Raw genomic sequence first — 1,153,433 nt, 5'->3', positions numbered from 1 at the left:
CAAAAAATAAAATCAAAGTATATATTGTTTTTAAAAGAAACATTTCTATATTAGGACACAGAAATACTGAAAACAAAGGATAAAAAAGGTGTCATGAAAAACACTAACAAAAAGTCACCATTTCTAGCTATACTAGTGCCAGATGAAGTCACCTTGAATGTAAAAATCTATAGCAAAGGTAGAGATGGATATTTCATAATGATAAAAGTTTCACTTTACTAGGAAGATAAAGCAATTCTAAAGTAAAATATGTAAAGCAAATCTGAAGCTAAGGAGGAATCTATCAATTCTAAAAGGAGAAATATACAAATCCACAACTCTATGGAAATTTTTAATATACATCTCCTATTAACAGATCTTATAATTAGACAAAAAAAAGTTGGCACTGTTTCGCATTTTTGCAAATCCCTTTAATGCTTTAAATCTTTTTAAAGCTTTGTATAATACAAAACAGCTAGAGTACCAGATCTACTTCTGCATTCCATTTGATGTACTATCACATATTAAGTATGTCTGGAAAACTCCAATGTTTACTCATGAAAGAATGAGAGTAAACGAGGGCCATCTGAATGGAATTTTGAGAATCCTTAGTGCTCTTTGGACCACACCTTGAAAGCTACTACTTTAGATATTTTAATTCTTTATGCTATTATAAATAGTTTTGTTTTCTAAAATTTTAGTTTCTAATTGTTGTTTCCTTATATATGGAAATAGAATTGATTTGTGCATATTGACTTTTATCTTGTGACCTTGCTAAATTTACTTAATAACCTTAGGACTTTATTTGTAGGTAATTTAGGATTTTCTACACATATCCAATAGTATCATGAATGAAAAATGATAGTTTTATTTCCTTCTTTCCAAGTATGTTTACCTTTTGTTTCTTTTTCTTCCTTTATTGCAAGGTTGGGACCTCCACCTTGAACTTCTGAGGTTGTGAGAATGTTCTACTTCTTTATCGGGATGGCATGCCCAAGTGTCTTCATTTTGTGGTAATTCACCAAGCAGTAAGCTTGATGCAGAGTCACTGATCAATGTTTTCTACTAGCCAAAGAAAACTCAGTGCTGTGAAATAATTCAGCATAATGTTTCCATGGTTCTACAGGTTTCATACTACATTTGATTTTCCTTTGAGATTTTCCTAGCCAACCTACGTCTTGAGATGCACATTAAACAGTTAAAACTTGGATAATAAAGTAATCATTGCTTCCAGAGAAAGCATTAGGCATGCTCATGAATTATTTAGTTTTATAATTTCAACTTCCTTTGCCTGCACACGTGTGCCAGAAAAAACACCCAAATAGGTTGATGCCAACTAGATTTCTTTTTTTAATTTTCACTTGAGAGTGCCGACCACTTCAGCAGGATTTGGATCAATTTGCTTTGCCAAGTAATTCGAGTGGTCCTGCTGACCAGTCCTTTGACCTGGCCTGGGCAAGGTTAATGACAGAGGAGCGTTAAGGTAACTGATGGGTTTCCTTCTGCTGGGCCCTGAGGCCCTTCTGTTACTTTCTTTTCTCCCAATCCCCACAACTGCCTCTGATGGCACAGGAGAAATGTCTGGATTCTCCCTGTTAAAAGGAAGATTAGCAGATTTTACACAGTTCCTCATGATCTAATTGAAAGGGTGGAAGTGATATCATCAGACTAGCAAGAAATCCATTCAGAAAAGAGTTATTCTGGAGATTAGCAGACGATTACTGTTTGTCATTACTTGGGATAGGAAATACTTTGAAACATATACATTCAAAATTTATCCTTAATATTATTCTGTTCATGCAACCCAAATTTCCTGTAGTAATATAGATATTGATTCTTTTTTTTTTTTTTTTGCCCCAAACATTTCCCTAGGCAATAAGGTTGCTTATGGAAATTTTTATTGTTGAGGAAAATTAGAAGTGACCTCCCAGGCCTCAACATAAGGGAGGTGGCCGGAGGGTGAGCACAGAGCAGACCTGCTTGGCTCTCCTCGGGGAGTTCCTCTTTTCAAGCTTCTCTTAAGAGTTCTCCCCATTATCTTTGTCCTAATTTCTCAAAGAAATTAAGACTAAAGAACACTTAGCTTCTTCTCTGGAGAGAATGGTAACTTGTGAGTTTTATAAATGCATTTCTTAAATAATACAGCTAGCTTTTTTTCCCCCTTCAATATAAAGTCAATTTTAAGGAAAACTCCTAGGTCTGCTAAAGGTAAATAAGGAAGCTCTGTTCTGCATCCAGTCAATCCTGGCAGCTCCAGAACAAATCCTGGCAGGGATGAAACAGGTAAAGAGGAGACGCTGAATTCTGGAAAATGGAAACTCGTTTCCTCTTTCCACGCTCCGTCAGGATGCATTATACGTCTTTTACAGCAGCTGACTACAGCCAGGGGATGAGTGGCCTGAGGAACTCAAGAAAGCTTCTAATGAATCCCCCACATCAACGGGTTCGCTTGCTTCTCTCTCCGTTGACAATCCTCAAATCCTCTTTCCAAATTATAAAATGTCTTTAAAATGTGGAACGTCTAATTCCCTCTCCAAGAGTCCAACTGACACCTGGGATTAAGGTCAGATATATCATGGGGCCTCTTGGTGTAAAGATAAAATGACTCTTTGAACTGAAATAATGGATTTAAAGCGCTGAGGCAGAACACAGCTTCATCCAAACCCCCAGTGACATATTTACAGAACCAGGTCTGGCTGGAAACAAGGTGAAAGAAACAGTAACTCTAATTGCAGCCAGCCAAATGAACAAGCTGATTGGCTGAATACTGGCCAAGCTCTTACCAATAAAAATACCACAGCATTGCTACCCAAAAAGGGGTATGGGGACAAACTGCCAGAGGTAACCGTTATATAAGCCAGAGCTCACCCTGCCAATTAACCAGAAACCATTGCTGCATCTCTTCTGGCCACAATTATTGTGACAGGGCACTTGCAACCTCTTTGGCTGTTTAAGGACTGTACCAGATGAAGACAGTTCTTCTGTGGGACAAGAGAATCCACCTTTAGGCCAAAACAGCTTGTGGGGTCAGCTTCTTGGGATGGCAAACCTGACCATCCGCTGACAGTAGTTTCAGCAAGAAAGTAAGAGCATATCAGAGAGTTCAGGCAAATGACCTTTTACAAATTGCTGCAGCTTTTTCAAAAGAGCAAGGGCAGTAAAAGCAAAGAAATGTGCCTTGGTGTGCAAAAAGGAAGGAAGGAGAGGAAGGCCCATCGAATTACCTCATTTTCTTTATTTAAAGATGCTCACCCTCTGATTAGCTTTGAGCTCAGCAGCAGTTCCCTGAGGACTGTCTTCCACAATCAAAGTGAAGCAAAGCACGGAGGGCAGTTATGCAGGTAAATCAGACAAAGCCTTCCCTTGATCTTGACGCCCTGGAAAACGTGGATGTGTGGATGGAATCACCCAGGTAAGAACTCCTGCGGTCATCACCGGCCACCGCTCAATCAGGCTACACTAGTTTCAGAGCCCTGCCACCACCTTGGTGCTGTCTGTCCTCATTTCCTTCCTGATTCCCAGCCATAGGCTCCCTCTTAGAAGTCTATTTCCTTTTTTCCTGGATTTTTCCCTTCCCCACTCCTCCCGCACACCTACACTCACAAGGTGGCATCCACAGTCCATTCAACTGCCCCTATCTAAGTGCTCCTTCTAATATACGAATTCAATCTTACCATTCACCTGTGCAAAATCCTTGAGGACTACTCTGTTACCTTTGTTTTAAGTCTGAGCTTGGTACGGTGAACTCCATCTACTTTATAAGTCTTATCTCTACTCATCCCCACAAGTTCTGCAGTCCAGATAGAGGGTAATTGATAACGGTTGTTCTCAACATGAACAGAACCTTCTAATGATGGAGAGAGCTCCAAAAAATTCCAAGGCCCAGATAGAATTCCAAACGGCTTAAATGGGAATTTCTAGGAATGAAACTCAAGTATCTTTAAAATTTTTTCCTGTGGTTACAAGTTTGAAAACCAGTACATTATACCACCATTACTGACTGAATGTTTGTGTCTGTCTCCCTCAAATTCATATGTTGAAATCCTGTCCCCCAGTGTGATGGTTTTAGGAGGCCAGGCTTTCAGGAGGTGATAAGGTCATGAGGCCAGAGTTCTCACAGGTGGGACCACTACCTTATAAAAGAGACCCCAGAGAGCTCTCCAGCTCTCCATCTCATAAGAACACAGTGAGAAGCCAGCATCTGCACCCTGGTAGTCCAGCCCTGCTGGCACCCTGATCTCAGACTTCCAGCCTCCAGAACTGTGAGAGATACACTTCTTTTGTTTAGAAGCCACTCCATCTATGGGATTTTGTCATTGCAGCCCCCAGCTAATACAACCACCACTTATTCTTCTGCACATGAATTTTCCTAGAAAGAAAATGTGCTATTTCACAGCTTTGCCACTTCTTTCTGCTGTTCTTGTAGGGCACAGGTAAAATACCTTCTCCTGCAACCCTTCAGTAACCTCCTTTAGTTTTCCCATGCATGCCTGCCTCCCAATCCTGGATTTCTCTTTCCCTCACGAGCTGGATGAGGAAATCCTTCTGGGCAGGGATTGTGTTTCACTGGTCTTTGTATCTACAGTGTCTACTGAAGAAGGAGAACAGAAGCTCATCAACACCACGCAGGGATTTCATTCTTCAAGCTCTTCTTCCACCTTCTAGAAAGCCGGCAGTCCTCTGCTTACAAAAGCCTTGCAGGCTTCCAGATTTTCAGATGTGACAAAGTGAAGGCAGAAAGAAGAGATCGGCATCACCTCTACCTCAGGACTTCGGTAGCACTTTGTTAGCCTCCGTTGTCACTTGCAACTGAGTGGGAGTCTTTCGATAGCTTCCATATTGAAAGATTTCAGAATGGAATCCTGAGATATTCAATGAAGAACAGGAAGGCTTGTAACAGTTTGATTTCATGGCCTTTACTCAAGTAGATTTCTCCTTTTAATGCCTTTTGGCAAGGCAGGCTCCACAATGTACGAGGCAGGAAGGACATCTCGATAAGTGAAGAATTGGGCCTTTGTTTCCACGAAGGGGAAACTCAGAACTCTTCCAAATGAAAAAAAAAAGGGGCTCCTGGACATGACACAAGAAGGACGTTGCGAGACGAGAGCCAGAGTTAGCAATAAGGATGCAAACATGAAAGCAATTCTTTGCTGAAAAGACGTTTTAAAATCCCCAGATCTGCAGGCCAGGGTCTGCCACTGGAATTGGCAAAAGAAGAAGAAACAACTGACTTTCATTTTGGCTTCTGCCACGAGGACGCTTGCTTTGTGATTCTTGCCCAAAGTCTCTAAATGAGATGCTTGGTGTGGATTCCAAAGCGCCTGCCTTCTGACGCTAGCATGGAAGACATAACACAGTCTTTTTCCTCTTTCCAGTGGAAAGAGTTTTAGAAAATAAGCTGCTTTGAACAATATGTTGAAAATAAAGTTTATTTTCCAACATAGGTGGTGACTTGATCATTCTCGCTTAGGAAAACCACAGGGGCGTATAAAAGCAAAGCATGAGGTACAGAAAGCAATTACAGAGCAACATTCTTCCTTTCTTTCTCCTTTGTCTTTTTGGAATTTATCCTAATAATTCTCCTGAGAGAATTTTTACACTTTTTATAATATTGAGCTTTTTATGTTAAGGAGGCCCTATTTTCAGGAGCAAATACAGCAAGGTACAAGGACTCTCTCTAAAGAACTTACATTCCAGGGCATACATAGCTTTCAGTAATCACCTAGATCCCAAGACGGATCCAGAAATAACTTGAGAGAATACTGGCTGAGTGCATAGTAAACGTCTGGCACAGAATAGACATCCTGCAGAATTCTTAGCCATCGAATTCGTCCTTTGTCTCTACTTCTCCTTTGGACACAATGACGCTAGATTGAACCATAGGAAACTGTCATTCCTATAGGTCAAAACCCGGTAGACATCAGCAGTTGCATACAGTTCACTCTCATACTACACTGATTTCAAAGTAACAGACATGGAGCAGCTGAGAGAGATGAGTCCCCCTGGAATTTCATCTTTAAATTTCAGCCTCCTTCTTAACACTTTTTTAAAAATAGACAATTAACCTGTAGACGGCTTCTCATGGGTTTGGCACTGTGTTGAATGGCTCGCATGAAGTCTCATTTCATGATTACAACCATTCTGTTAGGTAGGTATTATGATTACCTACATACAGATAAAGTTCACAGATTTTAAAAAGTGCAACTTACAAAAATTAAGTAAATTGTCCAAGGGCACCTATCTTGTAAATGACAAAGATCTGGGGCTTAAAGCTGAGTTCTGAGTGACACCCAGTCCTGCAGGAGCCAGTTGGGCCATTTCTAATGATCTATTTACAAGGGGTATGAAAACATTACAGCAAATCTAAGAAAATGAACTACATTTACCATCGTTCTTCTCAGGATGAGTGCTGTGTGTTGGTTGGCAGAAACACTTTGATAGACTGCATGGTTTGGGAGAGGGTGGTGGTGAAAGGTGACAGCCCCCAGGAGACGCAGGGGCCCACGCGGCAGCTGTCCCTCATGCAGTATGCCAGGGCAGGCTGTGTTGGCCACCATGGCTCCTGGTTCCTATGGTTTGAGGTGAACGTAGCATCACTGAGTGATCGTCCTCCATTCTCAAGTTTCCACAAGTTTCCCCAAATGGATTCCTCAGTTCTGTGACTCACCAAAGTTTTGTTTGAACTAATGCTAAACCTCGGGGTGTGACAAATGGCCTTGTCAATCCCTTGCTCAGTGTGTATACAGTTCACTACTTTGTGCTATTTTATACTGCATGCTCTCCAAGTAGTTGGTCCAGTCAGACACTTTATGCAAATCCTTCAGTGGGAAAAAAAAAAAAGGCACATTTTGGAAGGGTGCACATTTGGTGATCAAATAAGTGAAAGCATATTGTGGCAAAAGATCCAAAAGCATTAAAAACATCCCCAAACATTTCTCAGCCAGTTTTATTTTTCCACTGCTTATAAGCCACTAACTCTGCCTCTCAGTTGCGTGAGGGTTTAAGCAAATTTCCAACTCAGGAACGACCATGGCTTCCTGAAGCACAAACATCCAGACTTTTAACAGGAAGTTACAGCAAGAGGCAGGCTTGTCTCCAAAATCATCCATTATGAACAAGCCTCAGAACCTTTGATCTTAATTAGCTAAACAAGCTCCTAGGGCTTTATTGGCAGAGCCAGCTCAATTAATTTGATTTAGTCACATTTTTTCCCATTTGGCATACAGTTTAGGTCATAGTAACTTAAAAAGATGACCAAGATATGCAAAGATACTTTATCAGAGGAAAAATAGGGCTGGAACATATGAAGTCCATTTCCTGTGTCCTAGAACTTGAAGTGCCCAGTTTGTTGTATATGGTAAGGTCCAACTCCTGCATCTCATTGGATTCTTACCACCATATATTTAACAAATGCAATAACCACACACCAGCCCGACCAATCATAATAGACTTCGTAATAACTGGTCTTTGCTTACCTCTTTGTACCATCGAAATATGAGCCTTGATATTAAAGGTTGACTTACTGTTGAGAAAGAAAGGTATAAACCCTGGAAGCAAGAGATCTTTGGAATTTTCTTTTCATCTATTATTAACTCCTAGGGATAGATAACTTCAAAACAAAACGAATTGAATGCCCAGACATCTGCACACGGCTCTTCCATTCAAATTTTTGTTGCCGCCTCCATTCAAATTCTCTACATGCAAAGAAATCACTGTGCAGAGCTGTGTGCATAGAACTCTATCCACGCTACAGGTTGATTTAAGGGATTTACAATGGTAGCTGTTTCCATACTTTGTTTTCACTTTCTGCATTGATTTCAGAGATTAACCCCCGTGATTCCTCTGAGGAAATGACCTAATGGTTCCTCAAAGGATTAAAAAGCATTCAGACTGCACCACGGTGCTAGGCCATAAGCAACTTTTCTTCATAATTAGTCTTTGTTTAGAATGTGATGTTCTATCTTCAGATAGTTACGTGACAGCAGACTATTTATTCCTCTTGAATACAGTGAGAAAATAAGATTTTTTTTTTAATAGCAACTCCTACTCACCCCAACTCCTTCCTATTTTGTGGTAGCCTTTACATGATAGGCCGCAAAGAAGGGTCTAAGACGTCTCAACCTGTCCTGAATAAGGATGCTCCTCCCTTTATCTTTTACCTAAATGTGGATCAAAGGGAGGCCGAAGGATCTCCAGGGACCCAACTGACCAGCAGCTTCCTGATTTTCTTTCTCCTCCTCATTCATATGCCCAGTCCAATTCAGTAGGATGTGGAAATGCTGACTGCTAGACTGGTAGAAATGACCCCCATCAGCTCCGGGGAAAAGCAGTTCAGGGATGGATAATGTGCTTTCAGGCAGAGAATGAGCTGGTACCCTGGAGGTCCAGGGATGCCACGTGCTAGGTGGTACGCTGCAAGATGGAAAAGTTTTCAGTATTCTAGATTTGATCATTAAAAATGCCACATGATTATATTTGTATTCTCCTCCAATGTATGTCTGTTTAAATAAAAAAAATTTTATGTTACATACTATGGAATGAAGTTGACTTACCATGGAATTAAATTACTTCTCAGAATCAAGTTTTAAGAAGATATACCATGTTTTTTCTATGGAATCTCGTGTCCTCTGGCACACCAGCTTGAGAATCTCAGATGCAGATGAAAGAGCGTTGAACCTAGAGAAAGAGGCCTAGATTCTAATCCTGCCTCTGACAGTAATATTGTCTTTAATCTTGATTATTTTGTCTAATATCCTTGTTCCCCCTTTTTAATGAAAGAAAATATTTTCAATACATTGCAATTCTAAAATTTAATGAAGTTTGTATTTTTGTATTATAACATTATCTTTAAAATAAGTTGAGTCACATGAAAAATTCCTGAAGACATGTGATGCTCCTAGAAGAGAGTGGAGTGGTCATGAAAAATAAACATAGGGAAGATTTCTTACCAAGAGTTTATTGAAGTCAGGGAGACTGAATTGAGACTCAGAAATCAGCACAATTCCACCTGCAACTGTCCTCTAGAACAGCTGTACGATGGACATGCTTAATCCATTGCCCTCCCTGCATCTCTGTGCTGCTTTGCCAGGCTCAACCCCTTTGAGGGGCAAGTACCTCAGTGGGTACCTCAATGTTTAAAACCAGATTATAACCATAGCCTGTCCTTGTGTAGCATCAATAAATGACCAAACTCAAAAAAAAAAAGAATTGGTGATGAACTTGAGCTTCAAGATTTCTATTGTTTTCTGCCTTTTGTATTTAAAAGTGGTCAATAATCAAGAAAAGATATTTAGCAAAATTATGTATGCATTTTCTTTCATGGAGCAAAGCTGCTTCAAAGAATCTATCTCCAAGATATGCTAGTAAAAACATAGGCATAGCATATTTAAATAGTAAAAGACTGAAACCAATCTGAAAATTCATCACTAGGGCACTGGTTGAATAAACCATGGTTTGTCCACGTGATGGAGTACTATAAAGCTGTAAACAAGGCACGAGCAGTATCTCCATATAATGCAATGGATTGATCTCCACAATATAGAAAGTGAAAAAAAAATGGAGAAAAAAAATGAGCATAATGTGGCTGACATAAGAAAGGAATGAAAAGGAATATATGCATATTCATATTTTTAAAATGGAAAAATAAACCAAAACCCCATTTTTTTTTAAAAATACCATCTGTAGGGGAGGGAGGAAGTAGGGTGGAAGAGCAAGCAGGGATAGTCATAGATTTCTTTGGTTATCCCTTGCTTTGTAAATTTGACTTTGAAATTTTTGCATAATTCTAATATAAAACTAAATTTTAAAAAGGGCCTAAAAACCAAAGCAACATTGAAATGAACAAACTTGGGAACTTAGGCATTTATCAAGTTGCTAGCATAACTGCAAAGAAGGAACTATTTCAATCAACTTTACAAAAGAGTAAATTGATTTTAAGTTCCTAACGGGATATGTCATAAGACAAAGAGAATTACAGGAAACAAAATTAATAAATCTGAAAATGTTTTCAGTAACCACATTGTTGGAGATTGTATTGGTATTGTTATTCTAAGATTTTTGCACATGAATTGTGGAATAAATCAAGCGAGTGATTACATTGGTTCATTGGGAACTGGAATTTTCTCTGTGGGAGAAAAGAGAGATGAAAGATAAAGTTAAATAAAAACACTGTAGTCCTGAATGTAAACGAAAATTGTCAGTAGAAACTTATGAATAGGTTATCTTTTGAAAAGAAGCAAATTTCTTAGCCACATGCACTGAATAGGTCTAGAAATAGGTGCCTATCCCAAAGCAATGTATATCCATGTTGCCTGCATTCTCAAAATCTGCTAAAGGAAAACAGGGCAGCTTAGAGTAAAGGCCCACTCCTGGCCTGGGGCAGGAAATGTACTGGACAAGTATGGAATATCTTGTCATACAAGACAGCAAGGACGCCCTCAAAGGCTTCAGTGGTTGTCTGGGCAGGTCTTAGGTGCAATGATGGACCAGACCCAGGACATACAGGCTCATGAGAGCTGATTGTTAAGTATCCAGAATTTTCTGACCCTGTTGTTAAGACATTGGTAGCCTGAGATCAGCCACGTTGGGAGAATTTACACCAAAGAAATTGGCAAATACTACATATTACATCTTTTTCTTTTTTATTTGAGAGCCTGTTTGCCAGCATAGCACTGTATGGGGGTCAATTTGAGGAGATTTTGAGCAAAACTTTTTGAGCATCAATAAGAATAATAACTGCAATGGAGTGAAATGTATTAACTATAATTAAATCTATGTGTTCACAACATACACACATACGATTTTGTTAGTCATCTATGAGGTGATCAGATTTCTATTTTGAAAACTGGTGAAGAAGGGGAAAGGATCAAGCATTTATCTTGTTGTTTCTATATAAAAAAAGTCAAGGGAAACAGAGTTGATAGGGAAAGCTTCTTTTTCTAAATCTATGCCAGATAATAAATGATGAAAGAATGACAGGCTATCACCATTTATAATCCCTAATTAATGAACGACTCTTGGCAATGAACAATATCTGCTAACATGACCAAACCGAAGAGACTCAGACATTTGCTTACCTCAAACACCATCCATGAAATAGTCTTACCTGCCTCACTTCCCACACCCCCATTCCCCAAATTAACCTCTATAGCTAACTACCATTTTACAGGAAACACAAGGAAAAAAGGAATAAGTTAATGAAAACCATGCAATTAATAAAATTCATACTGTTGGGAACTCTGCAGGACAAATTCTGCAATTTCTTCCAAAAACTTGCAAAGAAATATAAAAAGATGGGAAAGTGGGGAGAGAGAGGGAAAGAATATCAATGGATTAAAAGAGACTTAAGAAAAATCAATCAATTGCAATGTATGAAACTTATTTCCATCCTGACTCCAACAAACTCTGAGTTTGATAAATGAACATTTAAAGTTATTGAGGAATCGTTCAGTTTGAAAGCAGAATAATGGCATCGTGGCTATGTTATTAAAATGAGCTCCTATGTTAGGGATACTTGCTGAAATATCTAGGGAGAAATGATGTGATATCTAGAGTTTTTTCAACATAATGAGTGGGTGAGGGTAAAGGTAGCTAAGGGTATAGAACTCAGTGACTCCAAGAGTAATCCATTGGCCACAGAATCTGCATCATCTAGGAATTTATTAGAAATGGAGACTCTCAGGCCCAAGCATAAACTATTAAAAAATATAGGTTAAAAATAGATACAAATATATAAAAATAGTTTAAAATAAGTATAAAATATAGCAAAAATGAATTTTAACATTCAAATTGACTGTTAAGCTTCTTGAATTTTGAGAAGCTCAGGTTTCCTAAAGCACAGCTGGTCTTTGTTTAAGATGGGTGAGAGTTACCTTAAGAAACTATTCTCTCTATATTTTTATCTATTTGAAATGCTCCATTACAAAATTTTCTTTGAAAAAAAAGGCAAATTAAAGAGAAGGGTGGTTAGAATATGAATAACTCAAAAGGAGACCTTCCGTTTCCTTCTTCACCTTAGTTTTTCTTTACTTAACTCCCTGTCTGGTATTTACCCTCAACACATTCCCTAACTGACCCTGAGATGTCCTCCCAGGGCACAGTCCAGACACCTTGAACTCCATTTCTATCATGTTCCAAATCTTAAACCCTAGACCCGCAAGTGGTCTTCTTAAAGGGGATGAGTCCTCTGTTCCCAGAGCCCCAACAGCTCCTCTGCAAACTGTGTTTGAAGTTCTCCAGGGGAGCTGAGCAGACGGTGATGCCCTCTGCCAGGAATGGTTGGCAAAACCCATGAGGAGATGAAGTTTTCCAGCTGGCTCCTTGCCACCGCCCAGCTGCACTTGTTATTTCTTCAGTGATTTTCAAAAATATTTTAGCACCATTGTGAGAGCACCAAAGGAGAGGTAAAGGAAGCTCTCTGTACACAGGGATTGAGCAGTGCATTTTCTGTTGGTCAAATATGAAATAGGGATGAGGTTCAGGGAGTCAACAAGACTAGAGGAGAATCAAGAAAACAAGGATCATTCTATTTGTGTTTTCCCTCTTCTATTAGGCAAGGTTCTTTTAACATATCAATGCATTTTCACAATGGTTTAAAAATCCACTCAACTTACTGCATTTATACATTGTCCCAACTCATTGTCAGTCTTCCCTCCTTCTGGTTTGTTTTTTTTTTCCCTAACTTCTACAAATCATTGCCAAGTACTTCAGAATACAAAGTCTTTGGGAATCACCCTGCCCAGAAATTTAATAACAAAAGCCAGTTAGTATTAGGTAAATTCCACTCTGTATTTGAAAACAGCAATCACGTTCTTTTAAATATTTGGAAAAAAGTAAATTTTAGTAGTAATCAAGTAAATGCAGAGGAAGGTGATATGTCACCTTCACCTCTAGATTGACAAGCAGCATCACAGGGATGATGAAAAGCCAGCGCACTTCAGGAGTACCAATAAGAGAGTGATTTCTCCTAAATTTTGTCTAGACATTTCAGAGCTTTAGATATATATATTTAAGTCTATGGTCCATTTTAAGTGTGCGTGTGTTTGTTGCAAGGTATAGATCATATTCACTTTTTTATATGTGGATATCCGTTGTACTAGGATAATTTGCTAAACACTGTCTTTTACCACTGAACTGCCATTGTATCTTTGAGAAAATCGCTTGTCCATGTATCCATTTGTGTGAGTCTATTTGAGTACCCGCTCTTTTGTTTCATTGATTGGTTGTGTTTACACCAATACCATGATGTCTTGATCGCCGCAGCTTTATGGTAGGTCTTGAAATCAGGTAGTGTTAGTTTTCTGTTCTTGTAATGTGTTTGGTTTTGGTATCAGGGTAATGCTTGCCTCATAGAATGGACTGGGAAGTATTTACTAACCTTCAGGTTTCTGGAGGAGTTTGTATATAATTGGTATTAGTTAGTCTTTAAATATTTGGTAGAATTTCAGCAGAGAAGGCATCTGAAACTTGAAGTTGTCTTTGTGGTAAGGTTTTAACTAAAACTTCAATTTTTAAGATAAGTATAGGTCTGTGCGGATTATTTCTTCTTAAGTGAGCTTTAGTTATTTGCGCCTTTCAAAGAATTTGTCTATTTCATCCCAGTTGAAGAACTTATTGCCATAAAGTTGTTTACAAAATTTCCTTATCCTTTTAATATCTTTAGAATCTGTGGAGATGTCACTCCTCTCATTCCTAGTATCTTTTGTCTTCCTCCTATTTTTCCATATTAGTCTGTCTACAGGCTTACTAATTTTATGCATTTTAAAGAATCAGTTTTTCATTTCATTGATTTTTATATAAGTACTTTTTCTGTTTTCTATTTTACTTATTTTCACTTATTTATTATATCCTTTAATCTACTTACTTGGAGTTTATTTTCTCTTCTGTTTTTGATTTCTTAAGGTAGAAGCTGAGGTCATTCACTTGAGACTTTTTTTGGGTGTTTAGTGCTCTCAACCCCCCTTTTGCTTCCATTGACCCATGGATTATGTAGAAGTACATTATTTACTTTCTAAACATTTGGGGATTTTCCAGAGATTTTAAAAAATTAATTTCTAATTTAATTCCATTGGGGCCAGAAATCATACTCTGTATGACTGGAATATTTTTCATTTTATTGAGATTTGTTTCATGCTTCAGAATACAATCTGTCTTGATAAATGAGAATGTGTATTCTGCTCTTGTGGAGTGGAATGTTCCATAAATGTCACTTAGGCCAAGTTTGTTGATAGTATTGTTCACGTTTTTACACCTTACTGATAGTTCTATCAATATTGAGAGAGCTATTGACATCCTTGATATCATTGCTAATCTGTCTTGTCTTCCTTGCAGTTCTGTTTTTGCTTCATCTATTTTTAAGCTTTATTATTAGTGTATCAACATTTAAGATTGTTATGAGCTTTTGAAGAATTGAGTTTTTGTCATTGTGAAATAATCTTCTCATCCCTGGAAATATTTTTTGCTCTGAAATATTTTTTTTTCTGGTGTTAATATAGCTCCTCCAGCTTTCATGTGATGAGTATTAGCATAGTATGCCCTTTTCTAGTCTTTTACTTTTTTTAAATTTTTAATTCATTTGTGTCTCTATATTTGAAGAGTGTGCCTTATATACAGCTTATAATTGTGTCTTGTTTTTTAAAATCTAATCTCTGACTTTTAATTGGAGTACTTAATTTACATTTTCTGTGATTAAATTATTAGACTTGAATCTATCATTTTACTACGTGCTTTCTATTTTTCCCATCTGCTTTTTGTTCTTTCTCTCCCTCTCTTTTTTTTTTTTTTGCCTCATTTTGGATTAATTGAATTTTTTATGATTTTATTTTATCTTATTTGTTGGCTTATTAGCTACAGTGTTTGCTTTGTGATTTTAGTGGTTGCCTTAGGGTTCACGCCATGCTTGTTTTACCTTATCCCAGTCTGCCTTAAGTGCCATTAAAATACTCCATGTACAGTATAAGGATCTTACCATATGTTTTCGTATCTTTTCTTCTGAGCTTTGTGCTATTGTTATCATACATTTTGCATGTATTTTAGACCCATCACTACATTATTATTATTTTTATTTAAACAGTCCATGACCTCATAGACAATGTATTAATTAGAAAAAACTGTACATTTGTTCATATAGTTACTATTATGAGACAATTCTTAATGAGTTTCCCCTATTTCTGAACATCTTGTGAGCAAAGGCCCTAAAAGCTTTTTTCAGACTATCTTTCCAAGGAAGTTTATGTAATGAACAGCCTTTGATGAGACTAAAATGGTGTCTCCCTCTGGTACAGAGGGCATGAGTTTTTGCTATCTTTTATCCTGAAGGTAATGATTTCCTCCTGGACAAAGTTTGGTCAGATTTGCTTGCTGCCTATTAAAAATTGTATTTTACTACATTCAGGGTTTCTTACTTATGAGGAACCATGTGCATCACACATCTAGGTCAACCTGCTTTACCACACGGGCCTTGGATGGCATGGAGACCTGGCAAGAACACTTGCTGTGTTATGAGTAACAGAGTTCTTTGCCTCTGACCCAGGAGTCCTGTATATTTTGCCAGCACCCAGGAAGCAGTGGAAGGCTAACTAATTAACTTGCAAATAGAGCAAAAGCTCAGATCATTTCTAGTTCATGATAATTAGTATTTCTGGGGCTCTTCATTCCTTAATGTAGACCCAGATTTTCATCTGGTATCATTTTCCTTCTGCCCAAAGGACTTCCTTTAATATTTCTTGGCATGTGATGGATTCTGTCAGCCTTTGTATGGTCAAGAAGGTATTTTTTTCTGCTTTTCTGAAGGATATATTTGCTGAATATAGGATTCTAGGGATGAAGTTTTCTTTCTTTTTTAAGTTTCAGTACTTCTTAAAAACATCCTTCCACTATCTTCTTGCCTGTATTGATTCTTATGAGACATTCGTTATTTATTTTTTTCTGTGCATAATATTTCTCTGGCTGCTTTTAAGATTTTTCTTTTAATGATTAGTTATGAGCAATATTATTATTTTGATGTTCTCTTATTTTTGATTTTTGTGTTTTGTATTAAGCTTCTTGCATATATAGGTTTATAATTTCTATCAAATTTAGAAGTTTTTGAACCATTATTCTTCAATTATTTTTTGTCTCCTCCACTCCTCTCTCCCTTTTCTCTGTAGACTCAACTGCAGATATATTGAGCCTCTAGAGTTATCCCACAGTTCACAGATTCTCTTTCCATTTTCTTTTTCAAATTATTTTATTTGGGGTAGTTCCTATGACTTAATGCAGTGAATCTTTTCTTCTGCAATATGTAATCTGCCCTTAATCCCAGTCAGCATAGGTTTTCAACTCACAGATTGTAGTTTCCATTTGCAGAGCTTTGAGTCTTTTGTTAACATCTTCTATGTCTTGATCTAATTTTGAACGTCTGGAATCAGGACCAGGACCAGGGTGAGACATGAGCTATGTCTGGGTCACAAGTTTTAAGAAGGCATTCACCCTCAGACGTGTGCAAGTCACTCTATTTGGAACACAGTTGTTACTGTTTTAATGCCCTTGTCTGCTAATTCTAATATCTGTGTCAGTTCTGTGTCTGTTTCAATTGATTGATTGATTGGTTGATTGATTTCCTCTTTCTAGATCATAAAAAGATCTGTAAGGTTGTATAGCAAAACCTGTTTATCTGTTTTGGGCAGTCATATTTCTTAATTTGATCTCATTTATTTACATTTTTTACCCTATTTCATCAGTCACATATTTCTTATGAAGGTATATATCATGCAATGTTTGTTAACATGTAATTTTGGGGAAAAAAATCTTAAACTCACGGAAAAGTTGTAAAAATAACACAACAGACTCCCAAATATCCTTCCCCTTACTTGCCAGTTCTTAACATTTTTCCACAGAAAGTAAGTTGTAAATATTATTGTGAACTATTTTAATCATACTGGCACTTGTAAAGAATAATACATCAAATTGTGAACTCGGTCCTCAAAGCATGGACGACTACCCTCATCTATGCCACTTACTGCAAATTCTTGCTACTGGCCAGAAAGCCTGCAGGGTAAGGTATGGAATGAGGAAAGTAAGTCCATCACTGCTATTCAGGGAAAAACAGCACTCTGTTGTGCTGGGGATAAGTTAGAACACACTCTTCAAATACAAATGAGAGCATAACTCTTGGAGATAAAAATAGTCCCTGCTTGTTCCTTTGGCAAAGCTTGTGCGATCAGTCTGTTCGCTTCCATCTGTAACTTCGTGCCTATGTGTTTCCTTTATCATAGTGTCGATTCCTCTTCAAACAACATAAGGCCATGGGAATGTGGGGTTAAGGCAGGGAAGGAAGAAAGCCTTATGGACCAAAATATTTAAATTGGATGTCGCCAGGGTATTTCCCAAGTTGGAAATGACTAATAGAGAGAAATGATTTGGGGACTGGGCTCCTCTCCAGACAAGTTTTATAAGATCAGCTGTGCAGATTTACATTCTTCTGATTTTTTTCCCCCCTTGGAGACTTGAATCCTGAAGCTTTTGTTCAGCATCAGGAAAGGCAGTCTTAGAATGTCATTTGTAGTTGATGCCTGGAGCCTCTGTCAAAATCCCCGCAGCTCGGCTCTTTGTTTCAGCTGCCGTGGCCAGTTCTCTTTGCCCATGGGCTCACCTAAGTGTCAGTCCCCAAGCAAACAGATATCTTTCTGCATTCTGCCTTGTGCCCTTCTTAGACACAGCAGAAACTCCTGTGACCCACATGAAAACACAGAGCAAGAATCTTGGGGAGTTCATGTTCCCAGGGGCAGTCCTCAAACAATGGCAGTGGGTGGATAAATACTCCCATCTCTCAGCTTTCAAGGCCGCAGGTCTTGGAAGCATTGTGTACATCAAGACAGCATGGCGTCCATCAGCAGTCTTTCAGTCTCAGCCTCACTGTTCCCTCACTCCTGCTTCCTGGGATGAGCTACCAGCATCCTAAGCCTTATCTCTGGCTCTGCTTTTGGGAAACACAAACTGAAACACCATTCACTCCTTTGATGTAGTTAATGCCTGATTTACTGAAGGCGACTGGATTTAACTTTGTTTGTTTTACCAAATGCCCACAAGAGCAAGGATAATGGCTATTTCATCTACCGCTTTATCTCCAGAGTCCAAAATAATCACTTGAGCAAAGAAATCCCTGGCTAAAAAAATAAATTAGTTAAGATGAGGCAAAAGAAAACCCATTCCTTATTCATAATTTTAAAAAAATAACATGCACCCCTCTTGGAACTGCATAAATACTACTCAGGAATCCAGCTTCTGCCAATTGCTGTTGAATATGAGTGTGGAATAGAACGCTTTTCTGGGCTAGGAAAATTGTTTTTTAAACTGAACAAAATAGTATTTTTAAGGCTGAATGACTATTCTTATAAAAACATCTTAATAAACCTTTAATTGCCTTCTTAGTTTCCCTACTGCCTGAATATTTAGCAAGTAGAGTTAGTAGGTATACCTAGACGTCTCACTTATATTTATAAATTTATCTGTAGAGATGTAGTTGGATCTGTCTCCTTTTCACACCATAAAAATGTAAAACAGTGTGTTTCCACTTCAGTCAAGAGAAGATAATTTTGCTAAACCAATTAGGTGGCTGGTTCTTGAGGCAATTTCCAAGCCTAACATGGAAATAACTGTGAGCTAGTTAATGCCGAGACTACGTCATCTTCCATGTCTAACCTAGTTTTCCCTCAAACTCTGATGAGAGCATTATTTCCTCCATCATTTCTTATTCCCTCTCATTTAAAAATGTCTTTTCGTGCTCTTAACTGTTGCTTCAGGTTTGTTCTGAGAATCATAGAAATCCTACAGGGATTTAGGTCTGCTTGTTTTTCATTGAACTCAGAAAGTAAAACCCCTGTGCAACTTGCCCTGTAAAATGATGCGGACCTTCCTAATTGGACCAAATGTCAACAAGTAATTTTAGTTCAGCTTCTCTGATTCAAGTACTCTTTCTCCAACGCTATCAGAGGATTGTGTGCACCTGTGTGTGTGTGTCTGTGTGTCTGTGTTTGGGTGGGTGGATGCGAGGTGAGAGGAGCACTAGCCTCCAAGTTAAGGACATCTTTTGGAGTCCAACACTCTATCCTGTGTCTCTTACCCCACTGTCGATGCCTTTGATGACTTCTACAAACTGATCATTGCCTCCAAGTTATACATTTAGTTCACAATGGAAACTCCTGGTGATCTGGATTTTTCAGCTGCTCACAGACTACTGGTTACAACTCTGATCTTCAGGTAAACTCTCTGCATTTGGGTTTATTATTTATTTTTATGTCTTATTTTTGATCAGATTCCACTGTTTCCTCTCATATTCCTTCTTCCCATATTTCTTCCTAGCCTGTGGATAATCTTGTCTGGTATTTCTCTGTCATTTTATACTTTCTTACAATGTTTGGCAAGCAGGACACAAGACCATCAGCACTGCCTTCTTTCAAAGAGGGTTCGCATCCTTAAATGTCTCTTTTATTTATAGCAATATGGGTCCCATCACTTGCTCCAGGTTATATCCAAACTCAGATTTCTAAGGAATAAATTATAACTTGTTTCTAGTATGTCATATATCTCCCAGATGGCAGGAGATTACTTGCCATTCATTCATTCTTTCATTCATTCAACTGGTATATAATGAGCACCTCGTTCCAGAAACAGATGGATTTTCTTTAAATAGCTGGAAGTGAATGTGTATATTGAAATCTGGCAACCACCTCAGTTTTGTATGATATCAGCTTAATCAAAGTAAAATTTGATTTGGAAGCACAGGGGTTCGATTTGAAATAGATAGTGGTTATTTTTTAAAATGACTTTTTAAATATACAGTGTCAACTGGAGAGAGGCACTTTGAGGGAATGACATCAAGAAACCACGAGAAGGCCACAGGAGGGCCTATGATGGAGAATGAAGGTCAAGGTGAGGGAGGATGTTGCTGTGTTTTGATAGTGAGGGTTGAAAGATTGTGTTTGAGTGGGATGGGACTGTGAAACCATTGATAAATGTTGAAGAAGCCAAGATAAAGCCTCCAATATGTGTATGGAAACTGCAATAACTTATTCCTCCAAGGCTCAGATTAAACAACATATATCTAAGACAAGGTGCTGTGGCTTCTGACTGTAGATTTTTGCTATAAATTTGCTAAGAATTAACCACTTTTTCAATTTCTATTTCCAAGGACGTATTCTACGTCACTGACAAAATTTGCTCCAGTCTCTCCGTCAGAGCAGTGAGATTAGAAGGCAAAGTTTTAGACCTAGAGTCCCATTTTCATATTGCTTTGCATGTCTCCAGGAATCAAATTTTTCTAATAATTAGAATGGGATCTACTCATACTTGGACACTTCAGCAATTCTGCCTTCTAAGTTACTTGTCTGTAATTGGACCCAAAATTGTGGTAGCCAAAAATGTTGTGCTATGTTTATTAACAAAAATGTGGGAATGACCATATAAATATTATTAAGAACAACAACAACAAAAAAAGGAAATGACAAAAGAACACAATATTATGTCAGTTTGATGCTGGAAACAGGTGACTTATAGAAAGTCTGAGTCTGGAGTGTGAATGACCAGTAAGGACTGGATGGGGCAGAGTTATGGGGAGGATGGACTGAGAGCAACCCAAGGAAGTGGACCTCAACAGACCTAGAAGAGCATAAAAATGTTTGATTTGGGGTAAGCATCTAGGAACAAGAACAATTAGCTCAGTGTTTTCAGGTGACTTCCTAAGTGTGGTAGAATAATTATTTTTCATAGTCCTTCTTTCAAGAACCAACAAGCTTGAGGAAATGGCTTTAATCACTGTGGCTATAAAACAAGTCATAGATGAGAAGTTAGGCTTCTGTGCTAAATTAAACCCAGCAACGTTCCATCTGTTTTTTTTCCAGCTACACTCTCTATTGACAAAAGAGGCTTAATTTACACACAATATCTACTCCTTGCAAAAAAGCCTTGGTAATAGGAGGTCAAAAGCATTTGGTATGAAACTAATCAACCACCTTTTCAGCACGTTCCCCAAAGCATCAGTTTTGCCTTAGGATAGGATTTGAGAGGGTTTCAAGTGGAAATGTTCTTTACAGGAGAAAAAGAATATTGGAAAAGAAATTAAAACCGAGGGGAAAAAAGTTTCAGCACAGACGGCCTGGTTTGTGATGGGAAAAGAGGTCAGGTGTAATACAGCATTCCATTTCATTTCTAAAATGAAAAATGTCTGCGTATTGGCAAGAAAGTCTGGTCTTCTGATTTAGCCAAGGAGGTCAGGTCAAAGCTTTATCTTTTAAAGAAATAGATCATGTAATTGGTTGCTTGGAAGTAATTGAAAGTTGGCATAACTGGAGAACCATTGCCCCTGAAGACTCTCTCCTCTTAAATTGAGCAAATGTCAGAACGAGACATTAAAAAGCTAATGTTTGTCTTCTAATTCTCAAAGACTTTATTGTGTGTGTTTCCCGTGGACTTGTGTACATGAACTTTCCTAGGCTTGGGTAAACGGTTCATACCAGGCTGCCTCCGACCACTGATCCCTTAAATGGAAGCAGCATTTCAGAAACTATTAGTGGACTTGAAATAGGGATTTGTAACTCCTCCAGACCCAATGTCCTCTTTTTCATAACAAGCATTTTTTTTGTTGTTATTAGTATCTGATTTTTGTTAGTTTTTTAAAAAACAGAAACATAATATATAACACAAATAAGGACCTTAATCACTTTAAGCCCCACTTTGTCCTGTGACTGAACGTACCCATCACAGTTCTTTTTTGAGAATATTTGCCTTGACGTAATTTTGAGCTTTCTAGAAAAATATCACTAATTATGGCATTAGCAAAGTTTTGGGGAGGATAAAAGGATATTTTGCTATTTTGGCTTTTGATCATTCTTTAAAAAATATCCAATTAAAACACGTGCAGGGCTTTCAACATTCAAGTACTGCTAAAAGGCTTTCCACATAAGCAATCTTGCTACACTGTGTATCATCTTCCAGTCCTCAATACCTGCTCCTTAGAGATAATTCTTAACTATTAGCTGTTTACTCTGCTACATACCTAGATAGTTATATATACTATGCTTGTACTATTACTTCTTTCTGTAGCTTTATTGAGGTGCCAGGCACTGTTACATGCTGAGAAGACAAAGAAAAGCAACAATTTTAACTGAAGTGCCAGGTGAAGATGAACAATTACACAACACATTAAATGCTGACACAGAGGTAGTTCAGGATATTATGTATTTAGGAAGAAATGCCTGGTCCGAGTACTTAAGGCAAAATTGACATCTTGCAAAGGGAAGTTTATTCCACATTGAAGATGTACGAATAAAGATCCCGAGGCTTAAGGAAACCTGGTGTTTTCTGAGCTTGTTAAATGTCTGGCCTGGTTGAAGCTCATGGGGAAAGTGGGGGTAGATGGACTGGCAAGATTTAGATTGTGAACAGACTTACATGCCACCTTGAAGATGTTGGACTTAGTCTCATAGACAATGTGGAGATGTTGGCAAGAAACTTAGATGTCCCCAGCACTTGGTGTAAAATGATTTCAAAATACAACTTGACAAGTGTGCCTTAAGATGGGAGTTTAGGTCAAATTTGTTCCGAGCTAATATTATATAATAGTTTTGAGCTTTGTTAATTCAGTTGGAGACTCTTCTCAAGTGACATCTTCCATAGACTGCAATGTGCAAAAGTGCTGTTCTGGTTGATGCAGAAAGTTCAGCCCCGTGACAACATCCCTGTAAACACAGTGTTCCAGGGAACAGTTCGCAAATCAAAGTTCTATCCTCCCAAGAGACTGAACAGGTAAATGGATATCTGGACGCTTACTATTGAAGGGTAACTTCAATATGATCTTCGAGGAGAGCTCCTTCTACTATGTTTAGAATAGCTCCCTCCACAAAGCATCGTTCCAAAGACGCTTGTGGCACTGAGTCGGGTCTGCCCAGATTTTAATGCTAGTGAAGGGGAGGCACCCACATTCTCCTGCAGTTTGTTCTCTAGTTACACAGCCTCAGCTTCTACTTTTATGATAAGTAGGCATTGTTCTGATTTAAGTGAGGTCTTTTGGAATAACCAACTCAATGTTAATAGCCATTATGTCTCTTTCTGTTCACCTTTTAGGTTTCTTCAGTCTGTCCTTAAAGCAGACCCTCTCCCCGGCTGGGTCTCCACACTCCCAAATGCATTCCAATTTGCCAGTGTTACCTCTTGAAAATGTGATCACCAGGAATAGATACAACATTTCTTTCGCTACTTCTTGCCTCCCATTACTGTGTATGCAATTACTAAAAAAATATATCATGAAAAGTTTTCATCAGGGGCTTTTCTGGTTCGTGTTACCTTCAACTATATACAAAAGGAAGATCCCTGAAACAGAGTAGAATGGCATTACAAAGCAGCTCAGTGTTAAACCAGGCACTGTCTTCCTGTTTGACGGAGCACTGACATTTAGCAGCAAATCGAAAATTGACAGGCTGTCAAGACTGCCAGGCTTTTGTGTGTGTGTGTGTGTGTGTGTGGAAAAAATAAGACCCTAGAACAATGAGAGGAATATAGCAGAGGCTCCATGTTTGTGGAATGAATAAAGCGAAAGGTCACCTACCACGGGAAAAGGACCTCTCTTTAGTCTCAGGATCTCAGATTTATCCAACTCAAGGGGCTTCCAGTCTTGAAGAAATTGTAGGTAGGCAAGGCAAGCTGAGAGGTTCCTGTTTCTCAACAGTGTGATAAGAGGGGTCCAGTGAGTGGGAGACATGAAGTAGTCAAGAAAAGTGTGAGACGTCGAAGTCACTGCCACTGTCCCTCCTGTGGGGCTGGCTTCACATCAGGGCCCTGGTTTCTAGGCAGAAAGACGGATGTGTCCTCAAGTTTATTGTTTCACATGGATGTGGCAGTGGTGGGAAGGGAAGAAGTGTTTCAGGACAAGCTGATTTGGGGGCTTCAGCATCGTCATGACACTCTCTGGCTCACGCTGCAAGACACTTTCCCTCTGATATGCTATCCTAGGGAGAGCCATGGTCTCTGTCCACAGAGGTTCCTCCCCTCCCCACTTTGTTCCCCTCATCATACAAGTTTAGAGTATGAAGACTTTTTCTTTTCTTCAAAAAGTATTTTAAAAGAATATAAGTGGAGGATATTTTAGATAGGAAAAACTGCTGACCTAGGGCCAAATTTAGCTCTTAATCCTTGAAAAGCTAGATAAGTTAGCACTGAGTTTGAACCCCATGAGATGTACGTCACCTTGGGGATGAGTGAAGAGGGGCAGGGGACACGAGGCTGTATCTATGTGTGTGCGAGTGTGTGTGTGTGAACCAAAGATTCATGGGAATAAGCAACTTAAGAATTCAGAAGTTTCTCTGAAAGTGAAGGAGGTAGATCTAATAACTGATGATCTGGCAATGTCACTGCTTTTAGAGAAATAACTTCAGTTTTACATTGATTTTTTTGATAGATGGAATTATTATGCAAAAATATACATTGTTACTTTCCTAACTACCGAGCAAAAAGACCAAGCAATACTCACATCAACTGCTTATTTTAATGTCAAATGTTTATTTCTATGCCATAGTTGCCTCAGCACAATTTGTAAAAGAAACGAATCCAAAAAAATGAATTTTTTTTTTGTCAGGATATTTTCTCTGCAGTTTTAGGAAAGAAAATAAACACCTTGGTACCAGAATTACCATTTCTTTCATGTCATTCTAATAAGTTGCATCTAAATATTTTCCTTGGTTTTTTTTTTGTTTGTTTGTTTTATTGTTTTTTTTGGATGGAAAAATATCCACAGGAAAAACACATTTGAATTCATCAAAATAAATTTGGGATAGTCTTTGTCAGAGAATATATCTAGATCATCTTTGTTTTGGTACACTATGTAACTAATTGCCATATTCTTATTATTTAGTATAACAGGCATACTTTATTACACAAAACAAAAGTTACTGAAAATGAACAATGTTAGAAACAAACTGAAACTTGGTGTATCTTAACTCTTCAGGTGATTAGATATTAGCTGAAGTGCCGGTATACAAATTTCATATCAATACAAATGCAATCTCTTCTGAACGCACTTAGTAGCGTAGTTAATTTTGATTTAGCAGATAGGGCATCTGATACAACTGAAACAACCTGATAACAATTTTTTTTTTCAATAAAAAGGAATGCTCTGGTTTCTAAACTGGCTCCCAAATTCAAGGGAGCCAGAAGATGGCATTTGCTCTTTAAATATATTTCTCTTGTCTGATTGCAGACACAAATCCACCAAGATTCTTATAGCGGAAGTAGGCACCACACCTTAGCTCACGAGGCTCCCAGAGAAGCCGGTTAAAGGAAATTGGTGATGCGTGGTGGTGGGCCCAGCACCTAGAAGACAGCGTGGTGGTTGTGCACGTGAATCCCTTCAGCAGACTCAGGGAAAGGATGAGAGTTATTTAAGTTCATGCACATTTTATTGAGTAGTAATATAAAATGCTTTTTCTTTTTTCATTGTTACAAGTGCATGCTTTGATTGCCAACATTTCAGAAGTCAAATTACAAAGGCAAGGCTTTAGGCTGTAGTGAATTACTTGGGCACTTATACAATTGTTAAAAATATGAATGGACTTTTGTTGTTGTTTTCAGAATGAACCAGTTGTAACCCGTAACTGATATACAAAGGGAAAAAAGTGAAAAAAGTACATATTTTGTGGCACATGACAGAACAGAACAAAATAACTAAACTGTTATGACGTTAACAGTTACCATGCATTTAGAGTTTCACATGTAACTACAAACTTATTTAAATTTCACAAGGTTTGCTAAACATGCTAACCATCTATATGTGCACTGACAAGCTTATGTTAAAAACTTTTAAGAATACTCTCCCCTGTAGATTTTGTCAAAGCTTTTTTTGATTACAAAATTTCAAAGGCATTAAGCATTTTAGAGAATATAAAGTACGCCAGTATACATACATTTCCAGTATATGTCAGACCACTAAGCGCATTACAGTCCCATACAGGCCGATACAGCCATTTTTTTTTTCTTAAAAAACATGCATAGGCAGATTTTTTTTTTTTACAGAATATAGATGCTTTATCACTGTACTTAATATGGTGTCTTGTTTACTATACTTAAAAATGCACCACTCATAAATATTTAATTCAGCAAGCCACAACCAAGACTTGATTGATCAACAAAACCCCTAAATATAAACAGCAAAAAAAAAAAAAAAAAGACAGATGTAATTATTCCAGTTTTTTAAAACTTAAAGAAAAGAAAAGAAGTTCATTGCCAAAGTAGTAAGTGTTATGTGGAAAGAAAGGCATTCGAGCACACTAAAGAAACCTGAGGTAAGCATAATCTGTACAAAATTAAACTGTCCTTTTTGGCATTTTAACAAATTTGCAACATTCTTTTTTTTTTTCTTTTTCTGTTTTTTTTTTTTAAGACTGCCTAATTCATTTTATAGCCATTGTCTGACAAGAGTAGCAAAACATTATCAATAAATAGTCCTTATTTAGTTTGTACATCATTTTGTTAAAAATGTTTGATGTCATCCATTTTTAGTGCTGCAACTGTAAACGTACAATAGAGTAAGAAATTAGACAAAGTTTTCATGTCCAGTAACATAATAAAAGACCTTTCATTAACCTATCTAGAAGTCCCTAATGCAGTAGGAAAACATGTTCATTCCCCTAACATTGCAGTATATACTAGCATTAGCTTTCTTTTTAAATTTTTTTTCTATAAGCATTTTTAAAAGGCAGACCCCAAAGAGGTGTTTAATCACCACCCCCACCAAAATATAGTTTATTATCTCTCTCCCTCTTTTTAAATGATAGTGTAAACTGAATCCAACACCTGGCCCCAGAGCAAACAAGCTACCATCAGAGGCGAGAACATCCAACTGCTGATATGTAGCAATCCCCATCATGCCCTGCAGCTCAAAAAAAAAAAAAGTGAACAGGAAGTGGTCACTGGATATTGCTGCTGTTACTGCCATTGCTGTCCGTGCCGTTAGTCTCTGAGGCGAGCGCCTTGTTGATGGAGTTAAGGTTGGCGTCAGAGGGCATGGCATCTCTGCGAGGCGGCATCCTCTCGTTAATTCGGTCTAAGCCCTTGGCCTCCTCGAAGCTAGTGATCTTATGTTGTGGTGAAAATCCTTTGATAGCTAAACAGAAAATCATTTAAAAAAAGAAAAATCAGGTTAGCCAGGGGAAAACAAAGGGCACAGCGGCTGCAGCAGGTGATGTTAGAGATTTCGCAGTGAGAGAGGGGATCCTTTAGTGGAGAACAAAGTGACGGGACCTGAACACAACACGACAGACTCCTTACCATACCCGCAGATAACCGAGAGGTCTGGTAACAGCCAATGTCTCTTGCCAACCAAAATGTCCTCTTCACGTTAGTCAGATGTGAACGTTTCTCTTGTCTTCTCGGAAGTTTGGCTCAACGAAATCCCAAGCGGGTATTAAAGAGGAAGGCTGCTACCAGGGACAGGTCTCTAGACCCAGCATCGACTGGCTGCATTATTGGCATAATTACTGCATCAAATGCCCTAATCTAGACAGACTGGAAATGGCCCTACTTTTACTATTCCATTGCAGTAGTAATGGCAAATTCAGTAGAATCATTGAGGCAGCTAGACCTAAAAATCTAGTAAAGAGCTTAGAGCAGAAGCTAAAAGGAACAAACTTGGGGTATTTCCATGGCATCTCAGGATCCCAGAAAGACTTTCTTGGCAAACAACTCAATAGTGGCATGAAAAAAAAAATGAAATGATAAACTCCTGCTTCTCAACTCAGCTTTGGAAGCATGGGGAGTGGGTGACAAGGTAAAAGAAACTCAGAAAAATCAAGACCAGATTCCTAAGAAGAAAAACTTTGACTTTCAGCAAGGAACAGGTCAAACTGGTTTTCATCTGGTCCATTACTGCCTAAATCAAAGAAAAACTCTTGCTTAATAGACCAATGGAGATGCAAGTGATGGTTCAAGAATAGCAAAGGGAAAATGCTTTTTGCAACTTTTAGCAAAAACGAATGGGAATGGTTTGGGCCTTATTCAATGAAAACATGGATTTCTCAAAGGAGGGGCATTGATATTTGATTTTTTTTTTTTTTGGTAACCTTTGTGTGCTCCAGAGATAGATAAGGCATTTGTGCGAGAAACGTTAACAATTTCTTCAGTACGTGCACCAACAAGTGAGCTGAAAACAAAGTACATGAATGGGGAGCCAATGACATCACTTCGCTTTACTTCCTGTGAAAGTGCAAGCCAGACACTGAAGGGCCAGTCACCAATGCTGAACTGGGCTGCATCTCCATGGCTGATGCAGGACAATGGCATTGTCCCCTTAGCCTTCCTACCCTATTTGAGGAAAAAAAAGGAAAGCAGTTTCAAGCTGAAACTTTACCAGCCACTCCCACACAAATATGCAGTGCCTTTCATTAGTATGGATGAGATTCTTAAAGGATATACACAGTTGCTTTCAAACTCATTAAACGATGAGAAAGTTTGCTTCCCCCCTCTGCATTTTAAAGATTAGCATCATGGTGATTAGTCAACTATGAGAGGAAGAAGATGGGGAAATGGGGAAAGACCAAGGCCCAAAGCAAAGCTTCTTAATTCTTCTTTAATTCAATCATAAATTGCAAAATAATAGAGCTGTCTAACGAGCACCCACTCTGAAAACTAACTCAAGCATTTTGAGGGACCAAAGTAGTACTCTGTTGTTTTCCTAGACTACTGTGAACCTCATTTCATCATAATTTATATACATAAGTTTGTCATCATTACTGATGAAGCAATTTTACGAATTTAAATGGCAAAAAGTGGAATCTCTCTCTCTCTCTTTTTTTTTTTTTTAAGTTGTTTAAGGTTTTAAAAGCCAATGGGTGGCGGGAGCGGAGAGATTCTAAATCTAGCTAGAACAATGGCTATGTCCGGAATGGGGCTCCAGGTCTAATCGTTTCTGTCTCTCCTGGTCTGGAAGAATGTGCTCTGCTGTAGTTGCTGGTCAGACAATGGGTATTAGCAATTTACATTGGTAGGATACTTAACACAACACAGAGTCACAGAAACCACAGAAAACAGCCAAACTATCAACAAGAATGCACACTGCAGATTAGAGTTTGCCAAGAGGAATAGAGAATTCCCACATAAATAGCAGTTTATTCACTGCTATTTAGGAAGCAGTTGTATTTTCTCTTACAGTGCCATCATTCCCGCTACCGGACCCAAATCACGTACCAATCACTCTAAAGCGGCACTTTTTTATAGCATATCGAAGGACCATATCACACAATTTTGGGAACGATAAAACATTATCTTGCAAGAACAAAATACAACTGAAGGATTTTGTTTTAAAGGGGAACTTCGAATTATGCTTTTTAAAATTTCCAGATGGTAACGTACAGTGCATATCATATTAAAAACTACTTTGATCGGCAGTTCTCTCGTAACTATATGTTTAAAGAGCACTCGATTCGAAAGCAATTGCTAGAGGGTCCCCTGCGTGATCCCAGAGCAGTGCTAGGACACGGTTGTGTGCCCTCCTCGCTTCTCCTGAAGCACCTAGCATGGTGCCTGGTGCAACGCAGACACTCAGTAAGACATTAACCAATTGAGTGATGATTCAATACTCACTATGCTTGTTACTGGCCACTCCCACAGCCACGAGAGACTGTCAAACGCTTTAGAATATTTTGCTGGTGCTAACTGTCCTACAAATACCAGGAGGTTAAAATTTCATAAGACTAGCAGAACTGTTTATCTCGTACACAGCTGTCTCTTGGAATATTTTTTAGAGGCATAAATGAATGTTGAACTACAACGCAGCACTATTCAAATGAGCTTTTTCTTTTTGCTAGAAATTTCTTAACACTAGACTTCATAGAGCTATTTTTATTCTAGTTTCAAGCGCTGACTAAAAGTGATTTGAGGGAGGGACATGGTTCAGCTCCAAGAATATTGTTTTATCCATTATTTGTCAAAACGGCTGCCATAACCCCCACCCGACATGGTTCAAGATAAATAATCCTTTTGTTTTCTGTGATTATCCTAGGATCATTGTATACAAAGTCAAACATAGCTTTAAGGGAAAAAAAAATAAACAAACAAACAAACCAGAAAAGGACATTTTCCCCTTTAAAGCAAGAACATTTTTGGTTAATACTGAGCCACAACTGTTAGCCCAACACCCACACACTCTGTACAAGCTACAGCAAAAAAAAAAAAAAAAAAAGAAAGAAAAAAAAAGAAAAAAAGAAAATGAATACACCCAGCAGAGCCCTTGTCTGTTGCAGGTACAACAGAAAGGGGACTGGCCAATTTACCTTCATCAGCCTCAATAGCCTCAACAGTAGCTGAAGAGAAGAAAGGGGGTGCAAAGTGAATGAGAAAAATGAGCAGAGGATTTTTAACTCTAAGAACAAATCAGTGACGATCAAGGGAGCTAAGAGGATTAATGTTCCTGTAAGGGCTGGATTCTGACACAGACAACAAAACAGAAATGCTAAAAAGAAAGGGAAAAAACACAACGGAAGTGGTAAGTTTATCTCATGAGCTGGATACACCTATCTGAGTGAACCGCTTTGGATCTTGCTCACTAAATGAACGACCAAACGATCAACCTTTGGAAAACACTCAGGGAAGGTTTCTTTCGCTTAGACTGAATCTACAGGGCACTCGGTCAACCTAAAATGTGCATTTGGCTCATACAAAGTATGATAAATCCACTACTATGATTAGTGATTTATAGTTTTAAAATGCCCCCCCAAAACGGCAGAAGTTGAAGCATTACCATAATGTCAGTGGCATAATTTATGCTGTTTAACATGGGATGGAAAAGCAGGGAGGATATAAATTTAGAGGAAGAATAAAATCAATGTGTCTGCTTTGATAACATGTGGGACTTTTAAAGACAAACACTGGGCATGTTTAGAGTGGTGACAGAGAAAGGCAAAAGGAACAGGAGAAAATGGGTATAGTTTGGACTTCTTTTGCCAGGCAACCCATTTTAAAATGAGTTTTCCTCATTGGAATATCATTTTGGGAAACAAAATTCTTGCAATGTCACCATCAAGAGGTAACATGCCAGTAGCAGCAATAATTCTATTAGTGTTTTAAAGAAAAGATGGTCTAAATACTGAAACCTAAGCATATTTTAGAGGCAAACTTTAAACGCCCATTGCTTTATCAGCTATTTTTACAATAAGGTTAAGGTCTACATTCTCACTATACAGGCATATGAATCCTACTATGTTATTAAGGCTAGGGGATACTTCCCTAATTAAGTGCGAAAATGCAAAACTCCTCTGTAACTCCAAAATGTTTAATATTAAAATCCTACCCCTTGACTTTAATTTGCAGATTTCTTATAATTGAAGGTCTTAAAACTAGAGCAACTGCTAAATGTGCAGTATAATTCACTTAAAGTGCATTTCAAATTCCTTGTGATAGAAATGCAGAATGGTTACCACCATGGAGAAAAGCTAAATAGCAAAACTTTAAGTAGTTTCCCCTTTCGGACAAATTAAAGGGCATCAGACAATGAATTTTGAAATTGTACTGATGTACATGGTTTAAAATATACAATGACTTTTCCAACTCTCAGGACTACTGAGGTTCCAAACCTTATGTCTGCTATCTATGTATGTGCTTGTGTGTGTATGTAAGTTCAACACAGAATAACAAACCAATGGATTTAAAATAAAACAACAGAAAAGGAAACTGAATAACCCAGGTGAAAATCTGGAAACAAAACAAAGAACTGTAAGAACTTAAATAACTTAAGTTTAAAAGTAAAGCAAACATCTGGAACTGCACCAGCACCAACATATTAGAAATATGTACTTTCATTATTAAATGTATTCTTCTAAAGCAATTGTGGCCCATAGTTTCTGATAATACACTTGCTGTACCTTAAAACTGTGCTTCTCAGAAACTATGCAGATTTCAGTCAATTAGATGGTTGTGCATTTTGTGCATATAAATTATCTCTTTGTGCTAATGTTCTCAGACAGCATGTTTACTTTGGTGGGAAATTTTTGGGATTTTTTTTTTTGGTTATTAAATAATCATTAGCTATAAATTAAAGGGCGAATTTACTTCAGTTCTGTGGTATTCTCCTACCTTCATTTAGAAATTTTTTCTTTTTGTGGAAACTCAGGGGCATTGATTTTGGAATAAATTCACACGAAAATAAAGGAAATTACAGTGATGCTGCCGGAATGTGATCACTTAGCAGAACCGTATTGATGAAGTTGGACATCACTCTCTATGTAAAAGAGGTGAATCTAAACAACATAACCATGAGAATACCAGAATCTGGGACAAGGATAGAAAAGAAAACACAAAAAAAGCTTCAGGGAAAGATACAGGAACATAAGCAAGAGGCTGAGATTGTTTTGAAAATGTTATAGCATATTTCTGTTTTCAATTTTTTCAATTAAAGTCGAATAGAAAAGCACAATTTCCATAAAGTATGCTAAAATTGGACTCTAATGAATGATATTACTTAAAATAGGTAAAGAAAATAAGTAACAAAGTAAAATAGCTATATTGACTGTGCTGTCTAATATGGTAGCCACTAGCCACATGTAGCTATTTAAATCAAACTAATGAAAATTAGATGAAATAAAAAATTCAGTTTTCTCGGCTGTATGAGCTGTATTTCAAGTGCTCAATAGCCCCATATATTGCCAGTGGCTTCTGTACATATACACAAATCTCCATCATCACATGAAGTTCTAGTGGACAGCACTCATCCAAAAAACTAGAGATTTCATCTGTTTTCAAAAATAAAATATGGTTCTACTCAGTCTCCTTTGTTTTAGATGAATAAATCAGAGAAAAGACCCATATGGCTTCAATTTCAATTCCAGTGGATAAAGAAATCAGCCCTTTTTATATTCTTCCATTCTCCAGTAAATCCTAGGCTTAGGCATGAATATTTATGTGTGTATGTGTTTATTTCATCAAGCAAACAGATAACCAATACATTTAAGAAAAATGTAATTTAAAAGTTCTTTTCTAGCAACTGCTTGGCTCCAAGTGGCCAACTCTACTGTGCATGTGCGTGACCTGAACGAGCTGTCTCACAGCCGGGCCTGAAATCCTGGTTCATACGCAAATGAGGAGATGGGGGCGGCAGGGTACAGACCACCGCTCCAGGCAATGAGGGCGCGACTGAGTGGGGCGTGACTGGTCAAACCGCTGGGAGGTTTCAGCCCTGCTTCCAGCGGAGAAGAACTGAAGACCAAGACCAAACTCAAATGGATGACTTAATCAGGGCACTAACGACACGGCCGACTGCGATGCCCGGGACCCAGTGGTGCCAAGGGGCTGCTTACCGCTTTGCAGTGTTTGCTTCCCTCCAGAGAGCACTCCGCTGGGGAGCATGCCCGTGGGCGTCAGGCCTTTCAGCGTCAACACGCTCTCACTCTCTTCTCTGGAAAGGCACGAGGGGGAGGGGGTGGGGACACATTACCTTTTATTGCAGGAAAAAGAAAAGACTTGAAGGGAAAAAATAAGTGTATGTAAGAACTCACATTTACCTCTACTTTGGCTCCCTTGATTGCTCGCTCTCTCTCTTTTTTTGTACTTAAAACATACTGTATTTTCATACATTGATGTATAAGTCATGCTATGTAAATGACATGACTGCTAGGATAGAGTTTGGAATTACACCGTGGTGGAGGTTCCGTCCCTTCTGAGTACTCAAGATGCAGAACACAGTTCTGATTCTGCACGCCGGCATCACAGTACAAAGTGTTTGTGGGCAGCCTCCGTGACACCATAAGTATGTTAAAAAACAAACAAACAAAGCCAGGGAGACTGCTGATGTCAGTTTTACAGCCAAGGCTCAGCAAAAAGAAGTGGAGCTGATCTGACTGGGGAGAGAAGACCAGCGACTACCTGGGAGATGGAAAAAATCCGATCTATGGATTGAGAAACTAGGAACCACATCCGGGGATCGTTAAGGAATTCCAACATTACATGACACACACCAAAAATAATGGCAAAGAGTCAATAAAACAACTGGTCAAGTTTCCAGCTTTTCTTTTCAGCCTCTTTCCCCACTGATTTGCTTAATATAAAATTGACTACTCATTATGATAATTGTTTTACCATCCGTTTTATATACTTCATTCATTATTTTGATTACATTTAGTAATCACAGCAAAGCATTAATCAAATGATTAAATAACCATAAAACAGGAATCACCTCATGTATTTTCATATAACAGATACTGTTATCTGACATAACCAGAAAAAAAAAATAGTTACAATACACACACACACACATATAATGTCTGTAATATGTACAACTATCTACGTCACATTTTTATGAAGATGGCTAATATGACCCAAACAAAATTCCCAAACTACCCCCAAAGCTACTACTTCACAATCTTTCTTCAACTTCATCTTTTTAAAAAAATTGTTTTAACTTCATGTTTACCTTAGTTGAAAGAATGACCCTTTTGCTCCTTTTACCCTTTCTTATTCCACATCTATCAGTCAGCAAATCTTGAGGATTCTACCCTCCAAATATTTCCAGTATCCTACCACTTGTCACAATACCAGCCCCTCACCGCTTTTAAAAACAGCCTTTTTTTGTGATATAACTAAGTTATCATAACAATCTACCCACTTAAAATGTATAATTCAATCAATGGTTTTTCTTCTGTTTACATAGTTGTGAAACCATCACCACAGTGAATTTCAGCACATTTTCATTAATCCAGAAAGAAATCTTGTGTCCATTAGAGGTCACTCTGCATTTCTTTCAGTCCTATACAACCACTCATCTGCCTTCTGTAGATTTGCTTCTTCTGGACACTTCTTACAAATGGCAGCTTGTGGTCTTCTGTGACTGACTTCTTTCCCTAACCACCAGCATCTTACTTGGATCACTCCAGCAGCCTCTTAACTGGTCTCTCTGCTGCAGCCTGGTCACGCTCGTGCCCCCTCCTCCCATTATCTATTCTCAGTATACTAGCCAGGTTGAGCCTTTTAATACCTACACAGATCCTGTCACTCCTCTATGCAAAACTCTCCAATGGTTTCTCCTCTTATTAAAGGCGAAAGGCATAAATCTTTAAAAGATTTGCCCAGAGCCCTAAAGAACTAGCTCCCAACCCACAGTCTCCCATCCTCACCCATCTCTCGGACTTCATGTCTTACCAGCAACCACGTCCCGTAGTGTTCCTCAAACACACCCTGCACACCTCGCCTCGGGGTGCTGCACTGTTCTGTCACACTCTTCCCCCAGGTATCTGCGTGACTCCGTCCCTCCCAGCCTCCAACTCTCTGCTCAAGCATTGCCTCCTAAGTGAGGACTTCCTTGAAAATGCTAAATCAAATGATAATTAAAATACATGCACCTTCTTACTCTTTATCTCTCCTTGCCTATTTTATTTTTTAATTAATTAATTAATTTCTTTTGAGCTCCTCTGCCTGCTACATCCACCCTAGCTAGAGAAGCTTCATGTGAACAGGGGTTTCTGACTGCTTTGTTTCTGCTCCATCCACAACACCTAGATCAGAACAGGACTCTGTACATAGTCGATCGACATTCAAAAAACATTTGCTAAGGGCAGGAGTCAAAGGAAAATAGAATGAGGCATAGTAGTGTTAATTCACATTTTAGATTTCCGAGTCTTTTCCTGCTATTTAGGGCCAACCCCTAAGCTCAGGCTAATGGTTAGTCCCCAATATGCTGAGAAAGAAAACTCTTCCCCTTTTGGCCCCTCCGATTCCACACCTGACAGAGGAATTGCCTTCTCTGCTAGCTCCTTCCCCAAGATGTTCACTTTGAAGCACAAGTCCTGAGTACATTCACTTGACTGGTGGATCCCAGCAACATGCAGCACCTTATGGGCCAGGGCTCCTGAAAGACAGGTTTCTGGTTCCCTTATAATATTGCAAATTATCAAAATGTCAGGACTGTGTTTGACAGCTCTACCTGACAAATGTGTACCACCATCTGGATTCATCCATTACATGTTAAAACATCTAGCTTCACAAACTCCTTGTATTCGTCTCTTCCCTTGCATCTCTCCTCCCACAGTCTGCTTCAACATCTTTTGCTTGGATTACTTCAATGGCTTCTTAAATGCTCTGACACCTGTAAGTCATCTTGCTATCCGATCTTCACACGGTAATTACATATTCATCTCAACATGGGTTACAGCATGCCTCTCATCCTGTGAAAACCATTCCATGACTCCTTGTTGCCAAGATATAAAAAATTACACGCTTAACCATGGTCTTCAAATCCATCAGGAATCTGGACTTAAATACACTTTTCAGCCTCATTTTTTACTAGATTCCACACTCATCTTCATGTCTTACTATCTAGCTCTTCTAAATACTTAGGATTCACTGACTACGTAGTTTACTTTCAAGTCAGATTCTCATCAGTACTGCTCACTAACTGAGTGAGTTTGGACACGTTGCTTAGCCTCTTTCAGTTGGTTTCCTCATTGAGGTCAACTCCACTTTGCCAGCTTGCTATGTGGATTCCTCTCAAATGGGTGCGCCACGGGGCATAGGGCATCTGGCCCTTAACGAGCACCCCAGAAAACACTGCTCTTAGGTCCCTGGGATCTTGAGGATTTCTCAGCTGCCAGGAATGCCTTCACCACAGTCCTCCACCTAGTAGAATCCAGCCTAGCCTCCACAACACTTCTCCAAGGGCAACCTCTTCACAAACATTCCTTTCAGGAAACAAAAGGGCTCCTTCCTGGCCTCTTCCACAGCAGGGCGCCTCTCCATGTATTTAGCATACATCCCATGGCCTTATTTAGTTTACTGTCAACACATCTGGCATTTCAATTTGGTGTCCACTTTGCCTAACGTAGTGTATAGTATACATTTAACACTCAATCATGACTTACTTTTCTCTAGAGATGACCACCCTGTGTTCAACACATTTACGACAGATGCTTTTATTATAGGAAGCAATACTATGCCCCGTGTTTTTATTTTTCTACCAAGATGTGAAATCTTAAGTAACTGATCATCAGCGGGTTCAAATGAACCATTTCTCAGCTGCGAATAACTGCATCTTACAAACCAGCAGGCAGGGGACTAGCGGGGCTTTCCAACCTTAAGACCTATCTATGATTCTGCAGCACTGCGCCTGCCACCTTCATGTAATCTGCAGACATGTAGATACAAAGACTTTTTAAAACTTTTTTTCTTCCACTGCTTTATTACATTTATCTTGAATGAATGAATGAGCCCTGCAGGTTCAGTGAGGAATATAAAGCACTGGAGCCGCGGTGGCTGCGTTCACTAGGCTGGGGGGAGCGACTATGCTCGTCCTTAGCTCTCACAGGACTTTTCAAGATTTGGCTGCTACCGCGGAGCTATTCCTGCCTTTGATCTGGTGTCTCTGGGAAAGGATGATCGTGCTTTTCATCCTTCTCCTGGCTCCTGCTTTGGGTGTCAAATCACTTAATTACTCTTGAGTGACTCTACCAAGAGCAGGGTAGAAATAGCAAGAAGGAGAAATCAAAAGAGCCAGGGTAGCGACTCCTGGAAAAAGAGTTGGAAAAAAAAATCCGGCAGATATTATGTTATGAAATTATACAATGTGGAGATGGATTTACTCCCAAGATATTCCTATTTACCCTTGTTAATGTGTAATTGTGAACTGACTGTATATTCCTAACATACAATAATACCGCATTTGAAAGCAATATTTCCAAGAGAAATATAGTTACTTTGTATTATCCAGGAATAAATAACTGAATTTAAGTAAAGAAAAGTGTAGTTAATACTCTTCAAGAAAATACTTGTCTTCTAAATCCATGCTTAATAACATGATTCATGATCTATTTAAAAAATAACTACCATATGGGAACTAAACACTAAATAACTTTTTTCCTTCAATGATTTATTACAATAATTTAGATTCACATGAACATGCTCTACGGATGATGCTCATTTCCTAGAAATCTAGTGGAATGCACCTGATAAATTCATCTTTTACTGCAGAGCAAGAGTGAAAAATAAAAAGGATTATAATAGCTTTTCTATTTTATAACATGTTCAACCTATTGTGAAATGAAGGTTTTAAAGTCCTGCAGCAAACAGAGGGATAAAATGTGAAGCAGTCCATTTAGAGGCTTTCTCTATGGAAATAATTTAGTAGTCTCAAATTGACTAAAATAGTGAGGAACTGACAATTCCATTAAAAAATAATTATGAAAAGCAAATAGTTTCTTGTAAAATGTTTAAATTACCAGATTAAAGTATTAAGCTGTTATGGCATGACAAATAAGCAAATTCAACACAGAACAAAGGAACGTGATCCCACCTGAGAACCGAGAACACTCTGGCCATCTTGCCAATGGCTCTGATCTTGTTCCTTATCACCTCCTTCCGGGCTGCGGCCGTGGCTCCTGTATTTTAAAAACAGAGTTAAGAAGTCAGATGACTTTTTCGTTAACTCTAACTATTTTACCAATTTACATACTTAACAGACTGTACTCAGAAAAACCAGGTTTGTTTGTTTGGTTTTCCCTCTCTAAGGATTTACCTGTAAATCAAGTGTAAAAGCCTATGCTTCTGACCATGAATACTTGCCTGTGATTCCTCAGAGGTCCCCTAAACGCCAGAGAGCCACTTCTGAGCGTTCCAGGGGGAGGGGTAAACAGCTCACTGAAAAATCACTGAGCAGGTGGGGCAGGTTCCTATCCTTCTCTTCTAATTGAGTTCCCTTCTCTTCTGCTTATACAAAGAGAACGTGCATTGGCAGAAAAAGTGAGTCACTAGAATCTTCTACCCACTTCCGGGCTCCATGTTGGGAAGACTACTTTACGAAACTTCTTTTTCAAAAGTTCTCCCTTGAAGTGATCAAGCCAGGGGCTATCTTAACCCCCTTTGTTCCCTGGAATATCCTTTACATTAATTAACGGCCATAAAACATCTGTTTTGTGCTTGGTACTCTTTCCTCTCTCAGTTGGTTCACAAGTTCTAGAGGAAAAAGTGGAAAAACTACTAAGTTGGACTTGGTGAGAGATGGTGGCACGTGGTTTATATTTTAGCAGCTATGTAAAAATGTCACACATAGGTCTGTCTAAGTTTTGTCACTGACTGCATTTTCCAAATTAAAAAAAATAAATCTACATATTATTATAATAAATAGTTTCCTTTTTTATATTTTAAAAAAATACTGTATGATCTTTAGTGAACCTATTTTATTTTTTCTTAAATTCTCAAGTTAATGTTTAGAGAAGTGCAAAAAACAAAACAAAAAAAAACCCCTCTCTTTTTAAGGTGTTTATAATCCAAGGTAAAAAGGATAAGGTGTCCTTTTCACACATCATATGGGACTTTGTAGGAAGTGTTAACACCAGCAGATCATTTTTCTAATTCTTCTGCCACTAACAGAAAAACAACAAAATACTCCTTTCAGAGAATATCAGACAATGAAATGTTCCTCACCTAAATGAACAGTTTAAGTCATAGAATGTGTTCAGAGAATGGTCTATAGATGATAATTGGTGTAAGTTTTGGTCTTTTAATCCATGGTAAGAACAAGCTTTCTGACCTTCTTTGGAAGGAAAGATTTCTGTTGTTTCCCCTGACTTTTAAGAATTCAGTTTGGAATCTTTTTCATTGTTTGCTAAGGGCCAAACAATTAATCACAGCTCTAACATGTCTATAAGAAAGAAAACCCACACCAACACTCATACAATTTTGAAATGGCCAGAAAAAGGTCTCTGCTTTTCTCTCCACCCAAGAAAGTGAAGACACAACAGGCCACGTTTTCCTCCTGGGTGGGTTAATTTGTCAGAGGTGATGCCAACCCACACCCACCTCACGCACCCACGGATACTCCTCAGAAAGCTGTACTAGGCAGCTGGTTTCCTCTCACTTCCTCTCTGACCTGAAAGCCTTCAAACAGCCCATACTGTTGTCTATTTCTTTTCCTCTAGTGGCAATCACACCATGGCGGGTATCCCCCCACACATCTGATTAACAGAACTTAGTACTGCCAGCTCTCCTGCCTGCAAATGAGTGGAGTAAGTTTAAATCCATCTGGGAGAAAGCCACCGTCCAATCCAGCATATCTGATACTGAAATGGAACCATGGATCCTCATTCATGATTGGTCCCTTGAATTATACTCTGCTGGCCAAAACATTGGAGAAGAAAATGGGACGTGTGTAGGTGCTGCCTCAAACTTTATTCCGAGTTTCTAATAATATTTATTATCCATGATTTGCAATGAAGATTCTTTATATAATAAATCCTGTCCTAGAGACCATGTGAACATCTGAAGTGTCTATGCCTTAATTTTAGATGATTTATGATCAAGAGACTACTAAAGGACACTTGTTAAGGGGAAAAAGTGGGATGGCAATTAGTCTTCTTACAGTAGTTTTTCTATTTTTTTAGTTCTTCAGTTAAATCCTGCTTCAGTCTAACTATTCAGCCTGCTATTATCACTCTATGTTGAATTTTCCCAAGTCTAACCCAGTCCACTGAGAGGTCATGATGTGCTAAGGGGAAAGATTCTGACCCTCTCCAAGAACAGTATGGCCAGATCATAAGATCAATCCAACAGACACAAGGACTGGAAAGTAGGGGAGAGCTCCAAAAATGGGGACTATATTTAGAAGCACAACCAGGAAAGCAGCAAGAAGAAGTAGTTAAATGTCTAGAAATGAAATGGGATATATTTAAGAGAAATGAGAAGGGGAAAAATGTAAAATCAAGGAAGTGAAAAATATATAAGAAGGATAATCTCTCAGGAAATTTTCATTAAAGGACTTGTAAAAAGCATAACCAGAGCAATGAAAAGCCAGAAACTAGGCAGGAAAAAAAGGGGAATAAATTATGTAGAGCTGTCCTTTTCAACTCAGTATAAGCTGGTACTCAGAAAAATGCTCAAATAAATACAGAATTTTAAATGTAAAATGAACATTCTGACAGTTGGAGCCAGTTTAGCATTCCTCACTTTTCAGATCTAATGACTCCACTGGAGAGTAGAGAGCAGAAGACCCTAGTTCAGTGTCCACAGCCGTGCTCCCAGCAAATGGGGAGTCACATCGTTATTGCAGCACTTTTCTTAATGAAGCAATGCTGTCCCTTATCTATCTGTCTGTCTGTCTGTCTATCTATCTATTTGTGTATGTATTTATTTATATTGCTATATAGTTGATTTACAATGTGTCAGTTTCTGGTGAAGTATGAAATAATGCCATTAGTAGCAACATGGCTGGACCTAGAGATTATCATACTTAGTGAAGTCGGTCAGACAGAGAAGGACAGGTATCTTTTTAAATTTCTCAGTAACCCAGGTAAGTAAGAAGCTTTTAGTACTTCTTTTATAAAAGTAGAATATATTTACTCAAAATGGCAATTGAATTAATTAAAGAAGAGACATTAAAAACAAATGCCTCCAAATTTTATCCTGGGGATTACCTTCAGTATTTTCCAAATAATCCGAATCAATATGAATACCACACATTTACAATCCACAAAATGTAAAATATCCAAATAAAATATCTGAACTAATACATAATTGAACTTACAGGAACTGAACAATAGCAGGATAGAATTAAGTTCAAATGTAAAGATCCTTGCATGTTTAGTATTGCTATTCCTGGTTTTGGTATTTTCCAGAGATCATTAAAAGTCTTTTTCAAATACTTATGTTCCATTGCAAGTCCTCACAGTCCATAATTCAATACAAAGATCAACGAAAAAAGGCACATTTTTTTCAGAATTTTACTAGCTGTGACATGCAAATACAATGTCACGTTTAACATTCTTGGTACTTGCTGTATTTAAGTTGTGGAAATGTACCACAGTAGCTCAACTTAAAATTCAGTATATTGAATAATTAAGGCACACACACACACACACACATACACAAACCTGTTACATGAAAACTGTGGTAGCTATTTCTCAGAGAAGATTATAATCACTTATTTTAACTTGAAAATCCAAAACCAAAAGGCAATATTTCACAAGTTTAAAAAAATGAGTAATTTTAAGTAAATTTTCATTTCCTGTTTCCATTCAAATAATTATCACTTCTTTTTCTGGGTCTCTCACTTGTTTCCCTTTTTATTTCTAATCTTCTTTTATGCCTGGGGTATTATTGACACTATTTCCAGATCTAGGCTCCCAGGCACACTCAATCTTCCTCAAAGGTGAATGTACACATCAAGGAACTCTTGAAAGATTTACTTTGACCATGTGTCCTTCCTGACCTTAAGGCAGTGCCTTGCTGACTTCTCCTGAAGTCTGAAAGGTATCTATGCCAAGCGGTCTGCTGAGTGAGCGTGGTATCCCCGCAGGGTGGATTTCAGCCTCTGAAGGGAACCAGATAATGGCAGCACCATCACAGCAATGACGGGCCGAGTGCCAGGGTGAAGAGAGATTCTGACACGTGGGACACCTGCCACGTACAGGCCTTGGCTCCCGATGGCTCACAGTTCCTACCCATTCATTAAGTGCCTCCTGGATTTCCTCAGTTTTAACTGAATTAGGGGTATGTGGAAAGCACTATATAGAATACAATTTACTACCCAAATCATTTATCCATTAAATGTTCTTGTAAATCCAATCCTATCCTATCCTATAGCCTGCCACGTGCCAACTGCTAGCAATGGAAATACGAATAAAGTGTGGTCTTCACTTTAGGAGATCAAGTGAATGATGACAGTGGACAGTGACAAGTACTAGAGAGGAGGGAGCAGACGTGTGCAGGAACTGGCTGCTGTCAGCTAGTGAGATACACTCAGCACATCCCTTCCTAACACCGTCTTTAGTAGCTGCAGTAATTTGAAATCAGTGGTAGAGAAGGGAATTTATACCAAGAAAATCTGCAAATGCTACACACCAGGGCCATTTTCCCCCTGGAGTGATGGGTTGTTAAATATTTACCAGCATACCCCTGGAAACAGGTGTTAATTGTCTGGAGAAAAATATTCATTGACATGGTGACAGTTGAAGGATCCTGAAGGATAAATAAGAGTTAAAGACTAGGAAGAATTTTCCGAAGAAGTAAGAGAATTTTCAAATCTGTAGAGGCTGCAACAATCTATGTTACGCTCAGATGATGGGTGAGAAGTCTGGTGTGAATGGAGTTTGGGTGCACTGGGGTGAGGGTAGGGTGGGAAGAGAAGCAGGACATGCCTGGGGCTAAACTGTAAAAGCTTTAGCAGAGTTGTAGGAGCAAACAAGAAGTTTAGGCATTGCACACTCATAACAGAGGTACCAAGAACTTACTTTGCACTTACTCCCCCAATCTCTGCAAAAGAAAAAATAAAGAAAGAAAGAGAAGAAAGACAGACAGAAACAGAAAGAAAGAAAGAAAGAAAGAAAGAAAGAAAGAAAGAAAGAAAGAAAGAAAGAAAGAAAGAAAGAAAGAAAGAAAGAAAGAAAGAAAGAAAGAAAAGAAGGAAGGAAGGAAGGAAGGAAGGAAGGAAGGAAGGAAGGAAGGAAGAAAGAGAGAGAGAGAGAAAGAAAGAAAAAGAGAGAGATGGACCGAGGCTGGGTAGAGAGATAGACACATAACAAATGCAAATACAATCACATATTAATTGTAGAAAGTAAGTGATGGGTACATGAGTACTGACTGTACAATGCTCTCAACATTCCTTTAGGTTTGAAACGTTTCATAATAAAGTGTCAAAAAATGAAACTATATTTGGGAGAAGCTAGGCTTTGAGGGAAAAGGGAGACAGACAGCAGCTTGAAGAAGAGAGGCCTTTCCTCCCTCCCTGTCCTGGGGTTGTACAGAGGACGCAGGAGGCTTGCCAAAGGGGGCAAAGAAGAAAAGTTCTTGGCGTGATTACATCCACCCCTCCCCTTCTCCAAACAGCTCCAGGGGAAATTGGCCCAGTAAGATTTTGTTTGATAAGCCCAATTCAATAGACCCTCATTGCCTTCAGTACCTTTCTGCTACTGTAAGAACTGAAGATGATGAGCTACATAAAAATTTTACACTTGAATATTTTGTGAAATAGGAATCTTTTTATATTATTAGAACATAAAAAAAGCTGCTTTCAAAAATTGAGTTCCTTACTCTTTTTTTAAGTGTATATAGTTTTAAATGTTTAAACTTTTAATTTTTCTATTGACATATAGTTGATTTACAATGTTGTGTTAGTTTCAGGTGTACAGCAAGACAATTGTTTTTATATATATTTATATATAATTTTCTTTTTCAGATTCATTTCCATTAGAGGTTATTATGAGGTACTGAATACAGTTCCCTGTGCTATACAAGATCTGTTTATCTATTTTATATACAATAGTGTATATCTGTTAATCCCCAACTTTTAATTTATCCCTCCCCTTCCCTTTCCCCTTTGGTGACCATGGGTTTGTTTTCTATGTCTGTGAGTTGTGTACTCTAATGGAAAATGCAGCAGAAAATTTCCACTTCATTATTTTGCTGGCCTCAAATATTCTGCTATTATTTAAGGCTTCTTTCTTTAAAGGACTTTTAACTAATACAAGTGTATCCACAGCATATGTCTTTAAACGCAGTATATTAAAAGAAGTGCATACACATTAACATTTCAAATTTTTTCAAAAGAAAGATCTATTTTAAGAGCTATATTTTGCTGGTAGGCTTCAAATCTCTTTAACCTTTTAGTTCAAATTCTAAGAAATAATATAGAAACTCACCCCTTTTTCATATTTGTTAAAATATAACGAAGTTCATCTCTATAAGAAACCTATTCCACTTGAAAGTAAAATGTGACTATGACTCATGATTATTTAGCAGAGTTTAGACACGTCTCCAGATTTTATTTTTCAATGAATATGTGGAGGAAAAACCGGGCTGGTCTAACAAGATAACTCACAGGTCTAGGAATGTGAAGGAGAGGCTGGGCTGGGCTAACAAGTCTAAGTATTGGAATACTGATCTGAGTTCTGCTGGACTAATTTGTAAATCTAAGTTAATTAGTGTTGGTTTGCTGTTTATGTTTTTTCGCTAGCCAGCTGGATTTTCAAAGATACATATCTGGCTTTGGAATGTTGGTTTGCTGCCTCCCCACCTCCACTTTTGTGATGATAATGCTGCTAAAGCTGTTCCATGCCTATTGGCCGAATACCCCAAGCTAGTACTTTACCCTATAAAACCTCATATGCACGTCTTGGAGGTGCTCAGAGCTTCGGAGCAGAAGCCCCTCTGAGCCCGCCGGCGGCGTAATGTATCTGAGTACTCCAACCCTCCAAGTGGTGCTTGTTTCTTGACTGGCCTGTCGTTTCCGTAACAAATAGAGCAATTACTAAATTTGAATAAAGGCAATTGATGAAACAAAGCATTAAGGTGTTGAGATAAGAAATATTTTTTGTTGTCTTACATTAAAGACAAAAATTAGCTTGGCTTCTGCCGCAAATCAGCACTTTTGAAATATGATACCCTGCAAAGACAGAATATGTCTTCAGATGCCTCTAAAAACCTTGCATGATTGGTCATTATAGCTTTTTTTACAAGTGATGATGAAATTATAAGTACAAAGACAGTCCTGTTTGGGAGAACATATATCCCAAATTGGCCCCTACAAGGCTACAAGGCCAAACCATGTGCAGTAATCCCTAAACCTTATTTTCTTGTCTTTCCTTTCTCTGATCCACTTTAACAATAACAAATCTTGAGCATCTATATCTCAGCAAAGTGATGCTATTCAGAAATTACCTAAACAGCTACCGTGTTTTGTCCTTGACTGTGAGTGTGACAAGTGCTTCATTACACTCTTCTGAACAGCCAGGCACTTGAGTCCTGGGAGTTAGGGACAGCACAATAAAGCACTGAGAAACTGTTCATTCTGATGGACTGGCTTCCAAACTGTAGCCTTTATACTTTTTACTGACGCATCTGCAAAATATCCTCAAAAGAATACTATTCTCACCTCCAAGTTTAAATAAAGAATATAATATTATAAACATTGTCAATTTTTAAATGAAATGACTATACTACTTTCTTTAAACAAATGGCACATAAATATCATAGCAATTTCATCCCACCATCATTCATTTAAAGTAAAAATCCATTAAGAAGCTATTCATTGACATTTAGAAATTTTACATTAGACCTTTTTTCTTTGAAATTGCATTTCCATTTCAATTTCCCTGCCTTTACTTTAGTGAATTATATATTTGTACTTTGAAGTATTTTATCACCACATTATATTTTGCTGTCAAATTTAAATTTAAAGTAAGGTATTTTTAAAATTTCCTGAGGCAGTATGCTCTAAGAGTTAAAAATTCCTTTGTAATCAAAATCACAATTATTAGTAGTGCATAACTGAGCTAGATAGCACAAACACATGATAAACATTTGTGAATATTTAAAAAACAAAGAAATAGAATTTGATTGGAATGTACCTCTTAATGATAAGGATGGGAGGGCAGTTACATGCCTTGATTAAGGAAAATTCCTAGGCAGTGAGTTTTTTCAGCCTCTGTTTGTTTAGTACTCCAGGCAAGGTTCACAGCGATTATGTCTGGGGAGACCTATGCCTTTCTGTTAAAATGGGAGAAAGGCAATGGAGAGAGGAGGTGGGAGAGGAGAGGCTGCAGTGAAGCCTGCAGGGTGGAGCCCAGGTGAGTCCCCAGGCTGATTATTTTCAGGAATGAGGACATATGGAAGCTGAGGATGTGAAAATGGATTTCCTTGTTCCTCTTGAAACCTTGGGTAACCCACTGTTTCAAATATTCTGGCATGAAGATAGCTGCTCTATCAAGAATTAGATTATTCAGTCTCTAGAGTTGACAATTGCTGGGAAAAAGATCTCCTCAACTAGCCATAACTTGAGAATCCTGCATTACTGATCCATTTGGGTCAGTGCTGGTTAAATCTAGTTCAAAGAGATTGGAGGTGCTGCCCCTCACGAAACAGCTGTATGTATGCTTCCGTAGGTTACTCTATTAGGCAGAGAAGAACACCTTCAGGATAACAAATTTTTAAAAAAGCTCTGTAAAAATTCATCTTTTTGAGGATTACAACCCAAAATAGTTGAAATACCTTTCTAATTTTGATCTTAACAATCCCATATTACATATTCATAGGCGATAAAATTGGGACATAAACGCTACTCATTCCGAATCACTCCAAACCACATATCCCGAATTTCTTCCATATGTTTTAGCTCAACTAAAATCTCAGCATGGAATAGAAACTATAGTGGTGTGATATTTGGCACAGGGCTATTCTGTCTTATATGTCATTTTGAAAGGAACAGAAAATCCTTGAAAATGTATTTTTTAAATAAAAAGACTCTCCTGTGTAATGGACTTTAAAAAAGGCCAGTATAGCCTAGACTATTTCTTCCCACTTCTCTTGTCACAAAACATTACCGGATTCTTTGGACAGAAAGTCTTAAAAATGCACAGACTACTCCCAAATGTCAAATAACAGTCATTAATTGGTTATCTTAATACACAGGTAAAAGTTCCTTTGGTTTACAAGGACTAATTTGATTCCATGGACTCCTGTTCTCTGAGATATTGTGTTCCATCTGCTCAGTAATTCCTCAGTAGAGTCACAGAAATTGGCTATAAGTGTAAATTAAAACTTGGGTAAAAATAAAAGACTTTAAAGCAGATTAGGAAGCTTGGTTGAGTTTTCAAGAAACTACCACATATTCAGCCTATGCCTTACAGAGGACTTCTCAGTTTATTTATATTTACCAAAGTATAAACCAATAGTGTGTGAAATCCCACTTGAATTAAACTCTTTGTCATGACAGAAATGCATCACTTTTGTAAACTGACAAGTGAAAATAAAAGCAAAATGAGACAAAATTACAAATGTCAAGCTAATAATGTGGATGTATTGTCTATAGGAGAAACAATCATGATGCTTGGATGTTTAATCTACCAAGGATTATTTTGGATATAGGTAAGGATGCAACAGTTAAAAAGTTATTCATTAAGGGCCTAATTGTGCATATATGCTAAATGCTGGAAGAAAGCACTTAGACAAGATTTAATTTTGGCCCCTTATGGATTTATACATTTATCAAACACTAGAGTGATATTCAAATGTTATCTCGGAAATTAAAGAGAATGAAGGAAAAAAAGGGCACAGATATAGTAAAATACTATGTTTGACTGTCCCACGTGTTATACACTAGACAGAAAGCTAACTGAGTACCATCTGACAGCACACAAGAAAGCAGGCTGAAGGTAGTGTAACCCCGCCATCTGACAGCAGAGGATGGCCGAGGCACTGGCATCCACGGAGCTGACCTGAAACAAAGCCACTCAAAGGTCTTCTGATGCTATTCAGGAACTAGGCAGGGTTCTCTGTCAGTACAGAGGGGGTGTGGCGAGGGCTTTGCCCAAAAAGGAGGAAAATGAGAATAAGGTTCTGGCCACCGACCAGTGCAAAGGCCTACACAGACGACCTGAAGAGGCAGAACGGCTCCTAGGCTCTGAGGCTTTAACATCACCGAAATATGTTATCAGAGGAAAGGGATATATTAATTGAAACCTGCACTCATCACCCACAGAGACATAAGACAGAAGAGAAGCCAAGGGAAACTTCTGAAACGTCTAGAGAAGGACCACGCAGGGGCCCGTGACAGCCCTTAAGCATTCTGGCCCAACAGCAAAGCTTCAGATCATAGATACCTGCCTGGGTCATTCACTTCTTTTAAGACAAATGAACTGGCATGTCAGAGGCCGAATAGCACAGTGGCAAAGAACCCGGGCTCTGGAATAAAAGACCAAGGTTTGAGTCCCAGCTCCTCCATTTACAGACTGTGCTTGTTGGGCAAATGACTAAGTGTCTCTAAGTCTCACCTTCCTCATCTAAAAAACGAGGAAGGTTCCAAGTGCTTCATTTGCATGATTTCAAATGGTAAGTTGTTGACCTAAGGTCATCAGCTGGGAACCCAAGCCATGATGCACGAGAGTGGTAGGCTGATGATCTGCTGCCCGGGTGAGTGGAAGAATTACCTAAGTCATGCTCTCATTCATTCTCAACAGTCAACAGACACGAGTGCCGGGACTGCGCCACCTGCGAGAGCACCTGGCCCAGGATACTCAGAAATGTCCGCTGTTTATATTAAGAAGGAAATGCTTGTGCAGAAGTGAATATTCCAGTTCTTCCAATAGTTACATTTCTCACTGTAAATTAAAAGGTTGATTGTGTGATCTTCATTAATATCAAGCTGCCTAAGTTGGGATCTCAGTCGAGTTTTGTGCCAATGAGGCTGAAGGTTGGACCCCAGATGATGGCAGGGGAGAAACTGGGATAATGCTGGTTTTGCCTTGAGAAAAAAAACTAGACCACTCCACAAAGATGAGCTGGCCAAACAGAATCAAGATTTCTATTTCTTTTGAGTTCTGAGAAAAACTAGAAGAAAGTTTTGTAATTTCTTGTGAGCTAAGAGTAAAGATGAAGGAATGAAATGGATTTTTAGAAGAGCGAAAATAGATTCCTGTCATAGCAAAATATTTTTAAACGTTAGATTTTCTGAGCATTTACTAAACTTTTTCGTATAGCCTTTAAGCCTGCCATCTGAGATCAAACAACTATAAAGAGAATGTTTTACAAACTCTGGACTCCCAACAACTCTGCGGTGGTTCCTTCAATTATTAATTATTCTCATATAAGTATGATTTTCAGGTTAAGGAGCTGGACCTATAAAATGCTTTAGTATAAAAAAAAATCTTTTGTGCCAAAAACACAAGAGAAATATATTTTATGTTCTTCTCTTATTAATTTTTGGCAAGCTGACATTACCCACTGTAGCTCTCTTTATGAAGAATGCCTCTTTGACGTGCCAATTACCTCAACCTTGTTTGTAAGAAGTGAAGTTTTTCTAAAATATATAGGCACACATATACACAAAATCTGCCTTTGTTGAGTAAAGAGAGCTCTCTACTTCGATATCTTTCAAATAAAGAATGCATCAAGGTTTACAGAGCCCATGCTTATTTCCTTTCATTATGCAACATGGACTTCCTTCTCAAATACATTTTATAAATACATTTAATTGAAGTGTATGCTTAGATACGGAATAGCTAATGTTTAATATAAGTTGGCCAATGTCACCATAAGTTGAAGGAAGGCTCAAATGCTACAAAAATCAATGGTTTTTAAAACTGCAAATGTTGTATATGTGTATAGCACATGTGAGTATGGAAATACAGTATGAAACTCTAGAGTATTATTATAATATTCTAGCCAGTGGTGGACATGAGCCAACCAATTAGCCGTAACAAGGATACAGCTGTTCTTTTTAACACTTAGTTTGTTCTGCAAAGTCTGGGTTTCCATGCAATGTGAAAATTATGCCACCTAATAAGGAAACTCGTCCGTGCAAAATAATGTAGTACAGTAAGAAGAGACACTGGTACTGTTAATGTCTGTGTCACTGTATCATTTTAGTTAGCAACTTAAAAAGACTCACTGTAATCACATGGAAGTCAGACTCTATGATACTGATTACAGTAGGGTGGCTAACTAGGCACCTTGTTTGATAGCCAAGGCCCCAGAATATTGGTCCCATAAATATGATGGGAATTTATACTCCAGTACCTAGTAAATGCCTGCGCATTTTTAAAATATACTTCAGTTTTAATGATATACTGGATATAACTATTTGTTTCCTTTTTGTGGCATAACCATGATGAAAAAAAGCAGTTACCCATACTATAAGGGGTGCAGAGTACAAAGGGCCATTTATAGTGGTAAAAATGATTCAGCTTATAAGTTACACACTGAAATATTAAGTAATTGAGAAAATTCAACAATAAACTGGAAGGTTGTGCAAACTCAGTTATTTTCAAAAAAATAAGAGAAAAAAACTGATAAACTGATATGCACCTTTGCATATAATTTTCTGAAAACTTTTATGGATTTCTCACATGGCCATCCTTCTTAAAGCAGTAAAATACATAACGCATTTTTCTTTTCCTTGTCAGAAGTAGAACAGGACAAGAAAGATGTCCTTTATGTTTTTCTCCTTCAGTTATTTTATATTTAATGAATATTTAAAATATGCAAATACTTCATCCTCATGCACACTCTCCTCCTCCAACCCTCTAAGTCCTCTGTGAGACCAGCATGTTGAAAACTGTCTTTTTGTCGTATTAGACCCTCAGCTCCGCAAAGGTAGAGACCACATGTTTGTTTGCCACTGAATACACAGAAAGAAATATTCCATGAATAGACAACTTGACATGGAAATAAAAAGATAATATGTAAAATAAGATAGAAATATAACCCTATATTAAAATTGAGGTACTCTGAATTTTATTTTAGTTTTTGGCCTTTACAAATGACTTCAACTTTCTTTTTTTAGCTGTTATAAAAATAAAACAAATTTTGCTATTTCCCTCTTTTCAATACTGTTATCTGATAATCAAAGTTATGCCCTAATATTTTGTTTTCTGATCAAACTTGTATCTCACAGTCATCTTTCTGCATTTGGTGCAAATACTTTTCAATAGCTGCTGCCTGAGCTGCTACCCAAGTTTGGTTCTTACGCTGTCTTCCTCATCACTCCTTTCTCCTTTGCTTGTTTTTCTTCCTTCTCCAGCTTCATCAAGGGATAATTTCATGGATCAGTCCTCAATTTTCTGATATTTCCTTCTGCATCAGTAACTTTGGAGGCCTATCTGACTCTTAGCAGATTCAGTTGTGACTTTTAGTTCAAAGCCTTTATCACAGGCCAGATTTTGCTCCCAGTTTTCAAGATTCCACTGCCAAATCCTGCTTGCACATTTCCAGAGTTATGTGTGTCACTTTTACTCAAACACACGTCTGTCACTAAGCTCATCTTTCTTCTGAAACAGATGAGTGTTTTTCCATAAATGTTCTCATTCTCCTAGGCACCGAAGTTTGACCTATCCAAATCCACTTCTGTTTCCTTTGCCCCACTGATTCCAGAGCTGCAAGTCCTTGGACAGCTCTTTGGAATAGCTTCTTTTTCATTTTATGATTAACACTATCACTATTCAGATCTAGTCACTGTTCAGATCTAGTCAACTTCGAGATACTTTATGAAGTTCCTAAATTATATCCCAACTCATCCTCTGTTCCAAGCATTTTTCCAAGCTTGGAAAAAGTATTTGCTTTTTCTCCAATACTGCTTTTATGATGTTCCTCCTCTGCTCACAGACTGCTGGCTATGCTTCAAAGTTGACAGAACAAGAGTCACGTCACCGCCGTGCTCCTCAGAGCTCTTTTTCGGTAGTAGATCTAAACATTTCTTTGTATTTTCTATATTAAAAGGTGAGAGTTTCTCCCCCAAATGGCCAATTGTTATAGGACACACAACTGTTTGTTTTTTATTTTTTTCCAGATTCAGAACCTGAAATCTGAGATGCTGAGATGAGCTGCTCAGAAATGACAATAATTACAGCCACAAGGAGAGCTCTAAGCTAATGGCTCTTAGTATATGTGCTGCCAGATGCACAAAGCAGAGGGGAGTTTTTAGGATGAAATTCATCTCAAGCATTCATCATGGCAGATAAATACAGCTTTGGTAGAAAATGATATACTGGAACCCTTATAGAGGTATTCCTCAAGGACCCATAAGATGCCACGTTAGTCCCACTAATTCCCAACTTTGCACTTTAAAAAGTTCTGTATGAGTTTTTAAAGCTAGACAGAAAGTAGTGGGGAGACACTCTGGAACCTGTGATATTAGATTTGAAGAATTATCTAATAATTCAAAGCAGATGATGGGAGATAATTTTCTCGTATACAATTTAAATGGTTTCATAGAGGCATGCAAAAAAACTGCTCTGATCCTGTATTCAGTGACTTGCCTCTGGTTAACATTAGGATAAGGCAAAAATGTGGATAAAGGATAAGAGTTCCACCATGTGGTTTGCTCCTTAGATGAAAGCAGAGACATAAATTCTAATTTAATATTAAGTCTTTCCATTGCAGCCTGAAACTATATTTGGCTTGAAATACATTAGTTTTATTATTTTTCTCTTGCCTTTCTTATTCTATAGGATTTTAGTTTCACCTCTATAATTCGTTCCTGTTAGCCAGACTTACTACATGTCGTAGTCTCAAACATAATTTGTATATATGTGTGTGTGTCTATACATATACATAAAGTGATCTCAGAGTCTAAGATTTTAGGACAAAAAGAAAGTTCCAAATAAATATTTCTAACTCATGAAATTGTCATTAGGTTTCTAATGCTTACTGCTATTCCAGACGACCTTATTATAATAATGAACAGTAAAGAAAGCTCTGTGATGCAGATGGCTTGATTTCTATCAGCTGCTCCCTGCCCGCTGCCTCCCCATCCTGGCCCATCACACACACATTTTGGGATCACTTACTAATTCTTCGTCTGAAATCAGTCTTCTTCATTAATGAGAATTAACTAGCAAATGAGATATATCTACTTGGATTTTTTAACTTCTCTGAAATGTTCTGGTAAATAATAAACCCAAATTGAAACCAGACTATCATTTTATCATCCAAAATCAGAAGTGGAAACAGGAATCAAAGACCCCAATACATATAAACTAGATCCTCAAAAGACATTCACTGGCATTAATCTGCTTCAAAATTTTACAAGACAAAAAAAGTTTTGTATTTTATTTTCAACATAAAAGAACCATGGGTCAATTTAAAGCAGCAATCTTTTTAGATAGATAGGCTCTCCCATTCCTTTATTTGTAAGGCAGAAGCTAAGAAGGAGAGATTCAAGACGTGATTTCCACCCAGTAGAAGCCTAGGCGAGCCAGGAGACATTCTGTCTGCTCAGATACAATAAAATTTTTAACATTATCAAACACTTAAAACTTCTCGGAGTAAATTTAGGTTAAGAGAGTAGAATGATATTATTTTTTTTTTGCTTTGTCTTTCATGACCAAATAATAGTGCAAAAAACCCTATTTATTTTATGGACACTTAACAGAACAAATGAAAGTATATTATGTTTAGCTATTAGTGTTGTTTTGTTAAAAAAAAAAACTCATGCTGTTTAAAAAAAGAAAGATTTCAAGCATTGTAATCACAGAATGTGGAAAGTTCAGGAGCCTGAGGACCAGGCAGACGCCAGTTTGAATCCAAGCTCTATTACGTCCCTAACTGTGTGACCTGAGGTTTTAAGCCCACCTCCCTGAGTCTGGCTGGCTTCTTATGAAAAACTGGGATAACATCATAATACCTAAATCAAAACGTTGTCTGGAGGATTCGAGATAATATAAATAACCTAGCAAATTTACTCAAAATGAATGACAGGTAATAATTATAAATTTTTGTTGATCAAAAAGTCACAATTAGGAAAGAGTTAGTACACAGAAATGGCTTAGGGTGATGCCGAGCACCTAAGTGTTAGCTGCCGCCGGCATCACCACTGAACGGTAAAGCGGGGCTGAGAGAACCTGAAGGAAAGAGGCAAAATTAATCCCACACCTTTCACTCCCCAAGGGCATGAGAGCTCCTCCCTGCCACAGGCTCTATACACACTAAGAAGTCACCTTGAGAAGATAAACAGAGAGGCATGGTCTGCAGAGTCACCATGACTACTTTGGACTTCTGCAGTTGACATTGGGTATAAAACAAAATACTGAGAAGGGTTGGATAAATGACTCATCGAGAGACGGCGCCTCTTTAGAATGAGCTGCAAGTGAAGGAAGGGCTTTCGTTAAGTCGTTTGATGTCTTCCGATTCCTGCTTTCACCTCAGTAGCCAACAACAAGCCCAGGAACCTGACAGGCAGAGCAGGAGGCCAGCCCCCAGGGAGGGACACAATCTGCAGGCTGCCTGCAGGAGGGATAGACAGGGTGGGAGAACTGGAAATTTTATCCTAAGGTTGAAAACAATACCCCCCCCCCCAAAAGCTTCAATATATGTTCTCAACACACTGTTGTCCCAAAGAGAGTCAGAGTTCTGGGAAGCTCTACAAGTTATTCTCTGAGCACCTTTGAAGAAATCCATAATTTTTGTGACATGTTAAATAAAGCACTGAAGAACATTTCTGACGATTTACTCTAAAATGTACAATATCCTAAGTTAAACATATTTTTAATTAAAACTTAACTTCTGTCTGCTTTTTTTTTTCCTGAGAGGGCAAATTCAGGAGATTTGAACTAAAAAAAATCACATGGAGAGGTCGTAGCTGTTTCTCTGCCGGACTGACCTAAGACTTAAGCGTGGCAGTTAAGATTTCACTGGTCTATTTAGAAAGAACAAGCTTCTTCCAAGTGCCTTGAAAAGGACATGCACTCCTTTAATTGGAATGAACAGGCTTCAAAACAAGTGCTGATGAGCACAGCACATTGATTGGATCTAACTATTTTAAAGCAGAGGAAGTTCCAAAATATACTCTTTCATGTACGTGGCTGAGTGGGTGGGTAAAGAGAACTCACTTTAAGTGAAGTAGAACACTGAGGTAGTCTTGGCAATAATAGTCAACTGTGCAGCAGACACCCGCCCTCTTAAAATGTGCAGGCACTTTTGGCTCTAAGACCTGGCAGCACATAGTATGTACTCAATGTATGTTTGCTGAATGAATGGATTAATGTATCATTACAAACATATGCAGGTCTATTTATTCCATACCATAAGTTACATTTTTAACATACTATGTATTATAATTACTGGTCAACAAACTTGGCTAAAACAGGGATTTGTTAACAGAGGAATATCAACATGTTAATGCTAATTAATCTTTCTTTCTAATCTTTCTTTTGAGGAATAAAAGGAATAAGGTGAAGAAAGATTTAGATTCCACCAGATTAGTATTCTTCTTTTAGGAAAAAAAAAGTCTCTGCCGTTATAAAGAATAATCTCTCTTAAATGATATCACTATCCCTAGAAAAGTTAACAATGGCAAACTGTGGCTATAACCAGAAACACTGAGAATCTGTATAAGGCACAAAATATACACTGATTATCTGGATATTTTGAAATATATCAATATATTTACTTAAGTAAGTTCTTACTACTATTATTTAGCAAATTCTAACCTAGTAAAAGTTTTCATACATATATGTGTATATATATATGTGTGTGTGTATATATATATAGATAGATAAATAGTTTTTCTTTCCTTCTCTATATTGTACATTCCCTTGTAACGTGAAAAATGACTGAGTAATAATATATGGAGACCAGTAATGAAGACAAGAGACGTTATAGAAAAAAAGAAAAACTATGAGATGGTTGGAATAAATGCACACTTTAAATTTATACAAGTACATGGACTCTTATTTATATGAATGTATGAACATTTTATTTTATTTTGCCTTCAGCATTAGGTATTCTGCAATTATAGATGTGATCTGTATTAAACTCAAGTAAACATTAAATCATGCTGTCCTGATAAGTAACTTTCAGAAAGGGCCACATTCTTGCTTCATTTTACCCAAGCGCAGTTTTTAAAGATAAAAATTGTATCAATTTAAACTTGCCACAATATCTAGTTTTCACTGCCACCTTCACTCTTTATTTTATAACATGTCTTATTTTGTTTATATTATCTGTTTATGCATCAGTCTATCCAGACTGTAACTTCTTCTGAGGTCTTCAATGCACTTTGGAATCCTGAGTGCCCTATGCAGAGTAGGTACTTACTAAATGTTTAAGGAAGTGAAGTTTTCCCTCATACTTTTGTCCTCCAACTACATTTTTGTTAAGTTTCCATTCATTTTAGGGTCCTTTAGAAGAGCCAGAGAAATTTTTTCTCTCCATCTTCATTCACCTCATAAATCTTTGTCTTTTATAGAAAGCATACTCTTCAAGAGTAACTGAATACCAAACAGTATTGTTAAAAACAACAATAAAAAAACCTCATAGCTTATTCATTATTATAGATATGAAAAAATATTGGGATTGACATAAATACCGATATATCAATGTGTAAGTGCCTTCTTTTATCACAGACATCATTGAAAAATTGACAGGAACAACCTCACTAACAGAGCCAAAAAAGTCACTTAGCGACGTGAATTACCAAAAGATGGTGATTATTAAGATAGTTCACTGCTTCAACAATGTTTTCAGGATAATAGGAAAATTCCCTCATGGTTTTTGTTCCTAATATTTCTTCAAAGCAACTAGAGAATAAACAATATCTTTCATTCTCAACAGTATGTTATGATTTGCACATAATCCAAAATCTTAAGACAATTATTCTCAGGGTTATCTATGAGACGCCAAGTAATCACCTGGCAAACAGCATTAGCACAAACGCTCAAGACTCTTACCATCAAATCCATCTTCTTCTGACCCCAGTTCATCATCTGAGCAGATGTTGAGGACATTTACCAGCATCTCGGTCACTAGAGAGAAAAAGGAAAGAAAGAACAAAAAGTCCAAGTTTTCTACTATCACCTTAGTGATGACTCTGGCAATGTGAATGAACAGGCTTGTCTTATTTATATATATATTATATACATATATATATATTATATTAGCTAATATATATATATATATTAGCTATATTGAGGATAGAATCTCCTGCAAAGTAGTTTCTATCAAATTCAGATCATAAAAGTTAACAGTCTTTGTGTTTCTATGCAGATTTTATGTTTTTAAAATTATTAGCTCATATCTACAAAATCTAATGGCAACATTAACCAAGTATAGGTCAACAGACAATGGATAAATAAAAAATGGGGATGTGAATATACTATAAATCTATGAAGGAGAAAATGGTTACTTTTGAATTTGTATTTATTTGTACAGTGATGCTCCTAGATCTAGACCAGATTACAAACTTATGTTCCTAGGGACCAAGTGAATGCTGGATCCCTTTTTTAATTTGTTTAGTCCCCTAGAGAACCCAGCATAGTGACAGGCATGTGGTCTTGTGTTTAACAAAAATTATTGATTGATGAATTAATATATTTTACTTTATCAGCTGCACCTTGAGAGAAGGGATTTGAAAGTGTGTTGCTGTGTGCGCTGGTAACAACATGCAATGAGTGAATTAAGGGGAAACGAAAGAAATGAGGACTGCTAGGATAATTTATATGATCTCATTAGGATAATACAACTCTTTAAAAATAACAGATACATAATTTTGACTGGGTTCAAGCTAAAAATGGCTACACTTTTTTCTTACCCCTTTGTATTATAATTCAAAAGTTGCTATTTTATTTCACAAACTACCTGTCAAATTGAAAGGTTAGGATAACCATGCTTTCCTCACATTTCTGATATTAGTAATAATCATTATACGAAAGTGATTAATGGCTCCAATATTTTGAAAGGCTTGTACAACAACAAAAAAAGCCCAGTTCATTATAAACATAGTGGCCATTGGTATGTTACAAGGCAAGACAAACTTGTATTTAAAAAGTTGTCTGTTAGTGTGCCCCAGTTTTTCAGAAGAATTGGCCATTTCTTTCTTTCCGTCCTTCCTTCCTTGCTTTCTTCTCCCTTTATTTTGTGAATACTGATTTTCAAAAACGAATGTGTTGATACATAGATCATTGCATTTCATTTTCAAAAAGATTTTACAAATGGGGTTTAGGTAAATTTAATAAGAAATTTAGTTGAGTAAATGTATTACAAGAGGGTTGTATAAAAGCATTATACACAGAAAATTAGTACTGCATGAATTTTCACTAAGTTGCATGCTATTTGTATTGAATATTTTAAACAATTAGGTTGGGTTCTATTGTGAATGGGAAAAGAAGCTTGTCCACTATTTCTTTCAAGAATTAATTAATTTTTTTTTTGTAGGAGGAGGTAATTAGGTTTACTTATTATTTATTTATTTTTTTTTAAGAGGAGGTACTGGGAATTGAATCCAGGACCTTGTGGATGCTAAGCAAGCACCCTACCACTTGAGCTATACCCTCCCCTCTAAGAATTACTTTTTAAAATCAATGTTCTTCTAGCATTGAAGATACATGATAAAGAGTAAAACTTAAGTGGAGACAACATTAATCCAAAGCTTTAGTTTAATTTTCAAAAGTGAATTATGTATACAAATACATTAATATGTTCTTTTATAACAGATATTCAAAATCTGAATAATTAATGGAAACAACTGAAATGATGCATGTTCTAAGGGTAGTTGTCAGGATTCGCATTGCTTTGGTTTCCATGCTGTGGTCTGGCCGGTGCAAGAAAGTGGAGACATGGAGTGGTACTGGGAACCTTTACTTGTGACTTATTTTGGTATTGAAAGGGAAGATTTCTTTGCTGGCAATTCATAACTTCTTGGTTTAATCATTTTTGGATATTTAAGGGAAAAAGCCATAAATATTGTAGGAAAATAAATATATACAGTATTATTAACATGTTATAAATATAAATATAAAATAGCATAAATAGTAAAATAATAAAATACAAGCATTAATATATGTATTATTATGAATAGTTCAGAAAGATGTACAGCTCTTCTCTGAAATCCCCCACAGGGCATCATTTTTTCTTGAACACACACAAACTCCTATGTTTATTACAATGCCCATTCGCTGTGATTTGTGAGAAGCTGCATGAGCAATGATCCAGCTTATCACCATCATGCCTCCTGCACTGAAAGCTCAAGTTCAGTGGATGCAGATCTTTCCCCCCAATTTTTGCTGAGGCTTTGGCTCAAAATACAAAAACAAAATAAAGGGAGAAGAAAGGAAGGAAGGAAGGAAAGAAAGAAAAGGCCAATTCTTCTGAAAAACTGGGGCACACTAACAGACAACTTTTTAAATATAAGTTTGTCTTGCCTCGTAACATACCAATGGCCACTATGTTTATAATGAACTGGGCTTTTTTTGTTATTGTACAAGCCTTTCAAAATATTGGAGCCATTAATCACTTTCGTATAATGATTATTACTAATATCAGAAATGTGAGGAAAGCATGGTTATCCTAACCTTTCAATTTGACAGGTAGTTTGTGAAATAAAATAGCAACTTTTGAATTATAATACAAAGGGGTAAGAAAAAAGGGTAGCCATTTTAGCTTGAACCCAGTCAAAATTATGTATCTGTTATTTTTAAAGAGTTGTATTATCCTAATGAGATCATATAAATTATCCTAGCAGTCCTCATTTCTTTCGTTTCCCCTTAATTCACTCATTGCATGTTGTTACCAGCGCACACAGCAACACACTTTCAAATCCCTTCTCTCAAGGTGCAGCTCGTGAGTTGTACTGGTTAGGCCGAGGCAGTTCTCTTTCTGAGTATTTCCAAATAAAAGAGGCCACATTTCCTCTCCTTCCTATGCCATTTTATTAAGAACATCTCAGGATTTCACAACATACCTTTCTCCCCAACAAATGGCAGGGACCAAGTGAAAACATCCATGAAATTGGGAAGCCAGTATGGATGAGGAGAACAGTTGAATTGCCTGATGTTCATGACATTGTTCTCATACTTCAATACTGCAGCTGAAAACAACAAAAAGAGAGACATCAGGGTCATGAGTACCTATTTCTGCTTCTACACGTGGTTTTCCTGGATCCAGAAAAACTCAACTACTTGACTTAAGTTCCAAAACATCAAGGCAAATAGCTTCATTAGTCATGAATGTTTATACTACTGACGGACTTAAACTTCCCTCAGTGTAATATGCAACTGCACAATATACGAATACGATGCATGAAATGACATTATAACTTGGCACATGCTATAGACAATAGTTAATCAAATGTCTGTTAGGAATTGGATCAAGCTCCTCTTGCAGCCAAGAACATTCTAGTCTTACTTAACACCTGGTGACACTAATAAAAGTAGCATAGCTAAGTTAGTATGATGTAACTTAATAACCACTTCAAATATTTGAACAGAACTTGTTTCTATTTTTTTAAGCACACTTTTCCCCCAGTAGAACTCACAACAGTTGTACAAAATTGGTTAAATTAGACTGAATTAATAAAGTAAAATGTTTGGATTGAATCCTGCCTAAAATATGCTGGCATCTGACTCCACCCTTAACTTCTGAAAGGGATGCACCATCCACAAAAATAGGAAAATCAATCTGCCTGCTTCACTCTGCTTTGTCTGGTGTCTGGAGGTTAGATACACACTCACATGGAGTGTTACAGTTGCAGAGATGCTAAGAGCACAGCCAGTCTCACTTCTAACCAGGTTCAGAACTTCATCTACAGCAATCCTGACCCAGAGAGAGCCAGCCTCTGTGAATACTTTCAGTGAAGCAAAAGGTACCTGCTTTAACGGGGTCGTGTACTCTATGGATAGACAACTTTAAGTCGGGGCAGTTCTCAGGGTGAGTTTAAACCTTCTTTACTACTAACTGATCCTCGTTCTGCCCTCTGGAAAAATACAGAACAAGTATGCTTCTATTTCTAAATGACATCCTTTAAATATTAAGAACAATACTCTCATATCGTACCTTCCTGAGCTTTGGCAAGATTTTACTTTTATTATCCTATCATGGCATGATTAGCATTACATTAGCAGAAACTGTTGAACGGATCCTAGATGATGTCAAATGGGTTTTTCTTCGTTTTGTTTAAAGATTTAAAATACAGAGAAATTAATTGTTTCATTACTTTTTAATTCTCAGCTGACTTTTACATAAAGATATGTTACAGCATGTGATTGCTATGGATAAAGACAGCCCTTCAAAACCTATTTTTTGAGAAGTTACTGGAAGTTTACTGGGTTTGAGCTTTTGCATTAATGTCAGCACTAACATCCTACTTAACTTCTTACTTAGTGATATCTTTAACATGACATTGCTTTCGTAGCTCCACATTTGCTCTTTCACCTGGAATGTTTTCTCAGAAACCTCTGAGTTAAGTACCCCACCCTTTGGTGCCCAGGCCAGACACTATCCCCTCTGTGAAATCTTTCTGATTTCCTCTGGTGGATGTGTCTCCACTGAATTCCTAGAGCTCTTGACTCACATCTTAATATTGCATTTATTATTCAATTTCTGATCACAGCTATTCTATGTATATACATATATGCCAATGTCTCTCTCTGTCTGTAGGCTAAGTACCATAGAACAGGCTTCTTACTTCCTCATGCTCCACATACCACCTTCTTAGCATGGATGCTCAGAAGCTAAGGATTCTTCTTGATAGTTCCCCTATAATCTTTTTCAAGAAAACTCTTCTCAATCCCGTCTAGAGACAGCTTCTAGAGTCTTTCCCCCATCCTGTTCATCCTGTTCTGGATGCATGCCCCATCAGCAATGCCACTGTGAAAGTGTGGCTCTGAATTAACACAATCTTAGTGAGTTTGATCAGTGTGGAGTATGGGAAGGATACAGAGTTTCCTGTGATTTGCATCCTATATACATCATACTGCAGCCTGACAGTAAATGGAGGTTTTCAGCAGCTTGCAGTTAACTAAAATCATGCTTGAGAAGAGTAAGATTATAATAGGGAAGAACAAATCTGACTCCATATTAGATCTGTTCCTTTAGCTCTAAGCCCGTGCTCTGTTTTCTGTGTTTAGTCATGCTAGTTCTGCACCTTTTATAAAAGAATGTTGCGTATAGCCTGAAATACACAGGCGAGCCCATTCTCCAGGCTCTGACCTTTAGGGGTATGACACTTTCCCATTGATACAGAGACAAAAAGTTGCAGAACAGAGAATAACGTTTCCCTTTTGGAGGTTTTACAGCTGATCTATGTGGACGGCTGTAAGAACAAAGGATTCTGACACCAACAAGTTTGCAAAAACCAACCACCTCCTCCCCTTCTAGTATAAAAGGAACCTGAAGTCTGACTTGGAGAAGATGGTTCCCTAAGATGTTAGTCCCTCATCTTCTCAGTCTGCCGGCCTTCCAAATTAAGTCGTTATTCTTCCTTGTCCCAAGCCCTTGTCTCCCGGTTTATTGGCCTGTCATGCAGTGAGCAGAACAAGTTTGGACTCGGTTACACGGTCTTTTCCTTGCATATTTCAGGCTGACCAACACAATTCCAGGGAACAGAATCACAGACGGTTTGGGGACAAGAAATGCAGAGAGTGCAGTCCACACTGAACGCACTGAATGAAGGGAGTTACTGTCGTCTTCCCATGGAATACCGAATCCTGCATATGCATCTGTAAATCCATTCTTCTTGGCATTATCCTGTCATTCACGCCACATGTCATGTGGCCTAAGGATATGTTCACAAAGTATTAAAAACATGCAAAATGAAAAAATCATGGCGAATTACAACATCAATCCCTTTGATCTGCCAGACGGGAAAGGTGAAGTTCTTCCTGCCTTTGTGAAGTGCTACCTGAGTGCCTGCTCCATGGAAAAGACCTTGACTATTTTTGACTACTGCACATTCTTAGCAGGAATGTATCCTCCTATCTTCAAAAGAAGCTTTTAAGGTTCTAAGTTGTCTTTTTGAAGAGTAATTTCTCCTCTAAGTTTCCCATACCTTTTATCACTGTTGGGTTGGTACAGCAGGAAGATGGAAAATTAAGGGCTGTAACTGACAGTGTCCCAGAGGGAAGAGGGGCTTTCATAATACGGCATTTCATCCTCATCACAAATCTGAGAAGGAGGTGTGGCTACCCTCACGTTATAGACTAAGGATTGGAGGTTGAGAAATGAAGTGACTTGCTCAGAATCATGCAACCAGGAACTGGAAGATCTCATTCAAATTCAAACTCAGCTTTACTGACACTAAATCCACTCCCTTTCCACCATTCCCTCTGTCTCTCCTAAACTATAAATGTATGAATTCTAGTCCTAGCTGTTATACTAATTTAACTTTGAATATGGTATTCATAATTAAAGAGATTTTAGCTTTTTGCCAAAATACTTGTTTGAGAAAAATGAAATAGGATGCAAATTCACAAGCGTGGGTGAGGCTTGTCCAATAGATAAAACAGAAGTTCTGTTTTGTAGCTGGTGAGATAAAGCATTTCTTCATTTGACATTGGCTCAACACAATTTATCTGAGAGCCTACGGATAAAGCAGATACTGTTTACAGATTTTATTTTTGTTTATTAACAGCAGAAATAACACAATTTAACAGTAGCTATGTTTTCTAAGCATCTGCTCTGTACCAGATACTATATTTGGTTTCTTGCAGATACAATCCCAACTCTTCACAGTAGCTCTCAAAAGTGGTTCTTATTTACACTTTGAAAATAAGTAAACAGAGAAGTTATTTTTCCAAGGTCACATAAGAGAAGCAGCAAACCTCAGTCTGGGTCTGAATCTGAAGTCCTCATCTTTCTAGCTTTCCACAATATTCTCACTCCAACTGCGTAAACCATTTGACATCTACCAAGTTTTAGACACAGATTCTTCTTCCACATTTATTCTTTTTCAAAAGGAGTACTGGACTGGAAGGCCAGGAGCCTAGACTGCTAGATGGATTCTGTCACTGATTACTTAGGAGACTCAAGGTCACTTAATGCCTCAATGCCTCTACCTCACCTAAACTACATGGGCTTACCCAGATAATTTACATGACCTCTTTCAGATCTGAATGATGTTAACAAACTTCTGGAACGAAGACTTCATCATTAACGCAATAATCGAGGAATATTCTCAGTAATTCTAGAGGCTACTAAAGTAATTTTTTTCTTATTTTTCTACCGGTTAAAAAAAGAATAACTTTTACTTCAAATGCAAATGCAACAATATATATTCTTTTTTTCTTCAGTCACATAAAAGATGCATGCAAAAATACTTCTCGAATAACCTTACACTCATAAGTTATGAATTTTGATTTTTTGGCATAATAAATCTATGTATCAAAAAACGAAAAAAATTAAAACAGTTCCAAACATCCAGTCACGAAATTCACAGTTAGCATTTCATCTTCCACCTCCCACGTCCTCCGCCCCTGCCTCCTGCCTCTGACTGTCCCTGGGATTACGAAACTCCTCTGAAGCCCTAACAGTGCGCTTGTCTCTGAAGTACTTGAAAGACGTTTATCTCCAGTGCAACATAAATAATACAAATGGTTGTACTTCAAGAATCACTCAAGACCACCTCCGGAGACCTTGTCTGAGAAACAGAGAGAGGAAAAAAGAACAAAGTCTACCATCAAGGAACTCCTCTGTTCCGCTGGCAATTACACATGACCTCGAGTCCTTTCACAACTGTATCAAAAGCCCGGAGAGGGATTATGGTACGTATACTTGCCATCAACCGTAACTCAGCGCAGATCAGACAGCACAGAAACAAACGCTCTTCTCCTGCACATGCAGCTGTGAAGAACAGCCAGAAGACATTTGGCATAGTAGAAAGAACAGTAACGCCTGTGGATCTGGAGACCTGACTGCCAGTTCTTTCTCGGCTGTCAAAATCATGGTTGCAAACTTGTGCAATCACTTGGGCCAATCATTTTTATTGCAGAACCCTACAAAGCATGCAAAGCAAGCTTATGTAAAGCATGCTTATATAAAAGAGACGAAACCAGTAATAAAGAGACTGCTCCTACTTGGGAACAGGGAAGAGGCCCTGGACCACTACTGTTCCTAATAATGTAACTCGGCCCTCTGACTGTAGTGAAACCCAAGGAACAGAATCTAGACCCGAATCCAGTCTTCTGTCTACCAAACATGCACTAAATTGCCAGCCGATACCCAAACCTGTAAATTAAAAGGATCTCTCCTACTTCAAAATTTGACATTTTGATGAGACACAAAAACCACCAATTCATAAGAACTTGGTAACATTTCTCAGCATCTTCCTTACCGTTGCCACCAGAGGAAAGCTGAAGACAGGGCAGTTAAGTGACAAAAATAGGAAGGCCAAAGGAGAGCTTCCAGTTTAAGAGAAGTTATCAAAATATTGCTAGCAAGATGCAACGACCAGTTCACCCAACCATGGGTTTAACACAGTCCAAGTGGGTTTCAGGAGAAACACTGAGCTCCTTTTCCGACAGCCGTCAGGTTAGCAGCTGTGCGGCTCCCCGCACACCTCAGGCATTCTCATCACTACCAGGGCTGTCTGAATGCAGGGGACAGAGGGCTCAGAAGAAGGGAAATGATACATTTTATTCCTTTTCACCCCTCTGCTACCATTTTTCCTCTCTTTAACTCTAATTGACCATCTACTCAAAAAGATGGGACAGAGGGAAAGAAAAGAAACAAAGATGAGAGGAAAGCAAACGGGGGCGCTTCACAGTCACTGTAAGCCAGACAGAAATAGCAAAAAAAAAAAAAAAAAAAAAGCATTATACACCCTGGATGTTTTTGCTTTTCAACTCTACTACCCCTAGGCACCCTCGTAGAAAACCTGGCGTCAGTTGTTCTTTTGGCAAAGTCCTACCCTCACTGAAGGAGGCATGATAGCTTGATGGATAGAATTCTTGAGGTAGGACTAAGCACTCTTAATGTCCTTTGGCAGTACTTTAAGATTATGTTGGTACACTGCATGAAAGAGTTTTCTCTCTGGGAGAGACGCTATAAAGTTTTAAAAGTTTATATGTTTCCATAAAGATTATATTTGGGGGCGGTAAATTTTTTAAAAAAATTTGGGAAGATACATACGTACACTCACATATATGCATAGTTATTGTAGTACATGTTACAGCATCTATGAATACAATCTCTATGATTCCTGCCATTTAGAAATTTGACTTTTAACTTTTTTTTTCTTCTCAGTGCCCTCTACTTGCCTGACAGATTCTGTTTTTAAAAGATTCCTCTTTCATTAGTAGTGACCAACATAAAGGAAATGATGTAGGTAAAAGGAGATTAACCAGCGCATGAGGGTTGTTGCACTTGGTGCGCAAGGGCTGCATTTCTCACTAGCTAGTTACAGCTCACAAGGTCAGGCACAAAGTAAGTGTTCAAATCATTGATGAAGATGGATTTCAAGTCTTCAATTTGCATGTAATTTTTTCATAATGATATTCTTCAGTATGGGTTTCCTGAGAAATTTAATAAATTGCTCAGTTCAGTACCTAACATAGGGTATTTCACAGGCAAATGCTCAGTAACTTCCACATAAAGACTGAATTGCAACCAGCTTGAAATGTTTCATTATTAATGGATACAAACAGTAGGTATATATAATTTCCTTGAAGCCATGAGCTAATGATTTTGTATTTATTGAGAGACGGACACACATATGCTTCTATAGATAATCCTTTTATGCCCACAGCTAGACTTTCCTCCTGTTCTTACTTTGTACACGCCTCCTCCATGGCACCTATAACGCCTTCTTTAACTTTGTCACAAGTCTCCTACATAAAATAATATTACCTTACATGAAGGAAGGTGACTATACTACATCTATCTGTGAAATAATCTGAGCCAATCGTATGACCACTTCTCTCTCTCTGTGTGAATAAGTATATATGTGTGATGTGTTTCCCATTTTAGGATTGCATTAGTGAATTCTGATGAATCAGGTATTATTCAAATATAGAATTTTGAGTAAAGTAAGTAGAAGGAAGACGACAGAAGAAAAGAAGAAGGCATGGATCTTTTTTTCTTTTATAGAGCTTTGTACCATACGTGGTTGATGTTCAATAATGTTGGTTTAAGAAAAGATTGAAGGAAAGGAAGTAGAGAAAAGAAGGACAAGATGGAGAAAGAGAGGAAGGAAAGAAAGAAGGCAGGCAGGCGATGAAAGAGAAAATATAGAAAAATACAAAAACGTAAAACAACCTGTCAGGACACTAAAAATGTAACCACATACGAACAGAAGTCTGGAGGGTGCATGTAGGAATTTGGGGAAAAGGTAACATGTCACTTCAGAGGCTAAATTCTGTTTTAAAATTGTAAAAGAGTCCTGAAAGTAGAAGAGTGGAAGTAATACTGGCTCTGTCATAGTAGTAACTTAGTGACCATGTGAACTTGGGCAAACATTTCCCTTATTTGAGTTTTACCTTTCAAACTTGTAAGTTAGCAATAATTAAGCCTGCTCTCTCATCTTCAAAGTATGAAGATCAAGTAAAATAATATGTGATTAATATTCATAATATATACAATCAGATAAAATACTTGGCATCTGAAAAATGTAAAGTATCATGACTCAGTTTCACATGCTTTGAGGAGAGAATGGCTATCTATCTTTAACAGTTTTGCCATTTTATAATTCCCACCTAATGTGTAACATTAATATACGAGGATCCAGAGAATCTGGGCCAAAAATGGACCCTTGGAATTAGCTCGAGTCCAGCCAAACATTATGACTCATTTTTAATGTTACAGTTTCACATAGAGAATTTGAATTTCTACTATTAAATGTTTTTTTGCTAAGTCAACAAGAAAAAGTCATTGGCAGTTTTGAGCTCTTTATAAATTTGAGTCAGTACCCTCTTTTCAATTCTAATCCATACTATTACAATGCTAAAATAAGGTTTAATCAACCCTAGACTAAATGAGAGAGATTTAGCTGAAGCTTTAAACTGCTGAAGGACAAGGCATGGACAGAGTAAACACTGAGCCACACCCTGCTCTCATTCAACACAACTGGTACGTACCAGCTCCAGATTCTCAACAAGGGTAACTGTATCTTGGTGGGAGTTACCTTGAAAACGAGTGCCTGTATGTGTATCTGTATGCAATCACAGAACAGTCTTTTCACCTTCAAGCTTGTCCTTCATGTCAAGCCTTAAGCTGCAGCTTGAATTGGTTCTAGGCTGCTGTCTCCAAGACATCACCGGCACCAAGTTAATGTTAAGCTCATACCACTTTTTCTTCCCCCGGAAGTAATGTCACTGTGGACTTTCTGACATTATCAGGGTAAAGTCCAAGAGTCTCCCGCAGGTCTAGAACGTCTAGATAATGAATAGCAGGTGATAATCTGCTGATTCATGTCTTTAAAATTTACTATATTTACAGTAAATATACTATATATAGTACTATATATATATATAGAGAGAGAGAGAGAGAGGAAGAGAGAGAGAGAGTTCCTGTTTTTCCTCCTGTTAAATGCTTTATAGAGAGTTAGATTTCTAGAGTAGTTTCAGTCCAGGGTAAGAGTCTAATAACCATCTGTCAGAAAATGGACTGGAACACCTGAAGATGCAGGCCTCAATAGATCCTGTCCAAGTGACAGCAGAAGAGCACTGACAAGGAAGGTGGATGGAGGACCCACCTTTGCTCGGGGTCCTGCCTTCTCCCCCACATAAGGCTTCACAGGACATTGTGATCTAAAATTCTCTGATTCTATGGGCAAAGCTTTGTGAAAAGTGAGGATTACCTCACTCACTGCCACATTATACCTACTTTGTTGAAGTTCCACAATTACTGAGCTGCTGAAATTCACAATCATGTAGCGATGATGGGTAAGAAATCAAGGTCATTTGTGAGAGCAAAGCCACACAGGTTATGTGTAGATTAATTCAATTAAAATCTATAGTGAGAGCAGTTCTTAAATATTAAATCTTGATAGGTTTTCTATTTTCTTTTTCACCTTCTGTCCCATTAATTAAATGTTAAAATGTAAGCAAGGTGACTATGGGACTAAAACCAATCTATTCAGAAAGTGGCCTCCAGCAATGACACTTTCAGGGCAGAGAGGAATAAACCACCAAGCAAAAGCACACGTGCTTTAGGGGGTATCTTTTTAAGGGACAAATGATTTACTTCAGAATAATATGATACTCTTAAGTTTAGTCTTTTAATAATGTATATATTTGGATGCGTAACACTCATGTAATTTTAAAGTGATAACAAAAAACTCTTCATTTCAAAAGCTTTCTTTTCTTATTGAAGAATAGTCACCTAAACACAATGAAGCCGTGAGCTCAATAGGGGATCAGTGCAAACACTGCCCTGAAAGCTTTCCCATAACAAAGCAGGCACAGAAGAGCAGTTGGGAGCTTAACCTGTGGGCTCTGGAGTCAGACGGTTGCTTTTCAATCTCAGTGCTATTCCCTGACCAGCTTGTATGATCCTTGGGGAAGTATGTAACTCCTCTTTGCTCTGGTTTTTCATCAATAAAATCAAGATTATAATGTAATTCATAGAGTTGTTGAAGGATTAAATGCATTTACACGTGGAAATGTAGAGCAGTTTCTGGTAAATCCTCAATAAATGTTAGTTATTATTCTTATTCTTCTTATTATATGCTACTTACAGGAATAAAGCAAAAGCATCTATATAGCATGCTATCCCAACTGAAGGGAAATATTTACATTTACTGAATATATTATTACCATCCTAAGACTTTAAGAAAATATACCAGTATTACTCAAGGTGACCATGATAATGATAATGATATAGGAAATCACAGCCACAGATTAATTCCACATATTGAAGAGTCCTGGTTAGAAAAGGCAGAGAAAGGGGACGTTTTGCTGAAATCTCCGAGTAGATAATTTCAGCTTTTTATCTCAGAGAGGTGATTTCTCTGAAAACCAATAAAAATCTCCTAACTTCAAGTTCTCTTTATCCTTAAATGTCTACCTAAATTGTCTACATAAATTTCTTTTCTACCATCTCCCATTAATAATAAGAGTTAATACTAAGAGTTTTGTTCATAGTTTCTGCTTTGCTCCTTCACAGATTCTTATATTCCATACCACTTCCTGGTAAATTGTCCTAAGTTTAATAATCATTATAAAGAAATTATCTTCCCAGGGTGTGTAATTCTACCAATACTCCTCAGGCTAAAGAAAAAAAATGTTTATTAAATAAATAAAGAAGTGAAAAAATTTTGGTGGGGTGTATCTTACTTACTGTTTTGTTTTAGAAGTTGGGAAGGAAGAAAAAAGTATCTGACCTCCAATTTGTTAGCAAATATTAAATAACAAAATGTTACCATGCATATGTATTTACATTTCCTATAGTGAAATAAGTGATCTGGGCAAACAGTTGCTCAAGACCAATCAAGAGGATCTTTAGATTTGAGATAATGACAGGAAAAAAAAGTAAGGGTTGGGGAAACTCTTGCCATTGGATAAAGTCTCTGGATTAATTTTATCCAATTTGTAAGGCAAAAAGCGATCGTATTTATGGTGGTGGTTGCAAACATCCCCAAAATGCTTTAAAAATGTTTATGTCAACGCTAAAGGGCAAGCCCATGACTAAGACAAGGCTCAGACTCCATAGAAGCGGCCATTACATGTGGGTGCCTTTGCAGGGAAGTAACACGCAGGAGAGGTACTCAGGGTTGCCTGGGCACCGATTCTCCTCCCTTCCGAAGACCAACTCCCTTCCCTCCCCCACCCCCGCCCTTCCATCCAGGTTACGCATCCCATCTAGCTGGTTCCTATTTGGCTCCTGAACTAGGCAGGGACCAGCTATCTCTAAGTTTGTGGAAGTTATTCCTGCACAGTGAAACAAGCTTCCAGTGTGCAAGAACTATGATGCAGCAGGAAATGAGATGCTCAGGCCTCACAACACCGCGCTGCGTCGATGGTGGTGTCACTGAGGGCTGAGAGCTCTTGCTGGAAGTCGGGGCTCCAAGGCAAGCTGGCTTCAGACATGCCGTATTTGCTCCTATAATTCACATAATGACTGCCAATCAGATTCCTACCTGGGTTCGTTACATTAACAATTCAATCCTCCCTTACAATGGTATCTTCCTGCCAAGTCATACGTTATCTTTTAATTTATAAACGGTGTCTTCCTGAAGCCTCTGACTACTTTTTGATTGGGAAATATTTGAGGATGTTGAAAATGTCAAGTTTTGATAAGACTAAAATGCTTTTTATAAGTAATTCTATCAAGTTGCCTAGTTTAAAGTCCAAAACATCATGATATGGCTTTTTCTACCAAAAAGGGTAGATAGAATTTTGCAAAAAAAAAAAAAAATCAAAATTCCAGTAAAGAATGCTTTTCTTGTCCATCCCTGAAATATCATCTACAATCTCTCTTTTCCTTAACCTGCTTTAACACTGAATTGACTTTTTTTTCCTGATTGTCATTTTTTAATCTCTGGTGTTGATTGTTACAGCAGTTTGGCTACCATTTAGATTCTACTCTCAAATCCAAAATTTATTTCATTTAATAAATTTTACTTAATTAATTTTACTGTCAGTAACTTTTCTTAGAACTGAGTGGTATACCCCTGGTATATATATTTATATTTCTCTGTATCTGTATCTTTTACCTATCCATCTAGCCACCCACCCATCCATAAGAAAACGCACAACTCATCTGAACTACAAAGAACAGCCCCCACATGAAGATCTACTGTAATTTACTTTATATTTTTTTGAAGCACATGAAAAATACCAGAGGGACAAAGGACTTAATTGTTTACATCAAGGCTTAAAACACTTTTTTTTAGAGGTTTAGTAGGTTTTGGCCATACTGAATTCTATAAACACTGCATTTTTTAACACTTAGAGATTTTACTCTAAAATTACTTACATGTCACTACCTCAGTGAAATGCTTTTTGTTCCCACAAACTAATTTCCACTCTTACCTCATACCATTCTTTTCTTTGTGGTATGTGATTTTGCAAATATATTTAAATAATTATCGGGGGGATTTCTTTATTAACCATTTATTACACTACCAGATTATAAACTCCACTAGAGAAAAAATCATATCTGTCTTGTTTATTTTATATCCCCAGCACCTTGGATGGTGCTTGGTGTATAGTAAGTTCTCAATAAAAGTTTGTTGCATTTTGAGAAGTGGATGAGGCTGAAGTCACTTTCGCAGGTGGAGAATTATTTAAAAAAAAAGAAGTGGCAGCAGCTATGTGCCATTACTGCATTTTTCTTCTGTATAGTGTGTCTGAACAATTGTGAAACAGCTTTTCCCTCAGGGCTGCAGATTCACAGGAGAAAAACAATTCAGAGGTGCTAAGTGCTCTGCAAATGTTTAACTCCAACTGGGAAAGGGTATCAGCATTGGTACAACAGTAATTTAAAGGGAGATAAAGCTCTGAAGGTCAATACTGATAGGGTACTTTCGGCCACTGTCTTGCCATTAATTCCCAGAAAGAAAATGCTTCAATTAATGCACGTATTGACTGCCAACCCTGTACAAGGCATGCTACTTGGCTTTACAATGTGTATCAAAAAGCTCCTTGATTCAAACGAATTAGAATCTGATTGGGAAGTTATAGGAATGCCTGGAAAAGCTAACTAGAAAAAAAAGTAAATGCTAAGTATAAGGGCATTTGATTGGTACTGCAGATGTTCAGAAAAGGACTACCAATGGACAGACTGGAGGGGGGTCTAGTCCATTTCAACGAGCAGAGAAGAGTGAGACAAGTATTCTAGATACAGATGCAAAGTGGGCGGGCAAAGCAGTGGAGAAAAGGAAAGCCCAAAGTGGTTCAGGGCAAGAAATAGATAAATTTGGCTGAAGTAAAGGGTTCACCCAGAGAGATAGGTCACAAATGCAGATTGTTGATCCATAAAGTAAAATTGTAACTAAGAAGCTGAAGAGGAGTACTCTCCTGTCAGCTTCTGGGAAGCCCCAGACTGACACGCGGCATAATTAGGGCAACATAAAATAGTCAATGATGATAATACATTAATATTGCACAACATTTTGTTTCAAAGCAATCCCATCCACGATTCACAAACAAAAATCCTTTTTCTCATTTTACAGAGCCGTCACCGTCCATCAACACATTTAGGTGAGCTGTGATTCGGAGCTCCACCTTTCACCCTGGCATCTTGCGAGAGGAAGCAGGAGTTGTCAGAGTGAGGAAACTGAAGCAAGAAGATGAGCGGGTTGTTCAGTCAGCCCGGAAAGGATTAGAACTGAACGAATTAAAGTAGGTCAGGGATTGATGTTGGAGAAGGGACACTCACGGTCCTCAGAGCATCCTGAAAGCTGCTTTGAATTGCAGCCAAGTATGAACTACTAATCAGAACTACTGGACATGTAAACACGAAGTTGATCACACAACTATTCTAAGTTTTAAGATGGCAGAATAAACCTATTTTTTTCTCATTCATTCATTTTGCTAGGGAGCTATCACTGTTGCCTTAATTCACAGGAGCTTTAAAAATCAAATCATACTCTACTAGGTTATAATTCCAGAGGACTTTATGGGTATCGGTTTCAAAGAATCAAATGGTTAACTCAGAGATTCTTCACGGCTGTTTCTTTCCACTGATTGTGTTTTGAAGGTGCCTGCAATCTAGTCTCATTGCACTGCCTTTTAAAATTCTCGTTAACATTTATTTTATTCAAATACAGTAATCCTCGCTTCAGCAGTGAATAGCTAACTCCCACTCCTACACACTACGATGTTAGCATCATAGCTTTTAAGTGCTTCAGAGATTTTGTACAAAAGTCTTTTGAAATCACGTTCAAACTGAAGACTATATCTTTCTTCTTCCTATCAGTTTATCTTTTTCTCTTGGGAGACTTTTTTTCTTTTATGAAATGGTTCCCAAATTGAAATGCTTCTATCCCCTCCCTGAGAGACTGTGATCTACCCTAAAGGCAAGAGTGAAAGAACCACAGAACCTCAAAGACAGCAAGGCATTGATGTCTATTTTTTTTTTTTAAGTTCATACCTTGTTAAATCAGAACTACAGACAAAGAAGCATCTTATGTGAGAAATAGCTACTGGTCTCAAGCAAAATTGCATCACCTAGCCTACAACGGATGGATGGAAAACGTCCAGGTCTGTTTCTATGGAGTGAAGTCCCAATTCTCTCCCTCTTTTTTTTTTTTTTTCTGTTTTGACCATTGTTTTTTTAATTGTTAAAAAACTTGTAAGTGTAGTACATGCTACTTAGTAATCAGTCTCTTTCAAGAAAATAACTCTTTTGGGCACTCCCTTCACCAGGTATAACAGAAGAAAAAGTTTAATACCCTAAAACAATAAAAACATCAGTGTCCATGTTTTATATACTTTTGGTAAATAACTGGATGACGGTGGGACATGCAAGGTAACCTACTGAGTTTGTGCATTCCCTGCAGGTACCATGGGGGACTTTTTGGTACAAGATGGAGAAGCCTCTCCCAGTGAAGAGAATTAGCTCTTATTGATTTTATACAAAAGGTGCCAAGACTGAGATTTTGTTTGGGGGGAAAAAAGTGCTGCTTAAAAATAAAAAAGTTTCAAAAACACTGGCCATGACTTTATTTTTGCCTCTTTCTAATCAAATATGAACCATTCTTCAATGTCCAGACCATATTTTTATCTTAAACAAGGCCTTCTCTGACCATTCTAGAAAATCAGCCCTTGTCCAGTGTACGTGGTGTTTGACTTAGTTTTACTTAGTGACACTGTGTCTTGTATTTTCATTAAATCATCCAGATGTCTAACTTTTGTCACCTAGCTTATAAGCACTTGGTATGGTGGAAACATGTTTCATTTGATTTTGCATGCTTCTTGCCACAGAGAACCAGGGACAGCACCTCTTTTTTAGGAACTAGGCGACAAGAAAGGGGAGACAACTACCCCTCGAGCCCTGCCCTCCGCGGATGGGGCAGACACTGCACTGTGCCTACTGATAACCATGCCCCAGGGCCACAGAGGAGGGCACACCAATGGCAACGGAGCACATGGTTTGGCTGCAGCAACTCCAGCCAGCAGGGGTCCCTCTCTGGGCTAAGGGGGCGGGGGCTGGAGTATGTAGGACAGCACAGCTGTGTCTGGGGAGAGGCAGAGATGGGGAAGTGAAGCAACACGGTGATGCCACGTGGTCTGTCCTTTGGAGAGTGCTCCCTGACAGATCCAGAAGGTACAGGGGTCAGGGTCCAGCCTGGAGCAGGAGGAGGTGGGACGAGCGAAGCAGGAAATCAGGGCACAGGCAAGGGGAGGCCCACTTCTCACGGGGACAGTGGAGTACATGAGGGAACTGAAGGTAATGATCTAGTCTTAAGGACTGAGGACACCCAACAGGGGCTTGGGAAGGCAGCCGGGACACCAGCCCATGATAGGAAGCCAGCTATCACAACTCGCTTAGGCAGGGAAATAGCTCCTAACCCCAGGAGTTTTCAGACTGGTTCAGAACTGAGGCTGCCTTTTCCTGCTTCTCCTGGGCTATATTTGACCTCACATATATATTATCTGACTGGTGTCTCTCTTTCTGTTTCATTTCTCCTCATCTCACAAAGTCACACTCAGATATGCTGCGTACTACACTATCCAGAACAATGCCAACTAGGGTGAATGACTTTTTCACATTTTATCACTCATTCTGCTACAGCTGTAATACCTCACATTTCCCAATAAAGAGATGCCCTTTATGGAAGAAAACAACATATCCTCTGCTCCTCCTCTCTTCCCTATAGTCAGTGAATAATGCCGTCTTGTTTCGTGGCCTCTTTCAGACAGACAGGTAAGGCATCGAGAAGCGAAGTACAGGATGCTGCACCAGGTGATGTGGGTTTGATCCCAGTTCATCCCCATCTAACTGAGAGACCGAGGGCAAGGCAAATACCCTAGAGACTCACTCTGTATATTAATAGTGGGCTGTGGGGGGCAAATGATTATGACTTTACAGTTTAATTCAATTAAAAAAATAAATAAATATGTACTTGCCTAGCATAGGATCTGACCCATGGTAGGTGAAGAATAAATGAAATTTGAATTTGAATTTCAAACTATAGCTTGTTTTCCTTGATCCTTTACATGCACAGTCACACTATTCTTATTTAAATCCCTAACCTGCTTAAGAAGCATGATTTTGGATTACTTTCAATTATTTTTCTTTTAAAGCCTGTATCCATCAGAGCAGTGACTGTCAACTCTGCTATACATTAGAATCTCCTGGGGAACAGTTAAAAAATAACAGCGCCTGGGTCCCACCTCTGACCAACTGAATCTGCAGTTCTGAAGATGATCACAACATTTGCATCAAACAATAAATGAAAAAGTAGGAAGAAAAAGAATGATTAAAAACGTTTAATTCAAATCAAACCAAAATAGAACTTAAGAATTATTACACAGCTTAAGACTATCACACAGTCTATTATATAAGACTGTAAGAGGGATTTGAAAACTTACCTTTGTTATTGTATACATCTAAGTAATTTGGTGCTGAAAAAATTGTAATTAGAGAAGGGAAGCCTGTTGTTTGGCTTTTCCTGTACATGCGGTACCTAAAAACAATAAAAACAAGTCAAAACAAGGCTAAGTATGGAAAAATGATGGTATCAAATTATAGATTTAGAAATAGAAAATTAAAATTAAGTTTGGTTATTCAAAGAGAATTCAGTTATATAACATTAAATAAATTTTTCTCTTTAAAGTCTGCTATACACAGACATGAGTTCATTTCAGGGTGACAATGAAAACATACAGTCATATGTACAATTTCCAAATGGGTCTTTTCTAAGTTTAGCAGACCCAGGGGAGGGTGGAGTTCAGTGAAAAATCATAATTCATTTTGAAGTGCTCAATAGAGAGGACAAAAACTACTTTTTGCACCCAGATTCTGTACCTAACATGTTTTTCAGAAGTTTGCCAATATTTTTACCATAAAAAGACTACATAAACAGAGCATTATGAGTTACCACTCATAACCAGGCTGATTATCCTATTTATCTACAATATTCTATTATGGTTCTATAAACCCATTTTGCCTGGTCTAAGTAATTTGCTTTTCAAAGGATGTCTGGTTAAATCTATGGGTTTTATGAACTGAAATTGTTTCTATTTTAGAATTTTATTTATTACCAATCTCTTCTGGTGTCTGTAGGTCACAGATTATTGTCCCAGCGGGGTAACATTTAATCAATCAGTAGTGAAACCTCTGCAAGATCTTTGGAAATAAACCAACAACCGAGTGACTTTTCTTCCACTGAAACAAATGTAGGACTCTAGTCCTCAAATAATCAAAAAAATACAGGAGATTCTGTTCTTTTCCATCAAGGTGAAAAGGTAGCTCATGAATTCTATACGAGAGCTTTCAGGAATATCAGTTTAGAAGAATTCCTAACGTGCCAAAATTTCATCATTCCTTAGTTCTTCTGTGTTACTTATTTCTGGCAGATCAATCAAACCTAATTTAGCTGGGTTCTAAATGTGCCTCAAATAGTATCTTTAGAGAGAAATAGCCACCTTAAATTTTATCATTTTACAAATATTTTGATACTACTTTTCCAGAAGAAAAAACAGCCCCTTAAAAGTCTTCTGAAATGTCCCAGAAGCATTTATTCTGCTTATGGAGGTGAACTTTGTTGGGGGAAAAAAATCAGAACGTGAAAGGTAGTAACACTCTTAATCTTAGTATCTTGACTTCGTAAAACTGTGGTCAACAATGCCTACTTGACAACAAATAGAAACAAAGAATCTGGATGACATAATCTCAATTTTCCCCAATGAATCAATCAGCTGCTCATTTTAAACAAATATATTTGTCAATTTTAATTGATGCACTGAATCATTTTCAAATAAGCAGATGATTTCAGGTCTCTAGTGGGATTAAAATAAATCTGCTTAACATATTCAGTTAGGAAGGACAGTCAGCCAAAAAACAATGGTGACACCACTGCCCTGAAAAGTGAAAAAAAAAAATTATTTGAGGACCTTATTGGCTGGGAATATCAACAGGTTACTTCAAACATCAGCCACAAGAGCACTGAGCACACCATACTGAATCAGTCCAGACTTGCTGACTGACTGCTTGAAAAAAGCTAATTGTGAAAAAAACTTAGGATCCGCCTTGATTCAGAATCATCACAGGCATGGGCTTACTTTGCAATGCAGGCATCTAAATTCCCAATTTCAATACACAAGCTATAAAAAGAAATGCTCCTCCTTTTCAGACTATTTAGAATATGAAGGAATGAGTTTAAACATTTGAATGCAAAATAACGCCTTTCAGTGAGCCTCCTGGGAAGGGTATCGGACTTCAAATTCTAAAATTAATTATGCCTATTTCTCCCCATGCCTATATCCTTAATACAGACTTAAGGCACCATCAAGGTGCATATCTGATATTTTCTAGGTTTCAAAATCCTTAAAATCGGTCTATGTTTTTAAAATTTACCAGATATTACAAAATCATGTCATGCATTTGTTATTTGGAATATGGGCTTTCCCTCATCATTTCAATGTCTGCTTTTGTCCTTTAAAACTTTACAGGGATCAGGAATGATACTCTTTAAACAAGAGTACAACATGCAGTATCTGTGAAATATTTATGTATTTTTGTGTAATTCTCATTCACATTGCCAACCAAGACTGAAAGCGGCTGTAATTTACTCACTTATGGGACAGTGGTAAGAGCAGGAATTGAAAGAAATGAGAAGAGGTGGCCTCACAGTGCTTAAGACAGCCAGGTGAAAATCCTACCTGCTGAAGCTAAAAATGGAGGAACTCTGAAGGGAACTTTATGACACATCTGTAGCCACTCATTCCCCAGGACCCATGCCCTATCTGTGTCACCAGAAGGCAACTTTTAGATCTAACTCCTTCAGGGAGAGTGCCTGGGAAAAGCGAACCTCCACAGTGGAGTGCATGAGGGAATTGTGACAAAGGCCCGTGCATGTTTCCACAAACCCAAAGAACTGCTCACCCTGCATCTTGGGCTTCATGGGCTCGGAGTATGGATAACAAGTTATTGTGCTGTAAGAATTCACATACAGCCGGGTAACTGCCAGAGAGAAAAAAGAAAAAGACAGAAGCATCTGTTATGAAATCATCAAGAGTAGTACATTTATCTGTAACATCCAGACCCATGTGATTGGTCAAGTATAATCAAACATACGTCATTCATGAAAAGAGCCTCTTGGTTCTACAGACAGGTTTCCCCCCGTGGTAGAAAAAGCACCTACAGCTGTACTTTTTACATAATCAGAAAGGGCTGGAGGTGTGTGAATTGGGAAAAGAATGCAAGCCTTTACATATAAAGAAAAGTATCTGCTCAGAGAGAAAATCAGTTTATCAAGTCCACACATAAACACAAAGCGAAAAGGAGCCTTATACATAGCGTGAGAAGGGAATTTAAAATATAAACCCCAATTTCCTGAAACAGAGTGCTATCTGCATTTGGGTGCCTGCTTGAAAGCTTGGCAGAGAAGACTGAGTTATGGAGTGGGAGAGAATAGATGTTCTGGGAAATTGAGTTGTCAACTTACTTATGGGTCCGTCAACTGATTACATCATTCAAAATCTAAACAGAATTATGGCATGCGCAAGAGTTTTAAATGTGTATTTTAAATATGACCAGCAGAACTTTATCTTAAGACTTTTTCTTTATTGTGATTTAATAAAAATATCAAATGCACAATCAAGATAATTAAGTCTGTAAAGAAAGTCTCAAAACCAAAGATGGAAAGTTCATTAAAAATGAAATTCAAATTACAAGCTAAACTTGAAAACCCTTTGCAATCACTTTCTCTCTGCTCCAAGAATTTTTAATGAGAAAAATGTATGCCATAAATATGAATAAAATTTACATAGTTCAAATCAAGGGACAGCAAACCAATTAAATATAAACAAACTGCAGATATTCACTAGAACCTAAACTACATACACTATACAAAACAATTCAGCAATTATAAAAATAGGTCCTTGCAGAAATAACAGTATATGTGACTCAAATAATTTATTATAAAAGAGAAGATGAAAATAGTTTTTCTACTACAGATTTTGTAAGAATTCCCTGATCAACAGGAGAAAAAAAAAACCATTAAGATGGCATACCATTGTAGAGATATTGATTATAAAAAGAATTCAATTCTTTGGCAAAATTCTTTGGATGTGAAATAAAAAATAGCCTTTGTGTATGTGCACACATTTGTGTGTGGATGGGTGTGTGTCTGCACATATGTGTGTTCTAGAATATTCTAGCAATTGGCTAGGGAAAGAAAAAGAGGAGACACCCAGGAAGCCTTCACTTCCTAGTGTTCCCAGGTTGTCCCAACAAATAAACCATCTAACTAATACACAGTCACGTAACTTACAAACTGGAGATAGCGGCCCAGAGTGTCTACATGGAAATGAGTCCACATGGTACCTAGATCACTGGTTGATCAATGTGTGTCTTCAGAGTGTGTGTTCTACTCTGGGAGAAGGTGAGTATCAGTGTGTCAACAAAAAACCCTTAATTTCAGAGACACTGGTTGGTCTTCAAAAAATAGCACATTTGCTTGGTATATATGCAGCTATAAGATGCCCAGCCCAGGGGTGACAGGGTAGGGGTGGCACTCAATAAATGTCCCTTTCCTATCTCTTCAAGCAGTTTGCTTAGGTTTCTTAAGCCCTCACAATGCTTCTTTAAAAAGACATTTTATTGCCTTGTTGTACCACTGAAGACAGAAATTGTCTAGGTTCCTCGCTTTTTTCCTCTGGGCAAATGGCTTGGCTGCTTTTTTTATTTATTTTTTCCTTTGGAAGAACTTATGTTAGTCTTATGAAAACATAATTTTAACATATTTTCTTCATGCTAAGAAAGCATGTGAGTCTGAGGAAATCTTTTTGAAAAATATGTATCATGTAGATCTTTTTTTTTTCTTTTTTCATTAATAAGGTGAAGTTTCTGAGCCCATCTCAGAAGAAGAAAAGAATCTTTCTTCCTCCAGTCTGATCAGCCCAGGCCTCAGCCCGCCATGGGCACCCTTGTCAGGCACAATCCATCTGCATGGGTGACCCTGGAATGGTTTTGTTTAATCCTATATCCTGAACATGTCCTGAAACAACACTTGCTTCAAGGATTGTTGAAGGTCACTGATGCGTTTGGCTGTGTGATATTCATTTATTGCTGTGTTTGGGCAAGAAGTTATTTTAGTCTCTGAAAATCTTGTTTTTTTCTATTGGAGAATGATTATTCCTAATCACTAGAGATGCGTCTTCTGTGGGTAGAAAGGGAGGTGGAAATTTCCACGGAACAGTGGGGATCCTTAGATCTGGGGTCTCATCCTACTTTCTTGTGTAAACTTTGGAAAATTGCTTATCCTCTTTGAGCCTGAATTACCCCATTTGTAAAAATGCAGACAGTATTATTTATTTCACAGATATGAGATAAAAATGAAAGGAGGTAGCAATTTATGTACATGTCCTAGCCCAGTGCCTGCCCCACAGCAGCAGACAGTTAGCAATTCCGAACCTCTCCCGCCACCACGGTGTGGAGGGAAGGGCGGTGAGTCAGCACCCTCAGATTCTAGAAGAAGCTGTTTCATTTATCAGTTGTGACTTGTGTTGGATCTTAAAGGCAATGACTTCTGGGGATTCACAGACAGGCGAGGGGTTAGAGTTTCACCAAAATAAGGGGAGGAGTAGGAATTAGAACAAGCGGAACATAGGTAAGGGAAGCAGGAAGGTCAGACAGGATCAGAATGTCAGATGTCAGAAATGACAGGAAAGCTGGCTTGGCCTTAGAGCAAACAGCTATCGTTAGACTCGTTCTGTTGATTCTCTCATTTTTGTTTCTTGCTATATTAAACTACATTTTAGACCCAGAAAGAAATCTTGCAGATTTCAGATGCTTTAACCATGGATATTGCCAGCAGGCATTATTAAAATGCTTTTTTAATGCTTTTATGCCTTTGCATATGCTTTCCCTGAGTTTGTTTTTCCCTTCTGCAAAGGCCCTCTCTTCTGCCAAGTCTTTGCCAAATGATCACTTGTGAACCTTTCCCATCACCCTGTGGTGTACAAAACTGCTGCATCTACCACATTCCTGTAACATATGAATCTAATACATCACTTGTCACGCTGTAGTGTAATTTATGTTTATACATCTGCTCTCCAGTAATAGTGAATGCCTTAAGAGACAGATTCTGTTTTATTTGTCTTCATATCCTAAATGCTCAGCAGCGATTTGTCAGCGTATTGGAGCTCACATGCAATTACTGGAGTAGCCTCAAAAGGGGCAGCTAAGCAGAGGAGAGATGCAAATGGTTTCTCTCCCTCACCAGCTTCAGCCAAGCAGAGGCGGGCAACCTGCAGTCCCTCTGCCAAGGAACCAAAGAAAGCCTCCACCTGCCTCCATGGCGCGTCATGGACTCTCAGCCCAGTTAAGGAGGACTTGGTCCAAATGCCCAGCTCCTCCTCTGCTTCCTGGGAGCTGGCAAATGGGTACTCAGCCCTGGGCGATCGTGGCGCTGCCTGGATGCTGTCAGGCTGGTCTTTTTCTAGGACTCGCTGGTTTTTATTTTGCTCAAGGGCTCTCCAACTAATTTCATTTTGCCCACCTGGGATCAAGTCTGGAAGGGCTCCAACTCTTCCTGCCAGAACTTCACCGGAGCTTAAGCCCTCACTCAGACGTGGCTGCCAGCTGCCTCAGGAACAGGGAGCCTTTTTTATTCAAGGCAAACTTTTCTTTGAAGGATAACATTTTTACAGAAAACTGCACAAATGGGGAAGATTACAAGTTGACACACAAAACTGCCTAAATCAGATTACAAGTGAACACCCTTGTAACTAGCACTCAGAACAAGACAAAGAACGTGATCTGAGCCCCGGGAACTCTTTCTATCTCCTTTGAGTCCCCATCACCTCCTCACTAAGGGTAACCAGCATCCTGGCTTTTACTGTTATACATTAGCTTTCTCTAGCGCTGTACTCGTGTTTCAGTGGAATCACCCAGTGTGCACTCCTTAGTGTCTGGTTTCTTCCACTCACCATTTTATGTGTGACATCCACCCATGTTATTATGTGCAGTTTTGGTTAACTCATTCTCATTGGCTGTAGTTAGTTGTAATAAATATACTACATTTTTTATTCATTCTACTAAATGGACATTTGGGTTGTTTCCATTTCTTGGTTATTATGTGTACCACTGCCATGAACAATCTTGTCTGTCTTTTGGTACACTTAGGTACACACTTCTAGTGGAAATAAAAATAGGAGTAGAAAAGCTCAGTTAAATATAAATGTTTAGCTTTATTGTATACCAAAGCAGCCACCTGTGATCTGGGATTAGAGGCAGAGTGAGACCACTGGGGTGGTCATCTTTCTAGAATTCCTAGAGTGTTATCTTCCTCATATTTTCTCACAAACACCACTTTTCCTGCCTACAAGAGCCTTCCCCATTGACTCTGGTTGGATATGTTCTACTCATTCTTTAAAGCTTAGGTCAAACAACATTTCCCCAGTGAGTAGTCCCTTCAACCACATTCATCCTTGTTTGTATGTATGTATGTATGTATGTGTGTATGACAACCTTCACATTTATCAAACTACTCACCTTGCATTTTATTTGTCAGTTTCTGCTTCTCAGTCTCTAGCACTAGATTGTCATTTTCTCAAAGGCAGGGACTTTGAGTATACATATAAAAACCTCACAGAAGGCATTATATATTAGGTGCTCAACTAATATTTGTTAAATAATTGAACAAGTGAATGAATTCTCAAAAGGATACCCATGAATGGAACAGTATGAATTGAAGGGAGGGGATGGGTAGGATGTGAAGTTAGGTATGGTTTCAACAAACTGAAAATGTAGGTCTTGAACTCAGAGTAGAAGGGAGGGAAGGCAGGATTGTCTAGATGCTGGGGAGACTTTAAAGAAAGGGTCCATGACACACAATGGCTGATTGGTGGTGATGTCAATGCACAGAGAAAAAGCAAACATATTTGCTAGTTGGCATGACTGGGAGAATGAACAGAATAGAAACAGAAAAAACCAGGAGGAATCCCCAGTGGGAAATTAAGCGAGTGGGAAGATAAATAATAAAACTTTTTAGGCAAGGTACATTCAGGTTAAGGTGACAACAGAACATCTAAAATAAAAAAAAAAAATCTAGCAGAAAGCTAGAAAGAGAGAATTCAAGCTCAGGAAAGATAAAGGGTTAAAAGGAGCTAGACATAGATCTGGTCATCTAACCACAGAGCTCACAGTTTACAGTGAAGCTACAACAATAGATAAGGTAGCTGGGGAAAGTGTGAAGAAAAAAATGCCAAAAGCAGGAGGAAGACAAAGAAGGAGGCAGAGGAAGAGGCAGGGATCTGCCTGGTAAGTTAGAGGAGAGTCAGGATATGTGCAAAAGGAGGAACCAGAGGATTTCAAGGTGGAAGGAGCTGACAAGAGTGTCAACTGCAGAAGAGACGTTGGGCAGCTTGTGAAGAGAAGAAAGGCTACTGATCTGTGATTAAGAGACTGGTAGTGATTTGAGTGAGCTGCAATCTGCAGCTTCAAAAACACATTTTTAAATGATCATCAAGATGGCCTTCAAATCTCAGAGCTTAGAGGAACTTTAGAATGGTTAATTTAACTCACTCCTTTTGAAGCAAGCCATTCCTAGAACACAAAGCTTACAGATGGTGCATCTAAGGCAAACAATCCAAAGCACCAAATCCAGCCAAAAGTTTCGTTTGGTGTACCTGAAGATGAAAATTTTACCTCTGATTTATCAAGATCCTCACTAATTTTTACAATCTAACTCCTGGCAGCTTCAAGACTCTCCATTCCTTGCCTGACATTATAGGCATTCGAGTATGCAAACACTGGTCTAAGGTTCTAAAGATAATGGCAACATTGGGGCAAAAGCAGAATTCTTATGGATTCTTCCCTCTCTGTCACATTGACTATCTTCTATAACTCACGAACAGCATTAGTAAATCCTTACAGACGCATTTCTCTGTATAACTTCATTTCAGTTGAATCACGGCCCAGACATTATGTTAGATCATGGGTAGGATGACAGAACAAATTAAATATACAAACTCTATAGGGACATGCAAAATAAAACCGGGAGTTGTGGATCAAAATTACTGCCAATTACTCAAACAGGTCACCGTCACCAAGTTTCTCTACCAATTGTATTGTTTCTCTGTGCCCCTCTACACCAGTTTTACAAACTGTGACCATGGAGGATGCCTTGACACCTTCAAGATGGCACTAAAGACAAAAGAATCAAAAAACTCTTGAGAGAATGTGTGAGCCATTTTCTCTTCCTCAGATAAAACATAACCCAAACTGCTTTCCCATGAGTCAGAGAACATGGGCTATGGATTTTGATAGTCAGCATTTGTCATGGTTAAAAATCATTATCTCTTAAGAACCTCTGATGAGAGGAGTTGGATAATCATTTTGTTGAGAACAAAAGTATGAAAACATGCATAGTCCTCTAATTATCTAGTTGATGGGCTTTATCTCTGATGTAAACACATCTGTGTGTACAGTCACAAAAGAAAAATATAACTTTGCATAAGTTCAGTACAGGACTTTATTTAGAACATGATTTATTGGAATAGCTGACTGAGAAAGCCAATAGAAGAATGTTATACTATGATTTAAAGAAAGATGAATGCAATATGGCTCAATATCAAAATCAAGTGGTTTGTATTTTGTTTGACATTGTATTATTGAAGCACAACTCAGCAGTATTAAATAGGTAATTTAAATTCTCATGGTATAATTAGAGATTTAATGCCAGATCTGAAAAATTGAACACTTGGCTTTGATATTTTTCAACAATATGACTTCTCACTAGAAGTTTGAACACCTTTAATGAAAGATTACTCCCCAATTAACTAATTGCTAAAAAGAAACCTTACGCTTTTCAGAAGTACTAGCCCCTGCCTCTTCATTTCAGCCCAAAGTTCCAAAACACAGAAATGAATTGTAAGCTTTCTGATAAATAAGCTTGGAACAAACCTTCTTAATATTTAAAACAAAAACCATTCTTTGAATGATGCTTTACAGTGTACAAGACTTTCTGTTCACAAACTTCAGTTTCTCAGTCACAGCAACAGACGAGTAAAAGGAAACTTTTTTCCCCATAAAAGAAACAATATATGGAACAAAATGTTCCACTGCTGAACAAGCTCTGATCAATGCTGTGCCAAAGGATGGTATCTGTTACTCTAGAGACAGAAGATATGTGGTTGCATGTATTTTACAGAGTTCTTCCAGCCTGGCCAGTAGTTAAGCTGCTGGGGCAGGAATTGAGTGCAAATTTCAGTGAACATCAAGTTTGATTTTGAAGTTAAAAAAAAAAAGACTGTGTATTCTAGCATTTAAAATTCTCCATGTCGCTATAATCAGTTTCACCCTTTCACTCTGGCTACTTTCATATAAAATTGTATGTCTGATAAGGGAATTTACGTAAAACTGGGTAATGAAATGCAGTAGGCTAAAACTGAGGTAGCTAAGATGTCAGGAAAATCAGTAGGACATGCAAAACCCCAACTGTGTTGCGGATGTCTTTCTGAAGAGCTCTGAAATATAGGGTGAGCAAATCTCCATACATTTGCAAATATAAACATTACTAAAAATTTTGTTCAACGTGGCTTGTCAAAATGCTAAAAATACACCTATATAAATGAGTTACTGCTAATTTTAATTTATTCAGGAAGTCTAATGAACTCAAGAACATTTAAGAAAAACTTGAAAATAATTAACCAATTTAAAAGTGCTTTTCTGATTTAAGTTATGAAAACTGGTTTAAAAAAAAATTCAGGGATTACATAAGGGAATGAAAAATCAAGGTTGGCAGTGCATATTTTTTAGCTACAGTTCTTGAAACAGAACAAATCTTCTACTAAACTGTACTATCTTCTTTGGCTGTCTTGTCATCCTGAAGTCACTTACTTCTTTTATACCTTTCCTATTCTTAACAGATATTATATCTCTAGGTTTATAGAGATACCTTCATTTATTTACCTATTTATTTATATCTATATTTTCCAAAAGATAAAAACCCATTTGAACTAGGCTTTCAAAGTGAATCTTTCAATTTTACTTGTTTGCTGGCAGAGTTACACACACACACACAGAAGTCAGGCACATGGACTGATCAATTACAGCGGTTATGAGAGCCCCATCCTCACCTGTAGAAGTATGAACATCCCCTGACTGTGTTGTGAGTGAAATGTTCCTGAGTCTTCTCATTTCCAAAATCCTCCAGGGGGTCTGACCACAGGATATCACACATAGGTCCATAAGCAGGTGGTTCTTTGAATCGGTCTAACTAAGAAAAATAGAAGACAGAGAGCAAAATACTAATCTTTGGAAACTTGGAATTCAGAAAAGCAGAAGAAACCAGCATTTTGCAATCCCCCCCTCCACTCCCCAGCCACAGGGTACTGTGAACTGCCCCCGACCCTCTCTCTCCTGTTCTGCCTTCCTTTCTCCCCCTTCTACTCTTTACCTCTCTCTCGAATTTTCCTTCCTTCTTCCTCTGGATGCTCATTTACTACCTGCCTTCATCTCATCCTTTACTTCTCTCTTGCCTTTTTAGTTCCTACTCTTTCCTCCTTTCTCCTGGTCTCCACTCTGTCTTTCTTTCCTTCTTACTTATTTTATCCACTCAAGGTTTTGGTTACTGGTTGATGTGACTCTACCTGTGTTTCATATCTTAAGGAGAAGCTTTTATTTTAGTTTACCTTTGGGGAAATTTCTGTTACTACCTTGGTTAAACTGTGATTAGAAATCAGGATGGGGAACAAATTACGGTGTTTATCTCTAACAATATAATTTTGACAACAGACGGCTTTCATTTTAAGAGTAGCTGCTCACTAGATGACATTTTGGATATTTATTCATTAGAAGCTACACAGGTTTCTAATTAGAGTCTAAACTGACGGTAGTGTACCTTACTGGGTGCAAACCAAGAGTAGTGACAAGCAGTAAAATAGCCCCGAATTTAGCTGCTCATTCTTCAGCTCACAGTTCTAAGTTTTATACTTTTACCTGAAGTCCTCATATGAAATCCGTTTTCCAATTTTCTAGCTATAAACATTTAGCAAAGCCATATTTCAATTTAAAATGGTGCATTTAGAAGCTATGAGAATATATTAGCTGGAAATGACATTTCATCAACAGTTTTATAGCACTGTCACTTTTCTTTGGTTTATCCTGATTTACCTGCAATTAAAGGGTCTTTGGTGAAGCTAGCAGATATTATGGAATCCTTGGAAAAAAGCATAAAACAGCTATGAAAACCCACTGAGAACTGATATTCTACATATTCAATGCTTTAATATTTAAAAAAAACCCATCAGGACAGGTGAATATATAAAGCTGACAGCCCATCAGATTCTCTTTTTTTGAGACATAAAAGGCGATATAAATAATGGCCTTGCTACATATCTTTTTTTTTTAACTAATTCTAAAAAGAATGAAGCAATATTTCAAGTTTTCAACATCCAATGAAAAACTTCAATAAGACAAAACCCTCTATATTTCAACCATTACGCTATCCATAAAATATTCATTGCAAACTTAGACTTGTTTAAGAGATTTAAATAATTTATGCTTCTGGAACAATTCATACAAGAAAAATAATGCTTATCCATAAAAATACAGAATTTTTTTCTGAGAAACAAGAACTTATTATTAGGAACAGAAGAGGAGAGGAGGAGAGACTTTCTGATTAATGTGAATTCCCAGCTAGAGCTTTGGTAAAGCAACCTGAATATAGAATTTATTCTGGAAAAGTTATAAAGTGCTTTCTAAAGTTAATACCATCTACAGTAAAAACAATGATAAAATTAATTAAATAAAGTACGGTTGGTGGAAACTCTAATAGAAATATGGCAAAATGCAAACCTAGAAATTATTTTATGGCTGAGTCCAGAGCTTAATGATGAATATGAAAATTGAACCTATTATATGAAACATGCCAGAAACTAAGTCCTGGAGATAGAAAGGGATATTTTTAAAATCTACTTAATTTATGGTAAGTTGTTTACTTATTTACTTCAGGGCTCCATCAGGTTGTAGAAGAATAAACTGGGTATAAGCTATGCAGAAAGCAAACCACTCTGAACCTGAACTCCATGACTACCTTTCAGTGTCATGTCTCTACAGCACTTTAAACACCAATGCTCTGTGTGCTACAGAACACCAGAAGCAGGTGTGTAATGGTGTCTTATTAAAAAGGACACCAGCAGACAGAGCAGAACACACAAGTTTATTTAATGTACTTTTGTTTAATTTAAAAAAATAAAAACCATGTACTTCCTTTCTAATAGGAACGTAAATAAATACAATATTATTTTTAGACTTAAACACTTGAACCTTAATGATAGAGTATTAAGGTAGATTCAATGTTTCGCTTCCCTACATACAGTTTTTCTTTAAAAACCAGTTAACTTTTAAAAGAATATTGAGCATAACCAAAGAAATAAAACATTGTCTCTTCCACTACATGAAACTAACCCATATTACATTTTCTCAGGAAAGAGATGTTTCCACATTCAATCTAACATCTTTTTGCTGGTCAGAACAACAGAAATGGCTGATACTAAGTTAAGTAGGAAAATGCCTCTTTAGAAAAATCAACTGTTTTTCACTTAGCCACTCAATACAACCAATGGAATATCATCATTGCCTTTGTTAGATTTACCTTAAAATTTCAAGCTGTAAAAATAGTAGATTTAAAAAAAATGATACTATGGACACGTTTTAAAGGTCAAGTTGTGATATTTCCCCAAGAGGAAAGCAGTGTTTTTTAACTGTAATATACCATGTTAACACAGTAGGTTGTTCGAAACAAGCCAAAGGGAGATGAAAAGGCATATATATTTTTTAGTCATCAAATATTTTACATTTCTAATGACACATGTTCCATGGTGAAACGAACCTTGAGGCTTCAGAGATGAAACCTATTCCAAGTGTTAATATATATTGCTTTCTAGATTAAAAAAAAAAGTATACAAAGAAAAGATTCATGACCACTTTAAATCACTGATTTAAAAGGATAGTTATTAATAAAGGAAAGGAAATTAATGTCTTCTATTTATTAATGAAGTACACAAAATTATTACACTTGGAAAATAACAGAACTTACTTTTCTGATGTCATCTAAAGTGTTGATCTCTGGAGACAAACCACCATGTACACACAGGAATTGCTGATTCATCAGGGCAGCCAAGGGCAGGCAGTCAAAGGCATCCATGCAGGCGTCATAGACACGCTCTGAATACTTTATTTTACCTTTAAAACAGGTTAAAAACCAACTACTTACTCTTATGATTTCAGAGGTAGGATCAGTTCATTAAAATAGCCTTTTCTTTTTTAATGTTTTCTTCCCGGAATCATATTATTAGCATATAACTACACATGCAAAATTCCAAAACACAAGAAGACTTTTTAAAGTTATATATTAGCCTTTATATCTACTGTTTTTTAATTTTTTTGGTTCATCCATATTTAAGGTTTTCAGTAACTTTTTGTGTAACGGAGGCAAGAACTTTTGCATACATGCATCACCGCTATTTATCTGCAGATGTATATCAAAAAGAAAAAAACACACAACTAGGAGACCAGCCAGAAGAACATAAAATTGGCTGATTCTCCTGAATGTTCTTAGAGAAAAGCAGATGGCAAGAAATTTTCCAAAGTTGTTTCTAAATCACTGCACATTGCTTTTCCCTTATTGACTTATATCTAACGTTTTGAGAGAAGTCCCTGTGCTCCTTTGAAACAGAACTAAATGCCAGAGAGAAATTTAAGTTTCCAAGGACAATGAGGAAAATTAAGACAGGAGGGAAATGAAGTTTATATGAAGTACTCCTCACTCCTAGTACTTTTTGCTAAAGGAAGAAGTCATCTTTAATTCTGTAAAATCCATGAGTGGCTGGTAAATCTACTGGATTCAGAAAGAGAAGCACAAAGTTGAGTCTGCCTTCCACTGGTTTTTATTGAGTGATTTGAGAATAAAGAGTAGGATTATCATGAACAATAGTAATCTGGCTATTTTAAAAATAATTTAGTCACTTGTTTCTTGGGACAAATTACATCAAATATCAATTCAAATTTTTATATCACTTTATAAAGAATTCATCATTTAAAAAGACATTCTGAATTCTCTTAACTGTCTATGTTCAGAAAGAATATGGAATGAGATAATAGAGTGTCTTTTTTTGAGTTTCTGACTTTTAAGCAATGAATCATATTGTAAGACACTCTTAGTAGGGATTAAAATGTCTATTTAGTACATATGGTGTTGAAGGAAGAAGCCTGAAGTATACTTACATTCTTGTTTAAATGTGAAATACTCTGTTAGATGTCTACATTCATGATTTCCACGAAGTAAAAACAGTGTTTTGGGGTAAAGAATTTTCAAAGCCCACAAATACAGCACACACTGTGGGAAAAAAAAGAATAATATAGAAATAAATATTTTCCATTATACTTAACGCGTACCTTGGCTCACATATCAGGAAGACATGAACCGAATGTGCTGCTGTGACCCAAAGTCCCCAAAAGGCTAGATCTTTTTTTAAGGAAGATATTGAAAATCAAACTGAAAATATTACTTTGGTACAGAGCAAAGATTCATCTATGCTAAAGTACAAACACTGCACTGAGGATCTACACCACACGAAAACAATGGACAGCCTACAGTTTGTTGGAAAAAGCTTGAATGAAAATAGACTAAAAATGAAAATACACTTGTGTAAACATATGAGAAGAAATGTGATGAACAATTAATAAAAAAGACACTTCTCTTTATAAAGCTAATTATTTTGTAAAAATCAGGTTAGAGACATGGAAGAATTAGAAAGGAAAAGGAAGACAGAATTTGGAAGCAGTCGTTGGCAAGCTCGGGCTGACATGGACTGTGACTCTGTTTTCTATTACGCTCTCTCCTTCACTAGCCTTCTTCTCTCCCATTCTCTTGTCTTTTATTTCAGTGCCTTTGGTATTGAAAGCCTTGAGCTTTTTGTTTTATACTTAATTATAATTAAACTGAAAGCCAGGGAATCTCACTACACATGCAGCTAATAGCTAGGGGAAACATTTCATTTACCTTAAAACTCTCAAATTAATTATTTGGGTATTGAAGTTTGTATAAAGATGAGGGCAGGGTATAAGATCACCAGGCTTGGAATAAACCTACACGGATGCAGTCTGCCTGGAGTGTGAATTAAGATAACTGGGATACTCAAGATTTAACTTCAATTGCCTTATCCTCGAATAGCACTCATTAAAAATCCACAGGGAACAGAAAAGCACACTGAAAACAAGTATGCTTTTTCATCCTGATGAAGTTTATTCTGAACGTGAAGCTAAGAAGATACAGAACCAGAAAAATATTGAGACAAGCCTGATTCTGGTTAATAAAATCGAAAACCAAAAAGCAAACAGTATTTACAGTTTAACAATGAGCTTCCCAACATCCAGGAAAGAGCTACTGGCAGTTCATCTGTTGTGCTACCTGTGAACAATTATCATCTCTGGCAGCTCATATGATAACTTATTAAAATAAATGAGTGAAAATACTGTCTGAATGCACAGCCCAAGTTTTAAAGAAGATACTAATTATCAGAAAAAATATGCATTATTGAGCTCTTCAAGCAAGATATTATCCCCAACTATGTAATTATGATTGAATAAACACAAATAATGGGCTGACATCAAAGTTTACATATATATATTACATTAATTAATTTTTGAATTACCTTTTTCTGATGGTTGTTAGTACCTAAAGTTCATGTGATGGATGATATGACTATTTTTGAAAAGTTGACCAACTAGTCTTTATTGAAGGATTACAATCTGTTCAGTAGGCAGTACGTCGCTCAGTGATGCTCTCATTGCTTGTATCAGGTTATAGGTACACTTACGTGTTCTAATTAAAGGAATCTGTATTATCAAGCTTGTCTCACATTTCAGAGAAGATACTTATAAACAAACACTAATATCAATGTGGGAACTATTCTTGATGTAAAATTTATAAGATTGCATCATATGTATATTTTGTTTATATATTATACATAAATGATATAAATTATTTAGAATTATAAAAATATAAATTTATATATATATACACACACACACATATATACTTTTTTTTTTCCAAATAGGTTGTTAACACTGGATGTCTGATTTGGAATAGGAATGGGTATGTGAAGTCTTTTCAAAATTATATATACTTGTTGAAATGGTTGTTATTTAATGTATACTCAGGGAGAGAATACATGTTTTGGCTACATTATAGTTACTTTTAAAAAAGTTTTGTTGTTTTTCATTTTTATTAAAGTATAACTTCTATCCAGTGAAGTGTACGTATCTTTAACGTACTGGTCAATGAATTTTTGCATATGTATATTCCCACGGAACCACTACCCAAATTCAGTTACATTGCAACACCCAGATGGCTCCTTAGTGCCCCCTCCCAAACAAGATCCTTTTTAAAAAATGTAACCACCATTCTGAACTCTTCAAATTCGTTTTGTCTGTAACAATTTATTTTAAAGCAAAGTTATAATCTCTCCAACTAAAACCTAAAATGCATTTTTTTAACTCTACTAAAATACTACCAGACGATTCACATTCTGAGACCCATGATTTCCTTTTTTGCCAACCTGTTAAAGATCCTGTTTTAATCAGAAAGGATCTATGATATCCTATCACACCTATTTACCTTTTAAATGATTCAATACACATTTCCTGTCCCTTACTATGTAATGGATGTAAAGCATCCTTTATGTACTGGGAATTTAGGAAATATTAACTCCTTTCTTGTAAATAAGAAGGAAGGCAGGCAGAAAGGGGGGGGGCATGGAGAGAGATTGGGGGAAGAGAAAAAAAGAGAAAGAGAGAGAAGAGAGTGGGAGAGAGAAAGGAAGGAAGGGGGGAGAGGAGGAATAAAGGGGTAAGGAGGAGAAGAAGAGAAAATAAAAGAATAGGAGGAAGGAAAGATAGGACTAAAGAAAACTCTAAATTTCTGGCTCAGAGTACCTTAAAAATAAGTCTTCTTTTCACAATTTATTTCCCTCTCCTCTGTGGCAAGAACAAAGTATCTTCCCAAACACTGAGTAAAACCTGAGTGCAGCCAATATGGAAGGAGTGGCACGGTAAATGAAAGGGCAAGGGTGGACTGGAGAGGGGAGCCCCGCCAGCCCTTGCCCTCAACATCTGGTGGGAGAGACATGCCAAGCACAACACTGTCTTGTTGGCAACTGTTTTGTCATTTAAAATTTGAACATTCCGCAGAGCTGAAGACCTTAAACAAAATTATAATCTGATATTCTTAAAAAAAAAAGTCTTGGGTAAAAAAAAAATTATGGCAGTTAATGAGCAATGAAATAAAAATTAGTTAAATAATTAGTTATTTTTGTCCATGTGGTATTGGATGGCTAATTGGAATAATATTTTCACTGGATTAACTGGTTTAGGTGGAAACAGAGTGGCCTTTTTGCCGGGTGAGATGTGAATGAGTTGCACTAGTCACTTTCAACCGGAACCTCAACTATCTTTCCAGCCCTGCTCTAAATAATTAAACAGATATTTATAATTTAAAATTAGTTCGGTTTAGTCAGTATGAGAGATTGAGCATCCTCTATCTTCTTACTAATTTGTATCACAGACAGTTTCCTCCAATTTATCTATCTTCCCCAATGAAGCAGCACTAAGGGTATAATTTTCTTAATTAGTTTAATTGGTTCATTGATAATAGTAGTGCAATGACTTACTTTGTAATTTATGCCTTTTATTGATGTGTATTTTTGAAAACTTGTCTAAGGGAGTAAGGAAAAGAAGGATGTAAAAGAGGAAGCAAGGAAATACATATATGTAGCTTCAGATGCACATCAAGCTGCTCACTAAAATAACTCTACGTGCTGTGAAACATTCCAGTCAAAGTGCTGTCCTCAGTCACAGGACGATTTGGTGAGGGATGTGCACTGGCTGGGAAAAGATCCAAACTCCTGAAATGTCAGATGCAGCTCCTCTAAGACATCATTTGCCTGGTCTGACAAGCACACAGAGAGGCAGCCGTGGAACAGCAATGCACTAGAAAGACAATGGACTGCAGGGAGACAGCCAGACAATTTCTTCCTCCTGTCTGTGACATCGCTCTGTCACCGAACATCGCTTGCTGTACCATTCGCTTGTTTTTCTCAGGCAGAAGCATGGAACATTGCCTGACTTGCTGCAGTTCGTTCTAGTCTATGAGTTCACAGCTAATAAACACAACAACCCTTTATGCTTCAAGGTGTTTGAGGCCTGGGCTGAGATCTAGATGTGAGCACTGCGCGGGAGGGGCCAGCCCTCTGAGGTCAAGGCCGTGCCTTGCAGTGCAGAATGGCTAGAAAGGGGGCCTGTGGAAGCAAATAGAAGGAAACAGCTGTGAGTGCCTCTGCTTGCAGTTCTGAGTTTTTCCCTGCGTTCGCAGAGAAACACACTCAGACATGAACATATATAAACACATAGGCTCAAAGAGCATAATGTATCAAGGAGGTGAGTTAGCAAAACGCCATCATCAGAAAGAGGATGGGATTTGGTGTGAGACAAATTATTACCCCAAACTAAGTTACCTCTTTCATTGCTGCTCAAAAGCTTGCTTGTTTTATTTGGGCTAACTTGGTGAGGAATGATTTCTAAACTTGGCAAAAGAAGATAGGGGAGAGGTGGGGAGGGAGCACATAAAAGGAGCTCCATGTACTGCCCAGGGCACATTTCCCAGTGCCTGTGAAGACTACAGCGGAGAGTCATTGATTTGGTAAAAATTAAACTTAAGGCTCCTCTTGCCCAGAGGACGGCCAAAGGAGAGCACCTGCAGTGGAGCTCTGAATCATTGAGATGAACCACGAAGCCTGTTAGGGTAGTACTCATTGGAAAGCTGAGCTCTCATTTTAGAATTTTATTTAAGCCAATAGAATATTCAAAGAGAAGATTTCATATTTTAAGCTTTGACCTTCAGATGACATAGCTGGGGGAGAGGGCTGTATGTGAGAGTCTGCGGACGCTCGAGTGAATGGAAGAGTACACCTCAGTGTCTGCATTACTGACGTGCGCAGTATTTTCCATGGTTTGTTTAGCGAATAAACAGCTAAGGCACGGGGTGTAGGAGAAAGAGCACAGACTCGGAATCCCGGCACTGCCATTTACTGTGTGTGTGACTCTCTAGGAGCCTTAGTTTCTGCAGGCTGAAAAAAAGAGACATTTACACATTCCTTGCAGAGCTGCAAGGGATAAATGAGATAATTTATACTAGGCAAACAATACATTTCCAGCTTGCGAACCATGTCAGCTTCCTTAATCCACAATAAAAAGCTCCAAAGTATTCTCAGTAAGTATATTTTACAGAAATGTCTGTTCTGTTTTAAATATGATGCCATCACTGAGCCATGCCCCAAACCCTCAAAGGTCACAGTCTAATCAAAACGGATCGTTTTTACACATGAGGCCATCACATTGTTGTCATTTCTGTATGCATGTGGCAAGTCCCTGGGGCTGTACTCTCAGGCTCCTCGAGCTCAATTAAAGCTGTTTTTGAAGACGGGGACTCTGAAATATGCATCTCAGAGCTTTTAAATGTCCTGTGATACCTACATTCCTTGCGTCACCAACATTTGATTTCGCACTTCAATCCTTTGCTTGAATTGGAGAAGGTACATATTACATAAAATACCACAACTGTCATAGTTCAAATATTTAGATTAACTGTAGACTAAAAAAAAAGTCTACTGAGGAACAAGTTAGTGGTTACTGCTTCTCAACTTCTTTTCTTTAAAGAAACAGAGTTCTAAAAAGTTCTAATTAGGGACAGTTTAAGAAATTTCAAACAGTTTAAGGTCAGAGATTCAGAAGCCTGAACTCTTCTTGTGAAAAATCAAAGTTACATAAAGATTGGGAAGATTAAAAAATAATTTTATCTAAAAACAGCTGAGGAGACAAAAGAGAAGTTCGATTGTGCCAATTGCTACTTAAGCAACATATGATTTAGTGCTTTATCTTTATTACTAAACTAATAAGAAACCATGTTATTTTTAGTCCTTGATTTGACTTTAAAAGATGAAAAATTATTAAAAATCACAAATACTATGGTATTAAAAAAATTTCCAACATAATACTCCATCATTTGGCTGATAAAAATAATCACTCCCATCAGAAGACTGTTGGACATTCCTTGTTTGGAAGGTGAACTTCAAGGAAAGTAGGACTTCTATTTCACTCGTCCTTCACAGGAGCATATAAATGTTAAATGATGAATTTAAGAGTCACTGAAATAATTTTTAAAAATATTTTCTTAGATTCCACATAAGCCTCATTTAAGGGAAGTGGCAGAAACTATCTCCCATTGCTGTTCTCTGTCTGTTGCAGTCTTTCTCAAGTCCAGCTGTGCACTGAAGTCACCTACGGCCATACCGACAAATTCTGGCCCAGGGGAAGTGATTGTTCCACTTCTTGGAAACATCCTTAAATGAGAGGACATGTGCTTTACTTTCTCCTTTTCCTTCTAGTTGAATGTATTGTGGGGACATGAGAGCTGAAGCTGGTGTAGCTGTTTGCCTTATAAGGTTGATTTTGAAATAAGGTCACGCACATCGGATCAATAAGGCAGGGTGTGGGCCCTGGCACCATGCTGGGTGATGCCAGCCATGGTCCGCCCAACTGTAGGCTTTAACTAGAGAGAGAAATAAACTTCTATCTTGTTCAAACCACCATTATGTCAGTTTTTTTCTTTTTCTTTTTCTCTTACTCTTGGCAGATACTGGCCCTAATGTGATACAAAGGTCTTAACAAAATTTGTACTCAGTCACACTTCCCTGCCAAGCTGGTCAAGTTAGGCCATGAATGAGATTTACAAGGTTTACTAGTTTCTTTCTCTGTATGTTTTTCACTTTAATTTCTCTCCAAGCTAAATCTTACTTGTTCTTTGTTTCTAACCCCAGTCATGAATGCTCTCGAATTTCTCCCACTTTCCTATATCCCAATGGTAATTATTTTCTGCACCTCTTTTATTCCAAGATTTCAATAATCAGTTCAAATAATAATTGAATCCTGAATGACTATCTATCCTAGGCTTCTGATTCTATGAAGCTTTTTATATTTCCCTACATAGATTTAGGTTTCTAGAGAGCAAGGATGTGTATTTCTTTAAATTTTCCAAATTACAGTGCAGGTACATGTTATATGCTTGATAATACGTTATTTACTAAATGGAAGAAATACCTAAAATGTACTTTCTTTTTTTGGGCTTATATACCAACACAATCCCCGCTCTCCCTCCAACCATTAATAATTAAGAAATATGTGCATATATTTATAGTCAAATATACATAGTCAGTGAATGGAGGTGAGTTGAATAACCAAAAATAAAGTTGGTGTAATAGTTTAAAAACAAAAGCCATTTAGGAGTGACATGTTTTTGCAACATTAAATATTCCTATAATAAATAATTATTATGATGAAAATTTAACAACCTAAAATCTCTTCTGTAAATGATCATTATGAATATGACATTGGTGTGAGACTTCAGTATATTTGATTTCTCTTTTTAATTAAGAATAATTGTTTTCCTTTTTAATGCATTTTTCCAAGAGCATATATAATGTCAGCTACTATAGTATGAGCTCTGATTCTTTAAAATGTATTCTTATTTCAAACTTTTTTATAAATAAATATTTAATAAGTCCTTTCTATGTATGAGACACCATGTTAAGCATGGAAGAACAAACACATGAATTAAACGAGATCCTTGCCTTTATTTTGCATGTAATTTCTACTTACCTGAAGTAGATGCAGTTGGGAAGCATCTACTCAAAGGTTATCTGTTTTTTTTTTTTTAATTAAAGCTTTTGACAAATTACCCTAGTTAGATGACAGGTGCCAAAAAAGACAAAATACAGCAGCTGTAAGTGGACTCACACATACACACAGAAATGCAGGCAGACACACACTTGCACTTGACTATCAATTTATAAAAATGATTGTCTCACAATTATAAGATATAACCATGCAAACACATTCCTCCTTATTTAATCAACTTTGATTAGTTCCCTCCACAGGAGACAGAATTATCTAACATAAAATATGATGCAATTTTTGTAAAAAGTTGCAAAGTACAAAAGGCGAAATCTCACTATTAGTCATTTCCTTGGCATTTCTATGCAATATAAAGTATATAGAAATCAACTGGAAACAGAATATATAATATCCCCAAAATTGTATACTTTAAAGTTCACTGTTAAAGACTAGGGATTTGCTTGAGGCAGTAATATTTACCACTTTCATTTTGCTAAGATATTGCTGATCAATTACTGAGCAGCTAAGAAGAAAAGATGCAGACTTACTTCGATACTGAAGTACCCTCTGTCAACATAGTCCCCTAAGAAGAGGTAGCGAGTGTTGGCAGGAGATCCCCCCACTTCAAAGAGCTTCATCAAGTCGAAGAATTGTCCATGGATGTCCCCACAAACTGAAAGGAACAAAGAAAATTCATTTTATGGTCGCATTATGTTAAGACTCTGAATTAGATAATAAAATTACAGACTTCTAGAGTCAGAAGGAATTTAGAGTTCATCTAGCCAAAACAACAAAGTGAGACAGAGATTCCAAAGTTAACTTGTGGCAGACCTGGCTTCAGCATCCAGGTCTATCAATTCACAGATTAAGTGAAAAAATAAAGAAAACAATAACAATAATGGCTATTACTTGCTGTGCAATTAATAATTCTACACCAGACACTGTGCTAAGAAATTTATACACATTTTGTAATTTAATACCAACAATGTCATGGCATAGGTTTTCCTTCCACAGAGAAGAGATGAGGCAAAGAGAGGCTCAGGTATTTGACATGATCTATATTCTGAAGTCTGAATATATAGCTACTACATGTGATTGCCTCCTAAACAAAAAGAAATGCCGATACACAGTATAAAAACCATATTTCACTGAAATGTAACATGTCATCAATTATAAAACACATCATTATTTTATGTACCAGTAAGAAAGAAAATAATTCCAATTAAATTTAAATTTGTGTTAAAAAAGAGCATTTTTATAAGATGTATTCTAATACCAGATGCTAAAATTTCAAAAATAATTGTGAAATGAAAAAAATCCTGTAAAACAGTACAAAAATTACTGGAATTGAAGTTTCTTAACTTTCTCACTTCTTTTAAACCAAAATTCTTAAGAGCTACGTATCTCTCTTTTTAAAAACCACATATTCAATATTTACTATTTCATTTACTACTTTTAAAGCCCTAAAAAAATAATTAACTCCATTATGGTTATGTGGCCAGGTAAGATCACCGCTAACAATGAATGATCCAGAGCTTCCACTCAGATTTGCCTAATTGAAAGATTTTTGCTGATATAACCGTCATGTTATATCTTTGATTTTTTTATATGGCTTACATATGTGTATGTATATATACTTCATATTTTAAACAGTTTTGTGTTTGAATGATGAGTGTGATGTGGCTGTTTCTTGAACACGAAGAGGTTCACAGAATGAATGAATCAGAGAACAAGAAATCAGGAGGCCAAGGATGCTCTCTCAATATACTCTATGCTGCAATCACAAGCAAGGCATGGAAATGTTTTAAACTTCATTCCTTTATCTGATGAAAATTGATAGAATGGAGAATAAGTCAAAGGAATTTATTGGTGAAAAAACTGTAAGACAATGGATGAATAAAAACGTATCCTTCCACTTTTGAAATACTATCACATTAGAAGATCGCTTACAAATAATTTTTTTTATTCCTCAGTTGACTATTTTGCAAATGGGTCCTTATCCTGGATTAGTGAGGAATTTGGTTTTTGAGAGACATACCATGTACTTTCTTGTAATATTCTAACCAAAGGGAAAGAAAGAAAGAGCAACAAGTGTCGTGGTTCAAACACTGCTGGGCACAGATGCCAGTACCCACTTTGGAGGAGACTTGCATTCCTGCATTTAGAACTGCAAAAACTGATGTAAATAAAAAAAGTAACAGAACAACTAAAAATTAAGTAGATAATAAAACAATTCTTAAAACTAACATGGGCTAGTAACAATAAAACTAATAAGAAATCCACTTAAAAGACTGAATTAGCCCATCATGCATGATCACATTTTAAAAAGGCAAGGATAAAGCTTATTAGTTAGTAAGTAATAAGATAATTCACCTTGATTTATTCTTGGAAATTATGGTTGGTATAGCTTACTTATCACAAGTTTCTCTAAAATTGTAGGAAGTTTTACACCTGCCATGTGTATATTTCAAAACCAGGAATCACAAATAAAGGTTTGGCTGGAAACTAAGCCTTTCTTCACATGCCCTTCATTATGTTCAGAAGTTGAAGGAAGGAATTTCAGGGAAAGAAGGTATGAAGTAGAGCGTTTAAATGTGAATGCCTGTGACCATGAATTTTTGCTGCTGGCCCTCTCTCATCTATCAGAGGAACAAGGGTCAATCATGGGATAAGGCTCAGGTAAAACATGAAACCAGATGATGGAGTAGGATGGAGGAGTCAAGCATTATTTGGAAATTTGTATTATAGTGGCAAATGTAATAATCATATTTTTAGGCTACTATTAAGGAGCCCCTAAGTCAAAGTGGTAGTATCAAAGCCATTAGAGGCAGTGTGGCACAGCATTTAATGGCCCGGACTCTGGAGCCAGACAGTCAGGTTCCAGTGCTACTTACTACCTGAGTGACTTTGGGTAAGTTACTCAACTCCTTTGAGCCTCAACATATTCATCTATAAAATGGGGTGACACTGGTACCTTACCTTACTGGGCTATTGTGAGACTTAAAGGTATCAATGATGTAATGGGATTAGAAGAGTTCCTGGAACCTGATATGAACCTGATAAATGATATGTCAAAGTGGTATTTCATTTCAAGATAGTTGCATCTAAAATAGCAAGGTCCCAGAAAGAATGGGACGCTTGTGCTTGGGTCTGGAGAAGGGAGAACCAGAGCATCTTCTGGAGTGTCTTCTTCACCTTTCTTCCCCTCCCAGCCTCTCTTTCTATTTTGATTCCTCCATTTCAATTCCTGGCTATGGCTAAAAATTCAAGGATCAGTAATTTTTATATCTCCATGTCAAAGACAAGTAGAAAGACATTAATTCAGGTTGTGGACCATGGGTTAGGAATTAAGTGATTTTAGCAACTGACATACAACTGCAATGTAATCTGAACAGAATGACACAATTTTATAAATAAATGGGCTCTAGACAATGCAAATATTAAGGATTTCTTTTGTTGGAGTACAAAAGTACATTTTCATGAATGCAATTTTATAAAAACTGAAAAGTAAGCTTTCTTTCTGGCCTAACTTTGTGTTAAGAGATAATCTCAATGATTGACAAGATCAGCACAATTACTGGACCTTGGCTTGATGATAGTTAAAACAGCAGAGAGCAACTGCTGTAAACCTGGCATGGAAAACTAAATACCCTGAAATCTGATACCTGTATGACAGCCACATTATCACTAACTTTACCTTAGAACAGCCACACAATTCAAATCATACTTTTATAGTAAGGATCGCTTATGATAGTGTCAGAAAGGGAAAGCAACTTGTACATGTAATCATAAAAAATATTAAAAGTCCAACAAAAGGAAACATTTTGAGTTTATTTTTGTGTATGGTGTAAGGGAGTGTTCTAGCTTCACTGATTTACATGCTGCTGTCCAGTTTTCAATAACTCAAATATATATATACCTGAAAAATGGAGATATCTTATTAGGAGGTTTAAGGAGTTTCCTGATCAGTTTAAGATAAAGCTATTTATCTTTTTTTTAAATCATTTATCATTTATTTAGCCACCATTCTATTTCCCTTCTTGTTCACTAGACACCAGTCTTCTCTATTTTGAATAAGCCGTTTCTTTCTTCCTTGTATTTTCACAGGTTGACTCCTTTTCATCCAATTCGTCTCACCTACACGTCACTAGTGTAAGGAGGTCTTTCTTGACCACTCTACATAAAGGACCTACCTCTCTCCTAAATCACCCTTCTTCCCATCAACTTGTATTACTTCACAGTATTTATGATCAGGAATTATCTAGATGATTCATTAGCATGCTTGTTTCTTCCCTGATTCTTCCCATTGGAATATAACCTGTATGAGGCATAGAGCCTGTGTGAAGCTGTCAGTCTGGCTCGCTGTAATCCCCGTGTGGAGAACAGCACCTACCACCCAGTAGGTGCACGAGAAACGTGCCATCCTAGGATGCTTTCCCTGAGCTTGTGCTGTGCTTAACTTGGAAATCCATTAACTAAGAAGTCAAGATTCTAAGAAGCCCTTGGGACTGACAGAGCTGGACACAGGTCTGTGGGTTTGTTCTGGTGAAACTGAAGGTATTCAACTTGTCTGAGATGGTACTTCTCTAGAGCTTTTGATATAGCACATGGCAAGATAGGTAGAATGTGGGACCTCTGTGCATCTCATGGTGGTTTCTTTACCTGGTTTTACATCAGAAACACTTGGGGAGATTTTGAAACTACAGATTCCTGGGTCCTGTATCAGAATCCACAGAGACGTATATTTATAACAAGCTCTTAGATGATTCATATCTGGTCAGTGCAACTAAACAGACCTATGCTTTTGACCCTGTCTTAGCACACTCAGCTCTCATTCCACAGGGGTCATATGTGGGGGAGATACACATTAGAAAGGCAACTTCTTTCAATGCTAATTTCAAGTTGGTGTGAGATTCGAATTTCCCACATTTGAAAGGATAATATTGAAGTGATTGTTTGATAGAGTCTAGCAGAGAGGGAAGAATCTAAGAAAAGTGATAAAGAGAAATTTTATTTGTACAGTTGAACGTGGCTATTGCTCAGAACTTGTGCACTTCAGAATTCAGATAAAGGATTTATTCCAAAGTTCTAATATTTGGGAACATTCACCATTTTGATATTAAACATCAGGGACAAAGTGATCACCAGACTGAGATACCCACACTTAGGTACCCAAGAGGGTGGAGGGTGGGGTCAGGGCATCACATAGAAGGCAGGCTACCTCTGTGAGATGGTAAGAGAAAAGTATAGCCAGGTAACCTTCACACTGTGTGATGCCATGGCCCCCACCTTCCATCCTCGTGGATACCAAAGACACTGGTGTCCAAAGAGAATCAAGTACAAGGGCCAGCTAATGAGGCAAACCATTTGCTTGGTTGCTCCCAGCCTCCAGCTCCCCATGAGGCAAGATCCTTTCATCTCCAATATCACCTGGTTTTAACCGCATTTCTAGAAGAATTAGGCTTTGACAAGTTCTATTATACTTTCAAGGCAAGCTCATTCTTCACCAACATACCCCTGCTTCCCACGTTCCCCAGCTTCCCATTATCTGTTTCTTATTCCCAGTGGAACACTGCTGGTGGGCAGGGTACTCAACAAGGAGCCAGCTCTGAAAGACCTATGATATTGAAAAAGCACCAAAAACACAGGAGCACAGTACGGGTAATAAAAGCACTCCTAGTCTCTATGAAAATATCCATCCATCTGGATGAACACAAAAAAATGATTATTACCAGAATTGTACATATTTCCATCAGAATGTATAGTTGTGGCATTTAATGAAATCAATACATCAAAGATAGCGAAGTAAAACACAAGGGTTTTTCCTGGACCATGGCTACCTTCATCCATTAGCGCCCTGCTGTGCTACAACATGCTGGTTATTTTCCCAGTGAGATGCAGTCCCTCCATCTGTTTTCATATTGGACAAGCAAGAACTACCAGTTACGCTGAGAGGTCAAATCTCTTTGTTGAGAAAGTGGTGACATTGTCATTATCTTCTTTTTTCTTTCTCTAAGCGAGGTGACCAAGTGGTTTTGAATGTGGCTGTTCCAACATCCTCAATACAACCAAATGATGCAAAAGGGACCAACAACTTGAGATGCTCACATTTATTACTTTTCTCTCTTCTACTATTAGGAAATACATAAATTATGCCTAAATAACCAACTACTAACTAATTCCTAGGCAAACCATTACTTTTGAGTAATTGTCTTTTAATATTGCTTTCCCCAGCCACCACTCAGTGCCTCTTAAACCCACGGTAAATAAAAATTTATTGGAAATGATTCTCACACATTAGTGGTGCCAACAACTTTTGATCTAAGTTTTCTAAAGAGAAGGACAGAATTTTGATGGGGGAAACAGAAAATAACATACAGAAAGGATTTGTCTTTATTTCTTAGGAAAGAAAATAACTTTTATTTCTAATATTAATGCTAGAGAGCTAGTTACTAACTTTTGAGATCACAAACTTAGGGGGTTTAAGTTATAAATACAAATATAAATATAAATATAAATAGTGTGTATGTGTGTGGAGAAGGAATTATTTGGAGATTAGTGGTCAGTGCAGCAATTAGGGAGTCATTAAACAAGTTCGAGACGTTACTCACTGTAAGATTACAGCTAAGTGGTGCTAAAGAGAAACAGCAATAAATAGCAGGGGCAGTAACAAGGGGTTCTTTGTAGTTAGCTGAGAAAGCTCTTGGGATCGACCGACTGGACAATGAAGCAGCACAGGGCGAGTCTAAGAGTCCCTGGCACACTGCTAAGGAGAGAAGATAATGGCTAGCACACTGAGGCAGACAGCCCCTTGAGAAGATAACGTCTGAGGACGGAAGACAAGTTGGAAAGATAACCACAACTGGGAACAAGCCTATGCCATGTGTCTCCTGACTGCCAGAAACAGCGGTTTCTGGTGTTCAAAACAACAACCATGCATATAGTATATGTAATCAAATATGCATGTTTAATTTAGTGACCCTGCAAGCAAGTATACTCATATTATAATTTAATCATTTTCCAAAGAATTCCATTGTTTTAAAATTCACATTGGCCACTAAATTGCTACAGGAGAAAACGTAAAGAATAGACAGTACTGAACATATTAGGATGAAGTCCCAATTTAATTGCTATACAGTTGGTAGCTTGAAAAGAACTCTGATAAAGCTGTCACCCTGAGTGGAAGGCATATCAACAAATGTAAAATAAAATATATACTTTCACATAAAACTATATAGAATAGCGTTGAATTAATGCTCAAACTTAAACACATTTGGCCCTGTCTGCTTGCCTGGATAGAAAGAAATCATCAAAGAACATCATTGGGTCAACTTTTGACTGATATTAAGCAAAAATTTTATAATGTCATAGAATTCCAGATTAAAAACGTTTCCAGAAATTAGAGTGCCAGGGGACAGAGGAGTAAGTGTTCAAAAACAAACAGATCAACAACAACAAAAAAATCAGTCAAACAAACTGCAGAAAAAAATAGATTTTTGATGGACCAGTATTTCACAATTGCAACAATATCATGATTTAGAAGTCAAGTGCTTTTAATTCTTGACTCACTATTAATTTTCTATAAAGGCCTTTTAGTTCCTCCAAAAGACTGACTTTTATCATCTTGGAAGACTTGCATGAAGTAGAATAACTTCCTCTACAAGATTTTCCAGTTCATGCTAAACTAACAGATTGTAATTTGTCTTTCAGAAAAGACATTACTGAATTGCTAAGCAATTTTCACCATTAGAGTTCTACTCTACTTTCAGCTTCATTTACTTCAACCCAGTATTTTTTTCCGTATTAGCCACATTTTCCCAAGACAATAAAATTTCTAATGTTAAGGAACTAACATTATGTCTCATTCTCAGCATGAGAGGATTAACTTACTGAATTTATTGGTTTGGTTTTTGAATCCTTTATCTGCTACAGCTTTTTCTTTTCCAAAATCTGCAATTTTGCAGAGAACAATCTTGCATTTAGAGGTTTTGTTAGAGGTTAAACACAGTAGGGACCACAATTACATATCTGTTTCCCCACATTGATAATTCAGGCTTATGTAACTTTAGTGGATAAGTTCAAGTACAAACCACCCAGCCAGAATATGTGTGGTTCATTAGCAGAATGTGTCAACTTTGGAAAGCAGGCAATTACTGAGATACAAGTGAGCTTTATTACAGCAGTCACCATACATCTAGAAGTCTTCATCAACTGCAAAATAAGTTAACCCAGAAAAAAATAACAGGGGTCTAATTCACCAAAGAGGTACACTTCAAAACAATTAATATTTTCCTTACAATGAATATTATTTTTCAAATGTTATACATGTATTAGGTAATTTATAAAACAAAAAATATAAATTCTTTAATAGGACACAAAGTTTGATAGTATAAAACAATAATGAAATATCTCTAAATCAAATTAAAATTCGCTTAATGCTGACATTTCAAGGATTTTAAAAGAAAAAATAACACTATGAAATTAAACACAAACAATAATAACACTAGTATAGATTAATAACAAGAATTTCAAACACTTCCTTTATATTTATGATGCTATTTTAAAAGATAAATAAACTTTTAGCCAGTGTTAATGAGAAATGTAACATAACAATTGAAAAAACAAGAATGGAATACACTGTAGATTAGGAAAGATAATAAAATCAAAACAACTCAGTACTAAATATAAATACTTCACGACTCCCTTAAATCTCGGTTTATAACTATGCTTAGATGGAAAGAAACTAGAATAGTCTGCATTTTAAAACTATTTTACAGCATGACCAAGCATACACAGAACTATGGTATACCTACAAGTGTATTCCAATCAATAGAAAAATTAAATACTGAGCCATTTTTTTCATTGTAAAGATGAGTATTCTCACCACTGAGATTATTTTTTATTTTGTTTACTGGAAGAACTTAATTTATTGAATAAGAATGTATTTGTTCCATCTGTTATCACTATTTTTCCATTTCAGCACCAAACCTGATTTTAACAAGATGCTTAACCATTGAAGATTCATAATAGCATGAAATTAGTCAGTCATGGCTGTGACACCTATAGATCGTAACAATGAGTGAATATGTACAGTGCTTACAGCATTATGTAGTTAAATTTAGTCCTCACTCTGTTCTGTGTCTAGGTTTGAATGGTTCAACTACTGGTTACTTGATACGTGGATTTATTTACAGTATGTAGTTCACGAACCCTTGACTGTCATCACCAGGCAATCAAGAGGACTGGATGAATTATGAGATTTCAGCTAAATATAAACAAATTTGATAATGTATGTACTTATGTGTATTTATTGATAAATAAGACTGTACTCTTCAGTTTTTGAAATACTGATGCCAAGTTTCAAATTCCACGAACTCCCTCCAAGACCCTGAAAGCTGGACTCTCATTTTGGGAACCAGATGTGGGGGTTACAGATCTATGCCTTAGCTTTCTCATCTTGCACCTTCCAAACCTGTATTCCTGGAGCTTTTTAAATTTTAAAACTGTCTGGTAGCTGTAGCCACAGTACCCTTTCAGTTCTGGCACTTTCCTGGACGTGTTATTTCTTCCTGGCTGAGAGGCAGCAGAGTGTAATGGTTAAGAACACGGTCTATGAAGCTCAACTGCTCAGTCTCAGAAGTGCTGTTTGTGAGTTTTGTATATGTGTGTTCCTCCTGATGGACCTTAATCAGTCAGCTGGGGCTTTTTACTTAATCATTTTCTTATTAATTCTCCCTGAATCAGCTTTGCCATCTCAAGAAAGCATGGGCTCTTCCCATCTGCTGTTCGCACTCTCCTTACACAGTCACACTCTATTTTTTACTACAGTTCTTTAGGCTTTGATCATGTTGCCCTGTAAACCTCCACTTGTCTAACTCGAAAAAAATACTTAATCTTTGTAGGAAGCCTCAGACACCTCATCTATAAGGAGCTTCATAATACACCTCTTAAAAGTAAGTGTTGTTTCAATTAAATGAAATAATATAAGGGAGAAAAGAGCTCAGCACACTCACTGTGGCACATGGAATGCCCTGACACAAGATGAAAGGGTAGCTGCGGTGGCTGTTCCGGAAGTCAGCTCCCTAAGAAACGGCTTTGCCAGATTTAGATAGATGGTCTAAGGATCTGTAGTCAATGTGGACATAAATAAAACATATAAAAATTGTTTTATTTTCTTCCACTTTTCCTCCAAATGCATGCTATCATATGTTGAAAGCTGTTAAGGTTGAAATCAAATACACCAGGTCTCATGCTCCACAATTTCCATTTGCTACGAGCGAAAATGCCTCCAAATGGCTTTAGCGATATTACCACCCTTTTGGAGAGCAGCAGCAGCACCACGACGAGTTTCCAGTTAGTCTCATTTTCTTTTGTAGCAAAGCTCATTTACAAGAGCACTCTGTTCCTTGGCTGTGTAATGATAGTAATGTTTTAAAAGCCAAAAGTGACTTAGTAAATAGAAGAAATGTAAGGTATTTCACCAAATGGATTTCTAAAAAAAAACTCTTCTTAGATTTCTGGAAAACTCAGTTAAGAAAAATCTTCTAAGCAGGAAAAAAGTGAGTCATCTCTTGTACTTATGGTTCTCTTCAAATTTTGACAATTTAAAAGATTATTTTGTTTTTAATATTTCAAAAACTTAAGGAGAGCAATCTAATGATATTTAATTCTGAAGTCCACATAGTTATCACTAATTTGACAATTACAGGCAGTGGGAATATTAGTGCAAGGGTTTTTGCCCATCGTTGACTTTCAAGTGGTCGGCTCTATTTACGTCTGCTAGTAATAAGTGCTATTCCTAAAAGAGAATACGCAAATGAGCTGATGGGGAGAAGGATTAAGCTGATTATATGCTACCATTTCATCAGTAAAAATGTTTGTTTGTTATAGGAGGCATATTTGGAAATGGCATTTTTAATTCTTAATTGAGCAATTATTAAAAAATATATGAACCACACAGACATGTTAGAACACACTCATTTGAAAGTTAGTTCAGAAAAAAATATCTCCTGGAAAATAATTCTGACGAATGCAATAAGCTTATTTTTTAATTCTGCCAAGATTTCCTTAATATATCTATCCTTTTCCTGTCTATCTTTCATTAAGCAGATATTCCAGAATATCTGGAAAAAAATGAATAAAACATTGAAACACATTTACTAAATGCACTGTATTAAAGTAATAAATAAATAACATCAAAGATTAATTTTTACTTGTGTTCAATTATACTGGGACAATGATGAAATGGAAGGCGTGGAACTCAGTCTCAAGGACTTTAGGGCATACTTGAGCAGACATACATACACAAAATGGTATTAAAAATTATTGGCTTCCTGACATCAGAGTATTTCCCTCTCCATCCTGAAACTTCTGAACACTGACTCATGGTCAAGAAAGATGGGTTTAAGACTTAGGTCTCCCATACGGGCAAATCATTTCGTTGTCTGTTTACTATCTGTCAAATTTCTTAACAGAGGGAGGAACATATATGGTTTTTCTAAAAATAAATGTCAAATTACAGATACTTTATATTTACTTCTAGTAATGATGTTTTTAGTTTGAAATTTCAAGTTATATTAAGAAAAGGTTTAATATTGTTCTGTTTATCCAGAAGGGGCATCAATTTAAAATGTTCAAAACTTGTACTACGTTATTTCAAATTTCTATGTCAGAACAATATTCACTCAATTGAAGACTTCTATATAGAGCTGATTATATTCCATCCGCGGTGATACAAACCAACAATTTTGTTCATCTTTGTGATATAAGTAGGGGTTACAATTACCGAAACTGACTGAAATCATAGCATCAAGAAAGTCTTTGTAGACTCTCAACATTTACATATGTGCTTGTCTCCAATTTGAACATTCATCACGTCTCATGTTTCTTGTTTCTTCAGCATTTGACACATATCCAATTAAGTTCTGCAAAAATCATGTTTTCCTAACATGTTATATATGGCGTATAGGTGAGTGATTGTGGCAAATTAACGCAGGTGTTTGGAAAACAGAGAATACCTGCTGATAACTCATGATAACTTGTGATTCATTAGTAATCATAGTTTTAAATTTAGTTTAATTCTCATCAATTAAAAATGATGAATGCTTGTTACATATTTGAATTGCTAAAAAGACCAATCAGAATTATCAATCAACTCTTTGTCTTTCCCTTGACAAAATACAAAACAAGGCAAAACAAAACAACCCTGAATAACATGTTCATAATGTGTTTGGTAAGTTATTAAACTAGGTGATTTTTACTAGGAAAAAGTTTGTTTTATACCATCACGTAATTTCTGGTTGCATTTCCTCATTTCATTGAATTTCCCAGAAATCTCTCCATCTTCTATATTCTTTGTTTAATGTATTTTAAACAAAATTTTAAGGTTCTTAATACATAAGCTGTCTTTAAATATGAAACTTCTTTGTTACTAGTCATGTCACAAATTGAACTACATTTTACAAAATAACACTTGGGTTCTCCTATCATGGTTTGACACTTTTTATAGGGAGTCATAGTTCAGACAGGACAAATCATCTATAATCCTAAATAATGGCTAATTTACTTTGGGATATTTTATTCAGCCTTAGTTAGCAGGTAGTAAGTACCTCCTATGTGATAGGTGCTATGGACAATTGAAAACTAGTCATTATTAACACTGCATGATACCACTTATATGTGGAATCTAAAAAAAAAAAAAGAAGACACAAATTAACTTATTTACAAAACAGAAACAGACTCACAGACAGAAAACAAACTTACGGTTACCAGGGGGAAAACGGAGTAGGAAATTCAAAATTTGTAGATATTAACGATTACATATAAAATAAACAACAAGTTTCTACTGTACAGCACAGGAAATTACATTCAACATCTTGTAGTAACCTATAATGAAAAAAGAACATGAAAAGGAATATACATATGCATATGTATGACTGAAACATTACGCTGTACACCAGAAATTGACACAACACTGTGCACTGACCACACTTCAATGAAACAGTCATTATTCTTTCAAACTTATATAAATGTGAAATAATTAAAGCATAATATATGATTTTATACTAAAGGAATATAAATACAATTAATTCCCTTAAGAAATATAAAGTATCCTTGGGATATAAGACTTACACATATGAGTAGGGACAAACGGGGCTTCTAACTGATTAACTGCTACAGATTTGACCTTTCAGCAACAAGAAGACATTCTGACTTTTGACCAAGGGCTTCACTCTGTGGCCTCTGGACGTATGAAATGTGAATGGCTAAAAAAGTTTCAGAGGGGTCTAGTCCCAAGACTCCCTAACACTTCAAATGTCTCAGAACTAGAGAAAGGAGTAAAATTGGACTCCACTCTCTGTGTCCTACAGCTGTTTCCTGGTAAGTGGTTAGAAGCTAAAAAAATGTGGCTTGAAATGTTTCCTGAGGCAGGCATGGCCAGTATGTCCTTTCCTTCTGTTTCATGAATAAGTAATTTTCCTCTCGGCAGTGCTAAGTTATCCTGGCCATTTTCAAACTTTCCTTTGCTTAGAGTAAGACCATGCAAAGACTAGCGTGGCTGAGCTCACACGTTGTCTTCAAATGTGTTCTGCAGAGCCAAAGGGTACGTGAGGATTGTTAGGGGTCATTATTACAACAAGCTCTAATTTTATCATTTTTATCCCTTCGAGGTCCATGAAAGGTTTCTCTCTCTCTCTCTCTCTCTCTCTCTCTCTCTCTCTCTCTCGCTCTCGCTCTCTGTGTTTGTGTGTTGGGGTAAAGGTTAAAGGTGGATTCTGCTGCTTAAAACTTGTTTATGAATACTACTGATACAGACAGAAGTCTTACAGAAAATCAGAAATTATGGGAATGAAGACTGGCTGATGTTATCAAATAAGACTTCACTGAAAGGAAGTAGGAAGTGACTTGCAATGTTGCTAAAATTTTTAATAAACTGAGAATAAGAGAAAGAGATCTTTAGGTTGGAAGGTGCAAATGAACCAGAATAAGAAGACTGAAAAAAAAAAAACACTGGGTTGATTAAAAGGTGTATCTGAAACAGCAAGAGATTAGAGAAGAAAGATGCCATTAGATTTTGAAGAGACTTGGATTTCAGTATGAGATGTTTTATGGAGAAGGAGAACAGTTTCAGTCATGTAAGAAGATAAATCTGGCAGCTGCATAGAGAATTCAATGGTGTAGAAAAATTGAAAGCAAGGTTGATTCCAATTAGAGGTTCACTATAATAATACAGTCACCGGACAATGGGGTCTGGTATTACAAAGGTGGCAGTGTGAAAAGGTAACAGGGGCCAAACAGAAAGTTCTTCTACTTTTGCATGAACCATTGTAAATGAAATGAGTGAAGCCATTCATTTGTACTTTGATTCAATAAAAATCAAAGCCTCAACATTGCTACAATATCCCATCCTGTTAGACCAGAATGTAACAGAACAAGTTAGACATAATCAATGCTCCCATGCATCTAATGAGGGACACTGAACTTAGTCAGTAATAACATTGGAGCAAAAGCCATGAAGGCAGAGATTTTCTCCTTTGTTCACTGTTATATTCCTAGTGCCTAGGACAGTGCTCCTCAGTAAATATCTCCTGAATGGATGGATGAACAGGGCAATGGGCACGGTAGACCCGGTGAAGTTTCCTGAAGAATGCACTCCTCATGCCGAAACCTGGAGAAGGAAGAGGGGTTAGTCACAGCATGGCTGGGATGTGACTCACAGTAGAAGAAGCAACTTGTGGCAAATTTCAGCCAGTCAAAGAGCTGTAAACCTGGAGTTGAGGTAACGAATGAAAAGAGATGAAGCTGTAAAAATTAACAAGGGCCAGAGAATAAGAGTTCTGTCATCCAAGTTATGAGGTTTGAACTTCATCCACCCAAAGAGGAGCCATTGAAGGAATCTGGGCAAGAGAGAGCTATTCTAACTGACCTCTGGTGAGTCACTCCACCTCTCTAAGCCTCAAGTGCCTAGTGCACAGAGCAAGGACGATGATGTGGATGAGGAGGTCGCTGCAGTAACTGGCACAGGCCAGTAACTCAGGGTAGGGTAAGCACCCTCTCTCTGTGATACCCCAGCTCTCTTCAGCTCCACCTGATGGAAGCTCCCCCCACCCCACCCCCACTCCTCAATAAATGACTACAATAATACTTCCAAGTTAAAATATCAGAAGCATCAGTCTGGATAAAGAGTTCTGTATATCTTATATTAAAAGCTACCTTCTTTTATTTAATGCTAGGTAATGGGTAGCTGGCGTTCCCAGCTTTACATCTGGGGATGTAACGTGCAAGCAAGGCCATGCTGCTTTCTTGTTCCCCTCTTTTCCCACAACATGACTGAATCAGAAAAAAAATAACTGCAGAAATATTTAAAATAGAAATTACGTATGAATAAATTATACAGGAATTACTATTTTGGTGTTGAGTTGCATGTTTTTATTTCCATGCTTTTGAACTTCCATCATTTATAAAGGCCCTTAACTGACATTCATTATTAAAGTAGTTAAACATTCACATGCTTCTGAATTATTAATTGATGCACACAATGCTGTCCACTGTTTGTACATACTATGTATTTAAAATGAAACAAAGCTTCAAAGATAGCAATGAAGTCTAAATCTTATCAGCACAGAAGTGGGAGAGTATATGACACCACAGAAACTTTAAGCCACATGAAGGATCTGCTCCTAAGATCTTGGAAAATCCTGTATTCCACAAATATTACTAAGCATGTTATTTTCCCATAAAGTCAGTAAGCACTGACTTCAGGCATAAATGAATCTGGGCTTAAACGAAGCCTCCCCAAGTTTCACTCTCACATCAGCTTCTCTCTGCACATGGGTCTTATTTTCTGCAACTGAAGTTAAGCCTTACTCCAAGCATCCTCTAAATCGCACCCTGTCAGCATGCTGACTTAAGAAGGGGATCCACCAACCCAGCAAAACTGAGCCCTGGAGTCCTGCATCATGTGCCCCCTCCCATTAATAAAGTCTATCATCAAAAGGAATGGGGGTGGGAAAAATATTCCAGCATTCTAGGCAACCACAAACTCGGGTTTGTGCATTAAAAAAAAGATTAAAATTCTTCTATTTTGGTTTAACTCAAAAATCATCTCAGTAGGCTTCTGAGTGCCTTTGGTCGAGTTCTAAGTTCTCATTTGAGCAATGTCAGCAAGAACTGGAAAACTCACTGAAATAGTGAAATGTTCACTTTATCTGGTATGTGCCCAGAACTTCCGATGGACTTACTTATAGTGAAGACCCAAATCCCTGAGGGGTATGGCATTCTATTCTTTAGTCTGTCTAAAGCCTTTCTCTCTGGCTCCAAGTCATCACCTCATCACTTCTTACTTTCATCGGAATTGGCTGTCTTTTCACGGACATCTTTTTTTCGTTAAAAAAATATATACACATCCTAGACATACACACACAGATATGCAGATAAACACACACAGTACTTGAAAAAGAAAGAAGCTGAAATGAAATTCAGATGCTGAGGTCTATGAGCCTAGTGCAGAAGCTAAATTAATACACGAGATGAACTGCTATGAAAGGTCAAGTCTAGAATGTGCGAACTGTGACTGCCAAGACTCTGCTCTTCTCCTCCCGTATCCGATGATGTCTCAAATATGGGGAAAACATTTTAAGTACCATGACTCATGTCTCTGAAGATGGCAGCAAGTTTCATACAAAGATCAAGTGTTAGAAAGGCATGGAAACCTGGAGACGAAACAACGACATAAAAACCCACTTAGCAGATGATCTAATCTTCGTTGATTCAAATTCCTGTAAGGATTAGACAATTCTAGGTTAAGCACACTTTCCATATTTCTCCTTCTTCAGTTGTCACTAACATGGTATTTACAAAAGACTTTTGGACTAACATACAAAAGGGATGAGTTTCTCAGCATTTCAGTCACATTGCTTCTTACTTGCATTCAGAATCCTATATTTGGGAAATCAAGACTGGTTACACTGGAAATAAGGATGGTACAGACAGACAAATGATCATGATAAACCTCCAATTATGATGCACCTTTTATTCACAGTATGTTTAAACCTTTCACACACCTAACCAACTCATACTTATCTGCCAGTGAAGCTCTCAAGAGCAGACAATGCCTAATGACCACACAGAGCAAATTCTTAGTTAAGTATTTTCATCCAGAAAACACATTCTCTTCCCCAGGAGGCTTCAGACACATCTTACATAAGCAAAATCTAACTGTGTGTGTTGGAAATTGGCCAGGCAATTGACATCTACAATGCTGCTTTTATGAAGGCTGTTAAAACTATATTAACACTTCCAAGTTGTCAAGATGTTATTTATTCCACATTTGAGCAAAGGCACTACCACAAGTGAACAGGAGCCTCGGTGCCACCTTCTGGTTTATAGCTGATATCTAAGTAGGTTCAGTACCGCAGGCCCTCTAGGATGTGCATCCAAATTTGCCCCGGAGGAAGTGAAATCTTATTTTCCCTTATCTTAGCCCAGAGGTTTAATCTCGGCTGTATCATTCATTCACAGAAACTCCTAGTATCTACTAACTGGTCAAATCTGAAAACATCACCTGTTCTTAAAGCGCACATCCCACCCTCCCCCCATCACTGTCCTCTACTTGCTTCTGGGACACCTGGGTTTTCTGTTTTGAACTCTGTTACTAGACATAATGAGTTGAATAGGGTCCCTCCCAAATTATGTTGATATTCTAACCCTTGGTACCTATGAATGCAACTTTATTTGGAAATAGGGTTTTTGCAGATGTAGTCCAGTTAGTATGAAGTCATACTCCGTTGGGGTGAGCCCCAATCCAACGTAACTGGTGTCCTTATAAGAAGAGGAACATTTGGACAGAGACACAGAAGCCACGCAAGGACAGAGGCAGAGATGGGAGTCACGATGCCACAAGCCAAGGAAGGCCTGGGGCTACCAGAAGCTGGAAGCGACAGGCAAAGGACCTCTCTTAGAGGTTCTAGATGGCCCTGCCAGCACCCTGATTTCAGACTGCTAGCCTCCAGAGCTGTGAAACAAAATTCTGTTGTTTTAGTAGAACTCTGTTACGGCAGCCCTAGGAAATAACCCATTAGAATTATTACTCGGTGATTTGAGTTCTACTCACTCACACACACACGGACACACACACGTGCACATACACACACACAATACACATACACACGCACACACACACACTCACATGCACACACAGATGCATGCAAATGCACACACACTCACACATAGACATGCACACACACACAAACGGACATTTTGAGTCCTTAAAATACGTCAAATATTTCTAAGCATTTTATATACTTAAATCCAATTAATCCTCAAATAATCAGGGGAGGAGGGTGCAATCATTAATCATCATTTTCCCAATGGGGATTGGAGGAAGGGTAAGCAACCTGTCCGTGCTGGTAAGCGACGCAGGATAAGGGGAGCCGGGGTTCATAATCCCTGCCGTGGGCAGGTCCTGGAACGTGCAGTTGACTACAGACTCAACGTTTCTGACGTCCGTGCTGAAACTGCTAATGCAACAGTTCTTGTTTGCAACGGTTCACTCTTAAATCCTTGTTTTTAAACACAAAGCAACAAAGCAGAATACCCTAAATGGACATGGTGAACACTTAGTTAGGCCTTAAAAGCATGTTTTACAAGAAAAACAGTGGCAATTTGGTCCAGGAAACAAAACAGATTGGCACCTGATGACGGTTCCCAAGTGCCTGAGGGGCTTTCGTGGATGAGACCTCTGTCTTACTCTCTCTGGGTTTTGGACGGCAGGATAAAGGCAAACGCATGCGGGGAAGTGAAAAGGAGGCCTATTTGTCTGACTACAGCCAAGCTTCATTTCTAATAAGAAAACCATTCAGAATGGAGATGCTGGTGCTGTCGCCCTAGAAATATTTAAGCCAAGTACGAGGCATCAAGTTGCTACTGTTATTTCATCATATCCCTGGGTCCTTCCTTTATTTTCTTCTTTTTGATGAACGACTCTTTTCACTCGGGGCAGCTTACTTTGGGTAAACAGCTTGAACTCTGGTTCAAACGGCAGCTACCATTAACCAATTATTAGTTTCCCAACCACTACAGATCTTCCTCAATTTACAACCGGGTTATATCCTGGTAAACCTGCTGAACATCATTAGCTTTAGCCCTGCCGGCCTTAAACATGCCCAGAACACTTAGATGAACCTACGGTTGGGCAAATCATCTAACACAAAGCCTATTTTATAAAGAAGTGTTGATGAGCTCATGTAATCTACTGAATACTGCACTGAAAGTGAAAAAACAGAATGGCCGTATGAGTGCGGAGCGGGTGTTGAAGTATCGGTGGTCCTCCCTTCTGATCAGGTGGCTGATCGGGGCTGTGGTTTGCTGCGACCGCCCAGCATCAGGAGAGAGTATTACGCACATCCAGCAGCTCAGAAAAAGATCAAATCTCAAAATTAGAAGTATGGTTTCTACCAAATACCCCAATATGTATCATTTTCTCACCATTGTAAAGTTAAAAAAAAATCATCATTGTCAGTGGAGGGCTGCCTGTGTTAGTTTTCTGAGCTGCTGGGCTCGCCACTTCAACACTTTCATCTGTGGAGCTGAAAGAGTATCTCACCTTGCTGGGCTGTCTGAGGATTAAAAAGCATGTTGCATGGTGTCACTGTAATATTTCAATGACCTTAAGATACCACTGATTGTAAGGAACACCAATATTTTAAGTATTATTAAATTTAAAAATGAAATGTTTTCTTATCACTTAAAAATCTCTGTTTTATACTTTATAAGAGAAATACATTTTTTTAATGGAGGTGCAGGGGATTGAGCCCAGGACCTCGGGCCACCTAAGCATGTACCCTACCACTGGGCTACTTCCCTCCCTCCATAAGAGAAATATTGATTATCATATTCCTAAATCTTCCTCCCATTTAGTTTGACTCATCAGAATCTATTTTAACGTCAGAGTCATCAACGTTTTTTCACCAAATATCATCATCTATGTTATCAAAAGTGTTCACAATGCAGTGTTTTTAAAAGCATGCTCCAGTATTATGACCAGAATTTTGTTTCTGAACTTTCTTGCTTGGTGTATGACAGGCAATCGTCTGCTTGTATGCTGGTAAGAAAATATAACGAGCTTCAGCACATTACGGTAAGCTTTATTTTTCAGGTCCTATAAAGCACATGGTTTTTGCTTTGTGTGAAAATAGGAAATTACAGACAGTCCTCCAACAGTGAATATTCTCTTCTCTAATGAATGGGCCTCACTGTCCTGTTTCTGTGCCTTTCCACATGATAACATTTAGATTCAACATCAAATAATATTTTTGAACACAGTGTAAAGAGCAGTTAAACTTCTGTGCAGTTCCAACAACGCATGTAACTCGGAGACAACAATATGAGCAGCTACAACCAAGTCCCCACCTGAGCAGGCAGTGACAACTGTATCAGGACTACTGTCTGACTGTTGTTTCACTAGCGACCGTGAGACTCAGGCCAATTTCAGAGAAATTAGAATATGAAAAGAGTGCATTTGAGAATTGATGAAATACGGTATTGACGGATTACTGTGCTGTAGTTTTCCTCAACTGTAATAACACGCACCCCTGTGTCTACATAAAAGGGAGAGTCAATAAAGGTTTGTGTTATGGAGCAGAGGCTGGAAGGCATAGCACAGAGGGGACTTTTCTACTATTGTCTAGAGTGGAGGGTTGCCAAGTTACTTTCTGAACCAATGATTCTTCCATCCCCAAGCAATGAAAAAGGCAAGATGGGGAAGGGGTGGGGGGATTTGATGGAGATATCATGCCTTGAAATGCAACTAAAAGAACACATCAAATAAGGAATCGCAGAGCTGGTTGTCCCTGCGGCTGAGGAGAGGTTTGCTGTTCTCAGGCAACGTGACCAGCTGCTGTGACACACGCAGAGACATGTCTGCTCTCTCCCAGGTGCATTGTCTCCACAGCTCTCTGTGGACTGGATCACCTCAGAGCCACCGAACCAAACCAAGGGCTGGGTCTCCCCACAGCAGGGGTAGGCTGAAGCCCCGTGGAGGGGCTGGATCACCACTGTCTCTGGCTGAGGTGCCTGCCTGTGTACAATTTTTTCTTTTCATCGTTGCTGATCTTATTCTTTTCGGAGGCTCATGATCCCACATTAGTTTCAATTGTTGATGTAGTGCTGTCCCCTCCCTTCCCTCCCTCCCCCCGCCACTTCTCTCCACCTAAATGTGTCATAAGAACAAGAGCCATTTACTACTCTCCACGGGCTGAGAGCATGCATGTATAAATTTGGGAAGCTCATTATAACTCACAGCTGTCAGTCCTCAAAGGGAAAAAAAAAAAAACCTCCCACAAAACAAAACAAATAAAAAAACTTAAACCAGCATGGACTTTGTCTCCATTATTCTGTGTTATATAAAACAGATCATTGATAAGGGAGCAATTGTATTTCCACTTCTGTGAAGTTGAGATCTTCCTAATCTTCTTACAGCATAGCCTCCACCCTGTTCCTTCTCTGCGCAAAAATAATTACTGGTTGCCTTTTGCCTAAATGACAAACTCCCAATTTCCTACCACGGCACTGCCATATCCTTTCTTCTCAGTACAGTCTGGGGTTCTCTCTCGCCCCTCCAGCCTCACCTCCAGTCAGTCCCTTTGAGAAGCTGGTGTTGGAGTTAAGCATGTGAGCTCTAGCATTTATCAGACCTGAATCAAATTTTGGCTTTACCGCCATTAAATGCATAACTTTTGGATAAGTACCTAAACCCCAGTGGACGTCAGAGTTCTCATCTCTAAGATGGGGGTGAGACACCTACTCACCGGCTTACTGTGTGATATTATATTTAATCACTCCGCACACTATCTGACACACAGTTAATGCAAATAAACGGTAACTGTTACCCTACAAAAGCTTTCCACTCTGCACTCGCACTTGCCTTGAATCTTACCAGGCTTGCTTTATCTACCACTTACTCTGTACTTGTAGTAAATACAGATGTATTTATATACAGTTACACATAAGGTTACACATACAACTTTATACATAGTAATAAAGTTACATATGTAGCCTTATATGGTAATAATTTCATATTAAAATACGTAAAATTGAAATGAAATAATGACAGGAAAATGATATGAAAAGATATGAAAATATGACATATGAAAAACATTTTTAAAGGAAGCTTTCACAGGAAGCAGTCACAGTATTTTATAAAGGTGGAAAGTAAGTCTCAGGTTTAGATGACCTGTTAAAGGTGATCTGGCTGGTCAGTGCCAGGGTCAGGCCCAGGACTTTTAATCTCTGGCACAGTGGTGTTCACACGTCCCAAGTTTGATTAGGCAATTAGAGGACAAAGACAGTCTTCCTGAGTTCTCTCCAGAACCCAGCATCATGCCCCTCATCCACCCACTGCGGGAGCTCAGTAGCATTTGCCTGGTCCCCACAAAGAACATGGCAAATGTATAAACTGTGCTTTAGGTATCAACCAAGAAAGAAGTGAACCGGAGAGAGTTCTGATGTTTTTACAGAGTGGAACGGATCCTTACCCAAAGCAGATTTGGAGTTTTTGCTCTATAACTACTTAGCAAATAAAATATAAGGCTTTGAGAAACTTCATTCCGTTTTCTACTGGCTTTGAGTTTAAACGTGTGCCAACTCCTATTACTTGAAAAGATACGCTAACACAAATAAGACAGTACAATTAATTCTGTAAAGTCTTTAAAATTTCATTTTCTCTTATGGTATATTTAAGTTTTCTGGCAAAATGACATTACTATACAGCTCTAGGTTTTTGTCACAAATTAATGTCTTTTGCATTGCTTTTCCAATGAACTCTGTACAGTACTTTCATATTTCACTAACACAGATTTCTGACTAGAAGTGAAAGATCAGAGTAAGAATTCCCCATTCCAAGCTATGTATGTATGTATGTATTTACATAACAGTTTTCAAAAAGGTAACTGGTAATTATTCTATCCTCATTCTATCTCAGTTTGCCGAAGGAGATTACTGATAAAAATGTGCATTTACCTTCAGTAAGGTGGATCTCAGCGCTATACTTCCCTTTGCAATTTACTTTTCAGATTAACTTTGATCTTAATGTATATCTATGCTGAGTTCTGAGCACAGGATTCAGCACTAATGACTTAATAATCTTCTCATTTGCAAAATACCACCCTTTCAAGACACAGATGTCAGCAGACAAACACATGCCCCATGGATACCTGGTCACGTTAATGACAGGTATTCACTGGCAGCTGGAGCAGGTCTCCTCAGTGGTGTGTAGAACATTAATCACATACTATTAGACGCTGAGAACACTTTCCTTTTCCCTCTTTTTCCCCTTTTCAGCATTGCCTTCTCTAGATAAGATGCATTAACTATATGATTCAGAATAACATGGAAAATGTGCTCTGATTTTTGCTTTTATTTAGGAAGAAAAAAATTCAAGCTGCCTTTTCTTTTAATGTCACTTTGAGTAAAAGTCAGATGTATCTGTAAACACTGTACTATGGACAAAAAAAGCAATGATGCCAGAATTATTACATAGACAGTTCATGGTTCTCAAAGCATCCCACTTAAGTGTGCAAAGTACAGGAGTTATGGGTCTGTCTCGATTCACAGACACATTTCTTAAAACATGAAATTAAATTTAACAGAATTATCTGTTTCTAGCATTTTACTCACATGAAGTAAATAAAAGTGGATAGACTTCAGGATTTGACTTTGAACTGTCTATGCTGGAAACAGCATTACCTTGTAGAATGTTTTCATAGAATAATCAGTAATTTTGATTAGTTGCTCGTGATTCAGGAAAGAGGCTACAACATAATGAGGACAGAAATACTAAAACCTCAAGATGTCTTCAGACCAGTATTTTACTTCTCTGCTCAAAACCCTGTAGCATCCTATTTGAACTGAGGAAAAGCCAAGGCTCTAAACATTCTGCTGGAAGCAGCTCCTTCTCTAACCTCAGCTTCCCTTTCTCCTGGGCACTAGCTTTGCTTCAGCTACACTGGCTTTGCTTTCTGAAGAAGAGCAGGCCAACTCCTACCTCAGGGCCTTTGCACTTGCTATTCCTCTGCCTGGAGAATTCTTTCCTAAACATGTGCTCTTCTCTCCTCTTTTATTCAGTACGCTGCTGACCTGCCACCTTCTCAGAGACACCTTCCCTGATCCTCTATCTCACATTCCCTAGGAGACACATTCCATCCCTTACCCTCCCTTAGTCTTCTGCATAGCACTTGTTACATTACATATTACATATTTTTTAAACTTATCTATCGGTTGGTTTGTCTAAAACACAGTTTCCAGAGGACAGAGACTCTGTTTTGTTCACTGCTGTATTCCAACATATTGCTTAGTGAGTGGCTCAAAACGTTCTTGAATGAACGAGTGAAATTAGAGGATGGGTGGTCAAAGGCTGAATCTGCAGTTATAACACAAAGTAGTAACTAATCTCATAGAGCTCACTAGCTGTGGTACAGTAATACTTAGTGGTAGTGTGCCAGTGAAAGATGAGTAGAGAAAGCACTAAACGTCATCATTTTAGAATCTGGCAGTGAGGACTTAAGTAAAAAAAAAAATTATTGTGCTTGGCTATAAATTATCTGGTCAGGTAAAGAAAATGGATATTACATTCAAGGCACTGATCACAAAATTAACACAGAAGCAAAATATACCAGAAATGGGAGGCTTCATCTACTTGATTACCTTTGTAAGTATTGGCCTAGAAACAAAGGATTGAATGATACTAAATGTGACTGGCTATAAATGTCACCCCAGAGAGCTTGAGAAACAGGCTAACTATTACTCTCTCCCTGATTCTGATATACCACGTGGAGCTGGTTAGGGGGTTGAAAATGATAGGAAAACAGTGATGTCATCTGAACATTCAAGACAGGGAGAAAGGAGAAAGCTAAGCACAGTCCACACACTACAGATTTCATGATGAGTAACAACAGGAATAATGATAATACCCACCACTCACTGAGCCTCCATTAGGGGCCAGCGCTGTACTGAGGACACTGTAAGCTCCTTTAAGCTTCACAGTCCCTCCTCCCCTCCCCCTACCTTTAAATAAGCTACGTAAAACATCGTTAAGAAGAACTTTCATAGTGCATTCAGGTACTGGAACTCACACTAGAACAGACTTCAGTCAGGTGGCCCCCACCATACACGGCTGGGGAGGTGCGGTGGGCGGCCATGAAGCTGGCTGAGCAAGACCCCTTGGGCTACATGTCTTGGCCCCCGTACTGATCTTGCTCTCCTTTTTACTTTGCCTCAGATCACCTCTTTCCCAGCCACTCTTTTTTTTCTTTTCTTTTTTTTTTGATTGTTTATTGCTATCTTGATGTTATGTAAACTTCTTTTTTAATTGAAGTATAGTCAGTTTACAATGTTGTGTCAATTTCTGGTGTACAGTGTAATAGTTCAGTTGTACATATACATACATATATTAGTTTTCATATTCTTTTTCATTATAGGTTACTACAAGATACCAGCCACTCTTTCAGGAGGTCTATGCCGTCTCCAGGTGACTTGGCCTCCTTTAAGTCTACATTCTCAGCACACCATTCAGTTTCTATCTCACAGCTAAATAAAGGAAAAGGGCTGGGAGCCACAATCTCTGCTCTCTGACTCTTCTCAGACTTTCCATCTTCACCCACATTTTTTTTCTTTCCCTCTGGCCTCAGAAGGTCTTGATTTCCACCTAAAGCCAATGAATCCTCCAGTGTTTCCATGCCTAATTTCTCAAAGGTCATGCTCTGTCATCAGTGATTTCCTCTGTCTCACATATTTCTGACTTATTTTCTACTGGTCTCTTTCCCTTTACCTAGAAACACCTGAGTCTCTTCCATGGTGAAAGTCTTCCCTTGATCTAATCCTCTCATGCTACTGACATTCATCTCTTCTCAGTCAAGCCACCTGCACGGTGGTCTACCCTGCGTGCCTTCCCTTCTCTGCCCCAATCACTCTCGAACTCTGATTCACTTTAACAGGAATGTCCTTGTCCCCAGCCACTCTACTCCCTTTCTATGGACAGCAAGCATCAGTTACTTCCTAACTGTCAAACCCAGCAGGCATTCTTGAGTCCTCTTTTCCTCAACTTCCACTAACACTATTGTAGGGGGAAGGAAAAGTTTTTCTTTAATTTAAAATTTTTTAAAACGTTGCTTTCATTTATTAGGGATGCTTTCAATGGATAGCGGTTTCTAGGTTCATAAGCTGTTTTGTTTTGTTTTAACAGCACTTTTTTTTTTAATGGAGGTACTGGGGATTGAACCCGGACCTCTTGTATGTTAAGCATGCACTCTAACACTGAGCTAGTTCTTTTCCCCCAGTAAAGGAGGAGAGAATACTCCTTCTGGATTTTTGTCTTAGTCCATCTGGGTTGCTATAACAGAATATCCAAGACTGAGTGACTTATATGACAGAAATTTATTTCTCAGTTCTGGAGGCTGGGAAGTCCAAGATCAAGGCATTGGAAAGTTCAAGTCACTGGTAGATTCAGTGTCGGCTGAGGGATAAGTCAGAAGGGCTCCTGCCATGTTCCTGCTGTGCCCTCAATCGGCAGCAGGAGCACGAGAGCTCTCTGACATCTCTTTGATAAGGGCCCTAACCCCATTCATGAGGTTTCCACCCTCCCAATGACCCCATTTCAAATCCATCATATTGGGGATTAGATTTCAGCATACGAAATTCGGAGGGTGGGGACCCAAGCCTGCAGTTTACAGCAGTTCCCCACTTATTTTCTGGCTATAACTTCTCAGTCTTCTCTGTGGCCCCTCTTCCTGCGATTGTCCCTTAAACGTAGGCATTATCCCTCTACTAGCTTTGTTATGACCCTTCTACTAGCTGTCCCTTAGTAATCTCATGATTTTACAACTGCCTGCATGATGATAATCCAGAGCAGCAACCCTAACCCAGACCTCCCAGCTGCACTCTCAAGAAGCGCATACACAGCAGCTACCGGGGTGACTGTGCGTGCGTGTTCCATAAAATACTCACTTGCAGCCTGTCTAAAACGGACCCACTGGATTTTCATGGAAACCTGTCCCTGCAGAGATGATCTTGAATGGTGGCATCGCCAACTACCCAGCCACATAAACCAGAGAGCTGGAAACCCTCCCAGATTTCTCTTTCTACCCATCACTTCCTTCTCGACACCAAGTCTTAAATATTTAATTAAATCCCATCATTTCTACCAGTGCTGTTGCTGCCTCTGTCTCGATTCAGTTCCTTGTCTGGACCACCATAATGATGTCTCAGTTTGTCTTTCTGCCTTTCTCCTTCCAGTGCTACCTTCAGAATGATGTCCAAGTGAATAAAACATAATAGTAACAAGCCACACACAAGCAAGTCTTTTCCCTACTTAAACATCCTCTGGAGTGTTTGTATGTCAGGTAATTTGCACTACTTATTCCTAGCGTATGAGACATCCCCCTCCAAACTCTTTAATCTCTCTCAGCACTCGCCCTCAGCCCTAACAGTTTTCCAAACATACCAAGGGAAAACATCCCTCTGCTCCTTGGACCACACTGTTGCTATGTCTAGGATACCCTCTCCACATCTAGGTGCCAGACAAGCTCCTAAGTGTCTTTTAAAACATAGATCAGAAGTTGCTGCCTCTTGACTTGTTGTACCCATAGAGTTACTCGTTTTGCAGCTTCTATCTTTCACAAATAGCTCTTGTTTTACACTTATCATATGTTTCATAATAGGTTTATTTCAGTATCTGGATCCTCTAGCAGACTATGACATTATTTAGGGCAGAGGCTAGACATTTATCAGTTCTGTGCCTATTGATCCTAGAAATGTAAATGCTCAATAAATATTTCCAAACTAAATAGAAGAATGAACATTTTAATTAGTCCACTTTAATCTACTGGATATTCCCTGAGGTTGCCTATTCATTCTTAAGGAAACCTCTTTCACGGTATTTCCTTATTACATCTCTCTGAACAATGGAAATTCTGTGCAAGGTTCTGTGCTGTAGGGAGTGTTTTTTAAAATTATTTGATCATAAACCAAAGTGGGAAATTTTGTATTATAAGCCATTATAAACATACAAATGTGCAAATAAACAAAAATTTTGAGTCCTTCTCCTTATTTTCTTTCTTATTCAAGTCTTTTGCAATAAATTAAAACATACTGGATCAATAACAATAAATTGATTTCATGTCTTATAGATTGTGATACACATTTTGAAAAACACTGTTACATACATAGTGTTTTGGAAAAAAACTTCTTAAGGGACTTAAATTTCTGAATTAGCTATTTCTTTAATTTTAATTATAAATTTAATAATAAGTGTTGTTGGAAAACATTATTTATCCAAATTGTAGGAAAATCCACATAAATAAGTGGAAAATTATAGAATACTTTAAAAGAAATATTATGCTACTGCTTTGAAGTTCACACATTGCTGCAAACTATAAAAAAAAAATGTGAAGGTCCTGGCTTTAATGATGATATAAAATCACTTTGTTTCCAAGCTATTTGTTAAATGCCAATCATCTCCCTTTGAACTATGTTTCATATTTTACTTAGTTTAATAAACCCTTTATTCACAAATATTTTCAAAGTAAACTTTAGCATGGTCCAGACTGAAGTATCAGGAATCCAAATTTCGAAGAATTCAAATTTATGAAGGTTTTCTTCATTTATGTTTAAAGCTGAAATATTCTAACCTATAAATATATACCTGTGTTTTCTCTGTTTTAGGCTCTGCTACTTTACAAAGTTCCTAAGGGCATAAAATCCATCTCTTCTGATTTACTCAAAATCACCTCAAAGAGTAACTGAGATTGGGTAGGACTCTGCAGGAGAGCTACCCTTTACCACGTGTTTCTGCATGTCAGGTAATGCACTAAGTGTCAGTCCTAATTCTCACAACAACCTGAAGGTCAGTGCTAACCTCTGTTTACAAAGGATGACCTAAGTAATGTGGTTCCAAACGTACAGCTAGGAAACATCAGAATCAGTATCAAAATCAGTGAAAGAATCACATTTTATTATGTATTTACTATCTGCCAGGCACTGTGCTTTTCATTTAATTTGCACAACACCCTTCTGGGAAATAGGCACTATTTTTATGCCCACTTTTCAGATTAGGAGACAACAGCAGAGAAAAGTTAAATAATTGGTACGGAGTACACAGCTACTAAGTGGTAGAGCTAAGACTTGAACCCAGATTTCTTCCAAAGTCGAGGCTATTCCCATGGGATTCTCTGCTATTAAATAAATTGAGTGAATAATCGAAACCTGATAAGGTGCTGGATTTAGAGTATAGGGTTTTTCTTTTCTAGTCAATAACTTCCCATTTCCTCAATTCTTCTTTGGAGCATGCAATTAAATTCTGGCTTAATTTACTGTACACTCTGTAAAAATGTCACTGTATTATTAAATAATTTAAAATGAATTTGAAGAATATGAGCATTTTTCAAAGATGCCATGAGTGAGAGTTTGCTGGCTTGCTGCAATGTATGATCAAAGAATTCAGAAGGATGCCTTTTATCTGAGAATATCAAAGGCCACTCACTAAAAAAAGACATAGAGTTCCTATTACACTGAGGAGAAAAAGCTGAGTCCATTGAAATATAATACAAGAATGTTGGCATACAGGTAATTCACAGATATTATTACCTTTGCTACTTGAAATTGGACCAACATGGATGCTTTCCAAGAGCTATTCTTTATAAAACTGTAATACACCCAATTCATTTGCTACAATTGCCACCTTTTTTTCTTTCAGTTAGTCTCCCATACTTCATTCATACCCTAAACCCACACACCCACACCCACATACACACAGAAATTTAGAGGTTCAAGTCACACATACACACATTATACTGCTTTTCCACTGTGGTTAATAACAGCTGGTGCCATTAAATGGCTAGTATTTATCAGTTTAAAAACCACAAGATTAAAATGAACTGAATTATCTTTTCAAGCTGCCACAGATCTCTAGTCATTGTGACAGCAGATGTATATTTTCAAAATCTACTCAATTAAGTGACTTGATGTCTTCTACTAAGGTCCATGTTTCTGCTTGAAATAAACAAAATCAGGTAATTTCACTGGTTTGGGGCATATGGCAGGCAATACTAATCCCTTCTTAAAATGTTTACCTCAACTCCCTCATCGAAAAATATAAACAGAAGAATCACTTTTTTCCTTAGGATATATCAAAAGCAATAATATGATTGAGTTAAATCTCATCATGATATTAAAAAAAAAACAGGTTTTATAGAATTTTAAAAATGTAGCTAGGAAAAAATATTCCCTTTGAACTAGATATGACATAAAAACAAGAACTAGGAAGAATGAGTCTGATTTACGAATTATCTGACCCCTCAAATTAAAGGCATAGTTTTCAGTAACTATATCAGGGTAAGTATTCCCATGTACAATCTGACTTGGTTGGCATGGACTTCCATAACAAAATACCATAGACTGTGTGGCTTAAACAACAGAGATTTATGTTTTAGTGCTCTGGTGTCTGGAAGTCTAAGATCATGGTACCAGCTAATTTGGTACCTGGCTCTTCTTAGAAGGCCACTAATCCCATTACAAGGGCCTCATCCTCATGATCTCATCTAACTCTAATTACCTCCCAAAGGCGCCATCTCCAAATACTATCATGTTGGGTATTAGAGCTTCAACATATAAATGGGGGTGGGTGGGTATAAACATTCATTCCACAACACAATTTGTAACACTTTATAGTTCCTCAATATGAGATTTTTTTTCATGTAGAATTATTTCTAAATATTTAAGTCAGTTGCCTTGGTAAGGCTGTCTACTAATTTATTAAATGTCTTGATTGTGAGAGCTAATTTATCTTTCTAAACACAGGACTTTCTGATATCATGGAATGAAACATTACCAGAATTTATTTTTTATACTTACAAATAACAGATTCCTTAGAGATATCAATCTCTTGATATCCTGTTCATATGGCAGAATGAATCATTTAGTTTCAGTCCCAATCAAATTAGCATACACATTTTAAAGGTAATACATAAGCAGCTGGACTGCTACCTGTTTGGATTTTGACAGCACTTTATGTGGTCCCAAGGAGCCTGGTGCCTGGGCCTGTCTTCTACCTTAGATGGGAGGTGCGTCCTCAGACCCACGAAAGGACGAGAAGGGTATGTCTCTGTGACAGGCCTGGGGGATCGTTCTCCCAAAGGTCTCACTGTGACTATTTAAATTCTATATATTTACTTGTTAAAAGGGGTAAAGCTGTTGGCTCTCTCAAGATTATCCTGTTAACAAATTCTAAGTTAGAGAAAAAAAATTTTTTTAAACATAATAGAATCAGACTTTTTTTTTTTTAAAAAAAGCAACCTATCATAGCAATGGTTCAAAAAATTTGTTTTACTAATACACCACATTAGATAATAAAGAAATTTTAAAAATGTGTCTCTCGTTGACATTTCCTATTGTATTTTAAAAAGTGATGAAAAAGTGCATTTTCAAAAATTGGCAATTTAAAAATATTTCTATTGAGAACGCAGCAATTTTATATCTCTGGAACCATGAGCATACATAAAATAAATTGCTAAACTCTAAATAAGTTGTTTAAGGTAAAAATTAGATAAAACTGAATTAGGAATAATTGTAACTTCTGGGGGGCACTCAGTATGTGTGACACATGATCTTCCATTACACATGGCACATATCGCACTCTCATAGCAACATGAGTAACTATGACCAAGCTACACACCATGCGGGTTAAACAAAAGGACTTTGGCTTTACACACTTTTTTACATTATTTATCTATTTTGAAAACATTGCTTTTTGATATATTACCACTGTCTCCAGGCTATAAACAAACCAGGTGTTAATCAGAAAATAAGAAGAATTGGTTTCATTCTTTACCACATATATAACTATTAGCATTTGAAATCATGTGTTGATTCAACTCCAGAGAAAGGAGAAAGTCAACTATTCACCAAAATAAAAGAGTTTTGCTAGAAGTTGTAAGTTCAGTATCAAAAACAAAACAACAGCAATTTTTGTTTTGCTTGTTGTTTCTCTCATTGGTTAAGTGCTAGGTAAACACCTAATCATGTGTTCCTCTGCACCTCAAATGACATGATTTTCTCTAACCAATGGTTAAGAATAGAGCAGAGAAACACAATCCTAATAGTTTTACTCCCCAAACATTTATCAAACATTGACAAATGATCAGGCACAGTTGCAAAATTATAATTTAGACTTTAAGTGGTTGATAATGGCAGTATCAGCAACACACCTAAGATTTCAGCTCCCTCATTATATCATTATCTAACAATAGCTAAGTTATCAAGTTTGCAAAACCCCATAGTAGATTGCCTAATTTGAATTTCACCGTAACCATCTACAACTTTTACTACATTTCAGAAGTGAATAAACTAAGGCTAGAAGGGACAGTGTAATGGTTCCCAATTCATTGGGCATCTCACGGGGGAGCCAGGACTTGAGATCGGGCCACCTGATTCCAGAGTCTGTGTTCTTGACCTCTACCTATACTACCCGTATCACTTTGGGGTGTAGAGTGATAATGCACATACTTTCACCATAACCTCACTGTACAAATACTGAGAAAGCAAGAATAAGATTATCAGGACTTTGTAGGAAGTAAAAGGATTCCAAATAGACCCCTAGTTACTAAAAATCCAAAGGTCAAAAATATAATCAACAGCCAATTGTAGAGGCTAATAAGGTCTTTCTGAGGTCTGACTGTTTGGAGATAGGTCCACACTCTATGCTCATACCGTTGATAGCTTTTAAGCTTTCTGTGTGTTTCAAAATTGGGGGAGTTCTAGGCAGCATCTTATAGTATGGAGAGAACTCGACGTGGAGACAGAAGACAGGGTTAAGACTGGCTTCGCTCTTGACTTACTTAATAGCTCTTTCACCCTTTCTCTTCACTAAATGAAGCCAGCACCTACTCCGCTGGTCTCATTCAGTTATTGACAGCACATACATTACACTGCTTTGAGAATGCAGCTCTCTACGTAACCGTTCCTATCACTATTAGAATATAAGGCTATGGATTGCTAGAGTAGTGGAGATCCATCATGTTTTCCATTAACTCACTAGAACTGAAGTATTTTTACTTAACATATTGCTAAATAAACCATTATGTATGACGTGCAGTATAAAATGATTAATAAAGCAGTAAAGACGCAAAATACAGGAAAGTCTAAATCGTTTGGTAAACTGTGAGTAAATGTAGGTAAATAAAAAAAATCAATTTAATATCACCAAAGCTCTGGGAAAATTTTTTTTAAAAAGATTGTTTAAAGAGAACAACACAAAAATATAAAGGAAACCTATCAGTGTGATCTCTTCAGAGATAAATGTTTCAAAAGTTAAATGATAAGCATTTCTATTTCAATTCTTCTCTTTTACTTGCTCCCCATCTAATTTGTTAAGTTATTCTGATGATTCTTTCTCCACTTTATCACTTACTTTACTTCTTTCCATTTCCACTGCTACTGCCTGACCATCATTTTTCCCTGGATTAAATCAACAGTCTCTTAAGAGGTCTCAACTCCAGATTTCCCTTCTTTTCAAGTACCCTACTTAATACTACCAGGATTGTCACTGTGAAGCAAGGACTCGACACCATTCCTATATCCACCAGGGTACGATAGATGATGCTAACACAGTAATAAACTACTCAATTTTAAATCTCTATATTAAGCTTAAAACTACAAAGTTTTATGTGTCTTGCTCAAACTATACATCCATCTCTGGTCAGCAGGGAGGCTCTACTCATATGGGCGACCACTATCTCAAACATACCAAAGGGAAGAAAGAGAGCTGGAAAAAGACTTTATTGGTCATAAGTGCTTCAACAATTCTAGTACCAACACTATTCTTAGAAGCAGCTAAATGACCCCAACAAACTGGAAGGAACAGAGAAAAGGGGGTGCAAAATGGCAATTCCCCTAAGTGCCTAGACGGGAAGACGTTTTTGGTGGTCATTATAGATTACTAGAGTCTCTTTTCAGCTAAAAAAAAATTCTCTAGGGGTAGCTCTCTTTGACCTAGGAAAGAAAGTTCAATTCATTCAAAGCTCTGCTTAATTTGGACATAATCAGACTTGCTTTTACCACCTTCAAGACCCATCTCCAGATAAACTCTGTCCAGTCCCACTGGCTGGTCCCATTCCCTGGATACAAAGTACACAGTCATTTGCTCCAGGAGTTCTGATCTACCAGGAATCTTCTGTCCCCCCGATCCGTGTACTGAAATGGTATTCAACCTTCAACTACCATTTTCATTCAGAGCATTCTCTGGGTCTACAGATTCACATTAATCCCTTCCTCTCGGCATTCTCATAATACTTCTTTTTCATTTAATTTTTGGATCCTATTACAGTCCACAGCGTATTATTTGGGGAAACATTAGCTAGGTTTCTGAGAACTCTAGTCCTTAGGGAGAGTCACTATGCCTTTTTTATTTGTATATCTTCCAAGCCTAGCCTACTATGCTATTTACATGTGTAGTCAACAGAAGTTTTTTTTTTAAAGAGTCGTACAAAATTTGAAATAATTATAACTAACTCCAATGGCACAAAATAAAATTCATAAGAAGATTTAAGAATAATGTAACTTTATTTTTTAACACTAGACCTTAAACATTAGTAGTTCTCCACACAGGGCTACTTAGCTGATGGCGAATCTGCCATGACCAAGGAAGGACCTTTGGTCAAGATTTGAGTATTAAGGTTGAATAGTACTGTTTGACCAAATATTCATCTCTTTAAGTTTTATCTTGATGAGGTTCAACAAATTCATCTCTGCATAGAAATGTTTACTCTCATTTTTCTATACTGAGGAAAAAGAGATACAGATGATTCCCAAATTTTAGCTAAGCTGAAGTTTTATATTTTTCTACATGTATTCAAATATTCTACTATTCAGGAAATACAATGTAGCAAAACTTCATTATTTCAGTGAAACTAGAAGAATGGAGTATACTGAATTGTTGAAAATTTGAAGCATACATTTTTCAAATATTCTAGAAGGCAGGGGTAGTATATTTCCTTTTAAATACTCATAAATTAAGCCTATTATTACATTTTTAAAACTCACTCATTGCTCCATTCAATTAGCACTAACTAGAGATATTAATGATTAAATAGATATAAAAATGCAAGTAAATACGTGGAAAATATATATACAGTACTTTGATCTATAATGAGATGTATTAGTGGAGGTCATTACAGGGCTTTATGAGAAACAGATAAGAATAATAGAGAATTATCAGCACAATTGTTTAGAAGTAAAAAGCATCTATAATGCTGTTGGGTGCAGGAAAAAGATTTTTCTTTTCATGAGCGATCTTTAAAAGTTGCTAGTTCAGACTATCTAACTGATCACATTCTTATGTAGTCAGTGCTTTAGTGAAGATTATTTTACTTTTAAGATCTCAGAATATTACAAGACTATCTATTTACAACTAAAGTAAGAAGGCAGGCAATTGTTAATCCAGATTAGATAACAGAAAATAAGTTAAAATGCACTGACTTTGTTTGAGAAACAGGTTTCTCTAGCATGTAGTAAGGACCTGAATAACTTTTTCTCCTAATCAATCAGCAGATATTTTAGATAAGTGGCCATGGGGCAGGCACAGTGTTTCACACAGAGGAGAGAGACAGACAGAGATGGAACAGACCTTTCCTTGCAAGAAATAAAGCTTAGAAGGGAACACAGATAATAGGCTATGGAATGCTTGATTTAGAGTACATTTAGGTGCATTTTTCTCAACTAAAAGGAAAAATGTGAAGGCAGAAGACTGCATGTTCCTGTGGATAAGGGAAGATTTCCCACAGGAGGGACATTTAAGTTGAGACCCAAAGAGTAAGACTTGTCTGGGTCAAAGGGGAGCTTAACAAACTCCATGAAATACCAAGTATCTGTAAAGTCAGGGTGTAGAGAATAAGGGTTGAAAGGGCTCAGAGGGTGCTGGATAAGAAAGCCGTCCTCTGGGCACCTGAGGCTATAAGGAGTTTGGATTCTATCCAAAGGGTGACGGGAAGCTATTGAAAGGTTTTGTGCAGGAGCAGGGGACAGATCGGTGGTGCAGAACTCTCTGTGTATGGGTCTCAATGAGGCAGGCATTCTATGAAAGAAAGAACTCAAACTTCTTCTCAACATGGAAGCTAAACGAAGCATGATATTGTACCAAATAAAGGAGCATTCCCTGTTAAGTTCAACTCTGAGTAAGAAATAAAATACATACTATGTATCTTTCTTTTTAATAACATTCATTTCAACAGCACACATACAGCAAAAGATTTCTGGAGATATCCTACATTAGCGGCAGAACAGACCTGTATCTTGGACACACAGAAAACAAAATTCTAGTCATTGCCCCACTTTTGTTTGTTTAGCTGCAAAAAGATCTCTTGAACAAAGAGTCAGGTCAACAGAGAGAGTGTCAAAACATCAAGAGAGAGCGCGATCTTGTCAGAGCTTAATTAGGGCTTCCAATTAGAAAACCAAACTGAGGATCCTATTAGCACTCAGCTAGGCATTCTCCGTGATTTGGAAGAACCAAGCAGCACCCGCATCTGATCGAGCTAACAGAAAGGAATGTTTTACCTTTATGGTGACCTCCTCCCAACGGACTTAGGCTAACAAAGACAGCAGTAAGAGAGTCACACTCTCAGAGCCACAGCGAAGAGAACCAGTATGTGCTCAGGCACGCTTCCTGCCGTTCTCCAAGTCTCCATCATTGCTCATTTCTGAATACTGGAACATCTGGACAATGCATGGCCTTGTCTGCTGCTCTTTGAGACAAATTATTAAATAAAGCCGAAGGCTACTTTTAAGAGAAACAAAACTTGTAATACAGTCATAAAAAAGGAAATTTTCTACCTAACAATGAAACTAACTCAATTTTTTACAGAGTACCATGTTTACTTGTAGATTTCATCTGTAGCATGAACACAGCTTGCCTGCCTCCCAGTTTTGAAGAAGAAATAGTTTCTTCCTCCTCTCCAAATTATTTCGTGGTCACAGTGCTTTGGGAAGTGTGAATGGTCCTACTATTTAGTAAGGAAAAGTTCACACTGTTGAAATAGTCTTTGCTGTTCTGTACAAACTTTGGAGACCCCAGCCACGAGTAAACTTAAAAGAAAAATTTTCAAACCCAAAATCACATACCTAGTAACACAATTCTGACCAGAAAACTTACAAACAGGATCAAAATTTAAATTTGTCTCAACCATCAAGCTGCATATGGCTTATAATGGACAGGAATTTGGAAATGGTTCTTTTCCCAGGCTAGTGAAATGGTGGGGAAAATAGTCTAAAGCTATGCTATCTGATAATAAAATTATTTTTTACGTGTCTAAAAGTCCTATGGCCTAGTTAGTAACATTCAAACGCCAATATCTTATCACAGAAATATAGAGAGACTGTATTTCAGAAGTCACTGGTTAGGGTCTCTCCCGGCACCATGACCCCAACTCTGGTTTCCTTCACCTCAATGAGAGATTCTCCAACTGCTCAAGTGCTTCCCTTTCCTGATTTTTCAATATGCATGACATTTGTTCCACTTGGCACTGAGGTTAGCAAATGTAAAAGTCTTTCCTTCTCAGAGGAAATATTTTAAGATTCAATTTGACTTGCTCTATTAAAACGCACACAAACCATAAAAACAAAAAACATCTGCCTAAACCCACGGCAGAGAACTACCTCTCATTCTTCCCCTCTGCATGACCCATACCCAGCACAGTGCTTGTCAATATGCTCAATAAGTGGCTGCAAGAACAGATAATAAAAGACTGCATGAACGTACGAATGAATGGATGAGATTCACATACGTAGAACACCTTCACCGGGCCCTTTTTTTGCCTGGTGAGCTCACGTAGGCATTTCTTTCTGTATCTTAGGCCTCAGACTGGCTTCAAGAAAGAGAAAAAGGTCCTTCGTGTTTTGTGGCCTCACCTACTTACTCTTCTTTCTCAAGGGAGAGAAAGGCATTCCTAGACCAGGGAGGTAGCAAGGGATCAGAGAGAGGAAAGCCTTTACACTCACATCTTTGTTCAGCCAGGAGAGAGAGCTTCTTTCTCCTGGGAACAGATCCATTTGGCCCCAGGCTTCTAAGAGAAGGGATAATTACATGACTAATATAAAGAATTGTTAAGCTTAAATGATTCCTTTGTTGTAAGTTCCCACTTTGGGAAGCACATAACGACTTCAGTGCACTAAATGCCTCATTATTCCTTAAAGGTATATTAGATGCATTTTTATTTTAACTTGAAACAGACTTCGTTCTCGAAGCAGGAAGTATCTTTTAACTCAAAATTAAATGCGGTGAAACAAATGCTGAACGAAAAATATCAAATTCATTAGACAACAGCTCTAATAATATCAATACTCTGACTAACACTAATGGCAGCAGCTAATATTTATTGAGCTCTTCTCATGGGCTGATAAGAACTATTCTCATCCTCACAGCTACCCTAGGAAGTGGGTAGGTACCATTATCGTACTCGTTTACAGGTCTGGAAACGATGCCCAAAACTGAACAGCTAGGAGTCAGAATGAGGTTTAACACTCAGCCTGTCTCCAGTACCTGCTCTGTGTCCCTTCTGTGGCTTTTCACAGGAAAACATGAAGCCTGCTTGATGGAAGCAAGAAGGATGACCAAAGACAAGCAATTATGGAATGGCTCCAACCACGGCATTAGTGAGTGGTTCTTTTCAGTGTGTGGTCAACCCCCAGTCTTCATTCAATTAACTTTCTGTATCAATAAACATTAATAATTGAAGTGATGACATTCGATTATGTCACAGACTTCTCCCACATTTCAACTAGTGTGGCCTTTTCCACCACCCAGGTCCCCAGGCCAAGCCTGAACACAGACACAGTAGAGATTAAAGAAAGAAAATCAGACTTGAAAGCTATTCTAAAGAAAATTCAGAAAAAGGTGGAGATAGGAAAACATACACTCCTGGGGCCAAAAAAACAAATCAATTTGGCTAGATGTCAAGGTTTATGAAGGAGACTAGAAAACAGGTGGGTGTGGGCCAAACTGTGGGAGGCCTGAAACCAGCTTCTCCATTAAGACCGTTGAATTTATTTCTAAAACTAATATTAGGTGAGTCATTTCAGGTTTTTAAACAGGAGATGAGGAATGCAAAACGGTATTTTAGAAAAATTAATCTAGCAGATTGAAAAAAAAGAATTAGAAGAGATAGAGATAAACCACAGGCAACCAGGCAGGAAATACCACAGCCCCTGAGCAATCACAGATTGAACATTCATAATTTCAACTTGTCCCAGGTGAGCTCCAAATGTTCTCATTTCTCATTTTTCTAGGGCACCGAGTTATGAGGTCGACTTGTGAAAGCAAGCTGTTAGCTAGCGCCGTCCTGCTTCTCAGTGGGGTTTGGTCTTTTCCCTTCCTAAAATGGGGTCCTTCAGTCTGTCTCACTAAGTGGAAGAGTGTATTTTCTTCATGTAAAATGCCTCCAAGTAAACCACAACTACAGATGTAGGATAAACCGTGGGTTACAGTCAGGAGCTTGGTGACTGAATTGTGAAAATTCTATACTTTCATCCCCTGGGAATGTCGAGGCATTTTGTACTTGCCACGTTCCAGGTGTTGGCTTCAAGAGGAAGGCAACAGAAAAGTTAAGGAGAAAAGGGAAACAAGATATCAGAACAGGAGTGAAATGGTAGCACGCAGTGGCTGACTAGGGATGGGGGATGAGGGAAAAGAAGAAATCAAGACCAGCTTTAAAGTTTTAAGGCCAAGAGACAGGGAGCATGTTAGTGCCCTTGAGTAGAAATACATCCTAAAGGGAACCTAGGACCTAGGAAAACGTAGCAGGTGTCTGTGGGTGCTGAGTAAAGATCTTACAGGCTGATTTAAGGGAACTCTTATCTGGAGGAAGAGAAGCGACCTGGATAATTTTAGGGTTCTCTGAAATGCATCCTGGAGAAAGATGTGGTGTTTATCTAATACTCCTTTCTTCTGCTCTTTTAATGTTGCAGACTTGGGGCACTCCAATTTCTTGATTTCTCAAATCAAAATTGTACAATTCTCTTATTTCTGAATACACTTTATAAGTCCCAAGTAGTCTCTTGACAGGCACAAAACTCCCAGTTTTCAAGATCAGTTTCCAGGTAGTTCTACTTTGCATCAGTCTCTAAGGGCTACCGGGGGTAAGCTGTGGGCATCTGCACAATGATCTTGATACACAACATCAATGGAGAGAGAAAAGGCCACTGGTGAAGTAACTTTACTGATTAATCTTTGGTCTTGGTTTTGCAAGAAGAGCTTCAGGGTGACAAACATTCTGTGAAATAATGAAAGTTAGATATAAACCAAGAAGGTACAAAGGCATAAAAACCTGGTAATTGCTGAGAACTCAAACTGAGAGAATTATTCACAATGACAGAGAGTCATTATCTCGGTGTCCCCTGGCCCGGCTCCTGGGGGATCCACTGGCCTCATCCATATTCCCCACGGGAAGCAGCAGCAGCTCTAGGGAGGATCAGCAGTGAACAGAGAATGTGTTACATGCAAATTGTTATTTCAGACGGATCAGAACGGGGCCTAGTGAGAAGAGAAAAGGAGAGGGCAACGTGCATTAGGAACATTTTACAAAAAGGACTTCAGAGGACAGGAATTTTTTTCATTTAAAAAATTTTGGAGATTCAGATGTAAAATGGATGTTGAAAGCAACTGTGCATTAAGGGGGCTCGCCTCTTAGTTTCAACAGTGGGGGCTTTGGAGCCTCTGCACACCATATGCTAATTAAATAAGATGTCTGAGGAGAAATAATGAGAGCAGTTAAAGGTAGAGTCTGTGCCTCGGTGACTTCACCAGCTGCCTCTGCTCTGACTTCCTGGAGCAAGTGCTCAATAAATAATGTTGAAATGAACCAGCTGATTGTAACAGTCTATAACTAAATATCAAAACCTGCAAGTTCTATAACAAAACTGCAGTTTACTACACATAGGGAAGCTTTGTTACTCAAATGTTCGATGTAACTGAGTATACAAATTAGGGAAAGTATTTCAATCAGCTGAAAAGTTAATTCACCTCTCAGTAATATTTGCTAAGTACTCTTTATCAATAGCATCCAATAGTTAATATTTATCAATGTTTAATTTTCACACTACTTAAGATACTCTATTTTATGAATGGAAAAAAAAACTAAGGTGCAAAATGGTTAAGAAATTTAAATCACAGCAATATTATCTGGTTTAGTTTACTCTGGGGATTGGCTCATTTAATCCTCACAATTGCCTAAGGAAGGTCCTATTATTATTTTCATTATGCAGATGAGAAAACTGAGGGTCTGAGTTTCAGGTAACTGCTCCGCACTGGTAAGGCCAATGAGCACTACAGTTAGCCAAGATGTGGACCAATCCTGGCTGCCTGGCCCCAAGGCCCGCAGAGAGCTCACGAGTAGGGGCAAGCTGGAACTAGACAGCAGGCATCCTGATTCGGAAGTCAGTTTCCTCCTCATGCACCACGCCGACCCAAGCAGGTACCCTGTGGTTTCCTCCCTCTCGTGGCCCTCAACCCCACTCGCCCACTGACCCACCCCTCCCACTCCAGGATAAGAACAGTGGCTGGCCCAGATTTCATCTGGATTTATATTATCTCAGAGGAAGAGATCAGGGATTTTACAGTAATCCGACTCTTCCACTCCAAACAGAGAGCTTTAGTCTTGTGATAGGTTTTTAACCAGACGTTGTTGCTTTTTTGTTTTCTGTTTTTTCAATTCAGTGAACAAGATTGGCTTTCTTTCTAATATCAATAGAAAGACAGCTTTGTTTATTAATGGTCAATAATGGTCTAAGTGGAGAGCTATATTTTTATTACATAAAATGGATTCAGAAAACCTCACAATACTTCTAGTCTTAAAATTATTCCTACACTATGTGATATATTGTCACTATTTTAAAAATTCACAGAACAAAATTTAGTCTTATTGCAGGACTGCATAATTCCAGAAATAAATCTTTCAAAATATACACTTTTGGATGTAGGGCTAATTCTAAAATAGGTATCAACCAGGACTGCCTTTTTCTGCATTGCTCCAGATACCTGAAATACATACATCAAAACCATCTGTACACAGAAATGGGGCCACTGCTCGGGGCAGTATTCTTCTTAGAGTTACAAAAATTGGAGCTGTCTATAAAATATTCTGTCTGGTTCTTATTGACAATAGCCTGACAAAAAAAAATATTCATATATGCATGGTTACAATAATCGATAGGCAAAGGTGACAGCTACCTTTGGAAAGTAGCAGAGGAAAACGTAATATAGAAAGTAGAATAATAGAAAAGTGCGATTGGCCCATGCCCGTTACATTCCACACTCTATTCTGAGCTGCTGTGTGCCATAGTGTGGTAACCAGAAACCTACAAAGCAAGCGCGGTGATAAAGCGGCTAACAAAAATCAGCAGTACCCATATTTCTACATGGAAAACCCACTGGTGAAGACCATGAATAATAAATACTTCTCATCCTTACAAACAAGGTTTGGTTCACTTTATGCAAATAACTTACTACTTCTGCCCCAAGTTTTCTGTCTTTTAAAGTTTTTCTTTCCTCAGCTTTATTGAGGTATAACTGTCAAATAGACATTGCATTCTTTAAGATGTAAAAGATGATGTTACCCCAAGTTTTTCATCTCAAGAAGCAGAGGATGCTGTAAGTGTAATCTATGCACCAGATTTCAAATCTAATGTGGGGAAAAAAAAGAATGTAAAGTGTCTCAATAATTTTTTATATTAAAAAAATAATTTTTTATATTGCTTACATATTAAATGACATTATTTGGGATATGTTGAGTTAAATTAAAAAATATTTTTTAATTAAAAAAAAGGAGCAGGGGAATGGCCAACATGATTTCTTCACTTTCTTTGAACTTTAATATTCATCAACCAGATCAAAAAATGTCTCCAAATTTATGTACAAATAAAACATGTTAAATGCAAAGAAAAAGCTCACTAAAAGCTAACTACAGTAAATTCTTGAGAAGCAAAATATTTCTTGCAAAATAATTAATGACCCCCCTTGTGTTTCTGTGAAACCAGATTTTTACTTGGGTTTCCTAAAACAGCCACATCAACCTCTCGAGCAGCAAACATCTTTGACATAGAAAAAGATGGTGGCACATTTTTGATTTTCAGAAATCAACAGCCATTTCTGATTTTTGCATATCCAGAGTGTATTAGTTCTTTAAAATTTTTTTTTCTAATCTGAGAAATGAAAGTGTTCTTCAGAATATGTATGTGAGTGAAAGTTTCCACACAGATAATAAGGGGGCAGGTTTAAGGAATACAGAGGACATGAGCTCTGGAAATTTAGGTCTGCTAACATAAGAGTAAGTCTGAATCCTTGTTAAAGTTCAAAATAATGACTTTGATTTCAAGGGTTTCTTTTCCTCCCTTATAAAAAGAAATAGAAATCTTTTCATTGATTATTTGAACACACCCTCCCAACACACATACCACCATCACAATGAATTCAATCACCCACGAGTCCTTTCACTAGGTGCTATAATATGGTATAATACATTATGTATTTTCTCCAGCTATATTTTTGGTAGTTAGTGAAATTAAACAGATTGCCTTAGTGATGCTATGGGAACATTCATCAGATGGGAAGGGGCTGGTAGTCAGCTGTCTGTTGTCAAATGGGAAAGGATTCATTAGTTCTAGAAGACTGGCAGTCCCAAGAATTACTTAAATATAGACATTAAGGAAAAATGCTCAACTGACAATCTGTTTACACAATCCTAAAATCTCCTTTAACAACATAAAGGTGAGAGCTGTGGAAATCCTACAATACTTGGTGTAAAGGATTCTGAACAAATTTAACTACAGTGGCAAATTTCTGAAGAATCTAGGAAAAGGAACAGATGGCATTAGGATGTAAGAGAAAACTCATTTGCTCCCAAAAGAACAGGGAAGCCAGTGTCTTCACCAGCACACCATAATAGGAGCTGCTCTGAAGCAGGCAAGCTCATCTCTCTCCTGGGCAAAAGCCTGCACTTGGCTATGCATGCATTCTGCAGGAAAATGCTACCTTTACAGTCCACATCTCTTCAAAAAGAAAAAAAAAGGGCAAAATATATCAGTTAGCAAAACAACAGATTTCTATTCCTTTGACACTCTGCAGAAAATAAATGAATGGGAAGCCCAAGAATCTGCTATTTCCAGAGTCGCAATGGTTTGTGAAAATGGCTGCTGCCCTGGGGGGCAGGGGAAAGCACTCTCAGGAAAATACATTAAGTTTCAGGAGGCTCTATTAGGTGGAGTAAGTTCTTTATCACAGCTCTATTCAGTGAAATAAGAAAACATCAGAAGTCCACAGACATTGACAAGCATTTCAAAAATTAATTTTAATTAGATCTATCAGTTAGGGAAAACAATAAAAACAATGGGGCAAATCCAGAATGTGAATTAATGTTGGTAGGATTAGTAATGCAGAAAGGACAATGAGAAATGGATTCCAAATCAACCATCTACAGGGAAAAACAAAAACTGGCAGCTGAATTATTTCCCTGCTTCCTATACATTGAAACGAGAGGAAGTAAAGAAACTAATTAACTTCTCAGAGCCTGACCACTTGGGCTCTACTTTCTGGTCAGTCATGAGCCACGTGACCTTGAGCAAACCATTTAGCCTCGGTTTCCTCAGTTTGCTCTATGACAGAGTGAAAGGACTGATTCCGGAAGCTCTCACGTGGAGCGTGTGGAAGAAGCACTTGGGGTGCGTCTGTGAGGAATGCAGACGCTGATACCCCAGGGATTCCACTTCCACACGCAAGGTGCCCAGTGAACCTGCGCTTCACAGGACTCTGTCTAGTTCTGAAGCAAGTGGTCCCTGAAACCCACTTCTGTTCATTCAACAAAAATGATCTGAATGCCCCTGCTCCACGGATCTCCTGGGCTACCTCCTCACCTATTTCAAATCTGCTCAAATCCCTACTTCTCAAGGAGGCTTCTTCTAACTACCCTTTTATTAATGCCTCCTGCTCTCACCCTGACACTCCCTTAGCCCACTCTACTGTTTCTATTTCTGTGCTGCTTATCACCTTCTAACATTCTTTATTAACTTGCTTATGTAACTTTGGTGCATTTATTGTTTATGTTTCGTTTCCCACTAGTAAGACTGTAAGGAACTCCTCTGCATGGTTTCCTGTCACACCCCCTTCCTTCTTCCACAATTCTCTTTGCATAATCGCAAATTCTTTCTCCCAAACATCTCAGGTTGGGGATTCAACAACATGAAATAATGCCATTTGTTAATATAGAGTACATAATTATCCTCCGTGCAAATAGTTAGTTATTTGCTATGTTAATTCTCAAACATACAATCTTTCAGGCAGCCACAGGAACATGAATTCAGCACCCATCCACCCCCTACTTAATGTGCTTTATGTAGTACTTAATCTTTTGTCCAGTCAGGTTTAATTCTTAACTTTTTAAAATTTGATATTAAGCCCTTTTCTCATATTACTTTATCCCAAAATAAGAAGAAAAGTTCTTAAACATCTAAAATTGCTTTGTTCTTTGATATCCATACTCTCTAAGCTATCCAAAAAATACAAAACGTGTATGTACATCAACAAAAATTTAGCTGCTCTCAAGATGACTGGCCGTACATGTGCACAGAGCAGTCCTTTATGAGACAGTGGGCATTTGTACATTAAAATAAAAGGAATTTATCAAGTAATATGATTGAAATATACTTAAACTGACATTGGTTTTTTTTTTTTGTAGTGACAGCCAGGCTCTCTATCATCTCTCCATGTGCTCTCCTTAATAATGACAACACAATAAACAATTTCTATGTTAAATAACACTCGTCTCACCTGGTTTATTAAGAGAAAGGTAGATGGATGATACAATGATAGAAGGAACAAAGACAGAAGACTGCAGAGTTGGTAAACTAGTTAAGTAAAATTTCAAAACTTAAGTTTGGGGAAGGGGGTGATAAGAATACAACTGGGTAGAAGCTGGAACACATATTAATTTAGCAGATTAACTGAACTTGACTGTGCATACATATTCTGCCTTTGAGGTATTTTAGGATAAGATATACACAACAAACATTTAGACCACTTAAGGAAGCACTCCTAGGCAAAGAAAGTCCTCTCACTGCAGGCAATCAAACACCAACATAGCCTCTTCCAGACTCAGCTGAGTTCTTCCTTTCACCTCCATCAATCATACCTTAGCTTTTTTGAAGTATGCAGTCCGATGGTGTCTCCTAACCCATTTTTGGGCCCAAATAGCATAGCGCTGCCCCACTGGAGGAGTACAGTGCACTGTTCCTCCAGCCCAACCCAGCACATTTTCATCTTGCAAAACTCAGTCTCAATAAAGACATTCCATGTTTATTGATTTTAGCCAATTCTTTTTGCTTCCTAATGACATTTTTCCCTGAACACACTCTTTCCTCCAGAGAAGAGCTGAACAAGAGAAGAAAAGAGAAAAAACACTTCTGAGTTCATCTTCTTATTGCTGAGGTCGTATTTACAAGGGGCAGGCTCCACGGCACGCCACTCATCACGTCCCGCGTACCACCACGAGCCCACATCGTGCAGCTCATTTTTTTAGAGACTATGTTCCAAGATTTTGGATTCTCACATTGGTCGTTCTTTTCTACTAAGTCAATCATCCCAAAGTACCCAGCCCATCATTTAAAAGATGGATAAAAAGATCTTACACCTCTAAGATCCCTAAGCAACATTAATAACATGAACATGTTTATTGACTGCTGCTACGTTTTAAATTTCCTTAAGGTACATTAATACACTTGAGCACCTGCTACTATATTGTCTCTAAGCCAAAACACTGATTTGACTTATTTACCTTGTACTGTTGATGTTAATAAGAACTAGATTATTAGAGAACAATTAGACAATTTTAAAAATTGAAATAATAGCCCAGGGCCAGTCTCACTCTTTCTTGCCTCTCCTTATTAATTATACCTGCAACGGAACATTTTAACCTGAATTCAAGACAAAATTAAGTGAAAAAAATGATTTGCCTTAAGTCAAACTCTGAAGTCCCTTGCTTTCAACTGACTATGTTATTTAGAGGATCATTAATTGAAGGAAGTGGGACAAATGCTAAAGCACATTTATGTAGGGGAAATAATTTGTTAGGTTCTATGCATGGCAGTCATTGTGAGGAAACTGAGAAGCCACAGTGTTTACTGGGCAACAGAGGTGATGATTCTTGTCATCACTGCAGGGGATCTTGGTAACTTAAGAGCAAACTGCTTCTGGATACACATAGAGAAGCCTGTCATCTGGGATAAGTCCCAGCCACATGGTTACCAGACAGTCAGTTTTGTTCAGCTGGATAGCTCTGATATTAAACATCAAAGAAGGGTTTGGTAAATATGTAAGTCATTATTCACTGAGTGCACAAGTATCTACAAAGAACCACGCATATTCCAGATACTATTCTAGGCACTGGGAACAGAGTAATGAGAAAAGAAATTAAATACTCCTGCTTTCCTTGAGCTTACATTCTAGTGAGAAAGAGAGATAATAAACAAAATAAAAACTGAGCTACAAAGTGTATCATTGGATAAGTGTAATGGAGGAAGATAAGAGCATGATGGCAAGCACCTGAGAGGCAGTGAGTGGGGGCGGATAGGAGCCCCACGTTCTATAGGGTGGTCAGGGAAGGTCTCGCTGAGAAAGCAACTTCTGAGCAGAGACACAAAGGAGGGGAGGACTGGATGGAAATATGGCCTAAGGGTACTCCAGCGAGGACAGAGCATGGGTGAGGAACAGAAGGGAGGCCAGCATGGTGGACCTGAATGTATGAGAAGGAGAGGAGTTGGAGATGTAATTAAAGAGAAACATGAACAGGAAGGGAGAGGAGTCCTCATCTGTAAAGCCTTAAAAGATGAAGGCAGGCACTTGTCCCTTAGCCTCCCCCGGCAGTGGGAAGGGACTGAGCGGGAGAGTAGTAGGATCCTACTTACGTTTTACCAGGACAACAATGACTGCTGAGTTGAGAATGCAAAGCAAGGGAGAAGCTGGAGAACCTTAGACAGGGGCCACTGCAGCAGTCAGTGCCAGGTCAGGGCACGGCAGGTCAGCCCAGGCCAGGGCAGAGGTGGAGGGGATCAGACATGATCAAATCTGAGCATGCTTTAAAGACAGAGCCTACACAGGACGTGAAAGGAATACGACAGAAATATAGTTGTTGTGTACCAAGGACAGTAGGAAGAGCAGATTTATGAAGGAAGGTCAGGAGTGTGGTTTCGGACATGCTTACATATGAGATAGCCGGAAATAAGTAAGCCGTTAGAAATATGAGGTTGGCCTTAGAAGAGAGGTCTGGGCTGGAGACGCAAATATTTAGGAAGCATTCGACCGAGGATGGCTTTGAAAGCAAGAGAACAGACAAGATGTCTGAAGGGAGTACCTGAAGAGAGGGGAGAGAAGCAGTCTAAGGAAGAAAGCTTGAACACTCTTAAGAGGAGGGAGAACCACCAAGGAGACTAAGAAAAAATGGCTGTGAGTTAAGGGCAAAACAGAGAGCGAGCAGACTGAAAACCAAGTGAAGAACATATTGGAAGGAAAAGGGAATGTCAACTTGCCGAGAGGTCCAAAAAGAGAAAAACTAAAAATTGGCTAATGGCGGGGAAAAAAAAAGTTCAGATACTAGAAAACTAAATTTTATCTATTAAAAACAGAGACACTACTCTTTGGTTTTTAGGAGTTGTGCCATCATACCCAGACAAAGTAAAATCTTGAAATACTATGTTAGATGTTTACACCAAGTCTTCTGCATCTGCTACATCTGCTTATACAGATACAATGATGCATCTGCCAAATCCAGCATCTTAGCCTGATAAAGCAATGGTCAACCCTAGAAACTAGTTCTTGCTAATTTTGTCTTCCCCTTTACACTGATTTTCTGGGTGATCAATACTATGCATTAAATAAAACAACAATACAGGTATCTTGTAGACTTTAATAACAACTGCAAACAGGAAATTGACACACTCATCTTTCCACAAGGGCAATTAATTGCAATAACGAACTGCAGATAAGCAACTAAGCAATTATATCTAGAGACAAGAGTCAACAACCAGGCTTGCCTGCTCACTGAAGACCAAACTGAGTGTCTAGTGTGATAATCATGTGTAGGCAATTTCAGGAAACTGAATTCCTAATAAAGCTGCTGGGTGCAATTCATCATTTGTCCTTTCTACATGGATTCAGCACAGTGCCCAGAAAAGGTGCTCAATTAGCAGTGGAGACAAGAAAAAAATGGTGTTCATGTCCAGAGCTGCCACAAAGGATCATGCAGGTTGTGCCCTCCACCAGTACAGAGGACGCTGGTCACCTAGACTGCCGTGTCATGGTGTGTGTAGTGTACACCTGTCCAGCCAGAGGCTGCAGCCCTGGGGAACAGCTACTAGCCTCTGATTTTTATCCCAAAGTTGAAAAGCAATCACAGTGATGGCACGTATGTGCTAAATAGCCTTAGAGATGGATATAAACTGGTAACAGGCCTACAAAGATGTGGCGTGCAGGAAGAGACAGTTACTAAATGCCAACGGACAGGTTTGATGATTTTGACCTTGCTACACGTGAACATAATATATCTGCAGCACTCGATGACAAGCTGCTAGAAGGCAGGGATTGCTTAAGCGAATGCTAACAACCAAAAGCAGTAAACACCTTTTTAATGCTGGCTCTAGTACGTGATGACTTTGCAACATTAAAACAATCCATGACAAGCACTTTTAACAACTGTTGATTCAGATATCCTTTAAAAGCCGTGCTTTCAAGGTCTGCTGGTGATTTTTACCCTCTGAAATTTGGTAAGTCAATGGTGATTCTGAAAAGACTGCTCATTTTGCAGGGAGTGCCACGCAGCTTATCTTGAATGGAGGCAGAGACTTATCGGGCAGCCCCAAGTTGTTTGGCTCATTGCCCTTATTGCTACAGTTTTCCAAGTAAAATCCCTTGTTTATTTTCTAGCAGTTTCTGCTCTACATCATCCTCACCACAGCCCAATTAAGAACCATAACACATGATACAACAGTGACTTTAAATGACCTGCAGACAATAATTTAGAATTTCTGGGTTACCCATTGCAATCACCAAAGAATAGTAGCCTTAAAACAAATCACTCAAAATCTCAGTTATTTAAAGCCCTCGAGACATTATTTTTTTTCCATAATTATATAAAACTACACAAAAAACTGGAAAAATATCCTTCTGCTTCTTACTGAAAATCACCTCTAGGGATCAAAGGCCAGAACACGTGGCAAAGCACCTGCACCCCCGACTCTCAAGGCTGTAATTCCTCATGACAGAACTCAGCCCCAGTTAACCACATAACAGACACGAACATCAGGCAGAACTGAAACAGAATGCAATAAACATTTTATACGTCAGTTCAAGTAATTAAATAGAACTTAACTAACTGAAAAGGAGCTAAGAGCTGGGGCAAAGGACCAAGAGGGTGAGGGGAGAGGTGGTGGAAAAAAATGAGACTTTGACATGTGCACTGGCCACCATGCTCCAATCAGCCTCCCACCTGACATCGATACTCGAACGTCTCCGCACCTTTCCTAGACATCAGGATTTTACTCAGAGAATCAATAGAGAAATCAGTGTATGTTTCATCGCTCCTCGCTAGAAATTTCCTGCACAGGAATTCCTTCATCCTTCTATTTCTTCCAAAACATCTTAAGGCTCTCAAAATCCACTCAATTCACTTCAGCTCCTATTGGTTGAGCTCGTGCCATAGACCGATGTGTCAGTGACACTGACCAGAATCCCTGTCCCTCAGTAGCTCACATTCTAGGCTACTCATACTCATTTGCCATTTAATAAATCATTTTGGTATTTTGAAAAAAATGTTAAAAATTAAATCCCATTTGGGATAAGAATCAACTAGGCTACAGAAATTCTTAGATATGTATTTGCTTGGCTTATTGATCACATTTCCCCAAGCACCTATTAATACTTATGCAAGGGCAGGTACACAGAGCAAAGTCCTGGGACAGTTGTCAGTAGCTGACATTCCTGCTCTGTCATGTGTGTCACCTCCTCTCCTCTCTGTATTCCTTTAAAGCCACCAGTTTTGACCTTGGACTGTGGAGCAGGGTGATCTATGAAGTTTTTGAAATATAGAGCTCAATTCAGACTTACCAAATAAGAATCTTCACAGCTGGGGCTTGGAAACATGTTTCTTGAAAGCCCTATGGTTGGTTCTGAGGCACACTCCCGTTTAAGAGCAAACCCTTAGGAGAAGGTTAACAGCATAGGTGAAGGTTTTGGGTAAAAGAATTTCCTAAAAAGTTTTACTACCTGATCATGGTAGTAATCATAACACTGGCTAGATCTTCCTCTGCACTTAATTATCTCTCGCACTGCTGTAAACTGTCTCCCAATATTCCTTCAGTCTGCCCTTACATTAAGTATTTATTATTCTTGTCCTGCAAGAAATAAGAACATGGTGGGGAGGGTACATGGTCAGTAGTAGAGCATGTGCTTAGCATGTACCAGGTCCTGGGTTCAATCTCCAGTACCTCCATTAAAAAAAAATTAAAATAAATACATAAATAAACCTAATTACCTCCCTCCCTCTGCCCCTCAAAAAGAAACAAGAACATGGGAGGCTGAGAAACTTGCATCAAGCCTCAAAGCTCACTGATCAGCAGGGCTGGGTTCTGAACCCCGGCATGATGCTCAAGTCTCTAGTTCTGTTGCCACTTTGTAGAGGAATTTATCCTCATCATTCATTAATTCACTAACTTATTTGGTAAATAGGTGCAGATCTGAGAGACAGATGCATCTCTATTTTTCCTCAGTTATGCTTATCATAAATATAAACAGTTGTGTAATTTGTTTCATATCCATTTCTGCTAGAAGGTAAGGATCATATGAAAATAAACATGTCTCTAGTTTACCCTGGCACCCCATATTTAGCACAGTGCCTAATGTGTGGCTGCACTCAATAAATATTTGTCGACCGAGTGACTGACTGAATGAGCCAGTGAAAAGATTGTAGACTGAAGACATGCTTTTTCTACTGGAGAAGTCATTCTTGTAAACAGACTTAACCCAGAGTGTCAATGCTCTATCCAAGTGCTAACAGAGGTCAGTGGGAGACAGGAGGAAAGAAGCTAAAACCTATCAAATCCAAATTACCACTTGATTCTCACAAGAAGCCCATGAGACAGTCAGCAGAGGTATTCTCTGCCATATGTCGTGGGCAACTGAACGTAAGCGTGTCTGGCAATTCATGCTACAGTCCCATGCTACAGTTCCCTTGGACTGTGGAATCAGAGACCTGTTTTCAAACCTCTTTTCTGACACTTCTAGCTTTAGCTTTAAGCAAGCTGCTTCAGATCTGTGAGCTTCAGCCAAGAGAGGCATACACTGGTCTTGCCTTCTATTCACTGATACATCCCAAGCACTCAGAATAGTGTTGGGCATGAAGTTGGTGCTAAATTTATTACTGAATTTCAGTGCTATTAAAGGCCTTAAATATGAAAACATGTGTAGAAGTGCCCAGCATTGTGACTAAGACATACTGTTAGTCACAGTTCCCTTGTGACTAAATATCCCTAAAATGTTATTCCTGCTTCCCCCTCCCCTTAAAATCTTGAAAGGGACTCTCTGTCCCCCTCCTCCATTCAAATTCCTTCTGAGCCATGTGGCCCCTTCTACGGTGAGTCTTGGGAAGTGCAGACCTGTGTATTTCCATGAAATCACCTCCTTCACTAAGGCAAAGGGGGGCAGATTTCATCTTTAAATCAGGACAGGCTCTAACTTACAGCAGGAGTTCATTTGCTTTCTCATTCCCATAAGACTTATTAAACCTAGGTCTCCAAATTTTCCTTCTTTCTAAAAGCCATGGCATCACTTTAATACATTTTATAATGATCCTATAAAAAAAGTTTACAAAACTGCAACACTGCATTATTACCACCATTCAGACTAATAAAACCAATTTACTACACAGCTATACATTAGATTTCCTTGCACTGAGGCACAGTTACCTGGACATTTAAATTCAGCAGCCCCAGATTTATGATAACCCATATATACACAGATAACCCACATGCCTACTTCCCTTCTCGGACTCCTTTACCCAATTTTTGCCTCTTTGTGTAGGAGCAGAGCCACCGGGCCAGGGTGACAACATGGCTGAGAGCTGGAAGACAGATTCTGGGGACTGACAATAGCTTTTAGGACTTAAGAGAACAAGGCTTTTGTTTGGCTGATGGTTTTTGGTTGTGTGTGTGTGTAGTGGGGAGTGGGGCGTGGGCTGGGGTACGTGGAAATGTCCTGTAAGCCCAGCTACAATGCTATCAGTAGTAACATTTGGACCTGTGGTGGGCAGCGTGTTTATTTAGCCTGTAGTAGGAGGGAGAAGGCAGCGTTTGGATGTACTACAACATCTTGCAAACCTGGTATGCTGATGAAAAAAATCCAAACTTTATGGGCTTATTTTTTGCAACAGTAAAATAAAACATTAGGTGATTCTACAGTCATACCCAGCTTTAGCAATCTGCATTTTTATTAATGGCTAAAAAACAGCGTTGATATATTTAAATTATACGCATGCATCAGGAAAGGCAGTGATGTCAGGATTTATATAGACAGAGATACAGATATAGATACAATGATAATAATCCTCTGTGAGCATAAGTTTTAAATAACAGTTTGGGGAAGAGGTTTTTCATCCAATTTAACTTAATTAAGCTTAATTTTAATTTTTCAATCAAAGAAATTCCTGACTTAATAATTAGCTAACTGAATATAACACTATTCACAATGACCATATCAATGCTAATGATAGTATTTATTGGTGTAACAGCATTAACAAAAACACACTGAGGTATATATATATACACCATGGGTATCATTTCTACTTTGCAGAAGAAAATCTTATATGTTAAGAGAAGGAGCAGAACCTTCAAATACTTAAGTAACAAAACAGGCAGATCCAGAATCTGAATCTAGATCAATCTAATCACATAGTCCCAGCTGTTAAACGTATGATTTTCCAAATAATGACAGATAACCATAGTGGTAATTTGATAGGATGAACGTGGAATGGACTATGGAAATGATGTTCAGAGAGTAGTTAATGCAGCTGATTTCTACTCCCAGTTCAGCTATTAACTAGCTGAATGTCCTTGTAATGAAAACAACCTCTTTGAGTCTCAGTTTCTTCGGGGGCAGAAGGAGAACTCTAGCTAGATGTTTCCTACTCTGCATGGTCTCTGGTCACATGGAAGGAAGGCATCACCCTTCTGTCAACCAGGGCCTCTCAGTTTTATATTTGGACTTATGCATAATAATGAAGCTTTGAGCAACATTTCATTAAACGACTTGTGTTGTCAACAAATAGCTTGGAAATCACTGAATCTGATGAGCTCTATATTTTTAAACTCTTGATATGTTACAGCTCTATTAAATACTTGTGTTTTTATCAATAAGATTGGCTCTTTCAGTATTACTTGTTTAACATTAGCTCTTTTAAAGCATGAACCCAAAAGATTTTTTTTCAAGGAAGCAAAACAACCAAATCACTTGAATTAACTTTTCCCATTAAGATAGCACAGAATTAACTGAAGTTGGGAAATAAATCACCCAGCAGTAAAGTCACTAGGTGTGTTCTATTTTGTTAAAAAGGAACTTAATAAATCTTTTGTGCTTATGTATGCTAGCAGTCTGGTTTAAATCTTCTCTAAAATATTTTCTCAGATTGAAGTGCAACATTGCTTCCTAACAACAGCAGTAAGCCATGAGTACTGTGAGTGTGACTTTTAGGACTGGAGGAATATACAGTGTACGTGCTCAGCCCTAAATATGAGATTAGACATGATTTAAAGTATGTAAAGGCAGCCTGTGGATGCCAGTTTATATGTACTTCCTGATCCAAAATCACATAAAAGGATATGCAGCCTAAGCCTGAGGAAGATGAGACCCTCAGCTGGCCACGAAGAACAGTGAGGCAGGGCAGGGGCAGGATGCCAGAGTGACCTACAATGGCCAGCAATTACAGCGCGGACCGCGTGCCAGACGGTGCTGTGAGAGCTTTACAGGTACTAAATCACTTAATCCTCACAACAATCCTGTGAGACACACACTGAAGCACAGAGAGTGGAGGTAACCTGTACAGTCACAGAACTGGAAGGTGACGGAGCTGGGATCTGAATTAGGCACCATGTTGATCGCTGGGAAGGGGTGTGCTTTGTGAAATGGGGGTGGAGAAATCAGGGTAAGATTACAAGCTCTGAAAAATATTGGGAGACATGCAAAAGATCTAAGAAATTTCTAATGATGGAAGAAAAGGGGATGGGAATCCCTCAGAAGCAAATACTTAAAACAGGGATTGAAAGCAAGGAAATAATTGTTAGAAGAAGCTGGAATGAAACTGTCCTTGTTTTTGAAGCTGCAGAAATCAGCAGAGGCTGACAGAAGAACAAAGCCTAACTTCTGAGAAATGAAAGGGAACTTTCAAGGTCAGAGCTTAAATTGGGACTTAGAAGCCGACCTGGGGCAGACTCCTGGGGAACAGTAACAACCAATTTTAAGTGAATGAAGCCCAGAAAAGTGATGAACAGGTAATTCTTGTACCACGCTACCTGGCTCATTTTATCAAAGAGAAAACAGGCCGGTGAGTTGAAATGACTTGTTCTGAGGTTATTCTAGCTGATGAGTCACAAGTCCACCATTCCTCTCACTGTACTCCTTAAGCTGTTTTTATCCTTAACGTTTCTTCCAGATGCAGTTCTTTTTTATGATTCTATTTGAGTATCTTCTAAAGAAGAAGTATCTAAGGAGACCAAAGGGAGTTAAAACCATGACATGCACATGTCGATTTTTTGGGAACGCTACAGCTGTACACAGTATGAAAAGATGCGTAAACCAGGATTTGCTGTCAGTGCTAGGTGAGAACGAAGAAACTGGGACATAATCGTCTTTGGCGTAGGAAACACTTTCTATTTTCAAATTGAGAAATTTGTTGGCCAGGAAGAAACCTCAGCAAGGAGGGAAGCAGAATGCTGTTTGCTCTTCGGGCATAAATATAATGAATAAGGTTGATTCTACCACACAGGGGAGTGAGTTTGAGAAACTCAAAACAGTCTATTTTCTTCCATTTTCCACAGGAAGTAGAAAATGGAGATCTGTGGTAGACTCCCATTAGCATTATGTGGTCTCCATAAAACCCTACTTTCTCAAGTCTAAAGACATTCAAAGGTAATTATGGGGGAAGAGGAGAGAAGTTTTCCCAGCAGTTGAATAGGGACAGTCATGGAATGGACAAACATCACGACTTGTAGGTCATTACCTCTGCCCCGCTGCCAAATATGATGTAAGAAGTAGAAGGAAGCGCCAGGTCAAGGACAAAATGAGTAGGACATTAAGGGCTTACTCTATTTAAAGGTTAGTGAGGAAAAGTGAGTTAATATGTGATCTACAGGCTGGAAAACCTCAAATCTATTGCTAAGGAATAACAGTTGTAATGCACTAAATGTATATAAATATATATTAAACTCCAATAAAGGCAATAGAAATTAAATTGCAAAATACTGACATGTTGCTGAAGTGAAATTATCAATGTTCTCCATCGTTGTGCAGAGGGAAGTAGGTGACAAAGCAAACAAGGGCAGTGGGGCATCGTGGGAGAGACCAGAGTTCTGGGCCCAACAGCGCTAACCAGCTGTGGCTGACACTGCCAGACCACATCACGCCCCAAGCCCTGCCACAGATCCATTTCATGATCCATGAGGCTGGTAGCTGGAGGGTCTCTAAGTCTCTTCCACAAAGCAAATTAGATGACTACGACAGCAGGAAAATAAAATCACAGAAAAAAAAATTCGAATTTATTTTTAAAAGCCAAGAATTTAATAATAGGGATTGATATGGCCAGTGATCAGATACCTGAGCAAATCATTAACCCTTAGAGGAATAACGTAAGTGCTCATTGTATTATTACTATTGTTAACATACAACTACTATAAAAATCTCCTCCCCATCCACACCAAAAACAAAACAGAACTCTGAGAGAAAGGCCGAGACCAAATACCATCAGTAGCTACGTGATGAAAGGAAAATTGCTTCTCTGCTCACAACACTTCTGATACACGTGCATGGGTATTTTTTCCTCATACCAACCACTGTTCTAACTCTCCAGACATCAACTTTAAGTCCTATAATTTAATTCAATTCTGACACTGACTAGCTGGAGTTAGTGGAGCACTTTAGTTGCCAGTTGCAAATCATGGGTCCCCAGGGTACCTGCACTTTTGTCAGACTTGGTTACAAAGTCAGGGGCTCCCACAACCCCCTACTCCCACTCCACATTCACTAATTTGCTGGAATGGCTCACAAAACGCAGGGAAGGATTTATGTGTATTTACTGGTTTGTTATATCGGACATTAAAAGGGACACAGATGAATAGCCAGATGAAGACCTACATACAGTGAGGTCTGGAAGGACCACGGGCACACGAGCCTCTGCCCCCGAGGAGTTGGGGTGCACCGCCCCCCCCAGCACATGAGTGTGTTCGCTGTCTAGATGCTCTCCCAATCCTGCAGTTTAGGAATTTTTATGGCGGCTTCATCACATAGACACAACAGACTATTTACTCAGTCTCCAGTGCCTTTCCCTTCCCCCGACGATGGGGGCTGAGGCTGAAAATTCCAAGCTTCTAATCATGGCTTGGTCTTTCCGGTGGCCAGCCTGATCCTGAGTGGAGCTCTCCAGGAACCCACCAGGAGTCGCCTCATTAGAATGAAGGATGCTCCTATCACCCAGGAAATTCCAAGGGATTTAGGAGCATAGCGCTATATAAGATGCTTCTATCTCTCTCATTACTCGGGAAGTTATAAGGATTTTAGGAGCGCTGGTTTAGGAATCTGGGGCAGAGACCAAAAATATATTTCTTATTATGTCATAGCGATATATCAGAATATTTTACTTAAAATTCACAAATCCATTCCCTTTTACCATGCTTTTTTTTAGCTACAATAGAATTATTCAAACTAAAAAGCAGTCAATTCAACCTATTAGTTATAGCAGAAGACTGAAAAGAGGATATACTTAAAGAAAAAATGTGTTGGTGAAACTGCCCTTCTGTATTTTAAAGAAAAAAGAAATACATGTGTGGGGAAGGGTAGGGGAACTTCAGCTCTAACAATACAGATTAGGCTGTTAATGACAGAGGTCATTCTAGTTATTGAAGAACTCACCAAAATGTTTTCTTTCAGAATCAGGGGTTCTGAAATGTCCAGGAAACCATCATACGGTGGGAAGTGAACTCACACAATAACAAAAGTTGGGGTTATCAGTTACTTTGACACAGAGGTGCTTTTAAAGGGTGGCAGGAGGAAACTGGATAAGGTTAATGAAGTATCTAATCATGGTATTCGTTTTGAAGTCATGTCATATGTACTTTGAGTAAGAAACACATTTATAGACTCAAAACTGAAAAGGGCTTTGAGATCATCTGGAATAGCCTTCTCATGAATTACAGGAAGAAATTGTTGTTAGAACCAGCAATACCTCTCTAGATTCCTGATTCACAGTCCTTTATTCTTTCCCTCCCCTTTTATACAATACTTTTCACCAACATCATTATTTCCATCATCCCTTTTGTGTTAGGCTCAGAGAAAGATATTCTTTCAGTATGATAATGACAAGGAGATCTTAAACACAACAACCATAGTTCGCTTTGGGACTAAAACAAATGTCAAGGAACTCATATATGAGTCAGATAAAAGGTGGAATTCACCTGATGAGAAAGCACACCAAATATGCCAAGAAAAAAGTCTGTATAAATTCCTTGAGTTGAATTTTTGAATTGTCTACCACAAATTATTTTTGTGATTTCTGATGTGCACCAAAAAGCAAATATGAAATAAACACTGAACAAATCACCAAGAGTTGTATGTTTCTTACCAAAAATGATTGTTAAATTTAGCAGACAAAATAAGACAACTATGACCGTGACCATCATTGTCCAGTGTACAGAGGGAGAAATAATTTTTTTCCTTGCTAAATATAAACATAGTTATCTACCCATGTACAGAAAGTTTGGTGGCATGAGTGTATAAACATCAATATTAGTGGTGATAAATGATAATTTTTGTTTACAGAGTTCCTACTATGTCTCAGGAATTGTGTGAAGACCTTTCTAAACATTGTCTCAAGCCTCACAGCAGTGTAAGTTTGAAATTATTTCAACCATTTCTACAGATGAGTAAATGCAGAGGGCTGTGTGAGGTAACTTGTCAGCAGCAGGATGAAAACTTACCTCTGTTTGATTCTAGAGCCAACGTTTTTTTCACCAGGTTACACAGTCTTACCCTGACAACATTCCCATAACATACAGAATGCAGAAGTTTCTTGAAAAAAATTTGGAGCCCAATATCGAACCCATCCATGCTCCATTTCAATTTTACTTTCTACACAAATGTCCAATTTTTCTTATTTGCCTGTAGCCTGGGGAATTACTTAATAGCTTTAGCAATAAGCCTTGCTTAAACAGAAGATCAAAATCTGCTCAAAAAGAAACCTCATATTTACATTAAAAATGTATTTAATATCATGATCATCACTGACTCTTAATGTACTCTCTCTGATAAATACAGTCACACTGTCTCCCCTGGACCCTTACTGGATAGACTGCTGATACAGCGCTCCCTTTCCTGAGGGGAAATCTGACAGCTCCCTGATTCTTTTGGTCAATCACAATCCTTATTTGGCTATAGCATTTCCTCTCTTTCCCTCCACCACTCTAAACTGGACAACCCATTATGAATCAATCCCAAAACCAATTCCAGTCTATCCTCGAAAGGGTCATGCTAGTTTCCATCATAATTTTACCCCTGGCCCCTTTCTTGAAATGAGCATTTGTCATTACCTAGCCATCACTAAATTCAACATAAAACTCCCCAGCTGTGACAGGTCCCCCAGACATCCCTCATACAAATGGAAATGTCCCCATTAGTTCTTCCAGCTGAATTTCTCAGATTTGACCCAACCACACACAAACCATGTTTGGTCACCCTCTGCTAATGGACAATTATTTCTATGACCCCTGGCTACCTGCTGATAATTCGTACTTTGTGAACCCAAGCCTATTTGGCTGCTACCAGCCAACTGCACTGGCTTTGCTAACTCACCAAGCTTACCAGTCCCTTGATCATAGTCAATGCTCCACAATCTTCTTCCCTTCTTGAACTATCTCTAGGACAATCACCCAACCCCTCCAATTCCCCTCACTCTCACTGTAGAAACCAGAGAGGAGTCTGGGACATTACAGGTCCCCTTATAGGTGATCTCCGTTCCTGGTGAGCTGATTTAGAAAAAACAGCCACAGAATTGGTCCTAAGCTCCACTCAAGACCTCACCACGTTTGGGGAGACGTTTGCCACCTGTTGGGCATCACTCTAAAGAATAGACTGCCTGGCTGAAGAAGACTGACTCAGCCAGAGTCAACTACTCACTGCTGAAGCAGTTCACATTGTCCTGGGACAGCATCACCACTGACCTCAAATCTGTGACTTGCAATTACAAGAAAGCCAGAACACTGTCATCTAAAACTGTATCACCCTGGATAGGGAGGGAAGTGACTTCTGCACCTTTGTCCCAGGAATGTAACTGATGTCTCTGTCATAATAGGAAGGTTCATGAGGCAAATGAAAAATTCCTTGCAGGAAAGATGGCAGGTTCTGGGACTTCTTCTGGTGAATCCCTGAAAGCCTATGAAGTTGGGCACATAGATTGATCTGGTCTATAATCCGTCTTTTTATCTTCCTAACAGGATCCCTCTCACTAAATGTCTGGGTTACACAGTACAGCAGTTGGCAACCGTCGCCATGTCTCAACAAACGGTCCAGCTGGTCTTTGACGAACAAAAGGTGACAAACAAAAAATAGACTTATATTGTTCAGAGAGAAACAAAATGTTTCTTCCTTCCTTTAATAAGAGGAGGGACTGACAAAAACACTCTCCTTGACCAAACTTTAGAAAGGCTTGTCTGAGCCTTTCATCAAAGCCCCATCCTTGGGCCCTGTCTTCAGCCTGCCTAGTTCAGTTATAGGAAGAATTCAGCCATCCTTGGTATCTGATCACCTTAACTTGTCTTCATTCAGTAGGATCTTCCTACCCTTGATATCACCTCTTAGTAATTTTCCATCCACTGACCCCCTTGTCCAACTCTTTGGCTGTGAATTCTCACTCGTCCTGATTATATGCTAAAGTGAATTTGGTTCTCCCCTGAAGTCTCCTTTCTCCTACTGCAATGGTTCAGTGTAAAATCTGTTTTTACTACTTTAATTGATGCCTGGTTCTGGTTCTCTTTGACACATGGTATGTATGGTCATAAGAAATGTTAATAAACTTTATAAACTGAGATAATGCAAGCATCACTTCATTTGACAAATATTAATGGATATCCACCAAGAGGCACTCCCTTTCCTAGATGCTGAGGACAAAATGGTAGCCAAAAGTAGACAAAAGTTCTACCCTCATGAAACTGACCATCTAGTGAGGAAGAGATCACATCAACAATGATCACACAAATAACATAATATCATCACTAAGATAAATAGTTTGAAAAAAAGGTACATGGTACTTACTATAACTGGGTAAGTCAGGGAAGGCTTCCCCAAAGAACTAATGAAGTGACATTTAAGCTGAAATTTAACTATTCAAGATTATTGGGTGTATGTATAGGGAGGGGGGGTATCAGGGGAATTTTAGGAAGAAGGAACAGCATGTGGCAAGTCTCTTATTGAAAGGGAAGGTGGAGGTGCATTCAAGGAATGAAAGAATGCCAGTGTAGACAGGTCACAGAAAATACTGCGAAGCAGGTCTTGGATGAAACTGAAGACACGTATGGGGAATGGAATACTCAAGACTTTCTAAACCATCTAGGGATTTGCAACCTGATTCTAACCGCAACGGACACCAGTGTATGTATGTGATTATTTACCACAGTGCCTACATTACGGCGCATAGCCAATAAATGAAAACTTAAAAAATATCCAAATCATCTTAATGTGTCAATGTATGTTATTTGTCTTACACATAGGATAAACTCCATATATTACTGATTTTTGGCCCTAGGGTGGCCAGTGGGAGAAAACTAAAATCACTAGAAACCTCTGTTGCATTTTTCTGATTTAAATGTCAGAGAGATATTGACAATGGCACATTATTTGGGAGTGTAAACTTCAGATAATCTACAGTTTGTTGGTAGTTCTATGAATTGTTATTTAAGAAGTCAATCACCCATGGCCATCATCAAAAAGTCTTCAAATAATAAATGCTGGAGAGGGTGTGGAGAAAAGGGAACCCTCCTACACTGCTGGTGGGAATGTAAATTGGTGCAGCCACTGTGAAGAACAGGAAGGAGGTATCTTAAAAAACTAAAAATAGAGTCACCTTATGATCCAAAAATCTCACTCCTGGGCATATATCTGGAAAAGATGAAAACTCTAATTCAAAAAGATACACACACCCCAATGTTCACAAGCAACACTCTTTACAATAGCCAAGACATAGTAGGAACCTAAATGTCAATCAACAGATGAATAGATAAAGGAGATGTGGTGTATGTATACAATGGAATATTACTCAGACATGAAAAAGAATGAAATATTGCCATTTTCCCAGAACATGAATGGATCTAGAGATGATCACACTGTGTGAAGTAAGTCAGAGAAAGACAATACATGGTATCACTTATATGTGGAATCTAAAAAATAATACAAATGAACTCATTTACAAAACAGAAATAGGCTCACAGACATAGAAAACAAACTTATGGTTACCAAAGGGGGAAGGTGGGGAGGTAAGATAAATTAGGAGTTTGGAATTAACAGATATGTACCACTATATACAATTTATATATATTTACTGTACAGCAGAGGGAATTCTATTTTTTTTTTTTACAAACGCCAATCACCCAAATTTGAAATGAAAATGCATTTGTGTCAGAATGAGGCTCAGCCATCAGATACGGAGAATTATTATTTTGATGTGGGACACTTGAGCAAGGCCCACCCTCCCATATTTGGTCAGTCACTTCTAATTTTAAAAGACATCTTAGCCCATGTTACACAGGTTTGTAAAAACCATATTTTTCATTTTCTTATTGCTAATTGATATACCGAGCTCATGACCATGAAAACAAAGTTTATTTTTCATTAATTAAAATTAAAACTCATCTGCAACTTAGAAAGGATGGGTAGTGGAGAGCTGTAGGCACAAGGACCTGTCTGCTCCCTCCCTCATTCCACAGCCCTCTCAGGACTTATTTACATCCCTACAAAAGGGGAAATGCAGTGTCTGCTACAAGATCCAAATTAATCTAGTTAAAAGCTCTCTGTGCTCCTGATCACTGAACACTGGAACAGAACTGAGGGTTGCAGTATTAGCTGCAGAGCAACAGTAACAGCCATGAAAGAAAGGGCTGCAGCAATGGGAACAAGGCAGCTGCTATTTGCTGGGCACTTGCTCTATCTACGTGCCGTGGTTGCAGCATTTCACTTTATCTGAGTGACTGGCCTGAGACTAACACCCCATTTCTTCAAAGACGAGAGAGATGAGGTTTACGGAGGTGAACGAACTTGTCCATTGGTAACAGCTAGGAACTTGCAGATTCCGAATGCTAATCTAGAGGGCCATGATTTTTTAATCCTGATAACACCCTATGTAGGATGAAAATAAACTCACTGTCTCACTGTCTAGGGTATGCACCTCAGGTGAAATGCACAGCAGAGAGGAAATCACTCCATCTTTTCTCACCTATCTTTTTGATTATTTTCCTTCAGTGAAACTGGCTAGGCAGAAGTTTGAGTGATGATCAGAGACTGCTAAACAGACCACAGTGGGGAAAGAATCTATAAACTGGCTCACTGCCACCATATCCTTAATAAGCTAACTAGCCACAAGTAACTTTGAAAGGGCCTAAAAAAACTCACGTAATTTAACATTTCCTTCATTCAGATTCTTAAGTGGAAGGAATATTTTACATCAATAATGCACACAATTTACTTTCTAATTTCCACCTAGCTTTGATATATATTTAATAAGTATTACCAGCTTATCTCTTGAAGAAAGTGAAAAAAAAGCAGTACTTAAGATTAAGCTAAAGTCCACCTTTGAAGGAATTGGCCTTTAATGTTTAAAACATGAGGTAGAGAATTTCCAATGAAGAATTTCTGTTCCATATTTATGATTATCTGATAATCTCCTCTTCATCACATGATACTCAAATGGCCAATCAAATGTTACCATATAAAAACTAAATAAAAACCATATATAATTAGGATTTTAAAGGGGATGCTGAATATCTACAAATTTCTCTGAACTAAATTGAGTTCTTGAAATGGGAGCCTGATTTTCAAAGTCAATGTTGTATAAAGAAAGAATCAGATTATGCTAATAAGGACCAAAGCAAACACGCATATTACTTTAAGAAAACAGTAAGTAATGTACAAAGGGTCTTTTGTTTGGAATGGAAACAAAAGCCTTTGGAAGCCATTTCAAAAATATTCTCCATCATAAGCAATAAAGGATATAAGATTCTGATGGCAGGTAAAAGCAGAACTAGATGTTTTAAACGCATACCACCAGATGGCATCTTAAATCCAACAGCACATTCAGAGACTGTGAGTTAACTGAGTTTCTGAAATGGAATCAAATTCATAAATTCCAAATAGATTTTTTTAATATTAAAATGTCTGACACTAATAAACTCCAAAGAACCCAACAATAACAGTCCTGAATATAACCAAAATACATGAATCTGAAAAGAAAGGCACTAGAAATAAAATGGTGACCTTGACATCAATCTTTATTTTAAAGTTTGGCTAATATTTTTGTGTTTCCTACATTACTATCTACCATTTTTCTTTCTACTAATCCTAGTTTTACTCTATCAGAGGGCTTCATTTATTGTAAATGTGGAAAAAGAGCAGAGAGCATTACAAAGAAAAATATTAAGAAGAAAAGCTTATAGAAAAAATAAAACAGGTCAAGTTTCCTTTCACCTACATATATGACTCTCATGAAGTTGAAGTTCAAAAGCCTTGGTGTCCAAACCTTAAATACCTTGAGGAACTGAATGAAACAATGCTGCCATGCCTAAAACCGGCTGGTACCTGGACCGCAATGTCAAATATGAATGGGAATTAATTACAGAGAAGCATATCATACACCAAACCAGAGTCAAAAAGTAACCATCTGGGAGCAGGAATTGAAATCATGTTCAGAATATTAACGTACAATGCTGTTTCATAAAAATCTCCGAAACAGACTCGATTATCCCCTGGATGTGGGATTCGTTGGTTGGTTTTTCCTACCATCACATAATCAGTAAAATCCTATTTTTACAAAACACATTTAACTAGAAATGTTATTTTCATGTGATAAAAGCAACTTAAAGGAGACTTGTTACCAGTTTGTAATTTATTCTTGGATTAGGTTTATGTATATATACAGTGTTTTACACACACCTTTTAGAGTTTAATATAAGGAAAAGAACACTGGACTTTTTAGAGAGCTTTTTTTCCCCCCTCCTCAACAGACTGACTTAGGTCTCAAACCGTTCTGTGGATTTCGTGTTACTTCATGAGGTGATGCTCACTCCATGATGCTGGGGAGAGCCGGACAAAATAGAAGAAAAAGCGATGTGACTACCACTCACCCCCAAGACAAAAGCAAGGCCAAGACTGAACTAAAGGTCTTCTCTCAGGGAACATATTTTAACATTAGCAGGATGTGACAATAGAAGTATTTAGTTAATATTTCAATAATACATTTTATATATGAAGATATCATGTTAAATAGTGGTAAAGCAGCTGACTCAAAACTGAATATTATTTTCTTACTAATCCACTAACTAAACCACAGACTGTTCTATAAGAAACTGCTTCTGATGGTTTATATATTTATCCAGTATCTCATTTGTCCAAAACCCTCCACTTCAGACAGATACCAAGAACTACAACACTAGATGATCTGAGGTTGGTTGAATCTAGGGGTGCAAAACCACATATATATGGAGGGCCAACTATAAGTTATATGTACGTTTTCAACTCTGAAGAATCAGTACCCCTAAACCCTTGCTTGTACAAGGGTCAACTATAGTTAAATGCTACACTGCGTGGCTACTCACAGATTTAACGATTTCATGGACCTGTAAAATTAACTTCTAGCCACAAATAAAATGGGAATAGACACAGTGGAACTGCCTGGGTTTTAATACTGGTTCTGGCACTTTCTAGCTCAGTCACCTTAGATACAATACTCAATTTCACTGAGCTTCAGTTTCCTCATTTGTAAAACTGAGCTGATCACGGCACCTCCTTCATAGAATTGTATGAGAACTCAGAGTTAAAAAGTACAGTGTTACAATGGTGACTGGCAAAAAACCCCAAGAACTTTAAATGTTAGCTTTTACAACAAAATTAAGTCCTTGAAAGCTACCAAAAAACAATTATTATCTACTGCCCTTAAACACTCAACTATTTGTAAAAAGTACTGACTTACAGCAAATTGAAAAGGACAGAGTACAGTGTGTCTTAAAGCAAAATATATGTTCATGTAATTATGATATAATTGTAATGACTGTCAAAAGTCTCCTCTGGATGCTGTTACACGTTTATTTAGGTTACATAATTACTGACTTGTATGCTACATACAAGTGCTGAATTCCTGACATTCAGCGATTCTTAATATAATATTGTCTTCATTACCACACAATTCACTGAAAGATGCTTTTGACACTGTTTTCCTTTATAAATTGTCCCAGTAGTAGCTTTCTATATCAACTCTCAAAGAGTCTATAAAGACAAGGACTACACAGGTTTCTCACTGGGAAAAACTACATAAACTCTCTGCCCCAAATATGCTAAGCACTGTTGTTTGGTCTTCCCCCCTTGAGTTACAGCAAAATGTTTTTATTTAAAATATAGTAAATTATAATCAAGAGGCAAAATAATTTACTCCCTCTCTTTCTTGAGAACCTTTAACAGCATGCTTATTTAGTATGTTTTCTTCAGTAATGAGCAAGAACAAATTCCAGCCAAATTTGAACTGAAACAACTGATCTTTTCAACCTAACGCAGAGGTAGAATGCAGTATATGTATGCATTCTTCACTGCCCGAGGGACAGATTCCCCACATGCACTGCACAGGTAACAGAGTGGAACAGCTGAGCATCTGTTATGTAGATAGATGCCTTTTCAGAGCGAGGTCTTCAGCGTACTAGCTCTGAGACGTCAGGCCAGTTACTTAAACCAGTCGTTCCCACAGTGGGGTCCAGGGTCAAGGGTATCATTCTCATCAAGTTCTCAGGCCCTACCCCAGACCTACTGAATCAGAAACTCTGGAGGTGGGACTTAGCAATCTGGGTTTTATGAAGCCTTTCTGGCAGTTCTGATCCACGCTCAAGTTTGAGAAACACAACTCTCTGAGATGCCCTTTTCTCATTTGGAAGATGGGTTTCCTAAGACCAACCTTGAGAAACCAGGGAGGAAAACAGATAAGGGAAGAGGACACAGGCTCTCTAATGACCTTTCATCTGACTGTTACCTTTTTTTTTTTTTTAAATCAAGGGTCCAAATTAAGGGGAATAAGAACATCAAACTGGTGTGCTGTGGCCACAGGCTGGGCCTGAAATGTGCTGATCTGCCAGCAGTGGGCTGGGTACCAAAATAGGCCTCTGGCTGCAAGGCAGGCCCTAAAGCCTTGGTCACTGAAATCACAAGTGGGCAAAATGCCCCAGAAGTCATATTTTATCCCCATATAAACTAAGGCCACGTTGCTCTGATAGTGACAAATGACAGAACGAGGAGACTAGACACTGATCTTTTAGTTCTCAAAAGACTCTGGATTCTCACCCCCACTTGACTCTCCCCGGAGTCAAAGGCCTGGGGAATTCTCCTAATTGACGTCAGCTGCTGTAAGGGAAGGAATGCCATGACCTTAAACTTGGCCACTGGCTCACTCTCACATCCAGGAACAAAGCCAGAGGGTTCTCCTGGCAACTGCCTGACATGCTAAATGGCAGACACAGCCACTGAGGGAATCCTTCACTGCCCGAGGGACAGATCCCCCACCGCAGGAAACAGACAGAGCGGAGAGATTAGCAGTTTGCCCAGCTGATGCTGGCCTATCCCCTAGGCCCAGAGAGCAGAAAATGAGTTCTAAATCATTCTGTTCAAAGACCTAAGCTCCTGGTCTGCTTCTGTGTTATAAATGAGGGAAATTTTCTGTGCTAAGTCAAAGGGAAAACAGGAGAGTAAGAGAACTCAAAGGAGTGATGGAGTAAACTGGATCCCTGCATAAATCATCCTGCTATACTCAAGAAGTCCTCAGTAGAAATTAAATACAAACTCATCAGACATTTTAAGATCAATGCTTACTATCATTTCTGAAAAGTCCTGTACTCAAAATCAGATTCAGTTCTCCTACTCTGCCAGAGTCATCGCCGTGGCTCCCTCGGAGCAGTGTTAAAGGTTCCTGATCAACTCCGCTCCCAAGGGTTCCTCCCAGATCACTTGACTCATCTCATCTGGACGCTATGCTGGCCGCAGATTTGATTGCGTAACTCCCCTGCTCCAAAACCCTTTCAATGTCTCGGTGCCTACAGACCAGTAACCGAACGTCTAAGTGTTGCTTAGGGCAGACTAATATCTGACCCTGACCATCCAGCCTGCCTCACCACCCGCCTCCCCAGCCACTCACACCCTCTGAGACCCTGTCTTCCCATAGCCAACCCCTAAGATCATGCCTTCCCGTTTTACCAAAAAAAAAAAAAAAAAAAAAAATCAGTGTCTTTAATATGCTGTTGTCTCTGCCAAGAATAACCTCTGCTAGCTTTTTCACATGGTAAAATTTCACTTATCACAGATGCTCCAGTTCAAATATCATGCAACCTGTCAAGACTCTCCTGGCTTCCCTGCATTCCTTTTTCTGAGTTCTCACAATAATTTACAGGCACCTCCATTAGTTCTTAACAAATTTTATAGTAATTATCTATTAATGTATCTGACTCCCCAAGTAGACCTTGAGTTCTCTAGTCAAGAGCCACACCTCATCTGTTTCGTCTGCAATTCCTAACCTTCTGAAACAGTTCTCTATCCACATTCAGGACAGATAGGATCTGAGCTCTTTAACAGCTTAACTAAAAGATGTAATATAATAATCAGTGGACACTGTCAGGGAAATACTTAAAAGGTAGGAAAACTTTTTAAAGTTAGCTCTGTCCAGTTGGATATGTGTAAATTTGCTTGAATATCTAGGTTATAGCCTTTCATTTAACCAATAGTTTGATGCATGTACCTTTCAGCAAATATCTGATTCAGTTTTCTTGTTATATTCTGAGCCCTGGAAAGACAGAGACCAGGTCTTATCCACTTGTGTATAACCTACACCACCTGTACCAGGTAAATGTTTGTTAAATTGAATTCCCAAATGAGTTGTATCTTAGTTCAGGCTGCTATTACAAAATACCTTAAGCTGGAGCTTAAAGAGCAAACATTTATTTCTCACAGCTCTGGAGGCTGAAAAGTCCAGAATCAAGGTGCTGGCATATCCAGTGCTTATGAGGGCTCTACTCCTGGTTTGCAGATGCCCATCTTCCTCTGTATCCCCACGTGGAGGAATGAGAGAAGGCTTCCCATCTCTTTCTCTTGCCTTAAGGGCACTAATCCTGTTATGTGAGGTCCACCTTCAGGACTCATCTAAAATCTAATTCCCTCCCAAAACGTCACCTCCAAATAACATCACACTGGGGATGAAGGCTTCAAAATGTAACATTCAGTCCATAGCAAGTTGCTACCCAGCTATCTGGCCACATTGTAACATTCCACCTGTATGCCTGCAAGGAAACAAAGATAAATTCAACTCAAGTTTCAAAAAAGAGTCCAAAAGGGAAGACGCTTTCCTTTACGAAATGCCTCCAATACAGAAACACATTCTTCAAATTAAATCTCTGAAACAGCTACCATTCTAATCAGGAAAGTTAATTTAGAGAAAAGAGCAGAACGTAACTCATACCTCACTTGTTTTGATTGGGGACCCACAGCTAATCCTCACTTCTACTCCCATGGAGATGGTTACTGGCTTACCTAAATCCATGCTCCTGAAGGACAAGGTACACAGAGCTTTAACTCCTTCCCCAGAAGGACACAGGAAGGGAGCCAGGTTGGGACTGGACAGTTTCCTGATCCTTCTTCTCCAAAATAAAAAGTACAGAATTTTAAGGGGAAAAATCCTAAATGAACATAAACCTTTTACTGCTTTAAAAACACTTGAGCGAGAGGACATAAGGAAAGTTGGGCAGCTTTGTACATTTAAACATTAAAGAGAACTGCTGAAGGAATGAAATAATGTCCAGATTTCAAATAACCAAGACACTAATTTCTAGATTTTTCTTTAAACGGGAGGGAACCATGGCACAGGCATTAGCACAACTCCTCTGGAAACATTTGAGAGTGAAACATTTTTATTAATCAAAAGTAGGATGGAAGAAAAGTGGAGGGAAAGCTGGGGAGTGGCTTTTGAACATAATTATAAAACATTTGCCATTTGTTTGGTTTTGTGAGTTTACAGACCTGCTACACTTAAAGCTGAATTCCAGACCAGAAGTTACTAGTCAGTTTCTACCCAGACCACTCGCCTTACATTTTTAGGAATCTGCCACACGCAGGTGAGAGGCTATTTCTAATACCACTTGAAAATCTCCATACAGACAGGCTTCGGGCTATTTTTTTCCTGCTAAATTAAAAGCCCTTGCTTCTTTCCCTTTAATATTTTTTCATGGGTTTCCATTTGTAACTCTATTATTTTCCTTCTTACCCCTCTCCTCTTCTACTTCTTTTCTTCCTTCTCCTCTGAACTGTTTAAGTTCTCCATTTTTCTTAAATGTTGAATTCCGGACTATATAAAGAATGCTCTACCCTGAAGCTCTGTATGTAAACCATGCCTTTTCTTGCATAGCCTAGTGCTAATAAAATATAGCTTTATTGATTCAGTTACCCAAATAACAAATATTCTACATTTAAAAATAAATATTACACTGCTGGTTCAGCTGTCCAGATGAAATAAAATCTCAGAACAGTCATATTCATAAAATGTTACTCATAAGTTAGAAGAAGTATCCTGAAATACAAGGAGATTGTGATTTTCTCCAGTCCATGTGCTCTGCTTGTATTTTGCAGTCCTCTGTGTTTCAGCTTTTGCCTGAAAGCTCACTGGCTGGAAGACAAGGCTATGAATTTAGCTTTCGGGTGAATTATATGCAAAAGGCTTCCCCCTCTTTTATCCAAATGTTAAAATAAATTACCCTCCACCACTTACATTCGGTATTTTTATAGTTCCAGAAAAAGGGGAAAGAGATCTCTGCGATGGAATCTTCTGGAGGCTCTAGGACTTTGCCTTCCTAAGAAACATGACCAGCCCTCTAGAGGACAGCTTTCCCTGCCTGGGCTCTATTTCAGGAGCACTCCGCAGCCTGTGTGTCCCCACAGCTGCTTCTGCCACCATCTAAAGGGCTCTGTTGTTGTTGCTTCTCCCCCAGGGAAAGCTATACATAACTGAGTCCTGATTTCCAAAGTCTCTTCATATCTATATTCTGAGATTTGCCAAAGCGTCAGCAGGAATCTCACTAGAAAAATCTAACTTCGTCTAGCAACCGCTCCTGGATATGAGGGTGATGAGTCTACAGGCTCCAGAAAGTTTCGGGGATAAAGCATCACGGATCTGACTCTGCCAGAATCTCCCCTGTCGTCCGTCCAGGACAGAGCCTCATCAAACGGAAGAGCCGGCCGCACCCCAGAAAGTACATCCCTGTAAGTGTCTATTGTGCATGTCTCCTTTTAGTTGTAATTATCACCTCCATGAACACCTACGGGGCTCATTAGTAAGTTTAACATGAATTCTTCATTGACAGTCACAGAAATGGAAAAAATATCATAACAAATATCATAATACATCATATTTATATATCATGTCACATTATGATATAATAGAACAGCATAATAAAATATCAAACCAGCCAGTCTTACCAAAACTAAACAAGCTTAATGATTTAGATATCATTTAAAGCTATTATTTTACCATTTATTTATAGTTGGGATTTACAGTCAATCTTTTAAAGTAGTTTCTTTGCTGATGGATTTCAAGCTCATATTTAGATATTAAAAAATTGTAATATTTTAATATCTAGGAAAGCAAGGCATGTACCCATTGGTTTTGTCCTTACATTTTCATAGTATCTTTGAGTAGAAGATAAATAATGCATGACTCCATTTAAATACATGGAAAATGGGGTTCATAGTGATACACACAGGGTAAGTGTGTAGCTTGACTTATTCACCACTGGCCCAACACCAACTTAACACCATTGGAGCCATTTTCTCCTGCTGCCTGGCCCCAAACACAATCATTATTTTTATGAGTTACAAACAAGAAAAACAGCATTGCCAACCAAAACCAAAATGTAAATAACATCAGTTTCTTTGGAATAGGAACCATTAGGGACATTTTAATCAAGCAAGGTCTAGTTTGATATTCAAGAGGGTTTTTCTTGCTTCTAATAGTCACCATCAAAAATATATTTGAAGGCCAGTAATATTAGGAGTACATGAAGATTTGAAAGAAAGAAGCAATCAGTAGTATGCATGAAATATTTTAAATGCCCTCTTCATTTTGAAAAAGACAATATTCCAAGTCTAAATTTCTTCCTTTTGCCTGAATGATAATAATTAAGAAGAAAAATAAATGTTTTTTAAGCTTCTCTAGAAATAAAAACCTGCAAGTTCAGAAAACTTCCCAAAGTGTAGATGAAAAGCCCCTACTATTTGACCTTCTATACCACACAAAACTTTTGGACACGATCTAATGTTTATGGTCTAAGAGAAGTTACATTTATGCCAAATATGTATCTGCCCTTAAGAAGTAACAGAACAAAAACACTCAGGAAGTAAAGACATATATCCTAGGCACAAAATGCTATAGGAAGGAGAGAGATTTGGTCTTCTTCCTGGAGTTCAGTGGTTCTCAAACTTTAATGTGCATCACAATCACCTAGAGGACTTGATAAAGCAGATTGCTGGGCTTCACCCCCAGAGAATCTGATTCGGTAGTGCTGGGCTAGGGGCTGAGAATGGACCTTCCAGGTGGTGATGAAGGTGATGCTAGTCTGGGATGACGCTCTGAAAACCACTGCTTTAACTTAGTCATGCAATCTACCACTTGGAAGCCTACGCATGGTTTGTCTGATCTTTCCCAATGACTGTCCTGTGTTCTTTGTGACAGTGTTCAACTGCCAAACAGTGTTGCTTCTTAGTTAAAGTATTACTTCGGAATATCTCCATCATCTCTAAGTTATACAACACTGTTTAGAGCATCACATCATATGAATATTTAACACAGGAAAGTAAAAATATTGTTACACGGGCATAAAATCTTCAGTTCCTAATGTACAGATCTGGCAGTAAAAGAGTAAAAGGAAGAAGGTGTCTGAAGATTCATTGGTGTCTAGGATTTCTGATTCGATGTTAAAAACAACAAACTGTGGGCCCAAGTGGACAGTCTCCATCCTCAGGACTTACCTGTGACTGGTGCATCAATATCCAGCAAATTTTTTTCCTGCCGAAGAATGGAAGCCCCCTCTGTTATTATTCTCAACGCAACACTCTCTTCCAGCCGGCCCTCCTTCATGAGATGTGCCTTTAGGATATCCACTCGAGGTTTCCCATCGTTATCAAAGACTTCTTTTGCCGTAAGCCGGTGACTTGGAGGAAATGGGACAGCTGTAGGAGAAAAAGTCAAAGTATTACATTAGCCAGAATTCAGCAACAAATTCAATGACAACCACCAAATATCCATCCCTAGCACTGACCACCTATCGGAGTATTTACAAAGTTCCCACATTCAGATGTGATCAAGGGCTCTCAAGACTGCCTTCTTCCCTTGATTCTGGATGCAATGTGATTGCTGAAAGGAATTTCACAGCTCTTCCTCATCCAGTACCCATCCTGGGCATCTAGAAGTTCCCGATTGAGTTAATAACACAAAAGGAGAGAGATTTTTTTCTGTGAGGCAATAAACAATTCAGCAAAAGGAAAGAATTCCTGTCCATCTATCCACCCCATTTTGACTCTGGCAAAATGCTTCTCTGCTAAGAAGCAGGCTAATTTACTGGGATTGGAGAAATAGGAAAAGGCCTGCCAGACTAGATTTGCCCTCAAATGGGAGTCACATCTCTGAGAAAACTCACCGATTCACTAAGGATAGAGCAGGAAACTGAGAGTGAAGAGGCAAAAATGCACGGAATATTGAACAGAAAATCAGGACTTGCATGCTCATGTACGGAAGGAATCTCTCCACAGCCAGAGGACTGCACAACAGCAGGAGGCGGCACCGGGAGTTTAGGAATGGGACACAAAGACAACCTGCACTGATTGTTCAGAATGAGAGCCAACCGTTCTCTCTTCCACTGGCGCCCCCAGGCCTCCTTAACACTAAGAAGCTCCTTTGTAGCTACTGTCCTTCCTAACGACTCTGAATACATCCATTCACTCACTCAGCCAGAGGATATTCACTAAACTCCCACAAGGTGCCGGGACATCCAAAGGTCCATGGTCAGAGATGGCATTGCGAAAGTGAAATTTCTGATATGTGGCCAAGAAGCCCCTTCAGTGAGGGAAACTCATTATTTCTCTACTTCACATGAAGGTTCATTTACTGGACAACTCAGATCTATGAAAAATATCTTGAACCAGCATAAGCATTGTTTCATGTAACTTTCATCTACCATGAGCATTACACCGCGTGCAAAAGAACATCTCTATCTGAGGCTCCTCTCTTAGGTAAAATACTTGATGTTGTGGAATAAACCAAGCCCTCTCACTGCCTAAAAGCATCTCTCCAAGAAGCACGATTTATGGTAGACCTATGCCAAGAAATTTTGTGCAATCCCGTGGCACAGATTGTTATCCAAGAGAAATTACAACTACTTAAGAGAAAAGAAAAATCAGGAAATGAGAAGGTACTGAGGGATGCAAGCTTGATTTTCCCAATAATCCAGGCATATCTATTGAACAACGCTACCAAAACGAAGCAGCCACGGCAGACTCGGTGGATACGCATGAGGCATCTGTGGCCAGATGAACCCAGGTGCAAACCTCAGCTCTGCACACTCCCCAGCTGCATGACCTTGGGCCAGCTAAATAGATAACCTCCTTTGGCTTCCATTACCTCGCCTGTAAAGTGGGGATTATATCTATATAAGGATTGTTATAATAATTAAAGTAACTAGTAATAGTAGCAGCTAACATTTATAGTGTTTATTTTATGCCAGGCATTGTTTGGGTAAGAAAGTCAGACACAACAATAAAGCGGTAAGATGAGTAAGGCATACAAGTGTTTATATATAAACTTATTGAGTCCCTATAACATTACTTCTGGGGAGAAACTTGATACTCAAAAATATTAAGCTCCTTGCCCAAGATAATCACTCAGTGATATATACGTAGACCCATCAAGCATAAACTCTGATGCCAGAATACTTGTGTTAACAGCTACACCACACTGCTTCCCAGAAAGTACTTAAGGCAGTGCTTAATAATTAAAAAGTGATAAGTAAATCACTTTCTGGAATTGAAATTCTAATGAATACTGAGAGGTGTTTCTTAGAAAGACCACTTTCATTTTCAAAAATTATTTGGGGCAGCTTAGAGTAGAATAGATATATAATACAAAAGCATACGTTAAAATAAAGGATGAAATGCCTAACTCCAAAGCGTAGCTGTAAAAGACAAGAAAAATAAAGTTCAAGAATTAAACGAGGAGGTGAAAAAACAGGAAAGGAGGTCATTAGACTTCAAGCACTTGGGGAAGATTTTGTCCATTTTCGTTTTTTGCCCTCCCACCTTTTTCTTGCCTGACTAACATAGATGCTGGTTAAGAAAACATGGAAACAAAATTTCGATGGCCACATTCCTTTACCTGAATCTTTATGTATGGTTTGAAATTGGAAAAGATCTTACCTGGTGACTTCTCAAAATCCCTCAGATACACTGAGGGTGGAAAGGGGGACACTTCAAAAAGACAGTTGGGGTAAGGCCAAGAGCCGATTTTTTTTTTTTCAAGTAGGTTCCAAAGGTATGAATTGGACAACTGTCAAGATTTAAGTGACTCTGCAAAACTGTCAGGCAAGAATCATAGAAGCGTAGAAGGGAAGGAGACGGATGTATTATCAGGCGGGGGGTCTCTGTCACACATGCACTAGGTGGCCCTATTAAACTTAGGAGAGATCACAGGGTTCAACTTGAAAGAGCTGAAGCATTTCAGAAGCTGCGAGGCAAAAAGAGAGCACCCCAGGGAGGGCGTCACCTTCATGAACTAGACTTGCTCCAAGTCCCCAGACTCTCCAAGGCCAAGATCACTGCCATAACAGATGCTCCCACCCTTTGCTGCAGATCTTTACCTTCCAGTAATTGCTAATCCTAATGTAGCTAGCTGGCTAAGGTAAAGCCACCTGCTCTGAGGTATTGGAGCTGGTCCCAAATAAACAGGAGGGAGAAAAGAGAGCAAAAGGGCCAACCAGGAGGCTCTGTTTCCAACTGGATGATAGGAAAGGGCACTGATGAGATGGGCCCTTTACCAGTTAAACAGATGGCAAAGCCCGCAGGGAACCAAGATGGGCAGCAACAAGGCCAAAGAGCGAACACAGAGATGCTGTCAGCCAGAGAGAAGTTTTCTGTGACAAAAATAAGAGTGGGCTAATATTTGTGTATTTGTGCACCTTTTGGCTTCATAAAGAAAACATCAGCCTTACAAAAGGTCACATGTATTTGCTTTCTCTGCTCACCTAGAGACCTACATACATATCCGTGCCAAATATTGAGCAAAAACTACCTGGATCAAAGAATCCAATGTGCTTAGAAAACATTTCTTTCATTAACCCATTGTATAAGTGGCTTCACTTGATGTAAAAACATTGGATTTTCCCTTCCCTCCTTGGCTTTGACTATTACAGCAAGTTGCTTTCATTGATACATGAGCAGGCCAGGACTGGAAGAATTAACTTGGTGGATGCTAATAAAAATTCTGAAATAACTATTGATATTTGGGCTGACTCTTTCTAAAATAATTTTCTCATAATTGCCTGTTAAGTAAAGAGTATATTATAATAGACTTCTTAGAAGCATCCTAAAAATAGACAGAAACCCTCTCAGCTTTCTCTACTTCACAATTCTCACTCGGCGTCATTTTTTTTTTTTGTCAAATGAAACAGCAAAGTAGCTAAAATTTGGGACATATAAGTAAGTCCTTGACTGACTCCTACCACAAACCACCAAGGAAGTCTTTAAAGGCAAACAACATACCAGACTAGGATCATGCCCCTACATCACTGACTGTGGAAACATGGCAAAGATTGATTTCCAATGAACAGGATATGTTTTGCTTTCTTTTCTATTTGTTGATGCCACCAGAGAGTTCTTCTGTCTGATAGGGGACAGGTTACTAGTCTGAGAACCAAAATCACGTGCACCCAATATTGGGATCTATATAAAAATTATTGAAGTTGCTGTCAACTGGGCATTCACCAGTAGACATTCCAAGTCAGTAAAGCCTTGTAGCCAGGGTGATGCTCACCCTCGGTTCGGGCTGGCTACAGGGGCCCACACCTCAGAGTCAGGGGTCTCCTGCGATTTGGGCTAGAGGTCACTTTTAGATAACCACCAGGTTTCTCAGTAGCCGTAAGTGATCTGTTATCGCTCTGGGGTAGACCTAGGTACCCGAGCTGAACTTTCTATTTTTCAGCTCTGAGCCAATGCAGTCACTACTCAAAGGATTCCTACTACTTGATAGGAAGTATTCCAGAGTCATTGTCATGGTGATACCTTCCCTGAAAGGCAAAGCAGGACACCTGCTGCCTGGCCTCTTCCAGGAGCAGTTTTGCAAATGCTGATGAGAGAGAACCATCAATTTAAAAGCGATTGTTTCAAACCTTTGGCTTTTAATTTTTTTTTTTTTTTTTTTGGTTTCTTTCCTCAAACAAAATGACACCTGGAAATGCAAATACGGAAAGGAAAAAAGAGCCTAAGCAGCTTGCGTTTTCTCTTTTCCCCTACTGGCTGTTGAGGTATGCTCACAAAATCCTGGGGCTCTCTGAGGCAAAACCAGAAAACTTACCAATTTAGACTGACTCCTGACCCCTCCTATAGTAAACAAGAGGAAACTCAAGTCCAGAGAGAGGATGAGTGAATCGTCCAAGGTCACAGGATTAGTTAGTAGCAAAACCAGCACGATGTTCAGATCTCAGGGTTTCCCTCCCAGCACTTCACCCTCCTGATTCATTCTGTCGATGTGGAGTAGACTGGCCACACATGGTGGCTAAGCACTTGAAAAGTGGCTAGTCCAAACTCAGCTATGCTGCAAAGCTACAAGCTACAAGCTACAATAGGCCCTGGATTTAGAACATTTGATACAAGGGGAAAATGTAAAATATCTCATTAACATTTTTATATTGATTACATGCTGAAATAATAAGATTTAGGATAACTACTACAACTAATTCTAACTATTCCTCTTTTCATTTTTTAATACCACTATTAGAATACTTGCAAATTGCAAAATTGCACAAATGGCTTGTATTACCTTATTATTGGACAGTGATGCATCCTTCTCAACAAATGAGGACAGGGTGAGTAGAAATTGTATTTTTTCATCTCTTTTTTCTTCTTTGTAAAACTTCAAACTATCTCAAAACTGCTTGCACATTGGAATTGCTTTTAAAAATGAATGATGCCCAGGCTCAGTCTCTAGAGTTCCTGATTAACTGGTCTCGGGCGGGGCCAGAGCAGTGGCATGTTTCTTTAAAGAAACCCAGGGTATACTAACGTGAAGTCCGGACTGAGATTCACTGATCGGTCTATACCATAAGTAAAGACATACAAAAGGCCAGGCAGTTTAATTCTGCCCCTCAAAACATGCTCCACAATGTCAATCCACTGCAGCAGATGCAATGTCTCTGCAAGTCCAGACACGTATGTTTCATCCCTCTCCGTAATCAGACTGTGCACAGGAACAACTCTTGTCCCATGTGTGGCTGCTGTCGCCACAAGGGCTGTCTAAGGAGCTTATGTCCGCACGTTAAGAGAACAGCTTAAGGATATGAAATATCAGACACAACTTAAGACACATCCTGGCCTGGCCCCCACAGACTGGCACTCCATCTATTCCCTCCTGGACATTTGTTTATGTCACCAACTACTGTTCCAATCTGACCTTATCAATCAGTCAGTCAGTCATCAAGCACCCATGAAGCACCGACTGTGCACTGTGTTCACGCTAGGCAGTGACAAGGGCTGGCGAGAAGTGAGCGAAAGAAAACAAGCACAGGCAGGCCAGGCTCTGACGAGCTCACCATGTGGTATAACTATTAACGTTTTTGCTTAAGACAGATGGAAAAGTGTTAAACTGAAAAACCTAAGAACAAACTTTAAAGAGAATGAGAGACAACGTAAACAGTAAGAAAAAAAGATTTTATCTATCTTTATCTGTTTTAAGGTTATGCGGAGGTTCCTAGAAACTCTTAGATGCAGTCACATGTTTCTTTTGTCTAAAGTCTATAAAAACACCTAATTTTTTTTTGATCACTGAAAGGTAAACCATTGTGGTTTTGTGCCTTTTTAAGAATTTTACTTTTTATTGAAGTGTTGATTTACAATGTTAGTTTCAGGTGTACAGCAGAGCAATTCAGTTATACGTATATCTGTATTTTAAGAATCTTTTCCATTATAGCTTATTGTAAGAAACTGAATATGATTCCCTGTGCAATAGAGTAGATCCTTGCTATTTATCCTATTTTATATATGGTAGTATCTGTTAATCCCAAGTGACTCCAGAAGATGAGGCTCTGTCTTGAAGGTAAGTAATGAAAACCAGAGTATGGGAGCTATAATGTACAGTATTCCAGCTACAATATGCAAAACTAGTTCTCTCATCAGTAATTAGAATATGTGGAATCTGATCCTACTTCTGACGAGAGTGACACAAGACACAAAAGGAAATACTAGTGGCTTTCCACTAAATTTTCTTCAAGCTCTAATATCGAGCAATTAGGTGTGACATATTCTTCGGGGTTTAAAAAAAAAATTATCAGTATGACGATACATGCTTATCCATGCACATAATGTCTATGTGCAGATACACAAAACATGTTGTGTGAGAAAGATTGCTTAACAATTAACCACGGCTAAGCCTCTAAGAAAAACTGTAGAAAGGTATTTATTAGGGTTCTGCTTATGCTCCTCCTGTGGATTCTCATCACTGGTTTGTTTAAAAGACTCTGGCTTTCATTATAGATATGAATGCTTGTCAAATTAAAATACGCTTGCCTGTCTCAAGTGCGGTTGAATATTAACCTTATAAACAGAAACATGCGGACCCACTTAAGCTAAAAAAATTCTTCACAGTAGGTCTATAAATAAAACTTCAATTTATTAATTTACTGGTGGTGTTTTTTTCTACTGCTATGATGATCTCTTAGCAGAGATCTCTTTACTCTTCCCCCGAATACTACCAAACAGATCCTGAGCCTTAAAAGGTATTCAGTTATTAGACACAGTATGTGTACTGATCATTTCACCAGCAAACTGAATACCTCATTTGGTTCTCCTGAATGTTACATGCAAATATAGCACAATGGTATTTTATGTAACATCCCCAAAGTGCTAATAAAAGGGCACTGTGGTACTCAAAACATTTATTAAAATAAGCAATTTCCCCCTCTCTGGCTTACAAAACGTATATTATACACTACTTTTTGAACCTAAATCTGAAATGTGAAATTCTTTAATAAAGAATAAAGACACTAGTTAACTAAAAGAATTAGTGCTCCCAACTACAAGGGATTAATAATTAGTGGAAATGAGTACCTTAACAGTACAGTCAGAGCTTCTTTTCATTGTCTGAATTTCAAAATAATTTTTCTTTAAATATGCTTATTACTATAAAGCTACTCGCCATCCTTTCCATGTACAGCTTTTCTTATTTTCTGGCCACTGTGCATTCTTGACTCTAAGGACCCAAGGACCTAGTCCACAATCCCCTCTGCATAAGGTCTTGGATTGTTCTACCACAAAACTCCTTTGAAATTTTGGTATTTTGGTTAGTTCATTTAATTACTAGAAAAATTGCAAGTGGCTTACATAATGAATTATGTAATAATGATTCAACATGAAAGATTATTTTTAAAAAGTTTAGCTTTAAGAGTTTCAAAATATTTCAGCATTACTGAAAAGCTTAAATAAAATCAGATGTTTTAGTTAAAATAAAAAGTTAATATGCACAAGTCCTGTGATTAACGGGGGGGGGGGATCAGGCCAGTCACAAATTATTCTATGTAAGTATGTGATAAAAGCAAAATTATACTTACTGGTTTAGATACATGATACTGAATGTTCAGATTAAACTAAGAATTTAAATGAACTATTACATGTTTTTATTTAAATATTTAAGCTAAATTATATACTTAAATTTTTTAATATGTAATTGAAGATGAATTTTTTATAAGGGTCTACTCCACTGTTGTTTTTAATTTAAAAATATAATCAGTCATACCAGTTACACCAGCAGGTGCCCCAGCTATACTGCATCTCAGGACTAGATGAAGTGATTACAGCAGTATTTTCAGCAAATGATATTTGTAGTAATCTCTGGAATGGTAAACTTAGAGTAATGCATAAAATTCTACTCACTGGGATGAATTTCAGTAGAGGGTTTTTTATTTATTTATTTTTTGCCTTGAATATTTTCTTTTTCTCTGGAGACAAATGTCACAGGAGGAGATAAAAAAAATCAAGAAACAAACAAGACATTTACAGGCAAGTTGAATTCATTTCCCAAGTGAGTAGGTCCCTGTGAACCCAATAATTACCCTTTAGAAATGAAGAGTATCCAGGGATCCTAAAACTTTATTTAACCTAAGACACACTTTACCACTCAGAAATCTTCAATGCCATGGCCTAATACACGAAACACAGGCAAAGATTTTGCCTCTATTGGAACTGAAGTATTTGATTAGAAATTCTTCAATAAACATAAACTTTGGAAATCTGTGCATTAAAAATAGCAAACCTGCAAAATATGATGTGTGCCTTCTTTGTCTTTAATCCTAAACTTACAAGTTGATATAAAAAACTCAACCCATGCCCACACACAAGTCAACTCTTTTCCTTTCAAGTTCGTCATCCGGCTGTAGATAACCACACATTTTCTGTGCCCACGTGCCCGCCCACGTGCCCGCCCACGGTCCCTATCCCCTGTGGTTCAAACACCTACAGGCATCAGAACAACTCTTTTTTTCAGATGAATAGACTTTCTTTTCTTTGAAAGATCTTGATGAAATGGCAAATCTATGCCCCAAATGATATTAAATAATGTAAATCCTAAGTGGCAATTTAAGGATATTACCACGTTACCACTCTTCCACATAAAGAGTGATCGTTTGAAAAAAAAAAAAACAATGAATTTGGCATATAGTCACAGTGTGCCACAGTGAGTAAAGACTGAAATATTTTGCCTCAGTGTCAGCCTCCAGAGAGCCAAGGAAAGGAGTTAAATCCCTAGGTTTGCATTTAATTCCTCCCTGTCCTAGCTCTGTACTCCCTACTCCCCCTGGGCCCAACAGTGAAGCATCAGGTCCTCTGGGCCTTTCTGTGTTCCAGAAATGCTCTCCTCCACTCCCTCTGGTCTGCCATTTCTAAGAACCACCCACTCATATGAATAATACAGAAGCATACAGGAGGCCCCAATTCTCAGCACCTCAAATGTGTGCTCCTCAAATCATAATCTTCACACATCTATTTAAAAATTGGAATGCTTTAATGAATACCACCCACAACTGTATCTTCTCAAACTTCATCTTCATGTTTCATTTATTCTTAATATGTCCTTGTCAATTTTGATTCTAAATCAAATATGCATTTCTTAATCTATCAAATGGAAAATGTCTGATTTCATAATAAACCTGCGACAGACTGCATACCCTTCCTCAATAAAGAACCACTCTCAAAGATTTTCCACTCCTAAATAGTGCATATTTTGTGCATTAAAAAAATCTTGAATAACTGAGGAAATAAATTGCTAGAATTATAATGCTACTTGTAAATTTAGAGGTAGCACCAAATCTCAGTCTTCATATGAGTCAATCAATCATCACTACTCAAAAATATCAAAATAATTAAGTAGAAATATTAACAATCAAGTTACATTGCAAGTTTAGTCCAGTACCCTGTCGTCTGATAGATATTCAATCAATGTTTTTGAATGAATGCAAAAATAAATGGACTTTGTCTCTCCTTGTTCACTCAGAATTTGCGTAAAATTTCTGTGGTACTAGAAGTAAGATGGTCCCTGAGTTGCGATGGTTCAACTTACGAGTTTTCAATTTACCGTGATGTGAAAGCAAATGCATTCAGGAGAAACTGTACTTTGAATTTTGAATTTTGATCTTTTCCTTGGCTAGTGATACAAAATAACTCAAAACTTCATGTAATAAATATATCTTTCAAAGTACTCATTTCAGGAAAGAGACCATAGATGCCAGATGGTGGGGTGGGAACTACAGAACCATTCCTAAGGTGAAACGGACAGACACGGTCTAAAGTGAGCAACAGATAGAAAACAGAAAAAGGAAGAGGAGACAATTACGACAAATCATTTGAAATACTGAATGTTTTAATCTCTGATGTGATTACAGGATCATATATAAAATTTATTGTTATCTGTGATATAAAATTGACCGAATAACAATAAAAACAATACCATATCGGTACAATAGTACCTTGGTGCTTTTAGGCTCATAAAGCAGTATCCCCTCAAATTTCAGAAAGCAGTTCAAATGTTTCCTTTAAAAAGAACACTTTCTAGCTTGTAAGAATGCTATGAATATATCTTTTGAAGTATGCATCAGCAAAAAGACTGTTTTAAACTTAAGACATCTGAGACTTCGTAGACTAACACTTTCTCAGAATCCCTGAGTGTCAGAAGTAGTTCAGGAGGAGAAAGGCTTCCTTCCCTCTCTAGTTAGTCCCTGCTAGACAAACTATCACTGCCAATCAGAAGGAATTCAACTCTTCCTTGTAGACACAAATGAAATATTTATTGTGAAATTTCGCTGTCAAGAATAGCTAAAAACTTGGTTATCTAACTCATTCTAAGCACATACAGAATGACAAACAAAGCAACATAATTCCCATGGTACATGACTTTGGGTTATGAGTCCCCCAAAACCCCTCCAAAGCTTCCATTTCATAAATTTTTCACTATCCAAGTGAATGGGCATGATGGTGAATCATTTAGGCAACCCTATAAGTGCTTTTGTTAAAGTTACACGTGCAGAATTCACAATTGGCAGGCTAGAAACAGTATTTTTGTTTCTACATCATTTAAAAATCATTCTTTGCCTTAAATCCCCACTCAAGAAATAATCATGATTAAATGTCTAAGTACTAACAGATCAATACGAATGTAAGATACAAGACATGTCCAGCAAAAAGCAGTTACACAACACATACACACACAGACACACACAAATCAAACAGCGTTAACAGTGTATTTTATCTAACAATGGAGTTGTGTGCGTATTTCTTAAGTCCCTTGATACATAATAATGCTCCGCTGACTCAGAGCTCTGGTTCCCATCATCTTCACCAACCACAGTGCAACGACACACCCAGAGGTAATCAAACACTGAGCTGGGATGAGAATACCCACCACAAAATCTGGGCCTGTTACTCCATAGGAAAGGAATGGAGGCATTCTCCGAACACTAAGTAGAAAAGGAGGTGGCCAGGCATAACTGAGCATTTGTGTGTAGAGTTCCATATTTCAGAAGAGCCCTAGAGGCTATCAGGGTATATCCAGGGTGTTCATAATGGTACACATTCCTTATTTCATAAGTATCTTATTCCAGATTACCAGGCAACACGTTGTTATAAGCAGGAAAAGGCATAATACAATTTTGATACACTTTCATTAAATAGAATTTTAAATAATTTAGTGCTTAAAGGAGATACATCTTGGGGGGAGGGTATAGCTCAGTGGTGGAGTGCATGCCTAGTATGCCTGAGGTCCTGGGTCCAATCCTCAGTACTATCACAAAAAATCATCAAATAAACCTAATCATCCCCCAAAATTAAAAAAAAAAACAAAACATATGTCTCAGTTATGTGATAACTTCACCTCCAGTGAAATGTCTCCTCCTTGATCATAGCACATACATAAAAGTTTATATATAGTCAATTATTTTTAGGAATATATTTCAAATCAGTAAAAGATCCTCATTCCCAAAAATGTGCATTCAGTTATTCATAATGAAACTCAAAATAACTTTGATTTGCTAATATTCTATATATCAGGTATATTTTTAAAATGATATGTAGGTACACACATTAAGTACTGAAGAAAGAAAAATGTCATAAAGATTTATACATTACATGGGGGAGGGCTCAGTGGTAGAGTGCATGCTTAGCATGCACGAGGGCCTGGGTTCAATCCCCAGTAGATCCATTAGAAATAAATAAATATACCTAATTACCTCCCCCCACAAAAAAACACAGAAAAAAGAAAGATATTATACATTACGTAAGTGCAAACTCACTAAAAGCAACTTTCCTTTATAAGCCTAAAGTCCAAGAAAATATGGAAACCTCTGAAGTTGTTTTTCTGATAATGTTCTTCTTCAGAACTAACTGGTTAATAACATCATGATTTTTGAGAATATTTACATTTGTATAAATAAATAATTCTACAATTAAATAATTTATACTTTTGTGATGGAGGCTTTAACAGCTAAAGTGTAGTAAAAGTTCAGGGAAAATTAAAGGAAAAGGAGAAAGAAAGAAAACAATTCCTTTTTCATCATTTCAGGAAGATAAGTTTGAATTCAGTTCACCAAACTGCCAAGTTAGATTGTATTTAAAAAAAAAAAATCCTAAATAGCATGTGAATTTTACTAGAGCAATTTCCCATAGGTATTGGCAATGCTTACACCTCACATAGCCAACAGGGACCCAATTATTACTCTCACACCAACTGATAAACAAAGCAAATGATAATTAGTCACGCAGCCTCTTCTGAACTCCCTTACCTCTAGGCTCTAATTACCCTAAGGGTTTCCATGCTCAAGAGACAAAAAAGGGTGTCCTAGAAGCAAAGACAGAATCTTCGATCTAATTCTCCACAACAGGCTTTTTCAGTTGCCTTTTGTAAAAAGGAGTGATTTTTCTTTTAATGCAAATAATGTTCCCATTCCAGATATAGCTATCCAAGTAAGAAACGACTCATGAATTAACACAGCATGATGCGGATCGCGGTAGAGAATACATACTGGCCACAGGTCTACTATCACTTTTGTACTCAAGCAACAAAGTAAGAAAATTACAGGAAATTTCACTGCAATTTTTATTTACATACATTCATACAGCAGGGACACAAAGTTGATTACAGCTGATCATGAACTGTGCCAAAACTATAATTTTGTAAACGTTAGTAACCAAAAAACATGTATCTAAGGAAAGTGAAATATTAAAAAATATGATTACTGAAAGAAAACACAGAACACAAGAAAAACACAAGTAAAGGAAAGCTGCAGACTTCCATGAAATACACGATTCTGACAAGGGAGGAAAACCAAGCTGGGTAAAGCATCAAATAAATTAAAAGGTTTGTGAAACTGCAGAAATTCCATGGCAACGTTGTATGTTGCACACATTTCTGGAGAAAAAGGCTGCAGTTCAATATATTCTCAAAAGGATCCCTGACCCAGAGAGGCTACAATTCCCTCTAACATGGCTTCCTGACCATAGCTATGGCAACCATGCTAGTCTAATTCCTCAATTACACTCTTACCTAGATTATTAAGATAATGATCAGACTATTCCTTTAAGTCTCCAGTTATCTCACCTCAATTCATTTTACCCCCAAACCCTACGGTCTAGCCATACCCTATTATATGATACATACTTTGAGAATTCCATGTAATTTTATAGCTTTCTTCAAGCCTTTCAGAGACAGTAAGGCAAAGGGGCTAAAAGTACAAACTTAGAAGCCAAACTGCCTGGGTTTACATCTCAGCTTCACCAACTGTTACCTTCTCTATGCTACAGTTTCTGGATCTGTAAATTGAAGATTAAATAAACTAGTATTTGTAAAGTGCCTGGAACATTACTGGCATAGCAAACACTTTATAAGTGCTTATTATACGTAACAAATGCCTTGCTTACCTCCTTAAGTGGGCAAACTCCTAATCACCCCTGTGCAATGTCACAAGTTCTGAAAAGCCTGCTTTCTACCTAAACCTCCATATCCTTGAGACTTGAACACGTAATAAGATGTCCTTCAATTGCCAAAACTTTTGTTTTTACTTTGTTTTGTGTTTATCTTTTTGCCCTCAAAACACAAAATACTTGCTGCTTATATTAATTTTCATATTTTTGTATTCATAAGACACATCACAAATCATTAAGAGTTTCATGCTAAATTCAATAAATGTGTACAAATCTGAAGTTAGACCTTAAATATCATTACTTTCACCCACTAATTTTCTAGTTGAAGAAACTGAGAATTAAAGAGAATAAATAATGATAATGATAAAATAATGATAAAGTAATCACTATCAAATAGCACTTCCTATATCCTAGACACCATTCTAAACACTTTACACTGTGTGTGTTAACCCACTGAATCTTCATAGAAATCCTATGGTATGAGTACTACTAATCTAATTTTCATATGCAAGGGCTCAAGGCACAAAGAAATTAAGTGACTTCACCAAGTTCACATGAGACACCAGGGCTCACACCAGGCCCCTTGGCTGTAGAGTTGTGCTGTTGATCCCTGCTACAGCGCCTCTGTAGGTAAGTGGTGACTCATCAGGTAAGCCCGAAGTCACCCTCGGTTCTCGGGATTCCCGGAGCCATGCTCTTTTCTTTTGAGTTCATTATCCCCTACCCAAAATGGACATAGCAAGCATTCAAAAACAAAACAAAGCAAAACACTTCTTCAATGATTTATTTACTAATATACAATCCGCATCTCATCACATAATTTTCTAAATGCAATAATACTCATCCTGAATGTGCAGTTTGCTCCTTGAACATCTTAATTTGGCTTTTCTGTCTTATCTAACTGTTCCCAGCTTGAAAGAGACCAAAATATTACAAGGAATAACTGATTCAGTGTTCAGCTTGTGAAAGGTACAGGGTCTTTGCTGTCATTTGGTTTCTGACAGGTTGGTCAAAAGGCAAAAGGAGCCTCCAGTGTTTCCACATATGAGCACTGAGCTTGGGTTCTATCCAAAGCCCAAAGGTTTTCATCAGTGACTGCTGGCTGCCTCTCAGGCCAGCCTGTGTCTTTTGTTTACAGTGTGCCTCCCCAACCTGCACTCCTTGAGAAGATCAGTTACTGTAGCTGCCACTGACAATTTTCAGCAATATGGAGCAGCATCTGTGCTCTAAGTGCCACCAAGTGCAGTGGTGATGAGTTCTGAAGTACCTAATCGCCCATCTTCACATTCTGGCTTTAAAGGCTATGTGTCCTGAAGACATCCTTGAGAAACCACAGTTTCCTCACCTATAAAATGGAGATACTTAAGTAACTCAAGAGGCTGTTGAAAGGATCAAAGGAGTCCACACTTGTGAAAGTGCTTAGTGCAATACTTAATGTGAAGGTATAAACTCAAATTTAAGCATCTTTCCTTTATTATCTGTTGGTGATGTGCTTCAATGATTTCTTTTGTGCCACATCTATTGTGCCACAGCATCTCTTTTGTGTGTGCCAGCAATTTGCTGTATCACCTGGAAACTCTCATTTACACTTGGCTTATTTATCCCCCCAAAAAACCCAAGTACTGTATGTTTCTATTGTATACGTGGTCTGACAGAAAGAAACTTACCTTGCCAATTGACATTAAATACGGCCCCAAGAGGGTTGTCTAATCTAGAACTGTATTCGTCATCATGGGCATACATGAAATTTTTACTTGAGTATAACATGACCTCAGTGGAAGGTTTCAGAGGAGCAATTCCCATAGAAGCCCAGAGACAACTCCGCCTTCTGAGAACGTCAGATTTTACGTACACAGCAGTATTTCCTAGTAATAGTTCTGGGCTAATAGATGTTTTATAAAATAAAGCATTTCTGGGGGAGGAAGAAAGCCCTGGAACATCTGTTACACATGGTTATATGTGCTTATTTGTGGCAAGTTTTCTTACAGATTCGAATATGCTATTGTGTCTGGTGATTATCTAGGAAGGAGATCAGTTATGCCTTAACTCCCAATTATTTTCCTGTAAAACTGTCTTCTTGACATATATGTTTTGTCAAAGCCAACTATAAATAAATAATCAATTCAACTATTTTGACAAAGTGAGGCCGTCAATTCATACAAACGTGAATATTCAGTAATAGAGGATATCAGTAAAACTGGCTAGAAATTATAATTAAAATTATAAACATGTTAGTGTAAGCTGAGGTCATACTGTATTTGTCTTACAATTTCAAAAAAATAGTATAAATTCTGCTTATTTCTGATTTCTACTTACTTACATATCCACTTACTGGACAGTGTATGACACGCAATAAAGGTTAACATCTTTTAGTCCATAGTGTACACAGTATTTACTTAATGGTACATGACAACAACCATATAATATTGGTTTAAGTCAAATATGATTTGAAGCTACTAAATGCTATTAGGTATCTTTAAATCAATAATAAATAAATAAATTCCTAATATTTTATCTCAACTCAAAACTGACCTAGCTGTCTTAATTTGACTGCCCTAACTAGGCAGGGAGAAATGTCATCATTTGAAACAAGGAGCTATTTTATATAAGATTTTCAATTTCAAAAAATTATCAAACATTAAAACAATGCCTATATATTCTTCACATTTGGAAACACTTTCATAGATGTACCATTCAATTTTCATAATAACCCTATGTGATAGGTATCACAGTGTTCTTCAGTTTATGGATCAAGAGAGTAAGAAAAATGGTTTAAAGATAACACAGCTAGGATGTGGGACCAAGACATAATCCTGGAGTCTTGACTCCAAATCCTGTGCTCTCTGCACTAAAGCTCACAACATTAATCCAAAAATGCCTACAAATCGTTGGTTGTCAAAGGCAGTTGTTATTTCTCTCTAAAAAGCTAATTAAGGAAGAAGGAAACCAAAGAATTCCAACCAGAGGAAAGAAAACCTTTGTCGGTTTTTTTTTGACATTAATGAGACAGCCGCAGGCATCTCCCCTGTCTTCCTTCCACTTTCAAACCCAGTGTTGGGCATTCTAGATCCGTGATCTGGGGGCCAAACAACCTTTCAACATTCCAGTCAGACATAACAAAGACTATCGGTCATTTAAGTGTTTACTCAAATTAGTTACAATGGATTTTACTCTCAAATAAAAATGTGTTCCTTCTTATTTTAGGGGCTTCTATTAAAGAAGTTTCAGTAATACAGTTGTGCTTGCCTCAAGGCTCTGGACCCCTACTCTCTGAGTTCAGACCATTTTCTGCTATTTTAATAGGTCTAGGTCTTTGGGTGATTTATTTGACTTCACTGTTCCTGAGTTTCCTCACCTGCAAAATGCAGGTCATACTGGCACCTATCACACAAGGCTATTTATTGTGAGGATCCCATAATATATGTAAAAACTTAGGGCAATGCCTGATAGGTACTAAGTGCTCAAGAAGTGCTTACTACCTTTATTATGAGACTTGTTAAACTGAGAGCAAAAGCAGAAAAATGCAGTAGCTCCCCGAGATGAGACTTACCAGGAAAGAGATCAAGAATCATTACAGACCTTCATTTAGAGATGACCCCCATTCCACAGGATTTGTGCTGGCTCTCAGCACTGAGAAATGTCTCCTTGGAGGAAGTTCTATTTCTACTTATTAGATAAACAAAGTTTAAAACTCAAGAATGTGACTCCTTCCAGAGCAGAATAATCTGTAACAGCTCCGTTTATCAGGTCCATGTGCTCTGGGAAGTCATCCAGGTAAGTGTACCTGGCCAGCAAAATCACCTGGGAGGGCTCACTGAAGTAACCAGTGATCAAATGCAAGGGGTCAAGCTGTGCAGTCAAAGTCTTATTTTGATAAACTCTGACTGCAAAGAAATCTAAAAATCACTGGCACACTGCTTAGGCGCACACTTCTAATTAGCTACAGCAATTTTTCCCTAGACATTCCCTTCATTTTCATTTAAATTAATATAATTCCTTAGCTAAAATGCAAGAGGAAAATGTCAGAAGAACACAATCTATTTCCCCTAATAGCGATAATCAAGTGCTGTCATCCTTCTGGTGTAACACTATAACCATGCACCTCTTTACTTGAGTGTCCTTTCATCAGATTTTGTCCTGTTTATACACGTTGAAGGGATATAATTTTGCCCTATGTAACATTTATAATGTTTACAATAATAATATTCATAATTAATAATGTAAATAATAATGTACAAATACAATACTACATTTACCAAATGTAATATGTGCCTTCAAGCCAGGAAGAGAAAATTGTCTTGAAAACTTAAAAATAAATGCAAATTACTGTGAAATTAAAGAATAAAAAAACTATTCAGCTATCCAAGAGCAAAAGCAAAATATAAGGAAATATAAATAGACTTCTCTTTCCAAGGAATACTGGAATATAACTGAACAAGGTTATTATCAAAACACAGAATGTTTTAGTTAATACACATTGTACTGATTTCTTCTGAATTCCTCACTTCCAATATTAGAAAAGGAATAAAAAGTTTTCTATACTTATTTTCTCTTGTACCTAATTACCTATTAATGATCCAGTTACTTATTAAGCAAAAAAAAAAAGTCTTATTATTTTGTTACAGTGCAGGCATTTTTGTTTTCCTTTTGGGAAAGAAAGATAAACAACAGTGAAAGGGGAAAGAAGGTTCAGTTGTTCTGTATTTCAGAAACAAGGACTTGTTCACCATTCTAATCTGAATGTCCCTTTCAGCTTAACCTAATGTTAAGTTAACTTTGATGTAACTTTTAGCTAACTAACTTCCAGTTGCTTTCATTTAAGCATTTTTTAAAATCTTAATTTAATAAAGCTGATGCAGTTCACTCCAGAACAAACCTCTTATTGCTGATACACTGAATTCATTCTAAAACATCACTAATCTATTTAATATGTCTGATATGCTTTACTATATGGTATAAAAACTGCTTGCCATTTAGCGAAGATATAGAAACCTTAAAATGATCAGTTTAAGATATAAAGTTGTCACCGAAATGCAGTAAAAGCAGCTCCTATATACCTCAAAACAACAAAAACAAAAACAAATACGCAGCACCTAAGTAGTGGAGAGGTATGACATGTTCAGTAGATGACACGCTACATCATCACCAAATTTAGAGGATCTTCTATTAAACAAGTATCTGGCTTAATTAAAAGAAAAAAGTCCCTAGGTCTTCACCTTTTGTGCCAACAGTGAATATCTAACAGAAGAATCTAAGAATGGAGGTGCTTTTTGAGGTGAATTTTTTGGCTGACCTATATCTGAATGCCAAGGAAAGACCTTTGCCATCAATAAACTGCACAACATTATATATGATTTCTCATTTGGAAACTATTTAGCCATTGTACCATGTGAGGGACACAGCAATATGGTCCCCAAAGGAACTTCAATTATACAAGCCATTTTCCTCTCATCTGCAGAGTGAATGGCACTCTCCCATATTAAAGAACTAGTGGTGGTAACAAATGAGGACAATGACACTTTTTTGAGTCCCAAATTTCCTTAACTGTTTCCAGTCATGGTGCTATGAATGATATTTCACCAGCTGATCTCCAGATGAGGGCCCTGCATCCCCAAAACCTGTGAGTCCTTCAAAACTACTTTCTAGAACTGCTCACTTGCTGCAAAAAAAGTCCTGTTGATTGTAACAGCCTACTTCATAGAATTCAACAAAACCACCACATAAATCTATGACAAATTATATCAGAAAACACCGTGAAAGAGAAACTCCTGAAAAAAACTGCTCTCCTAAAGAGTTGTTCAAATATTAATAATATACCTTCAGTGATCAGGGAAAAGAAAAATGTGCCAAAATGATATAAGTAAAGGATGCTATTTTGGAGGACAAATCAACAAAATGGTGCTAGCTCTGAGAAACGGCTTCTAAAATTTGTTGAAGAAATGAGCTACACTAGTGGGTAAACTGAGGCTAGACATTCTATATGGATTTCATTTATCCCTGGAGCACTTTACTCTGGTGTCAAGAGTTCTGAATATTTGGATGTGAGACCTGGTTTTACCATAACCACATAAAATAAGTGTTTATTGTCCCCATTTGACAGATTAAGAAAAAGAGGTGAAACACATTCTCCAAGTTCACTCTAATATTAAGTGGCAGAGTTTGGATGCACACCCAGGTACATCTGGTTTCAATTCTCTACATGGGACGACGCTAAACTACCTAATTTATTAAATAGAATTGGTATTCTGAAGAACTTTCAGGAACATACTCAATTTTTAGACTATCAAATCTAATTGTGTCTCTAGGCTGAGTGAGTGAAAGAGTGGGTTATAACGTTTACTGGGCCTCAAGGGCCTCCAGTTCGCAGACAGATTCAGGCAGGGCTCTGCAGCTAAATGGCCACATGACATCACTTTTCAATCGCTCTACTGCCTTGTTTGCAAAATGAGGGAATAATACCAGTAGGCTCCAGATCCCTTTCCATTTTCAAAAAAGCCACAGGAGGGTTTCAAGTATTCACCTATGGTGAATAACCATTTCACCTGTGTAACAAATCCCAGGGGCATTCCCCAGGGCTACACTTTGAGAAAGAACACTTTTCAAAACAGAAATCAGCATAAGGTGGGCTGGTGCATTCAATTGTACAGTGTGGGTATTGCACAAAAGGGTCTGGATGAATCAGAAACTGAGGGCCGAAATCCTGTCCCCACTCAATGAGGCAGACCTCGTGCCCTTTCTACTTTCTGCACTGGGTGGATGCAGCTGGTCAGAGACCACGGGCGATGCTAAAGCGATCTTGGTCTCCAAAAAGGAGTTGTTTGTCGGGTGGGACAAGAAAAGAAATACAACAGTTCTATTTCTTCTCTTCTCTCTCTTGGGCTTGAGGATGAACCACGCATCTTGAAGAAAAGCCCAGCAAGGAATAAATTCATAATAAACACTGATGGAAGGAAAAGGGGAAAAAGAGGAGGAAAAAATGACAGTGTTACAGAAAAGAGGAAGGAGAAAAAAAGGGAGGAGGAAGAAAAGGAAAAGTTATTAAGTGGAGTTATGAAGACTGTATCCCAGGTTTCCTGGTTAATGGAAAAGAGACGAAAGCCCTCCACGAAAGAATACGATTTTCCCCTCAGCATATCCTGCGCTGAAGCAAAGCTGTTTGATCTTTATTATCATGTTATTCAGATAACATAAGAATATGCTAAGAAAAATCCCTTTAAAACTGCATTATCTTATTGAATAACTCTCTCTCTCTCTCTTTTTTTTTGGGGGGGTGGAGTTAAAATTGGAAAACTGAAGCATACTCTCCCACTTTCACTGTTGAAATTTTTTTCCCTTCACGTTAAAAAAATTTTGTTACACCCAAGTTTTCCCATAACCCTTCACTGTATAAGGTCAACTTTTGTTTTTATAAACACTAGGAAGGCTGAGTAATAATTACCCACAGTTTAGATTCCCTTCTAGAAACAATTCATTTAGGGAAAACAAAGGGGAAAAGAAATCACGTGTAATAATGGAAAACACAGTTCTTCCATCATCCAGATAAGAGAAGAACACAAATAAGAATATTTCAGCAGTGGGGATAAACTATAAAACCAACTGCTCTCTGGATGAAACAAGAACTAATGAAGCAAATGAATGTGGAAAAGTAACAGTTTTTGAGGACTGAAATAAGCAGAAATATATATATATATTTTTAAAAGTCTCAAATCAGACATAAGCAATGAGCAACAAATGAAGAATGTTCTCTACCACTGTTTATTCTCCAGAGTTTTTCCTGGATATCCAGATGTTCCTTTCTTTCACCAAAAAAAAAAGGAAGGGTGAGATTGGGGTTCCCAGATTCACTGTCAAAGCCTGATATACTACAATTTTATCATCTTGTGGCTCAAAATTCTCCTAAATATTTCATTAATATATCTGGAAATTATAATATTTAAAGAATAATTTGAAGCTCCATTAATAATGTGGGGCCATGGAATAAGAAGGAGAAAATAAATTAAGAAAAAATGCCACGGTTGTTTACATTTCAAATATACCTGTTAGAGACAAGTGTCCATGGACACAGCCCAGCTCTTTAACAGAAAGGCAGAACGATGCTGAAAATCACAGTAACATATTTCAAGAAAATGTAAAGGTAAAATGAGTGGTTAAAAAATACACAGAATATTGTTGACAGTTATTTCCATTAAAAAATTATTACCTCAATAATGGTGATTAGATATATCTGTGACATTATTAACTCATGCTTCCTAAATGAAATCAATATTTTATAACCAGATTCTTCTACTTATAGAAGAGACTACTCAACAATGAACAACATATGCATGAAATTATAATAAAATCTTTTGTCCCTTTGAAAAGTATTCTATAGTATCATGAACATTGCAGATAAATAGAAATACAGTTAAAAGTAAAGCTCTAGAATATTGCTTTCAGCTTCTGAATCGAATCTTAAGTATAAAATTTAAAACTAACATGGAAGTAAAAACAGACAAAAGAGAATTAATCTCTTCTTAAAAATACAATAAAATCTCATCACTAAGCTAAACACGTATATCTCTCTTTCATCTAGCAAAATTTCAGTAGACCACCCTATAAGGAAAGGTCATTTATAAGCTATTTCAAATGGGGAAGTAAATCATATAATTCTGAACCACCCATGGTGAACAATAAAACTTTTATTCCTAGAAGCTCTATTCTCTTTAAGTGAAAGCAATCTTAAAAGTATTCAACATCTGGAATAAAATGAATATTCAGTACGCATTACAATCTTGAGTAGTGTCATCTTGGAAGAGGCTCGTTAACAAATTGTATTCCATATAACAATGCAGACTGATTTTCTAAAAGTATTGTTTAAGTTGCAAAATGAAATGAGAGATTCAAGCTCAAAATCAGAGGATTTACAAATTTCCTTCATTAGTGAGATTTACAAACGTGTAACTTAATAGTTAAGACTGGAACTAACGTTACATGAAATGGAGTCAAATGAGTGTTATTGAACATCCATAATGATCATTTTCCATGAAGTTAAATACTTATAATCATGAGGTTTGATTAACATGCTCTGGTTTCTTGCATGCCATGTTATCATTATAATCAGAAAACTGGAAGAAATTTTCTCCAATTAAATATAAAACAGATGATCACACTTAGGAAGAAAACATGTTTCACTGCCACTTATATAGTTAAGATTACAAATACATATGAATATGTTCATCATAAAGGAAATCAGATTATTTAGTACCCTAATTTTTACAATAGCCTTAAATTTTCAAATCCTTTGAGACAAGTTCAAAAATACATTCTTAAATTATACCATGTATACCCAATGCTTTGTTTTCCACAATTACTTGACAGCAAGCTTTGGGTTCTTTTTTCCCTTTTATTTTGTTTCTTTTTCTTGCTAAAATAATAGCCCAATGAGAAAGGGAAAATTAACCTATTCCTTTTTTCACCAGAAACAAGCATACTTCTATTTTAATCCCACTTTTTATAATCAAACTAAAATATAATCTTTAAATAGACAGTATTAAGACTAAATTTTACTTAACAGAATTACTGATGCTTTCTCAGCTGGAGATGGATAGGTTTTAATAGAAAGATCTAGCTTTTCTGATACTCAAGGAAAAATGTACTTGCTTGGGTGCAACAGGCTCTCTGGAAACAACCTTCTTCCCCTAGCACACGCAGATGCAAATGAAACACTGGATACTTTCCCTCTTCAATTTCCCAGTTCACACCAGGACCGTGTCTATTATCCAATGGCTTTCTTGTACATTATTTATCGATAACTCACATATACATGCAAACATTCAAAGGATATTCAAAATATGAATATCCATTCATACTAAATTGGCACGTATACTAGTCACTTCAATAAATTTGAAAAACTTACAGTTTTACCTTAAGGTATGCATTACAAAATGTTGGTTAAACCCAAACAACCCCCTTGGTCTTAAATTCCTCCTGTATTTTTATTCAAACAGATTGTCCCATTTGAATTACACCATAAGGAAGCCTGAGTATTCTATTCCAAACTGCTCCACCCCAGTCTTGTACCAGAATTCCTACTATGAAACGACTTGCTTGCATGGATTCAAGGTTTCACATATATTTTCCATTAGTTGCTAAGTGGTAGAAAACACTAAATCCAACTGTACATTGTATAAAATGTGAAGTGCTGTGATAGAGAGATTATCCAAGGGCAATTAAAAAAATCCACACTATAGTGCCGCTTACAAGGGATTAACATGGAATTACAGGAAATACACAGCTGCCTCATACAACGACAGCTGTAGTTACTATGTATATTAGAACTAAATAAGTCTGTTCACGTTAACATACTTAGTAATGTTTTACATCAATGTAAAAGATTTTTAATCAGATCTGATATATTCAAGGTCACATCACTTAAAAGTTCGTTTCCAAGAGAAATCACATTTTGAGAATTAAAAGGGATTCTAGTCAGCATCCCTTCACAGGGGGGAAACAAACAAACAAAAAACCCCAACATTCCAAACTGAAATTCTAAGTTCCATGCTCATGTTGCTAAAAAACATGAACGTAAGAAATTACTTCAAGCAGTCTACTTTTTGAAAAACCACATACAAAATCAAGTCCAACATCATCATCAGGCACCCAGAAACGCAAGGCATACTCATGGTTCCTGAGTGTCAACCTTTAGGAATGACTGCATTCCACCAGAATGGACACACTGTGGTACATAACAACTTTTACAACTCCAAATAGACTAACTGTACAAAAGTAATATATAACAGCATCAACTAGGAATTTTTCAAAACTGCTTTAAAGAACAAAACACACTCCCCTCCGAAAGCAAATACATGTTCTAGTCGCTACCTGGCAGCCAAGACAATATAAAGTTCACACACACTCTCTCTTCTAGATTATGTTCTTAACACGATCAAAATACTTTTAAAAGTAGGAGACACCCAACCAAGTGGAGGCATCCTATTAATCCTTAAATTCTTTCGGTTTTCTTTAGTGATCTGCTGCACTGAATTTTCCTCATTCCTTCTCATAGACATAAAATAACCTGTATTTAAATTTAGGAGCCCAGATTATCAGTGAATTCTGAAAAGAAGGCATCCCAAGCATTTATCAAACTTTTTAGACGACTTGGAAACCGTTGCTCTGTTAATACATATTACTCTAGGAGTCATCTGAAGTAGCAGAGGCACCCCGTGGCAAGCACACTGTGACGTAACCCTAGGAATTCCACTAGGTATTTTCAATGACAGTCAGAAAGGGCCCAGTAGTACTGGACAGTGCTGATGATTCAATCATGCATTTTCTGGTTAAATTCTGATGACAGCTTTACCGGAACCTGAACCTGAAAAATAAATAGTAAGTCAGAGAAACCTTTCTAAATAATCGGTTAGCATAGATTCTTGAAATTGATCTTCTTCACCCAACATAATGGAGATCTAGTTTAGAGGAGCATATTTTGAATAAGACTGGGTAAAGAAATTAACTATCCTTGGATTACTTTCCATAAAGAAGAACATCAGTTGAGGGAATCTTGCAAGGTAAATTATTAAAAATTTCTGTATTTTAAAATACACAAAATGCTTAACATGTTTTACTGTGTTTTTAATTTTCTCAGTTCAATACACTTTTCAGTCAATGCTTTCTTACAATCATGCATATGACTTCCTGGTTGCTTGGTTCAATAGCATACTGTACTATTAAGGATAAACTGTTGAGAATTAAAGAATCTTAATCTACTGAAATCATCACTGTTAAAAAACATCTGTATTTATTTATTCTGATAAATCATATTTAAAGGTAAATACATTCTTTCTTACAGTCATCACCAACAACATCATGACCAGGACCAGAAAAACAAAAAACCAAACCTAGAACAAGCTATACCAAAAAGCAAATCTAGGGCATATTCAGAAGCTTCTGATCATTTTTCTTTCCTCCTTTTTTTTTTCTTTTACTATAGGAAAGAGAGCCATTTAATTTTGAAAAATATATATGAGAAAAACATTACAGTATAAATGGACAGAATTCTTTTCCACACTAAATCAGGTATCCCAGCTTGTAAAACTTTCCACCCCCAACCCTAGCCCAAACACATTAAAAAATGCACTCAATAACAATGGTACACCATAACCGCCCTCTTTAGTCACTGTTTTTCCAGTTCTTAAAAACAGTATCACATAAAAGATGACCTTCATTTTCCTTCATTTCTGTGTGTTTGAATGAATCTGTGCAAGGGAAAGGGCACACCTTATACTCTCTACACTGCCCAGCATCACATATGGAAATCTGATTAATTTTCCCAATTGTTATTTTATCCCAAGGTCATGACTATCTATTGGCAGGTATCCAGGAATGGATGATTCACTGCACTGATGAAAATGTGGTTCATAAAAATATCATTTATATCAAAGAGAGACCAACTGGAGGAGGCCAGAATATGGATCTACTCTTAATCATACAATAAAAATATGAATGAACATTATTAAAAAGGAATATGCTTAAGCCTCTTTAAACATAGTCATTCTTGCTTCAGTATCTCTGATGAAAGCTATGTACTACACTGAAACACAGATATCAAGCTGGATTAGCTGCAAAGACACAGTTAAAATTTAATTATCTTTGCCAATTGTGCAGGTCATCAATGCACATAATCCAAAAAGTATTTGTATGTGAAAGATAGACATTTGGGTATCTCTGACAGCCTATTAATACATAGTATTTTCAATAATATAATAAAGTCATTCTGAAAGGTCTATTTGCCTAGGCTCCCAAACCTGTCAAACTGTTCACATTCGCTCCAGCAGTCCCTCCATGCAAGGGATGAACTAAGTAGTCTCCTAGACTAATGGAAAGATTGGCTTAAATTTGACCTTGGCTTTCTCTTTATAATTAGCTGATTCATTCCCTAGGGGAAAGAGGTAATTAACTTACTGGTTCAGAACTTCCTTAGGAAAGAAATGTAGCCCTCTCACTTAAAAGAGCTTTCTTTTTTTCTACAGATCTAATGCAATCTCAGATTTAGAGAGAAACGATAATTTATAAAATTCTTTCAAATATATTATGTCCTTGGCTCCACACAATAGCCCGTGACTTAGTTTAGGCCAGAAAGCCAGCACTAAGGCACAGACTGGATAAATAATATTGGCAAAATCATAATGCCACTTACCAGATAAAACCAAAATAGAATTCAAGTTTCCTGACTCTCAACTCAGTTCTCTTCCCCTGACTTCACAATGCCATGTCTATAAAAAATGTTACAGCAATATTTATAGTGTAGTGATGTTTCCAGTTGAGATAATACAATAGCAAAACAAATCTGGACACACATATGAAAGCATCCATTCCAGAAAATCCCCTTAAAAATGAAACCTTTATTTCTCTCTTCAATCTCTTTCCACATATCAAAACTCATCAACGCTTCTAAGTAATACATAAATATATCACAATTTAATATGTAATTATTCAATATTATTATAACAGCAACACTCTGGAAAATATATGTAACTTGGACTCTAAAATAGTCTTTCAGTCAGCAGACAAAAATGTTAATAAAATAGACATATATAAGCATCTTCTAAAATTAAAAAGTGCATATTTTTCTGAATTGCCTAGAAAGGGAACAATTCCCAAACTCTTTAAACACTCCTATTCCCAGAGGAAAACAAAAGTTTAAAGAAAAAAACAAAATATTGAAATAATGAACACTAATAAGATCCCAACTCAAACCAAAATTATGAACATACCAAAAACTGAAATGATTTGGAATAATATAAATAATATAATGCAAATGATAAACAGTAAAAATAAAGCACAAACAGTTATGGACATACACGTTGGGTGACCACATTAGCTTATTGTCTAAACAAGGATACTTTGGGGATCTAAAAGGGGGTTATTAATAATTACACTGGACAACAGGCATAAATTAGGATTGTCCTGGGAAATAAACAGGACATATGGTCAGTCAAATTTTATGTCTTCACCAGATGGATTTTTTTCAAGGATTCCCAAGCATCTTGACTTTTTTTTTTTAAGTCAGAATTATTTTTTTCCTTCATTCTCTCCTACCCCTACTTCTCTTTTATAACCCAGGAAAAGATTAGTCAAGCCACTTAACTCTTTCTTCTCTACATGTCCTATTTTGTCTATTAATTAGGGCAAGGAATGTGTATTAGTCTGAAAATCTTCTTTAAAAGCTATTACTTCTACCATCTCAGGTTTATGGCCTTTGTGTTTCCACTTCTAAACGTCATGGCCAGAGCCCAGAGGAGAAAGCCACAGCCTGGTTTCTGCCCTTTGCTAAGACACTGCTCTGTTTAACATCACCTGAAACCGGACTCTGAAAAACCTGCTACAGCTCACTTGAGGCATGTATATTTCAAATGTAATCTCTTCTGAAATTCACCATTTAGGAGAAATAAGGAAATTTGGAGGACAGGGGTAGAAGAACTAGGCAATATTATAAATAAAGCTTTTACAGCACAAAGTATAGTCAGGATGTCTGAAGACATTTTCACTAATTCTTCACGCTCAGAGCTTTCTTATGGTTTGTCATCTTCTTCGGAGTAAAGCCAAAGCCCTCACAAAACGTCCTATGATTCCCCCCATTCTCCACGCACAACACTCTTTTGACCCCCTCCTCTCTTACTCTCTCATTTCATTCACTCAGCATCGGTCAGCCCATCTCCCTGAGACTCCCACAACCTCCAGCCGTGCTGTTGCCTCAGGGAGTTAGAATACGCCCCGGTGGGAACATATTCTCCCAGGGAAGCGTCCCCCTCCAAAGGTCACTTCCCGGAGACCTTCCCTGACCACCTGATTTTGAATTGAATACACCTTGCATTCCCCATCTTCCTGTCTAGCTTTATTTTCTCCACATAAAATCACTATTTGACCTATCACATATCTGACTTTTTTCTGTCATGCTCTCCCCAGAATGCAAGCTTCATAAAGACAAAGATGTTTTTGTTGAATACACTCACTACTATGTCTCCAGTGTCTAGAAAAGTGGCTGTCACCTAAAAAAAGGTTCAATAAACATTTATTGAATAAATAAGCTTCTAATACAAGAAATGTAACCCTTAAATGCATTAAGCTCACAGAAATGCCTGGCAATCTGGCACACTGGTTCCAAGTCCTTCCACAAGCCTTGTTTGCCTAAAGATGATTTTAAAATTTATAAGTAAAATGTTGGCTATTTTGTACATGTCCTTTTGAGTGTCTCTGAAATACAGAATTCTTTGGATTTCAAAGAATTTATTGGTTCCAGACTGTTTTTATCAGCAACAGGCATAGCAAATTAGAATTTAATTATGTGTTTAATTATATTTTTAAAACAATATTAAACATATTCCTTTTATGACAGTTAAGAAGAATTTAAAATAGAAAAAAACAATTCCTTTATGCATCTTGTATACACAATACTCAAAGGAAATTATATATAAACTACTAATAGGAAAACGAAGACCTTCCTTTTCATCTCTAAAACATCTGGGATAGATGTGGCTTTAACAGTGAGAACTTTGTGTCAAACTACATAAAAATGCAAACAGCAACATTAGAAACATTAACAATCAAGTTTTCAGTTTTCTCCGTCAAGATATAATTTGTATGAGTGTGGAGAATTAGAAAAAATGGTAAAGTACAAAGACACAATGTGTATTTGCTTTGAGTAGAAAATATTTATGGATAATAAACTGTGTTGTATATAATACTGTCATGATACGGATGCTGAAATACCTGGAATTTTGAAACTCTAACATTAAAGTAATAGTACCTTTCTTCCTATGTGAAAAAACCACATAGTTATAGAACCTAAGCTTTGAAGGATTTTAATACAAACAATGAACAGATTTGTGCCGACATAGCTCAGCCAAGATCTGAGTTGTAAACTTTCTGAGAATCCAGGCTCCTTGCAATCACACATGTGCACATGCACACGCACACACCCCCACGCACACACAGAATCTCCTCCCTTTCTCCATTCTAATTGTTGTTACATCCAGCATCTAGGCAAAATTTCCCAAACCAAGTGACAAAATTAAAAATGTAGGATCTCCGATATCCTGATATGACAGTTGGGAAACAATCGTATATTTGGATTGCAAAGGTTTCCTTTAGACATGGCACACTTGTAACAGAATGACCCAAGTCAGAGACTGCAGACTACTGATATGGGGGAAAAATTTGCTAGATGAGAAAGTATCTATGAAGACTCAACAACTGTCAAAACTGAAACAAGTTCTAACTCAGTGAACTCACCAGACTGGAATATTACTGAATTAAAGCTCCAAATGCACAGCTGTGTTTCTTGCACTACATTATTAGGAAGCAGTAATTACAACCTGGATCTTTTTTGTATTGAAATAAACACATGTATTTGGAGGAAGTAAAATGCTTGCAAGATTGTTCCCTAGAAAGCTTAAGACTTCAAAATATGTTCCACTTACAAAGGCCTCTCAGGGCTGTATTTCTCAGGCAACTTAGAAGAACATGACCATTCACATCATTTACCTTTGCAGTCATGAGGTCTTCTGATATACATGTGTAAGAAATATTGATATCATGAAGTATTATCACTTCAGGTACAGAAAAGAAAATAGACACACAAGCACAAGCCTGTCCATGACTGAGCAGGATTATGTTTTTATGTTTTGGAAAGTGCAGTTATCAAACATACAAATGTTCACAGTCCTTTATAATTAAACAGGGTCTACTGTAAATAAGTATTCCAAGTAAAATAAATGTGGTCCTATCAGTAAGTCCAGTGTTGGGTATGTGGTATATAGGTTTCTACATTCATATGTACACATAAACAGACATTTACCTATAATATATACAAACACGCATATACATGCACACACATATTATTTAACAAAGACAACACATTTTGAGGGAAAGAAAGTTTTCACTATACTTGAATTCTTCCTAGGAAAATAAATGCTCATCAATTTCTTAAGAGATTCATTGGGTTATGTATAATTTAAAATTCAACCAAGTCTTTTGCTTATGTCTGACACCTGCCTTCTCCTGACCATCTGTAAATTCTCCTCTCCCATTTTATATACCAGATTGTGTAGTCATATATAATGCTATAATCATTCATCAACTGCCTTTCTCTCATTCTACGGTAGAACTGGTAAAACAGTAAGAAATACTTTATATATCACTGAATATTTAGCTTGAAACCTAGCAAATAGAAGGCCACTCGGTAAGTATTTGTTGGATTAACTAAGTGAATGAATGAATGAATAAATAAATAAGCACTTAATTCTAACTTCTCATCCTGATGTTTCAATCACAACAGTGGTGCTTCAACAACAGTAAACAGAATTCCTCTCATCATCTCACAGGCCTTTTCAGGGAGATTCTCTCTTAGTGACTAAAGCTGTAATTGACCAAACAAGGCTTCTGCATAGGGAAATAAACCATCATCAAAATGAAAAGTCAACCTACTGAATACAAGAACATATCTGCAAGTTATTTATTCAACAAGGGGTTAAGATCCCAAATATGAAAGAACTCATACAACTTGACAGCAAAAACACCCAATCTGATTTTAAAAAAATGGGCAGATGATCTGAACATACATTTTCCCAAAGACATACAGATGTCTAACAGACACATAAAAAGACACTCAATATCATTTAGTATCAGGGAAATGCAAATCAAAACTACCATGAGATATCACTTCACACCCGTTAGAATGGCTATCATCAAAAAGACAAGAACAACAAATATTGGAGAGGATACGGAGAAAGGGAACTGCTGGCAGGACTGTAAACTGATGCAGCCACTATGGAAAACAATATGGAGATTATTCAAAAAAGTAGGAATAGAACTACCACATAACCCACCTAGTCCACCTCTGGGTATTTATCCAAAGAACACAAAAACACTAATTTGAAAAGATACATGCCCCTGCTGTGTTCATTGCAGCATTATTTACAATAGCCAAGATATGGAAACAACTCAAGTGTCCACCAGATCCCTTAGTGCAAAGATACTGATTGTTCTTCAGTATTCAACTACCAGGTATCCTAATATAGACAGATAAGCATTGCAGCACAATAGTGTGACTTTGTGATAGCCTCTTCCAACTGGCACTTTTCAAGAGCTGTATTTGCTTCCCATCCTGACCCATTCATGCTTTGCAAAAGTAAACCTTGACTTGAATAAACAACTAGGGAGTTTGGCACTGTGCTGTCAGGTGAAGAAAGTGAATCTAAAGGCAGCAGTAATGTAAACTGAGCCCTTAGGAGTTAGTCACAAGCTAGTCAGTCTCTACTTTAATCCCTGGGCCAAGTGTTGAGTTAATTGCTCCCTTCTGTATTATGTATTATTCCCAGTGTCATCCACAAGGCAGGGGTAAAAAGGGCAGCAGGAAAAGGGAGAGGTAGAAAAGGATGGAATTAAAATATTGGTAGATAATGCTTTTAGAGTGACAGTATTTTTTTTTTTCAGGCAAATAGGACAAGAAAGGAAAGTAAGAAGATAACAAATAGAGAATTGGGAAAAAATGGAAGAAAAAGTCCAAGGAATGGGAAAAAGACAAAAAGATATTTACAGATATTCAAAGTCTATATTTGGAATCATTGATCACTGGTCTTGAAAATATGTATATATATATATATATATATATATATATATATATACACTTTTTTTCTCCGTTAAAATTTTTTTCAGCCACAAAAAGTAATTCAATACCCATAAAATCATACTGATTTGAGTTATAAAAGACTTTAATCAAAGTATCTTGACAATTCTTGAACCTTAAATTCTAACAATTTTTAGGAACCGTGTATCATAAATCAAAAAACAAATTTACTCTATCAGTCAGTTTTTTCCTCTCCAGAAGTGGATCTTAAATTTTATCTATCCCCATCTGTATCTACTTTTAGACCAACATCACCTCTACCTGAATTATAGTTTTCACTGACTGTACAATATATAATTATTTTGTAAGTCTCCAAAAAAGAAAAAAAAATACTGCCAATTTTAATTTATAACTTCATCAATTGTAAGATGCATCTCAATTTCAGAAAAATCTTCATTTTTTAGTGGACGAACCCTCCCAACTGGCTCTCTGCCTCCTATCTCGTGTCCCAGCTTCCCCTCCACTCTTCACTCTGCCACTGAATTATCTGCCGGTACTAGCAGTGCCCAGCTAAAAGCCACTTGTCTCCTTCTGCCTGCGTAAGTGAAATCTAAATTAGATATTAATAGCATGCAAAGTTTTTCACAAAGTAGACCCAATCAGAGCTCTAGTCTCACTTTCTGTCACTCCCATAACACTATTCTATTCTAAAAATCACAACAAGGGCCTCTATTTTCCATAACTACAGCATGCTCTTTTCAAGACTTACTATGCATGATATGAACCATCCCTTTCCATGAACTGTCTCTCCTCCCCACCTTCCTCATCTAGGAAAATTCTACTCATACTTCATAACTTGTCATTTATGAAGCATTTTCAATACACAAAGTTATTCCAAGGTGCACATGGGTATGGATAATTTTGTAAGAATCAGTTCCCAGATCTTCAATTCCCAAATCTCCTTTTTCTTAAAAGGAAAAAACATCTTGAAAACACTTTGGTTCTTCTTTCCTATCCAAACCCACCCCCAACCCCTTTTCTTTCACAATTGTTCTACTCTACTTTACAAATCTTATAAGGATGCATTGCGCAGGGCTTAAAAACCTCCAGATCACCCAGCACCTGGAGCCAACTCAGAGCTCTAGTCTGGAGAAAGAGTCCTGTAAGAACCAAGTAAGAAATGTGCAAGGCAGAATCTTGGTTCATCTGGCCACTAACTCATAGCCAGATTCCATGCCATTATCTACTATAGGTCAGACTGTTTATCTCTCAGTCCACCTAACTTAGAATTAGAAATCAGAAATGAGATGCTTGGGGAAAGAGGTATAGTTTATTTAAACTGAAAAATGAAGTCAAAGTTTTTCTTACCAAAAGTTAAGTCTGATTTGGCTTATTGGTTTGACAAATAAAGACTAGCTTTACTTACTAGATAATGTGGTAGATATTTTACAATTTGAAATAAATCTAGTGCTAGAGGCTTTGACCAAAAAGATACATAGATATTTAAAGCACATTTATAACACACCATAGGCAAAAGATGGTATCTTTTACACATGCATTATAATACTTACATAGCTTGCTATAAATACTTGTTATATGTCTGTCTCCCTCCATTGGACCATGATTTACCAATAAACTTAAACTGTATGTTAGTCATCTCTTATTCTCTTAAATATCTCATTTATTCTAGGTGTTCAATAAATTTTTGATAGATTATTGGATCAACCAGAGCTATACTGAAATCTCCTTGTTAAAAATTCCTATCAGGACACAGTAGGAATCACATTGCTGAATAAATAAAAGAACCCCTTCCAACCAGAATGCTCATTCCCTCCTGAATTACCATTTCATATTACCTGTAACTCACTCAGCATTCTATGCTTAAAAAAAAAAAAGTGTACTTCATATTTTCTCTAGGACTCAAAAGCTCCCCAAGGTTAAGACCCATATCAGATGGACCTCGGTCATCACCTGAGCACCTAAGGTCAACCTTACTCAACATTTTTGAGTGAATTACTAATTTAAAATAAACACATCAGCCTTTGCTCTTTGGAACACTGGTAGCTAACTTAATCTTACTGCCCATGTGCTTTGGCTCAGGATGGAAAGGGTAATTCCTAAAAAGAAAAAAGTGCTGTCAGTATATGAATATGATGCCACTGACTCACCACGAGCAGAGCAGGCATGCTGAGTTATTTTTTCCAGTAGTAATGATGAATTGTGCTGACTGAGCCATTTGGTTCCTCCTGGGACCAATGGCACACATTTTTTTTTTAATATAGCCTGCCAGGATTTAGGATATAATTTTTGGCCACTGAATAGGGTTAGTTTTTTTTTTTCTTTAAAAATAATTGTAGCTATTTCACTCAAAGTGACAATACTAGGAACGAAAGAAAATAACCAAGAGCATATGCAATAGTGATAAATGCTTACTCTCTTGTTGGGAGACTTTGGACCTTCTGATCATCTCTAATTCCTTCACACATGAGTCAGTTTTGGTCTCAATATCTTATGACTGACCACATGTATACCAAACACGTACGAGCTGATTTATACTCTTTCCTTTGAGTTGCTTGCTGGTCCCACCACAGATCAGCTTCATAGAAAACGGAATATCTGCTGCTTTTTAATTTCTATATAAAACCTCCTTCCTAACACTCTTGAGTTTAAATTCATTTCATGATCTTATGTAAAAAATTCTACTATTGTGTTTGTTCATTGATTCTGAAAATGTCAATTTTAAAAACTGATGTTAGTCTATTTTTAATAGGATATATTCTGGTATTCCAACAGCAGAAAAGAAATCCTCAGTAAATACAAGAAGCACACTATACATTTACTAATGTGTATTAAAATACTGATTACTTAAACTTAACAATGAAATAAAATCAGGCTGCTTTCTTCACATTCATTTGAAGGATTTGAATGTAAATTGACATCCTGCTTCCAGGCGATGTTGTCAACATGAAACATCACAATGACATTTTAAAACTCACAACTACCTCATTATCTCTTAATTTCTTATTTCTTATTTATTCATTTATTTGTCAGTTATGCTGCTCTCTCCCAAAATAAACTATCTAAACTCAACGTGAACTCCAAAAATAAGGTCTGGGTTTTTTTGGTTTTGTTTTTTTTTTTAAACCTATGCCTACTTTCAAAAGAAAGGCCACCTTGCCAATAAGTAAACTTGAAGTCACTATACCTAAAATATAAATGAATCTTCAAAAACTTACATTAAAAAAATTTTTAACATATGCAGACATAAAGAATGGCTATCTAGAAACATGAATAAGGCAGTAAGCAGGTAAGAAGGATTTTAAACTTGACATTAGAGTAGCCAACCATCCTGGATTGCCTGGAAGTGGGGAGGATGTTTCCCCCATGCAGGTCTTTCTAAAGCACTAAAACCAGAAAAGTCTCCCCCCTCGACATAGCAAGCTGAAACTTTAGCTTCTCCCTTTATATGGAAGTAAACTAAAAGTAAATCAGAAATATTTTGAATAGAAAATAAATGTATGCCTTTAACAATTTATTTTCTATAATACTTTAGAATAATGCTCTTTTTTTTGGTCTGCATATTTTAAGGAAAATTGTAAATAAATAAACGCTAAGAAGTCTTTTGAAAATCCACCCTGTAATTTAGGGAATTTAGTGTACAATGTTTATTTTTTATTTTCTATCATCAAGTTAACTGGCCTTTATGTGTGAGTTTAAACATCAAGAAATTAAATAAAATGAACTAAATTATTAAGAATTAACTCAAATGAAAATTTTGTTAAGTCCTAATCTAGAAATTTTCAGGTCTGTTTTAATGAAATGCTTTAGGTTAAGTAAAATTCCTACTCATCAATTTTTATTTTTTGTATTGCAAATTGGTAGTAAATTGCTTGGCAAATTATTAAAAGTAATGGAAAGCCCATCCATTTTAACACGAGTTAAGGGAGTTAATAGTTAGGGTAGCAAGAAATTTACATGTTCAAAGTGAAAAATGTACAAAGATAAATATTAGCATGGCATGATTACCTTTCACTGAGTCATAGCTTTTTGCCTGAAAACCAAATTATCCTCTGGTTTGCTTTCTAATCATGAACTCAGAGAGTCAGAATATTATTCCAAAATTACTAAATCAGCAAAGAATTCATTTGCTTAAAAGAAATGGGAAGACTTCACTGGAGTTATTTACAAATATTTACTGCAAACAGGCTTTGTTTACAACAAACTTTTCAATCATACATATGTTACTAGTGAATGAACGTTAAGAAAAGTCGACTTTTTAACATATAAATTATTAATGCATGAAAGATGCTCTGTGAGATATGATCAAAATAATAAAACTTTTTAAAAAGTATATACCTGAATTTAAACTGCCCAAATTATACATAAGTTATACAATTCAAGAAACTAAACCCTTTTACAAGCTAAGTCTGTCTAACTCATTTTGGGGGGTAGGGGGGCTGAAGTGCCTTAGAAGAAAATTGAAATGAAAATGACTTTTTGAAGGCATCTCATTTGGGACTCAAAGAACACTACTGAGGTTGACCATTCTCTCTACCAGTCAGCTTCAGTCTACTCCACTTCATATTTTGAAAGGGTTACCAGACCTATTCATACACACACAAAAGCAGAATTATATATATGGTCATACACATATACAGATACACAATGCATGCATTTGCATCAGTGTTAGCACTAACATGAATATAAAATCATGTGCAATGGAGAATGACTGCTAATTAAAACCTTCTCCCTGCACTAGACTATAAGACTAATGAGGGCAGGGGTTGCTTATATTTCTCTGCCAAATCCCTAAAGCCTGTTAAGATGCTCAGTAAATACGTTAGTATTTTAGTTAACAACTAGTTGAAATAATCAGATTTCTTCTTGGTAGCAGTTTCTCATATAACTAATATTTACTCCCAAATAACACAGTATAATTGTTTTTGACAGCCAACTTGTCTAAAATTGTTTTACTTTATGTGTAGCAAGGAACTTCCCCCACTGACGTTACAGAGAAGGTAATACATTTAACTAAAATGACCATTAACTCTTTTAGTAATAATATATCCTTTGCACTGTGCAGGGTCCACATGACTTTCCAATAAAATCGACCATTTTTCTGGATTTAAATTTAAATCTATGTTTTAGCTTGAAAGGATCTAAAAAAAGACAGTGAGTTAAAAAGTTAATTTGCCATGACTTGACTATATAAGACCACTGCATTACCACAGCTGATGATTCATTCAAATAACACAGAAAGAACATGAACCCTGCCAGGCACGGGGCCAGACACCGATAAAACAAAGGGAATAAGATAGACACCAGCCCTGGACTCACAGCATCTGTAGTACTGTAGAGTATCTAGATGAAAGTAACAAAGGACCGAATAAAATAAGCATGAATGATGGCAAGAACAATGAATGAAAGAGGGTACAAAGAGAGTAAAAGGGGAAATCAGCTTTCAATAGCATGGTCACGGCAGGCTCTGCTGAGGAAGCGACATTTCAGTCAAGACCTGAAGGATGAGAAAAACTCGGTCATGTGAAAAGCAGAAGGAAGCATGTTCTAGGCAAAGAAAACAGCAAGAGCAGAAGCCTGAGGTGAGAAAGAGCTTAGCATTTAGAAGAACTGAAAGAAATCTTGCTGACTTGAGCAAAGTTGAAGGGGGCTGGGGTGGGGACACCAGCTATGGTTGAAGAAGTAGGCATCAAAGAATATATGTTCAAGTGTAGGGAGCCATTGAAGAGTTTAGGTAGGCGACTGCTTAGATTCAACCGCTGTCTCTCCTTGCCATGTGGAGAATGAGAGTGAGGAGCAAACACGGGAGCTGATGGTGGCTAAACTCTTGCCTTGATACATTCATTACGTTTCACCATCGGTATAAGGCAAGGGAGCACCTTTGTTAATTGAAGCATATTTTTGATTTATAATATTACATTAGTTTCAGGTATACAGCATAGTGAGTCAGTATTTTTATAGCTTAGACTCCATCAAAAGTTATTACAAGATAATGGTTATATTTCCCTGTGCTGTAAAATGTATCCTTGTTGCTCATAAACTTTAAACACAGTAGTTTGTATCTCTAGATTCCATACCCGTACCTTGCCCCTCCTCTCTTTCCTCTCTACAAGGTAACTTGTTTCCGTATCTGTGAGAGGGGAGCATTTTTTAAAACTGTTTCTTTTCCCCTGAATCTGAATATTTTTTTCAACCACCCCTGATTTTTCTATTACCAACACATTATTTCAAATAAGCATAATCAATTTGTCCCTAAGGAAAGCTCTGGGGTCAGAATGTCAGTTTTTAAAATCTTGGCTCTTCTGCTTACTAATTTTATAAAGATTCTAGTTTTCGTGTTCTCACCTGTAAAGTTGGGGTAAGAATAGAACTTATTTTCTAGAGATATTATGAAGATTATATCACATAATCTGCGTAAACCTCTTAGAACAGTAGACTAATAAGAATTAAATAAAATAATCCATATAAAGCACTTAGCAACTGGATCATTATAATCAGAATAGTCATTATTATTTTAGTAATAATTATTATAAAAAAGCAGTCTCAGAAGTCCTCCTTCATTGGCTACCCTTTTTCTATTAGTTTGTTCACATCCAGCAGAAAATACCACAACTGCAATTGTGGTTTCCCAACTAATTAGATCTATGTGCATATGGTAACAGTTTCCTGTGAGTGAGTAAATATAACATTATCATTGTGTTATCTGACTCGTCCGAATTAGCTTTATCCAGCATTTGGGGAGTGGAGGACTTGGGTGTTAATGTGGGGATTCAATTATTGAGTAGTTAAACAAAGTCCACACAAGAAAGCATAAAAAACATAATACAAGACAAGTTTATATTAGAGAAGGCAAACCAGCAATGAGCTTACTTAAAGATTAGGTTCACCACCATCAACATATATTTTAGAAGTATTTTATCCATACTAATCCTAACAGATTCTTAGCTTCTTAATTTAGGCCTTCATAATACCATATATTAGGTCTGTAATGACCACAAATTTGCTTTCGTTTTTGTAGGTTTTGAATAGAGCTCAAATTCTTGAAAGAATGATCATGTCTGCTTTTGCTCTGTGGTGTCCCCATTGCCTAGATCAAAGTCAGAGTCTTGGTAGGCAACTGTGGTAGATACTCTAGTGTGTTGCCCAGATCCCCCAGCTCCCTTCTGAATCAAGGCTCTCCTTCCCCCAGCTTCCAAGGATACTGGCTGCTGACTACTCACAACTGCACCACTCACATGTGCACCATTTCTCTGGTCAATGCAGGACTGCACAGGTCCAGTCGTCTCGCCTCCATTCTGGACAACTCTGAAGGGCCATCTAGATCCAGAGCTCATGATAGGATCAGCTCACACATCTATCTTGGTTCAACATCTCCCTCTTTCCAATTTTCACTCTCTTCAGCACCCCCACAGTGTAGACTGTGAGAGTGCTCACCAGTAGACCTCCTACACACAAATCCTACTCTGTTTCCCAGCAACTCACCCCTAAGACATCACCCAACAAATACTGTGGAATAAATGAATGACTTTGATACTAACTAGATCCATATATATCTTCTTTCTAAAGAACACATCCTAAAGTATAAACCAGAAGTTAAATTGATAATAAAGATGTGTGAACAAGCTTTAAAAACACAGTCATCATTTCATTTCACTATTTTGTATTTAATGTTAAGTAGTCAAACAAAAATAATTACTACCTGAACTGACTTAATATCTTATTCTTCACTCTGAGACTGCAAACCATCTAAAAGGCTGATGACATTAATTCTATAGGTATCTCAAGAAAATTATTTTTCTTTTTATAATGAAAATAATGGGAGGTTAAAATAGATGTCTTGGACCAGTTCATTTCTTTTAAACCTCCACACCCAACTACTACTAATATTTCCTTACAGGCCAAAATGATTTAATTCAAGAAATAAAGAATTCAGTTTCATTAAGACAAGTTAATATCTTATCTTTAAGCTAAAAGAGTAGCTTATAAACTTTTGAGTTTAATTCTAATTTAGTATATAAACTGATAGAAAAGGAATATACAATGAAGAAAGTTTTAGTTTGAAGATGAAAAACAATGGAAAATTCTAAAAATGGAGGTGCGGGAAATACATTCAAGCTTATTTTCCTTCATATAAAATACTTATATCATGGGGCTATGGACACTCTTAAAGTGCATAGCTTAAAGAGTTGGGATTCAAAAATCATAGTTTTTCTACTTAAAAAAATCAATATTTATCTCAGACCACAAGCTAGAATCTTAATTGTTTTGGTGGGAAGCGCTTCAACTTTAATGGATGTAGAAAGAGAATCTACTCTGCTCACCAGAAACTAGAATTATGTTCTCAAATACATCCTATCATCTATCCCTCAACTAGCCTTCTGAGACTTAATTCTCTCCCTGACCTAAGACGTTTCGAATGTCTTACACAATTATTACTTTACTGGCACTTTGATGACTCAGAATTATTTTTAGGATCAAAACTCTAACATAACCATCCTCCCATTTGCCAGTACGCCCTAGCATAACTGAAACATACATATCTATGGCTGACAATCAAATTAACTTTCTCCAGCTACAAATGCTATATATTCAAAGAAAGTTTACTGAAGGTCAGGAAACAGGTTGTGAGGAGTTACTGGATCCCATCAGCAGAACTTTAAACAAACGTTCATTCCTGCCAGTAACTGGGAGAGGTCCTGTGTGTCACTTAGGCTGTTTGGCTCCCTTGCACTTTGTTATATGCAAATACAAACATCACTCTTGTCAGAAGCAAATAAATAAGTCACTTTTGTAAAAAGTAACAGTCTCACTCAACTCTACTTCCCAACAAAATTTAAACATTTTGTTTACTATCATTCCTTAAAGCACTAACGCACTCTGATGGCACTGCGGACCACTCCCTTCCTCTTTCTCGGTAACGCCAACATCTCAATAGTCTACTTTAAAGCAAACAAACATAACAAGAAGCAAAACAACAACAACATCAACATCAACAATAATAAATAATACAAAATTCTGTGTTTACAGAGAGAAGAAAAGCAATTCCAGAAGAAAATAATTCTACCCAGGTATAGGAGAGGATCTAGAGCGAGTTAGGATATTTAATTATCACAGTTTGGAAGTGAGAAGCAGCAATGAGAAACGCAAGTAAACAGTAAACATGAGAGTGATAGTTAAACACAAATTCATGCATAGATAGGAAAATGCAAAAAAATGATGATTCACCTCTGCTTTACCAACTCTTCTCCAATCATATATTAAATATCTATCATATATCATATGTTAAGATAAAATATGAAGACACATGAAGGCATACTAAGGTTCAAAGCTGCTATGGGCCTTGTACACAGAATAGGCACTCAGTACAAGAAGGTGATATTCCAACACTGGCTAAAACTAACTTGTCAAAATCACCATTCCTTCAGGTAATCAGTTACAACAGGGATTCCATATACATGGCAAGCCAGTCCAAAATCTCACTCATTAGGCACGATAAAAGTTAAAATGTAGCTCCCTTGTGGTGGCACTGGTGGTGGGCTCAAACACATTTTACTGTGCACTGACATCAGGTGGATCTTCAGTGAATGCACAGAGGGGAAGGATATAGCTCAGTGGTAGAGCACTTGCTTAGCATGCATAAGTCTGAGTTTAATCTCCAGTACCGCCATTAAAAAAATAAACAAATAAACCTAATTACCCACCTCAGATTTTTAAGAATAAAAAAATTAATATAAAATAGTTTGATTAAGGAGGTTTAGGGTAAAAGGAGGCTGCAGCAACCACTTCTTTGGGGAGCTACTGGAACATAGGAACAACTAGTTTGTGCATCATTTTACACTACAGTTCTATACATACTTGGGTGTGGAAATACAGCAGAGGAAAGCATTTCTAAGAGTGAGAATATAAGCAGAATCAAAGCATCAGTTCAAATTGTGAATGCTCTGAAAATCTTTTGGCCCTTTAAACTTTACATTCACAATAGAGTTCTCCTCTCTCCAGAGAACATCACTACACAAAACCAAGGGGGAACACATACTTCAGCAGCAGCTACTGGGAATTACCAAATTACATAAAATTAATGGGATGTGGCTCTTTGCAATGAATAAATTTATAACTAAATGATGAGTGCCTTACACTTTTTATTCCACCGGGTAAATTGCTAGAGTAATCAATTCAATCAGGTCTATTAGAGAGGCCCATTACATGTCTGATGGGCAGCTTTACATTTTTTTCCCCTCCTTGTTCAGATTTCTGCCTGAGCTGAAGAAGAAATAAGCAGGTTGAATTTAAATCAGGTCTGAATTTAAGTCTGGAATGCTGGGAAGTCAGATATGCAAAAAGGTAAAAACGTAAAAAGAAAACCAGGATTTGGGTAAGCCAAAGACACAAAAGGATAAAGAGAAACATCAGAAATATGTTTTGTGAGTAAGTCAACTATTTGTAATTAATTTCTTTAAATGTAATATTGGTAATATTCAGAAACCCTTTCTAAAACTTAAAAAAAAAACCAAAAACCTAAGGATAGAATTACTGTGTTTTAGCCTTAGAAGAATCCAAACCAATATGGATGCTTGCCCCAGGTCCAAGTTATCCACGTATGAACCTGCAGAGGCTCCACGGGAGTGTACTTAAGCAAGGCTCCTCCTACGAGGAGACGGTGTGGTAGAGGGAAAAGAGATGACCTAGACTTTACTTCCTGCAATGAGGCAAATCTCTGCATCCCTATGAAAAGTTACTTTGGATGAGATCGGGTACATTCAGGGTGGTATGGCTGTAGAAATAAATAAACAGCAAGGTCCTACTGTATAGCTCAGTAAACTATCCTCAGAACCTTGTAACAGCCTATTATGAAAAAGAATATATATATGTATAACTGAGTCACTATTCTGTAACCAGAAATTAACACATTGTAAATCAACTGTACTTTAATTAAAAAAAATAATAAATTTAAAAAGTTTCTTCATCCAGGAATCAGTGCAGTTTATTAAGACACAAAACACACTGATGTGAGATAGCCTGGAAACTAATTTTTTTTTAAACTACTGATCTCCAATTCAAAATTTATATGCTACTCGTTGAATTTAAAAGTTCTGAAGAAAAACAGAACACATCAAATCTGGGGGACACAAGTACCAGAGAACAGAAATGAAGTTTAATCACTCCATGTGCTTGAGATTGTGCAGGAAGAAAAAGGTACGCTTAATAAAAAAAAAAAAAAAAGTAAAACTGGATTCTCCATCCATTTCTCATATCACGGATTCACATGACTTCCAGGCTATCTGTATGTGTCATTATCAGAATTAAATTAAGAAATCTGTTTCTGATCCTTGAACAAGGGCTTCTGCTGCCTCTGAATCTGTCTTGTATTATCCACTAATATAGAAGCAGTTCATGCAATGGAATATTACTGGGTTAAAGTGGGCAGAAAGCTTGATGGCAGCTCTAAATCAAGACTGGTTCAAAAATCTGGAAAACATTTAAAACAACCATTTTATCTTATATCCCAGCTTTCAACAGCCTACACACTAGATGAATCTTTCTCTGATTTTCCCTTCTGCTCATTTTCCTAAAACTGCCCAACACCCACCACTGTCCTGACTCCACCATACACACATTGCACCACACTAATGCACGCATGAGTGCACACACATCCTCACAGACACAGCACATGCTCTTGTTCGAACACCAGAGGATATGGAAAATACCATCCACTCGGAACCACTAATATAAGCTCTAGGCTGAGAAACAGCACATTGAGTTACAGAACAGAGCTGTGGAAATGCGTAATGGGTAATCAATCATTCTTGGCCAGGACCTGGATATCTTGAATCAAATACCAGCTCCTTCCTTCATGTCTGTGTAGTCTTCGGTGGTTCTTTAATTTTTCCAACCCTCACTTTTCTCAATCACTGAATCTTTGATGAAGAAATAGCTAATACACTTTCCAGTTCAAAACTCTTAATTCTTGAAAGAAAAAAAGTGGATTCAAAGGAAGACAATAGTTTTGATTTATATGATAAGGCGCTGGTATTTTTTGTACAGTATCAAAGATGCTTTATCTCATGATGGTTGGATCACAGTCTCTTACTGAGTAAGATGCTGGCTTCCCTATGCCAAAGGCAAGATTACAACGTTTTCCAAATATTGGTAACATTTGAAACATTAGAGGAACACATTAGTCACTCTGCCTTTAAACTATCTGATTTTTAGTTTCAATGTGTTATTTAAAAAACATGCTTCCCGTATTCAAGTTTATGTTCTTAAAATACCTTTTGGAGAATAGTCACACACCAGGGCCAACCTCCAATAATATGCATTTCTTTACTCTCCACCAGACAAAATCTACCCTCCACCACACAAAAGTAAGTTAGAGTCTATACACTCCCACAGGGTCTCCTATTTTTGTTGCTTAATCATCTTTGTAATGTTAATGAGAGAAAAGTGAAACAGGGAGGCTATATAATTAACCTCTTCAATCTGCAAGTTGAACAACCCAGAAACAGCATACAAAGGAGGAGGGACACAGAGTGTACAACTGAGAGAACATACCATGTTGACTTTAATCAAGTCCATGGAATAAGAGGAAGTGAGAAATCATTTCCTCCCATAGTGCTACTGAGGACTGACTAACAGCACAAGCAAAGAGTATGCTGGCTCCAGGCAAATGAGAGCAAAGCCAGCATCTCACCTACACAGGCACACGCCAAAGTCACGCAGGAATACAAGAGAGAATAGATCCTGTTCTTTAATGCAACACACACTTCCTATATTTTAAAAGAGATTACTATATTTTAATAGGTGTTTCTTGAAGTTGTACCACATCCAATCCAGTGTAGTTTAGTATCCAACTGGTTACTATGGACTGATTCCGTGTTTAACTAGCCCAGAGTCAGAACTGTCTATTCTGCACCACGGTGCCTGCCTATAAAATGTTTAGAGAGGCCAAACACGTGGCTCTGTGAGAACAGCTTTAAAGGAAATTATTTGAAATCATGTCCAAGCTATGTCATCATTTTATACACCTCTCTGACAAAAAAGAAAAGGGAGAGAAACTGATTCTACCTATGAAATTGGGACTATCACAACTTGTCAGCCTGCATGTATTTCACAGAAATCTAATGAAACTTAATGAGATTGGAGAGGACTCTCTCCACACTTGTTTAAATGGATTTAAAGGAAAAAAAAAAAAAAGGATTCCCATCAAGGCGTTTAAAAAGAGAAAAAGAAATGCAATCTGATTATACAAAAGAGAAGGCTCACAGACTGACGAGGACATTTCACAGCCCTGAGCACCACACAGCCCCAGTCTCACTATCCAACTGTGCTTGTGTCCCTTGTGTTTAACTCACCATTCTTCTCCCACAGAGTTCCAGCTCCTCTTCACTGCTACCTCAGTCTTAGTGGTGGGGCCATCATCTCTGCAATTCTCTCAATTAGAATTCCTAGGACTGGTTTCTGACTTCTCACTTTTTTTTATCACTCATAGTATCAAGAATTGCATTCAGTCATACAGTTTTACCATCACTTTATTTAATTCAATTGGCTACCACATCCTGCAGCTTTTTTGTTTGTTTGTTTATTTATTTGTAAAAGGTCTTGAGCTTACCTTTACCCTCCAAAGTCACTGCTGCCACCCGGGACCAGGCTTTCTTCAACCCTCTCCCAAAATATTTCAATAGCTTCTATCCTTTACTCCTCACTTTACCCAGTTTATCCCTATAAGACTTATCTTCCTAAAACACCATTCACCATGTCCTCTAAAATCTGTATTGGTTGCATCTATATTCTGTTACAACATTCCTCCCCCAGGTGTATTTGTCACAAGAAAAATTAAAAGCACCCGTGACCAACTACGTTTAAGATATTCTGCTTGCTATAGCCCTCTCTCGGAATTTCACCATGTACAGTAATGTGTTAAAATCTCCTTAGTCTTGAGGTGCAGATCAGTTTACCTTTCTTTAGTATATTCCATGCTTCTTTGATCAAGGGACCCATGCATTAATGGAGCAATGGAGGAAATGCTATTATCACGTATCAAGGTAAAACACTTCTCTGGATTTCCATTCCCTCCTCCATCCTTATGAAACCATGACCCTCTGTTTCCCACCACTTTTCTTCACCTCTGATGTAGATAGCCCATCTCTTTATGTATATTACAGTCATCTCTTTCCCAACCTGGTTGCTCATGTTGGCTCTCTGCCTATCTCTGCCTCTATTTTCTCTAAAGTTTAAAGCCTGCTTAGTCTTCAAAGCCTGATGCAAGTTCTAGCTCATCCATGAAATCTTCCCCAAACACCTCATTCTATATCTGGCCTCTCTTTCTCAGAGCATAATTTCCTTAAAGGAAGTATCTATGTTTTACATGTCGGCGTCTTCTCCACTTCCAACAAATATGAATGGAGTAGGGACTGAATGAGTCTGTGCTGATGACCACACTGTTGATTACCTGACACAAAGAAATGCCCCATCCGAGTAAGATATCAACTGCAATCCACACACTGGAATACTGGGATGGTCCTCAGAGAGGAAGGAGCCAGTGAGATGCTACTTTTTATTCTGATCCTCTTCAGCCAGTGAAGTCATAAATAGTACAGCAATTCCAAATAACTTGAAAACAAAGTTTTAGGTCACTTTTGCACAGGGGAGTACAAAGCTCATCCACGACCACTAGGAGGATTTTCAAAGAGAAGACATAAGACATCTACTTTCCAGTCAAAAGTAATCAAATCTTAACTGACTAATAATAAGTTATAAAGTATTTAAATTGTGTAGAGTTAAAATACTTTAAAGTCTTTTCTTTATATAAACAAAAAAATTACCTCTGTATATTGCTCTGAATATAAAACAACTGCAAGTTAAATCAGTGTAGACACAGTCATTGTGTGTGTGTATGTGTACACACACATACAAACATATATGGCCCTCTGAGGTCTCCTGGTATATGTACAGAGTTAAAGAACTTTGTCACTCGTGATTTATGCACATATTTAATTAAACTGTGATGCTAATGAGGCAAAAGTAAAAAGGGCTAACTCTTCCTAAGCCAATTTGCTGACCCAGAATTTGCAGGCCTTCTCTTCTTGGAATCCTCACCTTGGTCTTTCAGCTGCCCCACAAAATAGTTGAATGAGACAAATCACCAACCATACCAGAAAAACAAAGTATATATAATAATATAATAAGCAAAACATACGTACTTCCTTTGGAGGAAAAATCAGTTTGCATTTAAATGCAAATCACATGCAAACCTACTAACTAGACCAGAGTACTCCCTATCATAAGATCAATTTGTGGAACATTAGAGATTAAATATTTTCTAAAGCTTTGTTGTACGGAGATGTGGTAATGTCCTTACACACTGTTAATTATATATGGTCTTTACATATGCCTGCCTCCTTGTCATCACAGGAGACCTTTCCTCAGCATCTCTTTCTATGTCAAATATTCTGCCTGTTGTACTAAGCACAGTACAAGCATCATTTTTGTAATTTTCATGAGCAAGGAATTCAAAAATTTTAAACAAGCCTACTTATTATGTTTTTTCATATTTAATATGTTTCTCTCAGTTTCCGATTCATTTTGTATCAGGGTACAGTCAGGATACTAAACACTATAGCCGATATTTCAACAACAACAACAAAAATTAATATATGAAACTGGTTACAGTTGTAGCCAGGCTGAAAGAGCAAAAAAGCAACACTGAAGTAACAGAAACAAAACAGAAGCAACAAACTAATTAATATGTGTTGACTGCTACTACGTATATGCCACTTGACTGGGCACTGCCCAAACAAGGACAAGAAACCCTTCCTTGCCTTACAGGGGCTTACGATAAACTGAGAGTTAAAAAGTAATAAATATTTATACCCAAGAAGAATAATATAAGAAACATCCCAAGAGAGTATATGATTAATTGCTCCTGAATGGTACTGAAAAGGAGCTTTGAAAGAGCAACTACCAGGAGTTAGAAGACTAAAGTTTCAGTCTAGCCACTCTCAGTTTGTCCTTGGCAAGTCCATGAACCACTTTTGGCCCTCCCAAAGATGTAAGACTGAAGGTTCTGACAAGATGACAAGGAAGGTTCTTCCATCTCTATCATCCTATGATCTTTTACAATTCAGAAATGCAGAACAAGTCACAGGAAGGCAGCACAATGTGAAACGAATTTGACTTTTAGAGCCAGACAGAGGTAAGTGTGCATTCAATTTCCACACTAGAATTTCTTCCTTAAATTATTCTGGTTAGAATTAGAAATGATGCATTTAAGGTATGTAAAAATATAATCAGTACTGAAGAAATGGTAATTATTGAATTAAAGGGAGACCACTATTCTTCAGAGACAGTCTGCTGTATCACAAAATGTAAGATGGATTCTCGTCTCTCAAATGTTTAAATGCATATATTTATCATCACTTTTAGAAAATAGTAAACATCCTATCAAATTCCACTATACATCAAACTGCTCTGGGGAAGGGGTTGTGTCATCACCACTTAGACAGACTGATGGACATAAAAGATCAGCTCAATCAATGTTTTCAATTTAACAAAGGTATGTGTTGGGTTACCTTTTTGCATTTCAAAGTAACTTCTTTCTTTTTCCAAAGGCACTAATGATGATATGGATGTCCAATAGCTACATACTGCCTAACTTCTAATTAGTGAAATTCTGTTTATTTTATTCTGCCTGTAACTCATTAGCAGCTACTCTTTGTAATTCAAACTTGAACTGAAATATCCTGAATACATCTGTGAGGGATTCTTAAGTGTTAAACAATGCTTAACAGGAAAAAAAATAAATTATTGCTTGGAGGTGGGGAATATATTTAAAAAGAATGCAGACATTACCACAAAGTTGGATGATTTCAATATCCTATTTTATAGGCATGTGTCTACCTTTGACATAACTTTAATACACTGTTAGCAAAAATAAGACGAATAAAATTAGCTTTAAAATTTTATTTTACATCAGATAAAACAATGCATATGCTATCATTTGTCCTTATATTTATTAACCATTCATTAAAAAGTATCATAAAGTCTTTTGGAACAAGGTTGCTAGAAATTTTTCATCCACTGCAAGAGGAAAGATGGGTGTTCCTTTCTTTCTTTCCTCTTTTTTTTTTCTTTCTTTCTTTTTTTAAACTGTATTCATCCCTCACTGAAACACCAAAGTTAAACTGAGTAAAAAAGAGTTAGCACAGAAGTTAGGGGGCTGTTATTCTGTGACAGGGCAATATGCTAACTTTATAATTTCTTGATAACTCACTTAAGTTATCAGAACTAATATGGTTTTAAGAACATGGCAAAGAAGGTATAGCTGACATTAGCTTTTAATTTCATTTTATAAAGATAGACTTTTAAAATATTTGCATTTATTATGCTTTATTTTTAATGTAGGACAGAGATGACAAATTATCAACTTTCCCTATCTAGTTGTATGATGTATTTGCAAACATAGCTTAAATATGACAAAGCTAAATGAACACAAAGCAAAATAAGTTTAGTAGGTTTATATTTATCACATCTTGCAGAGTGTCCCCTCAAGACATTTACAACATAATACAAAATATAACCCAACTAATTTTCTAGTTAATTTTTCATAAGTTATATAGCAAATTACTGTTTCTCTAATTTTCTCAGTACTAAGGTACAACTGAATTAGCCTTTTTAGGTGGGGGAGTAACTGGGTTTATCTACGTATTTATTTTTTTAGAGGAGGTTCTGGGAACTGCATCCAGGACCTCGTGCATGCTAAGCATGTGCTCTACCACTTGAGCTATAGTCTCCCCATTGAATAGCCTTTTAACATTCGATTTTGGATGAATAAAGACTGTGAGTCTGAAGTGCTGTGTAGAGTCCCAAGGTAATAGTTTATTGAATATATTATTGAATATGTAACCTCTGTAATACTTTATGGTCTAAATTTTAAAAATAAGGAACAAATGAGTTACAGAATTTGAGAGGCAATGAGATTTCTGATATAAGTTGGCCTAAATCTTCTCTATAGATTAAGAAACGGTTCCCTAAATAAATTAAGCCCCTGGGGTCAAGGTCAGACAGCATGATGTAGTGAGAAGGCCCACAATTTAGAGTCAGACAGATCTGGTCACTAATCCAGGCTTCATCCTTTACTGTGCTGTGTTAGACTTGTTACTGTGTGTTTCACAGCCTTAGTTTCTGTATCGGAAAAAAGGACAGAACAGTAAGCATTTTTTATGTTGCAGTGACATTAAACTGAACAGAGTATCATCCTAGTATAGAAAAGGATGGTAAGCATATGTGAACTTCTAGCGCTATTAAAGAAATAGCTACATACAATCCAGATTTCTTGCTTTCTTGTCTGTAAGTCACCAAGATGATATTTTTCTTAACTTGCTATTTGCTTAAAATTCAAAATACGTATTTTTCCATATAGTTTTAAAACTCAATCCAATTATGCGAATCTCATACATTCAAAACCGTACTTTTGCCATCTACATATCAAGTTAGCATAGTTAATCTTAAGTGACTTTAACAAAGCTTTTCCACTCTAGTCATTAGCCTCTGCTTCCCCCCCACCCCCGCCGAGTGAGGTTAATTTTTTCTCAACTATAAAAATTTTAATGGGGTTAATGAGTGAGTATAATTCTCTTTGTAAACACAATGGACTGCTCACCCTTACTAAAAAAAAGTCAAGCAAAATGTGTCAGTTGTGATTACCAAGTGGACTTTTTCCTGAACAATTAGTTTGGTACAGTTATTTAAAAAGAAAAAAAAAGTTGTTCTTTCTTTCAAATAAAATATCTTTAACTACAGCCTATAAGAGAAGAAGGCTTTCAATTGTATAAAAGAAATTGCATTTCCACATAAAAGAAAATTTTCATATTCCTTATATTTAACTTCATTTTTATGCATTAAGATTAACTCATGAGGAAGAACTAGCAATGATTTTTTTTTTAGTTCTCAAAGTATCATAAAATGATGTTTATATTAAAACCAATGTGGAATGGTGAGAAGATAATAACAAGGGAGAACTGGAAAAAGTACTTTCTATTTTCATTTATCAGAAAAAAATATACATAAAATATACATAATAAGAAGTATATATACTTTTTTCAATTTCTCTTTTATATTCTCCCAAAGATAAATAAAATTCTTTCATTATATATGGTACCTTTAAATGAAAGGCCTTAGACATTTTTACTTCTGTTTTGCTAACCACAAAACTCAATTCCAGAGATTTTTCTACTGTGTGAAAATATGACTGACACACTGTCCCTAGCTGCTATAAATAAAGGGAAATATCCACATAAGTTACATAGGGCAAAACTTAAGCTGGATCGAACAATGACTATTCCTTTGGAATATAGTACACAGACATTTTGCCCTCTAGAATTACAGACCATTTGTTAAATGTCCCATAATTGCTAACCATGGGGATACTCTAATGCTCTTCCTGAATAATAAAAAACAAAAAATGCTGTAGAGATTGAAAGCAATGTGCAAGTTCCAGATGAACTAAAGGTGTACAGTAAAAATGACCACTTCAATAAAAGTACATTCTAATATCCCCTTTCCTTCCTTTCCTAAGAGCTTCAGAGAAGAAGTGCCCATTGATTTTAGCCAGCTGGAAGAAGTGTTTACCATCCCCCAAAGCAAAAACAGCTTAGGATCTAAACCTCTCTCCAGAAGCAAGCATGCACGTAAATATCAAGGGTAGTATCTGTGGAGGTAATGAGAGCCACAGGGTAAGTCCTAAACCAACAGTCTATCTCCTGGATCTAAGGATTGAACAGGTGATCCCTTCAGAAACTCAGAATTAGGTTCTCCTGCAAGAAAAGTTCTCATTTCAAAAGGTCACACCTTGCTGAAAAGGTGCATTGCCAGAGTCCCCACTTCTCATCTCTGAAACTATGATTTTACGACAAGATGGGTTCTGAGGAGTAAATATTATTACCCCTAATTTCCAGGAAAGAAAACTGCCTGCAAGTCCAGTTGTGAAGAGCCTGCCCACATGGCCAACGATAATCAGTAATATACAGAAGAACCCAGACCCATACTCCCGACATCAATTCCAAAGTCCATGTCCTTAGCCCAAATTACCATACTAGTCTCCGTATTACCAGTCTACCTCCATTTTAGACTAGTCTTCTTTTTCCACCATAGCCTCAAAGGAGGTAAGGTAAACACAAATTATTTCTTGGTGTGTCTGTCATATGACAAAATATCGACTTTGGCGGGGTTGTAAATACAGTAGAGAATTACCAAAGGCCTATAAACATCCACTCAAATTTTTCTGATTTATACATGATTTTATTTTTCGTCAGTTGGTGATAACACAACAATGAAAATCAAGACACACCACCGTGGTACTGGTGAAAACCGCTCTACATGTTCTACTCGTATTTATAACTTCATGGTAATGGATTTTTTTTTAAATTTTTTTAAGTTTCTATGCCCTTTCCATTTCTATTTTTAAATTTCTTTTTTTGGGGGGGCGGGGGAGTAATTAGGTTTTTATTTATTTATTTTAAAGGAGGTACTGGGGATTGAACCCAGGACCTCGCGCATGCTAAGCATGCAATTTACCCCTGAGCTACAGCCTCCCCCCGAGTGGTAAGGGTTTCTAATTGTGTGCATCTAAACAAACAAATGCTGCACGGAAGTTTGGAATTCTCAGACCCTCTGAAGATTCTATGCAGGCTCCACATAGGTCCATGTATAATATCACCCTGCTTTATGGATACTTGAAAGTACAAGGCAAATTACAGTTATTTTTAACTTACTCTTCATATGTTGGCAACCTGGTGCAGAAGCTTAACTCCCAATGTCTCTTTCCCTCTCCTTTGAGGCACTTCTCAAGGATGTATCCCTCCTGTGTAACAGACAATTGCTCTCACTCTGTCATCAAGCCTACACTTAATATTGGGGTGAGGTGAGACAGTCGGGGAGTGAGGCTGTTACCTGCAGCTCACTCCAGAAGTTTGCCTCTTGCTAAGACATGTGGCTCTTACACAGAGAGAAAAGGACTCTGGGAAACCTGATAGAGGGGGGCATCCCTTTGAAGAACGGAGAAACCAATCCTGACTCAGCTAGTAGGGTCCAAGGGTGAATCTAAACTCTCTTTGCTCACCTCCATTTCTCCTATTATACATAGAGTGGCCTAGGTGTGTTCCTGATAAATTCGGAGATAAATTTGTTCAGAAAACTGTACTATTTGTTGCATATTTTGTATAAGAATTAAGTGTTGTTTGACCAAAACCCCCCTTTGCTTCCATCCCAGCTTAAATTAAGCCCGGAAAAACAAAAAGAAAAACAAAAACAAAAAAACGCTTGTTGCCAGTTTAGGGCAAAGACACTTTTTAATCCACCAAGGCATTTGGTCAAACTCAACCAACTGTCGAATATACCTTTCTAAGATCTCTGGTCCTGTATCAACTTTGGATCAAAAACAACAACGAAATTTCATATATGCAAATAATAGACAAAACCACATGCTGAGTTTGATCATGACAAGCTTTTTGCTTATGTTTATTTAATGAAGTTATACATGCTGAAATATGATTGTCCCAAATGGTAGTTTCTCCAACAACCACTAAATAGAAGATCCCTGCTATATAATTTTTTCGCATACAGAATTATATATGTGAGAGGCAGATGGTGAATGTCAACTTGGCACCATCCCACCATCTGCTCTTTGTACGGCTAATCATGTTCAGAGTATTACTTAAAGATTAACGAAAGACAATGATGTAGTTGAAGCCAAGAGAAGCCTTCCTCCTAAGCTCTCCCAACATTTGCAACACATACACTACGCACCTCCAAGGGTAACAGTTTATCTATGATACATAAAACCCGTTTTACCTTCATTCTATTAAATAAAGCCTAAACAAAAGCATTCATTTCTGTAGTACCTCACAGATATTTTCTGGACAAGAAAAAAAAATAGTAACGAATTTCTAAAAACCTACACCTATAAAAATGGGATACAGAAAATAGGTAACATATATCACAAGACAATATATAACAAGAAAAACAACAAAGCATGAATGCTTTTGCTGTTTGTTTTCATTTGCTATTAGCAAGCATAAAGTACGTTAATGAAGGAAAACCTGCAACATGCTGGCTTCCTATCTAATCGTAGTACAAAAGTGGATATATTTTGTACCACCATATAACCTTTACCTAGATATTTTTACAGTTATTGCACTAAAAATGCAAAAATGATATCTATAATATTTACTAGATTTCATATATTTAAGACCAACTGGAGGCTACTGGTTATTTTTTAGTGACCTATTTCCATCTAAATGCAATAAATCTTATTCGTGACAACATGTACCTTTTATAAAATTATTATGTTACACAGGTATATTGTAATACAGAGCTGATAAATTACGCTAGATGATATGCTAGATATGTAATATACTAGATAACAACAACAGTAAAGCTTTCTCCAGTGCCTATGGTTTGCCAGGCATCATTCTAGTTGCTTTACACCTACAAGTCCTCAAAACACCCTATCCCAGGTACGTAATTTGCAGGACCCAGTGCAAAATGAAAATGCAGGGTCCTTTGTTAAAACTGTTGGATAAAAGTTTTTTCCTTTCTCCCATGGTCTTTCTCTCTCAATGTATTATGAGATACTTGCAGGGCAAAGGCAGATCTTCACAGATGCCCTCTCCAGTCCCTGACACTCAGCACAGGCACCACTGGCTGATCCAATTCCCCAGGCCCCCGTGCCCAGATCCCACTGGAGGCAAAGGGAGGCAGAGGAGGCAGGAGAAGGGGCAGCCCAGGATCTTCCAGAGAAGTGAGGAGGCAGTAGCAGGTGGGACCCCATGTGAGCCAAGGCTGCAAGCCTCCAGGGCAAGCTTCGCTGTCCCATCTGACTTCGTTACAAAATATAAATCCAAAGTAAAAATTACTTAAAATGTCAAGATGGTGACCACAGAGCATTAAACAACAGCACAGGGCCATATTGTGAGTGCTGGACCACTTGCCATGTCACTGGCTGAATGCCCCTAAAGCTGTCCCCGACCTGGAAGAGAAACACTGTTTATCTCCATTTTACAGATAAGGAAACTGAAGCACAGAGCAGATCATTAACTTCCCCCAAAGTTGCCCACATGTAAGAGGCAGAGTCAGGATTCAAGCTCAAGACAGGATTTAAACAAAGTCTTGACTCTAAGGTCTACTGTTTTTTACACTATGCTAAAAGGTAATTTAAAGAAATCTATTTTTAGTCTGTAATCATCTATTAGTCTACTACTTCTAAACAATTATTTCTAAAAGGCACATATACAAGTAGTTATAAAATCACATACAAAGATACCAGAAAAAGTTCTAAACCATATTCCTTTATGTAAATAAGATTCAGATACAGAAATGTGATGATTTCCATGCCCATAGAAGGGGGGCGCTATCTATTACATGCATTAGCAGTATATACACACCTTACATATTGATACCTGCAATTCAAAGATCCAATAGTATATGTCACATTTACACAAATACCTGGGTCCCAAGACAGCATTCTAAGTGTGACTCCAAGATTCTCAGAAACATGAGAATAACTCAGTACTTGAACCCCAAGCAACCATATGACATCTCTCTGGCCTTCTCACATCACTTTTCTGTACACTATTCCTCCTTCTTGGTCATTATCTCCTATCACCCCGGACACCTGGTATAATCATTCTATCTCATTATAAAAAAGAGTGTTCTCTTAAATTTCATCACTTATACCAATAAAAAAAAAATCCCAATGTCCCAATCTGTTTATTTATTTGTTCCATGAATATTAATTGAACAAATCTGATTTGCTCTGCAGACTTTAAAGTACATATTTGCAGATTATTTGATTAAATTAACATATTAATGGACAGATTATGGTAACACTATGATTGAAATAAGTGCTCTAACACTTAATCCCCTACCCCACACTCACATTATTTCCAATGAATGAATCAGTCTTATGTCACATCAGCATGTAAACGTAAAAGAAGAAGGGAAAAGAGAGCACCTCTCCCTTAGGATCCACCTGAGAAAAGAGAAACCAACTCCAGTTTTCTTGGTGGGGATGTGGTCAAGACAGACCCTAGAAAATTATATAGTACAGGCCGTCAACTTTATTGCCATTGTCACACTTTGCCCCCACCCCCCAATCTGTAACCACTCAACTTAACTTCTACAGTAACTTGGAGGTAGAGTTGTATCATACCCATGCCAGATAAAATAAAAAAATCATCCTCTCTTTCAAGATACATATCCAAACTGCCCCATGAGTCAATCTCCTCCAACTCCCAGTAGAGTTGGTTCTTCTAGTTACAGTTTAGCAAATTGTACTAAAGACGCTGGTTTTCATATCTGCCTGAATCACTAAAGCTGTATTGCACTGAACATTTTTAAAAAGCAAGAGTCACTGATTTGGTGATTCTGCTAGACAGCAAACTTTCTTCTACAGCAAACTCCAAAATGCCCTAAATGTTAATTGCCATAATAGTTAATGCTCACAGTTCTTGGCAAGGCCTCTATGAATAAAGATTAAAAATATAATTTGTATCTAAAAGGAAAAGCATGCCCTCATACAACTAGAAAACTGGAACAGTGTTCAACGACATTCAGACAGAAATGATCAGAAAGAACACTGTCTAAATGGCCTTCACTTGGTAAATTTAGTAAGATAAATCAGTTAAGTATTAATTGACCATTCCCTCAGCTAGGCTAGCTTAAATATGGAGTCTGGCCCTTGGCAAGTTTTGCTCCCATAGCCCCTATGATTGTCATAAAAATTTTCATTTAGTCTCTCAACCAGCATTTAATGACCTTAGCTTATTTCTGTCTCTAAAATATACCATTCTTGCAGATGAACCCTGTGTCCAATTAATCTTTGTATTTTCCATCATGCAAAATACAGAGCCTTATATGTAATTACAGGAAATGAGCCATATGGGAATGAAGAAATCCTTCCACTCCACAATACCATAAACATAAAAAGCATCAGAAAATTTAAAAAAAAAAAAAAAAGCCTGAGTCCCAGGATCAAGGTGTAAAGTTGTACAGGAAAGTGTTTCTTTCACTTTTTTTCTTTGAGGAGCCAGAAACCTTTAAATTTTGCAAATTTGAAATCACTGAAATAGAAAAACCTATCCCTCGTGACTTCTGATTTTGGGGGATAGCCCCATCACCCTGCCCTAACCCACCACAAAGCCCCCTTCAGAGGCCTATCCTCTAAGATGTCTCTTACAACAAACCTCTTAAACACCCGCCTTTACATCCCTGATCCAAACACCCATTTCCCCAATATCTAGTAACAAATAATCCAAGGTACTTATGTTAATACCTGCAAATTGTGGAGGCAGAATATAATGCTCTGCTTTAAAAAAAAAAGAAGGGGAGGGAATGTCAACAATTTAAAAAGATGGCACTCTGGGGAAGGAGAATCAGCACTTATATTTAATAGATTTCCAATCTGACACCCTTCCGTCTTTCCTCCCCAACTCAGTAAATAATTCAGATTTCCATTTCACCAGAAAGCAGACATTCTCTATTGTCATAGTTATTTTTAAAAAGACAAAAAAACATAATGTTTTCATGCTATGTTGGCTGTTTTTAGGTGAAAATTTATTTCATTTTTCAGTTATTACATTTTTCAGTACAACATAAATAGTTCACCTAGCACTTAGGAAATGTGAAGCCCTATGCTAGAAAGACAGATTCCCTTCCCCAGTATTTTATCAAATTTATCATATTCATAATACCAATTTTAATTTAAAATTAGTAAGAAAAACAATTCTTATTAGTAACTAAAAGTGACTGATTTCTGCAAAATATAAAAAGCAATCTCTTGTTTAAATGTTAATCTTCTGAGGGTAAAAGTAAAATGTTAAAAATTTAAATTGAAGATGTATTGATTCTTGCTTCTCTTTCTTCTCTTTTTATAGCTTACACTTTTGTACGGTGCCACCTGTATTTAGTTACTTTGTCCAACAGTGCACAGACACAACGCAAGTGTGCTTAGTGTGCTCTTTCGTTTTCTTACTGTAATCACTGCAGATACTATGTTAATGTTACTTTTTCATAAGGAAATCGTAAAATATTCTTCAAATCTACTTTACTATTTACCTTTCTTTTCTTCCTCCCTTTTTTTAAGTAGGATAACCAATCATTTAACATCATTTTCCTCTCTCTTTTGTCCACACTATGGTCACTGAATTGGGTAAAACAATTGGTGAAGTACCAATATGTCTAACAATTTACATTCCTTTCTGCCCTTGGTACTGATCTTCTATTCAACACTCTCACAATATCAAGAGTTTTATTGAAAACATGTATTAAGAATTTTAACAAAGGTACACATATGGATTCTTAGTAGAGATTTGTTATTAGCCCAATATGGACACTGGATTATTTTGCTATCAAACCCAAGTCAGAATCGACAGGGTTAACTTTTTAAAAATCATCTCATGTCAGAAGAGTTTCACACCAACCAGGAAAAAGGATGTTATCTTTCAGGTTACAATATAAAAGTCAGCAGTGCACAATCTCAGCTATTGTTCACTCTGGCAAAGCACCACTGGCTGGGTGATTTACAACAGGTTGGTAATTATATAATGGCACATAAACATTGCTAGAAATTTCAAATGTCCACCTGCTAGAAGTGGAACCACATGTGCTGTAAAAGTAGAGCAATCATGATCACCGGCCGACTCCAAAGGCAAATATTTGGGTAGTAAGGCTGCCTGTTCACTAGTGTTAGTATTCACTGATATCAAATAAACCATATCCACAACAGCAATTTCCATTTAAATGACTGTTAAGAAGTCTGACGAAGTTAAACTGAGATATGATGATTGCAGAATTTTAATGACGGAAGGAGTCAATAGACCTGTTATGAAACAGCTGTGTGTGTTGAGAATGTTTGCCAGTGGGATTGGCTGGCCCCATGAGCAATGGCAATCTCAGGGTTGTGTCCCAGGGCAAAAGATTAAATCACAGAGAGGGAGCCAGGGTGGACCAAGGGATATTGGCATTTATCACTTGTCTACTACGAAATAAAGTGCTGAACCAGATACTTCCAAGTATTGTATTAATTAATGAGTATTCTCATCAATGCTATAAATTTTATCATTGGTATGTTTTTCACACATGAAGAAACAGAAGCTGCGAAAGATTAATTTTTCCAGGGCCACTCAAGTGGAAAGGGGTAAGATCTGAATCTAAATACTTGTGATTACAGAACCCATCCTAGCCTGGCTGTGTACCCTTTGTACCCTTCCACAGAGGTCACTTAATTTTTCTGAGACTCAGTTTCCACGTCTTTACAAAGAGTTCTAAAAAACCTTTCATGTTATTATTTATTCCTGATTCTTTTAGTTTGTTGTCTTCTTTCTTATGCCTTTATAAATGCAAGGGGTAGAGGGCAGGCTGCGTAATAGAGAGGATATATTAATGTTTCAAAGGGAAACACACTACAGAAACAGGTTGGCTGACTACCTTCACCCCAAGCTGGAGAGACAGATGTCTCCAACTGCACATCGAAGACATCTGGTCAGTGCTCCAGGTTTAGTGTCTAAATCCAATGTGAAGATCATCAGCCATTTTATTTGACATTTAGAATCTGTTATAAGTTTATTGTGAAGCCCACAGTTACTCCTTGTGGGCTGTGTTACCTCACCTATAGTGTGCAAATCAGGGAATAGCATTTTAATACATAAACTGTATTTATCACATTGGGTTGTTCTAATAATTAAATGAATCAATAATGTCAAATACACAGAATGGTGTCTGGGATGCAGCACGATCTATAAAATACTACCTATTTTTGTTGTAATGTACCACTTTATTCATGAAACATCCAGAACATTACATAATTCTGATAGATAGTATTAATGGCTGTGTAAAACGATTCATGCTTAATCATACTTTTCATTAGTTTATTTTTGGTATAAGAACGTGAATTACTGATTATGCATTATTTGTATTTAGAAAGTATCCAGGAACATTTTCAATTTTTCTTCTCTATCTTCTATCTTGAAAATGCAGAATGTATTATCATTGTTACCCAAAATAACAATAATTCTTCTTAAAATTATGTAAATAAAACAGTGTTCAAAACAAATTTATCAATGTTATGTCCTACTTATCAAAAGTTAGGGAAGCTTAAAAATTGCCTACGGGCAATCGGTATTCAATACATATTTACTGTAAGAACAAATAAATATATAAATGAACAAATAATTCTTTAGTAGTGAAGCATTCAAAACAATACAAAAATCACCTAGAAAAGCAAAACCCCAACTTTGATCAAGAACATTAAATCAGAAGTACAAATACTAAATTCTCACACATTCACTGATAGGAAAAAACATGGTAGAATATAGTAGCTATGGAAAATTTCACAAAACTTTAAAGAAAGTGGATATTGTAGAAGATGCTTAAGGAACTATACAAATGGATTCTCACTGAACTGAAGGAACCATAGTCTACACCTCCACGGGTGACTTGCCCAAATTTTCCGATGAAACAGTGAACCCCCAGCAAGCAAAAGAAACTGAAAAGTGTGTCACAGGGCTGAGCACTGCCCACAAGTAAGTCTTCCTCTTGGATGAGAAGGTACTCTGCATGTTCCCTCAAATCTATCAATGTTTCAGACGCTGACTTTCCAGGTGGAAACAGCAGACACCATCTAAATTCCCCTGCTTTGTTGGGAAAGCTGCGATTCTGACACACCACCGTTAAGTATCTCTCTCCTTGGGGACTTTCCCTGGAACTTCGTCTCTTTCTTATTCACCTGCTGTTGGGCCAGACCATCGCTCTGTCACCTACTCATTTCCAGGTCTCCTGTTAACCCTCTCCCCAAAACATAACAGTGGCCTTTCCTTTGATTAAAAACAAACAAACAAACAAAACAACAAACTCAGAACTCTTCTCTCCGGCTTGGCAATGAAGTCAAGAAAGTTGCCTTTCTTGAAAGAGATTAAATCCCTGGGAAATTTAATGTCTCTGAGAAGAAACCAGACAAGCATAGTGTTGATTATGAAGACCCAACAAACCCCTCCCAATCAGGGCGGCCAGCCGGGTCCTCGCAGTGCTGACGGGAGCACCGTGAAGCCCAGGGTCAGAAGACCTGGCGTCTGAGTCGTCAGCTGACCCCACGCAGAGATCAGATTACTCTTAATCTCTGCTCTGGGTTTCCCCCGCTGCCAAAAACAGGAACCAGAGGTTTTCTTCAGTTTATATTTAAATTTTTTAAATTTCTTTTAACACTTCCTTCTCTTTACACTGGGGAACACAACGCTACAAGTACTGCTCGCCTCTTCTGTATCATGGCTCTCCACCACCGCACATGCCAACTGTTTCCTCTCATGTGTCTCTGAGATAAACTCAGTTTTGAAAACTAGTCAGAACATGGGTCAGAACAGAACCCAACTGTTAAGAACCTTACTGCTGAGCACTTCCCTTCCATTTTCATGGTTTCCTCCCTCCTCTCCCGCTTGACAGGTAGGCTATCACTCGCGTGACAAACCTCCACAATAAGCCTGGACACCACGCTGACCAGGATCACCAGGGAGGTCAATAAACCCCTGCAACTTCAATCCCCCTCCCCTCCCATAGACCTGTGTCCCCACAGTGCAGACCATGTCCCTATAGCCAAAGGACTGTTACACCAGGTAAGAATTTTCTTTCATGAGAGCTGAAAAAAAAATGTATCTGAGTTAAGAAATGAACTCATCTGAGTGTATCTCAGAGGATATAAAAGTAACCTGGTTAGGATTCTAAAGCGCATCATTACGTTGCCAGATTTCTTCCCAATGCTACACTGAGACCATGTTCATAATACTTATAAATTTTGAAAGGTGTTTTAGATTCCTTGGATTAAAAAAACCAACCATACCACCCTAAAAGATGCTGACTTTTTATCAGGGCGGTACATCTAGACAAACTGAAGTATGTGAATCCTCTGTCATATGCCCCTTCTCTGAGACGCGTGCATCCTGTAGAACCTACTACTCTGTTAGCCTCATGTCCTTCTGAAATACTGTGATTCATACAACCCGTTTCCAAAATATATGCTAATAAAATGCTAAGAGCTGTCAAGGCATAAAGCATAAGAAATTTCCTGACCGATTTTAATACCAATTACTCTTTCCTTTCAAAGCAGAAACTGCTGCTTTCAGCCTCAGCCAATTTTAGCTAGACGGCCAGTTCAAAAAGCATTATTGTAAAAATGGCAGCTTTACTGATTCTGTTTTCTCATAGTGACTCATCTGCCGCTGCCCAGGCTCCTGAAGACAGGGCAAATCATACTGACAAGAAAGGTGCAAATCTGCTACACTAATAACGATCTTAGCATCATGGGATTTCATGCTGTCTCTAAATTTTCCCTTAGACAATTCTGAGATGACAAAGAAAGTGTAGAGGGTGTGTGGTATTAGAAACGCAGTAAATTAAAACTTTCTTAATATGCTGGCTTCCTTTCTGGTCTTACAGAGCACTTCATAATCTGAAAAGAAAAAAAGAGGGAATTCAAAGTCTAATAAAAATTTAAATGACCTAATAAACCCATTCCTCTAATAGCATATCTGATTTCCCTGGAAATCTTTTACTTTGTTAGTGCTATTGTGGTCCATATGGGACTACCTCAAATCTTTCTAGAATGACAGGAATGTCATCTAAATAATCTTTTATATTAGAACTTTCATCAATAGAAGCAAGTTCTATTTCAACCATTAGGTATGAATTTGATCAGCCAAATTATTAACTAAAGAATGAACGGCAGCCACACACTGTAGCTTTCCGTATCTCTCTAAAATGTAAGTCCAAACTATCTGCTTCTTCCTCTGAAACCACAACCTCTCTCTGTTCATCTAAAGTAATCATTCTATAAACTCCCCTCTGACAGTCTTAGAATCACGTCTCAATTACTGTCATCAGATAAATTATCCTCAGAAAAGATGTTAACTTCTGTTTCTAATTAACACTGTCACCTACTTTCTGATTATTCTTATCTAGAATGAGCTAGAAAGGAAGATCCATTAAAGTAACCACTTAATTACTTTCACTGTCCCAGGGACATATGAGATCTTAAAAGAAAGAAAGAAAATAAACAGACAGCTAAAGGTGTCACTTTCAGAGAGAAATAATCAGCCAATAGCAAAGGAACGGAAGGCTTTAGCATACAGGCAAGCGAACAACATTCTCACCAGCTTTTACTGAGTGTGCGCTATAGAGCAGTCTCTCGCTGGACACTTTATATATATGTTGTTTTAACTAATTTTCATCAGTACCTATATGAGTTGAGTACCTTTAATATCTCCAGTTTAGAGATAAGGAAGCTGAGGTCTGAGAATTTTATTTTCTGCCTTTAAAGGTGTCAGCTGATCCCACTGAAAAGCACTGGCCAGAAATTTGCATATTGGTTTATAAATATTCAATTAACTACAGGCTCTACAAATTCCCAGACTAATTAAAGAAGCATCATGAGCTTTCTCATACATTCTTCCAAAGACCACATTTTAAAAATACTTAAACTATGCATGTGTATAGTTTAACCCTGCAAAAAAAAAAAAGCTATGAAGAGAAAGAATCAAGCTGTAATGTTTATTCTCCCCAGAATTAAATTAATCTACTCTAACTACTTATAGCTTCCTATAGGATTAAAGTGTGAAATATTCAGGGAGGTTATTAACCTCGCTATACAGTAACAACAAAAAATGATTATCTAGGATTTTTCTAACAATTATTCAGTGAGTTAAATGTTGACCATAAGCTAAGGTAAAATATAGACTGATTTTTTAAACAGAACAGTTTTTATATTAAATTTTCTTTTTCTTTTAGTAGAAAAGGAGGCATTCACCAATCATGCTACATCTGACTAATAATCACTCTGCAACTAAGCAATGAAAGGCAATGTTATCTGTATTTTATAAAAGCACTTTAAGTGAAGTTGGTAATAAGAGTACACACATACACCCAGGGCCTTCATATTTATCAGATTATAAAAATATTTCTAGACTGGGGTAGATTTAATTCATAATGCTAAGATAAATTCCAATTAAAAGACGCTCATATTAAGGGTATACATGAAATTATATAAATTACTGAAGTCATTAATTTTTATTTTTTCGGTTGAGTTTTTTTTTTTTAAGATTTCATTTTTTTAGAGCGGTTTTAGGTTACAGCAAAATTGAGAAGGTACAGAGGTTTCCCATTACCCTCGGTCCACACACATGCATGGCCTCCCCCATTACCAACATGACTCACTAAAGTGATATACTTAGCTGGATTTTTTTTTCGATGCAAAAACAGTATTTAGCTACACATAGATTCTTATATTTTCTTAACATAATAATAAAAGTAGCTTGTTGTATTTTAAAGGCTAGAATGAACCTGAGTGATTGCCTTATTCGAGCTCCTCATCTTACAGAAAGGAAAATGAGGCAAAGACAGATAAAGAAGTTGCTGAAAGTCACCATGTTAAGTGGCCCCTAAACATCTGAGACTATGATGCAGGTCTCCTGACTCTCATGGTTTTCATTTCCCGGGACCATAGCATTCTCCATAACTTTCAGCTATATATAATGCCTTCTAACAGTAAATTAGAAAAATGCAAATTAGGCTGATGTTGGCTACAACCATCCACCTGACCACCTTACTCCCACAGTTAGTGGGCTAGCTACTTCACTGAGAAGAAAATTTGCATTGAAATCTATGCCCATGGTTGACCCAGTGGCTCTGGTATGCTCTCTTAGGCAGTGCGGGCTCACAGGACCCTGAAGGGAGGAGAGGGTGCTGGAAAGCAAAAAACTGGAGAGACAGAGGGCTAAAAACACGCCATCATAATCCACAGCACACAGGAAGTCAACACACGAATGATGTGCCACACACGCACTGGGTGTATGCTGTTTGCACCTGGGAAAATACATTTAAGCTGGAGACTTATATCTCATGTTCTTAGGGATATTTTCATTTTCTTCAGCTCTCAATCTCATTATGCAAAATCCCGGGACAAGTATATATCACTAAGCAATAGCTATTGCACAGTATGTGGGAATACCCAATCTTCTACCCATCTCAAAAAATCTTTGACTGGTAAATGACTTAACTAGTAGCCCTTAACCCCAGGTGAACATTCAAATTATCTGAGGAACTTATACAACAGACTAATGCCTGGACCTCATCCCAGATCAATTACATCAGAATTTCTAAGAGCAAGGTCTAGACATTAGCATCATTCTTATCTCTGTTATGCCAAAACACATGTTACATCTCATTCAATGATTCAAACAACAAACAAATGTTTTTGAATCCCTCCTTTATAGAGGGCAATATGATAGGCATCAAGAATTTTTTTTAAAAAAGACTGATAAGATATGTTTCTTACCTTCAAGGAGGGGAGCTTTCTAAAATTCCGGGTTCTTATTTTCCACTGTTAACTTGACATTTCTACTTTGGGTTTTATTTTTTGTTTTTTGTTTTTGCCATGATTAACTGCAAAATCCTAATACCTTCCCCACCCCACCCCCCATATTCACACATAAAGGTCAGAGCCCCTTGCTCAGCACTACAAACACTTGTCCAGACTGACAAAGACCCATTAATTAAATTGTCAGTTCCTTTGTTCAAACAGGGAAAAATCCATTTAACCACACCATCATCTAACCCACTTTAGCTTTATTATATATTGTGTCCATTAAGGTATCATTCAAGGGTTTTATAAAAGTGGAACAGAAATTGAGATGCTATGCATATCTGCTCACTCTTCTCACTTTACCAAATTACTGAGTGAGGTCAGTTGGGTTGACACAGAAAACGCTGAAGAGAATATTTTAATTGATATGACACAACAATCGCTGGGTAGAGGCTCCATTCAACATTGTCCGTCCACACGATTATCTTAAAGTACTGATCCTCTTACTAATTGGCAATTTTTTCCCTTAAGTACAGACTTTGAAACAGAAAAATGTAATATACCTTCACATAAACTATTTTATTTATATTAAATAAGTCAAATAAAGCATAAATCTCTTTTCATTTCTTTTTGTCCATATAATAAGCTCCTGCAAAGGAAGTACTGTTTCTGTTTCTCTCTCTCTTTTTAAAAGACCTAATACTTGATTAGTAACTGGAAAGTTACCATAGTTCACAATTACACTTGAGTTTTTGGAGTTTTTAATGTCAATAGGAATTGAGTTTTTTTAATCTTTAAAACAAAAACTGAAATGACTTCCGAGGGCTATGAAGGAGAGAAAAAAAATTTCTTTTTGAACTTTCTTCAACAACTACTTTTTGGCAACCAGCAGGCAATTACTATTTAACATACAGAAAAATGCACAATGTACAAATGCACATAAAATTCAGTTTTATTGTTCCAACCTTTGTCCCTCAGTTTCAGAGTTAATCTAGATTCTAAATACCCAGCTGCACAAGCTAGCAGACCAAAGACCCACAAATTCTCCCAATGGTTTGTCACATAAAATAATCATTAAACAAACATCTCATTTAATCACCTAAGGAAGAGTAGCCAACTCAAATACCTACAGGAGCTGGGGCAGGGCAGGTGGAGCAACTGAATGTGAACATGGAGGGAAGAGGGGATACAGGAGGTAAGGTTGAGTTCTGACAGCAATGCCCTTACTAAATGAAAGGGGCTATGAAAAGTCAGATTTTATGTGAAAACTTCTAAATCCTGCATGTTGAATACTCATGCAAACTATTTATATCTCTTTGTAGGCCAAATAATTTTCTCTGAGCTAGGAGATAGGTTCCACCTTTGATCTAGGTGGTAAAAAAAAAAAAAGATAATTCAATAGAGGAACAAAAAATTTATATGACCACTGTTTTCCATAAGCATCCCACTGAATTTTGTCTTCTTGTAGAGTCTACATCTGTCAACCCAGGGACAGAAACACTTAAGAGTCTGCTTTCTTCAAGACAGTCAAGGTATTTCATCTTGAGCTTTTCTAACTAATTTGATCTGAACCCCCAAGAATGGTCTAACAAATATGCAACCCAGGCAAAAAGAAGCCAATTGTTTTTTCTTGTTTGATGAATGGTGGTGATTCAGGGAATGGATAACTGAACGTGAATCACTTGGAAACACACACATAAATATAAACAGTGAGTTTTGCTCACTCACGCTCTCTCTCTGTTTTGTCCACATTCTGGGGCAGAAGCTGAATGAAAAGTAGGAGGAGGTTACAGCCACAGAAGATTAGCAACAGATACACAAACATTGCCTCAAACCAAACATTACCCCTTTAACAGGACTCCAGAAGAATGAAACGCAACTATCTGACAAAATTTGTTGGTCATTTGCTCATAAGATAGAGAAGGACTTAATTATATAACAATTATGTCACACAGGTGAATAAATCAAGGAAAGTGACACAAATATCTCTACAGTGATAAAATCTGCACGTTCTACCTGGAAAAGAAATTGTATTTTTACCAAGGTGTTTGTGGCAGCACACTGGAGGGAACATGGAATTTACCCGTTACCTCTGCCTGTGGGTGAATTACTGTTATATGTACAAAGAGAAAGTGGAATTATTTTACACTTCAACAAGTCTACTTTTTTACCAAGTGCTTTAGATAGAATAAAAACTGATTATTCCATACTGTTTTTTAAAGCTTCTTACCTCTTCCCACTCACCCTACTTTTCGCCAAAACCCTGAATTTTCTTTCATCAGTCCCCATACTGTTCTTTCTCTCCTTAAACTATCACATATGTAAAATCGTTAATAACTAAAAGGAAGAAAATAATACCAGTTACATATATCCCTAGACTTCTACGATTTATATACAGTATCAAAAGTGTTTTAAAAAGCAAATACAATTATAAGGTAAATATGAGTTTTCAATAAACTTATTAAATTCAGATATAGTCCTGGCTATGTGACAGTTACCAATATATTATAAAAATTAGTTTAACTATTATAAATTGAGTGACTAATGTCTTTCCTTTAAAACCATGTGTTACTAGCTCAGTCTATACAAACCACAGCTTAAGGACAAAATTAAAAACCTATAACTAAGAATTACAAAAAGAAAAATCTCAAAGAAAAGTCAAGGTTGGGAATAACATGAACAGACTCTTGAGAGGATATGATAAGAAATAAGAGTAAGTCCACCATGAAGTCTTTCAATTGAACCTGAGTCCAACCAGTGAAAGGACTTTAAATTTGGGGTAATTGGTACCAAACACAAACATGTTCAGAGAAGAAAGGTAAGAATTCTGAAAGGAGAAAACAGATACCAAATGCTCAACAATCATTCGTTACAGATGTTGTCTTCTCTTATCTACAGATTCTGACCAACCAACTCTCTTCTTCCTTCTTAAGTAAGTCAAATGCTGTCGAACACAAGACACCCAACGCCCCACATTACATCCTTGGCTGTCCTTTTCACACTACTGATGAGGCTCCAATATGAGGTCAGAAGACACCTTCCGACCAATTTGCCTCTGCCCTGGGGCTTCACCGGTTACCTAGGAATGGATAATATGCATGCATGTAAATTTCCACACCCACATCCTGAGTGCAAGGGCTCCATGAAATGGAACCCAGTTGCCTGTTAGAAAAAGAAATATTAGTGGATAAGTCACATACTGCACAGAATGCACATTCAGTATAGGCTAAGTTAACAGCACTTAAAAGTTGAATAAAATTCTACCTCTGTTAAACCAAAAGGTTTTCAGAAGTCAGTGTAATACATAATATGTGTGAATCTCCATAAATGTGAATATTCAATCAATCAATATCTATTCAGGACCTAGGAAGTGCATTATGTACTTGAGATTACAATGCCCTTGTGCTTCAGGTGTTCATCATCTAGTGGGAACGACATGTAATCAAACAATCACAGTACAGAAACTGTGCACAGTGTCTGCTTTGAGGGCAGAAGCATAAGGAAGTACTTGAAGCCCACGCTCCGCTAAGACTGGAGGAGGAAGGTATAAAGGGATCTGAGGAATGGTTTCTAAAGGAGGTGACATCTAATCTAGCAATCCAGCAAAGAGGTGGAAGGAGGCGGGCTCTAGGCAGATGAAATCCCATGTGCAAAAGACTCTGAAGCAACAGTGAGTCTGCTGGAAAAGCAAACAGGGACCCAGAAATAGAGAGAGCTTGGACTCTGTCCTTTAAGTAAAGGGAAACTGAAAGATTTTAAGCAAAAGAATAATATGCAAGGCTACTTCAAAATGGCATACATCAGCTATTGAGCTGCCTCAGATTGCCTTTACATTAAATACTGAACTAACAGTTAAATCCATATGACATCTAAAATCAGATTCCAATTAATCTTCCAAAATCTTAGTGCCATTTCTAATTAAGTAATTAATTGATTCAATAAATAGACATATTTACTGAAGATGGAAGTGTGTTTTGAAGAAAAAAACAAAAACTTGAGAACTGGGGTGTGAGTGCACAGTCAAGATGAGCTAAAGCACAGGAACAGGGATATGGAAAAGCATAGGGCATGCCCTAGGAAAGCAAATAATTGAGGCTCCTTCTAGGAGCAGGAAGATTTCAGTCTCAAAAAACAAACAAACAAACAAACAAAACAGCAGAAAGAATGAAAAGGTGGGAAAGGAGATGAAATGCCCTAATTTCACTTAGAAACTAATAACTCTAGTACTGTCAACTGAAGAGGGACAAGTTGCATGAGAAGAATGCAGACACTGTAGGAGTAACCAGAGTTGTACAAACATTTTTAAGGCTTTTTTTTTTTTTCAGTTTAAATAATTTCCTCTTTTCAGGGATACACTAAATGGCTTGGATTAAATCAATATGGAGAAGAAAAACAATCTATAAATTCTCATTAGTTAGTCTATATTCAACTAGAGCAAACAGGAAAGAGACATTCCCCCTTTCCTGCAAAAATACCTGCAAGGTTAATCTTAGAAATTTTAGAAAAAGAAGGCAAAACTGTCACATTCAGTGATTACATTCTTCAGGTGGTACATACTGATGAGTGAGCCTTCAGCCATTTGGCGGGGAGAATTCTGAACCCCTGGTTGTTTACTCTGACTCCGTATGCTATGGGACCACACAGCTGGCATCTACTTGAACACAGAAACCATCTTCATCTACAGCAGTGCCCTAGGCATGCCAATATCACCATGAAGAGCTGCGGACAGAATCAATAACACAGAGCAACACATCTGACTACTCATGAACCAAAGAAAATAAAATTTCAACTTTATCTCCCCTCCATACCTAGACAGACCTAAAGAAGATTCAAATCCCACTTATATTAATGCACTGAGATAATATGCTTAATGTATTAGTCACACATAGAAGTAACATGCCTATGAACCAAAGGTCCAAGACGTGTGCGTGTTTAAGACATCTTCCATAAACAGCTATGGGGCCAAAGCCAAGGGCATTAGCATGATTGGATTTTTGTGTTATGTTCATGAACCCAATCTTGGCACTTGTTTCTTTTAACTGAGTCAGCTTATAGGACTTCCTGCTAAATAGTAGCTGCTCAAAGTTCATAAACATTATTTACTCAGCCCGGAAGCAAACTACTATAAAAATTACAGAAGGGCAGTCACCAGATTCATTTATTATGTCTAATACTACCAAATTAGCCTTTGTCATTTTTATTGTTACCTTTTAGCAATGCTATATCCTGCCTTCAAAAACTTTACCAAGGGGATGGAGACTCTCTGCTGTAAGATTCCATAGCCAATATCCTCACCAACTGAAAATCCCTCTGCTGATTCCCTCTCCACTCCTTTCTCTGAGCATACTTCCTCTTTGCCAAGGTGAATCTTCCATCCATTTTCTTGGAAGTGCCTCATTGCCCACTCTAGTAGTCCCTTTTTTAAAAAAATCAATTAAGAGAATAGTTCTCAAACATTTCAGATTCTCTCCATGGTTTAGCTCTTTTCTCTCTACAAAAAAACTCTCAGGTCTCCCCAGGCCAAAGAAAAGAAAAAAGAATAAGAAAAACCTACCCTCTGATTCTGCTCCTTCTCAACACAATAGCTCCCCCTCCCCTGTGGTTTGTCTTGCAAATGAAGACTGCCCCAGCCTGCTAATTCCTCACTTGCCACTCACCACCCCACCCCCAGGATACTAGTTAAGCCTCTACTTGGCTTAAACTGTTCTCCTAACCCTTCGCATTTCCTATTTTTCCTTATGGCCACTGCTCTATGTGCTGACAAGTCAGAAACTTGGGTTATCCAAGACTCCTTCAGTTCTGACACCTAATGCATGCAGTCAGCTCCTAAGGTCTAATATTTAGTTGATATTTCTACTGTTTGTCCCAAATATATCTCTCAGTGCCAGGATATTGCTCTGGGTGCTTTTTATTTTCACCTATAATATAGTGAAACCCTCCTGACTAGTCTTTCCACCTTTATCAATATATTGCCTACAACATGCTACAATATATCTTGCTAGACATAAAGCTGACCATGCCTTAGTTACAATGTAGATTATAATTTACACTATACCCTGATGGTAGAACCATCTTCCAGAGGCCCAGCAGCAATCCTGTCTCTGTCCTGCTCTACGTCTTCACTAGCTCTTCATAGTCCATTATTCAAGGCTTTTCTCTCTAACTTATATTCCAGGATTCAAATAAACAATATTAAGCCATTATTCCCCTCCATGAGGATAGGGATAAAATGCTATTCATTTTTGCCACCTCCTATCAAACACAAAAGGGCCATTAAACAAACAAACAAAAAGTGTTCAATAACAATCATTCAATACACAGCCCACAGAATCAATAACCTAATCAAAAGAAAAAGAGTACACGTTTCATGCAAACAGCGAATTTTACGTATATTTATTTTTACTGCATTATTATTATTTTTTGCAGCTGTCTCCTCAGAACCCAGAAAACATCCTGGTATTAACAGGCACTCATTAAGTTGGACTGTTGGAAATGCAGGCATGCTGTGGTGCTAATCCACTCTGCTTTACAGCTGGGCAACACAGAAAGTACACTGCTGTCATAATGAAGCACTTAAATGTGAACATCATGAAGAACGATAACACACAAGTACTTGTAAGATAAGTGTTTAAATATGGCGGTGCTCCAGAAATGCCATTCCCATAGAAGAAGGGCCTTTACTTAGCCACCCTCCAGAAGTTGGCCACAGGTTTCTCCAAGAACATGTTAACATTTCATAAATTTTCATTTTCCCATGGTAATCTCTGTGGCATAAAGTTGGCTGCTGAAGGCTTCGTTAAATGTGAGAAGGAGTTCCTATAAATGGAGCTAAGAGCACAGAACATGTGAGACAGTAAGGAAAATACACTTCATGTGCTTCAGGGCACACTATGCTGCAGTCAAGTTCTTTGAAGAATACTGAGAAAAGACAGCAATTTTAAAATCGAAAGGCCAAAATGAAAAAAAAAATGTGTTGAGCTTATAGTATTTTTATTATCTAACATCTGTAACTTCTATTTGGAGGGGGGGAATTAGGTTTATGTATTTATTTGTTTATTTTTTAATGGAGGTACCAGGGATTGAACCCAGGACCTTGTACACGCAGAGCATGCACTCTACCACTGAGCTATATCCTCCCACCTAATAGCTGTAGCTTTTAAAGGGGCTACAGTTATTGCATAAAAAGAAGCATCATTGTGAGACCTATGAAGAACACAGATCATTGATTCAGGTGTGTAGGCACCTACACAACCAAACACTCACTTTAAAAGTAAAAACTTTGCTGTTAATGAATGTGTGTCTCAATCCATTGCCCTATCACCAGGCATAGAGGAATGTCCTCTATCAGGTACTAAATGAGGATGTTCAAACTGAGCTTCCTTCAGACTCCGAGATGCAAAGGAAAAGGCTCCCTGGATAATGCCATAAGTTTCTAAAAGTATGTTTACAAACATAAAGGATGGTCTATGCTCAAAGAGATTCCAACGGTGGTTTTCAAGGAGACCGTAGTCTATTTAAATGGATATATTAAGGGATATCTCCTAGAAAAAGCACATCTGCATATGGGCAAAAAGAACCTTTATACTCACTTTGTTTAACTCAGTTTTTATTTCTTAATTTACAAGTTGGTTGGTCCAGTCGCTGATTCCCTACACCAGCCTTAACAATTGGATAAGATCAGTTTCTAATGAGCAGTATCATTATCATTTGCATTCAAATCAATCATGGCCTAAAAGTCTTTTTTTTGTAAGTTTATACACCAAAATAGATTAAATAAAGCGTCTATGAGCTTTTAAGAACAGTTCCATAAACTACATGTAAAAATCATTCTAGTAATTTTTGTTAGACCCCTTTATTACAGAACTACCAAGTTCCTGGTTTTCAAAATGGGAAAGACCTGTGGTCCTATCAAATTTACTATAAAACTTACTCATTTTACCTATAACAAGCCATACTTCCCTATAAAAAGTAATTTTGTGGCTAAATTTATAACATACAACACACATTATATTATAAAAAGCAGACAAGGAAAACAAAAGTAATTCTGTAAATGAAAACTAGGCAGATAGAGACGATTTTATTAGGAGTAGGGATGGCAGCTGGTTTTAGCCACTGGCAAATCTATCTGCCACTTCTTATACAGGTTCCTCAAGGTCCCTCAGAATTAACCTCTCATGCACGCTATTCTCCAAGAATCAGGGCTCCCCACCCATCTTTTCAAGTCCACCAGATTTCTCTTTATAAAATTCCATATGTTTTCTAAACCTCGACAATTAAAAAGCAGCATTTGGTCAATGATAAACTCATAACTAATGCTTAAAATTCATGCATTTAGCTAGACAATTATACCTGGTATAATTAAAATCTATATTCAACAATTCTTTCCTTCAACCAATAAGAATTTATTGGTGCCAACCATGATTGGTAAGCTCTAGTTACTTTCCCACATACATACCACCAGACAGAAGTTGAAATTAATGTTTTATGTGTATATAAGATATTCCCTGTTCACTTTCTAATTGGAGAAAGTAACTGTAACTTTAAAAGGCAGTTAGTATTAGCAACAGTTTTTTCATGGGTAAGTCAATGGGGCGCGAATGAAACAAAAATGCCATAAGTAAGGACAAAAACTTTTGACCTGTAGGTTACTTATCTATCACATAGACTGCTTTTTAAGTCTGGCTTGAATCTGTCCCCTTTTGGGGAGAAAGGGATCTTATCCCTCCCCCACCCATCTTCACATTATTTGTCTTCCTGTTACTGCATGAGTCAGCACCACTGGAAGTGGACAGCTTCCTGCTGTTTATTAAGCGGAAAAGTCTTCTCTTCATGGAATGACACATCTTAGCTAAAGCACAAACAAGGGTAAAAATGCGCCCAAAGTATAGTGGGAAAAATTAAACACACACACAAAACACGAATGACAAAAACACTACTGTTAAGCAAATATCCATGTTGCTCACTGATACAATTTACCTTTCTATGACAAAAAGGTAAGATATAACATACTGCTATTATCTTAGTTATTCCTAATAAGAATATCATAATGGAATGATTATGAATTCACTTAATCACTAGGAATGTCATTTTCTTTCTTAGTCGTTAGGCCTAATTTGCTTCAAAAAGATTTCCTTGATACCCCACTCCCCTCACCTGCAAGTTAGGTTAGGTATCTTGACACTTGTCTGTGGATACCTCACTCTGTGTCCTTAGTTCAATAATATGATAACATTGAAACTCGGTTTTTAGACTGATCTCCTCCTATCATTCTAGTCACAGCACTTAATACAACTACACACCGTTTTGTTAATGCCCTTTAATATACCTGGCCTGTCACATTACCTTATTTAACACTGTAATTCCTTTATGAAGTATTATTACTCCCATTTTATATTTGAAGACATTTACCTAGAATTATAATTACTTATAAGAATTATAACAAGTGGCAGTCAAGATTTAAACCCAGTTCTATTAAGCATCAAAGCCTGGGTATCTTCCAGAGATAGACTACCTCCTCCTATAATATACAAGAAGTACAGGATAATAAAGTAATCCTATCAAGATTCATTTATCTATTCAGTACAAGCTTGTTCAAGAAAAAATGTTTTCATTATGGACCATGAGCATATCTCTCTTTAGTACTGATCCTCTTACTTGGAGAGGCAACACAACACAACACAAGATTATATTGTCTAACAATCTGGGTTCCAACCCCAGCCCCCCACTGACTTCTCTGTGCCTTAGTTTCCTCATCTGCACAATGTGAATAATAACACTATCTACCTTGTAAGACTAAATGAATTGGTATTTGTTAAGTACTTGAAACAGTGCCTGGCAGAGTAAGAAGGGTGAGGTGTTTGTTAAGCAAAACCATTCTCCATGGGTAGACTGTATCAAATCTGCTTAATGGCAAACTCTGTTTACAGCACAACATGTACTTTATTTATAGAGAAACACCTTGTAACCCAAATACTTTTAAACATTCCCTTAGGGCAAGAGGGCTAGTTGAACGGGTGGACAATGAGCAACTGTTCCCAGGTAGGAATGAAGAGCTAACAGCTGGGGTGAGAGGGAGCAGAAAAGAAACTAGAAGTTCCAGACTTTCTTCAAAATACCATTTTCCAGTTTGATTTTAGATCATTTGAAGTAGTATCAGATGTTAGTATCATCCCTAGTTCAAAGTGGGTAGATTTTTGTAAATACTGATTATGATCCTCCAGTTGATGACTCAGTCGAGTTAAGCATCATACTACTGGTTAATATTTTGAAAATACAAACTGATATGTGTTACTTTCTAAATCAAGACTATATTCTGTAATTTTCCAACACCTGCATAAGGGTTTCCATTACTCTTAGTTTAAAGAAGTAATGAGCACATTTTTTTCAATCAGATTCTATTTTTAATAGAGAAAAATAATCCTTAAAATTACTCATTTATTTTAAGACAATTCGCATTCATTAAACTGAGTCCCACGTGTAAGTAGTTTTATTTCCCCTTTTTTCAAAAACAAGCTTCAACTCAAACCTCTAGGGTCAGAATGAAGAAAGAATTCTTTCATAAAAAAATGGCTAAGGGTGCTGCTACCTCTACAGGAATGACACAACCTGTCAACACTGCAGACTGAAAGAGGGGGAAAAAGGATGAAATTTGAAAACATCCTGGACCAAAATGCAATAGAAAGTTGGCTATTATAACTTACATCTGTTAAAATTTGAGTAACTTAGACACCTGAAAAAAAGCTTTACGTAGTGAAGTTGCAGAATAACTCTTTAAACAGCTTAGAGTAGATAAAAGGAGAATATTATAGATGAGAAAATGTGTTTAAGTTTTAGCCTGTTAGCAGTCTTTACTCAATTAGTATTGACGGACATCCCAGCTATTACTTTGTTACAACTTCCAAAATCTTCACTTATTTTATTTCAACTAATCAGATCAAAGATCTGTTGAATTATTCAGTAATTTAGGGCATAACTGATTCTTCAGGAATACTAAACCAGCATTACTTTCTGATTTCCCATTTCTTTTCCTTTAGAAATGACATTCTTTCAGAATTTAAATATAACTTCTTTCTTTTTTCTTTTAATCCCTTCTTCTATCTACTGTATTCCAACATGAAAGTCACAGATTACATAAAAAGAATACTTGGTGTACTTACTATATTAGTAATATCTTCAGAAGGACTTTTTTTTTTTGCCTTTAAAGAAAGCCTTCCTTCCCTCAAATCCAACCTATATAATTCATTTATTGTTTCACTTCATAAAACACTTTAATCAAGCTAAAGTGAAGTTTCATTTAGATTATTACAAATCTAACAGGTGATTTATTATATTCCAAGCCATTTTGAGCAATAAGACAGTTTATGTTAGATAAGACGTCTGAAAATAGCATTTAAAACCTTTAAAAAAATCCGTCATTAATATCTCATTTTTATTTCTTAATCACAAGATGCTCAAAAATTCAAAAACAAAACTGAATGGCCTCAAAGGTTAATTACATAACATGGCCTGCAGGCCTTTCGTCTGAACCTATTTCCTCATTAGCCTCATTATTTCTTCATAACCCTCCCACTTAACGGTGTATATTCTAGCCACAAAGAACATCTTCCTATTCTTCAAACTCTCCTCAGCCTCAGCTCGAAGCTTCTGTACAGACTGTGCCTTTACTTACACGCCCCTCCTCCTATAGCTAACTGCCACTGTCCCTCAGGTCCTGACCAGCTGACACTTCTTGCAGGTCCTTCCCTGACCCCTCAGGGCTGCAGGCGAGCATCCTCCTCCATCTGCTCTCACTGCATCTTGCTCTTCTCTGTAATAGACTAGAGAAGTAGTATCTTCTTTCATGTCAAATCCAACAGAAATATGGTGGCAACATGTGACAACCTTTCACCACTCACATTCCTACAGATCACTGCAAAGAAGGTACAAGGCTGAAGAAAATACACTTCTCCCAAAGAGCAATTATTGGAAGCTATTTCCACCATTATTTCCAAATACAACAAAAGGCTTATTTAAAAAAAAGAGCCCCACACTGTCAACATACTTGTACTTAATACTATTGACAGTAAAACTAAAAAACCAAGGTCGTAGGAAAACGTATCCAGAATTTAACAAAAGTTACGTTTTCTTTCCATTAAAGACCCCAAATTATAAAATATTATGCAAATGAAAGCCCACTTGTCTATTTCTCTTAGTTGCCTTTCAACCTTCTTTGCTGGAAGCTTGTTCTCTAAAGAGGTCACATTTACATCTTATCAAGGTTTTCTATCAGTGTTATGGAAATCTGACCACATTAAACAATGAAGAAAACAAAAAATACCTCCAAAGAAGGGCCCCCTCTGAAACATCTAGGAAACAGTCAAATATATAAGCAGTAGTTTACTTCATGAAGGAGTCTCTAGTTCACGAAATCTGGAAGCACAGGTATCAACCTTCATTTAAAGGAAAGTTTACTAATTATTTCTTCTAAAAATTAAACTTTGAAAAATAGTTTCAGTCTTTAATGCAAATTTAAATTCCTCTTATGCCATCTCAGTTTTTTTCACTGAAATTTTTCAGAGGTTCACTTTTTCCATTTTCTTTTTAGATTATTTTTTAAACTTTTTAAATTTTTATTGAAGTATAGTTTACAATGTTGTGTCAGTTTCTGGTGTACAGCATAATAGTTCAGTCGTACATACATACATTCATTTTCACATTCTTTTTCTTTATTAGTCCTTTTTTTAGTTCTTTTTTCCTACACGTGGGAAGAAAAATGTAGAATGGTATTCTCACATCCATTATTATAATGCCTCGTTCTTTTCCTCATTCATCTCCTCTTACATTCACGTACCTGTATTCATTAGACATCCACTGTGTACTAGGAAATGGGATTTGGCCTTTTTAAAACATATTAATAGACTTCAATTTCTAGAGCAGTTTTAGATTTACAGGAAAACTGAATGGAAAGTCACAGACTTCCCAAATACCTCCTGCTCACCCCCTACAATTTCCCTATCATTAACATCTTGAATTAATGTGATACATTGGTTACAACTGAGCCAACGTTGATACAGTAAAGTCTATCACTACGGTTAGGGTTACTTTTGTGTTGTGTAGTTGTGTGGGTTTTTACAGATGCATAATGTCATATATCTACCACTACAAAATCATACAGAATAGTTTCAGTGTCCTAAAAATTCTCTGTGCTTCACCTGTCCTAGCCTCTTGCTCTCCCGTGTTCCCCTTGAACCAGATATTTTTCCAAGTTACACTGGTGAACCTGCCTAGTACATAAAAGTGCACATTTAATATGGAGAGAGACCCACTTCTTAATTCTCACATAGCAGTAAACAAAAATGGACAAGGAAAAGCCATTTCTAAACAATTAACAGCTCTTTTTATTAAGACTTTAAAATTTGATGTTTTGGAATAAATTCAACACTGCATTTATTTTATTCTATACAATGTTAAAAGAACTATAAGCTTATAATGAGGTAAAATAAATACATTTTTAAAATGTATTTTATTTAAAAATTATTTTGTCCATACTCCCTTCGTCATTTGTCAGTAGCCCTCTGCTATTAACTCATTACTCCAAATTTGGCCTCTCTCTAGCTTCAGAATTAGGGCCATTAACTGCCTGGAGGGAAACGTGATGCCTTCCCCAGCACTTCCTCCACCATCTCCCATCTGCTGTGATTTAGAAATAACGTCTGTTAAGAGAAGGATCTCTCCATACTGACCTCAAGGCTCTTGAACTATGTGCTTACCAAGTCTCTCTTTCTGCTATGAAGTAAATTATGAACACCACGCAGGTGTTCACAGCTTCATAACTTCACTGGGTCCTGAGAACCTAGGGGTCAACCTGCTACCCATCACTCTGACAGGTGCTACTAACGTGATAGGCAGTGTTTATAGAAGGCAGTCCCAGTTTCTGCCCCTCGTACTTTCACCTTCAAAGCATCCTGATTTAGACAATAAATTATGTGGTCCCCCTGTCCAAAACACCCCCCAACTCACTCACTTTACATCTTCCCTACCCTCCCTTGAAACAACCATCCCTGCTGACACCAGCCCTTTCATGCCACGGGCTATCAAACTTCCAGAGCTCTGACTATAAGAACTCTGCAGTCACTATTTTTCATATACACTACATTCTATGAAGGACTGTTTTAAAATCTGACCGATTTGTTGTACGAAAACTGAATGGTTCCCCCCAAAAAAGCATTTTTCCAACTAAAAAATGTAAGTAAAATGTCTTGCATTAGACTTAGGAGCGTAACATTCTTCTTGAAGAAAAGAATCTTAAGCCAGTCACCTCACTAAGAGAAATTTGTTCAACAATCTATCACAATAGGAGTTGTAGGGAATTCAACATTAAGAGTAAAGATGCGTGCCTAGATTTCAAGTCAATTTTAAAAAAGAAGAAAGTTTGGCCATAAAACATGCAATTCAATTTCTTTTTACAGATGGCAAGGCCAAAAAAAAAAAAAAAGTGATCCAGGAGCAACAGAGGGATAGTAAAAAAAGGGGGAAATGAATTTTGGGTAGTTTCATTAAGGGTCTGAGGAATGACATTTAGAGAATAGAATCAAGTAAGGGCAACAAAAATGCTTTAGGGAGTCCTGGGAGGGAAGAGCTGAGAAAGAGCCAGTGAACAGACGACTGGCAGCATCAGACACTGATCATACTGCACCTGTGTGGACAGCCACCAATCATTTAGAATTTCCATTAGTAAGCAGTGAAGAAATGCATTCCTGTGACTTCCGTGTGATAATTGCTAAAGGGCTAGTGCTGTATATAACTTGTTGTTTTGTGTCGAAATTAGTTTGCCCCATCAAAAGATAACTTGCAGAGTCATTTACCAGCTTCAAATGTGCTCAGTTTGAAACCTGATTGAAACCAGCTGAGCGAATGACATCACCACCGGCTTTTTACTATAAAAAGGGCAAGCTCTGTGAGGTCATGAAGCAGACGCTGGGTGAACAGAAGCCAAGCTGGAAGAGAGAAGAGCCAAGTGAAGTTCAGAGGAGAGAGACTCATTCCAAGAAGCAGCTAGGATGAGCAATTTGCTGAGAGACAGCTGCAGAAGAGAAAAAACACAATGGAAATTTTCCTTTAAGGGCAGGGGCTGCTGTCTCTCCTAAAGACATAAGTGATCTTTAAGCAAAGGCTCAAAGGAGAAACTGATTGAAGCCCTTTCAGATTTTCAGTTCCTGGCATTGAATTAAACTGTAACATCATCATAGGAATAGTATTCCTGTGGTCTTTCGCTCAACATATATTAATTGAGCACCTACTATGGACTAGGCAGTGTCATAGGAACTCGGGATACACGAGTGAATAAAATGGACAAAAGTCACTGAAATGAAAGACAATAAACAGATAATAATAAAGCATATCCAAAAAAAGCACTGCAAAGAAAATTAAGAAAAATGGTTGGGTGAAGAGTGGTGATACCTGAGTAAAGACTTCGGGAGGTGGGGAGATGAACCGACGGTGTGGGTATCTGGGAGAAGAGCATGGCTGACAGAGGTGCCAACGAATGCGAAGTCTTGAGCTGGGAGCGGGCTTTCTGTGTTGGAGGAACATCAAGGCTGCCAGGACTGCTAGTCAGAAGGAACAAAGGGAAGCAGGCGTTTGACTGTGGACAAATTAATTTCATTTAGACAGGCAAGGATTCTGCTAGTAGCTGGATATGAACATAGGCACAGGAAACAGTTTGTTTTTTTAAGGTGGAAAAAGTATAGCGTGCTTTTCTGCTAATGGGAAAGATCCAGTAAGGAGGGAAAACAATGATGCCGAAGAGAGAGGGACCTGCTAGGGCAATGTCCCCTGATAGGTCAAAGGGGTGGGATCCAGGGAAGATGGGAAGAGACCTTTCCTTGGTCTCAGTGAAACAAAGGTGTGCAGGTTACAGGGTAATTTGGTTTGTTTAGACTTTTTGTTACATGAAATTGTGTTGGCTATGATGAGAAATGGTCCAAAAGAAACTTTTTTTTGCCACAACTTTCTGAAATTCTTAAGTTGTTTAGGCTATACACAGCTAGGTTTTAAACGAATCAAATGTAATAATGACAATGTAGCAAAACATACAGTATCCATCTCAGGTAGGAGAACAAACTTCTGTTTGTATTTAAAAGTCTTTTTTCCTTTTCCCATCCTTCCATAACTTAGTTTTAATTTTACAGAACAAAATAATCACCTTTTTCTCAGTCAGTGAAAATGCTTCTATCCAACAAAGCAGCCTGCCAGTTGTCAAGGGTGTTTCTTCCTGGCCTAAGTTCCCAAATGACAAACCAGGAGGAGGGAAACAGGAGGAATAGAAATTGTGTTCAACACACACTGAGGTAGATCTTAGAGAGCCGATAAGTACATCTTCACGGGTCTTTCCATATCTACAAATACTGACATTTAACTTGGAGAACCCTCTACCCCATATTGTTTCCTGGGAAGAGCTAGTACAGAATAACAAGAAAATTTTATTATCTTCTCATCTATGACCAGTTTAAATGTGACCTGGAGTTATTCTCTCTCAGCATAGGTAAGCTCACTACCAAAATCATTTAAACTTGGCTTAACTGCGAAAACCTATTTTGGAGGGGAGTGCTTTTAACAGTCTCCACACTGATAACCACTTCACATCCATCTGGTGGCAGCAAAGCCAGAGCTAGGTCGTGACAGTTAACGGCCCTAATTCTGAAGGCTAGTGAGAGGCCAAATTTGGAGTAATGAGGTTATAGCAGAGGGCTACTGACAAATGACTGGGGGGAGTATGGACAAAATAATTTTTAAATAAAATATATTTCAAAGATTTCTATCTTATCTGTGAAAACCAGAAGATGGCGAAGATTAGGATGGGAGGAATGTGATGGAGAGAACTCCATTCATCGGAATTCAGTGAAGAACTCAGATCTCTGAGGTATGTGTCTAGAGCTCTTCCCACATGGCTGCATCAAGTGGGGAAGAACACATGGAAACGCAAGCCCTGAATTCCCCACGACCTGTGCTAAAGGAAGGGTATGCAGCACATGCTCCGTAGTCAGACTGACTTCTGGGCTTCTGGTGTCCTCCCATGCAGAGTTAGTGTCTAACTCAAAGTTGCTCTGGATGCTTCTCCCTGACCCCCACTCCTTCCCCCATCTGTTTGTTTTGCACCCCCAATAATTTTCGTGTCAATGTATGCTGGCGCTTAGCACCTTAGCAAGCTTCCCTTGCTGAGACTGCAGGGGTATAAACAAAGCAAGCCTCCCACTCCCCTCACTCCAGAAACAGGACAGGGCTGCAGGGCAGACAGACCTGTTCCCAGGGGCGTCCTCAACACACTGATCTTAGGCTTCTAAACACCTCCTTAAACTCGGACTTCCACAGAATCAGCTGTCTTCGTAAGCAACTGTCTTTCCTTTCTGCTGGTTTTTGACTTACCTGGGTCAAGTATTATTTGATTCAAATGCATTCAGTAAGAAGTAGTGATTTGTGTAAGTCCATAGGACACAAATATCACATGCTCCATCAAAACTCTTTCTTCAAGCTTGAAAAATCAAAACCTGCACTACTCAGATTTTACACAAACTTTTAGCCTTACCATTTTAATAAAAAAAAATTTCAAAAAGCACTTGAATTTCAAAGGGATGGTTTTCAAATACCCAGTTTTAATATTTAACTGATCAATAGCAGAGGTTCAGACAAACATCTGGTCCTAACATGGCAACTCATTTTGTGGCTTGAGGTAGCACAACACCTAAGTCTTGGTTTCCTTACCTGTAAAAAGAGAACACTGGCTAATATATTCATATTGTGGCCTTTAGCTGCAATGTTCAATTCTTTCCTTCCACATCATGTTATAAATTAGCAGTCTCCCAGTTTAGAAAGTTTTATCAACATATAGTCGAATTATTTTAACTTGTAATAAAAAAGATAAACAGACAGGTGCCATATGAGTGAATTAACAAAAGTGGAGTATTTTAAATTAAGAAAATGAATGCTTGCAGAGGAAAACGATGTAAGCAAGGTAGCAGACAATTCTGAAGACTGCTGTCTGGCTCCCACTTCCTTCTCCCACCGCCAGCAGCACACCTACACCTGCACTGTAATTCTTCAGCCCAGCCTACAGCTGACTGATTTAAGGGTAGACACTAGACCCAAGCTAAGACAGACTGTCTCTCCCCGGAAGTTGTCATTTTGATCTGATAAACATAGGCTGGGAGCATCTGAATCGTGGTAACAGCAACTCTACAGAGTCCAGCATTCCTGCTTTTAGAGATCCCAAAGCAGTCCCAAGTCCCTAAGGCCACCCTTAGCTCCTTCCCAACCTTCTTAAGATTAATGGCTGTTATTCCAAGGACTCCTTTAAACACTGAAAGTTTTTAATTTAAAGTAATTAAACCTAAATACAATTTAAAATCCAAGTCCTTAGTTGAACTGGCCACATTTCGAACACTCAATAGTCCCATATGGCTACAGGCTACCATATTGGACAGCCCAGATTTAGAGAACATTTCCATCATCAAAGAAAGTTCTATTAAATAATGCTGCCCCAGACCATTCTAATTAACTTCCTTTTTGTTTAAGCTGCTAAAATCAGAATTTGTTTTGTTTTATGTGAATGTGCTTTATAGTTGCACCCATAAAAGTCTTCATAGGAGGCATAACGATACGTTATGGAAATCCTGTCAAGGCTACACTTAAGGGTTTTGAGTCTTGGAGTGAATGTCACTTCAAAACTCAAAGTTTACTCACATCACTCCTGGACTTCTCCTGATCATGGAATCATAGAATTTAAGAACTTGGGAAAAACTCAACAAATATCTAATTCGATTTCTTATTTTTCATACATGAAGAAATAAAGACCCAGAAAACCTGTAACTTGCTTTCATTTCTAAACAGCATTTAAATTTGGTTTCATAGGTTAAGACAAGATAAATAACAACTAAACTGTAATATACAACATAACTCTGCAAATCTTATGATCATACAAGTAACCAGGCATGAAGTTTAAATATTTATTTACTCACCAAGCTGTTACTACACCGACTTCTTCCCACTCCCCCCGCCATGTCTTTTTTTTTCATTTATTTTGTAAGGTACATTCACCATGGTTACCATTGTTTTCAATGGCGTAGTTCCCCGTATCTAAAGGGCACAGAAAACATTCTGTACTTTCAAATCAGGGAGCAAATACAATTTTTATTGTAATTTTTATTTTTCACTAGAACCTTTATGTTCACATCTACCACATGATTAGTCATCCGTACAGATTGAAATCTGGACAGCTGGAGATGTTTTTATTCAGTTGCTTTTAAACAAACAGTAACCAAACGTCATTTAAAATATGTGGGTTAAAATGTCATACCTATGCATCAATAGACATAAACTTGCTAAAGCAAGTTCTCTCGGCATCTCAATAAAGCCACATGTCCTCCCTAATCAAAAGAAAAACAAAAACAAAAACAAAAGCACAAATCTGAACACTGATAGTAGACAAGGCCTGCTGTCTACCGATGCTTCACCATACTCAACTGTCTCCCACCTGACTGCAGTGAAATCTGTAATCTCCCACCCAGCAGAGAGAATTTACAGGTTGCTCTCAGGTAAATACAGAATGCAGTATTCCTGCAATATTCATTTGGCCATAAAAGATTGTTTTTAAACAATTCTTATACTGGATCTGCTTCTCTGAAGTCAAGAGTTGTCAAGTGTTGGAAGAGTTGATGACCCCCCGACCACCTTTTCTATTAAAGATTAACAATTCATGTATTTTCCCATATACAGATTTGCATCTACTCTGACCAGCTGATAAAGAAATGGAGTAAAAGGAGTACGACCCCTGCACAGATCGAATCACTGCAGATCCATGTTTCTGGATGGCTCTCCCTTCTTAGGTTTAAACAGATGAATGGCTCCCCCTGCTAACACCACATTACATAAACCAATGTTCCAAATTTTCTGAAACAATGATACACATTTCAAAGAATTAATTAACAAGACTATTTCCTTCTCCCTTCCCTTTCAAATGCCAGAGTGGTGTGTGTGTGTGCGCGCGCACAAATACATATATATAAATACATACATTTACATACAGAAAATGTATGTCCGCACATACACACATACATATGTTTCACAGTTTTCTAACATGCAGGGGTGTTGTCCATTCCTATCTCGGTATAACAGCTCTCTCAAGACCACGGAACATGACCCACAAAGTCAACCGGCGGAGGTCCTGAACTTAGCGGCGGCTGCTGTGAATCACGCCATTAGTCAGCGGTGGCGTGAATCATCGGAAAGCAGTCCAGGGAGCACAGACCAAGAACTTGCAGTCTTTCAACAACGGGTTTAGCGGACAACTTACACAACAAAAACAAAAAAGCAAAACAGCATAAACTCCAGTACCGAAACTGCACAGCTAAAGCATGTGCTCTGTAGAGAAAACTGTACAAAAGCCAACAAATATATCTTCAAGCAAATGCACACAAACACCGACCACGATCTTGGCATGGCTTTCACTCAGACACCTGACACCTATGAAACATTGCATACTCCATGGAGGGGATCACAAATTCGTCAGGTCATAAAGTTTTGCACCTGGAAATATTTACTATACTAAAAAGTTACCAAGAAGGTAGAAAAATCACGGTGTCTTAGGCACAGAGGTTAGAGAGGTGATTATTTTAATAAAAGTCAAATCACTGATTAAAAAACATAAACTTGCTTACATAGTAAAAGGGGCTCTTGATCCAAACTCACAGTGTCTGCAGGCCCTAGTTTCATTTCAAAACGGAACTCTATACACGCTACAGGTTTCTCTAGATGCAGAATTTTGCCAAAGGGTTTATTTTAACCACCCCTCCCATACTGATTTAGTTACACCAAAGCAATAAAAAAATTAAGTATAAGCAATTCAGCTTTAGCAGTCCCAGTCAGCTATGACAAGCCAGCAAGGGGGATCTGGAGACCTACAAAAGGAACCCAGCCCTTTAGCAAGGTCTGAGTAAGCGGGTCAGCTGTCACCTGTGACAGGGTCCGGCCTCTCTGGAAGGAGAGTGCATTAGCTACAGGAGCCTAGGGTCAGTTTTCAACAGCTGGGACTCGAGCCTTTAGGCTTTTAAAAGTCATTGGTAATTTATTTTTCTAGTGGAAAACATACATTCTCCAGCAAGTTTTAGGACGTAGACAGGGGAAAAAAGATGTGTGTGTAATATTAATATATTTCTTCTCTTAAAAGTAAAAGAAAAAAGCACTTCAAGTCTATGTTTACTAAACATTTAACATTTCAAGATTAAGTTAAAAGGTCATTCTCAAATCCATATATCATTTCTCAAACCCAACAACCGGGGGTGGGGGGGGGGACTACCAGCAGAAATAGCTAAGCCAATTTATCTTGTTTTACTAAAGTTTAAATTTTTGCGAATAGCCATCAGCTTTACATCTCTGGCGACTTTCTTTTTTAATGGAGGTACTGGGGATTGAACCAGGACCTCACGCATGCTAAGCATGTGCTCTACCACTGAACTATCACTGTCCCCCATCCTCATTACTTTAAAGACATTTAAATATGCTGAAGTATTAGAAACATTAGAAATGTGACTGAAAAGTCACATTTTTCTAGACTCATTTTAACGTATACATTCAGCGCTGAACCACCAAAAGAAATAGAAATGAGAGTCTTGAGAAAGAACTGATGATCTTCTTGACAAAGATCTTGTTTTGAAAATAGTCAGCATGGAAACACAAGGTTCTGATCAAAACAGTGGCCAAAAAAAGTCTAATTTTCTTAGAATGCAGTCCAGCCCTTCGTGTGGGAGTATGAAGCACAGGTGCCTGGGACAGCCTGTCTTCTGCTCCTAGTCAACTCTACAGAGTCTTCTGCTTTAAGGACCCATCATTCCACACCCAGGGCAAGCAAGGGGCTTACCATTTCAATTGGTACAGGCACAGAATTATTATTATTATTATTATTATTATTATTATTATTATTATTATTATTATTATTATTATTGATTTATTTATTTTGCTTTTCCAAGATATAGGGATCGTGTGGCATAAAAAAATATATAATAGAGCTAGTTGTCTATTAACTTTTTAAACCAATGTGGGGAAAGTGCCTAAATACATTTTCGGTAAATTTGTCCCAAGACAAACTTGTAAGTTATCTTGCTATTCAATGGTTGGTAACTTAAGTTCTAAGTAATCTCAAAAAAGGCCAATGAGAAAAACAGTTTCAAGAGCCCAGTTCCACCCGCCTTATACCTTTTTTCCCCTCCTTGCATGGACTTTTGAAGTCAGACAGGTTGAGGAGATGGTCACCTTCAAGAAAGCCCTTTGCCCTGCCAGGCGAAAGTCATGCCAGCAACCAAAGTAGAATCTGATATAAAAATAGGAGCCGAAGGAATCCAGGGGAAGCAAAGCACATGGTGTGGCCAGAAGTTCTGAGGGCCAACAGTGCAAAAGAGGCAACAGAAGCTTACGGCTACATCTCAAGGAGCTACAGAATTCACCTCTCCAACCACATGAATCAGTGAATTAATAAACCACTAAGGTGGCCAGGTGTTAGGCTGAAAAACTGAAGTGCATAGATTGTTTGGTGTTGCAGAGTTACACATAAAGGACATTAATCTTCCCCTTTTTTACATGTCAGTTTATACATAAAGGCCATTTAGTTTACTGAGGTAAAATAATGGTTACTCACCTTCTCCCTGGAAAAAGAGACTGCAAGGCTGTCAACACAAAATACTAAATATGAAATTAATACCATTTAACATCAATATAGGACACTAAATTTGACATTCATCACTCTTATGTCACCTCAATTTTTAGGTACCCTAGGTCAAACAAATTCATAGATAACAATATTTTTAAAAAGGATGAAAGGGGCATATCAAAATAGTGCTACCAAAAGCAGAAATAAATTTAAGGGGTATACAGGAGTCAAAAGCATGCTAGTCACAAAGGCATGATGATGACTGTGAGGTAGTAAAAATATTACTTGTATATTTAAAAAAATAAAGGAAGCAGCTGTCTAAACATTTTAGCTTTTTTTCCAAAAAATGTTTATACGCTGTTCTGAGGATAGAAATAATTCAAGCTGAGGCAATGTTTTAACCCATTAGATCTCTCACACACACACACACACACAATCACAATCACACACAATGGAGTGCCTTGTGTCCCCTCCTCCTTCCCCTTTTTGATTTGAGGCATTTCCTCTCAACTTGGCTGCAAAAAGGAAATCCTGAAAGTGAGGGTCAGTCATCAACAAATATCTGTCACTCCCCAGCGGTGCAAGATAAGACTAAAAAACTTTAAGCTCTTACCTGCTGGCTTCAATTTTTTAAAAAAAGGAACATGGCACGGGCATGCTATCTTTTACAAACCACCATTATAAATTTAATGCCAATCCTATTTTATTAAAAAGATAAATCTACATTAAAATATACCTATGAAGCACAATTACAACAAAAAGAGCTCCAATCTAGAAGCTGCATTTCTACTTTCATATTTCCTTCATCTTTATATGTCAAAATACCTATTGGTTGCATAGATGTAATCATGCTTCCTTTATCATTTTGTATGCTGTATCTTCACTTAATAATTCATTATAATCATTTCCATATGCCCCACATATTTGTAGTTATAATTTCACTAAGAATTCCATAATATTCCACAAATTTAATAAGCTATTTATTCACTTGGTTACTTATTTCTACATTGTCTTCTTACAGAAGAGGCTATCATTTTAAATAGTGGAATCACTGTCATTTGGGGTGGATGATCATAATTTCAATTATTCTGTTGTGGACACTCAGGGTGTTCCCAATATTTTTTTTCCCATTGTATCGAAACCTGCAACAGGCAACTTCATGTAATACAGTTCCCTTTCTCAGTTGAATCATTTCTTCCTAACAAATCAAAGGTTGTAAACAATTTTAATTTATTTTTAATATTTTTAAAATTTTTAATTTAATTTTATTTTTTGTGTAGGGGGAGGTAATCAGGTTTATTTATTTTTTAGAGGAGTACTGGGGATTGAACCCAGGACCTTGTGCATGCTAGGCATGCGCTCTACCACTGAGCTATACCCTTCCCCATAAACAATTTTTAGTAACTATAATGCCTGACTGCTTTACACAATGTTCATATCTATTTATAATATCAGGAGTGGTTAAAGTAAAACAAAATATCCAGCAATTATTTCAGTATTGAGACAGCTTCTGTAGTCAATTTTTTAAATGCTCTTAATTTTTTTCCACTTTTTAGGAATTAAATAAATAATGCATACTTCTAGATAGACTTTGAACACACATTTGCCAGAGTCTAAAGTGAAATCAATATTCTCCCAACTCCTAAAACCCACTCTTTGATATGAGCACTGTTAACAATTTAGAGCATGTCTTTTCACACCTTTTCTTTTGTATATATAACCATGTATGTACATATGTAGGATTTTTAAACTTTTTTTTCATTTTACAACACTAAATTTCTCCCTGTCTTCAAGTATGAACTTATAATATGGCCTCTATGCCTTTTGTAATACAACTTTTACTTAGTCACTTGATTCCAGTTATACATTCAGTATAGCAACATCACTAAGTGTTGTAGCAATTTTCAGTTAACTGTCACTCATGGATAACCTAAAACAATAGATAATCCCCAAATTTTAACACTGGGGTTTGTGTGTGTATGTGTGTGTATCAGAATTACCTTCCTAACTACATTTAAGATCACTAATAAAATGGCCTTGCATGCCCTAAGATCACGTTGCTAGGGCGGTTCAAGGAAATGTTTAAGAAGGAAGCTAGCCTGACATCAGAAACGTGTGACCCACATGTGGACAACCAAGACTGTAGAATACCAACACTGTTCCTAACAAGACAAAAGAGTGACCGACAATTTTGAAAGAAATGAGAAACACAGAGTTACAAGTCAGCAAAAGTTCATAAGGCTTGCCAGGAAGAAACTAGCAAAAATCTTGGAAAGAGTGGTTTCTCTAAAGGGTATAACTGTATTACTAATTTGATTAAACCATGAGACACGCTCTGTAAGGAACATCACTTCTGTCATTTCTGTATCAGTTTGCCTGGTGCATTCACAGCAGTTTCCTGTGGTGATCCATGCCTGTCATCAGCCATACAATCGAGGTAGAATTGCCACCCAAATTAAACATCCCTTCCGCATCTGCTATCCCATTGCTATGTTTTATTTTTAACAATACTTATTACTTACTGCTGTTTTCTTGTTTACTTACTTAATATATGTCTTCTCCCACACGAATGTAAGCTTAAGAAAGGGACTGTCTCTTTATTCCTTCATTCATGCCAAAGAGTATTTATTGAGCACCTACATATGCTAGAAAAGGGTATAGAGTATTGAAAACAGGTAAAAATGTGTGCCCTGGTGAAACTCACATTGTAACAAGAAGAGAAAGACAATCCACTAGGAGCGTAAAATATAGAGTGTGTTAGAAGGTAATGTGTGCTGTGGAGAAAAATAAAAGAAGGAAGGAACACAGAGAATGCTCGCAGTGAGAGTGGAGGTGCACGGCTGCAACTGAAATACCATCTCCAGCACCTAAAAGAGAACATGCAGACAGTGGATGAATACTGGCTCATGGAATAAGCCTGCCTGGCAAAAGCCAAAGAGCATAGCCCAACTCCCTGGAAACAGTGATTCGCTTTGAAATGTGTGGATAACAAGACCAGAGTCATTCAGACACAAGAGACACTGGAGCAGGCAAGCACCACTGTATTTGGTGTGAACATGTAAGATTTGGAGCGACTGTAGCCATTTTGCAATCATGAGAATAAAGCCATCAAGGTAGAAAGGCAGAGCCTAAGAGAGCAAAGGTACCAGCACTGGTGACATCATTTGACTGTCTGGTTCAATTGATTTCCAAAGATCTGACCATTGACTGGGCTATGCAGTTGCTTCAGGCAAGAAGAGCCTCGGAGAAGTTGATTTTCTATGTTCTCCCTTCTCCAATCTTTTACCACTGAATAAAGCTTGTGTTTTATCAAAAAATAAAAATTTAAAAAAAATTAATGAGCTTCTAAATCAACTATATCAGCTCTTCTATGTGGAGAGAAACAACTTGCTTTGCTTTCACTAACAGGATTTCTCCTAGTGGCCATTTCCTCATTTGGAAAAGTTAGAGTCACTGTTGTGATGTTGTTTCATCCACTCTGAGCTGGGTTTCCTATCACTTGCAATCTAATGAGTCTGTACTGACATGCATTCCAATTTACTACATAAATATAATACAGTCTTCCCAGCACACATCATGCTTATCGGTATGACCTTGTTTGAGTTTGGAATATTTCCTCTACCTTCCACTCCCAGCCTCACCTCTCTGACAATCCATAGCCTACTTCCCTATCTCTTTCACAACGCTTTACCTGTTAACTCATTCACTGTTCATTCAGTCATTAAATACACATTTAGCAGGCCCTGACAGGCACTGAGAAAAAGAAAACTACTAAGGTACAGTCCTCATTCTTAAGGACACTTCAAAAAAGAATAATAATAAAAACAATCATCTTAATTTAAAAAAAAGGACACCATTGAACTTATCTACAAAACAGAAACAGATTCACAGACATAGAAAATAAACTTATGGTTACCAGGGAGTAAAGGGGGTGGAAAGGGATAAATGGGGAATTTGAAATTGCACCTCTTGGGCATGACAGAAGTGTTAACTATCTTGATTGTGGCAGTGGTTTCACTGGTGTCTACATCTACCAAAATTCATCAAATTGTACATTTGAAATACGTGTAGTTTACTGTACAGGAACCATACCACAATAAAGATGTTAAAAAAATTGCTGCAAAAGCCAATGCAGACCTATGGCTGCTTGAACAGAATGATGTGGAGGAGACAATGGCAGAGTGAAGGGTGGGTGATCAAATATGTCTTTCAGATGGCCCACAACTCCCCTCACTTCCTCTACAACCACTCATGGTATCAACTTATAGTCCTACGTATACCCAGCCCCCAGCATGGGAGCATCTCTCCCCTAAAAGTTTCTAAGGTTCTTGAGGGCAGGAACTGTGTCCCATCCTTGTTATAAAAGGATGCTTTTATAAATCTTTTATTCTTCTTATAAATCTTCCCAACTTTTTGCTATATAATAGAGAATAAGTCTTCCAATAAATGTTTATTAAATTCATATCTGGGTGTTTTGTTCTCAAACTTTTTTAAAGGACCATAGGTGATATATCTAGCCCTAGTTAAGATTCATTGCTTTTTGACAGAGTATTCATTTTCTCTTATCTGTTTTGACAGCTGAACGCTTATCAGAATTGCTCATCCTAAACGCCATGAGTACAGGCGCCTCTTCCCAAGCCATCTCCACGTGGCCTCTAAATCAGCCTCTTTTTGTGGGTCGAAACAACTTTCGGCTTTGCTTTCACTGGCGGGAGTTCTCTTAGGAGCCAAAGAAGTGACTACTTTAGAGAATTTCACTTTTGAGCGCCATACACAGGAGTCACTACACGGTGGCAATGAGTTAGACAATTTCAACTGCCACCATACTCCTGAATCAGGCTGTTCTCAATTTGGAAAAAAAAAATTTTAAAAGGATGATGAAGTAAGTATAGCTTTTAGTCCTTACAACAGAGCAAACAACAATTAACCCAAAACAGGGGGAGGGGGTGGGGCACACAATATGTTCCTGAACAAAATTTCATGAATTCTTAAGAGCTGATGTGATTCAAAGGGGAAAAAACTGTTTTTCCCACATGGCGAACAGTGAATCTAGTTTGTGCTAAAGTGTTTTTCCATGTGATAATCTCATGTATTGTATCATAAAATCTGAATGTTTTAAAAATCTTTTTCCAAATCTACGTGGTCATTCATAGGCTATCATTTACAAGTTTGATAAATCAATTTTCTAACCATACTGCCCAAATCTCATCTAGTATTTCAAAATGTTATATGAAAATTTTGGTACAATAGTACTCTTAGTGCTACAGTCAAAACATATTTTGGGTGAAGGAGGCTGCGGGAAGCCAGTCCAGAAACAAAACCCACACTTGTAACAATGTGTACCGTGGGCAAGCGCATTCCGAAGCTCAGGGCAGGAAAGGGTAAGCAGCGTGGAAAGGTGCCCTGGTCTTCTCTCCGTTCTAATCCCGCTGGCCTTGAGTATTTTCCTTACTTACTTCCTGGCTCCACTCCAGCGATATCATAAACCCTATTTTCGCCTTCCCACATTTCCTCTTTTCCGTAAGACAATTTGGGCAGCGACTGACAGACCAGAGCCCGGTCCCACAGATGAGAAAAGCTCAGGAGCTCTTCATTCTTCAGACCTCCAAGGGACACCGACCAGCCCAGCCACGGCTGCGTCCTCTTAAGAAGGAGTGCCGCTCCTTTCTCTTTGCAGTGCCCCCTCCTCCCCAGTACATTCCCCCGTTTTCCCACATCTAGAAGATGCTCCTTTGCCAGCCTGCATGTCTGCTAGCACGGAGTGGGAGGGAGAGCAGAACTGCCCCCAGAGGTCCATGCCTTCCTTTCACCCCCATCTAGACATGCAATCAGGTGACTCGGGCAAGTCACTTCAGTTCCTCGGGTCTCAGATGATCCGAGTGATTGCTAGATCACTCGCAGTTCAGTATTTTCATTCCCCATTTGTGAAACATTCCTACAGCTTTGCTTTCATTGCATTTGCTCATCTGTTTCATGCTGTCTCTCTTCCGCTCAAAGAGAGCAGGGACAATGTCTGAGTTCTCAGAGACTAGCACTGGCCCTGGCAGGCACCTATGAGCCATGCTATATGCATAAGAAGAATGAATGTACATAGACAGGAAAATCAGTATTTTAACATCTTAAAAGCAGGTCTGTTAAAGCAATAGGGAAAAAACAATGATCTGATTTCAGCAGCCACTGAACTAAGACTATGTTACCTGTGGGATGCCAGCATAGCATCTTTGACTCTCCATGTTAATACGGGGCAGATAGAGCAGTGGTTCTCAAAGAGGAAGCAGAGTGGGAATGGGAGTAAGGGCATTGGAACCACTCATGAAAAGTGAGTGAGCTTATAGAAAGTGCTATGTTAGAGTGGGACACTAAGCATTCTCTTTTTGAGGAAGGCATTTATTTCCTCAAGTCATTCTGAAGCAGTGATGCTGTCAGCACATCACCTCAACCATGAACCATCAAATCAGATGATCATTAAGGCCCATCTAGCTTTAGTAATATATAATCCCCGGATACATACTAAATTTTATCAAATCTGTACTATTTTTTTTCCAGGAGTACTTTAGTATTATAATTTTATATCCACATGCTTAGATGCTAAAATTTTATGTCCTATAAATAGCAGGTTTAGTGATTTACTTCATTAAGGCTTAAATTTTAGTCTCTAATACCACTAACTTCTAAGAGTATATTTTTGTGAATATTAATGATGAAAAAATAAATACTGATCAAAAGTATATCTATATGGCAAGGAAGAGAAAGAGAGACAGGGTAGGGTTTCTTAGCCTTGGCACTACTGACATTTGGGGCTGGACAACTCCTTGTTTTGGGGGGCTGTCCGGGCACTGCTTAGCAGAATCCCTGGCCTCCACTCACTAGACCCCAGTACTCAACCCCCAGTCCTCGTCATGACAATGAAAAATGCCTCCAGACATTGTCGACACCCCACCCCTGCCACACGGGAAACCACTGGGGAACAATATTAGAATAATTTAACTATTATCTAGGTCCCAGAATACAAAATATCCATTATACACAAGGTAGGGTTATGGTACCAACAGGCAATTACTTCAGGGAAAGAACTGCTTATCTGGAAGAATATTCACTCATTTGTTACTGGCTTAAATCCTTTTATGAATAATCAAATGAGTTTTATCAATACAGGCATCTATTTCTCTAATTTGTACACAAAGCACACACAGCTGGAAAACCTCAAACATGAGCATATACATGGTCTAAGGCTATTAAGGAATTCTAAATGTTTTCTAAACATTTCTGGAACTTTCCTTTTTGAAAACTGGACACCCTCATTCAAAATCTCATTGTAGATCTCATGATTTAAGACCACGTCTAGACAGAATAAAAGAGAAAGGAGATTTGGCAATTCCTTTAATATGATTAGTTTGCTTTAAACTTTTTTCTTAGGGGTCTAAATTATAGGTTTCTGCTGTCAACACTAATAAATTTAACCAGATAATTAGCATATTTACAAATAACTTTTGCCATGTAGACATTACCAACTGTAATGATTTAAAGATGTTTCCACCTCTTTCCATGAAACCTCTTAACTGGTCCTGAATCCCAGAGGAAAGCATAAGAAAATGACTCAAATTCTGCAAGTCCAACACCACAGAGTGGGATCTTCACCTTGAGGAATCAGACTCAACAGCTTATGAATTTGAGACAAACTTCTTTGCAATTACATGGCCTCAAGAATGGTTCCTGCTCACTGAGTTTTCCTTTGTAACAGATCTGAAAACAGACAAAGCTGGTTGTTTTTTATTTTCTGTTTTTAATTTCTTAAGGACTATTATGTCTTTCAAGACTAACGTGTCGAGAGAAGACACAATGACTGTTTCATCTTAAAAAAATAAAATTACATATTTTAAAGATGTTTTCATGAGAGAAATTTCCAAACTTTGTTAAGAATTACTAATCTTGTTAAAGTAATATTTGCAAATAAAATTTAATTAATTTCAATTAAAGTAACTTTTAAGTACTTTTCAATTCTATTTGTGTCTCATTCACAGTGGAAGACAGGGGTTAACAATTACCTATCAGCTAGTATTAATTGTAGCTTCTATAATTAAATATATGCATTTAATATATGTATACACACACACACATACACACATGCAAACTTTTAAGTTTATTTTTCATCTAGAGTCTAACATAGTCCACATGTCCCCCAGGTCCTGCTATTCTTTATTCATTTCACTAGCCCTTAACAGCTATATAAGAAACTTAAGGAAGAACAAAAAGAAAATGAATGAACTATTTTCACTGTATTCCAGATTTTGATAAACCAGTTCATCTTTTTTATTCTTCTTTAAGTTAACCTCCTCAAAAATAATCAGGAAGTAATTAAGAGAATGTATGCAGTCTCTCAAAATGGAACCCCCCATTACCCTATTATTCCTATAGATTCTGGTGACTATGTAATTTTATTTAATTTTTTTAGTCACAGACATTTTCCTAAGGGTTTCAACTAGATCACTCTGGTTTTGTTTCCCAATAACTTTTTTTTTAAATAAAAGATAGCTTTTCTGATGTTTATTATTGCAGACATATGCAAAATTTACATTTATGTACCACTGAATAAGTAAGTAGTCATTTATCTAAGTTAGGAGACTCAAAACTATAGCTAAATTAGTCAATGACTCACAGTGACATATGGCTAAGTTACTGAATGTGTCCTTCTTAAGGGTCCTTTCTATAACACAAGTCTGCTGTAGAAATGTTTATAAGTTAAATAAGAGCATGTGAAATAGCAATATATTTAAACACTGAGAGATTCTTTAGAAAAGTTTTAATATTTGCACAGTTGGACACAATATCATTCCAGAAGCTTATAAAATGTCCCTATCAAAATATCACTCATTTGGAAGTAGTAGCAAGTGAAATAACATAAAATGACAAAACAGGAAATATTTACACATTGCTGTTTCCCTCACTGTCTCTTATGGTCTGTTCTTTTTAATAAAGTTTGATTGTGTTCTGTCAGTGACATTGGCAAGTGACAAGATCCCTGAGCCTCCCTAATCTTCTCTAATCTATTTCTTTTACAGTTGCAATAGGGTTTATTCTAGCTAATAAACACAATCTATTTTAGCACAGTGCCTAGCACACAGTAAGTTCAAGAGTAACTATATGCTTCCATTTCAAAATGAAGAACCTAAGGCATGGAGAAAACTTACCCTCACACTCATTGACCATGTCCTAAGTGATTACTTTATGGACACCATGAATTGGCTTCCTAGCACATGTCACTGCTGTATCAGGATAACACAGCTGATCGACATAAGGTGTTGGAAGCTGGCCCAAGGTCTTTTAAGAACCCTATAACTTGACCATGTAGAGGGCAGATTGCCCAACTGCCTAGGTTGCCAGGAAGGGGAACACACTGGGTGACCAGTCCTGGGAAAGGGTCAGCCATGCCAGCTCCCCCTACACATAGCCAGCTGTTATCAGAAATCTCTAAACATAACTTACCATGACAGAAGCTTCCACTGTTGTTCTGTGCAGGAATAGTGGTCTGGGCAATAAGGAGCCCCTGCCCTAAATCTCAGATATTGAAAGTCTGCTGCACACTCTTTTATTCATTTTTAAGTAAAACCATGAAGGTAAATTTTTCAGATTGGTTTTTCATGCCTTATCATAATGTTTTGAGTATAGCTCCTTTGTTTGACTAGCTCAGCTGTTTTTACTTTTATCTCCACCACTTCAGGAGCCAGAGTACACTGCTGATACAAAGTAGTAAGACCAGGAACCGGAGGGCCAGCTCTTAAAGGAACAGGCTCTCCTCAGGCTGAACTGCACAATTCCCTGCCCAGCTTTCTCAGCAGTGAGAGACCAATCCCAATGAATGACCCCCGGGGTTCTCCCCAGTTTCAGAGATCTAGGGGTCCAGTGTTACTTGTATAGGTCTTACAATGGGCACAAGCCGATAGGTCTCACAGCTCCTTCTGCACCAGCATTACACAACAATGCTCCCCCTGACAGATTCAAGTGCCCCCAAGGTGCACCCCAAAGTCACTCAGCACCACAGTCTCATCATACTCCCTTTTAAACTGGACTGAGGCAAAAAACTAATAACTGGCTGTCAATACCTATACCTAGTAGGAATCTTTTTTTAATAAATTTTACGTATCAGAATTTTATAGTTTTTGTCCTCTACAACTCTGAAATGCTGAGGAACAGACACTTTGTAACAAACATGTAGTAAGCATCAATAAGCGATACTGAGAAAATGATTTATAATGTCTACTACAAAATATCTAACTTATTTTCATTAGGTCAGAAGCATCAGTAGGTAAAGACACACTGATACTACTGCCTCCCTTTCTCATCAAGGACTGGTACTCTGCACATTCCTACAGCTACTTTAAAAGGCATTCTCTCAACACACTTTTACTAAATATCTACATGTGTCCAGTTCCGTGCTTGGTACTAGGTTTGTAAAGCTGATTACGATGAATGGTCTTTGCCCTGTAGGGAGCACAGTCTACTAAGGAAGAGTGGGAAAAGTGAAGTAAAAAGGCAAGTAACAGACTAATATGCTGACTGCTATTTCAGAGAGACAAATAATTTGGGTCACAAGAACAAATAAGCTAAAATATCATCAACTTTATTTAACAGAGACAAAGTAGCAAGATTAGAGCACATACATATTAAACATTCCAAGCTGTCAAGTCAAACTACCCATATAAACACTTTGTATCCACAAAATGTGAATCATCGTAATATTATAAAACATGTTTAGTCAGAAAACCAGTTTGGATCAAAGACTGGCAACGTCACACATCTTGGCTTTGGTTTTCCTGACACATAAAGGACAAAGATCACATCAAAACATAAACTGTGATGACAATCTACTAAGGAAAAGGCATTAGTGTTACCATAGTGACAAAACAACTTTTGTCATTCCTTTTTTTTTTTCTTGAAGTATAGTCAATTTACAATTTTTGTCATTACTTTTAAGCTAGTATTTTAAATCACTTTATGGCACATACAGCATTTCATGCAGAGGTCCTAGTTGTTACTCCAGACTGTACTATACCTGCTTCCCCCAAAACAATGTATTTATGAATAATGCTGACTTCTCTCCATACTAGGAATATCATTGTTCCTATCACTATTAATGGATAGTTTGGTAGTAATGGGAAAAAAAGGGGAGGGGGGCAGTATTCAACTGAAAGTACTCAATCTTAGGAAATAATTTCAAAAGTCCTTAACTAAAGTCACCATCATTCATCGCAAATAGGATCATCTCAAATGCCAACACAGTAATCATATTTATACATGCCTTTATCTACAAATTTACATATATACATACATTTATATAGAAAATGTCTTATTTATATAACTATATGTACACAAAAACTCTGATAACAGATAAAGCATTCATGCCTTCAAATGTCCAAAACTTATTGAAACTACAAAGCTCAATTCATTTAATATCAAAAACAACATGATACTCCACTGCTCATTCCATAATAGGCCCTCCCTACTCAAGTTATTTCCAATGAAATCAGTGTATGAATCACCCAATTCTCCTGTCATTCTTCACCCAAGTAATGCAACAACATGCTCACTTGTAAGAAAAATTACCCTACTCAGGTTTTTAAAGGATGGTTTACATATGTTAAAAATTACCAAAAAAATTGTATTTTTTTTACATACTTAATGATATGGTGCTTACTCCAAATAATAAGTTTCTTTCTAAAAAAAGCTTACAGATTTTTTTTTTAAAAAATCACATATGAGCTCAAAGAAAACCACTGGATAATTAAAACATGCAAGCAAATATTACTTATATATGTTTTCTGCAATAATTGGCCCATTTAATATAGTTTGTAGAGTATCCTAAAGAAATTTCTTTTTGAAAAACAAAAAATGAAAACAAAGCTAACTAGCTTCTACAAGGGTATACCTTTCCTTTGAGATAGTAATCTCACAGGTAGAGATTACCTAGACTTCTGAATAATATTTATTCCATGTATGATAATAAGGAAATACTAAGTAAAATGTATAAATGCTATAGGAAAAGCTCTAGATTGAGAGTAAGGAGATGAATTTACTAAGTCATTCATGGCAGAAATACTTCCCAGCATGTTGCTGGAATAATGTCCCAGCTCTGTCATTAACCAGCTATGGAACCAGGGACAAGGAATTCACCTCATCTTTGATCAGCTTTAAAATGTAGTTGCAGCCTCATCGTCAAGGTCCCTTCTGGCTCTAACACTCTGGGAAGATCAGGTGCAATGATACAGTATTATAAGCATTTTAGTATTACATAATCCCAGAAGCAAGGACAAACTTTCCTAAGTTCGCATACTAGCACAAAACAACGAAGACCTCTTGACCTATACTGACACTCGGTTACAGCATCCACTAATAAAAAGTTAATTAACACAACAAGCCATGTCTAAGTCTGTCCTTACCATACACTTTATACAGAGCTCCAAATAATCTAAAAGCACTCATTAGTTACTTCTCAATATTATTATTCCCATTTGACAAAAGGAGAAATTGAGTCTCAGAGCCAAGAGAGTAATTTGGCCTGATCTCAGCAAGACCGCCCAGCATGACAAATCAAAAGCTCCTGGCTCTCGGCCACTGTCTTCTAGGAGTGCTGCCGTAAGTGCCTCCTGAATCACTCTAAACAGAACTGTAAACTAAAGTGCAAAGTTTGGGGCCAAATTTATGTCTCGCTTAAAAATTGGGAGTGGCCATTGAGTTTAGTCTGAGTGTTGCTCAAAGCTCTACCAGACTTCAAAATCCATCTGTTCGTTAAGAAACCCCAGAAGGATATTTCATAATCAAGAAGGGTTTCAATCTCCCCTGTGAATAGGTCAAAATGAGAAGGGCGCATAATGGCAAAATCTATAGTCCTGTGTAACTATGTCTAAATTCAGTAATAATTTGTTCATGAAATGTGTAATTTTGACTTGTTTCAAATTAACATGTTTGTATAAATGGCCAAAATTTCTATTTAAAAATTGTATTGGTACTTTTCAAATCACAAATGTAATGGATACCCACATTTCTTCCACCTTCACCTCTTCAACAATCTCACATTAACTCAACCCAAGGGAAACTTCCATATTTTGACTAAGTGTACATAGAAATATACAAAGGTATGCATTTTATGAGATAATTGTTTTTATTAACAAAAAATGATATGAAATACAAGCTCATATATTTACATGCACATTAGTATCTGCAATTTATTTTGTTCACTTAAAAATATCCTGTACGTTTTCCCAAGGATATAGATATTCACAAATTATTTTTCATATAGCTTCATGATATACCATAGTTTGAAACCTACCATGTTTGGCTCAAAAGGTTTTCACTGATTTTTTGACTGATAAAAATACATTTTAACAATTAACTTATATTAACAACAAACAGATTCTTAACAATAGAAACTTCGTGCTCAATCCTTACATATTGGTATTTTCTGTATGTTGGATTCCTACAAGAAGGACAAGATCACTGAGATAAAGTGAAGCCCTTTATAAAATTAAATCAATTTCCTGTCTACCACATTTTCTGCAAATATTTTTCTGCCTTTCTGTATGGTATCTTTTGCAAATGAGAATTTTTACTTTTTATGTAACCAAATCTGTCAATCTTTGCTTTACGGATCAAAGTTTCATAGCAAGCTTTTAAAGTTATTTCGAAAAATATCATCAGGATATTTTACTAATGTTTTCTCCTAATATTTTTATTTAGATTGTTTAAGTTTAATTTATGTTGTTAATATATTTGGAATTTATTTTATATATGATATTAAATAAGTCTAAAAGTGATACCATATGATTTTTTGAATAATCCTTTTCTATTTAATATTAGAATGTCATTTTATCATTTAAGTAAATTTCACTATATACTAGAACCTGTTTCTTAATTTTGCCTAATAATGCTCATTTTTGTGCCAATACTGCCTTGTAGTTTATAAGTTTTAATTCTTGGTATAAGGACAACATTCTGCTGTAGTTTCATTTCTACACTTGAAAAAGTTTTAATTTATGGTTTTTAAAATTAATGCAATAAAAATCCAAACACAGAATGTTGTGCAGTGTTCAAGTTTGCTCATGTAGATAAGGAAGCCATTGATCAATTGTCTTAATTCCTCATAAGATTTTGTTAACAGTATTATATTCAAAAATGAATAAAAATATATTTTTACATATCTAGTAGGTTTTAACATAAAACCTTACAGCTTCTACACGTTCTAAATCTGATGAGCACTTATTTAATTTACCAATACTAGTAATTAAAAAATATGAAAGGAGAAATTCTCTGACTTTACATTTTTTTAAAATAGGGAAACAAATTCAAAAATCTCTAATAAATGTTCCTTATTTTGATATGCTACAATTTATATGAGACTGTCTAAACAGGCCCATCAGTATGGCCCAATTTGAGCAAAAACATTGAGGCCTTTGAAAATTAACTGAAATGTCAACCCACTTTAGAAGAAAGCTATTAGTAAAACAAGGGTGAAGTTACAAGCACTTGTGAAAAAGCACAATAAACAAACAATGAGACTCATTCAAAGATACTGGGGAGACATTCAGGCTTCGCAGACTCAGAACAAGAGACTGCAGAACCAGTTCCCACATGGGCAAGAGTATGTTTATTTTATTTTGCTTATCTGAAATCAGAGCAAATGACCCCAGTGGTTTGGAATGGCTTGAAAATGTTTCTCGGCATCTAGGCGAGAAAGGCTGCCTGGTTTTCAAGAAGCTTAAATGCTTTGTTAGTAACTTTTTTGCTCCTGTGAACTGTAAAGCTCACGTCTGAAAATGGAACTAGCTGAAACCACAAGAAGTATTATTCTTCCTTTCTGTCATCCTCTACTACTTTTTAGTCACATTTTTAGAAGGTGATCAAAAGAAATAAAGAATACGTTCTACATAATTTGGGAAGTGCTACAGTCTGCACCCATGAATTTCAGTTTACGGAAATGCATTTTCAGAATTAGTGTGTTTCACATGCCAGAAAAAGATGGGAAACGAAATTAAATGGTTGCTTTTAATCATAACTGAAGTCTTCTAGAAAACCAACAAACATTTAAAATGTGAATCATAATGACCTGTTTTCACGATTTAACTGGGGTTAGGCTAACTGAAGAGAAAGCCTAGAGTATACTTTCAGAGTACAGGCATGGAGGGAAAATGGTAACAACCATCCTTTTCTTCATATAAAAAGGATAAGGTAACTATATTTTCTGAATAGGATAAAATAAGATTAGTAATATCAAGACTTTCTAATCAAGTGCAATGTCAGAATGAAACCATTCATCGCAATCTTCTTACTTCAAAATCAGAAAACAGTTTATCAAAGATTTTATTGGGGGGAGGTGGAGTTTAGAAAAAAGTCAATGATGATAAAGTTTTTAATTTCTACACATATCTTCTTCTAGCATCCAACAGTATAAAAATTTTTAAGAACATATACTGAATGGTCAGTAAAATGTATCAGCCTTACCACCAAAAGTTTTCTAAGTGTTCTTCATGGTTAACAAAAATCATAATAAATTCAGTGAATCTTAAATGATGGAAATACATCCACCTCTAGTACCTGAGAACTTCACTACCAATTAAACCATTTAATTTCCAAGCCTCATATAATGCTTCCAGAGCATAGGATTTACTGGAAAGGTACAACTAAGTAACAGATTTTTCTTCCCCCAAGAAGACATCCTCAGGAGGAAAAAGTTTTAACTGTGCCTCCCAAAAAGGGGAATACACTTTACCATCATAAGGTAATGAGGCAGTCCACCACAAACACAAGAGGTGAAGCTACAAATTCTTTAATTCAGGAAAATTAGCTCTTTGTCATGTCCTTGGAAGATCTTTGGTTAGCTTATTCTGGAAGAGGTTTCTAAATTGGTTGGCTGTCATTAATCTAATTGCATATTGCGGCAGCTAATTAGAGAGGGCACCTTCTGTTTAAAAAAACACTGCCTCAGGTGAGGCTTGAATTAGTAGCCAGATCCCTGTCCCCACACCCCTCCCCACCCCTCCGCCCCTCCCCACTCCAGAATCAGCCTTCTGTCTGGAACACCCACCACTCACTCCTGGGCTGCAATGCAGCCTGCCTCCTTCACCTGGCCACGGAGGTTCCCTCTCCGGAAAGCCACAAATTACAGTGCTAGATTTCAGCCAACAGAAGAAGGCATTTGGAGGTAAAGCCAAAATGAGGGTGAAAGAAAAATTTCCACTAAGAAACCAACAGTAATAACTGGTCTACGAGCTACATGGAAAGTGAATGAATATGGGCTACACACCCACCACCTTCCTCACTTCTCAGAAAAACAAATGAAGAGAACACAGAAAGGCTCATCATCTGACCTGAAAGGAAAAATAGTCAGTAAAAACAAATCAAAAAGTAAGTCAGCTTCTCTTTGCTCTTCTGTAATTCTGAGGTTGCTATACCAAGCATCACAGAATTACTGACTTAGGGACCAACTCTAACTCCCTTATTCCACACAGATGGCTTGGCTTGTTCTGTGAAACTGGACTCTCATTTCTTTTCTCTTTGTTTTCTTTTGTTTTGTTTACTGTCACCTCCTTTAAGATGAGAGAATTACATCACGGATAAGAAAGACAAAAACAGTGCATGCAAGGTCCCCAAGCTAGACCAGGAACACGAGTCAAGGACCGAGCTCTTTCCCTTCCAGGGAGAACTCTGATCCACAAGCATCTGTTGAATGTCTCAGTGGACACAGCACCTCTTCTCCCCTCCTCTGAGGTATCCACGCTGGGTATGGCACTACAGGTATTATCGTTCAACCGAAACACAAATAGCTTTTCCCAGCAAAACACACTAAACTTAGATCATGGTGTACACTCAAAGAATTGAAAATGGAATTAAAAGAAATCACTGCCCTTTCATTTGAAATCAAAGAAAACCAGATTTTGTTGGCATACTGTATTTATACAAAGGACCCCACATTATACAGAAAACAAGAAAGTCTAAGGGAAAAACTCCGCCTCTTAAACTTTTGCCCCAGTCAGTGCTGTGATTACAGCTTCACTTCTCCTGGTCCCAGGGAACTTGAACACAGAGTGCGTTGAAATGAGGATGAATAATGGCCATATTTCCAGTGTTTTGGAGCTTTTACCTCTGCAAAACAATTCTGAGAATGTAGTTTGGCAGCACAAACCTAGGAAACCAGATAGGCCATCATGGTTGTTAGCTGATTTATCAGCTGAGAATAAACCTTCCTTAGTCAAACCCTACTATCCACAGATGGAGAAACTTACTCCCTAGAAAAGTTTTCTCCTAACAAACGACTTGTCTCAATTATGTGACAAAGGGTTACTATCTTGATTACACAATGTAGTTACAACTGGTCCACTGTCAAAAAGGTTAAAATGTGGTCAAATACGTGACTTTTTTTGTTGGAATTTTCTCTTACATTCTTAAACCTGCCAGATGTGCCTTGCGGCTAACACTTGGGCAGTAGGTGCCTGGTATGTGAAGCCTTCCTTCAGAGAAAATACTAGGCTCAATGTTTTTTTCACAGACCAAAGTAACCAATGAGGTTATAACTGAAGTATTCACTGCTTTCTTAAAGGATACACTTCTCTTCTTTCAAAATCTTAAGAATACTCCAATTCCATGGTAAGTTAGTTTCCAGTACAGGACAAAATCTATCTCTTCATAATATGAATCCTTACTATGAATCTATTGAATCTGTTATCCAAAAATAATGATAAAGCACAATGGTAACTGAGTAATCAAGGGAGAATTTCCTAATTACATCTTACATATTTTTTAGCCTTTTCATCTACTGGATGTGTCCCAAACAACTTAACAATACATCTTGTAATGACTCATGTCTACTTGTTACAAGGACTCCTATTTGTGCTCTTAAGATTCGTACATCTAAAATCTGGCCTGGCATGTGAAGCTAAAAGTAATTTATCAAGAGTATGTATTTTTCACATTCAAAATTCTTCATGCTATGCAAATGGAATTCTTAAAAATCATTTTCTTCCAAAATAACTACACCAGAGCCAAAGTAATCCTAGATTTTAAAAGTGGAAGGGAGAAACTGCTACAGAAGTCTAATAGTTTGTGTTACTATTCCTGCACAATATACACAGTATACTTAGTAATAGTTTTGTTATTATGATATCTGGCATATAAATGTTTCAGAATTATTTTTAATAAAAAATGCAAGTCAAAAATTTATTTTATATTCACAAAAACCTTCATTATTCAATTAAAGCATACTTTCTGAAATGTGAAATTGTATATGCATATACACATAAGATAAGACGTTTTGTACTGGTGAGAGGAAGTCATCTCCCAAAAAAAGGAATCCAGAGTTTTATATAAAAAGCCCCAGCCCCACTCTCCTCTGCCATTCCCTGTCTGCACTTTGAGAGCAAGGCTTTTTTCATCTATCATTTATAAAAGCTAAGGGAACAGAAAGAGGAAAAAAAGATACACATTAGGTGTTATCTTGGTACTTCCTGTGTCTTCCCATTTGCAAGGGGCTTTATTCCTGGGGATATTATAAAATGACAAAGCTTTCTACTTGACAATCATCCATAAATAATAGAATAAAAGGGGCATAATCCTTCTGAAGTGGGGACAACCAGGCTCCAAAGTAGCTATGCTGTGATGTAGGTTTCATAAAAACATTTGAAACCCAAAAGGCAAAATATGTGTGTGCACGGGGTGGGGTTGTATGTGTGTGTGTTTGTGTGTGTGTGTAAGCGCACACATATTGGGTGGGAGACAGACACACTTAAGAATCCTATGAACTTCATCTTGTTCCAGGGCTCAAGGAAAACTATATGGCAAACAGAAACACTAATTACAAGAAAGAAATAGGGCCCTGTCTAAGAATAAAACAAAGCAGCTAAAAGAAAAAAACATATTATCTGCCATGTAGGGTCCAGGGAAAATCCAATTGTGTATCTTTTAAAAAGAAATCTAGGCATACCTGCATAAGAACAGACTTGATTCTGTTGATTGATTCTCTTTGCAGTCTACACAGTCAGAATCAACCAAAAGAGATTCTATTCGCGAATGTTTCTATATAATATACTTATATTGATCTAAAAAGAAAAAAATACTTTTAAAAATGCTACATATTACTCTATTTTAAAAAAGGAAGCATGTGTTTATCAACTTTTTCTAATGATTCAACAAACTCAAACACTTTAATTCTATATCCCATGTCCTATATGAAAAGACTACTATACAGATAAAAATTTGCTTAGCTAAGTACAAATACACAAACTTAACCAATTATGAAGTTACCTAATACCTAATGAAGTATGACAATTGTACTTTCTTCTACTGAAGTATTACTGAAATTGTATTTGCATTCAAGTGTAAAGCAAAGCTTTCCATGATTGACTTCCTGTTTTTCCACATACTAGTTTGTTTTTCATTGCCAAAGTTTTTTAAAAAAATTTCTTATGATTAATACACTGCTACAAGAATAAAAATAAGGCTTAATTTAAAAAATGAATTCTCAGTAGCCATTAATAATGATTATTAAGATCTATTTTAACACTGATCAAAACTAACAAAAAAACAATGATCAGGTTGGCTTACAGGAATAATGTAATCACATAAGACCTCAAACTTTTTCTAAAAAGGTGGTACTTATCCTATAAGAATAATAATACAGGTAAACTATAGAAACTCCATTTTTAAAAAAAGAAGGAATAAATGTTTGATTTCATAAATTAATATTATTTATTTTCATAAAAAATACTTCAGAATAATACATGAAAGCCATGACCAAATTCAGTAGAGTAAAAGCATGCATACACATTTTTTGAGCCAAGGATCTTGTTCAAATTAAATAGAAATTATAGATTTACTTGGCAAGATACAATTTATTAATGTATTTGAAATGGAATAGATTACTTCAAATGCCTCATCCTAAAGATAAGAGTAGAAAATTTAGTTAACACTAAGTGGAATAGTGAAAAATACTGAAATCTTTTTATTTAAGTAAAGAATAAAATCACATAAGAATTATGCTTTATGAAAAGAGACTAATTAGGAAATCAAGAATTAGTCAAGTCTCACTTATGTTAAATAAGTTACAGCAATGAAATAGATAATCCACCATTTCAGGATTTCTTATTTGCCAGTGAACCCAAGTACAGCTAAAATTCTAAGATGAGTGTATATTTTTTAAAAAATTATGAAAACACAATGCCACATGTTCAATTTTGCTCGCCTATTATATTCTTACCAGTTTTCTCTTCTCTGTCCTAGGAAAGGGAGAATCAAAATTTTCTAAGTGCCTAGTGTGTGACAAGGCACTGTTACTTTGTATATTATTTCATTTAATCTTCACAACCAGCCCTGTCAGCTTGCTGGTATTATTCCTACTTATCTGATAAGAAATTTCAAAATCATAGAAATTAAATATGTTACTTGAAGCCATGCAGCTATTTGGTAGGTGTTCTGATCCCCAACCTATGCTACATCTGTATACCATAAAACAGCACTGAACACTGGGGTGCCATCTCTCAGACTGATCCTGGAATTTTTCTGTTGGTAAAGCTCAGGTTCTGAACAAACACACAATTCACACCTTGTCTCAGCCAGTTAATTTCTTATTTCTTTTTATATTTCTCTCTTTCCACTCATTTATCTCTTTCCACTCAAGGCAGGTATGGAGATATGCAGAAAATCTATTCATAAGTTATCCAGACTCAACCTTCTACCATCCACTACTATATATCACTATATTCTATTTAAATACTATAATAATAATAATAGTTGGCATTTAATGAATGCCTATTCTTTGTCCCAAGCACTGTTCTAGGTGGCTTACACAAAAACCTCATTTAATCTGTAGGTAGCAGAAAAAGACAATCAGAAGTGAATGCGAAAATTCTAACAAGATCACATATACTTCTGATTTAAACTACACTCTTGAACTAAACACATTAATAAAGGAGATAAACATATGCAGCATACTTATTGTATGATGCAAATATTGCAATTATATAACATGGATCTTTACAATAAATTCATTTCATTTTCACTGTAAGCGTATAAATTATAACTTTAATTATGTGATATGACACATAACCAAGAAAAGCTAGAATGTTATCAAATATTATTTTGTAAACAGTTACCAGAACCTTGGGGAAGAAATTTTTATCTAAGAAAACACAAATGTCTGAAATAAAATAGCATCCTATTTTTACATTCTTATAGAACTAACATTCATAACTGATTTAAGCTGTTGGGTTAGATGAATGATCATTCAATTTGTTAATGTACAAAGATTCAGTGTAAAATTAAAAATTTAAAATAGTTCCTCCTTTAGCAAAATGTTCAAAAAATTTAAGCTATATAATCATTTTCTGGAGAAATCTCAAGCAATCTTTAATTATTATTTTAAAAAAGAAAGTGTGTAGATTAGTGCTATAGAAACAAATACCAAAGGACAAAACTCATAAAAGCCAATCAAAACATAAAGCAAAAAAGCACTTTAGAAATGTAAACCAAATATAAGACAAGTTATGGAGAACAGCATCTTCAAGCATTTTCAAAATGCTTCTTCCTATCTAACTAAATCCCTCACCTTTGACTGCTCAAATTGTTGTATTTTCCTAAAGCTCCACCATAACTTTTCGTTATTACAAAAGCTCTCGTGTAGAAATCTATTTTTTTTTCTACTATAAACATCTCTCTTTTAGTTTTTGATACCAAGAAATTCTAAGTCGTAAGGGGATCCCATATATGGAATTAACCTCTAGGACATACCAGTTAGGTTCTGACAAAGTCAATAGAGAGTCATCTTCTTTTCCATGACGTATTACTTTAAAATGAAGGATCATTTTCTTTAAAGTTCAAATTAACGTTCCCCAAACATGGCAGACGTGAGGATTTTCTACAATTTTCTCTTAATTTTAGTTAGCATTCTGTTTTGAGTTGCTAGAAAACATCCCAGCCCTACTTTTCTGAACTGACCTCTTTAGCAATATGTAAGGAGATCGCCACTCCCTTAGCTAGTACCTTCCATCTAAAATGTTTTCAACATCTTAAGGCAATTCAGACAGCACAGCTGACTACTCAAGAGGCTCATTAACCACACTTTAAAAATTCCTAGAAGAAGGCATGATTTATTATAAGCAAATGGCTATGCTGGATTTTTTGGTAACAGAATTTTAAATTAAAACAAAATTATATAAGATACACCTTGTTTGGATTATTTAAAACTCTATTAAACTTAACTTTTAAATGGCTGTGACTATAAGGGTTGGAAAAATTAAATGTCAACTCTAGCTAATTAGCAAACACATGAAAAATGGGGGAAATGATCCCGAAAGCTCTTTTATACCATGGAGCGTTTTACTTGAGGGAGGAACACTAGGAGAATACAGTCATTACTGTAAAACAGGAAACACTAGGCAGAGGCTGTCAAGTAATTGTGAGAGAAAATAGAATGCATTTGGAATTTTTAAGTGCATTTAATGCCCAGTGATTTCATCACCTACCCTATTTAAAACTGGGAGACAATCCAGAAACTGAAGGGAATCAGATATTTGCAAAAATGTGTTTGCACTACACCATCCAACACTTGTACTGGCAACAGTACTCTAGACATTTCAACATATGTTGATTTTAAAGAATAAGTTTTGGGTTAGGCTTCTAATTTATCACATTTTAATTAAGGAGATAATACCAGCCAAGTTACCAAAAGACTTAATTTTCACAATGGTAACCCTTAAGGTACTTGTTGCTTTGCTGTGAAAATTACACAGTGGTATTATAATATCCCTCTTGCCATTTATCACCCTAAATAATTTAATTAAAAACATCAAACTCAATATATTTTTAAGAGAATAAAAGTAATCCCTGAGATACTTTCTACCTTTTTTCATTTGAACCAAATAGAGGAGACTGGAAGCAAAATACACAAGTTCCTCCCATCGGTTTCTTCCAAAGAGTTATCTGAAGGGCCGTCTTCCTTCATTGTAAGAGGCACTGCTTATTCTCTTCTTCTATAAAAGTTGCCCTGCATCAGGACAATGTATTTTATTTGTATTTTTTCAAAGCATAATTAGAAACTACTAGCTCTTGATTTCATTTCACATTTAAGTTTCACAGTCCTACTTACAGAAATCATAGCTTACATTATTAAATGTCTGTTCTCTGTAGAAAGCCCTGAAACTAGACTTAAAACATAAAGTCCTAAACCCCCAAGGTTCATTTCAGATTGCACTGAATTCTTATAATCACCTTTTTGTCTAAAGTCTTCTATGATTATTCTTTTATGAAGGTCCTCCTATATGGCATAAGTTTCTTAACTTTTTTTTTTTTCCTGCCAATAGCTTTAATACGCTCCATTTTCTGGCTTCTTTATTTCCTCTCTGCCATTAGAGGAAAATGCCATTTGATAGGACTTCAGATCCCTTAATACAAAGGAAAAACAGAAAGTAACAAATGTAAATTCTGAGCCTACTATGTGCTACACTTAGAGCCAACTACTTATAGTCTGTTCAACAAGAACCTTTGGGAAACACCACAGCCCTAGTTTTACAGAAAAGGAAACTGCGACTCAATGTGGTTAAATAACTTATACATAATCAGCAGAATCTGAAGTGAAGTTCATGCTCTTTCTCCTGTATATACTTTGCTGCTTCTCATGATTCACTGACATTTATATGAGGGAATCAGACTTTCTCATTAAGGATGCAGAAATATGCCCATGAGGATAACGTAAATAAAGTATCCAAGAAAGATCCTATTCTCTGGCCTTTTTTTTGTACTGGAAGGGAATTATATCTGCTAGAATTAGATTCAGCTACATATGATAAACCCAAAATAACACTGGCTTAAATAAGATGAATTTTAATTCTCTTCCATGGAAAATAAGTCAAGGTGGGTAATCCAAATTTAGTATTGCAATTCCACAAAGTCATCAAGGACTCATACTCATTTTAGCTGACTACTCCATATTCTCCAGAGTGGGATTCTTATCCTCACGATCCAAAACAGTTGTCAGAGCTCCAGCCATCATATCTGTGTTCCAGGAATCAGAAAAAGAAGTGTGTTATCCTTCCTTTTTAAGGACATGTCTCAAAGTAACACTCAGTACTTCAATTTTTTCCCCAATAAATAGAACTAAGTCACATGCACTCACTTAGCTATAAAAGAAGCAGGGAAATGTAGGTTTTCTGACTGGGTAGCAAGATGCTGAGCTGAAAATCTGAGTTTTATTATTACTAAAATGGAAGGTAAGGATGGATATTTGGAGGCAACTAGATGAACTTGCTATAGAAATTTGTATATGATCTCTGATTTATTCATTATATTATCAAAATTTTCAAGCGGATCAGAGATAATTGAGACTGACAGACCCAGTGTTATTTCCTCGGTGGAATATATTTCCTCACTGGATTCATCTCATTATAGGCAATCAAATGAATAAATGTGATGATTTTACATTTGTGGAAGTTATTTTCAATATTTACATTGTAAAGAATCACTGGATCTATCAGACAAAATCAAGTGAGATTTGTTTTATAACTGATGATCTTTTTTAAGGTTAGAATACACGGCACTGGATTAGAAGACAAATTCTACCAACTGGGGTGCCAAAGACTTTAAATGGTCATTTATATTCTAAAACTTTTCTAATATTCAGAGGTTATAAACGAATAACCAAATAGAGAACACAGGAAAAAATGCAAATGGTGATAAAGAATCAAATCTGAAAGGTGCTTCAATAATTAACCTAGCCCTAATTATTTACGTAAATTTACAACTATCCTCACATATGTGATAGTCACATTAGTATTTAAAAACTTGTAACTTGAATGTAAGCAGGTTTTCTTGGTCCCCGCTGTCACCTACACAATACAGTCTTTTCTACTGGAAGTCAGTCCTTCATGACGAGGCATTGAGAAAAACAAAAACATAATTTCAAAAACAAGAACCAAAAAAGGTGATTTTTCTTTCAAATGTTTTTTTGGAAAGTTAGAGGAGGGAGTCATTTCACACACAACAAAGCAAATATCCTTGAAATTCTCTTTAAATATTTTTCGCCAATGTTCCAACCCTCCTGGCATTTACTCTACCCTCAGTTCTCATCTTCTCTCTCTAAAAAGCTTCCCAACTTCCCATAACCACTGTCTAAAATCCATCTGACTGCATGCAGCTAGACAAAGCTAGACAAATAGTCCTCAGCAAAATAAAATCAAGTCACATGTCACCGCTTAAAAACCATCTTGGGGCTCCTAGTCTCAGCACTTCCAACACATACACGCATACACACAAGTGCACACACACACGTGAAACCTTTCAGTTTCTCCCATGGTAATGTGATGTAACTTCTACTAATTCAATCCATAATCAAGACAGTAGAATTTTTTCTTCAATTTCATGTATTTGTGAAAAGATATCAGACAAATGAATTTCTTCATCACCCCACAATCTTAAATGTTAGACTAAATATGCCCTGCCTCTTCAAACTCTCTTTACATGGTTCTGTTCTGTTGTTTTAGTACATTTCATCATTCTTTAGATCATTCTTTAGAATCATGATTAAAATGAAGCTCAAAATTAAATACAGAAATAGAAATAATGTCATATCAAAATACATATGATAAAATAGTATTACGTGTCATAGCCAATATATGGATCTGACAATATTACTTGCCCACTTTTTCAAAATCAGAGAACATTATTAATAGACTGGATATTTGCAGATTTGGTCTACTTGATGATCCAACTGACAGTTTCAGCAATCTTACAGTCTTTTCGGAGACATACTGAATAGTAAACGGTGGACTCAGGAACCATGGTCTGTGTGTTAAGATCCCAAGGTCACCACTTACAAACTGTGCGACCCTGGGCAAGTTATTCTCTCTGTGACTCAGTTTCCTCATCTGTAAAATGGTAATAATAGTACCTACCTCTTGGAGCTATTCTGAATATTAAATAAATTATCACATGAAAAATAGGTTGAAAGAGTACTTGATACATGTGTTGTATATTGTTGTTTCTCATTTTCTAAAAAAATAGTTGCAGTGTAGTAAATAACACACCAAAGCAATTTTGGAGAATAAACTGCCCACCAAAAATAATAGCATACATGCAATACTTTAGAATAAATATTGGATTTTTATTTTTAAGAAATGGATTCTGAAATATTTAAACAGTTACATGGTATGAAAAAGTTCACTATTCAAATAACCTACTAATATTTGTTTATAAAAGGCCTGGCCAGAAAACCCAATACCAATTAAATTATTCCTTTTAAATAAGCTTACATCATACTTTAAAAGGAACTTCAATTATATTTTTTAAAATAAAAATGATTTTCCCATGAAAGAAAACAGAAATATGTATTCTTCTTTAAAAAATAAAATATTTTTGAGAGAAATCATGGAATTGGTAAGTAAATAGGCTTCATTAATAATGTGCTTAGATTTAGGACAAATTGATAAGAAGAAGGCATACCCTTACCTAACCAACCTTGAAATAAACCATTAATCTAAAAGCCTTATTAAAATTACTAGGCTGATTAAAATTATATTTTAGGACTGCAATAATTGCTCTCTTTGTTAGGCACATAGTACTAACAAAGATATGCAGTAGATGCTAAGTACTATAATGATTGCTCTGTATATTAGGGACATAGTACCAACATAAAAGTAGGCAGTAGATACTAAGAACAGAAATACGGTAAATGTATTCCATCAACAGATCATTAAAGTATTCTTTTGTAGCTAAGGACGGAAGAGGGTAAGATCTCATAGGTTTCTTAAAGCTGGGGTCAAAAAGTTTATGCTTAAGTAACTTAATACAGACAGCATTCTTGACTTTTAGTAAGTGCATAAAATGCACTACAAATTCAAGGGAATTCTGATACTCCAAAGTTCTGACCAAAATACATTACCATTTGCATGCATTGCACAAAAGGACCTAAATTCTAAGAAAAGCATGATGATTAACTACTTTGGAGGATCATTTTCCAAATCTTCTATATTCCTAAATTGTTCTACACAGCTTTCCACACCTTTTAAGGTAGACTTGGTCTACTTCTGCTGGACAAACAACCTCTCAACCAAAAAGTTTAAAAAAATTTAAACTAGCAGCAAATGAGAATATAATGAAGAGAAAACAAATTATTTTCAAAGCAGGCACTCCTAGAGAGAATTATGAGCTACTGAGCTTTCGAAAGCAAAGAATTCTCTCTCAAAGAGTTTAATCTAATTAAAAAAAAGCTTCCTGGCTTAAAAAATAAAAGAACAGATGAGAAAGTTATCTGACCTTCCTTCAATAATGTGTGGCCCCCCAAAAAGAATGAGGTACACATTACATGATCACTTTTAAAAGCTAGTGATGTGCTATTTTAAAAATGACTAAGATTAAAGTCTGACTATTGACTTTCAGCTGCTTGGCGTATCTCCAAGGAAAGGCTACAGATTAGTGGAGATGCCCCACTTAAGGTCCACTCACACCCATAAACATCTGTTTAGTGTTCATTAATTTCAGTAAGTTTCTAAACCATCTACAAGTTGTATGAACTAACTACTCTTACCCAGGAGTACACAAAAATTTCACGACAAGCCATGTTACTTAATTGGAACAAACTAAACACATTAACTCCTTCAAAACGTTAAATCATCCATTTTAAATAAGCAGTAGGTTAAGTGATAGTACAAAATTGATAAGTCATGTGACAGCACTTTGTTTCTTTCAGCTAGGATCAGGTTAAAGGAGAAAAACATTTTCCCAAATTAGTGAGAAATCTGAGTTAAGAATCCATTCAGGGATATTTAGAGGGGGTTTCAGTACAAAAGTATAATGGTATCAATTACTGAATATGTTTAAACATCCATGGGATAAGCTTATATTAATAAAACTATGTTAATTCAAAATAGCCCCCTAAGTATGGCAAAGTGATCCAGCAAACACGCCTAAGGACAGTTGTCTTTATGGTATCAAATATATTAAGCAGACTGAGTTGGGTGCATTTGGCCTCTCTGTATCAATTTTCTCTTCTCAAATGGAGATAACATCTACTTCCCTAGAATAACGGTAAAGAATATGTAAGATACTGTGTGTATCTTATATTCCCTCCACGCAAGCCCCATTTTCTACAAGAATCAGTGAGCAGAACAGCAGGTCAAAAAAATTACCAAGAATCCTTAAACGTATAGATCAAGATTAGGAAATAGTATTCCTATGGAAACTACTAAGAGTTTACACACCCAACACTTCTAGTGTGTGTATATATATATTTAAATCTGGAAGTAACCTATTGCAAATTGCAATTAAAAGAGTCTACATTTGAAATTAGATATTAGTATTAGGAAGGCATCTCCTATAAGCTATCCTAAAATGTAATCAATTAAAACCAAATTGTTCACTTACATATTACATTGATATTAAAACAGTAGAGGCGTTAAAGGAAGACGATATTTTAAAAACAGATGAGCACAGCCACAGAACAGCTTCAATGGAGTATTTTTCAATGTAGTATTTCAATGTGTTTCTTATAAGAAATACACATCTAACAGTAAAGGGACAATGTTTCAGGCTGTAAGAGCTTGACCAAAACAGGGCATAATCACAGCTATTCTGTCATTTTAATCTTGAGTTCAACAAGCAATATTCTAATTCGTAATTAGACTGCCATGAATTTGTCAATAGATCAGGCCTATTCTGAGAACTCTAGCAAAATAACCACATAAGTCTGAGTTTCCTGGTAGGTATCTCTGCTCCAACATGGAAAAAGCATGTATGAGAGCAAAGTCAACTAAGAGGAGAGGATCACAAAGGGATAAAGAGGAGAACCCCATCTTTTCACGTGTATGTTTAAAGCCAAATCTATCCCTTGGACTTACAGTTATAAGACGAGCTATTTTTGATGGGATTTATGTTATTTGCTATCAAATGACTCTTACCCAACACAGTAGACATAATTTGTGCTTCTATGTCCACCAGTGATCTGTGCGATCCAAAACTGCCATTCAGTTTTCTCAACTATATGTTACCAACCAGACATGTTTATTTTTTATGTATTTTAACCAAAATTACAAAGTAAAAACACAAGTCCTTTAGTACAACTGACATACAGAGTTACAATTTAAAAAAAAATAGTCATAGTTCGGAAACCACAAACATTTATTTAAAAAAACAAACACAAGAGCATTTCATAGATAAATGAGTGTTGGCTGTTACCCTGTCATGCACTGTCACATCGCTAAGGCAAGGAAAAGCAATCCTTACCCTAAAGGCTTAAAAATAGGAACAGGGACCAAAGAGTCCATCAGTGAGAGTGTCATTCCATCTTCAGTGTTGAGAGCACATTTTTTTAAAAATGTTCTTTCTCTAAATTTTTTCCCTAAAAAGCTAACTACAAAAAAAAAAAGAGGAGGAAGAGCAGGATTCATTTGTTGTTGTCATCTTGCATGAAATGAGGGAACTCTTCCAAGGATGCTGAGTACCAGTGAACAAGCCCCCAAGATGGGAATAACAAAACAAAAACAAGGCAAGCAGCTTGGTACTAAGGCTGCACAAAGCTGCAAAGGTAAGAGCAAGAAAATTTAACTGCATGCAAAAAACAAGAGAAAGCTGAAGAGTCAAATGGCAGAGTTCAAGTGCTAAGAGAAAGATGTTTCTAGCAGCAATACTGTAGAGAAAGGGGAAAAAACAGGCCAACCAGAAAGGCAGCTGTTGTGACAGAGGGTGTCTTAAATGCAAAGACCATTTATAGTCATTTCCCCTGCAGAAGGTTGGTGCTTGCCCCCAAGCCTGATTAAGAATAAGAAATCCTTGTTTCATTTGCCTTTAATACTTCTGACCCAGAACCCTTGTTAAATGAGCTCTTTTGAACACATTTTGACTTTCAGGTTAAATGTTAAATAAATAGTAGTCAGTCTTGTCACATAGAGATTTTTTTCTATGCCAACCAAAACATGCCTAAACTTGCTCATAAAAAAACAGACACCATATTTATTCCAAATGCATGCAATCACTGTGATAAAGAAGTAATATATTTTGTTGATATCATAATTCTGAAGAGATGTAAAAAATGGACACAAAAATATTGTATTGTAAAAAAAATTCAGTGTTGCTATGACATTATTTTTGCTAGGCTAGACATGTGTATGTATTCATGTGCATAACATGTATTTAATTAGTGAGAAAAGTATCCAAAATAAGTGAAAAATAGAATATGCATTTCTCCTTAGAGCATGAAAATCTTCACATTTCGGCCACAACTTTGTGACCTGTAAAATAAAGGCACTGGGCGAAAATGTAATCTTCCAGTCTTTGCAGTGTCCAGATTGGACGGTCCTAACATTCCAATAACTCAGGCCTACTGTGCTTGCCTCCTAATCTGTCTGCCACATTTCCTCTATGTCTAAAGCCATTCCTCAAATGAAACCAAACTATAAAATGCTACTAGTCTAGTAAATGGCTTTAAAAATACTCAAACGTGCTACCACAGGGCTTTGGGGAAAGCAATTATTTTAAAGACTAAAATTAGAATTTCTTCAGTGCCTCTTATTCAAGGAATATCAAGTACTTCAACAAACTAAGGTTAACTGTAAGTGTTACTGACCCCCTTCTTCAGTCAAGGGTAGACTGATTAACCCACTTACCCAACATGTAATAAGGAATAAATGGAGTCAGAGTATATATATATATATGTCTGCATATACTATGTCTCCGCTCTAATCAGGTACCCAATTTCCTCAAACAAAAATCCTGTATTAACCTCTCAAATGTTAAAACCATTAGGTTAAGGCTCTACTCTCATATATAAGCCACCTTTTCTCTCTGAGGAATGTATAATTTAATCATGGTAATACTAACAGCATATGCTTACATAACACTACTGTGTGCCCGGCACTCTTCTAAGGACTTTATACATGTATTAATTCATTTAATCACCACACAATTCTATAGCTAGGTGCTATTATTACCTTGTTTTGCAGACTTAAAGAACAAAAACAAAAAACAAAACAAAACAAAAAACAGGGACATAATTAACTTGCCCCTGGTCACACAGCAAATAAGCAGCGGAGCTAGGATTCAATGCAAGCAGGTTGGCCCCAAAGCCCAGACTCTAAACCACCCCACAATATGCAACTCAGGGCAAGGGGCACATAAATTACTGCACTTCTCTGCACTGTTCGGTTTCCTTCAACTACTTTGTTCCTTTGGCTGCATTTATTAAGCACTCAGTAACTGCAGCTGAATGAATAGAATATATTCCTAGAATTAAAGTCACTGACTTTAAGAAAAGGAAATATCCAGTACACACAGGAAAACAAGCTTAAGAACAAAACTAAAATACTTAGACTCCTATCCAGTGTAATCTCATGAGTTTATTTAATGACTCTTAGTCCAGTTTTTATCCATTTGGTATTCCACATCTCCCGGCCTCCCTCTGTCTAGTTCACCTGAAGGAAAGAATGGAACAAAAAACAGACAATAAATTTTGGCAGCATCTTCATTCCCTAGTGCCAAGGAAGGATAAAAACAGGGAGGAAGTTCAGCCCTGCATAGAAGAGAATTATTTTCTATAGAATTATCAATCAATTACCACACCAAAAAGATCAGGTGTAAGCCCAGAATTTCTTTCATCTTCAATTCTCATTTATATTGATAGCATCATTTTAAATACCTGATTTACAAGATGAAATGTTTTCTTTAGAGTTAAGTAGCTGACACAGAATGGAAATAAACTCTAGTCCTACTAAACCAGTGCATTTTAAAGCCTGACCAAATTTAAGAATCACCAAGGAGACTTAAAAAACAAAACAAAAACAAAAACAAACCTGGTGTTGGAGCCTCACCTAGAGAGTCTAATTTAATTGGTTAGGGGGAGAACTAGGCACTGGGAGCTTTAAAAGTGCTCTAGGTGATTGGATGTGCAGCCATGCTTGGGAGGTACGGTTTAAATGTTACCCAGGGCTTCTCAAACTTCAATGTGCATGAAGATCACTTGAGAATCTTATTTAAAATGCAGACTGATTCAAAAGGTCTAGACTATGGCCTGAGACTCTGTCTTTCCAACACGTTCCCAGGCACTGCTGACCCTGCTGCTCTATGAACTACACTTCTGAGCAGCAACCTACCGTCGCTCCAGCAATAGACTATTATAATCAGTATTAAAACGGAGAGGGAGTGGAAAAGATATGACAATTGAGGGCGATGTAGAATATTTCACTTTTATATAAAGATAGACTTATTTTTAAAAAGCAACTTGAAGCCACAAGCAATGATCATAGAATACAAGGTTACGGTGAACCCAGTGAGCTACTATGCGTGAAGCATGAGGGCTGTTCCTAGCCCAGGAACAGTACTCAGTATTAGCTATTCTGTTACTATTTTATTAACAAAGGAGTTGGCATGATCACTATCCAAATCAAGAAAACTGAATGCAGATATATATCCTGTTTTCTAGAAAAATATGGCTTCTATTTGCTCACAGTCTTACCATTATGACATTCTCTCCTATATGTAGACCATTTGGTATAGAGATAAAATATTTGCCCCAGAGTCAAACTTTGACATTTGGTAACACAATATCTGAGATCTGCTTTAAAATACTTCAACAGAGAAAACATTAAGAAGAAGGGAACACATTAAGCAAATGAAGTGATATCAGAACTGGATAATTACCTGTGAGTTAAGTATACGAAGGGTTCATGGCCCTCTCCTCTCAACTTCTATGTATGTTTGAAATTTTTCAAAATAATTTTTAAATGTTCTTCTTTGAGCCTCAGCTTCATTCCTGATTAGCTCTGTGATCATGAACAAATTAGTTAACTTCTCTGATCCACAGACTACTCTTCATAGAACAGGTTTCCATGCCAACCACCTGATAAAGTTTACCACAGGGATTAATGGAAAGGGCACTGTAAAAACAACTGACACCAAGCAGACCACAACATAAAGATAAATTCAACTGTAGTCCAAAAGGGTCCAATTTAAAGAGAAGCAAAAAGAATGGTAAAGTGTTTCTAAAATAGAAACAGGTATATCTGTAGAGATTGAAGATGATGTGTCATCCTCCTGCCATTTCAGTCCTTTCTATTACCTCTTTCTTAACATTCGAGGCCAGATTTCATCATAAATAGCAACAAGTAGCATAAAATGAATTCTCCAGAATGCCACGTCCTGAGATAAATGCATAAAAAGGTTTCTTGCATGACAACACAAATCAACTATGGGTAACCCACAGACAAACATCACTTCTAGCTGCTACACTATTGCCCTGAAGACAAATAACATGTCTTTTTCTCCCACTCACTACCTTCATTTATGAAAATCTCTGAATAGCAGCTGGGGACAACAGTGTAGAGGAAAGTAATATCTTGAATACATGCCAAATAATCAAAAGCAAAATATCACTTCTGGTATCTCTCTCCATAGGATAAAAGTTCAAATAAGAGCAGATGGTATCTTTATTATCTGTAACATAATTGCAATATAATTACATAATCATTTGAAAGTATATATTATTGGAGACAATTCTATTATTCTGGAAACAAATCAAATCACTCACAGAACCTGGTAGTTGGAAACCTTATACAGAGGGAAAGTGCATAACCTCACGATATACAATTTAGCATAAGAGTGAAGAGGAAAATTTATTTAAAATAGTAAACAATGTATGCAATTTCCATTTTTTGAAGAATATATAGAAATAATGACATATCAAGTCTCACTTATGTCTATTCCAATTGAATTCTAATCAAATATTGTCACTGATTGAAACTCCTAGAGGCATGCCTCTCTTTCATAAGAAAAAATTCTAAAGCCTGGAATGGACTACAAATTTGCTAGCCTCCCTCATTAATTCAAGAAAGAGCAAAACAGTAAAGTGAGTTCAGAAGTTGTATTTTCTAGGGGAATTCTCAAAAGAGGCACAATCTATGTTGATCTTCTACTTTACAATTTTGCTCTTGAGACACAAGTTAAAGCCACATTAAAAAACAAAACAAAACAAAAACCAGTATTCAAGCATGTTTCTTACATATTTCTCATATAGCTCATATGTGGAATGAATGGAATACTTAGTCACTGGTTATTTTACTTATATTTTCCTATCTGAATACAGACTTACCTGATATTTTTCCTATCTTAATAACATTCAAATTATGTGTGCAATAATAAACACTAGGCATAATCATAATTCAGTATCAATTTCCTTAAAAGGTAAAGCTTTTTTCAGGCAAGGTCTGGCTCAAAGATTAAAATAAACACACACAGCAGGAAAGTTGTAATGTATATTCTGTTTTTTTAGGCTATGAAATACCACATGTATATATATATATGGTATTTCATAGATATGACACACAATGACACACAAGAACTGTCAGTAAAACACCCTAGTTGTACTCCTATTTAAGAATTAAGGTTATTCATGAATTTGAATAACCTTCCATGTGTTAATGAATACCTTTAAACAACTATACAAAAAAGTCATATTTGAAGTCCAAGGTTCACAAAAATGTCACAGGGGGAAAAAAGGAGAGGAAAAGAAAATATGAACCCAAGCTGATCCCAGCAGGGAAGAAATTTTCCCACGTACTAGCCACGAAGCAAGGGAAAGCCAGAGGCTCCAGTACGAAATTAGAGCTCCCTGAATTTACACTGAGGGCACCGAGGCAGCGTGCTCAGTCTTCCGTCCCAGCTGAGCCTGTGACCTGCAGCTATTTCTCCCTTAGGATTTCTCACAGTGAGTCCAGCCAGGTTCAGCTAGATCAGAAATGTGTTTAGCAATCATAGGAACAGAGAAATATATTTCTCTAATCACCCACCTCAGAGAAGCATTAGAATTCTGAATCTGAATCATCACCCTTTTCTTTTAAGGAATTACATCATCAGTTTAAAAGTGCAACTAGACTAGTCCTAAGCATTTGTCATTGTACAGAATGGCGACAACTGGTACATGAAAAATTCTGATCTCAAAACAATTCACATTTGCATCTAAAATGCTACGATGAAACCACATAACTCCCTCCTCAAAATGTTTCATGTGACGTCTCCTTGAAGTGGCTTTCACTTTAGCTATGTGTGGCTTCCTTTATTTGCTTTAGAGACAAAAATATGAAAATGAATATAAAGAAGCAGAGACTAAACAAAGGCCAACAGTAGATACAACAGCCAGCACAAGATTTTTTTTTTCATAGTTTTAACCTAGAGGGAAAACTCCAGGTCCAATAAAAGTACCTCTCTATGTAATTCATGGTTAAGACTTCTATGTTTCAGATTTGTCTTGTAACACCATGAGAAGGTCAGTGATGTCAAGTAAAGCCTGGCTAACAGTCCCATTGTTTGTCAGCCTCAGCTACATATTTCTAAAAAGGATGCAAATATCCTTGCCCCACAAGAGAGTTACATTTTTCTCCCACAAAAAAATGCCAATGATATTCCACTAAAATGATTTCCAGCAGCAACAATATTTTATATAAAAACAAATCCTTAATCCCTTGATAGGATTTTCTATCAATTCATTGATACCACCCAATATATTTAGCCTTGAGTGCACTTCTACTCAGTGTCCTGGTGGTAAAAGTTCAGGATCTGGAGTCCAAATATCTGCTCCACCACTGACTGGCTGTGTGACCTTGGAAGGATACTGAACCTTCCCTAGCCTCAGAGTGATTAGAAGGATAAAACTAGGTATTAACATTTTTAGAGTAGAAAGCTCAAAAATCTATTAACTCACTTTATTATTTACTTACTTGGAGCAAGAAACAAAGTAGCTGACAAGTTAACAAAGTGTTCTCCTCAAACAGAATCAAGGGATATAATATATTACAAAACATATGCCACTAATAAACACACCAACTCTCTATAATCATTATTCTTGGAACATTCATTCCTTCCACTCTCTGAAATGACAAAACAGTAAGATAAGTTACAGGGTAGGCAAAGACATTGGACATTTTTTTAAATTTATCATTCTGAAGTACAGCTTCAGAAAAATACAATCAAGTAAGGAAAAAGTCAAGGACAACAATTAGTCAAGCAGTTCCCTTTTTTTTCCTACAGAAGCCACAAGCTTCTTATTAACACAGGTGGGATTTTTTTCCCATGTTACATATCCAGAATCTAAAATAAAGATTTGTGAACTCACTCATCCACACTGACTGGTTCTAAAAATTCATCTCGTTCCCAGGCTTAGATCAAGACCTAGGCAAATATACTAAGGGCATAAATCGGAGCAAATAACTAGAAAGAAGAGGTAAAAGAATCTGTTTGTTTAAATAAAAGAGCAAAAAAGGCTAGAACCAGAGAACAAGGTAAGCAAGATTAAGTTGAATAAATAAAAGGGTTACTTTTGTGCTCAGAACTGTATAAAATAATTACAAAATCCAGAGTGAAGGAGACCTGGATTATAGGTTTATATGAAAATGTCTGAGATGGGGGATAAGGAAGTCAGGTATCCCATTAAATCAAGGGTACCAGAAAAAGTAATCCAATTTGGGCTACATTAATAAAAGAGTAATACTGGAGGAGAAAAAAAGGAAGTGCCAATATCATTATGCTTTTGTGATGAGCAAGAATAGCTTTTCCAGTCAATTTGTTTGCTTGAGGGGGTGGTGGGAACCATGATGAATTATATGCCAGGCATCATGCTAAACCTGGGGAGATGAAATGGATAAAGCCTTGCCCTTGAAGATTACACAGTTAAGGAGAAAACTGTGTCACGAGTGTTTGTGATACAGTGTGGGTACAAAGTGCAAAAGGCCTGAGGGGATCAGAGAAGGAAGTCTGACACAGAAGGACACAACAAGGAGCAACAGTATTCCATGCAGAGGTAAAGTAAATACAAAGCCATGGAAGATATCTCTGGCATTTTTAAGTTGTTCAGTTTAGTTCCATCAACTTGATATAGACCAAACACAGACAAGCATGCAGAATACACATATGAATGAAAAATGTTCTCCCTGCTCCCAAGAACTTATATTGTAATAAACTGTAGAGACTTAAATTTAAGTTCAGTATAATGTGACATATGCTATATTAGAGATATTTTCAAAATTCATGCAGTCAGGGTAAAATTTCATACTATAAAGAGTTCCTACGGTTCAGTCAGGAAGACATCAACCACCACATATGGGGTTAACATAATCAGATGTTCATTTTTAGATGATCACTCTGGCGGTGGTTAACGTTAGTGAGGAGATGAGTCTGAAAGCACAGAAAATAATGCTGCGGCGCTGGGTGAAGGATGTAAAAGACCTGCACTGAATGACAGTTAATCAACTGGATAGATGGTGGTCACATCACCCAAGACAGAAAACACAGGAGAACGAATACCCCACTTCATTTTCACCACACCCATCCACAGCAACTACTGCGTATATGGTTTGAAAGAAAGATCCAGAGAAAAGACCCGACTGCAAATACAGATGTGTTAGTCATCAGACTATAAGGGAGAAATCCTATGAGCGTCAGGAGATGAAATTACCTGGAAGAACTGGTAAAGGGATAAAAGGATATTAACATTTAGGATTCAATCAAGAAGAGCTGACAAACAAGTCAGAGAAACAGGAAATCCATGAAAGACAATGGGGACAATGTTTCAGGAAGAAAGAGGTGGTCCATCATGTCAAGTATCACAGAGACCACCAACTGGAGAGTCATTGGTGACCTTTGCCAAACTGATTCAGAGGAATGGGAGAGGCCCCCACAGGACAACGGATTCGACCGTGGCCAGGAAGTGAGGAAGTATATGCTTTAATGCAGGTTACTTTGAGAAGAAGAAAGCTATGCTTTCAAGGGAGCTGTCCAACAATAAAACCACAATACCTAACATGGACTGAGGGCTCTTTCTGAGCAGGCCACAGGCTAGGCATGTCACATACAATTCCTCTCATAGTTACCGTCACCTTGCAAAGTCAGTATTACTGTTTCTACTTTTCAAAAATGGGTGCAGGATGATTACATGACTTCCCCATGAACACAGAGCAGGCACATGGAGAAAGGAGGATTTACATGCAGGTTCTGTCAAGCCATTAACCAATGCTCTTTCCACATTCTGAGGCTGCCTGCCCATCACTGGAAATCAGGGGAAGGGAGAAAATGTTAACCATTTAACAGGAAGCGTTTTTTGTTTTTTAAGATAGTTGAACTAGTTGATTTTTAAAGTCATTTCCACCTTCAGTAGCCCATGGTTCTAGCTCATATACTTTGCTCACAGGTGACTTCTATATAATAGTTATGAAATTCCAGATCTAAATGCTCATCACTCCTTTTGCAGTACTTTTTATGCCATCTTCATTTTAAAATAAGCCACATCCTAACGATGTGCCTATTATACTATGGAGAAAATTAATATTGGTTCCACTTATTTTTGCCAAAAAATGAAAGCACAGTCTATGAAGACAGTTAATCACTCTCTTTTCTGCACTCCACAGCATGCTGCATCTTCTGCTATTACAGCAATTATAATTTATACTGTGATTTGCTTTCACACCCCACGCTGGACAGTAACCTTCGCTGAATGCCTACTTTATTTTAAGCCCTGAGAACACAGCACAGAGCCAGGCAAGCAGGGGGCACTTAAACTGTGATACATGCATGGACAGAATGGAAGGACAGATGGGTAGACAGACACTTCTGCAAGTGAAGGAAGCATTTTTTAACAGCCATTTTACACTCAATAATGGATTATTTAATCTATTTACCAACTGGGATATCACAATGATATCATACTTGAGGGAACCAGTAGGGAAAATTGAGTGATACAAGAGGAATGGGATATGGATTTAAAAAGAGACATCAACATTCACTCTCAAAAAGGCTCCTGAATTACGGGAGTTTTCCTGGATTCAATATCACCCAAAGGCAAAAGAAAAAAAAAAAAAAGAGAGAAAGTAGTCAATTCACTAAATTACTTTTTTAAAAAAATCAGTTACTTTTTAAACTTTTATCCAAGAAGGCCAATCATTTCCTAAATAAATAATTAATCATGGAATTTCAGGTGTGGCCCCTGGGAGATATTCTAGGAGAGAAAGCTTCATAGGGCATTTTGAAATCACCTCAGAAGTGCATACTGTATGTTTCAAGATCTACTCAATCTACAAAGGTGTATCCTCTAATCTCAAGTCTCAGCCTTTTTTCTATAAAGATGTGTATGACATGACATTCATTTGCACAAAACACTAGCATGAGTGAACCCAGGTTCTATTAAACTATGCTCAAAAATGTTCATGGAAATTAAGGCAAACACTGCCACAGCTTACAAGAATGTCTGATTTCCACTGTGATTAAAGGCACATCCGTAAGATCAAGAGGACAGCAAGTTATGCAAATGCCCCATCATGACAGCTGCAGCTCCATCCTTTTCTCTCCCACATGGGAAAATACAGCAGAATGCAAGTGAAAGTAACATTTTAGGGTTTAACTCGAATCCACCCTAGTTTATATATAGATATTTTAAAATAAGTCATTTGCAAACTTCTGTACGTTGTTATCAGTAGCTGTTAATTCCTCACAGCTGAGTGTAACACAGAAATGTGCTGTGACACCACAGTTGGAAGCCACTGGCCTCTTTTAGGCCTCAGTGAAACTTACACTAGTTATCGAATTACAATCGGACTCACGGGGTTAGCCAAATTCAATGGCCTTAGAGGTCGTTTATCAACATCTCTGAAAGACAGAGCACCAGAACTAAGAGCAGGTAGAGAGGCGGTTTCGGGCTCTGGTCAGGTGGGGTGCTGAGCTGTCTTTGTGATGTGATTTGAAAAGGAAAACAAGGAACTTGGCCTGTCCTGAGTTACCCCATCAAACCACCATGGGGTCAAGCTGTCGTGCTGCCTCAGTACTCTGCCTGTATTACAAATAAATGCAAACAAAATAAAAGCAATGCCTCCAAAGAGCCACTGCTAAAATGCATCTGCTAGCCAGTCTTTCTGCAAGACTTCTACTCACAGAGCAGATTAGGTATTTGACACCTTAGAGCTCCAAAGGCTCTGGGAGAGGTACAACCGAAGGAAATTTCAGTAGGAAGAATGTGGGAAACAAGAGTATCGTGACAGAGGCAGTCCTGACCCAGCTCCTGGACACCACGGAATGGATGCTAGAGGGGGCCCGGCAATGAAGGACCCGAGTTCCAGGAAGTTTAAAGGTTAGCACAAGGTCACAGGACAGCAATAATAGTAAAGCCCAAGGTACTGGAGGTTCCACGGAAGGAGGAAAGCCAAGAGGAACATTTGCTCACGTCTCCAGTTTCAAGAGGGCCTGAAAACTTGCTGTGATTTTAAAAGAAGGTTACTTGGTTGGGGAAAAGCCCAGGAACCAGTTGGGAAAAGCTACAAGGCTTAAGAACATGAAAGCTGCTCCTAATATCAAAGAGGCTCTCTTGTGAAAGACAGGTAAGGTTCATTTTATAAATCGAACCCTATAGAGCAATGTAGGAATAATGAACACGGACTTCAGAGCATTAGACAAGGTCAAACACAAGGAGACAATCTGGGGAGCAGAAACGGCTGGGATGGAGCAGGAGATCCCAGGAAGTTGAGGGCTCCCTCTCACGAGATGTGTTCACACAGCAGTGGGATTACTATTTGTCAGGGAGCCTGGACAGGGGCTTCCACACTGGGGATGGCCTGAGCTAGATTCTGAGGCACCTTCCAATTCGAAGAGTCTGATTCGTTCGGTTTATGCTCAGACGTGAGCAAGCGTAAGAGACAGTAAGCTTCCCACATACCCTCCAGCTCCTCTCCCCAGCAGATGATCAGAGGACAGGCTCTAGGCCAGACAGAGTTAGATTTCCAACGTTTCTTCTAGCTTCAAAATTTTCATCGCTTTAGATTGACATCTCATTTACAAGCCAAATAAAGGAGGATCATGTGTTCTCTCCATTCAGATCCTTACCATCCATGCAGTGTTAAATGTCTCTGACTAGTTTAAAAAAAAAAAAAAAGCCACCTAAATCCCTAATGCTTCCAGTGTTTTCTCATATTCACTTGACAGTGGTGATGGATAACATCAGAGTATGATCCACTGTAGAAAGAGACTTTCTAATCATAAAATCTATAGTTAAATCACCACTCAACCTTTTTCCTTTAAAGACTGAATGATCTCAGTTCCCATCACAACTTGAAGTCCTTTAATCACTTGGAGGGGGCCACTTTTTTTCCCCCAACATGGTCCGAATCTTCTACATCCATTTCTAGAAATGCCTGTGGCCTGAGATAGTTACTCATGTCGAATTCTGATGGGAGGTGAGGACAAGAGCAAGTCCCTCCAGGTTGCTAAGCGAAAACCGGCCAAAGTTGATAAGGATGAGACTTTGTGTAGGAAACCACAGTTTCCCTGGTCTTCAACTCCTTGACGGTAAAGTATTTCTGTACTAGGGAGACATTAAATCCTGGCTCATAAATCAGAGCTTGGAAAGCCCTGGCCGACCTGCTTCAATGAGGAGCCAGGTGACCAAGTCTGGGCTATTGCAGATCCATCCGCGGTCCTCGGGGAGAATGGGCAGAGGGCGGGGCTGCACCACACAGCCTCCAGGCTGATGTGGGGCCCAGGGCTGAGCTCTTCTCGCCGGATTCACCACGCAGACGTGCCGCCAGGGGGGCTGACTCGTGAGCCGCCCGTACTCAGGGGCCCGAAGACTTTTTACCATTAATTACACAGACACCTCGTATCGGGGCCTGCAGCACGTCTTACACCTCTGTTCTGATTCCTAAACGTATTAACTTTAATTCATTTGGATTTGTGTATTTCTCTAAGTGAGCAATATAATTGTGAAGTCTAATCTGGGCCTCCCCGATTCTTGCCACAATAGCTCTCCCCACAAATGGGTGTCATCATCAGTCTTCCTGAGGGAAAAACATCGCCTACCTTTGAGTAAACCGACCTACACATCCTTTGCCTGACACTGACTCACTGAAAACCAAGCACTCCCTGGGTAAGCCACTCCTGCCAGGTAGGCTTCTGCAAGCTGGCTAGTGGGCAAACAACATATGATGCCCAACTAATGAAACAGGGCATTTCAAAACTCATGTGAAAAAGCCCTTCCACAGGACTGGTACTTGCCCATCACACTCACCATGTTTGTAAGCCACCCATGATGTAAAGTCCTGACTCAGGTTCTGTCATTTTAAGAGAATCTATTGTGCTTTTAATTTAATTTGATGAAATGGCATAGCTCACAAGACAAAATTTTATAATAGAAAAGAACCCTATAATTTAAGAATGTAAATCCCTCTTGCCCTTCATCTGTCATTTCATTTATTTAACAACCACATATCAAATGCCTGCTCTACAGTAGGACCTGTGCTCCGGCTAAAGATACAAAGATAAGTGGAACCAATCCCCACTCTTCTGGGCTCTCCATCTCCTGGGGAGGAGAGGCAGACAGGTAAACAAATCATCACAGCAACATGCTCTACTCAAGGTGTCCTCTATGAGAAGGAAGAGACTGAGTCCCTTCACTCCAACTGAAGGTATCAGGAGATGCGAGTCCCAGAGAAGGTGACATCTGAACTAAAGCTGGAATCATGAGAATTAAATGATGAGAAATGTTATCATGCCAATGATCAGACCCACACAGAGGAGGTATGAGTATACTTTAATTTATTAGCATTAAATACGCGTAACAGAATAACAATGCCAGGTGTAATGATAATTAAAAAATTAATTCCTTTGCAAAAAGCAAACAATAACATGAGCCTGAAGTCCTGATTCAGGTTCTGTCATTTAAGAGAATGCACTGGGCTTTTAATTTAATTTGATAAAATGGCATAGCTCACAAGACGTTTAAAAACAAATGTCAACGGATGGCTTAAAGCCCACTGAGGAGAATATAGGAGTCAGCAGAGTTGGTGCCACCTTTTTTAACTTCTCCTAGCCCATCTATCTTTCCACTGGATAGCATTCAGTGATGTTTTGGGGGCCAGAGGAGGGCAGGAGGTTATGTTGGAGAAGGCTGCATTTCTGGATTACAAAAACTTTACAGAAAATGATAAATTGAGATGTAAACAAAAAAAAAAGAGAACTTTGCTCTGTTTTCGTTTGGGGTTTTGGGTTTTTTGTTTTGTTTTGGTTTGGTTTGGTTTTTTCCCATGAAATTTGCCAGGTCATTTTCTCTTTAAGTCCAAGTCTGGACAATACTTAAAATAGATAAATCACCCAATAAATCACATGCTGAAAGATTAACATATCTTTTCTCACTTGTCAAAAATTGATCAGCCTAAGGAAAAATACAACAAAAATTGAAAGAAAGCTTTCAAGTTCAAGCAAATATGCTAAGTTGAAAAGGATTTAGCCTTTTAAACTCAGCTGGCATAAAGCCAGTCCAAATGACCAAACAACAAAACTGCCCTCAGTCTAACTGTGTCACCTTAGTAATGCATCCTTCTCAGACCCCATTCCCTGATGTGGCTGGAGAAGGGAACATTCCAATTAACCAGCAGTCACTGTAGAGAACCACTTACAGAGAATCAGAATATATAAAATACACTCAAAATAAACATATAACGTGTCTCCATTTACAGCTTCAGGAAGCACATGATAATTTTGCACTGTCCAAATCATTCAACAAGAATTTATTCGGTGCATAATAAGCAGGCCATTGAGCTAGGCACCATTGGTTCAATGGCCATATGTCCCAAACTAAAACTTAGAACACACATATTAATGACTTATTTTATGTAACTTCCAAGTATATGCAGCAAACTGGGAGACACGGTTTAGACACTGATACACTATAATTTGCAAAATATTCTAATACTATGTCAAGACACCTAAACATTGTAAATCAGAAGTAGTAGCTCCTCCCCAAAAAAGAAAAACTGGAGGTATCCAATCACTGTAGAAAGAGACTCTGAAATTTTTAGAATCCTGGAGCTGATGGGAATTTTTTTTTAATTTAGCTCCATATGAATAAAACTACCAACCATCACTCTTCTGGCTTCAAAACTGAAGAAAGTTCTGAAACTGACAAACACGGAAAGGTGTTTGTATGTCATGATCTCAAGGCAGCTGTTAACATAAATCTCTGATACCTACTTGTTCGTTTTGCTCTTTTGCAGTATGTGCAGAATTTCCAGTTGCAAGGGATAGTTGGTAGAAAGTCAGATAGACCATCTTTTAAAATAGAGTTGCAATATATTTTTCTGTGAAACAAAAGCACGGACTAGGGAAATAAAAAGAAGAAAAACGTAAAGTTCTATTTCTCTCTATGATGGTCTCAAAAAGAATCCATCCAATTCCAGAAACACAGCCTTTCAATAACGGATTACTGTTTCCTCAGTCAGAGTTTGTATGTTTTTAATATCAATGGCTTGAGTGTGCATTTGTGAAATGGATTTGAAATCCTAGCAATAGATCTACATTCTCAAGTTGATAGTCCACCTGATTTAAGCCATTACTCAGAACATCTAACCATGGAGGAATATGAAATGTTTTATTTGCCTTCTTACATGAAGGCTTATCGATCAATACAGCCTGTAGGAATACAGGAGATGGAAATATTGTAAACGAAAATGGGTTAAAAATGCTGAAAATGCAGAGACTACTGAAGACAATTTACAAACCAAAACCCTGTTGTAGGGCCTACATCATTCACCTGATGACTGTATTTTTTAAAAAGGAGTAAACACCTAAGAAGCACTGATACTCTCACTTGAACTTTCCCTAGAAATTAACGAAATCCTCAAACCAGAGCAACAATCTGGGCCACCATCTGTAGTCCAGACAGAGTCTTATAATAATACCCTTCAAAATAAAAGTACATAAAACTCCTTAGGAGGAGAGTATGCTATTTGTGTTTCTGCCTGTATATTTACCTGAATAGAAAACAATGTTTAACAGTTTTCCTTTAGTGAACCTCATGCCAAGATCAAACGAGGTAACGATTATCATCAGAATTTATAATTCCTGCTAAATACAGAAACAGAAAAGTTTCCCCTAGTAAAACTATTTTATATTGCTAGTAATTCAGTAAAGAAAATTCGGAAACAAAATGTGATTATCTTAAATATTACCGAAAGAAGTGACAGTTTCAAACAGGTTCTCAACGGAGAGGCGCAGCTTTGCCAGAGGAAAGGATTTGCTTGTATTTAGCTCTACTCTAGTCCCACCTGTGACTGAGCATTCTGTCTATTGTCTCCATTTCAACTATAAAATGTGTCACTATGAGCTATCATTGTAGACCCAAGGCATTCGTGGATTTCAATATTAATGGTTCTGACTCTTCTTGTGCCCTTGAAAATACATTAACACGTTGTCATTTGTAATTCTGTGTCGGCAGTGACTGGATTGCTGTTCCCAGGCCAGTGGATCAAGTGTAACCTTTTGGGCTCTCAACTCCCATTTAATGATCTTCTGGTTCTCACAAGGGAGTAGTGAGTACAATCCCTGCCCTTTTACATATGGGAAAAGGAGCCTGTGGTGTTATAATACATAACAGTGGAATTAACAGGAAGCTGGAATTCAAAATCTCACCATATTCTTTTTGAAGACCAAGAGACTGGTACACCAGAAAGTTGCTGAACAAATTGACAAGATGATTTTTTAGTTATTATCCAAGTTCCATACCGTGAATCATCATCACTCTTTACAGTTCTGGAAGTGTCCAATATTTTCAAAAAACTTTCAAAATGGTAATTTAACTGGACTTGCTAAAAGGAGAATATGTCTAGAAAAATGCTATTTTCCAATGAGGTCACTCTAAATGGATTCTTTATCTGGTTTCATAATTAGTTTCAACTTTACACATGGTTGACACAAAAAACGATAAGGAAAAGCCTCAAAGGCCAATTATAAAAGTTATAAATGCATACTGTATCAAAAGTCATATTTCATATCTCTAAAACTACAAATAAAAACAGGTCATAAAGTAACAAATAGTTTTAAAAGGCATATTTTTAAACTATATAAACAAATGCTAGAGTAAACCTTTAACTAGATTCTATGGTGTTACTTTTTTCATATTGTAACTGGATGTCTTAATATAAATTGCTCTTTAAAGTAGAGGTTCCTAAAAAGCTATTTTTTTAAATGTTAATTCTTCTAATTAATGGCAATTTAGAACACAGAATGTTTTGAAAAAAATGCACTTGTGTTACATTTACTTTATAGTAGAAATCCTGAAATATTAATGAATATACCAATCTAATTTGTAATCAAGTATTAATTTGCATGCTGTTCACTAAGTCTTGAAAAGAATTTGTTCTCTTTTTATTTAACCATGCCCAGATAGTGTTGTTTATTGTATTAACTAGGTTAGCAGGCCCCTTCACATCCAGTGCTGATGTAAACTTCAGCCACCAAACACTGATATTTAGTCATAGTTTCTATTAATGACACTGACTGACATTGAATTAATGCAGTTTTACTGTACACAAAGGGAAGACCAGATCCATGGAATAACTCAGCTGATGGTAAACATTAGTAAAATAAATTCACAATGAGCTCTTCTTGATACACTGCAAAGAAATGGCTTTGTTTATATTCCATTTCAGGATCCAAACATGACAGCTATCACTGATGTAGCATATTTTTGTTTTCTCATTAGGTAGTATTACTAGTCTCATTAAGCTAGAAACACTAGTGGCTTGAATTCCTATTGACTTAATATTTCACTTAGCTACAATCTGCTTGCTTGTGTGATCCTAGATATCTTTCTAGAATTTCCTACGTGTTCTTTGTCTATACAAATAGTATACAAGCTGACAATACAAAGAAAGACAGCTTTTTATTTATTTATTTATTTTGCATTCCCAACAGTCAAAAGCAATCTGACATAAAGTACAAGAGTGTTCTACCTAGAGTTTTTGAGAAACTCCCCCAAATTATTCCCAGGAATTTACTCCTCAGCAACCTGCCAAGGTATTTGGAATTTTTACCATTAAAGTCAGTTTGAGCTAAGGTGAAAGGCCCACCCATTACAATATACTTGGAGATAGGAAGACAGGAAAGGGCAAGAGATGTAACAAGGTAGCCGACTCATCATTCACGTTTCAATTCCCTCTAAGCGTTTTATTGTCCTATAGCAAAGTTCTTACAGCCAGTAGGGAATGTTAGGGCCAAACAAAGAAGAGTTAAAGGCAGGAACAGACAGGGACACGGGAAGGAAAGCCAGAGTTTGGAACAAGGCCTGGGAAGCACCACTGCAGAGAAAAATCAGACTATCAGACATAAGGGGAGGAGGGTTCCGTGAAATAGTTTTTCTCCTGTTTATGCCTTCAGTCTTTTACCTTATAGTTATGCAATGTTTCTTTTAAGTAAATGGATCAAATTATTCTGATTACCAACAAATGGCACTACCAAGATGTCTTCTCTGAATTTGTACACTTTCAATTATTTTTATCCAAGAACAGTCAAAATGAAACAGCCTCAGTTGCTAGATGAAGTAACTTTCTGACATTATCTAAATGAATGCCATTCCATTCCATTTTTAAGGTTCAAAAAAACTGACCAACGTCTGTGAACACACTCAAGAAGACGCTGAACATCTGAGAAAGTACATTTAGTTGAGACTGAAACTCAATCTACCTTTCTAAAGTCGCATTCTGGAAATACCAAGAAAGCTGTCACATCATCGCATTACTACAGCAAAACCATGAGCACAGCTTTATTTGTAAATAGCAGTTTGTTATACAACAGAAGCCAGATCACACTAATGAAGATAACTGTAGACAAATGTCATGGCCTGCCACAGTGATAACAATCCATTTTCTTCTTATTTCTATATGTAAGCAAATATTATCTGTACTTTGTAAAAGGATAAGAATGCTTAAGGAGCACAAAAATTTCCCTTGCCTGCATTAAAAAAAATAAGTCAATCTCAGACCACTGTGATAAAGTTCCAACAAAATTTAAAGTCATGGCTTCATGGCCTTGTGAACTATGTCTTATCTAGTTTTGTAAATGTGAAAAATTGTTTGGCAATCTGTTTTCCATTCAGCAAATATGTACTTTCTAGTCACTAAGCATACACATACATATTCAAGTGGAAATGCTATTTCACAACAGACTGATAATCGAAATAGGTTATCATCTCAACTAATCATAAAAATCAGGATTCTCCAATAAAACTTTTTTCTATAAACAAAATTTCACATGTAAAATTTTACATCAAGATTTCTATCAAAATATATGCAAAATTAACTTTTCCTATTTTGAGTCTATTATACCCTCTGCATTTCAGTTCTGCAAAAATATGTAAACCAAATTTTTTGAATTATGAGTGGTCATGTGTATATATAACGAAAAGCCCTTTGATAATATATATATATATATATATAAATAAAATACAGCATTGGAAAAAAGGCAAGACAAAATAGCCATGGAATGGTTCAATGGGCTCTTTCACATCACCTGGTAAAGACACCAAGCCAGAATGTATGAACAATTATTTTCACATTCTTCACTTGATGACAATTTTATATTTACGTTAGGAATACATACTTTGTGACTTAAAACAGAGAACTGGCCTTATAATATGCACATATGAGTGTTTTCTAATTACTCACACATTTTACTATCCTTTGACACATTTACTGCTATCATTTGAATTGTAGCCTTTACACCGAGTGTTTTGAAAAAAGGTGATCTTAATATACAGACTGGAGTTACAACTGAACTTCACACATTAGGGAGATAGTTGTTATTCTCTGATATTTCAACAAAAGGTCTTGCTTTTTTAAAATGTCAATAGAGGCCCTTAATACAAAACTGTTCTTCTGAATGAATTTGAATTTACTGTTTACATGAGAATCCATGCCTGCAGACCAAAGAGCTGTGCATCAGCAGACCTATTTCAAGTCATTTTTGCAGAGATGTTACCTCCTTATCTTGATGAGTCTATGAATACTGCACTGAAGCAGGAAGGATTCTAATAGAACCAAAACAAGACACACACACACAACACCACACACACACACACACACAATTACTTTAAAAAACTGAGCAAACCTGAATGGAGCAATGAACACTCTGAAGCCCCAGAAGGACCATGCATGGTCTTTGGGTTGCTAGGTTACTTCACCTAAGAGCTCACGGTGTAAATGACTTCATTGCCTTGCACTGTGGCATGCTCAGGCCACAGTAGATACTATCTCTGTTCTACACACAACACACTGGCATACACACACACACACACACACACACAATCTACATCAGTAAGCGCTACTTCCAATTTCAGAGGCCAGCTCAGCGCGTAGCCCGTGCCCATTCCTGCCCTGCGTCCTGACCCCAGGAGTGAGGGATACTACTTAATCCTGGCATATCTGCTCTGTTGCCTCATCCTTCCAGGATTCGTCGGGTGGTTCCTCCCCCACTCCACCACGGACTACAACGAGGACGGCGGATTCCCTGATGCGAGAGAGAAGGAGACTACTCTGTCCCCTTCCTCACCCACGGGGCATCCCGGCTTCTCTTGGCCAGAAACCTCAAAGCCATCCCTGCCAGGAGTCTGTGATCCTGGGGCGGGGGAGAAAAGCCAATGGTAGAAATCGAAAAGCACGTTTAACAAGCGGGTGCCAGGGGCACGGAAGAAGCGAGGGGGGTGAGGTTACCACCGCGGAGGTGTGCTCCAGCGGGGCACCATTCAAGAGCAATGACAGGTCGGCGGCGGACGGCTGGGGGTGGCGAGGGAGGTTTGGGGAACTGCTTTCCTTGTCTTTCTCAGGGCCTGCGGGGGAATCCCGGCTGGCGGCGGCGGCGGGGCTCTCGGGTCGTTCCCCGCCTCCCGCGCCCCCGGCGCGTCCCCTGGGCCGCCCCCTCCCTGCGGCCGCCCCCGCCCCGCGCGGAAGGAAGAGCGGGGCTCCCCCCACGCTCTCCCGCTCTCTCGCGAGTCCTGTGCAGGCCCTTTCGGGGGAGGAAGAGGGGGCGCTGAGGGAATTGCTGCAATGGAGCGCCGAGAGAACCCTGCCCGAGCGAGGCAGGCGGTGGAAAGCCACGGCCACATAAAAATGCCATATTAATTTTTTAAAAGCCATAAATCACCCCTCCCTCTGCAAAAGAAAACCATAAACCCGATCCCATGCAAGCCCGCGAGCAGCCACCCACTTCCTATTTCTGTCACAGCAGCTACACCCTGCCAGCAACCACCCCCCGGGCGCCCCCTCCCGCCACCGCCACCCCCGCCACCGCCTCCCCGCTGCTCAGCCATTTGCCAACTGACGCCCCCGTAAATAAAAATGCCCCAAGTGGGGCTAGGTGGGAAGCGTGGGGGGAGGGCGAGCGAGGGAGGGGGGTTCGAGGGTTGCACAATATCCTAGAAGGTCCGTAGCCCGAGCTGGGAGAGAACCCGGGGCGGGGGGAGGGGAGGCGAGGCGAGCCGCCCCGGTGCCTGCGGCACATCGTGCACCCGGGCGACCGCGGCGCGCCGCTTACCTTTCACCACCCTGTCCGTCGTCGACAACTTGGGATCAATTGCCTTGGGCTCGGACATCTCCAGCCGCCGGGGGACAGCGACGCGCTGCTTGTCCGTCCTACTGCACACCCCGACAGGACCGGCGAGCCAGACACTCAGCTCCGCCGCCGCCGCGCTGCAAACCGCTTGGCTGGAGGTCTGGGCTCTGAGCTGGCTTTAAAGTTACTGCCTTCTCCGCGCGTCCCTCCTGCTCCGCCGCCGCCGCCGCCGCCGCCTTCACTCCTCCTCTGCCGCCGCCAGCCCCGCCGACTCTGCTCCGGGCTGCGCGTGTGTGGTGGTTATTTATTTATTTTCTAAGCACGCCTCTCGGTTCTTCTTTTATTCTTGGGGGAAGGGGGATGGGGAAGGGAAGCGCACACACGAGCACCCACCCTGGCGCGGAGATCCGGCACCGCGGAATGGAGCCCCACGCGCGCACACTGCTGGGATTAAGACGGATCACATGGGGAGGGCCGGGGGCGAGGAAGGAGAGGCTGGGCGGCCGATGTCAGTGCCACCAGCCGCGCCTTGGCGTCCCCGGCGGCGGAGAGACGGCCGCCGCTGCTGCTGCCGCTGCTGCCTCCGCTGCTGCTGCTGCCGCTGCTGCCGCCGCCGCCGCCGCCGCTGCCGCTGCCTCTGCTTCCCCACACCGAGCCCCGCCGCTGATCCGCAGCCGCCGGAGACGTCCCGCCGCCGCGCTCGCCTGCGCTCGCCTCTGCCTCCCCGCGTCGCTCCTACACTCACACAGGCACAGCCGCGGAGCTCGGCAGACACAGTCCCGGACGCAACCTACCCTCCGCCGCCGCCGCCGCCGCCGCCGCCGCCGCCGCCGCCGCCGCTCCCGCCTCCGCCTCCTCCCCTTCCTCCTCCCGGCCCCCGCCTCTAGAGCTCCGGCAGCCTCCTCCTCCCCGCGGAGCCCGCCCCCTGCGCCCCGCCCCGACGTTGGAGCTGCAGGTGTTTATTGGCTAATGCGCGCGTCACTCACTGCCAGTGTCAGCCTCCTTGCTGGTCCCGCCTCACGCCCCTCCTAGTCGTCCCCGCCCCCCGATCTGTTTTCTCCCTGCTGCCAGTCCGGAGGGCCTGCTGCCTCCACCGCCCAGTCCCCGCTCAGGTGTCACTGTTGCTGGCAAACCGGGATTAGGGAAGGAGAATGGGCAGGGGGTCGCAGCTAGGAGAGAGGCTCTACCATGCCACTCGCAGCCCCTTTTGGCCTCCGACACTGGACCCCGCACCCACACCCTGCGCCGCTTTGGCAACAGTGCCTGGTCGGCTGGGTTAAGCCGCAGTGTGAGTAGCCAAGTGCGGAGGGTGTCTCCGGGTGTGTGCGTGGCCCGCGAGAGGGCAAGAAAGGAGGAGGCGGGGAGAGAAGGGAAGAGGGTGGGGGTGAGAGGCGACCGAGAGAGGGCGGAGGAAGAGCGCGGGGAGCTCCGGGGCCCGCCGCACAGCTGCTATCGCTGCCGCAGCTGTCCAGGGAGGATCGCCAAAACGGCGACGAATAAACAACTTACCTTGGGAAGACGGGTTCTGCCTGCGATGAATATGTGGTTGTTTTGTTATTGGGACTTTTGTGGGGGCCGATGTGGTGGTTATTAATGTTTTCCACCCATGCATCCACACCTTCCGAGGAGGGGCCGCTCCTGAGTATCGCGGGCCAGGGACGTGGCGGAGCGTGCCGGGCGCTATGGGACGCTGGAGCGGGCTGTCCACTGAGGATGGGAATGGGAACCCAAGCGACCCCGGACATCTTTGAGTCACCTGGGGCAGCCCTGCTGGTCTCCAGGGGAAAATGGGCAGGGGACAGGAGAAACACCGGAAAGTATCGCCTTTTCCCTGTTGACATCGCGCATGGAGCCACTAGTGGGGACTAGTGACACCACAGCTCCCTTCCCCGATCCTTCGGATAACCCGACGCCCACTGGGTGCTCCTGATACCTGCAGGGCCCTGAAGCCCAAGGCGGGTCCCCACTCGGTCACTCTGGTTGGAAGGAGCGGGAGGGAGAGAACGGGAGACGTGGAAGACCAAAGAGTGACAGTTCTGAGCGGCCTGCCCCTCCACAGAATGAGGAGCAAGTCTCACTCTGCAAGAAGGTCACCTCTCCAAAGCCCCTCTCTCCAACCAACCTCAGCACCAAGGACGCCCAGGGAGATTAGGGACAGGGATTAAAGTTCAAACTCTAAAAGAAGTATTAGGAATTGGCTGATGACATAAGGGTATGGCTTCAGCAGTGTGGCCTGCAAGGTATTCCTCACACTAGGAGGCTGGGTGAGCCTCTGTGGAGGCCTTTTAGCAAAAGGAGGCCATGCATATGTCTCTGGCTCAGGGAGATTGTCACTGGCTCCAAATCCTGCCCAGTTCACAACCGTAGGATATTTGTGTGATAATTAGGCAGACAGTACATTCAATAAATACGTATCATGCTCTTTTTCTATCTCAAGACACTGTGGTAGGTAATTTGTGTGGGGTAGGGGATGGGGTATTTGAAAATGGTCCTTCTCCTAATAAAGCCTAGTCCAACAGAACTGTCATAAAAACATGAGCTCTGAGAGGCCACTGTATTGCCTCAGAAAAAGGTTGTTGAAAACAACCTCCTGAGCACAGGCAGAGCTAGTTGCTAAGGCAGATTTGGGAAGTTGGCCCCTGGCCAGGTGGCACACAGCAGGGCAGGGATGCCAAGACCTGTGGGTGAAGAAGAGGACCTGCTTGAGGCAGGATTGGGAAACCATGTTCAGGGATGCTCACTTCCAACGATGCAGTGTTCTCTCCCACATGTTCCAGACAGATATAGTTCCCACCGTTATTTGGACTCGCTTTTCAGGTTTTTTTTTTTAAGGAAAAAAAACAAAAAAAAACTTTGAACCAAGATCAGAAGGCTTAAAATGTCAGCACCATAGAAAAGTTTTATGATACAGATAGGAAATAAAGGCACACCTTTCAGGCACACCTTTCATCCCGCTACAAGTGTGAGACACCTCCTAGCTGAGGTATGTGTGGGAAAAAAAGTTATGAATCATAATCACTTTGCAACACATCTTATTATCATCAGGTGCCTTTAATGCATGTGTATGGTTGCACATTGCTGCCACACAGACACATCTTCTAAACAAAATTGGACCCTACTCTAAGGAAAACTAGACAGCAACATATTAACTAGAAACTAGTTATGTCCACATAGCTGGCCTACTGAAATAGCCAAATCATCTTTTTTATCTAGATTTTTTTTCAGATGTCCTACTATTTGCTACTGACATTCTTTTTAATCCTGTTAGACTGCCCACGCAGTCCTTTATTTTATCACCTCTTGTATCAGATCACCTTACACTTGGAATTTATATTTTCAAGAAGTTACTACAATCACTGGTTGTTGACTTCAACAATGCTCTCTGCATATGAAGAAAAAGAAAAGAAAGAGAAAAAACCTTGGCAAAAAAACTTGCTGTCAACCAAAAAAAGGTATTTCCCTTCTTTAGTATTCTGCTCTATGCAAAGCATCTGCCCAGGTAGGGACTCCATATCCCAGCCTGCACCTGCTAGCATCTAAGTGGGTCCATGTGACTAATTCTGGTCAATGCACTGTGGGCTGTAGTGTTTCCCACTAAAGCAGTTAAGCAACAGATATGCATCCTCCCAGCCTATGGGCTTCCACCTTACTGCTGAATATAGAGACTTCTAGGGTCCAGGAGAAAGTGTAACCCCAAATGGAAAGAGCTGAGTGCTTGAATTACCAGAAAGAAGAATGCTGCCCACCTACTATGAAAATCTGCATTTACATGAAGGAAAAAATAAGCTCTTACTGTGTTGCTCCATTGAAACTGGGGTATGTTTGTTAGAGTAGCTAACATCACCAAATTCACACACAGAAGTTATTATGTTAGTTGAAAAAGTAAAATCCAGAATTATTGTGTATCTGTTATATAACACAACTACCAGAGACAAAACATTCTTATTTTTTGATACATGAGCTTCAAATTTTTATTTTTTGTAAATGAATTATTCATTGGCCAGTTGTGTTTCAAACACCTGTTCTATGCAAGATACGATACTAGGTGATGCATAAATGTATAAAGGATTTTTTTTAGTCAAGAATTTGGCAAGACTGTGGGCAATCATTATTAATTTAGATTTAATAAACATATTTTTTATTTTTTTATTTATATTTGTATCAATCACGTATCCCACTTCTGGGCACAGAGTAAGTGCTCAACAAATTTTGTTGCATGAATTTAAAAAGTGAATTGGCATACAGTATATGATGCACTAGGCTAAGTACTACAGTCCCTACTCCCCTACTCTTAGGGATATTTAGATATTGTTTATACGTATATATTTATATTTATATTGATATATGCTTATGTATGTATATCTATCTATATCTATATTTACATATACATACACACACACTGGAGAGAAATCTTATAGCCCTTTCTCCTAGTTTGAATTCTAACTTCATTATTAATTTTAAAACTGAATAGATTAATGATGTCAAGTCATAAATGTTCACATTTAAAATAGCAGTAATAATACAAATATACATGCTATTATATTGAAAATCCAAGCACTATTCATGCTGTAAAACTTTATGTATTTTGGCTTTTCTAAACTCAGAATTTCAGAATACGTGAGCTGAAATGAGCTGAAGTTTCCACGTGAAGTGTTCTGAGGACAACATCAACAATAACAAATGGCTTAGTAATTAAACTAAAGATACCATGTGGTGGAAGACCTGGCAAATCAATTTAAGAGAAAGTTTGTCAAGACCTCTGAAAGCATATTTGCATATGCAAAATCAATATAGTAATTAGGAATGTGTTTCACTCTTTAAAGCCAGCAGAAATTTAACCTTATGCCAAGTTAAGTTTTGCTCATTATTGAGTGGAAATTCATGAATTTGCAAGTAAATATTCTATAAAAAAAGAATCTTGCACTCAGGCTAGCCATCTTTCCACTAACTTCAAATTAGTGGGGTCTTATCTTGCTAGTATTCAAAATTTTTGGAAAGCCTATATTCAGTAGGCATTTATTGAACACCTATACATATCAGACACTGGGAATATAACATGAAAAAAATTTAAATTCTCTCCTTTCATAAAACTTACATTCTAATGAGAAGAGACAGATGATAGCAAGGAACAATTAAAAACGATTATATATACAGGACATGTCAGGTGAACTAAGCAATAAAGATCCAAATAATATACAGTGGTAACAGCACTGAAAGGAGTGATGAGCAAAGTGGTGTTACTCACGGTTGTAGACAGATTGTTTAGGGAAGACCTCTCTGAGAAGGTAATATTTTAACAGAGATTCAAATGAACTAAGGGCAGTATCTATGCAGCTATCTGGAAAAAGAACATTCCGGGTTAAAGAAACAGCATGTCCAAAGGCCCTGATAAGAGTCTGACATGTTTAAAGAATTGTCAAAGGAGGCCAGTGTTACTGGAACACAATGAACTAAAGAGAGTGGTACAAGGTGAGACCAGAGAATTGATGTAATTTCACATTGTATAGAGGCTAGTAGACCATAGAAAAGATTCTGATCATTATTCTGGTAAAATGAGAGATATTTTATTATGAAAGGGATATGATATGATTTAAGCTTAAAGAAAGCCACCACTCTTGTAAGAACTGACTCTGGATGTAGTGGTGGGAATGCAGCAGGGTAGAAATGGGAAGAGACTATTGTCATAATCCAGACTAGAAATATGGTGGTTTGGATTATAGAGTTTAGAAGGAAGTGGTGATAACTATCCAATTCCAAATATATTTTAAAAGTAGAACCTATAATGAAAAAGAATATGAAAAGAAATGTATACACACACATATATATACACACACATATATATAACAGAATCATATATATATATATATACACACATATATATACACACACATATATATAACAGAATCACTATGCTGTACACCAGAAACTAACACAACATTGTAAACTGACTATACTTCAATTTTTTAAAAAAGCAGAGCTAGCACATTTACTGATGGATTGCCTAGATAATGTGAGACAATAAAAAAGAGGAGTTGCAAACTCCAAGGTTTGGAATCTGAGCAAAGGAAAAATGGAGTCACCATTTACTGAGAAAGGGAACACTGGAAATGGAGAGCATATCTTGTGAAGAAGACCTAAAATAGTGTTATATGCAGGCTGGTGATGTACAAAACTGCTAGTCATCACCTCTTACTAGTACTTTATTTTTTATCAGGGTAGAGAGAAGAGGAGGGACCACCTAAGCTGACAGAAAGGAGCAGCTTCTGGGAGAGAAATCTGTTGATTCTGAGGTCAAGCAAATGAAGTGAATTGTGTCAACAGTGCTGAAGGTTTGAGTAAAACAACAGCTGAGGATTGACGATTGGTTTTGACAAAAGGGGAGTTCACTGGTGATCTTAACAAAGCAGTCTTTATACCTATCTAAAATAGCACCTCATCTTTCATTCCCTGCCTCTTTGTACTGATATAGCTCCTTTTCCATGTCTATAATTACTTGAAAGCACATGTGTGGGCGTGCTGTGAGTATGATGTGTTTGTCTGTCTTCCTGCAAATAGATGACATGACTCTTGACAGCAGGGAATTTGTCTTGCTCCCATTCGAATCTCTAGTGCCTGTAACATGTCCAGCACATAGTAGGTGCTTAATAACTGCTTGTTGAAAGAATGAGCTTACACTGCTGGCCCAGGTTAGTTTCTTCTCATTTTCTCAACAGTTGAAATAAGCATTTCAAGGGGGTTGGAGTGGAAGCATTATGTGAAGGTGGGCAAAAGGTACAGACATCAAGTTATAAATATAGGGATGTAATGTAAAACATGGTGACTATAGTTCATAATACTGTATTGTATATTTGAAAGTTGCTAAGAGAGTAGGCCTTAAAAGTTCTAATGACAAGGGGAAAATTGTAATTATGTGAGGTGATGGATTTTAACTACTCTTATGGTGGTAATCATTTTGCCATATACGCATATATCAAATCACGTTGTACACCTTAAACTTATACAACGTTATATGTCAATTATATCTCAATAAAATTGACAGAAATAGAGAAGCATTTCAAAGCATTTGCAGGAAAAAAATTAAAATTCATGTTTAGATTTTTTTTTAATTACAAAATCCAATTTCAGAGAGTAAAAAGAATTGACTCAGACCTCCAGGATGAGAAATGGAATGGGAATACTGGAGTTCCATTTTAGTGTGAGGTGTGTCTCTCACATGTCCCCACTGTAAGAATAATTATGTGTGTTAATCCAGGGGAGGGCATAGTGCTACTCATGGCTCCTCTTTCTCCAAATACACAGAGGGTTCTATTGTTTGCAACATCTAAATTGTTCTCTGGTGATAAGCTTGGCCAGACATTAGCAATTTTCAGGGAGGAAGTGGGTAGGATTTGGGTTATGTTTGTTTAGAAGCAATCCCCCCAAAAGAGTTTCCTTCTCTCTTTCAGGGTGTCCCTGATGTCCAGCCCAAAGAAGTCTACACAGTCAGGGAAATTGTGCTAGATATACTTTGGGATGCCTGTCCTGCCCACTCCCTTTTTAGATAAAATGCCTCAGCAGCAGCACCTGCTGAATGAGCACCAAGTCACAGGTTCAATTCTTGCCATCACAGAGGACTGGACCAGGGTGGGTGAATATCTAAGTAGAGAACAACTAAGGACCAGTGACCTTTAACTTACCAGACCTAATTTGCAAAATAAGTTAGGCTAAGCAGGTATTCTCAGAAAAGCCTGACTTAAAAATTCAGAGGAAAGTCATTGGGGGTTGTTTGAATGAAAGGCCTTGCAGGCCGGGACTGAGATGGCCACTAGCAAATGATTCATGTGCAGGTGAGTAAATAGATGAAGCCATGCAGGTCAGAAGGACCATAGGTCAGATTCAGCAGGGGTGAAGACAGGAGAGAGAGACAGAGAGATTCCTAAATCTGTTTTCCATTTTGTCCTTCCTAAGGCCCAGTTGTTTAAATTTTTTCTGGATTTATGAGACCCCTCAGTAGCTTTACAACAAATACTGTTTTCTAGAGCTCATTTGAGAGTTATGTTCCTTACAATTTGAAAATCTCTCACTAAATCATATGGAAGACAGAACAGCTATGATTGCTACTCTACGCCCTCTGTGGATTTTCAGAAGCTGACACCATCTGATTGTGGTGTTTCCTTTTCTTCATTCAAAAAATGACTATAATTTGCTGCTATCCTTGACCTTCTCAGTTGTTTTGACAGCACACTCAATGCCAAAGATAAAAAGCAAAACAATATATGTAAAGAGAGAGAGAAAGAGAGAGAGAAAGACAGTCTCTGACTGGAGAGTCTTGTTAAGTTTTGGAGCTGTTTTATTAATATTCTCTATGCCTGTTTCCATGTCACATTCAGGCAAGTTATAAGCTATGCTGCAGTAAAAATGGAAAAAAATCTCAGTAGCTTAACACAGTTTGAAGTCCTCTGCAGGTTTGGGCCACCCTCCAGGGCAGCCATCCTCCATTCTGTGTGTGCTGGCTCAGCATTGCAGCCTGCTTCAATCAGGCAATCAGAAGGCATCCATATCAGCATTTCACAGTCACCTAGAAGGAGAGGAGAGCGGAGCTCCAGCGATTAAGTGCTTCTGCCCAGAAGTGACACCCACCAATGACAACACTCACATTTCATTGGCCTGCACTGCTCATTTGACCACAGCTAATTTCAAAGACGGGTAGAGGAATGTAATCCTCCCGTGTGTCCAAAATTAGAAGGAGACCTAATATTTATGAAGGGTAATAATGGCAATCAGCAATTCTCAGTAATCCATCTGACCCACGTGGGACTTCCACGTTACTGTTTGATACCCAGTGACTAGGGCATGCATCTTAGTTCTGTTTTACATGCCAAGATGCTCCTGCATGACTGTGGCTACTGACCTGCTTCTCATGTTGAACTGTTCCTATCCCTGCTGCGCCGTCCCTACTGGACTGAATCGGTTACACTCCACTTGGCCCAATTTTGATCTCACTACGTCTTCCCGAGGGCCTGTGGCCCTACACCCGACCCTGGTAGCATGATAGCTTCTTATAATCTTGCTAGCTCCCTCTTAGGCCAGGGCTTGGTTTCTCCCTTACTCTCAACACTCTAGAGGCTTTGCAAATGGGCACTGTTGGGGATCGTTGACAGTTATTAATCTACAAACTGGACTGGAAAAAAATGCCCTCCTAATGTGTGTCAACTACTATTAGAAGCATTAGCTTCTTTTCTAATTTTCAAAGTTGTGAGTACATCACCTAGAAATATGAATATATCTATATGTAGATATACAGAATACATAGAATTTATGTTTGTGAGTCACTGCCTTTTACAAGAGGTTAATATGACCAGTTTAATAATATGTAAACTTATTATATTGCTTAAATGCCAAGCGGTTTCTGCAAATGCCATGTTTTGGTACTACTTTGACACAACAAAACAATTTTTTTTTCTTCTTTATTACTCCTACAGTATGATGAGTTGCTTTTTGTGTCAACCTGACTAGGCTGCTATACCCAGTTATTTAACCAAACACTAGTCTAGATTGTGCTGTGAAGGTATTTTGTAGATATGATTAACATCTCCAATCAACTGACTTTAAGTGAGGGCCTCATCCAATCAGTTGAAGGCCTTGAGAACAAGACCTGAGGCTTCCTGGAGAAGAAAGAATTCTCCTCGAAGACTGCAGCATCAACTCCTACCTGTTTCAAAACAGCCAGTCTGCCCTACAGATTTCAGACTCATCAGTTTGCAATTGTGTGAGCCAATTCTTTAAACAACTCTCTTTATACACACACATACACACATAAAGATACATATATCTGTATTTCCTGTTGGTTCTGTTACACACCCAGACCGATAACTACAATGTATACTTTTTTCCAATTCAAGGTCAGCAATTATTCTAAATATCATGAGAGAATGTTTCTTTATGCATCTGTATCTCCCAGTCTCTCTGTCTCTTTCTCACCTATGTGTATGCACACACACATAACACATCACATAGGACCATGTTATATTTCCAAAAAGGTAAAGTTAATGATTTAATTCTTTAGGGTAAAAAGTCACTTTGCTTTTCTCATTCATGGCCTGGATGAAGAATTTCCGTTCTCCCAAATATATCAACATCCCAGGTAATTGTAATGGATAGTCAGAATGTAAGGTTGGGGTCCCCAGATATATATCCTGAGATGAAGATTCATATAACAGTGATTTATTAGGAGTGTTCCAAGGAAAAGCCACAGAAAAGTATGGCAACTGACAGGGAAGGGGAGGAAGCCAGGCAGGGGTCTGCTGTCAAGCAAAGACCCAGGAATGGGAACTTTGGTTCAATCCTGCAGGGGACCTCTGCAGACTGGTAAGTCATACTTCCAAGCTGTCCCCATCAGGGACCAGAGAGCTGAGTATTTTACCCAGTAGTCATCGGTGGAGACATAAATGCCTAGGCTGTTTCGGCTCTCTCTACACTGATGCAAAGGCCAGGGACATCTGAGGATGCAGATAAAAGCACATGGGAACTGCTGTGCGTGAAAATGGAAAAGGTTTGGAGAGGATATGGGTGCACACTGAGAACACCTGCCATTCAGGACTGAAAACCACTAGGCTACAGGGATAGTGCAAGAAAAACAACCAAATACCTCATTGAAGGTACATAGTTTTTAAAAATTATATCATTTCTCATATTACTCCAAATTAGTCTCCTCTTCCACCTCTGTAATGGACTTACCACCTTAGGATTAAGTATGACCTCACTCCTATCTCTTTTCCAATCCCCCAAATAGTGTCCTTTCTGTTGTATGAAGTTCTTAAGTCTCAGAGTATAGCATTTTATCCCTTTATGGATAGACTATTGTGAAAATATTCCTAAGACAGGAAATACACTGGCTTAGCTCAGAACTGAGAACTCTACTAAGTGTTTGTAGCTAGGTCTTCTGTCCAACCTTGGAAGGCTTTGGCTATATGCTGAATGTTTTATCTGTTCGGCAGCCTCATTTCAAATATCCTCCCTATGATTTTGCATGAATCATGGGTGCACAGTTCTATGGAATAAGACTGGGTACATAATGATATCTTCCCCTGTAAGATTCCTTTCTTTGGAGTTTTTCAGCTACAGACTCTGCCTGGGAGGAATCCTGGATAGAATCCAATGGAGGTCCCTTACCCTCAGGCATCTGGCTGAACGTGAGATAACCCAGAGACTAAGGTGGTAAAATACATAGCCCTGGGGATATAGGAAGGCTTTCCAGAGGTTACTCAGGTAGGAACATTTCCAGAGGTCCATTTTCTGGATCCTCAAAGTTCATCCTTAGTCTTTCTTAAAATTGATCTGTCAAGGCATCTCCTGGGACCTGCCACTTCTTTCCCATCTCTCTTCACAGACCCTTTTGCCTTCTCTTCACTCATCTGAAATCAGTATGGTGTGTTATCCCAAGGCACTTCCAGGATGCCAAACAAAGAAACAGTTTGAGAAGTGATGCTGGGCATCACAAGATGATGAAGCTATAAAGGCAGCAGTCAGAATATTGGAGAGGAAAGTGCCCTTCCTACCTAAGAGAAAGCTAGGCTCCTGTGCCTTTGTCTATCTCCCCCAAACCATGTATTACTTACATATCTTAGAATTCAGAAGTGAAGTGATAGTGGAGATGTATATTTGTATGTTTACTGTGACTGAAAAAAAGTCAGCTTTTTTGACAGAGAAGCCTAATTTAGATTACTGGTTTCACAATTAAGAACTGGCTTTGCCAATTAAGTTCTTCAGCAGATATTTTTCCTCTCAATTAAGTAAGTTTAATTTGATGCTCTAATAGTTTGATGAAAAATACTTTACATACAAATGCAATATACAATTTGCTATAACTTATAATCATGTTTAACTATTAAGCCTTCAATATAAAACTTTAGGTAACAACTAAAAATATAATTAGAAAATTTTAGGAGATACTCAAGCAAAACATTGAATACCTCTAGATTAGCAAAATATATTCACCCAGACTAAACTACTATGACCAAGGCCAGCTGACCAAATCCATCTTTTCTTTTCATATTCTTAAACACCTGATGACTTTAAGACCACAACACTTTGATTAGCTAAGGGACCAAGGATTAAAATATTTACTAATTTTTTGTTTCGAAATGTGAGAGAGAAGTGAGAACACAAGTATACTAGGTCTGAAAGGTGGTCATTTTTAATACTCAAGGAAAAAGGCAGAAAAATAATGAACTTTACTTGTTTCATAATTCTGCATAATATTCATATTGAACTTTTATAGCACTCTACAGTTAAAATATTTCCTATGCATTTCATTTTATTCTTATACTATTTTAGTGGATGTTTTCATTTTAAGTGATCTAAAAGCAAAACCTGAGATGGAGATTCTTTTCCAATGATTAATTGGAAAAGCACCCTCAGGAGAAGGGAGCTCACGGGAAACAGGACAGGATAGGAAATAAAAACTAAGTAAGAAGGAAGTTTCATCTGAGCTTCCTGTCATGAACTTCAGTCTATTCCCACTGAAAAGCTTTGAGCACCAGCTGCACCACAGAGTTGGAGCCCCTTGACACAAGGGGTTGACCTTTTGTACCTGTCAGGCATTGGTCAAGATCTCTGGACAGGTGGAAGTTCCTGTTTGACCACTACTCTGGGGGCCATTTTTCTAGTCAATACTCACAGCAGATGGGGGATAGGTTCTCTGGATGGTCAAGAGGATCTGGGAGAGCACCAACAACATCTCCAGTTTTCTATTTGAGAAATAAGGAAACCAAGGCTCAGAACAATGAAGTATCTCACCCCAGGGCTCTACAGGTAGTAAATGATGGAGTAGTGGTATAAGTTCTTGTCTCTTGACCTTAAAGTCAAACAGTGGAGTTCAGACTGTTCCCATGTCACACTGTTTGATGACCAGTGTATACAATCCCGTGGAGCTAAACAGTCAGTTATGAAATCAGACTCGACATTTACTAGCTATGTCCTTGGATATTATAGCCTTTAGATATATGATCATAGGCAGGTTATTTAACATTTCTGAGTCTTAACCTGAAAAAGGTGAACAATAGCTACCATGGTATTCTAATGATTGTTTAAAAAATATATAAAGCAACTATCATCGTGCCTTACATGGTGTATATGCTGCAGAATATCCATTTCCCTTCCTTTCCTTTTCTGTCTATGAATAGACACAATAAAGTAATGCAGAAAATATACTGGATAACATACAAATGATATATTGGATAACACACAAATATACACACGCCCTAAGAGGGAACCGTGTCAAACTGATTAGATTTTCTAGAAAGTCCTTCCACTCCAAGTTACTACCACAAAAGCTTTAAACTTGACTACAGCAATTTGATCATTTTCCTCCTCTGTTTGAATCTGTATAATTTTTTTTAAAAGCTAATGACATACAACATACTAACAGAAAAAGTGAAAAAGTCTTAAATGTATAGTTTAATGAATTAATGCAAAGTAAACACACTTGTGTAATCATGACAGACACAAGAAATGTAACATTACCAGTAGCCCGGAATCACCCATTCTGCATCTTGAACCCCTTCCTGATGATTAAGCCCTTTCTTCTCCCTAAAGGTAGCCAATCTTAGAGTTTATAATACCATAGATAAGTTGGGGCGTTTTTTGCCAGTTTGAGGTTTATGAAAGTGGAATCAAATAATATTAACATGATGTATCTGCCTTCTTTCACTCAACTCGCCTGTTTTGTGTGTGTAACTATTTTTAAAATTTTCATTGCTGAATATTATTACTATGTATGTATATTTATTTAAATATTTTATTGTTGATGAACATTTTGGTTATTTCTAGTTTTGGACTTTTACCAATAATACTGCAGTGAATACTATTGAACTTTCCATTTGTGCATATGTGTTCATTTCTTTTGGATATAATACATAGGAGTTATAGTGCAAGATTATGAAGTATGCTTATGATCATCTTGAGTAAATACTGGTAAACAGTTTTCCAAAGTGCTGTAACAATTTACACTCCACTCCCCAGAAATTTATAGTAGCTCTTGTTGTTCCATACTGTTACCAATACTTGTTTTTCTCTGTTTTGTTTTTGTTTTTACCATTCTGGTGGCATACCACTACACACCTACCAAATTTATGTCTTTATCTTCCATTTCCCTGATATGTAATGATATAGAGCACATTTTCATAGATTTTTTTGCCTATTTTGATACTCTTTTTTTGTGAGTGAGTTTTCAAGTCTATTGCCATATAGACTTGTCTTTTTCTCAATGATCTTTAGAACTTCTCTCTATATCTTGGATACCAGCCTGTTTTTTGGTTGTTATCTTCTCTCCCTCTGTAACTTGCCTTTTTTGCTGTCTTAATGGCACCATTTGATAAAGCACATTTCATGTTTTCAGAAATCTTTGCCACTTTCACAGTTATAAAGATATTCTCTTTGTTACCTTCTAGATTTTTTTACATTTCACATTTTGTTCTATACTCCTTCTGGAACTGGCAGTGATAAGCTTTATTTTTTCCATATGGATATCCAATTAACATAACACTATTTATTGAAAAGACTGCCCTTTTCCACTGTTCTGAAGCACCACATTAGACATAAATCAAGTATACATATATATACAGATCCGTTTCTGAACACTGTATTCTGATCCATTAGTCTATTCATCTATTCTTGCACCCAATACTGTGCTTTATTGTTTTAGTTCTTTAGACATTGAGTTAGAAATTCAAAATTATTTTGACATTGAATAAAACAGATTGTCCCAACTTGTTCTTCTTTGAGGTTGCCTTCGTTAATAGCATTTCAGTACATATTTCTACCAAAAGTCCACTGGGATTTTAATTAGGATTGCATTTGATTTTTAGATTGATTTTTGTTAAAATCTTTATAATACTGAGTCCTTCAATCCATGAACATGGTATATTTCTCCATTTATTTAGGCCTTTAATTTCTGTCAGTATTGCTTAAAATTTGGGGGGAAGAGAATTTGTGTATATTTCCTTAGATTTTTAAAAACTAGATGTTAGAAAATGTTTTGATAACCATATATACTTTTAAGGAAGAATTAACTGACTTGGAATTTGATTCTGGATTTTCTGTGAAAGACAAAGTTTTCCAGCTGAACTTATTTGCATACAGGCATAAGGTAATTCTTATGTGAAAGTACCAATTTCCTGGGATGTATTATTTTAATTTTCTATAGTAATAATTTTGATGAATTACGATTTAGTATTAATTCAATACTATGAAAGATTTCCAGAAAAATGGCCATATGAAGATCATCTCATGTATTGTCTACCATACTCAATGTATTTTAAGTCAGAATTTATTTATGTAACAAACTGTGTCTAGAATTTAGTGCAAGGAAAATTTTCATTTTTGTAATTAAATGATGTACCCCCTAAACTAGTCAGGAAATAGGTAGCAAACTGTATTTGACTACTTTAAACGAAGTTTAGTAAGGAAACTCTTTACAATGGTATAGGCAGTGTATGTGTTCTAGTGTGAGGACACCAACAGCAAAGTGCTATTACCACTCCTCCACCTAAAACGACAAGAAGAGGGATTAATTACAAACCCCGAGAAAGTGGGCTCCCCAAAGGTCCTATGACCTGCAGAGAAGGCACATGACCACTTCATTTAAACCCAGAGGCAAGGAGTTCTTCTTGCTCATTTTCTCCTCCAGTGATCCCGTTGGCCTCACCCATCAAAAGCCAAATATCAAGAGAACACTTGATGCAGTTCATGTATTCCAACTTCCAGAAGATACAGCCCAAAGAAGAGAAGAGTATAGAACAGCTCCAGAGAGCCAAACAGAAGATATCAAGTTACTTTTATAAATTAAGAAAAACTTTGAAGCCTTGTCTTCTTTGGCTTCCAGGAAGCTAAACTATTAAACTATCAATTTCATTAATAACAGTACGTCTAGACCTTTAACATATAGCTTCCCCTTCTGCTGTATAGTGCATGCTGTTGATGTCCCACTAAGGATGCCTTCATTCATTTATATTCATCACCCACCTTCATTTATTTGTATCAATTACATATTTGTATCCACTATCAACTGGATTGTTGACTAATGGTAATTCACTATTGCCCCTTTTCCAGAGAATTGCTCTTCCCCAATAGGGAACTTCCTTCTTAGAGGGCTGACTCAACCTTCCATTTCCTCAAGAAGTTTGCCAATGACAAACTGATAAAGCAGTACAGTGGCTGGTCCAGTTGCTATAATGTGGGAGTAAATCTGTGGTGCAATCTGTGCTTTGAAAATTTCCCAAGGGATCAGACTGAAGCTAGAGTCTAACTAGGACTACATGTTTGGTTAGTTTGTTCCACTACCTTATCCTGTTTCCCCTCCTCTCCTCTCCTGAGAGCACGTCCTCAATAAATCACTGGAATAAGAATCCCTGTCTTAGACTCTACCTCTAAGATATCTGACCTAAGACATTCTGTACTCTGATACATATGTGTACCATATTATATGCTTATGAGGGCTTTGTGGTACCTTTGATGCTTTATTTAAAAATAGCTGGCATTTATTAAGCACTGAAAAATATACTGGCACTTTAATAAGTGCTTGCATGCATTTTACAGTTTTATCATCAGCAAACCAGAAAGGAACAGTCATAATTCTTACCCTATAAATGAGGATATACTTAAAAGTTAAGGAATATCCTGAGGACACACAGATATTAAATGGCAAAGCTGATATTCAAAACTAATCTGTTCAACTCCAAAAACCAAGCTCCTATCTACTAAAATATATTGTCCACTTACTGAATTTTCTAAAAATCTATTTTTATTGAGAACTCACTAATCATTTTACCTGAATTATATTATTAACCTCTCATAATATTCTATAAGGTGGATACTAAAATTATTCTCACTTACAAAAGAGGGAAACTGAGAAATAGGCAATATATAAAATATACACAACCTGGAAGTAAAGTTCCCTATCTCCAAATGAGGGCTTCTTTCCTCAGCACCTCACCTAGAGGCATGAGGCTGGCCTTGATCACCATATCACGTAAGTATAGTCTTTTCCCCAATGATTGTAATTGTATGCCTCTCCCACTAAATACTCAAAGGGCAAGTATTTATTTCTGTATTTTTAGCACCTCCTACCATGCTGGGCACATAGTAGATGTTCATTAATTTCACATAAATGAATACCTGAAAGAATGAATAGGTTGAGAGAATTCACTTTTGTCTTAGTTCAGGATGCTACAACAGAATACTGGGTGACTGGGTGACTTAAATAACAAACATTGATTTCTCACAATTGTGGAGGCTGGGAAGTCCAACTTCAAGGTGCTAGCAATCCAGTGTCTGGTGAGGGCTCAATTTCTGGTTTGAAAATGGTAGTCTTATCGTATCGTCACATGACAGAGAGCAAAGAGAGGGAGCAGGTTCTACTATGTCATATTATAAAGGCACTCATCCACTTCATGAGGATTCTACCCTCATGATCTAATTATTTCCCAGAGGCCTCACTTCCTAATGTTACCACATTGGGGCTTAGGATTTCAACAGTTGAATTTTGGTGGACATAAACATTTAGTCCATGACAACTCTTTTTAAAATTATATTAGAATCTATTGTTGACTTCCTGTTGCTCATTGAATTTGGCAGGAGAAACTCTTCTCAGCTTTTCATTTTTCTATCCTGAGAAAACTTCTCTAAACTATGAATTCACACATTACTATTTGATACTACAGGTGCATGCTGAAAAAAAAATCATTGACTATTAGGACTGGATTAGAATCATAAAAATTTTTTCATCTAAACTCTTATTTTATAAGTGAGATGTGGAGAAGCTGAATTCCCCGAGTCACCAAAGCAGCTGGTCAGCAAGCCAGCCAGGGCCTTGTCCAGTGCTATTTCTATTGGCCCAGGTTGCCTCACATAAACAGTGAGATGTATATTTACACATTTATATGCATATATATTTATACTTAAACCTTCATCATCTGTGATGGCCATTTTTAGCCTATAACACTTAAGAACAATAATAAGAACTAGCAATTATTGAGTCTTAGTCTATGTCCAGCATTGTGTTGGAAGTTCTACATACCTAATCTCATTCAGTCGTCCAAACAGCCTTAGGAGAGGTGGATTGTTGTATTCTCCTGTTAGAGATAAAGAAATTGAGGCACAATGAAGTTAAGAAGTTTACCCAAGTGATGTTTTCTTTTAATTGAATATAGTTGATTTACAGTATTATGTTAGTTTCAGGTGTACAGCATAGTGATTCAGTGATTTTGGTATTTTATACTCCATTATAGGTTATTACAAGATAATGGCTATAATTCCCTGTGCTATACGTATATCCCTGTTGCTTATCTTTACCTAAATGGTGGTTTTGAATCACAGTTTTGACTCCAGAGCCTTCCACTTTTTAATACTAAGGAGATTTGCTCCAACTTTTGCCATCCATGAAACTTCTGATAGAAGATAAGCATTTCTATTTCTTAGCAGAAGACTCATTAAAAAAAATTTCAGGTTCAGCTTTCTTCTCTCACTGAAAACCACAAATGGCATAATACACTTTGAGACAGTTCTCCTATCAGCAAAGAAAAGGAACAAATATTACATATAGAAACAAAAATCACTGAAATTTAGCCACTTAGTAACAAGAAAATCATATTTTTAGTATAGTACAGTTTTTACTTTTTTTAATCAAAGAAATTTTACTTATTTTGTAACTCTGGCTTAGTTCTTTTTCTAATGTAAGCACTTTTTAAACTTTAAAATAAAGTAGAATTATTTTTATTGATTAATAATTCAAAGAAAGAGAATGTAAGAAAATAAAGAAATTGTTTCAATGAAAATGATCATCAATATACATGCTTACTATTGTTGAAATATTATAAATGTGAAGGGTTAAAAAAATGCTTAATATAAAAAAGTCTTCTCAAGTAAATTTGTAAATTGCATACTTTATTTACAAATTGTTGCCCTGATTAGGAATCACACAGTATTACCAACTACATTTCCTGAAGGGAGAGGCAAAAGTGTATGTCTATTTGCCAAAAGTCATCAAGCCATTCTCATTATAGATTTAGATGTAAAAATGAAATTAGTATGTGAATTTGTCTTTAATCCACATTTTTCTCTAAGAAAATAATACCATTTTTCTTCAGCTAAAATCTAAGCAGAATATAAACAATTAAATGTATTATTTGGCTGCTATGAAGCAACTCTTCTGAAAACCAGCACTGAATCTCAATTTTATTTACAAACTGTATTGAAGGAAATGGAAACAGTCCAGGCTGTTTTAAACATATTTTAGTATAATAGCGAGATCAACAGTGGTGCCCCCATCCTTCGGAAATCTGAATACACGCAGCCAGTTTTCTACTTGTAGGTCTAGTAGCAGCAGTTTAAAGCTCTCTCTAAAGTTTGTGTGTTTCCCTGCTATGTTTCCTCAAACTTTCTGTGCCTCTGAGATCTTCTCCGTGTGTGCTATTCTAGTTCTCTGTCATGTCAGACCCTGATGTGAATACCCCCTCTTTCACTCTTTCCTCAAAATTTCAGTCTCAGTCAGCATTTTGTGATTCTGTGAACTTCCTGAGTATTTGAGGGGTTCCAAGGGAGGACCATTTCACACAATCCACAACATTCTACCATTTTGCTTATGCCTTTTCTCACTTCCAAAGCCTAGACGCCTCCATTTGTTTCTCCATCTGTGTCATGGGCCCCTTTCTCCAATGTGTTCTCCCAACTGGAGCAGCCCTACCAGGTTGTTCTGCCCTCCAAGTCACCACCTCAGAATTCCAGTGAGCAAATATTCTCAACTTTTTAACAAAGGATATAAATCCTCTAAATTCTTTTAAGTAAATACCCCTTTTATTTTTATTTAAATCAATTCCCCCCAAAAGACACTACCTCAGTAGAGAAAAATATATCAAAGTTACCAAAGTTATTTAATAGTATAAAATCACAGAGGTAGTAATATCGAATAAAAAAAACAGAGCTCAGCATTAACTATGCCTTAAAAATATCTAACAATTATGGTTAATTTTGTATAAAGACAGAGAAAAAAATCTAAATAAACAAGAAAAATAATTAAGGTTTGGAAGATACTCTGGCCTGTGGAGTGAGTAAGTAAGAATAACTGACTATTTTCATGTGCAGGCGGGATGAAATACAGTTGGTAAGATGAAGTTTCTTTTTTCATTGATTAAGAAATAAATTTGGAGAGACAAAAAAGCATTGGGAGAATAAAACAAGCATTTATGCAGTCAACACCAAGCACAAGAAACAAATCATTACAACTACAATTGAAGCCTCCTGTGAACTCTCACTTATTGCATTCTTCTGAATTTGGTCTCCTCTTCACAATGTTTTATATTTCTGCTACGTAAGTATGAATTCCATAAATATACATACTAGCATTATTTTGCATATTTAAAAAAGTATAGAGATGCAATTACACTCTATATATTCTTTAGCAGCTTGTTTTTTCAATATTATTTTTTAAGATTTATTCATGTTTGTACATTTAGTTTTAATTTTTTCATTTTTAACTACTGAAAAGTCTTTTTTGTCTTATGAACAAATAGGTGTTTATCTAGAATTCCACTAATAGACATTTAATTTTCTTTTTCTTTTTTCTCTTCTGTTAAAACCAATGCCACTGTGAGCATTTTGGTAAGCTTCTCTTTGTGTCCACGTTTGAATAGTGTGTATCTAGTAGAGAATGACTCATGAAAAGGTATGCACAACTTCAATTACACTTGATATTCAAAATTGCTTGTTAATGTGGCTGACCCAATTTGTACTCTGCCAGGAGTATATGATTTTCATTAACACTTTCAATTTTACCCTATCAGATTCATGTGAAAGAGAATCTCATTGTGTTTTCAAGTTCCATTTCTCTGAGTAAATATGAAGTTTAGCATCTTCTAGTCTGTTTACTGTCTACTTGGTTTTCTTGTGGGTAAATTTTTTGTCATATCTCTGGCAGTTTTGTACCACGCCAACTTGGCTAGGTTAGACCTATATTTCCTAAAGTCCATTTCTCTGTATGGTTCCAGTTAGAGTTGGCCAAAGAGAAATTAGTATGAGATTTAGAAGGTAGAAGTCAAGCAGCTGGCATTTTGCATTGAGGTTTCTTACAATTAGATATGGTAAGAAATAGATGCAGAAATGTCTGTGGTTCCTCCCTTTCCTTTCTTTCCCCCAGTATATTTAGCTCCTAGCTCCTCTTCATGATGGCTAGCCCTGATGACCAGTCCTGATTCTAAACTCTGCACCAGATCCAGAAGCAATGGCTTTTCACCAGCATTTCTTTGTGTTCCCACTCCAGAAATGGAGGCACCTGGCTTCAGGAGAACTAGTTAGTGACTTGTCTTTGATTCTCCAATTTCTTCCTTTGGATCTTTGTTCCCCAGCTTCTCCTACAGTACTGTAAGTCCTTATTACTGTAGTACAACAGAACTATAAAACAAAACCGTAGAAACTGGAAGCAATCAGAAAGTCACGAGAACCTAAGAGGCTAAGATACAAGAGAGAAGAGAGGGACTGAAATGAGCTCAACATCTGGCAAAGCTTTTTGCCAAATATTAAGCATCTATCCAGATTCCAAGAAGATGAGTACAATAGAAGCAGAGTGGAGGGTAAAGCAGGTGGGAGGAGACCAAGAGGCCAAGAAACTAAGCAAAGCTTTAAGCAGTCTCAGTGCTGAGGTGGAGAGAGAGGGAGGGAGGAAAAATAAGTTTTTCAAGGAGTTTTTCTAGGAGAAGGGGCTCTGGTAGAAACTGTGGCTTTTAATTGGAGGACTGAATGGGTACACTTTATGAGTGCCTGCTAACAATAATAGAACAGAATTTACAAAACTGAAGTTCAGCTTCAATTTAATTTAAACCTAGACTGTATAAAGATACTCTGCCCCACATTTCTTAACTGATAGAAGCAAAAGTAAATCCTTTATAAAGATAGCATCATTCTGGTCCTTAAATTATTTCTAGAAATTTTCATTAAAAAATCCTGCATTCAATAAACGTACTGTATAGTCAACTAAAATACTGCACAAAAATAAAATTTATACTAAGAAATAAATTCTCATGAGCAGAAACCAACAGATTAAAAAAAGAACAGTAGAAATAAACACACAGGAAATACATATAGCTTTGGAGTTTTTATACAATGGCTTCAAATTTACTGAAATTAAGCTATTTAGGAACAAGGAAGAGAAGATGAAGAATTTTACCATAAAGTTAATAGAAGAACTCTAAGAAAAATTTAGGACTAAAATATGCAATAATTAAAATTGAGGACTCAGTAGATTGTTTAAAGCTGGTTAGCATGGATAAAAGGAAGATTGGCAAAGTGAAGCACAAAGAGAAAAAAATATGGAAAAACACAGGTAAGAGACATATGGAGACAGTGAAAAGCTATAACATATATGCAATTGATGCTCTGGAAGGAGAAGAGAGAAAATTGGGAAAGAATCAATATTTGAAGAGATACAGGCTGAAATTTTTGCGAAGTTGATGAAACATCTCTAGCTACATACTTAAGAATCACAAGAGAGAGAGCAGGATAAATATAAAGAATATCACATGTGGAAGCACCAGTAAACTTCCTGATAATCAAAGGAAGAAAAAAATCTTAAAATCAGCCAATAAAAATACCAGAAGATATTTTAAAGTGTAATTTAACAAGCTGAGTTCAAAATTCACACAGAAATGCAATAGGTTAAAAATAGCCAAGATTTTTGAAGGGGAAAATCTCTTGAGGATTTTGAGTGTAGAAAAACATTTTAAAAACAGGACACAAAAAACGTTGATAAGTAGCATTACATTAAAATGATGTTCATGAATAGATAGCTTTAAGCTAGTGACACAAAGAGTGGGAGAAAATATTTGCTGACAGATACGATTGGTAAGAAAAATAAAGACGAATAGAATACCTAATGAGAGATGTTAACAGGCACTTTAAAAATTTAGAAAAACCAAGTGGCCATTGTACATACGATAATGTTCACCACATTAATTATCAGGGAAATTCAAATTGTCTATACTTACCAGAATGGTTTAAAATTATAAAGTATCATAAAGCCTTGTAATGGAGAGATGTGGAATAACTGGGTCTATTGTACATGGTTGAAAAAGGACTGGTATAAGGACTTTGGAAAAGAATTTAGCAGTATCCTTTGACCTTGAATGTACATATTCCTGAAGACCAGCAATTTCACATCAAGGTTCCTACCCCACAGAACGCATTAAACGACCTTTTCAAAAATACTGTTGACTACTTTATTCTGTATTAGCCAACAGAAATAACCCAAGTGTCTAGTAAACACAGAATGGTCAAAATCTGACATATTCATGCAACAAAATACTGCCTAGCAATGAACATGAACGGACCTTACCTGAAAAAGAAAATACCGACTTCCTGCTCGGGATGGTGGCACCCTGACAAGTACAGGGCGAGGTAAAACAACAGGACCTCATGGTTCCCTCGGCTGCGCAGCATAATTTGGCAGCCCCATACAGATTCCGAAATCAGCACGCCTGAGTGTTTGAAGAAGGCTCCTCACACGTCGAGCGCGGCGTGATGTCCGGGAGCGGCAGTGCGGCGGCTGGGCCGCGGCCGCCGAAGGACGCCCCAGAAGCTTCTCTGCCCCTGCGCGGCGCCACGCGGGCCCGCCCCTTCCGCTCAGCGGCCCGGCGGGCTGGCGGCCCGGCGGGCGATGCACAGGGAGCCCAGTTTGGAGGTCGCCTCTATGAGTAACGGTGGGCAATGTGAAAAGTACGATATTAAATTTAGAAAAAAAGGAAATATCTGTGGGAAGTCTTGCTGCCAGCACCTGAAATCCGGCGTCAAGTTGGAGCTGGCCCGAGACCGGCCCTGCTGAAACCGGGGTAAGACCTTGCTGAAGGGTGGGGTGGGGGTGCGGGAGTTTTGCTTCTGCCGAGCTTGGGGCAAGTGGGAAAGAGTGCTGCTTTTACCCCAACAACAGAAAACTCTAGGAAAACTACAGAATCGTAACTTTTCCTAAACCTATCGCAGAGCTGAGATTTTTCCGATAGTGAAGGAGCCTGAAGACCGGGGAATGACAGCTCCTTCTGGGAGAGCAGTGGGAGGTTCAGCTTTCTGATTTAGTTCTAGCTACTTCTTAGAGAGCATCAGGGCGTTCCCTTAGGCAGAAATCCATATAAATAAATGCTAATTTGTTCCAGGCAAGGGCCTTTCTTTCAAAGTTTGAGGTTTGTCCACATTTTTCTGTTTTTCATCTCTCCAAAAGATAGTTAATTTTTTTTTCCGGAACTTGTAATTGTTATAAGCAGAAGGGTTAGTCCAGTGCAAGCAGCTCTATCGCTGTTAGAAACTTGTGGTTACTTTTTTATCTTGATTTTTATCAAACAGCTTTGCTAAACTTTCTTGTAACTTTAGTAACTTTTAAATATATGTTTAACGTTTTAAAAATACAACGCATAATTCTTAGGAGATCAATTGTAGGTTCTCCTTTTTAATTTGTATGCCTTAGTTTTGAATTTTGTTTTTATATTACATTGGCTAGAACCTGGGGAAAAAATGTCAAAATATTCACTGAAGGCAGATGTTATTGTCTTGTTCCTGATTTAAAAAAAAAATTGTTAGTTTTCACTATTCAATATCTTGTAGGCTGCAAAATTTGATAGATACTGTTTAGTGAGTGATGAAAATTTCCTCCAATTCCTGGTTTGCTAAGAGTGTGTTTATTATCACATACAGTGTATTGAATTTTATTAAATGTTTGGTCTTCATCTATTGTGATATTTATATGGTTTTTCTTTTTAAAATTATTACCATAGAGAATTATTATATGGATGGATTATATGGATTATCTAATGCTAAAACGCACTTGTACTCTAGGGATAAATCCAGATTTGTCATGATATGTTCACAAATATATATGTGTTTGTGTGTATATAGTAATGTGTTATTTCTGGATTCAACTGGCTATTTTTAAAAGAATTTTTATATTTACATTGTAATGAGCTAAATTATGATTTTATTTTATTTTTGTCTAGCTTTGGTATCAGAGTTGATCAATCTCATAAAATTAATTGGGATTTTTCCCCCTTATTTTTATTATATGGAATAGAGTGCATAGAATAAAGATTTTCTTTTATGTAATTTTTGAAAGAACTCTGCTGTAAAATCATGTGACTAGTGTTTCATTGGTAGATTTTTAACTACTCTTTCAGTTACTTTAATTTTAATAAGTTTGTTCTCCTATAGGTCTATGTTTTCTTGAGACAACTCTGGTGATATACATTTTTTCCAGCAATTTATCCATTTTGTGTAAGTTTTCAATATATTGGCATAAAAATATATCATTACTTAATTTCCTATATGTATAGTTCCACCTGTTTTAAATATGTAAGACTTTTTAATTTGTGCTTTGCCTCTGGTTTTTTTGTTTTTTGTTTTTTTGCTTTATCTTGCCATGAACAATGGCTTTCCCTGTTCTTTTGTTCTCTCCTTCTATAATGCCTAAGTAAATATATGCTGGTCCTTCCATTTTATGTTTCATACACTTTTTCCTCTTTTCCACTTCCTATTTTTCCTTATGTGTTACATTCTGAGTAATTTCTTCAATAGATACTCCATTGAGTTCTTTCCAGTCTATTTTTTAAACTCATCCTTGCCTCTCCACTTTTAATCACCCATTACATTTTTCATTTCTCACTTTTCTATTTGTTTATTATTCCAAACTGCCTGGTCCTTTTGGTTGATACCTAATTTGTTTCCCTTATGTTTAATTTCTTTTTTTTTAATCTCTTCTTTAAATCTGATTATATGACATACCTGGTAAGTCTTTCATGTGAAGGTTTTAGGAGTGTATTTCTGCCATTTGTTTGTTTTTTGTTGACTTTGGCTCATTATGGATTTTTTTCCCCTCATGTTTTTATAGTTTTGAGCTGCGAAATCTGTTCAGCTGACTTTACTGGTAGACTCTTGGAAGGATGGCTTGATGTTTTCTCTTTACAGAACAGTTTTAAGTATACATCTGCCAGGCTTAGCCATTACGATTTCGGGAAATACTTTTTATATACTAATTTTCCGGACCATGAAAACTGTGAATTTAAATCCCTAAACTCATTAAGGCAGGCCTATGAAAACAGTGTTGCAGGGGAGGTGTTTTGGTTTGGTTTTTTTTGTTTTTTTTTTTTAACCCAGAGCCCAGGATAATACAAAGTTCCTTTGTCATATCCATTTTCAAGTAGAGAGGTTTTAATGAAGTTCACACTTTCATAGTGGATGATGTCCTTCAAGGGTTGTGGTTGTATGAGTCATCTTCATTCCAGCTTATCAACTCACAGGTGCCCAGGGCTTCATGTGGCCTCTAAAGGCCAAGCCTCTTGATTACTCAGCCTAGCAAAGCCTCCAGGGCTGCCAAACTGCCAGGGCCTGATTATCACTGGGTTTCAATTTCTCTTACTATAGGAGACAGTAGAGGTTTCCTTTAGTTACTTGTGAACTCAAACATTTATGTTAGAGAAGTTTATCCAGGACTTAACAGATTTGCCTCAAGAGGGCTTTTTTTCACCATCAATACACGAGATTTTTGAAAGAAAAAAAAAAGACCTCGAAATCCTTCAATACAAACCCATCATCTAGGTTTTTCAGTAGCTGATGATTACATCTGAGAAATATAAACTATTGCCCAGTTAAGAAAATGGCTTAATGCATTAATCTATAATACTGAACAAACTATTGTTTTCATCAGATAGTATTTTAAAATAACAAAATATAATTTATGAAGAAATTACACCATTGAAAATTACTAAAGACTTCAGACCTTTTATTTTTGTGGGTTATGGCTATCATTATTTACAATGTTATAAATCAAAACTAAGAACTTAAATTTTTTAATTAATTTATTTTAAAATAATCACAATACACCCATTACATTTTCACATAAATATTTTCATGAAAATTGTATTTTACAAAACAAAAAATAATGAGAAGAGAGTTATTGTTTTATATTTTTGTATATCTCTTTAGGGTCTAACTTCATAGAGAAGAGCTGGATTCTCATATGTTTCTATATTCAATGTGTTGCAATATTTGATTGAAATCTATGAAGAAAATCTAGTTTCACAGAGACATGTAGTTAGAAAAGGGAAGAGTGTTCTAATAACTTTTTCCAGATCATTATATTTTTTTTATTAAAATATACTTAATACAATGTGTTGATTTCTGGTGTACAGCATTATGTTTCAGTCATACATATAGATACGTATATTCCTTTTCGTATTCTTTTTCATTACAGGTTACTACACAATATTGAATATACTTCCCTGTCCTACACAGAAGAAACTTGTTGTTTATCTATTATATTCTTTTTTGTTTCAGTATCTATCTAGCCTGCTAAATTTAAAGGGGCATGGCCAAGCACTTGGCTACACACATGGAATAGTGTTGAGTGGGGGAATAGAGAGAAAATACAATAGTTCTGTGTCCTTGCAGTCCTACAGTTATAGACACAACAGGTGTTGCATATATTTCCAAAGCTCCTTCCTCACCTTGAATCTTCCTCTTGTCTGCCTTTCCCCAACTTTTCTCCAGCTGACTGTTTCCAAAACATTAGATAGCCAGGGTTAAAGAAAACCAGAGAAAGGAAAAAATGCAGTATGGTTAGGACACTGGTGATGGAAGAAATTAAGTATAGGAGAAATGACAGAGTGACAGAAAGAGGCCTAGCACATTGTAGTAGCACAGAAAATAAAGCACAGTGAGAAGACTGCAGAGAAGGAAGACCAGGAACAGGATAGGAGGCAAACAAGACAGGGGACAGGCAAAATTACCCAAAGGACGGGGGAGGACTGTGGCATCCAGAAAGAGAATTTTTTCTTTAATTTATTGGAAAGAGGGTTGCTTTTCCAGAACAGTAAGACCAGTAAGATAACAAAATAGTTAGCATGGTCTACCCAGCCTAATGTTTTGTTGGTAGTGAGGCCCTAGGAGTGGAGGTCATTCACGGCTGTCCTCACTCCAGAGATTAAGGAACCGCTGGTAAAAATCTCTCTCCCCCCATTTTTGCTTAGAAAGTAAGTAACTGTGACACTACCCATGGTGGTATCAAAAATCTTTCAGAATGTTTTCATTTTTTTTCTTAGCTTGTTCTAACTCTAAGGGTGCAATATTAACTTATTTCCCCGTTGTGAAAAATAACTTTTTTTTTATTTTATGTGTTTACTTATTTCTCATTTCAAATCCTTCCATCTGATACCAGTGTATCATTTTTGCAGGTTGAAAACTTTAATCTTTGAGGACCAATCTCATTAAACAGTTCTGCCATCCCTTCATGGTCTCAGATTCCTGTTGTTGGACTTCATTTCTGTGTCTTTGTTTATGATTTGGTGCAATATCCAGATCATTATCTTACTCTTTTATTTTCTTTTAAGAATACCAGCTTTTGAATTTTTTCCCTTGTTTGAAACAGTGAACCAGTGTCTAGAGAAGGGTAACTAATAATTACGTAGTCCTTTATCTGGGTTGTTGCTGGCTGTGAGTTTGCCATTCTGTGAGTAAAGTCTGGATTGTCCCTCCAGAAGCAACTTTCTTTCTGGATTTTGTTATATAGAAACTCATTTGCCATTATTACGCCTCTCATACCAAAAGAGATTTCTGTGGTTTATCTCTTTTAGCTTAGAATTTCACTGTGATCGAAAGTTTACACCGTTTATGGACCGGGAGATATGAGTATGGACTGCTTCCTCCTGATTATTTGTAAGTGTACAAAAGATGACTACAGAGATGAGTTACCAATCATTATCCTGTAATTCTTGTTCAAGTCTATTATAAAACTCTGGCTTTCATCACTTGATGGCTCAATGCTTTTCAATAGTGTTTGATATAGAAAACTGAAAATCTAAATAGGTTTTAAAACTACTAGATCTCATTTTTCTCAGATTATTCCAAATAAGCACCAGTTCTCTGAAATAAAACATGTTAACTTTTGTAAATACATATATATCCTTATATTTTTCAGTGTCCCTGTCCTTTATTTTAAATTCTCACAACCTCTGTGAAATGGAAGGAAGAACTAGTAATTGGTATTTCTCTGTATTCCCCCTGAAGCCCTGTTATAAATGATTATCATGTTGGAAAATCACCAGCTGTCTGTGTAAAAGCTTGAACATTCTGTGAAATATTCTACAATTGCACACCTTAAATTTTTCAATCTTGTATGTCAGTGACAAACTGACATATATTTGTTTTTATGTTTTCTTAGTGATTTGCTATAGGATAACCTATAGTTTTACTTTTATGCATTTTAAAAATTCCAAACTAGCAATTTCTAAAATAAATTGGGAGTGAGAAGCTCCCTAAACATTACCCTAGTCAAGACTCAGACAAATGGTTTATTATTCTCTAGTTGTTCTCTCTTTTCCAAACCCAGATTCTCCTTGGATACCATGAACCTTGAGTTGTTCTATGGATTTCTTAGCTAAATTTCCTTATTAAATTATTATTATTTAAGAAGCTCCTATACCAGATTCTTTAGAATGTATTTTGCCCCACCTTATTTGTAATTTTGAACATTCAGTTAAATATGGAAGAAAAAATTATCCTGTGAAACTACCATGTTAGAAGAAACAGTGATTTAGGTATCAGGGTCAGGGCAGGGATCTCAGAATCCATCCCCACTTCCCCACCCTATGTGTGCTGGCTCTCATCAGTCTGCAGTTTCTTCTCAGACACTAGCTGCATAGAACAATTTCATGTCTGAATCACCAAGGGGGAATGTTCTCTCTAACGTGACATAGGGACAACTCACAACTTCCTACAGAAGTTTTGAATACAGAAGAGGAGAAAACGCAGGAAGACTGAGAGCAGTGGTTTTCAAAGTGTGGCCCACAAGTTAGCAGCAGCAGCAGCATCTGGGAACTTGTTGATAAATTTTTGGTTCCCCTCCCCCAGACCTACTGAATCGGACACTCTACAGGTGGGAATCCAGAAGTGTGTGTTTTAATCTTCGAGTGATTCAGATGCCCACTACAGTTTAAAAACCACTGCATTAGGGACTTGGGTCCACTTATCAAAGGGCAGGCAACGTCCTGGAGTAGTGCTTCTCAAACATGATATGTATCGGAATTAATTGTAGGTCTCTGGTGGGACTAAAGGACCTACATTTCTGAGAAGCTCCCAGATAATGCTGCTGCTGCTGCTGTTCTGTAGACTACTTTTGATTGCAAGGCCACTGATAAAATCTAGGGAGAGATCATATAAGAAGGTGCCAAGAAAAACAGGCTAGATGGAGTGACCTTGATGAGTTTGGCCCAACATGGAGGGAGATTGACTAGACTTGGCTTTATTAGGAATCTTCATAGCTGACACAAAGAAGGCCTTATCCTGAATCCAGGATTTTAAGAAAGGTGACCAGGCATGAAAGGTCAATGAGTAAGGAAAAGAGTGTGTGAAATTTTAAGCTTATGCCAGGCTAGGTTTTATAGTTTGAGACTGCATGATATGTTATATCTCAATTCTCTATAGTAATTTTTAGAAGAAAGAGGCATACATTTGAACTTTCACGAAGAAAGTTTTTATGATTAGTAGACACAATGGGGTAAGGTATAGTCATAAAGGACAGAAAGCAGGTGCAAATCATGTTGGTGGAACCCTGCTTAGAAAGCCTACGGTTTAGGAACTGCTGTGTGACCTTTGGCAAGTTACAGAATGTCCTCAGTTTTCTCATATCAAAAATGTGATTAAAAATTAAGTCTGTCTTACAAAATTTTTGTGAAGCTTAAATAAGTGAAGATGTTCAAGGCACTGAAAAGAGTGCCTGGCACATAATAAAACTCAATAAGTTGTTTCTTCTTCATTGTATCTTTGTCTACACTGTAAAATTTTCATTATTATTATTATTATTATTATTATTATTATTTATGCCACATTCAGGATAATTAAAAGGTGGGAGAGAAGAAAATGAGGTGATTGAGAAAAGGCTCTTTAAGAAAAGGGGCATGTTAACCAGAGATAAGGAATCCTTATGTCAAATATTTTCATTAAAAGAAATAGAAATTCTCTTTATTTTATGATTTATACCAAAGGATATATAATTAATGCAGAGCTATTGTTATTAGAGTTACCGTCAAAAATATAAAGGTAGTAATGATTTAATGAAATAGCAAGTAGCATTAGTTCCCTTTCCTTTGGCTTTTCTGAGCTCACTTATGGGTCAGAGCTCCTGTCCAGCCTGTCTTTTGACGTGGTAAGCTACTGCAGAAAATAGATAGTTCCTTTGGGGAGCCTGTCTCTGAGTTTTCTTTTTTATTCTTTTCATTCTTTCAAGCAAAGTCATCAATATATCAGTCTCCTGCAGGCAAGAATTGGTAAAATCATTTCTGCAGTCATTGCTGAGAATATGAGACTAGTGTTTTGAGGTAAATGGCAGAGAAAGAGAGTTTTTTCTAAAATTTTGTATTGATAATTTAATATGTCCCTATGGTTATTTATTTAGTATTGGAATAATTTTAGTTCATTTCTGAGATCAAAGATTTTTTTTACCACAAAATAAAACAGGGTTTTTTTTTTATTCATTGATCTCAACTTACTGTTTCATTTAGAAAACACTTATAGTCTAAAATGGACAAGCTAATTTAAAATACCTTATTACACATACACATGGCTTTCATCTCTCTCTCTCTTTTTTCTTTTTCTGTCACATCCACACCCACATAATATATTGATGATTATTGGCAATTTGATTTGTGTAAATTTTCAGATATTTTCAGCACATTACATGTTAAAAATCTCAATAAAATGAAATAGAAATAAATCCCTAAAAAAATAAATTTGTTGGAATTTTTCAGGCTTTACTAAGTTCTCTCCAAAACAGGTCTTTAAAAATGATTTTCAGTATTTAATGTTTAAAGAACATTTTCTTTAAATGTTGTGCCTATTTGCTGTATTATTGGGAAGAATTTCCTTACAGACCTCAATGAAAGCAGTGTGAAAAAACAATATACATTAATCTTTTACCCAAGTAGAACTGTTGTCTTCCCCAGTGGTTCAAACAGCCAGTAATATTTAACTTCCATGGATCATATAGCAATAAAATAAATAAATGGCCCTCTCAAAAGTTACATCCTGCATTATATAAATATTCCTCTTTAGCACATTGTGACCTGCCTCGCCACAAAGTATTATAGCCTTCTGGCCACAAAGTAAGTACTTTCCTTACTGAGGCCTAGACATTTGCATTGATTTTCCTCGCATCATAGTGAAATAGTCTGTGCCATTAAATTAAGTAACAGTATTTAATTAACATCCCCAGAGCATCTTATTATCAGTTGGTATCTAATGTAACTGAAGATGGCAAATGCTATGGATCTTCCTAAATGAATGTTTTGTACCTCAAAGATTTTATGAAGGTGGAGTAGTGATGAAAGACAACTCTGGTAGATCCACATTTATCCAGCTGATGTGCAAAGTTCCCCCAGATTTGGCAGAGAGGAATTGTGAGACTTTCAGAGCTACCTGGCTGTGTGAAGCAGATTGGGTTCTACCTCCTATCACTCATGCTACAGTGTAAGCAGAGAAGAGCCCACAAAACTCAAAACAAGAAACTCTAGTCTATTTTTCTTTCTGAAGGGAGGCTGATGAGAATGAAAGTATTCAAGAGAGTCTCCAAGTGCATAACAACAATGAAATCCATTGACAAAAAAGCAAAAAAAAAAAAACCAAAACAAACAAACAAACAAAACAAACAAAAACCCCAAGGTGCACACACACACACAAAACCATTCCTATAGTGTTGACATTCTAGCAACTCCCCTTTAAAAAAATTTTCGGTTTACCCTTGGAGATAAATGTACAAACTTCCTCTCATTCTAAGAAGAGGTACAAAGTGAAGCCCTTTACCGTGTCTTCCTTTGATAATTCATAAATATGGTTTGAAGTTCTCAGAATATGGAGGGGAGAAAGGAGTATACTCTGTCCCCTAGAAATGATCTTTGAATTATAAATATAAATTGTTCTGTTCAGATCTGATATAGATGACTTGCAATTTACAAATAAATAAGGTACTAGTTAGAGTAATAACACCATTCTATAAGGTCAAGAACACATGCAATTTGGTACACTTAAGATAGGATCAAATGACCCATGCCTTTAAGAAATCGTTGAAAATAGGAGAATTAAAGTGTCAGGTTGTTAAGTCACCAGGTTTAGTTTGTTACAGGCCTTCAACCCTAGTGCCTACCTGCAGGCTAAGGCTCATTCCTGGTTCCCAAGACTCCACTGAACAACTATGGCTATTACTCCTCCCACAATAACCTGCTGTCATACTCCAGTTGAGAAAATGGGGCTTTTGATTTGTTCCTGGGTCTCATATTTACATAATACTTCTCACCCAGCAGCTGTACAAGATGGATGCCACCAGAGGTTGTAAAATATCTCTAGACTGTCACTAGCCTCAAGGTTGGATTCATATTTTTTTCTTTGTTTTTTCTTCTAGGATGTCCCTCAATTTCCAGCAGCATTAGAAATGCACTTAAAATTTTTTTCCATATATTTTGCCCATAATTCTTAGGTGTTTTGTGATAGATGAAACTGGCAGGCAAACATGTTAGCTTGCAAGGCGATTGGAAAATCTCAGAGCCTTGACAGTTCTTAATATTTCAGATATATATTTTATGGTATTACTTGTTTTAACTTCTTCTTCTTTTTGGTTTTTTTTTTTTTTGATTACTTGACCAACTACTGCTGCTTCTAATCTTATATGTACAGATTACTCACTATGGTGGTTTGAAGCCTTTTTTTCCCTTTCTTTTTCTTCTTTTTTAAAATCCTCTTCTTCTAGTAAGAGTAAGAAGGCATTCAGAGTACTTCACATGTTTCAGTAATGCTCCTCTTCACTGATCCCCAATTTGGTAATATTCCATTAGGTTATAGGATAGCTTATTTAGTTTAATAGTTCAATTTTGACAGATTCTACTCACTTTTCCATTACAAAACCACCAGCTGCAGATACTTCTGCAAAATTTTCTTGTAATGTTTTTGTCTTTTTATGGAATTCAGGCAACCCTGGCCTCATGGCATGAGTTAGGAAGTATTTTCTCTGCTTCTATCCTCTAAAGATATTATAGAAAATTGGCGTAATTTCATCTTTAAATGTTTGGTAGAATTAACCAGTGAACCCATCTTGGCTTGATATTTTTAGTTTGGAAGGTTATTATTGATTCTATTTTTCAAATAGACATAGGATGTTCAAACTGTCTATTTCTTCTTGAGTGAGTTTTGGCAAACTCTGTCATTCAAGGGTTGGTCCATTTCTTCTGGGTTATCAAATTTTGAAGCATAGAGTTGTTCATAGTAGTCTTTTATTATCCCTCTCATGCCCACTAAGGCTATAGTGATTTCCCCACTTTCATTTCTGACACTAAACATGGCAGAAGCTTCCTCAGCTAAAGATCTGAGTTATCTAGCTGTATTTCTGACACTAGTAATTTGTGTCTTCCTTTTTTCTTAATTAGCTTGACTAAAGTCTTACCAGTTTTATTGATCTTTTCAAAAAACTAGTTTTTGGTTTTGTTAGTTATCTCTATTCTTTTCCTATTTCAATTTCATTGATTTCTGCTCTGATTTTTATTATTTCTTGTCTTCTGCTTACTTTGGGCTAAATTTGTTCTTTTTTTCTTAGTGCTCTAAGTGGAAGTTTAAATTACTGATTTTTGATTTTCCTTCTTCTCTAACGTGTACATTCAGTGCTATAAATTTTTCTCCAAGCACTACTTTCACTCACTGTACCCTACAAATTTTGATAAATTATGTTCTCATTTTCACTTACTTCAAAATATTTTAAAATTCATGTGAGATTTATTCTTTAGCCCATATGTTATATACATGTGTATTGTTTAATCTCCACATATTTTGAAAATTTCAAACTATCTTTCTGTTATTGACTTCTGTTTACTTCTATTTTAATTCCCCTGTGGTCTGAGAGCAGACGTTGTATGATTTCTATTCATTTAAATTTGCTAAGATGTATTTTATGACCTGGAATATAGTCTATGTTGGTGAATGTTCCATGTGAACTTGAGGTGAATGTATATTTTATTGTTGTTGGATGAAGTAGTCTACAGATGTCAGTTATAGCTAGGTAAATGATAGTGCTGTTGAGTTCAACTATGTACTTACTGTTTTTCTGCCTCCTGTATATGTCATTTTCTAATAGAATTGACATCTTCAACTATAACAGTGGATTCATTTATTTCTCCTTGCAGTTCTATCAGTTTTGATTCAAGTATCTTGACATTCTGTTTTTCAGTGTATACACACTGAGGATTGTTGTCTTGGAGTATTGTCCTCTTTATAATTAGGTAATATCCCTCCCTGAAAATTTTCCTTAATCTGAAGTCTGCTCTATTTGAAATTAATATAGCTACTTTCACTTTCTTTTGATTAGTGATAGCAGGGCATATCTTTCTCCATTTCTTTACTTTTAATCTATGTATTTACATTTAAAGTTGATTTCTTGTTGAAAGAGTGAATTAGGGAATATTTTCTCTGTTTCTAACTTCTGGAGAAGATACTGGTATAAAATTGAAATAATTTCTTCCTTTAATGTTTGGTTGAATTCACCAGCAAACCCATCTGAGCTTGATGCTTTATATTTTGGAAGATAAATGACTATTAATTTCATTTTTTTAATAGACACGGGCCTGGTCAAATTGTCTAGTTCTTATTGTGTGAGTTTTGGCAGATGATATCTTTCAAGGATTGATCCATTTCTTCTTGTTTATGAAATTTGTGGTCATAGATGTCTTTATATTTAAAATGGATTGTAGACAATCTGTATTTGGGTCTTGCTTTTTGATCCACCCTATGATAGAGATCTTTTGATTAATTTATTTGGATCATTTACTTTAGAAGTGATTATTGATATATTTGGATTACTATCTACCATATTTGTTACAGATTTCTATTTGTTGCCCTTGTTTTGTTTCTATTTTTGTCTTCCATATTTATGTGTCTTTGTGGTTTTAACTGAAGATTTTATAATTCCACTTTTTTCCTTTTTTAGTGTATCAAATATGGTGGGGTTTTTTTTTTTGTATTTATATTGGTTGCTCTAGAGTTTGCAATAAACATTTACAACTAATCCAAGTCTGCTTTCAAATAACATTATACCTCTTCACAGGTAGTATAAGTACCTTATAATAACAACATATTCCCAAATCCTTCCTTCCATCCCTGTATCACTGCTGTCATTCCTTTCATTTATGTAAAATCATATGTGTGCATGTGTGTACACATGGTCAAATGCATTGTTGCAATTAATTTTGAACAACTGTGATTAATTAAGAATGAGAAGTCTAAAATTGTTATTTCACTTCCTGATTCTCTGATAAATCCAGATCCAAGATTCTTTCTTTATGTAGATCTGAATTTCTGGCCTATATTATCATCCTTCTCTCTGAAGAACCTCTTTTTATTATTTGTTGCAAGGTAGGTATACTGGCATCAAAATCTCAGGATTTTGTTTGTAGGAAAAAGTGTTAATTTCTCTTTCACTTTCATAGGATAATTTCACAGAGTATAGAATTCTAAGTGGGTTTTTTTTCCTCTCATTACTTTAAATATTTCACTACATTCTCATCTTACTTGCATGGTTTCTGAGAAAAAGTCAGACATAATTCTTATCTTTGCTCCTCTATAAATAAGGATTTTCCCCCCTAGTTTCTTTCAAGATTAGTTTTTTATCTTTGATTATCCAAATTTTGAATATGATATACTCAGATGTTATCCTGTTTGGTGTTCTTTGAGCTTCCAGGATCTGTGATTTGATGTTTGAATTAATTTGGAGAAAATTCTCAGTCATTATTGCTTCAAATATTTTTTTCTCTTCCTTCCTTCCTTCCTTCCTTCCTTCCTTCCTTTCTTTCTTTCCTTCTTTCCTTCTTTCCTTCTTTCTTTCCTTCTTTCTTTCCTTCTTTCTTTCTTTCTCCCTTCCTTCCTTCCCTCCTTTTCCTTTCTTTCTTTCTCTCTTTCTTTCTTTCTTTTCATACCCATTACACATACTTTACATTTTTAGTAGTTATCCCTCAGTCCCTGTATATTCTGTTCTCTTTTTACAGTCTTTTTTCCTCTTTGATTTTCAGTTTTGGAAGTTTGTATTGACATATTCTCAAGCTTAGATAATCTTTCCTCAGCCATACTAAGTCTACTAATGAGCCCTTCAAAGGTATCTTCATAATTGCTACAGTGTTTTTTTTAATGTTTAACCTTTTTTTTTTTTTGATTCTTTTTTAGAATTTCTCTCCCAAATACGTTATCCCCTTTTTCTTGCTTTTTGTCTGTTGGTTTTTTTTTTTTTTTCTGTTAGAGTTGTTAGCACACTAATCAGTTATTTTAAAGTTCTGGTTTGATAAGTCCAACATTCTTGCCATATATGACTGATTCTGATGTTCATTTTGTCTTTTCAAAATGTGATTTTTTTTGACATTTTCTTATGCCTCATAAAAGTTTATTGATACCTGGACATGACATCCTGGGTAAAGAACTGTGATAAAGAGACCTTTAGTAATATGGTAGTAAGGTGTTGGAGGAGGGGAAATTTCTGTAGTCTTATGATTAGATCTTAGCCTTTTGCCCCAGGGCTCTGAACTTTACAATTACTTCTCAGTTTTCTCCCTGCACCCACCCCCATTTGGTGGAATAGAATGGTTACAGGGACCTGAAGTTTGGTATTAAGTTTCCCCATGTGGAAGAATAGAGGGAACTGTAGTTGAGATTTCCTTTCTCCCACATAGAGCCAACTGGACTTAAATACTTTCCTTCCCCCAAGTAGGTTATATATATATATATATATAACCTGCTGGGTTATATGAGATAATAATTTTATCTGAGGGCAGACCTTGTCAAGAAGAACAGATTGCTCTGGCATGTATCAAAATTATACTTTAAAAAAAAGGAGGGAGAAGGTAAAGCTCAAGTGGTAAAGTGCATACTTAAGCATGCACGAAGTCCTGGGTTCAATCCCCAGTACCTCCTCTAAAAAATAGATAAATAAATAAACCTAATTACCCCCCCCAAATGATACTTTCCCCTTCCCGTACAAGAATCCAGATGGAATTTTCACGATGAGGACCTGATAGGTTTTGTTAAGATAGAACCCACAGAACTGTGGGGGCCTACTATGACTGGGTCCTCCTGGAGATTAAAACAGTTTTTTTGAAACAGTTTTAAGAGAAGTTTTAGGTTCACAGCAAAATTGAGAAAAAAGTATATGACCCCCTCCCCACACATCCATGGCTTTCCTTATTATCAGTATTACCCCCTGGAGTGGCACGTTTATTACAACTGATGCAACCACATTGAGACATCATTATCACCTGAAGTCTATTGTTTACATTAGATATGTTCACTTTGGTTCACTATGGGTCCCCTGCATTTTTTTCCTTTTTTTATTGAAGTATAGTCAGTTTACAATATTGTATGAATTTCCAGTGTACCTCATAATGTTTCAGTCATACATGAACATACATATATTCCTTTTCATGTTCTTTTTCATTATAGGTTACTAAATAATACTGAATATAGTTCCCTGTGGTATACAGTATAAAATCTATTTTATATATATTAGTTACTATCTGAAAATCTCAGGCTCCCAACTTATCCCTCCCCACCCCCTTCCCTCCCTGGTAACCATAAGTTTGTTTTCCATGTCTATGAGTTTGTTTCTCTTTTGTAAATAAGAGCATTTGTCTTTTTTTTTTTTTTAGATTCCACATATAAGTAATATCATATGGTATTTTTTGTTTCTGTTTATGACTTACTTCACTTAGAATGACAATCTCCAGGTCCATCCATGTTGCAGCAAATGGCATTATTTTATTCTTTTTTAAGGCTGAGTAGTATTCTGTTGTATATGTATACCACAACTTCTTTATCCATTCATCTGTTGATTGACATTTGGGTTGTTTCCATGTCTTGGCCATTGTAAATAGTGTTTTTCAGTTTATTCATTTTTTTAACTTGTTATTAGGACAGAGTGGTGATTTCTCAGCTCTTAACTTAATGGATTGGAAACCAGAAGTCATCAATACTTTTTACAGTCTTTTAAAATTTTAGCCATCCTACTAGATGTGAGGGGGTATAACTGAGTTTTGATTTGAATTTCCTTAGTCACTAATAATGTTGAGCATGGTGGATATAATTTCAAGGAGCATTTACATGACTTTTTATTGAACTGAATTTCATTGTTTTAAGATAAGCAGATGGAATCTTTCAGCAACTGGATTATCCCCCATTAACTTTGCCAGCCATCTTCCATTTACTTTTGAGAGATTCTTTCCTCACTGTCTTTGATTAGACTTCTAGATTGAGCCTTTCTTCATGAAACATGTGACATAAAGAATGAACAATAGATGCCTAAGCTTGTATCTCATTGTAATTAATACTCATTTTAGCCAGGCAAATGTTGATGTCGTGTGATCAGAAAATAATCTGGACCTAATAGTGAAGTTTGATATTTTAACAGTATCTGTCATCTGTTGTTTTGGGCTGCCCAGCTGCTGTTTCTGGGGGGAACCACCCCTCCATCAGTTCATGTAGTCCTGATGATGCCTACAGTCACACCCACTCCTCATCCACCTGCAGCCTCCACTCCCCAGGCCACAAGCATGAGCACGGAGCACATAAACCTGACATCAGCAATTGTAGTGTTTTATGTACATCTTTTTTTTGCCACAGTTTCCTGACATTCTGTCTTCTCTTTTGCAACGTATACAGCTTCTTCAAAGTATTCAAGATCTTTGAGAAAAAAGACTGAATCTCTAGGCAAGTGATAAACACAGATAAACATAAAATATTACATTTGTCAAGATTTGAGGGATACTACAGATACTTCGCAGTGAACACACATGCAACTCCCATTCAGTCATGCCTTTGTTTCTTTTCAGGTGAATTGCGCCTTTTGGTGAAGATGTTGACTGGAGGGAAACTGCAATAGTATCATCTCAGAGGTGTGGTTAATTTTCACGCATCCACTTGTCATAGACACCGTCCAGATTTCATGGTTTTGATTGACCAGTATTGGACATACATACCACTTCTTCATTCCTGTGTCAAGGTGACAGAAGGTAACATGACTTTAAGGCTTAGTTTGATATGTACATGTGTACACTGTAGGAAAAAAGCATATCATGTCAAATAACCTTCAAGAAAAGTGGTAATTTCAAAGATATCAGGAGCTATTCAGAGAAGAGGTCTTTGAGAGAAGGTGCTTTTTGGTTTCCTTGACAGTAGATGAAGGCCTTTACAAGATAATCACATTTTGATGCTCTCCCTTGAAGGCAAATTGCTAATGAGCAGGAGAACAAAGAATCGACCTGTGGGGAGCGCCAGTCCTGAGCGGAGTACTTAGTGCATCCAAGCACATGATTTCATTTTGTCTTTCAAAGAACCCACTGAAAAAAGTACCATGATACTGTTTCTATAGATTAGCAAATTGAGGTTCAGTGATCTTAAATCAATTGATTAATTTTTTCTTCTCTACCCATGTCTCTCAGATGCCAATCTGAACACTGGCTACACAATAATCATCCTGATGAAATTGTTTAAAATATAAATTCTGGGACCCTCACTCCTGAAGATTCTAGTTCAATAGGTTCTTAGATCCAGGTATTCTTCTTTTATGCCAAAGTGCTTCTGTTACACAGCCAAGTTTGGAACATCTCCTTTATGCCCCACGACCTCGGACTGGTTCAGGCAGTTAACTTGGTTTCATCTCTTTCAACTGAAGTATGTTGGAAAAGGCTGTTCAGAGTCCTGTGTTGAAAGGCTTCTGAGGCTGTTGGGAAGTATTCTGGGATGCATTAGTGATGGCTGTGATGAGGCCAGATGGAGGGAGTAGAATGCGACTGCCAAACATCGGCCAACTGTGATCTAGATTGTGACAGTTGGAAGGTGGGTGAGGAGGAAAAAAAGGAAAGTAGAGAATATCAGTTACACTTTGATTAAAAATTATCTGAGGATATACTAAATATTTTATACAGCTGTGTGTAACCCTCTTGAGCTATACCAAATGTAAATGTAGCTCTTGGAAAAATACTAATGATGACCAAAGCACAGAGAGCCACATCAGGGAGATGAGCCAAAATGTTCTTGCAAATCTCCAGGGTACTGGATTCCTCCATTGTCCCAGCCCTGCGAGAACGCCTGTGCCAGGAATATTGGGAACTCTGTGTAAGAGCAGCTGCCATGTGCCAGTGTTCTTTCTGTTGCAGCCTTATTTCTTGTGGCAGGAAAAAAAAAAATGTATTTTAGCAATTGATCAGATTTTTTTTTTATTATTTCAAAACTTTAGGCAGAGAGCAAATACACTTTATAGTTCTAAATTGTGTATGCTTATTTCTCATATTTTATGATTAAATTTTAATTTCAGATATATGCATTATATTTGGAGAAGCCAGTTTAGGTGGGTCTGATGAAAATATATGTAAGTAGATACAATGGATGTCCTTTATTAGATATACTCATAGAAAGAGGTGAATAAAGCTGTGCCTTTAAACAGAGAAAGGCTGCTTTTTAGGGTTTAGTTCTTCATGACAATGTAGCCTTTTTAAGGGAGAACTGCATACTTGGGATTCATTTAGTCCAGGAGAGCTGTGTACACATCTCCTTGCTGTAACACCAGAAACCAGGGTTCCTGCAGTCCTCATTATGTCAGTAACCATCAGCAGGTAACCTGTGGCAGATAGGCTCTTAGGATTCTCAACTCATTTTCACTTTGCCTTCCACTCTTGTGGACATTGTTACTTCCTTCTGTCCACTTGCAGTTGAAGGGAAATGATGCATAAAATCGCTTTCCACAACCAGTGTCAGGGATGACCTTTGAACTGCTTAGTTACCTCGCCCCCTTTAGAAGAGCCGTGAAAGAGACATGTGACAAATATAAAGAGAAAAACGTTGCAGTTGATTAGTGATGGCTATCATCAGATCAGAATTGGGAAGTTGCAGCATGTGATTAGTATTTTTACCATCTTTGATTCATATCACTAACAGTGGCCAGGTGAGTGGACTATAAATAAAAATATGTCAGACGTGATGTTGTTATTATCAGCATGAAGGTGGGAAAAAGGAAAAAAACTGGGCAAGAGGAATGGCACGGAGCATCTGGATATAATTTTCATGAAACCAAACCTGAGCCTTCACAAACCTCTACAGTGCCAGAATTATTGAAAATTTAAAGATAAAAATTAAAAAATGGTCCTAGATATAACTGCTAAATGAATTTTTAAAATATAATGAACTGTGAATTATACATACATTATTTGTCTTTGTTAATAACAGTGTTCCTCATTTCAAAATTCATAAGTGAGTTCTAGAAAAATCAAGTTGGAAAAAGAATTTATTACTTTGCCATTCATTCATCAGGACCTGGAAACTGGTCATTACTTTGGTAAACAGTTTGAAGTTCTGACATTACCCTTAGTGGTATCATTGTAAGAACTGAGACTCAGTGTTCTAAAGATAATTACATTTTTTTTTACAAGCTAAATGGAAAAATGCTGAATATTGTCACTGCTTGAGAGATTGGATTTTGTAGTGATTTGTTTTTGTTTTTGTTTTCTTTTCTTTTTGTGTGCGTGCTAGCACTATATCCAGATATTTCTGATGGAGGGAGCTACAGTAATATTAAAGAATTGTTCACAACTACTTATGAGAGGGACTGTCACATTTGTAAACAAAACTTAACTGTATCAAAGCAGATGTCAAGAGGTTATTTTAACCTCTGTTATACCTCATAATGCAATTCTGATATGTTCTGGAGCAAGTATGGGGTGAGTGGGAAAAGTTTAATATAATAGACTAAGAAAGGCCTAGTGTTTGGCAGATTAAATGAGAAGGAATGGAAAAGTAAGACCAGACAATAAAAATATGTTTTGTGCAATGATGCAGTGGGATTTTTAAATGAGTTCCCATTTGCCTCAAACTCTGGAAAACACACCCCACTGTCAATATTTCTTGAAGGGAATGAGAATGTTTTTTGTCTCTTTGAAAATATTACCTTTAAGGCAGTGAGCGAAACAAGGAAACCCTCTGAACAGCTGATTGGAAATCTAAGCTGAAGCCAAAACACATACTGAAATTAGAGCTACCAGTGTTTTACCGTGGCTTGATTTCTGGTTTTCTCGTTAGATGTCATACATGTGTTTCCTGTTGTGCTTACTAAAAACAATATCTTGTATCAGGTCACATTTCCTACAAATACCAACCAAGAACTGATTTCCAAGGTTGCAAATTAACTTTTAAAGATGATCATGCATCACATTTTATAGGAAAAGGAATGGTTATTTAATAAATGGTGCTACAGATAATTAATTCACTACCTGAGCTTCACTTCACTTTGTATGAAACAAAGAAATGAGGAAGGAAGGAAAGAAGAGGGAGGGGGGACTAAGAAAAGGAGGAAAGGAGACAGGGAGGGAGAGAGAAAGGGAGAGGTAGAGAAGAAGGAAGGAGGGAAGGAGAGAAAGGTAAGAAATTCCAGAATGGTTCAAGAAGCAAATGTTAAGCATTAAAACCATAAGAAAGGGAAAAACAGGATTATTTATTTTAGGACTCCTATTTTCTAAGTAACAAATTAAATCACAAAGGAAAAAGTGACAGCTACTTGAAAATTGAAAGAACAAACCACTCTGTCAAAAATAGACAATTAACAAGTAATAATAAAGTGAGAAATTATCTATGTCAAATAGGACAAGTTAGGAATTCACAAGCTGAAAATATGAAGGATTGCTAGAAATACATAAGAAAAATCTTAAGATCCCAACAGCTTGAAGAAAAGAGCTGTAGAGTTTTGTTTATAGTTCTTTCAAATAGATATTGAAAATATGGTGAAATATTTCACTTCACCGGTAAGCAAAAAAATGTAAACTGAAATAAGATATTATTTTGACTAAATACTTAGAAAACATAAAATATACTAAGTAACAAGGAGGGTTTTGTAGAATATGAACAGTCACAAATGGTATAAATTGGTACAGTTTTTCTGGATCAGTTTGGCTACACTCATTGAAAGTATCCCAAAAGTTCATAACTTTTTCAGTTATTTCCATTATAGAAACCTATCCTGTGGAAATTGTCATGTATGCGTAGTTACTCTAAAGTTATTCATGATGAGCAATCCGAATATCCAATTGTAAGACAATGTTTATATAGTCTAGCCAACCACTGTGTAATCCCCAGACCAGCAAGATCAGCATCACCTGGCAAATTGTTAGAAATGGACAATCTAGGCTCTATTTGGCACTTATTGACTTGGAAACTCTAGGGGTGGACCAAGCATTAATAGAGCCCTCAAGATAATTTTGGTGCATACAAAAGCTTGAGAATCACTGATGTAATGGAACATTAACAGACATTCAAAATATTTTTAAAGAACTCTTAGCATGGAAAGGAGAATAAAAATTGTTCCTATTTAACATGATCATGGGAATTATGTATAGTATGACTTCCATTTTGTAAATCCATATGAGTATATATATCATATATTTGTAAAACCAAAATCATTCACATGTATGTGTATTCACATGAACATGCATACCAGCAGAAAAAAAATGTTATTCTCGATGTATCTTTGAATTACTTTCTCTTTGCACCTTTATGTACTTTTCCAAATTCTCTTCTATGATGACATATTATTTTTTACTATCAAAAAAAGATCTTGGCCACAAACATTTTCACAGGTATCTGTAATGCTCAAGGCCCCAAGTTGCCTGTAACCCTAAATATTTCTTAATCTTTCATAATGACATTGGTTTATTGCAAAGAGAGACCCCTTCTTCAATAGCAGGTTGTGTTTTATCAGTCAGGAAAGCAGTAAGATGTGGTACTTGGGTTGACCTAGCCACAGGCAGGATGTGGCTGCCAAAGCAGAACTATAAGTCTTTGAGCAACAGCCACATCCTCCTCCTACTAGTTCTTTTTTTAGCTGATGGCATCTCCCAGGATTCTGACGTTAACCAAAAGTTCACATCGTCTCTGTGTTGCTATCATACCCTCTTCTTTTACCAGCAGTTCTCACAATAAACTCAGCGCAGAGCACAGGGCATAGAAATGATGGAAATATTAGGCATTAGAGATTTCAAACCACCAAGCTCATTTAAGCAGAGTATTCTAGCAGGGTGATACCAAGATGAAGTAATAATCCAACAACAGTTATTTATCTTCCTATGTTAAAAATTATCTGTCCTTTGTTATCTCAGAAAACCATCAGCATTTCTTCTCTGGTTTACTTTAATTTGCAGCTATCTGAGTGCACAGAAGGTTCAACCTGTTCTGCTAGTGCTTGGACAAGGTAGTGGACGTTGTTTACAGTGGTTTAAAAACTCTTAAGTGTTGGAAACTTTTTAATTGTCATAGAAAATGAATATTGTAGCATGTGTCTCTGTTCTAAATCACTGGAATAAGATAACTTCTGTTTTGCTCCCTGCTCACATTAACACAGTTAGCAAGAAGATCAGGGGACAGCCCCAACTGCTCCAGACTGACAGCTGCCCTCAGTTAGGGTATTTAGGGACTAAGAAGAGGTATCATTCAGCTTGTACGCTGTGATTGGCTCCAGCTTCCATAGTTTTACGTCGGAGGAATTCTGTGGGCAGAAATACAATTCCTCCATAGGTAAATGCAGAAACTGCTGTGATTTGAAGGAACAGTGGTATGTTAAAGAACAGTGAAATACTAAAAGAAATATCCCAAAGTCTTAGAGAAAATGGGAATGAAAGAGTATAATTTTATATAGTAGATTTGACAAATACACATATTAAGCCTGCTTAATGACAACAAAGTTTAGATTTCCTAATGTCTGTTATTCAGAATGCATGAATTTATGATTAGGATCAGAGACTGATTTTGAAAACCTAAAACTCCTCAGATGATGATTCGTATTTTGTGGCATGTAGATGCTATCAGCCGAATGTTATGACTCTGCCCTCAGGTTTTTATTACCAAGATCATTTTCGTGACTTCCTACAAGTGGGCTTTGTGTCTCTAAGAGATACTTATAAATGTTTGGCTAAGTTTGCAAACACTCAGGTTTTCAAAAGAAACCTATGTGACGTGCAGAGACTGACTGAGATGTGTAAATGCTGAAGATAAGGTGATTGTACAGAAAATAGAACAGAAGTAACTACAGCAAGGATCAGGGTGGAAAGCCCAGCCAAAAATGAGAAATTTAAAACCCCTGTGTTTTGTCAGCAGCGGCTTGGCAGCTGGAATAGGAAGGACAGAGGAAGTCAGACCCATGCTGGCTTCCAGAGGTCTGCTACAAGAAAATGGACCCCTAGGACCAGATGGTTTTATGGCTTTGGTAAACAATAGATTTGCATAATGTTTCCTCAGTAATTCTGTCAGGAAGAGTGTTGAGCTAGAAAACAATGTACAATTGTGCCTTTTTTTGAAAACTAGCTCTCTAAAAGACCAACTGGTAATTAGGGAGAAACCGACCTGTTGGGAAGGACAGAGTAGGTAATGAACTATTACCTGACTATCTTGACTACAAGGTAATGGTAAATAACTGATATGTTTGAAAGTCTTAGGTCTCCCCTGGTGGCCATATTATGAACCAATTATCATACAGAAATGAGGGTTTCTCTGATTTCAGGCACCACCTCCTTAAGATTTCCTTGTTCTGATTGGTAGCTTCCTTTGACCTTTTTTTTCTCTAAGGCTTGGGTGACTGCCATTTGGTTTCTCTTCAAGAAGAATCAACAAACCACTTCACGCTGAATTCTTTTCTGGTATACACACGCATCACTACTCCCTATTGATCTCAGGAAGTGGGATCCCCATACACCTTTTGAACAAAATCCTCTGTTTCATCAAGTGGATGAGTACCCTCATCTGCTTCGTTCAACCGATTTAATGGCAACAATTATTTCCACAGGTGGTTTCTGCGCATATAAGTACAGGTTTCTACTTTATAACAAATCCAAAATGGGCCAGTGGAATAATACACCACTAAAATCCACCTTCTCTATCCTCCAAACATGGCAACAATCCCCTCCCCACAATATTGACGTTAAAAGGCAGGGCTTGCAAACTCAAAAGCCTTCAGTGCTCGTTTGGGTAATACAAATATAGCTGAAGTTGAAGGGAAATAAGGACTGATAATAGGGAATGTTGACAACATCATTAAGTGGCAAGCCTGGTCTGAAGTCAGCAGCTGTCCAGCTCCAGAAAATTGTTGTCGTGTAATAAAGTAGCCCAAGAAATGCCCCATCTACTGGATTTTCAAGAAAAGTAAAATTGATTTTTTTTTAAATTGAAGTACAATCAGTTTACAATGTGTCAGTTTCTGGTGTATGGCATGTTTCATTGTAAATATACATATATATTCATTTTCATAATCTTTTTCATTATAGGTTACTACAAGATATTGAATATAATTCCCTGTACTATATGGAAGAAACTTGTTGTTTATCTGTTTTATATATAGTAGTGTGTATCTGCAAATGTCGAACTCCTACATGAAATTTAGTCATAATGAATTATCCTTTTCTATGCTTCTGGGTTCAATTTGCTGAATATTTTGCTTAGAAAATTTTTCATTCACATTCATAAGTTGGCCTGTCATTTCTCTTTTTCTTCCTGCCATTTTGAGATTGAAATTATGCACATCAAGATATGAAGAGATGCTAACACTGAGAGAGTGTTAACTCTTCTTTTGTCTTTCAGATGACAAATTTGGGGATTCTTTTTTAAAAACATTTTTATTTTGAAATAAATTCAGATGTCTGAAAAATTACAAGAATAGAACAAAGAAATCTTGTATGTGCTTCACCCAGGTTCCGTTTCACTCATTGTTAACATATTGTCACAGTAGCTTAATCATTTTCTCTCTATTTTTTCTTGGGCTATTTGAGAGGAGGTTGCATATATCATGACTCCTTATACCTAAAATTTCACCACATATTACATAAGAAGAGGAGCATTTCGTTATATCACTAGAGTATGACTAGCAAAATTAGGAAAATTGCCATTATTAAAATACTATTGTCTAATATTTAGTCTGTAGTCAAATTTAGCCAATTATCTCAATAATGTCCTTTATAATACATATTTTTTCTCTCTGATTCAGGATTCAATCAGGTATATAAATTGTTTTTAGTTATTTTACCCCTTTAGTCTCATTACTCTAGAAGAATTTCTCAAGATTTTCTTTGTATTTTGTGACATTGATCATTTTGTAAGATGGTAACCAAATATTTTGTAGAATCTCCTGTAATTAAAACAGGAATTATTTCTCCCTTGAAAATCTGTAGAATTCACTGATGAAGACCTATGTCTGTGTTTGGAGGTTTCTTTGTGGGATGATTTTCAATGACTGACTCACTTTCTTTAACTATCACGACTACGAAAGATATTTCTCCTTTACTCATTTTGTTAAAATTTTCTAGGAATTTATTTGTTTTGATTGTATCTATTACTGTAAAGGTGCTTATAATATTCTTTTATTAACCTTTTTACTGTCTATAAAATATGTAGTTATGTCTACCTTTAAATTTGCAATAATGTTTTTGTTTATCTTCTTTTTTTGAATTCTAGACTTTCCTTTTAGGTGTACTTTTCTTTTGTTTGAAGTATACCCTTAAGAATTTCTTTCAGGGAGGATTTTTGTATCATCATCATCAGGGTCCTTGAAAGATACCTTTGCTGGTTACGGAATTCTAGGTTGACAGTTATTTGATCTCCTTGAAAGAATCTGCCCAAAGTTGACCACTTATTTTTGGGAAGGGTCTCATATAGGGTGTTGTTCATGTGCATTCCTGACAGATTGGCTCTGTCACACTTTTGACCACTCTTGGGCTATTGGTGATGTCCAACCACTGTTGACACTTTTTCATATTACTATTCAAACTATTATGGCCAATGAAACAAATTTTTCACCTTGACAGTGGTGTGCTTTTTATTGCACAAGCCACTCAACAGTGGGCCAATAGTCAAGATATCTGATAGATCTTCTACACTCTCTATCGTCCACAGCATCTTGTATTGTCTTAGAAAGCCCTTCTCAAAATTTGACTCAGTAAGTTTTCTAACTCTGTATTCCTCAGCTCCTCCTGGTCTGCACCCCTAAGTAAAAAGAGTTTGGTCATTGAGTGAGGCTGTTCCTAGAAAGGGATGATTTTCTATTATCTGCTTCCTGGTTAACAATCAGGATAAAAATTTGGACTTCTGCCTTGACCATTCTTGGGAGTGATACTTCTTTATTTCTCCAAATGGTAACCCTAAAGTCAGGATATGATTGTACACGTAACAATTCAAAGAAATACAAATAAATTATTAGAATTAATAAGTGGATTTCACAAAGTTTCTTGATATAAGGTGATATGGAAAATATATTTAATTTATATGGGTTTTCTCAGTGATAAAATAAAATTAAAAAATCAAATAATACCCTGTATTGATACTACTTCTGGTGTATGCATAAATTAAATATTTTCCTCTTTGGAAAACAGTTTGGCATTATCTACCAAAGTTGAAATTATGCATAAAATACAATCTGGCAATTGGACTCTTAGGTACATATACTGAAGGGAAATGGATACACATGTATAAAAGGAGATGTATGCATAATGTTCATAGTAGCATAATGTTATCAAACTGATAACAAATCCAGTGTTCATCAATAGTAAAGTAAATACTAAAATAATAATAAATTGGTAAAATAAATAGTAAAATATAGAGAATAAATATTTCTACAATGAATAATAAGCAATAAAAGTGGATGGCACTGCAGATATATAGCACATAGTTTCTATTCTATCAAAATTTCTCAAAGTAATCACACACAAAATAATACATATTGGGTAATTCCTTTTATATTTAGTTCAAAAAGTAAGAAAAACAATAATGTTAATTGATACAAGTTTAGTTGCAAAAACTGTGAAGAAAAGCAAGGAAGTGATAATCATAAAATCCTAGATAGTAAAATACTTTGGAGTGGATCAAAGAGTTGTGGTTGGGAGAAGGCATAAGGCAAATTTCTAGAGTGTTGGGTATGTTCTGTTTTCACTTGGGTGATAAGTGTTTTCTTTTTCTTGTTTGTTTGTTTGTTTTACTGACTTTATAATTGGCTTACAATATTAGTTTCAGGTGTGCAACATATTGATTCAGTATTTTTATAAATTACAAACTGATCTCCACAGTAAGTTTGGTTACCATCTTGTCACCATACAGTTATCACAATATTATTGACTATATTCCCCACACTGTACATTTCATCCCCATGAGTTACTTATTTTATAACTGAAAGTTTGTACTTATTAATCTCTCTCATCTATTTCTCTCATCCACCACACCCTCCCCTCTGGGGAACCACCAGTTTGTTCTCTGTATCAATGAATCTGTTTCTGTGGCGAGAATAGGAGATACACAGCAGTCACTTGTCCATAGCAATTCTCAAATCCCATTAGGCATATATGGTAACAGTTTATTTTTCTCTTATTAAAAGGTCATTGTGAAATGAAATAATAGCCTTCCTTCATATTAAGGCTTAGCCTTTTGGAACTTGGGGCTTCTAACATTGCTGCAACAGAGGAAGAGAGAAATAAAGGAGGCAGTCACTCCAGTAAGCATTTGGTAGACATTTACTTTTCTATCTGATACAAAATAGTTTTGTGCCATTCTTTCTGCATACAGGAAAAATACTCAACCCTTCTCTGTGGGATTCAGTCCAAATACCTCATCTTGTCAGTGCATGTAGCTCAGAGTTCAGGGTTGCTAGATGATTTACAGTAGTCACGGCATCAGGTCCAGATTATCTCCTCTGTGTCTGGAGATCTAAAAAGGAAAAGAATTAATCTCCTTCCATACCTCCACACAATCCACAGGCACAGGATACTGGCAATAAACATTTCCCGTAGTCAGCTCTTCCAGATCTTGAGTTTTGACATGTCACCTGGGGAGGGTTTCTCTGTTGGTTACTGTAAGGATGACTGTCTTACTTCCACAATGTAAGGATATTGTTTCTTGGAAGTATTCTAAGCACTTAGACTTATTTTCCATACTGCTCTCCCCAAATAATATATTAGTAAAGATAATCTATTTTTGGTTAATGAAATAGAGTGATGTGGGGTCATAATCTCTTAACAAAAAATTTTAAAATCCAGAATTTCAAAAACAAAGCAAAACCAAACCCTAAATTCTTTGATGTTTAGTGATAAGTTACCTTGAACTGAAATGAAGATGTTTATACTCCTTATTTATTTCATTTTATGTGAATATTCATATATTTCACTGCAGCTGTATAAATGTGTTTGACTAGGGGCTACTGCTTCAGATACCCACTGGGAATGCCTTCTCATATATGCTCTGTGCCCTTAAAATTGGAAAACTTTTACAACACATGCAAAACACTTGTTGCTCTAAGAATTTAAGATAAGGGATTATGGATCTGTACTTACCTTTTTTGCTATTAGTTTTTTGACCTGCTAAGTGTTTGACACTGAGAAAAAATATTTACATGCTAAACAATGCTGTAAAAGTTTCAATGTTGATTTAACTTTTCAATCTAAAAACTTTAGATACTTGCATTTTTTACTAAGTTATTATTGAGAACCATGACCATTGTGTTACACAGTGTTCTCTCTTTGAATAAGAGATATTTATTTCTGGTGTTTAAACAGGAAAAGCTGTTACTCCTGAAGACTCAGCCTTGTGCACATTTCCTTATTCATTGCTAGAAATTTATAGCCATATTTGGTCCCAGGTATATGGTGTGTAATTTTTTTCTACTATTCTCATTTTCTCATTTCTGACTTCATGGTGAAATTCTTATTATTCTTTTGATTCTGTTTTCTCCTTTGAATTTACTTTATCTTTCTTTTGTGTGTTTTCTATTCCCTTACCTCAATTATAGAGACAGAGTAAACAAATGCAATAATTAGATAAATAAAAATTTCATGAAATATTAAGAAGAATGTTAAACAGGGCTAAATTCCTGTAGAAAGGTATTCTCTGGTATGTGCATATGTGTGTGCTTTGACAACCTCATAATATATTATTCTGTCATTACCCACATTTTGTGAATAGTCCTTTTATAACCATTCTTAAATTACAGTTTTTTTGTGCCAGCTGTTTTCTACCAGGACCCTGACTGATAAAATAATTGGTACCAGAAGCAGTCCCAGAAAATAAACTGTCAAAATGGTATCAGAGGTTGGGTTGCCCATAAAAATCATGAAGTGCAGAGATAACTTTCTTGCAGGGGGAAAATGAGTCACAGGTAAATCTATGACATGCAGTGGTGTCACAGTTACTCAAACTGTCACCCGCGGTAGTGCCTGAGGAAGGCATGAAATTAGGACAGTGCTTGTGAAATTTTAATGTACGTACAAACCACTGCAATTTCTTGTTAAAATCTTTTGCTGATACAATAAGCCTGTGATGGTGTGTAAGAGACTACATTTCTAACAAGCTCCCAGGCGATGCTGATGCAACTGACTGATACCACCAATTAAGTAGCAAGAATTAGGAGATTGGATAGCTGGAGCACTCAGCTTCTATGGCGACAATAATAATGAAAAGATTAGGTCAACTGGCTCCTTATGTCTCTAGAGATGTAAGTAGGCTAAGTGGAGATATTGAGAGCTATGAATATACATTTGAGAAGAAATGTGGAGGTTATCATGTCTCATTGCAGGTCTGAAGTTGTCAGTCATCTGCTGTAGGTGCAGGGAAGATACGGCTCTGGATCATGCCCATGGTCTAGCTGACAGTAAGGATTACAGAATGGCAGTGACAATTAAATGCTAAGTTTTTAGAAAGGTAAAGTAGAGGTGCCAGTGAGAAAGAAAGAGGCCTCAGAGATGGGAACCCTTCAGCAGACATGGGAAAGGATGAGAACTTGGAACCTTCCAGTTCTTCTGGAACCTTCAAATTTCTCATTGACAGAGGCAAGGCATCTTTTGTCATCTGATGGAACCAGCCTTCCTCAACACACGAACTTTCCAGTCACTCTCTTTGGGAAACTCTTCTCTGAGGGTGATGGCAGTTCTCTCCCTGGCTCAGGTTCATCTACTCTCATTGCTGCCAGGACAAGTCTAAGAGTTGGATTCTAAGATAGCCTGGAATGGAGGTATAAGGTCTTCCTTAGGAGAAGCCAGAATTTAAGAGAAAAACATTAAAAGACATCACTGATCTTTATCAGAAAGAGCCTGGGCAACATGGGTGGTAGTATTAAATCAAGGAGGTAAAAATGTAAGGCTCAAATAGGCCAAATTAATTGCCAGGAGTGTACTCACCCTGGATTTGGCCTTTCTTGCATTTTTAAATTTCCTGGGAATGGTAACTGGATTATGTTATCCAAACTAATTTTCTTTCTTTCCTATGGTAAAAACCACATAATGTAAAATTTGCCATCTTCACCATGGTTAAGTGTACCATTCAGTGGTTTTGAATATATGCACATTGTAGTGAAACAGGTCTCTAGAACTTTTTCATCTTGCAAAACTGAAACTCCATGCCTATTAAACAACTCCTCTCTTTCCTCTCTGCCCAGCTTCTATAAATACCATCTACTTTCCGTTTCTGTAAATTTGACTACTTTATGTGATAACCTCTCATAAGTGGAATCATATAGTTCAGGAACATTCTTGGGGAGGAGGATAATGGTTCAAGCGGTAGAATGCATGCTTAGCATGCATGAGGCCTTGGGTTCAGTCCTCAGTACCTCCTCTAAAAATAAATAAATAAACCTAATCCCCCCTCCCCAAAAAAACAGTCTTGCAAAAAAATAACCTAAATCAGATCAAGCCCATGGATCTAACCACAAATATAGAGGAAGTGAAGGGGCAAGATGACATGTTAATGGCACCAAAGGGATGTAATCAGCAAAACTCAGACTGTGGGAAACTAAACAAATAAAATAATAATAATCAAGAACATTCTTGGCATAGCATCTGTAGAGAAAACAGTCCAAACTTCAGAAACACGTATATGTTGTGATGGATCTGTATGTACAGTTTGTTCAGTATCCATCTCCCTTAGACATAACCCTGTGAGACCGTGGAGAGATGTTTTGCTTTGGCCTGATGATTCAAATCATCTTCTCAACATATTTCTTGATCATGTAACTTACCATCACACATTTCCTGAGTTTTTTCTCAACTAGCTTTTTCTTCTACTCTTGGTGGTATTATTCTTCATATATACTTTATTAGACATCTGTGTGTTAAAAATGGGAAACTAACTGCTATCTTAAACAGTTTTGAGGGTGTGTGTATATATATTAGGTCTCCTATATATCCATATCTATATATATTCTGTATATCTGATCTAAAATGCTTTTTAGGACATAGTTTGTCTCTAAGTGATGGACTTCCTGTAGATTAAATTCAGTCAAAAGTCTTTGAGGGCTTGTGTTCCAAGTTAAATATTGTTGGCTTGACCTTGAAACTCAAAAGTCAGAACTCAGAAACTCAAAACTCAAAGTCTCAGATGAGTATGTCTAATTAGTGGCATTTTATATACATATAAATCTATAAAATATATTACTATATTCATTATATATTTATATATATTTGTATATTTTACACATATTTATATATATTACATACATATATGTAAAACTTAATCCACACTTCAGGGAGGTCTGTGAATTTGAGTTCTGACTCCATTTGGAGGCATTTCAACTCCTGTATCTTTCTGCTCTGTTCTAGGTGAATTCTTAAATTCTAGTTTAAATACAATAACTCTGTATATGATTTCTGTGACTTCAACTGTTTTCTTTTCAAGATTTCTGAAGGCTAGTTTTCAGCAATTCCATTTCAGCATCTTCAAAATAGGAAAAAAATCTCCTATTTTTATTTCAAAGATACTGCTTCCTCCTTATCTCTGAGTATTCTATGTCTCCTTATAGTTGACACTTGAACAACTATAGGGGTTAGTCCACCAGTAATCTGTGGATTTAACCAACTGTGGATTGTGTAATATTGCAGTATTTACTGTTGAAAAGTGTCCCAGTATAACTGGATGCATGCATTTCAAACTTATGTTGTTCAAGTGTCAACTGTATTTTAAAAAGCCTCTTCAGGTTATTTCATTATTTTATTGGTGTGAATTCTTCTGAGGGATCTTCTGAGAGCTGCTCAAGGAGTTGGATTTCCTTGTTTATGCTGTAATTTTTTTTTGAACTCTGTTGTAAACTTGCTGCTGGGACCTACTGATCTAGGGCTTCTTGGTCAATGGAATAATATGGTCCTTTGGTTATCTGTGACCCTGTGCGCCCATTATCCACTTGATTCACGAGAGAGAAGATTGTCTTTACATTCTAAACTGGCAGAAGCTGCTTTGCAGCAGCAGACATTAAAAAAAAAATTCTTTGTCTTGCAGAGATTCAAAGAGGTCTTGTATCCCTCATTGCTTATTTATATTTATTTCTAGTAATGTCATTTAAAAAGTGATGTCATGAATAAGGTTATTTATTTTCTGAATGTAACACTTTTGTGGGTCCTCGCGTTGTGGGCTCTGCGTTTCTGCACTCTGACTCTCCTTGCAGTGACTAGACATGTTTACAGTTTGGTTATTGCTAAATGACTGCCATATGATTGCGTGTGTGATACCTACTCACGATATGATAATTAGCAAGCATCACCACTTTACCTGAAATCCGGATGATAAAGCACAGTATTACACCTGGTTGAAAGCAGTTCTTAACAACGTCTCAGGTAACTATGCTGCCCATCTAGGTTGCTGTGGTCAGGGCTGCACTAGCTCAGCCAGTCCCCTCGTCCAGGCTTTCCGCAGCCTCTCTCTGATCTGGTAGAGCCCTCAGCAAAGCACACTCACTCAGCATCTCATAGCCAGGCACCGGTATCCTCTACTAGAAAAGGGTATCCTTTCTTTTGCCTTATTGTGGGAAGACTTTAACACCTATTAAGACTTTGAGCTAGAGAAGGCTTTTTCATAGAGACCCAATCCAAGTCCTCCAAAGACTGCTAGCTTCTCCCCAGAGTTTGTAAGATGAAGGTGACTAACATAAATGTTAGTGTCACTGTTCTGGTGCCTAGGGAACACCTGCTCATAGTGAATGATTAATGTTTGAGTATAGAGTTCTCACTCAACACAAAGTCTGGGAAGTGATATTTCAAGAATGGATAAATTCTCCATGAATTTTGGCTGAGCTGGAATGTTTAAAATTTGTTCAGTGGCAAGTAGATGAGCATCATTGCAGCACCATTCTGAGAATAGAATATTCTTTTAGAGACTACTTAGATTTGGTAATTGAATCTAGGGGCATTCTCAGGATATTAACATTTTCTCATAAAAATGGAATGATTTTGCAAGCACTGCATATTGTGTTTCAAAATAAAAATTTAAATTGAGATGGAAAGTAAACTGAATCAGATTGAAATAAAATTAATCCAATGAAATACATTTCTTCTGAAATTAACATCTTAAAATTTAAATGCCATCTGATTATACTACATTTAAGTTTACCACAAAAAGAACATTGCCAACATTGTTGTATTATTAGGTAATTGTTGCTAGTGACAGTTCACAAATTTTACTTGCTAGACTGTTCTTTTGTACAGATTCTTCATTTGAGTTGTCAGTGTTATGCACAATAGCGTCTTTGACCCCTTTGCTTTTTCCACAGTGAATATTGAAGAAATTGAATTTTTTTGGTTCACATTTATACTCTACTACAAGTGTGAGACCATTAAGCATGAAAAGATGGGATTGTTTAAAAGAAAGTGGCAATGTTTTGATTCTTCAAGTTTTATGCTTATCTCTTTATCTCTAGTTCAAGGCAAAAAATAAAAACAAAAACCCTTTTGATCCCTATTGTAAGCATGTTACTATTCACACACAGAGAGTAATACAAGAGTTGTTTTCCTGATAGAGCTGGTAACTGATACATAGGGACTGGGTGAAGACTAAGTAAAATAGATTTGTTAATGATAACTTGAAAAATGAAAAAATCATTTTATATAAATGCATAAAGACAATTCAACTATATCCACTTGTTCGGAGATCTGTAAAGAAGTCTATTCTCATTTTTATCTTTTTTTTTTTTTAAGTGAAAAGCAGAGAGTATTTGGCTTTGCTTATAGTTGTTTCCTGATCCTTCTTTACTCTTATTCTGTGCCTGCTGAGAAGGGAGAATGTTCGGTAACTTCCTTTTTTTTTTTTTTTGGATTCTCATTTCCATCCCTAATTACTGGCTACTCTTTCTGTCGCAGCTGGGTTTTAGGGCAGGGTGAGCATAAAGGAGGTGAATAGGTAGCTAAAGGGGAGAAGAAAAGTTCTTATTTTGACTGTGTTCACAAAAGATGGCTCTGTGCTCTGTGATCTTACCAGAGTTTGAAACTTAAATTTTTTTTTTTTTTGGGTGGAGCGTTTTTATGGGTCATGTGGAAGTTCTCCATTTCTGGATATCTCTTACCTGAAATACCCTCAAACTTTACTGTTTTATGTGGTTGCTTATTCCCTTTGCAGCTTCATAGAGGTTTATCCAAAAAACTTCCTCCCAGATTCTTCACATAACCTGCCTCTTTTGTCACCTCGGTGTGGCTGACAAGTCCAAGAATCACATAACTTTTTTTTAAGTTTAACTGTTTGATGAGTTTGGCATTTCGCCTAACACTTCCTTTGGAAAATGACATTTATTCTACTTTGGTGCCCCAGCTTAATCATATGCTTACCATCCTAAAAGTGCATTTGAAACCTATATTGAGAAAAGGATCATTTTACTATTAGCACAGCTTTGAGCCAATGGGGCCCCATAATTTCACCAAAGATCATAAGGTTTCTTTTCTATTCTACTTTGGGATCTGTCAGAATCATAGAAAAGCTATCCATCCTGTTACCTAGAGAGAGTTTAGGTCTCAGTTATGTTGACTTAATTCACTGGTTCTCCCTTGAGGTGGGGGCTGGAGGGTGTACAGTGAAAAGGGGTTTAGGAGTGGCTGTTTATTCATATCTTACAAAGATATTTTATTTTCAACTATTGAGAACAAAAACATGTTCAATTTTCCAATAAGGTAATATTTAAAGTTTCCCAGTAATTAGAAAAAATTATCCATGAAGAATATATTTCCTCTAAAGTTAGACATAATTTGCTTACAATTTGTCTGTTTTTCTTAGAATCCATCCCCTAGGTTGTTTCTCCCCCTCACATTTTTTCAAGGTGTCTGAATAATTGTATTCCCAAAGGATCTTTGGTCATTCAGACTTTTGGTCTGCACTGCCTTTTGCCTCCTGAGAACAGCAGACACTGACAAAAATGCAAGCCAACTATAGCTTTTAAAACTGCCTTTTGTTTTAAAAAATGTCAAAATGACTTTTCATTGTAAGACTAGAATGTTAACCAAAAGGTGTGAAACTAAAATTCCCATTGGACTGGTATATGTTCAGTTTGCTCCCTCCTCCCCCAGCTGAATGTTGAGTAAATCTGTATGGAATTACTTATCCTTTTCTTTTTGGTTCAGGGTTATTTTATGTTTATTCACCTGCTACTTTCAGTTTAAGGCATGAAAAAGATGACGTAAATCTTTGAAATAGAATCGGAAGTGTTGTTTGTGTAGTTTTTTACCAATTCTTTATGTAGAGGTACTATTGGTCAGTTTTTCCAATTGTAGCAACAATGGATTTCGTGATGGGAGAAAAAAAAACAAAACATTTTATTGGCTTGGTCCTACTTGAAGTTTCCCGCCTGAATGTTTTAAACCTTTCTTTTACTGAAATACATTGTAGGGACTTTCTTCTTCCTCCTTCTCTCCCTCCCTTTCTTTCTCCCTTCCTTCCTTCCCTTCTTCTTTGTTTTCATGTATTTAGGTTTAAAATCTAGTTTCAATACTTGGTAACAATGCCCCAGTTCCCTTACATGTGAAATTACATAATATCAATCCTAGACATAAGTATAAAATGAAGTAACATATGTGAAGGGTTTACGTGGTACGGTGCCTCAGTGTAGTTTGACAAAGTTATGTAGAAAATGAGGAGTGCCAGCAAAACAATTGGGTGTGGTCAGTCTCAATTGAGTTTTATTTTTGTAAGTGTATTCTCTTGTTCCTTGACTGCCAGGGGAGCCTAGGCAGTGCACTAACTTTCAGCTAGGTTCCTCTTTAGTATTTCTTTTTTCATGATGGGTGGAGTTCAGCATTCTTGTTGGGGACCCTGACCAACCTGCCTAGCCTGAGTGATGACTGCTCACTGAATACCCTCCTTTAGGTATTAAATTGGACAAACCATCTGGAATCATAATTGCTCCATCAGCTTGAGGGATGAATGAAGACCAATTGATGACTTCAAACACAATTTCTTTACACCAGATATTGACTGTTTCAGATCTGATCCAAGTTTACATGTCACTTACATCATTTTTTTTAAACATTTTTTTATTGAGTTATAGTCATTTTACAATGTTATGTCAAATTCCAGTGTAGAGCACAATTCACTTACATCATTTTAAAAACAGCTTAAAATCACTAGTGTTTGAATAATAAGGAAGATCAAAAAGAATAAACTAAAAAAACACAAATTATCTACAGCCTAGCTTTAACAAATGCTGATTTGGCCATATGTATTTAAAATTCTTAAAAAGACTATTATAAGTACAAGTGTAATTCCTCCTTTCCCATCCTAACCTCTCCTTCATTATGTAGAGGAAACTTCTAAAGTTACTATGCATCTGTTTTATCATATTTCATAATTTACCATACACTTATACAATACTGTGCTTTTAAAATTTGCATATGTGATATGTTGACTCTATCTGTCTGAATTACACTTTTGCCATTCATTAGTCAGATTTATGCTTAAAGATATATTTAGGTCTAGGTTATTAATTTTACAGTATTCATACAATAGAATTCTTATCCTCTCTGTGTGTGTGTGTGTGTGTGTGTTGGACATTTGAGTTTTTTTCCAGCTTTTCTTTATTAAAAATAATGCTGGGAGGAGCATCTACACACATGCAAGTTTTCTTGGCATATATGTAAGAATGTATATCCTGAAGTGGAATTGCTGTGTTATAGGGCATGTAGACTCAGATCTCTTTCTACCCACGTTGGCTGCCATGCTTCGCTGCCATTCCAAACAAAAAGAGAAATCATTCAGGATAGGGTGTACCTGTCATGATTTACTGGGCCAGCAGCATAACATGAACCTTGTCCTGGGTCATCATTTCCACAGCACATTCATTTCTAAAGTGCCCTGACATTATTAACATTCTGCATAGTTAATTTACTTTGTAAGGGTTTATATGTCTTGGCTGGAAAATAGTTCTACTAGATTAAAAATACTGTTACCCAGCAGGCTTTGAAAAGGTAAAACATAATCTCTCATTTTTTTTTTTTGAGATTAGAAACCAGTGAATATCAGGTTGTTGTCTAAATAATGAATTTTACTAAAGTCATAAAAGCAAGTCCTAAAAATAGACCAAAAATCCACTTTATTGGGATTTTGTTATCTAGATTTAAAATCTGGTTGGTGGTAGTATTTACTGTATGTAACATGAATGAATCATAGCTATTCACTCATCCATTTGGATCTAAATGTTACTTGTTTGTTAACAGATGAAGCTTTCTCAGAATGAAAGGAGGACTTGAAAAAAGCAAAGAAAAACAAACAAAGGAAAACCTCACACAAATGACTTGGATTTGATTATAGTAGCAATTGAGCAAGCGTGATTGAAAATGATTGATCGTGAATTAAGAAATTAATGAGTTCCATATCCATGACTGTTTAGGGGAAGAAAAGTAGTAAAAAAATAATTATTATTTAAAAATGTTAAATTAATGAGTGAATGAATGAATAACATAACATCTTAGACAAATCCATGTTCGATTTTTGTTTGTATCCTTTGTGGTCTCAAGCACAATACCTTGTGTGTGGAAAATGCTTAACAGCTGTTGCTGAGTGAATGAATGAATAAATGGACAAGTGATGCCTAAAGTGATGACAAGATATGCACAGATTTATTTGCTTTCTCATTAGGCATAAAATCAGGCAATAGAATATTAAAATAAGAAAATAATCCTAGTGTCATGTTTTAACATTAAGGATTTTTTTTGTAGTAGATGTTTTTGGTGATTCAACATTAGAGAGGATATTTATTCTGTAATATTTAAAACCCATTCCCAAAGTAGTATTTGTTCATTCATTTTCAAACTTTTAGCAAAATGCCTCTCACATTTATAGCATCATTTAAAAAATGTTCTGGAGATTTAATTATAATTCTTTTTTAAGCCTTTTTGAGCTTAACTAACACATTGACCCAGTCTCTTGGGTTTTGCTCCCACCATGTGCTAGAACATGACAGATGTTTGGAAAGCTATTGCTGAGCAGACTGGTCACTTCAGGGTTTGAACCACATGCAAAAGAAAATATAATGTTGAAACAAAATGCTGAAAAATGTGTAAACCAGGCAGTTAATATGATGAGTTATGACCAACAGATTTTTGATGATATAAAATAAATTTATTGGAATATGCATGCACATGGTAAGGAAGTGTTGTTTCATGAAATTGTATAAATATGTTTTTGAATTCAGATTTGTGATTTAAAATATATTTCCTCCCATGGTTAAAATAAAAATATTTGGAATCCAGTTTCTTAAGGGACACAAAAGAGTAGGTATATTAAAAAGTAGACAAAGAGGAAAACCAGGAGAAATGTGGTATTATAAAAACTGAAGATAAAGGGCATTTTTAAAAAGAAGGCAGGGGTCAGCATCATCACTGGCTGCAGTGAGATCAAGTAAGGTAAGATGAGAAAGGGCTAGTTTGATTTAGCAATTAGGGAGGCCATAGATGATTTTGTTTCATTTCAGCAATGAGGTAGGACTTGATTAGATTAATGAGTATTAGGGAAGTACAGTCAAGTAAATAAACATCACTTTAAAAACTTAACTGAAGGCACAAGAAAGAGGAAGTAGAGGCAGTTTATCAAACCTAAGTCTCAGTTTTCTTATCTATAAAATAGGTACAAAAATACATCAAAAAGCTAATGTGTTGCTTGGGCACAGTGCCTGGACGACATATAGAGCTCAGTAAGTGTGAGCCACCACCACCACCACCATCATCAATTATGGAGGTAGTTAATTTCCAAAGGTTATTTATTGTATTAGTATCCTATCAGACACTGGTTGCACTAACTCTGTTATTCTTACCTACTACTTTAGAATTCTTGATACGAGACATAATCATTTTACGTGCATGGAAAAAGAGTAGAAGGGAGGATGTGGTACAAATTATGAGTTCATAAGTGGACCAGGACTAGACATTGTAGCCTGTCAATCCAAATTCTGTGAGAAGATCTGTAAGCCCAGATAAGGTGTACTGAATATTTACTATGTGCCAGTCGGTCTTCTAAGAATTTCACATTCATTAATCCTTACAGTCACCCTTTAGGATAGCTGTTCTGAATACATCCTCATTAAATGAGGCACAGAGAGATACTAAGAAGTTAAATAAACATGTGGCACTCATTCTTTTGTTGTAGGTGTTGTTTGGATCCTTTAGGGGGAAAAAAAAGGTTTAAAAAACTTAAAACCAAAGAGAAGGGGTGGGAGAGAGAGAGAGACCACCTTTAAATGTTTTATCCCCTGTTACTTTCTCCTTCTTCTGTCCCTGAAAAAGAGTGAAGTTCACATGCTAAGTCTTATGAACGAATCCACTGCTGTAATTCTTATCAGTCATCCTTTCTGAATATTCTTCAGGAAGGGCTTAGAACACTTGGAGAAGCCCTTATACAGTTCCTTTGTCAACTGGGCAAGGGAAAGAGCTGTTGCCGCACTGTTTTTAAATAAGTAAATCAAAAGTGGCTGCCGGGTGTACCGTTCACCATGCACCGTTGATGTAAATTGAAATAATCACTATAAATGAACAGAGTTAGAAACTGGGAAGGAGGTGGTTGGGACAACTATTGGCTGTGGAATTGGAAATACAATTTCACTGTGAAGCGTTTCCAAAGATACTGCAGGCTAAAATTTCAAAGTATCTCCAGAGGATTTAGTTTTATTACTCACACTGATGTCAGTGGGAACTGGGCAGTTATAGCCTCGGCTGCTCTCTGGAACTTTGCCTGACTACTCCTGTTTCAGCCATTAGAAATTATTTATTTCACAGTCTCTCTCTGCCCTCCGCACCCCCCATTCAAACAAACCAATCTCAAGTCATTGATGTTAAGGTAATCCCAGAAAAGTTTTCCCAAAGAACAGCTCCTACCTCTGAACTGTCAGCTGGAGAATACAGATGACCCTCTTTGTGAAACAAAGATTGCCTATGAAAGCAGTTCTCTACATGTGAAAGCTGATCTTCTTGTTGACTTCCGTTACAAAATTGGAGACTTGCTCCCCTAGAAAATCTCTGGCAAAGAAAATAGAAACGTATTTAAAGGCAGCAAATTTAGAAAACATATTTAAAACCATCTAATGCAATGTATATGAACATTTAAGCCCATGAGTTTGAAATAGTAAGTTATTTTTGTGTTTTGTAAGTTGGCTTTCATTTGAAAAGTGAATTAATCAATTCAAATAGGGGGAAAAAAGCAATTGAATCAAAGGTTTTTTCAAGTTCTTTCTGTCTTCATTCCTTCACATTTTGTAACAGAATGTTGTTTGAACAGACTGTGCTTCCTGGTAGTTTAAGAAAACTCCTATCTTGTCATTATTGTTATTTAAAATAATAAGCATGCTTATCTGGTTGGAGGGGAGGGAGACCATCAAGAAGCACAGCAAGAACAACAATTTAAATGATAAGAAACTGAATTAACCATATTCATACTCCATAGTTCAATTTCATATTCTCTGAAAAGACAGTTTGCTAAGTGCTGTATTTATTCTATAGAGTTTTCATTTACTCTCAGCTGAATTCCATTTTCTGGATGAAACGTTGCCTTCCAGACTCAGTGAGGTCAGACCTGGCACCAGGTTCCCTTGACTTACTTTCCTAAACTCATCTCATTTTTGAGGATCCATTTCCCTGGACTCCTCTTTATTCTGTATTCTTCCACTTGCAAATTCTGATTTGTATTTAATCAGTCAGCAACTAGGCAGCTGTCTCCAATACCTAATTGGTTGACAATATTGACCAATTAATATTACCTACTGCCACTCATGGTCACTAGATAAAAGATGCTGGCCTCTAGGGAGCACCATGGCTACTGTCTATACCACCACCTCACCACTGTCCCTCACTTCACTTTTGGATGTGCCAAGGGGGATATTTTACATTCAAGGATTGTAGTGAACTACGAATGGCCAGGGATTCTATTTTGGTTTATTTTCCTTTCCTCTGAATTTGGGCCAGCCCTATGACTGCCTAACCAATAGAATGAGGTAGAAGTGACACTATGTCTTTTCAAGGCCTAGACTTGAAGAACCTGGTAGTTTCAAATGCATCCTTTAAGTCCATGCTGTTGGGATACATTCTCTTAGACAGCATTTGATATACTGCAAGAAGCCTCACCCTCATGGCAAGGATGCATGCAGGTGTTCCAGACAGCAGTTCCAGTTGAGCTCCCAGCTAACAGCCAGCATCAACTGCCAGCCATGTGAGAGAGCCATTGTGGATTCTCCCACCCGCCTAGCTTCTGAGCCCTCAAATGACTGCAGCCCCAGCCAGCATCAGGTGGAGGAGAAGAACTACCTCGCTGAGCCTAGTCAACTTGCAGAATTGTGAGGGAAAGTAGTGTTTTAAGCCATTAGATTTCAGGTGGTTTGTTACACAGCTAGAGATAACAGAAATAGGGATATTTGTTCAGTTACAGTGCTAGGCACTGGAGATGTCAAAATGAGGAGAAAGGGGGTTTATGTCATGAGACTTTACAGTATGGTTTCCCCCACATCTATGGTTTGCTCCTCCTCGTCCAGTATGTCATGTCATGTCTAGTCCAGTGGTGTGAGAAGCACTGAGCTCTCCTTTCTTTTGGGAGTTGGTAACCACGCTGCCTCCCTCTCCACCTGTGAACATTAGTTCTAGGTACCAGGAGGACCCTTAGGCCTGCCCAGGCTGGCCAAAAGATGCCTCATTCGTTCTGAGATGTTTCTAAGGTTCTGCAGTGGGGCCTGCTTGCCAAAGATTTCAGTAAGGTTTTTCCTCATTAGATGTTCTTTATCCATAAATCTCTGTCAGGGAACTTGAGGAAGGTGGCTGGGCAGAATCGTATTTACATAGTCATGGTCGTCAGCCCTGGCCATTTTCATGCTCTTCCCATCCATCACAGCCATTTTCAGTTGGGCTTTTTAGAGAAAAGGATTCTGTGTCTCTGTGCTCCTACTATGCCCTGTGGTCTCCTAGAAGCAATAATCATGGCTTATTTTTTTCTGCCTCTAGCTTCTGGAAGAGTCTGTCACATAGCCCTTAGTGGAAATTTATGTAGCTAGATTGGAGCACAGAACATTAAAGAACACTCAATTTAAATGTCTTCCAACTTCAGTTAACTAGGAGTCTGGCTCTGTTGTGTTCTTTAACTTATGACTAAAAAGTCAGTAATTAGTTAATTAACCCAAACAGATTTTTATATCAGCATCTTCCTGTCTACCCCTTATACCATCTGTTGCTTACTTTCAGGTATATTTTAGGTATAGGAACATTCACTTGCAAACGTAAGAACTATGTTTTTATAAATGTCTTTGTGTTAATGGCTCCTATTCTTTTAATGTCCCTAACTCATCTTCAATAATTTCTTGCCTGTTCTGTGACTGCTCAATCAGTGTTTTGGTATTACTTCATAAAGATTTATTTCAGTGTGTCATCACTTTGCCAGTACTAAATCTGGCTAAATTAGATTATAAAAATATTATCTGTTTTCTGGTGCTTTTGGTTTCTAGTTAGTATTGGGATTACTGCCGAGTTCTCTATTACCCTCGATTCCAGGCTGTCAGTTGTTAATGTTCTCTTTGTGCACAGTCTATACCAGCGTAATTCCTTCTCACATCTAAATTTGCATTGTATGTCATTGTTTTGATAGTAGTTCAAAAAGGAAAGTGTCAGTCCATACTATAAAATTCTCATTATTTTCATCATCTTTTTTTGTTCTTAGAGCATTCGATCCTCCATTTTTTAAAATGTACTTATCATTCCATAGTGACACACTCACTGCCAGTTCATTATGTTGATTAGTTATGAACAATGCACCAAAGAAATGATAGACTAAATGGACCTTGTTCTTGCCCAAATGTTTTCTTGATTCAGCAAACCACCGAAGCTCTGAAGATGTCTAAAATGGGCAGTTTGTGCCGCATGTCCTCCATCCACTTAACTCTTTGGATCCCCTTTATACTTTTGTTTCCCAACCTACTTTGTGCATGGAGAGGCTGCCATCTAAGGATTGAAGTCATGGGCCCTGCTGCCTCTGGTTTCTAGTTGGGTGTTCAGCCTATGGGAGGTACTGGCAGGAAATCGGACAAAGGGAAGATAAAGAAGGTACCACTTCCTGCTTCCCTCCACTTTTGCTTTAATATGGTTCTGCCCCTAGTTTTTTCCTACACCAAAGGCCATAGCTGTTAAGGTGACCTTCTCCTTGATAGGTGTGCATCTTGCTAGTTTTGCTAACCATTTCTTTTCCTCTTTAGGAGCTGCAATGGCTTCTTACAGATTCTAGCCCTGGGGATTTTCCACCATTCCTTCTTGTTTCTTTTAAGCTTGCCTATGCCTTGTAAATTGTTTCTTCAGTAAATTGTCTTCAATCACTTCTATTGTGCCATCTCTTTCCCCGCCAGGAATCTTAAGGGTTAAAATTTCAAGTATTTATAAGCTATCTTCAATTTTTAAGCTACAGAGAACTTTGAAATGTATATTCCATAAAAGTCAGACCATACTGCATAAATTTAGGCAAGACCTGGAACTACGCATATGCCTGACAGTGAATATTTAAAAGTCATTAACTCACTTCCCTCCATTGCCTACCAAAGAGCAATGTTTCTATTCCTTTGCTATTTATTTTCAAAATTCAAAATTATGTATCTATCTATGAATTACGTATCTCCCTATCTATATCTTGGTCAGCTTGTGGCCATCTCATTTACTCAGTAGAAACCCCAAATTCTCCTGTTTTGGTTATGAACTTAAAAATTCACAGAATTCCCAGAGAAGAGAGTTAAATTTTGTTGGAAACCTAGTATTCCCTTAGTATTACCTTTATGTTTCTTTTTGGGTGACCAAAAATTTCTGGTCCTTTGATGGGTTTTTCTGGTTCAGACTCACTATATCAAAAAAGTATATATTCTTTTCTTATGTATAAAGGGAAATGAAAACTCTGGTTTCTATTATTACCTTTAATACTGTTATTTTACTTGATGTTTTTAAATTTATAATACAGATTCTTTTCCCGCTTTAGGAGAAAAAATATATTTTGGATACCCTAAGGAAATAGTCAGTATATGATGACATGCTATCTTTATAGCATTCTAAATTCTTTGTGTAGTAGTCATTTCTAAATATAAAAGATTAGATTATTTTACTAGCATTATATAAAGAATTTTTTGCTATAAGTAACTATTTTTCAGAACTATTTTTTAAGATAGAACTTGTAGTACCAAAATGCTGGGCATATATTTAAGTGCTTTAGATCGATTTCCTCAAAGACTGAGGAAAACTGGTATTTTCCTCAATCTCTGAAACTCCTGTTAATGCATCAGTTTTAACACTGGAGACATTCATAGAAGAAAAGTGATTCTATTTGCAAGTGGAAGAAATCCATTTTACTATTCCATGACAAAAACATATTGTCTATACATTTCCTATTTCAGAAGATCAACAAGTGAACTAGCATACTTATTCTCAGTAAGAATCTCCTTTTTCTTCGTCCTCCATCTTCATCAAAGGAAATGTGTAAATTTTAATTTAAAATGTAAAAAGAGATGTTCATGAGCATTTTTACCCAGCACTTAACAAGCTCTTCTTTGGAACAACTCTGGACAACAGTTGTTATTATTACTACCTTTCGTTTAAAGCTGCCTTCCAAACCAAGGTGACTGATTCCAAGACCAGTACTCTTTTCAGATCACCCTGGTGGATGTGTAAAGAAAGACTGGTCTTTTCCATAAATTTTTCATTTTCACAAGCAGTTCTAAAGAGAATAACCATCCTCATTAAGAATAATTTATAATAGAACAAACTGAGTGATAGACAATTGCTCTGGGTTTCAATTTAGAGGTGGGGAGTCATGCCCTTCTCTCCAGATTATTTTGGCACTTCCTAGAGGAGCAGGGAGCTGCAGGATTTTCCTCTGCTTTATTGCCAAGTCATGCTTTTGGTGCATAGTGATACTCCTGGAATACTTGTTTGACCTTGTTGATTTCTTGATTGCAGCCTTATGTTGTAATATTGTCTTAAGCTGGGTTTTTTTTTTCTGTTTCTAAGTATTTTCTATATTTTGCTGTTTACGTGGGCCTATTTTTTAGAGTTAGAAAGATGTTGAAATACTACCCTCAATCTAAAGAGTAACTGTGGATCTTTCTTCTGTTACTTCTTTATAGCAATTTTTTTTTTGTTTTCACTGAAGCCAGCCTTTCTACCAGCTCTTACTTTACTAGTTCTGAATTATCTCATTACGTTTAATCACAGTCTCAAGGAAAAACCCATATGTAATACCAATTCTAGTGGACTATAATCCAGCCTTCTTTATAAACCAAATGATGAACTTTATACTGAAACATACATTTATACCATGTATGACCATGCATCCATACAATATATGCTTTACATATCTATTCTGTAGAATACAGAACTTTTATTCTCCAAAACATGGTACTCAGCTGGTTACTAGTCTTCAAGGTCCTTTTCTCAGATACTTTACAATCTATATTTTGAAGGTGATTTAATCCTTAATTCAGTAGTGTCTCAGTCCGTTTAACAGCATCGTATCGTCAACTTATTTCCTGTGTAGAGAGTTTTAATCCTGCCACTTGTCATTGAATTACTAACTGCCTGATTTCTTTGGTACCTCTTATCTTACAAGAATTTACTTTTCCTTCTTACTCTAGAGGAGAACAAAATTTCAAAATAAAATTTCAATAAAAACCAGTTCTAAGATCTTAGTCATTATATTTCAGGATAGATGCACAGATTAATATATTTCTACTATAGACCGGTCTTTTAAATTTTGTATATGATTAGAAAATGCAGAGTAACATTTCAGTCCATGAGTTTGGTAGCTCTGTAGCGCTCAGAAGGTGTTTAGATTTGTCCAGTGCATGATCGTAGTGAATACCCAAAATTTATATTAGTGATAGTCTGTTTATTTTGGGGTAGGGGGCATCCCTCCTCTCTTTTGACTCTATCCTTTACCCAGGCATAGATCATACCCTTACTCGGAGCACCTCTAACCAAACAACAGCAGCAACAACAGCAACACTCCAACTTGTTCAGAGATTCGAGTGTTGATTTTAAAGTATAAAATACATAATCAAAATCAAAGGACGGTGATAAAGACATCTCCCAAGCCTCCTGAAGGTACTGTATGTAAGGAAAGGGAAGACTCTGAGATTTAGTATCTAATATAAGATATATATCATGCTCTGCCCGGCACCTACAGCTGTTTTTCACTTCCTAGAGACTCAAAACTAGAAATTCAAGGCAAAAAAAAAAAAAAGAAAAGGAAAAAGAGAGAGGATTCTGTAGAAAGCAGATAATGAAAAAACCTAAGCTCAGCATAACACACAATCTCTATATTTATCATCTCTTTTCTTGGAGAACTGAGCTTGTCAAAACCCTTAATTCTCATTTTGCTTCTTTTAACTGGGATTTGACTTTTTTGTGGGTTTTTTCCCCAAGATTTAAGCATAATTTTTCCCCCCAATTTGATTTTCTTACAAATTCCAGGAGTTGATTTTCGTAATGCTCAAAGGAGAAAGTTCATTATTCAGTAAGATCTTTTGCTTCCAGCGCTAGTAAGAAAAAGTAGCCTGTGAAAACTCTCCAAGGATCTGTTCTGTCCAGGAGTGGAAGTCTCCTTGGTCTGAAGAAATGAGTCAACCTTACGTATGGACAAGAATGGAACACCCAGGGAACAGGAAGTGCTGTTTGGTAGATAATGTTTTAGGGTGGGTTTTGAGTAATGATGTAACATTATTTGTGCAAGGAGTACAGTGACCCTGGACATAACATTTGATGGGTAGACCCACCTTGATATCAAGCCTTGGGTCTTACTCAACATTTAATACCCAGTTTCTTGTAGTAGAGGTTCAGTGAATATTTGAAGCTCAGTGAATATTTTTTAACCTAGTGCTCCCTTGCTAGCATGCTTCAAGACTATCTAGGGCAGACACTCCATATTCTATTTCATTTGTATTTCTCATAGAGTCCTAGAAATTGCAGTGACCCTGTAAATAGTAGAATCTCAAAGAATCTGACTAGAGAATTGGTAATTTCTAATTAACTGAGCTAGCTATATACAATGGAATATTCCACAGCCATTACACGCAGTGTTTTGGCAGAATTTTGAATAACTTGGGACATTTTTGGGATGTAATGCTAAGTTAAAAAAAAATCAGGACGTTAGTGTCATGGTTTTTCTCACTTACCTTTCTTGAACATTTTCCAGTGTTTTAAATTATTCCAAAAGTATTTTTAAAATAATAATAATTAACTAAGCTAGGCATAATGAATTGTGTCAGGGAGAAAAGGTTTTTTTTCCCCCTCTTTTTTCCAGTTGTATAAATTTAGTTTGGCAGTGGGGCAAAATATACTTCTCCGAAAAGTTTACCTTTGAGGACTAATTAGCTTTAGTCATATCCTGGTATTACCTCTGGTCTGCTTTATATGTAAAAGCTTTGACTCCTAAAGTCATGTATTTAGTGTTTATTTTTTGTGATATCTAAAGCCCTTCCCTAAAATATTTTTCATTTTCTGGGATTTTATTGTTTCATAAGATGTTTGAATTTTATGAAACCTCAGGTATCATTTGGCTTAAATACCTCATAATGTAGATGAAGAAATTAAAGTTCAGAGTAATAAATGGGAAATAGAGAAGCATCACCTATGGTAAATTAAATATGTGCTAGACATTATGCTCTACTACATGCATACATTATTAATTTTATACTTGCAAGTTAACCTTCATTTTATAAGTGGACATCTATTTAACCTTTGACTCCCCTGGCCAACAAGAAAATACTTCAGAACTTACTGGCATACATTAATTGAGAATTATTTTAATCACCACAGGGATTAATATACTTTTTCAGAAACCACATAAAAATTGTTGGTGATTAAAAACCAATTAAAAGAGTCAGATTTTGATTGATGCACTATACTCTTCCCAGTTTCCTTGATCTACAAGGCAGCCTTAACAATCCTTTTACTCGTAAAACATAATGGCATTTTAAAATTAGTATACAGAAGGTAATTACCTAGCATAGACCATTCTCTCCTTCAACAGTAACAGAACCCTTACCTTCATTCCAGGTAGAAACACATCCAAGTAAAAGATTATGTTTCCCAGTCTCCTCTGTGTCTGGGGATGAATGCTGGGATATCAACAAGAGATGTTGGATGAGGCTTATTAGAAAGCGATTTTCCCCCTTGCCCCTTCCTATAATTTTCTGTCTGGATCATGAATACGATGACTGGAGCTCTAGAGGACAGGGACAGTGTGGTTTCCTGGTGGCACTAGAGAGCTGCCGTGCTGAACTTCTAGATTAGAGAATAAATTCATGTGTTTAAACCACTGTTGTCGGATTTCTGTGACTAGCCACAATTCCCAACTGATAAGCCATTTTTGACAAATTTGGAAGAGCTCATTAGTATTTTTAAACTGTGCTCCATAGCTTTATTGTTTCTTGATGTTGTTCAGGTAGTTGTCTGGGAAGGATTGGAAAGAAGGAAAGCATGATTCTCAACCTCTCTGTGCCTGTCCATGTAAACACCTTTTATTTCATCTGTTTTATTGTTTAGCCATCCATGTGGCATTTCATTTGAACCAGAGTCCCGTAGCTTAAAGTAATTTGAAAACCACTAAATTCTAGATCCAAATTCTCACCACATAATTGCTAAAACAATTACTGTGTTTCAGGCATTCTTCTAAGTGTTTAATCTGTAATAAATCATGTAACTCTCTCAGTAACCCTGTGAAGTAAATGCTGTTACTATTCCCATCCCACACACAAGGAAACCAAGGCACAAAAATACTAATTTGTGCAAGACTGCAAATCCTGTATGTGGCATAGCTGAGGTTCGGATGTGGGGCAACTTGCCCCACAATCCAAGCTTTGAACCACCATCCTGTGTCTACACATGATCACTAAATTAATGCTCATGAAATGTAAGTGGTTTTCTCAAGTTAAAACAGCAAATTTGTGGGAGACCTGAAGAAGTTCTCAGATCACTCAATTCTAATATTCTTCCCAGAACACCAAGCAGTAGCCTCCGTCTCTTCTTAACAATTTTTTTCCATATGACAAAATAAAATTTAAGTCACTTTTCTAGCTGCTGCAGTTGCAAATGAATGACACCCATTACAGATTAATTCAAATTTCAATTTCTAGCTTCTTTGTAAAAAATAATTCTCCTGAACAGAGTAGCAGTAACACTATAGTTGGCTGATACCTTTTTTACCCCCTTGCATTCTTTTAAATGTTAATGTCATCTCTCTCCATATCCTTCAAACCTTCTATTAATCCCAGACTTTGAAAAGGTTTATAAATTCTAGAATGCAAGTTGTCTAGTCTCGAACAGCTGGTAAAATCTGCCTTAAAACCTTGCTTCAAGCCCTACTTAAATCACGTAAGCATTAATTTAACGCCTCTACCATTTCCTCTGCTGATACATTAGCAAGTCTAGCCTTATGACTTTTTCCTTATAAAACCACCAATGCACAATATTAAACAGCATATTTTCTATTAGAATGTAGATTTCTAATTCTATAAGACATTAAGGCTGTGTACAAGAAAAAAAATTGGTTTTCTAGAGGAAATTTCTGCCTGCAAACATTTCTCCAAGATGTACATATTCTGTTTTTAAATTTTTAACCTACAAAATTTTATGAACTTAAACAGAAGTTATCATTTTTCTTAATTCGGTGATTAAGATCTCTTACAGGCCTTTCATTCCACTACCTATTGTCTATAGTTTTCTTACAAAATAAAAGATTCCAAAATAAGGGAAACAATACTTTTAGAATAGTACAGATGTCTGCTCTTGTCTGTTTTCTCCACTAATGGTTAAAACAGACTTTTGTTACCAGTTATCTCTATATGGAAGGTTTCTTTATATAACTTTTGTAGATGTGGAGTTAGAATATTATCATAATTCTGCTGAGTAACTTTTCAGGTCAATGCAAGCTATATAGAAATGATTAGAGAGATGGCTTTGTAAGTTTCCTTTAGCCCATCTTAATTTAAATTACGTCAGTTTTTAAAGACACTCACTTCACTTTACAATTTGCCTAGAGTTACTAGTATTGTTATTCATTCATTAGTGAAAGGTGGAAGAAGTCAAAGAATGGAATTATTAATCACCCAAAGCCTCATTATCCTGAACTGGCTTACTAGAATAATCATCTGAGACCGTCTTAGAAGTACAGATTTCTAAGTGGACCCCAGAACTGCTGACTTAAAACCTCCTGGAGTGGACCCAGTGCTTGTAATCTTGAAAGTTCCTCCAGTGATTCTGATGTACAGTTAGGTTTTCAAAACCAGATTTAAAGAAAAACTGCCTTAGTCATGTGAAATGTAAACTATTCTAAAAATTATGCTTTAAAATTCAGGAATTCATGTTTTATAAATTTCAATACTATGGATAATTTATAAATATAAATAACTAGAAATATTTACATACAACAATCACATAGATGTGTGTGTCATCTCCTCTTTTCCAACAGGTTCTTCCATTTAAAACTTAGAAATGTATCTAAGAAGTCTTTATAATGGGAAAGAGTGGTTGAGAGGGAAAGACAATATAAAGGGTGGAGGATAAAAAGGAATGATAAAGAAGGGAAAATTTGGAAACCAGTTTTCTTTATGCATTAATTCAATGATTTTTTTCTCACTTACAAAAGATTATAGTTTTTCTGTGAAAAGTTTAGAACATACAGACACGTATAAAAAGGTGAACATATATTATAATTATTGTTACTATTTTATAAATATCTTTCTAATCTTTCTATTAAACATACCAGTAAAAAATTTGGAATCATACTATATTTGCTGTGCTATAATTTCATCATTCCATTCCGCATTATTGAGATCAGTTTTTCAAGTCATTGAACATTGTTCTATGCCTTGATTTTTAATGTCAGCAAAATATTCTATTACATGATTGAATATTTGGCCACTCCATATTTCAGAACCTTTGTCTCATTTTTAACATTATGAGTAATGTTATTATAAATATGTATGTAACTTTTACATATAATGAGAATACTATTTGCTTTGTATCCTCACAGGGTTTTAAAAATAAACGTATTTCACAAATTGATAGATAAAAAGGGTGACTTAGTATTTAATTTGCACTTCTTTGATTGCTGTTGAAGATGAATATTTGTCCCTAAGGGTAATGGCCTTATTTTTCTTTATTTTTTGAAGTTGCCTATTTATATTCTTTTGCCTGTTTTTTTCAACAGGCATTCTCATTTTTTTCTTAATCATTTCTAAGAATATTTTAATCAAGGATGTTAAACCCCTGTTTATCCAGATATTATGTAGTTATTTCCTAGTGGTTTATTTTTAACTTTTAAAATGTTTGGTTTTTTAACTGTATGTATTTCATTTTTGTATGGTCATATTTGCTGTGCTTTATGGCTTCTGTTCTTGCTTTTATTCCCTGTTCAAGTCAAGATGAAATATATTCACTATGTATTTCTTAAGCCTTTTTGGATTGTTGTATATAACTTTTTAATATACCTGAAATTTATTCTGGAGTATAGTTTGAGGTTTGGCTCTAATTGTATTTTGCTCCCAAATAGTTTGCATTTGGCTCAGTGGTTTCCAATGAGTAATATATATTCTTTCTCCACTGATACGTATGACAACTTTAGAAAAAATGCATGTCATTAGAAAGCAACTCCAATATGCAATTGCAACTATTTTTGTTTGCCCTCACCCTGTGATACCATGGAGGCAGTGTCCATGTTTCTCTCCCCGGGTCCTCTTCTCTGGTGCCCTGTAACATCATGGCTTGTGACATTACTCTCATATCCTTACAGCACAAAGCATCAGTAATGTCTCCAACTCCTTTTCCTCCATGTATCTGAAATATGTCAGCTTCTCTGCTCTGTCACCTTCTCCTATACGCCACGAACATTTCTTGCCTAATCTACTACAAAACCTCTTAATTATCTTATACCTATAACTGTCTCTCTGTCTTCCCACATAATTTTCTACATCTATCTCTATTACATATATATGAATGTTTGTACTTTGGTTCTGATAGTCACCTTTATACTGCTACCTTTTACAAAATGTCCTTAATTCCTTTTTTTGTTGTTGTTGCTATTTTCTATTGGTATCCTGTTAAGAGCTTTATTGAAGTAAGCTAGTATCATCATATTCTCCCTTCAACTTCACCTCACCTAGAATCTGATTTAATTAAAACTAAGTAGTGATAGGTCTCAGAAACTTCCAAATCTTTACTTCCAGAATGAGAGTTATCCCTTCCTAAGCTGGAATTTCTGTAGGTAGAATTGAAATTACATAGATTGGAAGTACCTGGGGAGGCAGAGAAAGAGTGAAAGGAAAGTTCAAAGAGACATCCTAAAATGGCAGATCTCAGAGAGCACGTCCTCCTAGAAGAAAAGGAATACATCCAAAAGGAAATTATGTCCCTTCACAATTTCATCCAGGGAGAGTGCCAGGGAAGCCAGGGATGAGAGGCCCTATGAACGAGGTTGGGTTCTGGGATGTAAAAGTGGCATATTTTAAATTAAAAAAACTTTTAATTGTAGTAAAATACACATAAAAATATTTACAATCATAACCACTTTTTTAGTGTACTATTCAGTACTGTTAAGTATGTTCACATTGTTGCGCAGTCAATCCTCAGAACTCTTTTCATCTTGCAGAACTGAAACTCCATCCCCAGTAAACAACAAGTCCCCATTCTACACTCCCCACAGCCCCAGAGGGGTTATATTTTAAGGAAACTAAAGAGAGATCCCTCTATCAATGAAACCTGGGCAGCTGCCTTGGCCTTTCTCCTCTATTCCAGGAATTTCTTGCTAATAGCTAGTTTCAAAGAATTCAGCTACTTCAAAGATGAATTATGTAAAGGGATACATCCAATTTCTGTATGATGAAACTATGAACAAATAATGTGTGGAAAAACTTCTTTACATATGCAAAAAATGCCAGAAAAATTTTGCCACAAGATAGAAGAAAAGAATAACCTAACTGTAAATTGAGTAAGAAAAATGTCATGAAGTAATTGCAGCTATGAAGGCAGACTGAAGAAATAATACAAGAACTTGGCAGACAATATGGCCAGGCAATTGGAACCAAGACCAGAAAACAAAAGAGGGAAAAATGGAAAATAGAAGAATACAGGAAAGAACTAGAAGTAAATGAGATCATTTCAGAAATAGAGACCAAATTAAAAGAACTTAAGAGTGAATAGACATTACAGAAAGCATGACAAGAATGAGATGGGTTAATGGCAAAAGCAAACAAAATGAGGCAGCAAACAGGAAAGATTTCAAAAGATTAAAGAGAAATTTTATACTTAGGAGATAGACAAAAGAGATTTAACATGTACACACTTGAAATTCCTGAAGAAGAAAATCAAAACATGGACCAGAACAAACATTTTGAAACATGAATCAAAAAACCGCTTCTGAGATAAGGAAGAATAACAATTTATAGAAAGAAACCCTGGAAGGAAGCACAGGAACTGAGGAGAGTGCTGACTGACAGGAATGGGGAGGATGGGGACTAGGGTGGGAGCAGGATTTCCCTGCTTCTGTCTCGTTACATGGTCTTGATTCTGAAACATTTGAATATATCATCTATTAAAAATATAATAAAATTTAAAAATACCTGCCACATGGTAGTTCCCCTAGATAAGTCATTTTTATAGGCCTCATCTTTTTTTTCCTCTTTAAAAATTTTTTGACCTTTTTTTTTTAACTGAAGTATAGTCAGTTTACAATGTTGTGTCAATTTCTGGTGTACAGCATAAAGCTTCAGTCATACATGCAGATACATATGTTTGTTTTCATATTCTTTTTCTTTATCAGTTACTACCAGATATTTAATATAGCTCCCTGTGCTATACAGTTAGACTTATTGTTTATCTGTTTTATATATAGTAGTTAGTATCTGCAAATCCCAAACTCCTAATTTATCCCTTCCCACCCCTTCCTCCTTGGTAACCATAAGTTTGTTTTCTGTGTCTGTTTCTGTTCTGTAAATAAGTAAGTAAGTTCATTTGTGTCTCTCTCTCTCTCTCTCTTTTTTTTTTTAGATTCCACATATGAGTGATATCATATGGTATTTTTCTTTCTGTTTCTGGTTTCCTTTACTTAGATTAACGATCTCCAGATCCATCCATGTTGCAGCATGGCATTATTTTATTCCTTTTAATGGCTGAGTAGTATTCCATTGTGCATATATACCACAACTTCTTTATTTAGTTATATGAGTTCTTACCAGGCCTGATCTATAAATGGAGCATGTGGCTTGTCCCTGGCTCCTTTTTTTCTCCTCCTGGCTCCTGTTCTAATTTACTCACTGATTCACTAAATAGTTGTTTTCTACTATGTGCCAGTCATCATTCTAGCCATTGGGCTACATCAATGAAAACATAAAGACAAATCTCCATCCTCATGGAATTTGCATTCTTATTGTAGGGGAAGGGGAAAGGGAATCAAATATATGTAAGTAAAATGTATAGTATGTTAGATGATGATAAGTCCTCTGGGAAGAAAGTAAAACATAGAGTGTAGGGACTGAGGGAGGTGTGAAGGTGCTTGCAATTTTTGACAAGGTCTTTAGGAAAGACCTGGAATAAAAGATTCCTCCTTTGTTTTAACCTGTGGAGCCCCTAACCAGGTTTCAGCTCCTCTGTAGGTATTTAATTTGAATATCTTAGGCAGAAAGAGAAATTCCTAGTTTTATTTCTTGAGGTTATTTTGGTGAGAAGTAAATTTTACTTTTAAAATTGTCTTAAGTTTTTTTTTTGACTCTTTCTTTATTAGAAATGGTGAATTAAAATAAACTAACCCCCAAAACAAACCACACTGTAATTTCTCAAGTCCTTCATTCCATAAACTTTCTTGGATCAACAAGATACCCACACGTAAGTGCCTTTTAGAGCAAATAATTTCCTGAATTGGAGCCCAAAAGATTATTAAAGGAAAGGATGGGGAGGAGGTTATTGGAAAAGCTGTGATTCTACTAAAAAGCAGTTCCGACACCCTGAGTTGGAGGCTTCTCTCTTTCTGGTAAGTAAAGGGAATCTATGTCCACAATGTGGAAGATTTGCTCCTGTGTTCTCTACTCCTGCATCTCCCTTACCAAGGATTTTTTGAGATTTTTACTAATTCCATTACTATCTGACTCTGTGAAAATGCGTTGCTTTTACAAATTAAGTGTCCAGTGCTTCTGAAATTTTGAATCTTAAAAATCTGTTTCCTCAATTAAATGAGAAGGTAGATGAATTAGGTATTGCCCACATTCTGTCAAGAGAAACCTTAGGGGCTTCTTTATCTTTTATTTTAAATTTAATCTAATTTTATTCAAAATATTTCATGTGTACAATTTAAAAAGTCAAATAGTTCTTCAAGGATTATAAATAGAAATGAGAGCCCTCTGCTTTGCTCTGCTACAATCTGATTGTTACACCCCAATGGAAATAATTTTTAGTGTTTTAGCTTTTTATTTTTGTTTTTAGCTCTACATTTTAAAGGCATGCTCAGATTGCTGTCTTTGACCTTTGAGCTTCAAATATTATACATAGATTCCTATTATGAAAGGTGAGTATTTAGTTCTCTTGTATCTGCTACCCCACTCCGAAGTTATTCAGTTAAGTTGCTCTTCAGTGCTTATATTGTTGTAACATTATTCATATTATTTGTAACTGACACATCCATGGTACATTGCTTTGCTTGGTCATCTGTTTATTTTATTTTTTTTAGTTGATAAGTGATTCACTTTTCTTTTGCTTTGTTTTCTTCTACACACCTATTATTAATTTATCCCCAGATTTTTACCAGGAATAGGAATCTCTTCTCAAAGAGTCCAAACAACACAGGTAATATATTAGTTTTATTTATGTATTTATTGAAATATTGCTTCTGGGAGCCTCCCATTCCCTCAGTTTGGTTTTTTGCTTATTGGCTTTACAGCAGTGTGTTCCAGAGCTGCCCCTTCATCATAATGAGTGTGAAGATTTCATAAGGCTCTTTTGTCTGGATCCCACATTTCTTGGATTTCATTTCTATTCTGGATTTATTCCCTTGATTTCATGAGGAACAGCTCCCAGTACTATAAGAAATTGGTCACTGGAGTAAAATTATTGACACTTTGCACATCTGAAAATCTCTTACGTTGTTCCCACACTTGGGTATAGAATTCTAGATTGGAAGTCATTTTCCATCAGATTTATGAAGACTGCAAAGTTAGTTCATTGTTTTCTAGCTTCCAGTGTTGCTGTTGAAGTGTCTGATGTGCTATTTTAAAAATATTTTATTTTGAAGTAATTATATACTCATAGGAAGCTGAAAAAATTGTAGAGTCCCAGGTAGCCTTCTCCCAGCTTACTCCAGTGTTGGGAAGTTGAGCTGTCCCAACAGGGACAACTAAACAGGTGTAGTACAATATTAAATGATGCTGTTTTTATTTCCATTCTATTGCAAATGACATTCTATTTTATTTCTGAAAATTTTTAGACTTATAGGTATCCCCCTTCAAATGTTCTGAAATTTTATGATAATTTTCTTTGTCTGCTTCCATTTCTCATTAGTCTCTTTCTATTTGTCCTTGTAAGTTAATCACCTTAAACTTTTATTTATTTATTATTTTATATTGAGTTATAGTCAGTTTACAATGTTGTGTCAATTTCCAGTGTAGAGCACAATTTTTCAGTTATACATGAACATGTGTATATTCATTGTCACGTTCTTTTTCACTGTGAGCTACCACAAGATCTTGTATATATTTTCCTGTGATATACAGTATTGTCTTGTTTATCTATTCTACATATGCCTGTCAGTATCTACAAATTTCGAACTCCCAGTCTGTCCCTCCCCTCCCCCAGCAACCACAAGTTTGCATTCTATGTCTCTGAGTCTGTCTCTGTTTGTATTTTATGTTCCTTTTTTTTATTTAGATAACCACATATGAGAGATCTCATATGGTATTTTTCTTTCTCTGTCTGGCCTATTTCACTTAGAATGACATTTTCCAGGAGCATCCATGTTTCTGCAGGTGGCTTTATTTTATTCTTTTTTATGCCTGAGTAGTATTCCATTGTGTAAATATACTACATCTTCTTTATCCAGTCATCTTTTGATGGATATTTAGGCTGTTTCCATGTCTTGGCTATTATAAATAGTGCTGCTATGAACATTGGGATGCAGGTGTCTTTTTGAAGTAGGGTTCCTTCTGGATATATGCCCAGGAGCGGGATTCCTGGGTCCTATGGTAAGTCTATTCCTAGTCTTTTGAGGAATCTCCATACTGTTTTCCACAGTGGCTGTACCAAACTACATTCCCACCAGCAGTGTAGGAGGATTCCCTTTTCTCCACAGCCTCTCCAGCATTTATCATTTGTGGACTTTTGAATGATAGCTATTCTGACTGGTGTGAGGTGATACCTCATTGTAGTTTTGATTTGCATTTTTCTGATAATTAGTGATATTGAGCATTTTTTCATGTGCCTATTGATCATTTGTATTTCTTCCTTGGAGAGTTGCTTGTTTAGGTCTTCTGCCCATTTTTGGATTGGGTTGCTTGTTTTTTTTCTTATTAAGTCATATGAGTTGCTTATATATTCTGGAGATCAAGTCTTTGTCAGTTTCATGTTTTGCAAAAATGTTCTCCCATTCTGTAGGTTGTCGTTTTGCTTATGGTTTCCTTTGCTGTGCAGAAGCTTGTAAGTTTACTTAGGTCCCATTTGTTTATTCTTGCTTTTATTTCTATTGCTTGGGTAGACTGCCCTAGGAGAACATTTTTGAGATGTACACCTTAAACTTTTAAATTACTGCCATTTTGAGAGAGGGTGGAGGTAAACAAGTATGTTTAAACTGTGTGATTTATCTGGGAATTTCTGCCATAATGTTTAATTACTAATTATTACGTTCATAGAAAGTGTTTTGATTTTGAGTTCATGTTTTATTTCAAATCACCTAATTAAATTCTCTTTATAAAAATATTTTTAGTTAATTATCTTGGGTTTCCTAGATCGATAATTATTTTTCTCTTTTATAAATTTGAAAAAAGTTCCTATTTCATTCACTTGTGCTTATAAAATCATTTATAGGTAATTTTATCTAATTATTTTTTATCTCACTTTGTCAGCTAATACTTTAAACTTATTTAAAAATTATTTTAGCTTATTTCTTGAACATTCTCAGGAGGTCATAATTTGACTACTTCAAATTTGAAAGTTTTTCTTGTTTAACTACACTATCATTTTCAACAAATATTAAATGAAAGTGTGAGCATTCTTTAAGTATTCCTAAACTTACTGATAATAGCCATTAATTTCTTTTTTCCTCATGTGTACAGTTTGGTGGTGGTTTTTACATACATATCCTAAGTTGTGTTAATAAATATTCTTCTATCCTTAGATTAAGTCTACTTTTTCTAACTTTGGAAAATTAATAATTTTAAGTCCCCTTAATATTTAACTTTTTCAAATTCCACATTAGTGTTTACTATCTTAATCATGTAATTAATCTTCTTTATTCAGTAAAGCCTTATTTAGTAGGTTCTAGTCTTGAATAATATTTATTTCTCAATTTCTTTTCTAGTTAAAGTGTCTAGATTGCTCTGTTAAACCAAATGGTTTAGCTAAATTGCTATTTTTGTTGCATGATTTTTAAAAAATTTTACAGAGAGTTTAAAATTTTCCAGTAAACCCTAAGGTTACTCCCTGAAACGTACTGCTTTCTCAAAAAGAAAAGTTTTAAATCTCCTTACCGTGTCTCCTTTTCTTTTGGTTCCCTCAGCAATGATATATTTCTTGAATTTTGTGATATGAATAGCACCTTGTCTATTTTCCAGTGCTGGTGCCTTATATCTTATTTATATATTCCTTTTATCATTTTAGTCAGAATCCTGGAACAATCAAGTGTAGTTACTTGTGTTTAAATACTATTTATGCCAAATTTGGGTTATAAAATCTTTTTATACTACATTCATTTCTGTAATCTACCTTAAATCCTTTTGAAGAATATAAGTATATGCATTTTCAAAAAGCTAGAAAATTACATTAGAGATTTAAGAAACAGTCATACTGATCTTAAGAATTGTAATAACTGTATGTTTCACAAGAAAGTGGAAAATGGCGGATGATATTTATCTATTATCAATATTCTAATAAATATTCTCAAACTTTTGTTGACTTTCTGGACAACAGGTCAATAAAAATGCATACAGTTTTTATACAATGTGTATAAATGTGTAGTTCTCCAGCTAAGTGTTTTTTCATCTTCACTGTAGTCCTATGAATGACACTATGAAACTGACATCATAAACATTAGAAAAAAATTTTAATGACTTGAAAATATCATTCCTTTCTTAGAAGGTTCTTATTCTATCACATATCCTAATACTCTTTTATGCACAAAGGACTTTTTTCCTGAGGAAAAATTATGGCTAGCCTAATGTCTTTTTAAAAAATTAAGATATATTACAGCTGACTTGCTACTGTTTCTTACCTGGAGCCACCTGAGTGAGGGCATGGCAAATAGAGAATTTTGGCAGAGAATTAGAGAAGTTTGCAGTTTTGTTAAAAATTTATTTTCCCCCCTAAATTAAACGCATGACTACTGAGCAGCTCTACAGTATTTTCTACATTTTTCTTATTTCAAAATAGGTTGGTCATCAGAGGAATGTAAAAGATACGCGTCAGACATACATACTTATTTCTACTCAATATATCCCTGGTAGATGAACACACAGATAATCAACAATTGAGATGCAGGAATTATAAGCAAAAAAATAAAAAACTCTGTCCCTCTTTAGTCATAAGCAAGTGTTCATTTTGGATTGGTGTGCTAGGAACCAGTGGACAGCTCTAGAGTCTGACAGTTGTCCAGTAGGGCACCTTTTTATGATTCATTCTGCTTTTGCCTATGGTAGCTTCTGTCTCTAGGCTCTCTTTATTTTCTGTGAATTGCTCAAATGAGAAAATAGATAGGACATAGGGAGGATAGAAAAAGAAAACACACAGGTCAGAAACTGTTTTGTTCTACCTGCATTCTCCCTCAATGAGGAAATACATTCACCAGACTTCTTTAAATAGAAACATTCAGTCTGAAGCATTCATTTTCTTTTCATTTCCTTCTTTGTATTTTTTTCTTCTTTTGCATGTTGTGCTGGTGAGTTTCCATGTCAGGTAGGATTTAGGGCTGGCCTCAGAAACATACAGGCAGTGAAGAGAATGCAAGTTAACCTAGTGTTTCTGAGGAGGTTTTGGAATATCTTGTCGTGTTGCAGAAGGCGTAGAGGAGCCAGTGAGCACTAAGTACACTCCTGAATTTGGTGAAACTTTCACTGCACAGAGCAGGATACTTTGACCACTCCAAATCTCATGTTCTCAAAGTGCTAGTGTAACCTCAGCTTTGAAGATACAGTGTGATCAACAATATGTTAAATTAGTAAACTGCTTTCTAGATTAAAAATGCACATGTCTATGCAGTCTCTTCCAACCTTGCATAAAACTAAAAAAAACATGGCAAAATCTGACATTCATTATACTGAAAGGTACAAACAACAGACAGTTTATTGAAAACTATGGAAATCTTCCATTTCTATATGGCAGATAGAACTAAGTTTTAAAAGCCCAAATTTGGCTTGACATCATAGCACAGCTAGATTTTGCCTTGCTACTTAAGAAAAAAAGCAGAAAGATAATTTATGACTTTCCCACTATGTCAGTGGACTCAGAAATTCAAGGTCTGTGCCAACCAAAGGAATGTATTATTTTTCCTCTACCTTACTACTTTGATCTGTACGGTATAAATAACTTTTTTTTGTCTCTGCCTCTTGTTTTTTTCCACCTTCCTTTTCACTGCTAACACTGACATCACCATCCAGAGATAGCGACTTTCAGAAAACAATCAGGTAGGAAATAGTTGGAGACTTACGATAGCAGGTTATGTTCCCAGCAAAATCAATGAAAATAAATCTATACTTAGATTCACCTTGGGAAGCATTTAAACAACAAAGATAAAGAAAAAATACCATAAAATACCTAAGTAAACAAAACAAAATCGACAAAGTTGCCTACAGAGGAATAAAACTGAAGCTGGTTTTTTTTTTCTTGCCAACAAAAGGTGCTAGATAGTTGTGACAGAGAATTTACAACCAATATCCATGTTTTCTGAATGTTTCCCAGACTCCTTATAGTTAGGAGTAGACATGTATTTGGGCTCCAATGGAAGTGACAGATTTCATTTCACAAAGGGTCCAATAGGCCCACAGACCCTCCTTATGGCTATCTTCTCAGATCCTGAGTGCAGAGTTGGGATAAACACTCCTGGCCACTGAACAACCTCCACATTGCCTCCCTATGTGTGAAGGTGGGACAAGGGAAACCCTCGGAGCTGCCCCTTACCTCCAAAACAGTAAAACAAAAGGATATCATATCCCTTGGGGCCATTTTGATGATTTCTTCACAAGTCAGACTAGGCAGAGTGAGGATGAGAGCAGAAGCTTCAAGGCCTCTGGAGGTGTAGATTTCGGAGTCGTACAGCATCACTTCCACTGTATTCTTTTGATCAATGCAAGTTACACAGCCAGTTCAGATTTGAGGGCTGGAGAAATACATGCTCCTTCACGTGAGGAATGGCCACATCCTCTTGCCAAGAAGTGTCATAGAGGGATGTGACGAACTATTGCATCTGTGTTTGCAAGAAACCTACCACATCATAGGAATTGGCAAGATAATGAAAAGCATGTCATTTTCACTTGACATGAACAGAAGTGCACCTTCACTGTTTCACCTCAAGGTGATGTCTTCTCACATCTCTTTACTCATGTAGTCTAGTGGGATGTTAATTGTTGGGAAGGGCAGTCTCATGTGCTGCCATTTGACCCCCACTCAATCATGTAAAAATGGGCTTGGCTTGGAACACTTCCTCCTAGGAGAAAAATAGTCTATACAGCCTGTGCCAAGCTTTTCATCTATATAAGAATATTCTCCCCTGTTTCAGGCTCACAGAATGCACTTTTGTCTTTGCTTGAAGTCTGTAGTCTGTGCTTTGTATGGCACCTGGTCAAGCCCACTGTTCTATCCATCCACCACTGGGAGGGAACCGGATTTTTCTACTGTGGCACAAGAAGGGTGCAGTAGGCAAAGTGCCCTGCATTGGCCCTGCTGGCCACAGGGGACTAGTGCCCACTGTAGAAGGTGGTGTTGCACTGTCTGTTCTGTGTAAGTAAAGCATTGTTCCACCCAGTGCTTGATTGTGTTCTTGGTAATTTTGATACCAAGATGCAATAGGCAGAAGTATTTAGAATCCTTCCCTGGGATTGGTAACCAATGGGAGGGAAGGAGAAGCCACCACGTTTACTGGGCGTGGAAGCAGTTGCCCAATGTGTGAAGTGAAGGAAGAGATTATCAAGTCTAACTGCTGTTTCCTAAACTGACTTTAAGACAATTCTCCATTTTAACTCCACCTTCGACCTCACCTCCTGAGCTACCCTAGCTGCCATTCTTAAGTCTTCTGGGGGATTAGCAGCAAACGTCATGATATCAGCATTTCTGTTTCCCCCACTGCCCATGGAGGATTCAGTTTATTTAGGATCGCTGTGTCAGTTACCACTGTCCCCAGCTTCCGACGTGCCATTGCTACTCTCCTGATCCTGTTGCCTTTGTGAGTGGAACCTCCCGCCCTCCTTTTTATCCCTTCACTCTTATTTATTTGTTATGATGGAGGGTGAAGTGTCGACTGGGAGGGGAATTCAATGGTAATTCATAAGTTCAGTTGGCCATCTCTAGCCAGAGGAGCCCTGTTACTCTATTGAATCTTTCTTTCTTTATGTTTTTTGCTTTTAAAACTGTCTTTAGATTCTGGATATTAATCTTTTCTTTAGTATAAATGGACAGCTGTAATTCAGGATTTCTATAATTGAAGGAGGGAAGAATGGAAATTAGTGGACAACTAGCTGTCACTGCCAGACTCTGCTCCATGGTTTCCTGTCCTTCTTTCCACACCTAGAACATACTCCAGTCTCCCTGAAATAAAAATCTGGAAGTCCTTTACTTTGGCTGTGTCCACATTAAAGTATTGCTCCCTGCTGCCCTGTGACTTCTGACCTGATTGATGTGTTATATATGGCCCTCCTAACACCCTCTCTGCACTGGTGAGTTTGAGCTAGTTAACTTAAAATAGGTCTTCTGTGGAAGAAGGAAGAGCAGGGAGCACACAGCAGTTACTGGACCACAGCTGTAGAGAATTCTTGCTGGGAAGGACTTCGTCTGACTCCCTGCTCTGATCATGGAGAAATTTCTTGCTTTAGACATTGATTCTGCTCCCTGGGCAGAACTCCCTAAGTCCATTATTCAGTGTGGCCTCTGGATGTGCCCTCTGAGGGCAAACATTACTTCACTTTCTTTTGTAGCCACATCAGAAGTAGGACTAGAAGTTGAACAGTTTTCACCCCCTGCATGCTGCTGACTTGGTTTGGCTCTCAGGGGACTATTTCAGGGGATGAAACAGTCACATGCTTTTGAGGGTCAGGTATACGATTTTTTTGTAATATAATTGCCTTCTCTGACTTAGAAAGGTCCTGGTTTATAGGGTCAAAGATGCCCTTTAGAAAAATTAAGGCCTCCAGCTTTCCTCTTTTATTATATCAAGCCTTTTGCCTGACCCATCTTTTTTTACCTCAATTTTATTCTGGCTTCCTTGATGCCATGTGAAAACTTAGGCTTCAGTGGGAAAAAAACACAGTGGATTTTTAATGCTGGCTTACCTCCCATTGCCTCTCATTGTCTAGCAGAAAACTCTTAATTTGAGGTTCTTTTTTTTTTAATGATACAATAGAAACATGTATTTTTTAAAAAAATTATAGTTGATATATTATGTTAGTTTCACGTGAACAACATAGTGAATTGATATTGAAGTCTAGTAACGTCTGTCACCATACAAAGTTTTTATGGTATTATTGAACTATATTCCTTATATTATACTTTATATCCCTATGATTTATTCATTTTATAACTAGAGTTTTGTACCTCTTAATCCCCTGCATCTGTTTCACCCAGGTCCACACCCTTTTCCCCTCTGGCAACCACCAGTTTGTTCTCTGTATCTCTAAGTCTATTTCTGTTTTGTTTTGTTTGTTCATTTTTTTATATTCCGCATATGAGTAAAATCATATATCATTTATCTTGCTCTGTCTGACCTATTTCACTTAGCATAATACCCTCTAGATCCATCCACGTTGTTGGAAGTGGCAAGGTTTCATTCTTCTTTATGGCTGAATAGTATTCTGTTTCATACACACACACACACACACACACACACACACACATGTACATACATACATACCACATCTTTTTTATTCATCCATCTGTTGATGGGCACCTAGGTTGTTTCCATATCTTGGCTATTGTAAATAATGCTGCAGTGAACATAGGGGTGCATATATCTTTTTGAATTTGTGTTTTTGTTTTCTTCAGAAAAGTTGTGGAAAGAAGTGGAATTGCTGGGTTGTATGGTAATTCTTTTTTTAAGTTTTTAAGGAACCTCCATATTGTTTTCCACAGTGACTTCATCATTTTACATTCCTACCAATAGTGCACAATTGTTGCCTTTTCTCCACTTTCTCAGGAACTCTTGTTATTTGCTGTGTTTTTAATGATAGCCATTCTGACAGGTATGTGGTGGTATCTCATCGTGATCTTGATTCACATTTCCCTGATGATTAGCGAGATTGAACTTTTCATGTGTCTGTTGTACATTTGTAAGTCTTGGGTCTGACTGAGAATATGGGGCCCAGCCAGACTGCACCTCTGCCCTTCCCACTAGTCTCAGTGTGGTTTTTTCTTTTTATTCTTAGTTGTGGACAGTTTTCTCTCTGTTCTTCAGGTCGTTCTCAGACATAGTTGCTGTAGGTGTCTTTGTAGTTCTGTGCTTCTGTGTTTGTGGGAGAAGGCAAGCCCAGGATCTCCCCACTCTGCCATCTTGTCCCCCTCCTTCAGTTAATTTGACATTCTGAAGACTGAGACTTTTCCTCCTACTATGCCTATTTTTTTTTCAGAGTCACTTTTTATAATTAACCTGAGTAGGAATTTATTGTAAGTATTAAGGAGCTTCCAACACACACAAATAAGTTCTGCTAAAATTATGGAACTCTGTGGGCATATAGCCCACCTTGGAAGATGACAGTTTGTCATAGCACAATAAATATCGTCACCTTCCCATCATTCAGTATCTTTGCCATCACTATCTACAAATCAATAGCTAATCTGTTGTTCTTAGGTTTATACTTTGACATCAGTGTACTTTCAGGTACTTATTTTGTGCTACTTAGGGTAGTGGCTGAGTGGTAATAAGTAAGACAGCCTGAAATACAGTGGCTTATACATGGGACTTGGGGGTGGCAGAGCTGACGACAGCTGAGCTGCTCACCTCAGGACTACTACAATGCTGGATCTGAAGTTGTTATCTTCTTCCAGCCAGTGGAGTACATAAACATTGAAAGCCTTGATTAGTATATGACAATAATCTTTATTTTCATTCCATTAACCAGAACTTAGTTGCATGTACCCATCAACTTGCAGGGAAGACTTTGGAAATGTAGTGTCCAGTTGGACATCCATCTACCCAGTAAAACTAAAGATTAAAAAAAATTATTATTAAAGAAGGGGAGTATGGCTCTTTGTGACAAGTAGCAGTCTCTGCCAAATGGAGGCCAGTTGTTGCATATCACCACTGCCCTTCTTCTGCCCTTCTTACTCATTCCTTTTTGGGGAGCAACTTCAGTAATGGTGATTTAGGGATGAACTGGACATGCACGGTTTTGTCCTTCTGTTCACTTTTTCATTACTGCCCTTTCTGTAGAGATGGTGTGTGCTCAGTTGCTCATGGATATGTGATGAACTTCGTGGTAAAGAACCTGCCCTTACAGGGCAAGCCTGAAGTGTCTAATGAGACTGGTGATTTAGTGCTCATGTCTATTATCAGAATGCACTAGCCTATGTGTCCACAGAAAAAAGCCATTTCCTCTAATATCAGCTTTGCTAATTTAGTCTCATTTATTTGACTCTTTTTCTGTCCCTGAATTGGTTCAGAACATGGATAGAGAAGAACGGTGCTGTTAACTGGGCATTCTCATGCCAAGTTGGTCCAAAGAGAGCAGAGCTTCAATATTCCCATGGCTCATACCATTAAATAATAATAATATTATCAGTAAATAATAAATATAATAAAATAGTATTATTATATTATTAAATCATAATATTATTATTTCACTAGACTGTATTATCCTTCAAGGTAAAATCACTCCCTTATTCTTGATTACCTTTTTTATTGAATTCTATTTTGTTTTGTGCCACTCTTTTTTTTTTATCTTAGCATTTTCATGGTTTATCCATTTATTTAAAATTTTTCTTTGTCATGTTGCTCTACATAAACCCCTTATAAATTATATAAAAATAGATTCCCCCCAATTGACATGTGCTTATTGACTTGCCTAAATTATTAATGTCATAATTTTTATGTTTACTTTTGCTTGATATTTTTCCCCCTCTCTATTATTTCTATTTAACCCTGGAATCTTTTAGATTTCTGCTTTATTTCTACTTTAAAATTTAACTTAAAAATATTTGACATTGTATTGTATAACATATAAAAATGCACAAGTCATATTTTACTACTCAGTGATGTTTTTACAAAATGAGTTACTGCTTACAGCTGTATAACCAGCACATAGATCAGAAAACAGAATGTTATCCCAGAAGCCATCCTCATACCTTATGACAATTGCTATCCACCTGTACCCCTAAAATATAATGACTGTTGACTCATGACACATCTGTGTTTTTTGTGACTTGATAGTTCATTGCTTTTCATTGCACCTTGCCTGACTTATAAAACATTTTTGTTGATCTTTGTGGATGTATATTTATATTCATTGTGGTTCTAATGAACATTTCCTTGATGACATGGATGAAGTTTTTATGGATTACATTAAATGAAGTTTATAATTCTGTTTCATATGTTAATAGGCCATGGAGTTTTGTTTGTTTATGAAATAGCTATTTATATCTTTGCTCATTTTTTCTCAGATTTTTTGTCATTTCCATATTGATTCATTGATGTTCTTTATGTATTTTGAATAGTAATCTTTTGTCAGTTATATGTATAAGACGTATTTTTTCCAAATTTTAGCTTTTTTTCTAGTCTGTTTATGATGTTTTTAGATAAGCAAAAATTCTTAAATTTAATGTGATTGAATTTTTCAGCCTTGCCCTATATGACGCCCACTTTTCTGTGGACTGAATTGTGTCTCCCCCTACTTCAAATTCATATGTTGGGGCCCCAATTCTCAATATGATGATATTTAGTGAGGGTACTTTGGGAATAATGTTATTGCTTAGATGAGGTCACAAGGGTGGGGCCCTTATGATGGGACTAGTGCCTTTATAGGAAGAGACACCAGAGAGTTTCTGGTTTCTGTCTCTCTCTCTCTGTTATGTGAGGCCGCAGCAAGAATGCTGTCTGTCTACAAGCCAGGAAGAGAGTCCTCACCAAAACCTGACCATGATAGTCCCCTAATCTTGGACTTGCAGCCTCCAGAACTGTGAAAAAATTAATTTTTGTTATTTAAGCCACCCGGTCTATCGTTACGGCAGCCTGAGTAGACTGATACAACTTTCTAAAGGAAGTCTTGCTAAATAATCTTCCATATCCTAAATTCATACAGAGAATCACCAATATTTTCTTCTAAGTATTATGGATTTTTAATGTAAATTAAGCTGAAGAAATCTAGGAGTTTTAAGCTCCAAAGGATAATGGTAGCAACCTACATTGATATTACCTGAAACCTCCTACTAAAACCCACATATAGTAAAAGGAGAGCAAATTAAAACTCACAACTTACTTGACAGTGTAACTGGGAAACCGAGAAGACTATAAACTCCAATTTGCATGTAATTTGAGAAAAACACACAAGACAGACAGAGTTGTTGCCAGGACCCCTAATATTGCATAGAACCCAGAAAACAATTGTACAGTAAATTGTGAAGTACAGAGGCATGCTGGCAGTGACAGAGGCCACATAACACCAGTGCGTGTAAGAGCTTACTTTCAGAAGGGGAGTCCAATCCTAAGGGAACTGCTGAAAGCAAAAGTGAGACAGTGTAGTTCAGAGAACTTACAATGGAGGCGTTGAATGGAACTGGCTTCAAAGTGCATGGAACTGGAATAGGTAGTCCTAAAAGGTACCAATTCTTGGATATAAAAAGAGGAGTAACCTGAAAGTTGAAGGTGTTCATTGAAAGCAGTAGTCAGTAATCACCGATAGGAATGAAGAACCAGAGAAAGACTGACCACAAAAATGTACCATATAATGAAACAACTTCCCTTTGTTGTACTAACAAAAAAGGGAAACCTCAAGCTAAGGAACCAGAAAAGCCCCTTCAGTCACCTCCTGTACCTCTCTCCACAGAATCCTCTTCTGACTAAAATGCTGGGAATATCTGACATCTTTAAAAATAAAAAAAGAACAAACCGAAACTAATGTGCAAATCCAGATATGCTTTTCCTGATAAATCTGCCGGAGTGATAATTTGGGAAACTTTGATGAAAGAATTGGTGTTCAACATTGAATTTATAATTAATGGTCTAAAACAATTATTGGCAAATTGTGTGAAAAACAGTATGTTAGTATTATATGCTCTGATAGTGTGACAATAACAACTTAGGAAGAAAAGAGAGAAGAAAGAGATGAAGGAGAAAAGCATGATAAGATAATTGATTGCCTCATAGGTAAAAATTGGACATCAATAGGTGTAACTTAAAACTGACAATTGAACAGAAGAAGCCTAAGCATATTTCAGAGTGCAAAAATAGTAATCAAAACATAATATTATTGTTTCAAATGGGATGTTTGTTGTTAGGTGATGGGCAAAGGGAAGGTAAGTAATAGAAAAAGTTTGTAAGCTAATTTGTTGCTCCTAGTAAGGAACTAATGAATACTGTGTGAAGAAAAATGAGGCTAAGAGCATTGTATAAAGATATAGCTATAAAAATACTTTTTCATTATGAATTCTTAGTGAGACATAGTCTAAGAACAAAAAATAAAACTTTTCAACTTTTAAAAATAGTTTTATTATTTGTAGTAATATTTGTATTGTTTTTTGAAATTATATATTTTGTAGGATAAGGCAAGAAAGTAGTTATGTGGATATCATTACAAAATAAATAAAACAAAAATTTTTGGTATAAAAAAGCATAAAAACAAAAATTTTAAATTTGAATTGGAAATATCAATATAAACTCATGATTTTAAATATGTAAGATTATTCATACACTGAAAGGTCTAGAAAAATGACACCTCAATATCAATTAGCACTGCAAGTGCCCAGATTTTGATCTCTAAATGCTGTTCCTTCCTAAAGGAAGTAGAACATTTTGATAATAGACTGATTTCAAGTTTGGACTAGGAAATGTAGACAGGGTATCTTTTGTGCCAGAAAACAAGAACACTTTCCAAAACCAAAGGATTTCCATCAAAAAGGATGCAGGTGCAAACTTGAAGCATTTCAATTTGAGTAGGACAATAATACTGACAAAACCACAGGTATATAGAAATCCATTAGTCCACCAGGCTACTCAGAAAAACAAACATCTGTAAACAATAGCACATAAACAACAAAACTCAAATAAACAAAATTTACTTTAAAAATCATTATAGATTGCTATTCCATTAATTCTATAGTCAAAAGTAGTGATTAAAGGGAAATAAGCATCAATTCAGCCTTTCTAATAGGAGCTTTATTTTGGACGCACCAAATAGCCCTAGTTTATGAGAGTAAGCTCTTCTGTACAAAAAATAGTCAGCTAAGAAATGACAGTCAAACAATCACCATTTTATAACCCTAATGTTTAACTGATTTAGGCAAGAGTCATCAGTAGATAAAAAGACCGTTAAGTGATGCATTGATGGATAACTGAATAATTTCATGCTTCCAAAGTTTCAGCCTACATATTTTAGCTGGATGTATGAGGAAAAATAATTTTACAGTGGAAGGATTCATCACCACCTTAACTCTGTGGTCACGTGAGATAAGCTGACACTGGGAGTATTGATATGTGATACAAAGTGATGTTCATAGCCTAACTTATGAGGTATTTTTGCCAAAATTTTAATCTGAATCAAATTAATCTTTAAATCTAATTTCCACTTTACAGAAAACAAAACAGTGGGAGAAGTTAAAATGATTCATGATTGAAGCAGTCAAATTTTGAATCTGGGAAATCCTAGTAGAGATAGATCAATGAGAAACATGATATGGGGTGGGGGACTTTCTAGATTAAAGGAGGTTGAAGAGACATAACTTGAATTCAGTGTGTGGTTTTTAATCGGATCTTGGTTGAACAAACCAAGTATAAACACCATTTTAAGACAATTGGGGAAAAACTAATCTTGGCTTGGAATTAGATGTTACATATGAATTATTGATAATTTTGTCAGGGTATAATAATGTTAATGTGGTTATGGAGAATTTCCTTAATTTTTATGAAGGCATGCTGGAGTATATGGGGTGAAATATCAGGATGTCTGTAAATTTACCTTAAAATGCTCAAGAAAAAAAAAGCAAGTAAAGCAAATATGGCAAAATAGTAACAGTTGTTAAATTTAGATTATGGCTACAGTGATGATTAATTTTATGTGTCAACTTGCACAGATACTTGGTCAAACATTATTCTGAATGTTTCAGTGAAGATGTATTTTGGATGAGATTAACATTCAAATCACTGGACTCTGAGAAAAGCAGATTACCCTCCATATTGTGGGTGGATCTCATCCAATCAGTTGAAAGTCTTAACAGAACAAAGACTGACCTCCCCTGAACAAGAAGGCAGAACTGTCTTTTGGCAACCATCTAGGAGAGGGTAAAAAATATGTGAACTCAAAGTGCAACTGGTCCATGAGTCTCCAGTCTTTTGGTGTCCCTTATCATATTTTGGACTCACTTTTTCTCTGGAGAACCATGACTAATACAGGGTTATAGGTCATCATTTTACTGTTTCTAAATTTGTATGTATGTTTGAACATTTTAATAATAAAATGTTTTTTTGAATTCAGAGTATTTAGGTATCTGTTATCTTTGTTATTGAATGACCCATCCCTTTTCCATTGATCAACCGTGCCCGCTTGGTTCATAAACCAAGTTTATATGTATACATGACTCCCTTTCTTCCTAGGCTCTTTATTCTTCCCTTTGACTTATTATGTGCCCTGTTCCAATACTACGCTGTCTTATGTAACAATTTGGAAACAGGTCCTGATATCTGGAAAGAGAAGTCTCCTTAGATTATCCTTCCTTTTTTTTTTTTTTTAAATGACAGTCTTGGTTATTCTGGGATAATCCTGGATAATTTTTTACATTAATTTTAATATTTTATTTTGAAGTTTGTCTAGATCCTGTTGAAATTTCAACTATATCTTTAGATCAATTTGAGAAGAATTAACATCTTTAAGATATAGGCCTTTCTATCCTACTGTATATATGGTGCTGCATTTTTGTAGTGCCTTCTTTAATGTACTTTAATAAAGTTTTATAATTTTTTCCATGATAAGCTTGAACATATTTTTGATAGGTTTATTTTTGATTACTTTTTGTGTCTTTTTAAATGATATTTTTAGAAAGGATACTTTCTAAATGATTTTTAAAAATTCTTATTTTTTATTGAAGTATATATATATATATATATATATATATATATAGTCAATTTACATTGTTAGTTTCTTGTGTACAACAAAGCAATGCAATTACACAGATACGTACATACATATATTTTTCCAGTTCTTTTCCATTGTAGTTCATTACAAGAAATTGAGTATGGTTCCCTGTACTATAAGTAGGTCCTTGTTGTTTATCTGTTTCATATATAGTAATGTGTATCTATTAATTCCAAACTCCTAACCTAGCCCACCCCTCCCCTTCCCCCTCAGTAACCACAGGTTTTTTTCTGTGTCTGTGAGTCTATGTCTGGTTCATAAATAAAATTTGTATGTTCTTTTTTTTAGATTCCACACATAAGCAGCATCATATGATATTTGTCTTTCTTTCTCTAACTGACTTCACTTAGTATGATAATATCTAGGTCCATCCATGTTGCTGCAAATGGTATTATTTCATTCTTTTTATGGCTGAGTAATATTCCATTGTATAAATATACATATATGTGTATGTATATACACCACATATTTTCCTGTCAGCGAACATTTAAGTTATTTCCATGTCTTGGCTATTGTAATTAGTGCTGCTGTGAATACTGGGGTGTATGTGTCTTTTCACATTTATATAAAAATGTAGTTGGATTGAGTATATTGGCTTAATGGCTAGGAAACTTAGTAATCCCTCTTTTTCATTGGAACATTTTCTTGAGTTTCTTTTGGGTTTTTACATTACGGGTTATATCTTCTGAATGACATTTTTCTTTGTAATCTTTATACTTTTTATTTCTTCTTCTGTCTCTATATTTCTGGCCAGGACCTCCAGGACAGTCATGAAAAGAACAGTGATATGTGCTTAACATATTCCCAATATTGAAGAAAATTCTTTGTTATTAAAAATTATTATTAATTATGATGTTTATTGAAGTATATATAGTCGATTTACAATGTTAATTGCATGTGTACAACAGAGCAATTCAGTTACGCAGCTATATATATATTTGGTAGTTTTATAAATATACTTTCCAAAATAGGAAGCTTTTCTTCCTAATTCTTTGTTTATTCAAAGTTTCTGTCATGAATATATGTTGAATTTCACCCAACACTTTTTTCCTGCACTGTTGAGATTGCCAAGTTTTTCTTCTCTGATCTGTTAATGTGTGAATTACATTAATCAATTTTCTAATATCAATCCAGTGTTAAATTATTGGGATAAATTTAAGTTGATTGTGATTTATTTTATGTAGAATCTTGGATTTGATTTCAAAAATTTTGGTCAGGATTTTTGTGTCTGAATTCATCAAAGTCAACTGCCTGTAATTTTTCTTTAGTGTTATTTGCTTTTCAAATTTGGAGTATTAGTAAAGTAGGATGAAGTGTTTCCCCTTTTTCTAGTTTCTGCAAAAGTTTATACCATTGGGATTATCTTTTTTGGAAATATTTACTATAATTTGTTTTATAAAGTTGGCTAAGCCTGGTGTTTTCTTTGTGAAAACATTTCAATTACTCATTCAATTTTTAAATTCTGATTTTCTATTTATTCTTAATCAGGTTACAAATTTGCTTTTATTGGTAGGAGGACTGAAATGTCTTGTCTGAGTACAAAAATAGGCAAAACTTTAGTCTTAGAATCAGGATATTAACTTCTCGTGATGACGGTAGTGGTTGAAAGGGAATGTGGAGGAGCTTCTCTAGTGTGGGTAATAGTCTCTTTCTTGGTTTGGGTGCTGGTTACAAAGCTGCTGAGGCAATCTGTGGAAATTCCCTGAATTGTACACTTACAAATTGTGCACTTTTATGTTCATATATTATATTTTATTATATGTTTTAAAAATATTTCATTCAACAGTATAGTTAAAGAAAAACAAATAATTACAAAGTGAGAAAGGTTTTAAGATATGCAAGAATGATTAAATAATAGTATCTGTTATAACAATAATAATAATATAACAATATAACATAAAATTAATGAGGTTAAATACAAATATATTATTTTAATATATGCCAAAGGCATTAGATAAAATTCAGGCGACTCCTAATAAGTTCAAAAAAGCAGACTATTTCTTTAGATAAAGACAAAATCCATAAGAAAGATTTATTTGACTACATTAAAGTTTAAAATTCTTTTCATAATATATAAATTAAAGGGCAAATGATAAGTTCTGAAAAATACTTGCTGCTTTAATGTCAGATAGTGGATCAGTATCATTATGATAAATAGACCTTTTACAAATCAAAAAGAAAAAATTGGCATGCTTAAGCAATCCACAAGGGAAAAGAATGAATATTTTTTTATAGGTTTATTATTTATAATTCTTACATTTATACTTTATATATTTTTTTGATAAAAGAATTAAAGCTAAAAAGAAAGATCTATTAAAATTTATCATATGTGGGAAATACTGTTCTTATTTACTGTCTGTGGGCCTCTAAAGTAGCGTAAACTTTTTAGAGGGTAATTCAGCAATGTAAGTACATCAGTTGTTTAAAATGAATTTACTTCTCATTTAGCAATTATATGAATAAAGCCTAAGTAAATATAATCATTGAAGTGTAGAGAATCTGTCTATTGCTTTGTTGTATTATTTTTATAAAAGCAAAAATTTAGACTCCAACTACATGCCAACATTTAGGATTGATACAGTTATTTAAATAAGAGTCATACCCTAGAAATACAACTAGACGTTGAGATTATGTTATTGATGAATACTGAATGAGATGAAATGAAAGAACAGGTTAGCAATTATATTTGTATATGTATACATCTATATGCATACACACATTGCATATGTGTATATATATAGACATCTACATCTATACAATATATAGTTATAAATCCATGTAACATATATAGATATATTCTTGTCAAATTTTTAACAGTGGTATCATCTCTGTATGATAGAATTATTGGCTATGACTTTTACTCACCTATAATTTCTATATTTTCTAAAATGAATGTATATTTTTGTTTGTAATGAAGGGGAGCAAAGGTATTACATACATAACTGTAAAAAAATTATTTTCAAATTTGCAGAAAGTAACAAGGAGTGAAACCTATTTCTGAGATTGTTGTATTGGACACATCAGTCCAGGGGCCACCATGTCTAGCATCCTTCTCTACCTGAAAGTGCAGCTCCGTTTCTCAGTAAAGCAACACTAAGTTTCATGTGCGCATGAATAGGCACTGATTGGACCGGAAATGCACCTAATCCAAAGGTGCTCACTGCAGGCTGGTGGGAGTCCATAACCTGTCATAGCACAAAGGACTTTCTCTAACATACGTGCTGGAAATTAGCTATCCCAATTATTCTGGTTCTCTGTGGAATTTATCTGGAATGTGGTGGGTTAATGACTGTTTATTTTTTCCTTTTTGAGAAGCTAGATCATATACTCAACAGGAAGCAGAGAGGCTAAGAAATAAAGATTACCTGAGAAGAAGGGAGGAAGGGAAGGAGAAGGGAGAGAGAAGAAGAGTGGGGGAGGCTTAAGTTCATCTCCAGCAATTTCTTGCCCTGACAGTTTGTCAACCCTAATTTACATATACCCTCAAGGTGACATGTGTGACTCTTCCATCCTTACAGCCAGAAATTGCTAAGTGGTTATGCTCAGTGATGAGGGGGAAAGCTGATGGTATAGTCCCTCCTTGGGTACTATATTTACTTCATTCTCGCTTAGTCACATATTATTAATTGCTGCCAGAGTGCATAATAGCAGAGGAGATTGTCCTTTAGACTTTTTGCTTTGCATTCTCTACTTTGTGTGTGTGTGTGTATATGTGAGACTAAATATTTCACCAAAGAAGTTACATTTAGAAAGTGTAGAAAAAAAGAGGAAATTGGGAACTTCTAGCATTTCCTGATTCTATATTTTTTACTCCTCTTCCAAACAAACAAGCCCCAATTAGAAGCAACTCTGAAAAAATATACACTGAACTCATTAAATATATTGAATATATTGTAAGAAGAGAGGCTTGCTAAATAAAGATGTATTGATGCTGTCAGAAATGTTCTCTAAAAGGTGGAAACAGGCAAAAGAGTGTGCCGGCTGGCCTTTCTAGAGGTTGGGTTCTCTTACAGCTGGCTCTGTGGGGCTGAGGTTAACTAGTAGATTTTTGTGTGGTAGAGATGCAAATAATTTCTTTCCTGTGGAAGAGGCAACCCTAGAGGATATGGTTCACTGATCTTAAGACATACACCACTTTTATTTCTAACCTAGCTATTTTATCATAACAGTTCTACACTTAATTGCACATATGACTAGCTTCTCAAATGCTCTTTGACCTGGTCACAACATTTTACTGGTTCCCTCATTAATTAATGAATTGAATAAAATCCTTGAAGTTCTCATTTCATATTTGGATGAAATTCCTGATTTGACCCTTTTTAAAAATTATACTTTCACAACGCTCTTCTCAATCCTTTTTTTTTTTCCTTTTGGGAGAATATTCAGTATGGTACAAGCTAACTATTGATGTAATTCCCTGGTGGGAGGTTTAAAGTGCTGTAAAATGATTTCCTCTTAACGACTGACACAAAATGCTACATGTCCCAGAATTCTTCTTTAATCCCAGGTTTGCACATTTCTTCCTTACTCTCACTACTTTTATATTTAAATAGTATTATTTCATAAAGATTTTTGCTTTTGTTGTATTTTATATGTTATTGTTATACGTATTTTGTAATCTCCATTAGATTTTGTGGGGTTTTTTTAAATTTTTTAAATGTATTTTTATATTTTTTAATGGAGGTACTGGGGATTGAACCCAGGACCTTATGCATGCTAAGCATGCACTCTACCACTGGGCTATACCCTCCCCCCGGCTTAGATTTTGTGTGGCATAGAGCAACCAGTTCTTTTCACAGGTCTTTAAAACAGTCAGTATTAAATAAATGCTTATTAATACAAACATTAAAGAGCCAATATCTCCTTGATGATTACTCCTGCAAAATGTCTTTTAAAAATTCAGTATAATCTACAGGTCACTCTCTATCATCTAATTTTAGTCACTGGTAGTAATGAGTAATTTCACTGAGTTTTTCTCATTTTTTTATTTAGAATTCCCAGATGATAAATGACATGATTGATAAGGTCAATTTTAATATACTCTTTTATTCCTTTGTCCTGTCAACAGATATTTGTTAAGAACTTCCTCTCTGCTATGCACAGTTCTTGGAGTTGAATATATAGATAAATTCAGGAAATCAAGTAATAATTAGAAAGGGTCATTTGCTAAATGTAGATCTGAAGCAATGGGAGTTCCCTGCTAAATTTCCCATTTCTTTTCTAAGGTTATCTTTGTCTGAGAATAAGGACTAAGAGTTTAGAATAAAAACATCTTCCTCCTTGAAGACTTCTCTTGAAAAACTAACAAATTCTTTAAAATTCTTCTATGTCATAGTTTCTATGATGATTTATGCCTTATGATTTTCTACCCCCACTCTGACTTAATCAGTTTCACAATTCCTCTACCAGGTAAATAATTTTGGTTAATTTTCATTGCCATTTCTCAAAGGACCTGCTTCTTCTAGTACTAATCTTTGCTTTTCCTAAATTAATTCAATTCTTTATTCTATTATATATTCAATATCTTGTAATAACCTGTAATGGAAAGGAATCTGAAAAAGAATGTATATAACTGAGTCACTTTGCTATACACTGAAACTAACACAACATTGTAAATCAACTATACTTCAGTAAAAACGTAGAAAAAAAATCAACCAAAAATTTTAAAAAAGCTATTTATACTAACTTAAAAAAAAGACAGCGAAGGTTAAATCCAAAAGAAACCTGGGGATGAGGACTTGAGGGGAAATATTTCACTTCACATTGTTCTTCTGCTGGAGGCTATGGAATTGGTCATTCACCATAGATGAAACGCAGTGTGAAAAAGAATGCAAATACAAAGGAAAGTAAAATCATCCGACATGATGGCTGACACACTGATGACTCTTTTCAATCTGCACACTGACAAAGGGGTATTCATATAAATTGACACGACACGATGAGTCACAAACCAAAAAAGTGTCAATTAACTTGCGTGAGTTCATACAGCAGATTAAACTGTGCCTACATCCAGCCACTGACTCAAAAGATTTCCGGCAGAACTGTTTTTTGGCAACCATCTAGGAGAGGGTAAAAAATATTTTCAAAGTTAAGCAAACATTGTGGGTGCATCCATCTACATGCTGAAAATATTGAAGTCTGTAGTCATATTTCCATTGGCTTCATGTGATTTCTGGGGCTAACTGGAGGACAGGAGGTAGGGAATATTGCTGGGGTAAAATGGCGGGGACTTTGGAAATGAAACCCAGAAAGAGAGCACAGAATATCCCTGAGTACTGAGGGATACTTTTAACTACTTTTCTGGTAGTAGTTAATCCTAAAGTCATGTTCTTCATACTAAAATCCCAAGGAGTCTAATAAAAATAATACTCACTGATGCACAAGATACAGAGCAGTTGTGGCAAGCACTTCCATATAGTTGATGGGGTATCAGCATTCCATACATGAAGTTGTTTGAGCTTTCAAAATATTGTAAGAGTAATTAAAATCTTCTTTTGAAGTCTGAACTTTGAACAACTAGAGTGTCAGTTGTTGTTTGAGAGAGTGACCATTGTTTCAGGCTGATGTGTAGTGCTGACCAGATAAAAGCACAGAGGATAGTGATGATGAAGGAAGAGATGACAAAATAAGGACTTCAGCATAAAGGGAGAGTCTATTATCTCATCACATTTAATCCTTAAAATAAATTTTTCAACAGATACTAGGCTCATTTTCCAGATCAGGAAATTGAGGCACAAAGAGATCTAACTATTTATTCAAAAATTATGGACTAATACCATTTTCTTTTTTCATGACTGAATCCCATTTGGCTCCTCTTGCATCACTTCTTTAGTGGGGAGGGACCGTATTTGCCACGAAAGCTATTCTGTGATGACAGCCATATGTAATACAGGGGCACGTCTGCACATATGTGGATGCATGGCTATGTTGAGGTGTTCTGTTTGCAAGCGACAGACTGACTCTTAAGTCACTTAAGGGAACCACAGCATGTCTAGGCAGAATGGCAGGGCTTGTCCAGAATGGGTGGGCAAGCTGGAGAAGCCAGTGGAAGAACTGGGTCTGCTCTGGGGACTTCAGCATCAGAGGCTTGTTTATTTCTCAGTAGACATTCGGTCACTTGGATTTCCATTCAGATTGTCTCCTTTCCTAGTGAGAAATTCTTAATAGCTTCAGCCCTTGTCCGTGAAGGTCAAACAGATTATGTGACATGTGAGAGGTGGTGTTAACAACACTGATATGATAGCTGAGGGGATGACTGTTACTTCTGTATATGACATGTATACATAGGCATATCTGTGGAAGTGTACTTTTATGTTTATATACACAACTATACGTTATATTTGTATTTGGTTCGGGTAAACTATAGCAACTAAAATACAGCAGACAGGTCTGGTTATTCTTGGTTTAAGATTTTTTTTTAAATCTGGGATGTATTCCTTTAAGTATTATTAAGACATGTGAACTAGATGAGCTAAAAATAATATTTGACAATAAAGACTTTTCTGCCCAGGGTGAGCAAATCTAGTCCCTAAAGCACAAGCTCGAATCTTAAACCTGAATGAGACCTAATGTTTTCAGGGGATTTATATGTAACACTTAGCTATACAAAGTACTAGGCAGACTGTTAATTTCCTTCACATCAATTTATCAGTTTTTCCTCATAAAATGAGCAGAGGAGCTTAATCCAGGAGAAAACACAGGAGCCGTACTAATGCTTCTAATTTAATGAGGCTGGATTTTTCAGTAAAAAGGGTTCGGGCATTTCAACAGCACTTGGAGACTTTGCTGTATGTTTCATCCTTCAGATACCTCAGAATTATATCATAGACACAAATTTGGTTGCTTCCTCAGATATATTACTTAAGTTCCCCTTCTAATCTCTAGGAACAGGTTGTCACATTTTGTAGAAAGGAAGAATGTAGCATAATTGACACTGAGATCCGTTTGGCTACACACTGGGAGGGACCACGTTTACCAATTTCACCATCTTCTATCATTCTAGTTGCTTCTTCCTGTAGCTTAATTGATAGGTGCAAAACCAGAAACATCTGCCCCTGGCACATACAGTGAGTTTTCTTCAAACACAAAATTATTTGAAGACAATTTAAGAAAGGAGTGGAAATGAGTTAGTGTCCATTAAATTTTGGGGAGATGTACGGAAGAGATGGAACCCTGCGGAAAGATTGTATTTTTCCTCATGGGCAAGAGCACACAGCTCTGCTCATCTGAGCTGTGAGAGGAGATATCATTAGTACCTGATTTCTCATCATTTGTATAGATTGTGCTGATTATCAAAACAAGCCTCACAAGGAAGTGAGCAAGAATTATGATGTGTCAATTTCATGTTAAGGAACCTGAAAACACAGAATTCTGTGCCCCAGAAACGTCCATCCAGTATGCCAAGCAAATGCCTAGAACTTGAAACCTGCAGCCAGAACTTCCCTCGATATAGCTCCTACTGCTTTTTCCTACTTGCGTTTCTGGAAAACTGCAAGAAAGCAAGGTGCCAGTCAGAGTATAACTGCCCTTTGAGATACCATGTCCCTTGAGGCTCTGCTTTCTAGGATGTGCTTTTGATGAGAGTACTGCGTTTTCTGAGGACTTCTGAGTTAGTGACTAGTAAAAAATAGGTACTTGTCAAGGCAAACTTTGGTTGAATAGAGTTGATTTCTGAGAGCTCTGTGTAAGGGAGGAGGTGGCTAACTCCCTTAGCCAAGTTTTACAGTTGTCACATGTGGGAGTTTCCAGAATCTTAAAAGGCAGTGAAAGCATCCTATATGTAAACTGTGTTTTAAGTAGGTGAAGAGTTACATCATCTATAAAGGGAAAGGGAAGAAAATACTCATATTCCTTCTATCTCAGTTGAAATTGCAAAATATCCAGAAGCCCATAAACTTCCCACTTGATACACTCTTGCCAAGAGTGCTGGCCCTGGATTGCATCTTCCTTCCCCAGACAGTAGCCCCAGGAGGAGAGCTGTTCTTGCAAATGGCCCAGCCTGCTACCCTACCGTGGGGGAGCAGACAGTCTTTCTTATGCACAGTCCTTTTGTCCTTCCAGATGGATGTGGTGTATGATCTAAGTCCCAGATATAAAAATAGTGTATTTATGATGGAATTTTATATAATCTGGCTTTTCACCTGCCAAAGGGTGGGAGTGCAAACAATTCCATTCTCAGAAGGGGAACATCTCCATGGAAATGGACTCTATCCATTGTCTCCCTGTAGGGTGGCCTGAAGAATAAAAGGGCATCTCTGAATCCACTATACCATGGTCACTGTAGCACAAGAAGAAGACACGTAAATAAATGCAAAACAAGTGTAGCTGCGGTACAGACTCCAAGAGCATAAAGTAGTTGTTAAGAGTTCAAACTTGGGTATCCAGCTAAGTATAGGCTGTCACCTACTAGCTAGCTGTGCAATGCTAGGCAATTAATTTAGCCTCTCTAAATCTTAGTTTCCCTGTAGGTGCAGGTGATATCATGTGTTACATACGTAGTTGAGAGGATAAATATATAAAACAAATAGTGTTATATCTAGCAGAAAATCATAATAGTTAGATTATTGTTGTTGCTATCAGCATGACTATATTAAAATTAGGAGATGAAATCTAATGTCCACTCTAAGTCTGTTGGTCACCCTTATTATACCTCCACACACGTGGTCTTTGTGTGCATTGTATAACATTCTCCACTCTCTAAGTGATTTGTCTAACCACGATCACTATTGATTGCACTGCTGTATATGTTGTTATCTGGTTTAACTGAGCATATTGCTAGAGTGTTTTATAAACTAGCTGTGGCTCTTTTAATTTCTGTTCTTAAAAGTTTGGAGGACACAAAATCTGTGAAACTTTGACCTGTTGGTTTATTATTATTTATTATTATTAAAATCTTTCAGCTATACATTACATATCATGTTAGCCCTTTGTGAAAACTTAGCTCATTGAATGTTACAACTTCCTGTGAAATAAAGAGGACAAATTGCCATCTCTGTAGGGAAAACAAGTGTGGAAGCTGTGGGTCAAAATAAGAATTGGAAACAGAATTAGTAATAGTTCCTGAGGCCCCAGACTAGGTTCAGTTTTCAAGGCAGTAAAACAACAATCACCCAGTTTTTTCTTCCAGGATCTGTTTCTGCATTCTAACTAGATTCAGTGGAGCAACTTTCACCATTCAGCTTCTCTTTCTCAGATCTTTCCACTAAGTCCCAGGAATCTGATCTTTGTTTCCTCCTTAAGGTTCTTCAGTTGTTACCTTATTTATTTATTTATTTTTAACAGAGGTACTGGGGATTGAATCCAGGACACTGTGCATGCTGAGCATGTGCTCTACCACTGAGCTATACCCTCCCCCCATGTTGTTACTTTATTGAGGCAATGCTCTTCAAACCTTCCATAACCTTTGGCCTGAAAATAACTAAAAATTACAAGATGAGGGTGGAAAAGGAATGGCAAGAAAAGACATTAATTGGCCAGGAAATATTAGAGAAAAGATATTCACAAGTCAGGATGATAGAGAATGGAAGGATGCAGATGTCACACACTTAATTATGATAACATGATACCAAATTCAAAAACTACAAAAAAATGCATAGTAAAAATGTATCATATCTCTGTCTAGCCACCTAGATTTTTCCCCAGAAGCAAACTGTGATTAGTTTCTTATATACTTAAACATACTTCCACATTTATGTCTTTTTTTAAAACTGTGTTAACAAATGGTAAAATGCTATATGCTCTGTACTGCACTTTATTTCTTTCACTCAGAATATATAACTTGGGGATTATGCAATATTAATAACTAAAAATCTCCCTGTAATATTCTAAACAGTATGAAAGTTTTCAAGTGTCACTGTAATGGGCAGAGGTAAAGATCTGGTGTCAGCAAGAGGGCATCATAAACACTTGTTTGGAACAGAAGTTAAAGGCCAGGTAATAAGCAATAAGTAATAAGCAATCAAAATGTAGAAATAAAGCATAGTGGCTACTGTTCTGCACTAGTAAGAATTAAGAGTTGCATTTTGCTGATATTAAATTAGCATGGTTAAAGATAGCATGTATTTTCTCACTGTTGGCATGTAGAAGACAGCGAAGCATGGTGTGAGCAGGGGCACCACAAGGGAACTCCCAGAAAGAAGGTACGTTCCATTCTCTCCTTAGAGGAGACTGTAACCATAAGTAGCAGTACTACAGCTTTAATGGGAGAACCAACATCTTTGGACCCTAGAGAACTGTGGTCTAATTATTTGAGGATTTCTTAGAGGGGATAAGTACTAACATCTGGACTAGGTTTTACCTGAGGCTGGCAACTCCGTTCTTTCTTTTATTCAGACCAAAATACTTGGAATCATCTTTGACTTAGAGTTTGCTTTCTTTAAAATTAAAACAAAATTCTTAATTGGGTAAAGTACGTATATTCTGAAAGCTACTATCTTAACCATTTTAAATGTGCAGTTCAGTAGTAGTGAGCACGTTCACACTGTTGTGCAACTGAGCTCCAGAACTCATTTCGTCTTGCAAAACCAAAACTTTATACCCCTTGAGTAACAACTCTCTATTTCCCTCCCCCAGCCATGGCAAGCACCCTTCTACTTTTTGTTTCTGTGAACTTGACTGCTGTAGGTACCTCAGATCCTTGGAGTTACATAGTACAGTCTTCTTGTGACTGGCTTATTTTACTTAGGTTCGTAAGATGCATCCATGTTATAGCATATGCCAAATTTTCCTTCCGTTACAAGGCTGTTTGTGTGCTTTCTTTTGGACTTACTTTTCTCTCTCACAATCTACGTCCACTTTTTCTGAACTCCTTTGCATCTACCTTCACAGTTAATGCGGAACCTGGCCTCTTCTCTTTGCTGCTGCTGCCGCCACTGTGGTCCCAGCTGCCAGCGCTCCTTTCCTGGGATTTCTGCAGCTTACTGCCTATCTTCTCTTTTCAGCCCAGCATCTATAGCAGTCTTTTGAAAATCAAGTCATCCCTCTGCTCAAAGTCCTGCGGTGTCTCCTCATTTTGCTTAGAGAGGAAACCAAGATCCATGCCTCATCCTGCCAGGCCTGGGAAGCCTGATAGTTCACCGTCACCAGCTTTGCCTCCTACCGCCCTCCCTGCCCACCCACCCCTCCACCCACATCTTACTTGTTCTTCTGTGGACTGGCAGGCAAGATCTAACAGTAGTGCCCTTGCACTAGCATCTCTCTTGCCAGAGATCTCAGTATGCTAACTCTATTATTTTCTTTAAGCATTTTGTCAAATGTTAAGCTTAAAAAAACCCAATCTGATCACCTTATTGAAAGCACAGCCCACCCTGCCACACACACTCCCTTAACCTCTTCACCCTTCCTTTCTTCCCTATTCCTTTCTTCCCCCTTCCTTTCTTCCCCCTGACAATTAATGACTTCTGAGTTGTTTCATAACATATTTATTGTTTTAATAGTTTATTGTTTGGCCTCCTCTGCTAGATACGTACCTTTACCTGCTTTGTTCATGGATGTATCCCAAACATTGAGAGCCATGCCTGGAACAGAGTGGACGTTTACCACACGACTGAATGTATTCACTGGGAGGATCACCACTTCCACTGAAAGCAGGTTGGGGTGGTGCTTTAATAGTTCATATAGGACCGTAACAATATGTGAGTAAAGAGGGAAGCCACCAGAGGGTCCGTATTTCTAGTCTGTCCCCATCTTCCCTGACATTTTCACAGCAACAGAGTTTGTTTTTCAGGGCCCACCAGGAAGGAGTGTGGAGGCTGGAGTCTTAACACTCTCCAAATTCTAGTTAGTCTTTTTACACTTCAAAGTCCTCATCTATGAAATGGGGATATTATCAAATGGATATTCCTCAAAGGTTATGAAAATGAAACAGGATAATGCATGTAAAATGCTGAGCACTTGATAAATTACTTTTTGGTAAATACAATTATAAAGCACTTGAAGACAGTGGATTTAGGATGTTATACATTACTCTGTACTCTCATTTATGATTTTAATTTGCTTAATAAAATTTTTTTTATTCATGTATAATCAGTTATAATGTGTCAATTTCTGGTGTACAGAGTAATGTTTTAGTCATACATGTACATACATATATATATTTTCATATTCTTTTTCATTATAGGTTACTACAAGATATTGAATATAGTTCTCTGTGAATAAAATTCTTTTTATGTAGGTAGTATAAAGTTAAAATTTGAACTCAGTACTGAATTATCAAGAATTCTGAGATATTAGGATATGAATTATTTGACCATATTGTGAATTCTCAGAAGTTAAGTCTATATTCAAGTGAAAGTATAAAACATGATATATAATCAAATACAGAAGAATTTCGATCATCTATGTAGCTTTTCCATAGTACTGATTATCATGATACGACTCATTATACCTCTAACTCAATGATATTTTCTCCAGAAAATTACTACAAATAGATTATGAGCTTTTCATAGGTTCACCTTTCAAATAATACTTTATTACTTGACATTTATTTTCTATTTTTAACAAAGCTTTTCTCTTTGCTAGGTTATCTGAACTATACTAGTTAAATTTTTGTGTATATTTATTTTATTGAAGTATATTCAGTTTATAACTTTGTGTCAGTTTCTGGTGTACAGCATAATGCTTCGGTCATACATGAACATATTTATATTCATTTTCATATTCTTTTTTACCATAAGTTACTACAAGATATTGAATATAGTTCCCTGTGCTATGCAGTATGAACTTGTTGTTTATTTTATATTTATATTAGTTAGTATCTAAATTTCAAACTGCAAAACTCAAATTTATCCCTTCCCACCCCCTTTCCTCCCCCAGTTAAATTTTTAAAATTTAATATTTCCAGCTAGCTTCAATTTATCAGTTACACATCTGAATTAAGCTCTTGTACTAGATTTTAATTACCTTTTGGGAACAAATATTTTCAAAATTGTTTAGTAACTCTTGATATTGTGGTGATTTCTTCAAGAACATCTTTACATTAAGTGTGGAGGTTTAAACCCATTGGAAATCACCCTTTTTGTTATATGAATCTGGCTTCAATTTTTGAACCCATTACCCTAATGTTCAGTGCTTTTTCCCATTTTGAAAACTCATTTTGTGTGTGGGTATTTGAAATGATTAGAGATATTACTAAGAAAATGACCAATAAGCCATAAACTGCTCAACTCATTACTAGTATAATTTATTTCTTACTGGGAAAGTTTCATTTTAGATTACTTTGGAAGAGAAGATGAGTGTATATGTAGCAGTTCCCTGAGTGTATGGACTCACTGCCCTGTCTATAATTTACTTAGAGTTTCTGCCCTTGCTGTTGAATAAGTGTGAAATTTAGGCCATTGTGTTTAAAAACGTAGTTCAGGAATCTGAGGTTTCAGTGGAATCAGATAAAGAAACCTGAGAAGTGTACTCCAGAGGGAAGTGTTCATTTCATTCTCCCTGCTTGCGTGAGAAAGCAGTCTACCACATGCACATCTACAACTTCACTAGCATGTGGAACAGCTTTTCTTTGGGAAAAAGACCAAGGAAAGCATTCTGCAAACAGGCTTCCCCAAACAGGGTACACTCCGTCTCTCTACCAAGGCCGAATAAATTCAACCCAAACCAAGAACTTAACAAACTGTGTCTGCCCAAGGCAATTTTTAACTTGAATTTGAACTTTTCATCATTTTCTGATGCCTCCAGAGGATTTCTGAATCAGTTACAGGAGATTTTGGCCAAACTGTCCTATATAAAACATCTTTTTAAACATGTTAAACAAAGACAAAAGAGGCACATGGCAGAGCAGCATTCTGTGACTTTCTTTTGGTTACAAAGGATGGTCCTGTCCCTTCCTGTCTCTTAAGGAAGGTTCCAGATGATCATGGAAACTCATTTTAGGTACACTTTGGAGTGCCTTTTTTCACTTTGGTGATAAGTGGAGTGCTAGTACAGCCTATTTTTCTTTGCTTTTCAGTGAGATTAATAGCTCTCCTTGAATGTTTCTAAAACTTGTAAGAAGAAGGTGTTTTCGAGCAGCTCTTAAGATTTATAAGACTATAGAAAAGCTTAGTTAGTTGTCTTTTATAAATACTTAAAAAATCTTTGGATCAAAGGAGCATTCATAGAAAACACGTTCATATATTTATTTTGGTTTATAAGAACTCTTTGTGGTAAATAAGAGAAAAACAGAAAATAAATGTGAAATGTTCTCTTCCTTGAAAACAAATGTTGAGGACGGGAACACATTCTAGAAATGAATGAGGTAAGGTGGAAGCAGTAAGCCTTTGCGTCTTTTAATTTCTAAGCCAGTGATAGTTGTCATTGTTTACTGTGAACTCACGGGGCCCATGCAAATAGAATGTGGCTCTGGGTTATGTAAGAAGAGATGTTCATGGATGATTAAAACTCACCTCATGAACCTCACAAAAGAGGAGATGACATAGTTCTGTTTCTGGGGAAGTTTCACAGTGCTACATGGGGAGTCGCATTGCATCCAAATGTCTCCTTAAACGAGAATGTACTTTTTGCCCAATCAGTAAATTATTCTTCCTGACAAAATTGGTGGACTATAATCCCTTCCCTCACCGTGGTGCAGATAGAATAATGCAATAGAAAAGATACAGAGACTAGGATTATCAGTTCACGGCGGAGAGACATAAAAGCACACCACCATGGTAGAAACCAGGAGAAAAAACATTTCCCAACATAGGTGGCAGATTTGCTTGAAAGAAGTAGCACAATATAAAGGTTAAGGACCATGACATTAAGATCAGTCAGAAGCATTTACATTCCAACATACAGATTTAGGCAGGACCTCAAAGCCTCCATGTCCTCTTCGATGCATTGGAAAAATAAAGATAATTAACTAACTCATACAGTTGTGAGAGTTAAGTATGGTAACGCACGTAGAGAGCTTAATGAAATGCCAAGCATGTAAGTGCCTGAGAGTTTGCGGCCGCTATCATTTGCCCCCAGCTAATTACTGTTAAATAAAGTCTTTTAAATTTTAAATTTTGAGCAAGCACATATGTGATATCTGAAAGCAAAAGCTTTTCCATCAAGAAACAACACTGAAGTGTGTACCAATAAAGGAAAAGGAACACGTGGTAAACAGAGTGTCATCAGATTTAGGAAGAAAAACAGCCTGGCCTGAACTGGAGACAGGATTAAAGATTTTCACAATTTTCCTACAAATTAATATAAGATTTGTCCTTATTTTGTTGTCTAGATATATGACAAAATAAACTGCAGAGTGACCTATAGATGTTTCTCATTCTAAAGTATGTATTCATTTATTCTCAGCTCTTATTCTTCACCTGTCTTGAGTTAATAAACATTTCCAGTCTGGAAGACCCGTTCTGTTGGGTTCTGCACACTTGCTCTGGTCTAGATGTTGGAGCCCAGAAAGAGGAAGAGCTAAAAAGTCACATTCCTTTATAGGAATTTTGCCTTAGCAAACCTCTATTCTATCTAGCTGAGTATGTGTTATATATACACATTTATTGGTCTTAAAATACTATGTTCTTAAATATAGCTAAATATATTATTTCAGACTTCTCTTGAATTTTCATTCAATATCCTGAGTCTCCAAAGAAACAAAAGAAAAAAATCCCCTCTCTCTGTTCAGCTCTCATCATCTTTCTAACCAGAGGAACTGGCGAAAGAAGTGTTGGATTTGTTTCTGTCTCTGATCGCTTACTTTTTGGCTATAGAGCCCCTTTCAAGGGAGGCAGTGTTCTTGGATCAGTCAGGTTTGGATGGGGAAGCAGAAGCCACTCTCGGTATATGTAGTGGAAAGAAAATTAATATATGTAAAGAATTTGAGGCTTAGATAATTATTGGAATAGTTGTGAAAGCAAAGATCCAAAAGGCCCCTTTGAGGCAATCTGGAAGTGTAGGATTTCATGGAAGCCACCAACACTGATTCTAGTTGCCAATAGAGCTGAAATAGAAGTATCATGAAATGTCCATGATACAAGTGAGCCAGACCTCATCTGGTTTTCCTCTCCAGATCGTGTCTTCATCTTCCCTTTCCTACTTTCATTCCCAGGAGGCTGACTTGAATGGACTATGTTGGTGGTCCTCCTTGTCTTCTAGCTCCCAGTTGGGACTGACCAATGAGGAGTAACAACACAGGATCAGGGGTGGGGAGAAGAGTGAGGTTGGGGTGATGATTCTCCTTCCTCCCTTCCTTCAAGGTCATTTCAGATGTCTCTAATCCTTAACTGTAGCTGCTTTCAAGTTAGCCTCTTCTCTCAATAGACTCCTTCCAGATTTTGGTAACTGTGCCTTCTTCATTGTTTCAGGCTGAAGGATAACAGCCCTTACTAGTGCTAGGATCCTGGGCTCTTCCTTGTGGTTCCACTACATCCTGCAACATTTTTTGGAAATACTCCTTTAGTAAATAAACACTCCATGAATTATTCTAACGTGAGTGTGCCAACTATTTTCTATTGAATAGCTGAGTGATGTCATAATTTATACCATAAATGTTCCCAAGAAATGCACCTTCAATATGGGTATGTGGAATTGAGTGATTTATATGTAATGGAGTTCAGAGATAACCTCCTTGCCAGGATGAACGGGACATGGGTAATCCACGGCATTTGCTAAAATCTCCCTTTCTCATTTTGTCACTCTTAAGAGCATAAGATAAGGTACAAGTGACAGGCAGAATATGGATGGATTGGCTGAGAAATTTGGCTGTTTTATAAACAATGAAAATTATGAGGACTGTGAAATCACCCATTTTTGTCTTTGGGCCTCAGAGAACATAAACAGAAATTAAGATCCGTAACATATAATTAAGGACAGGAGACTGGAAGGCTCCACGACAGCTTTGAAAGATTTCTTCCTCTCCAGAGATTGCAATCTGTAAGTCTGAGGGTGAGGACTTAAGAGGTGCAGCTCCAATTCAATGCTCAGTCTTGCCCAATCTCTCACTCAAAAGCAGGGACACTGATGGAAAAAAAGTAGGTCCTAGAGATGTGAGTTGAGGGCATTTGAGAAGATGTGGGCTGAAGCTGAGATCTTTTTTAAAAAAATTTTTTTTTAGTGAGGGAGGTAATTAAGGTTATTTATTTATTTATTTAAATATCACTTATTTTATTTATTTAATATCATTTATTTTAATGGAGATACTGGGAGTTGAACCCAGGACCTTGTGCACACGAAGCACATGCTCTGACACTGAGCTATACCCTTCCCACTGAGGCTGATATCTTTAATCTCCCAATTTGCCCTGAAATTCCCTTGCTTATGGAGGGAAGGCTCTCCCCTCTCCATCAGCCCTCCTCCTTAGTTCTTACACCAGAAGAGCTAATACTGATTCTCCTAAAGGCCCTCCCTGACTACTTCTCACTGATTTTGATTTGTATTAATAGTTATATACCAACAAAGCCCTAAAACATTAAAAATTATCAATAGCTGTTAAATAAAATATTTTGAGACCTTTGATAAAAATTAAAAATGTTTTTGAAAAACTACTAAGATGTCTTTTATGCTACACTATCTTTGGGTTTTCCCAAATGGCCACTAGGTAACACAAACGTTTCCTCATTTACCCTACAAAAGAAAGGACCATAGGAATAACTAGGGTTTGTCTAATAATTCTGCACATTTTAATTAATTCAAAACTGTTATGAAAGCTTTTGCTTACCAAACTTAATATATATTTTTAAAACCCTGAAAAATCAAGGAAAGTTTGTCTTCCTTGTGAATAGGTGAATATAAATGATCTAATGTTACATTTTTCAAATAAAAAAATATATTCCTATTTTAGCTCAAAGATGGGTACAATAACTTTGACCCAAGTGCTTTGTTTCCAGGATTCTAGATTCATAAAACTTTTTTTTTTTACTCATTTAAAGTCTGGACAAGTATTAGGGTATGACTCAATGACGTGTAAATAGTCAGAAGCTTATTGCTTATTTCAGTCTTTCTTTATGTCAATGATCAAGACATAGCCCTTTGACTAAGAGTGATACAGCAATAGAAAAACTTATGAAAACTTCAGTTGATATGGTTATAAAGTACCAAGTAAACGTAATGGTTTCCCATGTTATACAAACTCTTCTGCTGACAAAATAACCTTAGCATTTTTGGCCAGTTGTCAAACTGTGAAATAGGGTTGTTTTCCCATTCATGTCTAGCTGTCCATCACAGTGGTGCTCTAAAGTCAGCCACCTCTTTACGTCACTGGAGGAAGGAGAACCCCATGATATTTAACCTCTCGAAGGGAACTGTCCATACCTGGTACAGGCCTCTTGGGCAGAGACTTCCTTGGATAATTCTGATTTATTTATGTTTGTGGATGTTTCATTCTTAAAAGGAAAACATTAAAAATTTCCATGTAGGTTGTGCAATCACAGATGTGAATTTATCCTTAAAATTTAAGTTTCTCACAGAATTAAATTGATTCAGATGGCTAAATTCGTTGCTGTCACTCAGACCTGCTTCTGAAGAAAAGTAAGACTGAATATTTATACTGTAAGAGATATATAATTTGGGGTTAGTCCATGACTTTGAAATGCCTGGATTATAGAGATTTGCCGACCACCACAGAAACCCCTAGAAAATGGATGACAAATTAAAGAAATTAGAGCTTCTTGGCTACTACCTAAAGAGTTGGCCAAAATAAAAATGGAATTTACCCCAAATCCTTCCTGGCAGAAATAAATTAGCCTTGATACTGAATCAACTTTATGGATATTTTAAAGATACCGTCGAGGGGATTTCCAAGGCATGTCCTTCCTGCTAATAACAGTCTTGGTGAGCTCATAGATGTAGGACATGGATAGGAATGTAAGCCTCAGGACCCTTTTGAATATCTCTAAATACGCTATAATTAAGTTCTAATTACTGTTATTTATTTTAGGGAAACTTTACCTTGATGGAGAGCTATGGTTGCAATGGTAGAAAAAAAAAGAATAATGTGATTTTATGCTCTTATCTTGGGGAATTCCAACTTCTCTCTCCAGTATTAGGGACACACATTTCATTGGCACTGTTATTTTAGAACTCTGTAGTTTATAATGACTGAGAATCTCCATAATCCTTATCATCCCAAATTTCAAGAAAGATGAACAGAAGCAAGGGAATTCCAAAACTATAATTAACAAAGCTGTCAGAAATCTCAAACTATTAAGGTGTACTGCTAAGAGCCTTGAGGAAAATAAGGTCAATCTTCTCTAGTATCCACAACTTCTCTCCTTTTGAATTAATAACAGGCCTGCCTAATATTTTTGAGAATTATTTCCAACCCTAGATTCTACTCAGTCAGAAGCTGCTATGACTAAATATTGCAGGGGAATCAAATGATGCCTCTAGCTTTATCACCGAGAGCTAAAATGTGTATTTCCAAAATGTCTACCTAAGCAGCCTTTGCATGATCTGGAACCTGGAGATCTGGGCTTCAGAAAAAGGCATTAGAAAAATTAAAAATAAAACTGCCTTCAAGTCTCAATTAAAAAAAACACCTTATTAGATGCTGTTACAACTGACACAACATTAAACTCCAAGGTGGTGTTCTTTGGGTTCATATTTCCCAAATTAAAAAAATACATACAGCAATTCCTACTGACTGCTGGACGTCTTTTCCATCAAGAGAGCTTGAATTGATGATTTTTTAGGAATTCTCCTGAAGCTGCTGAGTGTATAAGTGGACACCTTCTGCCCAGAATGACAGAACAGTCTGCTGCCTACAGAAGTAGACAGCTCCTGCTCAAGATGAATGAACAGGATCATTTATCTGATTTTTCAGCATTTTTCCCCTTTACCACTGATCTTGCCTATTGTTGTTTTCTTGGTCATCCTCCATTAACTGAAGGTTCTCAGTGTGATCTTCTTTGTCTTTATCCTGTTACTTTGGACCCCCCGCTTTGGCCACTTAAGAAAAAGCGAAACTCTCTGGTGGATTTTTCTTAGACTGGAGCTACTGCTCTAATTGACTGCTGACAACATTTAGTAACTGTTCTTTTAATTGCTTCACATGTAGATTCACTTTTATGGGAACCTCTTGATAACTTAAGTTTACTCCATGTATCACAAACTTCAGTCTGATAAAAAATAAACTTTGACCTCATGTCAACAGATGCTTCAGCTAAGGTTATTACAACCCTGTGAGTACAACCTGGCTCATCGGGAGGGGGATCTAATTTGGGGCCATTCTTGCTACAATCATCAGTTTATTTTCCTGAGGGACCTGTTTTACAGGAACTCTAACTCTACTCAAGGGATCTGCCCATCTTGAGGGACAAAATTGGTTTACTCCTATGCATATTATAGGATAATACAATTGCAAAAAGCGTTCTGACTCTAGAGGATCTAATTAATTACACAAATTCTGTTTGGAAGCCCCCCAAATCATTTTAAATTTAAATTTATTACTCAGAATTATCCTGATTAATCACATAGGCCTTAATTTTTACTTAGCCATCCAAAGGGGGAAAAAAATTATAGCAAACACTTCGTGTTGCTCCTGTGATGCAGTAGGTCAAGTCAGAGTGTGCACGACTAACCTAAAAACAACAACAACAACAACGACAAATCCCACCTGGTTCTCTAAAACAGGCTCAGCTAAATTCTGGGAAATGCTTTTATTGCCTCGGTTTTATAATCTTGTCCCTGACTTTGAGACTTTTTACTAGGAATAATATTGAATTGAGCAGTTTTTAGGGTGGGAAAAGGTAATCATAATGCAACTGAAGCTGGTACAGTAAGCCATACTAAATCCAACTGCACTGAAAAACAAGAATCCATCATGAAGTTACCTTAGTTTAGTGTGGTAGTTTGACGTAGTTTGAGGATAGAAGCCAGATTACAATGGTTTGAGGAGTTACTGGGGAGTTAGAAAGTGAAAATCAAGGGAACTTTCTAAAAATCAAAAAGTAAAAATCATTACTTTTTCCAAAAGTGTGATATGGAAGAAATGTGAGATACAGAGAAATCTAGAGATGCAAGTTACGGAGATAGAGATGCTGTCCAGTGCCCAAATGAGGGATTAGCCAACTGCAGGAGAGAACCATGTCCAATCACACGTGAGGAAAGTGGCCTGAAGGATGGATGGCGACGCAGGCAGGTTGTAGGAAGGATAGATGGAGGAGAAAGGAGATATTGTATATCACTGTTCTCTCTCTGAGGTAGGCGTTGAGACTGAAGAAAGTAAAATGGTAGACGTTTTGAAGAATAAATGGAAAATAGATGTTAAGGGGACCAGAAGAGAGAAATGAGGGCCCACAGCAGATTTTTCTGAGAAGCTTTAAGTACTATCTTATATTAGAAACTATGAATTTGTAAGGGAACCAACCTGCAGGACTGTATAAACCTCTCCAGTAAGACTCAGAAAACAGCTATTGTTTAGAAACAGAGAAAGTGAACTGTTGGATTGATAGAGCTGGAATTACTTTTTATACATGCATGCACTAAAATTCCAAGGGACAAAGAAAAATAATCAATTAGATGAGAGTGTATTTAGAGAGATGGGCCAAGGATCTGGGGTGTCAGTGGCCTGGCATGGAAAACGTGATGACTCATTTTAAGCAGCTGTACTATCTCCGTTAGGCCTCCAGCAGAAATTCCCAGTGACTGAAGGAATGAAGACCTAAAGTGAAGCAGAGTTGAAATATCCTGTATTTGAAAAAATCAAGGAATTTTGAATCTACTACAAAAGGCAGCAATGCATATATTAAGAGCAAGGGAGGAGGGAAGGAAGGAAAAACAGAATTGGTGGAGAGTGACATTTCAGTTAAGGCAAAGAGGCTTGAAGAAGTAATTTGGTAAATTGTATTCTGTGCGACATAAACATTAAAACCCATCTTAAAAAACTACAAAGAACTGTGGAGAATAAATTGTTTTACCAACAGTATTTTAATTTTCTTTTTTTCAGTGAAGGTCCTGGGGGTTGAGCCCAGGACCTCATGCATGCATTCTAAGCAAGCACTCTACCACTGAGCTATACCTCCTCGCCCTTTACCAATAGTATTTTAAAGCATTTTCCCCAAACATTGTAACTTTTAGAAAGTTAAATAATGTCCCTAGACCTCAGTTTTCCTATTTAAAAAAAGTTTTGACAATGATACACTCCTTGAAAGTTTTAGGGAGAGGATTAAAAATACTGTAGGAAAGCGTCTATCATAATGACAAGAACAAAAACCAATGTTAAATTTGCTATTATCTTTTCCATAATTAATACTCAAATAGTGCTAGTTAAGTATCTTAAAAAGCTGTTGGTCCTAAATTAGAAAATATCCAGGATCATCTTTTCAATTTTGTCACCATCAAGAGAACCTTAAATTTTAAGTGTATGATTGTTGATCTGGGAATTATGTAATTAAAAGTGTAAATGCCAAAGCAAGAATAATTTAGCTAAATATGGATCTTTGGCTTTGCCTGAAACAAGCAGGAAGTCAACCACCCCATGAATCACCACAACTTCTTGTACCTCCCTTCCACTAGGCACAGAGGTTGTGTGATTATGTCAGAGCTTTGGGGGGTGTGGGTTGAGCTGTCATTTTATAGGCTGAAAACTCCCAAGATGTGCATCCAGCCTTGATCTCATTTCGGACCTGCTTGCTACACTTCTCCACCTGAATGTGTCTGTACATGTATCTGACATTGTCCAGAAATAAATTCAAACCCCAAACAGCCTATATTTCCTATTGTTTTGGGGGCAACAGCATAAATTTAGGAACCCTAAGGTTAAAAAAAAAAAAACACTTCAATTTAATTTTGGAATATTTTTTCTCTCTCCCAAATATCCAATTACCTAAGACCTCCTAAATGTTTCTCTGTTTGATTCCCCCCTTTCATCTCTACCACCAGTACCTTATTCTCCCTCAGAATCTCTCACCTGGACCTTTGAGTATCATTGCTTATCACTCCAAGAGCGTAGGCTTTAACGTGTATCTCTGGCTGTGTCCTCCTCCCTCGCCACACTGTAAACTTTTCCATTCAGTGTCCTAATGAAGTTCCTGGTATGGTGAGCACTCAATGAACATCTGTTGAACTAGGCAGAATTGAGAGAGAACAGATAGTCTTTCTGTGGAGACTTGAGGGCTACCATTGCAGATAAAAACCCAGCTTGCTAGGCTGACCTTAGCCTATATTTTCAACTTTAGCTTTCATTACTGTAGCTTTCTAATTGGACTTCAGTCAGCGTGTAGCACAGCAGAATGGAAAGATCACTGCCTTTTTCAAAGAATGAGATACACCTGGATTGTTAAGCCCACTTGAGCCAGTTACTGTCTGTGTTCTTAAGAAAACTATGCCAACCAGACTGTTTACTGGAAATGGGGATGATAATAACTGCCTCATAGTGTGAAGGTGAAGATTTAAGTGAGGTGATACACATAGAACAATTGGCAAAAAAGTAGTGTTCAATAAATGTTAACTGTTTTCACTCTTATATGGCCCAGCCCTGTCTGCTCTTCTCCATCTCTCTAAATCCTGTCTACTCTTCCATTTCTTTCTGGATAGGTCATTCCCGCCTTTATAATAAAGCCTTTCCTGTTTGGGATTAAGTTTCCTCTCCCATTGTCTTAATAGATGCTCCAATGATGATGTTAGATACTTAATGTAGTAATAATACTTTATATGTTGCTTTATTTAAAGAAGTATATATTATCGTTTCTATTTGACAAATAACAAAACTGAGAAATAGTGCAGTAAAGTTGCTTGAGCAAAGTCGCATTAGAAGGAAGGGGCAGAATGGTAATTTCAGTTCAACCAATGCTATATCCTTTTCCAAAGCCAAAGAGACAGAATGTTGAATGGGCCAGGCTACTTCTCTTACTAATGTGTGACAAGCTACAGGAAGTAAGATATAAGCTGGAGGAGACTGATCAGTTTGTAGGCAGAAATGACAGGAAATGGGGAAGACCCAGGACTTGCTGGGTTGAAATATAAACCACCACTCATCCCCAGTCTCCCAGCTGCTAAAAAATTCTCAATCAAATGAGGCCTGTGGATAAAGCAAATTGTGGATGTGGCTATGCAACCCTTTGCTAAAGGGAATGGCTAAGCCAGTGCCTAATATATTCTCTTATCTGGAAAAAAGGAGTGTCTAAGAATCTTAAAAGTAGCCACCAACACACACTAAGGTAGAAATTTGGGAGCCATCAGCAGGTAGATAGAATGTCAAGCCACAGGACTGGATGAGATACACAGGGGAAACAATTGTGGAATCAAGGAATAAGAGGAATGAACACAACGTGTTACAGCACTTGGGATTTGATAGTAAGCAGGTAAATAGAAGATGACAACCAGTTTTGACTTGCCATTGAGGTTTCAGAGGTGCTACTCTAGTTCTGGATGATGACAATGAAAATCTGTGGCAAAGGAGAAGTTAGAGGAAAACGTGGGTGGGCGCAAGAAGCCATGAGGCTTGATTCCTTCTTTGAGGCAGTTGACGACACCAAGAACAAAAGCAGATTTGGGGGGAATCCCACGCTCTTCTGTTTTCATCCCTTGTTATTTCAAGATTCCGCTGTTTTGCTTTTTCTCTTCTCACTGTCTTAGATTCTGTAGAGAAATAGAATAGATTCTAGAAAAAAGCAAGTTCCTACACTATGTCAACCCATAATGAGTTATTTTGAAAGAAAATAAGCCCAAAGGAGATAGTGATGGGAGAGACATGAGTTGAGGAAGGCAGGTGGCAGATCTCTCACTCCATCAAGTAACCCCTTAGAGTGAGCTCTTCCAGAGAAGGGGGAATCTGAAAGCAATGCTGGAAAATATCAGCAAATGGTTTTCTATATGGGACCATATTCTCTCTGCCTGATGCACTTTTTTTTTTAGACTTAGCATATTCTCCAGAAACAATGGTATAAACTAAAAAGGGAAGTAGAATAAGATATTGTCTATTCAGCTCTTTTTCTGTTGCTAGAGGAAAAGTTTTTCTGGGGTCACTGAGAATTCATGTTTCCCACTGTGGTCATTTAAATTCAGTAGCAGAGCAGTTCAGGTAGCCGTGTATCTGTGACACAGTTCTGTACTTAAAATTCTGTGATTCTATATCTTTATGCTGAATAGACATTTAAAAATAATCTGAAAATAATAATTATGTGAGAAGATCCATTTTTAACATCTCCTAATTTCAAAGATTTCCACAGAATTACTCCATTTATTGAGAAAATACAAAGATGTATTATATGTACATTTAGTAATATATTTATATATTATTATTAATAATACATATATATTTAATTCAAGTACTTTTATTTACCTGATGTAAAATATTTGCCAATTATTTGGATTTGAAGAGCCCTCATGGTTGTCCAGGGAAATTTGGACCTTCAAAGAAAAATTACGCAGGACAAAATTAAACAGATAAGTTAAGACTTTATTCAAGCTTATTGCAAAAGGGAAGATACTGAACTCCAGTCTGCTGAAACAAAAGGCAGGAGGGATTTTAGGAGTTGGGGTGAGTTTATAGAAAAGTACTGATGATGTTGGGAGAGGCTGATACGGTATGTGCTGAGCACTTTGAATGATTCCTGAGTTTGCAAGAGTTTTTCTTTATGATTGGGCTATCTGTACTTGCTAATGAGTGTCACAGGAGGCTCCTGCCCTCCCACAGAGACTGGGAGATGGGGTGCTGTCTTCCCTGATGATTATATTTCAAAGAGATGGCTGTAGGTCCTTGAGAAAGACATTCCTGGGTTGTAAAACTGGCAAGAGGCTGGGTGAAAATTTATATACATTTCAAAGGGGCAGAGAAAGAATTTTCAGCTACAGATTTTCTAAAGTAAATCATCTAAGAAAGTGAGATCAAAGGCCTATCATCAAGAAGAAGCCTATCCAAAGTTTAGTCAGGCTAAGGCGAACTTTGAGGTCATCTTGGTCAGTCCCCTGGTTGGAAAACACCAATTTCAAAACTGCTTAAAAGAAGCCAACTGGACCAGAACCAAAAGTTCTGAGTGTTAACCCTGGCTTTTCCACAGTTGGCTATAACTCTTGGACAGATCACTTAACTTCTCTATCATTAAAACAAACCTTGTTTTGTGTGTGTGTCTGTGTGTGTGTGTCTGTGTCTGTGTGTCTGTGCTTCTGTGTGTTTAGGATCTACTCTTGGGGAACTTCAAGTATGCAATACAATACTGTTAACTATTTTTCATTATGTTAACATTGCTGTACATTGGATCACTAGAACTGACTCATCTTGCATAACTGAAACTTTGTACCCCTGGCCTGTCATCTCTCCAGTTCACTACCTGTAGTGATAGATGTGTTGATTAGCTTTATTGTGGCCATTATTTCACTATATATATATATATAATCAAAACACCAAGTCATATACCTTAAAAATATACAATTTTTATTTGTCAATTTTATCTCAATAAGGTTGAGAAAAAAGAAAAAACCCCAAACATCAAATTTAGGCACTGAAATATGAGGCAGTTGAAGGTCTTGGCTGGATGTCTATGCACTAGTCCCAGCTCTACCACTAAAGAAGATGTTGGATAAAATAAAGTAGCTGATCTGATGCCAGTTATGTTTGCATGTGGGGATTTTGCTAGCCATTTTTCAGAATTCACTCCATTAACTTTTATAGCCTTCTCTGTATGGGATGACTCCCTCTTCTATTTTTACTGGCCATAGTCTATTTGTGACTTTGGTAGTGGTCACCTAGGACATAGGATGTTACCCTGATAATTTTATTGATCTCCTTTGCCTCCCTGCTTATGTCTTCTTCTATATCAATTAAGTCCATCTCCCAGGATGCTCAAATCTCATTCCTCAGTTTAGAGTTATTTGTGAAGACATGGCCTCAAACTTTAGATGAACATACAATCACCTACAATTTCATTTTTCTATAATTTATAATAATTTATAATTTATAAAGTTTTCTACATCATGATGAATATAAAACAATCACTCATTTCTTTGTTGAACATTATGTGAATGAGTAGAATCTTTGGGGCTCTAACAATTCTTTCTACACCTCATGGGTAATGTGCACAAATTTATTGCCTACTCAGTTCTCCTACCTAAGTCTTCTTGAGGCTCTGCCTTTAAAAAATTTCCCCTTAATCTTGTCCAATTTGCTTCTCAGTTTTGACTTTAAACGGGAGAAACCAAAACAAGTTTTTGTATGGCTATAATAATAATAATAATAATAATAATAATAATAATAATAATAATGAAGAGGTCATAGAAGAGATTAATTTTTCAGTGTAGAGATGGAATGGCTTGTTGTATATAGAGAAAAGGCGACATTGAAAAGGCTTAGTGTTTCTGCTTTGTGTGACACACTTCTGAGGAAGTTGACCTCATTCCCTCCAAGTGGTCAGCACTGGTCAGCATCACTGAGATGAAGACAAGTGCTCAGTGGTGACTAGCCCCATCCATCATTCTGTATTTCTCCCTCTTCTCCCCTCGCTTCTCCTTTCGTCATTCCTCTCTTCTACCTCCTCCTCCTCCTTTTTCTTCTTCTCTCATTTTCCTATACTTGTCTTTTTTTTTCACTCAAGGTTTACTTGGGGTTTTAGTTGGTATGACCCTTGAATACTTGGTTGCATTGTTTTTATGTACCTTTTTTGTTGTGCATTATGTGGCAATGTACATGATACTCAGAGTACATTTAATAAGATCCTTTAAAACAGTTATGCACAGAACGTGCAATATTGAATGTCTCTCTCTCTGTTTCTCCCACATAAGTATATCTCATACTAGCATTTTAGAAATTTTAGAGCAGGAGGAGTGCTAAGATAAGCACTTGCTGAATAACATCCTCTTTTATTTGATGCTTGAAATTCTATTAGAAAATTACTCTTCCATGTTGGGCAGTTTTTACTCCAAGTTCTTCCCGTAAACTATCTTAAAATTTTATGCATTATTATGAGAAAAATAACCAAAATTAGCTAAGTTACTGCCATGCTGAGACAAGAAATGCTGTCTCTGTCAATAAGCGAATTAAATCTGTGATTAACTGTGTATTAATGGATTATAGTTTCTTGAGATGATTCCAGGAGATAGAAGTCTGTCCTACGTGATTGTGAACATTTCTTATGATGATGATATTGAATGTTTACTGCTTTCAAATAAATCAATATCTTCTTTAGATTTGGGGGAGGGGACCATTTTCTTGGTTTGCTAACTTCAAGAAGACATGAAATACCTTGGGTTTGTTTTTCAAGGATAGTTGAGTGTTCTACTTTATAACTAAAATTGATCAAACTTAACTATGGCACCCATCGCCAACATGACAACATTTGTAAAAATTAGAGAAGGGAAAGGTGCCTTTCACACTATCAGTATATCCTCCTTTTATAGAGTTACCTATGGCATTTTATATACTTCCTAGGAACATATTATTATATCATAAATATCTCCTTGGATTACCTGAAATATACGTAACTATGTGATCAACTCCAAACAGTTGTCATGGAGCACTAGTGATGAATAGGAAAATGAAAAAACATTTTATTCTATCTTTGATACAGACAGTACAGTTAGAAAAAACAAAGAATTCGTTATAAGTCCTGACAGCCAGAAATATTTTGCAAAGACTTTTACTAGATTGCATTCTAATCCTTTATACAAAGGCAGTCAGATTCTTTTTATAACATAGAGTATATTTATATTTACTTCTTACCTATGTTTTCCAAACATATCGAATATATCAACTTAGTATCTCCCTCCAGAAAGTTATAACCCATCTTATTAAAGATGAAAAATATTTTTGTATTCACTGTGATTAGGTGTAGCTGTATTTTTCGGCTCAAAGGAATTCTATTTCATAACAAATCACAGGGTGACGTAGTTTCATGTTCTGCGGAATTTTGATCTCTTGTTATCATTTACAGCTATTTTTGGTGTTGCCTAAGGCAAACTTGTTGCCTTGGTAGCACAAAAATGTACTCTCGTATTCTAGGCCAGAAAAGCTGAAATCCTTTTAGCTTTATACCATGCCTGTTTCAGTGAGTGTCCCGGGATGAAGATGGCAGATACAGAGCTTTCATGCTCCCATTCCCCATTTCTATAACTATCAAGACATAGTTCATCAGCCAGGGCAGTCTATTCCAGAGAGCAAGGCAAAGGATTGTTATTCTTTTTGATATAATTTTTCAGGCAACTATCTCCTATCCTGCAGCATTACATATAAGATGAAGCCCACCAGCTTTCCCTTTTCTAGATGTTTTATGAAGAAATTATTTAGAAATAAAATCTTAAAAGAAGCATGACCTATTAGTTTCCTGACTTACAACTAGTCATTTATATGGAACATTTAAATAAGAGATTATTTAGAAATGAAAGCTTCTTTTAAAGTATGCAGTAGACTGACAGCATAAAAGTGTTATTGAAACACTTAATTTTATAACCATATTGTATGGAATATGCTGAAAATTGGATGTCCCTAACTTTCTGTATTTCTCTATGGCTCAGAATTGATTGATTAATTTTTTTCCCTTCTAACTTTTTACGATAGTGAAATTTAAAAAAAAATTATACTGTAATTTTTAAAAAAGTTTATTTAAAGTTGGATAAGGTAGGAATGATTAGATTCACTTACTTATTCCACAAATATTTATTGAATGCCTATTAAGTGTCAGTCACTGTTCTCAGTTCTCAAGGTAAATTGGGAACAGAAAAGTCAAAGTTCTGCTCCTACAGAGGGAGGATGTGGACAGACAGAAATGTATAGACAAACATTCATACATGAGTTATATACAGAGTACATAGATTGGATGGTTTGCTGGGTGCCTAACTTAGATTAGTGGGTGAGGGGTGGCTTCTCAAAGAAGCTGATGTTTTACCAGAAACATGAATTACACAAAGGAGTCAGTTTTGTGAAGATGGGGACGGGAAGAACATTCCATGCAGGCAGAGCTAACTACAGAATTTGCAAGTCTAGTGCAAAAAGAAAATGTGGGGTCCTTTCTTCTAAAAGTAGAAAAAAAGTACCATGAAAAGGTACTAAAATGTAAAACTTTCTCATTTCTTCTATGATCTTTGTCTCTGCTTGACCTGGTGTTTTCTATTATGTTAATATTATAAATGTTATTTTAAGCAAGGAAGACTAAAATTTCAAATTATTAGCATGAACATTACCATTCATCTTTATATTGTGCAGTGCTAGTTTTAAATGCAAAAATAAGAGCATTTAACTCATAGGTGGCAACACCGAAATCACACACTTAAATTATCATAGCTTGTACATACATATTTATTTCATTCTTGCCAGAAACATTGTAAAGAGTTGATTCAACTTTTTTCATTTCATTTCTCCATAGGCACACATTCTGTCAACACTCTCTACCTTGAGCTTACTTACGAGTAAGGAAGGACTAAATGAGAATGAGAGAATGAACTCTGGTTGCCCTACCTTTCTCTTTCTGTATCAGCACTTTCAGTGTAGGTGGTTAACTAATATTGGGAAGTTACGTGATCAAGAAAGGTATGTTAGGGCCCTTTGATCATTCAGGTTTCTTAGGACACCATTGCTTCCTTTCTATACTTGAAGCGAGTTCTGGTTCTCAGTAGAAGATGTGGCCTCTCAGTGCTGCCGGTGCACCTGCATACTCAGTTCTGGATGTAGATGCTTACTTTGTACTCACTCTGAGTCATGACAAGCTCCTACACATTGTGGGTCCACCAGAATTCTTTGCTCATGGGGCATTGCAAACACCATATGCAGATGAGGTGGTAATGAATGATGGAAATGTTGCATGTATTTTCTCTGCTCACCCACGTGCTCCATTGTTCCAGTGGATTTCACTTATAAAACACAAGTTAAAAGATGAAATTACTAAAAAAAATTGAATTGGCAACAGCAGAGCCTGAAAAGAAGTGTGGGGCCCTTGTGGATACCAGGGCTCTGTGTGACTGCATGAAGCTGGCTCTCTAGGCAGAGCAAGAATTAGCTGTAAGGGCCTTAAAGCAGAAATAATCTGGCACTTTTTGGAATGAGAAAGAAGGCATTTGAAGCTTGGTTAGGGTGTGGGGAGGAGAATGGAGATGAGGTCAGGGAGGAAGGAAGGAACGAACAGATGACATAGGACTTTGAAGGCCATGCTGAGAAGTCTGATCTTTATTCTAATTTTGACGGGAAGCTATTGAAATGTTATAAACTAAGAGCAGCATGATCTGATTTACATTTTTAAAGTATCACTCTCATGTGGAAGATGAACTCGAGTGTGTGGTGGTTTGAATTATTTTGGAAATAGTGTAGAAGGAGAGAGGTGCAAGATTCAGGGTACATTTTAGAAGTTGAATGGACATGGTTGGACTGTTGCATAGTGTAAGACAAAGAAAGCAAAAAGAGATAATTAGGGATTTTTTTTCTCCTTGCTCAATGAGGTGAGGAGAACTCATGCTCAGGCAGGTTTGGTCATGGAGACAAAAAAATCAGTATTTCTCTTTTGGCCAGGGTGAGTCTGGGTTGCCTGCTAAGCCCCTAAGTGATTTTGCCAAGTTGGCTATTTAGAATTAAAGGCCTCGCAGTGGATGAATAAATAAAAGTAAATTACAACAACATATAGAGCAAACTTATGGAGAATTATAGGTCATTTACCATGGTTCTCTGTGTGAGAGGTGCCTGGCTTTTCCTCAGATCCTCGGTTTCAGTGCATAAACTAAGGAGATCACAAATAAGACCTTTCTTTTCTTCGCTCCTCTATATGATGGGTCACTGTGCTTTGCTAGGAAGGTCTATAGGTTCATCCATTAAAGAAGAAACAAAATCTTACTAGTAGCAGGTTATAAAGATACTTGGATTCATGAGGGTGGTGTACAGTTTTATTTTAATAATTACTAGCAGCTCATATATTAATCCAACAGATATAGCTTCAGATGAGATTTGAGAGGTCCTTTACTTTTGTTGGGCTTCTCTATTCTTTCCATTTTATTTGTCTGCTCTTTGGATCTCATTTAAGTGATCTGAGTCAATGGGTTCAAGCTGACCCTGGGAGGTAACGTTCAGAAGACTAGTATCCTGACTTCATCTTTAGCTCCTCGTGTATGGTTACTCGTGCTTAGTGAGAGTTTGCTTGGACGATTTGGAATCCTCAGGAGTGACTTCTAGAGCAGTAACGTACACTTCTTTTATTAGGAACCATCACTTCTCATCTGACAGGATCTATGAAATCTTAGGCAAAAACACTCTTTGTTACCACAAGTGAAGATGTGACAGAATGTTGGGGTGATGGGGAAGAGCACCCTGTTACACCCCAAATAGCTACCACAGTTATTGACCATCCAGTATATACTAGCAGTTTCTACATGATGTTTTTAAAACTTACCACATTTGCTCAGGATAAATCATTTATTTCTCATTTTACAGCTGTGATCAAGTTCAAATAGCTAGTAAATTTGTGTTTTGGAAAGCAAATTCGTATTGTCAAGTGACAAAATCTATGTTCCTTCCATGATACAACACTGATTCTCCAAAGAAAAACTTATCATTTGAAAGTGTTCTTTTAAAATCCCAAAGATCCTCTTGCTTTTGAGTTCAAACTAGAATCACTGGAGTGTTACTTTCATAGACTAATTCAGTATCTAATTTTATAGGTGAGAAAAACCAGAGCACAGAGAGGTTAGCTGACCTGCCCAATATCACACAATAAAAACATTTAATTATAGTAGCTTAGTAGTGTTATATACTAATTATTTAAAAAGATTTGCAGTTTGTCCTGGTTAATCAGCTGTGAAGTGTCTCAGCGATATAAGAAGGGAACAGAAGTTAAGCTTAACTTTTCCCTAAGCCCCTGTGTAAAATACAAAGATTTCACTTTGCATAGTTTAGAGGAATCCTGATATGAAAATGCAATCATTGATAGGACTAGATTTTGCCGTCTTCTACTTAGCCTGATTTTACAGCTTATGATGAATACAGTTTGGTCTTATTATTTATGAAAATTGGTTCAAATGTAGCCTCATTATGTTTGTTCTCAAATGGAAGCAAACATCAGAAATTACGCATCCAACATGCAAAAGGCATTTTCTTTTTGAACACAAAACAAGAAAAGGAGACCATAGAACTCTCCTGTAACACAAATTAAACTGATACTATTTACTTGGGACCATCGCAGAATCCACAGGGATTTGCATATTCTTTAGCACTGGCAATTAGGTATAATGTTAGCCACTGGATGAATGAGGCTAGAAAGGAGGGTTTTTCAGATGTTATACAGCTGGGAATAAAATTAGAATCTGCTTCATTAAGGAAAGTCATTAAAAAAAAAATTACCCTCTCATTTTTTTTCAGTGTTTTCAAAGATTTCTGAGACCTAGATAAGTTGTGAACTCTATTTCAAAGATTTGTAATAGTTAGATGTAAACTCTACAGGATGGAGACTACTTCGTTAGAAAATTAGGAGGAAGAGGCAATATTTTGCAGCATTATGAAATTCATCCAGGACCAAAGTGGCCTGATGCAGCTAAGCATAATACAGTTTTAGTGGCTCATGTGAAATATAGTGCTAATTTGTCCAGATCTTAATTGGAAGAATCCACTCCTCTGAGAGAAATGATTCTGTTCAAGCCAGAATGCAAGACGTAGATGGAACAGCAAGTAATGATGCCTATTCTCTATGCCAAGAGATTTGCATGAAGACCAAAGAGTAAGTAAAAAATTGGAAGAGAAAAATGTGCTCACACTGCACTCTTCAGTGAATAAAAGTAAAACATCTACTTCCATAAGGAGAGCTGTGCATGAAGTAGTTGAGACCCCCACTGAGAGTCTGTAAGTAAGCAGTTAGCCAACAGACATATCACAAGAATCTGTGTGTTCACAATAGGCCCAGGGGGTTACAGTGGTCCACATATGTTTCCTACCTTCAGGGATGCCCAGTGTACTCACAAGTAAAAGATGCTACACTGATAAGCTGCAAAAGGCTTTTCGATGGTATGACCAACATATCCAGTAATATTTCCCCACTAAATTCCAAATGCAATTTAAAGAGCCACTTTGTATTCAGCTCTGTAATCTCCAGTGGTTGCTTTTTTGGAAAATGCTCCAGTGAATGTCCAGAGCACATTGTGTGGGTGTCATAGCTGTGTGGTTGGGGCAAAGACTTCATCTCTCTGTGCTTCACACATGTAAAATGGGGATAATAAGAGTACTTCCCTATACTGTTGTGAGACTGAAAAACAGGTACGTACAAAAAATGCTTAGCCTGGGGGAAGGAATAGCTCAAGTGGTAAAGTGCATGCTTAGCATGCAGAAGGTCCTGGGTTCAATCCCCAGTACCTCCATTAAAAAAACAAACAAACAAGCCTAATTACCTCCCCCAAACAAATAAAAAAAAATCTTAGCCTGGACATAATACATCCTCAGTCAATATTAGTTGTTACCATCATCATCACCACCACCACCATAAGTACCACCACCACCACCATCATCATCTAGTGAACCTTCCAAGGACATTTTGTTAATGGCTGGAGTTGAATGGGCATAAAAATATAATTTTCTCCTTTTTTTTATAGCAGCATTTCTTCTGGGGAAAACTGTGACACTGTGTTTTAATATCTTAAAAGGGAGCCCCAGGACCTATCTTTGCAAATGCATTCACTCCAAATTAAAAAAAAAAATCTGTTTATAACTCAGTTCAGTAAGTAATCATTGAGTGTGAGTATATGTTAGGTATAGTGTTAGGCATGGGCATGTGAAGATAAAATGTAGCCCACTCTCAAAGATTTTAGAGTATAGATGAAGATTCCAACAAGTAAAGACATTCAGTAGCTGGTGTTCAGCACTGTGATAGAGCCATCACAGGAGCTATGGAGCAGATTGGAAGGAGGCCTGTCCCAGTCTGGAGGGGAAGGGGAACATCTGTGAAGTCTTCTTGGAAGAATTATGCATGAGTTGAGTCCTCAAACATGAGTTATATTTAGATGAAGAAGGGGCTTGTAAGAACAAAGCAGGGAGGCTTGCGTGGGTATCGTGCTTGGAGGGAACTATAAGTAGTTTTGAGTGTCTGTACTAAAGTATGGTGTGGCAAACTTAGAAGGAAAAGGCACTATAAATGTAAGCAAGTTCTAGGTCATTAAAGATCTTCGATCAGACTGGAAAGGGCTGGCCTGGATTCGATGATTGATGAGGCTCACCATTCAGATCATGTTCACATTTGCTTTTACTTCAGTTTGCTACCAGTATCAGCAAATGACTCATGCGAAGAGTACAAGAGATGAGGAAACAAGTGAGTAACTAGCTTCTGGTCCCAGACCTATGCGAAATTGATGGGCAGTGTGAGTTATGGAGTAAAATATCAGAGTAACAAAGAAATTATGCAGGCTGCTAGCTTTTATCACATTGGGCTGGAGAGGAGATGAAGTCACCACTCAAGGGTTTATTTGCTCCCATATAAAGCAGTCCTAGCTGAAACCTGATTACATTCTTTAGGTTTCCATTTCTTACTAAGTTATCAGAATTAAAGAAAGACTGGCCACAGCCTAGCACAGCCTTCTCTGCCAAGTCAAGGAATTTGGACTTGATCTAAAAAGTAATTTGGAGTAATCAACATTTTGAGGTATAAAAGCAAGATGATTCCTTACATGTTGGAAATAACCCCAGCATCAGCATGTTTTCCAGATACCATTCTAATGTACAGAAAGTTATGAGAGAAAGATGCTGAAGACTACAAGCACAGTGGGAAGACTTGCCCGAGTATAAGCAAGAAAAAATGAGAACCTGAACTAGGTCAGCTGCAGGGGGTGTGGACTGTAGATGATCCTGAGAATGACACTTATGAGACAAATTCTCAGGACTCATGACTGATGGATTATACAGAGAGCAAAAGATAAATGGCAGGTTTTATGTACTTTGGCTTATTTCTGAGCTTTGGAATATACCAGAAATTCCAATCCCAGTTGGCTTAATCATTTGGGATCAGGTCTATCTCTTCTGTGTGGAAGTGGATTCTACAGCCTCTTTGTACTGTATGATCTTTCTCTTAAGGACGCTCCAGCAGCAAGTCATAGGGATCATGCCACCTGTATAGTCTCACTGTCGTGGACTATGAGAAAGCAGTGTTCTAATGCCTGATTGCATTCCATATTTTATTTCACTCTCTGTACCAGCCTCCTTTCTTCATTCTTTATTTTTTATCAGTCTTTTTGATCATAAGGCAGAACAGGTCTTCTTATGTATATATATATGTTTGTTTGCATGTATATATATGTATATGTATATATATATGAATATGATAAACTCATAACAAAGGACTTGAGAAGATTTGAAAATCATCAAAGAATAAGTAATGAATACAGAATAATTGTATTCTAACACCTAAATGCTGAAAGAATGTCAAATACATAATCATGATCAACTAAGACCCTTACACCATGCTCTGTGTTTCCATATAATTCACGTTCAGCATGAAATTCTATTTCAGGACTTGCAAAATTAGTAAACTTTAAAAAATTTCTATTTTGATGTCCATTTCTGTTCCAGTGAGATATGGGAACCAATAAACGTTCAGGTCTGGATTAGGAAAACATAGAACGTAGGTAGATATTCTCTGTAAATATTCTGATGTTATAGGTCTGGAATGGAACTTGGAAAATTCTGTTAACAAAAGAAAAATTTCTCAGATGGTTTTGATATGCATCCAGGTTTGGAAAGACATGTTTCCTAGATAGAGTCCAAATTCCTCATGATGGCATATATGGTCCTCTATCCTCTGATTGTGCTACCCACGCCCCACTTCTGCACTGCAGTCTGCTTCCCACCTGTACCAATTAGCCTGCACTTCTCCAGACAGAGTTGAGTTGTGCCTACCTGCCAGGTCTACCTGCATAATTCAAGAGCCCAGGTTAAAAATGATTACTAAGCCCTTCTGGTTTCTGATCTATTCTGTAAGGACTTTAATAACAGCATATGAACACTTTATATCAGGATCAGAAATATGCCAATTGAAAAGTAGCCTGCAGGAGGCTGCACCTGTTGCACCAAGACTATTGGCAAAATTGAATACTCAGGAAACTGTTCCTTCGTTTAAGGAAAAATATTTTAGTAGAACTTCTGTTTATACAAAGGAGAGATCCAGATCCTATTCTGAACAGGAAATGTTGAGCAAAAGGAGGGCTGAAAGCCTCAGGAGAATAGGGCTGTAAGGATGTTAGGACTCTTGGTTTTTAGCGGGGAGAGATGTTCTGACAAGGCAAGGATAGCTTCAGATTGACAGATTATGCTGAGTCCTGGGTTTCAGAGCATTCTTAGAGTGTCTTGAAGCAGCAGACTGAATTCTGACCCTAGAGCAGAAGCTTTCAGCCCTGTCTACAGCTTGATTTGCTGCTGACTGATGGGTCTAAGCCAATTGGGGTTTATTGAAGACAGAATCAGAGACTTCCAGGTGCCTCTTGCTTTGTGAGTCATAAACAACACTAGAAAATGTTCAAATAACCATCCACCCTCTGAAAAAACTGTAAGAGGTGTCTATCATCACCTTATCTAAAACCTCTAAAAATCCCTGGTCTGGAAGGTGGAGTAGGAGCTGAAACCACACAATGAATCAGAAGTAGAAGCCCAACGTAGGGTGTGTTTGGTTGCGTTGATATCTGACAACCTTTATTGAGGGCCAGCTCTGTGTACTGAGGGCTTGATGTGTCTTGGCACATGTAATACTCACTGCCTCCTATAAAATCAGTCCTCTTTCAGAGTGAAGTAAGAATGTGGAAATAGAGACACACAGAATTTAGGGTCAAAACATCTAGCAAGTGGCAGGCTGAGTTTTGAGCCTTGCCCTGAGTCTTGCTAGAGCCCACTCCTTAAACACCAAGAAACTTAAGACAATGCAGTTCACAATGACAAAGGCAAGGACAACCCACTGAAAATGTTTATTATAAACAGGAAGGAAAAGGAAATTCAAATAGAAATTTTACCAAATATACATTAAGTACACCATGGGACACTAACAAAACCATGTATGTGATACAAAACAAAAACAGAAGAAAACCCAAAAAACTTATTCAGGATCTATTTCAAAGTAATAGCAACATCTTGTTCTCTTTGTGGCTAATTTGTTTTTGCAGTAATAATTTTTTTCCATGGAGTGAAATCTCTTAGTACTTTACCTGTATCACTATAGATTTTTGTTGTGTTGAAATGTATCTTTTTCCTTGTTCCATTTTGTTCCATTTAATGATGTTTTCTAGCCTTAATTATATTAAAAAAATGCTCCACCCAATTAAGTCAAACTTGGGAGTTTGCAGAAGATACCCAAATCCCTCTTTGATCCTAAGTAATTAATTTTTCTGTTTTTAGGGGGAGAAATATTTCAGCTGACACTTTTGGGAAAAATTGACAATAGGAAAAAATGTCTTCTAATTTTAAGAAAGGTAAGTACTTTTCCCATTGAAACTACAAATTCTTATAAATATGAGTTTAACTGATAGAGCCACATTATATAAAACCATGTATGTAAAGTACAGACACCAAGCTCACGTTAATATTCCTATAAGAGGTACTCTTTTTGTAATATTCATAAAGTGACCTATTTGATGAACAAAGGGCTTTTGCTTTTTGGATTATATGATTCAAATTAAATCTGAATAACATCCTATTATGTTTACCCATGAGTTTCAGTAGCTGCCAGTAAGCCCATATTCATTTTTACAGAGCAGTATGACTGTAATCTCCACCTGGTGGTTTTGGTAAAGAAAAACTATTAGAAGGTATGGTGATGTCAGTGGATCTCAACTGATACTCATATCAATGAACAGTTACTTGTGGCTAAATCAGAACCACTGGAAAATGGTGTGTAGAGTCCCACAGAGTGGGACGGGGATGAGGAAGTTTTCCCATTTCCTTACAGATCAAGATGTTGTAGAGCATTCTTTTGCCAGTGCAGTACTGCAAAGGTTAGAGTTTGGTATTTAAAATCATTCACACTTATTATTAAATTTTATCTATATTTAAAATCTGAAGCCAGCTATTATGAAGAGCTCAAATCATAATTAGTTGAATAAACACTGACAGTCAGTGAGATGGGTCTTAGTCACAGCTTGGTGACTGAGACCTGCGCCTCCTTACTCCACGCCTCAACCTACCCTCTGTAAAATGAAGACAGTAAATTTCCCTTCATCACAGGATGGTCAAGACACCAGCAGTTCAGTACTGACGCCTTCACTGCTGCTGTCTGACCAACAGCTAAAGCACTAACCACACAACAGCATTGACGGTTACTCTGTACGGAGCTGTAATTTTGGTGTGAGCTCAGGGTCTTCCGACTCTGCCATCTTAGTTACTGTCCTGCTTTTTAATTTTCATACCATTTATCACCTTCTAACAGACACAAATTATTTTATTTGTCATTGTTATTATTTATGTCCCTTTAACCAGATACAAGCTCAGTGAGGACAGGACTTTGTTCACTACTGAATCTTTACGGACTCTAATAGTTCCTGGCACACAGGAGGTGATCATTACATGTTTTTAAATGAATGTGTGAATATTTTAATATTATATGTGGACATAATGTAGTCCAAATTGTAAGATGCCAATGATTAAAGAAAAGGACTGCATAACTTTTTACCTCTTGTATGAAATAAGTGCAAAAAGATCTAGAGAAAGAAGCAGTGTAATATCCCTTGTAGAACATACACTGTACAAGGACTTTTGTTTGTTTTGTTTGTTTACTGGTGAGACATTAAACATGCAAATGGACAGTGGTCCAACCATACATAAAAATAGAACTTTGACCTACAACCTGCAGCAAACTTCCTGGGAAACCAATCCCCTTATCTACAATAAACAACCCAGGAAACCCACCTGCTATGAGTCACACATGCAGGAAGCTTGATTGCTATCTCTAGTGACAGTCTAGGAAGCTAAATAATAATTTCTGTAACAATCAGCCCAATATGGCCAGGACCTAACAATTGACAGCTTCCATAATTTTTGTCCCTATTTCCAACTTAAGATCAACCACAGAAAGCCAACTGTGTACCCTAACCAGTTACAGAGGATCCCCTGCTTCTAGTTGGCTCTCCTACAGGTTCCCCATGCCAACAGCTTCCAATCAGGGCACACCTGATGCCTCCCCCTTTTTCCATTATAAAGCTTTTCCATTTGTCTTTGAGTCCCTGCCAAAATACAAGTGACAGTGGCTAACTCACTTACCATAGCAAGCTCAGAATAAGCAGTGTTTGCTTTACTCCTTTGGTTGGTCTTCGTTTGTTTCCACACTACTATATCCTGAACTCCTAGAACAAAACATAACATGTAGTAGGTACTCAATGAACATTCATTAAGTGAATAAATGGATGGACAACTAACATAATCAGTGAAAATTCACATACTGTGGCAGCATGTTTCAACTCACCTTGAAGGAAAAAATGGAAATTGTTGCCATACACGTTTTCTTCCTAGGTTGTTTAAGTCTGTCTTACCTCTCTCAAAGGAAAAGAGAAAACTGTGCCATAGTAGTAGAAGCTAGATCTTTTGATGTGTCTTGAGAAAGGATGATAAAGTATAGAATCTAAGGGCAAGTTTTCCTTTGCATTCTGCTCATTGAGTTATCTTTGAGATCTTGAGCTTTAAAGTTTATGTGGTAAAAAATACCTCCTTCTCTCCATTCCTTATCCTATCTCTCAGAGAAGTTCTCATGATCCATGGGTGGGCCAAGCCAGCTCACCAGGAAACTAGGGGTTTGGAGTCAAAATGCCAGTTAGTGAAAGACTGTGATTGCTTGTCTATAGTCTCTGTGTACTGACCAGACAAGTGTAAAGAAACGTTGTCTGTGGCCATAGTAGATGCCAGGTAGGAAATTCAGGGACTTTGGATTATTGGCTATCTTTTTATTATTTTTCCACTACAATAGGTTTCCTGTTTTTCCAATAAAATATATGGAGAGGGAAAGGGCTGGAAATGGAGAAGGTGACTGTGTGTGAACTTGGGAACCATTGAAAAATATGGTTTGTAGATTACAATCAGATTTTTTAAAATTTTATTTTATTGAATTATAGTCAGTTTACAATGTTGTGTCAATGTCCAGTGTAGAGCACAATTTTTCAGTTATACATGAACATACATATATTCATTGTCACATTCTTTTTCATTGTGAGCTACCACAATATCTTGTATATATTTCCCTGTGCTATACAATATAATCTTGTTTATCTATTCTGTATATACCTGTCAGTATCTACAAATTTCCAACTCCCAGTCTGTCCCTTCCCACCCCTCTTCCCATTGGCAACCACAAGCTTGTATTCTATGTCTATGAGTCTGTTTCTGTTTTATATTTATGTTCATTTTTCTTTTTTTTTCTTTTGTTTTTAGATTCCACATATGAGAGATCTCATACGATATTTTTCTTTCTCTTTCTGGCTTACTTTACTTAGAATGACATTCTCCAGGAGCATCCATGTTGCTGCAAATGGCATTATGTTGTCATTTTTATGGCTGAATAGTATTCCATTGTATAAATATAACACATCTTTATCCAGTCATCTGTTGATGGACATTTAGGCTGTTTCCATGTCTTGGCTATTGTAAATAGTGCTACTATGAACGTTGGGGTGCAGGTGTCTTTTTGAAGTAGGGTCCCTTCTGGATATATGCCCAGGAGCGGGATTCCTGGGTCATATGGTAAGTCTTTTTCTAGTCTTTTTGAGGAATTCCATACTTTTTTCCACAGTGGTTGCACCAAACTACATTCCCACCAGCAGTGTAGGAGGGTTCTCCTTTCTCCACAGCCTCTCCAGCATTTATCACTTGTGGACTTCTGAATGATGGCCATTCTGACTGCTGTGAGGTGATACCTCACTGTAGTTTTGATTTGCATTTTTCTGATAATTAGTGATATTGAGCATTTTTTTCATGTGCCTATTGATCATTCGTATGTCTTCCTTGGAGAATTGTTTGTTTAGGTCTTCTGCCCATTTTTTGATTGGGGTGTTTGTTTTTTTCTTATTAAGTTGTAGGAGCTGCTTATACATTCTGGAGATCAAGCCTTTGTCAGTTTCATCTTTTGCAAAAATTTTCTCCCATTCCATAGGTTGTCATTTTGTTTTGCTTATGGGTTCCTTTGCTGTGCAGAAGCTTGTAAGTTTCATTAGGTCCCATTTATTTATTCCTGCTATTATTTCTGTTGCTTGGGTAGACTGTCCTAGGAGAACATTTTTGAGATGTAGGTCAGATAATGTTTTACCTATGTTTTCTTCTAGGAGGTTTATTTTATCTTGTCTGATGTTTAAATCTTTGTTCCATTTTGAGTTTATTTTTGTGTGTGGTGTAAGGGAGTGTTCTAGCTTCATTGCTTTACATGCTGCTGTCCAGTTTTCCCAACAGTATTTGCTGAAGAGACTGTCTTTATTCCATTGTATGTTCTTGCCTCCTTTGTCGAAGATTAGTTGACCAAAAGTTTGTGGGTTCATTTCTGGGTTCTCTATTCTGTTGCATTGGTCCATATGTCTGTTTTTGTACCAGTACCATGCTGTTTTGATTACTGTAGCTCTGTAGTATTGTCTGAAGAGTGGGAGGGTTATTTCTCCAGCCACTCTCTTTTTCTTCAGTAATGCTTTGGCAATTCTGGGTCTTCTGTGATTCCATATAAATTTTATTATGATTTGTTCTAATTCTGTGAAATATGTCCTTGGTAATTTGATAGGGATTGCATTAAATCTGTAGATTACCTTGGGCAGTATGACCATTTTAACAGTATTGATTCTTCCAATCCAGGAGCATGGGATATCTTTCCATTTTTTTAAGTCTTCTTTAGGTTACTTAATCAGTGTTTTATAGTTCTCTGTGTGTAAGTCTTTTACCTCCTTGGTTAGATTTATTCCTAGACATTTTTTTACTTTGGGTGCTATTTTAAAAGGGATTGTTTCTTTCCTTTCCTTTCCTGTTGATTCATCATTAGTGTAAAGAAATGCAACTGATTTTTGAATGTTAATCTTGTAACCTGCTACCTTGCTGAATTCGTCGATTATTTCTAGTAGTTTTTGTGTGGACCTTTTAGGGTTTTCTATGTATAGTATCACGTCATCTGCATGTAGTGACAGTTTTACCTCTTCTTTTCCAATTTGGATCCATTTTCTTTCTTTCTCCTGCCTGATTGCTGTGGCTAGAACTTCCAAGACTATGTTGAATAGGAGTGGTGATAGTGGGCATCCTTGTCTTGTCCCAGATTTTAGTGGGAAACTTTTGAGTTTTTCACAATTGAGTACTATGATGTCTGTAGGTTTGTCATATATAGCTTTTATTATGTTGAGATATGTTCCCTCTATAACCACTTTGGTAAGAGTTTTTATCATAAATGGGTGTTGAATTTTATCAAATGCTTTTTCTGCATCTATTGAGATGATCATATGGTTTTTGTCCTTTCTCTTGTTGATATGATGTATTACATTGATTGATTTCGTATGTTGAACCACCCTTGTGTCCCTGGGATGAACCCCACTTGATCATGATGTATAATCTTTTTTATGTGCTGTTGGATTCTATTTGGTAATATTTTGGTAAGGATTTTTGCCTCTATGTTCATCAGTGATATTGGTCTGTAATTCTACAATCAGATTTCTAAAAGGAATTTTTTTTATAAAGCTTAGTAGGGAGCAGGGAAGCAAGTTCTTAAGAAAGAAAAGAATACAACATAGTGATGTTTTAGGAAGACTAATCTGGCAGCCAGTGACATTTGCTTTAGCACTCATACGATTTCAAGAAAATTAAACAGAATAGATGGTGTTACCTCAGTTTAATTTATCTTAAATAACTTTCTGGTAGCTGTCTTGGATCAAATTCAAGGAAAGATCTTCAAAGAAGAGAAAAATAAGTTAACCTTTTACTTTCAACATCAATCTTTTTCATAAAATCTTATGAATTTACTTTGTATCATAATGTAGTTTAATTTTTTTTGACAATAAATTAGGACAGGCAACTCATGCTGTATCCCTAGGAAAGAGTTAAGGTGTATTTCAGACTGTTAGGGAGTTTATATAGTGCACAAAGTGAGTTTTTCAAATATTAATTGTATGTGTGTGCGTGTATGTGCACATATAACAGAGAGAAAGAAGAGCAAGGTGAAAGATGCATCCCTATAGTTCATTTGAAAATTCTGTTAGAGATAGTTAATGACTTAATAGGGAATTTCAAATTTGAGAAAAAACCAATATAACTCACCCACCATATCCTTTTATATACATTTAGTAATGTGTATATAACTGAATTTTAGGATCTTTGTTCATGTTTTTAAGACACATTCAATGGCAAAGTAGAGAGAGGAGCTTTCTAAATGACTTAGCAAATCTAATTGTATTAAAATTTGTAGTTGGTAGGAAAGGATTATTTTTCTTTCACAGGTGGTATTTAACAACTGTATTCATAGGCACACTAGAAATTCAACCCAGATGACTTTCCTTATAAATGTTTTCTGGAGATACTATTATAAAAAAGAACATTAATTCTTTAATCTACTATAGTTGGTTTTCATATATTAAATTGCTGCTCTGAGCTTTTGGGCTCCTGGTAATCAAAATACTAAGAACTGCAAACAACGGCATTCTGTGTGCCCAAAACCACTCAGCAGCTATTCTGTGACTGAGAAGAACATTTAAGACTCATTTATCAGTGTTCATGGTCAGATTGAGTTAGGTAAAAAACATTTTAATGATATTAGAAATTATATTGTAATAAAAATTTCTTGGGAAACCTGAAATTAGGTGTGGCATAAGGCCTGTGGAAAAGCATATGGAATTGCTACAATATCATATAAATTTTATTTTTACTTCAACATTTATACTACACATTTCTGGGAACTTGTGATCAAAAGAACTAGGTTTAAACTAAACCATCTCCCTTCTAGCTATGTGACTCTGATCACATTACCTCCCTTTTCTGAGTTTGTTTGTTCCCTAAGGGTAAGACCTATGGCCCAGGGCATTGATAAGCATGAAATAAAGCATTTTGAAAAGTACAAAAATAGTGTCTGATTCATAGTAGCATCTTAGTAAGTGAATTAAGTAGAATAATTAATAAGAAAATCTGAATAAAAGAATGAATCAGCAAAATAAATCCCTTGTAATGGAGATTGATAAAGTGCCAGACTCCCTTACTTTATTACTGTACTTCAGACACTACTTAAGAGTCTCGAGAGTTTCCTTTTTTTTTTTTTTTGAGAGTTTGAAATAGAACAGTCATTTGGAAAGACCTCCTGGATTATCTGAAGTTTTTAATCCCACTTTTGTGATCTCATTGAATGAATTTGCATTTGAATCACTTATCAAATATTGTATATGTTGGTTCATATAATTTGCTTCTCCCATAAAATACCAAGTAGAATATACATAAATATTTGTGGAGTAAAATATCTCATGACTCTGATCTTTAAACATGGTTTGAATCATGCAGTAGAAACTAACTGAGTATTTGTTGGATTAGTATCTCACAGGCAAATAGTAGTTCATTGAATGAATGAAGCTTTGTATATTTTACTCAGGTATATTACCTCAGAAAATATGAGCAACAAAAATGGTAGGCTTTGTCTAATGGGTATGTATAGAAACTTAAATCTGCAGAACATATGAAATTTCTGTAAAATCATCTCATTAATTTCAAATGACTGGAAGCACCCAAACCACATTATATGACCACATTGAAATTAATTAAAAAATAACAACAAAATGTAACCAGAAAAAAGCCATTTATCTTTAAACTAAGGAAAGCTTTATCTTATGAGTAAAAATTATAATACAAGTTAGAAAATATTTATAACAATAATGGAAAAGCTGTATGTATATACAAGAGTTTGGTATACAACCAAAGCAAGACTTAGAAGGAAATATAAAGCCTTAATATTTTTACTAGAAAAGGAAGTAATTAATGAGGTAAGCATCTTACTTAAGGAGTTAAAAATTAATAGAAAAAAAGAATAGAAGAAATAAATAATAAATACAAGATCTGATATTAATGAAGGAGAAATCAGAAAATATCAGTATATCAAAAAAGAATGAAATCGACAGTCTTTCTGGAAAGATAGATAAAAGAAACAGTAAGGGAGAAAAATGTTTTAAATATTAAGAACAAAGAATAAAACTAACAAAAATGTGTAGATTCTGAAAAGATAAGGAATATTATGAACATTTCATGTCAATAAATTTGAAATCTTAGACAAAAGGTAACTTAAATCTGATTCAAGAAATGAATATCTGAATGGTCTATAATCTTTAAAGAAGTTAAAACACCAGTTAAAAATCTCCCAAAGCAAACTCAAGGGCAAGCTTGGTTTGACAAGAAGGTTATACCAAACTTCCAAGAAACAATCCAAACATTAAAAAACTCTTTAATAAAAGTGAAAAGAGGGAATTTTGTTAAATATTATAATAGTTGATATATGTAAAATATATGTATAACATATATTACATGGTATAGTAATAAAATAAACATATTTTATGAACATATCACCAATTCTAAAATCTTAAAAAACCCCAATACTGTTGCCACTGAGTGTTTCTTCTCTATCCTGTCCTGCTGCCTCTCCTAGAGGTTAACAGTACCCTGAATTTCATATTTTTTATAACAGAGTTAAAAAATTGAAGCACTTAGTTAAATGTACAGACATGAATACATTTTGACAAATAATTACACATATGTAAATAAGATAAAGAATAATTCCATTACACCAAGTAATTCCCTCCTTCCACCAAGACAGCCACTGTTCTCCACTTCTTCCCATCACCACAGGTTAGTTTTGTCTGCCTTTGAACTTTGCATCAGTGGACTTATATGACATGTATTCGTGTGTGTGTTTCTTTTGGGATTCATCCATCTTGTCTTAGTAGTTCATTCCTTTTCATGGCTAAGCAATATCCCAGTGTATAAATATACCACTGTTTGTACATCCATTTTCCTGTCGATGTAATGCCAGGCTGTTTTTAGTTTAGGGTTGCTGTGACTAAAAATGATACGAACATCCTTATGCACAACTTTTTGTGGACATACTTCAGCATTACTCATGTAAGTATTTTGAAGTAGAATTGCTGGATCAATGAATATGTGTATCTTTTTTATAAGAAGCTTCCAAACTGTTTTCCAAAGTGCTTGTACCATTTAACATTCACACAGGAAATTTATGAGAGCTTCAGTTGCTCTCCTTGCAGTGGAATTTTGGATGTTGCCAATCTTCTGAATTTTAGCCATTCGAGTGTGTGCAAAGTGGTATCCCAATGGAGTTTTAATTTGAATTTCCCTGGCACATAATAAGGTTGAACAACTTTTCAAGTGCATGAGTGATTTGGGAAAGAGTACTATGAAAAGAGTACTCTCTGAAAGAGTTTTGCTTATTTTGGATATAATTAAAAAAAAAATCCTGAATGTTTTGGGATTAGAAAGATGGCTTCCAGCTTCTCTTCATTATTTTCTTAGAAATCTACAGATTTCTGCATATGTGATGTTTCTCTCTCCTCTCTTAAAAATAAGGAAATCCCACAGAAATATACAAATGATTCAGTTCAAAATGTGAGGGAAAGCTTCAGGTGCAAACAACAAGGTGTTAATGAACTTTAAATTATGACCCCCTCATCTGACCAATCAAGTGCTGCCCAAAACTTAATGTATGCAGGAGAAATAAAACTATAAACTCCAACAGAGTTTGGAATTTATAGTTCCAAACGGGCCTGCCTGAGAGCTTGATAACAACACCTCATTATGTGAGTTGAAATATTTTGTAAACAGACGAAATGATATGTAACTACCTATTTGTAAAGACAAATTGATGAATTCAATTATAAATTCACTTAAATTGAACAGAGCTCTTGTTTTTACTGAGTTATTGAGTCTAGTAATGCCTATATGAATTTAAAATGCAAGATTTCATAAATTTCCAGAAACAGAAAAAAATAAACTTTATATGCTTGTTGGGCCAAAACTGAACAGCTGTATGTCAGTCAGTGAAGTTGGAACGGTCACTCATTCCACTCTCAAAAATAAACTCACAACGGCTTAAAGACTTCAATATAAGACAAGACTATAAACTTCTTAGAAGAAAACATAGGCAAAACATTCTCTGACATAAATCTGTGCAATGTTCTCCTAGGGCAGTCTACCCAGGCAATAGAAATCTAAGCAAAAATAAACAAATGGAACCTAATTAAACTTACAAGCTTTTGCACAGCAGAGGAAAAGCAAAACAAAAAGACAACGTATGGAATGGGAGAAAATATTTACAGAAGGTGAGACTGACAAGGGCTTAATTTCCAGAACATCTAAAAGTATTCCAAAATTAGAAGTTTACTAAATATATATTTGGAGAGTGATAAGGGAAATGTGGCAAAATATTAAGAATTGGTACATCTAGGCAATAGGTATATGTGGACGTTTACTGGCCAATTTTTTCAACTTTTCTGTAGGTTTAAAATTTGTCAAAATAAAATGTTAGAACAAATAAGAGAAAATCACATTAGGAAAAACAAAACAAAAGAAAAAATTTTAAAACATTTACATACTGTATAAATATTAAAAATAGTTGATACTATTTCTTATTCAGGTGAATCTTTGAATAATTTATAATGGTTTAATAATTTTGATTTAAAACAAGGTATGCCATCTCCCTGATTTTATCACAGTGTGAAAAGAATAATATTAACATGTTTTATTTTATTTTATTTAGTAGTGTTTTAGTTTATTTATTCATAAAAACTTAATTCTGAAATTTTATTTTCCTAAACTGATTTTATGGATAATTTATCATTGTTTCCACAAAATGTTTAGGTAAAATTTGAATATACAACTAAGGCAAATTAGCAGACATATTTATTTATTCATAAAAAGGTTAATTCTTCTGAAATTTTTAATCTCCTGAACTGATTTTTATGGGTAATTTATCATTGTTTCCACAAAATGTTTAGGTAAAACTTGAATATACAACTAAGGCAAATTAGCAGACATATTTATTTATTCATAAAAAGGTTAATTCTTCTGAAATTTTTAATCTCCTGAACTGATTTTTATGGGCAATTTATCATTGTTTCCACAACATGTTTATGTAAAATTTGAATATACAGCTAAAGTAAATTAGCACTATTGTCTAAAATGGTTTACTATTTAAACTTTTTATCATGCTATGAATCAGTAAGACTAGTTATTCCAAATACACTATTTGGATAAAAAAAATTATAAATAAAATGTGACTGTCAAGCTAGTAGGCTGAAAAGGATATAAAATACCTTGTCTTAGTATACATGGTTATTATTAACCTTCACAGAAGTAAAAGCCATATACCAGCTTTCCCACGATTCAGTCAAGTATTGCCACAATAGTCCTGCTTATCTAACTATCCCCAAACTCAGTGGATTAAAGGAATATTTATTTCCTTGCTCATATGTCTGCAGGTAGTCTGTACATTAGCTGGGCTATGGTGGGCCCCCAGCTCTGGGATTCAGGCCCCAGGTTCCATTTTCATTGTTTTGGGGTCTAGGCTAAAGGGCATCAGCCCCCTGGAGCATACTTCTCTGACAGCAGGTGGCTGAAGCGTAAGAAGACATGCTCTATCGTGTAGGAACAGTTCCACCCTCCTCCCGGCCCGGCCTGCATACACTAACATCCCAGTAGCCAAAGCCAGCCACGTGACCAATCCCAAGTCAAAGGACAAAGAAATATACTTCACTCACGGAGAGGCCATGGCAAGTATATGAAAGAAAAATGTCACAACAGATGAGTGAATGATTGAATTCAGTAATTTAGTCCACGTTATGTGGACATGTATAGTGGGATGCAGCTGTTTCTGGAACTCGTCTACTCTCACGTGCTTGTCTGTGATGGACAGTCTTCAGTTCATTCCAGGTCTTTTTGGCCTATGACAGAAGTTAGTAATTTCGGTTACGAGTTGAAACTAATATTGGTGGTGGCAACTCAAATAAATTTAAAAGTTGCAAAGAAATATAAATGTATATAAAGGATAATGGATTTGAGTTTTGTCCATGAAGGGAAAAAGAGGGTAAGTAAATACAATGGTTGGTTATTCTAGAATGTGAAAGACAAAAGACTAAGACAAACTGGGGCTCTGTCATAACAGTTAGAACATCTGAGGCCAAGTGAACCTTGCTTGTCTGATAGTACCTGCGATAGTGTGCTAAAAAATGACCACAAACGTGTATTTCGTTTTGACAGAGTTGACCAGTGTTATGAGTTTATTTTAGAGAAAGTTTCGGTTTCCACACACAGCTGGTGTCCTTGTTCCCTCCGTTCATCATTCTTCCACCCCTTGCCTGCCCCTGGGTGACTCATCACCCCTTACTGATTCCTTTAATCCTGACTACACCTCCACATATGGTCCCCTCATTTAATTCTGTACAGTTTAAACCCTTGGAGGGTGACATCTGTTTCCTGCTGGGACCTTGACTGCTGTGTATTTATCACTCTGTTTTGTTTTAGTTTTGACAGATTTTAATGTTTAGATTTGATTTTATGTCCATCAATAACAGTTGTTGAGTAGAGGAAAAAGCTCAAAGTGTAATCATATGATGTCATCTTTTAAATGAAAAAAAATCATGTCCCCAGTGAATATTTTCGAACATATAGCAATTTAATCAAATGTTTCTCTATGATTTTTTTCTGTCATTCGAGAGACTGAAAGGTATTTCTGAAGTGAAAACCGAAATAGATAAATTAAAAATGACTCACCTGTCTTTTTTCAGAAGAAACAAGCCAACAAAACCCCAATTTCCTCACACCTTAGGATCTTTTAATGAATATTCTGCTTTTCCCTTTCTTGGACTCCCACTGCTCCCTCTGCTCTGATACAACCTGGTATCTGATAAGAAGGCCCATGGATACATTCTGCACCCGGATGAGAAGAGGGATCACACTTGAGTTTGCAGCTTTAGACGAGTTTCAGACCTAAAGCTAGGGCTGATCTTAGGCATCAGTGCCTGTAGTGAAGGAAATATTTCTGCATCTGCTAGAAGATGCTTTGATAGCCCTTTACCTCCTTGCCTTAAAGCGAGAAAAAAAATCCTTAAAGTAAAGGGAATATTTTCAAGATCATTGCTATCTGTCAATCAGAAACATGAGGGACTAATGAACAATCCCTAATTTTGATAAATTGATACAGTGGGAAGTATAGCAGTTCATGACTTAAACCTGGATGCAAATCTAACCTGAACAAGTTATTTATTGGAGGAGGTTATCCAGAGGACGTAACCCATGGCTGGCCTGTGATCTGCCACCTAGACCCAGGCAATGGGAGGCTCTGGGTCCACTCCCCATCCCGGCATGTTCTGCCCACAATTCCCATAGTGGGAGGCATTTTCAAGGACTCATTTTGAGAGAGCAGTGTGTTGTTGAAACCATCTGGACGATATACGTGACTGAATTCAGTTAAGGCTGCTATATAAAGTTTTGAGATTCTGGCAGGCGGGTATGGAGATTACTAGTCTTGCGGTCGCAGGAGAGAAGCCTCCTTAGTAAGTTTCCTTGCTTATCGGAACTGCTGCTTACCCATCTGGACTGGCTGCCTCTTTCTTCCCGCTCTCCTTGTCCTCTGTGTCCGAGGGCCAGTTTGTGATCAGCATTACTTCACCTTTCCCCATCTCTTCTTTTGCAGAGTCATGCCTACTTTCCCCCACCATGCCGTATAGGAAAGGATTACTAAAGAACATTTTTTTTAAACCTCTTATTTATGGAAGAATTTTATTAAGTGAGACTGAAGAGACCTTACGAATTTCCTGTATCCTGATTATCTTCAGCTCTTCCTTGCTCTCTGCTACCTGGTGACCTTGAGCAAGTGGCTTAAACTTGCATTGCTTCAGTTTCTTCATCTTATAAGGGAGTTGACGTGTCCATGTACCCAGCACATTGCCTGGCTCCTAGGAGGCATTCAGTAAATACTGTTATTACTATTTTTGTTACTAGAGAAAGCTCATGTATGAGTGATATTCATGAAACAGGGTAAAGAGGCCCTAAGAGATAAAATTGAGAAGAATCCATGAATAAAACAGCCCAAAGAAGAAATATTTAAGAAATAAGATATTGCATTTTGGCCTCAATGTAATTCTTTTTTTCCTTTAAGATTTCGTTGTGCTGCCTTAACACTGAGTTCACCTGGATAAAATTCTTACAAGGCGGTGATTTGCCTGACCCCCAAATGCCTAGGGATGCTCTTGCACCAGATAGTCAGCAAGAGGGGAAGCCCATTTTTCCTTAGTAAAATACTTGCATTCTCATATTCACTATTATAATCCTCTGGATAATGGAATCATAATATTTATCCACCTTGTAAAGATGTTGACAAACTAAATTAACTTATTTCTTCTTAGAAATGTATATTAAAATGTATGTTCTTAAAATTACTTATTTAAGAAAATCAATCTCTTCTGCTGCAAACAGATAAAAAGATAGATTTCCCTACATCTCTTGACAGTGATTTGGGGGTTTTCATGAATTTTGAAAGCTTATGAATAAAGAAAAGGGTGTAATCCCCGCAGTGAGTGGGAGGTTTATGATGAAGAATGACATATGGGTGGATGTCAGCAAGTATCAAGAACATTCATGCAGAGATAAGGGAAGATAACATTCATGCATTGTGTGGGAGGAGCTGGCTCAGCTGTCTTAGGGTGCCATGTGTAGACCATCCTAAGTATCACTAAAGTTCTGGATTCTGCCATATATTTTTCATATATTAACCATGATGAGAAGTTCCCTGGGGGCTTTAACTGTTAAGTGTCTTTCATTCTGATAAATTGAATCTCCTCCCTTGGAGTAGAAGAGCTTTCCTACTACTATGAATAATAATAAAAACAGCAGCAAATATAACAAAAATAATACTAGCTTAATACATTGCCCTCCTGTGTGAGGCCCTAGTCATCCTGTTGAGTATCTTGGTGAACCTGTACAGAAGATTTTACTATCTTTATTTTGTGTATGTGGAAGCGGAGGCTCAGGAAGTTAAGACATCTCAACACAGTCACATAGGTTGGGCAGGGTAGAACTAGGATTCAGACACAAAGCTGAATGTTCATGCACAATGCCATGCACAACTGGTTTATAGTTTCCATGTCTTCATAAAACAGTAATCTTACAGTGCTCTTTATAGTTAGCATTCTGGATCGTCTATCAGCAGTAGGAAGAGTGGACATAAAACTCATGAATTATATTGGTTTAATTGCTAGTCATTGTTTATCCTTTTGGAAATGTTCCAAGAAAATACACTAAGAAAGCCAAGTTGCAAAGAAATAACTTATACACAATGGAATATTGGTTAAATACGGTTACAAAGCTTTTCTCTTTTATGATAAATAAATTACAATTTTTAGATGGTACAAATTATAAACACTTTTAAAAATTATTTTTAGTGTTTCCTGAAATATATTTAATTTTTAAAACTTCTGATGCAAACTCCTGGATCTTTAATTTAAGATAGAAGATACACTGACATGACATGCAGGTTAAATTATGAGGTATCTTTTAATTCTTTTCTTTCTTGTTTTTCTCCTAGCCCTCAGAACCTTCTTTTTTATGCTTTCATTTTAGACCTTAACTTCTAAAATACTTGACTGTGACGTTCCTTGATGTACAAAGAGGCAAGTTTATAATGGCAAGACACTCGGTTTAAAGTCTCAGGTATGTCAAGTGCATATAAGCATATGTATGGTGAGTGAGAATTTTTCATAAATAAATATAATGTCTTTATTATCAGTCTCTTCACAGTGGTAAGAACATTTAAGATATAGAAAAAACCAAATTAGTTAGTGCACACTTCACTTATTTAACTCACAAAGACTTACGAACAAAGAATATGAACATTGATTCATTCTCAATTGAAAATTTAAACTTAACAGAGAATAGCATACTTGATACCTTTGAATTTTACTTTTCAATATTCAGCAAGCTCATTATCACCATAACTTCATGTGCACAATAAATCCCTTCCTTAAAAGAACTGATTTTCAAAATACTCAAATATTTGGCCTATGTCTGTTTTTCTTGCTAGTATCTCAAAAGAGATGTTCCTTTAGGATATTTTCTCTTAAAATACTTTTTAAATGATCTAAATGAGCTTTAATAAATTTATTTGTGATTGTTGAACCACTAAGTCAAACTACCTCAGAATGCAAGTGAAATAAAAAGTGAAATAAACTTGAATAGTAACACGTAAGCCTGCCTTAAAATACCCACCTTGGAGGTACAAGTTACATGTTCATGCTATGTTTTTATTGTTCATCGAGGCCAATGAATTTTATTAGGTGAAAAGAGACAAGGCATTATAGAGATAATACAGTCTGTGCTATATTATATGCTAATTCACATCGATAGAAAAACTTAGTTACTTGCTAAAAGTGAAGATTGAATATACCAGCTTCATAAATGCCATGTTTCAATGACTACTTTGTCCCCAAATTCTAGGCAAATCATATACATTTTTGGATGATAATAATCCATGAATGTAAACATAGATGTGACGCAGTGGGTTCTCATCTGGGGTCACTTTAACCCCTAGGAGACATTTTTGTCATCTTGACTTGGAGCATACTCCTGGCATCTACTGGGTAGAGGCCAAGGGTGCTGGCAAACACCCTGTGGTGCACAGCCCCCTACACCGCAAGATCATCCAGTCCGGAATGTCAGGTGTGTCATTGTTGAGAAGCCTTAATGTAAAGATGTCTCTGACTAATGTGATGGAGCATGAAAAACATCGGTAAGCAGGGATCTGGAGTTCAGAATCCAAAGTTAGTGTATTTGGAGAGGATTAAAGTGCAAGAAGGTATATAAGAATAAGGAGTAGAAGCAATAAGACATTGAATATACAGGCATCACAATCAGAAACTGATGCAGTGAAAAGCTAAACTGAGCCAAGTTGTCTGAGTAAGTTATCAAGTTACATAAAAACTAGAAAAAAACATTAGTTATATATAGGTATTTTAACTTTAAGGCGACAGAGTAATCAGGAGGAAAGGGAAAGTCTTTTTAATAAGTGATACTTGAACAACTAAATATCTGTATGAACAAAAATGAATGTAAATACTGACTTCACAGCACACACAAAGATTAACTTGAAGCATATCAGACTGAAATGGAAACCTAAAACTATGAAACTTCTGGTGGAAAACTCAGGAAAAAAATCTTTGTAACCTTGGTTTGTGTGAAGGTCTCTTAGAATACAGAAAACAGGAAGCAAAACAAATTTTTTTTTGGTTAAATTCAAGTTCATCAAAAGTAAAAATTTTGCTCTTTGAAAGACATTATTAAAGAAACAAAAGCCACAAATTGGGAGAAATACTCACAAAGTTTAAAGCAGACTGTAAACCTTTAAAACAAAAAGATAAGCTGTTCAGTCAGCAAAAATGAGTTATTTGAGAATAGCAGAAGAGTTGCAATTTGGGCATGCAAACTGTGGTAAACCACAGCAAAGTCCGGAGAACAAAGGACAGGGGGTCACTTTGATAGAGGAAAAGAGAAACTCAGGAGGGGCTGGTTTGAATGAAAGTTTATTGAAGGAGGTTGAGAGTTCTAGGGTTGCAGTGGCTTCTAATTGGCTAACTGGTGGTGATGTATCATCAGCTGGGCTGTTGCTGGGCAGGGAGAAAGTCTTCGTTCTTCATGCTGGGGAACATAAAGTAAGCTGTGACAGGCAATATAGGTATGAGACCTCCCCTTTCACAGCTTCCTGACTTTAAATGAGTTTTTTCTTTATTTTCACATTTCCCCCTTTTAACTGAGATATATCCTTGAAAGTATTGCTGATCAAGAATCAGTTTTTCATATTTAGTGGTTTTGTCCTGATGTCAGGGAGGACCTTTTCTGGCTGTCATGTTCCACGGCAGAGGAAACGTGTGTAGATGGGAACTACTGAAGCCTCATCTGAGGAACAAGGACGGGTAGAAAGGAGAATTCTCAGCCATTTCCCATGCAAAGTCTTTATCTTATTAAGGTCATAAGCATTGGAGAGCATCTCAAAGCATTGAGCTAGCATCACCTTATTGGGTACGTCATTTCTACAAGGGTTTGACAGGCAGTGGTTACAAAGGTTAAAAAAATTATGCAAAGCAGAATTAAAAGTAATATGATGAATCTGGTTTTTAGGATGGTTCTAAACTAGGATCCTAGACTTGAAGGTAAGCCAACTGAACAAACGAAAGGACCATGGAGAACCAGGTGAAATTTGTTGTAGCTAGTGTGCTTGTTCCTCGATCTTGTAATTGAATTTCTACCTCTCCAGAGGCATTTATCCATGTACAAAAGGTGATATCTGCTATTGTGTAAATGCCTCCTTGTTCAGAAAGTAGGTAATCAATGGCTATACAATTATCCAAAACTGTTTTAGCCAACAAACCAAGTGATTGTTGTTGGGCTGCTATTGCTTTGGCTGTAGCATTGACTAGCTTCTCCTAATGTTAGGGGAAGATTTCTGATCACATGTTCTTTGGCACTTGATCTGACCCAACGGAGAAAAGCTCTCCACATGTAGGCAAACCCAGAGTCATATTTGTTTCCAGGTTGTTACTGTTTGAATCTGTCACACGGGGTTGGAAAGGTAACAGCCATGGAGACCAGTAAAATTGTAAGGGTCTACAGATCACACAGGCAGTTTCATTCTGGCTATGTTTCCCTTGTGTCCCTTTTTCCCATAAAGCCAGGAGACAAAGTTCCTCAACTTTGGGTGCCATTCAGAGACAAGGAAATGGACTGGGGGTCTCTAGCATAATGTTTTTGATGACAAATCCAGCAGTCTGACAGATTGTTCCTCCCACCTTCCCTTAGTAATGGCCTGAGAGATAAAGATGATGACATCTTTCCAGGTTCAATGCCTGAATAAAGGAAAGAAAGGGAAGAAGAAAGGGTTTTATGTTTAGCCAAAATATGAAGTCTTGATCCAGCATCTTGGGAGGAAGTAGTCTATCTCAATATCAGATACTTCTCTTCCTGCTCAGCTTTATTTGGAGTACTCCAGCTTTCGTGCAGGACCAGATGTCAGGTGGAGTCTTTTTCAGCTGTGAGATGTGTATCTAAGATTCAAGTCCCTGAAGTTTGGCTGCCATCTGAGTGGTTAGGAAGACCTAATATATCTCTTCCAAGGAGATTCAAGACAATCTTTGTTCTTAGGGCTTGAAATGTTAGTTTGGGGATTTGTAGCCAGATATTTGAGGAAACAAGAAGAATTCAGGATCCAGTACAGTTTACAGGTATGTAAGAAAACCTCGAAGACAATTAACAGGATTAGAATATAATATAGACAAAGGTGTGAAAATAATTTCTCTCTCCACAGTTGCCCCCATTTTTATCAAAGGCAGTGAAAGTAAAGCTAATTTATTTGTTCTAAGCTTGGCATATTTATTTGCGTAAGTGCAGCAAGAATAGTTGTTGGCCATATAAGCTCTTTTAAGACTGCTTTGTTAGAACAAGGACTCTCAGATGGAACTCTTAAAAACCTTTCAAGATGAGGAAGCCATATCAGAGTCTGAGTAGTTCCTTAAAGCTACCTGGTAGTATCTGAATCTATACATGCCTCTCTCATGTGATAGTCTAATCAAAGCCATGGTAATATAACCAATATTTCTAATTTCATTGTTATAAGGAGAATAAATTTTTATTGAATTTATTTAAACAACTAACTATGTTGTGAAAAGAATGCTTAAAATTTCCATGTTTTGGAGGGATCAGGTAGAGGAAAAAAAGCAAATGTTTCATTTTTGTCTACAAAATGCATATTTAACCAAATTGCTATAAGTCATAGATGTGTGGGTTTATTTCTGGACTCTCAGTTCTGTTCCACTGATCTATGTGGCTGTTTTAGTACCAGTACTATACTGTTGTGGTTACTACAGCTTTGTAGTATAGTTTGAAATTGGGGACTGTGATACTTGCACTTTTGTTCCTCTTTCTCAAGATTGTTTAGGCTCTTCAGTGTTTTTTTTTTTGTGATTTCATGCAAATTTTAGAATTATTCTAGTTCTATGAAATATGCCTTTGGCGTTGATAGGGATTGCATTGGAACTGTACATTACTTTGGGTACTGTGGACGTGTTTAACAATATTATTCCTCCAGTCCATAAGCATGGACTGTCTGTCTGTCCAGTTTTGTGTGTCTTCTTCAATTTCTTAAGTAAGTACTGCACGTAATTCTGAGAGTCGTTTACTTCTAAAGGTTTGTCTCCTTTGGCTCTCTCACTTCTGACACCAAGTAAGATTAATGTTTAAAACAAAAAGTTAAGTGGTTTAGCTAGCAAAGTCAAGTTTTTTTCAGGAAAAGCAGAGAAATTGCAATTTGGGACATGCAGACTGGCAAACGACTGGCAAGACCAGACAAGAAAGGAAGGGAGCATTCTTTTACAGAGGAATAGAGGAAGTTGAGAGGGACTGTTTTGAATGAAAGTTCATTGGAGGAGAATGAAAGTTCAGGGTTGTGGTGGTTTCTCATTAGCTGGGTTCTGACAGTTTCTTATTGACTAGGCTGTTGCTGGGCAAGGAGAAAAACCTTTCTTCTTCCTACTGGGGCATGTAAAAATAAACTTCTTCCTGCTGAGGTAAGCTGCAATAGTGGTGCATATAGGAGAGCTCCCCAGTTTTCTTCTTCTCTGTCATATCCTCTACTCTTGTCTCCTGAAATCACTTCTGGAAATTAAGTATATGTAAGCCTTTTTCTCAGAATCTGCTTTCTGCTGGCTACTTGAGGTAGGATATATGTCTTTCCTTCAGCATCTCTCTATCTGTAAATATGGCTGATGGTATAAATGGTGAAGATCTGGTAAGATCTTTCACTACAGAAGGTATTTTTGAGTGATGTCTTCAGAAAAGAACTGTTTTCTGTAGATTTCTGAATGTATTCAACTGAATTATTCATTTGAAACTTCTCCAGCTTTAAGTTGTTTCCCAACTTCATTTTGTGTAAATCTAGCATGATGTTAAGAGATGTATTTTCAGCCTCTATGAGCAAAAAAACTCACTTGAGCTCCTATGTTGAATGAGAATTTGCAAACTTGCAACCTACTTTAGCAGGAAGTGAAACTGAGATGTGTTTTGTGCATTTCATGTAGGGATAATAGTTTGCACTTTTATTTCCCCAAGGCCAAAACAAATGGGTACTGTGTATCTTTTCATCCAAATAGGAAAATGTTCCTCAGGAAATCTTTGCTTTGGTTTGTTAGTAAGGCATCATTTTAAAGTGAAAATGGACGTTTGGCAGCTACAGCTTGAGACTAGCTTTGGATCTGAAGAATGGAGTCAAATGTGTACTGGAACCTGCTTGTACCAGTCCCTGAAAGCTAAATATGCCTATCTCTTCCCAACTTTGTGTTCAGTGACATTATAGGCAGCTTAAAATTGGCAAAAGAGGAAATATTTACACCATGGGAATTGGTAAATGCTATAAATCAGAGCTTCCCTTGTCCTCTTGCCTACTCAGTTTATCAGGTCATCACCCCTAACTTATTTCCTCCAACTGGCTAATCACTGATCTACCTATATAAAGTAACCATAATTTTGAAATAACAGGGAATTAATACCTCCTTTAAAACTGTCTTACTTCTCAAATGAGAGAATGGATGTCTAGAGAGGTTAGTTGATATACTCAGCATCACACAGTTGGTTTCAGAGTTTGAGCTAGAACCAACCTCTTGACTCAGCTACTTGCTAGAAAAACAATTTTCTAATTATTCAGATTTGCAAAGTGCCCCTACAGTTGGGTGGATCCATCTTGACTGTAGAATTTCAATGAAAACTTTAAACATATTTGGGTCCAAAATCTGTATTTAAGCTATTCATCATGGAAAATCCCAAATAAACCTGTTTTGTTTGTTTCATTGGAAAATTTTGTCTTTTGAGAATTGATGAGCTCCAAGTTAACATCCTGCCACTTGTGTACATACACAGATTCAAATGAAAATTGATATGCTGCTCCATATATGTCTTTTGAATTCAGTTGTTTTTAAACTCACATGATTTACTGGATCTAGTGATAAAAGAGAGCTATGAAATTGATCTGACCTTTGAACATCTGAATGCTTAAGTAAATGATATAAAAGATATAAATTATCTGAGACCAGAAAGACACATTTGTAAGAATTTATAAAAATAAAGGCAAAATATAAACAAAATATTCCCAGAATCTTGGCCTCATTGCTTAAAGAATTTTGAGAATACCATTACTACAGCTTAATTAATGATTTGCATATTGGTAATTGGTGAATTTAATTGAACATCAGGATATTCTATAACTTAATGTAGCAAAATGTAGCAACTGTGTTAGCACATTCCAGGATTTTTAAGTGCTTTACAGACTGTGGGAAATGCAATGTGGTATGAGAATGTTAATTCCCATGACAGGGATATGGTAAGTGTAGCATTAGTTGGGGTAGGCTTTCTGAAGAGAGTAGTTTGTTCTTCCTCCTTATCTGTGGATAGATTTGAAAATCTGTGTCTCCTGCCCTTCTATGGTAAAGTTTTGAGATGCAAATACTTCAGGCTATGTTTGGAAAGAATATTTACATTGTTCACTGGCTTTACAACGAATTCTGTGAATGCCCTGAAGATAAAGGTAAGGGAAAAGTTAATTAACTTTAATTTGACATCTACTATGTGCAGCACTGACTATGCATTTAAATGCATGTGCATTTATTTAGTTTTCACAGTGTGAAGAAATAATGTTTCCTGGCTCTGATCTGTCTGACTTACTTTGTGATCCGCTCTAGCAAGCTCCTAACCCTCAGAGTTATTGCTAGTAGATTCTAGCTAGAGTTAATGGAGCAAATCAGTATATGAGATGGTAAATGGTTACTGTGTTTACTTTACAAATCCTTATTATTCAGTTTGCCTCCTTGGAGTTATCATTTATTTACCCACGGTGTTTTATAGATATTGGCATCCTCTATCAGGTTCTCCCTTGAGCAAAAACATATTCAACTAGAGAAGAGAAGCATGTATCTGCAGATGAAGATAAGATAGTATGTAAACTTTTTGTAACTGGTGTATGAAATGAATGTGTAGAATTCTGTATTTAAGTGTCAAGTTTCCTCTTTGAGTGTTCAGATCTTGGGCTTCTTTGGTTTTGGGTGAAATACATGGCTGTAGTTTTCCAACATTCATTTGAAGGCTTTTGTCTGGACACAAAAATCAGGAAAAACATATATTGTAGTTTGACTTGAAGTTTTCATCGACTGAGCTGATGAGAAAGCAGGTGGTTACAATGAAGCAAGACAAGCCTTAGATTGCTGCAGACATGACTCACTATGAAATACAACTGAGCAATATATGAAAGGAGCAAAGAATAGAAAGGATGGAATAATTTCATATTTCTGCACGAAAGATTGCCTGGGATTTTTTTCTATTCAGAAGGGGAAACATGACCTTCTGTCCTGGCTCATACAAATCTGTTCAGCATTTTTCAGCATGCCTACTCTTTCCTACGTTGTTGAAAATGTATCCCACAGCCTCCAGAGAACACAGCAAGCTTAAGCCTGACAGATACCCTAATCCCTCCCCAGTCATTTGAGAAGAACCTGAGATCTCAAAGTTCTACTCTTGTTACTGAAGCAGTTTTCAAAACCCAACCAAAAGCATTTTACAAGAAAAATAGGTGAACTGAGTGAGACATGGGCACAGAGGTGGATTGTCACGCTATAAATATCCCTGAGAAACTGTGAGGCAGAGAGTAGAAATATCAGTACCCTTGGTGACTTACATTTCTCTGAATGTCAGGCCACTGGCTTCTTTGTGGTGCTTAAGTCCCTTTATAAGGAGTTAGGTCATTAGGGAACTATGCTATCTTAATGACCTTTATAACATTATTGACCTTTAGAGATTGATGGGCGCATCACCTTTAGTCTGTAGAAATTCTCATGTGATATGGCAAAGGATAGTGTTTCAAAGCAAGGGCTTTGGAGCCAGAAGACCTGAGTTCACATGTGGCTCTACTTGCTAGTTGTGACACCTTGGAAAAACTTGGTAACTTATAATTTGCTTGTGTCCCCGTTTCTTCATGAATAAGATTACAATTGTAGCAGCAATTGCCTTTCTAAAGTTACCTGCCAGGATTGCATGAGTTAATGGATGTAAAGTTCCCAGCACAGGACGTTACATCTAGGAAGCGCTCTGCATGTTAGTTCTTGTTAGGAAGCTGTTCTGTTAGTTGTAGGAAGAGGCCATTACTTGGACAAGTCCTGGCATCTTGGTTCTGCCAGATGCTGTCCAGGATGTGAAGGTGATTAACCTCTTTGGCTTTAGAATTCTCATCTGGCATACCGAAGGGATTGGCTGGCTATAGTGTATATGACGAATAATAAGGAAGGGTTTAATAAATTGTAGCATAATAATCACTAACATTTATTGGTTACTGTTCTAAGTGATTCACAGGCATCAATTAATGTAATTCTTATAACAACCCTATGAGATGAGGATTATTTTAATGCTTAATTTATAGATGAAGAAATTAAACTATAGACAGATAAGGTAATTTGACACACAGCTAGTAAGTGACAGAACTGGGATTAAGTCAGTTAAAAATAGTTTATATAATATGATCCCACTTTTGAGAAAAGTAACATATATAGGTATATAAGTTGTATTATAGATATAAACTGTTATCCACACATACACATAGTGTCCAAAAAAAATTATGAGAACTTCATGTGATATGGATATTTTATTGGGTGAGAAACACATTACTGGTCAACAGGGAGACTTCAAACCTAAAACTGGTACGAAGCTCAGAGGCATGATGTTACTGAATAGCTTATAAAGAGAATGAGGATGTTGTTCAACCTTTACAGTGATTGATTATTACAGTGGGGTTTCAGGACAGCAGGGAGGGAATTGCTTAAAAGAGATTATCTTATACCAAGTCAGGAAGACAACTTCGGTTTCATTTATGACATTTATATATCAGAGGCATAGGGAATTTATAAGGAAATTATGAAATTTGTAAGGAATACCCTAAGTTAAATTTTGCTTATACTCATGGAATAAACAAGATTAAATTTTGTTTATGGAGCTTAACTAGTTTTATCTGCTCAGGGGTCTTCAAGCCTGTTCTCCATTCTGTTTTACTGTAACAGTTCCCTCCTTTTGGTCATTCTCTAAGCAGGCTGTCACTCTCGGCACCACTGCTAGGACAGGTGGTCATATAGCATTATAATTAAGGGATATTCTCCAAATTGTGAAAATGTGGAGAGTCATTACTCAGTGGCACGCAACTCCCTTCCATATGACTTGCAAACTGTACTTATATTAGGCAATTCAAATCTGTCTATTAAAATGATTGTTAATTAAAATATTCGAGAGGATGAGGAGAGAGGAAATAGAGATTAATGCTAAAATCTGGTGCTGCTGCAGGTTTAACGTTTGAGGCATTGGCACTTGGAAACAGCCAAGAGTCAGGACAAGGTTAATTGTCTTGTATGTGGGACTCAGCAAACAAGAACACCAAATCTCTTCTGAAATCAACTTCATATATGATACTAAAAAATCAAAGTAACCAGGAAAATCAGAACCTTGTTGCAATTCCGAAGACTTTTGTATGGTTTAGTACTGGTCAATGGCTTAAATGTACATGGGGTGGGTTCTCGTTACAGTAGTTAGGGTCTGTAAAGGCCTTAAAGTAGCCTTTTGTGTCATCGCACCATATGACTGAAATGATTCTTTGGAGGCAGAGAATATAGAATAATGACCGGATGAGGAGAATATGGGCTGTTGTGAATAATTCTAAGCTGATGGCTGGGATGTTTACTGAAGCATAAATCACTGATTATTGATCACAGCATATAGCTCTCTACCAAAGATCAATGCTCTTTTGCTATGGGTCTCACTCCTCATTTCTGGAATGGAAAAGAGAAATGTATCTGAAAGTAAGATTTTGTAAATATCTAATTGAATAAACCCTGAAGTTTCTCTCCTTCAGAACTGAGTGAAGTGGGAGGACATCTCTCATCTGGATTAGATTTATTTGACTACTCCATTACCATTTAACACTCTCCTAAGACCCCTCTTCTTCAGCATCAGAGGATAATCTAACCTGGAAGACAGAGCCAGAGAGGGTTGTCTTACATTATTTTAGAGAAACAACTATCTTTCCTAATTGCATACTCGAAACACAAAGCATTCCTCTTTATTAATTATATGCATGAAATCTAATTTTATGTATGCAAATATTAAATTTTTCCCATCTGAACGGTAGTTGGTCTGTGCATAGTATGCACAGTCTGCTACAATTGTTAAACAATTGTTAAACAATTGTAGATATCTATGTCTCTTTTAGAAGAAAAAGAAAGTTTAAGAGACGAGGTATTTTGAAGCAGGATTCTAAGGAAGAACAGATTCTTTAGGTTAGAAGAGAAGGAGTTGGATTCAGTTTTCCTGTTTCCTTCCTCTTTCCTATTATGTAGGAAGCCAAAAATCAAGGAACAAGTCATAGCATAAATAACCATTTTAAATGATGAAAGGAGTGTGTGCTAGGAGAAACAGGCTTGCTTCAGAAGATCTAGATTTTGAATAGCTGGTGAAACACTTAATGAATGTTTAAGGGTTAATAAGTAATGACAGAAATGGAATCAACTAATTTTATTTTAATTTGTACCCTGGCAGATGATTCACATACATTTTGGAGGAAGAGAATCAGCTTAGCAATCCCCTGGGTTCCTCTTTATTTTCACTCCTTGGAACAGCTGCTGAGTGGAAGTCAGGAAGCATAGAAGCCTTGCTTGCTGGAGAGAGTGTTCTCTTATCACTGCATCCTAACCCCACCAGGATTTAGAAAGAATAAATTTAAAAGAGCTTAAATGGAGATTTAAAGAGTTGATAGAGCAAAGCCAATTAAGGTGAATGGACTTTCCTCTGTCAATGATGTTGGTGATTGTTTATTTCATAATGGAACTGAGCCCTAGCATGGCAATACCAGAGCGCCAGATCCTTACGTTGTGGGTAAGAGAGTACTGAGGTCTCAGTCTCTAGCTGTTAGCAGATCTTTAGCACTCCTCAAGTGAAAGCACAGCTTCTTAACATTTTGAAAAAATACTGGTATATAACTCACTCATTCAATAAACATTTGTGGGTATTTCCTATATGCCAGGTAAACCAGTTTTCTCTAATAAAGGATCAGGAAAGAATAACTGAGATTAATATATCTCCAAATATGGCGACATACATTGTTCCTTCTGTCTAATTTTGAGGAATGTCTCCAGTTGGGCTTTTCAAAATATGTACAATTGATGCTTGCCCAATTAAATAATAAAGAGAGGACAGTTTTCTCAATTCTGATATAACATAGGAATCTCTAAGCCTCAGGTTTTTCAAGTATCCATTATTGATTGAATATGATTGTGATTTTTATCTAAGAAACTGAAAAATTCGCTGAATAAGTGAGTGTCCCAGAAATGGATGCTCTGTAGTTGGTTCACAAAGTAAGATTAATGACACCATGTAGTTAGTGATGACAAGGCCATGTTGAACAGTCATGGGAGATTAGGTTGTGACCATCTGTTTTTCATGTTATGTCTTAATAAACACCACCACCTATACTGAGGTGTTATTACAGCCTGCCTCCTGGGTATTTGTAAATCAGGGCACTTGGGCACAAGGACAGAATTGTTGCATCTCCTTGAGTTACCACATGGGATGTTTTGGCCTATATTAAGACCGTGGTCCCATTTTAAAGTTTTGGTTTTGTTTTTAATTGCAAAAAACATTTGGTGAAGGGATACTAGGAATAGAAGGACAGGATGAAGAGAATGCTTAGAAGAAAACAGGTGAGAATTCAGAAAAAGTAAGGCAGAGAAAAAGATCTCCAATCTTTGATAAGGAATTAAATATAGAAAATCCTGCTTATGTATTATACTTAATGTGAGTGCCATAATAAAAATAATAAGGAATTTTTATAATTATTTTCTAGTGAAGACTATCCACCCATGATGAGCAATAGATTTATGTATATATGTATATATAAATATAATATCACCATTTCATGTATTCATTCAATAAATGTTTAAGGGAACCTACTGTATACCAAGCAAACCACTTCTCTTTAATAAGAGATACCTGATCTTCTTTGATAAGAGATCAAGAAAAAAGAAGTTTTATATGAGTGTGTGTATGTATGTATATGTATATATATGTGCTCCTCAGCCCTTCATTGATATCATATGGTTTTGTTTCGTTTCTTTTTAGTACAGACAGCATTATGACAGCTTTGATTAGCTGCAGATTAGAAGGGAAAAGCTCAGGGAAGAAAATGAAGGATACTATTAAGAGTGAGAGTAGTAAGTGAGAGCAAATAGAGTGACAAGAGGAACAGAAAATGATTAAAATAGGCATAATAAAAAGAGATCAATCCTGACCCATTTAGTGTAGAGGTAACGATCTTGCCTACCTCAAGCGCAGTAGTATTCTTTCAGTGCTATGTTATAATTGCCGCTTTTAATAATGAATTTAAGCTACCACAAAGGGTGTAAGGTTTATTCGTTTTCTGAGGCAGGAAATGTGTAATCATTTTAGCAGTATTTCCAACTAAAATTGTGGAGAAAAATTAAAAGCTTGACTCAGAAATTATTTGTAAAATTTGCTTTTTAAGAAAATCTTATGCAAGATAGGTGAGTTTTTAATCATTAAAGCAAACTCAAAAACTGTCTTTTTGTAGCCTGTCATTCTTCCAGATTAAATGACTTTTAGACGCCATGAATTCAGACTTGATGTTGCTAGCACACATCTACTCACATAGGGTAAATATAAGACAGGTCTCCCCTTGGAGCTTGTTTTAGGAAAAATCTATGCTTGTGAGATCCTTGTGTGGACAAAAAATGTTGGCTGCCATTTCAGTAAACAAAGACTGTTGCGTGCCATCAAGCCATCAGCCACTGTTGATGCCCCGACAGTGTGCCCTGAGGGAAATTAGGGATGGAGAAAAACAGGATACTGGTCCTAGATATTAAGATACATATCAAAGGAATGATTTTAATGAGCCCAGACTCTTCCATCTTCCCATACAAAGAAAAGTACTAAAATCATTAACTTGAGATGTCCCATTTTTTGTGGTTAGCAAATATCTTTTAATGTTTGACTACCTGTTTGTCCTCCACCCCCTACTCCACCTCCCCACCACCCCGCCGCCAGCAAAATCTCTTGTATATCCAGGCTCTTCCCTTACTTCTTCAGAACAGTTCCTTAGAGCTGCGTGAGAGGCTGTCTCCTGGGCTATAGTTTTCAGTAACGTTCCCTAATAAAACATAATTCTCCCTTTTAAGTTGTGTGTGTGTGTGTGTGTGTGTGTGTTTTTTCAGTTGACACTGGATTTGGATATGATGCATTTTCACGCAAGTGACCAAATGCCATTGACCACTTTCTGTTCTAGGAGTCAAATGGGGAGTGCAGAGCAAAGCCAGTGAGAAATGGACGTTTTGCTCTATGACTATCTATATTTACAGATATCCTGTATTCCTTGCAAGTCATCTAGCTTTTAGCCACTTCACATTTACACACCTCCCTGTCATTTTTCTTCTCAATATCTTATAGCCTTTGCTTTAACTTGTTACAGTTGCTCTTAAAATGCTTAAAGTCCATCGTTTTAAAGGACACTGAAGTAACTCGTGTCCCAGTAAGAAAATGCTAAATTCTTTGCTGCATTTCTGGACCTTGCTTTCCACATTTCTTTATAGTCAAGAAAACAGAGTCTAGAGCATAAGGCTCATTCAGGGTATTGAGAGAATGAGGTTTCCTTCCTGATTAACAGTTGACTAATTATGAGTTGCTGTTATGCCTGGAGGGAAATAGCCACTGTTTTGGCTTTTATAAACTCTGCAGTGTCTAGGTGTCTTTTGAAAAACCTCATCCAAATTCCAGTGAGATCTCCTCCTGTATTAGTCACTGCCCAGATTTTTCAAGTGGGAAAAGGCAAAAGCAAAACCAAACCAACCAACTGGAAAAAAATTCAGTGGGTGCCTTGAGGCTTTGAGATAAGCTAGAAATAGATCCACACCCTGCTATCCCTGGACATGATACACAGGAAAAAAATAGAACAATTGAAAATATTTGAGTCTGTTTCCTTTGAAAATTCAGTTTATATTCAGAGTTCACAAGGCTCGATAAGTACTGGGAAGTTCTGTGTGTGTGTGTGTTTTCTCTCTTTTTCTATGTAGTTTCCTAAAGAGCTCTGGAAGTAAGCTAGCTTCCTTTGTTGTTTGTGTTGTCACTACTGCTTTCTTGGAAAGAAAAGCCACGGGTCCTTTTGTGACACTGGTAGCCACGTCACTGGCATTTACAAAGAGCTTCTGCAAAGACATTGGCAGCGCCTCATCTGAAAATCTGACTTTGGTGCTGATGGTGGTGCTGTCGAGGCCTACGGAATGACCTCCAGTCTTTGCTAAGGTTTTAGCACCTGCTGTTGATTATTTTCACCCTTTTCTACTAGAATATAATTCATGGTACTTGTAGAGCGCTAGAATATTAAACCTCTCTCAAAAGACAGAAAGAGACATAATTCTATAAAAAATAGTTCTCAAATTCAAAATGCCCGGAAAGCCTACTTGTCATTATCCTTATGAAGTTATTTCAATAAACAAAACTCATTGTGCTTTCCTGTGGATAATTCAAAGTACCTCATGTGTGGTATTTTTTTTAACATTTTTTATTGATTTATAATAATTTTACAATGTTGTGTCAAATTCCAGTGTAGAGCAGAATTTTTCAGTTATACATGAACATATACATATTCACTGACACATTTTTTCTCTATGAGCTACCATAAGATCTTGTATGTATTTCCCTGCACTATACAGTATAATCTTGTTTATCTATTCTACATTTTGAAATCCCAGTCTATCCCTTCCCATCCCCCCGCCCCCTTGGCAACACAAGTTTGTATTCTATGTCTATGAATCTATTTCTGTTTTGTATTTATGTTTTGTTTGTTTGTTTGTTTGTAATTTTAGATTCCACATATGAGCAATCTCATATGATATTTTTCTTTCTCTTTCTGGCTTACTTCACTTAGAATGACATTCTCCAGGAGCATCCATGTTGCTGCAAATGGTGTTATGTTGTTGGTTTTTATGGCTGAATAGTATTCATTGTATAAATATACCATACCTTCTTTATCCAGTCATCTGTTGATGGACATTTAGGCTGTTTCCATGTCATGGCTATTGTAAATAGTGCTGCTATGAACATTGGGGTGCAGGTGTCATTTTGAAGTAGGGTTCCTTCTGGATATATGCCCAGGAGCGGGATTCCTGGGTCCTATGGTAAGTCTATTCCTAGTCTTTTGAGGAATCTCCATACTGTTTTCCACAGTGGCTGTACCAAACTACATTCCCACCAGCAGTGTAGGAGGGCTCCCCTTTCTTCACAGCCTCTCCAGCATTTATCATTTGTGGACTTCTGAATGATGGCCATTCTGACTGGTGTGACGTGATACCTCATTGTAGTTTTGATTTGCATTTTTCTGATAATTAGTGATATTGAGCATTTTTTCATGTACCTGTTGATTGTTTGTATGGCTTCCTTGGAGATTTGCTTGTTTAGGTCTTTTGCCCATTTTTGGATTGGGTTTTTTTTTTCTTCTTATTAAGTCGTATGAGCTTCTTGTATATTCTGGAAATAAAGCCTTTGTCAGCTTCATTTGCAAAAATTTTCTCCCATTCCATAGGTTGTCATTTTGTTTTGCTTATGGGTTCCTTTGCTGTGCAGAAGCTTGTAAGTTTCATTAGGTCCCATTTATTTATTCCTGCTATTATTTCTGTTGCTTGGGTAGACTGTTCTAGGAGAACATTTTTGAGATGTATGTCAGATAATGTTTTACCTATGTTTTCTTCTAGGAAGTTTATTGTATCTTGCCTTATGTTTAAGTCTTTGATCCATTTTGAGTTGATTTTTGTGTGTGGTGTAAGGGAGTATTCTACCTTCATTGCTTTACATGCTGCTGTCCAATTTTCCCAACACTATTTGCTGAAGAGATTGTCTTTATTCCATTGTATATTCTTGCCTCCTTTGTCGAAGATTAGTTGACCAAAAGTTTGTGGGTTCATTTCTGGGCTCTCTATTCTGTTGCATTGGTCCATATGTCTGTTTTTGTACCAATACCATGCTGTCTTGATGACTGTAGCTCTGTAGTATTGTCTGAAGTCTGGGAGAGTTATTCCTCTCGTCTCTTTCTTTCTCTTCAGTAATGCTTTGGCAATTCTAGGTCTTTGAGGGTTCCATATAAATTCTGTTATGATTTATTCTAATTCTGTGAAATATGTCCTTGGTCATTTGATAGGGATTGCATTAAATCTGTAGATTGCCTTGGGCAACGTGACCATTTTAACAATATTGATTCTTCCAATCCAAGAGCATGGGATATCTTTCCATTTTTTTAAATCTTTAATTTCCTTCATCAATGGTTTATAGTTTTCTGTGTATAATTCTTTCACCTCTTTGGTTAGATTTATTCCTATGTATTGTATTACTTTGGGTGCTATTTTAAGGGGGATTGTTTCTTTATTTTCTTTTTCTGTTGATTCATCATTAGTGTAAAGAAATGCAACTGATTTTTGAACATTAATCTTGTAACCTGCTACCTTGCTGAATTCTTCAATCAGCTCTAGTAGTGTTCTATGGAATAACAAATGAGAGCTGCAATTCCAGTTTTATTTTAAAATTATTGGGATTTTTTAGAAATATTTGTGTTGTGTTGATTACCAAAAACTAGAAGACATCTTGATTATTTTCATGACACCAATTTGTAATTAAATGCCCCAAGTTTTATTTTTTGACACATTGTGTGGTTTTTAGTTCTGAAGCATTAGCAAGATAGGATTCAATAGCAAGTCATAAAAACAGGCCATTTAATAACTATTTCAAATAAACTATTTACTTTCAAAAATGATTGGCCCTGAAATGTTTTCCTTTGAATCTTATAAATATAAAAGGTAGGTAGAACTTTATATTAAAAAAGTGAGCAGAAGTAAACCAATAGTGATGAAAATTATTAAAAATAAAACACTTGGCTTTATGGTGGTGTTAAAGATTTTAGAGCACATCCTTAGTTCTGAGACAATTATTTATTGAAACAATGATAACTGTCATCAAGTATTTAAGTAGGTATTATGTGTATGGCTTGTAATAGAAACTTTATATCTATGCCTCCGAGCTCACTTTGTAGCAGAAATAACAAGTTCAAGATCACCACTGTTTTCTCCTAAATGTTATAATGAGCCCAGTCCTATAGACTGTTAAGGGTTATACAAATAAATAGCTCTGTGGTGAAATCAACTTTGCAAATACTGTGCAAAATTTAAACTTGTCCTTTAATATAAAGCTTCTCAGTTCTATTTATGTGTTAATGTGAACTCTGGGTCTACAACAGAATGATCATTTATCAGATTTGTTTGACAATTGTATTAGAGTTCTCCAGAGAAATAGAATTGATTGGAGGTATCTATCTATCTACCTGTCTGTCTATCAGTCAGTTTATTATAAGAGATCGGCGCACATGAATATGGAGACTGGGGAGTCCCACAATCTGCTGTGTGCAAGTTGGAAGCCAAGGAAAGCTGATGATGTAGTTCCAGTCCAAACCCAAAGGCCTGAGAACCAGGGGAGTCAACAGGGGAATCATTAAAAATAACTGTGCAGTATCCCAGGGCCCACAAACCAGAGGACCTATGGTATATGGTTACCAGGGGGACGGGAGCTGGGAAGGGATAAACAATTGTCTTAATCTGAAGACCTGAGAACCAGGAGTACCAATGTCTAAAGACAGGAGAAGGTGGATGTTCCAGCTCAACTAGAGAGCAAATCTGCTCTTGCTGTACCATTTTGTCCTACTTGACCTCTCATTGGATTAGATGATGCTCACCTGCATTGGTGATTGGAGATCTTATTTACTCAGTCTACTGATTCAAATGCTGATCTCTTTCTAAAACACCCTCACAGACATTCCCAGAAATAATGCATTACCAGCTATCTGGCATCTCTCAGCCCAGTCAAAGGTGACACATAAAATTAACCATCACAACCTTGGAACTCTTTTTTCATGACATATTCATGGAATTCCATGGATGTTCTTGTTGGCTGCTGGCATATACTATATACATTACTATAATTATATATGTGTGTGTGTGCGTGTGTACACACAGTTGATCCTTGAACAATGCAGAGGTTAGGGGTACCAACCCTCACACAGTCTAAAATCTGAGTATAACTTTATAGTCAACCCTCTGTATCTTCACTTCTACATCTGTGGATTCAACCAACTGTGGAATGTGCAGTGCTGTGGTATGTGTTTATTGAAAAAAAATTCACATGTAACTGGACCTGTGCAGTTCAAACCTGGCTTGTTCAGGGGTCAGCTGTATGAAGGAGCTAAACTTTGCCATCAAAATGATAAAAGTATTTCAATTATGACATTTTTAGATAACTAAATTAAAAAATGTATAGCTTCTCCATTTTAATAGGATATTGTTATGATACTTTATCTCATAAGATGTCTTTTCTTTCAGCAATTGTTGATCACTTATTTAAGCTTAGACTATTTAAACTTGACCTAGTTGTCAAAGTACATTCTTCTATAAGTTAAAAGTATAACTCTTGTTGACTGTTAATTACTCCAAGATCCAAAGAATAATGTACTGAGCTAGCAAAGATCTATTGCAGTCAGGGAGAATACCAGCTTGACTGGGTCTTAGTGAGAAAGGAGACCATCTATTCCAACAAGGCATAGTTTTTAACACTAAGAACTGGGATAACCTGTGCCAACCTGACTTCGTCCCAATAAATATTTGCTCCAGAAAGATAAGATTGCAAACCAATAAATATTTTCATTGTTTGCTTCAGGAAATTCACATAAATCAGTTTTCCTGAGATAACAATCTGCTTATCTGGGTAAACAGCTCACTTACCAAATAGCAATTTACTTATGAAGACTGACTTCAAAACCTTCATCTCACTGCATCTACCAACCTCAAACTATTATGAACCATGTCCATTCTCAGTATTTCCTTCTCCCTAGAAAAATTTGAATGGTCCATCTTAAACCAGTTGAACTCAGAAGCCATAATTCTATAAATTATAAATCTCCCCAGCTCCTCCCTTTTGAGAGGAGGTCACATGGTATACTGCTTTACTGTAGTGAGTTCTAATAACTTAAGCTTTATTAATTCATTGCTTGGTGATACTTTAGAGAATTCAACACTGGGTTCTTAAAATAGGGGAAATTAAGAATATTTTTAGGATTTTAGATTTTGAGTAGGGTGATTTTTAGGGATTGGGCAGAGTTTACATGTAATAATTTTGGATTGGTGAGGATAGCAAAGCAAGGGTTTTGAAACAAATCTTGACCAGCAAACTCTTAGTCCTAATACATATGCTCTTTTCGTTGGCTTATAGTCTTATCTTTTAAGAGCAAATACATTTCATTGAGCAGGCAGGTAACTTTTTTTTTAAACTTGGTTCCAGTGTTGTTTAATATAGGGACAGAAAAGTATGCCTCATCCTTTTAAGTATTCAACAAAAGGACTGAAAGTTTGGTTTAAATGTCTAAAATGGTTTCAGTTCTCATTGTCATGCAGATAGAGAATGAACATGTATTTGTTCATTGAAATAACTCATTGCAAGAGCATTTAAATATGATTAAATTAAAAGAAGATAGCAAGGTTAACTGTAAAAAATTGCTGTTGCCCTACAGGACAGTAACACTAACCTTTGCAGTTATCTTTCCTACTAAACAGAAATCATGTAACTTCTGTCATCTGAGAGAACACAATGTAAGAGCTGAGAACTGAGTTTCATTCAGTGTCTTACTGGGAACTATAGTGCAGGAGACATCCTCTCAGATAGCTCTGAGGAGCTGCTCTGGAGACGGGGGTTGGGGGGCAGTATCTACATGACTTTGGTTAAGGAGTACGTGCCATCCAGCACTAGGTTTTTGCTAATCAGAGGAACAGATATCTCAGTTAATGACTTTAATTAATGATTTTTTTCTAAGTATGGTAGGATGCGAGAATCTGGGTTCATAAAAAAAATTTTTTTGAAATATCCCTACGTAAGGGCCTGTTGTTTGCCCAGAGCACAGTGTCTCATCTTGATCTCTGCCCTGAATTCTTTTTGGGTGACTGTAGGTCAGTGACTGTAGTGACTGATGACCGAATTCTTGCAGAACTGGATGTCAGCAACATTCTTTGTTTTACACTTCACAATAACTGAATTTTTGTCCACATATAAATAGCAAGTTAAACAAAGGTACATTAACCCAGATAACTAAATAGTCTTCAGTTGGGCCTTTAAAAAAAGTGTTCCAGTAGGACAGTAAAAGATGGTATGCCACCATCTACTTGACTTATTTCAAGTTTTAGATAATTTTAAAAATACTGATGATGTGTCATTACAAAAGAAATAAATTCACTCATTTAACTATCTACTCCGAAAAGTCAAGGGCTCTGTCTCATTACATTACATTAGGCTCCTGCACATAGTACATACTCAAGACATTCCGGCTGAATTGGCTTCCCTTCAGTCTCTAAAATTTTACATCCTATGTATTCAGATGTAGCCCTGCTGATTCTGAGGTTTGTGATTCAAGGTAGTTATTACACTGTCTCATTTCATGCTTTGCTTTTCCTCTTCCCAGTGACTGCCGTTACATTATAGTTAATCAGAATGCTTTGGCATAAGTAAGTGAAAGAGAGATGAATGAATACAAATGATGCCTAAATGAAGTAATTTTCATAATTTCACCTGAATAACTAAAATATAATTTTAAATAGGGAAGAGTGAATTAAATGGACATTTATCTAAATGTTTTAAATTGAGAAAAAACAGTTTTTTTTTTCCAGGGAATGACCATCTCTGGTATGGCTACAAAGTATGTGATATGGCTAAGAACTGTGAAATGAATTAGGAAGAGAGGGAAGCAACAGAGGTGAAAATGGTTTGAAGCAGGGACGTTTGTGTATCACAGTGGGAGGAGGGGAATATTAAGCAAAAATTGGGGGAAGTGGGGAAAAAACATAACTGGAGAGAATTTTATGTTTCAAAGCAATGGAAGTTTGGAGAAGTAAGTGAAACGACTTTTTCATAAACTAAAAAGCCAGAATGAGAAATTTGATTTGATTTTAGAAGTGTTGAAAATAGAACTGTCATATATTAGAAAACTAAATTGAACACAGTGTTCAGGACGTAGAAGAAAGAGAGACTGAAATTGGCCAGTTGAGAAGCTGTGGCAATAACTCAGACAAGACACTAGGAGAGTTATGATTAAAATAAGAGGACGCATCTTAGACCTTTTGATGGATATGTTTATAGAATTTGATGACTGATTGTATATAAGAAATGAAAAGAAGATAAAAATCAAAGATAAATCCAGGATTTTTTTATGTTCATCTCTGAGATGAAGAGTTTGGTCTGTGGAGGTGGAATGGGGGCAGAACTGTGGACCCAGTTGAGACATAGCAAGTTCATAGTTTAGAGCATTCAAATTGTGGGGTGGATGTTGGGGGAACAGGCTCAAAGTTGACAAAGATATCAGAGGTTACCATAGAGATCTGAGAATCAGGAGTCATTCAACCTGTGGAAGTGGATGACGATGCTCATGGAAATAGCACAGAAAAATAAGAGCAAATGGCAGGGTTTGAGGCCTCAAGAAAAGATGGGGAATCAAGAACAGCATTAGTTCAGCATAAGGAAGAACAGAAGAAAAGGTCCTGGAGAAAGATTATTAGATTTTGTGAGAAGAAAGCCATTCTTGGCCTTAGAAGTTTCACTTAGGGAAAGTACACTGCAGATGAGCTAAGAAGAAATGTAAGGGTGGGGAAAAACAGCAATATAAAGAGATACGGACAATGCATTCAAGAAACCTTACAGAGAGATAATACTAGTTAGGGCATGGTGTGCATATGGGAGATGATGTTAAATGCAAGTGCATGCTAAAAATACAAACAAGGAAAAGATGGTTGAAGGAGTGCATTAAATTAGAGAAAGAAGTGCGTTCCCTCAGTAGTAAGGAAAGAGTAGGACCTGGATAGTAGAATTAATTTTAGAGAAAAGATGTTGTTTTTCAAACTGGATGGAAGGATAAGAGGATCAATACCAATTTCTATATTGATGACATATACCATGTATATGGTATCAGAGAAAAAATTATGTAGATTATATTTAGATACAACAGGATGTGCGCTCACTTTGGAGTGAGGCAATATTTGGGAGATGAAAGAAAAGAGTTTTCTATGGCAAAAGTGTATCTGGACGTATTTAGTAAATCGGCATGGAGAGGTGACAAGATGCCCTTTCTTCCTATTCATTGCTATGGGGAGCTGGTAGTTCTTGGTAGGAAACTACAAAGCTTTGTTTTATGAGCACAGAGGTCTTTTGGGCAGGAAGGGGCCAAGACCTGAAGGACTTTGCTGTAAAGTGAAAGGTTATCAAAATGTTTTGGATAGGTCAGGAATCTTTTAACAAGATTCCATAGTAAAGAAAGAAACAAGAGAGAAAGACAAACAATGGGCTGGTGCCTGAACTGAAAGTTGGAAGAATAAGGGTCTCTTAGGTGGTTTACACTGGAACTTACTTTGACCCAGATGTCCTTCTGGCAACCTTATGTCCTAACAAGGAATCATATAGGTAAGTAAGTAAAAACCCAAGTTATAAAGACCCGTAACACTGGGACTAGACCTATGGGACACTTGTTGCTGAGCATAAAATTGAAGACAGGTGTATTCTCCTTAGCACCTGAGAGAACACTGCAAGGCTAGCAATTGCAGTGAAAGGGCCTCACGTCAAATTGCTGGACTGTCCTAAGTTTAGAAATGAATGACACCCGCTGTACTCTTTGCAAGTATTAGAGGTCCATTGTGAGAAACTGAGGTTAGCCAGCAGGGGGTGCTGCTTAAATGTCAGATCTGACAGAGATCGGTCACAATGGGCACGCCTAACTTAGTGCCACCAGGTGGGTCCTAGAAGAATCTGTTCAGATGATTAATTGGCGGGTTTGGGGGGATCTTTATGAACCCTTGGAGAAGAAAACTCAACAAAAAATTATCCTTCCTACCAGTTTGGACATATAGAGTTGAGTTGTCATAGACTGAACATCAGTACACTTGTGACCTGATTTTGTATCCAACCGTGGAGAAGCAGAACAGCGATACAGAAATCTGTACAGTTACAACAGAAGCTTGTATATATGCATGACATTTAGAACACAGGTTTTGTTTTGACAGATTGTGCTTAAGTTCTGGCTCTACTATATACTAAAAAGATGTGTGATTTTATGTGAATTATTTAAACTCTATGAGAGATTACATGAGAAAAATAATACCTACTCCAAGATATTTTACTGAATAATGCAGATAGAGGATACAGGTCGGTTCCTGGCTCACTCTGGTGGTTGTGATTGTCAGGGTGGCTATTATTGTTATGATAATTCTAACCCCATGGCAATCAGCTACTATGATGAGCAAATTTCTGTTTCAGAGAGTTTGCAAATTTTGGAGTTGAATAGGTTTTTTTTTTTTTTTTTTTTTGGTAATTTGCCTGTGTTCATGACCTAAAATGTGTGTCCCCACCAGGGATTAGTGCATTTGTCAGTGTGGGTGAGAGAGTGCTTTCCCACTCGTGATAATCTCCTTTCACGTGAAGGCGTCTTTAACTGTGGGATTCTCCTGGTCGCCTTTCACTCCCTTGCATGCACAGAGGATGATTTAATGACTTACTTTGATGGATGAGTTTGCTAGCAAGAATTGTGTATGTGTATCTCCCCCATCCCCTCTCACTGGGATGTGAGCTGCGTGTGAGGATCAGGCATTTCCCTCCCCTCATCCGCACTGTGCATACGTTCTGTGGGTGGCCCTGCATGTGAGGTCAGTAGCACCAGTGCCCAGGTACTGGGTGGGCAGGTCTGTCATGTTCTGGATGTCCATGTTAGGTAGCCTACTTGCCCACACATTTAAACCACATTTTAAAAAACTTTTTCTTGGTCATGGAAATTTTAATTTCCTCTTGGAAATATTCAGCTGTCACATGGAAGAGAAATAACAGGTGGCTAGTTATCAAAGACTCCCGTATATTGGAAATGAGAAAAATTTAAAAAGCTACCACTGAGAGAGAAGCCTAGGATTATGACAACGTCCCAGCCATCATTGTTTCTCCCAAGGGAAAGAACTTTATACCTAATCATGCATCTCACGTAATAGCAGCTGAAACTCCAGCCAAGGGCAATCTTAATGCTGCTATCATTGCCAGCATTTTAGAATTTGCAAATTAGGTTCATGACAGCTTATGTCTTTCAACATTAACCATATTTGTTTTGAATTAGGACAAGAAAAGAAAGGAAATGATGTTAAGTGACTTAATTAGCTATTGTTTTACATTAAAAGTCTTTAATTCCTGTAAAAATTCTGCAAGTTAAATAGAATGGATCCCATTTTACAGATGTGGAAGCTAAGGCTTGGAAAAAGGTAAAGTAACTTCATTAAGATTACGGGTTGGCAGGTTTTCAAGTTAGGATTTTTTCAACTCAAACCAGACTTGTTCCAAAACTGATGTTCTTTCCATTGTACCTTACTTTCTCTTTAAAATTAATTCATTGTGAATTCAAGTTCTGTTCTACTTTCATTATTTTGCTTAAGGTATTGACTTGGTTTTTATTCAGTGGCATTTGTTTACTTTAATCTAATAGTACCTACAGAGATATTGCAATTCCATTTCTAGTTTTAACCTCAAGGAATGAAAACATAGGATGCTCAAATAGCTTCATTTCCTCAGCTAATAGGAAATTTGTGTAGACCACAATGCTGAGCACACCAAATCTGAGGATCAAAAGAATTTTAAATTCTACATTCTTTAGAAGTTTACTTTGTTTTAATCTGCTAGTGTCGTTCATGTGGCTAGCAGCATGACTAAGTGCAGAGGACTGTTTTAATGGCTGGAATTGGTCCTTAATAAGGTGGGACAGGTATGCAAAAGAGAGAAATTATTTTCCAAGAGAATTGTCAAAAGAGGGGTATGAACTAATGGTCCACCAATGAGATTTGGGATGAATCTAGGTCTGCATGGGAGTAGTTTCTTAAAAGAGGTGTGTAGACTAAACACAACATTTTTCTGAGCCCTAAATGTAAACTGCACACAGGAATTAATAAAAATAAAAATAATATTTGAACATTTTCTTTAACTTTTCAGAACGCTGTCATTTTTACTGTAGTATCATACAGAAAATCTATGAAAAGTAACTCTTCAGGCTTCGTGAAATATTTTGAAAAACTTGCCAGGGAGAAATCTGATAGGTTGATCATGCTTGCTGTTATAAAACTGGCTATTCCCTTGCGAATGGTAACTTCTACTGTTTAGTTTGGATTGCTTCGCCTGGGGGAGATAGTCTTGAATAGATGACAAAACAGACTTATCTCTTAGAAATTTTTTTTGTAAAATGGGCATGATTGTTTCCTTTTCTTGAAAAATAGAACTACATCTTGAATGAGAAGAGTTGAACACGAGCAGAGAAGCAATGGAGCATTGTTTCTGAGAGGAGAGGCTGTGGCTCAGTTCAGGTGCCAGCTCTCTGCTTAACGACTATGCGACCTTGGACAAATTCCTTTTGTTCTATGAATCTTGTTCCACACTTGTAAAATAAAAACAATGATATTGCCTATCTGATATCTATATAGTTATTCTCAAAAATAAATTAAACAGTGTTTTTAACACTTCAAGCACATGGTAAAGACTCAGAGCATGTTGGATATTATGGTAATGGCTATTGGCTATATTGTTCAACATTACAGTTAAAAATATATTATAAGTTATCAAGCTTTTAAGTAAACTGGAAAAACTAGGTATCTCTCAAGGTAATCATTAACTTTTACCAATTCACCATGATTGCTATTTGTATGTATAATCCTGGATTAAAATTTACTTTTATTAACCACATGATGTGTCTGTTATTTGGGTATTTCTACTTAACAGAGAAAATGCTTTCATTTGAGTCAACTTCACAGCTTCCCTATTTTTTTTTTTCTTTCCCTGGTGTATAATATAAAAGACCTGGTGGTGGAATACAGTGATGCTACTAAAAAGACCAAATTCTAGAACCAGTTTCCCCAGCACAGATTTCTTGGCTCTTTTCCTCGTTGGAAGATAAGTGAGAGATAGTGCCATGTTCCTACCTGAGCTTTGTCTTCTTTAGCTTGAAATTTGCATGCAGTAGGGAAATTCACTGGAACCAGCTCATTTGTCTGACTCCTCTCAATCTCAGATCTGAATGAAGGAGTAGGACTCTAAGAGGCCCTACCAAGTTCACACAGCTAACTGGGGCAGAGGGAAGACACAGCCTTTCTGACTCTCTATCTAGTGTAGTTCTCACTAATTACCTGATGTCTCTCAGCTGGCTTCTCAGCTGTCATTCTCCCAGATTTAGTCTCTGTATAAACTTCTCTGTTAAAATGAAACAAGCCAAAACCAAAACTTTGTCTTTTTCACAGAGGGTATTTTTCCTACCCATCCCTTCTTTCTTTACACCATTGTTTACTGGATGAGAACGTGAGTGGAGATGTAGGTCTTGAAGGCGGAGCTACTAGCTGCTCCTCCAAAAACCTGTAAATCATGGATTTCAGGGATGCAAATATAGGTAGGTGCTGTGGCTCTGAGAAAGTTGTTGGGTAGATAAGGTTCTCCCTGTCTCTGATAAGATCTCTTAGACTCTTGGCTTTCAGCCTTTCTTTTCTTTGCTGTAACAATCTTTTAAATCTTAGATCAGGAGAAATTCTCCCAGCCTAGTCCAATTAATTAAGATAAATTCTTGTGCATGTATTTGGAAGGAAAGGAAAGTTTGATATTCAAAAAAATACATCTTTGAACTTTGGATCCAAATATATTTTTTAAGGAGAATGTTTTATGAAAAGGACTTTTGGTTTTATTTTGGAAATTTTAGTTCTTTATATTTCATATAAAAATGAATTAGTAAAAAAACAGATTACTCAAAGTTAATGAAAATATTGAACTCAACTTTGAACTGTTGGTATGGGTAGTTGAATTTCCTAGGCCAGCTTTCTGAGTCAGAGCTGAAGCACATCATTTCCCAGTTCTGGCTTATAAAGCCTCTTCCTTATAATGTCTTCCTTCAAGAAGGGAAGCCGCTCAAAGTGAAAAGAAGGGAGGAGTATTGAGTGGAAATGATGATTCATTACCACAGCTCCCAGTAATAGACTAATCCATTCACACAGTTCATGGTCATCTGTTTTTCTACGCCAGTGTGATAATGAATCACTGCTGTTTACTGCTTGGGGTGTAGCACCTTTCAACACCTGTAAGAAAGAAACGCTGTTTGAAAGCTGGTTTCTTGGTTCGGATGCCAAAATGGTTTGTGACATGCTCTTGTTCCAAAAGCCTCGTAGTAGAAAAGACTACATTCATATTCCAAACTTGAAGAAACTGTGCTTCTCTTAGGGAGGGACTGTGTCCTTCCTGGAAGTGTCTCACTGGAACAAGATCTGAACGTGCTTGCATCACTGTCACTGTCAGGCAAAACAGACTTGGGCCATAATTTGTCCATGTTGACTCTGGCTTATTTACAATAGACAAGTACAAATAAGGAGACATAATTCTGCTTTTGCATCTTACAGGGAGTTTATTATGTTTTGGATTCACTCTCCTACCTTTGATCTCTCCAGGAAGTTTTAGGTCAAAGTAGTAGTTAACTCTTCTTCAAGTTAATCTTGGTCTACAAATTCAGACTTTTGAAATTAATTCTAAAAGCAGTTGACTTTAAGAACGTGTTGGAAAATGAAATAAACTGATCTCTGGAGATATCATATGTACCTATATTAACCTAGAATTGTTTGCTGAAATGTTTTGTTCAATCATTTTGTTTCTAATGCTGTTATGTTAAAGTACAGTGTAATCCATGTTTGGATCCTTCAGAATTGATGGATGAGGTCCTTGGCCTCACAACTTTGAATGTTTATGAGTGTAATTTATTTTTGTTTCTCTAATAATGTATATTATTATCACCTCACCTGAGATTTCTGGTATGAAATTGGGCTACCATCATTTAGATATTTGAAAATTACACCTATAGGAAAGTAACTTTGAGTGATGGGATTCTCTTTGAGAGTATGCCACAGTCTCTCCAAAAGAAAAGAAGAGGATTAGAATACAAGATGGGAGACCAGAACCAATGTTGTATTTCTCTAATAATGCTGGCACAACCGAGTAATCCTAGAATCCTGCTGCCCAAGTCCCGCAGCCAGCAGAGGCAACTCCCTGGAGAGACACTATCTCCAGTTGGATGTGAAAAAGAGTAAATAATACAATGAAATCGTTAGGGATTAAATGGCAGCTCAAATAATCTCTTCCCTTTTAGGTTGAATGCATTTGTTTTCTAAGCAAATGACAAATGAGTCTTAGAAATACTATTTTAGTTGGTCTGGTATTTTTTACTTAAAAACCATTTTAAGCCTAGTCATAGTTCCAGATGGTCAGAATGAAAATCATGCAACTCACTCTAGAGGTTAAGCTAAAAGTTATAGCTGGGAATTTACCAGGATTTTGTTGTATTTTAGAAATTCAGAATGTTTAAGGATCTCTAATATGTCTGACTATGATGCAGAGACAGTGAAAATAGGCCTGATATGGCTGTAGTATGACAAAAGCAGTTTTATGCAAGACAGTCATTGTCAAGTGACACAAGTACGAATGATGTTGGCCACATCAACACTGAGTCACCCATAATTCAGGTGGATCCTATGGCAACCTAATGATTTTTTTCATTCATGCCCACAGAGGTGGACTCATTCTTTCAGAAAGTACTTGAAACAACAGTAACAAAGATGGAAACATTGACCATTTCCATGGGGACATTACTTCCTAATCTACTGCTGTGGACTGTTCCTCCAGGGCTGATAAAAATGTATGGAATTTTGTGGTTCTTGCTATTTGCTGAAAATCAGCGATAACGTGGTGGCACATCTCAAACTGCAATAGTTTATCTAAATCTTTTCCTTATAACTTTCTTGGGGACTATCCAGTGTCTAAGCTTCCCGTAATTACTCATCATTCCAAGGCATTCCAAGGCATTCCAAGGCATCTAATGAACTACCTTAGTGGGTTACTTTCTGTCAAAATACAATGTTCCTACACAGGATGAAGTTTGATTTCATTTCATTTAATACATATTTAGGGAGCAGTGAACACATGGCAGGTATTTGACAGGTGCTGCAGACACCACCTGGATCTTAGTAGTTCTCATGAACTTACTAGAGTGTAGAAATAAGGGAGGACAAATTGTGTCTTCGAATAGATGTCTTTATTATGAGGATTGCAGGGGCTCACAAAGTGTCTGAAATATTTTTGAACTATGAGATTTTTGGCTTTGTAAACTATGGAATATTATTTTCCTTCTCTGAGCTTTATGTCTATATGCAAAGTGTATATAACACCTACATTACATGGTGGTTCTGAGGATTAAATTGAACACATATGTAGCACTCAGTGTAGTAACTGACAGAGAGGATGCTCCATGGAAAGCATGAAAGCATGTATTCCTATTATTCCTCTCATGGTGTTAGGAGGACCATGTTCATCTGGAAACACTAGGAATTTAGAAAAGAGCATCATGGTTTTGATTAGCTTGGAAGTCTTTGGGCTTACCGAGTCCATTTATGAAAGATCTATGGAGTGGAAAAGACTCTGGTACCTGCCCAAGTCCCTTACAAAGAGAAATGAGGATGAACATTTCCTAAATTCTTTTGGAGACTGGATCACTGAATAGGGAGACCCCTGCTGAGGCAGAGAAGATGCCAAGGGCTGTGCTTCCCTTTGGAGGTTCTGTGAAGAAGCTCTGCTGGTACCAAATGCAAGAGAGCACTCGTTGCTTCTCAGCCACCTGCTGGGCAATCAGGCATCAAACATTCACTCTACAAATACGTATTTCTTAAATGAGTACTATGTACCAAGCATTGTTTTAAGTGATGAAAATAGAGAAGTGAAAAGGTCAATGACGCGAATCGCTGTTACCATGGAACTTACATTGTTGTAGAGGGAGGAAGACAATAAACATGGTCCAAAAATAACAATGTATGAGGTATGTTAGAAGGTGAAAAGTGCCAGTGAGAAGAAGGAATCTGAGAAGAGGGTGAGGCATGCTGGTGGGTGCAGCTTTAAGTGGGGTGGCCAGGGTAGGCATCAGTGAGCAGGTCTCCTCTAAGCAAGTATTTCGAAAAAAAAAACCCACAGGAATGATGAGTTAGCTAGTCCCAGTGAAGTACTGGAGGGAAAGAAGACAGGCCTAGTGTGAAGACTCTGAGGTGGAACCATGCTGGTGCGTCCCAGGACCACGGGAAGACAAAGAGACCAGAGCCGAGTAAGCAAACAGAAAGAGCATCTGGAGAGGTAATGGGAAGTCTGATCACATAGGACTGTGTGCACCTTCCTAAGAAATTAGTTTTTAACTCCCACTTATGTGGGGAGCCCCTGGGGGGCTTGGAACAGATGAGCATTGTGCTTTGATTTCATTTTTGTAAGTCTTGTACTACTGCTGGATGATAGTAGACTCTGGGGGCAGGAGGGCAAGGTACATGGTGGGGTTGAGAGCAATAGTAAGAGCTCTCTTAGGAAGCTCTTTCCATTGAGGAAGTTGTCCACAGTAGTAGCCAGGCTATCTTGATGATCAGTATCTTAATAGCTCAGGTCAGGTCAGTATCTTCAAGGTCAGCAGGAAACCAGTTCCGCCTGAGCAGAGGAGTTGCAACTTTCAGGAAACACTGTGGCCATCCTGTTTGAGGTTCTGATGGGCTTCCCTGAGTGACAGTGGTAGCAGCGCTTCAGGAGCTGAACAGTTACTGTTCGGTCAGTGTCGGGGGGCAGAGCAGTGGTAGCTGCAGGAAGCAAGCACTGGTGCAGGCTCCACAGCATTGTGCGTCATTCAACAGGAAGGTGGTGGGTGAGCACTGTAAAAAGCAGGACTAGAAGCATGCGCTGGGTGTGCTTTGTGCTGTGCAGTTGGTAGCCCCAGTACTAGAGGAGCCTTGTGTTTGGATATATCAGCATAGATAGTTTTAGAGTCAGTGGGAACAGACACTGTGGCAGCGTGATCATTTGTAATACTAAGAAGTAGTTTAGGCATCTAGGATCTGCAGCATCGATTGCCTTAGGGAAGGAATATTGCAGCAGAAACGCAGTAAAATGTCAAAAGGTCTATTCCCCCAAGAGAACTCAGGGAACAGAGAATGTTTGATGAGTCAGAACAAATCTTCCAGCTCCGGGAGGCTTCAGGTTTGGGGGGTGAGGAGAAGAGCCAAAGGCAAAGCGAGAAGGGTAGTTGATGTGGGTGTCTGAGATTCAGGAGACCTGTTTCCTGCTCCACGTAAGTTGAGGTGCAGCAGTGATGGTCAAACCGTAGAGGAATCTGAGGGGATGTGATAGCAGAAGGTATTTGAGCCTCTTCTGCAGGGTAGACCCAAGGAGAAGAAAAAACCCCTGAGAGGAAATAAAGCCCTGTGTGGTTTGTCTAGGCAGATGCGTGTGCCACAGTCCTCAGTTGTCTGTATTGCAGCGTGGAGCGGGAGTGGAATGACCGTCAGAACTTCAAGGGAGATAGCAGATACAGAACTGGTGGGGGGTGGTCTTTGAGGAGAGCCCCGTTACGCTCTAGCGAGCCCCACTGGGCCCTTTGGATTGGGATGAGGAAGAATGCAGCTGTGACCTGTGTGAGATGACCGCCGAAGTACCTTTTGGATCTCAGAAAGTGATAACTAATGGTCTGATTTCCCCACTCCTTAGAGCACAGAGGCAACTCTGCTAAAAATGGAATTGTATGAGGCTGGGATGAATGTCAGGGACTAGTTGAACTAGACATTGAATTTCTTGAACAGTTCAGGTTTTGAGTTGAGACTTGTATTTTTGATGCATTTGTAGAGCCCAACTTCATTTTAATCCTCAGGGTTAAAATATATGTAAGTAAAGAATTAATTTTTCCCAGTTGTTTACATCCACTCCATTGAAGCCCCTCCCCCCCCAAAAATATTGGGTGGATACTTTAGACAAAAGATTTCTTAGATTATAACTTAGGCTCTTGATTTTTTTTTCCTGAAGTGAAAAATGAGAGTAGGGGTGGTGGGAAGAAACTGTTTTCTTCCCTCCCTTCTTTTCAAGGACCTCAGATGCAAGGAGTGAGATTGACCTTCTTCAGTTGTGATGCACTGACATCATCGGTCCATAAACAGCCTTTCTAAATCTTAGGTATATTTTGTAGACAATATAATGAACAACTGGGAGCCCACCGCCCAGACTCAAGATCTGGAATATGAAGTATGTGATGATCTGAAGTATGTGATGAATGAAGGATCTGAAGTATATAATGTGATGATGATTTTTTTTTTTTTTTTTTTTTGCTTTGGATAGGGAAAGTTTAATATAAAGAATGTTAACTGCCCTGGGGGCTGGGAGCTGGAGAGGCTGTGAGAGCAGCTGGACATGTTGCAGTGACTGCAGCAGGCCACCAGGGGAGCACACGGCAAGTGGGAAGCAGAACCCTGTTCATCCTGCCATTTCTTCCCAATCCCCTCTCTACTGATAAAGCTTAAAATCATGCAAGTTGGCAAAGGAAGGAAAATATTTTAAAAATCCAGGTCCATTTTTCACAGAGCAGGCAAATGGGTGAGTTTGACGCTGAGAAACAGTGAAGTGAAGTGATGACCAGCACAGTGCCTTTCCTTTGCAGAGCTATCCAGCATTGACCTATTAAAGTACTCTATTAAAGACAGAGGTGCAGGAAGCACATGGGTAGGGGAAGATGGAGATGCTAGTGAGGGGGAGTGGAATGAGGGCACACAATGGACCAAATTAGGGAGGAGCTGGGTGAGTAGGAATAAGAGTGAGGGAGTGAGGACAGCAAATGAGGACATTTGTCCTGGACATGCCCTCCTGTTTGGTAAAGTGGGAGTCAAATCATCTGCTGTGGGCGGGGCTGTTGAGAGGTAGACTGGGGAAGCAGGATGGGGACCTAGGGAAAGCAGAAGGGTTGCAACAGCCGCATGGGAGGCTGTGTTATGAAATCAATGAGGAAACAAGATTTGCCAAGAAGCAGCAGTGAAATCTTAGTTGATATTAGATAACATGAATTTGTAATATGCCAAGGTAGTTGTTTGTCTCTTTATTTCCTTAATTAAATTTTGCTTTTATCTAATGGTAGTTATTTAACTGGTTTGCCACATGAGGAAAAGATTGGTCATTTTTTGTCTTTAATAAATATACTTTTTTATTCTGTAAGAACTTTAAAACAAAATTGCATTTTAATTCACTGCAAGAGCATAAAATAATGAGCCTTTGGAGCTTTTCATATAAGTATATTGGCTTTTGTGTGTAACAGGTTTATATAGATCACTTTCATCTTTTAAATATTTGGCATGCCATCTAGGAAAGGAAGAAGGGAGGGAGGGAAGAAAGGAAAGAGGGAGGGAAGGAAGGAAGGAGGAAAGGAAAGGAGGAAGGGGAGGGAGGGAGAAGAAAAGGAAGATTAGTGAGGGAAAGGAAGGGAAAGAAAAGAACGGGAAAGATGGAGAACTCACATGGTCCAGGGATTTGGGGCGTCCTCCTCTCACCTTTTCTCTTGCACATATGAATATTCATTCACAGTTTAAATGGTTGAAGAATTCTTAAGTGAAAAAGGTCTTTAATTTTATACTGCCCTACACTGGTTACAGGTTAAACCTGTAGGGAAATACTGACCAGAAATACTATATGTAATTCAAAAGCAAGGGCAGGACATTTGGAATTGGATGGACTGAAACTGGCCCATAATAGGCTTTCAGTAAATAACTATTATTAATAATTTTTGGCAGTTTTTCAAGCCCTCTCAGCTGAGGCCAGTTCTGGTATAGTAGAAGTGGAGGCAAAGGGGAGGAATAGGAATTGGGTGTTGTATACTTAGTGGTCTGGGCACCACTCTGTGACTACTATGACATATCAGGGGTAGGCTGGTCCCTTTTACCTTATGAGGGATAGGTACATGCACAGGCTAGAGCTGTGGGAAGAGAAAGATGGGTGGATGCGCAGGTCAATGCGAGGCAAAATGATGACAAAAATAATTTATTATTGATAGAATTTTGTCGTAACAAAGCATCTGTGTCAAAAAAAGAAAAAAGAAAGGAGAAAATCTTGTTATCTTTAACAACCCTTCTATTTATGCCTTCACCCCTTCATCCGCACAGAATCCACACACCCTTGCCTTTCAGTTCTTCAGTTTCTGACCAAACTAATGGCAACTAAGATTCTCAGATCATAGCAGGATATGAACAGGGAACACTGTGGCCTGGGGACTGCTTTCCTCCCTCACCTTGCCCAGCACATAACTTTTATTTTGTTTCTAGGGCCTGATTTAGGAAAATTTGACTTATCTTCACCCATAATTTTAAGGATGAAGGAAGAGAGCTTCATGCGATTTTGCAGCCTTCCTCCTTGAATCGTGTTTTCTTTAGACAAATAAGAAGGTGACCTAGAAGGCTGGCTCTTAACCTTAGAGTTCAGTATGCCCTAATTCTCTACACCTGCCCCTCCTGTGCTCACTTCACAGTCCTGCCAAGTCCTGTGTCTTTGTGCAGTTTGCTTTCATTTGAAGGCAAAATAGATACTGCAGCTTGGTCTCTAGCGGCTCATGACTCCCCAGGGGAGGCCTTAGTCCTGGGAAGTCCATCACTGTCATTTGGTTTCTAAAAGTTGAGGGAAGCTTGACAGGGAAGGGTACAAGTCTCTGGGAACTTTACTGCAAAAACAACTCAGTTTCTTACTAGAGACTTCTTTTGTGCTAAGAAGTCTGAAGAACACCTTGTGAGCACACACTGATGTCTAGTATGTAAATCAGTGATATCTAGTAAGCTCTCAAAGGGCTGTTAGCTTCTCTCCAGTCCACTAAAAGATGCTTTATTCTTGCACTGGGCACAAGTGATGATGTTCCTTGGAAATTTTCCAGGTAAACTTGTTTGGAATTGTGGGAAAGGCTTTCACAGCATTAATAAGACCTCCCATTAATTCTAAGAAAGACATGTTTCCCAGTTGCCTCTCACTTGGCTCATCTCAAGAACATTTTTTGTCCTGGAAAGTGTATCTAATTGAAGTCATGTCTCGAAATAGCAGCATATAAAAATGCTTATGATATAGTAAGTGAAAGAAAAAGTGAAATTCAAAAAAGTAAAAATACGCTATGGTTACAGATTACAGTTTTCCATGCATAAAGATTAATAGGATTAGAAGAGACATGACAAGTTCTCTGGGATGCTGAAGATTCTCAACAAATACTGATGAATGAACTATTAATACACATTAAAAAAGAGAAACAATGGTTAGAGTGGTGAGACTGTTGAAAAATTATTCAATTTTCTTTTGAATATTATATTTATAAAATAAGTTATCGAAAATCAGCTGGATGACATTGTTATTAAAATCCTCCATCTTCTTTATAACTTCACTCTTTTCCCCACCTGAGCTGTTTATATCCTTCTTATGGCCAATGTCCAGTGATAGAAAAGCAGATCCAAGCACTGAGAGTTGTTCAGCTGATGGACAGATATCACTTATATGTCACTGCATTCTCAAATTTAATATCGTCTAATAGGATGGCCTAATTTAGGGACTATGTGATGTGTTTCCAAAGAATTTTGGTCCCCCAGAAACCTGTAATTTAATACTGATGCTTACATTTTATCGATGTGTTCCATTATTTAAAGCTTGGTCACAAATGAATGCAAATGCCTGGGGAAATAAAACTTCAAGAATTCTTGGTCATTCGTACTTTAGCGTTAATCATGTAGGTAAAGGAGAGAGAGTGTATGAGGATTCTGGAGAGGGAGTGGGTTTAGGAGAGGACATACTGAAGAGATAAAATGGCAAAGAAAGGAGAGAATAGGAGGCTAATACTGCTTGCCAGATTCTTCCCAGAGTCACTCCACTGTGGCTGAGTTGCAGCAGGGACCATGGAAGGTGCTGCCACCATGTTCAGTTGGTGAGAATGTGGTCGGAGATACATGGTTTGGATGCAGCTGGGCTTGGGGGTGAAGATAGTCATGTCCAGGCTGCCTCTGGCCTGTGGGAGCCCTGAGCCGGCAGTGAGTCTGTGGAGGGATTAGGACTTCACTTTTCAGGGGGGATTTGCAGCCATAATGTAGAGTGGGGATTGCAGGACGTTTAACAATTGTTCAGAGAGCACTAGGAGAATATTAAGATCACATTTCAGAGCTTTTAATACTGTTTTCTGCTATAGATTATGAATCTATAAATTCCAACCCTTCGTTCTCAATAACAAAAGAAATATCTGATATCAGTTACAAGATTTTGACTGTGTATTAATGCCCAGTCTCAGAGCAGTCCAAATTGCCTTCTTCTGGTAGTTGTTACTCTGTACTTTCTTTTAAATGATGAAGATTTTATTAAACAGAAACAATGTGTGGGCTTGACTTGTGAGTTTATACTTACCTGCTCCTCTAACTATTTAACCTTGTTTAAAGTAATAAAAAATGAAACACAGACAGAACTCACACATCAGGGAGCCTGGGATAGTTGTGTTCCTTGGTTTAAAGAAAGTGAGTGCGTGTGTGTGTGTGCACGCATGCGTGAGAGACAGAGTGGGTGCACACACATGCACGCATAAGTGTGGCTGCTAGGGTGAGAAAACAAAACAGGCAGAATATGGAGTAACATTTTTAAGTGTTGACCCTATGCCAGACATTGTAAGGTATATACCATTATTTTCTTATTTCCTAGCTTATTAAACCAAACAGTTAAGTCACGTGGTTATGGGTTTTTTTAAAAAACTGTAGAAATGGAGAGATTTAAATAAGAGCTATTAGTAGGGGAAGGGAGCAGCAGTTCTGTCATTTCCTGTCCTTTTCAGAGCGGTGTTTAAGCATGCTAAAATGAAAGCAGACAGACTTTCTGGTAGCTATAACCCTTCCCATGGTTAGTACTGGAAAATTAGGTGAGTTATACATGAATTTTGAGTTGCAGTTGACTTCTTTACCCATTTTATTTAAATCTCACTGACATAGTTTGATGGTTGTTTCTTTCCTTTATAGTTGATGGTATTGTTATGACATGACATTGAAATCCATTCCAGCTGAAGATGTTGTTTATTATCATAGTATTTGTAATAGAAGTAACACAGAAAGGGTCTGAAATCAGTGACATATTGCTTTTACAGGCAAAAGAGCTCCTTATATTGATGTAGAGCTACATTTAAAAATTACATCCCCAGATTTTTTTTCCAGGTCTAAAAATGGGGCATTCAGTGAATAACTTTTGCTGTTCATTATTAAACAAGCAAGTACATAATCAGTTTGATTCCTTTTCACGTACACAACACATAGCAAACACACAGACACTACACACACACACACACACACACGTATATCTCTTCAAAAATATTGAGCGCTTATTGCTGAGTGGTGAATTGATTTTTGTTCCTTTTTGATTGACTTTTAAAACTGTCCACAAACACACGAGAAAACAGGACCCATCTGCAATAAGAAAACTTGTAGAAGTCAATTAACCAATATTTATCACACTGGTATCAGTTAAGTGGTATTGTACTAGCATCTTTGGAGACGATACAGTCATGTATTAGGGAGACTCCTGCCCTCTGGAAATTATTTATTGTGAAGATAGGCACAAAAAATGAACACAGTATGCTAGTGGTATGGATACTGATTTCTTAGTGAGAGAGCAATCCCTTAGAGTTCTGTTGTTCAGCAGGGATTGCAAAGAGAAAAAGATATCAGGCAGAATTAAAAGATAGGTCCAGTTCAAGGAGTCATGTGAATAGGAGACAAGAAATTCCTGTTGAATGTAATGGCTTCCATGAAAACCTAGAGGTAAGAAAGTACTCTATTTATTTGAAGCTCAGAGGTGGGATTAGTAAAGAGAAACGGTAAGATTGGTCGTAACTGTGGCAGCCCTTGAATGTCAGATTAATATCTGCTTAGACAAACCTCTTTAAGTCCTTCTAGCAAGCCCTTTTCAGAGGGCACAGAAACAAAATAAGGAAACCCCAAAGTCTCAGAAGTGGTATTCCAGGCTTCACACCCCCATTTATTTTGAATTTTGTTCTTTGTCCTGTTTGCCATGCTTGTTTGATATTTGCATCTTGATTTCAAATTGTCTACTTTGTTTTCATCTATAACTTCTTCAAGGTAGTATTTATTGAAACCACAATCTAGGCACCGCAGGTTAGAGGTGCCATGGCCTCAGGACTGTACCATACTGTGTGCTAGCCAAAGCCTCACTTTGTCCTGACATGCACTTGCCAGAGGAAGGAGATAAGAAAATGTATTTGTTATTTTGCTATGTAACCAACAACACCAAGGCTTAGCAGCTGGAAGCAACAAATGTTTATTATGACATTCGTTCCTGGAGGTCAGGAATCTGGCAGGGCCTCTGCTGGGTGGTTGCAGCTCAGGTCTCTTTAAGCTGCAGGTGTTGGCTGCCATCTCTGAGCACTTTGACAAGCGCTGGAAGGTCTGTTTCTGCACTCCTTCAAGTGGCCATTGGCAGTTTCTTGCTATATGAACCTCTTTCTCAGGTTGCTCAAAACCTGACTTCCCCCAAAGCAAACGATCCAAGAGTGAGAGGAAAAAAAGCCACCAGGATGGAAGTTACAGTGTCTTTTACAACCTAATCTCAGAATTGACATATTATCACTTCTACATTTTTCTAGCGGGTCACATAGACTAACCTTGGTACAACATAGGGGGGAACTAGACAAGAGTGTGAGTACCAGCAGGCGAGGATCATTGGGGACCATCGTGGAGTCTGGCTATGCATGGATGGTTAGGTAATTTTTCTGAATCATGTTATGATATAAACAAATCATTTATAAAGACGAATGTACAGTCACATGTACTATATTTCTGCATTTAACATGGTGAAGAGGGGGTCTTTAAAAATGGACCTGGTCTATTTGGCATTGTTTGGTTACACTGAGAGACACATAATGCCTAGAATACCCATTTCCAGAAGAATGGCATGATGCTCTATGCAGAAATGCCAGCTGTGAGCAGGGCCTACATTGTGATGCCTGTGTGAGCAGAGAGCTCTGCACTGCCCACTGAGGTCAGGCATCCCTCCTGGGGAACATGGAGAGGGAGAAGTGTGGGGGTCCAGACTCTCAGCTGCTGTGCGACACTAAGGCACACTTTCTAGCCATCTGGTAAGTTGAGTTCATTGGGGTAGATAAAAACATTTTAATTCTCTAACTACTTGGGACGTCTGCCCTCTCTGTGCACTTAATGGCCTTGGAGGCTGAGGATTGGTCCCTACAGAGTTTTGGCAATACAATAATGCATCCTGGAGGACTGATGGGAGTGATTAGACTGCCCTAGTTATTCTTTTGGCTCATAAGTTTGATCATGGACGTGAAAGCTGAAAATGGAAGAAATAGAAAGTTGAGGCTCAGGAAGATTCAAGTAAGGTAACATTTGATTTTCAAAATTTTAAAGCAAAAAGGGACTACTAATAGTTTATATGCAAAAAATAAAATTAGTAGATTATAAGTAACCAAGTTATTTCTAGTGTTTTTTGAAAGCCTAGAATCCACTTGCATAAGTAATATATATATTTGAATATAATAATATAATTCCCATAACAATTTGCCATAACAATTTCTACCACGTATTAGTAACCTAGAATTCTGTGATCAGATTGAGTCACCACAGGGCCAAATTTTTCTTTAATATTTGTAAAAATATCATTCATGGTCCTATTCCATACCTCACTGGAAGGCCAATATCTTTTCTAGAGATTTCTGGAAATTTTCAGGGATGTATGCATCCCAATTCAATTCCCAGTTCCCACTTCAACCTGATTGGCATGTCCTTCTGCAACTAGGTTGATTCCTCTTGACACTGTCCTTCTTGATGCTGCCTCCCTCCCCTCCCCTACCCCACACTCAACCTTTTGTTGTATTTTCTTCTTCAAGACAGTTCAAGGAAGACTTCTTTTATACTCAAAGCCACTACCAAGGTATTTTTCTAAACAAAAGGCCGTGTCTTCTCATATGAAATATAGCATTCCCTAGTATGCCGAAATCCAACACAATCTATTCTTACACTTCAGAGGAAATTTTCTTTATTCTCAAATGTAATACAAAATGCAAAATTATAAGCAAAATATTAAGATAAACATATGATTATTGCTCTATTATTTCTGACGCTGATACTTCAATGTTGTTATTTTATTAATGACAATGTATTTAAATTACTCAAGTTCATTGGAAGTATAACACTTAAAACGTTGAACTTGGTTTGTTGCTAAGAATAAGCCTTTCTAACAATTGACAACTCATGTAATTTCAGGTACCTAACAGCTTATTCTTATTTTGAGTAATCATGCATTATTATTTTAAATACAGCATAAGTCGTTCAAAAGGAGGTAATTGGCAGTGAAATGTCATGGTACAGCTTTTTATTATTTGTTATAATAATTCTTTTAAAAATGCAGTCACCTGCTAATGTATAACATTTATTCAGTACATTTCCTTTTCAAAATACTTCACCCATATGAATTATTTCCATAAGCACCTCAGTGAAACAGATAAATATTATCCTCTTTTCCAGATGGGGGTATGAGGCAGAGATAGACTGTCTAACATCATACAAAGAGAAAATTAGGATAAAGATGTAAGCAAGACTTTCTACTGTCTTCTCACCTTGCTTATTATAATATCTATGTAGTTTTCTTTCTAAATAAAAGTGAGATTAGAGTTTTTCTCAGAGACAGTGACGTTGGCTTCGCTCTGTGGTCTCTCCTTGAATCTTTTTGCTGATACTGCTTATCCCTGACCTTCACTTTGCCTTTTTTTAATTAATCTGGAAGAAAGTGACAATTTTAGATTCTCATGTTAAGGTATCTGTGCAGATAAACATAAAAAAAGCAAAAGCCAAATTTACTTATATGTTAAAGCTTCCAAAATCATCGTGGGAAACTCCCCATGCATCAAGAGCTCATCAAACCAGATGAGCCGCAAACCAGGGAGCCTTAAGATCCAGTCTTCCATAGCCGGGCTTCTACAGAGTGTGTTTTGTGTCACTGAAAATCCTCTCTTTATTCAAATTTAGATAATTCTCCAACTATCAAAATTTAATTTTTATTGTGTAAGTAAGTGGCTTGAGTAAGAGGAAAAGTTATAATCATTTAATTCAGGTAACTAATAACTGATGATCATTTTGAACATTTGATACGTTTTTTAAAAATTTTAAGTTGGATCTCCTCACTCTTCTCTTCAGAATCCTCTGATGACTTTCCATTCACCCAGGATAAAATGCATGCTTTGATCACAGCCTCTGAAGCCCTCCTACAGCTTTCCCCCTTCCTCCTTTGTTCCAGCCACACAGGCCTTCTTGCCCTTCCTTAGGAATGCGAGCACACCTCTTTCCCCATCCTGCTTGGGGCCTGTGCTCCTGTTCTCCCCTCTGCTGTGATTCTCCAGAGACTGCCTGGCTTCCGGGTTCTCTGAACTCTCCAAAGTGAGCCTGCTTTAAATATGTATTGAGCCTTGTTTCCTGATGAAGACTTGTAATAAACAGTCCTTACTTTACCAATTATGCTCATGTCTCAATGTCTAAATGTGAAGCTATGGGTTCTGAGTGTGAACGTTCATCTGGAAAGGGGAGCATGCCCAGCCAGCACTGAAAATTATATCTTTCTTAAAAATGCTGAAAGACACCCAAATTCTATTAACAGTTTTCGCTTTAAAACATCACTTGATCATTTTAGACTTTAAAAATGCTATATGAGTTTTTCTAGTTTGTCTCCAAATTCCATAAAACATTTGCAACTGGATCAATCAGTCAGTCTCCATGTACAAATGAGAATATTTATTGAGCTACTACTTATGTTTAGAGTGAAGAAATAAAGGCTACAAGCTCTCTCTCAAGTGTCTATTTTCCTTCCAAGTTTCTGTCCACTTGGAGACATAACATAATAAAAACATAAACAATTGAACAACCTTCTGCCTGTCCGCCTGGATCCCAGCATCAATGATAAATAATGTCTCAATATTCTTACAGGTTGACTTTCTTACTAAACTAAGACTAAAATTTACCTGTGCTTACTCATCCAAATGTTTGGGGCTGAAACTATTTGGAACAAATTTAATGACCTTTAATAAAAATGTATGTGATGTGAATGTTTGTTTCTAGATACAGTGGTTATATTCTTACCGATGTGCTTGCATGCATGTATGATGTTCTGAAAACGTGAATTCGACATGGTAAAAATAGGCATATCCATTACCACAGTGCTCTAACTACACTACTCATGGAACGTGGGCAAATGGCCAGCACAGATACTTATAAAATCTGAGTTTGCAATAATGATAGATTCTTATTCATTTTTGTAAATCCCTAGAGATGCTGTAGCTGAAAACCTTTTCAAGTAATGCAATGTCACTCTGCCCCTTCCTTGAAGTGACTGCTGCAGTCGACCCATTAGCACTACAGGTATTTCTATTCTGCCTTTCAAAGGACAGGCTCAGGAGATGCGTGCCAAGGGTTCCTTGAATGAAATTCTACTGAGCAGCTTCTTCCAGCATGTTTGAGACTGTCAATTGCAGTGTGATGGATTTAATTGTTCAGCAAAGTGGAAATGCTTTCTTGGTTAATGGTATCTCTTTAAAGCAGGGTCAGATTATTGTGGAATTTTTCCAGGACCCTCACCCTTAGAAACAGAAGGAAAATGCTGATGTTATTAATTAGTGAGAAGAGGAGTTATCAGCTTTAGTATCTTTGGAAATTAATCCATTGCTGTTATATTTCCCAACTTTTGTTTTTCCCTCTGGGACCTTTAATCAGATCCTAGATGTATCAGTAAACTGGGATTAAGAAGATGGGCTCAGACAGCCAGACTCAGTGATAACTCTGTTATGATCTTCCCTGAAGATCTGAAACGTGGAAATACTGATGTTTATTAGGTCATGCAGATAATAATGCTAGGAATCTGTTCTATAATTCATAGGTTACAAATTAATTAAAATTATGTCTGAGACAGTAGAGCACAGTATTTGTAAAGATGGCAGTGGTAACCAAATTCCTCTTCTCTGGGAATCTAGAGATCTAGCTTCCGTTGGCTTTTCTTTTGAATAAAGTTTTTGTCTAAAACCAAAGGAATGATTATTTTTCTAGTAACTGGTTGTAATTGATTTTAATAGTGTTTCTATATCTACTTTAGAAAGACATTTGCTTAATACATCAAAATGAAATTGACTTAATGCATTTAGAATTGAAGACTTGCATTTGCTAGGATTTCTGCTACTTCAAAATACAGTAAAACATTTGTGTGTGATTTGATACTGACCCTGGAGTGAGACGATCGCAGATATTTTGGAGGTCTTACGGCTGTGCTGAATGACGTGGAGAAGAGATGATGGTTACGTAATCAAATGGCAAATCCCGTTGGAGGGACATAGGTAGCATAGTCTCACCTTCATTCTTAGACACGAGCTGATGCTCAGCGTGAATGAAGTTTAAAATGTGATGACAGAGATGGGAGGTTGGAACAAAAGGCTCAGGAAAATTCCTGGCGTGATTTCTATGAAATTTTACCATTTGCTCCAGGGTTCTATTTATTTGGTCCCCATACTGTTCATTGAGCTGGGCCTCTGAAAAGAGATCGGCCAGCGAAGACAACTCCAGTGTTGCGAAGGCATCCCATGCGTTCCAGGAAAGAACGGGGTTTCCTAGGTTCTTAGTGGGACATGCTGTGGTGATTCTTGGGATCCCAGTTAAGCTTCAGTCCATAGCTGCCTCTCGATCACATATTTCATTTGAGTTCTGCAATACCAAGAAAACTAGTAATAGTCAGCATTCCAACTTTGTTTCCTTGAGAGGCAGAATGGCCCATAGGCATGTATCAGCATGATTTCAGCTACAAATAACAGGAAATACATGTAACAATTAGGAAGATATAAGGAAAATCTATTATGACATGGAAGATTTGAAGTATGGCATTTTTAATGTTGATTAAGTCAGCAGCTTAATGACAATATCAGAGATACAGAGTTGTTTTGTTTTGTTTTTTCCATTTTTCAGCTCTGGCATTTTTAGCCTGTCATCTGCTTCCTTCATGGTTGCAAGGCAGTTGTACAAGCTCATTCTGCACAATATTCACAGGCTAGAAGAGAAGACAGTGCAGCCTTTTTTTTCTTTTTTTTTTTTAATAGAAAAGGAGGTTTCCTCTGAAGCCTTTCAGCATTTATACTGTCATATCTCACTTGACAGAATTGCACTTTTCCTCTAGTCCTAAACTAAAGCAAGGAAAAGAATATATGGGTATAATTAGCTTAGACTAATTAAAGGGCCCAGAACCCACTGAAGGTGGTCTGATATTTAAGGAAGTGAGGGTTCTTTTGGCAGGAAGAAGGGGTGAGTGGATACTGTGAAGGCTGACAGATGGAAGTTTCCTTGAAACTCAATAAACAATACAGTTCAGGGTTTCTCAGACCTGGCACTTAATGACATCTTGGGCCAGATCATTCATTCTTTATTGTAGGCACTGTCCTGTGCATTGTAGGGTATTTACCAGTACCCCTGGCCTCTACTCAATAGATGCCAATAGCAACCTGCCTCCCACCTTGTGACAACCATGTTGTGTCCCCAGGCAGGTGGGAGGAGGGGGAGCAAAATCACCTCCCACTGAGATGCACTGATTTAGTGGGTAGGCATGGGAGAGGGAAATTGTTTATCAGTAGACTATTGATGGATGATTTTAGGCTTAACCATGGACCTGTGAACCTGATCACATGCTAGGCTATATTGTGCATGAATGACTTGAGGCCACGTATGCCTTATGTCCCCTCCTAAAGACTTCTGCTGAATGTATGAGGCTTGCTGATCTCAGATTCACAGCTTTCTTTAACTCTCCATGAGGTGACCACAAGTCCTCTTGTGTGTGTGGAAATCCTGCAGGTGGTGGTCAAAGTCAGGGCAAGTGCTGGTTCAGGGTTCCGTGGGGAAAAGGCTGAAATCATGGTTTTAGTGAGAAAAACATACTCGACGTGAGAATATGAAGTGAGTTGTTACGTAGTTTCATTTGGCCTGCCAACCTTACACATGTCCTAGAACTTGATGCATTCTCCTAGTAAATGGTTTAAATGCTGTGGAAGGGTTGCACCAGATCTAAGGAACTCAAAAAATGGTCCTCTGAAATCAGGGCATAACCTAGAGCCCTGGGTTTGAGACACACTGAACTGGAATTTTCAAATTTCTAGAGTCTGAAGGTGAAAAGAGTCACCATACTAGATAAACTGAATAACTAAAATAAGCCAGTTATTTAGAGAGTGTTACTTCAAACTAAAGTAATTCTGACTACTTACGGTCTTCTCTCTCTTTGTTACAACTTATCTCTCATTTCAATAGAGGAAGCAATTTAAACTTCTTTTCGTGGCAGATTTGCAAAAGAGACAGTTTGGGAGTAGAAATAAGGACAGATATCCCAGGAGGGGAAATAAAATGGCCAAAAGGAAAGTGAGGCACAAAAATGAAGAGTCGGAGGAATGAGAGAAGACATATGGACACAGGGATACACAGCAAAGTACCAATGGTACCATCCTGTGCATAATTTATTCAGTTAATTCACAGATTTTTAAAATATTGGTGTTTATATTTTACAAATGACAATCCACTTCATGTTTTGTGCATTGACAGTTGAGTTGATTGCTCTGTGATTCTGTCTTAACATTCAGTTCCGTATGGCATGGTGGATATGAGTAGGAGTGTGAAGCAATGTCATCTTCACTTAACAGCTGTGTGACATTGGGAAATTATCAAATTACATAACAACTCTGTGCCTCAAATCCTGTAAAGTGAGCCTGCTAATAGAACCTAGCCCAGGGGGCAGTTGTGGGCATTTTCCAAGTTATTTCAGGGTAAATTACTGATCACACTGGCTGGCATAGAGAAAATGTTTAACAACTGTTGTTGCTGTTTTTAAAATATTTCCTTGATTTTTCTCTTTCCAAGAGATCTTGGTACATTTCTAAATTTAAGCACTAAATTGAATAAGCTACAGTTGTCAGCATTCCTCACTAGTTGAACACATGCTTAATGCTTCTCATTCTAATTCAAAAACAGTGGAGAACTATATTGTAGTGAGAATGTCTAGATGGGAAACACTGAAAAGTTACAGAAACCACAGTGATTAAAGTTTGGGATATGCAGATGGCTAAATACCAGTTTGCAAAAAGATTGTAGAAACTCAAGAAGAAAATCAGAATTTTGCTAATAATTTTGATAATAGAAGCTTTGACTTCATTCAATTATAAAAGAGTTGATATATATACGAAGTTTTATAAAGAGTGATTATATATATTCATAAAGCCTAGTAAAACAAGTCCCCATGTACTCATGATACATTTAAAAATAAAACAAGAAGAGCTGTTCAAGACCTCTGTGTACCTCTTACTGAATTTTGTGTTTATCATTCTATTGCTTTTCTTTATACATTTACAATATATTAATAACCCCTAAACAACAATATTATTTGGTTTTACTTTTATTTGAACTTCAAATAATAGTTATCTGCCCTCTATATTTTCTGAGACTTGCTTTTTATTAAAAATCAACATTATATTTTTGGTATTAATCCAGGTGGGTATAGAGAGATTTAGTTTATTTCTTATCTTTGCTATAAATTTTTTATTATTTGGCTTACCATTTCTTATGTATTCACCATTCGATGGACATTTGGGTTGTTTCTAGCTGTTGGTTTTCACAAAGGTGCTGCAATGTGCATGTCTTTTGGAGTACGTGGGCAAGAGTTTTTGGAGTAGAATTACTGGGTCAAAGAATTTAACTATGTTTGTGGTTACACGATAATGTCAGCTGTTTTCCAAAGTGAATATACTCGTTTGTATTCCCACCAGTAGTGTCTAAAAGTTTCAGTTGCTCTGTATTCTTATCAACCCTTGATATTGTGAGGCGTTTTTAAGTTTTACAAATATGAAAGTGTGACATGCTGTCTTAATTTGATTTCTCTGCGATAAATTTGAGCATTTCTTTTTCTTTTTTTTATTGAAGTATAGTCAGTTTGCAGTGTAAGCACTTCTTTTTAATTGCACGTTCACACTTTTTTTTCCTGTAAAAGCCTCTTCCTCCCTTTTGCCCGCTTTCAACCCTATCATTCATCTTGTAATTGATCTGTATGGTATGTGTTTATATATGGGAGACTCATGCATTGCCAGTTATATGTGTGGTAGATACCATCACCTGAATTTTGACTTGCTTTTGATATGGCTTATCTGTGGTTGGTGGGGATATTGGTGCCAAATTGTTCACGCTCCTGTAATAGGGTGATAGGTTTCCAGCCTTTGCCATGTAGCCACGGCTCCCCACCTCCATAGTCATGGGAGTATGATACCCTGAGTGTTGGGCTCGACCAAGTATCTTGCTTTGGCCAATGAGTTATGAGCAGATGTGACACAAGCAGAGGCATTAAATGTGCTTGTGCTGTTTGGCTTACCATCTATATTCCTGCCATTTTCGATAAGAACATGCGCTGGTTTAGCCAATGGTCCAAGGAAGACATGTGGAGCAACTGCAGCCCAACCCCAAGCCTGGAACCAAGGCCAGCTGGTATGTAGCCTACCAGCAGACCCATGCACAAGAGAAAGCATGCTTGTGATTATAAGACATTTGATTTGACATGATTTGTTACACTGATTATTACAACAGCTGAGTCAGAACTAACAAGCAAAGCCTTTAATTTAATACGGTTGAATTTATCATTCCTTTCCTTTAGAGTCTGCATATTTTATGTCTTGTTTAAATCTAGTTTCTCCCAAAGTCATAAACATGTTCTTTGTATACTGCTTAGAAACATCTTTCCTGTCTCAAGATTAACAAGATAATCTATTATATATGCGTTTAAGCCTATTAATAACAGGGAATTGATTTCATGTTGTGTGTGAAATAGTGCTCGGATTTACTTACTTTTTCACGTGAATACCACAATTGCTTCAGCACAATTTATCCATTCTCCACTGATATATAATGCTGTCTTGTTACCATATAACATTGTTTATACCTGTGCCAATATCACACTGTCTAAATTCCTGTAGTTCTTTAGTATGTCTTGCTATCTGGTGGGGAAAGTCTTACCCTCTTCCTATTACAGAAAGTTTTAGCTATATTTCTTCCTTTGTTTATCATATGCATTTATAGTCAGCTTGTCAAATTCCTTGAAAAGCCAGATTCATATTGGATCTATAGGTAAATTTGAAAACGTTGGACAGTTTTCTGATATTGTTTCATTATCAAGCAGAATCTTTTTTTTGTCCATATGTGTATTTTATTTAATACTTCTTAGTAAAGTTTTTTAATTTACTTCATCAAGGTCTTGCACATTTTAAAAATAATTATTCTTGGTTACTTTTAATTTTGTCACTATTTTGCAGGTATTTTTAAAAAACTACATTCTCTATATGTTTGTATCTCCTAAAGGCAATTGAGTTGTGTATAATGGATTTTTTTATTCAACAACCAGGTTAAAATCATGATTAATTTTAATAATTTATCTGTATAATGTTTTTAGTTTTCTAGGTCAAAATCATATCATCTGGGATAATGACTGGATTTTTTTTTTACTCCTTACCAGTGTTCATAATGTTTATTTCTTTTTATTTTATCTCGTTTATTGCCCTCAAACATTAAACAGCAGTAAGATAGTGGATTTCTTTCTTATTAATGTTTGCTTTAGGTTTTTTGTTTTTGTATTTGTGTCAGATTAAAGAAGTCCCCTTCTGTTCAAGGCTCCCTACATGGTTGATGAATTTTGTTAAATGCTTTTCTTGCATCTATTGAGATGACAATATAGTTTATCTCCTTTGACTTGTTAATGTGGTAAAGTATATTAATAGACTTTTTTCCCTAAGGTTAAGCTAACCTTTCATTCCTGGAAACAACTTAATTTGGTCATGACATATTGTATATTATAGATAGAGATATATGACTGAGTTTGTTTCATTTTATCTTGTTTGCAATATTGGTTTATATTTTTTTCTTCTTTATACCATCCTCTAGCTTTTTAATCATGGTTATATTAGCCTAACCAAATAAATGGGGTATTTTCCCTCTTTTGGATCCCAAGAATAATTTGTGTAAAATCAGAATTATTTCTTTCTTGAGTATATGGTAAAATACATTTGCAAAAGTCATTTTGGACCTGTTGCTTCCTTTTTGGAAATATTTTAAAATACTAATTTAATACCTTTAAATGTTATAATATTACTAAGGTTTCTACTTTGTTTTTAGTAAATCATATTTTTCTGGGCGTCTGTCCATATAATATTAGTTTTCAAATCAATTGTCTTAAAGCATTTAAAAAAAATCTACTCATTTGCAATTATATCTTCAATTTACTCACCAAATTTTGTTTTTAGCAACTTTAATGTGTCCCTCCGTAATAACTTTTGGCTTATTTGATTTTGTAATTTTTAATTTTATTTTGTCTTTTAAATTTGTTTGCTCTCTCATTAATTTCCCCCAGGATTTGTTTTTGTATGTCTTCTATATTTATAGTTGATATGAATGTCTGAAAATCTTAGTTCCTTGCCTGAAATATTCAGGCCATTCACATTTGATTGTGATCTCTTATATGTTTGGACTTATTTCTGTCATCTCATTTGAGACTTTCTATTTTTATTATGTGCTCTATTTTCCCCACTTTTTTCTTTCAAAACTTATTTTACATTAACTGATATTTTCCCCCATTATTACATTTTTTTCTTTCTATTTGTTTGGAAGTTACACAGTATCTTAAATATTTTTTATAGATGATAGGAATTATGATGCTCAAATTTAACTTTGTGAAATCTGAATTTAATTAGTATGTTTACCCTTTTTCTTTAGAGTGCTTTAACTACACACAACTTACCCAGATTTATAACCTTTAGGTTGTAATAATTCAATCTTTTTTTAAATACCACACATTTTTACACATCTCTATCTATATATCTGGCTATCTCTACATACGTGTGTGTGTGTGTGTGTGTGTATAGCTTTATACTAGGAACCCTCCATTACATTTAACCACATCCATACTTTTCTTAATTCATCATTTCCTCTTGAATTACAAACCTGTGTTCTGGGATCATATTCCTTCTTTGTGAAGTATATCTTTTAGAAGTTACTTTAGAAAAGCTTTTGTTGGTCAACACTCAGATTTTGTATTGTTTATATATGTCTTTTGTTGAGTATAGAATGCTAGGTTTAACAGTTATTTTTCTCAACACTTTAAAGAAATTTTTGCATTGTTTTCTGGTTTTCAACAAGTTAAGAAATCAGCTGTCACTTAAATTGTGATTTTGTTCTAGGTAATCTTTCTTTTCTCTTTGGTTGCTTATAAAACCTTTTTTTGTCATTTGTGTTCTGCATTAGTGCTGAATTATGTTTAGGTGGAGGTGTTTTTAAAATTATTTTGATAGGGATATGGTGAGCTTTTTAAATGTAAAAGCTTATTATTCAGTAAATTATGGGATATCATCAGACATAATGTTACCATTTCCCAAGTTTCTGCATTACCACTTTCCAGAACCCTAGACAGATTTATTACATCATTTTCTACACTTTCCCCACATCACCTAAACTCTCCTTCACATTTACTGTTGCTTTGTCTCTCTGTTTTAAATTGTAACTTCTTTCTTCAAATCGAATCTCCTGTTTACTTACAGATTTTTAACCTGATATTTAAGATTCTTATTGACTTAAAACACATATTTAAGGAAATGTACCAATTATTGCATATTCATTTCAATAAATTGTCCCATCTAATAATTTTTTCTTAAATAGACTTTTTTTTTCTAAGGGCAGTTTTAGGTTCACAGCAAAATTAAGTGAAAGGTACAGAGATTTCCCTTATATCTCCTATCCATACAACACATAGCATCCCCACTATTGCCATTCCTCACCACATTGGTTTATTTATTACAGTTGATAAACCTACTTTGACACATCATAATAACCCGCAGTCCATAGTTTATTTTAGGGTTTATTCTTGGTATTTGTATGTTCTAGGGTTTGGATAAATACATAACGATATGTATCCAGCATTACAATATCACATAGAGTAATATCACTGCCTTAAAAATTCTCTGTTGCAACCATTCATCCTATTGTCCTCCCTGACCACTGGCAACCACTGATCTTTTTACTGCCTCCATAGTGTTGCTTTTTCCAGAATGTCATATAGTTGAAATCATACAGTATGTGGTCTTTTCGGATTGGCTTTTCTTCACTTATCAGTATGCATTTCAGGTTCCTCCATGTCTTTTCATGGATTGATAGCTCATTTCTTCTTGTAACTGAAAAATATTTCATTGTCTGGATATATCACAGTTAATTAATCCATTCACCTACTGAAGGAAGTCTTGGTTGTGTCCAAGTTTTGGCAGTAAAGAATAGAACTGCTATAAATACTTCTTGTGCAGATTTTTGTGTTGACATAGCTTTCAGCTCATTTGAGTAAATAGCAAGGACCATGATTACTGGATCATATGGTAAGAGCATGTTAAGTTTTGTAAGAAACTACCAAAATGTCTTCCACAGTGTCTTACTATTTTGCATTCCCACCAGTAATAAATGAGTTTCTGTCGCTCCATACGCTCACCAGCATTTAGTGATGTCAGTTTTTTTTTAATTTTGGCTATTCTAATAGGTATGTAGTAGTATCTCATTGTTGTTAATTTGCATTTTCCTGATGACACAGAATGTGAAGCATCTTTTCATATGCTTGTTTTCCATCTGTATGTCTTGTTTGGTAAAGTGTCGTCCAGGTTTTTAGTTCATTTTTTAAATTGGTTTATTCATTTTCTTATTGTTGAGTTTGAGGGTTTTTTTATATTTTGAATAATAGTCCTATATCAAATGTCTTTTGCAAATATTTTCTCCTAGCCTATGTCTTGTCTTCTCATTCTGTTGACCTTGTATTTTGGAAAACAGACGTTTTTAATTTTAATGAAGTCTGGATTATCAATTATTTCTTTCATGGATTGTGCCTTTGATGTTGTACTTTAAAAAGTCATCACCATAACCAAGGTTACCTAGATTTTCATCTGTGTTACCTTTTAGGAATTTTACATTTTGTATTTAGGTCTATGATCTATTTTGAGTTAATTTTTGTGAAGGGTATAAGGCCTATGTTGAGATTTTTTTTTTAATGTGTAGATGTCTAGTTGTTCCATCACCATTTATTGAAAAGACAATCTTTGCTCTACTGTATTGCCTTTGCTCCTTTGTCAAAGATCAGTTAACTATAGTTCTGAATTCTCTATTCTTTCTATTGATCTATTTGTCTATTCTTTTGCCAGTACCATACTGTCTTGAATGTTGTTGTTTTATAATAAGCCTTAAAGTTGGGTAGTATCAGTCCTCTGATTTTGTTCTTCTTCTTTAATATTGTATTGGCTATTCTGGGTCTTGTCGCTCTCCACATAAACTTTGGAATTAGTTTTCTTTAATATCCATAAACCACCTTGATGGGATTTTGATTGGGATTGCACTGAATCTATAAATCAAGTTGGAAAGAACTGACATCTTGACAATATTGAGTCTTCCTATCCATGGATATGGAATATCCATTTATTTACTTCTTTGATTTCTTTCCATTTATTTACTTTTTGTTTATTTACTTCTTTGATTTCTTTCATCTGAGATTTTAGTTTCCCATATGTAGATCCTACACATATTTTGTTAGATTTTTACCTAAGTATTTATTTTGGGGGGGTGCTTATATAAATGATTCTGTTTTTAATTTCAAATTCTATGTTAATTGTGGTAACTAGGAAATCAATTGACTTTCCTATATTAACTTTGTATCCTGCAACCTTGCTATAATTACTTAGTTTTAGTAGTTTTTATTTTGAATTTTCTATATAGATGATCATGTCTTCTGTGAAAAAAGACAGTTTTATTTCTTCCTTCCCAGTCTTCCCTCTGTATAATTTTTGTTTTCCTTTTTTTTTTTTTTGCCTCTTTGCATTAACTGGAACTTCCAGTATGATGTTTAAAAGCAGTGGTGAGAGGGAACATCCTTTCCTTCTTCCTGATCTTAGTGGGAAAACTTTGAGTTTCTCACCACTAAGTATTAATGTTAGTTGTTGGCTCTGGGCTTTTTGTAGATGTTGTTTCATTTTGAAGAGGTGCGCCTCTACTCCTAGTTTGCTGAGAGTTTTTATTGTGAATGGATGTTGAATTTTGTCAAGTGCTTTTTCTGCAACTATTGATATAATCATGTGATTTTTCTTTTTTAGTTTATTGATATGATGGATACGTTAACTGATTTTAGAATATTGAACCAACCTTGTATACCTGGGATGAATCTCTCTTGGTCATGGTGTGTAATTCTTTTTATACTGCTAGATTTGATTTGCTAATATTTTTGAGGATGTTTGCACTTATATTCCTGGGGGATATTGGTATACAGTTTTCTCTTCCTGTTATATTTTTGTCTGATTTGGGTATAAGAGTAATGCTGATCTCATAGAAAGATTTAGGAAGTATTCCCTCTCTTCTATGGCCTGAAAGAGATTATAGAGTACTGGTGTAAGTTCTTCCTTAAATGTTTGGTAGAATTCTCCAGTGAACCCAACTAGGCCTGGTGCTGTCTTTTTATGGAGGCTAATAATTCTTAGTTCAGTTTCTTTAACAGATACAGGCCTATTCAAATGATCTATTTCTTCTTGTATGAGTTTTGGCAAATTGTGTCTTTCAAGGAATTGGTCCATTTCAACTTGTGTATCAAACTTGTGGAGATACAGTTGTTCATACTATTTGTCTATGGTTTTTTTAATATTCACAGACTCTGTAGAGGGGATCTCATCCCTCTTTCATTTTTGATACTAGTATTTTGTGGCTTCTCTTTTTTTTCCCCTTAGTTAGCCTGACTGGGGCTGATCAATTTTATTGATCTTTTTCAAATAACCAGATATGGCTTAGTTGATTTTCTGTAATGATTCTTTATTTTCAGTTTCATTGATTTCTCCTCTAATTTTTATTATTTCTTTCTTCTGCTTATTTTGGATTTAATTTGCTCTTCTTATTTTTAGTTTCATAAGGTAGAAATTTAGACTATTGACTTTAGATCTTTCTTGTTTTCTAATATATGCATTCAACACTGTAAATTTCTCTCTAAGTACTGCTTTCACTGCACCCCATAGATTTTGATGTTTTATTCTCATTTTCATTTAGTTCAAAAGATTTTTAAATTTCTCTTGAGATTTTTTTTTTGACTCATGTGTTATTCAGAAGAGTGCTGCTTAATCTCTACATATTTTGGGATTTTCAAGCAATCTTTCTGTTGCTGATTTCTAGTTTAATTCCGTTGTCTGAGAACAGACATGGTTAAATTTCTGTTTTTAAATTTGTTAAGTTGTGTTTTATATTGCAGAATGTGATCTATCTTGGTAAATATTTTATGTGACCTTCAGAAAATTGTGTATTTTGGTAGTGTTGCTTAAATAATCTATAGATGATAATTGTATACAGTTTATTAATGGTGTTGAGTTCAGTTATGTCCTTACTAATTTTATGCTTGCTGGATCTGACCATTTCTGGGAGAGTGGTGTTGAAATCTTCAGTTATGATGGAGGATTCATCTTTTGATTCATGTTAGCATGGTCTATTTTCTTCCATTCATTTACTTTTAACCTTGTAGATGTCATGTAGTCGGGTCATGTTTTTTGCTCCACTCTGATGATCTTTCTCTTTTGACAGGTGCATTTAGACCATTGACATCCAAAGTGATTATTGATACAGCTAGATTAGTATCTATCATATTTGCTACTGTTTTCCATTTGTTGCCTTTGTTCTTTTTTCCTTCTTTTGCCTTTTGCTCTTTTCTTCTATTTGTAGTTTGAATTGAACATTTTCCATGTTTCCATTTCTCTCCTTTCTCGGGATGCCAGGTATACTTTTTCTTTTTTCTTTTTACCCTTTTTAGTGGTTTTCATAGAGTTTGCAATATACATTTACAGCTAGTACAAGTCCATATTCGCATAACACTGTACTACTCAACAGATGGTATTAATACTGTGTGATAAAATAATCCTAATTCCTCCTGTGTGCTATCATTACTGTTATTCATTTTACTTACATATAAATGTATATAAGCACATGTATACACAAGATACATACATAAGTATACATAATCAAGTACATTGTTACTATTATTGTGTTGAACAAATTGTTATGTGGTTAATCGATGAAGAATCAAGGAAACAAAAGTTTTTACTTCACCTTCACTTATTCCTTCTCGAGTGTTTTTCTCCTCTTTATGTATATCTCAGTTTCTGACCTATATCATTTCCTTTCTCTAAAAAACTTACATTAATGTTTCTTTCAAGGCAATTCTCCTGAAAACAAATTATCCTAATTTTTATCCTAATTTGTCTGAGAATGTCTTTTTCTCTCACTCATTTTTGAAGGATTATTTGTAGGATACGGAATTCTGGGTTGGTGCTTTATTTAGCTTACATTTTAAGTGTTTCATTTGACCCTCTTGCTTACATGGTTTCTGAGGAAAAATTAGATGTAATTTTTACCTTTGCTTCTCTATAAGTAAGTTTTTTTCCCTGTGGGTTTTAAAAAATATTTTCTCTTTTTCTTTGATTTTCTATAGTTTGAATATGATTTGCCTAAATATTTGTTTGTTTCTTTTTGAATTTATTCTGCTTGGTATTTTCTGAGCTTCCTACACATTATTGCTTCAGATATTTCTTTCATTCTTTTCTGTCTTTCATCTTCCTCTGGTATTTTGTTTACATGTATGTTACACATTTATAATTGTCCCACAGTTTTTAGATATTGTACTTTCTTTTTTTTTCCTAGTTTTTTTCTTCTGTTCTCTTCTGTTTTGAAGTTTCTAGTGACATATCATCAAGCTGAGAAATTCTTTCTATACTCTCATTCAGTCTACTAATGAACCCATCAAAGGTATTCTTCATTTCTGTACAGTGTTTTTATTCTCTAGCTTTTTATAATTCTTTTTTTAGAATTTCCATATCTCTGATTACATTTCTTATCTCTTCTTGCATATTGCCTACTTTATCTATTAGTCCCCTTAGCATATTAATCATAGCTTTAAAAAAATTCTTATCTGATAATTTCAACATCCCTACCATATCTGAGTCTGATTCTGACACATGTTCTGTCTCTTCAAACTTTTTCTTGCCTTTTAATGTGCCTGGTGGTTTTCTGGTTTTGTTTTTGTTTTTTCTGATCACTCCACAGGATGTACTGGGTAAAAGGAACTTTGATAATAGGCCTCTAACAATGTGGTGGTAAGGCATGGGAGAGAGAGAGACATTCCATAGTTCTACGATTAGGTGTCAATCTTTCAGTGCGTATGTGCCTCTGAACTATGAACTGCACAGGTGTGTTTCAGTTCTCAGCCTTAGATCGGGCAAGGTGACTAGAGTGGGCTGGAATTTGGTGTTTTCCTTCCCTGTATCAGTTAGGTCTTCATAAAATTCCAATACTACAGGCTCTGATAAAAATTAATTCTCTTGAGGGCAGTCCTTTTTTAGAAAAGCAGAATTCTCTTCCTGTATTTCAAAATAGTTCTTTTTCCCCTCCTTCTGCCAGAATCAGAAAGGGATTTTTCTCTGATATTCACTGGGAGAATCTGGTGGAGCACCTAGAGGTAAAACTCACAAAGCATGGGGGCCCCCCTATGTCTGGGTCCCCCTGGAGTTTTTGTCTCTCAGACTTCCTACGCTGAGCCTCTGTCAGTTCACCGACTGTAATTTGGATTTCCCCAGCTGGTTTGTAAGAGTTTCTCCTTGGGGTTCTATGCTCGGGTAAGTTATGGTTCTTTGTATTTGCTTGTCAGTTTCTCTAATTTTAGATGCAGTGGTTTGCTGACCTCACTTCTATGACAGGTCTGAGAAAAATTACTGATTTTTCAATTTGTTTAGCTTTCTATGTGTTGCTAGGATGGAGTGATCACTTCCAGGCTTCTTCCATGTTGGTCCAGAAACCAGAAGCCTGCAGCTTTCTCCATCCAGTAAATATTACATTTCGTGTTTTTTTTTATTATGGAATTTCTATTTCGTCCTATTCCAAATTTTCCTGCCCAATGCCTATTATATTTTTTTGTCTCTATTACTTTGTTAGACATTATAAGTATACTTATGTTGTTTTCTACATTTAATAATTCTGAAAATCTGAAATATTTATGGGTCTAATTCAATTTATCTATTCTACTTATCCTGGCTTGTGTATTCTTGACATCTTGTGACTTTAAAAAATCTCACTGTGAGCCTATGTTTGTTGAAACTTTATTTGTGAGGTGTTGTGAGGCTTAGGTAGAAGGTATATATTCCTGCAGAGATGATTTGCTTTAATTCTGCCAGCCATACAGAATCCCTTCTATAATTGGGTCACCTTAATTTCCTTTCTTGGTGTTTTTTTTTTTCATTATACAAGTACTGTAATTTCAGACCTGCAATTACTGCATAATGACTGACTTCTACTTAAAATTTTCTGGAAATATTTCAGCCATTCCAACCCTCACCCTCTCCTCACACACTGAGAGGCAAGATTACACTAGGCAAGTTTCCTTGCTGAATTCTCTTGCGAGGCAGTTTTCTTCTAGTTCATCCTTTCCCAGATTTAGTTCCCATTTCCTAGATTTATGGGTGGGTCTCCAAAACAACTGTCCAGATGCCCGGTCTTTTATCTCCAGTGTGGTTTTTGAAGTTATAACTCCATGTTGCAAGAGGTTGGTTGATACTAACTGGAAGTTGCTGGCTGGAGCACCTTCCTCCCTCTCTAGAGTCATAGGGCTGCCTCATTTTTAGTCTTTGAGAAGGAATTTCCTCATTTTTTTTTCACATATGTACTTCAGGTTTGTATTAAAATAGTTTTAACAATATTTTGTACACCAGTTTTAGATATTTTGTAGAAAACTTTTTTTAGGTGTATAGTTACATATTTAACTGGAAAGGAAAACTCCTTGACAATTTAATTTTGATTATTAAAGAGGGAAAGGAGTGGGTTAACCCTGATTAATTCAGAAACAACCAGTACAGTTTTTGTGAAAATATATTTGTGGAAGAGCAGAAACATTCCCTTCCTTAAAATTCATTGAAAGTTCTGTGATATATATGATCAAGGACTGTCAAGAAATTTTTTAAAAGAAACTAAATTATTTTTAATGCAGGCAAGTTTCATGATATCCTGTTTTAAAAATCTGCATTTTGCACATTTTAAAGAAATCCATTGCTTTGACTACTCAGTATTTGATGGTGTGGTAGACATCACCAATGTCAGTTTCTCTTCTGTTACCTTCCCATGGGAGATTTCACTTTCTCACCCTCTTAAATTTATGCCAGGCAGGGTTACTTGCTTTGCTCAGTGAAATATGAACAGAAGTGGTTATGTGTCACTTCCAGGCAGAAGCATTTCATGGCGAGTGTTCTGGTCTTCAAGCCTCTCCCCTTTCTTGGTGCTCGTAGAAGCATGAGATGATTTACAGCTATCTTGAGTCTGATGCAGCCCAGAAATCTGAACCAACACAGCACAGCTGCCTTAAGAGTTGCCCAGATCTGCAGATTTGCATGTGAAAAAAATTAAATTTTTGTTGTGTAGCAACACTAAGATTTGGAGTTATTTTTAATTGCCCCATAACCTAACCTACTCTGGCCAATACAGGTGGTAACATATGAAATACTTTAAACAAATACGAAGAGAACACTTAACAAATGCAGGCCAAAAGAGGACAATTGACATAACGTATTTTATATTAAGAAGTACTATCATGTTTTAAAATACACCAAGATCTCAGATAACATTAACTTTTTTAGAGTGCTTATGAAAGCAAGCTGAAATCTAGTTCACACCATTTTCTCTAAGGATTTAGTTTAAATTTACTTTTTGTGTATTGTAATATTTTATCCTGAAGTGACATCTTTTAGTGTGTGTTAAATATTTTTGTATGCTAGTATTCTTTGCTAAGCACAACCATTACTTATCGAATTTTATTATTCTGGTCTGTTACTCTGTATCTTAGTCTTCCCAGCCCAGGGTTAGCATTGGAATAAACTTCAGCTGAAATTTTGGAGGAAGTAATTATAAGGAACAATATGGTTTCACAATAGTTGGTGGAGTGGACCTTAATTTTTGTTTTGTTTTGTTTTCTTTGTATTTGCTTGTTTGGCTGCTTGGCATTTGAACTCCCTGTCCATCTTCAGAACTTCTGTCCTGTTTATGTCTTGCTGAGGGGGATTTATTTGCAGATGTAGCACAGTGCTGGCCGTGGATAGAAGTGACCAGCAGTGGGGCAACAGAGTTCCCACCAGACCGTTTCCATGATAGGAAGTTGGCTACTGTTCCCCAGTCTTACTCCTTAGACTTCATTCCCCATGTATTTTTCAAGGCTGATTCTCCAGCCATGCAAATGGTTTTGGAAGGCTGTCTTGTCAGTAAATTCCTCTTCTTAAATTAGTCAGTGTCTGTCTCTTTTAACTAAGAACACTGGTAAAAAATAGCACTCAAAATTTCTTTCAGTTTCTATGTTGACCGAATATTGAAATTTTTTAACCTTGATGCACAGCAAATAAAGCTTCAGCTTTTATATTATGAATCTCATTTCACATATGTTATTTCATTTCCAGATTTAACTATTTATTTTGTTATATATTATTATGCTCTGTTGAGGCACAGGAATGGCATATTATAATGGAATATTATATATGATATATGATGTATAATATAATAGTATGTGATGTATAATTATAATAATATATTACATATGATAATATAATGCGGATGAAGGAGGCACATGTGGTGACTTGGAGAAAAATACTGTGTGTATGTGTTTGTGTTGGTGGGGACACATTACATGTAATCCCTTCAATGTTAACATGATACTGTGAGTTTTCTCTTAAATGGATCTGTGTTTATAGTGAGGAAATGATTTTGGGCATCATATAATCTCTAAGAACACAGCTACCATTAGGAAAGGCCTTAAGACCTCCTTGGGAGCAGAAGCTTTGAATCAGTTTTCATTCTGTTTTTATAGAAAAGCTAATAGTAAAAATCAGTGGAGAAAATTACCCTAGAGGGGTAGTGTTGAAACGGTAGAACTATTGCTGCTTCATATTTATCTGAGTTTTGGTTCCATGCCGTGAAGAGAAGAAAAGAGAGGAGAAATAGGAAATTTGTAAGACATAGTAAAACCTCATGCTTCAATTTAATTCATCAAATATTTATTGTCTATCAAGTATTAAGTACTTTTCTAAGTGCTATAGGTTATCAAAAAAGGAGTGATCCCTGCCCTTAAGCAGGATATTATTCAATTTAATACATGCTTAAGCTTGTGTATTTTAGGTACTAGGTAGTAGAAATACAAAAATGAAAAATAAGAAGTGTCATGTCTCAAGGTGCAGACTACATGAAACATATGCATAAGAAAAGATCTAAAATATAAAGTGATCATATTATGATAGACATGTCACAACTAGGGGGACATTTAGTGGCGGGATACCATTACTATGCAAGGACAATAGGGCCAGTGATAAAAAAATAATAATCCGAGTAAACTTTGGCTATAGATACTGCTTCTTTTCCTCAGGCATACACTTCCTAGCTCATTCATTCAGTCATTCACGTATTCATTAAAGAACTATGCATCAAATATCTGCTAAATATGTTTTTAATGAGACTAAAATGGTGAACAGGATGGATAGGCAGGAACATATGGGTTCTTTCAGGTTCTTCAGTGTGCTTGCATCCTGTCCTATCTCAGAGGCTGCTCCTTCTGTATATACTGTCACTGCACATCACTCTGTTCTTTCCTCCAGGCCTGTAACGTTTTCTGTATACTGCTTCTGTTCTTGTGCCTAGTAAACTCCTTTTCATCCATCATATCTTAGCACTAAGGGAAGCCAGCACTAATGATTCCTTATGCACTGTAAATTTCATTCAAGCATTTTATACATTCTTCGGTTGTATACAGGTGGACTATTTTCTGTTCCTCTCCATGTTTCCTTTTGCTCATCATGATATCCTTCCTACCTAGTAAAACAGTCCCTTTCATGTCATAGATGTATCAATCATATTTGCTCAGAGAATGAAAGCAATAGACAATCAAAATACAGTGTGATGCATGGTACGACTGGATGAACTGCAGAGTGCTGTGGGCTGACGAGGTGGGTGATCTAACCCAGCCTTGGGGGATCAGTGATGTGTAAACAGATCTAAGTGGTACATCAGCTAGGTGAAGCCGCTGGATTGAGGAGAGGGGAAGAAGGGGAGATGAAAGTGTGTTCTAGGTAAAGGAAACAACACATAGAATGGCCAGGAAGCAAGGTACCTGGGATTTCCATCAAACCCTGCAGAACATGCCACATTTGGTCACCTGGGACATACCCAGCGCACCTGCTCATTGGGAGGGCGTACGCTCATGGGCCTGGCATAGAGCTCACATTCAGCTTCAGTGCAGGGTGAAAACAAGTGTCCTAGGTCAATCCCAGCAAAGTTGCTGTCGCTTCTTCTTGCAATGGTTGGTTTTCCTTTTCTCTGACCTTTCCAACCTACCGAGAAGAGAAGCAGCAGCTATGAAATTGCCAGCACAGGTGCACACTTGGCTAGTCCTCTCCTTAGTAAGAGAGCCAGGGAGCCTGCTGTTATGTCTCTAGGGTTGCATGATGATTAAGCGTATCCTTCAGCTCTTCACCTGCATGGAGGCAGACATAATCGCCCAGGTCTCCATCTCTTCTTTTGGAAATTCTGGCATTTATTTTTCAGTTTAGTTTCTTCCATGTATCTATATATGTTGCTTCAGTTGTGCATCAGTGCGTGAGGTTCACATATTAATACTGACTTTTCATTTTGGATTTTTTTTCTAAATTGAAGTATTACACATATATTGATTGTGTGATTTTTTTCCCTTTCTTTTTTTTTTTCAGTCAGGCATCTTAAATCTTTCCTGTCAACTTATTAACCATAATAAATGTCCATGCTACAAATCAGTATCTTGGGATTGACTCAGAGTGTGCAGACAGTGGTTTCCTGTGAAGAGGCAGCTGGGTTTCCAGTGTTGGTAGCCAAATCCTTTGCTTATTGACATCCTTTACCTGGTGTTCTGAAGTTTATTAGCGTCCTCCAGATGCATGTTGAATTTTTCATTTCATTTTACATTTTTAGAGGTAGTGTTGAGTGACACAATGAGTAGTGAGAAGTGTTGAGTGACACAATGAGTAGTGAGAAGACTCATTTTAAAATCTTACTCATGCAATGACAATGCAGTGGCTGGAGGGTATCTATTAAGGGCCTCCGTGGCCGCCTCTACAGAAGGGGACAAACAGTCCTCACCCCAAGAGTGTCATAAGGGTTAAATGAAATACTAACTCAAAATAGAGGTTTTAATTCATAGTATGTATGTAACTAACTTGTTGCTTTTTAATCTTAGTTATTAATATCATATTGATTAATTCACATATGTAATTTACAGACCTGGGCATTCATTTTTATACAAAATTTTGATTAAGTCACCATAAAATAAATTTCCAGACTTTCACACTTTGATTATAAAGTTCCTAAGGCTCATAAGTAGGAGGCTCATTGTTTAAAAATAGACTCCCTTGGTCTTAATTTCCCGGGAATAAGATTCTTCTATTTTGGGTATTGTTTTTTTACCCTCCCACTTTGGTTTTTTTTTTTTTTTTTTTTGCAGTGCTTTTTATGATTCATTTTCATTGTTTTAAAGGCCAAATATTCAAAGAAAGAATATATACTTCTTTACCACTTTTACCATTATATTACTTTAAACCTGATCCTGGTGGGCAAATACATGTGACAGTGAAAAAGGCACATTCTCCCTGAGAAAGGACACCTCACTTTAATTACTTATTCTTTTGCAATTGGAAGATAGTTTAGGGGTCAGCATATATTTGTTTTAGCCCTCTCTGAACTTCATTTTCTTTCTTTGTATATTTAGAACTCATGCAATTATTTATAAGCAAAATAACATGTTAGAACTTTATAACTTAGAAATTACTACATAAATGTTACTTTTTGTTATAAAAATAAGAATTGGCTTATGTTGCTAGGATAAAATGAAAGTAGAAAAATACCCAATTAGTCTTTTCTTTGATTAGGATACTCTTCCAATCAGAATTGAGAAAGCAAGCTCAGTGAGCAGTTTATCACGCATTTTGCATTTTCTCTATTTTTTTAATTTAATTTTTATTTAATTTTAACAGAACCTGGATATTGTATTTTGAGGAGGACAAGGTCAACTTCAAGAGCTCTGTAAGACTGACAAAGTTTATGACCAGTGCCTTCGATCTCTGCCTCTTTTTAGCTTGTCTGCCTTGGAGGACTGTATTTTCAGGTGTACTTAGCACCATCAGTGTTTTCTGCTCTGGCACTTTAACTGAAAGAACATAGTTACTTTACTCCTGAGGCCAATCAAAATTAACCTTTTTACCTGAGAATTGGGAACTGGTCCAGTACACTTGTCTGTTGAAAGTCAAGGTGTCAAGACATTCTCAGGCTAGGGCTATAGGAGGATCAGCATTGGATACAGAAAGTCAAGTCCCGTAGGAGGGTACATGTGGCTGGTATTGGTAAAGATGATTAAGGTTCATAGGGAATGTGCTGGGACCTAGCATTTTTAAAGGCAGAATTATATTTGAAAATAATTTAACATTCTTAGTATTAAAAATTAAACTTATTAGTTGTCATGATGTAAAAAAAAAAAGGTATTTTCTCAGTAGAAAGTATGAGGGAGTATTACTGAGACCACTACATTGCTGAGAAGATGCTTTGCTAACCCCACCTCAGGGAAGAAGGTAAACCTGCAGGGTTTTAATATGGACTGATCTCTTCTCCTTGGGCCCAGGGTAATGGTTTACTTGCTTTACTGGAAGAAAGAAGAGAAAAACTGAAAAAAGTGAGAAGGGAGCTAGTGAGATGGTAAAAGCCAACCTCTGTCTACATCAAGTTATATTAAGTTACTCACTTCACAAAATAATTGAAGTAACTTTTTGAGAGTAAGATTAGATGTGGAGCCTGGGCTTCTCACTTAGTGTAACATGGGCTGATCTGAGGCACCGTGTCCTGAGAAGAAAATTGTTGAGTCAGAGAGGAAGTGGCTGAGAACTCCCGGAAATCAAAGGTCTAGACTCTGCTGTGGAAGGAAGATCAATCAATAAGAGCCCATGCTAAGTCTGATCAGGCCATAGGGAGCCAGGGGACCCTTAGGTAACATCTGAGCTAAGAGGAGAAGTTATTTTTGCTTATCTCTTTCTGAGTTCCCTTTCATGGTAAACGAGTGTTCGTATATCCTAAAACTCTCCACTGGATACTCTTTCCATCTCCTGCCTTGACTGGCTACTCCTGTCTTTTCTATGTTTGAATCCACTGCAACTTGGTTTCTACTCCTAATCATTCTACTGGAACCACTCTGACAGGAATGGAAGCATTTGCAATATAAGCTCACAACATTTCTATGATTTAGGTACCATTATTATTGCCATCTGTGTCGTGGGGATAATTATAGAACTGACTACCTAAGGTTAGTTGAGCTTCAATTATCATGCAGTTAGTTTTTAACAGGCACTTGTTATTGTTATTATGACGATTATGTTGTTGTTGTTGCTGCCTCTTTCCGGTGGAAATGCTGTTATTCTTGGTTATTAGACAAGCTTTTTTCTGCATTTTCAGTCTTCTTCCCTGGACACTTTCTATGTCTCCCTTGAATCTGCTCTTTGCCAATCCCTGAAAAACTAGTGTTCTTTGGGGTTCCTCCTGAGTGATAGGCCGTAAGCAATAGCTTCTTTTCCCACCATTTCAATTATATCTACTTGTTGACTTTTTTTCTCAAATGTTTACCTCCAGGCTCTAACCCTACCAAGCTCCAGAACTCTGAGTGTAATCACTGCTTTTGTTTTCCCAGCTCAATGAGTGGCTATGCCTGCCAGTTGCCCAAGCCAAAAGCTGGATGTCATCAGTGACTTTCCTCCATATTCAATCCATACTTGGACTGGCCAGTTCTATCCTCTAAATATTTCTGGAATCTGTCTACTTTGCTTCAGCCTCTGTGTCACTGACATTTCAGGATTGCATGGTCTCCTACTTGGTGTCCCTTTCTTCTAGTAAACAGCCTTTGGATCCTTCTCTGTGTCAACAGTGAGCTTATCACAAACTGACCCCAGATTCATCTCCCACCACTTTCTGCTTGAATAAGTCTAGGCCTGTTAAACTATTCTAAGTTCCCTCAAGATGTTACATTCCCAGTTTAGCTTAGGGCTTTGAACATTCCCTCTACCTGGAAAGCCACTTCCTTTCCCTGTACCCTTCATTTGGTTGATTCCTTCTCATCCTTCAGATTTTAGCTCAGATATTGTTTCCTCCTCCAGAAATCCCTTCCTGCTTCACTCAAACTCTGACTGAGGTATTTCTGCTCTATGCATCTAGAGTGCCTCTTGCAGCTCTCCCCACAGTGCCATGTCATTGCCCAGATGCTTGTCTGTCTCTTCCACCTGCCTGAAAGCAGCCTTTTGTACAGAGATTGTATTTTGTTTATTACTGTATCTCTAGAAACCAGCACAGCATCCAGCATACAGTAAGTATTTATGGAATTTTTGTCAAAAGAATAAGAGTGGGCAATAAAAACTCATTTAACATTTAAATGTTTTTTTAAACAATGTACCCCCATAAAGGAAGCACATCCTAATTAAAGTATATATTGTAACAAATTGCTGTGTTTCTCAGTTGCCCAATCTGTAAAATAAAGAGGACGGAGATACACACACACACACACACACACACACACCCCCTTATCAGCTCTAACATTGTATTATTTTCTGAAGAATCCTCAATGAGAAACTACAAATGATGCCATCAAAGAGACCCATTAAACAGCAGTCCAGAAAGATGATTCCCCCTTGGCTAAGTCAACAAATGCTATCTTTCTAGATACTGGATGTAGGGCCACTGTTTAATTCCAGATATTCTAGGATACTTTCAAGTCTAAGCTCAATAAAGAACATTCTAGACTGAAGTCTAGACCATTCTAAAATAACTGGGATAATGTGTGTTTTTGAATCCTGGTGTTATATTATTAGTGGTTTAATTCTGAGCCAATATTACAATTTTGTGTCTACCTGGAAGTTACAGCAAATGTAGAGTAGAGCAGTGACTCGGTAGTCAGACTGCCTGGACACAAATTAGGCAGTTACTCACCATGGCTTTGGGCAGATCTCAGTTTTCTCTTCAAATTGGGCTAACAGTGGTAACTAACTTATGGCATTTTGTGAAGATTAATGCATTAAGACATGCAAAATTATTAAAACAGTGTCTGGTATAGAGTGTAAAGTCAAATATTATCTATTATTTTATTATTAACTTACCACTATTTAAATTACTTTCTTATTTACTTAACTTTTAATTAAGGAGATTTTCAAGATGAGAGGGTCTTCTGCCATCTGTGATCTCTTCCATCTGCCTTTGCAGAAAAACCCCTTCACTGGACCACCAGATGTCACTGTTTCTGACAGTTTCCACCTTCTTGACCATCTTAAGATATTATGCCATTTCAAAGGGAAGACGTGTGAAATTCCCTAAAACCATATGTAAATTATGAAAGTACAATTTTCATATATTACTCAAGGAGTTCATATTACACTTGCCACCTCTGCAATGATGCTGATGATGAGGACCTGACAATGACTTCTAAATGGATCATTTTGGGTTTATTCATTACTTAAGCATTTTCATCAGTGGCTATATTTAAGATACTTGGTAGAAAACTAAATTAAATTGGACATGGATGCCACCACTAGAGAGAGGCTAATAACAGAGACAGGAGAGTTACAAATAGCTTAAACCAGGTTGAGAGCGATAAGTGCTATATAAACAAGGAGAAATATTATGCTATGAAAGGACAGAAAAGGAAAAGATGTTTCTTGATAGGGGATTAAGGACAATAATATGGAGAAGGATTTGAGTGAGATCTTAAAGAACAATTGGGATCTGACATAGGTAAGTGTGTCGGGTATGATTTTTATGTGCAAAGATTGAATATAGGACAGGACAGAAATATCCATCGAACGGTAAGAGGTTTACTTAATCGCACATGTAGGACATGTCATAGAGAGTGATTTAAAAAAAAAGGTAACAATATATATTGGGATCAGATTGTGAAAGCCTTTGAATACCAGGGAATAAGCTTTAGAAGTGTAGCAAAATAGAGCATTGAAGATATGCATAGGTGAGTTTGAGTCCTGGTTTAGGCTCTTAACTGTTTAAGCTTAGACCAAACAACCTCCCACCCCCAGCACTGAAAGAGAGAGAGAGATTGGGAGAGAGAGAAAGAGGGGAGAAACTTTCCTGAACTGCAGTCAGTTTCCTGACTGGTAAAGCTGGGCAAATAGCACTGTTGGGAGATTGGGAAGATTGACAATAATGCACTGTAGGCAGTCGGAACACGTAAGCTATTGCTGTAATTCAATCTGTCGGTGATACAGTTCCTTTAATATCAGAAATTATATTTCTATGTTTAGCGGAAAGTGAGAGACAACTGAAGTCAAAGTGCCTAAGAACAGATTTTCCCCTCTTCCCTGAGAGCACAGGGAGACCTGCCTTGGGATCCTGTGTGTCTCTGGTTGAACCAGGCATTCGTATAAATGGAACAAGTGGTCGTGTGACTCTTGGTATATCCTCAGAGGTGCTTACGGATTTGTTGAAGTTCTTAACTGCAAGGGTCAGTCTTAAACCCCAGGTGCCCCCACCATGTTTCCAAAGAGGGTGCTAGAACCCTGTTAGGCTCCACCGAAGAACACTCCTGTTGCAGTACTTAGGCTCTTTACCCCTTCCTCAAGCTCAGAAAATGTGCCCTGTTTGGAGAATTTTCAGAAACCTGCTTGTTTTGTTTTTAATAATGAAAACCAGCTCATTAATATTTGCTTTCTCTTTAGAGAGATCCTATGGATTGGGTTACAGTTACATGTTTTGTATTTTCAATTTAAAAAAATAATCATTCCAGATCAGGTGAACCAAAGAGTCATAACAGTTAGAACCTCGAAGAGAAAATCTTCACCCTCCTTTCAGAAGAGTATGGCTGCTCTAATATTGCCTTTAATGTTTTGCAGTGATTCACTTTTCCATTGTCCAGAAGGATGGAGTTTTGCCTAACTTCTTTTCAGAAACTATTCTGGAATATTATGGAACTACTAACTCATTTTTTTCTCTCTCTGGGATATTTCTCCTGACAGACTCAATTTTCTTTTCTGAATTTCATATCTACCTCTTTTCCCTTGAACCAAGCTAAATAATTCATTTCTTCCCTGTTTCAGCTTTTTATAACCCATAACCTGTTATTCTACTCCCAGTTTGCTCTGCTTTAACCAAACCGTCCACCTTTAGGGGCCTGGACCTTCCCCCATTTCCCCCATCATTTTACTATTAATTTAGTTATTTGTGCCACTGGAATATTTACAGTAAAAAAGGCACAAAGAGTTTTCCAAGTTTGAAAATTACTTTTGTAGCTATTGTTACCAAGGAAACCACTTCCGCTGTATCTCAGTTTTATTTAGCATATAGAGTCCATTATGGGCTAGATTTTGAAGAATCACTGCTAGATGTCTTTGTCTCCCTATCTTTTTCTGTTAGAAAGCTAGGCATCAGTTTCAAGAAGAAGTTGAGGAAAACAGTAACTGCCCTGAGCATCAGCTTTATATAGAAATCTAAGAAGATACAGATTTGAAAGAATAGGTATTTGTTGATTACACTGTCTTATGAGACAAATCACTACTTTCAACCTTTCGCTGCCCAGATTTTTAGTATATCTGCTTCACATAGCCAGAGGCAGACAAGATGAAAAACAAATGAAAAAAGCCTTTGCCAGTTACCACTGAGCATGAGTAGGTATTCTCCATGGGCAGGTGGCTACTTGCAGGGTGGGAGCTCCTTCTGGCATCCTCATCACACGTCCCACCCGCTATTATTCCTATTCATAGTCTTGCATGCTCAGCACGCGCGGGGCTGGGAGGTGGTATTTCTTCTCATAGCATCTATTTGTTTTGCACAGATAAATATTGAGATAAACTGGCACACCCTTGTTAAAACTACAAAGAAATTGATGTTGGTCCATTGTAATCTGCTTCAGTTCATCTGCAGCACACGTAGCCACCCTCTTTAGACCACCTGCTGCCAACCTCTTCCCTCTCCTAAAACAGGGGCCTTCACACTTTTCTTGTGATGCATTCACACCATCCAATACAATTACACTAGCGTCTTTGCCTGAACTTAAACTTTTACTTTTCAATTCCAGAAAAATTTCATTTCACTTGCTGCTTTGAACTTGATTCTGTAACTAGAGTCTTTCATATCCCTCAGCCTATCAGTATACTGAAAAAATGGTTTACCTTCACTTAAAAACATACCACTTTTCTGAAATCTTTTTCAGAGGCTAGCATATGTATGCACCCACATAAACAGTTTTTTCCTTTTCTCCCCACTCCCCTCTCTGAAATTTGAGCATTTAAATGTTAGGGGTATATTGTGGGAAAAGACAGTTTCTAATTACTTTTACTTTAGCTTTCTTTGAAGCTGCTCAGGAGTGAGTAATGTTCTCTGAGCCCCTCCCCACTTCCAGTCACCAAGCCATTCCCAGGAAATGATCAACCCCAGATGTGGTTGTGTATGGCTCATTTCCCAGAACTGATGGATATGTAGGAATACGTGTCAGCATCTAGTCTTTAAGTGTTTTAACTGGCCTTGCCCTTCTGTTATCTCTTCAACTCCCTATTCCCTAATAGACACTGGCTCCCTTCTTTCCATCCTCTGTGCAGACTTAACGCCAGTCTTACTTCAAGCACTGTGCTGAGCGTTGGCATAAGGACAAAAAAGAAAATGTGGACCCATCCCTTATGAAATTGACAGTATAATAGGAGGCAGGGACATAAATTGGCATTTGCAATGTGTTGTACAACAGTAGGGCTAAGTTCACAGTGTTACAGGAGCTGACTTGAAATGAGTCATGCAGCATGAATTAGAGCTAGCCAGGAAAAGCAGGGACTTGATCAGGAATGACCTTTGAAGGGGGAACAGCAAGTGCAAAGGCCCAGCATTGAGCCAGTGGGAGCCAGTGGACAAACTGGCAGGAGCTAGGGGCATTTCACCATGGCCAACCTTTTTCTTTTCACCCTGAAAGAGTGTCAATGTGATGATAATAATGACAATTCATTATTGATGTTGACAGTAATTGCAGATGCTGGAAAAGTAAACATTGAAGAAAAAAATTTCAGTTATACAAAAGTAATACTAACCACAGGCATTCGTAGTAACTCTTCATACTGTGTATCTAGTTAGATATGTAGATTTGTGTATCTAGCAGGGCATGTGAGTTGAGAATCACACTTTCAGATCTGAAAGAGACCTTGTGGGTCATTTAAATCAATTTTTCATTTTACAGATGAAGAAAATGAGGCTCAGTGATACTCAGTGACAGTTTCAAGGTTGGTCCCTTGGAGCAGAGCAAGGACACCAGATGAATAGAAATATGCTCTGTTGACTTAATTGTAGTGTAATTTTATTACAATTATAACTTAACATTTACAGTTATTTTCAAGACGGGCTATTCATGAGGCACAGTTACTTGTTCACACTCAACATTCCCTTTCTCCAGTTGAAGTTTTCAGTACTATGATGATGAAATAATCACCAACCACAGAGCCTGTTTTGTTTAGGTTTGTTCCTGTTCCAGTGTTGTGCACGTAAATTTGGGTAGCCGAAATAATCCCACTCAGTTCGCAGTGAGAATGTGGACCGTGGCTTGTCAAAATGAATCTGTGCAAGTATAGAATAGTGAGAATCCATAAAATGCAGTTCTGAAATTAAGCAGCCCATCATAGGGCTTTATAATGATAAAAGCCAGTGTTTTCATTATTTAATCATTGTTGTTGGCAGATGGACCACAGTGGGCTTCAGAATCAGGACTCACCCTAATAGAGAATAAGATTAACCATTTATTGAAATAGTGAGGATTGCACTAGAACAGAGCAAATGGAAATAAATCTTAAGAGAAACAAAATGGGTATTACATGGGCCAATACGACAAGTTAATCCTCCCCCTTTTCAATCCCCAAGTGCAAATGGCAAGTTGCTTTAAGGCAGAGTCTATCTAATCTCTTTCACATCTGTTCTCTAAAGCCTTGTGGTAGACGGATATTTCGCTGCAGAACTGGCATTCAAACAGGTTCAGGAAAATGAAAATCCAGCAGTAGAATTAAACCAAAGAATTGTGAAATTTGATCATTTTCCCCCATTTTTGTATTTCTGATTTCAATTTCCCGAATTTAGGAAGCAGGACATCAGTAAAGCCACACGTCATTACTGGACAATGGTACATTCTCGTAATGCCTTTTCTACCAGTGAAAGTATATTGGAAACCTATGGAGGGGAGCACAGATCCTGAAGTACAACTGATCTGAGTATCAGGTCCCTATGCTTGACTAACCACATACTGCAGTGTTTAGTCCCAAAGTCAAAGGATGCCTACCTAAGATGAAGCAAGGTTGCTTGATGCGACTTTACCCCAAACCCCAGTTTAGTTTCCTAGATAGCTAGGCTGAACTAGGTGAAAACTTCTCTTTGCTTTGACATAGCTACCTTTTACCTGAAGCCAAATTTCTGCAAAAAGACTTTATATCTCTCTTAAGCTCATTCTGAATCTTGGCTCTTCACATTCTAACTGTGAAGAAAAGCTGTCTAGAAGGGTGAAATCGGTAGCAAGAGGAAGCCCTAAGAAGTGGAAAGAAAACTGGGACAGAGATGCTAGGACCTGTCTCAGGTGTTACTCTCTTGTAAGGTACTGGGGCTCTACCCTTCTGGAAGGAAGAGCATTCAAAGAGCCAGAAAGAAATGTTGACCCTTATTTAGGCTTGCTTATGTCCGTCATTAGTCAACAAAGTGCCCTTAGCCCCTAACCATGACTACTCTCAAGGCAAGAAGCAGAGAGCATCCTTGATCTCTCTCCCTTCAAGACTGTTGGAGTACAAGACAAGAATAGCAAGAGAGGAACTAGTGCTTATCACAACCTTTCTGATATGCTTAGATTTGCCTAAAATTAAGAGCACTGACTCAGCATCTGGTGTGGGGGCCTGTGGACCACTCTTTCCCACTTCCTTGCTTCTAGAATTAGAATCATAGGTTCACAGCATGTCACAGTTGGAAGGGACCCTAGAAGGCAGTCTAATGAAATACTTGGGCCTCTGGTACTCCATTCCTGCAAGTTGGTTATCATTTCTCCTTGAATACTTTTTTTTTAATTTAATTTTTAAAAGTCATTTTTTAATTGAAGTGTAGTCAGTTTACAATGTTAGTTTCAGGTGTACGGCAAAGTGAATCACCTTAAGTACTTCTTGAAGAGTGAATGAAGACAGGGAAGATGGAAGGAAGAGAACATTACCTGGGACTAAATAGCAGGCTCCATGCTAAATGTTGTATGTATTTTACCATTTAAAACTGGTATCAGTTCTGTGAGTTATTGTTGTGTTTGATAAAAATCAACATTTACGAAAAACTCGGCTTGCTGACAGGTACAAGTGTAAGCAGTCATGCTGGGAGTAGATAGCCAGTCTTTCTGGACCCCAAATCTCATCCTTTTCACACAGCAACTTTTACATTTTAATCCCTAGAACACTAATACTTGACATATTTAAAGGTATTATTGAAAAGGGGGTAATGAAGGAGTTTGAGGAAACACTGGGGTGAAAGATATAATCAAGTTCTTTTTACTGCAGGAATTCAGTCTTTTATGTGTTGATGCCCTCTGTGTTTCTCTCAAGTGTGATAAAAACCTTCTAAATTTATTGACTGTTTATTTAACAGTCACAACAGCCCTGTGATCAGGTAGCGTTATGCACGTTTTACATGTGCAGAAACAGGGCTTGGTTGCCTTGCCTAGAGTCACCCAGTAATGGGGAAGCTGTGATTTTGAACCTGGAGAGTGAGGCTCAGGAATCTCAGCTCTTATCCGGTACACGGCACTGGTCCTCTGTGGCATTTGATGTGGCCTTAGCTAATTTATCACAAACAACAGCTCCAGTGCCCAGTGCGATACCAGAGAAATCTTGAAGGGTAGGAAATGTACCAGTGTATTCAATAAAATCCATATAGGCTGGCAGAGACTCTGTGGGAGATACTCATTATTTAATATTTTATCAAGTAGCTGACCAATTTGGCCATAAATTATGTTAATAGCTATGTTTTCAGAAGACAGAAAATTATTATGGTAAACATTAAAAAGAGAAAGTTTAATGTAATGATAATTTAAGGAAGCAAATATTTCACTAGTAACCTATTCTTTTTTCCTGTGATAAGAACTTTCAATTTTAATAATAAAAGTAGAGGCAAACCCTGATTTAATTAAAACTTTTAAAAGATTATTTTATTTTTTGATAAAAAAGTTATAGTTCGTTTTATAACATTAAAAATAAACCATCCCTACTTTTACAAGCTAAAGACAGCCTATTTCAAATCCACTTTTATCTAAAACATAATTAATAACATTATTATAGCAGTAAGTATATGTATATAGCAATTATTATTGAGCTCTTACTGGGTACAAAGCACAATGAAAGCAGCTCTCAGAGACTCTCTATGAAGCTGACATTTTATCTCTGTTTCACAGATGAGGGACTGGGCCAAAGGTATCTTTGTTTTGCTTTTAAATGTAAGGAAGAGGTAGAACTGGGAATCAAATTTAGATCTTTTTGAGAAAGCTCTTAAGTTTGTCTACTTAAGAAAAGTGCATGGCCTAGACTAAATAGTAAGGGTGGGTAATGGACCACATACACACACGTATATATAAAATAACATGTATATGTATATACACACATATATGTACACACACATATATGAAAGAACACATATGTGTATAAAATAACAGCTTACAGAGTCATTACTAAAATCTGTTAAGTGACCGGGTGAATTGGGATGAAGGGTAGAAAGTTTAACTTAACTAGGGGTAAGAGAATAAATTTGTGGGTGGAAGGTGCTAAAGTTAGTTCTAAATACAGTATGTTCATGGTTTCTATGAAAATTACTGGTGGAGATTCTTAGCGGGCAGTTGAAATGTGAATATGAATTTAGAATTTATTTGGTTCTTTGGGGAGCGCTCAGCATATAGATAGTGGTTAAAACCATAAGTTTAATTGAATCATGAGACGTGAGGGAAGAGGGATGAAGATCAGATTCTAACAAGAAAAAATTCATTACATATTATACTTTCCTATAGAATTATTGACAGGCAGTAACATATATAGATAGTGTACATACAGAGAGATGTTTGTTACAAGTGTGCAATTCATGCTACAGAAATATATTACATAATTCTTCTATTCACAGTAAAATATGCAAAGGAAAAAAAATATGGGATTTCTACCCTCATATACAATAAATCTCCAATAAAAGCATAAAAGGATAAAACCTCAATATCTTTAACTCATTGACAACTATGTGTATATATATATATATATATATATATACATAAAGTAAAAACTTGGGTCTAGTTACAGCAACTATGAACAGGAAACATGAGTTTTTTTTAAATTTCTCACCAACACTGAAGTGTGATGAACCAAAAGAAAGAGGAACCTAACATACAGTATTTTTAGTGTTAAATGCAAATGATAAAATAATAGCAGAACCTCTGCTCAAGTGGAGCCTAACCTCAACACAGTGGCCAGAGTGACCCTTTGGAAACTTAAGTCAGAAAGAAGGAAAGGATATGAAATGGAGAAAAGGCAGTCTCTTTGAATCTTAACACGTAGCCCAAGTGACTCTTTTAAGTTCACACAAAAATAAACTCAGAATGGTTTAAAGTCATAAACATAAGATGGGAAACCATAAATCTCCTAGAAGAAAACATAGGCAAAACATTCTCTGACATAAATTGTAGCAGTCTTCCTAGGTCAGTTTACCAAGGCAATAGAAATAAAAGCAAAAATAAACAAATGGGACCTAATCAAACTTACAAGCTTTTGCACAGCAAAATAAACCATAAACAAAATGAAACAACAACCTACAGAACGGGAGAAAATATTTGCAAATGATGCAACTGATAAGGGCTTCATTTCCAGAATATACAAACAGCTCATACAACTCAATAACAACAACAACAAAAAGAACCCAATGAAAAAAATGGGCAAGAGACCTAAGTAGATATTTTTCCAACAAAGATATATAGATGGCCAAAAGGCACATGAAAAGATGTTCGATATCGCTAATTATCAGAGAAATGCAAACCAAAACTACAATGAAGTGTCACCTTGCACCAGTCAGAATGGCCATCATTAAAAAGTCCACAAATGATAATTGGTGGAGAGGGTGTGGAGAAAGGGAACCCTCCTACACTGTTGGTGGGAATGTAATTTGGTGCAGTCACTATAGAAAACAGTATGGAGGTGCCTTAAAGAACTAAAAATAGACTTACCATATGATCCAGCAACCCCAGTAATGGCATATACCTGGAGAAAAGTATAATTCAAAAAGACACATGCAACCCAGTGTTCACAGCAGCACTATTTACAATAGCCAAGACATGGAAGCAACCTAAATATCCATCAACAGATGACTGGATAAAGATGTGTGTGTGTGTGTGTGTGCGCGCGCGCGTATAAAACGTAATACTACTCAGCTACAAAAAAGGATGAAATAAAGCTATCTGTAGCAACATGGGTGGACCTAGACATTATCATACTAAGTGAAGTAAGTTAGACAAAGACAAATATCACATCATGTCACTTGTATGTGGATTCTAAAGAAATGAGACCAATAAACTTATTTGCAAAACACAAACAGACTCACAGACATGGAAAACAAACAGGGGAAGGGGAGAGGAAGTAGGGGTAAATTAGGAGTTTGGGATTAGCAGATACAAACTACTATATACAGAATACTTGAAAAACAAGTTCCTACTGTATAACACAGGGAACTATATTCACTACCTTCTAATGGCCTATAACGAAAAAGAATATGAAAAAGAACATATATATATATATACATACACACACATATATATGACTGAATCACTATGTTGTACACAAGAAACTAACACAAGATTATAAATCAACTGTACTTCATTTGAAACAAAACAAAACAAAACTTAAGTCAGATCTTCTCACTCTTAATCCTTTAGTGGCTCCTCCTGCTTTATCCAGAGTAAAAGCCAAAGTCTTTCCACCCACTTCTAAGGTCTCACCTGAGCGGACTCCCAGTAGTCCACTACCTTCCCCTCTTTCTCTCCTTCTTGCTAGGTGTGCTCCACCCACAGGGGCCTGTGGGCTGCCGTTGAAAACCCCTGGCATGTGTCTGCCTTAGGACCTCTCACCTAGCTGTTTTCTCTGGCTGCGGTGTTCCTCGGGTATCTGCTTTGCTACCTCCCTCACATATTCAAGGCTTTTCTCAAATATCACCTTTTTAATAAGTCCAGGTAAGGCCTGCCCAGACCATCCCACTTAATACTACCATCTGCTCCCTCCCATCTAACCCCAGCCCTTTTTCAAACCATTTATATCTTCTAATACACTATATAATTTATATAATCAGCAAATCTAAGAATCAACAATTTTCAGATGTACCATTATTTTATGGTACAACTAGGAAAGAAGAAAAGCTGCTGATCAAACCATGATATGCCACCGATTGTTAGATGCACCCAGATATTAGTTGTTAAAAATGTGAAGAAATTTCTCTCCCAGACTTAATGAAATGCAGATTTATTATGTCTTTTTTTCTCCATCTCCCTATGCCAGGATATAAAGTTATAACAGCAAAGATCTTTGTATGTTTTGCTCACTGATATACCCCAGGTGCTTAGAACAGTGCTTGCTAATGGGTTCTCAATAAACGTGTGTAAAATCAGTTGTTAAGTTTATCCTTTAGAGAGAAATCGCCCTAGACTAAGTAAAGATTAAATCAAAGGTATAATGAATGTCATCCAGAGATTATAAGCTGGGAGCAAAGTGGCTCAAGTAAGTTACCTCTGGATGAAGAATCAGTTCATGACTCCGGATGGTCACCTTAGAAGGTTGGGGATGGGCATATGTGCAGCCGTTGATGGGATATACGTAGATCACGTTATATGCGTCAGTTATGCTGTGTACTGTGTTGCCCCAAAACTTAACAACTTAAAATAACCCACATTTATTATCTCATAACTTCTGTGAGTTAGGAATTTGAGCACAGCCTAGCTGGGTCCTCTGTTTCAGGATCTCTCATAGGCTGCAGTCAAGGTATTGCCTGACTGTCCTCATCTCAGAATTTGACTGCAGAAGGATCTGCTTTCAAGTTCAGGTGACTACTGGCAGGATTCAGTTTCTCATAGACCATTGGACTGAGGGCCTCAGTTCCTTGCTAATTATTGGCCAGAAGTTTCTTGCCCTGTGGGCCTCTCCAATATGGCCCACTTCATAAAAGCATGCAAATCAAGAGGGCAATAGAGAGAACCTCCTGGCAATACTGAAGTCAAAATCTTTTTTAGTCTAATCAGAGACGTGGCATACCATTACCTTTGCCATATTCTATTGGTTAGAAGCAAGTCACTAGGTTCAGCCTACACTTACGGGGAAGCATTACACAAGGGCATAAATATCAAGAGGTGAGAATCACTGGGGACTATGTTGGAAATCTGCCTACAACGTTATGTAAAGACATCTTTGGAACTGCATGTGTAGGAAGAAGGATGTATTTGCCTGTAGAGGACCTAAGCAGGATGCTTTAGTAGACATATTCCAGAGTGTATGTTAAACAACATTCTTAAGTGGGTCTCCCCTCCCTCACTTTTGATCATAGTGGTAGATTTCTGATAATAACACCTCTCTGACCACAGCTGATTGGATACAGAGTAGATACCTGACTCAAGCCAGGCCAGTTAAGTTCTACTCCATAATTTTTTATTTTGGACTAAAAAATTCTAGTTCAGTATTACTTTGAGAGAGGCTATAATCTTAAGAACTGTGACTTGATCATCTTCTGTCACATGCAGTGAGAAGGCAGAAAAAAAGATCTTCAGAGGAAAGGGCAAAGATGTTTACTGAACTACAGAGACAAAAACTCTGAAGGATTTTCTGTTCACATGTCCAAGCATTTCTATAATAACCTTCCACGAGCCCCTTCTGTATTGTTATAAATTTCCACTTTCTTTTTAACAAAAGCAAGCTCAAGTTGGTTTTGCAACTTTCAGCCAGAGTTCTTACTAATTACCTCTTTATGAAGACTTTCAAAGTGCCTTTGTCACCATGACTATGAATATAACACATTGTGATGACATTTTTAAACAAAAACATAGGGAAAAGTTGAAGAGAAAGAAGGCCTTGAGCCTTTGGTCCAAATTACAGTGCAATGTAAGTTTTTGGCAAAGTGGTTATTGTTTCACTACTTCAATCTTTATAAGGCTTAAAAAGAAAGCATGTCAAGTAGGGATAGGTTTATAAGACCCCCTGTGGAACTAAATAGGCAGGAGTCTGAATGGTGAGAATTGTCTCAAGGCACATCTAAAGCATAATGGCTTCTGTCTAGTCATCTCTTAATCATGGTGATACATTTGTTTACTGAAAAATTTGAAATGAAAGAAAAATAGCAAGCTATAACACTAGGCTCTTAAAATATTGGTTGAAACTGACAAAATAAGATCGTTATGTTTGAATGGAAACTTTGTTTGTAACCATGCTTTTGTAAAGGTTTTTCAGTTTTTCTGCATTGCTAAAAAAAATCACAGAATGTTCTAAGAATCTTGAAATACTTAGACTGTAAAAGAATGAGTAATAGTTGAAATGTTGTCTGCACTGCCACTTCCTTTATTTGAGTTTGTTTAATCAGCCTCTAATCTCATTTCAAGACACTGTCAGACAAGTCACCTCTTAAATGGCTGAGTTTGGACTCTTTTTAGTGCAATGTCAGTTCTCTTTCTTTCTCGTCTTGGCTTGAACAAGGTTTATATGTATAGCTCCTGTTTCATGCTCAGTTTCGCTAATGCACAGAGAGTAGCTGCCTCCACATGTAGTAATCTTCCAGGTCTTAGCCAACGACTTCTCAGTGGATGGTCGCTGCATAGAATTGACTTGCTTTTTCTACTGTTGACTCAAAAGAGACCTCCTAGTCAGGTGAGATTACATGCCAAGCTAAAGTAAAATATTAAAAGAAGAGAAGAAGAAGAAGAATAAAACCCCAAAGATGGAACACTTTTGGAACTCAGTGAGTTATGTTAGAGAGCTTTTCCTTTTGTTCACATTCTCACCTAGGACAAAAGTGTTTGGTGGAAAGGCTCTGCCAAGCCAAGAGCGAAAGTTTCAATCAACAGATCTTGCACATACTGTGTGTTCCTGAGCAAGTCACTTCAGGACAAAGGTTTCATAAGAAAAATCTCTGGGCTTTATTCACTGATGACTGATGTAATCCCATTGGTGAGGGAAATTGGCCATCTGTGAATGGCATCCACTGGTGTGCGTAGGTGTGAGTGGGTAGCACACGAGCCTCCTGGGCAAATTTCTGCCAAGCTGTCCTCAGCTCAGAGGCTAAATAAAGATGAGAAACTGTTATGTGATATGGAGACAGAGCCATTGCAAGACCAGAAAATATCATTAGCTTCATCATAAATCAGAATTGTTATGGAACATGGCAATATCCCTTTAATACAGTAATGTATTGAAGCATATGATGAAAGTCTGCAAATTCGTAATTTTGTCTCAACTTCTAATCCTACCACCTTAGTTTCTGATAATTTCATCGGTCCCCCTCTATAGACCTTCTAGTGGTTGTTCCCAACTACAGTTTCCAGTATTCCTAATTCATGTTGCCAGGTTCTGCCGCATTAGTCTACATTTATGAGAGCTGTTTCACAATTTAGGGCCATGGTTTACTTGCAAAGAATGTTGATGGCATCACACGCAGGGGCTCTTTTGGTGTCAAAGCTCCCCCTCTCCCTCCTTCCCATTTAATTCAATTTTATTTTCTTCATTATTCATTTCCCCCCTGCCCTCCCTAATAGGTAAACACACCGTTATTACCTTTTTAAAATCTGGGGGAAGAAAATCTGAATTCTACAACACATTTGGCCTGGGAGGGTTTTAGATGATAGATTTTGGATCTGTGTAGCTTTTACTATTATTACTACTATTTCTAAGGCTGTCATTTCTTCTCTATTCCATTATTATGTTACATTTTTATTCAAATGTCCTTCTCCAACACTCTTTGTACTTTCTTTCCAGTAAACTTTTGTTTGAAAGTTAATAGGATCTTTCCACAAATATAGAGGGAAAACCACCCATAATCCTACAACATTTTAACAAAGTAAGACATAAAAGGCCAAACCTCTGTCCCCACTACCCAGTGCTATTCACCAGAAGAATTACTATATGAATTTTGTACCATTCTATTTTTTTCCAATTTGTATAAATGTGTCTATGCTTTATATATAGTCTAAAATATACTTATATTTATGAAAATTAAAACTTACAACTTTGCTATTTACTTTTTGGATTTGACTTTCTACTGTGATCATCTTTTTAGCTTACCACCAACAGATGTCCTCAGTTCTTTTTCATGAATGCCCGCATTCCAGTATTGTGTGTGTGGCATAATTTATTTTATAGTTCTCCCACAGATAAAAATGAACTGTATAAACAACCTCCAACATATACTTTTAACCAATGAGGATGGATTTATAAAGGTAAAACTGCTTAGTCAAAGATACGTAAATTTTAAATGTTAATTAAATGTTAATTTAACATTACATTTCGAAAGATTCTATCAATTTGCATTCTCACGAGTGGTGTATTAGAGGGCTTACCACCTGGCCAGAACTTGATGGATGTTATGAAACCTTTTATTTCTTGCCAGTCTGGTAAGTGGAAGATGTCTTATCCTTATTTATATTTGCATTTTCCTAATTAGTACTCAGGCAGACCATGGTTTTTTTTTTTTGTTTTTTTTTTTCTGCTCCTATTCATGTTCCTCCTCCTGCTCCTTTTTCTTGATTCTCTGGTTTCTTCTTCAGGGAGTTCCCTTTTCCTTTCTTTTTCTTATTCATTTTTAAGAATACGTGGTAAAGTACAAACATCAATTATTTTCTAGCTTTTATAAAATAAAATTCCCATAGACTTCCCATGGCCTCTTAACATTCTTTGTGTTTGTCAGAGGTACTTGTTTTGGGTTTTTTGGGGGGATAATTAGGTTTATTTATTTATTTGTAATGATGATCCTGGGGATTGAACTTGGGACCTTGTGCTGACTAAGCAAGCACTTGACCACTGAGGTATACCCTACCCCCTTGTCACAGGTACTTGTGACTGACACAGTCGGATCTCTTTATTTTCCCCTCTTTATGGTGTATGGATATCCTGTTTTATTTAAGAAGGCCACTTCTATTCAGAGTATATGTAATTATTTTTCTATATTTTATTCAAATATTTTTTAGTTTTATTTTTTAATTTAGATTTTTAATTTGTCTTGCATTTTTCAAATGGTGTAAGGTTTTAGTTTTTAAAACAACATAAAGTGTCAACCAGTGGTGCTGGAACAACTGGAAATCCACATGTGAATGAGTCTAGACATAGACCTTACATCCTGCACAGCAATTTACTCAAAATGGATCATAGACCTAAATGTAAAATGCAAACCTACAAAACTCCTGGAAGACAACCCTGGAGAAAATACAGATGACTTTGGGTATGGTGATGACTTCTTAGATACACTATGAAGGCACGACCCATGAAAGAAATAATAATAAGCTGGACTTCATTAAAATTAAAAACTTATAATTTGCGAGAGACAATGTCAAGGGAATGAGAAGATAAGCCACAGGCTAGGAGAACATATTTACAAAAGATACATCTGATAAAGGACTGCTATTCCAAGTGTACTAGGAACTCTCAAAATTCAGTGTAAGAAAACAAACAACCCAATTGAAAAATAGGCAAAAGGCTTGGACAGACACCTGACCAAAGAAGACACAGTGATGGCAGATAAGCATATGAAAAGATGCTTCACGTCTTATGTCATCAGGAAAATACAAATAAAACAACAATGAAATACCACTACACACTTATTAGAATGGCCAGAATCTAAAACACAATACCAAATGCTGGTGAGGATGTGGAACAACAGGAACTCATTGCTTTTGGGGATGCAAAATGGTACAGCCCCTTTGGAAGACAGTTTAGCAAACTCTTACAAAACTAAACATACATTTACCAAATGATCCAGCAGTCACATTCATTGGTATGTATCCAAAGGAGTCGAAAACTTTATGTCCACACAAAACCTACACATTGATGTTTATAGCAGCTTTATTCGTAATTGCCAAAACGTGGAAGCCACCAAGATGTCCGTCAGCAGGTGAATGGATAAATTAACTGTGATATAGCCAGACAGTGGAATACTATTCAGTCTAACAAGAAATCAGCTATTAAGTAAGAAAAGACATGGCAAAAACTTAAATGCATATTACTAAGTGAAAGAAATTGATCTGAAAAGGCTACATACTGTATGATATCCACTATGTGATATTCTGGAAAGTGCAATACTTTAGAGACCGTAAAAAGGTCAGTGGTTGCCAGAGGTTAGGGGAGGGATAAACAGATGAATCACAAGGCATTTTTAGGGCAGTGAAAGTAGTCTATAAGATGCCATAATGACAGATACATGTCATTATAGATTTTTTCAAACCCATGGAGTATACAGCACCAAAAATGAACTTTAAACTATGGACTTTGGGTGATTACAGTGTGTCAATGTAGGCTCATCAGTTGTAACAGATGTACCATTCTTGTAGGGAATGTTGATAATGGAAAAGGCTATGCATATATGAAAGCAGGGGTTATATGGGAAATCTCTATACTTTCCTTTTAATTTTGCTATGAATCTGAAACAACTCTTAAGAAAAGTCCCAAGAAAAACCAAATATGCTATGAAAAGGAAAACCTTGGACATTCATTCATCTATTCAGCATATAAACATTATATGAATGCCTACTGTGTGTCAGACACAGAGAATAAAGTGCACAATAACAATCTTTGCTATAAAACATCATGCTAGAAAACCCTGTTAGATAATATGATGCACAAAAATAAAGTAGCGCGATTCAACACGTACAAAACTAATACAGTCCAGTGAATGCTATTTCTGTCAAAGACAAAGACTGGGGAAATTACAAATTTATGCCTGAGATGCTGCTATTTGCTCGAAGCATTTTGAGAACTCTTTTTCTGAAACTTCCTTCAGAGCCTTTGACACATTGTAAACATTTTCAGGGGGGCAAATTTTCAGCTTTAGAATATATGAATGATATGATTTTTCAACGTAGCTGAATGGCTCTGTAGTTCAAATATTTTCCTTCTCTATTGTTATTAATTTTCTTTTTCCCCTCTGACTGAAACTATTTCTATAACTGTAGATTTGTTCATACTTTCTGTTTATTTTCCCTTTATATATTCCCAGACTGTGTTATTGGGAACATGTAACTTCATATTTACTACAAATTCTTGAAGGGTTAAATCATCATATTGTTCACCTTAAATTTGCACAGTATTATAAGCCAATTATATCTCAAAGCTGATAAAAAATTCTTGATGGATTATCTTTTATTGGTGTGAAATATCGCTCTATCTCCCTCTTAAGTCTATTTAACGTAAGTTGTTTTGTATTTATGAATTAGTATTATATATACACAATCATGGATTCAAGCAAATGCAGAACAAAAATATTGGAAAAAAATTCCAGAAAGTTCGAAATATCAAAATTTGAACTTGCTGTGTGCCAAAAACTATTTATATAGCATTTACATTGTATTAGGTATTATAAGTGATCTGGAGATAATTTAAAGTATACATGAGGATGTGCATAGGTTGTATGCAAATTCTGTGCCATTTTATATAAAGGACTTGAGCATCGACAGATTTTGATATCTACAGAGGATCCTGGAGCCACTCCACCATGGATACCAAGGGATACACACACACACACACACACACACACACACACACATATAAAATTATAATCCCTGTTAGTGAATCTTTGTTTTTATATTTGTCTTTTACAAATAGCCACAGATGAATTTTACTCTTTTTATATAGCCTTAGCGTTGCTGTCTTTTAACTGAGGATTTTAGCCCATGTGAATTCTCATGTTATGCATCTATGTATGTACATATCTGCCGAGGTTATTATCTGCAGTTTCATTTTGTGCTTTCTATTTGCCATGTTTTCTCTTATATTATGTCTCTATTCTTTTTGTTTCTTCTACAGTTGAGAAATTATGCATAGTATTTTCATTTTTAATAGTTACCTCTAACTTTTATAATATAAATTTAAAATCTGATATTTTCCTACCCAAATCTAAAGTTTAGAAATATCTATATCCTCTTCCTGAATAAGACAAAGACCATAGTGATAAAGTTTGGGGACTTTAAGTTGAGACGTCTCTGAAGAATCATCTCAGCTTCCAAGTTTTTGTGGCATTGACTGAAATTAGGTGGCTGTTGCAACTGCATCTCAGCCCATCTTGCCCCTCTGCCCAGTCCTGCTTCCATTGTCTCCTCATAGCACTCTGCAAAAACCTTCCTGGACACCAATCTTAGCAACTCAGAAAGTACTCCTAGAGAAGCCAAACAGCAACACTCAGGTTGTCCTCAGTCTGAGCACAGTTTTACTCTGGGCTTACGGTGGTTTACACCTGTTTTAGCTTTTGAGTGGAGTCTTTAAAATGTGTAATTGATGGGCCCTCAGTTTAATTTTGACACAAATCCTCCCTTCAGAATTGAGGGTCTTACAGCATGAACAAAAAACAATAGAAGTTCAACTTAAATGTCCATATTTCTAAGAGATTGTTTAAAGATTAAGTTCATTTTTGTGTTTAACATTACTTACGAAGATTTCTTGTTCTGCACAAAGTACACATAACAAGGGCAAATCAACAAGGATACAAAATGAAATAATTTGATTTACAATAATAACTGACAGTGGCCACCTACTGTTTGTGTTAAATATGGATTGTGTCCAGTATTGCCATCATTTATGAAACTAGAGATAGTCCCTCTTTTTTACTTCTGATATTCAGAATAGGCATAAATGAATAAAGACATGACAGGTTTGATGATTAAAAGAGTGGCAGAGTTCCAAATTCCCTGCATTAGTAAGTTCATTATGAGTTGTACTTTGTAGCCTAGTGAAGTAATACAGGGGCAGTCAATATAAATTAAACATGGATATTTATAGTTACCATCCTTTTGACATAAGGGCTACCTGGAGGGATAACACTTGCTTAACTTTCTTAAAGAAAATATAAATGAAAAGGCATAAAAACATATTGAAAACTAGAATAGATTAAATATTGTTTTAGCCACGTTTACTTGGTCCCAACACCAGGGAGTGATTATTGTGACTAAGATGCCAGAGTAATGGATGCTAAATTATCCATAACCTAAAAAATCTTCAAAACCTAAGTTAAGTATTTCTGGAATAAGCCTGATTTTATTGTGCAAATGTAAAGTGAATCTGAATTAATTCCAATGAAAGCTATGAATTTAATGACAAGAGCACTGGCCTTTGAGCTTCTGTTCACCAAGGATGTAGTTCTGTCCTACAGGCCAGTTACTGAATATGCCTGACGCTCAATTTCTTTACTATGAAAGGTATGATGCCTAAATTACGCACTATTTTAGAGGATAAGGTAGGATAGTAAAAATCATTCTTCCTAGGAGAAGCTGGGAGCCTATTGAATATTTGTTTAAATAGAAACATTATTTAAAATAAGAGAATATTTGTTTATTACCAACCTTCTTCCAAAACAAGATTGTACTTTACAGTGATGCATAAAATATGACAAAAGAAAAGAAATTGGAACAGAGGAGAAAGAGATTTAAAACAATAACAAGAGGGTGGAGAAAAAAGGAGCCAAGATAAGACTACCAGAAAAACTAAAGGGCCTATACACAACTTAAATGGAGGCCTCAAGTTTAGCTCTAACTTTCTGGAACTCACATGCAAAAGCAGACCTCATTAGTTACACAACACCGTTGCTCAGGGGTCAGTAACCGAATCTCTGTTCTTGGTACTAAGAGCTGGCAAAGATTTCTCCTGAGGTTCTTCATAAAGAGTACATTGTTGGAAGTAATAAACAGCATTCTCAATGGTATCCTTAAAATAGATGCAGTGACAACAACTTTATAGAACTGTTTCTAAATGGGTTCCTTGAATTATTCCAAGGAGAAACTCAGGAAACATACTTCTGTGGATGGCAAGGCAAGGGCAAGACTTTTAAGTCTTGCTTGTTTACCAAAGGGTGCTGAGAAATATAGGGGCAAAAGAAGCCATTGCAGTCTAGGTAATCGGCTTAACATAGGGTTATATTTTAGGATTTCTGAAAGAGGGAAGGTCTTGTGCCCTTCATATGAGTCAGTCATCTTGAACACTGTTTCTCTCACAGAGAAATTTTAAATAAAAAGAACAGTAAGCCTAAATTGTAATCCTTGGAAAATGCAAAATGAGAAGCTATTCTATGTCACTTGTTCTGCTCATTTAAAAAATGTTGGAGCACTATGACCCAACTACTGTGCTGGGGAAACACACCACAGCATTGTAGTTCTGAAAACTGTGTTTGTGCCTATGTATTGGTATATCTCTGTAGCTGTCTCTACGTCTGTATTTTGTACCTATATCTATACCTATGTCTATACATCCGCCCAACACATAGATATCCAGAAACATCGGGTGTTGGTGCCTGTCATCATCAGGTTTGACAGAGACAAGTAAAAGGCAATGGCAGTTCAGCCCCATAAACCTGATGAAATAATCAGTCTGAAGGCTGTATTATCGTTCTTTTAAGGGCATGTAAATAGCTTGACAGGATTTGTAAGTAAGTTGAAAGGCATTTTTTTTAACATTTTTTATTGATTTATAATCATTTTACACTGTTGTGTCAAATTCCAGTGTTCAGCACAATTTTTCAGTCATTCATGGACATATACACACTCATTGTCACATTTTTTTCTCTGTGAGTTATCATAACATTTTGTGTATATTTCCCTGTTCTATACAGTGTAATCTTGTTTATTCTACAATTTTGAAATCCCAGTCTATCCCTTCCCACCCTCTATCCCCTGGTAACCACAAGTCTGTATTCTCTGTCCATGAGTCTATTTCTGTCCTGTATTTATGCTTTGTTTTGTTTGTTTGTTTGTTTTTGTTTTTGTTTTTTAGATTCCACATATGAGCGATCTCACATGGTATTTTTCTTTCTCTTTCTGGCTTACTTCACTTAGAATGACATTCTCTAGGAGCATCCATGTTGCGGCAAATGGCGTTATGTTGTCGGTTTTTATGGCTGAGTAGTATTCCATTGTATAAATATACCACCTCTTCTTTATCCAGTCACCTGTTGGTGGACATTTAGGCTGTTTCCATGTTTTGGCTATTGTAAATAGTGCTGCTATGAACATTGGGGTGCAGGTGTCATCCTGAAGTAGATTTCCTTCTGGATACAAGCCCAGGAGTGGGATTCCTGGGTCATGTGATAAGTCTATTCCTAGTCTTTTGAGGAATCTCCACACTGTTTTCCACAGTGGCTGCACCAAACTGCATTCCCACCAGCAGTGTAGGAGGGTTCCCCTTTCTCCACAGCCTCTCCAGCATTTGTCATTTGTGGATTTTTGAATGACGGCCATTCTGACTGGTGTGAGGTGATACCTCATTGTAGTTTTGATTTGCATTTCTCTGATAATTAGTGATATTGAACATTTTTTCATGTGCTTTTTGATCATTTGTATGTCTTCCTTGGAGAACTGCTTATTTAGGTCTTCTGCCCATTTTTGGATTGGGTTGTTTATTTTTTTCTTATTGAGTCGTATGAGCTGCTTATATATTTTGGAGATCAAGCCTTTGTTGGTTTCACTTGCAAAAATTTCTCCCATTCCGTAGGTTTTCTTCTTGTTCTTCTTGTTTCATTAGGTCCCATTTGTTTATTCTTGCTTTTATTTCTTCTAGGAGAAAATTTTTGAAATGTATGTCAGATAATGTTTTGCCTATGTTTTCCTCTAGGAGGTTTATTGTATCTTGTCTTATGTTTAAGTCTTTAATCCATTTTGAGTTGATTTTTGTATATGGTATAAGGGAGTGTTCTAGCTTCATTGTTTCACATGCTGCTGTCCAGTTTTCCCAGCACCATTTGCTGAAGAGACTGTCTTTATTCCATTGTATATTCTTGCCTCCTTTGTCGAAGATGAGTTGACCAAAAGTTTGTGGGTTCATTTCTGGGCTCTCTATTCTGTTCCATTGGTCTATATGTCTGTTTTGGTACCAATACCATGCTGTCTAGATGACTGTAGCTCTATAGTATTGTCTGAAGTCTGGGAGAGTTATTCCTCCAGCCTCTTTCTTTCTCTTCAGTAATGCTTTGGCAATTCTAGGTCTTTGATGGTTCCATATAAACTTTATTATGATTTGTTCTAGTTCTGTGAAACATGTCCTGGGTAATTGGATAGGGATTGCATTAAATCTGTAGATTGCCTTGGGCAGTGTGACCATTTTAACAATATTGATTCTTCCAATCCAGGAGCATGGAATATCTTTCCATTTTTTAAAGTCTTCTTTAATTTCCTTCATCAATGGTTTATAGTTTTCTGTGTATAATTCTTTCACCTCCTTGGTTAGATTTATTCCCAGATATTTTATTACTTTGGGTGCTATTTTAAAGGGGATTGTTTCTTTACTTTCTTTTTCTGTTGATTTATCGTTAGTGTAAAGAAATGCAACTGATTTTTGAACGTTAATTTTGTAACCTGCTACCTTGCTGAATTCTTCAATCAGCTCTAGTAGCTTTTGTGTGGACCTTTTAGGGTTTTCTATATATAGTAACATGTCATCAGCATATAATGACACTTTTACCTCTTCTTTTCCAATTTGGATCCCTTTTATTTCTTTCTCGTGCCTGACTGCTGTGGCTAGGACTTCCAGGACTATGTTGAATAGGAGGGGTGATCGTGGGCATCCTTGTCTTGTCCCAGATTTTAGTGGGAAGCTTTTGAGTTTTTCACCGTTGAGTACTATGCTGGCTGTAGGTTTGTCATATATAGCTTTTATTATGTTGAGATATGTTCCCTCTATACCCACTTTGGCGAGAGTTTTTATCATAAATGGGTGTTGAATTTTATCAAATGCTTTTTCTGCATCGATTGAGATGATCATGTGGTTTTTGTCCTTTCTCTTGTTGATGTGATGCATTACATTGATTGAGTTGCGTATGTTGAACCAGCCTTGTGTCCCTGGGATGAACCCCACTTGGTCATGATGTATAATCTTTTTTATGTGTTGTTGGATTCTATTTGCTAAAATTTTGGTGAGGATTTTGGCGTCTATGTTCATCAGTGATACTGGCCTATAATTCTCTTTTTTTGTAGTGCCTTTGCCTGGTTTTGGTATCAGGGTGATGGTGGCTTCATAGAATGAGTTTGGGAGTATTCCCTCCTTTTCAATCGTCTGGAAGAGTTTGAGAAGGACTGGTATGAGTTCTTCTTTGTATGTTTGGTAGAATTCCCTGGTGAAGCCATCTGGTCCTGGACTTTTATTTGTAGGGAGGTTTTTAATTGCTATTTCTATTTCCTTTCTAGTGATCAGATTGTTCAAGTGTTCAGTTTCTTCTTGATTCAGTTTTGGTGGACAGTAATGTTTCCAGAAACTTGTCCATCTCCTCTAGGTTATCCAGTTTGGTTCCATATAGTTTTTCATAATATTCTCGTATGATATTCTGTATTTCTATTTTGTTTGTTGTAATTTCTCCATTTTCCTTTCTTATTTTGCTAATTTGTGCTCTCTCTTTTTTCTTCTTTGTGAGTTTGGCCAGAGGTTTGTCGATTTTATTTACTTTTTCAAAAAACCAGCTTTTGGTTTGGTTGATTTTTTCTATGGTCTTGTTAATCTCTATTGTATTTAATTCCTCTCTGATCTTTATTATTTCCTTCCTTCTGCTGCTTTTTGGGGCTTTTTGTTCTTCTTTTTCTAATTGATTCAGGTGGTGGGTTAACTTGTTTATTTGAGATTGTTCTTCTTTTTTGAGGAAGGACTGTATCGCTGTATTCCCTCTTAGCACTGCCTTTGCTGTGTCCCATAGGTTTTGAGTGGTTGTGCTTTCATTATCATTTGTCTCAAGGTATTTTTTAATTTCAGCTTTGATTTCCTCATTGATCCATTGTTTTTTCAATAACATATTGTTTAATCTCCATGCTTTTCTTTTTTTCTCCTTTGTTTCTCTGTTGTTGATTTCCAGTTTCATGGCATTGTGGTCAGTAAAGATGCTTGAGATAATTTCTATCTTCTTAAATTTGTTGAGGTTTCTTTTGTGTCCAAGTACATGATCTATCCTGGAAAATGTTCCATGTGCACTTGAAAAGAATGTATATTCTATTTTTTGGGGGTGTAATGCTCTGAAAATATCCACCAAATCTAGTTTTTCTATTGTAGTATTTAATTTCTCTGTTGCCTTGTTTATTTTCTGTCTGGAAGATCTGTCTAGTGATGTTAATGCAGTGTTAAAATCTCCAACTATGATTGTATTCCCATCAATATCGCCCTTTATCTCTGTTAGTAATTCTTGTATGTACTTAGGTGCTCCTATATTGGGTGCATATATATTAATGAGTGTAATGTCTTCATCTTGTATCACTCCTTTAATCATTATAAAATGTCCCTCTTTATCTTTCTTTATGGCCTTTGTTTTAAAGTCTATTTTGTCTGAAATCAGTACTGCAACACCTGCTTTTTTGGCTTTTCCATTTGCATGGAATATCCTTTTCCATCCTTTCACTCTCAATCTATATGTGTCCTTCTCCCTAAAGTGGGTCTCTTGTATGCAGCATAGTGGAGGTTCTTGCTTTATTATCCAGTCTGCCACCCTATGTCTTTTGACTGGAGCATTTAGTCCATTAATATTTACAGTAATAAATGATAGATGTGTGTTTATTGCCATTTTGAACTTATCTTTGCAGTTGAATTGGTATATCCTCTTTGTTCCTTTCTTCTTCCTTTTGTGGTTTGGTAATTTTCCTTTGTATTATCATGGATTTTATTTAATTTTTGTGACTCCCTTGTAAATTTTTGACTTGTGGTTACCCTTTTTTGTAAATCTATTAACCTATACCTGTTTTTATTAAACTGATAATAACATGATCTCAAACCCATCCTACTGTTAAAAAAATTTTAAAAAGAAAGAAAAAAAATTCTATATTTCCCTGCCTCCCTCTCCCACTGTCAGTGATTTGTATGTCTTCTTTTATAATTTCGTGTTTTCTTTATTTGTAATTCATGAGTTATCAACTTTCCAGTTGTGAGTTTCTCATTTCTGTAGCATCCTGCTGCTTTTCTATTTAGAATAGCCCTTTCAATATTTCTTTTAGCATGGGTTTAGTGTTGCTAAACTCCTGCAGCTTTTTTTTTTGTCTGTGAAACTCTTTATTTCTCCTTCTATCCTAAAGGATAGCCTTGCTGGATAAAGTATCCTAGGCTGCATCTTTTTTTCATTCAGGGCTTTGAATATACCTTGCCACTCCCTTCTGGCCTGTAGTGTTTGTGTAGAGAAATCAGCTGAGAGCCTTATGGGGGTTCCCTTGTAATTCACTCTTTGCTTTTCTCTTGCTGCCTTTAGAATCATTTCTTTATCCTTGACTCTGGCCATCTTGATTATGATATGTCTTGGTGTGGGTCTATTTGGATTCTTCCTGTTTGGGACCCTCTGAGCTTCTTGTACTTGGATGTCTGATTCCTTCTTTAAGTTTGGGAAGTTTTCAGTCATGATTTCTTCAAAAACCTTTTCAATCCCCTTTGATCCTTCTTCCCCTTCTGGGACCCCTATTATGTGAAAATTGGGATGCTTTATATTATCCCATAGGTCCCTTATGCTATTATCATTATATTTTATTTGCTTATCTTGTAGTTCTTCTGAATGGGTGCTTTCTATTGCCCTGTCTTCTAGATCACTAATTCGTTCCTCTGCATTAACTAGTCGGCTTTGCACAGCTGTTAGATCATTCCTCATCTCTGTCAATGAGTTTACCCATTCTGCTTGGCTCTTCTTTATAGCTTCAATTTCATTTTTGACATATTTTATATCTCTAAGCACTATCTCTTTTAATTCCTTCAGCAATTTGATCACTCCTTTTTTGAAATCTTGATCTAGTAGGCTATCGATGTCTATTTCATTGATCTTTCTTTCAGGGGATTCCTCTTGTTCTTTTAATTGGGAAAGGTTTCTCTGCTTCTTCATCTTGCTCATACCTCTCTGGCACTGTGGTTTATGGAGTATCAGTTGTCTATTTTGGATCTTAAGGATTTTATCTATCTAATGCCTATTTAGGAATAGAACTTAGGAAAAAAAAGAAAAAAGAGAGAGAGAAAGATTTTTAAAAGAAGGGAGAAAGAGGATTTGAAAACAGTGTATAATGAATAATAGAAGAGCGAGTTGAAGCAGAGTATTAATCGGGTTGAGACGTCCTTTTAAAACCTTTAAAAAAAAAGGGGGTGGGAAGATGAATAGATGTATTTGAAGCCTGTGTCTAATCAATAACAAGACATCAAAACCCGAGAGAAATAGAAATGAATTAAGAAGTAAAAATTAAGAGAGTAATTGAAAATAGAACAGGTAAAAACAGATTTAAAAAACAAACAAAAAAACAAAAACAAAAACAAAAGAAAAAAAAAGGGGTTGTCGGTGTTCTCCTGGAGTGTGTGTGCTTTTAATGTGATGTCCTTCTATCTTCCTCCTGTTTTGGAAGCTCAGCTTGTTTTCATAGGCCCTCCGTTGGCGCCCTCTTCTGTGCTGCTCCCAGCACCTGTCGGCAAGCGGATCGCGCCTCCTCCTAACACGGGGTCAGATGCAGCTCTCCTCTGCTGCGGGCGGGCGGGTCACTGCCCCTCCGGATGCCGCAGTCAGATGTTGCAGACTGGCCAGGCAGGAGGGCGGGTCGTGCCCCCTCCCAGCACCTCTGGTCAGGGGCTGTGTTCCTGCCCGACAGGCAGGGGGGCCGCTCTCCCTCTGCCTGCCCCGCCGGTAGCTCCGCTGCTCTGTGCGGCTGCGCGTTCCGCCCTGGTCGCGCTCCGCGGGTGGGCTCGGGGAAGCCTGAGGGGCAGCCTCGTCCCTGCTCCGAGCCAAGACCCAGCTCCTTGTTTGTCCTTGTGGAGCAAGTTCTCTGAGGGACCAGGATGGAAGGATCCTATCTGCCCCGGGCTGTAGGCCCGGCTCTGTCTGGCCCTTGAGGCTGCTGAGCCCTTCAGTGCAGATGCAGGTTTTGCCTCTGCCCCTGCCCGGGTGCTAAGCGCCTGAGACTATGGCGGCTGTGCCTGGGCCCCGCCTCTCTTCCCCTGAAAAGTTTCCGGGGGTTTTCAGAGATGGGGGTATGCACCCTTCCCCCGAGAGCACATCAACCTTGCTGTTTTATGGAGGGCCCAGGTTGTTCTGTCCTGTACACCCACAGCCCCGGCGCCCAGCCCCTTGCAGTCCCCCGGAGTTTCCTCCGTGCAGCCGCCCCCGTCCTCCGCCCAGATTATGCAGCCTGGCCCTGCCCGCTGCTGCCGGCCCGCGTCTCAGGCTGGGTGTCGGGGGGACGCTCTGTGCCCGTTTAACTTAGTTCTGTCAGACAAGGGCTGCTCTGTACAGATCCGAGCCTCGGAGGCTCCCCCTCCGTCCCGCTGGCCTCTCAGTTGGAGAGGGGGGACCCAGCGAGCGAGCGCCAGTCCTCCTTTGCCGCTCCCTCCCCGGGACCCGTCCCATGCTGCTTTGCCTTTTGTTCTTTCTTTTTTCCTTTTCTCCTACCAGATTTTTGGCGTCTTTATCTTTTGAAGAGGGCGATGTTCCGTCGGAGTTCCGCAGGTGCTCTGGTTGGCTGAGTGGGTCTGTAGATGTGGGTCTTGGTGTATTTGTGGGAGAGGGTGACTTACAAGCGTCCTTCTACTCCGCCATCTTGCCTCTTCTCGAAAGGCATTATATCTGGTTCAGAGAGAAAATTATTTTTTCTTTCCCTTATAATGTTATCAAAATTCATCCCCACCATTCTAGACTGATAGTTCCTTTAAGGTCAGTTAAACATACAATCTTTTAAGAAGTGATTTTCTAATAAGTGAAGTTTATCCACTTAATTGATAATAAAAATGAATCCCCTTAGATATAAACCTTTAAAAAATGGAGTGGATATATTTTGTGAACAACATCAAACATTCTGAAAATCTGTAATTATGTGATTGAATAATATCGGCCAAGACTACTGAGGTGGGTTGGTGTTTTGTCCCTGCCTATGGTATCCAAAAATGATGACATTTTGTATACTTTGTCTACCATCAGTCTGTTGTCTCATTTTTTCCCTCTTGTCTTCAGTCTGACTGTAGCCCTTATGAGTTGGGGAATCAGTACCACCTTTTAAATACCATGCAGAATAGGTTAAGAGAATCTGAAAGAGTGTGGGAGATGCTTTCCTACGAAGACTACTTGGATTTAGTGCATAGATTCAATTACGTCAATATTAACTGCTCAAAGAAATTCTGTATCTTCTCACTTGATGGGCTTCACACAGATAGTTGGATGTATTTGGTAAAGGACATTTGGATAAATTAAGTTCTATCATCGTCACAATTTTCTTACTTAACTCAGAGCTTTGTTATCTATTTTGCCGAGGAATAAAATAACTAAATTAATTTTAATAAGGAATAGAAGTTGCTAAGGGAGATAAATATTCTTACTTAAGATAGTAATAATAACAATAGTTATTCTAATCTAATGAAGTTGAAATGGTGGCTTGGTGGCTCGCATGTACTAGGCACTATATTAAGCATTTTCTCTCTAAAAGTTAATTTAACCCTTCACTGGGGAATTGCTTGTTTATGTCTTCTGCCCATTTTTGGACTGGGTATTTTGTTGTTGTTGTTGTTAAGTTGTACGAGGTCTTTATATATTCTGGAAATTAAACCTTTGTTAGTCACATCATTTGCAGATATTTTCTCCCATTTGATAGGTTGTCATTTTGTTTGCTTATGGTTTTCTTTGCTGTGCTAAAGCTTGTAAGTTTGATTAGGTCCCACTTGTTTATTTTTGCTTTCATTTCTATTGCCTGCGTAGATAGCCCTAGGAAAACATTGCTAAGATTTATGTCAGAGAATGTTTGCCTATGTTTTCCTCTAGGAAGTGTATCGTGTCTCATCTTATATTTAAGTCTTTAAGCCATTTTGAGTTTATTTTTGTGTGTGAAGTGAGGGAGTAGTCTAATTTCATTGATTTACATGCTGCTGTCCAGTTTTTCCCAACACCACTTGCTGAAGAGACTCTTTTCTCCATTGTATATTCTTGCCTCCTTTGTTGAAGATTAACTGACCATAGGTCTGTGGGTTTATTTCTGGGCTCTCTATTTAATCCTCCCCAAATACACAGAGTTGATATCATTTGGTGAAAAATGTCTTCATAATGCTCTCATTCTTAAAGAATGAGGCATTTTTACTTAGTATAAAATTCTGTGAGAAATTTATTACAAGACAGTTTCACTGAGTGTAAATATATATATCACTTTAAAGATGGTTGATATGTCCTATTGTCCATTTAAAAGAATATATACACCTGGCTTTTTTCATTTGATGTAACATTGTAACATTCATGTATCTTATTGCATGCAATAGTAATTTACTTTTAATGATGAGTAATATTTCAAAATAAGAATATGCCACAATTTGTGTATTCATTCTCTTGATCAGTAGGCATTTGAGTTGGTTTTAGTGTCTAGCTAATATGAATAAAATTTCTATGAACTTTCTCATTCAGTTCTGTTAATGGATATATGTCTTCCTTTCTCTTGTACCAATATGAAGTGGTACAGTGGATGAGTTCTAGGAAAGGTATATGTTTAACATTAAGAAGACAAACTGTTAAAATTTTTCCTAAAGAGATTATACCATTTCACTCTCCCATCAGTGTATGAGAGTTTCAGCTGCCATATATCCTCACCAATATTTGAAACTGTCAATCTTTTTTTAGCCATTCTATTAAATATATATTAATGTTTCATTATGTCTTTAATTTGCATTTCTCTGATGACTTATGGTGTGTATACATTTTCATGTGCTAATTACTGACTTTTTAATATCTCTTTTGTGAGGTCTGTTCAAACATCTTGTCCACTGGTTAGTTTTGTCAATTGTTTCTTTTTTATTATTGAATGGTGATAATTTTTTTTTCTTAAGGGCATCTACTGATTGACAAAAGTTTTTAATTTGGATGAAATTTATCATTTTCTTCCCTTATTATTGCTGCTTTATGTGTCCCTTTCGAGAATTTGCCTACAGTCAGGTCATGAAGATATTCTCTGATTTCTGTCTTCAAGTAGGTTTATAGTTTAGCTTTTGTTTATATTTTTAAGTCTAGGTCCATAATCCATTTCAAACAATTTTTTGTATAGCGTGAGGTAAACATTGAAGTTCACTCTTTTCCCGTATGGATATCCAGTTATACCAGCAACGTTTAATGAAAACACTTTTCTTTTAATTGCTTCGGTATCTGTAAGAAGTCAATTGACTGTATAAGTAAGGGTCTGTTTCTGGAACTTATTTTTTGTTTTATTGATCAAATTTTCTGCTCTTATGCCAATATCATGCAGTTTTGATTATTGTAAATTTATACTAATCCACAGTCTACCCAGAGCCAATATACCACTTCACATAACTTGTAAGACTCGTTCAACGGTAAAACTCCATTTACTCTTTCCTTTGTGCCTCTGTTGGTATATATTACACCTTCATGTTTTAAGCCCTACAATTAAATGCCATAATTTTTCTTTTAAAGGGTCATGTGTTCTGTAATAAATAATGAAAAGAAAAAATTGTCTAGTGTCCTATATTTTCTCAGATTCCATTTCCTGTTCTCTTTATTCCTTCCTATATATGCACCTTGCTGTCTTGCATCATTTTCTCTCAGCCTGAAGAATTTTCCTTGACTTTTTTCTAAAATACAGAATATATGCTGGCAATGAACTTCTTCAATTTTTATTTTAAAATATCTTTATTTTGCCAGTATTTTTGAAATATATTTTGCTACATATGTAATTTCAGATCAACAGGTTTTTTTGCTTTAAGCATGTTAAGTTATTCTATTATTATCACTGTTCCCATTTATGTAATGTGTCATTATTTGCTGACTGCTATCATAATTATCTTTTTGTCTGTTTTTTAGTAATTTTATTGTGGTATTTTAGTGGTTTTATTTAGTAGTTTTATTGTGACCCATATATGATTAGTTTTGTATTTATTCTTTTTGGAGTTCACTTTGTTTCTTGGATATTTAAGGTCACATTCCTTGACTAGATTTGAGGAATTTGAATCATTATTTCTTTGCCTTTTTTTGTTTTTACCCTATTTTCTCTCTCTTCTTTTTTTCTGGAACTCCAATTAAACATAAATGAGTGTGCTTGATATTACCTACATGTTATTGAGGATCTGTTATTTTTTATGTTGATTTATTACGCCATCTTCAATCTGCCAATAAGTCATCCATTATACTTTTCATTTCAATGTTGTACATTTTAGTTCTTTGATTTTCATTTAGTTCTTTTTTATAGTTGCCATTTTCTGCTGATATACCTCATTCATTCTTTTTATTTTGAAAATATTTTTTTGAACATATAATGGCCGCTAATTCCAACACCTGGGTAATCCCTTGGTTGTTTTCTAATGACTGTTTTCTACCTTAATTATGTATCTTATTTTCCTATTTTATTCACATTTCTTCGAAAAAAATTAACTTACATTCTAGAAATTTAGGATATGCTATACAGACACTGGATTTTGTTATTTTCCACTGAAGAGTGTTTATTTTTGCTCTAGCAGGTAACTATTTTAACTGGATTCAAATTCAAAACTAAATCTCTTCTGCAGAGGGCAACAGAAGGAATTTCTACTGTTCTTTCAGTCTTCTAGCTGATACTTTTCACTGTCATCCCTGGATTCTCTCTGTCTCCCTCAAGTACATTTCAGGTGTCAGCCAAGAACTTTGCAAAAGTGTGTATGAAGAGTTTGGGTCTTCCTGTTCTGTAGCCTATTCATTTCAAACCTTTGTCTCTCACTTTACATTAACTCCCACAACTTTGAACTTCATCCTCCGACTCTTTGAGATAATAAATGTGGGTTTCTGCTTTTGTATTCTAGCTACTTTGTGCCACACATACTGATGTGCCCTCATGAGGAAAGTATGTGTGTGTGTGTGCGCGTGTGTGTGTGTGTATATATATATAATATATATATATATATATATATATACTAGAGTTTGATTGTTATCTGTGTGAGCATTGTCCAATATAATATCTGTCTTATTTGAGCCAAAAATTCTTACTTTGATTGTGGCCTCTGAATATGTCTATTTATTTATTCTTTGCCTATTGAGCAATAAATTTTTAAAATACTCATTTTTATATTGGCAGAAATTTTATAATGTCCAGACTACTCTGAAAATAAAAGTTGCTAAACTACTTTTAGCTTGATAATATGGTAAGGCATTATTCCAATGCATTTACCTCAGAAAATAATAACATTTCTATAAAGCATTCCTGTAACTTGATTTGAACATTACAATGTTCTGGAGTGTACACCAAGGTAAACTATTTGTGAAACAGACATCAAGATAATTAAATAAGAAAGCTTGGTTATGGAATTTTCCTGGCTCTGTCATTTACTAACATTTTTGACCTTGGGCAATTTAATTACCCTCTATACCCTTGTTTCTCATTTGAAAAAGAAAATAATAATGCCAACCTTGGAAACTTGTTGTGAAAATAAAATGAGAAAATATTGGAACCTGCATGATCTGCATAGCACAGAGTGGATATTATATAAGTTATACATCAGTTATAAATTGAGGAACACCTACAAAAATAATTTTACTTTTAAAGTAATTGATTTCTAGTTATTCATTCTAGACGTAGACAATGAGCAATTTCAGTTGGTGAATATTCAGGCCCATTTTATTTAGTAGTAATAGGACAATGATGTTCTATTAATTTGAAGTATACTTGTCAATTTCTCATATATATACACACACAAGCACCCATATATAGGTACACTGTATCATTAAAGAAGAATTTCAAAAGAAGAGAGAACTGAACATACCTTGTTTTGTCCTGTGAGAAATTTTTATTTCTCTAGAGACCTTTTCTATGAAATCCGACTACTGAGAATATTGTTTATTGGAGTCTGCATGATAATGAATAACAAGGATTACTTATAATCAGTTATGATTTGGGTCAAGTCAGGCAGATCCACGCCTAAAAAGTAAGCAGTGGTTAATATACATCGACATCAATAATTTGCAGTATTTAAAACAGTCTAAAATCAGTTCTAAGAGGAAAAAGCTTTTTTTGGTTGTTTATTCAAATTATTTTGTCTTATCAGTTGCACAGTGTGAAGAATTGTTACTGGAAAGCAGTTCAAAATTTATAAAACTGCCTTGGTTTACAGAACTTTAAAGCGCTGAGCCTATCAGTATCAGAGGTCATGGACTCATCATTTTACTTACTCAATTCATGCTCTGAGTTACTGTGCTCCCAGATCTGCTTTTATTGCCTTATCACTTGGCTACAGCTTCTGTCTCCATATAATATGACTGTAGCTAAGTTTTTGCCTTATTGCTTTTGAGAGAGAAATTTATAATAATATACCTTAAAAATTACGGTCTTAAGTAACTGCTACTGGTTTTTGTTTCAAATGGAATTACACTCAAGTTTTATTTGTGTCTTTTTTAATTCAAAATATTAATTTAAATACCTCTAAAGTAACACAAAGACTCATGTTGAGAAAGAGCAGTTCTGTGCACCCTTCCCCTCGACCAGAGCCTCCACTTTCCTCCTGCAGTCTGGGATGGTGACCCAGTCAGCTGCTGCACGGCTCTTGTCCTGGAACTTCCCAATCTTGTTTTCCAGAGTTGGACTCATGGTTCCTGGATCCCCTGTCTTCTCTCTTGCTTATTCCTTTATTTTGCTAAAGCATGTCCTGTAGTAGATCTCCAAGAAAGGGCATTTGTTTGTATTTTTGTTTTAAATGATGTAGAAACCTTTTCAAATCAGACCCTAAGAAAGTGAGTCTGGTATTTTTAGTGACATTTGGAGCTCAAATGAGATATTATGTATCTCTGATCTGCTGGAGAAGCAGAGGAACTCTTCTTGAAAGCTGGATTTAATAAAAAAAGAGAGCATGGGAATTAAAAGTATAAAACTCAGATTTCGTACAAACATATTTCTTCATATGGCCCAAACTTTAGACCCTTAACTCTAGTGCCAAAAATGATCACATTTTAGTAGAGGAATCATCATCATCATGAAAAATGCCCCTGTGGATGTAAAAATATACCTGTAGTACTGATGGGTATCTTGTCATTGTCCAGCTCCTCCATGGTACAGAATCCCTCCCCTTGTTCCTTTGGATCCCTTCTTTGCACACAGGATCCCAATTTTATTCACGTATTGTAGGCCCAGTTCCTTCAGGGCAGACTGGGATCAGGACTAGTTCTTGAGGTTTGGATCTAACATTAGGTCTAACAATCATAGCTGTTCTACAGTAGTGCTTTCCTCATTTTTGGTGATCTGTTCAAGAGTAGGAAATTGAATATAAGGCAGTTCTGCCCAGCAAAGTGTAGAGTTTGTTGAGAGCTTACTGGGAGATATTCTTTTTAAAAATAAAAAGTCTAAAGGAAAATGTATCCTTTCTTCTGCCCTTGAGAAATTATTGTGCAAGGAACTGATCCCTCACATTGCTGCAGCCCTCTTACAGCCACGAAGGAATTAGACATTAAGTTCAAGATGGCAGAACAGAAGTGTCAGATGATACTGTGTCTCATTACACTAATGAATCCTGCCTTTGCCTTACCTCTGGACTTCTTGTTATGTTTATGTTATGTTTTTATGGCTAAGTATTCTCTTGGGTCTTTTGTTATTTAAAGCCTGCTGCATTCTAAATAACACAGAAACAGCAAAATAATTCTGTGTCTTATGCTTTCTGGAGGGAAAGCTTTTTCAGTGAAAGACCTTTAAAAAAGTAACATATTGAACAGGCTTTGAAAATTAGCATGAACTGTTTACTTATGAACTTTTTGAATCTGTCATACTGAAACATTCATGGGTCTGAAAAGCATTATTAATAAATTAAAATATTTTATTCAGGAAAGAAAGATAATTTTGAATAAAAGAAGACAAAGGGAGATTTTATTACTTACCAAATTTTTCAAAAAGTTTTTCTTTAAAATTTCATGATAGCAAAAATTTTTAAGAACAGTTTTTTAAAATCCCCGCACTTCTATTTGGGTCCTACCAAGACATACTCAACATTGCAACTCGGACTTCAATCTCTCCAAGAACTTTTCAGTGCATACGGGCTTTTTATGGGCTTTTCATGATCACTTTTAGGACTTTCTTTAAGTCTTTCTTGAGATTAAGGGCTGCAGCAGAAAATCGGAGTTGCATGTTGTATCAGGCAAAACCAGTCACTTCAGTGTCCTACTCCATGATCTTGCCACACGGCAAGCACGCCTGCACATCGTGCTCCTGCACCTGCTGCCGCCCTGGCACCCCCATTTATACAGGCTGAAGTTGTCCCCAGTGAAAGATAAACTACTCCTGCAACTGTGTTTTCCAGAAATACAGATTATAACTGACTTTCCATTTGCAAAATTACGTAGAGAGTTTCGGGGCATCAGCAGAGAGAAGCTGTGTTGAGAAAGTTGCACTGTTAGGAAGCCCGAGGAGATGACTTCATAATTATAAAGCAAATTTTATTTATGAATCATTGATAAAGGTTTTTCAATTTTTGGTTACTACTGTGTTCTGAATTAGCCCTTCATAGAATCGTGATTTTTCTTTCTAAATAAAATAAGGAAGAATTTAAAATAGAAGAAACCTCAGGTGTTCAGTGAGCTATTGATTTTACATTCTGAGCATATACTGTGTACCAGGAATGTGCTAAAGATTTACAAAACAATCTCTTTGCCATTTGAGAGCAAGTTAGACTACCTTGCTTTACTTCTTTCATAATTAAACAAATTTAAAATCCAGGATAACTAAAATGTTGAAGGCATTTTAGAGTAAGCTCCTAACATTGCAGTTCCTACTCCTGGTCCCTTCAGAATCTAGGGGCTGGGGAAAAAAGTAGCTTTCCACATACACTGACTAACAGTAATAATGAATACTTTGAATTTGTAAAGTGGTAGGCACCTATGGAAATTTATACCTTCCACTTACCTTTAGATATAAGAGCAAATAACATGTAGTTATTCTTAACAAATAACATTGGATTTTCAAAACTTAAAGCCAAGTTTTTATTTTAAAGTAGCTTGTAGGAATAAATTTAAGAGATATCAAGGGTTAAAAATTGAAAAGGTCAAATCCTTCGCGTGCCACTTTAATCCCAGCTCAAACTAGGCCTGCTGTTCCAAGAACTAAAACTGATTTTATTATACATATCAGAGCAGGCTCATGATTATTTCCACACTTTGCTGAAGGAAGACGGTATATGGAGAAGATAAAAATATTCTTTGCAGAACTGATTTTACCATGCCCAGATTGAATCAGCATTTCCAACAACTTCTTTATTTCTTATTCACATTTTTAAGTGCCCTTTGCCTCCCAAGGCTAGAGTCACTGCACATGATTCTTCGTACTTTACAGACAGATACATTCAGAGTGACATAGGAAAAGATTTCTCTTCACCACAGTGTTATTCATTTATATGCCGCCTGTGCCAGGAAGAGCTTTATGGCAGCTTGGTGTTAAAGGTGACTTGAAGCTGTGTAACTGGGGCCCTGGGTGAAGTGGCACACTTGGGCTGCAGACGTCAGAGCATCTGGGGTAGCAGTATGCTGAGTGATGGCAGAACAGCGCTGAAAAGGGACCATGTACCCCTCCACCTCCCCTTTCCTGAGGCTCTGAAAGAGTAACAATAGGGCTGTCACAGTCAAGGCACTGTTTCTGGGTCTGAAGGAGGACCGTCGATGCACTGTTGTCAGGAAAACCAAGCTGTCTCTTCACTGTAGGCTCCTTCAGAAAATGAAAGCTTAGCTCTCACCTGTCATTCAGGGAGCGAGGTTTCTTCACATTCCGACTGTCGGCAAGGAGCGATGTCAGCGATGTGGGCTCGGCTCTCTGTCTGCCCTCCACGGTTATGAGACAGCTGCAAAGGGATGTCTGTGCACAGAGGCAGCCCTGTACACAGTTGTGAATTAGAAGCTTATCTTCAAGACAGTTTCCTCGTGTTCCTCCTGATGCTGTGTGTTCCAGTGTGCCTTCCCCATTGCAAAGCCCCACTCAGGCTTGTCTCCCACACTGTCAAAACTGACCTGATCATTCCCACTTCTCAGAGCCCCCTTGTTCTCAACATAAGGCTGGTCAACCTCGTAAGATAATTATTAATGAATATTTATATTCATGGTTATATAAGCTCTGTAAGGGAACATAGAACCTCTTTGGCCCCATCATCTTATTTCACAGGTAAGAAGAATTGGTCTGCACATGACCACGTGATTACATGGGATGGGAGGGCTATGGGTTATTTTCATTACAATGAATATGATCATGTATATGTAATTAAATAACAACTTGAAATTGAAAGCTGGCAGGTAGTAAGATAGAGTTGTCATCAGGGCAGTTTGATGGAATGGCTTCCCAGAGACCTCCTTATACCTGATATATTTTCTTTAATTAATTTATGGCAATACAGAATGTTCTTCTCAGCTTCCAGGGTCTCGTTGCTGCAGGTGTCATTTAACTAATTTCAGGGTTTCTGGCTTACACCGGCCAGAAATTACAGAAGACTCAAGTAGAAAGCTAAATATCCATATATTAATTTATAAAGAGAAACATAACTATCAAGTAGACTGGAAAGAATCATTGATGTTTGAAAGACTGTAAGATAAAGTGAGATGAATAATAATAATGAATTAATTAAAGTAATTAATAAAACATTATGTGCCAGGCACTGATTGATGTGCGTTACAACAGTTGTCATCTGATCTTCTCAACAACCTTGTAAAGTAGTTGCTATCATTCTCCCCATTTTAGAAATAAGGAAGCTGAAGCACAGAGAAGTCAAGAGACTTGACCATGACCATATAGCTAATAAATGGGATAGTCGAGTTGTGAACCCAGGCAGTTTGGTGTGACCCACTCTTTCAGCAGTGCCTCAGTAGGTGGTTTGGTAAGCACAAAAGTAAAATACATGTTTAGATACCTGACTTAGCTTTTTAGTGATTGGTATAAGGAACCAACCAATCACTGTTGGTTCTCTACCAGGAGAGACTTTGCCTCTGGGAGACATTGGACAACATCTGGAGGCATTTTAGTGCTGTCACAATTGGAAGAGGGGGTTGCTACTGGCATTTATTAGGGAGAGGCCTGGAATGCTGTTGAACATCCTCGGTGCACAGGCTATCTCCCAACATCACAGAATTACCCGGTCTAAAATGTCAGTAGTCCTGGGGCTGAGAAACCCTGGTGTAAGGCACTGAGAGCTGCACCCACCTCCACAGTGGACACGCGTGTTTCGTACGTGATTCTTGAGGAGTTCTCGGGTCAGGGTGCCCTGTTATTTGCACAATACTTGGATGTGAGTTCCAAATTTGCCCTTCTGATTTGTGTTTTTCTATATTTCAAAATGCTTAATTTCCAATATAGTCAATAATTTATCTCATTAGATAGGATAAAACAAGGTGCGTCCCCTCCATTCCTGCTCATAGTTATTTGCAACTCTAATACTAAAACTATTAAAATTAGCTACAAATCCTGAACTCATCTACATGTATTGTGTGATTTAAGCCAGAGTTCTATTTTGTCATAAGCAAAAATCGTATTTTTCCGTTGGTATTGAAAACAAAACCAAGTATGGTAAGGAGCATCTTAATGACATTCAACCTAGGATATTTCATTCATATGATCTATACCATGCTGCTGTTTCCCCCTCCAGACAGCAAGCCGACCAAAAAAAATCTTTAACTATGAAGTTAGAACAAAATTTTTCCCTTGGAGCTATCCTTTCAGCTGGATGGTGGATTAGTTTAACTGTAAGTCCTTCCCACTATAGAACACTACAGACTGAATGAAAAATACTTCCTGCATTGTTCAGGTTACAAGAAGAAAAGGCAGTCTCTAGGCTCACCCCCAAAACATTCCTGTGAGCTGAAACCAGAGCTGTGACCTCAGACGGGAGAGGCGGGGTTGACCTGAGATCAAACTTGGGTATCAGGCTAAGCACCTATTCAACAGCAAAGTGTGGGACTCATCGGAGACTCCCACTGAGTAGGGGTCTTCGAGGAAAGGGAGTGGTCCCAGGCTAGCAGTGTCCTCTGGCTATCAGTGAGAACAAAGTCAAATCGTCCTAGATGAAAGCATCTCCATTTCAACTCTAGGTAATTCCACAGATGGAGAACAAATAACTGTGAACTCAAAACAAAAAGGGAATAAAACATAAGAAAGTTAGACACCAATTATTTTTCCATTTTGGTTTTTCTGTAATGGTTATTGTAGCAGATGATGCTACTTAACATCCAAATCTTTTCTCTCTTTTCTCTTCTGCACTAAGCCAGAGTTTCCAGCCTCCCTTGTGGTTTGTTATGGCCAAGCGACTGGCCTCTGAATTCTAACCTCTGTAAAAGTAATATATACAACCTCTAGGCCTGGCCCATGAAACCTTTCCATATGCCCACATCCGTGTTCTTTCTTGCTCCCGGCAGCCATTGTTGCCAACCCAAGTGATTTTAGAAACCATTAAATGCAGATGGGAGAGTCTCCAATTCAATTTTCCTGCCAAATGACTGTGTAGGGTAGAGTGGAGAGCCTTCATGACACTGCTCAGCAGGAATCCCACATCGCCATGGAGACAGGACTGATGTGTGTGGTCCATTCCTCCATTGGTAGTCTTTATTGTGTTTATCCCTTCCATCCTCCACCATTATCAGACCATAAGAATCCACATCTGGACCTGAAGGAGAGCAGTAAAGGTTATAAAGAAAAATCTGAGTTTAGCTGGATGAGACTTTGAATTGTCCGTCTTGAGAATGGCATGGGTATGTTCTAAATACAGAAAGAAGAACATGCATGGATTGCGTGTGTTGGCAAGAGCCATGGCCAAGATTGCTTGCTGTGCACCAAAATCTTTCCCCCCGTCTTCTTGGGCATACAGCTAGTTGACCCTGACTGGCATCCTTGGCCATGTGGCCACATGACTAAGTTCCCACATACAGAATGTGAATAGAAGTTATGCATACCACCTGCTGGCCTGGCTTATGACAACTTCCTACATGTACTTGTCAGTGATCTTTCCCCCTTCAGACTAACTTAGAGCCAAATCCCAAAGTGTGCTTGAAAATGATTTGTTTAAATTGACAGAATCTCCAGCATGATGCAGAGCTACTGCAGATTGGAAATCGCTGCCTCTGATATCAAACTGTGACATGAGAAGGAAATACAGTTTCAGAATGTTTTAAAATCCTTTTAGCTATCAAATAATGAGTTCTGTTGATTAAAGCTGCTAACTTTTACTAGTACTTAAAAGCTCGTTACTGAAGTTTATTGTGTGTTATGTTCAAGTGGAACTCAAGTGTCAGGATGTTTGGCTTATATACCAGTTTACAATATTAAAGCATTACATTTGTGTTTTATTCTTGTGTTTCATAAATTCTATATTATTTAATTTCTACCATAATCCTTGGAAATAGATATGGATTAGCATCCGTATTTTAGTATGTTTTCATTATAAAAATATTTAAAGAACTCAGAAATCTAAGAAGTAAAACATACCACCAATCAGAGATATCACATTAGCAACTAGTTATGTATGCAGTATTTTTGCTGCATTTTTAATGAAAGTGAAGTCAAATGCATGCAATTAATTGGAATAAATCTACCTTTACTTAGCAATATATAACACTCTCCATGTCAATATTAATCTTCTATTCAACTTATTGAATGTATGCTTAGTATTCTATTGTAGGGATTTGCTTAAAGTTATTTACCCAATCCCTTAATGTAGGACACTTAATTTTTTGTACAACTTGTCTCTCACTTAAAGAAATGTAATTATAAACAGTTTTATACATACATCTTTATGTCCTTGTCAATTGTTTCTTCTATCACAATGTTGTTGTGATGCTTTAGCATATTGCTAAATTGTCCTAAGAAGGGCACTAATATAAAGCCCTACCTGTATGTGGTATATTCTTTTATTCCCTTTCTAATACTAAGAATTATTAATCATTTTAATATAGGGCAATTGATATTTCATATCACTTATTTTTTTCCTTTGAATTTTTGTGTTAATACTGTTGAGCACCATTTCTCTTTTACAGGATGTCTGTACTTACACATTCAAAATTAGTTTACAGGTCATTCCCAAATGTCTTCAGATGTTTTTCTTTTCTAGTAATTTTATTTCTTTTCTTAATTGGCTTACAGGAGTTCTTTATATTTTAGAGATAGTGAAATCTTTCTTTTGCTAATGACATCCTTGACTTACAGAAAAGAAAGTAAAGTTTGAGGAGGTTAATTGTTGTGTCCAAGGTACACGTAGCAAGGTACAACAGACTGGATGCTAGGTCTTCTGGTGCCAGTTTTGGGGTTTTGTTTTTAATTCACCTTCATCATTTCCTTTCTTAAAGGAAGCAATTAGAAATTCAATAATAGGTGCAAGAATAATTGCATTTTGAGGATACATTCCTGCAGAAATAGTTTTAGGGTGCTTACTAAAGTAGATTATATGCTTCCCTATAGGAAACGAGTATTTCTGACTTTCTCCTAAAGCCCATGTGTCCGATATAATTCCTGGCATGTAGTAGATATCCTATATTTGTGAATGGATGCATTAGTGTGCTGTATCCTGTGGTTAGAGAGATGAAAGACTGTCTCGGCATTCAAAAAACTTCCAATCTTGTGGCGTTAACAGATGAAAGATAGACAGAATAACCCAAAACGGGTTAAGTGTTATGATGGAAATGAGCATAAACTCAATCTGATATCTAGTAAAGGTTAGGAGTAATTGGCAATGAGTCTCAAACCCCCTTCCTCAAATATATTATCTAGGAGTGCATTGTCTTACCCGGTGACATTGTTCTTTAGTGAGAAGTAATGAGGTAATGAAGAACATAGTGACTCTGGCGTCAGGTACACCAGGGTTTCAGACTGTTTGCAGCTTTAGGGCTTTCTGTCTGAATAGTTCTGAGTGAGGTAGCTTCTGTGAACCTGAGCTTTTTACCTGTTGCTGTCACTAACAATGTCTGTCTCGCAGGCCATTAGGAGGACTCAATGCCAATATGTTCAAAGTCCTTGCCTCTTAGAAGGTGCTCTAGACACACTGGTTCGCCTCTTAGAAGGTGCTCTAGACACACTGGTTCTTTTCCATGTTCCTCAAAAAAAGTGTGTTAAAAAGCACTCATCTGAAAGATTATCTGCCACTTTATGCTCATGTTTATACCTTTTTAAAAAGTATTAATCCTTTGTTGTTTTATCTTGACTTTACTTCTTAGTAGAGCTTTTGACAGTCAGCAGCAGACCCTTACCATGAGACTGTATACTTACGTCTCACACAATTTAGAGACAATTTAGAGGCAGAAAGTATGTACTAAGAGTTTAAATTCTTCAAAAATATCCATAGCACATGACTTTGATGCTCCCAAGAACATAGAAAGCATTAAATGATATATAAAACACCAAATGCTATGTAAGAGAACTTATGAAAATGCTGAAGAGATGAGTTTCAATGGAGCTTACATGGTGTTACATTGCCTGCTCTTAAAATCATAAGCTGATTTTCCAAGTGGGTGTTAGAGACATATTCTTGATTTGGATATGCTATATAGAATACATAACCATTGGCAATTCTCTGAAGCTTGTTTGTGTTGAAATCTTGTATACGTCCTGCTGTGGGAGTGTAGCTGACAGGCCAATGTTCACATTTCCTGTGACGTAACTATTCCGACTTCACAAGGAACTGGTCTCCCCTTCTCCTTTGGTACTTGATAGTAACTGACACTCGAACTAAGATCTATTCTTGTTTCTGTTACTTTTCCAGGAAATTTTGGACAACCCTGATTTATGTTATCAGTTACTTCTGGTACATGTTGTCATTCTAAAGAAGAATTTCAACATTTTTACTTTTAGAAAGCATAGTGAGTGTTCTTGAAATCACTAGTTTACTAATTTAGTTGTGGAATAAAGAAAGACGACTTTTAGAAAAAAGTTATAATCCTTTATCTTAAACTGTACTGGATTTATCAAGTATTTTATATTTAATGTTTTGTTAAGCTTCAGAAACCTTAATTGTCAGATTATTTGCTTCTTTACTAAAGGAAAGCTCCTCTGAACTTCTTTTTTTAATATGGTGAGAGTATAAGAGTTACAACAGGATCTAGAGCTAAAGGAATATTTCAATTGTATATACAAATATAAAAATATGACAGGCTATCTTTTCATACCTTTGAAATATTTTTCCTCAGGAAATTCCATTTTGTGGTTCAAACTAATTTAATTGACAATAGCCTCAATGCCTCAGATTTGTGAAGACTATGCTGATATTTATGAAACAAGATAATATTATGAAACTTTCCTTCAAGAACAGGTTAGAAATTTGTTATGATTCCTTTATTTGAAGATAGCAAAATGCATTCCTTTAATGACATAAAATGAAAAAACTCAATTACTGAAGCAAGTGACAAGATTTTCTCTATAATTCTGGTAAGGAGAGAGTTTCAGAAATAGAAATAGAATATAACATTTCTTTTCCTTTCACCATTACCAACATGCAGTACAAAGAAGTATAAACAAGTAATAAATCATAACGCAATCAATCAGAGCAGTACAGAGACCATTTATCCGTATGTAAATTTTCCTCTCATTATAATAAAAACCCCATCCAATTTTCTCTGTAATACAAGAATTAGCTTTTCCTCACAGTCTATTTGTCTTTTCTAATCTAAACTTGAGTCCCTTTTTCACAAATTAAAAAGAGTAGATAGGTATGGGGAAGAGCCTAATCCCAGTACAAAGCAGTTGACTTGTCCTGGGCGCCACCGAGAACAGGTGGACAAGAGGGACTCTGAAAACTTTGCAAGAGAAATCATCAAAAATCAGGTACAAAGAAAATTATAACAAAAAATTAAGATGAGAGTCTCAGTGACCTAAGGGACAATATCAGGTCATCTACCATGCATGTAACTTGCGTCCCAGAAGAGGGGGTGGGAGAACGGAAGTCAGAAAAATGTAGAGATAATGAGAAGCTGGAACATTTCCAAATGTTATTAAATCTATAAATCTGCAGATCCAAGAAGTGCAGGAAACATCAAGAAGGAGAAACAGAATAAAGTCACAGAAAACAAATTGTAGTCAAATTCACTTTTTTTTAATTTTGGTTGCTCTATACCAGCTTTATTTGTAATTGCCAAAACTTGGAAGCAACCAAGATGTCCTTCAGCAGGTAAACGAATAAATAAACTGTGGTCCATCCAGACAATGGAATATTATTTAACACTAAAAAGAAAAGGCTATCAAGCCATAAAAAGACATGAGGAACCTCAGATGCATATTGCTAAGTAAAAGAAGCATAGCATATGATTCCAACTATATGATATTCTGGAAAAGACAAACCTATGGAGATGATAAAAAAAGGTCAGTGATTGTCAGGGGTTGGGAGTGTGGGAGAAATGAATAGTTGGAGCACAGTGGATTTTTAGGGCAATGAACATCCTCAATATGATATGATAATAATGAATGTTTGTCATTATACATTTGTGCAAACCCACAGACTGCACAACACCAATAGTGAACCCTCAGGAAAGTATGGACTTTGGGTGGTAATGATGTGTCAGTGCAGATTTAACAATGACAATAAATATACCACTCCTGTTGCTAATGGTGGGGGCTACACATGTGTGGGGGCTGGGGGCATATGGAAAATCTCTGTGACTTCCTTTCAATTTTGCTGTGACCCTAAAATTGCTCAAAAAATATAAAAGTCTGAAAAAATTATTTCTGAAATATATGCAGGAAAATGATATTTAAATATGTAAATGCCTGCATTTGTAAGGTGACTTCACTGTTTCTTAGCTATTTAACCTAGAATGAACTTTTCACCATTTATTTTCTCATCTTGTGAGTGGCAATTGTGGGAGCTCCGAGCAGAGCTGACTTCTTGGGCGTACAATCTGAAATTCACTGTATCTTTTAGTGATTAAAAAGAAAACACTTAAGGAATCTAGGAAAAAATGGTATATTACATACAGAAATACAAATAAAATAGTGACCATAGATTTCACCTCAGAAATGCAAGCCAGAAGTATGCTATCATTCAAGACTCGAAAGAAACTGTCAACCCATAATTCTTTTTCCTACAGTTTCTTACAAAGCTTAGTAGTTTTACCATATGATCTATCAATCATGATGCTCGATATTTACCCAATTGATTTGGACATTTCTATCTACATAAAATCCTGCTCACCAATGCTTACAGTCTGTTTATTCATAAGCACCAAAACCTAGAAGCAGCCAAGATGTACTTTAACAGGTAAAAGGATAAACAAACTGTGGTACACACATACAATGGAATATTATTCAGTGATAAAAGAAATGAGTTATCAAACTGTGACAAGCCATGAAGGAACCTTAAATGCATATTATGAAGTGAAAAAAAAATCTGAAAAGCTGCATACAGAATTATTGCAACTATGTGATATTCTGGAAAAGGCAGAACTATAAAGATGGTAAAAAGATCACTGGTTGCTAGATATTTTGTAAGTAGTGTAGGGTAGACTAAGGATGAATAGATAAAGAAGCAGAAAGGATTGTTAGGATGGGGAAAATGTTCTGTCACTACAACGGTGGGTACAAAACACTATGTATTTGCTAAAGCCCATAGGAGTGTATGATGCAGAAAAGTGACCCTTAATGTAAATTATGTACTTTAGCAGTAATAGTATATCAATATTGGCTTATTAGTTGTAATAAATGTTCCACACTAATGCAAGCTCTTAGTATTTGGGAAAACTATGTATATTATGGGGGGAGTATATGGGAATTCTATGGACAATATGCTTTTACTTTAAATACATTTTAAAAATAAGTGGAAATGATACTTTTAAGTTCACTGCACTAGAATGGGGAAGGTAAAGATAATTACGTCCCTTAAATTTTAATAAAACGTTTCCATAAATCCATCAGAGTTTGATTTCTTATGTATACTTTGATTATAGATCCAAGATCTGTGAAAACCATTTATCTGTTAAAGGTTTCTATTACAGAAAGTTTTGGTAATTTATGCTTTTCAAAAAAAACAAAAAAACAAAAAAACAAAAGAAGACAACAACACAAAATAAGAAATTTCTACTCTTTCAAATATTCCAAACAGAAAATGAAAAGCAAGCGTTAAAAGAGTTTCTAATCTGATAGGAAAATAAGAAAAACTGAAAAGTAGTCTCAGACTTAAAGTACTAGCTGGATGAAAACTCAAAGGCCAGCACATGAAGCTTCAGCCTTCAAGTCTGGAACGTGAGGGCACTCTAGCTGCCAGAAAAAAATTGTGATGATTTCTATAGATACAGGTGTAGACTTTGGAGAAAATTACCCAGTATTCCATCATCCTTTTGATTAAACTGAGTTCTACTTATTTCCATAAATAATAATAATAAATTTAAAAATATAAATAATAAAAAAAGTAATAGCTAACATGTGTAGTTACTTGAAACAGGTACTCATGCTAATTGATTTAAATGCATGGTTGCCTTATCTCATTTTATTCCTAAAGTTTTATAAAATACCCACTCTATGGTTATGCCCAGTTTGTGGAAGAGAAATGGAACTTTCAAGAGGTTCTATACGTGTTTAAGAAAACACATTTATAAAAGTAGTAGAAATGTCATTCAAGACTGGGAAGGCTGAGCCCAAAGCAACTGTCCCTAAATAACAGCTCATTGCTACCACTCCTTATGGCAAATGATCAGGCTAGCTCACTTGAGAGGAGAGGCTGTAATAGAGAATGAGTCCTGGCATTAGGGAAAACAGATGTAAAATTTTAACTTCCAAAGGGTAAAGCCATATTGTATATATCAAAAATTTAATATGGGAACAAACACAATAAACACACATTAATTGTTTTGGGAAATTGTGTTCAGCATTGCTTTGGGTTTTCCTTTTTAATGTTCTCAACCCAGTGTTTCCTATAAATTGTCATTGATTAAAAGTTTTAACCGATACTTCTAGATGAAGTCCTGTCTCCAAAAGTATATAACGAATTAACTTTATCAGATTACTAAAATATAATACAGCACTGAATTTTCAAGTTGACATATATGCAAATGAAGCACACTGTATTTCAGGTCTATTTCAGTTGTCTTTGTTCTGGCTCTATAATCTTCCATTATCCATAATTTTATGGTATATTATGATAGTTCATAACACGAAGGGTCCCAAAGTATCAACTTAGTGAGTGATCCTCTTTGTCACTAATGAAGATTTAATGTATTTATATGCTTTCCTCCAGACTGATAATGAAAAGTAGAATAATAACTATTGAGAATAAACTCTTAATAAATAAGCCACTTGGCAACTTTCTGTGCAAGTTGAATTTTAAATTTTTTTTTGCAGTGCTTAACAAATAATTAGATTTTTTAGATACATCAAAACCTTGATTGCCAAGAAGGATTATTGAACAAACTTAGATATTATTCACTTTGTAAAGAAGATCCTATCTGTTTTTTAATTACAAAAAAAAATTTCAATAAACTTCTCAATTCAGATGTAATGAAGTACTTCATTTAAAAAACCTTTTAATTTAAAAAATGGTGTATTTCATAAAAATTACTTTTCCCTCAACTTTTGCTGCTTCTAATTATGCTGAAAAGGAAATTTTCTATTCCCCATGCCAGATTTGTCTTTTAAGGTTCAGTCAGATTAACATTTTCAGGTAGCTTTGATAGCAAATAAGATGTATAAAAAACTGATAATCAAGGTGTCAGCAAACCTAGGGAAATATAATCTGTATAACTTTAATCATTTGAAAACTGTTAGATTTCTGGATTGTTAAAAATCCAGGATTCAACTTCCTCTCTCTTCTTTGCTGGTCTCTGTCCAGGAACAGATATATGAGGGGAAACCCAAATACATTCTTTTTTTTTTTTTTTCAAAATTTTATTTTTCTTATGTTTCATTGTCTTTTCCAGCCATGTGTCACCACTTATGTGTCTTTTTCTGTAAACTCTGGGTGACTTAACTCCTCAGAGAAAGTACATTAGCTTCGCTAAGTTCTTATCATTGTGGATTTTTTGTCTACCCAGACTTGGTGCTTTCGTTCTGATTCCTGGTGGCCTCAGCCTGGATTTAGTCTTCTTTTTGAGTCCTACTTCCTGTCTGTCTGTCTACAGCTTGACTTCCTCTTTGCTGCCCCCTCACCTGTTGGGTCCTCATAGTTACTGCCTATATGGATGCTTCTGTGCATCCATGTTACATCTGTGTTTGCCCAGATTCTGGGCCTTTGCTTCTGTTTGGGCCATTAAGCTTTTGGCTCTTTTCTGATGGTTTCCTTTCTGGGATGCTCCCCTTGCCATTACTCATGGACTCACTGCCTGTCTCTTTGCTTTTACAAATTACATTTCTAGGAGAAATCCTAGAAAAAGCTTAATGGGAAAAGGAATGTTGAAAGTAAAAGTTATCACAGATAAAGCAACTGTTTAGTTTTGATCCGTAAAGCTGTTTGTGACTTTGGATGAAAATGATGCCAGTTGAAATTGTAGTCATTTCCACCCCAGCTGGAAGCACCAGATTCCTGAAAATATCCCATGCTAGCAAAACACGCAGTTAGGAAATATAAGAATTTATGGAGAAAAATCAACAGTATGGGATTAGGCATCATACTTGAAAGCTTTTAGAGTATTAAAATAAGAATATTCATGAAAAGACAACATGCTAAATCAAATAATGTTGGTGACTTTTATATGTACATAAAATATATATAATTTTTATATATAATATATATATATATCAGATGGCAAAAATGCAAAATTAATTTCCATTTATCATCTGTTGTTTTCTAGAAAATGTAAAGGTCTATTCTCCTGAAGTCTACATATACTTTTCATAAAATTTTTCTATTCATAAGTTTTTTTCTAAGATATTAGAAGATTCTTTTTTTTTCCCTATGTCTTTTTTCCAAATATTCAGTGCTTGTACCAGCTCTGATCTTCAAGAGTGGGCACTTAAAGTGCCTTTATCAATAGTATTAAGCCAATTTTACTATTTCTTATTATGAATTTATCCTCCAATTCAACAGTACAGTTCCCACCTTAATTCTGTGATAATAGCCTCAAATAATATCCTAGTAGATGGACTGACTTTCTACCTTTTTCCCCTTCTGTATGATTCAGGACTGTAATAACCTGCTTCTAGACTATTATTTTCAAGATGTGGTCTTATCTTGCTTTCTCCAGATACTCCCTGAGCCTCCTCTCTGCTGTCATGTGTCCCATTTGACACTGCTTCCATGACTGCTGAGATAGTCACACATCATCTCCACCAAGACTCCATGACCTCCTTCCTTCCTCATTACTATCTCTTTCTCTGTTGCAACTCCTTTCCCAACAATAGCTGAAGGGCACACCAGTGTCTTCAGATCACCCTGGATTCAGCCTGCAGCCATGAGAGAACACAGGCTCCACCCAGCGGGGAAATAAGATGAAAAATTAGTCACCATCTCAGTTTTCCAACATGCACAAAATTCTCAGACAGAAGCTGAGTCTGGCTTTCACCATATTTCAGTGATGTGGAAGTGGGGATGAAAAAGAGGATGAATTCAGCTTTTATTTAGGAGGTTTATTTGACAGAACTTGGTGATTGTTCAGTGAGGGAAAGGGAGAAGTTGAAGATGACTCAGGGTTCTGGTTTGGGGAACTGGGCGGATACTAGCTCATCATTTTTCATCTGGACTGTTGCAATGACTTCCTAATTAGTCTTGCCCTTGTCTAACCTTATATTTATTATCTTTCTAAATCACATATTTTGTTATGTCTCCTCCCTGCATTGAAATCTTCCATGACTTCATATTAAACTGCAGGATAAAGTCTAAAATTTTTATAATAGCTGAGTTCCCCACAATCCAATATTCAGCTCAGTGTCCTGTCACACATGCATCATCCTACTCTGATCAGTCATCTCCTAAGTGTACACTTTCACATCTCTCTGCCTTTGAACATGGCATTGTGTCTGTCTGGAATGTTCTTACCACTATCACTGCCTAAAAGTCCTGATCATCTTTCAAGGTCAAATTGAAGTACCACCTGCTTCATAGAAGTGGAGTCTTCTCTGTGATCTAGTATCAACAATGTGTAGAACTGCATTATCTGTCTTTTGATACTGCATCACAATTATTTCCTTACATATTTCCACCATTAAAATGCAGTGTAATTCATGTGAGACATTTCTAATCTTATTCTAAGATGGAGATTATGGACAGCTTTTACTGATTATTTTATGGGTTCAAAATTCTCAAAAATTAAGTAATATATAATTTTATGTGCTTAATGTAACAATAAACATTTATAGAATCATTTATTGTCACGTATATTTTGGATGTTGCTGTTTGCTAAAGGACATAAGAATAGAGGCACTGATGGTGGGGGGTTGGGTATTCTCTGGACATTTCAAAGAGAAGCCACCATGCTGGAGGAGCACCTATTCTGTCTTGTGTGGCTGGATTCTGAGAAGTAATAGGGTTAATTTGCACCTGCACAGTGTGAAGTAAAGGTGAGTTGAAGCAAAAATTCATGTCCAAGAAAGACAGGTAAATTGTTAAGAAGAAAAATGAAAGTCAGAGTTTGCAAATGAGATGAGAGAATTAGAGGAAGTGGCTTTAAATGTGTAAAAACATGAGTTTGTGCTAGGAGAGATATCCCTGAAACTTCTGGTAGAGGAAAGCCATTTATAGAATGTCTGTGGCCCCGCTTATGGACGGAAGGGAGTGGGCTGCTTAACTGGTCCCATAGTTCATAGCAGGTCAAGGGTGACACTTCTCTGGGTCTTTTTGCAGGCAGTAGGCTTCATTTCTTTTTTCTTTCCTTTTTCAGCTTTTTTTTTTTTTTTTTGGTGGGGGAAGGAGGTAATTAGGTTTACCTATTTTTTGTTTCTTATTTTTAAATTTTTATTTATTATTTCTCTTTAATACTGTACTGAGGATTGAACCTGGGAACTCATGCATGCTAAGCATGCCCTGTACCACTGAGCTAGACAGTCCCCTCCCAGGCTTCATTTCTCATGGCTAAAAGTGCTATGACTGTGATTTTCAGTCAGTTTCACACGTGTATACATAGAAATACAGAGGGAAAGAGGAACAGAGAGATTGACTTAGTACAAGGAATTGGCTCATGCAGTTATGGGAGCTGGCAAGTCTGGAATGTGTAGGGCAGACCAGCAGGCTGGAAGCTCTCCAGCAGGAGTCTTGAGACAGAGTTTCTTCTTCTGGGAAACCTCAGTTTTTGCCTGTGAAACCTGTCACCTAATTGGATGCGGCCCACTCACATCCTTGAGGGTAATTTCCTTTACTTAAAGTCAACTAATTGTAGATGGAACACCTTCTCTCTATGGAACACCTTCACAACAACACATGTATTGGTGTTTAATTAAATAAGTGGGTGCCATAGCCTACCTAGTTCACACATAAAACTATCACAGTTCACCCCTTGTCTATTTGGCGCATATACACATATCCTTAAACCAATAAATCTCCAGTTAAAGAGAATAACAAAGTCATACTCCAGCCTAACATGATAACTATCCTGCATACAACCCCAAATACACGTTTCCCCCAGAAGAGGATATAAAGTCCTTCGGTGATGTCCCTTCTCAACATCTTAGAACTTAATACTATGATGTAAAATTTATTATTAAGACATGTTATATGATAAGGGGACAAGGGAGGAAATAAAACAGCCTGATTTTTTTTTCTATCAATACTAGGTAAGATCTTTGACTCATGTAAATCTGACTTAGCAATCCAATACTTTGTGTGAGCCCAAATATTAATCTTAATCTGTGGCCAGACATGTTATTTCTATTCTTCATTAATTAGGTAAACAAGTTAGACATAAGGCTCTACTGTCACGGTTTTCTTTCCAGTGGAGTTTGTATACCTTATATTAAAAAGGAAATTGCAGTCGATTAAAATGTGCAACAATAAATAGTTAAGTCTGGCTCCAGAATTTAAGCAGAGCCCAGCCTCAGGAGATGTGAAGAATCAGACAGTAACAACTGAGGATATAACCGTGGACAAGGTAGATCTGGTGTTGTGAAGTGCTACCAAGAGGTTGAGGATAGAGAGCTCTTCAGAGCTCATACAAAAAAAAGAAAAGGCATGTGAGTCTTGGAGGCAAATTCAATCTTGTTAGTATCACAACCTGGGCTTCTGAAAGACTGACTGTTATTGGTTATTTATTTTCCTTTGGCAATCCCTTGGAGTTTATAGAGCTACTTAAAATATTCCAGAATATTTCAGAGGTGCCGACGATGAGTTTATTCACACTTAGGAGATGTGTAGGGACTCCAGCTAATGGGACAGCAAAACTCACAGTGAGAACACTATTCAGAAATATAATCAAATTAGGTTACTCTACTAGTGAGCACACAGTAGACACATTTGATTGAGATTTATTGCAGGAATGTTATCAGAAAGAGTGAGTTGAACATTACCAGAAAAAGTGAGTTGTCAGGCCAGTTTTTAAAGAGGTATGTGTATTACTATAGGGGAAGGGAATATTCAAAGGCCTTGAGGCATCATGAATGTGATGAAAGTCCACTTCATTGCCTCTAAGACGTAATCCCCACTGTTAAGACACATTATAGCCTAGATACCATGATGTATTTTTCAATGTAGATCTGAATTTTATTTTTTAATTAATAATACATGGCAGCAGTGTCTGGGAGCTAATCTATTATTTACATTATCTCTTTCCAAGAGTCATTCATGCATTATATACAGACAAAAAATTCCTTTTATTTTATCTGAAGTTAGTTTCCAATGGAAAATATATTTCAATGGAAAATATGTTATGTACCCTGCAAGGGAAAATGGGTATGCTGAAATTCACAATTCTCCTTGATAAATGCACGCCCTGCAGATGGTTGACAGCAATTAAATGGCCAAGACTGAACTTTCACAAAGGCTTTTATTTAATGTTAAATATTTTTATTTAAAGATAAGAGGCTGTTCCATGTGTCAGTTGAGAGTGAGAAACAATTAAATTGAGGAAGAATGAAAACCGATTTTTTAAAAATTTATAACCCTAATTTATTTGTGTACTTTTCTAGTGAAAATTAATATGATTACCCAAAGACTGAGCACTTGTAAAAAATGCTTTAACAAGACATTCTATAAAAGCCCGATTCCAATTGTGTTTACTAGCACTTAAAATGTGAAATACCTCACCCAATTTTGTCAATGCACAAAGAAAGCGTCTGCCAGGCTCTTCAATAACTTATAACTTTCTTTTGAACACCCATGTTGCACTATTATTAACTTTTTTTCTTATCAAATCTTGTCAGTAACAATAGAAGTTAAATTAAATTTGGAACAAACATAAAGCTGAAAACTGCAGTAAAACAGTGGGGAAAGTATGCTGAGAGAGCAAGAAGAACTTAACAGGTACTGATCTTTGTGTGTCTGAAACTACCACATTCATTCAACATTTATTGAGCCCTACTATGGGCAAGTTACTATTCCAGGTACTCAGGATACATCCTTGTACAAAACAACATCGACCTCTGTCAGAACTTTCATTCTATTTCCATAGAGTTGAAATTTTTAAGAACAAGAAAAACAAGAAATTCAAGAAACCTTTAGTCCTAATATGCATAGTAGGACAATGTTGAGTGTTTTTTGTAATCTTTGTAATTACTTTTTGAAAGCTTCCTGAATCGAGGCTTTTTAGAAAGTGTTATATAGTAAACATTTTGCATTTCCCTATGAAATTAAGAGGGAGCCTTATTTTGATTGAGACATTTCCAATGAGTAAGCTCTTCTTTTAACATTGTCTCTACAACACCAAATGTCAAATCCAAAATGGAAGCATTCAACCAGTTATTCAGACATTTCTTAGATTAAAATTAAATACAAGAGCAATAGTTTCCTTAATTATTTTAAGTCATAGTGGAACAGTTGGTAAATGACTATTTGGGTTGTTGAAGAAGCCCTAAATGACGTTAAAGAAAATAAATATTGCTTTGCACAAGTGTATTTCCTTTTTTATTTATTTTCCCATGTGATCAGAGAATGAGTCAGCCCTCTGATGTTTCACAGGGAAAGAAATGTCTTTTTTAAAAATACCATTATGTTTAAAATTTGTGCCGTTTCTTTCTTTGAGCAGATCTTAATCTGTATCTAAATTATTCAATCAAAATAACATTTACCTTTAATTGCTGAAGTAATCTGTGCTCAAATCAGAAAATTTGGAAAACACTGAAAAGCAGAAAAGAGAAAATTCTCAATGCCTTTCATAAGCACTGTTAGGAGTTTAGCTGTGTGTCCTTGTTTTTCCATCACACTTTTTGTCATATAGTATGTATAATTTCATTTATTATGTAGCATGCATAGTTTCAAACTAGCTTGTTTTTCCTCTTTCTTTAGCAGTCGTAAACATCTTCCTATGTCAGTAAATATTCATCTGTTTGTAGCATTTAGATTTTTTCAGAAGTATAAAAATTCAGTGAAATGTGTAAAAATAGTATAGATACTTCGGTTTATTTTCTTAGGGTAAATTACTGAAATTGGGAGTTGTGGATGAATGGTATGCTCAGTGTAAAATAGAGGTTCTGTATGTGTGTGTGTGTGTGTGTGTGTGTGAGAATGTGTTCACATACATGTGTGTTTTCCCATGTTTTTTCCCAGAAAACCATCCATTTACCCCCCACTCCGACCCCCCAGGTCTATGACCCTCCATTGTCTTTCCATACCTCCACAATTTATGGCAAGGTTTTTCCTACTCACTTCATTTAACATTATCCTGCCTTCCCTCTCACAGAGAAAACAGAAACCATTGGGAAAACTCCCTCAGTTTCACTCCCTTACCTGCAAAGTTATTTATTTGCCTATTATTCTTACTTTTCCTCCTTGCTCAGAAGCGTTTTCTCTATTCCTTCGGTGAGTGATCTTTACTTATATTCTGAATCCTATCACCATAGTATCAGATCTGAGGCCATGTGCCAACATTTACCAAGGAATTTGCTCATTTTAACTACCTGATTGTATTTCTTGGCAAAAGGATTTTTTTATAATGTTTTATTGTTATGTAAATATTGATACAATCTCTAATGATATTCCTTGTTTATTCTCGAAATTACTAATTTATGTTCTCTAATTTTTTTTCATCCCTTATGCTAAGAATTTATCAATTTTACTGGGTTTTTTTTTCAATTGAAGTATAGTCAGTTTACAATGTTGTGTCAGCTTCTAGTGTACAGCATAATGTTTCAGTCCTACAAACACACACATATATATTCCTTTTCATGTTATTTTTCAGTAAAGGTTACTACAAGAAATTAAATATAGTTCACTGTGCTCTATAGTATAAACTTATTGTTTATCTATTTTATATATAGTAGTTAGTATCTGCAAATCTTGAACTCCCAATTTATCTCTTCCCACTCCCTTAACCCTCTGGTAACCGTAAGTTTGTTTTCTATGTCTCTGAGTCTGTTTCTGTTTTGTAAATAAGTTCATTTGTCTTTTTTTTTTTTTTTTTAGATTCCACATGTAAGTGATATCATATGGTATTTTTCTTTCTCTTTCTGGCTTACTTCACTTACTTCTATCCATGATGCTGCAAATGGCATTATTTCATTCTTTTTATGGCTGAGTAGTATTCCATTGTATAAATATACCACCACTTCTTTATCCATTCATCTGTCGATGGACATTTAAGTTGTTTCCATGTCTTGGCTATTGTAAATAGCACTGCTATGAACACTGGGGTGCATGTATCTTTTTGAATTAAAGTTCCCTCTGGATATATGCCCATGAGTGGGATTGCTGGATCATATAGTAAGTCTATTTTCAGTTTTTTAAGGAATCTCCATACTGTTTTCATAACAGCTGCACCAAACTACATTCTTACAAACAATGTAGGAGGATTTGCTTTTCTCTACAGCCTCTCCAGCACTTATCATTTGTGGACTTCTTAATAATGGCCATTCTGACTGGTGTGAGGTGATACCTCATTATAGTTTTGATTTGCATTTCTCTGATAATTTGTGATGTTGAGCACTAGTATTTTGAAAGAACTAATGTTTGGTTTGGTAAGTTTTCATTTCATAATTTTGGTGTTTGCTTTAATATATTTATGTTCTTATCATTTCCTATTTTCTATATTCTTTAATTTGCTGTCCTTGGTTCTTGAAATAGATGCTTGAATTACTACATTTCAGCTTTTGTAATTTATAATTTCTAATATATACTTTTAAGACTATAAATTTTTCCCTAAGCAAATCTAAATTTTTATTTCTCATTTTTTTGCATCCCACTTTTTTAAAATTAATTTTTAAAAATATTCTACTTCCTCTTCTTCCTCTCTGGTTTACAGTTAATTATGTTACATAGCTTTCACTATTTTACTAGTAAATGCTTTCAACCAGGGGTCAGCAGACTATGACCCATGGCCCAAATTAACACAAATCCCTGATTCATCATAATCTATCTTAAATTAGTATTACCACACCATGACCAAGGTAATAACATTTTAATCCTATTTATCTTCTCTTGTTTTTTGACTGAAAATGTCTTTTTTTTGCCTTTATTTTGAATGATATTTTTACTGATTATATTTTTCTGAATTGACAAAAATGCATCTACAAGATGATATTTCATTACCATCAGGCTTCCATATTTTCTGTTATATAATCAGTTGTTGAACTATAGCTGTTCTTTTGGAAGTGATATGTTCCCCCCCCCACCACAACCCCAGCTTCTTTTCTGTTTTGTTTCAAGCAGTTTTCCTATGATGTAACTGAGTAATTTTCTCTTTGTTATTCATGATTGGCTTTACAGAAGTTGTTGAATTTGTTGTTGATATCTTTTGTTTGTTTTGGAAATTCTCAATCATCATTATCACCTCAAATATTACATCTTTGATTTCATTTTTCTCATTTCCTGGGACTCTAATGACTTTTAGGAGGTTTTATCACTGTGTCCTCTCCACCCGTTTTTTTTCCTGTGTGTGTTTCAATTTTCTGTCAACCTATCTATTTCCCATTTTCTGAAACTTTAATCTGTAGTTAAATCTATTTATTTAATTATTAATTTCAGATAATTTTTCAGTTTTAGGATTTAGTATTTTTGAGCTTTAAGATTTTTAAAAATCTATTTTATATAGATTCCATTATTCTGAGAAAAAATTTTATTTACCTTTTTAAACATATTAATTACAGGTACTTTAAAGTTCAAGTCTATAACCTAAGAAGCTAGATTAGCCATGCATGTTTTCCTATTGCTGTATGTGTTTTTGTGTGTGTGTGTGTGTGTGTGTGTGTGTGTGTGTGTGTCTTCTCTTGGTTTTGGACATTTGTTTCTATTTTTGATAAGACTTATAGTTTATTAAATATTAGACATTACTTATGAAAAATTGTATAGGTTCTGACTGATAGTATCTTCCGATAGGTAGAATTTAATATATCTTTTAGTAGTCCTAGTGAGGTCAGCTTACTTTGAACTAGTCAAGGCTAGTCTACTGACAATTTGCATTTATCTAAAGGCAATAGCTTTTCTGGATTCTCAGTGTAATGCCTGAGGTGCTTTTCATGGCTTCTTTTCTTTAGCAGACCCTGAGCTCTAATTTTTGTCTCCTCAGCATTTGAAGACCACAAGAATTCCTGCTTAATTATTTTGCCACTTGGCATCCATTTTCTGCTTGGTTTCTTAACATAACAGCTCTGTGCATTCACAGTTTAGGAATTTGCAATGTATCTAGAAAAAACTGTGATCTGTCTGTTGGATTCATTTTTATGTGACTTGTTTTTTTTGTGAAATTTTAGCCTTGTTAATCTTGAACTTTGAATTCTGTTTCCCAAGCCCAGTGCAACTACTGCAATTTCTTGCTTGTTCTGCACCTGTACTGTATGGGAAAAACAAGCAATTCCCCAAAGGGGCATGGGACGTCTTACATAGAGATAACTGCTCTCCTGCATTTCCATTCTCCTGAGGCTTTGGTTCCTCATGTCCAGATTGTTTGGTTCTCCAATGTTTTTAAAAAAAACAGCTTTAAAGACATTTATTTAGAATTGCATTTGTAATTAGTTGGTGGGGTTGAGGAAGGGTTTAGTCTGATCCAGCTACCGTGACATGGCCAGAGTTGTTATTCTGACCTCAGTCATTTTTGCTTTAATTTTAACGTCATCACTTCTGCTTTTTTGAGGTTTATTTTCTTGTTCTTGTTCTTATTCATTTCCTTGAAAGCACTCTTCATCTATTTGCATTCTTTCTTGTATATTTTTAAGGCTGTGCGTTTTCTTCAGAGCTTCACTTTACCTGTATTCCACAGATTGTGGTTTCTGGTCTGTACCACTTCTCTCTACCTCCCCACCCACCCCACCTTCCTGAATGTTTTGGAACTTCCCGTTTTGGGTTTCTTATTTAAGCCAAGATTATGTAAGAAAAAGTACATTGTTTCAAAGTTTCTAGGTACTAGAGTGTTTTTGATTTCTGGTTTTGTTAGTAATTCCCAATTTTATTATATCTCAGCTAATGAATATATTATTTACTTTTTGAAATTTGTTGAGGCTTTTTTCATTCTAAGATATGAATTTTAAATGATCTTTTCATGCCACTTGCAAAAGAAGTGTATTCTCTGTTTTCAAGTTACTAACCACCACCTTCCCCCATCTCTCTCTCTCTCTCTCTGTTTCTCTGTCTCTCTCATTGACTGTTTTCTGGCCTGAATTCAGTAATGTTATGATCCTTATTTTCATTTTGTTCACACTTGTAGTTTGCCCAATATTTTATTTTTTATTTTTCCAAATCAAATTTTTTTCATTGCTCCTTGTATATAACTCACAATTTTATTTTTCATTGTGTTCCAATATTTTACTTTAAATAAGTTAGGCCATTTACTTTTATTGATATTTTAGAGAAATTTAAGTTTAATTTGGCATATTATATTATGCAATGCCTTATGTTTATATAACTTTGCTTTTTAAAAATTCTTCAGTCTATAGTGATTTGTATTGTTTCTTCTGAAAAAATATTTTTTATTGTATCTATATGTTTACATGTTATTTTTATGCACTACATATTTAGATTGCACTACCATTGTATTATTAACAATGATAACATTTCCATACCCTCCCTTCTCAACCCTCTCCCGATACAACAGATTGAATTTATTATATTATTTCTGGCTTTGGTTACCTTTTTATTATTATATTTACATTTTTGGAATCAACATTAGGTGATATTATTTGACTTCCAGGTACTATAAATTAGGAAGTAATTGCAAGTATACACAGACACACACACACTTCCAGCATGTAGTGTCATTGCTGCTGCTCTGACTATTTCTGCTTTTTACTCATCATGTACACACGTGTCAAGAACATGTTACTCCTTGACTATGGACTTTTTCTGATCTGTTGGCAAATGCCGGCTGCCAGAAGTGAGTGCTTTTATTTTGAAAAATATTTATTTATTGAATTTACATTACAGGACAGTTTCACTGTGTATCACATTCTTAGGTCAAAATTGAATATACGTCATCTTTATCTTGTGTTTAAGATTGCTGAGGAAAAATGTGAAGGCAGCCTGATGTGTCCGCCTCCTGTTTTACATGTATTAAATGTAAATAAATGTTAAAGGAATATTTTCTATCACTGAATTTAGAAACTTTATTACAATATATCTAGGTTTGATTATTCTCAGATATGGTATGCCATTTCAACATATAGTTCCAATACTTCTTTGGTATCTGGCATTTTTCTTCTACAAAATCCTTAAATATTTATTTGTTCATTTACTTTGGGACTTCATTTGTGCCTGTATTGAATATTTTTCTTCTGGCTTTCCTAGCTAAATATTTCCTTCTGTATTTTAACTCTTCATTTCCATTCTTTTCAGTTTTACTTATTTCTGTTCTCTCTGTATCTTACATATTTTTGGTAGGCTTAATTTTTTTTTATGTTGCTTCCAATTTTACTTTTATTTCAGTTATAATTTGTTTTTTTCTCTTTTACTTCTTTCCTTAGCATAGATAACCTATGTGTTATCTTTTCCTTATAACTTAATACCTCTTTTCTGAGATCTTATATCCATGTTTTATATTCCTAATAAATAGGGAAAATTACTATTTAAGATACTGGAATATTAGTGCCAAGATATTTGTTTTCCATTTTCATTGATTCTTGGCAATATTTTTCTGATAAGTTTTCATTATCTGTTTTGCTTTATTCTTTTCCTCCTTCTTTACTCATTATTTTTGGATGTATGCATCCTTATATGAGATAATTTTTCTTGTTCAGATATTTGAGGAATTTCACCTAGGAAGGGACCTGTGATTTGATGCAGATTAATGATTATTTTACATATGATGCAAAATTAATATTTATTTTTCCCAATCGAATAGATAGGAGATATTTTGGCAGATTTTTTTATAATGCAGAAGTCTTACATGCCCCTTCTCCTATTTAGCATGTAGACTTTCTAATTTATTCTCAGTGGGACTTTCTAACTAATTCTTTGTTTGGCCCTATATTCTCTGCTTTTCAAACATATTCATGTCTGGGAAATATTTGTTGCCAACCTTTGCTCCGATGTCCAACAGTTGCAAACAAGAGTAGTTTGCATTCAGTGTGCTCCTTTTACCTTAAAAATATCTTATGGATTTTTGGTGACTAACTGCCATAAATACCCTATCTCTACTTTTTTTTTCTCCAAGGCTTATTTGTAGTTTTGGGTTTTGCTGACACATAATTTATTTGAAGCTAGGGTTTACCTGTTCCGTGTTCCCTTTGATGCATTGCTTGATGTCCAATTGGAGAAGGAGAAACTATTAAACTTTTCATCATCACCTTCAAATTGGATGTCTTATCTACATTTTAGGCTTTGACTTTAAGAGCATAGAGGAAGCATAGAAAACTCCTGGTCCAAGCATCTCATTTGGCAGAAGGTGAAATTCAGGCTAAAGTAAAATGTTATTGCCAAGGCCAGTACCAAACCTATTATAAATAGCAAAATAAAAATCCATCCCAGGTCTCTTAATTGTCAATCCAATGCCACTTAAGTTACACAAAGTATTTTCATTCATTCCATTTCAAAACTTCTAGTAAAACATCTCTCAAAGCAAGTGACTTGTTAGCAAGTTAGGATAAATATTTGCAAAAATTAGAAATATGGAAGAATTCTCTCAATAAGCAAGAGATAACTTTCATCTAATATTTCTACCAGAATAAAAAAAGACATTTTGATATAGGTCCAAATTAAACACTAGAGTAATTTTAGGGATTAGTGGTGTTAGGTTTTGGAAATGATGGTGGGATTATTTTGCTCTTGAGCACAGTGGGGGTTGGTGCACAGAAAATGTCTGATTCTGTCCTGCCTGCTGTATCACTCAATCTCGGGAGTTATCTGAGAGATAGGGCACTTAATTTTTAGCTGAGACTTTAGATTTATTTTGAACATCGGGTGACTGTGTTCTCCCTAAACCCAAACTTCAATTTATTCATTCCAGATGTCTACATTTGTGCTAGATGCAGTCCTATGCACTGAGTAGAGAGTGATGAAAAAACAAAAGATGAAATCTCTGCCTTAGAGCTAATAATGTATGGGAGAGAGACAGTCATCATATTCATAGGTAGATAGATTGATAGGTAGCTAATTGATTATTGCCACAAAAAAATGAAATGAAGTAGTGAGTGTATGTCCCTCCTGTTACTTAGAGGTGGACTCATGTTTGAAGAACTCTGGAAACTCTAAGGGAATAGGTTTAAGGATTGTAGAAGTGCATGCTCACCACCTGTATACGATTTCAGGTTGAAGGTAGGTGATATTTTAGCACTTAATGGGCTACCTTATTAGCATAACATGAACTTCATCTTGCCCCATGGATATTTTTATTTTACTGTATTTCATAATGTATTTCTGTGCCATTGGGTCTGGTTGAGGTACCAGTTCAATTAGACTTCCCATGAGCTAGTTCAGAGAGTGACAGGGGTGGGAATAATAATATAACAGGAAAAAGGAAACTTATTTAGTGACATTTGAATTGAAATGTAATTGATGATAAAATGAAGGCTTGCAAAGACTTCAGGGTAGAGCATAGAAATAACAGGCTTGACATGTTTGAGGCACTGAAAGGAGGATAGTGCTGCTGGAGTGTTAAGAGGGAAGCAGAGAGTGTCGAAGAGTAAGATTTTGTTGATGGGCAGGACTCAAATCATGGAGGACCTTGAAGGCCTGGCAGGACTGGACTATGGATTTTACCCTTACTATAGTAGGAAGCCATTGGTGGTTTTCAAAAGAATAACAGGATTGGTTTATGTTTAGCTGCTGTGTAGAGAATTAACTGTAAAACACAGGATGGAAGCAGGAAGATCACTTATGAGCCTTTTGGAATAATCTAGGCTGTGCTCACGGGGTAGCAGTGGATATGGAGTAATGCAGATATACACAGGATATTTATAGATTTCAAAATACCTGAAAACATAGGGGAAACATTTCATTTTATTATACATTTCTCAGGTTCATAGTTTTATTTATGACTATAATTTTTAAAGTTTTTACCTGAAGATTGCTCTAGAGGTTGAAGGAAAGGGTTCCCTGATGAGGGAAATTTGGCTCTGGCTTGAACTCTTTCACCCTTAGCTCCTGCCACAGATTGTCTACCCCTTAGCCTTTTATTTCTGGGGTCTGTCATTTCATGGACATCTCTCTTGAGGAGCAGTGGAATGATGTTTCAGCGCTACCCAGGTCCATGGTGACAACTCAACTTCTACAAAAATGTGGATGTGTTTGTATGACAAACATACGGAGTTCAGGATGTTTCTGTGCCACCTCTTCTCTACTCTGCCATCATCCTGATGCCTCTTTATCTATAGCGCATCTTAGCAGCATTAGTTGCTTTGAAGGTTGAATGGTGAGCCAAATTTCAGATGTGACATTGACACTTGCCTTGACATTGTAGAGGATGAAAACATTTAGGGTTTTCATTTAACTTCTGGTAGGAGATGAACCCAATGGGAAAAAGTAAGGAGAGTAAAAACAGCCATGTTCTCTCTCTCTCTCTCTCTCTTTTATTGACTGAAGTAGGTGTGAGGATGATTTTTGGTGGTGGAGCCAGTTCTCTGCCCAAGCACACATCAGGAAGCCCCAGTAGAGCCTCTTCCTCAAAGTTCAATCATTAATTTAGCAGTTATTTATTGAGTGTCTATTTTAGGTACTACAGTAGGTGCTAAGGCAACAGAAATGAAAAGACAATGGTAGCCCCTAACCTCAGTGAAAACATCAACTGGTTTAGTTTTATATAAGTATAAACTTATAAGCACACCCACGGGCTCCATGACAGTTCCTAGGCTGACCATAAAAGGTCAAAAGTGGGTGGGGGTCGGATTCCTTGGAATCCCTGCCCCTTCTCCAAAGTAGTTGGAATAATCCTCTCACTCATTAGCATATGAAATTATCAAGCCCATAAAAACTTAACAACTCCACACCTCATGGTCACTCTCTCTCTTGCCTTCTGAGATGGCCCGCACTCTGTTTATGCGATGTGTATCTACTTATACTTTAAAGTAAACACACCCACACCTCTTGGCCTCTCTCCCTCTTGCTTTTTGAGATGCATTCCGCCTATGGAGTGTATATCTCCTAAACCACTTTCCCTTCTGAATGAGACAGACCCGACTCTGTCTATGGAGTGTGTATCTCTCTAAATAAACTTGCTTACACTTTACTGTACCTGGCTCTCAAATTCTTTCCTGCGTGAGGCAAGAATCTATTCTCTGGCGACATCTTCACCCACTCCTAACTCCAGCATAAAATGATGAGATAGGAGCAGGATAATTTAATACTTCTATGCAAGGGAAGAGGTTGTGGTGGTGTGTGGGCAACATAGCAGTCACTGGTTCATAGCAATTCTGAAATCCACCTGGGCAAATGTTTTCAGTTCCCCCTTCTCTGAGATTTAAGAGGAAAATCCACTCTTATATCCAAGGGGGACATCTCATTTAGCTTCTGATGAACACAAGTAATGTTTAAATCAGGGTTAGTCTACACTGCATGTGAGTTTAATGGAACACCCAAGAATTTCTCCAGCAAACAGTACCTGAGTAAATGGCTATAGGATAATTTGGACAAGGACTTGGAGAATCCTTACCATGAAAATTTGATATGGTGGTACAAAGGGATTTCTTTCCTCTGAAGATTTCTTTCACTCAGTGGGTTGCAAATCTGAAATGGCTCAGGTCTGAAAAAAATTTTTCTTTAATATAGTTTGAGCAATCTATAGATTGAAGAGTTGGCTGTCTCATTATTTGGTCCTAGGAGCTCTGTGTTCTGTTCATCATCTCCATAGGTCTCTGAAGATCAAGCTCCCGTGTTTGTCATGCCAACCTTGCTGCTAATTACATTTATTGTGTCCACTTTGTTTCTGGTGGTTAAAATATTGGATTGATTATTTTGGGATTTTATCATCCCTTTTATAAACTGCCTGGGGTCCTTCTTATGTAAAAGCCATGGCTTCAGATGACAGCTGCTACTAAGTTTCTTAACAATTCTGGTTCCCCTCTCAGTAACACATTCTTTATCACTTTGATAAACAGAGTGTGCCATGGACCTCTCCACAAAACAGAGTCCTCTCATGAGTTTTCTGTCTGTGATAAAATATTCTCTCTGGCAAGCCTATTTGAACTTTTAATCCTGTTACTCTACCATTTGCTGTAACAGTTTTACTTCACATAGTAGAAGCCATCAATTTTTCCAAGCTTCAGGTTTCCAGTGAAGCAGTGTATTGGCACCATCTTCACCCCCTGAGGCTTTCCAGAATGTTAAACACTGTATCACAAGAAGATGAACCCATATTGAAAAACCCTTCATTATTTAGCGTTCTGTTTTACTTGACTTGATTCATCCTCTTCAGGATCCTATCCCGAATCTTGCTGGTGTATGTTGGCTAGGTCTTCCAGCTCTTTTGACTTATTGACAATTTCTTCCTTTAGGGAGCCCAGCTCTTCCTTTATCTGGTCATGTTGTAGCTGGACCACACTTATTAATTGGGTGGCCAAGAGAGCACATGGAGATGAATCGTGAGGAGGGATGATATATCCTGTCTTCTAAGGCATAAGCTCGTGCACTGTGGTCAAGCAGGGATGACGTGCTGGTTTTTTTCATGAGAGGTGGTGCACTTCTCCAGGCACAGAGAGTTCAGAGGAACCTGGAGATTAAAAATATCTAAGTGCATTGACGCAGAGACCCAGATATCACCATCTCAGGTTTTAGAGTCCATTCCTTCCCACTCAGAGCCCTCATCTTGGCATAGCAGGCTTGTCAGGATGGAGAATTCAAACTTTGGAGTTCTGCTACTCATAAAATTAAGTCTTGGCCCTGATCCTTAGCCTTCTCTGTCTTCTAGCTATAGCAGATGACAATCTCTTTGCCCTTTATACGCTGCTTTCTGTCTTTCACAATTTGTTTTATATTGGTGGTTAATCACCCTCAGCCTTTGTTTTCTTCTTTAAGTGTACCAATGGCTCTTTCTACAGCTATCGAATTCCATAGTTCTTATCATTATTATTTTCCCCAAATCTTTCATGTGTCTGAGATATTGTACCCATCAATTCATTCATTCCATTGGCATCCTATCCCAGTTTACTACTGGAAAAAAAGGAGGGTGGTAGCAATTACACTGAAACCACATGCCAGGAGCTCTCAATGCCTGTGATGATGTCCTCAAGGCTGGAGTGAGATCCAGCTCCAAATTTCATTTTAGAGTCAGCTCCCTAGGCCTATTCCTGGCACCAAGGGTCACAAGTTCTCTGGGAAATACATTCTGATACTTACATGCAGTAGGTTTTTTGAGAAATTGTTTTAGGAACAATACATGCAAGGGGTAAGGAAAGTAGGAGTGGGAAAAGGAAGAAGCTGAACAGAGTAGCAGTTGCAACAAAGACCTGAAGCCATACTTTGGGGAGTTTTCATATTGGATGACCCTTCAAAATTGTTCCACTTGGGTAAGGAGTCCAGCCCTTGTACTCACTCATTGAACTTCCACTGTACTCCTGGATGCAAGTTGTCTTGTAGGGAAGGTGAGTAACCTTGATGCAAGTTGTCTTGTAGGGAAGGTGAGTAACCTTGGGCAGCTTCTTTTTGCCAAGGAAAAGTCCTGGAGAGAACACAGTTGTGAGCTGTCCTTAGCCAGTACCTCCTGAGAGGAGTTGAGAGGTGAGTGCCACAGAACTGAAAGAGTACAGCATGTGGTACTTGAGCCAACTGCTGAAGTCAATAGGCTTTTCCTCCTTCTGCGAATTACCTCTACCTTTTCCTGGGAAATGGTTTTCTCTAATCCAACCATGTGCTCTGAATTTGTGTGGCCATCTTTTGACACATCCTAACTCCTCCTCCAACTACTGTTGATGGACCTCAGCAAGATGAATCAGCATGCTCCACGCCTCCCTCCTTAAGTGCAAAGATGAGCTCTTGAATCAACTTATGTCAGTTAAAGTCCTTCTTTATGAATTTTTATAATAGTTTTATTGAGATGTAATTCACATACCATAAAATCCACCCTTTTAAAGTATAATTCAGTCATTAGTAGATTCACAGTCCCACAAGCACCCCTACTGTCTAATTTTAGAATATTTTCATCAGTCTAAAAAGAAACTCTGACTCAGCATTCACACTCCATCTGCCTCAGCCCCCAGTCCTTGGCAATCGCTAATCTACTTTCTGTCCTTAAGGACTGGCCTGTTTGGATGTTCCACATAAACAGAATGATACAGTCTTTTGCAACTGGCTTCTTTAACTTGGCATAGTGGTTCCATGTTGTAGTATATATCAGTACTTCATTCTTTTTATTGCAGGGTAATATTCCATTGTATGTTACACCACACTTCTTTTATCCATTCTTCGGTCAGTGGACATTTGGCTTGTTTCCACTTTTTGACTCTTATGGATAATGCGGCTGTGAACATTTGTGTCTCATGATCTTCTAAACTTGATAGAGACAGTAATGCTCAGTCCTACTCATTTTTCTTCAGCTGGGCATGTCTTCAGCATTTTGAGGTGGCTATCCTAGAGTGAGAGAAAAGAAGTGGAGGGAGAGAGAACAGCCCTCTATTTCAGTTTTCCACGAGGCCCAGCTGCCTCACTCCTCTTTCCACAGTTTGGTCACATGATCTGTTAGAATATCCCATTTTACATAACCTGCTCTGACCTGAGTTTCTATCATGTGCGTACAAAGGAGGTCAGGCTAGTGCATGACTCCTGATAAAACCTTAAAGAATGCTACCAGCAGTGATGCTCTTTAAATAATAAAAGTCCAAAGTTCAGAGATAACTCACAGCTGCACCCTCCTCCTACCTCTCTCATCTCCTTGTGGAAATAACCTGTCAATGGAAATATCCCCAATCTTAAAGCACCAAACTCCAAAACTTACTTTGCTCAGAAGGCTCCCTAAAGGGATTCAATCGCCTCTTCCATTTCAGGCGTAAACAATTTGTTCTGCCCTTTTATTTAGGGTTTACTCCTGTGTGAATTAAACTACCGTTCGTTTACATTTCTGCCTTCTTTAGGCTGTAGGCTCTTTGACACCTGGGACTTTTCTTGTTCAACTTTGTGTTTCTAATAGTTCTCACAGTAATTAATTCAACAAACGCTTATTCATTTTTATGTATTTGTCACCTATTCTATTTTTAGAAACTATGTTAGTCCTGGGGATAGAAAAATGAGTGAGAACCCTTGAGGGGCTTAATTTTTATTATAGGAAGGCTTTATTTCAATCAGTAAGAATAAACCATAAATTGAATAAATTGGGAGTTTCGGATTAGCAGATACAAACTACTATGTACAGAACAGATAAACAACAAAGTCCTACTGCATAGCACAGGGACCTATATTCAGTGGCTTGTAGTAACGTGTAATGAAGATGAATATGAAAAAGACTATGTATATATTTATATATATGACTGAATCACTATGCTTTACACTAGAAACTAACACAACATTGAAAATCAGCTATACTTCAATTAAAAATGGGAAAGAAAAAACTTATCAAATAATATGCTATTAAAAAAAAGAATAAACTATATACATGTTATGGTAAAACTAAGAAGTAGAGGAGACCGGGAGTCACAAGAGGGTTCAATCAGTTTCACTCAATCATAGAATCTTAGATTTATAGGTGAATCCATTCTTAAGCACAAGGAGGGAACCCCCTTTAGCTTCTGACAAACAGACGTAATTGCTCTATCGGGGTTAATCTGCACTGCATGTGAGTTCACTAACTAGCCTATTTCAGAGTCACAAAGTGGCCACAAGTCTCAAACTGATATATATTGTGTTCTTTAGCTCTCTGGGACACATAGGATAGTGAATCTCTTCTCCTTTTGTGTCTGAGTGGGATTAGGTCTCCAGGCCTCCTCTTGGGAAGAGAAAGGCTCCTAAGAGACTCCTGTGAGACCATTCTCACTGGCCATGCTTGTGTGGGAGGGAACCCCAGACCCTTGTGTAACAGATACTTCTGCAAGGGGTGAAACAAATAACATGCTTACCTCACATGTAGCTTCTCTCTTTCTTCTTTAAGGTAATATTTTTTGATAGAAAAAGAAATGGCTAGTAAGATAGAAGTTAGTCTATCAGTCACTGAAATCAGATCCCTTTTACTAAGTATGAAAGGTATAAAAATAATTAGCCTCTGGGGGAGAAAGAAGAAAAGTATAAAAGAGGAAACTATCAATAAAGCTGGTATCTGACCACTTAATTGAGAGTTTCAGGAGAAGACTGAAAAAAAAAATACCACTTGCTAAGGGAAAGACAGTGATGAATAAAGATTTAGGGGGAAAAAAGTGACATAACTAGCTCTATTATACAGTAGCTTTACTGATCTCTTATCATTTTTGTTTGTTTTGGTGTAGGTTGGAATTCACATGTAAAGATAGTTTTCAGAGTACCAAGGAGAACTTGCCTTGTCCTGAATTGAGATTACGTTCGAGATTGTATTTTAATTATTTTAAATTCGTCAGGCATTGGGATAACAGATCCTTAGGGAGGGTTTTCCTCACTGTAACACTAAGCTAACCTTCCTCTGCCTAGCCCAAATCTCCTAAATATCCCAGGGCCCGCTCTATAATAATATTATCCTTTCTCTATTATAATATTGGAATACTCTATACTTTATTACAATTTCTATTACTTGTCTATATGGGAAACATCCTAATGATAAAAACAATGACACATAGTAGGTACTCAATATATAATGGCCAAATGACTGGATAATAATCCATTATAATTGTTTTGAATATTCACTTAAAAAAATTCCCTAGTGCTGTTTAATGAGAAGTATTCACTGTGTCTATAAAGCAAAATTCTTTTACTTTTTAAGTTGAATTTTTGTTAACTATTATTATACTGTTAAGATCAGTTTATGAATTATATATTTTAGCATACGAAAAGTCCATCATTATGTACCATTATTAGAATATTATAAGTAGAAGATTTTCAGTACATATTTATAGAGTGAAAAATAACTTTCATTTTTAATTTTAAAATTTAAAATGTATTTTCCTCTATTTCAGCTACTTTCAAATTATTTTCAGTCTTTTCCAAAATAAAAGGCAGATTTTTTTCAGTAGAAAACAAATGTAAGAAATGTATACACAATATTTGCAGTGCACAAGAGTAAATACATTTCTTAGATCCCTCAGCAAATTTTTTCAAAGTGCTCTCCCACTCACAACACTAGCCATCAGACAAATTTATCATACCCCTAACTTTCTCTGTTTCTGTGGATGTTCAAACAACATCCAGGGAGATAGCTATACCCATGACTTAAACTATTTTTATTATCCATTTTCAATATAGTTTTCAACATCCTTCTCCTATGTATAGTTGACCTAGACTCACAAAGAAATCACTCTGTAATAATGCCTTCTTTTTCCTTCAAAAGCATACATAATGTTTTGGGTTTCAGTAGATCTTAATGAAGAATTTTTTCATTGATCCCAGTAAGGTTGGTCTGAGATTCCCCCAGCATTTCTCAAAGGCTCAAGATCCATGAACTCTCCATGAGGTCTTGCAAAAGAATGTAGAGCCCTCTGTCCTAGAATCTCAAATAACCTTTGTGGGTATCTTCTTAAAAAGATGAATTGGTACCACACAGAAGGTGCGGAATGTGGTAGCCACAAGAAAGGAGCAAAATGAACTGTCAGAAGATCTGCACGAGATAGTATTCTCTTGGTATTGATTTCACATCACCAGCATTTCTGTTATTTGCTTTTGGAAAATGAAAACTCAATTTTGGGGTGAGAGTTCTCATCATACAATGTCACTTTCTGTTCTTATATCTTTTTGTAGCTCTTTGTACAGTCCATTATACTAACTGCTTTTTCTTCTCTGAATGGGTGTTTCAGACATTGATTGCAATGACTCTCGGTTTTCACATCATGGGCCAAGATGATAGGGACTTTAGCAGGAAACTTACTTCACTTTCCTCAAATAAGTGTCTGCATTTTCTTCTTTTCTAAACTGTTAACAGGCTATGCACTGCCCTGTGAAGTTGTCTGGTAGATGCTGAAAATACCTTTTATATGCTTTTCCAATTTTTGGATCGTGTCAAGAGGCATAATTGTTAGAACCCATCCTAAGCACACTAATAGCTAGTTACTCCACTAGCTGACACATTATCTTTGCTTCTCTTCCGGCTGAAATTTTCTTCCAACCACTTCCTGTTGTTGTTTCACTGTTTCTTTACTGTGACTTACTTATAATGGAAACTGACCCAGCAATCACATTATTTACAAGAATATTCTTGACCCATCTAATGCCCAGTGGTATTTTTCAATTACCATAGAACCATTTAGTATTACTTTATCCTGCACAATTCTCCACAAAAAATGAAGCAGAATGTCTAGAAGGCCTTTTGGAAGCAAGGGCTGTATCTTTTCATCACTATATGTCCAGTGCCCAGCACTGTGTCTTGCATATGGTAAGCACTTATTAAAATCCCTTGAAATGAATAAATAAATAAATAATGAAATCATGAGGAGCAATATCTCTTGTTGTCAGTCCTGTAGATTGAAGCCAACAGGTTCAGCTATCGAGAGACCTTGGTGAGTTAGGTGCTGAGGAAAACAGTATGAGTTGGGTAGGGAGTGGGGCTGAAACCCCTATCTAATCAATAATTATAGGGTAAAAATGGAAGCAAATTACCAGTGTTCTCAAAGATAGACAACATAACCAAAAATAGAAATGGAGAATTTTAGATTTCTTGACATTTAAACATTTTTATAGTATTGGTTGTTAAAACTCAGAACTACTAAGCAAGCTCTATTCCAGCAAACTCACTTTTCACTTGTTAGCACAGGCTGGGCATGGAGGTGGTGGGGTGGGTGGTGTCAGCTATAGTATGAGCAGAAAACTTGGTTAGTTCCACAAGTCATCTTCAGTTGAGTAGAAAAGTGAAGATTCAGCACATCTATGCACCCACCAGAGAACAGAAGCAAGAGCATAATGCAAACAGCCCTGCAGGGAGGAATATCAAAGAGCTAACACAACTACCAATTAACAGTGCAATATTACTCCATAGGGACTTAGCAACTTAATGCTAAAGGGAACTGAATGTTCTCTAATATATGTTTATTTAGAAGAATATAAATTCTTTTCCTTATTAACAAATATCCTCAAACACTCGACTTATCACCTTAAGTTGGTGTCAGTTTCCTATTGCCAATGTAACAATTATCACAACTTAGTGGCTTAAAACAACACAAATTTATTATCCCACAGTGCTGGAGGTCAGAAGTTCAAAATCAGCCTTCCTAGGCTAATAGTGAGGTGTCGGCAGGACTGGCGCCTTCTGGAGGCTCTCCCGGGGGAGTCCATTTCCGTGCCTTTTCCAGCTCCCAGAGGCTGCCTACCTTGCTTAGCTTGCGGCCCCTTCCGCCACATTCAGAGCACACTGCTCCAACCTCTGCCGCCTCATCGTGTCTCCTCTCTGACTTTCCTGCCGCCATCTTATAAGTGCCTTTGTGATTACATTGGGCTCACCACGATAATTCAGATACTCTTCCCATCTCAGTGTCCTTAACTGAATTCCACCTTCCGTGTAACATGACGTAATAAACACAGAGATTCTAGGGATTAAGATGTGGACCTCTTTAAGGGACCCATCACACAGATTAGGATTAAAGAATTCAGTTAAATGCAAGGAAGGATAAGAAGTGAAGAAAGCCTCAGTAACAACATCAAAAAGTGTTACTGCTGGGAAATCCCTTCACACCTTTCTAGTATGTGGTCTCATTTCAAACTAGAAAACAAGAAGTATAATAACCCACTATGAGAATAATATAATTCAGTGTCTAAATATCTGGACATCTTCTTCAAAGGAAAAATTCTCTGATAATAAATAGCCAGGAAGAAGAAAAATATTTTTTCACTTTTACAGTAGATTGCCACTTCAGGAAAGAATTAGTTTTGGTCTCTCAAGGAATCTAGAATCTAAAAGTCGAAATAAAGCCAACAGAATTAGCAAAAGCATCCAGTCTGCAAGGGCACAAGGAATTAGCCATGGCAGCTGCAACAGGGCAACAGCCAACAGCCTCAGCCGTCCAGTTATTGGAACATCGAGTCAGCGTGAGGCTCTTATAATCTCTACTGAGTGGGGTGATAATACTGAGGTTGTCAATGTGCTGCTAGAAAAAAGAATGCAAGAGAAGAAGTCAGTGGATCCAAGAGTTTAATATATTGAGAAACTAGAAACCAACTGTGGCTCGCATTTTTTTTGTCATTCTGTAACAGAGGAAAAAATCAGAAACCTGCGATTACACGCTGCTGGTAGCATTCTAACTGAAAAAGCATCTCAGTGTGAGAATTGCTAAGTGCCTCTTTCCCGAGAACAAACGTGAACCAAGAGGTAACCCAGCATTTCAGACTGTATCCTTTCCTTAGGAGAGAAACTAGGGGAAAAATAAAGTTAGCTGTGACAAAAGATGTGTTTGACACTGAGGAACAAGACCAAAATGAGTGAAAACATTTCTAAAATATCTGTTCATAAATGCATTGGCAAAGTTAAAAATACATGGACGACTCAGTTACCACCTCTGTGTATGTGATCACCACACATTTTCCTTTCTTTGTGAAAACAGTGTCTACCAATCCTCAACCAAATAGCACCAATATTGTATGAATTATGAGTACAGTTCACGTCTATTTTTAAGCATATAGATGTTCCTTTCTATGAGATTTCTGCTCTCTGAGAAAATGAGTAGGGAAACAAAGGTGATTTTTTGATACGTATATGTATAACCTTGCCTATGACGTCTGCGTAATTTTTAGCAATGACTTTATGTGACCTTAAAAGGAAGAGGAGAGTCTAACTAAGAGGGAAGACTATGGGGTCAGATCTGGGATTGAATTCCAGCTCTGGCACTTTAAACTTCTAAAACCCAGATTCCTCATTTGTGAAATTTGGTTAAAGCCACATTGTTTTGAGAACCAAGAGACATGAACATTGTGAAACACTTACATACTGGTTGCCATATAGAAAGCTTATAGAAAGCTTAAAACAGAGTAGCTGTTAACAGCAACGGTAATAAAGGAATAAACAAGTAAGTAAAGGAGCTAAACTGTTAGCTCATTACTTTAAAAAAAGAGTTGTGTTCTCATTCAGTACTTGAAACAGAACAAAACTAGAATAATTTTTGAACTTTAGTAGAAGACTTTTAGATATTCTAGCACAAAGTCTTATTCAATAAAGTAGTTTAAAAAAAAACAGCCCATAATTTTAAACACATTTTTGTTTTTATTTTTCCATTTACCAGGATCATAGTGATATAAATTGTGGAAGTGAGCATCTGAAAATGTACTTAATTTTCTTGTGTGTCGCAAATTTTATTCTATGTGTATTAGAGGAGACAGTGTCATAATATTGTATAGCTGGCAGAGACTTGACTATAATTATTCCAATGTCCTCATTTAGCTGAGATCATGCAAAGATCAGAAATACTGAGAATTGCCCAGGTTGCCCAGATAGCAAGGTGGGGAGTCAAGACGGCAGCCTCTGCCTCTCACTTCCAGTCCAGGGCTCTTCATGCAGGAAGACTGCTCCATACACGTGACTGATACAATTTTCTATCTGAAGACTAATGTTAGCAAATCTTTTTGTGCAGGGAGGAAATGAGCATTTTGTATTTCCACAGAACAAACTGGGATGCCTTTGAATATATGGACACTTAACTGGGGGAGCAGAACCTGGAATGTGTATGTCTCTTTCTCCTCAAAATCTTGGTCAAAGTATATTTTGTGAAGAATATATATGGAGAAAGTATTTAGATACAAACGCATCAATTAGGACATTGTCTCCCCAGTGTATTGGTTTAATAAATTTATACTTTCTTAAGAACTGAATTCCTGAAAATAACTAACCAAGAGTTTACATGTACCCTGCAATAAAAACCCTCTATCTTCACCTTATTGTACTGAGGTGTCTTCGTAAACAGGCATTTGTAGAAGACAATAAACTTGTCAATATGATATTATTTCATTAATTAGATAAAATTTTTGCTCCATTATTTCAAATACAGGAAATCAACTTAAAGTTAATAATGAGGTGAAAGGCACTACTGGAAAGTGGATAAATATATCTAAAATCGTTTTCAAAATTTGCTGACATTTCACATATTCTCCAAGTTTACTTCATTATGGTATAATATATAAAGCAAGTGCAGTTACATGAAAAAAAGTTAACATTTTGATATTTTGATACTTGATATGTATGCCATTCCTAAAAAAAAACTGAGATAGTCAATACACAACCTTCCCATTTTTGTTCTTTTCTAAAAAGAAGGAGGGGGCATTTAGCCGTGATCTTCAAATTGAACTTCAAAAACATTTTTAACTTCACAAGGTAAATTACTAAATGAGAGATCCTTGAGAGAGGAACAGGCGTTTGTTTCAAGGCTCTGAGGGAAGGCTCTGAGGGAAACTCTTGAGTATTTCTCAGTCTTTAAAGCAAACAAGCAAACAAAGGACCTATTAAGATTTTTTTTTTAAGGCCCAGTTCTAACCTGGAGCAGGAGTAGGAAGTAAACTTCACATAGGATTTTAAAATCACTTTATAATTTATGAATCCGGCCTAAAATGGTCAAAATGCAGTATCAAAGCAAACAACTGTCCCTACTATGTGTCTATGTGTCTACATCTACACTTTTAACTCTGTCTTTCCTTACACATCTGTATCTATGTATGTAGATCTCTTAGTCCCCTTTTCCAGCAAGTGTCTACTTCTGGTGGCCCTATTTCCTCCTGGAAGCGGGGGCAGAGTGGAAGCCGCCCAACAGGACAAAGGAGGGCTTCAGCCACAGGTAACCTAGCTCTAAAAATCTCCTAAGTGAAAAGGTGAGGCGGGAAAGGGACCAGAGAGAGGAGACACCGAAGTCGCCTGAAAAGGAGGCCGCAGCAAGCCCCTGGGCAGTTTCACTTCCGCAGGGCGCCCAGCGCCGCGAGTCCGGGACCTCGGCCGCAGCCGCCGCGGTGGGAAGCGGGTGAAGGACGGTCGGGGCCCCGGAGACCAGCTCGCGGAGAACCTCGGGTCGGGAGAGGCCGGGCTCGCCGGACACCGGCCCAGGCGCCGGGACTCCAGCCGCCGCGATGCTGCCCGCGGCGCCGGGCAGGGCGGGCGAGAGCCGGGAGCGGCCCGCGCGCGGCCCAGCGCCCCCAGGTGGGTGCGCGCGCGGTCGGGCGGCGGGAGGGAGGCCCGCGCGCCGGGGTCGGGCGGAGACTGTGCTGGAGGCCAGCGCGCCTCGCGGCCGGCCGGGGGACCGCGGCTGCCGGCTGCCCTCGCGGGCTTCTTGGATGGGGGGACTCGGGACCCGACGAGGTGGGGGCGCTCTGAGTCTGGGCGGCGTGCCGTCGCCGGTGCCGCCACTGCTGGAACTTTCCAGAGCACCCCGGACAGGCTCCCGTAGTTTCTAAAGTCACCTTGGAACGTGTTTTAAAATTATGTGCGTGTTTTAAGTTACGCATCAGCCTAAAAATTCTGTCAGCGTGTTGTAGCAAAGCTGCCCATTGGCTCATTTACCTGCTGGTCTCAAAGAATCCGAACCGGTAAATTGCTACGATGGCCTGTGACCTGCTAGTCAGACAGGCTACTTTATGTCAAACTCCTTGCAACTCAGATTTTGCTAACTTGTTAAAAGGAAAAGCAGTCAATTCAGTTGAAGACATAAATGCATTCACAGGTCAAATGGAAATTAAGGCAGTTGTTTTCAGTTCTTTTTGAAGTATGCCACATGAATTTGTGGATTGTATAGTAAGTATAAAAATGTTCAGTTTTGAAAATTAAAAAGAAAAAGGCTTCACTTGGATATTAGGATTATTGGAGATTTTCACAGTGAGATAGGTAATGAGAAAATCTGAGTGAAATTCTGTTAATTTGCTAAGTAGAATTTCTCATAGCTTACTGGCATTTTTTTAAGAAATGGAATTATGGCTTTAGCTGTTTCTTTTTGCTCGTGTGTGTTTTCATATATAGATTTTATAAGACTGCTTTTGCATGAAAATGGAAAGTGCATTTGTGACAGTGGAAAATGACAAGAAAGGAATTGATATCTTAATATGTTAACTTTCTAAATATTGAACATTGACATTCTTGAAAACTCTGGCTCTGATGGGCTGCATCTTTGCTTGCATCTGTAGTTAGAGCAACCATATCTTTTGAACCTTGAGCAGGTTAACTTTTCTGTAATTTCAGCTGAACCATTTAGTTGAATAGAATCAACTATAATTTGTTTCAGACTTTTAGATGGAGCAGTTTAGCCAGAAAGTGACTTTTATTTCACTTAATACTAAAGTAATTCTTTGAGGTATTTGCTATTGTGAATAACTCTAGAGTGATGTGAACCAACTTTTATCCTCCTCTGATTGTTTCTGTTCCTCCTGTGCATCTTCCCCCATCTTCTTTGGTCCTTTCAGTATGGTATTTATCACTTGCTTCATTTACCTCTTTATTTGGCTCAGGTAATGAAATTTTTCTTATAATAAGCTAGCTTTTGTTATTAACCCATGCCATTCCTAGATATAAAGAGTCTTCTAAAAGAACTAGTTCGCATTAATTTTTTTTGTAAATGGAGAGCTTATTTTGTGTGACTGCTCTCTCTGCTTTGGCCAAGTGTCTCTACAGCATCGTAGACGCTGGCATAATGTGACACATTAAGCGTCAGTTAGTCTAACTGCCTCATTTTAGACTGAGAAAAATAAGACCCAAGGAGTGATTTGTCCACAGTCCCATAACAAAAAATTATTTGAAGATTTCATTCATCACTTCACCACCAATCTTTTACTCACCCACCCCATGAGTTGTGTAGTAATATGAGCGTAATGTGGGCCAACACAATCTAAAGTGATAAGCACACTTTCATACCTATGAAGATATATTCCTAGCAGTAGGTATATGGTGTACTTGTAATGACAGCATCTGCGTCTTCTGCCGTCCGAGCAACCTATGAATGTCCAGCTTGTCTTTTAAGGAAGCAGGAAAGATATACCCAGTAGTAAGACAGTGTGACAGTGATGCACAGTGGATGAAAATTCCATTTAGGCTGTGTTGTCTGGTGTATGTTTAACTAGTCACTGTTCACTAATGTCCAAAAGAAAAACGTTTTTCTTCACTTTATTCCAAAATTAATGTTTGTTTAAATTTAATTTTAACTGCTCCCTCCAATGAGGACTGTTTATTTATTAAAGCACAGATTATTCCCTGCCCCATAGTTTGTGTATTTTTTGATTAATATAATATGATGCCTCTGATGAAGGGAGAGATAAATTGTTAGGTTAAAAGCAGAATGCATCTGTCTTACCATGGGCTAGGTGCTTGTACATAGCTTGTGAGGCACATGGCTTGTCGAAGTCTTTCTTCTCTGTCTTGAAGTTCTTGAAGATTTGAAGCTTTTTACTCTTACTACAGCCTTCCAACACAGCTAGATTTCTCCTACCAGGAAAATACCTTTGTTTAACTCTGTGGCTGGTAAAACTTGCTTTCTGCAGAACAGTTAGAAAGATTCTCATAAGCTCACATTTGCTGAGATTTTAAAGAGAGGTGGCTCTCTCAGGGCCTTTTTATTTTAATATGGAATAATTGTATAATATTTAAATGCTTAGGATTTCAGGCATACACAGCAGCATACTGGGCCATACACTAGGGGTAGCAGAGGGACTTTTCCGGCCACATCTATCTGAACACGGATTGTAGGTGATCGTGCCCTACTTATGATGGCTTCTGGACTCAGACTGCTTCAAATCCAGTCCAGCTTCATTGCTTATCTGCTTCATGATCTTAGATTAATAAATCTGTCATTGTCTCAGTTTGCTCATTAAAAAGGCAAAAGTGGGTAGAACAACATTTATTTGAAAGAATAGTTTTGAGGATTAAAAGAGAACATGCATGTGAAGTGCTTTTCAGAGTGCCTTAGAAAATTATGATTATTTAATACATGTTAGCTATTGTTTTAATCTTTGGTCATTGGTCAATAGTGTTATATTTACAGGTAAAAGACAGAGTTCTTATTGAGAAACTGGCTCATGCTGACTTGGGGAAAAACTTCAAAGGATGAAGCCATCAAAAAATATATGGGAGTGTGGCTTCCTGTAGAAAGACATTACCTTAATCTTGGGGAAATATTGTGATTAATAGTTCTGAGGTGAGGAAAAAAAGGAGTCCACAATTAGAATAACTAAGGATAGACTGATTAAAAGGATATTAGGCTAGGGCAGTTACAGGGAAGAATAAAATGGGAATTTAATAGGACAAAATGAGAGCAGGTTTTATTTCCCCATATCACAGAGTACTAATTGTGACCCAGTTTAAAAAATGTATGTGAAACAAATAAGCATCAAACAGAAAACTGTGAGATATTTTGTCAAATTATAAGAAGATGGAGGATCTATTTTACCAAAATATTTACTGCTGGGTTAAAAAAAATCCGGTATAAAGAGCATCGTTCCTGCTAAGTATAAATCACATGTTTTAAGAATTTAAATGGCTATTATCTGATCATCTAACTTATAGTGGCTATTTTATTACTTCCTTTATATATTGTACAATATCTTAACAGTAATTTTGGAGACAGCTCTAAAATAAGAATAGGAAGGACAAACATTCCAGAAGTTATTATTTAAACATAAGTTGTTATATGGCCTTGTAATTCTTTCCTGTTTTAAATAAAAAGAATTGTATCTGAGTTTTACTGCAGACACTGAAACAGTCCAGGTGGTGAAAATATCAGATATCGTATGGAATTATACCCTTCTGTATTTATTTTTCACTCAGAGAAAAATAATGAGCCTTTTAGACCTTTACCGCTGGACAGAAATTTCTTTGTTGCTTCCAACTGCTGCACATTGAGATAATCCAGAAAGACCACTTCCCTTTGTAATTATGAGAAGTAATTCATCATTGCCTTGTGGTCTTTTATAAGATTTTCTTTGTATCCAGGTCATTAAAATAAGTTTTATTTTATCATATTAACTAAGTGTCATATTTTCCTTTCTTTTAAGTTCTTGCACCACTTTTCCCTATTAGTAATTCCCATTGTTTCATTTTTTAATGTGCTCTGTTTTAAAGGAAGACATACTGCAAAGTACAAGAACAGTTCCTGACCTGGAATTTCATTTACTATATGCCTAAATTTTTTGGTCATGATTCACACTGAAGGCTAAGCCTTATCCTTTGGTTAAGATCAATATTTTCATTCCCTTTTTTGTTCCACCTTAGCTGTATGATCATGTCTAACTGTCAGAAGAACAGCACAGTGTCAGGACACTTGAAATTTTGGCCTTCTTTTAACAGCTACCATTTACTGTGTTTCTACTTTGAATTCATATGATCTGAATATCACATTACCTTGATACCTGCTTTGGACAAGAAGTTATATTGTTCCATATAATTGTATGACAACATTTAATAACTCATTGTGTTCTTTCATTTCCTATAAGATCTTTTTGAAACTGTTAAAAGAAGCTTTGGGGGGATTGGGTGGAGGGTGGAGAAACACCAACATCAAAGATACGGAGAAATGTATCATATCAAAGTGATATGATTCTATAAAGTCGTGCTACTAGAATGACTAATACAGAGTATTTCTTGTGACTGTATGAAGAATCCCTAAAATTCATGCATTTTCTACATAGGCTAATCACATTTTATTTAGATTTAGGAGACTGATATAATTTAAAAATCTCAGGAGACAACTATAGTTTTAATACAATTCATAAACTACTGAGTCACTACTGGGAAAGTGAGTGAGATAAAACGGAGGCAAAAATCTATTTTGATTTCAATCAAGGAGATGATTTCCTTAATTTTCTCATTGCTTTTCAATAAGAGTTTAGAACTTTCACTATTCTGGGCACTTACTTGTAGTCCAGAGACCCTTCCTTTAATATGTCCTGTCCATCCATACCCATGTGAAATGGGTAGAACCATGGATGATAGCCCAGATTTCAGAAACTGCCCCTTTGGCCAAGAATAGACACTTGTTTCAAAGGCAGCCAGCCTGTTGACTGCTTAATGGCCAGTGATGTATGTTGTCTGTCATTTAAAGATTTGTTGGATTCAACGAAGCCCTTCTTTCCTTTCAAACAAGAGATAATGAGACTGTTGTCAGCGGAAGGTCAATGTGTGATGATATACAATAGAGGATGACAGCCAGTTGACTCATGTGCAAGATGGGTAATTAGGAAGAAGACAAGAAGAGAGAATTAAGAAGGCTGAAAAACAGAGGGGTTGTCTTAGTTTCTGACTTTCCTTTTCTAGGCCATGTAAGACCTGGCTGCACTTGTTTTTCTGGTATTATCTGTTCATGAAATGCCTGTGGCATCCTTGCAATGACTTTCTCTTTAGTTTGAATTTCTCTTTTTTGGAGGAAAAAGAAAAAAAGAGTTTGTGTTAGAATACCTTTATTTCTCAAAAACTGCCCCTTCTGTTCCCATAAACTTCTTTCTTCTCTCTTAGAAAGTTGTTATTGTCAAAATGATGTCTTCTATGCATCTTTCATTGAAAGTTAAACAATCTGAGAATTGATCTATTCCTGTTATACACTGAAAATAGGATGCCTAATGAGTAAGTCTTGTGGTTCTCCTAATAAGAATATTTGGAGTTTTCTAGCTTTATTATTGCAGTTTGAAGAAACTCCATTCAGTTATTTTTGTTTCTAAACTTGAAGTCTCTGTATTTGATAAGAAAATAATTCACACAAAAGTTAATATTATAAGAGTTAAGCACTGTTATGAGGTCTAGAGTTTTGAATCATGTGGTTATAAAATTATATTAATTATAAAATTTAACCATACTTTTTATGTTTTGTTAATACAATGGTTTTAAATAGCTGAAAAATTTATAGCATGTTGTTTCTGACAGATTTTTAAAAAGTATTTAAATTGAGGCATAGAGAGTGAGAGGATGCTTATGGCATTTATCTTAGTAAAAGAGGAAGAGAAGATATATAAGTGTCATACTTTACTAGCTGTTATCTGAATCCCCCTGGCATATGATGAAAAGTAGCACCACTGACAGGCAGTTGTGAAACCTTTATACACACTATCAATGTGAACACTGTGTAATCAACATTGTGCTTCAGAGATTGGTCCTTAAGATATTTTTTAGTAACGGAGTAGAAAGTTTAGGATCCTCATTAAGTTACAGATGATATGTTAACAATGAGGCTAATGATCACCTTGGAAAACAAGATCAGAATTCAGTGTGCTCTTACTAAACTGGGGAGATAGGCACTAATTAATGGAGTTCAGGTGTGATCAATTAAGTGTAATGATGTAGGTGAAGGAAGAAGACTCAGGATGATAAAAATTTTTCAACTTTTGACAAGGCTACATTCACAGTCTTATAATGAGCAAGGGGGAGAGTTGTAGAAGCAGCAGCTGGAAAAGTACACCAAAACTAAGCTACATAAATCTGTGTGAAAAGTCCCCGAAGTATAATGAGTTGCCATTGAAGAGTTTTAAAACAGAAGCATGACATGATTGGGTTTTTACTTTTAGATCACATGAAAGGTTCTTATTCTTCTAAATCACCTTCTAAATCAATCAAGATGAAAATAAAAAGAGTTTACAACTGGGAAAAAAAAAAAAAAAGAGAGAGAGAGATGATCACCTGAGCTGTACAATGAATTGGAACAGGTCAACAATGGGAGTTTTTGAGCAGTTGAGTTTACCAACCAGTAAGATATAGGGAGAAGTGGATCTGTTTATTAAGAACTAATACTTACACACTTTTTGTGGTATAGTAGTAGATATAGAGTCTGAGGGGGAAAGAGATGTAAAGAATCAGTCTTAGGTTTGTGGCGTGGAAAACTGGGAGGGAAACAAAGTTGCCATTTACTCCAATGGAAAAGATTGAAGGAGCAGTAGGAAGTGGTACAGGCATGAGAATATCCAGTGTCAGTTTTGGATACGTTATATGTGGGGTGTCTGAGAAATACTCAGGTAGCAATATCAAGCAAGCATTTCATATGATCTGGAGCTCATAAAGGCAGTTCTGGCTAGAGATATAAAACTGGGGGAAATACAGAATATAAACTGCATCAGTAAATAAGGTAACAGAAAAAGAGCTTAAGTAGAAAGAAAAGATGACCCAGGATAAAGACCTATGTAAAACAAACATTTAAGCATTGACAGAGCAGGAGTGGTTACCCAATATGATTAAGGAGAGGCTAAAAAGAAAAGGAGGACATAAAAGAGTATATTGGCAAGAATTCAAAAATAAAATGTGTAGGGAAGGTGGCAGTGGTGAACTGGCTCAAATTCTGGGGATAGATCAGGTAAATAAAATTGAGGACTGAAATTTAGCCACTGGATTTGGCACCAGGAAGCTTACAGATGCCCTTAGGGAGAAAAGTAAGTAGCTTTAGTGGAGGGGATGGGAGTGGAAGGGTGGAGGGAGATGAGGATGTGGACACTGTGTGGGGACTTTTGAAAGCATGACTACCAGAGTGTAGAAAGGAAGCAGCCACTGCAAAATATGTAGATCAAGGAAAGGATTTAATTGTTCTCCAAAGCTTATAGCATCTCATCAAAGGGGATTTTCTCCTATGAAAACTTTCAGAGACAAGTTCCATAAATTAGGGACACATTTTAATGTAGAGATTTTCTTATGTGTTTATCCTGCCTCATTCCCTCTCTTCCTTCTCTTCCCTTGTTTCTAGGGTGCCTCCTCCACCTCCTCTCCTCCTCTTCTCGTGCTTCTTTCGCTTTCCCTCTCCTCACTTCCTTCTCTCTGTACGCATGGACGTTAATGGAAAATCACTTGTATTCCTTTTTATGGGAGCTTTGTTTCAATGCTAGATTATTCCATAGCTCTACTTTCTGTTGATCGTCTCTTCCTTTTTATCCAAATTGGAATTCATGCATCACTATTACAGTCACACGTTTGCATATGCTTCAACTCCCAACCATCTCTTTTTCTGTCGTACCCACTTGATAAAACTCCAACCCCAAATAAGTCTATCCAACTGCCTTTTTCCTGTCTGAATCCAAGTAACTGAACGTGGCTAAATAAAAATACGTTCAGGCGTGTTGGTGTGGTTACAGATTTTGACAGTTCTTGTCACGTATTACTTGTGTCATAGAAGATTTTGATAGTAAATGACAGTGAGCTCAAAATTGTATCCCTGACCAGAGTGTGGAGTGCAGATTTGTTCTGTGATGTCAGATTAGTGAAAGCTTACATAATTTCTGTATGCTGATGGGCAAAAAACACCATACAGTGCTGCCCAGCGCTGTATCCACTAGGTATGTGGCTCTTCAGCACTTGAAATATAGCTAATTCAAATTGAAATGTGCTGTAAATGTGAAAACACACTAGTTTTCAAAGACTTGGCACAAAAAGAATTTAAAATCTCTCAGTAGTTTCATATTGATTACATGCTGGAAAGTATTTTGAATTTATTGAATTAAATAAACTATTGTAATTGATTTCACCTACTTCTTTTTATTTATTGTAATGTAGCTGTTGAAAAATTAAAATTACATATGTGGTTTGTGTTTGTGATTTGTAGTATATTTTCTGTTGGATAGCACTGCTCTAAGCTTTCAAAAAAATCCCAGTGAAATCTGTTAAAGATCTGATTTCTCCCTAATGAAATACTGTTTTATAAATATTACCAGATAACTGTCATAAAAATGCTAACATAATTCACAATTCCTCCCACAGTTTAGAGACCCTCAGTCCATTCAGGCCCACCCACAGGAGGTGTTTTAATAGTGATATTTCACTATTATTTTAATGTTAACTAAAATTTAACAAGTATTTTTCTATCATTTACTCATCTTCTATTGTGTCTTTTGTCTTAATAATTTGCAGGCTAATATTACATATTGAAGATTTAAACTTGTATGTCACAAATATTTATCTTTAAGTGATTTTGATTTTGGTATTTGTTGCCACTGAATATATTTTAATGCTCAGTGGCTCAAATATACTTATATTTTCTTTCATAGCTCTGTTTCCTATCTTGGCTGGAGGAGTCTTATGAATTCCTAAGGGACCAATGTAATTTTCTACATTTTTCTAAGGTTTTAATTTTTATACTTACATATAGTATACCTGGGATTTATTTTTGTGTATAGCATGAGGCTGAAACTCAAGTTGTTTTGTTTTTTTTAAAAAGAAGGGCAGGTAATTGAGAAATCAACCTTTATTAAATGAACCCTACTCTTCCAAATGAATTGAAGTACAACCATTGCTATATAGCAAAGTTTCATATATTCTAGAATTCTGAATTCTCTGTTCTGTTCCACTAATGTATTTGTTTATTCCCAAGCCACTACCTGCTAAAGAAAGTTCTCCCAAGAAATCTTCTTTTTCGTAATTTTCTTGGCTATTAATAGATATTTATGTTTTTAATTTTTCCTCTTGCACTTAAAGATTATTTTGTCTACGTCTCCTCCTTTCCATGAAACACTTGAGATGTTGTGTAACACGTAATTTAGAGGCATTTAATAGAAAACAATCTAGCAGTTTTAGGCAGAAAGAAAACATAAGGAATTAAGTTTTAACTGTTTACAGTTTATGTGAGGAGTTTGGGTCTGGGCTGGGCCACCAGGAATAATTTTCTTAACTGGCCCACCTGGGCAGGGTGGGCAGTGGCAGTGGGGAAACTGCTATCTTATCACCACCAGGAAGCTAGGGAATCAGGAAGGCACTGAACCAGCTGTTGGCACCTGGAACACACTGGTGTCAGGACCCCAAGAATTTCTGGCTTGTGAGCCACCTCCTATTTGCTGGATCTGCACCAACAAAAAGGTGCCTTTCGTTTCACTGGAAGTACATTATATTTTTATACTGAGTTGGGGAGAATCAACTTTAAATGCTACTAAATATTCTTTTGGATTAATCTGGGTAGAAAATTCTGTGTGTAAAAGGTCCTAAGTTTCAGAAGAAACATATAGTAACTTGGGTTATTTAAATCAATTGACAAAGCTGGAAACTTTCCGCTCACTCATGTTATGGCCTCATGAAGATTAAACTTTGGTTCTGGGAACAAATGTAACAAGCATTACTTTCTACATTTGAAATGCCTTTCCAGGTAACATTTTATCATGAAATTAGTTCCTTGAATCATTAATTGGAAAATACGACCTCTGCATTGGAAAACCTGAGGAGGAAAAATATCTAACTTTTTATTAGTTAGTTTTAAACTGTATAAGATGTTAAAATGAAAAAAAAACCCATAATGCCCTTTTAAAAGGAATTTAAGATGGATCTTTGGATATTCATACAGAATTTCAGTTTAAACTTTATTAAAATTTTTATCTGTATTAAAGACCAAACTAATCTCCTAATCGCTCACCTGTTTCCTACACATTTTCCCAATTTAACATTGATAAATGTTATTTTAAAAGATAATTAATGCTCCAAGTTGTATTCACATTTGTGGATTGATTATCTGTACTGATATCTGTATCTTATCTGTATTGACTCAGATAGGAGATCTGTCACTTACTTGCTGTGTGACTTTGAGCAGATTACTTCTCTAAAATCCAATGCTTTTTCTCTGGAATAGGTAACACTTCTATTTTATAGGAACATAATGATGATTAAATTAATTCTGTGTGTAAAGTGCCTGAAGCATTCATAGCAGGTGTTTAGCAAATGGCAAATATTATTACATTCAGCATAAGCTGGAATTCAACTTTCACTTTTATTTGAAGAACTGTGTTTACATGACTCATCCTCTGCACTTCTGGTGTCACATACGTAGGAATCTCAGGATTGAGAGCCTCGTATAAATGTTCTTTCAGTTCTGTTTAATTTTTCTGAACACTACATTAAACACTATAATATCCCAAATACATGTTTCTTTGGGTATTCACTACGAACTGAACTTGATGAAACCTATGATTTGTTATGAAAACAAATGCTGTGGTACTATATTTGAATGATGTGTTGTCTTCAAGGAAAATAATTAATGGGTAAAGAACATTTTTCCCACTTTGAGAATTTAATTCTGTTTGGGCATCATATTTTTTAAAATAAAAATGTAGTTGATTTTCATTTCTTTATTGTTGGAGGAGTCTTTGTCCACAACTATATTATATATTATCACCTCCCCCTGCACCACCAAGATAAAAACAACACACACACACAAATTGGACCATAGTATAGTTGACTCAGAGTCTCTTAACTTTTGTGATAAAGGCATTTCTAATGTCATCACAAAGTTAGATATAACAGTTGATATAGTTGTATAGATAAAGCTTTAGTGACATATTCAGAATTGTTTAAACTATATCTGAGCAATTTAATCTCTATAGGGCATAAATCTATACAGTGTTCCACTCCTAGATCTTCGAGGATCAGCAGAACAATAGAAAGGTCCCCCTAAGCAAATTGCTAGTACTGACTAACCTACCGGTATTAGAAAGCATTTGTAATTATGGAAAGAAAGGGACAGCTTTTCTGTTTCTTTTAAGTGGGCCAGTCTCCTGAGAAGTTAGCAGTTAACACACAGTTCATTTCCACTTCTCCTTAGGAAAATATAGAAGATTCATTAGAGGGTATGTTCATATGTAGTATTTTGTTATATGACCTCTTAGAATAATTTTCTGACCTGGTACATATAAAAATCTAGGCTTAGGTACCTCATTCTGAGTTTGAAGCATCACCTAGTAGTTAGTTGTATGACCTCAGGAAACTGTTACAAGACTTCTCTGTGCCTCACCACGAAATGACGAAAGAACGTTTAGGAGCACTTGCAGCGTCCCTTACAGTAGATACTCTGTAGTGATCGCTGTCACGGCTAAGGCAAGCTGAGGAAGCGAATGGCCACCTGGGACGTTGTGAAGGGTGACTCACACTTCTCTTACCTGATGGCCAATTCCTGGAAAACCCGAGTTCGTGCTTCTGGGACTTTATTCCTTTAGTACTGTGTTGCCCATATTGCTCTGTACAGTGTATGTTCCTTGGGAAAGAGTGTTCTATGGTGAAATAAGTTTTGAATATGCATATTAGAACATTAAAATGGTCTGAGAAATCACATAATTAACAATGTATCTTCAGTTTCCTCAAAGCCATTGTTTCACAGATATATTTAATTATGGGATGCATTGTCATCTCAACGTTCGTAGAAAAGTAAGTTCTTTGCACAAAGTTATTATCCCTGTTAAATGGCAGAGTTCTTGAGAGGATGGTTCTTTCAGCCAGAGATTAGTTGCACTCCTTTTAACTATGTTTTCCTCAGCACTGTTCAAATCACTGTGTACATCAAGTTGTGATTCTTTGCTGATCACATTTTGAGTGAGTGGGAGGGAGGCAGGCGTATAATAGAAATAGAAACTGAAGGGACTATAGAGTAGGGAAAATGGCATCGGTAGGCTGAGTAGGGCATATATAATTTGCTGATTTAATTCCCTTATGATTCATTCTAACCATTCAGTGGGACCTTTGACTGTGGGATGTGCTAGAGAAAATGGGAAGAAAATCAGAAGGTGATGTTCTGTTAGGAACAGTGAAGTGTGTATATGAAATTGAAAGCACATAGGGAATTCTAACAGAATATTTCGGAGTGTGTGTGTTTTGAGGTTGATATTTAAATAGCATGTGCGCGTTTTAACCGAGCAAATAATTTTGCAGATATTTCCACATGTTAGATATGTGTAAACCTGCCTCTATGTCAGTAATCATGCAAGTTGTGTAAATGGCCTCCTGTTGTTTAATTACTGGGATTACATTCATCAAATCGTTCCAAAATTAAGAGCAACTTGGCTACATGGCCATAAACAGGTTTATGTTAGAAATGTTTGTCAGTGAAACACATGTTTGGTCCAAACAAATGGGCTGTTGAGAGTCACCCAGATAAATTACTGCTGAAATGTTTTTCTACTTAAAACAAGAGTAACTGATATAAATGCAGATAATTTAAACAGAGAATTAATTGTATGTCTTAGAGGTTGACTAACTTAACAGGCCATGTGGAAAACAACGTTAATGTGACAACGACTTGTATTACTCAAACAGATTGGATGCTATGTAAAGGAACGGGTAACCTCTGGCATCCATTCAGCAGAGATACCACATTAATAGATGCTTCCTGATGAGCTGGTGTAAAGAGGGACATTAGAGTAGCCAATTAAGTTTATGACAAAGGCTAAATAAAGGGGAAGCTTTTTCTGAATATCCTTGGAGTCTTATATCTACCCTTAGACAACCATCCTGGTTTCTGACTTCTCTTTGAATTATTTGGTTTGCATATGAACTGCCTTCGATTATGAAAAAAAATCTTAAAAATCCACAGAACCTTTTACACAAGATAATTCTAAGGCATTTCTCAATATTATATTAGCTTTTAATCTGATAACAAGAAGTTTAGTTATTTTTACTAAGATTTCTATAACCGTTTGTGATAACTTAGAATATTCAGCTAATTAAAATATCTTCTGGGACAAAGAGAAAAAGTATGATTATGGTCTAAAAGCAAATGAAATTTAATATCCTCCATATATATCTAGAAGATTAAATCATTTTCTTCATTATTCTTTTTTCTAAAATAATAGAAGCACATTGAAAATATATAATGAAGACTTAAAAAAATTGAAAAAAGTGGTATATGTACTTCTAGTTTTTATTTTTCAATGTTTACTTTTAATAGTTTTACTTGTTTAACATTGTAGCTTTTATATATATACGATTTGTGTATGCACTTTACCAAATAGCCATACAAATGTAATTTTAATGTGGCATTTGTAAATATTTCAACTGTGCTCTCTTCTCATATAAATTTATTGTAAAATGTTTTAAAACAAAAGAAAAACAAAAAAAGACAAGAAAATACAAATCCAGTGATTTGTTGGATATAAGAATAGATCATCCTCTGTACTAGATTATTTTAATTAATCTAAAGAAAGACCGAGAAAAACAAATACAGTGTGATTTCACTTATATACAAAACAAAACAAATTAACAAACATAAAACTGAAACAGAATCATAGATACAGAGAAGAGTCAGGTGGTTGCCAGAGGGGAGCAGGAGTAAGGGGATGAGTGAAATAGATGAGAGAGATTAAGAGGTACAAACTTTTAGTTACAAAATAAATGTCATGGAGATGAAATGTACGGGCAAGGGGAATATAGTCAATAATATTGTACTAGCTTTATATGGTGACAGAAGGTAACTAGACTCATCATGGTGATCGTTGTGTAGTGTACAGAAAAATCAAGTAGTTATTGTTATTGTTTAGTTATCACGTAGTTAGTTGTGCACCTGAAACTAACATAATGTAAGTCAATTATATTTCAATTAATATATATATATACTCTCTTAGCCAATTTTAATTATACAATACCACTCCCTATAGTCACCATGTGTTACCTTTAGTCACCATGCTGTACATTGCTTAAATTTTAACTCTTATTTAAAATCATGATTATAATTTAACCTTCATTTAAATCATGATTCTCTTTCCTGGATATTTTTCTTAAGATTTTGTAAGTTATATTGCCATTGTTCTCAGATATTTTCTTATGTCACTTTAATCCCTTGAGTGTATCATGATACAGTGGGAAGAGTATAGTGTTAATCATTGGAAAGGGTTCTGTAGCCACACATGCCCTACTGTTGCTGGCTGTATTTTTTTTAAAGATTGACGATGTAAATGAACACTTCCAAGATACTTATCGATCCTGCAACAACAACAACAAAGTTAGCTTAATCAACTCTTCTAAGACTTATTTGGGATGGTTTTCATTGTAGAAAATTTGGAAGATAGAAGGCAGAAACTTAAAATTCTATTTCGTTGTACTACCAAGACTTTATCCCTGTTTAGGTATTGGTGTTGAGTACATATTTTTATGTGTATGTATGTATATAACATTTTTAAAAGTGAAATTGGACCAAAAATAAAGAAAGAAGAACCTTTTTTTAAGAACATAGGAAATACTTTTTCGTAGCACTGGATTTGAAGTCAGATAAGCATAGGATCGAATCCTGGCTCTGTCACTAATGGACCTTCACCTTTTGAAAGTCATGCAACCTCTCTGATGCCCAGGAGGTATTATGTATATTGATGATGACATCATTATTCGGGAGAATAAGTGACTCACAATGGTAATTCAACTAGTATCTCTTATCTTAAAAGAAAAACATCACAGAAATTAAAATTGTTCCTTCTAGGCATTTGGGATTGAGGATGTTTGTCAACAAAGAGTGTACTAATGCTTTTATATTCTTATGCAGGAGTAATTATCCTTCCTTCATTCATTCTGCATCTCCTGTGCTAGGCTCGGGGGATACACAGAAAGTTGGCTCCAGCCCTCAGGAACTGTATGTAACTAAAATAGGATGGGACAAGCTGAATACTCTGTTTCTTTTTATTTTCATTCTAACATCAGGTGACTCAAAACCTCTCAGCCCACCGAGATCTGAATAATTCAGTCATGAGAACGAGTTCGCAGGGGTGAGGAACAGCTAAGAGTGTTTTTCTCTGACTACTGGGGGTGACTGCTGATGCATAACTGTTGTTACAGAAAGTCACTACTCATTTCAGAATGCAGTCATGAGTACAGTCTCCTGGGACAGAGTTTTGCAAATTTCAGCCATTTTCATAAGACCTTCCCCAATTTTTGGCTATAACACTTATCCTCTTGTTGAAGAAAAAATTTTCTTTAGGCTAAATTTTTTTTAGCTTAAATATGATATATTTTAAAACATTGTATCACTACCATAAATGAAAAGTCTTACCACTTGCCACAAATAGAGAGTGACTATACAAATAAACAGATTGAAAATCAAATCATTTTGAAAAAGTTATAGCTAAGGAGAAGCTTTGGGCACATGGTTCACTCTCCCTTTGAGAGTGTTGGAGTTCATGGAGTCACGGGAGCTCCAAACTGAGACCTAGTCCTTGAAGGAGTCTGGGTTGGGGAAGTATTCTAAAGGAATGACTTTCCCTCCCTGACTTCCTATCTCTGTGTCTCCAGGGGCTTGCATCCCACCTATTGGCAAACACTGTCTCTGAAGGCAGATTTTACTTTCTAGAAGGTTGAAACAAAGTTTGATTTAGAGCTTACAGGTGTAGGCACTATGATAAATACTCTACATACTTCATCTCATTTAATTCTCACTACAGCCCATTTCATAAGTGGTGTTATCCAGATGCAGCAAGCGGGGAATCCAGGCTCAGCGACGGTAATTATTTGCTGAATTTGGACTCCATGTCAGCCTGACTCCAGCACTTGGCCTTTTGACCGCTGCGTGTCTCTCTGAAGTGAACTCGTTTCATTCTTACACAAATACATTTATACACCCATGTCAGACAGGTATTCCTCCCATAGGAACAATTCTGGTTTTTCAATCAAAAAAGTAGCCATGTATATAGAAAGTCATTTTAATAGAAAAATGTGCAACATAAAATATGATATTGTGACTTAGTAATATATCCACTTAGAAACATTCTTTATAAGGGATGGAATAGACAACCACAATTTCCAACTGATAATTACAAAAATTTAGAAAGTTTTGCTACTTTCAAGGTCTTTGGAGATGAGGTAACAGGAAGTGAAATATCTACAATGAAATGCTAGAAAAAAAAAGTCCTTAATGAAGGCTGTTAGCATATTCAGAATTATCAAAGCTGCAGTACAGATGTGATTAAAATATACTGTAAAATGCCTGCAATAGAGTACTTTTAAGAATGCAAGGCTATTAATTTGCATCTGCCTAATACTTTGCATCCTCAAAGGAATGTTGAAACCTCCTACTAATTGACTCTTAGAAAATTCTTCTAATGTATCATTTGCTTTGACTCAATGAGAAATCTAAACAATGGTCATTTAAGCTATTTAGTCAGGGTTATTCCACAAACACTATGTGAGGAGAAGCAGAAAGCAAACACACACATGTGTCTGTCTTACCTCAGAAGGCTTTAGGAAGAGGAGAGAAGGAACCAGAGCTGAAAGCAGTATTCAGATGTTGTGGTAGACAGAATAATGGCTCTCCCCAAAGATATCTACAACGTAATCCTCAAACCTGTGAATTTGTTAGTTACACGGCAAAAAAGAGTTAAGGTTACAGATGAAGTTAAGATTACTCAGCAGTTTACCTTGAGATGGGGAGAGTTGCATGGATTCTCCAGGTGTCCCAATATATTCACAAGGGTCCTTTTAAGTGAAAGAAGAGGCAGCATGTCTCCTGCTGCCAGAGACATGGTAGCATGAGAAGGACTCAGCCCAGTGTTGCTGGCTTGAAGTTGGAGGAATGGGGCATGAGCCAAGAACTGTGGTTGGCTTCCAGAAGCTGGAAAATGCAAGAAAATGGACTCTTCCCTAAGGCCTCCAGAAGGAACATAGCCCTGCTGTTGTCTCGATTTTAGCCTAGTGAGACTCATTTCAGACTTCTAACTTCCAGTACTGTAAGATAATACATTTTTGTGGCTTTTAAGCCACTAAGTTTGTTGTAATTTTTTACAGTACCAATAGAAAACTAATACAGATTTCTAAACACATGTGGACTCAATAAGAGAAAAGAATAACATGAATACCACAGATAGAACCCTGTCCATCAAACCTTTGTGTACCATCAACCTTATTAAAACACTGGATATAACCATGAAAAAATAGTTTTTATAAAATGTGGTATCACTGTTACCTTTGGTAGGCATCCTTGGTAAGATATATGCTTATTCATTATTGGAACATCTCTCTGGAATTCACTGTTGTTTTATAGCAAAACAAAGAAGAAGGTCCCATTACTGTTTATTCACGTTCGGTGGTTTTACCAGTTTAACAGCCCTTGACATTAATGCTAGTGGCTGCTCTGCTGTTGCAGTTCTTACTAGCACAGATACGTGAGCTCTGGCGAGGTATTTACATTCTCATTGCCTCAGTCGCCACAAGTGCAAAATGGGATAAGAGGGCTTGTTCATGGATACTATGACATGAAAAGAAATGAATGCTTGTAAAACACCAGAACAGTTGTTGGCACATATTGGGCACTTGCGCACTTTGGTGCCCTTAACTTTGGTTATCCTCATCCTCGTCATCATCACTGCCGTACCTATCTGTGACTGCTGGGGGCAGCTCCCACCCGGCATGCAGGCTTAATATTTTATCTCTAGGAATTTAGGATCAGTATCTCCATATTTTCAGATAAAGGAATGGAAACAACCAAGAGACAGTTTAACCAGGTTGAAGAGTCTTACCATGATGAAGTGAGAACTGTTCCTGAAATATCTGGCTAAACTTCTGGTAGGCTTGCTGCCAAATGTCCTCTGCTTTCATTATGCCCTGTTCCATCCCACCCCCTCAGGGGACAAAGATATTCTGCAAGACAACCGATTTAGATGTGCACTCCTTATAAAAGCTCACTAATATTATTTTAATGTGCCCGTTTTGTTTTAATGACTGAGAACATGAACCATTTTTAACCCTGGTAGGGAATTATTTTGAGGCCATTATCTCCAAATGGTAAAAAATCGGTTAGAGTCAGGCTACCTTGCCATGAAAAGAACCATATGGGATAGTTTTCTGGGGCATTTTCTTACAAAAGTAATATATGTGCATTTGAAAAATAGAAAGTAATATAAGCATAAACTATGGTGTACCACAGTCCTCCACTAAGAATTAAGTATTGATAATACTAGTCTGGAATTGTGAGCCTGTGTGTATATACATAAAGGGGCTCACATTGCGTTTATGGTTTTATGGTGTTCACTGTGGTTTGCATATTGATTCATGATGTATTTTCAGTTTTTTTTTAAATATCAAACAGGGACTTTGTAAAATTTAGATCTTTTGGGTGTGTAAATTGTTCAGTTCTGCATTTTGTGATATTTAAGGATTTATTGACACTTTATTTCCAAGATTATATTTCTAGTTAACCCTAGGATAAATAAGAGGATTCTTCAACCACAAGTCTTAATGAGATACTAAAATAAAGCAACTTTTAAAGTAATTTGTAAAAACCCATCCTTTTTATAACATGTAAGTCCCTTTAAGAGTGGGAATTATGCTTCATTATCTTTATATCTCTTGAAGTCTGAACAATTTTTTTAATAATGATTGTTAAACGATTTTAAGTAAACATATGAAAGGTATAAATGATTAAAGAATTGATATTGAGGCATTTTTATCAACTTTATGGTACTTATGGAGAATTATGGTAAATCATGATAAATAATCTGAAAATCCAAGTAATGAGTGAAAACTATAAAATGTTAGAGTAAAGAGGATCAGGATCAGAGAAGGGTAAGAATGATTACCTGTTAAATATGACTGTCTGGAAAGAACATATTGAGAATTTCCAGTGAAGGAACTGTACCCTTCATCTCTGTGTATCTTTTCAAGTATCTGTTGCTGATTTTCATCTTTGCTTACAATTGTAAGCTATATCAGGATATAAGACTTCCTCAAGTTCAAGTGGTAACATTTTTAAATACTAATAGTATTTTATTCTTACAAATTCAGAGAAAGAAATTTAAGGGAAAATTCAGTCCTTGGACAGCTATTTCTCTTCACTGTGTAGATAATTAAGGAATCACATTCAGTAAATAAAATGGATTTTTTAAATTGTTAAAAAGTAAGTGTAAAACATTTATTTTCATATATTCTTGACTCTGTCTTTAAAACTTTTATATGGTCTAGAGCTTCAGGTTTTGATGGACAGTACCCTTATACATTCTAATAAGAGAGAAGAAGGGTAGAAACAATTGTAATAATTCTTTGTGATTCTTCATATTCTAAAATCATCTTTCTTTGTCTGAAAGTTCACATTTTTATAAGAATTTATGCACAGATCTTATTGTAGTATATACTTCCAAATGTCAAATATTAATGAAAACAGCCCCATCAGGAACTCCCAATGCTTTATTATTTCAGTTCCAAAAAGAGTTTTAAATTCAATCTTGTACAAAATATTAGCCATGGATAAAGTAATTGAACATTCATTTTTTTAAACTTTGGCTTTTGTAACCTGGTTAATGCCTGAGTTCTAGGCTGTTAATTTTCTTAATATGATACCTGGAGCATAAGAATTAATAAGAGTAAAATAGCAATTTTTATAGAAGTTAGTATGAAGTGAAATACTCTTAAAATTGCTTTTACTTAACCACATATTATATTATAAAATCCCCCTCATCACTGTCTATATTAATTTTTGTAGTTTTGGATAAACGTCATAATACAATATTAATTTCAGAATTACAATCTAAATTTTAGGAACATAATTTCAAATATTATATTCTTTGTCTGGTAATAAATGATTTGGCCCTCATGTGACAAACAAAAATCATTGTGGTGAAATAAGGCAGATTTTGAGCTGACAAGTTAATGATTTTAGTGAATTGAATTATGCGCATGCATTTAGTTCCTTAATAAATAACATTATAAACCACTTGGATTTTTTTTCTCATTAGAAAAGACTGAAATCTGCATTTTCTTTTTTTACATCAGCAAAACTTGAGCCATAAACATTGCAGTCATAATCATCAAATATGATATTGGATATACCAAAAGTATAACAAAAGATTCTACAGTAATTCTCAAACTTGAGTGGACTTAAGAATTACCCTTGTTTCTTAGCTACATGATGGATGATTCTTTCGTGGGAATCAATCCCAGGAAATTCTGATTCTATCAAGGTCCCAAAGTGTTTCTGAGGCAAGGAGGCCCTTGGCCACATGATGAGAAAAGAATGAAGTCACGATGGGGCAGTGTGGCTGTTACCAAGTGCTGTACCAGAGCGGAGGGGTTTTGTAGAGGCCCTCAGTGTTTTGATCACTTGCTAATATGTGATCTCTAACCAGAACTCATGTTTACTGTGAACTAGGCCCCAAGAGGCCTCAGGTTGTTTCTGCAAATGGTAGGAGACACACTTTGCTGGGTCTGCTGTTTCCCTTCTGGTCAAGAATGGTTGCAAGAGGATGCTGACCTCAGGAAGGTGGGGTGGGGTTTACATGCTTGCTGGTATTGCTTTCAACGAACGAGCAGAAATTCCTTCTATTCTTTGTTTCAGTATGTACATATATTCTAGTATACAGCCATTTCGAAGATAGTTTACAATGCCCATAGTAGGATGTGAATTTTAAGATAAACTTTTCACAGAGGGTTTTCTAAAGGTATGTGTTCTTACTCAGTTATTGTCTTATACTGTGACATCATAGATAATTTTGCACATAGGAGAACTGTTGAAAGACATTAATGTCTAAATGATAATCAGACACTTGCCAATATAATTAAGCTGCATGATTCCACTAAAGTTTGTGGACACAGAGTGTATTTATCATGTCATTGACATATACATATATGACATATATATATACACACACACACACACACGCACTTCAGTAATAGCGACTAAAAAGCATTCATTTCCATGAAAGGAATTCAGAAAGGAACACATAAACGATTTGGTATTGCTCTCAAGCCATAATTACCTATACTCTCTCTCTCTCTCTTTTTTTTCCTACTATTGCCACCATTTTATGTGTTGGAAAGAGGAGGTAGAAATGGATAGTGAGGGAGACAAAGAAACAAAGGAATGCCAACACGATTTTCTCTTGCTCAGAACTAGGGCAGCAAAATTAGATTTGCCAGTGGAACTGAAGTTAATTCTCTTTTTAATCTCATCAGCCGATCACGTGCTTTTGTCCACTGGAAAGCCCAAGGAAGGGACTGCAGTTTTATTTCATTTTCTCAATAGTATTGCCTGCAGTATAGTTTGAGACCCAAACCAGAGTTGACAGTAGATGATGTGAATTTAAGCCCCTCTCTGTGACTTACCATTGGTGTAACCTTTGGCAAGTTTCTCAAACTTTCTAATTTGTGTCTTCTCATGCTTAAAATACCGAGTTAAATTGAGTTAAAGTAGTTTTCTTAAAACTGTAACACTATGAATAGCAAAAAGTACACCATCATATCCATGTGATTGGACTTCGTGTATTATTACAATTGAATGGAATTTCAGTGTATGTTACTTTGAAATGTGGCACATTTACAGTCAAGTGTTAAGCAGTTAGTTACTCAGTTAGATGTGAGGCCCACTTCTTGGGGCCGTGGCTGGACTGAAGACTCCCTGGCTTGGTCAAGGAATTCTTTCCAGCTGCCAAGAACAAAACTGAGTCTGGTGCAAGCAAGACAAGCTTTATGCTCATGCTCTAAAGGCACCTCCTCCCTGGAAGGAGGGGAGCAAGGGAACTTGAAGGGGTAGGAAGCAGGTAGGCCATGTGGGTTCTATGAAAGGCGCAGACATTTCTGGGGGCTGCTGGGGCAGCTGCGGCACGAGCAGTTTTCAGAGTTCCTTTGCCCGTGGCACACATTGTGCCTAGCGGAGTACAAATCCCCACTTTGGGCGGCGATCTTAGCTTGGTAATGAAGCAAAGGTTAACTTTCAGACACCTCCAGGTTTCATGTGAGCAGGCGTGTTCTGTGGTCAAGTCAGAGCCAGTTGGGGGTAGTTGACCACTGTATGTCTCTCAAAGCACGTATCTGTCAAAGTACAGCTGCAGAGCTTGTCTGCCAAACCCCTGGTACTTTTGAAACAAACACAGAGATAAATCAGGGTAAGTGTCCTTTAGCTCTCAGGAGTTGGTATGGAAACACAGAGGTAAGTCAAGGCTAGGAAAGCCTCTCTGCCTGCTGCCTTGGATCTAGCTGCTTCAGTCTGGTCTTGTCACTGGTCTTTGTGGCATCCTGTTGGTAAAACACATTTAGCCTGTTTGGCTAAAGACAGTTTCTGCGCCTGGGGCTTGGGCTGCATAGCACTGGGGACAAAGCCACTTTTTAGTAAAAAACCTCGGGGACTTATACTGAGGATGGAGGTGGGGACAGGACAATAAATATCCATCTTCAGTGCTGAAGTTGGTAAGCAATTGAGAAATAAGACAAAAGAATAAGGCCAAGAGGAGACTGGATATTGCCTTTATCATTGATACAGTTGGCTCTGGCGAATGCGGTGGATCTCTAAGTTGCCTTTATATAAGCCACGAAGAGTATGAGGCTATCACTGCATGGAAGAAAGTAACTTGTTGGGTCACGTTTCCCAGATATATCTTCTTAATTAGTAACCTAGTTTGTGTATTTAATTCTCAAATGAACATACCCTTTTCCACTCCTTTTTTTACTCAAAGTAGGTCTGTGGTTTAGGCCTTTTCTTCAAAGCAAAGTGGACAATTAGAGATACTGCCCAGAGTTCTATCCGCTGGGATGGTTTCCTTTCACCTTCTCTTCCAGGGACAATCATGAGTGGGGCCGTAATGCAACAGCCATTCACTTTGGACTGGTTCCAGTATTTCTTCAGATCCAAAGCATGTAGTATTTGTTTTGATTTACTGTTTTGATGGTGATGGAGGGGATGGGGTTGAATAGTTCCAAAGACTTACATTTTTCCCTTCCAATGATAAAATCCTCATTCTCTGTAAGGATCCTGCCATTGGCTATGTACATGCATTACCACATACATTCCTGGCTTAAAAATACCCACAGGACATCCCTGTGGGCCCACTAGGACCATGATTAGACATACCTAAGGCAAGGTGCTATTTATCATCACACCTAACTTCCGTAAGTCCCCTCTTACCAGTGTGCTGTAGTGGCACTTTGGGGCCACCAAAATGGGGAAACACATAGCTGCAGGTCTCTGACAAATGCTTGGGAAAAGATCTGTTATATCCATGTATAGCATAGAAGAACCCTTTCTCAAAGGGACTTGGTCATCCCTCTGTCAAAGGGCTCTGAGTCTGTAAACTGTAAGGGGGCTTTGAATTCCCAGTACTGCAACTTAAGTCAGTTTCTGCACCCAAACCTAGAATTGTTTTGTTTGTAAAGGTGACATTGAAACTTCATAGGTTATACAAATACTTCTTATCTAGGGACCCTCAGATCAATTAGTTACCACAACAGATCCCTGTGGTGAAAAACACTTTGATTACTTAAATTGCCTGTAATAATTATATGCTGCCATTAATTCTCTACCGATCCAGGCTTCATTATTCCCCCACTGACATCAAAAACTTCATTTCAGAGACCCAATTTGTCATCATTGTCTCCAGGCTACGGAGGACAGACATCACAGAGCTTTTCATGATTGAATTTCTTAATGCGTAGTGAAGGGAATGTCAGAATTCTCTACAGCAAGGGTCTGCAGACTGAAGCCAACAGGCAGAATCCAGCTGGTGGCCTATTTGTGTACAGCCTGTGAGCTAAGAATAGTTTTTACATCTTTAAAGGGTTATTAAAAAGAAAGAAAGAAAAGGAGAAGGAGGAGGAGAAAAAGAAAAAAATAAGGAAAGAAGAGAGGGAGAAACAGAGAAAGAGGAAGAAAGAAAGGGATGAAGAAAGGAAGAGAAGACATCCTATATTGCCCATAAAGCCTCAAGTATTTATCATCTAGCCCTTTACAGAAAAAGTTTGCCTGCTGACCCCGTGTATCCACTGTGGTAGGCAAGTTCTAGCATAGTAATCACATGGACTGTAGATCATTAGGGAATCCAAGCTTTACTTATACATTCTAATTGGTTGTTAATGCCTCTCAGGTACTTTAGATAACACATTAAATTCTGAATTTTATATGAATATAACCATATTGATGAAATCAGTGGGATACAGTCCTTTGGTTTGCCCTCCTTGGTCTAATAACTCTTAAAATCCGTTCCATACATACTTTCCAAACCCATGCTGATATCTTTTGGCAAGATCCTGTAATAATTTCTGTGTGTACAGTAGTTTCTCTAGAATATTCCTTTTGCTTATGGGAACTAACTTTAGTTATTGACCTTAGAGGTAATCAATGAGGGGTGTTGGCATGGGTACAGAGAAAAGTTGACACTGCTTGTAAAGCAGTTGCCTCAAGTGAAGTTCTAGAAGGCTTTTTATTTTGTTTGTGTTTATTTGTTTTTACAAAGAGTGCAAATTCTCTTGGTTAAAAAAGATCCAGCGGTATTTGGGAGTTAGTTTTTAGCCTCATCTCTGCCCAGTATTTCTCTCTCAAGTCAGGATTTCGCAGCTTCCTCAACAATGCTCTTACATTAGTTTAAGATTCTTGGAGGGTTTTACCTGCTACTGAAGTTATAGCTCTGTCTTTGTGTGAGTGCATGCTGTCTAAGACAGAGAAGCCATAATACCAACCCCCTCCATCTCTGTGATCCCTGTTGCCACCATATTAACTAAATTTCATAGATACTTGATTTCCTAAGACTTTCTCCTCCATTGACAGTCCATCCCATATGCCATTATGTCATTATGTGGCTTCTGCATGCCATAAATTGTCAGTGTACTATTTCCACTTAGTGAGGGGTTGCTTGTGTCCTCCACAGTTATGTGAGCAACCCAAATCCAAAACCCATTCTTTAAGGGTCTATTTCCTGTGGCCACTCCTAGTTCCTGTATTTATCAGGATCCTAGCAAGAAACAGATACCACCACAAAGATTTTAACGGAAAGAAATTTAATAAAAGGATTATTTGTTAAGATGTGCAGGGCTGGAGAACCCAAAGAGAGATAAGGAAGAATTTGAAGACCAAGCAGGACTTCTTTACTATGCCAGTGAGGGAGGTGGAGGAAAGATGGTTACTAGAGATCCATAAAAACAGAAGAAAAGTCCCAGAAGAGCCACAAAAAAACCAAAAACCAAAAAAACAACCACCCAAAAACCCAGCCATGGCCAAAATTCGAATGGGGAAGGGAGTGGCAAGTCCAGTAAATAACCTCGTAGTTCCTTTCTTTCACTTTCTGGTGTTCTGATGGTGCTTTCCATTGGAGTGGGCATGGGAGCCAAAGTGATGTAACCCACAAGGAAGGATTAAATCTGGAGAGATCAAAAAAAATGTATTAAGATCCTCAGGAGATCATTCTTGAGTGTGAACTGGAGAAATGAGAAACACGTAAGACACTGTGTGAGATAGTACTGCTACCATATTTAATTGCTCTTGATAGTGTTTTTTTTCAGGCTGGTTGAATTCTGTGAAATCAGAATTCATCCTAAAATTTGCAGTATATCAGAGTTTATTTGAACACAGTATTCTTTTCTTGGAGAAGTATCAAATAATGGGCTATCTTGTGGTTAAAGTTGTCTTAGATTCAGTAATCTATACAGTAATGGCAATAAAAGGAGGGAGATGATATAAGCATTGCAAAAAAAGAATTCCATAAATTTGTACTAGGTAAGTTTGAAACATTTTAAAACCACCTCGCAGATCTAGAATCATTTATGTTTATCCTTTTAAAAATGAACTATTAACAATTGGCATTAGCGATAAAAAGTGATGCAGGTAGAATTGAACATTTGTAGTTTATATATAAGGGGGTAAGAGGCTTTTGCAAAATAATCCTGTAACAGTTAACACCATGCTTCCTTTACAGAAAGGAAAAAAAAATTCTCTTTCAAGGTTGTTCTCTGAAGCATAGAATCATTTATTTGCATGTTAAAAGGAAAAAGCGGAAGATTTTGCATTTGTATAAAAATAATTTTTGCTGGTTATTATTCTTCACCATAGCTGAAAAGCATAATCGTAAAATGATGTGTTGGTACCTTCCTCTATTTGAAAAGAAGAATTAAGTTAATTAACATATTATAGAGCTTTCCCCTGAAGAAGACTCTGAGAAATGGATGTGAGTTCAGGTAGTTTATTTAGAGGATGAGCCTATGAAGCACTGGTGAGAGAATTGAGAATGTGAGACAAGAGAGAAAAGCCAACAGTGTGTGTATTAATAAGCAGAATAATGTGATGAGCTGTTATAATTAATACCACTAGGACCTCTCTAATTACTGTGGAGAACAAACCTCAGAATTGTCCCACTGAAGATGGAGAAGCTGACTTATTTGCACACTGACTTCCATCCCTTATTGACTGAGGGTTGCCCCCCAGGCCTCCATGTACCAAATCCCCAGCACTTCTGAGTTGCCAGGCAGGCACACGGGCGGAGGAAGTGCCCTCAGCTCCAGAAAAAGTAACAGCAAAGTAGAGGTTGGAAGTGGTTAGTGTGCTTAACAACTGAGCACCAGGCTGAAGCTAGTGGGCCAGGAAGATGTGGGATGTGTATCAACAGCATCTGCTACACAGATGTATGTAAAAAACACCGGATACTTTTTACCACTGTGAGTAAGTGAAATTAACCAACCTTCCTGGAGGAGAGATGAGTTACACCGTATTTTGCTACCTTAATGTCTTTGGAAAACCCTTAATTTTGTTCCCCTGTTGTACTAGTTAGCGTAGAAACTTACAGTATAAGACCAATTCAGTATAATTTGAGTAATGTATATATTTGTATGTGATTATATCAAGATTAATGTTCACATTATCCATTATGGCTATAACTCATTTCTTTCTAATTTTCTGTTTTCTTCTGCACTTTGGTTACCAGTTAGTTGCATCGCACAGTCTTTTTCCATTACACACGCAAACCTGGGTAAGGGATGGGATCTTATTTAAAAAGAAGAAAATCTGTCATTTGAAGCTGTACATATATAACAGGAAGGATTTGGAGTTACGGTCAGTCTCGTTCTTTGGCAGTATGTAGTATAATTTGTTCGCACAGCAAAAACAATTATTGATTTCAATTATTAGTATACATTTTCTTCAAGCTTAAAGATTTGTTCAGTATTTTGTAAGATAAATAAATAAGGCATCATTACGGAATCTGAAAGAACACTTTACAGTAAATTTATAAATTATTTTGTTCCTCCCATTGCGGTATAAGCTGTCATTGATGTTGCTAGTCTTGAGATTTACATTTTAAATAATTTATTTGCAGACTTTAATTGCATCTTCAGTAGCAGTTTCCTTTTATCTTGATGATTTCCAGGAATGAACATTTTGTGTTTCTATATTTCAGGTTCATCTTTTATTATATCATTTAACGACCTATGAAATTTAGCCAACATTAATGACAATAACCCTCCTTAAATGGGCAGAATAATGATTCAGGTTTGATTTAGTTCAAGTGTATAAAACAAAGTGCATTGCAAGGCAAGTGGGCTCCTCTTGAGAGATCGTAGAGAACTATCATTGGGTCTACAAACTAGATGTCACTCAAGGACAAGCTACTTTCTAGAATAAGGATAATGAAAAGCCCTTTTATTAACTTTTGCACTTTTACTCAACACGGTTTCATACAAAAAGGTTGGATGGTAACATAAAGATCAGTTACTGTCTTCATAGCTGTGATAAGTTAATCAGTGTGATCATCAGTAAAATAAGAGTAACAAGGCCAACTCCGTACAGTTTTATGAGTATTAAATGAAGTAACGCACGTTAAATGCTTAGGAACATACCTGGTACATGGAAAGTCTCAGTAACTAATATTTGAGAAAATTAAAGATTAAAAGCCTGAAATAATTTAACCCATAGAAAAGAAAGGGATGGCATTTAATGCCAGTCTTCAGGTTTCTGAAAATTGTCAAACAGGTTACTAAACACCAGTCAAATATAAATTTTAAAGGAAGTGCAATTTCAGCACCATAGTATAGTAAGAGAGAATTCCTGTCTAATTTTCTTGGGAAGTTTTGAGAGGGAGATTATGATTGTCTCTAGAATTGATTTCCTGTGGTTGTCTTCCTATGGTAGTGTGATACCCAACTGTATGACTTGGGAGCGTCCATTCTGTACTTTCATACATGTTCATAGCTTAATCTGTAATTTTAGTGATTTAAGTTTTAGAATCAAGAAGGAAGTTCTGTGAGTTCTTCATAGACAACCATACTCTTGGAGTGTGTTACATGGTCTGTTTCCTCTTTTCTCTTTAATAGGAAACCAGACTGCCAGTGAGCTTTCATAAACTCAAACATACTTGTGTTTAACCTGTAGGCTGCTTCACAGTGACTATCTAGCTCATATCAGTACAAGAATCTATTTTAATCTTTTAAATATGTTATTGTACACTTTACTGTTAGAGGTTAAAAGCACAGACGGTAGGCTCAGACTGAGTGCACTGGAATCATAATTCTATTACCTATTCAGTTTTCCCATCTGTAAGATAAGACTAACGTTAGTACCTTAATAGGGTAAATTTTGAGAATTAAGTGAAATGACATATGTACAACAATGAAGAGTCCTAGTTTATTTTAAGCAGTTGATAATTTACATTATTATTAGTTTTATTTTTACTCCAATTATGCTATAACTAAACCACAGCTTACTCTGGCTACATATAATATAAAGAAAACTTTTTCTCTACTGTTCCTAAAACATAAAAAATGTTGAAAGTATAACACCATGTCTGTGCTTGTTCATTAAGTATTTATTTAGCATTGAGGGTGGGTGAAATACTACATAGAGAATAGCAGATCTATGCTGATTCGTATACAACTTGTGTGTGATTCCTGTATGCTTTCTGCTGGATGTTTTTTCTCATTCTGTATATATGAATATATTTAAAAATTTTTGTTGACTATCTGTTCAAGAAATTGTGCTAGGCATTGTGTAAGAACCAATGGGTTGAAAGAGGAAGCATCTATCCTTGGAGATACTATTTATATCATAAGAAAAGACATAGATAATTCAATAAAAATACAGTAGCTCTCAAAATCATTATGGTGTTAATTGCCACATCAGTGGCGTGGAAAATACATGTTCTATATCCAGAGGAAAAAAGATAAATGTAGAATACAGGTGTTTTGGTGTTTTGTTCATTGTACTCATGATAATACCTTACAAACTGATTTTTAAGAATGATTACTTTCCTTTATAAAGTATTACAAGTTTACTACAAAAATATAAATGTTTGAAAGAGTAAGAAAAAGGAAGTGATACATCTCTCAAAAATTTCTCTCTCATAAACATCTGTTGCTAACAATCAATGGAATTACTGCGTACTTTGAGTATCTGGGCAAGATTATTTTAAAATGAGAACATACTCTATGTACTATTTTTAAATATAATAACTTACTTTAAGTTATTTTAAATTAATATAAAGTAAAACGGAAGGACATTAATTTTCAGATGAGAATTTATTTACTCAGAATACTTTCTAAGTTTAATGATGATACAAAAAAGCAGTAAAAGAATGGAGTCACTTACTTAAATTCAAGGTTCAAATTTAGGCATTATTAAAAGACTGAATTCTGTGAAGAATGATATTAGTAGTTTATACTTTCTCCTCCCCAAGTGCTCAGTTTTCCTATTCTATGATTACTTTTATTTCATCAAGATTTTTAACAGTTGCATTTTGTGATGCCATCATAACCCTCTTGATATTTAGTCTTTGATCTAAACATACATGTATTCGACTTACTGTGTGCTCTTTGTCCAAAGTGTGTACATTTCCATTTTGCTTACTTTGGTTCTTCTATTTGCTGGCTGGACTTTTCTTTGTTTAAATTTTGATCATAGTTACACTTCCATATTGAACAGTGATAAAACATCTGTAATGAAAACCAGCAGTCCTCTGCTCTTCCTCTTGCCAAACGCAATTCTCTTCCCCATAGGAACCTTAAGAATTACCATTCTTTCAATTTTTTTGTTGTTCTAGTCCATATTTCTAAAAGATACATTTATACTACTATTTCTTGATTTACTAATTATAACTATTATCTATTGGTTTTCTGTGAATAACCTAGGTAAGAATTGTCAGTCTCTCTCTCTCTCTTTTTTTTTTTTTAAGAGGAGGTACTGGGTATTGAACCCAGGACCTCTTGCATGCTAAGCATGTGTTCTACCACTTTGAGTTATACCCTCCTCCTGGATTTCAGTCTCTTGATCTGACACTTCCCTCATTCTCCAGGATATTTAAATCTCAACTTGTAGCTAAATTACTAGTCCTATTTTACATTATTATGATTGTCTTAATCTGTTTAGGCTGCTTCAGTAGGATACCACAGACTTGGTAGCCTAAACACCAAACATTTATTTCTCACAGTTCTGGAACCTGACAATCAGATCAGAGCGCCAGCAGGTGGAATTCTGGTGAGGTCCCTTTTCCGGGTTGCACAGTACTGACACAGACTTCTTTCTGTGTCTTCCCATATAGCAGGAGGGGCCCGGGATCTCTCTGGAGCCTCTTTTATAAGGACATTAATTCCATTCGTGAGAGCTCCACCCTCATGACCTAGTCACCTCCCATCAGCCCACCTTGTAATACTGTTCGTATCAACATGTGAATTTGGGGTAGGACATAAATCTTCAGTCCAAAACAATGATTATCTACACGTTTATACTATTGATCCAAAGAGTGTATAATGATCTTGCTTTCTTTTTTGTTTTTTCTGTAATTAATTTAACTTTCTTTTGCATTTTACATGTAAAAGATTGTAATGTACCTATCTTTAATGTTTTTTTCAAAATTTCCTATCAGAACTGTCAAACTTGTATTAGCATTTTTCCTCAAATTTTCAAATACATGTTATAATGTTTCAATTGCTTTATTAGTTTATTTTCCTTAGAGCTCCCTCCCCAAATTCTCCATCCATCTATTGTAAGTCCCTGGGCCTCCTGAACATCTGCCACCCTGTAATATTCTTTTTTTCTTTTGATATTTTAATTTACCTTTTTATTGCTGTGTAACTTATTCAATCTAAGATATACGGATGAATAGAATTTTATATATGTTTTCTTTGTATAACACTCAGATCAAGATATAGAATATGTTCAGTACCCCAGCAGGCTCCCCTTGATCTGCTTTCATTACTTAATCTTGCCCCCAAATATTCTCATCTGTATCACTGTGGATCTTTTTTTCCTTCTGTTTTTGAACTTCATGTAGATACAGTCATTCAGTATATACTCTTTTTCTTCTTTCACTCAACATCATATCTTTGGATTCATCCATGTTGCATATAGCAATGATTCATTCTTTTTCATTGCTGTGTAATATTTTATAGTATGAATGTACTATAAAATTATTATTGTAAGAAGTGTCTTATTATTCATTATAATCTGGCTTTGAAACTGCTCTGAAGAAATCTATTACCAACCTAATATTTTTCTTTTCTTGGATGCCTTGCTTTTCTTTCTTAGCTATATGAAGTTTTATAATCATTAAACCAAGGGCAATTTAATCAGGATATGTTTTCTCTGAGACTTTTTCTTGGAACATGATTATGACTCACTGATCCATAGAGTTGATTCCTTTTTCTTCTGTATTTTAAGTACTTTAAAATTTATATAGGAAATATTTTAATGTGTCTTTTGTTCTCTTTTACTTCAAGTTCTTGGATTATCTTTATAATTGAATATTTTCCTTTTTTTACTCTTATCCAGATACATCAGATTTTCACCAATTGCTTTAACTTTGTTCTCTCTTTTTGTATTTACTGTGAAAATATCAAGCTTTTCTTTGAGGCCAGAAATTAAAATATATCTATTTCTAGTCTAGTCATTGCTTTTTCTACTTTATTTATTAGTTGAGCAATGGTATTGTTTGGGCTCTCAACCCATCTCCTTATCTACTTATTATACCTTTTCAAATTACTCTTTTTTTAAAAAATTAGGTCAACTTGTCTTTGAACTCTGGTTTTATTTAACCTATGCTCTTTTTTTATACCATGAAGGACTTTTATGGAGTTTTTCTTTCCTGCTTATAATTTCTACTAGTCTTTGCATGCTGTGTTACTTTCACTGTCATGATGACCATATTATTGTTGTTAATACTATTTGCCATCATCTCTTTCCATAACTGTGAATTTGTATTGCTGATCCTTTTATCTTGCTGATGAGTCTCTAAGTTCAGTTTCTATTCGCATAATACTGTGTGGGTAAATTATTCTTTAAATTCCCCTCCCTATCTTATTTCCTACTTTAAATTTTCTCCCCCAAGCTATAGTTTGAGAAACAAAATCTGTATTCTAGTTAGTTTTTATGGCTTGAGAGAAAAGAGGAGGAGAAGGAAGATCTGTCAGTGTGACCCTCTGGTTGGAGGTCATGGGTCTGAGTCCCAGATGAGACCTTGTTGTCTGCAAGGCCCTCTCCTCTGCCCAGGTATGTGCTTGAGTTCCTGTGCAATTTGACTGGCTTTCCTGTCTCAGCTTTGAGCCCTGGTTCATTTGGGAGGTTAAGCCTTTCCTGCTTTTGCAGACGCCCCCAACCACTTTCCAGTGGGGAAGACATTTATGACCACCCTGGTGGTTTTGGTGATTTATAAGTTTCTTCATCAGTACTAGTTCTAGGGTGGGAGATAGGTTTAGGATTAGTGCTGCCTCCCTAGAACCTTCTGTTTATTTCTGCAGCATCAACTTTTTAGTTTATGACATGAGATAGTATCCCCTTTATTTGTTTTTTTTGCTGTTGAATTATTCTCTTTTTTAAATGTTTACTTTGTTAGTTTTCTGGGCATGGGAATTCTATAATCTGTCTTGATGTACCCATCTTTAGCTGGAAGAAGGATTTTAAAATCCTTTAATGTAAATTCTCTTAATTCTCCTTAGGATAACACGATTCATTAGGTAGGGCTTATTTTTTTTTAACTTCATTTCATAGGTGAAGAAACAGTGACTGAAAGGAATTAAGTGGCATAATCTAGGTAAAATTTTGTGGTTACTGGCAAAGTCGTGTCTGCCAACCCAACATCCCTAATCCCACAGAATATTCTTTCCATTCTGTCTCGAGGTCTCTCATTTATTTTTATTGCGCTTCCTAGAGCCACATTTGTGCAGTGAGTACAGCGTGAACTCTGTGCTGCATCTGAAGGATTACTTTAATCCCATAGGATTATGTTGGGGATAATATGAATTATATTATTGGTCTGTGGTATAAGCAAATTAATATATTCCTTAAAGAGTACATTTAATTCTTTGAGAAATAATAATATAACCTGCTATTAGCATGTCAGATATAAGAAAACTAATACATTAACTTTCTCTTTTCCAGAAAACACGAAAGACATCATCATGGTATATGAAGAAGATGCTGAAGAATGGGCTTTGTACTTGAGGGAAGTTTTTTTACATGTTGTGAAAAGGGAAGCCATCCTGTTACATCGCTTGGAGAATTACTCTCCTCCAGATTTGGAATTGCTGAATTTAAACTCTTACAAATGTAAACTTTTGATATTATCAAACAGCCTGCTTGAAAACCTGACTCCGAAGAAGTGTCAGTTTCTGGAAAACATACTTCTTTCACCAGAAAGTGTGGTTACTCTGCTGTGTGGAGTGAAGAGTTCAGATCAGCTCTACAAATTATTAAATATCTCTGGAGGCAGATGGGAGATCTCAACTGAGCAGGAGCCTGAAGACTACATCTCTGTAATCGAGAGTGTCATATTCAGAGGTAGTGTTGCCAAATCATCTTACTTGTTTTTGTTTTTTTTTGAATTTATGAATATCCGATGTTAGGATTAGAAAGAAAGAAAAATGAAAGCCAACTTTATTTAATAATATGTTACTCTTTCCTCAAAATGCATAGAGGTTATTAATGTTTAGCTATATTCCAATCAAGGCTTATTGATTATTCAAAAATGGTTTATAAGCATTTTCCTTAGGGTAGCCTGTACGAGATTACGCTTGGTAGAACAAGTATGGTATGCTAGGCTATATATCACTTTGGTTCTGGAAGCTGATTTCTTAGTTAACTAGTGAGGCTTGAGTTAATATTGTCTGTCCTAGTATTGGTACCAGTCAGTAGCAGTCCAAGGTTTGAAGGTCTGGGTTAGAGTTGTAGAACTGAAATACTGTTACTTTTAATAATTTTAAATAACAGATTTAGTTTTAATCGTATAGGCATTTCATTAAACGGTGGAACCCAAGTACCCATCCATTAATGAATTACAGTTTCATGTAATATTCGAAACACTGAAGCTTAGTAGTGCTAAAGCTTCTCTCTCCCCCCGTGCTGCAGCCTTGGTGTGGGAGGGCTGCTGTGCTCAGCTGCTTTCCTGAGTTTCTCAATTTATATTTTACCTTTAAGTTCCAGTGTTCCAGCTATGGTGTCTTCTCCTGCAGAGAAGTGGTAGGGTTCTTGCTTTCTACTGGCCGTATCAGATATTAAGTGTTGGCTCTTTTCCTTGGAGCGTATTTCTGGACTCCTTAGAAATCTCCTCATTCCCTGGGGATATCTCACCTCAGTTCCCTACTGAGACACATGTTTCCTCTCCTTCAAGCTCCTAGCTGTGGTGGTCAGCCCCATATAGATTCTTACTTTTCTTTTCTACGGCTTCCTCATGTGTCTCTCTTGATCAAAATCACTGAGAATCTGCCTGCCGGCCCTTTCTCCCACCTGGCCCACGTCTGTCTGCAAAATTACTCATTTTTCTTTTGCTCTGACAAACTCTGGGCACACAAGCCATTCCTAATATAGACACCATGGCCCTGCCCTCAGAGCAGCAGTGCACCACAGCCTCTTGCCTTTAGTCATTTCCAAACATGAGTCCAGCATGGATCTTGGTGTTCTGTAAAACCAGAGAGCACCTGTCAGTCCCAAAGGGTTTGCAGGAAGCCCTTGTCCCTATGCTTGAGGATGGTGATGTCCCTCAGGTATCCCTGGGCGGGCGATGGTGGGACTCACGGCACATCAACCTCTCTATATTTGAAGTCTAGTGACTTCGCCATAGTGTTCTCCTTGTGCTGACTGTTCTGCACTGTTTTGCCCAGGGACATGGTTACTTTTTGTGTTTGTTTATTGTTTTTGTTTTCTTTTTCTTTTTTGGGGGGAGGATCTTTTCCCCAAGATGTAGGTTCAAGTCTTCTTTTATTTCAGGAACAATTTCTTGACTTACATCTTTAAATATTCACTCTATCTTGCTATTATTGTTTTCTATTTCAGAGATTCCATTTATATGTACGTTGGACTTATTTTGTCCATAATATACATTACAATTCCTCTCTCATTCTTTTTGATTCTTTATTAATATCTGTTACTTAGCTTGTATTTTTCATTTCAATCCTTGTTACTTTCTTATACTTTCAGTACTCTCCTCCTGTATTATTTCAAATTTCTTCATGTTGCTTTTACTTTTTTTGTTTCTTTTACCATTTGATTGAGCACTGGAAGCTTATAATTCATCTCTTGTTCTTATGTTGCTAACCTCTCCATGACACCTTGGATTTCTGCACTGTGTAATTGCTTCAGAAAGGTAATTGCTATTCATTACATTTTTAAATTTCATGGAGAAATGTATGGTCACAATTTTCCACTTTTTTAATGGCAATATGTTTTTAGTATGTGATTCTTTATGTACAATTCTCTCTCTCTCTCTCATAGTCTCTTTATACAGATCCTGTGCTGGTCCAATTTCTCTTTTTTATCACTGAACAAAGTGAGTTTTTCTTGGTCTAGCCAATGGAGATAGGCAGTATGGGTTTTTTGTTCTGTTCTGTCTCCCTCACCACCCCCAACCCACCAACAATGAAAGACTTTATTTTTCTGTTTTCATAGATCTAGGCTGCTTTCTACAAATATATCTATTCTGTATAGTTCCCCCATTTAGCTTCATGTTTTCTGCTTTTTGGAACCAAACCACTTCCACAGATGATTCTGTCTGAAACCATTGTATCATGTCACGTCCTAGACTTAGAGGAAGCTGTTTGTCAGCTCTTTTTGAGATCTGATTTTGGAACCATTCTGTTGACCTGGAGGTCTAAGAATTCACCGTTTGTTATTTTCAGTAAATAGGGTATTTGCATAACTTCCTCATTCTCTATGTTTTGGGATAATTTATAGGAATAAAAAAGGGGAAATGTTGACTCTACACTATAATTTTCAAACTGGCAGTCCTCAAGTTTCTAACAATCTCTGTTATTTTTAATTTTATTTCTGTTTGGCATTCCCCAAGAACACTAAGTTTTTTTGGTTGAAAAGGAAAAATATTGGGAATTATGCAAAAATTACAATAAAATGCATATAAAGTACAAGTAATTTTATGTTAATTATCTCCTGAGACAGAGGAACACTAAAAATTCATGGCAAAATTTTGAGTATTTCTCCACATCCATCATTTTTATGTCCTTGAAGAACTCAAATTGTTTTGGCCACTTAAATTATGATGTCACTATTGTGTAAAAATATTGAGGAAATGCCTTTTAGTTGTTTTGTTTTATGATGAGTACCTTTGGGTGGCTATGTCAGTAGTTCTACTATATCTTCATATAATATTCCTATTGATATTTGATAGGAGATAAGCTTATGTCTTATGGACAACACAGGACTATTTTGAAGACACTATTATCTCTCATCTTCCTGCATTCAATTTTTAGATTCTAATTTCTTATAGTAACTTAGATGCACCTACCAAGTAGAAAATATAACAATGCTGCATGGAAAAAGACATTCAAAGATGATAAATTTGTCTGAACTACAAGATGCAACCAGAATGTAGATCTATGAGCAATTTGCAAACCATGCCTACTGTAATTTTTATGTATGGATTGTGTCCGTTGACAAATTTGGTATTAATTGCTGTGGTCAATGCAATAATAATTTGTTTTAATAAACAGCTTAAATGTTCTGCTATGTTATTTGTTTCATAGTACCATTTGTGTTGAATACATGAAGTCTTTTTTTTTTAATGGGAAAAGTAGGATAAAAGATGTGGAATTCAATTTTTACTGTACTTTTTCTTCTTCCCTTCTATCCCGTAGAGAAATTATACAAGGAAGAAAGGAAATTTATTATTCAGGAACATTATATGATAAAGAGAATAATAAAAATGCCAGAAAAATCATGGAAATAATTGAATGTTCTAGTACATTCATATCAGAAAGACAAATCAGAGGAAATCTGATAAAATTTAATGAAAGAGAAAGATGTTTTATAATTAATCAAAGCTCTAGAAAAAACTTTTTAATGTTAAAAAGGATGAAAAAAGATACAGTAATTCATGTCTAATATGAGTATTTTATTTCCTTTTAAGTAATTAAGAAAGCCAAATCTCCTGTCTCCTTATCCCCAGATTGGGAGGAATACAAGCCTGCATGTGTTTTCCACCTTTATGTGTGCAGTATAATCAATTTGACCGTATGTCTTCCTTTTTCTGTCTTCTATTTATGTCTTTAATTTTGGATCTTCATTTTCTCCTTCTAGTCTTTTCACATGTATAGGTTTCGTAGAGCATTGTTTATATGTAATGCAAACTATCTGATCTCAAATCTGTATATAATCAACTAACATTTATGAGTGTTACCACTGTGCATTTTGTTGTTTATAAATCCTCCCCTTAAAAATATGTGTACCAGTTTTAATGATCATGGCACGTCTCCTGGGTCTCCTGCCTCCCTTTCTCTTTCTTTTTATATATTTTGCCATTGGACCCTTTTAAGCACTCTGGTTTGCTCTCAACAGTTGAGTCAGCTCTCTCCAAGCTTTATTTTATCATAATTTATATTTACATGAAAATAATAACGTTCATATTTATTTCATATTTATCATACTTCTTTATTATCAAATTGTAGCTATAATGGTGGTAGGAAAGCTGCTAATTCTTTCATTAAAACCTTAACATTTACATTTTGTTTTTGTATTACCAAACCAAGGATTTCCAATTTTTAGCTTCATTAAACCTAAAATAAGAAGTCTTAAATTAAGAACAGCAATGTAATAGTAGAGCTGTTGGAAAAACAAAACAAGAAAAACGACAACACAATGCGTAGAAACGTTTGTTTTTTCTACCTTCCATCTGAGCTATATAATGCTGTAAGAGCTCTGGTTTGCTGGTCAGTGAGGTCTCATGGCCTTTCAAATGAAGTCCATTCTTGTTACATGACCTTTCAACTCCAGCATAGATGTCCAGGCCACTTCTGTCATTACCATTAGTGTGGTCATGTGCTGCACACTAAGTTAATTGCATCACCTCCCATTGAACACAGTCTCCCGTTTCTTCCTTAATATCATTGTGCTTATGCTGCCTCCTTTATGTGGAATACTTTTCCCCATGTTTTCAGTTGAAATCCCAGGCATCCTGCAAGGTCATTTGAAAAGCTGCTTTATCAATTAATTCATTTCAGATCCTTTCTGCTTGAAAATATTCTCATCCCTAGCTCTATGAAGTTTTTATTATTGTTTACTTATGTCTCTCATTATATTCTTCATGATTATTTTTTGACAATTTATTTTCTTCTCCTCATTACTTTCTGTTTCAAAAATGTAATGCTGGTAACTTTCTTTCTAAAATATTTCAGTATTATAAACATGCAGAAAGAGAACAGAAGAGTACAAATTGTGTTTTTAAGTGCAGATTTATAGATGTTTATTGGTACAGCTGGGTTTTCACTTTATTAATAATGAAAAGGTTTACTGCGGTATTCTTGCCAAGACTACATAACCTGAAATTTGGGAGGGTTCAAGATGGCAATGTAGGAAGATCCTAAATTTATGTCTTCTCATGGAGCAAACAAATCTACAACTATATATATGGAATGATTCCCTAAGACAGGGACTATGTCCAAAAAAACTGTAGGAAACAGAAAACCCACTCAGAAAAGGCTTGCACACTTCTCACTCAGCATGAAAACCAGTCCAAAACTACCAGATTGAAAAGCACATGGCCCATAGGTGTAGGGGACCCATTTACTAATCTTGAAGAATCTGAAGCATCTGCCAGAGAGGCAAGGACAAGTTGGGATTCTCCCCAGAGACTAAGAGACTGGCAGGAGCTTTTTTTGTGTGTGTGCCATCTCAGGCTACCTTCCTAATGCTGACACTGGCAGGTGCCATTTAAAAATTCTTCCTCTAACCTGTTACCACCAGTGGGCAGGCCCTGCTGAGAGTCACACCTCGGATGGACCTTGAAGCCAGGCCGGGGCCAGCCCTGCTCACCAGTGTGCTGTAGCAACGTGGCTCAGCCACAACAGGAAGTTTCACAAAGTCCATGTGCCCCCAGGGGGACACCCCTTGAGCACCTGGCTCTCGTGGCTAAGCAGAATTCTGCTTCTGAGCCCCACAGGACATCTTCTCAATAAGGCTACTCATTCAAGACTTGGAGAGAGAGCTGATTTACCTAATACGCAGAAACAGAGAATTCGGCAAAATGAAGAAACAGAGGAGAGTGTTCCAATCAAAAAAACAAGACAAATTTCAGAAAATTATATAAATGAAAGAAGAGAGGCAATCTATCTGATAATGAGCTCAAAGTTTTGGTCATAAAGATGCTCACTGAACTCAAGAGAAGAAAGGATGAACACAGAACACCAACAAAGAGATAGAAAACATGAATGTATGTCTATGTGTGTGTGTGTGTGTGTGATTATTAGCTAAATATCCTGAGTCATCTCCGACACATACCTGTAGTTCTAAGAGAGGAACAAAAAGCAGAGTAATTACATTCTTGTGTTATGTGCTGATAGTTTCGTGTCTTTGAGAGGTTATGGCTTTTGAGGGAGGACATAGTTCAGTGTATGCCCCATGAAGTTAGACTGAATTATCCTTTGGTTGGCATTCATGGAGCCTCCAAATGTCTATTTTGTATGTAATAACATAGCATTTTACTGCCATTCATTCTGTTGGATGGGGCCGGGGTCATCTGGCATGAGAACTCATGTTCACTCTGTACTGTTTACTTATCTTTTATTCTATGTAATGTTGTAGCCCTTTATGTCAAGTACCATGTCTTATATCTTCTACTCTGGTTTGTTGCCTATTGTATATATTGTGTTTCTTAGAAAAATTGAGTGGTTCAAAAACATTAGATAATGATTAGGAATCATAATCTTGTATGAGTTTCTCCCCCAAATTTCCTACATAAGATGAATTTTTAAAGGGGGAACTTTTTTTTCTATTAAACAAGTGTTAAATAAGTATATGTTCCTGCAGAAACCCTGTTACTTGCTTCTGAGCCCAGATTGGTAGGCGTAGCAAAGCACTGACTTAATTAGGAAAACTTTCCATCTGATATTACTGTGATGATTAAGCTTTTAATACATTTAAAGAGTGTACACTTACAAGAATTCCTGGCAAAGAATCTGTGCTCAATAAACATAAGCTAGTTTTATTACTTTCCTGTCTATACATAAAATGAGAAGAAGGAAGAAAAGAAGGAAGGGAGGGAGGAAGGGAGGGAGAAGCGAAGAAGGAGGGAGGAAGGACAAAAGAGGAGAGGGGAAGTTGGGGAGGAGGAGGAGAAGGGAAGAAGTATCTGAGAGTTGGGGACAGATGCAGAAGGAGAGACAGGTACCCTAGGACTGCAAATAGAGGTCAAGGTGTGATAGATTGAGCAAGAAGGAGAAATCAGAGTGGTGGATGGAAAGCTCAAGGTTGAAAGAGTGTCAAGGAAAGTAGTGAGTCAAATATGAAGTAAACAGTAAAAAAAAAAAAAAAAAAACCTAAATAAAACGAACGAACAAACAAAACCCCCAAAACTAGGAGAGGTTAGAGTTCAGGAAACAGAAAACAGGTGGCAATTGAAGTAGGAAGAAATAGGAAGAGAATTGATTTGTCACCAAGGCTGATAACAAAGAACAGATTCATTTATTTTTGGATTTACACCTACTCCTTTGTTGGGCCCAGGGCAATCATCAGGTGAGGGCCTGAGGCTTTGGACCCCCGCTCAGAAAACAATGCCTGCGCAGAGTAGAAAGGAGGAGACTGGAGAGAAGTGCTGTTTCTATTTCCGGTAACTTACCAGGTAATGGCTTGTTTTCTCACGAGCTGGATGTGGTGAATATGGACAAAAGGATATACATGTTAAAAGCAGGTGGAAATTCTGTTTTCTAGTGGTTTTAGTTCATTTTCACAATTTGATGTGTTTGGGCTTTCTCTAATAAATAAGGTGAATGAATTAGAATCACTCCTCCTGGCTTAAGTTCGCGGTCTTCAAAATTGAAAGTTTTTTTTTCTTGGTCAGAACTTACAAATGTTAAATTAAATTAACTTGTTTTATGAAGTAAAGAAAGTCTTGTCTAATTGTTTCATTAAGGGAGCCCTCTTACATTGTTCCAACCTTAACGTACTAGGAAGAAGAAGAGGAATAAATGCCCATCATTATTCACTGGGTGGGTCTCTGTCCATCTCCATCATTCTGTTCAGAGTAGTGGGGATGGGGCTGGCCAGAACCTCAGAGCCCTGGCTCTCCCTAGTTTCACAGTCTCTGACAGTGAGTTGTGAAGGAGGAAGAGTAGCAGAGGCCATGGAAATAAACATTAAATGAGTTCCCCTGTGGCTGGTGCATTCTGAAGTTCAAGAACCACTGGTCTAGACTGTCTCATAAGTAAAATGTTTATTAATAGATAATTAAGTATTTCTCAAAGAAGTAGAAATGGTGGCTTTGCCCATTTGAAATTAGCATCTCTCCTTTGTTGTTTGAAATAGTTGGAATGCTCCTCAATTTATCTATCCATTTTATTATCCACATAAATTGTGACTATTTACAGAGGTCATTAGTTTTGGTTTTGTTCAATTAACAAAGTTACAAATGTTAGGAATACTTTTTGCATGACTCTGCTGGTGCACAAGTGTTAGTTTGGGGGCATAGGTCCAGGAAAAAGATTGCAGTCATAGGATTTGTGCATGTAAATTTAATGCAAATTGTCTCCTCAACGCAGTTGTATGGAATTGCTTCTTGTATGAGTCCTCAATGCTTCCCATTCTCTTCAATACTTGGTACCCTCAGAATTTTTAGTTTTCGGTTTAGTGGATGTGAAAGTATATTTTCTCGTAGATATAACTTACATTTTCTTGATTGCTAATGAGCGTTTTCTCATATAGTTACACATTTATATATTCATATATTTCAGTCTCCAGTTTTGTTCTATAACATGCTTCCTCATGTCTTTTACTCACTTTGTCTTTTCATTTATTGAATAATTTAAAAATATTTAGTTCTGTAGTTTATAAATATCTTCTCAGAGTTTGAGTTTGGGGCTTAAATTTTTAACTTCCTTTTTAATAGTTTTGATAAACAAGCTCTTAATATAGTTGAGTGTATCAATAGTTTTCTTTTAGCTTACTACTTGTTATATCCTAGAAGTCTTTGCCTCTTAGGTCTTACAGATATCTTCTAAAATTTGAAACTTTTAACTTTCTCATTAAATAGGACATCCATCTGGAATTAATTCTGTGTGCAATGTGAAGTTGGACTCCAGATTATTTTATCCATTGTGAATTAATTACCTGTTCTTTGAATGTTTCGATTGAATTATTTAAGAGTTTTGGAATCATTCAGGTTTTCTATTTGAGTAATTTTTGTTATTTTGTTTTTCTAGAAATTTGCTGATTTTGTTTTCAAATTTACCTTTATAAAATTGTTTATAACATTTCTTTATTTTTAATGTCTGCTCTACATAATGTCTGCTCTCTTTATTTCTAAGATAATTTATTTGTCTCCTTTTGTTTTATATCAGTTAACCTTCCCAGAAGTTTGTCAATTTTATTTGTCCTTTCAAAAGACAGTCTTTTAAATTAAAGAAACTTTTCTATCATATATTTTTCTATTTTAGTTATTTTATGCTATATTTAATATTTCTTTCTTTATACTTTATTTCAATTTTTAAAATACTTAGCTCATGGATTTATCTAACCCTTCTGTTTTTCCTTTCTATGGTAAATATTTAAGGCTATAATTTCTTGCCAAGTAATTCTTTATCTATATCCAATAAGCTCTTACAACACTTTTCATTATTATTCAGTTCCATTTATTTTCTACTTTTATTTTGATTTCTTCTTAAGTATTACAAATAAACAGGAGTATGGGCTTTAATTTATCTTTTTGTCATTCACTTCTAAATTTTGTTGTGTGGTCAGAGAATTGTGGTCTATTATTCAGGTAGTTTGAAATTTACTGAGTTCAATCTATGGCTTGGTATTTGATTGATTTTTAAAATATTCCATGTGTGCTTGAAAAGAACACTTATCTCTGTATTTGGAATGCACCATTATTTATGGCCATTAGACCAAGCTTGTTATCTATATGTTATAGCTTTTTATAGTCTTATTTTGAGCTATCTTTTTATCTTTGCTCTGTCTTTGTATATCAGGTGTGTATTTTATAAATGGTCCATAAGTGGATTTTAAAAATTCAGTCTCAGAATCTTAATATTTTAATGTATAATTTAAGCAATTTGTATTGATTGTGATACCTGATGCATATGGGTTCAATTCTACCATCTTATTTATTGCTATTCGTTCCATTTTTTCTTGTTTCTTTTTTCTTTTTTTTTTTGCCTTTTTTGGGATTGAGTTCCTCCTTATTCCATTTGCATGCTACTTTATTCTTTTAGTGATATTCTAGAAATTTCAAGATATATGCTTAGCAACTAACTTACTAAAAATTATCTTTAATTACTATTATCTTTAATGATTATCTTTCCTTTCCACTGAAAAATGAAAATGCCATTTGTAATGCTTTAACTGTAAAATCATCTCTTTTTCCAACTTTTCAGGATAATTATTATTTTTTAGTTTTTTTCACATTTTTTATGTTCATAGAATCAATATTTGTTTAACTTAAACCACCTATTTACAATTTTCTTTGTATTCCATTTTTTCCTTTCATCTAAAACTCTTCCTGGGATCTTTTTTTTTTTCCCCAAGAAGCATATCTTTAAAAATTGTCCTTGATGAGCTCTGTTGGTAATAAGCTATCACAATTTCAATTTCTGCAAAAATGTCAGATTTGCATCATTATTGAAGATAGTCTCACTAGATATAAAAGTTCAGCTATTTTCTCTCAGTTCTTGAGAATACTGTTCTACTCTCTTCTCACATCCGTGTTGCTGCTGAGAAGCTGGTTATCTAGCAACCACTCATCTATAGGCAATCTATTTTTCTCAGTAGCCAGCTCTTAAGATCTTGCTGTACTTGAGTTTCTTCAGTTTTATAGCAATGTGTCTAGATATTTAACTTTTTAACTTATCCCATATGTAATTACTTGAGTTTTTTAGATTTGAGATTCCATGTCTTTTCATAATCTGAAAAACGTTCAGCCTTTACATCTTCCCTCTTCTCCATTCCTCCAGGTACCTCCTGCACCCGATTAAGCGCAGGTATGACTTCTCATTCTCCCTGTGTGTCTCTAAACCACCCTTTCCCATCTGCTCTCCCTTTGTTCCTCTTGCTTCCTTCTACTTAATTTCTTCAGATTTATCTTTTGGATGACAGATTCTTCAGCTGTTTCTCATCTGCGTCTGACAATCTTTATTGAGGTTTTCATTTCAGTTATTACATGCCATAACATTTTTCACTTCTTAGAGCTCAGTTTGGGTATTTGATCAAAGCCTAGTGCATCTTAATAGTCTTTGATTTCTTCACAACCTCATTCTCTTTTGTAAATTCCTTTCATTATATTAACACTTATTTATATTCTTTTTCTAAAAATAGTCATACGTGGATTGCTGGACTGGTTCTCCAAGGCTTTTGTTCTTTTAAGTATTTTTTTCATTGTAATTGATGGAACATGGAACTTTATCTGTATAAATCCTTTGAGGCTTGATTTTAACATATTTTGCTAAAGAAAAGATTTAGGTCTGTTTCTGCCAGGAACTTGAATTTCCACCTGGGACCACTTTAAACTAAATTTTTGGCCTACAGTTTTCTGGCAGTTTTTAAGGTAGAATCTATCCAGGTCCTAAACTCAACATGAATGCTCTTAGTTTAGGAGGTTTCTGGAAACAGTCTTTCTACTTTCCTATTCCACCCAGAGTCAAGGCTGAGAAAAAAAAAAAAAAGTTTTGAAGCTTTGAGTGTCCCAATTGATAAGAAGATTTTTGGTCTGATCTCTCACTTTGCTCACACCCTGAATTGTCTCCTCTCCAGTGAATGCGATGCTCCTAAAAACCCAGTACCACAGGGACTGGCAGAAAAACTCAGAGCAAATGTGGGTTCCACTGTATTCCCTTAACATTATGGATTTGTGCCTATTTATTGTTTTAGCCTCTGAGAAATTTTCTTACGTTACCTTCAGTAATTCATGAATGAAAGCGTATTGTTATTATTAATATTATCCTTTATAGTGTTTTAGGTTCAGTATACAGGAATTGATAAGTCTTAATCTCTAGTCTGTTCTACTTCTGTTAACAGATTACTAGAAACACTTTTTTAAATTGGAAAGAATTATCAGTTACAAGTAAAACAAGGACTGTAAAAAATTAGAAATTTCAATTTACTAAGATTTCTGGCATCTTGAGACGTGGCCTCCAGGAGCCTTTGACCAAACATCTAAAACTGCCTTTTGGCTCTGGCTTACCTTTACATGTTTCATTTTCATTGTCAAAGTTCACCCATGAAATAAGGCAACCATAAAGCTCTAGTGGATTGATAGTGTGAAATTTTTAGACATTCCAATTTAGGAGAAAAATTTTTTTAGTGATTCTAATATGTTGCCAATAAAAATTCTTTTAAAAAATATCAGTGAAACAGGAAGTTATACTTAAATATGTGAGACAGGGATTTATTAGAAACAGTAGAGATTTAATCAATTTTTAAAATAAACCATATGGGATTCTTTAACTGAAAAGAAAAAAACTATTTTAATAAATGATGACTGTGTTCTACTTTTCCCATCATCTGTCGGTCATCAAAGATAATAAGTAGGTGTATATCATAATAGAAAAGATGTGATTAAATTAATTTTCAAGTTTATTTACATGCATGGCACTACATTAGGTGGTTGAATTCAGAGTTATATCAAGAAAAGATTAATTTTTTATAGTGGACTTTATGGTTTAAGGAAACTTACTGATTTATGTTTATAATAATAGCAAATAAGAAATAAGTGTGGTATGACACATTAATTAAATTGAAACATTTGAATTATGGTTCCTTTGCAAATTCCTACACTGAGGAGGCCTTTTGTGGGAGCTTCTTTTATGTGAAACCATGTTGTTCTGCTTTCCCAGTAATACATTGCCTATGTCCAGTAACTGTGCTTCTTCTGTGTGCTGGCCTTTGAGCAGATGTGTCTAGGGAACATGTGGCATAAACTTTACTTTTGGCTTTACTGGGTGTTCTTCCTTCTAATGCTTTCTCCTTCAATTTAATTGAGTTATAAAGGGGTTGGGACAGGAGAGGCCATTTTATAAAATAAAAGTATACCTAAAAAAGAATGTCATAGATAAATCCATAAACTCTTAGATTATAAGTAGGTTACATAAATAGTAGCAATGAATTTCATTACCTAAATCCATTACAACTTTCTTTAAATCTTTTGTCCATTTCACTGATCAGAAACTGTAAACCTTATACAAGGTGATTGTTTTTCAACCATTTAAACATCCCATTCAGATCATTTCTGATCAATCCTATTGTTGCATAATTGTTTACCAGATTAGAAAGAAAACCTTTCAGTAACACTTGTCTGGTCACATTTATAATCATGTCTGTTACTCATAAATATAGGATGATAAAAATGACTCTAGAAAAGCCCAATTAGTTGTTTTCATTTATTTAAACTCTTCCGTTTGGGGAGTATGTAACAATGGACAAATACGCTGAGGCTAGAGCAAATCTATTTCACCGAGAAAATTCCACATAGCTCCGAATGACAATAACTCATGTGTAGGTATTCTTGTATAACAAGGCTGGAGAGATAGCCTGAGCTAGAGGCAATCTGAATGGCCTTTCATGCTTCTGTGGAGTTTGATTTTTAACTGCAAGACACTGTTTTCAAATACCTTTCAAATGTGGATCAGATATAGCCAGACAAGGGTTTTAGAAGGATTATTGTGACAGTGTGGTATACAGTTAATGGCTACAATGACTGGGCAAGACGATATTGCAATGGTATGGAAGAGAAATGATGAGGGCCTGAATTAAGGAATTAATGGGGAGATGGATTCTAGCGGATGAATTAGAACGATGCTTAAGGATAAAATAAACACATCTTAAGGACGAATTGGACATAAAGACATTTGAGGGACAGTAGGAAGGTGAGGGTTTCTGTCCTTGGCCAGTTTTGTTCTCCCAAAATGTGGCTTAAGACATTTCCTCTCAGCTCTGTATCTATATTTATATCTATATAATTCTAAGCTAGAAGTTCTTAAACATTTTCTTCTCAAGAAACTTTATATTCTTAAGTTTTTGAGAACTCAAAGAGCTTTTGTTTATGTCAGTTATATTTATTGATTTTTATTATGTCAGAAATTAAAATGTAGAATTAAAATATTAATTCATTTAAAATAATAAATTCATTACATGTTACCACAAATAACATATTTCTATGTAAAAGGGCTATATTTTCAAAAACAAAAATTAATTAGTGAGAGAGGCAGCATTGCTTTACATTTTTGTAAAACTGTAATGTCTGATTTAATAGAAGTCAGTTAGATTCTCATATTGGCTTTGGCAACATGTTGTACGTGAACAAAATTGTCTCACTCTGATATGTAGTTAGAAAAGAGAAGAGTATTTTTTAATACTACATTCAGACTTGACAAGTGCTAATTTCTTAAAGCTTTGTTGCAATGTAGAATCTAAAAATCTTATCAATGAACTTTTTGTGATGTGTTAAATTACACTTCTTTGGCCTGTCTTGCACTTTAAATGACTGTTCTACCAGTGCAGGATTCTGTAACATCATACAGTGGTCACGTGGAAAATATTGATTCACTTAGATGCAGAACTTCAAAGTATTGACATATTGACATATTTCATTATAAAGCATCCTCGAATCATATTCATTTATATCACTAATGATCTAATCAGAAAGTATTAATAATTGAGAAGCTCTCAAGCTCATGGTATGGATACAAGTTTTCTTAAAGTTCTATTTTTTGCTCAAAGTACAAATTTTCTCACTGCCAACAAATATTGTCGATAAGCTTTCCTTGAAGTTACAGGTTCACTTTATTCACTTTCAAGAAAATGTCTGCTGATAGTCAAGTCTGAATAACCTAAACATGGGTTGTCTATTAATTGTTCTTTCAAATATAGCCTGTTTCAAGAGGGGAACAGAGGAGGGAGCCTAATGACTTTCTCAGCAGCAAATCAAATAATTGCACAGCTCCTTTTCCTTGAGATAACTACTGAACTTCAACAGGCTGCAGAAGTGCAGTATGCCTTTTGCCACATAGAATATTAAAAAGACATATATGTGGTCTTTCTTTTCTTGCCAGATAGAGTAATTAGGATCGAGTACAGCTAAACAAAATGTACAAAACATATATGAAACAACCATTTTCAGATATTGGACATGAGGCCATTCAGGAGCATCATCCCCAAGAGAGGGGAAACTGTAAGGTGGGTCCTGTAATTGCCCCAGCTTATGTCCTGGAGAGTTTCCAGGCCACAGGAGGGGAAGGAGTAAGCCAGGTTGAGTCACTGGTTTCCCAGAGTTCAGGAGATGGAGGTGGGGGTACAGGCAGGCTGAGGCAACTTGAGTCCACGAGGCAGAGTACTGAAGTGGAGAGAACTTCATGGAGACGAGCTATGGAGAGCTACAGGGGATTGCTAGAATCTCCAGCTGAATACAAATCACCACACGCCTGAAAGAAAACTACTTGAGACTAAAGAGGGAGCAAAAGAACATCTCAGGAGCTCACTCCGAGCTGGGAATAGCTTGTGTTTCCACCAGCAAGAGTGGAAAAACCTTATAATCTGAGAAACATCAGGGAGGACACTTAGCGAGGTATTGCCTGGCTAGTGGTGGCAAAATCAGCCCTAAATGAAAGTCTGTTCCAGTCATGCCTAACAAAATTTAAAAGCAAGCCTTAAAGAGATCAAACTGTTTTCAAACAACATAGCTTCGTCCCAGAACAAAGCTGTAGTGTAACTATACAGCACCCAAGGAAGATAGTTTGTAATGTCCAATAGCAAATCAAAAATTATCCAGCATGCAAGGAAGAAGGCAAATTTCACACATGATCAGTAGAAAAATCAATTATAAAGGACTTGTTTACAGTATATATAGAGAGAGAAATCTCAAAACACAATAAAAAGGTAAAAAATGCAATGACAAAACTGGGTGAAAGATTTAAATAGGCGCTTCACCAAAGGAGATATTCAAATTGCAGGTAAACACGTGAAAAGATGCTTGATGTCATCAGTCATAGTGGGACAAACTACACGACTATTTTCCGAAGTGATTATACCATTTTATTTTCCCACCAGCAGTGTTGAGAGTTCCAATTGCTCCCCACCCTCACCAACACTTGGTCAGTCTTTTCAATTTCAGCCATCCTAATGGTTTTGCAGTGGTATCTTATTGTGTTTTTTTGTATATACAAAATTAACACTTACTTTAAGCACAAGTGTGTGGTGGTTAACAGCATAATTTGGTGCCATGACCTTTATTAGTCATGCTTAGGCCATGGTTACTTTTCCATTACTTTTGCACCATCATAGTCAGATTACATCATAGTATTATTATGAAAATTGTTTTGACCTCATGGACCCTCTGAATCACTATTCTAGTCTGCATTTTTCCCCCTAGACTTCATATTGTTTATGTATGTTCCACCTTCAGATTTGCTTAAACAGTAGTTTCTTCTTTTTTCACCAAAAAAAAAAAATTAGCTCTATTAAAAGCATCACTGCTACTCCTAGCGCCCGAGCACTATCACAGAGCCCTCTCTTTCTCCCACATGGAATGAATTTCTCTGCCCTAGAACTATCTCTACTTGCCCATTCCCCACCACCATCGACCTGGATCATGCTCTTCCCTTTTACTATCTGCTGCTGGCGGCCTGTCTTCTCACTCTCTTTCTAAAACTCATGCTTGCTGATGGGGTCTAAAATGCTCACAGAATAAAGTCAAAATGCCTTTGAGTAGCTGACAAGACTGCTCAAAATCATTTATTATGTAAAATATTTTAATGAATTAGCAGCATGATTTAAAACACCGACATTGATTGTCCACTAATTTAGACAATAATTAATTCTAACAGTGGATGTGTAATGATAACAGTACATTTAGGACAAAGGCCAGTAGCACTGTTTTTGTACTTCTAGAATGTATTAAAGTTTGAAAAATTATTAGCTGCCAACTTTTAGATTCAAGGATTGAATATCTGCTTTTTTTCTTTCTCTGAGAAACTAATAGTTCATTATAACTTCAGAATTCCAATTAAAGTGATGGATTGTTTGAGAAGTATACTCCTCAAAAAGTCTGAATTATAAATGCGGGTTCAGGTATGTGATGCTCTACACAAGGGTTTTATTTTGTCCCAAAGAGCTTCTGTGACTCGCATGATTTAATAAAGTAGCTCAAATTATTTCTGAGGCTGCAAGGACTAAGGTTTCAAGGTGTTTTCCTCAATTTATGATACATATTGAAAGTCTCTTTGAAGAAATTACTCTTTTTTATTTTAATCAATTTATCTTTTTGAATTCTGTTTTTCATTATTTTATTACATTTTATTTTGCTTTCTAAATATCATTTTTTGGGCCATTCTTCTATATAGTGGAGAAAACTCAAACACTACATTGTTAGTAGAAGCGTGTTAGTCTTGGACCCCAGAGTGTAATCACAAGTTGTTTTGCTAATAAGATAGATGAAGGCATTTGGTCAGGTTAGTCGTAGTTGTATTGGGAATGGCATGCTGAACACTGGGTAGCGTTTTACCATACTCACGTTGTAAGTGTAGTGCTCCCACCCCAGATTTCTTTGTATCAAAGCTGAGGTGTGCTGTTCCATGTTACTCAGGCATATTATGCTGTTAACTGCATAATAGCTAGCTTACGTCATTCCTTGCTGCTCAAAAATATTAGATGATTTTCTCTTCATTTTTTCTAAAGCTGGACTTCTTTTTCATGTTTCAGTTCCACATGGGAAATGGTCATCTGCTACATTGACAATGCCATTTGAAAGCTTCTCTGAACATTTAACTCTAGTGTTAAAAGGAAGAAACTATGTAAAGAGCCCATGTAAAAACAGACCACTTCTCTGTCTCATTGGATAAGATATCTAGCTCTGAAATCTATGTCAACACAGCCAGTATCCTAAAGCCTCTGTAACTCAGGTCCATAGAATCCCATCTTCAGGTGATAAATGAGCCAACGTCATCAGATTTGGAAGGAAATGTTGCCTATGAGCTCTATTTGACTTCAACACTCCTTACTCTACCCGGTAACCAGCCATTTGGTAGTCTCCATAATTAGTTTTCTAGACAGATACTTTGAACTTTATTTTCTTAACACCAGTAACATTTTCTCATTCACAGTTAGGTTTCTGCTGGAAGATAAAACAAGATCGCATCAAATCAACAAACAGCTTGATGCAAAATGATGCCTTTAACACTGATTTACCAAATGTTTACATTTCACGTAGGAAGTAGAGCAGGAGGCCGCTAATTTTAATTCTTAATTCTTCACTGAGAAACACAATAGGCACTTTAAATTATATTGAAAAATAAGTAAATGTTTGAAGAGTCAGACATTTTACATTACCACCATGTGGAAATTCACTTACACTCATATGTTGAGGATATATAATTTTTCACTTTAAGTCTACATGAGATATTTCAAATTCCTTTTACTCGTGTCTTAATGTTCCTATATATTGGAAGAATTGATTTTTTCTAAATCCCCATTTACAAATTGTATAATAACAGAGTTGGAATTATATTTGTTCCAGGAACTGTATTTATCCATTACATTTTTATGGTTGTAGTATACACTAGGCAATTATGTTTTCCTTCAGAATTGTTATAGGAATGTTGGGGACAGGTGGAAATCAACACAGGGCTTCCTCTTAAGTTCATCCCATATGTGTATTTTTTTTTTTGATTCTTAGTAGTATCATGGTGCTATAAAATGTATTTGTAGGAGTGTAAATAATGCTCATCAATCTCTTTAATAGTTTCCCATATGAAAAAGCCTAGCTTTTATTCAACTTTTCTTTTTTATTCAAGTACCTCCACAGTAATTCTATTTGACTAACGTGGTAATTGAGAACGTGAATTTTCAAATCTACCTGAATGCCTCTTAACACCCTAACAAATGCTTTATCATTCCCTTTCTCTAGTCTGGAGCTTCTTAAGCAAGGGGGATTTTCTTAATCATTGTTCAGTTAGTCACAATGACGAGAACTACACAGAATAATTTTTTTATTCAACTAGAGAATCTCTTTGCAACTCATTGAAATTCTTTTAAAATGTGAGAAAGTGTAGTTTGTATCTAATCTGTAATTGTTTCCTACTCTTTCAAAGCTGTTTAGAGGTTAGGAAAAAGGAGATATACAAAATTTTTCCTGCTTTCTTAATATTATATAATTTCAAATATTTAATTTTATAGCTTATTTGAGCAACTTTGATTTATGGATAAGAATTTTTAAATCTGAAGAAAAAATTTTTTTAATTTAAAATTTTTATCTAATTATCGTAAAAATATATGCTCATTATAAAATGTCTGAATTATACAGAAAATGAAAAAGAAACAGAAAAAAAGAATGTCTCTCAGAATGACAATACCTGGAGGCAATCGCTGTTAACATTTTGGCATTTTCATTCCAAAGATAAATTCTTATAGTGTAGAATACAGGCTGCTTAAAAGTCGAGAGAGTATTTGCCAAGTATGTACTTAGAATCATTTAAAACAAAATCATAGTTTATGTTAGAGGAAAAGGAAAGCATATGTGGCAAATATGAGACTGTACTGCTGAATGAATGTGGGAATACAATTTTTTAAAACTCTGAAATGATAAACCAGAATGTTAAACTTTGTCTTTGGCTCAGGAACGATATGTTAACAACTGTTCCATGAGAAAATGAAAATCTCACCAAAATCAGTGTCACACTCTGATATGGAACAAATAGTTCAAAGTAACCCAATAAAATATTAATATATGAATCGTAGATTTAAATGAGAATGATCATCTCAATTACACAGAATCATGTAAAATATTAGTTTAGGGAGAAGCGAAAAATAAGCTACAAACAGATGGACCATTAGGAAAAATCAAAAAAGATACAAATTTATAATGAAGATTTGTTTCGTACTTCTATGAAGAACTATTTTAAAAATCCTCTTTTTATAAATAAATCATAGACTAATTCTGGAGTTAAAAGTGGTCCCAAATAATATTTTCTCCAACATTGTGATTTGACAGGTGATGTAATTGAGACCCTGAGACAGTGTATGATTTATGCTGGACGTAGAACATCCAAGTGGGCAGGAGTCTGGGAAAAGCCACGCTGAGTCAGGGTGCTGGCTTCTCCTCTGAATTCTAGTTCTCCAATCACACTAGTACTTGCACGAGAAAGCATATTACTTCTCTTCTATTTTGTTCATGATTGATCCACTCCCTTATGCCTTACATTTTTAAAATATGTATTTTCTAATATTCAGTGAATTTCTATGAGCTATGAATTTCTGTGAATTTTTATGAGTCGAGCTCTGTTATAAGAGCTTTATGCACATTTTAAAATTCAATCCACACAAAAACAGTAGGATCTCGGTACTAGTACCATTCGGATTTTTAAGTAAAAATACAAATGTGGGAGGGTGGGCAACTAGGAAATGACAGAACTGGAATGTAGGTCAGATACTCCCAGCAACCACATTTTAAATAAATACCCTATTGAACGGTATGGAAAAACTATTTTTGTTTGATTTGTAAAAAATATTTTTAGGGTCCTTTGGGAGTACCAGAGCATTTTTAACTTCTCAGATGTATACAGACTCTCAAGTCTAATCAGAGTATTCTTAAAATTGTCAAGGATTTTTATATTTAAAAGTTTAAGATGAAAACCTGAGTGGCAATAATTGGAAAGAGCTTTGTTGAGGATAATGCTGTTACAGGCAGTGAATCCTCTTCCCCATCACCCATACTTTCAGTTGTAGGGAGATTGTGAATTTACGTAAAACACCTCCACATTCTAGATTTAACAGGAGGGTCACACTTGAACATATTTTACATCTCAGGCTTCGTGCCTTAATTTACATTTGCAAGCTTGCAATATATTTTATTTGAATGCAATATTATACAGTCTTTCCATTTCAGTTTCTTTCTCCTGCTAAGTGAACGGAAGAAAGTTTTCCTGTCTACAATAGTATAGCTATACTTAAAAAACATTTTTAAAGTAAATAACTTCTGAATTTTCCATTTGAAACATTTCCTTTTTATCCAACATGCATTCTTTTTTATTTTAGGCATATCATATTTCAAAATTGCAACCAAAAATATTATCTACTCTTCCTTATCTACCATCTTTCCTGTAGGTGTACCTCTTTCATTGGGCTTATGTCATTATAGTAAGATTTGTTCTCATGTTTCCTTGTCAATATTACTTCCCTATTCTTTTGCTTTTTATGATAATATTTTATCATATTAACCTTGATTGAATAACATAAAATGGCACCCCTTAGTGTCTTCTTCATCAGCATTTTAGTCACACCGAGTTACTCTGATCTTCATGAATGTAGATACTTTTTACATATTAGCCTTTTGATGTCTAGGATGTATTTTCACACTGTTAATTGAACATTAGAATCAAGCATTTTATCATTTTCCTCCTTTATTATTGCATTTAGATATTAGGGATCTTTTTTTCCCACAATCCTCTAATATTTAGATATTGGGAATGGTTTTTCCCTAACTGCCAAAATTCATGTATTCCATGTCTAATATGTTTCCCCACTTCCCATGTTAGTTAGTACCATATCTGTATAATTTTTTTTCCTTATTATCCAGCTTCGCATAATTTTCTTTTGAAATAAATGTATTAGCTATAAGGAACAATTACTCCTTTGGAATACATGTGTTTTCCTTTGGCTTGGTTCCGTTTTCACTAAATAATGGTTTTAGCCAACTTGCATTTATTGAGCCAGGCCTTTGGTATGTGTCAGGCCTTTAGTAGTTACTTAGAGTTGAGGTAGAAACAATGGTCATCGGTTTCTGCTATCAAGAGCCCACTATCTAGACAGGAAAACAAATAACATATAAATAATCTGATCCATGTGATACTTTCTAATGAAGTATAGTGTATCCAAAGAGCTATGATCATGGGGAAACTGGGAAAGTTCTTCCACCAGGAGCAACCCCTGATGGGAGTCTTGAAAATTAATTAGGAGGAAAAATGAGACTAGGCACAGTAGGAAAAGGAAAAGAGCATATGTGAATGAATGAAAGATTGTGGTTATGTTCAGGGACTGGGAGATTGGAATGGCTCCAGTGAGAGGAGAGCATTGTCACGCGTGGGTCATTAGGGCTCTTCTTCACTCTTAACAGAAGCAGGTCTGCTGATAAGGCCAACTTGCTGGAACTTCTTGTGTGTAAGTCTGGGGACTGGCAAGATGTCAGTGGATCAGCCAAGGGTCTGTTACCTCCAGTGGAAAGTATACCTCTGTGGCCAGGAGCCCAGGGTTTGGAGTTGGATACTCGTGGATTTAAGTCCAGCTCTTCCAGCTCTGTGACCTATGGCAATTTCTTTAACTTTTTAAAAACTCTATTCTTTATCAGTAAGATGAGAAAATAATAGTATACATTTTAGGACAATTGTGAGAATCAAATATGATTATGTATAGAAATCTCTACCCAAGGTACTTAAGACTTAATCTGAACTGAATACATATTACCTCCTATTTTCACTCCAACCCAAAAAGACTTCATTTAGGGTCTTATCTGTCAACAAAGTGAGTCCCAAGGAAAACTTCCCTAGGCCTAACTACAGCGTCTTCTCTCATTTAGTATATCTCACTGAATAAAAGGAGGGGGGGAACAAAACTGATTTCTGCCCCAAAGGTATATAGACTCAATTTCTATGATTTTTATTCAAGTTGAAAAAAGGTTATGCCTGTATGTAATATTTCTGAAAGAATGAAAGAAAATGAAAGTATCCTTTAAAAGGCTGCTTTTATACAGAAGCAGACAATTGCAAAGTCATTTTGTCTAGTCACATGAAAATATGAAACTAAAAACTATAACACATCCTAGAATTATTTACTTCCTATTTAATTTGGAAGTTAAAGTAAAATCCCCAGGTACACAGAGTCCTTGGTATTTTATGGAAATAGTCTTAGATACCAGTTTAAGATGTTGATTACTATTTAAAATGTGTAAAATCCTGCTGGACATTTTTTTTAAAAAAATACCCAAAAAAGTCTGATATTAAAGTTCATGTTTTACTCTTGAAAATTGTAAAGAATTTGAAGATACTTGAAGGAAAAAAATCAGAACTGTATCTGCTCCTTCAAATCCAATTTGAACTGAGAAGAATCATCATTACCTATTGACAGTGACCCCACATGTTTGGCACTATAAAGAGTCATTTTCTCTGGCGGTGAAAGTCAATCCAACAAGATGCAGACCATCGCTGGGACTTCTTTGTAATATAAAACGTTCTTGTGAGATAATTCAGTGAGCCAAAAGACTAGTAAACGTATACACTCACACCTAAATTGCCCTTTCTGTGTAAATTAGCCGTCCTAACTGCAACATCAGTTTAATGTCACATGGAGTATAATTTTATGTTACCATAAGAATTAATGCCTTAGACATTTTCTCTGGCGTTTTGGGCCATATGTTGTTTTTAACAGCTCTGAAAATGGTGTGATTTGATTCTTTCAGATCATTCCTGTGATAAATTGACTGTCATATGCAGGGACTTAACTGTGGGTGGAGAAACAGTCTAGTGCGGCGATTATGGGTCTTTGAAGTCTGACTAGCTAGTTCCTCTCTGACTTCAGCAATAACTAGCTGTGTGACCTTGGGAGAATTCATTCTTTGCTTAGACCCTTATTTTCCTCGTTTAAAACATCACGTCCCTCCCTATCTCCCTGAACTCTCCACCGGCCTTTCCTAGCTTTAATTATCTTCCTAGCACTTGCCAGCATCTGCTCTGCTCCGTATTTTACACCTGTATTATTTGCCTCCCCACCTTTAGCTTGCAAGTCCTGGGAAGGAAGGCTCCTCTGGTACATACTGGGTACCTCAGTTCAAAGAATCACTGAGTTAATCTATAAAATGAGGATAATATTAGCATCTACCTCATGGAGCTGTGAACGTCACAAAACATTAATTTTGTGCTAATATATGCAAAGCACTAAGAACAGTACTTAGCACATAGTAAATGTTCAGCAGTTTTTAGCTGTTATTAATTAATCTTCCTAAGAAAGTTTGTTAGTAAAAATCATGGGTATTCATTTTAGAACAAACCTCTATTTAAAATTCTTTTCCTTTTAGCCAGTGAATTGGCTGTAGCTTCTCGTTGATTTGCTAAGCTAGAAGACATCATCACTAAAAACATTCCAAAGGGGGTGGGTATAGGCTAATGGAGTGTGTTCTTTGCATGCAGAGGTCCTGGGTTCAATTCCTGGTCTCTCCATTACAAATAAACAAATAAACCTAATGACCTCTCCCCACAAACAAACAAACAAAATGTAAAAACATTCCAGTAATTTATGGTTAGCTTTGTTATATTGGCAGGGGAAAGGTCAGGCCTTAGATCTACTTGCTAAAATAATGTAGTCACTCACTGGCAATTGAAGAGAAGCTAAAGTCCAGTGGCAAAGGTGTGGGATTTGAAGTGAAAGGTAATATTCTTGTATTAATTTCTTTCATGCTTTTATTACTTAATTAAATCATTCATGGAAATGAAAAAGCAACTCTATTGTTATTTAACTTCAGGTAATTCAAATGTGCAGCCTCTTTCTCTTAATCTTTCCGAGGACAGAGACCTCTCATTAGGCATTCCAGAAGGACGAGCCTGCCTCACCATCTGTGGTCTTTCTAGGCTCCTGCTCTCTTCCTTGGAGTATCTGCCCTCCTCTCCTCTCAGCCACTGGGTCATTCACAAAGTCTAGCCACTCCGGAGGCCGATGCCCTTCTCTGCTGAGCTGTTGAGGAGAGCAGACACATATGTCTTGCTCTTGCTCCCCTGTGGGGACCACCCTGTATTCTCCTGAAACACTAGGATCTGTAGCTGTGTGTAAATACCTGCACTGAAGGCAACACCAAAAACAGAAACATTAAAGTTGTCATTAATATGGATGGTTCCCTGAGTCTCAAAGGGATGACAGTTACAGACAGATTTCTTCACAAAGAGAGGCTCTCACTTTTCCACTCAATCCACTTTTCCTTATCTCATATCCTGCAGGCAGCTCCAGTTGAAATGTAATCACTCATTCATTTTGCAAATAAGTTTTGGGCACCGATCATGTGTTCAACAATGAACAAGATAGTCAGTTGCTCAGTCTCATGGAGATTTTAGGGAAGACTGGTCGAGCCTGGCTCCAGTGACTAGAATGTTCTCTCTCCTTTTCCCCGTGGTGCAGTTCGAGCCCACTTCTGAGAAGCCAGCCTGAATACCTGATCCTCCCAGTGGTCATCAGCTGAACTGACGTGTGCTGCTGGCCCTAGTGTTCCCGGCTGGGTAGCGGAGGTGAACATGCACAAAGAAAGTAATGTCTCCCTCGTCCCTAGTTAACCTACTTAAAGCTTATTAGGAGGAAAATAAGCACGAATCATTTTCTAAACAATACTGAAATTTTATTTTCTATCCAAGGACCAGAAGATCCTCATCATTTACTTTGCAAAATTTCAGATTTTGCTGTTGAATTTACCACTTAGGGTTCTATTACCTTATTCCTGGGTTAAATTGTATTTACATTTAATTTTTTAAACCTGTTTGATAAACCCTGTTTGTCTTCTCAGCTTTGAAGTACATTATAAGAGGAATAAAAGATTCTATTTGGCTGAACAATTTATGGGGGAAAAATAGTTTATGACTCAGAATTTAAAAACTATAAATAGATTTAAATGGTTGTCTGAAATTCAGTAATCTAGCATTGAAAAGGGATTATAATTTTAAGTATGTATTCAAAATCAAATAGAGTGTATGTGAAAATCTTGATTGCAAAGAGCCACTGAATATAAAGCATCATTAATGCACCTAATAATATAAATACATATAAGATTTTCCTATTTTAGTTTTTCAAAAATATGCACTTGCATTCTTCATACAAAGACTAGAAAGATATTTATCAAAAAGTTAAGTAGGGTTATCTCTAGGAAATGGTACTTATGTGTTCTAATACATAATAAATATTTATTACTTATGTAAAAATACATAAATCTGATTATGAAAAACGGAATTGTTGCTATCCTCTCACCCAGTAAAAATGATTAATAATTTTTAATGATATTCTTTTTGTCTAATTGTTCAGAAAAGCAATATTTATGGGTTGTTAAAAGTCCAGTGCAAATTACAAAGAATGAAGAAGAAAATTTTGAGAATGAATTTTATTCCCACCTCACAGAAATAATCACTGTTAACATAACAGTAAATTTTTCTTATATTATATATACACATATATAGTATATATATCACATATATATAATACATATATATGTGCATATATCTACACATATGTACCTATATATGCTTGTTTAGTCAGTCAATATTATAACAAAAATTGTCTCATGCTATTACAGCTTCATTTGAACACTACTCAAACCGTACATTTTACGAATCTGTATTCAGATTAATCTATGCTTTTTCTTTCTTAATTGTAAGAATGGAACTGGTAAATTGTTGAATATGTCTGGGCCCAGTGCACATTGTCATGCCTTAAGTATTTCAATGGAATATTTTGTAAGACCACAAAAACTCATTTCCCTATTCATGAATTACATGGCCCATGTATAATTTAGCACTCAAATTTGGAATGATAGGTTCATACACAAATTTTTCTTGGAGTCTAGACTTCAAAACTATAGCAACTAAAATGGATTCAAAACTTTACTATGTCATTTATTAAAGGCAATAATTGAAAATCCAACGGGCAGTTTTCGTTTGTAATCTTAGTCAATAGATCTTGATTTTATTTCATTCTGGGCAATCTGCTGAAAGGGATCCTCGTGGATACATGTTGAACTTCAGAAAGGATATAATTAGGGTTTGTTTCATTAATTGGTCTTTCAGTTCCTTCATCTAAGTGCTTCATATATCCGGTTGCAGGAAATAACTGTCGATAGCATAGGTCATGCTGATACTGCCTTGGCAACTAACTGTCAGAAAGAGTAAGCAATGAAAATGTGTAGGAGAGAAAGAGGCAAGCTTAGTACTTTCTGAGCCTTGGTGGTTTTCTCTAGCCTTGTTCAGTTCCCGTCTTCAGGGTTATACTGATTGAAGTGCACATGTGCTCCCTTAAGACAGGCAGAATGTGGTAGATAGAACAAATTCCTGGCCTTCAGACACAAGCCACTCAGTCTTCCCCCTACAAAAAACAAGCTAGGCATGGATTTATTCAATCACAAAATGGGCAACAAATATTTGCATCTGCTATGCACATAATTACATAGTATCTTGTTATCATGTCTACATACATAATTATTGAGCATCTACTATGTTGAAGGACCTATTCACTGGAAATATAGATGGGGAGAAAAAAAACCTGAATTGCTTTACTTCGAAAGTTTGCATTCTAGATAGATGGACAGGAAACAGGGAAACAGATAAATACATGATATGATTTTGGTTAATGCCTCATGCTATGATAATGTTATGGAAAATTATCACACTGAGGTATGAATGGGTACTGCACACTGCTTCTCAGACTTCAGTGTGCATTCAAATCACTTCGGATCTTTTTAAAAAGCAGATTCTGATTCATCAGGTCTAGGGTGGTGGTTGGGAGTGTGCATGTCTAATAACCTGCTGGTCTGAAGAGCACAGCACACTCTTGAGTTGCAAGATATTGTATGATTTCTTTGTAGCAAGTTTCACCAAGAGGTGGGTGGAAAGGCAGCTTAAAGGAAGAGTGGGTAATGGGTGATGAAATAAAAGAAGGGGAAAAGGCAGGAAAAAAGGAGAAAATATAATAAACATAATGAAATGGAAATGCAAGTGAAAATGGAACACACAGTCCACTGAAAACAGCATCTCCTTACATACACTCTGCCTTGGAATTATCCTTGCATGTTATGAACTAAAATTAAAAGACTAAAGTACCAAGAGTAAAATATAAATATACATTCATGCTAGCGTTTGAGAAAACTTTAGCTGGTAGAGTTTGTGCAGTTAGAATGCCAGGATAAATGTGGGTGTTTAAAACAAAGTAGTTTTATATTTTTATTATTGGAAGCCAACATTTGCTTGGCTATATTGAGTATGTTCATTTTTATATATATTTGTTAGGTAAGAAGTTCTATTATTGTTATTTTTCTTTGGACAGAGCGTTGAATGAAATATTTCTTATTTTTGTGTCCCTTACAATGCATCACAGACAACAAAAATTGTTTAAGAAAGCAGAGGACTAGACTAAAAGATTAGTAAACATTACATCTTTTTGTACAGTTTGTTTCCTTTGCCTCTTGGAGAAATGCCTGTTTACTTATCCGAGTGGTGGGGAGTGCTGTGATCTTTGGTATGACTTTAAAACCCCAGAAAAGCATGCTAGAATCCATACTGCCTTAAGCATACTTAATAAAATGAGCTACACTGTAATTATAGAATCACTTACTAAATTATAAATTTGGCAAAAACGATGTTCAGTATTGAAATTCCAGGAGAATGTTACAGTCCTTTCTGAATCATAGTTGAATATACAAACTGATAAAGATGAATTTATGATCTTTCCAAAGTAAAAAACATTGCTTTTACTGAATTTGATATCAGAACTTAGGAAAAAGAGAAGGAAGCTAATATTGAGTGCCTATCCTAGGCCTGACACATGCATGTTATTAAATGTAATCAAAACCATCCAACAAGGAAGTCATTATTTACTGCATTCAATAATTGAGGAAATTGAAGCTTACAGTGCATAGTACTTTTCCCAAGGTTGCATGAGAAGATGAAGATTTTTTTAGCAGTAAACATATATCTTGCAGTTTGTTGTTTGCCCCTCTCTCTCTTTTCCAAATCATTTATGATGAAACCTGAACCTTGCTTTGTCTGTTAGCTATTGATGAATTTGAAGGGTCATTGGGCATTGAGGAATAACTTGTTTTTTCATCAGATCACTATAATGAAAGCAGTTCAAGTATGATAGCATAAAAGATTCTACCATTTTTCAGTCTTCACCTAGTTTTGTTAGTTATCAGAAAATCTGTCCTCATGCCAAATGAGGATTTAATCAGTTAACAAATAAATAAAAACAAAATATAAAAATCTAAACTAAAATTTTTATTTTTTGAAAAAATAGCATTAAAAGATTTCTACTTTGCAAAAAATATGATACATTTTGAAAATTAAATCTATTACAGATTTTGCAACTTAATTCATAAAGGAAAATTTATTTTCTAATGCTTAACTATTTTATAATGTTTATTATTTTGAATGTGATTTTTATTGGTGGTTAAGAAAATCATACAAAATTATCTTGCCTTAGGATATCTGTGATTTTTCCCTCTAGTATGATATTTATTTTAAAAGAAGACAATCACCTTTATTCCAGATGGTATTTTGGGGGATTGCTTAGATCACCTGAACATAGAGGTGATTAGTGATAAGCTGGGTTATTTCACATATGATCTGCAGAGCAGTGCTTCCTACCCGTTTTTATGTCATGATATATAAAGAAAGTAATCTTTTCTGTAGTTTCATTTACATATTGTAGAGGAGGGGTGAAGAAACATGTGCTCAGTCTGTAATCTTGATCGACTCATTCATTCTATTATAGAAAACAAGAAAATGTATTATGTATATTGGTATTAATAATTGATATTATTAGTAATACATATATATAATAAAATTACCCATAACCCACCAGCCAGAATCAAGAATCTTGATATTTCAGGTATATATAGATATTCTTATGCATTTAAGAATTTGTCTTGAATTTCTACCACATAGTTCTGTATATGTACACTTTAAAAATATTTTTAAAGTGCAGTTTTAGGTTTACAGCAAAATTGAGAGGGAGATACAGAGATTTCCCATATACTTGCTGCCTCCCATCTTCAACGACATGCAAGCCACCCAGTTATCAACATCACTCACCACAGTGGTACATTTTTTTTTCTTTTACCGTTTTTTACCATTTAAGAATGAACCTACATTGACACACCATAATCCCCCGAAGTCCATAGTTTACCTTAGGTTACACTCTTGGTATTGTACAATTTATGGGTTTAGACAAATGTATAATGACATATATCATTAGTGGTATCAATACTAGAGAATTTTCACTGCCCCCAAAATATTCTGTATTCTGCCTATTCACCCTTCCTTCCCCTTCCGCACTAGACCCCTGGCAACCCCAGATCTTTTTACTGTCTATGGTTTGCCTTTTCCAGAATGTCATATAATTGGAATCATACAGTGTGTGGCCTTTTCAGATGGACTTCTTTCACTTAATAATACACATTTAAGGTTTTTCCATACTGTCTTCATTGTTTGATAGCTTATTTCATTTTAGTGCTGAATATTTCATTGTATAGATGTACCACAGTTTGTCCATTCACCTGCTGAAGGACATCTTGATTGCTCCCAGGTTTTGGCAATTATGAATAAAGCTGCTATAAATATGTATGTGTTGATTTTTGTGTGGGCATAAGTTTTCAACTCATTTGAGTAAATACCAAGGGGTGCATTTGCTGGATTGCATGGTTAGAGTATGTTTAGTCTTGTCAGAAACCACTAAACCATCTTCCAAAATAGCTGTACCATTTTGCATTTCCACTAGCAATGGATGCGAGTTCTTGCTCCACATCCTTGGTACCATTTGGTATTGTCAAATTTGACCATTCTAACAGATGTACAGTGCTATTTCATTGTTGTTTTAATTTTCACTTCCCTGATGATGTACAATGTGGAGCATCTTTTCATATGCCCATTTTCTATCTGTATGTCTTCTTTGGTGAGGTGTTTGTTACACATTTTGGCTGATTTTAAAATTGATTTGATCATTTTCTTACTGTTAAATTTGAGTTCTTTATAAATTTTGGGGAGCAGTCATTTACTAAATGTCTTTTGCAAATATTTTCTCCCAGCCTATGGTTTATCTTTTAATTCTCTAGATATTGTCTTTTGTAGACATAAGTTTTTAATTTTAATGAAGTTAAATTAAATTATTTCTTTCATGGATCATGACTTTGGTATTATATCTTAAAATGCATTGCCATACTCCAGGTCACCTAGATTTTCCCTTATATTATCTTTTAGAAGTTTTATAGTTTTGCATTATACATATAGGTCTATGATGCATTTTCAATTAATTTTTGTTATGGTTTTAAGGTCTGTATCTAGATGCATTTTTTTTTTTTGCATGTGGGTATGTAGTTGTCTATCACCATTTGTTGAAGAGACTGGCTTTGCTCCATTGTATTGTTTTTGCTCATTGGTCAAAGATCAATTGACTGTATTTATGTAATTCTATTTCTTGGCTCTCTATTCTATTCTGTTGACCTATTTGGTTATTCTTTTGCTAAGGTCACACACTCTTGATTACTGCAGCTTTATAATAAGTATTGATGTTGGGAGGTGTCAATTCTCCAACTTTGTTCTTCTCCTTCAGTATTAGGCTGCCTATTCTGATCTCTTGCCTCTACATATAAACCTTAGAATCAGTTTGTTCATATCTGTATAGGAACTTGCTGAGATTTTGACTTTGATTGCACTGAATCTGTAGATCAAGTTGAGAAGAAAAGACATCTTGACACTTGAGTTTTTCTATCCCTGAACATAGACTATCTCTCCATTTATTTAATTCTGATTTGATTTTGTTTATCAGAGTTTTGTAGTTTTCATTATATAGATATTGTACATAATTTGTTAGATTTATACTTTAGTATTTCATTTTGGGGGGTAATGTTTAAATGATATTCCATTTTAATTTCTGATTCCATTTGTTTTTTGTTAGTATATAGGAAAGCAATTGCTTTTTGTATATTCACTTTATATCTTGCAACTTAGCTATAAACGCTTATTAGTTCTAGGAATTTCTTGGTTAATTCCTTTGGATTTGCTATATACACAATCATGTCATCACAACAAAGTCAGCTTTATTTCTTTTTTCCCAATATGTATACCTTTTATTTCCTTTTCTTGCTTTAATTGAATTAGTAAGGACTTCCAATATGATAATGAAAAGGAATGGTGAGAGGATACATCCTTGCCTTAAACATGATCCTAGTGGGAAAGCATCAAGTTTTCCACATTAAGAATTATGTTAGCTGGAGGTTTTTGGTAGATAGTCTTTATCAAGCTGAGCAGTTAGCGACAATATCTTTTATCACATTATGTATTTTTGTCTGGTCCTTTATTGTTTAGACTGCTCCTGTTTTTTTTGCATTATAAATAGTGCTTCTGTGAACATTCATAGAGATAGGTCTTTTGTACATTCATGATTATGTCCTCAGGGTAAAGAAAATATCTCTTCTTCATACCACAGATGAATTAGCAGAAAATGTCATAGATACTGCTGTGGTGGAATAACTTAACGCCTTTTAAGATGTATTAAATAAAATGATTCCTTATGTTTTCATCAATTCACAAAATGATTAAACCAGCTCTGTATAACCTTTCACTCTTTTTTGGATGTGTGTGTGTGTTGGTGTGCAGGTTTGTGGAGAGAGAGGGAGAAGGGGAGAGCGAGAGAGAGAAAATGACACTGCTTATGGAAGTGTTTTAAATCATTAGAGAAGTAAAGGCTGTTTTTCATTTCATTTCTAGCAAGACCAGTGGGAGAATCTGGAAATCCCAGGTGCTTCTGTACTTTTATTCTGCAACTTTCATAAGATAGAAAAAATAAAACAAAACATTCTCCTTCTTAGATGTGGCATAGAGCCAGCTCCTCCCTCGAGGACATCTCTTTTGTTACTCTACTTTTCTGATAGGATTACCTGTATGAAACTGGTGACTTCACTTTTTGGATGCAATGAGACCAAAATTCTAGCCACCTTTATCTATATTGCCTTTGACGCTTCTTCCTTTTTATCCTGTCAATTTCCTTTAGCTAAAGACCGCTAGGAACACACCTGTCCATTAATTGTTTTTTTTTTTCACTAGTTGCAATGAAGAGAAGGCACACCATGGAGAACCGTGGAGCATCTTAGTAAGACTGTATTAAGAAAAGACTTACTGGCACAGGGAAATATACACAAAATGTTATGATAAATCACAGAGAAAAAAATGTGACAATGAGTGTGTATATGTCCATGAATGACTGAAAAATTGTGCTGAACACTGGAATTTGACACAACATTGTAAAATGATTATAAATCAATAAAAATGTTAAAAAAAGGAAGATTAAAACATTTTCAGTATAGTTTTGAAACTTACTAAATTTTAAGAGTAGACAATGGGCCATTCCTGCACAGTACATATTACATATCTCTAGTAACTTGAAAAAAAAAAAAAGACTTACTGTAGGATTTAGGGTTGTGTTAAGTGGTTTAAGGAAGCAGGGCTTTGCTATAGCTTGCTTGAGTTAAAAAGCAGGTGTAATTTTATGATTTGGTGTATTAATGACTCTAATTCAGAAGCAGGGGAACCAACTATTCCAGTATGCTTGAAAATGGGAGAGAGGTTCCTGGGACATAGCATTTTTCATGCCCACACCAAAAAAAAAAAAAAGATCCCCGGCAAACTGGGAGGAGTTGATTAGGCCACGTGGAAGGCAGGAGAAATGAAAAGAGGCTGAGGCTGGACTCGGTAAACAAACAGCACTCACAGGAGCCGGGATTCGGGATATTTGGTTATTTTGTGGTTTGGATGATGTTCACGTTTTTGCCTGGATTCAGACATGGTTGCAAAGTGTTCTGATTTCTGACTTGATCCATCATAGTGACAGAGTGGCCTTGTCTGACGGTGATGTTCTGTGAGATTGTGGGTGTTTAATAGCAGAACAGGAGGCCACCTCCCAGCAACAGCAAGGCCTTCACACAGTATCAGGCCAGCTTCTAGCTGTCAGGCGCTGCTTTCCTCTTCTTCAGTTCCCTTCTTTGGGGATTTAAGTGACAGGTTTTTGGTGTAAAAGTTGACAGTTGTTAAAGTCTTTAATTGGGAGAGCCTTGGTTTCAGTCCTATTGGTTCTGTGCCCTAATGAAATGCTTTGGGCTTTGAAACATTGAGTAGTAAAAATACTGTCTGTCTCTCTTAACACAGTTTTTTTCCTTAAAGAGAGAAAAATGTTTTAATGATTGAGACTGAATGCTTAATTGCTAAATGTTAATTTTTTTTAAAAAAATCACATTTCCCCCTTCTTTGAGATTCAAAATTCACATCTGCATAATTTAGTGTTCCTAGTAATACCGCCATAAAGAAACCCAATTTATTTAACACAGGATGCTTTTTCCACAGAATACATTAACATTTGATCAACGTGAATATTTCACTATTAAACTAGTGTTTCATAGAAATGCTAGTTTATTTAGTGACTGTCTTCTAGTTATGCTTTTTGTTTTTAAAAATTAGAAATATATGTAATGGTTAAATAATTGTTCTGATTTAATTTGTTCTAATGTAAAATGAATAAAGTTTCTTAATTATAGTCATTGAAAAGAGTTTCATATTTTTCAGATTTATTATTTTAATATTAAGAGAAAATATTAGTATTTGGGTTTTGGGAGGGAAAGCATTTAACTAGTGGGTGAATATATTATTATGTAGTTGATTTAGTTTAGCAGTTAAGCTTATATTACTAGTTAAATTATGATGCATTATTTTAATTATTAACATTGGTTCAATCATGTTAGCTGTCTTAAACTCAGTTTGGTTGTACCATATATTAATTAAATCAACTGTTCATCAATTAGTCTTTATAACAATAGAGGAAATAATATGGCTTTAGATATGTTATAACCTACATCATGAATTTTTCTCTAGGTTCTGATGACTACTTTGAGGTCAATATTTCAACAGACCTAACAGTGAAACATTCTGAGCAAACAAGTGAGAGAAAAGTAAGTGAAGAATTATCAGAAGCTTCAAGAAGCACCAGACCCCAGGCAGTGGTACTTCCTGCTGAAGTTCCATGTGAGGTCAGTAAAGATGGCTTGTTATTTAAGTGGCCATAATATTTTAATGGGTACTGCATGCACTAGAATGTAACTAACACTGGACGCTTCAACATAGTGACATTTCTATCTACTTTGTTCATGGCCGTGTCCTCAGAACCCAGAACAATGTCTAGTTAGTAGACATGTGATACACATTTGTTGAATAATTGAGGATTGAAACATATATGAAAGGGTAATTTTATTAAAAGTAACTTAAAATATTGCAAACACATTTACAATTGCTCTATGTATCAGGCAATTTAAAGGAAAGCTGGATTCATATTAACTAGATTAAAGGTTTTATTTTCATAAAGGGAAATACACTGTTGAATTTGAAAATACTTATTTTTTTAGGACTATTAATTTTTCAATTATAAAATATGTATCAAAGACCTACATTATAAAGTAGAACTATCATAAGTGTAGAAAAACTGGTCCCTTTGGGAATAAAAGTATAATACTCTGGGGAGTGGATTTCTCAGAAGGTGATTCTGTGAATACATATTGCTGACATTTCTTCCTCCTAAGTCTTCACTGTATTGAACTACTAAAATAAGCCTACTTCTAGAGCTTGATCAGAAACTCAGTCTATGTAATCTTCAGACAATTAAAAGATGCTGCAAATGGCATTATTTCATTCTTTTTATGGCTGTGTACTATTCCATTGTATAAATATACTACAACTTCTTTATCCAGTCATCTGTTGATGGACATTCAGGTTGCTTCCATGTCTTGTCTGTGAAACAATGCCATTTGCAGCAGCATGGATGGACCTAGAGATTATCACACTAATTAAGTCATACTTCAGTATGCCAAACAGAGAAAGACAAATATCATATGATATCACTTATATGTAGAGTCTAAAAAATGACACAAATAAACTTATTTACAAAACAGAAACAGACTCACAGACATAGAAGAAAAAAATTTATGGTTACCAAAGGGGGAAGGGGAAGAGGAAGGATAAATTAGGAGTTTGGGATTAGCAGATACAAACTATGATATGTGAAATAGATAAACAACAAGGACCTACTGTATAGCATAGGTAACTATATTCAGTAGCTTTTAATAGCCTATAATGAAAAAGAATGTATGTGTATATATGTGTATATATACGTATATGTAACTGAATCACTATGCTATACACCAGAAATTAACACAATATTGTAAATCAACTATACTCCAATTAAAAATAATAATAATAATGAATAAGTTAAAAAAAAAAAAAGATGCTGGCCCTCAGTGTCCATGGTGTGCTTGAGCAGGAAGAGTCATAGATCCAGGGGAACCTTGAGAGTTGCGTGAAAGATCCTTTGGGTAGCAGCCAGCAGATTTAAGTGACAGGAGCAGCACTTGTCTGCTTACTGGGAGGCATCTTTGGGGAGAGAATGACCTAATCCCGATGGCTCCAGCAGTCCTGGGAGAAGCTGAACATTCTATTCAGTAGGCAAAGCTTAATTCCCTCACCCCCAGACGCCATGCCCAAGCAGGAGAATCACTGGTTTTAAGTTATTATGTTTTCAGTTCCAGAGGAACAAAGACTTCTTTGACACTGCCTTAGAGATCCCAGGAACCTGAACAGGTTTGAGGGAGCCGAGACAGAGGATCAGGCAAGGAAAACTTACAACCTACTTAAGGAAGGGAGATTAGGCCAATAATCAGAAACAGTAGCTCCTACTGAATCAGAAATAATGGAAGAGACAGAAATAAATAGAAGAGGCTGTAACAAAAGAGAAATGAAAACTATTTCCAAGTAGGTAAAGTCAAAGAAAAAACCCTCTGGAACTAAAAATTGCTCACCAAGAATTATGCAATGTGTCTAAATATCTGCTTTTAAAAATATCTGCAAGAGTAAAAGTTGAACAACATAAAACCTTTCCATTATTAAATTTGTAGAGAAATCAAAATCCAAAAATTAAACCCCACTGCCCTCCAATCAGAGATAGCTTGCTCAGATAACTGGGTAGGATCAGGGTTCTTTCTATAGCAGAATTGTTGGCTGTCTTTTATTGATATGGAAATAATTTTTTCAGACACTCTGAAGCTAAATTATTTCAATTCGAAATCTTTCTCCACTTTTTAAACAATCCTAAGAGTTGAAAGTTCACATAAGATTATTTTTGCACCAGCGTCACACACTAAAAAGTTTGAAATAAACTAACCCCTGGACCAAAAAGAGTCATCCCAGTCAAAATCTTGTGTTCTCAGAACCTAGATTTTAGTACAGGCTGAATCCATGTACCAATTTCCAAGCAACACAGGAAAGATCATTTGTATCCAAATAAGTGAAAATCATGTATCATATTTGCCAGGATAACGTTCAGTTCAGTCTGTGTCAATTGCCTGAAAGCACAACCTTTGAACTTATTTCTGAGAAGTCCTCCAAATATTATATTAGGTAGATAGAGATCTCTCAGGAATATGACCTACTCTCCCAGGAAGTGATATTTGAGACTTCCCTGCTATCTTATGAAATCTTGAAATTTACAAGACTATCATTGCCAGTTACCGGGTCTTAATTTGAGATATGCCTCTTCGCACCCTGTATCTTCAGAGTCTGTGAATGCCCCCTTTACAGTTTTGTGTTTCCAGCATCCTGGCACTGAGTTGACTGGTTCGATCTAATGACATCATCTTCATTCTCTCTGATGAATAGCGAGTTCATTTAAATCCCTCCTGATACACCTTGCTGTGGAATCGCATGGGGCTGCGGACCTGCCCCTAGAGACGTGTTCTCCCTGCTCCCTCCTCTGCTCCGGAGAGTCAGCGTTAGTAGGTGGTCTGACTGAGGCAGCAGGTAGTGCTGCTGCTGCTTTTGACCCCAGGGGGCCTGGCAGTTTTGACCCCTCTGCCTCCTCATCTTTCCCAGCATTGTTCTTTCCATGGATTTCAGATTTCCTCGACCTTGAAAATCTTATGCCACTTTAAAAACAGCAGAAAATATTTCTTCTTCCACAGTTTTTTTCATGCACCAGAACATGTGCCTCCAGTGTTCTATTTATGTAAGTTATTCCCTGTCTTTTTAGGAAATACCTAAATGAGTTTTAACAGCTTAAATCTGCTGCTTAACTTGGCCTCTTCTTTTACCTGTTCTAGGATTAGCAAACTTTGTTCTCTATTAGTATTTGTTAAGCTTTTTTGTTGTTGTGGGCCAAGATATTTTTTTTTCTAGCATATTCCTCTTGGTTTTGTCCTGTAGGGTAACTGATCTTGAAAGATATGAAGTCAGTGAATTGTAAGTGTGGCAGACACGTCCATTGTTCACAAATGAATCTTACGCAGTTTTGTCCCTGATGAATAATCCACCTGAGAGGCATTCTTCCATTGGAGTAACATCTAAACCAGAACTATTCGCTATTCGCTAGCTTCCTTTCCCTTTGCTGTGCATTTACGCCAAAGTCCCAGGCTCATTCACTTCTCAGGCAGATTTCCTCAGAGCAGCCGTTCTCGTCTGGCAGAGATCTGGCCCCTTCTCCCCGGGGGCTATTTGGCCAAGTCTGCAGACAGAGTTGCTTGTCATAACTAGGGGATTGCTACTTGCCTTTAGTGGGTGGATGCCAAGGGTGCTGCTAAACCTCCTGTGGTACTCAGGGAGTTCCCATGACAGCAACTTCTCTGCTCCAAAAGTATGAATGGTGCCAAGGTTAAATCCTGCCTCAGATGACAGAGATACATTCATGCCCCTTAAGTATTAGGGCACCTTCAGATCACCTAATAACGGCACCAAGGAGTCAGAGCCCTTCATCAGAGGCATCTCTGCAGCCCGGCCCGTTGTCCTCTGATCTCCTGGTGGAGCTGCGTCATCTGTGAGCAGTGATTCAGTCACTTTTTAAGTGAGTTTTATCTGAAGTTTTAAGAGGGAGCATATGAATATTTTCCTTAGAGGCCCACCCGGACGTCCTGTGGTTTGCCCTCGGATGCCCCTGCCTCTCCTGTTACTTCTGTGAGCACCATCACAGGTCCAGGTGTGGCCTCTACCTGGCTTCTTCTGTAGCACCATCCTCAAGCGCAGTTAAGAGGGAGCTTACTTTCTTCATCTTGTTTTATCTGTGTGGGCAGGACTTCAATATGTTATTCCTTTTGGTAGAATTGGCTGCAGCCTCAGCTTTTCTCCACCCAAAACCTCTTACTTCCTTTAGGAAAGCTAACTGCTCTCTCTTTATTTTTGTATTATTCTACCACTGCTACTGTTCTGATAAGACAAATATATTTTTAAAAGTGATCTGGTCACGTGCTGATGGCTTGAGCAAATTTAATTCTTAAAGTTGCAGTATAACCACAAAAGGCCTTTTAAGGGGCTTTATCCACGTTTGGATCTATATTAATTTCATTGAATTGTTTTTCTATCTGAATGCTAGAACATGGCATACTCCCTAATAAAGGCTTTTATTTTATTTTACCTTTATTGATGTATACCTCAGTGGCTGCAACCATAATATGAATCTCCAAACCCAAATCTGTGCAGACTGCAGATTATGTAATCAATAAATCTAGAGAGACTGAGAGGATGTGAAGAGGTATGGCTCTTAAAGGCCTGTGGGCACCATACAGTAACCTCAGAGATTACCTCCTACCCATTCATTCCTTGATGACGCTGGCTGCAGTTTAAGACGATACACAGACACTAACAGCACTGCTGACTTATTTCTGATACCAAGTCACACACTAGTTCTTGGTAACCAACCTTAAGTTAAAGTCTGATCCTGTGGTTTAATTGAGAAATACAGTAAAAGTAGCGAAAGATTATTGTGTGTTTCAATGCCAGAAATGTGTTGTGATACATCACCCCTTTGGTGGTAGGGTTTTACAATAAGGACAAGATGTTTTTTTCCCTTTAACCAAGTGGTTCTCAAACTAGGCTGCTTACAGGGACTGCTAGGGGAGCTTTTAAAAAGTCATAATGTCTATAGGAAACAAACTTACAGTTACCAGGGGGGAAAGTGGCGGGGGGAGTAAAATTGGGAGTTTGGGATTTGCATATGCTAACTACTGTTTATAAAATAGATAAACAACAAGGTCCTAATGTATGGCACAGGGAACTATATTCAATATCTTGTAATAGCCTATAATGAAAAAAGAATACGAAAAAGAATATATATGTATGTATGTATAACTGAATCGTTATGCTGTATACCAGAAATTAACACAACATTGTAAACTGACTATTTCAATAAAAAAAAAATGTCTGAATCCTACTCCCAGAGTTTCAGATGTAAATGGTCTGGGTTATGGCCTGGATATTGGGAACTTTAAAAGCTTCCCAGGTGATTATGAAGGTGAGAATTAGCAGTAGGTTTGGAATCACAGCCATAGCCTAGTCCTTGTTCTGCTGTCGCGGGTCGGATCAGGGTCCGCTGCGGGAACTCGCACGGTGCTGGCTTACTAAGGCCCGTGCACCCACGCCTGTAGAGCCGTGCCTGTTAGTTATACATATATGAAAAGAGCCACCGTTCTGAGTGCACAAGTCGTAGTAAGCAGACATGATCCACCAGGATCAAAATCCTTCATTACTTGTGCTTAATAATTAATTAAAGCCTTAAGACATCCACCCTGACAAACCAGAAGCTGCACGATCTATGCGTTGGATTATAAGCCAAGTTTCAGCCCTTTTATTGAGGTCTCAAGGTTTGTGACCAATGTAGCAAATCTTTGGAGTTTGGAAGTGCTAATAATTATGGTAACTTCCTCTTTGAGTGCTCAGAATCAAAGAAGGGATAAATAAAGGGATCAGAAAGATTGAGAGCAAAATAGAGGCTTCCTCACTGGTAAAACTAAATGTATGACTGTTTGAGTGTCCTAACAGTTCCTTCATTGAATGAAATGTGCCTATATGATCACATCTTTAATTAAGATGCCCACAATAATTAAGGACAGGGCTGGACAAGGGTAGGCCTACCCTCCGGGAGTGGCCCCCTCCATGCATGGAGATGCAAGATGCAGATGAGCCTGCGAGTCCTGGGGCGGGTAAGAGTAGAGCTGGGCATGCTCGATTGTAAAAATGTCCTGTTTTTGCAGGCTTATTCCATCCGAATTTAAAAATATACACAGATTGCTCTTATGAACGGAATTCTTGCAAGATGCCATGATAATATGAAAAAATAAAAATACCTTCAGGGTGTTTAAAATCTACTCAGGAAGCCAAGACATCGGCATGAAAAAGTTATTAAGACTAGAGGGCATGACTTAGAAGGGTCAAATGAGGAGTACAGGTGTGGAATGCTTTATGATTCCTTCAGAAGCTGTAAAACTCCTCACGGGCCTGAGCTGTAGGGAGGACTTGGGGGCTCGCAAACCTGAGTTGGACCTTGTTGGAGAGGATATGTCTGGGGAACTGGAGGGAGAGTGAGAACTAAAGGGCGTGCCAACATTGCATACAAACAGCACTGATGACCTAATTAGCAGGGCCCGGTGCAAAATGAAAAGGCAGGGACCCTTGTTCAAATTATCAGATTTCAAGCTACGACAGCAGAACATTGAAACAAGTGTAGGACCCTTCCAAGTGCGGGGTGTATAGCTGCAGAGGTCACATGCCATGAAGCTGGTCCCAGGCACAAAGCAAGCGTGAGTGCCGCCTCGGAGCTAGTCAGTATGCTTATCTTTTGTTTAGACCTCTTCTCTGGAAATGGTTGGAAGGTGGAGTCCTGCCCTCTATTAAGGAGACCATCTGATGCATAAGAAGCAGCCTGTGTGGGCACTCCTGCATGAGAATGAGATTGCTGGGTGAATAAACACTGGGAGAGGATGCTCAGGCTACTAAATTTGGAAGGCGAGAGGTCAAAGTTATACAAGAAGGGATGTACTCAGGGAGGAGAACTCCGAAGAACTTTGAAGCAGAGGATGTTGGGGATCTGAGCCCAAGTGAAATGGGAAGTCATTAAAGCTTTGAAGTAAAGTGACGGAGGTGAGCAACAGAGGAACTAAAGAACTGCGCTGGAAGTGAGGTCCTGTGAAGAGAAGATGTCAGACGTGAGGACCAGGCGGGGCTGTATCCTGACATCAGGACTCGGGTGGAGCAGTGCGTCCAGTGTGTCAGGGAGGCACAGGGAGAGAATCAAGGAAGTGTCTCCGATGTGTCAGATGTGTGGGGCCAGAGCAATAGGTGGGCTAGTGGGGTCTTTTCTCAATATGCAATTTAATAGGGTGTGGAGGAATTTAGTTCAAAATATCCTGTGGACAAATACGTGGGAGCATTAGACTCTGGTGAAAAAATGCCTGAGGTGGATGTGTCTCAGCTGAAATGATTTTGTAGCATCAACATATCTGTAGAAACTCTTTAGTACAAAGCATTAAAAATGTAAGTTTTATCGGTGGGTGATTTATGCTTAGGGAGAAAACATTTAAATAAGAGAACTTTGAAATTAATGACTTTCGGGTAAACACGATTTTATAAGAGCATATAAATGAGGTTTCTGTTTATTTTGTGAGGGACTGAAATTCAGTTTGACTTTGAAGAAAGGCTTTGAAAGGTGATATCTGAGATAATCGTAAAAACATATTTCATTTGGGCTATTTTGAAGCATTAAACAGCACAATGTAAAGAAGAATACAGATTTTGAATTTAGAGAGTTCTGATTAATGTTTAGAATGTAACTCAGTATTAGTTACCCTGTTCATAAAAGAGAAAAAGAACAGCCTTCCCTTTTGGCTTTAGGGTGTGTGTGTGTGTGTGTGTGTGTGTGTGTGTTTTGATTAGGATTAGAGGAAATAGCTTTATATAAAAAGTGCTTATCATAATTCCTAGTATAAAACAGATGCTCAATAAATGTTTATTCCTTCCTTTTCTCTGTATTAATTCCAATCTTCTTTTCCCTAATTTTTTTCTAGATTACTTTCAAAATGTTTTCGATAACCTTTTTATCTTACGTACATAGATTTAGCTTTTTCACTTTAATAAAGTCTTGAAACTTTTAGATTTATAGCCTTTATAACCTTTAGATTTGTAACTCAATACCCTTTACTGGTCCACATCATAAATAAAGAGTAACCAGAGAATCTCTGTTAGGTAAGATTTAAAACTACAGTTGACCCTTGAACAGAGGGGGTTTTGAACTTCATGGGTCAATTTATACATGGATTTTCTTCAATTGGGAATACTCCAGTACTGCACAACCTGCAGTTGGTTGAATCTTCGGGTGCTGCGGACGGGAAAGGCCTACTTTAAATTATATAGGGATTTTCTGCTGTGTGGAGGGTTGGTGCCCCTCACACCTGCATTGTTCAAGGGTCACCTGTATTCGACATTTAAAACAATTCATCATATTTAAATTATAAGAAACCTTAAAGCTAACCCTATTCAATCCTCTCATTTGTAGATAAAAATGCCAAGGTCTAGAAAGGTGATGGAAAGGGATTTGGGCAAAAAGGATTTGGTTAGCGATTGAGTTACAGCTCCCTGGAGGTTTGTGAAGTGATGCTCATGGCCTTCAGAGAGACAGCCTCACACAGGGATGTGGGAGAGGAGGAGGGAGAAGCTATGTCCTCACTGCCTTCTCAGTTGCAAAATATGGTGTTGGAGAAAAATATTGAGAGTTCAGTAGACCTGAAGTTGATACACGTAAAATGTTGTGAAAATCACCTTTACATATTTTATTTCTGAGTATGGCTGAGAACATGGACATGCTGGAGACATAATGTGCAACCATGTGTGACCTTTATCACTAATAAATGTAATGGGTTCTTTGGTCAGTGAGAACTCCTTCAAATGCCTAACCGGGTTATATTTTTCATCTTATAGAATCCTGGTGAAATATTTATTATTTTGAGAGATGAAGTAATTGGTGGTACTGTGGAGGTTGAATTTACGTCAAATAGTAAATGCATTAGAACACGGCCAGCTCTCTGGAGTAAGACAGTCTGGTGTATGAAAGCTTTAGGTAAGAAATTTTTTTATGCTTTAATAAGTATAAAACATCATCTTGAGTTTCTTTCAATACATTTATAGTAAAAGGTTTCACTTCCCAACAGAAACTAATATTATTCTGCAGGTGCTTCCTGTGTTTAGCTTTCACATACACAAGGCTGTTATTATTAATCTGGATTCGCAAAAGCACAAATGTGTAAATTATGAGAAGTCCGCTTGTGTACCATGTGGTGAAATGACAGCCAGTAACATCACATATTTTCAGTCATGTCAGCAGAGAACACTTCAGTGTAAGTCAACTGTTAAATATAGAACTAAAATTATTTGCTTTATTGTAACAGGATTAGCAGACATTTGGATTTTCACTTGTAATTTTCTCTTTTTTCCCTTTTTTTTTTTTTTGGCCATGACCCTGAGTATATTTTTGATTGTTTGGAAAGCATAATTCTTTTTCCTTATTTTATCATCATTGTACCAGTTCTAAATACAATCTCCCCTCTTTTCCTTATTTAATTTATGAAGCTAATCATTTTATTACCCAACATTGCTTCAACATGATAAATTATATCAGATTTAAAATTCCAGGTGGAAGAGCCACACTTGCCATAATAATTGGACTAAAATTGAAATCTAATGTATTAACTTCTGAATGTTTTGATATAAATGTAGGACTACTTTGTTTTTGAATTTATGGTGTCCTTTTATAGTCAGACAATAAAAGTACCTTGTAAAACTTTGTAAATACAAACTTCATAGGGTATTTTAAAGCACAGATATATTCAATCTTATTATTAATTTGGAAATGTAGTAAAATATTTAAAATTAAAGAGTATGTCAAATGTATCCTTTGCTTTTTTGTTTTCCTTTTTAAATGTAGCTGTTATGAAATCGATTCATTTACAAAGCATTTAAAAAACTTTTCTATTGTGTTATGTAAAGCATGTGTCTCCTCTTTGGATTACCTTGCATAGCTTAGGTCAGAGTTGGATTATATAGAAGAAAGACTCTACACCAGCCATGTACAAGCATTTCAGACACTGCTTCCTGTCATGGGAAAGGATATGCAGAAGTGAAAGGAGGAAGAGCTCTCTGTGCCTCCTTCCTTTCTCTTTCAAATTCCCCTACTTCCGTATGCCACATTTTAAAATGATTTAATGAACAATAATTTCTAACTAATTAGTTTAGAAGTTAAACTAAGTCTAGTTAGACTAAAATCAATGTAGAAAAATCAATATTGCAAATTAAGAAGTACTTAGATAATGTGTCCTAAATAGCAAATCAAAATGTCAAATTAAAATCAGTCACATTAAGATTTTATGTTTAGTTTACTTTGTAGCTAAGAACAGTGCAAAGAATAAAATGTCAAAGTTCAGATGTTTTTCAGAAAAGCAGGAAACTGTTATTCTATATTTTCCAATAAATACCAGGCCATAATATTATGTGTGTGGTTGAAGAGCAAATTTGTAGTATACATAAATAAATAAACAAATAAATAAATAAGTCGCTGTTTACCAGTTATGCTAATTAAATCTCTCCAACTCTTTTTTTCAACTAGATATTCTGTAAGCTAGTGAGGAATTTTCTTACAGACTGTTGGCTGCTATGTAGCCATATATAGTGTTGAAGAAAAATTAATCAGGAGGTCTAAGAAAGAAATGGAAAATTTTATTTGAGCCAAATTTCGATATTATAACCCAGGAAGAGCATCTCACAAAACTTTGAGAATTGTTCTGCCCATTAGAAGTCAAGGTACAAGTTATTTAAGTTTTCTGAGACAGAGGGCTGCACATCAAATGTCATATTGTTGACAGCTTACATAATCCAGACCTAAGTGGCATAGTGGTGGGTCATGTGACCCCGTACAAAATCAAGGAGAAATGTTATCTTTTAAGGAGTTGTCTTGTTGATGCTGGGAGAATGTTGCTCTTTATGGTTGAGCAGGTTTTCCTGCAGATGGGGGATGTTTGGCTGATGCATAATGCAGATACACAGTGCATAGTGTGGGGAGAGAGGAGGCAGATGGACAGAGAAAATATTTTTATGTTAAAAATTTTTTTGTCTTGCCATAAAGTAAGAATTTTATTCATAATAGGAAAGTTCCATGAATACATACGGGAATACATCTCAGCAGAGATGGCCCCAGGTACCTTCTCTGTCTCATGGCACTGTTTCTTGAAATTCTTTGAACCCTAGCAAGAACTACATTTTACATCATGACCCAGCACATATGCATAAATACGTAATGAAAACAAAGGATTTAAAAGCAACACTTAGACTGACAGTTTCGGCCCTGACATGGAAAGAGCTTGGAAGTTGCCGCTCCCATTCTTACAAGACAAAGCTGAACAAACTGAAAATCTGTGTTTTTTCTTGAACTCCTCAGAGAACTAAGATTGCAGGGCAAACGACCATCCCAAAATCTGGAAAGAAAGGTAAATAGAGTGGCATCTGAGATCTGCTTACCTGAAGCAGAAGTGGTAGGAGCACTTAAACAGTAATTTTGATGAATTGCTGAAGAGGCTGAGTGTGGACTAGCTTGAGAATAAGAAACTCTTGGGGGCTATAGTTTATGAGACACCTATAATTTGGGGGAATTTACCTCCAGGAACCCCTCCAGGTTCACATAGTGAATGTCTAAGACACACTCCCTGCAGGCTCTGTTGGGTCAGAGGAAAAGTAATCCTGGGGAAGGACTCCCAGCATGTTCTCTATAACAAAGGTCTCCTCTTCAGGGGAACCGCTTTATCAGAGCCTTGTCCCCGCCGGGTAAGAGCATCCACCCCCGTGTAGCCCCCTCCAGCCTTCCTGTCTCCCTGAAGGTGGGGAGGGAAAGGGTATGCCATGGCAGGAACACTCGTGAAGGTCGCAGCTGAAAGGCCCACTAAAAAACGAAGACTTAATCATAAGATTAGAGTGCTTCCCCTCCCTGCAACCTGACCACCACCACAGCGGGGTCCCAGTGAGGCAGCAGTGGGTTACCCTTGAAAGTGTGCAAGATGCAGAATCTTTCTGAGGAGGAGTACTTGGGGAAGCACAAAGTCAAGAGGAAGACAAGGACAACAGAGGAATTCGAAGCCCCTGGCACCTACAGCTTCAGCAAACAGTGAATATAGCCCAGCTCTAGCCAGATGACTCCCACTACGTGTCTACCTGTTTCAGTTCTTGTATCAGACACAATTTGTCTGATTTTCATAAGAAATTATAAGACATGCCAAAAAGCAAGGGGGAAACATAGTCTAAAGAAATAAAACACGCATCAGACCAGACATATATGACACAGATGTTGGAATTATCAGACAGGGAATTTTATATAACTATGATTAATATGTTGAGAGTTATAATGCAAAAGTAGATAACATGCCGGAGCATATGGATAATGTAAGCAGAGAGAAAGATACTTTATTTCTTTTCATTTTTTTCCAGTGTTAGAGCTGACTGAATTGATGCCATGGATTACTAGTGGGTTACAAACTACAGCTGGAAAAACCAATCTTTGGAGCTGCCCTGGCCAGTGTTGTAGCCACTGGCCACATCTGCGTATTTAAACTTTCTTTAAATAAAATTTAAATTTCAGTTGTTCAGTTGCATTAACCATATTTCAAGTGCTTCATTGGAACATATCCATCCTCTCAGGAAGTTTGATTGGACAGCACTGGTAGTGCAGTAGAGTTCTTTTTTTCTACACCAATTATGGAGTAAGAGAGAGTGCCCAGTGCATTCTGATAGGCTAGTGATCTGTCCAGAATCTGTGGTGTAGCCGAGGAAACACTTAACTGGTGGCTAGGAGAGCTGTTTTTATTCTTTACTGAGCAACTAACTTGACACAAGTTTCTCAGTCAGTTTTCTTGTTGATAAAATAGCTTCTCTATTCACATTTCAAGTACTCAGTTGCTTAGAGATACAGGAGATAAGGTACAAGACAACACTTTGAGACCCAAATGAGCAACAAAGGGTCAGTCTCTCCCTCTAGCAATTCCCTTAAATGTAAAGAGTGTTTTGTCTGGAATAACCCACGTTCAGCTTCTGAATGGGGTATAATAAACCATCTAAAAACTTCCTTCTCTTCCTTGTAGGGAAGAGAATTGAGGGGTCCGTCTTTCTCTATAAATATTGTACTCATGCTGTTCCCGCTCTTCTCCTCGTCATCTGTTTCCCTCTCCTGATAGAAAGTGTCCCCTTTCATCCTTGGGAAATCATACTCAAGAGCACTCCCAATTCTGTGTCAGCTCATGTACCCATCAGTGACAGCCAGGGAAGGAAATGATCTCAGTCAGTATCTCATACCATCTAATAATAGTCTATACGGATTTAAGTCTTTGAAAAATGTTTGCTATACTTACTTAAATACCAAATTAAAATGGAGGGATCTAAAACTGAAGTGGAAACATACCAGGGACCCTCCCCACTCTCAGGGATTTTTTTGAAGAATATTTGATGCATCAGATTCAGGAGATGGCCTCCATCTGTCCAGTCTCTTTCCATTCTAGAAAAATTGCTCATATGACTTCTTTTTTGATCACCTTGCTCATGACGTAATCAGTCACATGACTTAAAATGTGATTTGCTCTCTGTAGATGTTCTCTTGTGCTATACCCAGAGCCTCCCATACTGAGTTTGGCTGGTGTTGTGAGCTGGTGTGGCATCTTCACAATACTGGCAAGATGCAGGCTTATTTCTAGTCACCATTCCATAGTCCCAAGGGTGTGGCCATGATCGTGATGGAGCAAGACAGCTGCTAAGACTTTTGCTATCACACCTGTATTCCAAGCAGTGTGATGAAGCAAGGTGTGCTGGAACCAGTGCATATCGGATTGCAAGAGCCAGTTCTATGCATCTCTTCCCTACTTCATATTCAGTGATATTACCTTGTATATTACTGTTCTTGTGATACAGGAAAATGGAGCGTGAGAGGATGGCCATGTCACAGGTCCCAGGCATAAAGGTAGATTTATTCAGAGAGATACACACTCCATAGACAGAGCATGGGCTGTCTCCAGAGGTGAGAGAGAGCAACCACGAGTGCTCCCATTATTCCAACTACCTTGGGGAAGGAGCTGGGATACCCAGGAACTGGGTCACTATCCACTTTTTGACCTTTTACAGTCAGCCTCAGAACTTCCATGGTGCCTGTGAGAGTGCCATTTACCATGCTAATATATTACATGAGCATATAATAATAATAATAACATAGTGAAGCTCAAGTTCTGCTGGAGTTTACTCTTCCGCCATCTTGGTGCTAATGGCCGTGTCATTCTTTTAATGGTCATGCCCCTGCCTCCTACCCTCCTGTCTCACTTGGGCTGCCATAACAAAATGCCACAGACTGGGTAATTTCACATTTCTGGAAGCTGGAAGTCTAAGATCAGGGGGCCAGAAGTTGGTTTATGGTGAGACCTCTTTCCTGGGCTTGCAGATGGCCACCTGCTTGCTCTGTCTTCATGTGGCCTTTTCTCTATGTATATGCTCTCTGGTGACTCTTCTTCTTATAAAGACGCTGGGCCTATTAGATAAGGGCCCCATCATTATGACTTCAGTTTAACCTTAATTACCTCTTAAAGGCCTTATCTTGTCTCCAGTTGGTCTGGAGGTTAAAGCTTCAACGTGTGAGTTTTAGGGGACACAGTTCTGTCCATGACACTTTAGTAGCTTGAAGTCAGCTAAGTGGTGTCTTTCTCTTCTGATGCAGTTCCACATCTTTACCTGATTTTTTTCGTTTGGGAAAATATGCTCTAAATTTACCTTCTTCCCTTTCCTTTCAGGGCAATAACTTGATATAGTCATTATTACTTTGTTTTCTAAAAACCTCACCTTCCTAATGGTGTCCACAGGTTTGTCTGTGACAAGGACTGTTTTGTGTTAGAGGAATTTGAAGTTCCTATAGTCCAAGTTTATGCCAAAACTTATGGAAATATATTTAATGGCTTTAAACTAGAAGTATTAATTAATTTTTACCCAGAAGGAGGAGAGTACTCCTCTGGTACCTGCAACTCAGGCAGAAAACTATTTTACACAGCAGGGGGACAACCAATTAAAAGTTGAAAGGAATGTAAAATGTAGCCACAAAGATAAAGAATCTCTTTATTAATTAAGAGACTATGTTCTGGATAATGTAAACTATAACTTCTTATTTCATTTAAAAAGCAAGAAAAATACTTCAGGATGTGCTAAATATTATGTAGAACATGCTCATAAAAATAACAACAGTTAAGAAATTTTTCTAAATGTAGTTCAAGAAGATAATTTTAACATATATTATTAAACTTGATATTAATTTTTAGACGTGCCCAAGGTTTTAAAGCCACCAATATCTATTTAATAATAATGTTCTAATCAATGAGAGTTATGTTGATTTCAGTTCCCATGGAAACTTTAGGTGGGTTCAGGTAAGGATTACTGTGTTGTAAAGGGCTAAAATTGGTTGGTAAAGGAGCACAGTTTCTCAGGCACATGAAAATAGAAAGCAGAAAAACTCTAAAGTTAGTGTATTTGTGACATATATATTTTTATGGAAATAGTGACGATAGTTCTGGCTATTCAGAAATATCTTTGGATTATATTTTCCATAAATTACTTAAGTTTGTCCCTCACCTGGAAGGTTAGACCAATTAAATCCTGGAGACAGGAAGGGTTGACAAAGGTCCTTAATGGCCTAGAACTTGAGATTTGAAACTTAAATAGAGTTCTTTTTTAACCACTGCTCTTCTGTAAGTGTACTTTATTGTGTATCTACATCTGATGAGGGCAAGGTGTTCCATCTCTCTCTTCTATTTGAGTCTTTAAATTAATTGATTTTAATTTTTAATTGAAGCACTATAAAATGTAGACAGCATAGTGACACAGTTAAAGTAAAACAATGCTCAAGCTGTACATAGTTCTGGTCATGAAAAATCCAATTCAATTATAAAGTTATTAAGGAGGGTCTCCCAACCAGATGAATCCATAAGAGTCCTTCCTCATATGTAGGTAGAAACAATAATTAGGCCTTGATTTAATAAATGACATTTGATAGATACGAAAATATGCACAGTAAAGACGTTACTTCAAATGGCCACACTGGAGGATTACTCTGAAATCAACATCATTATCCGTAGAGCTAATGGTAAAATTTTGAGTCAACTTGTGACTCAAGATATCGGAAGTCAATCAGTTCATTCTCATGTTAAATTCTAATAAATCAGAATATTTTAAGTATCCTGTATCAGAGAACTACCAAGCAAATAGTCTCACTGTATATTTTTCATGATTCACCACCTGACATTCTTTCAGAAAGTTAACACCTCATTGTAAAGTTCTTAATCTCTTTTCTGATAAAATCAATATTTTCTTTAAAATCATCTCTATGAAATCAACTGAATTTGATTTCATTTCACTCCAGTAACTCCACACCCCCTTTATATACATACACAGCTGTAGTGATGAGGTGTGCATTACAACATTCAGTGTTTTTAAAATTTCTCTTACTTTCTCTATTGCATGAATACTTACTTTTGGAATAGAGAACTTTTCTACATACATTTTCTTTATAATACAGGTTAAGTAACTGATCAAGCAATATGAGAGGAGGAAATTCAACTTCTTGATCTAGTTAAAGTTAAGATTGTTGGCTTTGAATTTCTCTGAGCGCTATTATCAGGGTTCTTTAACTTCTTCAGGAGATAAAGAAAAATTAATGCTTAAACATTAAGAACTTTTAATTATTAGAGTTTCATCAAGTGGCTTTTGGTCTTGTACTTAATGGCTTATTCCACACCCCAGATGTTTGGGTGACAGTTTTCCAGGAGAATTTGGGAAATAGCTCTGTGACAAAGAGTGAAAGATTTTCAAGTGTGTTCGGCAAATGAATTTAAAGAGCTAAGTTTTGCTTACTTTTGTTACAATAAAACCTAATAACTATTCCATTGAAGTGATTATTTAATGTCATTCTTTCCTGGAGAGCACTTTAATTCTGTTGGTAGGTTACAGCAGAGTTTACAACATGGTGTATCTGTCACTTTGAACAACTTGTTCACAAAAAGGCTTTAGATGAATGGATGGTGCAAATAGTACTTAAACAGAGGAGCATGAAACATTGCCTTCCCAAAGGTTTTTCATTGTAATCAGCTGAATAAAAGTTCTGCAGTTTCAATTAACTCAATTCCTTTTTCCAAACAATTTTGAGAAACTTCCGTGTAATTAATGGGAGCTTTCTTCCTCAGATTAATAGTAAATATCTAACTTTTAATGAATGACTTTATTGTTCTAAATTCTAAAGCATTGCATAGAGGTGATAAAAGACTACTTCAAAAAAAGGAAGGTAAAAGTTAGGGGGAAAGATTTAGTGCTTTGCTTTCATTATAATTGTAGCATATGTTTTTATCTTTTAAGTTTTTTTTTAAGCAATTAAGTCCAAAATTATACATCCAATTTTTGGTTTCTAACTACTAAGGATAAAAAAGAAAACAATTCAGTGCTAGAAGTTAGTTAAAATTGTTACAAACCTTAAAGCCTGCCTTCATATTCTCTAAGAGATATAATAATGTGATACGTGCATTTATATACTCAGCTCCTAACTATCCTTTGTGTTTTATAAGATTTTCCTGCTGGCTCTGTCAATGTCAGTGTCTACTGTGATGGAATCATTAAGGCCACAACAGAGATTAAATACTATACAACAGCAAAAGCTATGAAATGCCTATTGGAAGTGGCAGGTCCAGCAGATGGTGTGTGCCAGGTAAGTTGATGTTTCCATGAAACTGATAATAAGCTAAAGAGCTAATGTGGGATAAACTAATGCTTACTTTGATTTAAAGTCTGAATGTTGCTTGAATAAGAATGAATTACTGATCAATAGGAAAAAAAGAAACTGACCTCCATGGTGCAGAGATGTAGATGAATTAACTTGCTTAAGTCTAGTCTTTCCAGATAATGTCACTGAGAGACAGATTATCCATTACAAAAAAGCTGTTGTGATAAGTTCATTTTAAAGCTGTCACCGACCAGATAAAGAAAGACAGAAGGATTAAAGAGAACTCTTAAAACATGAATTTCCTCTTTGCCCAGATGTGGGCAAAACAAGATAAAAGAAGCTTTCAGGTTAAGGAATCAGACAAACCAAGAATACCCCCAAAAAGGAAGTGTGTGGCGTTAATCTAGAAATTGTTATTTCCATGAGGAAATTTCCAAGCTCAGTGTATGTTTTTCTTAGTTTCATTTATCACTGTTGTCTGATAGTGAAAGTTACTGCTTTAAATGAACACTGTATATTGAAATTCCAGAAATACTGAACTTTTCTGGGAACTAGGCAAAGAGACATTTTCAAGCCCCAGGTTGTTTCTCTAGTGTAACAAAGTATTACTCAGCAATGGTGACTTGGTGCGGAGTTTCTCTTCCTCTCTAAGGCCCTTGATTGAGACATTTTCCAGTAACAAGTAAGTACTGTGAGTGCCTTGCCCTCATTGACTTAGAATATAACAATTATATTTGGATTAATCTTAAGCCATTAGTTTAATTTCTACATTTGGCTTTATTTTGTTGTTGCCGGACCCACTTTCAGTAGAGAGAAAGCTTGCTTACTGTGGAACTTTGATCGTTTCTGTGCTTCTTCCATCAAATTTTCAGAGTGAGATAAATTCCTTTCTTTTCATAGCTACTTGATAATTAGAATTTTAACCTTGCTTAATTGCCTTTTTTTTTTTTTTTTTACCCTCCAGGGAGGGAGAGAGTAGAATAGAGGCTAAGAGAGAGAGAGTTGAATTGGACATTGGGTCTTCAGATTACCACAAAGCACTCCGTAAGACTTGTAACAAAACTGTCAGTGATGGTGATGGTGACAGGCTGTCCTAAAGCCTTATATACATTTGAACTAGTTTGGAATTTGAGGCTTTGTTATTTATTTTGTGTGACATATTTTTCTGTTAGGGTTCTCCTTTATGAATGACATATTTTAGAACAGTGGAAAAGGTAAAATGTCTTAGGGAAGGACAGGAAGTAAAATACCATTTATCAATCTGGAGAGTCAGGACATTCAGTAAAACGTCTATATTGTAATTGCAAAGCAACAACAAAAGTAATAGCTTGAAATACAGATAGTTTCGTTTCCCTGTGTCATATCTACCTTACCCTCTACTTTAAAAAATCTTTAATCATTACAAAAAGACTAATAAAGGTGATGTATTGCATTTTGGTATTCAGTTAGCATAGAAGTGAAGTGGTCCCCCAGACACATTTTTGTGTTGTTAAGCCTTTGGGGAGGAAAAAAAACCCTTGTGTATATAGTAAAACTTAAATGTAATTAATGATTCTTGGACAGTTTTTCTAAATGTTGTGATATCCAAGCCATGATTTCTTCTACAGCTTTGAATGAATAAAAGTAGTGGGGGTTTTTTTGCACAATTTTTAGGTAACTAGAAAATGCTTTGTTTCATTTTTGTCCTCAGTGTCAGAAATGAGAGATAACAAAGGGTTTCTCCCCTCTGCCAAGCCCTGGTGACCAGTGAAAGGAAGGATGTTGAACAGTGACAGCTTGATTCAGGCTTTTACTCTCAGAAACAAGCCACTTTAAACCTGAGATTTGAATACTGAGAGGTAGACTTATTTAAGCTGGTGACAGCAGACCACAGCTTGACAAGAGACACTAAGATTAGGGTTAATATATACAGTGTAAGATAGGTTTAGAGGTTTTGCTGCAGTCAGGAGGGAACCTAGATGTGCTGTGGAGTTAGATCAAACAAATTCCAAGACTGAGATCTCAGACCAGACCGAGCTACACCATCACAACCCTGACAGAGGGAAGGTGCAATTCAGTCTCCATCACATCTTGGACTAGGTGTGACATGGGGCTCTCACCCAGTGGCATCTGGACCCCATGCGTTATCCCTGCCATGAATTCACCGAGATGGTGAAATTCAAACTCCACCCTTGATGACAAAGAAGGAACTGCAGGGACACCAAGGAACCTTGGTGTGTTTTAGGGTTACGTGGTCTTGAAGGAGGTGCGCCAGCCCACTCTGTGCTTATTATCCTTGCTGGCATTTGGTTGTTCCTTACGACATTAGGCTTTTGGCTCATGGAGATTATATTTTAAAAGTTGCGTAATAAGCTGTGCTTTTCCTCTCCAGCATACAACATTACAGTAATTGTTTCTTTTATGTGCTGCTCTGCCACTTCAATTGGGAGATTTGAGTATTTCACAGATAGTCCACTGAACATCTCTTTTCAAGGAACAGCATACATTGTAATTTTATTCACCATAGTTACTGTGTATTTGTAAGAACACATACCAGCAGACTTCACAGGTTTTTTTTGTTTGGTTTTGTTTTGTTTTTTTAATAGTCTATCTACTCCACTGAAACGGTATACTCTAAGAGCTGTCCTGAGTTTTCCTGTAAATTTTAATGGCAGGTGTAATCTAAGTAATCCTTAAAATCGGTAATAAGATACTTCCTGTAATCATTTAAAAGCTATTGGACATATAATAACATGAACATTCTGTAAATTTGAGGAAAGGAATAATAATAAGGAATCTGTGAGTTTTATTTTTTAATAATCCTCAAATTTGTAGTAAGAGACTTTCTAGTATCATTTAAAAGCTATCGGGCATACAGCACAATGGCTATTCTGTGAATTTGAGAAAATAAACGATAATGAGAAATTTGGTTTTCTTAGTTTATTTTTAATGATCTCCATTAGGTTTTGTAGAATAGTTTACCTAAACCAGCTTAATTATCTGCTTCCTAAATCATTTCGCCTTTTTTGAATAGGTGCTAAATCCCAGGACATACCCTCATAAAGGTACAGTTTCCAGAGCATCACCTAAAACAGTGACTTGAAGAGCAATTCAGATGAAAAATCCAAAGCCCAATTTGGGAAGATAATTAGAATTCAGGTACTAGTGTTAGAAAAACTAGTAATTCCTATTTAACTGAGATCATTAAAACCTTTAAGACTTCCGTCTTACTTACAAGTGTCTAGGGGCAACGATAAAGTTAACTTTGTATAAGAACAACCAGACACAATATAAAAACCAGATTTGCTCCAAATGCTGAAAGAACATAGCAATTATGATCAAAACATTAGGGTCCTATTTATTAAGAGTTTTTGAAATGGGACCAAATAATTTTTATTAATTGTATTTCTTAATGGTAAAAAGGTATCTTTGTGTTGCATGTACTTTTCATCCTACATGTTTTACTTTATACCTGTTGAAATCTTACATTCATCTTCATGTTAGGTGCTCTTTATTTCCAGTTTTTCTTGAATTGTTATATTACTCAATCTTTGGTGTACTGCCTGCAAAATTTAATGCTGTGTGAAGCCAGATGGGGTTGGGGCGAGGGGAGATATGGACTGAGGGAACTCATATCATGAGGAATTTCCCATAAAGGCTGGTTTCTTCATGAAATTGGAGCTCAAGCTCTAGCAGTTGTCTCCCTTAAAAGTTCTCAGGGGCTTCTCCCTTTCTGAGAGATACTGGGAACTCCCAGGCCTTCCAGTAATTTTTTTTTTTTAGGTCCTTCTCACCCTCAAACGACTAATGGACATTTCCCTTCCTCTTTTCATCAGCTCCTATTGAAAAGAGGTACAAATGTACCTGGTTTCTAAACTATACTTCACCATAACGCCAGTGTTACCTAAGACAGACCCTTGCTACAAACTTCCAGTGCTCACAGGGTAAGGTCCAAACTCCTGTGAATGACACACAACGCTTAAGGGTCACAAACTGTTTCCGACATCAGCTCCTGCTACAGCTTGCCTCCTTGTCTTCTCAGCTCTCTCCGTGGCTCCTGTGTTCCAGCCTCGGGATTGCTCCCTCTTCTAGAACATTGTGCCAGTTCCTCCCACTGCCCCTTCTTTAAGGCATGGGCACTGTGTTCTTTATCTTTGCATGCGCAGTGACTTCACACAACTGGTTCCTGACACATGCAACACAACTGACGCTTACTATTTTAAAAATGGGTAAACATAATGATTACTTCTTTCTAATGCTATTTGAAAAAAAAGTAAAAAAGTATAGTATATGCATATAAATAAGATAGAGAAATGAAAACTGCCCTTTTAAAGTACACATTTATTTATAAAACTATAGAAATGAATCTGATGCTTATAAAAGTAAAGAACTCTCAGAGGCCCATAATACTAGAAAAGTGAAGAATTTGTGCTTCTGAACTTTTCTTCATGTCCTACTTAGGCATGAACTCCATGTTAACATACTTCATTACTGACTTTTAACAGCTGTAAAATTCCAGATTTCAGTCTTACCTTTCTTTCGAATGTTAAGGAAATATTTACCACTCAAAAATGACTAACATCTTACCTCTCTTTCAAAAGGCTGCACAATATCTTTCATTTTGCTTCCTGGAAAGTGTCAGTGTGGCATAAGAGAAATAGCTCTGGCCAGGACAGGAGCAGGAGTTAGATTATTTGACTGAATCAGCAATCACTTACTTCATGAGAGCTCATTTTCCTTAATGCTAGAGGAATTTCCTCATGTGAACAATGAAAAAGCTAGAGTATATGACTTTCAAGGTCATTTCTAACTCAAATATTTCATAATTGTATGCCAAGAAAAATACTTACTTAGGTTGGGAATTAAGACTGTTCTTCGTTAAAGAGGATTGACTTACAAATGCATGGGCTCTCCATGTAGCCCTTATTTCCATTTTATTTGCATTTATTCTTAGCCCCCCTCTTCCCTAGAGAAGAACGAAGTGATTTGAGCTTCCTGTGTCTTTGATCCGTTTTATTACTTGTTCTATATTTCTGATGAAAGACTTGTAATCAGAGAAAGAACAGTCAAATAAAATGCAATTTGGAGATTGATTTTTGGAGATTTTGCAATTTGGAGATTTACAATTTGGAGATTCATTTATTTGGGGATTTATGTTTGTACTCCTTGTTAGAATGGACCAATAAGAATAAGGCATATCTATTGAACTTTGTATTTTACTGATAAAATAAGCAACACTTCCTTTGTGCTGTATCTCCACCTGTCATAGTGGTGAAGCAAAGGTTAGTGATGCCTGATGAGGGTGGTTCAGACTTAATGCTTATACTCACCTCAGTTACAAATCACTGAATCAAACAGGAACGTAATCCCACTTAGTACACCCATCCACTTATTCAGAGAAAAACAGATAAATTAGTAAACTTTAATGGCAGATACAGCAGCTGTTTTAAGGAAAAGAAAACTTCTGAGTGCAGGTACTTAGCCATTAACACAGCTATATTGTTGTTTCTCTACAATTCTTTATCTTGTAAACCGTCTCAGTCCATTTTCCTGGTTACTGGTCCCATCTGTTTCAGCTTATGTTTAGCTACTGTTTAGAACATATTTTATTAATGACTTCTTAATCTTTAGTTTTTGCTCACTTGGTGGAAATAAATACTTCCTTCGATTTTTATTTCTTCCATCCTAAAGCTTCTCTCTTGCTTCTTACATCCCCTCTCTTCCTGTCACTGGAACTGGTTTCGACTGACCTTTTCAGAGGATGTCTGTGTGCTGGTGTGAGTGCTGTCTGTAACTAACCCCACCCAAGTACAGCTGTCTGCTCTTTTACTGTCTGGTTCTTTAGAAGGTTCAGATCTTCAACTATAAGGAACATTTTTAAGCAATCCAGAAAAACAGAGCACAAGTCAAACACAGTTATCAATGTTCCTTCATCGCTTGTATTCATAACGAGATAATTAGAGGAAATTAGAGAACCTGGCTCTGATAGGAACAAACCCCAAGTCATCAATAACCCTTTGAAAATTAGAGGACAAAAAACCTTGTGGCAAAAATATGTTTGTTTGAATTTTCTAAAAGTCATTATGCATTCTTGTGGGTCTCTTTACTGATAATGTTTATAGTATCAGCAATAAGATAAAGAAATAAAGTGAAATATAATTTGGGAAGTCTAAATTGTGTTAGCATGCATGAAACATGCTGCTACACTAAACAGTATCAAGACACAGGAAATGAAATAAGAGAAATCTTTGACAAAGAAAATTCAGCTTCTAGGAATTTATTATTTTTTTCCCAGAGGTCAGCCAATTAGTCTTATCAATCTTATTAAGTAGCAACACATAGACAAATATATGTCAGTTATGCTCAAGTGCCTCCCAACAAATCTGATGATCATTTGTTCATTCAGTTTAACTTGACCTTTCAGCAGCCATTAACACCGTTGACCAAACTCACTTTCTTGACATAAATGTTTTCCGTAGCTTCCAGGAAGACACATGTACCTGGTTTTCTTCTTACATCCTTTGCATTTCTTTGTCAGTATCCTTGGCAATCTCTTCTTTCTAGATCTAGAAAATAAAGTTTCAAATAAGTCAAATTTTGATGCTGAGGCACCCTTTTTTTTTTTTTGGATAAATACTCCCTCTGCAGGTTATCTCATTAAGGTAGGAGATATACTCTAAATGTGGATTTCCTTTAAGCCCATCTTTTCACTGTTCTCTGACTCAGGAAATGACATTTCATCAGTCTAGTTTAAAAGCCAGAAACCTAACAGTCTCCCCAATACCTTGTACTCTCTTGCCCGACAGGTTCTATCCATTACTAAGCCGTAGCAGTTTTACTTGTCGAACATTGCTCACTCATCTCCCCATCTCTCCAGTTCTAACACTTTAGTCCACTGCTTTTCCTCTTGCCTGCACGGCTAAGATAGCCTCCTACCTGGCCCCCTACCATCTGTTCCTGCGCACATCTTCTTTATCTCAAGTCCCTGGTTTATGAGGTTCTTTAGAAACAAAGACCTCAGATGTAATTCTCCTGCTCAAACACTTCAATAGATTCCAGTCATTGTATGGATTAAAAAAATCTTTAACATGAATATGGCCTCGCAGACACTGTCCCTCTCTGTCTCCAGCTTGATCTTTGTCCTCTTCCTCACCTCTGCATTTCAGAAACACTGGTCTGCTTTTAGTTCCTGAACCTTGAGTCCTAATCTCCTGCCACAGTGCCTGCCTTTCTATATACTCCTCTGTCTTGAACACTCTTCCCGTCCAGCTTCTTTATCATTGTCTTCACCTGTTAAGTCTAATTCATCCTGCAATTGTTAGTCCAGCATCTCTTCCTCAGTGGAGCCTTCCCTGATCCATACATCTCCCTGTATATCTCTTTGCAATACTAATTGGATTCTAATTTGACATCTATGTGTGTGATATTTCTCAAATTACCCCTCATTATCTACTTCTCATTATCTCCCTCTCATTAGACTCCAAGGTCAGTAAGGGCAGAGATGCTATGTGGTTCCCTGTTTCATCTCCAGAACCAACTACACTGTAGACACATGGATGCTCAATACATATTTTGTTGAGTGAAAGAATCTGATACATTAAGTTTCCCACCCAACGTCAAGTGACCCATCCATCTGAGCGAGCCCCTTGTTCCCACAGTCACTGGCTTCCTATCGCTCAGGCACAGCCCTTTTTAAGAAGGTTATTGGATTCTTGACTAAGTAGTGCTGCTTTTGACTGAAGTTGAAAGCGCAGGGCAAAAAAGGGAAGGACCTCAAAGGAAAAAAATCAAATGAACATAAAACGAAGAGACTAAGTCTATCATTTAGCTTGGAAACTAGCATCTAAAGCAACCCAAAACAGTAATTCCCAAAATGTGGGGGGAAATCATGGCATCAGTTAGAGAAGGTTTTTTTTGAAAGACATTTCTTTGAATATGTTAGTGCAATATTTGTTTCAAAACTGCCTTATTTTACTACATATTTAACAGTAAGTTGTTACAAAATGATTGCCAAAGGGACGTAAAAGTGAGAAAAGACATGGTTCTTATGATTGCTCTATCTAATGCTGACACTAGAAAAGCTTTGTTTATTTGTTTGCCTGTTTATTAATGTCATATCTCCATTGATTTATCTGTTCAAGTTTGGTCAAAGTAAAGTTTTGAGGATTTTTGACATTATCTGAAGGGGGGGTTAAGTTGAAAAATTCAGCACAATCAAGCTTCAATCAATGGTCTAGAAGACAGTTTCCCTTTTTTCTAATTTTTGTCAGATTGCCTTTACATAATCATGATGTTTATGCATTTTTCATGACTGATGGAGATGGCAGAGACTGCTAGCTTTCCCCCAGTATTTCCTTTCCCTTTCTTACACAGTAATACAACTTTTATCTGGGCACATGACCACCGGGTAACTACTATACTTCCTGACTCCCTTGCCGCTAGGCATAGCCATGTAACTAACTAATGGCTAATGGCTAATGGCATGTCAGTGGAAATGATATGTACAAATTTCTGATCATGGCCTCTCTTAAAAGAAGGGTAGAGTCATGCTCTCCCCCTCACTGACTTTTTCCTTTGACTGGCTGCAGTGCTTAGAAGGGACTGATAGGTAAGCCAACAAGAACCATGAAAATGATGTACAGGAGTGAAACAAAATAGAGCCAGATTTCCTAGTCAGGGAGTCAGAACATCAGCCCTGGACTGCCTAATCCCAGAGTTTTATGTTAAAGAGAAATGGGCTTCTATCTTGTTTAAGCCACTGGCATTTTGGATATCTGTATTATAATATAAAACCTACATTCTAGTTAATTTTAAAGATATGCATTATTTAATTTAAGAATTTAGAAGGAAAAAACAAATGAAATTATTTGTTCAGTCAGTACAAAAGCCAATTTGGGGAGCAAAGTCACCTCATTGACAGTTGCGCACTTTTCTAAATCACAATGATTACATTTCATGAATTATTATAACTGAGCTCACATCAGAGTATTTAGAGAAAATGGAATTAATATTTACTGGAGATTCTACATATTTACTCATTTAAACTTCTCAGTAGTTCTGTCAGGTAAGTATTAGTAAAGTCCACAGCTAATAAGTCCTGGAGCAGGCATTTCACACAGGTTTTTCAGATCTCAAAACATATATTCTTCTTGTAATAATTACTTTCAAGTTATTTAAAGAGATTCTACAACCATGTGAATACCTAATCAATAATAAATATAAAATATTTTAAGGGAGTGTTAAATTGCATCATTTTATATTCTTACATTTATTTTTGTCTATGTAGTCAGAGACATTGAAATTCTAACATGACTCACTCAGAACTTAATTGAAAAATTAATCTGATGAAGGAAAATATCTTTTTCTTAGCCCAATTCACTTATTTAGATTATTCTTTTACATTAACTGTTCAGACTTGAATACTCATAAAATGAAAAAGAAAAGGCTTTTTATAACCTTAGAAAGTATTTGCTTAGCTTTTTGACCTATCATTCTTTTTACAATCTGTAGGAGGAAATTTTGTTTAAGATATGTTATGTAAACTATGTATCAGATTCTCCTTGTAATGGCTATCTTGGCTCGCTTTCACAGCACCCATTATGAACAATGGAACAAACGAAGTGACTTTTTTCTTTTTTACTAGTGAAACTTAAACAAGCATAGCAATTTGTTATAATAAGAAAAACAAGATGGTTTTAGCTCAACCATTGACCTTCCTTTTAGGAACCTAAAGGTAAAGAGTGAAATGCTGCAGCCTTTTGATGGATTTTGCCTCCTATTAGGGATATGTCACAACCCTCCTATGGTTATTTCATTGTTTCTTTTATTAATCAAGATTATTTATCATTACTGTATTAAAAATTTACCAGAATTAAAAAATTAGTATTCTGTGGCCAACCTTATAGGTTTCTTCACCCAATCGCAATATTTAACACCCCTTTCCCTTGCCTATTTCTACTACTGAAGCTGAGAAAGCCAGATTCTCACATTTTTTAACCACCATGCAGCTGGAGGTGGTCATGTGAGGCAGTTCTAGACAATGAGACCAAGGAGACATCTTTAGAGCTCTTGCTCTAAAAAAAGGAAAAGAATAGATCTGGTTGACAGTAGCCAGCTTCCCCATTTCCCCTCCATGTATGACCTTTCCTCCATCTTTTGGCTAAACATGAATATGATGTTTGGAACTGCAGTGTCCATTTTGAAACCATGGGACCATGATTTATTCTTTATTTTTCTTAAATACTATTTCAGATTTTATTCTTCCCTCCATGACTAGAATGTAGCATGAATTGCGGTGTGTTTAGAATGTGAAGCCGTAAGTTAAAGTCCTTATTCAGCTACTTATTGGCTCTGCAATTTTGGGTGTTACTGATTTTTTTTGTACCATGATTGTAACATCTTTAAAAATAGGCATTAAAAAAAACTCTACCATGGAGGAATGTTATAAACATTAGAGATAAATTACATAAAGCCTAGGGCGTTGTAAGTGCTTAACATGTGGTAGTTATTATTACTACTTAAAAGTCTTTGAGTCTGTTTCATGGTATACATTTATCCTACACCTACAACATACATCCTCTCACATCAGTCCATACATCTGAAGTATCTCCCAACTGCTTACATTCCAGTGCCCCAAAATCCTTTTAAGGACAGTCTCTCAGTGCTGTCCTGCCCAGTGTTCACACCTCTCATCCAAGAAAGGGGCGGATCAGACTTTGAAGGGGTGCTGCTATGATGATAGCTATTCCTCTCAAGGAATTCAGCATTGTGCAATGAGTATCTTTAATTTTTTCTGGTTAGTATTTAAACTTTTAATTATTAGAAATTATAGATTCACATATATTTGGAAGAAATAATAGAGATTATGCATTTGGTAGTTTGTGTTTTGCAGGAAATTGGTCCATTTCATCTAACTTGTCAATGTTATACGTGTAGAGTTGTTCAGAGTGCTCCCTTATTATCCTCTCGATGTCCACAGGGTCTATAGTGATATCTCTTCTTTCATTCAGACATTTGTCATTTGTATGTTCTCTCTTTTTTCAGACTTTGAAAAAAGTCTTGCTAGAAGAATTGTCAATATTATTGATCTTTTAAATGAATCATCTCCTTGTTACACTGATGTTCTTTTCTATTTTTATATTTTCAATTTAATTGATTTCTACGCTATATTTATTATTTTCTTCTTTCTTCTTGCTTAGAGTTTATTGTAATATTTTTCTAGATTGTTGAAGTGCAAGCCTAGATAATGGATTTGAGATTTTTTCCTCTTTTTTAATGTGTGTATTTTGTGCTATAAAATTTTCTTTCAACTCGGCTTTAGCTGTGTTCCACAAATTTTAATGTGTTGTATTTCACTTTTATTGAGTTTAATGTATTTTTTTTTATTTACCTTGAGATTTCTTCTTTGATTCTGGATTGTTTTAGAAGTGTACTGCTTGTTTTCCATGTTTGGAGATTTTCCTATTACCTTTCTGTTACTCATTTCTACTTTGCACATAGTTGGGAAAACCCATTCTATATGATTTAAATTATTTTAGATTTCCTGAGATTTGTTTATATCCCAGGATATGATCTGTCACAGTTTATATTCCATGGGCACTTGGAGATAATGTGTATTCTGCTATTGTTGGATGGAATGTTTTTTAAAATGCTGTATAGTTCCTTGTTGTTATATCAGTCATTGGATGATGGTGTGTTGAGTTCTGTATTTTTCCTTATTTTCTTTCCACTTCCTTTATCAATTTTTGAAAGAGATATTTATGTCTCCAACTATGGTATAAATTTGTCTATTCCTTCTATTAGTTCTGTCAGTTTTTAACCTCACATATTTTGCAGCTTTGGTACATGCACATTTAGGATTATTATGTCTTTGGTGGATTGACCCTTTTATCATTATATAATGTCTCTTTCTGTTTCTGGTAATCTTTCCTCCGATGTCTCTTTTATCTAATATTAATATATAGCTACTCATGCTTTCCTTTGCAATGATCCCATGATATGTTGTTTTTTATCCTTTTACTTTCATCTGCCCATACTGCTTATTTGAAGTAAGTTTGCCCATACTGCTTATTTGAAGTAAGTTTCTTATAGAGAGCATATAATTAGATCATGTGTTTTAATCCACTCTACTAATCTCCATCTTTTAATTGTTCTCTTTAGACTACTTATAGTTACTGTAAATATTCGTATGTTAGGGCTTTAGACTGCCATTTTATTTTTTGTTTTTAGTTTGCTTTCTGCTTTTCACTTATCTGAGTTTTCTTCCTTGCCTTACTGTGTTTTCCTTAAATATTTTTTAAGATTTCTATTTTGATTTATTTCTAATATTATGAGTGCCTTTCTCTGCTTGTCTCTAGATAGTGCTTTAGATAGTGTTACATATTTATAACTTATCACGGTCTACCTATGTCCTCATTTTACCTATTTGAATGAAGTATTGAATTCTCACCTCCCTTACCTTCCCTCTACCCCTCCACCACTTATGATACAAATGCCTTAGATATTCCATCTACATACATTTAAAACCACCTCAGACAGTATTATAATTTTTGCTTCCCACCATCAAACATAATTTAGAAAACTCATAATTTAGAGAAAGAAAGACTATTGTGTTCACCTGTGTTTTTTACTTACTGTGCTCTTTCTTCCTTCCTCCTGTTCCACAATTCTTTTATCATACCCTTACTGTTTAGAGAAATTGTTTATCCATTATTTTAGGATGTATCTGCTGGCAATAAATTTCATAAGTTTTCCATCAATCTGTAGGATGTCCTAATTTCCCTTCTCTCCTGAAGGATGGCTTTGCTGGGCATAAGATTCTTGGTTGACAGTTCTTCTAGCACTCGACAAATATTGTCCCGTTTTCTGGCGTCTATGGTTACTTCAGTGTTTCTGATTGTTTTTACACCGTAAGTAAGGTTTTGTTTCTTTCTCACTTATTTCAGAATTTTTCTTTGTCTTTAATTTTCAGAAGTATAATTGTAGTGTCTCTTGGCAGGGAAATCTTTGGGTTTAACCTATGTATGGTTTGCTCAGTTTCTTGAACCTATAGCTTTGTCTCTTGCTAAATTCAGGATGTTTTCAGTCATTATTTCTTTGTGTACTTTTTCATCCCTACCCTCTTTCTCCTCTCTTCCTGGGACTCTATAATCACATAAATGTAAAACCTTTGTTATAATCTCACAGGTCTCTGACACCCTATTTTTTCCAGTCCATTTTCTCTCTGTTGTAAGATTGAGTATTTTTTATTGTTCTGTCTTTAAGTTTAATGTCTTTTCCTCCGTCCTTTGCATTCTGCTGTTGAGCCCATCCACGGAAGTTTCATTTTGACTATTGTATTTTTCAGTTCTAAAATTTCAAATAGGTTGTTTTTTTACTTTCTATTACTTTGTTGAGATGTCCTATTTCCATGCTGAGGCACTTTATTTTTTATTTATTTTGAGAATGATATATTTGCTTGTTGCAGAATTTTTGTCATGAATGTTTTAAAATCTATGTCAGATAATTATAAAATTCTTCTCATCTGGTGTTGGCATTTATTGATTGCCTCTTTTCATTCAGTTAAGAGATCTTTCTGATTCTTGGTATAACAATTGATTTTCTATTGAAATATGAAATTTCAGTTGTATTGAAGGAGAAGAAAAGAAGAAAGTCTAACTATTCCATCTTCCCAGAAGTAGAAGTGCATAATTTTATGTATCTTTTAAAATGAATGTTTTATGTATTCTTTCTCTTTTAGGAAGAAATACTCAGTATAATGAAGTTGTTTATCAGGAATAAGTATATATGTATATAACGTCTTCATATTAAAATAGAATTGTGATTTATAAATATACATGCAGTTTATTTTTAAGTACATCATCAATCCCACATTCCATCACAGGGTGCTGAAAAAATTCTCTTGGAAAAAGTCATGTATTTACTTCATCAGTATGAGTTACTATTTTGTAACTAGCCTTCTGTCTGTTTCATACCTTAGTCTTTTTCCACTTTCTTTTTCTACTGCTTTTGATAGGTATAGATCTATATGTGCATGCACATGTACATGTGTACATATTATTTATGTATATTGAATTTTTCCTAAAACCAAACACTGTTGTCAATATAATTTCATCATTTTACTCTCCTCTTATTTTCATATTAAGTTGCTCATTAATAACTAACATCATAGGTTGGTTGTGCATTTTGCTGAACAAATATTAGACTATTCCATTTTAATCTTTCTATTTGAAGAACAGTTGTGCCAATCTCAACAAGTATTCTTAGGATTGCACAATTTATTTTAAGGAGAGGAAAATTTATTATTTTCAAATTTCAGTGCCAATGTTTAGAAATGATGCCCATTTTCATCCTTGGAATTTAAAAAGAAGCAAAACTACCCAAATCAGATTTTTCTATTTAGAATATCTTCTGGGGAGAAATTTTGGGGGGATTGTTTCTAGTAGCCATTTCTGTGATTTTTCACATCTTTGTTGTATACCATTTATTAATATGCAAGCATAATACTAGTAACATGATTATGAAATTGAAAACAGAAGTGATTAAACTGCTTATCATAGGCTAGAATATTAAAGGGTATCTGCATTGTTTTTTTATTTAATTAGATGTCCTTTTCTACATGGTGAGGTTTTTTGTTCTGATTCTAAAAACACTGCTATTTCATTTTAAAAATTCAATGATATATGCTGTAGCATTCCTCATATTAAAGTGTCATAGTGCCTCTGTGTGAGAAATTGTACTTCTGAGATTCCTCCTGGGAAGTCATGCTCTTTTGAATTCTCCTCTGTCTCAGAATTTCAGAGCTGAAGGAATCCCAGAGGTTATCTTGTGCCTAACTTATACTAGAGTATAGTAACTCTGTGACACACTAATTTCTACTCGTTAAATCTAGTATACTTTGGGAAGAAATAGTAAGTTTATCTCTTTATGTAAAAATGCCAGTGACTAGATAATAGCCTGTGCAGAACTCTCATGTCCACTGACGCAAATTTTTAAGAAAATTTACAAACTAATGTTAGGATTTTTGTAAGTTCTTAATTGTTTTTCTCAAGTTCTATAGCCAAAACATATTCTTTTTGAGCTTTAAGCTAAAGAATGTGCAAGTATATTGCCAATAATGTTTTGCCCTACCACTCCTATCAAAGTCTTTTGAAAAGACTGAGTAATAACTATTCATATAAACTGAAAGACTAGGTCTCACTCGATATCAATATTCAACCACATAAGCAATCATAGTTACGCTGATATTTAAATAAGCTTAATTTAATCCACATAATAAACATTTTCATGTTAAGTACTATAGGCTTTAAGTAACTTCTTGTTGCTTACACGATGAATTAAAAACTTCTTATCAGACATATAAGTCACTTTTTGAAATGCCCACTTCCTTCTAATTCTGCAGTCTTATGGAAATTCTTAACCAGGTCATGCTTCATGACACCTCCTTGACTGTATACAATGTGTGCCTGTAGTCCAGAACTCCTTGTGTACATAGCAATCTCAGCTTAGGTCACCTCCTCTGTAAGACCTTTCCTGACCGTTTCTTCCTCTGTAGAGCTGAGCCACTTCCCTTTTGCCAGCACCGTACCTGACCCGTAGAGACTATGTGTAATAGTACCTGAAATGCTCAGTTCATTGCCCACACACAATTACATGACCCGGAGTGCCTTGAAGGCAGAGCTTTTTGTAAATCCCCTCCTTTGAAAAAAAAATCTGCAATTAAGGGCTTCACATAGTTCATAGTTCTAAGTAGGTTAATGCTGGGTTTTGCTTTGCATCCCCCAGCTGTTGGTTGAGAAAAGGGCTTTCATCCTTTCTTCCCACTTCTAAGCAGGACTTTCAGGAAATCCAGAAAGGCCTGAACAACTTTATTATTTGAGGCATCTAGATTATTGAAAAATGAAGAAATAGAGTAACATCTTTTTTTTTTCAATCCAGCCATTTAATTTCTGTGACTGTGTATTGGCAATATGTCTGATTTTATTTGGAAAAAGTCTTGATTATAAGTTTTTGTTCCACAGTCCTCTCTCCACAACATGGCTTTGTTGATTGGCCCACTTCCTCAGCTATAATCATCTGTGTCTAAACTCAATGTGGTCCCAGCCATTGCTTCACAAAACACAATTTTAAAAAATGGTGGCCTTTGCAGTAGGTTATATCATCAATAGTAGAACACTTGGATTCTGCATGGCCTCTTCCAAGATGCTCAGATTAAGGAAACAAAGTTGGCATATAGTTACTCTGTATCTGCAGGGGGTAAAAAATAGTTCAGGATGAATATTCTCTCTCACTCTGACACAGAAATAAAATAATCTGTTTAAGACTATTCCATTTCTGACTCTTAAGTTGAAGAATCAGACTCATCATTTTACTATTTCATTTATTAAATTGTAATATGTATTTTAAAAGAATTTATTGAAACAAATTTCAGTGTTATCTTTGACCTGCTGTAATATTCTTCTAAAATTAGTAAGTGTTTAAGTAAATTAACTCATCCAAAAGCAAAGACTTATTTCCTGCATACATTTTTCTATTATTCTAATAATTGGCTTTTAGGCAAGTCCCTAATATTTTATATTATTCTTTTAAGAAGGATATCAGTATTATTAAAGACTAACCAGTACTTACTCCAGTCAGTAATTTTTGTTATATTGTACTAAGATGAGTTTCTCTGTAAATAATTGAACTAAAAATAATCTTTTTCACCTGAAAACAGAATGACATTGATGAACTTGATAATATTCTCACATCCACATTCAAACGTGAGATACCATATTATGAGTTCCGATCACTCCAAACTGAAATCTACCCTCAAAAAGAACGTGAGTATTTTCCAACTGTATCAGTTATTCTTTGTCATATTTCACTGTATGTAACTACTTAGTAAATATTATAGCAAAGAATGTAACTAGCTGCATTGCAAACGAGATGTTTTAGACAATTCCCATCCCCTGATGAAAGAGCTGATTTTTATTTTAAGAAAATGTCTGGGTAATGTGTGATGGAAATTACTCATCATAGAATTATTTATAATTGCCAAAAATGAAGATAACTTAATCCTCCAAAGATAGGTAATTGATCAAATAAATTTTGGTGCATCCATTAATGCAGCCATCATAAACAGATTTTATCGTAAATTGATTTGCTGGCTGTAGCGATGCTTTGATGTATATGTAATTGAATAAAAGCAGGATATATAGCAGTAGGTAGAGTGTGATCCTCTGTTTTAAAAAGTATATACATTTAATAGCATATGTTTACATGTATATGTATGTATAAATAAATTGATGATCTGGACAGATATGCACCTGTTAACATTAGTTATGTTTGGGTTGTGCAATTTCAGGGATTCTGTTTTTTTCATTTTACTTGGTCTGTGTTTTCTATGATGACTGCATACTATTTGTATCATAGAAATATATATATATATAAAGAAAATTATATATAGGAGTTACTATGAGAAAAAACATACTTCTGAATGTTATTATGAGCTCAGTAGCCTATTTTCTATATTGTTTCTTCCTGCATTTTTGGTTGACACACTATTTATAATCTACTTATGTGCCCAGTATTTGCCAAACACTATGATGGAGATGTAACAGTGAGTAAGACAGGCTTGGAACTAAAGAATACGAGGGGTACCCGTAGGCATACTGTAGGACTAATGAGCACAAGTTTTTTCTGTAGCATTCCTGGGCTATTTGAAGCAGTTTTATCGTCAGGCTGGCAGGCCTGAGGGGTGTGGAAAGAAAAGAATAGAAGTCTTAAGGCACAGCCAAGTATGATTCACCTGGATGTGTGACAGCCTGTATTTTGTATGGTGATATTATGTACGGGAAAGGTCAGTGACAGGCTAGTTTTGAGTAAGTGTTCTTGTGAAAGTAGTGAAAATGTATTTTTATATCCCATATGCATTTTAACAGTATACTTAGAAAAGTCAGCTATTAGGCTAGGCTAGAAAAGGAACATGATATGATTCCTCATCATTTGACTGGGGGAAACAAGATAACATATATGTAATAGTAGAAGGAAACGATGTGCTGCACTTTGTGGAACTGATTATGCTGACAGTAGAATTTCAGAGAAAAGCTATATTATTTTTCAAGACGTGCTTCATAAAGGAGGTGGGATTTTACCTGGGTCTTAAATGATGTGTCCCAGGGAGGAAAGAGAAAGGAAACAGGAGTTGTGTGGAAGAGAAAGTGTATGCACAGAATGGAATTGTGACACAATTTTTACAAATCCCCTCAGTGTTATATTTGTCTAGGTTTGTGAGATGGGCATTGTGGGATTGAAAGAACAGAATGGTTTTGGTCTCTCATTTTATAGGTAAGGAAATCTAAGTAGGTTTGAAAGTGCTTCTCAGTATCTTATTTAGGTTGTAGAATAAGAATTTTAGAGTGGCAAGAATGGAATAGATTTGGTCTTTATTTTTATAGAAAAAGAATTCTGGCTGGGTTAAATTGGATTTTGTGATTGTGTGGATCTGATTCAACAGGTTTGGGGTACAGTTAAGCATCTCCTTTTTAAACAAGTTTCCTGGTAAAGCTGATGCTGTTAGTCCTCAGACCTTTCATTGAGTATCAAGGATTTAGAGCAATGGTTCTCAAACTTGGAGAATATATAATTAACTGCAGAGCTTCTAGGACATCCCATGCCTAAGCCACATGCCCAAATTAATGAAGAATCTGGGAGTGAGTCCCTGGTATCAGCACTTTTTAAGTTTCCCAGGTGATTCCAATGGATAGCCAAGTGTATCAGCCTCTCATTGCTGCAGTGTATTGCAGACCTGCCAGATAACTCATCTGCATACTTATCTGTGACACAGAGAAAATATTACTGTCTCTTTACAAAGGTTGGAAACTTAATAGCATATGAAAATTTTGGACCAATACTAGAATTTAATGATTATTCTGTATTTGAAAAAATATTTTAACAAAACAATTACACTTTTAAAAAGAAGCTTAAAATGGAAAGTTCAATATAATCTAGGTAATTCATTCAGAAACCATGTTTCCTGGGTATTGCTAGATAACAGATGCTATTAAACCCATAACAGAAGCAAACAACCCTCTAACATTAGGCTCTAACTCCTAGTGAAAGTGCGAAGTAACAATACCAATTACGTAATAAAACTATGCAAGGCAGACATGAATATGGCTGAACTCATGTTTTGCTTGCCTCCTTGACTCTATAATCTTGGATCAATGCCAGCTTCAGAATATCTGGTCTTTAAGACCTTGCACCTGCATTTTCATAATGTTCAAGTTGAATTGGTGAGATTTGAAAAGACTTCATACATAAAGTGGAATTAATGGTAGGTATTTGGGGAGCTTCTGTAGAAACACCACTAGAGATAGTCTGAGAGGAAAATTCAGCAAACAATGAATTCGGTGTAATTCCAGACTTCCATACCTGAGAACAGCTCTCCAATTGTTTGGTGAAATTTTTACTTATTAAACATTTATTATTTATTACTCTATTTTGCCTGAAATAAATTGGAGGTTAGGACCATGTGAGGGGAAGAGAGCCACGAGGAACTAAGAGAGCATCCTTGAATACTGAGCTGTCCTATGGATGAGCCATGGAATTACCCACAGATACCTATGGTTCTTTAAAAGTATGGAGCAAAATTCTGTGTTAATCAAAGCTATGTATCTTATTACTACTCCATCCTCTTTTCTTTTTCAAGTTGATTTTGGTAAAATCTTAGCTTAGTTCACTGTCACTTGATTTGTAATAAGTAAATTGCCATTTCATGCCACTATGTTTTGGTCATTTTTGCTCCAGTCTAGCCAATAAACTTCCTCAGTTGATTTTTTTTTTCCTTGAGCAGTCAGAGTTGAGGGGGTGGGAGTATTGCAGAGATAAGATCGAAAGTATACAAGAAATCAAATCTGCTTTAATGTTCCCTTACCCTGTAGTGCTTCAGTATTGATTTAAAAATACCATTTTCCATTGTTAAGAATTTTCCATAGAAAAAAAGTTCTCCCTGGAACTAGAAAAGGTTTCCAAATGTACTTAATATATTACTGTAATGTAGGACTTTGGAACATAACAGTTATAGAAATAATTCATGAATGACTTTTTAGTGTATGAATCATCAGGGGCTGTGAAATCAATATAGGAGATTATAATAGGGAATTTTTTACTGATATGTAAGACACTCAAATAGAAAATATCAGAGTGCATTTCTTTTTTTAAATTTTATTTTATTGAGGTAAGAACACTTAACATGAAATCTACCCTCTTAACAAATTTTTAGGGGTATAATTCACTATTTATTGACGGTAGGTACAGTGATGTACAGCCAATCTCTAGAGATAATTCGTCCTGCTTTTCCGTTATATGTTATTACAAGAAATTGAGTATACCAAACTCCTGATTTACCCCTTTCCCACCCATTCCTCTTTGGTAACCACAATTTGTTTTCTATTTCTGTGAGTCTGTTTTTGGTTTACAAAAAAAAATGTGTTTTTTTTTTATATTCCACATATAAGTGGTATGATATGATACTTGTCTTTGTCTGGCTTACTTTACTTAAAATGATCATCTATCGGTCCAGCCGTGTTGCTGCAAAAGACATTATTTACTTCTTTTTATGGCTGAGTAATAGTCCGTTCTATATATTTACCACATCTTCTTTATCCAGTCATCTGTCGACAGACATCTAGGTTGTTTCCAGAGTGTATTTCTTAAAATAAGATTAAATATCACTGTGAGCAACTTCTGTTTTGATTGTAGATGCATATAAAAACACACATGGTCTGGGCCATCATGAAATCACTTTGAATGCCACTGACTTGGTATGGTGGTGAGGTGGAACAGCACACCTGGGCAAATGCAATTGCATTAGTGTCTCTGTAGCTCTCCCCTGTTCTGAGCTTTAAGCTATCTTCTTCAGAGTCTTATAAAAGTTTTATTGCAGCAGGTACATGAATTTCCCTAACTTCTCTTCAGAATCTTTCAAAGTCTGGGTAATGCTGAGAATCTCCTTATTGGAAAAAAATAAGTCATTTAGCTAGTTTTTAAAAGTGGCTACAGTTGCTTCTTAAATCACCGTAAGTGGCAGTTAGTTTATGGAAAAGGAAACTGAGTTACTTTGAGGCAGATCATGTGCCTTCACCCAGAAAGGAGAACTGGCTTAGTAAAGCCCATGCCTATTTCTAGCAAAGCATGTCAAAGTGTATAACCATTTACAAGTACTGGTATCTTAATCTGAAAGAGGACAGCATACAATCACCAGTGATATGTGAAAGTATTAACTCAGAATATTATCTCTTAATATGTCTATGAAGTGTGGAGCATGTAACTGGATATTTAGTATGGATGTGGTAGTCACTGTAGCTCTAAGATTTCTCTTGGACTTTTAATATCTCTAGATTCACAGAAAATAGCTCATTTGCTATCTGAGTAGAGGAGAACTAAATGTCATCGAGTTGTTTCTCTTTGTGTTAGCAAATAATTTAAACATGCAGAAAAATGTGGAGAACAATAAAACAAATTCGTACCTGTCATTTAGCATCACCAAATCTTAACATTTTGTCTCATTTGCTTCAGATCATTTTTTAAGAAGTAAAATATTACAGATCTAGTTGAATTTCTTTATACTTCCCTCTGTGATTCCACACATTTGAAAAGCAACTATTACTTAATTTAATTTCCTGGTGATCATTCCCATGCAGTGCTTCATCCTTTTACTGAAAATGTCTGTTTCCATAATTCATATACATTCTTGTGAAGTTTTATAGATTTTGTGTAAATGATATCACACTTTCCATCAACTTACTATTTTTGCCCAATACTAATTTTTTATATTTATACATGTCTTTATGTAGATCTAGGTCATTCATTTGATATATTCTGTAGCATCAAATTGTTTGACTATACCATAATGTGTGTCTTTTTCCTATAAATGGATAATAATGTTTCCAATTTTTTTATTGTTGCGATTAATTCTACAATGAACATTCTTGCATATGAATACCTATGTGTGTGTGATAGTTGCACAGGAAATACAGTTACCAATAGAATTTCTGAGTTAAACAGTGATGTACTTTAGTGCTAACTATGTTTAAATTTCTGTGGAAAATATTTGTATCAATTTATAAATAATTCCACCATCAGTATTGTGCCATTGCTCCATATCTTTTCAATGTAAAATTTGTGAGGCAGTTTGACAGGTGTGATGTGTTATCTCACATTTTAATTAATGTTTTCATTACAAATATAGTTGAGAATTTTTCTTCTGTTTATTTACAATTTCATTTTTCTTCAATGAATTTCTATTTAATAGTCTCCATTTATTTCTGTTGGTTATTTTTTTCTTACTGAATTTTGGGAGATTTTTCTCTTTCAATATATATATATATATTCTGAATAGTAACATTTTTCAGTTATATACATTGCAAATGTCTACCTAATTGATGGTTTGTCTTTTAATTTATGTGGTATCTTATGTAGGCATATAATTCAATTCATAATAAAACTTATCTATTAGAGTTTATTATTATTATTTGAATTGTTTTTGCTCTTACTCTTCCTTTCATATGACCCTATCATATTTAGGATCAGTTTGTCAAATTCCATGAAAGGCTCTAATAAAATTAAAATTAAATATAATTAGTTTGGTAAAAACTGCCATTTGTATTACACTTGCTTCATTCCGTCCATAAGCATGATACTTTATTTATTTGAGTCTTTTTATGTCTTTCCAAAAAATATTATATTTTATGAAATTCTCGAAAATTTTTGTTATATCTATTTCTAGTTATTTTATGGTTTTGTTAACATCAAAATGCCTTACTTTAAAATTATATTTTTAAATTATTTGTGACTACTCCTTTCCTTGATACCTACTGAGCCCTGGATCTTATAATATAGCATAGTTCTACATAGAAAAGTTTTTGCAAAGAAGGAATTACTAATCTTACTCCCTGGAAAGAAAATTAGGAACAGATAGAAATAATATCAAGAATATTTTTATAAAAATATTTTAAAATGTCTTCCCAAAGTATGAATTTTGTGATGTAAGAAGTTGTATGGACCTTTTCAGTTTTCATTTTAGACCACCTGATAAAATTGGAAGCAATGAAGAATCAATGTAAAAGAAATAAAATGGTGAAGATTATTCTTCGTTCTGAAATGAGAGATAATAGGTGATAAAAATGTAGTCATGTAAATGCACTTCAAATTAGTAACAAATGCATCACTGTTAAGTAAATACATGAAATTAGGGACAGATTTACACATAACATATTATCAAAACTTGTAGTGATTGAGCAAATTGGAGACTTGGCATGTAAATTGACTGTAAAAATTATAGATTCTTTCACTTCATTTTTTTTGATAACACAGCTTACAAGTACAGATCTTCACATCTCCTACCAGGGATGTTTTTAGCTTATTACCAAGCTAATTTCATGAACTGATGATTCAGTTTGTATCAAATAATGATAAAATAAAACAACCACTTTAAATCCTTCAAAATGGTTTTTTACTTGATTAACCAAAAAAGAGAATTTCTTCAGTATTATACTGCTGTTACTCACTTTTGCAGTGTTTCTTCAAAAATTCTGTATTTCTCCAGATGTGAAGTTTGAAAAGTATGCTTATAAACATAACTGCGATTGACGGATATAAGTAAAATATTTTTTTAAAGGAAGGAAAAAATGGAAGAAGAGTAATACCAGGGCCAGAATATGCCTTCTGCATACTTCAGTTGTTCACCAGACAAGGAAGCACATTTGGCTTTGAGTCCACGGGAAGCATAGGGAAGACAGAATAATTGTCTTGCAGAATCAAAGAAACCTCCCAGGTCTCGGGATGCATCGTAACATTGCAGAGATAGGCAATGTGCCATCCTGAGTCCAACCAGCATGTAGGCCAGCCCTTGACACCCTGACCCATGAGTGGTAAGCTCTTCTCCACCTTGCAGCAACACTCAGAATCCCTTCTCATTCTACTCTCTGCCATTACTGTAACATCACATATTTGTGTTGTTACAGTAAAGGAACTGCTGTGTAATAATTGAGGACCTCGTGGGTATAGATGAAAAAGGAAGTATGCAAATGTAATGTTTTCTCCCAATTAACAAAACTTTGATCCAACAGTCTATGAAGCAATCTTGTTTGTTCATTCATATTACAAGTGTAAACGAAGTGTTGGACACTCTTCTAGGTTCTCCAGACACAGGTAGCTATTAGACAACAGTGTCTTTACGGTGCTTTTATTTTAGTCAGGACAAGAGAACAAATAATTAACAGCAATAACAAAATAAGCAGTATTATTTCAAATAGCAATGCTGGTTATGATAAAAACAAGACAAAGTGAGAGTATAGAGAGTTGGGAGGTGATGATAAGTCATGCAAAGATTTTAAATGTGATTTTTGTATCACTGAACTTACATTTAAAAAGATTAGCTCAGGGGAGACAGAGTGATCGCTGTCATTTGGTGGTAGCAGTGAGGGTGAAGACACTTGCTCTTCCTTGGTAGATATTTAAAGATGAAGATGGTGAGACTTACTGAGAGATTGTCAAAAGCCCAGGAGGAGGTCATACGTGGTAGTCACAGCTATGACCTGGATGAAATCATTCTGTAGAAAATGTAGTTCAGAGCAGAGGTCTGAGTCCCCGCAGTGCAGTGTTTACAGGTGCAGAAGAACAGTTTCTGTCAAAGGAGGCCCCTGCAGGAATGTCCTCTGAAGTAGGAATACATTGTCTTAAGAGCCAAGTAAAGAAGATGCTTCTGAAGGAAAGCAGGACTCAACCATGTCATATCTACTTTGGAGAGCAGTTGTGGAAATGCAAAATAATTTGTGATTTACAAAACCATTCGTTATGGTTTTGTAATGCTTCCCAAAGTATCCAAGTGTTCTCCAAATCTTTGCACCTAGAATACCATATAGATCTTTTGGTTTCTCCTGAAAGTCTGTATCAATGGATAGTATCTCTAAAGCAAATACTGGGCAGACAAAGAATGACAGTGCTGATTAACTACTCCCCAAGACCCCCAAATTCTGCAAAATATCTAAAAGTAATTGGAGATGCAGATTGATTCAGAGCATACAAGATGTTACCAAGTAAAAAAGAAAGCAGCATCCAAAAGAAACAGAAGAGGATTATGTAAAGTTTCAATTAACTGCCGCTTGAACTTACTTTCTTTGTAGTGGACCTACATTTCATTTGGTACATACCTTGCCCTCATGAATTCTTAGAAGAAGTTTAACATACTCTACTTTGCTCTAGGTGCTCTTCTAGACACTGAGGGGAGGTAGAGGAATGTGAGATAAATAAATAAAACCTATACACTCAGAGGGCACCCAAGAAGAGGGAAGAGAAAATAAAATCACAAAAATAAATATCACTAATATAGTGTGTGCTCGCTAGTAAGAGCTAACACTTGAATTTTGTGTACTCTGTGTCAATAATAATTCTAAGCACCTTACTTACTTTATCTCATTTAATTCCTCTCAACAAACCCATTGTGAGTACAGTTTTAAACTCTGATTTACAGATGAGGCATTGAGAGTTTATATCATATGCTCAAGTGGTGGCAGGGCTGGGGCTTGGATCGAGTCAGCCCAGCTGAGGTGGCCATATTATTACCCACTTGGCCGCCACAGCCCAATACCCTGTGAGGAGCTATATACAGCTTCATGGGGTCGCAGAAGCCCAGTTAGAGGGGCAGTCAGAGGAAGCTTCCCAGGGAAATGATCTTCCATGTAGAGGAGGGGTTGTGAATTATTTCTGATAATTTAAAATTACTACTTTAATGAATTACTTATAAAGGCAAGTTTGAAATTATCTCAGATACTCTTTGTGGGTTTTTTTGAAATTCTAAAAACAGAGATTTTTGTTTCATAGTGCATGATTTTCTTCAAATTACCCATTTTGCTTCTATGGGCAAATACTATCCTTTAGGAAGGAGTCTTACCTGTTTTGTTCATGGATTTATTCCCAGTACCTAGAAGAGTTTCTAGCCCTCTATAAATATTTACTACATTAATTAACTTGTTAATGGCCGCAAGGTTAACCATACACTAAAATCAATCAAACTCCGGTAAAGATCAGGTATTTGACTAGCACTATTTGAACTCCAAAAATAAAAGAGCTCTTCTTTGTAGAAAGATAAGGCAGCTACAGATAATGTCGTTTTCTTTTTCTTTTCTTGTTTTTTCTTTCCTTTCTAGCTCTTATCTATGGCATCTGCCATTAACAGAATGGAAAATTGGCACATGAGGCTTCGGAACTGCACTGAACTGTCTGTGCTCAAATAACTGAGACACATATGTTCATCTTCTCCGGGCTGACACAAAAAGTGTAGATTTTTCAGGGGCAAAAGTAGTAAGTTTAAATGTATACGGTTATCATAGAGTCAGGGAAAAAAACATAAGTATTGGTCATTAGTAACTGGCAACAGAAAATAGTCCCTGTAATATTCACTCATTTTATTAAGAAAAATACATGCATGGGTTTGCCTCAGTCACACACACACACAGTGGAAATGGGCTTTTTAAAAATTATCAGTTGAGTAAGTTGCTCCTTAAGGATCTCCCTCTTTTACAGATGTTGTGCAGTGATAATTTTCAAGCCTAGAGTTTCTATCCTCTGAAACTCTTGACAGGTCCAGAACCCCCCCCCCCATATCATCCTATTACTAACCTACCCTCACACCTTCTCCTTTCACTTCCTAAAGGGGCTCCTTTTCTCTCTGGATTCTGCCATTACCAAATAGTTACCAAATATTATTTTAGTGTCACTGCAGGTGTAAGGATTCATTGCATTACTCCAAGAAGAATAGAGACTCAACGATGTAGAAGAATTTGTTTTTTATGTCTTGTTATGGTTTATCAAAACCACTACAGTTGTTTTCCTTGTTGAATTAGTCAAGATTTGCCAGAGAAACTGAAGCAATGTATGTACCAAGAGAGACAGAGAGAGGTTTACTTTTAGGAGCTGGCTCATGGGGTTGTGAGGCTGGCTATTCTGAACTCTGCCGGGCCAGCTGGCAGCCTGGAAATTCCAGCAGCAGTTCATATTACAGCCTGAGTCCAAAGGGAGTCTGGAGACTGAATTCTTTCTTCTTTGGTGAACCTGTCTTTTCTCCTAGGGCCCTCAACTGATTGGATGAGGCTTGCCCACACAGTGGAGGGTAATCTGCCTTACTCAAAGTCTACTTATTATTAATAATTATTAATTATTTATTATTATTAAATATTAATCTTAGATTAATTACTTAGCTACTTAATCTTAATTAATTAACTACTTTCCCAGTAACATCCAGAGTGGGGTTTGACCAAACTACTGGGCACCATAACCAAGCCAACTGACACATAAAATTAACCATCACACTCACCATCATCCTATTGTCCAGAGGTTGGTAGCTCTAAACAACTATAATTTACCCACACACCATTTGAGATCCCCAACAATCAGTCTGAAAAATGCTGGCCAGTAGATTTGCAAAGCAACTATAACTCAGTGGATGCAGAAACCTCTCAAAATATCCTATCCTGGTTTACAGACTAAGGATGTGTTGATGGTGTAATGATGGATATAATTTGGGTCATGTGCATAATATAAACTCTTGATCAAAGAAAAATAGATATTGCTTACACTGTTAAGACATGTTGAACTAGAGAGCTGTTACCACTTTCCTGTTTCATGACAATACCTTTAGAATTAACACCATCTACTTAGTGTAGTAAGCTAAATAATCGCTCCCTACAGATACTCACATCCTGATTCCTAGATCTGTGAATTTGTTACCTTATATGGCAAAATGAACTTTGGGTCCCTATTTCAGAATACTTTTTCTTTCACAAAACAAGTGTTTGGAGGTAATTGTCAATGTTTAGTGACATAGGAGCTAAGTTTATAACCAGTATGCTCTACTCAAGGACACTTATCTAATTTAATTTGGTGTTATGTAACTGTATTGCCAGCAGCTACCCCATCAGCACCCCAACCTGTGCTGCTCCATGACAGTAATCCATCGCCTTCTGTAATGAATGCACTGTCTCTTTTGCCTTGTAACTGTGTAGCCATCTTCGTCGCCTTCTGTAATGAATGCACTCTCTTTTGCCTTGTAACTGTGTAGCCATCTTAAATCCAGCACTTTCCTTCAGAGCCTATACAGTCAGTCATCAAGTCCAGTTACCTTTTCTTTTGAAATACTTGACATCTGTCTTTTCTTGTCCATTTTCCCTGCCACCACTCTAATTCAGACCATGAGTTATCTCTCCTTCCTCCTGAAAACCCTCCTAGCAGGTTCTCTAACATGTTTCACCACTCTCTCCAGCCTTCCTACACTTAGGTTCTTCCCTAATCATTCTCATATTCCATATATATTCTGTCCATATACTACATATGATGGTGCTCCCAAAGGCTTCTTAAGCTCTACCCCAAAAAAAATTTTTATTGCCTAAAGAAAAACTTCCAAGATTTTTTCCTGCCTTAGTTCACTTTTATTGTCAAGATGATTTAATATCTTTTAAAGAATAAATGAGGTTCAAGACTATAAGAAGTCTTTAAAAATGCTAAATACTCCTTACTAATGCAATGAAGCACCTTTGCCAGATGCTTTGTTGATTTACTGCTTGGTCGTACACAGTCCTTGGATTTCCATGTGAGACCCATTCAAATGCCAGTGGGTAGCTTTCTACATGTAAGGCATGGCCTCCTGGCGGAGTAGCCGGACCTCAGATCTCAACCCAGCTCATCCGGTTCCCACACTCTTGTTGTTCAGGTCGCCTGAATCTTCCTAGGCTCTTTCCTGGCTTCTTTCTAGATTCTTGTTTCCTTTGTTGTTAAGAATCAGAAGAGACAAAATAGGTAGGTGATTTTCAGAGGTATTTTTAAATGAACACAGAGGAAGAGAATACACATGGATATACAAAAAGTTTCTAGAGTTTTCTTATTTTAACCAGAGGTTAGCCACGGATTGGGTGAATATGGAGCTTAAATATGGTTAAAAGAGTGGAACAGCCCTACTCTTTTTATTACCTCATCACTGTCTGGTTTCAGTAGTGGAAAGTGGACTGTAAACAGACCTGTTCAAATGCTGTGAGATTGAATTTGAATTGATACCAATTCCGAGAACTACTGATAAGAACTACACATGCCTCTTTGCTTCCTAACATTATCTCCAGACGTGGACTCCCAGCTTCCGGGCTGCTCACTGTGCCCTCATTACCTACCTCTGTCTTGTTCTGTGTGTTGCCTCATTTCTCCCTGGCCAGTCCTGGGCCAAAGCCATGGATAATAAAGGGTTTCACACTGTGTCCCTAAATACTCCTTTTCTAAGGCCAGACTGTCTTAACGCCAACCTGTCACATGTTCTGCTGCTCTCCTATTACTCATTCTTGACACCAGGTACCTAAAATCCCTGCCTCTCAACTTCATTCATTGGTTATTACATTTCCTTCTTTCTGTTTTTCTATTTCTCTTCCTCTTATTACTGCTGCTGCTAATATTATGGTAGAGTCTATCCGGGTATTCAGTGAACAATGAACTGTTCCTGGGTTCAAGGTTACATGCTCCATTTATTTCTCATGCTTCTTATCAATTCATCATTCAGATGTTTTGCACGCCAGAACATCCATCTCCCAGAACTTTATTTTTATAGTTTTACAATATTCCAAAATATTAGACATAGTTAAAACAAACTGTAGAATCTGCACCAAAATTAAAAAGATGTCCAGTGACTAAAATGAATTTATGTTACCTGTGAAGAACAGAGAAAGGATTGACTTTAACCCTAGGTTTTTCCTGTTGTTTTGCCTAAGCCTGACAAGTGGGAGAATAAACAAGTCAGGATAAAGGCCCTAGCGCTGCTGTCTCTACCTCCAGGGCGGTTGCCAGCATGGGCTCTAACCATGCCCGGTGTGGATTTAACTGATCCTGATAGACGCTAGACACAAAAACAGCCAGGGAGAGTGCCTGAGAAATCATGGACTTGGAAGTTCACAGCTTCTCCTTTCAGCCCCAGGCCTTTTCCAGCCTCACCCCGAGGAGCAGTCCGCAGGACTGCACTCAGGGCTTCTTTAACTGTGTGGAAGAAAGAAGGACAGCACCAGACTCTGGAAAATGCCTGTTCATGTTGCAGTAGGAAACCAGTTCTGATCTCTCTCTTCAAAAGGAAAAAAGAGCCTCTCAATTGCTTTAAAATGCAGCTAAATCTCATTATTCACAGCAGTTATGTTCTGTAAAATCATTGACTAAGAGAATATTGCACCATTGCTCCCAGGAGAAATCCAGGGTTCCTATGAGCCACTGGTCACATTTTTTTTTTTTTTTTGCTAATCAGTCAATGCATAGCCTTGTTTTATGTGTGTTTCTATTTAAAGACACATTGTTTAATATACATTTTAAATTCATTAACATTTAACTCATCACCAATAACATGATTCATTTCTGAATGAAGCTTATCTAACACATGTCTTTTCTCCATGAAGTGTGTCACAGCCCTATTGTGCTTGTGAACAGCAGACAGCACTTCAGCACTATGCCAGGGGACCACTTTATAACAAACTTGTTGTTGAATCACCAACAAAAGCAGAAAAATGTAAAAACTGCATCACTACATAGACCACTGAAAGGACATTTGTTTACAGTATGAGAGCTGAAGTGTCATCTTGCTTGACCTCAGCTGGGAATGTGCACTTCGTGTGACTCACATTTTTCACTGCTCTGCGCATTTCCACAAATGACTGCAAAATTCCACAGGTTTTGATGTTGGGGGTACAAATAAGCTTTTATAAGTAAGCAAATTTATAAATAATTGAATTTCTGAATAATGAAGGTCAACTGTATTTGTATGGAAAAATACATTGGACTTAGGTATAATATCTGATTGAACAAATATTATTGTCCTCGTTTAATGGTTGAGAAAATTGAGAGGCAGAAAGTTCAAGTGGCTTGTCCAAATTACATTAGTAAATGTTAGAATTAGAATTTGGTGCATACAATCTGATTCCAAAGCACTAATATTTAAGCACTTATGACACAATATTACCTCTCAAAATAAATAAGTATTTAGTTTTAGAATTTTAGGGTTTAAAATAATGAAAGTTGTTATCTTGAACTTTATTTATTAAGATGAAATCAAGATTCGCTGATTAGGAATTCAACCATTTTAACTAAAACATTTGGGAAAAAAAAGAGTTATCTTATGTGAAGTTTCTTGAGCAATTAAAAAAGAACATACAAAATGAGTACGGCCTTTTCTTTTTAATATTAAGAGAATATTTTAGAAACAAGAATGTAATTACAACAATTAGTGAGGTGAATACAAAATTAAACACTAAAGTGTCTCTCTAAGATGTACTTCCCACTCTTACACTTTTTGTAGTATGAGAGATAACAAACTGTACAAAAGGGCTTTAATGCCCCATTGTTTCCCTTATGCATTTTATTTACATTATCGAGATTTTAGAAATTTGATAATCTTGGCAGTATTTTTAGTTCCTTGAAATTCTAACTAGGATTATATGTCCCCTATTTCAGCAAGATGGGAAGAGTGACACCTTACATGTTGCATGTGTGCTCCTCCCGTCACAGAGCAGTCAGATCATGAACCCAGCAATGCTCTGTTTTACAGATCCACAGAAATACCAACATTTCATCAGACTCCAGATCCTGTGATGAAAGGAATGAAAATCATTACCTTTCTTCAACCTTCACAAATATCGTCCTTACTCCTTTAGTTGATATCTGATTAGCATCTAGGGAAAATTATCCTAAAGCCATCTGTGGCATGGCCTTGAGCCCAGAAGAATATCATAAGTCCTACAATTCGGACCCCAACCTTACAATTTTATAAATGAAGAAACTGAGGTCCACAGAAATGAAGGAACTTTCCTAAGCACCACAGATTCAGTGGCTGAGCTGGCATTAGAATGCAGATCTCCTGACTTTTTATTTCTGTTTGTTGTGTGCTTCATTGTTTTGTCGTAAAGTGGCCGCCTGGTCATCACTCACTGAGTAAATAAAGATTTACTACTCCAAACAGTGATAGAAGAGAACACTGGATTGCGTGGTCATGCACTTTCAGTTTGCATACTCATCTTACTTTTAAATTATTAAGGTTATACTCGAACCCTGGGTATATTCCCATTGTATTATTCTTGTGAGCGAGGTTAATCTTTTGAAAGCTTTAGTTTGATAACTTCAATCTAATTATTGGCCATCTTTTATAGGGATTGTTTTGGACTGTTAAAAATGGCTCAGCCCAAACAAACATGTAACTTGATATCTTTACTGTGTGCCAGCTCACCTATTCATTTTTGTTTGCAAAGACTAATAAGATTGGATTTTCACTGAAAAATTCCCCTGCCAGACATTTAATTCTCTTCTTCCGAAATTATCATTTGAAAGACATTGGCTGAAACAACTGAAAACTGAAAATTTATTTTGTCCAGGGAAAAAGTTGAAAGCAAATTGGCCACACCTTCCTTAGTGTGAGTTGTTGCTTCTTTATTTACACCTTGATAATAGAAACAAATCCAATGAATCTTGATTAATTAAATGAAAATTACCATGGAATGAAACAGATGTATGCTGCAGATTAAGCACAATCTAAAAGTTTTTAAAAATATCTTCTTAAGGAATCTGTTATTTAAATCTAATAGGTAAAATTGGCAAACTGCAAAACAAATACTGTGAGTTTAAGAAAATCATTAGAGTATAAGCTAAGACTCATAGGACTTCTGCTTCTGATTAAGATGTATAACAACATGAGTCTATTTGTTCTCATTGTAACAATGAGAACAGGCAAGAAGATCTTCAAAATCACAGTTTCTTTTTTTAATCCAGCATAAAATGAATGACAAAAGAAACTCAAATGAACTAAGTTCCAGAAAGGGACAAGTTCTTCATAAAAGAGAAGAAATTCATAACTTTCTTCATCCCTTACAGAGGAAAAAGAAAAGAACTCACTATAGATGAGGAGTAAAGAGAAGCCAGCTGAGCATTTAGCAAAACTTTAATGGCTGTATTTAGGCTAGTGTGGTGGACAAAAGTCCCAAAGAGCCCCAGGTACAGAGTGGGTTTGCATCACCCACCAACTCTCTTTTGTAGGCTGTCATAAGTGCACAGAGCTAGTATACCGATGACTAGAGGAAGGGAGGAAGGCTGAGCGAGATCCTTAAAAACCCTGAGGATCAACTGGTGACTGCTGAGGAGAGGGAATGGGACAGGGTTACTGAGACAGATCCCATCAAAGCTTCTACCAGATGGGAAGCGGCAGCAGACAGGTTCTAAATACCGAGAGGCATAGAAGTGGGAAAAATGCCTCCGAGCTATTGGGATAGTAAGGAGTCTACCTTAACTGAGTGTATTCAGAGGCCCCACAAAATCTGAGAGGGATGTTCTGATGTGAAAAATTCTGGAGGCAGGACTGGAGAGAAAAAAGACCCATCCAAAAGCTGGCAGCCAGTCTGTAGAGCAACAGAGGTTTCTCAAGTCTCACCAAAGCTCATATTCCAAGCTGTGCTGAAGAAAGTTATGATCCTGCCCTCAAAATATTTGAGGCCAATGGTTAACTTATTCTAAGTAAAGCCACAAAATGACCAAGCTCAGCTCACCTGCAGATTAACATGAGTCAGCTCCCTAGGTAGTAGTCTGATTGAAGAAAGGATGTGCCTTATTCTGGGGGTAAATATTATTTACTTCAGTCCTTTGGTACAGTCGTCAGCATGCAGTGTAAAACTACAAAAAACATAAAGAAGAGATAAGATGACCTATGGTCAAGAAAAGAGATAGGCTACTATAGAAGTAGACACAGAAATGTTCCAGATGTTGAAATGATCAGATAGGAACATTACGATGACTGATAATTATGTTAATGAAATCTATTGTAAAAGTTGCATAACATGCATAAAAGTTGGACATTTTATCAAAGCAATGAAAAATATAATTAAAAAACAAAAGGAAATTCTAGAAGTATGCAATATCAGAAAAGTTTTAAGCATTATATAGGCTTAATTGTAGAAACAACATGAAAAAGAAAGGAACTAGTGAACTTGAAGACAGTCAAAATAAATTATTCAAACTGAAAAAGAGGAAAAATTCAGAGTCTAAGTAAAGCCTTAAAAAAGAACAAGCTTAGTTCATCTGCATATTAATTTGACTCAGTTTTGATCCAAGCTCTATAGGATAATGTTACATGATCAAACATACGTGTTACTGACTTCTCTGAGTAAAGATGAGAGAGAACGAGGCAGAAAAATATTTGAAGGTATAATAGCTGAGAATGATCTCCCTAGGAGAATATATACAAAAATATCATACCCACACACATCACAGTTAAACTGCTGAAAAGCAATGATAAAGAGAAAATCTTAAAAGGAGCTATGCTGGGGGTTGAGGTAGGGATGAGTGTTGAGGAAAGCACATACCTTACAGGAAAACAATGACAAGAATCACACCGGACTTCTCATCAGAGGTAGAGGCCAGAAGACAGTGGAATGCAAGAGTCTTTGCTGTGTGATTCCAGTTGTTTGAAATCCAAGGTGAAATAAACTTATCTGTGTTGATAAAAATTAGACAGTAGTTCCCTCTGAAGTGGAGCTTTGGCTAGAATGGAGCATGAGAGGATTTGCTTTGGTGACGGAAGCTTTCTTTAGCTGGTTTTGGGGTCTGGTTCCATGGGTGTCTACAATTGTCAAAACTCATGAAACTCATCATCAGTGTATTTTTCAAATATAAATTACACTCTATAATTTTTAAAAGCCAATAGAAACATAGATATCTTTAAGCAAAAACATTAGTGATTGTGTGATCTAGAGTTAAACTAAGCACTGAGGAGTGGCAAGGGGCAGCATGTAACCCTCCCCTGGGTCTCAGACATTATTTGATCAGCACTCATCCGCTGCCACGGAGTGAACGTCAGGAGAGAGGATAGCCTCCCCCAGCAAAGTTTTGTTTTGTTTTTTTTTAAGATAAAGAACTTTCTCACCTTATGCTGTTGCAAAAATGCTTATTCCAGATACAGAGGAACCCATTCATATTTCAAATTCTCATCATAATTAAATCAAGGTGAAAATAAAATAAATGTCATTTTATAAAAAAGTATGATGCCTAAAAACCCAAACTGGTTCTTAGCATAGTCATGCCTTTATTGACATGAATGCCTTTATTCATATATAAATATCATATGTATATTAATATAATATGTGCACATACTGAGTATATTTAATTTAATTCGATGTTCTGCAAAAATAGTGCTAGAAATCACGTTCCAGTTAACATTGAAGTAGCTAATACAGCTCCTATGAATCATTTTAATTCTTTAAAATGTTAACTCTGTCATATTTTAATTAAAAAATACTTAAATTAGAAATTTTCTGGTTACTGACCATGTGCATTAGCAGGCTGAGCATTTCCTGCTTAATGAAAATAAGCAAGCCAAACCACCTCATCCAAGACGATGGAAAGGGTTGCTGTAATGATCATATTGGGGCAGGTTTGAAACTGATTCATCATTTTTTAAAGGACCAGCTATTCTGGGGTCAGTCTCTCAGGATGGTAAGTACTTGGGGATAGTGAAAAGAATTAATGACCATAAGGTTGGGGCAAAGCTGAATTAGGACACGGATGTTTTATAAACTATTTGAGGCAGAAGAGAGAGAGGCAAGGAAACTAATATTTCGTGAGTGCTTACTATGTTTCAGATATCTTGCTGGGCACTTTTGATATGCTGTCATCTAATTATCTCAATAGCCCTACAAATTTGAATGAGACAGCTGGGCTCAGATACTTAGTAGCTTGCTGAATCTTCACACAGTGGATCTATGGCAAAGCCAGCTGCCTGTAAGCCCACACTTCTGTAACTATCATAATCTGTATTGCCCAAAGGATAGGAAGATACGGGAATTCAGAGGAAATACACTTCACCTCAACAGAAGTAATAATGTCTAATGATGAGTGTTGTCTAAGAAGCAGGCTTCCTTAGGAAGCAGAGACCACTCCGTCGTTAGAGCTATAAAAGCAGTACCTGGAAGACCAGCTCTTAGAGACTCTAGGAACGCAGTGCTGTTACTGGGCAGAAAATTGGAAAGGTGTTCTCAAAGCTCTTTCATGTCTGTGACTCCACAAAGCATTCCAGTAGATTAGTGGATTTTCAGCCGTGTTAGAAATGAAATAAAGGAAAGGAAGATAAAGAGCCAACCTTCAAACCTGTAATCCCCTATAGTATCAGCAGTATGATCTTAAACCAGCAGAGCTACTTTCTTTTATTTGCCAGAAAACATGCTTCCAAGTGTCAAAGACTGGTAAGAAATGAACCCTGAAAAACCATGTCCACTTGTCACAGTCCTTTTTATTCTTCCTGGTGCACAAAAAGTACAGCGAGTCTTAATGAAGTTTGTTGTAATTGTTTCTAATATTATATTACCTTAAACTTGGGGAATTTACTGACAGGGAGGTTGGTGAGGTTAAAAGGTGAATGTATTCCTATAATGATTAAACACTTATTTAATGAAAGTAATATTTTAAGCTGCATTAACAGTGATTTAAAAGTACACCAGAATGGCAATGTGTAGGAACAATGCATAAAGCATTGATTTGCAGGTGATGATGTTTTTCATGCATTGTGTGTTATGATGTGGCAAAGAGAAAGATGACCAAGGGCATATAAAAATTCTGATGTTTTCATGCAAATATTTTTATTAGCTTTGGTTGGGTTTAATTATAGCAGAAAATTATTTTATAATGCATTTAAATGAAGATAAATAGAAAATTATTTCTTAATCCCTTTTAAAGAAAATACATGATTTTTATTTTGAAAATTGGTACCTACCTTGAAAAGTTTCAGCTTTTACAAGCTCATCTTCATAAAATATTTGATAATTTTCAACTCATTTTACACCATATAAGAAGGGACCAGTGCATTTATCATTGAAATACAACCACATATTTACCTCTATCCATTTGGTTCCACATTTTGAAGGATAAAATTTCCTTACTATAAGTTTTTAATATGTCCTAAAGATTTTTGTCTAATTTCTGTTAAAAAATACAAACCAACAAAATAAATAATTTATTCAGCCCTGAAATATCCAAGTGAATTGAAAACTCAAGGGTTAATTCCACTCTTTTTTCCTTTTTTGAAAAAAAAAATTTGGTCTACAAAATAGCAAAGAGGTAAATGAGGCCAGAGTCACAATTTTCCAAAGTATTATGAGGTGGTTGTTTTCATTGCTTTAGAATTTTGCTAGAAGAGAATTGACTGTTGTTTTGATGGCTTTGTTTCTGTTGCTAAAATTCTTCACATTCCTTGCTTCTGATAGTGCCATAGCTATTAAAGTCAGCTGGTGTGTAATTTCTGTAACACAAAATTTTCCAGCTAGGTGTGAAACTGTAGAGTAATAACAAACCGTCAGTCATCAGGGTGTGTGTGTGTGTTTGTGTGTGTGTGTGTGTGTGTGTTTTATCATTGAGATAGTAGTTTACAGTCATCATTTTATAGTTATGCATAATTAATAATGTCTTCTAATTGATAGTTAATAGGTAAATATGCAGTTCCAACTCCAATAGAATGTTGATATGAAATCTGTAAAATCCTGATGGAAATTTTCATATTAAAAGTGCCCACCTATATTTTCTGTTGCAGTATTTTTTTTTTTTGGAAAGAAAAATTTCACGTAGAAATCTAACATAACCCCTCCAGAAATCTCATGTCATTTCAACTTCAAAAGGAAGCATGGCGGTAGAAAACACAAAAAGGTGTCATAGATGAACTTAATTGTTACTTAGTGTTTGGCTAATGTTGAAGTACATTGAAAAGGACTTATTACAATGTAATGTTTTTGTTTTGCTTCCTTTTAAATTTAGGAGGTTGATGTGCCTTTCTAAATTAAATTTACCCCACAAGGAAGAGGGAGGCATGAATGCTAGTGAGAGTATTAGTTTCTATATATATATATATATATATATAGAAACTAATATTTGCTGAAAGATGAGAAATAGAAAGGGGGTGAGTCGAGTCTACTTTGCTAAAACCATTGACGGTTTCATATATGCAGAATCACACTAAAAGTCTGCTCTCCTTTCTGAGAATTACTTTTAGGAGTAGGTTGTGTTTGACTTTTTCTTATGGGGTTCCAGATATGATAAAAAATTATTCTATTCCTGTGCTTACAGATACATACTTCGAAGAACTTCCAACTCTTCTCCATTGTGCAGCAAAATTTGGCTTAACGAACTTGGCTAATCATTTGCTTCAATGTTCAGGAGCAACCTGGGCATCTAAGATAAAAAATGTGGAGGGTTCCGATCCAGCACGTATTGCTGAAAGGCATGGGCACAAAGAACTCAAGAAAATCTTTGAAGACTTTTCAGTAAGTTTTTTTTTTCATTTTATCTCTAAAATTCTATTTTTTATAAAATTTGCGTGTGTGTGTGTGTGTGTGTGTACATGAACGTTGCTCTCTTGAAAATGATGCGCTGAACAGCTGGTTTGTGTGTCTTTTGGTCCTGAGTCATTCACTGACTTAAAAACTATTTTGCAAGATTAGTCAACTTGTTCTAATATTGCCATAAACCAACTCTGATTCCACACTCCCGCCCCTGAAGAGCTCTTTTTGAAGCTTACCTGGGCTTTCTGGCTTCTAAGCAGCCTGTTCAGTATTAGAAAGGAGAAGGTAAGAAGGAAATGAAAACCTATTGCTTCTCCTCTTTTGTTCAGAAATCTAAGTAAGACACTGTTAGGCACATGAAATGAGATAAATATTTATTAGGTTTAAGGAATACATTTTGATAATCATTCAGAAAGTCTCCCCAATAAAAAGCTGATTCATGTTGCTTAAGTTTGTTTCTGGTATGTGATTCCTTCTCTGTTAAGTCCCCAGTTCCTTACTGTGTAGGTTGAAGCCCCAAATTTCAGAGCACCCTTTGAAGGATACTAGTTTTATACGAATGCAACCAAGAGAAGAGTTTGAAGGAGGGGATATTACCTTGGTACATAAAACACACTTTGTGTTTCCATGATCAACTTTAGAAAAGCAGTCGTTTCCTGTTTGTAACAAAGGTATGCATGTTTTGCTCTAGAGTGAATTATACTTCTGATGGCTCTTAGGAAAGTATAATAGGCAATAATTGTGTTGATGATTATGTCAAAATTTGTCTTTGGATTTTCAGAAGATAAATAATTGTATCCCCAGTGAACCGTTAGTAGAGAGCATTGAAATACTATGGATAGCTCTGGGTCATTTTAGCTTATACTCTGATTATTAGATTAAGACAATGTTATATTGGAATTCTAAAAATCCCATCAGTATTTCTGATTTCCAGAGAGCAAAATAACAACCAATTTAACTTTTTTCCCCATTTTTAAGAAATAGCAAACAGTTATCAGAAAAGCCTGCATATCATACACTGTGTAGAATCACAATATTTTCTGCTTGTATTTAAAATAAATACAGAAATTAAGTTTTGTAATAATGTTGATAAACTACTTAATTTTATTCTATGTCCTTCAAATGAGGAATAAGCATAATTTTTATTCCTGGGAAGGTTTTAGACAGTGCTTGTCACATATCTTATGAGTGTGTTCATTTTAATCATTATCCAACATGTATAGTCATTGACCATGTGCAACGTGGCATGTGTCTCTGGTAAGTCAGTGAATCAATGCAGCCTTGAATATTGGCCCACAATACTGTTATTCATTACTTCCTGGGTGCTCAATTCTCTACAACCTTATTCTCAAATTTTGACCACGGAGGGGCTTAAGATTTCCCCTAAAACATCCAGGGTTACTTTCTAAGATAACCCCTGATTTTCAAAGAGTGATGCTTCCACTTCTGGTTCTCCAATGAGGACTTAGCTTTTAAAAGATGCAGCCACATGCAAACTGTACATTCTTCATAGGTAGCATAATACTGAATAATGAAGGTAGATATGAAAGCAAGTATGAGGGTAGGATTTGATGGATGTGGGAAATAATTTTTTTTTCTCTCTCGCATCCTCTGGGTATTTTTACCTTTGTTCCTATAATAATAGCACTGATATAAGTTGATTGGTATCATTGTCTTTGGGTGACTCTTTACTCTTACATAGTGGCTGCATAGTGGCTGCATTGTAGTTTTGCAAAGTTACACTTGATAATTATTCTAGGAAATTTGTTAAATTATTTTATGTATTCTGTCCCTCTGTGAGCTGTCACATTTTGCTAGGATGTCTGTAGCAGACATTTCCATTGTAGATAGGACAGATAGATCAATTATTTTGCAAATGTTCTGCTGTCATTTAGGAAGTGACTATAGCTATTGCAAGAGACAGCAGCTTTATAAGGACATTTTACGACTATGGATAAGTTTAGGCACAGTAATTTTGCAAGCTACCAAAGGTTTTTTGGTAAATGTATGGTTAAGGAAAAGGGAACATATATATTAGGTTGTGATACACATGGAAAAGTATGTTTCCTATTGATTTATTCTTCTAGTTATTCTTCTAATTATCAGCTTAATTTAAAATAAATCCAATAATCTTATCTGCTTAGTCAAAGTATCAGATAAACACATGTTGAAATTTTATACTATGAATTATAGTAGCTATGTCTTAAGAGTATATCTAACCTTAATGGAGAAAAAAATGTGCAATCTATATTGCTAAAGTACTTTGTTTCTTTAATAATATTTACATAACTTTAATGTTATAAACGTTCTATTCCGATAAATCTAAGATTTTGTCACATATGCATTCAAATTTTCCATGAACCATTTTTCAGCTTGTTAAAAGGAATGGATATTCTTTGAGTTTGTGGTTTACAGTCTACAAGTTGACCATACTTCTTTACTGGAGAAACGTATATTTCAAAATTCAGACATGCCCCCGACTGATTTACTGATTTCTTCAATTCTTCCTAATCCCCTATCAGTGAAACATTGTTCATTTTAGGATCTCACAGGGAGTTACAACACAGTGAGTTTGGTCATAATTGAATAAAGTGAGTAGAAGGAAAAAGCCAATCATGATTTTTAAAAAATAAAGAGAAAAAGAGAATCATTAGTAAGCACTCGTAAACGAACAAGTGCCACCCGTATCTTAGTGTTGGCTCTGTGAATAAGGAGAAGGAAGAAGGAGGAGGAGAAGGAGCCCCCAGTCACATTCCTGACATTCCTCTATGGCGCTTTTTACTTTGAAAGGTTAATAATTTATGTGCAATCTATGAACAGCGCTTTGTCATTATGAATGAGTAGCTTTCATGTTTTGAGAGTTATCTAGCTAACACCTATACTTGTTTCATGTCAGTACTACTGTAGCTAATAGTACCATATATTTCTATAAGCCATAATGTCTTTCAAATAAACTACTCAATTTTCAGTCTGAAAATGCCTCCTGAGATTAGTATGAAAGGTGGCTAGACAAATAGCAGAAGCATTGGTATTTAAATCCACAAGTGAACCACAATTTGCTTAATAGAATTCTTGAGGAAAATCAGACTATTTCAAATAACGAGTAGCAATATTGACAACTAATTCAGTCTTCTAAAAACTTGTCTTTTAAATCAAAAATACTTGAAAATTTAAAAATAAACTGGAAGTTGACCACAGGTTACAAAGTACTTTGTGATTTACGATAAAGTATACAGCAAAAATGAGAATGTGTCTTAAGCAAAATAATAGACCTGGTATCTCCTTGTGTTATCTTCGGTATGTCATCCCATTTATCTCCATCAGTTTAAATCACTTAACAAAATGATTGCATCATGTGTAATTAGAGAGAGAAATACATCCTCCTGTGTTGCCAGCTCTGGAATTGGAGAACCAACAGATGTTTACTCAAAACAATATCCAGATAGTATCTTTTTCTTCCACCACAGTGTTTACTCATGTAGTTTGGTGTATATATTAATAAAATCTTAGTCATAAAAATCTGCATGAAAATTTCAGAGATAGATCAACTTTCCATGCACTTTCTCTAGCTGGCTTTTCAGGACTCCTAACTGAGAATCTTTCAGTTGTTAACGTCTGTGATGGAATTTTTGTGACATCCTGCTATCATTGACTGACTCTGACACCGCTGTTTGCCTCTGTGGGCAGTGGGTCAATGTGTGTGTGTGCGCGCGCGCACGCGTGCGTATGTTAGAGAGAGAAAGATTGATTCTGTTGCCCTCTAGTGTCTGCCTGATGGTGATCTTGATCTTTTTCAAATGGTCAAGGTTTGGAAAGTACAAAAGGGGTGGATGTTGAAGCACCTCGAGTCTCCCTAATATAGGGCAGGGATTGACTGACTGGTGTAGGAACCTGTTATTCAGAAGTTAGGCTCTATATTTAGACCAGTGAACATTCACTCTTCCTGTCCCATTATTTCTCTCAGTCTCAGCTGTGCTCGTTTGGTACTTTACATACCCTTTTGTTCCATTTAATTTAGTATATATTGGAATATATTGATGTCATCCAGATGGCAGCATACCCTGCTTTGCTTATCTCATTGTTCTTTCTTATTATGTCTAGAAGCTGATAGGGCAATGCGCTCTCTCTGCTCCCACTGTCAGGTGGCCCCAAGGTGCTCAGCATGTGTTTACTCATTGATGGGACAAAGGCAAGTGTCAAGTTTAAGGATTTGTTTGATCTCACCCAATAATATCTTTGATTGAGTCCTGCGTTTAAAAAATCTTACTCATATTCTTTCTACATTCAAGATTTTTTAAAGTTTGGGTTTAGAGTATTCACAGACAAATAGCCCAGCTGCTATCTTCAGCATATTTTTAATAGGCTAGCCTACCATGAATTTTAGAATCCTGGCCTTTGTTCAGTATTGATGTTCTTTTAGGACTGAAGAAACTGGAACAAGTCACATAACTGCACTTGACTGCATGCATTACAAATTCATGTCTCAGTTATGCTTTTGGAACTACTTAGCTGTCTCTCTCTAAAATCCCATTCAATGCACCACAGCAGCACATTACAGAGTTTTACTCCTCCCCAAGTCCTCAAACCTAGTTTTCATGCCCTAACTCTGCAGCTCTAAACATCCTGTTACATTCCCTCAACTCTCTCCTCTTCTTTGTCAAATTTTTATTTTTCCTCCAGTTGTCAGGTCTTGGGATTCAGCCAGATTGGATTAGAATCCTAACTTCATCAAATACCAGGTTTTCCTCCTTAGATATCCGTTTTGTTTTCTCTCAGCTTCAGTTTCTTTATCTGCACATGGTAAAAATAATCCCTTACAGGGTGTTTTTAGGACTTGACAAAATAAATGGGAAAACATTAAGCATGTAGGAGATCCACAATAAATGATATTGTATCCACTTCATTTTCTTTTGATTTATTGTTATTCATATCAACTTTGGACCTCACCATCAGTCATACCCTCTCTTTCTCCTGCATCATTAATCTCTCCCTTTATACTGACTCTACCTGAACAAACATGTTCAAATACACACATGCACACACACACACACTCCCAACAATCCTGCTTTCTCTTTGATCTCTTTTCAATACCAGAATTAATTGGAAGAATGCCTTTTCATTTCACTCATTTCTTTCCTCCAAGCAATCAAAGCCTTGCATTCAGCCCACTACTGTAGTTGCTCTCTCAAAGGCATGAACAATCTACTGTCGATCAGATCTATTGGATTCCTCTCGGATGTCCTTTGACTCAAGCCTTGGCACTGGTTTTCCTGGCCCTTCCCTCTTCCTAAACCTCCGCTGACCTTCTGTGACTTCCTCCTCTTACCCCATTAGCTAAGGCTGTTTCTGCACAGTCTTCCCCTGTGACTGGTAGCCAAATCATTCACCTTCCTCCTGACTCAAGGTTCCTGTTTCAGTTTGCAAGCTGAACATGCCTGCATGGATCTGCCACAGGCCTCTGGATCTCAGCACACCCACAATAACCCTCTTCCCTCATCCTGGTTGATGACATCATTATCTGCAGTACTGACTTGACCTAAAACTTGAGAGTCATTTTCAACTCCTAATTAGATAGTCTCGGATGCATATACCATTTCCTATTTTTCAGATGAGGAAACAGACTTATAGAGATATAATATGTTGCCCCATGTCACCCAGCTAAAAATATGTCTGCCTTAACCCAGAACCCATTCACATAGCCAGCTAGCTACCTGGGTCTAAATACCGGCTCTGTGATGTTCTAGCTGTGTGCCCTGAGTAAGTCACTGAATCTCCCTGTGCTTCAGTTTCCTCATTTGTAAAATGGAGATTATCATAACACCTTTTTTGGTACTATCGTTATGATATGGCAAGTAAAGTAAATACGTACAAGAATGCCTGACAACAGCACTTGATAAAAGTTATCTATAATCATGTATTGTTCTTCTATTGTTCAGTTCTGAGGGAGTAGCCATTCTTCTGTGGAACGTTTTATAGTTTAAACTAAGTACTGATGAATTGTTACTTATTTTTCTTTAATTGTTTTTCATCTCTGCCTCTCCAGTAGATTGTGAATTAGTCTATGAGGGCAAGGACAGTTTTATCTCTTTTACCACAGTATCCTTAATATCTAACAGAGTTTTGGCAAACACTGTGGGTTCACTACCTATATGTTGGATGAATTAATCAACCAGTGTTGATTATATTAACTTTTCAGTCCCTGGAAGCAAATATCATGCTCTGTTTACTCCATATTCCTCATAGTATCCAACATAACATCTTCCAGGTTGTAGATAATAAATGTTTATTGAATAATAACAATAGAAAAGACTCTTAGCCTAAGGAAAAATTTTTAAAGTGTCATTGGGATAAGTTTATCCAAGATCAGAAATAAATATTATTTTCTTGTAGTTCTTTAAGGGAAGTGACAATGGGAAAATGAAACTTGGATAAACATTAAGTCAAAAAAAATTCTTGTAGCTTCCTGGAACTTACCATTAGTGAAAGAGACATTTGAGGCTGTTCATTATCACAGTACAAGTGGTTTTGATCTTGGCAAATATTCCAGAGTTTTAGTGTCAATACCCACCCTTAATCTTCTTGAGTCTCTCTTCAAATCCTCCACAAACAACTTTTATCCCTTAAGAAATAGATTCAGGCCAATGCAGTGCATTAAAACATTATCCACCACATTTACCATCATTTATCTAAATATCTGGAAGATTTTGTGATTTTATTTTTATATTGTGCTTATGAAAATTTACTTTCTTAAAGATAGAACATCTAGATATGCAAGTTTTCTAATTTGTAAAATATCTGTTTTACAACAGTAGGCATTTACATGGCAAGGACTACTTGATAAATTATGTGTTATATTATTGCAAATGCCAAGGGAGGAAAAGAGATCAGATACTTCTCTTTGAATATCAGAGAAATAAGCGGTTTCGTTTTATATTTGTTATTATCCATTTAGTAAGTTATGTTGTTAGTGAGCAGTTACTAAGCATGACGATATAGTAGTCATTGCATTTGCTGACTAGTCGGAAAATTATTGTGAATGATTTAAATGGATGCTTTTAAATAGTGGGATTTTAAATACTATCGATTAGGGAAAGTCTTAAAGAACATTCACCTGAAAATATACAACTATGAAAATAAAAAAGATCAGAATGGAGGCCATTCTGACTTTTCCTGATTGTGAATATTTGCCATGAAATTATGAATTGGCTGCTCATAGTAAGTGTACTTATTTAAGATGCCTGAGATTAGTGGCCTTGTTCCTGTAACATAACTTGAAACGCATGTTACACTTCACCCGGCTCAAACTCATTCTTCTTGTTCCATTGGGATCTGACTCAAGAAAGGACAAGGAAGAAGAGAAACCAAGCTAGCTTTTACTCAGTGCTTCTGTGTCAGACGTTATGCTTGGTGCTTTTGCATTAGACTGTTACCACTAATCTGTGTGAATTAGATATTTTTAGTCCCATTTTACAGATCGGGAATTTAAACTAAGACTGTCATTTGTTTGGGGTTACACACTAATCAGGCAGAGCTGTATTTCTCATCTAAGCCCAACTTAGTTCTACTTAATGCTTTTTTAAACTACTGCACACTTCTTTCTTCCTTAAAATCAAATACTATTAATGTATTATCTTTTATTCTTCATCTTCAGTATTTCTGTTCTGGTAATACACAAATAGACTGATAATTCTGTTGAACTTTATATTGGAAAAAAAAATGATTACAAGCATTGGAGCCCAGGAACCAAAGAGGACAGAAAGCTGTCCCTACGTGCGAGGGCTTAAATTCGGCTGGAAAATATATATAAATAGTGGTTTTAAATATTTTTGTTTAACTATTTTGATTTTAAAATGTGACTTTCAGTAACAGTTACTGAGACTTTTTCCCTCAGTGCAATTATGTAAGAAGTAAATTGACACTTAGCCTGTATTATAGCATATTGTATTTAAATGAAACAATGTCGAGTGGAGCAGCATGTGGTCATTTCTGTTTAGACTTAGAAGACTTGTCTGGAAAACAGCAGTTATGGGGTTGGTAGGGAAACATGAATCCCATTCCTGACTGTAATTACATTTTCATTTAACAAAAAAAGGATATTTCTCTGTAAAAGGAAAAATAGGCAATAACCTCACTCCCTAAATCATGAATGCTTAAGGCTGAAGCCCCTTGGTGGCAGTGTACTCTGTGAGCAAAGTACCTCAGGCCAAAGAAAGGCTCACTGGTGCTGAAATTGCTCATGTCAAAGTGATTGCGAGTGTCCCAGAACATGATGAAATAGATGAACATAAAAGTGTCCAAAACAGCTTCATAAATATTAAAAGACCCTGATATGGAAGGCAGTATCATAATTGGAACAGTTGAAATCATGTGGAATTTTTCCTAACAAGATAAATCATAGACAGAATTTGAAGTAAGAAGCACTTAATGGAGAAACATGAAGGATGCATGTGGGTGAAAGGAATGGAATGTGCAGTTGTGGGGAGAAGGCAGAGCACATGTTACCTCAGAGTCTTGGACCAGAAATCTGAGTCATGCTGTGTGATTTTTTTCATAAACTATACATTATCTTTTGACTTGTGTACGGTAGTGACCTCGGGAGGACCATGAATCAATTTTTTTAATGCTTTACCATTTAATATGGGATTTTAGTAAAATATATAACAAGAAATCCTGTTTTAGAGTCTAAAAGAGCTTACACACATGTATGGTAGGTATTTTAAAACTCAAGCAATAGGGAAATCTTTTTTACCAACAATAAAAGTGAAAATATAATGAATAAATTGAGATGCTTTTCATTCCTTTAGTCTACTCTTTTTGTGGAATGATTTTCTTTTCTAAATATCTGTCATTATCACCTCAAGGGAGAGAAAGAGTAACATAGAACAGGAAGAAAAAAGAAGACTTCAATTTATCGGTGTCTCTGATTTGATGCAGAATATAAAATAAAGCACCTTGTAAGACATACTCACACACACCCCTGCACGCATCAACTGAGAGAGAAAAACAGCAGATGCATTTAAAGGAATTATTATTGTTATTATAGCCCAAATTATTATTGGTAATAATAAAAGTAAAATTTTTGAAAATAAATTTAATTGTAATAACTTGTATCTAGTAATAATCAAGGTAGCTGAACATCTGCCAAAGGTCTGTTTTGCTTCTCCTCCCATATTATATACGTGCATTTTCTAAGAATTTAATGTGGCTCTTATTCTTTTTTCTTTATATATATATATTCAACTTCAATCTATAAACAAGTTGATATTTTATGAACAACGATATATGGCTGTACATCCATTTTAATTCCTGGGAAATGACAGATTTTATTCTCTTTTCTTAAAATGATTAAGATAAGAATGCCACTTCTAAATCAACATCTACATTTTCAAGGTCTCACTAGATCAGAAATCTCTTATTAGTGGATTGCTTATCTATGCCAAGGTGAGATTTTTTTTTCCTTTATAGACTTCGATCTGATTATACAGAGGTCCTCTCCACCTTTTTACATATCTAAGTCTGGGCATGCAATCTGGACAGAGAATACAGAAGACAGAAATCCATGATAAGTATGTGGAACTGAATGCCTACTTACTTTTGTAAGCATTCATAAACCAACGGTGATACAGAAATAAATAAATTTCATATTTGGTAATTTTCAATGAGAAAATGCATCCGTTTACATTTTTCCTTTAATTTAAAAATAATCCTTGTGATTTTAGAATATTTGGAAAATACAGAGAAATACAGAGGTTATTTATAATTCCACCTTCTAGAAATAACCACTTTAAACGTGTTTCCTTACATTCAGGTTTGGAAATTTAAATAAATTTAAATGTCCCAGACCCCATTATTTAGCTAGAAGCCTGTCAGATTCTAATTATCCCTAGGACTTTTAGAGTAAGAGCTTTCTTATGTCTTTCCTAAGAGCCCCTGGCTGCATGCTTTAGCTTCTGTTGTGTAATTCCGGGTTCTGGATGCCCTCTAGTTCTCCCAGTTCCCAGACACTGTTGACCTTTTCCCAAGATTCCCACACAGAGACCTCTGTGTGAACAGCAAATTTCAGTGAAGATTTAGGGCCATGGAGGGAGCTTCACTGCAGCAGTGATCTTGGCGTTAACCTTCCTGCATAATGATCAGCCTTTTTGCCTCCTAATCCTGCCTCCACACAGGCCTTGTTTCTGTGCTCTTGTAGACTCTCAGAAGTGTGGTCATCTTATTTCATTCTTGTCCATTGATGTCTTTAAAGTATCATTTTCCTTCTTCAAACTATTTGCCAAGGAATTCAGAGGAAGTTCTCTTTATCCTCAAGAAGAATCCTGATGTCAGCTGTTGGGATACATATATTTGCTCCGTATTATTCATATGAATTTGTTGTATTGTAAAAAACATTTTGTGGTCTGCCATTCTAATTTAAAATTATAATTAACTATTTTATGTGTTATTACATACTCCTTGTAAACCTGATAACCTAGTTTTTAGTAGAAATATAATAGGAGATGAATCTTTTTGGAGATAAACCCAAAAGGTTACTCCTTGGATTGTTTGCCTTCACTTACTCAAAATGATCATCAGAGAGGAATCACAGAAAACTCCAACATCTGTGCCAAAAAGCAGCCATGACCCTACCTGAAAAGTGTAAGAGCTTTTGAACAAGTTAGAAACCCCAAATGATGCTTATCAGGTGCAAAATAACAGATTTTGGTGTATACGGGTCACAGCACCAAGGACAGCCCCCAAAATGGCTATAAGTGCCAAGTCTAAGGAGGTAGAAAGTAGCTGAGTTTCCCTCCTTGGGGACAGAGCAATCACTGCATCCCTGTTGAGCAGCTCTGCTTTGGATCTCTTAGAATTCTCTGACTTTAGGACTAGAAGGAATGTTTCTTGATAAAAATTTGTTAACCCTAGTTTAGATTTAATACCTTCTTACAAGACTGATACTTATTTCTAGCAAGTAATCTGTGACTGATTTGAGGAAAAGAAAGAGAAATTGTGCCATTTAAGAGCACTTAACAATAATGTTTATTTAATCACACCATGTCTTGTTTGATAATATTTGAGCTTAGGCAAAAATTACCACAAAGAGGAGATTTTACCTAATAACTTATTTGAAATTGATTCAGTATGATAACTGATTCAAAAGTGAAAAATCTAATCAGTTGATGGGTTGCCTGATACACATGCTACCAAATCAAGTTTGCTAATTATTCATTAAAATCTTATCTATGTGCCTTAGGTTTTAGAAATTGCAAATATACTAGAACAAAAATTCGCATTGTGTTGATTTTAGAACTTGCCTAAAACATGCCCACTGAGCTCTAAAATCAGAGGAAAAGTGTATGGGGTAAAAAGAGAAAGAGGACGACTGGGGGGACAGGGGAAAGAAAGAAACCGATGTTGGTAGCACAGAGGAAATGGGTAAGCTGTCTGTGGTGGCCCTGCCTACTCCGAGAAAAATACTTGATTTTTAATTATCTCTTTGCAGATTTTCTCAGGAAAGACATTTCTCTTGGCCACTAAGCCCAGTGTATGTCACTGCTTAAAATAGTCTTCCCCTGAAATGGTATTAGTTTGGTGTAACAGAGTCAAGCAAAACCCCCACTTACAATTCTCAGCAAGAACTATTCACAGATGCCACAGCTGCTGGTTTCCAATGTGTTGCTACGTTATAAATGATTCATATTTTCATAAAGTTCCTAGAAAAGCTAACAATGTCTGTATACTTTCTCTTTATATACACACAGGATATAATCCTGAAAAAGTTTTCCCAGGTTCTTATTCTGCTTCCACACAGAAGGAAACAGAAGCAGCAAGGGTCCGGTAGTTGGCTGGTCAGGTCAGACCCAGATAGTCTCCCTGGCAGTACATTTATTTGCAGGAGGTACTGGGGCAAGCACCCTTGGAAAAGCAAGATCCTTGAGTGTTATTCCCCCCTCAACTCACACATGTAAACAGATTATTGCATTATCAGTTTATATCACCCCAAGTGAAATTAGCTCTTGATTAATCCCAAGAAAGCAAAGATTTTGTAATACAAATATAGTTCCTTTTTGAAAAGGCGCCATGTTATTATTTCCATGATTCAGGTTTTCTACATCAGATATACTATCTTTTCACCCAAAAGTGTATACACACATTTCTTGTGATAGAGAAATTTTCATCCTCCTTATTCCAAGGTCTGTTTTGTCTCCTTTGTTTCTTAATTGTGAAGAAAAAATTTCAACCCCAGGTGTATAATCCGTATTTTAAAATGCTTTACTGTTTTAAAAAATTGTTTTAAGAATTAATGATTCTTTTGATAAGCCCTAAAGGGCACTTGGTTCTAGCAACAACTGACCCCTGAGAAGTCACACCTCATCATCCCAGGCAGAGAAAAATCTTAGCCTTTCAAGAGGTCATGATTTCATTCCTGAATGAGATCTATCTTGCATATTTGTTTAAATATTTATGTATCCTCCGTTTTTGGAAAGAATTCTTTATATTCACTAAAAGCCCCTTAGTCTCCAATTTAAGCCCATGTCCCACTGTCCTAATCTCAGACTTTATGGAAAACAGCTAGGGTGGCAAATTGAGCCACAGCAAATGCCAATTTTGGAAGAATTTATATCTCTTCTCTGATCTTCATTGTTCCAAATACCATAGCTGCTTAGAATGCAGCCATAGTCTATAAGGACAAGCAGGAATATTATTTTAATTACCTATTGGCTCAGTGCGTACTGATTTTAATCCTTATTAAGTTACACTTAATTGAATACTCACAGGTAATAAGTCAATCCATGAAAGTAATAGAAGGAAACAGTATATACGTGCTTACATTTCTTCTCCAGTCGAGATCATTAATGTGTCATTTAAAGAATTTTTTTCAAAGTTGAAACTATCTCATTCTAAAGAGATAATTCATTATCTTTAACATACTTGCTTCAGATGCTGGTGGTCTCCGATATCTTAAAAAGGGTCACACTCCTGCATATGATAGCTAAATGGTCTTTAAAGTCCCATGGAGCCCTACGTTTTTATAATCCTTAGGTTTCTAATTTCTCAGAAACCTTCCAAACGTAACTTTTGTTTTCTCTGGCTTTTTTCCAACCAATTAGTTTGTGTAGAACAAAATAGTCTAGAGCTGTCACTTACAGGCCTGCTGGTCAAAAGGAAATGCAATTTCAGTGAGTACAAAATTAATCACTAATGTTAATTAGAGCAATCAATATTGACATCGTAGCTTTAAAGAGTGGACCTCATGAAATAAACACAGTGGCATTATGCTTTTAGAATAAAAGTATGCAAAGGCAAATTAATTAAAATTTCATTGGATAGATACCACTTTTGGAAGTTCTTTATTAATTGGCTTTGAATCTCAGTCGTTCTTGATGCTTGAGGATGGGAAAGGATGTTCAGTGTAACTCCGTGTAGACTGGTATATACATTCCTACTGGTATTGTGGCATGGTTTCCACTTTAAATTTATATAAAGGTCTCTCCAAGGTCAAATTACACTAGATGTAATCTCCAAGGTCAGACTACATGTGGATAGAGGAGGAAGAGACGTCAGGAAATCTATCAATCTGAAAGTCAAGTGAAAACAAAACTTGACCGAGGAGGAAGTGGTCGTCTGTGTCCAGTGCTACTGACAGGTCAACTAAGATAAGGATAGAGAATCAGCCTTCGGGCTTAGCAGTGTACTTGTCAAGAGCAGTTTGTGGAGTGTGGGCTGAGGGTAGGGGAGTGTCTGTCAGAGGCGTGGGAGAGGTGAGAAAGCCTTGACTTGATTAGAAGGTCATGTGAGAAAAGGAGGTGTGGGATTGAGGAATAATGAGCATAGAGCAATTCTTAGAGATTTAAAGGTAAGCAGAGAAAAGGTGTCATAGCTAGAAGGGAACACGGGGTCAAGAGAGATACTTGGTTTTCATTAAAGACTGAAAAGAATTACATGCTTGAAAGTTAATGGGAATGACCAATAGAGAAAAATTAATGCTTCTGAAAAAGAGAAAAAGTGCTGACAAAAGACTTTTGTGCTGGCTAAAAAGGACAAGAAAGATACCAATACGAATGCTATGTGTGAATGTATATTTGTGTGTGTGTGTTTGTGTGTGTATACATACATATACACATATGTAAATATATATATACCTGTATTTCTCCTTCAACATTAATCATAATAAAAAAATCTTTTAAATATTGAAAAGATGGAACAGTGATTTACTGGCAGAAGAGAGAAAGAAAATTTTCTAAGGAAGCAAGACCTCTGTGGTACTTTGGGAACAACTCTGATGAATGTTTTACTCTAGTTTGTCCCAAATATGTCTTATTAGCTGTTTGTGGAGACAAGAGTGAAGCATGGTTCTACATCAGACATGATTTCCTGACAAGTGGTTAGGAATCCTTGATGAAAATCTTTTAGGGGAAGAGACACACTGTAGCTTGCAAGTGGTATGAGTGTCTTGGAGAGAAAGTGAACTTTCAGGAGGAAAAAAATCAGCATTTTCATCTGTCAGACATTAATATCCACTCACGTTGACAAATCTCACACTCAAAACCTAGATTTGATCCCCATGGCTGAGACTTCAGCCTAAGCAAGCACAGTTCTCCCTTTATTAGTGTTTAATTTGCTTTTCTCAGTAGTGCCGAGTCCACTTATTCAAATCTGGCTCTCATTAAGACATCAGTAAGCCAATTAATCCATTTCCTTAATGAGAACTCTCTACTACAGGAAAGGGTAACTGCATAGATTTATATTGAATCTATCAATCTTGCATTTGGTGGGGAGAATGCCAATTATCCGAGCAATCTGATTCATTACTGCAGTATTGGACTGCGTTGCTGAACAAGCCTGCAGCTCGATTATAGTAGCACTATGGGTATGTGGAGGGCTGGGAGCTGAATATTTGTTGAGGACAGCTATGTAATTCATTGGGATGGAAGCTTTATTCACATTCCCTCATTCTGCGTTCTCCACTAGTCTGAGGAACTGCTACTTATTTTACTTTTTGGGAAACTGAGACTAAGTTGGACAGTGAGTGAACTGGGGAGCCAGAATTTTCATCAAATGACCTCCAAAAAAGATGTCAAGCCACAAAAATAAGAATCTCAAACTTAAGAGTCTTCCTGAATGAGTTCTGTAATGATTAGAATGATTCCTTCCAATTCGAGCGTGGACTTTGAGTGGAAGAAAAAGGAAATGGGTTTTGCATCAGCACAAAGGGAGTCAGAGTGATCTAAGCTGAATAACACTCATGAGTGAGCTAGGTCCTCACCTCCAATCTTCTTAGACGTTCTTTTCTTGAAACTCTAACCTTATGTCCAGATTCTGCTCCTAAATAGAATGTCAGCCTGATTATTATATTATCATCATAATTATTCACAAATGTTTGCTGAGCACTCATTCTGTATCTAATCTGCTAGGATTGTTAGGGAGGGAAGGGGAAAAGACCAAACTCTGCACTTTTGTTTCTCTCTGTAATCTACTTCATCAAATACCAGGATGTCATAAGACTCAAAATACAGATACGAAAGGTCTTTGGAATTTATAAAGCTTGAATGGTATTTTTCGTATTGTTATCACAGTTTTTAACTTCCTCATGAACATATTTTAATATTTCAATCACTTTGCATGTGAATTATCTTAATAAAGTCTTTGCAAATTAAAAATATACATATATGACACATGAATATTCCATACTATGAATTTTTTCTTTCTTATTTAAGAATGACTCCTGAAGTAAATACAGAAAATAGTATTTATCAAATTTTTTCTTAAATAAGTTCAACTGTAACATCCCTTCAATCATAATAAAATGAATGTTTATTATCTTTTATTTTAATCTGTCTTTTACTTATTAAGTCAGGAGAGGACTTCAATTCCCAGAAAAATTTAAGTGGCAGTAATTTGAGTGATAGAGATTCACATCTAGCAACATTTAGCCACTGTTGGGAGCCCTTCCTGTTGCTTAAATTCTAGCTGGTTGTGGAGAGATAGTAAATGAATAATCCAATAAAGTTATTTCAGAAAGTGATAAAAGGTGTGAATATTTCTAATTAAAGAATAAAATGCACTTGAACTCTAGTTATAAAAAAGAATAGAAATTTATTACAGCGTGCTCAATATCACATGTGTTATAAATATAAATTTCCATTTAGTATTCGATTTCATGATGTCTTCATAACAAAATTATTCATTTATATGATATATGAATAAATTCAAGCCTAGAATCTATTTATAACACTGTTTATCACACTGGCGAGAGTATATCGGAGTTTATAATTACATATTGATATGTGTGGGAATTTAATAGAAAATAATATTAATTTTTTCTTAAACAGGCTAAACTGTAACATCCCTTCAGTCATAATAAAATGAATATGTCTCCCACTGAACTATAAATTCCACAAAAGTAGCTGTCTGTTCATCATTGTATCTGCCCAGTGCAGTTAGTGTCTCAGAGAAGCTCTTTCTCTCTTACACACACATATATGTACACATGTTATATTATATATATGTTGCATAAAAGAATGACTGCTTTCTACAAATATTAAGCATGCACTCTGTGTTGAATATTTTTATAGTTATAGTAATGTAAGACAGAGAAGTCATTCCTCTCATGAACTCACCTTGAAGTAGGGGGACAGACAATAAACAAGGGAACACGTAAGTGTTCTTTATCTTCTGTCCTCTTGTATCCAGTTTCTAGCAAGCAGTTAAGTACTTTGGAAAAAAGAACAGGTTAGTGCAAGAATCAGAAATATTGCAATTAGCAAAAAGCCACACAGAACTTGCTATGAACTGGTAGCTGTTCCTACGGCTGTATGATAACAGTTCTGTTTAATTATCCCCATTTCACAGGTGAGGGAATGAAGCGGAGTGGTTAGGTGACTGCCTGAAGTCACACAAGTCCTAGGAGGCAGAGCTGAGGCTTGAACCCGGGCAGTGCAGCTCTATCTCGCCTGCTTTAGCACTGCGCCAGGCTGCTCCTCGGTACTAAGGAAAAGCACACTCAGCCTTTTTGTACTGTGTCTCTAACAGCTTATCTCGCTGTAGATCTGACAGATCTTTCTGCCTAGAAGTACTGCAGTACATCAGGTAGGATTCAACTCAGATGGAAGTCTGGGTCCAAATTCAATTTCACCTGTGTTCTATGCTGATGGACTAAAAAGCTTCTAAGAATACAGAAAAAGAAAATACCGAATTCTAGTTTTAGTAGGTCAAATTAAATTATCTAATGGCTGTTATGTAACTTTCTGCTGCTATCCTTTGCTCTTTTTTTTTTTTTTTACTATTTTATCATTATAGTTTTATTTGTTCTCAAGAGTATTGTGATGGTTATTTTACATTAACTTGACTGGAACTTGGGGTGCCTAGATATTTAATCAAACAGCAAATGGGTGCTTTTATGAGGATGTTTTTGGGTGAGATTAACATTTGAATCAACAGGCTGAGTAAAGCAGGTTGCTCTCCATAGTGTGTGTGTGTTGAGAGGTAGGGGTTGTCCAATCAGTTTAAGGCCTGAATAGAACAAAAAGACTTGACTTTCCTTTGAACTGGGACATCAGCTTTTTCCTGCCTTTGGACTCAGATTGAAACATCAGTTCTTACTGGCTCTCAAGTCTGCTGACCTTCAAACTGGAACTACATCAGTGGCTCTCCTGGGTTTCCAGCTTGCTGTCTCACCTGTCAGTCTTGGGGTTGCCAGCGTCTATAATCATGTGAGCCAATTCCTTATAATAAATATCTTTACATGGATACATCCCATTGATTCTGTTCTCCAGAGAACCCTAATACAAGGGTTCATTTTATTTTAATTCTCTTTCTATGATTAGATTTTTCTGAATCCCTCAATGGTAAAATCAAGATGAAGAAACAATCTGAGTGCTAGATTAATCCTATCATGTTACATTCTGCTGTCGGGGCTGTAGAGGTGTAGAGTCCTTCCCATGGGGAGGGACGGCTAGAGTGCCAGAGGTGAAGTCAGACACACACACAGCCCAGAAGGCTGAAAGGGAGAAGCAGACAGGTGGGCAGAAGCGAAGCAATATAAATCCATAACGGTTCAAAAGTAGCTAACTAAAATTGCTGTAGGAAAATATCATGCGAAAAGGTGAAAATATTTCCTTAAAAGAAAATGCAGTTTGTCTAAGATCTTCACAGAGGTTTTTCAAGTACCTCCTAGGGGTGTTTGGGAAAAGAGGGGAACTTGTTTTAATGCCAAAAGAGTTTTACTGACCATCAGTAGATGGATGAAGAATGGGCCTGCCCAAAATGCCAGTGGAACTTTTCTTAAGAAATACTAGCAAAAGATTTTCAGCTAATCACACACTAACCTCAGTAAACATAGAATTCAGGTTTTTTCTGTATTCCCTCTGATTTCCTTAACCGTTTGGTAGGTAGATATAGTAAATGGAATTGAAACATGGCCATATCACATATGTTTTTTTAAGTGGATGAGTATGTCTCTATATATGTCTTGTTAAAAGATAGATTGGGGCACATTCAACATTTTAAGAGTTTATTTGATCAGAAATCAATTCCAATCGGACAGTGCCAAAGCACAGTGGTTAGGAACGCTCCACTGACAGGAGCCGGAGGAAACACTTTTGCAGAGAACAGGCAAAGACGTCACTGACTGGGTAGAGCTCGAAGACTAGTTGTCTGCTGTGATGCTTCCCCTTTGGTTTTGATTTTATACCCTTGAGGCATTTATATACAGGCTTAGGGTTTGGTTTGTCCAGAGTAGGCCACCGTGGCATTAGTACCGCCTCAGTGTCATGACCTCCTTGTGTAACTAACTTAACAATCCGTATGTGCTCACAAAACTTCTCTCAGGTCCTCTGACAATGAAGTCAGAATCTGGACTTTTCTACAGGGACATTTCTTATGGTTTCAGGTTATTTGTCCTGTTGTAATTCCATTTCCTGAAACATGTATATATTAAATACTTCAATAAATTGTGCTGTGTCAGAAAGTGGAGGGCTGTTGTTTTGCAAGAGACAGCTCTCACCACCATCATTGCCTTAGAGCGTAGCTTGAACAGTTTCTGAACGTAACACTGAAGATGAGATTACAGCTGATGGTGTAGCGCTTGTCATCCACTGAGCGGCCGTTTCCTTCTTTAATGAGCTGTCTCCCCTCCATATCAGTAACATTGTTATGTTTCTGAAAGAAGAATTAAAGTGAGACCACCCACTCTTCCAGGAAATATATACATGTACTAGAGGAAGCAAATCATGAAGATTTTCTTTTCAAATAGAGTTAAGCCCACCCTTCAAATGTAGATAAGAAGCAAAACAATAGACTTAGTGGATGAGCAAAAATTGCAGGATGAGACTATGAAGATATGTGATAAGAATAATCATTAAAATAGATACTGTAGAGGTGTTTCTCTAAGGCTATTTGACATCATGGTCTTTTTCCTGTGATTTGAAGTGGCCCATGAGGTGGAGTTACCTCCATACAATCATCTGGAGAATGTACACCAAAAAATCTTCTTGCCTCCACAGTTCATACTGTGAATTAGTTGTATGATAAACCCTGCTCCCTTTCAAATGCAAGCGTGAATTCTAGACAAACTGATGCCATGAATAATTGGCAAGTGACTATTGTGAAATTTATCAAAAACAATGATGTGTGGTGGGGACAGGGCTACAGAAAGAGATTATTTGGAAAAACTAATGGAAACAAGCCTTAGAGTTTTGTTTATATTGGAGTAACAGGTAGCATATTTAATGATCAGTGCAGAGTCAGGTAAGGAAAAATAAAAAAGTGTTAAGCATGAGAGCACCCACTGGGAGTAATTTCTTTTTCAGAGAGAACAAGTCAAGTGGAATGTAAAAGGTGCAAGGTTTTATATGGCTGTAGCGTTAGCACCTCTGGCCTAATACAAAAGGTTGTTAAATCTAGACCTTAATAAGAGAGGTGCATGCCTTTCAAGGCAGCAGTTCTCACTGCTGTGTGGCAGTCTCCTCACAAGGGTAACATCAGATTTGAGCCACATGTATTTTAAAAAATAATTTAGCATATATGATGTTATAGTGATGACTGTCAAAGAGCATATTAAGCCAGATAGCATAATGTAATACAGAGACCGGAACAGCTTACTGCCAAAGAGGAAAGGAAGTAACATCAAGAGTGTACCAATGCAAGGCCAGATACTTACCGAAAGAGTGACAGTCCTTCCTCACCAGTTTAGTGGAGAGCTGGTCAGGGCAGTAAACTGTTCCACTCAAGACCTCGTGACAGGGCTGAAAGGCTACCAAATGGATAGGGGGACACTTGGATGAACACTGAGACACTGGCATTCTGCAGTCAGGATTCTCCTGTAATTATTGCTGGCTTGTTTAAAGTGATTTAGGTCTTTGTATCCATTCCATTTTGCAAAAAAAAAAAAAAAATTGGTGTCTGAAAGTGTGTCTCACTGCAACCACATAAATATTGTGAATCCTGCCTCAGGGCCTGGGTGCCACCAGTAAGCTGCCCGATGTAAACGTGAAGCCAAACGGCAAAGACAAAGCTGTGGGCATGGAGATGGGAACTCTTTTTGCTAGAAAGGAGGCCACACATGTGTTAGCATTAACTGTGGTGGAGCTTCCAGAATGAGCTGCAAAAACCTTCATTAGCAGCTGTAAGCGTCTGCTGAACCCAGCTGTATAGTCAGCAAAGGAGACTGTAGCCCTTCAACTTACTTGCCTAAAGTGGGTCCTCTAGTATCTCTCTGCCCAGCAGTGACCAGGTGAGTAAACCAAGTTGTGTGTGTGAGATGTGCCAAGAGGCTGTAATAGGAAACACAGCTGGGGGAAGTGACAGGGAAATGATCTGATGGCTGTGCTCTTTGAAGGAGAAACTCTTGATCTCTTTGATGGAAATGAAAGAAATTTATGAGCAGTGGGAGCCTCCATCACGTGCATCCCAAATGAACCCTAGAAACAAGAGCTACTCCTTTATTTTAGGTTTATGAAGAGACGTTTAAATGTCATTTCTGTCAGATCGAGACAATCAAAGGTTAAGAGGCCTTTCTGATCAATGTAGTCAGGAGCTGTGTGGCCGTAGCTTAAAGACAACGAAAGCCTAAAGCCAAACCAAACCACTCACTCACCCACAAACTTCAGAACCATCCTCCAGTAAGCTGAGGATTCCGTGTCCAGCCCCGCAGCAGGCACTGCTGTGACTGCACTGGTGTTGTAAAGCCATCTTAAAACAACTTTGCTGTGGGAACCTATTCCAGATTTCATACACAGTCACCAGTACCACGGTTCTTCATTGTCCACTTATTTCATGAGCATGTTTACTTGCACTTTTCATAATCAGGACCATGGCCAACTCCCTCCCATTCTTCAGGAACTTGCTAAAATGTCATCACAATGAAGTCTGCTCTGACCACTCTGTTTAAAATTGCCAACCCCAATCCCCTCTTCACCTGGAACTCCAATTCCTCCTTTATTCTGCTCAGCCTGCCCCTTTTCTTAGCACTTACCACTTTCTGAAATACTACATAGCAGTACTTATTATCTGCCTCCATCATCCCCCTTACCCTACTGAGAATGTAAGTACTATGAGGACAGGGATCTTTGTTTTCTTTTATTGCATTAAAAACAAAACAAAACAAAACTTTCTAAAGTTGAAGAAAGCAGATTATCTACATTAGCATAGGAAAATTGAACACCCACACTGAAATTCTAAAAGCAAAGCAATGAAAAAGTTGCATGAAAAGTTCTTAAGGAGTCAGGAAAACAGCTGTGTCAGAAAATTGCCTTGTGGATGTAAATTGAAATGTAAGTCTTTTGTGAGCTATTAATTTTCTGAAAAATGCATTAAGCTCATTAGTGGGCCACTGGGACTATTCATTAGTTGAGAGGAGAGGAATTTACCAAGGCCCAAAATCTACTTTTTGAGAAAGGATCTATTTTAGTTTTTAAAGTAATTTATTAAAATAAAAAAGTGGGGCAGGGGAGAGAGAAAAGGGTTATTCCCTGAATTCAGCATATTTATTATTCAATTTATCATCAAGTGCTGTTGAAAGTTTCATATATGTGTAGCAATTGATAGAACCTGTCAAAATTACCTCAAGTAATTAGTATATTATGGACAGCTTAGGGATCTATGAAATGTGGAACAAACCTTCTCACTGCAGCCATATTAAGGAAGATTAATTACCAGGAAAAAAAATAACAATACATCTATCAGGCATGATTAAGTGAGCGGTAGATACCTCTTGGGGAACCTCTACATAAAACCCATTCCCTGTATAGACTAATGACTAAAGATACTGTATTCCAAAGGTGGTCTCTGAGACCTTTGCATGCAGAGTGTGAATATGCTCTCTGTTTATACTCCCATGTTTTATAACAATGACATGTGCCATCTTGTAGTTAGTCCCCAAAATACTTTAAACTATATCCAGTAAACACCCATCTTTCCCTTCCTCCAGCAATAACATGGTCTAAGTTTTTTTTCCCATGTTCCTGAAAATCAGGTCAAGCAGTAGGTACTGTTACCCATCCCCTCTACCTGAGATGTATTTTTTTCTGAAATATCCATTCTTTCAATATTTTGAATTGATGTATTTTTTTTTGTGGCTTGATGAGAGCCACCTTCCTTCCCAAGCAGGTTCTACAAAAGCCTCTGTCCCTACTCAGAATTTCTACACCTGCTGTCTTTTAAATTTCACAATATTCCTTTGTGGTATAAGGCATTGTGACTTGGGATCTGTGGTAGATAAACCTTATAGTAATCTCAAAACCTACTTCTGTCTACCTGTAACAAGATAACCTAAAATGTCATAATGATTTCTTAAAATATATGCAGTTTTCCTTGCTAGTAGTAGTAGGGTAATTAACATAAATATAGCAACAAACTGTCTCCTGGCATAATACAGTATGTAATACGTATCACTTGTTCAGCATAGGCTGGCGGGGCTTGGGGGGAGGATCTGCTCCATGCATTGACTCAGACACCTGGGCTAATGGATGCTGTACCATCTGACACCAGCAGCACCTGGAAACATGGCTTCTGAAGTCGCAGTGGCAGGAGAATAAAGAGATAGAGGTTTAGAGACCCAGGCTCTTAACTGCCTCTACCCAGAAGTGACTGACATCACTTTCTCTCACAAATCATTGGCCTAGTCAAGTCACCTGGCCCCAACCCCACCACGAGGGATTCTGAGAAATGTAGTTGAACACATGGACTGTTTGGGGAGAACTGTCTCTGCCACTTGTTTTGCACACATCTCAGCTATGGGCACAAACTTAGGATGAAGCAAACTTGAAACGTAACGTAATTTTAATCAAAATATATTTTAATTGTGTCCAGAAATTCTGAAGGCATTATCAAAGATAGAACACATCAGTAAGAAAGCAGTTTGCAAAAATAACTTTAAAATTACTGAAACTGATCTCTTCTGACAAGTTAGTTTCGCTGGTGCTACTCAGATATCCTCTAAATGACAACAGTTAAATGAGCAAGAGCAAAGTCAACCCCTAGCTTCCCTACTGACCACTGGATGCATCCTTAAACCAACGTACACAGAGCTCGTTTGTTGTCAGCTCATTCTAATTTACTTTTTGATTATTGCCCCTAAAGATGTATTCTTTCAACTTTTCCTCCCCTGCATATCATTATGAGGCATTTACTTATTTCTCTAGATAAATGAATGTAATGCAAATGATCGATGTTTTGTACATTAAGTATTACAATGGACTTTTCCCTTCAGTTTTTTACATAGAAAAAAACATGATTTATAAAGTCATTTCATCAATTAAAAAACAACCTTTTATATTTTAGAATACTTTTAGCTTTAAAGAAAAGTTATGAAGATAGTAAAGACTTTCCATATACCCTCCACCCAATTTTCTCTTTAACATTCAACATTAGTATAGTACACTTATCCCAATTAATAAGCCAGTATTGATATATTACCACAAACTAAAGTACGTACTTTATTCGGATTTTCAGATTTCCTGAGTTTTTTACCTAATGCCCTTTTTCTGTTCCAGGATCCCACCCAGGATATTACATTGTGTGTAGTTGTCATGTCTCCTCAGACTCCTCTTGAATGTGACAGGTATCTCAGGCTTTGCATGTTTTTGGTGACCTCTCAGTGTTGGGGATCACTGGTCAGGTGTCTTGTAGACTGTGCCTCAAGCAGGACTTGTCTGATGTTTCTCTCATGGTTAGACAGAGGATATGGGTCTGGGTGAGGAAGACCACAAGGGTGCAGTGCCAGTCTCATCACATGGATGGTGCAGACTGTCAGCAGGACTCACCACTGTTGTTATCCTTGGCCACCTGGCTGGGTGGTGTTTGCCAGGATTCTCCACTATAAAGTACTCCCCACACCCACTTCATACTGTCCTCTGTGGAAGGAAGTCACTGTGCACTGCCCCGACTTGAGGAATGGGGATTTATGCTCCAGCCTCTTTTTTTTCCAAACCCCAGTCCTCACCAAGGCTTTCCACCCTGGTCAGAGTCACGGTGCGACGGTGGCTCACCCCAAAGGCATGGCCAGGTGCGTACACTCTACCTCCTTGAGGATGCAGCATTTACATAAAGTGTACAGGATACTTCTGCGCAGGAGGACTGCCTGTGCTCCCCCACTTAGTTATTTTATACAGTCGTTTACATCAGTATGACTCATGGGTGTTTATTTTATCCTTTTGGTCCACAATCCATTTCTACTTTATTTTGTTTCCAAATTGTTCTAGCCTTGGCGGTTGGAGCTATTTCAGTTGGTTTCTCGTCCCTTTGATATACCCATCATGATGGGTTTTATCTTCAACCCTTCTTTACTTTCCGGCGCTATGCTTTGGGTATCATCTTGTGTGTTTCCCATCCTTGTTCTGGTATCGGCCATTTCTCAGGGAGCTCTGATTTCTTTTACTGGAAAATGATACTAGAAGCGAAGGTCTGGGACAACACAGCGCAGCTGGTTGAGCAGTGCTTCTGGGCCCTCTCAGCTGACAAAGCAAAGAAGGACATGTGTTTTTCATTTAGTTTTGACTGACATCACCCTCAGGTTTACTAGGATTTCCTACAACCCTTGTCTAGAATAGGAGACTTTTCCTTCTTATCTGAGTTACTTTGACATTTATGGGAACCTGCAGGAGGGTAAAGAAGAACTGCCAGTTCTGAAACGTAAGTGTGGGAGTAAATGTGGGAGTCTTGTCCAGGAGGCTTGTGTCCTTCGTTCGTCAGAAATATGATGTGGGGCTGTGGGGTTCTATGTGAAGCCAGCTTTCAGAGCGGGGAAAGTGTGATAACCATATACTTACTATAGCGTAGGTTTGATAGAGACGATAGACATATATAGTTTATATATATCAAATATATATTTGATTTGTGCATATTTGATAGAAGTGATAGTAAGAAGTTTGCTTTCTAATAAAAATAGGAAGGTTTAGGAGGGAGGGTATAGCTCAGTGGTAGAGCACATGCTTAGCATGCATGAGGTCCTGGGTTCAATCCCCAGTACTTCCATTAAATAAATAAGCATAATAAATAAATAAGTAAGCCTAATTATATCCCTCCCCCCCAAAATAAAATAAAAAATGGGAAGGTTTAAATTTTATTCCAAATTTTTCATTTTGACAGTTGATTAACACTGCTAGTATTTCTCCAGTATTTCTTTGGCGTTCTTTTTCCTTCCTGTTTTTTATGTTATTGTTACAGACCTTCCTGCTAATTCGCTTGTGTGGTCACTAAGGTTCCTGAGCCATGAAAATGACTCAGGGGAAGATGGTTTTCACTGCACTATTTTGAGCCCCTGCGGCACTTGGACTTCATGTGACAGTAAGAGCGGTGCTTATTTATATCATGAGGTGTCCCAGGAACCAAAGAGAGATCAGGAAGAACGAAGGGTGATGCGCCCGTCAGCAGCCTGAACATCTGGGTGACTACCCGCCTCAGCATTTTCATTTTTCTGGTCTTACTAAAATCGGCAGCCGGGGACTCTAGTCAGTCTAATTGATTCTGCAGCTGCATTGCCCTAAGTCATCCCACAGAATTCTACCCCTGCACAGCCTCGGAGCCTGCGCCTGGTGCGCACTGCCAGCTCTGGGCCGTCGGGCAGGACTCCATCAGCCTCGTGGGAAACACCTCCCGTAAGGCAGGAGGCTGTGGCCTGTGGTGGCACCATGGGCCCGCTTCCTCAGAGAGCTCAGGAGGCCTGGGTTTCTCCGTACACTGTACTGTGTGCTGAAGGCTGAGCTGGAAAGCTGGGACTGAGAAAATAACATAAGTGAGTGAAGCAACCAGGCGCACATCCCGACATCGCTCTCCTGTGGAAAGTAAATAAGCGTGCCAGACGAGAGGGTCTCCGAAATTGTTTCACATTCTAAAGTCACCGTGCAGGAAAAAATTGAGCTCCCTCTTTAATATGAGTCCTAAACAATTTGTAAATCTCACTCTTGTAATTCCATAATTTAGAGTATGTGTTGATCTAAAAATCAGACTTTGCAGCCAACTCTGCACACAGACATGGGAGCTAAAATGCAGAGAGGTAAAAGAGGGAAAAGGCAAAAAAAAAAAAAAACCAGGAAGATATTTGCTTAAGCATTTGAGATTCTTTCAATTAAAAATAAATTATTTTCTTCAAACAGATTTATTGGGTATCAATCAGGGCGCTAGGTCCTATAGCATACCTTGAGGATACAAATATTAATGAAATGGACTCTGCCTTGAGCGACGTGACATTCTGGTGTGATTATAACACGTGTGGTAAGTACTGATACTTGAGATGTCATCCAAACACTCTGAGGGGTCATCTAGCCTCTCAGTTGTTTTCTGATGAACTGATAGGAGTTAACCAACTGAAGTAAAGACTGGACATTCTAGCCCTAAAGTGTAGGCTGAGCAGAGGCCAGAAGTGAGAGAAAATATGGTTTATTGGAAAAAATTAAAACATCTTTAATAACAAAGGCACCATGTGGTATGTAACAGGAGAATTTACAAGATGAAAGGCTCAAAGTCAGTCTGACTGACAAATTAATCCTTAGTCCCTGGGACAGTAGGGACAGAGGTTTGGGCAGGAGAGTGATAGACAGTCATCAAGATTTAAAAAGAACATTCTGGCCACACAATGGAGAATGTGTTGTCAGCGAAATCCGATGCAAAGGGACCAATTAGATGAATGAGGAGGAGGAGCTGAACTGAGATAGTGACAGAGGGGAAGGTGGGAGGCAATCCTGTTAGCAAGGACTTAAGGTGATAGGACAGGAGGCCATGGTGGCAGCACTGATGGGGCAGAAAGTTTCTAGCACCTAAGTGCCTGGGGAAATGGTGCAGTGAGTGGTTCATAAAGAGGAAAGAGAAGTTCTGAGAGGGAAGTGTGCACTCATTTGGGCCAGGGACAGGTTGAGTTGAAGTACCTGTTTTATATTCAAACTGAGATCCCAGTAGAAAGTGTGGTGCCAAGATCCAGATCTCGGTTTCAGGGGAGAGGTCTAGACCGCAGGTAGCGGTGCAGCAGAAGTAGTGGGGAATTCAGGGGGGCTGGGGAAGGTGACCTTGACCAAGCACACTTCAGAACAATTAACAGAGAAAACATGAAATATCTCATAGCCTAGTGATTAAATGCTCAAGCTCCCAAGCTTTACTACCCGGTTTTCTAGATATTAATTACGATTTAGCAGTTTTTATGTTTGAGAAAGTTAATTAATTTCTTTGAGCTTTAGTGTCCTTTGTAAAATGAGGTATAATAGCTAAGAGGATTAGATTAATTAATATGTGCAATTTGCTTTAAAAAGTGCCCGGAATTTGTGGATAACCAATAAATGTGTGTGTATGCATGAGTGTGCATAGACCCTAACCATCTGAGACTTCTCAATATACTGGTTTTCCTTACAGAGTCAGTGTGTCAATCAGCACATTTTAGTGTATGGCGTCTTGGTAAAAAAACTACATGAGGAACAGAAGACATGGTACTCGCCAAAAAATTCACTGTTTACAAGGGTTGTAAAGCATAAAACAATAGTGGGTAGTGATACATTTTCCCTAATCTCCCCTCTTTCCCTCAGCTTCACCTGTATCCAACTTCCCTCGGCTCCTCCAGTGTCGTGGTCTCCCTTTCCTTAGGGAAGGGCCTCAGGACCTTTGCACCTGTGTCCTGTACACTTGGCCAACTTCCACCATCTGTACCTCAGCTTAAGCATCACTGTCTCTGACCCCAGACTAAATTAGGTCCCATATTATGTTTCCCAGAGGCCCTTATCCTCCTCAGAGCACTTTACTTATTCATAGTTATTCAAGAACTCTGGAGAAGGAGAAGAAATCTGTGTGAATGAGAAGGACCAGGAAGAAGCCAGTGTGGACAAAACATGAAAGCATGTCAAGTGAATAGTAGTGCTCAGGTCCCAGATATTTTCTAAGAAGATGCTTCAGTTTCCCAAAGGGTGTGGCAAAGTTGTAGATGGAAAGAATCGTATATGAGCTCCCAGAAGGCTGCTTTATTATACCTCTCCTCCAGCTTTGGGGGTGGAGGGGCTGGGCTGCTGATATACGTACTAAGGGCTGTTCACATTCTGATTACATTAAAACACTTGGGGAAATTTTAAATAAGAATAATACTATGACACACCATGACTAAGCTTGCCTCGTTCACGATTTAAAATGATTTTTATTATGGCCACATGGATTTGTTCAGTTGACTTCGGAGAGACTGTGTCTGTCACTAATAATCATTCTTTTTTTTCTTCTATAGTTATGCAGATTATTATTACACATTTTCATTTGTTTGGGAGCAGGAGGGGCAAATATGTCTTGCAATATCTTTTTCACCCCGACTGTGTCTCAGGCTCTGTGTGTGCACTAAGTATACGCCATGCTATTCGCCGATCAAAGCAACCTGATGAGGTAGTATTATCTCAGTTTTACAGGTAAAACTCGTATTTTTACTTAAATGATACAGCATTTTTACTGGAAAGGGTAGTTCTTTCAAGTCAAAAATGATTTAGTGAACCATGAATCAACAGAATTCATGAATCAGCGACAGCAAAGAAAACAACTAGAATGTAACCCCAGAGTGAGCCGTACGGCTACGTGTCCTCACTCACCTCAAAAGAAGACTTTATGTCAGTATCTTTAAGGCTCTTTTTCCATTGTGAGGAACCTCCACACTTCTAGGCTCCAGCATCTTACTAGGTCTTATAAGAAATATCGAGTAGGAGCAAGAAGGGGGCAGATAGATTTTTCCCTGTATAGCTCCTCGTACTTTCAGAAACTTCTCATCAGATGCCTCACCATTGGGAGGTGAGTAGAACAGCATTTCATTATCTGCCTGTCAGTCTTTATTCTAACTAGGAAACGGAAGCGTTTGGGAGCCTGTGTGTTATTTCTGTCTCCTGCCCTTCTTGAAGCTTGTGACTTGAGAAAAGGAAGAAGGCATTTATGGAAAGCGGACAGATAAACACACTAAAGCTTTCAAAGAGCAGCCTTCGGTTGCCTTGATCTGCTGCGTGATAACGCGGTGCCCGTCTGCCGGGGAGGGATGGAGTGTCTCATGAAGGCTAGGGAAAAAAAAACATTTAAAGCCAGTACATCCAGTGTCAGTTCCAAACTATACTGTAATCTGATACTTCTGTGGGGAAGGAATAAAAAAGAAGCTGAAACAATAAAACTGAACATTTGAGATGTTAAAGGCCATTACATTTCGGATATTTCAGGGAAGAATATTCTGAGCAAGAATATAGCAATCTAGTCAAATTAGTAACTGCCTCCCTGTTTTAGTCTCCTTTACCTTTCTTGTTCTCAAAACGTCCCATCCTTGTCGGTCCTTTTGTGTTTGGCCACCTCCCATTATCTGCCAAACTCTGCCATCCTGGTGTGTCAAGGAAGCCATTAGGTGTGATGTTTACTTCTCAGGGCAAACAAACATCAAGGGTAGAAGAGCCCCCCTGTGCTTTTCAGGAGAAAGTAAGAAAGAGTCGATGTTAATAGAATGCATAACGCAGAGGTTTTAACATGACAAAAGCAAAGCTGCCACAGCGAGGTGAAAACACTGAAAAAAGATTTTACCGGGTAGGATGCATGAATGGAATATGGGAGTGGACGAAAGGCGGGTAATGAGAAGGTGTATAAATACGCAGTACCTGAATGGAGCGTTTTAATATTACGTGCACTGTCCTCTCTGTGACACTTGTACTCCTGGTCCCTCTTCCTCTGCTCTGTTTTTTTTTTTTTTCTCCTCAATGCCCATTACCTATTAACATACTAGACTTCTTTTTTTTTAATTTATGTTGACTGTTTCCATCTGTCATCCTCTAAAATCCACAAGCACAGAAATTCTGCTCTGTTTGTGTTCACTGTTATATCCAAGTGTGTAGAATAGTGCCTGACACAAAGGAGATGCTCACTGTGTGTTTGTTGAATGAATGAATGAAAATGAGAAAGCTGAGAGTAGCAGCCTATTGAAACATATTTGTGCAAGCACAAGAGAGCCAGAAGAATGTGGCATACCCTCTCCTAATGACTGTTTAAAACTGGCAAAAACACAAGGTATATTAGTGAGAGGGGACTCTGTTTATCCAGATAGCATGGGACTCTGTTCCTTGAGGAGTCACACGGGAGACATCTGTCCCTCACTCTGCAGAATTCATCTCTCAGAAGTTTGAACTAACAACAGTAATAAGCAAACCTAATTTGGGGATTATTAAATAGTAACAATAATCACAAGCAGATAATAAACATAATCCAATAAACACAAACCAATGAAATTTTAACCTTCCGATCACAGTAAGAAAACATGGAGAGAAAATTTTATAAAGAAGTAAATGAAGTTTCATAGTAAGTTCTCCATGAGCTCACATTTGAAGAGGCCATGTTGAGATCAGAGGAAAGGTGGCCAGGCCAGTCAGGGCAAATCTGAACAACAATTAGTGGTGTGAGTCATCTATGCATGTACCACCTTGTGTGTGGCACCTAACAGATGCTCTGAGGGATTTGTTAAGTTACGTTAATTAAATCTATATTTGAGGAAATAAAAGCCAAGCGGAGGAAATTCTTTACCTGTGTTTCGACGTGGAAGAATAAAGAAGGATCAGGTACTCTGCTTGGAGTAGTTGCTCTGATACTAACAGGTGACAAAATGTGGAGAGTTTTGTCTCCATCTCCTCTGATGTGAAGCACATTCGAACTAGAAAAGTCAAAGCAACATGAAGGATTTGAAAGCTTAGAAGGGATTAAAGACCATCTCAGTCGTTTAAATGAATCCAAGTTTGCAGGCTCAGTTGTATTACATGCTGGGTCACTGAAACAAAGACATCACTCTTGGTAATCTTTGAGAAAACGTGGAAATTAGAGAGGTGCCGAGTTTGGCAAATACCTTGATTTTCCAGAAATAGCCTCACAGCTGTGGAATAACAAATACAGTGTCAATTCCCAGTGATATTTTGGAAAGCCTTATGATTTATGAATATTGAGGGGAGAGAAGGCATTTACTAATAAAGTCATTATTCTCGGTAAGATCAGGAATGCAAAATAATGAACATTCTTTTTTGGTAAGCGTAATAGTTTAGTCAAAATTTTCTAAGTTAGGCATTTTTTCCCATGGTTATATCTTGGACAAAGAGAAGCAAAGCCTGAAAAATAAAACAGGTAGAGTCTTCACTTTCCAAATAACATTCTCCAGAGTGAATGAATGGACTGATAATCAGCCTGGAGACCTTGTAGTGACTTGTTTTAGAGTTTGTTACTTGCTCTGTCCTAGTCAACCTTTCTTTCTTCGTGAACTTTAATAGGTACCCAAGTTTCTGAATATCAATTTCTCAGCTGGAATAAAGCTGAGAATAAGAAACATTCAACGTTTATAAGGAATGCTGCTTTGCAGGCAGTTTGCCCAAAGAAATTGACTTCTTAGTGTATTAGAGATTTACTATCATATTTAAATTTTTTTGTGTGGGTGAACTTATTCTCTTCTTACACTCAAAAAATTAAAAAAAAAAAAAGAAGAAGGACAGGGGACTTTTAACTTTCTCCATTCCAAATGACTTTCCAGGGAAATGAAAGAAAAACTGGCGCCCTTTATAGGACAGATAGGAAATACCATACTCCAGCTGAGGACTGAGAATTCCTCGAATAGGTTGTCAGTTTGACAGGTATGTGCCCTTGGTGAAATGTGTCATACACTTAAGATCACAGTTAGTTAATTCTGAGTATTCGTTAGGGTTTTCCCATTCATTCAAAGTAGATGTATTCTGATGTGAAATTTACCAAAAACAATAGCTGGTTTCAGGGGCAGTGAGAGGGAGGTTTGTGGTTGAAGATGCTGCTGATCGGTATCATGTGCTCTAGTTCTCAGTAGATTCGGGAGTGACACCCTCCTCACAGGAGATCAGTGTGTGAACCCTTGGGTGCCCATAAGAGTCTGGAAATAGCAAACTTAACTGAAGGGTACCTTTAATTGAATTTACTAAAGATGTCTGTCAGGTTCAAAAAGCAACACAGATGCTTGAAGTCTGATTCATGAAAGCTCCAGGTGGCAATATTTTACATTATTGTTCCATGTACATTTTAGATTTAGTGTTTGCATGTTTGTTCCTTATGATTCATCAATTCACCCCATAAACTATGAAAATGTAAATTATAAAATTAAATCCTTGCATACACAGGAAAGAAAATATAATCCTGCTTTACATCTACTGTTCTGAATAATTCCACTGAACTTTGGTTTAAGAAATCTTTTTTCTTTTACCCCCACCAAATAACATGATACTGCTTTAAGAATTCCAAATTTTCTTGTGTTTCCTTCTCATTTTCCTGCATTACAATAAAAGAATCAGTAATACAAAATATTTTTGAAGACTGTTTTCCCTACCTTTCTGTGAGTCATTGAAAATCTCTTGAGGCTGATACAATATTTTGAATTATATTATATTTATTGTAACTGAAACCTAGAAGTGTCGAATCTAGGATGCTTATATTTTTAAAAACTCTATTGAAACAGTTAATTTTAAACACTTTTCACAGTCAGTTGTTTTTCCAAGACACAGTTCTTTCCTTCTCAGGATTCATTCATTTTTAAACATTAATATATGCTTGCTCTATGCTAGACATTAGAAGTAATCATTACTGTTGTAATTTTTTATTAATTGGACACTGCAATTTGATACATTAAAGCAGTGAATGTGTATTATTTATTACTGTAATAAAAGTGCACTCATTTTTTAAGCATCCCTGTCACCAGCATTTTGTAGGGAAAAGAGCAGTGTGGCCATAGCCCTACTAAAGAAGATGACAAAAATCTTAAAAATTGTGGTACTTTAGGGGACTGCTGCTAGACTGGCACTTGAAGCTACTCGAGCCTGTACCTTGGATGCCATTGGTGCCCGCCCACATACGCCTTCCCTGGCCTGTGCACCATCCTTGGCAGAACCACCCTGTGAATGAGAACTTCCTTCCTCCCAAGGTTATGTCATCACGTAACAGGTTGCAAAGTTTCACAGCTGACACTCAGATGTATAGGTAAAACATTTGACTTAGATTTTCTCTTTTTCACACTGCCCTCATCTCAAAGGGTGAAGAGGGGAATGATTTATTATGATCTAGTAAATTTAGTACAGTTCAGTAATAAACGCAGTTATTTTAGGAAACAGCCTGCTGGATAACTTCTTCATATTTCCCCCTCAGCCCTCCCTTCTGTCTAAAATGGCCTTGTTTTAAATAAGTGAAGCTGCGTCAGACTCATCTAGTAAGAAACCTCCCCACCACCACTGCGCCATCGTTGCCAAGGCACGATGCACATGGCACCAGAAAGAAGGTTGGGGCTATCCTAGGCGTCTTGGTGTTTTGGAGCTCCTCCACCCCAGGATGCTACATCCAACACCAAGAGGGGTCGTGGCTCCAGGAGAAGCCAGGAAGTTGACATCTGACCTGAGCTATACCCTACAGCTGCCTTCCCTCCGCAGGCCGCCAAGTCTAGGAAAGCAGACTTTCCTGTTTCTCTTTAGGTCTAAGTGGGATTTCATTTATGTAATGCTCCATGATCAATCCACCAGGCATGGCCTCAGATATAGTAATAGGTGCCAATGAATTTTAGAAAATTTTTTTCTGTTTCAATCAAATACGTCTTTGAAAATGAAACCTAAACAATAGCCTTGTTCTGTCCCCATCTTTGCTTTCTCTGTTAGGATAAGCCTCAGAGCAGTTTAGGCTTGAAAGTAGAGGGTGTAAGGAATATAATTTAAATGAGAAATGGAAGTCTGTGCTATTAATATGTTCAAAATAACATTTATTTAGCACTTTCTAAATTGCATTAAACCTTATAATATGAAATTCTCATATGATTCTGATAAAAATTATGGCATAAAATTTACTATTCATAGTTTCAGGATGGGGATACAAGTAACTTTCCAAGATAACATAGCTGGTATATTGAAAACTTGAATTCAAACCCAGATCCATCTGACTTCAACATTCTTACTATTAACCACAATACCCACCCACTGTCAAATCTCTCAAGATCACAATTTTTTTTCTATGAAATGTATTTCTGTGAAATCATACATACTGCATGTATATTATATATGTGTATACATGTATATATAAAACTATATATGAAATATGTATCTGGTTAATGTAAGGGTGAGCAAGTAGACTTTGTGGTCAAGTTGCTTTTATTTGAATACGAGCTTCCCAAATGTTATCTGTATGACCTTGAAATTAGTCCCTATCAGTATATGTTATTGATGTGTAAGAAACAACCACCAAAATGTTAGCTGAGAGCTGAAAGCAATAATCACCTGTTATTTTTCATAATTCTTTGGGGTGGCTAGATGGTTCTGCTAAACAGTGCTGTGCCTTGCTGTATTGACACCTGAGGCAAAAGGAAAATCAGGAATATTGATCCTGCTCTGATTTAAAATGTTGATATTTTGTTCATCATAGAATTTTGGCATCATAGAATTTTGAACTATTGCATTAACATATTATTTATTTTTATTTCTGAGTCTTCTGTTTGCCCCCTTAAAGTCTGCACTCAGTGCAACGGCCTCACCCCAGTCCTGGCCCTGTCACTGAGGTTGGGCTCACTCTTGAGATTGTGGTCAGCTGACAGGTTAGCGGGGAGCTGACTAAGGAGCAGCAGAGAGGCAACGAGGATGGCTGTGGTCATCTCACGGGCATGTGCCCCTTGTATCTTCCCCGCAGACTAACTGGGTTGTCCTCTTCATGAACACAGAGACGTGAGACAGAATTCAGAGACATGCGAGCTCTTTTGCACATCTCTGCTCGCGTCAAGTTTCCACTGGCCTGTGGCCAAACCAAGTGACAAGGGCAGAGTCAGTGTGGGAGGGGACCACAGAGTTATCACTTGCAAGACAAAAGACACGAATACAGGGAGGCCATTAATTAGAACCAGAATGTAATCAGTCTAACCGTCTCTCTAAGTCTCAGTTTCCTGAAATGTAAAATTAGAATATCAGTGGATGCTACTATGTAAAATTGAGGTACTGAATGAGACATTTCTTATAAAGCTCTTAGCGTAATTCCTGGCACTTGCTAAACTTTCAACAACAGCTAATATTTTACTGTGCCTGTGACTATGTGCTAGACTCTGAATGAACATTTTGAACAACAGGGAACAGGACTGTCCCTTGGTCTGAGGGAGAGAACACATGCTTCTGTTTTCTTACCTACTTAATAGAGGCAAGAAATGCACGAGATCGGTATGTAGATGTTAAATGTAGCGAATATGAATGTGTCTGTCAGGGTGCATCCCATACACAAACACCGAATGCTGTGTGAAACTGAGCCTGAATTTCTTTATCAAGAAGCACACATGGCTTACCAAAGCAAAATGCTGGGGAAAAATGAAGGTCAAGCATAGGCCACACGAGAGAAGCCTTGACTTACCTGGGATCCGACTGTCTCTAGAGCATCTTACGAATGTAACCGTGGGCAGGAACACCTATAGACTAAATTTAGTTTAGGGAAGTGAAGTGTCTGTGTGTGTGCCTGCACAGGTGAGACCGTAAGAAGTGTTATTCCCAGCGTTGCTGGAATTGCTGGGCTCCTTGCCTCTAGATGAGCTGACTGATGAAGGAAGGTGATGAAGGATGTGACTGACTGGACCCACTGGTGGAGAATTTCCATTATTATGCTGTTTCTAGTTTCTTCCAGTGATAACTCTACAATATGTAAGCCACACAAAAGAGGCAATGAGTATTAAATTTCAGGAAGGTGATATTTATAATGTGCCCCATGGGTAAATGTTTGAAGAGTAGAGTAAGAAACTATGTGAATTCCTGGGATTCTGCAGATTTAAAGGGAAGCTGAGACCTAAACAGGTTAAAAAATGATTGAGGCTGGGAATTGTCCAATGAATCCTGCCATCCTTTGGAACAGCAGCCCCAGCTGAGTGCCCCAGTAAGGGAGGACACATTGTCTTATGCAGAAATATTCTTGCTCTTCTTTCAAACACCAAATTTTTCAAATGTACTTAATTGCAGCATCATATTGGGAAAAATTCAAGTCAAATTTATAGTTTAAAAAGTGCTGAATCTGCATCCCTAAAGTATGAGCTACACATAGTATACAGACTTCCTTCTAAAAATTACAATATGAAGTAGGGGTGTGGAGGGGTGTGGGGTAGCTTTACAGTGGAGAAACCTGGCAAACACACAGCCAGGTGATCAAGGATAACACCTGGTTATCCTTGGTGAGTTGTGCTGAGAGTCTGCACCATTGATGTGATGTGATGTACTGAGACTGGCACTACACTTAATATGGTCTCTCTCCTCCAAACTGATAGCCTCCATCTAGTCATGAGGAAAACATCAAAGTCCCTCTTATGGGTCATTCTACAAACCACTGACCAGTAATTCTTATCACTGAGAAGTCATTAAAAACAAGGAAAGTTTGAGAAACTGTTACAGTCAGGAGGAGCCTTAGGAGACACGGCAGCCAAATGCAATGTAGTGTCCTGGGTGGGAGCAGAAAAAGGGCATTAGGTAAAAACCAAGGAAATCTGAATAAAATATGGACTTTAATTAATAGCCATGGACCAATATTCACTAGTCAAGAAAATATGCCATACTAATGTCAGATATTAATAACAGAAAACTGGGTTCAGAGTCCATGGGAGCTCTCTCCTGTCTTTACATTTTTTCTTTAAATCTAAAACTGTTTAAAAATGAAGAGATTATTTTAAAGACTGATTCTAATTTACACTTCGGTTAAGAACCCAGAATTTGCTTTTTTTTTAAACAAAGCATAAAAAATGAGTTTTTAGAAAAATGTGAAAAATTTTTTATTTGACAATTATGAATTTTTCTATTTACCAAGGACTATTTTCATAAACTTCAGCCCAAACACCAATTACATGGTGAGTTAAGAGATAATTAGAAGCAGTTGCATTAACAGTTAACAGCTCAAGCTGAAGTATTTTATAACTTTTTTCTTTATTTTGTGCACGGTTATTCTACAGTACCTTGAACAAAATCTAAAATATTACTGTTTTTGCCATTTGAAATTCAAAAGATCTTAGCTTAGAATATCCCTTTGTAAGAAACACAAATCCTTAGAGTTACTCGCTTATGTAATACAGAGATTCATAGACTACGAGGAGAAATCAGAGAAACAAAAGTGCTGGTTTTGACATTTTTTAAATATTGGCTTTGCTGCGATATAGCCAAGTACAAGAGGGTACCTGTAATTGTTACTCCGCTCTTCAATGTGGAAACTAAGGATAATTATTAAATTGCAAACTAAGCAATAGAAAGTAACCTAAAAATATTTACTCGGATTTTCCTTCAGCGGTCTAGCCAAAATAACTGTTAATACAAATGATTCTTTGTTTTTAGTTGTTATGCTCTGAGCTCTTTCACATTTATAAAACAAAAGAATCATAAATGCGTGCTAGTCAGTAGAAGAACGTGGACCTTATATTATTTCAGAGCTCAGCTATAGCAAGGGGGTGGCCACATGCTGTTTTAGTGTATTTCCCTCTAGACCAAAGTGAGTACCTGATGGATGCTTCTTAACAGCTGTCTAGTTTCTGGGCCATCTACTTGTGGCTTTAATCTATTACAGAAATAAGTAAATGACCCAACGTACCAAAGTACATTCTATCTAAGTACGCATGTGTTCGTGTGTGTGCTAATAGAATAACAGGCTTTCCAGTTACTGTGATTATCTGGATTTATCTTCAGAGTGAAGTTTCCTGGCAGCAAGAATCATCTCATGTAAACACTGGATTCCCTGGAATTGCTCTTATTAAAAAAAATAGAACTTTAGCAAAAAGGACATTTATATTTAGTAATTCTATACTAGTTACAATGAAAATAGTAATAACAATCAAAACAACTATCATTTATTGAGTACTTAGTATATGCTTCTATGTGTTAAAAATCCATTATAAATTGTAGCTCTGAAGACAGAAGTTTGTCTGTTTGGGCTACTGTCCTGTCCCCAGCATCTAAAACATTAGCACATGCATAGTTGTCAGTAATTGTCAGTAAATGAATGCCACACCTTGGTTACAGCAAATTAATGAGGCAGATGTTTTGTGCTGGACATATTCGCAAAAGTGGGATGAGCTGTTAATACACTTCTTTTCACAGTTAAAGCCGATTTTCACATCCAGGACTTGATGCTGTCAAGCCTGTACTCTTCCCATATTCCTGCATTGCCACGTTCCATTCATGCCAGGTGATTTTTAAATATAATTAAAATCAAACCAATCATTTTGATGTCCTTAGCTTTTTATTTTATTTTTTTAATGAACTGACAACTAAAGAGAAAAAAAACGAAAATCTTTACACTAATGATTAACGATCAGTGAGGGGCCAGGAAAGGCCTTTGGCCTACCCCTGCACCAAGGCAAGGTCAGTCCCTCCACCAGGACTCAGACGACAGAAGTGGAATGAAATGAAAAGAAATTCTGTTACCTGAAGCTGCACTACGTGTAAGAACCCTGGGGGTAATACAGTAGTGCTCTTTCATCCATAAAGTTGATGTTATTAAGATGAGAACAAAGGTAGCATAAAGTAATAGGTGGGTAGGGATTGAAATGTTCCCATCTATTTTTTCCCATCTCTTGTCATATTTATAGAAAATGCCTTGTGCAGAACACTTAATCTTGAAAGAGTGAACAGTGAGAAACCTGCCCACAGTCACAGCATCTCTCCTTGCTCCGTGCGTATCAAGAGCACAATATGGTAGGACTGCTTGGAGAGAATAGACTGATGAGGCGAGGTTTGTGGAACAGATGATCAGAGCACTCTGAAATGTTGCAGCAGACTTGCTAGCCCACATTATTACTTGTTTCCTCAATCCATTTAGCAAAAAAGCCGTGTTCGGAACTCACACAGCTTTAAAGTGCCACCCACTGCCCTTCTCCTACTGCAACTCCCTCCCTCCCTTCTTGATTGCGGACACTCGATATCTCATAGCTCATTTTCATCTGCGTTGTAAGTTGTGACTTTTATAAAGTAAAGAGATAGCCTTATGTTTTGTGAATGATAAGATGGTACATATGTTGAGCCTAATATTTCTCGGCTGTCTTGTACCTCCTGCCTTCTGTATTTGTGTCCTGCGGCTGTTATAACAAATTACCACAAACTGTGTAGCTTAAAACAATGAAAATTTATTCTCTCATGGTCCTGGAGGCTAGACTCATAAAATCAAGGTTGATTCCTTCTCAAGGCTCTGAGGGATCATGTGGTCCATGCCTCTCTCCAAGGCGCTGGTGCTTGTGGGCAGTTCTTGGTGTTCCTTTAGTGTCCCGTGGTGTTCTCCTTGTGTGTACCTCTGTGTGCCTCTGTCTTCACATGGCCTCCTTAAAGGACATCAGTTACTGAACCTAGGACACATCCCAGTGCAGCATGAACTCAACTTGATCACATCTGCGAAGACCCCATTTCCAAACACGGTCACGTTCACAAGTACCACAAGTTAGGACTGAAACCTATGTTTTGAGGGAAGAAAGTTCAACTCACAGCACCCTCCCCGTGAAGCCTCACTTGGAGGAAATAATGAAGGTGATTTTTACATCCTGGCAAATTCAGGGCTCGTTTGTGGGTCTTGCTCTTCCCCTCGCTTCCACACACAGTGAGAACGGCAAGTTCAAATGAAGCCCTTGGTAAACATCATTATGCCTGGAAAAGGTTATGATAAACTCCAGGGTTCCAGAACTCTTTTGTCAAGGGGCCCACCTAGTAAGGGGACCACACTGAGACCGGGAAGAGACTGAACAAGGGTTCGGAGGGCTGGCTTGTTGACAAAGGAAATACCCAGAAGGAAGTAGGGAAAGAGATCCCAAGAACCTAAATCCACGGAGTTTTGTGAATTTTTCTAAGTTGATTGTCCCCACAGTTCACCAAACATGTGATCAGTTTTCTGAGAAGAATGTTTAAAAACCACATGCAATTCCTGGAAATATAGTAGGAGCATTTTATTTAATGCCACACACATTAAAAACACCCAGGGAGGGAGTCCTGCATTTCATCAGAAAGGAATCTCCCACTGCTAGATGAGACGGCAGTTTTGAGCATGAGAAAAAAATTCTTTTTTCTAAATTTGTGTTTGTTTTTCATGGAGAGCCACGTATGGTTTATAGAGCCAAACATTAAAAATGTAAATGTCGGTGGTGGGTAGGCATGAGTTGAATTAATTAATGAAAAGAAAAAAGAAACCTTTCTTCATGTGGGATTATGTTAAAATGTTGGCGCCACGGGCGTAAACTGTGCAGTCCTCGTTTACAGCTCATAAACGCCAAACGCCGCAGTGACAGGTGCTCTAATGACAGATGAGCTACTGCACACGCGGGCACCGGTACAGCAAGGGCCTGCACGCAAGACCGAATGAACAGCCAGAGGCAGCAATGAAGTCGTTCCTGGGAGAGCCTCTGTAGTTCACCCAGGAATACATAGCTTTCTGACACAGCCGTTGTATTTACTGATGTAGCACCCTTTCAATAGATTGATCAAAAGACTGATTCTAGATTTAGATCAGAAAAAAAAATTTTATCAGGTCTGGGACTAGGTCTCTTCCTGCTTCTCGGTGTTACTGACATAAACGATTTTCATTCCTAGTGCAGTTGAGATGTCTTCCTTTCTATCTGTAATTCCTGCACATAATCAGAGCGCTGTTTCTTTTCGCTTCGTCTCATGTATTTACCACTTCAGTTGTTGTTCTGTGCTATAAAACAAGATAAACGGTGCCCTGTATGTTGTTCTGCCATCAACCCCTTGGAATATAATGCAGCATGGTTACGTAACAGGAATTTTATACGTGGTTTCTTAATTGAGGAGAAAATTGTCTCTTCCCAGATTCTTTCATTAAAGTTATGTAAGATCATTGACATTTTTGAATTATGAAATTTCTCCCCTTAGAAGTGACATGTAAGAATCTATATTTGAGGCAAACTAATTTAGAAAGTTATCTAGTAATAGCTTTACGATTTAGTGTTTGTATATATCTCAGTTCCATAAATTAACCACAAGTATTTCCTGAGACAAAGCACGATGTAATTTAATCTGCAAAAAAGGACATAATAGTACCTGTTTCAAATCTCGTTGTGATTAAATCAATCATTGATGTAAAGTACCACAGCATCTGTCTAGTGAGTGTTCTATAACTGTTAAACCAAAAGAAAACTAGAATATTTCCAAAATAAGCATTTTCAAAATAATTTCTATGGAATTTTTTAATATTCTCTCCATGTCATTAAAATTAAATATTTTAAAACATAATTTTCTATATGATATTTTTTGGAATACAACAAAATGTAATCTGCAGGCTCCAAATAAGTAACACTTTTCAGATAATTAAGCCATTACAACTGGAGATTATTTTCTTTGCAAGGACCGTGTTTTGTGTCACTGGAGTATTTAAGCAGAAGTAGGAGGGCCCACGTGGGACCCCCCTCGTAGGTGGAAAGAGGACTAAATGACCTCTGCTCCCCCTCAGGCCTCAATCCTGTATCCCATGGAAACCAGGCCTATCATCTTGTTTCTTGTCATCTTTGCCTTCAGAACATCCTAAATATTCAGGCAATTTTAATACCACCTCATTTTCTGTTTTGTTTTGATTCTTCCTTTTAATTACAGTTTGAAAACCCAGAGCAGAGGACTAGAACAGGTGATCTTCACTCCCACTGAGGAAGCCCTAGGCATCATCTGTTTCAGCAGTTTGGGCAGTCCCCTTAGGAACACCCCCACCACAGAAAGTACACCAAGTCGATCACAACCTGGAGTGAATGTGGCGCTTGAAGACAAAGGCCAGCCCTGGACAAGTGCCAGGCTGACTCAGGAGCTTAAGTTCGCTGCTTATCTGGAGAGCAAGCCAAAAACATTCCAGCATTCAGCACTCCTGTTCAGTCTCCGCCCTGCTCTGCCTTACTGCCAAGGTAGAACAAAGAGAATAATGAAGTCTGCCCACTTGAAATTTGCAGGGAAAATGCTCGTTTTTTTTTTTTTTCCCTCTTGGGAGACAAATTATGTAGAAAGGAGAAACCTCAGAGTCCTCATAGTACAGATGGAAAATTGACAATTACAGGGGATGCATATGAGCTGCTCAATTTAACAGCAAGGTCTTTGAAAGAATCCAGATCTCCTGACATCTTGATCTTTCCCAGATGCCATTGCTGCTCAGTAGGAAAAAGTACTGCCCCTCATCTCCTTCCAAATTTCCCATGGCCATTTTTTTCCCTGTGATGATATGGCCAGCAAGTCCGTTCCCTCCCATCAGTTATAAGCTTAATTTCACTGGAAACTGTATCTACTAATGAGAGGATAAATACACAGTCTCCTTCAGCTCCGTATTTTGCTCAGAGCAAGAAATGCTTTTGATGAACTAAACTGTTTAAGCAATGTCTTTGCATTGTACGTTTCTTTGTTAAGCAGTATGACTACCTTGTTCAATTGTTCATCCGCTTCCTCCTTCAGACTTATAGCCACTCTTTCAGGGTTCCATTGATTGGAAGAATTACTGCGTTGCAGTTAGATGTTTTCTGGTGGTCCCTGAGTCCTGCTACCTACCACTGAACCCGCTTTATTCTTCTGGTATAAATAGCAAGAAGTAAGCTTCAGTTACGTAATTATTCAGGGCCTAACAGACACCAAATGGGTGTCCTTTCTCCAAGGAAGCCACCATTCGGGCTATCCACAGCCCTTTTTCCACTGAGCTGTGGTTCGTGAGTCCACCATGACTCACTGGCATAGGGGCAGTTTACATATCATGAAGAAAATGTTGGCAGAACTTACCCTACCCTAGGAACTTAGAAGGGAAGCTATTGGGACATCTCCACATTTCAGTATTATGTGGAAAGTCTGAAAGTGGTCCAATTTTCCCCTTAAAGTGAGAATCTTTTCTTTTTTTTTTTGTTGCACTTTTCTTACTGGATTAATCTTTGGATTTGAAGATCTCAATGCTGTAAGTGTAACTGGAAACACAGACGTTAAGGCCAAAACTTCTTTCTCTACTTTGTGCACGTGAGAAATATCCTTAGGTTTACTATATAGTCATCGATGTTTGTTTGTACTTACCATTTATTTATTACCTGATAGATGTTGGGCATAGCACTATATATTTGACTTATTGAATCCTCGCAATCAGTTGACAAGAAAAACACTACCATCCCCTTTTTATAAGGTTCTTTAAAATTAAGACTCAAAATTGCCAGTTTCCTAAAATAGGCTCGTAAGTTAAATAGCTGGGATTTAAAAACAAGTCTGAGATTAAAACCAAGACCCTTTTTACTAAGTGATGCTAAAAACACTTAACTGTCTTTTTCCTCTTTGCTTTGCAGACTACCCCAATGCTTTTTTTTTTTTTTCTCTTTGCCTAAAATATGTCTTGCTGTTTCTGAGAGTTGTATGCCAGCTTGGCCCATCTGGTGCTATTTTCCCAGAATTTCACAGTACTGCCTTTCTCTTCAAAGATATACTTTAACATTTCCTTAAAACATTTCTTACGCTCACCTGGCAATGGTCACTCTATCATGGTCACCTTGTTGCAAACTGAACTCTGAAGAGCAGAGCATGTGGAATGAGGATGTCAGCAGGAACCCGAGCAATTGTGTGGATGATGGATACGGACATCATCCTCTACACATGCTCAGCGCGGCAGAGTTCGGATGCAGCAAGCACTGCTTCCCTGCTAGCACGATGGCTGTGTTCCAGGACTCGAGTGGCAGACTGAATGGTAGGCAGTGCAGGTATTTTGAGACTCTCTTACACCTCAACTGGCTGAGAATATATACGATCCAAGAGTCCTTGAGAGGACTATGTGATGTGTTGATAACTTTATTTTGGTGTATAAAAACTCATGGATTGTCTTATAAAATTAGCCTTCTCTTATGGATTTATGATTAGGATGCAGAAAGTTGAAGGCACCCTCTGTACAGCAAGGAGACCTTATGTCCAGCTACAGAGGTCTACTTTTGATACAAAAAGCTATTATTATTCTGCTTCCTAGAGAGTAGATTTCTGATGTTTTGATTTATACAGACAAGGAAAACTGAGACAAGGCATCTTTTTAGAATTTTTTTCTAAAAATTTGAAAAATCAGCTATAGCATGAAAATGCCCACAGAGCCAAGGCAAGGCTAGAAGTGAAACGAGTAATGGCAACACCCACCGGAAGATTATGACAGTACCACAAGGCATTTCTGCAGCGTATTCACTCACATTATCTGCAGGTCCCCAGCATTAACAGGAGAGGCAGTCTTGTTGGCTCATTAATCAAATATGGTCAGTCAGTCCATCAGAATGGAAGTGATGTTTGCACCCACACAGCTTTTCTGATCAAGGCTGGAGAAGCAGAAATCTACCCATCATGAGCTCAGTGACAAGCAAAATCTTATGTGGGAAAACGGCTGCACAGTTTTTTAAAAAATAACATATAAATTATGATGTAAGTAGCAGAAATTTTAAAGTTGAATACCCTCCCTCCCATAGTAGCTCTCAGTGCCACTTTTAGAAAATGTAGCCATTACTGTTTATGATCTCATCCTCAAGAATCAGGATTCTGACAGCAACCTGTTATATGTTAGAACAGGAAGGGACCTTAGAAATGGGTATCCCTCACTTTAAAGATGAAAAGCATGAAGTTCAGATGGACAATGACATGCAGATCTACCAGTAAAACCTCTAATTTTCCTTCATTGTTCCTTTTAGAGAGGAAAATATAAAGCCATTTTTACTAGACATCGTTAGAGCACCGTAGTCTAAAAATGCAAGTGGGATTTATTAAGGGGCTTCTGGGTCCCTTATTGCGCTGCAGTGTATTGGCTTGTAAGAAAAATAGATGAAGAAAGTTAGGTCATCATGGTCCTTCTGCTTGAAGATCTTATTTTCTCCTCAAGGATGCATGTAGGTAATCTACAAAGCTGTACAGAAGCAAATACAAAGTGATACGGTAAGACTGAAAGCCAAAAGCAGTAAGAACCTTTGGTCACTGAGACGTGGTCTTCTGGTTAAGAATGCTGGCAGCTACATTGAATTCGTCATCCGTGCAGGGTCACAACCCACAGGTACGGTATGTGACTATGCAGATGCTTGTTTAGTGGGCAGTGGAGAACTGGCAAAGGTCTGAGGAGGCTACTCACTGAGATGACATGCAGTGAAGAAATTAATAAAGGTGGAACAGAGGAAAAGGGACATTCCTTCTACCTGTGGAGGAAGAAAATGGAGGTGGTGAGCGGAATCTGTCTTCCCTGAGTCTAAGCTTTCTTTTGGTTGTTCTGCCCACCTTTGCTGAAACATGCCAGGCCTTCATGAATAGTTAATCTGTAAGCATTTTTAAAGTCAAAATTAGGTCCCATTTAACCATCAGTGAGCTAAGTCACTGTTGAATTTATCAGATACGTAAGGAGAAGGGACTGGGAGCAAAGTGACAGAAGGTTAGTTCTGCCTCTTCTACTAATGAGCTATTTGGCCCCAGGCAAGTCACCTCTCAGAGATTCAGTTTCTTCATCTATAAGATGGAAAGATTTAACTCGATGATGACTAAGGACATTTTTACTGTCTTATCTCCATTCTTCTGACTTGACAAGGAAGAGAAGAGGTAATATTGGTCAAAAGCTAAAACTATGCGGAGGATAAATAGTGACATTCCTCTTTAAATCCCTTTCCCTGGTTTTTGATCACCCACTTAGGATTATATGAAAAAAATATTTGCCAGTAAATGTAAAAATGTAAATAAAAGTGTTGAGTAGAAGATATCCATAGATGGGGTTAATATCTTTCATTATTAACAGCAGTACATTGAGCATTCTCTATTCAGTATATAGGATTTAATGAACTTTGACTAGGTAGACGTACATGCTTAGTAAAACAGTGACGGCGACAATTGCTCTTGTCAGAACACAAAGTTAGCATTGCCATGTCCAGACTCTCATGTTGCCAGATCACCCTATTATGATGAGGGTCTTCTTATTAACTTATGCAGCTACTCTGGGAAGGTCTCCCACACATCAAGGCATTAAGTACCAACTCAGAGAGGACTGACAGATTCATTTCCCTGGTGAGTTAAATCATAGTTGTTTTAGTTACTCATTTTATTCAACTACGAAAATTTCTCCTCTTCTTAGAATTTCCTTAATCTCCTTCATAGTCACAATCTCCCTGCCTTTTTTTTTTTCTTTTGGCCGTCACATTAATTTCACTGTCAAACTCTTATTTTGAGATGGATTATTTTGAAGAAAATCTAAAGAAAATAAAATGCTTTTCTTCCAAAAGTCAGTTTGCTTTAGGTGAAAAGGGAAACCAAAGGTTTCAGATAGATTAGAGAAATGAGAAATGTGTGTCATTTCATTTATGTTCTTTACTAGGGAGAGAAAGTAAATACAGCCCCTGTGGTGCAATTTAAAATATTGTCATCCTCTGCCTTCTCTCTCTCTCAGCTCCATCCGACTGGGTCCCTTAAGAATGAGAAGCAGTTTACCCTGCTAAGTGGTATATTGAAGTGTGTACTGAACAAATTGAAAAATTTTATAGGTAGGCCTACAGGTGCCTCTTTATGTAAGTTCTGTCACCAGGAATAATTTTACTGTCATTGCTGTTTCATTCTTTTAATTCCAATTCATTGCTGATGCCTCGCTGATGAAATAATTAGAACGGTTACAAAGCAGGTGGAGATATAAGTCAAATATAATTGGGGTGCTATCACCCACTTCCTTGCAATCTGTCTTCTTTTATCACTCATTCCCCTAGCTTGCTCCTCAAAGGTTATCAGTAACTCCAGTGCCAATCACCTTTGCTCACGTTTGCGTCAAGTGGACTTCTTTTTGTAGTACGTGATGTGGTTCACTCTCCTTAGACTCTTGTGTCAGCCCAGTGGCAAACTGTCCTCCACTGTCTCCGGTTCTCTTACTCTGTGCTCTTTCCTGCCCGTCTCTTCTTGCTTAAACACAGGTATTGTCACTGTTCTGCCTTGGGACAATATTTCTTTTCTATTTTCTCTATCACCACGGGAATATGGTCCACTATGATTCAACTCTCATCTTTAGGTAAATGACCCCAATTATTCCTCTCTCTCATACTCTCCACTGACCTTCTTCCCAATTGCCTGCTTAACGAATTCATCAATCCGAGCTGTTTACATTAACATTCTGCAATTTTCCTTTTACAGTTTGAACATAGGGTCAACATTTTCCTTGCAATATTTTCTTTTTTGATAACGTGTCTAGTATTCCAGAGTATCAGTATATGGTAATTTCCTTAATCTCCTATTGGCCTATGTTATATTGTTTCCAGTCTTTTTATAAGTAAAGCTACAATTAACTCACAATTGATATTCTTATATGGAACTGCTGTATCTAAAGTTAGGAACAGTTAAATTATGAGAAAATTGCCAAATTTACCCTAAAAACATACAAATTTGCCCTGTTTCAGCAGTGGACTTGCTGTACATGCTGTCACTGGGGATCTGAAATGCTATTTTGTCTTCCAGTGGATATGTTAGTCTGTTTTGGAGTCACAGTATATTTCCATTGATCTTTGTTGCAACTTTTGCCAGTGCCATACAATCCTATTCACTGTAGTTCTGTATCATTTTCATATCTGTTTAGGCATGTAGTCTTTTCAAAATCTCCATGGTTATTTTCCCAGTAAAAATTTAGCATTTCTAAGAATTATAAGGCCTCCTGCACTTGCAACTATTAATGGATATTTTGACTTAACCTGCGTTAACTTTATATATTTTTAGATCTTTACGATATTGAATCTTTCCATTCAGAAGTAGGGTATATATATTTATCCAATTATTTGATTTTTCTTAACATCCTTCATTAAACTTTTATAATTTTCTCCACTTAGGTCATGGACACTTGCTATTAAACTCATATCTAGCACGTGTTGTTTACACAGTGTAATTTTTATTGTATTTTCTAACCAGGTATTATTGACCTTTAGGCTGGGTTTTGATGTCATTAGTTTAATCATGGATTTGCCACCCTACCTAACTGCCTTGTTTATTCATTAATTCTCTTCAGCTTCCATGTTTTTCACCAAAGGATTCTGTGTTACTTTAATTTATTTTACTGTGGGGCCTATTACTTCTCAAATCGTAAACATAACAGCGGCACCAATGATTTTCATTTTGGAAGAAAAAAAATCTTCAACCAAACCACTTTGAGGCCTGCTCTCGCACCCTGCACTGACTTGGCTCTCCCGTGTTCTCCACTCCACCTAAAGCGCTCCTGTCCCCATATCTCCGGTCCAGTCAGCCAAAAATCTGTCCATCTGTCAAGTTCTTCCTCTCCTAAAGTCCTTTCCTAATATTCTTAACATCGTTCCTGTTTTCCCTCCTCTGAAACCTCGTCCTACACTGACTGTCCTGCAGCTGCACAGGAGTTGGAGGCAGGGGCCGTCTTTCGTTACCTCCGTATCTCCTGCAGCATCTGATGCTGCTTCCTTATGTGTTGTTGGAGAGCACCATAGACATGTTTTCATTCGGTCTAATACATCAAGTGTCCGGAACTTAGAATCTTAGCCGTGGGGGTTCCATTATCTATTCATCCCATTGCTGTACCATTAATCATGGGTGGACGGAAGTTTGGTTGACCATCCATCACTGATGGAGTAATTAGATGATGAGGTCAGCAGACCACAGGCTTCTTATATGCTCATAAAAAATGCTACTTGGTTTCTTTCTGATGAATACTCCTTCTGCTTTACCTTAAAAACACACCATCACAACCCCATAGAAACAAAAAAGTCTCAAAAAATCTTAACTAATCTGCAGAACTGGGGTTGTAATTGCTTTCTCTTCTGGCTGTTCAAATGTTCTGCTTTGGGGAAAATTTTTTCATTTTATTTTTACAATTCAATTTTATATTTTATAGATACATAATGTTATTTTATGTTGCAGTTTTAACTAGTATGTACCTTGGAGTTCAATTATGAAACTTACAAAACCCATTTATATTAAAAGCTATAACAGGGTATCATTTTTCACAAAGACTCTGCATTAAATGACTTTTTTACTAAAAGAATTTCTCCCTCTTCCTTAGGGACATAAAAGCTCAACTATTTTTTCCATTAGAGATGAGATTAAGTTAAAATAAATATAAGAAGTATTCTAATGAAGGATAGATAGACAAAATACTGACCTATTTCTATTTATAATATCTGAAGCCATCTGCCTTTTAATCTGCTTTTTTTTTTTTACTCAAAAACACAGGGAAAGCATTTTCAGTGTAAAACAACAGGCTCTTTGAAATCCAGAAGGAACTAATAGCTTTTGCCGCTCCCCATGGCCGTGTGTCTGCATTGCATAACCATCTAAACAAAAAGCAGTGCCACAAAGTATACAAACAGCTAGACCTGGATTCAAACAAATGTGACAGATAGTGTTATAACCCCAGGTGATGGTAAAGCCTGTTTCTTCCCAGTTAAATAGCACAATAGCACAAGAATCAGGTTTTCTTGAGATCTAAGAAGGGTTTCAGACTGGTTTTACATGCCAGCCTATTCACCTAATACAGTCCTTTAGCTAAAACCCTGAAAAAAACTGGGCACATTTCTCTATAAGGCCACAAAGAGTGCCTGTAAAGCAACAGCCTTTATGGTCTGTGAACTTTGAATCTCAGCAAGTTGTTCCTTTTGTACCTTAACATCGTGGAACTTCTCTGCAGAAACTGCAGCTCCTTATTCTGGCTGGACTCTCATGGAGATAGACCTGGATGGTTGGGCACCCACTGAGCTTTCTGATTATCTGCCAGGGTTATCACCCAAGTTCCAGTAATTTCCAGTTTGATATGGAACCAGTATGACCTTCCTTCAGTTTTTTTTTTTGATTTTATAATCATAAGACATGCTGAAATAATTCACTTTGAACTTATTCATAGCCTTGTGATATTCAGGAAGGTGTGATAGCTCTCTTATTGCAAAGGTTAGTGTCTGTTTGTTTTGTGCTGCTCAACCAAAGCTATGGGAAGTGATAAACACAAAATACCAAGAGAAGATTTGTTTTTCCTAACATAAGTTTATTTTTCTTACCCTTTTGTTCTTCTATTAGAATGACAATAAGATTAATATACATATTCCTGAAAGTTATCAGCTAGCAATCAAGAAGCAATTTTATTTTTAGTCAACCACTTCAAGGAGGCTGTTCAAACATAGTGCCTGTAACCATTCACTGAATAATTTAGTCTACTTTCCTTTTTCTAACAATCTGTTTCTCTTCCTCCTCTTTCTCCTCTTCCTCCTCTTCCTCTTCTTCCTCCTCCTTATTTACAAAACAGTGGTCCTGATATAAGGAAAATGTTTAAATGAGTACTTGATTTTGGTTTTAGGAAATGTTTATTAGGCTTCCTTTTGATTCCAGGAACCAAAGCAAGAGCTTGTTACTTGGGAAAGTACTAGTTGGACTACAAGTGTGTAATTTAAATAACAACAACAACAATAATAATAATCGATTATTTAATCTCGAAGTGAGAGACATCATAGAGACTGGTTAGTGTGGAATGTGGTTAATGCAATTATTTGAATTTCTGAAAGCTTCTCAAAGAGTAGATAGGAGGAGAAACAAATAGCTTGCCATTTGTATATCAAGGGCTTATTTATTTTTATTGAATGACATTTCATTAGTCTTTGATTTAGAAGTAGACTGGAACCTCAGGCGATCTCAGACACACTTCAGACTGCCAACCACAGTCCACCTGATGTGAAAACATTGTCAAAGATAAGAAGCATTGACCATCAGCCAAGATGTGGGCTCAAGACCTGGAGTCGTCTCCCGAGGCGGTGTAGCTGAGCCTGGCATGGAGAACACGTGGGCTTCAGTACACTTGAATTCCAGTTAACAGGCTCCGAATACACTCTGCTTTTCTATAACAGACTTTCTTCAAATCCAGATAACAGTGCTTGTTATAAACTTATCACAAGGAAAACAAACCTTTGCCAAGTCTTGTACATGAACCACAGAACATTCTAGATGCTTTTACTCAATTTAGTCCCACTCATGAAACATTAATTGAGCACTTATTATATTCTAGATATTATACTTGCTGCTAGGAAGAACTAAATGGGTGGATCTGAAATGTTGCCATGAAGAGATTACCGTTGAATGACAGTCATAGTTTTTACTAAGCAGTTACTACGTGCCAGACATTATGTTAAGTGCTTTACATGCATTAAAAGATAATTTATTCTTACAACTATCATAGTATGTAGGTGTTATTGCATTCCTCATTTTATAGATGAGAAAACAGACACAGAGAGTCCAACAAAATTACAAAGGAGATTCAACAATTTAGAACTAGGATTCATGCTCAAGATTATGACTGGAGAATTCCCATTCACAGTCACTTCACTGCCTCTAGAGAAATAGTTAGAATACAGTGGTGTCAAGGTGGTTCTAGAAAACTTACGGGGCACAGGGCTGCACACAGGACAGAGTGATAGATTTCGTCAAACTGAGGATCAGGTATGCAGTAGGTATTCAGAGAAAAGAACGTTAAAATCCGTACACTCACAGGATCTTTCTAATTACCCATATTTTGTCATTTTACTGAACAAGACGTTGTTACTCTGAAAGTTTTACAGTCACATAGCTCACATATAATGGAACAAGCTTCCTATCCCAGACTGTCTGAATTCCATTTTTATGTGCCACTTCTTGATTTAAACCTTAAATCAATTGTCACTCGTGAGGAAAGGACTGTGCTGAGTAGTTAGCGTGAAAAGTAACTGGGGAAATAAAAGAAAGAGCATTGTTGGGAGGAGTGAAGTTAAAATTAAGCAGTCCTTTGTATCTGAAAGTGTAGAAACAAAGGACTTTTAGGGTGATTCAGAGTAAGATACAAAAGCATGAAACTTAGCTGTTTTCAAGCGCCAGCTGCAAAGACATAGCATTGGAGAAAGCGGGTGATGGGATGGGCCTGGCAGTGGGCTGGCATGGAAGGAAGGGGAATGCTTGGTAAGCATGAGACTCTGAAGGAGGGAAAAAATTCACACAGCCTTTGAAACAACAATTTCATGTCAGTGTAAGACACACAGATAATAAGAAGGAATCCCCACACAAGAGACTATATGGGGGAGCGGATGGCAGCATCAATAATTCACTGGGAATTATGTCAAAAGATACATTTACTGCAATTCAAATTGCCAGCAAGGAACAATTGGATTTAACCTTTGGGAATCGAATGATACATGACAAATGTTAAAATAAGTATATAGGGAAGCCTCAAAATTGCTAAGAGGCATTTGCAGAGAAACTGTTAAACAGCCACAGGATGAAAACCGTATATTCGAGTTAGGCACTAGATGTAAAGAACATCACTGTGTGACTGCAGAAATGGCATTCTAATGTTACAGACGCTCTCAAGGAGGTTTTGAATGGATTTAGGTCTACATAGAAAAATTCAGGTATGAAGTAGAATTGTACAGAAAAGTTGCTTTTTTTTTTTTAATGGGCAAAATGGAGGGTCACAAGTAGACTGCAGAGTGTGGAGTGTACCAGCAGAAAGAAAGGACCTTTCAGGATTGGGCCGGGTGCCACGCAGCTTCGCAGAGTCGAGTGTGACAGGATGCCCCACTGAAAAGTAACCAGAGGAGTAACAGGGCAATGGGTGGGGTCTGTGCTTCTGAGAACAAAACTACAGGGCACTGCAGAAGAAGAAAATGAGACCAATTTGAATACAAAATGGCAAGTTTTTAAACTGCAGAGGATTACAGAGAAAAACAAAAGTCAGTAAGGAGTCTTCCTTCAACATAGCATGAAAATGCTAGAAAATTTCTTACGTAGGAGGCAGTGAGAGAAAGATCCAAATAGATAAAACTCTTCCCTATGAAAACGCAAGAGAGAAACTGACTGCAAAATAATGAAAGAATCTTCTGAAAATGATGTGATGCTAAAATTTTATTGAGAATGGAAACACCCAAAGGTGATAGTGGCCATAGAGAATAGATGGGATACGATGTCCCTTTTCTGACGTGTGTGTCTGTTGAAGGTTTCTGAAAACAGACAAGGAAACCTGTTCTGAGATAATGTCTGAGATTTGAGCTCATTGGAAGGAGAGCTACGTCCAACACAGACTGTTGTCAGTATGCTTAGATGTGACTAGGATTTTATCTTTTTTTCTTAGTTGAAGTATAGTCAGTTTACAATGTTGTGTCAATTTCTGATGTACAGCATAAAAGTTGAGTTACACACACTCATACATATACTCGTTTTCATATTCTTTTTCATTTTGGGTTACTACAAGGTACTGAATGTAGTTCCCTGTGCTATGCAGTACAAACTTGTTATCTACTTTATATATAGTAGTAGTACCTACAAATTTTGAACTCCCAATTTTTCCCTTCCCACCTTCTTTCCCCCCAGTAACCATAAGTTTGTTTTCTATGTCTGTGAGTCTGTTTCTGTTTGTAAATAAGTTCACTTATCTTTTTTTTTATATATGTATTTTAGATTCTATATGAGTGATATCGTGTGGTATTTTTCCTTCTCTTTCTGGCTTACTTCACTTAGAATGGCAGTCTCCAGGTCCATCCATGTTGCTGCAAATACCATTATTTTATTGTTTTTCATGGCTGGGTAGTATTCCATTGTATAAATATGCCATAACTTCTTTACCCAGTCATCTGTCGATGGACATTTAGGTTGCTTCCATGTCTTGGCTGTTGTATATAGGGCTGCTGTGAACACTGGAGTGCATGTATCTTTTCAAATGAAAGTTCCCTCTGGATATATGCCCAGGAGTGGGATTGCTGGATCATATGGTAAGTCTATTTGTAGTTTTTTGAGGAATATCCATACTGTTTTTCATAATGGCTGCACCAAACTACATTCCTACCAACATTATAGGAGGGCTCCCTTTTCTTCACACCCTCTCCAGCATTTATCATTCGTGGACATTTTAATGATAGCCATTCTGACTGGGGTAGTTTTGATTTGCATTTCTCTGATAATTAGTGATATTGAGCATTTTTTCATGTGCCTGTTGGCCATTTATATGTCTTCATTGGAGAATTTGTTGTTTAGGTCTCCTGCCCATTTTTGGATTGGGTTGTTTGGGTTTTTTTTTCCCTTATTAAGTTGTATGAGCTGTGTATATATTCTGGTAATTAAGCTTTTGTCAGTCTCATCTTTTACAAATATTTTCTCCCATTCTGTAGGTTGTCTCCTTGTTTTGTTTATGGTTTCCTTTGCTGTGCAAAAGCTTATAAGCTTAATTAGGTCTCATTTGTTCACTTTTGCTTTTATTTCTATTGCCTGGGTAGGCTGCCCTAAGAGAACGTTGCTAAGATTTATGTCAGATAATGTTTTGCCTATGTTTTCCCTTAAGAGGTTTATAGTGTCTTGTCTTACATTTAAGTCTTTAAGCCATTTTGAGTTTATTTTTGTGTATGGAATGAGGGACTGTTCTAACTTCACTCATTTACATGCAGCTGTCCAGTTTTCCCACCACCATTTGCTGAAGAGACTGTCTTTTCTCTATTGTGTATTCTTGCCTCCTTCATCAAAGATTCACTGACCGTAGGTCTGTGGGTTTATTTCTGGGCTTTCTATTCTGTTCCATTGAGCCATGTGTCTGTTTTTATGCCAATACCACACTGTTTTTAGTGCTGTAGTTTTGTAGTATTGATCGAAGTCTGGGAGGGTTATTCCACCAGCTTCATTCTTTTTCTTCAGTATTGCTTTGGCAAGTCTGGGTCTTTTGTGATTTCATATAAATTTTAAGAATATTTGTCCTAATTCTGTGAAAAATGTCCTGGGTAATTTGATAGGGGTCCCATTAAATTTGTAGATTTGATTTGGGTAGTATGGCCATCTTCACAATATTAATTCTTCCAGTCCAAGAACATGGGATATCTTTCCATTTCTTAAGTCATTTTTAATTTCCTTAGTCAGTGTTTTGTAGTTCTCTACATATAAGTTTTTCACTTCCTTGGTCAGTTTTATTCCTAAGTATTTTATTTTTTTGGATATGATTTTAAAAGGGATTGTTTCTTTCCTTTTCTGGTATTTCATTGTTAGTGTAAAGAAATGCAAATGATATCTGTATGTCAATCTTGTATCCTGCTACTTTGCCGAATTCTTTTATCATCTCTAGTGGTAGTTTTTGTGTGGAGCCTTTAGGGTTTTCTATATATATAGTATCATGTCATCTGCATATTGTGACAATTTTACCTCTTCTCTTCCATTTTGGATCCCTTTTATTTCTTTTTCTTGTCTAAAGAGGATTGCCATGGCTAGGACTTCCAATAATATATTGAATAGAAGTAGTGAGAGTGGGCATCCTTGTCTTGTTTCAGATTTTAGCTGGAAGACTTTCAGCTTTTCACCATTGAGTATTATGGTGGCCGTAGGTCTGTCATAAATAGCTTTTATTATGTTGAGATATGTTCCTTCTGTACCCATTTTTGGTTAGAGTGTTTATCATAAAGAGTGTTAAAAATGCCTTTTCTGCATCTATTGAGATGATCACATGATTTTTGTCCTTTCTCTTGTTGATGCAGTGTATCACGTTGATTGATTTGCATATGTTGAACCAGCCTTGTGTCCCTGAGATGAGCCCAAATTGATAATGGTGTATGATCTTTTTTATTTGTTGTTGGATTCTGCTTGCTAACATTTTGTTGAGAATTTTTGCATCTATGTTCATCAATGATGTTGGCCTATAGTTTTATTTTTTGGTAGTGTCTTTGGCTTTGGTATCGAGGTGATGGTGGCTTCATAGAGTGAGTCTGGGAGTATCCTTTCCTCTTCAATCTTTTGGAAGAATTTGAGAAGGATCAGTGTGAGCTCTTCTTTATGTGTTTGATAGCATTCCCCAGTGAAGCCATCTGGTCCTGGACTTTTGTTTGCAGGGAGGTTTTTTTCTATTGCTGATTCTATTTCACTTCTCATGATTGGTCTGTTCAGATGATCTAATTTCTTCTTGATTCATTTTTGGTGGACTGTATTTTTCTAGAAACTTGTCCCTTTCTTCTTAGTTGTCCAATTTATTGCCATATAGTTGTTCATAGTATTTTCTTATGATTTTTTTGTATTTCTTTGGTGTTGGTTGTAATCTCTCCATTTTCATTTCCTATTTTGTTTATTTGTGTGCTCTCTCTTTTCTTCTTAGTGAGCCTGGCCAGAGGTTAGTCAATTCTGTTCACTGTTTCAAAAAATCAGTTCTTGGTTTAATTCATTGTGTCTCCTGGTATTTTTTTTTTAATCTCTATTTAATTTATTTCCTCCCTGATCTTTATCATCTCTTTTTTTCTGCTGACTTTAGGTTTTGTTTATTCTTCTTTTTTGAACTCAGTTAGGTAGTAGATTAGGTTGTTTTATCTTCATCTTTATCTTGTATTTGATAAAGATTAGACGCCCCACCTTCCCTGGGAATTCAATCAAAATACAGCAAACAGGGTCCCAAACGTATCTTTCTCTATACTTGACCTTGAAGGAATGGAAATGCAAAGATCTGGGGGGAAAAATCAAACTAGAAAGTGAAGTCATCTGAAATACATATGGAGATTGTATTTTAACATTTGCTAGTTTAAGTGAATTGGAAGGAAACTGTGTCTTTGGCTAATGAAAATGCTTAGACAACTAGTTATGAATTAATTTAAAAGTTGGCATAATGAGAAGCATATTGATAGGAGTAAAGTTTCAGATATTTGATTAGTGTGGGTAGCTAAATGTATCTTGACAGATGTTATGTGAACTAGTAGGTTATAAAAAGCTAGCAATTTTATAATAACACACTGCCATCCATTCCCGATACTATAAAATATTTACAAATTCCTAAAAGTTTTTCTCCTAATAACATTTCGCTGAGGCAAATAGCCATTTGAATAGGAAACAATCCCTCTCATTGAATTTGGTGTCCAAATTTATTTGAGCTAAGCATACAAGTGTAGGTAGAATTTAGAGAATTATACTATTGAATGAAATGGACATCCTTTTATTACTATGAATGGACTGGAAACAGATTTTCCTTAGTGGGTAGAGTAAGCGGTCAGAGAGTGGTGGTGTTCCCCCTTTCTCAGTCAGCGAAACTGAAGGTAGGGACCATTTCAGACTTTCTCTATCATGATAATTTTCAAATGAATATAATCAGAGGTCAGCAAAATCCATCACTTCTCCCACTAAGCCGTCATGAAAGGAGTGTGTATTTACAGCCAGTTATTTGTCTAGAATAGTTTTAGATGCTAAAATAGCTTCACTAAGATGCCTTCTTTGCCTTTGCATTGCTCTAGGTCTGGAATAGGAACGGAGAAGGGTGATTTAAAGTAAGACGGTACAGGAATATATTGTTATATTAGAGAGGAAGAACAGTGAGCCCTGCCTTTTAAGTTAAAAAGTCTTGAGTTTTAAAGGAATTTACTAGCTACGTGGCCTTGGGTAAATTAGCTCATCTCTCTCGGCCTCCGTTTGCTCACTTGGTTCCTGCCATCCCACCTGATTGGACCTCCTGTGGAATCCCCACTGCGGTCAGACACTGTTATCCCAAGGGGCTGTTGTGGGGTTTAGAGGAACTGGCCGTATAAGGAACTGAAGAAATAGCTACCGTGCCTCTTGATGCTCCTACAGGGAAGTACAGTATGAGGGACTGGAGTTTTAGGAGTATGGAGACAGTCTTAGAGTAGTTGAGGAAAGAAAGTTTGGCAATTGTATAAGGAAATATGGCTAGAATATTTAAGAATTACCTAGAAGAGTCAGGAGTGGGAAATGTAAAATAAGTTAGCTGTGGAAACAGTTTCAGAAATGAGCAGTCCCCAATTTTATCATTTTATGATATCTTTACCCCATTGCCACCACAGACTCTGAGGCAGGGGATAACGGCCATGGCCAAACAAACAAACCTGGAAATGAAGGCCTTGTTTGCCTCATTTTAGATGAATATTGACTTTGAGAAAGTCATCTTGGCCTGTGCAGCTTGCCATTTTAATTAATTAGAATGGGAAAGGCAGAGTAGGGCTCAGCGCATTCACTGTATTGAACTTCTACCTAAAGTGTTTACGGAGCCTTCCAGCCAGCCTCCACAGCCCTCACTTGGGAAATCTCTGATGACCCCACCATGTTCCCCTGATAGATAATGTTGGCGTAGAAAAAAGCAAACATCTGGCAAGGGAAAATCAGTAAAATCTGGTTGTCCCTTCCTTGGGTTCAACCCAGAGTGAGATATGAGAAGGAAATGTGATTTTCTTAAGCCTTTGTTTTGTCTATGATTAGTTCACAGTAATGTTACGTGACCCTATGTCTAATATACTTTAAACCGTAGATTTCATGTTACATCTTACCAAGATTCCAGACTACCCCTGACGGTGCTGACTTTTTCTCTTATGAGAGCTTCATCTTGAGAACAAAGTCTCTAAAAAACTGAAACATTTAAGTGCAGGATGCTCATTGGTAGCCTACAGGCCAGAAAGAATAAACATGGCTCCCTAACTATTTCAGCATAAGAGAGAGACACCAGGGGCGAGGCTTGGAGTGGGCAGAATCTGCTTCATTGTAAACCCATTTGCAGGGATGTTCACAGAAAATTCTTCAAAATACATATGAGGAAATGCTGACCTCACAAGCAGTTACTCCCATATTAATGAGAGCACCCATCTAAGATTTTTAAAAATAAAGTATATAAGTGGTTTTGGAGAGAACATTTAGATTGTCAGTTAAACATGTTTAGCTAACTACTTTTTCCTTTTATTCAAATTGAGAACCAGTGATATGAAATATTCACCTGGCTAAGTCCATCGGATCCCAGACTAAAGACGAGTTCTTCATGAAAGTCTAGACTAAGCCGTGCTTACCACACATGAGAGCACAGGATCCCTGTGTCTCCCCCAGTGCTGCGGTCATTACAGTTGGTTACTGAACGTTAGAACTGTGCGGGCTGACTGCCATTGCTCTGAACTTGACTCTGCCTCTTACTAGTTACTTGTCCAGAGGCCGTTCTCCTGCATTTCAGTTTTCTCATCTGTAAAATGGCAATGCTAGTAATAGAACCTGCTTTGTACAACTATTGCGAGGATTCAGGGAGATCATACATTAAAAGTACTTTTACCAGGGGCTGGCAGTAACACTCAGATGTTAGACGTAACTCTTATCACTTCTTTTATTTACCGGCTTTTCTGAAAGGTTCTAAGCTCCATGAAGACCATTACCCTTTCTGCCCTTTATCCTTAGGGATGAGCACAGGTCTAGATGTGGCAAGTGATTGATCAATATTTATTCAGCTCATAAATGAATGTGCACACCTTGTTATAATTAGAATAGAACCCATGACTGATTATAACCACTAACGGTGTTTGATAACTTGTATTCTTATTTCTCTGGCAATTTCCTTATTCAGATATGCTATTTTTTCTTGGAGGCCTTTTTCCAGAAAGTCTTTTCTCAAAGACGTTTTTATACAATATATCTTCCCCAAACAATGGAAAGATTCAGGGAAGACATTACTTTATTCAGTAAACAATTTTTCAGCACCTGGTATGTATATAAACTAGCACTGAAGAGCATTTAAAGAAACATCTCAGGTACTCGTTGTGTCCAAAGGTCTCAAGTATCCGTGGTCATAAACAGTGAATTAGAGATATTGCTCTTTGCCGGGTCTTTTTAGTATTCTAAGTACAGCGTGGCTGTCTCTGGATCCATACTTCAATGCCACGGGGAAAATCAATAGTAATAACACAAGACGCAGAGGGTGGGGTTAGCTTTCTCCATTTTCTAAACTAATCTTCAGCGTCTGAGACTTTCCTGTGAACTGGGGAAATATTGAATTATCCAGGATTCAGATTAATGCTGGCACAGAGTGTACACAAATATTGTATAAAAAGATGGCTGAAGGTATTTTATTTTAGTCATTTTAATGGAATGTTTAATTCAGTGAGTACCTGTAGACTTGGCATCCTAACATTTTCTGTAATTTTCCAGCCAAAGTGAAATGTTGATTTGGCAATTTTCTCTTTTGAAGTGTTAATATTTCTAAAATGGAAAATTCGGGTAGGAAAGAATCCAGGTTTATTCCCTTCACATGCCGGATAAACATCACCTTTTAATTGTCAACTCCAAGTTTCATTTGATTCTCACTAGAATGCCATATAATTGGTATGATATCATGAAATTTTATCTCTGAGATTTATTTAGTTTTATAATTAATGCTTTTGAAAGCTTATTCTTTAAGAGTAATGGTGTTAATAAAATAAACTGTCTGCAAGCTTAGTAAAAACAGGCTTTCTTCATGGGTGCAATTTTTTAAAGATTTAGTTGTATCAGAGTTTTCATATGCAACCTGAATCTTGCACACTGGAATATTTCAGGTGGGATTATTTTGTAGGATGCAGTATTCAATTTATTTCTACTGTAAAATTGATCATTTTATGAATCCGGAAATATTGTGAATCAGAGAGTCAGATTACTTTAGTGTTGTGAAAGTCATCAGGACTTTGTGCATTTAATCAAGATCGATGCGTGTAGTCAAGGATGGAGAGTCTTTGGATTCCAAGAAGTGCCGGCTGGGCTAGCTGCAACAAGAGACAACACCACATTCTCAGTGGCTTAAAACCACACTCACCTGCACTGCACACGGAATGTAGCTCAGGCCAGGGGCCTCTGCTCGTCAAAGTCACTGAGGACCTAGGCTGGCAGACCCCACCACAGCTCATATTTCCATGCTTCCTCCCTCCAGAGGAAGGGAATATGGTGAATCACACAGTGGCTCTTAGAGCTTCCTGACAGAGCAAGCCACATACCCAAGCCTAACTCAACGAGGAGGGAGAAGCATAGTCCTGCTTTCTGATGTGCCCAAAAGGAGGAGCATCAGAATATTTTGGACAGCTCTTGTGACACAAATTAGCCCTAAAATTCTTGTCACTGCCGTCATTAAGTGCTGTTGTTTGCATCCTTTAATCATACACTCTGTTGTTACTTACAAAATTAAGATATTTCTGTGATACGACCCATTCCTCTGCCTTATTGGCTCTTAAGTCAATTTGAGGACCAGAATGGCAATTTTGAAAAATCTGATGATTTTCAAACCAAATGAAGTAGTTCCTCTCATTTCTTTTTTTCATATGTCTTCTGACCTTACATCAATAAGATCACATGAATTCCCATACAGAGTCAGACCCATGGCCATTTCAGCCAAAAATCTTATCCCTGGCAAAAATGAGTCACTTCTATTGTTTCTCCATTTTTCTTAAAGAAAAATAATAGAGCTATTATAAGAATTGCTATTTTTAAAATAGATGATTCTGTCTAATGTGCATAAAGATGAATATGCATTTACCAAAAAATTGAATATTTTTCTTGAATTCCAATGAATCCCAATGAAAAATACAAAGTATTAAAATTTAGTTTTAAAGAAAGATTTCTAAAACAGTTTGGAAAGTTACAATAGGAGAGAAGATAAAATAGGTACTTTTGAACGAAAGTAAACAGTGAAACAGTAGTGACTCCATTTACTCAGTTTTGTAATTCCAGGTCAAAAAAATGATGGGCTTTATTTTTAGAATCACAACATTTTAAAGCAGAGAATCCCTCTAAGGTCACACAACTCAGCCCAGTCATTTTACAACTGAGAAAACTGAGACCTAAGAAATATTCCAGTGAACAGAATAGACCAAATCCCTGCCTTCATAATATTAAACTCTAGGGGGAGAGATATCAACCTATAAATTCTATAGGTATGAATACATACGATAATGTATACCACGTGCCTGGAATATAGTAAGTACTAAATATTATTGTTACTCCTTGTAGACAGTCCTCTTGTCTAACTTTTCTCCCAATGTTTTTGCTCCGAAGTATTCTGGACATGTAGACTTAGCACCTGATTAAATACTTACAGGTTTAGAGAGCTTCCAAGGCAAGTAGAAAGCTTCTTTTTGGTTATATTGTTTAAATATGCTGAATGAATTCAGATGATAATGACCATAAATTCTTACAGTTTATTCTATTTCTTTCCAATTAAAAAAGTTATAATGGCTTGACCACAATAAAAATGTCATTATGTTTCATTAATCTTCTTATTTAATGACCCAGAACACAGAATTCTGCTTAAAATATCTTTTCTATTGAAATACAGACTTAGATGCAATACATTCCTTGGAAACACTGAAATTTATGTCACATCTAACTGACATCACCAAATTTCAAAAACTGAGATACTGTGACATTTGTTTTTATCAGTGTGATGAATCATTGTTCCTTCAAGGTTTAGCTTTCTTAATGCAAATTTGGTAGCTATCACTTGGCAAAGAGGCTGGTGTATAATTATGTTTGGAATAACACATGTCTTTTGCATCTTATTATCTTTTTGGTGAATCATCAGAGTATAGGACATGCAAAAGAAATCAGTAATGAAAATATTGGGCACAATCAGTTTTGTAAAATGAAAACTCAGTATACCTGTGACATATGAGACAAGAAGAAATAAAGTACATGTTTGCAAGATAATAGCCAATGTAAAAATCTTATCTTTGAAAAAAATGATAACATTGATGTATCTCTCTGTAGCAAAGGCTGTTTTAAAAAGAAAAACAAAAAGACTGCCTGTGGTAGCATTTAAAGTTGTATAGGTTTTTGGCCACGTAAAGTTAATTTGTATAAATTATTTCAAAGGAAGCCAATAAAGCTGTGGGTATAATCCAGAAAGACAAAGAACAGTAAACAACCCGTTATTGTTCTGAGTAGGAAAACTACCTGGCTCTTATTGAAAAGCTCCAAATGACTCACACTGCTATTAAATGTTTCCTTTTCATAGAGTCAATTATCAGCATTTTTAAAGAATAAGTTGTTTTCAAGAAGACATCAAAGCTGAGAGAAAATCGTAGAGAAAGTCAATAAACGATGTAAAATGTGCTACTTCAGTTAGGTCATTAAAACAAAATCTCATTTGTCAAAATGATTTTGATTGCTGCCTTCTTAGGGGCTTCTAATGTATATATTTACATATATGTAAATTATATTATGTAAATATATAAGTAAACATACGTATTTTGATGAAAATTGCCAGATTGCCCTCCATACCTGACGCAGTTATTCATTTCTTTACAAGTCAGTGGAGAAGAGTCACTCATTTTCTTGCTATGAATGATCAACTTCTAGAATTTTGCCATTTTCATAGAGGTAGAGGGGTATCTCTCTTCTCTTATTATGAATAAGATTTAACATTTTTTCATATGTTGTCAAAGAGTTGTGTGTCATTTTCTCTAAAAACTTAATATTCTTTGTCCTTTTTGCTGTTGTTGCTGGACTGTTATCATCTAGATTTTCAGGAAAACTAGCACTTTATCTGTAATATAAATTGTTAAAAGTTTTTCCCAGTGTCTCTTTGTCATTTAAGTTTACTTAATATTTTTGTCTATGAAGTAATTTAACATTTTTGTGTTGCTAGATTCATCAATCATTTCTCTTTGTTGTTTATAGATATTGTATCAATGTTAGATTATTGAAGAGATTATTTTAAAAAGCTACCATCTTTCTCTCATAACTTTCAAGTTTATGTGTAGATCATTTATCTACTTGGAATTTATCATGGTTTAAGGAGTGAAGTTCAGATCTATTAGGGTTTTTTTCCAAATGGATACCTAATAGTCCCAACAATTCCTAGTTCATTTTTTCCCGCTGATTTGCTGTGCCACCACTTGCACGCAATAAATATCCGTGTGTAGTCTGGTCAGTTTCTGTACTTTTTGTTGTTGTTCTGTTCTATTGCCCTCTCTTTCTATTCATAAGTGACTCATTATGTGTACTGATCTGATAAGACTATTTCCCCTCCTTCCATTGCTCTTTTTTTTTGAAAATTTTGTTGAATGTTCTTATTAATTTTTTCTTCCAACCTTTAGAAAAACCTTGTGTGATTCTGAAAAGTAAAGTACTAATGGGATTGCTTTTATTTATAAATGAATTTAAGAGATAATTGACATCCTTATGATGTTAAGTCTTCCTCTAAAAACCAGAGTATGTCATTCCATTTATCGTCATGTTTTCTTTCATGCCTTAAGGATAGTTTTATATTTTTCTTTGTTTTGCTCATTTTTGTTAAGTTTATTCCTCAGCAACTGTTTGTTTGTTGCTGTTATAAATTCTGTCTTCATCTATATATTATGACAAGTTATTTATATTTAATAGCGGCAAGCCATTTATGTGTATTGACACTGATACCTTACTTATTTTTTTCAGCTTTATTGAGGTATAGTTGACAAAACTGTAATATATTTAAAGTGTACAACGTGATGATTTGATATATACTTGCACTGTGGAAGGATTCTGACAATCCCGCTAATTAACACATCTGTTCCCTCACATATTTACTTTCCATGTCTGTGAGAGCACAGAAGATCTACTCTCTTAGCAAGTGTAAATTGTACTATACAGTATTAGCAATTATGGTCACCATGTTATACATTAGACCCTCAGACCTTATTCATCTCTTAACTGAAAGTTTGTACACTTTTACCAACTCCTCTTCATTCTCCCTACAGCTCCCAGCTCCTGGCAACTATTGCTCTACTCTGTTTCTATGAACTCCACTTTGTTTTTGGATTCCATATAAGTGATTCTGTGCAGCATTTGTCCTTATCTATCTGACTTATCTCACTTACCATAATGCCTTCAAGTTCATTCATGTTGTCACAAATGACGAGATTTCTTTCTTTTTTAAGGCTAAATAATATTCTAGGTGTATGTCACATCTAGATTGTCTTCACACCTTGCATATCATGAATAATGCTGTAATGAACCTGAGAGTGCAGATATCTCTTCAGATGATGATGACATGATGACAATGATTTCTTTCCTTTGGATATACACCCAAAAGTGAGATTACTGAATCACGTAGTAGTTCTACTTTTCATTTCTTGAGCAACCTCCATACTGCTCTCCATAGTGGCTGTGCCAGCTTACATTCCCACCAGCAGTGCACAAGCATTCCCTTTTCTCCACATCCTTCCCAGCATTTGTTATTTTTGTCTTTGTAATAATTGACATCCTAACAGGTATAAAGTAATATGTTATTAGGGTTTTGGATTGCTTTCCCTGATAATTGGTAATGTTGAGCATCTATCTTTCCATGCACCTATTCACCATTTGTATGTCTTCTTCAGAAAAATGTCTGTTAGGTCCTTTGCCCATTTTTAAATTCAGTTATTTGGTTCTTTTGCAATTGAGTTGTATGAGTCCCTTGAATATTTTGGATATTAACCCCTTATTGGATACGTAGTTTGCACAGATTTTCTTCTTTTCCGTAGGTTGCCTTTTCATTTTGTCGATTGTTTCTTTTGCTATACAGAAGCTGTTTAATTTGATGTAGTGCCTTGTTTATTTCTGCTTTTATTGCCTTTGCTTTTGGTGTCAAATCCAAAAACTCATTGCTAAGACCAGTTTTGAGGAGCTTACTCTCTGTTTTCTCCAGGAGTTTGTATGGTTTCAAATCTTACATTCAAGTCTTTAATTCATTTTGAGATGATTTTTGTGTATGATGTGAGACAGCAATTCAATTTCATTATTCTGTGTGTAGATACCCAGTTTTCCCAACACCATTTATTGAAGAGACTATCCTTTCCCTCATTGTATATTCTTTGTACTTTTGTCAAGAATTAATTGATCGTATATGCATGGATTTATTTCTGGGCTCTCTATTTGGTTACATTGATCAATGTATCTGATTTTATGCCAGTAACATACTGTTTTGATTACTCTAGCTTTGTAATATAGTTTGAAATCAGAAGTGTGATGCCTATAGCTTTGTTCTTTTTCAAGATTTCTTTGGCCATTAAGAGTATTTTGTGGTTCCATAAAAGTTTTTACATTGTTTTTCTATTTCTGTGAAAAATTCATTAGGATTTTGGTAGGTATTGCATTGAATCTGTGAATCATTTAAGATGATATGGACATTATAACAATATTAATTCTTCCAATCCATGAACACATAATATCTTTCAGTTTATTTGTGTGATCTTCAGTTTCTTTCATCAGCATTTTAGAGTTTTCAGTGTGGAGATCTTTCACATCCTTGGTTAAATTCATTCCTGTATATTTTATCTTTTTTGATATTGTTGTAAATAGGATTGTTTTCTCAATTTCTATTTCTAATAGTTTGTTATTAGTGTATTGAAATTCAGCAGTTTTTTGTATAATGATTTTGTATCATGCAACTTTGACTGAACTCGTTGATTAATTCTAACAGTTTTTTTGGTGGAGTGTTTAGGGTTTTTCTATACATAGTGTGTTATCTGCAAATAGTGACAGTTTTACTTCTTCCTTTCCAGTATGAATGCCTTTTATTTGTTTTTCTTACCTAATTGTTCTGACTAGGAATTCCAGTACTATGTTGAATAAAAATGGTGAGACAGTGGGCATCCTTGTCTTACTCCTGATTTAAAGGAAAAGCTTTCAGCTTTTTACCATTGAGCATGATGTTAGATGTGGGTTTGTCATAAATGGCCTTTATTATGTTGAGATTTATCCCATCTACTTCTAATTTGTTGAGCATTTTTATCACAAAAGGATGTTGAATTTTTTCTAATGCTTTTCTGTATCTATTGAAATGATCATGGTTTTTATCCTTCATCTTGTTAATGTGGTATATCACATTTATTGACTTTATCTTGGGGTGTTTTATCAAGACTGCATATTCAGTTTTGTCAAATACCTTTTTAGGATCAATGGAAAGAAGCATATTATTTTTCTCTTTAGAATAATTAGTCTAACCAATGACTGGATTTAATATCATTGAACTATTTTTGTGTTCCTGGATTAAACTCTCTGGGTCATGCTAGGGAGACAGGGAAAATGATGAGTTACACAGCCCTGAACCAGTATATTTAAGTATACTTTTTAAAGATAGGTTTTTAACAACCCATATAAGTTGGCACTGATGGTCTATGACACTGGCCAATTTTCTTTTAGAAGTAAAAGTTGTTAGACCTTTTAGTTATTTGAAATTTCTACCATTTGTAAAGTCTAATAAAGAATTGAATTTCTATCGACTGTGCTATTTATTACACCTAAAGTATCCTTCAGCCAAATAGGTACGCATTTACTTTGTGATTAACAAGTATGATTTATTTTAAATGCTAGATTTCCTTTAACCAAAATTGTGAGTGATGAATTACTTTATAAAGCAATTTTTCATTCAAAAAAAGTACTTACTACATATTCATAAAATATGGAACTCCTGTCACACATTTGGATTATCATGATTTAATTCTAGTGTTTCAAGAACATACCGTTACTACGTAAAGAAACAGTTGTATTATATTACATTAAACTGATAAATATATTCAACAAATGTAATCATGAAATTTGATTTAAATACACCTCCCAAGCAATGTAACAAATAATATCAATTTTATATAGTCAATAATCTTATTTTGAGGTTACTTATATGTATAGGCATAAAATTTCATCAGAACTATGTAGAGGCTTTCTCAAAAATTAATCTTCTCAAATAATGAAAACCTGGGATTGAACAATTCTCTGACAGTGATTTCTAGAGATTTTATTTTAACTTTACTTTTATTATGTTCTCTTCCAAGACATACTGTAAATATTCTGCAACAAACTGATTTGGCTCCACATTTTAAGTTTTTATTTTTACTTATTCTTGACTAGTAATGGAAATATCACTGATATATCTTAAAAATTTTCTGCACATTAAGTGGAAAACCAAGTTATAGATAATCTGAAGTTAGAACTGGTTTCTTTTAATTTTAAAATACACTTTTAGCACCTCTTCTCAAACATAGTACTTACATTTAACCATGTTATATGTTAGGGAAAACTACATAAAATGTGTGGAAATCTTTTAGAAGTCATTAGCAATTTAGTGTAATGTTCAAAAGATCAGACTCAGCAGCCATACTGCCTGGATTTGAATCTATGCTTAGTAGCTTTTATGACTTTATATACTATTAAATCTTTGTATCCGAATTTCCTTACCCATAAAATGGTACCTTCCACAATGTATTCAAAACAAATTTAGGAGAGGATAAAATGAGTTAAAATATGTAAAGTACTTGCAACAGTGCCTGGCACAGAGTGGTAGCTGCTACAGTTTTAGGACCACCTCCAGATAATTAGAGGCTTCCTAATTTTACAAGACCAGATTAGGAATAACAAATCTATCTGAAACGTAGCATAGTCTTCACAGATATTTAAAAGCTAACCATGAGATTAAAGAAAGTAGGTAGATCTGATTTAAGACTTCCCACCAAAAAGAATTTTTGGAAGAAGGAAAGAAAAAGGCTTTGGATATATCACACAGAAGGGAATTATTTAGCTTGAAGCATTAAATTTGTCAGTGCTTCAAAGCCTCCTCAAATTATCTTAGTCGCTTTCAATATTATTTGAATTCATTGGCCAACAAGTAACCCAAATATCACATTGTACATAATTACTGTTTGGCATAGGCATAGTAGAGAAGAGAGATACTCAGAGGATAATATAAAAGCCCAAATTACTTGAGAAATAAAATTACATAGTCAGCCATGTTTCCAGTATATTAAATCACAGTGATGCTTACAGTAGATAAGGGGAATGTGTAGCTGCACCAAACTATCCTGACATCAGATGTGAAGCACACCCCGTCTCAGTGAGTGAAAAATTTCATTTATGTCACAAGAAACTTAGATATTTATTAGTCATAATTTTACTGAAATGTTGTGTCCAGTTTAAAGTGCCAAATTACAGGACGCAAAAGACCTGAGATAGCTGGACAAAGAGGAATAAAAAAATTAAGAAATCTTTAGAAAAGAGGTCCTAAAAGGAGTTAAGGATTGTGATAGTTAATTCACAAAATACAAGTCAAGAGCAATATCATCCGTCGTTTAAGAATATGGTGGAATTTTATGAAAATGACACTAAGCAGTTGTGCTCTGTGTATGTAACGTAGCTATACCCAGCTTCAAGGCCACTAGCTTATCAGGAAATCCCCTGTGATGAAATTTTCCTATCCAGAAAACAGAGATAGTATTTAGTTTACCACTAACCTCTCAAAATTTCTGTACACATAGCCTGCAATTTGAAGGGAAGGTATTGTATAACTAAGGGATGTTATTATGACTTCCATTGATAGTTTTATAGAAAAACAGTAATTCTTAAGAAACCAATCATTAAAGACAGAATTTCAAATAGATCTAAGAACAAACGTGCTGATTATCGCTGTGCTAAACATGAAAGGGAGATTCTAGGGGGAGGACAAAACACCATTTCATTCTGAGACCTTTAAAAACAGAAAGAAACTATTATCTTAGGTTAAGTATCTCTCTGTGCGAGAAATGGAAGGGTAGAGCAAGATCCTTTGAGTATCTTAGCAGTTATGAGATCATGTGATCATGAACGTAGCCTGAAGTGACAACTACTAGGAAGGGTGACAACCTCTAGCAATCGTTGAGCTGATGAAGAATAGAGCCCCAGGTGTGCCCACATACACAAGCCAACATTGTCTTTTGTTTTGAAATTTGTTATCACTTAATATTATTAAATTCCCACAGCAGGAATTCATGCTATTGGAGAAAGGGTGTTAAACTGTGACTTGTGAGCTGAAAATGAGTGCTGCTTGCTAACGTTACTGTAGCATCACTGCTATATTAGTTGACTTTATACCACAAACAGGTTTTTAAACTGTTGCATGTAAGAACACTGACATGTGAAATCCTGTGTTTCCATTCATGTTTATTAGCAGTAAAGAAATCTTCCAGTATGAAAATGAAATGAAATGATGTTTCAAGTAAAAAACTGTTCAACAAACAACAGAAGATTTCCTGGTCCTGACATTAATTATAATAGCATTTACCTCTAGCAAAATAAATCTAGGTATATTTTGTGCATTTATTAAAGATTTTATCTTGTCAGATTTCAAAAGACTTCAGACCGCTTGCCAGGAATCAAGGAGACATTCAAGCATCAGAGTATATCTAAAAGCATTAGATGCATTTATTCCTTCATTCATTTATTCCTTCATTCATCTGCAAATATTTCATTCAACAAGTATTTGTTTACTATCTACCAATCTCTGTGATGGGGAGTTAGGGATATAAAGGAGAATAAAGTATGATCCCTCCCTTCAAGAAACTCAAAACTCTCTGTATTACAGACCCATACACAAGTAATTTAAAATGTTCCAATAAATGTATATGTAAAAGCTGAGATGTGTGAGAAGGGCTCAAGTAAAAGTATGTATAAGGTGCTGTGGGACCCCTGAGGCAGATGTTTTGGACACTCAAACATATCCTTATAATTGAACTTAAGTTTTAGATAACAGAAACAAATGGTACTAATGCATGGACTAGACCTTTCTAATTGCATTCCTGATAACTTCCTAAATAAACCGAATGGCCCAGGCAAACCCTATTGCTCCCTGTTTCCTGCTCTTGCTCCCTACTTTCTCTCCTCTTCAGGGAATAACACAAGCGAAATCAATCACTAGCTTCTGGGGTCAGACAAAGCAGGATTCAATTACGTGGATCTCACTCAGCATCAGTTTCCTTATTTTTAAATGTGGACAATAAATTCACCTCCCTAAGGTTTCCTGAGGACAAGAAGTAATAAAAGTAAATGCACTTGGCGTTCTGTAAGCATTCAGTAAGTGGTAGGTGCTGTTATTGTCGCGATGTTGTCATGCTGTACTCTCTATCCTGGAATACCTCATCACCATCCACCTGATAAAATCCTTTCTGACTCTGAAGTTCTGCATTTCATGTCAAATTCACTTCTCGTTTACTTACTCTTCTCATGTGATTACTCCTCAGTGACACAGTCAGCTTTTCTTATTTTATACACTGTAAGATCCCTAGTAAATATGTTGTCAGCTGAATTAAGCTTATCTAGCCTAGAAATAACAAAATAAAGAGAGGAGAGAAAGGAAATACCAAGAAAGTATTCAGTAATCTACTAAAGGTCGGACCACTACCTGAGGGCAGAAGTAGGGCTGGAGCCAGGCTTCCTGGTGCTCCGTCTGAATGGCACTGTCTCTTAGGAACCATGGCCATTTATATTCAGAGACCACATTTATCCTCAGCCCTCACTTATCTCACCCCTGTGAGGAATTAATTAAATGGAAGATCAGTCCAGTTAATTACAGCAAGGACAGCATTTACTAATATTTACATAGTGATGTGTGTGTTTATGTATATAAAGTATATATATATATATATATATATATGTATATACTTAATCCTCATACACTCTATGATGAAGGCAGTAATATTTTACCCCCACTTATAAATGAGGAAACTGAGTCACAGAGAAGATAAATTACTTTCCCAAGGTCGTGCTGCTACTGAGTGGCAGAGCCAGGATTCAGACCCAGCTTCTATGTGCTTAGCTGCTGATTCTACCAACTCTTGGTCTTCATCTTACATAGTCATTTAAGAGTGTACAAATGCTCAATTATTTCATACCAATAAAGCTTATCTCTCATGAATTATTCTTTCTCAGTGACCTTGGTGTCATTGTACAGTCAGTTCTTATTACTTTTCCACATAATTCTTAGAACTTCCTAAGTGCAAGGAAACCTTTCTGATCACTACAAATATTAAAAACAGAGCACAAACCTAGACCCCTGTTGCTCTTACTTTAATTTGAATCTGATACAGATTTATGGAACTCATTAGACCTCTTTTCCAAAAATTAATGATCCTTATTATGGACTATATTGCCATATGGTGTTTTTGTTTTTGTTTTTGTTTTTGTTTTTGTTTTTGTTTTTGTTTAACCCACCCCTTTGAAGTCAAGTATAGATGCCCAGTTTGGTTGATCCACAGAGAGTGAGTAGCAGGGACGGATATTGCCTCTGGGAGAACGCATGACAGGCCAGTGCAAGATCCTCCACGCTCCCTTCGCACTGCGAGGGGGTCACAGAGCTGGAGTTGAGATAAAGCCTGAGTCCCAAAATGATTATGTAGAGCAGAGGTTGCCTGGAAACTCATAACGAACACACAGAGTGAACAACAAAATAAACATTTCTTCAGTTAAGCTCCTTAGTTACTACCCAAACCAGTTACTACCCAAACCAGTTCATCCTGACTCTTTCAAGGTTTAATTATCATTAGAAATACATTACATTGTTTGCATATTTATCTAAAACAGTTTTAGAATAAGTAGCAAATTGCATGGCATTGTTTGACTCAACTTTTATGACGCTTTGTGAGTTTTCACAACATATGTTTTCTATAAATGTAAAGCATGAAAACATTCCTAGGGGTTAAGACAGCTTTTAAAGGCCTAATTAGGACTGAAATAACCTATACTTCCACCTCCAAGGATGTTCCCTGAGATACGAAATAAGGCATAATTTACACCTATGGTGGTGCCATTCGTGTTGATTTTTGTTATCATTGTTTCTGCAGATGACTAGACAGAGGGCACATGAAAGCATTGTTCAGAGTGTTTTAATACAGCTTGATTAAGTCTTCGGCTACATTCCCTTCCCACTGTTATACTAGCTGTTGACTACACATGTGACACACAACTGTGTGCGTTCATCACAGGCTCCAAGTCCTGTGTTTTGACAAATCTTTCGAGGACTGTTTCAGGGACTGCATCAGTTGTTGACTCATTCCAGCTTGGATCATTCTCGAACTTCATTTTTATAATGGTCAAGCCTTTGATTACTCAACTCATGGAAGGAAACAGCACTATATGTAAATTCAAAACCAGAACTTATCCAAAGGCAGTAATATTTGGCTCTGGAAATTATTATATAACATTTTATGGAAGCGGCATCTTTATCGCCTCAGTTTGGTAGCTCCCAGCCTCCCCTGGGCATGTATAACGTGAGTGTGGTGGGGGACCCAGCAGCGCCCCAGAGGCAGGAAAGGCCACCTGCCCCTGACATTTGCCACCTCCTTTTGTCTCCAGAGTTGATATGTCGGTTAAGTGTGTATCTAATTCCTCCTTCTCCGCTCTGTAAACATGTCTCCAGTAGCTGCATCCTCTGGAAAGATCAGCCTTTCCAGTTCTCAAAAATTTTCTACATGCAGGAATAAGCCTTCTAAATTCAGACTTTGCAACCAGGTTTTATTGTATTTTCGTCAGATTTATCCTAAGTCAGGTGATTTCTTAAATGGTCAACTCTTTCATTTTTTAAACTATGGTGCTTTGTACCAAGTCACGTAATGTTTTTAAACTGATGGGTAGTTGAATGTATTAGCATTTAATAAACATTGTAATAAGCATTACAGTAGAATGTTATGTGAACACCCTAAAGAGATGATTCTCAACTTTGACTGCACATTTGAATCATGTGAGAAGCTTTTAAAATATAGATTCCTGGACCTCACTTATGAGATTCTAGTTAACGTGGTCCAAAGTGGTCCCTGGGAAATAAGTGTTTTAAAAGCCCCTTAAATAATTCTCCTGGGCAGCCAAGGTTGAGAGCCGTTGTTCAGAGTCATCTCTAGGACAAAATTGCACGTCATTCCTCACATTCATAACATGTTTTGGATGTGTTTGGAATTTCCTCACAGTTTCCAATGTGGAGGTTTTATTCTATTTCTTGTGTAATACAGGTATTCATTTTCCTCTTGTCTTTGTACTTAACTGCTTTCCAAGGCATGAGCAATTCTGAGAAAATCACTGCTTAAGGCTCCTAAAATTACAAAATAAAACTCTGCTGATTAAAATTACTCTCTAAAATAACACTTACCAATGCCCATCAGGTAAACACTTCCAGAAACACACCCGCAGACAACAAAGTTAGAGTTATTACTTGCAGCGAAAGGGACTGCCCCTCACAGGTAAAAGTGGAGAAGGCATCTCAAAAGGGATAATATAGAAAAGGGTACTTTTATTAGAGTTTTCATCTTGGTAGAATTCTGAGAGTATTGGTCAGAATTTGCAAACTAGGGAGTTGCTGGAACAGTCGGTGGTCTCATCTTAGAAACTCATCTTCGGGATTAAGTTTCATTACCATTAGATCAGTTTGTCGACAGCTTTATCTTGTGGCATAAACATTTGGATGAACTGGTATTAAAAGCGTTTGAGCTTCAGTGGTTTATGATGGACATCATGCTTCTGATTTGGTGCAATTTATCCCTTTTGAAAATTGTGAGTTTTGAGGCTTAGTTCCTCTCTCACAGTGTAACTAGCCTATAGCACAACTGTTTTCCACATTATAAGACTCATGGGAAAAAATGGTTTTCCATCTTCAACTGAGTAATTAATACTTAGCTATCTGTAGCAGTAAATCAATATACAATATATTCTAGGTAAAAATAAAAATATATGAGTCATTCAAATCTGTTTAATAGAGTTTTTAATATTACTGATTGTTATACCAAGCAAAATATCGTTTGCTAAAAACATAAAATCCATCTAGATTAGTCACCCTGTCTTGTTATTTCTAACTTGAACATTGATACAAATCAATTCTGGGTGCCCTCAAGGGTTGGAAATTGCAGTCCTCGAGACACATACAGAGAAACATCAAGAGAATTGTGCCTCATTGAGAAAGTTTTTCCTACTAATTTGCCCTGTATTGCAGAGAAACGGTATAGATTTAGAAGAAAAAATTATAAGAAATAGTTGTTTTGTTTTTGGAAGTTCAGTATGGACAATTCAGGTGACATCCCTACACATAAAATGATAGATAGGGCCGAATTTAGGAGTCATTTCAGATAAATGGTTAGTAACCATTTCCTACTGACTAGCAATGTCTTTTCTATAAAATAATAAACATGGTGTTCGGGTGTAGCAATATAATATAAAAACTTAAGTGTGAAACACACTGCAGCCACTTTTTTCTGTGTTCTTAACAGCATGACTTTGGAATTCAGGGTAGAGCTCTGAATGGGACACCGCTTACCACTGTGCAATCTGAGGACAGGTCTGATTACCTGTGGTTTGAAATCTGCATTTTTTATTTTTCAAAATTTCAGTTTCAGACTTGACGAACGTTTCAAAAATAGTACAAAGAAATTCCCATATAGCTTCACCTAGCTTCCCCAAATGTTAACATTTTACATGACAACATTACAATTCTCAAAACCAAGAAAGTAATAGTGATACGATACTATTAATTAATCTAAAGAACATATTCCATTTTCATCAGTTGCCACTAATATACTTTTTCTGGGCCAGGATCCAACCCAGGATCACGGAGAACATTTAGTTGTCGTGTGAGACTCCTTAATCTGCGACAGTTTTTCTTTTCCTCTTATGACTGACATTTTTGAAAAGTGCAGTTATTTTGTATAAAATCTCATTGTTTGGGTCTGTCTGATTTTTGTCCTCATGATTAAATACAGATTATTTATTTTTGGTAACAATGACAGCACGACTTTGTACCTTCCTCAGTGCGTCATATCAAGAGACCTGATATTTCTCATTCTCATTACTGTTGAGACTAACTTTGATCAGTTGGACAAAGTGGTGTCTGCTGGATTTCTCCACTGTAAAATTGTTATTTTTTTCCAGCACAGAAATATTTTTAAATGATTGTACATGCTCTCTCTCCCTCCCTTCCTTTTTCTCCTCTTCCCAAAAATGTGATGTGAAGCAGTGTTAATGGAAAAAATTGGGAGCCACTTAATTAAGCTGGTGAGTTCCCAGTATTATTTTTCCTGCCTATTCTATATCCATCAGAATAGTGAATTATTCCAAATAAAAGGCTCAATTTTATAGGAAAGTCTATACGAATATGGTCTTCTATAAATTGTCCTGGGTAATTTGGCTTAAGGACACATTTGTACTTTGTTTAAATTTTCATCCTAAATAGACCCCAGCCCCAGCAGCAGCCAGAGGAAAAGAAAAAAATGATTGCATTCTGCTCCATTCTGGAACTTAAAGCTTTCATAATAAAGCTGAAATCATATTTCTTTCAAGCTATTTCATTAACAAAAAAATAATTAAATAAAGAACATTGCATGCTGTGCAGCATAGAAATTTCCTTAAATAACCCTTTGCCCTGGTTTTCTTTTCTCCACTAAAGCAGCACACGCTTTGTCTCAACCCATTCTACAAGTCTTGAATAATTTACAAAAAGTACCTTGAAAGCAGAATCACTTAGAATCCAATATACATTTGGCAGTGCAGATGAAGGATTCTGGTTTAATACTTGGACAACTTGAGTATGACTGAGCCTGATCCAAGGTTCACAGAGGCCAGAGCAGTGATTTCACACACTCAGAAAATGGGCAATTAATGGCACTTAGGCTGACTGCAACCAGAATACGGTCTGACAAGAGGAAAAGCCGTGTGCTTTGCGGCTGTGAAGCATGTTGAGGAAGAATGCCTACAGGGAACAAGCTGGGCTGGAACACTCTCTTGCAGTCAGCGTCACGGAGCAGGAGATGGATAGAGGAGTCACAGCTGTCAGACACTCAGCACGTGAGGCGCTGAGCCTGGAGCTCCCTCTGCCTAATTAACAGGGGGAGAAACAGTCAGAGACTCTAGGTTGCCTGCCATCTTCCTATCAATAATCCCATTTAAGTGCGTTATGGCTTAATATATTATTTGGAACTTAAAAGTGGTAAAATGAAGGGAGTTTTTGATTTAAATATTTCAGAACAATAACAAATGATTTCATTTCCTATGTAATGTTTTACACAGTATTTTCATACTTAATATCTTACTTAGTCCTCCTCGCACCCATGTGAGTTAAGTGTGGCCTCCATTTTAAAGATAAGGAAGGTATCTTGGAGAGAATATAGGTGGCTTGCATCAGATGACATAACAAAAAAATTGGTGTCGGAAAAATGAAAATTATCATGAATTTTGCACACATATTTTAGCAGTGAAGGTATTTTTTTTAACTTAATAGAGGTGAGAAATACTGGGTTCTATAGACTACTAAATTTTGACATAGATTTTGGGTTTATTTTGAAAGCTTAAATACTGATGCAAGGCACTTAATCCCATAAAAAGAAATGAAAATTAATGACTTCATTCATATGAGAAACTATCAGTCTGTGGATACCAAAATTTGACTAACTTCTTTGTTGAGAAATTGAATTGTCTATACAGTTTAAAAACAAACTTTTATTAAATCGTCAAGCACCTATACTTTTAATAAAATTGTCATTGACAGGAAATATTTGAAATGCATAAAAAATGTTTTCTCTCTATATATGTATTTATATATACCCACCATTTTTTAGTGATGGTGTTCAGGTTTTGTTTAGAATAAAGAGTGACAATGACAAGGGGTGAGTGACCAGGATTTGGTGTGTAGACTAGGAAGGGAAATCAGAAAACAGGAAGTGAATACAGTCAAAATGACATTTTCTTTAAGTATGAACAAATCAGAACATTAATGGAACTAGAAGCAAATGAGTGCTAATTCAGTTCCCTCATTTTGGAGATCAGGAAGGTAAGGCATGGGCGATTTAAATATTCTTTGCTGAGGCCACACAGTCAAAGACTGGAACCCAATCCTCTGATTCCCAGTTAAATGTTATTTGCATCCTAACGCTGCAGCTTTGCCCATGTATGTTAGCTATACAGAAAATCTTCTGAACATAGCATGTGACTCTACTAAGAGTCTCAGATGACAAAGGAATACAGATATAAAGATGCGTGACTTTCCTAAAACATTAAATAGGTGGCATTAAAATAGGAAGATCTAATGGAACGTTCACCAATTTATTACACATTTAATTATACTCTAGGTACTGGAGTGAGACAGCTGAACAAGGTAAGGTCCTTTGTTTTGAAAAGTTCAGCTTCTAATAGAATAGACATACAAAAAATGACACCTACATAATGTAATAATAAATACAAATTCAGGTTACCCAGACTTTTAATGAGCTAGGGCGCATTGGGAAACTGACAGTGGTGGTGACGGGAGAGGTAACCGACAAGAGGTGAAAAAAGTGTCCTGAAGTTCTGAGCTTCTGAGTGTAGAAACCAAAAATACATTGTATACTGGTCACAAAACAGAATGGTGATGTGATGGGCAGAAAGATACCAGAAGACACAATTAAAATCTATGTAATTTATTTATTTTAAAAGATATGAAAACTTAAACACAAAATTTACCCAAAGCAGTAGACAGTAAGATGATAACCAATTTGCCACAACCTCGAAGGGCAAAACACATTCTGTACAGACTGAGGATCCTACCAGTTAGAGAAGCTTGTCTTTTCTATGTTTACTGTGATGTTCAAGTTACCTCTTGCTCAGTCCTCCATCTGATTGCAACTGACTATTAGAAAGACTGAATACGTTCTTTCTTAGGAACTAAGTGCAGGAAAACAACCCAGCACATTTCTGAGTTCTTACCATGAAGACTGGAGGAATCAAAGGTTAGCTGCCTTAGCATAACTATTGCTTAGCAAACTGATATTCCAGGTCTATCTGAAGTCCATCTCACACATGCAGATACCAATTTTTATAATTATGCGTTTTTTCCCTTTAGTGCCAACCAATCTGTGCAAGGCTATCCTATTCTAATTTCCTGGGACAAGATGACTTTAAGCTATAAATGGAGATGAGAGAGAAGCCAAAACCATAGGGAGGCTAATTTTCTGACAGTCCATGGGTAGGATGCAAAAAGCTAACCTAGAAATCTAGGGGGGGAAAAAGGAGTTAAGACTATGTGTGGTGTGGTTGTAAGACACTAGCATAAGCCAGAAGTTGGTGTCAGATCTAATCTGTACAAGCAGTAGGAGCAAAGCCAGGCAGTCTGGGTTTGATGATGATAGGCCAATTTTGGACACTAAGGCAGGTACTCAGCCCATCCAGATGACTTCAGCAGAACATAATCTGTTTGGCAAGAGCTTCATCTCTAGACTCAGACCTGGAAGTCCACCTCCACAGATATCAAAGACATGGCCCTCTGAAGCTGGCAAATAAAAGCAGTGATCAGATTGGGGCTGAATTGCTTAGTGGTTGAGCGATCACAGGGAGAGACAAGGAGACCTGGATTTGAAGGTGCGGAGACAGGCAAGTAGAGGTGATTGGCCATGGGATCTGGATTGTTTGATGATTGCAATTTAAACCATCATATGACCAATAAAATGGAGGAAAAGAGAGAAATTGATGGATTTGATGTTTAAATGAGATTAAAGCACAGGCAAGGCAGAAACAAAGTATTTAAAACTATGGAGAGAGTAAAAAGATCAGGGTACCAGGCATTAGGGAGGAGGAGGGATGAACACGCGGATTTTTAGGGCAATGAAATTACCCTGTAGGATACTATCATGATGGACACATGTCATCATACACTTGTTCAAATCTGCAGAATGTACGATGCAAGAGTGACCCATAATGTAAACTGTGGACTTTGGGTGATAATGATGTGTCAGTGTAGGTTCATCAGTTGTAACAAATGTCCCACTCTGGTGGGGGTTACTGATAGTGGGGCAAGCTCCGGATGTGTGTGTGTGGCGGGGGTTATAGGGGAAATCTTATACCCCCTGCTCAGTATTGCTGTGAACCTGAAACTGCTCTAAAAACAAAGTCTGTTAAGAAAAGAAAAGTCAAAAGAGGATGAGAGAGAGGGGAGGGGATAGCTCAGAGGTAGCATGCTTGCCTGGCATGTATGACGTCCTGGGTTCAATCCCCAGCACCTAGTTTAGAAAAATCAATAAGTAAACCTAACTACCTCCCTCTCCCAAAATTTTTAGAAAAGAAACTTTATTTTTAAAAAAAGGTTGAGAGGATGTGGCTTGAAAATGGCATTTCAGAGTTTAAGATGAAGGATAAGGATGGAGAACATATGCAGAGGTGGGCAGAAGAGACATGATTAACCAAATTATTATCATAATTTTACTATAATGCATTTATTGATTGAATGGTTCGCCCCCACCCTGCCACTTCTAACCTGTCCTTGTCTGCAGAGTGATTGCCTTAAAAGGCAAAACCAGCAGAGCATCCAAAAGCACAACACTGCGTACCACTTTACTTGGGTTCTATGTATATGATTTTCTGATTACGCGTCCTTGGGATAGCTTCCAGAAGCAGATCCATACACTCTTCAGCCCCAGACCATAATAATTAATAATTGCATTAGTGAAAAAGCAAAATGTTTGACTCTGACTTTAGAGGATAACAGCATATAACCAGAGAGAACCCTAGGCACTGCTTGTGTTTATAGGAGAAATACAATTTTTTTTCTTGTTCATCTCATAAAAAACAAAACAAGCAAAGCAGCAAACAAAAGTGGTATTCTTTGGCTCTGACAGGGAATGAGTGTGAAAGACTTGGTGATTAGAAATTTTTCTCATGCAAAGAATTTCTTCTTTGATGTCCTTAAATGCTTCAAAGTATATTGCATTCTTGGGGTACTCTCCAAATCTAATAAATGTGTAGCCTTTCCCGATGAGTTCTGACATACTTCTCTTAATTTTCACCGTGTTTATGTTAAAACGTGCTGCTATTATATTTTCACAGAACATGCGTTGTCATTTGCAAACTTTCCAGGAAAAGAATTGTCATTTGCAAACTGACATGTATAAGATGGAATACATTTTCCTTCCGTATCTTTTCACTCTTAGGAGAATCATAGGATCTCCAGAAACATTATATATAGTGATTAAGCAAAGAACATCTAGATGCAAACATCCCACGTTTGAATCCTGGCCTCACTATTATAAAGAGAGGTCACACCTCTATTAGCTCTTACTAAATAGATCACAGAATGCAGTGTGCTTTTAAATATTGAAGGTCATCAAAATACAAAATTTTTATGCAAAAAAAATTTAGGCAAGATATTTAGTTTATCCTTGCCCCCACTTTCTCATCTATAAAACTGAGATGATAATGGTATTTAACTTACAAAGTTTTTGTGAGGCTGATTAGTTAAATCACGTAATGGGCTTTGAACAGCATTTAGCATGTAGTAGGTATTCAGTAAAATTAACTAAAATTGCTTTCTTAATAATGACTTCCGTGTACTGAACACTTAATACAAGGTATCATGCTGGGAGTTTTCACGTATAAGGCTGTTAGTCTTTATTAGAACCGTTAGGTAAACAACATTCTCATTTTGTATATGGGGAAATGAAGGCTTAGGATAGTGTTGTAACTTGCCAAAGCCTACCAACTCGTAAGGATCTCAGCTGGGATTTGAACCCTGCTCCCTAGACTCCAAAGCCCATCTCCTTAGCCTTTTGCCATCCTGCTTTTCTTAGGCTTGTGTCTGTGGCAACCTACTCATTTGCCTCTTGAAAGAAAATGAATCTAGAGTGAGTGATTACAACCGATTTTGCAACTGTGGTCACTTACAGTTGAAAATACAAATGACTTTCAAGACCGCCAGCAGGCATGCCAATGCAGTGTCCCAAACGAGCTCTTTAGTTTCCTCGTTGCATAAATTGTTTTTTTAAATTTTTTTTTGTTTTGATTGTTTTTTACCTTGTACATTTTTAGATCTCATGTCTAAGGGTTACAGAGAGACAGAGAAAGAAGCTGAAAGTGTCTCCCTCCATATCCCACATGAGTAGATGTTCTTGGTACTGTTTTAAAAAATGAGCCCAGGAAATGGCTTTATTGGCCCGTGGACAAGTGACTGTGAGAAACTCTAACTCACACAAGCTTCAACCACGCTATAAGGCCTCTTGAGACTCTCCAAGCATTCCACATGTGCTTTACATAAACCAGCTCCATGTACACCTGGAAAAAAGAACGGGAAAAAAAATCTTACCAAATAGAACTTCTCAAATTTAAACAAAGGCAATGCATTTGTGAGTGTGCACGTGCGTGTCTCGTTGCGTCAGCCGTTTAACAGGCCCAGGCTTTAAAGGCTGTACAGACATCAGGTCGCCATAGAATCCTCACCAACCCCTTTGAGTGTGCAAAATTCCTTCTGAAGTCTGAGAGCAAATGAACAAGACCCTTTTCTACTGTGTGCTTGGTTCACGCAGATACACAGGATATAGCAATGCTTTCAGTGCGTATGGTTGAAATCCTTCAATTTACAGATGAAAAATTGGAGGCTTAGAGATGTTTAGGGGCTTGTTAAAAATTATATGCTGGTAAATGGTCAAGAGAGGAACTGAACTCAGGTCTTATTTCAATCACATGCTTTTCTTACTGTACCATGTTGCCATCTTACCATTTTATTTTGTTCAATGAGAAAACAAACAAAAAACAATGACCAAAAAAAAACAAAACAAACAAAAAAAAAACCCCACAAGGCAACAAAAAAGATTTTGGAATCATATATTGATGATCACATGCATGGGCTCTCGCTAAGCAAACCAACTGTAACTGAAAAAAGGATTAAAAAATAATGTAGATATTTGTTGGTAAATCCTTCCTCCCAGCAAAATTACAAAATGATGACACAGGAAATATAGGTACAAGTATTTCTTTTGTTCAACCAAGATTATCTTAGATTTCATGATTTTAAATTCCAAGTTTTTATCAATTAGTCTTTTTATAGAGCTTGTGTGTAAAGATGTATGTATGATCGGCATAGCAGTTCAGGGAAACTGTATTAGGACAGAGCCTAGCAGCATTGTTCAGGATTTGTTTTCCTTTTTACATATCTCTTGAGGATGGCTCATTCTGCACATCACTCTTCCCCACCTGGCTTCTGGTGAAACATTTAAATTGCAAATAAGGAGCACCACAGTACATTTCCCAAAGTCCAAAACGTATGCAGAATGACCTGCTAGATGACAAAAGATATGGAAGTAAATGCCAATTACTTAAGATTCAATAATTTTTTACAATTTTATGGCAAAGTGTAATCCTGTGATTTTCCCCAAATACTTGGATACCTAAAAAATGGTATTTAAAGAAATAACAACACTAGGGGACCAATCACCCCAGTTTGCCTGGAAATGAGGTGTGCTCTGAGATTCAAGATTGCAGTGGTAAAGTCTGGACACAGGTTGATCACGCTACGGTCAGCTGAAGTCTGTGTGTGGGGGGGTCCCCTCAGTAAGTGTTTGTTCCCCTCGACAGCTAACCTGAACCACTCGCAAAGGCACAGTTTTCACGGAGTCGGTAGATGATTTTCCACCTTTCTAGATCACAGTTTTCATGCTCTGTTATCTGACAATCTAGCCGTTGATTCTGCAAAAGACCTGCCCGTATAAGTAGTACACACTTCTGGACGCTCTGAGTTTGAAAGAATACGGAAGTAACTCTGAAGCAGGACAGACAAGAGCCCTAAAACAGTTGGGGAAATACTTAGATCATCTCCTAATGCTTTCTGGTTAGGCTTTCCCCAACAGTAGCAGCCATGGTTTCTGAAAGACAATTTACTTTATTCCTTCTTGAATTACTAGCCTGGTGAATCTAGAGCCCTTCCAGGTTTCTGCCCCTAGAGTCCTCTATTACGGAAAGCCCTAGGAAGGACGCAGCACAGCCTTGGGAGGGAGTGTGGTAACCCCGGGCGTGGGGCCGTAGACGCTTCAGGGCCTGAGGTTTTCAAATGCACTGCCAAGGCTGATCCAGCGTATTTCCTTCCTAACATTAATAATTACTTGGCACTAAAGAAACACTTGCTGATAGAGCATTTTATGGTATGGCGTTTTATTATCTCTGGCTTGGAAGATGGTAGCCACTGATAATCTAATAGAGAAGAGAAACTCACTTCATTAATTTATTATAGCCCAGAGTCCTAGGCAGGGTGTTTGATTACAAGGATTCTTTTTTTTTTCTGCCAAATTAAAAAGCTGGTGCAGCCCAGTAGATGATGTAAAGCTTTTGGTTAAATGCCTCCAGGGTTCTGTTTTCTAGCAGATCCACCATTTGAAGCTTACATTTTTTTCTGTTTACTCTATTTCTCCCAATTTATTTTACTTTAATTTTAATAACAAGCTCACGCTGGTTGTGTCAGGTAGTTTTGTCTTTACCAACATGGTGCCATGAAGGCCGGGACCCTGATGCTGGCAGTGCTGCTGATCGCGGTGCGTGTGACCTGGAGCACAGCACTTACACATCCAAGGCCCCTGGTTTCTTTATCTGTGAGATGGGAAGGTTGGACTACGGTCTCCTCCAGCTTAAATACTTTGTGGTTAACTTTTGGATTCAAAGTCATGGATAAATAAGTACGAAAGAAAATCTCTTTCAAAAAGATTTTAAAAAGGAAGATATTTCAGTTTTGTTAAATTCCAATGAAAGACTGAGTTACTTGATTTTAGTTTGCCCTGTAGAATGTGTAGGGTCTAGGGGCTATTGTGACATATGCTGCAGAAATGCTTACTGTAGTTCACGTACTGTTCCCGACAGAAGGAAACATCTGGGGGGTTTCTGTACCAGCTGGGATTCACCCCTAATGGAACCGCTTGCTTTTGGACAGAGTTGTACATTATCCTGCCTCCTCTACTTTGTCCTTTGCAAGAATTTCACCATCTGCCTGTTAGCAATTATTTGTTTTCTTAATTAATTGGTAGAATCTATGATTTTTTAAATGCTTCAAATCAATAAAAAAAATTTTAAAAAACAAAAGGATGTGAGCTACATACTGTTGTGCACCACGCATGACAATGGAATCAGAGAACCAGCATGTTTACAGCTGATAGAGGCCTTAGAGATCAATTAGTCCAACTCCCTCATTTTTGTAGATGAGGAAAAACACCCAGCTCGTTGTTGGCAAAGCACAGAACTTGTATCTCCTTATTTTCCCCATTATATCACCAGCAAATTATATCTTTCTCATTCCCAGAAAAGGGATATCTTCTGATGTTTCTAAATTCATTTGATTTCATAATTTTAGTGAAACTAAAGAAGCAAAAATTTTAAAATTATCTTACTGTATGAAAGTGTTATACGGATACAGTTGAAAAACCAAATAGTCCTACAAGGTTTGTAACAAAAAAATAGATGTTGTGCATTCCACTGGTTCAACTGTCATGCCCCAGAGGCACCACGTTCATTGCTTTGAGCTATTCATTTTTACATCTGCTTCCACATTTCTAAATAAACATAGTATATCATTAGCTCTTGATAACTAGGTATCATCTATTGATTTGCTACTACAGAATGTAAGAATTTACCTGTTTCCTTGTTTCCTTGTGTATTTTGAAGAGCACAGTTATAACATCCTGAGAAATCATGCATGGAACAGACAATATTTTTGGCAATCTAGTAGAGCCAAAAATATATTTCAAGCTCACCCTTACTTAGTAACTTGGCTGGATACAAAAGTCTAGTTTGGAAATCATTTTCTCCTAGAAAGTTTAAGGCATTGCCCCATTGTCTTCTTGCTTCCAGTGTTGTCCCAAATTTTACTGGGAAATGCCATGATTTAGATTTTTATTCAGCAGTTTTACTGGACACTCAGTGGAACACTCTCAATATCAAAAGTCTTGACTTCCAGTTTAGAGCTGTTTTGATAAACTACTTTTTGTAAAGCTCTCTAACTGACTAAGCAGAACGTCACATCACAGCGCTGGCAGACATGCACTTTTTCAGGCCTCTGCATGTGTCAGTCTGCTTATACACTCGGTTCATTTCCTATGGATGCTGTGACAAATTACCATAAACTTGGTGGTTTAAAACAACACAGGTTTATCTTCTTATTGTTCTGGAGGTCAGAAGTCTGAAATTTCACTGGGCTAACATCAAGATTTTGACAGGGCTGGTTTTTTTCTGTAGGTGCTAGAGGAGGATCTGTTTCCTTGCTTTTTCCAGCTTCAAAAAACTTCCTCCACCTTTGCTTTTCTTGGCTCATGGCCCCTTACTCCATCTTCAAGCCAGGAGTACAATATTTCAATTCTTTCTCTGCTTCCACCTTAAGATTACTTTCCCTCTTACAAGGACCTTTTTGATTACACCTGCCCACCCAGATAATCTAGGATAACTGCTTCATCTCAATATGTCTAATGTAGTCACATCTGCAAAGTTCTTTTTGCCATAAAAGATAACAGTATTTACAAGTTCTGGGGATTAGGGCGTGGAGATCATTGGGAAACCAGTGATCAACCTGCTACATAAATCATTGGTCACAACAAATCACACTCCTCAACTTAGTATGAACTAGTGGTGAAACAGACATCACCTCTATAGTGAGAGGAACTGCAGAATAGATTGAAAAGAGCTTCAGTATAACATGGAGTGAAGAAATGGGGCCACTTGTGTAATTAATCAATAGCATATGTTGCATGTCTACATGACTCAGAGCTTTATGATATTTTTAAATAAAGATTTATAGTTTTTGCCATAAAGTTCTTGCACATGTTCTCTTCTATTTATTCCTAAATACTTGATATTTTGATGGCATTTAAATGATGTCTTTAAATTTTTTTGTTTTCTAATTCTTTATCAATGACATATAGAAATGCAATTGATTTTAATATCAAATTTTGTCCAGTAATGTTCTAAGCATTCTTATTAAGCTCAGATTTTTTTTTCCTTTTTCTTGCCTTATTTTGCTATGGTCACCAGACAATCTTGAATGAAACAGAGATAGCAAGAAGACTTGTTTGTGCCATTGTATTTCAAAATTAACTATGATGTTTTCTATAGGGTTTTCATTAGTGTTGATATCTTTTATTAGTTTATAACTATTTCCTTCTAGTCCTAATTTGCTAAGCAAAGGTATTTCTTTTAAGGTTAGATTCATTTAAGATATAGAAACCAGTGTTTATATTTTGATAAATAAATTCATCCAATGGCAAAAAGTTCTTACTACAAATTACCTAGGCTCTTGATAGCTTACTTACACATGTATTTTGAGGTTTACATAATCTTGTTTTAAATAACAGTCTTCCAAGGATGTATATGAATCACTCACTAAATATTCTCTGTAGTTAAAGTGAAGCTCAAAATGGATTGTTTAACTGTGTCTACCATTGACAAATAGAAAATAACAACTTCTAATAATATCCTTATTCCATTTACCAACTAAAAAGAACTGCATCATGAAAGAATCTTGGAATTCTTTGGTTCCCATTTAGAATATTCACAGCAGTGGCTTGCCAAGGCTGAAGTTTCCTAATGAAGTTAACACAAAAGACTATGAATACGTTGTATTCCAGATTTGGAAAGGAACGAAATCCTATCTAATTCAAGTTGAGCTCCCCCTCTTTCAGAGAAGATGGATATCAGTGAAGCATTGATGCTTCAATTTTTAAACTCCTTGGACATATATGTATTCTTCTAAAATAACTCTTCTTTACTAGAGTTTATATTTGTTCATTTATTTATTATTTAGTCATTTAGGAAATATCTGTCAAAAACCTACTGTGTATTAGGGATTGTGCTCTGGGACACAACAGTGAGCATGAAGTTATGTTAACATTAAGCAGTTTACATTTCCGTGTGTGAAATCAACAGATACATAAACCACACAGAACAAGGGCTGCTATAAAACTGAATAAGGAATGCTGTGGAACCCAAAGGAGACTTAACATCTGTCTCGGTGAAGAAGAAAAGGTTTTTTAATTTCCTGAGACACCTGAAGAATAAATAGGAGTCAGACAGACAAAATAAGCGAGGCAGGCCATTTATATAAAGGGAGTAGAATGTACAGGGACCCAAAAGTGAAAGAAGGAATAGTATTTTTAGGGAAATTACTCATATAATCTGAGGCTTAGACAAGTAGAAATAGAGATAAGCCTGGATTAATGAAGGACTTTACAAATTGGGTAATCATAGAATGTATTATCCAAACTAGTACACTTTAGAAAGTGAACGAGATGATATTAATAATTATGCCATAAATAAATGAACTGGGAATTTCAACAGATTGGAATTGTTCCAGGCAAGCCAAGACATATGGCCTTCCTTACAAGCGATGTAAGTTCTCTTCTTTATCCCAAGGCTATTGAAGAACATAGAAGGGTCTCGAGTAAAAGGGTAGGAGAGTGTCATAAATATTCACTTGACGAGAATCGCTCTTTCTTTAGTATGGATTACTGTGGGTCAGGGAAATGGCGAAGAGGAGCAGATACATGTGTTGCAATAATTCAGTTAAGCGATGAGGTTGCTTCTGGCTATAATTATGGTGATGGTTAAAAAAAAGTGATAAATTTTGTAGATATTTAGGCAGTAAAATTAACAGGATTTTCTGATTGAGTGTTTGAAGGATTTGGTAGTGAAAGAGAAAGTCGGAAATACCAAGCACAATGTCCATGTTTCTGCCCTGTGCAAATGGACTGGACCATACCAGGGGGGCAGCCACTGAAGATATTGTTTATAAGGCCCTGCACTGTGTTTCGTGTATAAATGTTTGTGGACCAGGGTGGTTGGAGGAGAGTCTTGTTCCAAAGTGTCAGACTAAGCCCTAAATGACCTTCTGAGCTTTCCCAGTAGATGTCTGCAGTTGATGCTGGAACAGAAAGACCAAAACCAGTAGGTGGAATGCAAAGCCCATGAAGGACACCAAACAAAGGCACACAGGAGTCAAGGGGTGTGTGAGCACAGGCTGACTTCTAGAATATCAAAGGAGCAACCCTGAAGTCTGTGTGAATAAGGCAGCATATGCATCCCCTAGGCACAAAGGAGAGGTCACATAATCTGTCCAAGATGGAGAGATCTTGGACAATGTGTGGTGAAGTCCCTTAAAAGAAACCCAAGGTTTTTCCTTTGTCACCTCTTCCTCTCTTAAAGGCTTCTGATAATATGGAGGTGCAAGGTGAGAGCACAGGCTTTAAGAAACCATAGCAACAAGAAAGAATGCTAGGTCAGAGTGCAGATGGCAGTCAACCACAGATGATCACTGTCAGTCTCCAGGGAGGAGGGGACAGACTATAAAGAATTAAAGATCATAAACAGAAGAACTATGGCCGGAGTAGCTCAGAAGCCAGGACCTGGGAGGGTAACAGAGGAGCCAGCTGGTATAAAAATTGGGACACATTCCTCATGAAATCAAACTAAGTGACAGGGTGCTACTGCTTGAGTCTATCACAAAGCTCTGGAAACAACGTTTGGAAGCTGAATGCTGTTATCTGAGTAATGAATACAGGACATCAAGCGAAGAGCCCCTTGCTTAATTCCTTTGTTTGCTCTCCAGTCCATCTCTCTGAAGTCCTGCTCTTCACAGCAGAAATATGGCATTTGGGCTGCTGATCTCCCAACTCCTCCTTTTTTTTGGCTTCACATCTTATAAAGATGTGGGCAATGCCAGCAGCATTCAACCTTTCCAGAATCTTTTCTCAATTCACTTCCTGTTGCACTTCTGCTTTTTCCATATGGACAGTCCTATCCTGCTTCTTTGTTCAGAACTTTACGACTTTCTTGCATATGATCTTACTTGATAAGCCACGCAGTGGTTAAGAGACCTGACTCTGCTAGCCGAAAGACTTAGTTTTTAAATCCCATTCCAGTACTTAACATTTGATCTTGGGCTGGTTACTTAATCTCTCAGCAACTTGATTTCTTCCTCTGTGAAAAAAAGGAGGTAAAAATAGTACCTAAGAAACTGAACGATTTTAAGACTACAAGTGATGATGTATGAAAACCACATAGTACAGTGCCTACCACATAATATAGATTCAGAAATATTAGCATTTCTTATAACTGTTTGTCAACTTTGCAATCTTATGTGATAGACAATATTAGTCCAAATACATATTTTTATAATATATATGTAGACACACACACACATACACATGAAGAGACTCTTAAAGGTTAAATGTTCAAGGTTATACATCCCTAACTTCAGTACACAGTTCTTGACCTTAGGCTCAGTATCTCACTGGGCAAACATAGCACGACACTCACAGCAATTTCAGGGAAAGTGTTCAGACCTTCCTTCAGAATTCACCCATAGGGTGTAACCCTGCTAACACTGGCCATGCTCTTTCTTTTATTAGCTGAGGTGGGCAGAGCAGTGGGCCCTTTCTTGTTACCCAAGTTATTTTCAAGTTGTTTTATTTACCATCTTGTCCTAAAAATTGGAAGGGACACAGTTGACCAGTTATGCGTTTGTGTATGTACTGTCCTGGCTATACATTGTTGCATAACAAACTAGCCCAAGACTTGATTAAGACCATAACGATGATTGATTTTGCTCGTAAATCTGCCATTTGGGCAACGCTCAGTAGGGAAAGTTCATCTTCACTATAAATGACTTCAGTTAGAATAGCTTAAAAGAGGGTTGGAGTAAACGCTTTGAAAAAAGGCTCACTCACACGCCTGGCAATTGGCACTCTGGACTGAGAGCTCAGCTGGGGGTAGGAACTGAGGTCTGTTCCTCTCCACGGAGGGGTGAGGATCTCCACGTTTCCCAGATTACCTCGTAGCCTGGTCACTGGGTTTATGCATGAACATCCTCAGAGAAGGCCAGGCAAGAGCGGGGGCACTTTCATGGCCCAGCTTCAGAAGTCACACAGAGGCACTTCTGTGCCACTGTTCCCTCAAGGAAGTCACAAAGGCCCACCCCCTTTATCAGGAGAGAGAATATAAACACTCGGCGAGTCGCAAGGTCCTGCAAGAGCATGTGGAATGGGAAAAGTGGAGGAATATGTATGTGCAGACATACACATAGAAATGTGCACTTATGTGTATATCTTCATTTTCAGGTATATACACATATATGCTTTTGTATTAATGTGTATATATTTCATATTCAAATATATATGCTCATGGTCACATATATACATATATATGAAGTATTTGAGCTACATAAATAACAATCTCACACTGACACTACCTCTGTCACTTTTTAAAAATACTTATATATTTATTTGTTTATTATTTGTCTGGCCTCTGCTAGAATAAATTTCCACAGAAGCAGGAACATTATAATACTTCACTTACTGCTGTATCTTTGTTACTCAGACTACTGCCTGGCACATAGTAGGCACTCAGTTTATTTGTTGAATAGATATTGCCTCCAACGTATAGGGCCAAAAATTCACCAGCACAGATGCTGGCTCTCAGGTTAGCCACTGAGACATCTGTTAAAAAAAATAGGTTGGTGGCACTCTCTTCCATACATAATGATCTTGGCATATGAAGGAGAAAGGATGTGACTGAAGCTCCTGACCTGCACTTGCAATCCCGTGGAAATACAATTCTCTATCCACTCTTTCTGCATTTTAATTCTCTTTCATAGACCAGCCATTGCTAGAAGCTTCAGTAGAAGGATTTTTTTGGATGGCAGCTGTGAAGTATTAAGAAAAACGCAGTGACAGATAAAAGGATTTTGTTTGGCTTCCACAAGATGCAATTCGTGAAGGCTCATAAAGTCATGCTTAATAAGTTGCCTGTTTTGCCTTGAGGTGTTTTCAGTAGCTCATAACAGTATTTATTTCAGAAAGTGTATCTTTTGGCACATGAAGGGTCAAGTGAAAATAATGTGAAAAGATCTTGTTTGGCTCTAGAAAAATTAAAGCCCCCAAAGCCTGGAAAGCAATAAAAGATTATTACGTGCCTTTTGTCAGATATGAGATACGTTATAATGAACCCCTTACAACAAGTACCTCTACAGCTTTAGTTGTAAACACTTACATCAGCTGCTAATTGTGGTCCCCAGCTGGATCCCTGACACTATGATGTGCACCCTCTGTAGGCATTTTGGTTGTGAGGAAACACTATCTAATAGTTGCAGTCAAGAAACAAATAGTGAATTCATGAATTACATAATGTTTCTCTGGTACAGCATTTTTAAAAATCTTAAATTTGTATTTAACGTAAAAAGAATAACATAAAATGCTAAAATATGATATTCAACACTATTGGAGAATATCAAATGTCTCTTTACTTAAAATCTCAAAAGATGTCATTAAATAGATTTTATTAACCCCCAAAAGAAGCTTTCATATGAGCACTGCAAGGTAGCAGTAATTTAGGAATTTCTCTTAATTTTTTCCCCTTACTGTCAACATCAGCGTGACCACATATAACCATATGATATGTGACCCAGACACATTCATAAAATAAATGCATATGTAGAGAAGGTACCACTTATTAACCAACATTTGAACATGATCTTTTAGAGCATTTTTAAGAAGTGGTTATGGATTTGAATTATCACTTCCAAAAATTCTGTGAGCTGGCAGATAAAGAGAAATGTGAACCTAATTCCCCACACTTCATTCTAGTGGACGTGGTGTCGGAGAATAGCTAAGAACAATGGAAAGATCTAATTAACACAGTGCTAGATTTTTTTTAACATTTTTTATTGATTTATAATCATTTTACAATGTTGTGTCAAATTCCAGTGTTCAGCACAATTTTTCAGTCATTCATGGACATATACACACTCATTGTCACATTTTTTTCTCTTTGATTTATCATAACATTTTGTGTATATTTCCCTGTGCTATACAGTGTAATCTTGTTTATCTATTCTACAATTTTGAAATCCCAGTCTATCCCTTCCCACCATCTACCCCCCTGGTAACCACAAGTCTGTATTCTCTGTCCATGAGTCTTTAGATTCCACATATGAGCGATCTCATATGGTATTTTTCTTTCTCTTTCTGGCTTACTTCACTTAGAATGACATTCTCTAGGAGCATCCATGTTGCTGCAAATGGCGTTATGTTGTCGGTTTTTATGGCTGAGTAGTATTCCATTGTATAAATATACCACCTCTTCTTTATCCAGTCACCTGTTGATGGACATTTAGGCTGTTTCCATGTTTTGGCTATTGTAAATAGTGCTGCTATGAACATTGGAGTGCAGGTGTCATCCTGAAGTAGATTTCCTTCTGGATACAAGCCCAGGAGTGGGATTCCTGGGTCATATGGAAGTCTATTCCTAGTCTTTTGAGGAATCTCCACACTGTTTTCCACAGTGGCTGCACCAAACTGCATTCCCACCAGCAGTGTAGGAGGGTTCCCCTTTCTCCACAGCCTCTCCAGCATTTGTCATTTGTGGATTTTTGAATGACAGCCATTCTGACTGGTGTGAGGTGATACCTCATTGTAGTTTTGATTTGCATTTCTCTGATAATTAGTGATATTGAACATTTTTTCATGTGCTTTTTGATCATTTGTATGTCTTCCTTGGAGAATTGCTTGTTTAGGTCTTCTGCCCATTTTTGGATTGGGTTGTTTATTTTTTTCTTATTGAGTTGTATGAGCTGCTTATATATTTTGGAGATCAAGCCTTTGTTGATTTCACTTGCAAAAATTTTCTCCCATTCCGTAGGTTTTCTTCTTGTTTTATTTCTGGTTTCCTTTGCCCTGCAGAAGCTTGTAAGTTTCATTAGGTCCCATTTGTTTATTCTTGCTTTTATTTGTTCTAGGAGAAAATTTTTGAAATGTATGTCAGATAATGTTTTGCCTATGTTTTCCTCTAGGAGGTTTATTGTATCTTGTCTTATGTTTAAGTCTTTAATCCATTTTGAGTTGATTTTTGTATATGGTGTAAGGGTGTGTTCTAGCTTCATTGTTTTACATGCTGCTGTCCAGTTTTCCCAACACCATTTGCTGAAGAGACTGTCTTTATTCCATTGTATATTCCTGCCTCCTTTGTCGAAGATGAGTTGACCAAAAGTTTGTGGGTTCATTTCTGGGCTCTCTATTCTGTTCCATTGGTCTATATGTCTGTTTCTGTACCAATACCATGCTGTCTTGATGACTGTAGCTCTGTAGTATTGTCTGAAGTCTGGGAGAGTTATTCCTCCAGCCTCTTTCTTTCTCTTCAGTAATGCTTTAGCAATTCTAGGTCTTTGATGGTTCCATATAAATTTTATTATGATTTGTTCTAGTTCTGTGAAATATGTCCTGGGTAATTGGATAGGGATTGCATTAAATCTGTAGATTGCCTTGGGCAGTGTGACCATTTTAACAATATTGATTCTTCCAATCCAAGAGCATGGAATATCTTTCCATTTTTTAAAGTCTTCTTTAATTTCCTTCATCAATGGTATATAGTTTTCTGTGTATAATTCTTTCACCTCCTTGGTTAGATTTATTCCCAGATATTTTATTACTTTGGGTGCTATTTTAAAGGGGATTGTTTCTTTACTTTCTTTTTCTGTTGATTTATCGTTAGTGTAAAGAAATGCAACTGATTTTTGAACACTAATTTTTTAACCTGCTACCTTGCTGAATTCTTAACACAGTGCTAGATTTTGCCGCGTATGGTAAATAGACACCTTTGGTTGAAACATCAGTAAAGGAGTTCAAGACTAATATCATCAGCATCGTCATCATGGGAGGTAACATTTATTGAGTACTTTATAACATGCTGTGAACATACTAAATGCTGTCTTTATTGTGTATATTAATGCATTTATTCATCACAGCATTCCTCTGAGGCAGGTGCTATTAGTAGCCCATTTTACAGATGAACAAATTGAAGGACAGGGAAGTTAAGTTTTGACCAATGTCACGGACTAATAGAAGGTGCAGACAGGACTTGAACTTAGTTGTTGGCTCCTGAGTTCATGCTCCTAACCACATTGCTCTGTTGCTTCAAGAAGGCACAGCACTGCCTCTAAAGAAGAATGTAAAATTCTAATTTAAAAAGTGATATGACCGTGAAAATTTGGAATGCCGTCAGGAATTGGGGTATAGGAACTAAACTGCAGTTTCAGAATTTGGCACATGCTGTCACATTGCACCTGCACATGGGGTGGCTTTTCCCCCACTGCTTAATAGTTGTAGTTCATCTATGACAAGAATTAGCTCATCTTGAAACAACCAAAGGAGTGGGTACTTGAAACAACCCAAAGTAGTAGGTACTTGATCTATAGATGAAAACTAGCTCTGAGAAAGAACAAATAACTTGTTCATAGTCAACAGTTACGAGTCACTTTGCATTTAGGTCACCTCACTCCAAATCTGTGCTTGTAATCACCATCCTCGTGGGTCTCCCTCCTAGATGCACAATGGAATCCTCAGCAGAGCCGTTAGTAAATGCTGTTGGCTAGCTTTCACCTTTAAATATTCTAATTCATTGGTCTTGGGTGGGACCTGGGAATAGGTAGTTTTTGAAAGCTCCCCCCATGAATTTAATAGACATCTACAGCCAAGATCACTACACTGTCTGACACTGTTCCTCATCTTAAAGTTATCTTTGGTCTCAACCTCCAATAATCTAGATTATTCTATCCAGGATGCAGAACACTTAGGTGGTTGAAAATCTCCTGTGCTTTCTTGTATGGGTTTTATCATATTAGACATGGACATTAGATGTGAAATGGAATTCTTTGCCCAGTCACATATAAAGAGGTGGTTCTGTGTAGGATGTCATCATTTTAAATTCAGTTTTTTTCCTGATCTTTCTGACAGGTAATCTTTCCATAACATATGATCTATTTAAATTGGCTTCTTAACTGTATTTTTATCTTTAGTACATCTGGCCCACACATTTTTAGTTAGTGCAGCTCTGATTCACAGAAGGATAACATGGGGCCACCTGAATCACGCTGCATTACATTGGCTAAAGAAAATGTCTCATCAAACTGCAGTTGTAGATGGTGGTAAAGATTTGTTAACTCATTATATAAAAGCCCATCTTTCTGTGGTTTGTATTTATCTCTTTAAAAGTGAAAGGAAGAGAAGGAAAAAAAAAAACATTGAGCTCATGGGCAAGTCTGAAAAAGAATAAGTTAATTTAAGGATGAAGAAATATAACCCCTAAGATATGATACCTAGCATCTGGATTAGCATGTGTTAAGTATTTTATGAAATAGAAATTCATATCTGGACAGCTTATTTGACCAGAGAAAAGTAATTGGAACAGACAAGCACAAATCCAAAATCTCTGTTTAAACAAATGACCTGTCTATGGGCTTTGCACTGGAAGGGTTGATCATGATTGCAGAGGCTGTCAGACAGAAGTGGGTACTGTGTTCCAGAGACAGCTCAGTGCTGAAAAGGCTAAATACATTGACTTATCTTTGAAATGTTGGCTAAAGATTCAGGAAGTAAGAAAGCAAGCACGGACATAACATTATCTATGGTAATGGAGGCCAAGGAAGCAAGGTAATCTGAATCTGTAATTTTAAATTAATTTTAATCTCCCTGTCACAAAACAAATGTAACTGTAATGTATGGAATTTTACTTTTATATCTCATTTTATTATCCTTATCAAAAGACAGGTGAAGTCAACCTGAAGAAATTATTTCTCTTCTAAAAAGAATAACATTTTATGAAAATTCAGTTGCTGATAAATAAATAGAAAATAAAATACAAACTTTTCTCTCATCAGGAATATTCAGTTATCTTTTAATGACCTTGAAGTCACTGAAGTAATCTTTCATCCTGAACTGTATCATAGAATTTTAATGGATTGCTAGGGTTTTTTTTGGATTAACTCCATAATTTTCTTCTGTTCACATTCTCTAGAAAGTAGACTATTAGTCAAAGATAGAGGATGTGAATTTCAAATTCATTTTACCACCAACATAAATTTTTAAACCTTCACTATCATTTATAGACTAGAACTTTGATCTGTAGTCAGACATGATTCCTTCATTGAGTAAGAAGTTTTGTATCCAAATATCTACTACTTTTCCTAGGTCCCTTTCAATGTCATCTGCACCTGGTTCAAATAGTTTTAAGAAAAAGCACCATGTTGCAGTGTAAGGAACACTGGACTTGGATCCACAAGACACAAACCTCAAAGCCCTGGGTTATCCTGGATTTGAATCTCTGCTTTATATACTGTGAGCTTTGGACAAGCCACTGTCTCTTTGTCTATCTTCATTTAAGACTTCCCCTGCCTGGCTGGCAGGGTTGCTATGAGGGTGGTGATAGGTGTGAAACTACTTTGAAAACCATTAATTACTTTATAAGCGTAGAGAACTGTAGTCAAGAGCTTCTTATATTATGGAATCTGCTTCTCATTATTTGGCAGCAGGACAGAGGAAAATGTTTCTAACCACGTATCACGTGTATCTCAGAAAGGAATTGTGGATAAAACCCTGATTAGAAGAAACTGGCTTCATCTAGTGACCCTGAACAATCATTTAAAAATTTCCCTGCCCCTGTGATCCCATTTGTGATCTGAGTGCAGTAACAGGTAACTGTGTACATTCCTCGAAGTGGATTTAGAAGGAGTAAGAACCACACACACTGTAGTTCTGTGCTGCCGAGACACAGCCCATTAAGTTATCAAATGATACTACTGCGAAACCCATATGTTCTTACTTGTAACATTTTCATCTTAGAACGTTTTGTTTTTTTTTTTTTCCTGAAAGACTGGGCCTAAAGCAAGATTCTCTGATTATAACATATCTCCATTCATCCCGTTTTTTATTTCTCAGAACATAAGAAACGTTTATAAGATATTTCCACTATATTTGTATCCAAGCCAAACATAAAAATATAGCTGTCTTCTGTGTCTCAAAGGCAGCAGAGAAAATGAACAGGGAAGCCTGGAGTCACCTTTGCTGAATCTCACCTGTTTCCTCTGGCCCCTGCCCCCGCTGCCCCCACGGCACTCCTGTGTCGGCATCCACAGAGCTAAGATATGGATTTATGATGTTTTGTGTGTGCTTTCCAACGCCATTATTGCTGTTTTGCCCACCTCTTCTCTGGGGACTAAGAGTGGGCTTTCTGTTTCTTCACGACTCAGACGATCGCCAAGACAGCAGTCAGTGTGTGTTGACAGCCTGGCTCCAGCCTCCTGATCTGGGGCCGGAAATACTGAGGAGACAGAACTGGGCAACGGCGGGGTCCGTGCGCCCCATACTCAGACATCCCCTGCCTCTACCCTCTAGTCAAGCTGGACGATCCAGGGTTTCCCAAACGGTTTCACATCCGCTTTTAATTATATCACTGTGACTGCCCAAGATGCCCCGCCCCTGCTTTTGTCATCTTTCACAGATGTCTCCAGTGCCAGTCACCACCCTGATATCTGTGCGTTTCTTGCATATTTTTGTCACCTCTCTCTCTTGAGTCTCTGGGGCTCTTGATTGATAGCACTGTTAGGTGACTTGACACATCCTTTCTTGTATACACTTGTTTACTTATTTTCCTGTTGTTTGAACCTTCTACTGAGAGACATTAGCTGTGTAACCCTGGACGACTTATCTGACCCCACTATAACATTTCTTTTGACTCATTAAATGATAATTACAATAGTCAACCTATCTCATAAAATTGTTTTGAGAGTAAAGTAAATCAGTGTAAGTACAGAACTCAGACCAGTATCTGGTACAGTGTAAATGTTGTGTAAGTTATTATTCTTAATAGTACTATTACACCTATTGTATGTATCATAAATATGTCTGTGGATGTCTGTGTTTTTTAAAAGAAACTTAACTTATCCTTCATCATATTCCCATTATCTAATCTAGTTTCTGATATTTAGTAAGTTCTAAATAAATGTTTTTAAATAAGTAAATAAAAAAAAAAGCCTGATTGCCATTGTTGCAATTGTCTAGAGACTGCATTTTGCCTAAACCGAGTTGACATTGCTTTAGTTTGATGACTTTTAAGCGATTCAGTGTTTTGGCGAGGCACAAATCTTTATAAAACTTTAAAATGTCCTCAAACACAGGGTATAATATTTAATTTTTTATTCATTCACTTAGCTCAGCTGTTAATACATGCAAATCTCAGATAAAGTAACTCAATCCTTATCTTACTATTTTAATTACATGATCCACAACAATGTAAAATGGTTCAACTATCTAAACAGAATGCTAACATGTAATGCTAGAAATCTAGTTGACCTAGTGATTCAATCATTACGTTTGTATGTGCTAAGTCATTGTTGGTTCCTATAGATTGTTATCCTAAACCAATTTCAGAGGCACTTGCTGACGAAATGAGTAATATTAAATCCACTATCCATTTGCATCTGAATTTCTTTTTAATTTTTAATAGACTTTATTTGTTAGAGCAGTTTTTGGTTTACAACAAAATTAAGAGAAAGGTACTGAAATTTCCCACGTACTTCCTGCTCCTACATACATGTACTCTCCCCCTTTATCAACATCACTTGCCAGAATGGCAAGGATGAACCTATTTTGACAAATAATAAACACCCAAAGCCTATAGTTTACCTTAGGGTTCACTCTTGGTGTTGTACATTCTATGGGTTTAGATAAAAGTGTAATGAACTATATCCAAGATTATACCATTATATCTAGTTTTTCATTGCCCTAAAAATCTCTGTGCTCTAATTATTCATCTTTCTCCCAACTCCACCCTTGGCAACGACTGATCCTCTTATTGTCAAATAGTTGGAATCATACGGAATCAGCCTTTTCAGATGGGCTTCTATCCGTAATATGCACTTAAGCTTCCTCCATGTCTTTTCACGGCTTGATAGCTCATGTCTTCTTAGCACTGAGTAATGTTCTATTATGTGAATGCATCGTGTTTTATTTATACATTCACCTACTGAAGGACTTCTTGGTTGCTTCCAACTTTTGGCAATTATGAATAAAACTGCTGTAAACATCATGTGCAGGTTTTTGTGTGGATGTAAGTTTTCGGCTTCTTTGTGTAAATACTAAGGAGTGAGATTCCTGGACTGTATGGTAAGAGTATGTTTAGTTTTGTAAGAAACTGCCAAACTGTCTTCCAAAGTGGCTGCACCATTTTGCATTCCCATCAGCAAAGACAGAATTCTTGTTTCTCCACATCATTGTCGGCATTTGGTGTTGTCAGTGTTCCAGATTTTGGCCATTCTAATAGGTACATAGTATTATCTCATTTTTTTTTAAATTTTCATTTCCTTGAAAACATGGAAAATATGTGGAGCATCTTTTCATGTGCCTGTTTGCCACCTGTGTATCTTCTTTGGTGAGGTGTCTCTTAAGGTCTTTTGCCCATTTAGTCAGTTTATTTTCTTACTGTCAAATTTTAAGAGTGCTTTATATATTTTGGATAATAGTCTTTTATCAAATGTGTCGTTTGCAAATATTTTCTCTTAGTCTATGGCTTATCTTCTGTTTCTCTTGATGTTGTCCTTTGCAAAGCGGAAGTTTTTAATATTAATGAAGTTCAAATTATCAACTATTTCTTTCATAGATCATGCCTTTGGTGTTATACCTAAAATGGCATCACCATACCCAAGATCATCTAGGTTTTTCCTGTTACCTTCTATGAGTTTTATAATTTTGCATTTTACATTTAGGTCTGTGATCCATTTTGGGTTAACTTTTGTGAAAGGCATAAAAGACTGTGTCTAGATTTACTTTTTGCACGTGGATAACCCTGTTGTTCCAGCACCATTGGTTGAAGGGACTCTCTTTGCTCCATCGTATTGCTTTTGTTGCTTTGTCAAAGATGAGTTAATCATATTCACAGAGGAATTTCTTTTTTAATTTAAGGAGGCTATTTCACATTTTATAGATCCTATTGTGAATTGTTTTTTCAGTCAAATGCCATGGCCTGCTATTTGGAGATGAAGAGCTGTCTACATTTAGAACCAGAAAAATCTTTCTCAAAAGCTGTGTAAAGCTGAAGAGAAACTGCCTTACACAAATTTATCTAAACTTCCTGTAAGATTACACACTCCTGGAGTTATTTCCAGATGAAAATGGATATTAGACACACCCTGATTTCCGTTAGACTAGCCCTGATTTCCTTTAGGCTATGAATATGAAGATTAGGAATTATTTTCACAAGCAGCTGAAATCTGCCAAAGAAATCACTTGAAGCTTGAAAATGCTAAGCTACTACCTCACAAGACAGTTTGCAATTCTCAGTGGCAGAATGACGTGGGATGAGGCTCTCTTTACAGTAATTATAGAACAGAATGAGCAGCACCCTCGATGTTGGGGCCTCACCAAATAAGATTTATTCCATTATTACACGGTAAAAGCTTTCAGATTTCTGGGCTAAAGAAAATGATTTTTTTCCCCAAAATGAATTGACTGGTTTTATTGATTCTCTTCTATTTTGATTTTACATACTGGTATAGGGGGAGTATGTTTCTTTAACATGTAACAATGTTGTTTCTTCTACCACAAAAGTTTTCCACTTTGTTTTACCTTAAATGCACTGCAAATTTACTTTCAACAAGTTTCTATCATCAACTTATCAGATCTATTCTACTACAGTGTTTGGTTGTTTGGGGTACATAAAAATGCATTTTTTTCTAATGTTCCTTAAATAGATCTATATATGGATAAGACCAAAATGTGTATATCCTGTCAAGATACTCATCAAAATAAAGTGTAATGTTAAAGGCCTTCTAATAACTTATTTGAATGGAATCTAGTTAATTGAGTTGAGGTGAAAATGGCTTTTAATAAGCAAAATTGTTTGTTGAGGATACGTGTGTGTCCCGAGTTTCTACGATTATGAGATAGCGTTCTGCTACTAAATGATATTCACAGTGTTGCTAGTTGAATTCCACAATTTAAATGTAACATTATAAAAGGAGAATACTTAGAGTATTATGGTGTCTTTCAGTGTATCAAAAATAATATCAAATCCATATATAAAAAATAAATATTTAAATACTTTTATCTCTAGTGACTTTTACCCATAGGAACAACCTCTTCCGAATCATTACCTGCCTTCAAATTGAAGGTCTGAGGCTAGAAATTTTATTTGCTATCCTACCATGTCTTCATTAATATATGATCCACCTTTTCTGACTATTGATCTTTCATGCTTTAAACGCTCTGATCAATAGAATAGACTCTTCTAATTCCGTATTTCAAAGCTAGAGATTATTCCAGCCATAAAAATACCTGTTGGGAATAGGTTTGCAACAGGAATCATTCTATTTAATTTGTCAAAAAAACTTATTTTCTGATAGTAATAATATAAACTTAGAGGGTCTTTTGTCTCACTTGTCAAATAACACTTAGTATCTAACAACTGCAGAGTATAATCTTTGTGGGAAATTGCTGGGTCTCTAAGTGGTGTTTTGTTTGCTTCTGGTTTAGATTTCAGAAACCACCTGCTCTTCTGTTTTTAGATAAATGACATGTCCAACAACTACGATGATGACAGGACTAACCTTTTATTACTTGGGTTGTATTTTTCCTATTTAGTTCTTTTTGACCCTCACTCAAATTATCAAAGGCTCAGAAAAAAGAAAAAAAAAGAAGTTTCTCTTACTAATAGTCAACATAAATGTAAACCTGGCTACCTCTTCACTAACTCCAATCTGCCAACGTGAAAACATGCAAATCCATCCATTACTTAGTGTCTGTTTAGTTTTATTCCAAATGAAAGCATGTTTCTTAAATTTGGATTTAATTGGAGTATTCAGAACAGCGTAATGTTTTACACTTTTGAGATAGTGGTAGTTTGTGTTTCCTGTAGAGAATTTTCCCTTTTTTAATTTATGATTTTGAAACTAAAACTGATTTCAAGATTTTTATGTATTTACCTTTTTTATAATGTAGTCCTTTTACCTTGTTTATTGAAGTATAGTCGGTTGCAGTGTGTCAATTTCTAGTATACATCATAATGTCCCAGTCATATATATATATGTATATACATATATATATACACACACATATATTTGTTTTTGTATTCTTTTTCATTAAAGGTTACAAGATATTGAATATAGTTCCCTATGCTATACAGAAGAAATTTATTTTTTAATTTATTTTTATATATAGTAGTTAATATCTGCAAATCTCAAACACCCAAATTTATCCCTTCCCACTCCCTTTGGCCCAGTAACCACAAGATTGTTTACTATGTCTGCAAGCCTGTTCCTATTTTGTAGATGAGTTCATAGTGTCCTCTTTTTCTCTTTTTTTTTTAGATTTCACATATGAGTGATATCATGTGGTATTTTTCTTTCTCTTTCTGGCTTACTTCATGTAGAATGGCAATCTCTAAGTCCACCCATATTGCTACAAATGGCATTATTTTATGCTTCTTTATGGCTAAGTAGTATTCCGTTGTATAAATAAACCACAACTTCTTTATCCAGTCATCTGTCGATGGACATTTAGGTTGCTTACATGTCTTGGCTATTGGATATAGTGCTGCTGTGAACAAAGGGGTGCATGTATGTTTTTGAATTAGAGTTCCCTCCAGATACATGCCCAGGAGTGGGATTGCTGGATCACATGGCAAGTCTATTTTTAGTCTTTTGAGGACTCTCCATACTGTTTTCCACAGTGGCTACACCAAACTACGTTCCCACCAGCAGTGTAGGAGGGTTCCCTTTTCTCCACACCCTCTCCAGCATTTATCATTTGTGGACTTTTGATTGATGGCCATTCTGACTGGTGTGAGGTGACATCTCATTGTAGTTTTGATTTGCATTTCTCTGATAATTAGCAGTATTGAGCATTTTTTCATGTGTTTATTGGCCATTTGTATGTCTTCCTTGGAGAATTGTTTGTTTAGGTCTTCTGCCCATTTTTGAATTGGGTTGTTTGCTTTTTTGTTAAGTTGTAAGAGCTGTTTATATATTCTGGAAATTAAACCTTTGTCAGTTGCATCATTTGCAAATATTTTCTCCCATTCCATAGGTTGCCTTTTGTTCTGCTTATGGTTTCCTTTGCTGTGCAGAAGCTTGCAAGTTTAATTAGGTTCCATTTGTTTATTTTTGCTTTTATTTCTGTTGCCTGGGTAGACTGCCCTAGGAGAACCTTGCTAAGATTTAGGCCAGAAAATGTTTTGCCTATGTTTTCTTCTAGGAAAAGCTTTACACTTGTATCTGGTACATGCTTTGGTTCTTGTTATAGAATAGAAAATCAGAGTTAAGGTAATGAATGCAGCAGTCATAGGCTCAGGGTCCATTAAAGCCAAGTTCTTCAACTAGTCTTGACTATTCACCTTCGTGCTTTATATCCATGCATGGCCAATTTCTGCTTGCCTACTCTTGGTGTACCCAGGAAGAAGCACCCTTCTGAGTCAGCACTTGTTCTCCCTCACATCATTTTAGGCTGAAAGAAGGCAAAATAGTTTTAATACTAGTCTAAACAAGTCTTTGTTGTAATGTCAACATTGTGAAATGAAATAAAAGTCACTTGGGAATTAAACACTGTAGAATCATTTGAGAAACCCCTCTCCTCACCAACCCCGTTGACATCCAGCTCTTAGGGTACATTGCACATCATAGTCTATGGAAACGGCGCCCCAGGAGAATTTCAGTCTGCAGCTTACACAGCCATACCCAGAAGTCGTGCTTAGTTTCCATTAGCTTAATTGGTCCAGTATTGATCGATCATCACATCTGTCTTGTGATTCCTCACACTTGAAAACAAATAACTTTTTAAAACATTGTAACCTACAGAGACTACTATTTGGAGGTCTTTACTTTTATTCTTTACATTCCAGCTTTAACACAACTGATCTTCATTCAGCCTTATAACTGAATATAAATTTTGACATAAACATAATTTAGTAATAAGAAAAATAGGGCAACATAAAAATTCATCCTGTAATAAAATAAAGATCTTAATGAAGATGATAGAGTTGAGTGGTCTCTATATGCCAAGCTCTGTATTAAGTACTTGTTACGTATTTTCTTACATAATTTTCACAATAACCCCGAGAAGAAGGTACTTTTATGCTTATTTTTACATGTAGAGAGAACGAGAGAGAAGACTATGCTTAAACTCATGAAAGTAGTAAACAGAAGAGTAAGATTTGAAGCAAGATCTGTGTGACAGTACTTCTGAACTCAAACTTTTAACCTGTGTAACCTACATGCATTTATAGATGGGCTGTTTAACAGCAATATCAATCATCATCATCACCATTATCTGGAGATATTTCCAACACACTGTAATTGTAGTACAATAAGCAAATGTTGACTCCACTCTTCCTATCAGAATTCACATGTCCTCCCAAAATTCAACTGCTTCTTTGATTGGGTAGCTTGTTCTTTGCCTTCTGCGTATGACTTAATCAGTCTTGCTTTTTGCTTATGCCATTCTCTTTACCAGGACAGCCACATCTTCCATCAGTTCATTTATTGTTTATTCATCCATTAGCTCAACAAGCACACATTAGTTGCTAAGGACTAGATTCAAGATTTACCTCTCAAATCCTACCCATTCATCACATTACAGCTCTGGTTACTCCAGCCTAGAACGATTTCATTCCCCTTAATTCCTATTGCACTCTTGAGTCAAACCAAACACTTAAGGGACTATAATTATTTCATGCTTTTTACTTTTATATTCCTCACTAAATAGCCTGGGAATATGTTACATGCTTTGTATTTTTGTATATCCCCTGGAAAATTGCCTAGCTTTCTGCACATAGAAAACATTTAGTAAATATTGAATGACCAAGGTTAGCAATAATTCTTCATACTTGAAAGTGTTAGGTGGTATGTCTAGACTACCTAGACTGCATGTTTTAGTAAAGTCACTAAAAACTCATTCTTCTTCAAGATGCTTTTGTTGAGTTCTGAATACCATTCTGAAGTTGAGGAAGATTAATTAAGAATGATTCTCTACCTTTGACCTTTGATTTGTGTGGTTAAATCCTCCTGTCACTGACATTTTTCTTCTCTATTCTCTCTTTTACTTCTGTTTTCCTAAGTTGGTAAACTTCTAAACTTCATTAAGATACTGGAAGCTAACCATTTAATAGCCATATACCCAATCCAAATGTATTTTCAAGTATTACATGAAGCAATATAAAAGATATTCAAGATGTTATTATATTTTGACTTTAAACTCTCATATCAAATTGCATAGAAAACATGTTTTTAATCAGTGTACTCATCTTTAAGTGGCAAGAGTTGTTTGGAAGAGTGTCCTGAAAAAGAGCGTTGTAGGCGTTAGTTAGAACCAGATATCATTGAGGGACAAAAACTTACATGGTCATATTTGACCCCTCTCCCACAGCCTTGGTCATTGAAGCCATAAAAAAATTTTTGTATAGCCCATCTCTTTGATATTTCTTAAATCAGCTCCATTAAATATTTTCTTTCACTGGTTCTCATTACCTTTTATCTTGAGTATTAAAATAGCTCCCTTTCCCTCTTATCCGTTGTTGCCAGAATTATTTTTCTAAAATACAGGTGGGAACATGCTACTTCCCATTTCTTTATAAATAATTACATACTCAAAAGCATTTAAAACTTTATAAAATAAAACCTTAACACACCACCACATTTTGTCATTCAGATTTATCCCACCGCTCAATCTAACCAAACCAACTGCGAACCATTCACCTAGTCTTTCTGCTGTTCCAGTCATGCTCACTCATCAGCCAAGGATTAGCTTCCTCCTTTTCTTTATAGATTAAAACCATACTTATCCCTTAAGACTCAGCTTGAGTACCACCTATTCTGAAATGTTCTCTTTACCATCCACCTAGTGGAAATGTTTTCATGTTTCTTTCTATCTTTATAAAAGTTTGTTTCATTTTGCCTTGTCTATATTCTTTTTCTTCTGCACTAATGGTAAAATATTTGAGGTATGGAATCATAAAATATTCACATTTGTGCATCTCACATGACACAATACAGTGTTTGGGTGTTTCACCGGTATCTCCATAGCCCTTACCTGCAATAAAGCTCTCTTTCACTGACATTTTTAACTCATATTTTGAAAAACAAATCTTACGCAGAGTTGTCCTATAACCTTTCCTCACATCATGGCTTCTGAAAGGAAACTCTGTATATATATTGCCTTCCATCCTTCACTCTCATTTTATTCTTCAATTCAACCCACTATGAATTCACACAATTGCACTGTAATTCCCCTCACTGGGATCACCAGTGATCTTGATTTTAAAAATTTACAATCTGTTTTCAGGGCTTTTCTTTTTCACCCTTGATGAAGCATTTAACATTGGTGTACTTGAAATTCTCTGCCTCAAGCCTTTTAGGCTGCTATGACAAAAATACCATAAAATGAGTGGCTTGGAAACAACAAACACGGAATATGAGGAAGTAGGTTATGATATTCATGCTGTTTCTTTCTCCCTTTCTGTGAACTTTCAAATGAATCTATTCCTTGTCCCCTTGGCACCTGTGTTTTTCACTTCACCAGATTGTTTTGTTGGTCCCAATTAGAAAATTGAATATCTCATTGTGCAGAATGAGATTTGTACCCTTCAACCACCTGGTGAAAGTGTCTTTTCATTGCTTAATTTTTGTCATAAGATTCTGACTAAAAAAAGTAGAGCACATATCCTCAGGTTACTCCAGCAAAATTTTGCTTCATACTAAGTAAAATGTCCACATACCCCACCCCAAAATGCAAGTTTAAGTACACCATGTCTATTTCATTCTTCCTCATTCCTCTCTCAATCAGAGTTCCTATTTAATTTTTACATTCAAGATTCCAATTCCCATGATATAAAAAGAAACTTTCATGAGAAATTATATGAATCTGCTTCTGGGCCATATTCCTAGGTAGCCTAAGGAGAAACAAATTCTCTTAAAAGATGTTATTAGAGCTAAGATATTACACTCCTACAGGATGCCTTTGAAAACAATTTGAGACTCCTATGTTTGCTGTTATTCATAGCTTCAGTATAACATTGTTCATTCTTAAAAGTTAGTAGGAAAAATCTTTATTATCTCAATTGGAGTATTATTGCAGATTCTGCATCCTAGTGCATTCATTTTGGGTACTAAATAAAAAAATTACAAGGTCAGTTTGTTACTCTGCAGACACACACACACACACACACACACACACGTATCTTCTTGTTCTCATTCCACAACTTCCATGTCTTTAAAGCTGGAAAAATCATTTATAATCAACATTGTAGAACTTTGGGCAAGAGTTGGGCTAATTACAATATCTTCAGAATCTTGTTAAAATGTTTGGAAGCCAACTGCCATGTGAAGATTGTTTTTATTCGCCCCCTCAAAATCAGAATATTACGATTAATTTGTACAGTGCTAGATGCCAAAGCCATGTGGAGCTTTTTATACCTCAGTCAATGAGAAGTCCTTTAATCTTCGATAATGAATGACTGTAATTTTATTAAACAATGTGTGGTGCAAGGACTATCTGTGGGCTGGAATGTTACCCTGAGCATGTTCAGCTAAGAGATTTTATTGTTTAAGCTGGATTTTTCATTTAGAGACGTAGGAATCAAGGCAAGTGTCAAGATAATTTTTGAATCCAATCTTCTCACCCAAAAACCAAATGAATAAAACTTTGTCCTAGTTATCCAATTATTTTTTTAATTATCCATTTCACCTGTAGGGACTGAGTTTATGATAATAAAACAAATAAAGTATTGTTTTCTAATCATTTTATTATTTTCCCCTCCCAATAAAAATGTGAAATTTTTGAGAGTATGGATTGTGTCTCTTTTTAAATTCTAACTTACTTACCTTGATTGCTAACAGAGTAGCAATAGTAGCACATAGTAGACCAGCATAAGTATGTGATAAATTAGTGAAGAAAGTCAGACTCTGGCCCCACAAAAAGAATTAAATACCGTTTTCTCTTTGATTCTTCTCATCTGTATTAGCTTGTAAATTACAGGCGTGTTTTTAATAACAAAATCACACTGCCGCACATCAATCAGACAGAAAATGTTATGTTCTAGTTCTTTTCCTGTCACAGCAGAACTTCTAGAGGCACACAGTTCAGGAGAAATAAGTTAAATAATTATTGGCTCATTATTGAGGAATCTCCATCAAATCCACCTGGTCACTCTTCTTGCTTAAATGTAGATCTATATTTTGTACGACGAAGGAAAATCTGACTTATGCAGATCACTTTTATCGAGCACTTACTACAGTAGATGTGCTGTGTGTTTTGCTTATGTGCTTCTCATCTAACCCTCCCGGCAAATTGATGGCATAGATATTACTATCCACATTTTGCGGGGTATAACATTGAAATTTAGAGTGAAGTCTCTTGCCCAGTGTCACACAGCTAATAAGTAATAGAACTATGACTTGTTCTTAGGTTGACTTCAGAATCCATTCTCCATCCACTGTACCACACGGCAAAGTCTTAAAGTGGATGTTGCAGTGTCACCATTCTTGTCTTCTAAGCCATCACTGATTTCACCAGACAGTGTTAACATAGCACTAAATCTAACACATTTTTTCAAACTAAATATGATTGTAAGTGTAAAGAACTTTAGTAGGACACAATTATTTTTAGTGTAAATATGTCTAAAGATCCTTTCATTCCTGAGAAAACAATTACTTTCCACATAGCCTGGTTGTACCAAATATCAGCTTTACAAAATAATTAATGAAAGTCGTTAAATCAGTCAAATTTAGCTATTTTTTTAAATTTGGAAGCCACTTCCTTCGAGACATTTTTAGGCTTCCATGTCTGTACGAATGTCATAAAGCTTAAGGTATAACATAAAATTGAATCTATTAGGTTTCAACCTCATTACGCACACACATACACACACACCCCTACACACTTGTCTACAGTCTCTTCACTAATTTACACTGATTTTGAGCTCATAGTGTCTAGTCTTATGAAGAGTATACTGGAGATTTTCACGTAATTCCTGAAATCTTTGAAAACCATTTCTTTTATTCAGGAATAACTTCTTTGTTATGATTTTAAGAGTATTATGGATTTTTTTAATGTATTCTTGATCTACCTTATGAAATATAGATGTCAGGCTAATTAAAAGCAAAAAATGCCCATATAAACAATGCTTTTAATACCAAAGCATACAGTTACCAATCAACATATCAGTCTCCCTAGTAAAGTTATATGATTTTTCACATTAGCATTTGATTGAGTCCACAAAGGGGAAAATATGGTTTAAAGAGAAAATGAGCTTCTGCATCAGCCTCACTGTAAAAATACTAAAAGAGATTTTTATTTTCAAGATTCCAGTGGAAATCAAAGATTGTGCTGCTTCTCTGGATAAGATCAATTTAAAAACAAAAAAAAAGAGTAATGTCATTGGGCTCCCATTGGCCACAGTGGGTGATAAACTGAGTTGATGAAGTCAAGATGCAGGTCAGCTACGCTTGCATACCAAGGCTGTTATAAATTTAATAATGTTCTAATATGGATGCTTCTCATTTTTAAAGGGACATTCCAAATGCAGAGCAAATGGCTTAATCATTTCAATCAATTTTATTAAGAATAAAAGCATAAATCATTTGAATAATCACTTGAAGTTCACAGTAACAAAATGTGTCCTGTGTTAATGCAGCCAAGCTCCGTCTCTTTCTCCCGTTTCTTCTGTACAAACAGAAGTGTCACTGATGCTACTTCACTTTCCCTACGAGCTCCAGAACCTTCCACTACATTAGACCTCATGTCTCCTTCAGAGGTCATAAGCGGAGACTAGCAATTTCAGAGATAACAGGTTTCTGTGCTCTCTCAGTTTTTCTCCCTTCTAACTGCAGTGGAACTGATTTCAGAAGGACAAACAAATTCCCTTACTCAGTTTCCTTTTTCTCTTTAAAGATGGAAAATAAACCTCTTGACAGTTTCACTGTCTTTCACTGTATCACAGTCCTTTATATAATTAAGAATATCTTTTGAACTGGTGAGAGATACAGGCATGTTCAAAGGAAGCAAAGCTTATGGTTTTTAAAAGAAATAGTTGTGTTCCTTTTTATTCAGGAGTTATGTATTGCAAAAATTTCATAATTATTGCTTTGAATCTTAAGGTAGTTGCAGAAAGTTCTGTTTTCCAATCTAGTCATAGCTTATTACAAATGTTCTATTGTTTCAGTTATACTTTTAATATTATGTCATTGAACAATTTTAGATGGCACAAATATAATAGCTAAGATATGTAACATAATCAAAGTATGAAAATTAAAACTTTAAAATTTATTCTTATTTCCACAGGTATTAACTTTCCATTTGGTATATGTAAAAATGCAGATTTATTAAGATTAATGCATATCATTGAAAATTATGTTTATTTCTTTCAGATCCAAGAAGTTAGCAGAAATAAGGAGCAAGAACATGACTATGAAGAGAATGTTACCTCATCTTCCACATGTTCTCCCCGTAAGTGTTCCTGTACGTTACGTACACATGCAACATTTGTATTAAGGTATATGTCACTGGTAAAGTAAAACCGAAGAGAACATGGAAAAGCATGGGGAGCGTGGGAAGATAATTTAACTGAATGACTTTTAGTGTATCATCCAGTAGAGATATTACTACATTATCTGGCTAATTTAAATACTTATAAGTTTACTGTTTAGTAATAAAACACCAGGAGTTTTTTTCCTACCCAAAGAGAATACACAAGTCAGGTTGACGTAAGAATTCTATTTCACAGCTGTATTTTTAAGTTTTTGTTTGTTTGTTTTAAACAGAGTCACATACTTTTCAGACCTTAGTTTTCTCAGCGAGGCAATGGGAAGTTTGTACGAGGACTCTCTAAGGTCCCCTGCTGGCTGTAGCAGAATGTAATGCTATATTCTAATGACTGAAGGCTAATTCCCAGTGTCCCTCCATGTACGTAACTCTGCCCGTCTTGCCGGGCCCCTCCAGTGTACAGCAGCTGGCTCACCATCTTTGCCAGCAAGGCTGATACGCACCTCCCACTTCCAAATCTGAAAACCCTCATTCCTGCCTCTCCCAAATCTGCTCTCCTGCCGAGTTCCCCATCTCAGTAAATGAAGACTCCTTCCTTGCTCAACTCAGTCCAAACCTTGGAGTCATCCTTGGTTTTTTCACAGCTATCCTATGTCCAATCTGTCAGATGATACTGTGGACTCTACCCTCACAATACAGCCAGCATTCAGTCATTCCTCACCCTTTTGTTGTTATTTATCCCAGTCCATGCAGTCACCAGCTCTCCTTCGAGTTATTACAATAGCGCAGTGACTCTCAGTGAAGCTCTGTTTTCTCAACAGGTGGTATTTGTCAATGAATGGAGATTTTTGTTGTTGTTGTCATGATTTGAGAAGGGAGTTTTGCTAGAAATAACTGAGTAATATCCTACAATGCACAGGACCTGTGCCATGAAACACACAGTTATCTGGTCCAAAATGCCAATATGCACTGCTGCTAAGAAACCCTGCAGCAGCTTCTTGTGCATTTGTCCCTAATATTCTGTGCTTCATGAAAGAACTAACCACTCTTCTGCTCCAAATTCTCCAGTACCTTTCCATTGTATTTGTAATCCTTACCATCGCCTAGAAGGCCCTGCATCATCTTTTTGGTCCTGTCTCTGACCACTCTCTTGGTTGTTCACGGCCACAGTGACAGCTCACACATCAAGCATGCTCTTGCCGCAGGTCGTTTGCACTTTGAACAGTTCACAGTTGAGGCTAGACTAAACGTTACTGACCACCAGTTTTTCAAATGATGGGCTGACCTGCAAATCAAATATAATTAAACACAATGCTAACAGACTTTGACAAAATCAGTAAACTCTTCCAACATTATTGCAGAACACAAATAATGCTAATTATTAACATAATAAATTAATGCATTAAGTTATAGTTATGCATTCTATTATCATTTTAATGATTTACTATCATTTTTAATGATAATGAGAGTAATGATAAAGGCTATCATTGTTAATGACCATATATTCATTATGACATTTAATCTTCAGAAGTACTACCAATAATAAATAAGAAAGTATTATTTCAGGGTCTTTCAAAGAACAACCTCATTTCTACACACAGTTTGGACCTGGAACTGTCTCATATATGAAACTCTCTGGGACTGGACTCAGGCCTCTGATTCTTTCTTTGGATTGGGGGTAAAGCATGGAGCACCTTAAGTCAGCAGATTTCCATTGGTATCATCATTTCTATGAAGCTGGCTAAAACCCATCAGACTCTCCAGGACTATCTTCCACTTTTGGGAATATTTGATAGAGACCAAGGAGACTCTGCTGCTTAGATGGTGTTCACATAAAGCACAGACACTGAATACATAAAAACATAATGGTGGCTACAAGTAATTGCCGATGACGTGAATGTTACTTTTTAAGTTAATGATCAATTCACCGAGACAGAAGTAGTAAGTCCCTTTGCTAGCCTGAGCAATGATTTCTTTTCAGCTACTCTGTCATCCACTCCGTAAACATATCTAGAGACCAGTTTATTTCAGGATCCGTGTTTGGGGTTAGTTAGAGGCAGAAAGATGAATGAGATCTATGCAGAGATCTGTGCAAGAAGGAAAGGCCGTCTGCTCTGCCCAGGCTGGTAATTAAAGAGTCTTGGTTTGCAGTTGGTAGTAGTAACTGGGCCTTTCTTCTTTCTCACATGAAAAAAAGAAAAAAGGAGAGAGAGAAATTAAAAGTAAAATTCATGTAGAGATATGCAGAACCATCATGGGCATAATTTTCCCACACGACTAATTTTTCTCCCATTGCTGAAAAATGTCTACAGGGTAACTCTTTATTTAAAAAAACAATCCTTTCTCTCTGTACTCTGACATTTGCCTTCTTTAGCTGTATTTTAGTTTGGCAACACTTTAAAACAACATTTATTTGCTTTTCTATTGTACTCATAACAGAAATTCACATACTCCCACCAATATAGAAATTCCAAAGTTCATTTTAAATTTTTGTAAATACTTTGTTTAGAACAGAATTTCTATAAATATAAGCAAAAAAATTTTGAGATTTAAATTACTGCATTATAGTATATTTTTTCTATTTCCTTCCTGAGTGGTCAGAGAGCATTTACTGTGTACAGTGTAAGCACAAATCATGGAATCATGATTCTTAGAATGGAAGAAATTTGACTGAATCATTTGGTTAAGTTTCAAGATAGAATAGACTTTTTTTGATGAGAGAACTGAGCCTTAAAAATATCTACTTTGGTGATTTGGATGCCTTTTCCATCAAAAAATATTAACATTTTTCTTAAGTAATTTGTTCAAGAATTAAGATGTCATCTGTTGATAAATATGTTAAAATAATAATGAAATAAGAGTCACAGGTTCATTTTATTGCATTATTTACAAGCAAGTTAAGATTTTTGCTCCTTGTTGTTACCTTTTCCATCACTTACTTCTTACTTATTCGGTTAATTATTACTGTTTTCTAATAAAAATATGCTAATGTGGTCATATCCTGAATCTGCTCAAACGGTAATGCTAGAGACTCAGAATATTATTATATACGTAGTATTCTGATATTACATATTATTATATATATGAGTGTGTCATAAACTGAAGTAGCAAGATATAAAGAAGCTTTCATTTGGTGAATCTTTTAAAAGCTCAAGAACAGCCATTCACCAAAATCGCACATCTGTCAGCTTTCCCCTTTATCAGATCATAAAAGTTTGGTTACCATGCCCACCACTTATGTACAAAATCACCAAATCTGCAGTGCCTCCAGATGTGTTTAAATGACATCGCACAATCTTCGTCATCAACAGCCATGCAGACCCCAGCTCTTCACCATGAAAGCTGGCAGACCTACAGGCCGAGGGCGGAAGGAGCCGAGGTGAATGAAACAGCAGAGGAAGAAAAAGAGAATGAATGGGGCACCGAGGCCGAGCACAGCCTATCAGAGGCTGACAGTGAGAGTGAGAACCAGTATGATGACTTGTACGTGTTCATTCCTGGAGACAACCCAGAAGATAGTTCACAAGAGCCCCCCGTGAGCAGCAGACCACCTCTCCCTCCGCCGCGACCTGCCGCTGCTACCTTCCAACTGGAAAAACCTCTGTTCCCGTTACAAGGTAAGTTTAAGGTTAAAAAGACAACAGCACTTTGACAGGCTCACACAGCAAATGGTGCAGCGGTGAACTTATACAGAGATCAGCTTTCATAGCCGTGAGCAACTTTCCTCCTGGTCTTTTACAACTAGGGCCTGGGAAATCAAGTAAGAGATTCTGCCCACTGACTCCCGGCCTTCCTTCCTTCCTTCCTTTTCTTTATTTCCTTCCTTCCTTCCCTCCTTCCTTCCTTTCTTTCTTTTTCTTTCTTTCTTTCTTTTTCTTTCTTTCTTTCTCTTTCTCTCTTTCTTTCTTTCTTTCTTTCTTTCTTTCTTTTTCTTTCTTTCTTTTTCTTTCTTTCTTTTTCTTTCTTTCTCTTTCTTTTTCTTTCTTTCTCTCTTTCTTTCTTTCTTTCTTTCTTTCTTTCTTTCTTTCTTTCTTTCCTTCCTTCTTTCTCTCTCTCTCTCTCTTTCTTTCCCTCTTTTCTCCTTCCTTCCTCTCTCTTCCTGTCTCTTTCTCTTTCTTTTTTCTTACAGAAAATAAGTCTCATTACAAAGCTCTATGTTGTAAGTAACGAATAAAACCTTGGAAGGAATCTATAGATCTTCACATAAAATGAACCTCAAGCATTGTGTGGAAAACTAAATGACAACTTTGTTTTTTAAAAAGCACTCTTAGTTTCCTGGCAAAAGAGAACGGCTGATGTGTTACAGATTTGAAAATGACCTTGGGCGCCTCACTCAGTTGGTAGCTGCAGGGAATTAAATGGTAAAGGGCTTATCTACACACTGCACTGAGACAAAGTCTGCAAACACTCTGCTTTGCTAAAGTGGAGGAACAGTTAAAGGGCTGTGATGGCATTTGTTCCCAGATACAGAAATTAAGGTGCGTAAAGGGGCTGGGGTGGGGGTGGGTGGCGGCAGCACCAGGAGGAGCGTCCACATTGCGCTTCCTGGCCTGGAATGTCCAACTCCCTGACAAACTTCCACGTTCACTCCTGCAGGCACTGCTTATCGCCCACTGTATTGATCACGATTTTATATTTACTTTCCAAATTCATAAAATGTCCTTACGAAGGAAATTTAATAAGAAGGATGAAAGAAATATCTATTATTAAAACCTCATTTGTGACTATACTTTCATTGTCCATGCTAGGAAGCTATAAAGTCTATAACTTTTTTTAACAAGTGAATTTTGAAGCCATGAAATGTAGCATTTGTGTCCTTAAAGGCCTTCTCTCTATAAAGCTGATTCAAGTTGATCAACATAAAGCTTTTCTAAGATGAGGCACTGTAGTTAGAGATGGAAAATACTGCTTCATGGAAAGTATGGAAAACCTGTTGGGGGCTTCTCTGGTTCATTCACTCATTTAACAAACATTGCTGATTACCTGCTGTGTGCCAAGCTCCCACAGACTTAGAGATAGATCGAGAAAGTAGATGTTTCAATATTGGGATGGGGGGAGGTATGTAGATTAGAAGTGCACTGACAACAACATTCTGGTATATTTTTCTCACTTTTACAGATGCGAATAAATTTATATAATTATTAAAATGAATTGTTAAGAAAGCAAAGTGGTCTCGTATCAGGTTAAAGCTCTTAAAGGAGCTAATATTAAATCATATTTTTCTAAAGTAAATTTCTGTGTGTGGCGTGTTGGTTAGGAGGTCTAAAATGACTCCACGGAGAGTATTCTATTCACCAGATATCTCAGATCAGAAGTGTAGTGCTGACTAATGTATCTTCTGAAAAGTACCAAACAGAAAAAGCAAAATAATGCAAAAACCCGCCTCTTTAATTTAAAGACTGTATTTTTATATTTTTTAACGCAGTGTTACTTTTAATATCATTTTTTCATAGGACTGATAGTAGAAGTAAATCAAAAGTAAAATGCCAGTATTCTTTTCTTAAAATTCTTTAAGGTCTTTGAAAGTAAGACTAGAAGCTACCACTTATTTTTTGCCAGAGACTTTGCATGGCTTCTTTGACTTTAGCTAGTGATACCTTCAGGAATTTTCCTTTAAGAATACCTTCCATATGCCCTCAAGTTACTGAAAAAGAGAGGCCACCGTCTCAATGCCTAAGCATCAAATTCTTTATGATGAATTTATGGATGTATTCATTGGAAAAAATAACATAGAACACTTTTCAGTTTATAAAGAACACCCTGTCTCTTTTTATCTTCGCAACAAACTTGCAAGGCAGCAATCACTATCTGCCCCTTTGACTCAGACCTAAGACCATAGAACCTTAATCAGAATGTGTCAAATACGTCTATGAGCAGGTTTCTTGGGCTTTTTGGATTTTTATCTTTGTTACACGTTCTTTCACAGTCATTTCAAAAATGGGAATTATAGGAGTGGTATATTTTAATCTTCATTTACTGATGTACACCCTGAGTTGAGAAAACGCAGGTCCAACTCTATGAAAAGTATCATCTGATACACTGGGAAATAAAAAGTAAAATGTTTTCTCTCTAGTGCGAGTCCAACTTTAGAAAGAGTTGGGAAGGGAAGTGGGTGGGGAAACAAAGAGATGTTAACAGCTCAGGAAATCGGTTCATGAAAGTAAGATAGTTGACACATTCCGCTAAAAATGAAGCACTGTGCAAGTGTTTCCCACACACTTAATCCCGTTTCTCCGGGGATGCTGTCAGTGAAACAGAAGTCACGAAGTCAAAATCTCAAAACCATATTATTCACAGGGAAAAAGGCAAATCATGGTGATTTTCAAGTTAGTGCTAAGCACGTAGGCATTTGCACTTCCTGCGTTGAACTCACTGAAACACTGCGAGCTAAGACTTGAGAGATGATGTTGGGCTGTCCTCTGGTCTCTCCTCATAAGCCGACCCAGGGCAGTTGTTTAATCTTATAATAATGTCCTTATATTCTGCTCTACAGCTTGTTTCTCTCCCTGCCTCCTTTTTGTATTTAAATATCCACAAGTAAACTAAAAATTTTTTTATCAGATTCTCACCAAAGAGGAAGCAGAGTTCTCCTTTAGTTCACGTGCATGAGTCTCTTAGAACAACCTAGAAAAGCAATAATTTTTCAGTGAATAACTGAAACCTTTCCATTTTATTGTTTCTGTTAATACTTTAAGCAAATATTTGTCAAAAGGGCATGTTTAAAAAAAATTCTCATTGGTCTGGCAGAGAGAACCATCAAAATTCTTTTCAACTTACTCATTGACCACAGTATACATATCTTTGTCTTCTAAATAACTGCTGCTAGAAAATTTGAATACATTCTTTAAAAATATGTAAAGATTTTACTAAATTTGAAAACCATAAAGGTCTTTTTATTCTTTTCATATAAATTAATCTTCAAGTTTGTCCGTGCCATCTTTTATGTCATGGACTTTACTTTCAGTGTCCTTTATCTCAGAATGAGGTTCATGTTGGCTAATAGAAATCAGGAGTTGCAGTTTTGAAGGTCAAGTTGTCTTAGCCTGAGTGAGACTTACTATAAGACACCAAATAATTGTGCTTTTGGCTATTCCCCTCTGTCATTTTCAGAGAAATTGAATTTTAGGCAGAATACTCAGTTCAGTCCCTCTGAAAAGTAAACTAACATCAAAAAAAAAAAATCTGAAAGTGCATTATGCTTGAAAAACATAAGTTTTCAAAGCATTTGGAACTTGAGGCTTAGTTTTATAATTTGATTTCCTAATATTAAATCATTCATAAACTATGTGGAAAATATTTATATGCATGTTCATATGTTTTCAAAGAAATCCATGTCTTTAAACACCTTTTCCAACAAGTTAACAATTGTAAACTGTAGGAGTATATGTTAGTAAATTACATGGTTCACTTTCCTCCTTTTGGAACTTACAGGATAATATATAAATTATTTGGGGGGAGGCAAGTTCAATCAAGTGACAGATGGACACCAATAATATTGCATAAAATATAAGAGTAACCACCATCTAAATATTTCATAAGCAGGAAATATGTTGAGAGACCAAGTGGAGAGAAGTCAAAGTTGGTGTGATTCTGGTGCAAGACATAAAATAGGAGGTGAACCCAAAGGAGAAAAAGAAGAGAAGGAAAATGAAAAGGATGAAGATGAAGAGGAAGACCCATACTCTTTCGCTGAGATTGATGACAGTGAATATGACATGATACTGGCCAATAGGAGTATAAAGAAAAAAATCGAAAGTCGGTCTTTCATCATGAACAGACCTCCTGCCCCCACACCTCGACCCACAAACATCCCTCCAAAAGAGGAAACTACACCTTACATAGCACAAGGTAATGCTCTCTGTTGTTGCTGTTACTATTGTGTGTGTGTGTGTGTGTGTGTGTGTGTGTGTTTGAGGAGTGTCCTCTTTTTGGTGGAATCTAAAACCCCCAAAAATGAAAAGTATCTTTTTGAGTCATAGGTAAATTGTATTGGCCCATTTTTTAATTTAAAAACGTGATGAACAAAGAAAGTAAGAACAAGGTGTCGGGTTCTGGTTTCTAATTGTCCATTAAGAAGGATAATTTTGATAAACCATCCAAAGAGCAAGAAATCATATTATGTGCGGAAAAATTCTGCTTGATGCTTTTTCCATAATCCTACGAAAGGGAAGCTCAACTCCTGTGAATAACATGCAACACAAGAAAAGAAGATGGGTACTTTACTTTTTGCCCCCAATGGCATTTATGGTAACTTCAAAAACCTAAACAGTTTCAGGTACTAGAATCATAGATGTACAACCCCAGTTTCTCTGACAATTACACTTCACCCCAATGATTAAGATCACTTCATCCATGATAGAATTTTGCTTCATTTTAGACTTCAATTCTTTCTCATTCTCTACTTAGTTGAATCTAAATTAAAAAACTAACAAATCCCAGAGTTGGTAGCTCAGTGGTAAAGCGCATGCTCAGCGTGCAGCGTCCCCAGCACTTCCCCTAACAAACAAACAAACAAACAAACAAAGACTAAGAATCCTTAGGGCTCTTTTCTGTCTGCAGCCCACAGGGAGCGTTGACTCTGCTGTTGTTTCCTAGCACTCCATGGTGCCTAGGACACGACTTCTATTCAGTGCAATGTGTGCACATGCACTGAATGTCTTTTGGGATAAGATATCATCCTAGGGACTGAGAATGTGGAATAAAATAATATCTCTTTCCCGGAGGAGTTCTAGGCAACAGATGTGCAAATAAATACACGGTATTATTTGACATTTTCATTAGAGATTTTTTAAACAAAAGTTTAGAATCAAACAAAATGCTTGGGTGACATCTAAAGCCGAGAGGCAATACATTAAAATAAGCCAAATCACGTACCCGAACAGAACATTTAAATATGTACCACAAACCCACTCAAAAAGAACACAGTTTAACATGTGTTCAAAAGAAACCATTCCATGGCTGAAGCAATTTGCACTGAGAGATTTGTATAGGAAAATTTAGCAGGTATATATAAAGTTATTTACCAATGTACTGTGTACTTAGTTAACAGTGATCTACTGCTGATAATGTTCAAGAAACTATTAACAAAAATAGGAAACAGTCACAAATTAAGAGGTGTTTCAGCTAGAATAAAATGTCAACTTATATAGATTACTAAGGCAGGGAATAAGCTGTAATTAGAAATTCTCAGATTGTCTGTAATCATGGCTCCAGGATCTTACAATCAGCCCACCATACCTGCAAGTCCTACATCCAAGGATTCAGCCAACTGCAGATTGAAAATATTAAAAAAAAAGAAAGTTCCAGAAAGCTCCACAAAGCAAAGTTTTAATTTCCTGCACACTCGCCACAATTTTCATAGCAGTTACATTAGGTATTATAAATAATCTGGAAATGATTTAAGCATACAGGAGGATGTGTGGAGGTTATATGTAAATACTCTGCCAGTGTGTAGAAAGGACTTGAGCAGCTGCAGATTTTGCTGTTGAGGGCAGGGTCCTGGAACCAGTTTCCTGTGGATACAGAGGGATGACTTACTAGCTCTTTGACAAGGTTGCTGCATCCCAATAAAATATTTTTTAAAGAAGGAAGATAGTTATGTAGCTCAATAGAAGAATTTAGTTATTTTCTAGACATTTTTGAAGTGATGCATCACCTTCTGTGTCTCAGTCCTTAGGGAGTTTTCAGGACCCCAGGTACAGACTCCCGTGCTGTGTTGCTCTACTTTGTGCTCTTAATCTCCTCGTTCTTCTATTGGCTGCCGTGTGCTTATTTTCCATGAGTTCTTTCTTGTTGTCTGCTTATTCTTTTTCTCCTATTCCTTCCTCTTTCTTTAGTGGTGGTAGGGGCAGTGTAATTCAATATCTTTGTCACAGGTTATGTTTCAGTTGAGGTTTTAAATTTCTGCAACTTTTATTTTTCTTTAGTTTTCCTATTATCTCTATTATCTTTGTCTGTTGTTTGTTCAGGCTGGAATCCTTGATACCGCCATCAAATATTTGACTATTCTTAGCTATGCTTTCATGTTTAAGAATGAAGCATCAAAAAACCTGACTGGAAACTCTACTTACTAACTTGGAGACTACACTGTAGGGTAGTGAGGTAACTAGTTTTTTCATTGAATTACTCCAAAGTGTTAGTTTAAGTAGATCTATTCTCCTATGTTTTTCAACTTTTCTAGAATAAATTCCAACTAACTCCAATCTACATTTATAAATTTGGTTGCCAGCACTCAGAGATCAGAGTGTGGGAAATTTCACCATTCAGAATGCACAACTTAACTTGTTCTCCCTGTGTTCAGTCCCTTATATACCTCCTTCCACTCACTGTGCCTTGTGTGACGTGGCCAGAACTACTTCTGTTCAGTTTCTTCAAGAACAAGCCTTCCATCATAAATGATTGCCTCATTTCACTGGAGGAGGAATTAGGGGCTGTGACTACTTTAGACCGTCAGCCAATTCCCACGTTAACTGAGAGAACTGAGATGGTTTTCCTCTTCATTCATGTATTTATTAATTAGATAAAGATTTACTGAGTACCAATTGATAAAGCCTTTCTGGATATTAATTATGTAAACTCCCTACATGACAGTGGTATAATTTGTTATTTACACACACACACACACACACACACACTCAGAAACTGTAAAGAATCTTACAAATCTTGAGTTTCTAAAAAATTTATCTCACCTACTCATCGCAAGTCCAACACCCTTCAACATTTATAAGTAATTTTTCTAATTCAACTATACAATCTAAATTATTCTCACAACATTTGTATTATATGCAGACCCGAACCGGTGTTGTAATATGTGGTTTTTGTTTTTGTTTTGTATTTAAGCGTATAAAATGAGGTATGGTTATTTTCCCCGTATCCCATAACAGTAGTAAAAACTGAACAGTAAATGAAGTCACCAAGGTCCCTTTCCATTATTTCTTCCTTTTCTTTTTCACTGGGATATACTTGCTTTTCTCTCCCTTTTATGTTATTGATTGTTGATCATTCTGTTCTCACATCAGGAAAACGTTACCTCATCAGCTAATTCTTTCCTGATGTTCTTTGCATTTCACAGGGTAAACATCTTTCATCACAGCTTCCCTTCTTTTCTTTCCTAGCTCAGGCAAATCTATTAAAGAGAGTATCCACCATTTCCCAGAAAGCCATCCATTCAATTAGAAGAACATTAATTTGCCCCAGTTCTTGCCAGAGCACAGAAGTATAGCAGAATGTTGGCACATTCATCAAGGTGCATTAATGCAGCTGAAGAGAAGGATGTGGAGGAGCGGATGGAAGAGGAATGCAGGACACAGGATCCCAACTTGCTAGTTCTGAAATATGAGAAAGGACTAGCAATGCAACTAGGCAAAGAAACCAGAGAGATGCAGGAAACTTATGTTGGCTTTTGTGAGATAATAGAACATACATACACATATATATTGGTTTCTACCCCTGGTTCCTGGACAGAGCTCCTGAAACGGTGTTACTTCTTGGGTGGTAAGGGTGTTTTTGTTCTAATGAGATGACTCTGAGTGGGCTCCTGGTGAGGGCTGGCATGGCAAAGTCCAAGCAGTGATCAGAAGCTTGGAATTTTGGGTCCCATCCCCATTCTCTAGAGAAGGGAGAAGGACTGAAAATGGAGTTAATGATCAATCATGCCTGTGTGAGGAAGCCTCCATAAAATTCTAATATTAGGAGTTTCCAAGAGCCTCCAGGTTGGCAAACACATCCACACAGGAAGGATGACACACCCAAACTCCAAAGGGACAGAGTCTCCTGCACTGGAGACCCTCCCAGACCTCGCCCCGTGTGTCTCTTCATCTGACTGTTCATCTGTGGCTTTATCATATTCTTTAATCAACTGGGAAGCATAAATAAGTGTTTCTATGAGTTCTGTGAGCTGCTCTAGCAAATTAATTGGACCTGTGAAGGGGATGGTAAGAATCTCCGATTTGTAACTAAATCAGACAGAAGTTGTGAGTAACCTGGGAATCTGCCACTTGGAATTAGCATCTGAAGAAGAGATGGAAGCAGGCTTGTAGGACTAAGCTCTTAATCTGTGGGGTATCTTCAGGTAAACAGTGTCAGAACTGAATTAAATTGAGTTAAATTGTAGTACATCCAAATGGTGTTGTAGGATTTCGGTGATGGAACCCCTCCACGCACACATTTGGTGACCAGAAGTGAGAGAGTAATGTGAAAGTAAAGGAGACACACAGGGAAGAAAGGCGCAGGAGGAAAAGTGGGTTTTCCCAATACTGCTTTGCTGGGAGTGTTCAGATTCAGCTGATATTCCCTAAACAAAAAACTTCATATATCTGAGATTCAGTTTCTACGTTGTAAGTTGGAAATAAAAATAATATCTATTTTAAGAATTGTTGTAATCTTTAAGTGAGATAAAATTAACAACTACCCAGCACAGTATTTGGTATGTGATATACATTCAATGGATAATAATTAAGAGCAATTCTACATTGTCTTTCCTCAGTTTCTGGGCAGACAATGACTTTGATAAACTAACTTTAAATTCTAGGGAAATAAAGGGTGTGCTTCCTAGATTCTGGTAGAGTTTGAAGTTAGGGAATCTATTAAAGATTAAATTGGGGTTGGGGGCACCCTGTCCTCCAAAGGAGCAAGTTGGCTTAGTCAACTTATTACAACAATTATTAGGCAACTTTTATGATAATTTCTAATTCATTGAATAATCTTGCATAGTTGGCATTAGTAGCCTCATTTTAGACATAGGGAAACATGCTTAGTGAGTTTCAGTGTCTTGCACATGAGGATAAAACTAGGAAAAGAGAGATATGGGATTTGGACCCAGATCAGTCTGGCTATCACAGCTGTACACATGGCAGCACAAATTTTCTTTACTGATATATTTATTTCTGGATCATTTGTTAATATTTATTTCCTCCTGCTAACCCATAAGATCCATAAGGCAAGAGACCAGTCTTGTTTGGTTTTGCCCATCAAAACCCATTTGCTTTTGTATCTTTAGTGCCAAGCTCAGTGCTGAATTCATAGCAGAAACCACGAATATTTGATGAAGACTAATGGAATGAATACAACGATGAATAAATGATAAAAATGGCAAGAACCCCATCAATGTGGGTAGCAGAGGAATAGGAGACTTTACTAACACTGTAGAGCATGGTCAGAAGAATGGATGAACGTACTAATTCCTAAGTGTCTTCTGCTTTAAACCGCCCTCTGTTAGGAGTACTACTAATTTGAAGGGGGAATCCCTCATGTAATGGGACAAAGTTCTAGGATGTTCACTTATAGCTCAGCATCCCAGCTGCTTTCACACAGCGTAACATCAGGGAGAAGTTCTATTTTCACCACCACCACCATCCCTTGCTCCCAGAAATGTAACTGATTAATACAGAATTGAATCCATGGTTTATTGTATCAAGAGATATGTTTCTGAGTTTTTTATTCCATTGCTGTTATACTAAACCTAATTTTATGTTAACAACCAGAAAAAGAATAACTCATTTTTCTTAAAAGTTTTTGAAATCTGTCTGCTTTTAAATGTCAGATTTTATATTCTTGTCCTTACAATATTGGAAAGGGTTCAGGTTCATGAAGCTTCAAGAATATGAAGGAATTAACATGGATTTATAGTCCTCCTTAGTGACAGAATTCTTGATTTAAGGCAAATCAAGGAAAGAAAATGAGCACTTTGCATAGTATACATAGATTGGTAGTAAAACTAAATCTAGAAATCATACAAAGAAATGAATGCCTATTGGGGAAACATTTTCAGCACCAAAGGACAATTTCCCATTTTCCTCTCACAAAATTAGTACAACCAAAATCCTTCTTCAGAGTCCATGTTGCAGGTTTGGGGTAGAATATAATTTCCCTTTCGATTTTCAATTGCTACTGAGTTGCCCTTGGCATTTTACTGTGCAACAAAGTTGTATATGACCTTTTTGAGAGCTACTCAGCTACTGGGACCCCAAAATGTCAAGTACAACTCAGTTGCTCTCAGAAATTTTCCACTTGCAATTCACTTGTACTTGAAATTGATCACATACAATGCAATTGAAATGCAAACAGGAAAAAAAAAGATCTGTAGAATATCTTAGAAAAATTAATCCTTATCATTGAATGTGACAGAGTAAAATGGTCTCTGTCCTCATTAGTGAAGAAATAGGGTCATATGGATTAAAGTACGCCTTAGATCAAGTGCCTTGGGTTATACTCTGGCTGAGTGACCTTGTCCAAACTATTAGCTTTAAGACTTAGTGTGCATGTTAAAGGTGGTCTCAGGGCAGACGGGCATATTTATCATTCTATTTGTAAGCCTGGTGTTCCTGTCTCCCCTGTGATCTCTGCCTCCCTCCTTTCTCTGATAGGGCACTGGTGCAGCTCTGCAAAGGAGCAGTCGTTTAGACCTGTGCTCACACTGTGGATTCTGGTCTTCTTCCTCATCACATATGATGCTCCTGGAGTCTCTGTTAATTATGTCCTTTAGTAAGAACCTCAACTGGCCTAGAGTAGTAGTTCTTAATTGGTGGTGATTTGCCTCCCAGGAGACATTTGGAAACATTTGGCAATGTTTAGAGACATTTTTGATTGTCGTGATTAAGACAGTACTGCTGGCATCCATGCTAGCTACAAAACAAGTCTCAAAAATGTAAAAGGATAGAAATTATATCAAGTGTTTTTTCCGACCACAGTGGTATGAAACTAGAAATCAATTACAGGGGAGAAATGTGAAAAACACAAACATGTGGAGACTAAGCCACATGCTACTAAAAATCCCATGGGTCAATGAAGAAGTCAGAGAGGAAATCAGAACATACCTCGAGACAAGTGAAAATAAAACACCACTTTCCAAAATCTATGGGATGCTGCAGCAAAAGCAGATCTAAGAGGGGAGTTTATAGCAATACAGGTCCCCCTCAAGAAATAAAAAAATCTCAAATAATTAGCCCTGTCCTTTTGGAATTTTCAATTGCATTTCTGTAATTTGAGTCTTATTAGCAGAACTAGTATTTAGTATTTGTTTCAAGTGAGCATGACCAGATCCTACTGGTTACTTTTTAGGACAGTAACATTTCCTGATAGAAGAAAAAAAAATTGAGGCCAGAGAAATTACTTTTGGTAATCACTATGCATGAACCAAAAAGTGAACTCATCACAGTTTCTAGAATACTGCAATGACTTCCTAAAACCCAAACCACTTCTCTTTGAAACAAAAGGAAAATGACTAGGGATGTTACTGGAATAACATCTACACTGCTATCATTTTTTATCGAGTACAAAAGTGCAAAAATTAAAGTCAGGCAATGAGCCTACATGAAATCATATGAGAGGAGGTAAGCCCCAGTCCAGTGCTCTGCAAGCAATAGATGTTAAATACAGGTTGCCTGCCTGGTAATAAGAGGGGGAAGGAGCTGCCTGCCCAGTGGTGGGGTAGGGACTTTGCTGATAAACTCATTGCAATGGCCTCAAGCTCTAATTACACAGAATTTCATAAACCAACTGCTCCCTCCCTCTCTGAATGTCCCAACTTTCTGGATAAAAAACATTTCTAGAATAGAACTATTCTTATTTGCATCAAAAAAGGTAAATATGCAAATAAAGCCAGTTTGTATTCTACTCAAATAAAAATTCAGTTCCTTAGAAGTAGAAAAAGTAATTGATAGTGAGATTTCCTGGTTTGGGAGAGGATTTTTATGGGAAGACTTCTATCAGACTTAAAGTTTCCATTACAAGTTGGAAAGAAAATTGTTTTCTCCTTCGGAAACCAAAGCATTCATTGATATTTCCGTTGAATTGGAATTTCCCTCATGCAGATATATACTTTCCAAATTCCTATCTCCACCAGTCTCCAGAGTAAGCTGTAACCACATCTGTGACCTCATTTGTGCTGGCTGACCATTTGCAGATTCTTCCTAAAAATTAAAATTAAACAATGTTTTAGAAAGCTATAACTCCTGACTCTATGTCTGCCAGGCAGCAAACTACTTTCAGGGGAAAGACCTTCATATAATGTGGCTGATGTGACAATCTGTGGCCATGCGACCTCTAGTGTGCCTGTTTAAATATGTTGACCTGTACTGGATCAATTTGTTGAAATTGGTAACCTGTAACTCTTGCTAGCAGAATGAAATGGTACTTTTAAGCTGACCAGAATGTTCAGTCTATCTTGGTCCATTTGCAAAGAGACTACATCTCTTCTCTGAGGTTCAATTTCACTGGTCAGTGTGATGACTTTCATAGGGTTAGAACCTTCTGTTCCCTGCCTTTGCTAGCTAGACAAAGGGGTTGTTTACATTGCTTTCCTGTACCTCCTTCTGCCTTTTCGTAATTAGCATTCACAGGATACAAACTGAGGAAACAAAGTAGATAGAGGAAGGCTAGAGAGGTTGCATTATGACCCTTGCCCCTCCTGATTGTTTTTCATCTCTGTCCTCTCTCATCAGTAGGCACTAATGACACATTTGAATTTTGCTTAAAATAATACACCAAAATGGGGGACCTTGTGGAAACTGACCAGATCTTATTTACCTTTGCATTCTTTGGACCTAGCACAGCACTTAGCTACGTAGTTAGCAATCTAATGAACGTTTGTTGAGTGAATAATAAACATACTCCTGCTTCTATACAGTATCATTCCCTGAAATACCCAGAGCACATTACAAATTTGCATGTTTTATTTTTATATCAAATCCCTAGTTTCAAGAACGATCATCAGTGATAGGTACATAGCTCTAAACAATATTTCATTTTACACTTCACATGGGCATGGAACATCAAGGGGTTTGTGGTTTCTAACTCATATCTTTATGAATGCATTTGGCTGTTGCACAGACTTTCCATTACCTTAGCCACTTATAAAATAATTCCAAATAAGCTTTATCAGATTTTCAAAGAAGGGCAGTTCTGGAAGAGCCATTTGCTTGAAATAGGCCACTAATGAGGTTGACATGAAGAATGTTCTTGCAGAAGCAACCTGGAAAGACAAATAGTGCAAGTGAATTCATTATATTTCACCTTCTCCTCCTCTGCTCTTCTGATAGTTCTGCTTTGCTTAACATTTTGAATATTTAATACTATGCTAATTTTTCCCATTCAATGTCATTTCTATTCTAGGGAAAATTTTACCAAAGTCATTCCACCAATATTTAAAATAAATGAGGGTGGTATTTGGGACATTTTCATTGTTTGAGATTATTTTAAACCTCAAAGATTGTTTTTCTTTCTTTATGGACTTTTTCTTTTTAATGTTTAAAGGTAGTGACAGCTACTAATAATGCATTCATTATTCTTCTCAAATTGCCATTTTAGGTGGGAAAAGAAAAATAAGGTTTCACTAGGGCAGAGAATCATCAAAATTGATGTGTGTCATAATTGCCTTGATAGCATCATTTGAACACTGACGCAGTAAAATATGGCCAAAAATATCCTCCAAGAATTCAAACAGATGGAGACAGGACCATCTCTGTGTATTATAAAAAAACTAACATTGGTAATATTGGTCTGTGATTTAACTTTCTAGTGTTTCTATTAGTCTAAGCTCCCAGTGAAAATAATCTTTTCCTCAAAATGAGCATTCTACTTAAAGTCATACTCATTTAAGAATTTATCCAGGCACCATTTGGCCTAGAATGACTTGGGAGAAAAGAATTGGTAGCATCTTAGAATGTCAAAACTGAGTAAGACACTGGAGAGCATCTCATCTAAGCCTTAACTTCATTAGCACAGAAAATAAAGGCTCAGAAGAGAGCCGTTTGCCCATGTCATGCATGTTGTTAATAGTAAGACAAAACTGTACCCCTTCCACTGTGCCAGATTGATTAGCATTCTGGTATATAGATTTTTTTCAGTTATTGTGTGTTTAGAACAGACTGTCACCTTACTACAAATCCTGTTGTACAAAAACAAATACTTTCATGTACTAATCTGAGTGATCTATACCCAATGCTCAGTTATCCCTATATCATTGATTTTATAGTTACCTCTTACAAAAGTTATGTGGGTGAAATGGTAAATATAAAGTGTATAAAGCTTTTTAGAACAAAGATTTTGCAATTTTAAATGTTTTAATGTTGACTGTAAAAAGAAAGATGAGCACATTCTGGAATTTTGTGTCTGTGTATTCTTTTCCTAAGGCTAAGAGAGTATATGTCTTTGGTATGCATGTTTACATCAGTGATCATTTGGATGGGTTAGTTCTTTCTGCAGGAAGTAAGTTAATATAGGTCTTTTCCCAAGTTTACCTCATATTCAAAAACACCTAATTTTCACAGCAATGAGAGAATAGCGTGGTGGCAATATACTGATTGCTAATTGAGTTCTTATAAGGAAATGAGGCTTGTCTGTAGGTGGAAAGAGAGGACAGGGTTGTAGTGGGTGTAGCTGGAGGTGAGTTAAGAGGGAATTTCTGGGGAGGTTATGCAGGTAGAGGATCTTCACGCCACGGAGCACGATTTAGTGCACATCCTGCTCTTAAAGAGTTGTCAGCACTTTCATCATTGTCCTACTCAGAGCATCCTGCTCTCCCATCCCAGTCCTTCACTCCATCCCAGGCTGCTCCAAATATAAACGCTGGGGAGATGTCAACAAAAATAAATGTGCTGCTGTAACTTCTCAGTCTGGCAACTGAGCATGTGTACCTGTTTGATGTTTACAGTATTTCACAAACTCTAGACCTTTGTTGTCAACAAATTGTATTTCAATAAAATATAAGATGTAAAGTGACTTTTAACAAACGAATGCCAAAAAGCTGGAAAAAAGTAATTCCAAGTGCTCTGTAGCTTCAAAGTTCATCAGCATTCTTAAAACTTGTTCATTAATGTCCTTTTTTATTGGAAGAATTTATTCTCTGAATTCATCTTTGGATTCAGATTATTTCCTGTATTAATGGTGCCAGATTACAGCTTTTTTGTCTGAGACAGTCTCCGTTATTATCTTAAGAATATTGGCGAGAAAGCACAGAGCGTCTGCATGTTATTAAAATTTCAAAAGTGTTTCATTTTTTCAAGACTTTTAGAACTGGCCAATGAAAAAAAAATCAAGCACCACTTGTAAAAATGCTTTTATTATCCTAAAATATATTCACACACCATATATCCATCAGTGTGTTTTATTTTAGAAAAAAATGTAAGCCGCAAACCCAGAACTTGCCAGTAAGTTATATTTAGCATGTTTTCCAAATACTAACTTGAAGCAGAAAATTGATTTTCAACCAAAAATGTTATTTCATGTGTCTGATTTCTCTTAAAGGCATCATACTTTGAAAATATATTTGCTTCTCCTGTTTGAAGGAGGACAGGAGTGCAGAGTACCCTTTCTGTTGACAACAGCTGGCAAATTATATATGCTTAATAAGTAATTATTGATTTGAAGTGGTTTAGGGAAACTTCTTGAATTTAAAAAAAATGATATCTGGATTAATCACAGATATGACTTTGATATTAGATTGGTTTAAAGATATTAAGGCCAAAGACAGAGATTGAAAATAACTCCTGGGCTGCATCTCCCAGTCAGCGGGTACTTGCTGGAACCATCCAACCCCAATGCCCTCGGTCCTCCATGCCTCTGCCGGATTGTCCCGGGAAATCCTGGGAGCTGCTAAGAAAAGCAGGAGACACAAGCATGCTGGAAATGCCCTGGGGTTCTTTTTAATCTCCTCCCTATGGCTCCCTCTTTACCTGTTTTGTTTTGTTTTGATTACTTTTGCCAGGACGTACTTGCTTTACAATTTCTTTCAGATTGTTTTACTACATCTAGTTCTTGGCATGCTAACTGTTTGGCTAAGTGTCTCACTGTGGTTTGTTTCCTCATGTGATTTGTAATTCTTTTTAAGAGAAGTATCGTTGATGTGCAATGTTCTATAAGTTAAAGGTGTACAGTGTAGCCATTCACAATTTTTAAAGGTAAGACTCCATTTATAGTTATTATGAAACATTGCCTCTAATCCCTGTGTGGTGCAATGTATCCTTAGTTATGGAAGAGGAGAGGCAGCAGTGCTGGGAAGAACCAAGCAATAGATTGCAGTGCAAGGCTTGAGGGTCCAGCTTGCATCCCACTGACAACAGTTCTGGGGTTATTGCAAGAGTATGTAGCCCTTTTACCTGTTAGTTATTTCCACCTTCCTCGTCAATAAACATATGACGTTGGACTAGATCTCTAAGGCCTCTTCCAGTTCCCAAACACCTATAATTTAAACTAGCCATAAAAAATAAATGGAACTCTGGGATGTTCAATTTCTAAAGTCAGGCTGTAAAGGCTATAGACTTTTTCATTAACATATGCCAGAAGGTAGATGGAACTTTGTGGGTGCTCAGTAAATATTAAACAATCAATTTTATCTTTCATCTGCAAAATGGGGTGACTAATGCTGACTTGTCTCACAGAACTCCATGTGAGAAATAATAAATGAGAACAAAGCACTTTTCAGATAATGAAGTAATTCGAATAAGCTGCTTTAATAGGTCTGAGGTCTAGCTAGATGATGCAAGAATAAAGTGTCTTTTTTATTATTACATCTGTGAAATACAACAGCCTTTTTATCTGTTTAAGAAGAAACAGTCATTATCCTTGCTTATCGCCAAAGAGTCAGTGTGAGTAATTTCTGTGCAAATGGAATTTTTCATGTGATTTTAGCATTTATCACTTTTAACAAAATGCAGCTTTTATCTTTACCTGATATCAAAATGGAATCACATCTTGATTTGAACAGTTTAATGAGGCGTTCCATCAGCATTATACTACTCTGCACAAAGAAAACGCTTTTGAAATGACTGATAAGCTGCACAAATGAGAAAATTGTAAATTTAATAATCCTCCTACTCAAAAAATAATACAATTCAGAAATTGTTACTGAGGAAAATGAAATATGGCATTCTAGTTTCCTAGAGACTTCAACAGCATGTTCGTTTTTATGTTTATGTTCAATAAATAATATGCTATATTTTTTACAGTGTTTCAGCAAAAGGCAGCCAGAAGACAGTCTGATGGTGACAAGTTTCATGGTCCTAAGAAACAAGGTACTGACATGAACTTCAGTTTATTTACCGATCTCTAAGTAAGATTTAAAGAAGTCTTATGAATACTGAACACAGTCTCCTGAAATAGGAGTAAATAAGTGTGAACTATATTAATTTTACTCTTACATCAGTGTCTTACCCAAATATAATTTTTCCATAATAAGATTACTGCAAGGAAATTATTTTAATTAACAAAGGCAAGAAATGGCCTTGTGAAGATATTTGTGGAGATGTTGATGGTGTTGTTCGTTATCAGGGCTCTGGGAGGGTCAAGTAGGACAGACTCTCTAGTGTGTCTCCATGCTGCCCTAGACCTTCAGAGAGAAGCCCCTGGAACTTAACTTGTGGAAGGGCAGATGGTCGATTCCCCAAACAAGGGGACCAGCATGGGTTGTCTGTGCTCTACACTGAACTCCAGTCAAAGACTGTACCCTTCTCTCACTATTCTCTTGCCTTCTGCACTTGATCCAGCGTTTTTTTTGAACAATTATTTGTCACGCAGAGAAGAGCTGGATACTGTCGCTACAAGTCGTCTCACACAGGAGGAATAGTTCCCTCATGCTCTGTAAGGAGGCAGCTGCCTCCAGTCTCCCCTGACATACTTGGTTCCTATTGAAAAGGGAGATTCTAGCAGGTTACTTATTATGAGTCTTTCCTGATAATCAGGCCTTGATTAAAGGTCAAAAATGAAAAACATAAAGGGTGGCAGAGGTGGAGGTGGCACGGGCTGACTCTGATAATCAGTGAGCATGTACAAATGCTTCTGGCCTCAACGCACTGTTGAAATAACGTCACTCTAAAAGAATAATACTTTGAAATTTTTACCCTTAAATTATTGAGAAAAACATTATAATAAAATTGGGAGGCTATTTCACAGCAGCCGCTAACCACAGCCACAGTCAGTCTCTTCTGGGGCCATTGTGAAAATAGCGAGGTACCGATCGCAACCACTCCTAACACCCCCTGTGCTGTTAAATACAGAGCCTCAACAGACTTGCTCTGTGGACACCGAGGATCATCCTCCAAATGAAGATGTGTCTTTAAAAGAGTGATCTTCACCCATCACTTCGAGTGTCATTTGTCATGGCAGCGGGGTTGTACTTAGATCATTCTTCCAATTAAGTACATGGTGTTTGAATGGAGCACATGATGACCCCGAACTCCCAGCCTCCCTTGAATCACTTGGATATACTTCTTACAAATCTGCATGCAAAAAACTCTCCTCATTGGACAGCTTTTCATTTCTAGTGGTTTCTTATTTGGAGGAGCAAGATACATTAAGTCTACTATTATCCTCCCACTGTGCCTTTAGCTCCCTCAAGAAATAAATGCAGAACTCCATATGAGATTATTGTCCAATTAGGATCCAACCATTATTGAAGGAATTAAATGAAGTAGAGAAGATTATTCTTATCTGGACTCCCCTGCATACCTCACAGAGCTTCCATTTGGAAAGAACAAAGAGGGGGGAATGCTTTGAGCTCCTGGGGAGAAAATTTCCCCAAACCATTTTTAATAAATTATTCAATTACCATATTTTAATTAGATTCTGTTAGAATTAAGGGACAGATGTGAAGAAGGCCACAGGAGATGAGGGAAGGTGACGAGTAGCAAGTGTAAGGAAGGGATCCTCGGAATGCCTGCCCTTACCCACCATCCTCAGGGTGTCCCCCAGCATGCCATCGAGGGAAAGGCTGCTAATGCACTTGAAGCTGGAAGGGACCGATTATCATTCTATCATATGCATAGAAAAAAAAATATTCCCTTCTGTACTCAGAAAAAAGGGAGAGGAGAGAATGGCGAAAGAAACAAGAACCTAAATTGTACTTTACTGGTTTAATATTTGTCCATATCTTGTGAACTTAATTTGCTTCATCAAGATCAGTGATGACCAAATTTGTTTAATTCTTAGGGGTTAGGATACTGAAAATTTTAATCAAATATTCTTGTGTGACTTTTTCTCTCTTTAGATGTTTTAAATCCATTTATTGGTGATAGCTTTGATTAGTCACTTTAGAGCAGTTCCACAGGATTCCTTTAACCAATATTTAAGCAAAATGGAAACAAATCTTGTTCTGTTTGCAAGGACTGGAGGAATATTCAATCTTATGACACGTTTAGAACAAAAAAACCTCCCTGGTGACTGCAGCCTGCAGGAGAATCAGAATCCAGCATAGGAGAAGGAATCAAGAATAACTGGGGAGACTGTGAAATTGAAGAATTAAGTACGCAGTGGACTCACGCTAGCCATTTTCCTCAAAACCTTTCTAGACACGCGTGGCCTTACAGACCGTGGGACATTCTAGGCAATCAAAACCGCTCATCCCTAAATTAACGAATGCTCTTCAAATACCGTGCGATTTCACGGCGTAACAGGAAGAGCAATACGTGCGCGGTACGCGCTTCGCCAATGCTAATCTCGTTATTTGGTAAAGAACAGAAAGGGCCCTTTTATGAAGTATTTGTCGGAGTTAAGATTTTTTAAAGGGATTAGACAGGTTCTCTAAAGGCTAAAGAAATTACTCAATTATTTCACTCGACCCTGGAAGGGAAAGGCACAATGAGAGCCAACTGTTTTCCCACGGAAAGTATAGGCTTTTCAGATGCCCCGTGTTGAAGACTAACGAGGGACTGCCAGGAAGTTACATTATTGCTAAGTCAAGGAATTTTCCTGAGGAACAGAAAAGCATTAATTGGCACCATTTCCATGGAAACTCGACAGATTTCTTCAATTCAATTTTCACATCTTGAAAAAATCTAAGAAAAATGCTGAGGACTTTGGATCATAGATAAAAGTTTCCATCAAAATGTAGTTTTTAAAATCAGTTTTTCCAAGTTGGTTTTAAAATTAGAAAAATTTTTAAATCAGTGCCAGAGTGGTGTCCCCAGAATATGCTGCCACCACACCTCCACCCACTTCCCAAAACTGTGTCTCACGGAGCAGTCAAGGGTTTGGTCTTCAAATCTGCAAACCAGAGAACTGAATTTTGTCAGTGGGTTTGGAGTCAATCAGAGTCTTATAGTCTGAGTCCTGTTAACCAAGCTCACAGAGGACTGATTTATAACCCCCAATTCCAATCTATTAAATCTACACTGTAGCAGGGTTCCTTTCCAGTGACTAGAATGCTTGCATTCATTAGGCCCTTGCCAAATAATACAGTTTCTATAAAATATAGCTAGTAATTAGGCGAACATGACCAGGTCAAAGGGTAATGGAGGAATGTCAGGGCTTCAAGGACATGTAAAAATCCGGTTAATTCTCCTGCCTCACAAAATCTTATAGTAGTCTAGGGTCAAGATTGTTCACATCTCCTGGACCTGTTACAGCTTTTTTTCCCTCTGTTATATCTTTTGGGGGGCCATACTAAGGGGGTCTTTCTACCGTCATTGGAATCATCTCTGTTTTATTAATTAACACAGTCTTATCTCAGATATGATACATGGCAACTGAAGAGGTTTAGGCTCCTTACCTTCTTGCCTGCCTCCCTGTGAGCATGAGTCACAGCCACAGGTGTGCTCAGCCACACCGTTAAGTAGTGCCCCGAGCATGCGTTGTTGCTGCCACACTTATGAGGCAAACCATTTCCTTGCAGGGTAGAGTTAGGTGGGAGGTGAGACGAGTACGACCACCCTAACCAGCTGCCTGTACCAGTGACTCTCCTTCCTACGTGAGCATAAGAAGTGTTTGTAGAAATTCTAGAATTTGGTCGCCTAAGTCCTACTGTAGACGTGGGCTACAAGTGTGATGTGTGAGAATAGTAATGAGCTCTAAGAATAATAAATCTCAAACCAACACACACACACACACACACACACACACACACACACAATGTAACCAAACGAAACTGTTTCAAAGGCTATCTTGTGGTCATATCTGGCCTCTAAATATGATATCATGTGCACAGTATAATTTCAATTTTTTGCTATGTTTCCAGCATGCTAAAATCCATGTCTCATGTAAAAATTCAAATCCTCGATCACACCCGATTATATTATTGAATCATTTGCTACAGATGACTTTTGCTGTTATCATTTGTTACCATCCTTTCCATGTTGTTTTCTTATATTTGAGACACATTTCTCTAAACTTATAATTCTATCAGAAGTGGGAAAATAAAAGAGATACCAAGAGAATCATGCTATCTATAAAAACACAAATAGGAAATATTTATTTTTGATAATGAAGACTATTCAGATGTGTTTAATAAGCAGGCACTAAGTCTTCTCTGCTCAATAACTCTATCTGTCTGGCCCTTGTTGGCTTACGAGTTTGCAACCTCTGGTATAGTCTCTGCCCACTAGTTCTCCACTGCAGACTGCAAAGTCGTTATTGGCTGGTCTTTCCAGGGGGTGTGCGTGCTCTTGGGAAAGATACAGTCAGGGAACGTATCTTGTACAAGCTCTCTAAATGCCCAGTACTGCAGCAGTTTGATGAATGTTAAATAATAGAGTTTTCTCTAAGTAGGAGACCTGGGGAAAAGCAGATGGTACTACCCTTATGTGGGGAAAAGAGAATGCTGGTCCCTGAGGTATTTTTATCAGATGTTTTTGCCAGTACTGGATATATTAAAAAGAAAAGAGGGGAAATTATCGAAATGTGGTTATTTGTATCCCAGAAAAGAATAATGGCTTCAGATCTCTTTTTCAGTATAACTTACGTTTCCATTTGTCATATTATTCACGGGAGGGTTCTTTGGGTTTTTTTTTTTTTCCGTTCTAGTCATACCTGGAAAAATTTGTGGAATAGCTGCGTTCTTGTCTAAAATTGGGATGTGTCAACAGCCCACAGTGACCTCTCAGAAATGCTTGTGAAAGAAAGGCATCAAAAAGATGTAATTCGTAATAATAGTAGAAACAAAGATTGGAGCTGATACTAGCTAGAATATGAGACTAATTCCAATTAATTCTAAGATTAAAGAAAGGGGATTAAAACAAATAAAATCAGTAGTCCGCCCGCTGACCCCCAGCTATCACTCTACTATACAAATGCTAATTTTTTTTTAAGGTTTCCCCAATTCAGCTCTGGTCTTTATATACACATGCAGAAAAAGTAGTTCCAGTAGAAAGCCTCCTGAGACCCTCCAGTAAAGCTCTGGGATGGAAAGATGGCTTGGGCAGGAAGAATTAGTGTTTATTCAGGGAGTCAGTCGCTTGCAGCCTCTCAGTACACAGTGCCAAAGAATCATGTTCCGTCTATATGTGGCAAAGCTGCCTTAGACAAAGCCTGCTAAGCCCTGCGATCTTGAGTTGTGAATTACACCTATCAGAGTCGTCTACAGTCCTTGAGCACAGAACAAAATTTGATCTGAACACAAGAAATAGAAGCAAAGGATAAATAAACACCAAATCTCTTGTTGACCGTGATTCCATAGATGTGTTTTCTCTCAAGGAGGTTGAAGAAGAGAACAAATAAATAATCTGAAAACTTCAAAAACCACGTGAAGGGAAAGGAAAGATAATTTCATCATGAAGACTCAGGATAATTATGCTTCCGTAAATCGTTTATTTAATGAGTAAGGTTGTCATATGTCTTCCCAAGAAGCACTACGTTATCAGTATGGAGATAAGGGAAAATACGCACACGTATGTACGCGCACACATGCTCACACTCACATACACAAAGTAAGAACATTCCAAGTAATGATTTGCAATTGTTTAAATCTGAAGCTTTTTGTAAGTATTTTAACTTTTTAGAAAATAACTGTAAAGAAGTATGAGATATTTTGAACTTTCATTTATTAGATTAAGGTAAATTGTGTATAGTCTATCTTTATCCCACCTTTGTACTGAAAGATGGAAACTAAAAGAAAAAGCAAAACAAAGAGTAAGATTTTGTATAGAACAACGGTTATGTCAGTGAAACAGCCTCACAGAGCAGGAGCAGTCACTGAGGGCCGTGTGCAGCATTCATACACCACAGCAAGTCCTCACAGCTGTCTTATGAGACAGGTATTATTTTCCCTTTGAAGATGGATTCGTTATCTCTAATCAAGGCCACAAAACTAAGAGGTAGAGATAAAATTTAAACTTAATGCTGTTTGACTCTGAAGTCTAAGTTTCCTGCTGTCCTGTCCTTCCAAGTAGTCATTATAACAGCAATTACAACAACAATTTCTATGACGCCCTGGGCTTTTGCACAAGCCTGGATGGTTACAAAGCATGTCACACATATAAGCTCCTTCAACCCTGGCAACAACCCTGTAATAAAGGTGTTATTTATCTGCATTTTGTAGACAAATTGAAGTTTACAAAGGCTGGGTGAGAGAGCTGAGATTTGTACCCATGCTCGCCTGGTTCCAAATACCACCTTACACATTTTCTTTTATAAAAGATGCAGATTCAGATTTGGATAAAAGACAAAAATCAAACTATATTCTGCTTTTAAAAGATATAATACAAAAAATACTAAAGAAAAGTTAAAAATGTATGGTCAGTAATGAATGCTGAAAGCAATAGACATGAAGGAGTTGTTCTCAACCTTAATTTTAGAAAAAAAGAATTCAAGAAAAAAGCGTTAGAAAAGAAAATGTATTTATTTATTTAAATTCTAAAATCCAGATAAAACATGTTGTTCATGCTCTTTTATGTGGCAAATACTAAAACATTAAAATATTTAAATAAAATATGGTAGAATAAAAGAATCTGACAAAAACCACGGTAATAGTGAGAGGTCATAAATACTTTGAATCTTTGATAAAATAGTAAAAATGCAAAAAAAATTTAAGATAATGTAAGTTTGTACTTAATAGACTATACACCTTTCAAGATCCTTAATTGATAATAGGCTGTCTCACTTTTTAAAAATTTAATAAAAATATGACCTACTCAACCAACTTTCTGATCTCAGTATACTTTTTAAAGAATTAATAGCAGAAATGGAAAACAACTGGAGAAATTCTAGAAAACTTCTGAAGGCAAAGAGAAAATTAAAAACACAATTGAATGCTTAGAAAGCAAACTATAAGCAGAGGAAACATCATGGCCTTAAAGCTTTAGTTATTTTCTTTTTCATGTCAGGCAAAATTTAATCATGAAAATGTAAATCTACAAAAGACAATTTGGAAGAATTATTTGCATTATCCAAATATTCTTTGTAAAGCTTTAGTTATTAAACAAGAAAAGGAAAACAAAGAAACTGAACACTAGTGAAAAAAAATGCAATAAAAACTAATGAAATAAATGGTAGAATTTAAAGAATTCACAGATGTGAAACCACAAGGACTGTTGACTAAATCTAAAAGTTTACTTTTAAAAAGAGTAAATTAGCAAATCCTCTGGCAAATCTAATCAAGACACCACCAATGAGAAAATCAGTCATGAGAAGATGTCAGTACATAGAATCAGAGGAATTGTTTGTGCTTGAAAATGTATGGCTTTTCAAAGAGAAATACTAGTTAACAAAGTTATGTCAGGTCATAATGACATGTCAGCGTAGGCTCTTCAGTTGTAACACGTGTGCCCCTCCGGTAGGCGACGTTGATAATGTGGGAAGCGATGCACATGTGGAGACTGGGGTATATGGGAGACCTTTGTACTTCTGCTCATTTTGACTATGAACATAAAACTGCTCTAAATAATAAAGTGTATTAATAAAACAAAGTCAGCTTATTAAAAAACTATGTCAGGTGATGAGAGAATTTTTTAAGTACTAGATTAATCGCTATGGAGTTTTGCAGATTTTTTTTAACTCAAAAGATAACCTAGGACAAGTTTCACCACTGAGTTATTGAAAACTTAAGTAAAGGAGAATTTTTGTATTACAGAACCATCTCACGTGGTGAAATATTAGTGTAATGTGCTAGTTATTTCATTAAGAAGAAAATGCATGCAAATCTCAGTTAATGATGAAACAGATGTAAATCATTATTGTTCAACTATTCACAATTTTCAAAAATCTTATAAAATAAGAAAGAGGATGATTTCTCAGCATGATCAGGAATGTCTTACTAGCTCAAGAACAGAGCTCCTTAATGCTAGAAACAAGATAAGGAGGCTTATTCTAGAAGATTCTAACAACTGGAATAACATGAGTCTAAAATAAAAAGTGTAACTATTTGGAAAGAGAAAATGCTTTTCCATTATTTTTTAGATGATATGTGTACATGCCTACAGACCATTATAGAATCAACTATAAGACTCTTAAAATTATTTAAAACAGCTTGATATAATTCAGAAATAATTTTCTCTTTTTACATACCAGCAATGCTAGTTTGGAGACATCATAAAAGAAAAAAGCTTATTCACTATATGTTGAAAACCAAGAGTTTCTATTAAAAAGAGAGAGGCATACCATTTTCTCGCATGGGCAGATTAAATAGACTAAATGCGTCTTTAAATAATTTACAGATTTTTAAAAGAAATCCCAATCACTTTGAAAGGACTTCTTTTCCCCTTTGGAGAGAGAGACAACAGTTTGGAAGAATGCTTCTGAACTCATAAAGATGATAAATAAGTAAGAAGAGCAGAAATGAGGCAACCTGTTAGGAAAATAAAAAGATTAAGGCAGCACCACTTGCCATGTGTGTTATTAAGATCCATCACTTATGCGGTGCTTAAAGCTGCGGTGCTTAGCATCACACTGGCATGAGAAGCACTAGCAGGGAAAGAAGGTCACTGTAATTAGCTGTAAAGTTATTGAAGCTTCTGTGCCTTTTTTTACTTGAATAATGCAAAATATTATCAAAAGTGCGTTGAGACATACGCTCCCACATCCAGCTGGAGAGAGTGTGTTTAACAGCACACTTCCAGGAAATGAGTTGGGCACTGAGTATCAACAGCTTTAAAAATGCTCTTACTCAAAAATTAGACTTTTATGAGTCTAACCGAAGAAAAGAAACAGCAATGCAGCCAGTGATTTGCATTAAAGACTTTAAAGCACTGGTGATATATAATTGTGGGGAAAAATTAGAAACAATAAAAAAATAGCCAACAGTAGGATAGCAGGTAAACATTTTATTGAATATACAAACTTTAGAATATAATGCAGCCACCAAAACTCATGTTTCAAAGAATATTTAATGGCATATGAGTAAGAGAAAAGGGCAGGAAACTTATCAGTATAAACCTAGCTCAAAAAAAAAAAAAGGAAAGAAAGAAACTTAAAAAAGGAGAAACATCAGAATGTTAACACCCCACATTTCTGAAGATTATAATATAGAGTGATAGCTGTTTTGTTGGTTAGTACTCTTCTGTATTTTCCAAATGATGTAGGGGGAAGTCATGTTCTACATCTGCAATTAAAGTGAGATGGCAAAGAATTCATTGTTAATGAAAATATTATTAGGACATTTGTTAAAATAGTAAGGACAACTTTACTCAGGGGGGTCTGGATATAGCTCTCTGGGGACTACTGCAGTGGAGTTTTGCAGTAGCGGGGAGAGGTTGGTCTCAGCCCTGAATACAGCAAGGAAAAGAGCGAGCAGAGTGTGTAGGAGGGGTGAGGAGTGAATGGAAAATTACTAAGAGAAAACACCAGGGGTACAATTGACCTAACAGGATTCTTGCTCAAGACAGGCCAAGATGATCCAATATCACCTAGAGGGTGATGGAAGATAAAGGAACCCAATCAGAAATTGAGGGTGATCAGATATCAAGGGTGGAGAATTTTGGCTAAACCAACTTAGCAGAATTCTTGTAAAAATTGAGCAATGCAAAGACACACTCGGAAGTACAAAAAGTGAGAGCCTAGTTGGGAAGAGGACCCAGAAGAGTCTGACAAAAGCTTAGTCAAGGAGAGGACCTGCCAATAGCAGCCCTCTTAAAGAGACGTAGGTACTTTACTTGGAACTCACGAATAAATCAACACTCCAGATATCTCCGAATTTGCTTATGTGGCCCTGAGTTTATTTGCTGCCAGTTCCCTAGATGCAGATTAAGAAAAACAGCTTCAGATTTGAATCTTGGTCACTGACTTTTTTTAAGTCCTGTTACTCCTTCCAGCTGCTCATGAAATAATTTAGTAAGAGGATACAGTACGGTATAGCATGGGACAGTATATTGGGCATCGCTTGGAATGGTATGTATTCCATGGAGAAACCTATTAGCAGAGTGAGAGAACTTTTCTTATTATAAAAAAAATAGCATTATTGCAGAGAGCTGGAAATTAGAAAAAGGTCATCACTTCTGATACCATCACAATAGTTTGCATCATCTTTAAAAATGTGCCTCCATGCTTTATTATATATATAACATTTATATGGTTAAAATTTTGCTATACATAGAATTTTACATCCAGCTTTTGTACGTGGTCTTATAGAATAACTATACTTTCTTGCACATTGTTTTTTAAGTTATTATTTTAATGACTACCTAATATTTAAGTAAATATTTCATATTTTAAATCCCTTGTTGTTGGCCAGTGAAGTTGTTGCCTTTTCAAATTTCCAGGAAAAATGTTCTTCTAGCCAGTTAATCAGTAACAGGAAGAATTTTAATGAAAAGCTCAATTCACTTTCTTACCTAATTTGTAGATTCATACACTGACCACACAGATTGCTTGATGTTTATATGACCAGCATTTGGTCAAATGGAAAATCTTGTAAAGAAAAACTGACCCCAAAAGAACTAAATTTTAGAAACTATTCTGTTTTGAAACTTTTACAATAAGAGACCAAGAGTCTGCAGTCTGTACAATTAGCAGTCTGACAAGTTCTTTTCAATGAAAATAATGTTAGACCCATACTAACTCTCACAACAATAAATTAATAAATATAAAGTTGAAGAGGAGGAAAAATCCTTTCCATCCCCCATAAAATAGTAATCTAAATAAGCAATAAAGCAATTTTGCACAGTCTTCCAAAAATTACAGGTGGCATGTTTTGGTTTGAATAGTCTGCCCTGAGGATGAAAAGTGGTAAAATGCCTAATCATTTTTCATTGCAACTTGTGATGCCTAATACATATTTATCAAGATAATTTGCTCTAATCTTTTTAGTGTAAAAAAGAAAGAAGAAAAAATCCAATGTATGTAAAATTAGTCCAGTTGTAAACAATTCACTTGATCTATCTAGAACTTCTATCACTCCTAAATTTTGTTCTTTTGTTCTCTCTGCACAACCATGCGAGACTGAACCCTGCCCCTTCCCCCCCTCAAAAAGTCATCTTACTTATATTTTAGTACCTAAAATTTGAAATATGAAGGGATAATTGAAATAAATTTTATTAAAAGAGCTCAATTTTTTTTTAATTCAGCTAAATCTGCACATATAGCAAAACTGAAGCTGGTACCATTTGCTGGGAAGACTTTGCTTGAGATAACTTCTATAAAAGCAGAACATCCAGCTGCATGGGTATTTGAGATAAAAATGGATTTGCACTTAGGCAAAGGGATAACAGAAGTGAGGTGCTAGTTAAATGGCAAAACTGTTAAAGACGATGCTAAACCTCCACACTGGCAGGAATGACACGAAGAATTCTACTGCATACTGCATCTCACGAACTGGAGTGTGGAGGCTTGTAAAAAGCAAGTGCTGTAAGAAGCAAGATCTCAATTGTTATCCGTGCTTTTGGCTGCTGAACCACTGAGCCCTCTGGCTGACTTTTGCTTCTCCGGTTCCCCTGGGACTTCATGCCCCATCATCCCTGAAGTAAAAGATTTGGAGTATAGAATCTGTTGACATCTTGTTAGTTCTGGGGAAGAGGACTTCTGAAGAGAAAAGACAAGCCAAGAAAGTCCCCGTGGGAATCAGAATGATTGACCATGGAGCAGTTTTACGTCCATGTGTATCTTTTCAGAAAGGAACCCTCTCTCTGTCCCTGTTCCAAGATTCATTGCTAGAATCTTTCTCAATCTTTCTCAAAACTAAAAGGGACAAGAGAGAGCATTCCAGGACAGCTCCAAGGCTCAAATTCCCTTCAGATACTTAAAACCTGATATCAAGTACTTGAACTTCGCATTTCCAGACTAACCAATCCTAACACTGTCAACAAATCTCTATTACTATAGAATTTGAATGCCCTCCCCATTTCCCAAATGCTTGTCAATCTAGTCTGGATACAATCTAGTCGATCTCTTTCTTTTTTGAAAAACAGCCCCCAGTAATGAGCAAATTCTCCAGGGACATACCCAACTTACTCAGTACCCACCTGCCTATGGCTTGGCAGTTCTAGTGCTTTTCTCCTTCTAGACTCTGGGCATATTCAGATTTGATAGCGCATAAGACACGTACTGCCACTGAGTTACCCAGTTCCTGCTGAAATAGTGCAATAAGTATATTGAACTTAATAGAAATACGCAAATGAGAAGGTACAAACCTTAATGAGTCTGCTGCCAGGCAGGTAGTACAAATGTAATGTCATCCAGAGAGGATAAGGAGTGACAGAGATTAGGGCAGCCTGGAGCACACACAGTGCCCCTAAAAGGATGCAACTTCATGTTTTTAAGCACCATGTGGAACAAATAGAACACTGAATTCACCCATGGTCTGCAATTTGCTCTCACTCTACTTCAGGCAGGTGTCTGGTGTCTCATTAGCAGCCACACATGGGACACTGGATCATCTAATGTTCTTATTGTACTGAGCACATAATACATGGCATGCCCCCCAAATAAAACTCTTTTGAAAAGGAAGCAGTTCCCTACAAAATGACCAGCAATTATTTGTTTTAAATTTTTCAGGAATAAATTTTCAAATGATCCTAAACCTCTCGTGACATCTGGATGTTGTTTGAGATCTCTTTTCCCGAAGCTGGAAAGAGATGTTTATTCCACAGATATTTATTAGTAATAGTAGTATTAACTTTCACGTAGCTTACCATGTGGCAGGTCCTGTGCTACGTATTTTATGCGCATAGTCAAAAGTAATCCTCACAAAAGAACGTGAAATTGGCAGTGCCCACCACCACCAGTGCGGTGCAGACCTCTTGCCACTGTTCTTCCTCTCCTCACCCTCTTAAGATTTTTAGCCATGAGACACATTCTTTTCACTTATAACACTAGATGTGAGGCATGACAATCCTTAGAAAGAAACTCATTTAAAAAATTCTACACTGATTTATTCTGTAACTGCTCATAGACTAGCTTGAGCAAGAAACTCAAACTGCTTATTTTTCAGAATGCTTTTTTTCTCTAGTTGTCATAGACTGACCTCTTGTTAAAACACTCTCCTCTCGTATTGTAGACAGAACTCGGTTGGAGAGTCAAGCCTTTTCCACCGTAAGTGACTGCCTCGCTTCTGGGCAGGAAGAACTTATCCTCCTGCAAGAGAACGTCAAGAATGGGAAACTCTCTGTCGACGAAGCCCTGGAGAAATTTAAACACTGGCAGATGGGAAAGACTGGCCTGGAAGTAATTCAGCAGGTAATACTGGCTCCGATCCCTCACTTGCCAAGCTCCTAGCCTCTTTGTAAATGTTTAGTCTTAAGAAGAAATACAGATAACTGTTCTTTTGTTTTCAACTAGCCACAAAAAAAGACGTTTTAAACTACCCATTAAAAGTTTGACGCTATCTAGATTTCATGTTTACAAACCATTGATGAACTCACCGCTGAGACCGAGTACATCAGAGCTAATTCCCAATCAGCTTCTACGGTTGTCTTTACTAGATGACTGCTTTATGAATCTCATTGCTGAAATTAAGGAGAAGCATCTTCACACTAACGTGCTTAGCATTCTGAAGAATGTATTATGTAAGCCAGACTTAAAGGGAATAGGAAAATGACTGAAATCGTATCAGATTAATAGTCTTAAATAAAATTTAATAAGTTTTACCTTCTCTTTCCCTTAACCTCTGAAAACATATGTATATCAGGATTTGCATATATATAAATATATACATATATAAACATAGATATCTCAGGATTTGCATATATAGAGATAGATATGTAGCTAAAGATATAGATCAGTCAGGATTTGCAGAGAAATTATACTAAGAGTATTAACTTGAGATAAGCTTGTCTTCTATAAACAAAATTTACATCCTGAGAGGAGATTGGAGTAGGTGGTTCTAAGAGGAGAATGAAAACAGAATATAATATATACTCCATGACATGCCTCAGTGAGGGATAGCAGGACAGTATTCTCTCTCCAGCAGACCTTCCCACTCCCAAAATATTTCACCAGTGGTTTTTTTTTCTTATCACAGAAAGCCGCAGTACCTTAGAAACCAGTTCTCAGGCAGCTGTTTGATTAAACACATTTTGCTAGCTACGTTAGGCTAAAGTATAAATAATCATTAATAGCTTAGTATGCTACCTTTCCTCAGGGATCATTTTTATTTGAAAATAGTGCTTAAGATTTTTGAACAGCAGAGAAATGAATTGCAATGGTGAAATTCCAAGCAGTATGGCACATAGGCAGGAGCTAGTTTAGGCCAAGGGGTTTTCCCCATACGTCTGCGATCACACGCCTTGTCAGAATTCGCCTGTCTCTGAGGTTACCTCGTACTGTGGTTGGGTGGCTGGACCTCGTCAAGATTTTGCAGTGTTAAGCAAGGGCAGTTGTTTGGCCAAACAAATGCTAAGAATGCTGACTGTAGAGTTCTGTAGCAGATCGTAGTTCATGGTTACAAATACAACTTTGCTTCTCAATCCATCCATTGCCAGTCACCATCAAGCATCCTCTTATCCTGAAATGGCTACAAATCACTTTCCTAACAATGCTAGAAAATAAGTTATATAAGTTTTGTCGAAATAAGTCAATTGTACTTCATCCTCCTTAGATCCTTCAGTAATAAAGTTTACAATTTAAAGTAGTCCAACTTAAGTACCTTGTTGGAAATGATTTCACTAGTTGCTTTATTAAAACCCTTGGTTGTTTCTATTTTATTTGTGTATTTATATTCAATATTGTTTTAGAAAGAATTTAAGATGGTCTATACTCAACTACTTCAAGACTGATGTAACTTATCTAATATATGGGGTTAATGGGATAATGAATGTGGTTAGCACTTATGCAAAACAAAACAAAACAAACTTAGCCTGTAAATGCAAGAACAGGCACTAAAACTACTTTCCATAAGAGCCGAAAGTTTGTGACTCTGACTGAGGAGAAATCAGTCAGTTCTTTTCCATTTTTCCCCAGCTCTATTGAGATATAATTGACATATAACAGTGTGTCAATTTAAAGTGTGCAATGTGTTGATTTGATATACTGCAAAACTGTTACCACCATAGCATTAGCTAACACCTCCATCATGTCACAAAATTACCATTTTTTGTGGTGAGAACATACAATATTTACTCTCTTAGCAACTTTCAAGTTGCTGTAAATAATATATATATAAAATACAGTAACATTAAATATAATCATCATGCTGAACATTAGGTCGCCAGAACTTTTTCATTGTATAGCTGGAAGTTTATACTCTTTGACCAACATCTCCCCATTTCTTCCACCCGTTAGCTCCTGACAACCACCACTCTACTGTTTTTATGAATTTGGCTTTTTTAGATTTCACATATCAGTGTGACCACACAGCATTTGTCCTTCTCCATCAGATTTATTTCACTTTGCATAATGCCCTCAAGGTCCATCCATGTTGCCTCAAAAGAGGATTTCCTTCTTCCTCTTGGTTGAGCAATAGCCTATTGTATGTATACCCCAGCAAACCTTCATTGTGTTGCCCTCCTGCTTTTGGATACCAAATAGCCAACGTAGATGCCTCAGGCGTTAGGCTGGGACAACAGCTCCACCTCCCACTTACCCGTGTGATTTGGGAAGGTTAGTTTCTCTGTGCCTCAGTTTCCGTATCTGTAAAATGAGATGACTACATTTTGAACCATTTCATGAAGTCGTGAGGATTAAGTAAGATGAAATATGTGAAGTATCAAGGATGGTGGTTGGAGCACTGTGAGGACCAAATTTGTACTGACTTGTGGTGGTACTGGTGATAGTAGTTACAGTTTTCATCTTGATCTGTGACAAATATGTGAATCTTGACGTCTGTTTCCTGGTTTTCTCCTCATGAAGGAAAAACTACGCCAACTACGAGACTGCATTATTGGGAAAAGGCCAGAAGAAGAAAATGTCTACAGTAAGTAAAATTTGCCCGCTTTTCAAAAATAATAGAGTGGTGAAGTGAAAAGTGCAAAGACGGTGGAGCTGAACAGGCCTGGGTTCAAGTTTTACTCCATCACTTTCCAGCTGTTTAAACTGGAGAGTGTCTTCATCCTTGGTACTCAGTTTCCCTGTCTGTAAAACGGGAATAGTGATACATATATCTGGAATTGGTTGTGCAAGTTAACATATAAAATCCTTTTCACCTTCTCTGGCCCATAATCAACCTTCCATAAATGCTACTTATCCTTTCCTGTGGTTTCTACATAAGTTACAAATAAGATAATTTTGCTCCATTTTTTTTTGTATGAGCCATTATATAGGGTATTAAATTATTAAGGAGTCACACTTTTTTAATAAGGTAGACTATCTTTAATATAGTCAGTTCTCACAACTGTCCACATATGGGTCATTTCACATTGTAAATCTCAAGTTGCCTTCCCCTGAAGCTAGCACGGTTCTTGGCAATGCAGATTTCTCTTGCTATTGATTACTCACTCATAGTTGCTCACAGGGGAAAAAAAACACTCATTTTAATGTTAACACAAACCAAACATTATTAAGATGGTTAATCTTCTCCAAAGATAAACAAGTTCCAAAATTGAAAATAAATTATATTGCCACTATATGACCACTCTTTCCCCAAGTCCCTACCCCTGCACAGATAATTAAAATTTGACAGCAACTAGCAAAGCTTGAGAGCGCCCATCTCTTCCTTTTTCAGTAACATCGCACAGCTTTTAGCTAGTACTCATGCTGAAATTCACCGTGTTGAAGTTCATTTTCTTTTTATGTTATTAGGTTATTACTTTTCCATAGAGAATTCTTTAAGTTCTCTTAGAAATATTTTCTAAAACAGAAATACACTTTCTAAAATAATTAAGGTCATAAACACAAAACTACTTTACAGATAACTGGGTTCTACAGACCACCTTTCTAACATGGAATAAGAGTAAAATTTAAACAATGTATAAAATTACAAAATATAGAAATAATTTTACTAAGGAGCATTAAGTAGTAGTAGTAGCTAATATTTATTGACTGTATACTGTACGTTTAATATTATCTTATTAATAACCCTTTGAGATAGGCATTAGTCTCAACTTATAAATAAGGAAACTGAGAATCTGAGAAACTAAGAAGCCCCAAAACACACAGATTAGAAACTACAACCTATTTCTGTTGGAATCCAAAGTTAATTCTCTTAATCATTAGTGTCTTAATTAGGAATTAACTCATTTCCCTTCCAGCCAAATTGGAATAAGAGGTAGCAGACAAATCCTCCCACTGTACAGAATACTAATACTGGGCAGAAATACGAGGCAGCTGATTTCAGAGAGTAGACAACAGGCAGCCTAACGCTACAATCCCAGAGAAAAACAAAACGTATGAGACGTCTCTCATGATTGCCCAGGAGACTGACTTTCTGACAACAATTTGTGCAAAGCAAGCAGTCCTGTCAAACTGTGAGGGAACAAAAATCAGAGTTCAGGGCAGCCCAAGCCGCTGGGATGTGCATGGTGGAGATAGCTCAAAGAGAGTAAGGGACTACACGAGCCTGTGGCTACGGGACGAGCTGTCCATGTGCAGGGCAAGACCACTCAGGACATAGAAGAAAGCAGCTTCTAGAGCATTTAAGGCAAAACAGAGACACTGAAGGTTGAGAAGAGCCAGGGAAAAGTCAAACTGGGGATGTTTGAGTGGAAAGGTCTCCTTATTATTGAAACACTTGGCTTCCTGCTGTGACACCCAAAAGATGCAATGAGTAAGGACCATGACTTAGAGTACATCCCACTCTAGACCTGTCCCAATAAAGCCTAAAACTGCTCCCCTGCAAGAGCCCATGGAAGACAGGGTTTGTAGGCTTTGTCCTACTGAGGGCCTTAAGAAACATCTTGGGCTTTCTAAAGGTCAACACCGAAAGAGCAGAAAACCAAGCCCACCGCAAGTTCATGCCAGTAATCAAACTGCTTGCTAAAACAAGAACCTATGCTGATCAAAGGAATATTACGGAATCTAGAAAATACAACAGATTACTTTTAATGTCTAGTATTCAGGATTTTTTTTAAAATAAAGAAGAGGTACAAAGGAAAAGAAAAATGTAATTGATAGAAAAGAAAAAGAAAGCCATCAATAAAACTGAACCTGAGATGGTCTTGTTGTTGAACTTAGCAGACAGAGACTGTAAATTATGAGTGTACTTAAATTAATGAAAAATATGATTTTAAGGAGTGAATAAACATGAAATCTCAGCAGAAAAAAATGAAACTATATAAAAGAACCAAGGGGAAATCTGTAGAAATTAAAATTACTGTAAAAGAAATGAAAAATTTATCAGAAGAGCTTATCAGCAGATCGTATATAGCAAAAGTAAGATTTAATGAACTTGAAGGCAGATCAATAGAAATTATCTCATATGATGAACAGGGAGATAAAAAGACTTTAAAAATGAATGGAGCCTCAGAGACATATAGTACAATATAACACAGTCTAGCATGCACATAATTAAAGTCCTAGAGGAGAAAAGAGTGAGTTTAATATATATGTTATACATAAACAGAGAAATACAGTTTTATATATATATTACATATAATATATACTTCCATATATGTATTTCCTTAGCTCTGTCTGCTGAGAGGACCTAGAAGCAATGACAAATCAGCAACAATGGGTACATCTAGTACCTAGATCTTAGTTAACAAAAACAAATGGCCAATAATCATGTGAAAAGATGCTCAACATCGTTAATCCTCAGGAAAAAGTAAATTAAATTATAAAGGGGCACCAAGACACAACAAGTACAATAGCTAAAATTGTAAAATATTGTCAAAGTTAAGCAGTTAGGATGTGGAACAACTGGACATGCACTGCATGCGTTGCTGATGGGAGTATGAAGCGCTGTGATGACTTTAGGAATGTTAAATATACACTCGCTAGATAACCTAGCTATCCAAGAAAGATAGAAGATGGAGAATAAGTCCATCCAAAAGATGTTCATGAAAGTTCCTAGCAGTTTCATACATAGTAGCTAAACTGAAAACAATCCAAATGTCCAATAGAAGAACAGATAATCATGTTGTGATATATTCTCACAATGGAATACTACTCAGCAGTAAAAAGTGATACCTACTGTTACCACTATGCTGAGTGAAAGACACCAGACACAGAGGAGTACATGCTTTTATCTGGACTTCTAGATAAAACTAATCTATAGAAATAGAAATCAGCTCACGGGTCACCAGGGGTAATGGTGGGTGAGAAAAGAGCTAAGGAGGCAGAAGGGGGTTTTCTGTGGAGATGAAATGTTCTCTGTGCTAACAAGGATGCTGAGTATAAGCTGTATCGATTTGTCAAAAGTCATCAACTTGCACCCTTTAAAATGTTTGAATTGTACTGTATGTAGTAAGTCTGAATAAGGTTAATTTTAGAAAAGAGAACTGAATAGCTCAGGCTAAAACAGTATCAGAGCAGAGTAGGAAGCTTGTATTATGTCAAACGTATGAAAATCTTGTAATACCATGGGACAAGCGTCAGAAGGAAAAAAGAGGTAATAAAAGACATAGGTTCACATTTAGCAGCTGGAGGTTAGCATTTTTTAAATCAGATTGTGAAACTTCATAGTCACCACAAAGACAAGAAGTCGTCAAACAATAAGAAATGAGCTTAAGTTAAATACTGAGCAAAACTCAGTAGAATGTGCTTTTTTTTTTTTGTCTTCTAGATAAACTCACCATTGTGCACCATCCAAATGGTAAGTGTTTGGTGTTTATGGAAGGATTTAAGACTAAAGCAAACATCATAGTAAACGAATTTTAATATTAATGCAAACCTAGTATGATTAGGCTGGTCAGTGTAAAAACTCACAAACATTTTTTGTGTACATGCAAAACCACTTGACATCCAAAATAAACATGAGGTGATTCTAGACTAGCACTGCTAGAGGCATTGTGATATTGTAAAAGAAGCACGTGCTTTGAACTCTGACCTGACTCTTCACAACTTACTAGCTGTGACCTTCAGCAAGTCATGTAAACTCTTAAAGCCTCAGTTTCCTCATATGTAAAGTGTAGACAAGAATTATGCAGTGGGGATTTGCTTTTAGGACTGATGATGATTTATGTAAATGGGGCTAATGCTTGATAAATGGGAGATATTGACAGAGCAAATGAAATTGAACTAACACTTAGTAACTGGAGGGGTTCACCTTACTGTGGTGGGAGAGGACTGTGTGCAGAAGTTCGGGGAAGTGGAGAGGCGCTGCAGGCTGGCTGGGGAGCTGTCCAATCAGCTAGAAGCCCCGCCTCCAGCCTGAAGCACAGCCCTGACTGTGGGGATGAAGAAGCTATAGAAGACAGAACCAGATGCAGGTGTGTAGCTGGGATGGAAACTCAGGTGCCTGTCATAAAGGCAGGAGGCAGCACGGACCAAGGTGGAGCAGTAGGAACACAATTTTATGAAAAAGTGTCCTTTGCAATTGCCTGATTCTGGTTAATGGGAAAGAGAAAAAGAAGAAGGCGTAGTCAAGGGGAGGTTGTTATTCAAAGGAGTTGGATTGTTTCTGAGCTGAAGCATCTCTTCAGTATCCTTCTCTAGTCAATCTATGTCAGTAGGAGAAATTAATACATGCTTGTCAAGGGTGCCTTTTCAATATGCCCTTTTTATCTCTTTAGTAGTTTTTCTCTTTACTCGTATCCTATTCTTTGTGTATTTATATATTTTTGTGTTGAATAAAGGAATTATTAAATGTGTGAATGAGTGAAGAGATAATAACAGAGTTTGTATTTCTAGGTAACGAAAGTGCCCCCAGTGAAAGTATGTTTTGTAACATACCCTTTGGCAATAAGGTGGGTTGTATTTATCTTCACTTTTATAAAATGCAAAAAAAAAAAAAGAGAACTTCTTTGTTGAGAAAGAATGTGAAAGCCTTCCATCCTGAGTATGCTTTGAAACATTTCAACATATATGAACTAAATAGATTACAGAAACATTTGTGTGCAAAATCCATGAGCAGTAATTTAAAGAAATTAACTATTCAGAAAATAGCAAAGAAAGAACTCAAAGGGAAATGGCACCGAGGCCAAAGTGTGGCTAATTCAACACGTACAGACTAAATAAATCTTAGAGGAGTTGTAAATACATACTTCTTTAGCAAAAGGGATGTGATGAGTCTATTTGAACCACAATTTATACAGTCCTCAAAGTCTAGTTATAGGAAAAGATATAATGCCAAAATATTGTTCATATAAATATGCATTACTTCACATTGTAGAGTTAACTGAAAATTAATTGCCAACAAGAAACTAAAAATAACACTAAACAAAAACAGCAGCAATGGAAAACTAAGACCAGTTCAAGACAATACCAGTGAAGTCCTGACCAAAAATTTTCTCCTTAAAAATCGCGGAATTCCAACTACCTACACATGTGATGTAGAAAGTTTGCACTGTTACCCAGGGTCATGTGGCAGCTGGATTTCTTGCTAAAATCCAGAAGTTAGGGCCCTCGGTAAATTTTCTTAATAAGCCAGTTTTCGTTTACCAAATTTTAATAGCCCTGTAAGGTCTCTTACGTTTTGCATAAATCGTACGTAATCATCAAAGTCATTCACTCTGAAGAAAGGCTTGAAGTGTTTGCCTTTCTGGGTTATTCTGTGGCTCACCAGTGCGCTGTAAACCTAAGTAGCCCGCAGCAGATAGACTCATGAGACTCATTTGACTATAGCAGAATTGTGAGGTACCACCTAGCCCAGGAGTTCACGAAAATATCTTTGTCAAACAAAGATACTTCTACAAGATCAGAAGGACTATGCAACAATGGCATATTTTCTTCAGAGCAAGATTTTGGAAAAGAGCAAAAGGATACAAGTTCCCAACACTTAGGTTATTCTCCCTCAAAAACAAAATTTGAACTCAAGGACTTTGTGGGTTTTTTTTTTTTCATTTTTGTATTTTTTTTCATTAACGGTTACCACAAGATATTGAATACAGTTCCTTGTGCTATACAGAAGAAATTTGTTTTTTTTAATCTATTTTATATATAGTAGTTAGTATTTGCAGATCTTAAGGACTTTGATGTAGCTGAGCTTTATAACGATTCTTTCCTTTTAAGATGGAGGATTGTCCCGCCAGTTGCCTCCACAAAGCTGTTTTTCTGTGACTGTGAAAGACAGCTATGACTTTATCATGTTCCTTTGTTCAGCCTTAAAATGGAGAATTGCTAACTCTGTCTTTTTTTTTTCACCCTTAGCCGCCTCCTCGATTCCAAGTTGAAAAAGAATTTGGTTTCTGTTTCAGGAAAGATCACTAAAGAAGGTAAAATATCAGCTATATATACAGCTATATTTTTTAGAAAACCTCAAACAGCCTTATTGGGAACTTGAGAGAATCATTTGTCTAGCAAACAGAACACTTTAAATATTTCATTGTCTTCTCCTGAAAGGATAAGCATGTGTTATTTTTCAAACTATAGGTGATTGTTCCTTAGAAAGATTTATGTCTGGGGGTGATTTTGTGCTAGCTAATCAATTCCAGTTGATGATTCATTATTCACTAATACATTTCCTTTGATCTTATTTTCAGGTTATCATAATGAAACTGAAGACTCTGCAGACACTGCTTTCTGGGTGATGCAAGCTCACATTTGGATTGCCTGCTGTCTTCAGGGCAAATCGATACTATGAAAACAGAAGCAAGCTCCTGGATTTCAGAATTTGTTATTGCCACAATTTATTGGCATTAGACCTGCTTCAGATGGGTATATCAAGATTCACATTGAGCGCTGTAGAGCAATTGCATTCTTTGAACATTCTTGCATTTGACAATGCACTTTGCCACTGAAGTAGCTATTTCCTGTCTTGAAAGTTAAAGTGAAGTTAACTGCTCTGTAGCAAGTTATTGGGCCTGTTTAAGGGGCTAACCTTAATAGTTTACTCCTCCTACACTTAGAAAAACCATAAAAAATACAGATTTGCTTCGTACATATTTGCTTTTCAAATGGGTGATCTGTTTTCTCAACTTCTCACGTTCAAAGCTCTAATTATTATTGTCACGTCATGCTTGCAACTACCTTTCCTTTTTTAGAGTCTATTTGCATATAATCTTGAGAACTTTTTTTTTAACTTTCTATATCGCAAATTAATATACATTTTCAAACCTATATTCTCTATTTGAAGGCTTACAATTTCATCAACCTATTTCTTAGAAACAATTTACTAACTTAGAATAGAATGCGGTTTTATCATTCTGTGATTTCTATACACAGTTGCTGCAAATAAAGTGAATAAAGCTATGTCTGACCTTTAAAAATAAATGTATGAGAATTAACCTCTAAATTCGTCTGCTTACCAGTTTACAAAGAGAAGTCGACCAACATTTTTTTAAATAAACTCGATTTATTTCACTGAGTAGGGCCCATAAATTAAACACATAAATGATTTTTTCTAGCTTCTAAACAGTAGGGATATCTATTAAAAATGATTCTGCAGTGATTGATACGGACAGCTATTTAAAGTGACTCTGCAAAACAGTGCCTATAAGTTTCTCATGACTAGTAACACTCTCAAGCTCAAGTCTTGAAAAATAATATAGTAGTTTGATCAATCCCTAATAGAAAGTGCTTTGTGATTATGACATTTGGAAATTTGGTCCATAGTTTCACATCTAAGCTTTCAAGAAATGGAATGTCCTTCCACACACATAGACCCCATTTCTGTGGATTGTCCCATCCAAAGAGTCAGAAAAAGCAATAGGAAAACTGACTGCTTTTCTATAGTTTTCTATATCTACAGAATTCAGATGTGTCTTATTATTGCTAAAGTAAGAATTTCCATATTGGCCTATGACGAGTGCCTACAAGCCCACTGTGGACTGCATTCTTATTAAAAATGTGAAATCCATTGAACAGGCAAAATGTGAACTTTTCTAATTACAAAGCACTTTAGATCATTTCTTACCTGAGACTCAGTTAGGGTGGAAGTGGGAGATAAAGCCTGACTGTTATTCAGCCCTTTAACATAGGAAGAAATCTCAATTCAAGACCTCTAAATACTGTCTTTATGAACTGGGCTAATTTAGAAAAAATTAACAATGGTGGGAAAAAAAAAACAAAAACCCTTTAATAGTCTCTTTCCCTAGACACTCTGGCCCTTGAAATCTTATGACTTTGTCATCACAACAAAATGTAGAACAAGAAACCTAAAAGTTACTGAGGTCCTCCCGGTGCCTCCCTAGCCATGGCTCCTCCCCTCCCGTGAATGATTAGGCTTTGCTAGAGGGAGGAAGATGTTACAGGAGTTGGAGCTGGGGGATCAGAAGGAGCTCACATCATGCCGTTTGCATGGAAGGGAGGATGAATAGTAGAGCAATGCTACGGTGGAAGAAAGGTAGTCCATTTTCAGGAATGATCCCAACTGAAAAAGTCCAGAGGGAAGCAGTATTTTTTAAACTCTGGCTTTATCCGTAACATACGAAATACTGTCCAGCAAATCTGAGTCACACTACGGAAGCTTTTTTCAGTGATGGAAGAGATCAGATGTTGGGATCTAGACTAGTAGACTAGGAAGAGAGGAACTTTCCTTGGAGATTTCCTAGTCGCTGACAGAAGAGAAAGACCTACATGGAAGATCTTCTGAAGATTTTGTGCTGATTCTGGAGGCCTGAGCAACCAGTAGGTAATATATTTTATCCTTCCCATCATCCCTTCCTCACTTTGGATTAGTTCCCAAGCCATCACTCGTAACTTAAACAAGAACCAGCCCCCTCCCCGGGTCCTTAAATTTACCTGACTGACTTCTAGAGAAATTTGGATTGGTATTAAATGTTATCAAAAGAATATGTTTAATATTAATTCCATTCTCTTCTACTTAGTCAATTTTCTAGGATGAAAAAAGAGAAGCATCTAGACTAGTGGTTCTCAGTGACATATTTATCGTCATGACTGTGGGGCAGGTGCTCTTGGCATCTAGTGTGTAGAGACAAGGGAGGCTGATAAATATCCTGTAATACACAGGACCAAGAATTATCTTGTCCAAAATGTCAACAGTGCGGGGTCAGGAAACCTGATCTATGTGATGAAGTAAAATGAGGCTAACACTTAAAAGAATGTTGTTAAAATAAAAACAGTTAACTTTATATGGAATCTTCTGAACATGGAACCCCCCGTGATAACATAAATCTGTGTTTTTATCTTGAAGTGCATGTGGCATAACTTAAATAGGCCATTAAATACTGAAAAGAATGGATGGCTCTAATACATTTCCATAAATCAAACATGAGATTATTCTACTAGTGGAGACTCCAATCTTTAAAAAAATGAGACTATTGTCAGGATTTTTCTAATGAAAATGACCTTGTAACTTAAGTCATTATTGTATCCTATTTGTGCGCTAAGTATTGGCTCATCTGAGTTCCTTCCTGATGCCGATAATGCTCAGGGGGTCTGACTCTAATAACTTGGACTTACCTGAATTTTACTGCGTATTGCTTTTCTAAATGGGTGACTATTTAAGAAAGGGGTCTGCATCATGAGCCTGATCTGGTCGCTCCCAGCTGATCGGCACAGAGCTGGTAGGAGGCCCCGCTTGCAGCCCGTTGTGTGACTGTACCTGCCAACCGTACGTGTTGGCCTGCCTGATTTTGTGGGGCTGACCTTCAGAGGCAGGGCCTACCACATAGAAGACAGCAGAAGGAAGACTAAGTCAAAAGACCTCACATTTGTAAATTACGGCGTATGGTTCCCTTACTATTCTTCAGCATGCAGCCTCTTGCGTAACTGCAGGCACTACGTGACATCATGCGCTTCCACGAGAAGTGCAGCGCTGCATTCAAGAGCATGAGCTTTGAGGTAAGACCCACATAGTCTGACTATTCGTTCAGCTCTATCCTCGTGACGTAAAATAAACTAGGGCAGTTTTTCAGTTTCCTTTAGCTCTATTAAATCATTAGTAAAATGGGATCACCAATACCAACATTAGCATAGGTTGTTAGAGAATGAAAAGTAAAAAGATTATTTAATTAATTTATCATCCAAAGAGGACACTTTTGATGGCAAAATGGAATACTGCTAATGATTATGCTAAAAAAAAATGCAGGGATAAACTGGGGTAGACAGTCACTCTACTTAAATGAGACATAGGTGATTGGTACATTTTTGGCTCCGGGCAAATACTCAATGAAGATAGCTGGTGAAAAATAATCCTCTTTGAAATGTGAATACAGTGTGATACACTGGGCAGGCTTGTTATCTGACTGGCTGTTAGGCACAGCATTATCGCGTATGAATCAAATCCATATCGTTATTTTAAAAACAATGATTCCAAAGTGTTGAGTGACCACCTGGACCACCCATAAACACCAAGCATCAAGTCAAAAAAATGCATCAGTGGTACGTAAGGTGCTATAACAGCATTTCCCAAATTCTGTGACAAAGAGCTCATGTGTATTCAATTAAAAAGGATTTCTGTGATCAGGGGAGTTGGGAAAGTGCTATATATTTTGGTCCCTTTTGGAAGAGCCTATTAGACAGCCCGATATTGAAGACTGTCGTCCTGCAAAAAACAAATCTATACAGTTTGAAAACCTCTGGCTTACTTTTTATGTATACATAAGCTGGCCTCATTTTCCATTTAATGGGAAAAGGAAAACTGGCTGAAGGATGTTCACGGTGATATGTCAAGACAGAGTCTGAAATCTGGGTTCAGTGGGAAACTGTGTCAAAATCAATCAATGATGTTGGCCATGGCAAATGGTGGGGGCTGGGTAAGCGGAGCTGGTAGCATGCGTGATCCTTACTTGGCATTCAGAATTTTCACTTGGTTCGCATAAAGCAAAAGCGTAAGTTCTGGATTTTGCAAGTAATGAAAGTTGGTTTCCGTCAGAATAAAGATAATTTGTCATCAAACAAATGAATTAGTGAACATGTCTCTGAGTACTACGCTGTAATTTCTGTTCTATGATTCTTTATATGTCTTTAAATCAACATTAAATTTGGTTCCACTGATGTAAGACCATTCAAAAATGCTGTGCCTTGAAGTATATAAAACGCTGAATTTCTGAGTCCATGGAAACAAGGGGGGAGAGTTTTCTTCAGATTGCCTTTCTGCCCGCTATTGCGCGAGGTGACCCTCAGAGACAGGAATTAGCCTTCAGCAAATTAGCCAGCAATATCTGATGGATTATTTCTTTATTTCTCAAGGTAGGGATAGACATGTTATATCAACTATGATAAAACTGCTACAGTTTTGCCCCTGGCACTTTTTTTTCTTCACTTGAGGAAAAAAAAAGACAAGGGATTCAGGGAAATGTGGGCTGAGGCTGTTTTGGCATTCATGCCTGGCACCCAGTGAAAGCATCTGCAGTCACCCTAAGGAGCCTTAAGCATCCTTGCCAGACATTGGCATTTGTCATAATGTTGCAAAATGAGATGCTTCGTAACTCAGACATGGCAAGTCATGCCTGGTACCTCCCAAATCTTCTGAATCAGCAGACTCGGGGAATCCCAGCAGATGACTTGTCGTTAACATTGACATTGAAGGGCATAAGAGCTGTACTTGTGATCACCATATGTTTTCTTCACCCTTGCATCCATATATCGGTACTGTAACTGAGATGTTTTGTTTTGTTTTGTTTTGTTTTGTTTTGTTTTGTTTTAGAAGAACACCTGCATAAGTCTACCCTCTTAGCAGATTCTTAAGTATATAATACATTATTGTTAACTGTAGGTACAGTGCTGTACAACAGATCTCTAGAGCTTACTCTGAGATGTTTATACACCTTTTCTATTGGATTTTGGTCATGAGTGACCTTTCAGGGTTTAGTAAAACTAACCCGTCTATGATGATCAAAAGTATTGCTTCCTCACCTTCTTGAGAAAGATAAAGAGAAGCAAGATTTAGGCTTTTCTGATGAATAAACCCATTCTTCAGCCAGAAGAGCAAACATCCGTGAAGATTCTGCTCCTGTTCCAGCCTCTGAAATGAGAGTGGGAGAAATAGCAATAGTCTTTGGAAATTTTAGCAGAAAAATTATTTTAAAAAAATTATTTTAAACCCACAAAAGAATAGCAGTAGTTTAAGATCAGAGAGGACAGCAAGAGCAAAGGCCCTGTGGCAGAAGGAAACTGAGCATCTGAAATCCTAAACACAGCCGGTATGACCAGAGCACAGAGGGCAAAGGAAAACATAGAATGTGATGAAAATGGATCATGCAGGGCAATAGTTAGGATTCTGTTTTTTCCAGAAAACAATGGAAATCATAAACAAGTTTTCAGGAAAGAAGATGTCATATGTGCATTTTGAAGTGAACACTTCAGCTGCACTAGGGACAACAAACTGAAAAGAATGTATCAAACCAGGTAGGAATTAGTTGTCCAGGTACAAAGCCTCATATTTGCTCTTAATTTTGAAACCACATATATCCCATGCTATGTAACAAGTTGCCACAAACTTAGCAGCTTAAAATAACACATTTATGGTCTCAGAGTTTCGCTGGGTCATGAATCTGGGCATGACTTAGCTGGGTCCTCTGCTCGGATGCTCACAAGGCTACAAGCAAGGTGTCAACTAGGCTGAATTTTCATCCAGAGGCTCAAATGGGGAATAACCTGCTTCCAAGCTCATTCAGGTTGTTAACAGAATGCTTTCCCTTGTGGCTGTATGACTGAGGGCATGTCTTAGAGGCCTCATGCCATTATTTGCCACATGGCTGTCATCAACATGACTACTTACTCCATCAAGTGCACAGGAGTCTCTCACTTCAGGGGGAACCCCACCCTCATTTAAGGCTTCTACCTGAGAGAGACAGGCTCACCCAAGATACGTCTTTTTATTATCTCAAATTCAACTAATTTGAGACCTTAATTCCTTCACTTTGCCATATTCTGTCGTCTTGAAGCAAGTCAAAATTCTACCTCCACCCAATGGGGGAAATGGTTAACACTGAGCTTGGACACCAGGGAACAGAGATCATGGTGCCACCTTAGAATTATGTCTCCCATACCACCAAACACTTAAGTTTTCATATTACAAACTACTGAAAACTAGTTTCAGTTACCAGTGGGATTTTCCTACACAGGTCTTATCTTTACATGTTACTAAGAACATTGCTGAGACGATTCCCCTCCTTGAGATATTCATAATGCTTCTCCATACTATAAATTTATTCCATGTCATATAATAACTTACAAGAAGTGTGAACAGCTGTGTTCCTTTTTCATATTTCAGTAAATTGCAATATCTCCCTCAGTATTTTCTGGTTTTATTTCTACCTGAATCTGCTTTTACATTTGTATTTAGCTAAGTGTTTCTCTGCAACACCACAATCCCTCAGTATAGATACACATTTGGCATTGAAAACAAAGACATAGGAGCCAAAAAGAGTGGCATGGATCATAAGCTATCAGTGTGACTTTCTTGAACTTACTAAGTTTTCATTACATTTGCCAATGCAGATTCCTCTCAGAATTGTGCAGACTCAACCTGGGATCCAACACTGCTAGCAATGGTACCCCGAAAACAATCAAAAAATTTCAGAAAGCTAAAATTTCATCTGTGAACTTTTAAATCACTCCTTGCTTCCCTGGTACTCAAAGTAGTACTTTAAGTTCTATTTAATACTTGGAAGCACATTTTTTTCAGAGCAGCAGTGAAAAGCTATTGGAATGTTTTAAGTAGAAAAACTCACTTTGACTGCAGAATGGAGGAAAGGTGTAGAGAGGCAAGAGTAGAGAAGCAGGGGGCTCATGTGGTATTCACAAGGTCATGGTGGCTTGGATGAGAGTGATGATTGAGCTGATGGAGAGGAGGCACATTTTAGACATATTTTTGGGTAGAGTCAACAGCCCCTGCTGTTGGGTTTGATGTGGAGTTAAGAAAAAAGAACATAGATAAGGCTGGAATTTTTTGACTTGAACAGTGTGATGGATGATGGTTTGCCAAGGTGGAAAAGACCAGAGGGGGGGGGGGGGTTGGTGGGTTGTATGACACTGGTCAGGTCATTAAATCTAATTCTCAGTTTCCTCCTGGATAAAAGAGAACTAAGAGCAGTAGCATTTCATTGGGTAGTTTTGAAGAGTAAATAAGTAATGCTTATGAAACACCTATAATTTGGTAAATGCTCAATAAACATTGAATTATCATCATCATCATCATCACCTTTCATCAGTACGTATCTTGAAGCACAGTAAACACAGTTAAGATGTAAAGCTGGATTCAGTAGCATTGGGGCATGACAGCTGAGCTGGTAATATTTCTCTGTGTGCTAAATACAGAAACTAAAATTTCACTTGAAAATAATTTTGAATTATATGTCTAAACTCCTTTCATCAATGGGGATCTGTATCACAGTTTGACAGTTCAGCTTTAGCCACTTGTAAAGTTACCTGTGAATGTAGAATAGCTTGAGGAAAGTTTCCTGATATTTTTGTTCATCTGATAAGAAACCTATAGAGGGCTATTATAAGTCTTCAAAATAGGCTAAGTGTGAGGGATGTGGATTTAGCATCCATTTTCATTCCCTTCTGTGAAGACCCTGTATTTAAGGTTCTGAGAGGCTAAAGCATACATTTGTCAGGCTCCCCCGCAGGTAGGGGCAACGTGGGATATGTGTTCCACCAATGAGGTAGTCTCACGGGAGATACGGAAGATGTGGGTAAGAGAGAAAGCACTTCCCTGCTGCTGTGAAGCCGGCCAAGAGGTTGGACTCACCTTAGTGTCTATGGACAGTGGGATCCACATTGAAGGGTCTGGTCAGTTTCAAAGGTTTGAGGGCAGGTCGTGTGGCATCAATGGTGTAATAACACAACTGCTTCCTGACTTCTGGATTTTATCTAAAGTAGTGCTAATCTGAACCAACCCCCCCAGCTCTTTGAAAGATTTTATAATCTCTTCATTCCTTGTATTAAGTTCCCTTTTGATTGAAATATCTAGAAAGGTTTCTGTTTCCTAAGTGGAGTGCTGACTAGTACACTGATTCATATCTAGAGACTAATTTAACTTAGTTTTTCACTTGTTTTTATCTGATAACACTTTTCTTATATGAAATTTCCAATCTATTTACCTTACTGCTCAATTTTCATTTCAAGCACTCAATTCACATCTCAGGTGCTTACTTGGTGTTTGTTAAATGAATAAATATTATGAGGTCATCATCTGGGTTATCTGATTCATAACATAGTAACTTCTTCCTCCTCCAGCTTGCAAATCAATCTAATACAATATTCATCAAATTGCTCATATATTTATAATCTGTATAAAATCTTTTTGAACTTTATGTAATCTAAGCATATATATAATACCTTACAGCATAATTTCAGTAAACTTAAATGCCAGTATTAACCACAGTTGCAGCCAGATCTTTATTCATTGACTGCCTAGTTATGAAATCTGTGTTCTCTTTCAATTATCTCTTAAGAATATTTAGTTAAATCAAATGACCTTCATTAAACTCATTTTTCATCAAAATCTAAAAATACCAAATTACGAAGTCAGGAAGAATTTCACTTACATCTATAATCAAGGCATCAGCTTTAAATTATTCATTGATTAGATCTTTTGTTAGTTCTCTTCTTGACATAAAAATTTTAGATTGTGTTGAGTATGATTATTTCCTCTTTATATATGTTTGGATCTTCATTATTAATAGCTTTATAATCTGACTTTAACCCTACTTTGAAGGTCCAGATTGCAGAAAAACAAACTAGAAAACCTGGCACCAAACGAGACATTCATCAGATTTGTGGCTAGAATATAAAGCTTTTTTAGTTTTAAAATATAGTGGGTACACAAAGGTGTAAAAAAAAAAGTTATTTTTTTAAAAAGTCAATGAATTGAATACTAATGGGTGGCCCCAGTTAGTTTGAGTCACAATAGCATTTGCTCAGATCTATTTTCCTTCCGAGGCTGAAGCTGAGCAGAGTCCAGCCTTCTGGACACTAGCCCTTAAAGGAGAGTACTGTCCATCAAATGCAGTGGTCCACTGAGAAAAACCAGTGCAGCCTTCTGAACCATTTCATTTACCTTGGAACTAAATAAAAGGTTTTCTTAAGACCAACTTTGTCATTAGATTTTAACATATTTTTAAAAATAGTTTCATTCCACTAATATCATCCATCAATATGGGGCACAAATAACACAATCATAGTTGGTAATTTTTAAATAGGCACTTAATCAATTGCCTGTTCTACAAACATGCTGCATAGAAAACAACCATGAAAATTGGGAGGGTTGGATGTCCTTTCCAGAATAATGGTGGGTAACTTCTGCCTCACCTCTTGTTTCAACATAGACTGCTGCTTGTTTCAATTTCCACTCAAATGTATTCATCCTCTTTCTTTTTATTAGTTTATGTATAAGCAACACAATAAAGATACCTAAGACATTTTTATGCTGAAGACATAGATTTATCATAATCTATTTAACATTTTTAAGAAAGAGCTGATCCTTTGGCTTCCGATTTTGAGAGGAAAAGACTGTAACAGGGCATCCTCCCATGGAAGGACAATGGAAGGGAGGGAGTGGCATCTGACTCCCTTAGGGACTTGCTTTTTTTCCATCACAGAGGAAGGTACCATGCTTATGAAAATCATGGGAAAACTTTAAATAAGAGTAGAGAATCTTCTGGGTCTAGGTGAACAAATGCTACATAGAATAGTGGAGAAGACACCTTCATTCTCACGTGGTTTTGGCTGAGAACGAGGTGGGTCACCAGTGGCGGCAGTGTCTTCTTGCTGAAGAGTCTTTAGAGGAGGTGAGAACTATCCCAAAGTATTCTAAAGTGACCCCGTTTGCACCCACAGGTTAAAATGACCTGTATCATTCAGACAGCACTTGAATTTGATAAGTTTTTGTCACATAGTAATTACCTGTACACAAAAACATTTATTTCTATACAAAATAAAACATTCTCCAGGAGTCATCAATCATTCATTTGTGGTTGAGGTCATTTATTATAATGCCTATATTTCATATTTTAAAACCAGATTTTATCTTCCGTTCGTTTGGGGGAAGAACAAAATGTCTCGATTATTTTTCAAAGGCTTATGCAAATTCAAAATCCCCTGTGCAAAAGTGGAATGTCCATCAGCTTTTAAAGCACTAGTGACTATGGCTTGTAAGTTGCCTTTTTGTTTTTTTACCAGACACTGTGCAAGCTGCTTTATATACATTATGTCTTATGTTCACAGCTATCTTAGATATTTGGCATTACTGCTTTATACATGTATGAACAGATTCCTAAAATTAAATATTTATTACTGATATTCCTTTTAGTACTAGTAGCCAATGGGTAATTTAGAAGACAGAGCCTAATCTTTTTTATGTATGAGCTTGAGGATCTTTTTAATCCTTGAGGAACTGATCATTTTCATTTGGTGCCACAGAACTTTCCTTCCCGCAGCAAACATCTGTCATATCTGGCTACCCAGGATCTGAACCTCCTACCCTCTTCCTATTGGCGCTGCCATCATTCCTTTTGAGAAGATTCCCCATTGACTGTAGCTTTCACAAGAAAAGAATTCCAAGTTACTCACTCCCGCTGCATCCTCCCACTTCATAAGCTGAGAGTGGTAGATTCCCCTTCAATTCACCCTTGGCCCTGTTTCATAAATTCTGTCCATCTTCATTTCTGGGATGCTGATTCAACAGTTGAGGTCAGCTAAATCATCATGCAGGGATAGAAAAGAGAGGTCAGGCTGTTCTTGTGGCATGACCTTGACGGCAGTTCAGCCTGTTCATCCCTCAGGGCACCCCTATTTCTTGTGCCTTCTCCTAGTTCAGCCCTCCAGTGTCCCATTTATTATGTCACTTCCCAATACCTTCACAATAAATTCCCATTTGCTCATATGGCCAGGGTTATTTCTGTGCTTGTAACCAACACTCTAGATTGGAGAAATCAAAACGTATAGATTTGGGGGTTGAATGTATTCCCCCCAAAAACATGAAGTCCTTAACCCCAGAGTCTCTGAATGCGACCTTATTTGGAAAGAGTCTTTGCAGATATAATCAAAATAGGATGAGGTCACAGTGGGGTAGGGTGGGCCCTTAATCCACTATGATCTGTATCCTTATAGGAAGAGGAGACAGAGGCACACAGGGAGAGAACATCATGTGAAGACAGACTCTTGAGGGAAGAAAACGAGGTGCTGCAGCTGCAAACCAAGGACTGCCAAGGATTGCTGACAAGCAGCCAAAGATACGAAGCGCCCAGGAAGGGTTCTCCCCCAGAGGTTTCAGAGGGAACACAGCCCTGATAACTTCTTGCTTTCAAACTTCTGACCTTCAGAATTGTGAGATCACACTTTTCTGTTGTTTTAAGCCCCCAGTTTATGGTACTCTGTTACAGCAGCCCTAGGAATATATGCTTTAATTTATTCCTAATAACAATTAGGAACCATTTATTATGTAAGAAACTCATTATGTATCTGTAACACAGAAACCCTTTCCTAGATTACTGGTTGTATGATGCTTCTCACCTGCCCAAGCAGAACTTTTGCATATAGTAAGCATATTAATAAGAACCCAGTTAGTACATAGAAGCATGCAAATGGGCAGGAGGCACAGGGCAGAGAGGGATCACCCTAAAAAACTGAGTATTTTCTCTTTTATCCTCTTCTCCCAAACACTTTACTCATCTTGTTATCAGCTCATGAGTAAATGTCCCTCCTGTTATCAACCAGGCCATTTTCTGAATACTCTATATTTACCAAAATAAGTTATACTGAGTCCTTGATTAAGTAAGAATTAAGTACTAAGTAATAACGCAGGAGTTTGGGGAGATCTGGATTTTCACCATAACAAGACCATCACCAACCCTGAAACATATGAACAGGGAAAGCAGGTGCGACATGACTTCAGTTCTATTCATGCTCAGTGTCCTAGGAACAATTAATTAGGACAGATAAAATGGAAGAACATTAGACAGAAAAGACATAGGGATACTCACTAAAATGGGTACGTCCAGAGGGGCTTACATACTATGTGCAAATGTCTTACCAGCACAGCAATCAGTGCAGTTAAAGTGGGCAATGATAAGATTTTTAAACTTCCTCTAAGTTTTATTATATTTTATTTGACACAGTCCAATTTGCATGCCAGATACCGGGCAGACAAAAATGTGTTACAGGTATTATGCTGGTTGTTTTATTTTCTACAGGGATTTTCATCATATATTAGCTTCTCAGTCATTTCAGAATTCCTCGAATTTCTTTCTGATACTGTCATTTGATTTAGCAACTGGATAGAAGCAGCTGAAAGCATTTCTTGGTCTTAAATTAGAGTTGGCCATGACAAATGTTCCTGCAAAAATATAGGATGAATCCCACACATTTATCACGGCATCTGGGCCATGTTTGTTTCTGTAGGACAGAGGAGAGGGTAGGAAGGATTCTTTTGTTGGTAAACTGGAAGCCTAAGAATTACACTTGCCATCTGGGATTGCTTTGACAAGAATATTGGCCTGTACTTCTCACTTAATTGTCAAAATGAAGTATCATCATGCAAAGACAATGATCTTCATGAACGAGACTTCAGGAAAACCAGTAAAAATAAATACTTTGATTTCAAAGTAGTTGGATTTATTTACTGTGACATTCAACAAGCCTTTCGAGTTTTTAGGAAAAAAAAATTTTTCAGGCACACATTTAGCCCATACAAACAAGAAGAAGTTACATAAACCCAACATAATTAAAGCAATTTATATAGGGCATAAACTTCATGATGTTTTACAGTCAACTTATAAGCAAAGAAGGCAGCTAACAGAAATAACTTCTCCCAGCAAAAACACTTCTGTGGTTTGCAGAGTTCCAAAATACCAGTCTTTAAATATGTACTATTCCACCAAGTGCCAAAAGGAGAGCAGCAAACCAAATAGAGCAAAGTGTGGCCTCAGTTTAGAGATTTGGTAAAGGAGGAAAACGAAGACCCAGTTTTAGATGTGCTGTCGTAAGGAGTCAACTGAATTTCTCCAGTATTATCATTTCATTAACTCCATTAGGGAATACAATTTCAAATAAAAAAATCTTAGGTTCTCCTACAACTATTGAACAATTAACTCAATAGTAATACTTCTGGCATTAAATCTACTGAGTTCCAGAAATACTCAAACTTTTCCACTGCAGAATCTTCCTGGTTCTATAATAGACATGGTGTATTTTTAAGGCCAGATGGGCACCTAGGAAGATGGTAAATGGCTGCCTGAGGTTATAATCAGAACAGGGACTCAGCAGTGCTGCCCTTTATGGAACAGCAAATAGCACTAACCCAGATTTCTTCCTATTGGCCACGTGTCTGAGTAAACCTGAGCATGTAGACCCACACTCAAGCCTCTGATTGAGCTGATGTCCACCAGCAATATTTCAGGAATGTACTGTCAGGCCCCAAACTTGCCTTGACAGAATTGTTACAAGAGTAAACATTTGCCCAAGGCACCAACCTGACACAGTTCCTTTACAAGGAGTTCCACTCATGCAGCGACGAGAACAGGTAGGTATGAGTGTCACCTAAGGGGCTCAGCAGGAGCCTAATTTAGGAATGATATGGATGCAAACTAGTAGTAGCAGCAATTAATTTTCTGATTCTGCATTTCAAAACAGAATAACCAACTGCTTTTTGGAGTCACAAAAATATTTTTTTCATTAACTGTACTCTTTTCAATACCAATTGTAAGGACACAAATCATCTTAAGGTTTACAGGAATTTATTTTAATCCAAGATTTTTCATCTTTGGAAAGCATCCTTACCTCTCCAGAAGGGAGTGTCCAAGTTATTTGGACAAATAAGTATATCCAGATTCAATTCTGGGAAGAAGGATGGAAGGCCTGCCTGGCTTTAGTGGACTAAATTTTGAAGCAACTGCATTGGGGCAGGACACTTATTCAAGGCAACCAACTCAAAGTCAGCTTTTTAATCTCTTGTCTTCAAACCATGCAAAATGTGCATTTTTTTCAACTAGAAAAGTGTCATTTCGATGCCAAAAGCTGCCTTCCTGATGCCTCTTCACAGTTCTTCCCTCTTCACGGTGAAATGTTCCATCCTGGTGAGTCCTAATAGGAAGAAAGCAGCAGATCCCAGGAGCTACTGCAAGGCAACTGAGATCAGCCTTGCTCTTCAAGTTACTGATTCACCACTTTTCGGAGCAGATGAAATGCCGTAGCTGCCTGCAGGCTGAGCCTCCCTCTCAGACGTGCTGGCCCAGTGGTGTGCTTGGGTTTAGAGCTGAGTCTCAGGTCGTGGATGCTTCCTCCTGATGGGACTGTAGAACAATTAGAGTGTTGCTGCCACCAACTTGGGAAGGAGAACCAGGCTTGAGGGCAGAAAAGCCACTGATCCTCCTCCTACCCAGAGGCAGCATTCCTTCCCTTGCCACACCAGTACCTTCCCCAACAAGCTCCAGTTTTCAATAGGAGATTGGGGGTGCCCTTGCTAACAACTCTCCTTGATCTTAGAGAGGAGGACGGACTTACTTGGTAAATGGTATATGACTCTGTGCTAGCAAAAAATATATCAGAAATAGCAAATATTTTGCACGGTCTCAGCTGTGGGACACAGTGCAGTCACGACTCTCAGGCAGATTTTCTCTAAGTCATACATCTCACAGAAACAGACAGCCCAAATGAGCAGAGCGATTTGGGTACAGACGCCAATTACAGAGTAATAAATGAATGAAGCTTAATGAAATATTTGCTAAAATTCTCAGGCCTCAATACAAGAACGGAAAGTCTAAAACTAGCAAAAATGCCTGAGAAAAAACATAAAATTGCTAGACTTGAAAATAGGAGTCAAACATAATCATAGTGTGGTAGCCACAAGGGTGGCACCGCTCAGGTCGCCCTTCAAGAGAATCTGCTGCAAAGAGTGTGGATGCTGACAGCTCCGGATCCCCGAGCTTGAGGATCGATCCACTGGGGGGTCGCTCACACCGAGGACACGCCCCACCCGGGGTGCTTCCTGCAGACGCAGAGCCTGGCGGGTGGGGGACCGGCAGACCCACCATTTCTGCCTAGTGCGGGTCTCCTCTAACAAACAGCTTTGGCTTTGGGCTCATTGTCCTCACTGAGGCTTTCTGGGGGTGGCACTGCAGCCTTCGGCTCTTCCAACCTAGTGATTCTTCCTTCTCCCCTTCTTTGCACAGGTGTTGGGCATGCAGTGCATCTAAAACCTCTCCTTGCTCACCTCTCCCCCTGCCATTTATTTTTCTTAGGCAGAACTCCCTGATAAATCTCTTGCGCTTCTGATTCCATCCCGCTGTCCACTAACTGGAGGACCTGAAATGGTAGCAATAAATATATAAATCAGTGTAGTTCTGGCTTATCTTGCTGGGAGACAAAGCAATAGCTGAGAAATTTTAATGAATTGTAACCATGGAGGAAAAAAAAATCACCACTTCTCCTCTATGGAAGCATACACCATTTCCAAAGTCTCATTTTTTAAATAAATGGTGGCTTGCCCTTAACCATTTCAAACAGAACCTTCCTTTTTCTTGGCTTTCCTACTGTATCCATTACTCCATCTCTCTCTCCAGTTCAAAGTAAAATATATTCTATAGCTATTGATGCAGGAGTTATATGGACAGGGAGCAAACAAACTTCTTCTAATAGACTTAGACATTATCTAAGAAGAGAGATTACTTAATTAAGAATAGCTATTCACACTAGATACTTACAATTCTAAACTTCCGTGCTTTGTGTCCTTCAGTGCCTGGAGGGAGAGGTAAGTGCATATTTGGAAGTTAATTTAACCTAAATAACCTTGGCTGCAGAGGTAGGTAATGCCCCAAAGCTAGTAATTCATTTGATCACAACTGTCAAATAAAGTCTGCATTAGAACTCATTCAGGATTGTAAATTTGCTCTTGGAAAGGCCGTTTGGAGGCAGTTCCACACTTCTTTAGCAGTTTTTCAAGCTTCCATTCAGTCCAGGTTGACCTACGTCAGCAGCCTCCCCCGTCCTGCATGGTTCATGGCTTGAATTATCCACTGGCATCACTTCCAGATAAACTCTTATTTTCTTTGTAAACAGAGAGAATGGAACCCGTAGGCTAATCAGCCTCCCCATGATGCTGTAGCCATGGAGGATGAATTTTTATTAGAGGGTAGAGTGGGAGGAGAGAGAAAAAGTGCCTGCTCCATCCCCTGAGTGCCATCTGCATTCCAGGGCACAGACAGTGCCCACCCAGAGAGCTCTCCTGCCCACAGGTTAGCCCACACACTGCACCACTGACAGCTGTGTGAGGGAGGAAACACTGAAGCCGAGAAAAACATGGAACTCGCTTTAAGGCTGCACATACCGGTCATCAGAAGATACAGAATAAGCCCTAAAGGAACAGAAATATAAGGCTCATTTTAAGTTTTCAAATCGGCTAACTCCTCCAGCAAAAATGAGAGAGTTTTTCTTTAAAGCCAGCAGACTGTCTAATTCCCAATCTGTTCAGAGACTCACCTCCCTTTACAAACTATCAAAAATAGCTATGCAACCAACCTCTGAAACTCAGCCTAAGAAATAGAAATTGCTGCTTTAGAACTTCTTTGCAAATCAACATCTTAAATTAGATATAAGGAAGCAAGTCACCTTCTCTATCCTTTAAGAAAGGAGCAAAAACAAGATGCTGTCTGGAGTTGATATGATAAATCCCACTTTTCCTGACTCTAAAGGAGGAAGGGTGTCACTGACAGATAGTAAATGAAAAGCCTGAAGGAAACTGATTGACGAAGAAATGGGGGGGAGGGGCTAAAAAAAAGAAAGAAAAGAGAAGGGAAAGGGGAATTAGTGTAAGATCCATGCTCGTTTTCTGCTCCCAAATACATAAAAACACATTTAGAGCACGTTGAATAACCACGTAATTTATAAAATGATCTCACCATTCTAAAAATCTGTAACAGATTTATCTGTGACTTTAAATTTTAGAATACCTACTCTTGATTTGATCATTATATTATTTAGTTTTTATTTTTTAGACAATTGCTGAGATGTATCTAGAAAGATATTCTCTTCATCTTGGGGAAAAAAAGAAAAGGTCCAGAAATAAAGTCAGTGTCCAAGTCCTTATTCAGAGTCAACAGCAGATCTGCAACTGGAGATCAGAACTATCAGGACTACCTCTTGCTGGACTCAGACAGTCGCAGGACGACTGAGGAGAGAGACGAACATTAGCGATGGTCATGAGCTGCTTTGTTAATAGAGCAGTTTCCCCCTTTGTGTTGTCTCAGTGCCTCGTGCAAATTGACTTCCAGCGGCTGCTCCTCCTACTCATTACCTCCATCTGGGTATCACAGGAGAGACAGTTGGTCCCCAGCTAAGATCCCTGCAACCTAAGATAGTGCAGAGATGAATATTGATGCAAAGCTAAAAGCACTGTTGAAATCATCACTGCCATTGTTCAATTGTTTTTTCCTAAATATTGACATATCGAAACCTAAAACTATCCTCTTCACTAAACTTGAGTTTATGTTAGATGACAATAAAATGAATTGCTTTCTGGAAAAATAATGCATGGTAAGGTGGTGAACAAGCATTTTCCATTGGGGAGAATTAGAGGGATAGTTCAGCCTCTCATATGGTGTCTTCCCTGCCGCTTCAAAAATCCTAACGGTTCTTATCACCTATGGCCTGGCCAGTTCTCCTTCTTTGTAAGTTCATGATTACATTCTTGATAAGATCTAAATTGCTAGCACCACAAGGGTCACTATCAAGCATTTAGCAAATAACTTTGAGTACCAGTGATGCCAAATAGACCATCAGAAGGCTGGAAGAACCCACGTATGTTAGGTAGGTGACAGACTTCAGACCCTTTCTCACTAGTACATTAGCCCAGTAGCAAAACATTGATTTATCAAAATAATTATAATATCTAAATATCTGAACAATTATAAATTAATGATTATCTGAATTATTTGAAAATTATTATTACTACAGTTAGCAACTGTAATTTATCATCATAAATTTTCTAGATTCTAAAAGAAAGAAATTCCAGCAGAGACATGTTAGAGAGGTGGGGTTGAGAATGATACAGAAGCCATAAACTTTGAGAAACAAGCCACCAGAAATGGGGCTTCAAACATATGGAAGAAACCTGAACGTAGAGAGGGTCTTCAAGACAAGCCACGTGCATGTCACATTTCTGCCTAAGTCTTGTTTTATTGCTCATCTTCCATGCTCATCACTGTTTTAAGGTCAAGTGCTTCAAGTGTGTTTTGAGATCTGCCGGTATAGAACCACTTTGTGTTCTCCACCTTTTGTTTTAAGGAGCCTCTAGATTGAAAAGTAAAAAGTCTTTATTCTTGATTTTAAATGGAGTTGAATTGCATGTGAGAATAGAGTGTACTGTTTCCTCCTCCTCTTATGTTTTCATAATTGGTGACCTGAAAACAAAATAGAAATTGTGACACATTCATAGGACAAGTTGATATATTGAGTTCAGAATTCTTGCTGTAACACGAAGTGACAGATAACAAAAATAATATTGGCAGATTTGTGGAAAAGATACCTAACAGAAGTAAACATTAAATTATTCTACTCATCTCATCAATTAATTCAGTTAAAATTCACTACTAGTCTATTTTCTACATTTGTGAATAAAATGTATAACTCAAGTAATGTATTATACTACCTAACACAAATGTAATGCATTTCCTGAGGCAAAAGTAAAATATGTTTATAATTTTATTTTGCCTATTTAGTCATTTATTTAACATGTATTTATTGAGAAGCTACTGTGTGCCAAGCACTGTTCCAAGATTGGGTATACAGTAATGGACAAATCTCTTGCCCTTATAGACACTTACATTCTCCTAGGAGGAGATAGACAATAAAAATAAACAAATCTATAATAACTTTATGCCAAGTGGAGATAAAGACTATGAAGGAACACAAATCGGAGGAAGGAACTAGAAATGACAGAGCTGCCATTTCATATATGGTGGTCAGGGGAGGAAAGATGATTGAAAACTGAATAGGATGAAGGACCAAGCCCTCCAATGACGAAATGGAAGAGGTTTCCAGACCCAGGAAATACCAAGTCCAAAAGTCTAAACTTAGGAGTATGCTTAATTTAATGTTTGATGAAAATCAAGTGTGCTTAAAGTAGTGGGAGTGAAGGGGAGAATGTAGAAATATTGTCAGAAAAACATCCAAAGGACAAATCACCTAGACCCTTAAAAGTCACGATACAAGGAATAGGATAAGAATTAAAGCTTTTAGAAGAAGGCCACACAAAGCAAATTTCCATGAGGACTTTAGGTGCTACTGTGATCAATGGTCCTTGCACTTCAAGAGCTGACATTTGGCTCTTAATAACATTGTGTAATGAGCTACAGTAGGAAGCAAGGGGAGTAGAATGAAGTTAGGAGAGGAAATATGTTTGGGTAGATGGTAGAAAACACTTTCCTCAGTGCTGTGAAAGTAACCCACCTCATTATTAGGAAAGCTGTTCCAATGACAAATTTTCTCTACATGCTAGAATCTGGTCTTACTGAGTTCAGGTCCTGAAGGTGCTTTTTCTACTAAGCCAGCAGCCTGATCCTCTCCCCCAATAGAATTTTACAATCTAGTCAGCACAACTTGAAGTCATCAGCTATGTCCTGTTCTATATTAATTTCTACACATTACAGACAACAGTGTCATAATGGTGCCAGGAATTACACCATTGGTTAAAGCAGAAAATGTATTGAAATCTCCTTCTTACATGATGAATTAAGATGACGACATGATGAATTAAGATGACGACTGAGAATCTAGTTTTAAATGAGGAAGAAGAAAATGTGTTTCCCTCACCTCCAATACTTCTCAGGCTCTGGTCATTTCTTCTGCAGATGACTACTGCTCCTTAGTCCAGTTTGGATCACCCAATCATTTTCCTCATTAATTTCATAGCAGCACTATTTACAACAGCTAAGATATGGAAACAACCTAAATGTCCATCAACAGATGAATGGGTAAAGAAGATGTGGTATATATATATATATATATATATATATATATATATATATATATACACAATGGAATACTACTCAGCCATAAAAACAATGAAATAATGCCATTTGCAGAAAATAAATGGACCTAGAGATTATCATATTAAGTGAAGTATGTCAGACAGAAAAAAACAAATATCATATTGATATCACTGATATGTAGAATCTATAAAAAGGATGCAAGTGAACTTATTCATAAAACAGAAACAGACTCACAAAGCAAACAAACTGATGGTTACCAAAGGGAGAAGTGTGGGGAGGGATAAATTTGGAGCTTGGGATTAACAGATACACACTACTATATATAAAACAGAAAACAACAAGATCCTACTGTGTAACACAGGGAACTATATTCAATAGCTTGTAATAATCTATAATGAAAAAGGAGACAAAAATGAATGATATATATATATCTGAATCACTATGCTGTACACCAGAAACTAACACAACATTGTAAATCAACTATACTTCAATTAAAAATAAAAACAAAAATCAATTGTGAAGAGCTTCAGTAACAACATTAAATGCATATGAACAATAGCAACAGGCTTCACCAGTGACTGAGGAATCTCCTTTGCAAATTACTTAAAATATAGGCTTTTGCTTATGAAAAATAACTATTGTTTCCATGCATGATTCACTCTGTACATTGAAGTTGAAAGAGAAGCCTGAGACCAATAATTTGCCCACCTGATTCAGAAAACCAGCACATGAACTGAAATCAACTTTCATCAGCCAACAATAGGTGCTTGCCAATTATTAAGTATAAATGGCTAATCATTTTAATAATACGCTTTCTTTGGATAATGCTCTTTCTAAACTAAGTTCAAAATGGACAAGCACTTGCAAGAGCTAATGAAGGCCCTCCATTGAGGGCATGCTAAGTAGGGAGGTATTAATATCAGACAGAGCAGGCCCTAGGCACATTCTCAAAGCAGCAATGTCAAGATTCCACACGTCTTAAGAGATTCCACACATTTCCATCTTTCCTCTGAATATTGTTCTTCCACAGATAGTGGATGCTTAAGTTAGCCATGTTTATACTGTGTGACCCTGCCCCATTCCTGGCCACAATTTATTGAACAAAATTATCACCTAACCCAACGGAGACGACTCATTGACTCGACAGAGACCAATTAGAATGTCTTCAGACCTTTGAACTGAGATACAGGATTGGGAGGTGGACCTAGCACTAAAATGAAAGTCCAAGAGCCTCCTAGAGCGACTTTAAATTCTTCCTTATTCTTTAACATTACCTTGTATTTTACAAGCTTCTATAGGATTCTTGCTTTAATTTCATTTGTGTTTAAGTTATTCTGAAAAGAATTGTTGAGTTGGAAGCAACTAAGCTTTGATAGATAACATCACCGTGGAAAAGCTACAGAATCATTGACTCTGGTAGGATCACTCACTGATCCAACAGTGCAAATCTAGCACCTACTGTGCACCAAGCATTATTCCTTGTACTGAAGATACAGAGGAAAACCAGACAGAATAATTAATGTCTTTCTTGGGGCTTATGTTCTAGAATGTTCGCACAGCAAGCAGCTCTTTTCCTGACATTTGGTCCAGATGACTACACAAAAGCCTGATTTTTTTTTTCCCCTAGTGTCTATCTCTAAATATCCATGATTCAAGGATGACAAAATATCATCAAGCACATGTGTTTGTCCTACTTAATATTCTCCATTATAGCTAGTTGGGTACTAATTTAGCAGTCTGCTTAAGAGCATGTGTTTTGATGTCAAACAAGACTTAACTTCATGTCCTAACCCAATATTTACAAACAACGTGATCTGTGTTGAAGTCTCAATTTCCTCATACACACAAATGGAGCGTGTAATGACAACATCAGCTCATCCTGTAAGGGTGGAATAAATTAACCTCTGTAAAGTACTTACCACGTGCCAGACACAAATTAAGTAGTCAGTAATTTGTAGCTAATACAAAATAGAAAGCATATAGTAAATGATTCTTGAAGCAAAGGGACGCATACCAGATAGCCACTCATGTATTTACGCATCGTTCATGGGAGAGAGAGTACAGCTATTCTTAAGCACATTGTCCCAAGGTTGAAATGTTCTGGACCATGGGACAAGGCTCAGGAAGGAAGTCTTTCCAGGATCACTGACTTTTCAGGTGCTCTGTCCCCCTGGTGGCTGAGCTTTTGCAGTCACCCGTTGCCTTTGTACTCTTGCTTCCATGCAAATGGGTCATCTAGGTAGAGGAACTGACCACACGGTCTGTTGTATCACACGGTGTAACTCAAGGTTTCTCATCCTCAGCATTGACATTTGAGGCAGGTGATGTGGTCAGAGCTGTCCTGTGCATTTCAGGATGGTTAGCAGCAACTCTGGCTGGTCTCTGCTTACTAGATGTATGCAGCACCCCAGTTCTGATATTCAAAAAGTGTTTCTGGACATTGTCAGTTGTCCCCTTGGGGGACCATCTCTGGCTGAGAATAACTGGGTGGCAAGAACATCAGGGTGAAAGGTCATCTCAGCAGCCAGTTCAGCTGGAATCTGAACATTATGTGAATACTTCAGAGTTGAGAAATACAGCTCCTTTCAGGGTTGGGTTATGGAAGGGTGGTTCATTTACATGGCCGGTTCTAGAAGTAATGGGAAATAAGACCCTAAGGTACCACAATTTTTAACATACCTGTGCCTGCAGATAATCATCCAGACTAAAGAGGGAGGCTCAGAGCGAATGGATTCGCAAACATACTTAGGAAAATTGTTTGGAACTGCACTAAAGAAACCTCTCAGCTGTTGACATAGCTCTGGAAGTATTTCTCCAAAGGGACTCATCTTCTTCGTTTTTTCCTATTTGCATTTTTCTTTCAAAATACTTTTACCATCCAGTGGAGAACACCAAACAACAAGTTGCCTGAAAAATCCTTTTGGTGATTAAAGAAGTGATTTGCTTTACCTACAGAAGCTTACAGTGGCTTGCAGGGTTGACAACAGGATAAGACTTAAAGGTTCAGGGACCTGTGTTCTCTGACAGCACTTGGTTTGCTGTCTCAAAGCTGGTGTCATGGACCCGTTACACTCAGGCTTCTTTTCGCATACATCTTGAGCTCTTTTGCTATCAGAATATATCGATCTAAATATATTAGAGAAAACTCATCACAAAACTAAAATTTTAATTTAGGGTCCATGAGGGGCTCCCTGGGATGTTAGTCCCATTCTGAGAGTGGTAATTCCCCCCTAACGCCTGTCAGGACAAGTGAATTACCTGCTCTAGAAAGGCATCTATCCGTATGAGTGTGACTGTTCGGCTTCAAACAGTCACTCCTCCCAGACCTCCATGTCTGTGATGGAGCTTAACGTACTCCAGCCATGTCACAAACACAGTAAGGTCCCTTCTGAACAAGAGCTTCCTGGCTAAGTTTTCTGGGGCTGCCTGCCAGAGTCAGTCTCAGATAACATCCTCGGGACACACTTGGATCTCTTAACGACGCAGCTTCCAGATTCAGGAGGAGAATGTGTTACGCTCTGCCAGGAAGCAAAGGAGAGAACACCATTCACTTGCCCATCTGACACTTGCCCATCAGGCAAGTGGCCAAAGTTTGCTTATATTGGGTTCAATAACCTAGTGTTATTCTTTAGAATTTTTTTTCACAGCTCAGAAGCTTGATATATTTTTCCCAACTCCTAGCTTAATATCTGTTTTCTATTAAAACAAAGGGAAATATATCTTTTGATTTTGTATGAGTTCCCAACAGTGTTAACTCAGAATATTTCCTACCACTTGTAAGATGGCAGGATGAGCTGTGTTCAGTTCTTTATTAGTCTGAACTTCTGCATAGCTGAAATTGGCTTGGAGCTTCTTTTATATGTATATATATGGCAGGTGGGGCAAGTTTGCAAAGAGAAACCTTTGTTGAAGAAAAGGAAGAGAAAATGTACATGAAGGAATAAGAGAGAACAAAACTGTACAATAGCGTTTTATCACTGCTCTAACATGTCTGATCACTTGAGTAGCCAAGTACTTCCCTCCAATCGATTTGACATTAAACGATGTTCCTACAATGTAAAAAGGTTTACTTTTCCCCAAAATTCCACAAAGCTATAGAGTATTTAGAGAAAAAGAGAAGGTACTTAGATACTTAGATTAAAAAACTGTAACCAGAAATTATTTTTAAGTGAACAATTGGCAGATTAATTTCCTTAAGTTTTCCATCTCTCCTTCTGTAGCACTATATCTGGGGCAATAGAATTTCAGGAAACCTGAAGCCAAAGCCTTCCCAGTCTCTGTATCTAGCTTCAGGATCATCGGTGACCATAGCAAAACAATATCATTATGGTCTTACCTCATGTTGCCCTCTCCCGCCATACTCACAGGCCAAGTGTATGCCCAAGCCTAAAGAACGTGACTTCGACTACTTTATTCTTCTCAGTTGTTGAGAGCATCCAGTTAAGGAAATCAAAATCTGAAGTCAAGTCTAAGTGAAGACACGTTGGGATCAGGTGTCCCCATTCTGTGTGATAGCTGCACTACGGCTGTCGGTTGCTAACTCAGAAATGCTTGTTCAGGGAAAATGAGGACCCGGGGTCAGCAGATGCAGCTCTGGACAAAGAAGAAGAAGGTATGCTGTGACAACCAAGGGATGACTTAGCCACTGAGAAGAAGATAGTCCATAAGAACACAAATATCACTTACATTGGGAGGTTAGTTACACGGGTTTTTAGTTATTGTTTTTCTAAGTGACCATATGAAACATTACCCATCATAAAATACGTGGTAAATCATAGGTAAAAGAAATGTCAACTGAATCCCAAGTTCAGCTCTTTTCTACAGGGCCAAATGGAAGGATCTTGTGATCCCACATCCAGCCCTCACTAGCTGTGCCAACCACAGGGAAAAAAAGCATTTGTTCTGCCATTGCAACCACAACTGTAACTCATTTGTTTTTATTTACATATAATGCACTTACTAAATAAGTGAGATATGAAAAGAGAGACATAGCAGCACCATATTTTGCTGTAATGTAAAACATTGCTTTATTTTTCAAAGGCATAATGATGCTTTTATCATGGCTTTCTCCTAACCCATATGTCAAAAGCTTCTGTAAATGACTTTGCAATCACTTCTCTGATCTTATTCCTAAATTAGCTCTGGAAGAAGAAATAAAATACTTTGAATAAAAAGGTTATTTTCCTTTTCAGAGTCCCATTCAACTAGAAGAAGCAAAAATGTTCTACCATGACTTGACAGCCACTCTATCCAAATCAGAGTCAACTAGACTTGACAATATATTAAGCTCTGGTTTCCTTTTTTCTTTTCTGGTGACAGGTGGCTTTAGGCTTTGGAGTCTGGACAACTGTCGCCTCCTCTACACTGAAGCACTCTTTGATCCACTATTCTATTTCCAAGGCTGGCATAATTCAGGTTCGAAAAAAATGACTATTTTATTTGTACTTTCCAAGTTGTCACTCTACTCTATAACCTCCAAGAAGTCTTCTTGACTCATTTTGTTTTCTTGATCTCATTCACACAGCATTAACCAAATATTTACCAGGGTCCTGGGAGTCAGTCTCAGTGTCATATGGCAGGGATACCATATGCATGAGACTGAATTCCTTCTCCCCAGTAGATATCTAGGAAGACAGATCAAAGCAGAGGAATTGCAATGCAGCATGATCCACTTTATTTTCTAACTCAGGGGGTGTTGACCAGCACGCTCTGTGAAGTAATCATGCTTAACTTCATTCCTGTCTTCTTCATAGTTTAGCACTGTCCAATAGAAATCTCTGTGATGAGGGACATGTTCTGTAGCTTCATTGTCCAATGTCCACATGTGGCTAGTGAGCACTTGAAATGTGGTTAGGGTGACAGAGGAGCTAATTTTTTTATTTTATTTCATTTTAACTGATTTAAATTTTAATTTAAACAGCCTCCTATGGCAAGTGACTACCATATTGGATAGTGCATGAGCAGAGATCCTTGGTACTATAAACCATATGATCTGATTTAGCTATAAATTAGCCTTTGAATTGTAGAAATCCCAGGGAACTAATCATTACAGACACTGAGCAGTATTGGGGAGAAAACGCATCAGATTTCAGTCAGATCGAAGGCAGTCTCCTATCTGGATTGAATCTGTAGGTGTCTTCTGGTAGCAATCTATTAGTGGCTTATTTAGTATTGAAAGCATAATTCTTTTACTAGCTTTAGCTATGTCAAGAAAAAAGAACCTAGAAAATACAAAGTAAATACTCTCTCTATGTTTGCACATGATTCCCGCCCTCCCACTTTCAATCCAACAGTAAATTGATACAAGTCTGAATTCGCTCGAAGTTATTGAGCAGAGAAATGTTTTATTTAGAGAACTGTTGAATGTTAAATGTGCTCTGAAAATAAAAACACAAGTTTTGGCACAGGATTTCAACATCTGAACTACTCATAAGCAAGGCACTGACCGACGTGGTACCAAGGGATAAAGACCAAAGGGACTTCAATAAAGGCAAGGAATCAGCACAGGTAAAGATGCAGTACATTGTTGGCGAGGGGGCAGTGATGTGCGAGGAACGGGCGCGTTGTAGGTAAGTCTCGGTTTGAATCCCAGCTCCGATGTTTACAGCTGGGTGCCCTTGGGAAATTTCCTGTAGTCTGCTCATCTGTAAAGTGAGGATAATGATGTCTCCCTCACAGATCGTTGAGAGAACCATAAATAACGTGCTCCAAATTCTTGGTACTCAAGAAACGGTAGTTATTATTATGGCAGGTATGGAAGTCTAAGAGTTACAGTCACAGCAGCCAGGACCATTTGAATGCCATCAAGCCACTATTAAGTTCAGGACACAAGAGCCTCTTTTTTAATAAGTGAACAACTATAAATAAGACAAAGTTCTGTCCCAAGCCAATAGGAGAGTCACAAAGCTACAGTTAAAAGAATACTGAAGAAACAGCTCCCTTGTCCACAAGTTGAACCTGTTACGGCCAAAATGCCTTTCCTCTGCATTAATGTGCTCTCACGTTGAATACAGAATTTGTTAAGAAGTTAAAGAGAGAATGGTAAAAGTGACTGGCTAATCAAAGAACTGAAACTACTTGTTTTTATTTGAAACTCAAATCATATGTGTTCTTTGGAAAGTATAATTTGACCCCAGAGAAATGATGTAGGAAGAGAGTTATTCTAAAATCAACATTTGAACTCTTCCTCCTGCTGCCCCAGCATTTTACTCGTTTGATTCCGACGTTACAGGCTGTCTTTCTAGCTTGTGATTAGACTCTAAGGAGCAACATTAGAAAAAGAGTTAACAGGACATACGGGTGACAAATGTGTGCTCTTATTGACAAAGACAGAGAGGCTTAGAACCCTGCCCACAGCTCTTAGTTAGCAATCTTTCTTCTTTCAAAAGTGGCTCTTACATTTGTTTTACTAATAGTGAGATTATTTCAGCAGTAACCAGGAGGTGACACTTTGCAAGGGGGGAGTAATGAGCAAATAGTGCCTCTAAACCATGTCCTTTGCATAGCCATTCTGCGCTCTGACAGACACAGCAATTACTATCACAATTGTGCCAAATTATTAAATTAGTCTCAAAGCAATTTGCATTAAAACTCTTTCTCTTTTCTCCTCTCTCTTTCTCTCTTTCTCTCTCGCTGCCTACATGCATATAAATACAAGTATGTAATTTTTTTAAAGCTGTAGGTAAATAAAGTTCCTTCTTAAACAAAAAAAATTACAAAACTAAAACATACATGTTTAGAGTATTGATCAATTAAGCAGAAAAATTTATCACAATGTATATATAACTAAAAATACAGGGTAACAAGGTGATGGAAGTAAGATCTTGAGTTAAACAACTTGCAATTAGATCCTGCCTTGGCTTCACCAGTTAGCTAAGTGATCTTGGGCACGTTTTGCAGGTGTTTCAAGCTTCAGTTCCTTCATATTCTAAGAAACAGAAAGAACAATAGTATCTATTTTATAAAGCTATTGTAATGATTTAAAAATAATGCATGAAAATCTCTTTGCACAGAGCCTAACATAATAGGAATCAATAAATGGATAGGTATTGTTAAATATATGTAATCATTGTTTCCTGCATGGTAATAGGCAACTATGAAAAATCATTTATGCAGGTTAATATATTTGGCATTATGTTTATGTAGCCAAACCATGTCTTGTTTTATTTTTCCAATATCTAAAATAAAGAGTGCCGAACAGAATCAATAAAAAAAATTCCATATCTGAATACATTATCATAAATTACAAGAACATCAGAAACAAAGTGAAAATTATGTAAGCTCTTCAGTATATTAAAGAGAAGGTGCAGACAACCTTACAAAGAACAATAATAAATAGGTATCATATGTCAAGGACACTGGATGCAAGAAGACAGTGAAGTAACATTTTTACAGTATAATGGACTGAATACTTGAACATAGAATATATCCTGCTAAAATGCAAATTTTTAAATGAGAATGAAATAAAGATATGTTTAGGCATAGAAGGACTCAGAAAATTGACTGCACAAGAACCCACTTTTAAAATGTTCTTGAAGGAAGCACTCATGAAAAAAGAAATCAATGTAAAAATACCTTCATAAGATATGAGGCAGCAACATGGATGGAGCTGGAGATTGTCATTCTAAGTGAAGCAAGCCAGAAAGAGAAAGAAAAATACCATATGAGATCGCTCATATGTGGAATCAAAAAAGGAAAGGCAAATGAACTTATTTACAAAACAGAAACAGACTCACAGACATAGAAAACAAACTTATGGCTACCAGTGGGAAAAGGGGGTGGGAAGGGATAAATTGGGAGTCTGAGATTTGGAGATACCAACTACTATATATAAAATAGAAAAACAAGTTTATAATGTATAGCACAGGGAACTATATTCAATATCTCGTAGTAACTTATGGTGAAAAAGAATATGAAAAGGAATATATATATGTATATGTGTGACTGAAACATTATGCTGTACACCAGAAATTGACACAACATTATAAACTGACTATACTTCAATTTAAAAAAAAAGACATGAGGAATAAGTATGAGAAAACAAATTAATACCTTTTTGAATTGTGATGTAAACAAATTACCAAACAAGAAGCAGAAGACCAAAACTTAGCCAAAAAAGAAAAAATATCCAGAAAATCCATGTCTAAATGATAGCAACGTCAAGGGAAAACAAACAAACAAACAAACAAAATTGAGGATAGAAACAGAACAAAAGCAGTAAGAACATTCCAAGGACATGCCTTGTTTGGAGAAAAAATAAACATATGTATTGTCCTTTTACCTTCAGGAAAAAAAACACTCAAAGAATGAACAGAATACACAACTTTCAACTAGTATAAGAAAAATTCACGTGTTTGATGAATTGTAGGGGAAAAGAACACCAAAGTGATAAATATACAATCATCAAATAAGCTGTCCCAAATAAGAACTAATGTAATAATTAAAATAATATAAATGAACTAAATTCACAAATTACATAGTGACCTTCAGATTAAAAAATAAGAAGCAGTACTGTTATCTATTAGACATAAATTTTAAAGGAAAAGTATATTAAGAGGTTGAAAATAAAGACATGATGTTTCAAGCAATTTGAACCAAAAGACAGCTGTGGAAGCAACAGTAAAAACAGACAGGAGACATAAAAAGCATACAGCACCAGAAGGACCATTATATATCTGAAGAAGCAAGAGTAAATCTAAAATATTATAGATATAAATATACAGTATATATAATTATGTTTATATATTATTTAATTGTATTAACATGTTACATACTATAATATAATATTACTATATATTATATATAAGTGTATATACCCATATATAACTATATAATATATGGTAACATATAATAAATTTATAATAGTTACAGATGTGTGTGTATGAAATAAGCAAAGCAAAAGCAGGCAGAATTCTGGGGAGAAATAGATCAATTGATACCACCTGAGCAACCCTCCTCTGTCTAACATCATAATTACCCCCCCTCTACTGAGTCATTTCCATTAGCACACAGAACCTCTTAATGCTACTTCCCTCTTTAGCTCCCACTTATAGTAAAATTCTTCAAAACAGTTGTCTACACTTCCTGCCTCCCATCCCCATTTTTCCGTGGCTCTTGAACCTTCTCCAGTCAGGTGATTATCCCCACGGCTCACCCAGACTGCTCTTTTCAAGGTCCCCGAGCACTTCCACCGTGCTGCCAGGGTGAACGAAATCTTATTCAGCCTCTCGTTTGGCCAAAGCTGAGCACTCTTTTCCCCCTTGAAACAATTATGTCACTTGGCTTCCCGGACACCACTCTTTCTCCTGGCCTTCCTTCCACAGCCGTGGCTGTTGCCCTCAATATTCTTTGCTGATTCTTCTGCTTCCCTTTATCCTCTGAACCCTGGAGAGCCTAGAATCGTCCCAGCGCAGCTCTTATCTGTGCTAGTTCTGGAGCTGATCTCATCCAGTTTCCTGACTTTATATACCACCTATTTGCTAGTAAATCACATTCCTGCTTCCACCTGGGACCGCCCTGGAGCTCCAGGGGCATCTACCTGTATGACATCTCTACTTGCATATCTAAAAGGCACCTCACATCAACACGTCCAAAGCCAAACTCCTGTATCTACAGCTTCAAAACCTGCTTACCCAGGAGCCTTTCCCTTGCCAGTAAATGTCACCTGTATTCTTCCGCTAGTTCAGCCCAGAACTCGTGTTGCTTCCTCTACTTTTATCTTTCTCTCACAACACACATTCAGTATATTGGCAAAATCTGTTTGCTTAGCTTATACATATATTTTGATTCCATTCACTTCCACTCTCATCTAAGAAACCGTATTACCTCTCACCTGACGTATTACATCCTAATTTGCTCCCCTAAAAGCTAATCTCATCACAACAGCCACTGTAATCCTTGTAAAATTTAATTCAGAGTATGTCACTCTTCCCATTAAAAATCCACAATGGTTTTCTGTATCTCTGAGTAAACTTCAGAGTCCTTATGATATTCTCTGGGATTGATTTCTCCATTTCTGCTCTGATATTGATTTGTGGCCACACTGGCCTCCTGCTTTTCCACTGACATTCCTCCTAGCTCAGGGCCTTTACACTTGCCGTTTCTTCCCCCTGAAATGATTTTCCACTGGTTATCCATAGATCTTTATGGTCTTCTGGTCTCTACTCAAGTGTTGTCTTCTCAGCAGGCAGTTTGCCTGTGGAAATTCCTACAGATCAGTTTACTGAAGAAGAAGACAGTGCACTCACCTGAGTAAACAGGTTGCTCATCACACCACAGTTTACTTCACAAGACTCACTTCACTGTACCCACCAAACCTAAACAGTATCACAAACTCTGCCCAATCCCAAAGGAGACCCATCTGAAACCACTTCCACCCAGACCCTCAAACCCTATGTATATATCCATTCTGTCTTCTCCTCTGAAATACCAAAACTCTGTCAAAATGGCTTTAATCCCTTACTGTAGTGCATTCAGATAAACTTAGTTGTTCTTTAATAACGGGTTGTCTGGTGATATTTTGGAGAATTCAACAAGGGATTAGATAGTTTGTATCCTTTTCAGGTTTTCCAAGAAGCAGAAAAAGTGGGAAAGCTGCCCATTTATTTAAGAGGCTAGATCAACCTTGATTCCAGAACAAAGTGGGAATCCCTATTGAGAAAAGAAATATACAACTAAATTGCTTGTTAACATTGATACAAAATTGTTAAATAAAATGTTATTTAAACACATCCAAATTGATATTAATAAAAAGGAAAGATCACATAGGGTTTATCCCAAACTCCTTCATTTTCATTTACATATTAAATCTACATGTTAAATGTGATTTAATAAAAGAAAAATCTATCAGGAGAGTCATGTCACATCTCCAAAAGGAGAAAAATCATATAATTAATTGATCAAAAATATTGTGTAATTTAAAAAGAAAACAAAAATGTAAAACAAAGAATTCATCCTTAACTTGATTATTCCTGTCCCCAAGAATTACATAAAATATCTCTTTGAGATTTATTTCCTTTCAGATGAAGAAACAAGAATGCTCCGTGAGATGACGAAATAAGAATGCTCACTGTCACCTCCACTGCTCAGCATTGGTCTAGGAGAAAAAGTAAAAAGAAATAACTAGAATTGGAAAGGAAGAGACAAAACTGTAATTATTTTCAGATGATATAATCATTTATAAAGAAAAGCAAACAAAGTCCCAAACTACTAGACACTGTTAAGATTGATAAACAAGGTTGTTTGGTACAAGGTCAACTTAAAAAACAATTTTCTTTATAGCAGCAATAACAAAACAGGAAACGAAACCAGAATAAAAGGCCACTTTAACAGCAACAAAGGTGATAAAGCAATCAGAAATTAACCTAATAAAGAAGGCACATGGCTTTTATGAAGAAAAAGCAAATATCTTTATCAAGCAACATAAAAGAGCATCTGAATAAACGGAGAAACAAGTTATTGTTAAGACATCTTATTTCCCTCAATTAATCTTTAAAGATGATGCATTAAAAATAAAGTCCAGCAGGATTTTGTAGAAACTGACAAATTGAGTCTAAAATGTATTGGCAAGAACAAAGGCCCACGAATGGCTAAATAATGTTGAAAAGGACGAGCACAGAGGGACTCATTGGTTTGGGAGTCAGACCATAGGCTTCTGAGACCTGGCTCTCCCTTCCTGGTTATATGTCTCCAAGCAACTTGTTCATCTTCCCAAGCCTTGGTTTTCTCATGTATATGATGAACATAATAATATAGCCTTCCTCGGTGGACTAATGTGAGCATTAGATGAAATAATATACGTAAAATGCCTGAAATGTCTTGAGCACTCAATACATTTAAGCTGCTGTTAATATTATATTAACATAAAGTTATCTGTGTGTCTTACCCTCCTTGCAACACCAGAATTGTTTAGCATAAGCTTAGGGTACTATGCATGTTTTTCTCCTGTAGTGAATAGCCCTTACATATGAGTCTTTTTATTTATGTACGTAAATAAAGAGGAGAGATTTATGTATGTAAATAAAGAGGAAAAAGAGGAAGATTATTTCTTCTACACTTAAGAGAACTTGAGTCAGCGGCATTCTATTCTTTTCTAGCCTTAAAGATATAATCGCCAAAAAAACAAAAAGGAAAGAAAACAAACCATGCAAGCAGAGGCTTTACTGGGACTGGGTGACGTATGGCATCATCACCCTAAACACTGACCCTGAACTCTTAATGCCCTGCCCCTCTTAGAATCTGGTCTGCTGATGTAGAAAGAGGCAGCACAACTCAGTCAATAGGAAAACTCAATAAGCTTAATAACAGACTGGAAATAAGGCCTAATAACTTGCTAAAATATTTAGAACTTTACTTCCCTTTTGTCTCTCACTTACCGTATCTGTAAAATGGGAATAACAATTCTGGCTTTCCCGGCACAACTCCTGAAGAGATTCATGAAGATGACAGTGCTATACAAATGCTTATTTTAAAAGAGAGACAAGTGGTGGTGGAGCCAAAGTCTGGCAGAATTCCCAGTGCTCTCTGGAGTCAAATGGATCACATAGTAAAAAATTAACATCAGTATTTCAAAGACCGGCACCACCAGCAATTAACGTCAGAATATCACGGATTTTTGTTCTCCCCTCATTGGTTAACTTGATCATTCCTACCTGTTGCCAGAGACTATTAATGTCTTGAGTGATCAATTTTCCATACTTATAGATTGACCCAGGAGAAAATAGAGTGTGCCTCTGAAAAACAGAAATCATATTGAAACAAGTGGGTCCCATCTGTTAGAAAGTAAGTATCATTAAAAAAAATTTTTTTTTAAAGAAAAGAAACTGTATTCATTTGAATAGCCACCAGGCATCATGGAAATGAAACAACATAACTCGGATCGATCTTTTTAAGTGATTTCCTTAACGGCCTGTACTTCATGACGTTCCCTGGGTTTTTGTAAAGTGTATAATTAAGGAGTGGTCACAGAGGGGGTAGAGCAGGCATTGAAAAGTGTGCAGGAGGGCAGTGCCTAGGTGTCACATTATTAAGCCTGATATGGACGTTCAAGAAGCACCACTAATTAGGCATTCAGGGCTCTCAGGGCCAAATGTTCCCATTTTTGCTCCCCTGAATAAGGTAATAACCAAGGGAAGCACATGGTTACAGAGCAGAGCAAGCAAGAGGCAGAATCAAAGGGCAGCAACTGAAAACTAGTGCTTTCAGTGGAGGATGGAGAACTGCCCTCTGCTTGGTCAATTCTAATCATTGGAAGGATGAGGAGATCCAATGACGCAAATAAGCCTGCGAATTACAGCCACAAAGACCACTTGATAGCTGGAGAAGTCTCCCTGGACATCAAGGTAGTCCTAGATCCTTAGCAAACCAGGTCCAGTTTATCTGGTCCTCTCCAGCCTCAGTCCAAACCCCAGCCCTAACTAACATCTGCCCTACAGAACTACCTCCTGTCCTACCATCCAGGCCCTGTCTTGTGTCTGGATCTCTGGTCTTACTTCTGCTTAGAATTGCTCTTCTCTGTTTCCTAACCCTTCTATCTCTGGCCAACTCCCACTTGTTCTTTTTCTCTCAGCTAAACACTAGTTTCCAGGCAGCCTTTCCTGCCCCTTGCCCATCCCTCACGAGCAGAGCCTTTCTGTCTCCTTGGGTAACACCATGTGCTCCCTTTGCACGGTGTACTCACCACTCTTTATCACCCATTCATGTGGTTTCCCCCAGGTGATCTGCATGATCTAAGAGCTTGGCGGTCCAGCTGCTCTTCCCAACATACCCCCAGCAACTTATGCATAATGCATGCTCGATAAGTAACTGCTGACTATTCAGTGTTAACAGAAGAAGGTGTGCTCACGTTCTGGAACTGGCTAGACTGTCTTTGAATGCTCCTTATGACACTTAAAAATTGTGTGACCATGATCAAGATGGTCCTCTTTTCTGTAAAGTGAGATTATAATTAGAGTTGTTCATAGGTTGTGGTGAGCATTTATAGAAGGTAATACATGGAAAGCATTTAGTTCACACATGTTTTACTGATGCATGACATACCAATGGTAGCTTTTTTGACAGTAATGTTATTAGAGACAGCTAAAGTTAGTTAAGTGTATTTCTCTACTTTACAAGCAGTGTTCATTTATGTCATCAATTATAGAGGTTACCATAAATACATGGGCCTGCTTTAAATTCTCCTTAAGGGAGCTCATTCGGCAGGTTTATGCTTTTTAATTTCATAACAGTAATCTATTCTCTGGTTTCGATCAACAAGCTAAAAGGAGTCATGGTTAAAGCAAAAACTTACTAAATGAGGGGTAGAGGTAGGGGGAATAGAGAAATTGAACCCACCATACGGAGTGAAACCCAAAGAAATCTAGATTCTGAATGTCTGTCCATTCTCACAGAGCCCGATGTCTTCAACCTCCTTTTCTAAGGTTTAAAGAGACCATTTCTTTTTTATCATGTGATAGAAGTGGCAGCTTCTTACCACAGAATTTAAGCTTAAATTTAGAAATGGGGTGAGGCGTGTAACAAAGACAGCAATTTAAAATGACAGCCTCAAGGAAGGTCAAAGTGCAGTTCTCTTGGCATTTTCTGCCCAAGTTAGAACAGTTACTACCAGACTTAAGAGCTCTTTATTGATATTCAAGGAAGGAAACACACTTTCCAAGGACGAGTTTCTTAACCAGTTTGTTTCAAAAGTTATATATTCAGACTTGCAGTTGAAAATGGTTTTGAGGAGTTTTGCTTAAATTCTCTCTGACTGCTATTGTTGCTTTGTTTTAGGAAAAGCTATCTGCCCCTAACCTGTCTTGATCATGATAAGTTATATTCTATCAGAAAGTCTGAAACTAAGGCAAGAAAACCATGTGGAGCTGAATGGCAGTAACATGAAAAACGTATTACTTAATAGGCGTGGTTTTTCCATGACAATGTTTATGAATGATAAGTTCAAAGAAGAGAAATATAAACTATAAACGTATACAGGATTTGTCATCATGGTTGGAGGCACTCAGCTCATGAGGGAGCCAAACCATCCTGACTCATTAGATCTGCAAGGCCACGTTTGACATGTGCTCTGTGGAAATCACGCTCATAGTTCTGTGCCTGGCACAGAGGTGATGCTCAGGGAACATTTATGGATTGATCAAATGGGTTGTGTTGAGCTGGTTCTAAACCTGACTCCACAACTTGCTAAAAGTTCTTGTCCAAGTTATTCAACTTCTCTGAGCTTCAGTTTCTTCATGGTAAGCTTAAAATCATACCATGTAGTCTGTATCATCTTAGTGAGAATCAAAATAAGATGACATGTAAAACAGTTAGTGCAGTGTCTGTGCTGATAGATGTTCAGTAATTGGTGCTATTTTTATTTTGATTCTTTCAGATGTAAAGATTAATGGTGGAAATTTTGGGATCTTGCTTTCAAATCATCGCAATAGGCAAATGAAACTTACTAAGTTATAGACATGCAATTATAACCACCTCAATCAGCTAAAATGAGTAATCCTAGAATAAAATAAGAGGTGCATAGTCAGCCTACATTATATTTAATGATTGGAGGAGTTCTCTGAGACTTGCATAGAAATGGACCATAACTTCAACTCTAGAAATCTTACTCTGTACATTTTCAGCAGTTGCCTCAGAGTTTGGATAAAGCTGCCTGATACATTGGTAGCTCTCCTTTTTGTGGAATATTATTTTACTGGCAACACCACTCAGGAAAAAGAAAAACAACAATAACAAAAAACACTTCTTGTGTAATAGTGCATATAGAATGAGACTATGAACTTTGAAATAAGAGATCAGTGTTCCACTCCTAGTTCTACCACTAAGCTGTGGGATACTATTAGGCAGGTTAGTCTTTCTAAACCTCAAGTTTTTCATCTTTAAATTGGGAGTAATGTTACCTCAGATTGTTGAGAATAGTAGATTAAATAATGTATATAATACATATATGTAATAAAATGCCCTTTGTGCTTGTCAGATAGTAAGTGCTCAATAAATATTCTCTGTCATCATCATCGTCGTCATCAACGTTGAGGAAATGTGAGTAGATCTTGATTTGCAAGACACTTTGATGTTATTTGTTTGTAGCTGGGTCTAGACTATGTTTAGAAATGCTCATATTCAGTCATTTGGTAGAAAAAGGAACAAGAAGAGAAGAGGAGGTGTGAGAGTGTCTAGATCTCAGTATATCTACTTAGCTTTGAAAACTTAAACTTTATAATCCAAAAGTGGAACAGAGTCTATCAGAAGTTTGCCTATGCCTTATAAGTCTTCTCCAGAATTGGCCAGAAGTGTCCAAGTGACAAGAAGAAAGCTTGTTTTTTGACATACTGGTTTACATGTACATGAGAGCCAATTCCAGCACATTGCTACAAACTGTCCATTTTATCACACTCACAGTGTTTTCCATTGTAAAATAGTCACAAAATCAAAATATTACCATCTCAAAGCCGAAATGGTAAAACAAATGGAAAAGGAAACCACCAACAGTAAACTGACCCCTTCTAACCCTACCATCAATTTCCACAGAATGACGCTCCAGCCTTCACAGCTCCTCTCCGCCAGTTCTCCACAACCCACCCTGACGCCTCCAAATCCTGCTGCTCCCAAGTCTGCTCAATCAATCTTTCATCCTCCCTTCATCCCTACCCACTCCTTTTCGCTGACAACCTGGCTACCCAGATGAGTGAGGAATTATATGGTAACTGTTCTTTGAGATTTATCTTGATATTCAAAACAGAGAGAAAAAAGCACAGAGACACAGAGGAAAAATAGAGATGGGACTGGGAGCCAAGATGCAGACAGTATCATTGGGATACGTGACCTAATTGGGCAAGAAAGAAGAAAACTAAAGGTCCTTAGAGGAATGTACTTTCACTCTAGAAAGAATTTTGGTTTAATCAAGTCTGAAGAATGAAGGCCACATAGCATATACAGGGCAAAAGTTCGAAGTCATATGTTATCATCCGCAAAAGGATGTCACAGGGGAAATTCTTGGCAGTTCACGTTATACAGTATTTGGCTGAAAAAGTTCAAAGCCATTTGTTGCTGTCGTTGCTGTATTTTTCCAAAATCATTTCCTATTGATTCAGCACACCAGGAAACCATGGCTGGCTTCACCCTGCCAAATAGGAGTTTCTACTTTGCTGACTGGGTAGCATCCAAGAGCCACATTATATTGGAGACAATAAGCACCATGCCTTTGAAAGGAACCATTTGTGTAGGCAAGTGGGGAATGTCTCACTAATTTCTCATCAATTCTGGGACTGAGTTATCACTTTTCATCCTACCCTGCAATTTAGGCTGTTTATTGCTCCACCTTGGAGACAAGTTTTCTACTCTAGGATGGGATGACCCAGTCGGCTTACTCCCCTTCCCCACAGCTTCCCCTAAGAGATCCCGATATCCTGGCAGGCAAGTTTGTCAAAAACTGTATACTTTAGAAATAGACCCTGGATGGGAGAATAGATGCAATATTCAGACATCCGTTTTGTATAACAGGATGTTTGGTAGCACAATATGGCAGGAGATTAATATAATAGTCAGAGGAACTGGATATGACCTTAAAGTGATGTGAGTGTCAGGATCTTTATCTATAACATGAGGATAATAATGATTGTGCTTTTCACAGCATTGTTGTCAGGAAGAAAGAAAAATGTACACAAAATCTCTATGCAAAATAGACAAATGGAGGAGATTATTTTGTTAGCTGCAAAAGAATTGCAAGATTTAATTTTGCCAACAAGAAATTTGTCCTTTAGAGACTGAATATGAGAGACTAAATAGCTTGTTCAAATGCATTTTCCAAGCTTGCTACTTTTACAGGTAGAAAAATGAATGGCATCACTGTTTTTATTTTAGTTTGCATTTATAAAACCAGGTAGATAGAGCTGAGTGGATGCTTAATTATCCCGTTGGGAAGTGCAGCAGAGCCATATCAATCATTTGGAGGCTCCCAGATGACAAGGCTAGACTAATGACTCAACTTATTTGACAACTGGCAAATGACAGGAGTGCCAAAACCAAGAGCTTGAAACATCAGACAGGGTCCAAAGTAAATCTTTGAGATAGCTCCAAATTCTATCCATTACCAACCACACCTGCCTGCAGCAAGGGTATCTGCATTAAGCCATTATTGTTGCCAGGAGTGCTATGCTAGGAAAAGAAGGATAAATTACAGAGACAATGTGACTGGAATGATGCCGAATGGTTGATGTTTTCCAAGGCAAGTTTATCAGCAATTGCAGAATACGACTCTTCAGTAACCCTTGCCACTCTACCTCACTCATGTCTCTAGCAAAGCACTTGCATTTTCATATAAAGTTGGAAATTAAATATGTAATCTCTATCCACAGACTTTACTAAGAATTGAGTACTAAACATCATTTAGTCCTAGGGTTACAAAAGTGACTTTGCATCCTAGTGATGGAGGTAAACCTTTTACTGTCGACCGCAAGATACTGGCATTATGTGCAAGGTGCTTTAGGAACCAAAACTGCAGAAATTTACTTCTCCCAGGAGATAAAAGGAAGTCCAGGAAAGGCTTCATAAGGAAGTGCCGTGAGCTGAGTCTTGAAAGATACACAGAAGTTTGGCAACATACTAAGGGGAAAATGAATTGTAGAGACAGGACATGGAGCGTGCAAAGGCAGGAGAGAGCGGCTACCCTGAGGGAGCCGAAGGTGGCGGGTGTAGGGTGGGAAAGCTGGATTAGCCCCATATTTTCTGTCATGCCTCTCAAGTTTCTCATGAAGAAAAATTATTTTCTGGAATGTTGGGAGTGGTCTTGGTGGGAGTTAGGGGGAGACGTGGTGAATGACTGAAAGAAACAGGACAAACCTGAAGAATAATTTAACTAAATTTTCCTGAAAGTGAAGTTTCTGCATGGAGAGCATCTGCAGTGGCTGTTAGAAAATGCAGGGTTGATAGAAATGCCCTTAGTTGAAGAGGACAGACAGAACTGGGGCTGGGCATGAGTAGCTTAACCCTTTGAAATTTGCGTAAAATACATCTCTTCTATGACATTGCTGGTAACCTCAACTTCTGCCTGTGTCTGCTCCTGTATTGGGAGTGGGGCCTCTCATGGTATTTGTGCTCATTCTCTGGCCAGCACCACCTACATTGTTGCCTAGAATGAAAGCAAGTGACAAACACAGCCCTCCACGTCAAGGGACCTCTAGAACTAGGAATGATCTCTGTGTGTCTGATGGTAAGAAGAGCAACCTGTCCTTTTTTTTTCAAGTTCCCTATGGAACATTGACACAACCATGACATTAAACCTAGAAATATTTCTTAGAAAAAGGATAAGAATAAAATAAAAAAATTGAAGTATGGTTTAGTTGTTGGATGTGACTTTCGTCCCACCAAGTTTTGGTTAAAAATAGTGAAATACATTACAAAGCAGAAATGAATTCCTTCACGTAGGCCACTAGAGCTACCTGATCCATGTTTCTGAAACATGAAATTACTTGAACGCAGTGGCAAAATAACTTATTTCTAAGCGATTTGTACCAAGATTCTATGGGCTTCACCATATATGATCCTTATGAAGACTCCACCGAATAAAAAAGGTACAGATGAGCCAATATAGCTAATTAAAAACCAATACAAGCATAAATGCGAGATTACTTTTTATATTTCTCACAAAAATAAGATAGTTTGACAGTTTTTTACATCAAAGGAACATATAGGTGTAATGAGTTAATTGCCTAAATCATTCTTTTGTACATGCACGAATCTTTAAATTTTTCCTATGGAAAAGAAACTGCTAGTTCAAAAAGACCATTTTTGGAATTTGAAAAAACAAGGTTGTTTCCATGTTCAGAAAGGACTGAGGATCCTTCAAGAGCTAATTATTGTTCTAAAAGGTGGCATCCATCCAGTCCTGACAAGCAAAACTGACCACACCAATTTATCTCCCACTAACACAGGGCTGACGATTTGGAATGCCAAAGTGATGGCGGTAGATCAGCGGAGAATTACATTGAAAAGAATGATACAGCTCGCTATATAGATGCTCCACTCCCAATTTTGTACAAGTACCCTAATTCCCAAGTTTGTTTTTCACCTGCCAGCCCCATGGATATATATAAATTATGATTCCTGCCTTAGAGTTACCAACTTCCTGTGCCCCAACCTTAAAACTGTAGACACACACACATAATTTAGGAAAATTACCTGATTAAACTTTTCTTTAAAGTTTTGCTTGATCCATGCATGTGATATCTTAAGAAAAAAGCCAATACAATCTCAAGTTACATTAATATAATAACCGTATTTCTAAATTTGAATGGACTACCATTTTCGATTCTGTACTTCAGATATTAAAGAAAAGAGAACTTGGACAACTTGGAGTATGACAAGGATGTAGAAGTTCTGGAAGTCATGTTTTAACGTTTGACTAAATCGTTGATAGATAACGTTCAGAAAAAATAGTGTAGGAAAAACTGCACAAAATTGCCATGAGAAAGAATATATAGGTTTGTTTTACTTTATATATAGAAAGCAGAATTAGGTAGGACCAAAAGTTAGCTATGAGAGTATTATGTTTAAGAAGGTAGCTATGAATTTTTGAGCATCAGAGCCATTCCAGTAATGAGGTTGATAACCCTACAGATGCTGCAATTTCTCCCCACGCAGATGTGAGGATGAGCCTGGTATACTGGAATGACTTCTGTCATTATATTTAAGGATGAAAATCTAGAATCACATAAAAGTCATTTTTTTCAAGATCTGATTGTTCAAGAAAAAAACAGCTGCTTCTGTTTATTTGGATGACCTAGAAAGTCATGCCATCCCTCTGAAATCTCCACTTTGGAATTAAACTGCTGCTATAAGTATTTATGAAACACCACCTTTCAGAAAGTCTTGCCCCTACCAAGGCAGTAAATTCAATATCCTGATGAACATACTTTGAATGAATGAATGAATTGAATATGACCATCTGTGCACATGTAAATGCAGAAGAAACATTGTGTCTCTGTTATACAATTCGTATCTCTTAATTACACTGCTCACATTTTATAAAGAGTCAGACCCTGCCTGCGTACAAGATTGTGGGCATCCACATTTAAGGTAATAGTCATGGGCCATTGGGAAGGAGTTTCTTTCTCTGCATTTTTATGAAGCTTAAATACTTATTTTGATGAAGATTAATGTTCCCTCTATAATTAAGTACAAACCAAGTATTCAATCACTTTACTTCCCCAATTATCAGTCCATACTTAACTCATCACCAACCTAAGATGAGCATGTTGAAAATGTGTCTTCTGAGTTAAGATTTCACTTTAATAGTGTGCTCTTAATGACTTTTTTCTCCTTAGTATTTACCTCTTGTGAATTGTAATTTGATAGCTTGAAACGTTTTTTAATGTGGTTAACATGTGCCAAACTGACCAGCTATTATAGAGATGGAAGACTCTTTGGCTGTGACAAATAGTAAAAGAAGGAAAACAATTAAAACATATATGCAATAAATCTTCCAACCAGATGATTTCTAACATACCTTTCAGGTCTTAAAGTCTAAGGCCCAGTGATATCTAAATAAATATATTGATTCTTACAATACAGCCTTTTGTAACTGGCGTAAAGAACAAGTAAAGAGAAAAAGTAAGCTTACCTTTGAGAGATAATAACCTTCGCCACAAAACTGAATGCCTGGTCAACTGAAAGATAAGAGAGCGCGAACGTGCAAATAAAAAGAGACAAAGAAACTCTGGGACTTCCTTTGTGAAGGACCCTGACTGTTCAGTCTTGATCTCTTCATTAAATGATGTCTCTGAGTGTTGCCCCAAACCGTGATGTGAAAACTAGAACTGTTTGGAGTCTACATGCATATTATTTAGCCAAGAGGGTCCCATAGACATAAATAAAATTGCCACAAACTGGCAAGTAAATTACTTGAAGAACAGAAATATGATAAAGGATATTTATCTTTTGCTATATTTCACAGATGTCCAAAGTGGAAATTATCTTCTAGTGGTGCATAGTTTTGAGGCACTTTGCCCCAAGCATGTTAGGGTTTCAACTGAGGGTGGCATGTGAGAAAGGATTAAGATATTCATTATAAATAAGTTTATCTATGAATGACAAAAGGTACAAAATAATATTAGCTTAAAAAAAAAAGAAATTTATTTCTCTCTCCAGCAAACTATAGTAAGATCCTTCTATTTTGTGGGCCACTGGTATGGCCCAATTTTATTGTCAAATTCACCTCATAATCCAAAATGGTTACCCCAGCTCCAGCCATCATATCTCCATTACAGTAAATTAAGGTAAGAAAAAGGAAGGAGAAAGGTATACCTTCGCCCAAAAACAATTAAAAGTTTTCATAAGATTTTTAATGTTTTCATCACAAAAAAATTTTTTTGTAACTACAGTGATGAATGTCAACTAGATTTATTGCAGTTTTCACAGTATACACAAATATGGAATCATTATGTTATACATCTGAAACTATATAATGTTTTATTATCAATTATAAATTGATATAAATTTTAAAAGGAAAAATAGATAAATTGGACTTCATCAAAATTAAAAGCTTTTAGGTTTCAAAGTAAGAAAGTGAAAACATAATCCACAGAATGGGAGAAAACATTTTCAAATCAGGTATCTGATAATGGTCTAGTATCTAAAATATATAAAGAATTTTTACAACTCAACATTAAAGAGACAAAAACCACAATTAAAAATTGGGCAAAGAATTAGAACCCAAGTCTCTTGATTCTGCTAACAATATCTTATCAATAAACATGAGAAAAGATGAGCAGCATCATTAGTCATCAGGGAAACACAATCAAAACCACTGTGAGATATCACTTTACATCCACTAAGATGACTATAAGCAAAACTGTAAACAATAACGTGTTAGAGAGAGGGAGAAATAGAGGATGTGGTACAGTGTTTACACTTGGGTGAGACTCTGGGGGAAGAGCATACAAGAATTCTTATTTATTTATATAAAATACTTCATGACTTTCAAAAAAAAAATTCCCAAAAGTTTCCCAATAGTTCTACTTACAGCTTATTGGTCAAAATGTAGTCAAATGACTATTGGGCTACAAAGGAAACTATTAAAAATAAACTTTATTCTGGCTGGAATAACCCAATGCCCAGTGAAAATTTGAGAATCCCATTATTGAGGAAAAAGGAGGGACCTAGGGTGACTATGAAATTTATCTTCCAAACTGCAACTTTATTGAGTTGCAAGAGGGCACCATTAATAATTATTCCAGGACAGCATATATCGACTGTGACGTGTGGTTACCCTGGGGAGTTCAGATATTGGGGCACAGCAAGCCATCTCTGCTACTGTTAATAATACTGGCTACCATTTCTGAAAGCCCCAAATGTGTGAGCCATGTAGTAGTCACTTGGTTTTTGCTCATTACTTTATTAAATAGTTATACTTATAATATTAATCCCCATGACAATCTTATGAATTTAATATTTTTGCCCCCCATTTTAATGTTTAAAAGATTAATGTTCAAAGAAGTTATTTAACTTGCCCACAGTCACACAGATAGTGTCAAATCTTAGAATCAAATTCACTGCTTTCTGAGTGCAGAGTTCCTGTTCTTTCACAACCCTGGTCCCAGCTGCCGTTGATTTTTGTAAAAGTAAGCTCTCTGGCCTCAAAGGCATTATGCTAAGTTAAAGATGCCTAACATAAAAGAATGTACACAATATGATTCTATGTATATAAAGCTTGAGGAAAAGCAAAACTACAGTGATAGAATGCAGATCAGTGGTTGTGGAGGGAGGAATCAGTGAGGGGATGATCTGCAAAGAAGCAGGAGGGCAGGGCAGTTTTGAGGGTGATGGAAATGCTCTGTCAATCATGCTGGAGGTTACGTGGTTGAGTTCATTTATTAAAACTCATTGACTGCACACATAATATCGGTAAGTTTTATTGCATACAAATTATACTTTGATAAAGTTGACAAGAAATAGATAGATAGATACAGATAGATGATAGATAGATAGATAATAGATAGACAGAGAGTCAGATCCATCAGCTGATCTCTGGTAGGCCAAAAAAAAAATAAAGATGGCCAAGATATCAGAGGTATGGGAGATGTGAATTTACAGCTTCTACTCACGACACAATATTCTTGTTTGTCTTATCAGAAGTGGAGACTGAATAGGGTATTTTCCATTTCACTAGCCCTTGTTTATTTCTGTGGCCTTGTAAATTTGCTATTCATTTTTTAAAAATTGAAGTACAGTTGATTTACAATGCTGTGTTAGTTTCCGGTGTACGGCATAGTGATTCAGTTTTACACAGATACACATATATATTCTTTTTCATTACAGGTTATTACAAGATATTGAATATAGTTCCCTGAGTTATAGAGTAGGACCTTGTTGTTCATTTATGTTATATAAAGTAATGTGCATCTGCTAATCCCAAGCTCCTAATTTACCTCCCCCCCTACCCCTTTGGCAACCATAAGCTTTTTTCCTGTGTCTCTGAGTCTGTTAGAGTTCTTGATTGGGCCTCTTCTTCCAGAAACCCCAAGAGACCTCCTTTCTAGTAACAGGATTCTTCCTCTTCCAGGTGTCACTTGCTTCTGCCTAACCTGATCACATGGTTATATTCATTTTTTCCTTCCTCCACCTGTTTATTTGATTATCTATGTGTATATAAACACATAGGTTTATATGATGAATGATCAAACCTATCGATCCCCTAGGAGCAAATGGACAAGCCCCTGCAGTACCTGTTCCAAGAAAACGCTTCCAAGAAAAGGAATACTGGGACCTTCGGCAGCAGGGTTGCTATGGTCTTATGAAATACTTTGCATGCTGGAGAGAGGAGTTTTTACCCACGTTGGTCACCAATATTTGTAGGGATTTCTATAGATTTTATGCAGGGGAGACACCGCAAAAACCATGCTTCAGTAAAATAAGCCTGGAAAAGCTTTACAAGGATGAATTAGAGGAAAGAGAGATGGTAGGAGGTGAAATCAATAAGGAAGACTTCGCAATAGTCCGAGAAAGAGCCAACGAGGGCTGAACAAAGCGGGGCAGTGGGCGCAGACAGGCAGGGGGGGAAGTGCGAGGAGGCGCTGAGCGCTGCGGAGGAGGAGCGACCTCCTCCTTCCCCCACCGCCCTCCAGCCCAAGCCCAGAAGCGCAGTGGGGAGGAAAAGCGCACGGTCTGACGAGTAAAGGTGTGGGCGGCCCCGGAACAGCCTACTGAGATACTGAAATTGTGCTTTCTCCCTATAATTTACATTTTTTTCCCATCCTACTCACAGTATTTAGGTATTTGTTTTTGTTTTTATTTTTTTACAACCATGTACATTTCTGTAACAGCGAGGTAGCCTTGAAATTAAATGCCTTGCAAATTCTTCTTTGTTAAATTAGGTTCTAATCTAACTGGCTACCATCAAGAAGGTTATTATTATGCTGTTGTCCTATTTCTGTAATTCCAACTTCTCCCTTTCATTTTTCTGATTATTTTATGTGTGCTGTTTTCATTGCCTATACAGTTGACAGTGGATTTTTTTCTTTTTCTTTCCTTTGGATTAGCCAAATTTTGTAAGAGCTTTATAAAATTTAACTCCTACTATAATCCAGATGTGAAGAGAAAGTGAAAGTTCTTAGGGCCCTTCTGCTTAAACTGGCCCTCTGTTTTCATCCCCTCCCCACTAGGTAACTAGATAATAAATTAACTAAATTCAGTTCAAACAATTTCATCTAATTGTGTTGACTTCCCCTATAAAATATTCAGTGTTTCCAAAAAATCATTTAGTCCCCAAACTAGCCTCATTCCTCTGCACATCTCCCGGTGATGACTGATCTGGCCCAGCTCCCCTGCGCTTCGCCCTGTGGTAACATGCAGTGAGTCGTGGTGGGTGTGGGGAATAAAGCTTTTGAGTCCTCCTGGAAAAATAAAGTCAGAGTCTTCAGTGCAACTGCACTCTGCTTCCTCAGGTCTCCATGGCAACACCCAAGCTCCTGGGTGCTGTTTGCCCTGCTGCTGTGCTGCATAGCTTCACTCTCTCAGTGGGGCTCTGATTTCCATCTCTGCCAGCTTGGACAATGCTTAGTACAATATCCTTGTTAACCCTGTCTCACCCCTGCTCCTACTGGCCACAGTTCTCTGCATGAGAACTACAGCCTCCTTTCAGTCAATGGGCCACGTGGTCCCAGTCCCACTGTGCCTATAGAATCACCCAATGGAGCCTGGCTCTCAGGCTCAAGTCCCACTGCAGACCCCCGAAGGCAGCTCAGGAAGGCCATACTGTAAGATCTCCCTCTTCTGAGCACACTGTGTAGCCTCAGCGCTTCAGTCAGGCCCAAGGCTGGGGCAAGATGAGGCTCAGAGGTGATTTCCTAGTCCTGGGTGGGTAGCAGGGAGAAACTGCCTGCCCTCTTTGCCTTGGGCCTTGTCCTCAACCCTTCTCCTTAGGAGCTAGTGGGGCTAGTCAGACAGCCCAGTGCCCCTCTGCCACTCATTAGATGCATAATCTCAGATGAGGTGTTTGCTGGCTCTGTGCCCCAGTTTCCTCAGCTGTAAAATGGGACTAAAATAGTGATTTACCTCGCAGTGTCGTTGTGAGGATTGAATGAGCTGATACATATTTATATGCATAGAAGTACTTAGAACCGAATGCTTAGAAGCTATTCAATAAATTAACACTTATTTTTCCTTCTCACAAATTATTTGAAATGGAAAAAAAGTTTTTATTTCCTTCTTTACTGATATCCTCTTCCAGACTCCAGCCAATCCTAACGGCAGGTGTTCCATGTCCTGTACTGCACTGGAGAGCTCAACAGACCGAATCCTCCATGCCTGGATGTGGGGACACTGAAGGAGGAAGTCAAGGATCTGAAAAGGTCGCTGAAGGCAGAATGCTAGAACGGCGATCCTGTGGCATGATCTTGTGATGGAACAATGGAGGCTGAACGTTCTCTTGGTCTCTTCTTGGTATTCCTTCCCTAACAAACTATAATTTCTGCTCACCTACTCTCCCCTCTCCCTCCATCCTCCAAGGAGTTAGATGTCCAGCAAATTAGGTCAGAGGCCTTGGGAAGACAATAGAGAACAGTGCATTCAAAATTTTAACTGTTAGTCCGTTTCATTTACATTCCCAGCCTTGCCCTCTGTATCTTAAAAACTGACCAAATAATCAGAATTACATTCAGATTTCTCTGATCTACCCAGTTTAGCATTGGTATAACATGCCCTTCAGTTTAAAATTCAATAAATGCAACCTCATATGTTGCCAATAATATGTGCCAAAATATACATGTGTTACAAACTATCTCTTACTTTTCCCCCCAGGACACTCTCTGTATGATTAAATAAGTTTCATTAAACATGATCTATTCTGGAAAAATTATCAAAGAATAGCAAAAGACCTCAACAGATACCATATGACTATTTAACTCTTGCTAAAAGCAGAAAGGCTAATTATTTGTAGTATTAAATAGAAAGGAAACAGTAAAAAAAATCCCTAAGTCCTTAATGTAACTCAAAACTTAAGAGTAAACTGTAATGGGCAGTGAACATAACCACATACTGACCACCACTATTAATTTACATAGGATAGATTGACCATATGTAACAACAAACCTCTAAACTCAATAATGTTAGTCCAGAATACCAAGGTTGAACAGCAATTTGTGAGGGCTTAATGTTAATGTTATTACAGAATGTGCACCATTGAAATCAAGTATGTTCAGCGTCTCTTTTGGAAAAGACAGGCCGTAACGTGTAGCTGGCCTACTTCGTGCAGCTTATCCATCCATGAACCCTCAGGGTGCATTAAGCTACATCATAACAGCCTGTGCCAAACCCTGCCAACGGTCCCAGGTTCCATTTACTCAGAGTCAATAAGCCCCATCAGAATAGCTTGACATCACAGTGACAGTAATTGTCACCAAGGAGCAAATTCGGATTTATTTATTCAACACTGTAGTGTGGAAATAAGGAGTGATATAGGGAGTTTGGGGAGAAAAAAAGGATCCAGTAAAACCTTGAATTTGATGAACATTTTGGAAAATAAGGCTTTAAAAAGAGATTCTAGTCTGTCCAGAGAAAAGGAACTTGAGAGGATATTTATCAGCCATAAATATCAGAGTAATTTCGAGCATTAGCTTCAGATCCACAAAAGCCCAAACTTCCGTTCTGGAACTTCTGCTTATCAGCTCTGTGGGTTTAGGTGAACCACCTAATGCTGACGAGTTTCAACTTCCTCACTGGTAAAATAGAAATACCTATGTCATCGGGGAATTAAATAAAATAATGTAGGTGTAGCAGTGTTGTCCCTTCCCTCGTTATCCCAGCTGGGGGAGCTCCTCTCAGCACCCTGCTGGACACATGAGGTCCTATGTAATCACCCTGGGCGCTCGGTGCTGACCAGCCTCCTGGGACAGCTGGGTGGGGAAGCCGCAAAGCCTAGTGGCCTTGACAGGGTGCTGCTCCCTCTTCCGGGGAGTCAGCTCTAAAGGGGTCTTAGTTACTAGGACATTAAAACCACAATGAGATAGCGCTTCACACCTACTAGGTTGTTTAAAAACAAAAATTAAAAACTGACAATACCAAGTGCTACCAAGAATGCAAAGCAACTGGAATTCTCATACACTGCTGGTGGGACTAACATTTTTGGAAAACAGTTTGAAATTTTCTTATAAAACCAATCTTGCTCTTACTATATGATGTACAAATTCTGTTTGTGATGTACAAATTCTGTTTTAAAACGCAGGTCAACAAATGACCTGTCTGCTAATGTGTATAGCAGCTTTATTCATAATAGCCCAGAACTGAAAAGTCCCCAAATGCCCATCAGTTGGAGAAAGGATGAAAACATCATGGTATATCCACATGGAGCAATACTATTCCGCAAGAAAGAATAACTCATGATACATGCAACAACACTGATGAATCTTGAAACAGGGTAAATGAAGGAAGCCAGAGACAAAAGGTTACATGCTACATGATTCCATGTTTATGACATTCAGAAAAATGCAAAGTCTTAGGGACAGAAATCAGGTTGTTACCACAGCCTGCGGGGACTGAAGAACGGATTGACTACAATGGGGCACAAGGCATTTTTTAGGTATGATGAAAATGTTCTATATCTTAGTTGTGATGGTTATATGAATGTGTTCATTTGTCAAAACACACCACACTCAAATTTAAAATTGTGCAGTCTCGCCATATATACCTTATGTCTCTATCAACTTGCATTTTAAAAAAACTCACACCAAAAGAAGACAAGTAAGTGAAATATGAGGTATACAAAGAAATTAATAAATTGTAGATTTAAACCCATATTTTTGTAAAAATCTCAGTTGTATAATGTTTATGAAAGACATATCTAAAACTTAATCCTGTAGAAGCTTGAAAATTTAAAGGGTTATATATATTTACATATATATACATATCTTTCAACCCCTGGAAAGAGCACAAATTTAAAAATAAAATAAAAAGAGAAATTAAAGGTCAGCATAGCCAATAATTGATTTTTGGAAAAGAACATAAAACTCAAACTTCTCGTGAGACTAAGCAAGAAAAAATGGTGAGGAGGTTATAGCTCAGTGGTAGAGTGTATACTTAGCATGCCCGAGATGCTGGGTTCAATACCCATTACCTCAGTAAAAAATAAAAATAAAATATCAAAAAAGTGTCAAATGATAGAAAGAATATTAAAAAAGAAATAAAAGAAGGCACAAATAACCAGTGTCAAAAATGAAGAAGTAGCTCTTACTATCACCTCTGCAGTATCAAAAGAGGATATTGTGGACAGCTTTAGGCTAATAAATATAAACATGGAGATAGAAAGATCAAGTGTCGAGAAAAGCAGAAATTATCAACACAGGGCAAAAAGTGAAATACAATATTCCTTTATCTATTAAAGAAGTTGACTCCAAATCTTCCCATAATTTAAGAATATTAAAATTAAATCTCTTGTGCCAGGTAACTAGAAATACATCAGAAGAAATAACACAAATCTTGCACAAATGTTCCAGAGAATAGAAAACAACGGGGCGTTAGGAGACTTCTGAAATGACTCTTAACAGTCCCTGCCTCCTGGCAGCATCGCCTTGGGTAACTCCCTCCCTTTGCATGTGGACTGGACCAAGTGATCTGCTTCTAACGAATAAAATATGGTAAAAAGATAGGATATCATTTCCAAGATTAGGTTACCAAAGGCGCATTTCTGTCTTCATCTGCTTAAAACTACACAAATCGTATTACTCAGCAATTCTAGTGCTAAAAACCTACTCAACAGAAATGTATGCACGTGGGCACCAAGAACTATATACAAGAATGTTCATGGCAATAGTTCTCATGACAGCCCACAACTGGAAATAAACCAAGTGCCTATGAATAGCAGAATGGACAAATGAAGCGTAGTCTATTTCTACATAGAATACTATGTAAAAATAAAAATAAACTGCTACTTTTCAGTTATCAAATGAATAAGGTCTGAGAATCTAATGTATAACACGGTGACTGTAGGTGATAACCCTGTATGGTATAACTGAAATTTGAAATTTGCTGACAGTGTGACTTAAATGTTCTCATCAAAAAAGAAAAAAAAAGTAAAAAAAAAAACTGCTCACCCTGCAATATGGGTGGATTTTCTATACATACTGTTGAACAAAAGAAGTCAGCACAACAGAATTCATATTGGATTATTCTATTTATATGAAGTTCCCGAACAAGCAGGACAATGCTACAGAGTATAAAATGCAGGCTGAGGTGGTAAGCTATAAACAAAAGCCAAGGATGCGTTGACCAGATAAGTCATGATTGGTTTTAACTTTGGAACAGAGAAGAGAGTAAGGCGAAGGGAGCCCAGGGGCTTCTGGAGTTTGGCGGTTCTGTATTTCTTGTTCCTATTGGTAGTCTCACGAATGTTGGTTTGAGGCTTGATCCATATTTACTTTAAGGTTTGCTCACTTTTATTTATCTATGCTATATTTTACCAGAAAAAGCTTTTTTGTTTTTTATTGAATTGTAGTTCTTTCAATATTATATTAATTTCAGGTGTATAATGTAATGATTCATCATTTTTATGGATTATGCAACATACAAAGTTATCATAATGTTATTGACTATGTTCCCTGTGATGTACATTACATCTCTACAACTTATTTTATAACTGGAAATTTGTACAATGAAAAGTTTAAATAAAATTATATGGCTAGGAAAAGAAATGAAAGTTTTTCCTTACGGAACAGACTTGCCAGCCCCAACTCCTGGAAATTTCTGTTGGGTATTTCTTTCCCCACTTACGTACCACATGCATATTTCTGTGTATATCACACCTTTTAAAATAAATTTTACTATTCATATTAACATGTGAATATTACCTCTTCACTTAATTGTATAAGATGTGACAATCTCTTCACTTGATGTATTGTAAACATATTTCCTGGTCAGTATATATTTATTCACCTTCTTTTTAAAAGCTACGTAACATTCTATTGTGTGGATATGCTATAATTTATTTACTCCTTCACTTACTGAAGGACATTTAAATTGGTTCTGATTTTTTTGCTCTTTCAGAAAAGACTTCATTGATGTATATTCTTGGATATATATTCATATCACTGTTTTTTTTTAATGAATCATTCTAGTACAATCACTGAGTAGTTTTTAGCTTTGGCTCACTGATTTTCTCCCCAGCACGACTCGGTCATAATTTTTGGAGATTCCAGTATAGGTGCGTATGAACCTATCAACACCCTGCCTTGCCTTTTGGTTGCACCATCCTCCTCCTCTCCAAAGACCACATTTTCCTAGCCTGGCCCTTCTTTCCCACTGTCATGTCTTAGAGTCTAGACCTTGTCATGGTACTAAGCATCACACTCTCAGACCATCACACCTACCTCCAACACTTCCTGGCTTCACCAAGATCTAGAATTACGTATCAGACACATTTCGTCCTGCCCGTCTCCTTCATGTCTCCTCTCCCTACTTGCCACAACCCACATGAGAGCCTTCCCTTGCTCATACCTAATTCTTTCTCAGTCTTCCTCACTTTATCATACTTATCTGGGAAAGCCCAAAACCTGGCAACAGCCATACTTCCACCCTTACTGTGCCTGTCCCCATGTACTTAATGCCTGTTGGGGAGATATATAAAACAATGAAACAGTGCAGACTTGCTTCACTTTAAATTATCTAGTAGGAATCATTTAATAGAAAACAGGTCTTCCGTGGCACAGGTTAGGGACACCAAGGAGGTTGTCAGCCCTTGGTGTGGACCAGTTACCTTCCGATGTTTCTCCAGCCCACTCACTCTTGCGGCCTCCTAGAAGACCGGTTCCCACCTTCACCTCTCTCCCGAACCTCCACTCCCACCTCCCTTATCGTCACTCTCAGCTGAAGAATGCGCTTCCTATTTCACTGAGAAAATTAACCAGGAAAGGATCTCCAGAGGTGCCCACAGCACAGTTATTCCAGGAACAGCATCTGCACCCACATAGTCTGCCTTCCCACCCATTACTTCAGACCAATTGCCCCTGCTTCTGTCTGAAGGCAATTCCTCTTGTGCACTCGATTCCATTGCCTCTCGCCTACACAGCCTCATCAGTTAGGCAGTTCCTCTGTCTCTCTTTCTTCCACCATCAATCTTCCACTTTCCACTGCGACACTCCCACCAGTGTACAAACAAAAACTGCTATAATTTCTACCATCTAAAAGCCGTGGGAAAATATCTCTTTGACTCACATCGCCTTCCAGTTATTCCCCATGTAACTGCTCCCATATTACTACAAAAACTTTTTAAAAAATTTCCTATACCTGCCATTGCCCATTTTTGCCCCATTTTGTCTTGAAACCACTATACTATAATAAGGCTTTAACTCTGTATCACCACTCCACTCAGAATACCTCTTATTAAAGACACCAATGAACTCTTGTTTGACCAGATGACTGGTTAACTCCTTGACCATGCTTCCTTGGAAAACGTCCACCCTTTGGTTTCTGGAATAACATACACTCATGATTTTCCACCAGCTTCAAAAGCCACTTCTTACCTTTTCTGGCTCATGCACAGTCCCTAAATCTAAACTTTGGAACCCCTTATGGTTCAATCTTTATCCATGCTCACTTCCTAGATTTTATATATATATATTACATATAAATATATAATATATATATTTACATTAATTTACATTAATAGCCAAGATCTCTCTCCAAAACTCCATATCCATATGTTAACTGCCTATTAGACAGATTGACATAAATATCTAATGTCTCATAGGAGTCTGAAACAGAGCTTCCTTTCAGCCTGCCCCTCCCACTGCTTGCCCCGCTTCAGTAAAGAACAAACACCCTGGAATCATCCTTAAGTCCTCTCTTTTTCTGATCCCCTGTCCAACGCATTAGAAATCTTCCTTGATCTATCTTCAACATACTTCCACTTCTCTTTACCTCAACCACTACCACCCTGCTCTGAGCCACCACCTTTTATCTGCATGACTGCCATAGCATCTTAACTGGTCTTCTTTCACCCTAGAGCCAGTCTGTTCTCAACCCCGAAACCAGGGTGAGCCTTTCAAAACTGTAGTCAAGCTCATGTCGTGCAACTACTCGAAACTATCCAATGGCTTTCATTCTACTCTGAGTCCCATGAAGTCCTATGTAATCTACATTCCTGCAACTTCTCTGTCCCTACCTATAAGCCATTCTGGCTTCTTTAATATCTACCAAGCAAAATATGCACTTGCTTCTCCCTCTGCCTAGACCCCTCTGCCACCATGTATCGCCACATCTAGTGCCTTCACTTCCCTCAGATATTTGCTCAGTTGCCTAATTGCTCAGGAATTCTGGAACTACCCTGTTTAAATCACTTTCTTTTTCCTTCTCTCCACTTCCTTGGTCATATGCACTCCATAGATCATATCACTATGTCTGCATGTGTGTCTGTGTCTGTGTACTTATATGTACACAATACATGGACATAAAATGTATTTTATGCATATATATATAAAATCTAGCTCTGCACTCTGAAAAGTAAACTATGTGCATACAGAGTGTGTTGTACTTCTTGTTCATATTCCCATCATCTAAAACAGTGCCCAGCAATGGCTGAGCTCCAAAAATTATAAGCTAAATAAATAATGTACACATTCATATCTTTAACAGACCCAGAATCTTCATCATTTAAAAGATCAATTCTGCTTGACCTTGGCACTTCAGTAAAGCCTCCTCCTGCACTTTGATTCTTTCCACATAGACTTAGGGAGAAAAAAATTCTCTATTATTTTCTAGAGTTGGCAGTTCAGTAAATGTCCTCTTTTGTCGTTGATTCCTTTTTAAAGCCATGCTATTTCCGGGTCTGATCGTTGACAGGAACAGGAAGGGGAATTAATGGCTAATCTTTCAGAAGGATTCCCCTGAAGCATTACTGCATGAGGCCAAGGAAGTTTTTCCTTACTAGGACACATGTTCAGATTCTAGTGTATATTTAGATCCTGAATCCCTTGAAAACTAATGGGAGGTCTGTGGGCCAAACATTTACAGGAAATGAAAGGAAATGGCATGGTGAAAGCAAGCTGTGAAAGAAAGACCTTCTGGCTTGCTGTGACCTAATCTGTCACATGAAAGACTTATTTTAACATTTCTATTAGATAAGATGAACAGAAAAATACCATGTACAGTGTTCTTTTGGTGTTCTTGCTCTTCTTTCTATGAATGCCGCCTCTTCATTTGAGTCATGTATTGGGGTAAGAAAAAAAATGTGGAATATGATTTTTTTCACCTAAATCAGAAATGCCATCCTACACTTAATGACTAATTGCAACAACAACAAAAAAAAATCCAAAATTTTAAAATGCTAACACCATTTTGGTAAAATGGAGCTGTAAATTGTCAGTTAATAACTAAGCAAACTGTACAAATGTTCAATGAAAAATAGGATTTGGTCATCTTGGTTGCAATTTCGTGCAGTTTATTGTTTTGCTTTGTGTTTTAGGAGACCTAGAGATTTCTTCTAATGTTGAACATTCTCTTAACTTTAAAGTATACTTAGCAGTGGGTCTTCTAGTTTATATCACTACCGTAGCCACAGTTATTCTTCTCTGTCCCTTGCCACATTCTTATCTGCATAGCAGATTATCAAAAGGAGTAAATGTCTTCACTTCTTTCTCCAGCCACTGCCAACCAGGACTCTGTGCTGCAAGCTCCCTTCATTGTTCCAAGATAATATCCTAGGAGTATCCCATAACTTTCCAATCTCTTTCACCCTAAAAAAACAATCTCATTTAAGTTAACTCTGATTCACTTTCAGGTGCTAAAAAAAATCCCATCCAGTCTAAATTAGAACTTCAATCTGACTTTTATCTCCAAAGCTTCATCCCTCCCCACAGTTCCAAGTTGGTGGTTGCATGAGATAATTGTAATCACTAAGTGGCCTTTGTCTGTTTTCCCCTCTTCCTTCCTCCATCTACACTATCTTTCACTGCATGTTCTCCCAGGGTGAAGGTAGTGGATAGGGAAGATGATGAAAATAAGAATGTCTTCTATAACAGGTAAATTTGCCATAGTAGATGACTTCCTGGGGCACACTTGTGCCCTCTTTGGGGACCTCATTAAAGGACCTCCAGCCTGTAAATGTTCATTCTATGCGTGATGCATTCATATCCAGTTGACTTGTTCAGTTGACTTGACCATCTGCCTTCAGTTCCTGCCCTCTTTGTTGGACCTCTTGGCCTCTTCCCCTGGGGCTCTGTCTCCCCAGAAAACTTCTTTCCTGGATAAGGGATCATTGAGACAGCAGGAGTCCTTCCATGGCATGCACATGGACCATGGGAGACTGGGTGCATTCTTAACCCACAAAATGGTAGGATAATATCTGTTAGGGCTTTCTTTTCTATTATTTCTTTTCTCTACTTGTTATTGCAAAATTTTCCAGCCAGTTTCATGGCTCAAGAATTCTCCAGGCTGGAAGCAGGCAGGAAGCAAATACCTTTTTCTTTGCTTATGTATGTCTCTGCTCTTGTGGACCCGTCAAGGTCTCTAAAGAATTTTCCTGCCAGACTCCAGTCTGGTGGGGACATTAGGAAAGTTTAAAAGTTTCTACAGCTACATAAGCGTTCAGCCAGGAAATAAGATTCTAGTCTCCCCTGCTTCCTGGCATCTCCAGTCTCTAAGACTTATTCTTCTGGAGACTTATCAATTGGCCAGAGTCCCGTTCCCCACTTCCTTGGGAGGGGAGAGAAAATGCCACAGTACTCTTAATTCAATGACATCCCTATTTTAACTACTCTCTCTCCAATCACTCTGTAAAGTTCCTATTCTTCTCTTACATAAGACAGAAGTTAATAATTGTATTAATAGTCCCTAGAGAAGTTCTACTATTTTTTAGTAATTTTTAGCCTCTCTCTTTAACATGTGAGTGTACTTACCTTTCTCAGATTTATGAGCTAAGTTGAAATTCTAAGACCAGAAAAAAATTCTAGTCAACATCTTATGTCACCTATCTCACTACTGCAGAATCTGTCATTCTACCTTAAAGTCAAAAGCACTGTGTAGTAAGGTGAACAATGGCCCCCAAAGGTAGCCAAACCCTAACCCTAGAACCTGTGAGTATGTTGCCTTAAAAGGCAAACAGCACTTGGCAAGTGCGATTAAATGGAGGCTCCTGAATGGGGAAATTATCCTGCATTATCCAAGTGAGCCCTAAACATAATCACAATTGTCTTTCTAACAGGGAGGAAAAGGGAGATTTGACTTCAGAAGTAGGAGATGTGATGGTAAAAACAAGAGGTTGGAGGGATGCAAGGGGAAGGTCAGGAGCCATGCAGGAGGCTTCCAGAATCTACATGGTGCAAGGAAACAGTATCCCCGAGAGCCTCTAGAAGGAACTAGTATTGCCTACACCTTACCTTTAGCCTAATGCAACTAGTTTCAGACTTCTGGCCTCCAGAACTACAAGAGAAGTTTCTGTTGTTTTAAGGCATCAAGTTGTGTCATGCACTGTCACAGCAACCATAGTACATGAGTACACATTCTTTCTCTTAGGATGTATTTAGCTACAGGAAATTGAAATCTCAGATGCAAATGGGCTGAATCAGTAAGAAAATATTATTTCACGTATCAGGAAATCTAGAGTCAGGGCAGAATTTAGGCGTAGTAATGTTAAGGCTCCAGCTCCTTCCCATCCCTCTGTGTGAAGTTTTATTCCTGAGTCGGCTTGTGTAAGGCTCACAATGTACTATCTCACTCACTGAGGGAAAAAAAAAAACCACTATCACTCAGTCATAGCCTATAAATCATGCCTTTTAATGTGATTTGGCCAGATTAAGGCATGTACTCGCTCCTGGGCCAATAACTACTCAGGAAAGCCATTCTCTAATTACCTTGAGCAGGTGTTCCTGAACCAGTCAGAAGCAAGGAGTGACAGGAGCATAACTGGCATTAACTACTCAAAATCTCCCCCTGAAGCTGGGGACAGGATGAACACCTGGGCAAAACTGGCATCAGGAACAGGGCAAAGTATAAGGACACCATATAATTTATCATCCAACAGGAACACTATTGAGAATGAAAGTGTGTGACATTGGAATTCCACCAAGACAACAGATACAGACCAGTGCTGTCCCACTCACCCTGGGACTCATGGTCACCCTCTTGGTAGGAACCAATGGTGTCGGCTACAACATTTTGTTTAGGGCTGATTAAGGTGCTCTTTTGGCTTAAGACAAATTCCTGAGAACAAAGGATCCCAAAAATGAAGAAACACTTGGTCTGGCAAGGTTAGATGACTTACTAAAGGCATAATTGGAAAGTAGCAAAACCGAGTACCAACAACCAAGTCTTCTTAATCCAGCTCAGCACTCTCTCCACACACCACTTCATGTAGTAAGGTAGGGGCAGATACAGAAGCCACCCTTACTGGTAACAGTTACAGCTGCCATAACAAAGTTATGGCTCAAACAGCAGAGATTTATTGTCTCAGTTCTCGGGGCTGGAAGTCCGAAATCCAGGTGTTGGTAGTGTTGGTTCCTTCTGAGGCTGTGAGGGAAGGCTCTCCTCCAGGCCTTGGTCCTCGGCTTGTAGATGGCCAACTTCTCCCTATCTTTCTTCACATCATCTTCCCTCTCTGTACGTCTCTGTGTGTCTGATTTCTTTTTTTATAAGGACACCAGTCATTTTGGATGGGGGCCCACTCTAATGACCTCATTTTAACAGTATTACCCTGTAAAAATCCTGCCTCCAAATAAAGTCATATTCCAAGGTTCTGGGGGTTAAGATTCCAACATATCCATTTGGGAGAGGAACACAATTCAACTTATAACACACTCCCCAAGGGAAATTCACAGGCGGAAGGCTCTTCATCAAAGTATGTATTATGTGTGCATAAATATGTTTATAGTGTGTGTGTGCACACCTGTGTGTGCACATAGGTGTTTGTGTGTATACATGGAAGTGTGTATTATAGATATATAAGCATGGTATGTTTACATGCTTTTACAGAAGCATATCTACATCATGTATGTGCACACACATGTGTATGTGTAAAATCAGGCCCTTATTTTTATCTTTAAACACTACATTCATATTTTTATAATAAAATTTCTCCTCTGAAGAAATGAATAAACTAATTCCAGAATTTTGAATAAACATAAAAATAATTAAGTCCATTACAATAATGTAGACACTAGGATGCATTTCTGCCAGTTTGAATGAATTAAATTAGAATGGAGGTCAAAGGATCCCATATTAAATTTCTTCATTTTTCTTTCTTTTTCCTCACTATAGTTTAATTATGTAAAGTAGAATTCCAAGAAGATGACTGCCAGGGAAGTTTTATTATCAACTTTCCTGATGTCTCTTTGTTAGATAGCTTCTAACTTGAAATGCTTGTTCATTATCTAGATTCTGTTTCATTAAAGATTGATTTTGAAAAAAGTTTCATATTCTTATAAGTTTCCATCTTTGGTAATTTCACCTGCATTTGATATTTTATTAAAACGAAAACAATTTCATTTCTTGATGATTCACTGAGTTCCTCAGATCAAACATTCCTTTGAAGGAATTTGTTTATTGTATGAACTCACGGTTTCATATCACCCTACACATCCAAACAAGTGCGAAAAATTAACAGATGAAACCAGTCTCCCTAGTTCTCCACTCTCAGTGTACTCCCTCTGGGTCTGTGGGCAAGACTGGCAAAAGGCAAACCTCTAATGGAAGTTATGGAGCTCAAACCTCTCCTCTTCTGTGCTCCTACTTGGCTTTCTCCCATCTTCTCCACCCACTTCGCCCACCCATTCTGACTTCCAGAACCTTTCACAAACTATTATCATCATATAGCTAGATTGAGGTCTTCTTTCTGTGCCTCTCTGGGCTCAGCTAAATGAAGTACTCAGCACTCCAAAGTTTTATGATGCAGTTTCCTAGTGTTCCTGATGTTTGAATTGTGAGCTCTTAAGGAATAATAAAATTCAAACCTCAAAATTATTAGACCTCCAAATGTAGCCACAGGCAATGTGACAGAAACACTGCAGGGCCATTAATTTATTGGCGTAGAGCTCTGTCTTCCCACCTACTCATAAAGCTGACTCTTCCTGTTGTACCTAGAGGAATAGTAGAACAAATCACCATGTCCAATACCCAGTTTCCCCAGAGAATGAGGGGAAAATAGGACAGTTAACTCCTTCTCTAGTCTCTCAAATGCAATAATGCCTACTAACCACAGCTTTATCTGCACATATCAAACCTCTACTTCTATGGCCTTTTTTAAGGATGCGTGATTTACATCAACATCCTTCAAAATGTACGTACAATGCACAGCCATCAGGAGAGGAGAGATAGATTTATACTCCACCTTTCAACACAGAATGGAAAACCAAGCCTGGGAAAAGTACCCATGATGATAATTTATGAAAAGTTCTGGCAACTACATTAGCTTTTGCTGAGAATTGCAAAATTGAATAAAGAGAGATTGCAAGGGTAAAAGAAAATTTAAATTTCAAGCTAGTAAGGGCTGATTTGACATCTTTTAACATAAAATTTGGGGGAGAATTTGCCTCCGCAGACCGTAATACCAGCAAGGCTTCCTGAATAATTAAAGCAGGGTAGTCAAGGTGAGCATTACCTACTGGACTTGTTTTCTGAAGTAAAGGAATCTGGTTTGTTTTGGAGGCAGGGGCCTTCCAGAACGTTTATATCCTGCACTAGAAGTATATACTTAATGCAATATTCACTGTTCTTTTCTTCATTCTGTATTTTATGGAAAACTTTGATACTAAAAGCTAATTCTATTCTATTTACCACTGCAAATAATTAAGTAATTAAGTACAACTTCAGTTGTTACGAAAGTACCAAAGTGCCAGAAGGATCCTCTAAGATGGAACCAAGGGAGTGAGCTCTTTCTTCATTTCAAAACCTGGGATTTTTTTCCAAGGGGTCTGAGAATCCAAACTCCTCAAGCATTCTTGTAGACTGAATACAGATGTTTCCCGTCTACGTAACTACTATTTTACATATGCATAGCAGTTTTACTTACAGACATCCCAGTCACCATTCCATATGTCATTTTTGCAAGTTTTTATCTCTTCGCTCATTTTCTCTTTATCATTATTTTCCATCCACATCTATTAGTGGTTCTCAACTTTGGCTGCAAACCAAATCTCATGAGGAACTTTTTAAAAAGAAGTAATACATAGGTCCCACTCCCAGGAATTTTCATTTAACTGCTCTGAGAAGGAGCCTAGACTTTCATATTTTTCAAAGCTCTCCAGGTAATTTTATTGTGCACCCAGGGTTGAGAATTGCTAAGGTAGACAATTCTCTCCTCACTGGACTCCCTGTTCCAAATCTGTCCTTCTCCTGCTGTGATACCCTCCATGTCACTTCAGCCACCTACCCTAATGGTTGTACAGTAGATCTTACCAATAACTTCAGTCCTCCATAATGTCAGTCTGAAGCATGCCGCTCCTTCTACTATTTCTTTTTCAAATATTCTCAGAGCCCACTTTGACCTTCACTCCACTGGCCACCTTTAAACTGAAACTTTGAAACTGAAAATCATCTCTTTATACTCTCACTTCCCCTCATCCCCACTTTCAATGTCACGGTCCACCCTTATAATCACTCTACTGCATTAGCCATAACTCTCTTGTCCCTCTCATATTCTCTTGTTTATGCCTGAAAATACACTACTACTGGACAAATCCAATCTCCCTCATGCCCCGTACCTGGAATGCTAGACAAAAACTCAACTATGATGACTAGTCTCTCTAAATCCTTACCAACTAACCATAAATGTGTCCTTAGACCTTTCTAGCAATCTAATCCTATTTCCCTTCCTAACTCACTCTTCTAGGCTCCTAGATGACTATTTTATATTTTATATTTTCTACTCTCCTCAAACTTTCTTCCATCTTAGGTAATGGCCTTGCTTCTCTTTTTATTAAACAGATAGAAACCATCAGAAAAACAACTTCGACAAGCTTCTACCACAAAATCCTCATACACCTGTACCTTGCCCACATATATTACATTGATAATACGGCATCAAAATCATAATAATCCTCAAGATAACTCTACCCAGATTATTGAGGGAAAGCTTAGGAAGAAAACAGGGCAATCAAGTGAAGGAAAGGATAGCCTGTGTAATAGCAATAAACAAGGATGTATGTGCCACATTCATTGACTTGACAAATATTTACTGATCAGCTTTCATATGCCGGTCAATATTCAGTGTTCTTCTACAACAATAAACAAACAAAGCCCTTTAACACCCTAGGCATCCTCTTACCTTAGAGCTTTTGCACTTCCTACACGGAAGAGTCTCCCCAGTATCTGAATGACTAATTCCTCACCTCCTTCAGATCTTGGCTCAAATGTCACTTTCTCAATAAAGCCTACCCTTTCCACACTATTGTAAATTTCAACCTTATATCCCACACCCTCCCATATCCCTTATCCTACTTTATTATTTACTTTTTCCATAACGTATTTGCTATTCAACACACTCTATATTTTATGTGTTTGTAATGTATATATGTATATAGTTTTTAATTTTCTGTTCTCTGTTCTAGAATATGAGCAACATGAATGTAAGTACCTTTATTTGCTTTGTTCACTGATACATTCTAAGCACTCATAATAATCTTTGAATAGAGAAAGAAGGCTCTCAATATTTGTTGAATCTCTCTCTCATTCTCTAAAGTTTCTCTGTCTCAAGCTCTTATTAAATATATGTTTTGTCTTCTTGAAATATAGGCCACATTGTTCAACCTCTGCTTCAGATTTTCTGTCTCTTTAACCCTTTATTTTTCCTCTGGCTAATTTCTTCAGATCTATTTTCCAATTTATTAATTCGCTTTTCATCTATGGCCCTCTCCATTGTAGTTGAATAGCTTTTTTTTTCTTTTCATTTCTGGAAGTTCAATTTTGTTCCTTTTAAACATACTTTTTATTCATAATGCTTTCCTTTGTCACAATTTTGATTCATTTTCATATCTCCTTAAACAGACACATTTCATCATAAACAAACATATTTCATAGTGCCTATTAATAATTCTTATATCTACTAATAAGTCCTTAGGTATCTAATTCTACTGTCTGTGTGTCTATCACACTAACCATAAGTAGATTTCCCTGTGTCTTTTGGATTGTGTGGGGTTCTATTTGTGACGATCTTGTGCAGCCTGAGTTTAGGGGGAACCTATCCAAAAGAGTTTGTATTTGCTTCTGCCAGTCATTCTTTCTTATGTTCCACTTCTCAGCTTGGTGACTTCTGTACCATGCAGTTAGTGTACATTCAAACCTCACACACATGGCCAAAATATGATTACAAATTATTAAGAGAGTTTCTTTCCACAAAAGGACTAAATAGAAATATATAATCTCCCATCTTTGTAGGCAGATTATTTTTTTTCTTGTTCGTACTTTTACTAGGGATGCAGCTTTTGGAGAGGTCTCAGTTCCTACTCTGTGCTGTTAAAGTCCAGGTTCTAAGGCCCTGTCTCATATGGCCATTAAATCCAAGTGTTCTAGTCACTTTAACATCATAATATTTCCTCTATATTAGTTCATTCTTTGTTTTGACCATGTGAATGTCACTAAATTTTCTATAAATTCAGCTATGCATTCAAAAGGAAGTTGGTTATATCTTAACTATAATTTCCAGTTGTTTGTTGTAGGTAGGTTTTCAAGTTATATATGAAAATAAAACTGAAAATAAAATCAATGACCATATATTTATAATTGACATTATAAGAATCTTCCTTTCAATCTTTTCCAATATCCTTTCATTTCTAGTTTTTCAATATAATGCTGTTTGTGTTATTTGGTGATGTAGTTAATGGAAGTTCAAGTTAGTTAAATGTGTGATTATTTTTAGTTTTCACTGTAACTCGAGAAAAGACAATAAAACCACATTTCAATTCTCATTCAACCTAATGGAATGAATGATGTGCGTATGTAAAGCACTTTCCTAAGTACATTTACATGCTATTAACATCTTCAATTCTCTTAACTCTGTGAAATGGGTACTGTTGTTAACCTCCATTTTAAATACAAGGAAAGTGTCATACAAAATGGCTAGATGATCTGCTCAAGGTTACACTGTAAGAGTTTTAGCTGAGAATTTTACCTAATAATTCTAATTTCAGACACCAATCTAGAAATAAATATTCTATCTTGCAAATTAAGTAACTACAAAAATTGTAGGCCTTAATGACTAAGCAAGAAAAAAAGTTCTTTGGGATTTCGAAGGAGGAAGCAATCACTTTTAAGTCAGAGGAGAGAACCAGGGACAGTAAATCAGTCTCCATACCATAGCACTTACAAAGCAACAGAATATGTCAGATTCACTAGAATCATCAACCATCAGATGCAGCACATAGTTAAAATATCAAGCATGTCACATTATCATTTTATGCACAAGGCTATCCCAGTTACCTAGTAGTAGCAGGAGCACAAATTCAAAATAAGATTATCTGCTTTTTTTTCAGTTGCTTCTGGCATTTAAAAATTTCAAACTCTTAAACATCAATATTACATAACAGACTTAGACAAAATTAATTCTGATGTTAGTTTTGGGCTTCAGAACTTACTTCTCCAGGTAGAAATACTGAGATTACCCTACCAAAGTCTCAGGCAACTATTTCTGGTCACCAGGGTCCCTTCTCACAACATGGTTTATTTCAATATTGGTAAAAATTTTCAATCTAGTATTTTTCAGAACTCTGGAGATTAAAATAGGCATTTTTACTTTAGAGTATATAATCTGGCTTTAACCTTTACTTAAAGTTTTCATTGCTAAAATTTTGAACCACTCATCCTAATGATATTAGCCAACATTTATTTAAGAATGTTACTTTAATCCTCTCAACAATCTTATGAGGCAGGTAGCATTACCATCATTATTCCCATATTGTAAATAAGGAAACTGAAAAGCAGAAATTATCTAATGCGTCCAAGTTTATACAACCAGTAATTGAAGTGCCTGCAGATAAGCCCGGAGAGTTTAGCTCCAAAGATATCACATTTAACATCTATATCCAGCCCAGCATCAACTGTAGGAGTACAATTGTGCCCCTTTATCCATTTTTGCTTTCTGTAGTTTAAGTTAGCTCCTATTAACCTCCATCTGAAAATATTAAGTGGAAAATTACAGAAAAAAACAATTCATAAGTTTTAAGTTGTGCAGCATTCTCAATAGCGTGATGAACTCTTGCATAATTTGGATCCGTCCTGTCGAGATCATGAATTATCCCTCTGTCCAGCATATCCCACTGGTGAGTAGCTGAGTAGCCAGCTCGGTTATCAGATCATCTTTGCATTATCACAGTGCTTTTGTTCAAGTCACACATATTTGCTTAATAATGGCCCCAACGACCCAGAGTAGTGATGTGGGCATTCAGAAACGTCAAAGAAAATCCATAAAGTGCTTCTTTTAAGTGAAAGGTGAAAGTTTTCGACTTAGTAAGAAAAGAAAAAAATTGTATGCTGAGGCTGCTAAGGACTATGGTAAGAACAAATCTTTTATCCATGAAATTGTGAAGAAGGAAAAAGAAATTCATTCTAATTTTGCTGTTGCACCTCAAACTGTAAAAGTTAAGGTCACAGTGTGATAAGTGCTCAGTTAAGATGGAAAAAGAATTAAATTTGTGCAATAATATATTTTGAGAGAGAGAGAGACAGAGCCCCCATTCACATAACTTTTATTACAGTATATTATTATAATTGTTCTATTTTATTATTAGTTATTATTGTTAATTTCCTACTGTATCTAATTTAAAAATTAAACTTTACCATAGGTATGTATGTATAGGGGAAAAACAAAGCATATATTGGATTCAGTACTATCCAGGGTTTCAAGCATCCACCAGGGGTCTTGTATTATATCTCCCACAGATAAGGGGGCAGTATATGAAGTGTACTAGAAGCCAATTTGTACCATACCTTTGGTATTTTAAAAGATGGGATGAGAGTACCCGTGGCAATTCTCTTTTAGAAATGCTACCTGCCACTTTACTCAAGTATCTAGGAAATTTGATCATCTATTTTATGGAGATGCTAAATCTGGCTGAGCAGTTGCTGTCTCCGAATCCATGTTAGCCTCCCAAGATGTCTTTGAGCTGGGAGTCAGATCCCAAGTGAAAAGGAGGTATTGTCTGAGTTAGCAGGACAGCCACGGGGATACACAAACATAAGAGCAGAGACCATAATGCCTGCCTTTCCTGTAGTTTCACCAGACCTGTATTGCTCAATGCGTAAAAATCCTAAAATGAAGGACTAGCAATTGATGTGCCTAACAAGAGCTGTCTTTCTCTCTCCCTTCTTAGTGCTCTTTCAAACCTGTCATCCTAGATATTGAGACCTTATGTATTTCACTTTTAATTATTTATTACTGTTTCTCATCCTAAAAATTTTCTTAGTGGTGTTTTGTTTCAGAGACCCCAAGCCATCTTCTTTCTCTCCTTCGATGGATCCTTTTAGAGAATAGCCAAGAAATAGTTTAGTACCATCACTGGGAACAAGCTGTGCATTCTCATCAATATTCTGAGAAACATTGGTGTTGGCTTGGGAAGTTCCAGTGTGCAAACCATAGCAATTAATTTTGAATATTTCTGTTGTTTAAAAAATGCCATGAAGAAAGTTTTGTGAAAGATAGCTAAATGATGTTTTTCCTGGAATATTTATCTCAAACAGACATCCCCAGGAGGACACAGGAAGAAGGAAAAACTTAACAGAACCAGCAACTAGAAATACAAAACTTTGTAGTAGTAAAAAAAATTCAAGATATAGTTCATCATATCGATTGAAGCAGGAACTTTGACATAATCTCTACCTGGGCTGCAAATTTTCTTTCCTCCATCTTCATGGGAGGTCAAGTTGATAATGAAATCAAAGGCAGTATTCTCTGTAATTAAAAATTATTTCAGTATCAGATTTAGCCTAATACTCTGGTCACGAATTATCTAGATATTTGGGACATATATAAAGGGGTACATAAAATATTGTAAGCTGATATTTGCCTGCCTCCATAATCAGGATCTTGTACTTTTCAAACCACTGAAGATAGTGTCGATGTAGTTTGATAAATTTTCAGCGTCTTCCTTGGCCACAAACATCTCCAAGACTTTTCTGGCTTTGGCCAGTCATGGAAAGCAATGGAATTCTGCTATGATTTTCAAAGTCAGATGACTTTCCTTTCTTCTTAAAAAATGAAACATCTTGGAAACATTCTTGAATTAAAGAAAGTTTTGTACTGTAAGGTGCATTTATCCAGGAAACTATAAGTTGTATAAAAGATATGATAAAAGTATTAAGATTTTGCCTGCATGAAGAAGAGCAAGCTTTCAATTTTTGTACATCATGCTTCTGAGAATGGTGTTCCTTATTGCAAAACAACTTTCACCAGTATTGTCTGGATCAAGAGGTCTTGAAAACAGTCCATAGACCAAGATGCTAGCAGTTAAGGTATTGAGAAGTGATGAATTCTGATTATATCTTAAAGGCAGAGCCACAGGATTTCCTGACAGAGGGGGTATGAGAAAGAATTCAAGGGCAACTACAAGATTTTTGTCCTGAGAACCTGGAATTATGGAGTCAACATCAGCTGAGATAGGGGAAAAACCACAAAGGGGACAGGTTTGGATGGAAAGAGCCAGAGTGCAGTTTTTAACACATAGACTTTGGAATGCTTGTTAGACTTTCATGTGATGGTGTAATGGATGCAGCTGAATATACAAGCCTGGAATTTGAGAGGTCTGGGCATGGTAATAAAAGTATGAACATTGTCAGCATATGAGTGATATTTAAAGCCTTAAGAGTCAATGAGGTTGCCAAGGAAGTGAGTATAGATGCTGGAAATAAAGGACAAAAAACCCTCATGGGGGCAATATAGCATCACATGCTCAGGGAAAATGGGAACTTCCAGCAAGGGAGACTGAGAAGAAGTAGCCCACGAGACAGAGGGAAGGTCATGAGGGTGTGACATGGTGGAAGCCAGGGGAAGAATGGGTGGCTGTTAAGGAGAAGCAAATCATTCATGAGTCAAAGCTGCTCTTAGGTGGAGTGAAGTTGAGAACTGAGAACTCTCCACTGTACTTTGCAGTGTAGAAGTTTTTGATGACCTTGATGAGATTAAATTCAGAAAAAGGGAAGAAAAACCTTAACAATTAAAACACTATTTAATTGGCTTTCATAAGTGTGACAGGCAGAATAATGATTCCCCTGCTCCAAAGATGTCCTGTCCTAGTCCCTGGAATCTGTGAATATGTTCTGTAATGTGGCAAATGGGAATTAATGTTGCAAATGGAATTAAGGCTATAAATCTGCTGACCTTAAAAATAGCTTATCATGGACTATCCAGTGGGCCCAATGTGATCACAAGGGCCCTTAAAAGTGGGCAATGGAAGCAGAAGAGGAGGTCAGAGTGATGCAATGGACTTGACCCACCATTTACAGCTCTGAAGATGGAGGAAGGGGACCACAAGTCAAGAAATGCCAGTGGCTTCTAGAAGCTGGAAAAGGCAAAAACAAATGGATTCCCTCTTAGAGCCCTTGAAAAAAGTACACAGACCTGCCAATGGTTTGATTTTAGTGCAGTCAAGGCTCTTGTCAGACTCTGACCTACAGAACTGTAAATTAACAGACTTGTTTTGTGTTGTCATCAAATGTGTAATTTAATGTAATCTGTATAATTTTGTATAGTAGCAATAGAAAAATAATACAATAGGAGAGTTGTTCATTGTACCATCTCTCCCTTTCAGGCTTTAGGTCTCGATGGCTGTCACAGTTCAACTGTAAAGATATTCGTGGTTTAGTGTGACTGATGCTAATTTTTCATAATCAATCTAAAAACAAGCTACACATTTCCAAGCAACTGATGCATAATGATGATAAAAAGGCCCATGTGAAGACAATTATTTCTAGGCATCTTAGAGTCCTAATGAGTTAGAAATGTTAATTCAAAGTAGAAATTTGAAGTGAGGAGGGTATAGCTCAGTGGTAGAATGCATGCATAGCATACATGATGGTCCTGGTTCAATCTCTAGTATCTCCTTTAAAAAATTAAATAAATAAACCTAATTACCACCCCCCTCCAAAAAAAAAAAAGGAGAGATTTGAAAGAGAGAGTGCAGTTAATAATAGTTTTCTCCTTTTCTTGGAGTATATGAAAACTTAGAGTTGGGGCTAACAACAAAAAAAAGATTTGACCCGTGAAATATGTCAATGGAATAAAATCACAATACATCACAATGAGAGAAAGGGAAAATAAGCAAACAATGATGGAAGTCTTGAAATAACCAAACTGTGCAATGTGAAGAAGGAAGAGTTCGAATCCTTGAAACAGAAGGCAATTCAGGCACAAGGTAAGCCTAAAATTCTATATATGTACTCTCATGCAATTGTAGTCTCCTTTCAACTTCCCCTGTCTCAAAGAATGGTATCATCACCCACCAGCTGCCCAAATCATCAACTCTGACATCTGTTTTGCCTTCTTCTTCTATTCTTACAGTATCTGATCAATCATCAACTCCTGTCACCCTAACTCTCCTGTCTCTCTATTCTCCCAGCGATTTATCTGGACCACCTCCATCTCTTGCCTGGTTTACTCCAAAGCATCCTAACTTCTGGCCCCTTCTCCTTTCCAAGTCATTCTTCAAATTTCTCCAAAGTGATTTTCTTAAAGCACAAATATGGAGACAGAACTATATCCCCCAGGGCTTTGGAAACATTGTCATGAAGTTCTATCAATGAACTTAGCATGGATATTAGAGTGGTTCTAATGACGTCCTCTCCCAGCACCTCTCTAATGTGCTAATCACATCACAGAGGGCCTCATGATTTCTCCTCTCTTCCCAGTTCTACGTAGAGTTTAACTCACCAGATGCTCTGCCCTCACTAGCCAGTCTTTTCTACTTCCTCTCTCCAGTCCTGCCATTTCCCTAGGCTTAATTAAACTCCTTATCAGACATAAGGTGTTGACTATAGACCCAAGTCTAATAAATTTGGTTCCCAAATTCTTCTGTAGTCACAGATGATATGTCTTTCTTTTACCATTTTGATTGTGGTAACCAACAGAAATGGCTTGATCTGGCTCCTAGTTAAATGCCTTTTGTAAAGTCATAAAACTTTTTTTTTCTGTTTCTCTAGTTATAAAGTTTCATGGCATTGGGATATTTGGAGGTTTTATAATTTAATTGTAGAAAACATTTGCAGATGAACAGGATACATAATGGTTACTATTATAATGTGACTATTCCCTGAAGGTTATCTTTCTCTCCCTTTACCATTCCAGGTGCAGCAAAAGAGTGGAAATTTTGCAGCTCCGCAGGGTAAACATTCTTAGATATTAGACAACATTGTGAAGGACCAAAGTGGTAATCAATCTCAGTAAGTACTGTTTAGAATGGCTTTTGTTTCACCAGGTCCAGAAAAGCAGAATGTGCCCTCTGTGTGACTTTACATTTTAGCACTAAGATACATTTTTAAAACTAAGTGCTTATTGCTACTGGAAATTCATAATTATTCTCCAATTATATATTGCCCAATGTGTGCTCCCATTCTTTTTTATGTAGTTTTTAATCATAGAAACGGGAAATTTTCAGTTCCTGCTGTCTGAAACAATACTACATCATATTAAGTAGTTTGCCACCTAATGACAAAAAATTAACTAGAACAAAATTGAGTTTATGGAAGAAATCGACCAATACTTTTAACAAGCAGTCATGTAATAAAGGACTCATTGAATCATAGCTTCTCTGTTCTTCATCAAGAACTAGTCAACTCTTTTGCAAAATATGTGAGACTGTGAATTTCTCTGTGACTACGCACTCATTTTAATCATCCTCATATCACAGCTGACAGCTCTTTTCTGACAAATTTGGTTCTGAGCAAGTTAATCAAAATTCCATTTCCAAAGTTATAATATTTGGTATTGTTTAATTAAGTTTTATTTTTAGTACGGCAGAACACTTTTCCATATAGAAGATTCTCTTAAAAATTACTGTAAGAGTTTTCTTTTCTATCACTCGATCATATTAAGAACTTGCTGAGAAGAGTCACTGCTGGAACAAATCATTAATTGGAAGAAAAAACCTTAGGATGCCTACCTCTGACTCCAGGATATTCGATATTGCTTTGATTCTGAATAATTAACTTTATACAGGAAAAAAAAACCAGTAATAACTATCACTTGACAACTACCATGTCATGTCAATATTTCCATGGAGATAGTTATTTGATTCTCTTGCCTAACAATCGTCATTTTAAAATCTAATCTGAGCATCTATGTCTTTGGATCAGTTTTATGCATTTATATTTATTGTAATTAATGTTGCATTTGGATTTCTTCCTGACAGACTATTATACATTCCTTTTGCATGTTCTCTTATTTCCCACTCTCTCCTTTCCTATCTTCCATTGGATGGATAGATTATTTTTTAGCTGGTTTATTTCTACACTTCCAGTGGTTATCACTAATTTACTGATAACACATATCTGTTTACTTTTTCCTAACATTTTAAGCCTATCCAGAGCTAAATTGTTCCCTTTTAAAATGTCAAGGGCCAACTCACAGCTAGCAATTGTGTGTGAATTAGAGAAGGGCAACCCTTCTTGAGGAAAACAATGTTTTAAATCAGCCTGGGGGTTTTCTGGAGCCCTGGTGAGCAGCAGCCCTGCCTCCCTGAAGGCACACATGTGCTCCTCTCCGCAGCTCAGGCATCATATCCAAGGGGCCCATTTACTCAGGTCTCCACTCCACGCATTGGCCATTAAGACAGTGATGTGAGGGCCAGAACGCAGGCCCTAATGATCTCTCTAAGATGTTTATGTAATGTAAATGATGCGTCTTTGGTGTGATGTCATCATGCAGCACAGACGTGAAGCCCTGTCTGCTGTAGTGCTGCCTGAACAAGGCGAAAGCTTCAGCATAAACCTGCCTCCTCTGGTCCCTCCACAAGCATGCGGGCATCACGTAAAATGCTGGATTGTTTGGGATATAGTTTAGCTTCTCTTCATCCTTTGTTAATTTAAACAGGAAACCTTACCAAGTTAGTTACTCATGCTAACTTCCCTCATCTCAAAGCATCCTAGATTTGTTTCTCTTCTTGCTTGAGTGCTTTGTCCTGGAGCAGGAGGAGACCAACTTTTCTGTAAAGGACCTGATAACAAATATCTTAGGCTTGTAGATGGTCTAGTCTGTCATTAACTACTCAGGTCTGCCATCAGAACAGGAAAGAAGCCATAGATTACACATAAGCGAATGAGTGGCACTGTGTCCCAATAAAATGTTATTGGTGAAAACATGGGGTGGACCAGTTTTGGCCCACAGCCCACAGCTTTCTGATTCTTGTCCTTAGAGTATTTTTTAAAAGACTCATTGTGTGGTAAATCTTCTGAAGCATTGTGCATGTCATGAATTTTTTTCTGTGCATTTAAATTATAATCCAGTTGGGAAAAATTCTAGATTCAAATGTCTTCTTATTCAACACTCTGAAAATAGCATTCTATGATCCAACATTGCTATTGTACAATCTGATAACAATGAATTTTTTGTTACAGGAAAAAGATCTGCTTTTAATCTCTGGAAGCTATTGGAATTTTTCTTTTAGACTTAGTTTTTCTTACATTTCACATCACATGCATGGGTATAAGTTATCATTTCTCTACTCTGTTTCACATGGCCTGAAATCTGTCCATTCAGTGTGTGAATATCTTTCCTTAGTTTAAGGAAATCTTATTCATTATTTTTTTCAGTTATTTCCTTCTCTCTATTCACTGTCTTGCCACCTGAAACACCACTTGTTCAGCTATTGATGCTACTTCTATTTTCCATAATTCTTAATTTTTTGTTATATGGTCCATCTCTTTATCCCTTTCTGACACCTTTCAAGAAAGGTCCTGGATCTCACTTTCCAGCTCCCTAATTTATCTTCCATCATATCCATTCAGCTACTTAACCCCTCTATGGAGGTCTTTATTTCAGCTATTATATTTTTCAGATTTCAACTATTAAGTATTTCCAGTCAAATTGTATCTATGACTGTCTTCTGCTTCATACACCCAATTTCCTATCTACATTTTTGGGAATTAATTTAACCAGGTGTCACAGAAAATCTGATTAAGTAGTGGCTTAAACCAAATTAAGCTGTTTACTTTTCACAAATAGCAAGAGGTTTGAAAGTAAGTGGTTGCTGGCAGTTCAGAGTGTTAGGGTCAAGGTCTCTCCTTCCCAGTGTCTTTCCCTCATAGTGGCCAGATGATAAATGCCTTCCAGCCGTCTTGCAGCAGGCAGCAGGCAGAGGGCAGAAGGGAGGGCAAGGAGATGGAAGAAGAAGCACTACCTTTATCAGGCAAAGAATTTCCCAGAAATCCTCAGCAGACTTCTATCTCATTATCGACCATTGTGCTGTGTAGCCAACTCAAGCTGCAAGGCCATCTTTTTTGCAACTGAAGTTTAGTTGACGTACAACGTTGTGTTGCTGTCTGGTATACTGCATAGTGATTCAGTTATACATATACATATATATATATATATATCTTTTCATATTCTTTTTCATTATAGATTATTACAAGATATTGAATATAGCTCCCTGTGCAATACAATAAGACCTTGTTGTTTATCTATTTTGTGTATAGTAGTTTGTATCTGCCAGTCCTAAACTCCAAATTTATCCTTCCCCTCCTTTCCCCTTTGGTAACTATAAGTTTATTTTCCATGTCTGTTGAGTCTGTTTCTGTTTTGTAGATAAGTACATGTGTGTCCTTTTTTTTAGATTTCATGTATAAGTGATATCATATGATATTTGTCTTTCTCTGTCTGACTTACTTCACTTAATATGATAATCTCTATGTCCATCCATGTTGCTGCCAATGCCATTATTTTGATTTTTTATAGCTGAGTAGTATTCCATTGTATCCTGGGCATATATCCAGAGAAAGTCTAATTTGAAAAGATACCTGCACCCCAGTGTTCATAGCAGCACTATTTACAATAGCCAAGACATGGAAGCAACCTCAATGTCCATCAACAGATAATTGGATAAAGAAGTTGCAAGGCCATCTTGATGGTAGGTTTTTGGCTTCCCAGACCCTCATGGTAGAGGAAGGCAAGGCAAAAGCAGGTCAGAAAGAATACTGAGTGAGCCAACCACAAACAGTATCTGCTACAGTTCTCATTTCTCTGAGATTCTGTTCACTTATTTTTAATTGTTTGTTTGGTCCTTGTATCTGATGTCATTTTTAACTTTGTGGTGTTTTTAATAATGTTTTCAAACATAAAATGTTTTATTTTCACTCCTAGAAAGAAGGAATGTGAAAGAGCTCAGCTAATGATGGATGCCTCAGAGGAAGGGTGTGAGCCCGGGGCCTTAACTCAATGGGAAGGAGGAAGACAGCCCTCAAGAGGGTGTTAAGGATGTTACCTCTGTCCTCGCACTGTTCCTTTGCAAGAGTGGTCACCCCATGACGAAGTGACAAGAGGAAGGCTCAGAGGGATCTGGGCCTCCTGTGTGTCTCTCTGCACCGCAGCCAGGCTTAGGGTTTCCTGACTACCCATTGCTATGTGGCCTGGCAGCTGATAAGCAAGCTAAAGACAGGTCACATAGTGACAGTACTCTGGAATTGTTGAGAACTAGCAACCTTGCAACTAGAGAGGGAGCTGGAGAGAGAAGGATGGGACAGGGCAAATTAAAAATCCACAAAGCTCACTGTTCTTACCAAGTTTCAGTTGAATAAAGGCTCTTCAAGCTCTTACAAGCCTTTACTTAATTTTCAGAGTTTTGAAAAAGTTGATTTTGATCATTTTTGCCAGTGTTCTTTTTGCTTTTTGTGGAGAAATAGGGTTTTGGAGATCCTTGCTCCATCTTTCTGAAAGTACTTCTCACCCAATACATCATTTTCACAATTTCCTGGTATAAAAATAAGTGTAGATGTAACAGATGAAGAGAATGTATGATACCCTGTTTTTATGCATATCAAATATTATGAGCTTCAAGATTTGACAATAGTAAGACAAAATAAAATGACTTACCTATATTGAAAAGTAGGTATAAAAAGAAAGCAAACAAGAAAAACTGCATGAATAAGCACATAATCTAGAGTACAACTGCCATTTTTGATTTTTGTTTTCTTAGAACCTTTCACTTTGGTTTTACTGGTGTAAATAATTGTTAAAAATTCAGAGTGGGAGTGTAGCTCAGTGGTAGAGCCCACGTTTAACGTGCACGAGGTCCTGGGTTCAATCCCCAGTACTATCACTAAAACAAATTAAGTAAATAAAAAATTTTAATTAAAAAAAAGTAAAAGAAAAAACTCAGAGTCAGAAGACCAGAAGGGGGAGCTCTCACACCCTACAACGATAGCAGAGCCCAAGAGGAAGAAGAAAGACTCCTCTTCTGACAAGGAAAGGTGGTGGACTCTGTTTACTACAGCCCTCCCAACTTCCCTTTCCTTTCTATAAAGTGTTCTTCCCTTGCGGTGAAGGGAGTTGGACGTGGCTCACCATGACTGCAGACCCCAAATGCAAGTCTATGCTGATCTCGAGTATATCCATTTTTGCTGGAGAAATAATTGGCAGTCTATTTGTTTTAGGTCAACCTTAGTATACAAGTGATTTTGGAATTATTCATATTTTATTCAAAATCCTTACATCTTTGAGGCAAAAACAAATTTCATATGAGATTCTAGTACTTAATAGATGTGAAATGCATTTAAAAAAAACCCTTTACTTTCATCCTGAAAAGTATGGAGTTTCTCAAAATATTACTAATACTCTGCAGCCAACGAGGCAAGTTTTCTGAGTCCAAGTTTTATTAAATTGTTAAAATAGTTTATACACTCAAAAGTTAGCAGTCTAAAATATAGAAAAATTAGATGACTTTGCATTTTTAATACATGAAACAGAAAAACTTAGTAAAGCAAAGAACTAGGAAGCAACAATTTTTTTTAAATAAGATTGACTCGTAAGTTAATCAGAAAGTAAAATCTTATTATAGGAAAAGAGGAAAAACATCAACTTTACCTGGAAGGAACGAAGCAAGTTAAATTATTAAAATCAGGTAAAATATACTGGCCAGCCATAATTTGGAGTTGGAGAGAAACAGCGTGAAGAGAAAAACCTGTAGAACTGTGACATGGTTTGTATGGTCTTCTTTCAACATTGAAAGTGAGAAAAAATAAGAACACAATGGGAATCTGACCAAGTACAGTTAAAACTACACTGAGAAGACTCCATTTCTAGTTGCTTAACAATAGGAAATTCCCAACCGCACAGCATTATAAGGAGAAAAGCCACAAGCAGATGTAGCAAGCAGTAAATTGGTGCTAAGTATTTATATGGTCTAGTTAGCTTTCCCTTAATGAAAAATCTGGAGAGGAAGTGGACAGATCTGTGCTCCAGACATAGAATAACAAGAGAATAGAGAACGTGATTGGTGTGTAAGTTGATCCTGTATCCTGGTTCGCTGGGAATGGTTTAAAACTGTTGTCTTGACTTCATCACTAATAGTTCCTCTTTTCACTCTCAAATATGTCCCGGTTTGGACAATGAATCAAAAGGGCAAGAAATGCAGTCACTCTGTTTATATGTGACAACTCAAGCCTGCCACCTTGAGAGGGCACTCTTTGACCCTCTGGCTTCTCTTGCTGACGGTATGCTGAGAAGTCATATCAATTCCCATCCTCAGTGTCACCTCTGGTCTGATCCAGTTTGCTTGGAAGGAATTCCCAGATGCTCAGGGAGCCCGGACATGTTTTGAGCCAAGGTTTGGGACGATCAGGAAGCTCCCTGCTGGACTTGCTCTCTCCTCCCAGCCTTTCCCATCACCCTGAAGAAAGGGCCACCCCAGGGGCAGAGAAAGGGAAGGAAGGGAAGCGGAGGGCAAGTCAATCAATGAATTCTCTAAAAATGCAATGCTTTACCTTTTCAAACTTCTGGAAGGTGAATGGGGACCCATTTTGTTCTACAACAGAATACTGTTTCCAGGTTTCAGTGTATGTATGGATTAAATGCTAATTAAATGATTTCTTATTCCTGTCTATTTAGTTCTCCCAGGAACCCATAAAGTCCTTTCTTTCTCTCCTTGACCTATTGTTAAAAACCTGTCCACACACTCTCTCAAAAGACCTCAAAAGTATTTAATTTTCAATAAAGCAGTTAAAGTTGTACATACCCCCAAATACCATCTTATCTCCATTGGCCCTGCTAGTGTCTTCTTGTCAAAGTTACTTTGGTCTCCTTTATGCTTCCTCCTTCCTTGGTGCTTGTTCGAAGGCAGCAAATAACGCAGTGGATCATTACAGTGTGGAACACCTGTGATTCTGCCAGCGCACCTCGGTCATGACGATCATCAGTTGATGGGTCAACAACACAGAGCCTTGTATTTGAAACATAAGAGGTACCTTAGAGAAGTGGAAACTTGGAGGACTCAAGTGTTAGATGAGCACAAGCACTTTTTCTTAGAAAACATACCACATCATTAACTTTACCTACAAGATGGTAAATGTTAGTATTATTATGAAGTGTCCAAATTTACAGTCTTCCTACCTATAATGTGATAACTGGAGTGAGACGTGCAGTTACAGGTTTGTGGATAGCATAAGTTGTCGCAGGTACTCACCAATGTAACTGCACACCAGCAAGTATGATTTCTTTGAATAGCAGGAATGTCGTTCCAATGCCTCCTTCAAAAGAAAGACTTCAGGGGAATGATCAACCAAAAGATCTGAGACCAACTGTGTTTTAGAGCATTGAACTGGTTGCAACCAATATGGAAGAGAAGACACCATAAAAGTTCAAAGCTGCCTTGAAGAGAAGACACAAAGAAAACATTTTAATTAATGAATGAACAAAGAAATATTCCAATTTTAACAAAAGGGAAAAGTTTCTTCCTTAATTTTTAGAACACTAGTATTATGAAGATCAATATTCTTGTCATTGTTTACAACACGTAAAATCTTTCACCCTCAGGTTCTTTGGAATTAGATTATCTTCTTTCTAAAATGGCTTTAAAGAAGTAAATAAACAAATGGAATGAATTAACACAGTCTCTTCTGGGCCTGGGATCCTATTCATTTTTCATAAAAGATCATTTAATTTTCACAAGGTGACTGTGCACTGCCCTTAGTCAACACTTAGTAACACAGCAGTGTGCCTTCCTGCAGGAGTAAAACCTAAGCATTAGAAGTTAAGATTTTAATAAATATCTAGTCTGATTTACTATGAAAGCCAAAAAAATTGATAATACGAATTTTGAGGCAAACTTGGAAGAGGCTGGGAGGCTTAAACTGTCTAATCGATCATGGCATTTTCCCTACCTATCTCTTTTATTTTTAAGTATTTCCTTTCTAGAATCCCTTGGAGAAAGATAGCTCAAAGCAAAACTTATATTCAGAATAGAATTTTCTCCATTAAAAGGCAAAGCTAAAAAGGGATTTTTAACAAAGGGATAGTGCTGATCTCATTTCAGCAAATGTCCATTGTACACTTATCATGCATAAGACTCCAGGCAAGGCATCATGATGGGTAAAATCATGTACAACATATGACCCTGCCTTCTAGAAACCCTTGCCTGAGAGTCCGGTATAGAAACTCCAATGCATACATAAAACATTGACAAAATACTGTGAGTATAAAAAAGGAAGAAATTTTCTTCTGAGGTGATCTCGAAAAGATTCTTGGAAGTGGTAGTGAATCTTAAAGTATAAGCCAGATTTCATCAATCAAATGTGAGCATGACACTCAGGTAAAACCCAAGTCTGGCACACAAGGACCACGGGAAATACGAAGACTGAGACGTGCCAGTGTTTTCAGGCATGGGCTGCTAGAGGCAGGGTTTTTTCCTAACATCTAGGCCAGTACAATATACAGATGCAAACTTAAGTTACTTTGATGGATAATTACTTTCCTTCATTTTGATCAAATAACTCTACTTCCTATTTTATACTTTCAAACAGTAGGTAAGAACAAATGGAAAGTAAAAGTATGAATCCCAAGGATGAAGTAATCTGGTACAACGTTTAAATCAATAGGATTTGGGGTTAAAACTGACCTCAAATCCTTTCCATAATACCAGCTGTTTGACCTTGGGACGGTCTAAGCAGCTGGTGTGACTAATTACATTTTATGTCTCAATTTTCCCTTCTATTAAAAAATGGGATAATATCTGCTTTGCAGCTTTGTTGTAAATATGAAAGGAATAACATATTACAACATATGTTGTAAATATGAAAGGGATAACAATTACAACTAAGGATTTATTACACTTCTCCAAACACATGCATTTTATTACAATTTTATGAGTTACCTGTGTCTGTGTTCTTATACTGATTGTATCCACTATTACCTTCCAGTTTATCAGTTCCTAATGCCATGGACAAAGACCAAATATATATGAGGAATATACTTTGGTCACCTGAATGACCAAATATGTATTTCTTATAAATCACAACACTGAAGTACCATATGGGTTAATCTGACAAAAAGTAGTGTGGGAATTCAAGAAAGATGTATATGTGGCTATAAGTTAACTTCAGAAAGTTTTAATGGAGAAAAACTGTGCTGCAGAAAAAGAATTAGGTTTAGGTGAGGGCGGAAATGGAGGTCAGCATGGAGAGGAGGGGGACCCACGCACAGCGCTTCAACCCCAGCTCCCAGTAGTGCTGTCAGGGCTTCTTCCAAGTTCCAAGACAGCGAGGTCTTTTATTCTCTTCCAGTATGTCTCTGGGCTGTGCCTTAGCAGAAAGGAAAAAGTCACACAAAGAGGGTGGGAAGGGATAAATTGGGAGTTCGAGATGTGCAAATACTAACTACTCTACATAAAATAGATTAGAAACAAATTTCTTCAGTACAGCACAGGGGACTATATTCAATACCTTGTAGTCACCTATAATTAAAAAGAATATGAAAAGAAATAAATGTATGTATATGTATGACTGAAACATTATGCTGTACACCAGAAATTGACACATTGTAACTGACTATAATTCAATAAAATAAATAAATAGATTTTTTAAAGTTATACAAAGTGTTCAGGAATCTAGTCTCATTTCAACTACTTATTTTATCATTTGACCTTGAACAAATCCCCGGTGCCTCAGTGTTCTCCTCTGTGAGACGGGGAGAGTAAGGACAAGGCTGCCCATCTTACAGGACCACGTGGATCAATGAACATAAAACTCCTTGGAAATGTGGGAAGAGCAATACACATGTAAGTCATTATTGCCATCCCCACTGTCTCTCTTGCTATTTGCAAAAGCAGAAGAGGAAACTGCGGCACAGATAACTTCTATTATCTTCAGAGCTATAGAGCTGTGTGTGCAAGATAAGCTGCTTTTACCCTACCAGAGATATGGGGCTGTCAGTGGGCACAGAGCACCAGCTTACCAGCTATGGTTACGCAGGTCACTTATACAGTCAGATGCCCTTTGGGGGCAATTTGAAAACTTCCGGGATGAACACATTATCTCTTCACTGATTGGTTGTACCACCTGTTTCCATGGCAACTCTAGAGGCAGTCCACACTCACCCACTTTCTGCTCCCAACCTCTGTAACATCTTTCCAACAGCAAGAGGCAGAAATTTTAATAAAGTAGAAGCATTTTAGTAAATGGAGGTATAATTTAAATCAAAGCTTTTGGCATTTTTTGAGTCCCCGTGGTTTTCTATATGTTACAGTAAACTCATAGTTCTTTCCTCTAAGGGGAATGGAGGAGAGCAGACATTTTTTTTATAGAATTTCTTATAGGAACATTGAGAAAGCATTGTCCCATAATCCTCTGCCATATTTCATGAACAGAGATCTCTAGCCAACATTTAGTTCACCTTATTCTCCCAGAAGAGAACCATGTGTTCTGAGTGCTCGTTTGCCACACACACATTTCAGGACAATCTCACACTCTTCCTTCTGCCCAACTTAGCATCACTCAACACCTGGTCTTGGTGGGGTGGGGAGTCTAGAGGTGGGGCAAGGATCACACCATGACTTGGACGTCAGGGTCCTGGGCGAGCTCACAACAATCTGATGAAGCAGTAGTATTTTCCCCATTTTTCCATTTGACATTACTGAGGTCCAGAATATCTGATTAACTGATAGTGTTGTAAGGTAGGTTAAGTGACGAAACCAGTATCCAACCACACACAAGTGTGTCCTGACCACGCAGGCTTGACCGCGTCCTTGGTGGCTGTACTCTCAGCACTGCATGGTCATCACAGTTTTGAACGCTAATCAGTGACTCTGGTTCTTAGTTTGGGTTCTCTCAGAAATCAGAACCTGAGACACAGACTTGGGAGCAGGTGGTTTATTCAGGAACTTATCCCAGGATGCAGGAGCCCGAGGGAAGAGTAAGACAGGAGAAAGGAAAAACCACTGTACGTTGTGTCTTTGAGATGGCAGAGGGATTCCTCCAGGATGGATTCTCGATTTTACCAGGGCCTCTGAGAAGCATATAGAATGCCTTTTAGAATTATCCAACTGACAACAGGAGGCTGGAGCGTTTATGCACTCGTGCCCCATTCCCAGCACCGCCCCCCTGCCCGAGCTGAGAGTTGTCCCTGAGCAGTGAACTCTCTGGCACTTTCTGGCTGCTCTCTGCACAACATTAGCAGCTCCTAGGGTGTCAGAGATGACTCTGGGGTGAAGCACAGACAGACAGATAGCTGGGCTTCAGGTGGAGGTTGGTTGTGTTGAGTCGAGTCTGAACTACGGGAGACGCGCCCACCTTCTGCTGCTGAAATCAGAGAGGGGCCTGGAGACTGGGGCAGGCACCTAGGGTGTCAGCTGCACCCTAATTCTAGGATACTTTACAACTTCCTAAAATAACTGTTGGTTTAGTGTTGTGACTTGCCCACTCACATCTGACATGGGCATGACCTAAATTATAGTCATAACATAGCAATGTCACAATACAGTCGATTCAGCAGTAGCCTCTCTGGAGCAGTGATCATAGCCCAAGCGGGGGCTCTGTGCCGGGATCTTCTTCTAGTTTCATCGCTAGAAAGCCTGCATGAACAAGTCATGTAAGCTCCAGGTGTTTAAGTTTTCTAATCTGTGAAATGGACAGAACAGAAACCACCTCACAGTTTGATGTAAAGTTCCATAAAATAATACATGTAAAGCACTTAGAAGCACGCTTGGATATAGCTGGTACTCAAAGGGGTAGATAGAATTTTATGAATAATTTGCAATTGCCAACATTTCCCTCTCCTCTCAAAGCAGGAGGTGAGTGTATTAAAAGCACACTATGTCTTCCCACTCGTGATTATAATATACTAACCAAAAGCTTAAAACAAAATAACTACAAGTCCAGAAACCAAACACCACAGAGACAGGAAATTTCAACACTCTAAACCCAACATTTTCTTAGCACATTGTCTCAGAATAATGAAAAGCATTTGGTGGCATTCCTCTTTCACACAAACTGGAGCTAAAGGGAAAGATTTCAAGGGCTCATATTTCCACTTGGTAAAAATTTTTTATTCTGGTGGAATAACAGCTGGTTAGAGAGGGGGAAAAAAAAAGACAGTACAGGAGCTGAGTAGCTTCTGATCTCCATGGTAACAGTGTATCATACTCTGACCCTTTTAATCACCCAATTCCCTTAGGATAAAGAAAGGAACTAGGAGACAAAAGCCCTAAGATCTCCCCCCACCCCACCAAAATGTAGCCATTTGTGGAGTGGAGATCACAAGTCAGCAGATGTAGCCAGGAGGTGACTGCAACCACCTACAGTGACGTGACATTTCCTTAGAACTGTTTCATCAGTAAGGGTAATAGGTTAATATTGATCAAGCAGAGGTTAGTTGAAATCACTCATGCTCCCCACCTTGTATGCTCTAACACGTATGCAAGGCAGCATCCTGGGGATGGGGGCAGCCTGCAACAAGCCACAATTCATAGCAGGGTAACTGGTCTCCAAAGGAGTGAAATTCATGATACTTTTCTTCTTACCATAGCCTTTGCTTGATTTCTAGGAAAGATACTGAACATCTTTTGAATGATCAGAGCAGCACATCTCAAAGCCAGGCCCACGGAGCTTGGCATCAGAATCCCTGGGGGCACTGTTACAGCGGATTCCCGGGGCACCAGAGGTCCTAGCAGAGCCGGCCTGGCGGGGAGCAGGGAAGCTGTATTGAACAAGCAGCTCCTGGAGGTCCCCATGCACCCTACACTTGGAAATCCTTCATTTAGATCTTGGGAGTTACTCAAAAATCTAACTTTAGCTAACTTTGCTGTTTGTGTTGGCATTCAAAAGATCATTTATAAATGTGACAGAATCCACTTTTCTACAGATGACCTGTAGAGACAGTCCATTTGTGAGACAAAAAAAAAAAGAAAGGGAGAAGTTTTCAAAACCACTGAAGTGAAACAGAACAAAAATCTATTTTGGAAAAATAGCTGTAAATTCACAGTGAAAAGTGTAACCTTTGGCTTTACTCATTTCATTTAATTTCCTCTATCACCTTACCAGTTATAGTAAGACCCATCTAATTAGCATAAAGAACATTTTTTACTTTTGATAAGACAGAATTCTTATGTTAAAAGACAGAAATCTAATGCTGTAAATCACTAATTTTTTTCATACCTTCTGAAAAATTATACAAGTTACATTTCAGTGCCCACCCAATTGTATTCATACATTCAGAAATTCGTATGTTTACTAAGTACCTATTAAGTGCAAGGTAGTGCTCTATGGGCTGGAGTTAAAGGAGTCAAAGGCCCCCGCCATCCTAGAGCTTACATTCTAGGAAGGAAGACAGACAATAAAAACTAGTAAAATAGCTACCATGTCAGATGGTGAAAAGTGCTACCAAAAAAGTATAAAGAAATGAGATGGTTGCAGGTTTTAATAATTGATATGAGGAAACCTTAAAAAGGAAAGTGATATTTGAGCAAAACTCTGAACATGATGAGGGAGCGAGTCTTACAATTATTGGGGGGAATGTTCAAGGCAGAAGAAACAGCAAGTGCAAAAGCCCTGAGGCAGAAGCACACTTGGCTTGTCAGAGAAACATCCCCTAGGCCATTGTGGCTGGAAGGGAGCGAATGAGGGAAAGAGTAGCAGAAGATGAGGTGAGACCTCACACACAAGAGGCATGTATCATGACCCTTGAATTTTATTCCAAATGAGATGGGAAGAAGCTACAGGAAGATTTTGCACAGAGAAATTACATGGATTGATTGACTTATGTTTACAAGGATCATTCTGGCATCTGAATTGAGAATAGACTGTCAGAGAAAAAACAACAGAAGAAGAGAGGCCAGGCAGAAGGCATTCCACTATTTGAGGGGTGAAACGATGCTGGGTAAGGCTAGAATGGCAGCTGTGGCGGTAAGAAAAAAATTCAAGGCAGAGCCAAAAGGATTTAAGAAAGAATCAAATGTTGGATCAAGACAAAGTCATGGTTTTTTAACCCTGAAAAATTGACAAGATGGAGCTGCCTTTTCCTGGATGTGGAGGACTGAGAGAAGCAGGGGTTGGGACATGTTAGCATTAAGTCATCTGTTAGACATCCAGGAAGCAAAGTCACATAGATAACTGGGTCTATGAACCTGAAGTTCAGAAGGGGTATCTAGGCTGGAGGTGTAAATGTGTGGATTACCAAGCTGGATGCTATTCCCTAGGGAGTCAGTGTAAATAGAAAAGGGAAATTCAATGTCTAAATAAGGCTGCACTTCAAGATTTAAAGGTCAGAACTGAGTGGGCACCATCAAAGGGACTGAGGAGTGGCCAGCGAGGTAGTAGGCATGTCCTTGAAGCCAAGCAGTGAACACATTTCAAAGAGGTGGGAATGATCAGCAATGTCAGTGCGTGGAGATCAGCAGCATGAGGACTGGGAACTGACTGTGAGCTTTTACAATGTGCACGTGAGTGCCGATCTTGGCGAGAGCAGTTAGATGTCCTTGTGGGGTCAAAATCCTGATTTTATTGAATTCAGGGGAGAATAGGAGAAGAGGAATTGGAGAGAACAACTATAAAAAGTTCATTTCAAGGCCTACCTCTAAAGAGGAGGTAAAAAATGGGGTGATAACAGAAAGAAATGTGAGATCATGAAAAGTGACTTTTTCTTTTTGCCTTTTTGTTTTTTTTAAATATGAGACTTTAAAGAATACTTGAAGTCTAAGAGAATATTCAAGTGGAAAGGCTCAACTGGATGACAAAGAACAGGAGGGAAGAATTGCTGAGCAATGTCCTTGGATAGAGGAGAAGGGGTGAGGTCTAGTAGGCAATCGGAGGCATTAGAATCTTTCCAGAATCTTTTTCTTTAATAGAAAATTGTTCACCTATATATATGATCAGGAGAGAAAGCAGATGCGCAAAGCTGTGTAGAAGTGGCTGTGGCTGCTTATGCAAGTCCTTGTTACTGGCTTTTTTTCCTCAGTGAATCAGGAAATACGCTTCTCTGTAAGAAGTGGGAAGTTGAAAGGGTTTTGGAGGTTTGAGGAGAGGGATCAGGGCGGAGACAATGTCGTGGTCCTGGAGACTGGGGAGGGAAGGGTCTTGGGTGACGTGATGTGACTGCCAGCAGCATTAAGGGTCATCTTGATGACAGTAGGGTGACACCAGTCAGCCACTGTGGTGTAAATATCTGGAGAAAGTGTAAGAGTCAAATTAAAAAGTATGAGCTAGCCATCATAAACCGTTTTCCAAGTCCTCATTTTAATCTGGACAAAAATCCAGTGTGAGTAGTTCTCCTTCCCTGGCAGTGCTGAGAACGTTACCCCTGCCCCTGCATGTGGATTTTAGAGGGTTTCTTGCTTAATCTATTGGTCTTTCACTTTTTAAAACAGTGAGGTGTATTTTTAAAAATACCTCACTCGTTTCAACCCCCACCCTTTAGTGTGTGGTATAAAAATCTCTGTGGCATGATGTAGTTTAACATACTTTCTAAGTTTATTCATAAGAACACGATGCTAAATGCAAATCAGAAGTCATTTTCAATCTCCTGATTTTGAGGTCTTAGATATTTATACCAAAGAATGATACAAAATTTCTCAAAGCTGAATTGATTTTAGTTCAAAACCATCTGACAATATTACATATAATTTACTAACGGCAAAAGAAATCAAACTCAGATTAACCAAGAAAGGATTTTACAGCTCAAAAAATCAGGATTATTTTACAAGAGGCACAGGAATTCCTGTAGTCAGTCTTGTTACTGAGTTCTCCACAAGCCGTGAGTTTCCATCCATTGCTACTAATTAACACTCTGCTTCACATCTCACTGCATTTCCCATTCAGCCATTGGTTTCCGGGCAGTGACTCAAATAAGGTGTAAGAGAGGTACAGCTGGCATTTAGCAAAAAATACCGAGACTTATAGCTGCATAGTGATTTCATAGACACCACCTGCCATCACCAGGAACAACTGAATCTTCCTCGTCTTAGCCACAGTGACATGCCAGGTGCCTGTTATCACTTTTTTGAAACATAAAATTGGTAAGAGAGGGGAGGAACATAATATCAAGCATCAAATTGGTAAGAGAGGGGAGGAACATAAGATCAATGGAATGACAATGGTCATAATGTCATGGTGAGGCTTAAACACACCAACTCACATCATGTGCTTAGCACCTTATGCCTAATGAACAGGAAGAATTCAGCAAGTTTTTATGTTTTTATAAATTTATAAATGTACTTTATATGTGCATATTATATGTATATATTATATTATATATATATATAATATTGAATATAATGAATGTACTTTACCCAGGCTGCATAGGTCTTTGGGAAATATTTAGAGTGTGCTGATTCCCCATTCTTCCACTTACAAATTGTTTAACCTCTTTGAGACTCAGTTGTTCAGTCATTAAAATGGAGCTCATAAAGGCCTCCTAGTACGGTTCCCAGCACTGCATAGGTTTCCATTAGCAGGTGGCACTATCTACTGTCTATATTCACTCACTAGGGCTGCCATAACAAAATACCACAGCTGGGGTGGCTTAAACAACAGAAATGTATTTTCTCACAGATCTGGAAGCTGAGAACTTGAGCTCCGAGATCACGGGGTCAGCAGGCTTGAGTTCTTCTGAGGCCTCGCTCCTTGGCTTGCAGACGGCCACCTTCTCACTGTGTCCTCACGTGGCCTTCCTTCCGTGCACACACAACCCTGGTGTCTCTCTGTGTGCCTGATCTCTTTCTGGAAGGACACCAGTCAGATTGGATTAGGGTCCACCTTAATGGCCTCATTTTAACTTAATTACTTCTTTCAGGATTCTATCTCCAAACAGTCTCATTCTGAGGTACTGGTGGTTGGGGTTTCAAAATGCAAATTGAAGTGGGGGGGATACAGTTTAGCCCATAACACTATCCTTCAGCTTTCTCACCTCTTTTCATCTCAGATAATCCGACTACCTTGAAAGACATATCTGAAGAAACAGATATAAATGCTCCAGTTACCACAGCCTGAAGAGACTGAGAAGTTTGTGTATAACTTTCTTTTCCTTGCAATAAACTGTAAGCTTTTCTTCCCTTCCTTGCTTCATTTCTGAGGTCCCAAAATTTTAGGTAGTGATTCTAAAAATACATCCACTTTAATAAAATATCATTACAATAAAATATTATATATCATCATGTATTTTTTGATGTTTTACTTATCTATAAGCAATGAATTTGATAAGCAAATCAAGAATCTGAAGAAGAATCAATAAACAACAAGGACTTACTGCATAGCATAGAGAAATATATTCAATACCTTGTAATAACCTATAATGGAAAAGAAGCTGAGAAAGAATATATATATATCACTAAATCACTTTGCTGTACACCTGAAATTAACACAATATTGTAAATCAACTGTACTTCAATAAAAAAGAAGAATCAGAATACTGTGAAGTGAGAATTTTGACAGCTATAAGAGGGGGGAGAAAATGTTACCAGAATTGATAAGCTTAACTTGCCAAAACCAACTTTGGCACGTAGCATAGCTTGCCTACCCAAAAGTCATTCACTCCCCTTGGTGCCAGTGAAAACCAAATTGCATCCATCCTTCTTCAGGAAGCCATGACCACAGAGGAAGCTGAACTCTCCAGACCCTAAGGATGAATCATGATTGACTTAAAGCCAAACACAGTCACTTCCCTCCCCTCTGCGGTGATTAGTGTAGCGTAGACCAAGGAACCTGAAGGGGGTCTGCAAAGAGCCCTAGAATAATGAATACACCGAAAGAGCGCTTTCTTTCAAATACTGTAATATGAGGAAATGATTCTTGGAGCTCCTGCAGCCATCTTGTCATCCAGAATAAATTCTTTTTTTTCTCCTCTGAAACTGTGCACACAATAAGAGAACAAAGCTTCTGAAATCAGAGACTAATTGTTCCTAATACGGAAATTAATTTAAAAGAACTGCTAAAAGACAAACAACCTAGATCACTTTGACACTCAGCTCCATGAAGGTCGAGAGCAAATTACTGGGAAAAATAAATGATTCCAGGCCAGGATCCTTAAAGAATTGATAAAGGAACTGTTCATTAGTGAGAAAAGTAAGAAATAGTTCTTCATCCCTTTTAAAAGCATTATCTTTGAAAATTGTTCTTCTATTTAATGTTATTTTTATAATGAGAAATACACTGAATTGGAAAAATTATCTGCTTAAACAAAGAGGACTCAAACAGTGAGCTGTCATCTATGATCTCTGGCAAAACCAGCAGAAAGGATAGCCCTGCTCTCATCTATAGCACCTGCCATCATTTGGTGCCATTTCATTTGAAAATTAAAACTCTAGCTTAAAGATATTATGAAAATAGTAATTATTAGAGTAGTGCTCCTCCTTCAGTCTGAACCAATCGCATTGGAGGATTTTTAAAGTATGAATTAATCTAAATTGTATACAGCTAGAAAAGTCAACTTTTTCCACTGGCCTCTCCCTTTCATGTTCAAAGTCATGGTTATGTGTCTATGGCAGGGAGGGGGGTACAGTTCTACATCCTCATGATTTATGGAAGATTCCAAGTCACACACACGACAAGATACTCAGCATCCATCTGGGAAAACCGAGGGTCCATGGGAATAGAGACTGGGTCTGCTCTGCTGAGCTCTGTGTCCTCATTGCCTGGAGACCTCAATAAATATTTGTTAGATAAATGGATTAATAGCTGGGAACTAAAAAAATAATCAGAGCTATCATTATATATTAGTCCCCTCTACCCTTCACCCCACATCCAATTACTGTACTTAGCTATTTATTAATCTTCACCAAACAACCTGAGTTTTGCCTACTCCAAAGTGATTCTGAGTCAATAATGACCATTAAATTCCCAGTTCAATACCTAGATAGATACTTGTAATCACTTTTAATTTACCAGTGTTTCAAGATTTTTCATGTGCCTCCTGTAAGAGCTTTAGATGACCCTGCATCTGGCATCATTTCACAACAGGCCATTTTAACTGCATTCAATAAATAAAACTATGGTTCTTCACAACTCCTAAGAAAGATGAATTTACCCATCATCCTGTTTTTAAGGAGCTGGGAACAAAAGATGTGACAAAACAGTTCAGTAAAAGAGTTGATCATGTTGACTGTGCTCTGTAACCCAATAATCACACAGACCAAAGTGGCAAGATGATCACAGACCTTTGGTGACAGGACTCATTATCTTAAAGAGCAATTTAGCGGGAAAGTACAGTTCATCTTGTTCAGTGAATGGAAGATGTCGGAGTTTAATGGCCATCATTTTTACAGCATCTGTAGCCTAGCTCACAGAAAAAAAATGATGAAGTTTAAATCCAGGTAATAATTTATTTCTAGTAGACACATTATTAAATAAGCACTTATTTTTTATTTGAATAAGTTAATGCTCCCCTCCTGGACCAACACTATTCCTAGTCACTTTTGAGGGAATGTGGTAAGGAGGAGGGCATATACTGGGGAAGTGGGGGGAAGTCTCTTAGTCACCAACTGACGATTACTCCCACTACTTGTACTGACTCTGTAAAGCTCTTAGAGTCAGACTGTCTCCTGAAGAAAAGGAATTTACCATTAAAATATGGAAGATTATTTTTTATCTTGGAGGCGAACAAATATTTCTTGGCTGGGTGTTAGAGACTTAGAGACAACTGGAATGCCCATTCTTTGCAGTAGCCTAGAGTAATGACTTCTGCCCTTCCAAGCCTTCATGGGAGCCCGATGGGCCAGTAGCAAGGACAGGCAGATGGGAGTTCCCAGAATTAGCAGCTATGGGTCAAGAAATGGTTAAATCTTCTATATGGCAGTTCAGTGTTTTTAATGTAATTACACCTAATGATCTCATCTTCAACTTTCTTGAAAACACCCGCTGATACTTCAGAGCAAGATTGGAAATATCCATTAGCATGAAGAAAATAGGAGAATTGTGAGACAGCAGTGCAAATTCTGGAATGAAACACATCTGAGTACAAAACCCAAGCTCCCCATTTCTAGCTATGTCAAAGGGGAAGTTAGTTAACTTCTCCAAACCTCAGTGTTCCCTGGATGTAGAAATTAGCACTCCTACTTGACTTGAAGAGCACACGAGATTATGTCTGTAAAGCATCCCCAGAGTGCCTACAGTTGCTAAGTGCTCAAGAAATTGTACTTCTTATTATGTTACTACTAATAATGATCTACATTCCTATCTCACAAATAAGCACTGTCAACATTTTACCATTTAAAAAAAATTTTTACTGTCTTTTTATTTATAAAAAATTTTGTATACTGTTAAAATAATTTTTATACAATTTTTATACTAAATTGAAGTATAGTCAATTTACAATGTTGTGTCAATTTCTGGCGTACAGTCATTTAGTTTTCTATGTGCAAGCTTCACATATTTTTTTATTCAACAATGGGCTCATACTATGCATAATGTCTGCAGCTTGCTTTTTTAAAACAATCTTTCCGTGTCAATAAAGGTTCACAATACAATTTTCAATGTCTTTCTAATACTCTTCTTTGCGTCTCTGCAATAAATTATTTCACTGATCCCTTTATTGCTAAGCATTTAGGATGTGCCCAGATTTTCACTATGATGAGCAGTCCTGTCATAAATCACACCGCACATAAATATCTCAGTATACTCCTCCTTGAGCTAAATTCCTACAAGTGGGATCACTAGGTCAAAGTGCATGTGTATTTTCTTAGATTTTTTGACACTTTCTGACAAATTCTCTTCCCGAAAAGACTCTCACTGAGAATATATGAGATTCACTTTTTCTGAAACTATCACAACACTGGGTATTAAAATTTCACCATCAAAGGGAAAGAGCATTGCACATATAAGAGCAGCGAGAAGGTGTTTTATTGCTATCACTACAAAATGAAAGCACTTTAAAGGTTAATTGAAATCTCCTAATTACTATTTTCCAGTTGAAGCTTATTCTAGAGAAAGAATCGACAAACTACGGCCCACAGACCAAACCTATTTTTGTTCATCCCACGAGCTAAGAATTGTTTTTACAGATGAACATTTGCAATCGATTTGATGATAAGGAATGTTACCTGGAACGCCAATTAAGCAAAATGTTATTTTAAAAAATCCAATTCTTCCCATTAGCCAACCTATATTACCAAAACTTGTATGTACTCAATAATCCTAATTATATATTTTGAATTTTGTTTAAAAAATTTTATGGAAATTTTCATTCTTGCTCCTGTTATATTAGTATTTATATCATATTCTCAGTGTTGCATTGTGACCCTCAAAGTGCAAACTATTTACCATCTGGCTGTTTACAGAAAAAGTTGCCAACCCCTCTTCTAGAGTGTTCATTAAAAATACGAAAATTTAAATATATTCTTAAGTATTTCACCTAATATAATAGAGTGAGAAATTTAACAAATGTATTCATTTATTCCACATGTTGGTGCTTTTCAAACCTGGAATTCTCAGATTTCCCAGAGATGATCATGGGAGGAACAAGAGGGCAAGAGAAGCCAAGTCCTCACACTCCAACCATTTTTCTTGCCTCTTCTTTCACATCTGGGCTCCAAATAACATTTTGTGTAAGAATTAGACCCACGATTTAAAAAAAAATTCTGAAAACTGCTTTCAAATATGGAACAGGGTTTGTTAAGGTCAGAGGCCCCTTCTCTATATCCAGAGCCTACTGACAGGAGACACTTCCCAATAGGCCTCAACCCACCTGCTTTCAAGTTAAACTGCTCCCCTTTTTTGCTCCACGGAAACGTTATATATCTGGTTGATGAAAATAACGAATGTTCAATGCAAATACATGTAAAGTGGTATTGCTAACTTTTTCTCCTTTCAGGATGAAACTAATCTGGATTCTTGCAAACTGTTTCACACTTAAAACTGTTAAGCAACTATTTCCACAGTAAGGGAGGCAAGATAGAACCTAAAAGGAACAAATAAGCATAGAACAGGCAATATAGGCCTTACTTCCAGTTTTCTGAGTCATTTACTTAGGTTGTGAGGGTAACTTACATTGAAGCTGTGGCAAATGTAAGTTACCCTCATTTTGCCTCTGTGGCAAAATGTAATGAAATGGTTAGGAGTGAAAAAATAAACACAGGAATAGGGACCGGGTTGTTTTTCCATTAAATGTGACTTTCTTGTTGATTGTGCATTTCCAGAAGGCTTAACATAATTACTTCTTCTCCCTTCCTGAAGCTCTTTCAGATCCAACCTGACACAGTCCCACACGCGTAGCTCTTCCACCCTCCGGTTCAGTTTGGCAGGGAAATTCTTTCAAATAAGCAAGAAAGAAAATAGTCTGTTCCTTACTGGAATCATGCCGTTAAAAATCAACAACAAATAACGTAACAATTCCACAACAGGAACCCTTGGTACTAGAATTTAAATTTCTATAATCAGTTTATATCAAATTGATCTTCATTCTGGAATCAGGTAAGTCAAAGCAATGAGAATGTAATCAATAAAATTATCAAAAGAGTAACAATGATCATGGCAATAACAGCTGATGTTTGGGTGCTTGCTGTGTGGTAGGTCGTGGACAGGTCACGAGATTCAACTGACTTTGAATTTTCTTAACACTCATCTATTATAACCAAGCCCTGTTCTTATTCCATTGTGTATATTAACTGCTTCAAGGTAGTGGCACCAATGAGGCAGGCGCCATTACTATCACCATCCTACAGATGCGGTCCGGCAGGGTGCCGTGCTCACAGAGCTGGTGACAGTGGACCCGGGCCTCCGATCCTGGAGCCATCCACGATGGTGCTCATCCCCGAATTTCTGCCTCTCAAGCCCACCTGGTAATGAAAAGTGAGATTATAGTCAGATAAGCTCTAGTCTTAACTGTTACTGAACTAGTGAATGGAATAACTTTAAAAAAGAGAAAGAAATAGAAACTGCTGAAAATGAAATAGGAGGTAAATACTACAAAGGGTGTATTTGATCCCTGTCTATTATCTTCAAAAGCTTTTAGAATAAAAAACAGAAAACTGGTCTCCATCTCAGTCTCAGTACATTGGACCAGTAGACAGAAGGCAACAGTCCTGGAATCTGGCCTGGGTGAAAGTAAGAACCATAAGACAGAGCAACAGCCAGGGACCTGGCTGTCCCTCCCAGATGCTGGAGCAACCACAGCGCTGTCAAGAGGCACCGGGGCAAGGGGCAGATGTTATAAGAATCACAAAAAAAATGAATGAAAGTAGTCACCGTTTCCAAAAGTGTATTCTAAGTGATACCAATTAGAAGTATCCAAATACGAAAAAAAAAAAAAAAAAGCCTATGTGGTTTGAAAATACAGTAAAAGCTGGGTCAAAAAGAGTTGCACTGGTTTCTTTACTGCAGGACTTCAGAGTCTTTCATATCCTCAAGTGAACCTCTGGGGTACAACCACGGTACGCAACATTTCTTCAGCCTTTTGAACACAGCATTCTTTTTTCTTAGAAAAAGATGTTAACATTTTGTAGATTACCCTTTTTCCATAGAACACAGTTTGAATGAATTAATCAACCTTTATTCTCTCTCTGTGGTGAAATTATCAGAGAGCATTGCTAGGGGAAGGATCTGTGCTGTGTGTCCCAGATGGTCACATCCACGCACACTTACGTGTAAAACAGTGTTACAAATCAGCAAGACCAGGCTGTCTTACCAGGGGCACTGTCATGTGATCCAGAAGCAGTATTAAAACTGGAGGTTCTGTTAACCAGCTGAGTTGGAGCAGAGATTAACTGTAGACAGCGTGTGTGCGTATGTTTATTTCTGGTGTATGTGGAGGCAGGCACTCTCACGTTCATCAGAGATTTGAAGAATTCCAGGATTCAAAAAAGTTTAAGAACTGACTGTACTTTACACAGTAAAAATAATCTTTACGAAGGTGATGTTATCACTGAATCCCAGGAGGGGGAAGGTCCAGATGGTACAGTAGGACGACACTGGTTTCACCTCCCCTCATGAACATATTACATACTACAACTACATACATAGCAACTCTCACTAAAATCAATCTGCGGACTAGCAGAACAGCTCTTCTACAACCAAGGCTGTAAAGAAAGATCTGTATGGAGCAAGGGAGGAGAAGCAATCCGGTCACAACTCACACCCTTGCCGGGGGACCCAGAAGAGGAGGGAGCTATCGTAGGCTTGGGCATCCTTTCTTGGGAGCAAGGGGTTCAAGCCACACATCAGGCATCCCAGCCCTGGGGTCTGACGCTGGGAAGACGAGCCCCACTAGCTGGTTTGAAAAGCAGCAGGGCTTACCAGGGACTGTAAGAAACTAAGACTCTACTCTTGAAGACCACACACACAGACTGGCTTACTCCTCATCACAGAGCAGAGGCAGGAGACTGAAAAGCACCTGGGGCCCTGGCTGACTTGCCAGCACTGTGCCATGCAGCCCCCAGCTCACACAGGGCTCCTGTTCCAGCCTCTGTAGCACCAGTGCTGCACCCCACTAAGGCAGAGATGGCCATGGCCAGCAAAAGTGCACACGTGGAGAGAACAGAGCCAGCTTGGACCCTGGCTCTGCCTCTGATCACAATGGAGGCAGCCATTGCTAGGGTGCACGTCCTTGTGCACAGATAGGAGGAGCAAAATTAGATCCAGGGTGGAGGCTACCGTGGCAGATGAGTGCCTCGCTGTGCACATTTGGAAGGAGTGAAGCAACCCCTCTGGCTCCGACCTAGCCTCTAACTAAGGCATGCACACTGGGAGGGAAAAGTGAAACCAGAACAGTAGTGCAGCCCCAAAACCTCAGACCCTGGCTATGCCTCCAAACCAAGGCAGAGACTTCCATCACACCCAGGAGAAACCCAGCTTCCTCAGACAACTGCTGAGCCAAGGAAGGAGAAGCCCCAGCTAGCACCTAACTCTGGCTCTGGCCCCTCTATTTCCAACCCTACCTCCCACCAAGGCAGGAGCTGCCAGCAGACCCTGGGCTCACTTCAGATCTAGCCCTTGCACCGAAGCCACTAGGCACACAGACTGCACAAGGAAACTCCCACACAAGGACATGAATTCAAGGCCAGGATAGGTTAACTGTCTCACCTAATTTCATAGAAACAGAGAAAGTTAAATAAAATGAGGAGACAGAGGAATATGTTTCAAACAAATGAACAAGAAAAAAAAAACAGTTACACAGAAGTAAATAATTTACTTGATAAAGAGTTCAAAGCAGTAGTAAAAAGAATGCTAACCGAACTTGAGAAAGCAATAAATAAACACAGTGAGAATTTTAGCAAAAAGACTAGAAAATACAAAATAGAACCAGTCAGAGCTGAAGAACAAAGTAACTGAAATGAAAAATACATTAGAAGGAATTAACAGCAGATTAGATGATACAGGACATATACATGATCTGGAAGACAGAATAACGGAAATCACCCAATCAGAATAGCAAAAAGAAAAACGAATTTTAATAAAATGAGAATAGTTTTGGGACAACTTCAAAAGTACTAACATTTGCATAATAGAGGTCCAAGAAGGAGAAGAGAAGGAGAAATGCCTATGATGAAATTATGGCTGAAGAATTTCCAAACTTGAAGAAGGAAACAGATACCAAGGTACAGGAAGCACAGAGAGCCGCAAAAAAGATGAACCCAAAGAGGCCCACACCAAAACGTATCATAGTTAAAATGACAAAAATTAAGGGTAAGGAGAGAATTTTAAAGTCAGCAAGGGAAAACAAAAAGCCACATACAAAGGAACCCCCACAAGGCTGTGTTCTGCAGAAACATTGCAGGCCAGAAGAGCGTGGCATGAGATACTTACAGTGATGGAAGGGAAAAACCTACCACCTAAGATACTCTGCCCAGCAAGGTTATCATTCAGAATCGAATGAGAGAGACAGAGCTTCTCAGACAAGCTAAAACTCAAAGAATTCATCAATTCTGAACTGACCTTACAAGAAGTGTTAAAGGCTCTTCTCTAAGTGAAAAAGAAAAGGCTATAAGAAATAAATTACAAGAAGGAAAAAATTTCACTGGTAAAGGGAAATATACAGTAAAGGCTGTGGTTCAGCTACTTAAGCTAGTGTGAAGGATAAGAGACAACAATTGTAAAATCAAATATAACTACAGTGAACAGTTAAGGGATGGACATGGAGATGTGCAATATGACATCAGATAGACCAGAGCATGGGATGTCTTTCCATTTAGTGTATGATCTTCAATTTCCTTCATCAGTGTTGCACAGTTTTCAGAATCTAGGTCTCTCAACTCTGATTAACTTTATTCCTGGGTATTTTATTATTTTTGATGCAATTGTAAAGGTGATTATTTTCTTGCTTTCTCTTTCTGTTAGTTCATTAGTAGTGTATACAAAAGGACCAGATGATACACATAAATGGAAAGATTCTATGCTCTTGGGTTGGAAGAATTCATATTGTTAAAATGTCCATACTACCCAAAGCAATCTACAGATTTAATGCAATCCTTATCAAAATACTCATGACTTGTTTACAGAACTAGAAAAAATACTTCTAAAATTTGTATGGAAATAATAATAAAAAAAAAACCCCACCAAAATAGCTAAAGCAAGCTCGTAATTAAAACAACATGGAACTGACACAAAAACAGATACATCGATCAGTGGAACAGAATAGAGAATCCAGAAATAAACCCACACCCATATGGTCAATTAATCTACAACAAAGGAGGAAAAATATACAATGTGGGAAAGACAGTCTCTTCAATAAGTGGTGTTGGGAAAACTGGACAGCTACCTGTAAAAGAATGAAATTGGAACATCTTCTCACATCATATACAAAAATAAACTGAAAATGGACTGAAGAACTAAGTGTAAATCCAGAAACCATAAAACTCCTAGAAGACAACATAAGCAGTACACTCTTTGACATGTCTTAGCAATATTTTTTTTTACATCTGTCTCCTTAAGCAAGGGAAACAAAAGTAAAACTTAACAAATAGGACCTAGTTAAACTTAAAAGCTTTTTGCACAGCAAAGGAAACCATCAACAAAATAAAAGACAACCTACTGAATGGGAGAAGATATTTCTAAATGATAAGTCTGCTAAGGGGTCACTATTCAAATTTATACAGTGTATGCAACTTAATATTCTAAAAAAGAAACCCCAACAACCCAAGTAAAACTGGGCAGAAGAACTGAATAGACATTTTGCCAAAGAAGACATACAGATGGCCAACAGGCACATGCAAAGGAGCTCAACATCATTAATTATCAGGGAAATGAAAATTAAAACCACAATGAGATATTACCTCACATTTGTCAGAATGGCTATCATCAAAAAGACCACAAATTATAAATGTCAGCAAAGATGTGGAGAAAAGGGAACACTTATGCAATGTTGGTGGGAATAAAAATTTGTATAGTCACTATGGAAAACAGCATGCAGTTTCCTCAAAAAATTTTAAAAAAGAACTACAATATAAGCCAGCAATTCCACTCCTGGGTATACATCTGAAGAAAATAAAAACACTAATTGGAAAAGATAGATGCACCCCAATGTTCACTGCATTTTTTACAATAGCCAAAATATGAAAACAACCTGAGTGCCATAAACAGATAAATGGATAAAGAAGATGTAAGATAGATAGATAGAAAGAAATAGAGATGCATGCTGGAATATTACTCAACCATAAAAAAGCATGAAATGTTGCCATTTGTAATAACATAGGTATACCTGAAGGGTATTATTCTTAGTGAAGTAAACCAGAGAAAGACAAATTTGTATTTTTCACTTATCTATAGAAGCTATAAAATAAAACAAATGAGTGAATATAACAAAGCATAAACAGACTCATAGACAACAAATTAGAGGTTACCCGTGGGATGGGATGAGAGGAGGAGCAAGATAAGGGAAGGGAATTAAAGGGGACAAACTACTCAGTATAAAATAAATAAGATATGAGGATATAATGTACAGCACAGGGAATATAGCCAATATTTTATAACTTTAAATGGAGTATAATCTATAAAAATACCAAAATCACTGTTATAAACCTGAAACTATAACACTGTAATTCAATAACACTTCAATTTTTAAAAATTGCTTTGAGCATTAAAAAAAAAGAATGAATCCCAGATCCTGCATATACTTTCAGACAAATCACAGTTTCTTTGGGGTTTACTCTCTTCATCTGAATATTTTTTGTCCCTTGTACTGTGCAGAGTTAATATGAAATAATAATAGATATAGAGAAAACCTGATGAACACAAAGTTCTGTACAATTATTATTATTAGTGTAACACTGAACCATATTTCTCCCATCAGAGGCAGTATAGGTGAGGAAAAAATATCTGTAGCATTTTGAGTAATGTGTGTCTGAAAATCACAAAGAAACGGGAAATTATCAAAGAATTAAAATCAAAGCAAAGTTGTCTTTCAGGCAAGGTCAAGATGATGATTAAGTCATTGCATGAATCCATCTGAATCTAGGCAGGGATCCCACTAATCTTAAGTACCTATTATAAAACAATATTTTAAGTGAAAGTATCATTTAAGCATTCATCTTATAAAGTGATATCAGTAATATTCCTGCTACATATATATACTTTCAAAGAGTGTAAATCTAGTGTAATAGTGAAACCTTAAAAATACCCTCCATTAAAGTTTTTTGTAAATATTAATAGCTCTATGGTATTGTTACCATGAAATAGAAACAATTTGTTATCCTTAAGTGAAATTCAGAGAATGAAGAAGCTTTTAAAATAATACAAGTTGAATGTCTATTGTATACCAGATATATATTATGCAAGGTTACTTTTAATCCTGTGAGATAGAAATTATTATCCCTGCTTTCTAGATGAGGAAACTGCGGTTCAGAAAAGTGTAACCAAGTTCACATAATAAGTAGGTATCAGAGGTAGGAATTCCAAAGTCATTCCCTCTTCAACACATCTGCTATTTCTACAATTAAAAAAAAAAACTAAATAATTTAAAATTAATTAACTAAAAAACAACTGTAGAGAAATGTTTTTAATGATATAAGATCAAATCTAAAAGTTTAAGTACCTGAAATAAGCTCACAGTAAATTTTTAATGAGGAAATATTTCTATAGTTATCCCAGAAATTAATTTTTCTAATTACATACACAGGAGAAATTTCAAAAGGAAAATTACTTTTAACAGACGAACCAGTTAGTAAGCATCAGTGTTAAGAGGTACATGAAAGAAATAAAAAAACTTAGAATTTAAAATAGTAGAAGCACTTATTGGCTAATATTGATTGATTGATTGACAACAGACCAGCCAAAAAAAAAAGTGTTATATTTAATAAAAGGTTCTCTACTCAAAATTATCTATTTTTACCCTGATCTTGAAATAGCAATGGTAGGTTCTACATTTCAAAACCAGGTTAAAGGATGATCTAGTTTCTTTGTATCCTCTGAGTCCTTTTTAAGAAAGTTTTTTACTTTCACTAGTTCTGTGAGGATAGCTTACAAATCATTCATTGCAGTTTGACAAACCACTCAAGGAAGACACTTCCCATTCTTTATTCGTCAGCAGAAAAATACCACCTTCAAAAATCCCTTTCCCTCCATTCGTCACCATTTCTGCAATAAATGAGTAAATGAGATTCCATACCAACATCCCAGGGCAGAAACCCCAAGGTGTCGTCAGGAAGTCATTCAAGCCCATGACCCACGATGCAAGTGGAAGCAGGGCAGCCAATCAGGACTCCCGCCTGGAACTCAGGGGCTGGAGAGCTTCTGCGAGTGTGAAGAATTACCCTTTTCCCCCAAATCCATACCCCGTCTCCCACTGGAGGGGTGAGATAGTTTAGCTCCTTAAAGGCCCAGGGAAGCCACATGAAGATGAGGGGGTCCTAGGAATCTTAACCCCCTCAGCAAAAGGCAGGGGCCCCAGTTCCCGTGCGGGGACAGCTGGCATCGGCGACACGGCTGGACGGGACAGAGAGTTCCCCGGCGCCAGCTCTCACACCCCCGCCCGCCTGCACGTCAGGAGACCGCCCTCTGACTTCCCGGACCTAGTGGCGTTGGGCACTTCCTTTTCCCTCTTCCTCTTGGAGATTGTTTCCAACCTCTCAACTCCCCGAAGCTTCTCTCCACCAAAGCGGAGCAGGGAAACGGCTACGCTTCCTCGGTTCTAGAGGTCCCAGGGCCAAAGCTAACTCCAAAAGATGAGTCAGAGCATAGGCCTGGGACCGCTGCCCTCCTGCGCTGCGGCGGCTGGGAAGCGCTGGCAAGTAGGGAACATACAACGATGAAAAACTGGTCTGTCTGGTTTTTCTCATAAAATTTAGCTATCTAAACGCTCCTACTGTGATAACACCCTTCCTTCTGGTTTCACAGAAGCAGGGAGTCCGGTGGGGGCCGGGGTAGGTGGTGTGTGCAGAAAATGGTTTAGCCCTCTGTTCCTCTTGAGTGTGTGTTGGTATGTGTGGAAAGAACCGTGAGTGTGACATCCACCCCCCCCCACAGTGTTTAGTTGTACAACACAGTATTGTTAACCCTGGGTGCAACGTTGTCAGGCAGATCTCTAGAATTTTCTCTGCTTGCTGAACTGAAAGTTTACGCCCGTTGGTGATCAAATCTCTATTTCCCCCTCCTCCCGGCTCCTGGCAACCACCATTCCACTCCTGGATTCTATGATTTTCACTATTTTAGATGCCTATAGATAAGACACTTTAGATAAATGGAATCATGCAGAAGCCAAAGGCAACAAGTGTTGACAAGCATGTGGAGAAACTGGGGCATCTGTACACTGTTGTTAGAACACAAAATGGTGCGGCCACTGTGGAAAACAGTATGTAATTTCTTCAAAAAATTAAAAACAGAACTACTGTGATCTAGCCCTCCCATTTCTAGGTACTTATGTAGAAGTATTGAAGTCAGAATCTTGAAGAGCTATTAACGCTGCCATGTTCACAACAGCATTATTCACCGTAGCCAAGTTACGGAAACAACCTAAATGTCCATTAATGGGTGATTGGATAAAGAAAATGCGCTATATACATACAATGAAATATTATTCAGCCTTAAAAACTGAAAGAAATTCTGCAATATGTGACAACACGAATGGACCTGGAGGACATTATGCTAAGTGAAGTAATCCTGTCACGATAGATGAATGCTGCACGATCTCTTTTGAGCTGAGACACACAGAGACATCTGGGGGACCAGTGGAGCAGCGTGCCCAGCAGGCAGAGCTGGACACCAGAATTTGGATTACAACAGTGGTCACCGAGGAGGGCTGAATCAGTTAGTTTGCTTTAATTGCTAGTAATCGAAAGCAACTCAAAAGGGTTTGCATGACTAGGAAAAGTGATTATTACATATGTCAAGAAGTCCCAAGGAAGTGGGACTCCCAGGAGGAGCTCTGTTAGTTAAACTGCTAAGGATGTCATTCTTGACCACAGTTCCATGTTTTACCTTGCGTCCTCAGCACATCTCATTTGTCCTCATGTTATTCCTCTCAAGGTGGCTGCTTTCGTTTGCTAGGGCTGCCATACAAAGTGCCACAGACCAGGGGCTTAAGCAACAGAAGTGTGTGGTCTTACAGTTCTCGAGTCTAGAAGTCCAAGATCAAGGTGTGCATAGCGTTAGTCCTTTCTAATGGCTGTGAAGGAAAGCCTGTGTCACGCCTCTTTCCTAGCTTCTGGGGGTTTGATGGCAATCTTTGTCATTCCTTTGCTTGTAGAGGCATCACCCCAATCTCTGCCTTCCTTTTTTCATGGTTGGTGTTCTTCCTGTGTGCATATCTGTGTCCAAAATTCCCCTTTTCATAACAACACTAGCCCTAGCAGATTAGGAACCTGCTAGGGATTTTAGAGACACTAGGGATTAGGATTCCAACATAGCTTTTTTTTTTTAAGGGGGGAGGACCCAATTCAATTCATAACAGTAGCAAAACAGCTGTTCCAGACATCACAGATACACACAATGTCTCAAAGGAAGCAGAGGGTACCTCTTCCCTCTTCCTCACTCCTTTTGAAAAACTTCCAGCACACAGATTGTCCTATCTCAGAGGTCAGAAACCGTGTCATGTGCCTCACCAATCACTGCTAAAGGGGCTGGAATTGCAGGAATTTGGAGGTGAAATACTCCAGAGAGTTCAATTAAGACCTGGACTGATAAAGAGAAGAAATGTTGCAAGATACTAAGCACATCCATTATTATGCTCTCCAAAATTTTTCTGTCCTCCAAGTTGTGAGGTTTTCTTCTTTTTTTCTAACCGCATTTGTTAATTGTCTTAGAATAAATGTTCACTGAAGAAAATTGAAACTATTAAAAACAGCAAATTTTGAATGATTCATATCCCAGCAACTGAGATTTCTTCTTCTAAAACACTAGTGTATGCATATTTATTGAAGAAAATGTTAATATTTCACAAAGAGCCAATTTAAAGTAGTTCATAACCCCACAAACAGAGAAACCCCCTAGTGATGCACTAGAAAATTATCTTTCTCCTGTATCTATTATACATACATCTGTATAAAGAAAAATTAGGGTTGTAGAGGGCATACTGCTAAGTAGCCTGTTTTGTTTTGGGGTTTTTTTCAGTTAATGGTGATTTAATCATTTACATTGCCTTTCTTACTGTATTAGAAGTAATTGTATTATCTGGAACATCTCACCTCCCACATATTTATACTCCACAGTGGTGTAAATGATACCAAAATGTATGCATTTGGTATCAAGGGATATTCATTAAATAGACACAGTATAAATAATACCAGTGTGTTTATACCAGAAGTATCATTCTGATGACCCCAAAAGCAACATTTAGTACCATTAATTGCAGAAGTGTTCCATGTTGAGTTAAGTCACAGAAGGAAGTTCCTGGAAGGGAGAAAAGGTCTAATCAGAGAGGAATTAGACATATTCATCAAAACCAAAGTCAAATAATCAAAAGTAACCTCCTCTGTGAAGAACTGCCTGATCGATTCCCACTCCAATCTAAAGAGAATTCCCCCACTTGTGCTCAATTACTATTTGCCCGCATGTCTGTCTGTCTGTCTGTCTGTCTGTCTAACACCCATGATTTGTGAGATCATTGATTTTTATGTGACTATTCCCCCATGATCCTCCTGAGATCAGACATGAGCTGATACACCTTTGCATCCTCTGGGCCGGACATCAGTAGACATCAAATATGTTTTATTGAACAAATGAATGAATTCATTCATTCACAGGAGAACAAGCTCAGAATTCTTTTTTCTCATTCCCTGCAATGGTCTATCTTATTTTTTTAAAGAGCTTAAGTTTGAATGGTTAATTTTTTAAATATTATTTGTTTTAAAAAAGTGACATGTGATTATTCAAACACTAACCTAGATATTATGCTTATGTACTAGTGATGCATATGCCTAAAAAAGCCAGGTGTCTGTAAAAATCAAGTAATAACTTGACAGCCAGGTGATGGTTGCTAAGAAACTGCATTTTTCTGTGAATACATAGTGTATGAAGTATGGCCTAGATTCATATCCTACATAAAACATCTTCCTGGAAGTTATCTAAAAAGTCTCATTTTGCATGGCTTGTCAAGGCATAAAAGTTACTCTTTCTGCTCTCCTGCTTCTGCTATTAAAAATCATGTTTCTATACATAGAACATTATTTCAACATCGTTATCTGTTCTGGATCCTAGGTTGTTTAGATTGCATAGTGAGACCCTCTTTAGCTCCAAAGCTTTTCAGTGGCATCAAATGTTACCCTCCCTTTTAGTCACCACTGAGGGACAATCGTCATTTCTGAGATACTAGCAGGGCTAAACACAAAAATTAAAACATCTACAATGTTTCTATATTCCAAAGTGAAATAAAAATGAATCTCAGATGACCTGCAAGTTTTGAAAGACTTTTGAGCACCTCTAGTGGCACATAATGGAGATTTTGCTGCACTCTGCCCAAAATAGGAAGTTGATCCCCAAACCTTGACATGGGGGGGAGGGGCGGGTCCAAAAAGTGTACTAAATTGAAGAGCTAGAAACTGTGTTTAAAATTAAAATCTCAGTATTTAACTGCTGTATTAGTTAGAAAGCCTTCATGTGCAAGTAACAGAAACTCAAATACAATTATCTAAAGCCAAAAGAAGAAAGGACTTATTGAGATCTTGGAATAACTTGGATAACTCACAAAATTAAAGGAATTGCAGGAAAAAAACAGAAACGTACTGAGGATGTCAGAGACTTCAACCGTGGACAACAATAACTCTCTCTCTCCACCTCATATCATCATCTACTTCTCTGTGAGCGTCAGTCTCATTTTTCTCAGGTTTCTCCTCATGCCGAGGATGTGACCACCGGCAGCTCTGGAGTCCCTGGAGAGCTCTGGCTCTTTCCCTCCAGTGTGGGAAGTTCTGTGGAAAGACTGTGATTGGTCCAGCCAGGTGATGTGCCCAACTCCTTGCACAGACCTCCACAGCCACTAGGGGGCGGAGCAGCCAGTTTCTAAGAGGAAGAGTGAGGCGGTTACAGGGAGAAGGGCGGAGTCAAGGTGAGCAAAAAACTAACAGACGTCCATTCCTCCGAACGTGTCGGCAATGGCTTTACTCGCACTTTTACCAGTTTTGTCCCTGCATAGGTGGAGGGACTCCACCACTCAACTCTTACTTTATAAACGTGTCTCTAATATTCACTGTTCTAAAATGTTTTGAACGGTTTTCACCTTCAGACCCCAAGAGATCACTACGGTAGCTCAGGTGAGTGTTCTCACGTGTCCTTCTATAATATGCTCATGTAAAATTCTGAGGATCAGTTTTTGCAAATGAAAAGACTTTAATTGAAAGCAAGGGTGGAGAAAGGGGAAAGATGCCTATGACGTACCTTCCCAACAGTTTCCAAGATTTCTAAAATCAGGGTTTCCACGTTCGTTAACAACCCCGCATTTAATTACAAGAATAATAACAGTAAGGCTAACAAATAGGACGACTCCCAAAGGAAAAACATCATCTATTCACAGATGTCTGCTGCGAACAGGAGGAGCCTCCAAGCTCTAAGATGATAAGCTGGGTCCCTGCTTTCCTCGACTGGATATGCCGCGTAGTAATTTAGAGTACATTTTAAGTGAGGGAGTATGATACATCTACATGGGGGAGGGGGGTAAAAAATCTCAATAAATCACAAACTGTTTATTCAGTAAGCATGTAGAGAAATATATTCACTCTTTCCCATCTAGAATCTACTGTTTGCCTTCGTTTAAAAAGAAATGTTTAAGGAAGTGGTGCCCCACGGATAGTCACAATCTTTTATCTATTTAAAAGGTATTTATCTGCCAGGAATATGAGTCTTCTTCTTAGCTAGTTTCTCAAAGCATCCTAGATATTCTTCCCTGTTATAACAGTTACTCACTCATACAAGTTAATCAAACCCAGTTCCATCCTGTTAACCAAGAACATTTAGGGCATATTTTCCCATCATCTTTAATTCCTACAAATTTTCAGTTTGCTTTCAAATGGTACTAACTTTCCTTCCATTGACCCACTTTAGTGTCTTACTTTTTCCACCAAATTCACGATAAGACATCTTCTGCTGATCAGCCCCACTCACAAGTAAAACAACAGGCCACTCAACCTAGAACAAGGTGAGACGGGTCCATTTACTCACAAAGAATCTAATTATAAAAAATGCAGATGGGACTTGAGGAAACCATGGCATGGAACCAGGGCAAACTGCAGCAGAACTGTTACTAACCCAGGCCAAGGGAACAGAGAGAGGGTGATGACCAGAAGCAAAGGAAAGGATCCAGCAACTGTTGCTTTGATGAGCTTGGCACAGAAACTGAGTAAGCATTTACAATTTTCAATACCAATTCAGTAACACAATTGTATGTCCGTTTTATCTAATAATAATAAAATGATTTTGATTCTGTCTTTATTTTAAATTTTATTTTATTTTTTCTGGTAATTCCTTTGCATTCTATTTACAAAAGTACCAACCTGTGACAAATTGGAAATAAGAAAGTGGCCCTTCATCACAGGTAGAATAAGAATCTCCACTCTGGAGATGGCTTTAGGGAGAGGGGCTGCCTTTCAGTTGAGCAACACAGGTGACTCCCAGGAACCCCGTGGAAGAGAGTCAAGGAAAGCCATACTCTGCCCCCACTCTCCTCTCCTTTGCACCAGCAACTCTCCTCACTGGACCTCCAAAGCCACCTGCCAGCCTCCTCTCAGCCTCTCTGTTTTCAAGAAGGGAGTCAGACACCAGTCCACTGCATCCATCAGCGCTGCAGCGGCCCCTGCTGGGCTGTCTAGGGGGCCTGCTGGTGGAGCACGTCACAAAATACAGAACGAGACAGGTTTTATAAACTTCCTCAGCCTTATGAGGAAGGGAAGTAGTTCTGATTTGAATTCTTCCTATGTAATTTCCCGTGTAATTCAAAACATTTCATCTTCATTTTTCTTTCCCATGACTCCTGATCAAATATCCCTTTGGTGACCATAAGCATGGTCATAAATTATCCACATGTTGCCCTACTGGGGTTTTACCACAGCTAGGTCTATACAGTGTGGGGCCACCATGCACAGTCACTGCAATAGGAATTAAACCTTCATATAAAGTTTAAAACATATAAGCCCTGTCCATGGAAACAATTCTTCGGTAATCTTGCTGCATACACCCGAACTAAATGACACGAGATTTGGCGTTACCAGTAGCTCATCTAATTATCTACGAAAATCAGACGGCAACATTTCTGGTCCAATTTTGCTCATGCTACATAGCTACTACGACCCACAGAGAGGAAGGGGAAATAATTTTCTAACTTTATTTTTCGCCAGTTTCTGCTGAGTTTCACAATTCTAGATTTGAGCCCAGCAATCAGAAGTGTTAAGTTCATAGGAAGTACGTGGGGGTTGTTCTTGCTATTGTTTTAGAATTTAGACCATCCAGTGAAAAACCTAGGATGTCTTCAAGGCAGATAAACAGTACTCACAACGGGCTGAGACAGAGAAACTAGAAAGAGAAGGACACGAGTGTATGAACAATACTGTCTGTCAGGTCAGGTTGGTCAGGTGCGCCAGTCTAATTAAAATGGCCAAGAGTCAAGGAGCCAAGCTGAAAGAAGTCCTGAGAAGCCCCACAAGAAGCGGTTCTTGAACTGGCCGTGTCAGAACCATCTTGACTAGTAAGTTCCCAAGTGAGCCAGATGCAAAAACCCATCTTCACTGACACAGCCACTGGCTCTCCAACATCATTGTTGGCTTCTTTTTACAAACAGAACCCTGATTTTATTGGTGGAGGTACATCCAGCTAAAAGCAGTATTTCCCAGCTTCTCCTGCAAGTTGGGGTGACCTGAGACTAAGTCGGGACGTGACTTTCAGTGGAGCTTGTTGTGTGTTACTTCTGTGAACGTTCATGTAAAGAGGATGAAGAGCTGGGTGTGAAATTTTTGTCTTTCCTCTGATTTCTCCTTCCTGCTATGTGGCATTTAGACTTCAAGGCTGGGTCTCTCTAGCAAACACCTTAGAACATGAGGTAATCTTGAAGTCAGAAGCCAAAGATTACAAGTCAAAGAAGCCTGGGGACCCAAAGACCAGGGACCCGCCATGTCAGCCCTGCTCTGCTGCTTCCACACTTTGTTACAGGCAGAAAAGCAAACATCTTCATGCATCTGTTATTCTGCACCATCATATCCTAAACACAATGATGCTGGCATTTTCTTGGCCTTACCAGATTCCAACAGATGATTTTCATTTTCACACAATACCACCTGGTTGCCTATGATTCCGGCAGATCCTTTGGAAATGTTAAAATACGAAGGGATGCAGTCTAACACAGGTATTGCAACCCACAGAAGGCCCCGCGTCACAGAAAGCAGCTGTAGCAGCGTCAGTGTTAAGGAGTTTTTTGTTTCAGGGTTAGAACCTCTTGTATTGTCAACCTCTTGTGCTGTAATGGAGCTTAAATACACACAGAGGGAGTCTGGAAACCATAATAGCCTTTTGCTGAAAAACCGAAGTGATCCCCAAAGGAAGGCGATGCCAATCAGAGTGTGGAGGACAGGTTGGCAGTTACCTTTCCCTGCCACAGGCCATCAGCAATTCTCTCTGTTAATCCACCTACACCAATTACCTGGTAAACTCACAGGGCTGTTTTGGTGCTTCCCAATTAACTCATTTTTCAAAAATGTAAGCTCCTGGGTAAAGAAACCCTTTTAGATGTGGTGGGTCTGAAATACTAAGCGTCTAGAGTTCATCGTAAAATGCTGTTCAGGAGTCAAGGACTGTTCTCTAACTGGACTCTCACGTTGGTTCCTCTGAGCAACTGCTGGAGACGTGAACGTGGCCGCGTCAGACTTGCGAACTGAGGGAACACAGATTATCCTGACTTAGAGCAAACCAGTGTCACAGCCACATAACTACACATAGTAACTGTCACCGGTAAAGGAAAGAAAATAATGTTCTCATAAAAAGGAATCCGAATAAATATTAAAGTTCAAACATGAAAGTGGTTGTGGGAACTTGGGGTGGATTTTCTAAGTACAATGAAACAATAAACCTACGTAGGTGGATTGCACCCACGCGTCCTCTTGGCTCTCCCCTTGCTGTAGAATTGCTCCGCCCTTTGTCCTGAGACTCTGCAGCGCCTCCTGCTCCAGCGGCCCAACCCAGATGACGCGCGGCTGCCCTGAGCCGCCCTGCGGAGCCCAGGCTGGGCCCGCCCATCGGCAGACCTGTGAGCACGAGAACAGCCTGTCGTCGTGAGCCTGGGTTCTGCTGCTCCTTGGATGGGTTCTGCTCCACGGGAGCAGTGCTGGCAGAGGTCTGCTGTGGTCCCATGGGCTGAAATCCCAAACTCCCCCAACAATGACGACAACAGGAGGTAAGGGCTTTGGGAAATACGTAGGGAATGAGGGTGGAGCCCTCATGAATGGGATTCCTGCTTTTATAAAACCGGCCCAGAGCCATCCCTTGTTCTTCCAGCACCTGAGGACACAGCGAGAAGGCGCCATCTACAAACCAGACCCCAAATCTGCCAGTGCGTGGGTCTTAGATTTCCAGCCTCCAGAACTGGAAGAAATATATTTCAGTTGTTCATAACCTACCCAGACTGTGTTCTTTTGCTTTAGCAGCCAAAACAGACGAAGATGGGGTCTGATTCAGTACTCAAAAAGGTCCAAATATTAGTAAGCATTGTTATAAAGTTCAATAGCAAAAGTAGAAGTATGCACCCCCGTATAACGCACTGAAATCATTTTAGGTTTGTCACAGTTGCATCCTTAAAGCCTGAAATGTATAGAGTATTCAGCTGGTATAATGAATGCCTCATAAGATACGCTGACTGACAGGTCTACGCTTTGTTTTCTAGGATAATTTAAACTCAGTCATGGCTTCCCATATGCTTCCTCTTACCCGCAACCATCGCCTCTAATAAGTAGCCATTTTCTTTTTCTTTTTGGGTCTCCGTGCCCCATTGCCTCTGTTCTCCTCACAGTTGAGTAAAATGGCCACAAGACAACACACGGAGAGGGTAACATGAAGCTCCCCGGCAGTCCTCATACACAACGATCTACACCGAATGGGAGTTTGCTAAACCATCTCGTTTTAACATGACTGCGTAAAGAGCTTTTCACCCAGACATGTAATCTGTGCTTTAAAGAGGCAGTAAAGATTATTTCTAAAGACTGAATGTAAACACATGAAATGATAAAAATAGAGTCTATGTGTACTGATTTTAATGAACAATAATTAATTTTATAGTATTTGTTTGCTGAATATTTTTGAAATAAACACATCACGAATTTACTGTCTATTCCTCTCCCTCATACCAGGTACATGGAAGGCACTCAAAAAATGCATATTAAGATGAATTATGAATGACACAATACATGGTTTCAAAGGTGTCTACTACTGGTCAAAAAATATTTTTTAATTGTCAGTCATAGAGTGAAATGTGCATTAACATACATGTCAAATACTCATCACATCTGCTTTATTGCTACGTGGCACCATTTTAAGGCCTGTGGGAAAATGTGATTCCTGAGATACTTGTTGGCTTTCATCAGTCATTTTCTTCACTGTCAAATCACTTTTCCTTGAGTGACTTGGGAGCGTGAGTTGGGGTTAGGATATTCAATTGTAGACCAACTTTCTGTATCTGCTAAATGAATAAACAAACTCTATCTTTTATAAAAGGTAGAAACAGAACCACGGTGTGTGGAACTTTTTTGCAAAGTCTACCATACAGGAAAAATGCAGCCTGAATACAAAAGAAGTATTTTCTGAATGTCTCTCAATCACCCATAAGGAACATACATTTTCTAGACAATCAGTGTTTGACATACAGCCGTTCAGCTGTTATTTTGCATTTACTTAAAATACCCTCTGCTAAATAGTTGTGTTCATCTTTAAAAGTAAATTGCTTAAAATTACATTCAGTTTCTTTCTATAAATGAACATCTGCTTCACCTTCACAAAGCAAACACACTGTACATTGAAACTGAACTGTCACCAGCTTTACATACTGTTCTGCCATTTGTTGTGGTACAAGCACAAAATAAGTCAGAAGAAAACAATTCTGGCTTTTCATGGAAGCTGGTGGAGTTTACACTTCGAGACAGAATGGCAGACAAACTCTGAACTTAGCAGGGCCAACAAAGCTTTACTGATTTCATAATTCGTATTATTTCAGGATGGTTTTCAAAGCAATCCTACAAGATCTAACTGAAATATAAAACAAAACAAAAACTATGAGCAATCTTTCTCTCCTGGCTTCATTAAGGCCTTGGAATCACTTATATCCATGTTGTGTACATTTTGATTTTCTTCCCCATTTTGATGTACTTGCTCGTGAAAGCACTAAACCAAATTAATTGAAAGAAAACAATTCTGAAACTACTTGAACGTTTGATCCGACCAGAGATGGTGAAAGGCTTATACGGCCTAGTTTGTATTTTACTCTGGGCCTTGATGTTGAAATGATTACAGAATGCACATTTCTTGCTTTGTGATGATTTTTTGTATTCATGAAACAAAAAAAAGTAGGTGTTTAACAAAGATCTCATCTATTAGGCTTTTCAAACTAGAACTGAGAGCTTTTTGAAACAATTTTAACAACAAATAATGGCCTATTTCACAGATCTGAAACCAATAATTGGTTTTCTTGACCTACAGCTGAACACAAAATTATCTTTTATCTAAATAGGATCGGCTTGAAAATCCCTTTGGAGATGTTTTTTATTTACGAAATGCCTTCATGAACAACACCATCTCTCATTTCCTACTACTCCAATTCAATTTCTCCTGCATACAGAGTGATGAGCAGAATGGCTGTGAATCCAGTCAACATGCCAGCATTCTGAATCATGAAGAAGGTGAAGTCGGTTTTTCTTCCAGTTACCTTCTCTCTCAGCATGTCATTCATCTCTGGAAACTAGAGGGAAGATGCATTGTTAGATGACTGTTGCCCTCTTGTGGTCAAACATGAAACAGCCACTTACAGAGTTCTATGGAGGGGATGATTACGTATTTCAGTTGTTGAAGCGTTTTCTCGTATAGAGAGCAGAATAGTGATATCCAGCCTGCTCAGGTATCAACAAGGAGACAATATGGAAACAGTGTTCCCCGACAGATTAATCAGTGGGATGGGATTTACCTCATTTCATGCCTCCTGTCCCTCTCTGTCTCTGTCTCTCTGTCTGTCTCTGTCTCTCTCTCTCTCCCTCTCTCTAGCCCTCCCTCTTCTTTGCTCTCTCTGCTCCATCCACACTATTCTTTTAGGACTTTAAATGCATCCAATCTCTTTCCATCCTCAAAATCTTCACGCCCACCAAAATCTCTATCTGAACTCTTCTCCCTCAAGTTTTTCAGTGAGCTAAGTAAGTCTTTGAGGTTTCAGCATAAATCATCATTTCCCAGAAAGGCTTCTCTGAGCCCCTCCTAAGTTGCATTAGATTCCCTGTTATCATCTATCATCATATATATTGCTTTTCCTTTCATGTCACAGATTTTTTGTAATGATGTCACCATGTGTGTGATTTTGTTTGTGTGCTGAATTTCAGGTTCCCCTCCTTGCAGACCGAAGCCCCAGGAATGCAGGGGTTGTGCCTTTTTGCTCACTCCGGGGTCCACAGTACCTTACCAATGTCCAGGCCTGGTACAGAAATATCAATCAATAGTAGCTGACTAAATAAACTTTTAGAAATAACTATATATTTAATTCCCATCCTCTTCAATGTGTTTTCTTTTGCTTTCTCTACCTCTCACAAAATCATAAGGTTTTAAATAAATTGTGCACTGTTCTAGGATTTAGACTATAACAATCTCATTGCAGCAAAAGCAATTAAAACCCCCAAGTTTTAAAAATTGACCCTTTCTCAGCATATAACTTCTACTGAAAAGGCTCCGTGAGATCTGTGAATGCCATCTTTTCAAGACATATTTCAAAATGATTTACTTATATGTAAACAGTGGTGCACTGTTCCAGAGCATCCGAGAGATCTCCAGAGTTCAGTCAATCCATGTGCCTGATTTAAGAAAACTGTTGCTATGATAAAATGGGTGAAAGTTGTCAAACCATTCTGAAAAAAGTAAAACCACTGTAAGTACATGCAGTATCATATATTAGCATGATTTCTTTAAACTAGATAGATTCTGTTCTTACACCAGAGAATGGAGAAGTGATGACCTAGCATAAATGAACTATGAGGCATTAATTCTGTGAAGAAAAGCATAAATGCAGTAATGGTTCTTAGAGATGAAATTTCTGCCCTTGTAAGTGTTTGCACAGAACAATGAACAGAGATAGATAGTTATCATTTGGAACTCTGAATGCAGATGAAGAAAATTAAATTATTAAATTATGTCTGTAATACATATTCAGTTCCAAATGCAAAGGAAACATTCTTTGATTTGCATAAACTTAGCACATTTTTCATTTTTTTGAAAGCTGTCCATGATTTACTTGAAAATGCACAGGGCCACAGATATTCTCTCTCTTACACACACACACACACACACACACAGAAATAAAGACACAGCATAGACACAAACATACATACAAACATATACTGATCCAAGTAAATAGCCTCCAATTTCAACTTACTAGTTTTAGTTTAACCCAAAAGGCTCTCACTGTTTAGAACTTTGAAATTAACAAAATGCTATTTCCTTCAACAGGCTATTCCCTTCCAAATGTAATATCCTCACAGAAGAGGGGTGAAAAGTCCTAGAGGGACGTACGACTGTAGAACACAAGCTTTACCCACAAGGCAAAATACCTGGGGAAGTACCTCCACTTCAGCAAAAATAGGTCATTTCATCCTCTATCAATGAGATCATAGATCAAAGAATCCATGAGACTCACCTTCCAGTCACTATTAGTACAAGGGGGAGGGTAGAGCTCAGTGGTAGAGTGCGTGCTTACCATGCACGAGGTCCTGGGTTCAATTCCCAGTGCCTCCATTAAAAAAAATAAATAAAGCCTAATTACTTCCCCCCTCAAAAAATAAAGGCACAGTTATATAAGTTTCACAATACTGTAAACTGACTATGCTTCAATCTGAAAGAAAGAAAGAAAGAAAGAAAGAAAGAAAGAAAGAAAGAAAGAAAGAAAGAAAGAAAGAAAGAAAGAAAGAAAGGCAATCACTACTAGTACAAACTACTCAAAAAGCATTAACTGTTGGACCAAGAATACTTTAAATTATAATAGAAAGGCCCTCCACAGTGTGGAAAGCAGAAAGTTGCCCTTAGTCAATTCATAACCCAGATGCTTATTTCTAAATTTATATTAAAACAAGATCAAATTTTAAAATTTCTTACCATATCCGCTAGAGAAATATAGAGGAACATGCCTCCGGCAAGGGCAAATATAATATTTGGAGCAAAATTATTGCCCACCAAGATGCCAAAAGCTAGCCCCACGTAGCAGGAACACGCAGAAAGGAAGTTGAATAACAAGGCCTGTCGGGTGCTCATTCCTGCATTGAGCAGGATCACAAAGTCCCCTAGAAGAAGAAGAACATATCAAGTGAATAGGGTTGTTTTTTCTATTTTTGGACAAGATAAAAGATAATCACCAATGTCTGAAAAGGGTTCCTTCCTTCTGAGGCACCAGCAGGACCTCTAAGAGTGTATCATCTGAAATGTCTCCCTCCCCTGAAGTCAAGAAGTGAGGGCCTTGGACAGTGTGCACAGAGCCCCTCACCTAACTCGTGAGGGAACTCCTCGCACAGGATGGCTATAGAGGTGCTGAGTCCCTGCAGGAGAGACAAAGTACAGGAGGCCCCAATGGCCAGGCCATCGATGAAGTTGTGGAGGGCATCGCTGAGCGTAATCATCCAGGCAATCGTCCCTATTTCTGAGAGTTTGGGCCCCTTCAAGCAGGTCCATGAACAGGACTCCTTTTTTCCATCCTGTGAAAGAACAAAAAATCAGTCAACAGGATAACCAGGATAACCAACATATTTTTTTAATTGAGGTATAGTCAACTTACAACGTTGTGTTAGTTGCCGGTACACAACACTGTGATTCAGTTATATACATATATATATATATATATATATATATATATATATATATATATATATATATTCCCTTTCATATTCTTTTTCATTATAGGCTATTACAAGGTATTGAATATAGTCTCAACATTTCTTGAAAGTCTAAGAGATACAGAGAAGTAGGAGATGTATTATGCATTGAGAGAGACATGTTTCCAACAAAGTCCTTTATGGTGGATAGGAACACCCCTAAATCGTCTATAACACAGAAAAGTCTTATGGTAAGAAGGAAGGAAATGAACAGATTGAGAGGCCTTGAACAAACCACATTGTTGATTTCTCCTTCAAACAATCCTCTTGACTTTTAAGAAAAAGTTCTTACTACCTTCCTAAAATATAAGAGAGATTAACCTAAGAGTGTGATTTATTCACATACTTTAAAATAGAAGAAGTTTTTCAAAGACGAAATTTAGAGTCTTTTCTATGTTGACAACATACATGTGAAATCTACACTTAAAGCCTGATGGTATCGAGGAACATTCATTCCGACCCACCCTATGCCGCTGTGTGACTATGAGCAAGTGATTGGGCTTCAGTTTCAACTGCAAAGTGAAGAGAATGTACTAGATGAGTCATTTGTTCTTCTTTTTTTTAATGATTCATTTTTCCAGTGACTGATTAATTTTTCACTGTGTTCCAGGTAGTGTGTGGGGTGTTTAGGCTACAACCACGTGGTCCCTATGAGCTCTAAATTTCAACGATTCCCTTAACAAATTCCACGAAGTGTGATCAGAATAGGCTTGCCTTTTACACCAACACTTCCTTCTATTTTGAAACTGTAACAAAAGGGGAAAATCCTACAATGGACCTTTTGTAAGAATTTAACTTCCTATAAAATTTACAAGATTGTATAATGACAAATGCCAATGGAAGCATTTTCCAGGAACTGTAGAAAAATATAATAAAGCGCAAATCCATTTTTAAGTAGGGAAGCAATTTGCAATTAACTGGAGAACATTTTATTCTTAATTCTCTTCCTCTCAACTCTACCTCGGCAGCTAATCAACATATTTATTGAATATCTGCAGTTTGTACAATAGCGTGCTGTATGCTATGAAAAGTTCACGGAAGTGGAAAATACTGACTCTCTCTTCAAGAAGTGTTTTTACCTCGGAGAAACAAGATGCAGAGTATATGACTAACTTTAAAAAATGTGCAATATACATCGGCTGAGAAGGGTTCCTTCAAGACAATTGTCTGAGAGGTTGTACATTTATTCTGATGTCAACTCATTGCTCAAAACACTCTGGGGACTGTTTTTTCAGAACTGATTTAGATCTTGCCATACATCTTTTCACTGTTTCATTAGTGGCAGATCTTTATTTTTGAGGGATGTTTTTTGTTTGTAGACACAGCCAGAAGTCATCTGGAGCCAAGAAATTCTTACATGACTACGGAAGGAGGGAGCATTGTTAGTATTTGCCGTAGTAATGGTAGAAATAGTAATAGCAAAGCGTGGTATTTATTATGTGCCAGGCACTGTTCTAAGCACTCTAGCTATCTAATTCCTCGAGAATAATTCTAGGAGCAAAGTAGTACTATAACCATCATTTTATGGTTGAAGACACTGAAGCACAGAAAGGCCAGTGAACTTACCAGGGATGCAAAAGAAAAGAAGCGTCCTCTTACTTCAAATTTATGGTAGGGGGAGGGGAACACTTCCTGTTTGTGTTTGTGATAAGATCTGAAGGCGGTTCCCAAGCAGAACACCCCCTCCTCTCAAAACTCTTCTAAAAACTTGAAGCAACGTTGGAATAAGTGTTTAATCTCCTTTTTTTTTTTAAAGGCAATTCTCATTAGCATAAAAAGAATTCCATCTAATCTTAAAAAGCGGTCTTGCTATAAAGTGTTAAAACATAAAGTGAGGCAATTTTTTTTAAAAGTTTAGGAGTTTTATTTGAACAAGAATCAGTTCCCATCTGGCAGCATCAACTTGGAAGTGGTGAGGAGCACTCCACAGACAGGTAGCTCAGGGAGAGACTTTCCCAGAGAAAAGGCAGAGCAGAGCAAGCCGACTATTGACTGGCTACAGTTACAGCTTACGTGGCTGCTCGCAATGGATTGCCCTTAGGTTTCGGTTTCGAAGACTTGAGGCATCTACCAGCTTAAATTTTGGTTTGTTTATATCTGGCATTAAAGACACTTCAGTCTAATTTCCTCCTTGTTTAATTAATTTAATAATTGGTAGATCTTAAATGCACAGCATAATGAACAGCCGTGATTTGGTAAATGTCAAATGGGTGGCTTGACTAAGAAATGCCCCAGATGAGGAAGCAGTGACTGCTAAAGGAGAAACAAAGGTGGTCATGAGAAAAGCCATAAAGGAAGTGACCTTGGCATTGTAAAAACTTACTGCCAAGACACCCCGGTAAGACCAGGCGTTCTCTTCTAATTCGGTTTACCTAACCACATAGTTATAATTTCCTTATTTACTTGTGATGATTTAGGGGAAAGATTACAAGCCCAAGTCTTGACTGCGTGGCATTTTGTACAGAGTCTGTATACAAACTCTTGTAATTCTGAAAAAGAAATTAAATTAATATATCAGGCATGGTTCTCTTACCTCTGAGTACAGATATTATTCACTCTGTTTATTATGCTTTCTTTTAGCTCTATAAGCTTAGGTCTCAAATGACACTGTTGGGTAGGTTAACAGTTAACACAATTTTAATAGTCTTGGAAAAAATCAATGTCGGCAACCATTCACAAACAGTCCTTTTTTAATTCACCTGGAACAAAGTCACCGAGCAGAGAGAACAATGAAGTCCCCTAGCCAAATTAGGGGGTTTTCTCTTTCCCTTTCTTTTTTATTTTCCTCTGTTGTTGCTTGCTTGCTTCCTTGTCTGACTTGTACACTAAATATGAGGCTGTTTCCAACCTCAACATGATAAGGCAACTCGATCGAATGAAAAGACCATCAGTCTGGAATCCAGAACTGAGTGCTACGTTGGCTCTGACAGAAATTACTGTGCAATCATCAGCCAGGCTCTTAACATTTCTCACCTTATTAATGAAAATGAAAGTCAAAGAAAGCAAAGTGCAAAGTAGTCGGAATGGAGGGAGAAAGAATGTCATGGACCGAAGTCATAAGGGGGGGGGGGACTAAGTAGAATCCCAACATAAATACAGAGGGGAAGAAGGAAAAGGGAAAAAAAGCACTAAGAAATCAAATGAAGAAAGCAAGTGAACTTATTGCAGAACAGTTTAAGCAAAGGAGGAGGAAGATCAAATGGAGGAGATGGGACTAGAGGAAGATAAGGAGGAGGAGTGACATGAGGTGGGAGGAGGAGGACGAAAAACCAAAAGAGTAAGATAAGAAGGGTGAGGAGAAGGTTAGAAACAAGGTGGAGAAAAACAAGGAGGGCAAGGAAAAGGAGGAGATGAGGAAAGAAAAAGAAAAGACTTGCCTATCCTGCAGTAGGATATGGATCATACAAATATGACTTACACCTGCTGTGAAATACTGTGCAGAGTAGCAGAGATGATGAATAGCTGTATCTTTCCACATGTAAGGATATCCAAAACACAGCCTTGAAGTAAAATATATCTATATAAAACAGCATGTCTGTGGCACCATTTTGTAAAACTTATTATTATAATTCTATGATGGTCTAAGCACAAATGTTTTTGTAAAGATACAAAAATGCTAATCATGGTTCTCCCTGGAAGACAGTACTGTGAATAATCCTTAGATTTTTTTTCCTTTTATCTTTTATGGGTATTGTGTATTTTGTTTGCACTTACTATATATTATTTCAATACTCAGAAAACAAAATACTACACCAGTCAGAATGGCCATCATTAAAAATCCACAAATGATAAATATGGAGAAAAGGGAACTCTCCTGCACTGTTGGTGGGAATGTAGTTTGGTGTAGCCATTATGGAAAACAGTATGGGAGATTCCTCTAAAAACTAAAAGTAGGCTTAACATATGATCCAGAAATCACACTTTTGGGCATATATCAGGAGGGAACTCTAATTTAAAAAGATACATGCAGCCCAATGTTCATAGTAGCACTATTTACAATAGCCAAGACATGGAAACAACCTAAATATCCATTGACAGATGACTGGATAGAGAAGTTGTGGTATAGTTATACAATGGAATACTACTCAGTCATAAAAAATAATAAAATAATGCCATTTGCAGCAACATGGATGGACTCGGAGATTGTCATTCTAAGTGAAGTAAGCCAGAAAGAGGAAGAAAAATACCACATGATATCACTTACATGTGGAATCTTAAAAAAAAAAGGCAAATGAACTTATTTACAAAATAGAAACAGACTCACAGACAGAGAAAACAAACTCATGGTTACCAAGGGGAAAGGGGGGGAAAGGTATAAAGGGAGTTTGAGATTTGCAGATATTAACTACTATGAATAAAATAGATAAACAACAAGTTTATACTGTCTAGCACAGGGAACCATAGTCAATATCTTGTAGTGAACTATAATGAAAAAGAATATGAAAATGAATATATGTATGTATATGTATGACTGAACTATATGCTGCACCCCAGAAATTGACCCAACACTGTAAACAACAAAAAGCAATACAATGGAGAAAAGGCAGTCTTTTCAACAAATTGTTCTGGAAGAAGTGGACATGCAAAGAAAGAAAGACAGAAATCTCAGTATAGATTTGACATCCTTCACAAAAAAATGAACTCAAAATGGATCATAGACCTAAATGTAAATGCAAAACTCTAAAACCCCAAGAAGATAACATAGGGAAAAAATCTAGAAAACTCTGAGTATGGCTATGACCTTTTAAATATGACACCAAAAGCACAATCCACGAAATAAATAATTGAGAGCCTAGACTTTATTAAAATTAGAAACTTCTTCTTTGCAAAAGGCAATATCAATAGAATAAGAAGAAAAGCCATAGACTGTGAGAAAATATTTACAAAACACACATCTGATAAAGGACTGTTAAGTAAAATATTTAAAAAACCTTTTTAAACTAAACAATAAGAAAACAAACAACCTGAATAAAAAATGGGCCAAAGACCTGAACAGACACTTCACCAAAGAAGATATACACATGGCAAATAAGCATATGAAAAGATGCTCCATGTCGTATGTCATCAGAGAAATGCAAATTAAAACAAGATAACACTACACATCTATTACAATGGCCAAATCCAGGAATACTACAATACCAAATACTGGTAAGGATGTGGAGAACAAGAACTCTCATTCATTGCTGGTGGGAATACAAAATGGTACAACCACTTTGGAAGACAGTTTGGCAGTTTCCTACAAAACTAAAAATACTCTTCCCATATGATCCACCAACTGAGCTCCTTGGTATTTATCCAAAGAAGTTGAAGACTGTGTCCACACCAAAACCTGTACACAGATGTTTATAGCACCTTTATTCCTAACTGCCAAAACTTGGAAGCAACCAAGATACCCTTCATTAGGTGAGTGGATAAATAAACTGGTACGTCCAGATAATGGAATATTGTCCCTGCACCAAAAAAAAAAAAAAAAAGAGCTATCAAGCCGTGAAAAGACATGGATGAATCTTAAATGCACATTACTAAGTGAAAGAAGACAATCTGAGAAGGCTACATACTCTGTGATTCCAACCATATGACATTCTGAAAAAGGCCAAACTATGGAGACAATAAAAAAAATCAGTGGTTGCCAGGGGTTGGAGGAATGGAGAGGGATGAGCAGGTGGAGCACAGAGAATTTTTAGGGCAGTGAACTTGGCCTATATGATACTACAGTGATAGAAACATGTCATTACACACTTGTCCAGACCCATGGAATGTACAACACCAAGAGTGAACTCTAAATTATGGACTTCGATTATGATGTGTCAGTGTAGGTTCATCAGTTGCCACAAGTGTGCTGGCCTGCTAGGGGATGTTGATACTGGGGATGGCTATTCATGTTGAGGGCCAGAGTACATGGAAAATCTCCAAACTTTCCTCTCAGTTTTGCTATGAACCTAAAACTGCTCTTAAAATTTAAAAAAAAAAAAAGTTCCTTTAAAAAAAAGTTACTTGGAATCTGACTTCAGATCCTCTATCTGTAGAATGGAGAAAGTAACACTATCAACTTCAGAGCACTGTTGTGATGATGAAAGGAGATGTTTATAAACTGCCGAGTGCCCCATGAATGCTTATTATTGTGTCACACGGATGATTTTATCTAATGAAGTGCAGATGAACGCAGCATTGTTATAAGGAAGAAAAACAAAAACTGCCTAAGAGACAAATGGGCAAGATAAAGATTTCTCATATATGATCCTTGAACAAATTCAAAATCATACTGATCAAGATTATTGGAGAAAAGGGAAAAAAAATAAATCTACCAGAAAAGAGTTTTAGAAAAGTGAGAGGATACAGTGATTTGTTCAGAGAAAAAAGAAAAACTTTTAACAAGGGTGCTTGAGCTTGGGCATAAATATACTCTTTTTTTTAAAATTTTTTTTGATCCAACTATTTTATTTATTTATTTACTTACTTATTTATATTTTGGGGGAGGGATGGAGGTCATTAAGTTCATTTTATTTATTTATTTAATGGAGGTACTGGGGATTGAACCCAGGACCTTGTGCATGCCAAGAACACACACTACCACTGAGCTATACCCTCCCCCCATAAATAGACTGTTGAAGAAAGATATTGAACTTTCAACTACTGGAGTTCAAGGTATATGAAAGAGTCAGGAGACTAATTGTCCAGTAGGTCAAATTCACTGTGAAAAGCATGCAATCTGAGATAATAAGTTTATATGAATCTGATAGATGGCTGGGTATAGGAAGAAAGGAATCTTTAAGATATAAAGTACTATCTTGCATATACAGCATTTCACAGTTTACAAAGCACATTCATATGTTGGCGCCTTCATTTTCTTTTGACCTTTATAATATCCTCATGAGTAAAACAGAACAGTTATTGGCATCCTAATTTTAGAGATGAGGAGAATGACAACCCAAGAATATAAATGACTTGCTCAGTGTCACCACACAGGAGGTGCTGGGATTAGGCTCCTTAACAATTTACTGAACACCTATTTTATAGCAGGCGGGGACTGTGCTCAGAATCAAGGACAGAAATATAAACACAAGAATCTCCATGTTGTCGGCATTCATCCGAAACAGAACATCCAAGATTCAAACTTCAAGTCTATGCTGACTCCCATCTGCCCTTTCAGAATGACTCTCCAGCCTCTCGCCCTGCTCTCTGTCCTGAAGCCGTCCTGAATGGGCCACCTCTACAGGCTTCTTGTCCTCTGGTTTCCACTTGAGATGGACCCTAGGGGGATTTCAGGGGAGAAAGGAGGCAGAAGGCAGGGTGTTTATTCCTCTGATACCCCTCTGAGTGATCACCTTAAGCTGTCAGTGATCTTCAAGTGGAGGACACAGCTCTTCTCAAGAAACTAACTCTATTCCCAGGTTCTAGTAACTGCTCCCTCCTCTCCATCTTTGGTCCAGGGTTGGTAACAACTTTGTCATTACTGCTCCCTCGTTCATGCGTTACTTTTATACCCTATTCACACCTTATAAATAAATCTTCCTGAAATTATTCCAACCTGAGTGATCCATCTGTTTCCTACTGGGATCATAACTGATAGGGTCATTGGTGCTGGAAATGGTCATAGAAAACAGACTCCAAAAATGGAATTTAATTGGTTTTTCATGTATTCAAAGTATGGGGAAATGGACATTGGTTATCCACAGGTGGGCTGCATTTTTCAGTGAAGCGCAGAACATGGAAGGGCTCTACAAGATCAAGGCTGTGTTGGAAGCTTTCCTGCCACTTGGTCCTTGTGACCCAGCAGTCCTAGTGGAACTGGGAGAGCTTGGCAGACAGAGATGCTCCTCTGGCAAGCCCTGATCGGAGAATCACAGTGCAGACCTCTAAGATGTTAGAGTAAAGCCGTGCCTTCTTTAGTCATTAACTATTCTTTATCTCAAAAGCAGTTTCTTGCTTGTTTCTAGGTCCTTGTAGAGACTTATCTTGTGCCCCGGGACATAAGTGACTGTGAGACCATGCCCAACATGAACTGGATGTTATCTGATCCAGCAAGCTATAAAACCAGCTGCTCACATCATTCCATCATTAGGTTGTACATACAAGAACAAGCCCGCACCAGTCTTAAAGACACAAACAAACTGCTGTGGCAGTTGATTTAGACTCCCATAATCTAAACCTAATACTTCATCTCTTTTCCCTCAACAACAATGAGGCTTCATGGGCAGCTTCCCACAGCCAGCTGTGAACAGCACCAGCCCGCTACACAATCCTACTCACAGTGAACTTGAAGCATAATGATAAAGATAAATCATCCAAGTGGGCAGAACGTTTGAGTGTAGTGTTGAACTTCACGCAGAAGTGATGGCCTGAGATATACATCTACACTAACTCATGAATGGGTGCTAAAAAAGTCAGCCAGATGGTCAGAGACTTCCAAAAAACAAAATTAGAAATTGGTAGCAAAGAGATCTGGGAAAAAATACACAAATGGATCACATGTAAAAAGGCACAGAGTGTGAAGATAACTCTGTTTCATTAGGTCCCATAAGAAGCTATCACCAAGGACAGTGATAACAAAGGAAGCAAGAAGACCCGACTATAAATGTCTCTTGGTGTCTTTCATTAGCCACCCCAATGTTTGCTTAATGGCCCATATACAAAGAGGTCAGAGGAGTGGGGATGGAGACTGACTATTCATGGATTCAGGATTCTCTTTTTCTACCAAGGGTGATCTGGCTTATCAACACTGAAGAAGCCCCAACCTGTCAAAAGCCAAGGTCAATCCTGAGCCCCCCAAAAGACATCATTGTCCAAAGGGTCAAGACGGTCCAGTTGGCCATATGCAGCAGCAGGATGATTACACTGGACCCTTCCCATCATAAGGTGGTATCCGTCCTTCCTCTAGCCCTGAAAAGTCAGTCTCAGCTCACTACAACCAAAATCAAGCTTCACAGGAGAAAGGAGAAATTAATCTTATTTTTAATGATATAACCAAATATAATTCAAATGCATTTAGTCTCTAGACATTTGGTTTCAAGGAAAACTTCGTAATATTTTCAAAACTCTTTGCCAATGAAAAGAATCCTTAGCAAGAAAATAAAAGTTTCCAGAAACCTTGAAAATTCTTTCCTCTCCTTCCATCTCTTCTGTGAAATGTGAGTGAAGTTGTTTAAATCTTCAGGAGTTGAAACTGTCTTGCATTTTTAGTTTGGGACCATATATTTGACTGTCTTAAAAAATTAATTTAGAAATCTGGGGGGGTTTTCAAGAAAGTATGCGACCATTTTGCAATGGAATTTGAAGTATATCCTAATTAAGTATTTACAGTTATCCTAATGGACTACTTATGCCACTCTGAAAGGATGCCTACTGTTACTACAGATGAGGAAGGCATTAATGCTCTGATACATTCGGGAAGCAGGGTATCATTTCTCATAAAAAGCTTGCATAATGTACTCCCCAGCCCAGGCAACTCTCAGTTACTGAGAAGTCTCTCAAAGGGAGTCAGAAGGCACCAGGACATTGGTTAAGTTTTAATGTAAGTTGAAGAAATTTGTTGCCAGGCTTCTGCAATATCATGTTCCCCAAAAGCAGAAATATCTACCCTGCTCAGCATCATCTTCCTGAATAATTCAGATGAGGAAACAGGGGTAGGATGAGGTGCAGTAGAGGAACCCACCCCATGCAGCAGCTGCCTGTGGGGTAATTACCATTTGACATGAATTATGTGAAAAGAACTGAAATATAGAAGAGCCCACCCAAGGTATCACAAGCGACTGACTGACTGGCCCTGCAAAAGATGAGGGTATGCTCTCTGATCCTCAGAGATCTAGGAACGCAAGTCTCTTTAAGGCAAGAAGCTCGGGGAAAATGCTAAGAAGCAAGGGATGACCGATGACAGGAGCAACTGCAGCCACCGCGACAGAAGAAGCATTTAGGATCACTGTGGGGATGTGAAGAAATGAGCAACCTGCCAGCAGAGAAGAAAGTGAGCAACAGTGGGTTAGAGAGCGAAGCAGGTTCTCCGAGGAGGCGACCAACTCTGGTCTACACTCCAGTGGCTCAGAAAAACAGAGGTCATCTCTGTTTTGTATGTGGAGAGTGAGGGGTGAGAACCATACAAGGGTAAGGGTCCCAGGACTTCACTCCCTCTTAACAATGTCACTGTGACACTGTGAAGATCTGCTCACCAGCTTAAGAAAAGAAATTTGATTGTGGCGAATTGAGCATGGCAGACACAGGATATATCAGTGAGCCCAGACAAAAACAAGACAAGTCATTTCATCTTCACAACAACCCTATGTGGCTATTAGCTCCCATTTAACAGATGAGGAAACTGAGGTATAAAGACATTAAGTAACTTGCTCAAAGTCATACCTGTAGAAAGGAGCAGAGACGGGATTTAAACAAACTACACCCGTGATCCCTGGGAAACGCGGGGTTTTATTTTCTCTTACTCACTCCTGTTCATCCAGTATCTAGCACTGCAGGGACTCTGAACATCGTTGTCTGAATAAATGAAAGTGCAGATATAGTAAAAGTACTTTTTCTTTCCTGACAGGTTCACAAATCATTGTCACACGAAGCATCTATTTCAATCTTTCCAGAGAGCAAACATATGGGCATTTACACAACGTGGGAAGTATGTGCATAGAAAAATGGTTATTAATCAATTCCAAGTTGGATCATCTACATAAAAAAAAAAACCCTCTGAAAGTGCGGAAGCATTTTTGTTGTTCTTTGTTTGTTTTCTCACCAATTCTTTAAGGTCGTGGAGCCAGATCAAAAGTTCCTGGAAGACAGGTTTTTTGTTTTGTTTTTTGTTTTTTCATTTCAACCCAGAGCTTAAAATTAGTAGGTGTTCAATAAACACTTCTTTTAAATAAATCACGCAGAGAGGGGACTTGTTTTGCTGAACTGAAGGGAGGAGTGGAATGCCAAGGTCACATTCTAGTCAGCAGCTGTCAGTGCCTCCACTTCCATCCCAGTGACCACCAAGGGGCAGAAGAGTTTTATCAGCAGACATCTTGCATCTAACCTAATGAGACTTCCACGTTTTTCAGAAGACTGTTGGAGGAAGAGGCCATAAAAATAAGGATAGTAGCAACTAACACTGCTGAGTGCTTCCCACTTTCAAGGGACTCTCCTAAACCTCTAACATCCCATCACAGATGAAGCGATGTGGGCAGTAGAGTGGAAGAGCCTGACCGAAGCCACACGGCTAGAGACGGAAAAGCCACTGACCTCAGATGGCTGGGCTCCTAAGCCCAAGCAAGGAAAGGCAGAGAAGGCTGCTTAAGAGACCTGAGTTTTTTCAGATAAGAAATTCAGAGTTCAGTAGTGTATTGCTGTAATACTGGGTTATTTCATTCCTGTTGCCAGTCTCCATCCTTGAAGGTGCCACTGATTCTAGTTCCTGTGGTTTTGAGGAGCAAACACTAAGCTGATGTTCTGGGGTTTGCTAACACTTCAGACACACTTAAAATAATACCTCCAATACTTGAGGGGAAAAAATACCATCCTACGCTTTCAAATCTACTCCATATAATCTGTTGTTTACAGACCACAATACGGATGGAAAAGATACAGTTGTCCCTTCCTGAGTTTGTTACATTTAATAAAATTTAATTTTAGAATGAGAGGCTTATTTGAGATTACTGATACTTATTTAAAGGTTAGAGCATAGTAACACTTATTTTAAGGAAAGAATCTTCTGCAATGTCATTTCATACAGGCATCCACTATGCCCAAGCTACTCTGACCTTCTTTCAATCCCTAAACCCTACCAAACTCTTTCCCACCCTAAAGACTTTGTGCTGCTGTTTCCACAACGTTCTCTTCCTTGATCTTTGCTTAGATAGCAGCTTCCTACAGTTCAGATTGTAGCTTAAATACACCCCGATCACCCAAACTAAAGTAACCACCCAGACATCCTCACATCCTCACGTTCTAGTTCCCTGCACAGCATCTGGAACCCTATAATGCTGCACTGCATGTCCACTGGAACAAAGAGAGCCCAAGATCAGAAACATTTTCTAATTTGCCACAGTATCTCCCGTGTGTAGAACAAAGACAGGATTGAGCAGGTGATCACAGGATACATGACAATTGAATGAACAACAGAATCAAAAACTGAATACCATCCTCCTACCCTTTAATATGGCTTCACTAATTTGACCTACAGACCAAGATGTCATTCAGAACATGAACTCCTACCACAAAAGAAGACTCAACTTAAGATTGCCTTTATTGCTTTAATATATAACTTGCATGACTGAAATTTTGATCAAAGTCATGAAAACCATCAAGAATCCAGAGAAATTTTCTGCAAAAGTCATGCTTTCCCAGTAAAGGGTTTTTGCAATTTTACTTTCCAAATGTAAAACAATCTCTAGATTTAAGTGTTTGTTTTGCAGCCTAGAAAATTACTGACGATCCCTCACTTCAGTTTTTCTGACATGTATTTTATAACATAGTAATAAAAGTAGATGAATTAAAAAGCATCAGACCAGAGACCTGAACCTTCAGGTTTACTGAACTTTCAAAGGTAATCTTTAATGGTGTTTTCTTAGCTTTTGAATTTTTTTCTTTAACCTGCCTTCACTAGATTGCTATCAAGGTTTAATAAAGCCATGCTCATTAAGCAACCTGATGTTCCTACGTAGAAGATTCAACCAATTTTGCTCTTTTTTTTTCCACTTTTAATGTTCTGATACCTGATGACAGAAATAAAAAGCAAAACAGAAAACCACTTTTAAAAAATTGGGCTCTCTCCTTGTGACTGCTAAGATCTCAAAAGTTACAATGAACTGGGCCGCTGATCAACACGGTGAGCAAAGTTAAAGACAGGAGACAGTCACCACTTAATTAACAAAAATGAAGAGTCATTAACTTAATTGCACTGAGAGCCTCAGAAAGGAACTGAAATCCCCTATCTAGAAAGCAAGCATACAGTAAAATCATGTTTCACCACCCAATCAATGATCTGACTGGAACCTGAGAGTTCATTTATTAAGAGTGAACACTTAATTTGGTCTTTAAACACCTTCAGTTATTCTTTCTTCACTAAGATTATCAGTGAAATATTGACGGTTATAAAAATTTTATGTGTGACCAAGACATTTGTCTCGGTCACAAAATTGAATAGAGGGAATATGTAGGCAGATAAATACCTACAGGGGTGTGTGTATGTGTGTGTGTGTGTGTACCAATTTGCTAATGCTCTACTACACAGTGTAGTGGCATCAAATTCAAAAAACATTTTGGCAAGACCACACTTCACCTGCATGATACTTTAGCTTTGTGTTCTTTCTAATTTAGGATCCTTATTTTGAAATATATAGAATAAGCATAACATGGAAAATAGAATACAGAATAAACTTTACCTCCCCAAGTACTTCTTCCTGGGACATGAACTGTATTTATTACAATCAAACACCTCATGCTTTGGCAAGTTTTCCATCATGCGATCCACTGAGTAAAAATTACTCACCAGGTCTTGATCCAATATTCCCAAACCGCAAGACGGAGCATGTAAAGAACATAGCACCACGTAAATATTTTCAAGTGAGCTAATAGCAGAGATTAAAAAGTAAAAATAAAAGGAAGAGGTCTATCTTGGCAAGTCCAGTGTCTATGACATGGGCATCTTTTATAACTCAACCTTAAAAAACTTGAAAAGGCTGATATTAAAGACACAGCAGCGATAGAATATGTATTTACATTTTTCCATTGCTTATGCTGGTTGGCTTCTGGGCTTTCTACACAATAGAATCCAGCAACTCTTTCTGATGCCCAGAATTAACTTACTTGAACCTCTTCATTTTTTCCTTATTTTTCAAAAGAAAAATATATTGGCATTCATTCTCAATCTTTTACCAATCAGCATGTATGACAGAGCAACCCAGCAATTCTTCATTATACTAATGGGGGGAAAATTAACTTAACATCAAGCTTAATTGAGTAAAACCTCACTAACTCTTCTAAATAGGGACAAGTCCTGCTTGATTAGTGAAAGCAATTTAGTATAGAACACGTTTCGATAAATACGCTATTATTGCTTTCCAGAACTCATGCTAATAAACAGCTCCTACAGCAAGCACAGGGTATGATAGAGGTCCTTCAGAAAACCTGCCACACTGCATGGTAACAGTTATGTAGCATCTTAATTACATAATAACAACCCGATGTTTCTTCAGATAACTTAAAATCTTTAGGTGCATCTTGCTGACAAATTATTTCAAAAGTAATTTTCATAGATGATGCCAAAGTAGTCTACAGTCTAGCCTGTGAGCAAAATACTGACAAATCACAGGCTCTCCACGGTGACAGATTAGAGTCAAAATTAATGATGTTTCACTCTGCAGGTAATCCTCAACTCACTACAAGCTGCACCCGAAAAGTTCATTTTGTATGTTCATTGTTGGAAATCAGAACTGACTAGAGCCATGCTCCCATTAGTGTCATGTCTATGGACAGAACACAGGGTTGGGACTCCAGACCCTGGAGGGGATCTCATTGGTAGCCCTGCCATTTATTATCTGTGTGACCTTGTGTAAGTTATTTAACTTAACTGAGTTAATTACATCTGTAAACAGACTTACTACCTATGTCACGGGACTGTTGTTGGAATTAAACATCATAACCGTAAGGCACCTACCACAGTGCTCTCCACTCTCACCCCTGGGCCTTCATTTGCTTCTATCAAGCATCTTTCTACATCAGAGGGGAAAATGCGGAGGCTGCAGAGGCGCTTCAGTGGCTTCATGAACCCCTTTAAATTGCATGTGAGAATTGGTGGGTCTGTATACTCCTGTTGCCAAAGTTCACACGCTTCATCAAACAGCTTCTTAAGGGGAACGATTACAAGGTGGCAAGGTCCTACAGGGGCACTCCCTAAATTTTTAAGAATCAGAAATGGCCAAATGCTTAAAAATAATAATTTGAAGTAGTCTCTGCATCCAGGTTACCATTTCATCCAGTCTTATTACTTAGCAACCTCCCACCCATCCTTCAAGATTGAAGGTACAAGCAGCACCTGCTCAGAAAGCATCTGTGACCACCTCACCTGCATCACCTCTCACCCCGACATGTGCCACGTCTGTCTCAGCACAGCAACCTGCGTGCTCACCACACAGCACAGTAACTATTTGCACATGGATGTACGTGCCTTTAAGGAATTCCAAGTACATGGATGCTTGGTAAGGGGAGGACTTTTTTCTCACGAAAGTGTATTTATATTTTGATTTCATTAAAAGTAGTCATTTTAATTGATGAGAAACATGCACATTAGCAAGTAACTGGGCTTTGTTAAAAGAACTTAGAATTTGACAGATGTAAATTCAAATAAATCCGAAATGCTCTGAAATTCAGCTCAGAAATGGAGATAATCACACCTACTGACCAAGGTTGCACCTGAGTAATACTTGTCAGGTATTGAGTATACCCCCTGCACATGATCCAGACCACCAACCTCACACCCCTAACCACCACCATTGCTGCCAGTGCTGCTCATTACTCAGCAGTGACAGGTAATGGAAATCTAACATGCTTGCTCTCCGCCTGACGCAGGACACTCTGCCGGACACTGACCATGGCTCAGAGAAAAGAAAACCTATGCAGGGACAGCTTTCGGGAAGTGGAGTGCAAAGTGCTATTTCTGGAACTTTGTACACAGGAGCAGGCTACCTTCATATGTGACCGCCTGGTCCCCAGAACACTCCAAAGGTAGCAGGCATGCCATTCTCCAGCTCTGCAGCAGTGGGGTTCCACCCAGGTGGATTCTGTCTCCACCGCCCACCTATACAGAGTATGACTTGAATTTGTGAGTCCGAGTTGAAAAGGTCAACACTTCCATCCCTGAAAGGGAGGACATAGGCCCAGGGCTGAGAACTCTGCCTTTCTGCCCAGCAATCTGCTATCAGCTTGCGTCACCTTTTAGGTGAGAGGAACGGAGAGGAGCAAGAACCTCTTCCAGGCCTTTTCCCCCGGCCCCTCCCCCACACTCCCTCACTGCCGCCTCCCCCTGCCTGAGGTGGAGGCTGTCCCACACACACGCCCTCCCCTCCACCCACAAGCACTTTCTCCACCTTGCCTTCCTTTTGGGGATCAGCAGCTCCACCAGAGTTCTAATTCCCTTTTAGTTTCTTGTCTGGGAATTGGCTCCATCCGACTGCTGACCTGACTTCCATTCTCTCCTGCGTCTTCAGCCTCTCTGTCCACTCAGCCTTCCTCTCTGTCCGAAACCTCCCTTCGATTAACAAAATCCTGAATCCTGATACTCTACTAAACTGCTTTTCTTCCTCATTTTTTCCCCTTCAACGGCAAACTCCTTGAAATAACTCACTTTTCTAGTCTTCTTCTGTATCTGTTTATTAAATCTGGCCTTTTCTCTCCTTATAGCCCATTACAGCACAGTAATTCCTCCAAAAGTAGCTATATCTAACTTCAGAGCATTGAAAACTTACATATTCTTTACTCAAGCCTATTTGAAAACACCAAGGAAGGAGTTATTCAGCACACACACAGCACCATTTCAAATGCCCTCCAGACCTCTCTTCCTGGCCATTATTTCAGCTGTCAGAGCAGAACTTCCCATCTCCTCTTCCTTGAAAGTTCTTTCAAATTTTTCTTCCCCCTCCCTATATATGAGGTCTCCGTCTTCAGATAAACTTGTTATTCTGGAAGCTGACCAATCATTCTCATCCATTACTCCATGCTGGGCAATGCTTTTGAACAAAGACATATTATCAAGAAGAGTCCACTAAATAAAGACTCGAGGTTTTCTCTATTTACAGCTGGAAGCATAGCACCCCTCCACCCCACCCCGGTCCCCGGCCATTTTCTTCTGCGTTCCTCTGTGATGCCCCTGAGGACAGAGCTGCCTGTCGCACAGGACTTGGTGCACCAGCGTCTCTTCTAACCACCCTTGACACTGAGAGATTTGATCTGCAGGGAAAGCAAATCAACCCCAGAATTCAATTCAACTGCCTTCACAGCCTTTATTCAAACTTGCCATTTGGTTTTGTTCTCTGCAAACTTCCATGAAATCCCTGCTCTCCTCAGTTAATCTGGAAACCTTCATTAATATAAATCTTGGCTATAAATTGCTTCAAGTATAGTCAGTTTACAACGTTGTGTCAATTTCTGGTGTACAGCATAATGTTTCAGTCATACATATACATACATATACTCCTTTTCATATTCTTTTTCATTATAGGTTACTACAAGATGTTGAATATAGTTGCAGCAACATGGATGGACCTGGAAATCATCACTCTAAGTGAAGTAAGCCAGAAAGAGAAAGAGAAAGAAAAATATTTCCATAGTCTTGAAAAAGTCTTCCTTGCCATTTCAACAAGTGTCAGAATAAGTTTTTCTTTAATACAAATCAACAGGAAAAAAGACAAACAACTCAACTAAAAATGTGTGAAAAAGATGAACAGGAAACACAAAGGCAAACTTATGGCCAATAAGCATATAAAGAGATGCTCAACTTCACTAGTAACCAGAAATATACAGAGGCCAATCACAGAAAGAGACCATTTCAAACTCATTAAATTAGCAATAGATTGTTTTTAAGTCTGAAATTTCCAAAACTTGCCAAAGATATGGAGAAAATGTGACTTCTCTTCAGCTTCTGATGAGAGTGTAAATAAGTATAAGAGTTTGGAGACCAATGTGCTGTTGTTATTCAGTAAAATTACGTATGTGCATATCCTATGATCCATTTCTTACAAGTCTAGCTATGTACCCTGACCTTTCTCACAGAGTTTCTGTGAGACAGTTAAGCCCTAATGCCTTAAGGCATCCATACATATAATAAATTATTTTATGTTCTATGCATACGTAATGGTACTATGTACCGTCCTTAAGAGATGAGAGAAAACACTCACATAAATCATTTTCTATGGGACTTACTTGTCTCACAAGACTTCAGTTGAGAAAAGCTCTAGATCAATGATTCTAAATCTGCAACCATCCAAGTGTCACCCAAGGGCATTTAGAAATATGAGGGTAATGGGGCTATTTTTTTGGTTGTCATTAATGACTGAGTGTTACTACTAATAAATAATACCCTGGAAGCCAGAAGTCATTAATAACCTACAATGCACAGAACACTTTCGCACAAAGAATTGTTCTGTCTGAAATGCCATTAGCACCCAGCTCACACACAGGTACACTGAGACATGTATAAGAAGGTACATTGCAGGGATGTTTGTTAGAGCAAAAAGCTGGGAAGAAAAAAAAATTATTAGTGTCAAGAAAATGAACTAAGATCACACAGATAAAATGAATGAATTAAAACTACAAGGACTAAAGCATGGGCCCCCAAAAAGCAAATTGCCCAATGAAGTGTCCAATATATCTTCTTTACTCAGCTTGAAAAATGGAAAACAATCCAGTGTATTATTTATGGATATACAGATACATAGCAAGAATATAAAAACATGAATAGATATGGTAAGATTAAGTTCATGATAATGATACTGATGAGATGTACACATATAATGGAATACTATAAAGCAATGAAAATGAGTGTACTACTACTACAAGCAGCAGTGTGAATCAATTTCACAAATGTAATTTTGAACAAAAGGCGGCAGATAAAAAAGATTACATTCTCCATGAAAAACCTATGCATTGTACAATGTTAGAACTCATAGTAGCAGTTTCCTTTGGGAGGAAACAGTGTAATCGCTGGGTGGGTAGGGGTGGGGAGCAATGGAGGCTTCTGAACTGCTGATGAATATAGTCTGTTTCATGGTGTAGGTGGTGGTTCCACGGATGGATTTACTGGGAAGAATTCATAGAGCTATATAATGATGATCTGTCCACTATTCTGTATGTATGTTCTGCCTCAATAAAAATGTTTATTTAGAGAAAATTTAATCATCTTTCCCACTTCTTCCTGAGTTCTCTTTCTGACTGATTCATATCTGTTAATCATACCAGAAGTTTTTCTGAAAAATAGGCTCACACCATCATTTTTGATCTTTCAACTCCAGCAGACCAACTCTTGCCAAGATCAACTGATACCAACTGGAACTTTTATCAAATGTGTCTTTCCTTCTTTCCCACCAACATCAAACAGATCTTCTGTTTTCTCTCTTGCTCTGCATTTTGTTAATCAAGTTAGAAACCAAGACATTTTTGGCATCCTATCCTAATAACTCACAGAAGCTTGCTGTCCAAGTAGTACTCTTTGAATTTTTAAAGATTCTTTGGTAAACAACACACGGGATAGAAATCAGTCAGGATATTGCTGTTAATTTCTAGGGAGACTGAGAGCATTTCTCTGGGAATGTCTTGTCTTCTAACGCCTTTTCCTTCTTTTCTTTTTTTTTTACTTTAAAATATTTTTATTCAATAGAAATTAAATTGTGTGTGTGTGTGCGTGTGTGTGTGTGTGTGTGTGTGTGGTTACATACAGAGGCAAAGAAACCCCCAAAATTCTACAAGTTATATCCAGAACTCAAATTTTTAGAATATTTTAACTATGCTCACATGGACCTGAAAGCACGCATTAATGGATTAAAATTATGAACTCTATAAAAATACTAACCATTTAAATGTTTATCAGATGAGTAAATAAAATATTCCCTTTTCATTTGGATATCATAGCAGTCCCTGAGACCCATAAGTAACTATCCTTCAGATAGATTTATTAGTACAGATTTGGATACATTTCAAAGCAGTTTCATATACATTATCTTATTTGATTCTCCCATCTGGCCTAGGGGTTGGTAGAACCGACTCTTTCTGTATGAATTTTCTGTGTCAGTGGCGACGCCGCCAGCCTCTCTGTGTGAGAACAGGGATGTCCGAGCTGGACAAATGAGTGGCTAATTTAAGAAACAACAGTAACCCTAAATCGTCCTCACACTGGGTATCAACTAAAATGCTTCTGCCAAATTTACATATCTGGGACATGGTTTTATTTGGAACAGCAAAAGTTGTTCCTAATGGATGGTTTTCCTTTCTGGCAAGTTGCTCTGGCTGACACTGCAAACCTCTTCATTTTAGTTCTGATTTAACTTAGGTTGCATGCTCTATCTCCAGTGGTGTGACTCTAGGTCACCTTTCAAATTATAATTTTTACATTTTGTATCACTGAATCTTTCTCATCTTTATAATTTATTTGTATAAAATGTCTGTATCCAGACTTAAAAAGTTAACAGCACTGACTACAGACCTAAATTCAATTTTGAAAGATTTTATGCACCCCAATTATTTCAATAATATAACAATCAAATACCTGTCATACATAATTAAGGTACCATTATTTTAATGTCCTTTCAAATGAACTGAATGTGTCCGAGTGTGACAGATACAACTGGACTGATGAGTGTGTAGCTGAACAACTCTGACAGAGAATCTGGTGCAAAAACTGATAATACCATTCAAATGGCAACTTAAGTTGGACTTTAAAGTTTTACTTCAGTGAGAGTAAATGTTTCAAGTTCTCCTAGTCTATCAGACAGAGGTCAATGGCTGGCTTGCAGGCATTTACATTCAGAAAGTTGTCTTTATTACCAAATAGCCTTCAAGTTTTAAAAATCAAACTTTAGTTTCTAGGAAAGGTACTCAAATTTCAAAAAGGATAAATAATAAAGATGAGAAAGCATGACATTCTATGTTTTTATCCTCTCATTGTGTTACTCTATCCTAATGAAAAAAACACAAATAGATTCAAAAGCCCTTATGGCTTCGTACGAGAAGACCGCTTCTAAGTGATGATCTGTAAATAATTTGCATATAGATTTAAAAGTTAATCCCAGAGAAATGAAAATTGTTGTGATAGGGTTGATGAGATCAGTATGATGAAAAACTAAGGAAAGTGAAGAAAAAAATTTGCTGAAAGAAAAGAGGAGGAAAATATATATTTATCACACCCATATAATGTCAGAGACATTGTTATATAGTTGGCCCCTAACAAAATATTTTCACGAAAAAATATTAATTTAAGGATTTTGGCTCCTCATTTTACAGGTGAGCAAACAAAGACTTAGAGATGTCAATTAACTTTCCCCAGACCACACAGCTAATATATTTAATTGCTAAGACATGAACACTGACCCATGTAACTCCAAAGCCCTTGCTTCCTCCTCCCAGTTGCCCTGCAAAGGAAAGGAGATTCCAGGAAAGTAGTAACTAAGGAAATGGGAAGAAGGATAGTCTCACATCACAGAAACCATCTAATGAGTCATTCCAAGAGGGAAGAAATAAGTTCCAGCGAAAAATCTGCCTTTATATTCCTAGCATTTAGCCAATAATGAGTGAGAAACTACAGGAATGCTTCAGAAAGAATGAGAATGAGTGTTAAGAACATAGCCTGCTACCTAGAAAAATCACTTGTACCGTTCCAAAAAGAAATTTCAGAGAATAAGTAGTGAATTTTTTAAATTATAGACAATTAAATATTTGAGGAGCCGATGAATAAGAGGAGAGAGCACGTAATGACTAGTCAGCAAGCGGAAAGAGCAGGCAGTGCAGTGCAGGGTAACAGTTAACCATCCTAGGAACCAGGACTCCTGGGCTTCCTAACTTGGTGCCAAGTGGCCTTGGCCAAGTTCCTCGGCTTCTCTGTACATCAGTTTCCCATCTTTAAGATGGAGATAGTGACTGTACTCACCTTATACAGTCATGACTCTGAGAAGTAAATGGGTTAACATACGTAAAGCACATAAGACAATGTCCGATGTGTAGTCTCATTTCAGCGTTAGCTGATGTTTCAAGATGTTGGGCCATGTCGGGAAGAAGAGGCTTCAGAAATCTCGGGGAGTAGCAAAGTCAAGAAAAATGGAGTATTTTAAAGAAGAAAAGTCTTGTGATGTGTGTAGACATGGAGAGAGGAAAGATTCAGGAGAGACAGATGAAGACAGGAAGAGGTTATGGGAAAGATGAGCACATTCGGAGGAACTGGCCTTAAAAAAGGGAAAAGGATACAAGTTTTGACACAAAAGGGACGCTGGAGAACAGATGAGGGGGACACAAGCGAGGACACAGAGCACTTTTCAGGAAGTGACTGAGGAGGTGAGACAGCAAAGTTCACAGAGATTCCAAATAACCTTCGCAGTTTCCTCATAAAAGGAAGACAAGGTCGCAGGAAGAATTTTGTAGAGTAAGGAAAAACTTTTTGGAACAATTAGTCTTGACAGTATGAACAGGTGTTCGTTAAAGATGAATAAAAGCATCATCAGTATCAGTGAAGTGCAGGCTAAATTCCTAGTGGATTCAGGTACAAATTTTCACGATTTTCAAAACACACAGACTAGAGCCTGATAAACTAGGCTGAGGGGAGCAGGGAAGCACTGAGACGGATCTAGTGAGACAACAACCTCCGCCAGCAGCCGAGGTGTACTCAGGGCTCCTCCTCCCCGGGGGCGGGACATCGCCTGCCGCTTTCTTATAAGCACCTGTCAGTCAGGATCAATGAAAACCACTTCTTACACAATTACAGTTTTCAATTTTAACTAATTGTTAGTACGACCACATAAAAGAGAGTAACTGACTTCTGTTTCTAAATCCTGTGATGTTCAAAAACTATATGATTTAAAATAGTAAATAGGTCTTTGGTGAAATATGGCAGGCTAGACAAACATTTTTTTCTAGTCCCTCCTGAAACTTCCCAAAATAAAAGACTAAAAAAACCATAAAGTCACAAGGACAGAAAGATTGGAAGATGAGAGCGCTGAGATATTTATTTTGGAAGACGAAAAGAAGAGGGTGAGTTCTGGCTTCACAGAGCGAAAAAGTCAACAAGAAATAAAGGGATGCAGAGCCCAGAACCTCAGAAAAGTTCAGGCAACGGAGGTGCCAAGTCTCTCTGAAGGGGGCAGGGAAAGAGTGGAACTAGAAGTAAGGGAATTCGTTGTAAGTTTATTTAGGGAGCAATTAAAACCCCAGATTATTGTTCCCAAGCCAAGACAGCAGGGCAACCACCCCAAATAATGACTGGAGATTTACCCTCTAGGGAAACTGAACCAGAGAGACCCTCGATTCAAGGACACAGAGCAGGGGCAGAGGGTACAGCTCAAGTGGCAGAGCGTATGCTTAGCATGCATGAGGTCCTGGGTTTAATCCCCATACCTCCTCTAAAAATAAATAAATAAACCTAATTACCTCCTCCACCCAAAAATAAAATAAAGTAAAAAAGGCACTGAGCAAACTGAAGCCTGGAGTAAAGTACATGAGTGAAGACAACAGTATGGAGTCAGACATTCACAGCCCCCCTTCTTCTCCCACCCTATTTCCCCATCCTTCCTTCTCCAGAATGGAGAAAAACCAACCACACAAGAGACAAGAGCAGTAGACAAGCCCCACAGATACACAGAGCTTCTGGTTTGTTTTTTGAACTTTAAAAAAAAAAAGAAAGAAAAATTGTGGTCTACACTGGAATTTGACACAACATTGTAAAATGATTATAGATCAATAAAAAATGTTAAAAAAAAGGATGCTTTCCACTGTTCTATATAGTATTTCTGTTTATTATATAACATTTCAGTTAAGTTACGGAAGGGCAGAGTTTTTCTGTTCTGTCCATGGATGACTTCTCAGTACTTAGAATAATGTCAGTGCATATTAGGTGCTCAATAAATACTTGAATCATGAAGTGTATTTAAAATCTGTTGGACCCTCATGGAGACCCAAGCACCTCAAAAATGTTATCTTTGTATTTGTAGAGTATCACTCCCTTTCAGTTATTGACAAAATAAGTCTCCCTAACAGCACCACACTTGGCAGCTAAATTCCACTTCATTGAACCTCGATTTTAAACATAAAACTCACAATAGTCAACTTCTAAAAATGGCTGATATTAATCTTTCTTCTATTAGGAAGAAAAAACAAATGACTCCTATCACTTTGTATTTAATGGTATCCTGTTTTTTTTAAGTGTAGTTGATTTACAATATTGTGTTAGTTTCTGGTGTACAGCATGGTGATTCAGTTACACATATACATGCTTTTTCATATTCTTTTCATTATAGGCTATTACAAGCTATTGAATATAATTCCCCATGCGATAGAGCAGGACCTTGTTCTTGAATGAAAGCATAGGAGGTTCACTTGAGAGAGAATGATTACGGACTACTGGAGGAATGAGCCAGGTGGGCCCTCTAGTGGCCTTGAAGAGCTAACACTCCCCAAAGTACCTGACATTCCTGAGGAAGCAATGTCTAATAAACACAGTCCTTCCAAAGCTTACACTCACAGGGGGAAGACCCACCTGTTCGTATAGATACTGAAATGCCTTCTCCCTGTGTTTGTACAATAGTCAGAGAGAGAAAGGATCCGAGCAAGTGTCACAGGGTAAGATAAGAAACATCACTTAGTGGCAATAACTGAATAACCGGAGAAATGGAATCCTTCCCTCAAAACTGTCTTCTTATTACGCCTCCATTACCTTGACCTTTCCCCCAAGACACGCATGCGCCCACATGCCCACAGCAATGCACACACACCTGCCACGTGGGTTGTGGTGCTAACATTTATCAAGGTTAGAGCAAGGGGACCAGGGAAGTTTCACACCATTTCTCTAAATATAAAATCAAGCTAACAAACTGTTAAACAAAATATCTTCTACTTCAGCAATGCTTTGGCAATTCTAGGTCTTTGATGGTTCCATATAAAATTCTACCCTCCTACCATGATAAATATGCTTTCATGGCAACAAAATTTTCAAAGATACATGTAAAATATGGTCTTTATATGACTGAATATGGACAAAATGCTGAAGGCAACTGAACTTAAACTTTATAGCATTTCTGAGTATTCTGTGATGAGCCAAAGATGAATATTAAAAAAGACAACCCTAAGTCATGCACTTCAATGATTCTGCAACATTTATTTTGTTCTTCCTATATTCCAGAACAACCAAGAATCATGTTGTTATAGTCTCGATTGTCACATAATTTGTGTTCCTTTGATAGTAATGTCAAGCTACAACTACTTTTCTTCACTCACTCTTAGATGGTTTCTTACTATTTTTAATTTGGAAAAACTTCATTGTGTTGAAAAAGCCGCAACAAGAATCATCAACCAAATTCTCAAAGCTAGACTTGGAATCCAAAATGAACCACGAGTTTTACACGTCATGTTCAATCACTGTAATGGGGTCACTCAGGTTAAATCTATCCCAAGAAAATATTAGAAAATATTCTAATTTTATTATTAAAATTAGTATCGCTCATGTTTCTCTACCCACTATCTCTTAAAGCAAAACAGATCCTAACAGTAGTTCTTAAATTCCACTGCTTTCCATTTTTTTAATGCCATAAGAAGAGAAAACTGACAATAACAGTACGATGCTCGATTTGTTTAAAATCTCTCTTCACTGGAGATTACAGTCCAGAAACCAGTCCCCAGAGGAACCAAGTGCCAGGACTGTTTACAGTTCATGTCAAGGCCAGGTGCATGGGTGTCGTCCTGGCACACCCCTTCTCTGCCTTCAGGAGGACTTCTCATTCCTAGAAGTGTATCTCCAGACTCTTAGCTTCATTCTGCTCTCTCACTGGATTGGTAGTCCACCCAGGTTCACAACTGCACAGTGTATTCTATTCAGAACATTCAACAGAATACAGTGCCACTGGTCTCCAGCGTTGATGTTGGCAAGTCTAGTGCCACTGAGCTTCCAGTTCCCTTGGATGGGATCTGTTTGATTATTCTCAAAGCTTCTTGAATACTATTTTCCTAGATATTTGCGTGGCTGGCTCTTCTTTCTCATCATCCAATTCTCTGCTGACCTCTTATGAGATGTTTCTCGATCAATCAAAGAAGCCCTCACATACCGTTTTCACATCACCAAGCCCTAAAACTTGAAAACTAAAGTCAAACTTTTGAGTCATTTCAATTTTATTTGTCCTCAGATAGCAGAGCCCTTGGGGGCAAGTTATCTTCTTCCCTCTACAAAAATTATTGTTTACTAAGTTAAGAGTTAATGTGATCATCTTGGTTCTGTTAGAGCAGTGACATGCAGAAGGCAGTCCTGCAAGGCAGACAAGAGTGCAGGCTTCAATACCAGACGCCTCAGGCCTGATTCAAGCCTCGCCATTAGGAGCTGTGTGTCCTTGGTTTTTGACCTAAGTCACAGCCTCCTCATTGTGAGAGGGCTTGTCTCCTCAGCTGTTACGTGGATCAAATGAGATCATTCATCTAAAGTTCTAGGCATCGTCCTTGAACATCTAATAAATGTTAGCTGCAATTATTATAAGAAATTATCTATTTGAACATTTCCATATTCTTTGCAAAAATCTTCCCTGAAAGCATCATTCATTACTTTGCATAAAATAATTCCCTCTCTTAGCTTAGTGCTAATACAAAACTGCCTCTTCCAATACACTTGAGATTTTCCTTAATCAGGTGGGAAGAAGTAAAAGACCGATCATGCTTTCTTTCCAGAAGGAAACTCGGGTCATTTGTGCTAATAACCTCTTCCAAATACCTTCTTTCTGCTTTTTTTTTTACTTAGCTGGCTTCCTTTTTATTTTATTTTTAATTGTTCTCTTTTATATTGTGTTTAACTTTGTAGCTTGTGGATCTGTCATTTATAAGCTGAGTGACACTGAAGATATTATTTAATATTTAAAGCTCCACTTTCTTAATCTGTCAAATGAGAATGCTGTGGACACCAATGACATCCCAGTCTCACTTTTTAATAACCACTCCTCTGCTGCATCTACATTTCCTTGGGGCCGTACAAGGGACCCAACCGTCTAAGCACTTAGACTAATTCAAGCTGGACCAAGGAGACACTTGCCAGAAATCGTGAATTTAGGACCAGATGAGGCAGGTCAATTTCCTTCTAGCTGCTGAAATTATAAAACTTGAATCTCAGGAGTTGTTAGTGGCTATGCTTCCCACTTATGAAGGAGCCAGCCCACAGTAAAAGGAAAGAATGGCTCGGAGATGTAGAAAGAAGAAAGAGAGGGAGGCTGGATGATTCCCATGGTTCCAGGTTCTTGATCTCCCTGTGGCTTGGCTGTTCCATTAGCCAGCCCATTATCTCTCCAATAAATTCTCCTTTTTGCATACATAATTTGGGATCGCTTTCCAAATAGTTCTTATACATAGGAAGTAATCCCTACTTTTAGTTCTAATAGTTTTGCTATGTAGTTCTAATATGTAGAAAATAATCTCTAATTTTAATAGTTGCTATAAAAGCTAAGGGAGATAAAAGAAGGCCCTGGCATATTACCTGGCATTTACTGTATGTTCAAGAAATGATACCTCTTAACATTATTTAGAAAATGGGAACACGCATTCTAAATCAATTAATTAATGAACACAATTTTAATAGCTTACAAATATTCTTTCAGTTTCAAAATCACTCAGAGAGATTCTTTGGTTTAGGATCTTTGAACGAATTGCAAAATAAGAGAAATGTTCTGCATTAATTTTGCTATCATATAAATCTATGTGACTCTTACATAGTTAAACAATCTTGGAGAATAATAAAGCCTCTGACCTAGTAACCTACAATTTCTTGCTTAACTCATGTGTTTATAGTAAATAGATGGAGGGAAAGTGGAAAAAGAAACAGACTTACACTCCGCTTATCCCACATATATACAGGAATAAATCTGACACAATTAAATGTGCGAAATACTGACTTGGCTGAATTCACAGCAGTCTCCATAGCGTGTCAAGGATGCAGCAGAGTGTAGAGAATTACAATACCTGTAGAGATGCCACACTGACATTATCAAAATGGATGTGTCCATTAGGCTCTGTGACAGCTGGATTTGCATAACATGTCACACCGTTGATGGCAGGTAACGTTTTAGGTTGATGAGTTTTTTCCTGAGGAGGACCAAAGTCATCATTTCCAAAGTGGGTATGACCTTTCTACACAGAAAAATAAGGGAGGAAAAGGTTACAAGAAGAAAAAAGATGGCACATACAGGCAGGAAAACAGAATTTAGTGGGTTTTATTTATATGAGAAAATTTGTATGTCTATTCTGTATGTGGTGTGATCTTTTTAGGTTTATAAAATTTCTCTCCCTTTAAGTGTATGCCCATTTATTAGATTCTGCTGCTTCTGTTTCTTCATGTCAGGGAGCATATCCTTCCTGTGCTGATGAATATGAATGGAATACAATTTATGTGCATCTGTTATTGGACATCAAAGTGCTAGTATTTACTCCAAATTCTACAATACGAATCAAGTGTTCCTCCTGTACTTAGCAATACGTTGACTCTTTTCTTTCTCCTCACATTCACAAATCTAATATCTACACTGCTCGCATAATTGTAAGAATAAAATTCCTGCCTGTATTTGCCTCTATCAGGTAGGTTTAGTGGGTAAAACAGCAAACTACACTGTTCAAATAAATGAGAAATAAAGCCCATTTACCTGACCATATGTCTTTAATAACATCTTAAGCATTCTTTCAAAAAAGAAAAGTATGTAAAATCCACCAAACACAGCAACTGCCTTCTCAACATAGTTGTCAATCTTAGGGTTGAATCCAAATGCCTAAGGGAGAAAGGAGGGCAATTCAGATAAAGCCAAGTAATTTACTTTGATTCAGTATACAATTTTCACCAACGTTCTAAGTCCATTCTTCACTCCCAGGTAATATTTGGAATTAACCCACCAAAATCACAAAACAAAAACTCTGAAATTTGAGTAATCAAACTGTAAGAGATGGCACAGAAGTCTTATAACCAAAAGAAGTCCTATTAAGTGAAGCCCCCAGAGGATCTTATAGTTTCCTAGCTATAAAACCTTCAGCAATATCTGCCTTAAAAAAGTAAAATTTTAATAGTAAAACAGCAGCAGTGATTCCTTTATTTATGAAATAACATTAGATATGGGTAATAAAGATAAATGAGACATTGATTATCCACTTCTTCCTAAAAGTAACATATTTGCCCACCATATCCAAATTTTTAAAGCAAGTATGGCAGGTCAATTGGGTTACTGTTTCCCCAAGAGAAACCCTCTTGACCTTAGAGGATCTGAATAAGTCCTAAAGAGATAAATAAACCAAAGACTGAGTCCAAGAATAAACAAGAAAAGATTCAAGATACCCGGCACACACAGACCGAAGAGGAAATAATTCATCGTTTAAAGGACAGAGGGCAAGAGCTGGAGCTTGAAGTTACATAGAGTCAAGATGCTCCTAGCAGACAAGAAGCACAAACTTAAACAAAATAAGAGGAGAGAGTAATGCGTGAAAAGCCACAGCTTTGTATCATTCCACACGTTGTGACTCTCTCCTCCGAACAGAAGTCTGGAAGGGAGGACGCCGGGTTCTTGCTCTACGTCTGTCTCTTGGGAGACCTCACACCACGTCTTCATTTTAGTGACGTCCCTGTGCCTATTTATATACAGTGTAAAAATGGCACAAAAAATACCCACTCCAAAGATCTAAGAGGTTATGAAAATAAAATGAAATAACAAAAGGGAAATAACTTTGCCAAAAAAAAGAAGAAATAACTATCTATATAAATTTGGGATATTATTAAAAAGATAGATTCTTTAGTGTTTCCACAATTCTCTGATCACATTCATAATTTCCTAATTATCACGGAAAGGTAAAAGAACATTTGTATGTGCCGTTAAAGAAGTTTCTGATTTTCCTAATAGACATTTTTATGTATAATTACATTTTCAATAAAATAGAAAACCTCAAAATCATAAAAGTACAATCTTCAGTCCACATACAGTATCAGTTTAATTTAATCTGACACAGAAATCAGATGAGCTAAAGATGCAATATATTATGTTAAATATATTACATACATACTATTACATATAATTTTTTAAATCAGATCGTGTGTTTTGTCATCCTAGCTTTGTTACTAGCTGATGAGGTGGCTACAATCAAGTCATTTAACCCCCTTGGATTTTAATTTTTTCATCTCTACAGTTGAGAGTTTGTAGTAGATGTTCTCCTAGGTCCTTTCTAAACATAATAATAGCAATAATAAAATAAAAACTATGTCTTGGAAGTTATATCCCTACTTTCACACGCAGCTGCAAAAACTAAAAGGAACTTCGGTTAAAATTTCCTAAAACTTAGGAGCTGGCGGTGGTACAACTTTCCCTTTGTTTGGAGCTTGCCCCTGCATCCTCGTGTGTGCATAGGATCCACGTGTGTAGGTATTTCTCTAGTTCCCCTTTGTGGCTCCCTCCTATTAAGGTCTCTTTCTCTTTCCCTTCTCTTTTCCTCTCTTAAGTCTCCTCCCTCAGTCTCTCTTCCCTATATGATCACATTACAGATTTGAAATAAAACATTTTTTATTATTGAAATATAGTTGATTTACAACGTTTCAGGTGTACAGCAAAGTGATTCAGGAAGTAAAACACATACATTATGTGTTGGTTATTTGAATAGCACACTATAGTCAATGGCAGATCAATAACACATTTTATCAAAGAGAAAAAGTAAGCTGCTGTTTAGTTATCAGCCCTCAATTGATTTTTATCCTACAGTCAAAAAGAACTGAAAAGGTTTGTCAACCATGTTCTAATTTATCGTCTAGTCTTCTATAGCTGTTGTAAATATATGAAGGAATTTTGTTGTGTATCTTTAGTAAATTTGACACTGCATGCTCTTTAGAAGTAAATAAATATATAAATAATAAAAGAGTGTAGAAAAATTAAATTTGCCAAATGTGAGACAGAATAGAGTTTTAAGGCCCTCCGAGGTGTCCCAGAGCTGTCTGAGCACGTCCTGGTGGCTGGCCTCCCAGAATATTAATTTTATCTCTAACACTGACTTCCCCTGCAGCTTGGGACAAGCCTTTTCATTTGCTGTGATTCAGCTTTCTCTTATCCAAAACACTATAAACCAGACCATAAAAGGCCGTGAGAATTATGGAGGCTTAAAATGTACAAAGCACCGAAACATTTAAAAGAAACAATTATTCACGGAAACAAACAGCCAACCTCCTTACCTCTGGAATAAGTTGGAAAATTGCATTTGAAAATAGAGTCCCAATAGCCAGCCCCACAAAAAAGGTCAAAATCTTAGGGAAATAAGATTTCTTTATCAACGGAGTCAAAATCAGTCCGAGGAGAGATGCCAGATTAATAATTGTCACTGACAGGAAACCATATCCCCAAACTGTGGATCAGAGGGAAAAGAGCAGAAATTAATCAGAGCAAAGGAGCCAAATGAAGTTGTACATTAAGCCTGAAACAACTTTCTTTTTTAAAAGCTTGAAACAGGTATCTTCTTTAAAACAACAAAATCTTCTCAATGAAAATTACATAGGGAGCTGAGAATATAAATACAGCATATAAATATTAATAGTAATACTGCCCATGCTTTCATCCGTCCTACATCATCATTACAGGATTAAGGACTTTATTTATAGCTTGCAGGGAATTTGGAGAGCATCTAGCATGGTGATCGTCTGAGACCCACAGGCTCCAAGCTACCTAGTCTCAGCTATGGCTCAAAGCCTAGTGTAAAACTCAGCCTTCCAGAGGAATAAGAGAGGCAGTGTGAGTTTCAGGGAGAAGGGATGGGAGGAGAGTGCAAGGCAGGGGTGGAGATGGGTGGGGATAGTTAGCTTCAAGATGACCACAGTTGTTGACACTGAGCTTGCCATAATCACTTGTCTGCAGGCGCCTGTGGACAGCACCCCCACCGTGGCGGGGGGAGCAGCACCTCAGCCCGCTTGCGGGCCCCCAGGGAGCCTCAGTGCAGTGAGCACTCAGGAAGGCAGCACAAGCCGGCAGCACAAAGCAGACACACTGCACAGCCCACCCTACCTGGCTCGGATGAAGGCAAAAATAGCCCATCCGGTGGAGACCAGTGGTGACAAAAGGAGTTGGTGCCCTCTTCTCTCCAACCCCAGGGCCTGGCTCCCAATAGGTGCTTCATAAACATTACTTAGAATGAAGTGAATGAGTGGTATCCTGAGATCTATGGCTAATGACATGTGTGACCTGTTGCTTTGGGCCTCAATATCCCCCTGGTTATCCTAGAAGGCTTGGTTTAAAAACAAAATGGGAACAGACCGTGTGAACCGGCCAGTGGTGGACGGCAGTGCCGGCTGTATACAAATAGGCCCCTGCACTTGCGGGACATTGGCTCTGCCTGTGGCCCCATTTTCTGTGCACAAAGGAACAGTGTGAAAGGTTAGAAAGCTGCCCCTGCACTGTCACTTCTTTAAAATGCCCAGAAAACATTTTTAAATGTTGGGCCGCTTTCCTCTGTCAACACGATCAGTAGAGGGCGGAGTAACACCAGACGCTTGGTGAGTGTCTGCCACATGCCAGGCACTGCGCTAAGTGACTAATGTGTATTAATTCATCTGATCTTCACAAAACCCTCTGAGGTAAGTACTGCTACTACCTCCTTCATACGGTTGAGGAAACCAAGGCATGTGGAGTTCAAATAAGCTGCCAGAGTCACGTGGATAGAATGCTAGATTTCCAACCCAGTCCGGCTCCAGAGCCCACGTTCATTAGCAATGTGCTTCGTTACTCCTTAGAAGTAATCTAACTAAAGCCCAAGGGACTCAACAAAATTGTGGACCTTCTATACCGTGCTTCATGAATACAGGATTGCTCACCATTACTCTAGTTCAAGCGAGTCTAACTACAAATAAACAGCCAGAGCAAATGTTTATGGAGTCCAGGATGTAGATCAAACCGTGGTTCCTGCCAACAAGGATCTTGGATCCTTTGCCTGGGGAGACAAGCAGCCACACACACACACACACACAGAGCAAGACAAGCTAGCTTGTGTTGGATACCAAGTGAAAAGGACAGATAATAAACTTTACTATGTTACCACAAGAACCATCACAGCACCGACCATGACTTTTCTCTTCTCCAGATACTTTCCTATCAGTCCCAGACTTCTGATCATGCCCTAGAGTCATCTCACTGGACTCACAAAGGTCCACCTCTTTCCTTTTTCTTATCTTATCACCTAAAACAATACTACCCACTCCTTTCAAAGTTCCCACTTAGACTAAGTTCTCAGTCCCACCTCTTCCTCCATGGTATATCAATGTGTAGTTGTCCTAACCTTCCATCCCATCACTAGCCTACATGTATTCATTCACTCAACAAATATAATCCAGCTGGGTAGACAAGATATATACACACTGAAACTAAAAGCAAAATGCAAAAAATTTTTTGAGCACCAAATGGAGGAAAAGCCACTACACATATTAAATTCATCAGGTTCCCCTGAGAAATTCTATTTCACTGCCCATGTTCATGGTTTCTGTAAATAGCAGAAGGATAAGGATCAATTTCAATTTCTCACTCTCCACAATCAATTCCAAAGATAATTAGTGACCAAACGCTATCAATTCTGCTTGAGATCTCTTTCGCTCCAGCTTCTCCCTCCCGTTGCTCATGCCTTGAGTCCAGGCTCTCATCTCTCACTCTCCTCATCTGACACATTATGACAGCTTTCTGTCTGGTCTTCCTCCCCCTACTTGGCATGGCCACCAGACTTAGCATCCCAAAACACAGCTCAAATCATCTCGTGCCTCTATTCACAACTATCCTTCATAAACAGACTGCCACACCACCTCTCCAATGTTATTTACCCCAGATCAACACAGCCTTTATGCAGATACAATGTTTTCCAAAAGCAGAATTAGCTTTGCACTGTGGTTCTTTATCTGGAAACACCTTTCTATCTTCATTGCCTGACAGATTCACACAGGGCTCTCCCAGCCACCTCAAAGATCTCCTCTAAGACGCTTTCCTGGCTCCTCCAGGCAGAAGTGCCTTGTTTGTCATGTTTCCCACAGCTCTTTGTTTGAAGGTGTGTGGACCGTCCACCATTTCTTGTATGCTACCATCATTCTATCACTCCTATACTTGTCTACCTAATACAAATTATAAGATTTTCAAGGACAGGGGCTATATTTTATTCATCCTCAGTGCCTAGAACATTGCCTAGCAAACAGCACACATTTCTTGATGAATGAATTAATGAATGCCATATCTCAAGGTGCAGCCCAGAACTCTGTCAAAAAAATACCAATTCATTTCCTTGTCCAATTTTTCTCACCTTCCTTACTATTGTGCACATTTTATCAGAAGCACCTGGGGAACTGTGGAAGTGTGAACCATTGCACTGCAGATGGTTTCCCCTCCTTGTATCATAATATCATTAGAACATTATTCAAGAAAAAAAATCCATTCATCCACTCAACTTGGGCACCAAAGATTGAATTGGTATAAAAGCATTCCTTGGACTGCTCTATACACCCATAGGACTCCCTCTAATGATGTGCTTCAGGGAGAATCCTTTCTCTCTGCTTCTCAGTGAACTCTGAAGGATTTTTAATACATTACAAGCAATATTAGTAACAACAGCTAATATTTATTGAATGCCCAGAATGTGTTAAGATTCTTCTAAGAACTTCACTTTTTTAAACTCATTGAATTCTCCTAGTTCATAGAGTTTTTACAAGAATAAAACCAGTTAATGCAGTCCCTGGAATACAGTAAGTCTTCAGTAAGTGTTATTATTACTTTTTTAAAAAATTAGTAAGTAGACATTATGTAAATTTCAGTTCATTTATCTCACTGTTAAACAATGAAAGAGCAACAAAGCAGGAGTCAGGAGCCCTGGGCTGTCATCCCATCTCAGATATTGTACCTAGAGGAAGCCACCTAACCTCTCTGGAGCATAGATTTATGTCACTGGTTGTATTACGAGTTAGACAATGTGATTTTCAGGGACACTTCGAGTAAAATTCTATTATTCTTATCTGTTACTTGAATTGAACCGCATTCTGTGATTGCAAAAAAAAAAGTGAGGCAACTTTTGGCCATTAATTTCTTGCTAAAATGTACTTAATATCGTAGAGAATTTAATTTGCCATCAGTTTATTGCACTCATCAGTATGAGTTCATAGAGCACCTGAAAGGCAATTTAAAAACCACAAAATGTGAGGTTTCAGATAAATAAAACTCTTTGCCCTGCTCACTGAAATATCAGAGTAAATGTGTTCATAAAATCTCTGTATCATGACTCCTTTAGATTGCTTTTATTTTGGTTTTTCATTCCCTTAAATGAGCTCAAAATTGACTCTATATTAGGTGAACTGTTATATCAAGAATCCAATGCATTTCAGTAGTTAAAAAATGATTTCTTTGTGAGAAAAGGACAAGCTTACACACAGCCAGGGAATGGGGTGAACCTATGAGCACATATATAAGAAGAGTGAAGACATAGTCTTTCTGCTCTGTACCAGGCACTGTCCTGGGTGCTTGCATGTATTAACTCATATGATACACCCAGTAATTCTGTAAGAAAGGTACTATTATGACTCTATTTTACAGATGAGGCATAGAGACATTAAATAAGTTACCCAAGACTGCACAGCTGCACGAAAATGAAACAATTAAGATATTACACCAAGTATAGGCAAGAATTTGCCATCAAATTCAACATCTTAGATGAGCAGTGAGTATTCTTCTAGTTCCTCTAGTTCTCAAGAAACTTTTCTCTATCTCCTCTCACCCAATCCCACCCACTCCAGCCTTATTTAAACTCCTAAGATAACACGCACCCTAAGAGGCATTTCTTTCGTTATTGGGTCCTGGGTCGAAATAGTCAGAGTCTACTTGATCTTGTAACTAAGAAGTGTTGATTTTCCTACACTTTTCAGTGTTGACCCTAGAATTCTTCCACTTACTGCTTCCCACTTCCCTGTTCCTCCCACCTGGTTCCTGAGAGTAACCTGGGAATGGGGGTTAAAACACTTTTGAGTATCAGTAATTGACTTGCACAGAGTAGAGGATTTGCTTTTTCTGAAGCTTCTCCCCCTGTCCCCAGAATTATGTACATGTTAAACACATTTTATTTAAAAGACATATATATAGTACCTATTATGTGCCCGATAGTACTCTAAATGTTTTACAAACATTGTTATTTAATCCTTATAGAACCTTATAAGAAAGGTATTATTTTAAATGAGAAAAGTGAGGCAGATAGCCCACAGACGTAAAGTCAAGCACACAACATAGCTGGAAAGCTGCAGAGCTGGGAGGTGAGCCTCGGTGGGCTGACTTCAGAATCTGTGCTTTTACTGTACTTTTGCTTCTTGCTCACTGCTGAATACTTAATACACAGAACATAAAGGAGCACAAAAAATAAGAATTAAAATACTCGTGTGGGATACGGTGGCAATTTGAGAATATCAAGAAATTGCACAGAGCTAGCAAAATAACGCCTCAACAATTGGTTTCTCTCACTGGTGAAAGAACCCTTCTACATATTTAATGGAGTATGTGAACTAACCAGTTAGGACACACTTCTTTTTTTAACATTTTTTTGCAGGTTACTTTTTTTAATTCAGTATCTATGGCAACATCATCACAGGCACTTAAAATAGGCACTGGTGTTTCCTTTCATTTACGAAAATTAAAGCACTAATAACTCAGTACCTTAAGATTTACTCTAGACCCACACTAGTTCCTTTATCCCTTTCCTGACAATGGCAGATAAACTGACAGTTTCAAAATAATACGATTAGAAGGTAATGGAAATTGGTCACTTATGACCCAAATAGTGAATGTGCCATCCAATATACACGGCATAAAACACATTGTTCAAAATCAAGAACCGAATTTTCTAAAATTTTCAATTGGTAACAAGTAAAATTTTGACTCCATAAATCAAACAGCATAACTTCTGAAGCTTAAATGAGTTCTAATTATGTATACTCTAAATACTTGAAGAATAAAAGTATTTTTACTCAAGGAATTTGATGTAGATTAATTAAGAGCAATAAAGCAGAAAAAGAAGCACCTTACTTTCATTTCAAACTAGCTTGCAGACTTTTCCAACAAATAGGAGAAGAAGCTTCCAACATACCTTCTGAAAGACTTGGTTTTGTTTTGTGTTTGGGCCGATCCCCACAAGGGTGAAAGTTCAATTGCTGTAGGACCGCTGGACAGATGACAGAGAAGTTTGAGCTGGTTATCTGCGTAGCATTTGAAAAGCCATGAAGGGAAAAGATCTCTTCAGCTGATAAACACTGAAAGAAAAGACACAAAGTAAACATATACGTGTCAACATCGTAGAAGGCTGCAAGCATAGACACTGTAGAGGCAGTATTTCCTCTAGACACACAACACTATCTCTATACGAAAACTCACTACAAAAATGTTAGACCTCTACACTCATAAAGCAGGCCACATCTCTTTAAATCTAGAAACTAGAAAAATAGCACACACACTAAAAAATCTCGGTCAACAGTCTACCTGTAGCAGCCAAAATATAAGAATGGATTTGGGGATTTCCAGGGACTTTAAACATATTAAAAGTAGAATGATGGTAATTCTCACAAGGAGGTTTAAGACAATTCTGTATCCTCAACCTTCCCTCTCTGTTTTTCTTTGGTTTGATTAGGTGTTTTGTGTTGGCTACTGGAGTCGGTCTGTATAGCATTTCTTGCAGACAAACACCTGGTTCCCTTACAGTTTCATGGTCAAGAAATTCATCCATTCTAGACTCTGATAATAATTTCAATATATAAAAGTGGTTATAAAATATGTCTTTAGCACAAATGGTTGTTTGCTAAGATATATATTATTCTCGATGGTGGGTAGCTTTTTTATATTATATAAAGTTTGGAAAATGGTGCTAGACTGTTTAGAAATTTATTTAACTATTAATGAGGAACAGAATCTGCATTGGAAAAAAATTCTGGGCAGAAATAACTTTTTCAAAGTATCATTTTACTCTTGGGCATATTTTAATTGTAAACTTTCTTAAATATACTTGCATTATTAGGAAGAATACAAAAGAAATTAAATGTATTACTATTGCTAATAAAGGTTATTAGAATTATAGAATATGAAATACACTCATTCACTCAAATAGAAAAGTCTGTCTTTAAGATGTGCAAGGAACATTTCTTTGTATACTTCAGCCAGTATTTAAACCCCACTGAGACCTTAGCTTTGTGCTATGGACTGGATTGCGTCCTTCCCACATTCATACATTGAAGCCTTAACCCACAAGGTGATGATATTTGATGATGAGGCCTTTAGGAGCTATTAGAGTTAGATGAAGTCACTAGGGTGAGGCCCTGCTCCAAGGAGACACGAAAGAGCTTCCTTGTTCTCTCCCTCTCTCTGCCATGTAAGGACACAGCCAAAAAGCAGCCATCAGCCATCCAAGGAGAGAGCTCTTAGCAGACACCAACCCTTGATCTTGCACTTCCAGTCTCCAGCCCGTGAGAAAAAAAATTTCTGCTGTTGAAGCCACCCAGTCTACAGTATTTTGTTATGGCAGCTCGTGCTGACTAATACACTATGAACTGAGTGTGCTGAGAACTCCAAAGTTGTTGTTAATTGTTTGACCTTAAAGTGCTGCCATTCCTTTCACAACAGAAACAGTCAAATTAAAAATGTAAGATTTGGTAAAAAGAGATCACTACTGTTTATGACAGAAAGATGAAAAAACATCAAACACATCAAAATATAGGTAGTTGTTGAAGGCTACAGCTTCAGTTGCCTTAAAGAAAATGCACAGACTTTTTTTTTTTAATGATTTAGTATGTGCCTAAAGCTGTTCTTTACTGAACTCAAACTCTCCTTTGGGTTCCTGACAGTGACGGCTGTGCACCACCCCTGGAAGAGGAGACAGCACACTCAATGCTGCGTTAGTCTTCTCTTAGGCCAAGAATAGGGGACAATAAACTAATGGACGGAGAAAATAGCTCAAAAGCCAACTGAGGGAGAGAAAGCGGGTGTAGTTTATTCATTGCCATGAAGACACCCAGGAGCATAAATGTTAGGCTCAAAAAGTACAGAGTCCCTGTGGTTCAACCGCCCCACTGCAGGACTCCAGGAATAGGTGTAGCAGGGTAAACACAGAGCAGCACTGTTTCCCTGCGAGGAAGTCTTAAGGACTTGGACTTCAAGTTCCTCCAACTATCAACTAGGAGGAAAAGGGGAAGCTGCTCAAAGATAACTTGCAAAGTCTCAGAATTAACAGTATAAGACTTCCTAAAACTTGATGACTGTTAAGCAGTTCTTTTCAGACTCTAATTGTGACCCATCAGTGAATCAGGAAATCCACTAAGTCACAGTCAGCATTCTGTAAGTGAAAAACAATATAATAGGAACTGAGAGTGCGTCACACACAAGGGTAAGTATGACTTAATCAAACTTTTGCTTCAGTTACACTTTGTACGTAGCATGCACGTGTACACTGGACCACACAATGTAAAGTTCATTTTTCACTATAAATGGCGATCAAGAGTTTTAAAGTCACTATCCTTAAGGATGCCCAGATTGCTCATTGTACGTTATTAAAGACACTCTCCTATATATGGTTAGGAAAAATAAACAATGCAGTCGAATACATAATCAACACTGCAAAATAGCTGAGAGTCTTGGCGATCTATATAGAAAGAACAAAAAGGAAGAGAGATGACAAACCTCTAGGCTTTGCTTTATGATTTTAGAATGAGGATAGAATACTAATAGCATGAAAAACTGAATTAATGGCAGCCTGATTTATTTAAAATAGCTTCTACCTTCAGAGAACAGTGGTTGTCAGAAGCGGGGAAGTGAAATAGGTGTAGGGTACTAAAAGGTACAAAAAGCCATGGGAATACAATACACAGCATAAGGAACGTGGTCGATAATACTGCAGTAACTTTGCATGGGACAGATGGTTGCTAGGCGTAGCACGGTGACCATTTCACAATGTCTGCAAACGTCAAATCACTAGGTAGGACACCTGAAACTGACATAATATTGAATGCCAACTATATTTTAATTAAAAACAAAACAAAGGAGCTAAGTTATGAGTGAAAATTAATTAGTTAGTTTAATTAAACAGCTATCTTCCAGCAAGTAGAATGCAAAGAGCATTACACAGCACCTTGTTTGGCTTCAAACAATATTGATTTTGATTGTGCTTTGATTAAACAGTTGAACCTCACACAAAGAAGGCAGCTTTCTGAGAAAGGGCGGTGCTGCCCAGAGCAGAGACAAACAGGATGAGCGCCCAGGGCCTGCACAGTGAGGGTGACAGCAGAACCGGTAGAACCATTGAGGAAGTCCAAACGTCCTCTCAAACACACCCCTTCTCCTCCAAAACAAACACTGAAGGAACTGTGAAGCCAGTGTGGCCCACAAGCGCTCCTGGGCAGATAGGCAAGGAGATTAACTAGAACGGCATGTGCCTTCAGGTGCTCTCACTCCCTCCTTCGCCTTCCTGGACTCAGCTGTTCCTCCTTCCATCTGTTTGCTCTTACAAAACTGCTGTTCTCAAGAGCGCCACCAGATGTGTGCTGTGGCCCTGTGAGCTCTCTGCTAGGGGACGCACACCCCCGCCGGCAGGCGCACGAATGCACAGGGGGCTGACTTCTTCCTAAAGATATTTTCTTAGTGTGGACTTAACCTCCTACTTGCCAGTCTCTTACCCCATTAAAGTGATCTCGGAAGGGCCTTATACACAGGAAGCACCAAAGTCAGGTCATGGTAGAGAAAAGAAGGTTTTGGCCTGTATCATAAATAAGACCCCAAATTATATTCAACATCATTTTAGCACATAGTCCCAGGCATTTCTTCTTCTGTTTCCTCTGCTCTGTCTTCCTCCAGAGCTGACTAGTCAGAAGGTTGGGGTTTTTTTTCCCTCTTCTTTCCCAGATAGATCTTTGTGGAAATGCTGCGGCTGGAGCAAAAAGGGGACGGGGAAGGTTGAATAATGAGGGCAAGTTCCTCCGTTAGCATTTTTTACAGTGGAAATCTGCCTGGGATAAATGCCAATGAGTTAGGCAAGATGTGAAATTACACAGCTTAGAGGATGACACACACTCTCTACTGGACCAAACTTCAATCAGGTTCTTCTAAGCCATCTAGGTCTCAGCCTTGCCTCCATCCTTTTGGGCCTGCACTCCCCAGTGTTAGCAAGAGTCCTGCTAAGTCAGGTTGGAGAAATCCCCCATCGCTAATATTTGATCACCCTTAATATCTGGCCCACTCCTCATTTCTCACCCTTGAGATCTGATTATCCCGGACTGCCTTCAGTAGGAATCTTCTGAGGTCTAGTAAACCAAAACCCCTCCCTAAGCTTGATGTTTCCTCTTAGTAATTTCCCATCCACTGACCCCCCCCACCTTGCTCCTTGACTGTAAACCCCCACCTGTCCGTGATGTACTTGGAACTGAGCCCAGTTCTATACGGAGGTCCCTGCTCCCCCACTGCAATAGTTCTTGCATAAACTCTGTCTTCATTGCTTTAACTCCTGTCAGGCTCTGGCTTTCCTTGTCAAAACCAGGTATAATGACCACGTAATTATACTACACAGCACATCAATTCTTTTCTTCATTCAACAAATATTTATTGCATCATAAAATCCTGGGTATAATACTGACAGAAACAGTGGAAGGCAAGGGAAGCTGGAGGGTGACAACCAAGAAAGAAATAGTACAAACATAAATAAGCCATCACACCTCCCATCAAGAAACCTAAATAATTTTTGCAGAAATAAATCAGATACACCAGTAGCTATAAAACCAGAGGGAAAGTGATACATTCTTAAGAGACATAATGATAAAGAACTACGGAGAGTTCACATAAAGCAGAAAAAAAATATGCAGAGGAAATAGTCAAAGAACGACTTTTGAGGTTACAACTCTGGGAAAGTAGAAAGAGGATGTTGCTACTGGTGTGATAAGGGAATCTGGGGGGGGGGGAAATACCTTTGAGAGGATGGTGGCAAGCTTGGTTTTAGACATTTAAAGTTGCAGTGCCTGCCTGTGGGACACCAGATAGAAACGATGTGTGAGTGTTCTCTGAGAAAGGGAGAGGCCAGAGGTAAGGACACGGCTGTCCTCTGTAAGGAGACAATGGCTAAGTGGGAGTGGCGGAGACCATCAGGAGAGAGGATAGAAACACATACTCGATTTGTGCAAAAGCAGAAAAGGGAGCCAGAGAATCAAGCAGAGCAAGCTAAGCCCAAAACGTAGCCAGTAAAATGGAGTGAGTGCTTATCGGTTTTGCCTGCCTGAGACCCCTTCCCCATCATCCAGTAACAGCCCACCTGCCTGCCACCAGAGCCCCTCTCCATGTGATTTCCCTGGTGCTGACCAGGGAAATAGGACCCAGACCTGTCCACTCGCTGGTGGAGCTACTGAAGAAATCTTCCACTGGGATTTCTAGGAGTCTATGGGCTCCTGAGGCCACTTTTCCACCAGGTAAAAGGAAGTGGACTAATGAATAGAGAGAGGCAGGTATCCAATGCCAGCACTAAATCTCCTGGATACAGCTGTACCTAACGCTGGTTCTACCCATTGACTCTTCAGTTCCCTGAGCCAATGAATTTCCTTTTTGACTTAAGCTAATTTCTCTTAGGTTTCTTTTACTTAGAAATGAAAGAGTCCTAATTGATACATAAAGTAATTATTTAAAAGACATTTTTAAAACTAGCAAAGGAATGCTGCATCCAGAGCTGTGGGAAATGAAGAGAGCAGCTTCTCCATCCTTCCTCCTTTTCCCAGCACATGGGCTTTCTTCTCTGTTTGGCTGCCTAGTCAAGTGGCACCCACTAAATAATACAGAGCAACAGGACCATCTGATCCTGTACCCATTAAGCCTAGGCCTTCACACCACGCCACAAATGAAGTATCACTCCACTCAAAAGTCACCCCAGGGGTGGTTTCAAATTCTGTTTTGCATGGACTGTGCTTCTGTGGAAGGCGAGCAGCTCACATCCCCAATCAGGATGCTGCCAGGTGTGTCACAGCTCTCTGCCACAGAGGTAAAGGCCAAGAGAGAGAGAGCCTTGTAATACATCTAGACTCAGTGACGATCAAAATTAGAGTGAAACATCAAGTCCGGTCGGTTTTCCTTGGTGGTCAAGTAGCTGAGCACTTAAACTCTAAATTGCATTACGAAGTCCCAGAGGCAGAACTGGGGTTAGACTCCAAGTCTGAAAGGGTCCCATCTACCTTCTTTTCTTTTAGTGACTTCCCTATCATGCCCTGCTCTGCCACAGCTGTTGTTTTTCGGTAAAAACTACAAATAACCTTCTGGAATTTGTATATACGTAGCTGAGACAAGAGCCATGTAACCTATCCCTCTCCATATTCCAGGTGAATGACAGGTCTCCTGTTCTTTGAAGAGATGCCGCAGGTAAGAGGCTGAATAAAAATCCATGCAAAATCTTCCTCTATTCTGCTCCTGTAGAAGCCAGTTCCACTTCTCCCTCACTCTCGTTCATCTAGTCATTCACCAAACACAGGTTGATCACATCTTCTCTGGGCCATGTGTTCTGCTAGGTGCTGAGAAGAAGACATAGTTCCACCTTCGATAAGCTCACCATTCAGTATGTAAAACTTATAGATACAAACAGATAACTACAATACAAGGGGATAAGTGGAATAATAAAGATATGTGCAAGGTCTTGTGAGGGAAGAAGGAAGAGGTCAGGGAAGGCTTCCTGGAGGAGGAGATACATGTTCTGCACTTGAAACGTTAGTTCAACACTTCTGATGGCTGAAGAGATAAGACATGAGCCACAAGAACTTAAATAAGTCAGAAATCAGTACTGCAAATAAGTAGGTGATTAGTTGACAAGTAAATTTTATAAACAATAGTTATTATAGATGTTCTGGGAAGCACATAAGAGCTACGTGCTTAACATAACTATATGATTGATCTCTTTCAATTCCCACATCAGCTATTAAAGTGGATTTTAAGGGAAATCTGGGATAAAGAAATAATGTCCAAGATTAAACAATTTGTAAGTGTTAAAGACAGAATTCAAACCAATGTCTTCTTGTGTCTTCCAGCACTCTTGCTGCTATACTCGTATGTTTTGGTGGACTGAACACCAAGAACACAAATAATGAAAGAAAGAACCACTTAGACCTTGACAAGGAGTGTATTTGTTTCCCCTTATAGTGACTTGAATCATAAATTTAAAGTACTCTCAGGCCATATTTAGCACCCTACCCAAAGAGAGACCTCAAAAGCAATCAAACATCAGCCAAGTTTTCTCACCATGATGAGAATTAAGAAGGAAATGCAAGATGGTAGCCATTCTTTGCCCCCCCAACCAAAAGCGCCCCTTATTGTCCATCTCCCCCCAAGAAATCCATCACCCGAGCAGGAACACTGGGCAGGTGCAACAGCCCCACTCAAGCAGCAGACAGCCCAGATGTGGCACAACACCCTCTACTGCACACCCATGCCTGCTGGCATCACCATGAAGCACGCCTGCAAGAGGACCATCAAACCTAGAATACATGGATGTGCGCCGTCTTGAATGCTTTGCCTCCCTATGACTAGTTTAAACCCAGTATCCTTGCAGTTCAAGCAGAGAAGCCAACTTGTTGATTCACCCACTTAAGCTACCATCATATAACTACATATGACTACGAGACCAGTAAGACTGGTCACAGATTGTTAGGTCACAGATTGTTATTCAGAAGAGAAAAAGATGAAGATCCAAAATAATTATTTAATGAGAAAGAAACCTCTGCAATCCTTGAACTCATATCTACCTTAGTATTTACTAACGCTAATACTAACAATATAATACTATGTGCTTGGCACAAGAAGATTTCAGTAAATACTTGCTGAATGAATGAATCAGTAAATGAATGAATGAACCTCTTACCTGTCATCACAGTAATATTTAAAACCAATAGCAAAGCCAGTCTAAGTTCATAGTAGTAACCTAAACAAAATGACAAAAGAAGCAAAAGACGTACAGAGGGAAAAGTAGACACAAGAGTGTTTCAAATATGGCAACTGGCCAAAGATCCCAATAGGACAATTTAAATATTTATATTTAAAAAGGGTGGTTTGAGTTTAACAAGTGGGAGGCCATTTCTGACCCTGAAACCAGTCAACAGTTCCACTAACCCGCCCCTTCAGGGGGGACTGCACAATGTCACGGAGCTGGTGATTTAAATATTCCACCCTGGCAGCAGAAATGTCAATGTTGAGTGACTCTGGACATCACTTCCACATTTGTTAGTGATGTAACAATGGAACTATCTAACTTTGGCTACAAGAAACTCGAGTACCACTTTCAAATCGCCTTGATATTGCACAACAATGTGCTCAATCACCCTCTACCAAACTTCTCTTGAACTTCTTCCCTCTTAATTTCCTCTTTAGAGTTTACTCGTTATTTCACCATAATCAAAGAGTTTTCTAAGGCTTGAGCAAAGAACATTCTAGAAAGATCTTCCAGATATACAAAGTGTAAGAGGTGGCTAATCAAGTGATCACAACTCTATTTGCCCAAGATTTGTTTTCCATTTCTCCTCGCAGATTTTCTTACTTATATTTCTTACTGAAGCCACTATGGTGCTGGGCATTCCCTCCCACGATGTACACACACACACACACACACACACACACGTTCACATGCACTTTTGAAGTTCTTCCTTAAGAGGAGATGAAAAGAGCCCTTCCTCCATATATTATTTAAAGGAGAAAGCCGCCTTGTTTTATAATACATTGTTAAGGGGGAAAAAGACTGTTACAAAACAGTATGTATAGAATGACACCAATACTAGAAATAAGGTTAAATAAAATCTGGAGATATATGCTTCAAAATGTTAACAGTGTGTATCTCTGGATGGTGAAATTATGGGTAATTTTTTTTTTCCTTTTTGCTTCTCTGTACTTGTCAATTTTTGTTTGTTTGTTTGTTTGTTTGTTTTTTGAGGGGGCAGGTAATTCGATTTATTTATTTATTTATTTATTTATTTGTTTAATGGAAGTACTGGAGATTGAACCTTGTGTGTGCTAAGCACGCACTCTACCACTGAGCTATAACCTCCTCCTGACTTGCCAAAGTTTTAGACAACATGTATGTGTTCCTGTTTCAGTTAGGAAGTTAAAATTAAATCAGAGGTTATAAAAATCTTTTTCTAGGTTTCTCCAAACACACTGAAGACAGGCTGGAATTTTTAATAAATAAAAATAAATTTTAAAAGCTATGATATACTCTTTAAAAGAGGGTTACAAAGTCTTCTGACTTAACCACAGCTACTGACAAGTTTTTCAGCTCTATCCCACTCCACATGCAGTTTCTCAAAGCCCTCTTACCCCTAAATGCCTGGTTTGCTGTCAGAGCACAAACAGTCTGTATCCTTGACTTCATGACCCTGACCTGCCTCCAGAAGGCAGGGGCCGCCCTATTTTCCATCACTAGCAAGATAGTCCCCAGGCCTCCTCCCATTTGCTGCCAAGACAGAAAAACAAAACAAAAATCCTTTTAGCCTTGCTGCTCACCAAGGGCTTTCCACTCAGTCCCTGTGGGGGACCAGGTGTGAAAGGCTTGCCGCTTCTCCAACTCAGGGCTGGGGTAGATGCTATGAGGAATGAGTTCATCCTTCAAAGTCATCTCACCTCTGCACATGTGGAATCACCTTGTCCATCACAGGCCCAATTACAGCACAATCTTTTAGTACAGTGGTTCTCAAAGTATGGTCCAGGGACCCCTGCGGGTGACCAAGACCCTGCCAGACAATATGCAAGTTCATGACAGTATTTCATAATAATGCTAAAACTTCATTTTCCTTTTTCACTCTCAGTCTTTTCTGAGTGAACAATGGATATTCCAGAGGCTAAATAACATGTTCCTACAGATTGACTACAGAAGCACATATTAGAATCCAACTATCTTCTACTAAGCCAGACATTAGAGATTTGCAAAAATGTAAAACAATGCTATTCTTCTCACTAAATTTTTGTCACGGTAAATACAATTAGTTTTCACTAAAAAACATTAATATGGCATAGGCTTACTACTGTTATCTGAGAGTTATTTACCAGGAACTCTGAAGAGCCACATTTTCTAATCACAAGTTTCTTTGCCCATTTTATAAAACTTCCCCAACGTCAGCTCAGTAGGGCTCTGATACTACAAATAAACTAATACTGATATCATTGTTTCTAAGCCGCCCTAAAAATTATAGCTCTGTGCTATGGAGAAAATCTAATTTTAAATTATGACCGAAAAAATCTGAAAATCTCAGAAATTAGAAGGAACAAAAAACATTATTATTTTCTTCTACTGATATGATACATGGGTTCAGTTTAATCATACTCTTTTCTACTATTTGTTTTATTAACTTGTCAGCAACAAATAAATGGATTGCTGGTTTACTTTGAGTTAAATGAGACATCTAGGTTGACTGAAATAATTTAAAAGTTATGTTTGTTTTGTGTTATAAAATTTATTGTAAAAGTTTGAAGTTATTCATTCATTTAACAAGTACTTCCTGAATACCTACTATACGCTAGACACTATGCTAGTTACAGGAATAAAGAAGGTGACTGAGATAAACCCTGTCCCTCACAATAGATCTTACAGACTATTACAGGGTTCAGATAAATAGGTAATTAGAGGATGGCCTGGTAAGTTTTAGGGTAGCATCTGGGAATGTGAAGAAGACAGGATAACTAACCTACCCTAAAGTAGTGGGATTGCCCAAGGCTTCCTGGAGAAAAGAACATCTAAGATGACATGGAGAAAAAAAAGGAGAAATCAGTTTGGGAAAATATTGGGGGTAGGGGTAGATACTGCAAGGTCTTAAGTAGCAGGCAAGGAGTTCAGATTTTATTCTAACAGTAATGAGAAGCCATCTGAAGATGGTGGAAATGATCAGATTTGCATATTTGAGACATAAATCTGGCAACAATGTGGAAGATGGGAAATGGGGCAAGATGGAAGGCAGTGGGCAGCAGCCCGCCAGGCACAAACAGGGCAGCAAGACACTGTATCTAACTTACTCTCCCAATGATCCCACAAAGTAGGTAAATTATCCCCCTTACACAAAAGAGAAAGCTGGAATTTAGAGAGGTGAAGTAAGCGATATTTAAAAGTTACATACCTGAAGGAAACTCTAATTCAAAAAGATACATGCACCCCAATGATCACAGCAGCACTATTTACAATAGCCAAGACATGGAAACAACCTAAATGTCCACTGACAGATGACTGGATAAAGAAGCTGTGGTATATTTACACAATGGAATAATACTCAGCTATAAAAAAGAATAAAATAATGCCATTTGCAGCAACATGGCTGGACCTAGAGATGGTCATTCTAAGGGAAGTAAGCCAGAAAGAGAAAGAAAAATACCACATGATATCACTTATATGTGGAATCTAAAAACAACACACACACACACACACACACACACAAATGAATTTATTTACAAAACAGAAACAGACTCACAGACATAGAAAACAAACCTATGATTGCAAGGGGAGAAGGGGGAGGGCAGAGGAATGAATTGGGAGTTTGGGATTTGCAGATACTAATTACCACATATAAAATAAATAAACAAGGTCCTACTGTTCCCTATACCGGGAACTATATTCAATATTTTGTAATAACCTATAATGAAAAAGAATACGAAAAGGAATATATACACACACACGCACATACACATATATATACAAGAAATTAACACAACACTGTAAACTGACTATACATCAATAAAAAAAGAAAAAGAAAAAGGTTACTGTGACAGGACTTACGGGCATTTGATATGCAAGGTAGGGAGAGAGAGGAATCAAGAATAACATCTGGTTTTCAGCTTACTCACTGAAGTGGATGGTGATACTGATCACTTAGATTGACAGAACAGGATTACCAGAAAGTGTTGATAAGGAAAGGATGGATGGAGTTGATGAGTTCTATTTGGGACAGGTTGAGTCAGGGAGGGAAGAGAGTTAGACGTCAATTGGCAACAGGACGTGCATGGCTGAACCTCAAGAGAGAAACCTGAACCAAGCCAACCTATGCAGAAAGCATCCACGGTTGGATAATGACCACAGCCAGAGGAGTGACTGAGGTTACATAGAGGCAGTGCAGAACCAGAAGGGAGAGGGCTTGGGGTAGAACTCCAAGGACCACTGATACTTAAAGGATGAACAGGACGTTGAAATTGAAAATAATCAGGCAGAGGTGTTAGAAAACCAAGACAGGCACAGTTGCAGGCAAGAAGGGGGTGTGTTTCAAGTAGGATGTGTCAAAATTAACAGAGAGCTATGGCCTGAGAAGTGCCCACTGTATTTAGCAATGAGAAGGTTCTGGGTGACGTCCTGGAGAGCAATTTCAAGGAAGCAGTGGGGACAGAACCAAACCACAAGGTGTTGAGGAGTGTCCGGAAGGTGAGAAAATGGAATCAGATTCATACATCTCCACAGCCCAGTTATATACAGAAAGTGCGGCACAAAGACCATGGGCTGCTCAGGGGATTCGGAGCACAGGGGCTGCCCTAACAGCACCTGCCTAAAACCAGCACGATGGGGAAGAGCTGGGGACTCAAAACTGGAACAGCTGTTCTCTCAGACAAGATTGGGTATTTGGTGACTTCTGCCAAGTGACTTCCTTGTGCCTCAGTTTCTGGGGAAACTGATACGTCCTAAGTCTCTCATAATGCTGTTTTCAGTATCAGATATCAGTGATCAGGTAATAGCTTCGTAAGGTTGAAAAATAATGTGGGACTGTCATGCTTTAGAGCCAGACCTGACTACTGAAGAGATAGCTGCAGCAGGGATAATAATAATAATAATAATAATAATAATAATAATAATAATAATAATAATAATAATAATAATAGTCTTTTTTCCTTGTTTTACTGAAACAAGAGGAATCTCAGCAGAGAGCACCCTCCTGCTTCAAATGATTGTACGGTTCCCAGTGGCTTCAGGAAACTGGCATCAGTTTTACTCTGACATCCAGGCACCTGGATGATATAGGAGGCACTCGGCTTTCTGGAAAATAAACCAGGCCCTCCATGGGATGACATTCTTCAGCATGAAGAGCAACAGTAGAGAGGGTACAGGTGTTGAAATCTAGTCACCCTGGAGGGGAGCCCTCACTCTGCCACTTCTGAGCTCTGACTCCGAGTGAGGTATTCGACCTAGCTGAGCCCGAGTTTCCTCATGCATGCCTAGAGCACTTAGCCAAGGAAATTAAGAGAATGCACAGGACGGTATATAAGAAGGTACTGAGCACAACGCCTGGCACGTGATAAGTACTCCGTAAACGTTAACTATCACTCCTATTAGGATGGGACCTGCTTCTCTGCTAGAGTGAAGGCTCTACCTAAACGTTTACTTAAATGGCATTCATCCCAAGATTAGGGACAGAGCCAGTGTCTAGACTTTCTCATTGATACGTGTAGGTAAAGTAACCAAAGAACATACTGAGAACCCTGCTCCTAAAGAAAACTGTAGAGCATCGTGATTTCACATACAAACTCAAGTACCTGGAGTCCTCAACAGCTTGCATCCCTTAACAAAAGGATTTGTGTTTTCTAGTATATACATTCTATATATATGTGTGTGTGTGTGTATACACACACACACACATATATAAAAAGCAGGGTGTGTTACCTACCTCAGAGTCGGTGCACTCACTTTACCATTGCCTCTCATCTGAAGTTCGGGCTGACTTCTCCTCCCCTGTCCCTGAAGAGACACATCCCTCACTCCCACAGTGAGAACAAAGTGGCTCCTGTGCTCTTACCTGCCTGCTACCCAAGGTCGGCTGAACGTGGGGGCCCCGGATTCTTTGGGCTTGTAAAACCCACACAGAGTTTCTGAGGTGAATCTAAATTTAAAACCACAATTACACCCATTTCTATAAGTATAATATGGACTTTCAACCATTCACATTTTGGTATTGATGTAAACTTTGGACAAAAACAATGGAAACAGAGCCAACCCCTAAGTACAGCCTCAGACGTTTTCCAGAGAAGAGGGAATGCTCGTCATCCCGGTGCATACTGAAACACTCAGATTATTTCATTAGTCTCTGCATCAAAGGTTTACATTTTCAGGAGTTTACGACTACTGTTTGATGAAAGGGAAGTAGAGGCAAATAGTAAAAGCTTTTCTCAGGATGTGAGTCACCATGGAAACTAGCATTGAAATCAAAGTCACTGGACTGACGTATTTCTCGCTGAATTTTTACTTCATTAACCCTTGCTGTCTTTTTATAGCAGCACTTTCCTCTAAGTTAACTGACTCTAAGGTGCTCAAGCCTCCAGTGAGAGAGAGTTTTGTTGAGGATAGTTAAGCTATTGTTAAGCCCTAACAACCAACACAGTATCATAATGACGATAGTAACTATTCATTGAGCATGTAGTTTGAGCAAGATATGAAGCTAAGTATTTCACATGCATTGTCTTATTTTTTACTTACTACATGAAGTAATACAGATAATGGGTAAAAAATCCTTACTTGTTTAAGTTACTGTATATAACGCACTAAATATGTAAGTGCCTGAAACAGAGGGGATGCTCAGTAACGATTATTGTTCATATTTTTTTAGTTCACAACTATCCTATGGGTAAGGTTCATTTTTTTCAGTTCACAGATGTGAAAACTAAGGATTAAGGAGGTCAAGCCACCTGCCTGTGATTGCCCAGCTAGTACGGGACAGACTTAGAATTTCAGCCCAGGTCTGTTTGACTCTGAGGCCAAAGTGCTACCCATTACGTTGTGTTTTCTTAGAGACCTCAGAAGCCTGCTGAACACATCGCTGACAACTATATTATTTTTGAACTAGGTTCATAGAACCAGAGCCTTAGAGGCCTTATCAATGCTCACTTGGATGTTTTCTCTAAGTATTAAGTTATTTTTAAAAAGTCAAAAATATTTGGACTTGGAAGGCATAATACTACTTTTCAGGTTAACACCTTTGATCTAGATTCACAGGTTTTTGTTTTTGTTCTCCTTAAACTTCAGGCCAAGGGAAACAACGGAGGAGCTTTGGAAGGAGACGGAAACCAAATTAAACAAGGCTCCTTCTGAAGACTCTCTCTGTTCCCAAAACCCATTATCACAAGGGTAATTCAACGATAGTTTCATTTCTTTACAAAATACATCTCAAGACTCAGCAAACTCATTGGCCTCCTGAAACAGACACCTGGGAGTAGTTTGAGAATAAATTGACTTGTTTCAATTATGATCAGGAATCTACTGGTACCTGGAGCTGGAAATGGGAACACCCTCAGAAAACTAGAAAACAGTTTCTTAGGTTGTCGAGAGCTTAGCAACATTCTTTAAATGATCCCAATGTCAACTGTGTGCACTTAGTAATATGTACAGTCCCCTGAGGAAATGCCACTCTGAATCCACGTAACTGGCAAACTTTTATTACCAAACACATTAAGCTGCCCTCACTACGGGGTTGCTTTTCTTTTCCCTGAGGAATGTCAATCTTTCTCCATCTTTCAGGCTTACTTTCCTTGTCTATTTACATTCCTGTTTTTCTCTTCTGACCCCTACTACTGCCAGAAGAAATGGGTAACGTAGAGGATTCAAATGTATATTAAGTTTTTTCAGTTGAAAGATAGTTGACTTACAATGTGTTAGTTTCTGGTGTAGAGCATAATGATTCAGTTATACATCTATCTAGATGTATATTTTCATATTCATTTCCATTATAGGTCATAACAAGGTATTAAATTTAGTTCCCTGCACTATACAGTAGAACCTTGTTATCAATTTTATATATAGTATATACAGAAGTATACAGAATCCTGAATACATATCCTAAATGTATACTAAATTTAAAGGAAAAAAACCTTAAACTACAGTTGTAGCTGGAAAGCAATAGGATTTTTTTCTGATGGGGAAATGAAGTTCCTGCCCGTCAGCATCTCCCAAAGTGGGCACCGTCAGGAAACAGAAATACGATGTGAAGCCGGGAAAGCACAGAAACTGCCAATCTCCCACTCAGCTACTCGACTTTGAACATCCCTAGAGAGAAATAAAGATCTATCTCAGTTAAGGGGAAAAGTTTGCCTCTTCTTCTCCTGGTACCTGGGGAGAGAGCTCAAACTCCCCCATAGCAGCAATGACTTACTCAGAGTTAGTTATTCTGTCAGAGAAGAGCACCCCTGTTATCGTGCTCTGCCCACCTATTCTCCCTGCTCACTGCTCCAGCTCATTCTGCAGTGCCTATGCACAAACCTCCTTCTCCAGGCTTGTGCTGTCAGCAATGCAGTTGCTCCACAGGCATGAAAAGGGAGGACTTCCAGGATTAAGAGGTACAAATGATTATGTATAAAATTAGCTACAAGGATATACTATACAACACAGGGAAGAGAACCAATATTTTATAATAACTATAAACCTTTAAAAACTGCAAATCACTATATTGTACACCTGTAACTTTTATAATATTGTACATCAACTATACTTCAATAAAAAAGAAAAACAATAGCTAATTAACATGTAAAAAAAAAATCTACCAGAGAGAACACGGGGCAATTTAAAAAAAAAAAAAAAAAAGGAGGACTTACACTCTAGTCTGCCAGAAGAGAGTGAATTCATTGGCAGAATCCTTTTAGAGTAAAAAGGAGAACAGGACTGAAACTTTGAATACTAGACATGGGTATTTCTCCCATATCTGAAGTCTGTCCATAGGAAAAAGAACAATTTGATTAATATGCCTTTCTCCAGGAAAACTTTTGAAACTCAGAATCAGGAAAACTATTGTTGCTGAAGTATTTTCTCTGAGAAAAATTCAGTGCATAAGAAAAATTAAAAGAAAACTTCAGTCTGTAAAAGGGAATTCATGTAACCTACAGGAAAACCCAACTTGTAATTAATAGCACAGACACTTCTGGCACAAGCAGATGTTCAGCCAAGAAGTCTTTTACAGACTAAACCAAATAAGCAAAATTCTCCAAAAGGAGACTTGACTGACTGCTAACTCCTCCACGAGGTGTTTCCCAAAAGGCTCGCTTAGCCTTCTAACCAGTAACACGTGCTGTCACTGTACTCATTTGGCAGTTAATCGCCCTCAGCTTTATGATACGTCTTATAAGATTTGTTTCAGTGGTTACTTAACTGCTGCAGTTTTGCCTTGCACACTTTTCACAAGTTTCCATCTTATTTCTTAATTCGATTATAAGCTCTCTGAGGACAAGGACCTGTCATCACCACTGTGCCTTATGTAGTCTTAGCAGTGTTCCCTTAACATAACTAAGCAATGGAGCCAGACAAGTGATTGACTGATGATTAGTAACTTCTACCCATAGTTCCAAATCTGCGGTAACAGTTGCCTTGCCTAGAGACAGTATGATTTTCTAAACTTTAATTCAAAAAGTCCACTACAGCACAGTGTTTAGGATTGCCTGAGGTTTGACCACTTACTGCATGATTTTGGTTTAGTTCCTTAATCTTCTGGCACCATATTTTTCTCTTGTGTAAAATTAATAATGGTATCTTTATCATAGGATTGTTATGATCTTGAAATGTGATAATACAAATAAATTGGTTAAGAGTTATGTGACATAGTAAAAGACCAATAAATCCTAGATATAATTATTTTTTAATTTTTAAAATTTTTTATTGAAGTATGGTCAGTTCACAATGTTTTGTCAACTTTTGGTGTACAGCGTAGTAGTTCAGTCATACATATGCCTACATATATTTGTTTTCATATTCTTTTTCATTATAGGTTATTACAAGGTATTGAATATAGTTTCTTGTTCTATATAATATCACTTACATGTGGACTCTAAAAAAATAGGACACACATGAACTTATTTACAAAACAGAAATAGATATAATTGTTTTTGTCATGCACAACAGAGCTCAAGTGATTCCTTGGAATGGCTAAAGATGCAAGTTTGGGAATTCAAGATAGAAAAAATGATGGGTCTGTTCTCATGTGGATCCAAATCATCCCTGGCATGGAAGCAAACTAAGCTCTTGACATCATAGTCAAATGAATTATGAGTGTCTCTCATTTTCCCAAAACCTCTTGGAAACAATGACACACTGTACACGGTCAACTTAAATGGGAGTGATGTAATAGATCAGAATAGGTCTACTGTCTTGAAGGAAAAGCCACCAGGGACCACAGCACAACCTAGCCCTTCAGTCCTGCCCTTCCAGCCAGTGTCTCACCTGAACAAGGAGGCTGGGAGATTTACCCCACCATTTCTCAGAACATAAAGGCAAAAAAACAAACAAAAACAGAGAGAGAGAGAAGATGCTCTTTCTCTCCTCTGTCCATGGTCAGTACTTCCAAAAACCTCCATCATCTAATCCACTACTACCCCCATCCCAGGAAGAAAGTACAATGGACAACAAGCTATGCATACATGCATGTAATGACCACACACACACACCTGCTCTTTGCTCGAGACCACTAGCCTGGCCCTCCATTGAAATAAGCCAAGAGTTACCGCCTCTCACTGGACCAGAAACAAATGAAAGGAAAAATCCAACAGTAGCTAAATAACTACCACAAGCAAAAGACTGAAGCAGAAAATATCTTTCATGGGGCTTTTGTGCCTACTCTTCAGTCATGCCTGCTCTTCCACAAGAAGGCAGAGCCTTTATGCTACCTCTCGAGTCCAAATTGAAGCAATCATTACATCTCAAACAAACCACTGCAGTTTCCTCCTTAGCTCCAGTCTCGACCCACTCTGACACATTTCACACTCTCATGCAGATGAATTTTCGAAAACACAAATCTGACCCTTTTCCACTTTTGTTTGAAATTCCTTAATCAGACATATCATTCTACTGCACATTATAGTTACATGTGCATATGTTACACGTCCACCTAAACTGTAAAGTCATGTGAGGGACAAATCACCTTACTCAGATTAAACAATTCACACTCACTCATTTGAAAAATATATAATAAATACATGTTACGTACCAGGCACTATAGTAGCCCCTAGAGAGATGCATCAGACCATTCCCTTCAATTTGTTTAAAAGCATGTAAGGAGGTTGGGGGGGTGCGGCCATATAAACAGAAAATTGTAATACATATAAAATTACATATTATAATATAATTGCAATATGTAGTATGTCGTGATTGCACAGGCACCAATTAATCTAGGATCACATAGAAGGGGCTCCTACTAAATCCTTGAGCAGACTAAGAAAGGATTCTCAGAAGAGGTGATGTCTAAACTGATACCTGAAGTGCAAGCAGGTGCATATGGAGAACCAGGAACAACAGGTGGTCCATTAGGACTGAAGTAGAAGCGAAGGATAAGGCTTGAGAAATATACAGGAACCAGATCAATAAAAGGCTTAAGCCACATTAAACTGTTTGAAGTTTATCTTGAAGGCATTTAATTGTTTTAATAAAAACTGGCCACTCTAATTAAGGTATAGTCGTTACTTGAAATATTTGTTGAATTGAAGAGCTAAGTGTCATTAGCATAACAAAAAAGTTTCAGGAATTCAAAAAAAAGAGAAATCAGCAAATCAGTGCTGGTGGTGATGCCCCAGAAAGGTTTAGCTGGGCTTTTAAAAATTTAAGATTTTGATAGGGGGCTTCCAGGAAAAGTGGGACAGTCCAGCTGGAAACAGGAAGCGTGCAAGAAACATAATGAGGTAACAAGTGGTTGAGTAGAAGTATAAGGTGAATTCAGAGACGAGTGAATAGTATTGTTTGACAAGCGCAAGGTCTGGACAGGTAGGTTGACATCCCAGGATCAACCCTGAGATGCAGGGCCTGAATGCCAGGTCCCAGATTTAGACTTCACCAGCCGAAAGACAATTCTAAAGGAGGAGGAAGTCTGGGGGAGGTCTGAAAGAAGAGAGGCATTCTCCAAGGACTCCTTTAGGAAAACTGAAAACAAACTGAAAGAGACTTAAAAACAAGGTTCAGGCAACCAGGTGATAGAAATGTGAAAGAAAAAAAAAAAGATAGAGGAGATGTGCTGCAAGATACCTATTAAAAGAACAACAGGTTGGGTGACGGTGAGAAACAAACGTTGCCTCCTGTGCCAACGTACCACACCCGCACCCACATCTCCAGCACCCCCACTAACCCCCTCCGGGAGACCAATTTATTTGAATGGGGGCATTTCCCGCAGCTTAATGTGACAGCTTGGAGAATGAGGATCTCCCTTATTATCAAGCTGTTTAACACATGGGTCTACACAGAAGAACTTGGAGATAAGGTGTTTTGAAGAGGAAATAAAGAGAGAAGAAAAAAAACACCTGGAGAATGATAAAGGAGCATATGAACAAACTAAGGGTGGCACTGAGCCCTTTCTTAAATCCCCTAAGTTAGTCACCCAGGCTCTCCGTTCAGTGGGGCTTTCTTTTGTACTCTGGAAACTCCCTGCGATAGACCAGACTTACACCCAGTCTCGGGCCCCAGAGGCCCACTTAGCTAAAAGAGCTCCCTCCTCCCGCTTCTCCAGGCTGCCTCTTCTACCTGCGCTTTGTACCCTCAGAAACCATAAGAAGCAAAACAGTAAACTCAATTATTCTACTGTCTCCAGTTTGAACTCAGATCACCTTGCTCTCTCAAAGCAACAAGTTAATTTCCTAGTACTTAGGCACACTGAAAAAATATTAGGAAACCTTCCAAAATTATCTAAATTTTGTGGTACCATAGTCTTATCACCTGGGAAAAGCTGACCTCAGCCTTCACACAAAGGAATAATGTTATTTGTAAATAGACCTCATGGGAGATTCAATAAATGGCCCAGAGGAGTAAGTTCTATTTTTTCAAATGTTTTCAAAGTTAGAAAACCATACATATTATTACTCTATTTTGTTGTAGGTGAGGAAACTGAAGTTGTATTCTTTAAGATATGGAGATATTAATGGCCCTAAACTTTACTCCAGACTGGATGGTTTCCTGCTGGAGCAGATATAAATGCTAGCAAATTAATAGATTCTTCTGGAGTAGCATTTCATTTGACATCATTTAACCGACAATTGTTGTTTTAATCACGACGTTTTAGAAGATCAAACGTTTGCTAAGTCCGATTAAGTGATAAATTTTCCTTAGCTTCCCTTTGTTTCCAAAGTAATTATGGACTTCTTCCCACCCCTGTTTGATGCCCACAGAGGCCATAATAAAGGTAGTTAAATATAAAAACATAAGAATGAGAGACAAACATATAATTTACCTACTGAGGTATCCTACTTACTCATAAACTGGGAATCACATTGCTAATAAACAACCAATTTTCCTAAATAATTTAGGTGTATTTTCCAGTGTCTCTGCCAAGGTGTGGCTCAGAAGTCTTTTGTTCCCTTATAATTCATCAACAGTGCAAGATAAGGAGATAATTTAAGTCAAACAATATGTGGGCTACAGATATGCAGCTGGAAGTCAAGTCCCCAAGCTTCTTTCCGAGCTTCGAGGGCCCCTGCCTAGAAAGGCTTTCGTCAGCGTAGCTGTTTCCCCTCAGTTGAAGGGACTGCAACTGGACAGAAACTACTTAGGAAGTTGTTTCTTTTCTTTTATTTTCAAAAATATCAATACATTATGGCGTCATTACAGTTTTTCCAACATATCATTTCCTAGACATTAAACCAACTGTAATGTCAGTCAGAACTGGATCTATAGTTAGTTAACTAAAGAACATGCCTAAGAGGACCACATGGCCCCTTCTAGAGCCATATTCCATGGCATCAGAAAGTTATACTTCTTGAATACTGTATGTTTTAATTGAGATAAGATATTTCTAACACAAAGAATGCCAAACTATAATGTTATTAGCAAAGAATGTATCTGATTAAAGTTCCCCTAACTGTAATGTAAGGTCAGATACATTGGGAAATGCTAAATTTCCAACAATGGAGTATAATATTCAGCATTTCCCAAGCATCCTGGGCCACAAAAACTTTTTGTAGCACAAACTAACATTGCCCAGAAGTGACTGAACAATAGGGAAAATACTGCATACTGCCATTCATCATCAGTTGTCACCGGCACAAGAGCAGAAGAAAAAGAAAAATCAAAGCACTGAGTTTTTAAAAGTAGGGAGGAGTTCTGGGGAGGATGCTGAAAGCACATTTTGCCTACTTCACAAAGAACTACCATAGAATAGTTATTACAGAAGTAACTAGGGAATCTATAATATCGTCATTTTTGGAGTTTATTGACGGATATGATCTTAATTGCTCCTAGGTAACTCACAGCGGTCCTTAAATCCTAGGAATTACCAAATGCCTAGATAATTCTGTTTACATGTACTGAGATAGATTTTTTTTTAATTTTGAGTGAATATTAAAATCAAACCCTTGACTTGACAGATGACTGAAAACTATGGCTCTAAACGCAGTTCGGCCACCAACAGGATGTGTGACATTGGCCTCAAGGCTCCCTTAGTCTATCTCTGTAAATAGGCCCTTCAGCCTAAATGCCTTCTGTAACGTACACCAGAAAAAAAAAAGAACTACATTATATCTCGTTGGCACCGAGTAACTGTTAACGAGGGTGGCATGTGAGCCTCTGTCTGCTGAGAAAACTTCAGTACACCATTCTTACCTAAAATGCATCTCATAAAGTGCTTCCCGCCCTCAACTACTTCGTAAACTTTTCTATAAAGTGTTATAATCACTAGCGTCTGGCCGCTCAGCTCATCAAGCATAAATCTGCGATTTCTGGCTCCCTCAACACCGCCAGCCCTTGAACCCTGCCTGACTAGAAAGCCGGGTCTAGTGAAAAGCAAGGACCACCAATCAGCTTCCGCCTCACACTTGAAAAACGTAACGAAATTCTTCCTCCTGCACTTCTCCCCCAATAAACAGCGTTCGTGTGCAAATGGACGTCTCCGGACACCCCGCGGGGAAGGGCGGCCTGCCCGAGCCCTACCTGGTTGAAGTGCAGCTGCCCGGGCTCCGGGGCGCCCTCCGCGGGGGCGGCTCCCAGCTGCTCCAACAGGCGCCCGAGCTGCGCCGCCGACAGGCTCCGGTTCGCGCCGAACACTCTCAGCACATCCTCGCTGAAGGCGAGCCCGGGCCCCGCCGCCGCCTCTCCGAGGCCGGCAGCCGCCAGCAGTAGGAGCCCAGCCACCGCCCGGCCCGGGGCCATCCTGGCCGGGGCTGCCCGTCGAGGGCCGGAAAAGGACTGGCGCACACAAGGGACGCGCCAGGCGCACCGGCGTGGGTGCCCAAGGACGCGCGGGTCAGGCGTCGGCGCCGGTCCGAGTCAGCGGTGGCGCGGGGCGCCCCTGGTCCTCCGCCGCCTTGGAAAGAGCAGCAGCCCGCGACCTGCCGGGCATTGAAGTGGCGGTGCAGCCGGGGGTGTGGAGCGATAGACAGAGCGGGCCCCCGGGCCTCCTGGAGAGCCTGAGATAAAGAGGACAAAGGGGGACAGAGATAAAGGCCACCGGGCCACCCGCTGGCCGGCCCTGGGAGCACTGTGAGGCCGGAGCCCTCGAACACCCGGCCGGGCAAGGGGCCAACTGCCCTGGAGCCGGGTTTGCAAACGTCCCAGGATTAGCGTACAGAGTGATGACACATGCTCCTTCCGGATATGAAGCCCCAAACCACGCCACTTCTTAGGGAGAACGAAAACCTTACTGGCTGTAGAACCCCACCTCCTCTTCCTTTCTTTCTGCTGCATTCCCTCAGAGCAAACTTAGAAGGGGTGAGACGTGCAGTCCCCGAGGAGCTGCAGGAAATGGCCCTTTGGGGTCCTGAAGTTTGAGCGTCTAAACGAGACCCTTCCTTTCCCAGATCTCTTCTCTCAATTGGCAAGCTAGTGGGTTAGCTAGCCTGCTAACTAACCTCTCACCTCGCCGGTTTGTTTCTGCGTCTATGTCCACGTGAATCAGTCTCTCAATCTCTCTCTCTGTTTCTCTGTCTCTCTCTCAACACTATCTCTGGCAAGTCCGCTGTGAAACTCCGAGATCCGGCCCGGCGCTCTTCACAGATAACAGGAGGAGGACCCTGTCCCCGCCTCCCTGCAGCACGTGGTGACACACTCCCCAGCCTGAACTACCGCGCGCGTCCACGCCGGGGCGCACAGCCGCTGGCCTTGGCTCTTGGCTCTCTTTGCGCCCTCCCACCCTCAGCCGAGCCGGCTCCCCACCCTCATCCCCAGGGGTTACCTGAATGCCACCTCCTTGTCGATATCCCTACCCTCCATTCTGGTCTGGTGGTCTCTTTGTTACCTTGTTGAAACCAGTTTCCTGAAATAGAGTCTGGAGCCCTTTGCATTGTCTAAGAGAATAGCAGGAATTGCTTTTTTGTCTTACTAGTCAGGAGAAAAAGGAAACTAAATCTGTAGCGTTGGTGGCAAGCTAACTGAGCCAGCACGGCTCAAGCTGGCCCTTCCTGACGCCACACAGGATATCCGCAGATCAGAATCAATGTTTGTTTGTTCAGATGAGGGTTCAAGAAAAGCTGACTTAGGTGTGTGGTCAACAAGTTTGTGCAAAGTGAATGCGGTGTTTAGGGGCAAAGGTTGTGTCTGGTGGCTGTAACTGTCCAGAAACAAAGTGAAACCACGATTCACTGTTACATGGCTAAAGACAAGAGGAATTCAAAGTTTTCTTCTTGGGTTACATGGGTAGAGAGCACAGTCCCCTAAAACAGCACATTTTAAAAGAGACACCAAGTCCAGACAAGGGGCTGGGAAAGAATTTCATTTCCCATAAGGAACTCTGATGATGGAAGAAAGAGACAGGGAGAGAAAATTCCAGAAGGATGAGGCTCTAGGGGCAGATAACTGAAGGGGTGTCATGTTAAGAGGGTTTAACTGTATTCTAACTACAGAGGGCAGAAAGTAGAAGTAACAAGGCAAAGTTACCAAGAGGAAGGTTTTTGCAGAAAGTAAGGCACAGCTGCTTTGGGAGGTAGTGATTTCCCCATGATTGAAGGTGATTCAAACCCATGGGTGTGTAGTAGAAGGATTCCTGTCTTGGAGAGAGATCAACAAACTGATCTTGATGGTGTGTGTATTCGTTTAAAAAAAAAAACAAACAGACTCACAGACATAGAAAATAAACTTATGGTTACTGGGGGGAGGGAAGGAGTAAGGAAGGTATAAACTGGGAGATCTGGATTTGCAGATACACACTACTGTATATAAAATAGATAAACAACAAGGTCGTACTGTAGAGTACAGGGAGCCATATTCAATATCTTGTAGTAACCTATAATGATAAAGCATATGAAAACGAATATATGTATGTATATATATGACTGAAACATGCTGTACACCAGAAACTGACACAACATTGTGAACTGACTATACTTCAATTAATAAATCTATGTATTTGTTGATATTAATTTACAAAATAATATTGGTGCAAAAAGGAGAAATATTTTACCCAAAGGCCAGAAGTAAGTTCATGTCACACTTAAGCTCTTAAGTTACACAGTTGATGGGATCACTTCAAGATTTTTCCTGAGTTCTTAAATATGGTCTGTTGCCTATTTTTCCTTTTGGCCCCAGTAACTCAAGATGATTCTTGGAAATCAATGAACATTCTAATGGTTCGTCTACACCCAACAAGCTGTAAATTGCCAACTTGAACTGCAGTGTTGATAAGTTGATAAGATATTTGACTTTCCACAAATGGTTAATGGATTTCAAGTAATACAAATTTTATATTGTGGATTTTTAAAATAAAATTTTATTTATCAGCCATTCGTGTATATATATTTTGCCAGTCCCTCAACCCCACAAGACAATAAATAGTAAAATAAATGATAATCAACCTGCTGGGAAACTTTAACAAAAACAGTTAACATAATGTAAGCACTCAATTAAAAGAGAGTATTCAGACAATTATAAGCTATTAACTACCAAATTGGTGAGGCCGGGTCTAAATCTCCACTCTGATGGAATATAATCACCAAAGTGCTACTCAGACAATGTTTTAGGGCCCAAAATATAGCATTCTACCAGCAATATCATTACTGAAGGAAAGGACTTTCAATTTAAAATATAAGGTGTAATGTAAAAACTAATTTTTCTCAGAAATTTGCCTTAAAGATCAAATAATTTTCAATAATAATAATGAAAGGAGAATGCAACAAACACTGGCCAGGATACGGAAAGATGTCTTTATCTTTCTGACTGTGTCACCTGAGAAAGTCATTTGCCCTAACTCAATTACTTCATCTATGAAACAAGAAAACTGGGGTAGAAATACAGATATCCATTCCAACCTTTTCATTTCTAAATGTCTAATTTAGAAGTCATCTATCAGAATAAAATGTGAAACACCTAGGAGAGAAATGAAAAGTTCATTTCTCCAATGGAAAGGGCATTTAACCTCAAATCTTTTTTTTTTCCTGATAGCTTCAAATTTTTCTCAGTCCAAATTTTTTGGTACTATTGCAAATAAGGAACAAATTGGCCACCTTTAAATTTTTTCATGCAATTTGCATTCATTTCCCTGTGGAAGGACTAATATGCAAATCTAGGAGATGGTATTTCCCTGTTCCATTCTTCCCCTTCCCGCCTCTTCCTCTCCCTTCCTGTTCCAAAGCCGTCAAGGGAGCATAGCATAATAAAGTGTATCCACGTGGAGGGCAGTCTCAGTGGTCCAAAAAAGGGTGTTAGAGACAGAACTGGGGAGAAGGCTATCCAAGTGGGAGGGAAATTTAGTGGGGACAGAGTCCAAGCAGGGTGACAATGGTGTCCAGATTGGGAGAGGAAACATTGAAAATCAGAGGATGCACCCCTAACCGGGTAAGAGTGTGTGCAGGCACCCAGCACCCAAGTATGAGAGGAGCATCCTTCCCAGTATGTTGTCAGAGCCAAAGCTGGAACAGGGGGCCATCACCACAAAGCAGTGGCCTGGTGTGGGGTGTCAGAGTCAGAGCAAAGATTGGAGGGCATCCTTGGGTCACAGGAGAGAAAGAGGGGCAGCCAAGTGTGGAGTCAGAGCATGGGTGAGTGAGGAAGGCATCCATGCTTGATGGTGGCCCTGCACAGAACGTGCGTAAGGATAAGGATGAGGAGGGAAACCCTGCCAAGCAGCAGCATGAGCTACCAGAGTCTGTACGGTGAGGAGGGCAGCCTGACAGGGGATGTGTGATAGTGTGGTTTATAATAAGAAGTATACATGTGGTCTTCACCTCAGTTTCTGGCGCAGTGCTCCTAAACCCTTGGAATTTCCTAAGTGACGGGAGCATTAAAGGTGACCTTTGGACCCCACCTAACGATGGGGGCTGGTTGCCAGGAGAACCAACCTTGTGATTAGAAGTTGGAACTTCTAGCCCCACCCTCTTGACCTCTCAGGGGAGGTGAGGGGCTGGAAGTCGGCAAAGCCTTCATAAAAATCCAAAGGGACTGAGCTGGGAGAGATTGCAGGTTAGTGAACAGGCGGAGACTCGTGGAGAGGTGCATTCAGAGGGAAGAAGCTCTGCCCACTTTCTCCAAATCTCATCCTATGCATCTCTTCTATCTAGATATTCCTGAGTTACATCCTTTTGTAAAACACTGGGGATCGAGTAAGTAACATGTTTCTTTTGAGTTCTTGAGTCATTGGAACCTTTGATCTATAGCCAGTCTATCAGAAGCTCAGGTGGCAGCCTGGACTTTGTGTAGCATGAGGGGTGGGTGACAGTCTTGTACAATTAAGCCCTGAAACTGTGGGAATGACTTGAGTTGAATTGTAGGACACTCAGCTGGTGTCTGAGAATTGCTTGGATGTGTGGGGAAACCCACCCCCCATATTGAAATTTGGGTGCAGAATTACAGGAGAAGAAGAAGGAGGGAGTCAGGAGGGAAGGAGATGGCATCAGAAATAGAAGATTAGTTACATGTAAAGGGATCCGTTAAACAGGTAAATATATTAAAGCTAATAGTAGCCAGTTTTCTCATAGTCAGAGAGGGGAGTTGCAAACATCAAGAAGGAGGAACCTTGAATGAGCCCATGATGCTGTGTTGGAGAGATCAGCGTTAATTCATGGTTTTCAGTGTATAAACAGATAAAGCAGATATTGTTGGAGATGATCCCTAGCTTTGTCCCGCTGGGAGGGGTTGCAAACACCTAAAACCAAGACACATACCTAAGCCCCCGAGCTTGGCTTCTAAAAACTATTCTCCGCTAATAGGAATCAGGGCTCCTTAGAAAGAGGATTGATTCCAGGACTGAGCAGGCAAAGACCGAGATGAACCTGGAATCTCTTGCTGTTCCTGAAAGCAAGGAAGTGGTCAAAGAATGTAGGAAACACATGTTAAAGTATTTCAAGATAATGGAATATCAGAGCAGCAGATTACACTCAAATGGCTCAGCAGGGAAAAAGTCTTTGTACTGTGCTTGTAACTTTTCTGTAAGCTTGTCATTGCTTTAAAACTTAAAAAGTAAAATGTTGAGCATTAATAAGGAAACGAGAAAGTTCCTGCAACAAATTACATAGGAATTAAAACTAAAATTTTGCTAAAATCCCAACTTGGTAATATTCCGTGAAATTAATTGACTCATTCAATTCATATTTTTAGCATTGGCATCACAGTTCATGCTGTTTAGGGAAACAAGAGTGAAAATATGCATTTTGTTTTCCCTTTAAGAGGCCCATAGGGTTAGACTGAAGGGAGGTGGTTGCTATAATGGAGATTGTACAGGCTGCAGAGGAGAGAGAGGAGGGCTTAGGTCTGCAGAGGATGCTGAGCAAATAATTCACAGAGCAGGTAACCCTTGAGATTGAAGAACAGGTGGAAGTTTGACAGAAAGGCAGGGACAGGAAGCACATTCCAGGACGAAGAGATGCAAAATAAAAAGCCCTGAGAGACCTGACAGAGCACGGAGAAATACAAGAGGGTCTTTGGTACTGGAGAGTCTGGAGCCAGAACTCAAAGTTCCACTGGGTCAAAGATGTCTTCATCTAGTGAAACTTCAAAAGATTCCTCATGATCATCAGCTGTAAAATTCTCCTCGGTGAATGTAAACCTCCCCTTTCCTGTATTCCAAGCATCAAATGATATTCATGTCTTATTATTGCAAACACGCCACACGTAAGTCTCAAATAGAAGCCAGGTAATGACTCTGTCCAGATTGGACCTGACTCAGCCATCAACGCTACAGACAATGCAGGTAGGAATCAGATTTCTGCAAGTCCTCCCTGATCTTGGCTCAGTCTATAAAATGGGGATTTAAATAATTTCAGCTCAATCTGTGTCACTGAATGACTGTGAAAATCAGAGAGGGAAAGATGTGTGAAAACTCTTTATAAACTGTATAACAGAATGTCAGTATTATTACACGCTTCTCAACACGGTAAGGTAGTGTGACCTGTGTGATCAGCCTGGTGAGTTGCTATTGGAAAACGGACAAAAACAACCAAGAAACTTGGAACAAAGACGACTTTATACTGAACTAAATTCTTGAGGTTTTTTTCCAGGAAATCAAAGTGCTAATCAGAAATGGAAAGAACGACAGACATCATCGCCTCTAATCTGGTCATTTTGGCGTGAGGAGAGGAAAGCTCGGGGAGCTGAGTGCCGTGGTCCAGTAACTCTCGGGCCCAACTCTGCCTTTTTCCATTTTACCACCCAAAGTAAACACCGGTCAATGTTTGGAGAATATTACACGTGACTTTTCAATTGAGTAAATGAAACTGGAAATTAAATCAGCCTATGTTCTTCCCAGTTGTCCTCCTCCTTTCTCTTCAGCTCTTTTCTTTTACTTTTTTAATTGAAGTATAGTCAGTTTACAATGTGTCAGTCTCTGGTGTACAGCATAACAGTCCAGTCATACATATACATACATATATTCCTTTTCATATTCTTTTTCATTATAGGTTACTACAAGATATTGAATATAGTTTCCTGTGCTATACAATAGAAATGTTGTTTAATTTATATATAATAGTGTCTGCAAATCTCAAACTCCCAATTCTTCAGCTCTTTTCTAATGGAACAGCATCCTTGGCCTTTCATTCCCATTCAGCTCAGCTCACCCAGCATGACCTCACCACGGTGACCTCACCATGGCTTCTGTGCTCTATAATGCCATACAATTTTTCAAGATTGTCTTAGAATTTCTGGAAAATGTATATGCACGCTGGCAGAAAGATGTTGAATAAATTAATGAAAAAAGTAGGAGCGGAATATGTTTTAAAACAATATAAACAACTCTGTGTGTGTGTTTGCACTTTGATTATCGGAGGTCTGGAGGTGGTTTATGCACCAAGCTGTCTGCAATGTCTTCCTTTCGAGCGGTAGGTCTGGGGAGCAGGGGATTCCCATGCGAGAATAACACCTTTCTCTGGAGAGAAGAATGAGAAAATTGTATCTTTTTCTTTACACACGACATCTATAGTGTTTGAATTTTTTAACAGGTGCGTCTTACTTTAATAACTGATTAAAATTATCAAAATGTAGGCGGTGATAGAATTCTAAGTGGCCTCTAAAATGGGAACACAGGGAGTTAGAATCAAGATGCCTCCGGGAGCCCAGTGAGAAGTAGACGGAGGTGTGGTGCTTCAGGGTTGGCTGCTGCTTCATCACAGAAAGCTAACAAAAATAACATAGTTTATAAAAATAGCCCTGAAGGGCAGCCAACTGCTTTCACCCTGTGAATCCGGAATAGCCCCGGGTCTTTGATGAAGAAAGGAGTCCGCTGGACTATAGGCATGAATACTTCTCCTTGGAAAGGCGGGGGCTTCCCGTATCTTCACTCTCCCAGCACTTGAGGGACAGGGGCTCAAAGCTGGAGTGAAATGGAGCTGCTAGGAAATAGAATCATGTGAGAACAATGAAGAATTTTGTTTTCAAGATAAGATCTTAGTACAAAGCCTGGCCCTGGGCAAATTTGTGAAATGGAACTATGACAAGGGACTGTTTTCTCCTCTGATTTCTCAACCTCTTAATACCTGGGCCCACGCCCTCTTTCCCTTGCCATCCCTTCCTTCAAATCGTCCATTCTCCACTCACATTCAGTCTCTCCATTTACATTAAAATATAAAAGACAAAGAATTTTACAATGATGAATGGCTGAGGAACTATTTGCAGTTTTTTATGCCGAAGGTGTCACTGGCTTACCTAGTTGGCAAAACATTTTGAAGAGTTTAAATGAGACTATTGGAAGTAAAAAAGCAAACAGAGCAAGTGTTCTCTCTTCAGTGTGTGTATGCACTCTGAGGAGCTTAAATCTGCAAAAGAATCCTCCTGACCAGCGTCACTTCTAGTCTTTTCCCCCGCAAGGCTTGTTCACTCCACATTCTTGCTGCAGAAGAATTCCTCTCACTGTGGAACATTCACCTATGACTTCTGTTTGAAAGAGGCGCATGATCGCTAAGGAATGCACCATAGACCAACCAGCCCGAGGTCCCCTGACAGCCCAGTACTGAGGAAAGAACGATGAGAGAAGAATCAGAAGACTTGAGTTTTCATTGTAACTGAAACCGTGTGAACAGTTTTGTCGTCTGGGTAGTTTGAATCCCTTAGCTCTTTGTGTATCTCGTAGGGTTGTTTTGATAGTTCGTTGAGATAACAAATTAAAGCATTTTATCATCTACAAAGCCAAGGAACACTGAAATTTCAAATCATCCAAACCAGGCTGAGATGTCATTTTGAGCATGGTTGATAACTTTGTGACAACTACTTGTCTGTCTGACACACATAACATCAAACAGGCCAGGTAGCTCATCCTCTCTAGACCGGAAAATTACTTCTCCGTAGGGCCACAGCATGGTGCAGAGAGCTCACTTTTGAAAACTGCTTTTTTTTTTTTAGCTTGGATGGAATTTGTCATTTTATCATAGAAACTTTAATGATTTCTAGTCTGATTTCTTATTCTGATGCCTTTATTTGGTTTGTTTCAGAAGGAGGAAAATTATTCATGGTGCACACAAAGGAAAAACAAGCTTTGGTACTTGCGGCTTTACACTTAACTGTGGTCCATTCTTAAGTGAAAGTCTTAATATAGATAAATGTACTTGGAATAAAAAAATGTACACGGAATAAAAAATGTACACAAATATAAAGTAAAAGCAGGATAGATATTACAGGGAAAGATATTGATTTGAAAACATGGGAAACACTGTCCAAAAAGAACAAATCTTAATATCTACCCTAAAGACTGTAGGGAGCTGTTCAACTTGTATTTGTGAAAGAAGAAATATTCCTCAGACATAAAGTCTGATGCCACTGAGAAAATACAGGATTTACTAATGTCCATGGCTTGTTATGTTCCAGGCAAAATCTCTAAAAATGTCTCACCTGGTAAATGTGTATTTCTTTTTTTTTAATTAATTGAAGTATAGTCAGTTTACGAAGTTGCATCCATCTCTGGTGTATAGCATAACGCTTCAGTCGTACATATACATGCATATATTTGTTTTCATATTCTTTTTCATTATAGGTTACTAGAAGATACTGAATATAGTTCCCTGTGCTATAAAGTAGAAACTTACTGTTTATCTATTTTATATATAGTAGTGTGTATCTGCAAATCTCAAACTCCCAATTTATCCCTTCCCACCCCCTTCCCCTCTTGTAACCATGAGTTTGTTTCTATGTCTGTGACTCCGTCTCTGTTTTGTAAATAAGTTCATTTGTGTCTTTTTTTTTTTTTTAAATTCCACATATGAGTGATACCATATGGTATTTTTCTTTCTGTTTCTGGCTTACTTCACTTAGAATGACAATCTCTAGGCCCATCCATGTTGCTGCAAATGTATTATTTTATTCTTTTTTTAATATTTTTTCAAGTCTATGACCAACTAATAGCCCTTTGGTGTCTTCTAGGAACCCAGCCTAGCTGTTAATTCAAGTTACCCAAAACATGTTTGTTCTTTCTCACAAGTGAAAAATATATTTTCCACTGTGGTTTGGAAACTAAATTAGACATGAAAACAATTCACGTTAAAAGAAGCCTAAATATTTACTCAGACAAAAACACTGTGAGTCGGTTTTAGGTTAATACAAGCAGGATTAAGTAAGTGCTTTAATTCCAAAGTCCCAAGACTATCGCCTGGGTTTCTCTCACCTAAAAAATGAAAGAATTGCTATAATGGAGTTAATTCCAGGAAAATACAGATTTCAGATAGATTTTTTTCAATCTTTTATTATCTGTCATTTGTGAATTTGAGGCAAGGAAAAGGAAAGAAGAAGGGTTAAAGGAAATGTTCCATAATGGTATGAGTCTGATAATATGAATTTTATATACTGAATTAGTTTGTATTTCCTATGACATTTTCCAAATTAGTTTTATTATTAAAAATGGAATCACATCTCCCAACTATAATTTCCAAACTAAATTGAGAGCTTATTATATACTAAAAAACCTACTACTGTGGTTTTTATTTAAATACAGTTTTCATTAGTTCAAATGTCATGAAAAAATGTTGCTGATACAATCATAATCTTAAACGAGGTTAAATTCATATTTGTTAAAAATAAAATAATAAATGTGCATAGATGAAAGAATTTAATGCACAAAATTATCAACTTGATCATCTCTGGATTCTGGAAATATGAAATGTTTATGATTATCTGTATTTTCACAATTAAGTTTTTACCATTAATTTAAAAACAATGACAACAACAAAGTTAAAAGTTAGAAAGCTAAGCAGAAGGAGAATATAAACAGCTTTTCACTGAAAAGCCATTGGTAAAGTGAGGTGAGACTCTCCCACTCTGAATTTCATGCCTCTGGGATTTCCTTTAATTTGAGGAAAGAACCCCGCTTTCTCCTTGTCTATAGAGTTAATTACAGACTCACAGCAAGAACAAGAATTGAGTCAGCAAACCCAGTATTTAGTAGGGGGAAAAAATCCCCCAAGGCCAGAATTTTTAAGCCCCATAAAACTTTCCAACTACAATTATAGCCTCCTACATACAAAGGGAAAAGGTAGACTAAAACCTTAGAATCCAAATGTTTAAGATACAATAGATGGTCCAGTAAATTCTGGGTAGCTACCACTTTGCAAGTTTTCATCTAAAATATTGCATAAGAATAATAATTATTTTAGAGAGTTTTAATCTAAAATATTACTAAGTACCAAAATATCTAAATTAGACTAAAAATTTAATCTAAAATAAAATTATCTAAAATAGGAATAAGTAACATCTCCAAGTTGTTTCTTACTACTTAATCCACTGAAAGTTAATGCAAAGCAGGTTTTTGCCAATATTATGTGAAGTTTTCCATTTTTATAATGCAAAATTTTTTTTGTTAGATCCCTGCCTTTTTTACTCTTCAACATTTGTGAATCTAAGATTTGAATTTTTAAAGAAGACAGAAAAACCTTGGAACAAACTTGGAGCCAAAATAAATTTGTCATCCAGAGAGTTCAGACAAAAAGTTGAAGCTCGCAATCCTTAGTATTTCCTTCCTGCTCGAGAGGTTTGCAATGCACTGTCTTGGCCAATGCTGGAGAGTAAGATTAGCAAAAATGACTGGGATTAAAAAAGGAAGAGATATGCGTAGCATTACCATCTGCCTACCCTGCGCCTGGGCTGACACAGATTTAAGAACCAAAGAATAGGGTCAAGTGTGATCACAAACCAGATCATATCAAAACCGTTTCTAGAGTAGGTTCAAAGATGCCTGGGCTTTAAGATAATTAGAGAACATTTGTGTCACTGCCATTTGCCATCCCTGCTGACACTGTAGAATTCAATATTTATAACTGTAGTTTCAATGCCATAAACAAAAATAATTTCTGTAATTACTCTTTCTAATCCACAGTGACTACAAAGACATAACCACTGGGACAGTTTGGTCTCTGGAGTAGATCTGGGGGGAAGCCTACAATGAAAGTAACAGCATTCTTACTGTATCATCCAAATTAATGTGTAGTTGTCTAAATGCTATCATTTTCTTACAGGTGATATTTTCCTCATATAACCTTTGTTTGAAATTGTTATCTGACATTTCAATTCTAGTGTGTGAACATTTGGAACATTAATTCATTGCCTTAATCAGATAAGAGCACTTCCCATATAGTTTATATTCTTAAATATTAGGAGTGAATTCAAATCGAAGATAGGTTAAATACAGAAAAGTCAACTGGTTTTTATTTATTTGTTTTTGTTTTGGAGGGGGAGGTAACTAGGTTTATTTATCTATTTATTTATTTTAATTTAATGTTTTTAAATGGAGGTACTAGGGGTTGAACCCAGGACCCTGTGCATGCTAAGCACACACTCCACCACTGAGCTAATATTACCCTCCCCCCAAAATGGTTTTTAAATGTTGACTCATTTGAAACAAAGGCTAATGTTAAAAGTCATAAGCAGTATACATTTCAAACTTGTAATCTTTTGATATAAATCTTGATAAGGATGGTAAAGACCACTACCTACTAACAAATTGATCTATATTGGAGAAACTAAAACAAAAGACAATGCCTCCTGAATGGGCTTCTGGCCAGGAAGCCGGGTTAAAGTACAAAGAGGCTGCAGTGTTTGATCAGCCCATGAAGTCGGTTACCAGGAACCCGAGTGTCCTTGTGCACAGTGTGCACCTACTTGTCATCTAGTAAAACAGTTAAAATGGGTTTGGTTTTTTTTTGTTTGGTTGGTTGGTTTGGATTTTTTGTTTGTCTGTTTCTTTTTTGACATTTCTTTTCTTGGCCTGGATTCTTCTAACAGCTAAGTATTATACAAGATACATGACCAAAAAAGTAATATGGAGTTCCCTATAAGTTTTAAATGACCACAAAGAGACTTTGTTTGTGTGGTTTTTAGGTCTCTTGGTCCTGTCCTTGCTAACACATGACTGATTATTGATAAACAGTGGTATTAATAAAATGAATTGGTTTATGGTAAATATTCACTAGTTGATCTTTAATCTACATCCCAAATACTTCTTTAAAAAAATTAACTATTCTTCTCAGTTTCGTACTGATTACACTACAAACTTCCAAAGACCTATTGACATGACCATGTGCTATTAGCTAGCCTCTGGACTACTATGTGAACACATACAATACCTGTCAAGTTTTTATGGCATGTAGAAAAAGAAGTTCTTTTGCCAGAAAATTCCTTTGTCCAATGTTGTGAGGATTAAAGTAGATAACATATGTAAAGCATCTAGCATAAAGACATAGGGATGTGTGTGTGCACGTGGGTCTCAAGTACTGTGCTGTATTTTCACATGGACTGCAATTCCCTAAAACAGCACTCATTCATTGTGATTATCACATTGATCTGAAGTTCAAATCAGAAATATTTGTTTCTTTTTCACTGAGAAAATATAGGCACTCAGAAAAGAAATTTCTTTTTCCAGTATCAAATCTACAATCCACTCTTACCTGAATTCTTTTTTTTTATTAACTTGAATGTAGTCAGTTTACAGTGTGTCAATTTCTGGTATACAGCATAATGTTTCAGTCCTACATATACATGCATATATCTGTTTTCATATTCATTCCATTCAATTCAAGATATTGCATATAGTTCCCTGTGCTATACAGAATAAACTTGTTGTTTATCTATTTTATATATAGTAGTTAATACTTGCACATCTCGAACCTTCTCTCCTGCTAGAGCAAATGAACTTCCCAAGGTTTTTTCCTATGACCAGGCCTCCACTGGGTCAGTGGGGACCATCCTTTCTTATTTACTCAGGGTTCTTGTTCCCACAATTATACTTCCCTCTCCTATGATACCACCAGTTTTCCCTTCACACTAGATCATTTCCAAGAGCAGAAATTGTTATCTCTTATGTCTGAGAAGTTTCTTTCATGCTACATATCACTGAAGTTATCATTCTACTTGATATGGGTTGAATTGTGTTCCTCAAAAGAAGGTATGTTGACATTCTAACCCTCAGTAACTCAGAACATAAACTTGTTTAGAAATAAGGTCATTGTGGATGGAATTAGCTGGAGTTGGGTCGGGCTCAATCCAGTGTTGTTGGTGTCCTTATAAGAAGACAGACATGTGAAGGGAGAGAAGAACACCAAGGGACGATGAAGGCTGCTATTGGAGATATGCAGCTGCAGGCCAAGGAATGCCAGTGATTACGAACAAACCACCAAAGGCTAGGGAGATGCAGGGAGAGGTTCCCCTAAAGGTATCAGAGGGAGTGTGGCCCTGCCAACAACTTGATTTCAGACCTCTAGCTTTCAGAACTGCATGTGAGACAAAATTTCCATTGTTCTAAGCCACTTAATTTGTAGTACTTTGTTAAGGCAGCCCTAACAACTAACATATCGTTTCTACTCTGGACTAGATTATTCCCAGTGAGCAGGAAACATTATCTCTTCTCACTTAAAAATCCCTGGACCTTATATCTCCCTTAAGCTAGCACCTTATTCTTTTGCTTCCTTGTTGCAGCAAATATCTTTTGTTACCTATAACTGCTGTCATCACTTCCCCACAGTTCTCTGATATACTCCTTCTGGTCAGCCCCAGTCCTTTCAGCACTCCCCAAAGCCACTTTTGTCAAAGTAACTTATTGAACTTTGTTTTTCTTGAAAACAAGTAATACTACATGTTAATTTCTTACTATTGTCTATCTCCCTCACTGGAATCTAAGTTCCAAAAAGACAGAGAATCAATGTTTTTTTTTCATACCCCACTCCAGGCCTTGGCACTCAGTAGGTTCTTAGTTAAATTTTGTGGAACAGTGCAATGCATTTGCTTTCAGATTATTAATTACATATGATACATAAAATTTAAATTTTGATTTAAGCACTCACTATTTATGGATGCTAAAAATTTTGCAAGGATTTTGTTATAAGTTTTCAAGAATTTGAAGGTTACTGATGAAAAGGATTTTTATGTTTTGCAAGCATACATTATCACTAATATTTTGCCCTAAGGTAAACTGTGATGTCTTTATTTTATATTATACCTTCCAAAGCTATTAGCAGATATTAATCTTCATATTCATCTTATGTATTAAGGAAAAGAAGGTTTTAACTTTTATCTTACAGATTTGGAAACTAAATGACTTAAGAACCAAAAGGCCTTCCTGTGACATCTAAGTGAGTACACGATTAAACGCAAACTGGGATAAAAGCTTTTCACTATCAAACCAGTTTAATTTCCACTAAAATTCCACATCACCAACCCCACCTTACAATTTCATTGACATTTAAGATTATTATCTTAATTATATTAAATGAGAAAAAAATAACTTCCTCCTGGATATTAAGGCAATTTACAGATGAGGAATACAAAATCAGAGATATTATGCAAATAAATGCAGTAAGTGAAGATTCCTTGCTCGGTTCAATGCTCTGAGAAGCAGCAGGATTTTTGCACAATGAGCTGAGTGAAAAGAGAAAAACCAAGGAGCCCGGTTAAACATAAAACACATTCCCTAAACTGCGAACAGGGCTGTAATGGCATTACTCCACGACGTGACAGTTCACGGAATCAACCATTTATATCCACGTAAATGTGCCTTCATCTCCCCACTGCCCTCGTTATCAGTAGTAAACAGTAGCTCAACAGCAAGATAAGGCAAACTTTGCTAACTGCCGATATCGGGGATACACTGTTATACTTCCTAGCAAGGCCTCCATAGAAGAAGAGAACTAGGAGCTTTACGCAAGCTATTTTTAGAAGCGGAGTAAGATAATACCATCTAATCATCCGCGTATACACACAATAACGAACATTCTCTGAATGCTGTGTTTCATATTTTCACCAAACTCATCTTTTTAAAAATATGTCAAAACCCTGATTTTGTGAAGAAAATGGATTCCAGAAGCTTCAAGGACAAAAATGATACTGGATTTAACAACCTATATATTATTTATAAAAACACATTTGCATGCTCTTCTAAGAAATCTTCCTTCAACCCTTTGTTTAACTCAGACTATCTTCTCTCTCCCCCAAAACTGTGCCTTCATAGCCATTCTCCCTTACTTTGCAATTTTTCCCATCATTTCCTCCTTCCATCCTAGACAAATGGAAACGTTGTCTCTACACTTACCTAAGACCAGTCCCGTACCAGGACTATGAATCCGTTTCTCTTCCTCCACCTCAGGCATTACTCACCTATCATCTCCTCTCTCTCCTCCACCTTCAGCCCTATCCCCCACAGTGGTTCATCCTAGTAGCACTCAAACTGTTACCAAGTCCAAACTCGTTCTGCTTGCCGCACAACAGGCCAATAAATAGGGAGACAAGGTGTTGCGGCAAGGAATAATGACCTTTTTCAGAAAGCTGGCAGGCTGAGAAGATGGCAGACTAATGTCCTGCAGAACCATCTTTCCCAAGTCAGAATTCAGGCTCCTTTTATACTAAATAGGGGGAGGGGTATGGTTGATTATTGCAAACTCCCTGGTGTCAGATTCTTTGTTCTTGCAGCTGTCCACATGGGTCAGGTCACGGTGTCTCTGTAAATCTCCAACAAAACAAGTGTTATTTTCTACTCTGCAACTTTTTATCTCTATATGAATGCAAAAGCGTTGACACCCTTAAAGGTCAGAGCCTTGAGGACAAGCGATCCTGTATATTTCAGGCTATAGGCAACATTCTTTTAGAAAAGGTGCAGAATCAGCATGACTAAGCCTAGGAAACAGAGCACAAGGTTAAAGTCAAAGGAACAGATCTAAGATGGAGTCAGATTAGTTCTTTCTGCTGCAAAACCCATCCACCTACTCCACGCTCAATTTCATTCTTCTCGGAAAGTTTTGCCCCTTCTTCTCAATTATCAGCAAGTGGGCTCAGCAACCTCATGGTTTGCCTCATCTGCTATGTCTCTCATGAGCATTTGGCATTGACTGACTACTCTCTCCTTCTTGACACAATCCTGCCCTGGCTTCCATGCAGCCATACTTCTGGTTTCCTCCAAATTTTCTAAACTCATCAGCCTGTTTCATTAGTTAAAGTTTAGTCCTAGTGTTGGTGTTAATCCTGTTAAATGCTGGTGTCCCTCCAAACCCTGCTCAAGGCCCTTTCTTTCTCGTTCATATTTCTTGAACAAGCTTATCTGTTCCCTTTGTGTCAGTTACTACCTGTTATGGGCTGAATTGTGTCCCATCAAAATGCATACGTTGAAGTCTTAACCCCCAGTACCTCAGCATGAGACTGCATTTGGAAATATGGTCTTTAGAGAGGTAATTAAAACGAGATCATAGGGGTGGCCTAACCCAATATTACTGCTGTCCTTATAAGAAGAGGAGATGTGGGCTCAGATAGACACAGAAGAAAGACCATGTGAAGACCCAGGGAGAGGACAGCCAAGGAGGGCAGCCTCACAAGAAGTCACCCCTGTCGACACCTGGGTCTTGGACTTCTAGAACTGTGAGAGAATAATTTCTGTTGTTCCAGCCCCTGGGTCTCTGGACTTTGTTTTGGCAGCCCTACCAAACTAACGCTTAACCTACGATTAGGCTACGGCTCCTAAACTCATTACTGTGGGTTTAATCACTGTCAGGTCTAATCACCCAATCATACCCCGCTATCTACTGGATCTCACCACATGGATGTTTCAAAAATATTTCAAGAATTCTACGTATGCCAGTGCATCTAGCTGCCTGAACCAGAAACATGGTCACTGTCGTAGACCCTGCTAGTGCCCAATTTCAGATCTCCTCAGCCCACCTCCAACTCTGGTTTATCCTCAGATATTTCTCTCAGATTTTCTGCCTCAGGGTTTTCTGCAAAGTTCTAACAACTCGCTCAGCAGGTCTCAAGAGCATATGAGTGACCATCCCTGGAGGCAAGACACCAAAGAGACAGGAGAGTTAGGGAATAAATGCCCAGTGTCCAGTCTTCCAGAGGGAGCCTTCTGAGAGGTTTCAGCATGGTTCCCCGGGAAAGCCCCCACAAGGCTGTGCTCCAGGTTCTGCAGCAGGAAACGGCTCCATGGTGCACGTTTGCCTGGCTTTCCTCCTTCCTAGAACTGGCTTTTCTCCTTTCCTGACTCGCTCTTTCCATTCCTTCACTCTTACTGCCTCGGATCACCTGTAAAGTAAACTTCCTGAAAAGAAAGGAAAGGAAGTCAATTTCTTATTATTAAGGTGTTAGTAGCGGCAATTAAACGTTAAGAAAATGTCTAAAGAGTGTAATTTTTTAACCAAACTTACTGTTCTCATACTCCTAATTACTAACAAATAAAATAAAGTAAAATAAATTTAAAAATCACAACCTTGTTATACTACAAAAAATAAAAGGATAAAAATTATTTTAAAAAAATCACCCTCCGGAACCCTAGTCCTGTCTCAGACTTGCAGGTAACTGGGGGCGCTCACACTAAGACCATCAGTGTCATTCTCTTAGTTTTCTCCTTTGTCCATTTCACCTGGCCATCAGTCATTAAATTCTCATAAACCTACCTTGCCTTTCAGATGGGTCTACTCTGTCCAAGCCCACTGCCTTTATCCTGGGCTCAGGCCACCATCAAAGATTACCTAATAATGCAGCGTTCTTCCAGCTAATCTGCTTGCCTTGTGAATTGTCCCTCACCAAACTGTTCTCTACAAGGAAGTCAGCGTGTGCTTTCTAAATGGGCTATCTGATCCCACTTCCTCGCTCATAAAACCCTCAAATATTTCCCATTGTTTCTGGCATAATGTCTTTAATGTGATTTGTGAGGTCTTTTAGACCTAGTTTTCCTCCACAGACTCATCTCTCACTTCTCACTTGATAGACTAGTACAATGAAGCTATTTTCAGGTCTCTGACCAGCCATGCCATCTCTCCCCTCAGGGCCTTTGCACCTGCTACTCCTGCCTCTTGAAATGCCATTCTCCATTCTTCATCACCACTACCACTCATCTTTACCATTCCTAGTTCAGTTGGCACTTACTCTTGAAAACCTCTAATGTTAATTTTTTGGTTAGGTGCCTCTCCTATGTGTTCTTAACACATACAATGCTGTATTTTAATTGCCTGTTTATTTTTTTAAGCTATACACTAGATTATACTTTTTAAAATTAAAGTATAGTTTATTTACAATATTGTATTAGTTTCAAGCATGCAGCAAAGTGATTCTTTTTTTTCCATTATTACAGGATAATGAATATTGCTCCCTGTGCTATACAATTAGTCCTTGTTGTTTATCGATCATACTTTTTGAAGGTTTTTATTTCCCACTGATTCTCACGTACTTCACATATTTTAGGTATTCAATAAATATTGGTAAAATAGATGAAACAGTAAAATTAAAATTGTTAAATAAGGTTACTAACAATTTTTAACAATTAAAAAGCTGGCAAAAAGTTTTAAGTCATATAGAACGAGTTGAAGCAAAACAGAAGGAAGATTAATAAGTTGAAACTCTATGCAAATCTAAGACAAAAATGCTACCTTCAGAACTCTCTGATACCGTTCCTGCTGTAGCCATGGATACTTGCCTGCTCGGATTCTGTTAATCCATTACTTAGAAAGCAATTTTAAAAGTTTGTAATACAAAGCAGGCATTTTCAATTGGAAAATTAAGTCAATCCAGTAAATTAGTCAATGTTTGATGACTTTTAATGACATTGTTTAAATTTATGACCTCACCCAGTGAAACAATAAGGTGATGAAAGAACTAGACTTTCAGTGAGGCTGAGCAGTAAGTAAAATCTGTTCCAGGCCTTTGACTCTATGATTTCTCCTCCTGCTGCTTCCACTTCAAGTCCTGGCTCTAAAATCAGAAGCTTTCTGTGTCTGTTTGCTGCCTCACCCTTTGGCAAATCTAAGAATCTTGCCTGGATGCGCTGCTGACCTGCCCTTTCCAGCTACAAACCATCTAAACGACGTGTGATCATTGCCGCTCCCCTCTCTCCACCTTGCTGGACACAAACCAATATCAGCACTTGAGAACATGAGTAAGAATTTCCAGTCAGCTAAGATGGAGAGGTTAGTTTCCTGGACAATTCCAGAAATATGTGCAGCCTCGCCAGTCACTCTGGGTTCCCATCCAGGAAGCCTTGAGAAGCACTTTCTAGATGAGACCCTACCATCAGGGCATCACTGTAGCCTGGTAAGAGTTGTTTCCAGCCTAATCCAGGTAGCGTTGCTCTGCTCTCTAGACAAAGCTTTAATCTTCAACAGCTTTTTAACATTTCACTGTTCTCAACAGAAGGGGAAGGGCAGGAACTGTACTATCCCCTCACTGAAAAACCAAGTTGCAGATATATTGTCTTCACTAACTATATGAATAAGCCACTATAGTAATCCATTCCTTAAAAACACTATATTTGAGACTGCACAACTGTTTTGATCCTCAGTTTAGCAGGCAATGACTTTCACCAAAACTAAGTGCTGGGGTAATTCTAAGGAGTAACTGATGGAATCATACAAATTTCAAAAATATAATTCTTTCATTTATTTAACAAATGCTTTTGGGGTGTGCCTTTTGTGTGCCTGCCAGCGCTCTTCTATGCACTGAAGGATCATCAATAAACAAAACAGACTAAAATCCTTACCTTCTTAGAGTTCTTATTTCATTAGTAGTAGAATGAAGTAACACATGTAGTTCATTTTTAAAAACACTTAGCATACAATGAGTTATATATAGTTATTAAATATCTTTTCAAAACCTAAAATTTAAATATTTGGAAATACGTATACATAATGTTAAGTGATAAAAAAACTAAGATACAAAAATAAATATACTATATAAGTAATATATAAGTATGATTTCCAAGTTTATAAAAAAATTAATGGAGGCATATGTAGACATAGATATAGTTTCCAGATACAGCTAGAAATAGATTTAGGTTTAAAAAAGAGTATAGATATACACTAACAGTTCTAGTATTATCTTTGGAGTGAGATTACCAATAATATTTAATTTCTTTTTTATATTTCTTGTACTTTCTAAAATTTCAATAATTAATATCATTTTAATAGTAGCAAAAGAATACTACATTATGTATTTCTAAATGCAAAAAAATTAAGCCAAGATGAAACTTTATTCATAATTGTCAAAGTTGGAGGCAACCAAGATGTCTATTCAGACAATGGAATATTATTCAGTGATAAAAAGAAATGAGATATCAAGCCATAACAGTCATAGAGGAACCTTAAATTTACACACTGACAATTGAAAGAGGGAAATCTGAAAAGGTTCCATATTATATGATTCCAACTATATGGCATTCTGGAAAGGGTAATACAATGAAGGCAATAAAAAGATCAGTGGTTGCCAGTGGCTTAAGTAAAGAGAAGGATGAATAGGCAAAGCACAGAGGTCTTTTAGGGCAATGAAACTATATTATATGATACAATAATTGTGGATACACATCATTACATTTTGTCAAAATGCATAGAATTTGCAACACAAGTAGTGAACCCTAATGTAAACTATGGACTTTAGTCCATAATAATAATGTATCAATACTGGCTCATCTATTGTAACAAATGTATCCCACTAATGTAAGTTGTTGATGATGGGGAAACTGGGGGAGCAAGAGAGAACTTGTAAAAACACTCTGTACTTTCCACTCATTTTTCTGTAAACCTAAAACTGCTCTAAAATAAATATATTAATTATTTTCAAGAAAACAGCTAAGATGAACTCTTATCTTTTTGACCTTCCAACATACAAAACATGATATAAAATTGTGGCTCCGAGATCTTGGAAATTCAGAGACCAGTAAAATTTCCGTAAAAGAGTTAGGAAGAGGCAAAGAGTTTCCCACTTTCCTTTGCCAAGTAAGCACATTAAATAATGCATCTCTGTGCACATACACACACACTCACTCTCTCCATAATATTCCTTAAGAGGGAGGACATTTTATCAGCTAGAATGTAAAAGCATAATCTTAAGGTAAGAAAAACTCCATTAAGTGCAATAAACTTGGCCTTATGAAAAACTCACTCCATTTTGTGACTTTTCTCCTTTCACCATGCCCTTGTGTACACCCATCTCACTTGAGTTGGGAATCACTGGTATATGGCCCAAACTGCAATCCAGAAATGGAGGGGGATGTGCTAAAAAAAAAAAAAAATCGAGACTTTTCAGCCTGGTCTTCCCAAGGATGGAGAGTCAGTCTCCTGAAGTCAGCCATTCTTGACCAGTTGGCTGGTTGCAGGTTCCATGCTGTACTTTGTCATTCTTCATGATCATGAAATCATGTAAAATGTTCAAATGCTAATGTCTTGTAGACAGTGAGTTAGTCTTCCAAGGTGGTCATTTGATTTGTTCATGTCCTTAAAGTTCTGACTCCTGTTCCTGTGAAACAGAACTAGGAATGTATGTTTACAGAGCAGGTCCCCCAATAAAACCATTAGACTGTGGTTCACTGAAGAGTCAATGAAGTGAGGATGGCGTGCTGCCAGAGGAGGCAGGTGTTGTGACTCACTAAAGATCTCAAATAGGTACTCACTGCCCCACATCAAGAAGAGGCTCAGAACTTCCAGACCCAGTACTGTGGTCTACTGCTTCCTCTGCCAGCTCTCATCTCTGCCCCAGGCCAATAGCATCACAAGGTGTGGCTTAGCTAGAATTTACCCCTATCTCTGAGAAGGAAAAGAGAGTGAGGAGCATTTGCATTGAGGGGCAGGGGTAAACCCCCCCCATCTGTTAGTTATGGGTTATTTTACACAATTACAGGAAATGACAAAGTTTTCCTCAGGGTACAACATTCAGGGGGATTCCTGATACCATCATCCAGCCAAATTCTCTGGCTAGCAGTGTAGGGCAAGTGGGGGTACTCCTGGAGTAATGCAAGGCTTTAATGACAAAGTCACTGAAGGTGGGAAGGGGCTCACACACACTTCTCAGGGAAGTGAGGGCAAATTCACTTTCTTCCTCTCACGCTCTCAACAAAGATTAGAAAGAAAGCCTTTGCACTGTGAGTTGGGCTTCTCCTCAGCACTTGAGTGATTATTGTTCTGCGAAGAAAGCAGTGTGGTCCTATCCGTTTCTCTGACCCCTTCTTTGTAAACTGACAAAGAGAGATGGGTGAACTCCTCTGGTTATTCCGGTTCCACAGAATTTACTCCAAATTAAAGGGAATGTTTCAGGTACAAATTCTGAGGATCGAGTTGCAAATAACACTTAGTGCTTCTATTTATTAAACAAGAGAAAACTCATCTTTCTTTTAAGGATATTGGTCCTTCAAGAGAAAAGTAGTCTCATGCATCTGATAACAGAGATCAGATGGGCTATGATACAAGTTAATGCACCCATTATGCTCTATTTAAATTATTTTACTTCATTCACTGACTGTTGCTTGTGCCAAATTAACACCACAGGTTTTAGGCTAAAACTGCTGTATTCTACATACTGACAAAGTGATCTGGTACAAAATAACCCTGCACTGACCCCTCAGCCCAGACAAAATCATGGAGGTGCAGAACATACCAGCACAGTGAAATTCCACTGCCATCCTGGGACTCTCACAACAAGCTCGAAAGAGTCTTTCTCCACACACACTAACTTAGGCAGCTGCCCTAAGCCACTTTTCTGATATGATTTTTTTTTTCAGTCTTGAGAACCACCTGGAAAACACCAGCTGCCCGACTCTTCTGTCCTCCTAACAATACCACTGACGACCTTTGAACCAGTTTTCTTAATTCCCTTTGTGTTGATTTGTCGGGACAGACAACTCCAGGGGAATTAAGCTTTGGCAACAAAAGACCAGGCATCTTGCCTAAACCAGAGCCCCAGAGTCACTTTATTATGGGCCATTGACACATCTTGTTTATAAAAGGTAAACCCCACACTCTTCGTCCTTTCCTATTCTGGTAATTCCAAACCACTCCCTTTCCAGGCTCCCACCTTGCAGATGTACTGGTTAATACCTTCTCTATAGAGTTAAGAAATGACGCACTACTGTCCTGTTTGCCAGATTCTTTCTTCCTCATTCAGACAGTGAACTGCTAAGGTCTTATCTTAACAATAAATATTAACTTTATTTTATACGCATTGTGGTAACCTTTAGGTAAAATGGTAGAAGTCAGATTTCTTTCTCAAAACCTCTGTATCTTTGGTCCTTCTCAGGCATACACTTCAGGTTTCCACATTTTCTCTATTTGCCCCTATATTATAATTGGCTTTCCAGAAAAAATAATAATCATTCATCCTAAGGCATAAGATTGGCAAAATTTAGCCCCTTTCCAAAGATGTTTGCTTTAACAGAGAACCAAAATCTCAATTTCCAATGCTAGAAATGCAACATCACTAAAAGGTCCCGGGGAAAAGATACCTTTCTGCTTTCCTTTAAATCATCCCCTAGAACTAGTGTTCAAATTGCGTATGACAACCCACTTTGTGGGTTAACACCAATTAATTTTTTCATAAAATAAAAGAGAAGTAAATAGAAATATCAGGACAGAATCACTTAAAGGTAAATAATGTTTCTTAGAATTTTCATTTCTGTTATACAGATGTATGTATAACATATGTACATATATGTACTTACATATGAAACATATAAATGCATTTTTATGATGTCCTTCATCAAGAAAAGTATGAGAGTTACCTGCCTCTTGCTTCTAAGCCAAGTTATTAAGTTCTTTTAACTCTTCTTGTATAACTTCACTAACATCCATCCCTACTTTCCCACTCTTTACTATCAACATAGGTCAGACTTTTTCATTTCAATTCTGAAGTTCTGCTGTAATCACAAAGTCAACATAACTGCAGTGTCTTTCATCTTCTGATGTTTAGAGTCTGTGGAACACAGCACTTCTTTATTCAAACTCATTCTGTAACTCTCAAAACTTTGCCCAACAAAAATCTGCATGCTTTAGCCTGGTTCTCCAACATCTGACCCAATTTTACCTTGTCAGCGTCACCTCCTACAGTTACCAGATCCGCCCCCAGGCACTCTTCTTTCCTGCCTCCATGGCTGTGCTTACACCCACTGACTCTCATCCTTCAGCCTGAAACAGCCTCCTTATCCTCATCCTCATCTTATCAGTTCCCATGTCCTCCATCCTCCATGGTAAAGTCACATCCTCCATCAGTTCCCATGTCCTCCTACTTCCACAATACATCACAGACCACTCGTACCTCTCCCTCCTGGGAAGTCCTAAGTTTTATTATTTTCAGCCCTTCACTGATCCATAATGTTAGTGCCTTCATATTTTCAGTTATTTTCTGTATTTTTACCAAACTTTTCAAAGAGATTGTAAGCTCCTTAAAAGACTGACTCTCAAGTTTTTTCACTATCCACAGCACTTAAAAGCTCTCAACAAACATGTTTTAATTAATGGATTTCTCCTATAATACATATGATGATAAGACCACTATGACCTAAGAGTGAAAAAATTGACCATAAATTTAAAGAAATGCCTATTATTTGGTTTATTTTTGATATTTGATTTTCAGAAAATTTTCATTTTCTAAATAAAAAAGAAATTGTTATTATTCTTAAATCATATGTAATTTTAACTTTCCAATCAACTGTACTACTCATACTGTTTGTTACTAGTAATCTTGTCTCATTTCCCTTGTATTACCACTCTCTGCAGAAGGTTTTAATGAGAAAAAAGTTTAGGTTATTGAATGTTTTCAAGTGTTCAAGGTGGAATTGGTGGTCTTATTGAGGGAGAGTTTCTTCTCACTAGAGGGATTGAACCACAGGTTGCACAGATACTTGGAAAAGCTAAGTGTAGGAGGAATACAATCATCAGGTGATGGTTGAACTTTGTGGATTTACCATTCCTAACCTGAATGAAGTTGAATCCCTACCTCACACTTTATGCAAAAAATTAATTCAAAATGGATCAAAGACCTAAATGCTAAAGCTAAGATAGTAAAACACTTAGAAAATACAGGTGCAAATCTCTGTGACCTGAGATTAGACAATAATTTCTTATATTTGACTCCTAAAGCACAGTGATGAACAAAAAAATAGATGAATTTGAATTCATTAAAATTAATTTGTGCTTTAAAAAGTCCAGAAAATGAAGACAACACATAAAATGTTAAAAAAAAAAAAAGGAAGAAACTGCAAATCATGTATCTGATAAGAGCCTAGAATCCAGAATATATAAAGAACTCTGATGATTCAACAACAAAAATACAAAAAAACCCAACTTGATTAAAAAATGGACAAAGAATTTGAATATACATTTATCCAAGAAGATACACAAATGACCAATAAGCACAGAAAAGACTTCCAACATTATTTGTCATTAGGGAAATGCAAATAAAAATTACAATGAGATACCACTTCACACCCACTGGGATGGCTGTCATTAAAAGATGAACACTAACACTTGTTGGCAAGAATATGGAGAAATTGGAAACTTCATATGATTCTGGTGAGAATGAAAAAAGACTGCAGCCACTTTGGAAACATTTTGGTAGTTCCTCAAAAAGTTAAACATAGTTACCATATGATCCAGCAATTCTACTCTTATAAATCCAATGGAATTGAAAAAAAATGTATGTTCTCAGAAAAATTTGTAACACAGCAACATTATTCAAAACAGTCAAAAAGTGGAAGTAACTCAAATATCCATTAACAGATGAATGGATAAACAATACATGGTAAAAAAAAACCAATACATTGGAATATTATTCAGCCATAAAGAGGAATGAATTTCTGATACTTATCAAAACATTATGAAAAATGAAGACATTTTGCTAAATGAACTAAGCCAGATACAAAAGACCACATACTCTAGGATTCTATTTATTGGAAATGTCCAAAATAGGCAAACCCATACAGACAGCAGGTAGATTAGTGTTTGCCAAGGGCTTGGGAGAATGGGAAAATGAGAAGTGACTGCTTATGGGTTTAGGGTTTCTTTTTAGGGTGATGGTAATGTTCTGGAATTAGATAGTGGTGAAGAGTACACAAGTTTGTGAATATATTAAAAGCTATTAAGTTTTGTATACTTTAAAGGGAGTGGATTTTATTGTAAGTGAATTATATCCCAATTTAAAATAATAATAAAAGAGAAAAGTCAAACCACTTATCATGATATTAAATAAGAAAATATTTAAGTCAAAGTTAATTTGATGACAAGAAGCCTAGTTATCAGTCATTTATGGTTTTTGTTTCAACCATTCAATTACCTGTAGTTATTTATCTACATGTCTGACTTACACCTTTAACAGGTGCTTCTGAAACTATCAGTGGCATAGAATTTTTAGATTTTAAAATTTCCAGTCTGTCTCAGAGCAATACTTTTTCAAAATACAATAAAAAGGCAATGACTAGCAGAATGATACCAACACACATAAAATTACTGCTAAATTTCTGTAATCTTTCTTAAACGTTAACTCCTAATTGCTGTACTTATTTCATAATCAACTCAGTATGAAACAGTTTGTGGGCTGGCACTGGTCCACGGCCCACACTTTGAGTAACACTGCTTTTGGAGATATATGTTCTCAAAGATAGAAGCATGTTTTATTCACCTTTGTATCTCCTCTCGGAGCACAGAGTGGGCACAGATAGCACAGATTGATTGCTGGTTAAATTGGATCAACCAGCCTACCTATGGATGGCAGCTTCAGCATAGATAATTCAAACAACCGGTGAAAAGACTATTGGATTCAGAACTCAGGCAACAGAAACTGGCTAAGATCAGCTATCCTAGCCAGTAGTCTTCAGGGACCATGGTTCATCATGGCGATATTCATTATTCTTCTACATTAAATGGCATTTATGCTTTTTTATTTCACCTGTTTATACCTTAACTCCGTTAACTAGAAGGACATCACTTACAAAATAAATAACTATAGTCAAAGCAAAGCCCAAATTAGAAACAGAACCATTTTAGCTCTAAAATGACCAAGAACAGTGTTGAATTTTGACACACAATTCATAGAATATTGACAGAAAGTGCTTCCTAGTGTTGCTAAGAATAGCCCTATTTTGTTTCTCCTGTCACACAAAGTCACATATTCACACAATGTAAAACTTGACAATGGAACCATTCCCTATGAATGCTAGCACAAGCTAGCATTCCAGGTAAGAGAAGTTTCCAAAATCTTTTACAAACTCCCTCCCCCTATACATATATAAAATCAATCACTCATCTTCAGGGGATGCTATGGAACCAAATCCAATTTTTCACCTAAAAACCGGTAAGCAAAGGGCACAAATCAAAACTGCAAGGTCCTATCGTATAGCACAGGGAACTATATTCAATACCTTGTAATGGCTTATAATGAAAAAAAAATGAAGAGGAATGGATAAATGTATAAATGAACACTATGCTATATACCAGAAATGAACATAACATTGCAAATCCACCATAACTCAATAAAAAAAGAAAGAAAATTTTTTTATTATGCAGCCTTTCCTATATAAATTGTACTACTAGGTAGCCTAATAGTAGGTGAAGGGAGCATCTCTTAATAAAAGTATTTCAGCTAATAATTGAAAACCAAATGACAGAATTAGAGCCTCACCCTTTTTGCAAGCCCCAGTGAATGAATACTTTGCAGTGATGAGTGTCAATGTCTGGTAACACCAGAAAAACATATGGGTCCATGGAATTAAACGTGAGTCTGACCAAGCTACTGGACCCAGCTGACAATGCTCAGGAAATACAGGGGATAAAGCAGTGTGTTGAACTGCACCATGAGGATGCCGTGAAAACAGTCCAGGCTGCAAGACACATGAGTGAAACGGCCTAGGTTCTTTAACAAACTGTAACACGGAGAATGGAATGGAGGCTAGCCCATAGATTAAAAGAGACATAAAAGATACTGCATTTTTCAAATGGGAAAAATCAACTATAGTGTCAAATAATGCACACTTCAGTGATAAAAATCATGAAAAAAGGAAGTGATTACCGTAAGAGTCAGGGTAGTGGTTACCTTTGGAGGGAGGGGCCTATGTGACTGGAACAGGTCTCCTGGAGGGCCTTCTGGAATGGCTGGAAAAACTTTATATTTTGGCTTAGGTGGTAGTTAAAAGAGCATTCAGTTTATAATAACTCAGAGTTACATAACTCTGTGTGGTTTTTCTGGATCTGAACTTTTATTTCATAATAAAAAAGAAAAATATGTAAGTCTTGTGATTAAAAAAAACTAATACAGCTTTATTTGACACCTCATCACTCACCTGGAAAACAGCACAGAGGCTTACAGGAATATCCTCCCTGTGTGATTTACAAGTACTACCTTCTCTAAATTGAAGGATTCTTTCCTGTAAGTACAGCTGGAGTTGTAAATTCCTTACATGGTTCCAAAGTACACAGCTGAAACTGGCCCTATGGTTAGTTATCACATTCTGAGTCAGATAACAGCTTTACTAGCAATTAAAAAACATACAAATATTTAACCAAAAAAATTGGGTAAAACCTACACATAGGTTCTGGCTCTAGGCTGTGACAATATACTGGCTTCTCAGAGTCTATCCCTGTTTCCTTAAAATCCTCTCCGTATTGCAACCAAAATGGTCATTTTTAAAACCTAAATGAGAATGGTAAGAGCACTTCAGAAAAAGGTCTGCTAGTGTCTTGCAAAGCAAAACACACCTAGTCTACGACCCAGCAATTCCACTCCCAGGAATTTACACAAGAGAAATGAAAATACAGGCAGCACCCCCCCCCCGTGTCAGCAGATGAGGGATGTTCTACACCACTGCACCTAAGGGTCTTGAGAATCTGTGGGTTTTGGAATCCACAGGAGTCCTAGATCCAATCTTCTGGGATGCCAAGGGACAGCTGTATATGTTTACAAAAACATTTGTGCATGAATTCTCTTCACAAGTTTATTCGTAATTGTTAAACACTGCGGACAGCCCAAATGTCCATCATGAACTGTGGTATGTTTATATAATAGACTACTACTCCAAAATGAAAAGGAATAAGTTAATGATGCATGTAACAACATGGGTGAATTTCAAAAAGAATATCTTGAATGAAAGACACCTTACATAAAGAGCACATACAGTATGAATATATATATGGGAAATTCTACAACTGGTTACATTAATCTATGGTGGGAAAGAAATGAATATAATAGTTTTCTCTGGGACAGTGGGTATGAATATTAACTGGGAATGAGTACAAGGTTTCTGTGGTGAAGGTTAAGGTCCATATCTCAGTAGGGATATATATTTGAGTTGCACAAGTGGAAGTATTTGTCAAAAGTCAGCAATTTATGTATTTTGTTTTATGTAATTTTTTTACCAAAATTAAAAAAAAAAACCTCTATCATCTGGGTAGATTTCCACTGTCTTCTACTGCTAACTGGTTTAATTGTACCTAATGTTCTTTTTGCAGTAAAAGGTTGAGAAGTTCTTCAGCACTGTGTTCAACATTGCGTGTAATCCTGACTTTTTGCAAGATTTGGAATTTCACATTGCACTTGATCTGCATTTTATCCTGGCATCCCAAAATTGGTCAGGGGCTGACAGAGAAGGCACACTATAGGCATCAAAATCTCTAGTGGTATTAAAGGAAGCACGACTGGAGATGGATGTTATTAGCAGAAGTTCATGAGTAAACATTTTCATGTTATGAGGACTTGTGCTTCTTTACGGAAATCCGTAACTTTACTTTGGGGACTACCTGAATGAAGATTTGTGTGGCAAGCAAGGACTCCCTACATGCTTATTTCAAGCTCCTTGAGCTTGGTGTCCACCTCCTATAACTATGTGATCTTGGACACCAAGTTCCTGATTTCTTAGCCTCTAAAAATAGGAATAAATTTGCTCCCCCTCTGTGATTATTGTGAGCATTAAAACAGGTAAATCAATAGTGTCTAACACATCATAGGTGCTGAATAGATATTCTTATCACTAATTTACTTTAAATATATTAAACTTCCTTCATCAATATTTTATAGTTGAGATATTAAGCAATAGTTGTAGATGTATTTTTATATCTTCCCCTCAAATCACATTAACAAATGAGCATGCATTCTTTAAACTATTTTACTAGAAGAAATATAATATATAAAACCATCTCATAAGTTGACTGCCTGGTTTTTTTTAGGTCCCAAGGTTTGATTAACAAGAAAACTTGAAGTGTAAGTGGTTTTATATATGTCACTCCCCCATTCACATCCTAAGCATGTTTGCCTGAAGCAGCTACCCAGTTTGGAACAATGTTAAAGAGGATGAACATCCTGAAAATTGAACAGCCCATCAACCATTCCTGATAAGAATATGTCTATTTTTAAACTGAGGTAAATGAACCACAATTGCTTCATAATAGGAATCATGTGTCTAAAGAGGCTAACTACTAAAAGCAAAGATGAAGTCCTCAGTTGAAAAATGATGTGGTTTACACTGAAGATCTATGTTGTTAAGTATTCATCTTTATCCCTTAAGAACTTCACATAGGTGAAGTTGGGGTTATTTAACTAAGCAAAGGAGCCTGGTTTTCTTCCTGAAAGACGAGGCACTCAGCACATACTTCTCATTCCCTTTTCCTGTATCAAAGTATTAAGAAACTCCCTGATATCAATTTGACAGAAAATAAATTTAGCTAAGCTTTTACTCTTCCACCGTTTTAGAAATCAAGATTTTAAGGGGAATATATTACTCTTTTGGTTTCAAGTAAAACATTAAAAAAAAATCTTCTAATGCACCAGAACCTTCCAGATACCTTGGCTTCTTATTCAGACTATGACTTTTGATTAATTACATGACCTTTCCAAGTAACTTGTCCTAAGTAACCATTACATGCATGTTAAATGAGAGAATTTGATTAGAAATTCTAACTTTTCTTTCGAGCCTCAATACAATGATTCTATAATAATAGCTATAAAGCAATGCGAGCTTGAGTTTTCAAAAAGACAACGGCTATATAAATGGCTTTTTAAAAAATATCATTAACTCTGAAATTATTTCTTTAAATTCCTTCTTCTTTTTTTCCTTCTTTGTTTCCTTCTTTCCTTCATGGCAGCCCAGTGGTGGCCATGTCCTACATGAGGGTAAGAGGATGGCCCAGCAGATAAGAAATCAGCCCAGCATAAGTAAAAATCCAAGTAAGAAGGGTGTCTGGGTGAGTCAGAACCCATGCAAGGAGGGTGTCCAAACAGGGCAGAAACCTCTCTGTATCTCCAAGCATCTTGAAGGCCCACAAGTAATCATGTCCATAATTAGATCCCCAATACCAAACCCCTGGAGTTGGTACCTTCTTTAATTGAACTACATGTCTGGGCCAGACTGAATAACAGTAACAACCTCACAGAGACAGCTAAGACACTCACCATTTCATGAGTTCAGCCTCTGTCATGTTTAATCCCCATAAGAGATAAATCACTCAGCGTCTTGGATGGGTATTTGCTTTTGTTTGTTGTGTTTTATTCAGTGCCAGCTTTGTTTTTGCAGAGGTGCACAATGTGGGGAAAAGAGAAAGATGTTAAGCCGAACTTCTTTCCTTGATTAAGCAGGACTGACAGAACACTGACAGACTCTGAGCTGGGGCCCACATCAGCGTGTTGGCAAACAGCAGGGAAATGTGTGTGATACTCTGAGCTTTGCAAAACTCACCTGTCACTCTGGCTGTCTTTCTCTGTTCACACATTGTTTTTTCCATTTGGTAAAAAGGAAAATCAACATAGTCTCCTGCAAGAAGCAAAGAAAGAAGCGAGAGTCTTTATTGAAAGCTTCTGTAGGAAGGTTCAGATTCCAGCTCACTCCCTAGTGTAAATTCCCAGCATCTATTTGCAGTACATTCAACAGCCTAAACTGGGGCTCATTACCTGCCTTGCTTTTCTTTAACTATTGATTACTTTTTCTTTCTAGTTTGAAACTGTAGTTCAAGGTTCTCTTCCAAGAGAACATCAGTCAGCACACAGCCTCAGAATGGCCAGAGCTAGGCTGTTAGACAGCGATGGTCAAAGGCCTTTCAGAGATTCGATGCACATCATCACTACCAGATGGTTGGGTCACCCCACTGACCTTGAAGTAATCTTGCCTCATTACCATTTCCCTTGAAAGTACGTCCTTTCTTCAAATCAACTCTTGCTACATCATAAGACTCTGGCCCACAGGTTTGTGGTCCTCACAGCAGCCTGCTGAGCCCTGGTGCCACAACACTCAGCTTAGTCTGAACACTCCAATGAAGAGGCTTTTCACACCAGCCAGTTTCCACCTCCCTTGGAACCCCATGAAAGTCGCCCTTGGCCTGCCCTTTAGACGCTGGACACAGGGCCACAGTTTCTACTTAAGTATGTTTCTTCCTAAAACCCTCTAATATCTAGGCCTCCTCTTAAATCGATGTCCAAAGTACAACAGAAAATAGAAACTTATTGTCTCTTAAATAAAAGAAAACTAAATGATCCAGAGCTGAACATCTTTTTCAAGATCAGTTAACCACTGGATACTGTACCAACATGTACATTTTATTAAGACCATCCCTGTGTCACAAATACACACACACACACACACATGCATACCTTGGAGATGGAAATAATTTTGAGATGGGCATCGTTTTGGCACTTGAGGCCAAGGGCAAGGGAACTAACAGTTGAAAAATACCTACTGTGCACCTGCTTTACAAATGGCACACATTCTTCAGTCCTCGCAACAGCCCTGGGGGACGGAGCGGCATTGTCAAGGCCAGCCCAGGGAAACAGGCTGCCGAGCCTAACAAATCTGCTTTGAATCCTGTTTTGCATCCTTCCCAGATGCAAATTTTAACTCCAGTACTTTGTTCGTAGCTACTGGTCAATTCGTTTCCCTGGAGTCCCTCAAATCACTTCTGTATTGCCTGTGTCTTAAAACTATCACTAGACATGGATACAGACAAACATTGCCCATTGAACAAAATATCACTCTGATGAAAAGAATGAATCTATATCTACCAGAGGGGTAGGGCAGGGAGAAAAAGCCTCTAAGTCACTGCTAAGCATTACAGATCATCCTTGAATAAAAGAGCATTTACTCAGAGTCTTCGGCTCAAAAACCTTTTCTGTCCTTTTATAAATTCATTCATTCTTCTCTTTAGGTGTTTATTTTTTTTTCCTTCAGCCATTTCTGTTTTGAGAAATGCAATAGATGTTTACTAAAAAGACCTGGACCGTATTCAGAACTTGTGCAAGCCTCAAAATACTTAGTGTATTCAGTATGTGGAGCTTCCACGATTGCTTAATTGCCACACCCTTTTCAAATTCCTCGGAGACCTGCGAATCTGAAACCAATCAGAGATGGTTAATTTATTTTGTTCAGTCCCAAGTGCCAGAAAAAATTCTTTTTCCCTCTTGGAAAATTCAAGCTCTCTAGAATCTCAGCCAGGTCAACACAGTAACCAAGACCCCGGACACACATGCTTTCCGGGCGTCCACGGCCTGCCCACCTGCTTTACCAGATGGCCTCCTGCCCTCTCCCCTGCTTCCCAGAAGTCTGTGCATCAACTATGACATCTGTCCCCTCACAGCACGAAAAGCAACACTTACTGTAAAAGATAACAGAGGCCTGAATTTACTCAGTGGGAAATGAACATGTAAGATTCATGGATTTTAGAGCTGGATCCCAATTTGGGGACAGATGTGGCAATACAACCACAGAGAATGACACAAATGCCACCTCTCCTCACAGTTCTCAATACTCTTCCCTCCCCCACACCCCCTCCTTTCTCCCTTGCACCCACAGCCCCGCACTTCCTGGCCATGCAGAGGTAGGAGGTGAATCAGGAAAGCGGTTCTGCCTGAAGTCTCAGATTGGCCCAGAGAGCAGTAAGAATCACAGAGGCGAAATAAGCTGCCCAAGGTCAGATAAGGAAGTAGTTGCCGAATCAAGATTTAAACCCTGATCAATCTTACTTCAAATCTTACGCTCTTTTCATAGGACATTGGTAAGAAGTGGGCAGAGAAAGAAGAAAAGGACAAGAAGTCTGCTCTGTGTCTGAACACACCGGACCATGTAGGAACTTTGGTTAGAGATGGAAGGGCTGATTACTTGCAAGACTTCAGCAAATTATCTATGCTCTTTTTATATTTTACCTGTATTAGGCTTGGGCCCTGGGGTGGAAAAACTTTACCCATCCACCAGTCAGTCATAATGATAAGGAAAAATAATAGCTCACAGCAGAGGTGATATTTAGTCTGAGTCTTAAAAATGAGTCAAAATTTACCAGGCAGTTGGTAAAAGGATGTTTTAGACATAGCGCCTTTGGTTGGCAAAGCACTTTCTGGATATTATTGTATTTAATATGAAGAAAAGGAAAAGAAAAGAAAAATCCAGTTGTGAGATAGGAGGATCTGTTATTATTATCCCCATTTTAAAGATCAGGAAACTGAGGACTGGGTAGGATGAGCTGGCACACTTCACATTCTCACCACACATTCAGGCAGTCGTGTCCATGGAACATGCTGGAAAGGAAGACTCGTTTTTGCAGTGTTAAAAATGATGAAAGAAGACAATTTAGGTGATACAAACAAACTAACACTTCAGGAAGCAGACAGTCTTCATTCCCAAGAGAACTACAAAATGGGGTGGAAGACAAGAAACTTTTATAGGATAAAGAAACGAGGCGATAAGTCTAGAGCCCAGAATTAGCTTGGCGTTTGGAGACTGGCTGACTGGATATTCAGTGTTTCCAGTCAAGCAGAGGGTTTACAGGGAAAGGAAGGTTTTCCAAGTTTTTGTGTCTGACTTGGCACCTCAGGCAGGAGAAGTTCCATCTTGAGTCCAGAAATTGATTTCAACAGTGAGGTCATCTGGGTGGACGCCTTAATTTAATAGGACTGGTGTCCTTATAAGAGGAGAGAGAAAGACACTAGGGTTTCAAGGCACAGAGTAAAGGCTATATAAAGACACAGCAAACGTGAGACCATCTACAAGCCAGGAAGGGAGGTCTCACCAGAAACCAGCCCTGATAGCACCCTGATTTTGGACTCCCAGCATCTATAACTGTGAGCAAATAAATGTTGTTTAAGCCACCCAGTCTGTGGCATTCTGCTATGCCAGCCCGAGTACACTAGTACCCTGTCAAACAGTAACTAGAGCCAGCCTAAGATACGAAGCATCAGACAATTACAGACACACAATCCAAGGAGAAATCCGAGGACAAGCAGTGATTGCCCTTGGCTCTGCACCTGAGGTGGGCATTATCCCTAGAGTTTATACCATAACTTTGGAAGACAACTGGAGAGGGAAGTTGAGTGTATATACTTGTATATTCTGAGCTCCCACAAGGAGCTCAATATGAGGAATCCAGGGTATAACTGGACGAGGTGTACATGGAAGCAAATAAATGTGATACCATAGGAGGGGGGACTGCAATGAAGGCAGAGTGGATAGAACATGGGATTGGAATCAGGTTGATCTGTCTTTGAGTTCCAGCTCTACTGTTTACTCTAACGTTATGCAGTGTGGCAGACTACCCAGCCTCTCTCACTAAGTTTAGATTTTTCTCATCTATAAAATGAGTTTAATACACACACCCTGTAAGGCTATTCTGAGAGTAAATGAGCTATTTTATGTCAAGCAAATTTAAGGTACTTGACACAGAGTAGATACTCAATAGAGTCTGTATATTGTCGTAATTTTAATGATGTAGAAGGTCTACTGAAGGAAATCATGAAAGGATTATCACCTCTACATGGAAATATCAAGGAAGACTTCCAAGAGAGAGTAAGGTTTCATCTGAGTCTTGAAAAATTAGTAGGAGTCCACCTTGGCTCATGGAGAAAATGTATTTGAAAATGCAGTTCAAGTACAGGTAAAGGTAAGAAGGAGTTTGAAAACTCTATAGCAAGGTTAGGGACTGTATTTAGTTCAGCATGGTTGGCCCAGAGGTTGAGGGACTAAGGAATTAGGATACAGTGCAAACTGTGTATGATGGAGACACAAAGTAGCAGTGACAATTCTGATAGTTTATTCCTCTTTCACAAAAGTCTGACCAGGTATGGGACCTCTACTCTGTGGAATCATCAAGGCTTCTAGGTCATGGTGAGTTCTATCTTGATCAATAGTATTTCTGAAGAGGTTGGCTATGCTCAGTGCACCACAAAGCGTCTGCCACTAACACTGGTTCTGAATAAATGGGCTGCTCTCAGCGAGACAGGAACTGGACTCTGAGCGGCACACTCAGCCGTCTGCCCCGTGTGTTCTCCAGCCTCATGCTTTCTGTGAGGAGGGGAGGATTTTATCGCATTTGGACTTGACTGAGAAGAGTAATTTCCAGATTAGGTGTCTGAGCAGAAATGGATTCCCCAGTGGAGAGAAACACAATACCATACTGCCTCAGGAGCCTCTCCAATGTCCTTCCTCAGGTCAGGAGTTTATGGTGTGACAGTGTCATATCCACTTTATGGGACCTCCAATTATCATTTTAAATATATAAAGTACGTTAAGATAGTTAATCAATTTATAAAATGACCTGTCTAAACTAAGAAAAGCTGATTTTTAAAAGTCAGGTTTTTCAAAGTCCAAAAAGGATTTTGCCCATTAAAAGATGAATTAGAATTCATCAAATAAAATCAAGAACCCAAAAGCTATAAAGCTAAATATAGCAACAGCTAAATTCATTATTTCTCAAAGAAAAAGACCCCAGAAGTCTCTAAGTTGGGACAGAAAGTCAATTAATAAATGATAGAATTGTCCTAATTTAATTGCAGTAGAGAATATCACCTAATGATACTGATGTAGGTGACTGAGCCTAAGGTAATACATTCATTAATTAAAGAAATGTGTCACGTAGCAGTCAAGACGCTGTGCCCTGTGGTAGGTGCCCTGAGGGATACAAGGTTTTTCTTAAAAGTATGTGACTGTATTTTCTTCCGTGTGTCAACGAAATTCTGTTTTTTTAATTACAGAACTTAACATACCATAGGCCTATCTGCCTAACTCAGAGGCTCTCAATCTGTTTGCCCCCTGGAATCACCTTAAAAGCTCTAAAAATGTACGTCAACACCCAGGTCACACAATGAAAACAGACTTCAAGAAAGTAGAGCCCTGGAACCCAGGGGACTCTTACGTGCAGCCCTGGTCAGGAACCATGGCCCCAGTCAAACTGTCCTCTTCCTCACTGTTCCTGACACATACTTAGAGTTTTGGTAAATGGATAGATGGATGGATGGACAAACAGATAGATGAAAAGCTAGTGTTTCCTGCCCTGAAAGTACTTATTATTAAGTAAGAAAAACACAACTCATACACAGATAGTTGTGTAAATACAAGTCAGTAGATGTTGCATGATTGCCACTGTATTTCACAACGGAGATTCTGATCTGAAAGAAAGCCTAGTTAAATGCACATAATGGAGCACTTTCCTTTATGAACCAAACAGGAAAGGCTTCAATTACACTGCTGATTAACACTCAATTTTTAAAAAGAAGGAAGGAGTCACCCCACAGATTGTATCGCATAGAGGGGACAAAAATGAAAATGCTATCAACAAAGAGAGAGTGAAAAGACTAACTCTTGGAAATGAATTTCAGGGCTCCCTTTTAAGCCCTGTTCCCGTATCACTTTCTCTAGGGCAGAGTAAGTGTTTGGTTTGATTTGGTTTTATGGTGATTTTTCTTCCCATTATGATTATTTCCAGGTCACCTGGCCACTGTACTCTCTTCTAATCTACAAGCAGTGCTTTCATCCAGCTAGATAATCCAGGATGTGGATATTAATCTTCCCAGGGCAGTCAGCCAGCATCGTTCTGAACTAACTCCACCACACCCGATTAAGTGTCACTTAGCATCTAAACTGAGTCCAGATACTTTGATACTAAACACTACTCACAAGGGACTGTGCAAATTAAATGACTCATCTCAAACAATTGGAGCATTTATAATTAATATACTTCCCGATGGAAACTAAATGAACAAATAAACTATGGAAACAAATGCCATTTGGGCAAAAGTCTTCTCTTGGAATTGGCTTGTGCATCTATGTTTGATGAAGAAAGAGAAAATTCTTACTGCTTTCTTGGGGAGGACTTTTTAGAACAATTTGAAATATTCTTCAGCATAAAACTGCATAACATGCCAACTCAAAAACATGTCTAATGCAATAAAAAACAAACGTGGTATTCAACCAAATGCATCAAGCTTTCTGTGCCTCAGGCACAGAAATGGAAAAAAGTAATTTAAAGTTGAAACTAGAGTGCGATTATTCCCAAGAGGCAGATGATGTCTCCCGTGATTCTCAACTTTTGGAAAGTGGTGTTCCAGGTTTCCAGAGTCCTCTTTTTCTCAGGAGTGGGACCAACCCAGGAAGTGTTCTAACTCCATTCTGACTCCCGACTTGCAAGAACCAAGATGGAGGGCCAAAAACTGCACCGGATATCACTATGGTGCAACCACCAGCGACAACATCCTAAGCATCAGAACCAGCAGCTGATCCTTGTTACATCCGCATCATCACATGCGCCCACACTTGTCTCAGATGCTCACAGAACTTTGGTCAACCAGAAAGCAACCCTACTCGTCTATTTGATCTTTCCTCCCTGCCAAGAGGCTAATCTTTGTGGCTTCTCCTCCTTATTCGCTGATTCCACAATCTTTGTTGACTTTTCTCCTTCTTTCTCAAATATTTTTTTAACTTTCTGTCCATTTGCCTCTCTTCTGGCCTCTAGAAATGAGTCTCCAGCCCATCTTCTCTTCCTCGGTAGATTCAAATCAAAGTCTCCCGTGCATTTTCACTTGAATATCCAAGTATCCAAAACAAAACCTGATGTTCTCTTACTCACAAAACTCTGCTCCTCGTCCCTCTTCTTCTGTCTTAGATCCATGATCTTACCATCCGTCAAGTGTTCTGTGCTAGTGAGTCACTGGGGTTTCTTGATTCCACCTTGAAACTCTATTGTGAAATTAACCTCTGCTCTTTGTCCCCTCTTTTGACCTCTTCACTCAGGCTTTCACACATTCTAATCAAGGATAATGCCTAGTCCCTAACCGATCTTCTTGCTGTTTGTTTTTTCCCCACCCTGTGACCATCCAGCTTGGTTTACCTTCTTAGAGAAGAACAGATCTGATTTGTCACCATCCTGCTTCTAAATGTTTGCTGATTCTCCTTTCCTACAGGATTAAGTTCAGACTTCATCAGAAGGGCCATACAAGGCACTTCCCAATATGACCCCAATCTGTTTCTCTAGCTTCACTCTCTGATACGCCTCACCACACTCCCGATGAACTTCTCTGTCTCCCAGCTTGACCGTGCACTGCCAATTTTTGGCCTGTGTTACGTCCTCTGCCTGAAGTGTCCGGTCGTCCACCACTTCATCTCCACCCCAACCTGGAAAACTTCTAATTTTTCATTAGAAAAGAATAATAGATCAAATGTCACCTGGCCAGAAAGGCTCCCCTGACTTTCTCAGGGTCTAACCCCACATTTGACCAGGCCAGACACATAATTCCGAGAGTCCAGGAGGCATCCTACAGAATTAAGCTCCTTGCAACAGACAGGAACTGTATGTAACTGGCTTACAACTGTATCTCCAGCATCTAGCATTTTTCCCAGCATAGAGTCACTTTTCAACTTACATGTTTTAATGAATGAATCTCTTACCCTCAGGCTTTAGAGCTTAGACACAAAAAACAGGATTGAGACAAAATATTGTGGAAAGGGGGAATGTCAGGGAAAAAGAAGAAATCCAAGTCAATAGCCTATAATGAAAAAGAATATGAGAAGGAATATATATATATACATATATATATATGTATATATATATATATATATATATATATTAAACTAAATCCCTATGCTGTACACCAGAAATTGACACAACATTGTATATCAACTATACTTCAATTAAAAAAAGAATCCAAGTCAATCATGGAAGCAAAAAATCAAGGCAGAGGAAAACACTGGGTTTGAAGTCTATCAAAGAGACATCCTAAAAGGCCAGACAAGAGATAAGGTTCAAAAGCTCAGGTGCAGGCAGAGAAGAGGGGTTATAGGTGCTCGTCAACTTGAACGCCCAGGCACACAGATCTCCCTCTAGGATCACGTGATTCATTTCCAGGTAATGCCTTCTGCTGCAATTTATCTGTTCACATGCCAGAAACACCCACCAGACTGTGTGCTCTTTGAAGGCAGCCCCCCTACCTTATTCATTTTTATATCTGAGTACCTGGTACCATGGCCACCACTTAGTCATGATTTTACTATAAATTTTTGCTGCGTTATAAAACCTTAGGTATAACAAATGATTGTGCAGGACCTGAGCTTCGCTGTTGGAACCACTAATGAAGACAGACCTGGAGATGGAGAATCCAACAGTATTATCATGTTGGGTGGGATCATGGAAGTCCAAATCATGTGCCACCTGAGAAGCTGACTTTTACTTTACTTTATTTTTAGGGCAATGACCCTAAACTTTGTGATGCAGGCTTATTTATACCTCAGTCTCAGTGAAGTTTTCACCTTTAGGAGAGCTGATTAACAGCTCAAGCTAAATAAAGTACATAATAAAGAATTCTTGCCATGATTTAGTCAAGGTCTTCTCTGACAGGCTGGCGTTGGCACTTACAATCTTTAAGAATGTGGCCCTGCCTGGTTAGGCTCAGAATACAGTCAGCCCTATTTTTTAAAGAGCAACTTTCAAAGGAGCAAAACAAATTATTAGCCTATTAGCCATATTCTACTTTGATACAATGCAAGCATGAGCTTCTCAGATAAATATTTCACAGGAGAACTCTGAGGGAGTGGCCACAAATGTACACTCATCTTCCCATCAAGAGGCGAGCCCATGTGCCCATCCCCTGGATGTGGGTGGGCTTGTGATTCTCCCACCAGTAGGGTTCTGAGGGGTCAGCAACATGTGATTTCTAAGTTGAGGTCATAAGAAGCCATGCAGCGTCGGCCTCGCTCATTCTTGGAGTGACCTGAGTCATCAGGAGAAGTCTGACTACCCTGAGCCCACCATGCTGGAGCAGGCTCAGACCCGTGGTTCGCCAACAATCCCTGCTGGGCTGGTTCTTCAGCCATCTCCACCGAGGAGAGATGTGTGAGGAAGAGGCCATCTTGGAAGTAGAGACCTCCAGCCCCAGTCATTCAAGTCCTCCTCAGCCATTTGAATCATCCTAGCTGAGTTCCCAGAGCCATCTCTGTTGGTGCTCTTTGATGTTTCTTGTCACACTTCATTTCATAACCCAGACAGCAACTACTTGGTGTCCCTAAGGAAAAGGAGATTCCAAGTCAGCTCCATAGAGAGAATGGTGCAGCTGAATTCAGGACCAATGGGATTTCATATGTACCAGTTGGTTTGTGAATGAATGAGCAAGTAGACTGTGTAACAGGATATCCACCAGGTTGTCAACATTCATTGCTCTGAGAACCCAGAAGATGGGGAGGTGGCAGGGAGATGAGGTGAAAAAATATATTGATCATTGGCTTTTTTCTTTATTTTTATACTATTTCACTCTCACTAAGTTCATGTCACCTTTGCAGTTTTTGAAGAGAAATTAAGGGGGGAAAGTTGTTGTTGCTGTTTTTTTTTAAGCCTTAGAACATGCCACTTTCTTTTTCCTTCTTCCACTCCCCTACATTCCCACAGTGATGTCTGCTGATCTACTCCTAGGAGTTTGTATGCTATGGCAGGTGAGTTAAATTAGAAACGTTAAAAAAAAAAAAAGAAGGTGTAAGGTCATTGGTAGAGGGGAAGAGTCATTTTATGCAACCAAATGTGATTCATTATACACAAGTTCAGTCACTGAGAGCACCTCTAAAACATAAGGTTTTGGAGCATAGCTCAAGGCCTCTGAGTACTTCTTTTAATTATGCACCTCTCTTGGGTAGTTGTGTGGAAAATCCAAACATTTACAGTTTGTTAATTTGTAGACAAATACCCAGTTAACAGCAGTCTCATAAGACTATTAGAAATTGAAAGAAACCAAGCTCAACTTTATAACCTGAGTATAATTCCCCTTGCCAAAAAACAAAAACAAACAAAGAAACTAAAAAGAAATATTCTGTACTAGTACTGGGCTCAACACACAGTACTCCTACCATGTAATAGAAAGAGTTCATTTAAGGTCAATTATCTCTAAACATAAATTCATATTCCTGGCAGATGTCCTCCAAGGTTTAATTGGTTTATATCCAACAACCTTAGACAGCATCTCAATCATTTTTATTAGTATGGGGTACATTTCACAAGTGATTTTCCCCAGAAGGGTCACTAGGAAACTCTCAAAGTCAGACATTTCACAGAAGGATTTCTGAGATTTTTCTATGGGTAATTCTGCTTTGAAATTTTTCCAGGCAAAAATTGTCAAAGCCATGGTCTACAGTGTAGAACTTTGGAACCTTGTTTATTGATTTGCCCTTATTCTGGAGCAGACTCAGAACTGTTTTCTGAGAAAAATCTTTACACTGTCTACAGTGCTCCCAGGCCTCCTCTCTGTAGGGGTAGACCCGTGCCAAATCAAGACAAAGTCTAAGCTGGGCACCTTGATTTTCCTAAGGTGACATTCTCTTTTACCTCTCTGCTCAGTTGATTTTTTAAATCTGTTATTTTTGAAGTATATGAGTTTTGAAAATACGTGTACTTCAATCAGTAACACCAAATAATTACTCAAGACATTTGCCAACTAGCAAAATACCCATCATTGGTCAACTTTTATCCAAAGTCAAAGTGCAAGAAATAATATTCATGAAGGACTAATTAAATGGTATAATGTTTACCCAACCCAATAAATAGTTTTTTTAATTTATCCCTGGACCAATCCAGACATGAAGAAAGCATATTTCATTGTTTTGGGTTTTTGTACTACCCACTTACAGTGAACTGCATTTAGTACATTCACTTTGGCCTTATGCTCTCCACTCACACTGAAGGGCACGCTGGCCAAGACCACTGAGCTTAGCCAGCCATTTATGCCTCATCCTGGGTTAACCTCTGGAGCGTAGGGTAACAGTAGCTCACAGCTGCGTTCCATTTAAGCCTTTCTACATCACTTAAACTTAGATTCTCTTATTTGATTCTCATACTAACCCTGTTAGATCATTAAGGTAAAGATTGTTATCCCATTTTTCAGGTGGAAAAACTGCTATATGTGGTAACTAAATCCCAGAAACCAAATGAAAGGAGCAAGTTAAGCAATCGATTTAAAGCAGCAGAACACATATAAGAATATTTATTGAGCAGCTTTCATGGTTACAGTTTTCCTGCCTTTCTGTTTGAGCTTAAAGGCAGCCTAAATCTTAGCCAAAGGTAAAAGGGTCATTTGCTGCCTGGAAAAGGTTAGCTCCCTGTCTAATAATAGATAACAGAAAAGCCTGCTTTTCCTCATCTATAAATTATGTTGAACTACTTGATCAGAGGTCATGACCTGGCAGGATAATAAACAGATTCAGGACAAATTTCATCTGACCTACAGAATCTTGGCTCACAGAAAATTCCACATTAACAAAGCCTGAAATGTCCAGCTTCTCTTGAAATCAGAAAAACTGGCTGCCCTTGACACAAGTTTGTGCATCGTAGCAATCAAATGGACCTAAGTCAAGGCTTCTCCCTTTTTGCCAAAGCACATGCGTCTCCATTTCCCACGGCCCGAACCGCTCCCTGTTACTTACACCTAAGGTGCTTTATTTTCCTGCACTATTGCTTGTGTCCTGTAGGTATTTGGCTTGGTGACCTCTGTTTAATATCACCCATTCTAGCTCATCCATCCATTCACTAATCCATTTCGTTGAACAAGCACTTATTAAACAACGTTTATACATGCAGTGTTATACAAGGTACTTAAAAGGGTAATGAAAGCAAAGCCCAGGAGTACCACAATATCATCCCTTGGTGGGGACGCGTGTACACAAACAGATTATTACTACCTGGTTGCCTTGAGACTCAGTCTTTGGACCTGTTCTCCTTCTTTGTTCATCCCCTTGATACTCTCCCTCAGCCTCATGGCTTTAATACCATCTCTATGCTGATGTGCATCTGTAGTTTGGCCCTGAATTCCAGTCTCATCTAGCTAAATGCCTGATCAATAACTTCACTTGGAAATCTAATAGTCATTCAAACTCCATATGTCCAAAACCAGATCATGATTTTAGCCCCAAAACCTCGGTCTCAAAGAGTGACAGTTCCATTCTTCTCGTTGCTGAAGCCAAAACCTCGAGTCATCTTCATTTCTTCCCCTTCTTGTCCATTCCAGCAGTAAATCATGTTAGTCCAGGGAAGGAGGCCCACAAGTCCTCATAAAGTGACATCGAGGATGAATAGGACTTAGCTGGATGAAAAAGGAAGTGAAGTGCATTCCAGAGAGAGGGGACCACATGAGCACAGGCATGGAAGTGAGAAATAACAGGGCATCCATCCGGGAGGAACGCCAAGTAATTCAGCGTAACTGCAGGGTGACTTGTGGGAAGGGATGTAACCAAAGGACCCTATGGGAGCTTCCAGGGACAGACCCCCTCCCCCATACCCTCTACTGTAGCTCCTCTCTGAGGCACCCAGGTAATAGTATCTCATGCAGATTTCCTGAGTTTTTCAGTTGCTAAAAACCACCACCCAGTGGAAGAAATAAACTATGATGGTCATGAGCACGTAGCCCCTAGACATTCTGGTGCCTAAGGTTTGATCACCATCAATCAATTAGAGAACTGGGCACAGCTGATCACAGGCCCGGGGTGCCCCGCCCTCAGTGGGCCTTTAAAAACCCTCAGCTGAACCCCTTCAGGAAATTCAGGGTCTTTTGGGCATGAGCCACACGTTTTCCTTGCTCAGCCCAACAATAAACCTTTCTCTGCCCCAAACTCCAATGTTTTGGGGGTTTTTTTGGCCTCTACAGGTCAGGCACACAAACTTGCGCCCAGCAATAATTTTGACAAGCCAGCCTAGGGGTCTGTGCCCGAAGCAGGTCAACCCTAGCTGGGGGCAGCCCCTTCCCTGGGTCCCAGCAGCTGCCGGAGCTCATTTCACTCCAGGGAACTGGGTGAGACTCTCTGCAGGCAACAGCCTGAAGCTGTCTGGAGCCAAGAAACATCGGGAGCTGTGGTCCACATTCAGTGTCACTTGGGGGTGAGTTACTTCAGCTTACACAGGCTGGGAATCCTCCACTCTATCTGAGCTCATCCCCTTGTGGGAAGTGAGCCCCTCTGGGCTCATTGTGAGCACTCTAGGTCCGTTCTTTTTTGAGAGCTGGGGGCACATCCGTTTGGAGGCCTCCATCTAGGAGTGGAAGTGGAATTATTGGGCTGCACCGCATCTGGTCTTTTGATTGTGGGATCATATTTGTTCTTTTTATGTGTGTGTGTGTCAGTACCTGCGCTGGCCGGTTGAGACATCTTTGGTGAGCAAGGGGGCTTGGATGTGATGGCACCAGGGTACCCTTCCCTATTGTGCTGGCCTTGCCTGTGGCAGCACATTGGTCAGGATTTTCCCTTTCAGGTTAGCCTTGGTCGTTCATTCAGCTGTATCTCTGATGGTGCATTGGCTGGGGGTTCTCCCGTTTTGGGGCAAAGGAACTGTAACCCAGACTGTTTTGAATTGTTGTTAGCTTAGTGTTTGATAACATCAGCTGTGAATGATTACTTATGGATGATCAGAGCTCTGTTCCATCTTATAGACCCCCTAGGATATATTTTGCAAAACTGGGAGATCTTCAGCTATGCTCCTATAAATGAACGAAAATGGTATTCTTTTTTTGTTGTAACACTGTGTGGGCTCAGGACTCCCTGAGATCTGGAGAACAATGGCCCCTAATGGTTCTGCTGTTATATCAAAGTGGGCTTTTTGCAATTGCTTCAGCTTTTATCTTGAGTGTGTGTGTGTGTGTGTGTGTGTGTGTTTGTGTGTGTGTGTGTGTGTGAGCCTCAGTACCTGAATCCAAATCCTGTTCTCTCCTCCTGGTTTTGCTAAAACTGAGGCATGCAAATGTGAGCCAATGATTTATATATGTGTGTGTATGTATATATATATATATGGACAGTGCCAGGTGGGGAGTTTGACTGGGGTGGTACACTCTCTCTCTATATATATATATAATTGTCTATCACTGGGTTTTGTTTTTTTTAAACTGAAGTGGGTATTTGGGAACTGGAAAAAAATTCCTGAAAATAGCCAAGATGGTTAGGTTTTTGTAGAAGAGGAATTTGCATTTCTTTTAAAATGCCTTTGAGCTATAGATGACCTACCTGGAGTCTCAGTGAAAAATAAAGTTTCTTTTACAACTCAAGCAGAAAAACTGAGATCTCTGGTTCTGCCTGTCTTCATGTAAAAAAATTAACTTGTAAATAAGCTCTATTTAATTGACTTAAAAGGAAGTGCTTACAAATTAAATACTTCTAAGTATAAAAGAAGCTAGACAACAAATTTCATGTGATCTGGGAAATATTTAATATTGATATCTGATATTAAAACTAGCTTAAGCTTATTGCTATAATCAATACAGACATGTCTTTCATTATATGTAGGTTTACTGAAGGTCAATAAGTTCATGTTGTTTCTGTTGCAGTTTGTCAGCAGAAAGAAAAAAATCAACTTGGTATGATGAAATTCTTATAATTGAATTAAATGCAAATGAGATAATAGCTTTTGGACAAACTCTTTAGAAATCATTGTTTCAGGAATGTCTACTTAAAAATGATCTCTCCAGATATTAGGTAACTTGAAATTTTGAGTTGTGCTAAATTAAGTTAAATGATGGAAGTTTATTGAATAGTTGAATAGCTTGGTCATTCCCAAACAAAATAAGATGCTGAAACATTTCAGTAGAAATTAAGATTTTTAAGAATTGAGGATTCTAATTTAAATATGTAATTGAAACTACTAAAAATAATGGGGGGAAACATTTCAGTATACAGTAGGCAAGTAGGATATATGTTTTTGGTTAAAAAAAAAAAAAAGAAAGAGGCATGAGGAAAGGAACTGCATTTTGTTAAGGGAAAACACAGTGATTTGGTCCTAGTTGTTTCTATATGGGGGAAAAAATAGAGGACAAACTAATATGGATACAGAAAGTTGTGGAAAGTTTGCAGAAAGGGACCCCCAAAAAAAGGAGTTTTGTGCATGGTTGGGCTGAGATTAAACTTAATTAGGTAAATAGATTTTGTTATTAAAATTAGGTGAATGTAGGACTAGATTTTGGTTCCTCTCTGTTAAGAGAACAAGTTTACTTAGAATGCTGTGATAACAGACTGTGTGAAACTTTTCGATATTTTTTATAAACTTCCTGTCAAATTCTAATTAACATTCTTTTGACTTCAGCTAACTTTGGGAGGCTTCAGACAGCCTCTGAGATATCCCAGAGAAAAATATTAAACTAAGATTGGTTGGTATGTTGAATTGCACCTGAAGCATCATCAAATGAGTGATAAGCCTTCTTGGAATGTATGGTATGGATGAATGTTGTTGATGTAGAACATTCTAGAAATTATATAAAGTTTCTGAAATTTAGATGTGTCCTGATATAATGCTATCAGTCATGACTGATTGTTATCTTGAAATGCTATACATCACAGCAACTTGTTTAAGCTTCTTTGTCAAGAACATTGTAACCAGATCTTCTGCCTTGCCTTTTTGGGTCTTTTGTCATCTTTAGTCATTAAGCTGATGGCTTTGCGAAACTGCTTCATTCTCAAGGCAATTTGTGGGGCGGACTTTTTCACAAGTACAGGTTTCTTTTAAATCATGCTGCTGAGCTGGTAGGATGTTTAAGAGTTCTAGTCAAACCTTGGATTTCATGAAACTGTTGGTAAGGGGGATTGATTGCATGGGATTGAGTGAACTGATGAATATAGTTATAATTGTTTGGTTGTCTTAAGTATTACTGCCTTTTGTTCTGTTTTCTAATTGAACTGTTTACCAAATATTTGTCTTACTATCAATATTGCCCCCAATGTTTAGGCTAGAAAGAGAATTCTCTAATGGAGTAGTCACCGGGTATAATGTGACAACTCATGGTGTATAACGATGCTTGCTGTAAGTCTGTTGTTAAAAGCACATGTACAATGCTTGTGTAAAACTTGGGTATAAGTGATAAAATGTATGGCCTGGGAAGTGTTTCCCCATTAACATACCTCTGAGCCTTTTCACAGGATTTGATAATTTTCCCCCTATGTGGATAACTAGGCAAATATAAAGGAAGTCTAGCAAATATAAAGCAAAATGTAAAGCAAAGATAAAGCATACATACATACATATAAAGGATAACTAGGCAAATATAAAGGGACATGATATGAACATGGGAGCCACCACCCCAGCATCAAGGAACAGACATTTTGATCATCAATATTTTCTATTGAAAGATTTGCAATCAAAAGGGGAAATGATGGGAAAACCTGCACATATTGAGGTTTGGGGAAGTCATTCTGGCTTATACATGGTTTGACTTTACTGACAAAAGCAGCCTGCTTTGTGGCCATTTGCACATGCATTGTACATCTGCTTTGACCTTGAGGAGGGGAACACATTTGAAAGTCAAAATGGAGTACCTGTGGTTCAGCCATCCAAGGTAAAACTAGGTGGCTACTGTGGACATGATTTTAAACATGTTCCTGTATTGTTGAGAACTCAAATTTTCTGAGCTGTGTCATACTGGAGACACCACCGGCCATTCTCAAAGCAGTGTCTGCTGGCAGATGGCAGCTATAACCTTATGATCTCACAGCCTCCTCTTGTAACACATTTTTAGACAGTAAAATTGCTTCAGATCAGATGTTAGCAGAGAAAAGGATACATGTGTAGTGGCCAATAGCTCTTCTACATATATATGTTAATACCACATGAAAAGTTAAAACCTACTGAGATAAAAGTATTCAACTGGCTGCCTGGTTACAAGTCTTCCCCCAAAGTGCCAGGTCCAGACTGGTTTTCCAGGTTTATTTTCCTGAATTTCTTCGGGGAATGAAATCTCAATCATGCAAAGGTCAGATCCAGAATTTGGAACTCAGAAAATATTTCCAAATCACTGTCCATTCCCCAAATCAAGGAGGTAAGACTATGCCCCATTTTAGCAAGAAGTAGTCAGACCGGTTGTCACTCGCTTCCCTGAAAGACCTGGGGAAGGATGAAACAGGACAGAGTTTGTAGCTGGGTGAAAGGTGATCAGGACCTGAACTGAAGAAGCAGTAATGTGAGTTTAAATTCAGTAGGACTGAAGATCAGTCCAATGTAGGAGGCCAAAGGAAAGAACGAAGATGACTCCCATAACATGGCCCCTGAGTGGAGAATACAGGAGAAACAGTTTGGGGAGCGAAGGTAATAATTCATGTCAGAAATGTTGAGCTGGACAGCCCAGGGATCATCTGAGTTACCTGAAGCTTCGGAGATAAAGGCTGGAGACATGAGTTTGAGAATCATCAGCAAATAAATGGGAGTTAAATCTATGACGACTGCCTGCTAACTGTGTTTCCTTAGCCAAGTCACTTAATCTCTCTATGTCTCAGTTTTCTCATCTGTAAAGTGGAGATTATCATACCTACTTTATACAGTTGTTCTGAAAGTTACTTAAGAAAATTATTATATTTTTTCTTAGTTGGCACCTGATATATGTTAGTTGTTTAAAAACTAAATTAATTGCTAAGATGACCTTGGAAGACCATGTAGAATGGTGGTTATTAACGTGAAAGACATGAATGCCTTTGAGAAGGCCTTCTCACTAAAAAGTTATGCATACCAAACACTCAAAATTCTGCATACCATTTCAGGAGGTCTGTGGACCCTGAAAGAACCTCAGGCTTAAAAATTCTTGATGCAGAGTCAAAAGAGGGAAAATTTGAGAATGAAACAAAGGAAAATCAACATTTAAGAGATGAGCAGACTAACAGAAGACCAGGAAGGGATTAAAAGAAGACTACAAAGAGAACATGGGAGAGTTTCAAGAAGGAGTCTTTGAAAAATCCTATCAAATTTGGCAAATAGGTCCAGTAAGGGCTAAAATGATCATTGGCAACTTTCACAAATTGTGTCAGTCTAGTGGTGGGAGAGGAAACTAGAAGGCAGTAAGTTGAGTAAAAAGAGAGTGAAAAAAGAGATCACTCCTTAACAAAAAAGGAAGGGAAAAGACAGAATGCAAGGCAAAGGGAAATTTCAGGTCAAAAACATGGATTTTTTGTTAGTGACTGCTTTGGTTTTTGGCCATAAGAATTTTTTTAATTGTTGTGTTTTGGGGTATTTTGTTTGTCTGTTTTTGAAGGATGAGAAAAATCTCTGGGTCTCTGGACCCAGTATCGGAGCCAAAAGAAGGATTAAGGTAGAAGATGGGAACAGCATGGGAATGACTGGTGGAGTAACATTCACCCGTGGAGATGGGGAGGGAGGAAGAGGCCATGGGCCCCAGGAGAGGGTTTAGCTTTGAGCAGGAAGAGGAGTACATTGTCCTTCGGAGTATGAAGAAAGGAGGGAGGGAAATGCTTATGAATTAGTAAGTATGGGGTAGGGCCGGCAATCAACAGATAATCACCACTTTCTCAGTTACATAATAGACAAGGCTTGGGGAACATTATGAATTAAATGTTAAGAATGATGGTGATTTGGAATAGAGCCCAAAAGGGATGATAAAGAAATCTAATCAAACAAGTAAAATTCTTTTGCTCTTTGATAAGCTGTGAAAACTCATTCCTCATTAGACTTTAAAATCTTAATAATCATTATTACCAGAATATACTAAAGTAGTGTTTTGGCAATTAGTCTTCCCATTTCACTAGCAACAGTATTTAGTTGGAATCATTGTAAGTATACTATCTTAACCATTAATATATTAGACTTAGAAAATTGTAAAAGCTATAGTAGACATTATGGATGTATATGTTCTATATGATAGATTGATACATATATACATACATATATAGATATTATGTGATACTAAGATCCAAAATTTTATTTGATGTTTTTATGTGTTTAGGACATGATGTTTATGTTCGCCAGGCGTTATGTTTTCAAATATTGATTTGTTTTATCTTTCTCTTCCTTGCATAACCATAAAGTCAACTTATTAGAGCAATCTCTTCCAGAATCTGCCTGTTAGAGGAAGTGGAATGAATGTCATTTCCCATTGCTATGACTACACTAAATTTGATGGCATCAAAAACAAAACAAGAGCAGAAGTATGCTCACATAATAAATTACTAAATTTTTTATAGTAATATTCTCGATTTTTCTAGACCCACGCTGTGTGTCACTTTATAATGAATCATCTCTCAGGCAGATGTTCTTGTCACGAGGTGAAGTGTTCCCACCAGGTTTAATGCTTAAAACAGAAGTTATCCCCACACCCACCACCACATTTTCTAAATACACAGAGCCCTTGTTATCATCACATAGTTTCATCTGAGTTGCTTTTCTTCTTTCTTTTGGATTATGTGGAAACACGTTGTGCATAATTTCACTTAATGTTACTGCAAATGTTAAACTTCGCTCCATGTATTGAAATTGGTTTGGATTACAGTTATGTGGCTAAAGCGGAGAACGGAGGGGAAAAGAAAATCTAATCTGAATTATTTAAAGCCTTATATCTTTGAAAATCAAAAATTAAATCTGAAAATGTTCAGGTTTCTCATGACTTTTGAAAGTTGAAACAGCAGTTCAAAAATATGCCAGATCTTCTTAGAAAATATAACACTGTTAATCCCCCCCAAAAGGGCAATGTGTTTGCTACATTTAACAAATTCTTATGAACAGAGAACAACTGGTCCATAAATTGAAAGTTGTACCTTTTAATGTCCTTGTCCACAGTGCCACCAAGTGGTTCTATTAGTTTTACAAGTATTTCCAAGCACAGAATTTGGTTATTCTAGGAGTTAGACACTAGGTGGCAGTAGATTTCCTTTTAAAGAGGCTTTGAGAAATTTAATGAGTTGTTAGAAATGTTTTACTCACATTCAAGGGTAATTATTCTTTTCTAAAAAAAAAATAAAATACCTATAACCTACTTCAAAAGAAATAAAATATACTTCAGGGCTTGTTTTTTTTAACAATATTCTCTGCAACATAGCTTGATCACATTAAAAATGACCATTTCTTATACAATTTAAAGTACAATTCTTTGAGATAAATTCACAAAGCATATAATTCTCCCTTTTGAGTGTATAATTTGGTGTTTTTAGTATATTCACAGAGATGTGGCGCCCCACACCACCTAATTCCCGAGTATACGGACCAGTGCAAAAAGAAACCTCATACCCATCTGCAGTCAGTCCTCACTCCCTCTTTCCCTAATGCCTGGCAACCACAAATCTACCTTCCATATGTATTTCCCTGTTCTGGGAGTTTCATATAAACGGAGTTGTACGATTGAGTTCTTTTGTAATTGGCTTCTTTAACTTAGCATAATGTTTTCAAAGCTCATTCACGATACAGCATGTATTAGCACTTCATTTTTATTGTCAAACAACATTCTGTTGTGTGGATAGACCGCTTGGTCCACTCCCCAGCTGATGGACATTCAGGCTGCATCTTCCTTTGTACCATCATGAATAGTGCTGCTGTGAACATCCATGGAACAGCTGTTGTGCGGGCATGTGCTCTCACTTCTCTTGGGTTTATACTAGGAGTAGAGTTGCCAAGTCAAGAAGTAAAGCCATGCTTAACATTTCAAGGAGCTGCCAAACTTTTCCAAGTAGCTATATCATTGTACAGTCCAGTTTCTGATTTCCCTACTTCCTCAACAAAGCTTCTTCATCCTTTCCTCTCTCTGTTCCTGATTGGATCTCACATGACCTATCTCCACATTTGCCAATTCTTTCCTTTTGGCAGCTCAAATCATTTCAGTTATTATAGTTTTCAACTCCAGAATTTTTTGTTTCTTTTAAAAGAATTTTCATGCTTTAGTGATATTCATTATTTATGAGACATTTTCTCCGTATAGTTTTCTTAGTTCTTTAGACATATTTATGACTCCTTTAAAGCCTTTATCTAGTTAATTTCTATATACGTTCTTACACTTTTAATCAACCTTTCATCTCAAAAACAGCAAAATATTCAAATAACTGCTAGTTTCCTGTGTTAATATGCCCAGCCTAGTCAGCAGAATCTCACCAACTTTCTCTCTGCTTCTATTTATGATTAGCACACAAAAAAAATCTTTACTATGTCTAGTCACTAATTAACAAACCTTTGCTAAGTCAAAACTTAGAGGCAGAAAAACCAATGAGAAATGTATACAATTAGCTTAAGTTCATTAATTTACTGTCTTGACAAGAAAAAAAGGAAATGGGGTGGTGGGGGTATGGGACCTTCTAAATATCATTTCATTTCTCTTCTGTCCTGCTTCTGAGACTAAGATTTTTACTAGTTACTCCTGCAAATCAGAAAGAAACACTGTGCCACCTTGGAACACAATTGCAAGGTGCATGGTTCAGGTTTCCCTAATTGCAAACAATAGTGCCACATAATGTATAGGAATCCGTCAGAGCCATTGCTTTTTATACAGAAATTTTTCTTCTCAATACGCATAAAATCCAGATCTTCCTAAACTATCAAAGGATAATGACACACACACACAGAAAAATTTGGCAGGGGTGTAAAACCTCTTCTCTTCTTGATGGATTAATTTCTCCTTAGGCTTCTTACTTTTGACAACTTCTAGGTTGATTTAAAATGTGGAAAAAAGGAGTGCCCTCTCACCTTTAACCTCCTGGCCCATTTTTGGACACAGAGCCTTCCTTTAATACCAACGAGAAAAACTGCAACAGGGCTAACATATTAAACGAGAGTTGACTAAATAAAAGGATTAACTATAGGGAGCTTGATGGAAACAAAATTGCACTTAGCTCCATCAGGGTGAATAGGTGAAAATATTTAGCTAATCCCTTGGTTTTAGTCAACAGGAGAAAATTAAGCCATATCCCTTCCCCCACTCTTATTCTAATTCCCCAGAAGAAAAGGCCAGACCTTGGAAATTCTGGGAGCCCAAAGAAATCCTAATGGATTCCCTTGGAGACAGCATTGGAGGGTGAAGGACCTGACCCTTCCGTGTTTTGGAACTAAAAAAATAGACGCCAGCCCCACTAATAAAGCTCCTCTCGCCTCCCCTGCCCAGAAGGTCAAGCCATTATTTGGAAAGTATATCAGATAATAAGGCTAAAATGACCAAAAAAAGGACACTGGACAATTTGGGTAGAAAGATCGATGTTTGAGCCCTGTTAGGTGACTCCCCCAGGAGCAAGAGGGAGGACCAGGCTGTGTGTTCCCACAGGTCCCCGCCCAGATGGAGACCAAAACCCACCCAGACACCGCCCCCAAGAGCCTCATATTCAGCACAGAGAGGGGAACCTGGGCCCCAGTCCTGGGCCTTGGAAGCCTCAACAGAGGTCCCTATCGCTGAGTTTAGCACAAGAGAGGAAATCACAGGCAGAGACCCCCCCACCACCACCTTGAATGCACTGTAGAACCAGCCCAGGCAATGAGAAAGGGTCGTGACAACACAGATCAAAACTACAGCCTTCCCTGGATTTCCTGGACCAAATGAGGCCCAGGGGCCCTCTGCAATGCAAGGTGTGAGCTGACGGTTCATTAATACTGAACTTACTGCCTGCGCTGAGGAACGGAAGGAGAACAAGACAAAGCGAGAAAACGCAGCGTTTTTCAGTGCCACGTGGAGGCAGAGAAGGGCATCCCTTACACAGATGATAGAGCTTGCAGACTATGACGAGCGTTTCTGAAGCCTGGCTGGACTAGGTCCCGGCGTCGAAGTGCCTACACCCCGCCTCAGAACCTGCCCCCCACAAGCACAGGCCAGTGTCTCCTAGGAGGTTCCTCTGTCTTCCAAACGATATCTGCCCAGTTGCTCTCTGAAAACCTCCCCTACCCAGAGGGACCGACATCAGGCATCACCACCTCTTTGACAGACCGTGTCCACCCACAGGGTGTGGCCTGCCAGCCTCCGCAGAGCCTCACAATAAAACTGACTAAGCACCTTCAGCCACGGAGAAGACACACAAAACCAGGAAACCAGTGTGCTTTGTGATACTACAAAATCGCGCTGTGCTGTTCCCCTCTCCAGCACTATCAGAACCTGTTTTTTCAGGTTTGTGGATTTCTGGAGGTGTGTTCTCAATACAGTTTCACGAAGTGCTCTTTCTCCTGATGTTGGGATCAGTACTTCCTGAATTTAACACAGAGGCACAGGCAAGTATCCTGGAAATGCAACAGCCCCCAGACGACCGGCTAAGCTTTAGAAGCTTCTGACAAAGCACTCTACTCGCTCCAGGCCTGCCAGGCCTTCCCCCAGACCCGGTTTGGTTACTGTTGCCTCTGGGTAATTTGAACACTGCACCCTGAACATTGCCTGCTCTGCTCAGGATGCAGGTTCTAACGCCTTTTGTATACTTGGAGTACAGTTTATTTCTGTGAGTTCTGGCTTCATTGTAACAATTACTTTGTTCACTTGTACAAAATTGTCAAATGTCATCCATCTGCTTAATCAGCATTTCAGGAAATAAAAAGCCATTGCCTGTGTAAGAAAGACTGACCTGATGAAATATCTTGGAGGCGTTCCTCAGTACTAATTAAAAATAATAGACACTCTCACATGGTGCAATTATTTTCCAGAAAACAGCTGATGTGTACACACTATGCTTGGCAAAAATCTTGGCCAATTTCGCAAGAATGTTTATTCCAGACTGAGATCATCTTTAAAAAAAAAGAAAAAGACAGACAGACAGAGGAGCAGGGGAGGGAGAGGGGTGGGAGGGTAGAAAGGAAACAAGGATGGAAGGAAGGAAGAAAGAAGGAGATTTCATAGTAATCAAGAGAGGATTTTAGATTTTAAACTTGCCTTTTCACAGTCTGACTAGATACCTACATAATTCTGTAACAAAACCTTGTTAATTACAGAAAGGACATTTTAGTACAAATAAACTTTATTAGCAATTTGAAAAAATGGTAAAATAGTTCAGAGTTATCAATATATTATTTATGTATTTTTTTATTGAAGTATAGTTGATTTATAATATATTAGTTTTGGTATACAACATAATGATTCAATATTTTTACAGATTATACTCCATTTAAAGGGATTATAAAATATTGACTGTATTCCCTGTGCTGTACATTACATCCTTGTATCTTACTTATTTCATACATCGTAGTTTGTACCTCTTAATCCCCTGCCCCTATCTTGCCCTTCCCCCCACCCTCTCCCCACTGGTACCCACTAGTTTGTTCTCTATATCTGTGAGTTTGTTTCTATTTTGTCATATTCACTCATTTGTTTTATATGTCATTTATTTTAAATTCAAAATATACTTTGCTATTTATATTTGGACAAAAAAGATTTAAAAGCTTTAAAAATTTCACAAAGAATTATCATGAAATCATGAGAATAATTACATATAGAACATATGATCTGGGAGGTAAAATATTTTTACCAGAGAGATTCATTAATTTATTCTAAACTCAAATTCACATTGAAGAATCATAGCATTGGATTTTTTTTTTTAGATTTTAATAATGTCTCCAATTAACATAAATGACTTTAAGGAGAATTAATCAAGACTAAGCTATATTCGAAAGGCTCATGGAAGGGAAAATATTGAGTGAACATTTACAAACAAAGACAAGCAGTGGAGAAATGCAGAGTCATGATTTACTCATTCCAAGTCTGCAGATGTCTGGGATACAGCTGTGAATCATTTGCTCAGCCCTCAGAGTAGACTGTGCACTTACACCAACCCCGCCACTCACACACCAGGAAGAGTTGGGCCTTGTCAAGGGAGAGGAGGCCAGTGCTGACACGTTGATCCCTTGTCTGGGAAGAAGGAGTTAGAAAGTGCTCTTTTTAACAGACTTCATTTGCTTCTGATTTTTTAATCTTACTGAAAGGCAAAAAGAATTTTTTCCTTCCCTTTTGATCCAGTCTGGAATTTTGATTGAAAAAGAAACTTAAAAAAAAATTCTTGCCATTAGTCTAAGGGGGAAGGTTTATTTAGGGATTAAAATTTATTAGCTGCTAATGGTTTGGCTCAAGGAAAATACTGAGATTTGAATTCTGAAGGGAAGGAGTTTGTAGCTTGCTCCAAAATGTATTGTGATCCTAAAATATCATCATTAAGATATATCCTCCTTTCTGTTAATCTGCCTTACTTTTCTAGATGCTGGGTTGTAGAGAATGATATTTGAATAACACGTGATACTTCCATGAGTTTCTGCCAACAGTAACAATTATATAGAGAAAATCCCAGATAATGGCTTCACAGTTCGATTTGGAAAATCATACAGAGTTTTAAGATTTCATATAAAGATTGTTTTAAATTCTCATTCAACAAGCCATGTGCAAGAAACGCAGAGAGAATGAATGGTTAGATAAAGTTGTGGGCTTCTTGAATTTCCCACTTTATAGATTCTCATTCAGAAAGCTTTTAAATTGACAAGAAAGAAGTAATACAGTCAATATAAGGGAATTTAGTAGGTTATGAAATAAACTTTTCTTTTGTGAGTTTCTAATGAATAGGATCATAATTGCTCATGGTAACTCTTAGGACTAAGCAAAATAAAATACTATCAACATCACATTTTCCCTTCACCATATCTTCATTTTAAATAGACATTTTGCCCTTACAAATAAGAAAGCAGAAAAAGGCTTCCCATTATATTAGTTACAGTTTAAATCAATCCATTGTAACAAGCCCTTTTATTAACCTTCTAGCTCTGTTATAGTTAAAAAGGAAAAAAAATGGTCTAAGGAGCTATACTTTTAATAGAATAATTTTAAATAAAGTGAATTTTCCCATCTAACCATCCTTTTTTTTTCTGAGTGAATGTATTTTGTCAGATTTACTTGTAAATTTTCATCTGTTTTCTTCTCAGCATGAAAAAAGGTTAACTCACTTATATTCTTTAGAAATCACTCGTGAGGGGCAGGAGAAATGGGTAAAGGAGGCCAAAAGGTAAAAAGGAACAAAAAAGAAATTTAATACTAAAAACCTATTTGAATGCTCGCTTTGGCAGCACATATACTGAAATTGGAACAATACAGAGAAGATTAGCATGGCCTCTGCACAAGGATGAAATGCAAATTTGTGAAGCGTTCCATATTTTTCTGTACAGCACAGGGAAAAGTATACAAGATCTTGTGGTAGCTCACAGCGAAAAAAAATGTGACAATGAATATGTACAGGTTCATGTATGACTGATAACTTGTGCTCTACACTTGAATTTGACACAACATTGTAAAATAACTATTACTCAATTAAAAAATGAAATAAATAAATAAATATTTTTTGGAAATGAAAAAAAAGAAAAAAACCTACTTGAAATCATAGCTCTGTGGCCCATCTTGATGGATATAAAGTAAAATTGTTTGGGAGTTCAGGTTTTTTGAGTGTAAGCCACCCGTCCTCCTTGCTTGGGTCTGCAATAAACCTTTCTCTGCTCCAAACTCTGGTGTTCCGGTTTGTTTGGCTTTACTGTGTGTCAGGCATATGAACTTGTGTTTGGTAACAGAAGGACCACTCTTGCTTCTGGAGGAAAAATAAAGGTGCCGTGCCTGGAAGAGCAGTTTAGAGACTATTCCAAGAAACTGTGGTTACTTAGACCAGGGAGGTAACAGTAGAGGCAGTGAACAGTGCCTGGAAATCCCTAGGAAGTAGGCATTGATGGAGAACAGACATTTAAAGACTGAGCTCTGGAGTTCTCCAAGGTTTTGAGATGGAGAAAGATGTACAGAGAAGACAGAAAAGGAGTAACCACTGAGGCATAAACAGAACCAGGAGAATGAGATTAAGTGGGATGAAAACAAAACATGTAAAAAATCAAAATAAAAAATAAAATTGCTTGTCTTCAAGTAATACTAAAGAGGAAGAATAGAATACAAAAAGGTATTTTTAAGACAGATTAACAGATGGATTATAACTATGCAGAATGCTTATGTGCACATTAACAGACAGATTATTGTAAATAATAAAAAAGCACTGATGAGACTGGAGAAGATCAACACTACAGATGCCAAATAAATATTACAGATTCCTTCTGTAATATTAATAATATTGGAGTATATAATAGGAATATATACTAAATATAATATAATATAATAAATATTCCTTCACTCCAACATGTGCTGGAGTTCTACTATATGCCAGGTGCTCTCTGAAGTGCTGGGGATACAAGTGGAATAAGACGCATGGACCCTGACCTCAGGAGGTGACAATCTACTTGAGAAAACACAAATAAACGCCCAGAATGCAATGCGATCTCTGCTATTGTGGAAGCACAGCAGCTGGAACTCTTGAATTGCAAGTGACAGAAAACATGATTCAAACTCGCTTAAGCAGTAAAGAAATTAATGGGTTCACAAAACCAAAACTGCAAGGGAGAGCGGTCCATAGAGCTGACAAGGGGCACATCCCAGTCAGGGGTTAAGTGACGTCACCGGGACTGTAGTGTGCTGTCTGAGCTTTACCCGTCTCTGCACTGGATTTGTTCTCAAGCTCCAGTGACATCTCGTGGCAACTCTCTGCTCATCTCTTACTATGCATTATCTGGGTAAATTGCCCTTTTATTACCCAATATTAACGAAAGAGTAAGATTGGTGAATTTAATAATAATCCACATTTTGTCTTTCTCTCCTTCCCTATTGGTCCTGTACTTCTGCATTCTGGGGTCATATTTCTACATAAACTTCACGTGTACAAGCCTTTGCCTTGGGCTCTGCTCTGCACAGACTCGGGCTGGATGGTCGTTAGCCCAGCACACGTGACTCGGACCCATTACAGGAGACTTCCAACCACCATGCTTCCTTCTACTGTGTAGTCACGGTCCCCTGGTCACAGGTGATTAAACAAAGAACAGAAGCCTGGCAGAAAACCCCGGCCACTAAGAATTTTCCCCAGGAGTTTGGAAATGGATCGAAAGAAAGTTGTTCTCTCACAGTTGTAAATCAAATCAGCCATTCCTACAGTCTGGCCTTCTTTTCTCCAGAGAACCAGTTGCCCAGCAGACCACTGCCTCCTTTCCTCTGTTTTCTAGAACCTGAGAAGTGTTCATAAGGATCCAATTAGAGGGAAAAAAATAATAATAACAGCCCAAGCAGTATGAGTCAGGCAAAATCAAATCCCAAAACAAAGAGTTTCGGTAACTTGTGCTGGGAAACACAATTTTCAGCTGAGGCCTCTCCTGAGATGAAGGCTTATCCTGAGAGGAAGCCGTTTGGTCCCACAGAGCAGCAGCTCCACTCGACTGCCCCATCCCTGAGCTGGCTCACAACTCACCTGGGCCTGCCCAAGACAATCCTTGGTCTGGCCCAGGTGCTCCCGGGAGACCAAGGACAAGTGGCAACACAGGTCCACAAGTTAACAACGAGAGAGGCATGTGACTGTGCTGCCCGCATTCTGAAGCCTTGACCTCACAGCTGGTTGACAGAGCTCAGCGCGTACTTGCAGTTGCTTGATGCCACCAGTAATATAAGCCAGCTGTCCTCCTGTGAGGAGGAACGTGCCACAGGAATAGAACGAAGGACAGAACTGTCTCCTCCAGGACTGCTTCCTTTGGGGAGAAAAGGAGGGTCTGCTCCGCAGTCAGATACAAAGGCGAGCAGCGGTGCGGCAGCCCTGATTTCTGCCCTGAGTTCTGAGGAGCAGAGGAAGCCGCCACCGAAGAGAAGAACGCAGCAAAGAATGGGGAACACTGAGGCTCTCGGCTTCTGCTGATTCGTAGTTCGTTTTGGAGGTCCAGCTGATAAAGCACCCAATGTGATACAGGAAAGTGGGGCACGAGAGGATGGTCACATCCCAGGTCCCAGGTCTCATGTGCCCCGTCCAGTGAGGGTCCTTGGCTTCAAGCAGGAAAGAATTCAAAAGAGCAAGCCCCAGGTTGTGGGGCTGTTAGTTTTTATGGGCTCGGTAACTTCATATGCTAACAAGTGGGAGGATTATTCCACTACTTTAGGGAAGTGGCTGGGATTCCCAGGAGCTGGGCCATCACCCACTTTTTGACCTTTTACTGCCAGCCTTAAAACTGTCCTGGCTCCTGTGGGAGTGCCATTTAGCATGCTGTTGTATTTTAATGAGCGTATATGGAAGCTCAAGGTCTCCTGGGAGTTGAATCCTCTACCATCTTGGTGCTGATTGCTGTGTCATTCTTTTAATGGCGGTGCCCTGCCCCCTTCCCTCCTGTCTCAAGTACAGTGCACATAACAATACTTTATGAATGTTGGCCACCAATTATTCACGCTGGCATGCTCTTTCAAAAATTATGTCATAGAATTTAGTCAACCCCCTACTAATAAATATTTTGGTTCTAAGTTCTCTACTCTAGCAAAGATGGAGAGGTTGAGTTAAAGAAAAATTATCTGACACTTGTTAAAATAGTAAGGAAAAATTTATCCAAGACTGTTGCAATAGGGAAGACAGATGGTGCTCAACTCTGAATACAACACAGACAAGTGGGGATTTATAGCCAAGAAGCAGGGTGAGGTCAATGGATGGAAGAATTGCTAAGAGGAGACTTCAAAGGTAGGGGGATTCTTGCTAAACTCATCTAACGGATTTTTCCTAAAGGTTGGGCACGGACTTCTACATCAAAGGTAGGGGGTAAGGAACTTGATCAGATATCACAGATGATTAGACATCAAGTTGGAACTGGATTCTTGCTAAACTAGGCTTTGCAGGCCCAGTAAGGACAGGACAGTCAGGGCAGGCCACGGTCAAAGCCTCGTTGAGAAGAGGGCTCAGAGGATCCTGACTAAATTGTGATCAAAAAGAGAGTGTTTAGAGAGAGAGAAAATTATATAAGACAAATTCCCAATAATGGACTTCTGTCAAAATGCATGAACTGGTTTATGGTTCATGTTGGAATTAACACTTATGCATGAATGTTGAAGTTTCTCCAGTTTTTAATAGCATTTTCTTTTGACCAGTTCTTAATATATGTAAATATCTAAAATTCTTCAGTCATCCTGAAAAAAACAATCTGCACACAACCACCTAATTTTTGTGTTTTATTACCAAAATGGAACGGTTTCCTCTTTAAACCTGCTTTGTTTTGGAGTTGTGGCTGGCATCGCTATGACAGAGGTCACACATTTTTGTTTTCTGAAGCCCACACTGGGCTTTATTGCAGATGAGGTGGCTCCTACGTGCTAACCACTTGTTCCGTTAAAACCTAGACCACTGCTACACTCGAAAGAATTAGCCTCCTAGTATCAGTATTCGCAGGACTTTTTTTCTCTCTGAGTCAATCAGGAACAAGGTAACTTCTCAGCCACAGTCCATTGTTCATGGGATTTTTCTGCCCAGTCATTGAACCATTCACTAGGTATTTACCCACTCGTTCTCTTCATTCAGCTCCCTTCCCACGTGGCTTAATATATCATCAACCTGAAGCAGCACTGAGGATGCACATTTAGTAAGAGAGTTCTTGGTGTCTTCGTCAGACACAACATCTTAGAATCTTTTCTGCTAGAAAATACAAACAGTTGGAAATAGTTACGACAGTGCAGTCCACACAGACAAGTCCAGCGTATCACAGAGCGCTCCATGGTGAAGTTCCAGGGTATGAGAGAGCAACAGATCCTGTACTTTTACTGAAGTACCTCTGCGTTATCTCCTTAAAACTGTGAGCTCCTAACTGGAACAAAGGGCAGTTAGTTCATCACAAAAGCTAATGACATTAGCTAACATGTATTGAACCCTATCAAGCACCCTGTCAATATCAGTCCATTTTAAGCACTTTTCATGTGCCTAAATTCAATGAGTTTAATTCAACTCAAAACTAAATCAATGAATGATCTCTAACCTATGAAGGGAGGATCATTAGTGTCCCACTGTACAAATGAGGAAACTGAGGAAACAAGAGGTTTAAAATTTGGCCCAAGGTCACACAACAAGTAAGAAGTAGAACAGAGATTCAAGCCCCGTCCGATTCCATACGCCAAGCTCTTGGAAGTCTAATTCAATGATAATAGATAAACAATGAAGCCAAATTTTCCTCGATGACATGTTAGGAGTATATGTCCATTGATTTACCTAAACCTTTAAAAACACGTTCACATGCTCATCCCAATTGGTTTAGGTACTTCCATTAGTTTAGAATCCAATGTCTAAAATTTTTCATTTAGACTATAACTTAAAAACTTAAATTCTTTAAGTGCCAACGGTATTTTAGGATTTGTTTAAAATTCAGTCACATATTTTGCAATTCTTAAATGTCAGGCAAATCCATTGATGTCTAGGTAGAATCACCTTCATTTGTTAATATGCTCATTTGTTAATATGTTAACATGCTGTGTAAATAGCAGCTTTTTTTCCATGTAATTCTTGGACCTTTCCATGTAATTCTTGAAATTTCCCCAACAACTTTACATATTTTTCTTAAGATGTGTTGACTAGATCCACAACGAATATTACAGGTTTATACCTAAAAGGCTTTGTTAAAATGCAAGGGACCTTTATTTGGTTTTTACTGTGCCTCTGATGATGACTCTTCTTGACCTTTTTGTCAACAGGGATATATATTAGCTCTTCTTGGAAATTCCTGTCTCCAGGGTCATAATGAAACATCTAGAACTGTGGTGTAGTGGAAAGAACCCAAACCTATAGGCAGGCAGCTCACATCCAATTTCCTTCTTTGGTAGTGGACAGAAGTGTGATTATGGGGGAACTAGGTACAGTTCACCCTTGAACAATGCAGGGGGTCAGGGGTGCTGACTGTACATGCAGTCAGAAATTGATGAATAATTTATAGCTTGCCCTGCCCTCCTTGTCCTCTGTTCAACCATCACCTTGGTCCTGCACCAGCAGATTCAACTAACCTTGGATTGTGTCGTGCTATGAATTTACCATTGAAAAAAAATCCATGTATACGTGGACCCGTGCATTCCAAACCCATGTTGTTCAAGAGCCAGCTGCATTATAGTCTCAACCTCCTCACTCACCAAATGAGAGAACTGACGAGCAACTTTACTGTGGTGGCTAAGAGCACAGATGTTGGAGCCGAACCACCCCGCTCAAAACCTAGGTTGATTCTCTGTGAGCATAATCTTGGGCAACCTACTTCAGCCTTTAATGCCTTGGTTTTCTCATATGGAAATTACAATAACAGTAATACCTACTTTCAAGCATCGAATAATAAATGTAAAGAATTTTAATCCTCGAACGTTGTCTAGGCCAATACATCTTAGTTACCATTACATCACAAGGGTGTTGTAAGGGCTAAGTGAGAAAACACGACTGGGTAGTGTCTAAACTGTTAGCAAGCACCTAGACACTGTTTCATTCCACCCTCGCCTGTACTGAGTACTCACCACATGCAAGGCATTACAGGAGGCCGAGGCATTAGACCAGCAAAAATCTCAACAAATCGCGGTCCTCACTAATCCCATTCCATGAGAAAACTAAACAATAAACCAGTAAATAAATACAGCACAAGATGAGAACAAGCATTTATTTGACACCTGCTGTGTGCTGGCCCTCCTCTAGACCAGGGAAAGGCACACCTTACAGACCAGTCACTGCCCTCAAGGAGCTCTCAGTCTGGGGCAGCCAAGAGAGAATTCTTCCCATTAAACCACAGGTCAAACCTATCTGTTAATTTTTAAAAAATAAAGTGATCCAGAGGTCTGAGACGACCCACAACGTCTCAGGACCTGGGTCTGTCGGACTCCAAAGTCCCGGGCTCTTTCAAGGACCCTACACAGCGTTTCTACAAAGGGTGACTCGTACCAGGGTGAGACCTGAACGTGGGCTGGCAGTGTTGTGTTTCCAGGTGCATTCTCTTTTTCCTGCCCCCAGCCCTGCATGTGGCCCTCTCCGCAGGCACCTCTACAAGAGCGGCCTGGCCCCAAGCACGTCTGCAGCTGGCACTGGCACAAGCTGCTTGGCATGCTGGAGCTGACTTTGAAAATACATGCTTAAGAAAAGCATCTCATTAAATTGAGAAGAAAAATTACTATTGTAACTGCTTTTCTATACCAAAATCTTAATAACTTTAGGCAAGCTGAAACCAAAGTTGTCTTTCTAATGAAAACTTAGCTGTGGAGTTAATTAAGTGAAAAGCAAGTAATTAAATTAACAAGTTATCCAACCCCCTCTAGAAATTTACACATGGGTAATCTCAGGAAAAAAAAAAACTTTTTAAAAAAGACCTGACTTGTGACAATTACTTTCTCCTTCAGGAGCTGTTACAAATATTTTGTGGCAGGAAGTCTTCCCTTAAATTCATGCCAGTCCTGCATGACATAGAACAGACATTCTTTTAAAGAAGAAAACTGTTTAAGCAGCTATGTCTTAATAGCCAATCACTGGTTCATTAATTTAAAATTTTCAATCAGATGGCCCTAGAAGGGAACTTCCCTTTGAGAAAGCCCCCTGACTCACAGTTCAGGAGAAGGAATTCACACAGTTTCTCAGCTTGAGCTACCCTTAGAAAAGAAAGAGGGAAACAAAGATGTGAAAACTTATCCTGCACAGACTCAATTAGAAAGCAGTGCAAAGTCTAGTCATATAATGAAAATAATTTTATTTAGGAAAACCAAAATCTGTGGAAGAAAATGGATTCTATAGCTACATGGAAATAATAACAGTTAAGTTACTTTCAAGCAGTGCTTCTCACTATTTACAACAGCTAGGGCACGGAAGCAACCTAAATGTTCACAGACAGATGCCCAGATAAAGAGGATGTTGTATACATATGCAATGGAATAGCACTCAGCCATAGAACAAGAATGAAATAATGCCATTTGCAGCAACATGGATGGATCTGGAGATCATCATACTAAGTGAAGTAAGTCAGAAAGAGAAAGACGAATACCATACAATGTCACATGTGGAATCTAAAATATGACACAAGTGAACTTATTTATGAAACAGAAACAGATTCACAGACACAGAGAAGAAACTCAGAGCTACCAAGGGGGGAGGGGGATGGGGGAGGGCTAAATTAGGGGTTTGGGATTAGCAGATACACACTACTGTATACAAAATGATAAACAACAAGGCCCTACTGTGTAGCACAGGGAACTATACTTAATATCCTGTAATAAACCATAATGGAAAAGAATATGAAAAAGAGTATGTATACGTACAACTGAATCACTTTGCCGTACGCCAGAAACTAACACAATGTTATAAATCAACTACACTGCAATAAAATAAATAAATAAAGCAGTGCTTCTCAGACTCTAGTGTGCATCTGAATCACCTGGGGATCTTGTTAAAAAGCAGACTCTGACTTGGTGGGTCTGGGGTGGAGTCTGAGATGCAGTGTTTCTCCCAAGCATCTTGGTGACACCATCCCTGCTGAACCCTGAAATACACTTTAATCAGCAACATGTAAAGAGTAGGAATCCACTGATTGCAAAAGCCACATTCACTGTTAAGTTTAAGCAGAATTTCATAAATTAATCTAAAGAGTTCAGGCATTTTTACAAAAAAAAAAAGAGAGAGAGGAGGCTAGGAATTAATCAGTCATTCAGTCAGCATTATTGAGCTTTCTATGTGCTAGGCCTAATGGTAGGTCCTAGGCACTCAGCAATAACTAAACCAAGAAGTACCTTTGAAACAACATATTTCAGCAGATCGAATGAAAAAGCAGATCTAGCAATCCAGGCAAACCCCATTAAGCCAGACATTAACGAGATAGCAAAAATATAAAATAATGCTACTTTTCTCACTAAAGGTTGCTTTGTTTTGGAAAGGAAAATTTGTTTGGAAAATATAGTTATTTTACATAAATATGTCATTTATGTTATCATGTAATGGGTTCATTGTTTAAAATAAATATATATTTTAAAGTATAAGTGCCTTTGATAAACCTTCATTTGATTGTTCCCTGAAAGAACAAAAGGAACATGGATTAAAAGACTTTTCATCGATCAATAAATAAATGATCTTTCATAACTTACAAATCAAAATGAATCCGACATGGTCTTTTTGTTAACATTTTGACATAACATTTATAGGAATCCTGCCAGTCAGACTGTTTAGATGTCAGATGTTGAAAATAATTGGCAATTTAATCTCATAAACTAGCATTGCTCTTTTTTGTATGAATGAGTAATAAAATTTTAAAGGTTTTTGTGTACATGGCACAGTTTACTAACAACTCCGTTATTGCAAGTGTTGGTGAATCGTACCAACTAAAATTAAAGCAAATATGGATAGTAACTCGGCAAGAAAGTGTTCACTTAATTTTCGGTTAGAATGCCCAAATGCTCCAGATTAAACTCCTGGCGTCTGCCTCAAACTTTTACGTACAGTGTAAACAGTGGGAAGGCTTCTGGGCAGGAAGATTTCACCTTGTTTTCATGAGCATAAAGTACGGTCCCCGCTACATATTAAATGGCAAAACAGAATCACCAAGTAGGTCTTCAGATTCCGTCAGGTTGGATATCCTGGGAGAACAGAGGACCTACCCAAGCTGTTACTGTTCTCTCACAAGCAGCTGAAACTGGACGACTCTAAGCAAGAAGAAAATGAACGCCTGAAGGGCAGTGTCAGAGGAGTGTTGTGGCAAAAAGCCCGTGAACCCAGTGCAAGGCTTCGCTCACCGACTTGTACCTCCTTCAAAAGCCGCCAGCAGGTGGCAGCATTTGTCGCAGCTGGAGTGATTGTGTGCATTAAAGCAAAGGTCCTCAGAGGGTAGGGTCTCCTGCGTCGGATTTGGAAGCGATAGGGTGGAGACGGGATACAATGGAGGCTGCCAATTTAAATTGAAAAGGCATTGGGACAATGTTATGACATAATTTTGTTCTTGAAAGTGAAACAAACCTGGTGTCACAGTTCTTTCAGCAAAAATCTTAGCTGGTGGGAATAAGCAAAGTTATTGCAATTTTCAAAGGACAAGAAAAGGGATGCAGGGAAAGTATGGATTTTTATGGAAAGATACATGACAACGGTGTAGTTGGGAAACCGTTTTCATGATCAATTGGTTTCACACGTTGTATTTGTGGAGGATTTGGCATGGTGCCAAGTACAGAGTGACAAAAACTCAGTAACTATTCATTTCTTCTTCTTCATTCTTACTACCACAGGAGATTTGCCCCAGGGCTACTGTTCCCTCATCAACCCCTAGGAGTTCTTTTTTTGCTTCTCATACTTTTCCCATAGGAAACGCATTACAAATACAATAGCCATGAATGTCTGGGAAACAGAAGCAAGCAAACCTGGCAAATAGTCAGGACTGAAGTGGTTCTGAGCAAGGTTTCAGGCCAAAAATAAATCTACAGAATAATTGCATTTATAATAATCAATAAATTTGATTATTCCGATTGCCACAGCCCCAGATCAATGTCCAGTTTTAAAGGCTTCCCTTCTTATCATTAATTGGTCTCTTAATCTATGCTTCTATACAGAAAGACATTAACTATATGTATCATTGCTTTCATTTTGAACAGAGTAACTTAGAAAAGAAATTCTTTCTTAACTTGAAACAGTGACCTGTGTTTATCCTGTTGAGATATGCTCTTAAGACTTGAGAATATGTAAATTAAAAGCCCTACTATTCTTTTTTTCTATGAAATTCTACCTTATCATCCATGTGTAACATTTTTATTATTAGAAACAGGCACTAAAACTTTAAGGACTAAAATTTCTTCTAGGGTAATCTCTCCCCTTTTCTGCAACTTGTGAATTCTTCATCTGGAGTGAACTAAAAATGAACAAGTGAATCATGCATGGTTTGGAATGACTCAAAATTCTCAAGAATAGACATGTTAATTTTTATATATTATTGCCCAGAAAAAATGTGCAAGTTTATGACCCAAACTGCTTTTTAAAAATCCACCAAATTCTACTTATACTAAGATTTCAAAAGGAAACTTCAGAGCTAAAAGACATACATAGAGATAATGTTATCAATGTTTTCACATGACAGATGAGAAAATTTTAATTTAATCAAGAGTATTTATATTTAAAAGTTTAAGATTGTTATTTGGAAATATTCATGACTATATCTATATATATACATATATATGAAATTTAAAGTATTTGAAGTCTTTCTTCTTTTTAGGAAAAAAGACTTTATTGCTAATCATGTAAACTATGAATTGCATGCAGCCATATGTTCCATTACTTGAAATGGCTGTTTCGTGAGATTCTATCTGGCTCAGCCTGGCATACATCTAACTGTAGCAAGCTTAAAAAGAGACAATACCAAACTCTATAATACAGTTTTTGTGGCAACATGAAGAGCAAGCAAAACCCTCCTATGTCACTTATCAGAAATTAGAATACCAAGTCCAGATATTAGAATATTCAGTATTAGAAATATCAACGGTGCTTTTCACAAAACTAGGACAAATAATTCTAAAATCTGTATGGAAACACTGAAGACCCTGAATAGCCAAAACAACCTTGAGAAAGAACAAAGCTGTAGGTATCACGCTCCCCGATTTCAAACTATATTGCAAGCTACAATCATCAAAAAAGTTTGGTACTGGCACAGAAACAGACACCTGAATCAACAGAACAGAACAGAGGCCCCAGAAATGAGCCTACACTTACATGGACAATTACTCTACGACAAAGGAGGCAAGACTATACAGTGGGGAAAAGATAGCCTCTTCAATGAATGGTATTGGGAAAACTGGACAGCTACATACAAGAGGATCAAACTGGACTAATTTCTCACATATACAAAAATAAACTAAAATGGGTTAAAGACTTAAATGTAAGACAGGAAACCATAAATCTGCTATTGGAAAACATTAGCAGTATGCTCTTTGACATCAGTCTTAGCAATATTTTTTTGGATATGTATCCTCAGGCAATGGAAACAAAAACAAAATTAAACAAATGAGACTACATCAAACTAAAAAGCTTTAGCACAGTGAAAGAAACCATCAACAAAATGAAAAGGCAGCCTGCTGAATGGGAGAAGATACTTGCAAATGACATATCTGATAAGGGGTTAGTTTCCAAAATATGCAAAGAACTCATACAACTCAACATCAAACAAACAGTTGGATTAAAAAATGAGCACAAAACCTGAACAGACATTTTTTCCAAGATGACACGGATGGCCAACAGACACATGAAAAAGTACTTAATGTCAGTAATCATCAGAGAAATGCAAATCAAAACTACAGAGAAAAATCACCTCACAACTGTTAGAATGGTTATTATCAAAAAGACAAGAAATAGTAAGTGTCGGCAAGGATGTGGAAAAAGGGAACCCTTGTACAGTGTTGATGGAAATGTAAATTGGTGCAGCCACCATGGAAAACAGTTTGGAGTGTCCTCAAAAAATTAAAAATAGAACTACTGTACAATCTAGCAATTACACTTCTGGGTGTTTATCCAAAGAAAACAAAAACGCTAATTAGAAAAGATACATGCCTCCCTATGTTCATTGCAGTATTATTTACAATAGCCAAGATATAGAAACAAAGTGCCCATTGTTAGATGAATGGTTAAAGAAGAAAGAAGATGTAAGATCATGTATATGTATGTATGTGTATATAGACATGTGTATGTTTACATAACTCATATATATACATAACTCAGCCATAAAAAAGCATGCAATCTTGCCTTTGCAACCACATGGATGGGCCTGGAGGTTATTATGCAAAGTGAAGTAAGTCAGACAGAGAAACACAAACACTGTATGATTTCACATACATGTGGAATCTAAAAAGCAAAACAAATAAATAAACATAATAAAAAAACCAGTCACAGATAACAGAGAACAAACATGTGGTTGCCAAAGGGGAGGGGTGTCAGAGGATGAGTGATACAGGTGAGGGAGATTAACAGGTACAAAGTTCCAGTTACAAAATAAATGAGTCACGGGTATAAAATGTACAATGTGGGGAATACAGTCAATAATAATTACTTTTTTATGGTGACAGATGATAACTAGACTTACTGTGATGATCATATTGTGATGTGCAGAAACAGCAAATCACTATGTTGTGTGCTAGGAATTAACATAGTCTTGTAGGTCAATTATGCTTCGAAAACAAACCAGCAAACAAACAAACTCATAGAAAGAGGTCAGATTTGTGGTTACCAGGGGTGGGGGTGGAGGGAGGGGTAAGTGGATGAAGGCAGTCAAAGGGTGCAAACTTCCAGTTATCAGACAAATGAGCGTTAGGGATGTACAACATGACAAATATAATTAACACAGCTGTATGGCATATATGAAAGGTGTTAAGAGAGAAAATCCTAAGAGTTCTCATCACAAGGAAAAGAGTTTTTTTTCTTTTATTCTGTATCTTTATGAGAGGGTGGATCTTCACTAAACTTATTGTGGTCATCATTTCATGATGTATGTAAGTCAAATCATTATGTTGTACACTTTCAACTGATACAGTGCTGTATGTCAATTATATCTCAGTAAAACAGGAAGGAAAAAAGGAAATTAGAGGGAGAAGAGTACTTTGATGTTTTGTAGGTCACCAGAAGGAAATGAAAGGACTTTAAGAAGCAGCTTCAATTTGCCTAATATGCTTCTCTCCAACTTTCGATGAATATACCCATAAATACAGTTGATTTTGTTAATAAACTCGAAACAGTTCTATAAATTCAGAAGCTCTTGTGCCATATTGGTGACATTTTCATTAAAGATGGTGTCAAGGGAGAGAGTTGCACTATATAGAAAATTCTCCTGCCTTCTGAACCAAAACCAGACAAACAGACCTGAAGGGGATGGGGACATACTTCAACTCCTTTTCCATTTCATACTTCAATTGACCTTACCACTCTTCAAAATGTAGTCTCAGAACAGTGCACTTTCTCCAAATCCATAGACATAGAGTTGTCTGAACCCCTCCACCACAGGGCAGACCACAAGTGAGGGAGTGGGCCCAAAAGTGGGATACAGAAATATATATATTTAAGACAAAATGTATTTGTACATTTTTTTAAGATGTAATTTCTGTAAAAGAGCAACTAGCATTTTCAAATTATCAGTTTGCTTTTCTCTTTCTCTTTTGAGATATAGGATATTCACCCCCAAGTTTTCCTTAAGTTACAATTTTCCTGTATTACAAAAACAAACAAAAAAAAGCAAAAAGAGAGACTTGGAGTAATATCAACAGTTTCATCCCAACATAGAATTTTGTGGTAAAACAGTAAATAGCCTTGTAAGTCAGTTAGATTTTACATCATAAAAAGCAAAGTTCTGAGCTGTGAGAAAAAGGAGGAGAGAGAAAGGCCAAAGGAACAAGATTATATTATAAATAATGTTGTAATATGGCTACTAAATTGAATGCAAAAGCAAAAAAAAAAAAACCCCTGGAAATTGAAATTGGCATATTTCTAAAAATAAATGTTAAACTAGCGCTACGAGTCCCAGTTACATGAACAAAGACTGAACTTGGGGCTGGGGGGCTGGAGTTGAAGAAGTGAAGTTCTGCTTTCCCAAGCTCCTTTGACCACATCGCACAAGTGTTAATAGGAAGTGTAAGGAGTTGACATTTTAGTCATAAACTCAAATGTATCAGAAATACAACCTCGTTTATTTTTCTGCCAATCAACTTAATATCTATTTCAAGTTCCCATTCCACCTGGAGCCAGGTTGTTTCTGGAGCATCAAGGTGAGAGGCAGGGCACCTGCCCTTCAGTGTCAGCCACCCACATGGGCACCAGCTGAGACGTCCATCATCCAGTCTGGTCCTCAGGGCTTGACCATCATCAGTCCAAACAAGGTGGCACTGAGATGTCACACCACCCTGAGGCGAGGGCACTCTGCTCACTCTCTATAATCCCTGTCGTTCTGGACTCCCGAGTCCGTCTTTCCTCTTCTAGAATGGTGCCGTTTCCAGAGCTGCTTTTAAGGCAAGACAAAGAGCCCTATTCAGGACCGAGTGACGATGTCTCCTCCGCTTGTCCTCACTCTCTAACTTGAGAGATATTTTTCTATCCTCTGAGTGGAGTAGGAGAAAATATCTTACCACCAGTGTGCCAGTATTTTTCCTACACCTCAGTATTTCTCCTACACCTCAGTATTTCCCTAAAGACTCTAAGCTTTTCAAAGGCATATTACATAACTGTAAGAAATTATTATTCCTTTCTACTTTGCCACACCCCTTTCCTGAGGCAGGAGTGCAGGCTGGACTAGAAGTCTGAATGTTGCCCCAGTGAAGGGGAATGAAAGGAAGTATGGGTCAGGTGGAAGAACTGTCTCTAAAGCAATGTCCCCTTAATACCGACATGTTCGTGTTTTGTTAACTTCAGATTCTTTTTTTTATCCCATAGCTGTTGGAAAAGATTTTTAATTTCTGTATGGGCCTTTGTATCTCCTTCATCTTTTAAAAATTAATGTCTAGGATGGCCACATTTTAGAGACTTCTTTAGAAGTTATGTTTGGAGGAATAAAGTGAGTAGTTTTTTGTAGCTAGTATACTATCTATTTTTAAAAGATGTACAGGCCATCTCATTTCCAAAGATTATGCACTGTTAATCTATTATTAATTATATTGTTCAAATTCTCTGAAATGTTATTATCCTTTTCCTGTGTTGTTAAGAATCTTTTCCTTGCAAGTAACAGAAACCCAATTTAAACTAACATAATTCATTCAAAGACCTGGTGAGCTAATATAACTGGGATTTCTAAAGTATAAACTTCTCCAGAAAAGGCTGGGTCTAGGGATGGAAATGATGGGGCTGGTAGCATCTTTCTTATCCCTTAGATTTAGTTGACGGTTTCGCTCCTCAGGCAGGCTCTGTGGGGCAACAAGACAGCTACTGGGAATCCAGGCTTACGGGTCCTTGCCTGCTGTAATCACAGGAATAGACACTCTCCCAGCACCTTATCCAGACAAGATAAAGACCTCTGATACAGTCCAGGTAAGTCGCCCGTCTAGGCACAAGCCTTGGGGCACACCGATAAGCCACTATGATTGGTCAGTTTAGATCGCGCGCCGTCTCAGCGGGGATGTCACAGCGGCGGATCTGAGTCAAGAACCGCTTTGAGAGTGATTTACTAAGGACACGCTTCAGGAGAAAGCAGTCAGAGAGTGGGGGGAGCCGAATGAGAAGGGGAGGAAGCCTACAGTCCCCAAAGCCTGAGAACGGAGCTCTGGAAATAAGTTACACCTCCAGGATTGAGCGCCTCCAGGGAAGGAGCCGCAGTGTGGGGAGACGGGGAGGCTGTAAAATGTCCAGGCCCTTTCGGCTCTCCGTGTGGACAAGGCAGGTTCGGTGCCCGAGGGCCCTTCTCTGAAGGGCTCAAGTACAAAGCCTTAGCGACTAAGCACACAAAAGCTGGGGGAGGACTCACAGAATGGATAATAAGGGATCCAAAGGAATGTGAGTGAGACATCAAGCATCCGATAAATGTGCCCAGTCCTGTGAAAGCCAAGAGGCAACCTCGTGACCGACACCCCCAAAACGGTTGACCAGTGCAGGGAGGGGCGCTTCCCAAAGGAAACCATGTAGGGCAGACAACATAAGTGACCACTCTGTCTTACAAAGCCCGAGATGACATTAAATTTTCCTGCAACTGTACATTTCTATACCTTTCTTTTTCTCCTAACAACGTTTGGCTCTGTATGTTCATGCTATTTTAGTCAGTGCATAAAGGGTTATGATTCTTATAACTTGGTTGTGCAGTGCAGTGCACATGATAAAAATGACTTTCTTTTTAACCTTTTCATATTTGGACCCTTGATAGCTACATTGTCTTAAATTATTAACTCCATCTCTTTTTTCAACTCACCTTATTAGTCTTTGTCCATCCTCTTACTAAAATTCGTGTTTGGTTTTAAAAGTACCCCGTGAGAGCAAAATATGGAGATACCATTCTGAACCTCCTTATTTGGCAAAACTTTACTTTAATTGGAGAATATAACCTATTTAAGTTTATTATCAGAACTGATATGTGCCGTATATCATTTCATACTATCTTGGGTTGTGCCTTTTTTTTTTTAAGGCTTTTATGCCACTTCCTCTGTTTTCTGTTATTTGCTGTATGGGCTGATTTTATCTTCTACAAATTTGGAAGATTTCAATCCTGTTGTAAGTTCTATTGATACTCAGTGTCTAAAAGTCCTTTTCTATTCTTTACTCACTTTCACATAAGATTTTTTTAATTAAACTTTTTTTAACTTTCTCTGAGTTTATATTCTTCTAACTGACTCAGTTTTTATTCATATTATTGATATTTAGACTCACATTATTGATTTATTTTTATGTATAATCTTTACATTATTCTCTTTTAGGAACAATTTCTGACACTTGCATTCATTTTTTAAATGACCAAACATGCAACGATTATTTAATCTTAGTGGGATAGTTCATTTTACGTGTAAACTTGACTGGATAACAGGGTGCCCTCATATTTGATTAAACATTATTCTGGGTGGGTCTGGGAGGGTGTTTCTGGATAAAATTAACATTTGACTCAGCAGACTGAGTAAAGCAGGGTGTCCTCACCAATGCAGATGAGCCTCATCCAGTCCACTGAAGGCCTGAACAGAGGGAAATGTTGAGTACGGGAAAATTTGCTCTCTTTGCCTGTCTTCAAGCTGGGACATCGGTCTTCTCCTGCCCAGCACTGGGACTGGGACTTACATCATCAGCCCTCCTGTTTCCCAGGCCTTCAAACTCAGACTGGAACTGTACCATTGGCTTTCTTGGGTCTCCAGCTTGCTGACTACAGGTCTTGGGACTTCTCAGCCTTCGTAATTGCATGAGCCAACTCCTATTTTTATATACACATAAACATATATATAAATTTGGATAGGGTCATTAAATAAATATATGTAATCTCTTGTTAGAGCTCCCCCTTCCACTCTGGAGAATCCTAATATACCTAGTTTTACGTTTGAATCATTTCAATGCACACTGTTAAGTCTTTTTAGAGCATAACAACACTCTTGTAAATTTTTATTAAATTTGCAGTGATCTGAAATGTGTCTTAAAGTAACTTTTCTAACAAGAAGTATGTGGATGGTGTGCTTTCTTAGCCATCATATATTTTTAAGTGTCCTTGTGCTGCCTTTGCAGATAAACAAAAACTTGAGTAGTTGGAGAATTCTTGGGGCACAATTTTATCCTTTTAAAATTCTGTAGAAAAGATTCTATTGTAAGCTGGTATTTACCACTGTAAAAGAAAATTCTCAAGTCTACCAATTTTGGTTTTGTAAGTGACATGTTTTATTTCAAAACGATTATATTAAAATTTTTAAAATTATTTCTCTTTGTCCTTAAAACTGAAATTTTTACCAGGATATGCTTCTCTCTCTGCTAATTTTCTTTGCAACATGGTAAGTGTTTTAAACCGACATAGCCTTAGGGTGTCTTTTTTCTGCTCAGAAAACTGTTGATTGTTTGGTTTTTGCCAATTTTTAATCTTTGACTTTTGCTTCTGATTTCTTACTCTGAAAACCTATCATTTTAAATGTGGGTCATTGATCTCTATCCTTTATACCTGCTGTCTTCTCTTCTATATTTTTTTTCTTCCTTTACATTCTGGAAAAACTTTTTCAAGCAATTCTGCCACATCACTGATTCAATTTTCTGTTAAATCAAGTCTGCCTTTAATGACTGCATTGTTGGTTTTAATTCTATTGGGTTTTCATTTTCTTGACAATTTCCTCATCTCAAGCAGTTGATTTCACTTCCAGCATGCTTCTCTGGCACATCCCATGCTGCTATCTCTTTAGGCTAATTTGCACTCCCGTCTTTAGTTTTATGTTATTTCCTGGCATTTTAATTTCTCTATCAAAAAAAAATTTTTCCAAAATGTTCTCCTGGTTCTAGTGTTCTAGTAGCAAATCACTTAGAAAATATGAGCTCTTTCTAAATCTTCAGGGGAAAAAGTTGGCTTCTTCTTGTCTCATCTTCATTTTCTTCCTAACAACACACATTAATGCTTTTTTCTTTTCCGTCTCTAATTTCACTGAATAAGGAAAATTTGTCTCCCCAGTCATTGTAAATACCAACTGTCGGAGTCCTGCTTGTCCATAATCCTACCTCTGTCTCTTCTTTGGGGTTAACAGCATTCCTTTCTGGGAGGCAGCCTGATATGCAAATGTACTGTCTTTATTTTCTAATTTTATAGGCTTGAGTTGAGTCTTTCAGACCAAGACTACCAATTTCACTGACCTCTAGTCCCCCCAAAATATACAAAATCCACAGCCCGGTGCTCTCCCAATATCCACCCTAGCTACATTCATTTTTTTTAAGGACTACATTTCTCTGTATATAATGAGCCACTATTGTCCTCACTACCCATCTGCCTAAACCAATCACCAGAAAACTATATATCCTGTCTTGTTGTTTCTAAATGGATACATAAACGTTGCAGTTTCAAATTTGATATATAAAGACAGATGCTAGTGGAATAGGAAGGAGGTTGGGGTCAGGGTAGAACAATCCTCTGAATGCCTCCAGAGAAATGCCTGGGTTATGGTGGGACAGTCCTCCCCACCTTTTATCCATTGGTACAGAACTTAAATTTTTTTTTTCTGAGAGTGGAGCAGATGGTAAGTTTCTCCAACTACTTTCAAGGTAGTATGTTTATTCCATTTCAAGAGGGAAAAGAATTTTAAAATAAACAAAACAAAACTACCCACTTGGCCATGAATTGAGAGCATGACTATGTTGTGATTACTCTTTGAATAACCTAAAAAAGGCTGTCAGGTTTAGGTTTCATTGTTATGAGTGTTCATCCTTTTTCTGTGTCTTCATAAATGTTTTTGTGAGGAATTCAGAGAATTATTAAAACTGCTGGCCAGATGTCATTTAAATTTAAAACTCTAGTTCAATACTTAAAGTGCTACTGAAAATTAATCTATTTGATTTCTTTTTCTTCTTATCATTCTTGTTCTTATTGTTGTTGAAGAGCAAAAATAACAGCTACCACTTATTGAATGTTTATCATCAGACAGGCACTATGGGGGGCACTTTAATTAAGCTTTTTCTAATTCTCATGACACCATAATGTAATTACTACCAACTACCTTTCTTTTTGTAAAGAAATTGAAGTTCAGTGAGTTTAAGTAACTTGCCCAAATCATACTGTTAACACGTTGCAGCACAAAGGTTCATAATCAGATAATTTTGACTCCAAGTTCCATACTCTTTCCTACATCATGACGCCTCGTCTAGCAAAGGATCCTACAATTATACGAATATAGCCACCACCACAACAACTGGACCTTTTCCTGCATGTAAATTTTAGTGCAACAAGCATTTTCAGATGGCCCACACAAATTGCCAACAAATCTCACTAGTAATATATACAAGAAAGCAATTGATAGTACAACCAATTCAGGCAAATCAACACAAGGTTTTTGATCTGGTATTAATGGCCGCATAGAGAAATGCTTGATCTAAGTCTGTGATGCTGGTTCTGATGGTAGAGATAGTATTTCTTCAGTGCATCACGTCATTAAATGAGTTACTTCCTGTATTCAACTTCCTTCCTTCAGCAGGATTTAAGCTTGTTGATAAAAAGATGCTAACTGTAGGAGTACAGCTTACTACTCACATCCTTTCCATTAAAGCCCAAATTTAGAGTTATTGGCAACAAATTATTAAATTATCCCTATAAAATGATAAAGTAGGTTAATCTGTAAAATAACTGATATTTTAAAAGCAGATTTTTAACTCTTTACTGCTTCTTTGTTATTAGTTTTTTTTAAATCAAAACTCTAAAGAATCTCTAGAATTTTGTTGTAAAACTTTGAATTCCAACTTCAAATATGTCATGAATGCTTTATAAGAGGGAGACTAGAAATAAATTTTCCACTTAAGATGAGTACAAACATATGTTGTTCTGGATCCCAGTTGCTTGCAGTGCGGTAGCTCTTTAGAGATAAAGGGATCTTAACTGGTTAAAGCTTCTCATTTTACCCATGACAAAACTGTAATCCAATGGAGACAAACAGATAAATCAGGAATGAAATAGGGATATCATTAGAGACCTTGAAGACATCAAAAGGAAATAAGGGAACAGCTCTATATACGTAAATTTGATTGTGTGGATGAAAAAGATCAATTCCTTGAAAAATGCAAATGACCATACTCACCTACTATCAAATAGTTTGAATAGCTGTATCATTACTAATAAAATTGAATTAATCAATTTAAAACTTCCAAAAAAGAAATCTTCACACCCAGATGATTTCTCTGGAGAATTCTACCAAAAGTTGAAAGAAGAATTAACATCAAATCCTACACTTTTTTTTTCAGAAAATAGAAGAGGAAAGAACACTTCTTAATCCATTTTATGAAACTAGTATTACCCTGATACCAGAACCAGACAAAGTATAAAAAAAGAAAACTATAGATGACTAGCTTTCATAAATATGGACATGAAAATTTTATCAGAAAGACTCAGCAACAGGTGAGGAGGGATAAACTGGGAGTTCAGGATTTGCTAACTACTACTGTATATGAAATAGATAACAAGGTCTTACTGTACGGCACAGGGAATGATATGTAATACTTTGTAATAACCTATATTGAAAAAGAATATATGTGACTAAATCACTGTGCTGTACACGAGAAACTATCACAACGTTATAGTTAGACTATACTTTAAAAATAAAAAATAACAACAACAAAAAAGACTCAGCAATATATAAAAAGAGTTATATGCCATTAGCAAGTGGTATTTACTCCTGGGATCCAAGTCCACTTCAATATTTACAAGTCAATCAATGTAATCCACCATATGAAAGACTAAAGAGGAAAGGAAATCATATGAGTATCAATTGATGCAGCAAAAACTTTTGGCGAAATTCAATACCCATTTATGATTTTAAAAGAAAACAACTCAGAAAAACAGGAATGGAGGAGAACTTCCTCAGCTTACTAAAGAGCATCAGTAAAAATCTCAGCTACCATCACACCTGATGACAGATTGAATGCTTTCCTCCTAAGATCGGGAGCAAGGCAAAGATCCCACTCTCAGCACTTTTATTTAACATCCTGTGACAAGTTCTAACTGGCGCAGTAAATTCAGAAAACAAATAAAAGGCATACAGGCCAAAGGGGGTGAAATAAAACTGTCCCCATATGCAGGTGACAAGTTTGTTTACATAGAGAATTCCAATGATCTACAAAGAACTCCTAGGACTAATAAATGAGTTTAGCAAAGTTACAGGATACAAGATATACTTTTTAAAAAATCAGTTATTTCTATATACTAACAAGGAACACATGGACACTGAAATTAAAAACATAATACTTTCTATAATTACTCAAAAAAGTGAAATACTTAGGTGTCAATCTAGAAAACTTTTACATGTATGCCTTAACTACAAAATGCTGATGAAACAAATCAAAGTAAAGCTAATAAATGGAGAGACACATCATGTTCTTGGATTGGAAAACGTAGTAAATATGTCAATTCTCCTGAAATTAATATACAAGTTTAATGCAATTCCTATCAAAGTGTCAGCAAAACTTTAGTAGCTATAGATCTAATTATTCCAAAATTTAACAGAAAGACAAAAGAACTAAAATAGCAAAAATTAAAGGACAAAAATATTCTAAAAATATATATGGAAAGGCAAAGGAATTAGAATGGTTAAAGCAATTTTGAAAGAGAAGAATAAAGTGGGAGCTACCATCTACCCAATTTCAAGACGTTTTATAGCTAAAGTAATTAAGATTGTGAGCTATTGGCATCAGGATAAACGCATTGATCAAAGAAAAAGATTAGAGAACCCAGGGATAAAATCACAGAAATACGTCCAGCTGATTTTTGACAAAGGTGCGTAAGCAATTCAGTGGAGGAAAGATAGCCTCTTCAACAAATGGTGCTGGAGCGATTAGACTTCTATAAGCAAAACCTGAGCCTGTCTTAAGTTAAAACTTAACTCAAAATGCATCATGGACTTAAACATAAAATGTAAACTATAAAGCTTTTTTAAAACTTAGGAGAAAATCCTTGGGATCTAGAACTAGACAAATTGGTCTAAGACTTGCAAAAGAACAACCTATGAAAGGAAAAAGTAATACATTGGACTTAATCAAAATTTAAAATTTTGCTCTGTTAAAGATTCAGTTAAGAGGATAAAAAAGAAATCAAACTATTGCCTGGAAAAATATATTTGAAAACCACACCGGCAACAAAGGACAAGTGTCTAGAATATATAAAGAACTCTCAAAATTCTGGCTTTTAGCCAGAATATAAACAAATTCAAAATTCAATAATAAAAAACAACACAATGAAAATAGAGAAAATACTTGAACATGCATTACATCAAAAGAAAAACAAGTATGTGAGAAGATGTACATCATTATTAGACTTTAGAGTGATGCAAAGTGAATTACACTGAGATAGCATCATACATACCAATTAGAATGACTAAAATTAAAAAAAAGAGTGTCCATAACAAGTACTGCAAGAATATTATTGAACTAAAATTCTCATAAGCTGCTGATGGGAACATAAAGTAATGTAGCCTATTTGGGAGAACAGTTGCAGTTTCTTTTTTCACCCTTTTTTTCATTTTTTTAAATTGAAGTAAAGTTGATTTACAGTGTTGTGTTAATTTCAGGTACACAGCAAAGTGATTCAGTTATACACACACACACACACACACACACACACACACACACATATTTTAGATTCCTTTCCATTTAGGTTATTACAAGATACTGACTATAGTTCCCTGTGCAATAGAGTAAGTCCTTGTTTATCTATTTTATACATAGCAGTATGTTTCTGTTAATCTCAGACTCCTAAATTATCTCTACCCACCTCTCCCCTTTGGAAACCAGAAGTTTGTTTTCTGTCTGTGAGTCAATTTCTGTTTTGTAAATAAGTTCATTTGTTTCATTTTTTAGATTCCACTTATAAATGATATCATTATATTTGTCCTTGTCTGACTTACTTCACTTAGTATGATAATCTCTAAGTCCATCCATGTTGCTGCAAATGGCATTGTCTTATTCTTTTTATGGCTGAGTAATATTCCATTGTGTATATATACCACATCTTCTTTATCCATTCATCTGTTAGTGGACATTTGGGTGGCTTCCACATCTCAGCTATCGTAAATAGTGCTTCCATGAACATTGGGGTGCATGTATCTTTCCGAATTAGAGTTTTCATCTTTTCTGGATATATGCCCAGGAGTGGGATTACTGGATCATATGGTAAATCTGTTTTTAGCTTTTTAAGAAACCTCCGTACAGTTCTCCATAGTGGTTGTACCAATTTACATTCCAACCAACAGTGTAGGAGCATTCCCTTTTCTCCACACCCTCTCCAGCTTTCATTATTTGTAGACTTTTTCAATGATAGCCATTCCAACCCGTGTGAGGAGACACCTCTTTGTAGTTTTGATTTGTATTTCTCCAATAGTTAGGAATATTGAGTATCTTTTTTCATGTGCCTGTTGGCCATCTGTATATCTTCTTTTGGAGAAACATCTATTTAGGTCTTCTGCCCATTTTTTGATTGGATTGTCTAGGTTTTTTTATATTGAGATGTATGAGCCATTCATATATTTTAGAAATTAATCCCTTATCAGTTGTAGCATTTGCAAATATTTTCTCCTATTCCGGAAATTGTCTTTTCATTTTGTTTATGGTTTCCTTTGCTGTGCAAAAGCTTTTAAGTTTAAATAGGTCTCATTTGTTTATTTTTGTTTTTATTTCCATTACTTTAGGAGATGGATCCAAAAAAAAATGATTGCTGCAATTTATGTCAGACTGTTCTGCCTATGTTTTCCTCTAGGAGTTTCACAGTATCTGGTCTTATGTTTAGGTCTTTAATCCATTTTGAGTTTATTTTTATATATGGTGTTAGAGAATGTTTTCATTTCAGTCTTTTACATGTAGCTGTCCAGTTTTCCCAGCACCACTTATTGAAGAGACTGTCTTTTCTCAACGGTATGTTCTTGCCTCCTTTGTTGTAGATTAATTGACCATTAGTGTGTGGGTTTATTTCTGGGTTCTCTATCCAGTTCCACTGATCCATGTGTCTGTTTTTGTGCCAGTAACATACAGTTTTGATGACTGTAGCTTTGTAGTACAATCTGAATTCAGGGAGCCTGATTCCTCCAGCTTTGTTCTTCTTTCTCAGGGTTGTTTTGGCTATTCAGGGTCTTTTTTGTTTCCATACACATTTAAAATTTTTTACATAAAATAATATAGCCTGTTTGGGAGAACAGCTTGCAGTTTCTTAAAACATTATACAAATGTCAAACATATGCTCCAGCCTTTTCATTCCTGTGTGTTTACCCGTGAGAAAAAGACAGCATATATCTATACACACAGTTATACACAAATGTTTTAGTAACTTTATTTGCGTATTCCCAAACTGGAAATAACCCAAATGTCCATCAACAGAGGAGAGAATAAATAAGTTTTGGTATATTCATATAACAGACTCCTACTCAACTATAAAAAGAAATGAACTATTGATACACACAAAAACATGGATAAATTTTAAGATAATCATGCTGAATGAAAGAAACCAGATTAAAAAGAGTACATACTGAATTATCCCATTTTTATAAAACTCTAGGAAATGCAAACCAATCTATAGTGATAGAAACTAGTAGGTGCTTAGGAATGGGGGAATGGGAGTGAGAGACTACAGAGATCATGGAGAAATGTTTGGCAGTGAAGTATATGGTCACTATCTTGATTATGGTGGTGATTGCATAGTGTATACATATGTCAAAATGTATCAAATTGTACACTTTAAATATATGTGGTTTATCATATGCCAATTATAAATCAATAAAGCCATTAAAAAAGAAATATTTGAATTACCCAATTCTGGCCAATACGAATTAAGGAAAAAGTCACTGAAAGTTTCTGGGAAAATTCTGATCTTAAAAGAGCAATAAGAATATCTTTCTCTTTCTCTCTTTCCTTCCGCACCCACCCCCTACCAATGTCTCAATGTGAAAAAGTAAGTACGTTGTCCATATTACAGCTGGAAGCCATCTTTTGACCAAGAAGAATGTCAGCGTGAGGAAACCGCTGACACAGAGACAGAAAAGCAGAAACAAATGCCTCTGAGAGAAACGGACCCGAAGTCCCGATTGCATTGACTCTGAAGTCCTCTTTATCTAAGGATTTTCAACTACATAACCTAATAATATTCCATAATAGGTAAATCATTTTTAGTCAGGATTCTACACCTTGCAGTGAAAAACATCTTAACCAAAATAAGTGTATTAACCATATGAACAACTTATAATATGTGATCAGATGGAATTCTATTCCTGGTATTTAATTAAATCACATATATACATTTTTAAAACCCTCAGTCTATGTATATCAAATATTGTATGTAAGGCTTATAGATCCTACAATATCGGAGATATCAGCTGTTTGTATCCTTGCATCATACCTGGTCCTCCTTTTGATAACAGCACTCCAGTTCTCCCCTAGCAAACCATCTCTCTGCCATTCTTAGTTCATGTCTTTCAGGTGAAACAGACCCTCCCTGTCACTAACAGCAGACACATGATTTAAAGGACATTATGCAATGGCTGGGTATAGCTCAGTGTTAGAGCGTGTGCTTGTATGAGCTCCTGGGTTCAATCCCCAGTACCGTCATTCAAAACGAAAACAAAAAACAAAGGGCATTGCAAGGAAGGTGGGCAACTGAGCCCACGCCTCTAAACTTCGCCTCCCAACCTCCTTTCTCAACTACTTCTCCAAACAAGAAAAAGTTGGAGCAGGCCGTGGGAGCACCTGGATAGAGGGTTCTTGAGGTCACAGGCTCCAGAATCTCTGCGAGGAAAGACACGCTCTCATTCTCCTTTGTTCTGGGCATGCCTGAACCAAAGTTCTGAATGTCAAGGTTCCCACTACTAGGAAACCTATGAATCCCTTTAGGAAAGAGCTACATGACTTGTTTACATGTTTGTTTGTTTGCTTTTGTGAGGGTTAAATTAATCCAGCTGATGACAAATAACAAGGAGGAGACCTGCACCCATGAGATGAGTTGCTCCTAGCTCCTGAGGCTGGCAAAGAGTCCTCGCTTGTACCCAGGGAGATCTGGGAGAAGAGAGACTTCCTTCCAAAGCCTCAGCTAGGTGTTGACAGATTGCCAGTTGGTTTACCACAAGCCCACAGGAGCAGAAACTTGCCCCCTTGCAGATTGCCACTGCATAAGAGAGCCTAATTACTTGACCTGTAATTATAGGTCAGTGCATGCAGAGCCTGAGGTCTGAGCAGGAAGTGGAAAATAAGATCTTGCCCTAGTAGTACCAGCAAGCCTGAGAGGAAAGCCAAGACAACACTGCCAGCAGGTGTTTCATTGAAATAGAACTGTTGGAAGAGTCATATGAAAACTTTTTTTAAGTAATAAATTATTCAAGAAGATAGAATTAAAGGTTAAAGGATTAATAGTTATATATATGATAGATGATATAAGTGGAGGAGAAAATCATCTTAAAATATATAATAACTTCATGTGTTTCTCACAGTGTGCTGTTGCTGATTGAAATAACTATAATGAGGTAAGTGATAGAAATAACTGAAATGCTGGATAACATTTTAAAAATGAGTACATTGGTGAGGTTGCATGAAAGTCAAGAATTCACGTATTCTCAAAACGGAAAGCAGGAGGGAGCAGCTGAGAAATTGCCTGTCTAGTCCTAGACACTGTGTAAGAAAGGGGAAAGTCTCTTCTGAGAAATCATAACCATTCACAATAAATATGGCTGGTGGTCAAGAACACTTGAGAAGGGAATTTAAAGTGTTTCCATGGTATTACTGCACCCAGAGTACAGCCAAAAAGAAATGAACATTCTTTGGATTATTCAACTTCAACCTAAACTTCAAAGAATTTATAAAGTTTCAAGAAATACAGTTTATTATCTTAAACTCAGCTGATCTATCAAATTGAAGAGAGAATTTGTGAACTCAAAGATAAGCTTAAAGAAATTATCTAGAATACAAAGAGATAACGGGATATTTAGAGCTATAGAAGTTAGAGTAATAAGATCTAACACATGCCTAATTAAAATCCCAGAAAGACTAGAGAAAATGGAGGAGAAACAATGTTGGAAAAGATAATGGATCCAGAATTTTCCAGAATTATTGAAAGATATTAAATCCTGAGATCCACGAAGCCCTGTTTTAAAACAAACAAACAATAAAATCCAAGTGGAGTATATTGAAGTAGACCACATCAACATTTGCCACAAGGAAATTGAAAAAAAAAAAGGAATCAGAAAGGCAGCAAGTAGGCTGATCTAGGCGAACTGATTAAAAGCAACAGTGAAAATTAAAGACAATGGAATAAAATCTTTTATGTGTACAGAAAAAGTAACTCCTAATCTAGAATTACATATTCAATGAAACAGTCTCTTAAGAAAAGGACAAAACATACATACTTACAACCAAACGATACTAAAGGAATTTCTGAACTATAAGATTTGCTACTGGAATAAGCCAGATTGCACAATAATAAAAAAAAAAGTGACTAGAATTAACAGTGATACTAACTTAGATATAATTGTACCTCTGTTCCAGAGGTTGAAGGACTAGTGTTGCTATTTCATAAGGTGAGCAGAAACTTGAAGGAAGTGAAGGAGTGAACCGTATGGATATCCCAAGGGTGTCCAAGCATGAAAACTGCACGTGCATGAGCTCTGGGGCACCAGGGTGTCTGCGTGAGGTGTTCGAGGAGCAGCAAGGAGCCCTTTCCTGGAGCAGAGAGAGTAGCCAGCAGAGTGGTGGTGGATGAAATCTGAGTCAGCAGACAGCTAGACTAGGAAGGGCCTCTTTTGATCATTGTAAGGACTTTGGTATTTGTGCTGAGTGACCACGGAAGCCAGTGGAAGACTTTCAGCTGAGAAGTGACTTGGTCTGATTAGGTAGATAAAATGCTTTAGAAGTAATTTAGGTTCAAATCACCAAAAATTGTTCTTCCATGGACTACTGTAAACTGGTAGCTAGTAGACCTTCTGCTGATCGTTTGATATAAGAATAGAATTTAAAATGGAGTAAATAGCACCCATGTTCTTTAGGGTAGACTCTCTTCCCTGTTTATAATTTCCATCTAATAGGCTGTTAAAAGGAACTGGGTCGCTGAGTACGTACGGCCACACTCTGATAAAAGGACTGCAATGTGTTCTCTATAGCACCTCCATCGGATAAGGATGTTTCCAGGCGTGAAACCATTCTCTGCCGTACAGTCTCTCTTTGTCCCTGTCAGGATGGATTAGCTACAGAATGAAGCTGCCTGCACCACTAGAAACTGACCACTTAATTTCCTTTTTAAAATAACAGTTATTGTGAATTTGCATTCTGCTCTGGGTACTCTCCACTTCTCTCCATGCTGCTCTGTGCTTCTGGCTCCTAGTGGAGTCCTCTCAGTGAGAAACCCTGGAGATGTGAGTGGTGGAGGAAGAGGCTGGGTAATGTATTCTACCGGCTCCCTCCTTGCCAAGTGGCGACTTGTCCATGGCTAGTTTCTCCAGTGACGTGGCTCGCTCTTTTCTAAAGCTGCCCTCCTACAGCTACAAGCTCTTCCCTGGTTCGGGGCACCGCTCTCCCTCCTTGCCCTTCTCGGTCTAGGAGTGGTAAAGGCTTCCTGTTCCTGTCATCTCTGGGATACTCTGCTACCTCTCACTGATTTCCCTTAACTCTGCTCCCACCCCTGAAAGTGATTCCTTCATCAGAGTCTTGGTAATGACTCTGTCCACACAGAATGATACACAGAAATTTACCTAGTTATATTTAATCACTTTATATACTTTACTTTTTTATTTATTTTTTGACATTACATTTTGAAATTTTCACATTTTTTAACTTAAAATTAATTACACACTGACTTAACAACCATTTACTCAGGATCATACAATCCAATACAGTGAACTAAATATAATGGCCCAGGAACTAGAGGAGCAAATAAGGGGAGGATCTCAGGCAACTTTGGGGAAAACACTCCACTGAGAAGGTGAATAGGACTTGGCCACCTCACAGCCTAGGGCAGCCCCTCTCTGCTCTAGAACTGTGGGTCTCACCGCACTACAGCTTCAAATCCACCAGGGCTGGCCGCTCACACAGTCACTCCAGACGCTATTCAGGGCCCCCACTTCAGCAGATCTAATGACATCTCCCTGCAGTTGCGTGGGCTGTGGACCTGCACGCACACATGCACATATACACACACTCAGAAAAGGTTAGCTGTTAAGACTTTGTAAGTGCTGCTCAAACAAGTTCTTTACATGGAATGAGTGTAATTCCAAAGTAGACTGAATCTGAAGTTTTCAAAAATTGTTAAAACAGTGAAATCACCAACAGGTAAGCAGCTTTATTTGAATTTGCACTTCAACAAGCTCTGATAATTTTTTTTTAAAGTCTTGCTGCCAATATGATAAATGGAGATCTATTATAATGAGTATTATGAAGATTTCTCTCAGATTGCTATAAAAGCTTGTCAGGAGATATATGTATGCAAAGGCATATTTATCCTATTAAAGATATATGTAGACATAGACATAGATGTAGATGTAGATATAGATATAGATATATAGGCAGCAGACCGTCACTTATGGATAGATTTGATAGTGAGACAGAATCTTTTGGAAGACAGAAACCCCCTCCATAAAAGCACGTAATTGGCAGCTGTCTCAAATCAGCCAGTCTGATTTCACTCAAACCAATTTTGTTGGTTTCACACCCTTGTTTACTGGGAACTGAGGGTTTCCTGGCCAAACTGTTTTCTGTGCTGAAAACCAAGATGGGCAACCCGGGGTAAGCTGTTCCTCTCTCTCTCCATGTCTTCATGCAAATCAACAGAAGATAGTTCTGCTAAGGGCTGAATTGTGTCCCCCACCCAACAATTTATATATTGAAATCTTAACCCTCAGTAGCTCAGAATGTGACTGTGTTTGGTGATAGTCTTTAAAGAGCTAATTAAGTTAAAATGAGGTCTTTGGGGCAGGCCCTAATCCAGTATGACTGGTGTCCTTGTAAGGAGAGGAGAGGAGGACACGGACACACTGAGGGACCCACGTGAAGACACCGGGGGAAGACAGTCATCTATACACCAAGGAGAGAGGCCTCAGAAAGGACCAACCCAGCTGACAAGTCATTCTTGGACTTGTAGCCACAAGAATCATGAGAAAAATAAATTCCTGTAGGTGAGGCAGCCCAGCCGTATTGGCATTTTGTTATGGCAGCCCTAACAAACAAGTACATTCTCTAATAGTTATTTTTGGTTTGTGCATTTCTGCTGATGATGAGAGCATAATCTCTTCTTTCTGAGCAAGACCCTTCACTCGCCGTCCTCACTGTTCCCACGGGAAGAGCTGTCCAGCAATTGCTTCACCTAGACCGTGACCTCCACACATCCCACTTCCCTTTTCTTCTGGCACCTGGCTCCTTCATTCATACTCTTTCTTTTATTCAGTCTATAAGTTATTAAGCTATTTCTCTGGCCTTCCAAACTTCCTGTAACCCTGGCATTCCATAAATGTTAGTTAAATAAATGAAGAATGACACTAACCTCTTTCCTTCCTTCCTTCCTTCTTCTCACTCCAAACTCTTTTGCATTTACTGCCTTCCCGTCTCCATTTCCCACTCAGTTGCCAGCCCCCTGTAACCTTGGCTCTCATTATATTTAAACTACTCTATAAAATAGCCTAGGGCCACAGCCACTGGTAGCAGTGCCATTTTGAGAATTAATCAAGTTCCCTTTTCTTCTGAATAGAGTGAGCAGGGTGAACAGAGTACAAAGTTGTTTCTTTCCTTAGCTGCACACCCATCCCCTGCAGACTTGCTTGGGTTTTCATAATTCCCCAATTCAACTGCTTCTTCTCATTCTGACCTTTTAGGAACTGTTTGCAGTTTTTGGCTCTGTTGACCACTCTGACCCTTGAAACTCTGTCTTTGGTTTTCCAGGCCTTCTTTCTACCTCCGATGTCACCTCAGCAGTCTTTAAGCAATTCTGTCTCTCTCTTACCTCCCCTGCTATACACACACACACACACACACACACACACACACACACACACAACCACACTCCAAGAAATAGTTATTCATCAAATTTCTGTTCTTATTTCTATTCTTTTCCAACTGTCTTTGGTCACTAATGTTTTAGAAATGCTGTCATGACAACTACCACATCTTTGCACTCATCTCTTGATTTAGATCTCCAATCCCATGTCTTTCCCAGCATCAGGCTTGAATTTCCAGTTGAACATTAGTCACTTCCAAATGATATCACTGAGCCTATCACACTTAACATGTCTAAAGCTGAATGCATCCTATTCCTCGCAGTGAGGATGTTACCATTCTGATTTCCCAATCTAGAAAACCTCAGAGCCATCTCTCACTCTTCCTCTCACTCAAGCGGCATATATTACCTGTAAGTGTGTCCTGTTGACCTTATCTCCTAAAAATCTCATCTCCTTCTCTTGTTCACTTTGTTGGACAAGTAGTTTAGTCTAGTGATTAAGAACATGGACACTGGAGGCAAATCACCTGGGTTCAAATCCTGGTTCCCCTACTACTCACTAGTGATGAAACCTTAGAAAAATGATTTGACATCTCATCTGTAAAAATGGGGGCAAATAACAACCTATCTTATTTGATTGAGAGTTAAACAAGTTAATACACGTGTAGCAATTATTAATTGTGTGCCCACTCAACCTGTTTTTCCCTCCTAAACACCCAGCAAAACTGGATTTCCTGGGTCCCTTGCATCTAAGTAGGACCATGGGAGCAGAAGTGTGTCACTGTCAGTCAGAGACAGTTAAAAAAAAGACATACATTTCTATGCGCCCTCTCTTCCTTTGCTGAGACAGCACTGAAAGCAACACATGATGATGATGGTGTTAAATGATGGAATGATTTGTAACCGCTGAGTTACCACCTGGAGGGGAGCTGCCCAGGTGTGCCACCACCTAGGAGCTTCCACAGTGGATTTCATGTGAGAGAGAAGTGAACTTTTAAACTTTGATTGTGTTAAATCACAGAGATTTAGGTTTTAAAAAAGATAGCTGCTATGTTTATTTCTTCCAACCGTCACATAAATACCTAGGAAACAATGCCACAATTAAGTACCTGATAAATGATACAGATGACTATTTCTACTGCTGTTATATTAGGTTAAGTCCAAATCATCTTTTATGGTGATTAGATCTTGTCTTAGATTATGAGAAGATCACATAAAATATGAACTCTTCCTAGCCTGAGTAGTTCATTTATTTAAAATATATTTTGCTATAAACGTCTTTGTTTTGCCCAGTTATATTGCTGGAAAATTGCAGAATGATTATTGCATAGAAGCAGCAAAAGACTATTAGTTTGTGGTTCCCATAAAGAGGAAAAACAATACTCCATTCCTTCTTACTGCCTCAAAGAAAAGGATAAATAATGCTAGGACTTTGACACCTTCCACAAATTGCAACTTCTCTCCCACCACCTGCATCTTAGCCTCTGGAAAGTAGATGTCAAGTTGACTTGGGTCCAAATCCTGGCTCTTCCATACCACTTTTTCCTGAGTCTCTCCATAAAAAATACTTTTATGGCCAATTCTTTGGTGAAACAATATGTACACAATATTTTAAGAAAAAATAATTAATTTTTTAAACATTTCTTTACTATTTATTAAACATATTTTAAGTGTTGTGAACGTGCTTTAGAGAGGTGATATTAGACAAAAAAAAAAGTTGACAGGTGGGTATCTGGGAAAAAGCTAGATTTTTTTTACAGTAATTATTACAACACACAATTCCACGTCCTGAGTCTTGTTGTTAAAAACTGTGTTTTAAAACCAGATCTTATGTTTTTAAGTCTCACTTCCCCTCATTCCTTTTCTTTCTCCTGATCAATTCACCACCACTATTCTGACATCCACCAAATGCTATCTTCTTCATTAAGTTGTTCTTCTGAGAAACAACATTATTAAAATAATTACCAACATAAATGTGAGTTTTCGGAGCACATTGGTCAGTACAGATATTATCCCATTTGACCCTTACCATACCACTGTTGGGTGGGCATAATTATCATCCTACCTTACAGATGAGAAAAAGGAGGCTTGGGACAATTATGCATCAAGATCACAAACTACTCAAGGCAGAACAAGAATGAATTAACTTCTGTGAAGGGTTTAATTAGGTGCTGGCTTCAAATCTGAAGGTAGCACTTGATTCCATAGCCCAAGAGCTTAAGCATCAGGCAGCGCTGTGTCTCTCCCTACCTACGCCCGAGTACTTGGCTATACCTCCATGAGCGCACTTACCACACTCTGCCACCTCCGTGAGTGCATTACCACACTCTGCCCAGTACTATAGTCACATGCACTTCCTTGTACTTAGTGAACTCTTTGAAGGCAGTGATGTTAGTGTATAAATATCCATTTGAACCGACAGAAAAGATGTTAGTATCTCTAAGACCAGTGAAATTCTTCCTTTAAATTTACTGATGTCTCTTCATTTCAGTGTATCTCCATTGCCATGGGAATAAAATTCTGGATTCTCTAATCTTAAAAGGAAGATGATTTCTTTGCCCTCTGTTGCTGGATGCACTTGAGGTGGTATAATCCTTTGAACAAACCACTTTCATCCTGGCTCTTATATGAGGTATCATCCTTCCTGGCTTTATTTTTTTTTTCTCTTGTAACCAATATAAAGGCTAATTGAGTGCTTTCTCAATAAGACCTGCTAACTGTGCAAGCACAGGACAGAACATGGCAAGCCCTTTAATAGAGGTGTGATGAAATACTTTGCCATCAGTAGGGAGAGAGGCCTCCACAAGGGTGAGAGTCCACCCCAGTGGAAGCATTTATGTTCCCTAAGCCTATGAGGAAATTAATTTCAAGTCCTTATTGTTAGAGTGACTGTTTATATTTGCATAGGCCTTTTACATTCTTTAGCTTCCCTTTGTCTCTAGAACTTTGTGATGTAGAGTTTTTATAATGTAACATATATGTTATTGTTGTATATATGTATATTTACATGATAAAGTACATATGTCTGTTGCATGTGTATTAATATCCATGTCTTAGTCTTTTAACTTGGGCTGCTATAACAAAATACCACACACTGGGTGGCTTATAAACAACAGAAATTTATTTCTCACAGTTCTGAAGGCTGAAAGTCTGAGATCAGAGTGCCAGCATGGTCTGGTGAGGGCCTTCTTTCAGGTTGCAGATTTTTTTTTTTTTGTATCCTCATGTGGCAGAAGGCAGGAGCAAGCACTCTGAAGTCTCTTTTATGAGAGAAGTAATCCAAATTATGAGGGCTCTCCCCTCAGGACCTATTCACCACCCAGAGGTTCCTCCCCGCCCTCCTGCCCAGCCAATACCATCACCCTGGGGGTTAGGATTTCAGCATAGAAATTTGAGGGGGACACAAACATCTGGACTGAAGCAACACAACATATAATAATGTATATTATTACATATATATATTTATTATTATATATATATTATTTATATATATATTTATATATATGTAATAATATATTAGAGCATATATTAGTACTATGTTAATACATTATGCATACATACTAATTATTATGTATGTATTATATATGTGTATATTAATATTATATATGTATATCGATATAATGTATAATATATTAATATGTTAATAATATAATATACAATAATATGTTTATAAATATATGTATATATACATATAATGTAAATATTATATAAAGCTATTATGCAGCTATTATACACTATAACATTATGCTTATTATACAGGTGAAGAAACCAAAGTTCATATAAACTTTTACTTGGCAGCAGTTACACAGACAATTCAAGGTAAAGCCAATACTCCAATTCAAGTCTACTGATTTCAAGTCTTTCCATTTCATCTTCGCTCCCATAGGCAAGAGTTATGACCTGGGTGTTTCTAAGCATGTTGAGGTAGCTTCATGACCTGAAGCAAGTTGTGCCCCTTTACAGAAATACAGTTCACTCCTGTTCTATTCCCAGGATGGGTCTTAGAGTTTGTAAGACTCAGCTGTTTGAGTCTGTATTTGTGGATCCTCTTTACACACTATATAATTTTTCATTGTCAGTGTACACACTATGTAGATCTCAACCTCATAACTCTCTAGACATAATTTCCAATACTCAGCTTCACAAGAAATGAAATTCATGTGATTTCAAAGATTTAGTGACAAATACAATACAACTTGCCCTTTCCACAATCACAATGACTGAAATTCCACACAGGCATTTTTTTCCTTTGTATTCTGCTGGTGGCAAATGCCCTCTGATACCTGAGGGTAGATGACTTTGCAAGAAACATTCCTGAAAGCAGCTATGTACAATATGCAGAGAAAGTGGTGAGAAACAAAGCAGAGATACAGGAAGGATAACTGGTGAGCCAAAACGAGTAGACAGAGGGCTTTTGTAGTTCTGTCTGCTATAGCGCGTTGAATTGTGTCCCCCCAAGAGATATATTTCAGTCCTAACCCCAGATACCTGTGAACATGACCTTATTTGGAAATAGTGTCTTTACAGATATAATCAAGTTAACATGAGGTCATACTGGATTGGGGTGGGTTCTGAATCCAATGACCTGTGTTTTAAAGAGAGAGGAGAAGGAGATTTGGATACAGAGATACAGAGGAGACACAGGGAAGGCCATGTGAAGACAGAGGCAGAAGTTGGAGTAATGCCGCTAAAAGCCAAGGAACACCAAGGATTGCCAGGAGTCACCAAAAGCTAGGAAGAGGCAAGGAAGAAGTTTTCCCTAGGGCCGTCAGAGAGAGCATAGCTTGACCCTTCCAACAACTTGATCTCTGACTTCTGGCCTTCAGAACTGTAAGAGAATAAATTCCTGTTGTTTCAAGCCACCCAATTTGTGGTCATTTGTTATGGCAGCCCTAGAAAACTAACGTACCCGCTTAACAGATCCCCCACGCCTACCCCATCTCAATTTTAAGTTCAATGTACAGGATAATCTTGAATTTCAAATTTAGTCCTTTTGACTAATTAGCACTCGTTAATTTTTGTCACACTGGCTCTATTAACAACACTGTCTACTTCTTTCAGCAATGGGCTACCACCCCACACAGAATGAATTATGTGAATGTTCGCATATACCCAATAATGAAAAGGAAAACTATTTCCCTAAAACTCTTTTGTTTCATGGGAGTTTGCACTCTTTATACTCATGTCAGAGGCAGTAAACATTTTATATAAACTATACATTAATCTACTAAAATATAATATTGGCACAATTTCTAATAATGTCATAAATAATAACAGTTTCTAAAAAGTCTTTGTCTTCAGTCGTTATAAACCCCCTGAATTCTAGCTGTTCAAACAAATTCTGGGAGCTAAGTGAAACAGTTTGAAGGAGGATTGTTGGTTGGTTCCAAAGTCACGGCAGAGATTCACCCCAGATCCAATCAAATGGATCTCTGGTCCTCTGCCAAACTCTCCACCAAGAATATTCTTATAACCCTGGGGAGGAAGGGAGGAGGGCAAGGAGTGGACATGAAAGGAGTATTGCTAGGGGCAATCTAATGCCATAGCAACATTGCCTGGTGATTTCTGATGTTTTAAAGTTGTTACTGAACTCAGTAGTGAGATAATTAACTCTAAAATATCTATTTTTGCCCAAGTTTCTTATTTAGGGAACTAATCTATCCCAAGGCACCCCAGTCCGTGCCTAGCACAGTGTCTGGCACGTAAAGCAGCTCAAACGCTAGTGACTGGTGAGCCCTGGGAGGCCCGTCTGTGGGTTCCAGCAGTGGTCT

At 37.4% G+C, this 1,153,433-nt stretch overlaps 3 protein-coding genes, 2 long non-coding RNA genes and 3 other non-coding genes across 24 annotated transcripts; 3 read left to right on the top strand and 5 right to left on the bottom strand.

The window, feature by feature from the left end:
• Positions 1-24,487: 24,487 nt before the first annotated feature.
• Positions 24,488-311,716, bottom strand: PPP3CA (protein phosphatase 3 catalytic subunit alpha). 2 transcript variants are annotated; one of them, XM_006208923.4, is made up of 13 exons: positions 311,366-311,716; positions 172,634-172,834; positions 99,555-99,679; positions 91,504-91,615; positions 90,317-90,462; positions 87,354-87,493; positions 79,153-79,230; positions 76,638-76,732; positions 60,131-60,256; positions 57,123-57,197; positions 38,267-38,351; positions 33,288-33,385; positions 24,488-27,106 (listed from the first exon to the last, which is right to left on the bottom strand). In XM_006208923.4, exons 1-13 carry the CDS (start codon positions 311,421-311,423, stop codon positions 26,910-26,912), a joined length of 1,536 nt encoding a protein of 511 aa, XP_006208985.1. In that variant the 5' UTR covers positions 311,424-311,716; the 3' UTR covers positions 24,488-26,909. The 2 variants fall into 2 exon arrangements, with proteins under 2 accessions (XP_006208985.1, XP_072796046.1); XM_072939945.1 differs by lacking the exon at positions 311,366-311,716 and adding an exon at positions 257,337-257,370.
• Positions 311,717-331,658: 19,942 nt separating this feature from the next.
• Positions 331,659-882,767, top strand: BANK1 (B cell scaffold protein with ankyrin repeats 1). 14 transcript variants are annotated; one of them, XM_072939842.1, is made up of 23 exons: positions 335,057-335,235; positions 336,599-336,661; positions 340,015-340,096; positions 351,280-351,459; positions 445,594-445,667; positions 454,210-454,287; positions 460,798-460,887; positions 636,721-637,119; positions 671,412-671,566; positions 680,319-680,457; positions 689,015-689,154; positions 705,863-705,968; positions 727,291-727,487; positions 838,338-838,416; positions 841,764-842,069; positions 845,992-846,300; positions 859,395-859,460; positions 872,579-872,757; positions 875,368-875,431; positions 879,176-879,205; positions 880,243-880,298; positions 881,701-881,765; positions 882,033-882,767. In XM_072939842.1, exons 8-22 carry the CDS (start codon positions 636,741-636,743, stop codon positions 881,758-881,760), a joined length of 2,265 nt encoding a protein of 754 aa, XP_072795943.1. In that variant the 5' UTR covers positions 335,057-335,235; positions 336,599-336,661; positions 340,015-340,096; positions 351,280-351,459; positions 445,594-445,667; positions 454,210-454,287; positions 460,798-460,887; positions 636,721-636,740; the 3' UTR covers positions 881,761-881,765; positions 882,033-882,767. The 14 variants fall into 14 exon arrangements, with proteins under 14 accessions (XP_072795958.1, XP_072795943.1, XP_072795994.1 ...); XM_072939857.1 differs by lacking the exons at positions 335,057-335,235; positions 336,599-336,661 and adding an exon at positions 331,659-331,727; XM_072939893.1 differs by lacking the exon at positions 336,599-336,661 and having other exon boundaries at positions 351,280-351,342.
• TRNAT-CGU (transfer RNA threonine (anticodon CGU)) lies at positions 424,524-424,597 on the bottom strand. The gene has a single exon. It is a non-coding gene; the product is annotated as a tRNA-Thr (tRNA).
• LOC140700126 (uncharacterized) lies at positions 567,122-599,497 on the bottom strand. Of its 2 annotated transcripts, XR_012078354.1 has the most exons (4): positions 599,347-599,497; positions 598,775-598,951; positions 581,656-581,704; positions 567,122-567,205 (listed from the first exon to the last, which is right to left on the bottom strand). It is a non-coding gene; the product is annotated as an uncharacterized lncRNA (long non-coding RNA). The 2 variants fall into 2 exon arrangements; XR_012078355.1 differs by lacking the exon at positions 581,656-581,704.
• Positions 882,768-959,834: 77,067 nt separating the features above from the next.
• On the bottom strand, positions 959,835-963,262 carry LOC107034914 (uncharacterized). The gene is made up of 3 exons (XR_001460443.3): positions 963,205-963,262; positions 960,440-960,624; positions 959,835-960,196 (listed from the first exon to the last, which is right to left on the bottom strand). It is a non-coding gene; the product is annotated as an uncharacterized lncRNA (long non-coding RNA).
• Positions 963,263-992,879: 29,617 nt separating this feature from the next.
• SLC39A8 (solute carrier family 39 member 8) lies at positions 992,880-1,058,272 on the bottom strand. Of its 2 annotated transcripts, none has more exons than XM_015250877.2 (9): positions 1,058,123-1,058,272; positions 1,057,199-1,057,674; positions 1,034,462-1,034,624; positions 1,028,553-1,028,722; positions 1,026,001-1,026,123; positions 1,025,324-1,025,491; positions 997,288-997,495; positions 996,903-997,087; positions 992,880-994,515 (listed from the first exon to the last, which is right to left on the bottom strand). In XM_015250877.2, exons 2-9 carry the CDS (start codon positions 1,057,415-1,057,417, stop codon positions 994,366-994,368), a joined length of 1,386 nt encoding a protein of 461 aa, XP_015106363.2. In that variant the 5' UTR covers positions 1,057,418-1,057,674; positions 1,058,123-1,058,272; the 3' UTR covers positions 992,880-994,365. The 2 variants fall into 2 exon arrangements, with proteins under 2 accessions (XP_015106363.2, XP_072795898.1); XM_072939797.1 differs by having other exon boundaries at positions 1,058,116-1,058,255.
• On the top strand, positions 996,473-996,545 carry TRNAG-ACC (transfer RNA glycine (anticodon ACC)). Its single transcript has one exon. It is a non-coding gene; the product is annotated as a tRNA-Gly (tRNA).
• A 57,550-nt stretch (positions 1,058,273-1,115,822) lies between the features above and the next one.
• Positions 1,115,823-1,115,929, top strand: LOC116276840 (U6 spliceosomal RNA). The gene has a single exon (XR_004186324.1). It is a non-coding gene; the product is annotated as a U6 spliceosomal RNA (small nuclear RNA).
• Positions 1,115,930-1,153,433: the final 37,504 nt, after the last annotated feature.

This window comes from Vicugna pacos, chromosome 2 (assembly GCF_048564905.1).
Source record: "Vicugna pacos chromosome 2, VicPac4, whole genome shotgun sequence".
Classification (NCBI taxonomy): domain Eukaryota; kingdom Metazoa; phylum Chordata; class Mammalia; order Artiodactyla; family Camelidae; genus Vicugna; species Vicugna pacos.
The sequence above is the reverse complement of the archived record's forward strand: the minus strand, read 5'-3'. Positions and strand labels throughout refer to the sequence as shown.

Bases quoted from the DNA above. Each gene is read 5' to 3' on its own strand.
- BANK1 (XM_072939809.1), top strand. From the start codon at position 603,077: ATGCTGCCCGCGGCGCCGGGCAGGGCGGGCGAGAGCCGGGAGCGGCCC. The intron at 603,147-636,720 runs GTGGGTGCGCGC...TCTCTTTTCCAG, and splicing joins GCGCGGCCCAGCGCCCCCAG to AAAACACGAAAGACATCATC. The intron at 875,432-879,175 runs GTAAGTAAAATT...TTTGTCTTCTAG, and splicing joins AGAAGAAGAAAATGTCTACA to ATAAACTCACCATTGTGCAC.
- PPP3CA (XM_006208923.4), bottom strand. From the start codon at position 311,423: ATGTCCGAGCCCAAGGCAATTGATCCCAAGTTGTCGACGACGGACAGG. The intron at 91,616-99,554 runs GTAAGTCTGCAT...TTTTTCCCACAG, and splicing joins GAGGGTACTTCAGTATCGAA to TGTGTGCTGTATTTGTGGGC. The intron at 27,107-33,287 runs GTAAGCAGCCCC...TTTTCTGTTTAG, and splicing joins GAAGCAAACACTGCAAAGCG to CTATCAAAGGATTTTCACCA.
- SLC39A8 (XM_015250877.2), bottom strand. From the start codon at position 1,057,417: ATGGCCCCGGGCCGGGCGGTGGCTGGGCTCCTACTGCTGGCGGCTGCC. The intron at 997,496-1,025,323 runs GTATTGTAATTC...GTTCTTTCACAG, and splicing joins TCAGTGTGGCATCTCTACAG to GATGGAAAAAAGGAGTCCTG. The intron at 994,516-996,902 runs GTAAGAAATTTT...TCTTCCCTCTAG, and splicing joins ATATTTCTCTAGCGGATATG to TTTCCAGAGATGAATGACAT.